This window comes from Camelus bactrianus, chromosome X, assembly GCF_048773025.1.
Source record: "Camelus bactrianus isolate YW-2024 breed Bactrian camel chromosome X, ASM4877302v1, whole genome shotgun sequence".
In the NCBI taxonomy this organism is placed as follows: Eukaryota; Metazoa; Chordata; class Mammalia; order Artiodactyla; family Camelidae; genus Camelus; species Camelus bactrianus.
Window position 1 is genome coordinate 85,631,911 of NC_133575.1, and position 1,153,433 is coordinate 86,785,343.

The 1,153,433-nt window shown below is 37.5% G+C and overlaps 2 protein-coding genes, 2 non-coding genes and 2 pseudogenes across 4 annotated transcripts; 2 read left to right on the forward strand and 4 right to left on the reverse strand.

Annotated features, from left to right (window-relative positions):
• Positions 1 to 38,652: 38,652 nt before the first annotated feature.
• IL1RAPL2 (interleukin 1 receptor accessory protein like 2) lies at positions 38,653 to 958,361 on the reverse strand. Its single transcript, XM_010963806.3, has 11 exons — positions 957,378 to 958,361; positions 904,073 to 904,173; positions 481,985 to 482,258; positions 448,692 to 448,878; positions 434,645 to 434,798; positions 266,122 to 266,196; positions 84,234 to 84,363; positions 69,677 to 69,822; positions 61,040 to 61,183; positions 55,084 to 55,254; positions 38,653 to 43,041 (listed from the first exon to the last, which is right to left on the reverse strand). The coding sequence occupies exons 2-11, from the start codon at positions 904,152 to 904,154 to the stop codon at positions 42,347 to 42,349; spliced, it is 2,058 nt and encodes a 685-aa protein (XP_010962108.2). The 5' UTR covers positions 904,155 to 904,173; positions 957,378 to 958,361; the 3' UTR covers positions 38,653 to 42,346.
• Positions 460,631 to 461,773, forward strand: LOC123619391 (testis-expressed protein 13B). The gene is given in 3 exon segments (XM_074359660.1): positions 460,631 to 461,089; positions 461,253 to 461,587; positions 461,590 to 461,773. Coding segments are annotated over 3 exon segments (978 nt in total).
• Positions 473,812 to 474,444, reverse strand: LOC105075860 (RNA-binding protein 14 pseudogene; annotated as a pseudogene).
• Positions 525,598 to 525,704, reverse strand: LOC123619393 (U6 spliceosomal RNA). Its single transcript, XR_006727987.1, has one exon. It is a non-coding gene; the product is annotated as a U6 spliceosomal RNA (small nuclear RNA).
• On the reverse strand, positions 665,629 to 665,832 carry LOC123619392 (NADH dehydrogenase [ubiquinone] 1 beta subcomplex subunit 1 pseudogene; annotated as a pseudogene).
• On the forward strand, positions 683,902 to 683,974 carry TRNAI-AAU (transfer RNA isoleucine (anticodon AAU)). Its single transcript has one exon. It is a non-coding gene; the product is annotated as a tRNA-Ile (tRNA).
• Positions 958,362 to 1,153,433: the final 195,072 nt, after the last annotated feature.

Consider the following 1,153,433-nt stretch of genomic DNA (forward strand, 5'->3'; position numbering starts at 1 on the left):
TGTACATGAGCCTTTCAAGAGTTGAGTCTTTGCTTCCCACAGCCCTCTGGCTCTTCTGGACATATACCTGGCTGTTTTTCAAAGCCAGACATTATGGGGCCTTATCTTCCCAATGCAGTTCCCTGGGCTGGAGAGTCTGAGATGGGGGTCAGACCCCTTGCTACTTAGAATAGACCTTTGTGATTGTGCTATCCCTCCTGCTTTCAGGTTGCTGTACTGGAAATGTGGGTTCTGACTAGACTGCATCTCTGCCTCTTTTACTCTTCTTGATATGGCCTTTTTTTTGTTGTTGTTTATGTCCTTTGCTGTAGAAAATCTGTTCTGCTTGTCTTAAGGTCATTCTCATACATAGTTCTACAAGTAGTTGTAGTTTTGGTGCATCCATGGGAGGAGGTGACCTAAGGCTTTTCCTACTGCACCATCTTGAGCCAGACCAACAAAAGCTATTTTATATAAAATTGTAATCTCCTGAATATATTACCTTGAAACATGCTTTTTTCAGTTAACAATTTTCATAGCTATCTCCCTGGTCAACATGCAAAGATTCAGCCCATTGTTTTATATAGCTATGTAATATCCCATAGGATAAATCTATCACAATTTATTCAACCTATTGGTGGACTTTCATGTAATTTTCAGATTTTATTTCTTTATAAATAATCCTTCAATAAATATCATTATAGATATATCTTATTTGCTGATGCTTATATTATCTAGTAGATTTATAAAACTGAAATTTCTGTCTCAAAGATTGTGTGTATTTAAAAATTTTAATAACCATTGTCACATTGCTTTCCAAATGTTTGGAAGTGAACACATTCCTACCAGCAGTTTACAAGGGTTCTCGTTTTTCTACACTTTTGCTCCAATAGATGATTCCAATATTTTTTCCTTTCTTTTCTTTGTGTTTTAAAATATCAATGGTTTTTCCATGCTACTTGGTTCATGACAAACATAAGCATACAAATGTTCATGCATATCAATAATTCTTCTGATTTTAAAACAAATATAATGCATTTATGTATATTTCACATAAAAAAGAGGTATATGTTATTATTATTATTTTTATTGAAGTATAGTCAGTTACAATGTGTCAATTTCTTGTGTACAGCATAATGTCCCAGTCATTTGTATATATACATATATTTGTTTTCACATTCTTTTAAGAGATATATGTTATTCAACTCTATGTGCCTAAATTATTTTGTGGGACCTTGATTTTTTAAATTAAGACTTTACATTTTTTGAGTAGTTTTATGTTCACAGCAAAATTGAGGGGAGGGTACAGAGTTTTTCCAGGACCCCTGCCCCTACACATGTATAGTCTCCCCTGTTATCAACATATCCCACTGGAGTGGTGTATTTATTACAGTTGAAAAATCTACACTGTCACCTCATAATCGCTGAAGTCCATAGTTTATATTGGGGTTCATTCTTGGTGTTGTATGTTCTATGGATTTGGATAAATTTATAATGAAATGTATCAATCATTATGGTATCATACAGAGTATTTTCACTGCCCTAAAATTCCTCTGTGCTTCACTTATTTATCTCTCCGTCACCAACCACTTGCAACCACTGATCTTACTATTGACAAAGTTTTACCTTTTCTAGTAAAGGTAAAATCATATGGTTGGAATTATACAGTATATAGTCCTTTCAGATTGGCTTTTTCTCTTAGTAATATGCCCTTAAAGTTCCTCTATGTCTTTTCACAGCTTGATATCTCATTTATTTTTAATGTTGAATAATGTTTCACTGTCTGAATTTACTACCATTTATTTGCCCATTCACCTACTGAAGGAAATCTCAGTTGCTTCTAAGTTTTAGAAATTATGAATAAAGTTGCTATAAACATCTGTGTGCAGGTTTTTGTGTGGACATAAGATTTTTTAATTGAAATATAGTCAGTTTACAATGCTGTGTCAGTTTCTGGTGTACGGCATATTTCAGTCGTACATATACATACATATATTCCTTTTCATATTCTTTTTCTTTATAGGTTACAAGATATTGAATATAGTGTGCTATACAGAAGAAATCTACTGTTTATCTATTTTATATATAGTAGCTAGTGTCTGCATATCTTGAACTCCCAATTTATCCCTTCCCACCCCCTTCTCCCCCAAGTAACCATAAGTTTATTTACTATGCCTTTGAGTCTGTTTCTGTTTTGTAAATAAATTCATTTGTGTCTCTCTTTTTTTACGATTTCACATATAAGTGATATCATATGGTATTTTTTTTCTCTTTCTGGCTTACTTCACATAGAATGACAATCTCCAGGTCCAACCATGTTGCTGCAAATGGCATTATTTTATTCTTTTTTACAGCTGAGTAGTATTCCATTTTATAAGTATACCAAAGCTTCTTTATCCAGTCATCTGTCAATGGACATTTAAGGTTGTTTCCATGTCTTTTTTTTACTTTTTTAAAAATTGAAGTATAGTCAGTTTACAAGGTTGTGTCAATTTCTGGTGTACAGCATAATGCTTCAGTCATACATGAATATACATATATTTGTTTTCATATTCTTTTTCACCATAAGCTACTATAAGATATTGAATATAGTTCCCTGTGCTATACAGTACAAACTTGTTTATCTGCTTTATATATACCAGTCAGTATCTGCAAATCTCGAACTCCCAATTTATCCCATCCCACCCCATTCCCCCCTGGTAACCATGAGTTCATTTTCTATGTCTGTGAGTCTGTTTTCTGTTTTCTAAGTAAGTTCATTTGTCTGTATGTATGGAGGTCCAACTATTCTAGCACCATTTGTTGAAAAGACTATTTTTGGTCTATTGTATTGCCCTTAGTCCTTTATCAAGAACTGGTCGACTCTATTTATGGGGGTTTATTTTTTTAAGCTTTGTATTCTGTTCCATTGATTTATTTGTCTGTTCTTTCACTAATATCACATTGTCTTGATTACTGTAGCTTTATGTTAAATCTTAAAGTCTGGTATTGTCAGTCTTCCAACTTTGTTCTTCTCCTTCAATATTGCATTGGTTATTATGGGTCTTTTGCCTCTCCATATACACTTTAAAATTAATTTACCAATATTCACAAAGTAACTTGCTGGGATCTTGATTCAAATTGCATGGAAGCTATAGATCAAGTTTGGAAGAACAGACATCTTGACAATATTGAGTCTTTCTATCCATGAACATGGATTATCTCTACATTTATTTAGTTCTTTGGTTTCTTTTATCAAATTTATGTAGTTTTTCTCATGTAGATCTTGTACATTTTTTGAGGCTTATACCTAAGTATTTAATTTGGGGGAATTCTAATGTAAATGATATTGTGTTTTAAATTTCAAATTCCACTTGTCCATTGCTGGTATATAGGAAAGTGATTGACTTTGCATATTAACCTTGTGCCCTCCATCCTGGTTATAATTGCTTATTAGTTCTAGATGCCTCTCTGTTAATTCTTTCAGATTTTCTACTTAGGCAATTATGTCTTTTCAAAAAAGACTGTATTAATTTTTCTTTCCCATTTTATATACCCTTTATTTCCTTTTTTTTTTTTTTCGTATTACATTAGTTAGGACTTCCAGTATGATGTTGAAAGAAGTATGTATGATTAGGCTATTCAAGATGGCTGTTCTCTTGCTCTCTGGACATTCCCTGCTTGACCAGGCCCTGCTTCTTTTACATGACTATCCAATCATCTTAATTAGAGGACTTAATTGGTAACTTACTATGTACTTGCCTCCTGCCTCAGATGCTGGTTTCCCTGGTAATTGATGACCAACCTGACATCAATTCCACTTACAAATGGTAGCTTCCTTCTCCCCCAGATAACAAAGATTGATGCCATGGCCTGCCAATTAACCGTTGATGTCTCTGTCACTGTCTCCTGGCTCTTTCCTCAGTGTAAAGTCTGGGCAACTACAAGGGTTGCAGACCCTTGCAGCCCAACAATTGGTGAGGCAGCCAGGAGGCCAAGGAAACTCCCAGTAGTGCTGAGATGTCAGGAACTAAGGACAGGGAGTGGAAAGTTGTGGGGGTAATCCCAAGGTGGCTGTCCACTAGCATGTGGGGACCTGGGGCAGCTGGCTATCATGATATATATCTTTCTCTTCCATTAATTGATGATATCTTGTTGACCTCAAAGTCTCTTTCCAGTTTAAAAGTATCAGCCCTGTGCTTGTGGTTCCTCTGACTGCATGAAGATGGCTGGTGACTATAGACAAAACACAAGGACTTGAATTATGCACAAAATTAAAGCATATCCCAAACCTGCCACCCCTAAACAATTACAGACACGGGCTTTAGGGATATTAACTTAGAGACAGGCTTGTGAATTGAATGTGGCCAGTTATTTGGAAGGGTTTGTTTGGAGTTTATGGCAACTACAAAATAATAAAAGAATACCCTTGGGCTTCTGGTCCTAGCTATGGAAGGAGGCAGAGCAATTACATAGTGTGATGGAACAATAGCTATATGCAGGCTACAGTGAGTTACAACTGGTGGAAGACATTACAAAAGGCCTATCCAAGTCGTTGAGCAATGCAAAAAAAAAAAAAAACCACGATTGGGGGCTGGAACAGCTGTGTGTGACACACAAGACCCCCATGGCTATCAATAGCAACCAAAGAATCCACTTTACTGGCTATGAAATTCAGGAATGGGCCAATAAAAATGACATACACTGGCATTTCCACCTGCCCTACAACCCCACTGCTGCTGGGCTAAGTGAGGGGATGAATCAACAACAATCGACTTAACAACAATTGAGACAGGAAACGCAGTCTCTCAACATGTGGACCAGGAGGGTAACTCAAGCCCTAAGAACTATAGCTGAACATTCCAGGAGCAAATGTCCCACTGCTTATGCCTTGTTAACTCAGAGACAACTAGTCAACACCATCTGAGTTCAACTGTTTACCACCAAAGTATCATTACTAACTATCAGTCAGGACAATAACTTACTTTTGCCCTTGCTACAGGATTGATCCCCAGGGAAACATGAAATGCCCTAGGGCTGGCAAGGAAGTCCCTGGTGATTTGAGTTTGCTGCCCTGTGGGGAATAGGATTAGAGAGGGACTTATAGATTACACCTGCCTTCTACCTGGCCCCACCTAAGACTACTCAAGTAATTAATCCGGGCCCCCTACTGCAGAAAGGCACCATTATATTAACCTTGTTGTTACAGTGCCTCTTCAGTATTTGGGGACTGGCTGTGGGGACTGAGGGTGGACCAGCAGTATGGTACTGCAGGCTAGGACAAAAACCACAGACAGGAGTGGTATTCTCAGAATGCTGTTGCTGCTTGTATTTTGCTTAATGGTCACCAGATTCCCTGTATTGTGCCTATAAAATTTTTACATTTTATCCCTAGTCTGAGTGGAGGGAATCTGTTCATGGACTGGGCAACAATGAGTTTGGTGGGTTTACAGTGAGATGCCATCATTGTCCTCCTCTGGATTTTGATGAAAAGCTGACCCAATAAGCACCTGGCTCCAAAGTTTGCCCACTTCTGGGACTCTTGGTACTCTTTAGCTGTTGTCTGCATTGTACTTGTGGTATTTGGTTGCAGTGCACCTCTACATACCTGACCCCAGGGACAAGACTGTAAGAGTCATGCAGGTTATGTAGGGGTGGAGTCTATGATCATTCCACTCAAGATCACTGTTCCCTTGCTCTTTGTACATCTGCTCAACCAGTCCCTGTTTCTCACATGACTATTTAATCCTCTTAATTATAGGGCTTAATTAGTAAGGGCCTACTACTTGCCCCCTGCCCCAGCTGCTGGTTTCCCTGGTAACTGATGAACCAGCCTGACGTTAATTCCTCCTATAAATGGTAGCCTCCTTCTCCTTTTGAATATCAAAGATGGCTGTTATGTCCTCCCTGCTGTCCCCTATCCATGGTGGGGTGTTGCTCCAGGACCTTTGTTTTTTATGTGTAAGATCCTCTGTCCAATAAACCACTGATATCTTTGTTTCTGTCTATAGGCTCTTTGCTTGGTCTTAAGGCTGGGCAACTGACAAAGTTTGCAGGCCCAAGGAGTGCAGCCCAGCAAAATGGTAAGAGAGGATATCTTTCCCTTGTTCCTGATCTTAATGGAAAAGCTTCTAGTTACGTATGATGTTCACTGTATGTTTGTTGTAGATATTCTTTATCAAGTTGGGAAAGTTTCCATTTAGTTATACTTTCTGAGAGTTTTTTTCACAAATAGGTATTGGATTTTGTCAATTACCTTGTCAATTGTGATGACTTTTTAGATATAATGTTTTCTCTGCATCTATTAATATTTTCATGTGATTTTTCCTTTGCTTTTTTTTTTCTCTCCCCTTTTAGTTGGGACAGAATGGTTTGAGGGGGCTGGAGTTGGACATTTCACTTCCTCCAGGTTAAGCTCTACTTATACCCTGGAAGGTTAGGTTCTAGTTAACGAGTTTCCCATGAGGGTGGGCATTGTTAAGAAGAACAGAGTACTCTGATGTATTTCAAAATGGTTCCTTTACCTTTCCCCCTGCTGGAAGCACAAGGGGATTTTTCTCCAGTATTTACTATGAGAACCTGTTCAAGCTCCTGGAGGTAAATTTCACAATATCATGGGGGCCCCTCTAACTGGGTTCCCCTGGATTTTTAACTCTCAGACTTGTCCACACTGAGCCTCCAGCAATTCCTCATTTATAGTTCAGGTTTTTCTACCCAGGCACTTGTTCCCACAGCAATTTCTGCTCGTGAGTTTCCATTCGTATAAGCTGCAAATCTCTATTCATTCCCCTGTCTGTCTCTCCAGTCTTGGGGGAAGGTGTCTGCCCCTTTCTTATGGATCCAAGAACAGTTGTTGACTTTTTTTTTTTTTCAGTCTGTTCAACTTTTTACTTGTTTTTAGGCTAGAGTTGTGATTTCCAAATGCCTTACATACAGATCAGGGTCTTTATTGATCTTTTTCTTTCAAGAGTATGGGTTTGTGAGAGGGGGTGATAATGGTGGGGGAAAATGTTTAAATATAGCAGAAAGTGTTATTATATTGAGACCCATCACCCATTTAATTTTATCTAACTCTGCAGAATTCTCAGCTCGGTCTTTGATGTCTGATTTTAGCCTATCTGGTAGACTGAGGAGATTTTCAACTAACAATGCCAATGTGCCAACTAAAATTTAGAGTCAATATATTTGCACATCTCTTGGCCAGACTAGCATAATAATCACTATTTCATAGGAATTAAGTTATCATTGTAGTAATATGCTTTCATGGAGATCATTGAAGTGATTAGCAACCTTCTAAAAAGAAGTTCCTGATGCTTAATTTGGGGGTAAGATAAAGAAGAGCAAATATTAATTTTCCAGATTTCAGCTTAGAGCTTCTTGGTCAGATATCTCAGTAAAAACATCAGAACTCTCATCTAGGGCTCTTTCATAGCCTATGCAGCTCAGCATTATGTCTCAGACCCAGAGGAGACTAATTTGTAATACCTTTGACTTATTGAATATACTTAAATCATGAAAAGCACTGTGCTAATGTTTTACATTCATCATCTCGTATGAGTTCTATGAGTATGCTATTAATATCCCCACTGTTGTGTAAGAAAATTGAGGCTCACAGAACTTAAGTAATTTGCTCAAGGCTGAGTGATGAACCCAAATCTGTGAAACTTTAAAGATACTGTGGTCCATGGCATGGGTCAGCAAGCTTTTTCTATAAAGAGTCATATAGTAAATACTTTTGGCTTTGCAGACAATACAGTCTCTGTTGCAACTCATTCACTCTGCCATTGTAGTGTGAAAGCAGCCATAGATAATACATAAACAAATGAGCTTGGATGTGTTCCACTGAATCTTTATTTACTGATACTGAAATTTGAATGTCATATATTTTTCACATGTCATGAAATACCATTTTCCTTTTTCTCCCCCAACCATTTAAAAATGTAAAAGCCATTCTTCGATCATGGGTCATCCAAAAACAAGTGGTAGTCCAGATTTGGCTTGTGGGGCCATAGTTTGCTGACAATGTATGGCATCTCAAAGGTTGTAGAGCTTATCAAGCACATAATTGAAAGACTTCATCAGCCATTAACTTTCCCTTAATAATTCAATATGGGCCAATCATTCATGCCCACATCTAAGCCTTTTTTGGATATGTTTGTCTACTCAGTACCACATATGACTGATTGTTATCTGGTGCAAAGTAATCCTTTTCTAAGGATCTATTCAAATATTCTAGCATTCACTGAACAAGCCTGTGTTTATTGCATTATTTTATTTTTTTTTTAAACCTGGCTCTTCTTTATTCACATACCATGCCAAAGGTTTTCCCACCATGTCAACATTTGCTCTATAACATATTCATCCTCCAACAGCTTATGGGCATCTTCTACACAATAATTAATGACTCTCATAAAAATAACAAATATGTAACTTTTTTAAGTATTAAGAGCGATTGAAGGATTATATTAGTGTCAATGATTTCAACAATAGACAGCCTTACTAAAAAACTTAGACATTGCAGTACTTTCCAACAAATACCTTTTTTTTCCTGATTTCTTTAAATACTACTCTTTTGCACTGTATCTCTCAATACTGAGACATGAGATCAATGACAGAAAATGTCTTGCTCAACAGTGCCTAGCACAATGTCTGTAACATAGTAGGTGCTCACTTGTTAACTAGCTGAATTATTAAGCTTCCCAAGTTAGCTAGACAATTTGAACATCCATCAGATCATGGGCCCTGATGATTTTGATGAGATGTAGCATAAGATAGTCTCTTCAAAAAGATTTACTGGTCCCCCAAATGCTATCAGATGAGAGATACTCTAAGCTCTGGGAGGAAGAAAAACAGGAGATGTTTTCAAGGCCTTTTTGTTTGTTTGTTTGTTTGTTTTTGTCAAAGGATTCCCTAGTAGGCCAGAAAACTATTTTAGAATGGTAATGCCTCATTTTCCACAACTTCTGGTGATTGATGGGGTAGAGAGTCCCTCATGTTATTCTATACCTTGAAGATTATCATTTGGACCAGAGTTTGTCTGGCAAGGGGAATTGTGAAGTTACTTCTTGGTGCCTGTAGGCTTGGCTTTATGCTTTGTATGTTCTGTTATCTTAATAAATGTGAGGGAAAAAGGTTAATAAGATCAAAATTATGGATATAGCTTTCATGTTGACCTTTTAGTTCTTGCTATGTTCCAGAACTGCAGACCCCAACACTAACCATTGTCAACTCTATGGTGTAACTGTAGCTTTCATCACAAGATGGGCAGAGTGTGTGTGAATAGCTCAATACAAACCTCTCTCCACTACCTTAAAACTAGTTCAAAGCCTATGTTTTACTAGTGGTAGTTGCTCAGAAGTATCTGTCACCCTGGAAAAGATGTCCAAAGGGACATAAATCTGGGGAATAATGGAAGATTATTATTTCAATGTACAAAATAAGGAAACTACCTGCCATATCTCTACATACTGATTTGACTTTCTTGGAAATAAGTGGGATTCATTCATTTAAGGAATATTTATGGAGTACCTATTTATTTATCAAATAGGCAAATAGAAATAACACTTTTAACAAGTTCTAAGAAAATAATAAAAAGGGTAAGAGAAAGAATAGTAAGAGAATGTCCTTACATAAGTTAGTAAGATTAAGACTTCAATGAAGAGGTGACATTTAGCTGAGAATGTTACCTGCCAGGTATGTTTCCTGTTTCATTTTGCCCTAAGTCCAACTCTTTTATTGGATTGGGGAGAATATTTTCTAAATGAGTAATCCTTTTCCCACTAAAGGAATAATCTTCCCTAGACATTAGAGAGTCATTTTTTAGGTTCTGTGCAGAAAGGAGGGGAATTGACATTTATTCAGCATTTGCCCTAAACCAGACTCCTCACATATATTATTTCATTGTATTTATTTCCTAAAAGAGTTCCAGGCAGTCTGTATTATTATTTCCATTTTGTGGATGAACAGACTGAGACTCAAGAAGGTAAAATGTTACCTGCCCAAGGTAACACAGGAGTCTGGAACTCAAAACTAAGATTGTTTTGCCCCTGAAATCCATGTTCTTGTCATTGTACCATGATGCTACCCAAAAGTGTTAGTTAATTCACCAAGAATACTAATTGGCTATCATTTGAGGGGATGTACTGCACTAACAGCTTTAGGGACATTATTTCACTTAATCCACAATTAGTTATGCAGAAACTACTAACATCCTATATATGAACAAATCAAGCAAGGCCTAGGGTGCTTAAGAAACTTGCTCAATTCACATTGCTAGTTAATTACAGATACCCACTTTCACCACCTGATAATTTTTCAGGAGTTGCTCTGCTTGTGAAGCTTTAAACTTAGGACTGGGAAAGTCTGATGTTCCCAAAGTGGATGTGTCTTAAAGTCAGGCTGAAGGAAATGCTAATCATTCAGTTGGGTCCTCACATTTCCTCAGTCTAGGTCCAGAGTCTCTGGGACCAAAGTGAGACAGTAAAACAAGATCACTCTTCAAATGCAAAACAAATGGAATAAGAGAGAATATACTGTTTGTATTTTCCTTTGCCGATGATAATGCCATTTCCCCTAGAAAATAAGACAGAAGTCACAGGGAGGCTCAGCAAGAGAGTAAATTCAGCCAGAAGTGAAATGTTGACCTGTGAGCTTCCCTTCCTTTTATTTATTTTTTTTAACATTTTTTATTGATTTATAATCATTTTACAATGTTGTGTCAAATTCCAGTGCTCAGCACAATTTTTCAGTTATTCATGGACATATACACACTCATTGTCACATTTTTTTCTCTGTGAGTTATCATAACATTTTGTGTATATTTCCCTGTGCTATACAGTGTAGTCTATTCTACAATTTTGAAATCCCAGTCTATCCCTTCCCACCCTCCACCCTCCTGGTAACCACAAGTCTGTATTTTCTGTCTGTGAGTCTATTTCTGTCCTTTATTTATGCTCTGTTTTTGTTTGTTTGTTTGTTTTTGTTTTTTAGATTCCACATATGAGCTATCTCATATGGTATTTTTCTTTCTCTTTCTGGCTTACTTCACTTAGAATGACATTCTCCAGGAGCATCCATGTTGCTGCAAATGGCATTATGTTGTCAGTTTTTATGGCTGAGTAGTATTCCATCGTATAAATATACCACTTCTTCTTTATCCAGTCACCTGTTGATGGACATTTAGGCTGTTTCCATGTTTTGGCTATTGTAAATAGTGCTGCTATGAACATTGGGGTGCAGGTGTCATCCTGAAGTAGATTTCCTTCTGGATACAAGCCCAGGAGTGGGATTCCTGGGTCATATGGTAAGTCTATTCCTAGTCTTTTGAGGAATCTCCACACTGTTTTCCATAGTGGCTGCACCAAACTGCATTCCCACCAGCAGTGTAGGAGGGTTCCCCTTTCTCCACAGCCTCTCCAGCATTTGTCATTTGTGGATTTTTGAATTACGGCCATTCTGACTGGTGTGAGGTGATACCTCATTGTAGTTTTGATTTGCATTTCTCTGATAATTAGTGATATTGAGCATTTTTTCATGTGCTTTTTGATCATTTGTATGTGTTCCTTGGAGAATTGCTTGTTTAGGTCTTCTGCCCATTTTTGGATTGGGTTGTTTGTTTTTTTCTTATTGAGTTGTATGAGCTGCTTATATATTCTGGAGATCAAGCCTTTGTCGGTTTCACTTGCAAAAATTTTCTCCCATTCCGTAGGTTTTCTTCTTGTTTTATTTCTGGTTTCCTTTGCTGTGCAGAAGCTTGTAAGTTTCATTAGGTCCCATTTGTTTATTCTTGCTTTTATTTCTTCTAGGAGAAAATTTTTGAAATGTATGTCAGATAATGTTTTGCCTATGTTTTCCTCTAGGAGGTTTATTGTATCTTGTCTTATGTTTAAGTCTTTAATCCATTTTGAGTTGATTTTTGTATATGGTGTAAGGGAGTGTTCTAGCTTCATTGTTTTACATGCTGCTGTCCAGTTTTCCCAACACCATTTGCTGAAGAGACTGTCTTTATTCCAATGTATATTCTTGCCTCCTTTGTCGAAGATGAGTTGACCAAAAGTTTGTGGGTTCATTTCTGGGCTCTCTATTCTGTTCCATTGGTCTATATGTCTGTTTTGGTACCAATACCATGCTGTCTTGATGACTGTAGCTCTATAGTATTGTCTGAAGTCTGGGAGAGTTATTCCTCCAGCCTCTTTCTTTCTCTTCAGTAATGCTTTGGCAATTCTAGGTCTTTGTTGGTTCCATATGAATTTTATTATGATTTTTTCTAGTTCTGTGAAATATGTCCTGGGTAATCTGATAGGGATTGCATTAAATCTGTAGATTGCCTTGGGCGGTGTGACCATTTTAACAATATTGATTCTTCCAATCCAAGAGCATGGAATATCTTTCCATTTTTTAAAGTCTTCTTTAATTTCCTTCATCAATGGTTTATAGTTTCTTCCTTTTAAATTTAGTTTTCAATACATTACTACTTTTTTAAAAAATGTGGTTTTGAATATTTCACTATATCTTTGAATATTTCATTATGAGGACATTTTGTAGTTCTACCCCCAAAAAACAATGCTCACAAACCTGACTTATCTCTGTGGCTGGAGAATATCTGAAGCAGAAGGGAGAGGGGCTGGACCCTGGAAAACCTGAGCGGCTGAGAGTGTATCTTAGGTTCTGTATTGCTCTTCATGCATCCCCTTCCCTCAACTAGAGTGACGGTGCTCTTCCCATCATACATATAACCTGGCGTCCTCTCTGCATTTTCCCCTCCTCTTGACCTGCTCTGAAGAAAGGAATTACAAAATTCATCAGAAAATGATGGATAAAGCTAATTGTTTTCTCTTCCTGGAGGGTGGTTGAATTTTAATAATACTAATAGTTAACATTTATTACAAACTTGGTCTATTCCTGACACTGTGCTAAATGTTATCTCATTTAATCTATGAGATAATCCAATAAGGTAGGTGTCATTATTAGCACCACTATCATTTTATAAATTTGGGAAAATGGGCTCAGAGATTAAATAATTTCCCCAAGGCCAGCCAGCTAATAAGTGGTACAGATATGATTGGAATATGTCTGACTGAATCTTAAGTCTGTGTTCTTAACCAATATTACAGTGCTTTAAGCCAAAAAAGATAAAGCAATAACTGAAATTTAAGTATCAGCTAACTGGATGAGGGAGGTATTTGTGGAGTAATGAGGAAAAGGGAAGGATATGGAAGGTGCCTTCATGATATCTCCATAATCACACCATGAGTTAGGCTGCCGGTTTCACTCACTACTCATAATGATGAAGAACAGCTCTTCCAAGCCCAATGTCTCTCAGTCTATACATCATTACTAAATGGGTGAAAATATTTTTTGATCCTATGCATGAACAAAATAAGCTGATTCTAATACCTAATTCATACATTTTTGGAGAAAAGGAGAAAAGAAAATTTTCTTTAAAGAATTGTTAGCATATGTCCCAAGGGGTTTAAATTTGTATACTACTTGATACTAACCTTTGATTTGTTAGCACTCTTTGAAAGTGAGTAAACACTGCTCGGTGCAACATAATCCAAAAGTGTACTAAAGTTTACTCTTTTTGATTTGTGGAGTCTGCCCACTTTGACCATAATGCCATGATTAGTTTGCAGGTGAATGAAATTGTCCCAATTCCCAGAACAAAATATTTAATTCTGAGTTGGATGGTACAGCCATTTCATTTTGGGATCTTAAATTATATTGGTCTTGCATTACTAAAGGGAAGTGACAATTGTCTTTTTCTCCTCCTGGATCTACCAACAGAAAAAATGTTCCTAATCTCCTTGCCATTTAATTTTCTTACTTTAGTAGATGGTAATTTTTTAACAAGTCTTATTTCTTTCAAACTTCTGAGCTCATTTAAATGGATTCCTCACATTTTTTCACTAGTTCTGTTTCTCCCTTTCCCCAAGTATTCTCTGTTGAAGAAGTCAAGTTTGGAAGAGGGCTTTAGTATGTTAATCACGTTATACCCTTTGCCTTAATCTGTTTAGCCAAACTTTTGCTTCAAGTCTCACTCACACTATCCTTTAGTCACTCAAAAAGGTACTCTTCGGTGCTTTATTGAAAAAGTATATGGGTCTGGAGGAGGAAGGGATGAATAGGCGGAGCACAGAGGATTTTTAGAGAAGTGAAACTGTTCTGTATGATACTATCATGGTGGATACATTTGTGTAAAAAAAAACTCACAGAATGTACACCACCAAGAGTGAAATTTATTGTAAACAATAGACTCTGGGTGGTTACAATGTGTCAATGTAGGTTCATCAGTTGTAACAAATGTACCATCTAGTGGGAGTGTTGAGTGTGTCGGGCAGGGGGTCTATGGGACATTGTGTATCTTCTCAATTTTACTGTGAAACTAAAACTGCTCTAGAAAATCTTAAAAAATAAAATAAACAAAACAAAAAAACCCCACTCATTAAATCTGTGCAAACAAGTGGCATTTTCAGCAATGTTTCCAGGTTTCTCAGGACGTATGTATGTATAACTATATCTAACTATATAACACACACATATATATAATCTATATATATGCATAAAATATTGATTTTTCTAAAGGACAAAAGAGTATTTTCAGGTTCATATAAAGTAGTTTCACTCTGACATATAGCTGTTTGTATTGTTATAGGATATATGTATGTATTTATTGTGATAGGATCAAGATAAACTAAGTTACAGTGAAAGGAAAATGCTCCCTAATTATGTTTTTGTTTTTTGTCTAAGTATATATTTGGAATATATCACCCTGTTGTCTGAATGTTTTCTACAGAAATTCTTATTGGAAAAAGTGTCAATTCTATTTTGTTTTTATTTTCAATTTGCAATGAGACTTTTAAAACATTTTTTATTTGACTTTTTTTTTGTGCTGCCAATGTCAGTTTCCATATGAACTATTTGATCATTTAGCTGTTAGCAGCGTGATGACAGCAATTTTGTGAGGAAAGGACAGGTCCTGCTAACCCCTATCATATCTGTGTATTGATATGTCATTATGTAGATGGCCTTATAAGGTGAAATAAGAGGCTTAGTTCTGTATTTGATGTCACTGGGGATACCCATTTAAGGATGAGTGGCTTTATGTAAATAGTTTGTTTGGTTTCCACATTCTGTTTAATACCCTGTTCCTCTTGGGCAAAAGAGTTGCTTTAATTCTTAGGGTTCCCTGATAGATCCATCCTTGATTCAATATCTTGCCCTATTATGAAGAAACATCAGTTTTTGTGTGTTTTTAAACTAGAAACTCATGCCATATTTTTTTCAGTTAGCCAAGCCTCATGATAGAGAGGTCAGTATTTGGCAAGGGTTAGAGTGAGTGTAGGTTGACAAGAGTAGAACAAGAAGAACATTGTTTCTGTGTTTGGTGACATTAGGTCTGGTCTTTGATCTGGTAGTTGTGGCCCACTCACAGCTTCCTCCTCCCAGACATTCCTTTTGCTCTTCTTTCTCTGCAAGTACCAAAAAATAAAAAAAAAGTGTTGCTTATGTGGTGTTATGGACAGCAGGTAGGAAATGTGTTTATTGGGAGATATATTCCCCCATCTCCTAAGACTTAATTAGTATTGAACTTATAATTTCTTGACTAGTGCAGTGCTTTTAACCCTATTGCATCACTGTATGTTTTCTAGTGCAGTTTATCAACTTTAAAATGGCCCAATTTCTCTATATGTAAGATACCATGGTATGAGTTGAAGATGCTGAAATCTCTCCCTGCTCCCCAATGGCTCTCTAGTTGGCCTGTGCCAGTGCCTGAAATTCCCAACTTAGAGTATTCTTTCATCCATTGGATTGTCTTTGTTGAAGTCTCCTGCATATATATGTGTATACACACACACACACACACACACACACGGAAGTTAACAAAGCACTCTGAGCCTTTAATTCCTTAGCTTAAATGAATTTATCAAATTATATATAGTAGAAAACAGGCTGCTGAAGGAATATGACCCAGGATAAGGAAGCTTAAATAGGAAGAAATGAGGGAGGAAGTATTTTAAGTATTTCTGGAAATTGGGAAGCAAACTGGGAAGCCAGGTTGGACAAAGTGAGTTTTGCATATTCCCAATTAAAGGCACATCAAGTGGCCTAACCCTACCTGCATGGCAGTATATTACATTAAGCAGTGCCTCTCTCAGTCGTTTCTACATGTTATTGTTGATGTTGTTTGTTATTGTTTCACCTTTTTTTCCCCACCTTGCAAACCATGTTGGAGGACTTTCTATTCTAGTCTCTCTTCTTTTTTAAAAGACTCATTTGGATTCTCTTTTGAAGGCCATTAAATCTGTTCAATTCCTTTTCTCCCCAAATGGTTTCTAACTGAATGGAGACATGAGGTTGGAACTTGTTTACTGATATGTTGAGGCATTCAGATAAAAACTGAGAAAATTACTTTACTCTGTTTTAAAAGCTACCCTTTTGTAATCTTTAAGCATTTAAGGACTAACAGTGAGTTTCCTTAATTTTCTCTTTTCCTTTCAAACAAGGAACATTCTGTCTGCTGTCCTTTCACTTCAGTAAATTTAAAAGCTACAGGAAATGTTAACTGTCTCTGCTCCAAGGTTAACATCTTTCCTCTAATCAATAGGACTTAAATTAATCATGCTCACATTGTAGTTTCCAATTTCTCACCTTTGAGGTCATGGTGATCCCCTTCCCAAGCTTCTTGGGTGGCACATTTTATGATAGTTAATGATGAAGAGTAAGTGGTCAAAAGAGAAAGGAAGAAGTAAGCTGAAACAAGGAGTATTAATTGGGATGGGTACTTATCACAGGAATAGAAGGTAGTATAACAGAGGCAAAGACCTTGATATTCCATAAATATCTTCTAAAGGATTTTATATTTAGATTTGAGTTTATTATTGGGAATAGTAACACCTGCCATGTGGGGTTATTGTGGGAACTAAGAGATACTGTATGTGAAAACATTTTGTAATAAAGAATCACACAAATGTAATTCTGAAAGTCAACCTGCAAGTCAACCTGGCAATCACCCCTATCCTCACAACCCTGCCTCAAAAGAAGCCAGAAAAAGCCTTTATAGTTCTTTTTCCTTTGGCTGAGAATGTGAGTGTTAGTCTTGGAGTCAACCAAGTTTTCTTGATTGTTGATTGAATTCTGTCACTTTCTAGCTGTGTGTTATCATTGGACCAATCAGTTAACTTCTATAGGCCTCAATTTATTCTTCTATAAAACAAAGATAATAATATCTACCTAAGTATTGAGAGTAATTAAATATGATATATGAAAAGCACATCCTTAGTGCTTGGAACACAATAGGTATTTAATACATTGTAGGTCCCACCTCACTGGTACAATTGTAGGTGACCATTAAAGGCATGAAGAAAACTTTGTCAAAGTAGAACCTCTATTTTGTCTTACTTATTGAATCCCACATTTCAAAATGGCAAGATTTACTAAGTACTGTCTTCTGGATTTTGCAGTTTGGTTAAGATGATAATTACCAAGGGAGATAAATTTACACAGAAATCTGGAATGATCAAGCTATAGCATTGCTCAGTCCTCCTTGTGGATCTGTCATGGAACTGCACACTTATCGGAGGAAGCTGACCTTAACAGAGAGGTCCATGTTCTTTGGTTAAGGTTATGGGAGTAGCTGTGCACTCTGGTAAAAAGCTTCCAAATAAATGCATTGGCACTTCTGATAAACTTTTCTCTGCGTGTTGACATTTCTGTTGCCTTGAATAGCCCTTGATATTTTAATACGTTTAGGCAAAGTTGATAGGACATTTCCTAGCAAAGTAGGACTTAGCAACAACAGAGCCTGGTGGTTTCCATATGTGGACCTTCATATATGAATTATCTTCCAAGGTGTGCTTTTTAGAATGCTTGACAGGCACATAAATTTACTGATATCAACTTCATCTGTCATTATAATTCACAAGTGAGGCTTTCATGTCACAATGATATTCTTTCCTTTCAAACTAAGCACTGTTTTCCAAGTATCCCATATGCTCTGATTTCCTTTGTCTTTTAGGACACTCATGGAAGCTCTGCCAGAATTAAGAGGCTGTCAAAGTTCTGTTACAAACATGATTTTATTCATAATGTAGGGCAAAGGGTAAAGAACATATCATAGGTATTATAGCCAAAACTGAGCCTTCCTTCATTGCAGCCCTGGTTATAAACATTTTTCTGTGATGCCTAAAAACATTAGTGACCTACATGACCCACCTTTTAAACATAGATCTGAAGGCTTCTGCAAATCAACTAAGTGGAGGTGATAAACTTAAAACATGCAGAAGTATACACACAGATTGATTATGGGGGCTTTGGAATATTTCCTCCTCAAAATATCCCAAGGAATTCAGAGATTCCCAGTCCTTAAAAATTACCCTGTCAAGTTTAACCAGACCCAAAGAATCATTTGAGCTCTAGCTCAGTGGGTACAACAATGGACATATTTCAGGTTGAGAATGGAATTGATATGGGGGTAAAAGGAATGAGTAAGTTTTGTCCATTTTCCTTTCTGTCACACAGGCATGTCTGTTCCCCACTCTTATAGGAAGGTCGTGCAGAGGAAAAAGAGTGGAAGGGAGAGAAAGCAAAGGAAAAGTAGAAAAAACAAGAAGGAAGAGAATAGAGAAAATACCAAGATAAAGCTAAGGAGGGTATCACATCAGGATTTGGGCAACAAACAAACAAACAAAAAAAAAATGGAAGTTGGAACCAGGAACTCCAAGAGACCAGAGTGGTCTTAAGGGTCTAGCTTACAAGGTCTTAGCTTAGGGAATGTTCTGGGAATGTGAGCTCGCAAGAGAACTAGAATTCTACTTTCTCTGTCCAAACCAAATTTAAGTCCTAGTTTTGGGTTTTAGTTATAAAATTGTCTCCTTTATACAAGACAGGGCTCATCTATTAAAATCACTTTTTTTCATTCCTGGTATCTACTCAGCTGAGTTTATTGAAGCAGCCATTTGCATAATCAATGTCATAATTATTTCACTGTTAGGCATTTCCTTCTGTATTGTACTTATCTATGCAAATTATCAATGTGTCAATTACAAATATCTTGATCAGCTTAAAGAAGATGAACCCACTATACCCCTAGAAGACTGGGGTGATTACCATCACTGTACCTTTGGAAATAAGTAAAAGTCATGTATGCTATCCTCAAGGAATTTACAGTCCAGCTGGTTTTCTTTCAGTAGTTTAGCAGCTTATAGAATATTCTTGATATCTCAGTTCTTATTGGCTAGGTTATACCATAATAATATGCCAGAATCAAAATGCTTAAAAATGGCTGACATTTAAGCAGGATCTCACACTCATCTGTATGGAAGCTTGATTTCTATTAAGTAAGAGGTTGTAGAATATATGGAAAATAGGAGGTACTTTCTCTCATACAGATTCAAAGATTAGGATGATTGACACTCTTCCAGCAGGGTTGTTCCATCCATTATCTTCTTTATTTTCTCCACCAAACCTAAGTGGTTTTGTAACTCTGGGAAAGTTACTTAACAGAGACTTAGCCTTAAAGTCCTCATCTGTATAATGGGAGTAATATCGTTTACTTTACCAGGGTAATTATGAGACTCCATGGGATTAAATGTATAAAATGTCTGTAGAAACCATGAATTGTTTCCCAAAATTCTGTACTATTATTTCTTAATAGTAGAATGGTTAATTTTACTTTACCACATGGCCACCTAGATTAGACTTCATTTCCCAGGCTTTTTCGAATCTGAATGCATCCATGTGACTAACTTCTGACCAAGGGGATCAAGTTGGAGAGGAAAGAACTAGCAAGAAACAGGGAACAACCTCCAGTCAACTGCTAGCAATGAAGTGAATCCTGCCAACTGTAAGTAAGCTTGAATGCAGATTTGTCCTCAGTTGAGCATTCACATGAAACACAGCCTCAGCCAATACCTTGATTGAAACTCTGTGAGAGAATGTGAGACAGAAGTTACAACTAAGCCATATCCAGATTCTTGACCCACAGAACTGTGAGTTATTTTAAGTTGCTAGATGCTGGGGTAATTTATAATGTAGCAATAGGTAATTGAAAGAGATGAAATTGTGAGTGGAATATGTGAATTCCAGAAAGTGCCCTTAAAGTGTCCTTAAGGAGAGAGAGAGTGCTTTTCTTCTGCTCCTTCTTGATAGCTGGAAGAATAATACAATGGCTGGAATGACAGCAGCTATTTTGAGCTATAAAGTGAAAACAGAGCTCACAGATCAGAAGAATTAATATTGACAAAGTAGCTGTTACTTCCTAAAGCAGTCTACAGATTTAATGCAATTCCTATCAAAATCCCAATGGTATTTTTCATAGAAATGGAAAAAACAAAACTAAAATTTGTATGGAACCACAAAAAGCCCCAAGTAGCCAAAACAATCTTGAGAAAGAAAAATAGAGCTAGAGGCACATGCTCCCTGATTTCAAACTATACTACAAAGCTATAGTAATCAAAACAGTATGGTACTGACGTTAAAACAGACACATAGATCAATGGGATAAAATAAGAGCCAAGAAATAAATCCACATGTATATGGCGAATTAATTTATGACAAAGGAGTCAAGAATATACAATGGGAAAAGGACAGTCTCTTAAATAAATGGTGTTGGGAAAACTGGAGAGCCACATGCAAAAGAATGAAACTGGACTACTATCTTGCACCATATACAAAATTAACTTGAAATGGATTGAAGACATGAATGTAAGACCTTTAAACTCTTAGAAGAAAACATAGACGGTAAGCTCTTTGACATCAGTCTTGGTGGTGATTTTTGGAATTGACAACAAAAGCAAAGAGAACAAAAGCAAAAGTAAATAAGTGGGTCTACATCAAACTAAAAAACTTTTGGACAGCAAAGGAACATTGGAAAGCAAAGGAACATTCAACAAAAAGTCAACCTACTAAATGGGAGAAATATTTGCTATTCATATATCTAATAAGGGGTTAATACACAAATATTTAAAGAACTTTTATAACTCAATAACAAAAACCCAAAATTTGGATTTTAAAATGGGTGGTTGATCTGAATAAACATTTTTCCAAAGAAGACTTTTGCTAGCTAACAGGTATATGAAAAGATGCTCAATATCACTCAAGGAGATGCAAATCAAAACCACGATGAGATCACCTTAACCGGTCGAAATAGCTATTATCAAAGACAACAAATAACAAGTGTTGGCAATGATGTGGGGAAAAGGGAACACTTGTGCACTGATTATGGGCATGTAAAATGGTGCAGCCACTATGGAGAACAGTATGAACATTCCTCAAAAAAATAGCAGAACTAACATATGATCCAGAAATTCACTTCTGGGTATTAGAAGAAAATGAAAACACTAACTCAAAAAGATATATTACCCTCATATCCATTGTAGCACTATTTCCAATAGTAAAGATATGGAAGCAACTTAAATGTCCATGGATATATGAATGAATAAAGAAAATATTATACACACACAATGGAATATTATTCATTCATAAAAAGAATGAGATCTTGCCATGTGCAACAACATGGGTGGACCTTGAGGGCATTATGCTAAGTGAAAAAAAGTCAGAAAGACAAAGAACATACAACCTCACTTATAGGTTGAACATTTTGAATTTAAAAAAAAGGCTCAAATACACAGAGAACAGATTGGTAGTTGCCAGAAGGCCTGGGATGGGGCATGGGTGAAATGGGTAAAGGGGGTCAAAAGATACAAACTTTCAGTTAAAATTAAGTTAGTTGTGGGGATGTAATGTACATCACAGCAACTGTAGTTAATAATACTGTGTTGCATATTTGAATGTTGCTAAGATTCTAAAAGTTCTCATCACAAGAAAAATAATGAAACTATGTGTGGTGACGAATGTTAATTAGACTTATTGTGGTTATCATTTTGATATACATAAAAAAATATGAAATCATTATGTCGTATACTCGAAACTAATAAAATGTTATATGTCAGTTGTACCTCAATAACTTAAAATTCTAGTTTTCTTTCTACCCCAAGTGTCATGGAATAATACAAAATACCTTGTGGCAAAATTCTTGTCTTTCAGGAATATACAGTCTAATTTCAGTCTAAATTTTTTCACTAAACTGTTCCCAGCAGTCTCTCCTTCTTAACATTTAAGTATTCCAGTTTCTCTAAGGAATCCTGAATCTTTTTTGTAATGGGAAAAAATTATTTTGTGATAGCAATATTCACCCCTAATTCTATCCATTGGTTTAAAAATGGAGCTTTATACATTCTTTCTTAAATAAGAATCTTTACATATATAATGGGTTTATCACTGGCAAATTGTATTAACTTGCCCAAGTCCCTTATGATCTTGGACCCTCAGTCTCCTCATTGGCAAGAGAGAAATAATTACATTACTCTCCACATAGTGTAGAGTAAATGAGATAATATGCCAAAAATATTTAGCATAGTGCTCCACACAAGTAAATATTTTATAAATTTTTTATATTATAAAAAATATTTATAATAAGTTTATTAAATATAAACTTATTCAAGTTTCATGTTATTTGAAATATTAATACACTTCTCTAGGGAAAAGTTTTGAGTTGATCCTGGCCTTTTTTATTAGTATATTGCCTCTGAGGTCCCCTGGAGACAATGCCCACACCTGAAAGAATGAGCCTTAGTGTTGAAATTCTAAAGGTACTAAAGTAAACTGATAAGGTGTGTGTGTGTATAAAATATTGGTCAGAAGGTGGACTTTCCCGAGCATCTATCAAATTCCTCTCTATGAAGGAAAGCACCATCTATTCTTAATGTCTATGACAGGCCCAATAACAACAACAGATGAATATTTTTTTCCCTGAATTTTACAGGTGAGAACTTTCTCCACCCTACTTCACCTTTGTTCAGTATTCCATTATGGTTTCCTGTCTCTAAGATGTTCAAGAAGCTCTTCCTTAGGTCTTGATTTATATACCTGGACTCATGGAAAGACCTAAATATCTAGAAATTTCTTCACTAGCTGACTATTGGTATCATTTACAACTTATACAATGTATATATTTAAGGAAAAAATAGTGCCTAAAATTTTCGTCTCTCTGGATTTTATGTGCTTTTAGTTATGGGGCTCATCTGTGGGATAATTAATTTTGGCAAATGTTTGCTGGCCTGGTTTTCTGGAAGTAAGAGATTCTTATATAATCTGGTCCCAGGTTCTTATGAATTTCTCTATGCTGTTCATCCAGCTGCTTTGGCTTGCCAGAGACTGCTCAATACTAAAATTTTTCATACAAAGCTCTTTGCTCTCCACCCCACCCAAACAGCTTTGCTCCCTCAGGAGCGTGATCAGAATTGAAATCACTGGAAAATTATTGTAGTTCTAATTGATGATAAAGAAATCCTGAGCTGGCCTCAGGGTTTAACAGGCTCAGATATTTTATATGAATGGGGTTTTGACAGAGCAAATAGCATCTATAGGCTTTAATGTTAATGAAGAAGTATATTTTTCACAGACAAAAAGATGTTCTAACTTGTCATCATGAGATTTCAGTGTGGTTTTCTTTCTTTTTCTAGTTGTGTGGCTAGATACGGTAATACACTTTAATTTCCTTTTGGATATTTGGGTTAAGAATATATACATATATATATATATATAAAATCAGAATGAAGTAAATAATTTTTTAAAAAGCGTAAATATTTGTGACTTATTGATGATCATGATTTTTAACCAGTGATGCTAACTGTCCACAGATTTTAATACTGCAGGCAGAGACCAACCAAATTTTCCATTAGTTGATGTGATAGCCCGCCAAAATATATTTAAAGTCGCTTTTCTCTCCCTGTCTTATATTGTGGCAAATCCTACCTTATTCGCACCCACCAAAATGACCATAATTTTTAAAAATTGAAAATAATAAATGTTGGTGAGGGTGTAAAGGAACTGGAACCCTCATACATTGCTGGTAGTAATGTAAAGTGATGCAGCTGCAGAAAAATATTCTAGCAATTGCTCAAAAATTAATCATAGAATTAACATATGACCCAGCAATTCTGCTCCTAGGTATATAACCAAAATACTTGAAAACAAGTGTTTAAAAAAAAAAACCTATACATGAACGTACATAGTAGCACTATTAACAATAACCAAAAGGTGGAAACAACCCAAATGTCCATCAGCTTATAAGTAGATAAACAAAATGTGGTATATCCATATTTTACTCAGCTGTAAAAGAAGTGAAGTACTGATATATGCTACAGTATTGATGAACCTCAAAAATGTAATGCTAAGTGAAATATGCTAGACACAAAAATCCACAAATTGAATGATTCTATTTATATTAAGTATCCAGAATAAGCAAATACATAGAGCCAGGAAGCAGATTGGTGGTTGCCAAAGGCTGAGGGGAGGAGGGAAGAAGCAGTAGTGACCACTTAATGGGTATGGCGTTTTCTTTTGGTGTGATGAAAATGTTTTGGAGCTAAAAAATGTTATGGAACTAGATGAAAATGTTCTGAAACTATTGGTCACGCAACATTCTAAATGTACTAAGTGTCACTTAATTGTACACTTTAAATGGTTAATTTTATGTTACATGAATTTTACCTCCAAAAATGTAAAAAAGTTTTGTTGGTATATCAAGGAACTCTACTGGCTTCTTTAGAAGGCAGTAAGCTGTTGTATTCATGTTGCTTTTGTGGAAATGTGTGTTACAGCAGTTAGGTTCGCATTTTGCACTCTGAATTGAATTGGCTTTTAGAGGGCAGAAGATACAGAAAAAGATCGCTTTGAGGTAAAGTAATATATTTAAAAAAAAAAACAGTGTTAGCCATTTGAGCACTCTAGTGTCCAGTTAAAAGGCTCTTAAAGTTGTCTGGGTCAACCTAATCCCTAATTACAACTCTCTTGGGTGTCATAGATCATGGCCATTGAAAATCAATGGGTCTAACTGAAACACTAACTTTTGTTTAACTTGTCACATTTTATGCTCCAGTGACAATATCCTGTTTGCACTTCTCCAGACGTGCATGTTGTTTCATTTCTTGTTCTCTTTGTATTTTCAGTACTTTGTGTTTTGAATGCCCTTCTTTCTCTTGGTCATCTAGCAAACTTAAACTCTTAAGACCTAACTTCAAAGTGTCACCTCCTCAACAAAACTTAGTTTTCCCTTCTGCTTTTCTACCTAATATCTTGTACATACTTCTATTAATCAACTTAGGACATTTAATTACAATTACACACTTGAATTTCTAATTTCCACATACACTGATTTCTCAAGAATAGGAAACTTATCCATTTTGATCTCTGCTGTGTTCTTTTTGCATCATAAATTGCAGGGCCTATAAGAGGAACTCATAAATGTATATTAAGTGATTTAATTATGCAGAAGACAGTGTGATGTTGGTTTTCTTGGAGGCAGGAGAATAATGAAAAGACCCTTGGAAATCTGGTAATATCTGAGGGAGATTTCAGCTGCCACGGAATTCTTTTTTGAGAATTTTAGCCCCAAGGAATCCTGTCTCAAAGCCTCAATCATCTATCTCCTCCCAAGATATAAAGTCTCTGCTGTTTTGTTCCCAGTTTATCCAATTGAGAAAGGTTCCTGATTATTTGTGCTGGCAAGAGTATTTCCTGTAGATGCTCTTAATGTAAAATACAGCATTCTGAGATCATGGGATCTACACTGAAGAACTTTTTTCTACTTGTATCTGCTGCCATGGCTCAATTGTTCTGAAGACTTGGACACTTTTTTTGTGACCTGATTTTCTCTAAAAAAGACAACTCCCTCATCCCTAGAGCCCTTGAAGGTCTCTAGAAGCTTTAGCAAGGCAGATGAGTCGGCCAACCTTAGCACTCTGCCAGTTTCCATCCTGTACATGTTTTTAACCCTCAGGGTAGAGTGAATGCCTGGAGATATTCTTTCATAACATTTGTTTGGCAAGACAAATAGAAAAAAATGATAGCAGCCAAGGGTCACAGTTTCTACATTCTGCAAGAATATCTTTAAGCATAGTCTGCTTTTATTTTTGAAAGCAAAAATCTCACAATTTTGTGATAACTCCTTGCATTATCTTTTTTGTTTTGTTTTGTTCCTGGGATGGGGCTATCACAGCTATAATTGTAGATTGCTTATATTTGCATTTTTGCTTTACTTGAAAGTGTTAAGCTATATCCCCTACTTTTTCTCTTCTTATGCATCCCATCCTTCCTATGTTTAATTTTCAACTTCTAGAAGGGGCACTCTTATTGTGGGGACTACTGGCCCTTAATGACACCCATAGATGGACTTCTGGAAATATATAAACCCTCAGATTTGTGAGCTGAGGAAAATTATGTATATTTGTATATGTGTGCATCTTTTTGACGAATAAGATCCATAAACCTCCCCAAATTCTCAATATGGTCTATGAGCCAAAAATATGTTCAGAGTTCTTACTGTATACAAACCTAGACAAATCTGCCTCTTCAGAGAATAAAATAAGTGTCTCTGGCCCAAAAAGGAGTTTCTTCTCATGAGGAGGTTTCTCTTTCTTTGTGGTGCTCTCATGAAATGAGACTAGAACTCTCTGGACTGTAAAAACTGGTTTGGGGATTGTACCCTCAAACCTAGAGTTTGAATCTCCTTGTTAGAGCTGCTAGAACTTACAGACTACAGGCTAAGCTGTTAGAAGTCACATAAAAATCACCAGTTGTAGCTCCTAAAGGAGAAACAGCTAAGGAACTGTTGTTGGACTTATAAATCTTTTTCAAATATTTGAGGTCCAGTTGTTATTTGTAGGTTGCTGGAGAAAATGTTCCAGCATATTAATATCTGTGAATTTATATGTGTAAACCTGTGTACATTTCTTTATCAATCTGCATTTATTCAGCACTCTAAGATGATTTACACCCTCCTAGTCCCTGAAAACCCTGAGGACAGAGTGTTACACATACTCCCAATTATTTATGCATAAAAATATGAGGTTTGGCTATTGGACCCACTGACATAGCTAAACATTTTTGGCCTCCTCACAAGGTAAAGAGTGGAGATGTGGCGGTTTGTGGACTTACATTCCATAGTCTGCATTGGTCTGTGGGGGAAGTGAAAAATGGAGAGAAAAAGTTTCTTCAATTTCTTAGGCTACTCTCTCAGAAACAAAGTTTCATCCACTGAGGCACAACATCAGAATTAGGACATTTTCAAGTTTTGTCACTTTGGAGCTCTAACTTCTGCTCTCAAGTCACCCTTTTCCTCAATACTATTCCCTATGTATACACTTGCCTTGGTGAGACTGGGGGGAGGGTTACATATGAAGTGCATATATTTCACACTTGATACATTTTATTTCTTGTCTAGCATCATAAAAGCAGGAGCCATGATTTTAAACTACATGCACAATGTTCAGCATATAATAGATACTCAATATCTACTGACTTGATTTTGATTTTTCATGTTGACTAGCAATTTCTGACCTTTAGTGACTTAAAATAATCTCTCTAACTCCTTGAGATAGGGTAGTTGGAGTTTCATTTAAAGGTATAAAGCCTTTATAACAGATATCACTGGGCAAATTTCGCTTCAGACAGCCAAATTCAGGAATTCTTTTCTTAGTGGTGGTCAGCATATTTGGATCTAGTTAGATTGGATATACTAGTTAGACTGGACAATACTGGAAGCTTCCAGAACTTGCTTTCATTCACATAAGCATGACAGATGGCCCTTCTAATAGGTATATTAAAATACAGGGAAAAAAGCCAGTTTCCAAAATTGTTCCACATGGTAAGGTTTGTATTGTTTAGTTCAAGTCAGTTTGGTGCTGTGCAAGGAAGTTTTGTACAAGGGCTAGTCAGATGAACTGTTCTTCCAACAAATCCTTCTTTTCTAGGAGTTTATTGACCATCCATTAAAATGTAAGCTCTATGGGGGTGCGCAATTGTGTTTATTTTGTTCACTTTAGTAACCTAGTGACTAGAACAGTGTCTGGCAGAGGGAGTGCTCAGTAAAACTTTCCAAGTAGGCTCAATCAAGAAGAGCTTCGTGAGCAGTACCTATATGCCTAACAAAGTAGTAATTCCTCAGAAAGTACAAAGTAACTTTTAAATATGAAGCAATCCTCATCCTCCATAAATTTAGAATCCACCTGAGAAAATGAAATAAACAGTTATAAAAAAAATTACACATTAAAGCACCCAGACCAGAAACAGAGAGATCCGAGTTCTCTTTATGGCTCTGCTCCTAATGTGCTGGGTTAGCTTGCACAAGTCACTGTATTTGGGAGCATTTTCATTTCCTCATTTGGAAAATTGTGGATTACATAAAATTAGAGGTTGAAAATAAGACAGCACTGTGTTTACAAATTCAGAGAAACCAGAAACATAGTGGCTTGTAATAGCCAAAGAAAGTGTCAGGTAAAAGATGGGCTAGAACTCAGCCTTGAAAGATGAATATTATTTAATTTTTAGAAGGGGAAGATTAAAAGAATTTCAGAAAGAACTACAGTACATACAAAGGCATGAAGTAAAATATGAGTTTGACTTAGCTAGAATGTCTTCAATAATTGAGAATGTCTTCAATAATTGAGAATGTCTTCAATAATTGAGAATGTATTTTGGAGAAGAGGGAGAAATAAGGTTGCCAAGCGGAAGGATTTCAGGTAGTAAGAAGTGCAAAGTGTCAGAAGAGAGATTTGGACCCAATTAAGGGGATAAGAATTGGTCATATGTAGAGCGTGTTTGTGTGTGTATCTATAGTGCTTAGAACAGTGCCTGGCACAGAGTGAACTCCATCTATGTCTAAATTATGTGTGTGTGTGTGTGTGTGTGAGAGAGAGAGAGAGAGAGAGAGAGAGAGAGAGAGAGAGAGAGAGAGAGAGAGAGAGAGAGAGAGAGAGAGAGAGAAAGAGAAAGAGAGAGAGAGAGAGAAAGTTGGGGAGGAGGGGAGGAGGTAAATAAAAATTGAGGGGAAAGATTAGTCTGACAATAGCTTAATAGTGTTGAGGGTGGATTAGAAGACAGATCAGCTAGATGGGTGTTTCAGCTATCTGAGCACATAATCATGGGGCTACAATCATAGATCTCAGTTGGAAATATTCTTAGATATCAAGTATTTTAACCTCACACTTGAAGTAGAAATCCTTTCTACATTCTCTCAGTCTCTGACAGTTTGCAGTGACAAGAGTTTACTATTTTGCAAGGCATCCCATTCCATTTATGGATATTTTTTATCCTTAGACAGAGTTTTCTGATTCTGAGCCTAAATTTGCCTCCTCATGACTTCTACTCATTAGCTTGGTTCTCCCCTTGGGACTACATTGAATATGTCTAATTTTGACTCCATGTCATATTCTGGCTAAATCTTCTCTTTCAGAAAAACGCTTCCAGTTTCTCCAATCATCCCTCCCTGGCATGATTTCAGAAACTTTGACATCAGGACTATCTTCTTCTGAAATCTCTCTAGACTGGTAAAGTTCCTTTTAGAATGTGGGTGCTCAGCAGTAGACACAGCATACCAGATATCGTCTAGCTAGTGTTGAGTTCCTCCCTTGAACTAGGCATTCTATTTGTATTGCTCTGCTCTAACATTGCATTTGCTTTCTAAGTAGCTACATCACATTATTGACTCATTTCAACTTCTGATTGCCTAAAAGCCACAACTAATGAGCTACAATGGCTTATTGACCTGGTGAACTTCCTCTTTACTATTTTGGCATTTTTAACCTATTGATATATTTGTGCATGGAAAATCCAGGAGACTAGGCAAGTTGAAAAACTACTTCTTTCTTAAAAACATCTAGGGTTATTATTATTTGGGGGAAGAAGAGAGTGTTGAGATACAGTTACATCTCAATATTTCAAGACTACTTGGAAGATCTATTTACTGAATTAGTGAAAAGTCTGAATCACTTTCTAGTGTGAAAAAAATATTAGAAATAAAAATAGTAATTGGAACAAAGACTTTGGTATTTTCAAGGGGAGGATATATCAGCCATCTTTGATGAATAGACATGGCTTGCAATTAACAGTACCCTACCTTACATACATTTCATGGTTAAAATCCTATAAAACAGTCCCTGTAATGCTCACTGTTGGACATTAATTCGATAAGCCAACTTTTTTTCCTCTATAGAGCAGAGAGGAAAATACAGGTAATAGCTGACGCTTTTATAAAAACTACTATATGTGAGGCTCTCATCTAAGCACTTTACACACTCACTTAAACTTCTCAGCATTCCATAAAGTAGGCACTATTGTTATCATCACCTCCTCATCTCTATTTTACAGCTGAGGAAACTGAGGTATTGAGAATTTAAGTGACTTCCACAAAGCCAGTAATTTCAAATACAGAATTTAAATCCAGATGGTCTTGCTCCAGAGTTGGTGCTCATAGTACTTCTCATATCTAAACACTCATCTTAATCAGAATAGTAGAATCCAAATAATGTCTTACAGTATCTAGAAAATATCCCCAACTTGCTTAGGCTAAGAAGACCAAAGTTAAGTATAAAGTAAGTTCCTATAGTCCAGATGAACATATCTTCTCTCCTGCAAGTGGTGGTGGTGATAGTTGTTGGGGGGCGGGGGAGTTTCACAACTGATTCTGGACCCTTTGTGTATGTAGTATACTTGATTAATACCATTTTAAAATCTCGCAGATGAATCCATGTGACATAAAGATGTTTGAGAAGATTTAAAGTTACATGAATTGGCCAGATGTTGGCTGCCCTCTACCTGAAAAAGTAGACAGATGGATGAATATCTTAAGAATCCAGTCTATGAACTTCTGAGAGCATGATTGGAATAATGGAAAGAGAGGTCAAATAGGAATCTACTTTTGGCTCTGCCACTAATTAGCTCACTGGCTTTGGATAAGTTACTTAACCTTTCTGAATCTCAGTTTCTCCATGTTTAAAATAAGAGGATTAGATGATATCTCAGGACTCTTCCAATCCTAATGTTCCATGTTTTAAGAGATTAAAAGAAACCAATGGTAGAGAAGTAGAGAAAAAATTTAAAGCACTGCCATAAATGAAGAAATAAAGTCTAGCCTTGGTCCCACCATTTTTAATCATCCTGGGTTGTAACTGAAAAACAAAGAAGCAGCTCAATGAACCTCATCCTCTACAATGTGGCTCAGAACTGGCTTTGTTCACATTAAAGGAAAGGGAAGGAAAAAAATATTTCAACCTAATAAAGCTAATTTCATGTAAATTGGCATCAGTGCAAAACAAATTAGATGAGTAGTTTACAGTATATCTCCCATAATAATCTGGCTTGTCTTGAAATGTCGAGCTTTTTAAATAAATTTTACTGCTTGTCTATGGCTTTGTGGTTCCATCGTGCTCAAGGAAAAATGCTGACAACTTGTCTTCTGTTTCCACTGGCAGCATTACCGTTTTTGAATTGAAATGATAAATGGTTGGATATGGTGCAATGATTGAACTCTGAATTCTATACTGATATTCTGTATTTCTCTTTAATGAACACATTTTTATTCCCAGGTAGATTTCCACTGTGTTCGACAAAAATGGCCATCATGTAATAGTTTTAATCAGTGAAAAATTATATGGATTTTGATTGTGATACTTGAAAAAGGTTGTGTCCTAATTTAGGCTTTTCTTCATTATATGGGAGTCCTTTTGAGAAGACCAGACAACTTTGAAGAGAAAATTCTTTTTTTCACTTGGAGAAACCCCGGTGTATGGAATATTTTCCTAATTTTCTTTTATCCGTGCCTTTCAAAGCATTTGAGATTGTATTTTCACCACACATGTTGCCAAATACAGCACTAGAGATCTGGAAAGACTCATTTTGATCTAAAGGAAAGTTTTTTTGTGGGGGGGGGGAGTGGGGGTAAGTTTGGCCATGTGCTTACACAACTGAGCACTATCTGATAATCAAAACCAACTCCCCAAATTTGAGCTTAGTCCTTTGATACCTTATTTGAGACTTTGGGGGAAAGCTGAAACATCTACATCTTCATCTGTCAAATGAGCTGATCTAAGTTCCAAACAACATTGTACTCAATGATTTTTAACCACTGTGGAAGATGGGGCAATCACAAAAGGTTGGTATTTGTATTAAGTAGTGTTGTTTATATTAACAAAATTATTCATAGTTTAAGCGTACTCATATTGGGTCCTCTGTTTGGTGTCCACCTAACTCCTACTCCTATCTTCAGCATAATCCCAACATTTCCTTTGTACCCAGACCTTTTGTATTCCATGTCACTTGAGCAGGTCACGTAGTCTCTGGACTTCAGTTTTCCCATAAGTAAAATAAAGGGATTGAAATAGATGATCTTGCAGACCCCTATTCAGCTCTAAAATTATGTGAGTCAATACTTGCTTTAATGTGGTATCTAGTAAGTATGCTTTACTTCCTGCTAGAGGAGTTTCATAGAATCATAAAGGCCAGATTGTGGCAACTCTCTGGGAATATTATGACTTAAGCTAGTTAAAATTATTTTAGAAAACTAATGATAGGTATTTCAGGGACTTCCTCATGAATTTTGATTTTTTTAAAGTCACTCCATAAGTGGCTACCTATTTTCTTTACACCTATAGTCAACTCTCTCCACTGGTTTTCAGGTAGCAAATATCCAGTCCTTTCATAAGCAGAAGAAAAGATTTACATGTATTCTTTGGACTTAACTCCTTACTCATTTAGTGGAGTTCAGATCTTCTTAGGAAATAAACAATATTTCTGAGGAATTTCTTTAGCAAATTGTCCTTTACTGTTGGTATCATCCCAGCCATACTTTCCCAGATAGTTCATTATGATCAACTCTTCCAAAATACTGTCTCATTCTAAAAGCAATCACTTCTCACAAATGCTACTCATGGATTACATGTCTTCTTTAAGGTAAAAAAAATCTCTTGAAAAACACGTCATCTAGTGATAGTATCAACAAGATTCCTAATAAGAGTTTGGGCATTTAAAATTTTTATGACAAGAAACCAGCTTGATTTTACCCAGGTTAAGGAAATAGACAAGCCATGGTGGAATTTTTTTTCTTTTGGCTTCTCTTTTAAAACAGAACAAAATGACAAATCCAAATTTGAGACATCTGGATGTTTCCCATCATGTGGCTTAAACATCTGCATTTTTTCACTTCTCATCCAGATGTTTTGGTCTTATGTAAACCTAGCTAAAGTGAAGGAGAATATCAAGCAATCATCTGGGGACTTTGATTAACATGGACAGCAAATCTGAATAATCCATGTTCTGAGAGTCCTGTTTTTTGTCTCACTCAGAACACATTACAAATGAGGTCAAAAGTTATTGTAGGTTTGTTCCTTGTATGGGCCAGTTAGCTCTGATTTGTTCCATGACCACAGAATGCATCTCTAGCCTCAGCCAGCTGTCTGGAAAATGAGTGTCCTTGGTCCTACAGGCAGTCATGCAAGAAACTGAATAGGCAATCTCTACCAACTGGGAAGTAAAATAAAAATGTATCTCCCATATATGGTGGGTCAATGGTGCCATTTTTGTATAAAAATAATTATAATTATAATATTGACTCTATTGTCTATTTTGTGTCAAATACTGTCCTTAGCACTTTACCTGCATAAAGTCACAATGTTCACAACAATCCTGTGTGTATTATTATTATCTTCATTTCACAGGTGAGGAAATAGGAGCACAGAAGGTCAAATAATTTGCCCAAGATGAAAATGCAAGGCATTCTCACTTTTTTCTGTTCATTTTCCCACATCCCCTCTGTCGAGAAGGTTAGGGGGACTTACAATGTATTGACTCTCTAGAAAATATATCAAAAGAGGAGGGAAACTTGGATATTCCTGCATACTGAATTCATTGGTGGAACTGTTACTGTGGCATGCCCTGTGCCCAATAAAAGAGGCTAATGTAATTCCTATTCTTCTACCCAACATGATAATTATAGGCATAAAAGTACTCTTTGCAAAAAGAAAGGCACTGTTTTTGTTGGCAATAAGTCAGTATATACAGTATATATTTAGGAAAAAGGACTATGTGGTTAGGAGCAATGAATTACGTTGGGTGGCCTCAGAACTAAATTGTCTGCTCTGAGGAAGAATGATTTGTTTGACTGGCAAAATGCTTAAGAGAATTTTCTCTCCAACCACAAATTGACTTAGAATCCTAAAATTCTGGACCTAGACAGGACATAAAGAGATAATCTAATCTATTTTTCTTTTTTTTTAAACTTGGAAACAAAATAAATTACTTGTTGAAAGAAGTAGATGAAAAAATATATATTCCTTTTATAATTTTAAAGACTCCAGGAATTGCAACTTCACAGATGTTCTCAAATTCATTTATCCATTTATCAAGAAATGTGATGTGAGCACCCACTCTATTATGTGTGCTTTGATTATAACAAGAAGTAAGACATGACTATTGATCTTCAGAAACTCTTCATCTAGTCTGGTGTTTCCTGCTTCAGAAAGTAAAGGCTCTCCTTCCTATAACTTTCCTGCCTATTTTGTTTTTGTTTTGTTTTGTTTTATCTTCTGACATTATGGAAAAGAAATGCTCAATTTTTACTAATGGATACTATGTTCATTAAATTCCATTTCCTTTTCCTTCTGGGCAAACAGCTAGACTACACTTCTTACCCCCCAAAATCTTCCCCCTCTCCCCCCATCTTAGAATGTAAGTGGTTTTATGGGCCATTTGGGACCAACTTCCATGCCCTCTTTCTTTGCCCATCTACTGGCTGAATGAAGAGGTTTCTTTGGACCTAGAAGAGATCAAAGAAACAAAATGAAAAGAGTCTATCTCTGAATGACTGTGGAGCAGAGCTCTTCTCCTAACCCCATCCAGTCCTCATTGGACTGATTGGAACAGGCACTACATGTAGGGTTTGGGTTGTTGTCCTTAACAACAGTTATCTATTCTTACTAATACAATGTCCCTTATAAAATTTCTTCATAATTTTAAAGACAGTAATCACTCTGCCTTCACTTTTGGTGAAAATGTGGTTCCTTGTGTTCAAGACTTACTTGGTTATCAATTCCTTATTGTTCTTCAAAAGTCTACTCTCTGCACCCCCTCCCAACACTCCAACACACTTCAACATGTCCTTTTTTGCTCTTTGTGATCATTGTCTATTTTCTCTGTTTTTTCTTTCATTTATTATATATTTTTGAAGTAGAGTTGATTTACAATATTGTAATAGTTTCAGGTGTACAGCAAAGTGATTTGGTTATATGTACATGTATATATTATGTATACATATATACATACATATATATATATATATATATATATATATATATATATATACTTTTTCAATTTTTTCCATTATAATTTATTATAAGATGTTGAATATAGTTCTCTGTGCTGTACAGTAGATCCTTGTTGTTTATCTATTTCATTTATGGTAGTGTACATCTGTTACTCCCATACTCCCAATTTATCCCTTTCCTTCTCTTTGGTTTGTTCTCTGTCTGTCTTTTTTTTTTTTGTAAATAAGTTCATTTGCACTATTTTTTAGATTCCATAAGTGATATCATATAATATTTGTCTTTCTCTGATTTAATTCACTTAGTATGATAATCTCTAGGTCTATCTATGTTGCTGCAAATGGCATGATTTCATTATTTTTTATGGCTGAGTAACATTCCATTGTGTGTGTGTGTGTGTGTGTACACACACACTATAGCTTCTTTATCTAATCATCTGTCAATGGATATTTATGGTTGTTTCCATGCCTTGGCTATAATGAATAGTGCTGCTATGAACATTGGGGTGCATGTATCTTTTCAAATTAGAGTTTTCTCCAGACGTATGCCCAGGAGTGGGATTGCTATATCATATGTTAACTCCATTTTTGGTTTATTAAGGGACCTCCAAACTGTTCTCCATAGTGGCAGTACCAATTTACATTCCCACCAACAGTGTAAAAGGATTCCTTTTTCTCCACAACCTCTCCAGCATTTATTATTTGTAAACTTTTTGATGATTGCTATTCTGACCAGTGTGGGGTGATACCTCATTGTAGTTTTAATTTGCATTTTTCTAATAATTAGCAATATTGAGCATCTTTTCATGTGCCTGTTGGCCGTCTGTATGTCTTCTTTATAGAAATTTCTATTTAGGTCTTCTGCCTATTTTTTGATTAGGTTTTTTGGGCTTTCTTTTAATATTAAGCTATATGAGCTCTTTATATTTTTTGGAAATTAAGCCCTTGTCAGTCCCATCATTTTCAAATATTTTATTCCAGTCTGTCGGTTGTCTTTCCATTTTGCTTATGGTTTCCTTGGCTGTGCAAAAGCTTTTAAGTTTAATGAGGTTCCATTTTTCACTCTTGCTTTTATTTCTATTGCCTTAGGAGACTGACCTAAAAAAAACATTGCTTTGACTCATGTAAGATTATGTTTTGTCTGTGTTCTCTTCTAGGAATTTTATGGTTTCATATCTTATATTAAAGTCTTTAAGCCATTTTGATTTTGTTTTTGTGTATGGCGTGAGGGAGTGTTATGATTTCATTGATTTACATGCAGCTGTCCAACTTTCCCAGCTCCACTTTTCAAAGAGACTGTCTTTTCTTCATTGTATATCCTTGCCTTCTTTGTTGAAGATTAATTGATCGTAAGTGTGTGAGTTTATTTCTTGGCTTTCTATTCTGTTCCACTGTTTTGTGCCAATACCATGCTGTTTTGATTACTTTAACTCTGTAGTGTTGTCATAAGTCTGGGAAGGTTATTCCTCCAGCTTCATTCTTTTTTTCAGTATTGCTTGGGCAATTCTGGGTCTTTTGTGATTCCATATACATTTTAGGATTATTTGTTCTAGTTCTGTGAAAAATATCATGGATAATTTGATAGGGATTACATTAAATCTGTAGATTGCTTTGAGTAGTATGACCATTTTAATGCTATAAATTATTCTAATCAAAGAGCATGGAATATCTTTCCATTTCCTTGAGTCATCTTCACTTTCCTTTAACAATGTTTTACAGTTCTCTGTGTATGTCTTTCACCTCCTTGGTTAGGTTTATTCCTAGGTATTTTATTTATTTATTTTTGATGTGATTTTTAAACAAAATTTTTTCCCTTTTACTTTCTCCTTCTGATAGTTCATTGTTAGGGTAAAACAATTTAATACATTTCGGTATATTAATCTTGTATCCTGCTACCTTGCTGAATTCATTTATCAGTTCTAATAGTTTTTGCATGGAGTCTTTAGGGTCCTCTATTATGGTGTCAGTATCACATGATCTGCATATAGTGACAATTTTACCTCTTCCCTTCCTTTTTGGATACCGTTTATTTCTTTTTCTTTTTTGATTGCTGTGCTTAGGACTTCCAATACTATGTTGAATAGAAGTGGTGAGCATGGGCATCCTTTTCTTGTTTCAGAATTTAGTGGGATGGCTTTCAGCTTTTCACCATTTAGTGTTATGTTGGCTGTCAGTTTGTCATAAATGGCTTTTATTATGTTGAGATATGTTCCCTCTGTACCCACTGTGGCAAGTTTTTATCATGAATGGATGTTGAATTTTACCAAATGCTTTTTCTGCACCTATTTAGATGGCCATGTGGTTTTTGTCTTTTGTTGATGTGGTATATCACATCAATTGATTTGCATATGTTGAACCATATCACGGTATATGATCCTTTTTACGTGTTGTTTGCTAATATTTTGTTTAAACCTATATTCATATGGCACTTTTTCTGTTTTAAAACTTGTGACAAACACCCTGAGTCTCTGCCTCCTAGAGTTTCCTCCAACTGAATAACTTTAGTATCTTTAAGATCTAATTCTTTCCTCCAAAGTGAGGTGAGGAATTTAAATAGAATCAGGTGAGATCTAAATGATCAAATTCCATCAATTCCTTCTTTAAGAATTTGCAATTATACTCAGTGGAGTAAATGCAATTATTTGTTTCTAAATCAGATTTTCCAAGGCACTTTGCCTTTCCTGACATTCTCCTGCAAACACTTTAGGTTTGCTTTAGTAGCGAATACACCTATTATTGTGCTGTCTCTATTCTTGTCCTTACAGTGTCAGGATGCTCAGTTAAGAAAGTAAGTTAAATACTCTAAAATAATGCATTTGATGCAACTAACTTTCTTGATCCTTGGAGTCTTTATTGACAGAAATTTTTTCCCTTCATTTTCCACTTTTCACATCACTACATCCTGCCTATTCCTATTCCTCTTCCTCCTCAGATCTGCCTTTTTTTTTTTTTTTTTTTTTTTTTTTTTTTTTTTTTTTTTTTTTTTTTTTTGCGAGTTTCCAGGCCACCACCCTCCATTTCTTATCACCTCACATGTGGAGTATGACAACATCCTCCTGACTGGTCTCCATTGAATTCTTCTTACCAGATGAATGTTCCAGTGCTTCTTCCAGCCTTATTTCTTATTATGCCCTCACAGATTTCTGCTCTTGCTAGCCAAATTTGCTAATCAGCTAAATAGGACTTACTTATTTCCCTCTGTCTTTCCATGTGCTATTCTCTGCACTTGGGAAATTGCCTTTCTTCACCACTTGTTCCTCTATTCCAAATTTATCTCTTGCCCAATTTGAACTGAATCACCCTACCTCACTTATCAACACTGCGTGTACAATATTAATTTTCTTACACTGGAATGTGTTTTGCAAATACTCCTTTCTTCCTGCATTTGATGTGTAAAATGAGAACAGGGACTTCAACTTTTAAGAAATACTTCTATTATACTTTATGTAGTGGATATCACACAGTGGGCACCTAATAAATATTCACAAATAACTTTTGTAACATCTGGAGAAATGTGGTTGATTAAACAGTAGTGAGCATTTAGAAGACAAATTTTGATGGGTGTAGGTGATTTTACAAGTTCTGATATCACAGTAATTAAATAGAGTGCTGAATAACCTTCTTAAATTGCCTATGGCTGATTTCAGTTCTAAAAAAGACAAGTTTGATATGAAAGAGTTTGAAGTGAATGATTATTGTTTATCAAACAGCCCCATACATTCATCAGAGTGCCTTAATGTTCAACACTGTGCTCTTCTATCAAACATCTTAGAACAAAAATGCATGAGTAATAGAGAAATTTGAGCCAGACAATTTTCAGCATTAAATTCTCTCCCAGAAAAGAGCAACAACAGTTGCAAGTGTTCAGACTTACTTGGTCACTGTGGAACTATTTTCTGTCTTAACTTCACTCTGGTTTTATCAGCTCACTATCTCACCTTGGGAAACAAATACAAGGAATGTAAAGATTTATATGTGCAATTTTTAGGATATCTCCCTTGGTCATTATTTAATTTTCTAGAAAACGCTTGGTGAAAACGAACCAATTTATTTAAAAATTAAATACCGAAGGGCAGTAAATGCTTGAAACCAGTGGTTCTATTATACTTGTAAGCCCTTCAGTTACCAAGTGGGTCAGGGAGTCTCCTTCCTTTTCTTGCCAGAATTTCCATCTTTCTTGCACCTGCCATTTTCCAACTTCATAACAGAGGTAATCCATAGGCTACTACTCATTTCCATCTCCCTTTGAAACTCCTCTGTAAATTTCTTTCATAACTGTTCCTCTTCTCACTGAAGCATATTTCCTACTTTTAAGCCCCACAATGTTGGCCACAGATCCTCAATGAAATATCAATTTTTAACATGATGCTGCTTTGGATTCAAGTTATCAGAAGCCCTCAAGTGTCATTGTACCCATTTTTTTTTTTTAATGTGAGTGATTGAAAGCAGAACATATTTGGATCTAATTCACTGAAGGCTTAGAGAGAATGAGAAAAGACTCTTCTTCTTTTCAGGAACCATCCAGTTACCTTTCAGTCTCCATAGTTAGATTGGAGCCCATAGATTGTCAAACTGGCCATATTTCATATTTTGCCAAATTAAAACCATGTATATGTTGTTCATCTCCCTGAGAATTGTTTATTTTTAATGCAGTTATCATTTCCTATGTATCTATTGTTTTTGTGCATTTCTCATTTGTCTCATAATTTCTGACATTTTCAGAATTTTTCACCTTAAAACAGCTTCAGTTTTTCAAAGTATGTATACTGTTGATGGATGAGTTAAATAAATTTGTTATGAATATATGGGAATTAGTTGCACCAGTATTTTTCTAAATTTCCATAATTCATTTCAGTGAAAAACAGAGAAGAAAAGTTTTTCCCACTGTGAAAGCAGCTGGAAGAATGCATCATGTTCTAGACTAAATACTTATTATGCCTATATGGGCTATATCTTTTAAAAATCTCAGATTAAAATCAAATTTTGAATTGCCATCTAGAAATAAATTTTTATAGATAGTGTACACATTGGTTCCTGAAAATGGTAGAAAAGGTTTCTTGTCAAGTTCCCCAGCACAAGTGTGAATGCTCTGTTTTTGAGTACCTACTAGTAGTGAAAGGACACATTGTGGCCAGCCAACTCAAATTGCTACCCACGTTTAATCATTGTAAATAAAGGAAGCAGAGAGACCCATGTTATATTTTCAGAACTGGCATGCTCAATACAGAACTATTAGTTTAAAAATACCACTGAACATTCTATTTGAATTAATCTAGACTTCTGTGAAAAACAAAATAATAAGAAGTACAATTGGTCACTTAAACATATACTACTCATTTCATGCAGGTTATTAACTTAGTAATTACATATATTATTAAGGAACAATGAGAATAAATACAACTTTATAACACTTGGAAAACAGTTCAGAATTGATAAATTTCCATTTTGAAATACCTGTAGTTTTTACAGAAGCAAAATCACCTTTCTCAGTGAAAAAAAAAAATACATCTATGAAATACCCATGTGTTGAACAGTACTTTTTAAAGGAGCAACTAATTGTCCCACTGTGAAAGGAACATGTATCACTGCTAAGCTTTCAAATACTGTTGGTGCATAATGCATTTTCTGAGCAGCTGGATATAGAAAAGCAGCAGAAAAACAAGTACTTTGAACAAAACCCATGGATTACAGGGAATAATTCATGTAAAAAGGTTGAAAGAAATAATCAAAACATATTACCTAATGTTCTCTTATACATTTGAGTTTCACAATTACAAGAACCGGGAAAATTCTTAATTTTTACACACTGTATACATTTGTTCTTGTTTATATTTGCCCACAAACATGATTTAAGAACCATATGCAAAATGCCAGAATGAACCTTGATTAACAATTGACACACCACAGGAATCTTTGTGGAGAGCACACCAAAATTGATTAATTGGAAAGAACATAAAGTAGTAATTCACAATAAAGACTAGAATAGGGGCACATTCCTTATAGAAAATTCATGATATTTTAGATTATTCACAGGAATTTTCTGATATGGTGCAGTCACAGTCACAATGTAAGGGTGGAGAAGTTTAGTTTAAAATATACTCTTTGAGGCACCAGGAATAAGATACTTCTAAAGGAGCCTTGCACACATGGCCAAGCAGATATTGAGTATGTACAGAATAGTCTGTTTCACAGCTACATTTCAGATGAAAATCAGTGTAATTGCTGCTCTACCACTAGTAAACTTGAATCATTTAGTACTTCATCTGTGAATATTGTTGTTTTGCTTCTTTTCTACTGCTGACACTTGCAGTCAATATTTATTTAAATTCAAACTCCAATAATGTTGAAAAAAAAAGTAGGAAGATGTGAGTATCTTCATATAAAGCTTACAGCAGGTCAAGAGATCATTTAAGAAAAAAAAAATCCAAATGTGAATTTGTTAGCAAACAATAAAATGCATAAGTTAAAATGTGTTTTCAAATTTGTGAAACTTTGTTGATAGGCTAATAAGCCATAATGTTTGTTCAACATCATCCTAAAAGAACTAACATTGTATCTACTCATTTGCTTAAGAAATGCACATTGTTTACCTAACTACCAGTTTGTCTACAGATGTGCTTGCCTAATAAAACTAATAGCTGTCATTATGAGCTGTTGATTTAGTATACAGAAGTTGTCCATTATGCTGAAGCAGTTCTAAACGTTTCAATCATTTTTTCTCAGCTGATCCTCTTCTACAATCTTCCAATTGGGATGCCTCAACACTTCTTTCTTGATGATTCCTGATTTTCAGTTACTCTACAGAAGTTCTCTGTTCCCTTTAATCTTGGTTCAGAATTTTCAAATTCAATTAAAGTCTTTAAATTTTCCTTATTTCAAAAGCCATGTAAATTCTGAAATAGTCACAAATATGGGGAAGATAGCTTACCTACAAAACTTGCAGTCTATGTGGTATCATAAAACCTACTCTAAAACAATAGGATTTAATTTTTTTTTCTTTTTGGGAAGAAATCAAAACTGTACATTGGAATGAGGTACTATACTACAAAAGCAGGTCCTTCTATCCCCCCATTATTCTGGAAATGTAAACAAAAAAATTTAGATACAAAAGTGATTTCTGTGCCTTTTTCTTCAAACACTTTTTCAGCACCTCAGTGTTATTAGGTGTACTTTATGCTTGGAATAGCAGAAATTTTGTATGCTCACGTAGCTGTTCAGAGGAATTCAGATTTTCCACTACCAAATATCACTGGTGAAGCTAAGCTCTTTGGATGATAAAGGTAGCAGGGAACTGTTCCTATGAAATTCCTGGGTATCTTTCAGAGCATTAACAGGTAGCTGTCCATTGAGTAGCGTCAGAGGCAGGTTACAGTAAGTGTGGTGATTGCCTAAAGAAGGTACCGGCAAGGTGGTGGTTGGCATCTCGTGTTTATAACCTCTGCAACAGTGCCTCATTTGCATCGAATCTGAATGGTGGAAATCTGGGAGATCAGCTTGGGATGACACCAGGGAGGCCGAGGTACTGGTCATGGCAATAGAGGGTATAGGCTGGAGTTCTCCAAAAAGTCCTTGTTCTGCAGAGTCCAGAACATGGCACCGAGAAAGCATTTCTTTTTTCTTGGTGGGCATTTCATATACTAAGTGCTTCCAAAACTTAGAATTTAATTTGCTGCTTTTGGGTCCCTTCCACTTGATCAGGGACAGAAGTTTGATGCTGCGCTTTAATGATTCCACTTCCTGGCAATTCACCTTCCCTTTTAATTCTGTACACTCAATCAAAATCACTTTGATTTCTCCACTGACTAGCATGTTATGGAGTCTGCTTTCCAATTCGAAAATACTCCATCCTCGTCTGAGAATATAGTCTGGAGTTAGCACGATAATAAGTCTTCTGCTTTGCTCAACACATCTTGTGAGATCTTCAATGTATGCTACAAATCACAGAAAGAGAGAAAGAGTAAAACAAAGACATTTCTAGTCTTTAAAGAATTAGGTTTGCACTCTAGTATAGCAAAGATCCAGTCTTTCACTGAGGTACATCACATTTTCTTTTCTTGTACTGCACACTCAGAAAGCTACTTCCCTTAAAAATAAAACATTTTAAAAGCTGTTTCTAATACTTATTTTCTTTCCCCTCATCATTACTTACAGTGTTCTCTTAGCTGATATAAACTCTAACTTCTTCAGAGGTTAGTATATTTCAGATTTTTAATTTGCTTAATCATTTAACTCAAGGCTGGCGTCCAGGCTAGTACTTACTCTAAGTGAACAAGCAATCAGCAGGTTGATGAAGAGAGAAATGGAGTCTTTTAATGAAGGTCACTGTATTTATGGGTTTGGTTTGCTTTTCCCCCAGTTTCCAACTACTATACAAGTTGGGAGGTCTATGTATATGAACTACTTCAAAGATAATTGTGATAGAGATTGTAGAAAATCTCGTCTACAGTCATAGCTTGTTTCTCAGAATATTCCTGTTATTTGTAACCTTAGGTTGTTCATTTTGCCCTTCAAACCTGGAGATAGGGAAGTGGGGTGTGTGTGTGTGTGTGTGTGTGTGTGCCTGCCCATGAGTTTAATTCGAACCAGCTGCTCTTTGTTCAGAGGAGGAGTGAGGGGTGGAGTTGGAGGTGGGGGATGGTGTGGAATGAACAGTAAAGGAGGAGGAGTCTAGCAACTGAGAAGCCTTTGCTCTACTTTGTCAAACAATTCTGAGTGAGGTGAATACATTATGGCCTAGTCCTAGTAGAAAAAACAGTCAACTCACTCTAGATTTGTTTATCCCATGGAATAATCCTTTTGCAACCATGCTTCCCAGTCTTATCTGCCAGAAAGGGAAACACACACATGTGTTAACAAATGGAGACTTGGACACAGGTGCTGCAACAGAGAGCTGTCTTTACTAAGCAGAGCACAAGGCCTTGTCTAATGTACAGTGCCCTCTAGCAGAAGCAGTGCTTACAGAGGCATAGCAACATTTGTCACTGCAAATCTGCCCAAGGTTACAGACTGCTTTCAAGGAGTCACGTCCAGTACATAGTGCGGGGCCACTGAACCGCCCAGTACAAGCCATTTGAAAAGAGAAACTTATTTTACAGATGCATATTTTACAGATGATCTCTCTTTTCCAGGGTTTTATTTCCACCACTTGGCAGCAAGAACACTTTCACAAGCGAAAAAGAGCAAACTTTCTACACACCCTACAGATAAACAAAAAAACTTTTAAAAAGATACACAGAGAATTGCCTATTTAACAATTTGTTGTTACTGCTGTTTTGGTTTTTACTCAATACATTTCAGGATTTTCTCATGCAGTAGTTACAAAGACTGTATCTGAGGGGATAAGGCAACTTCTAAGTGGGGAGGGAACCTCTTAAGAATTTGAGACATTTTAGAGTTTACATATTCAAGGAAAAAAATCAGCATTGAAATCTTCAAAAAAAAAAAAACAAAAACAAAAACAAAACACAAAAGAAAACAAAAACACCACACAAATTGTAATGGGAAGTTATCACTCTGTAATTGTCATTTAGAGAACTGGTGAAATAGAATGCAAGGAAAGTTAGAAAGTTTCAATAGAGTGGAAAAATATTATCCCAATGTATCAACAGCTCTGACTCTTCATTTTCTTCCTTTCTTTCTGCTCCCAAAAAGAAAGAAGTTATGTGGGAAGCTTCATCATTAGAAGTTGGATCTGTAAGATACAGTAAAATAAACTATCATGCATCTTTCCCATTATTCTTTTCACCTTTCCTCCAAACTAAACAAAACAAAACAAAACCCAAACCCAGAATCATGGTAGAAGTGCAGGAGGCCATGAAAATATAATTTCACCAGGTTACGTATGAGTTAATAGTTACTTTTATAGAAGAATTCCTTACAAAATGATTTACCAAGGGCTTATTCCAAGTAATATTCTTCCCTCATTAATTGCAGTTTTACATTTAATTTTTAAAAAATGATCTGTACAAACCTTGCCAGGAGCACATTTGTCACAGAAACTACACCTCTCTGAACAACACTATTTCTCTGTGTTGGAGTGTAGTTTAATTTACATTTGAAATATGCTTTTACAAACAAAAGTTATATCTATACCCATCTATCTGCTTAAAGAAAAAAATGACAACTCAAGCATCCACAGTCATGAGAGACTATACACATCCATACTAAGTAATTTGGGATCTCATAGGCTTTGGCTTTATCATCCACTTTCTCCATCGGGGAAGGGAACAGAGGACAGTGTTTTTTCCCTACTAATATGGTTCTCCCCTGTCATCTGTGTATTATATTTTGCCATTTGACAGCTAAGCAGAATACAAAATTTAGGGTTTGAGTCATTAGGCAGAATTTGCATTTGCCCCCAGAAGGAATGCCTGTCAGGACGGATCCCACTATGCTCAGCTGCACAGGGTGTGGATGTTGAAGGGAACCTTGGAGAGAGGGAGTTGTCCCTGTCTCCTGCATACTGCACTAGCTGTGCTTATCCTGGCAAAGCCTAGTGGAGAGTTAAGGCAACCATCCAGATAATTTCAGCTGAAAACCTGCTCTGGAAGAAAAAAGGTCTGAATTATCCTGGTTTGCCCTATATATACATTAATCATATGCACTGGAGTCAGTCAGTCAGTACATCAAAATTTTCCCTGGGTAGACACAGCCCAAGTGTCCCAAAGAAAACATGAGCCATTTTCTTGGGCCCTGAATTTCGTGTTCCATTTCATTTGGTGAACAACCAAGTGGAAGTTTTCAGATGTGAAGCCCACATTTCACTTCTTGGGATGGTGATCAGTGGCTGGGCAGCAACCTCAATGTTTGAAAGCAGCTGGGGAGGTGCCTCTAAGAGCTGCCTGACTCTAAGGAAAAGAAGGAGAGACTGTGCCCTAGCTTCCCTATTCTGGCTCCCTCTCTATTTTTCTATGTTTTTTTTTTTCTCTTTTCTCACCCCCTTTGCTCCTCTCTACCTCTCTCTTTCCGTTTCTTTTTTCTTGCCTGTCCTGTGTGTCTCTTGTCCTTTTACCTTCCTCTTCGCTTCCTCTTTTTTTCCCCTTTCCCTCTCTTCCTCCCCTCTCCTCTTTTGCCTATCTCCCTTGCTCCTTTCTCCCTTCTTTTCTCAACCTTTTGTCTCTTTATCTTCGGGGGGAAAAAAACCAGGAACTAGCCATCATGGAAAATATAAATAAATTAGCAGGAGACCAAATAGGTAGAGTTTAATACTTTTTACTTGCTAATCTTTAGCCAGGGAGTTGTTGCTGGCTCCTATGTAGCAAATGCCCTAAATAATTTTCTCCTTAACCTGGGGTTGCATGTCTGCATCCAATGACTGTGAATTGGAGCCTGATCCATTAGGACCATGTCCTGTTTTCATATAGCCTGTGAGCTAAGATTGATTTTTTAAAAAAATTTTAAGGGTTGTGAAAAATAAAGAATATGATGCAACAGAGACCATATATGATCCACAAAGTCTAAAATATTTGCTCTCTGGACCTTTACAGAGAAAATTTGCCACCCCTGAATTAAAGACCAATCAGGATATTTAGGTTTGGAAAAGGTCCAAATAAACTAAGCTGAAACAGGTATCAAGTTAAGACATTTCTGGTCCATAGCTAGCGTAGTCCCTGACAGGCAGTGGTGTTTGCCATGGTGGGACTGTGGTTTTTGTGGGAGACATGTTAGAAACCTTTAGAAACCATTTAAAAAAGCTTCTCACCACGAAGAGATAATAAAGAAACGTTTTTCAAAAAAAAAAATCCCTAAATCCACAGGACATATGAATACTCGCTAAATCTTGCCCTGACTTGTTCAGGCAAATTTTAGCAACTGAGTAGCAGAAATCCCTTAAAAGACTCTTTTTTTTTCCACATAAAAATACAAAATATCCCTTAAATGAAAGGTCATTAAGTTATGTCTTTGCAAATTTTGGTTTAAAGTAACTTATAATGACAGAAAAAACTAAAGAGGTTTGGGTCTGACAGCCTTCTGCTTCTCTAAACACGGCTGTGAAACCACACTAGATTATCAGACATGAAACGAAGCTAATTACACTTAATCTATTTGTGATCTTCACAATTTTATAAAGAAAAACAAAGGGGCAGTTGTATAAACCCAAATTCCAGTGTATTTAGTAAAGTAGGATTTGATATTCAAAAGTGACTTGAAAATAGGATATTATATTAACAAAGCAAAAAAGTAAACTGAAGGAAAAAATAAAGTGACAACATAAAGCAGAAAGAATGGCAGCCTCAAGAAGTTGCTTCTAATGGGATGTATGTACTTTTTGAAAAGAACTCAGGAATCCTAAAAGTCAGGCTCCGACTCTGCTGCAGATGTAGGCAGAAGGACAGGGGGAATACACACTTATTCATGAATTTCCATGTGATCTTGCTAGTGCCTACTAACTATCTGACTTATCAAACTAATCAACTAGTTACTTGTAAATTCTTTTTGTGTGGACACTTCTACTTATGTCAGAATCATTATTAGGGGTAGTTAGCATATTTAAAAAGTTAAAAGACAAATAATTAGCCTGTAGACAAAAGCATAATTTACTACTTTGCCAGGTTCAAATACTGATAGCTTGATGTGCTTATACCCATAGCTATGTACATCCAGTAACAGTTAGACGAATCATTAGGGTGAGACAGGATGCATCAAAATTGATAATACCTCCATTAATTTTAGTGAATATTGGTTAATTGATAACTATCAACAGGGATATTTATAAAACCTATGGGTTAATATATCAGGACTTAAAATCAAGACAATTTCTGACAGTAATTGACATGGATCCACTCCTATGACTGGTATGGAGAAACCAGCAAAAATAATACAGGTTTCCCATGTATCAAAGAAAACTGTATTATTCAGCACTATATATGTGGGGAAAATGATTAGTCTTCTGGTATAAATAGAGGCTTACAGTGAGGTACTTTGTAATGTAGTCTCATTAAAAATACAACCTGCATTTTAAATAATAATGTTTAATACTAACTTATTGAAAGAGTTTTACAGGTTGACAACCTTACTCTTTATCTTGGCTGATGTTGCTTAAGCTTTTGGGTCTTGATTCTGCCTCTGGGAGATGTAATAATCTGTGTTGTCTGCCATAGAGATTGGGGCTACAAAATTTTTTATTTTGCCAGGTGTGTGTGTGTGTGTGTGGGGTGCTTTCTAAACAGTGTGTGGTATTAACTTGCTTTACAAAAACCTTCCCTGCCCCCTCTTCCTCCAAGCCCTTGGCTTGATAATTCACAGATAGTTCACTGGACTAAATTTTTTGGCAAGATTTTTGTTTTCTGTTGACTTCTGTAAAGGTTCTAATCGACTCTGATTAAGCTGATCAACAGTTACCGTGGATTGGCTGAGACTTTGTGAGTGCAGGGAGACATATTTACTTACAGTTTTGACTTTGGTGGCTGTATTTATGTTAATGAATCCTTTACTTTTGTTACAGTATTTCACCAGAGGGTGGACAGGGAAGCATGAGAGGGGGTGTAATCTACTCTGGAATGTTGTCCACATCTCTGAATTCTTTCTCTTCTATCTTTATCTCTTCACCGAGAGTAAAGGTAGTAATGGAACACATTCAAAGAATATTGAAAGAAAGTGTGAAGAGTAGCAAACAAAGAGTCTATAAAATGTCCTTTCCCTCCTCTTTTCTCCCTTAACCTCAATGCCCTAGAAATTTATAGGTATAACTAATTCCAATCAGTGCAATCTTGGTAAGTATGGAACAAGCCTACTTGTTCCTTATATAGCCTTTTCTGTGGTTCCTTTGGTACTTAAGACAATTTTATCCTGGTCTTCTGTGTAGAAGACCTTTTTATTTTAAAGGTGTCTGTTCTTTGTGCTGCCCAAAAGGTAGATTTCCTGATTGAAATTCTACACAATGGATTCTTCCTGTACCTCAAACTTTGATGAGAAATTTCAGTCCAATGACCTCAGCACCGTGTTGGACATATTGGATACAGTTCCCTCTCTCTTGACTCTAACATGAAGGGGATGGTGGGCATATCTAATTTTATTCCATGTGAGTAAATTGTAAACAATGTGTTAAATTTCCATGGTTGTGCATATCACCCCTGCCCCACACTTTTTAGGTCACAGACATCAGATTGCCTGGAAAAAGATTTTATTACTCCCCAAGGACAATTTACTTGAATGGTGTCCAATATGTCCGGCTATTAGAGAAACGATTGGCAATGAGTAGTTACAGATCCATGTAAAAAAATGTTTTTTGCATGCTTCACTTCAGGAGTGACTAGGGATCGTCTGACACCAGATGTATTCTCCAGTCATTTGTCATTTCACTGTCAGCACAATCACATGGCTAGTGCTAAGCACTGAAAAACTGAAGATTAGAATAGCGAGGAAAGTCTAGCAAATGCAAGAATGTAATCAGACATTACAATTTTTCCCCTTAAATTACTGAAGGAGTCCTAGGATTCTTAAGTGAGGAAACTCACTAAAATTGAATATGAAAACAAATGGAAACACCATTTGATACTTGAGGCCAAATTCATAAATATAATTTCAACAGACATGGCTGATCAAACATATGCATGATAATATTTTTCACTCATTAGTGTCTTTCTCTGGTGCGATAATGCATGAATAACTCACATAGAGATCCTCATAATCTTCCTGTGAATAGAAGAGGAAACTGAGCTAAAAGCCTTTGAAGGATTTTTTTTTCTCTTCAATATCCACTTAGACATCTATAGATTTTTCTAAAGCTTCAGCCAGAATTAGCTCAATTTATAATTTTTATTAAGCATCGCGTATGCACTTTAAAGCACCTCGCTTGCTTTCTCTTAAAGGCAAACAAAAGCTCCAAGATTGGGTTGTTTCTACTTTTAGTCTTGGAATGCTATTTTCTCCATCTGATCAGTGTCCCTCAGCCCAATTCAACAATCTTTTTTATTTTTATGTTTTTTAATCTCTGCAGAAACACTGAGATAAGATGGGCTCAAGAGCCTACATGGTACTCATCCAAAAATGTCCCCAATCTCAGGATCTCAACTGCACAGCTGGGTTCTGTTGGTCACATGTCAGCTTCAGAGCACATCTGTTCATTCCTAAAGGATCCACTAGGGCCCCATGAACACAATGTGCTCTGTGTTGAGTACTTTACACCACAAAACCCAGCAGCTGCACGGGTGAGAAAATCTCTACTTCTCAAGTTTGTGTCTCTAGGCAGTTTGAGTAGGGTGTTTTCTATCTGGCTTTCTTTTGGTTGCCTGTCACTTCTGACATTCAAATGCCTGTTGGCAACAAAGTTGCTTTTGCTATTCTACTACAGATGTTTCTAGCCTGGGGAGAGACAGACCGAACTTTTACTGGAAAGTAGGAATTCTTGCCACATTCAGGCACTAAACCTGAGAAAACATAAGGAAGATCCTGGCCACAGGCTCAAGAATGGAAAGGTAGGTCACTGCCAGGAAAATAATGTCCAGATCTGAAGACTTTTAGTTTTAGCGTTTAGGAAAAGCAGTTGTGTCAAATCTTCCCATCTGTGCTGGTTCGTGATGGCCAAAGGACTCTTCCCTAGTAGGGCATATAAGAAGGATATAGACACCTCCACCTCACCTTGGAAAGTTACATGTTTATACTGAAGCTTTTTAAGAACTCATGGTCATATGAGAGAGAGAGAGAGAGAGAGGAGGGGAGACCCATTCATGTATTTTTGAAACTGTATGCATTGGAAAGATTTGTGTGTTGATGAGGTTGAGTTGGAATACCATGAGAGTGGTGCAAAAGAAACTGAAGATACATCAAAAGTAAAGGCATTAAACATGAATCGGTTTGTGTCATGGACTTCATTAGTTTGATTCATAGAAAATTATTGTTGTAGATCAAGAATGATGTTATGAAGTCTGCTTTTACAATCCTCAAAGGCCTCATTGCTAGTTTTTAGAGGAAGGAGTAGTCTTGGGTCAACATGTTTTAAATGAGATGTGAGGGACAAACACAGCTTATAATATTGTAACTAGTCTCCCCCCACCCCGCAGGAATGTGTCTATATTTATATAGCATAACCTGTAAAATCTGTACCAATGGCTGCAAATACAGACCACAGAAGCTTCTTTAATAACACACATACACCAAGTCCAAAATGTTCTACTCTGTCATTCATGTGTAAATCAAGTATATTATTCATATACTTCATCGACTTCCTGAATGCGTGCTAAAAATGCCAAGGAAAAACTCGTTAATCGTGACATGGTGACTGCTCAGCCAGCTCTGAAATGTTGATGGAAGAGAAAAATTGTCAAAGGGCCTTTTTAAGAACTTCTGCAGGTTACACTCGCAAATCGGAATTCAGAGAACATGAATTTCCTCGTTCAGGAAGGAAGGATTAAAATCAAACACCCTCCAGTGGTTGCATCTAAAAACTGCATAGTTGTCCCAAATGAAAAGAGTCTTCCTGTGCACCATTAATTACCCAGAATTCAAGTTCCTGCTCAGGCTGATTGTTGTATAATCTCAAAAAATTAAAGTGATCTTCTATGGACTATAAAATCTCTGTTCATCCTGATGCCATCTTCTTGGGTATTTTTATAAGTCCTCTAAATGCCAGGATGTACTAGGTGACAACCTCCTATCATCTCTTATGTGGTATGTGCAGTCCTCAACTAGGAAATATGGCTTGTATAAGCCTCACACCCGGTCAGGAAGACGTTCAGACCTGTCTATGACACACCAAAAACAATTAATTGATTTCAACAATCTAGCCAATCAACTAGCTGACTCACTGAGGTGTAAAACATTCTACCACCTGTTTGGCTAAATTGACACAGCAGGTTGATTCAATTGACCTGTAAAGCCATCAAAATCTAAGAGCACTAAAAGAACACAATTCAGGGGTGCACTGCTCTCACGCTTATGCTCTCTGGGTCTCACTTGCACTCATGAAAAACAGCTGTTTCTTTATACAATCAGCAAGTGCCATCTACTGAGTCTCAGGTAAAGTGGCTCGCCTGTGTTCCATATTGTCCCTATTTCCCTTTCTGATGTGCACAATGTGGAAGCATTGTTTTCCAGTCTAGAAGAAGGATAATAAACGTTGACATGGTCAGACATGAAGATTGACATTTTTCAGTCACTTGGTGGTATTGACAAATACTGTCCATTTTTTGGTGCCAACAATTTTGGAATGCAAGAAGGCAGAACTTGAATCCACATTAAATCCTACTGAAGAGGACTTGACATAGAATATAAATTCCACTTTGGTGATGATATTGCTTTAATACAATTTAGGATTTTATCATTCTAAAGATTGATTTTGCCGAATTTCAACATTTAAGAAAATGCTCTTGGCAAAAATGCAAAAAAAAAAAAAAATTGGAATTTAATGAATTAAGCCAAAAAATAGTAAAGGGGTAGGTTTTTTTCAGAAAATAGTTTTAGGATTTTTTAAAATTGAAGTATAGTTGATTTACATTACTGTGTTAGTTTCAAGGGTACAAGAAAGTAATTCAGTAATACATATATACATGTACTTTTCCAGATTCTCTTCCATTATAGGTTATTACAGGATATTTAGTATAGTTCACTGTGCTATATAGTAGGTCCTTGTTAGTTATCTATTTTATATATAGTCATGTGTATATGTTAATCCCAAACTCCCTCTGCAAAGTGGTGTTTTTAATATTTCATTAATGATTGATCAATCTCTTGTAGATATTCTTTCTAGTATCTGAAAAAAAAGCAATATACTTATTAGGATTGAGAATATTTCTATGAATTACTTTTTTTCTTTCAGTGAAAAGCTTCTTTTTAGCTTTCACATTCACTCTGTTAAAAATGTCTTTCAGATACCATCATGCAAAAGTTAAAACTCTTACTTATTTCATTCTTGTTATTTCCTCTTGTCTTAAACCAACACTATTCGAGCAAAATCAACAAGCACCTAAGAAGTACCAATGAGCTCAAGTATTCTGCTAGATGTTAACAGGGGTATGATGAATGAGAGACAGTCCCTGCCTTCATGGAGCTTACAATCTTGCTGAAAAGATAAGACATAAATAGATGGAAAGCTACATAAAATAACAAGATAATACAAAATATCACATACGAGTACAAAATTTATAGTCAAACAAGTGATTATACACCATGTACTCTAAGGCTAGAGAAATTATTAATGGACTTTTCACAGAGACAATGATATAGAGAGGATAAAGAGGATTTGTAAAGGTATAGAAGACTAACATTAACAAAAGCATCACAGGGACACACAATGTACATTAAAGGCACAGTTTGGCTAGAGTAGAAGGTATGAGGAGGGGAAATGATAGGAGACAAGTTTAGGAGATAAACCTGAGCTGGCACTGGAATGCACAAGTGTTTAGCTAAGGGTTATGGACTTTATCCTACAAGAAATGATGAGCAATTTAAGGTTGTTGAACAGGGGAGAGACATGATCAAGGAGGTATACACATTAGTGGGATTAGATGGATGGGAGGAAAAATAGGGAAGGCAGAGAGTGATTGACATTCAGGAATGAGGTGATTGGGGTCTATACTGGGATGGTAGAAATGATAATAGAAAAGATGCAGTGGACACTGGATTTGAGAGAGATACAAAAGAACAAAAAATGACTCTGAGGTATCAGCATGTTCCTTGGAACTCAAAGTAGAAATGGTATTTCAAGACATGAAAATGAAGGAAATTACAGAAAGAAAAGGGGAGAGGATCATGGGAAGAAATTTGGGGAATTCTTACATTTGTGGTGCAGGAAAGTAATGAAGCAGTAAATATTGTCTTTGTTTCTTTCTATGCATGTGTAAGTGTGTATCCTCACATGCACACCCAAACATATACAGAAACATATGCGCTCTAAGAAAAGAGATGAACAACCAAACTTGGTTGTTTCAGTTTGTCTCCTGCCATCTTAGTGGACTGCTGACAATCTGAATAAATGTTCTTGAGGATTAATGGGATCTAGTGGAGTGAGGACCAGAGTCAAACAGACCTAGGTTCTAATCCCACCTCTACCATTTGCCAGCTGACTGGTCTTGGACTTTTTTCAGGCCTTATTTCATCTGTAGGATGAGGCTAATAGTACCTGCTCTCTCCACAAAGGGTTATTGTAAAGATAAAATGAAAAAATGTATGTGAAAGTATTTTATATATTGTGAAGTACTGAAAATATAAGATTTTTAACGTTTTTATCCCATATGTATAAATTGCCATATTCTGAGTTTTGGTCACAGTTTAATCTCCCCCTCTCAAGGATATTAACATAGACACATGTGCAAACTAATTCTAATGCTTTATTTTCCCTCAATGTCATTTCAAGCTCTTTGAGGGAAGGGACCTTATCTTTTCTGTATTCACCTTACACTTTATCGTGTACAGCACTCTGAACATTAACAGGAAAAAGGCATGTATTTTTACTTGAACCTGAATTTATTCTGAAAGCTCAAATATAGCTTTCAATCCATAGCATAATTTAAAAATATCATCCAAACCCATGTAGTCCAGAACTTCTTAAAAATAATTTAAATACACAGGGAAGGTGCCATATCCAATGGCCTCACATACATTTTAAGTGGATTTTTCTATAAATCTGAAAATGAATATCAAGGCATAAATTCAGAGTTATTAGTAACGATGACTGTATGTGTAAGTAGAAGCACAATGACAGAAGATCAGCTTTGGAACTGAAATGCATTGAAAAGACTTTAACTGGCTTATGCAGATTTTTTTTAAGGACCATCACTTTCTCGGAACACTAGACAACATAATAAAAAATACCATTAAGGCACACTTTTTAAACCATGCCTAAAATATAAGTGAGAATGCCTTTAAAAAAATTTGGATGCTAGAAAGTCAGAACACAGGCATTGGGGAGAAATTTAAATTTAATAAAATCTCTGGTGAGAAAAACTATCTAAATACTTGGCTCTGACATTTGAAGTCTCCTTATAACTTCCTAAATGAAACCAAACTTTTAAAATACAAAATTTGAAAGTACTTACTTCCACTTGGAATCAAGTCCCTTTCTGGAATGAAGAGTTTATATCCATAATGTTTTTCCAGAACATCTGGCAGTATTTCAAGAGCAAACTGCTCTTCTTCAGGGTTGTCACAGTCTAAAGTATCTTGGTCCACTTTTGTGTAAGAGAGATAGGCATCATATTCCTTGTTGTCTTAGATACAAAGAACAACAAAAGGGTTGTATGTATTATTAGCATGTTCTCTTTATTTATTCTTTCAAACTTTTTATTGAGTGATAGTCATTTTACAATGTTGTATCAAATTCCAGTGTAGAGCACAATTTTTCAGTTATACATGAACATACATATATTCATTGTCACATTTTTTTTTTCGCTGTGAGCTACCAAAGATCCTGCATATATTTCCCTGTGCTATACAGTATAATCTTGTTTCTCTATTCTACATATGCCTGTTAGTATCTACAAGTTTTGAAATCCTAGTCTGTCCCTTCCCACCCCCTGCCCCCTTGGCAACCACAAGTTTGTATTCTATGTCTATGAGTCTGTTTCTAGCAGGTTCTCTTTAAATTCTAAATGTCTGTAATCATTAACAGGCTGGAATAAGCACTGTAATTAGTGGCTGTCATTAATAATTGGAAAAAAGTCACATGCAGTGTTATAGGAAACCTAGTACATTTCAACATAACCTAGCTATAGTCATATGATATGACCTGGGCAACCTATAGTGAAGACAGAATAAAAGAATTATTATTTGTGACTTTTGGTGTGAATGATTAGCTCAGTGTGTTTGAATGCAGGACTAAATAGACCAAAGTCATGGATTTGAACTCTTTCAGTGCCAGTTGGCTTGGCTCTATGACTTGGTCACAGACTATACCTTGTTTGGAGAAATATGCGTAAGAGATCCAAGAAGGGCTGGGCCCTAGAGTGTGGAAGATCGAAATAATCCAGCCTCACTCCTGGAGACACTACTTGCAGCACATGCCATATTTCCAGTTGGTTAGTGTCGTCATCCTCATATACAAAATGCAGTTCATTACCAAATATTAGAGACAGCAGCTGTGTTTTATACAAGTGCATTGCCTGTTATTCTTGTTCAATCCATGGCCAACTAATTTGACACAAGCTTCCAAAAGAAGCCTTTGTTTCAAAATATACATCCTTCCAGTATTGCCAAATTAGGCTTTCCCTTCACACATTTAGTCAGAGAGTTAACTGTGCTTTGAGAATGTATTTTTTTCCTCCTTTGCTGTATTGGCTCAGAGCCAGTCTCTCCAAAGAGAAAATGTGTGTGTGTGTGTGTGTGTGTGTGTGTGTAGTTTTTTTTTCTGAAAATATTAATGAATACAGCTTCTCAAGGTATTAGTCCCCACTGGTTTTAGAAGGGACATATTGCTAAAGTTATAGTGGTTTTCAAAATTTTTTATTTATAGAAAAACTATTTTTAAAAGTTAATGTGAGCATAGATTCATATGGCACAATTAATAGTTATTAAACCTAGTTAATTGCAAATAATACTTCTAAAAGAGCAGCAAATTTTTCAGGATTTGTTTCTAAAACACAAAAATACTGTCTATTAAATCAGGCCTGATGAAAATAAAGCTAAAACCTGACCAAAAGGTAATTTACAGAAGGAAGCAGCCACTCACTTGTCCAAACCATTAATGATTTGGTTCTACTTGCTAAAGGAGGAATACATGATAGGCATATAAAGATATATAAATACCCTATGGTAGGAGTACTTGGGATCCCCGGCCTATCTAGAGAAATCCGACGCAGAAGCATATTGTTCCAGTTCCGGTAAGATTTCATACTCCACTACCCCAACATGAAACGAATTCTGGTTATTTATGTTAAGATGGTGTCTGAATCCAGGAGGCTTCTCTTTAGCCTGTTCTCTGGCTGGAAAGGGCTTCTGTAAAACTTGGTTGGGTTACTTGATTGCCTAGAAGCAGATGCACATGAAGGACTGCCCCGACAGTTGAGATCATTTGGCTTACAAATGGGGCACATTCCACTGTTATGCATAAAACGCCACTTGGAAGTGAGAATGTTCATAAGCAACACTAATGTAAGAACCTCCTGGTAATCCTAGCACCTCTGCCCCTGTTCCAATCAAGCTCAGGATGCACCTGCAGGCCCTTGACTTTCTCCAGCTATAATTACTCACCTGGGACTTAAAGCTGCCGATGATACACAGCTGGAAGAATGAAAGAGGCCAAAGGACAAACAGCTCCATTTCTATGAGCAGAATGTATTTCATTGTTCTTGATGGATGGTGTTGCTGCCCCAAACTCCATAATGTCAGACTCGACCCCAGTTTCCTCTGATTTTGATAACTCTCCTATCTCAAAAGCCCTTCTAAATTCAATTACTTATTAACTCATTCAACAGTGATTTGTTGAGGATCTACTCTGAGCTAGCCATCTGCAATGACTACCTGACTCATCCTTCTGACCAGGCCTTCTAGACTCTTGCCCTATTGCTTGTCCTGACTATGACTATTTGCCCTTCAACCATGCCTAATCTCACATATTCTTGGTCACATCCTTACTTGCTTCGCCTATACCCTAATAGAGGTGGTGCTACAAAGACTTTCTTTAAGAAAAATATTGCTATATTTACATATCCCAAATCAAGTTATGACAAACAACATAGATGTCTTTGATATGTGTTAACACCCAACACGTCTGGATAATAAATTGTATGTAACATTCTAGAAGCATATCATTCTTTGTAAAATAATTGATTCTGGTTTCAGTCATTTCTCTTTAAGATGAATTAAAGGTGAAGAGCTTGTGGTAGCTGGCCAGAGCAGGAAGAGAGCTCTCAAAGTCACCATGTCAGATGTCCCAGAAGGTCTAGGATGCCAGCTAGTGAGCAAGCAATGATGCCACAGTTTAAAAAAATGTACTTCAGCCCTATGGAGACAGCCAAGAAAATCTCATGAATAACCACAGCTGTTGCTCACAAAGAGGAGCAAGACGGATAGAGCAACATCAACAACATGATGCAAATAAGGTCAACAGCAAGTCCTGAAAATTGTTTTAAAGCCAAATGCCAATTCAGCAACACCACTTTGCTAGGCAAGGCTAATGAACCTTCTGTGTTAAATCATGCTAAGCTCATCTGAGGAACCGGAAAACAGAGCACAATGCAGACGGCGCATTATAAGGAAGAAGGCTCACACAGTGGTTGCCATAGGTATGCTGTTTCCAGTGAAGAGAGAAGTTATAAGGAAGGGAACCAAACTCTCTGTGTAAGAATTTTCCTGTTACCACACTGTCCATCTCTTTTTAAAATCTCATTTTAATCCCATTCACCATCAAGGAGCCATTCCTGTTTACAACCCAGTTCTTCTGGGGCTATGCTAAACACAATGATAAACCTTAGCTTCTGAAGTGCAAAGACTGTCTAACTTTGTTAATTATTACGTCCTCAATGCCTACTATAGTACCAGTGTGTGTGCGTATGTTTGCGTGTGTGCATAGTGTTGACCCAGATGAAAAATGTAAGTAAATACATCTTTCATAGTGCTTGGCACATAGTGGACACTTAATAAGTATTTAATGACTATATAGTTCAAAGGTCAAATAATCATTGGTGAATTGAAATGAAATGAATTATATTAAAAATGGTTAAGAAGTCAAGGTTTATTTGATAGATATTATTTTACAAAAACTATGACATTTTGTAACAACTTTCAGGAAATGCTACTATAGATTTGAATCAACAGAAAACATGAACAAAATGTGTATGGGTAAAACTAAGGTGTGTCTATGAGATGTCAAATATTTAAATAAAGAAATAAAAAATTTGGTAGGTTATCTAGCTGACATTTGGCATCATGAAACTGGATATTTCTAAAACGGGCTTTAATATTCATTTATTCATTCTCATTACATACCCGCTGACTTTTTAGTATTCCATTCAGCTAGTACAGAGATTGTATATTTAAGGTCCAAGTTTCCACGTAGGAATATAAAATATTTTAACTTTCCTTCCTGATGAAAACCCTTGAAACCCACCCCCACATTACATTTTTTCCCCTAAAACAATTGGCTTGGAATCATTACACAATTCTCTAATCAAAATGCTCTAGCTTACTTCTTATCTTTGGCCACATGGGCAATATTGCAGATATAAGTGCAAAATGGAACACTGGATCCCTGAAATATCTTATGATATGAATATGAGTATTTAATCTTACAAATATGTATTACAACTGATCAGTTAGTCTAGATTATTGGATATGGGTGATGAAACTAATTATTTCAGATTAGTTTATTTTTTATTTAATTTTTAAAAAAATTTTCGGGGGAGGAAATTAGGTTTATTTATTTACTTTTTAATGGAGGTACTAGATATTGAACCCAGGACCTTGTGCATGCTATGCATGCACTCCACCACTGAGCTATATCCCTCCCCCCAGCTTAATAAATCATATCACCTCTTATGGAAAGTATTAGTAAATTGCTTATAATTATGACCTAAAGCAAATGAATCACTGGAGACTCCCTTTCATGTACTTTCATATAGACAATGCATCTTTAACATTCCCAATTGGATACTTCAGCTACTGTTGACACTTGGGAACCAGTGTAATTTTACTCAATACCATATTTCATTTACTTATTTTATGCGTACAGGCAAGAAGTAAGATTTTTCAATACTAATTACTACACAAAGAAGCTGAGGGTAATTGACTACATTTTCACACATACAGTTGGAGCGTGTAATTATAGTCAGAATAGACCCGAATTTCTCATTCTTAAGATATGCCTGCATAAGGGTCTGTAATACTTTTAAATGGGCTGCTATAATCTTTAGTTAAATATACTGCTTTGATAATGAGAATGCATATGTACTCATCAAACAGCATTTCTCTAGTTTACTAATGAAAACACACTCATGTCATTGTTCACATAATAGTAACAATAAGACCAAAATCAAAGATTCCGCAAAAGTTTGGATGTTACAGTCACCACTCTGCTCTACTCCTATCACTATAAAAATAAAATAATGAACCCCTCTCCTTTGAGGACCTCAAAAAACCCAAACAAACAAAAGCTCTAACCTTCATTATTCAAATACAATGAAAACTAAGATTTAAATCTGCCTTTTTAAAGTAATGATTTACAATTGGACTTCTTTATCTTGACTTACCTAAGGCATTCCATACACATGTTTCCAAGGCTTATAGTAGTTTGTGAGTGAGAACTTTATGCATAAGGAGTGATATGTTATGATTTCTTATTGGTATTAATTGGAAATATGGTAATTTGTTCTCTTGAAAAATTAAATCACTTTTGAATGTTCAAAGAAACAAGGTTCAATACAATGTTCTATTGGTATTCATAAGATTTCCAAGGGCCATAAATAACAAACATAAGAAAATTATAAGCCATATTGTGAACTTCTATCCTTTGAGGTCACCTTTGAAAATGGTGCCACAATCATCCAAAATACGTGTACTACGAGCTTTAAAAAAGAATATCTTCATAGCTTTTAATCTATTTCTTAAATGATTTGTTTGTATTTTTTTTGATAACAGGAAGGGCTAAAAATGATCTGTACCTAAATTCAAATTTTCTAGAGGGAAAAATTGGAATTGATCCTTAATTTGTTTCTTAGTTAAGGAAAAGGGCTTTGACAGCAATTGTTTGATCTCCTGACCAACTAATATCTCCTTTGTTAAACTGTTTGTTTGGAATTAATTTCAAAAAATAAAACCATTTTAAGGAACAACCATATATCATTTACCCAGATTCATCTATTTTTAATATTTTCTCCTCTTCATTCTCTTTCTTGATAGATTAATAAATTTTTTTCTGCACTATTTGAGGGTAAGTTATATTAGTCATAGGCCTTTAACTCTAAATATTTCATCATGTATTGCCCAAGAATAGGGATATTCTCTTACTTAATCACAAATTCATGCCTTTTAACTGAATTTGAACCATAGGAGATAGCTTACCATCTGTAGTTTCATCACCTCCAAAATGCTGTCGGTAGAAGAGCATCAGTTCAATATTGTAGCATTTGTAGATAACCACGAGCAGTACAAGGAGGAGGAAGATTGCTCCCAGGCCTCCTGCAAGCTCAATTTTGTAGATTAAATCTGGAACAAATAAAATAAATAGGAAAAGGTAATTAAATCAGCAACACTTGGGAACTTCCCATATTTCTAGTCTCTAAGATGCACAACCCGTTCTGTTTTTTTAACAGAAGATTCTTGCTTAATGCAATAAGTAGCTTTGTTCTTGATACATTTGTGTAAATCAATTTTTTGTTAAATTAACTCTGTTCTAAATATTTAAGTAATTTTACTATTAAAAGTGATGTCTATCCAAAAAAGGATTAGTCATTCCCAATTTGTTTTGAACAAGTCTAGATCTCACATATATACTTTTGCTTTAAGTGTATTTCAGGGAACTATTAGAGCTGCCTTGTATTGGGTCCAGGTCCAATACTTTCTTGTTTCTGTTTAATTATCTTTTGGCTTAGCAAGATTACCATCTAATACTTCTCAGGCCACAGGCTCTACTCTTCCACAGAAGAACAGCATCATAAAATTATTCTCACAATCAAAGAAAATCTAATGAGCTTGCAGGATTTAACTGTTTCATTTAACCTTGGTAGAACATAATCCAATAGAAGGTAACCAGGGGAAATTAGCTTATCCATTTCCCCTACTTATTTGAATAAATGACTATAATTTGTATGTGATATAATATATCCAGTGGGACTAAAAGAGAATGAGAAACCCAGGCTAATTACTTGGCCTATTCAGCCAACACCAGACTACCTGATAGCAGTCTTAGGCTGCTCCACTGGGGCATCCCTAGAATTCTGAGGGTTGGAACAATTAAATCAACACATAATGGAAGAAGACATAATATATTCTGGGCTCAGGGAATAGTGACTTACCTGTGACTTAGCTTAATTAGTGGTAGTAACTAATCTAGGATGTATCATCAAAAGAGAGGATACTATCATGGAATTTAGAGAAAGGGGAAGTCAGAGAAGAAATTAGAATATGAATTCAGCAATGTCCAGAGGAGAAATGCTGAATCTGAAAGACACCAGATCAGAGACATATTTTCCACTCTGGGACAGAAACATTGACTGGTCTCAACATAATATAGATAAAACTGCCTTAAAGATTAGCAAACCTCTCCTTAATCTAATTCCATAATTACCAAGTGACTCTTTTATTACTAATTCAGCTTACTGTGTAACTACAAACTGAAAAAGGGAGTGACATTTTAGTTTGTACATCAGTTGCTTATGACTTTGGTTAGCATCAATCAGCCTCCCTGGATGCATCAATTCTGGGGCACTGCCAAAGTCAAACTGATGACCATGACAGACTGCCTTTCTTGAAGGTCTCTTGATAGGAAAATCATAAACTTTTCCCTGAAACCGTCCCTTGTCTCTGTATAGATTTATTGCTTAAGATAAGTTAGGCTCAACAGAACAAGATTAAGAAAAAAGATAAACATATATAATATATACTACAAGTAATATATATTATAGATAAAAATTTTCAACCAGTCTACTGTCTATTCTCTAAGTGATCCTTTAAGGCAAGAGTTGTCGGTCCAAGTTTACTGATGAAGAATCTAAGAATCTCAGTATTTTAATTCACTTACCCAAGGGCACACATCTAAGAAGTGGCCAAGATGGGACTTGAGCCTAGATAGTCGAACTTCATATTTAAGGTTCTCTTTATTACATGACAGCTTCATAAGTTCCAGTCTGGAAGGTGACAACAAAAATCCTTCTCCCTGTTCCTCCATAGAACTGTTGGTAATGCTTCTCAAGAACAGGTGACTTGCAGTGAATTTTGGCTTCCTCTGCTATTTCATTTCCAAGGATAAAAGCTAAACTACAATTCACCAGGCTGAATGCTAGGACTGAGCAGATCTCAGGTACTTCAGGGGAGGGTACTGAAGAATCATGTAGCTATACCAGGGAGGAATGAGGGGCTCCCTGAAGTCCAGTATGTGAAAAAAAAAAAAAAGTCTTCGGTTTCATGGGGGAATAGAGAATTTGGTATTTGAAAGGAGGTGGAGTGAGAGAGATGGCGGTGGCCAGAGACAGCATGGTCAATCAGGAGAATCACTGAATAGAAGCGTAAGAAACATAAATAAATGTCATTCTTTTTGAGGAAGGAGAAGGGAGGAGGGTGGAAAAAGAAGGGAGTGAAGCTGCTATGAGAGTCAAACTATGTTAATAAGGAACATTATGAGGGGCCACATAATGAGTAGGGATAGGAAGGAAACTGGAACCTGTCTCTGTCCTGCCTGCTGTAAGAGGTGTCCATTTTGAAAATTAAGCTACAAAATTTCAGGTAAAAAATAATCCTACCACACATTAACCCTGCCTCCTGTCCTGGATACAGAAAGTGGCTCTCCAAGAACCACTGACTGCCTCTATGTGGGTGGTAAGGCAGGCTTGCTTATGAGACCTCCATGGGGCTGCAATATCACAATCTTTGCTTGCTTACTTTCTGTTACATCAGTTATGCATTCTTAATAGCCAGTGTTAAGTTGACAGAGCAATATGATTTTTTTCCCTTTGGTTACTCTGAAAACGGACTTCTCTTTGATCTTAGGTCATTGAGTTACTTGGTTCAACATGTTTTTCCTATTGTAAAATGTTCATTTAATGGTAACTCTTGAAATCTCTCTCTGTATGTCTCTCTGTCTCTCTTCCCTCTGTGTCTCACTCTCTGGTCAGAACAGCTTTCAACTGTTTTCAAAGTCACCGAATGGGAATTTTTTCCAACAAGTTCTATGTTATTTACAGAGTAGAGTTGCTATTAGGTAGATGGAAAACTTCAGCAGCAGGAACAATTTGTGCTCCCAAGTAGTAGACACCTTTTTGAACAGTAAATTTATGGAAGAAAACCATGGAGTGAAAAGTACCTTTGTGGTTTTGGGGTCCATTTTATAAAAATGTCTTTGAAAGATATTACCTAATGATGGCTGTCTATGTTGAAAACTGTGAACCTAGTCCCTGAGATTCAACCAGTATTCTTTGATACAGCCCAGGCAGTCACATTAGAAGGGAAACGTGTATCCTATAATCAGAGGGCACAATTGCCATCACCCAGATGACACCTGGCTTTTCTTTTGTCTTCTGCTTTCAACTGCCATTTTCCATCTCTGCAGGATCTATACTTCTAGGAACATTTCCTGACTGAGAAGATGAAAGTCATTTTATTTGGATTGTGTCTTGTACACACTTCACAAGGACAGCGATAACCAGAACAGCAAATATTTATGGGATTGTAACTTTTTCTAGGTACCCAAAGTACATGTGTAGTTCTTTTAACCTTCTTAGTTCGAACACAACTATTTTCTCACTTGGAACATTAAGATCAGACAATATAGAATGGGACACATAGCAGCTGAAGTCAAGGAACTGAAGAGCGGGAAGAATGAAAATGTTTGAACTTGCTCTTAAGTTGGGAAGCAGGTTAGGAAATCCCACCTGAGGGTTTCCTATACAGGTTAGGGGTTCAGGGTCGGGAAGTAGCACTAGTAATGAAGAGAAAGAGAGAAAAATTCAGTGATACGCTTCTGTTTGTGGGAAAGGGAGTATATACAGAGAAGAAATAATTCTCAGAATTTCCCTAGCGTAAGTTCAGATCCTTGGTTCCCCCCCCCAAAAAAAAAAAAAAAAAAGGAATGGATTTGTTACTAAAATAGTTGTACTTATTGGCAAATAGTCCACTGGAGAGTGAGGTAGTAGTAGGTTCAGGTAGAAGATGTATAAGTAAGGGACATCTTGCTTTAAGAAAGCCTGACCCTGTTAATTGCATATATTAGACACGAGTTTTCATTTTATAAAAGGCCTTTTCAGTTTGTGAAAGGATTCATGAAATGTTTCTTCTCCATAATGATCACTTAGGGCATTTTTAATATCTGACTTATAGCGCATCAGGAAGTTATTGTTCCATAAAACAAGCCATATTCATATTCCGGGTGGAAACACTATGGTTACTGATGCCAGGCTATGTTGTGATAAAGCCTAAAAGGTTCAACTCCAAGGGAAATATCTGGAGTTTTGCAAGACAAATGAGTTCATTCTGATTTAATACGTTGTATCAAGATGATAGAGCTTCTTGCTCTTTTCTGGAGCTCTACCATATTTTTGAGAGCTCTGGAGGAATATGGAGTAAGAGAAGGTGAACTGCATCCTTTTGCAAAGCACAGTGAAAAAATTTAACTGCTACCTAAAACAGAGTACAAACTGGTATACCATGAGGCAAAAAAAGGTTTGTTGGTCTATATGTTTTCCACAAATTATACTAATATTTAAAAATCAAAATATCGTATATCTAGTCTTTCAACTTCACTTGAAAACTGAAGCTCTCATATCCTTAGGTTCACATTCCAGCAGGCATGGCAATAATCTAGAAAAGAGTAGTGACTTCCCTTTAAAGGAAGGCACATCTTCTCTAGCTTATGTTTAATATCCAGCCCTCTTTTTTTTTTTTTAAATTCAATATGTGCTGGCTGCTGGGGTCTTTGGATTTTCATCCCCTAATCTGGAAAGTCAAAGTTTTTAAAAAATAAGTGCATTCTGACAACCCAGAATAGACACTAGTCAAGACCAGGTCTCAAAGAAATCCTTTTTTTTTTACTAATGCCTGATATCCATCTCCCACCCTACTATGCTGGTCCAGGAGCATTTTCACCCAACAAGTGATTTTGAGCAGTTACTATATTCTATGTTCTAGGGATACAGCAGTAAATAAGGCAGAAAAAGTCCTTGTTCTCATGCAGTTTACATTCCAGTGTGTGAGGGCAGGGGGGAGAAGAAAACAAATATGGTATCAGAGAATAGTAAATACAACAAACAGAAACAGAGCCAAGTTAGAGGGAAAAGAAAGGTGATGGGTAGTCCACCAATGGATGAATGGATCCAGAAAATATGGCATATATATACACAATAGAATATTATTCAGCCTTAAAAAGGAAGGAAGTTCTGTCATTTGCTACAACATGGATGAACCCAGAGGCCATTAAACTAAGTGAAATAAGCCAGACAGAGAAAGATAAATACTATACTGCATGGTATTGCTTATATGTGGAACTGTAAAAAAAAAAAAAAGTTGAAGTCATAGAAACAGGAGAAAAATAGTTGTCAGGGGATGGGGGAGGAAATTGGGAGAGGTAGATAAAAGGGTACAAACTTTTATTAAGATCCAATTTATAACATGGTGACTATAGTGTATGACATTGTATTGTATAATTGAAATTTGCTAGGAAGGTAGAACTTAAATGTTATCACTCACAAAAAAATAAAAGGTAAACATGTAAGGTGATGGATGTGCTATTTAACTCAAGGGAGAGAGTCATTTCACAACGTATACATATATCAAGTCATCACGTTGTACACTTACTATCTTACAATTTTGTCAATTTTACCTCAATAAACCTACCAAATTTTGTAAAAAAGAAAGTGACTGGGTAGTAGTATTTTATAAAGTGTGGCCAGAGAAAGGTCTATTGAGTGGGTAATATTTAAGCAGAGACCTGTATGAAAACCCCAAGTGAGTCATGGGAACAGCTGGAGAAGAGTTTTCCAGGCAGAGGAAATAACAAGTGCAAAGACCAAGAGCCAGGACTATGCTTGGTAAGCATGAGAAATAGAAAGGAGGCTAGTGTGTGCAAGGTTTGAGGCAGATTGTGATAGAAAATGAGATCAGAAATGAAATCGATTGTGTCATGCCTTGAAGGCCATGGCAAAGATCAGAGATTTCATTCTAAGTGTAACAGTAAGAGTTCTGTAATTGAAGGATTCTGATTAAAGGAATGATATGACCTGGCTTACACATTAAAAGGATCATTCCAGATGCTGTGATAAGATCAGACTGTAAGGGGACAAGGGGGAAGCAGGGAGACCAGTTAGGAGGCTATTGCAGTGAGCCAGGCAATTGATGCTGGTGGCTCAGACTAGAATGGTAACAGTGAAGGGGGGAAAGTGCTCAGAGTCTAGATATGTTTTAAAAGCAGAGCCATGGGATTTTCTGGTAGGCTAGATACAGTGTGTGAGCAGAGAAAAAAAGTCAAGGATAACTCCAAGGATTTTGGCTGGAGCAACTGGAAGGATGGTGATAGAGATGGAGAAGGCAACTGGAGGATCAGGTTTAGAGAGAGCAGAAATCAGGAATCCTGTTTGAGACAAGTGAAGCTTGATCCGCCTACTAGATATGTCTACTAGTGGAGTTTCAGAATAGTTGTTGAATAGGCACTTAAAAAATCAACTCTGAAGTTTAGGCAAGAAGTCAAAGCTAGAGATATAAACTTGGGAGTTGTCAGCATATGAATTATAAGCAAAACTGAGATGGAGATGGAATGAAATCATCTAGGAAGTGAGTGAGAAGAGGCACCGTGAACCCTCGGGAACTCTAATCTTTAGAGATCAGGAAGATGAGGATTAATATTTTCAGTTATTCATGATTTAGACGCATTTCCTTGTGGAAGCCATGTAGGCAGCAGTTTTACAGTGTACCTTGGTTGCTAGTGTCAGATTGTCAGAAATTTTAAGGGCTGCTAGTAGTTGCTTTACTTATTAAAGAGAAAAGGATTTGTTTTAAAACTCAAAGCTTTTTAGGTCTCTACTGACTGAATGATAAGACCTCTCCGTTATTTTTCCTCATAGCAGGATTTTAATTGTAATATCTATATCTCTTTTGTGCGATTTTTTTTTCTGCTTAAGTTTTAAGGTGTGTCTTTCTTTGCACCCTCACTGCCCTGAAAACTACAAGCCCCACACAGACTTGGGGATGTCTATCTTATTCAGCACTCTAATCCCTAGTACCTAGCACAATGCTCATCAATAATAAAATAATGATCCCCAATAATAAAAGAGAACTTTATTCATTAACCAGAATGGGTTCTTCTAAGTGCCTATTAGTGGCCAGACACTGTCCAAGATCCTGAGGATACAAGAGGTGCAGCAGAGTCTGGCTTGGAGGATCTCTGAGCCGAAAATAAGACTGAGATGAACAGAAACAAAGTGATCCTTGCCACAAGGTATCTGGATTTGGATGATCAAGGTCTGTCCTTTATGTAGGTGGACAAATGGTGGCCTAGTGCATAGAAGTTATCTGACTAAGCGAACCCTGACTAAGCATGGTATATTTCACACTGTATCATTATCATTTGTACCTCAAAGTGACTACAAGGTAGATATTAGTACCCCTATTTTATAGATGAGGAAACTAAGGTTTAGGGTGTCTAATCAGAAAAGTTTGTCCTTCTGAACCAGGTAGCTGAATGAGTGACTGAATCAGGATCTCCTTTACCAGGGTCTCCTAATTTCACTTTCTATGTTAGACTCCTTTATAAAAAAATTTATTGAAGTGTAGTTGATTTACAATTTTAGTTTTAGGTGTACAGTAAAGCAATTTGGTTATACATATACGTACATATATATTTTTTCTTTTCAGATTCTTTTCCATTATATATTATTACAAGAAATTGAACATAGTTCCTTATATTACACAATAGGTCCTTGTTTATCTATTTTACACTTAGTACTGTATATCTGTTAATCCCTCACTCTTTTATATTTACATACTCCTTTATTTTAAGATGGAAAGAAGTCCAACAGAGTAAGAAATGGTGCTAGAGAGATAAAAGCATTATTCTCAGAATAATGACCTTTCTTTGCTTCTCTTAGAGCTGCTGGTCAAGGTTAAGTATTAGGGCTGGCTGGAAAATAGAAATTCCATCTTGGCTATGAGGTTCAACTAGTGACCTTACTGATTGAATCTGTTCTATTGCTCTATAGCCTAGACAACAAGAACACTGATTGAGAACATTTGTTCTGTTACATTTACAAAACCTTTGCCAGATGCACACACACAGAAATTATTCAGCCTTTTGCAGTAATCAACAGTTGTGGCAGGGTAAGATCCAATCTCAGAAGCTGCTCCAGCTGCTGAGATTGTTGCTCTTATGTCTGCTTTTATCTCTTTTACTTGTAAATGTATAGTTTCTTTTCTTTGCCCATTATATACAATTTCCACCCCATATGGAATCACCTCTAGAAAGGGATCTATATAAATACCAAACTATTTTAAATATATATGCACCTGCTAAAGGCCAGGAACACTAGGTCATATCATGAAATATTGTTCATATTTATTATAATTGTAAAAACATTATATAATACTATTCATTATTTTTATTTGTATTTTAGTCAGGGAATAAAAAATGACTTTGTTTCTAATTCAATAGTAAAACCTCTAGTACTTCATTTAAGCAATATAAGATGATGGTGAAAAATAAAGAAATTTTGAATGTCAATGCCTATCAACTTTATGTAACACTTATAACCAAGGCATATTTAATCTCATTGGATTTAACACATAGTGATATTTCATTTCATTTATCCACTTCCTAGTGGTATGGAAGATCATAGGCATTTTATGCTAATATCCACAGCAAGAGAGATTTTTTTTTCCTTAAAATGACAAAATGTTTACTAGAAGTTTATACTAAATGATAAAATCAGGCCAGGAAACATACCTAACTTCAATATATTTGGTAGCTAAATAAATTATAATAACAGTTATAAAAATAAGTACCCTTTTTACGCAGCAGGACACTGGCATGTTTTCGTCCATTTCGGTTTTCCACATGGCAGGTATAATTTGCCAGGTCAGCCTCCACCACTGAATCAAAGATGAGTGCCAACTCAACTTCTTTTTCTCCAAGATGTTCTTTGAGGAGCCTGGAATAAAGGAAAGTATTCTTGGCTGAATTGGTTTGAGTTGAGGAGCGTGTAGCCATGCAAAGACTGAAGATGGTTATGTAGCTCACAAAGGTCTCCAGTGGGCTGGACAGTCCTGATGGGTGTATGTGCGGAAACTTCAAAAAGAAAACACAAAAAGTGACTCTTAATGCGAAGATCAGATGGGAAAGGAAAAAAGTGAGGACTTCACTCAGTAAAAAGAAATATTAACAGGCCACTAGGCTTTGATAAATGAAGCCAATATGATTTGTGTGGTAAACAGGAGGAAACATTGGACTTCATATTCTAAGTTGAGCTTATGAAAACAAATTGGATTTTTGCACCATGGTATAAAAGGAAAAAAGTCTGTAGGAGTGTAGGGTTTGTGTTAGAGGCCAGAGTTTTGACAACAGGGGGTAAGAGGGTAAAGAAAGGGACCTTGAAAATGGTTCCCTTATGAGAAGTAAACTAAAGGAGTGTCCTTCTATCCCTGAATATCAGAGAGAAGCCCATTCTCTACTTTGTTCTGCCTTTTGTCCAATGCAGGCATATATCCCTCTGCCCTAATCCCCCAAGGACACTAGCCACCTACCATGATCCTGCTTGCTCCAGACATTGCTTACAATTTGTCTTTCTTCTTCCCTCCCCACTCATTCACAGGAGAAACTCTGCCCCATGTGATATTTTCTCACAGTCCTGCTTTTTGCTTTCTCAGGGGAAATTGCAAAGGATCTTGAATGGCCAGTAACAGGCGTTCTTCACGGAGGAGCTGAGTTGCCAGGAATCTTTCCTGAGGAGTGTGCCTTCTGTTTCTTTAGAGAGCTATATTCTCCCAATGGCCAGCTGCCTCCTAGGTGAGGTGGAAGTGGGTACCCTGCCGAATTTTTCTTTCTGTCTCTTGCTTTTGACCAAAGAAAGAGCAAACTGTGAGTCTAAATGGTAAAAGTCCTGCCATTAAGTTCTGGGGTGAGGTTGTTAAATACATGACTTTGCACTGTGGAACACTGGGGTGTTGAAAGTAATTCTCATCTCTTTTTTGAACACTTGGGTTATAAAGTCAGAGAAAAACCTTTTGATTTACTGGCATTTAGCATAAAGCTGGAAAAGAGAACTATACTCAGAGAAAACTAGGTTATAAATACCAGCCTCCCACTTAAAAGCTCAGGCTGGATTCTTACAAAGTCATTAACTCAATGGCATCTTAATATAACTCAACTTTAAGTTGGGAAAAATACCTATATACTTACCTTAACTTTGTTGTGGAGGTAAAATGAGTTACAGTGATTTAAAAATTATGTAAATACAAAGGAGTGTTATTAAACATCAATACTCCATTATCCAAAGATGAATTCTTTAAATTTTGGCTCCTCCAAAAATATTTATATTTATATTTATATTTATTGATACTTAAAATTGGCTTGGATTAATCTCTTCTGGTGCCCCTATGAGAGAAGGAAGGGCTTAAAGTTGGGTTGGTGGAAGAGAGTTCCTAGAATCTGAGAAACTCTCATACTGAAATCCTAAACCCAGATTATATTCCAGATAGACATACTTTTAAAATTAACTCTGTTTCTGTTCCTTCCAATAATGCACGTATCAGAGAGTTGACAATACTGGCATTTGTAACTTGAGTAAGTCTCCTTAGTATAATAATTTTCTTAACCACATTTTACTAATAGTCTTTCTATTAATTTTTTTTCTTCCTGGCTAAAGTTGTAGTTTTCTCTCTCTTTCCTGTCCCAACATATATCTAACCAAGGAAAAAGAAATGGGAATTTACTGTCTTCATGGTTTATGTTGAATTTTACTCTCTACATTTTCTCCCTGCTATGAGTAAATCGCACTACACTCAATTATTTTAGTTATGTGTAACCTGCTATGGAATAACCCCCCTTTAGTGCCAGAAGCTGCTTAGGCACCACAAATTAAGTTTGATTTAAAGCTTCACGTGTAGGGCAGCCACAGCCTTTGCCAGGCATGAGGCAGAAAGCTGATACTGTCCCTCCAGACCAAGCCTTTCCCTCTTCATTTCTAATGCAGTTTCCAAAAACAGCTCTTCACAGGCAGCAGAAAGAAACTGGAGAGAGGATTTGAAAAATGATCCTTCATCCGTCTATTAATATATATGAGGTGTCTTAATTATCAGCTCTTGAAAATATAGAGGTGACTTGCTTTTTTGGAATTAAAGAGCAAGTTGGTATCATGTCTATAAATCGCTCCACAGAGTAATCACAACTTCCTAGCAAATATTGGTATATAACCATTTATCAATGATTCTTTGTCATTCCCCTAAATGCCTAGCTCTGGGATAGACAGTTGGTGTAAGAGAAATAAAAGCATTAAAAGACCAGATGCTTGCTCCTAGTAAGCATTAAAATTTAAACAAGGAGACAAGCTCTAAACAGCTGAAAAAATTATAGACAGAATGAGGTAAAACAGGGTGGTACAGTCATGCTTACAATGGGATTTTGAAAAAGGGAGAGACTATTATTGACTAAATTAGCTGGAGAAGGCTTGAGAAGACTGCTTAAACAAAAGGAAGAAGGAAGTGTTTTCTGGGAGGGAAGATAAGAGCAGGTTTTTGCAGAAAGTGTGAAAGAGAGACACTGAAGAAACTGGTTTTGAAATGCAAGATACAAATGAGGCGATCTTGGGATACATGTCAAATAACTTCAGAAGTATCTCATTCCAAGAGTTAACACTGAAGGCAAGTTATAGGCAATAGTGAACACTGGCAAAATTAAAAATAATAATAATAAATTTAGGTGACAGAAATCACTACCTTTGAATGTTTCATTTGGTTAAGACCTAGTATTAAAAAATAATACTAGAAAAAGTTTACAAGTTGTCACTCTCACCCTTACAACAAGAAAAAAACTGAATAAAATAAAAATCAACAACTCTTCGTAGATCTGTCAGGTAATTGAGGTCCCAGGGTGAACTCCCGCCCCCCAAAACTTGGGAGAGAGGCAAATACTGAGAATCATAGTGTATTTGGGAGCAAAAGGCTAGGAATGGGAGCCAGTATGAATAAAAACACTTGAGCTGTAATTGATGAGTCACTACAGGTGCAGTATGGACTAGCTTGAGAGTTAAAAAAAACAAAAACAAAACTCTGTGGGATCTGATCTTAGGAGTGCCCCATACTTTCATGAGTTTTGCTTCTAGGAGCCCTACCAGTTCAGGGTGAAGATCAGAGACAAATTCCCTTATGCTTTTGACAGGGGAAAGGGAAAATCAACTATCCTGAAATGAGCCCAGAGCATTCTGCTCTTCTTAACAAAGAAATGCCTTCAAGGGAAAATCTTTTAGCAGAGCCTAAATTACTTGGGTTTTACCAAACCTAGGGTATCAGAGGAAAGAGAAATATCCAGCTTCAGCCCCCTAAAGCTTTCCTGTCTCATAATCGAAGAAGTGGAGGAAAGCTGAGAGGCACTTGTAAAGGTCACAGCCCAAAGGCACAGGATCATTAGAAGACTGAGACTTTATCACAGGATTATAGAATGCTTACCACCACATCAATCAAGCTCCTGCGTGATTACAAGGCTTTTAGCTGAAAGAACTGCAAATCTCAGTCCCTATTTAAGAAGCAGTCTCCAGGAAAACCCAAAGAAAACCCTGGAGACATATACAAGTACATTAGGAAAATTTAGCTTCTAACACCTACATCTATAGAAAACAGTAAACACAGCCTAACTCTTACCCACATAAACATAAAATCTCATGCTAAAGACCTCTTTATCTCAGTTCCTTCTACCTGATACATCACACATGGCTTTCAACCAAAAAAATTACAAGGCATGCTAAAAAGCAAAAAACAAACAAACAAAAAAACAGTGTGAAGAGACAAAGCAAGCATTATAACTGTATTCAGATATGGCAGAGAATTATCAGAATGATAATATAAAATAACTATGATTAATATGTTAAAGGCTTGAATAGAAAAAGTGAACATACCTCAACAGATAGGTAATACAACCAGAGAGATGAAAACTCTAAGAAAGAATCAAAAGGAAACGCTAGAAATCAAAACACTGTAACAGAAATAAAGAATGCCTCTCATGGACTCATCAATAGACTAGACATGGCCAAAGAAAGAATCAGTTTTCTTGAAGACAGTCAATAGAAATCTCCTAAATTGAAATGACAGACAATAAAGCATGAAAAAGGAACAAAATATTGAACATCTGAGGTATAACTAACAAAGGAGTAATATACATGTTAACTGAAATACCAGAAGGAAAGGAAAGAGAAAGAAACAACAGAAATATTTGAAGTATTAATAACTGAGAATTTTCCAGACACCAGATGACAGGTGCAGGAAGCTCAGAAAATGCCAAGAAGAGTGAATTCCAAAATAATCTACACCTCAATATATTACATTCTAACTGTAGAAAATGAAAAAAGAAAATCTTGAAAGAAGAGGAGAAAAAAACTTACCTATAGAGGAAAAAGAAAAAGAAACATATCAGACTTCTCTTTAGAAACCATACAAGTGAGAGTGAAATATTTAAAATGTTGCAAGAAAATAACCAGAATACTGTATCCATCTAAATTTTCCTTCAAAATGAAGAAGAAATAAAGACTTACTCAGACAAATAAAAACTGAGGGAATTTGTTGCTGGTAGAAATGTTAAAGGAAGCTCTTAAGAGAACATAAAAATGATACAGGGCAGAAATTTGGATCTACATAATGAAAGGAAGAGTGTTAGAGAAGGGATAAATGAAGATAAACTAAAATATTTTACTTTTCTTATTCATAACTGTTCTAACAGTTAATAGCTTGTTTTAAAAAAATGATAGCAGTAATAGCAATTATAAGAAGAGTAAGTTCTGGGGATCTGATATATAGCATAGTAACTGTAGTTAATAGCATGATATTGTATACTTGAAAGTTGCTGAGATTAGATCTTAAGCATTCTCACCACATTAAAAAGTTATGTTAAGTATGTGAGCTAAACTAACATAATGGTGTATGCCAAATTATACCTCAATAAGATAAAAAGAAAGTGAAAACGTAACCTACAGAATGGGAGAAAATAGTTGTGAACCATATATCTGACATGGGGTTAATAGCCAAAATATATAAGAAACTCTTACAACTCAATATAAAAACAAAACAAAACAAAACAAAACACGTAACCTGATTAAAAATGGGAAAAGGACCTGAACAGACATTTATGCAAAGAAGACATACAAATGGCCAACGGGTGTATTTTGAAAAGGTATTCAAATTCACTATCATCAGGGACCTGCAAATCAAAATCACAATGAGATATCATCTCAAACCTTTTAGAATGGCTATTATCAGAAAGGCAAAAGATAAGAATTGTTGGCCAGAATGTGAAGCAAAGAGACCCCGTACATTGTTGGTGGGGATATAAACTGGTGCAGCCACTATGGAAAACAGTACAGAGATTCCTCAAAAAATTAAAAATTGAACTAACATGTGATCTAGCAATCCCCCATCTGGGTATATATCCAAAGGAAATGAAATCAAGATCTCAAATAGATATTTGCACACATTGAGAGTATGGCTTGGTTTCCATAACCAACGTATGGAAACAACCTAAGTGACCATCGGTAGAAGAATGGATAGAAAATATGTGGTTTATATGCACAATGGAATATTGTTCAGTCTGAAGAAAAGAAAATCTTGCCATTAGTGACAACATAGGGAAACATGGAGAACACTATGCTAAGTGAAATAAGTCAGACAGAGAATGAAAAATACTGTGATATCATTTATACATGGAATATAAAAAAGCCAAACTCATAGTAACAGAGTAGAATGGTGGTTACCAAGAGCTGGAGGGTGGAAGAAATAGGGAGATACTGGTTGGTGGATAAAATGGGGAAATGCTGGTCAAAGGGGACAAACTTTCAACTGTAAGGTGAATAAGTTCTGGAAACCTAATGTACAGCATGGTGAATATAGTTAATATTACACTATATACTTGAAGTTTGAGAGGAGAGTAAATCTCAAGTGTTCTCACTATTCAGACACAAAAAATGGTAACTGTATGGTAATGGGTATGTTAATCAGCTTAATTGTGGTAATCATTTCACAATGTATACATATACCAAAACATCACATTTTATACCTTAAATATGTACAATTTTAATTTTTCAACCATACCTCAATAAAGCTGGAATTTTTAAAATCAAACATGAAATAGAGAAAAGAGATTTGATCCCCCTTCCATCATAAAATAAAATAAAATAAAACTTCTAATTCCCAGATCATATGCTAGTTCTGTTTTTTTGAGAATTTTAGTATTTTGAGAAACTTCCATACCATTTTCCACAGTGGCTGCACCAATTTATATTCTCACCAATAGTGTATGAGCATTCACTTTTCTCCACAACCTCACCAACATTTGTTATTGGTGTTCTTTTTGATTATAGCCAGGTGTGAGGTGATATCTCATTGTGGTTTTGATTTGCATCTCTCTGATGATTAGTGATGTTGAGCTAATGTACTTGTTGAGCATGTACATGTTTGTCATCTGTATGTCTTCTTCGGAAAAATGTCTATTCAGGTCTTCTGCCCAGGTTTTAATTGGGTTCTTCGGTTTGTTTGCTTTTTGATATTGGTTTGTAAGAGCTGTTCCAATTTCCATTCAGTGTAAGTGGTCCCTTAAACCAAACTGAATCCTCCTTCAATGTCTAGGCACCTTGCAAGTCTTTGGGTCTTTATTCAAATGTGAGTAATCATTGTTTAGGAATAATGATTGAGAATATCAAGAATAGAAGATAGTTTTTAAAAATCCTCTTAAACAAAATATTTTAGTGTCATTTGCTTTCTAAAAAAATTTCTGTAAAAGTCCTACTAGTCAAAGACCAGGACCAAGCCCATAGTTTGTCAAAATCAGATTTATTGACTGAATGCACTGAGGAAGGTACACCCAAGAGGAACTGTGGATTTCTTCTTCTTGACTGAAGGGAAGAAGAAAGCATCTTTTGTAACGTTTGGGTTCCCACTAAAAGATTCAAAGGAGAGTATGAAAAAGCAAGGATAGGTTCTGGATTGACTGCAGTTTCTGAGGCAACTGGGGAAGGGGGACTGATGAGGAAGTAGATACTTTCATGAGGCAAAGGTAGCTTAGTAATATGAAAAGGGCAAAGCAGATCTGGGCATCACCGATAAGAAAGCAGTAGTCACTCAAAAAAGGTAGGGATCATTATGGCATTTTACAACTGCTGCATGACCTTGGGAGAAAGTGTTTTCTGTTAACTTTGCAGCTGGCTTTGTCTGTCCTCCCAGCCTGATTAATAGCAGGGCTGCTTATTCTCAGTCCAGAATGATTTTTACTCTTTCAGTCCTGGGCAGGTTTTGACTCTTTATATCCTAAATGTGGAATATAACAGAACATTCTGGGCAATTGAGGATTCTTGCTAGTTGTGTTTTGATAAATTCAATCTATTTCCACTGGAACTGTGAATCAACTGCCCAAGGACAGCTCTTCCTCAGTCTCTAAGCGTTGGTATTTTTTTATCTGTAAAATAAACTGATACTATTTATCTCAAATGAGTATCATAAAAATACAATATAATTTAGGATGTCAAATGTTTTTGGAATCTACTGTGTAGTATAAAAGCATGGAGGAATTATTATTATTATCATCATCATCTAACTATAGGTTCTTGTCTAGAGCAGCTTACAACACAAAACACCATATTTGACACTGGGCAGCTATGCTCTGCACAGTAGATGAAGAGAGGTAACAAATATATCTCAGGTGGGCTTTAAATATTTTATGCATAGGTCAAGGCTAAGACTCACTGTGGAAGTAGAGCTGTGCATAGTAGAGTTAAACTCCCCCAAATTATCCTTCCGATGAATGGCCATTAAGGCTGCCCTTAGGTAAAACTATGCCTGCTTATGAAGTTTACTTTTCCATTGAAGCCCCCTCGTGACTTATAAAATCTACGTTCACATATAGGTATGATGAGATTTGAAACTTATTTAAATCAAAGGCAAAGTGATCAGTATTCCTTCTCCCAGTGGGATGAGATGAGAGTGAGAAAAAAGAAGAGATGGTGTGTGTGTTGAGGGGGTTGTTTTGTTTGGTTTTTAGCTCAATTTGGGGGTGGCCAGAGCAGGTGGGGTGCTTCAAGGCACTGAAAAGGCACAGTAGGAAGCTGTCAAAACAGACCCCATCATTTTGCCTTGGGGCTAACAACATATCCACAGCTCCATATTATTTTTCATTGGTGAGATATTAATAGGCTATTTTGTGTCTTTAATACAGGCTCACCCTATTTTAAGAATAAAATATTTTCATACCTGTATCACATTCCCTTCTTTTAAGAGCATTTTATTCATTCAAGAATAGTACATTAAGGTAAAGGTAGGGAAACAGAAAGCTGGAAAGTGGTGGAAGCAGGAATAAAGACTGAAACTCACAAACAAAGCCCATATTCAACTTGTAGCCTTTCAGGAATTGAAAGTACATTAAATTATTTGCATTTTAGGAAGCTGGTCTGTAATACCTTAAGATAAACTGAATATGTTTTTCAGGTCAAGAATTATAAAAGATTTGGTAAATTTGTTTTATAGTATTGCCTGAGGGAGAAAAACATTAGATATTAATAAGGAGATTTGTAAAGTGAGATTTATAATAAAAAAATTCTCTCCATTGGGACAAGGCAATTGCACTAAAATTCATGTAGTCTCCATTGACAATCAGATGCAATTCACAACCCTGCAGGGAAGCTTAAAGACTATTACTTCTTGTTTAATAAGACTAGTTCAATTTCTCTGGTATTTTTTATTAGCACTGTGGAATACATACCTCACTAGCAAAATTCTTTCTAAAATTTTCAAGTCTCTTGTAAGATTAATTAAAAGGAATTTCTGTAAAGGTGTGGAACCGGGTTGGCCTTGCTAGAATGTTCACACCCAAAGGCTACTTTTCATACATTCTATTATCCCACTTTGCAAGCCATTCCCATTAAGTTTAAACAGAGAAACAGAAGTTGGGAAATCCTCTCCTCATGATGGTTTCCACTGGGTCTCCTTCAAATAATTATTTGACTTCTCTGAATAGACATGGTAGAACTTGTAGAAAGCAGCTTGTTGCAAGGATGTTAAAATGTTAGATAAAAGGAACCAGATTTGTACAATTGTAGCTTATACAACTGCACATACTACATTCTTACAAATGAAATCTGGAGTCAGTGGAAAGGTTCTGATGCAGTTGTATAGGATAGGCTGGCAGTTGTGACTGGATACTACATTTGGGTTCACATTTCCTTAGGGCTCAGTCTCTTAGCAATATCAGAGACTTCAATAGGGCTATGCCAATTTCTGCCTAAAGGGAGATGAAGGGGAATCTGCACGCTCAGAGTGGAGTCTGAGTGCTTTGACATTAGACTACAAGTAAGGAGATACAAGGAACCATGATAGTCAAAGTAACCCAGAGAGCAAACAAATGAGAACTCCAAATTTAATAAAATATGCTAGTCAACCTGGAAAGTAATTGGTGAATGCAGAAGTAGCACTTATTGTATGTAGTCCAAGTGACATTATTTCATCAAGCCTTTGATAAATATCCAAGCTTTTTCCTTAGGTAGATTTTTTTTTCAAAGTCTTCTATTCCTCTGAGGCAATACTAAGAGATAAAAGTATGCTATATACTTCTAGGATCAAGCTGCTGACCAGGAAATGGAGAACCTAGGCAGTTGGTCAGTCCTTCTGCCAGATCCATTGCCTTTGTGGCATCTTCTCCATTAGTTAACTGCCTGAGAGCAATTTATTTACATTCCCACTTCTTAGATCTACTGGACAGTGTACTTCTGACATGTGTGCACAACACAAGAGCTGCGATTCAATTCAAATATGAAGTGAATACAATACCCTGAGGGAGAGCTATGCATCCAGAAGGAAATTTTGTTTCCAGAAATGCTTTTGAGAGGAATCCTCTACTTAATATCTTCAGCATTCTGCTGTCAGAACTTTTCCCTTTGGAGAATATGTGTGGGCTATGAAAGAGTGCAGATCTTCTCTTGGTTGAACTAATGGTATGATTAGCAACTTTTTTTCCCTAATAAAACTACCAGATTTGCTCCAGTCTGTCATGTTGTATAAAAATCTTGTTTCAAGGACATTGGCTTTGGGAGCTAGGAGATAGAATCTAGTAATTAACTCCTGTGTTAGCATAAATGGCCATAGCCTGAAGGAATTCCTGCACCCACACAAGCTCCCAAATAGATCATAGATTGTACACTTAATTTTACAGAATGGCTGACTGTGTGTTTCTCTTGGCCAGGAATTCCTGCCTCTTTGTTTGTATTTCTCTGATGGTGTCTCCAGTTAGTTAGTAGGGTTTTGTGAAATTTTCAAAACAAATGATGTTACTTTTCTCCTCTGCAAATATAGGTATGTTCCCTTTTTAGATTGGAAAAGTTGTGAATAATGGAGAAAGGATATAATAGAATTTTTTAAAAAATGACCTTTTGCAAGTCCTGAAAGTTTGCCTTCCTATAGCACTTAATATCTGGTTGATTCATTTGGCACCTAATATAGTGGCTGGGACTGGATTAAACTGTTTTACATATGTAATTTTTGTCTCCCATCACTAATCATTTGCTGCTAGAGCAGCAGCAGGGCCTAACTTTTCTTTTGTACAATGGTACAACCACTTTGGAGTATAGTTTGGCAGATTATTAAAAAGTTAGATAGTCCTGGAGAAGAAGGAGGACAGGAATTAAAAACTAAGGACATTTGAATGATGTATTGACTTCAGTGGATAATAATGTATCAATTTTGGTTCTTTAAAAAATGTTTTTAAAATTTACTTTTAATGGAGGTGCTGGGGAATTGAATCCAGGGCCTCGTGCATATTAAGTGAGCAATTTACTACTGAGCTATACCCTCCCCTCTCCTCGATTTTGGTTCTTTAATTGTAAGAAATGTAACACAGTAACTTAAGTTGTTAATAAGAGGATAAACTGGGTATAGGGTATGTAGGAATTCTCTATACTGTCTGCTATGAACGTAATGTTTGTTTCGCCTCACACAATTCATATGTTGAAATAGTCCCCTAATGTGATAGTATTAGAAGGTGAGGCTTTTGGGAGGTGATTAGGTCATGAGAGAGGAGCTCTAATGAATGGGATTAGTGCCCTTATAAAAGGGACTCTAGAGAGCTCCTCACCTCTTTTGTCATGCAAGACATGTGGGGGTACAGTGAGAAAATTGCCATCTACGAACCAGGAAGTGGGTCCTCATCAGTCATTGAATCTACTGGTGCCTTGACTTTGGACTTCCCAGTCTCCAGAACTATGAGAAATAAGTATTTGTTGTTTAGGTCACCCAGTCTATGAAATTTATAGCAGCCTGAATAGAATAAGATACTATCTTTACAATTTTTCTGTACATCTAAAAACTATTGTAAAAATAAAAGTTTTTTTAAAAAGCTAAAAAAAAGTAAGACAGTTAGACATACACCTATGATCTGATTTATCCATTCCATATCTAGACATGTATCACAGTAAAAAGGAAATATATGTGCATACAAAGGTGCATGCACATATGTTCATAGCAGCTTTATCTGTAATGGTCCTCAAACTGGAAACAATCCAAATGGCCATCAACAGTGAATGGTTAACCAAACTGTTTATATCCATATAATGGAATACTACTGAGCAATAAAAAAGAATGAACTATTGATACACATAACAAGATGGATGAATCTCAAAATAATTGTGTTTAGTGAAATAATCCAGACAAAAAAGTGTATATAGTCCATAATTCTGTTTATATAAAACTCTAGAAAATTCAAACTGATTTATGGTGACAGAAGGATATGTTGTGAAGGAAGGGCAGGAGAGGGGGAATTACCAAGGGACATCAGGAAACTTGTGTGTAATTTATGTGTACATTATGTTGATTATGGTGATGGTTTATAGGTGGATACATATATCAATCAGCCCTTACAGATTATACACTCTTTATAAATTGTATGCTTACTGTAAGTCAATTATACCCCAATAAACCTATTAAAAAATCTAATCAGTCATATATAGGAAAAAGGAAATAATTATCTTAAACTCATTTAACTACTACTTTTGATCATGAAGCATACTTCCAAGCTTTTTGGGAGTGGACATTTTGCTCCCATGTACCACTGTACCTACCACTGGCTCTTTGGGGACCAGTTTCTTTCTCTGAAAAATGAAGAGTGACCCTTAAAGACTTTTACAGGCAGATATGTTGAGACTTATTCTAAACATGTATCATTTGAAATAATTTAAAAGAAATTCATTTGCATTAATGTTATAAACTTTAACTTGAAATTGGCTAATAAAGTGTTACTTATCACTCCCTTAAAGTTTAAAAGGAAATTAATAGTTTAGAATTAATTTGTAAGTAGTATATTGATTATTTTTTTCCTGAATGTCTGTTTTATGCCAGGCAATTAATTAGGAGGTTTTTTAAGGGAAAAAAACAGCTTTATTGAGATATTATTTATATACCATACAATTCATCTGTTTAAACTACCCAATTCACTGCTTTTTAGTATATTCACAGATATGTGCAATAGTCAAACATTTGTAACATTTTCATCACCTCAGAAAAGAGCCTCAGACTCCTTAATGGGTATAGGGATTCCTTTTGGGGTGATGAAAACTTTTTGGAACTATATTGAGGTAGTGGTTGCACAATATTGTGAATATATTAGATGTCCATGAATTGTACACTTTAAAATAGTGCATTTTATATTACAAATATTGTATCCATTATATCAAAGAAAGTCCTACAAAACCCACCCATACACCTTAGGTATTTACCCCATCCCTCCATTCTGCCAGCCCTGAGCAAACACTAATGTACTTTCTGTCTCCATAGATTGGCCTATTCTAGATACTTTATATAAATGAAATCATATAATGTGTGGTCTTTTGTCACCCGCTTCTTTCACTAAGAATGTTTTCAAGGTTCATCCATGTTGTAGTGTGCATTAGTACTTCGTTCATTCCTTTTTATGGCCGAATAATATTCCACTATATGACTGTCCCACATTTTATTTATCCATGCATCAGTTCCTGGTCATTTAGGGTGTTTCCACTTCTTGTCTGTTATGAATAATGCTACTATAAACATTTATGTACAAGTTTTTCTGTGGATATATGTTTTGATTTCTCTTGGCTATCTATCTAGAAGAGGAATTGCTGATAATTCTATGTTTAACCATTTGAGCAATTTCAGAAAGTGGCTGCACCATTTTACATTCCCACCAGCAGTGTATAAGGGTTCCAGTTTCTCCACAACCTCACCAACACCTGTTATAATCTGACTTTTTGATTATAGCCATCCTAGTGAGTATGAAGTATTATAACATGGTTTTGATTTACATCTCCCTGATGACTAATAAATGTCAGGTATGTTTTCATGTACTTTCCCCCTAGAAATACGCTCATATGGACAATATTTTGCAGAGACTCTCAGGGGGTTCACAGACTTTCAAATTTCAATCCCTAGAGGGGAGTTATTGAGTAGACATATGACGAGAACTGTCATGGTAGTTATTATAAATTACATTTAATCATAGTAAATAATATAATGTATACTATTTATTTTACATTGCTATATAGTCGATAAGAAAAGTGAAAGAACACATTTTAACATTAGTTGCACTGAAATACTGGATTGCTTTCCACTACATTCTTACTAGGGGTAGTGGGTAGGGGTCACAATTCCTATTGGAGTGAGAAAAGTACATTATATAACACCATCTCTGAAATCAAAGGGCAACCCCATAGACTGAGGTAGGAAAAATTACCTATCCATTATTTGTACAAATGTGATCATACACGTAAGATTGGAAAGCCAATAGAATAGGTGTCAATACACCAGGGAGGTATCTATGTAACAGAGTGAAAAGAGGTCTAGGGAGGTGCTAACCTGAAAGTCACTTTCAGGATGAGCAGTGGGTACTGGGAAAAATAAACACTAACAAGAGTCAACAGTTATTTTGGCAAGTACTAGCTTCCTACTGCCACCACAGCTTTACACCTATGACATATGAAAGTTGTCTGTTCCCAGGGAGTAAATGAACATTTGCCCTGTGGTCTGAGGAGTCATCTACGAAGTTTGGATCTTTGCTGGGACTAGAATAACAGTGACCTAAGCTTTGAAACCTCAAAAGAACTTGCTTAGGCAGCTTGGAGAGGATCATTATACCCCATGGTATATTCTTAAACCTGAGAAAACCTCCTTCTATTGGAAGCTTATACATTTGCATTTCTTAAGGCAGTAAGCCTCACTCTCTCCACCAGCTCAGCTTTTACAAAATGGAATGACTTGGAGTTGCAATTAAAATCTCAGGCAGAAGCTCTTCTAGGATGTTCCATTGCTTAACTGCAAAGACAGCAAAGAAAAATAAGCAGTCCAAGTTCTGTACCTTATTTCACCTTCTCTAATGTGACCTGCCAGTTCCTCAATGAACTTCTCCCCTTTCATCCAATAAATCATTGGTCCGGACTCTCCACTGAATCCAAAGAATGCTTTGCAAGGGATGTTCAGAGGCTTACCTGAGAATGACAGAGAAAAAGAAATGAGCAAATAGCTCTTGGTTATCACTGGGAGACAGAAAAGTACCATTTAACATCCAAAGGAAAACTCAGAGGTGACCCATTTTCAACTCTTCCAATCATCTTATCACTGTAAATGAGAAAAAAATTTAAATAGTTACAAGGGCTTCTGGGAAATTAAAAAATTCAAGATATTATGAAAAATGAGAAAGTGAAGAAAGTTACTAAGTCTTTCTAACTGCTTATTTTTACTGCCTCCCTCCTAGGGACCAATATGAAAGAATTAAATGGAAAGAACCCTCTTTTATTTTTCTTTTTTGAGAATATTAATAACTGCTTATTTGGACTTGCCTTTGAAGTTAACATTAATGAAAGGGTAAGTTAACTTTTGATTGGTGAGAAAACATATAATAGACTATCCACTATTACTAAGATTGCAGAGGGTAAATTTACTAATTCTAATTATTGTATATTCTAGGAAAAATTGGATAATACAAATCAAAGGAAGACTTTTTAATTACAAATATACCTATGAAAAGTACATGCAGGGAAATCTCAATCTAACTATATCTTCTATAGTCTGTGTGTCACCCATAGTACTTAAAGAATTCTAGGCAATACTGCAGCTTTTTGTAATGCATTTTTGTGACTATAGCTAAAAGTTTTGTTTTAATTGTAAATTTATCATCAAATATATAAGCAATTATTTTTTGCTGGCATTGATTTTATTTTCTTCTTGCAAAGTAGATCAGTAAGAGAAGAATGGTATAGAGAGCACAATCTTGACCTTTCTGACAAAGAAAGCCCCCAATTCATAAATCATGACATAACATATCATTTTTCTCTATAACATGCAATTTTTGTCCTGGTTGGAGCACTAGATAAAGCAATTTCAAAAATATTGTTTTCCTCGTGGAGTACATGGTGAACTTATTCCCATAATTGCTCTTGAGCTGTGGACAATTTCACCATTCTATTCTTAAATTGATCCAAACTTCCATGTTCTAGGAATGATTATTTTCTGGGAACCTTTCTATTTAATCATTGTAACTAGCAGGTGGATTTCTTTGAAGATCATTTTCACCTAGAAACAATTTTAATGGGAGTTCTGTTCTACATTGACACAAAGTAGAAATTAAGAAAACCCCATAGACATATGGATGCTGCGTGATAGGCTGGGCTTAACCATAAGTGACTTGTTGCCAGATATTTGTCTTTTTATAGTGTAAGTTTATATCTCAGCAAAATGACATGTCATGGACCTTTGGTATCATTCAATTATTGTCAAAAGCTGTGATATCAATAGTTTTTCATATATGTCTAACACAAATCTGAAACAAGATTATTCATTGTTGCTTTGAACATGTGTTTTGTGATATACACGTGTGGAAAAAATGAAAGATAGCCTTGTTTAGTGTAAAATGCACTAGATGAAGAGTTAAGAGATTTCAATCCTTGTTTTGGATCTATCATAAAATAGTAAACTACCTAGCCCTGGGTGGAGTACCTAATCTTTTACAAACTGATTTCTCATGTATATAATGAGGATGGTAATAATACCCTGGAAGCTCAGATAAGACAATGTCTACAAAAGTGCTTGGTAGACTCAGAAGTCCCACCTGAATTTAGCATGGTTGTATTTTCCTTCTGAGGCTTGGTCTTTCAAAAAGTCAAATTTGAGGCAAAATCCGATGTGGATAACAAGATAGATAAGTGTTCATTTTGACCCTGTCAATCTCATGTCCTTTTATATATGAGCTTCTATAGGGTAATATCCTTCTCTTATCGATGCTCTGTAAGTATTTCCTGGATTCTAGAGTAGGTGTGATTCATCCAGCAGGCCCTGAGTTCTTTAAACCTGAACATAATTTTTTTAATGCCTTACTATTCTTCATTCTCATGAAACTGAAGGTATTACAGAACGTCAAACTACATGGCAAAAGATCCAGAGACTATGATAAACATTATTATAAGGAATCCCAGTTGTTAAAACTACCAGTATATACACTTATACAAGTAAGTTCCGGTTGTCACTCCTTTGGGGTATGTTGAAAGAATATATCAAATAAAGTACCTTTTAGTGATTCCTACTATGTGGGTACTCAGGCCTGGTTTGATTTTAATGGAAAAAGACAATTACAGCAATGTGCAAAAATGTGCCTCCTTGAGGTGGTCTATCAAAAATGACATCATTTGCTCTTTCCTTGGCACTATACAACGGGTACTGACTATTGCAGCAGTTTCTGCTGGGAATGTTTTTACTCTCCTGTCTTGTTAAATAAATGCAAGAGACAGATATTTCAGTGGTCTAGTTTCTACAAATGCTGAATAAATATCCTGAAGCCTTTGTCAATGGCCAAAACAAGAAAAATGTCCAACCATTAGATGTAATACTCTGAGAGTCCCAAAATGATCAGCTCTTGTGCTAGACAGTGACAATCAATGTGTACCAGGGTGTGGGCACCTCTTCTTCCAAAAGACCTGGGAGGGATCTTAGCATTGATTGGGCAAATAACCTGAAACAGAGCCTCTCCAGGCATTTCTAAAATCTGGCCTATGTGCATGTGCAAACTCCTATCTACCATTTTCATCTATTTTCTACTGTATTGTTTTGCCTCCAGACATTTTCAAAGATATTCTTATAGTACTGTCTATCCTACTAGTGTAGATGACCAACTCATATTTGTATATAAAGAAGATTATACAGTAGGTTGAAGACTATTAAAATAAAAATAACTGTGAGTTTCTTGATGTTTTGTGCTATTCACAAGGTAATGGCTTCAGACATGACTCCCTTTTAAAGGTTCAGCCTGTATTACTAGCAATTTATCACTTTATTAAGTGACAGTCAACAAAACATATGTCCACGCAAAGACTTGCACATGAGTTTTCACAGCAGCTTTATTTGTAATAGCCAAAAACTGAAAACAGTCCAAATGTTTATCAACAGGTGGAGGAATACTTTGGTATATCCATACAAAAAAAATTTCATTAGGTATTAAAAGTATGGAGTACTGATACACACTATAACATACGATTTTAAGATTTCAAAACAATTATACTAAGTTAAAAGGCCAGACAAAAGAGTACATGCTTTATGTTTCTATTTACATAAAATTCTTGGAAGTTAAAATTAATCTACAGTTTCTTAAAAAGTTGAACATTTGCCATGTGATCCAGCCATTATTTATATAGAACTGAAAGCCTCTGTCTGTATAAAGACTTGTACACAAATATTCGTATCAGCTTTATTTTTCTTAAATGAGGTATAATTGACATAATATTAGTTCAGGTGTACAATATAATGACTTGATATTTGTATATATTGCAAAATGATCATCACAATACATTTTGTTGACATCTGTCACCATACATAGTCACACATTTATTTTTTCTTGTGATAAATGCTTTTAAGCTCTACTCTCAACACCTTTCAAAATGCGATACAGTATTATTAACTATAGTCACCGTGTTGTACATTACACTCCCCATGATTTATTCATTTTGTAACCAGTAGTTTATACCTACTAACCCCCCATGTTTCCCACTCACCACAACCCCCAACTCTGGCAACCACCAGTCTGTGTCTACGAGCTTGTTTTTTGTTTTCTTGTTTGTTTGTTTTGGATTCTACATATGGGTGAGATCACACAGTATTTGTCTTTCTCTGTAGAACTTATTTCACTTAGTGTAATGCTCTCAATGTCTATGTATGTTGTTGCAAATGGTGAGATTTCATTCTTTTTTAAGGCTGAACAATATCTCATTTTACACACACACACACACACACACACATTTTCTTTATCTGTTCATCCACTGATGTGCACTTAGATTGTTTTCATATCTTGGCTACTGTAAATAATGTTGCAATGAACATAGAGGTGCAGATACATTTTCGAGACAGTGTTTTCATTTTTGGGGATAAATAATCGGAGTGGAATTACTGAATCATATTGAAGTTCTATTTTTATTTTTTGAGAAAACTCCATAATGTTTTCCATAGTGGCTACACTAATTTACATTTCTACCAACAGTAAAGAAAGTTTCTCTTTTTGCCACATCCTCACCAATACTTGTTTTTTTATTTTTATTTTTCATTTTTTTGGTAATAGCCATTCTAACAGGTGTGAGGTAATCTCATTGTGGCTGTGATTTGCATTTCTCTGATAATTAGTGATGTTGAGCATCTTTTCATGTGCTTGTTGGCTATTTGTATGTATTCTTTGGAAAAATGTTTGTTCAGATCTTCTGGCCATTTTTAAATCAAATTGTTGGGTTGTTTTTTTTTTTTTTTTTTTTTTGGTTAAGTTTGCTTTGCTATTGAGTTCTATGTGTTCTTTATATATTTTGGATATTAACCACTTGTCATATATATGATTTACAAATATGTCCTCCTGTTCAGTAGGTTGCCTTTTCATTGTTGATGGCTTTCTTTACTGTGCAGCTTTTTTTTGTTTGATGTAATCTCATTTGTTTATTTTTGTTTTTGTTGCTTTTACTTTTGGAGTCAGATTTAAAAAATCATCTCCAAACTGACCAATATCAAGGAACTTACTGCCTATGTTTTACTCTAGGAGTTTTATAGTTTCATGTCTTTCATTCTAGTCTTTAATCCATTTTGAGTTAATTTTTGTGTATGGTATAAGACAGTCATCCAGTCTAATTCTTTTCTGCATGGTTGTCCAGTTTTCCCAACAACATTTATTGAAAATACTGGCCTTTCCCCATTGTATATTTCTGACTCCTTTGTCATAAATTAATTGACCATATATGTGTGGGTTTATTTCTGGGCTCTATATTCTATTCCACTGATCTATGTGTCAGTCTTTTATGCCAATACTATACTGTTTTGATTACTATACCTTTGTAATATAGTTTTAAATCAGGGAGCATCATGCCTCCAACTTTGTTCTTTCTTAAAGTGCTTTGGCTATTAATGTCCTTTATGGTCCCATGCAAATTTTATGATTGTTTATTCTGTTTACGTGAAAAAATGTCATTGGAATTTTGATATATTGCATTGAATCTATAGGTTGTTTTGGGTCATATAGACATTTTAACAATATTATTTCTTCTAGTATATGAGCATGGAATATCTTTCCATTTATTTTTGTCTTCTTCCATTTCGTTCATAATGTCTTATACTGTTCAGTGTACAGGTCTTTCAACTCCTTGATTAAATTTTTATTCCTAGGTATTTTATTTTTTGATGCAATTGTAAATGGAATTTTTTCTTAATTTCTTTTTATGATAGTTTGTTATTAGTATATAGAAATGTAACAGATTACTGAATATTGATTTTGTATCCTGTAACTTTACTGAATTTGTTTACTAGTTCTACTAGTTTTTTGGTGGTCTTTAGAATTTTCTATACATAATATGTCATCTGCAAATATTGACAGTTTAAATTTTTCCCTTCCATTTTAGATGCTTTTATTTCTTTTTCTTGATTAATTGCTCTGGTTAAGACTTCCAATACTCTGTTGAATAAAAATGGTGAAAGTAGGCATTCTTGTCTTGTTCCTAATCTTAGAAGTAAAGGTTTTAGCTTTTCACCATTGAGTATGATGTTAGATATGGTCTTGTCATACATGACCCTTATTATGTTGAGGGAGATTTCTTCTATAGCCACTTTGTTGAAAGTTTTTTTAATCATACATGGAAGTTAAGTTGAATTTTGTCAAATGCTTTTTCTGCCTCTGTTGAGATCATATGATTTTTAGCCTCCTTTTTTTTTTTCAAAATAATGTATCACATTGATTTGCAGTTGTTTAGCCTTCTTGAATGCCTGGAATAAATCCCACTCGATTATAGGGTACAATCCTTTTAATAAATTGTTGAATTTGGTTTGCTAATGTTTTGTGAGGATGTTTGCATCTATTTGCATCAGGGACGCTGGTCTGTAATTTTATTTTCCTGTGGTGTCTTAGTCTGGTTTGGTTATCATGGTAATGCTAGCCTTGTTAAATGAGTCTGAAAGTGTTCCCTTCTCTTCAGTTTTTTGGAAGAGTTTGAGAAGGATTGGTATTAATCCTCTGTTAGATGATGGGTAGAATTCATCAGTGAAGCCATCTCGTTCTGGACTTCTGTTTGCTGGGAAGTTTTTGATTACTATTTAATCTCCTTACTAGTAATTGGTCTGTTCAGATTTTCTTTTTTCACGATTCAGTCTTCGAAGTTTGTATGTTTCTAGGAATTTACTTATTTCTTCTAGGTTGTCCAGTTTGTTTGCATATAATTTTCATAGTAGTCTCTTAAGATCCTTTTATCTGTGGTATCATTTGCAATGTCTTCTCTTTCATTTTTTATTTTAATTATGTGAGCCCTCTCTCTTTTTCTTGTGGTGAGTCTAGCTAAAAGTTTGTCAATTTTGTTTACTCTTTCAAAGAACCAGCTCTTAGTTTCATTGATTTTTTCTATTGTCTTTTTAGCCTCTATTTCATTTATTTCCACTCTGATCTTTGTTATTTCCCTCTTACTAACTTTAGGATTCATTTGTTTTTATTTTTTTTACTTCCTTGAGGTATAGTTAGGTTATTTATTTGAGATTTTTCTTGTTTCTTGAGGTAGACATTTATTGCTATGAACTTCCCTCTTAGAATTGCCTTTGCTGCATCTCATAAATTTCAGTATGTTGTATTTCCATTTTCACTTTTCTCAAGGTATTTTTTGATTTCTTTTTTGACTTCTTTGTTGACCCACTTCTTGTTTGGTAGCATCTTGTTTAATATTCATATATTTGTGTATTTTCCAGTTTCCTTCTTTTAAGTTATTTTTAGTTTCATACCATTGTTGTTGAAAGAATGCTTGATATGATTTCAATATTCGCTTAAATTTATTAATACTTCTTCTGTGGCCAAACATGATCTATTCTGGAGAATGTTCCAAGTGCACTTGAGAAAAAATGTATATGCTACTGCTTTTGGATGAAATAGTCTGTGTATATCTTTTAAGTCCATCTGGCCTAATCTGTTATTTAAAGGCAATGTTCCTTATTGGTTTTTGGTCTGGATGATCTATCTGTTGATTTAAGTAGGGTACTAAAGTCCCCACTATCATTGGATTGCTTTCTATTTCTCCCTTTATGCCTGTTAATGCAAGCATACCTCAGAAATATGGGTATGGTTCCAGAGCACTGCAATAACATGAATATTGCAATAAAGCAAGTCCCACAATTTTTTTGGTTTCCCAGTGTGTATAAAAGTTATGTTTACATTATACTATATTCTGTTGTATAAGAGCATTGTTATGTCTAAAAAATATATCTTAATTTTAAAATGCTGCTGGAAAAATGGTGCTGATAGACTTGCTTGATGCAGGGTTGCCATCAGTCTTCAATCTGTTAAAAACAATATCCTCAAAACGCAATAAATTGAAACAAATAGATGAGTTATGCCTGTATGTGCTTTAATATATTAAGGTACTCCTATGTTAAGTGCATAAATATTTACCAATGCTATATCCTCTTGTTGAATTGACCCCTTTATCATTATGTAATACCCTTCCATTATGTAATGAAATTTGATTTGTGATTGGTTGAATCTGTGGATACAAAATTCTCAGATATGAAGGGTTGATTGTATACAGTAATGTGTTTTGGTGTAGGTCTCTTTGGGTTCCTCTTACTTGGAACTCTGGGCTTCCTGGATCTGGATGTCTATTTCCTTTCCTAGGTTAGGGAAGTTTTCATCCATTATTTCTTCAAATAAGTTGTATGGCCCTTTCTCTCTCTCTCCTTCTGGGACCTCTATAATGTAAATGTTAGTCTGTTTGATATTGTCTCATAGTTACCTTAAACTATCTTTACTTTTTAAAATTCTTATTCCTGTTCTGATTGGGTGAGTTCTTCTGCCTTGTCTTCAAGTTCATTGGTCCTTTCTTTGCTTTACCTAGTCTGCTATTGAGGCCCTCAAGTGTATTTCTCAGTTCACTTATTGTATTCTTCAACACTGTGACTTCTGTTTGGTACTTTCTTACAGTTTCTGTCTCTTTGTTGAAGTTCTCGTTATACTCATTCATTCTTCCCCCCAATTTGGTGAGCATTTGTATAACCATTACTTTGAACTCTTTATCAAGTAAATTACTTATTTCCATTTCATTAAGTTTTTTCTGAAGTTTAATTTTCTGTTTTTCTTGGAACATATTCTCTGTTTCTCTATTTTGCTTGACTCTAGAGTTGGTTTCTATGCATTAGATAGAACAACAACTTCTCTCAGTCTTAAAGTGTTGACCTCACATAGGAGATGAAGCTTGTTGTTCAAGCCTTAGTTCTTTGTTGTCTCTCAAACCTTTGTGATTGTTCAAGCAGTCTATTATATTTTAATAGCTCCCAGTAATTTAGGGTGTGCCAAGACTTGTCAGTGTTCCAAAGGGGAGGATTTCAGTCAGCACTTAAATCTGGCTGATTGGAACTCAGACCCTCAGGCAGCAGCTTTTAAAAGCTAAAAAGTGGGGCTCCAGATGAGTCTGTAAGCTCCTTCCTGGGAAACACAGGTGAGCTAGAGTGAGGCAGAGGGAGAGCACAAAGATGGAGTCCCTCAGCCTGCATCCCCTGAAAGCACTTCCATAGCCTCTAGGTGTGAGCCAAACTTGAAGGTTTCCCCTCAGGCTGAAGCCCCAGGACTAACAAGTAGGCCTTTAACTGAAAGACTAGGGGTGTGTTTCAGTCTGCTGTCTGTGCAGTGTCCTGAGGGTGGTTGTCTGCCAAGAACTATGTCTTCAATTGTTATAGTCTTATAGGACCCAGAAGGACACAAGCCTCCTGACTCCCAGACCCAGATGACTAAGGGTCATTTCCTGGATAGCAGCTGCAAAAATCAAGGCACCAGATATAAAATCTGGGGCACCAGGCACACGTAAGAGTTCCTCTCTAAGAGATACTGGTGCTCTGGGATGCGACAGAGGGAGAGCACAAAGATAGTGCCAGCCCTCTGAGGTCTCTGGAAAGGTTTATAGTCAGCCTTTAGATGTGTTTAATTAGAAGCCCGCCCCTCAGGCTGCAGCTATGATGATAGCTAATAAGCCTCTTTCACAGAAAGATTGAGCTCCTGGGTCTGTTGCTTCTTCTTGTGCCGTGAGTAGAAGCTGTTTAAGAATGCTTTCTCTGTTGGTTACAGTCCTTTTGGACCTGCAAGCATAAGCCCTACTGGCCCCTAGAGCCAGGTGATGTAGAGGTGTCTACTGGCAGCAGCTGTAAAAATCAAGGCACCAGATGTAAAAACTGGGAAACCAGACACATGTAAAAGTTCCCCTCTGGGAGATACTGGTGTTCTGGAGCAGGCAGAGAGAAAGTGCAAAGATGGTATCCACTAAGAAAAGAAAAAAAAAAAAAAAGATGGTGCCTGTCAGCTTTAGCAAGGAAGGAGAGTGTGAAAATGGCAGCCAGCAGCCTTTGGCCCTAGAATACTGATGCTTTAAGATTAGCAAATTAATCTCTTTCACATAAAGGCTGAGCACTTCTCAAATGGCTGCTTCTCTGCTGGGCCTTGGGGTGAGTGAATCCATATGTGAGCCCTTTAAGAGCTGTTTCTCAGTTTGCTACAGCTCTTTGGGTCTCAGAGACATAAATTTTGTTGTTTTTCAAAGCCAAATGTCTGAGAAGCTCATCTCTTAGATGGATATCTTAAGAATTGGGGTGACTGATGTGGTGTATGGATTCTTCACTCCTCAGGAAGAAGTTTCAAGTTGGTGAGTTCTCTATTGTGGGCTGCCCCAATTGGGATGGTATTTTTATGGTGAGTTTATATCCCAGCCTCTTCACCTCAATGTTGCCATTTTCTCACTTGCTGTGAAGGAGTTTCGTAGCTAGTTTTCAGGTCTTTTTCCCACCTGGTGTGCTTGTGGGAGGAGTTGATCTTCCTATGTTATCATCTTGAATCACTTCCCCATATCATCTTTATTTGCATTAGCTCAAAACAACTCAAATTTTGATCAATAATCAAAGGAGCGTTATTGATACATTCTACAACATGAATAAAATTCAAAACCATTATGTAGAGCGAAAAAAGCCAGATACAAAAGACCACATATTGTATGATTCTATTTACATGAAATCTTCAGAAAACACATGACTATACAAACAGAAAGCAGATCAGTAGTTACTTATGGCTGGGTCAGAGATTGACTGAAAACCTGAAGGAGGAAACTCTTAGGAAATGACGGAAATGTTTTAAAGCTGTTTGGTGGTGATGGCTGCACTAATGTGTATATTTACTAAAAGCCATTGAAAGATACACTTACATGGGTAAATTGTATGATATGTACATTTCAGCTCAATAAAGCTGTTATAAGTAAAAATAAAAATCCACGTCCTTAGGAAGTTTACATCTGGGAGGGGAAAGTGGAAGAGGTGAAGGCCAATACACAAAATAAATTAAATATAATGTAAGTTGTATACATGTTCTAAGTGATCTCAATTTTTGTATTTTCAAAGCTAAAGTCATTACTTTAATCACTGAATTGTCTATGCATAAGTTTCCTGCTAGCCCAAAGACACTTTTTCATATTTCAAATCCATATAATTGCTCTGGGACAACTTTAAAAGAACCAGAGACTGAATTATCTAATGTGAGAGAATTGCAGGTAAGAGTGGAATAATAAAATCTATTTAATTTTCACCACACATCTTAATCTCCCTCTGAATCTGGACTTTCTAAGAATTTCTCAAGGGCAAAAATTTGACTTTCAATTTCTGTATCTAGATCTGCCCCCTCCTCCCATCCCTCAATGGGCTATGGATTTTATAAAGGCCACACATAACTGTCAATGCACTATTGTTGCCACATCATTGTTCTTCATTCTTTGTTTTCTCTTTAAACTATTTTCAACAAACCGCTTTTAATGTCTCTTTTAAACTGTCCTGTTATCTCTATTTCTTGGGATGCAATATTTTCCATTTGTGTCAGCACATGGATGGTGGTTAATTTTCTTGTGAGATTTATAAATTCTATTACTGTGTTTTTATCTATAGCAGGGATTGTTTTCTGTGGGAGACCAGGGTGGCAAGGGCTATGAAGGCATTCCCTCAGAGTGGTTCCAAGTTTCCTTCTGCCAAGTCCTTACAAGTTTCACTGGTTTGGAAACAGTTTTTCTGTTAATTTCTTAGCTTGGGGTTTTATACCACATGCGGGTTGTGTGGATTTAAAGTCCACATCCATGCTTGGTATAAGTTTAGAGTTCTGATTTCTCTGGAGTGTATCTTTTCATTCATGGCCCTGGCCCTGGACAGAATGTGAATTTCTTGGCTACTTTCCTAGACCATTGAGTAGAGTTTTCTAGTCCCCATTTCATAGAGTTTCAGGCTTTATACATCATTCAGGCTTCTAGATTTTTGCTGGGATCTCATTTCCAGCTCCACACTTTACACAGATCTGTGGCTCTATGGTCTAACCCTCAGCTCAGGCCTTAGACCCCTAAGGTCCCTATTTGGTTCTGATATCCCAAGGAGGTATTTAGCTTGAGTTTATGCTCCCTTCTCTGGACTTGAGTTCCCTTTTCATTCCTAAAGCTTGGGAATGTCCCTTACTTGCTTTCGCTCTGGGCATATAGAATCTTGTTTTATTTTGACCAGCATTTTTCTGTGTTTAGAACAAGAGATGAGTCTTTACCATATCAATTCAGTCTATCATATTAACTAGTTGTCTGAAATTCCACCACAGAAATCTGTAAGTTGTATATCTTAGGTCTGAATGATCAAATTAATTTTATTTTCATCCAAGGAGTTTAACATTCTTGTTACTGCTAACATAAACGAAGATTCTCCTTTCCCTGGGCTCACACTTAGATTTGACCTTTACAAGATGAGATGTGTTTTATGTCCTTCAGTTTGTAGCTTCAACTTTCAAAAAGTTTATTCCTTCAGAAAAGAATCCATAATTAGGGCGCACACCTTTTGTTTATTTGCACATGAGGTGCTGAGAATGTCTTGGGTCATATGTTCTAGTCTAGCTGGTCAATGTTAGGATGCATGAAACATAGGAGGTACTTTCAGTTGTGAGACAAATTTTAAGAAGTTTGTTCTAAACATGTTACTTAAGTCAATTAGCTAATTAGTTCCTCAAAAATTTACAGCAGAGCTGAGGTTGTCATTATATTAATGTCATTTTCACTCATGTGCATTGGAATATGCCTTTTCTTAAGTGAAGGAAAAAGGGTAGAGTCACAACTTGCATATGAGGAATGCCCATTAAGAATCTGTGTGATAGTGAGTATCATCTGGCCAGTATGTTACAGAGGGGAAAATCTGAGAGCCACTGATACAGGGTGTGGTTTTCCTGAGTTGAAGAGAAACATATATTCTTTCATCTTGAAAATTTACACACATACACACACACACACACACACACACACACACAGAAAAATAGCTCAAGTGTGGTTGAATCACAAGATAGCTCTTCATTGCTCATACTGCCCTTTCCTGTCAATCATCTAATATGCCAAGTAACCATTTGTAGCCCAAACTATACTGGTGAAAACACCAGGGTCCTTGATTTATCTGAAATTACATTCTCAAACTGAATGGATCATTGAGATTTAGACACAGACTCAGACAGATATAAAATGACTTTCCTGAGGTAAAATAATGATCCAGCTGAAAAAATAATTCATGGCTTTTAATATGTTGATACTGTATTCAATCTTCTAGAGACAGTGTTGCCTTCCCATTTCTACATATCCAGAAAAGAAAGGAGCCTTGACATTCCAGAATGATTTTGTGCAGCTTTCCCCCTACTTCTTTCTAAAGAAGAACCTTCTCCCCATCATTTTAAAACATCATTGATATAGCCACTGAAGTGAATTATAAATTTTAGTTGAGAGCAAGGTATTATGAGGCTGAAGGCAGGAAGAAATAATGTATTTCTTCCAGTAAGATTCATAGGGACATGAAAAGTTGATGAGGCAGAGACAGGGTTTGGTGGTCCCAGATGGTAAAAACTATAGCATGGTAGGGTTTTCTTCCCAGAAAAGAGTAAAACTCCGTAAGAGAAGAAAGTGGGTACCAAAGCTAATTAACTGGGGAAAGAAGAAGACTGGCAGAAAATCACTGAGCACCCTGACACGAATTTGGAAATGGTTAAAAATGTGTGTGTGCGTGTGTGTGTGTGTGTGTGTGTGTGTGTGTGTGAGAGAGAGAGAGAGAGATGGAGGGGGGAGACACTCAAGGTTTCTACTGTTTCTTACTCTTCCTTGTTTTACAATGCATGGAAAGCCAGAAAATCTTGTTACGGATGATGCCCACAGTTATTTGTCCACGATAGAGACAAGTAGCATAGCAGCAGGTCTCAAAGATGAGAGAGAACACTGTTTTCATGATGAAAGTATAAGCAATGAAGTTGCTTTGATCTATAATTGGCTCTTAGGGACAAGTGGTACAAAGTCCAGTGGAAGATTAATTGTTTAGAGTTATGGGACTTACCAAGCTGTCTCGTCAAGTAGGCTCAATCCCAACAGAAGTTTCTGTTACTGAATTTCATCAAGGGCGAATAAGCAGAACTCCCTTTGTGATTACATAGCATGCCCATAAACCTCACTTATTTTACCTCTTTCATCTCCTTAGAACAGGGATTGGCTGGCTCTGTGTCTGAAGATACTAGTTTTCTCAGTCATATTTCTGACTCAAGGGCACAAGGCATAGGTAAGGCAGAAACGTGACACGGAAAGAGTACTGGGGTCAGAACACTGAACTTGTAGCCCCGGCCCTTCCACTAAGTGGCTGTAATTCTTTTGACAAGTTTATTCTCCGAGATAGCCTCAGTCTCTTTTTCTAAAAAAAGAAAAAAAAGAAAAATGACCGTCAGCTAAGATAATTTCTAAAGACCCTTTCAGGTGTGACATTCTATATTTCAAGTAGCCAGCCTAGAATAGTGAATGTTAAGATTCTCCATATGTGAAGAATTTCTTTCCTTGGAATATAAACCCTGGAGTACCAGTCATTGGTTCTCTTGGTAAAGGGAAGAGGATGTGAGTCTTTTTGCCTCAGGTGGGTTTTGGTTTTAGCTCCAAGGTCCCTTGGCCCTGATGTTTCGTGTCTGAGTCTGCCTGCCTGCTATGCCTGGAGTTCCTGTGTATTCCCTAATTTCTGGTTGTTTACTACAGAGTGAGTTTCCTGCCTATGAACCCTACCTTGCCTTGAACCCTAGTTCCTCTCTGTCCCACTGGCCCCTGGCTGCTTATGTTGGCTCTGCTGATCTTGGCTTATGGCCCTGCTTTCCTTGACCCAGTGCTTTCCATGTCTCAGCTTGACAAAGGGATTTTAAAAAGTTCCCTATGGGACAAGACAAAGACCTTGGGTATTAACTCACTACACTAGCAAGTCCAATTCATACTCAGCAAATTGAGATGACTAGAGAGTTGAAGCAAGCTAATACTCTATCTATGTGTGTGTATGCAAGTGTATATATAGTTGCGAAAGAATTCATTTGAATTGAATTAATAATTCAAAATTAAATGCGCATGATTCTCTATATTAAGTGGAAGAATAAATAGACAACTTTTTAATGCTTTAATATTAAATGACTTCATTTTTAAAAATTCTCTTATTGATCTAGGTTCGTAGAGTAGCCAACTTGTGTAATCATATCAATTGAAAAATGATTTAAATCCATATAAGATTCATATTTAAAGTTAATTTCATTTGTTTCAGAAGTTATTTACTTGGTTTCAAACTATGTGAAATTCAGTATTAAGCTTTATAATGATAGGTCCACTCTAGGAACCAGGAAAGAGAGTAGCAAAACTAAAACACAGGGTAACAAGTACTTTTTTAAAATGAGGTCACTTTTGTCATTTGAGAACATCTGGTTGGAAACAAATCTTTTTCACTTTCTCCCCTTCTGCATCATCAAAAGTACTTTTGAATCCTTTACTGACAAGATCACAGCTTCAGGTACTAGGAATAACTGGCTAGTCAAATCCTGCTATACCAGTTCAGAGGAGAAATGCATCAATACAACCATGGTAATTCTTACTGTGTATCTGAAGATTGATCCAGGTATTATATGGTGACTCAAAAAAATACTGATGTGTTTTCTGGGCATAATAGTGTGATTTAAAATGTGGTTGTGGAAAGCTTTAAAAATCTTCAACAAAATAAAAATAAAAATAAAACGTGGCTGTAGTTTTAACATAGGTGCCATTCTCTTTGATAAGCCTTGCTGGCAGTTGGCAGGCTGTGACTCCAAAATTGATGTTTAAAATAATCCCACAAGGATCCTTTAGTACTTCAGAAAATGGAAATATCAAGGTTTAATGCCACTTGAGAAAATGAAACCCAAAGCTGTCCACAGATTACTGATCAGATTCATGTCATACTATTGATTTTCTGAAGTCCCATAAGGTTCTTTTGGACTATTAATTTCCTTTGACAACAAATCCCCCTGGTCTTACCATTCAGTATACTCTATTTTGCTGCCAACTTGATTGACATGCCTCTACCTTCTTTTCTTGACCATTTAAAGCCTCACCCTTCAAGGTCTAGCTCAAATGTAATCTATACCACAAAGCCAGCCCTGACTACCCTAAGTACACACTGACTTATCTCTTTTCTCTGAACTCTATTTGCATGTGTTCATTGGGAGTTAAACATTTAGTCGTGCTCCACTTCATATAATTATTACAACAAAAATAAGCTAAGTGCCTAATATGTTGTAAGTTAATCCTCAATGAAACCCAGAGAGTAAGGTATTAATATTCTCACTTTGCAAAAGAGCAAACAGAAGCAGAAAGAAGTTAAACATCTTGTCCAAAGCCACAAATATTATAAGTGGGAGAGATGTAAAACCAGACAGTTTGACTCCACAGCCAAAGATCCTAACCACTCTTCCACTCTTCCACTTTTCACAGATGTTTGTCTCATCTTCTCAACTAAATGTTATAGTCTTTAAAGGTGGAAACCAAACCTTCTATTTCACTTTCATTTATACAGAGACTAGCATAGTGCAAGGCATATAGTTGTTCCAATAGAACTTGCTTGAGTCTCAAAAATCTTAGCTCAGATTTCAAATTTTCTTATTTTTAAATTTTTCTCTTGTGGCATTAAATATATCTCTGTAAGCTATCACAAATCCATTTTGGAATAAAGCAGGGTACAAATAACAACTGAATGCCCTGAAATTCAAGGTTTTCCTTTCTTTCCCCAATTTTCTTAAAGAGGGAGGGGGAAGCAAAGGAAAGGGAAGAGGAACAGACATGGTCCACCCATGTTATCTTTTCAAAAGGTCCATCAAGGCAGAATTAACAACAAAATGAGAAGAAGCTTCAATGGTTATGTGCCTGTGCAAACCAGCCAAAGTGCTGTGTCAGGCAATACCAATAAAAGAGGGCAACCATCACTTTTTGTTTGAGTTTTGTATTTTATCTTAAACTGTTCTGAAATGGAATCTTTTTCTGCCGTGCCCATAAATTCTTGAAGAGAAAAAAGAGTTAGTTCTATGAATCCAGAAAGGAAGAGTAGAACAATTCCATTCCATTCATTTAATAAGTTCAAAGAAGTTTTGTATTCTTTAGAAAAAAAGGATACATGAACAACAGAAAATAAAGGATTTTGAAGCTGATTATTACAGTTCATATCATAATACCCAAGAAGTCACCTCTTCTTTGGGCCTTTGCTGATGGTTAAAAGAAACAAAGACCCATCTTTAAAGTCAGAAATCAAGTTCTGAGTCTTATGCCAGGAACAACATGAAATCAAATTCTGCAAGTCAGTGAATTACACTTTGAGGATCTCGTGCATCTTCCAATGATTTATTCTCATTCCTTGAGCCATATAATCCCCAGTTCTGGGTCCTTACTTAGTTTCTCCTGCAACAACAATGAGCCAACCACGGTGCTGGCTTCCCCATCCCATCATGCCTCTCCCCTTCCCTGTTGGTAACTTGCACTATTCCTAGTCATTCAGACTTGAAAGCTTAAACATCCCTCCCGCAGTGTAACTTTCCCCTACAAACTCTTTGTACCTTCCACTGTGAAACAATCGACTAATTTTATAAAATAATCCCTGATCATTTGCTAATATGGGATAAAGCTAAAGAAAGGAGTTCTCCATACTTTTTCACGTAACATGCAATTTTTTTTCTTTGAAATGAATGTACATCTTTAGCAAAGTTTCTCAAAGGGCAGGCCAATATAATAATTGGTTAAAACAGCAGAGCTTTCTAAAATTCCTCTCTACTCAGCTATTGATTCAAAGTCCTCAAATAAGCTACTCACAAACTTTTCTCTCTCTCTCCTAAAATTCTTTCCCAAATCCACAAAGAACTCTCCTGTCTCCTCAACTATTCACACTCTTTCTGTCCTCTGGATCTAGCTCTACCTTCCTACCCTTTCCCTTTCCTGTCATTTCATTATAAAGGCTCTATAAGACTCTGATTTTTTTTAGTATTAAATAATAAATGTTTATAAAATTTAATAGTTCACAAAATTCAAAAAAATCAAAATTCCCTATTCTCTCAATTCTGACACACACCACAACCTCCCCATTACACAGTTAATTGCTTTATAAGTATCTTGTAAGTAGGCTTCTGGAAACAATGATATCCCTAGATTTTGAATTTCCCTAGTTTTTATTGTTTCTTTGACAAGTTGGCCACTTCATTTCAACAAACATATAACAAGTGCCTACTAAGAACAAGGCCTTTTTCCTAGGTGGTGAGAGGATATAAAGGTAAATAATACATGGTTGGTCTCTGACTTCAAAGATTTCACAGTGTCACTAAGAATTCTTTATCAAAGATAGTTTCATGGTATTTCTTAGGGTGGTAGTTTTCCTCCCACCTGTTTCTGTTCTGTATTCTGAACCATTCACAAGCTTGCTGGACTAAGATTGTGTTTTATGCTGTCCTATATTTTCCACAGTATGAATGCTGTACAAGCAGTAGGCTAGGAGCGGCCTAGTTGGAAAATAATCTTAAAGCCAATTGTTTCTGTTATACCCCCCTCTCTACTTGACTGGAGCTAACAGGGACCTCTCAGCATCATTCCACCCTGGCCCATTCCCTCTATCCTCTTTCACTTACTCCTCGTAGTCAAGACCTGATTGAAAATAACCTCTTTCCCCTACAGCTCTCAAGTTAAGCGGACACCCAAAGATAATTTTCCTTGACCATCCAAGTCAGAAACTGAAGGAAATCATCTTTCCCAGTGCATTAGGCAGGGAACTGGCTAATGTGAGTTATACCTTATGCACATGGACTGGCCTTCTGCCATGTCAACATTCATGGCCATCTGGTAGAAGAGGCAGCTTATCTATTTGTAAGAAGGCATGTCAGTGTTGACTGAGGAAAAGTGTCTAATTTGCCAGCTAGAAGTGGGCTAGGAAGGCAGCCTATAAACAGAGGAAACAGGGATACATCTTTTGGAAGAAATACTCCAGCTGACAATGTCAAATACCCTCTGCAACTAGCAGTACGGATGGTGATGACAAATATCCAGTACTCTTGTTATCTCTAGTCCTTGTATTTATCATCAGAACCACTCAACCAAGACCTAGATTTTCTGCATATGTTGTTCTCAAGAGGACAGACATTGAGCTCCCTGAGGACAGAGAACTGTGTCTTTTCCCCCACTAATCCTCTTCAGTAGCTAGCAAAGTATTAGGCACAGAGAAGGTTTGAATTTCTTTTCTGACTAGAATACCCCTAGTTTAAGGATAGATGAGATTGCATACAGAAAAGGAAGGTATGCTTGTTTTAATTAAATCCCCTGCTTCATTTACGCTTTTTCTCTTCCAGGAGACTGTGCTTTGGACACGGTTTCTGGACACAGTTTCATTTTCACTATTATCACTTTTTTATTATCAGAAACAACTACAACTTCTAGGTCTTCCTTTAGTAGTCTATTCCCAATTGAACTTCTTTTTATTTCACTATCCCTATTATTTACCCTAAACCTTTCATTTCTTATTTGCAAATGACTAGTCTTAGCAATCCTAAGTTCTGTGAATAACTTCCTTCCTACGTTTATATTGTTACCTTGAGTATACATTCAAGAACAGCATCTTGTACTTAGCATCTTCCTTCTCTTCATGAGTTTTTTCTTAGAACATTGTTGCTTTCTCTTTTTCTATTTTATATTTCAGATTTTCTTCAGTTTATCCTTACTCTTCTTATATGTGTTACAAGATCTATATGCATCATTCCAGGTGTCTTTTCAAGGTCAAAATTACCTGAACATAATTACCCATGGTAATCTACAAAGAGGCAACAGGGAAAGCAGAGTTTATCGAAGTCCATAAATGGTATGAAACTAGGTTTTGTATATTAGTTTGAGCTTCTCTTCATACTTTTTCCCCCCCAAAGAGAGCTAAAGGAGCCAAATTGACTTGGCTGTTAATTCCATCCCCTGCCTGTTCACTAAATAAGGAAAGAAAAGCAGTGCAGTAACTTAGCAGGTAAAAGAAAGGAAAATTAGGCATTCAAATGGTGTAACTAATTCCAGAATAGTTGCCAGTTGCCTGTCTTTTCTCTTTGGCTGAAACATAGCATATACAACATATACACACACCTATTCACACACATATATCTACTTATGAGGATGTTGTTATTTACTATGATCTCTCTCTCTCTCTGACATGGCATTTTCTCCCTGAACTAATTACGTCTGTCTCCACCACGTTCCCCTCATACCGTGTATGTGTGCACATAATTGTCTATGTACCTCAAAAATTATCTCAGGTAGGAACTATTAGCCAAAGTAACACATCAGCTGTGCACACAGCTCTGCTGATAGCCTGAAGAGAGGGCAAGAAAGAAAATAGAAAATAGCCCAACCGGAAAAGTGTTCATACAAAATTTGCACTTAGTTGTAAAACCTGAACATTGAAATCACTAATTTAGAACAAAGATGGTTAAAGTAAGAAACAAAATAGATAAGATTTTAAGAAGGATGTTTAATACATCAAAATCTTTGAAAAAGAGAATGATTTCAAGGTATTTAAAATAACCATTTACATATAAACAATTTGCTAGTTGCCAACCATTCTCATCTACTTGTTAAGGCTCCACTGGCAAATGAGCTCAGCCTATGTGTGGAACAATTACAATTAAGTTATATATTACTTAGGCAACTTAACTGAGTTGACAGATGTTTGTTCGCCATATATTTTTTTCTTAAAAATATATTCTTTTAGCAACTCAATGAAAAAGGTGTATGTATTTTTTAAAGTTGATTTCATTATTTTTTTAAAGCTGGAGTTCAGCCATATTCTACACTATTAAGCAGTTGGAAAATCAGCCCTTTGACATGCATGAGACTTGCCTATACGGTTTGTCTGGAATATACTATATTCTGCTCTGTATTACAGTTGTGTATACTGCTTACCCCCCTTACCGTACTGCAAGCTTCTTGGCAGGCCCCATAACTAATTCATCTCTTTAACTCCTTTGAAGCCCAGCAGTGTCTTATTGCACTTAGTATGTTTTCAGCCGATGCAAAATTAAATTGAACTAGATTCTAAAATATCTCACCTAGGCAATCCTTCAACCACTATGTTCTAGGTACTTTATGTAACACATCTGCATGTCTTTGAGGTGCATTTCCTAATTCAGATTTTTCACTATTTCTGACTTGCTTTTTTGCCCAACTTAATCTGAAAAGTGAGGTCATGCTGTTTATCTTTATACAGCAAAGTCAGACACACACTTGGTATCACCAAGATTCTTTTGAGAGACATATGAAGAAGAGTGGATGTGTTTAGTGTTAGTGACAATATTTGCATATCTATCTTTAACAGACTCAGAATATATAGAGCTTGAAGGGAACTTTGAGATCATGAAGTCTCACTCTCTCCCTCTGTAGATGAGAAATGGAGGGCACAAAGGTAAACAACTTGTCCAAGAACACGTACTAACTGTTGGCAGAGCTTGCAGTGTAATCCAAGTGTCCTGCCTGGACGCTGAATGCTCTTTCCAATACATCAGCTACCTCTCGTCCTTAGACTGAGACCATCGCCATATCCTCCCACCAGACCTTTTTGCCTTCAGTCTCTTCTCCACTTCCATTTTGTCGTGTAGACTTCTGCCATGTTTTTCTTCTCTAAGCATAGATTCAGTCATGACACTTCTCTGTTTCAAAATCTGAGATGGCTTTTATAGTGTACCAAGCTAAGTGGTTCTCAATAAGGGGGAATTTTGCTCTAAAAGGGGACATTTGGCAGGATCTGGAGACAAATTTGGTTGTCACAGATGGAGGAGGGAAGTGTTATTGACGTCTAGTGGGTAGAGGACAGGGGTGCTATTAAACACCCTGCAATGCACGGGGCAGCCTCCCATGACAAAACATCATGTGGGCCCCAACTGTCCATAAGTGCTGAGGTTGAGAAACTCTGTTCTAGATTTAGAGGACTTTCATGTTCTGATCGCAGCTTTCTTTTCTAACCTTATTTTCTACCACCTTCTGACACTTAGAAAAATTTAGACTCCTTCTTATTTCTTGTGTATGTTCCATACTTTTTCATTGCCTTGATTTTGCTTAACCTGAAATGTTATTTTCCTCGTCTTTCCACATTCTTTCTATTTTTTAAAGACTAAATGATATGTGACTTCCTCCGTAAAAATCTTCCCTGATCCTTATGACTAGATCATTTTTGTCTCTTCTGAAGTCTCATAGAAATTTGTATGTAGGGTATTTAAAAATATATGCATTATTTTGGAAAAGTCTGACGTTTAGACTATGAAGCAGTTGTGAGAAAAAGTACACTAAGTTTGGAGTCCAAAGACTTATGACTCCACCATTTTTAAAGCATGTTTGATCTTGGGCAGGTCATTTAACCTCACAGGGTCTCAAATTTTTCATCACTAAAATGGGACAAATAATGCCTAATTCCTGAAGATGGTGAGACAGGAAGTAAAACTATATAAATGAAAGTGCTTTTTAGGTTTTAAAGCACTATTCCAATGTGAGGGATTGTTACTTTTATTGCAAGGGGAGTTAGCCCTTGACAGGCAGGTGAAGTGTCCATTTAACCTTGTGTAGGGAGTAAGAAATGCCATTAACCATACCACAAGTTCTCTGGCTGACCTTGTGTAAGGGCAGTGAATATGCTTAAGTCTAATTTTCCCCATGAAGAGTACAGTGTGTTCTTTATGACTTGTGTCTACTCAGTGTGGTGGTAAGGAAAACACTTTCTTTCTCTGAAGAAGAAAGAGAACAGGTGAGTTCACCAGCCAATTATTCACAAGACTGCCAGGGGCAACAAGAGACCTGCAAAACAATTTTTCTGCAGTCAAATACATCCAGCTCATAAAGAATGTCATAATTTACTTCTAGTTCCTTGCAAGGGCATTTCTGGAAGTGTTGTCCTTGCCATTTCATAATTCCCAGAATGCAAGTGTCCTTTGAGAGCCAAACTTTGGGAATAAAATATATGACAACCAGTAAGAAGAAACTTGATAGAGTTTTTATTCTTGGATGATAAGCTGTCATATTTCTGGAGGCCTGGCTAGCTAAATTTTGTATAACACCAATACCTATGGAAGGAAATTAGGGCTGGATAAGAGGCCCTGGATCTTCAGATGATAACTATACAGATGTTTCACACTAGAGGTCACTCTTGCAATCTAAGAACAAAATTCTGAAAATAAGAAAACACAATGAAACAAAACAAAAAGCAAACACATATCAACAACAACACCACAACATGGACATGACATCAATGCAAAAGTTGATGGTACAGGTTTTCATTTGAAATCTAAGGATGACTGTAAACTGATCAGATGAATTGGGAAAAGGATGGGCAGTCATTACTGAGTGCAGGAGAGAGCTGAAAAAATAACAGTTGCTCTACCTGGCAGGCAGGCAGGCAGGCAGGTAAACAGCCTGTTCTTCCATGACTTGGGACATCAACCCACAGCTGCAGTAAAGTGATCAGCTTGATATAGATCTAACTAGACTGGAATGACATACACATTTTAAACTGAGTTGTTGGTAGGAGGAATTGCAGGAATTCAATGCAGCGATAGAGCAAAGAATAAATACTCTCTGTTCCTGGATGTCTAAAGAACAGTAGTTTTTACTGTGAAAGGTCATTTCTTAGGTGGCAAATGTCTAAGTGAGTAGATTAGAATCATCCTATGAGTGGTCTCAAGGGCTAGGCACATCTTTGTGCGTAACAGGCCACCAGGTATTTTATGAGGTAAAGGTTCAAACTTTTCTCTTGCTTCTCCATACCCTCATCCCTGCTGCAAACTTAATTGGCCTACACAGTGCCTGAAATTCCAACTGTCATTCCTTCCTCAGGTGAATGCATTTTACTTTCAGTTGTCCCTTATTAAAACCTAAAAACTGCTGGAAGAAGAAGAGAGCTCACAGATAAAGTTATTCCCATCATTCAAACCTCAGTTCATTTTTAAGGTAGATTCTTATTTGAGCACCTGACAATAAAGTCCAAAGGGGGACAGGACATGTGATGCAGGAGGAAATACTAATGTGGTTCAAAGGAGGGGGAAGACAGGTATGGGTGGTAAACATGAGGCACCACTGGGGAGCATTTGAGAAGGGAAGGAAACATTGAAAAGCAATGGGATAATAAAGATTTCACATTTTATCAAGCTAGTAGTATAAGAGAATTTTAAAAACCTGACCTTTCATCTGCAAATTAAATCAATACAATTATGAAGAGACCTTTTTATTTTTTTCTCTGAAAGAAAGGGATAAATAATGAATAATATTATTAAATAGACTCTAATATATATATATACTAGACCAGTAGCAAATCAAAGAAATACTGAAGTAGTTAGTTTGATCTGTCCGACATATCCTTTCTTAATGGCATGTTTAAAACAAAAAACCATAGAAATGGGCTTTGGTTTCAAAACCTAGAATGTTTTGTTACCAACGCACATTAGCAAAATGTCACCAATAAAGCCCCACTGAGACTTAAGCACTTTTCAAGAACTTCAACCTCAAGTGCCTGGGAAAATGACAGGCAGCTCCGCTGGAATAAGGGAAATCAAATTATAGGACTTGAGTCCAGAAAAGTAGGTGAGTCATTTAGGGAAACTCTTTTTACAATGTACACCTTTGAAGAAAATCAGATGATGTATAAGGTTCTGTCTAAACACGGGGAATAAAGTGGTTACATGACTCAATTATCTCAATAATTCAGGCCCAAAATAGCCCACTCTTGCCTCAGTTTCAGTTTTGCTTCCTGCCAAGTCTGTCCAGGAAATTGACTTCAGAACTCACTTTTCTCTGAATGCACTGATGGAGCCAGAGGCAGTGCAGAAAAAGTGACTCTTACTGAACAATTTAGCTCAATCCAATTTATATTGCTACTTTTTCTGTACTTCATAACCTTGAATTTACCTTTTCTTATTCGCACCAACCACTTCCACAGTGAATGAAAAGTTGGAGAAATTGCCAGGGAGAAAAATTCGGTAGGCAAAAAAAACAAAAAACAAAAAACAAAAAAAAACTAGAAAAAAATATAATATGATACTACTGAGAGAAATTCAGTGGCTGCTTGAAGACATTTTAAGGAGTAACTTTTTATTCCCTTTTACCTAGAAAGTAAAAACTGATGGCTAATCATCTGTTCTCTGCAACATAAGAGCTGCCTGAACTTGCAAACTCAAAAAATCTAAGCAGTGACCTAGAGAAAAGGACAAAAAGGCCCAACAAGTTTATATTCAGGGTGTGTTTCATCCAAAAGAGATAAAATAAAGCCATCTTAAAAATAAGCTTCACTAAGAAAAGCATCTCACTTCATTCTGGGACCCTTGAGAAGGTCACAGGGAAGGCAGAGATTTGTCCAAGACTTGAAGAGGATCGATTCCAAACCCCATCCCACAGAGCAATGTGGAAGATGAAACAAGAACCATGGTAGGTGAAGCTGATCAAAGAGAAATAAGCTGGAGGGAGAACATCTGGGTTCAAGGCCAAGGTTATTTCCTTATGTTTAATTCTATGACACAGGATAAATATCTATTAACTTATTTTAAGTTCACTATATGCATGATCTATGAGGTCAGAAATCTTCATCTGTGATGTTCATTGCTGTATTTCCAGAGCCTGGAAGAATAATCGACACATAGTTAAGTCCTCAATAAGTATTTCCTGAAAGACTAAATGAGTGAGGTGCATCTTTCTAATCTGTAAAATGTATATATCTAGGAATATTGTGAAGGAATGCACATACAGGAATGATTCCAGGTTTTGTGAGCCTGAGGTTTACACAGTTTGAGGGAGTGCCTTTAAGAAAAGAATACAAAATTATAAGTACAGAGTTAGGTATCAAAGTGAATATATTTTTATTGCACATTTTTAAAAGCTGATATATGCCACAAACGTCATAGAATCCAGGGGGAAAATAACTATAAAGTTTCCATGAATTAATTGTCTGACACATTTCTATAATGCTTTTACTACTTACTTTTTGTTTTACTGCGTATACTTTGTTTTCCTTTTCATATGACAACAATTATATAATATTTTCTTTAGCCAGAACAGAAAGATAATTCAATCTTTCCTCTAGCATAGTTGATTGAAATTTGCTTTTTATTATTGACAAGTTTAGAAGTCTCCTTCAGTTTCAGAACTTATTAATGTCACGTAAAGTTTGAGACTTGCTATCAAATTTGGGGGAAGGATCTACCAATTTTTAAAATCAATTTTCTATAAATGTTCTTATAGAATAATTTTCTACAGACTGGTACTAGCTCTATATATTTCTCTTACATTATATATATATTAGTTCTCTTACATTCACTAATACTTCTGCTACCAAACCCTTTAGGACATGCTATTATTGTAACAGGACTTCTGGTTCTGTAGCTTCAGGTCGCTGGGTGAGTCAGCACAGAAGATGGTAGGATGATTTCTTAGAAGCCATTCCATACTAGGGTAGCTATCATAACAAAACTAAGACATGCAGACGTGACTGTGAATCCCATGCCTCACCAAACTGAAATGAAATGTTTTGCTAGCTCAATTGAGTCTTTTCAGCTAGATCCCTGAAATGTCCATGGTTACTCCAATGCCATCAGATAGGAGGGAAAGCATCTTAACTGAATTCAGTTAAAACATCTACAAATTTTACAATAACATATGATCAAAGACAAAAGCATTTCTAAGGCTATTCTTAGGGATTGGGAGGGGGTCTCTAAGGTTTATGCTTCATTAACTTCACAAAAAAACCTGACCTCTGTGGATCTAAGTATACTTTGTAAAGTGCAGAGCGTAAGAAAAATATTGGTAATGATGATGATGATTCTGTTACAAAAATTGTAGCCTTGTGACATCTGTTGAAAGTAACAAGTTACGGGAGAAGTCACTGCTCTCTTTAGGAGTTAGTTCATGCTGTGTGTACTCTACTCTCTGAACGTCCCTGATAGGAACCATATCCTGAGCAGACTCAAATCTCAGGAAACAGGAAGGAAAAATGTTGGCTTCTATACCTATCTCATTCATGCAGTGATACTGTAAAAAAGGGACTCCAGAACCTAGCCTCAACAATGTCAAAAATTCACTGGATCATCCCTTTCATTTTTAGTGTGCACTTCCAAAGAAAAATATATAATGACAGAAAATGGTTACTAATTCACTAATGCTTTCAAATCAACTGGCATTTTATTCATTACAACAGCATTTGCACACAACTCAAAAATGTCAGGGCTATAAATATATGAAGACATAATATTGATTCAGTCTCCAGGTGTCCTGTGTGTATATGGCTTCTTCATAAGCCCTTGCAGTTTCTAAGCCAGTTCTGACCTGGGAGGAGAGTACATTAGGACTGTCAATCCATCCCATGCGTGGGTGGAGTCTGAAATTCATCTTTCTGTCTTGATATTCTTTAACCACCATGTCCACTGTAACTCCCACCATTCAGCTGGCATCGTATAAACACGAGACTGAGTTAATCTCTCACCTACACAACTGCAGCCCTAAACAGCTTGCCACTACCTATTCGGAGCACTGTCTTCTAATTGACTACTGATTCCTTTGCCCCCCAGTTAATACTCTCCCATTGACAGTCCTGCTTCAGCCTTCAGTTTGGCCTTTGGCACTGCACTGTTACTTAGGTTCCTGCCTTCCCTCCTTGACTGACATTTTGGTTCCCTTTGTCAGCTATGTTGCCAAAATGAATATCCTGTTTTGACTATGACCGACTCCCAGGTCCCTGACTAAGTCTTCTCTGGCCCTATGAGTGGAAACTGGATAATAGGACTAGTATATGATATCTTTAAGGTTGGCCCTAGGTATTCACCTGTGCCCAAGGTCAAGGTCTTCTCCTATCCTTGTCATGTTCACCCAATTCTTACAATTTCCCTGATGAAATTAGTGACTGACTTTGAACTCCAGTCCATTTAGCCAGAACCATGATCCTCTGCCTAGTTTTTGTCAGTTCTTCAGTTCTTCCTTGATGGGGCCTGGATATGGTGTCCCATATTCACTCAATGTCAAAAGCTGCATTGTTAGCAGTTCATCTGCTTTGAAGTATTACTCGTCCTAAACACCAGATTGGGGTTCCTTGGTTATTTATTAACCGTAGTCTGGAAGGACCAGTTCTCTTTAGATAGTATATCTCTTTAGATGACACGCTGGGATGATGGCCAATCGTCTAGAATCTAGCCCTCCAGCCTTGTCAGTCCTAGTCCTGGGCTGGCCTATTCCTCCTTCTTCACCTACCTATTTAGCTGAAGACCCACTTCCCTTAAATAAAACATGACCAATTCAGACACTTGCTTTTATTAAATCACCTATGATTCTCTAGTTATTTCATTTTTTAGCCTTATCTCTCTAACTAGATTATGAACTCCTGGAGGAAAGAAACCATGCCATATGCTTATATCTTTTCATGGTCCTAGATACATAATGAGTATTATGTTTTAATTTTTCAAAGCAGAGTAAAGATATATGAGTTGGTGAGGTAACAGACCTGGGAGGGAAGTGATAGTTAAATGGAGATCTGATCCCTGTCCTCTAATTCTCCTGGACTTCGATGGGACACCTTTAGAGAAGACTATATGCAGATATTACATCACATGCAAAATTGTAACTGATTAAGTACATGGCTTTGGAGTCAGGCAGAAAAGGATCTGAATCATGGATTCATTTCCCAGCTTTGTCACTTCCTAGTTGTGGGTATTAGGTCAAGTCACTTATTCTGTTTACTTCAACTTCCTCCTTTATAACATTGTGAAGATTATAGTATTAACTATGTAACGCTTTTGTGATGACTAAATGAGATGGTACATTAAAATGCCTAGCACAATGTCTGGCATATAGTAATGCTCTATAAGGGTAGCTTTTCTATTATTTCTATAGCTACTTGCTTTGTAACTTTAGGTCTAAATAAGGCTGTGACCTTCTATATACAGATAATACATATCAAGGAGGTAGCTGCATATCTCATTTTAGATTGTTTTTTTTACAAACTTCTAATATAATAACAATAATAATAGCTTCTAGCATTTATTGAATACTTATCCTCTACTGGTTAGACTTCCTGCCATAAGAAAAGGCTAATATCACTTAGCTGTAAGCCTCACAGAAGTAGCATGGATGCTCTATCATACATAACACTCCGTACTTGATTTTCAATATGAAAGTTTACTTTGTATCTGACACATTTTTCTCTAAAACATATTTTTTATTTCTTGACTACTTCACTTATCTATTGATCCATCAAACAATGTTAGAATAACTGTCCACTGAGATTGAGACCAAAGGCTAAAAGGTAGCTTTTTACATAGAAATTCAAAGTAAGAGCATTTAGAAACATTTTTAAATAAGTTTAAAAGCAACACCACTTGCCATGTTTGTCTCTGAAATTTTCAAGATACTATGTGAGGCGTTATGTACACTAGTTGCTAAGTAAACTAGCTACGTGATATAATAGCTTTTAAGAAATGAAGCTAACCTTCCTCAACTTTGGGTGCTTGTTAGTTCCTTGGTTCACTGATGACTCCGAAGGAGAAAAAGAAAAGAGGGAAAAAACTCATTTCCAGGGAAAGAAGCCATAAAGGACATTTTTTTTTCCATTGTAAATCACAACCCTCTAAATTAAATCTTAGTCAACTCAGCATCTTATACCTACTGTCCTATTAGTTTAATTACTAAAAGATGACTTTATTTGGATCTGCATTTTCATTATTAGTTTCTTTATTGATTTTCACACTATCTGGCTGGGACTGTGTTGATGTTGCTGTACCGGTTATTAAAAAAAAATCCCAAGAATGAAAGTAAACATTCCAGATGAAAGAGTAAGCAGGGACATATTTACAGTAATCTGGGATCTCAGGAAAGAATGAGATAATGTCAGGGCTGTGGGGATACGTAAGCAACACAGTCCAGCCAGGAGGAAAGATCAGGGGGTCAGGAGCCTTGTGTTCTAGTTCAAGCTATGAGGCATCAGACAAATCATTAATCTCTCTGGGGTACGTGGAGGTGATAATGTTTCTTCTTGCACTAAAGGTAGGTGATAATCAAATATGTTTCATTTCCCCCACCCTCTACATTCATTTCATCATCAGATTTTGATGGTTTTACCTATTAAATATCTTATGAACTTCTCCCTTCCTTTGCATCCCTCCTATAGCAACTTGAAGTCCTTTTCACTTCTTACCGGATTCCTCTGTCTCCTAACCAGTTGTGGTGGCTTTAAAAACGTAACACATTCTTTATAGCTCTTTCCATCAAGAGATGAATTTTATTTCCTCACCCCTGAAACTGAGCTGGCCTTGTAACTTGCTTTGACCAACAGAATGTGCCAGTAGTGATATTGTACAACAAATGGGCTAGGTCTTAGGAGGCCTTGTCGTTTCTGCTTTTATTTAAGCTCTTGCTGCTCTGATTGCTGTGTATATTAGTTTCCTATAGCTGCTATAGCAGATTACCACAAATTTGGTAGCTTAAAATAATACAAATTTATTTGATAGTTCTGAAGGTCAGGAGTCCAAAATCAGTCTCACTGAGTCAAGGTGTCAATAGGTCTGGTTCCTTCTCAAGGCTCTGGGGGAGAATCTGTTTCCTTGTGTTTTCCAGCTTCTATACACCGCCTGCATTCCTTGGCTCATGGCCCCTTCTCCAGCCTCAAAGCCAGTAGTGTAGCATCTTCAAATTTCTCTTCAACTTTTTAAAAAAGACATTTGAAACATCCATCAGTCACTCTGGATCCAGGCTTACTGGCTGTTTAATTCCTTTTCCATTCAGCTGCTGGAGTGATCTTTCTGAAATGCAATTCTTACTTTTACAATTGACCCCCCCCCCCACTTTGGCCTTCAGAATAAGGTTAAAGTTACTTGGCATGGTATTCAAGGTCCTCCCCAACCTCAACCCTGCTCATACCTTCAACATTTTTTTTCATAAAGCATTCATTTCTTAGAAATGTGTATTCCTACATCAGTGAACAGCTAGCTCCTGTTACTGCACATTACTTTGTAATTGTGTGAGTATATATCTGTCTTCCTCTCTTGACCGGGAACTCAAAGCCATGGATATTGCTTCACCTACATATTTAGGGGAGGAAAACGTTTTCCTTGACCCTCTTAGAGTCCCTGGCTGGGCCTGAAAATTAAACTGACAAAGACAGACTAATAGGAGAAAAGCATGCAAATGTATTGAATGAGACTTCATAAGAAAATAAAGACCTGAAGAAACAGAGCTGAATATTTCATGCCAGGTTTGATGAAAAGTCGGTAGTCGTACAGAAACATGATAGGTCGAGGAGTATGAGGCAAGTGTAGTAAAGTGTGGAAACTTAGCAAAGCCTGTTTGTTCAGATTCCTCTTGGTGTCATTTTGTTTTCAGAGATAAGAATGTTCCCTTTTTCTAGGTATAGGGAGGGCACCTCTCACATGAGGGTTTTATGACCTGTTTCTGTGAAAAAGAACAAGGGTGGGGAGGAGGTCAGAGTGATTTCCTGTGTCTGCCATTTTCTTAGACTCCTTTAACTTAAAATAATCAGTGTGCCAAGGTGCCATGTTTTGAGTCACTGTGTCCTGAACCCCATCATTATGGACATGAAGCACTTAGCCCAGCACCCGGGATACAGTCTCAATCAACAATCATTCAATGAACTGATGAAAGAATAAAGGATCATTCGGATTTCAGGAAAGTTCTGTTTTTCGGCATTTTGTAGATCACATGAAATATCTTTTTAAAATCCATGTGAGATTCCCCACATACCTAGCTCATTTCTCAGTGGCCTAGCTACTGGCACTTGCTAGTTGTGCAACCATACACATATTATTTCAATTTTTTGTCTTAACTTTCTTCACCTGTAAAATGGAGATTTCTTAGTGGTTACTTCAGGGTTGTGGTGAATAAATGAATAGATGTATGTAAAGGGCTTAGAAGCATGAGTGGCACACAGTAAGTGCTGTGTAAGTGTCAGGAATCATTATGATGATTGTGGTGGTGGTGGTGATGGTGGTGGTGATTACCTCCACAATCTCTGAGAGTGTGTGAACTCAGTCAAAGATTAGCTGGAACAAAATTATGTTAGAAATGTAATCCATAATATTCCCGACAAAACTAATTACAGAATGTATTGTTTAGAAAAAACAATTCTCAATCGTCTCTATATGTAGAGAAAATACTGTGGATTTCGGTGGAAATCTATGTTTCAGTGGAAAACTTGTGGCCTATCGTATTCTAGCCATGTTCATTTTCTCTGAGCCATTTTGCAACTATATGTAAATAGTAAATTCTGTCTTCCTGGTAGAGGTTTGATTGATTTACCTCCCTTTACCCTCATGGAAAAACCAGTTTTATCTCCATTTGTAATTCATACCAGTACTACTTTATTCCATATACATTTGTGATTTTCTGTGTTTTTTAAAAATAGGCTATAACATCTGCTTGGTTCCCTTGTATCATAAGGGAACATGTTCATTTTATACCTATATGAGAGTCATGACTTTTACCTTTTTCTGAAAATTATCTTTTAACAGTTTTAGCCTAGTCATATCTTCTCTTCGTCCCCAGAGGTGACTCCAGAGTGGCAATACAAACTGTTTTTCTAATTTGAATTTTGCTCTTTAGTAATCTTGCTTTTGGTTTGTTTATAGATAATAAATTATTCCCCACTAAGAATTTGGTTTTATGGTCTGTTAATGGATTGCTTATAGAAATCTATTATTTGTTAGGTGAACGACAACAGAGGATAAATTTTGTTAGCCTTTGTGATTGGGAATTTGGTTTTATGGTTTGATCATTTGGTGATCCCTATAAATTAATAGTTGTATAGCAACCTTGTGCCTGTTGAGTGAGAGATAACAGAGAATCTGGTTAATCTTTTCTGATTGTCTATTTTGAACCCAAGTCAGTTAAGTAATTTTACTCACTGAGAGGAGAATTGCTCTTTGACATGGACCAGAGAGTTATATGCTTCTGTGCTTACTTTTCACTCATGGCTAAATTTTTTAAATTGAAGGTATAAATTCTATCTGTGTAAGGGTGTTCTAGGGACTGAAATGTATCTCCCCCCTCAAATTCATATGTTGATTTCCTAATCCCCAATGTGACTGTATCTGGAGATAGAGTCATTAAGAGGGAATTAAGGTTAAATGTGGTCATAACGGTGGGGCCCTAATCTCACAGAACTGTGGCCTTTTATGAGGAGGAAGAGAAAGCTTTCTGTCTCTCTCCCTCTCCTCCTCCCCAATGATTTTTGCCTTCACTAAATCAAATCCTAGCTTTAGAATTAAAATAAAATAAGATAAAATAAGATAAAATAAAATAAAATAAAATAAAGTAAAATAAAATAAAATAAAATAAAATAACACTTCTGAGTTATCTTTTACACCTAAAATTACCTTTTTAGGCTGCCCGGAAAGGCACACAGATTTGTTTTTGGGAAAAAGAGAAGTTATAGAAGTAACTAGGTTTATTTGGTATGTTGTATGGGGAGAGTTTTCATACTGAAGAGATGCTCAGCCTCCTCCAAGATAAATGTGTGGGTAAAATGTTATTAGTATAAATATTTCAGAAATTGTATACAGTGTGGGAAATTCCAAGAGATTTGTCAAAGCCTTGGCTGTTCATAATATGTTTCTACTTATCAGAGTCCTGATGGTGCTTTGACTGATATTGGATGGTAGCAGTATACTGTTATCAGTAATAATTTCAGTTACTTAAAAAATGTTAACTTTGTCACAATTTTGATTTTTTAATTTGAATCTAGCATCTTCTAGGCCAGGGTCTTAAAGTGGGGATTCATATCACTTACCTATGGAGTTTTATTAATACATAGATATTTAGGATGTCCCCCACACTGAATCACTTTACTTGATATTGATATATTCTTGGCATAGTATTACTCTATGCTTGGAATATTCATTGTATATTATGCCAAGATTATTATGCTATTTCTCAAGATTATTTTCTCAGTATAAATTACGTTCATCCATTAAAAAATTAGATGTAATGTTCACTGCCTTTTTTGAAAAGAGGTTTAACCACTATGTCTATAATTATTTTATCTAAAACGTTTTTTGGACTCTACTATCTTGTTTTGGTTGTGAAAGAACCGAATTTCCTTAACAGTTGCATTATTCTTACAATAAACTCAAATCAGATCTTCCACTTTTGAAAGTTATCTGTAGTAAATTAATCACAGCCAATTTAAGTCTTTTGTCATCTACAGATGTTTTTTCTTGTTTGTTTTATTCTGATGCTTCCTTGAAAGTACTTGCAATCAGCTACAGGCCTGAGTGCTTCACTATCAACAAAAAGAGACTATCTCAGAGCCCCAAGGAATAGGATTATGCCAAATACTCTTGGATACAGACCTGCTAATACAAGATCCTGTAGAGCAAGAACTAATTATGTAAGAGTGAAATGATGTGATTTTTAAAAGAATATTCTTGATATTTTAATGCTCCATTTTCTGGATATATAAGGAAGTCCCTTCTCTTTCCTCTTAAGCTTTCCATAACTCTCAACAATTTAGTAGACTCTGCTTCTGTAAACCAAAATGAAACATTTGTAAATGATATTTTATTCTTCTTATATGACCTGTTCAGAATTCAGAAACTCTTATTGAATATTCTTATTTTCATATCAATGTAGTTATTTGTATAGGTTAAATAAGAATCTGTTCTCCTTTTACTAGGAAATAATTAGAAACATTGATTATACAACTAAGGATTTGCCTGGGATGTTATATTTGAGAATTATGCTTATTTAATCAGATGTGACCAGACACTAAGGCTTACTTTACAAAGCCAAAGTGTAAAATGCCCTCTTGGGAAAACTGGCTTGTAACCTGGCTTCCAGGGTTCTTAGTCTTCCAGATGAGTAAGGAAGGTCATTTCCTGGTAGGCCAGGAACCTGGGTTATTTTGAAGACTTCAAGAAGAGAGGAATTCACCCCCAATGTATGGGTACTACAGGTGAAAACTGGCTTCCTAGCCTCAGGACTCCAAATAATAAGAGTGTTGTAAAAGTCTAACCTGAGATTCCTCATGAAAATTTCCATCAAAACAAACTTCAGAAGGTCATACGGCAAGTGAACATACTGCTGCTGTACCTATGTAAGTCATCAGGTCATACCTAACAAGACAAATCATATTCTGTGATCAAGATAATCTTTTTCTGAGAAGTTTTTGATCAAAGGAGGGGGTAATTATAACAAAAAAAACCCTGTTTTTCAGTGGAAAACTATGTATCATCTAGAGCACACCCTTCAGGCTTGTCTGTTAGAAATTTAGTTGACTCCCCAACCTCGCCCTGGAAAAACCAGTTTCGTCTCCATTTGCAATTCATTTCAACATTCCTTTACTCCATAAAAATATTTGCCCTTTTGACTTTTCTTTTTAACCAATTATAATATCTGCTTGGTTCCCTCATATCATATGAGTAAAATAAAACTTTAACCCACATTTATATCTGTACGAAAGTCATGGTTTTACCTTGTTCGGAAAATTATTTTTTAAGAAAATTGTATTTAATTCTTGGTTACCTTTCTGAATTAGATCAGAGTTGACTATATTCTCTCTATCAAGAAACTTTATGATTTAACAAAAAGGATTCATAAAAAGAAGTGCTTGACCTGTCATGACATATAAACTGAGTGACAACCTAAGCAGAACCCAAGTGTCATTTTAGTTTGATAGTCTGTTCTTCATCCATTTTCACTATGACTCCGTATAACAAAAAAGTGTAGGGCATCAGAAGCTGTGGAGAGTAATTAAGGAATAACTTTGTCTATCACATGCTAGTAAAACAAAGCAGACTTTCCTGGAAGCCATCTTTTGACATACTTGGAGGATGTTAATTCATATCTAACCAAATCATACCTTGCCTACTTCATTTATACTCCATTGCCTCTTTCCCCGGTTGTGTATGCATATTTTAAAACTAATGTTTCTGCTCGTTAGTTTAGAGAAAATTATATTATTTTCTACTTTTTCAGTCAGGCGCAATATAAATTAACTTTTGTTACATTCTAGTTTGTTAAAGGAAGACTTAACAGGCTTGTTGCTCTTTGATAAAACTTGGGTATCTCCTTAGGGCCCTACATAGGGATTGTGTGTGTGTGGGAGGGAGGGAGGGAGAGAGAGAGAGAGAGAGAGAGAGACAGAGACAGAGAGACAAAGAGTAAGAGAAAGAGAGAAAAAGAGAAATTTTGGAGACTCTTTATCTTACTCCTCTCATTGTGGACTCCTAGTATGAACTGTTTAGAAGACAGGAAAAGACAAGGAAATCAGTAGTGGTTGATTTCATAACCTGTAGTGTAGCTACCAGCTCTAGGCTTTCCTGTAAAATGTGCAGTTACTATCTCCTATCTCCATCAAGCATACTGCTCATCTATTACCCATGCATCATGATAGCAATGAATCTTACAGATTGAAGTGTCTGTGTAGTATTTGTATTTATCCTGTTTCTACTGTCCACCTCTATTCCCGATATGTTTTTTAACATATCTTGGTTTAGGTCACAAATCAGGAGTTAATGGATCTATAATTTTGATATCAGGTAAGGACTGAGAGCTTCCAGAGATGACAAACACTCCCTCAATTTTCACTTCCCTAGCAAAGGGCAGGGGGTACAGCTTTTATCTCAGTAAGTTCTCTTGGAACAGCTTTATTTCCCTAATAAGCAGTGATACGTTGTAGAATTTGACTTACTGCACTCTTCATGAGTACAATATTTTTTAAACTTCCATTTAAACTTCTCATAGAGTGTGTGTGGTGTCATTGTACTGGAGGTGATTTTGTACCCCAGAGGATATCTTGCAATGTCTGGAGCCATTTCGGGCAGTCAAAACTGACAAGGAATGCTACTAGCATTTAGCTGGTAGAAGCTAGGGGTTGCTCCTAAAAGCACAGGATAGCCCCTTCCACCAACAAACAATTTTCTAATCCTAAATGTAAATAGTTCTGATATTGGGACACCTCGGCCTAGTGTTCTAACAGTGCTATCTGCCTGATACTGAACTGTTTATATTTCAAAGATGGATACCCTGAAAAAACACTTTTCTGACTTTCTTAGAATAAGAATTTTAATGTTGCCTGCAACTTAGTATTTAACTTTTCTTGTTTTAGGGCCTCATGATAAGGAGTGAGGAAATAACAGAAGCTTAAATATACAGAATGAGGGAAAAACTCATTCTATAAAGTTAAGCAGGTTTTACTAATTAGGTCCAATATTTATACATAATACAAATGGGCAATTTATCAGGAACTATTAGAACTGATGATATTTTCTTTTATCTGGTAGTGTTCAGTGATCAATTTCCCTTGTAATTTAAATTATTGACTTTAAAAATCTTCAATTTACAAAACTAGAAACTGAAAGATGGAAGTAATACTAAATTACTTTCAGCAAATGGTGTTGGGAAAACTGGACAGCAGCATGTAAAGCAATGAAGCTAGAACACTCCCTTACACCATACACAAAAATAAACTCAAAATGGATCAAAGACTTAAACATAAGACAAGATACAATAAACCTCCTAGAAGAAAATATAGGCAAAACATTATCTGACATACATCTCAAAAATGTTCTCCTAGAACAGTCTACTCAAGCAATAGAAATAAAAACAAGAATAAACAAATGGGACCTAATGAAACTTACAAGCTTCTGCACAGCAAAGGAAACCATAAGCAAAACAAAACGGCAACCTACGGAATGGGAGAAAATTTTTGCAAATGAAACCAACAAAGGCTTGATCTCCAGAATATATAAGTGGCTCATACAACTTAATAAGAAAAAAACAAACAACTCAATCCAAAAATGGGCAGAAGACCTAAACAAGCAATTCTCCAAGGAAGACATACAAATGATCAATAGGCACATGGAAAAAATGCTCAATATCACTAATTATCAGAGAAATGCAAATCAAAACTACAATGAGGTATCACCTCACACCAGTCAGAATGGACATCATTCAAAGATCCACAAATGACAAATACTGGAGAGGCTGTGGAGAAAAGGGAACCCTCCTTCACTGCTGGTAGGAATGCAGTTTGCTGTAGCCGCTATGGAAAACAGTATGGAGATGCCTCAAAAGACTAGGAATAGACTCACCATATGACCCAGGAATCTCGCTCCTGGGCATATATCCAGAAGGAACCCTACTTCAGGATGACACCTGCACCCCAATGTTCATAGCAGCATTATTTACAATAGCCAAGACATGGAAACAGCCTAAATGTCCATCAACAGATGACTGGATGAAGAAGTGGTATATTTATACAATGGAATACTACTCAGCCATAAAAACTGACAACATAATGCCATTTGCAGCAACATGGATGCTCCTGGAGAATGTCATTCTAAGTGAAGTAAGCCAGAAAGAGAAAGAAAAATACCATATGAGATCACTCATACGTGGAATCTTAAAAAAAAGAAAAAAGAACATAAATACAAAACAGAAATAGACTCAGAGACACAGAATACAAACTTTGTGGTTGCCAAGGGAGGGGGAGGGATAGACTGGGGGTTCAAAATTTGTAGATACTGACAGGCATATGCAGAATACATAAACAAGATTATACTGTATAGCACAGGGAAATATATATAAGATCTTGTGGTAGCTCACAGCGAAAAAAAAATGTGACAATGAATATATGTATGTTCATGTATAACTGAAAAATTGTGCTCTACACTGGAATTTGACACAACATTGTAAAATGGCTATAACTCAATAAAAAAAGTTAAAAAATAAAAATAAAAATCTTCAATGTACAAAACTAGAAACTGGAAGATGGAAATATTACTAAATTATTTACATTATTCAATTACAGAGTAAAGTACCTCTTTAGTGCAACACAAGTGTTAATAACAAAGCTGTAATAACCAAAATAACAATAATAATAACCCCAAGACATTTGAAACTTTAAAAAATGGGAGGTTTACTTTAGATAGCAAATGCCAGAAAATAATGAAATTACTGTGTCTTGTCAAATATTATTTAAGAATATAATTTTATGTCCTACCTGGTTATTTAGTAAATATGTAGTCACTTAAGCATTATGACTTAGTATCTTGCTGTTTTTCTGATATAATAACATTACTTGAGGGAAATGAAAAATATGTGTAATTATTAACCAGTTTTGACAAGGTGCCATGTACTTACACATTCAGTTGTTGCTATGTAATTACTGAGCAGGCCATTCATCTAACATTTCTTGTGCCTTGGGCGGCAGCTCCTGCAATATGGTACCAAGCAGAGTCTAATGGTGAAACAAATCTCCCAAGATTTGTAGCAGTAATGTTTAAAAAAGTAGATCCCTCAGTGATGTAGATGTTCAAGTAATAGAATTCCTTTCAGTCAAAACTGGAGCCTTTGGGTATAAGGGAATACTTTTATCCTACATTGCTTCAGTTGGCCTAATCTTGGTAGCCTTTGAGTAGCTCCTAAGTGGATTGTAGAGAGCTTAATGCCATCAAAAGAAAGACAATTTTTTGTGTGGTCTCTCCATAATCAACTCTGACCACCTATAGCGACTCTGAACAGAACTCCTGCCTTCCAACTGACCATTAATAGTATTTATGACCAACAACAGCCTATATCAAACTACTATGTGATGATGGAAGTTATGTGAATGAGCTCTAATCTGGCCTGTGATGTTTCAGGGATCTTGAAAGATCTCATTATCTTTTACCAATGGGAGAATTACCCAGGTGGATACAATTTATACAAATACCATATGACCCAGCAATTATATTCCTGGGCATTGATCCCAAATAAATGAAGACTTAACATTCCTAGATATATTAAATATGTCTTAGATATATTAAATATGTCCTGCAATGGTAATAGTTAAACAAAGTTTGGTCCATCCATACCATGCACTCTTACTCAACAATAGAAAAAGAATAATCTGAACAATTTATTGATTAATATACCACCTGGATGAATCTCCAGGGGATTATACTAAGTGAAAAAAGCCAATCTCAAAATTCCAAAATATATGATTCCATTTATATAACATTCTCAAAATGAAATACAGAAATGGATAGCAGTTTAATGGGTGCCAGGAGTTAAGGAGGGGAAGAAGATGGGAGGGAAGTGGTGTTACTATAAAAGGGCAACATGAAGGATCTTTGTGGTGATAGAACTATTCTTGACATGAATGTATCAGAATCCTGGTTGTGGTATGTCACTCTAGATCTGCAAGAGGTTACCACTGGGGGAAACTGAGTAAAGAATGCATAGGATCTCCCTCTACTGTTTCTAACACCTGCAAGTGAATGTATGAATGTCGCAAATTAAAAAGTTTAATTAGAAAAGTTGTTTTTAGTGGGGGAAAAAAAAAGAATGCAGCAGAACAATGATAACATGATGCTTGGATTTACTTTTCAAGAAATGAAATCTGAAGTATTTGACTGTGGGAACCAAGGTTGGTTTTTGGATAGGTCAAGCCAGGCTTTTCTATACATAGCTGATATAAAATATTTGTCCCTTTCCTGTACTTCTTGGTTTGAACTGTCTTATCTATCAGATACAGTAAAGTACTATATAGAAAACAACCTTAGCTTTTTTGAGATATGTGATAGTATAATTGTTTAAACCTATTAGTGTCATATTAATTATATATTTCTATGTCAAAATTTACCCTAAAACTCAGTGGCCTAAAATAACATTTATTACTTCACGGGTTTTGTTGATCAGGAATTTGGGAGTTACTTAATTGTGTGGTTCTGGCTCAGCATCTCTTAGCAGCCAGCATCTCTCAAGATGTTGGCTGAGGCTACAGTCATTAGAAATCTTGACTGGGACTTTAGGATCCACTTCAAGACTGCTCACTCACATGGCTGTAAGTAGGAGGTCTCAGTTCCTTACCATTGTAGTCCTTTCCATAAAAAATGGAAAACACAATGACTCAGAATCTGGAATTTTAAAACTGAAACTTGTAAGGGTTCTACCTAGGGTGTGGAATCACCTTGTAAAGAGATAGTATGGCTAACCAGAGGCTTCCCAGATGGAATGCCCACCGATAAGCATGGGAGTTCTACACATAAAATCACAGGAAGAGCTTTTGATATGCATGCAGAAAAAGACAATCCCCATTGTCTCCAGGCTGCTACTGACACCAAAACTAACCTTTGGAGTAGCAACATCTCACTAGTATATTAGTTATTCTTGGGAAACTGGGCTCAAGATAATGTAAATAACCAAGAACTTGAATGGATTTGTTTTCATTTTTAACTTAAAAATATAATAATTCTAATTTTAGAAGTATTACATTAAGAAATATTTATTGTAATAATTCAGACATCACATACGAATCTGGTAAGATGTTCAGAAGTTGACAACTCCCCCTAAACCCGGTTCTTTTCCTAAAAGAAGCCCATGATGAACAGTTTCATGTGTATTGCTTCTCAGATTTTGATGTATATATGACTTATCTGGGGATTTTGTTAAAATGTAGATTATGATTAAGTAGAACTTGAATTGGCCTGATGTTCTGCATTTCTTTCTTTTTCCTCCAGTTTTATTGAGGAATAATTAATAAATATAACTGTATATATTTAAAGTATATAACATGATGATTTGATATATATTGTGAAATGATTACCAAGATCAAGATAATTAACACATCTATTACCTCATATAGTTAACTCTTTTCTTCTGTGTATGATGAGAATGCTTAAGACCTACTCTAAGCAAATTTCAAGCATATAATACAAGCATATTATTAACTACAGTCATGCTGTATATTAGCTCCTCAGAACTTACTCATTCTAGGATTGAAAGATCATATCCTTTGACCTACATCTCCCCATTTCTTCCTCCTACCCAGCCCATGTCAACCAGCAATCTATATTCTAATATCTGTTTCTATGAAATCACTTAAAATTTTTTTCACATATATGTCATACCATATAGTATTTGTCTTTCTCAGGCTGGCTTATTTCACTTGGCATAATGCCCTCCAGGTTCATCCATACTGTTGCAAACGACAGGATTTCCTCCTTTTTACGGCTTACTTTATCTACCTACCTACCTACCTACCTACCTACCTACCTATTCGCTTATTTACTTAACTTACTTAACTCACTTACATATATCACATTTTCTTTATCCAGAGTGGCTTTCTCTCTGTCTTCTTAGTTCATGTAGCTTTCTGGGGAAAGAGTGGATCTTATGTACTATTAATTCATTTTAATAGTTCACATAGGCTAATAGTTTTACTCTAAGGTTTGCTTGGCCAAGCACATTATAATAATCTTATTAATTGAATTGACATCTGTTTTGGTAAATTCTAGAAAGTCCATTTTCTTATTTGACCATCCCAAACAGACCCCCACTGTACTGTGCCTTTAGAAGGATGATGATGATGTTGATTCAGATCTTTCACTACACCACTATATGCTGAACTCTACTGGGAACTGGAAGCAAAGTAAGACTTATTAAGTCCAATGTATAGCTCTGATTAAGGTAAATGCTTACAATATCATAATAGAGATGGATAAGAAACACAAAATTGGTGACCAAATTATCCAAGACAACTGAAAAGAGAAAACTTAGAAAATTAAACAGAACACTTACAGTTCCCACAGTGGATAGTAGACATAAAGAGTTTGTTAGATACCAAGGAGTAGAGCTGGCTCAAAATAAAACTAGGCTCAAGGAAAATTTGAAATAAGTTCCTAGATGATAGACTCATAATAAATTAAGGACAGATAGGAATATATAGGGATGTCCTTATCTTTTTGAGGTTGACATCATGGATAACATCACACCACAACCATTTATCTTGATGCTCTTGTCAGGAGTAGATTGTATGTGTGTGTGCATGTGCATGCATGTGCAATGGCAGTAACAGTAGTAGGAGTGATAGTAAATTTTGTAGGGCCTATAAATGTGACAAGGAAATGGACTCTAATTGCAAAAGTAAAAAAATCTAAAATTGTTTTTCATGGTTAAGGATATTAATGGAAAGTTATGCATAACCTACGTGTGATCCACAAGTCTGGGGCAAGTCAGAAGTAGAACAGAAGTGAATTGTGAGTTGTTGCTTGCCTTAGAACAGAGAATATGCTTCATGTGCAGTTAAATCCAGGACTGCTGGTTTGAGAGACAGAGGAACCAGTGATATTCTTTGCAAAACTTTTCAACTATACACCCTGTGAAAGGAGAGGAAAAAACCTAAAGACCTCAGGAGCAAAAGGTATTGCCACCAAGGCCAGTAGAAACCAAGGTACCACTTATTAACAGAGACCCAAATGAATGATTATTTAGGTCTTATGGTCTCTACCTTTCAAGGAAACAAAACAAAGTCAAAGCATGTACTCAAAGAGAAAAAAAAATGAGATAATCATCTTATATAATGTGCTTGGCCAAACAGACCCTACCACATAATACACTCTTTGGAGACATATATATATATCCATATCTTAGTCATTTTGGGTCTCCCAGAGCACCTGATGAAGAGCTTTGTACAAAACAGGTACTCAATAAATATGCTTTGTCTTTTCTCTTCTGCTGAATAATAGTAGAAAGAATAGGTTGTCATATGAAGACTTGCTATTAAGGTTTGGTGATTCCCTTTTTTCCCATCTGTCTATTCTCCACCTCAAAACAAAGAAACAAATAATGGGACATATGTGTGTACAGCTCACTTGCTTCTTTCTTCTCTCTCTACCTGCTCCCTACCATAACAACAAAAAAATTAAAAAATGAGGACAAAGATAATCAAAGACATAGATCAATCTCCCAATATTTCAACTCAGAAAATAACCTAATAATTGCAATGATAAGGAAAAGCTTCTGACAGATGTACCATGTTGATACCAATGATCTAATTCCTTAATCAATCAAATACAGTTGTTTGAAGAATTAAAATCAGAAAATAGTGACCTCATTGCTACATATTCTACTGTTTGATTAGTGCCTTTTCATAGACCAGGTATGTGGCTGAAATGGTTAACGGATTCTTCCATCAAAAATGTGTTCTATTTCGTACCCTGACAATGAAGTAATACAGACAGTTGCAAAACAGGATCAGTCTATTCATAACATTTTGCAGCCAAACATGTTCACTGGAACGTAAGAATAGCAACATGGCCTGGACAATATTATAAAGTCCAACAAGCCAAAAGTTACAAAGTAATTGGCAATAAAGAAGATGATTTTAGAATTAGAAGAGAAATGCTTATTTTGTAACGAAAGTAATTATATATGTATATAGAATAGTATGGGTTGGAATGAGATGGGATGGAATGTAATACAGTAGGTAGATGGAATGTCCCATGAATTAGTACTGTGACAGACCAAAGATTGGTTCTTAGTGCCTGGGTCCTGGCTTAGAGCCCAAGATACATATTTGTCTTCAGTACAGAAAAGTGATACTTGGACACTTGTTAGGAACAGAACCGCTGGCTCAATAGCTTAGGGATATGACATAATGTTACTTTCCTTATGTTGGGCTTATAGTAATAGGAAACATGCAAATAAAGTTCTTATGAAAAGGAACATGGTCCTATGGAAAAGCTTCACTCTCAACCACATGAGAGTTTTCCACTATCTCAATAATTTCTAAAATTGCTTGAAAGTTCTAAATTTCCCTGGGGCTTCTGCCTACCCTATGCTCCAGTGATCGTCTGTCTATGGGCTAGATGGGAAGGATGGGAAGAAGGAATTAAACTGAAGAGTGACTGCACCTAGGTGTCACAGACTGTCCAAATTCATTTTCTTTCAGTCCAAATTCTGATGACAGGAAAAGAAGTTGGTATGTTTCTGAGAGCCATAGTGGCATGCTCTCAAAAGCAAAGACAATTCTAAAGTGGGAAGTCAATAAATGCCAGAAACATGGCCTTGGGTGTAGTGTTAAAGTGGAGATTGCTTATTTTCAGAAGAACAAACAAAATAAGAAGCCAAAATAAGAAGCCTTTAGTCTGTTTTATAATAGATGTTGGTATGCAAACAATGAAGTAGGATAAGAAAGGAAGGCTGGGGTCTTTTAATCATCTACTAAGGAAATATTTTGACTCAAATTAGTTGAAAAGTACCTTTTTAAATACAGTTTCCAAGGCAGACCACTTATCAATTTCTCCTTGAATTAATATAGACACATTCTATATTAATATTGGATAATGAATATGAACTTTATTCAAAATATCAAAGAAAAACTTCTCTTTTTCCATTTTTAAAAATCTTCATGTCTTACAAGCTAAGGGAAGAGATTAAAAAAGGTAAAAGAAAAGTGGAATTTGAGCCTATGAAGTATTGACCTAGAGAGGAAATAAATAGCCAAAAAGAAAAACCAACTCTTGCTTCTCCATTGGGGTAGGGGAGAGGGAGACCTAATTTCAGTCTTCCATTGGCCTCTAGAGATACAGACAAGAGTTCATAATACTTCACAAAATTCTTCTGGAGTGAAGAGTTCAAAAGCTTTGAGCATTCAGTTTCAGCCATCACCTCAAAGGTCAAAGAATGACTAACTCACAGCCAAGCCACTGGAATCTCCGGGCTTGCTTTTGACATTTCTGTGGCTTCTTTTCCATCCCTGGATCTAGTTGGGCACATTTGAAGGATGTTCACTGTAGCACTCTGATTCTCTAAGATTAGAAGTATGTATGTATGTATGTGTGTGTATACACAAATATTGTATATACATATATTATGGGAGTTAAAAAATAAGGCCCCACAAATCAATTTTTATAGCAGATTGATATTCAGCCTCCTAACTCATTTCCCCAGATATACAGACACACAAACACACATACCTGCAATGTTCTGGATGGCCTTATTCTCTTAAATCAAAACGTTTAATCTCAAAGTAGTAGCAGTTGATTTGAGAAATTCTGAAGACATACCCCCAAGATAAACTTCTTATGAGTCACTTGTTTGAAGGTGAGTAAGGGAACACAGTCTTCTCTTTCTTTGTTTTTAAATTGCTCTACTTCCATGGATGGAAACAGTAGCATGCCTACCCCATTGAAAGAAAAAGATTCTTGGAAGGAAGAAAGGAAGGAAGGAAGGAAAGAAGGAAGGAAGGAAGGGATGGAGAAAGGAAGGGAGGAAGGGAAGGAGGGAGGAAAAGAAAACAACCCACAGCTAGAGATACATAAAATATCGTTGTTATATCAGATATGGTGTGAATTTCTTTGCCTGGTTTCATAAACTCATTGAGTTTCAAAAGTGTTCCATTTTATACCACATCTGTGATATTCCATTTCTTTGCCAAACAATGGGTAGAGGCTCTGCTTTTGAGTGTCACAAATTATTTCTATTATTCTCCTGTGTTACATTCTCATGTACTTTTTGTTTGTTATTATTTTTATTTTATTTTTTTAATGGAGGTACTGGGGAATGAACCCAGAACGTCGTGCCTACTAAGCATGTGCTCTACCACTGAGCTATACCCGCCACCTCATGTACTTTTAAAATGTCAGGCATAAGGAAAAAGGGGCAATCCAAGTTGTTAAAGAAAACTGAAATCCAAAAGGAGGGTCTTTTCTCAGGACCCCAAGGGTATTCTTTCCCCATTTTAGTACAACAGAGTAATATTCAGTTTGGCATCATGTTGGTATTGTGTCTTTTGGTTTGTTTGGCTCTTGTTTTGTTTACTGAGCTTTATTATACTATCCTCTATAAGTGTGCATTTATTCTTGTCTTCCCATCTAGAGTGTGAGTAGAGGTATAATTTCTCCTTCTCCCCTATACTTCATAGATCACAGCATGGTACTGGTTATACAGTAGATGCCTAATAATTATTTAATGAAGTGATAACATAATTGGTGCCACAGGATACAACTTCACCAAATCTTGATCACTCTTCTTTTGCTTCCTTCCTTCCTCCCCTTTTCTTTTTTTCATTTTCATTCCCTTCCCTTTCCCTCCCCTTCTTTCTTAGAGTACTATATTTATTGTGGGCCTACTATATATTTTGTATTATAATGGCAAAAAAATTGTATAAGCCACAGTTTTTCCCTTTAATGAGGTTACACTTAGATCAGGAAATAAAATAGTTACATGAGAAATTGTTAAGTAAGATTTCATGACTTCATAAATAGTAAAGACAATAGGTGTTATAAATTCAGAGGAAGAGGCAGTACTATGGTTTAAGTGATTAAAGAAGGTTTCCCAGAAGAGACGCTATTAGAAATGAGCTCTGAACAATAATATCTACATCGTAGTGTTCTTGCAAATACTAAGGAGGCTGATAAACTTGAAGGCTTAACACAGTGTCTTAAATATGGTAAACAATCAAAGTAGTATCCATGATAATGATGATGATGTTGGGAGAAAGATGAAGAGAAGGAAAATTGTATAGATGGAGAGGCTGGCAATTTTCAAGTAGTAGACAGCATCTAAGCAAACAGTAATATTTTAGGATAAGCATGGTATAATGGGAAGTTAAAATAGAGGACTCATTCTGAGGAATCAAAATAACAAGAGAGGATAGTTCATGTGAATAGTAAGAAGGACTTTGAGTGTCATGCTGATGTATTAAGACTTACTTTTCTACAGGCAGTGAGGAGCCATTGGCATTTGAAAGATTCTCGCTGCAGTCTATTGGATCTTGAGGCCTTTTCACTAAGACAGAAGTACCATGGACCTACATTTCCCCTACACAACGTAGCGCAAAGAAATATTCAGGCAATCAAATGAAAATTTTTATCTAAAGTTGTCTATTATTAAGTGGATTGACAGTTTCTCTTTCCAACTCAAGCCCTGCCGTAGAGAGACTGAACCAAATGGTTATTTTGTTGTAGACAAGTGAAAAGATTATGGAATATACTGATTATCATTGTATGGTATCACATTCTCATATATTACATCACATCCTGAAATTAAAAAACAATAAGTAGCTATTACATTGGCCTCAAACACCCAACGTGCTAACTGTTGTGTGGAGCCTACATGTGCTCTCCCAGGGGGTGTTTGCAGGAAAGTGAGAACACTACCGAAAAGTGGGACAATTAGCAAAAGGAGAAAAAGAAACAGTTATAAAAGAGGGGAAGAGCAGTAAGGCAGAGTCCCAGTTTTCAATAATCCAAGGGGGTAGAGAAATTACATAATACACTTTCATAAGTATGAATACCTGAGAAATTGAAACTTTATTACAAGGAAATATAATTCAAAAAGCACATTGTAAACCCTGCACCTTAGTGGATATGGTGCAAATAAAGATATAGACTTCACAGAATTTCATAACCTCCACAGTAATGTATTCTCATGTTTGACAGCCTTTACTGCCAGTAAATTCTTTCTCATGCTATAGTGTCATTTCCTTTGGCTCCGCCCTCATTGCAGATGGGGAGCATCTGGTCCTAATGACTGCCCTTCAGGTCCTAGAAGATCATTACTAAATCACCTCTTAGCCAGCTTTTCTATGGGCTGAACAATCTCAATTCCCTTTGGTTTTCTCTTCTTCAGCTTGTTTTCCTGCTGTTTATCATCTCTGCTCTGGGATAGCTTTATAATAAGAAAAACAATCTTGCTGTCTCTCATGCCAAATAATCATACAATTAAAGCTCTAGCTTAAAAAAAAAAAGCATATATCCGCCTCAACTCCTAAGGCCAAGAATATTTTTAAAATGAGCCTCTTTCCCCTTTTTCGATGACAAATGCCAGTGGAAAATCTTACTTAACCTAAAAAACAGCATTTCTCTAAGGAATTGAACTGTGCAGAAGAATTATTTCTGCTGTGGACAGAGATCAACCTTTTTTTTTCTGTCTTCATGGGTAAATTGTGTAGTTACATAAAAGGAAAAATTACTCAAAGTGCCACTGAACTAGGGAGTTTTACCAACTTACATAGCCTCAGGCAAAGGTTATGTTCTTGAACTCTGAACTCACCTTTCCTAGTTTTCCTCAGTAACGCAAATAGAGTTAATGATAGAGAAAAGTCTCCAGGCCTTCAAATAATAAAGTAACACTTTCTTAAAACCTAAGGGAAAAGCACTGTCAGAGGGTTGATAAAGTCATAACCAATTTTAGAAATATTTGACCCATAAAATATAGTAAAACAACTCTGAACTGCTACGTCACCCCTGCAATTCAGATGAAAGTTTTATGTCTTATTTCTAAGGCAATATAATTTACCAATTTAATCATACACTATGCCACTTGCAAAGTCTTGATGGTTCGTCTCTTCACTTGGAGACCGGGTCCCTGGGCCCCTGCTAGAATTTAGCCATAAGTCTCATACTAAAGAGGTTAAGATTGTAACTTGATTTTTGTGTGACCTTTTGAGCTTTATTCTGTTATGTGGGCACTGGCAACCTCGTGAATTCATAAACGGACAAAGTGATGTATAAATGAGCCGTTGTTTAGAAAAGAGTTTGGTAAGGAATTCCATTCAGTGTAAAACACTATCTTTCTTTAGGGACAGTATAAAATTATTATTTCTGTAAGGAGAAGATTTGGGGAAATGTCACAGTTTTCAACAAACAGCAGGCATTTTCTCCATGCCCTATCAGTTTGATTTAGTAAAAATTTGAAGAATCTGAGTCCCAATAACACTGGTCACAAATGAACTAACAAAACCACATAAGGAACTTTGGCCTTATCCCTTAATAGAGTAACAGCTGGAACTTAACCACCTGGTGAGAGTGACATTGCCCTCCATTACCATAAGGTGCTCCTCTAAATGATCCTGCAAACCATTGGTTCTCAACCAGTGCACAAGATGGACCCCTCACAGTAAAGAAATAACCAGCCCAGAATGTCAAGAGTGCTGATGAGAAATCCTGGCTTAGCCCCCGACCTACACCACTAAGGGAGGACAGCTCTTGTTGCAGTCTGGACCGCACGTCACTGTCTGCTTTACTCAGGATGTTGCTTCTCCACCAATGCGCTGCATGGCTGGCCCTGCTACCTCTCTCATCCTCCTTACTTACTTACTGAAGGATGGGAAGACCCAAGAAGACTCTAGACACCTTTCCTCATCTCCTTGGGAAGACAGTGCCAAGTTCTATCCCGAAGGGCTGTGTGCTTCCTGCTGCCTATTCTCCAACCTGTAGGCTTGTGGAAAATTCCAGAGGGAGCATATGCCCTTTCCTTAATGAGACGACAGGAATGTTCCACTTGAGTTCACAGAGGGCCAAGCTGCTCTGCCCAATTCCTTGAATACTTCATTTCTACCCCTAGGCAGATTTCCTATATCCCCCAGCTTTGGCCGCTACCTCTTTGTATGCACTCAACTCAAGTATTTGTTGGGAGGTTACACACATAGTGATTTAAGTCTGGCTAATATGTTTTCAAATTCCTAATGACTATAATTTAGTGCTGGAAGCAGTATGAGCCACTCTGGTTAATCAAAAACTCTGGTTAACTGAGAGTCATTAGAGATACCATGCTAGAACCACCAACTGTTTTATCAAGGAGTTGGATAGAGACCAAATACACTAAACTCTACAACTATAGTGAACATCATTTAATCTTTACTTGACAATTTAAATGGCTCATTAGGATCTTTTATTGCCTTACGGTCATTATTAGAATCCTCTCTCTCTTTGTCTCATTTGCTTGACTGATGTTAGGTAGAGGAGTTAGTTCAATTAAGGAATTCTGGGAAACAGAATTGGGCCCTCAGTAAATATTATTGGCTGACTAATGTAAGTAGATAGGCACTACCCCACTGTGGAAATCAATTGCCTAAATCTAGGTAATTTTTTAAAAATCTAGAAACATAGAAAATATGGAAAGCAGAGAGCTAAAAATGAATGCTACTCTCAGTTGTATACTGGATCACTCAGTTATAATTTCCTATTATCATCTACCAGTAACTCAGAAAAAATGGTACTTTTGCAATCTAAAAGGCTTCAACCCTGGCTTTATTTAAATAACCTGCTGCCTATCCTCAGCCGTCGCTGTCACTAGATGTGCTGTATGCTGTTTTGCCTTCATCCTAGGGCCCTGAGACCACATATACTCAGGGCCTGACTGCAGTAGAAGCCTCACCCTGTTAGGCTTTCCCTGACCCTTTCCCGGACTCCACAGAAATTCCTCACCCTCAGGCGATATGTGAACTTGGTGACCAGCTTGCCTGTGCCTTTTGCCAAAGGAAAGATGACAGTTTTGTTGCCTCAGAAAACAGATGATGTTGTTAAGGATAAACATAGCCATATCTGCGAATCTGATGATTGATTCGCATCTTAGAACTTGAAATTAACTTTCTTGTTTTTCATTTCTTTTGCTGCTTTTTGTTATTTTCTTGTCCCCTTCCAGCCTGAGATAGCCTGCACGAAGCAAGCAGGACAAGTTCCCAGCATTTTAGGCCATAGGCAGTTTCCGTGAGCCCAGACTCCCATACTGAACAGTTTCTACCTCTCACCATTTCTACTAGAAAAGAACAAAGCGTACAATTCTGAGCACCAGAAAAATCCCTGATTTCCCCTCTGCAGACCATCTACTTTTTTCCTAATGAAAAAATGCTGTCCTTCACTTACAAAGCTGCAGCATAAGATCTGCCATTAATAGGAAAGTTATTTCCTCATTAATATGAATCCATGTATCAAGTGCTTACCACGTGACAGGGATTTTGTGTATATTATGATTCTCCCCAACAGCACTGCAAGGTAGTCTTAGTAACCCTATTTCATAGATCTGGCAACAGGATTAGAGGACTTAGGTGAAAAGTTTATGTTCTTTTTCCTGCACTATATGTTATGCTACTGAAGCGCTGGAATGTTCATTAGGTCTAGCTTGTGACTTTAGTCACTTGTGAAGTCAGCTGACAGAGTCGTGGGATGTGTTGGTTCAGGTCCTCTGAGAAGCAGATGCCATGGCAGGATTAGACATGCCAGAGCTTTCTGGGGGGAGGGAGTGACTGGTGAAGCGAAACAGGGAGAAGACAGGGAAGGCTGGGAGAGCCAATAGACAGTGATGCAGTTCTGACCCTTGTAGAGGAGAGAGGGAAGAAAGGAGGATTAGGTAATAAGAGTTTTAAATTGCAAGAGAAATTCTAAGAAATTTTTGGCAGAGCCAGTGGGGAATCCTTGAGCTGGAGTGATCCAGCAGAGGAGTTGTGCACCTCTCAAGAAGAGGCCTGCCCCAGTGTCCTTGTCATGCTCAGTCATCAGCTGGGGACAGCCTGTGAGAAGTGTGGCTCCTAACATAGCAGTAGATTCTGTCAAGTATGTTCCCTGAGAGGCAGATTTTTATTGTTGCCATGGAGATATAGGCTTGTCTCCATTCAGGGCTCTATTAGAGGCCTTTGACCTAATTAGGAAGGTACATTTGCCCACATGTTAGAAACCAAACTCTTTTGAGGGCAGGGATTTTGTCTTACTCATTTTTGTGTCTTTCATAGCACCTGGTTAGGTACAAAATAGAATATGGACTGACTAGGACTTGGCCAGCAGCAGTCTGCCTTCTTGCAAAGTAATAAAAATGATTTGATGACATTTTGCAAAAATGGCATGATGATTTCCTTAAATGGCTCCTAAAATGACTAGCCCTAAAAAGGCAAAGCTGACAAATCCTGCTAATTACGATTACAATCATTAAGAATAAGAGTGGTAATTATAATTCTTTGCCCTTCCTAATCTAGCCCCTTGTCACAGGATGCAAAGCCTCAGGATTTGAACTATTGGACAAAGCGTCACAAAATTACTGATAAACCAATGCACACAAACCCAGACAGACACACATATGCACACACACTCACCCTACCACACACTGCTGCGATCTAATTTTGACTTCATATATTATAGCCAGGTCCTCAGTCTGCAGTGCAAAGCAGCTCTGAATGCACAGGAGAACTTCCCTCACCCCCAGGGTCACTATTAAAGCGAGAGAGAGAGCTTAGGAAAGCTCCTGGGTGCCCAGGGTGACATCAAGTATGTCACAGGAAGAAAAGACGGCAGGGAGAGAGAAGTAAGGTGTCTGGGAGAGTCGAAGTTAAGAAGAGCAAGAGAGACAACAACAGAAGAGAAGGAGAGGAAATTAAGCTGAACTTATGCTGGAGACCCTAGTACATGTACAATAATGACCTTGGGGTTGATGGGACAGGCCAAGGCTGCCAGTGACCGCAGACGCAAGAACTCAGTGGTTTAGACAATCAACCCGAATAAATACCACCCATAGTATAAGTGACCGTATGTTGAACACTCGTGCCAGGCTCTGTGGTGTGCTAAGCACTTTACTTGTGTTATTTCAAATAATTATTTTAATACAGCTTCATGTGAAATAGATACTAATATACTCCCATTTTCAGATGAAGCAGCTAATCCTTCAAAGATATTAACTACCTTGTGGAAGGTCATGCAGCTAATAAATGGCAGAGCTCAGATGGGAACCCAGTTCAGTCAGGTGCATTTACCCTCCACACTACTTTGCTTCCTCGCCTATCAGGACTATCTAGATTATCAGGACTATTTATATTACCTTATGTTTGGGACTTTGGGTCATTAGATAAGATTAGACACGGTGCCTTCTATTAAAAACCACAAAATTTTACCATCTGATTAGAGAAAGTACACTCAACACAAAAAACACAACACACAAAACAAACACACAAAGAGCAACACAGGAAGCCCAAAATGACGAAAGTGTATTGAGAGAAGGGAATCATTATGGCAGGTAGGAGATCAGGCTGGGTCTACTGGGCAAAGCTTCCTGAAGATGTGGCAACCTTAAGCCACACAATCCAAGAGAGAAGAAAAGACACCATGGCTAGATGTTCAGGACATTTTATGAGAATAAATGATGCAGGACTTGCTGCAGGGCTGCCTGGGAAAGGAGTGCTGAAAACTCAGACATGAGGCCTGAGAACTTGTTTCTGAAACAAGAGGTATGGTGGAAAAGCTTGCTTGAATATCTAACACTGTCAATATGAGCCAGACAGGTCATAATCAGAAAGTGTTACCACTGGGTGGGATCAAATCACCAGCACAAATGGCACCCTCTTGAGCAGTTTCAGCCAGATGCCAAAGGCTGACTGGGCATGAAAGGTGGCAGATGGACAGTGCCGAAAAGGAGCTTGCCCAGCTGCTGACACTGTGTAAAACTTTGTCCAGCTGTGAAACTTTTTCTGAGCCAGAGCAGATAAAATTCTGGGACCATCAACATCAGTCCAATTTTCTTGCAAAAAAGCAAAGAGCCAGAAGCATGATCCAAGGAGAGCTCATATTTTAACTATTTTCTACCAGCCCCTGTGGTGTTTTGTCTTCTGTCCCTGGTCCTTTCCATGGATTTGACCCATCTCTGTAATATACGGAAGGGAACACACAAGCCCAGGCATCAGCAATATCCCTCTGCCTCAGGTCTTTATTCTCTTACTTCCCTGCTTGCCCATTTCGACCAGATCTGCTTTTTCCTGACTGTCAGACCCAAACAGCCCTACTCTCTGGCCACTAACACTTGCCTTAGGCCTTCCTTGCTTTAACATTCAATTTAGACTTGTTTCTCTGGCTTATTTACTTTAGCTCTCTGTAAACAATTTTCAACTTTGCACACACCATGAGCATCACAAACACCTGCAAGTGTGGGCAAGAGACAGTCCTGCCACCCACCCCAACCCTGTAGGGCCCACACTAGTTATGCCAGCTTCTTTGGAATCCTTGCCAAGATGAGAGGTGGGACACCTGGCATAGAGGAAGATTTCTCCATTGCAAAGGCAGTTTAAAAAATCCAAAATTGTACTTGGTTGCATGTTCAGGCATTTAAAGGCCCAAAGGGGAATTATGGGGGACAGAGCCTTGTCAGTCAAGATGATTAATTCTAAGGTGTAAAAGGGGATTGTGTTTCGAGCAGAGCGGGTGATGGCAGCATGCCCACAGAGACAGTTGTGATATAGTGGAAAGAAAACTGGCCTAGGTGTCAGGAGACCTGGATTCTCGCCAAAATCAGCTATGAATAGTTGTGTGAACTTGGGTCGGTCCTGTCCCCTCTCTGGGCCTTGGTTTTCTTATCTAATATAGAAAGTATCCGATTAAATGACCTTCTGGGGTCAATTTCACATCTCATCATCTAGGACTAATTGGTAAGCTGCTTAACAGGCAAGTGGAGAGGGCAGGAATTATTCTTTGTGGATGCCTTGATTGCCAATGAAGCAGCTTTATTGTTGGAAAATAAAAGCAACAAATTACAAAGCTGAATAACAGATATCAGGAACTGGACATTGGTTGTGTGTGTGGGTTGGGGACAGGGGAGTACAGTTGGTGAGGAGTAACTTGTTTGGAGCAAAGACTTCTGGTAGACCAAAAGTCCCCAAACAGGGTTTGTAATGAAGCTGGAATATATGTGAGTAATGATGTTTAAGTGATGGTGTTTAAGAAACTGAAGTGGCTAGGTTGATGTGCAATGCCTTTTCTGCTAGTCTACCATTACTTGTAATTCTCACACTTTGTTTGTGTGTGTTATGTCAGAAAGCAAGTATATCGCTAGGGAAGTATGCACACAAAGCCAGAATTGATCGTTTATACCTGAGCACAATCTAATTTCTTCAGGTTAGCCAATAACCTAGCAGGGCTGAGGGCATGGGATGCAAGATAGGTAAATGCTGATGGGGGCAGGGGTGGTGGGGAGTGAGGGCAGGGGTTTGGGTATGAAGAGGAAAGTGGATCAGAATGTAGGGCACTACTTAGGAGTAAAGACTGTAACACATCCTGCCCTTCTTCCCTAGTAGGGACCCCTAGGCAGTCAGTGAATACTGTGAGGATATAAGGAACTTGAAGAAACCTTGTGGCATTAAAGAGGGAACAATACACAGAAAGGGTCAGAAAGTGAAAGCAGAGGTACAAGCTTTGTAAATATCACTTATAGGCACACACAAATAAAAGTTCAAGCGTTTCTCTTGAGCTTCACACCCATGTATTCAATTACATAATGGATGTCTTTATCTGGGTGTCCCACTAAGCCCCTCAAAAACAATAAAAGGTATCACTGGCATCCATAAAGATTTTGTATTTTCCAGTTTGGTTGATGGGACCACCTCTAATTACCTTGACATGCAAGTCAGAAATGCAGAATTTCTTCCAGAATCTTTCCTCTTCTTCATCACTTCATCTCCCTTTCAACCATTACCAAATCCTTAGATCTAAGTATTTTCTTTTAAACAATTCAAATATTTATTACCTCTTCCCCATTGTCTCTGCCATTGACTTAGTTCAAGTCCATCTTGCTTAAGGTCTGGATCATAGCAACAGCTTCCCAACACTGATCTGCCTAAACCCAGTCTTCTCCCACAATAATGCTCTCAGATCCTCCATAATGCTGTCACAGTAATCTAAGACACAATTCTAATCAGGTCACAACTTTGCACATCACCACTGACTCCCACTTGCCTAAAGTATAAACCCCAAACTCCATTACATGGCTTATAAGGCCTGGTTTGGCACTTGTCTACCTCTCTATGCTTGTCATCCATCACTTTCCTGTGCATTTCCCTTATTCTTATTTGCATCAAATTATTACTTATCTTTTCCCAAACTTGCAGTGCTAATTCATTTCAATGTGCCTTTAAATCTGCAAACTCCTCTATCCATCACCCATTTTGGGCTAGCTAACTTCTCACCCTTTAGGGCTTACTCAGGTATCAGCTCCTCAAGGAAGCCTGTATCTCTGCCCACTCTGACCATCCCCCTAATAGGTATGCTTCCACTGTGTTCTCACAGAATCTTATGCTTAGTTCTGCCATAGTCCTCGTCATGGTATCAAGAATTTCTATTTATTTTTCTGGTCTCTCTACTAGCTTGTGAGCTCCTCAGACAAAGAATACATCTTATCATCTCTATATCCCATACCTAGTAGAGCACCTAGCACAGAGTAGGTATTTTAGTAAATGCTTGCTGAATGGAGGAATAAACAATGGGACCTAAGGTATTTATTTAAAAATAAATCGTTGGATCTCTTATTCTAACCAGAAAAAAAGCTTTCAAGGGCAAATTAAGGATTTTGTGGGTAGACATATCAACTCAAGAAAATCTATTTCCCAATGGCCTCACAACCTTACAGGCTGAATACATTGCAGAACCTGAGATACTAGCCTAGAGTTCCCCCATCCTAAGTATTCAGAGCCTAATTCTACCTACTTGAGCTTAATTTTCATGAGTTTACCATCAATTCTCTTTATAAAGACTACCCAATTAGGGTTCCCGCAGCACTGGCAGTGGTATTGCTGCACCTGTCAATCAGCTCCAGCCATTAACAGATTAGTTGGGAAGTACAAGAGCCTGGGTTTAAGGGAGAGGAAGAAACACAAATGGTCGAACTTGTTTGGCTGTCTTAATATTTTTTTTTCCTGAAAAAAAAAAAGCTTTGTGTACCTTAATGATCAATCCTTACATTATCTTTTAGAACTTCTGAAATGGTTTGCGACTTTTAGGCAAATAGCTTGTTAGTCCACCCTAGTCTTTTTGGTCACTTCTGTGCACAATGGAAGCCAACACTATCAGCAGTTTAATCTCTGAGACAAAAATCTGCCTGATATGATCCTCTTGGATCCTCAGTGGATGTGGGTATTTTGAGCCTGTTGCAGCATTATTTGTAGTTACTGCACAAGAGAAAATAGACTGAAATAGCAAGAGGATTCCTGTCGTGGCTGGTACAGAGGGGTGGCAGTGAGAAGGGGTTTTGCATTAAGTCTGTGACTGGTCCATGCTGGTGCTAGGCATTCCTGAGCAGCTAGGCCACTAAACGTTTTCTGCAAATTCTTTTTTTTTTTTTCAAGTTAGTTCTTGGCCCTAATTTAAATTCCTAACACAAACCTGAATGAATTTCGATATGAGTTATATCAACAGTAACAATTACTAAAATCTCCTCCCATATATTTCACAAAATTTGAGTTATTCCTACAGTCTTCAGCCAGATATAAAACATGATGGATATGGATAGATAGATATGGTTGTGGCTTTTCCCAGATTCTCTTTGGAGCTTTAGCAGATATAAATGATGGTAAAGGGCAAACTCCAAGTTTGACATGACTTGACTGGCTGTAATGAGAAACCAATGACTCCGCAGAGGACCATGAAAAATAGAATGCCATACGGTAGCTGTCACTTCTGCCAATAGACTTCATACCTTGGGTATTTTAAACTCATGCCTTTTTTTGTGTTTGTGGAGATTTTTTTCTTTTTAAATTTTTTGTGGGGGGTTCAAAGAGAGAGGTGAGGGAAATAGATGACCAGGAGATTACAGCTGGAAAAAAATGGAGCTGGGACTAGATAGTTATTCTAGAATAAAGATGAGCAATGATTATTGGTGTGAAGGTAGAGTAAATTGTAAAATTAAAAACTTTATAAGGGGAGAACAATTAACTGTACTTTTCTAGGAGGGTTCACCCTGTTTTAGACTCTCTATCTCCATAAGACATTATCTTTAATTCCAAGTACAGAGCTCCTCTGCTTTCAGATCTGTTCTAGATCTTCTGTTACCCTTTTAGAATTTTTATTTTCAGTATCTTCTTAATGGTGACATTCTGAGTGCTGCACAAATGTTCACATCTTCCCTGTGCTGGATTTCACAAGAGCAAAGAATTAACTTGGCTGTGTATGGAGAATGCCCAGTGGAGAGTTAGGGTAGGTTGTGTCCCATGCAATGCAGTAAGTCTCTAATGGTTCTTATGTGAGGATTAATAAGGTTACAATCATGATAGTAGATTTATTTAAGAAATAAGTGTTTGAAAATCCTAAATTGATATAGCATGGAGTTATCCAGAGTGATCTTATATTTGAAATAATTACTGACTTTTCTCCTAAGCACCAACCTGACAACATCCATACTAAACTGAATATTAACTAGGAAAATGTACAAGAAAAGGAAAAATAAACCTCCCCAAACAAAACTTATATTTCTACTTAGATTTCATCGGTGGCTAAGTTCTTTAACATTCTATTTGCTAATTCAGGTTTAGAAATGAAATAATGATTTGATCACTAATGTAATTTTCTTCTCTATTACTTTTCCATAAGGCATTGCTCCTGGAAGTTTCTGGACAAAGAGTAAGGGAAAAATATGAACCAGGTCAACATAAAAGCCTGAGCCAGATCAGGGGGAATCCCAGAATATAAATAAAAAAGCTCTGTTCTGTTCAAAAGTAAGTCTATCCGACACCATACATGGTTCCCACTGTGCACAAAATCTCAGCTACCAAAACCAAAATATTTTATTTTTAATAAGCTTTCACTCAATTGCAATTCAGTTTCCTCCAACAGTTTTAATTATTTAAAATTATATTGCTTTTTTTCTTTCCCTTGAAGAGCCATATTTGAAGCAGTTGTTCATTTCAAATGCTTTTGTATGGATTAGAAGTGTGCTTCTTCCACACCATAGAAGGGGCTTCGAGTAGGAAGGGTAGCAGGAAGCCTACCCAGGTGCAAGATAAAATTGTCAGTGTTTCAGGGCTAATGAATCTGTAGGTCACCTGGGGATGATAGAGAAGACGCTTAGAATTTTCAGGGTGAAAGATCTCCATCTTCCCCCTTCAGACTGACAAACCATCCAGGGTATGTGGCTGTCTCTTTCCCCCTTCAAATTGTCTTTAGTAAGGATTTTTTTTTTTAAGTCCTTTGCCCAAAAAGCAAGAATAGCCACATCAAATAAACAATTAAAACAAAACAAAATCAGGGGCCTTTCCAAAATCTCCAGGACTACAAAATCCATAATGTTTTCCAGTTCTGCCAAACCCATTATTTTATTTAGCTGATGTTCTTCCTTATGTCTAGCCATCGTCTTTCCTGCTTCAATTTATGGATAGTCCCTTTTGTTAAGAAAAGGAAAATAAGAGGCAAATTTAAAAGACAAACTATTCAAGCTGAGTCTTTTCTACAGTATATCCAAGTCTGCAAATGAATGGATATGGGGGCAATGCCAAATAATTTAACACTAAGACGGACAATTGCCGTTCAGATTTTCTTCAGAGGCTAAGCATCACGCCAGGACAGAGCGATGCAATGGTGTGTGTCTGATCAGATCGAGGAAGTCATTTCAGAATTTCCTCTTTATAAAATTTAAATTTAGTTTTCAGTTTCCTAGAGTGCCTATTCCAGATGGGCCAAGTGGTTCAGATAAAATAGAAACTGACCTACAATCACTCTCCAGTTTCGAGGAAAGGAGAAATGGAGCTTGGTTGAGGTTGTTTTTTATTTCTAACTGTCTCTGCACTGAAGTGGGATATATGCACTCCCTTTTCATGTGGAAAAAGGTGCAAGAATAAAGCCTGAAACAATACAGTGGTACATACGCAGAGAGAAGCTTTCTTCCCAGTAGGCAGAAAGCTCTAACAGCTGGGTAGCTCCTCCTTATTCTAGCCCCTCTCCACTTTTCTGTCTGCTTTCTCACCATCCCAACCATGAAAAAGGGAAAGTTACCCATTTAGATTATAATTTGGAACTAATAGCCCTTATCTTCTCCTACTACCTAATAACCCAGAGGTTAGATTTAGAGCCATTTTGTATACCATCCCCCTTAAACCTTCAGCTCAGTGACCTTGATGTCAGACATTGAGGATGAAGCCAGGGTGGTGAGTTGCAGCTGTTGCCTGTAATGTGATCCCTTAGGGGAATGCCTGGCCCCTTGTGTAGGTCCCCATAAAAGCAACAGTGCAAGGTCAAAACTCATCTCAAATATCACCTCCTTTGGGAGCCTTCCCTGCACCCCACCCCCGTCTCCAGTCTCCTCACCCAGCGCTGCAGGGTTTCATGGGTTTTACCTCTATCACAGCATTCATCATGCTACCCTATACTGTGTTAATTTCCCTGCCTCCTCTATTAGGCTGTGAGATCTTTGGGGACGTAAACTCTGCCTTTTATCTCTGTATCTCCAATGCCTACCATGGAATCTGGCACATAACAGACTTGCAATAAATGTTTGTTGAATGAATGCCAGGTTCACTCTAACATGGTCTGTATCTGAGTGTCACAGGTGGGGGTGTATGTGAATTTCTTCTCTGTTTGCAACATTGCTTCAAAAATTTAACTATTATAGATTTAACATACTATCTAATACCTTAGCACCTCTAATTTATTCATTATTTACAATTTCTAATTCATTTAGTATTTCATATTAATCTCACATTTTAATTACTATACTTATATGAAGAAAGGTTCATATAATATATATCAATTATAACTGATAAGTAATTATACTTAGCCAGAGTAAGGTGTTAACTGAATCAGACACAGGGAAGGCACATTTTTATAGGCTCAAAGAGAGGAGAAAAAGTTAGGAAAATCGGTTACCTAATAAATTTCTTTCTTCTTCCTAAATTTCTTTCTTCTTTCTTCCTCTCCACTGGCTACTCTCCGGCCAACAATAGGTTCAGTCCTCCCCTATCCTAAAAGAAACTTTCTTTGACTCTTCTTTTCCCTTAGGCTACCCTCCCCCACTGTTTACCTTCCTTTGTGAACCCTTCTAAATTGCAGACAGAATAAGTTGATACCTATAACCTCCACTGTCTTACCACCCACTCATTCCACAGTCATTCTCACATCTGGCCTCTCCTTTCCAATCAATCTTTGCTATTTGATTCCTATCTTATTACTCTGCTGAAACCTCGCCCTCAAAGGTGACCATAAATTCAATGGCAGTAGATCTTAGAGATTAAGAACATGGGCTTCAGAGTTAAACAGATTTGGGTTTATGTCCAGGCTGTACCTCTTAACTAGCTATGAGGCCTCGATCAAGTTTCCTACCCTGTCTAAACTTCAGTTTCCTCATCTTTAAAATGAGAGTGAATAACAGTCCCTAACTCATAAGGGGTTCTGAGGATTAAATGGGACAATTCCTGTAAAGTGCTTAGCACAGTAACTGGAGCATAAGAAGTGATCAAAAGTGGTAGCAATTTAGCCTGCTATAAGTCCTGATTCTCTCCAGTTTTTATAGTATTTGATGCTAGAGACTAAACAATTTCTTCTGGAACCCTGACCTTCCGTGGCATCTACCAAACTTGAAACCTCTGGTTTTCCTCTCACCAGCCTAACTGCTTTCCACACTGCTGACGACTCTTCCTCCTTTTACACCAGCAGTGTAATCATGTCCAAAGATTCTGTTCTTAACTTATTCTTTTTTCCTTCTCAATCTCTCCCTCAATGAAGATGGAAATATGGGTCTTGGATTCAAGAGAAGGTTATTGCAAGTCTACGGCCACACTCATCATCTTTCCTTCTACACTGGCTTTCCTCCTGACTTAGCTCTTTGTGTCACTAGCATCACAGATCTGGCTTTGTTGCAGCTAACCTGTACCATTTGCAACCCTCTGAATACACCATACACACTTAACAGCCTCCACAGTTTTGCTTGTACTGGCTTATTTGTTAAAATCCAATGCATTCCTCAAAGATCATCTTAAATAATATCTCTTCTGTGAAATGTTTCCTATCAACCTGAGTCTGGAATAATAACTCTAGTTCTACTGCTTTCTAGCTGTGTGATCAGGGGAAAGTTACTAAATCACCCAGCTTCAATTTCGTCACTCAGAATATGAGGATAGTAATGATCCCCAACTGATCAAGCTGATATGAGGATTAAATTAAATTTAAAAATGCATAAAAAGGTGCTTTGCATAGCAACTCATATAATACCCTCAATAGATCCTAGTAGTTACTACTACGGGTATTACTGTATCTTCATGTGGAACTCCAGAGCAATTGAGTTCTGCCTCTTCTATTGAGTTTTTCCTAATTCTAACTTTTGTTAGGACTATTTCTTTATATGGTGGACACATGTCATTAACCCCCTCCAACTATTATACCATAAGGACAAGAATCATGTCTTCCTTATCTTACTGTATAGGGGCTCAATGTGTTTTTTGTTGAATTTAAGCAAATTGAATCCTATTTCCTGCTGGTCCCTTTTGGCATTTTTTTTCTTTGTTCCCTCCTCTTTTGTTCAGTTCCAAAGGAAGCAGTAGTGATTAGTGTAAGAATGTAAGACATTTCATTGTAATATTTTCCTTCTACCTGTGAATAGAGTCTGGCTTTCCTTGGCTTGGCCTCTCACGGCAAATTGTTTACTTAGGGATTGTGGTGAAGGGGCGGGGGTGAGGGGGTAGGTGGGCCCTGGGGCTTAGTCTTGGAGTTAATGGGAAAAAATTGTAGCCCTGATTATAAGGAGGGGAAGCTTATCTTTTTTTTCTGTATTCATTTTAGGCTCTATCATTTGTATTCTCTTTTGAACTAGGAACGCCAATCAATATTATTCATTGATTTATTTTGGTGTATACATCCTCAGGCACCAAAAAGCATTTAAGAAAAGTAGAAGACATACACTCTATTCTTTAAAAAGAGCTCAGTTTGGCTTCATTGTCTCCATCCTGAGCAGAACCCTAAAAGATGAAGGAAACGAAAGAGTAAAAACTACCCTCATGGGGGAGCATTATGAGGGTGAAATCTAGGCAAAATCTTGAAACAAAGACATTCCTTATGTGTCTATGTGCTTGCTCTCTAGTCCCTCTATTTCACCCCTTCTGTGACTCTTTTCAGGTGCTGAGCACCAAATGTTTTCTCCCTAAATTCAAATTCAAGAATCCATCTCTCATTCACACTCAAGTATACATCGCTGAGAACAGCTTAGGGAGTTTCATTGGGTGTGTATGTGTGTATCAGATTTTAAACAGAAATAAAAAATTAAGTGTAAAATATGTCAATGTCACTTTGATGGTTAGATTTGAAACATTAGTCAACAGGTAGAAGCAGTGTAGAAACTCTGAAGGTACAGAGAAGCTTTCCTAGGGCTTTTGAGTCCACATCACAAAGATCACCTGCTCTGCCTACACAGAAGGTCCCACCCTAGCAAACTTGCTGTCTAATTGGTACAAGTTTAACAGCAAAATCTGTAGTTCTTCCCTTGGACTTTAAAATTTCAAGACTCAAGATACGCAGTTGTTGCTGTGTTTATATTCTCTGAAGTTCAATAAACAAAGAAGTAATGAGTATGCAATCAGATAACTCAACTAAGATAATAACGAGGGGTCACATTGAGTTTATCACAGGTCACTGTGGAAAAATAAAGCAAAGAATAAATATAAAAAAATCTTAAGTAAGAACTTATAAATGTATAAATGTGTTAATTCTCTCTTAGGGCCATGGCATGCTGCATAACCTAGCTGATTTAGTTCTTGGTTGCCCCCTTTACCTAACAAAGTCTCTTGGTCTTAATGACTATATGACAGTAAAATAAATCTTTAGCAAGGAATGAAATAGTAAAAATGGCAGTAGAGAAGCATCACTATAGGGCTCAGTCCACTTCATCTATCTTCATGCTTGGCCTGTAGCCCAAATTTCTCTTTCTCTCTGAGAGGTGAGAGAAACTTCCCTGACCGGGAAGAGAATAAAATGAATGAATGTGTTGATGGTGCACCTTCATACTTGAGCACTAAGAGAAGGTTCTGTGCCAAATTCCTTTCCTCAAAGCAGCAAGTAAGAGAAACTTGGTTTTAGGTAAAACTTGCACAACCGGGTGTGGCTGAAACTTCTCTCAGGGAGAACTGGCATGTGTGATTGTATCTGTCTGGGACTGTGGCTTTCCCAACCGAGAAAGGTAACCACTTTGATTTGTTGTATTTGGAAATATTCCCTCAATAATGACAAGTTTTTACACAACTTATATGGCCTTAGTGAATGCATATTATAAATGCAAGAGTGGAAGACCGCACAGCCTATTAGAATCAAAGTATTAAAATTTCTGTTCTATTCAGCTGAAATAAAACTGAGCTAAGAGCTTGCATGATTTGGAATCATTTCCTAAAAGTGAGATATCTGTTTGGGGGCAAAACAGAAGAATTGTTGCCAAGAAGTGTTATAAAGAAGTTCCTCCAACTCCTTCCTCTACCTTCAACAAAAAATGACAACTTTGACTTTCCTCTTGAGGCTGTTAACAAATCTTATTCAACATTGATAGAGTGGGAATATTAAAAAAAAAATCTGCCGTCTCTCAAGCAGGCCAATTTCTGAGACCTCATGTCAGTGTCAAATTCTGTCAGCTGTGAAAGCCAAAATGTCTTATTCCCAGAAATATACGGAGCCCTAGAGGAATGATTCACCTGTTACATTTAACTAAAAAAAGGATTTATTGACCATTTCCTCAGCATCCAGTCCTAGATGTGGGGGAGAATGAAAGAGTATATGGCAAGGCCTTTAATCTCAGGAAGTTTATGAAGACCACACCTGAACATCCTGCAGGTCAGGGGCCAGTGATTTCATTAGTTCTGTGTGGCTGTCAGCAGAGTTAAGCCACAGTGAGCTCAGACAGGCTTAAGGCACAGGCAGAAAAGAAAAAGAAAGGGAGACAAATAACAGAAGACCTGGGAGAGTATGAGAAGACAAAGGAAAGATTTGTGAGAATGAAAAAGAATAAGGTATAAAAGATGGGTGTGGATGAGCGAGCAATAGTTAGGAAGAGGGAAGAAAACCTGGGGAACCTAAAAGTTTAGGCTGTCTCACCTCTTTAATTAACACCCACATCAACTTTTAAAGTGCTGGATTCCTTAAATCATAAGTCAGGATCCACAGCTGGGTTAGCTCTGGTTTTGTACTGAAGGTTGTTGAAGGAAGGGAAGAGGACAAAGGGCTCTGACATGCTTGAATCCCTTCATGTGCCTGTCACAATGTCAAGGTGTAGGAAGTTCCTAAGCCGGCACTGAGACTGAATCTTGGCTTTTCATTGCATAAGGCACTGAGGCTTGAATAGTGCCAGACCATCTTGTCTCTTCTAGGAAGGTTAAATTTCCAGTCAATATATTGCCCCCTGGAGAAACAGGTCTGAGTTTGTTTATTTATTCACTCCTGAAATTGGATTCCGGATGCTGAAGAAGCGGGGGCTGTTTTCTGAGGAAATTAGAGACTGTGTCAGGGCAGCATGCCCTCGCCATCCCTCTCCATTTGCTGTGAAGAAGGACCAGACGGGATGATGGATAGCTGGGGGCATTCATGGCTGTTGAATATGCCTAATCTGAATTCTCGGCAATTAGGGCTATTCAGCTTTAACCCTTTGGCTGGACTAGACATTTCACCAGATGCAGCAGAGCACTGACTAAATCTGTCTTTTCCTCTCTGGCACCTCTCATCTGCCTGAGTACTTTCCCTTAGACACAAATTTGTTCTATTTAAAAAGATGCTGTGGACACATTTCAAAAAGTATAGTTATGGAACACACAATTTTCCCCTCTTATCACAATTAAGCTTTTGTACAAAAAGGCTTTAGGCAAGTTCTCTGGGCTGCTTTTCTGGAGACACACATTTGCTTTAAAGAATTCTTACCCCATAACTAGATCAGATACCTGCATGAAATCCTCCTCAGTCTCCATCCTTCAATCCAGATGATGCAGGCAAGAGTCCCATATTATCATATAATCACTGAATATCAGCCAGAGGGAACCAGAGAACGTTTAGTTATCCCTATCACTTGAGAAGTGAGAAAATCTAAACTCAGAGAAGGGAGATTTGCCCACATTCACAGAGCAATTTATGGTAGAGCTGGGGTCTTTGACTTGGACAGCAGTGAATAAATAGGGTCATAAGAAATAGCATACTTAATATCTCATCTCTTCTTAGGTGATTTAGTCTTCTAATATTTCACTTTCCATTTATTGACTTTTAATACACTTAATGCTTACTTTCTAGAAATTTTTCTTTCTTTTTTCCACCTAAAACTCAAAATGGATCATCAGTTTTCCACTTCGGTTAAAATTGTTAGGAGCAGCTGTTGAATTTTGTACAACGTTTGTTCTCCATAGTGCCTTTCACATAACCGGCACATCACTCACTTGATAAATATATGGGGAAGCAGAACAGTTTAGTAAAAAGAGCCCTTAATTTGAAGCCAGACAAACCTAATTTTCATCTCAACACTGCTGCTAACCAGCTATGAGGCCTTGAGTAAGTTATGTGCTACATCGGAGCCTCATTTCTGCATCTATAAAATGGAACTAATAACGGTACCTACCTCATGGGATTGTTGTGACAATTGAGGTAATTCATATAGAGTCCCTGCACTAGTAAGTAAATGGTGGCCATTCATATTACTGGGGAAGGGGTGAATGAATACTGGAAAATGAGAGATCTACTCTCAACAGAACAGTCATAGGAAAGAGTTAAACAGAGGTTCAAGAGGAGAAATTGAATAGCTTCCCAGCGCCCCCTTGAGTTAGAGTTCGGATTGCTTTTTTGCTTTACTGTTGGTTTAAAGCCGATTCCTAGAATATCCTGAAACTGTCAGAGCTGAAAGGGACTTTTAGAGACACTTTGTTCAAACCCCTCATTTTACAGAGTTGGAAAGTGAGGCTAAAAGATAAACTGAATTCCCTTGGTCACAAACCTAGTTGAGGTAGGACCATATTTTGAGTTTTTAAGTGTTTCTTTGCAGTATATTTTCTCTATAATGCTTGCTTCCACGTCACAACTGATTTCAAACATCTGCACAAAAACATACTCCGAAGTCACATCACATGATTGGGGTCTTACCTAGCATTTTGGATTAGCCATGCCTCTGCTCCTCTTCTGTAGCATGAATAAGCAAATGGATAACATAATTTGGGGGTAAACTTAAAGGTTTAATTCCTAAAGGGTGTGTGTATTATGTGTGTGTGTGTGTGTGTGTGTGTGTGTATCAGGCCTCCCTGCATATAAGCTCGGTGAACGAAACATACAGAAAAGAAAAAGAGATAATCTGTCAAACAGAAGACTGAAAGTTTTCCAAGTCACAAGCAAACTGCTGCGGCAAGCTGGGCTTTACGGTGTGGAACAGAGTAGCACCTTGGAGTTTCTCTTTCTTTGGGGAAAGGGAATCTGCAGTGGAAACTGGAAAAGTGTGGCTTCTTAGCTACTGACTTTTTCAGTGAAGTGGCTAATCTCATCTTCTGTTTCCTTGCCATGACACTGCAACTGTCCTGTGAACAAACTGTGCCATTTCAAAGGAAGGGGGGGGGGAAGGACTCAGTGGCAGGCTGAAGGCATCCTAAAACAAGGTTCAAGAAATGTTTTTGTAAATTAGCCAGTTCAGGATCAACAAGACCTGGCAGCTGGGAGTCCATGGCTTGTAGCCCACTGGTTAGTCTCGCCAAGGCCTGGGCCAATGCCCCCAACACAGTGCAGGCAAAAAAAAAAAAAAAAAAAAAAAAAAGAAAAGATCTCTGAATGGAAAACTATGCATTGTTTAGATCACACCCTTCTCTATATCTGAGTTTAGTCTTTCGCTGTGTTTGAACAATTTTACAACTCTGTAAACTGTGGAAAACTGAGAGTAGTGCAAAATAATTCCTGCCCATAGACATGTAAATTCTAGCCACTGGACGTCCAATGGTCCCCCCACCACACACACACACACACACACACACACACACTTTCAAAGAGACCAGTTAGCCTCCATCTATATATCTATTTCAATATTCCTGATGTATAATGGCCTTCTTTTTTCTTGAATTCCCCGTCAAACTGGGTGTGTGACACTGCAACAGTTTCCTCAGTAAAGAGTTAAGCAAAATCTCTAACATTTGTTCATTTTCACATCTGTAGGAGAGTCAAGATTTTACATTTCTTTGTAAAATCATCTTTTAACAACAGCCAGGCCAAAGATACAAAAATCCCCTACCCCTTGGGTATCTAGACAACATATACTGCAGATAGCAGACTTTAAAAACGAGGAAAGCTTTGGCTAATAATTCAGACCCTTCAGATGTAGCATTGGCAAGTCGTGACTTCCTCACATTTGGTGGACTAATCTCTTTGTTGAGCTAGAGTAAGCAAGCTGGGTCCTTTCACTTTTGAAATGGGCAGCATGACCAACGCAACAGTGGCATCAAATCAGCTCCCCCAGGAAGGCCTGCAAGCCTATTGCAAAAGGTACAGTCAGCTCCAGGAAATGCTCCTCTCACCCCCACCCCATTCCCTTCAGCCCCCGACACACAAGATCCAGCAAAATAAAGGGATTCTGCTAACACAGTCTTGCCTGAACAAAGTAAACTTTCACAGAGATTCCATAGTCAATGATTTCAGCAACTTAGGTGCCATTCCTGAACCTGCCATATGTAGAATGGCTGAGGAGAGCTGATTCTGTGAAGCCAACTAGCTTCCTTAATTATTGAGTGGGATTCTGGGATGTGTGCTCAGCATGCACCTTTGGACCTATTCCCACCCTAGCCACAAAATGATGTGATAAAACTGTTTTCATCAGGGCTCAGGGATAGATCTGATTTCAAATGGTGATCAGCATGACTTCATGTCATCAAGAGAACAACTTTCTGGCTTGCCAAGGGTTTCAGGTAACAAACTTCATTCTTAAAAAATAAATTAAAAAAAAAAAAGAACTTCAGGTTGAAGGTTAGATGAGATGTGGTAGGGGTAATTGGATAAGGGTTGACCAGGTGGAGAGGGGAAACATTTTAGTATCCACGGCTCATATGTCAATTCTTAGACTTCTCTCCATATTTTCTAGCTTAAAGCAGCATTACCTGACAGAATATTGCATTGGGTTTCAGCAAATGTAGATTCTCTCCTTCTCTGCCAGTGGTTTTTGTGTGATTTTAGGCTAGTCACTTAGCTTCTCTGCACTTTTGACTTTTTTTACTTGTAAACAAGAATTGTAAGTGTAAAATGGATAATGATTGTTCTGAATTGGAAAAAAAATTTGAAAGGAGGATGTTCATTAGAAGATTAATATTTAAATATGTCATTACGGACCATATGACAAGTTGTGTCTTTTTTTTTTTTTTAAAAATAAAGCTATAAATGTCAATCTGGCCCAAATTATGGTCTTAATTTAGAAAATTATTTTTTAAAAAGGTGATATCAGTCCTTACTAAAGAAATTGCAGGACAGACTTGCTCTTCAATTCCATTAAAAATAACAAGACAGAAAAAAACAAAAAGGGAAAAATAAGATAGTTTCTAAGATGAATTAAAAAGCTGTTTCCCTCTTATTATTCCTTTATGTTTTCTGGTCACTAATCCTGTAGATCCTTGGGCCAAACCTCAGACCAACTAAATGAGACTCTCTAGTGAGATGGGGAGCAGGAGTCTGAATGCTATACAGTATCTCCAAGTGTTTCCAATGCACACTGCTGTTTGAGAGCTGCTAGGCTTAGAAGACAGGAGTGATTTTAAGGACAGGTAGAGAATAATATTTCCATGGCTTTTAAACAACTAGTGTGGAGAAATTTTCAATTTTTGTGTTTTTATTTCAAAACCTAGTGAAAGTTTTCATCTCCTAAGTTCAGTTACCATTGACCATGTTCATATTTAAAATCTTCCCCTAAAACCAAGGAGTCTGAAATTTATGCTCATCATACTTAGAAGTAAAGGGTAGCCTGAAAACCATCATCACATTTACTTTCCTCTTTTTTCCACTGCTCTGGGTTGAAGAGGGAGTTCTGGATATGTCAGCAGAAGTTCCACCTGGGACCACTCTGAACTCAGATAATAGATTTAATGAGCTTGAAATGGGTTGTTGACCTTCTTCCAACTCATTAATGCTTTTCGGCAGCTCTCCTCATTTCTCACTCCCCGTCAGCTACTTTCCAAACACATCTTCTTGTGGCATTTCACTGACAACAGGATGTATGTGCACCTCGAAAATTCAAAACACCCTTTCAAAGGCTCATCTGACAAAAAGTAAGGATTGAAAGCATTTCCTTGTATCCCTGCTTTTTTCTTATGTCAGGGTGCTCCTTTTCTGAAATGTACACAGCTCTGAGAGACTGTAAGTCTATTATCTTTGCTAATACATGCTTAACCTACCTGTCTTCGGACCAGCTAAGACTATTCCAGCTAAGGTTTTTAACAGAATTTAAATAAAGCACTCCTAAAGCAATGTGCTATAAATTCAGATTAATAAGCATTCGGGAGAGATTCTGATACATGAAACTTGTTTTTTCTCTTTTGAGTTATTATGCAGTAGAGAATATTTGAATGGCTCTCGAAACATCTGTAGGTAGTTTCTAGATGTCTGATCTGATGTTTGAATTTGCAAGAACGATGATTTCTGCTTTTTTCTAAATTTTCCAATGCACCCTGAACTCCCTTCTCTGTACACGCTCTGAGGCAGCTCCACTGTGCACAGCAGTCTCTTGTTCTCTAATTGCCATCCTGGGACACTTTTCACTCTCAGCACTCTGGCCTGTAGGCACTTGAGGGCAGGGACTAAATCATCTCCTTCTCTCTCTCCCAGACCCCTGAGCACAGAGTCAACAGTCAGGAAAGACTTGTCGATTGATCTGAGGAAAATACACTCCAAATTATAATGTGTTCAGTAGTTACAAGATAAAATGCAACTTTTAAGTTGCTGTGAAGCAAGTGGGTTTAGAGATGTCAGCCTGTCGAAGTCAGGTACTCACAAGAGGTTTAGTCATCGTGGCCACATCCACAGGCAGAATTCATTGCTCCTTCCTCTGAATGTACTGAACACTTGTTTCATCCTGCCTTGTAATATAGGTAGTTCCAAACAGATCTGTCATACCCATTTGACTATGAACTTCTTGAGGTTATGGATTATGCTTAATATTTACTATCTCTGGGACCTAGCACAGAGCCTGGCAAAAAGAAAACAATCAAGAACTAGTCTGTGACATGTATGTGTGCATGTGTTGTGTATGATTCAGGACTAGGACTCTTCACCCTATTTTCACTAAAAGGTGAGGATGCAAATGGTTTCCTAAGGCTCCTTTCAGAAGGCAGTACTGTGGTTCCATAAAAATACTGTAGAAATTGAAGTGAGCTGAACCCAAATAATACATCTATGTCCAAATAAAATAAGACTCAATAAAGTTTTATGATTTGGATATGAAGAATCACCCTATGGTGACTTTATAGGAGAGGCTTATTCTCTTTCATATCATAAAGAAATACAGTTATCATTTATCAAGTGCCTATGGCATGTCAAGCATTGTCAAAAGTGCCTTCACATGGGTCAAGTACCTCATTTAATTCTCACAGCCACCTCCTGGATAAGTGTCATTAGTCCTATGTTTCAAATGAGGAAACTGAAGCTCAGAGAGGCAAACCTGTTTGTTCAAGGTCATACTGAAAATTAGTGGCAGAGCTAACCCATGGTTATGATTTCACACAATGTTGGTGTGACTCCAGAGCCTGGCTTTGGGACTTGATGTTATTGCTATTGGCAAGATGAGCAGGCACATGGCTAGCCTAAACCCTCTCAGTATAGAGGTTCCAGTCCCATATCTAGGGGTGAATGACACCTTTGCAAATCAATTTGAATAACATTTCCTTCAACACATATATAGATGATCTCTGATTAGAAAGAAGATCTGGGGAGGACTGGAGGGCAAAAACTAGGCACAAAAGGTCAACTTGAAGTGGGAGTTGTAGATTCAGGTGATGGATTAGTAGACGTCTTAATGAGAAGGAATTACGAGTATTAATACACTGATGGCATGTCTGTGTATAATCCTCAGGTGAGTTATAAGAACAACTTGTGTGTTTCCTTATTGATTCCTTCTGAACTTCTCCTTTCAAGATACTCTTCAAATACTGACTGCGACTGTGCAACACTGTCCCACTTAGTCCCACAGGCAGCATTAGATCAGAAGAATCACCAGGCATGATGTAGTCCCAGCCTACCTTTCCTGCTTGATTTGAACCATTCTGGTTCCTCTTCACTCTTCCCCAACCAGACTGGCCTTCTTTTAGGTCTTCAATCAGGCCAAGCATTTTCCTATTTTCCCTCTTCAGGCATTCAATCTGTTTTTAAGTCCTTCCTGGAATGCTCTTTCCCCACATTTTCCTTGGCTAATTCCAACACACCCTTTGAGTCTCAGCTTAAATTTCTTTCCATATAAAGATCTTTCCTTAGGCACCCACTGGCCAAATTTAGAATATGTTCCCCTTAATACTCTCTCTTATCACACCCTATTCTTTCCTTCACTACCTCTTACTATTAGTTATCATACATTTATTGTTGTGTGTTTATTTGTTTAATGTCTATATTTAAAACTTGACTCCAAGCTCCACCAAGGCAGGGACTACATCCATTTATTCATCATCTATTGTATCCTCAACAGATGACACTGTGCCTAATTTGTGAGAGGAGCTCAATAAAAGTTTGTTGAATAAATGAATGAGTCACCATAATTTAGGGAATGATCTTCATGTAGCCAGCAGAGATAGGAGAATTTACTTAGAGTGATCTAATCTAAAGAGTGTCCAAATGAAATCTGGTCCTAGAACTGGAAGAAACTGCACTTGTGTTTTAGTTTATTTATTAGATTGCATCTGGAGTAGCAGGCCCACATTTGGGATTTTGAAAAAACTGAAGAGTACTCAGAAGAGGGGTAGCAGAATGGCAAGCAGGAAAGAAAATGAAAATTAATCAAGCTACTACTATATCAGACACTACACTAGGTATTATCTATCAATATATCCTCATTAAATAAAGGAAGTAAATCATGATAGTTAAAGGTGAAGACACTAGAACCAGACTGCCTGGGTTCAAATCCCTACTCTGCCAAAATCAGTTATATGACTTTGGACAGCATTTACTATTGCAACACTCTTCTGTATAAAATATTCTTTTTAATGTGATGGTAAATGGGATTATTTCCTTAATTTCTTTTTCTGCTATTTAGTTGTTAGTGTATAGAAATGCAACTGATTTCTGTATATTAATTTTGTATCCTGCAACTTTACCAAGTTCATTGATGTGTTCTAGTAGTTTTCTTTAGGATTTTGTATGTATAGTATCATGTCATATTCAAACAGTGACAGTTTTACTTTTCCAATTTGGATTCCTTTTATTTTTTTCTTCTTCTCTGATTGCTGTGGCTAGGACTTCCAAAACAATGTTGAATAAAAGTGGCAAGAGTGGACATCCTTATCTTGTTCCTGATCTTAGAGGAAATGCTTTCAGCTTTTTACCATTGAGAATAATGTTAGCTGTGGATTTGTCATATATGGCCTTTATTATGTTGAGGTATGTTTCCCCTATGCCCTCTTTCTGGAGAGTTTTATCATAAGTGGATGTTGAATTTTATCAAAGGCTTTTTCTGCATCTATTGAGATGATCATATGGTTTTTATTTTTTACAATTTGTTAATGTGGTGTATCATATTGATTGATTTGTGGCTACTGAAGCATCCTTGCATTCTTGGGATAAATCCCACTTGCTCATGGTGTATGATCTTTCTAATGTACTGTTGGAGTCGATTTGCTAATATTTTGTTGAGGATTTTTCCATCTATATTCATAAGTGATATTGGCCTGTAATTCTCTCTTTTCTTTGTGACATCTTTGTCTGGCTTTGGTATCAGGGTGATGGTGGCCTCATAGAATGAGTTCAGAAGTGTTCCTTCCCCTGAAACTTTTTGGAATACTTTCAGAAGGACAGGCATTAACTCTTCTCTAAATGTTTGGTATAATTCCACTGTGAAGCCATCTAGTCCTGGACTTTTGTTTGTTGGGAGTTTTTAAAATTACTGATTCAGTTTCAGTGCTGATAATTGGTCTGTTCATATTTTCTATTTCTTCCAGATTCAGTCTTGGGAGACTGTACCTTTCTAAGAAGTTGTCTGTTTCTTCTAGGTTGTCCATTTTCTTAGCGTATGGTTGCTCACAGTAGCTTTTTATGATACTTTGTATTTCTGTGGTGTCAACTGTAACTTCTTTTTATTTCTGATTTTATTAACTTGGGCCCTCTCCCTTTTTTTTTCTTGATGAGTCTAGCTAAAGGTTTATCACTTGTGTTTAGCTTGTCAAAGAACCAGGTTTTAGTTTCATTGATCCTTTCTTTTGTTTTTTTAGTCTCTATTTCATTTATTTCTGCTCTAATCTTTACGATTTCTTTCTTTCTACTAACTTCGGGTTTTGTTTGTTCTTCTTCTATCCAGTTGCTTTAGGTGTAAGGTTAAGTTATTTATTTGAGTTTTTTTTTTGTTCCCTGAAGTAGGCTTGTATTGCTATAAACTTCCCTCTGAGAACTGCTTTTGTTGCATCCCATAGGTTTTGGATCCTCATGTTTTCATTTTCAGTTGTCTCTAGCTATTTTTTTATTTCCTCCTTGATTTCTTCAGTGATGCATTGGTTGTTTAGTAGCATATTGTTTAGCCTCCACATGTTTGTGGTTTTTACAGTTTTTTTTTTCTTGTAGTTGATTTCTAATCTCATAGCATTGTGGTCAGAAAAGATGCTTTATGTGATTTAAATTTTCTTAAATTTACCGAGGCTTGCTTAATATCAAAAAACAAACAACGCAATCAAAAAATGGGGAGAAGACCTAAATAGACATTTCTCCAAAAAGACATCCCGATGGCCAATAGGCACATGAAAACATACTCAGTATTGCTAATTATTAAAGAAATGCAAATCAAAACTACAATAAGGTATCACCTCACACCAGTCAGAATAGCCATCATTAAAAAGTCTACAAATAATAAATGCTGGAGAGGTTGTGTAGAAAAAGGACACCCCCCCCCCACACACACACACTATTGGTGAGAATGTAAATTGGTGCAACCACTATGGAGGACAGTATAGAGAGTCCTCAAAAAACTAAAACTAGACTTACCATATGATCCAGCAATCCCACTCCTGGGCATATATCCAGAGAAAACTATAATTTGAAAAGATACATGCACCCCAGTGTTCATAGCAGTACTATTTGCAATAGCCAAGACATGGAAACAACCTAAATGTCCATCAACAGATGACTAGATAAAGAAGATGTGGTGTATGTGTATGTGTATATATATATACAGCCATAAAAAGTGCAATAATGCCATTTTCAGCAACATGGATGGACCTAGAGATAATCAAGTGAAGTAAGACAGGGAAAGACAAGTATCATATGATATCACTTATATGTGGAATCTAAAAAAAAGGATACAAATTCTATTTACAAACCAAAAACAGACTCACAAACATAGAAAACAAACTATGATTACCAAAGGGGGAAGGGTGTGGAGGGATAAATTAGGGGTTGGGGATTAACAGACACACATTACTACATATAAAATAGATAAAATACAAGGGCCTGCTGTATAGCACAGGAAACCATATTCAGTTTCCTGTAATAACATATAATGGAAAAGAATCTAAAGAGAAATATATGTATGTATGTATATGTATAACTGAATCACTTTGCTGTACACCTGAAATTACATTGTAAGTCAACTACACTTCAATAATTAAAAAAAACAGGGAAATAATAACAGCAATTATCTCATATATTTGTTATTAAAATTAAATGAGTTAACATGTGTAACACAGGTAGAATAATGCTTTACAAATAATATTAAATAAGTGTTTCCGGTCAATTTAACTCTCACAAAATCTCTTGTAATAGTAACCATTTCCCCATTTTATAATTCACATACAGGCCAGTATTTGAACGCAGGAATTGTATGTTTTCAAAGTAAAGGGGGTAGGTTTTAAGATGAACTCAGATGAATAAACAGATGTGAAAACTATGGGTTTTGAAACTTGAGATGAGTTTTTTGGGTGTGAGAGTTTCCATAGGTGGTTGGACAATGGTAGCTGTATTAAAAATGTAAACAACTGTCATGTAGAAAAGGATTAGGCTTATTCACTATTACTCAAGGGAGTAAAAGTTGTTGTGATGGCTAGGGTTATAATGAACACAGAAAGGGACTTTTCTAAAAGTCAGCACTCTTCAACAATGGAAAGGACTGCCTTTTTTTTTTTTTTAAGAGTAAAGTAAGTTCCTTGTCATCGGACACATTCAAAGAAAGTCAAAATGGCCATCTGTCATAATTGTTACAGAAAGGGTAATTTCATTGAGAAAGACGCTGGAAAGGATTACTTCAAAGAATCCTATGTACTCTCATATTCTTTAACTGAAAGATAATAGAAATAGAACAACACATCCCATTTGCAATACCGAGACCAAAATGTTGAAAGACAGAAAAATTCCTACTGAGAAACACACTTCTGCTGTTCTAGCTGGTGTCTGACAGCTGCTAGGTATTTAGCTGTGCATTTGTCCACAGAATATTATGCTTGGATGAACTGGTATTTTGAAAATCCTAAGCAGTTTCTATGTTTCTATTATTATTGTTGTTATTGTTATTATTGTTATTTAATTAATTTAGTTTGAATTCAGCTCATGAAAATAGAGATTATTTACTGTGCTTCAGCTGATACTCTGCTGATACATTTTAATGGATATAAGCTCCTGAATGAGTATTTTAAAACATTTGATTGTCAGACCATTATCAAATTTGGTATCATTGTGATATGATTAAAAAGGCAGAGGACTTGCAATTGATCAAGTAGAATCTTCCAGTCTGGAGCACCTTTCAAAGAATACTTACTAGGAGCATTTAAACTTGCTTGGTAGTGATGACAGAGGAGTGAGAGCCACTGAACTGAACCATCATTACTCCCCCATCTCCCTACATATATATATAGGCCAGAGGGAATACTTGGATGCTCCTTTGGAGTACTAGCCCGAATGAATGTGGCAAGCTACATAAATGAGTCAGCTATTAATCTCTCCATCAGTAGTGCCTGAGGATATGTGTGTGTGGTAGTAGCCTCAGAGAACCAGAAAATAAAGATGTTCTTTTCTCTGGGGACATAACTATTGACTCATACTCATACTTCACTTAAAATTATTTTAAGCCAAACATCTACAATCAGTGATTGCCATCAAAGATTGACAACAGCATTAAAACAAAACAAGTAGATACAGATTCTACACATGTCCCTTCCCTGTTGACTAGCAGGTCTCTGTCTTGTGGAAAGCTTTCGGTGTTAATTTCACCCGTTCAACATTCACTAAATCCTTTACCTAGCCCTTCTGAACTTTGTTTTTGAAAGGATCACAGCCCATTTTACCTTGGACTTGAGCCTTATTCCAGAAGAAAGCCTCACTACTTAGAGGAGACATACTTAGTTTAAAAAGAATGGGCTTGCTTTAAATTCACACTATTGAATACTACTTTGGCTTGAGGTTTTGAAGTTTATTTACTAATTCAACAAATAATTGTATCTAGTAAGGAATTTTCAGAGGTAAATTTGCCCATCTCTAGGTCTCCAGACAAGCCTCATCCAAAATGTTCTAAAACAATTTTGTGTCTCCAGAGCAATTACTTATGTGCTATGGGCACTGCATGTTTTCATTTAATACCTGTTGAGATTAGGTATATCTATGACATGTTTAGAAACCCTTTCCTTGGGAGCTAAAAACCAGTGATGGGAAAAGAAACACTACAGTTATACCTTTATGGTGATACTGTGTTGAGGGATTTTGGACCCAATCAAATAAGTCTTGCTTTTAGGACATCTCCTGATCTTTCTAAAATGGGTAATAAAAGGACCTTCAAGTCTACTAAGTGCTTGAGAACACTGTCCTCACAAGCCAAAGCCATAGGTTCAATCCTAGGTCAGTTAGTGATGCTCGTTCTGTTTCATGGCCACAAACAATTTAGATTCAGAAGCAAAATCAGATTCATATTTTTACCATTCCGTATTAAATGATGGTAGCTTTAGAAGATGCTTTGCAAATATGTTGTCGATTTTTAGTAATTACCTTCAGTTTATGTCAAATAAATTTATTTTTTTGAAATACTCATTATTTTTAACAGTACACTTTCAATTGGCTTAGCATTTGGGGATAGCAATGTTCCCTCCTGGAGGAAAAAACGATCTCGTCTGTTTACCTAAGGTCATAGGAGATGAAAGGTAGTACAACATGTGGTTAAGGGGATGAACTCTGGAATCAGACAAAAGTACATTTGAAATCCCATTTACGAGCTATAAGATTTCAACCAAGTTAGTTAGTATCTCTAAGCCTAGATTTCATCATCAATAAAATGAGAATAGTAAGGAGGGTTTTTATGAAAATGTGACAAGCCATGTAAAGTGCTTTAGCACTGGATCTGGACATAATAAGTACTCCATTAATGGCTGCTATTACTGTTATTATTATAACGCATTGCATGTGGAGACTGGAATCATTAGATCTCCATCATTTACTATGTGATCTGGTCCAAACTGCTTAACTTTTCAGAACCTTGGTTTCCTCATCTGTAACATAAGGATGATAGTAGTCCTCACTTAGATTTGTAGTGAGGATTAAATGAGATGAAGAATATAAATCACTGAGCACATAGTAGGAGCTCTGTAATTATTAGCTTAAAGAAAACAACAGCAAAACCAAGAATCTCTTCCTTTAAATGAGGCCTCTTTCAAAATGATCTGGTAACTGAATTTAAGTCATACAGTTGATCAAGTGCTGGATTTCCACAACAATATTATCTGTGAGGTCAACAAACACTTTTCTCTATATCTGAGTGATACAGAGACCTAAGTTCCCATATCCTAGGTGGGTAAACTCATTTAGTCTCATGCCCTTATTCAGAGGACTCCTAAATCTGTATTTCCTGCCCTGATTTCTCCTCTGAGTTCCAAAAGCATACTTTTGCCTATCTCCTTTACATCTTCACCTAGAGGTCTACTATGCATCTCAAAATTAATATGGCTTTAAAAATAAAACTTCATCACATACTTAGCCAAAAATCTTTACTCCTTTCTTCTTCTCACTTCTAAGTCTTTTTGAACCTACAACTAAAGCATATTTTCAATATATTTATTACTTTCTCTCTCAACTGTCCCAGCTCTCAGCCAAGTCTCCATCATCTCTCACCTGGAAAACTATGAAAGCATCTTAATTGGCTTTTGTGTTTCTATGCTAGGCCTTCATATCTTTGCCTTAATCTTTTATTAAATGAGGCAGCTCTGTGCAGGTGGGGCAGTCCCTGAATGGGTTAAAAGCTGAAGGCTGTCTATTGACACACTTCCAGTAGTTGGGGCAGCAAGTCCCTTGTTGATGGGGAATCTGGAAGTGCAATTTCACATTCATCACAATTGATATCCTAATTGAAAGCCCTTACCCAGATGGTTTCAGGATAAAAACGGGTAATGCTCTGCTATTCCCTTACCATTGCAGAACATTTAGATTTTACAAAGTTTTTATACCTTACGAAAAGGTGTATCTTTTATATCTTATGCCATTTGAATTTTCTCAATGGCTCTGTAATATAAACATTTCTATTCCAATTTTTTACATAAAGAAACTGGATCAGAGAGGTTGTGACTCAAAGTCACACAGGTAATAACTGGTGAAAAGGGGACTTAAATCCTTGGTTTGACTCTAAACACCATCATTCTTTCTACTATGCTTCACTACCTCCCTAACCAGAGAGTTCAGTTAAATAGAAAACTCCCATTTCCCACCATGCTTCTTAGCTAAGGCCTCTCATACTCTGTTTTTCTATTTGTTCTTTCTGCATAGGGGTGTGTGTGTGTGTGTGTGTGTGTGTGTGTATTATTATTTTTTTTACTAGAAGTGTAGTTAAAACACTTAATACATGTATTAAGAAAATGCAATCTCCAAAGTAATCAGGTTAAGGCCTTCTTGGAAAGACTTGTCTAGTTAATAGTACTTTTGGAAGGTATCTTTAAAAAAAATCAGTTGTTCCTTATGAAAATTATTTAATGATAATGCCCTAAGTAGGTGCTTATCCACAGGGAAGTAGTTGTGACTGAATCTAATCCCTATCAGATAATCCATCAAAAAGAGCTTTAAAATGCCTTTGTATGCTAAGCACATGCTGAAGACAAACTTCCATATTCAGCAACCCTGTATTTATAATTCACATATAGTAGGTAAGACTGGCAAGTAAGCTTCAAAGAACTTGTTCAGTGTCAATGCCCAAAGCCTTGCCAGCTGACTTGAGAGGATGTTCAAACCTTGTTAGTCAGCCTGTGCACCTGTCAGAAGAATTATGTGGAGTTGTAGGTGACAGGTCATTTGCAAGAAACAGCTATTGCTAATTATGACAAGGTCAGGATGATAATATCTTTCTGAATTTGGGAAGATATTAAGAATAAGGAAAATGCTTTAGAATAGAATGAGACCCAAAATCAAATACCACATCTGAAGAAAGGAGCTTGATGGTTTCATATGAGATACATGATGCTCTGGGTCCAAAGAAGCAAGTTCTCAGAATTGGGTAGCTGCTTCTTGAGGTGGTCAACGGCGACGTAGGGCCCTGCTCACTTGCCCCTATGACCCTCTTGTTTTCAGGGGCGTATCATCCTGACTCCTTCATTAATAGCCAAAGTGTGCTAGAGCCACTTTTAGTTACAATCCTCTTACAGAGGTGGCCATTCAATGTGTGCAGAGTTTCCTTGGCTGCTTGCCTCAGATGGGGGATGAAAAGAGGGGTGTTACAAAGGTAATGATAAAGTCCCAAAGATACACATTTGCAAATAATAACAGCCACCATATAATAAGTGCTTGCTATTCCAGGAACTGTATCAAGTATTTGACATATATTATCTATTTTAATCTTCACAACAGTCTTGGAAGATAGGTAACAGAATTATCCCCATTTTACATATGAGGAAACAGAGAGGTCATTTGCTCAGGATCACATAGCAAGTGGCAGTGCCACTGGAACCCAGGTCTGCGTAACTCCCAAGTCCATACCCTTAATCATTCTTAACATAATAACAATAGTATTATAATTATTCTTATTAATACTTCTTATAATAATTTATTTCATAGGACCAAAAATATGAATCATAAAAAGAAAACCGATAAGTTGGTCTTCATAAATAGTAAACGTTTCTACTCTTCAAAATGAACTATCAAGAAAATAAAAAGGCAAGCCACAGGCCAGGATAAAATATTTTCAACATCTATTATCTGATAAAGGAATATTATTCAATTTATAGAAAGAACTCCTCCAACTCAATAACAAACAAACTAACCACCCAATAAAACTGTGCAAAAGACTTGTACAGATCTTTCACAAAAGAAAATACAGGAATGATTAATAAGTACATTAAAAGAAGCTCAACATCATTAGTCATCAGGGAAATGCAAATTGAAACCACAATGAGATACCACTTCCCACCTATTATAATAGCTACAATTTAAGAGACTGATAATATCAACTGTTGGTTGGAAAGTGGAGCAATTGCAACCCTCATCCACTGCTGGTGGAATTGTAAAATGTTACAACTTTTCTAAAAACAATTGTACTATTTATTATAAAGGTAAATATGCATTTATTCCGTGACCTAGAAATTCCACTCTTAGGTATTTACCTAAGAGAAATAAAAATGTGTGTTAAAAAAAAGGTACGTTCACAGAAAGACTTGTATTTAAAGGTCCACAGTAGCATAATTCATAATACTAGAAAGAACTTAAATGCTCATGAGCTGCTCAACTGATAAAACTTGTGTTATGTTCATGTAATAATAATAATAAATAAAAGCTGCTGATACACATGAAAAAATGGATAGAGTTCACAGACTCTCTGCTAAGCAAAGACAAACGCCAAGGAGTATATTCCACATAGTTCCACTTACAGAAGTTCTAGAACATATAAAATGAATCTACAGTTTACAATGAAAGAAGAAAAAAAAAGATCAGTGGTTGCCTGGGGCAAGGATAGGGGAGGTATGGGAGATTTACCACAAAGGAGCACAAAGGAACTTTTGAAGGAGATGGAAATGTTTTCTACCTCCATTGGAACAGTGTCACATAGGTGTTTATATTTATCAAACAGCAGTAATCTGTACATTTAAAACATGTAAATTTTCTTATATATAAATTATACTTTAATAAAGAAAGATTTAATAATTATTTTAAAGGAAAAATGCCTTTAAGAGATACCAAATTGAAAGAAATTTTGGCTCAATAAGTCAACAAAATAAGTCACTGTTGTTAAGATGGTGCCCAAGAATCGGTCTTCTATTCTAATAACCAAATCCAACCCACCAGCTAGGGAAGTACTTGTTACATAAAGATAGATATGTGATAGATTCTATTCTTATCTGTATTCCCATGGATGGTGGCTTCACTTTTCCCACTGGGAGCTATTACCAAAAGCAGCTACAGATAGGCAGAGAGTCCAGCAATTTCTCCTGCTGCCAGCTCTCACAGGATATACAATGTCTCCCCCAGGGTCCTTCTTGTTTCTTTTAAAGCTCATAGGTACCCTGGAAGTTGGAGAGATGAGTGTGTCTCTGAGCACATAGCTCAAGGAAGTCCATAATCAGGTCCCTCCTGGCCCTCTGAAGGCACTAGTCCTACAGAGATCAAAGAACACATGCAAAGGACTTGGTCTTGCATTAAGCCAACAACCTTGCTTATCCACACAATTATTTTATTCTGTACCCAGAGGCTGGGCATTGGGCTTCTGACACTCTTGGTTCAGGATGAAACCTCAAACTCTCTGAGGGAGTGCTCTTAGGAGTTTAAGCATGGAACCCATTAATCTCTCCTGGCAATATCTGAACCAAGGCTTCAAAGTTCTCTTAGTTCTTCCTGTTAAGCATTGAGGCACAGTCACAGATATCTTACCATTTTCAAGATTTGAGATACAAACTAAAATTCAATTATGGTCCTAATTTTAAGCTCACAGTCCTTAAAGAATAAAAGAATCCCTGGGTAAAAGGCATAATGAGAGTTCATCATTTTCATAGCTGAGTAGTATTCCATCATGTGTGTACACATATATGTATGTGTGTGTGTATCTTCTTTATCCATCCACCTGTCAGTGGGCACTTAGGTTGTTTTCATATCTTGCCTATTGTAAATAATGCTGCAATGAATGTAGGGGTGCATGTATCTTTTTTAATTAGTGTTTTGGTATTCAGAAGTTGAGGGTATTATGCTAAGTGAAATAAGTCAGATGGAGAAAGATACAATATGACTTCACTCAAATGTGAAATATATAAAAAAAATTATGAAGAAGCCAAACCAACCAAAAGTGAACACACAGACACAGAGAACAGAGTAATGGTTACTAGAGGGTAAGGGTAGTTGGGAGAGGGTGAAATAGGTAAAGGGGTCAACTCTATGGTAACAAATGGAAACTAAACTTTTGGTGGTGAGCATGCTTTAGTGTGTACAGAAGTTAAAATACAATACTGTGCACATGAAACACATATAATGTTATAAACCAATGTTACCTCAATTACAAAAGAGGCATAATCAGAGTTCAGTGGAGTTGATCAATTGAAGGGCACTGCTTTTTCCTTATGACTCATAGAGGCAACTAGAATAGAATGTCCATTGTATGGAGTGTGACATGTAAGATCTGGGCATATACAAGCTATCTGAAAAGTAAAGAAACTGGAAAAATATTCATTTCTGAATTGTACTTTTTCACATTGGTGGTTGTTCCCACGACTTACATTTAGTGGCACTTTGCCAGCAAAACATTTGAATGTTGAAGGAAAACTTGTTTAAATATACGGATCCCTTATGTTTCCAGAATTTTCAAACATTCTATGTATTAGGCAATTCCTTAAGATTTGGGTTATTTTAGCATAGTTGAATAAACCTACAATTCAAGTAGCTGCCATCATACAGTGGTACAGCTATGGGTTATCCAACTAATTCTCGCTCTTCACTTTCTGGCAGACATGGATCTCTAAGATAAGCTATAGATAACCATATCGAATTTTTCTTTCCTGTCCACATATACTCTCTATTAAAACTAATTCTATGACTCTGATATTTAGATAGCATGAATCTATCAAAAGAAAATCATAGCCAAAATACTTTAAATCAAAAGAACATCTACCACAATAAAAGAGACTGTTATCAATCCTAATTATCTTAATCACATACTACTAATCGCAACCCCGCCATCTAATTAGAACTCACTTTGAACCATTTCAGCTTTAAAATGTTATCCTAGGTCTTGGCCTGGGCACAAGTGCTATTTGCCTCCTGCCTGAACTGTTGGCTCTGATTGAGGCTGTGCGGCATCAAGGCTTGGCATGAAGCTGGTCACTTTAGGCACCGAAACCTCTTGATCACTCGCTAACTATAATTACTCTCTGCTAAGACTTTATCTATTCTGAACTCACAGGCTATTCTCATTTCAGTTTAAACTTCTGGTATTCTTCCTGGGCAGACAATGGAAAAAGAACATTTTCACCCTCCTCAGGTTCCGTGCACTTAAAAGACGAAAATCTGAAACTTTACAAAGGCAGCTATATATAAGCTATATATACATATATATATATGCACACATGATTGTTCCTATACCAGGAAAAAGTAATAAAGTTCGAAAAGAAACACTTATTTTTCTTCCATTTGACTTTTACTTTTCACCCCCTAAGAGGACTTCTAGTTTTAAGAGGAAATGTAATTCCCACAACAAAGTTATCAAGAAATTCTGGTACTTTCTTATTATATAAAATATTTCATGCATTTATTTATTGAGGAATATGACACTGTGGATGCAGTGAGTGCAAGATGCAGTGTGTGTGATGCAGTGAGTCTGTGATGCACTGAATGTGAGATGCAGTGCGTGTGATGCAGTGCAGGAGATGCAGTGCAGGAAACACATATAGAATGATTGTTCCTGTACCAGGAAAAAAAAGCCTCTTTGGGGGAACTCTTTGTGATTACCCTTCATTCATTCATATCCTCTCCCCTTTCTCTCTCCCTCCCTCCCTGACTCTCTCTCTCTCTGACATTTAACAAATTGTAATTGTGGTAAAATATACATAATATGAAATTAACCATTTAAGTGTACAATTCAGTGGTATTAAGTACATTCAAAATGTGCAATTATCACCACTATCCATTTCCAGAACTTTTCAAACTATCCCTCTTTTAATAAATGATATCAATAGTGATCTCCTTGCTTAAAGCCTCTAATTTCTGCCCAGCTAATTTGCTATGATTAACTGGCTTTTAAAGAGAGCTATCCATCAAGCCCTCCTTATTTCGCTTGTTTTTCCTTTCTAGAACTTTTAAAAATATTTTGAACATACAGAATCAAATCATTTTTAAGAAGTTGCTCAGAATAGCAGTTTACTCACAGAGGGATTATGGCACAAGGGGTGTGATATTCTCCTATAATTTGGAGGATGAGGTTTCAGAACAGATCCTAAAGAGGAGTTGAGTTTCTCTCTATTGAACTCTGCCTTTATTTCAGGAAGTTGCCACTACGTAATTTGTGGTGAATCATCAGGCTAGAATAGCAAGCATGGCAGCATGGATTTTCTTAGACATAGACAAATTAACAAAAAAACTAGTATACTCCACACTATATGTTCATTTATGTTTATCTTTAAGATGACTTTAATAAATTAGTTGTAATCATAAATATTTTAAAGATAATTAAGTCAGCCATGCAATTCCACAAAGAAAAAGTGGGAAAAATATATAGAGGTCTGTGAAAGCTTTCTAATGTTTGCTTTGGTTGTCCCACTTCCATCAACAGGTTATTTCAGTAATTTTTAAAATAACTTTGACCTTATCTATCCTGGATTATCTGTTTTTAACCAATTACATTTCAAAGTTTAAATGTCCCATTAACACCTTCTTGCTCTGTACTAGAAATCAGAAATAGTTAAGGATGAATAGATGGAGCACAAGGAATTTTTAGGGCAATGAAACTATTCTGTATAACACTATAGTGGTGGCTACATGTCATTACGCATTTGTCAAGGCCCATAGAATGTACAACATCAAGACTGAACCCTAATGTACACTATGGACTTTGGTTGATAATAATGTGCCCATGTTGTTCATCGATTGTACCAAATATGCCACACTGATGAGGGATGTTGAGGGTAGGGGAGTATATAAGTGTGGGTGGGGAGGGCTATGTGAGAACTCTCTTTATTTTCTGCTCAATTCTGCTGTGAACCTGAAACTGCCCTAAAAGAATAAAGTCTATTAGAAAAAAAGAAATAGTCAAGTCAGAAACATTAATTCTCCAGCCTTTTTGCTTCCTGCCTGAAAAATAACCCATTTCTGCTTAACCTTCAATTTGAAGTTCTACTTTACTTTCCCACTTACTCTTTCCTTCATTCCAGTTTCCAAGCTGCCATTTAAAGTGGAGGCATGATTGTCCTTAGTTGTTTCAAAAATTCTTTCAGGACTGCTTTATTTTGGTGAATAAAAAATCTTTGACATTTTAAAGCTTGATTACTTAAAGGAGACATACTGTACCATTTTGTAACGAAGACAAACTTGGCCTAAGTTAAGTTACATGGGAAGATATCCATACCCAGTGTATTGGCTTTATTTTATAATTTACCTTACTCTTAAAAGGGTATAGGATGAAAGCAGTACAAATGTAAATTAAATAAGCATATAACAGGCTTCTCCTCCTGAACCCATGGATCAGAGTGCTGTCCTTAAATTAACCATATCCTGTCATTTCTTCACAGCTTAACAGTTCCCTTATAAAGCTTTATTTGACTAATCCAGCTTGCAAAGGTCTCTTATTTCCCTGAACTCCTACAGCAGTTACATGGGCTCTTTCCCTTTTAAACCATCCTCACACTTCTGCCAAAGACAGCTGATCATATTATTCCTCTGCTCAAAAGCCTCCAGTAGGTCTACCCTGCTTTGAGAATAACTACAAAATCTTTAACAGAACAATTAAAACCCCTTATAACCTGGCCCCAGTCTTCTTCTCGGGCCTCAAAACCCTTCCTGAACTATAAGTACTACCCTTTGATGATACCACACAATTGACAGTCCTTAAATATGCCATACCTTTGTGTATTAGCATGTGTTCCTTCTAAACAGAATAGCCTTTTTTTTTTAATTGGCTGTTGAATGTCTATGCACCTTTTAACAACTGGTCAAGAGTAACTTCCTTTATGAAAACGTCTCTGACTCTTAGGCCAAACTAACACATAAAGTTTTCATAATTAAAAGAATATGGCACTGGTATAGGGATAGACAAATATATAAATGAAACATAATGGAGCTCTAAAACAGACTCATATATACCTGAGAATTGAGTGTAGGGTAAAGGAAGTATTTTAAATAAATAATGTTGGATCAACTGACCACTTGTTTTGAAAGAATTAAAAAAAAGATCTATACTATATGCGATTAAAAAATCCAAATTGATTTTTCACAATGAACCATAAAATGCCATTACATAAAATATAAGTCAATATGGGAGACTATTTGTATGGTTGTTTTTAGTGGAAAAAACTCTTTAAAAGTACAATACTTCAATAAAATGATTGCTAAATTTAGCTTCATCATATTTAAAACCCTGTGACAAGACATTCTAAACAAGTTTAAACAAAAAAGCAATAGTCTAGGCATAATATACATGACAAGGTATTAGTATCCAGAATATATAAAGAACTCTGGAAATTCAATTAGAAAAGAACAAACTCCCCAACAGAAACATGGGCAGAAAATATGAAAAGGTCACAGAATAGAAAATACAAATGTCCAATAAACATTTGAAGAGATGCTCATTCTCAACAAGCAAATATGAAAATACAAAAAGAACAGTAATGAGATACCATTTTAAAACCATCAGATGGACAAATAATGACTTAGTTTGATGATAACATAAAATCCAACAATTCTATTTCTCAGTAGCTAAGCTAGAAAAACATGTATGTGTTTATATGAAAATTTTCACTGCAGTGATTTGTAATTGTGAAAGACTAGAAACCCTATATCAATTGGGGGCTAAATGAACAAGCTGTAATATATCTATACTATGGAACATGATTCAATAATTTACAAGGATGTGGTACTGATGAGGCATAGTGCTGAATGAAGCAAAAGCAAACTTGCATATATGTTTTTGTACAGGAGAATACCAATTTCATAAAAACAGGAAACAAAAATAACACTATATTTTCTAGTGCTACATATCTATGTATGTAAATGCTCAGAAAATGTTCTGGTTTAAAGGGATGCTAACCTATAATATATTTATGTGTTACTTATATAATTAAAAGTTTAAAATGGAGTAAGGAATGTGCTAGGTTTCTTTGTATTTAAGTATTATTAACTATGAACTGTTGTTTTTGGTAAGACTAAAAGGCTGTTTCCTCAATCATACATACAGCTTACAACAAATTATTACAGGCAGGCCTATGCCAAAGACAGGACTCTACATTCATTTAGCTTCCCCAACAACCAAGGCCAAGATTATGGAGAAGTGAGTGAGGCAAAGTCATCTAAGTAAAGGACTGGGTCCTGCCTTTAGTTTAAAATATTGATATTTCATTCATTATGGATTTTTGCATTAATTTTGATTTTTAAAAGAACATTAAATATTATTTATTTTGATTACTGGCTTTTTTGGTGCCCCCTACATTTTGCACCCAAGGTGAGTGCCTTATTCACCTCTCCACAGCACAAACCCTGTGTAATAACACTGTGAATCTGGTATTATTACATTCATCTTTCAAGTGAGGAACTTGGTCTAAGGGCACACAGCTAGTGAGCTTGTAAATAATAGACTAGGATGCAAACTCAGGCCCATTGGACTAAACACTCATGTTTACCAACTCAAAATTTTTGTACAGTTTTACTTTGTTTTGTTCATTAGTTCAGTGGACCCATGTTAATTCCCAGTGATAATGTACTCTATACATCTTCCATGTAGCTGTGCTTCACATCCGATTTGGCCATTTAGTTTTAGCCTTGGAACACAATTCATGGGAGCACTCTGTACATTGCATTACTTACAATCTGTCAGAGAGATATGGAAAAAAGTTTTGTCAGTAATAGGATATGAATTATGCAATACTGGAGTGGTTTGAACCATGCTCTTCAAAGAGAACAACCATAAACCTGCGTAGACTTGAAGACAGATTTATTGGTTCCGCCTCATTTTGACAAAGGGGTACTTGAAAGTTAAGTTACTGACAGCTCATTGTGAATTTTCATACCAGTTTGGGGAAACAATCAATGAACAGGTATTTATTGAATACTCACTTATCTCCCCTCTCAGTGGTTCTCAACCAGGAACAATAGAGGCCCTACATGGGGATTTGGAAATGTGTATGGATGTATTTTGGTTATCCAAATGACAAATTGAAAAGGATTATTTAACATAATCTCAAAATGAGATATCACCTCACATCTGTCAGAATCGCTGTTATCAAACAGACAACAAATAACAAGTGTTGGTGGGGATGTGGAGAAAAGAGAACCCTAGTAAACTGTTGGTGGGAATGTAAACTGTTTTAAGGAGGTTCCTTAAAAAACTGAAAATAGACTTAGCATATGATAGAGCAATTCTACTCCTGGGCATATACCCAGGAAAAACTCTAATTTGAAAAGATACATGCACCTCAATGTTCATAGCAAAGCTACTTACAATAGCTAAGACATGGAAGAAACCTAAATGTCCATCACAGATGAATGGATAAAGATGTGGTGTGTGTGTATATGTGTGTGTGTGTGTGTATATATATATACATATACATACATACAATGGAATATTACTCAGCTTTAAAAAAGAATGAAATAATGTATTTGCAGCAACATGGATGGACCCAGATATTATCATATTAAGTGAAATAAGTCAGAAAGAGAAAGAAATATATGATATCACTGACAAGTGGAATCTAAAGGCAATGACACAAATGAACTCATTTACAAAACAGAAACAGACTCAGACATAGAAAACAAACATGGTTACCAAAGGGGAAAGTGGTGTGGGGGATAACTTAGGAGTTTGGGATTAACATATACATATTACTGTATATAAAAGAGATAAACAACAAGGACCTACTGTATAGCTTGGGGATCTATATTCAATATCTTGTAGTAGCCTATAATGGAAAAGAATCTGAGAAAGAATATATATAATATATATGCACACACATATATATAACTGAATCACTTTGCTGTACAGCTGAAACTAACACAACATTGTAAATTAACCATACATCATTAAAAAAAACAAAAACACTAATCTGAAAAGATATATGTACCCCAATGTTCAAAGAAGTATTATTTACAATTGTCAAGATATGGAAGTAGCCTAAGTGTCCATTACAGGTGAATGGATAAAGAATTATGTGTGTGTATGTGTTCATAATAGCTCCAAACTAGGAAACACAATGCAATATTACTCAGCCATAAGAGAGAATGAAATTCTGCCATCTGTGACAAGGATGGACTTAGAATGTATTTTGCTTAGTGAAATAAATTAGACACAGAGAGACAAATACTGTACATTATCATTCATATGTGGAACTTAAAATAGACAGCAAATGAATGGATATAACAAAATAGAAACAGATTCAGATGTAGAGAACAAGCTGGTGGTTACCAGTGGGAAGAGGGAAGTGGGAAGGGGGAGCTGCAAGACAGAGGTAGAGGATTAAGAGGCACAAACTACTATGCATAAAATAAATAAGCTACAGGGAGGTATTATGCAGCACACGTAATACAGCCAGTATTTCATAATAACTTTAAATGGAGTATAAGCTATAAAAATGGTGAATCCTGTTGTATACCTCAGACTAATACAATGCTGTATATCAACTATATTTCAACTAAAACAAAGATGATGTATGAATGGCAAATAAGGACATGAAAAAAATAGCATCATTAGTTATTCAGAAAATGCAAAATACCACCACATTGAGATGCTACTTCACCTGCAGTAGAATAGCTAAAATTAAAAATATTGACAATACCATACACTGACAACGGGCAACTGTAATGCTTGAGAGAATGCAAGATAGTACAGCACTTCAGAAAACAGTTTGGGTGTTTCTTTCAAACTTGCACTTACCATGTGGCCAAGCAATTCTATTTAGAGGCACTAAAGATATATGCTCACAGCAGCTTTTTTTAAATAATAGTTTCAAACTAGGAAAAAAACTCAAATGTCCAAGAATTAGTGAATGCGTAAACAATTTGTGGTATATCCATGCAATATAAAAATGACTGGAACTACCGATACGTATAGTAGCACGGATAATCTCAAAGTATTATGCTAAATGAAAGATGCCAGACACAATATACCATATACTATATACTCTCATTTTGATGAAATTCTAGAAAAGGCAAAACTATAATGCTATAAAGCAGGTCACTGATTGCCTGGGGCTAGATAGGTCGTGGGGATTGACTGTAAATGGGAACAAAGGAATTTTGGGGGGTGATGAAAATATTCTATAGCTTGATTGTTGTGATGGTTACACAACTGACCATTGCCAAAACTCATTAAACTGTATACTTAAAGTTGGTTAATTTTATTTTATATAAATTATTCCTCAAAGAAGCTGGTATAAAATTTGCAGCAAATATGGTAGATAATGGTTTATATCTTCGATATATATATATAAATAGTATAAGTCAATGACAAAAAGATTAACATCCAAGTGGAAAATTGCCAAAGCACATGGATAGATAACTCAAGATAAACTGCAAATAGCCTATAAACCAAAATCCTAACTCAAATTAAAGTAATACAAACACCAGTAATTGAAATGCTATTTTTCTACCTAAAATACACATGTATATGTGTGTTCTAGACATTGGAGGGTACGGAAAGATGAACATTTATATATACTGCCAGGATGGTTGTAAATCTATACAATATTTTTGGAAAAAAGTTTATATTATCAAGTGCCTCAAAAATATGTATTCTCTTTGATATAATAATGTCCACATCTAGAACTCTGTCTTAAGGAAATAGGCACAGATACAGTTTAAACATTATTAACAATAATATTCATTATTCTGGTGAAAAATTAGACACAGTCTAAATGTCCAAAAAGAGTAGAATGATTAAATAAATTATGGTATAGCCAAGTGTTAAAAAAAAATCATAAAACATGATTCAACTGGCTTGTGAAGAATCCTTAACTACATGGGGAATGTTCATAATAAAATATTGAATAAAAGAGATAAAAATTAAATATACAGTAGGATCTCAAGTTCATAATCCCTCTATATTTATAATTATATATGAAAACTGACCTGAAGTACTGAAATATTAACAGCCATCATCTTCATACTTCATCATCCTATACTTTGCAAATTTTCTACAATGAACATTTGTAACTTTTATAATCAGCAAATAAACAGCTGTCAACATTATTATGAAAGTACAAAAACAAATAAAATTTAAATGCTATGTTTTGGCTATGGAAAGAGAAATTGCAAGAGCATAGCAGTACAGTCAAACCCAAATTAACTCTGTGCAGTTAATATCACTTTAGTTCATCTATAGCAGATGGCACATCCCAGATTCTAGGTTAAGCCCTCACTTCTAGGTTCCCTGTCCCATGCCAGTTGGTGTGTATCCAGGGACTTTCAACTACTTTAGATGTTAGTCGGAACAAAAACTTAGGTGAGTCCACAGAAGGAAAAAGAATATCCCAGAATGTATTTCCAAACCAAATGTTAATGATTTAGGAGTATCTCTCTTCTCTCCATCCATTTGAATTATGTTATCCATCTCCTTCTTACTCAGCAGCATGGAAATGTAAGATATTTTGTAATTTTTAAAATGTCCATAAAATTCTTTAAGTTGTACAAAACTGGCCTTATGCAGCTTAGCAGAATTCATTCTAAAACAATCAAAAGGGCTGCTAAACCCTCTTTCTTTAAAAGTTCTCCTAGGGATATTTCTCTGCCTTACTCTCTGAGCATCCTTTCCTGATAGAGCCACAAAGGCTTGGCTTGATAATTTTTTGGTTTGACAAATTTTTTGTTTTCTTGCTCCATCCTGCAACCTTTAGATACTTATGTTGTGAAATCTGTCTGCTGCTGGCTTTTCTTGTTCAGAATCCACGCTACTCTGCTACCGCTGTCAAAGTCCTACATGAGCAGAATCCCCAGCTGTCACTAGAGTGGGTAAGTACAGATGACTGCCCTGGGCCCTCTGTTAGGGGAAATGGGGGATACATACTATCGGCAGCAGTACAGTTATTCAGCTGGTGCATACAATGGAAGTAGCCTTTGCCAGAGTAGGACAAAAAATACATGAGGCTCACTTAATGTTAATTTTTAGCCTTCCTCCTCACGCCAGCACCAAGGCATAATCATTGCCTAGGAATATCCTTCTTCAAGGCTATTTCTCTCTATATAACTGAGGCTGCCTATTCAAAAGCTCTTTTAAATTTTGGTTTATTTTAGCCTGATTTCACTGGATATAAATACGGAACTTGGGGCAGGAAGGTATATAGGATGATTGTCATCAATACTGCATTGAATAGTCTTAATAATATAATAGATTTATTTACTAACACATATCTATTAAGTATGGAGTGCAAAGATGGTTTTATATGAACAGTTGACTTGCAGCAGGTAAGTTGTACAAGAATTCTGTGTTACATTATCTCAGAGAGTGGGGCAGAGGGAGAGAGAGCGCTAGCATGCAACATGGGTCCTATTCACCGGTGCCCATGGTAAAGCAAAAGAATCGGACTTGGGCTTCAAGGACTATTTTAGTCTCTTAGCTATCAGTGTAATGGTCTGTCAGTGTAATGGACACTACAACCAATTCAAATCATTTATCTTGGGCTTAGGAAGGGTGTCCAATATTTGATTTGCAACATTTTTACCAACCTATTGATGTTTGAGGCAATACTAACTAATGCATAAATAACATAGACAGTTGTTAGAGTCAGAATTGAGCAATGACTTTCTAATCTTCATATTTATGTGATCCTGAACAAATTAATGTTCCTCTTTGAGCCTTAGTTCCTTATCTTTTATGTGGAGTATTACTACATACTGTACAGATTTATTGTAAAGAATAAGTGTAATAATTAATGTAAAAGTTAGCTTAGTATCTGGCTCCTAGGAAAGCCTCAAAACTTATTAATAATTGTACGAGTAGCAGTAGTAGAGTTATTGTTGTTATTATTTATTCTCAGCCTGCTTTTTCAGTGATTGCTAAATATAAATTACTGAATGCCGTGGTGGAGGCCAGTTTGCTAATGTTTTCCTGGAGAATGAAAGGGTAAATGTGTTTGGTTCCTTTTTTCTAAGTCTTTTTATTAAGTTTAAGATTTTTTTTTTAAGTTTTAGCCATGATTGTATTTAAACTTTCATATTCCTGTGTGAATTTATTTTAGGGGTTGAAAAATCACCATAGGGTTTGCATTTTTTCCTGAAAGTGAAGCTTAAGTCATTAGTATGACAAGACAGACACGAAAAGTTAGTTGGAAGAAAAATAATTACTCCATTTCAGCACTGATATTCCCAAATGCCAAGTGTAAATGTAAGTAGCAAGTAGAACTTTTTCCCCGGTGGAAATCCCATCCACAAGACCTGCAAGTCAAGCAAACGTTAGGCAGTAGGCAAATACTGAGAGTTTATGTCTAATATGATTCCTGAGGGGAGAGGGCTGGATACTACAGTAGCTGGAGTTTCTATCCAGTGGGATTCAATTCCTGAAGAAGCAGGTAGCCCTCAATATAAAACAGATCTCAATTACAAGACAGCCCCAGAACCTGGACCTTGAGGGCAACCCAGATTCATTATTTTATTCATTTATTCAACAAACATTTATTGATCACACAGTCTAGAAAGTCATATAAGAAAGGTTCCATTATATAGACTTTGGAAACCACTGACAGATTTTCAGTGTCTCCTAGTGACAGGAACAGTATGAACTTGTCCGATAAATATCAGGACTAGAGTTTGGCTTCTGTTCCCTTTGTAATTATTAGTGATGTACTTTCAAGGGGTAAAGCGTTGAAAGCATTGAAAGCGTTTCACCCCACACTGAGCTCCAGTAACACTTGCATCAGGGGTTTCCTGGCTTGTCTCCTTACCTTTGGTATTTGGAATTCTAGAAGGTTAAACTAAAAAGGGCCTATTCCAATTCCAGTGAGGCAGACTGTATTACTTTAGAAAAGGTATTAGTTACTGTGATTTAAAGTGATTTAAAGTATAATTAAAGGTACTTGTTGGAAAAATGTCAAATGTAAATAAGAAAAAAAATCAAACCAAGGTCAGCAGGCATGGTCTATGTCTTATATAATCGTATGTTTGGCATATCACTTAACCTTGAACATACTAGGTGACTCCTCCATTGAAAAAATAGTTTGTTTCAGGACCTATCCCCAGTATGAGATGATCATATATATTTACTAATAGATAAGCATGTTCATGAAAGCTGGGCAAAAGCATTTACAGCTTTTATGCTGTAACAGATGATTATTAAGTAAGTCTGTAAAAAGAAAGTGAAAATTTTCCTACAGCTGGAAACATCTTGAACTCTTCAAGGCTGACATAACTTCAGAGCAATGGAAACCACATTTTTGAATACATCCTAGGTCCTACCACAGAATGGAAAAAGAGATGGGGTTTGGTATGGGTAGTGGAGGAGTGTGGTCAGCAGAGGGGAAACTATTATAGTCTGACACTTTAAACTTCTTCAGTGTAGAGTTATGGGTGAGGGTGGTGGGAGGGTGGGTACATGCTTTCTCATGGATCAGTGTTGCCTGGAAAATATGCCCTCAATTTTGGCTGAGGAAAGAGGTATTTAACATTTAAAAAAATCAATCAAATTAATCACAATAGTATGTACCTAGTGCCTACTATATGGGAGGAAAAGGGAAGCAGAAGAGATATACTGTCATTGTTATAACCAGAACCTAGTTGAGGTGACAAAACAGATTGTGGTAAATCATGTTTCACTTTGTTAGTGACATCAGCATTAAGCATGAGGGCAAAGACGTAGCTTCAGAGTTATTGGAAAGAAATTCTCTGGCTCAACCTTTCACAGTTGTTCCCTTAAGAAATATTCAATGAGAATATTAAAGTAAGTTTTAGGCATCCTTTTTTTTTTGCAAGTTTTTTAGAAGTAACTTTCCACTAATGTCACACAGGCCCATCAAACAGTGTGATTTTTTCAGTCTTCAGCTCCATTATGAAAGAAATTATTTGCTTGTAGTAGGTCCTTGATGATATTTTGAATAAATGCATTTATGGTAATTGCTTTTTCTAAAATTATTAACCATATAGCTGGTTTACATTACTCACTGCAATCCTCTCATGGCATCTGCTACTTCTGGAGCATTTTGTAGATTTCCCCATTAAGTCTATTTACCACTAACAAGGTAGTAAAGTATTGCATATAAGTGTTTATCACATAACTATGTCTTAGGGCTCCAACAGAACATATTAGTCAAAGGAAGTGACTGGGCTAAGCTTTCTGACTACCTCCAAGGTGACTTCTGGAATCTGTATAGAGCATGAGCACATTGTATCCTGCAGATCTACTGACCTACTGAAATTTGGCATATATACTCAGAAGGCTTAGTAATGCTAGACTGATTCCTTATCTACTTTTGTATCTTTAATTCTAACCACACCAATAGGTGATCTGGTTAAAGTCTTTAAGATTCAGGGGATGTTGAAATAAGTTGTACCTATTAGCATGTTGTATAGAATACTTCTTTTTCCCACCACACATCTGGCAATATGTACTGCTGCAGTCTCACAAAACTGTACCATCTGCCACAATGAAAAGCAAGCTCAGGTTTCTCCCAAGTATATTTAACACTACTATTTTAATTCTCTAAACACAGTATTAAAATAGAGCTGATTACGCATTCAAGTACCATCACAGGTAAGTAAGGGACCATTCAACACTCCACACACCCACTTACTCTCTAGCCTTCCTCTGGACCTTCCAGTGATTCCTGTCTGATGGAGAAAGAAGTTAAAACATGTTCCTCTTAGTTGATCCTTCTAAAGAAAGACAGATCTGAGAAAGCAAGTGTCATGGGCTAATGAATGATATTCTCAGACATGTGATTATCATCCAAAGTTTAAATGTCAGTTCTTTTTTGATTAGCCTGGCTGACAGTAACCTGAGGGACTTACAAGGTAGGACTGTAGTTTACAGATCTTGCTTTGCATGGCAGCCTACTGATCCAGCGGGTTTTTCTTTTCATCTTCTCCCTCTTCTCTGCAGGCTCCATCCCCTCAAGTCTTTCCCATCCTCAAGAAACACTCTCCTGATTTAAAAATCCCTCTAGTTACTGGTTTCAGTCTTTTCAGAAAGATTATTTGAACTATTGGCTTATATTCACTGTTTCCTTTTCCTTCTTTCCCAGTCACTGTGTTCACTAAGGTCACCAATGACCTCCACGTTTAAAAACCCAATGAATAATCTTCTGCCATGTTATTACTTGATTTTTTGATCTGTTTCAGGTATTTGATATGCCCTCTTAACATTTCATTTTCCCTTGGCTTTCACAATACTTCTTTTTTCCCTCCTTACCAGTTGGAAGCTCCTTTGCAATATCTTTCATCGTCTTCCCACTCTTCTTCATGGGCTTCCCTCTGCAATTTTTTAGATACTGGGTGTTAACCCTGATGCTCATCCTTGGCTCTCTGCTATAGAGTTATTTTTTTTTTAAATCATTCATTCCAAACCATGGCCAAAATTTCCAGTTATATCTGACGACTTCAAGTTTGTATTTCAGAACTCTTTTTTATTTTTTATGTTTTGTATTGTCAGAACTCTTAATTGTGTTCCAGACTCATGTTTCAGCTTGCTTAAAATATTGTTTCCACCTAGATGTCTCACAAGCATATAATATTCGACATGTCCAAAACCAAACCCAAAATATTTCCCTGAAATTTTCCTCCTTCCTATCTCGTGGTACTAATATGTGTGTAGTTTTCTAGGCCAGAAATTTGGAAGTCATACCATATTCCTCCCTTTTCCTTAGTATTAACATCCATACAACTCTTTCACAAAATCATGTTGCTTCTGTCTTCTGAATAATACTAGCATCTGTTTCAAATTCACTCATATTTCAACTTTCACCACCTAAATGTAGGTATTCATCATTTCTTGCCTGGCTAAGAATACTTTCCTAATTGATTTCATTCAACATGAATAACATTTTAATGCACCAGAGTAGGGGTTATCAAACTTTTTCTATAAAGGGCCAGATAGCAAATAATTCATGCTTTGCCAGTCATCGAGTTTCTGTTGCAACAATTTTGCCAACATAGTGTGCGTGAAAACAACCATAAATAATCCCTAAATTTAATGAATGGGCATGATTGTGGTCTAATAAAACTTTATTTACAAAAGTAAGGGCTGGTCAAATTTGGTCCTTAGGTCATAGTTTGCTGACGCTTCAACAAGAGGGCCATGTCTTGAATCCTTTTATAGAGCTAAGAACTAATTTTGACATTTGTGCCAATTGGGATTTTCAAATGTTAGGTTTACTTAAAACAAAGTACACTGTTACTTAAGAAACTATGTAAGAGTTATTAACCTCACAAAGATCTAGGACCAAAAAGTAATTAATTTCCATCCATGAACTCTCTTCCTGGCCATAACACAGATTTAAGCTTTCCTAAGCAATCTATAAGTCTATGTTTTAACTTGGAAAATAAACAATCTTCTAAGAATTATTTGCTTCATTGGATTTGACATATTAACCTTGTGGTTTATTTTATTTTTTCCTGATGCTAAATTTTCTTGTAAATCACTTCCTATTTCTAGGTGTTTGTGTCTCTAGAGTAGGGGGAAATCCAGAGCCTAATAAATATTGGGCATGTCCTGGAAAGACTGAGGTCACCAAATGCTCCTATGATCTATAATGTCATCGGGCATGCAGACTAAGAGTCCTTACTCTGAAGGAAAAGTGAAATTAGAAGTACTTGGAAAGTTCTCACTTCTAGAGATGGAGGTAAAATTTTAAAAATGTGATTCTGAAATTTGATTTAGGGACTGATCATTAACAAAGACTTTGGTAATTTCTTCTTTAGTAGAAGAGAGAAAATTAGGGGCAAAGCAAGGGTTTAATCCTATATATGAGTGGGAGGTTATCTTCTGTAGTCCAGTTTTTGTGAGCTTCCTCCAAGTCTCCCTTACCATACTGTCAAATTATCAAGCATTATTAGATATGTATTACCATGTCCTCTTTTAGCACTTTCCTTTCCAGAGACAAATCTGATAAGATTATTTTGTTAAATTGTTCTAGGCAATGTTCTATTTGAATTTAGGCAATGTTCTTGAAGAATAAATCGAGAAGAAATAAATTATTATCAAAAAAGTAACACATCATGAAGCAATTATTATCTGTTATAGCCATAGTATTGAGATTATCATCTTTGACCCTATGGATGAGGGAAACAGGGGACAATGGAATCAGAAGAGGAAAGGAGTCTGGATCCTTCAAAACTTGACAACATGGATCTACCATATCAGCTGTGGACTACTTACACATGGGTGAACATGTGAGGGGCAAAAAACAAACAAACAAACAAACCATTTCAATCTTGGTGAAGATGATGGGTATTTAGGTTTTTATTTTTACAGAAGACCAACCTCTTATAACTAATTTGAATAATTTATCATCATCACCATGATTTACCAATACACAGAAGATCTAGTTTACATTTCAGGCTACCAAAATCACTTACAAAAAAGTAAGGAACTTGCTTATGAGATACTTTTAAGATTTTATTAAATAGATACAAACTCTGAAAGTCATATGCATATATTGATAGTTGTAAATGAACTGAGCCAAGTTTCTTCTTTCTGGGTCTCAGTTTCCCCATCTTTAAGAGAGAGAGTTGAACCACATAATTTCCAAGCTTTTTCCATTTATAAAGGTGATGATTCTAAGAGTCTATAGGCTCTACTGCATTTTCACTTGTGAGTGATTTGGTAAGATCAATCTAGGAAAGAGGATGGGATTTTTGAACATGGTGAGGGGAAAGCTATATTTAAGCTTGAATTATGGCTGCAAGAAGTTGACTATTAATTTCTTTTAATGCTGTGGTTACAGTATCTAACATTTGCACTCTCAAAAATGATCTATTATATTCAGAGAAATCTACTTCTATTGACAGAAGGGAATTCTGGTTCTAAAGTGGTGCTAAAGATAACCATCCTCCCTCTCCAGATTTTACACATTCTCTTCCCTTTTCCTCTTTCATCAGTAATATCTTAAGTGCACTTAAGTTCAATAGGGCAAAAAGTTCTCAAGTTCATGGCCCTGTGATCACTGCCATTTCTTTTCTACTTCTAGTCCTAGTCCTCCCCCTTCATGTCAAATATCTTTCTTGCTGATGCAAAGCATGTACGATGGAAGAAGAGAAAGTGTGCAACTGCTTAAAAGTCGGAGGTAGAATTGTTGGACCTGTGAAATTCCTTCAAGCTCTCAATTTGTGATTAATCTATCATCACTACACTTAAAGAGAATAGGGCACTGACTCTCATTTCAGTACACCTACCAAATCCAAAATGTTTTAATCTGAGACCAGTCATAAAATGTTGCTAATGTAGCTATGCAAAAATAGTGCTGGCCCCAAAGGAGCAAGTTTAAACAGACATGAAGCTATCAGGAAGACATCCTTAAATGAGAATATACTGGTCATTCCCATGGAAAGAGTATATCTGTAAGTTAACATAAGTTGTGCCTCATAAACAATCATCCAAATACCATTATCTTAAAACAGCAAAGGTTTATTATTATTTAGCTTATTTAGGTTTCACGTACAATGTAGGTTAATGGAGTGGAGGCTCTGTCCATGGTAATCACTAAAAGACTCAAACTGGAGGAAGATCCATTTTGAAAAGTGCTTCCACCAAAGAAAGATAATTGAAAGGCTGAAGCTAAGCATTGGCAATTAAATGCTTCCACCAAGAAATGACATGTGTCACTTCTGTTAACATTTCTATGGCCAAACCAAGTCATATTGACCACACTTAATTTCAGCTGGACAGGAAAGTGCATTCCTACCATACAGCTAGAAGAACTGAAATATTTCTGACAGCCTTACTGACTGCCATAGAGTATAAGACTGCAAATCATGTGACCAGAATTTCAGATTTAATTATTCAGTTAGATATGCAACTTATAGTTTTTAAACTAAATGTGCTCCATAATTTTCCACACTGGTTTGTTGTGAGGATCAAAGAGGTAATAGAAAATGAAAAGTATCAACCATTAATCAAATGTAATTTTAAATTATCCATAATTTTATGATGAATTATTTTATTTAAAAATAGGGGCATGAATGCTTCTTATGTAGGCAGAGTGTAAAAACTCAATTTGTGGGAATTTGGAATGGCAATCAAATAACAGCAACCATTCAGCAATAAATTACTATTTATAAAAAGTATATACACAATCACTTCCTTGAAATGGTATGAGATCTGACTCTCCATAAAAAAATGAAAATGCTGCCAGTGTAGCTCTGGGGTTAGTGGCATGCTCTAGAGATCCAGGGTTTGTGTTGACAGCGGGCTGGATGCAATGCCAATTATTTCATTCATTTAACAAAGGTTGTAGCCACTCTCACATTCAGATGATTTTTTTTTTTAAGCCAGCATACCATGCATTGCAGTAATGAAAAGTATTAATTCAATGAATTGCTGCAATTACAATTGGCCATAATTAAAATTCACCCAGTTGGTATCTACTAGACTGACAAGAGTAGGGGAAAAGAGTTTAGGAGTTTAATAAGGTGGTGGTAACCAAGAATTCCCTTGTTGCTTCTCTGAAGGAGCCAAATAACCATCAGTATTTTAAATATGGCAAACTTCAGGGATGCCTAAATGTTGTTACAAATACTTATCAGTCACATAAAATGCCAGGACAGCCTCATCTGTGTCCAATGACACTTCCACAAAATTTTCCATCACCCGGGGTATTTTGAGTTACCTTAAAAGATGTCATAAGATTCTAATAAGAACACTAAAGTAAGGGGTTTTAACTGTATTCTGATTTTTTAAAAAATAATAGCTTTATTGATCCATAACTCGTATACCTGATTTTCTTTTTAATATACCTGTGCTATATGACATATTGAGGAGAGGCAGAGAATGTCACAAAATCAAAGTTAGGGTTATAGGGGATACTGCTTGAAGAAAGGAGGATATCACCACTCACAATTTATCTTCTTGAGCAAGGCTTCTTTTTCCTGACCAGGCAGCAATAACAGAAAGCAATGTGGTGACTGCTGTGTTTATGCTTGTTATTTTTATTTTTGTCTCTGTTCCTCTGTGTCTCTGACTTTCTCTCTGTCTCTCTCTCTCATACACACACACACACACACACACACACACACACACACACACACACACACACACACACACAGAGTTTTAGTGGTTTTATTATCTTCTCCTATTCTCCTATTTATATGATGTTAATATGCCCAGGGGCCTGGAAGCAGAGCCTACCCTTTGTAATACTTAACAAATGAGTGAAATTACTGAAGAGGAGTGGCTCCATGAGGGCAACTTTCTGATTTTTTTTTCTTTTTTAGGGCTTTATTTTCCTTTCAAGAAAACTCTCCACAAATCCCTGGATAAATTCCATAGGCTATAGATATTTAGAAAAAATTTCCTGGCAAAAAGTATGAAATTTCTAATGCATCAATAATGTTTTATTTAACAAAGTCTGTAAAACTTTCCAGGCTAAGAAAATCCAAGGCAAATTGACAAATGAGATTTTATATATCAGTCGTCCAGATTCACCCACTAATAATGGTATGGTAGAAGATACCAAATAATTCAGAATGACATAATCCACTGCAGTGGAATTAATAATTCAAATGTAAATGAACTCTTCAGAAGAAAGGGGGGAAAAAAAGATAGGCCATTACTCAGAGATCTATACCTTTGGTAAGATGCTGTTTTATTTAGCTGGAAGTCCTCTTGTCCTCTTGTGTTCTTGGTATAATTCTCCACTGGGGGTCTGGCTCATCTCTAATCCTTAAAATAAATTATTCTGATTTTCTGCTAGACCCATGGTTTACATATGTGCACTGTTTGTGTATGAATGTTCCCTGCCGTGTGTCAAGAGTGTGGAGAATGCTCATGCCTTCCATAGTCCATGGGCCTCAAATCTAAGCTACTTTCCTCATAAATCTGCAGCTCTAGCCTTGAGGGAATGTTCTGCTCTGGTTTCATGCTTAGTGAAGTGTTTGATTCATTGAGTCGTATCTTTCTATCTGTATCACTCCATCCCTTCCATTGTCTTGGATACCTAGTATGTTTTAAGTTCTGAATCTTAGGTGCACCCCCCCCCAACTCCCAACAAGAGCTAGCCTTAAAGATTCCACTTAAAAAATACTTTCAAAATTGAAGTAAGCAATTTTCTCCCTCTCTCTCATCTCTATCTGCGTTTCTAGAGCTATCAAATTAGATAATTTCAATTATTTGCTGCACCCCTTTCCTCAAGGAATCTACTCAGCCAGATCAACTAGAAGATAGTTCCTCTGGAAATATCTGGGGCAGAATAGAAGGACATTTGCAGAATAGATGCTCAGAGAGATCATTTCATCCAGGCCTTTGACATCAGGTTGCTGTGAAATTATTTGGGTCTCTCAGGATTATTATATCTCCCCTTGAAGATCTACATAGTTTCCATCCGGGTGTTTCATTGTAGTCTATTTCACTAGAATAGCTAAAAAAATCTTCCTTATATCCCATTTAAATATTTTTTATTGTAATTTTATTCTGTTTCCTTGTTTACTCTTCTGCACAGATGGAAATGAAATACTAAAAATTTCTAAAAATTTCTTATGCACGCAGACATTATTTTTGGGAAACTGGACCATAGTCTTTATTTCTGGTTAAACTGGAAGGGTATTTGTCTTTTGATTGTGTTAAGAACTTCAAAAACTCAAGTTCACTATTTCCCAAAATGATATAAGTCAGCCTTCCAAACAAGGTACAGATATGAAGAATGTGAAGTCCTCTGAATGAATTAGGTAGGTAGTGAAAGGCAGAAACTTATAGGTACTTAAAAACTGTGGCCAAGAAGCACAGTGAGAGAGATGGCCACATGCAGATACCCATTTCTAGAGCCCTTTTCCTGTCCAACCACTTCTATGCAACGTGCCCTCTTGAGCTTCATACTAGACTTAGGCACCAGGCTCTTCCTGGGTGGCTGCCATTAAGAATATACATGTTCCATTTGTGAAGTTGACAATGGTTTTATTTCTCTAAGAAGACTTCTCTAAACAAAGCACTTTGTTTTGTTTTTCCCTTGTCTCGCCTCCATCCATACTGGCTCCCCAACCCTTGGACTCCTGCTCCATTCCCATGTGAATCACTACAAGCCAAGTTAGGATGGCAGCTCTCAGATTCTGAAGCTGACATGACACTCTGAAGAACTTCACCAGCCAAATTACTCTCCATAGATTGCTTAATTTGTGCAACATGTTCCATAATCACATTTTTCTCCCGACTACCCTACAACCTTTCTATCTCCTTATTTCTTTGCCCCATTTCCTTTCCGTTGCTGACAGCAGGTGGTCAGTGGTGTCTTGGAAAGAAAACCTGGCACCAATTCAACCCAAAGCAGAAGAAACTGTGATTCAATTAACTGTTATTTGCCGGGTATAGACTTTTATGGGAGACTAGGCCTTTCCAAACTGACTGCATAGATGGCCAGGGCTCGGGGTGGAGGTATAATGTGGGAAAGCAGTACAGAGACAGCAGTATCCAGATTTACAGCCACACCATGTCAGTCCATTAAAAGTCAACTGGAATTTTCTGTACTTTGTTTATAAATCGAAATTAAAATTCCTGGAAACACTGATCAAAAGATTTACGGTTAAAATGGCACTGCATCCATTTTAAAGATGGGTCACTGGTGAGAGCAGATGCCACAGATGTCCCTCATAGCAAAATTGAAAAATACACACCAGAATAGAATTCCTTGGTTTCTACGTTCTCAGAGCCTATGTACTTACCAAAAATCTCCTAAAATCAACTTTATTCATAATTTATTTATATTTAACTTTCAGTTCTAGTTCCATTTTCAACAGACAATGGATTATAAGCCCACTGCCTGGCTCTAGAGAGCCAAAAGTGAATTTCAACGGATTCTCTGCTCCCCTGGCTATATTCTAATATGAACTATATTTTCCTTTAAAAACACCAATTTTCCCAACACCTACTGAATTCACAAACACCTAGTTCTCAAGGATGTGTAAAGTTCTAGAAAGTTTTTAGGAAGCAATAGCCACTGACATAGTAATTGACACCTAAAAAAAATGGAGGCTTAAAAGATTTACCTGAAGAATACAGATGATAGAGCTGGCTGGTCTCCCACACAGGGATTCCTTCACTTACCCTTTGTGGGGAGCCACGTAAGGCCCTGTTAAAGACAGAACAGGCTACTCTCTTTGCTGCTTTATTTGTTTGTCTAATATTCAGCAAAAAACAGTCCTTGTATGTGGGGAAAGAATACGGGGGTGAAGAGAACGGCAAAGCCAAGCAGAGCAGGCATGGGGTCAGAGGCAGACTTGCTGCTTGTCCAGAATAATGAATGGGTGAGTTGTCCCCATCCCACAAGTGATCTGACCACATCCTGGCTTCTCCGTACCACACAAAGGCTATGACATAAGACAAGCACTGCTACATTTGGCTTTCTTTGCTAACACTGCCCATCAGCCTATTATTGTGACATTCCAACAGTGTTACTACTATACTATTAGAAAGGGAAAGGTTGGCAGGCGCGGCATAGCTAGTTATTTCATTAAAGTTGACAGCTTTATATGTGCTTCTGAAGGAAAAAAACAGTTATCAAACAACTACATGCTAGTCCTCAAATATCCAAAGGGTCTTAAATTTTCCTTCATGGCTTTACCAGGTTTACGTGTCATGTTTTCCTGGAGCACCTGATTCAATGACAGTAGCAGTTATAGAAAATGATGCACTGTTCAAGGGCTACTTCACTTATAAAATACCAGGTCTTGGGGAGAAACTAGATATGCCGATCCTTAAACTCCCCAAATCATAGAAACTCTGGAGCATCCACTTAACTTGGTGTGGGCGAAGAGGCTGAAGATGAAGATGTCATTAAAAGTTCCTTAAGCCACTGTCAGTTCTGGCCCTCCAAACCTACTAAGTCATTATTACCTGTCTCTCTTTCCTTCTCACTTTGTCTCCACGTAGTTCACTCTGGATTTCCTTGCCTTTATTTTTCTCTTAGGAGACAGCATGGTATATTGAAAACAGCATGGACTTTGGTGATAGACTGACCCAGATTTATAATCTTGCTTCATTGTGGCCATGAGATCCTGGGCAGTTTGCTTAGCTACTCTGTACCTCTACTTTCTCACCTGAAAAGTAGGTATGCTTATCAGTACCTCATAGTTTTGTGGAAAGGATTAAATAAGACTGTATGTGTAAAATAGCTTATACATAGAAAATACTTGAATGTTAATCATTTTATTTCCCCTTCTCAGTCTGTGCTCTGTCAGGTATCTCCTTTACTCTGCTTCTTTTAGCATAATCCTGCTGGTACCTCACAGGGCCAATGGCACAGTGTGCACATCCCTCTGCTTTTACATAGAGTCCAAAATATCAAGTATCACAGTGATTCCAAGCACAGGATTTGGGGCGAGACTGCTCAGGTTCAAAGCCCAGCTCTGTTACTATCTGTTTTTCCTTAGTCAAGTCATTTAACTTCTCTCAGGCCCAATCTCACCCTTTGTAAAACAAGAATAATAGTCTTACTCCACAGGATTTTGGTGAAGACAGAATGAGTCAATTCACGTTGCTGGCACATGATAGGTGTTCAATAAATGTGCATTGTTAAAAATCAAATGTTACCTTATTATAGAGGCCTTCTTTGACTACCTATTTAAAATTGCAGCTATTATGACCCAGCAATTGCACTCCTGGGCAGATATCCAAAAACCACAAAAACACTAATTTGAAAAGGTACATGTACCCCAATGTTCATAGCAGCATTATTTACAATTGCCAAGATACAGAAGCAACCTAAATGCCCATCAACAGATGAATGGATGAATGTATATATATATATATATACACACATACACACACACACACACACACACACACACACACACACACACACAATGGAATACTACTCAACCATAAAAAGAGCAAAATTTTGCCATTTGCAGCAACGTGCATGGACTTGGAGAGCATTGCGCTAAGTTAAATAAGGCAGACAGGGAAAGATAAAGACTATATGATATCACTTATATGTGGAATCTAATAAATTTAACAACATAGTGAATATAACAAAAAAGAAACAGACTCACACAGAGAATAAACTAGTGGTTACCAGTGGGGAGGGAGGAGCAATTTTGGGGTAGAGGAGTGAGAGGTACAAATTATTGGGTGTAAAATAGACTACAAGGATGTATTGTAAAACACGGGGAATACAGCCAATATTTTGTAATAACTGTAAATGGAGTGTAACCTTTAAAATTGTATTAAAAATAAAAAAATTAAAAATCACATTACTAAAAAAAACAAAATTGTTGCCATTACTCTTCCTTTCCTTTCCCTTACCCTGCTTCATTTTTGTTCTTAATCACTATCACCAACTGTTTGCGTATTTACTTATTTTTGCCTCACTCCCTCTACCACTAGAACATTACTTCCATGAGAACAAGCTCTTTATTTTCTTTAATCCCCAACACCTAGAAGAGCCCCTGAAACATAGTAGGCACTAAATAAACATCCACTGACTGGATGAATGTATTCTACATAAGGCATTCCAGTAAGAGGAGAATCTCAGCTCCTTCAGGAGGAGGGAGGCCATAACCTGACTGCAGGAGCCTTCCTATTGTCTTTTTAGGAAGAGCATCCTGAAAGCTGAGCTAAGCCCTCCGGGTGACTGGAACACTTGATTGTTTCTCTTAAGTGCAGCCATAAACTCCTGCTTACCTGGCAGCATGGCTATGAGGCCTGTAATTAAGTTCCCTAAGTTGTCTTGTATTATGTGGCTTTACAAAAAAATTCTGCTTCCTTTAAATTCTCTTCCCAGGTAATAAAAGATTTTTAAGTGGTTTATCACTTTAGTAGAGTAACACTGGCTCTCAAATCCTGCCTTTTCCTTTTTAGTGGTACACTACCAAAGCAGATATGACAGGTCAGTGACAGTCAGAGCAACTCTATGCACAATGCGAGTGAGAAGCGAGAGGTTCAAAGCCAAGTAGTTCAAGCCAAGTGCCTCCGGCCATCTCCATTGTCCGTATCTACTTGTAAATCACAGGAACACGGAAGTGCTACTCACAGTCGGCTTGTTTTCTATTCTAACCCTGAGAGCTTCTGTTGAACATCTTACCTGGCTGGGTGTTGTCCATTTGGTATTTGTGAATCTTTTCCATCTTCTGATGTAAAACTCTGCATTGTCCCCAAAGCTCCCCTTATGCTTATTTCTGCAGAGCACTATTATTTATAAGAAATACATTGTAGCAAAGGGCAGGAGAGAAGAGGGAATTAGGCATTAGCTCAGGGAGAAGCCAGGCTATTGTGCAGTGGCAAAATGAAGCAGAGGCACACTATTTACCAAATTGTGAGAGGAAATAGCTCCGAGCTTTAGCATTACTCATATATGCTTTATATGCATGACCTTCAAATGGCAGTAATGAATATCGCTTTTCTTGTTGATAAATATTGATTACTCTGTGCTAGTGGGAATCTGAAGTCCATTTGGATTTGATAACTACCAGCTGTGACTTATTAAGAGGCGACATGCCCCTCAGCGTGTTTGGCTGCTTGGGTAACTCCTGTTCTTACCCATTCACCAATTCTAGGCCAGGGCGTTCAAAGCACATATATATCAAAGAAGATTTCTGCCAGCACTTCTTCACTTTAGACCTAACTCCCCAGGTGAAGCTGAATCTTAATGGCTTCTGAAGGCGATCCGTGGACATTGATATTTGCTTGGACACATCCTTATTAACTGTCAACAACCATATGTTAGTGAGCGTATGGTACAAGGGTGTCCCAGCCACTTGAGTACTGTTACACCTTATTTTCAGGGTCCATGCTGTGGGTCATTTTAGAGGTCAAACATTCTACTGCTGACATTTTTCTGGAGAATAGCATTTCTTTGTAGGTTTAAGACTGACATGCTTTGGGGTTGATGGATTCTCCGGCTCAAGTGAATTACAATGAGCTGACTTCCATAATGTCATAGATCAGCCATGAAATAAAAAGCAGCGTACTTAGAACAAGCCTGAAAGGAAATAAAACTCTGGGGCCCTAAGAAGTATCTGCTAATAAAATTGGGAAGCTTCCCTCTAGAGTCTGCGTTCCCTTTCTATTTCTGCTTCTCTTGTTTGATTTCATGGACAATATGGTGTTTATGGTGGGGGTCTTTGCTCTATTTTCCCTTGTTGGTGGTGATGATTTTGAGATCACCATAGAATATGATAAGAGAAGGGAAAAGAAATAATGAGTATAATGCCCATGAACAAGAGAAAGGGACAAAATAGTGCCATTTTTTTTTACAGGGCATCAAAACAACATTTGAAAAAAAAGGTGTTTCTCTTCGTACAGTAGGATGGAGAATGAAGTGTCAGAGATTTGATTTTCAGGCAGTGTACTTGATCAAAGTACTTACTAAGTGAGTACTTACAAAGTACTTACTGAGTTCACAGTGAACTCAGTAAGGTTTCTCTTCATACTGACAGCCTGACTGTCTTTCACCTTTTTCTCTCCCTCTGGAATCCATACTCCACTCCTTCTTTGGGCTTCACTCTGTACTGATCTTTTCCTATCAAAACCTGCTAATGTCTTCATTTTCACTCAGCTACAGATGACTGATAAGAGTGTGGCATGTTCCCTCTTCCAGGAAAACTTCTGGGTAAAGATCAATGGACTAAAGTGAAAGGGGACAATCTCTGGGAGTAAGGCCAGGCATCTAGACAAAAGTTGAGGAAAGACTGAGATGCATGTGTAGACCCCAAGTGGATATCAATATCTTCCTTGTTCCCTTGAAATCCTACCAGAGAGTATATTTTACTCTAAGCTGGCCTGGCTCGGGAAAACAAAGTCTTCATGCAGATTCCTGAAGAGGTTTCCTTCTTTAAACATGTGGGAGAGATCTCAGCTTGAGTCTTGTTACGGCCACTTCTAGAGATCTGGCAAGCTGGGATGATTATGGTGAACTACTGGAGTTAATTTGCATGGGGGCTGAAGAAAGATAGAGAGTTTTGCCCAATTTTTGCACAGGTTCCTGAGAAAATAGAGGGAAATGGAGAGGCCATGCGATGTCTGGTGTCCCATCTAGCCTCAAGGATTATTGTCTGAGTCCCACAAAGAGCAAAACTTCAGACTGAATACAAAGGAGCTATCTTTACAACAGCAACGGGGAAAGATAGCAAAACAAGCAACAATGCTTCAAGGCCCAACTGAAAAAATGCTATAGACTGCAGTTATACAGTTACTCTGCCCCCATTTTACCCAGAATAGCTCTGATACAGTGAAAAGTTAAAAAACACATTATTTTGGCTCTTCACAAAGTTTGCTACTTTGAAAAGCACAAGAAGAGATCATCCTGAGCAAGGAATCATGGTACCACAAAATGTCATGGCAGTGCAGTGAAATTTTCAAGTGTCTTCTTGGGGAACAGATACTGACCAAAGGTCTGAAATGGATGAAGAAAAAATACTGTTTTTGACACACATCCGGGTATCCTCCTGTATAACTGGGTGATACTTTGTGGGAGAGAGTCAAGAGATCCTGAAATACGCAAATACAAATAATAAGATAGTGAGAATGGCACTGATACTACAGTTCATGTGACCTCATCTGTAACCACTGGCTGGAGAGGTCTGAAGTTGTCACACTGCATAAACAAAGTTGGCTCTACCGATCCAGAACTTGTCCGGTGTGCATCTGAGTTTTGTTTTTTCTATTTTTAGCAATGAATATGACTTTCTGCCTAAGAATCTACAACCTCTCAGTTGTAGATTTTGGTCGAGTCCACACCTGTGTCAGAGCCATCCTTGTGGAATAGCATAAAGCTAACTGGCCCTTTTAAGAATTAAATTCATAGCCTTGACCTCATTAGTATGTTCCAATCATCTGAGTTAACTGGCCATGATCCTAGAAATATTTTCCTTCTGAACTCTAGAAACTCAATAGTCTCAGGAATGTGATAAAGATAAGTTGGGTTATGAGTAAAAATTAGAAGACTCTGAGTCAATGGCTTTAGGCCTAGAAGAGGCAATGTAAAATGAAGATAAATGTCTGCTCTGGGCAGGGATTAAAAACTGTACCAAGAGATAGAGTGGAACCTACACCCAGGGAATGAAAAAATGTAAAGAAACTTGAGGTAAACAGATTTAATTATAACACAGACTTCCTAAATCCATTTTCTGTGATTATTTGTTATTATTCTTAGGAGCTGATTAAGCAGTAGCAGATGTCACTAATACACAAATCTCATTACACATGTAAAATGTGTTCAGTGCATAGAAGAAGACCATGATTAGAACACTTCTGCAAGATACTGCTAACTACTTCCTATTTGATTTAAAAGGAAAATTTTACTTTAGGTTTCTGAAAGTACATAAAGTTTCAGTCCAACCTTAGGTCACTTTCTGGGAAATTATGAAACCAAATTGAGGTTGTCCTTTTTATTCAAGTGCACAACATTTAGAATGGGAAAATAAATATTTAACAAAGTTGGCCTTTGCCTTAAAGAATAAAGGGAAAAAGTAAATTGGAGTGGAGGGCATTATTCCTTTCTCGCCAGTCCAGAAGTTGCTTCACTTAAACAACATTCTGAAATAAAGGTAATGTAGAAGGAAGATTGTGAGATAGGTCTTTTCTGCTATGAGGTACTATTTATAGATAACATCAGAGTACCTGAGTAGTGCTTATCATGGGCCAGGCATACTAAGTACTTTGCATGTGTTCACTAGCTACCACAACCCTATGAGGCAAGCATGACTATATCCCCACTTTACAGTAAAAGAAACTGAGATTAAAAAGATGTGACAAGATTTTCCCAAGGTCATAGGACCGATAAGTGGTACAACTGGGACTTAACTCCAGGCAGTTTGATCCCAGAGTCCATGCTGTTAACCACCACACCACACTGTTCCTTAGTACAGGTGAATGAAGTTTCTGGGTTGTAAATACTCAAATATGCAGAATTACTTTATCAGTTTGAATGGGGAAATACCTTTAATAAGAATACATATTAAATATGAGATAAAACATTCCAAAGACATTTTATGCATGTTTCCTTAACTTCCGAAATAAATTTTTTAAAGGAGTGCAGATTATTAGCAAGTCAACAGTTTTATAGAATGCACAGCAATTTCCTATGAAAGCATAACATACTTTTCTAGTGTCATGAACTATTCAAAACTATGTGAATTTCCAACTAGAACCTTTTTAGTTGCAGAGTTGGTGGGAGGGCTACTCTTCCTAACTCTTATTCCGCATTGAGATACTCCTTATATAAGCTTCGGTGACAAAAATGGACAATTATGTTAGTGTTTGAACTTGTGCTTGAGGATGGAATTAGGAAGGGAGCCCTCTGTATTGGTTCCCTTCTATTTCAGGGAAAGGGAGCAGCATGAACACTGTAAAGGAACAGTATGGTTTGTCGCTCAAATTAAGTGGTATTCACAAGACCTACTATTGAATTAATGGAGACATAAGCATCAAGAAGTTGTTTCCATTCCCTAAAAGCTGTTAACATTTGTATTTACTCAAATCAAATCAGATTTACTCAGATCAAATTCACGATCTGGCAGAATGTAATATTTGTGTCAGAAAATATTACTTCTTTTGGGATCTCCCCGAAAAGAAAAAGAGTTGCTTGCTAGGATTACACTGTATTATTCCAGTCTCTCTTTATTTCATTTAATAGGCTTTGGGGCAATGGTCTCTCATCTCTTTGGAAATGTGACAGCTCACCACTAATGGCAATGATGGAGAAGAGGAGGATTGTGAACAGACAGATCTAAATTTAGAACATCTGCAGGACGACTCTCTAAATCTTCTCTAAGCCCCAGTACACAGTATGATATCATTCATTTTTCTAAAATGCTACAAAAAGGCTTTTGACATCAAACAACCAGATGATAAACAAACATATTCCTATGTGAGAGATCAAAAGGAAATTTTATATAGCCCTATGGTTTGTAGCACTAGGGCAGAAAGGCCATATGAGGCAGACCACTATCTTATGCACTTCCCTGATTTTCTAAAGTAAAGAATGATTTAGTAGTAAAGAGAGATTTTTGCTATCTCATGTTTCCTTATTATCTAATTTATTTTCCACATTTATTTCCATAACATTTACTTAGTAAATTATTTCAAATTTTATTTTGATGGCTAAAAAGAGCTGAGCAAATCTTCCATTAAACATTAGTAATGTGGTGAGCAAAATAAAAGCTAAAGACTGAACCTTTTATAGTAAATGCTAATTACCAGGCCAGTCACACATATGTCTGCAAATTTAAACAACATTTGAGATTATTATTATGAGTAAAAAATGTTTTGCATGTACAATAGTGTTTATCAACAGAGACTACATTGCAAACAATGAAATGAGGGGCTTAATGGAGTATAGTAATTCACATGCAACTTGGATGGAATGATGATATTTGGGGTGGGATGATGGTGTTGGGGATGCTATGATGGGGTTGGAGGCAGGCTGCATTATTTTCATTAAAAATCTCAGGAGAAAAGAGCAGCTTGGCGTGAAGGCTCATCAAAAGATGGGGTTTTGTGTTCTAATTCCATTTCTTGATTGCTGGATGACCTTGAATAAATGTCTTAAATCTTGGCTCTCAACTTCCCTGTGGGGGAGGGGGGACATTAAGTGGTGGTACTATTAAGTAGTTGTAGATAAGTCATGTTATTTTTTTAAATGCTTCACAAGCACGGAGCAAAAACCTAACAAAACAATTTCAGATAGGCCAAGGGAAAAAACAAATGTACAAAACTTGTGGTAATGGCCCCCTATGACATGGCAAAACTTGACAATATAAACACAACGGTTATTAACTATATTAGCTCTTTTATATAAAGCTCATTCCTAAATTGAGGTGGGGTGAGTGGTAGATAATGCCTCTAGTATAAAGAAGAAAAAACTAAATGACGAACACAATCTTGGCCTGTTTGATCACTTCTTTGCAAAGGCCTCTGAAGTCCAAATTATTTTACTGCTTGCTGACTACTAATGGTACATAATGCAAAAGAGAGATGAATAAAATAAGACCTGAATTTCAAGTTCACAAAGGTCTGAGGCTTGCTTTTTAAAAGAGGATTAAAAGGCCCTGTTCTCCATCTGGAACTCCAAACAATCTTTAAGACAAAAGACCAACTCTCTCAAATGTTTAGGTACACAATGAGGAGAACAGAATATACCTCTAATTTGAAGCTTTATTCTCAAAAGCTTTTCTCAAAAGCCAAAACTTCAGTGTAACCTCACAATATGGTATGGGTTTGGTTGGACAAGGGAAGGACTGTGTAGAAATAAGGTACTATAAGACACTTAGAGCTCATCTATATTTCAACTAATAAGAAACTGTTATTGTCTGAAATACCCTTTGATCAAATTGAGACTATCAGGAGACCAGATGTTATGCTAAACCATAGAGGGAAGCCATCACTGAAGTATGACCGAGAGCTTTCAGAATGGCTCCTTGGGAAATACGCTTCTGGCCCTGAAGAGGTAACTGGTACTCGTCTTACTCTCTTGCCACAGAAAACAAGGGAAGTGTATAAAAGATAGGGAATAACTGTTTACAAGTATTGGGTTAACAGGCAACACAGGACTTTGATACCCTGGCTTGCTGCCTGGGGGAATTTTTTGAACAGCAGAGCAGGGCAAGAGAACTCAAGCTGAAGATGGTAATCTAGCTGAGTTGAGGAAACAGAAATTGACATTTGCAAGGACTGAAGTACTGGAGAGGATGGAGCTACTCAGAAAAATAGTCCCACAAATCTGCTAGAGGACCCTCTTTTTATCTTTGTCATAATACTAGGCTGCACACGCATAGGGTAAAACTCTAGAAGGCTAGTCAAAGAACAACTAACCAGAGAGCTGTAAGCTGAACAGCTCCCAAAACTCACACAGGGTTATAAAATGTTTGAGTTCTGATCTTACAGAGTGGAGAAATATCATTGAATGTCTAGGGCAATCAGTAGAGAGTGTAGAAGGGTCTGGACTTAGTAGTAATATGTCATGACTAACTAGAAACAAAATTAGTCAATAGAAATGCACCTCAAAATGATAGAATGATAGACTTATCATACAAAGACTTCAAAACAGTTATTCCAAATATGATCAAGGACTTGAATGAAAACATGAACATAATGAAGACAGAAATGAAAAAATCTATAAAAAGAACGAAATACAACTAGACCTCAAAAGACTGAAAATTCACTTGGGCTTAATAGAAAATTAAACTGAAGAAACACAGAACAATGAACTTTCAGACTGAGCAACAGAAACTATCATAACTAAAGGACACTGAAGAAAAAAGCTGGAAAATTTGAACAGATCATTAGTGACCTGTGAAGCAGTATCACACAGTCTAATATATGTGTGATTGTTTATAAAGTGAAGGGACAGAAAAACTACATGGAGAAATATTGGAGGAAGTTTTCCAAATTAGATTAAAAATAGCAACCATAAATTTGAGGTCAGTGAATACCATGTAGAATAAATCAATGAGAAAAAATTTTAAGCAGCCAAAGGGACACAAAAGTTCCTTGACCTCAAAGGGCATTGTCTCTCTAGAATCCTTGGTTAAAATGTAAATACTTTTTTTCCCCAGCTTTACTGAGTACAGTTGACATATAACATTGTGTAAGTTTTATGTGTAAAACATGTTGATTTAATACACATATATTGTAAAATGATTACAGTCATTGCATTGGCTAACACCTCTATTAGGTCACATAACTATCATTTCTTTTCATTTTTCGGTGAGAACAGTTAAGATCTAGTCTCTTAGCAACTTTCATGTATATAATACAGTATTATTAAGTGTAAATAGTCTTGAGGAAAGAGTACATTATGCATGTCACACTACCTTGTGAAGGAGTTGAGGATTATTTTGAAAAAGGACATCTATTATAGGGTAGGACCTTTAGGCAATAGGAGACAAGTTAGACAATATGAATATGCCGTGGTGTGTGAAGCAACCCAGATGATGTCTTACTAAGAGGGAAGGTGAAAAGATACAGCAGACAAATTTTATCAACTTCAAAATTTGAGATGCAGGACGATCGTGGCTTCAGACTAAGAATCCTGGTTGGGGAACTCAGTGTTGAAGATAAATTTTTTTCAAAATTGGGAAAATACTTGCAGTCTTGGGGAGTTGGATTTCTAAGGTCAGTCCTATTGAGTTAGCTTATTTTCCCTTAGGCACTAAGCCTAAAATTTCCAAGTTTTACCCGCAAGTGATCAATGGTAACTTGGATAATAGAATACAAATTATATATTTGGGGTTGCTGCAACAGTGGAAGATTGAGAGAGAAATAAAATGTAATTTTTATATTTAAAATGTTTTGTTTTAAAAAACAAATTATCAATAGTACAAATATTGGTTAACTAAACTTGTCATTAATTTATCACATAGAGTAATTTAAAAAGAAATAGAAAACTTAGAGATAAATGTTACATAGATTTATTATTTAAACAAAGTGATTATTAATCATCTTGACTTAATTGGGACTTTCTTTTATATACTATTAGGAAAATATATAACTTTTAAAAATCCCTAGGCATTGGCTCAGCCCACTCTAAGTCATTTGTAGTTGGAGTTACAATTCCTTTTAGCTACCTTCTCTTTTTGCCAGTCTTAGTTGTTCTAAGTTGTTCTAGTGAGAGTTCCCTCTTGGTTGGTTTGCTTGCTGCCATCACAACATGACCCTCTTCAGGTAGTTTCTGTGGCCTGATACAGATGGCTCTCCACTTCAGGGTCCCTGCCAGCTAATCACAAAAAAGCTCCTAAAATACACTGTCACTCACTCTGGGACAGGTTTTTCAATAATTATCTCTTTTTTTGCAACCATCCCATTATGGTTTATTTCTTCTCTAAGGAAGCTCTGATTAAGTGAGAGATCTTTTCCAGACAAGAGCTAGAGATCACTTATTCACATAGCTCTTCCATGGACATCTAGGAATGTCTACTAGGAAATTCTGGTTAAAACTGCCTCTCAAGGAATGAAGGTTATTTTTCTTCCCATGAATTGTTCAGAAAACAATATGCCAGATATCAAAGCATTATGATATATGATACATATTTTCATATGATATATATTTTTGTATGATACATACTAAAATTAAACCAATTAGAATACAAAGAATACTTCACCCAATTTAAACTTAACAGAACAAATTTTAAATTCAATAGTACTCCAACAAATGGTATGAGCCCTAATTTAAAGTTTTGCAGATGTTTAACAATTATAATAACATATTGATATTAATTATTACAGACATGTATTAAGGATGCAGCAGCAGTTAAAACAAGAAATTTCAATGTCTTAGCACAAAAAATAATTTTCCTACTTATTCAGAGACCCAGGTTCTGCTACCTTCAACACATGGGTTCCAAAGTCACTCTAGGATTCAGCATCTAGCCAGCAGATGGGGGAGTTGAGAGGACAGAATTGTATGGGAAGTTTCTATGTGCCAGATCTGGAAGTAACCTGCATCATTTCCATTCACATGCCACTGGCCAGAAATTCAGTCAAATGGCCATATCTAACTAAGGAAGGCTGGGAATATCTTCTATGTTCCAAGGAAAAAAAGGGAAGCAAATTCAATGAGTAATTAGACCATCTCTGCCACATACTGGGGAAAATGGAAGTGGTGTTGGTTACCAAGAAATGCTTATCACAGATTTCAGAATACAATATAACAAATATTTATTGAGTCCCTATTATGAGTAGGCACTGTGTTAAGTATCAAAAGAAAGTATTCAAAGAAAAACTAAAATCTACTTACTATCCTTCGTTTATTCATGGTACAGGGAGAGAAAACACATGTAAACTGATTTTTGCCATTCAAAGTGATAAATACGGGAGAAGTAAATATAGGGAATCAAGGATCTTGTCTCTAAAGGGAATTCTTCTCATTTACCATTTACCCACCCTTTAGCTCAGGAGAGATGACATTTTTCACTGCATATTAAGGGAATGTGAGCTGGGTAATTAGGAAGAAGAGAAGTCATAACTTTTATCACTTCTTTGCTGCATTGTGGACATTTTTATTTGCAGCCCAGAAGTTACATACACTTTATGGAGCTAAATTCTTGCTTATTTAACATTCACTAAACATTCTGTTTTATGTTCCTTACCAACATTTTTAAAGTGAATAGAAGGATAATTTTTAAGCTATTGAGGCCTGCTTTTCTGCAGGTCTGCTGTTTTGAGGAACACGAAGGCAGCTAGAGGTGGGAAGTTGTTTCACAGAAGTGTCCACAGATGAAAGAGAAAGAACTTCATGAATATAACAAAATTGCTCTTATTAAGAATGGGACATATGAAGTTCTTAAAGTCAAAGCTTCTTTTATCTTCATCATAAAGGAAAAAGGCATCTGTGAATACTGGGTATCAATGCTTTTTCTCTGGAAAATGCATTGATTCTGAGTGATTTTTTAGCAAGTTCATTGATCCTCTTCCATTCTATTTGCATAAGTGATGCTGTTAGAATACTCCTAATGATAGGTATGTTCAGAGACATAATGGGGTCCTGAAGTTTTGAGAAAAATGCACTTTAAGGCAACTTCTCCACTTCTCTTTAAAACTGGAATAGGGTTGTGAAAAGAACGTTAGGCTACGTGTCAGAAGAATAAAACTGTTTTTCCATTCTACTACTACTCACTATAAGAAACTGTGTAGCATACCACTTCCATTTCACTTGCTTCAATTCAGTCTCTGTATATTCAAAGTATGCTGAATAATGCCAGTTATATGTATACACATATTCTTATAATAAGACATAATACCAGTCATATATGTGTATGTTTGTGTATGAAACTGTAGCACTAGTTTTCTAGAATGTAGTTGCTACTTCGTTCTTCTGCATAAAAATTATCACAAAAGTGATATAAGCTTAATAGAATACAGCTAAGCCAAATAAAAATTATCTGTAACCCCACTATGCAGAGATAACTACTGTTCATGGAATAAATTCCCAGACTTTGTCCTTTGGTAAACATAACTTCTCAGAATCTTTGACATTCTTAGTATGTTCAGAAACCATACCCTTCATTAAAAATTATCTTCTTTGCATATCTGAAGTATATCTTATTTTCAGAAATAGTCTACAGGCAAACAGGGGAGTATTTTTTTTTCATTATCAGTATAAGAAGCATTAGCTATTTTCTGTTTAAAAGAACCTGTGAGTTTGCAACAAAAAGAAAGAGAACACATTGATGACTTCATGGCAAGAAACAGGGGTTGTATGGATAGGGCTGTAAATAATACTAAAGCTAGTGAAATGACCTGGATGGGACACAGAGATTTATTTCACAGTTTATCTGAACACTCTTGGGAGACAGACAATGGAATATAGCCTTAGTGTTCAATTCCATCCCTTTTTATTGAGTCAGGGGATGTTTAAAGAAATTTATAGGGCTCTTTGAAAGTCAGCATTTTTAATAAGTGGCACTGAGAAAAGATTACACTAAGGGGGATCCAGGTGACAATACAGAACATGAGACATGAGGGAATTTATAATGGCTGAGCTAATTGAGGTGGAAAACACACAGGGAGGTGGACTCCAGTGAATTATCTACTCATCTTTCTGACGACTGCCTATTAGTCTGCCTCTCTCTTTATTAATGACAATTTCAGAGTTTTCAGATCCTATCTTCTGGAACTGAGTTGCAATGTAAAAGCTGGTGGTTTGTATAGCAGGGCCATTCTCAGACCCAGAAATCATTCCTGACATAGAAATACATCTCAGTATAAATCCAGGCAAATCTCATGGAATTTGGAACCCAGGAGGAGACTGTATTTTTCTCTGGGCATACAGAAAAGCAACCAAAAAATTAAAAACTGGAAAATGGAACCTGTGAAGAAAGATTCAGTAAGGAAGATGGCCAGTCAGAGTGCCTAGCTGGAGCATAGATTTGGAGTTAAGAGACTAAATTCTAGGTCCAAGTCCTTAAGCAGATGTGAACTACAGGAGTTAAGAGATGTTACACGTTGAATTCTCTACAGGAAATACATACTTAGATGGAGTTTATTAGGGCATGCTGAGTGTTTGTTGGGGATCAACACCTATTGAAGTGAAAGGGAGGAAGCAAGATTGTGCAGGTTGAGAAAAACTGCCGTTCAGGCTAACCTCACAGGGAATTCTGGAGTATACATGGCTTCTCAGCACATGTCACATTGCGCTTGGAAGGCGGGGCCTCTCTACCCCTGCTGTAATTAGTCATTGGATGGGCAGGGTATTGCCCATAGGCAAAATCTGCTCTCTGTCGCTGAGACAAACCCTAAAGCAGGTGGCAAGAGGAGACGGTTTGCTTGTAGCACTCCCACAGATGGACTAATAAGTCTTTCCTTTAAGGGCAGACTGGGCAGCGCATATCTCTGTCCACCACAAAAAGGAGTGAGATGAAGAAGATTAGATGAAGCTTAAGGTTTCTTTTGGACCTAAAAACTGATTGTTTTAAGAATAATAACATATCATAACAGACTGGGGTCATTAAAAAAATCAATCTCTGTTGCCGAGAGAAAAGTATATCTGCTATATTACAGAGAAAGAGATTCCAGTCACTGCTATTGACTTGGTGACTATGATTAATTAGAGATATACACACACATATACACACAAACATGTCAGGAAATAAATAAAAAGATACTTTGTGCCAGGTTTGGAAGATAGTGTTCTAACTGCATGTTCTTCATACCCAGAAAGAAGCAAATCCAAGACACTGAGTTTATTTTGTATCATAGATAAAGGACTCAGATTAGATTTTTGGAAGATCTTCCTATCCAAAAATCCTTGTGGCTCGTCAAAACAGGAAGCCCAATTAAAACCCAGATGTTAAGAATATATTTGGAGGATAATGACCCAATATGGTGAAGGGACAACAAAAGGAGTAATAAAATAACCACTTATTCATCATTTACTACGCGTTGGGGACTGTGTTAAGCCCTTTATATAAATTATGCTATTTAACTCATGTAACAACTCATAAGGTAGCTATTATAATCTGCATTTTACACAGTAAAATCTCCAACATCACACAGTAAATGGCAAAGTGTGGGTTCTAATCTAGAAAATCTGATTCCAGAGCCTACCCTCTTAACTACCATCCTCAACTGCTATCATATAAAGGAGGAATTTGGTTGTTCTCTATGACTCTAAGAAATAAAATAACAAAACTTCACAAGGCTCTACACAACTTGTCTGCTGCCTACTTCTCCAAGAGTACTTTCCATTTTGAGTACATTTTCCACTTCGCTCCAACTATACTGGGTTACAAGTAAAGTTCTTGCCACCTCACAGTCTTTGCATATGCTGTTTACTCTGCCTGAAATACTCTTTCTCTTGCTCTTCACCTGTCTAAGCTTTATGTCACTTTTCAAGTCCCTCAGACTAGTTTAGATACTCCTGTCATGTGCTTTTATGGTATACTACTTTAAGGCATATATACATATTTTTTTTCTTTCAGAATACAATTACTTGTTTACTTGTTTATTTTTTGTCTCCTGATAGTAAAAATGGCTTTCGTGACAACAAGGATCACATCTTTCTACTCACTATATTTTTCTATGCTATTTAATGCTTAGCTTATTAGGTGCTTGCTTGCTGGCTGGCTGGCTGGCTGGCTGGAGAGCTGTGTGAATGGATGAAAAACTACAACCAATGAATGGAAGCTACAGGGAGTCAGAACTGAACTATAATGAAAGAAGATACTCTCTTTCTGCACCCTGGAAGCTAGGCTTAGTCATGTGATTTGCTTTTGCAATGGAACATTAACAACAACAGAGAACAGATTTTCCTATGGGTATACCCTGCCTAGCCAATGACTAATGGAGTTTGAACTAACCTCGAGAATGAGAACAAATGGAGACAGATGCAGCCAACAGCCAGTAGTAACCACCAGACATATGAGTGAAGCCCTATTAGACCACTGCTAGATGGTAAACCCACCAGATGACTGTAGTCACATAAGTGAACACGTGAAACCAGAAAAAGAAGGGTATATCTAAGCTTGCCCCAAATTGGTGACCTACAGAATCATGAGAAAAAAAATATGCTGCTTGTTTTAAGTCACTTTGTTTTGCAAAGGTTGGCTGGACAGTAATAGACAACCGAATAATGGGCTGCTATAGAAGATTTTCCAACAGGTAGAGGTGTTTACTGGATAATCTTAAATGGCCCTTTCAACCTTAAGAATCTATAACTGAACTGAATATTTTTAAACCCTTAAATGTCATTTGAAACAACTAAAAAGTCCCTTCGTGATAAAAATGCACCTTAGAGGCTATGCATACATTTGTTTGGATTTACTATACATGCCATAATTAAAGAAACGTTTCAGCATTTGATTTGTACTTAAAAGCTCACATAATTTTAAATATGTTCTCTAAATCCTTCCTAGCAAGCAAAATAACATTTATGCTGAAATCTGTCTCATGGCCTGTTCTATGTCTCCATGTACAGACTGCAGGAAGTATAATTCATCCATAAAAGACAGCTGAAATATGCACTGCTTTGAATTGTTTTAATATTGTGCACAAGAGACTGGAGGAGAAAATTAACTGCCGTATGCTGCCTCATTCAAAGTATCAGATGGATAATAACAAAACAGAAAACATATAAAATCATTTAGAGCCATTTTAGGACCATATGCTCAACTTCACTGACAATAATCAACTATAATATATTTCAGAAAAGAGAAGTGAAGAGAATATAATTCTACTCATTATATTGGATGTTAGACTCCAAATCATTTGAAAATCTCATCGATCTATAGCATTGTACTTTGTGTCTAGAGATAACTAGACCTCTGATAAAAATGAATTCAATTACTCATGGGGAATGTTTTTCCTCTTTTTTACCATAACTCAAGTTTCTTCTCCTTGAAGGGTCATGACAGGATTGAAGCTCACAGTTTTCAGGACATCATTCTAGACGCAACATAATTCATGCTGATTCCTCCTTCCCATTGCACCTGCCTAATTCTGTACTTGTCTGTACATGTACTTGTATTAGCTTTATAAAAAATCACTGTAGGGTTTCTTCAAGCAATGGGAACCCCTAGTGCTACTTTCTAATTTTCCTTCTCCCTTTTTCCATTTCAATGATCTTACTGTATTATTTTTGTTTACTTGCATGTCTGTTTTCCTAACTAAATATTAAGTTCTTTGAGGATGTGTGAATCATGTCACTTGAAACACTGGATTTAAAAATGGCACATATTAGGTTCTCAAGAAATGACTTGTTGAATGAATAAATGAATTTAAAATACCATGCTAATTAGAACATTCAATTTAAAACATAGGCAAAACATTCTCTGACATAAATCTTAGCAATGTTTTCGTAGGGCAATAGAAATAAGAGCAAAAATACACAAATGGGACCTAATTAAACTTACAAGCTTTTGCACAGCAAAGGAAACCATAAGCAAAACAAAACGACAGCCTATGCAATGGGAGAAAATATTTACAAATAATGTGACTGACAAAGGCTTAATTCCAGAATATATAAAAAGCTCATACAACTTAATAACAAACAAACAAACAACCCAATTCAAAAATGGGCAGAAGACCTAAACAAGCAATTTTCCAATAAAGACATACAAATAGCCAGTAGGCACATGAAAAAATGCTCAATATCACTAATTATCAGAGAAATGTAAATCAAAACTATAATGAAGTATCACCTCACACCAATCAGAATGGCCATCATCCAAAAGTCCATGAGTGATAAATGCTGGAGAGGGTGTGGAGAAAAGGGAACCCTTCTACACTGCTGGTGGGAATGTAGTTTGGTGCAGCCACTGTGGAAAACAGTAGGAGATTCCTCAAAAAACTAAAAATAGACTTAACATATAATCCAGCAATCCCAATTCTGGGTATGTATCTGGAGGGAACTCTAATTCGAAAAGATACATGCACCCCAATGTTCATAGCAGCACTATATACAGTAGTAACCAAGACATGGAAGAACCTAAATGTCCATCAACAGATGACTAGATAAAGAAGTTGTGGTATATTTATACAATGGAACACTACTCAGCCATATAAAAAGAATAATGCCGTTTGCAGCAACATGGATGGACCTAGAGATTGTCATTCTAAGTGAAGTAAGCCAGAAAGAGAAAGAAAAATACCATATGATATCACTCATATGTGGAATCTAAAAAAAGAAAAAGGGCACCATGAACTCATGTACAAAACAGAAAGAGACTTACAGACACAGTAAACAATCTTATGGTTACCAGGGAAAGAGGGTGGGAAGGGCTAAATTTGGGAGTTTGAGATTTATAAATATTAGCCACTATATATAAAAATAGATTTTAAAAAGTTTCTTCTGTATAGCACAGGGAACTACGTTCAATATCTTGTAATAAGCTTTAATGAAAAAGAATATGAAAATAAGTATATGTATGTATATGCATGACTGGGACATTGCGCTGTACACCAGAAATTGACACATTGTAACTGACTGTACTTCAGTAAAAATAAATAAATAAAAAAGAACATTCAAAGTACAGTAAACAAATACTCTGTGAACAGATACTGTACATCTATTTATTCACTGAGACTATGGGATGTTTTGTTTCTTTCTTTAGTTTATTCCCTGTTTATATTATCCAATCTTCTATGTAAGAATTTATTCACCTAAAAAGCTGAGAGGCATGGCTACAACTGAGTAAGGTGCTCGGTAAATCCTATCTTCAAAAAGCAACTATAAACTATGGGCAAATTGACAAAAAAAAAATTCAAGCAATCAGGAAACTGACTAAAGTCTTATAACATTTTTTTATTGAGGTATAACTGGGTTACAATGTTGTGTCAATTTCTGGTGTGCAACACAATTCTTCAGTCATACATGAATATACATATATTCATTTTCATATTCTTTTTCACTGTTAGCTACTACAAGATATTGAATATATTTCCCTGTGCTATATAGTATAAACTTGTTTATCTATTTTATATGTACCAGTCAGTATCTGCAAATCTTGAACTCCCAGTTTATCCTTTCCCATCCCTCTCCCCATGGCAACCAAAAGTCTGTATTCTATGTCTGTGAGTCTTTTTCTGTTTTATATATAAGTTCATTTGTCTTTTTTTTAGATTCCACATATGAGTGATATCATATCCTGTTTTTTGTTCCCTTTCTGGCTTACTTCACTCAGGATGACATTCTCCAGGGCCATCCATGTTGCTGCAAATGGCATTAAGTTGCCATTTTTATGGCTGAGTAGTATTCCACTGTATAAATATACCACAACTTCTTTTTTTTTTAACATTTTTTATTGATTTATAATCATTTTACAATGTTGTGTCAAATTCCAGTGTTCAGCACAATTTTTCAGTTATTCATGGACATATACACACTCATTGTCACATTTTTTTCTCTGTGAGTTATCATAACATTTTGTGTATATTTCCCTGTGCTATACAGTGTAGTCTATTCTACAATTTTGAAATCCCAGTCTATCCCTTCCCACCCTCCACCCCCATGGCAACCACAAGTCTGTATTCTCTGTCTGTGAGTCTATTTCTGTCCTTTATTTACGCTTTGTTTTTGTTTGTTTGTTTGTTTTTGTTCTTGTTTTTTAGATTCCACATATGAGCGATCTCATATGGTATTTTTCTTTCTCTTTCTGGCTTACTTCACTTAGAATGACATTCTCCAGGAGCATCCATGTTGCTGCAAATGGCATTATGTTGTCGGTTTTTATGGCTGAGTAGTATTCCATTGTATAAATATACCACTTCTTCTTTATCCAGTCACCTGTTGATGGACATTTAGGCTGTTTCCATGTTTTGGCTATTGTAAATAGTGCTGCTATGAACATTGGGGTGCAGGTGTCATCCTGAAGTAGGGTTCCTTCTGGATACAAGCCCAGGAGTGGGATTCCTGGGTCATATGGTAAGTCTCTTCCTAGTCTTTTGAGGAATCTCCACACTGTTTTCCATAGTGGCTGCACCAAACTGCATTCCCACCAGCAGTGTAGGAGGGTTCCCCTTTCTCCACAGCCTCTCCAGCATTTGTCATTTGTGGATTTTTGAATGACGGCCATTCTGACTGGTGTGAGGTGATACCTCATTATAGTTTTGATTTGCATTTCTCTGATAATTAGTGATATTGAGCATTTTTTCATGTGCTTTTTGATCATTTGTATGTCTTCCTTGGAGAATTGCTTGTTTAGGTCTTCTGCCCATTTTTGGATTGGGTTGTTTGTTTTTTTCTTATTGAGTCGTATGAGCTGCTTATATATTCTGGAGATCAAGCCTTTGTCGGTTTCACCTGCAAAAATTTTCTCCCATTCCGTAGGTTTTCTTCTTGTTTTATTTCTGGTTTCCTTTGCTGTGCAGAAGCTTGTAAGTTTCATTAGGTCCCATTTGTTTATTCTTGCTTTTATTTCTTCTAGGAGAAAATTTTTTAAATGTATGTCAGATAATGTTTTGCCTATGTTTTCCTCTAGGAGGTTTATTGTATCTTGTCACAACTTCTTTATCGAGTCATCTATCGATGGACATTTAGATTGTTTCCATGTCTTGGCTATTGTAAATAGTGCTGCTATGAGCATTGGGGTGCATGTATCTTTTCAAATTAGCATTCCCTCCAGATATATATCCGGAAGTGGGATTGCTGGGTCATAGGACATATAACATTTATTCATAAAAATATTGATGAGCTTTGGATAAGAAAAGTAGGGATCTATGGTGGGGCTTCTCTTATCCTTACCACATCTTTCCCCTTCCACCCTACATAACTAAGCAGAGATTTTATCAGTGGATGTCAGGCCATGAGAACTGGCAACTTCTCTGCCACAGTCATTGGGGGCTCACTTGATTTGGAAAGGTGAGCACTGGCAAAACTCACGTCTCATAGTGTTGTCAGTGGAAGTGATAATCTTGCAAGCAGGTGAGTGAGAAGGATCGACAGTTCTATTAACTCAAGACTGCAGTCATGGTTGGGACATATATACCCCAAATGAGGGTCAAAGCAAGGTATACACAATGGACAACCTTGAGGCTGCACACATGTACATACTTATCAGAAGTAGATTCTGATAAGATGTACAAGGGCCTAGAAGGAAATAAAATCTACACAGTCTAAACTTTGAATATGCTTCCCTACACATACACAGATACGTCAGCAAAGGCTTATGGGTTTGAAGTTCTAAATACAACCTATAATAAACCTTTGGGAAACAACTAAGCTATGCTGACCCAGGAGGAACCTCTATGAAACCAGGCTTAAAAACAAGAACAAGAAAGAAAGACTTAGCAGTGATTTCGTAGGCCATAAACTGCTGCAAAACAGACTTCACAGAATTAGTTCAGGCAGTTCACCAAAGAAAGAAAGAAACACAAAACAGCAACTACAATAAGCCACAGTGGTAAAGGAGAGATCAAAACCCAGAACTGCTATGATATGTTATCTAATATGCTCAATTTTCAACAACAACAACAAAATAAAACATGAAAAGAAACATGAAACTACGGCCTATACATAGGGAAAAAAATCCGTCAATAAAACTGTCCCCTACACAAAAAGATTATCAACATCATTAATCATCAGGGGAATGCAGATCTAAACCACAATGACATTATCACCTCACACCTATTACAATGGCTATCATCAAAAAGACAACAAATGACATGTGAAGAAAAGGGAATCCTTGTGCACTGTTAGTAGAAAGGTAAATTGGTGCGTCCACTATGGAAAACAGTATGGAGATTCCTCAAAACATTAAAAATAGGACTACCATATGATCCAGCAATTCCACTCCTGTGTATTTATTCAAAGGAAACAAAAAAACTAACTCAAAAAGATATCTGCAAACCCATGTTCACTGCAGCATTTTTACAATAGCTAAGACATGGAAACAACCTAAGTTTCCATTGATGGATAAATAGATAAAGAAAATATGTTATAAATATACAAAGGAATATTATTTAGCAAAAGAAAAGAAGGAAATCTTGCCATTTCCAACAACAAGGATGGACCCTAAGGGCACTATGCTAAGTGAAAAGTAAAGTAAGTCAGACAGAGAAAGGTGAATACTGTATTACCTTACTTATATGTGCAATATAAAAAAAAAACTAAAATGAACTCATAGATACAGAGAATAGATGGTGGTTTTCAGAGGTGGAGGTGGATGGACAAAATGAATGAAGGTGATCAAAATGTATAACTTTCAGTTATAAAATAAATAAGTCCTGGAGGTGTAATGTACAGCGTGGTGACTATAGTTAATACATAATCTATATATCTGAGAAGTTCAACAAGCACCAAGTAGGGAAAACACAAAGCAATCCACACCTAGATATACCACAAACAAACCATTAAAAGTCAAAAACACAGACAAAATCTTGAGAGTGGCAAGGGAAAAAAATAATCCATTACATATAGGGAAGCATTAATATGATAAATGCTGACTTCATAAGAATGAAAGCTAGAATGACAATATTAAAAGTGCTAGAATTATACATACATAAACATACACAAATAATTCTATATTCAGTGAAACTATCCTTCAAAAATGAAGGCTAAATAAGGATGTTCTTAGATTAACAAAGACTTAGAAAACATGCTGCTAGCTAGCCTGCCATGTAAAAAATACTAAAGGAATACCTTTAAAGCTGAAAGGAAATGACACCAGACTCAGAGCCACAAGAGGAAATGTAGAATACCAGTGAAGGTTATACGTAGGTTAATATAAAACTCTATATTTCTTTAAAAGACAAGATTATATGAAGAAATACTTAAAGCAGTATTATTATGTTGATCATAAAGAGATATATATGACAGTAATAGCACAAGGAAGGAGAGGAATGGAACTTTATTGTTGCGAAGTTTGTATATTTTCCTGGAATCATATTGCTATTAATCTGAAAGAGATTCTTTAAGACTAATATTGTAATCCCTAGAGGAACCACTGAGAAAATAACTTTTTAAACTAGATTAAAAATATACAGAGAAATTAAGATGGTACATAAAAAAATTTAACACAAAAGCAAGCAGTCAAGGGAAATTAAAGAACAAAGGAAGATAGAAGACAGATAGAAAATAAATAGATTACAAATGTTAATCCAATCAAATCAATAATTATCTTAAATGTAAATTATCTAAATACCCAAAGTGAAAGGCAGAGATTTTCAGAATGGATAAAAAAAAATTGCAAGATACAATTATCTGCTGTTTATAAGGGACACACCTTAGATTCAAAGACATAAATAAACTGAGTATAAAATGATGTGAAAAGATATACCATGTAAACACTAGCAATACATTTGAAAGGTTTGCCATAAAAGAGTTGAGGTGGTTACATTAATATCTGAAAAAGAGACAAAGATGAACATTCTATAATGATAAAACACATCATGGAAATATAACAATAAGAGTGTATCCACCTAACAATAGAGCCACAAACAAAACAAACCCAGAAATAATTGAAAAAAAAATCACAATTCCATAATAAAGTTGGAGAGTTTTCATTATCTTGTTCTCAATAATGGATAAAAACAATTGGAATATCAGAAGAAAATACAAGATGTACACACTATCAAGTTACTCAATCTAACTGACACATATAGAATTGTCCAATCAATGACTACAGATTACATAATCTTTTTAAGCATACATGAAATAATCTCCAGAATAGATTACATGTTAGGCCATAAAACAAATCAAATTTTAAAAAATTAAAATCATACAAAATATATTCCTGAGTTTAACTGAATTAAAGTACAGGCCCAGATGGCTTCCTTGGAGAATTGTATTAAATATTTAAAGAACTGATATCAATCCTTCAAAAACTGTTTTGAAAACAGAGAATAGGAGGAAATACTTCCAAACTCAACTTTTGAGGCTTTTATTAGCCTGATATCAAAACCAAAGTCATCGTAAGAAAAGAAAACTATAGATTAAGATATCCCTTATGAATATAGATACAAAAATTCTCAACAAAGAATATCAAATCCAGCAACATATATAAAAATTACACACCACAAATAAGTAGGATTTATAACCATAAATGCAAGGTTTAACTTAACATCTGAAAATCAATTCATACTGTATTAATAAAGAATAAAAAATACATAATCATCTCAATAGATGCAGAAAAAGCATCTGACAAGATCTAACACTCTTTTGTGATAAAACTCAACAAACTAGGAACATAAGGGATCTTCCTCAAACTGCTAAAATACATCTACAAATAACCCACAACTAACAATACTAATTGAGAAGGACTGAATGCTTTTTAATGTGCTGTTGGATTCTATTTGCTAATATTTTGGTAAGGATGTTTGCATCTATGTTCACCAGTTATATTGGTCTATAATTCTTTTTGGTAGTGTCTTTGCCTGGTTTTGGTATCAGGGTGATGGTGGCTTCATAGAATGAGTTTGGGAGAGTATTCCCTCCTTTTCAATTTTCTGGAAGAGTTTGAGAAGGACTGGTGTGAGTTCTTCTTTGTATGTTTGGTAGAATTCCCCAGTGAAGCCGTCCGGTCCTGGACTTTTATTTGTAGGGAGGATTTTTTTCTGCTAAATCGATTTCATTTCTAGTGATCAGTTTGTTCAAGTGGTCAGTTTCTTCTTGATTCAGTCTTGTTTCCAGAAACTTGTCCATCTCCTCTAGGTTATCCAGTTTGCTTCCATATAGTTTTTCATAATATTCTCATATGATATTCTGTATTTCTGTGTTATTTGTTGTAGTTTCTCCATTTTCCTTTATTACTTTGCTTATTTGTGCTCTTTTTTTTTTTTTTGTGAGTTTGGCCAGAGGTTTGTCAATTTTATTTACTCTTTCAAAAAAACCAGCTTTTGGTTTGATTGATTTTTTCTATTGTTTCTTTAATCTCTATTTTACTTATTTCCTCCCTGATCTTTATAATTTCCTTCCTTCTGCTGACTTGTGGGGTTTTTTTGCTTTTCTTTTTCTAATTCTTTTAGCTGGTGGGTTAGATTGTTTATTTGAGATTGTTCTTTTTTGAGGAAAGCCTGTATCGCTATAAACTTCCCTCTTAGCACTGCCTTTGCTTCGTCCCATAAATTTTGTGTGGTTGTGTTTCATTTTCATTTGTCTCAAGGTATTTTTTAATTTCAGCTTTGATTTCATCATTGACCCACTGGTTTTTTAATAGCATGTTGTTTAATCTCCATGCTTTCCTTTTTTTCTCCTTTGTTTCTCTGTAGTTGATTTCTAGTTTCATGGCATTGTGGTCAGTAAAGATGCTTGAGATAATTTCTATCTTCTTAAAATTGTTGAGGTTTCTTTTGTGCCCAAGTACATGATCAATCCTGGAAAATGTTCCATGTGCACTTGAAAAGAATGTATATCCTATTTTTGGGGGGTGTAATGCTCTGAAAATACCCACCAAATCTAATTTTTCTATTGTATCATTTAATTTCTCTGTTGCCTTATTTATTTTGTGTCTGGAAGATCTATCTAGTGATGTTAATGTGGTGTTAAAATCTCTGACAATGACTGTATTCCCATCAATATCCCCTTTTATCTCTGTTAGTAATTGTTTTATGTACTTAGGTGCTCCTATAGTCATCCCACTCCTGGGCTTGTATCCAGAAGGAATGCTATTTCAGGATGACACCTGCACCCCAATGTTCATAGCAGCACTATTTACAATAGCCAAAACGTGGAAACAGCCTAAATGTCCATCAACAGGTGACTGGATAAAGAAGAAGTGGTATATTTATACAATGGAATACTACTCAGCCATAAAAACCGACAACATAATGCCATTTGCAGCAACATGGATGCTCCTGGAGAATGTCATTCTAAGTGAAGTAAGCCAGAAAGAGAAAGAAAAATACCATATGAGATCGCTCATATGTGGAATCTAAAAAACAAGAACAAAAACAAACAAACAAACAAAAACAAAGCGTAAATAAAGGACAGAAATAGACTCACAGACAGAGAATACAGACTTGTGGTTGCCATGGGGGTGGAGGGTGGGAAGGGATAGACTGGGATTTCAAAATTGTAGAATAGACTACACTGTATAGCACAGGGAAATATACACAAAATGTTATGATAACTCACAGAGAAAAAAATGTGACAATGAGTGTGTATATGTCCATGTATGACTGAAAATTGTGCTGAACACTGGAATTTGACACAACATTGTAAAATGATTATAAATCAATAAAAAATGTTAAAAAAAAAAAAAAAGAAGATATAGAAATGGCCAATAAGCACATGAGAAAATGCTCAACACCATTTGTCATTAGGGAAATGCAAAACAAAACTATAATGAGATACCACTATATGCAAACAAAGATGACTATAATAAAAAAAAAGTCAGATAATAAGTGATAGTAAGAATGTAAAGAAATTGGAAGACTCATGGATTGCTAGCAGGATTTTAAAATCTGACAAATTTCTCAGTTATACTTAGCATTACCTTATGACTCACCTAGCAGTTCTACTTTAAGATATATACCCAAGATAAATAAAAACATGACCACATAAAATTTTGTACATGAATATTCATAGCAGTATTATTTATAGTGTTCAGAATGAAAACTACACAAATGTCCATTAATTGATGAATGGATAAACAAACTGGTATATCCATATGAGGGAATATTATTCAGCCACGAAGAGGAACAAAGTACTGATGCATGCTACAATATGGATGGCCATCAAAAACAGTATACTAAGTGAAGAAAGCTAGCCACAATGGACCATATATTGTATAATTCCATAGTAAGTAAATAATGTGTAACTCATAGTAGGTAGTCAGTCACTGCTGTGGTCTTTGTTGTCTTCTGATGCCTCAAGCTGATTCTCCAGGAATGTTCATAGCCTCGGCTCAGCCAGCCCTCCAGGTTATGTATCGCTGCTATCTAGGAGAGACCTTACAAATAAATCCAGCATATCTTACATTTAGTACATTTGCATAGCTCCAATATGCTATTCAGTGAAGAAGGATCTACTCCATCAGGTATGGGAAAAGATGAGAAGTGTTCCTATTTGGGTTTCTTTTCAAACTCTACAGCACTTATTCAAAAAAAATTTAACCCATTCAATGCATTGCTCCTGATATTGCTCAATATTTTTATATAACCATATTTTTTTCTACTATTCCTTATAGGGTTGAGCCACATTGGTTGACTGTAGGATGTAGGATGACAAAAGGATTTAGATGACAAAAGATGCCAAGTCACTTCCTTGGAAATATATTTGCATAAGGAATGATTGTCTTAGGGTACCATAAAAGAGCAGTGTTTTCTTACAAAGAGACCAATGTAACAAGTTTTCCTCAGAAGTCTGAAGAGATTTGCCTCCTCAGTGAACTGATATATTTATTTCTGCTAAATAGTGGTAGCTATGTAGTATAGCACAGTGGTTAAGTAATGGATATTATGGGGCCAGATTGTATGGATTTTAATCTGAACTTCCTAGACTAAATTTGAATTCTAACTTATTCAGTCAGTCTATGCTTCAGTTACCTTATATATAAAATGAACATAACAGATCTATTTTATAGGATTGTTTTGAGGATTAAATGACACATAGGATGTATTCAATAAATGTTGGTGATAGACACTTTCTCTTCCACAATACCCCCAGTAAAAGGAGAAGAACAGAAAATCTAAGAGATTTCCACAGTGCTATTAGTGGTATAGAGATGATATACAGTCTAGTTTCTTCAATGAATGGTCTTTGTATAGCCTATTTTCCACAGAGTCCAGGAGGGAGGTTTATTCTACAGTCTTTGGAGAGTTAATCAAACTAGGCCAGTTGACTACAATGAGTTGTATCACACAGCATCCTACATTCTTGATCTCTAAAATGTAGCAGAGTATAAATAATACTGTAAGGCTGTGTCTTATTCATATCTGTATCCTCAATGGCTACTGTAATGTTTTTCACAAGCAACATACAGATAAAATGTTATGGAGATTCAAAGGAGGGAAATTACTAACAACTTAGGAAGGTGGAAAAGCAGTAAAAAGCTTGGTAGAAAAGATGTTAAAGCTGGTCAGGATTCATACATGTCCAGCTGGAGAGAAAAGAAGCTGGGAGAAGATAATCTAAGGGAAGGCAACTATGTGCAAAGGGAAAGAAGGAAAAAAGTATAGGATGTGGAGAGGGGACAGTATGAAGTGAGGTAAGATTCATGAAAAGGGTAGGTAAAGAACTGGAAATGTAGGTTAAAATGCCTAATGTGTGTGTAAAGGTAGTGAGGAGGAGTGGAGCTTGGACTACACCTACACCACTATGGAGTTTGGATTTTATCCTATGGCCAACATGGGATGGCTGAAATTTCTTATAGAAGAAAATGCTATGACTAGAGCTGCACATTAGAAAGATTAAGCTGATGTGGGAAAAGGTAAAGAGAAGGAGAAGGATGGTTTAATTAGTAGGTTGTTTGAATAGTCCAGGCAATAGGTAACCTGGGTTAGAAACAGGGAAAAGATCATGAGTAACGTAAAGGACAGATTAAAGCGAAATTTCATGAGAAAGCATAAATGAGGATTTGACAATCTATCACATCCCTTTCTGCTTAGGCTATGTCACAGTTCAGCATTCAATACTCTCCACAATCTGTTCCAACTACTTTCTTCAGATTTATCTTTCACTAATCAAGCCACAGGCCTCATTCTCCAAGCTGTATTGGATTGCATTCCTTTATTACAGCATACCCTGCACTTATCCACCTACCCCATTTATCTCTATATGTACAAATCCTACCCATCCTTGAAAGTTCAAATCAAATGTCACCTCTCTCATTAACTATTCCTAATTCTCCCCCAACCAGAATTAAATCCCTTTTCTATTCTCTCATAGCATTTTACTTTTACCTGTGGTTTAGCATTTATCTCAATTTGTACATAGATTCCACAATATTTTATCACCAAGAAAATAAAGTTCAAAAGCCTTACCATGGCATCCAAGGTCTCTAACACAAAAAAAGTATTTGGTTATTTGATCAATTCATTAATTGAGTCATCCAAAATATTTGCGTATCTAGTATATGCCAGGCACTTTGTTGAGCCCTGCAGATACAATAGAGAAGAAGACAGGTATAGTGTTTAACCTTATGGTGCATACATTCTACTGGAAGAAGCAGGCAAAAATGAACAAGTAAATAAACTGATTGAGGGTCGTAGTCAATGATATGAAGGACATTCACGAGGGGCTGATATTGAAAATGATACAGATCAAGAAGGGGAAAGTCATATTTCAAATAAGCTGGTCAACAAAGTCCTAATTGAGAGTATGATATTTAAGTTAAGACCTAAAGGATAGGAAGGATGTAGTTTTGGGGGGAATATGGAGAAGGGCATTACAGGTAAAAGAATAGAACGTTCAAAGGCACTGAAATAAAATGGCATTCATCCAAAGTACATTCAAAGAACTGAAAGAAAACTGGCATTGAGCACAGTGAATGGTATGAGGTGAGGCTAGAGAGCAAGGCTTAGGCTTTGTGGGACATAGTAAGGACTATAGCTTTTTCCTCAAATTCAGTGAAAATTCACTTAAGAATTTAAAACAGTAGAGTAATATGATTTAATTTAAATTTTAAAACGATTACTTTTACTGCTTGTTGGGTAATACAGAGGTAGGAATGGTTGAATGGAAAGCAGGTTGGAAGCTATTGCACTAGTCCAATCAAAAAATGATTCTGACTGGAACTAAGGAAAAGGCAATGTATGTGAAAAAAAAGAAGGCAGATTCAATATATATTTTGGAGATAAAATTGTCAGGACATGCTGAAAAATTGGGTGTGGGAGAAAAGAAATAATCAAACGTGATAAGTTTCTGATATGAGTAACTAAGTACTGCCCTTTGCTAAGATGCAGACTGCTCCTATAGGAGGCAGGTTTGGAGAGGACAGATAAGTTTGATTTGGGACATTTCCATTTTGAGATATCCATTAGACAACAAATGAAAATGTCAGTTGGGCAGTTGGATATGAGGCAGGAACTCAATGGAGCAGAATAAACTGGATTAAATTATTTCAGAATCAATGGAACATAATGATAGTTAAAGCCATGGGATTGGATGAAATTACTTAGAGAGCAAAGCGAGAGAAGAGGACCAAGCACTCAGTCCTGAAGAATCCTAACATTTAGAAGGTAGAGAACGAGAAGCCTACATATACGATTTATTTAAAGCAGCTACTGAGGTAGAGAAAACAAAAGGAAAGAGAGAGTAATACTGCTGAATGCAAAGACTATTTCAAGAAAAATAGTGAGGTAAATTGAGCCACATGCTACTCAGGTCAAGTAAGATGATAAAAGAGAAAGGTCCAATGGATTCTGCATCATGGAAGTTGCTGTTAACTGTGTCAAAAGTGTTTTCATTTGAGTTCTGGAGAAAGAAGACAGAAGGGAGAGGGTTAAAGGGTAAATGGAAGCTCATAAATTAAAGAAAGTAAATGTGGATAAATCTTTCAATGAGTTTGACTAGGATGAATAGCAGAGAAATAGAGAGATAGCTGGAGTAGAAGTGGGGTCAAGAAAGGTTGTTTCTTTTTGTAAAATGAGAGACTGGGAAGTAGGAAAGCAAGTTAATGTTGTTAGGATTGATAGAGTAAAGAAGGGAAAATTAATGATGTAGAAAAGGGCAAAAATAACTGAAGTAGCCAAAGTTTTGAAGAGGAGAAAGAGGATGGGAACTAAAGAGCAGGTGAGAGAATTTGCTTGTGATAAAAGGAAGGATATAACCTCATTTGGAAACTGTAGGAAAGAGAAGGAATATAAATACATACAAAGGTAGGATTATAGACTTGGGCATGGGAAGATGAGGGAGTTTCTAGATGATGATGATGATGATAATAGCAAACACACACATTATTTGCCAGGCATTACACACCCACATCCACACCCACACCCACCCACAATCAGACACACTTAATCAAAACTATCACGCAAGTACTATTATTATCTTCATTTTGTAAATGAAGAAACCGAAACACAAAAAGCTTAAGAAACTTGCTCAATGTTATGCAGCTGGTATTCACATACAGGTGTATTTCACACCTAGTCATTGTAGATTCAAAGTTCATGCTTTGAACCATATGCTACTTTTTCAATGAGAGAAAAGATAAAATAATCAGATATAAGAAAACTTGAAAAGCTTGGATGAAAGATGAAAACATATGAAATGATTATTTTGATAAGTGGGAAGGTAAGCTTAAAGAGGAATACAGTAGAACTACTATGCAGTATTACATGCCTATTTTAGGTTTGAGATTAAATTTAAACAAACTAGTCAGCTACAGTTAAGAGCAGGTTCAGAAAAGTCATATGTAGGTCTATGTTTCCGGTGAAATTATGGATTCCTTGAGGTGTAGAATGCACTTTTTCTTTTTGATCTGTGTATTCACCACAGCATCCTGCAAATAATAAGCACCTAACATCTATTTAATTGAGCTTGTTTGATCTATTGCTCCCAATTAAAATTATATGAGAAAGGATTGTTAAACAGTCCTTCTAACTATGCTTCAAAGTCCAGATGCAATAAAATACTGAAAAATTTGATTATATAAAATTTTCTGCATGGCAAAAAAATCATAAGGAAGCAAAAATTTAAATCACAAACTAGTTCAAAATGTTACTTGCAACATGTATCACAAAAAGGGCTAATATCCCTAATATATAGATATGTACTCTTCAAAATAGAGGAAAATAAAGGTCAAAATTATGGGTTAAATATGAACAGTTCACAAAAATACATATACAGTTTTCCCTTTAAAATATAAAAAAGCAGCTCAGGTTTACTTGTAATAAGAGAAATGCTACAACAAGAAATGCAAAACTACAATGAGAAAAAAATTTCTAATCCATCAACTTGAAAAATTTCCAAAGTTTGACAATACACTGTTGGTGAGGGTGTGGAGAAACAGAGACTCATATATTGCTGGTAAAAGTGTAGAAAGATATTAGTCCTTCGAGGGGGATTTCAAAATACACAATGGTGTGCTGGTTAATGTTTGACAGCAGGTTCCCTGGGAAAAACCAAAACCAAAACGAAAAACTCTGATGTGTAGCATTTGCTGATTTCCTTTGTGAAAATAGTCCCAACATGGCCAATTTTAAGCTACCAGAGTGAAGTCACTGAACAAAAATTGGAAAAAGATGCACATTAGTATTCAGTTATATAGATTTCCTACAGTATAGTTACAATTAACATGAATAACTGAAAGAACATAGCTAATTGCAAAATGTAGTTATTAAATGAATTTAGAGGGGTGAGTTTAGAGTATTTGTTGTCTTACTTAAAAATATTACTTTTAAGTGGTAAGTTTATGTGATTTAATTTTTACTAATATTTGTATTTTACAACTAGCTCACAAAATTCCTGAAAATGTAAAAATTGATTCTGAAACACCAGTGTGAATCACCTTCAGCACAACACTGAAATGGCTGAAAAGCTAAATACACGTTTACCGTTTGACCCAACAAAACTCCTACTTGTAGGTGTTTACTCAAAGATATACTTCCAACAATACAAAAATGAGCATGTACTAAATTATTCATTGCAGGATTGTTTATAATATCAAATTTTGGGAAACAATCTAATTGTCCATATGTAAGAAATCCACACGATGAAGTTTTTTGTGGCTGCAAAAATGAGTACTTTGTACTTGAATGTTCAGAGCAGCTTTATTGGTCATAGCTAAAAAATGGGAACTACCCACATGTCCTTCAGTGGGTGAATAGTTAAATAAACTGTAGCACATATATTCTATAGTATACTGCTCAGCAATAAATAGAACAAACTACTAATACACATAACAACTTGGATAAAACTCAAGGAAATTATGCTGAGCAAAAAAAAAAATCCAATCTCAAAAGGATACATATTGTATGATTCCATTCATGTAACATTTGTGAGATAACATAATGATAGAAACAAAAAGCATAGTCGTTGTTCTCTGGCATTAAGGATAGTGGGGAAAGGACGAATGTGTGTCTATACAGGGGTAATTTGAAGGAGTCTTTTATCTTTTGGCTTTATTGAGATTTAACTGAGATATTAATATTGTATCCATTTAAAGGGTGGGGAGGGATAAATTGGGAGCTCAGGATTTGTAGATACTAACAACTGTATATAAAATAGACAGACAACAAGGTCCTACTGTATAGCACAAGGAACTATATTCAATACTTTATAATGGCCTATAATGAAAAAGGCCATGTAAAGGAATATATATATATATATCACCATGCTGTACCACAGAAATTAACACAACATTGTAAATGAACTATATTTCAATGAAAAAAGTGTACAATGTGATGATTTGATATACATATATACTGTGAAATGATTACCACAATGTCTTAACACCATTATCACCTCACATAGTTAACATGTGTGTGTAGTGAGACCATTTAAGATCTAATCTCTTAAAAACTTTCAAATATATAATACACTATTATTAACTATAGTCGCCATGCTGTACATTAGATACCTACACCTTATTCATCTTATATCTCAAAATTTGTACCCTTTGACCAACATCTCTCCATTTCCCTACTCGACCCTACCCCAGCAACCATCACTCTACTCTGTTTCTATGAATTCAGGTTTTTCAGATTCCACATATAAGTAATATCATATGGTATTTTCCTTTCATTGTCTGAGTTATTTCATTTAGCATTATGCCCTCAAGGGTCACCCACGTTTTTGCAAATGGTAATAATTCCTTCTTTTTATGGCTGAATAATATTCCATTGCATATGTATATATGCCAGTTTTTTCTGTCCATTCATCCATTGACAGATACTTGTTCTTTTCATGTTTTGGATATTGTGACTAATGCTGCAATGAACATGGAGGAGTAGGTAGCTCTTTGAGACAGTAATTTCATTTCCTTTGGATATATACTCAGAAGTAGAATTGCTGATCATATGGTACTTCTACTTTTAATTTTTGAGAAAACTCCATACTATTTTTCATAATGTCTGTGCCAGTTTACATTCCCACCAATGGCACAAGGGCTCACTTGTCTCCACATCCTCCAGAGAGTCCTCTGATATTACGATTCAGTATCTTAATTGTAGTGGTGGCTATGCAAGTCTATATATAATGTGATAAAACTTCAAAAACCTGAACACACGCAAATACAAATAAATATATGTATAACTGGTGAAATCTGAATAAGCTCTGTGGATTGTACCAGTGTCAAACTCCTTGGTACTGATGCTGAACTGCAGTTTTATAAGATATTAACATTGGAGAGGCTGGGGAAGGGTCCACAGGGCTTTCCTATACATTCTTTGCAAACTTCTGTGAATCTATAATTATTTCAAAGTTAAATTTTAAAAAGAATGAAGTTTTTATGAACTGATATGGAGTAATTTTTCTGGATATATTGTCAAGAGGAAAAAAAGTACAAAAGAGAATGCATATATAATATACTATCTTTTATGAAAGAAGGAAAAATGTGAAAAAAGAAAAAAATGTTATTATATATTCATTTTTGAAAAATGTAACAAAGGAATAATGAGGCAGTAACACATGAAATTGTTTCCATAAAAGGGCAAAATTAACTGCATAGAAAATTTGAACTTTAATTATAAGATTGACTGTGGATAGTAGTATGGGTATAATAATTCCAAAACTGTTTTGATTGTACTACAGGAGTGAAAAAGTAAATATATATTAATGCTTTAGGGAATCAGTGTTCACACTTCAGGTGGAGGGTACAAATATGAAAAAGGGGAAAGAGAGAATGAAACTTGTGGTTTTGACTGGAATTAGAGGCATTGGTATGAACTCATTTACCGAAAATGTCTAAAATCAATGATACCCCAGTAGCAATGAGCACAAGTGATGCCTGAAGACCATGGTTTAAAAACGCCATCCCCCACTAAAATAAACTAGCTCTCCTTTCAGGGCTGGGAAAGGGAAAGTACATAGCAAATCTGGAATACTGTACGCCAGATAGTAAGGAAATATTAAGAAAACTGAGGGAGATATTTCAAAAGAATACAGAAGTCAGCTTGAAGAGGCTCCCACAGGCCTAATTTAGCAAGCACTGAAAAAGAATAATATGGACTTTATCAAATTTCAAAACTTCTGTTCATCAAAAAACATGATTGAGACAGTGAAAAGGCAAGCCATAAACTGGGTAGAAATACCCAATTTCAATCTCTCTTTATTTTTCTCTCATCCAGAAAGTATAAAGAAATCCTAAAACTCAGTGAGAAAAACAATTTTAAAAACTGGTCAAAAGTTCTCAAAAGGCAGTCCCGAAAGAAGATACCTGAATGGCCGATGAGCCTATGAAGAGGTGCTCAATATCATCTGCAGTCAGGGAAATGCAAATTCAAACCACCATGAGATACCCCGACACACACCAGAAAGGACAAAGTGAAAAAGAATTATAACACCAAGATCTGACAACCACATTGAAAAATGATTTGGCAGTTTCTTTTAAAGTTGAACATACACTTATATGACCTAGTTATTCTACTCCTAGGTATTTACCCAAGAAAAATGAGTCCATGTGTTTACCAAAAACCTGAACAAGAATGTTGATATTAGCTTTATTTACAGAAGCAAAAACCTGGAAATAACCCAAATGCCCATTAACAAGAAAATGGATAAACAAATTTTGGCATATTCATGCAACAGAACCTCTTCAGCAGTAAGATAATGAATTGCTGATCCAGAGATAATATGAATGCATCTCAAAAACATGAACACAGCATACTCCTGCTTGTCCACCAATGGACTGAAAGATACCTAGCTACACTGCAGTAAAACTGACACCCAGCGTGTCCATGTGCTTGCACACTTTCTTCTCATTACCTGACAAAACCTCTTATCCTTCTCACCTCACCTCTTAGAGGTAATGTTCAAGGACCACAAGAGCCATGTGATTGACCTAACGCTATTCAACCAGTTTAGTTAGCATCTGCCATATGCTACCATTTCAAGTGGTGGTAAATTCTTTCTCTTATTAAATCTTAAGTTCCTTGAAGGCAGGGACTCTGTGTCATATTTCTGTGTATTCTTGGCATGCTTACTTAACAAAATGTGGGCACCTAATAAACTTCTATTTATTAAAAAAGTAGCAATAGGGTGTATACTGTTTGTATCTGTTATGGAAGTTCAATAACTTGCCAATTAAATCTTTGGTAAGAGAAATCACAATAGTGCTTAGGGAGTTTTAACTTGAAAGGTTCATGAAAGAATTTTCTGGGATGATGGAAAAGTTCTAATCTTGATGTGTTGAATACATGGGTGAATTTATATGTAAACATTCACCAAACTGGATGAAAATCAATTGTGTTTATACATATTAATGATGAATAACCCAAAAAGGAAATTAAGAAAACAATTCCATTTCCAATAGCATCAAAAATAGGAAAATGCTTGGAAATAAACTTGACAAAAGACTTATGCACTGAAAAGTACATATGTTGCTAAAAGAAATTAAATACACAAATAAATAGAAAGACATCCTGCATTCATGATTAGAAGATTTAATATTGTTAATATGGCAGTAGCACTCGAAACAATCTACAAGGTCCAGTGAAATCTCTACCAAAATCCCAATGAATTTTTCCAAATAAATCATTCCTAAAACCTCATATGGAATCTTGAGGAATCCTGAATAGCCAAAGCAATCTTAAACAAAAATTAAATTTGAAGGCCTCACACTTTCTGATTTTAAAAGTTACTACAAATCTCAAGTAACAAAAACAGTATGGTACTAGTATAAAAAGTCAGGTAATGAGAATTCAAACCAATGGAATAAAATAGCCCAGAAATAAAACTTTACATATATAGTCAAATGATTTTTGATAAGGGTGCCAAGGCCATTCAATGGGGAAAAGACAGTCTTTTGAACAACTGACGTAGGGAAAACTGGATGTCCACATGTAAAAAAATGAAGTTGTACCTTTACCTTACAGCATATATAAAAATTAACTCAAAATTGATCCAAAATTTAAACCAAAGAGAAAGAACTATAAAACTCTTACAAGAAAACATAGGGGAAAAATTCATGACATTGAATTTGACCGTGATTTATTGAGTACAGAAAGCACAGGCAACAAAAGGAAAAACAGATAAATTGGATTTCATCAAAATTTAAAACTTTTGTGTGTCTAAGTATACTATCAATAGAGTGAAAAGATAACCCACAGAATAGAAAGAAATATTTGTAAATCATATATCTGATAAGGGATTAATATCCAAAATATATAAAGAACTCCTACAACTCAACAACGACAACAAAACACAATTTTTAAATGGGCAAAGGACTTGAGTAGAAATTTTTTAAAAAATATACAAATGGACAATAAGCACATGAAAAGATGCTCAACATCACTAATCATCAGAGAAACATAAATCAAAACCATGAGACACCATTTCATATCCATTAGGATAACTATTATGTATAACAAATATTTTTTAAAAACAGAAAAAAATGTGTATCAAGGATGTAGAGAAATTGGAAACCTTGCACATCACTGGTGGGAATGTAAAATGGTATAGCCACTATGGAAAATGGTATGGCAGTACTTCAAAAAAATAAAATTAAATATATAAGTACTATATGATCCAGTAATTCTCCTTTTAGGCATATACCAAAAAGAATTAAAAACAGGGACTCAAACAGATAGTTGCACACCAATAGTCATAGAAGCCAAAAGTGGAAGCAACTCAAATGTCCATATAAGGATGAAAGGATAAGTAAAATGAGATATATTCAGACAATGGAATATTATTCAGTCTTAAAAAGAAAGGAAATTCTGACTCATGCTGTAACATGCATGGATCTTGAAGACACTATGCAAACTGAAATAAGCCAGTCACAAAAGAATGTATATTTTATGATTCCACTTATATGAAGTACCTAGAATAGTCCAATTTGTAGAGACAGAAAGTAGAATGCGGTTGCCAGGGGCCGGCGGGAGGGAGAATAGGGAGTTATTATCTAATGCATAAATAGCTTCAGTTGTATGGTAGGGGGAAATGGAGAGCTATTGTTTAATGGGTATGTAATTTTAGTTTGGGAAGATGAAAACGTTTTGCAGATGGATGGGGGTGATGGTTAAACAAAAAAGTGAATATTCTAGATGCCATGAAATAGACACTTAAATATGATTAAAATTATAATGAAATAATTCACTGATATGTACATTGAAGATTTGTGCACTTCAAAATAGACAGAATTGGATGAAAATAGAGTCTATGAGTCCATAGTAATACTAATAAAAGAGGGGAGAGCTCCTTTTTATGTAAGAATACCAACTAACGCATGCAGAAGGACTTAAAAATTACCTACTGGCAACCACAATTGTAATAGATGATTCAGAAAAGGATCATAAATGAAAAGTTTTGTGGAACGGGGTATTCAAATTGTCTTAAGGTATCACCCAACAGATTATTTAATTAAAAATAGTCAAAGATGCCTTTAAAATGGATTAATCTGTCAGATACTTCCTCAAACAAAAGATCAAACTCAGAATAATTAATAATGAGACAAAGATAAATCACGTATCTTTTGAAGTTAGGCACAGAGAAGGACAAAAGAATCATGTAACTAGTATTCTGGTTAAAAATGTGCAATATGAATCTAATCATGAGGAAACAATCAGACAAATTCAAATTGAAGGTAATTCTACAAAACAATTGGCCTAGTTGCTTCAAAGATGTCAATGTCATGAAATCAATTTTAAATAAATTAGAATTAAAAAGGCTAGGGAACTGTTCTAGATTAAAGGATAAAGACATGATAAATAAATGCAATGCATAATCTACTAGATTCTGAATCAGAAAAATACTATAAAGGACATTATTGGGACAAATGGGGAAATTTGAATATAGAATATGCATTAAGATATAGCATTGTATCAAAGTTAAATTTACCAAATATGATCATTGTAATCTAGCTATGTAGGAGAAGGTCCTTATTCTTACATGACACGCTAAATTATTTAGGGGAGAGGTATCATATCTGGAGGTGACTCTCCTATGGTTCAGAAATGAAAACATAGATATATATAGGCACATTTGTATACATAAAGAGGATACAAATGTGACACAATGTTAACAATTACTGAATCTAGATAAAAGATATATAGATGTTCATTGCAATTTTCTTGCAATTTTCCCATGGGTTTGAAATTTTTCCAAATAAATAAAGCTACGAAAAATAAAATAAAAATCTTTTACAACAGATATTCACTCTCTCCATGTAAAATTATCTAATATGCTGAGGCTGAAGCTGCTGTATTTGAAGGAAGACAGGCATGGCTGAGTGGCTGGAGAAATAGTCAGACTCAGATGCCCTAAATTCTAGTCTAGATTCTGTTATTAACTTGTCATTTCACTTGGGTTTTCTCATGGGTCAAATAGGGGGTGATAATACCTCCTTGCCATGCCTACTTTATAGGACTGTTGTGAGGATTAAATGAGATAACAGATGGGAAAGTACACTGACAAGGGGAAAAGTGCTATTCAAATTCAGAATACTCTTACTGTTACTGCCATCTTAGAATATTTTTACATTGTCTAATACCAAGTTCATTTCTGGAAACTGACAACTATTGATTTGCACATTTCCAATGGTGTGCATTTACCCCTTTGCTTTTGAAATCCCTGTATCCTCTGACATGGGTATTCCCCAAAATGACTGATGGCCCTTGCAAGCTATCATTAGCACTGAATGACACCACTGGCGTCCAAGAGGATTCTGCCACATGCCTGCTTTCTGGGCAACGGTTCTGCATATTTTCCATTTGAGTCAGTAGTTGTAGTTCTGGTTAAAGCAAGTGTAACCAGAGAAGATAGTGGGCAAAAGGGAGGTTGATGGAAGGAAAGAGGAAGGAAAGGTGGCAGTATCATAAAGAGACTACCTGGTACATTTTCAGGGAGAGATTCCTGACACTGTTATACACAGATATCTATCTCCTTTGGGTGTTCTTATTTCTCACTAGAACAATCACTTACCTCTGCTTACAAATTTGCCATATGGTTAGTGTTGGGAAGACTGTCCAAAAGTCAGTGTCTCATTCACACTATTCAGAAACACTCAAGGTAGTTCTTTTTCAATAATCATTACATGGCAGGACTCATTTTCACTTAATTATTGATTCAATATCCTTGGCATATAAAATATGTCACAGATAATCCAAGGGTAACTTTTGGTAAAAAATTAAGATCCTCAAACTATTTCAGAAAGGAAAACGGACATATGCATGTACTCACATTCACTGAATTCATTCTTTCTGTTGTAGGCTTTGGGTAGAAAGCCTCATTTGTGACTTATGACCCATAATTGGCCAATATTTACTTGGTGGAGACCTTGATTAACATGCGGACATAAATACTAGAAATACATAAACAGTAGAATAGAAATACAGGTCCATTCAATTGTACTATCTTATGAATAAAGGCTACTACACAATCTTCTCTAAATTATACTTGTTGCTATTTATTCATTCAATTCTTACAACTTACTCTAGAACCTAGTCTCCTGGCTTGTGGTTAAGTGCCCTTCATCAGATTCTCATTAATAGGATAAACAAGTTAGATTATGAGATAGCACATTATACTTGGCTATAGTTCAAGAGAGCTGGGCTCTCTTCTTGGCCTTTGCGATCTTAGGAAACTAAAATTGAAATATTATTAACATGCTTATCTGTAAAATGGACCTATTAGTTCTTGCTCAACTTTAGTGTTATGATGATCATCAAATCCAGAAATGCACTTAAGGTGATCAATGCTATCAAATGTGAACATATTAATTTGCATCAAACTTTGACAAATGTGAAATACATATCTCCTGCTCAGAAAAAGCTAAACCAGGAAAAAAAAAAAAAAACGACAACACAAAGACAGCTTAGTGTATTTTTCAATTATGACTAATTCAACAGCCGAGATGTCAAATAGCACTCTTAAAATCTCTGTGTAGCCAACTTGTAAAGCTTAGAAGAAAGTTTAGAGCCTGGCAAAGAACAACTGCCAAAATGCCAGAGTCCCTTTTTCCTGGCAGCATTAATGGAGCCCATAATAGCAAAGAGTGACAGCAGTCCTGTCAATAACCACCAGCATGGGAATCAGAGCTGCACAGTGCTTGTCTAGGCATGATGGAACCCATGCTATTTCTAAATGTGATGTTTCATCCAAGATTAAATATTTGACTCAAGATTTAATCTCTAATACATGGGAGAACACAATCAAGGAAGAATGAATTGAGGGAAATGCTGATGAAAGATGTTATTAAATAATTAGATGCATTTTTTCACGTTGTGAAGCATTTTGAGGGGTCTGATCTTTCCAATAGCATTATTTTGGCCTGAGTTCCCCCAGAGGAGAATGATATGATTAAATCATGTATTTCTTAAAAAAAACAAACAAACAAACAAATAAAAAACAGGCAAAGCCACAAATGGACCATAAACTGATCACATCTGATAAAATTCAAGGAAGCCATATCTCTAGTATGCAGAGAATTACTCAGTATTTTCCAAAATGATGAAAGAATTTTTAAAAAACCCTAAAGGAAAGAGATAAAGATATCCTCTACGGGAAAGGTGGGGAAAGACTGGGGCTAGTGGTTAATATGACTTGTCTTTGAACTGCTGCTGCTAGAGTTGATATAGTAACTATTTTAATTATTACTAACACAATTCATTTCAACTGTGTGATTAAGAGAGCTCCGGGTGTATATTGCAACTTCCACCTATGAATCACAAAGTATCTAACAAACATTGACTACCACAGTTCATGAAAAGTCAGTGATTTTTGCCAGTGGGAAAAGAGAGTTATTAACTTGCCTACAGAAAGATTCAGGGTGCCATGGGGAAGGGGGAACCTGTATGAATTTTACAGAGGGAGAGGAATTTAATTTCCCTCCATTCTTTTCTCTTTTCATGATTTGGGGAGGGGCAGGAATGAGGGGACAAGAGCAGCACTGAAGGTTTTTTTTTTTTTAACTTTTGTGCTCCAGAGGAAATAACAGAGCAAATACAATAAAACTGTATGAAGCAATTAAACGACTAGGCAATTCACAGGGATGCGCTGAGCACATATACACATATCTGTGTCAATCATTGATATAAAGAATAGTAGGAGCCACTATCCCTGCCTTTCAAGGAGTCCACAATCTTTTAAAATGCACTAATTCACATTATGAATTTTGCCAACTGTTTTAATAACTTGGTAGTTACAAAAGAAAATGTCCTTAATTTTTCAGACATGCATACTGAAGTATTTAGTGGTGAAACATCATGTATTTGTAATTACCTTAAAACAAATCTGGAAAAAATAAAGAGGTAGCAAATGTGGCAAAATGTTAACAATTGTCAAATCTAGGTACTCGATATATGGGGGTTCATTACTCTTCTCTTTGCTTTTCAGCGTGTCTTCAAATTTTTATTACAAAAGATTAATTTTTTTTACCAGGTTAACTGGGAAAAGTCAATTTTAACCATAAATCTGAATAATCTGAATAACAACAACTTTTGAAAGAGACTTTTTAAAAAAATTGATTCTTCATAGTAGTTGGAGCTAAGCTAGTTTTGCCTTATAGTTTGATTGTTATATGCCTTATTTAAAAAGGAATTACAGAGGTTCAAGCAATTTAATAAAGTCATATAAATTTAAAATAATAGTAAAAATGTAAGAAGGAATCACAACATGCAGATCTTTATCCTCGGGTGAGGTGGGCTACAGAGTGAACCTTAAGCTGTCTGGCAGCAACATGAAGAGGGGAAATATTCAGTACAATGTTTATTAGAAAAAATAAACTAGTTTCAAAGAAATTATGATACTATCATAGCTTATATTTACTGAGCATTTATTGTGTATGTCAGGCATAGTTCTAATCACTTTTCATGTACAAATTCATTGAATCCCCACCACAGGGGCTTTTTTATCTCATTTTACAGGTGAGGACATTGAGGCTGATAGCGGGTAAGTGACTTACCAAAGTTCACACAGCCAGGAAGTGACAGAGTTAGGATTTAACCACAGCTAGTCCTGACTAGAAAGCCCACATTTTAATCTCTAATTAATACTGTCTCTTTTCCTGGTAAGCACAACTTTTCCTAATAATGAGGCCAGAGAGAAACATATATTCTATATTTTGTAAAGCAAATAATGAATAACATCCTCAGAAAAACATCTTTACTGTAAACACAATGACAAGTTTCATCAAACTTGTCATGATAATTTACAATTATCCTATCCAGTGTTTGTGGTAAATGACTTCTTAGGTACTTAAAAATGATGTGCTTTAAGTAGCTTAAACACACCTCCCTCCATCTGCTAACACTGTTAATCTGCTAAGAATAAGTGTACCCCCTTTTTCCAGAAAAGTCTGACTCATCACAAATTCTGAATTGCTAGAGCATGAGTCTTTGACACGTTAAAAGTGGCAAGGCTCATTTAGACTTAATTCATACTTATTCTAGGTAGGATCATGATAGCAGTCTTTGAATATTATGATAGATTAAACAATGAAGTCAAATGGTGGGAAATGAGTGCTGAGCAGCCTGACTGAATGTTAAATTCAGTTATGCTAGCATGTTGTGAATTTGCTCTTGAACAAATCAACCAAGTACCCCACCACCTACCCACCTCTATCTCCTTCCCTCTACTTATTTCTTATTCATCTTCTAAGTGGGTCCTTAAGGCTAGAATTTCTATCTAGAGAATATCTCAGTGATCATTATGCAATTAAAAATGATAAGCAGGACATGGACATTTTTCTTAAAAATCTAGAAACATCTGTTTATGTAAAATGCAGACTTGAGATATGTCATTAAATTACAACATTATAGCACTTCAAAGCCTGGATTTGTACGCTTCAGGAACACTAGTCATTCGTATACTGAACTGAGGAGGAGGCAGGGGAAACAGGTGGCCTATTACTAGATCCATTAAACAAGAGATTTATGCATTACATATCCATCTTGAGGCAATTAGGCTGATCTTTTTTTTTCCTTTTATGACTTCATTGAAAACTCCCAGTAATAAAGCAATTATAAAGTAAGTATCTTAGCATTTATCTATGATATCAAAGGCAATAGACTTCCCATGCATTAGAAGTAAAGTGGACCTCTATTCACCTTTCCTCTGAGAAATTCAGCACTTTCAAGGCAAAGTCACTGTTCTGAAAGATGTGTAAATATGAGAGGTCTAGTGTGTGAATGGCAAGATGGGTGAGATGCTTTGTTTTAATTGCCAAATCATTGTTCATTTTAAACAAACTCTAATTATTAACTGCCAAATTTTTATCATTTAAAAACAGACAGTTACTAACATGGATTGAACATTTAAACTGTACCAGGCTGTGTGTAAAACATATTATGGGCATTATTTCACTTAATGCTCACAACCCCAATAATTACAATCATTATCCATATTGTATAGATGTGAAAAACTGAAGCTAGGAAAGGTTACATAAATGATCTAAGATCAACCAGCTAGAAAATGGTGGAACCAGGATTTCATTTCAGACAGCCTAACACTGAATTCATTACCATGCTATATACCATTTGTGGTAGTGTGATGACAAAATATTTGGGGAATAAGGAAAAAACAATTTTTAATCATTTAAATACTGATGTTGTAAATCAATTTCTAGTGGTAAGTTGGGGCAGACTGAACAGGATCAGGACTCAAAATCTAGTAAGATCCCTAGATTTGATCAAAGATCAGGGGTCAGAACATGGGAGAAAGGCACTACATTCTGGAAAATAGGAGCCTGGTTAACAAAGAACCAGATTTCAAGACTTACTATTTCTAGTAGGGCCAGATCAAGCATATGATTGAGTTTTAGGTGGAAAGAATTCGCTAGGAGTCCAAGTAGGGATATGTTTGTGAGTCTATTTCTGTTTTGTAAATAAGTTCATTTGTGTAATTTTTTTTAGGTTCCAGATATAAGTGATATCATATGGTATTTTTTTTCTCTTTCTGGCTTACTTCACTTAGTATGATAATCTCCTGGTCCATCCATGTTGCTGCAAATGGCATGATTTTATTCTTTTTTAAGGCTGAGTAGTAATATATATATATTACTACTTGTGGTGTATATATATTATATATATAATAATAATATATATATATTACTAGTTGTGGTATGTATGTATGTATGTATGTGTGTGTGTGTGTGTGTGTGTGTGTGTGTGTGTGTGTGTATATATACACACACACACCACAACTTATTTATCCAGTCATCTGTCAATGGACATTTAGGTTGCTTCCATGTCTTGGCTACTGTAGATAGTGCTGCTATGAACATTGGGGTGCATGCATCTTTTCAAATTAGATTTACCTCTGGATATGTGCCCAGGAGTGGGATAGCAGGACAATATGGTAAATCTATTTTTAGGTTTGTTTTTTTTTTTTTTAAGAAAACTCCATACTGTTTTCCATAGTGGCTGCACCAATTTACATTCCCACCATCACTGTAGAAGGGTTCCTTTTTCTCCACACCCTCTCCAGCATTTATCGTTTGTGGACTTTTTAATGATGGCCATTCTGACTTACGTGAGGTAATATCTTACTAAGTTTTGATTTGCATTTCTATTGGAGAAGTACTGAGATACTTAGGGCAGCACAAAACCAGCAAGTGAATGAAATAGATCAGAGGTTCTTAACCTCGCGTTTACATTAGAACTACCTATCAAACTTTAAAAAATAATCCTGATGTCCGGACTATATTCCAGATGAGCTACATCAGAATCTCTGAGAGTGAGATCAGGCATCGATACTTTTTAAAGTTGCCCACTGACTATTACATCTAGAGAAGATTTAGAACCACTAAACTTGGTACCAAGTCATGGAATAGCTAGAAGTCTTTATTTTCCCCTATGTAGTGTAGGTGTCTACAGTACCCCAGAAACTGGGGTAAGACTGAGCCTACAGGTATTTAACTACTGGTCTCAATACTGAATGTTAGAGTAGTATACACAGGTAAGCGTGTCATGTTATTTGTTTCTAAATAATGTCAAATGCCCAGATGGTTCTAAATTTGATTGATGCATGGCTCTGAATACCCAGATGCTTAACATCATGTAGTAAATTCATCTTGATGACTAAATAAAATCCAATTTTTTTACCTAATATGTTGATACACAAAAGTACTAATATAGCCATGAGATTTATCATTATGACTCAGATATACTTTATGCCAAATCACCTTTGTCCAACCAAATAATACTATATAGTAAATCTTAATGACACTGCCTACAAGCTTGCCATAGTCACAGAATAAAGTTCTAACTCTTGAAACCCAGGGTTTTAATTCAATTAAAATTCACTGATGGTGTGCCATGTACCAAATACATGATGTAACATATATTAAGGATATATGATATTAAGGCTGCATGGTAACAGCTAATTTGGGGAAATGGGTTGGCCATAAATTGTTGCTTCAAGAAGAAACAAAATATTGCACAACATTAAGTTAAAAGAGGCAAAATACACAGTATTGATTGTGTTGTGGTTTAAAATTAGATAAAGAAGAATTTAAGGCTTTGGGGGTAGTTTTCTTATGCAGCTGACAGAACTCAAAATGGTATCATTTTTATAAATAAAATTTGACAGGTGATTAATCTGTAATAAATACTAATTAAAATGGCTGGGAAAATAATTTCTAAAAGTATATTAAAACACAGCCAAAAAGAAATATCTTAAAATCACCTGAGCATAAGCATCTATCTCAAAATGCAAATTGTGACACCAACTCATTGACAAATGAGGTGTAAGCTATATGGGAACAAAGAAAGATTATTGTGGTTCAAAGTGATGAAAACGTAAATAGAATGGCCCATTCTAGACATTTAATTTTTGCAGCAGTAATGGGTCCTCAATTAAAAGCTTTATAACTCAAGAAGTTCTCATCAGGAAGAGCAATATGTAGCATGTAATAGAAGGAGCCTAGTCGGTTAGATCAGTCATCAAAACAACTGCTAATATTGGATAAGGATACTTGGTATCTTCCACCTAATGCTTTAGACAATTGATAACTGAGCAACTTCTGAAGAGGTTCCCAAAAGTATGAATTTTAAGGGAACAAAACAGAATTGTTTTCTAAATTGTGTTTAAAGTGAAAACCAGGATTCTGCAGTCAGACAGGTATTGAAAAAGTCCAGGTTAAATAAAGTAAAACAATTTCAAATGATGCAGGACTTCTCTGAGGCTTTAATATACATTGTGAATTGAAAACCAAAACTGTCTACTTTCACACTTAGTATGGACACTGAGAATGAAAACCACACTTACTCTCTATATTAACATGACCGTAGTATTTCATTGTCTTTATTAGCCTTTCTTCACTCTTCCAGGACTATCCTGTCCATGAAAATGATGTGCTTATTTATTACAGGAAATTCCTGAAAGACTAACTCTTCAGTGGAAAGCATCCAACAGGTAATTTGAGCCCTAAGATTCTTCGAATCCTACTTTCAAAATCCTTACCTTGCTGCTTCCACCAATCCTGTACTGTTATATCACGATTCTTAGTCAGTCCTAATCAGAGCCCCACATTTAAATACCCACCATAAATCAAATTTCCAATTCTTAATAAATTGTCTTTACCTCCCCGACTCTTGAGACATAGTAGCCCAAGTTTTGTGAAGATATCTGAGGAATAAACCCAGCATTGTCTTATCCTCAAGTTGTGTTGGTGATATTCAGACAGAATTCATGACAGAATCTTCAAGATGATGGCACATGGCACATCACTTTCTAAATTGTTTGACTCCCCCCTCAATGTATGCATGCATATACATGTACATGAATGTGTGTGCATGTGCACATGTGACTGTGTATGTAATACCTTTCACATTGATACATTTTGAGAAAGGCTGATGTAGTGAAAAGGATCTTGGGCTAACATCAGGAAATTTATGTTCCTGCTTCTAACTACTTGTGTTTTGGGGGTAAATCCCTCCCCTTATCTGGGCCTTAACTTTCCTCATCTGTAAATGAAATGACAGGATTGGTGATCTCTCAAGATGTGGCCAGATTAATAATCAGCCACATCTTTTTTTTTTTTCTACCAAGACAGTCAGGATGAAAGATGTACAGAAGTCTGAGCTGTAGCATAAGGCAGGTTGTAAATTATAAACAAATTCTGGCATACTAGCCTTTCTCTCTCATTCAAGAAGTAAGATAGAAATATAAGTCAGTGAGTGATGTTATTATAGAACTATACTTGAATCTGTTCACAATTTTTACTAGTAAGCAAGTACTTGAAATACGTCACTAGTAAATAGTAACCTGGAGGCTGAAAATGAAATCAGATTCATACACTACCTAGTACTGAGCTCAATTCCAGCAGAGGCATAGCAAGTCATGACAGCTGTTAACTGGAGGACTGCAAATTGATTGCCCCTAATATTTCTCTGTACTGGTGATTGAATGTCTTCTCATTTGTAGAGTACTTCAAAATGATGCTAATTATATCTTACATTTGTATAGCACTTTACAATTTGCTGGGCTCTTTTGCTTACATTCTTTCTGAGCCCATACAATAAACCTGAGCTATAGGTGAAGGAGGTGGTTATTTCTCTCATTTTGGAAATGAGGAAGGAGTTTCACAGAAGTTAAGTAACTTGCTTAAGGTTACACAGTAGAAGATCCAGTAGTCCAGTATGGATTTTCAGATTCCATTTCTTTCTTTTTTAATCAAAGTACTTTTTTCCTTTTCATTACTCATATTAATATCAGAACCTCACATACTGGAGGAATACATAAATCTTTTATTTCCACTAAATAAATAGGAAATTTGATGTTTTATTTTGTAATTTTAAGGTGTACAGTGTGTTACTTTCATACATTTGTATACTGTAATATAATTGTCATTGAAGCAATATTTATCACATGACATCTTTTTCAACAACATGGATGGACCTTGAGTACATTACACTAAGCGAGATAAGTCAGACAGACTCCAATTATTTATCTTTTCTTCTCTCCTCAAAATTTCTTCATTTCATCACTCTGTGCCCATCAAAATCCTGTTAAATCCAATGACCTCTTCATTTATTCTTTCTTCATCCTTCACTGTTTGTTCATTCCTCTTTCTTGATTTTTCTACCTTCTTCAACACTGTTAAGCATCCCTTTCATCTTGTTCTCTCTCACTTCTTTGCTATTTCTCTCTCCCCTTCTCTGGCTCCCTTTTCCCTCAGATCCCCTAAAGTGTGTTTCCTAAACTGATCTTGACATTGTTCTATTGTCTCTTTGTACTTTGCCCTTTGGCAATTTCATTTCACTTTAAAATCTCAATTATTATATCTGTACGGATGACACCAAAATCTCTCTTTCTAGTATGAGACAAATACAGATAAAATGCTATAAAAGCTTGAATAAAGTAGCATTCACTTCCAGGTATTATTTTGTTTTTTGGGGGGAAGATAAAGTGGGAATCAGAAATTTCCTGGTAGGGAGGTAGCTTTTCAGTGGGACCTTAAAGTCTGGAGCAAAATTTGAATAAGCAGAAATGGTAGAAAAAGTTTTTCAATAGAAGAAACAGGGTGAACAAAAGCACACTGGTGGGATTGCTGCAACAAACTACATTCCCACCAACTGTGTAGGAGGGTTACCTTTTCTCCACACCCTTTCCAGCATTTATTGAAGCAGTCTCACTCTTGGGCATATATCTAGAGGAAACTCTAATTCAAAAAGATACATGCACCCTGATGTTCATAGCAGCACTATTCACAATAGCCAAGAAGTGGAAATAAACTAAATATCTATGAACACATGACTGGATAAAGATGTTGTGGTACATATATACAATTGAATACTACTCAACCATAAAAAATAACAAAATCATGCCATTTGCAGCAAGATGGATGGACCTAGAGATTATGATACTAAGTGATACCATATGATATCACTTATATGTGTAATCTAAAAAAAGGACACAAATTAACTTAAAAAACAGAAATAGACCCACAGATACAGAAAACAAACTTATAGTTACCAGAGGGGGGAAGGGGTGGGAAGAGATAAATTGGGAGATTGAGATTTGCAGATACTAACTACTATATATAAAATAGATAAACAATGAGTTTATATTGTATAGCACAGGGAACTATTTTCAATATCTTGTAGTAACCTATAATGAAAAGGAATATGAAAATGAATATATGTGTGTACATGTACTAAAACATTATGTTGTACACCATAAATTGATACAACATTGTAAACTATACTTCAATTAAAAAAAAAAAAGAAAGGAAGGGAAAAAAGCACATTGGTGGGAAATGATAGAGCATGTGTGGGAAACAGCAGGCATTCAGTTTGCATTATAAAATTATTAAATGCAGTAGTGAGAATTAATATTGCTGAGATTTGGGGGGGGGGTCTTCAGAGATAGCCATGGGACTTTGACTATATTTGAACTTAAGATACTAGAAGGACCACCAGGTTGAATTATCCAGTGGGGAGATGCATAAGTAAAACTGGAATTAGGAAAAAAATTAACTGCTGTGTTTACAGTATTATACCGGATTGTTTTTTTGTTTCTTGAGAGAATGATTTTTGTTTCTTGAGAGAATGACATTTCATATTGATTACCCACCCTGTTATTAACACTTAGTGTGGTATCTTGGAGTCAATAAAGGAATAAATGATGCTTACTTAGTTACTGACATTGCCTTTCATGATCTTTGATTCTGTGACCTTATACATCTTCCTGTGTCTAGTGGAAAGAACTCTAGTCTGAAAATCTGGAACCCAATTTCGAGTGTTCTACTAAAACCATCCTAATTAGTTTCACTGTATCCCCTCTATAACAGGAATCGTATGCCTGGACTCCTGTTCAACCCTCCACTGTAGGTCAGATGCTCCTCTTCTGAAATACTTTAGGACTCTGTGTACACTACTACTCACTATGCACTTGGGCTGTGGGATCCTTCTAGGAAAGGACTATGTATTTTACTCTTGTATCATCTGGCATGTACCTAGGACACAGTGGGCACTAAAAACAGCACCCAGTGAATGTAGAAATGGTTGTTCCAAAGTTGTTTTAAAATATCACTACTTGTGCTTGCATTTATTGTTTCCTAAGTGCATGATACTCTAATTAGTAGTGTGGTATCAAATAGATTCTGTCCTCAAATAGCTTTTCATCTACTAGGGGAGATGTGACTTGTATTTTAAATACACACACACACACACACACACACACACACAAACTAAAAAGGTCAATGAAACAATTTCCAAGCAGGTGCTTTCACTGTCCCCTAAAAGTCTTTCATTGCAGCCAGGTGTTTGAGATCCTGGATACCCAACACCTGGATGATTCCTGACTTCTCCTCCAGATGTCATGCCATCTTGTAAGTATGGGCTAACTCTCCCCTGTGTTCTGGGGTTGCTGTCAAAGTCAACTCTGAATAACTTGATGTGAGTTTTGAAAACAGTGCAGTAAGTTCAGAATGATGGATTAAATGTAAAATCTCTGCCCAGTGCAGGAGGAATAGTTACTTCTTGCCAAATCACTGCTGTAAGAATCACTTGCTGTCTAAATAAACAATATGCACTTGATGAGAACATGGTCTGGCTTGGGAAAATCACCACTACCAGCTGTCCTCAGACCCTGAATCACATATTGAAAAGAAAATGTTTGAGTGTTCATAATATTTATTCATATCCATTGCCCCCTCCTTCCCCTGGCTTGAGGGCTTTGAACTCCTTCTGGAAACACATTTTTACACCTAACAGATTTCTAAATCCTACTGAAAACTGATCAAATTGTCTAGGAATAGACTTTATGTGAATCCAAGCACAGCTCAGAAACTGCTCTTGTCACATATACTAAAACAAATCACAATGATAAAGGTGCAGTTCTTACAGGTTTATATGACATTTCCCCACTTACTTTTATTAGGTAAGCTAGATGCATTTCCCCTATGCCACATCACAAAGCAGACGTCAAGAGGTTCAGATCATAGCTGTTCCATTCTCTACTCCTCCTGGTGACAGTGCCTGGTTTTCTTTTCCACCACACCCCTAACAGTAATTTCTGCCCAGTCAAGACAGTTTTAAGCAATACCTTGAGCAAGTAAGTCTTTTCCTCTCTCTCTCCTGCTTTAAATGTTCCAAGGACAGCTCAGGTCCTTGGGACTCACTGAAGATTCCCTTGATCACTCAAGCCTGCAGTGAGCTCCCAAAACACTTACCAGCTATTGCATTCCAGTCACGCTCCATGCTGCTAATCTCCGAACTGTCAGTTGATTAAATTTTTAAGACCTACATGTCCAAGTCAGAAAATACTCTAATATCCTCACTGATCTTCCTCCTCAGTGGTGGAGCTGGCAAATGAGCATACAAGAAGATGTCAGAGTAGTCCAATGATAAACAGAGGTTTCGAACCTGGGTTCCAAGACCCTAAGAACTTCCTGATATTACATGCACAACTTTCACTCTATGGACATTATTTTCTCTGCAAACTTTGTACAGTTTTCATTGTCTTCTCAAAATAATCTGTGATTGCCAAATAGTTATGAACTACAGAGGTTTGTGCCTTGTGGCCTTCTCAGAACAGTCTTGGTCTGTGGTTCTGTCTTCAGCCGAAAGGATGTTGTGATCAGTGAACATACTTCCTCTCTGACTTCCCTGGGACTGTGAAGGAGGAAATGGCTATGAATATATGGATGCCCCTAAAGAAAGGAACTCTGTGTTCAGAGCCTAGAAGTAGCATGATTATTGTCATTTGTATTTATTTTCTCCCTGGCATGCTCATAGTGTTGGACAATCTACAAAACTCTTCTTATGCACTACCTCCATTCCTATCCTAACTCTCTCCTTTCTCCTACCTCTCCCGCACCTCAACCTTGGTTTGATTGATTTGCTCCAGCAGGATCTGCCCTGAAGGCTGACAAAGGTTAATGTTTTAAACAAATTAAAGAAAGCAGAACGTTTGTTTACAGTGGCTTACTGGTGCAGCTGATCCTTAACGAATCTGGTTAGGTAGAACTGTAAAGCAAAACTTCTATTAACTCTCTCTTCCTTTTTGTGGCTATCCTCATCCCACTGCACAATAGTAGATTCCTCCTCAAAACCCGCCTTTTATTGCCCACATTTGATTCTTGGTATACTTCTTGCATACTTCTGTGAAATCCCTATCACATATTTGTTAGTTACACTTAGTATTGTGGGTTATAGTGCAATGTCTATTTCTAACAACATTCTATATTTTTGGACTTTTGTAGTATCTATTTCAAAGCTTTACTCCATATATGATTTTTTTTTTTTTTTACCGTGCACCGGCAGGCATCATTTCTTTCCCTTGGAAAATGAATAAACTAAGGCACAGTCTGGCACAAGTCTGGCAACTTGCTGAAGATTCAGCAGGGTTGGAAACAAGAATCTCTTGTTACCTCATCTGCCTCCAGATTACACTGGATCACACTACTTCTCCTGCATCAGAAAAATTAAGCACAGGGGTTTCCATTGGTCACTGCTTGTAAATGACAAAGTGGGATAGGCAGTTTTTCAAGGTGTTGTCTAATGAGAGAGTCAGTCACTGGTTAGTTGGCCAAAACTTGAAGGTAGAAAATTCCCCAGGTATCAAATTCTTCTTAGGAAATACCCACTGATAGTAGAGTGATGTTTGTTAAAACCAGATGGTTTGTGACTCATCACTTTTCTGACAACATACTGACTTGCAGTTAGCGAATGCTAGCCTTCCCTATTCAATTGTCATTTTATATTATTTGATAGAGAATCTAAATCAGATTTGATGGAGTCAGCTTAAACTTTTCAACATTGCTAGTTTCAATCTAGGGTACAGATAGATATTAAAAGTTTATACACATGTCTGCCAGCTGTTCTGTTGCCCCTCTACTTAATTCCATTATCATCTGTTACTGTCAACAGAAAAGTCAGATATCTTTGTTTCTTTTCTTCATACATTTTCATAAATTTTCGAAAGAATTCCCATCACATACCATAAACAATGACTTACAATTGTTATGAAACCTAATACTTGAGTGAAATTTTGAGGGAAAAGACTAGAAAAGTGCTGAATTTGTGCTTCTGGCAAGAAGTAGACTTAGAGGTAATAATCTCATCCTGCATGTCAACTGACCCAAACTCTAAAGGTAAATGGTATCATCAGGTCCTGAATGAATTAGTGTGAATTTTAGAAACTATTCATAGAGCTGTTTAGGAAAAAAGAGATGCTACAGTTTTAGAGGAAAGTGATTCCCAGTAATAAATGATATTCAGTCTTCGGTAGGCCTTCCTCTAAGGGCAATTGTCCAGGAATATCCATTTTTCACAAGTGATAAAATTCAGCAGATGTTTTTAAAGGTAAACAAAATAAATATATCAAATTATATAAGCACTACATTATTAAGTACTCTTGTTTGTTTGTGCCCATGTGATTTCAGAAAAACCCTATAAACCAATGTAAGCTTGGCTAAAAAGTCTTTAAAATGCAGTCGTCTGTTTCTTTCGACAATATGTTAGTATAAAGAGAAAAAGATCTGGAACCACTGGATTTTTAAAAATCTGATTTGTTTGTGGATACTGTCTGACCCTAGTTTGAAGACTCTTATTACTTGAATTTTGTGAAACTATTCTTATCTCATGAATTTTTTTAGTAAATGTGATGTGTTAAAAATGTAACCAAATGTGATTTTATTTTTACACATTTATAAAACTTTCTACATCAAGTAAATTCACAAATCAGGAAAAGAAAAATGATGTTATATAATGCATTCTAATTTTTGGTTCAGAGAATACAGTTATTAATACTTCACTGGGTCTGATGACAGGAAGAAAAGAAAAGCCATAGTTAAAAGTACAACTTTGCCCTACGTGTTGCCAAAACACACAGATATAGGCATCTTAGCAGTGGGAAAACACCAGGAAAATATTGTCTTATGGACTCAGAGAGACAGATTTGTTGGAATGGAACCTACCAGAACAGTCTAGAGCAACTTCTTACCACTGACCTGAGGTCAATAAGAAATCACCAAGAGAGTCAACCAACATGGCAAAGAGAAGTCCAGGATGAGATAGCTTCACTGGTGAAGCATACCAAATGTTTAAAAAAGAACTATTATCAATCCTTCTCAAACTCTTCCAAAAAATAGACTAGGAGGAAACACTTCAAAACTCATTTTATGAGGCCAGCATTACCATAATACCAAAGCTAGAGAAGGACACTACATGAAAAGAAAGTTACAAGTCAGTATACTGAAATTTTACACATACATACATATACACACTAAATATATACTGAATATAAATGCAAACTGAATTCAAAAATACATTAAGAGGATCATACACCATGATCAAGTACGATTTATTCCAGGGAGTGTAAGGATTATTCAACATCCACAAATCAGTAAATGTGAATGAATATGATCCACTACGTTAACAAAATGAAGAATAAAAATTCTATGATCACCTCATAGATGCAGAAAAAGCATTTGACAAAATCCAACATCTTTTCAGGATAAAAACTCTCAATAAACCAGATATAGAGGGAATGTACCTCAACACAATAAAATCCATTTATAGCAAGCCCACAGTTAACGTCATTCTCAACAGTGAGAAACTAAAAGCTTTCCCTTTAAGGTTAGGACCAAGACAAGGATACCCACGCTTGCCACTTTTATTCAACATACTATTAGAAGTCCTAGCCAGATATATTAGGCTAATAATAATAATAATAATAATAATAATAATAATAATAATAATAATAATAAATGTAATCCAAATCAGAAAGGAGGAAGCAAATTTGTCTCTTTCTATAGATGACATATATATATATATATAAAACCCTAAAGACTCCAACAAAAAATATTAGAACTAATAAACTTAATAAAGTTGCAGGATACAAAATCAATATACAAAAATTAATTGCTTTTCTATACACCAACAATAAATGATCAGAAAGAGAAATTAAGAAAACAATCCCATTTACAAGAGCATCAGAAAGAATAAAGCAAAGGAAACGATCAACAAAATTAAAAGGCAACAAAGAAATGGTAGAAAATATTTGCAAATCATACATCTGATAAGAGGTTAATATCCAAAATGTACAAAGAACTCATACAACTCAATAACAAAAAGCAAATAACCCAATTAAAAACTAGGCAAAGGATTTGAATAGGCATTTTACCAAAGAAGACATACAAATGGCCATCACGTGCATGAAAAAGTAGTAGTTCTATTTTTAATTTTTGGAGGAACATCCATACTGTTTTCCATCATGGCCTGACCATTCTACATTCCCACGGGCAGTGAACAACGGTCCAATTTCTCTACATCCATACTAACACTTGCTGTTATCTTATGAGCTTTTTCTTTATACAATAGCCATTCTAACAGGTGTGAGGTAATATCTTACTCTAGTTTTGATCTGCATTTTCCTGATGATTAGTGTAGCTGAACATCTTTTTGGATATTTGGTAGCCATTTGTGTGTCTTGTTTGGAGAGATGTCTATTCAAGTCCTTGGCTCATTTTTTAAGTCAGGTTTTTTGTGGGTTGTTTTGTTTTTGCCTTTGCTATTTAGTTGAAGGAGATTCTATATATTTTTAGATATCAACTTATCATCTTCAGATAGATGGTTTATAAATATTTCTCCCTATTCTGTAGGTTACAAATGTATTATGTTATAGATTTGTAAGTCACAAGTCTGACATGGGTCTCATTTGGACTAAAATCACAGTGTTGGCAGGGCTGCATTCCTTTCTTGATACTTTGGGGTACAATCTGTTTCCTTTCCTTTTCCACCTTCTAGCAGGTGTCGTGTTCCTTGGCTAGCGTTCCCCTTTCTCCATTTTCAAAGCCAACAACAGTAAGTTGAACCCATCTCATGTTACATCACATTACGCTGACCTATTCTGCCTTCTTCCACTTGTAAGGACTCATGATTACATTGGGTACACTCAGGTAATATAGGTTAATTGCATCTGCAATTTAAATTTCCCTTTGTCATGCAAGATAACATGATCACAGGTTTAAGGGATTAGGATAGAAACATCTTTTGAGGAAGCATTATTGTACCACAGGGGGTAAATTTAAGCACACCAAGCAGAATCCATTTGGTTTTCATACAAAACTCATATTTAGAATTTTGTAAGGTGTGTTAAGTGAGATGTTGGTGGGTATAATGCACACATACATACACAAATGCATGATTCATATGCACACACATATACACAAAACACAAATTCCCACACAAATTATTCCATGATGAAATATATTAAGGAAATGATTAATTAACCAAAGTTCAATAGGTTTATTCATTACATGATATTACAGAGACATTGATGGACTAATTAATATTCACTATACAACTCCAAGATGGGAAGAGGGTATGAGGCTTTTCCTAATCTTAACGGATTATAAAACTCTTGTTTGTGAGTGTATCTTGCTGGACTTTTGGGAAACACTACCCTAAGGTTTTTGACATCTAGTTCCAGTTGCTTATAGAAACCAGATACTAATAAAGTCCACTGAATAACAGTTCGATTTGTCTATTCTGTGGCTGCAAACTACATTTACTAATTGATTTCCCCCTTTGAAATGTTTGTCATTGGTTACTAGCTTACTGCTCTGACTCAGTAGAACTTGAAGGCATAGCATGCACAAATAAACCTGTGCTTATATCTCTTATTTTATGAAATCACGCACGATTTATGTATTTTCAAACATGTTAACTCACGAGAAAATTCTGTTATTTTTTGTCATCCAGAGGCTCCAAATGAGGTCCAGTTTTTATAAAGACCAATCATCTTCTCTCCAGTTTATGTCCACAGTCCTTGTCCCAGTCTATAATTCCCAGATTGGCAATGAAAAGTTGGCTTTTAAAAAAATTGTTTTTCCTGATTTTTAAATATTTTATTTTACTTGATTTTGGAGGGAAAGGTAATTAGGTTTATTTATTTATTTATTTATCAGAGGTACTGGGGATTGAAACTAGGAGCTCCTGCATGTCAAGCACGTGCTCTATCACTGAGCTATACCCTCCCCTTCTAAAAGCTGACCTTTTGTCATTAAGTTACTTGAACTTTTAACATGGTTGGCTCATTCATTTCCCCCAGTTCTCAGCCTAAATGTCACTTCTTCAGTGAGGTCTTTTTTGATGACTCCATATGAAGTAGTTTCCCTCAGTTAGTTTATATCATATTATTTTGTTCTTTTCCTTCATATAAATTATCATCATTTATGAACATCTTATATATTTGTGTTCTTACCTAATAATTGTCTCTTTACCCAATGAAAGTGTAAGTTCTGTGAGGGCGAGGACTTTGTCAGTCTTGTTTACTGCTGTATCTCCAGTGCCTAGAATTGTGCCTGACACAAAGCAGTCAATAAATATATAATGACTAAATGAATGAATCCCTATTTTATGTATTAGGAAGAAGCAGCTGGTACTAAGGCAAAATTACTTGCCTAATGTCACCAAGTCTCTTTGTGACACAGCTAAAACCATATCTGTTGCCTGCTAATGCTTAGGGAGGTGTCCTTTGCATTACAGGACATGATTTGCTAATTACTGGTCTGTTGATCTACTGTGATTTAGTTGCCAGTTACTAGTCAATACTTTCTCCCGCTGCTTTGAGAATGAATCTGTAAGCATTGCTGCTTGATCAATGCATAAATCTCCCAGGGTTGGACACAGGTAGAGAGGAATGGGAAAGTTCACATTTCTACCTTTTTAGAAGTCATCAGTAAAAAAATGATTTCCCTTTTTTCCTTTTCTGCCAGCTCCTGAGGGACAGATTGTGTGTGGCTCCACAATTGTTTCTAATTTCTGAATCCTAAGAGCGTCTACTGAAGAATTTTTTTTCTTTCATAGCTGGCAAACATTAGCTACTTGAAGTAAATTTAAGCAAGTATTAATGTGAAATTCAAACACAGGTTTGCATTAATTTTGACGAAAGACAAAGAAAGGATTAGATGGTTAAAGCAAAGTGATGTGAATAACGTAGCCCTACATCTATGGTTTATGACTGTTATTAGCTTTGGTCACTATTTCAGAAATCAGTTACTTATGCAAATCTTGGCAATATGATCTCTGAAGAGGACTCTAATGTTGATGATAGTCCCAAATATTGAATGGAATCTAACCGTGGGCCTAATACTGTCAAGGTTGCTAAATAGGGTCTGGAAAAAATAAAATATAACCCTCTCTTGCACACAGGGAGCTTCTGAGTCTCATCTTTCCTTGGGACAAAATAATGAAAGTTAGCTTTATAGAGGGTCAGTGGCTGTTTAAGGCAGCAGTACTTTCCAATAGAACAGATGGTTTTCAAAGGCCGCTCTTCAGAGCACAGTTGATCTATGACAGTGGCTGAGCCCCAGTGGGATTGGGACCTCATTAGGAATCTCCTTCTTCACTAAAGCTGCTTCCCCTTAATATGTTTTCATAATGAGATCCAGTTTTAAATTGTTTTAATAGAAATTAAAAGGGGAATACAAGTAAAATAGATAATTCTCAACTTTTGTAAAGTCCAAATATTACCATTTTGATTTGACATTTTGTGCTTCTCTTATGTGCTAAGTGTTTCTTCAATATTAACATTAAATAAATTAAAATTAAATTTGTAATCAATATTTTAGAAAATTGAGATAATTAGAGAGCTCTAAGAAAGTTTCAATACTAGGGCTGATAAACGTAACATTATCAAACCCACTTGTGAAATGGATTTAAAGACTGCCCAGACATATTAAAATTCCTTTTCAAAATGAACTCAAACATTAGTGCAACTTTAGTTATTATATTATTCATTTCTACCATCCACACCATCCATCATCGTGGGCACAGTCTTTTAAATCAGATGTTCCCATTGCATGTGTATGGTGGGGGAGAGGTAGAGGAGAGTAATAAGACAGACTTATCCTGATATTAATCTTTGCTTTGAAAAACAGTCTCATGATACATTATTTTGACCTTCTCAGTATTGTATATTTTGACTTGATAGCCATTCCACCTCTTCTCCACAGTTCACTGAGGCTGTAAACAAGAGAAGATGTACAATGGCATACCCTGAAAATTATACATTGTTGAAAAGGTCAATATAGTAGAGGCGAATGTTACTATTCGTAATTTACAGAATATATGAGGCATTCAAATTCAAATAACTCATTCTCTTGACAGACAGAGTAAGAATAACATAGAATGGCACAACATGAATCCATTTGGGGAACAGGCAGAAGAAATAAAACATAGCCGCAGCCCAATTTCTTTCTTCATTTCCTAAAATGATGCTCCATTTACTTATTCTTCCACAGGCACTAGAAACCCATGAGACTGTGGGGAAAACAAGTTACATTCCCTTCAAATGTTAGCTTGAAAAATGTTCAATGAAGGAAAATTCGAGAGTAGATCACATTGTGCCACACAGTGAGATAGCAGGAACGTAGGGTAAAAAGCGCTGGCTGACTTAACTGTACCTCAGATATCATGTGCTAATTAGCTGTATGACCTTAAAATGCTATTTTTCTTTTCTGACTTTGAGTTTCCTCATGTGAAAAACAATGTGATTGGATCAGAAGCTCTCTTAGGATCTCCCTAGCTCTAATATTCTGACTTCTCATTTGATCTCAGGATTTGTAATCCAAATCTCATTTCAGACTTACCCATGGAGGTAGATTGTTCCCAAAGATTGCCACCAACAGTTATGTACGTGGAGGTTCTCCTTTTGAGAGGTGGAATTGTTCACTTTCCCCTTGAATTTGGGCTTCTCTTGTGACATTCTCTGACCAATAGAATATGGTGAAAAGTGAAGCCTACTCCAGGCCTAGTTTTTAAGAGGCTTGATATCTTCTGCCTGTCTTAGAAGAGAGTTGCTAAGTAAAGAAACTTGGACTGAAAATCTGAGTAATTAAATATCATGTGGAAAGAAAGAAGCTACATGGATGAGAAATGGGGTGCTTTTGACAAAGGTCAGCACCAAGGCCCCAGAAATGTGAGTGAGGACACGATAGATGTTCCAGACTCAGCCAAGCTGTCAGCTGAATGCAACTGCATGAATGACCACAGCAGAACTCATGTGCAGCAACAGAACTACCCAGATGCCTACAGCACCATAATAAATAATTATTGTTTTTAAGCCACTATATTTTGGGGGGTGTTTGTCACAGAGTAAAATATAATTGAAATGCCCACTTTAGTAAATGACATCTCTACTCAATTGTTCAATTCAAAAACCTGGGAATACTTTCAGTGCATGACCTTCTTTCCCACCACCCCATATTCAATCCATTACCAAGTCCACTAAACGGCAAGCTTCTTGAAGACAGGAACCATGTCTCTCTTGCTCACTTGTCCAGCTCCAGCACTTAACACAGCATCTGAGACACAGTAGGTTAATTTAAGGAAAGTGCTATTGATCTTACCTCCACCAACTGATTCACCTTCATCTCTTGCCTAAAAATACTACAATAGCCTTTTAACTAAGGTCCACACTAAAAGAAGCTGGGTGAATGATACATAGGAACTCTGTCCTAATTTTGCAACCTTTCTGTAAGTGTAAAATTAGTCCAAAATAAAAAGTTTAAAATATAGATATATGTATATAAATTGCATGATGAGACTTTTTGTTTATGTTTCTTGTATACAATATTATATCTTGATATCTGTATACAAGACTTCTTTGATTAGAATGCTCCTATGAGGTTCTGCATAATGTGACAATTCCTTACCTTTCCGATGTCACTTCATGCCATCCCTATTTCCATTGCCAAGGATTACAATGCTCAAGCTACACCAGATTTAAGTCTCTCAAATATTTCCCGCTTCTTCCCCTCTGCAGGACCTTAACATATGCAATGCCCTTTCCATGAAACACATTTCCCTCAATTTTCACGTGGTGCCTCCACCTCATCTTTTAAGTCTCAGCTTCTAAACTTTCTGAAACTATACACCTCTACGCATTCACAGTCTTATTGATATTCTCATGGAACTCTCTTCTTCCCATAATACTTAATCACAATAAGTAATTTTACATTCACTTACTTAACCTCTGTCTCCCCTGTTAGACAATAATCACCTGGACAAACCATATCCATCTTATATTCACAGTATTTAAAACAGTGCCTGTACATCATTAGCATTCAATAACACTTTGTTGAATGAGTTAAATCTAATGGATCCTCACTTAAATGATCTATTGTCTTAGTATTCAGTGCTAATTAAAGTCTATGCAAATTAGAATACATTGGCAAAGGCCACATTTGTGGCCATGAAAGAGGACCTTCAGGTAAGGAAGGGAAGGTGAGAGGTTATTTTACGGCTCTAGACAGAACAAAAACTAAACCATCCCATACAACTACACCAGCACTAAAAGGATCTAGGGATCACAACAGAAGTAAATGCTACACATTTACTTACTGGACCATAGTAATACTACATTTATTTATTCAGCACTTTTTGATCACCTGTTGTCTGAACTGCCTATTGTCTACACTGACTACACATGACATTTACACTGCTCTGTACCAGGTGCTAGAAGGAAGACCCAGGATGCATCATATGTTTAGACTAAAATAAATCCCAATGATCCACAGTAATACAACTCCCATTCCTACACAGCAATAATACAGAAATTCACTTTATACTTACCTGTGATCTATCTACAGGAAAATGATAGATTAGTATCACCTATTTTGCTCCATTTTCCAAGCTACCCCTTTTTGCTACCATTTTTTGGGCTAAGATGAGAAACAAACATAACCCTGAAATTGCACTCATTTACTAAACCACTTCGATCATGTATGTGTATCCTTAAGATGAAGGCCAGATTTTGCTCTCCTCGGTGCTATGTTATAATAAACGATTTTTATTCAATTTTTTTCTGATCTATAAACTGATATTGCTCCATAAATACAAACTCTATAAACACATCAGGATCTCTGAAATTTCCCAGTGATGAGGAAATATTTCTGTCAAGGGAGACAGCTGAAATGAGTAAGCCCTTATGGCCCTAGACAGGGAAGAAAAAAAACAATACTTAAAGCCCAATTTTGAAAGCGGCTTCAAATATACGCAAGGATTTCCTCTCCTGGACTTGGTAAGCTAGACTTGTAGATTCAGCACTGAGACCACAACCTATTTTTAGACAAGACTTCCTTGTTAAGATCTGTGCAAGACTGGCCTATATGCTTATCTAATAATTTATCTTTCCAGAAGCCACCAATGATACGAAAACTCAAGTGTCCAGGCTTCCAAACATTCAGATTTTAGTACATCAAACTTGTCACTGAAGATTTTACTTCTCATTCAGATATTCACTGTCATATGGATATCAATGTAAGCAGGTGTGGCGTTATGGATTAAACTGTGTCCCCAAAAAGCTATGTACCTTAACCCCTGGCATCTATGAATGTGACCTTACTAGGAAATAGGGGCTTTGTAGAGTTGAGACAAGGTTATATTGGATTATGATGAGACCTATAATTCAATCACTGATGCCCTTATAAAAAGAGGGAAATGTAGACACCAAAAGAGACACAGGCAGGGAAAGAACAGCATGTGGTAACAGAGACAGAGATTGAAGTGATTCATTCACCAGGCAAGGGACACCAAGCGTTACTGGCAACTGCCAGAAGCTAGGAGAGAGACATGAACCAGAGTCTCCCTCACATCCTCAAAAGGGAACCAATACTGCTGACAGCTTGATTTCAGAATTCTAGTCTCTGGAACCGTGAGACAATACATTTCTGTTGTTTTAAGACACCCAGTTTGTGGTACTTTGTTACAGCAGACCCAAGAAATTAGTGCATGTAGTAAGGTTAAGGGTGGCTATGTCATAGTAAAATGCAACCAGCCCAACTACATAGGATGTGCCACTATATTCTTGTGATAAATACTCAGAGAGATATTGCTAATTTTTCAGGCTCAGTCAAAACCATTGTGTACTTTTCACTATTCAATACAGAAACTGATTTCTTTCTTTTTTTCCTCTTACTTAGTAAACTGGAAATTCTGGTCTACCATGACTGAAGAAAGTTAATACACTTCAAACATTACATAACATAGTTGCCTTTCCCTGATTGAAGTAGCCCAATTAATTCACTGGGAACTATTTCAAAAGCTCAATATTTGGAAACACCATCACATTTCCCATGGAGAAGTACAAATAAACTAAATAATTAAAATGATGGCATTAAAAAAGTTCAGATCCTTTCATTATGGACTGCTTATCTTGGATTTAAGAGATGGCTCTGATTTGTGGGTTTGAGAAGTAAATGATCCAGAACTTTCCTAGAGAGGGAGAAGAATATGGTGGAAAAGGTATGTTTTTCCATATTTCTGCTTTAACTGTACTAATCATGAGATCTCAAGGCTGCTATTATTTATGATTTCTGTGCTTCTGTATAATTTAAATTGGTTGTACTGTTTGCAAATTCCAAGAAAATGTGCAGCTCTTGACCACAGAAAGCAGTTAATGAAAACAAAACCATTAGCTACTAAAGAGGAAATCAAAAGTTGAAGGCCTTTCCCACATCAATACCACAAGCAGATAAAAGAAGCCTTAAATCAGGTATTTGTTGTCAGGCAGACAAATTTTTTTTTAAATGCTTAGCTAACTGAATTTGTACTTTGAATAAAAGAAAAAACCCCACTGAATTTGGTCAGCGTGGTTTGTGTGGGTTGATAGGACCTAAATCTTATCAAAAATCTAAAACTGGTAGTTAGCCCTGGAAATCTAGACACTATTAAGCCTCTTTTCTCAAAGGCAAAAAATGAATGGTGTATTTATTACTGACCATGGAATAAATGATTACGGGGCTCTTTCATGTAGCAATTCCCGTGTAAAAGGTTTGGGGATTTAGCCGACCACAAGTTTAAAATCCCGGCCAACAGTGTAATGTGGCTGCTGAATAAGCTCATGCAATCTCAAGCTACATTTATAATAATAATGATACCTTCCATGAGCATGCTGCTTTACATTGTGAAAAGCACTTTCATACAGATGATCTCATTTTACATAGTGACCAGATTACAGGATGTCAGTAGCCTGTTCTCTACAAGAGTTAGGCCACATTGGTATACAGTCTCATATTTTAAGAAGTACACTGACACCCTTCATTATCCAGGGGAGGGTAGCCATAATAGTATAAACTTCCTATAAGAAATCATTACCAACTGGAAATACTTATCCTAAAGAAGACAAGATGTTGGGGAAATCTGCTACTTTACTCAAATATTTGAAGGGATTAATGGAAGAAAAGAGATTTACTCTGTCTTATTACAAGAGAGAGATCATGGCTCAGAATAAAGAACTTTCTAGTGACTGTAATTGTGTAACTGAACAGGCTGCCTTGTAAAGACAGTGAATGTTCCTCTGTCGCAGAACTCTTTTCTAAAGAATCCTCTTTTAGGGTACTCCCAGATGTAGGGACACTCCATTGAGTAGGAGGAGATGACGGCTGTGGGCTCAGGCAATGATCACCCATATCATGTGTTCCTCTACATTCTATAGCCTCCCTTGAAATTAGGTTGGCCATGTAGCTGAACTCTGGATAGGAGAGGAACTTTAGACGTGACACTGGTTTCCAGATCTGTAGAATAAAATAAGTTGGACTAAGTTTCCTTCTACTATGAATAAAGACTACTGAGATGTAGTTGGAATGCTGATAAGAGTAGATTAAATACAATAAAACAATCCATTTGAAGAGGACAATTCGAAGATTACTAACAGAATTATTCATTGGCACACATGGACAAAAGAGAAGTCAAATAAAAGGTTTAAAGGAAACAATAGCCTAGTGGACTAATAGAACCATGGACCTGCCTTTGACAAATGAGAAGTTCCATTCTTACTGAGCTATTTCCACACATTACATGAAGGCAGGGTCTCCCTCTCATCTTTTGCAAATTTTAACCTGTGCCCACTGCTATCACCACTTTATTTTTTTTTAACCTGTCCCCTTTAAGAATAGTCTGCACATGAGAAGAATGTACAAACTAAGATACCAGGAATCAACACATAGAACCAAAGAGTAAACACAAACACAGGCTACCAATCTGCAAAGTTTAAGAGCTACTAGTTTGATACACTAAGTGGTCACTTACGAGAACAGCTGTTATTAGGTTAATAAGCTAATTACTGTACTGAGATAGGAAGTACCAACGCAGCCAGAAGTGAGTAGACCGATCATCCCTGCTACACATTTGTACATATACAACAGCACAGTCAATAGTAATTCTGAGCTGTCTGATAATTGGTCAGACTAATAATCATTTACTCAGTACTGATCCAGCTGATTCCTCACTAGTATGTTTAGTTTAATTGCCAAACTGCCTATTGGTGTCACAAAGAACTTTAATCTCCACACATCAATGGTTAATAACAACTCATCTTACTTTCCAAAAATATTAAAGAAGTTAATTACATTGTACCTGAAAAAAAAGTTCTGAGTTACTTCGAGGAGTATACTGCATAAACATGAGATGTAATTATTAAAATTAATGCTTCCTTTTCTGAAATTCTCTTATCTAGAGTTATCACAATCCTCTTCCTTTCTGAAGGACTTAACATTTTCCTATAATTGAGGCAAAGGGGTTTGCAAATTGGACCTTGACCAAAACTCCCTCTCTAATGCAGGGTCTCACTCCAAATGTTCACATTCTTTTTGTTCCTTTGCTGACTCATCATCACAGTCGGCCTTGAGACGCACTATGGTTATCATCTCACCAAGTAAAAATCTTACTGAACAGCTTAGTTATTAATGGAAAATCATTATAGCAATGGGTGGCCACTCAACACATTTGCAACTAAGGAAAACAATCTGTTATAGGCCCTCAGTGGACCAAACCCTCTGGTCATGGCAAACAGGTGTCTAAAGCATATGCAAAATACCAATATACAGGACCTCCTGGGTTGCTATTGCATTTGGAAACAAAACCAAAGTATATTTTTGGACATGATACACACACTATTAATTCAATTTTCAAAATTCAGATATTGGCAAAAAAGAGACTGTTTCTATCAGAAGTAGTCTTAGGCTATGTTTGTCCTCCACTTTTTTTTTGATGGAGCTCCTTTTCACACCCATGTGGTCTTAAACTGCTCCTGACTGCCAGGTGTGCCCTCTTCTTCATCACCCTAAGCCCCAGTTCCTTCCAACTTTCTTTTTCAGGGACTATGGCCACAGGGACAATACCTTTCTCTTATGGGAATCAAGTGCCGATCCTTATAGGTCTAATGCGATTGTCTGATTTTTCAGTATCCATTTGCTGTCTGATTTCTTACTGCTTCTCAGCCTTTAACTTTCTTACCTTGCTAGGAATCCAAGATTCGTGTGTTCTATGATGTGACCTATTTGCTCATGACCTTGCTGTAAGCTTCCAGACTTCAGATTGCTACTGTGACTCTAGACTACCAGCTATGGCTTCAAAAACCTCTGAGGTTTTCCTCCAGACCTCTTGCCTGGCCCTTATTTTGTGTTGACTCTGATCGATGGTTGCTCACTGTAATAATGCAGGAGATAATTAGGGAAAAGATGGGAAGGAAACTGGGAAGATTTCTGGTGTTCTCTGATTAACAGCAACACATGTGCCTATTAACAAAACCAGATATTTATATACCACGCCTGATAACTCTAAGTAACTTTTGGAAAGAACTGTTTCTAAAGGAGCAAAAGATCTTCTAAAGTTTAAGCCATATCTGTACAAATAAAGTGTAGAAGATAAAATTAAGGGACCTATCTAAATGATGCAAAGCTACCCTTCCACCTCAATTATGAACCAGCTAGATGATATTTCCCTCAATTTTCTACAAGTTTACCTATAATATAAAATCAACTTTTATTTATATAAAATAATATAAGCTATTTGAGTTGGAAGGAGTGCCTAAATTATTCTTTTCTCCCAGTTCATGTTGGATGTTAAGACACAGTCAAAATGTGTAGCTTTGTTTTTTCCCGTTTCTGGATATTTTAAAAGCATCCATTATCCACTGATTACATGTGTTAGAAGACAGAACTGCTGAAAAGTATTATAAAGTGATGGTATTGATATTAATACTGGCAGAACATGCTATTAGGGAAGTGTCCTCAGTTGACACATATTCCTAATAAATTCTAAAAGCAGAGAGTTCCCTAATTTATTTTTTCAGTCTCTAATCTATCCTTCCTGTCAATGAGTGACACAGATGGATTTCTTGATATCAGTTCAGATGCTAGAGTACATGCAGCTTTCTGGCCATTAAGTGTACATCCCTTTGGAAAGGTTTTCTATACTGCTTTGTGTTTCATAGCCAGTTTTCAGGTCGTCTGCAGCTTCTGAATTAGTCTGTCATTGGAAAAGTGTGTTGGCCTGAGTTACAAAGGTCAAAAAGTCAAAATAATGCTCTCTTACTCATTTCTATTTTCACACTAAATATTCTTTTAACTTACTCCTATAGGATCATTTGCCTTCTGTCCAAAATCCATTTTTAAAAAGGGAACAAAACTAAGTCCCCAGTGCAGGAAGACTGAGTAAAAAACAGTACGAACATTAATGGACATTATGGGTAAGAACATTAATGGACATTATGAGTAAATGTTAAGAGTGTCAACTCAGGTCTCATTATAAACTGCTTACCAACTTGGGTAAGTGTTTTTGACTTCTCTGAGACAAATTTTCTCCTTTTAAAAATGGACCATACACATTTCTCCAAAGACATACAAATGGCAAATACGCACACAAAGAGATGCTCAACATCATTAATCATTACAGAAATGCAAATCAAAACCAAAATAAGACACTACAAAATACCCATTAGGATAACTATTATAAAAAATGGAAAATAACAAGTGTCGATGAGGGTGTGCATAAATTGGAATCCTTGTGTATTTCTACTGAGAATGTAAAATGGTGCAGTTGCTTTGGACGAAAATCTGGCAGTTCCTTAAAAAGTTAAAAATAGAGTGACCGATGACCCAATAATTCTACTCCTAGGTAGGAATGATAACCCCAAGAGAATTGATAACATATGTCCACACAAAAATTTGTACACTAATATTTATAAGCAGCATTGTTTTGTAATAGGCAAAGAGTGGTAATACCCAAAATGTCCTTTAATTGATTAATGGATAAATAACATGCAGTACATCTGTATAATAGAATATTATTTGCCAATTGAAAAGGGATGAATTACTGATAGAAGCTGTAACATGTTTGAACTCTGAGAACAATATGCTAAGCATAATAAGCCAGTCCCAAAAGACCACATGTTGTATGATTTCATTTATATTAAATGTCCAGAATAGGCAAATTTACAGAAATATAAATACACAGCAACATACAAAAATATAAATATATAGAAAATTGATTAGTAGTTGCCTGGAGATGGTGGAGGGGGTAGAAGGGGACTGAAAAGTGACTGCTCATGGGTTTGAAGTTTCTTTTGGGAATGTGGAAATGTTCTGAAATTGATTGTGGTGGTGGTTGCACAACTCTGCCTATATTAGAAACTATTGAAATGTATGATTGAAGTGGGTCACTTGTGTGGTATATGAACAGTATCTTAATAATTCTCATAAAAATGGGACAAATAGTATCTATCTCATAAAATTATTGGGAGGATTAAATGAGATAATTCATATAAAGTATTTAACATAATGTCAGTACATGGTAAGCCAGCAATAAATGATAGCTCTACTAGTATACAACTGCTAACAATAACTAGTGGCAGTAGTAGAGCTACTATTAAATCACACTACATATTATTATAACAATATAACTAGTAGTAGTAGTAGTAGAGATATTGTTAAATAGTTATTATTTTATTTAGAGTTATAATACATATATAGTTACTATTATTGTTGCTGTTGTTATTATTAAAATGTCTCTAGTAGCCTAGTAGCTTTTTTGACGATATAATTTTGGGCCTAGATAAATTATCATACTCAGTATGCCATAATAAAAATAACAATAACTTTGGAGTCAAGACAAATCTGATTGAAATCCCATTTTTACCACTTATTAAATATGTAGCCTCAGAAAAGTTATTTCATCTGTATGAGGCCGAGTTTCCTCACATGCAAAATGGTTCAATAATACCTACGACTACTTTGGGCTCTTATGAGGAATAAATAAGAGAGTGTATGCACAAATGCCCATTGTAGCGGCTATAAATAGTAAACTCTCAAATAATTTTGTTTTGATATGTGTAAAATCATGGTATTGGCATTAATGAAAGTGTGATGAAACACCTTCAAGCTTATATTAATATCCCAATGAGACATAAATTTCATCAGTGCCCCCAAAATAGCAATATATGGGGTAGAGTTCTGGTCTACAATCATGTTGTTCCTAAGATATTCATAATAAACTTGTTACATTACAGATAAATCATTAGTAAAATGTAAACTTTTTCTTTTCATTTTCAAGAGTCTCAAAGCAAGTATGACTAAATTATATAAACTTACACGAAGTAAGTAAACCAGTCACAGTTTCAAGCATTAATATGGTAACCAACTCTTAGGGAAAAGGCTTAGCCCATAATTTCCAAAGTTGTACCTAATACACATGTTGTACAATCTGGGCAATAGAATGGTTTGCAGTTTGGGGTAGTCCATGCTAAGTTTGTACATGTTATGCTGCAAAAAATAGATCTTTTGGAAACAGCTCACTAACCCTAGAATATCTACAAGGGACAGTGAATGCTGCCATGAACTAGCTCCAATTACATGTGCCAAGAATGCTGAGTGAACTCAGGATACCCTTCTTCTTCCTCTCCAAAGTCTTTACTTTTTCAAGATTAAATGACGATTTTCAAGGAGTTATTTGAAGCTAAAAGCATAGGAGGAGCACACAAAAGCAAAAAAAATTAAATCCCCTGCTATGGCCATTATACACTCGACGCATATACTAAGACATGATCCGAGCTAATGAAATGATCATGTATTTGCTATTCGTATTGGTATTAATTACGGCTTGACATTTTAACTCAGTTGGTGACTTGCTTTGGTTTATTTGTTCTATGACAACTAGAAAGACTTGGCTTAATTTTGCTAAACTGAGGAGACTTGGGGATATCATAAGTTGCCATTTTTAGTATTTGCCATATTGAAGAAATGGTGGACAATTTATTATTTCCAAAGGTTTTATCTTTGGCAATTTTAAATTGTTTTCAAATAAATTTAGCATTTGAATTGAAGTTATACAAATTTGTCATTACATTAAGTTAAAGTCAAAGACTGCAGAACTGTTAATTTATGAGGTCTTGCCACGAAAAAGTCACTCTCCCTTTTCTCATCTCTGTTTTGGCAGCTATCATATTACATTATAATTCTGCTTACACATCTGTCTTCCCCACTAGACTGAGAAACATCTTAAGGACAAGGACCTCATTTTATTCACTCCTATATCCCCAAGAGCTAACACAGTGTTTGTCATCCACTAAGAAGTCAAAAAATGTTTTTAGGTAAATTGAGTTTAAAAAATGATAGATTTGGTTGCACATCTAATTTCCTAATTCAGGGTTAAATTAGTTATTTATTTTTGTGTTGTGGTCCTGAGTTTTGCATTAAATATTATATTTTGCCTTATTCTCTTATAGTCTTTTACAGTAGTCTCTTGGGGGACTGAATATAATTTTCAGTAGAAACTGACATGCAGGTGAAATCGATTTCTGACGAAGATTAACACACCTTATATACACAGAGAAACTTTGAGCCAGTAGCACCTAACACAGTCATGAAATATGAATTTAAACAGCCTGTAAAAATAAAATAAATTCTGAATGAGAAGAGAAGGGAAATGAAGAGAATCTTTCATACCGGGTCAGATTCATCTGGCATTCAATTAGCTTGGACTATTTCACTGGTTTGAGTTTTTCTTATATGATTTAGGCACCCAGGCTTTCTTTTTGACTCTTTGACACAAAAAGAGAAGTAAATGGTGTTTATTTTCTGCACAACACTGACTGGTAATTTAAGTCTTAGGAAACCTCCAGGAAAAATAGTTTACATCATCAATGAGAAGAACAGGGCATATTTTCAAATTCACCTTTAATTGAAATTAAATGTCAGATCTCAAAATCTTTTCACCCATGTTTGTTCATGGCTGTTTCAATGTTTCTAGAAGTCTGCTACAGTTTGCAAAGCATGCATTTGGGTTCCTTAAAAAAGCAGTGTCCAAAAGAAGCGGTCTACCTTGCATCAACACATTTCAAGTGGGGCATATGTCATTATGATGGTTTAATAATTTGGTGTTAAAGTACAATATAAATTAATATAATGTGATGCAGTGTTATTTTTCTTATAAAAATTATTGAAAATATATTCCTTTTCAACTGCCAAAATCATAATTAGCCCTGGTATAGCAAAGGTTTATTCACCAAATTTAAATCTAAATTTACCTCCAGAGGGAGAAAAGAAATGGCAGATACAAGACCAAATTAGATTTGTGTGAGTGTTTGGTACATTACTTTTATCTTTATATTTTACACATTACCACAGGCAGCTTTAGCTGAATAGGCTTACTTTGTGAGAGCAATAGTTTTAATACTATTTCGTTAAGAACATGTTTAACATCTCAAAATATATAGTTATTTGGTTAAGATTAATCTTCTTTCAGCATTACAATGTGAACACAATTTAGCAACAACCAAACTGTCATCACTATGTCAGCAAAAAGTATGTAAATTTCCAGAATCTTGTGGATGACTAATGGATTACACTATAGCAGAAAGTCAAGATGTTTATTTTCCTCTAGAGACACAACAAAACATCTGTACTGATGCCGGCTCCATGCACTAAAATGTATACTAAAATGTTTAATTTACTGGATTGCCTTTACAAATATGCAGAACTGAGACCTGAGTGTAATTCTTAAACAAATACATAAATAATTATTCCAGACCATGTTTTCTAAAACTACCTTGAAGCTTGTACACAAATATTTCTTACAATATTTCTAATTTTGCATACAATGCCTGCGTGGGATTCTTATTCATGAGGAAAATGGAGTTAAAGATGTTCTAGGGAAAATTAATGTTTGTTCTGGGTATCTATTGTTTAACAAACACCTAGCTTTGTGCCTAATGACAACCATTTTACTTTGCTTATGAATTTTTGGGTCAGAAATCTGAGAAGAGTTCAGCTCAATGGTTTGCCTCTGACCTACATGGCATACATAAGCCAGGGCAGCTGGGGCTGGAGGGTCCACTTCCAACATGGCTTCTATATTCACGTGTCCGGTGCCTGGCTGCTTTATTGGCCTCTCTTCCTCTACATGAAGTCTCATCCTCTAGGGCCTCTACATGCAGCTTGAGTTTCTCAAAGCATGGTAGTTTCAGACCAGACCAAGAGACATGAAGAGATGTTACAAGATATCTTTTGACACAGCCTCTAATATCTCAGAATATCATTTCTGCAGTACTCTATTGGTCAAATACATCCCTAACGCCAGTCCAGTTTCAAGAGGAGGGGAATGAGGAACTATGTTTAAATGGTACGAATAGGAAAAAAAAAAACTGTGGCTAACTTTAATCTACTACAATGTTGTCTCAGATTTTTAAATATTGAGATTTGGGAAAACTGAACTTGGTAATGTACTTAGTCATTTGGCTTGGATTGTTGTATTTTTTGGTAGTTCTGGTTTTAGTTCTAGTTTAAGGATGTCTAAAGCTACATGTGCTTTATAAACTTTTAAAAATGAACGAAAACAATTTCCAGAAGTTTTCATGACCTGATTGAATTCTGAATGTTTTCAAGATATAGACAGAGATGTCCAATCACGCCAGTTATCTGTCTCTAGCTCTTTTTTATGCCTGGGGTTTCTAAACCTTCATCATTCTGACTGCAGAGCCCCCATCAACACTAAAGAATTCTCTGACATTTATCGTGCTCCTAACATCACTTTAGTATTGAGGCATAAGAGTAAATTACAAAATGATTTCCAGTTGTGAATAAATGAACTAAATAAATCTGTGGAAAAGTTAAAATCACTTAAAATTAACCAGCCATGTGCTCCTTGAAATGCCAAAGATCTTATTTAACTGATTTTGTTTTTCTTTCTCTGAATTACACGGTTGATTTAGCATCTTGGAGAAACAGCCTTTCTAGAATGAAAAATGGGCAGGTCTCCATCTTTCTGTCAATAAAGTTGTTTCCAAATTGTGTAACAAACTAAAAACTGAAAAGTTCAGCTTTGCATCTAATGTAAATTGGAAGCAAATTGCTTTAGTAATTTTACAGGGTAATGCTGGTGAGTTATTTTGGCATATATACCTATGTTGGAATATATATTTATACAAAGCACACATCTCAGAGATTTCCTGAATAGCACACACAAGTGTGACACCCAGTGAACCTGAATGAATTTTACTCCCTACAAGGGTCTCCCTCCTTGCTTTAGAACAATATTCCTCAAACTCTTCTGCTGAAGTTTTCTTAATGACAGAGGAGAATGAAGACATATCCACCCAGGGGATACAAACACAAAAGTTAGTTCTGTTTTATTTGAAATAGTTGTGTGAATTTTGCTTTCTACTTCTCAATTTATGTTTTCATATAAAAATAACTTATCCACCTGAATCTCCATGAAAACAAATGATACGAGATTATCTTACGGCTTCATGTAACCCCTGGCAAACCACAGAGTACCCTTGAAGTATTTTTATATCAGTGTGAATGGAAAGATGTAAGTAAAACTTACTGAGGGAGTGTCAGCACATCTAGATTTGGTTTTAACAAAATGTGATGACTCTGCATAATAATATACAAGGCGTGGGGGGAGAGCCAGAGTCTAATAGTTCAACATTATCTACAAAATATTCACCATTTCCATAGCCCACTCCTGACAACATGTTTATTATTTTCTCTTCTTTTTGTTTTAAAATACTTAACTCTGGTCCTCAAACTGCTAGGCTGCATTAAATATAACGTGCTATATTTCATTTTAGAAAAATGACCAAGCTCTTAGGAATGTAATTTTCCCTCACCTATTTTCAAGACAGAAATAAGCCTCTAACAATCCAAGGTGGATTGAAAAGATCAAAAGTTGAGTCAAAAACTACCAAAGTTAGTGAAATACTGATGCCAATTCATCTTCCCTCGCTATATAATTGGTACGTATCACTATGGTCACACACTTCAATAAGTCATATGCCCCAAGTAAGTCAAATACATTTCTAGCATATTTACTCAGTTCTCTTGTTTAGAACTGAAGAAATTATTAGAATTGAAGAATAGAATAAAACCTAAGATAGACTAAAGATCACAGGTATTAAAGGCCATGGTTTGAAAGAGACACTAGCAGGCCTCTGAGTTTCAAGCTTACAGTTCTTGAAATATAAATTTAGTGGTAGGAGACTCAAAAAGGAGGCTCAAAACCTCGTGTCCTTATTTGAGTCTGTAAAAAGACAAGAGCACCCATAAATCAACTTACTTTTTCCAACACCATATGATTCATAAATATTCAGGATCTCAACCTAAAAACAAGTTTTAAATAGCCCTGGGTTGTGCCATTGGAAGTCATATTACCAAATCATTTTGAAGGCTGTACTGAGGGGCTATTTTATTTTAAAAAGTGCTTGTTCAGCATGAGTTAATGCTCTCTAAATACAAATTTGGGGCTGACAAGCATGGGAAGTTTTCTGTACCAATCACCAATGCATGACACCTATGAACCTATCAATCACAGACTTAAAAAGCTCTGTCCTACAGCACACTTCATACCCAGTGTAACCAATTAGTATTACCATTCCTTGATGCAATACAAATTCATTTCCTTAAACTGCTATTGCACTAAACTCCAAGGTTATAAATGAGCAGGCACAAATTGATTTGCATGTAATAACAGTAGCAATAAACCTTTCCTGGTTCATGCAATTTTTCCCATCTGCTAACAGAGAGTAAGTTTAGGATCTATTATTCCTGGAAGGAGACTTACCCAGCTGGACATCTATAACACTTGGCTGATTCTCCATGGGGAACAATGGCTTGGGAGGCTTGTCTGTGAGTAAAGCTAGAAGAGAAAATGAAAAAAGGTAATAGAAAAATTGAGATTAAATTACAGGATGAGAAAGATTCTACGGTGTATGATATTTAACGTTTGTAGACTTGATACTGTGTAAACGTTTATTAGACAGTGTTCCTACTTGAGTAGTTACTATACCCATACAATATCCATTCTCCAGCACATTTAGAGCAGCATTAATTCACTGTAAATAGGTCATTTTGACAGCTACACTTGCCAACAAGATCAAACAAATGGTCTATTTTGAGTTGTTGTATAAGCTTGTGAGTGTGAAGAAATATAGATTTTAAAAGTATAATCATATAAATGTTAAATCTTCATTCCTACTTTGTGGTACTAAATATTCTTAATGAAACTGCCAGTGGGTTGAACCTTCTGCACCTCTGAATCATACCTCATTCCCCACCTCAACCTCTAAAACAATATGATAAAACACTGGTACATTTAGTAGCATAATTGATCAAAAAAACTGATTGAACATCTTCTGTCCACTAAATCTTGTGCTAAGTATTAAGGGAGAAGAAAGTAGTTTTTATCTTTGCCTGCAATTTACATTCTAGGAATATGAACACAGAATCAGCACATCAAAATAAAGAGATAATAGAACAAAGAAAACAGTCTAGTAAAAAAAATGTAGCATTTGAGTTATAAGGCTATATATGGTAAAGGAATGGAGAAAGGAGAGGTCAGTATTTGCTGGCAGGGTTGGGGAAAGTTTCTGAAGGATATGGGTCTCCACACAGACTTTAAGGAATGGAGAACATTTGGAGTGGTAGAATAAGGAAGAAGAATGGCAGGAAAAACTAATAACACAAATTGAGAAACACAGGTAGAACTTAGCAAGCATACTGTAACTAGAGTAGAATAATCTGGTAAGAAGGAATTGGGTGGGTGGGGTAAAAGCAAGTCAGTCATGATGTGGAGTGATTGGAAATAATAGGAGATAGATAGGACAGAGCTTGATTCTGGAAGATCCTGAGAAACATGCAGAGGAATTTGGACACGATGTAGTAGACCAGAAGGCCATTGTAGACTTTTGGAACAACAGTAACAAAAGACTCAAGGGAAGTACTGTCTAAAGATGATTGGCTTGATACATAGAATGTAGAATGGGCTGGAAAAGAACAAAACCAGCTAAGAGTATGAGGTAACAATGCTGCAGTGAGAGGATGAGGAGTCAGAGTGGTAAAGTCTGGGGAAAGTTTTTTTTTAAAAGGAGGCAAACTTAAGAGGCCTTCAGAAAAAAGAAGTGTGAGGACTTGGCACAAATACAAAATGCTTTATGCCAAATCTTATATCAAGCTATTATTTATATCCTGAGTTCTTTTTAATTGTTCCCGTATTTTTTTTATTGAAATATAGTTGGTTTACGATGTTGTGTTGATTTCTGGTGTACAGCATAGTGATTCAGTTACATATATATATATTCCTTTTTATACTCTTTTTCATTATAGGCTATTACAAGCTATTGAATATAGTCCCCTGTGCTATACAGTAAGACCTTGCTGCTTATCTATTTCATATATAGTAGTCAACTATCCAACTGGACTCTTACCTATTAAGGGGAAATGTTTTATTCTTCTTTGTAATTCACAAGAGACAAAGAATAGAGCTGGGTAATTAGAGATAATCATTAAACCATTGTTAATTGATTGGCTTAGGAACTCCCTGACAACACGAGAGAAGTTCATTTCATATTGCAAAGATATTTAGAGGAAGAGAGAAACTTAAGTTAATCATAAGATAGGTAAGATTAGGGAAATATACAAATTTGGCAAGATTCCCAAAATAATTTTTCATAACAAACAAATGAACCAGGAAAGAGCTTTACATAACATTAGCTTAATCTTCCTGATATCCAAACTGCTAAGGGAAAATTTTTCGTGAATTGTTCTCATTTTTCCAACAAATCTTTATTGATGGCCTGCAAGACATCTTGTTTTTATGGAATTGAAAAATACATTTTTCTAAGTTGATTTTGGCAAAATACAGCCAAACATACAAATACAATATCTGTAGTCTCCATTTCCTCAATATTTCAGTTACTCTTAATCTTACATTTAAATATCATGTGAAATATAAAGGATATATTTTAAACAAAATTTAAATATTTGTATTCAAAACCCAGTCACGGGTCAATTTTATTGTTTGCTATTGTTTGTAATAGCAAAATACTGAAAACAACCAAATTATCTATCAGTAGGAGACTGGTTAAATAATACTATGTTACTTCCATATAATGATGTATTACAACGCACAGTTTAAAAGAATTAGGCAAACCTGTGTATCTATTATAAAAATATCTCCAAGATAGAGTATTCAATGCAAAGTAATGTTACAAACAGAGTGCACAGTATACTATCCTTTGTGTAGAATATATATGTGTGTGTGTGTGTGTGTGTTTGTGCGCACACATGTATATATAAACTTGTTTGTATAAGTACGGCATAATTCTGAATTAATACATGTGAAACTCGTAACAGCGATTTCCTCTAAGGAGAGAAACTGCGTGGCTGAGGAATAGTAGAGTGTGAGGTGGGAGAAGGGTGGTATGGACAGGCAGAGGAAGATTCCATTTTCACTGTATACCTTTTATACATTTTGAATAACATGCATATATTGTGTACTCAAAACATGAATAATTTTATTATTTAATTTTAATTAATTAAAGTCCAGCCACCTACATTTTATTTATAAAATAATCATTTTGGTTACTTTGTAGAACCATTGTCAATTTGCCTTACACATCGATATTACAGACACTTAGATTTCTGGAAACTGTTCTTAGTCTTATTTTCAAATATGTCCTGCCTCCAATTGGGATGTGATGGGCGGGAAGTAACTGTAAGTAATGTTTATAATGCTCAAAGAGAAATATCTTGTCCTACTTTCATCAGGATATGAATTTGGAGACATTGTTGCCCCCCATCCTTATCTCCTGCCATGGATAATGGATATATTTACTCTAATTTTATTATTGTTCAATGTCAATTACTGAAGTGATATTTATTAGTGTTGATAATTTTAAGTGCCTTACATTTACAGGTGGTTCATAATTGTCAAAGTGCTTTTAGATACATTAGTTCATGTGATCTACACAATGACCTTGGAAGGTAAGGAAGATGGTTACAATTATGGCCACCTTAGAGATGAAGCTTAAATGAAGCGTACATTGTCTCATTTGGTGCCCCCTTGTGACCAAAAGCCCCCATAGGCAGAATGGATAGGAAGACAGATATAAGCTGTAGGCAGGAAATGGGTAAAAAACGATCAGTACTGAATCAATGGTTTTAGTGTCTTTGACTACACCCTAATTAACTATGCTAAGGTTGCCAAGCCAGTGGGAGTGGCTTTGTGGCAAACAGCCAGCTGAAACATGATTTCTGTAGGACATTCCATGCACATACATTTTTTTCTCCCAAAGCCATGAATGAAAGAGGATCTAAACTTGCACTTTAGATCCTAACACATCTCAGTGGGATGTATGGGCGTGGAGCCTCATTAAATTCCAATATCGTGTCTAGGTCTGGGAATTGCTAAGAAGTGCAGAACATTTGTGATGATAAAGCAGCAACTGCAGCAGTTCATCTGGATCCTGACCACCAGCCCATAGACAAATCTATCAGCGCCCAGCATAATTATAGCATTTGCAGATTAGCTAGAGCACATGCTGCCATGAGCTCATTTCTTTCTTCTTCTTCCTTTTTTTTTAAATCTCATCTAAAATGCACAGTTACTGTTTGGGAAATGAAGGGGAGAACTGTCGATACCAGACCCCATGAACAACACAGTGGAGATTTACAATTTTATTAGAAAAGTTATCATGGACCTCTAGAGGGACTAATTGGGGTCTGAGCTAGTCTTTGAATTTGCTGCTCCAGCTTCATGCTTTGATTGAAAGAATGGGAGCTCGGGATGCAGTTTGGTACTAACATTTTAGTCCACAATTCCTCCCTTGCATTTCCCTCTGTAGCTGCTTATGTTTAATTATCCTTAAATATAATTACTCTACTGAGTATGCCATGACATTAGTCTTAATGTGCTAGTGAAGCTACTACTGTTACTGCCTGCTTCTTCCTAAAGCTAGGTTTTATATGTTCGACACTAACTTTCCAGAGAAGAATGGAAAGTTTTTTTTTTTTCTATTAAAGGGAAAAGTTGTATCCACCTGCAGAAACAGATCAATTGGTTTGACTGAAATGATTGGTCCATTTCCATGAACCGAGTATAAGAACTCAGTAGAATTAATTGTTTGATTAAATAAATCAATTTACTTGACTATAAGACTAAGCGTGAAAAACTGTCATTACAAGTTTCATCGTCCTTTTTTGTTGTTGATTTCTGTTTAATTAGACTTGCCAGAGAGCCAAGTAGAAGGGAGAGGAAGGACAGCTTGATGCAAGAACACTAAATGTATGAACCCATTAGAATCATAAAGTGACTCTCTAATTTCTATGAATGAAGCCACTATGGACTGTGTATGTTAAGGTCAATAAAATGGATCCGTCCAAATCCATTCAACACACTAGCACTGAAGTCGCATTCCAAAATCACTATTTTCATCACAACATTTAACCATATAGAATCTACCAATGTCTCCTACATAAGAGGATAAAATCTGAACCTGTCAGCTATGAACATAAAGGCAACTACAATGTAGACTTAAAAAACAATAACAACAACAAAAACAACAACAAAAAACAAACCAACCCTTCCGGCCTTCTTAACTACTCTTCTACTTTATCTGTGCTTTGTTTGGCCAAGTTACTTTCCTTATCTGCCCTATTAATACATTGCATTAATTTCAAACTCTGCATCTTGGCTTAAACACTTTCCCTAAACTTGGAGACAAATAATAATAGCTATCAGAGTTCTCATTTATTTAGAATCTGCTCTGTGCTCGTCACTATTCGGCCAAGTTACTTTCCTTATCTGCCCTATTAATACATTGCATTAATTTCAAACTCTGCATCTTGGCTTAAACACTTTCCCTAAACTTGGAGACAAATAATAATAGCTATCAGAGTTCTCATTTATTTAGAATCTGCTCTGTGCTAGTCACTGTTCTAAGGCATTTTATATTACACTCTACAGATAACTTTTCCAAAGTCAAGGAGCTCTGGACTTGTAAAACAGGGATCTGAAATGAGTTCTGCCTGATCTTACCATGCCTGTGATGCCTAAGATCTTCCCTTTCCTTTTTATCATCCCAAGTCCTATCTATCTGCCAAAAGTCAGTTTAAGTCCTACACCCTCCAGAAAGCCTTCCGCATTTGGTTCATGGTATACACTGCTTTGAATACAATGTAAACCTCACCTTACATGGGTATATCTAGTCTCCCTAACCAGATTTGGAAGCTCCTAGATAAGAATCATGTCTCACATTACCCAGCAATTAAGGAAGTGTCTGACACTGTGGAACAAATAAACACAATCTCCAAGTTATTTTCCCACAGTATTCTTTCTCCAAAAGTGGGTGCTTCCCATAGGGTTCTTAGGTTACAGTGAACAGAAACTAATTTAAGCAAAAAGGGAACTTATCAGAAGGGTATCTCAAGGATGAACAGGATGTCTGGGGAACTAAGTTTAGATACAGGAAAGAAACCAGATCAAGTCTAGATGCACAGGCAAAAGGCACTACACAACAATTTCATCTTGATCTCATCACTGGATTGAATTCATTCCAACTGTGTTTTTCTTTTTAAATGCTTTGCTTTGTCGTGTTGTGTCTTGTTTTTTGTCCTTGGGTCACTTTTTTCAAGATTCAAAATCCCAGGAAAGAGAGGCTGAATGGACAAGTTTTTAACTCCAGATCTTGGTCAAGACGGCATGCACACCTTGAGTAAAAGAAGAATCCCCCCAAAGCAAGATTTCTCAAACTCAGCAATATTAACTTTCAGTGCCAGACAATTCTCTGTTGTAGATGGCTGTCTTGTGCATCGTAAGTTGTTTAACAGCATCCCTGGCCTCCGCCTGCTAATTCCAGTAGCCCTCTCCCCCAGTTGTAAAAAACCAAAAATGTCTCCGGACATTGGCAAATGCCCCTGGGGAGCTAAACCACCCCAGGCTGAGAACCACTGTCTTGCAGGAAACTTAGGTTCTCTGATGTCCTGAGGGAATTGAAGATCTTGGAAAAGGAGACTTGGGAATAGTCTTCATGTCGGAAAAGAAAATGGAGGTCCTTACTAAGCACATTAAGTCGAGGCAGAGCCAGGGATCTTGTTAATATCTTTAATGGTTTCCTGTAATCATGAAGGGAGATTGGTCAAGCCTAGCCAAAGTAGTTAACTAGTTTCAAGATTTCATAAATTGATAAAAATGAATCCAGAAATTGCTGCATTCTGGAAACATCATAAGCACTAGTATTCCTTAGAAAGGAACATCTTTTTCTGAATTAACTTCATAGACTTCCTAATTCTGAATTATGATGCACATATTTTACTGACTACTTAATGATTATAAAGTCCCATATGTTGTAAATATGTCATGTCTAGAATTACTAGGCTGAGAATCCCCTGATCTAGGTGATCATCCAGGAAAAATAAATAACAAATATTATTTAATACCATCTTTAATCCTCCAAATTTATAAACCCAAACAGGACCAGTCTTAAATATAATATATCCCCTTTGCCCTAAGCTTCCTTGTTTTATGTACCCTACTTCAAAAGAGTTTCTTCTCCAGCCTGCTTTTAAGCACCCAATGTTCTTTCTCTCTAATCAAATCTGGCTGCAAAGAACTCTCTGCGATTTAAACTTTGGTATGAACTGAAGACATCTGAACCTCTTTTCCTAAGGCTAGTTGCTTTCAAAGGATGTCTCAAAATGTGAAATAATAGGCTTTATTACTTAGGAGGCAGTTAAACAGCAGGCACATAATTGGCCCCAGGACCCTCCGCTGACCACCTGTCTTCACACCGGTGTTGGTCAACAAATAGGGACGTTACTGAAGACAGATAGTTATTTTCCTCAAGATTCCAAACAGCATTGTTATGAGTGATTTCTCCACTTAAAAACATCTTAGGAAAGAGTTCCCTGGCATGTTTTAAATTAAGAAGTACATCACTGTCCATTAAAAGTCAAGCCTTGTTTTCACTTCAGCCTGTTACTACCTCCATCAACAAAACACTGTAACAATTAATTTCTTGTAAATATTTACTCCACCAAAACTCTAATATTCTCTGCCTTTTTTAAAACAGGAGTGGCAGACTGACATATACTGTTTGTCTATTAACTCTGTCCACAGAGAATATGTATTTTGTAGGTGCTCCAGCTGTAGTAGAAAGGCTGGGATGGGGTCAAGAAAAAAAATAAAGCCAGTGATTCCAAGAGTCATTCAGAGATTTGTTTCAAACCATTGGTGGCTCGACCTTAAGAGATTTTGTTATGCATCTCCCACACTTCCCTACTCCTGACTAAGAATAATTTCCTTTAGTAAGTCACTATCACTGATGGTGGTGGCTCATGTTCCTTATGTGAAGATAAAATTCTTGAGAACCAGAGTCAAACAGACAGGAGGTCATATTCATAGGATTCAATTGCTTTTAAAACAAACACATTCTAGTTGCATTAAAAATACTCCTGCCATCATTTGAAGCCTTTCTAAGTATGCGTCTTTATTTAGCATATAACTTAAAGTCAGGTACTTCCTTTGAAGCAATAGGTAATTCTTTAACAGGGAGATGCTGAGTTGCTAGGGAAGTGATGGGCAACCCACCTGGCCATTGCCCCTGCACAGGTCAGGCCCCCTAGCAACTTCTCTGGGCATCTGACTCAAAGACTGGGTCCTGCCTTGCAATTCAGTGGATGTGCCTTGAGGGTCGTGAATGGTCTGGGCTGCTGTGAAGAGCCTTGAGGTGCCCTCTCCTCTAGATTCCATATTTATTTCCACCAATATTTGAGTTTTAAGCAATGCATGAGCTTTGGAAAGGCGTGAGCATAAAGGCAGGGCAATTTCTTTTCAATGCCATTTGACACAGGGCCCTTCTCTGGAGAGAACAATGTTTATTCAGCACAAATCTGCCCAGACATAAAACAACTTCTTCAAACTTGAAAAGAAAACAACCTTGGGGAAAATGGAAACTTAAACAGAGGTTGTGATGGTATTTTTTTTTCTTCACAGAGCATGCTTTTTCTTCAATCTTGCCTTTTTCCCCTCAAGAAAGATTTTGCCTTCTCTCTCAAAAATAGTACTCCCTGGACCCTTATATTGTTGATGTCTGACACATTCCAATGTGATTACTATCAAGGAAATCACGTAAGATAGTGTACTACTGAGTTCCACACAGAACTTGGGATATGGTTAGGACCAAAGTAATGGGAAGTTACACATAGAAGATAGATTGATTTTAATTTGGGGGGTTTTATTGACAGATAATTGACATATAACGTTGTGTGCGTTTACAGTATACAGTGTGTTGATTTGATACACTTATATATTGCAATACAATTACCACCATGTAGTTAAATAATATTTCTATCACATCCCATAATTATCATTTCTTTTTTTTGTGGTGAGAACATTTAAGATCTACTCTCTTAGCAACTTTCAAGTATATAGTACAGTATTATTCATTATAATCACAATACTGTGTATTAGATCCCCACAATTTATTCATCTTCTAACTTGAAGTTTATACTCTTTGACCAGTATCTCCCCATTTTCCCCACTCTCCAGCCCCTGGTAACCACCATTCTAGTCTCTTTCTGTGAGTTTGGATTTTTGGGGGGGTTTCATATATAAGTGATATCACACAGTATTTGTCTTTATCTGACTTATTTCACTTAGCATAATGCCCTCCAAGTTCATCCACGTGGTCACAAATGGCAGGATTTCCATCTTTCTCACAGCTGAATAGTATTCCATTGTGCATATATAGATGTATAGATATATATGCCGTATCTTTATGAGATCAATTTTTAATTTGCATCAAGATCCTCATTCGATTCTGTCAGATTCTAGAAATTTGGCCCTGACAGTAATGCTTAAGAATATAATAAGATACTACAGGACAGATAATTTTACAGCTAGACAAACTCTTATTTAACTCATCTGGCTATTCTGACAGATGAATAAACTGAAAGGCAGAAAAGGAAGGGATTTGCTGAACATCATATTGCAAATTGGTGATAAAGCAGAAGACCAAAACCCATGTTTCCTGAATTAAAGATCAATATTCTTGCCACTGCACCATGGCTAACGTTGATTAAGCATGCATTTCATGCCAAGCTCTTTTACATTCATTCCCTCATTAAATCCTCACAACAATACATGAAGTAGGTCCTAATATTGTCAACATTTGACAGATGAGAAAATTGCGGCTCAGTGAGATAAAGTGACTTGCCTCAAGATAAATACATTATGGATCCAGGATTCAACCTAAGGCTATTTGACTGTTGAATTTGAGCTCATAGCTGCTATGAGCTATTACCACTCTTTCTTGTTTTTTTTTTAAACACCTTTATTGTGGTATGATTCCTGTACAGTAAACTACACATATTTCAGATATACAATTTGATAAATTTTGATAGATGTATACACCAATGAAACCACTACCACAATCAAGATAGCTAACATTTCCATTAATCCCAAAGAGGTGCAAATTTCAAATTCCCAATTTGTCCCTTCCCATCCCCTTTACCCCCTGGTAACCATAGGTTTGTTCTCTATGTCTGTGAGTCTGTTTCTGTTTTGTAGATAAGTTCATTTGTGTCCTTTTTTAAGATTCCACATATAAGTGATTTATGGTATTTTTTTCTTTCTCTTTCTGACTTACTTCACTTAGAGTGACAATCTCCACTCTTCCTTATTTTTTTAAGACTCTTTCTCCTTCATTCAAAACATATCCTATTTACTGTTTCCATATAAGCATCTCAAAAACAGTTATTTTATTGAATTGATGGAGTTTGGGGAAAATTGACTGAATACCTTTAGCTGTGTCTACAGAATTCTACAGGTCAAAGAGTAGGACAAAAATTCAATCTTGGATTATTTGGTGTCATTCATTCTTTCAATCAGTTAACAAATGTTTATAGTCCTTCTAAACAAGTTGTGTGTCTATGCTGGGTTTGGGGATGCAAAGTACAAATCTGAAGAATACATGGAGCCATATCAAAAGGGTTCATCAAGTATGAAAGACAGGCATGTACAAATGGCTGTAGTAAATGAAGAATAGAGGTAATTGCCTGTTTTAGTTTGTATTGCTGTTGTAACAAGTTATCACAAACTTAGTGGTTTAAAACAACACATTTATCATTATCTCATAGTCTGGGAGGTCAGAAGTCTGACATGGATCTTACTGTACTAAAATTAAGGTGTTGGCAGGGCTGTGTCCTTTCCTGAGGTCCTAGGGGACAATTTATTTCCTTTCTTTTTCCGGCTTATAGAGGGTGACCACGTTCTTTGGTGCTTGGCCTTCTTCCAGCTTCAGAGCCAGGAATGGTAGGTTGAGTTCTTCTCACATTACATCATACCAACCTTCTTTTCTGCCTCTCTATTCTACTTTTAAGGACCCCTGTGACTACATTGGGCTCACTTGGATAATTCATGATAATTTCCCTACTTTCAAGTCAGGTGATTAGCGATCATAATTCCATTTGCAACCTTAATTTGCTTTTGCTATATAATCTAACATAGTCCTAACAGATTATGATGTGGACATCTTGGCAGAGCCATTATTCTGCCTACTAAAATGCCAAAACAGGTAATCAAATAAAATACAAATGGAATTTAAAGAAGAATATGACATCTTGTCTGGCATATGGAATAAGAACCTACATTGCATGTGTTGTATTTTAATAAAATGAACTTTTATTTCCTGGTCTCATTTCAGCCAAATCAGTTTGTAAATGGAGACATATTCTTTGTATTTCAAACAGAAGTCCATCAAGACAATTATTTGAGTAGATTTGGCTGGTATTGATACTATTGTTTTCAGCGTAATGATTTATTTATTTACAGCTGTCAAAATCATTCAGCATTCATAGCCTATCAATATAATATTTTGAAATATAGAATAAGAAAAAGCAAAATATCACTGAAGCAATTTCAACCATGTGGATGTGCTTATAGTCCCTAGTGAGGACTACAGCTGTGAATATTAAATAAGCAATTACTTTAGAATCAAAAGTTTCATGCCAAGAATAATTTTCTAATTCTTTTGGGAATCATTAAACATGATACGATATTTAAAACACAGGAAGAAATTGTCCTTCTAAGTGGAGAACCTTTCTAACATGCAGACTGACTTAGTTGGGGTCTGAAGTTGAAGAAAGAGCGGTTATCAAATCACCAGGCATTATCCCTTTACCCTCCCATTCATGTTTGCTTTACATGTCCAGAGAATTTTTCATAATCATGATTTCATAATCATAATCATGATTAACCCATTTGTTTGCATGACAGCAAGTCACATGGATGGTCATCAAAAAACCTATAAATTGTAGGATGTTACTTTCACTTTGCAGATGAGAAAACTGAGGTTCTGGGAAGGTAAACTGCTCCCCTAAGGATACACAGCTACTAAGGGACAGAACCAGGATTTAAACTCCAATTCTGACTCCTATTCTGTAGTTTCCTAGTCTCATTTAATCCTCACAACATTCTTATGAGGTGAGTACTACTATTATGCCTGTTTTATTGTTGAGGGAATTAAGGCTCAGAGAGGTTGGGTAACTTGACCAGCTAGCAAAGGGGGCAGAACTGTTACCCACATCTATGTCTGTCTGATTTTAAAGCTTGGCTCTTTCCCCATAAAACTCTCTAGGATGAATATGTAATAGTATTTGAAACGAACTCAATCCTACCAGGAAAGTATCTGAAAACAAAGTCTTTCTGCTTTCCATTTTCATCACTGAAGTCAGAACCTGGCCCTTACAAATCCTGATTGATTTCCCACATGATGGCAACCCTCTGGGAGGTTTCCAAGCTTGTTCCCTGTCTTCGTAACACTGACGAGCACTAATTTAATTAACCAAATATAAGTTGATGACCTATGATGTTGAAATTGATTTTCAAATGAAGCCAATTATGATTGTTCACAGTTCCAAGGAGAAAATACAAGCTAGGTGATTTCAAGATGTGATTACTGAATGCAGAAGAATTGAAGATAAGAGAGAAAAATCAACTGAATTTACAAAGCACTTTCTCCTTTCAATTATTATCTCATTGGGTCCAACTGGGAGGCTAGTAGGGCAAGGACTGCTATCTCTAGAAACTGAGAGATGAAATCTCAGAAATTTTTTCAAAGTAGGACCCAAGTCTCCTAAAACAGAATGCCTTGTGTTCCTGAATCAAATTCATAAACTTCTCCTCTAACTGTGGAACTTTAGAGATAGCCCCATATTTTCTGACAGGATAAGCACTTCCTCAGCTGTCATTATCCCTCATTACTTAAAATGATTTTGTAAAGAGATTGGACTCAGTGTTTAGAAGGAGAATCTGCACCTTTGATTAAGAAGGCTTTGAATATCATAAGGCAAGCTAATACTATGACAGGATAGTCACTTCCTGTCACTCCACACCACAGGCTTCTCTATACTGGTTTAAATGAAGCAGCTTCCAAGTATGTTCTAATTCACCTGAGGGTTGTACGTACCCCCTCTCCCCATCATCCACTGATCTGAACTAATGCTTCCCTGCAGAATATTCCAGTACAGATGAAACCCAAGTGTTCAAGGCTGCTCTGGCCTTATATGCCACATTGATCTGGTGCCAGTGGATATTTCTATAGCAAACATGCACTTTCTCTAATAGTGTCTTTAGTCAAGAAGTGGTCTGGTCATTTGTGAGAGAACCAAAGGCTTTTCAGAAAACTTTCTTCTGTGAGGGTGGTTACCTGGGGTTACCAACCAGTTCAAACACTGTAGATCAATCTTGCTGCATTGGGTGACTCAGTGTCTACTGCTCTGCTTTTAGCCTGCCAGGCTAGTTACAAGTCTAACTGAAACCCAGACCTTCAGGATCTTTGTCTATGGGCTGATGTCCCATCAATGCTTTAGTAGGAGCCCGAGAACTGGAACTCACTAGCATATAGCCACTTAAGTCTCAGAGAGCCTAAAAGAAATAAAAAGCACTGTCCAGCTCTTGAAGAGGGAATTTCAGTTCCTGGGACAGCAAAAGCTCCTCATCCTTGCCTGTCTCATGTGTGTCCAGACCTTGGAAATGTCTGTGATGTTCATCAGCATTGGGCTGATCTCACCCTAATTCAGAGCAGATGGCTGCTTATATGTTATGATTTTAAAAGGAAAGCCTCTTCCAACTTTCAAAAACATCTGCCACCCACTATCTAGGTCACAAACCGTGTAATATTGCTGTTGAAAGCACAGACTCTGGGTTAAGAATACCTGAGTTTGAATCTGGCTCTGCCACTTACTGTGTGACCTTAATCATGTTTCTTTTTTTTTTTTAAATTGAAATGAAGTATAGTTGATTTACAATGTTGTGTTAGTTTCAGGTGTACAGCAAAGTAATTCAGGTTATAAATAATATGTATATTCTTTTTCAGATTATTTTCCAACATAGGTTATTACAAGATATTGAACTTATTTACAAAACAGAAACAGACTCACAGGCATAGAAAAAAAACTTACGGTTATTGAAGGGGAAAGGAGGGAGGGATAATCTAGGTGTTTGGGATGAACAGATACACACTACTATATATAAAATAGATAAAAAACAAGGACCGATTGTGTAGTACAGGGGACTATACTGATCATGTTTCTTAACAACCTTGGTATTCTGTTTCTTTTTTTTTTTTTTTAACATTTTTTATTGATTTATAATCATTTTACAATGTTGTGTCAAATTCCAGTTTTCAGCACAATTTTTCAGTTATTCATGGACATATACACACTCATTGTCACATTTTTTTCTCTGTGAGTTATCATAACATTTTGTGTATATTTCCCTGTGGGTATTCTGTTTCTTTAATGTCTAACTGTGGATGGTAATTGCACCCACTCTTTAGGATTGTTATGAGGATTAAATGAGATCATGCTTCAAAAGTGCAAAGTAGAGAACTGGCTCATAGTTAGTCCTCAATCAATGTTAGCAATTATTATTAACTTACCAAATTAAGAGAACATTGAGCTATATCTATTTCTAGGGAGGGAATCAAATGTAATATATGACTGAGACAAAGGTTGAAAGGACAAGGGTGGGGATACTGCAGGGAAGAAGTGGGAGTAGGGTAGACAGAACAACAGAATTACCAAAGCAAGTCTCACTCACTTCAAAAATCTAATTTTCCAATACCTCGAGCCATCACAGTACTTGTGTATAGAAATCCAGATCTAAAACTCACATGCCCAACTTCTGCCTTGGTAAGGAGGTCACATTTTTCTCTAGGAGTTTAAAAAAATAACTATAATAATATGTAAGGAAATGGATGAGCCGGCAGGTATCTTTCAATAGTATTTATGCAGATAATACACTGAAGTTAAGTCAATAATTTTGTTGACTCCCCATACCCCTGCAAAATGAAAAGGAAATTGAGCTGATTGGCTGGAGTTTCAGTCTGATGTCAACTTTGCTGCAAAGCAGGTAGGCAAATTATTGACACAAAAATGGAAGCCACTTCATCAGCTTAACGAAATATCTTCCACAGAATGGACAGAATAAAAGCAGCTCTACCCTCCATGTGGTATACTGTTTGAGACTTGGGCTGAAAGCTCCAAAATCTGAGTTCTAATCCTGGCTCCACTAATAATTTATTATGTGACTTTGGACAATTCTGTTAACTTTTCAGTTGCTTAGTTTCCCCATCTTCAAAATGGGGGTGATAATCACTTGTACAGTTTATATGGTTAATATAAGGAGCAAATGAAAGAAAAAATTATCAAAGTCCTATGAGGTTTAAAAAAGTACTCTCAAGATACAAGCTATAAAGTGGGAAATGTTCTCCTAAAGTAACAACTGCCAACAATATATCCCAGAGGTATAGCTAGCTGTTTTATGCCATTCCTAGAGGTCCCCAAGGAGGAAATCTGTAGGACCATTTTGGTTGCTTGTTCAGTATTTTAAAAGGTTTTGTCACCATAGCATTCTATTTTATGTCTAGTATAAATTTATCTAACTGCAATGAAAAGCTACATTTACTGAAGAAAAGGGAGAAGAATCATCACCAACTGTATTTCTAGAAAATAATATATAACACTTCTATGGCACTTAGTATATATCAGGTACTGGTCTACGTACGGAATTAACAGATATTAATTCATTTAATGCTTACAAAAACTCTATGATTGAGGTACACACTGTTATTATCTCTATTTTATAGATAAAAAACTGAGATATCAAAAAATTATGTGACTTGCCCAAGGTAACATATTTGGTAAGAAATAGAGCTGAGGTTTGAATTTAAGGAGTGTGGCTCCAGAGTCCTTGTTAAGAAGAAGCTTTAGAGAATCCTGATCATTTTGTCATTTCAACAAGCATTTACCAAACAAAATCAAAATTAGAAAGACTCTAGTCCTCCTAACACATAAATTTTCTCTAAAGAGCTCCCTCAGCATTTAGTCTTGGCTTGATAATTTCTCTGCAATAGGTTCCCTACCTCACAAGGTTGATCATTTAAATTTTAAATAACTCTCTTAAAATTTTATTCTTAGGGGGAGGCTATAGCTCAGTGGTAGAGCATGTGCTTAGCATGCACAAGGTCCTGGGTTCAATACCCAGTACCTCCATTAAAAATAAATAAATAAATAAACCTAACTTCCTCTCACCCCCCCAAATAAATTTTAAAGAGAACAATAATAATAATAATAAATTTTATTCTTTACATTCATCTAACATTTGTCTCTTTGCCTGTTTTGTCTGTATGTTTCTGCTCCTTAGAATAACACATAGTAAACCATACACCTTCTATATACCAATGCCTAAAATATTTGCAGACAGATTTCTTGATATCTTTCACCCTCTGCCTGCCTGAAAATCTTACCGTTTCCAGGCTAAACACTTCCAGTTCCTTCAATTGTCCATTGTCTTTTAGGTGACATGTATTCCAAAACCCTTTACCATCCTAGACATCCTTTTTTGGGCAAAATGTAATCTGTCAATAGGTCTCTTAAATAAGGCAAAATAAACTGAACACATGATTTCAAATGTCATCTAAAGTGCAGTGGAACCAATACTTCTATTGTTCTGGACCCAACTTTCCTGTGATGCAGACTAAGACTGAATTAGCATTTTTGGCAAGTTAATCACACTTCTTGTACTCTTAGCCAAATAAAATCCCAAGACTGTACTTTTGCAGTTGGATTTTTGGACCTGAATGAAAAACTTTACATTTTTTTTTGATTAAATGTCATCTGGTTAGTTTCAACCCATCATTCCAAACTACTGAGATCTTTTTGAATAAGAATTATGTCCTCCAAAGAATTAACTGTCCCTCCCAACTTCCTCTCATCTGCAAATGTGATAAGTATAATTTATATGTCATCTAAGTCACTGATAAAAAATGCAGAACAGGACAGCACCCTGAGAGAGGGCTCTCTGGTGGTCAACAACATTGATTCATTAATAAACACTTCTGAAGTACAGTGCCTACTGACTGCCCAAAGTTCCCACTGTACCACACTTCTCTGGCTCTGCCTCATGCTCTGAGCCATTATTCCCCAAATTGAACAAGCTGAACAATTTGTGGAGGCCAGCGCAAAATGAAAATATGAGGCCTCTTGTTCAAAAGTTAAGAATTTCAAGACAGTAACAGCAGATCATTAAACCCAGTGCGGGGCCTTTCTAAGCACGAGACACTGTGTGACTACACAGATCACACGCCCATGAAGCCAGCCCTATCCTCAAACTTTCCTGTGACAGAGACTGCTAGCTTTTCTACAAAATTTCTGTTTCCTTTTCTTTATGAACAGATACCTAGACTATATGTGCCAGTCTCCATCACAATTAGGACTGTAAGTCTGAGTTCTAGCCAGTACAATATGAATGGAAGTGATTATATCAATTCCAGACCTGGCCCATAAAAATTTCACACATGAGTTTTTTTTCATGTCATTTTGTCTTTCATCAGGTTGATACAGATGATAATGGGGACCTTGGAAGCCACATGCTAAAGATGGTAAAATTTCAAGAATGAAGGAACTCAGGTTCCTGAATTAATAACACTTTTTTAGGATTTTGTGTGAAAAACATTAATTTCTATTATGCTTCAACCATTATACATCTTTGGGTTTGCTTCTTACAGCTGCTGATGTCACCCTGGAAAATACATTACCTGATCACCAGAATTACCTAGAAGGCTAGGAGAAATTCAGATACCTGGGTCCCTCTACTAAAGAATACAATCCAGCGGATCTGAGAGGGGTGGAAATCTATGTTTTCAATCAATCCCTCATGGCTGATTCTGAAGATATATATGGTAAGACTGGAGACCCATTGTCTAGACTTTGCCTTCCTATATCCCTATCACAAAGCCCCCTATCCTATGTTCAGTATTCTCCTGGTTCTTATTTCCCAGGTGATAATTACCTCATGTAATCTGCTTCATAGAAAATAGTTTTGATGTCTGGAGCGCCAGCAGCCATCTTGTAATTTGGGGATGGAAGTTAAATGCAAAAAAATGGAGGAGCAGAAAGAGAGTAAAAGCCTAGATCTCTGATGACTTCTTGAAGCTTCCATACCAAATCTGGACTAACTCCTGATTCTTTTTGCTTTGAAAGAATAAATGCTTACGTGTTTGAAAAACTATTTAGTAGAGTTTTCTATTTTATAAACAGAATCTAACTCTAACCTACAGGAAATTATGTTGGAATATGTTGCTCTTTGGGGTCCATGATACATATCTATATCTATATCTATATCTATATCTATATCTATCTATCTATATTTTTTAAACTGGTGGTTGCTCTTTATCTTCATATAAAACCACGCCTTCCCTAAGTAACCTGTCCAAGCAATTGAGTGGCATGGTGGAAGCAATGAAGGTAAGTAGTACTTCATTACACTAGGATCTTAAATCAGATTGTATTGCTCTTTAGTTGTCAATATCTCTTACAAGGCTAGAGATACACTGTTAAAGTCTTAAAATTGCAGAGATAATATCCTGTGTTTGACACTTTTCAATGAATAAATATTTATACCAGCTTGCTATGGTCTGAATGTCTGTGTCCACTCAAAGTTCATATGTTGAAACCTAATGCCCAAAGTGATAGTATTAGGAGGTGGGGTATTTGGGAGGTGCTTAAGTTATGAAGGCTCTCCCCTCATTAATGGGATTAATATCCTTATAAAAGAGACCTCAGAGAGATCCCTTGCTCCTTCTGCCATGTGAGGCTACACTGAGAAAACCACTGTCAGTAAGGAAGCAGGCTCTCACCTGCAGGCTCTCACTGCAGACACCAAATCTGCCAGTGACTTGATCATGGACTTCCCAGCCTCCAGAACTGTAAGAAATACATTTCTGTTGTTTATAAACCATACAGTCTATGCCATTTTTTTGTTATAGCAACCTGAAAAGACTAAGATACAACTCATGCTCTTCCTAATCTGATGAAAAGAAAACAAATGAGCTTTTGAGAAGATGATTGAGGCACCCCGTTTGGTTCAAGATGATTTTGAATAGTATGTATGAAGATGGTTCTGTCTTTTATTTTTCTTTCTTTTTCATCAATTAAAAAGCAAAGAAAGAGTGGCAGATAAAGCAGGATCCGATCATCCGTCTTAAAGGGACGGTTAGAGCTTTTGCATATAAATGAAAGCTATCAGTTTTGTCAACCTTAAATTGGAGCTCTAAACACCATGTCTGCAGCCAATTAATATTCTATGACCAATCAGAGCACTCATGCAGACTGTTCTCCCATCCTGAAACATAATCCCAGTGCCAAAAAAATATTAGCTACAGAAGATAGAGCAGTTTTAACTTGTAATTTCCAACCAACTTGAGTCAATTTATTATTCATTTATGCTAAAAGCATGCATTTTCCAAAAATATTTTGACTGAATATGTCTTGACAATGAAAAGCAGCTGAATAAAAGGCCTAAATTATTTGAGATTTGGTGTTCTGTAACATCAAGAAGTCCAGTCCCACAAAGGTCAATTTCCTAAGGACCACAGTCATGACTGGGGACGTTCAGAGTTCTGATTTCTCATTCAGAGGACAAAATCACCACTTGGTTGTGCGACTTGAACCATCAATTCTGGCTTTCAGTGGTGCTACCTCTATCCCTCGCAAATCCTTGGAATATGCCAATTTGGATGGTCTAGGAAGATATATGTGCGACATCAATAATGTCAGGGATAAAGTATGCACACTAGGCATGCTCAAGGGATCTTTTGCCCTTAAAAGATAGAAAATCTAGAGAACAAAGATAACAGGCTTATTGACAGCTAACAAAGCAGCCACAAGCAGCTTTAAAGCTGGATTGAGTCAGAGAAGTATTTGCTTAAAAGCCCATTGTCCTTGAACAAAGACAGAGAGCCCTTTGCACAGAAAAAGCAGGTCAATTTTCCCCACTCTGAAATGTTGACATCATTTTCCTTGTTGGGCTTGCAATCCACTAAGCGGAGAATGGTTGATTTATCTACTCCTTAGATTTGCAAATATAACTATGAGTGGTCCCTATCCAGAGTCGGGTTAAAATTCAACCGTAGGTTAAGCAGTACTCATCAGGACAGACATTAGTTGCCTACAAATATAGGGTCTATCTTTATAAAAAGTTGAATTTTGTGAAGAATACTAACATCCTCGTACATTTATGTTAACACTCTTAACGTAAAACAAGTCTGTCTTTAACTAAGAAGACGGAAATAAATCAACAATAGTTTACAACTAATAATCTATTTTTAAAATAAGAACCAGCTTTTAATTTCCATAATTATTCATTTCCGTGACTTGATAGTACGCAATGAGAATGTGTTTTCCTATTCAAAGAGATTCTTGATAATAAGTTCGATTTACTTTCTCAGGAGAAAAGCCTTTGTAGAGTCAGTTTCAAAGAGGGAAGAAAACATGGATTATCTGTCAGGGTTGAAGCTTAAAAAAGAAGTGAATGCTATGCTGTCTTCTCTGTAGATGGCCCAGGAACTAAGGCAATACAACAGTGGTTAATGGCTTTCTAATCAGACATGGATTAGACTCCCAGCTCCACTACTTAGCTATATGATGTTATAAAAATAATGTAAACATTCTATGCTTCAGTATCCCCACAAGTAAATGCAAATATTAGAATATTATAGGTTTGTTATAAGGATTAAATGAGGTAATATATGTAAAATGCCAGGCACATAGTAAGCACTTAATAAATTAGAGCTGATGTGATTTTGATTATTACCACAGTCTTATTCTGTTGGTCCAATTTATAATCTTTACAAATTTCAAATAGGAATATCCAAACATTGATGCTGTATCTCAATGTCATCTCCCAAAGATATCTGTGTCAAAAGATATTTACTGAGTATCTGTTGTATACCTGGCACTGTGTTAGATACTGTAAAGAAGAAAGGAAGAAGATTTTACAGCCCCTGCCTTCAAGGAATGTACAGTCAAAATTGGAGTATATAATCCAGTATTGACAGAATGCTATAAATGGTCTCTGCCAGAAGCTAGAAATTCTTAATCTATAATGAGTAGGATATGCCCAGGACTAGAACATAAAACTAGCCTCGATTGCTTCCTGCGTGCAGAACTAAAGTGGGAGGACAGATATTAAGATCATGCTGAAAAGTGATTTATTCACAGATTTTAGTTAATCTTTAGTTAGGACAAAATTTCTCAGCACAGTCATTATTCTGTATACTTAAGAGACAAAATAAAATTCAAGAAATATCCTAGAAGGAGCTTTCTTTGACTCATTATTTTCTCTACTGACTGCTTACTTTGTATGTGTTTTATTTGGTCATATGCATGAGAGAGAGAGAGAGAGAGAGAGAGAGAGAGAGAGAGAGAGAGAGAGAGAGAGAGAGAGAGAGATATTAAGCATCTAGCCCAATTTCCATTTTATATATAAACAGGAACCCAAAGAGGTAAAATGACTTTGCCTAAAGTCAAATACCTATTTATTAGCAAAACCAGAATTAGAACCCTGAGCTGGAACTACCTAGCACCTTTCTAAGCTCTGAGAGGGTTATCAAATCAATAATCCAGTTCCTTCACAGGAAGCCAAGAGCTGATTTATGTCTTTATGAGTAGGATCCACATTTTCAACATCCTTTGCCTCCACCTACTCTCCCACCCCTTACTGTCCATTGGTTGGACAACACATCAGATGCTCAAAAGATGCTTATCTACTCAAAGGAAAACATTGTGGCTTGATTCAACATTTGTGGAAAAACAAACATGGACTTGCCTATTCCATAGAGGGTAAATGTATTGTTGCTAAAGGAAAAACTAGTGATACTTTCTGCTATCCCAAACATACCAAATTAACAAGATTCTTATCTGCTGTTATTCCAAATAACCACATTTCACAGAGTAAACCATTCAGCTAAGTGGATTACCAAGTGATTTCAAGACAGGCGTTTCATAAGACAGAAAACAAAATCTTTCTAACACCTACCAGAGGGAAGAGAAAATGGGGTCAGGCCACAGATGGCAGATCAGGAGAATGTTCTAGGGATTTGATCTAAGGATGAATAGTGTGAACTGAGTTGGGCAAAAGGCCACGTGTGCTGGGGCAGGAGAATTTAACCTCTTAATTTTGATGCAGAGTTGAAAAATTACATTGGAAAAGAGGAGTGGGAAGGAAGTGAGGGAAAGCACTGATGCTAAAACAACTGGGCTACCTCTCCCAGAGGCCATGGTTTGATGACTTGCAAGGTAGAAAGATAATTCATAGATTTGTTTCTGAGAACGATCATTCTGATCTTAATTTTTCAATAGTATTTTAACAAGCTATTCCTTAAAAGTCCTAAACTGATAACAAATAGCTAAGTGCAAGAAGACAATTTTTTCTCTCTTCACACAATGACAAGGTATAATTAAAACCAGCTGCTATTTCAAGAGCCTTCTTTAATAAATAAGGCCAATATGCAAGTTGTTTATGTATAAATTCCAAGCATTCCTCATTTTAACAAAAATGACATAGGGAATGCAAATCCACAGCCGCAGCAAAATTTCTCTTTGTAACAATGATTCATCACCATCAGCTTACTTTGCAATTTTATAAGATAGGTTTCAGTGGCATTTTGAAAAAATTAGGAAGAGGGGACTGCAACTGGAATGGAATAAAGAAAATATTACATAACCCCAAGTGAGATATTAATCTCCATTCAGATGACCATTGTGCTTTCATTATGAGGAAACAAAGCCTCACATAGCTCCTTAATAATCCAACTTCTGATAGCACTAGGCATCCCCGTAATGATATAATTTGGGGACCACCCCCAGGCAGGAGGAATTAATGATACCCAATGAAAGATTTTCATGGGAGGGTGGCAGGGAAGGAGGGCTTTGCAAGCCAAGAGTACAGCTCAAAGTGGGTGTTTTCCAGGGTTCTGTTTGTTTAGGAATCAACAGAGCAACATCTCTAATAAGATACTCATTTCCTAAGCAGCTGCACTTTATAAATTATGCACACATGCTCACATACATTCACACACACACACAAGCACACAATGCACATATACCTAGAAAATGCTTCTTTCTACTGTATGTTGAATTAAGCGTCACATACCTCTTGCCTCCACCGACTTTCTTGCTCTTCAGCTATGTTCTGCTATTATTACTCACTTCATTCCTATTGCAGTGGATTTATGACAGGACAGGATTGTTCTCCACAATGAAAGGAACTACTTATGAAAGAGGTCCAGTGATTTTCTTAAATATAGATTGCTTAAGAGAATCTAGAAACTTACTCTTTCGACAGCTTGAGCCTTCAGGGGGAAAGAAAACAGGCCCAGATTAATTCACACAGATGTGTAGGGATTTGTGTTCAGATTTTTTTAAAAAGCCTAAAATACTCCATTTGGAAGTGGCATTAACCCTTTCAAGCCACTAGGGTAACACTTAGTAAGATGGAAACTCTAACTCAAATAGACTTTGGTGATGATTAAAAGACTTAAAGGACAGTATCCATAGGGGAAAAAGTCATTAGCATGAGCTCCTTCTTGCCTCAGTCCCTAATCATCTCCTGCTACACAGTTAACTGTTCTTCTCCTGTTAGAAGGCACTAAGGAAAACTGACACTACAGAAAACATCTATAAAGTATGAAGTGGTTCCATTTGGGGATCCACAGGACTTGGGGTCCTGAAAACTCTCCCAGAATGTCAGCAGCAGCCAAAATTAATCACTGTGCTTACTACGTACCAGGCACAGCATTAGGCACTTTGCGTATATCATTTCATTTAATCCTCTCAACTTCCAACATCTCAACCCTCAATATGGCACAGGATATTCAGATGTTATATATAAGCAAAATAGCAACTACACAACAGAATAAAGATTTAAACCTACATCTGTCTGACTCAAGTACTTATATTCCTTTGATGTTCTCTTTCCAGAGACAAAATGAAATAACCCACTTTAACTACACTGCCCCTGTATGAACAAAGACATGGCATTATTCTGGGTAAATGTGGGAACTGCTGCCTGCTATTTAGTCTGGGCTGATCAGTGACTGAGTTTCAGTATACTTTGTGTAAAAGGTCATAATATGCTGAATACAGGTGGTCTCCTAAGAGGAGAATTTTTTTTTAAACATGAAAATGGAAGAGACCAGTGAAACTCTTCTTGTTCACTGGTAACTAAATGATATCGGAAGTTTTAGTCTGTTTAGCATTGTAATGTTCTAGTCACCGATCTTGCCACTTTATTTCAGGTTAAGGGGAGAGGTATATAGCTTGCTAGCCTCCATTGCTTGAAAAAATTCTCAGTTGAGCAGCATGATGTTATTTATGCACTTACGTGATTAATACTCCACATTTGAGAGACACAATGTGAAAAGAAGTGTTTCACCTGTGCCTGGAAGTAAGAGAGGGAGGGAGGGAGTGGAAGAGAAGGGAAGTGAGAGAGGGGAGGAGGGAGGCAGCAAAGAACAAAGCAAGGAAGGAAGGAAAGAAAGAGATATTAGAACATCAACAGCCCTTGTTTTACAGGGAGATACAGGATGAGAATCTTAGGAGTGGGGATGTATTCCCCTTTACAGTTCATGTCTCCTTTCTTAAATGAGAATGCCTGTTATTAAAACATGTTTGTGGTCACCTGGGGAGCCTCTTATAGAGAAGGGTTACTTGCTTGCCCTTGTACTGTGACAGAAGAAAATCAAGGAACTGAATCTGGGGGATTTGTGGGCACTGAAGACAGAACTTTGCCTGCTTCACACTTTGACAAGATAGGTGCTGAAAGAAATATGATTAACTGTTGTGCAATTTGATAGCAAAGAATCATTTAATATTCCAAAGGGTAAGAGTGCCATTTCAACTTAACATGGCCAAAATAACTAAAGTACAGGATTATATTGGTAAATTGGATATATTAACACTTAGGTTAGTAGCATTTTTTGCCAAATGGATTTTCTCTATGGGAATTTAATGAGTATATGTTTCTTTTTGCTTATATTGATGAATTTGTATCCTTAGTTTGCATCATGATCCTGGCTAGTAGAGCAGAGCAAACTGGAAAAAAGAAACTTAGAGGACATTTATAATAAAGTTTTTTTTAACAGAAAACATACACTCACACATACACATGTCCCAAACACTCATGCTATTTATGTTGAATTGCCTTTAGTTTCTACATGAAAGGCTGTTAAATACATTTAAATAGATTTTCTATCAGCAAACTTCTTGCTTTCTTGGAGACATGTTATATTATTATCTTTTGTGTCTTGCTCACATGCCCAAGCCATAAAGATAAAGTTTTGAATATTGCACTGCTGCTAAAAGCCAAACACAAAGGTGTAGATGATGATGTAAGAGGGAAAGCAGGCTGACCTTTACAGGAGAATTGAAAGATTTGGAAAAATAACATATTTTTAAAATAAATATTCCAGAATCAACACACATACAGAAGGTATACAGTCTAAGTAGATGAACAGAATAAAAAAATTTACTTATATGAGATTAAAACAGACACAGACATATGTGTATGCACGCACATGTGCACGCACACACAGACACAGACATTCTCATTCTGTGTTGAACTAAGCATTTTAAAATCATTCATCCAAGAAAAGCACTTCAAGGATGGTGGAGTAAAGACCTCAAAAATCTACTCCTTCATAAAAGCAGTGACAAGATTGGCAAAAATTGTCAAAGAAAACTTTTAGAACACTGGTAATTAACTAGGGCTTACAACAATCCAAGCAGTGTTTATTGAAGAAAAATGGTTGAATCTCACTAGTAACAATGAGCTTTATAGCATTTTAACTTGCCCGAATCCCAAGTTCCATGCCAGCTTTAAAACCCAACAGCCTCACAATTACGGTAGCTTGAAAAATCAGCAGTCTAGCAGCCACTGGAGAAAACAGAACAGGTTTGGAGCAATCCAAAAGCCTCATTCCCAGATAACTGTTACTATATGAGATGTCTGGAAGTTTGATGAAAAGCTCCATTTTCAGGGCTTGATTTCTTTGGCCAGACACAGAACCTACTCTGCTGCAAACAGTTTTGTCCATGGGGACTTTATGAAAAATGATCAGTGGCAATTGTTTAACACTGCAGCTGCCTGGAGTGGCATTACTAGTTGGAATTAACAAGAGGCTGACCAAAAATATAAAAAAGAAAAACTGGGGAATAAGATGTCCACAGAGGACTTTGAAAAGCTCTGAGATATTCGTGGACATCTGAAGGTCACACACATGAGCAAGACTGTGTACAAGTTCAGGAAAAGACCTGCAAAGATCTGCTAATGGATATGGATTTCTTCTCAGGGTGATAAAAGTATCCTAAAATTGATTTTGGTTATGGTTGTACATCTCTTTGCATATAATATCTTAGTTTACAGTTTTAAGGCTTATCTGTGTGTTAGTGTTTCATTCATTTTATTAGTGAGTAGTACTCCACTGTATGGTTATACCATATTTTATTTATACATTCATCAATCAATAGACATTTAGGCTGTTTCCACTTTTTGGCTATTGTGAGCATTTGTGTATAAGATTTATGTAGACATATGCTTTCATTTCAGCAGCACCAGATAAACCAAGCAAACCAAAGTAGCTCCCTAAAGGTTCTGTAAATTCAATACTTATTGAAACCACAGCCTGCAAAAGTAGGCCAAGACTCAAGTGCTAAACCTAAACAGGTGACTGCCTGCTAGAATAAAAAATTTAAATAGGTCCTAGATTCTCCTAATATAACAGACACCATGTTCAAGGAATAATAAAAAATCACCCATCATACGAAGAACCAGAGAAACTGCAACTTGAATGAGAAAATACATGAACTGATACAAACACTGAGATGAACTAGATGTTGGGATTATCTGAAAAGGATTTTAAAGCAGCCATCATAAAAATACTTGAACAATTAATTATAAATTCTCATGAAACAAATAAAAAGTAAAATTTCAGCAAAGAAACAAGAGTAATTAAAAATGAAAATTACAGTGCTGAAAAATACAAAATAAGAATGTATAAAAACCCTATGGATAGACTCAATAGTAGAGTGGAGACAGCTGATACAATCAGTGGACTTGAGGACAAAGTAATATAGTTCACACCATCTAAACAACAGAGAGCAAATACACTGAATAATAATAGAGCCTCATAGACTTGCAGGACAATAATTAAATATCTGATACACGCATGACTGAGACATTGTGCTATATACCAGAAACTGACACATTGTAACTGACTGTACTTCAATTAAAACAAAAGATTTGATATTTGTGTTATCAAACTCTCAGAATGAGAGGAGAAAGACAGTGAGACTAAAAGAGTATTGAAATAAATAATGGTGAATTTTTCCCCAAATGTGAAAACTCTGTAATTCTATATCCAGCAAAAAAGTATTTTAGCAATGAAGGATACAAACATCCTCAGATGAACAGAAACTAAAATAACTGGTTGCTCATAGACCTACCCTTAAAGCTTGGTTCAAGAACATTCTTCAAACAAAGAAGAAAATGATAAATGAAAGAATCTTGTCACATCAGGAAGGAAGAAGAAATAACAGAAAAGAACAGAAATATGAGTACATAAAATTGACTGTCCTTTTATTCATGAATTTTGTAAGTCATATTTGGTAATAGAAAAAATTATAACATTTATAATAAAAACAATGATATTTAAAACTGGGGAAAGTAAAGAGACATAAATGGAAGTGAGTTGTCTAAACTTAACTCAAAGTGGTAAAATGATAACAGCAGTAGACTGTTATAAGGCACATATATATAATAATGATACACGAAGCAAACAGCACAGAAGTTATATGAAAAAGATATACTCAAAATTACTGTAAATAAATCAAGATGCAATCTTAAAATGTGTTCAAGTAATCCACAGGAAGACAATAAAAGAGAAACAGAGGAATAAGAATAAGAATTTCAATAAGAATTGCTAAAAATAAAATCAGTAATAAATAATAAAATCAAGGACAGACCTATAGACCAATGAAACAGAATACAGAGCCCAGAAATTATCCCTCACATATGTGGCCAGTTGATTTTCAACAAGGGTGCTAAGACCATTCAATGGGGAAAGGACAGTCTTCAACAAACTCAGAAACTGGTTATCTGTATGCAAAAGAATGAAGGTGAACCTTTACCTTACACCTTAAATTAAAAGTAAATCAAAATGAATCAAAGTCCTAAACTTAAAACTAAAATTATAAAACCCTTAAAGTAAATTCTTAATAGCATTAGATTTGGAAATATTTTATTGGATATGGCACCAAAAGATTAGGCAACAACAAAATAAAATTAGACCTCACTAAAATTAAGAACTTTTGCACATTGAAGGACACTATCAAGAAGAAGAAAAGATAACTACAGAGTGTGAGAAAATATTTGCAAATCTTATAAGAGATTAATATCCAGAATATATTTTGAAAAACCCTATAATTCAATAACAAAGTCAATACAATTCAAAAATGGACAAAGGAGTTGAATAGACACTTCTTTCAAAGAAGATGTACAAATGATCAATAAGCACATAAAAAGCTGCTCAACATCATCCGTCATTAGGTAAGTACAATCACAAATCAGAATGAGATACTACTTCAAACCTATAAAGATGACTATCATTTTTAAAAAAGAAAAAACACATAAAATAAGTATTGGAGGTGATGTGGAGAAATTGGAGATCTGTGCATCACTGATAGGAATATAAATTGTGCAACCACTGTGGAAACTAGTGATTTCTCAAAAGTTTAAATACAGATCTATCACATAACCCAGCAACTCCACTCCTAAGGATATGCTGAAAAGAATTGAAAGCAGGGATTCAAACAGATATCTGAACACTGATGTTTTAGCAGCATTATTCAGAATAACCAAAAGATGGAAACAATCCAAGTATTCATCAGTAAATGAATGGAAAAGCAAAATGTAGTATATAAATAAAATGAAATATATGATATATGATGAAATATTACTCAGCCATAAAAAAGTAATGGAATCTTGATATATGTTACAACATGGATGGACCTTGAAAACATCACGGCAAGTGAAGCAAACCAGAGATATTAAGACAAATATTATATGATTTATTTGAAGTACCTAGCATAAGCAAATTCATAGAGACAGAAGGTAGAACAGAGGTTACCAGAGGATGGGGAAGAAGGGAAATGGGGAGTAAATGTTTTATGTGTACAGTTTATGTTTGAAATCTGGGATATAGATACTGGTGATAGATACACAACATTGTGAATGCATTTAAAATGCCACTGAATCATACATTTATAAATTGTTAAAATGATAAATACCATGTATATTTTACTATAATAAAATGGTTAAAAATAATAAATAAATAAAATGTTTATCTTAAATATAAATAGTCTAAATGCACCAATCAAAAGTGTTGTGATTAGCAGAGTGGATAAAAGAATAAAATTCAAATATATACTGTTTACAAGAACTCATTTGAATTTCAATAGCATAGGTATGTTTAATATAAAAGGGCAGGAAAAGATATAGTATGAAATAATTAATACAAAAAGGAGCAGGAGTATCTATATTAATATTAGAGAAAGTAGATTTCAGAGCAAAGAAAACAACTAGAGACAAACAGGTATATGACATAATGATATAATAATCTATCAGGAAGACAAGATGACCCTAAAATGTGTGTGCACCAAACAACACAGCCTAGAAATACAAGAAGCAAAAACAGATGGAACTATACAAAGGAATAGACAAATCAACAATTATAGTTGGATACTTCAAGACCCCCTCTCAGCAACTGATAGAACTAATAGACATAAAATCAGCAATTACATAGAACTGAAAACACAATCAAACAATAAGATCTCATTGACGAGATCGGGCGCGTTCAGGGTGGTATGGAGTAAAATATCTGAGGGTGGAATGAGACAGGAGGGAAGGGGGCAGGCCACAGCCACTCAAGGAATGACAGTAACCAAAATGGTAGAAGATTCACCTCCTAGTTGGCCTTGAGGATTAAGAGGTTTAACTTCTAGCAGAACTTGAGCTTCATTAGACACTCATTGTAATATATTAACATGGTGAATAACATGCCCACAGGCACCATGACAGTCCCAAGGCTAGCCACAAAAGGTCAAAGAGTGGGAAATGGCCAGCTTCCTGGGAATCCCAGCCCCTTCCCCTTAGACTGGTCCTTCTACTTATTAGCATATGAAGTCACCAAGCCCATAAAAACCAGCAACATGGCACGCTGCCCCTCTCTCTCTCCCTCTTCGGAGACGGCCGGAATTCTGTCTATGGAATGTGTACCTACTTTTAATCTGAGCACCCAACCCCCACACCTCATGGCCTTTCTCTTGCCTTTCAATGTATCTCTCTGAATAAATCTACCTTTACTCAACTGTGAAAAAAAAAAAAAAAAGATCTCATTGAAATCAAGAGTACTCCTCTTAACATCCGACTACATAATTTTTCTGTGTCCAAAGAACATTCTGATCACATTCTGCACCATAATACAAACATGAACAAATTTAAAATAGTGAAATCATACAGGTTATGTTATCTGATCATAGTGGAATCAAAACAGAAATCAATGACAGAATGAAAACAGGAAAAATCTCCAAACACTTGGAAATCAAACAACACATATCTAAAGAATGCATGGGCCAAAGAGGAAGTCACAAAGGAAATTTAAAAATACACAGAGCTGAATGTAAATAAATTTTCAACATATCAATTATGAGATGTAGCTAAAGTTCTAAGAGGGAAATTTGTAGCACTAAATTCTTATATTAGAAACAAGGAAAGATCTGAAATCTATAGTCTAAGGTTCCTACTTCAAGAAACTAGAAAGATAAAGCAAAATAAGTCCAAAGCAAGAAGGAAGGAATAAACAGAAAAAAATCAATAAAATTGAAAATGGGAAAACAAATTAAGAAAATCCATGAAACAAAAAGCTGGATTTTGGGGGAAAAAAATCAATGAAATGGATTATCATGTAGCAAAACAGACAAAAACTGAGAGAAGACATAAATCACCAATACCAGAAATGAAATAAGGGCTATTACTACAGATTGTACAGCCATTAAAAAAATAATAGGGGATTATTATGAACAACTTTACTGGAGAATTCTACTAAATATTTAAAGAAAAATAAGCACCAGATTTTCCCAGTGTCTTCTAAAATATAGAGAGGAGAGAACATTTGCCAACTCATTGTTTGAGGACAGTATTACTCTGATAACAAACCTAGAAAAAAAGTTCAAAAAAAGAAAACAGAGCAATGTCTCTCACAAGCTTAGATGTAAAAATCCTCAACAAAATATCAGCAACAGAATTCAACAATGTATAAAATACAATTATACACTGTGACCAAGTAGCATTTATACCAAGTAAGCCAAGATGGTTCAACATTTGAAACTCAATTAGTGTAATCTACCATATTAACAAGCTAAAGTAGAAAAATCATAGGATCATGTCAATTGACTGAGAAAAAGCATTTGACAAAATCCAACACCAATTTGTACATCTATATGATAAAACTCTTATCAAGTTAAAAATAGGAGCAAATTACCTCAAAATGATAAAAAAAGCATTTGCCAAAAATCAATAGCTAACATCATACTTAATTGTGAAAGACTGAATATTTTCCCTTGAATATCATCCACAAGGCAAGGATGTCTGCTGTTACCACACTTATCCAACATAGTACTGGAAGTTCAAGGTACTGCAATAAGTCAAAAAAGGGTGAGGGCGGAAGCATACAGATTGTAAAGGAAGAAATAAATTTGAAGACGACATGATTGCCTAAATAGAAAATCCCAGGGAACCTACCAAAAACAGTAGAACTAATAAGTAAGTTTAGCAATTTCACAAGATACAAGATAAACATGCAAAAACTCAACTGCATTTCTATATATGAATAATAAACATGTGGAAACAAAAATTAAAAACACAATACCATTTATAATCTCTCCAAGGAAATGAAATAGTTAGGCATATACTTAATAAACCATGTACAGGACTTGTATGTTGAAAACTACAAAATACTGATGAAGGATATCAAAGAACAGTATATACATGGAGATAAATCATCTGTTCATAGACTGGAAGATTCAACATAGTAAATATATCAACTCTCCCCAAATGGATTTTTAAGTATAATGTAATTCCTTTCCTAATCTCAGCCAGGTATTTTTCATAGACAGGCTTATTCCAAAATTTATATGAAAAGTCACAGGCCCTAGAATAGTGAAAACAATCTTGACAAGGTAGAATTAATTAGGAAGAATTACTGTACCTAAAATAAGTTTTGTTATATAGCTACACTTATCAAGACGGTATGGTATTTGTGGGGGATAAACACAAAGATCAATTGAAAAGATATCAAAGCCAGAAACAAATCCACAGAATCATGCAAAATAGATTTCTGACAAAGGTGAAAAGTAATTCAACAGATGGAGGATAGCATTTTCAACGAATGATGCCAGAAAATTTGTACATCTATATGAAAAAAGAACCTTGACCTAAAACTCATTTCTTGTATAAAAATTAAAATGGATCATAGACTTAAATACAAAATTTTAAACTATAAAGCTTTTAGGAAAAAATAGGAGAATATCTTAAGAATCTAGGGTTAGGCAAAGAGTTCTTAGACTTGACAACAAAAGCACAATCCATAAAAGGAAAAAAAATAATAAATCAGACATCATCAAATTAAAAACATTTGCTCTTTTAAAGATACTTTTAAAGGAGGAAAAGATAACTTACACAGTGGAAGAAAATACTTACAAACCAAATATCCAACAAAGGGATAATATGTAGAATAAAAAAAAAAAAACTCTAAAAAGAACAGTTAAAAAAAAAAAAACCAAAAACAAATCCAAATGATTCAATTAGAAAATGACCAGAAGACAGGGAGAGACAGTCCACCAAAGAGGATATACTGATGGCAAATAAGCACATGAAAAGCACTTAAAAAGTCATCAGGGAAATGCAAATTAAAACCTTGATGAAACATCAGTACACAGTTATTAGAGTGGCTAAAATAAAACAAAACTGACAATACCAAATGATGGCAAGGATGCAGGGAAACTGAATTGCTCATACATTGCTGTCAGGAATGTAAAATGATACAGCCACTCTGGAAAACACTTTGTTAGTATCTTATAAAACTAAATATTTTACTACCATATAACCTAGAAATTTCAGTTTGGGGCATTTATCCCAGAGTAACGCTAACTTATTTCACACAAAAAGCTGTACACAGAAGTTTATAGCAGCTTTATTTGTAAATGACTCAAAACTGGAGAGAGCCCAGATATCCTTCAACAAGTGAATGGATGAACAAACTGTGATGCACCTATAACATGGACTACTACTCAGCAATACAAAGGAATGGACTTTCTATACTTGGATCAACTTAGATGAATATCCAGAGAATCATTCTGAGAGGGGAAAAAAGCCATCCCAAAGGGTTACACACTATATCATTCAATTCATGTAACATTTTTGAAATGACAAAATTTTAGAAATGGAGAACAGATTAGTGATTGGCAGAATTCAGTGCCAGTGAAGAAGGTAGGGACGGGAGCAAGAGGGAGGTTGATATAGTTATAAAAGGGCAAATCCTTATGATGGTCACTATCTTGACTGTGGTGATAGTTGTATAAATCCAGATATTTGTAACAAAATAGCATAAAACTAAATACACACACATGCACAATTAATTAAAAGTAAAACTGGGAAATCTGAATAAAATGAATGGGCCATATCAATGTCAAATCGTGGTTATGATACTTTGTTGCAGTTTTGCAAGATGTTACCATCAGGGGAAACTATGTAAAGAGTACATGGATCTCTGTATTATTTCTTATGACTGCATGTGAATCTGCAATTATTTCAAAGTACAAGTAATTTTTTTTAAAACTTCTGAAAGAAGCTAAGATGGCTGCAATCTAACTGAAAATAATTGGTACCACAGCTTTCCTAGACTCATTCTATTCCACATGCTAGAAATGTAATAAACACACAGTATTTTTGATATTTTTATGACATGATATCCTAAAAAAAGTGTATTTCTTTAGGCATTTGTTTCTTCGCTGCCGACTTGGCACTCTAATCTCACTTCAGAGCAATTACTGAAGGAGTAGCAGATATATATGGCAAAGAAGAGGGGAGTTAAGAGGAGAGGAGGGGAAGGGGAGGGAGGGGAGACAGCTAGAGATACAAGTATATCATGAAGGCGAACAATATGAATGTATGTCTTCTTTCCTTGCCTTGGAGGAAGGAAATTGAGAGGATCTAAGAGGAAGAGGGACTTGGTATTATGGATCTGCATAATTGCTGTATCTTTACTCCTGGCTGGATTGGCTATTTATAGGTCAACTGTTAGGCGATAGATTGGACTGGAAAAAAAAGTCAATCTGATTTGACTTTTTGGACATACAAAATTACTAGGATGCAAATTTTTTTCTGGGTCATGTGATTTGCTTTAATGATTAAACAGGATTGAATAAGTAGGTGGATTAGATTCAGTGTCAATGGCCAGAATAAATGAATGGAACTCAGATGACTGATTTGACTTGGAGTATACACAGCCTAAATTGTTTTGGAATCATGAATGTAGAATTCATGATAAAGCAAGCCTTGTGCATGGGGAAAAGTGGCTAAAATAAAGTCAAAGGGACCTTCATCTTCGTCATTAGTCAACATTTACCAGGTGTTTACCTTATGTTTTAGATGTGGAATATTCTGTGTGTGCTTGTGTGTCAGTTTGAAGACCTAAGACACTTGATTGATGGGAGTCTACCAAAAAAAGGAAAAAAAAGAAGATATGGAGAGTGGGATGGAGGGATCCTAAAAAACATACTTAGACTATTTCCCAATTTTACTTCCCAGTAGAGGTAAGGTACATTCAATATTCCAGCCTTCCTCCTCCTCAAAAAAAAAAAAAAAAAAAAGAAAAAAGAAACAAGATATCAAGCATTTAAAGACTTTCCATAATGTTCATCTTGTATTTTTGCAGTGGATGCACACCATGCATCATCTTACCTTCCTATAAAGTCACTTCAAATCTGTCTTTTGTAAGTTTTTAAGAAACTCTCAAAACACCAATGAAAATGTAAAATTGCAGTGGTAAGATTATTAAAGCCTAAAACCCAACACCAAATCTGTCAGGGTTCTCAGTTTCCATTCTTTTGTGGCATGGACAATTGGCACATACAAGCTACATATGCCACGTCAGTTGAGTCTGGAAAAATCTTTGATTGAAAGTTCTGGTCCTTTGAGAGCATAAGATCTCTATTTATGATATTGAGAATCTTTAAGCATTCTTATGTTCCTTTTAATATCTATGACATATAAATGTGAAAAGAAACACATTCTTGCTATCCCAGGAGCAATAGCGTCCAATAAAAGTAGGAAAGATATGCATTAACAAAGCCAAGTCTTTCCCATGAGGAACCTTTTATGATTGTCCTGGAGTACAGAGGGTCAAAATAAGATCTCTTATATGGAATGCCAATTTCTGGAAAGTTCTCTGCATAGAAGTTTTACTGGGGCTTCCATAAGCAGTGTTCCTAAATTATCAGTTGGTTGTGTAATATTATTCACTAGTTTGGGCAGGATGTTGGCTATAATCATTTCTGAAACATCCTTGAATCTAAAGTCCATGATTTCTGATAACTAACTGTATTCTGGTTTTCAAATTATCATCAGAAAAAAGCAAGTTAAAAAGATCAATAACAGCCTCAAAAATAGGATAAAGTTTCAATTTAGTTTTAAAATTGACCAAAATTGCAGGGGTTTCTTTTTTGGATAGGAACTGGTTTTTCCATCCCTTATTTTAATATACACATCAAGTTTAGATCATTGCAAGATGACGCAAAATTCTTTCAATGGTATTATTTATCATAACAGGAAGGATTCAACACCAGAGATTTTGCCAAGGATGAAGCATAGCTTTAAGCACATCCTATATCAAAAAGTACAACTGAAAATGTAGTCTCAGGAAGCTTCTAACGGTGTTATAAAAAGTATTTTTAAGGCCACATGATTATATTTGGATTAGTAATTATATACTGGAGGACTTTTCACAGGGCAATCAGGAGACAAAGCCTATAAGTTCATGATTATCAGTGGCAAAAAACTACCCATTTCTCTATCGAATGTGGTTAATGGGTTGCTCACCAAATATCTTTGCATCTTTCACTCAGCATACACGCAAAGGCAGCATTAAATTGAACTGGATGACATGTACAGGCAGACAATAAGTATGCAGAAGTGGTTTTAACCTCTCTTTATAGATATTATGCTTACACACATACCTCATCTTTTCACAGATGTTATTATGGATAGACTAATCTGGGAAACAGGAGTGTTTATGTAATCAAAGCACAGATGTTCATAGAAGGAACAGTGTAACTGCAAGCACGCCTAAAGCCAAAGGGAATCACTAAGAAGGCTAAAAAAGACTTAAAACAATGTCTTTCCTTTCTCTCACTCTTTCCAAAACTTTAATATCTGCATCATACACTAGTAGCTGCTATTTACTGAGTGCCTTACCATGTGCCAGAAACTATACCAGGTACTTTTGTATTTATTCTCATTCAACTGTCACAGTCCTGCAAAACAATAATTATTATCCCCATCTGTAAGGCAAGAAAACTAAGAGAAAGACACATTTGACACTTCCTCTGTTGAAGGTATAACTCTGGATACAGGCCATCAGATAAGCCCACAGGAGAAAGCAGAGGTAGGTTAAGGGATACAGATGTTTAAAGGTCATTTGTACAAAGAGAACAGTGTCTGTTTCATTCCTACAGTTCAATTTGGACATAATATAAGACAGGAAAAACTAAATGCTGAATTTTAGAGTATAAACTAGAAATTCTGAAAAGATAAAGCGCCAGGAATAATCAGGGAGGGCTTCACGGTGGAGGTAGGATTTGAGCTAGTGCCAGGAGAAAAGGGAGGAGACATTCCAGGCAAGAGGAAACACTGTGAAAGGATACAGATGAGTAATGTCATTAATCAATCCAGCTCATTTAAAAAACCCGATACCAACAATGATGATTGTAATTTTAACAGAGAAGTACAAAATACAGATTTTGGATTGAGTTCTGGCCACCATCATTTATGTCTGTGTATCCTTAACAAAGTTTGTAAAACGGGAATAACGAGACATGTCCTACTTTCTTCATAAGGCTTTTGTAGAAATCAAATCCTCAAATGTGTGTGATTGTGTTCTGTAAACACGAAGATTTACTCAAACAGAAGAGATTATTATTCCATATTATGCAAAGTTGATTTTCCTCACAAACATCCATTCTTGGAAAATCCCCAGCTACACACTGAAAACTTTAATTACAAATAGCTTTGCTTCCTCCTCTCCAAGTTCTTCACTGGGTATTTATAAAGTACTTCATGAGTACAATTGAGGGTCTGAGGCTAGCCTTCAGACAAAGCCCAAATTTATTACTAGTTTAATGGATTTAACTTGTTACTGATTGGCTGTCAGACTGAATTAGTAGAAAGAGTATACTTGAAGCCTAAGTCAGCATGAATAAACCAAGGTACTACTGCACTTGCAAAGGAACTTGGTCTCTCACTTCTGGGTACCCTGTTATCTCACTGTACTTGAGGCACCATCTAAAGGCTTGACAGAAACACATATCAGAAATTCAGATAAGTTCACACTTGTATCAACTTTACACATGCAGACACACATAAACATTTTCCCAGCCCACCCCCAGATCTGGGACAGAATGGAGGTGACTACCTATAAATAAGTTCCATCTCTCACCGTATTCATTACTCAGGGTCATGTTTATATGTCTTTAACCCATCATCTCTTAGTTTGATTTTAATTTAAAAAAAAAAGTATACCTCAGTTGAAGGCTGTCAGTGTGAAAAACTGGCTTGAATGCTGTACACATGATATATATGAACTGGTATGTTTTAGGAGAGGTCTGGGTTCATTCAATATTAAGGATGTTGAGGGTTCTCTCCAAGGCCTAGAGGCTAAAGTGAATACTTCATTATCTGGCACTACAAAAGAGATGGCCTCATCTCTTATCAACTCATTTCCAAAATTATCTTTCTTCTCCATTCACAGAACTTAGCTATTGGTATTCACGTAGCTCAGTGCCGTACTATACTTGATGTGGTAGTTGCACTGAAAGAGACTGTGTAGGCAAACCCTAATATTTTCTTCCCCCCAGTGAGATTTACTAAGTAAGAGCAAAACTATTATTCTTCACTTAGGAAAAGACCAAGCTGAAAATATTTAATACATACAATTTCTTCTGAAGTTTTAGGGTACTCACCCTAAATTGGGTATACATCAGACTCCAAATAAAACTGCGTAAGGTAAAACAGCAGGCCTACAGTCTAATTGCCAACACTTTACAATGTGCACAGTTATATTCATAAACCTTGAAATTACCTGAAGATACCTAACCACTTTTGGGCGATGCTGGTATTTCTGAACAAAACTGTTTATTTAGCCCTCTTATTTATTTTAATATTACAACTATTGGTGCTATTTTTCCCTCAGGAGCACAGCTGTACAAACTACTTAAGTTACTGTTAGTGGCACATACAGATTTTGCTAGGTACTCAAAACTACAAAGTTATTTCATATCAAAGCGATGCAGCCTTCGGCTTTTGCATCTCTGAATGATGAGCAACATTACTTTAAATGACATCTTTTTGTCAGAGTTGCTTGGGATAAAGATAAAATGAATCCATTTGTATAAATTGTGGCTTCACTATTGAAGGATTATAAAAATATATTATGCTACACTTAAACCTAAAACTATTAAGATAGTTAAACTATGCCATCTTTTCACTGGAAAAACTAGCAAGTACTTAAAATGTTATCATCAATCACAAGTAATTCACTAAATATACAATTGAAGCAGCAATAGAAGAAAGAAAACACTGTCGGGCAGATCATCTGTCACTAAGTCAAACATCTCCATTTTTCATTGGACGAAGTGACTAAAGACTTTCAAGGACTACGGTATTGATAATTCAAAACTGAATTCCTTTTCCAAGGGGACAACCCTTCACATGCTGTCATTTTGGGGGATGTTTTCTGGGTTGGTATATGAATTTATTTTGAAAGGTAACCTTCTATGCCTTTTTTCTATGTGAGTCTGTGTGTCTCAATTCAGCTGTGAAAAACATTCATCAAAGCACTCGTCACCTTGTTTTTGCAGTCACAAATAGTTGTCAAAAAGGAAATAATACCTAAAGACTCTTGTTCCTAAAGCCCCAAACCATCTTTTAAGTCAGGTTTAATTTAGGAGTCGGCTAAGGTCACCAGATGTTTCTCATTATGCCGGATAATCTTGGATTTCAACTTCCTATGCCGTTCTCATTGATATTTTCTGTCCTCATTGAGCCTGGCTCCTTTCCAGACCTACATAACACTACTCTGGGCCAGAGCAATTATCCGTCCTGTGCAGTATGTTTTTCTCTGACCTGTACCAAGAAACAATTTAAAGGAGAAGGTGGTTCTTTTTCCCTGTGAAATAAAATACAAAATGCTAGGGATCTCTGAGCTGCCCTGTCTCCTCGGTATTATTTCTCTTCTGTCCTTCTTACCCCACTTTTCCTGTGCAGCAAAAGTTACATTGCTAGGGGACGGGTCTTGGGCACTTTCGGCTGCGCCAATCTAGTGGGATTAATAGGAATCATAGTACAGTACAAGTAAAAATTCCAAAACCAAACATTCTGGCAAGGGGCAATTAAGACTTGTGGTTGAGCTTTTAGGCTTAGAAACACAGGATCTAATAAGGATCTGAAGTAAAGCAGATGCAGCAGAAAGGAAGTGAGGTCATAAGTATACAAGAACTGGGCCAATGGCCAAGCCAAGATCACAGAAGTGGGGTTCAAGTTCACAAATGGCAACTGGGTAGGGACAAAAAGCCAGGTCACTAACTGACAGGAGAGAGGGCACTACGGCTTCTCATTTTCTACATGAACCTGAGGTCAGCATAACTTCCTTATTCCCAGTTTTTTGTCTTCTCTTTGGGGTCTTGAGGATTAATGGAAGAGGAGGGATGTCATAGCAATACTTTACAATCTTGCCACTCTGATGTGTTGAAAGACCCAATTTTAAGTAAAGCCAACTTTTTGTTGCACGTCACCACAAACGAGCCCGTCTGACGGGAGGGAAAGCTGCAATGATGTCAGCTTAGTCCAAACTATAGGTACAAAAAAAGGATTCTACCTCTCCAGGACTCATTTTTCCCAACACAGCACTTCTCTCTGATGCACACAGATACTCCATCACTAACTCATCTCTTAAGTCATCCCAAAACTGAGTTTTCAATGGTTACTCCTGTGGGTTACCAAGTTTGGTCTTTTACCTCTTTTCCCTAATTCTCTCCTGATTTAACATTCCTGATTTCCTTATCTGGAAATGGCTGCTTCACTAACTTATGTCTTATGCCATTTCAATCTTTCCCTTGTTCCTAGTCAAAACTTCTCCTTAATCTTTGGCATATACATCTGGTGCCTAACCAGGGCAGTATTTCCCAAGTAACCCACCTCTGTGCCATTGCTCAAATCTTCATTTAATCTTAGACATTTCCCTAATTAGAAGGGACTGGGGGAAGGTCGAAAATGCTGAGAGTTGAGGGGTGGGACCTAGGATACCTGGAAGAACAAGGAGCCAATAATATTTAAACACTGAATCACAACCAATTTATTTTGATGAAATGCAAATATTTAGGCTTACTCTGACTGTTAGTTTTGATGAAGTATTTTCTTTCTTGTGTTAAAATAATTTCTTCAGTGGCTTTATTGGCCTGATTCCAAATTATCTGTCTCATAATTTTAAACTCTTAACAGTAATTTTTGATCAAACTGTTACTCAAGTGCCATGCTGAAAACAAAATTTTCGTCCTGAATTCAAATCATTCAACTTAAAGGTTAATGGATATGACTAAATATTCAGCCACTCAACTGTTTTCTTAACTCACTGTAACTTTTCCTGTTTCACCATTATTCTCCTCAAGGAAGATTCTGGATTGGAGTGCTTTTAAATGGAATTGATCAATGATATTGGGATTGGTTGGATACAATCCAAGACCAAGAGTTCCTAGCATCTGCCTCTAGATGGGTAGTTTTAGGAATTCCTTCTTTCCAGTTCATCTGATTTGGACAGTAGCAAAAAAACAAAAAAACAAAAAAAATGTACAATTAGGTTCATATGCCTTATGAGCACAGGAAGTACACCTGAAATACCTTTTCAAAATTGACATGAAAATCAACATAGGTAAAATATTCCAATTCAGACCCATGGTTACTGGGGTCATTTTGGAAAGAACTGCAGTACAAGTTTATTTTGAGTTTCTTTATTACTTTTACTGTGATCTAATAAACATGAATTTATTTATATGATAGATGTACAGACACTCACTATACTGTTTGCAGCATGGCTTGTGAAGTCTGGTTTACCTACATTTGATATCAATAAGAATGAAAAAAGAAATAAGCAATAAATTCTGCAGTGTTCAAAACCTCCTAATTCTTGCACAGGTGTACTTCACTTTAAAGAAACCTAACATGCAAATTTACCTTTAAAAATAAATTATGGGCCACCTTTTGCTTTAAAAATTCTGTATTTTATAAAAAAAGACTCTCATTAGATAACTTATAAAAAATTTACATGCAACTATAGTTACTGATCCCTCAGAATGTGACAGTAAAACTTATACATATATGCAAATAATGAGCTTGCATAGTTTCAGAATGTTTATGTAGGAAATTCGTCAATTAAGTTATTTAGTAAGAAGTTAAGATTTCAAGACACTTCTCATTCCAACTATGATTTCCTTTCCTGGTCTGAGTATATTCAGTATACGGGAAAGTCACATACATATCTATATATTCATCTACAGTACCACACAGACTATGCCATCTTCTTCCACAACCTCCAGAATAAAATTTGAAAAGCTAAGCAAATATGTTTTAGTGCCAGAAATGCATAGAAGGTTGCCCTAGTTCTTCCCCACTAAAATGTCTCCTTCACTCAGTGGCCAATGTTTGCAATTCAACTAACTGAGATGCGTTACTTCAACTTAAAACTGCGGTGACTTGTTCAAGTGAAAATCACTCTATTAAAATAAACACGTGTAGCTACTAGTAGTCATTTGAAAGTTTGTGTGACTTGGTTCACCAGATTGTATCCTGAAAACTGAGAGAAGGAACTGAGTAGACATTAGAGACTAGATGTCTAGAAGAATATTGCTGATAAGATAAAAAAGTTTTTAGTGTTGAATTCATATCTCACTTATTTTTAACTTTTGGCTAGGGTGAATTTTAACTATATGCATTAATATGTAATAATTATTTAAAAAATATTTTTGCATGTAAAATTCTAGTTTTAACACATGCGTAGACTATGTAACTACCACCATTGACAGGATACAGAACAGTTCTAACACACCAGAGATTTCCCTTGTGCTGTCCACCACCTTTTTTGTATGTATATATATATATATATATATATATATATATATATATTTTTTTTTTTTTTTATTGAAGTATAGCCAGTTTACAATGTGTCAATTTCTGGTGTTCAGCATAATGCTTCAGTCATACATGAACATACATATATTCATTTTCATATTCTTTTTCACCATAAGTTACTACAAGATATTAAATATAGTTCCCTGTGCTATACAGTATGAACTTGTTGTTTTTCTATTTTATATATGTTAGTTGGTATCTGCAAATCTCAAATTTGCAATTTATCCCTTCCCATCTTCTTCCCCTTGGTAACCATAAGTTTGTTTTCCATGTCTGTAAGTCTGTTTCTGTTTTGTAAATAAGTTCATTTGTGTCAATTTTTTTTAGATTTCACATTAAGAGATATCATATGGCATTTTTCTTTCTCTTTCTGACTTACTTCACTTAGAATGACCTCCTCCAGGGACATCCATGTTGCTGCAGATGGCATTATTTTTATTCTTTTTTATGGCTGAGTAGTATTCCATTGTATAAATATACCACAACTTCTTTACCCAGTCATCTGTCGATGGCCATTTAGGTTGTTTCCATGTCTTGGCTATTGTACATAGTGCTGTTATGAACATTGGGGTACATGTACCTTTTTGAATTAAGGTTCCCTCTGGATATATGTCCATGAGTGGGATTGCTGGATCATACAGTAAATCTATTTTTAGTCTTTTGAGGAATCTCCATACTGTTTTACATAATGCCTTGTGCTATCCCCTCTCAATCTCTTTCCCCATCGGTAACCCCTTGGTAGCCACTGAACTGTTCTATCTCCATATAGTTTCACCTTTGCCAGAATGTTGTCTAAATAGAATTATACAGTATGTAATCTCTTGTGTCTGATTTCTTACTGTTGCATGTATCAGTGGTTCATTATACTATTTCATCGTGTGGATGTACTACAATTTCTTTATCCATTCACTTGTTAAAGGCCATTTGGGCTGTTCTCAGTTTTAGGCAATTATGAATCATGCTGCTCTAAATATTGTGTACATATTTTTTGTGCAAACACAAGTTTTCATTTTAAGATTGCTCGGTCACATTTTACACATAATTTATATGTTTAAATTTATAAGAACTTGCTAAGTCATTTTCCAGAGTGGCTATGCCATCTTTCATTCCAACTAGGAGTATATGAAAGTTTCAGTTGCTCCACATTCTTGTCAGCACTTCATGTTATCAGTATTTTAATTTTAATGTTAGCTATTTTAATCAGTAGGTAATGGTAGCTCAATGTGGTTTTAATTTGCATTCCCTAATGATTAATAATTTTTAACATCTTTTCATGTGCCTTTTAGCCATCTGTTTATCTTCTTGGTTAAATATCTGTTCAATCTGTTTTAAACTGAATTGTCTTTCTCATTATTAAGTTTTGAGAGTTTTTTTTTTATATATTCTGGATTCAAGTACTTTGTTATACATGTCATTTGCAAATGTGTTCTTCCATTCTGTGACTTGTCTTTTCATTATTTTAGCAGTGTCTTTTGTAGGACAAAGTTTTACATTTTGATGAAGTCCAATTTATCATTTTTTTCATGCTTTTGGTGACACATCCATATCATTAACTTTCCCATTTTAGGCTGGTCTATGTACTTGCACACAAAAGGTAGAATGGAAATATCAAAAGATTAAGTCAAAATACTTGCATTTCTGTCCCAGTTATACAACTGTAAACTTTCGCAAATCACTAAATTTCTTTGAGTCTCCAATTCTCACTCTTTAAAATGGGGATAATAATCCCTGAAATGTCTAACTCAGCTTTATATTCTCAGAGCCTAATGACACTGCAGACACTTAGCAGGAGCTCAGTAACTATGTAAATTAACAAGGTAATTACAAGGATCAATTAAGCTCATGTTAGTAAATTAGAAAGTACTATCAGATGTAAAGTATTATTGTTATGGAACCAAATCTAAACATGGATTCATAGATGTTTAGTGCTTGAAGGAATAATAGAGCACATAGTGTGGTACTTTATATCCATCCCACCAATTTCCTAATTTCACAGGTGCAGCAACTAATAGACGCATTTAATACATTTAGGTTGGTTTATTTTGCTCCAGTAAAATGAACCAGGGGTCCCTACCAAATGGAAAGCAGTTTTAATAAGCTAAGAGAAATAGGATCATTCAAATAGTTGATGATTTTCAACTCTCAGTGGGTACAAATATAGTCACTGTAGGGAAAAAACACATTGGTGGTCACTCTACTGTGTTCAGCAATAGATGTATGTATCAGTTCCATAAGTAAGCCTGGCTGGACCAGAATATTAAACCTTAATCTATGTGGAAAGTAATAAAAAGGATAATAAAAATGTATCTGCTATACCAATGATCAAGCCATTTATTAAAGTCAAGAATAGTTTGTATATTAAAATTCAAGTTGATCTAATGATTCATGCATAGGCATGGTCCATAATATTATAAGTGTTAGTTTCCCATCTGTCACCAAGACAAAAAAAAATCAATTATTACACCCACTGCCAGATAATTGTTTGAATAGATAAAATGACTTGATGAGAAATTACTTTGGGTTAAAAACAACAAATTGGTTCTTTGATTTAGCAATGAGTTCCCTGATTGTGGTAAGTAGTTTCCCCAAGGTCTGGTTCGCACTTTGTAATTGGTGTCTGTACCCTAGGGTTTTGCCCTGGACTCTCTGAATGCTCCCCCATCCAACAACTGCAAATAACTTTGTACAAAAAATAAAATATACATTTTTTTTCTAGAAAATCTTGAGGTAGGTCTTTTAGGACTCCCTAGCTTTCTAATCAGAGTTTCATTTCAAGAGAACTAAATTCAAAGTGAATTCAACAAAAGCGAAAAAAAAAAAAAAAAAAAAAAAAGAACCTAGCAAAAGTGCTAAGTCAAACACTGGGAGAGCCAGCTTCTCCCAACTTCCCAACCTGTATTCCCACGGCCAACCACAGGGCAGACTTTATGAGTGACCAACTGCCTATAGATACTGTGATTTCAGTAGTGGTAAGAAAGCTAGCTCTATCATTAATACCTCTTTCATGTAACTCAGGTCAAATAGGTTATGTATTGAACCCAAGACACATCACCCTGGAAAAGGAAACACACTGAACACTCTCACTCATCATTAACACTTTAGAGTGAACTTGCTCCTCAAATTTTTTTCAGATATAATTTTCCAGAGGGAGGGGTTGAGTGCCTGGGGAGGATACTGAGCATTGGCTGTAACAGTTATGGTGGGAACATTCTGGGGTAAGAAAAGTACAGAAAAGGTAGACTGAGGACACCGAATCTGCTACCCAAATTTGCAGGGGGCTGGTCCTGCCCACCTAAACCTTGGAACATGAGGATTCTTGGCTTGGTAAACTGAGCTTGTCAATAAGCAGTTTAAGAGCCTGGTCAAAGTTTGGCCGGAGCGTGTCCAAAAACCATCTGGATCTGATTTCCTTCAATATATTCAAAGCTCTTATCACAGATTTCTTAACCCCACTTTCTCTTACAACTCTCCCTTTACACTAACTTTTCTTTTCCACTGTCTCTTCTCTCCCTATAATTTACACATGAGTTTCATGTCTTCCATTCTTATAAACTCTCCCTACTTCCTGTCTGCTCTTGGTAAGTGTCAAGACTAAAGTGTAAGTACCAAGAGCAGACAGGTTCTTATCCGTCTCAAAGACAGACATCAGAAAGGTGGGAAAGGTTATTTCTGGAGATGACTCTCCCTAGAGTCTCTAACACGTGCCCTCTCTTTGCCTAAAGCTGTTGACAGTTTTGTTGAGTAGCAAGAAGAGATTTTCTGTATTTTAAGGGAAACAAGTTGGCTAAAAATAAACACAGTCAGATCCTGTCATGGAGATGTGAGAATATCAGAGGTCAGATAATGTTTCCTGAGGCTTAACATGGGCCTGTAGGAAAAGCCTGAAGAATGTGGTTTGCTTGTAAGGGAGATTTGGGTGCTGAAACACATACTAGATATAAAGAGATGCCACTATCCATCTCTTTCATTTTGGTGTGTGAGCCTCTATCAGATTTGCTATGTCAGAAGGTGGGTGTCTCATGGAGATTACCTCTCAGATCACATGCCAATGTAAAAGTCCCACTTACTGGCTGTCCTATCCTAGAAACCAGGGCAAGCCATCTAGTAGGATTGCATTAGTCCTGTGCACTTAGTTTTTAATGCAATTTGAGTTTCTGATCAATTCTTCTTCATAACCAACCCTACTAAGAGTAAAGCAGTTACTGGCTACTCACTAAATATTTAGATGCAGTCATATTACACATGAGATTTATGTACCAAGATAAAATTGAAAATGCCTTGAAAACTGCTTTGCTTTGTTAAACAGTAATTTTTCTTCACGTTTTACTAAACATGTTTTACTAAAACAGCTAGCATACAACATAATGAGTTTATAGAGTCAGTACTATGCTATGCAACTGAGTCTATTTAATGTTATAAACTATATTGTACTTTGTAAGCAAACATTTCAATTATGAAGCTAAACAATGCTTTAACAGGAAGTATTTATCAAATTGATCTAAAATGCTATCTCAAAGAATATGCTATAGTTTACAGATATCTGACCAAAAATCAGACTACAAATCTCTTTAATTTCCAAATTGCCAATAACATCAGTTTTTATGGTTTCAAATGTTTTTTAATTAGTTTACTATTAACAGGAGTATTTTTAGCATGCTAAACATTGGCATTCTAATGAAAAAAGATACTGGATAAATCTGGCAATAAGTGTTTCTAGAGATCTCCCTGAGTAACATGATAAATAGGCATAGTTCCTGAATTTAAAGTACTTATGTACTTATATTATGCCACTCCACTGAGCAAGGCTTATAATTACATTCATTAAGATACAGTAGAAAAAGATATTATGTGACCCCAAATAGAATAACCACAGATAATAACACCACATAGCAAGGCTAGTTTATTGAGGTATAACACTTAAGTTTCATCTCACATGCCAACTTTGGTTGGTTGGTAATGAATAACTGGAATTACTGAGAGAGATTTTGTGGCCCTATGTGTACTCAGAAGGAAAGAGTACTATAAAATGGTCGGCAATGTCTGCTGTGGATATAAGAAATGGAAATGGCAGCAGAAATGCCAGGTGTATTCCATCCTTACTCTATCAAAATGGTCTTGTTCAACCCTGTTGTTCTATTATCACAGAGGGGTTCAGAACTATTACTGTGAATTGTGGAGAAAACATAAGCAAGAGAATGTGCTGGCTAATTAGAGACTGGGCTTGGTTAATCCAGGAAGATTTTTGGAGAAAATGGGTCATGAGAATTCTTCTTCAGTTTAGGTACACAACTCAAGGCAATGTGTTCTCCCATTTATTTTGTATTTACAGTAGTGAGTGGGACTAGGCTTCAACACCACAGTTAGACAATACATGTTCCTCCCTAACAGAAACGACATACAAGCTACAAAAAAGAAAAAGGAAGGAAGGAAGGAAGGATGGAAAGAAAAGAGAAAAGAAAAAAGAAAAGAAGAAAAGAGAAGAAAAAAAAAGAAAAGGAAAGAAAAATCCTCCTGACTGGAAGTTTTTGGTTTATAAGAAGAGTTAATTCTTTAGGCCAGGGTTCCAGAATCTGAAAACTATGATTATATATGTCCCATAGGTCAAATTTAGCTTTAGGCCTGCTTTTGTAAATAAAGTTTTACAGGAACACAATCACTCCCACTTGTTTACTTATTTTCTATGGTTGTTTTCCTACAATAACAGCAGAGTTCAGTAGTCATCAAAAGTAGTCTATGGTCAACTTGCTTTGTTGGTTAAAATGCAGATTCTTGGGATAACACCAAATGCACTGAATAAAACTCTCTTTTTAAGGAGACAAAAATATGCATTTTATAAAGCATGACAATGTATTCTGAAGCATATTAAAATTTGCAAACCATTGCTTTGTGTCACCAAATTTTGTAAGTATAGATTCTGAATCAACTACTTTGACAATGAGGGATATCTACAGTATCTTTAATCTGCCATATTGATGAAATACTTTCATAGTGTTCCTAGAGCCAAATAACGGAAATTCCATTCGCTTCTCTCTTGAACATTCAGAAGTCTGCCCATGCTGAAGTTCAGTTACAACTCATTTATAACTTGAAGCTCATTTTCACAATTTTAGATCAATATAGTAATTTATGTAATCCCATTTTTATTTAGAATCTGCAGAGCATTAGACCATGCACTAGAGGCGAACGATTTCTGTGATTAAAAAGTACAATTCAGGGTAAGACTCTGGGATTTGTATTCTGATCTTATTTTCATGTTCTAAAGCTCTCTTCAGTGAAGTCTAGCACAGATTTCATTTTAAATCAAGATATTTCTGGGTGTTCTCGAGTCTTTAGGGCAGAATGTGTGCCCATCTAATCCAGCAGACTGCCTCTTGGGAAAGGAAAATCACAGGTTTTTCAGATTTGGGGGTGGGGAGCACTGTCCACCTAATTTCCAAGTCTCTCAACCAAATCTGAATTCTTAAGGCAACTGACCTTTCTGCACTCATTTTACATAAATTATGGTGATTGTAGGAGTAAGAAATAAATGAGGGCTAAGGATGAATGGCTAGTTTTATAAGAGGAACACTACATCCTGAAAGTTCTCAGAAGACTATACACATGTACCACAGGTTTAGTACTGACTGAATCTAGGAAGTCTACTTTAAATCCCTTCTGTTTTACCCCTCAGTTATATATGTTAGAAATTATAGATACTATTGGTTGATATCACTTGACAAATACAAAAACAAGGTGGGTAAAGCTTCTTGTCTTTGTGAAAGGAGCAGGAACTGCATGGTGGAGGTGGAATCAAATGACATCTAGAAATTTCGGAGGAGTCTCAGACAGAGCTGGCTGCTGCTGTCAGGAACTCTTGGGGAAATGGCTTCTGAGATTATTAAGGCAAATGGCATTGAGACAAAGTAAATCTAAGTTAGCAAACTCATGACCCAGGAATGAAAATAAAGCTGAGAATTAGTGAAATTCAGTTTCAACAGAAAAAGGGAAAGCTACCACATTTATTTGTATCCGTAGAGTCTGGAACTGGGGAGTTTTTACAGTTCACAACTTTAAGACCACTGATGCCTGTATGTAAGAAAGTTTAGGCCTTTGGAAATCCTTGATAGTTATTTAGTGCATTAAATATTTTATAGTCTTTTTTCCTTTAGATATTATTGTTTCCTTCCTTTCAATACTATGTTTTGAAAACAGGGAAACCTAGACGTTGCTATATGATTCAATTTTATTTTCTGATGTAGCATTAACTAAAGTGTTTTGTTTATGATTCTCATTTTCTTTTAAATTTTCTTATATACTTCATGCATTTGTATATATTGAAGGCATATATTTCAATATTTTAAGCCAGAATCTTTGTTGGAATATTCTATACCTCCAATATCTAGTTATGATGACTATATATATATGTATTATTTTGTGTACTTTCAATGGTGACTAAATCAGAAACTCAATCACAGATTTGCTAAATGACCTCTCCTGTTATGGACAGAAGCCAGCAATTATTAGTCTTAAACCATAATCTAAATCTCACTTATACATGTTACATACATAAATGTAGTTCTTAAAATGTCAAAAGGATAAAGATGTTTCCTTCTGAGGAAGACTGTCCTTTTAGGTTCTACCTCCTCTCATGACACTGATAAGCTTTCCAATTTAATGTAATTCAATTAAACAATACTTACCGAATGCCAGGTAAAGACAAGGAGTGATGTCAGGAGCTGCAAATTAGCAAGGCCTATATAGTGTCTACACAACTGCTGCATTTATAAACATGACTCCAGACAGTTTAGAGAAAGGACACTAGGAAGAGTAAGAAGGCAGAAGTGATATATCTTAATGTAAATAAAATATTTGAGGTGGCTCCACTTGGGAAAAACCCCTCCCAGGGCCTAGTTCTATAAACCCCCCTGTTGGACACATGCCTGACTCAGAGACAGAGACAACAGCTGCTCAAAGTCATGGGGTGTTAGAGAGTCCCAGAACAGGTGGGAGGATGAAGAATCAGGAGAGACAGGGAGACAGCGAGTGCTGGCAACAGGAGGCCTGACTAGGAGCCTGTACGAGCCCTAGCCCTGGCCCCCAACCCAACAAGAGGAAGAATGGAGCCCAGCCCAGGATAGCAACTAATCCAAGGTGACCTGATTAAAACGCCTTACTAGGCCCAGCTAGCCAAACTCTCAAAAGATTCTGCAGCATCCCATTGGGAATTTGCCACTTGTGACAAAAATAACATGGTATAACATGCAAGTGTGGTGTATTTATAAAAAATCCAAGTTTTAGATCCAAGCCGTTTTGTATATAAGGAATGGAAACAAAAGTGAATCCTGGTCTTATGATTCCTCCTTTCAAAATAAATTATTTTTATAAATTTTATTTGAAATCAATGAAGTATAATTGGGGTTATCAAGACTTTCTTAACCCAAGATTTCCTCTGGTGCGGACTGAGAGCATATGGCCATGCCTAGAATATCATAAAAACATCCGGTCTCAGGATAGCATGTCTGCATATTGAGGGATGGGGGAAGGAAAGCTGGTAATCCATTTAGTAATTTCCTTACTCAGTTACTTATTCAATCAGTAAATATTTAATTGTCAATTGTGTACCAAAGATTGTGTTAGGTGCTGGCAATACAGAATTGAGCAAAGGCACAGTCCCAATCTTCATGGATATCACAACGGGGGAGGTAGATAATAAAGACATAAATAGATTTATAATTACACATTATTTTTAAGTGCCTTGAAGGAAATAAACAGGCTGCAGTTAGAGAGAATATCAAGGCCACTGGGGAAGGGGATACTTAGATGGGATGGTCAAGGAGGTCTCACCTAGGTGCTTTTTATAATGACAACTGAAGGATTGCCAAGCCAGGGAAGAGCTTTATTGGTAAATGAAATGGCACATGTGATACCCTGAGGTAGGAAGAGCATGGTGTGTGAGAGGAGTTAAAAGACGAGGAGAACAGACTGAGGTTGGGGACATAGGCAGGGGTTAGAGGACACAAGGTTTTATAGTAAAGTGGTTTGAGTCTCTTCTGAGGGTTTATTCTACTTGCTCAGTGAGCCTCACCATTCATTCATTCATTCATTCATTCAGTAAATGTTGAATGAGTGCCTGCTGTGTTCTCTTATAGACCCTGAGAATATACAGAACAGGGAACAAAACAGTTAATCCCTGCCCTCAGGAATCTGACATTTTACTGAAAGGGAGACAGACAGTAAATAAGAAAACAGCAAAAATAAGCAAGAGAATTACAGATTTTGATAGGTGCTATGACAGAAATAAAAAGTGCTATTACAGAGAATAAGAGGGGGAGGGGACCCCTTTAATCAATTTCATTTCCTGACAGGGAGCTCTGCATTTGTTGGGTTTATGTTATTGTTTCTGTTGCTGCTGGGGGTGTGAGTATTTTTACTGAAATAAGCTAAAGTAAATCTGGAAAATAATTGGTGACGTCAGAGAAAGCAGAAATTCATGCTTTTGCTCTCTTGTTCGCCAACTTAAAAAATACAGTTCAACAATTACATTGTACACCCTAAATATATAAATTTTTTTGTCAATCATACTTCAGTAAAGATGAAGGGGAGGAGAAAAAAATTCAAAACTTCACTCCAGTTCCACAAAGACCTTGTGAGAATAATTAGTAGTTGGAGGAAGCAAGATCATCACACTTTCTCAGATCTCCTTCCCCTGATAATAGGGCCTGAACACACAGACCAGCAAAGGAAAGGAAGAGGCTAGCAGGGGTTGACAGTTACATTGAGTCAAAAAACTGGTTATTGTCAGTGAATTTCAAGCTTGCTGAATCCACCCATAGAAATTTATATCAAGTAAAAAAAAAATCAGTTAAGGGTGGCTGTATTACTTACAATCCCTGGGGGGAAATGTTCTTATCATCTTTAATTATATCCCTTTCCTTTTCCTATGTCTTCAATTTCCTTATTCCTGTCTCTTCCCTAATCTCATCTTCTTTATTCCCCCATCCTCTGTTTTTCTCTCTCTCCCTCTGCCTATCTTTGCCTTAGATCAGCTAGGTGTTTACTTGGAAGGTGACATTTGCCTCCCTGGTTGTAGTCAGCATTGTGTTGTTCTCAGTTAGGGGTCAGGGTCGGGGTTGAGGCAGCCCCTCCTCTCCAAGGTGAGATTTAATCTTCCCTCTTTCCAGGTTGGCTGCACTCTGGAACTGAAAACACTGGCTTATCTGTTAGGGCTGACATATAGCTGCCCTAAATTTCTTTTCTGTCTGACCCTATCCTGGTGGCTAAGTTGGATGGAGACTCAGAGTCAACAAGCTGACCCTCCAACCCCAGCTGGCCACCCGAATACGATGCCCCTGGGTGGTGTCATATAGGATCATGAGGCATGAGAGAGCTGTTAACTGAGCTAAGCAAGAGACAGGTTTACTGGGAAGGAAGACATGGTGGAAAGTAAAGGCCTGTCAGTTACACACTCAGTTCCTTTGTTCACTGTTTAGCTTCCCACCATTCCCTCCCCTTCAGTTTCAATGTAAATCCTCTTTATCATTCCACTTCCTACCCCGATTGTATGCTACTCTTATCCTAAGCAGTATGATTATCTTGGCACAGGTTTCCGAGGCTTGTCTTTCTTGAGGAAATTCAGAAGTAGATGGAGGTCCAGGAGCAGCCAGAGGCTAGAGTTAAATACAGTTGTAACCCTGACTGTTATCTCTGAGTAGGCTAGTGGGGCCTTTCAGTCAAACTTCTCAAACTTCCCAATACTGATTGAGTTGGTTCTGTCCTTAAAGTGACAAATGGTAAATATTCAGCCAAGATTTAAGTTGTTTTTGGAAGCCATTGATGGGAAAGCATTTAAATAAAGCTTAGCTATTAACTAAGGGACATAAACCCATGGATACTTTTGCTTTATCAATATAAATGTACCTTGCATTACAATTTGGTTTCTTGATACACACACTCCATAGCCCCTGAGACAGAATTATCTAAGCAAAATAAGAAGTCTTAGATGGGCCAAATATATGTCTGACTGAAGAGGGTTCTTTATGAGGTTGCTGGAAATACACAATTGGCGGAAAGTTTCTAGGACATTGTTTTAACATGCAAAATCTTTCTCTCAATTATAACAATGTCTCTCAATTGTCCAACAATGGAATGGTCTGCCTTGAGTCTGAATGATCACAAGTTAAGGATTTATAGAAGAGGATTCCACAATGGCTAGGTAGTTGGACTAGATGAGGAATTCCAAAATAGTACACGGGCCAGTTGTATTGAAAGTACCCAGTAGGCTTGTTTATAATGCAGGCTTTCAGGTCCCATTTCAGATCTCCTGAATTGAAATCTCAGAGTGAATGAAAAGACTCCATTTTCAAAAAGTGCTTGTAGTTGGTTTATAATGAGAAGATACGTTTGGGAGTCAGTGAACCAAATGACTTGAAAAATCCCTTTCAGATGCAATTTTCCTTTTATCTGCTATACTTAAAGCAAAACAAACAACCTGGATTTAATTTTCACATCTCAAACCAATTTTTTTAATGTGCAGGAGGCTCTGAAGCACGGGATCATATATAATATCATTTATCAGTAACAAACATGCATTTGTAATGATTTCTTCCTTTAACAAATGGCCTTGCCTTGTAACAAGGGAAAAAGGAAAAAAAAAACCCTGGAGATAAAACATTTCGTATTAATTCCAACATATAGTCCAGAAAAAATGACAAGATGAAAAAATGTCTGATGAAAGTAGATGTAACTGGTTTTAAAACTCCTACTTGATTTCATTTACTGAATCAAATATTATCCATCAGTTTGGAGTTGCCTCTGGGATAGACTTGCTGACGCTGCATTCCAGCAGCTCTGTCGACCAAGCTGTCAGCAAAAGAATATATATAATCGTTGGCACAAATTTTCTGTGATACTTGCACTGCTTCCTGGGTTTGAAATAAATATAGCACTTTTTTCTTTACATCTGTTGTCTTCTCATGCGGGTGTGTTTGTGATCATCTGCCCAAAATATAGTAGCATGCAAGTCTATTTCTGGAAAACAACAAACAACATCCCCACTCTCAATTCAGTAGAATTCTGGCTTTGAAGAAGGCTTAGAGAAATAGACATGGAATCCTCGGTACACACAGAATGAAGGCAAATACTTAAAGTAACTATATGTGATGCTTGTTATGCTGAATAATATTTCTTCTTCTTTTTTATTTTATTTCATTTTTTTTATTTTGGGGGGAGGGAGGTAATTAGGTTTATTTATTTATTTTATTTTTTAATGAAGGTACTGGGTATTGAACCCAGAACCTCATGCATGCTAACCACACACTCTACCTCTGAGGTGCTGAATTATATTTCTATCACAAGCCCGTCTGATACTTAAAAAATCAGGAAACTCTAAATAAAAACCAATGATAACAAAAGGTTATTATTGTCACATTTCTGCAGTAATAGTGGATTGATAAGGACAAACCCCATGAAAACAGCTATTATAACAGTGGAATTTTTCATTATAATAAATAGATTTTAAAGATGTGGCTGCTGGCCCACTTGTTTCGTGATGAATTTTAACAAAATAGTATCCCTGAGTAATCACACATTGTAGATGTCCACTTGCTGATTGTTATAATGGAATTTGCCATGTGTGATTCTAAATTTTTAAAGCTCCCAGATATAGACCCAATCTATTTTTGTGATGGTAACTAGATGATATACTTCTGGGGATTCTATATTTTCACTCCCAATCCAATGACTATATAGATTAGGAAATCTGCTAATGTTGTGAAAACAAACCAGTGGTTCTACTGAGGATGACAAAGCATGTCTGTTACGGGCTTTTGTCAGTTATGGTCCAGTCACTTTCAAAATGCCTCATTTTGTCAGATCTCCAAACACCTGGAAAGCAAAAGTAATGAGGATATTTTCTGCTTTGATTTTATCATAATAAAGTAAATGACAAGTAAGAAATTTGTCAGCTATTTTTTAAAGAACAAATAAATCCCCATATGCATTTTGGGATTAGTGTAGATTCAAATCAATTTTCTCTACCTGCCATATCTACCATCTAATGATCACAGAATGCCTGAACAAAAACCAGATCAAAATTCTATGATGTTTAGTATAATTCTAATGGTGAGTATATATTTCTGCATCCTAATTTCATAAAAATTAGTCAATGATTATTCTCTGCAAGAGGATTAGGCAAAATATGCAAATTAACCAGAATATGCCTCTATTAGTTATGCTTGTTAACATTATGCTTCAGGTGATGTAATTTCACCTACAGTCAATTTTGGTTTGTTTTTCTACACATCTCTCTCTGCTGGATGCTCACAGAGTCAACCATAATAACAATGGTGATAGCAAAGTCAAGGACAGACAGAAGGTATAAGGATGAACAAAAGTAAAGGAGGAGTGGAATTGAGGTGGAGAGAAATTTAACCAAGAAAAGGGAGATTTAAACTTGACACTTGGGCCCATACCACACAATTTTACAAGTGTTCATGTTTTTTTTTTTTAACCTATTTTAGCGTATGTTTAGTAATTATTCACTGAGTCATTGATTTATTCATTTTTTTCACTTAACCATGTGTTGAGCTGTAACTATATGCCAGATAACTTTGTCAGCCCTAGAATTACATGGATCAACTAGATAAATTCCCATACCTTTTGGAGTTCACATGAAAGCTGAAGAGATGATAAATAGGTAATTATGGTTCAATGTACTAAGTGCTAAGTGAGGTAAATGAAAAGAGCTACAAGTGGGCAGGGGAGAGAGGTGTTCGTTTGGCTTGGGGAGGAGATTCAGAGAGAACTTCAATACGAACATACTAGTAGAGTTATACCTTGACAAATGAATTCATTAAGTAAATGAATCCACTTGACAGATGAGTTCACTAAGCAGAAAATGAGGAGAAAGGCATTCTGGGCAGAAGAAATTGTGGAAGAGAGGTATAAGTGTACAAACAGGTCTTATTCTCTGTGGACAAAGTGTTATGAGAGGGGGAGAAGGGGCTAGAAAGGTGGGCTAAGATGAGAATTACTGCTATTTATGTACGCAGCTTGTCCTTTCTGCTAGACTATAAGCTTCTCGAGGTTAAGATCCAAGTCTCATCCCTTCATCCTTCCATTTGGTCATTCAATAAACATCTTTTGAGTGTCCTCTACAAAACAAAGACTAGAGCAGGTAGACAGCATTACTGAGGCACTGACCGTGCCCTGAAGGAACTCCTATCATCGTGATAGAGAAAAACATTAAAACAAGTAACTGCAGTATGTGTGATGCATGCTAACCAAAGGAAAATCCTCTCTCGCAGGATTTTCTAATAATTTAATATAAATTTTGTACAAATAAAATTTCCTGTTTTGGTAAAAAGAAGAGGTGGTGCCCCAAGTCTTTATGTTTTATAAAAACTCCCTTACTCCCTCTCAATTTCCTAACACAGGGTAAAGTGCTTATTAAATACTTGTTGGTCCTGAATGAAATGAACTCACCATGGAAGAAAGGAGAAAAACAGCACTGCAATTTACAAAACTGAGCTAGATCCTCAGCAAGGCATGAGATAGGGAACAAAGGCAAAGTGTGAAAAAATACTGTGGCCTAGGTGTCAGGAAGCTGAGAGAAATAGAGTTATTAAAGAAACAGCTTTGATGTTCTGCATTGTTTCTTAATATGTTGCTTTTTGGGTTAGGATTGCATTCGCTAAAGATATGGCCCTTTAACCTTGTCAGTCTCTTCCTCTTGTCAATGAGAAGCAAGACAATGGTGGGGTGAGAGAAGAGGCCTTATGATTTCTCCTTAATATAGGATGGCTACGAGGAGAGGATGCTTTAAGGAGCTAGTTAAATAAATGTAGGGTATTTAGAGGGCTAGTAGTAGAAAATTAGTAGTAGTGTCATTAATAGCATAATTTAAAGTAATAAAACAATAGCTCACATTTATTGTGAGTGTTATGTCAAAATACTTCACATGCGTTCCTTTTTATCTTCATAACAATTAAAGGAGGTAGTAGCATCACTCTCCCCACTTTACAGGTACAGACACTTGAGTACAGAAAGATCAAGGCCACAGCTCTAGTAAGTGGTGAAGAGAGATTTGAACTCAGTCAGTCTGATTCGAGATACTATGATTGGAGAAGGTGCAGAGGCAGAGAACGGAGCGCTTGGGGCACTGTGATACAGATAAAACAGGTGAGCGTGCTTAGGTGAGGGGAAACGTGGAGGCAAAAACAGATGTAGAGATTTATCCAAGTCAAACAATGCCAGGTATCCAGGAATCATGTAACAGCACTTCTCTGGTTGTGACTTATTAAATGCTATCTTCTAATAATGACACAGTCCTGTTCTTCAAAACTGTCTCAAGTCTAATTACATTTATGTCTGTATCTATACCTCTACTTACATCTCTAGCTATATAGAATATCTATCTATCTACAAATAGAAGCTAAAAGGTTTTAGTTTACTTTGGTTTTCCAAATCTGAAATGAACAGATCAATCATGATGTTGAAGGCATTGATTCCTAGTCATTACTTTTAAAATAATAATGCTGTTTTCATTAAAGGTAGAGGATTGGTTATAGTAACTGTTTCTGAAGAATTAATTCAGAGACTTCAAAAATAGTGGTCTTAATCTTTGTCTGAGATAAAGAGAGGTTATGCCATTAGGAAAACACAAAAACAAAACCCAGAACAACTTTTCTAACTTAAGTAATATTTTATGTTGCTCTTTTGCAGCATCCCTATTAAATGTACTGAGTACAAGGTAAACTTTTTTGGCTATTAAAATGCTAATGGAAAGGGTAACTTTAAGTCAGAAACTACTGTTGAAAAGGCACAAAGGAAAATTTACTTTAAGGTAATTTTAAGAAAGGCTAGGTTTAAGCTCTTATTTTGTCAGTTAAAAAAGAAATTTCTTATTAGAAAAAAATATAAAGAAAGCACAGTGCAATTATACTTGCTTATAGCAATACTGCTGATCATTACACCAAGGGATGCATTATCTCATTTCGGTGCTGCAAAAGCGAACAGTCTCAAGTAGACATACATCTCTGGACAGTTTCACCTAGAGTACAAATAGTGAACTGACAGACTGTGCAAATGTTTGTTACCACTGCACCCACTTTCCTAAACATGATGAACTGCACAAGGCCCTAATACAGTAGTTGCAGAATAGCTTCAGATACATATGGGGCTTTCTGAATCTCCCAAAAGCTTTATCTTCCGCAGTATTCAATTTCCTTTTTAGACCAGAAAATAGTGACTCATGCACTACTGAGCATCACAATGGTTTGTAAAGGCTTTCCCACACCCTCTGTATATTTACCTAAGGCTACCAGATCAACCACTCCCACTCAATTCAATAAAAAAGCTTCTGTGAATGGTGTTGTCAGTGATATCTTCAGTTGTTGAAAAGACCATGGGAGATAGGATAAGAGAGACAGGAGAGACTGGACAAGTAGGAAATCAAAAGTACGAATGGATAGTAGAAATGTTTTTTTCATTGATCCTTTTGTGTTCCAATTTCCGACACTTCAACTATTACTAAAATATCCCCCATGTTGTTTTTGCTTTGCTTTCTCCACTCCTCCTACTCCATTCTCATGGTGTCCTCCACTGTGGAAACAGAGCTGTATGCCTTAGAGGATGCGAGAGGGAATCTGAGTCACCAGCAAAGAGTTTTGTGAACTTTCCTAGAATAAATTCTTTAAGAAGGAAAAATAAGATATTTAAGAAAAACTTCCTTTAAGAACTTCCTTTAACGAGAAATAAGTCTTTGAAAATTTGTGTTCTTAAAAGGCAATATAATATAGCTGTCTATTATGCTATTTATTCCCAATGGTTTGAAGATATAACCTAAGATACCAAGATAATCTATTTTAAAATTGATGCACGGCAAAGACTTTAAAACTACTTCAATTTCTTCTCTTCTTCCTCTTCCTCCATCTCTTCCTATTATTATTACTACCGTAAGGCTGACATCTATATAGTACATTACAGTTGACAAAATGCATACATAGACATTATTCATTTAGTTGTTCTACACTCATTTAAGAAACATTTACTGAGCATCTATATCTTGCCTGGCCTTAAGTATACAGCAATTTTTAAAAATCATACTCTAAGCTTGTCATTTGCAAAGGTTATTTTAAAAATAAGCAAATCAGTTTATCATTACACCTTGTGAAAAGTGCCATTAAGAAAAAGAATAGAGTGCTATGAATGAGAGGGCACAATGGATTAGTTTACACTAGGAGGCTAGAGAAGTTCTGAGTGGGTTTGACCTGAGATGGAAGGATGAGAAGCTTTCAGTTAGATGAAAAGTGGGACAAAGAGTTTTTCAGGCCTAGTGAACAACACGTGCAAAGGCCCTGAGGTAGGAACAGGATTGGCCCACTAGAATGGAGTAGAAGAGGCACAACATGAAGCTAGACACATACAAAAAGCCAGATGATGCAGGACCTTATAAGTTCAAGAGTTTGAAGTATATTCCAAGCATAGTGGGAAGCTAGTGAAGGGTTTAAGTAGGGAAATTAAACTATCATATTAACTTTTTATCAGTACTATCTAATATAAATATAATGTGACTCGTGTAAGTAATTTTAATTTCTCTAGTAGCCACAATTCAGGAAGTAAAATGAAACAGGTGAAATTAATTTTAATATTGTATTTTGTTTAACCCAATATTTTCAAATTATTTCAATATGAAATCCATGTAAGAATTTACTAATAAGATATTTTACATTTTTCATAATAAGTCTTAGAAATCCAGTGTGTACTTTACACATATAGCACATTTCATGTCAGAGTAGCCACATTTCAAGTGCTCATTTGCCACATGTGGTTAGTAGCTACTGAACTGAAAAACATAGGTCTATAAAATATACTGTGGCTGCTATATAGACAATAAATTAGAGAGAAATGGGTGGAAGCAAGTACATTCGTTTTTGATAACTGCTGTTAAAAAGTACCACAAACTTAGTGGCTTAAAACAACACAGATGTACTATTTTATAGTTTCTTAGGTCAGAATTCCCACATGGGTATGGGCTAAAATCAAAGTGCCAGCAGGGTTGCTTTCCTTCTGTGGGTTTTAGGGGAGAATCTATTTCCTTGTACTTTCCAGCTTCTAGAAGCCACCTACATGCCTTGGCTTATGATCCCATTTCTCCACCTACAAAGCTAGTAACCTTGGGCTGTGTTCCTCTTATGATACCATCTCTCTTGTTCTCTTCTGCTTCTCTCTTCTTTTGGTAAAGACCCTTGTGATTACAATGGGTCCACTTGGATAGTCAATATAATCTGCCTAAATCAAGGTTAACTGATTAGCAATCCTAATTCCATGTACAATCTTAATTCCCTTTGCTATGTAACCAAACACAATCATATGTCCCAAGGATTAGGATGTGGACATCTACCGGGGGCATTATTCTGTCTACTACAGCAAGAAAACATGCTATCTCCATTAAAGCAATGTTTTAAAATAACAATGAACTTAATATTTTATAGAAACCATACCCTTTCTTATGACATAAATTCATATAGAAAAGCACAAAGAAGAAATTAAACAAGACACTACTGCACAAAATCTTAATATTCAGAAACATTTTACTTAAGATTTAGTAAACATTATTTCAGCTATCTCTCTATGTATACAGATATAGGTAGAAATACGAAGAGAAAATAATTCTATAAAAATAGACTCACAGTTCATATTCTATTTTGAATAACAAGTATTACATTTAATAATTTTACTTGAATTTAACAGAAGATAAAAGAAATTACTGAACTTCAAATATATTTTTCTTCACCAGAATAGATGTAATTCCTAACATATCTCTCTGAGGTTTTAAAAAAAGTTTATAAAAAATAATTGAGCTTTGAATCATTACACATTTAAATTCCATGTTTTAAACTTTAAGTGGTATCTTTTGACACATTTAAAGAGAAAAGAACCTAATGCTAAGAGGGACCAAGTGATTTGCCCCAAATCAAAGAGTACACCATTCCTTGGTTCTCCTTAGTAGGTTCTTTTTTCCGTGGTCTGTAATTACTATTTCATGCCTTCTCTTTCCTCCTCAAACCTTCTACATCTGTTCATCTGCAACCATGGATCCTTGATTTATGAGCTTGCCATGCTTCACTGAGAAAATAAGAGTACTCAGAAATCCCCAACTCTCAATGCTCGGGGTCTTTCTTCATTCCTATAGCTTTGGATAAAAAGCTTCTCCTACTTTAAAGGCCAACAGCTCCTTTGTGCAATAGACACTGCCACTTTCACCTCTTCGTGAACTTTGCCCCTACAATGACCCCCTTTCTCTCCTCTGGCAATTTTTCGTCCTCTCTACTAATTTATTTCCATCAATAAACATCAAGCTCTATCTCCAGTCTTGCAACAAATAAAACATGAACCCTTCCCTGACATAGTATGCCCCTTCAGCTAGAGCCTTGTATCTCTCCTCTCCTTCAGAGCAAAACTTCTTGAGTGAGTTGTGTGGAACAGCTGACTTCATCTCATCACCCCACATTCTTTCCTCAATCAACATTAACTGGGCTTCCTTTACCACCACTCAGTGACCTCCATACTGCCACTTCCAGGAGCCATTTCTCAGTTCTGATCCTAATGATCTCAGCAACATCTGACACAGTGTCATACTCCCTCTTACTTGAAATACTTTTTTTTGGTTTCCCTCATACTGCATCCTCTCCTTGTTCTTCTTCTACCTCACTGACCAGTATTTCTCTCTGCTAACTCCTCGTCATTTAAATTCTAAATATTAGACTGTCTAATTTCCTTTCAATTCCTCAAACTTGCTGAGCTTATTTTTGCTCTGGAGTTTTGCATACCACCAGCGTGGAATATTTTCCCCACTCCCCTTCATGTGGTTGACTCCTCTGTGATATGCAGATCTCAGCCTTTCCTTACTGTGTAATGCATCCCATTCTATCAGTCTCAACCACATCACGTATGTTATTTCTCTGGATGGCACATACCACCAGCTGGGCTTTTTTTTTTGTTTATTTTCCTATCCATTTGATGCCTCTCTCCAAAAGAATATAATATCTGTAAGAGCAGGGATCTTATTTATCATTTTTATAGCACTTGCTCCAAAAAGCAATGCCTAAAACATAGTAGAGTCTCAAAAAATAATTGTTAAATGTATATAATATTTGAAGAATGTCTTATCTATAGCATTTTTCATGGGTCAGTATTAATTTATCCTGAATTTTACATATGCTTTCAATGACTTTATTATACACAGAAATTAATTTCCTAGAAGAATAGATACTCAAAAATGAAAGTTATGAAAAAAGTTAATAAAGGTAAATATGAATGTCTTTCTTGACACTTTATGCTATATGCTTGTGGTCACATGTAAGTATTTCAAAAGGGGGAGAGATTTGGGAAATAAACCTAATAACAGCCATAAGAAAAATTTTGGTATTATGCTGTGAGTTAGCATGACTGTTGTAGAAATAGACCCACAGACATAGAAAACAAACTTGTGGTTACCAAAGGGGAAGAGGTGGAGAGGGATAAATTAGGAGTTTGGGATTAACAGATACACATTACTATATACAAAATAGGTAAACAACAAGGACCTACTTATAGCACAGGGAACTGTATTCAATTTCTTTCAATAAGCTATAATGGGAAAGAATTTGAAAATAAGTGTGTGTATATATATATATATGTATAACTGAATCACCTGAAACTAACGTAAATCAACTACACATCAACAAAACATAAAATTAAGAGAAAAAAAAAAAGAATGATCTGCTCTAACATTGAATTTTACAGATGGTGGCATTAAATCCCAGAGAAGAAAAATAATTTGTTCAAGATCATATGGCAAATAAGTGCTAGAAGTATATCTAAGTGCTAGGTTACATCACTCAACTTTGAGACCAAGTTCAATCCTATCATATTTTATATTCAGAAGCTCCTTAAGTTCTCATACAATTATCGGATGTTAATGCAGACTTTTAAACCTTAGTGGTCGCAATTATTTCTTTCTCAATAGCAATCCAGATTTATATCATCATTAATCTTATGTTACTAAATCAAAACAGAGTGAAACCTAGGAGTAAATAACGGAAGAATGATTCAGTGTTTATGTGTTCAGTAGAAGTTCTGAACAGATATACGAAAATTCATGTATCAATTATTTTACTGTTTATCATTCTGAACCAAAACAATTTCACAGCTGTGAAATTCCAAAAATCAAACCAAACACATCTATAAAAAATCACCTGGATACAACACATTGTAATGACACTTCCATGAACCACATATCATTTATTGAAAATATATCAATATATCATTATGTATGAGAATAAAGTATAAAAATGACTGGCTTAGAATGCTTTCAAAACACAAACAAAAAATCTACTTGTATGGGAAATAAATAAATTTTTCATGGAATTTTTATTGGTTAGCGTAACATACCACCTAAGTGTATATTCAGTAGCAAATCATATTAAGAAATTATAGTAAAATATATTAATATGTGATTTTATTCTATTAGGCCAAAAGAGTCTTTTCTTTTCCAGCAGTACAGATTGAATGCATACTGAGAGCCTTGCTTTAACTTCTCACGCTATGAGGGAAGAAATCTTTTTCAGATGACACATGATCGGTGCTGGAAACTGTAGGATCCCGGCCTGTATAATTGCTGAACCACTTGAATATTAATATGTAAAATAGACAATTGTAACATCAGGAGAGCCAGCCATCCCTACCAACCACCGTATCTTCCTGTCTTTGTCAGAAAAGAAAAAATGGCCTCCCTCCTGTCCGTGAAGAAAATAAGAAGAAAAAAAAAAAACAACAGAAAGAGAGAGTAGAAAATTTGGGGGAGGAAGAAAGCCTAACCTTGCAGGGATAACAAATTATATATTAAAAATCATCTGCAACAAAAGCAACAAATAATATTCTAGTCCATGTTAGTGAGATAAGGTAAACTAGGGGTTGGGAAAAAGGTGAGGACATGTCATCAAGTCATTACACTAGTCTAGTTGATTTATAAGTCTGAACATGAGGAAATGGTTAATATCAATTAGGAAAAATCATCTAAACTAGTCTCATGCTCTCATAGACGAGGATGAAACTTAAAGTTTGATCTTTTTTTCTGGTGCTTCGTCACTAGGTGGCTCATATCTCTGTGGTTAGAGGAACCATGAGGCAGGATGAAAAATTCTCTGCTCCATTTATCTTCTAAACATAATGTCTAACACTAGTTGAGTGACAGGACACAAGGATCAATCAATTAATAGTCTTTGCTGAACACTGATTTTATAACTTTCACTGTATGAGACACACTGGGAGAGAGAAGCATGTAACTATGTACCTACCTGTAAGAAATGTGTCATCTAAAAACACTGCATGCAAATATCAGAGAAGGAAGCAATATATTCGTGTTTCGTAAAGAGAAATCAGTTGGCAAGTTATTCCACTAACAAAGAGCTTGACAGCAGTAGGACTGAAAAACTTTATAGCCTTTTGAAGGTTTAGAGAAATTGGTTAAGGTCAGGATGTGGGGAAGAGCCTCAAATCATGCAGGCTGAGGTAGGGAGTAGCCCAAACCTTATCACCTGAGATCCTTGTGGAAGTTTGACCCTGAACCACTCCCCAGACATCTGAAGGTTACAGAGCGTGAGTCCCAAATACTCCCCAAGACATTAACATTAAAGCACATGACAAAAACATGATGAATGTGACATGCACTCCATGTGAGTTACCTAATGCCTTTCTTTTTGTTTTTGTTCTTTATACAGATTCTGTCTATTTTCGTGAGCTTCTCTATAAATCACAGACATCTGCAACCAAATTGCACCAGTAAATCTCATAAAATAGCTACCCTGAGACTAGATTCAAGATGTTAACACAACAAGAAGAGTTTCCTTATTTTATATAATGGCTGGGTGGGTCTTTTATTCTTTAGAAAAAATACTTCAAAATGTCATTTTCTTGGTGGAGAAGTTCCAGGAAAATGGAACTGTTGAATATCTTTAATAAACTGTATTTGTACTCGTAGAAGGCATTTAGAAAGAAAAATGTTATATTAACCTCTGTTTCACCAAATTCCCAACTGTAAAGAAAGATGGCATTCTCCTCTCTGAGCAGAACAGACACTTTGAAATATAGGTTCCAACTGAAGAACTTAGAACCTTCTAATCATTACATGACTAGGTTAAGCTGGCTGGTATAACAAACCAGGGAAAGAAAAATAAACTCATATAAGTTATGCATTTTTCCATGAACCACACAATGGTTCCATTCTTCCCACTATGTTGCAGTACACTTTAATTGATGAAGTCTCTCCTTTAACATGTGCAGGATTTTCCAGATTTGCAAAGCTTTGAGTGGAACAGGTAATAAGAGAAAAATAAATAAAATAAGCTAGAAATATGAACAGCTCGAGCCTCTGTTATGAGTTCATAAATGCCTTAAATTAGGAAGAATTACAGTGGGATTTAGAACTATTGGGATATATTTGCATCTTGAGCTGGTCTTTTTACTACTAAGTAGAACAATTTACTGACTTATTCCTTTGTAGGAAACAAAGGCATATTGTTACCTACTGTAATCTGTTAGCATAAAATATTTTGAATGTGCCATAATGTGGGCACATAGAGCTTGAGACATATGTTCAGAACTGGAATCTGTACAAGATTTTAATTTTAATTGAAGCCAAAGCAGTCCATGACTCAGGTCACCGTCTGTCCTCCAGCAATAAAGACAATGTGGATATTCTCAAAGGTTTTATTTCATCCTATTTTTATCATATAAGAGTACAGTTGCTATGATGAAGAAGTAAAAGATACGGCCAAAAAGGGAGCTAAAATAAATTCATTCAGGGAATACCTACAATAATACATTCTGATAACCTCCTGCCTTTTTTTTTAATATTTATACATACTTTGAAAACAGGCTTAGAAAGTTTTCTTGTTACCCTATCTTGCTGAAAGTCTTGCCAGTATTCAAAGTTGAAATGTATGTTTACAGACGTTCTGGCTCATAATCATTAATATTTTGAAATGAGTGTATTATAACAGGATGGTATACCCTACTTGAAAAATTCTTATAATTTAATGCTAATGCCTTGAGACTGTATTGCTTTCCTGTGGATGAAATAATTAAAGATTTTTTAAAAAAAGATTATCAATGGATATTAGGTTATTTTAAATTTTTACTTCTCTATGAGATCTTTGAGAAACAGTCCCTGATGTGACATACTCTGCTGAATTTTAAGCAGTTAATTAATTGTTAACAATTAATTAAAATTATCTAATTTTAGGAGCATTTTTCTTTAAATGTCTGTTCAGAAAGCAGAAATTTTTTTCAAGCACCTAAACTCTGCTAGTTACCTTCAGGATGCTTAGTAGATCCTGATTATATGCTGACTAGTCTCCTCCAATAAGACAAGTGTCTTAATCAGGTTTTAGTCAACTCCAGAAATTAGGATAAATAATAGTATTCTATATACTCAGCCAAAACCTTTCTTACAGAAAAAAAAAAAAAAGCTAATGATCTGTGGCTGACTGCTGATCTCTATCTGGGGATTTCTCCATAACTTGCTAGTAGCATAGCAAACACAATCACAGACCTCAAGACCACAATCACAGATTTGCCTTGCAATCGGAAGCAAATTTACGTAGCCTTACTGAAAAATGAGGATGAATTGTTATCCCTACAAAACTCTGCTTTTCACATTACTGATACAATGTTTATCAAAAACTACAATAATCACAGAGGAAATTATACTTTTGAATTACGTTAATGCTGAATGCATCCTACAATATCCACACTTTGCATTCCTAATCTTACGGTGAGGCTGCATTTCCTATGAAAATGAAATGCATCATTTGCAAACTGCTTAAGGCTTATGACTGCCAACCAATATATATTACTCTTTTGGGGAATGGAAATGTGCCTATTGTTAATAGCTATGAATACCGTTTTTTAGAGCTTTGTTATGGTCAAAATCATGTCACGTTCATCTTTTAATTCCAGAACCTACCTGCAAAATGGCTGTCCCATAACATACATCCAATACATTCTTGTTAAATGAGTAAAGTGCTGATAAATGTAGTGAAAACACAAGTCAACTTAGTGAAATAATTGTCATGATATAATCAATAAAACTCCCGTATCATTGGAAAGAGTATTGGTATCAAAATATTTCCCTTCATTGATTACAAGTATGTGTTTGTATTTGGTCTCATCCTCAATGTATGTTGGTAATGCAGTATGAATAAAGTACTGGACTATGAATATTTAAGAGGTATTCAGAAGACAATTATTACACAGTGTCTTGAGCCAAAAGTCATGTACAAAACTATTATAAAAATACAAGGTAGGATGGTATGTGAGCCATTATAATGAGTATATGAATAGTACAATTTAGTGCTAGAAAAATCAAAAGGTTACTCTATCTAGACTAAAGTAATCACAGAATAATCTTGATTGTATCTAGTAATCAAGGAGGATGTAAGACCTGAACTACAACTGACTATCTAACAAGAGTTGAATTACTGTAAAGGAGTGGTGATCAGAATACAAGTGGAGAATAGTGTGGTTAGAAGTACAAAGACTAAGCTTTGTGGTTTTGGAAAACAACAGAAAGTTCAAGAGTTTCATAGGATATGTTTCCCATTGCTTTTAGGATAAAGCCAAAATCTTAACATGGCCTTTAAGTTGCTACTTGATTTAGAAACTACCTATTTCTGCAGCCCATTCCTGCCTTCTGTTACCTCTGATCAAGCCTTGCAAAGGGCACTGCTACCACTTCCTGGAAGATTTTCTTTTGCTTTTTACCTAGGTAATGCCAAGTCACCTTTCAGATCTTAGTTCAAATATCACCCTGTTTTAGATTAGGTCAACCTCCCATCCTGCCCTGTTATTAGCTATTATAGCACTAGGTACCTCTCCTTAATGACATTTATCACAGTTGTAATTTTACATTTGCATGATTATGAATCTGCTTCTTCCAATGGACTATTAGTTCTATAAGAGTAGGGATCACCTCTATATTTATTTACCATTGTATCCACAGTACCTAACAATGCCTGATGAGTAATAGGTGCTCATAAATAAATGGAGTTGGATGATTAAAATAGGGTCAGATTAATGAAGGCCTTTACAATGGGCTAGCAAATTTAGCTACATTGAAGCATCATACATTCAGTCATCTAATAAATAAATACTGAATACTTATTATACGTTAGACTTTGTATCAGGTACAGAAGATACAAAAATGGAAGATACTTCTTGCCTGGGGTCTATTCAGTATGAGGGAGACAGATAAAAATAACAGGCATTTACAATGGCACAGAAATATACTGCTTTTGGAGCATTAACGAAAAGACCTCTTAGAAGGATAGTGATGGTAAGGGGGGACTGCCTGGTAGATAAAAGTAATATTTAAATTGATTTTTTGACCTTTATTCTGCTTATAAGAACAAATACAAAAAGTAACCAATAAAGTAGCATTAGTAGATAATAGAATGCCTTTTAAAGATTGTAGATTAAAAACAAACAGGAACAAAAATGGTTCAAAGAACTGGAACCCAGAGCATCCATCCGTGCTGCCAATCAGAGCAGATGAGTTAGGAGGACGTGTTTACCAGCCTCCTATTCTGTGGTCCTTTTGAGGGGATTTCTGAAGATTATACAAATTACTTCATTGCTTTTCTGAAATTTTGTTCAGTCGGCATGTGAAGTATAACGAGCATCTGTTCTACAGATAAAACTTTGTCTCCAGACTTAGGAAGAACCCATTTTCTAAATATAGGGTCAACAGGGATATTCTTAAGGAGGAGGTAGAGGACAAGATGTTATTTCTGTAAATTTATAAATCAAGAAGTATGGACGGAGTTTCTACTGTTTCTCCAGCACTGTGCTAGGCACTATGGAGAAGAGAGGGGAAGAAGGCTATTCTTGCCCTAGAGGAAGATTAATGTGCTCTTTATAACAGCTGACATTTGAATTGCCCTTCTAGTTGCTACAAAAAGGCACTAAGAAGGAAATAGCTCTTTTCTTGTATTTATACTGTATTTCATCTCACAGGTAACTATTAGAACTTTAAAAATCATATATAGAAGGGTTAACAACTAAACATCTGAATCTTCCTAAATAAAGCATATTGGTTCAGTTCCAGGGTATTTGCTAAAATTAGCAGAAAGCCTTACTTTGAAATAAAAATAGCAAATTACTACTTTGGAAACTGGGCTCTTGAGCATCTCTGCTTCTATTTCAAATGGTCATTCCTAATTACGTACAAAAAAATCAAATATATCTTTAGATCAGATTTGTCTCTTAGGGCAAAAATAATTATCTTCCTTCAGCCTATGTATAATATTCCTTCTTTTACTGTGAAGCTAGTCACATCTTTTGGCAAATGACAAGTCAACAAAGTCAAAACAAAGTCTATTGGAATAAGCAAGTTTATTCTGATGCATTTTTAGAGTCACTATAAAATAGCTTCTCTGAAGCTCTTTCCAGACCAGGATGGTATACAACAAGGGTTAGTTTCTACTAGAAGAACTGAGCAGGGGATGAAAATGGAATATTTTTGAGGTTGGACAGTTTGGGAAGGGGCCTGGTAGGAAGAAATGAAATGAAATGGTATCCATCAACTATCTGCAACATATTGGAACATGACTTTCAAAGCCAACTGAATTCTACTTAGCATAGGTCAATGGGGAGGCAAACAGGGAGTCAATAATAGTATAATTATTCAGTACTTCTCTGAGTATAAAAGATCTAGTCATAACGCAGCCTCTCCTGTCTCAGAAAGGAAAACTCTGGAAATGGATGAGATCTCCTCAAGAGACTGAATATAGTGACAAAAACAGAGAGGTGAGGATGAAAAATTAGGGAAAAATCAACAAAGCATAAGAGAGGAGAGAGGAAGTATCAAAAGAAATGACCTTCATTCATTCAACAAATATTTATGAAGCCTTGTAATATTAGGACTGACAAAGACTATCCACTCACTTGAGGATTCTCAGTTTAGCTGAAAGAGGCAGATGATTTAATAGATAATAAAAGCACAGTATTCAAAACTAATACCTCTTCCTGTGCCCTGAATCTTATCTCCTTACTCTTCTGAGACCTTGGCCCATCAAGTTCCTCCTTCTCTCTATTCTATCTTCAAACTTTCCTTCTTAGCTCAGTATTTCTTTTGGATTGTAAACATACACAATTCTCTTAGTTAATGAAAAAAAAAATTCCACTGATGTTGTTTCTCAATCTAGCCGTCACTGTCTCTTTCTTCCCTTCCTTTCACATACAAGTTATAAAGTTTCAACTTAATGTATTTCAATTCACTCCTCAATTTACTGCCGTCTTCTGCTTTCAAAACTTCTCTGAAGCTTTGATTACTAAGGACATCAGTGACTCCCTAATGACAAATATAATTAATTAGTTCTTATCTTACTTGACCTGTCTATGGCATTTGATACTGCTGCCCTCATTGAACTTCTATCCTCCTGCCTCCATGGTATCAATTTTCTGGCTCTCTCCCTTACTCTCTAGCCATTTCTGTCTTCTCTGAAGCCCTCCTTTAAATATTGGTGTTCTCTAGAACTTCATCTTTGGTCCTCTCCTCATCCTGAATGTTCTTCTTGGTTATTTAACCCATTCAGACAATATCTATTTCCATCTAGTACACTGTTGACACCAAAATCTTTATCTGTAGGTCATGATCTCTCTCCTGAAGTTCAGACTCAAATATCCAACTTTTTACGAAACACTGACACCTGGTACACTAACACAACTCAATGTATCAAAAAGAAGACAGAAAGAAAAGAAAAAACAAAGCATTAATTATTTTCTTCAAACCCTGACCATCATGTTTACTTAGTGTATAAAACCAGTCAACCTGACTACTCCCTCTTCTTTAGCCTAGGCATACAAATGGTAACATAAATCAACCAATTCTAACTCTTTAATGTCTCATAAATCTAACTTCTCTCTCATTTTTGGATTTTTTTTTGTATTCCACTAATTGTTCCTGCTACCTTAGTTCTAATTCTTTTCATTCTGTATTCCACATAAATATCAGAATGACTTTTCTAAAATGCAGATCCTACTAGGTCACTTGCCTGCGTCAAGCCTCTCAAAGATTCCTTATTGTCCGCAGCAGTGACTCAAACTTTCCTGTGCATAATACCCGCGAGGATTTGTTAAAATAGAGTGTTGGGCCCTATTCCCAAGGTTTCTGATTCATCAGCTCTGATGATGGGCCTCAGAATTTACATTTATAACAATTTCCCAGGTTAATTTAGATGTACACTCAACAGAATCTATCACTTGGCTTTGCAGGGAGAGAAGGAAAACTAAGGAGTGTAGGATGACAGCTGAATTTCTGACATTAGAAACTTAAGAAACTGGGTGAGTGTTGGTGCAATCACTGAGAAGGAAGATATAAGGAGTTAGCTGGGAAGGGGACAGCAAATGTGATGAGCTTAATTTTGAAAATGTTAAGGTGTATTTTCCAATTACACTCTCTATTTCCATACCCTTACTTGCCTTGAACCAATCCTAGGTTCCAGCCACCTTGTACTATTTAAAAGTCACTGAATGCAATGAAGATATATCATGTCTCACTTCTTCTGGGGATCTATATATATGGAATTCCTTTGTTTCTCACCCTTCTTTCTGATGACTATCTTATTTATCTGTCATGATCCAGCTTAAGCATCTCTTTCTCATTTTAATCTTCCCTCCCAGTCTTTACCTTCTCATCTCTAAAATGAGCTTAAGAATATCTTTTCTCCTTACGATGGCTACACGAGAATGTACATGAGAATATACTTAGCCCCAGAGGAAGACTGAATGAAGAAGTGGTCTCTAGTTTCATCTAGAGCTAAGATTTGCATGTTTGAAGAAAGCCCATACATTTGTCAATGACAAAACAATATGCATCATTGTGTACACTATTCCTAATGCCATCTAGTCAAATAATGTTAAATTCATGAAGTCTCTATACTTCCTAGCTCATAAACAAACAAGAAAATTTATTGAATTATTGGGTTCTTACTTTGTAGTACTCTGCTAGACTCTCTGGGGAGTTATAGTCTGGTTATAGAGGAAAAAAACCAACATATATCAAATAATTAGAGAGCAATTATGTACTAAAATGTGTGCTACAATGATAATAGGGTAATCAGAGTAAGTGGAACTGAGTATCACCAGAAGTAATAGAGAAGACTTCATAGAGGACTTACAGTTTAGGTTGAAAGTTGGCAATTGGTGACATTTGGACAGATGGAGAGAAGGAGAGAGGACACTATGTTTTAGGGCAATAACAAGAACAAAATCTTGGAGGCAGGACTTAGCATAGACTGTGTAGAAGACAATGAGGAAATCAGATTAACCAGAATAGAATGTTAGGAACAAAGTAAAACCAGAGACTAGATTTGTGGTCAAGGGCGGGCATTTGAAAGATCTTGAAAACAATGCAGAGGCATTTGGTCTTGATACGGTGAGCAATGGGGATTCTTTACAGGTTCCTGAATTAAAGAAGTAGAGTTCGGGTAAGCTAACTCTATAAGTAGTAATTAAATAGATTAGAAGAGAGAGACGGGAGAAAGGAGATTAGTTATAAGAGATGAAAAGGGCCTGAACAAATGTAATGCCATTAAACTATCAAAGAAGGGTGATATTCTGAGAATTTGAGAAGGAAGGAAAAGATAGTTCTTTGTAGATTTTGGAAATGATCAGTGACTCACTATCTGTGAATAAAAGAATTCCCAAGTCTCACGAACTCAATAAGGAGCTAGATTAAGAGATTTAGAGGTCTTCGGTTCTGAAAAGATTATATCCCCAAGTATAGGTAATTCAAAGAAAACACAATTCTAAAATATAAAATAAGTTTTAGCAAATCCAAAAAAGATCTTTTTCTCATGGCTATTTCTATGCTTTAAAATATTTATCAATATTTATAGATATCTCTGCATTGTTAATGCCATAAGGATATGCTCTTTTTGCACAGCAAGCAATCCAGCAGTGCTAATACAATCAGCTAACAACAACCCACTCATGGTGGTTCAGAATACACAAAAACCATTTTACAAACATCACCTCGTTTGATCAGACAATACTGTGAACCTTATTTATACTCATTTTACAGAAAAGCACAAAATTATTAAATGACTTGTCAGACACCTTTTGATCAGAGACAAGACATTTTAATTCTCTGAGCCTCAGTTTCCTCATCTATGAAATAGGGAAGTTAATAATAATGCTTTCAGAGGGTAGCTGCAAAAATTAAATGAGATGTGGCATGTCTAAGTGTCTAGCATAGTCTATATATTTTTCAACAATATCTATTAAATTAACTCAGTAAATACTCAAAAGTATTTATTGAATTGACATCTTCATGAGATCAACAGATTCTTAGAAAATTCCTCATAACCAGGCTTTAATTCTAATTAACTTTCAGCAAGTATCCCAATTTTAAAATGGATGCATATCAGAATCAAGGACTTAAGAGAGTATAGCCAACAAGAATGCACTAAGATTTGTTAACTTGAAAAAGGGGTCTATTCAAGATTCTGAATGTTTTCAGCAAAGTCAAAGTCTGGAGGAAACAGACACACATACACACATATACATACACATACACACTCACTCACCATCTCTTCACTGCAACTGATGGGGATACTAAAGGTACACATATATCTCCATATATGAATTTGAAAACATTGCACATTGCCATGGCTGATTTATGAGGCCCTTTCACTAAGAGGGATAAATGTATTATTAGGACTACTGAGAATAAGGCTCATAACTCAAACATACGCCATTTGTACCTTTAAAATATGTCACTGTCAAAATTCCTCATCTTCTCCTGGGATCTGTGGCATGCTGCACAATGTCCTAAATGTGAAAAATACTTGATATACATTTTGGTGACAATTCAGTAATTCACATACTGGTGAAGTGCAAGGCAACTGTACCTAGTCTAGAGCTCTATTTATTTTTCATCAACTGAGGTCAAGATCAGAGGACATCATTTATCTATTTATGTATTTATCTATGTATTTATTTATTGGTTTGTTTTTGTTTATTTTGGTTTTTGGGAGGGGAGAGTAACACAAGATTTTTCTATATAACCTGTGTTTCCTAAGAATGTTTCAAACAAGCTCTGTGAACTGTTGCTGATGAAAGGTCCTAAAAAGACAAGTGAGTAAAACCTCTGTGGTATCTGATTATGCCTCTTAAGTATTCAGAGTAAGCAGCCAACAGAACCTGGCTAATCTTTATCATTCTAATCTTCAGACACAGTAGGTCTTCTTTAAGCCTAGTGGCCTGGTTTTGCAGAACAGCGTATTTTAAATAAACCAAAATTATGCTAGAACTGAGACTCCTTAAATATCATTAATTTATTGGAGCACCTTATGACATGATTATTATTCACTCTGGAGTCTCATAAAGAATTGAAGCTAACTATATTGGCTGAAATAAAAGAACAAAATATCACAGGCTAGTTTTCTTATGTGTAAAAAGTAGATAATAATAACTATCTTGCCTTGCCTCTGTCACAGAGCTTTCCCCACAAGTTCAAGGATTAAATGAAGAAAATGTTTGTAAAAATGTTTTATGTGCTATAATGTAAAGCATTATGGTACGGTTGGTGATAGTGATTCCAAGTTTTTAATTTATTTTATCATGTATTTTCTTTACCTATCGACTTTTAAAATTCCTTTTTTTTTCCTTTGGTCAGTGGGTCTCTTACCAGATTTACCTGAAGAAAGCCATCTGGAATGCATATTACAAGCTTAGCTTTTCACTCTGGGTATACTAGAGGCAAAAACTCACACCATAGATAGTGTAACCATCTGTGAAGATATTTCCCCCACCCAGAATTACAACGAATGAAATTTGGTTAATTAGGCCTTGGGAATTGGCTTGCTGTTAGTAATATATTAACTTCCCTTAAGTATGTTAAAGGCCCATAGGTAGTGGGGAATAGTATTTTTTAAAGCAATGTCTTTGTACTTTGCTTAAAATACACACACACACATATATATGTATATAGATATACATATATATAGATATACAAACATATATATGTATATATACATATAGATATACATATATATATAAAACTCTTAATTAAGCAGCTAAAGAGGATGATGACTGCTGTATACTAATTCATATTACAAAGAGATCACCTTAAATAAAATTCCTCCTACAACATTTAACTCTTTATTCATGCTTATATTCAACAAACATTTATTAAACAGCAATTCAGGTACTCTGCTGGACGATGGGATAATTTTTGATGGATAGGCACACTTCTTACTCCTAGGATTCAACAGTATGAATGTTTCTGTATCCTTGTAATGCCATCTTGTGAATGGTGAGAAATTTGTGACTGATGAAATGAGGGAGGTGGAAAATGGTGGCATTTGAAGGAGTGGCCAGATCACAAAGGCCTTCATGATGGAGATCCACTGAAGTTTTAACGTCGTGGAGTTATGTGATTAGATTTGCATTTTAGAAAGAGCATGGTATCATCTTCCTTTTTCTCTGGAAGTCTGACTGTTAAAGAGGCACACTACAGAGGAGCGAAACATGGAAACATGATGAAAATAATTTTTTAACTGACTTGAAGACAGATGAGTAGGAGATGTTTATTTTTAAGTGATCTCTAAAAAAGGGACACAAATCAATATGACTAAAGAGAATCTGAGCTCTGCGTGTCTCACAGAACATTTCCATAGGCTAGGGGGAGAGGAGATAGCAGGGATGAGGAAGCATGGGGACAGGGTCGAGGCAAATCTCCATGTTGTCCCAAATTGAGCAGATCATACAATGCAGTTGCCTGGGACAGTCTTAACTTATGCCAGTTGTCCCAGCACAATGATTAGTAATTTATCCTCTTTCATTCTCAAAAGTTATCCAGTTGAAAGATAAATTATATAGTCATCCTACCTAAAGGTAGGCTCTACTAACAAAATATTCATTCATCACCTTGAAGTCACTGAAAAAAGAACTATCTTAGACATCCCAGCTGCTGATCTAGACAGAACAAAGAGAAACATCCTCTAGATTTACTCCACCATAGAAAGCAGTAATTCCCAAAAAGAAAAACATGAGATGACTAATGGGGTGTTTGTCAAACCTATGGCTGGCTAGCCTCCAGTTCCTACCCTGAAAACATTGAGCACAATTACCCTGAGGAAACTTCTCTAAGACATTCATAGGTCCTGAATGGTTCTTGCCTAACAACTATGCATAATCAAGCTCAAGTCATCAAAACAGTAGAATTGGGTAATTAAGAGAGGGACTCAATGGACCATCTTTTAGGGAAAATGGCAATTTAATGCCTGTGCCAAGCTCCTGTCTGTAGAAGAAAGCAAGGAGGCCCAAAAATGGCAGTATCTAAGACTGTACTTTAATTCCAAAGAGAAAAAAAATCCAACTCAATTTGATGCTCCACTTTATGTCAAAGAAACTTTAAAAATTACAAATAAAATAGTCTATAAGTTGTCAGTAGTAACAAAAGAGCCATATCAAGCAAATGGTCTATCTTGGAATCCACACTAGGAATGGAGTAGGAAACCACGAAATAATCTTCTACCAAAACTGAGTAGGAAGAAAATCATTCCTGTGAGCAAATTTTAAAAACTCATTAAAATTAAAATATAATAATTTATGCTGATAATATAGCATGCTAAGAATTCCTTTGCAGTCAATTATTTATAATCAGAAATACAAGCTTGCAATTCAAGTTGTAAATTTTAATTGACTCTAATAAGGAACTAATTCCCAAAGATTAGTATCCATTTTATGTAATAAGACACAAAGCAAATCAAGACAAAATGATAACAAGATGCAATCAGGATGTGTTAAATAAAACTAAATTGTGGATAAAAGAGATGCTCTACACAAAAAACTTCGACAAAACTAGACAAGAAAATGCAGATTTTGTCCTAATTAAAGGGTGAATTTAAAAGCAAAATAGTCATTGGCTGTGAGATTGAGAGATGCAAGTCTTCCACTATTTTTCAATGGTAAATTGGACCATTATTGAATTGGCCTCTTCATAGACTGTGGTTATTGCTCTCTCTTGTCTTTTCTTTTCCAATTGTCAGACTAGTTTGTTCTTTAAACATGGGGAAGTTAAGCTGGCAATTATAAAGATCTCTCAACTAAAAAGCATAAAGTCATTCAATTTTTTTTATATTTGCAGAAAATGTGTGGTCACAATTCATTTTGCCTTGTTGATGGCATTAACTTTGAGTCATTATTAGTGAAAAAAAATCATTTTGTTTTTGTACATTATTTGTTTTGACCCAAAACTTCTTGTGGTATGTCTCAATATGAGTATAGTCTAAATGTTTTGTTTAGGCAAGCAAAATTGTGACAGCTGACAAGGTCAGAGTTACTAATTTATGCTCTTACAGAATAGCTTGTTTTCTTCAATTACTCATGTACTAAAGACTCAAAGCATAATATACACCAATCACTTTCTGTTTTTTTTTAATTAACCTAAGCTGAGGAGGTCTTAGTTTTTAAGTGTATTGCAAATGCCAAGTTCTTTGTTCCCTAATTTGCAAAGAGATTTTTTATTAAGTTAAATGTTATGATGAAATAATTTCACATTGTAATTTACATTTTACTTACAGGGTACTTTTACATGTTTCATAGTAAGGAAATGGCCCTAATTACTGAGATGGCATAAACAAAATAAAATAGAATTGTCCACTTATAATCATTAAATTAGATACATTTTTACAGCAAATGCACACAGTGAAAGTTATAATGAAAGATATATGCAGGTGACAAGTTTGACAAATAAGTATACAATTTCTGATCACAGGTCCAAAACAGCAACAAAAAGAATATTCTTTATAATGAATCTGGACTCATGCTCTGTCTTTACAAATAATCTGAGATTCATAGTGTTAAATAAATATTATACAATTGTGTGTACATGTATATATCTTCTACTCTGAACCTCAAAAGGATGGTACACTTGAAAGCTAGAAGGTACCTTAAAGATTATATTGTTTATGCTGTCTCTTTCTCCGGAATTCTCATTTTATAGATGAGAAAGCTGAGGCTCAGAGAGGTAAAGCACTTTCATTGATGTCCCATAAGAGGATGGTGGCAGAGCCAGGTTGAGAACTCATGTCTTCTGCATCTCACTTTTATTATTTAACAGAGCTAGGGAAATGTCCTAACGTATTAAGACAGCAAGACTGTATTTATCTCTTACCTTCACATCAGTATTTCTCAAACTAGAGCTTCTTCTGGGTGAACTTTTCAATGAGAATACATGTGTGCATGTGTGTGTGTGCACACTTCAACTTTTATGTTTCAACTCAATTAAATCAACAAAATATGTTTTCAATAGTCTAGGTGATCATCCCAAAATTGCATATTGCCACATGGCTTTAGTGCCAACATTTATACGTTTGTTTGTGATTATATTGGCACCAACTAGTACTATATATAAATGTATATAAATGATGCCTTTGTATTTAATGAGAACCAAAGGACATCATGGTGCACCATATTCCAGATAATAAAAAGTGGTAGGGAAACTGAAACACCTCACAGCACACAGTAACACACCCATGTGCAACTCAGAAGAACATGCACTTGTCAATCAGTACATAGTCACATTTCATGCAGTGATTTTTTCCTTTCTTTATTATTACAGTATAGCTGATTTACAATATTGTGTTACTTTCAGACATACAGCAAAGTGATTCATATATATAGTATGTATTCTTTTTCAGATTCTTTTCCATTATAGGTTATTATAGATATTGACTATAGTTCCCTGTGCTGTACAGTAGGTCCTTGTTGTTTATCTATTTTATATATAGTAGTGTATATCTGTTTATCCCAAATGCCTAGATTATCCCTCCCTCCCTTTTCCCTTTGGTAACCGTAAGTTTATTTACTATTGCTTAACACGACTTTTAAATTTATCAGTTTTGTGGTTATATTTATGTTTCATTTGTAATTCCATTTTTGAATAAAAGTTATAGATGTAGGGATTTACAACTAATTCAATATCTGTCTGGAATTTTATAAAGGCATAATAAACGTAATTTAAAACTACCACAGGGGTATAGAGGAAGTTTTCTTCCTTTAAAGGCCTAATTTCCTAACTGGTTCGTTTTCTGAATGGGACTACATCCTATCATCCTGTTGTGGCTTCACATTGGTGCAGAGGGGTCTACAAGGCAGAGGAACATCCTAACAAATTAAATCTGAGGTTGCATCTTACTGAAACACCAACATCATGGAGAAAGAGAACGATGAAATGCCTACAGGTTGTAAGCCTTTGCTCCTTCTAGGTTATCATCAATTCCTTTGGCTTCCTCTATCATATCTCCTCTTACCTCTCTTTTGCCTTCAGAGCCTTGTTCTGTTTTCACATTTAAGCTTCAATTCCATATTTCATCTGCTTAATAGATCCTTCTACTTGGACATCTTACCACCAACTCAGTCTCAGAATGTCAGAAACCAAATTAAGTATTTTTTCTCCCATGTCTTTGATCCCTTTAGATTAAAAAATAATAATAATAATCTCCATCAATAGGACAGTCATTCTCCTTTTCACTCATATCTGAGATTTGGCAAATCCCATTGCTTCTTTCTCCAAAATGACTATTGCATTCATATCCTCCTTCCTGTTCTCATTGTCATTGACCCAGTTTATACCTTTATCTCCTCACATCTGGATTATTTTAAAGAATCATTCAATTGTGTTACTATGTACTATGTTGTATTATCCTGGTGATTATGACCACAATCTCTAGAAATTGGCTGCCTACATTTAAATCTCTTTTAAATAGGTTCTGCTACTTATCACCTGGGAGTTCTTGGCAAGTTATTTAACCCCTCTATGCTTTTCTTGTCCATCTAAATAACAAGGAGGATAATAACAAAAACTCTATCTTATAGGGCTGCTGTAAGAATTAGACATATTAAAATGCATACAAAGTATGCTGGCTAACATATAATAAGTAATCAATAAATGTTGTCTATTAATAGAAAATGTTTCCTATCTCCTTTCCCCAAATCAAACATCATCTGTATATCAATGTCTCTGTACTGTGTGAGCAAGTCTACACACAACTTGCTTCATTAATATGAATGCATTACGCCTTTCTATCTTTGGTTTCCTCACCTTCATGTTTTCAGCACTATGACATAAAGCAATGATGGATACATGGGAAAGTGGGAGCTGAGACTAATGGCAGAAATAAAGTCTCTGGTGAGGTAGCATACATAGTAAAGAATAAACCTAGGAAGGAATAATAGAAAAGTATGCATGTAGGAGTCCGACAGATTTTGGTTCAACTTCTAAACCTAATAATTCCTGGCTGTGTGACCTTGAGTAAGTCACTGGTCAATTCTATCTTTACTCTCTAATTTGTAAGCTAGGGATAATAGCTACCAATCTTATAAGGTTGTTGTCAGGTAATTAATGTAAAAACACTTGGAAAATAAACTGTGAGCTCCCCAAGGGTAGAGCTCTGTCTTGTTTATTGCTATATTGCTTCCTAGATAGTACCTGGGCCATAGTAGGCACTCAATAAATAGATGTGCATGAGTAAAGTTCCTAGCACATAATGGGTACTTGGTAAATTATAACCACTATTATTATTCATCCCCTTTTCCCCTCTGTACCTGTTGCATTCGTATGAACTCTGAAGAATGCAGTGGAATCAGAGAATTCTCAGTAGTTTCAGAGTTGGGGATGGTAATTTGTACTGTCAAGTCAATAAAGAAGCCAATCAATACAAAGGAGACCTTTGTGTGTTACCTGTCTATAAGTCTCTAATTGCATTTTCATTCATCTTCTAAGAAGTGTTTTCTCTCTTTGACTAGAACAGGTCAATATCAAAATCAGGTCTAGGGAAATTCCACCGTGGAGACTGTGATGGACTCAAGACAGGATGACTGTATTTCTTTGCTTCGGAATGGAGAGACCTATGGAACAGAAAGCTGTGAAACTGGGTTAAAAATCCGACTCTGCCACAAGCTGCTTCTGTCAAACTTGCCAATTCCTTACCCCTCCATGGGCCTCAGTTTCCTCATCTTCTCACAGGACAAACCACAAGTCACTGTCTTCATTTCAAGCACAATTATTGTGTAAAAAAAAATTACATTTAAGCTCTCAAACTCTGAAATTCTCTCTGACCACAACTTCCTATTTTTCTACCCTCCTTATTAGCCACTCTCCCTGAGCAAGAAAGGAAGCATGCTGGAGTGCATTGCTCCTCAAGACTTTCAGCAACAAGGGAATTTTTATTTTTCCTTCATGTTCTCCTAAGTTTTTAAAACAGAATCTCCTCACTCAACTGCATTTATTATATAAAATTCACTTTCCCCATTTCTGTCCATTAAAGACATACATTGCTGCCAGTTTCCCATCAGCATGAGATAGTCAGTATTACCAAAATGAGCTGATATAATTTCAGGCAAAAGCAAAGAAACTTGACATTTTAGTCAGGTTGTGTAATTTATCACAAGTAAATGAATGCTCTTTGTTAGGCTTCTTTCAAATATTGAAAATGACTCATAGATTCTCATTATTACCTTCACAGATCCCCCAGGGAGAGGGTGTGGGCAGAAAAGTCAGGCTGGGAATTACTGGTATAATGGAAAGAATACTGGATTCTAATAAATGACAAAGAACCATAGAACCTCAGTTTTGACTTTCTATTAAGAGAAAAATATCTCACACACTACCTCCTAGCTACTGTTTTTGAGTACGTCCTACGTTTAAGTCACATTTCTAAGAGCGTTATATATGTAATCTTGTTTAAACCTTATAGCCATCTCGTGATTTTATCCCCATTTTACAAATGAGAAAATTAAGGCTTAAGTGGCCAAGTGAGTATCCAAGATTGTACCACTTGTAAATGGCAGATCTGGGGTATAAACCCAGGTTTGTTTGAGTCCGAAGTCATTCTCTTAATAGCTCTGTCATATATCCTAGAAATAAGTGATATCAAAGCACTTTGCAGATTAAGCATTATACACATACAAGGGACAGCTGCTATTGGCATCCGTGGAAGAATTCTATTTCTATGACCCCTCCTTTTGCTCTCAGTCCATCATCTCCCTTTTAGCTTCATTGTCTACCACTCCAACATATATATACCTATTGGCTAGCTACTTTAAAAAAAAAAAAAGCTTCAAAGGTTGACTTTCTGCCATTTTTATTTTGTCAATGACAAATACTGAGTAATATCCAGGATGGAGAAAGTCCACAAAACAGGCAGAGTCATTCCCATGACCCCTATTTCTGCCTATCAAAGCCTAATCTCTCAAGACCACTCCTTCTATGAAGCTATTTATGATATCATCCACTGATATGATAGCTCCTTACTTTGAATCCTATAACATTTTGTTTGCAATCCTCTTCTGAAGTTACTGATATCATTCTGCTTTCTCTCATAGCTTTTTTTCTTTAACAGTTTCAACCTGAACAAAATACTGGAAACTTTCTGGGGGCACAAACTGTTTTACTCACTGGATGGGACCATATTGTGGCTGAAAGGGATCTTAGAGATCATCAAATCCAGCCCTTGGGCCACAAAACAGGTAATGAATATCTAAATCACATAACTAGTAAGTGGCAGAGCTGGGATTAGAAAGCAAATCTCCTGACTCTAAGACCAATGGACTGCCTACTGTGATCCTTTGCACATACTAGCTATTGAAGAAATACTGATTGACTAGAATAGAAAATTGAACAGAACAGTCCATTTGGAAGAAGCTGATGTATTTTGTACTTTATTAAATGTTAGAGCATATGCTCCTAGTTGGTGAACATATTACAAGGAATAGGAGGTAAATGACTGACTGAAACACTTATTTGGATGAAAAAAAATTCACTAAATGTTTTACAGTTCGGATACAAAATCTGTTACTGGAATGTCATTTTTTCCCCATCCCCTGCTTTCATCTTAACTAAATGTACTCTATAAGAGCTGCTCATTCATTCTGTTATCACAACACATGGTCTAAAATTTTGGCTATCTAACACAGCATGCTTTCTTCCAAATGTATTTTACCCCATTTTATCACTGTATCATTTTACTCAAATGAGTATATTAGCACAAGGAAGCCAATGGCCTACCAAAATACTGGATTCTAATCTGTACCTCTTCCATCTTTCAAAAGTCCCCAAATTCCAAGTTTGTAAATACAAACTGAAAGGCATAGGTAAAACGTAGCATTCTTCATGAAGTGAAAATGATGATTCCTGTCTTCTCTCAAACCTTTACCCTATCTCCATATATAATATTTTAAACCTCAAGAATCTGCCTCCCACTAAAAACCTCAAAGATTAGCAGTTTAACTGACATCAGCCTCCTCTCTTATTATTTCTTCTCTTTTGCTTCTCTAAAATGAGGACTTTCTTTTCCAATCAGCAGTTTACAGTGGAACAAGTCGAATGCAAGCCCTACTGAAAATGAATTAGAGTAGTCATGCCACTGCATCCACACAGTGTAGAGTAACTCAGATCTGTGCACTTTAGAAAAGCCATCATTCAGTTTCTCTGAGGTCAAAGTAGCCTTGACACAGAGAAATATCATTTCAATTTGTAGTTTGATTTTGTCAGATTCGCTTACTTCTTATAAAGCTGTTTCTCTGTGAGGAAAGTAGCCTTATAGTCTTCAAAACTTTTCCATGGTCTTCAAATTTGAGGTTAAGCCTCAGATGTCCCAGAAGTGCAGGCCGTATTCCCCATGTGGACTTCTTCTGATGGAGAGGATCACTTCAGCTGGCCTATACACACAGCCTACTGCCATTCTCACAGTCTCCTTGTCTATACTGAGCACCTGAGTTCACGTTAGGGCTCCTTTTCCTGTGTATCCAATTCCTGCCTTTCTGTAATTATTTCATATGTATAAATCTGGTCTGAACTACAAAGAAAACTTGTGTGAGCAGAAATTTTCTCTTATACATACATATATATATATACACACATACACATATATATATATACACACACATACACATATATATATATACACATACACATATATATATACACACATACACACACAACAGTGTCTAGTACAGTACTGAATAGAGAGTAAGCCTTCATAAATACTTAAAGAATTAAACTGATAGATTTTTCCTAACTGGCATAATTGTCAAGTATCAAGAAAAAGATCATATTAAGAAATGGTCAATCCAATCTGGCGAATTCATCCACTGAGAAATTGAATAATTAAGATTCTCTGAGCATTCTCTCTCTCTCTCTCTCTCTCTCTCTCTCTTTCTCCCTCTTGCACACATACACAAACACACATCTAACTAAATGTCCTAGATGGGAATGGGATTTGTTATTTGCAATAGTTTAAAAAGATGATTAGTTCAATCTGGGCTGAAAGAAAATCATCTCTAAAACATATTGTGAAATGAAGAGGGGAGAGTGTGACACAAGGTATAGAACCTCATGTCAAGTTTACCCCCGTTTATTTGAAAGGGGGAAAGGGATAAATAGACAACATAGACACACCCTCCAAGCTTGTATAGTAATAGAAATTTGTGGGAAATTTAGAAAAAAATCTGTTAAGAGTAATTGCCTCTCAAAGGCAAGACTGATCATATGGAGTGGGAGACAGACTTACTTTTGTTACATGTAATATTGTACTGCTTGAACATTTTATTCCCTTTACATATACATTCATTTTTCAATTAATGAAACTAATTAATTAAAAAATTTTGATATATTAATGTATCAAATGACTAATGGTATAACTGATTTGCCATTTTTGCTTACTGTTTGACAATCAACATACAGACTGTTCAACAAGACAAAATTACTGCAAATTTTACCTTAAGAATTCTCTAGTTGATGGTCTAAAACAGGACATTTAAAACTAAAAAAAAAAAAAAAACTCTGTAATCAATGTCTAGTTTCTCTTTCACACACCTACTTCTATTATCCTGATATGACTTGAAGAAGAATGGCTGAAATACTTATTTTTTAAAAATATCCAGACTAGAAACTTTTCAGCAGCTCTTTCAGAGTAGTGATAATTTCTGAAAAAAAAGAGTCTAAGAGTTTATCTTCTACCATGAAGAACAAAATCTCAGGTAATCTGAGAAATGCTGAGTAGCAGACTCAAAAGCATCAGAGTAAAGTGGCTGCCATTTTTCAGCTGATCGAAGCCAGAGCAGCAGAAAAAAGGATTTTCTTCAGTAAAGATTGAAAAATAGGTTAATATAAAATCTTCATGACTGGAGACAAATTTTATATTTCTTACAGCAGGGAGAAGGAATAATACTTGCCAGGGGGAAGAGTAAATCTCTCAAAGTAAACATGTAAAGCATGACTTGGGGGAGTACTTGGCCTAATTTGTGAACACTCTTTATCAGTGGCCCACAAAGAGCATGTTAAGGCTACAGATAGAGACTTCAACTTGCTAGGACCAGCACGCCTCAGTAAGTGCACTGTCTGTATGAACTGGGGCATCTGACATCTGAGCAGCAGGTTAGGAACTTTTAATTTTTTCTTCAGCATTGAGGCCTGATTTCTCTAAGTCATCTAAACTACCCTGCCCAGTTCCCATGTGTCTGAAGTCTTCCTAGAAAGCTGGGTGGGGTTACTGGCATAAACTGGAATGTCAGATGGAGCCAAACTACACAGCCCACATGCAGATCTTGTCTAGTTAAGACGTAATTATTAAGAGCTTACTGTAGGAGATGTTGTGGGGAGAAGGGGGAGGGAAAACCACAAAAGAAGACATGAGCCCTGGTTTCAAAAGGTTTCAAAAAGCTTATGAAACAGTTGGCAAGACTTGTGCACATGTACTAGAGAATAATAAAAGTCATTATATAACCAAGTGCTAAGTTATAAAGAACAGATTATAAATGTTATAATTCAAATCACTAGTGATTTATTTCAACAAACTGAACTAACTTCTCACATCTCATAAAGGACGGCAGATGTCAGTTATTTCAAAAGCAAGCAATGTGGCAAAAAACAGTTAACACATTTCCAAATACTGAAACAAAAGGTGTTTATGCCCATCTCAGTCCATTAGAAAACTAACTTGAACCTTCATTCCCTGAACAGTCTATCTTTATTGAATTGAAATAAAGAAAAAGAATAAATAATATTGATGTGTCATCATTAATGTAAAAATTCTTATTCTAAACATATCTATCTGTCTATCAATGTATTTATCTACCTATCAACCTACATACCTATTTGAGAGGATTGTATGGAAAAATATACGCCAAATGTTAACTGTGGCTGACTCTGGCTGGTGGGTCTACAAATGGTTATTATTTTTATCTTCTAATTTTCCTAAAATAAAAATTTATTTTCTGCAAAATAATTAGGATTTCCAAATTCACACGCTCTGGGAGGCAGACAGACAACATTAATGAATGAATGAGCCAAAGGTATAAGAAAAGAGGGAAGAGCAGTGACTTGTATAACCTGGAGAATATATTCTTTTGAAAGGAGGTAGCTGCTACTCAGCTCTAGCTGTGATTGATATAAAGGTATTTAAGAGAGTCTGGACATAGAGATTTCATGCGACTTTTAGATTTTTAAATGTTGGCAACTAATGCAAATTTTGAAAATATTGGAGGTAAAAGAAAAAAAAAGATATTTCGGCCCATACCTGGTCAATTCACCACTTTTGAAATGAAGAGACACATTGCAAATATGATATATATATATATATCAGTTCGTGGTGCTACAGCCAGTTTCACAGAGAACACCTAAAGGTCTTTCGTAGGAGACTTAAATTTACATAGAGAAAAATACAGTGATGTCATGTGATTAACAAACACAAACACTCTGAACAATTAAAAATGGGTTATTGAGGGTGTCATGAGATTGATAAGTTTGACAGGAAGGAAACAGTGGGAAGTCATTTAGTAGTTTGGTTTCATAGGGAGATTTGGCATGCCTTGGGAAAACGGATGGGGTAAGAGAGAAGTCAGGTAAGCTGAAATCCAAGGACAGGGAGAACAGTTCAAGTTCTAGGTATGTGCTCATTGAATAAAGTGGAATTGATTGCCTGAGGGTAGCATTATAAATGAGAGGGCAGGAAGAGGTTAGGAATAATGAATGGGTATCATTCAACTTTTGAAAAGTATTTCTGGTAAAGAAAATCATTATTTCAACTGTAGAATCATATATTGGAGACTTAATTATATTCAAATTCAGATTCTTCAAATCATCAATAATTATGCTTGCCAATTCAACTCTATTCTTGTTTCTTTATAATCTCTAGTATTAAAGTGGCAAGGATTAAAATTGAAAAAGTCATTTCCTAATAAAATCTTACTCCATAAGCATTTATTGTGACTCCCCACAAGAAATATATAGTGTTTCTTTTCATTGAAAGGTCAAAGTAATAGCCATGATCCAATCACTGTCCCTTTCCAACAGCCAGAAATAGAAGACCCTTAGAAAAAGTCTCGATGCATTTCCTATAGAGGGTTAATATTGATTATAGCAGAAGTTAGTCTTGAGTCCCTCTGGCTGCTGAGTTCCGCCACTGAGCAGATTAAGTGGCAGCAGCAACAACTGTCCTTCAGAGAAGTGACACTGGAGTCAGGCAAATTTGGGTTTGAATCCTGGTTGGTGCTAGTGACCTATTGCGGGCAAGTCAATCAATCCTTTGTCTCTCTGTTTTCTTACTAATAAAATGAGGAGATAATAGTACCCACTTCATAAGTTTGCTGTGGGGATCAAAAGTTGAAGAACATAGAATGGTACTTACCAGTATACATATAATGACAATGATTTTTTTTCCCTTATTCCCACTAGCATTAAAACTGACTAGTCTAAGTTTCATTTTCCTGAGGGCATTGCTCTCCAGTAGGAATGGGTTAATAGCATGCCAGTGTGTGTACATGCATATTCAAAAAGCCTTTAAAAGTTAATGTTAATGATGAAATTGTATTCCAGGCTTGTGGAAAAACATTTAAGTTTGAGGAGGTCTTTTGATGCCCCTCAAGGCTTTTCCAACCGGGCATGTTCAGTTAGCCTTAAAGTCGGATTGCACCTATGGAAATAATTAACAATCATGCTGAAACAATGATGATGATAATTATACTAATAAACTGCTACAACTAATAATGTTATTGTTAATAGTAACAGTGGACAATTGACATTGAGCACTGATTATGGATAGGACATTGTACTAAAGACTTTCCATGGATTGTCTCAGTTAATGCTCATAATAACTCACCTTATGAGGTTGATACAGCTAAGAACTTCAAATAAGGCAAATTAATTTTAGCAACGCTAACTAGTATCTAACAAACTATATGTCTAGCATCACAGGCTTGGATTATATATGAAATTACTCTATCTTCAAAGCTTATGATCTTATTAATCTCATTTCATGGATAAGAAAGCTTAAAGGAAAACACAATAAACTAGGAGCCAGGAAAACTGGCCTTTGGTTCTAATTCTGCCCTACTTACTACCCACATGAACTTGTACAAGTTACTCAACTTCTCTTAGCCTCATTTTTCCTAACTATAAAAATGGAAATAAGAGTCAAGGATTTTTGTGAGAACTAAACTTTAATGCCAACTATTATTATTGTTATTATCATTCTTGTATTGATTATCTGTTTACAGTACAGTCTCAGGATCATGAGAAGAGGAATCACTACTCACTGGGAAAGGCTGAAGATGGAGACAGGAAAAATGTAGAGCAATCGTCTAAGCCATGTCAGAAGTTGTTGATTCTCTTTCTAGTAGCTCTGAAATAAGTTTGATTTCTAATGATTTAGTGACGAAAAAGTTGTGGCTAATTGAGATTCACAATGGTTTGGATATTGATTAATGAAGATTTTACTAATGAAGAGGATCAGAATATGCCGCCATGTTTTGACATGCCAATTTGGCACGGGGATTATTTTGAACTAAAGACAATTAAGAAACAGCAGACACATGAGGAACTCTCTGCCCTCCCCCTTTCTGACTGAAAGCAAGGGGTATATATGTGTGTATATATATATATATATATATATCCCTTTGTGAAACTGTCCTCCCTTCTCCCATACCAGGAGGAAGAGAATGACATTTAGCACAGGAGATGGAAAGTCAGTACAAAGATGAGTCTGCATTTAAAAAAAACTGAAAAAATAAACCTGTTATTCTATTAGATTCCTTGTATATTTACCTTTTGATAATTGACTGCCCTACTAGCCCAAACCCCGTTTATTTTTTCTTGTCAGTTCTCCACAAAGTATTACCGTTTGTTAAAGTGGTATATAAGTTCTCAAGCCTAACTACTTCTTTGGGTTTTCTTTTCTGTGTGTGTGCATGCAAAATAAACCTTTTCTCCTGTTCACCTTTCTTCTGTCAGTTTAGTTCATAAGCTCCAGGCACTGAACCCAAAACGTAGATGAAAAGTTCTTCCTTTCTTACATTAATTTGGTGGCATTTGAATGGTGAGAATTAAAACCCTACAAATCCCAATGTTGGTTTAGTCCTGACTTTTCAGCTGGAACTCATCCTGAACAAAGTAAATAACTAGTTCAGTGCTGTAAATCAAATTGACTATTACCTAAATAAAATGTTTTGTTTTTGTTTTTGTTTATGACTGATAACCTTCCTGATTCCACAAGATATTTGCTGGAGAGTTGGTATTTTAGTGAGATAACAGACCTCTGTATTCAAAATATTTTCCTACACTGATGACACTGTACAGTCATTTATTGTTGAGGATAAAACCTGTTGTCTCTTAGGAGTAGAGTTTGAAAAAGTTCCTACCCCTTCAGGCTGTGAGGAGAAAAAAACAGCTAGACTCCCACGCGGTCTATTATAGAGAAAAGTTGTAAAATATGTCTTAAAACTTTATTATCTACTTTAATTGAGAGAATTATATAATTCCATCAATCTCCTGCATGAGAAAACATATTAGTTTGGAGTAAAAACAGTGCCTTTCCCTTTTAAATTAAATGGAACTCTTGAACAGAAGGTGTGAGTTTTATCACACTGAATTATGAAGCAAAAAGCACCCAACCACCTTCACATTTTCAAGGATTCCAGCAAAGACTGGAGAATGATGAAAATGCTACAGCAGGGGAACGATTCTGTTTCACATTTGCTAAAGCAAAGAAGACAAGGATATGTGTTAACTGTAAGCTGAAAAGCTTTAAAGACATTCTGAAGATCAATGAGAATCTTACGTAATTGTTTTTGAACAGATGATTATGTGTCTGGTGATAAAGGAATTCAGTAAATGACATTATTGTTTAGCAGTCAGTAGAGTAATTACATACTCAGTAAAGGCCTGAAGTGTTCAAAGTGCAAAAGAGCGGATGGATTCCATATAAAAGAGAGTCCCATGTGGAGGGTGGCAAACTTTATTCCAGAAGATTTAGATTGCTACATTCAAGTATCTCAAAAGCCAAGGTAGGGTTCTATATGAGGAAAGATCTTCCAAGGATCTTAAAGAGTCATGTAACCTATTTATCTTGCTTCTACGTAGAACTACAGTAAAGCGCTCAGTAGGAAGTGAAAAAATTCATGGAAATTATTTCTCCAACTTCCCTTGGAGATCTATCAAGGAATGAGACCGGAGGGATGGTTTAAAACAATACAAGTTGATAATATCATAGTTTCCATGGATCAAGAGTCCAGGTACAACTTAGTTAGATCCACTGCTCCCAGGTCTCACCAGGGTGCAGTCCAGGCATAGCTGGTGCTGCAGTCCCATCAGAGTCTGACGAAGGAAATATCTCTTTCCAAGTTAATGTTTATTGTTGGAACAGCTTATTCTCATGTGTCTATAGTACTCAAGTCCCATTTCCTTGATGGCTATCATTCAAGGGCCACTCTCTGCTTCTAGAAGTAGCAAGCTATTCCTTATCATGTGGATCTTTTCTGTAGGCCCTCTCAAAACACGGCCACTTACTTCTGCAAAGCTAGCAATGGAGAGAGTCTCCTACGGTAGTTTGCAAAGACGGAATCTTATATAACAATGTGTTATACAACCACAGTGTCATTCCATCACCTTTGCTATATTCTATTGGTTAGAAGCAAGTTGCAAGCGTGACCACACTCAGGGGAATGGGGTTACACAGTGATGTGAGCATTTGGCTGTGGGAAATCACTGGGGGTTACCTCAGGATCTGTCTGCCACAGAGAGGACAAAATTTCTCTCCTGTCTCTCCTGAACCTCTAGCTAGTTTTTATCTGACGGGAACTACATATTGAACAACTGATCATTTCATGGGTTCTTTCTATTGTTTCTAGAAATATCAGAGCTAAATGTGACCTTCCCCTAGCTAACTGTGCAGGATCTTACCGCATAGAGTTTAGGCAATTTTACCCTAATATTATCATATATTATTCCTCCTACTGTTGTTATTTCCTCCTAATTTCCTCTCTTGCTTTTTATCTTGTGTATTATATACATGGCTGTGTAGCTTGTTTCAACTACTTTTGGTATAGGCAACACGTAAATATGTACATAAATAAATAATTGAATAAATGCACCAATCAATCCTCCCTGGGAAGCCACTTTCAGGTTTACTCACCTTAATATCAAGTTCACACTTGTCTCTAGGACCACGTTACTCATGCAGATGACTCAAAACATATCAGTAAAGCTAGGTTTTTAGAGTTCTTTCTCCCTTACATCAAAACACTTTTTTTGGCTTGAAAATAAAATGGAGATTAATGCCATTCTGAAACTGCTCAATTCAACCTTTTTTTTTGTTTTCTAAATTTCTCACCTCTTGACTGAGTACAATCACCCTCCTGCCTCTTACCACCCTCAAACAATTCTCATGTCACCAGGGGCCACATTCTCTTTTGACTGATTTTCTAATTCGTACCTACTTCCTAAAGGGAAAGGGAAGAACTTGGTCCTCAGAAGGCTATTCCATACCTCCTTATAAGAGCCCCGTATGAACTGCTAAAGATAGTCATTAAATAGCCCATCTCATTTATTTCTTCTTGATGAGTTGGCTCCAAACACTTAAATCTTTTCCCGTTGGTCCCTTTTCATCTTACGCCAAATCTGCTCTAGAGAGAAATACATAGCCAACTTTGGGAAAGGGCTTTTAAATCTTTTATATCACTGGTGAGTCATTTGGCAAAATATTATAATAACATCTCATTAATTGTATTTTGGTGTTGCTCTAACACACCAAGAAAGCCCCTGCCTCCAGGCCTTCACATTTATTGTTCCCTCTGCTTGTAACGCTCTTCCTCAGCATATCTGCACGGCTCATTTCTCTCTTCCTTCAGATCTCCGTTTATCTATCATCTCATCAAAAAGACCCTCCTGGCCACTCAATCTAAAATATCAACCCTCTCTCCAACCCTCCCGTACTCCCAATCCTCCTTACTAGGCTTTAATTTTTCTCCAGAACACTGATCACCATCTTGAGATATTATATATTTAACTACTTACTTGTGACTCACTTGTCTCCCTGCTCTAGAATGTAAACTGTGAGTACAGGGAACTTTGCCTTATGTTTTGTCATGTATAACAGTGCCTAGTACACAGTAAGGCTCAACATATATCTGATATGATAATAGCATGGATGAATGGTGGGCATGAAGTGATGAATAAAGTCAATCCAACTGACATAGGCTACAGAACCTGAAACCTGAAAGAAATCAAGTAAAGACTCACTCCTTTGGGCTCACCAGTTGACCCTCTGGTCTCACATAATATTCCTGATAGCCATTTTTTGAGAAAATTGTGGACATTTCAGTAGAGAGGCAAAGCCACTTATCCCAGGTTGCTAAGCATCAATGATGTGCCCAGTGATGTACAAAGTGCACAGAGATACAAACAAAGGCTTAAAGTGTAGTGTTTAAAGTCATGAACACTGAGAGTCAAAGAGACCTGGATTCTAATCTCAGCTCTGTCACAGTCTATCCATATGATCTTGGACAAGTTTATTACACCATCTGAGTTTCAGACACTTTGTCCATAAAATAAGGACAATACTACCTTCCTTACCTTCCTCTGGTTTGTTATGAGGATAAATGCTTTAATCCACAGAGAGAGAGAGAGAGAGAGAGAGAAAGTTTAACACAGTCTTGGCAAATAACAACCAGTACTAATAATATCACTACTAATAAAGAATGTATTATTATTATAAAATTATAGTCCTGAGACGTCTAGCGATCAATACAATAAAGTATGAGACCAAGAACCAGAATATCTCTTATAGATTCTCCACAACCTGCTACCACGATCTGCAGGCATATTTCTCAGTTTTCAGTCACATAACATGGTAAAATAGACAGGGAAGCCTTTGGAGACAGAAGACTAGGGTTTGAGTGTCCTCAGACTTCACGGGTGCTTTGGGAAATTTGTAACCGCACTAGATTCATTTTCCTCATTTATGAAATAGAAATAATCTCTAAGAGTTATAATAATGATTCAATAAGATGCAACATTATGAACATTCTCAGCACCTTTAAAAAGTACAAATTCAACAAGTCAGTTGAATCAAAATCTGATTAATTTGCTATCTCCAGAATATAACTTGGCCATTCCCATACCATTCCTCACCAAGGAGTGCATGTCTGTCAATTCTCCTCTATATTTATTTAAATCCTATCCAACCTTCAAAGGCCAGTTCAAGTTATGATGCCTTGTAGTAGGTGCTCGGGTACTCTACTCAGGACAGACTCTTAAGGCCTATGCTGCTAGAAATGTCAGACTAATAACCCTCAAAGCTAGACCCACACTGGGAGTTGCCCTTAACTACAAGGAGCTGCCTTTACTAAGGTTAACACTCGTGTAGGGAGCGGTCCATGGCCAAAGACTGGATGATGCAAGGATTTAAAAGCCCAGGCCCCTTACCTCAATTTGGGATAACTCTGAAGGCCCACCTCAGCTCTAGACCTCTGTAAGATCTGCAGAGGCCATGTAGCAACCATATTATGGGTCAACTTCTCCTGCTGCCCAAACTTGCCTTTTGCCTTTCTTACTTCCTTATAATTTCCCAACAGTCCTCCAGAATAAAGCTTAGGCTTTATTTCAGAATCTCTTTCTAGGGAATCCAAACTAAGATACCCCAAGAAACCCTTTTAGACATTGAGCTTATAAGAGGCCTTGTTCTGTGAGATCTTACTCATTTGTTAATGTAGTCTAGTCTGCCTTGTATGATGAGCTGTATTTCCAAATATGCATTTCACATCTCCCCAGCTAGATTTGAGGTTCTTTGGGTGCAAAGACAGAGTTTCATAGTTTCATACTTTCTCCATTGACATAAAGTAGGGACACATAAGTGTGACACTCAGTAGGTGCTCAGTGAAGATTCTGGATTTTTAAAAATGGTTTGTCAACCATAATATTTAAAAAGCAACTTGTTTTCATGATTTAAAAAAATAAGACTGAGTTTGTCAATAATGTTTGTTTTCTCCTAAATAATCACTCACAGGATACCGGCATAAAATAAATGAGACAGTGAAGGAAAAATGACTGTGTAGAAACAAAACACATAAAGTCAAATGGCAATTCTAGTTGTACATTTTTGAGGAAACTTCGTATTTTTTTCCATAATGGTTGTAGCAATTTACATTCCCACTAACAGCACACAAGCATCCCCTTTTCTCCACGCCCTCACCAACACTTATCTTTTGTCTTTGTGATAAAAGCCATCCTAAGAGATGTGAGGTGATACCTCATTCTGGTTCTGACAAAAAAGTGGTAACTATGTGAGGTGATGGGTATGTTAATTTACTTGCTTGTGGTAATCATTTCACAATGTGTACGTATATTAAATCATACATTATACATCTTTAAAAAATCATGATGTACAACCTAGGCACATGAAAAAATGCTCCATATCACTAATTATCAGAGAAATGCAAATCAAAACTACAATGAGGTATCACCTCACACCAGTCAGAATGGACATCATTCAAAAATCCACAAATGACAAATGCTGGAGAGGCTGTGGAGAAAGGGGAACCCTCCTACACTGCTGGTAGGAATGTAGTTTGGTGCAGCCACTGTGGAAAACAGTATGGAGATTCCTCAAAAGACTAGGAATAGACTTACCATATGACCCAGTCATCCCACTGCTGGGCATATATCCAGAAGGAACCCTACTTCAAAAAGACACCTGCACCCCAATGTTCATAGCAGCACTATTTACAATAGCCAAGACATGGAAACAGCATAAATGTCCATCGACAGATGACTGAATAAAGAAGAGTGGTATATTTATACAATGGAATACTATTCAGCCATAAAAAAGATAACATAATGCCATTTGCAGCAACATGGTTGTCCCTGGAGAATGTCATTCTAAGTGAAGTAAGCCAAAAAGAGAAAGTAAAATACCATATGAGATCACTCATATGTGGAATCTAAAAAAAAGAGAGAACATAAATAAAAAATAGAAACAGACTCATAGACATAGAATACAAACTTGTGGTTGCCAAGGGGGAGGAGGGTGGAAAGGGACAGACTGGGAGTTTGAAATTTGTAGATACTGACAGGCATATGTAGAATAGATAAACAAGATTATACTGTATAGCACAGGGAAATATATACAAGATCTTATGGTAGCTCACGGAGAAAAAATGTGACAATGAATATATATATGTTCATGTATAACTGAAAAATTGTGCTCTACACTGGAAATTGACACAACATTGTAAACTGACTATAACTCAATAAAAATGTTAAAAAAAATCATGATGTACAACCTAAATATACACAACTTTTGTCAGTTGTATCTCAATAAAGCTAGAAAAATGCATTAAAAAACCCAAAACACATAAGGTTAAATTAGAAAATAAATCTGGAGAAAAGCAGAGGTATCTTTCTAAAGCCTGCAAATTTACATTGGCTCAAACTGTGGCTAACAATGGTAATTAACATTTGCTTAAGCATCTGAACAACACTTCCTTCAACTATTCTCCACAGTGGTTCTAGTAGCAAGGATTTTACTATATTTATAATATATAAATATATATGTATACTATGTATACATGCATCTTATACATACACACTTTTAGAAACTGGAGATGTTATGTAGGGTTCATGAACACAAAGACATCCTTGAATGAATCTGAAATATGGCTCATCAAAGAAAGCAAAAAATCATGTAGCCATTATGGCCAAATTCTATTTTATCCTGTCCTGATGTTTTTTGCAAACTTCCAGGGTTAAAACAAATCCTTTAGTTTGCTTATTCCTAAACAATTTACATGAATGACAAGAACTTTAAATGCAAAGATATCCCATGTCTACTCAGAATAGTTTGAGATAGCAATTAGTACAATTAAGACTAATAATCTGTGCCCAATACTAAAAAGAGCAATTTTGTCCCCATAAGCATTCCCCTGAAAATAATTCAATTTAAATAACATAAAACTACTATAATGATGATAATTATAATACTTATAGCTAACAATTATTGAATATTTATTATTCCCCAGACATCTAAAGGCATTACATGCTAACAACAACAAAACAACAACAATAATAATAGCTACTTCAATGAAATACTCTCTGCCATGTATCATTCTAAGCGCATTAAATGTTCTGTCTTATCTAATCCTCACTACTATCTTTGGGGTTGCTATGATCTGATTTCCATTTTCTAGGCAGAGAAAGAAAGGTTCATAGAGGTTAAGTAACTCTTGCAAGGTCACATAGCTTGAATGGTGAAGTCAGGATTTGAACCCAGGTCTTCCTGACTTTCAAAACTATGGTCTTATTAACTGTGCATGTGACCACATAGTGATGTAAACAAATATTATTTTTATAGTCTATGCGTTACAGCTGAGAGTGCCAAAATTTGTTTTATTCTCAGCTATTCATTCTTTCACAAAATATTTACTTAGAGCCTACCATGGGCCAGGTAATAGTGTTGGGGTTATAGTAGTGAAGATACTCTTGATTCCTCCTCCCTTTCCTTCACTCACATCATCCAATCCACTGCCAAGGCCCACTGAATTTGATATAGGATCATAAATGGGAGAGAAGAGAGCACTGACTTACACCAGAAGTGGAAAGTCAGAGACGACTTCTTGGAGGATGGCCCTGAAGCTTGTTATGGTGCCTGACCCTAACACGTCTTTTGGCACTGTCCTCTGCCATGTAACACGGACTGTCATTCAGATAGGTTGCTGAAAATTAAACAATATTCTCATCATTCTGTTTCAGTTTAGTCTGGACTCAACAAATGTTGGTCTGAGCAGGGAGAATGCTTATACATAAGAGAAGTGAGTCAGGTTTGAGGCACAACCTGTAAAATATATATATTACAAATGCTAATATTTTGTTCACCTGTCACAAAGAAAGTAAGCCATTTAGGTCAAGTGTGTTGAAAATAAAAATCAAAAGGAAGTTTCCTGCCTTATACTCTATTTTGATAAATAATTCTGGTATTATGATACACATACAGAGGCTGAGATTCAAGCCCATTATTTGCAATATGAAGCATCTGTGGCTGATAACATCTTTATATGCTCTTGATGTTGAAAAGAGAATCAATAAACATTGAAAATATATTTTCAATAGATAAAATTCCCCACAAAAGCAGACTGCCTTTGGATGATTAAAGTAAAATATCTGTTTTCAGTGTGAAGCTATCACCCTAACCATAGCTTCCTGTAAAGGCCACCCTGAGTCCAGTACCCAGGAAACAAACACACACACACACACACACACACACACACACACACACGCCTAGATACCCTAGGTCACTTTAAGATTTTTACAATTTATATTATCTAAAATGCAGCAGAATCCCTATTTGCACAATCATGTATTACCTTGGTGAAGCTATAGAGCATTTCCCCAATTTAAACCAGGTAAGGTAGAGACGATTTATGGGGGTGGGAGGTGGGAGAGTACCTGAAACGCAAGATTATAAACAATCATTGCTAGTATCAGCCTAAAATCCTTGGATTATATAGAGTTGTGCTTCATCCTAGATTTAGTATAAATATGCACTATAATTCTTATCCTTGCCTGCACCACATTCCTTGGCCTGCTAGGAAAAAATAGCTCAATCATGCATTAACCAAATATTTACCAGCACATGTTACCATAATACGTATGGTATTATAAAAAGGGCTTTGCATCATAGAAGACTCCTTTGACTTTGAGGAAATTGTAATCAAATCAAGGAAATAAAATAGGTATGCAAGACTCAACAGTCTAAGAGGAAATATAGTTTGAGGCTTTCATTCATATAGCATGTATCTATTGAGTGCCTGCTACATGCCAGAGCTAAGAGCTAGAATAGAAGGGTAAACATAATAGATATGATGATCCCTGACCTCATGGTTCAGACAGTGTAGTAGAAAGAAAATCAATTAAACAAACAATTATAATACAGTGTGGTGTGCCACAGGGCATCCAATCAAAAGTTAGGGACTCAAGGAAGGTTTCCTAGAGGAAGGGTTCCAGGCAGTGTAAACAGCATATGTGAAACTCCAGAGATGTGAGAAGCAATTAGAGTCAGCAGGCAAGAACATGCAAGAATGACAAAAATGTATTCAAGGAGTTGAAAGTTCAGTAAGACTGAAAAAAGCACGCAAACAAGAGTAGCAAGAGATAAGACTGGAGAAATGGGCAAAGCTACTATATCTTGTATAACATGTTGAACATTCTAGGCTTTATTCCAAAGGCTATGGAAAACCACTGAAGGAATTTACAAAGAGGGGTACTAGACCTATAATTGGCTGCTAAATAAAGAATGGATTGCAGGGTAAAGCAAAGAGACAGAGTGATCTGTTAAGTAGTCCAGTTAAAGGATTCAAGTAGACAATATACAAGATGAACTTAGCAGGTAAAGATGGCAGGGCTTCATGATTAATTAGATATTGGTGTAGGCAGTGGTAAGGGATGACTTCAAGGTTTCCAGCTTGAGCAGTTGGGTAGATGGTGGCGCTATTTACTGAGATGAAGAACAATAAACGGGGTATAGGCCATGGATAGTGACAGCCTGGGCAAGACACAATATGCTGATAAATGGTATAAATTTATGGGAGCACAGAAAAGAGAAAACTACTTTCTGACATTCAGTTATTGCAAAAGAGACAGCACTTGACCTGGGTGGGATTTTAGAAGAATAGTTGCAAGGCACACTCAAGGAATAGCAAATGATCATGACTGTTTAGAACATAAGGTTTATTTTATGGCACCCTAATGATAAAGATGCAGAGGCATACTTGGGTTTAAATACAGAGAGTTCTGAATATTACAGTAAAGAGTTGAAACTAACATGAGGATTTACAGTCCAGGATTGCCACTATCAGTATGGCCTTAGGCAAGTTATTTAATCCTTCTTTCTTCATTTTTCTCATTTATGAAATGAACAGCCCCCAGACTTTTGGATTTCAAGGATCAGTAAAATTTTTAAAAGGGGCAACCATGAAGCAACAAAGAGTTGACATCATTTTACCAAGTATGGACATTAAGAACAATAAACAAATACGAAACCATCACTTTATAAAATAAAGGATATTTCAAAAACAAAAATGAAAGATAATTTCAAAGAATTTTTTAAATTGATACATTTAGTTTTATGGAATGCTCATTTCACTGTCTTTATTTTTCTCTTTCCAGTGAGGATTGGTGCAAATTTCTGGCACTGGTCCAGAGACCAGAGGTTGGCAACCACTAAATTATACTCCAGGATTCATTCCAATGCTGACATTCTAGGGTTTCTATGATTCCTAAGAGTTTATTTAACAAGCAGTAGGGAGTCATTGAAGGATTTGGGGTAGTGAAATGATATTATCAAAGTTATATTTTAGGAAGTTAATATGGGAGCTTTTGGAAGAAGAAAAGTAAGCAGTCCAATCATGTGATTAACACCAAAGTCGAGGCATAAGCGAAGGCTTTGACAATGGAAAATTGGAATAAATGTGTCCAGTGGCACAGATTCTGGTAGAGCTGACAGTGTGCTTTGTAAGTTAGTCCTTGATTGAAAGGGTTGTCTTTACCTCAGAAAGTCCATTTGTACCATCCTTTTGTTTAGGAAACTTTTCAGGAAGTTGACTCCAAAACATCATTTTTTTTTCTGGCTCAACATATCTAAACCACAATTCAGAATGTCTCTGGGAGGAAGATAGTACATTATTCATATTGTGCTGAAAAGACCACGGAATCAATTGCTTGAATGGGGTGAATCATGCAGAGGAAGCATATGCAAATGAGTTGCTTAAAATCAGTGCCTGGAGAGGTCACAAATGAACACCAGTCCTAATATGCCATAAAATCAAAGCCACAGAACTCGAACAGAAAATCAGAGAAAATAGCCTTTTTTTTATATCCTGAGCTATTTTTGCCCCAACCCTTCCCAAAGAAACTTACAAAATAGAAAGAGTGGGTCATCATATGAAATTTGATTGAAGAGTTCCTGCCCTCTAACATTTTTGAGTTAAATTTTCATACCTCTACACCTGTGGGATTTGCTAGATTCTGAGGTTTTAGAGGAAAAAATGTATACAAGTTTAAAACTTCATGATAGTCAAGGGAACTTGTCTTTGTTTTATTTTATCTGAACTTGTTCAAATAAACTACAGAAGAGCTTCAGACCTTGAAAGGCCTGTGGACCTAGAAGATGCTAGGGTCTAAGTGTCAAAAACTAGAAATCAAAATTTCTAACTGGGTCACCATTTGGAACCTTTCTCCTTTAATTTTGATGAGCCTGGTGCAAAGCTTTCAAACCAGAGGGCTGTGGACCACTGCAAAGCCACAAATGGGTTACACATGGCTGAGATATTGATCTCCTCAGCCCTCAGGTTGTCAGAGCCTCCTCCCTTTATTCCAGTTTCCTGGGCAAATATTTATCATTTTCAATATGCACTACGACATGAAAAATGTGGCAGACGTTTTAGAGTGCTGTGACGGGGCCTGGAGGTTAGTTAACTCTTCCATTATGCTAATAGTTCTACCGTGGGAGTCTTTATGGAAGTAGTAATAATAATAAATCACACTTAACATTGTCCTTGCCATCATGCCAGGCAGTGTTCTAAGTATGTTTTAACTCACTTAATCCTACAACAACCCCATGAAGTACTGACTACTAATATTCTTGTTTTACAAATGGAGGAAAATGGAGAAGTTAAGGGCACTAAGTGAGTAACTGCCAGAGCTGGAATTTCAACCCAGGATATCTGGCTCCAGAGTCCTCATTTCATCTGCCTCTTATACAAAAATATTAAAGGAAAGGCTCTCGTAGGGGGCCACTGGTCTGGCACTAGGGGTTGGTAAATAAAGGCTGGAAGCCCAAAGTAGGCAATAATAAGTTGTTAGTCTAAACGTATACTAAGAGTCAGAACTGGCTGTCACAAAGTTTCAGGTTTGGAATAAGGCAAGGAGAGAATATGATTCAGGTTTCAAAATGAAGGCCAAAGCCAGGGAACCTCAAGAAACCAGAAGGAGAGTACAAAATAAAAATCAAAGTTGCCAGATGAAACCAGAGTCAAGCTAACAAACAGTAACAAGTATATGAAGTGGTAGAATGGCAGATAGTTTTCATGGAAATTATTAAACCAAAGAATGTCTAGAGCAGTAGTTCGTAACTGGAGGCAAGGCTGCCCCCCAGAGGACATACGGCAACATCTGAAGACATTTCTGGTTGCTCAGCTTGGGGACTAGGGGTGGGAAGTTATGCTACTGGTATCTAACAGGTAGAAGCCAGGGATGATGCTGAACATCATACAATGCACAGGACAGCTTATTCCCACCCCAACCAAGAATTACCCATCCCAAAATGTCAAGGGTACCATTACTGAGAATGGCATAGAGGCTTCTGCTTGATTTTATGACCAACCCTGACCATGCAGCCCCTATAGGCAATGTTCACCAAGGATGATGATGATGGTGATGACAAAAAAATATGAATTAAAATACCCCAACAAAAATAAAAGCAGAATCTACCATTTTGAGTGTTTACTAGATGCTATGCAAAGCTCTGTATTACATATCTTGCTTATTCCTCAAAGCAAACCTATGAAATAGGTGCTATTATGAGCCCAACTTTACGTTTGTGGACGCTGAGGCTCAGAGAAGTACCTTGCCCAGGATCACATAAATAGTGAGTGACCCAATCAGGACTCACATCCAACTCTGTCTGACCCCAGACAACATTACATTACACATTTTACACTATGTGTACAGTTAGCTAAGGGTTAACACTTGGTCCAAAAGTCAGGAGCCAGGATTGGACACAAGATAAACCCTTCCCAGGTACTGGGGCTGGGGGTGAAGGGAAGAAGGGGCTATGAGGAAGAGTTTGAGAAAAAAATATACTGATATAATTCCATGAATTTTCAAAAAAAATCTGCATCACTGGACAAGCAGGTGCATATGCCATTTTATGAAAGGGATCACCGGGAATCAGTTTATTTCAAACTTGATTCTACATTCACATTTCTTCTGCACTTGGCAGCCAGCCTTCTTTCTCACCAAGGACAACCTGTGTATTATCTCTGCTAAAAGTAGAGAAGGCTGTTTAAAATTGCCCCTTTCAACAGTTCTACCTGAAGAAAAATAGCTACATTTACTATTCTTTTCAATGCTAAATTATTACACAATGAAATCCTTAAAAAAAAAAAAAAGAAACCTGCTTTTAAACTAGAGTAGGCCCCCCTCCCCTTATACTTAAGCTGCTTATGATATCCAGATGCCAGGCTGCATCTTGGAAATATAACAGCCCCATTCAGTCAAAGTCAGCTCTGTCCCAGCTAGCTTGTGACACTGATGTTAGTTCTGTCCCCCAAAACCAGCATTACAAAGGCCTGACATTCTTCTTCAGGGCCTTTCAAGTCAGATCCTATTTTCCTGCTGTCACAAATTAAAGCCTCAGTCAGTACGACATCTACTTCCTCATTTGGCAGAAGGTTCTCTGGTGACAATAAAAATGAAGGTACTTTCTTTTCTGATAGATTTGAGAGCTTATTCACAGACAGCGCTTTTGTTTCCTTGTGGGTTCTACTAGTACAGGGAAGTGAGTATCTGAGCACTCCAGTAGTTTTCTTTTTTCTTATTTTTCTAGGAAAAAAAACCCCACTGCTCATAGAAATCAAAAGTGAAATGCCTAGAGTTCATACACTGCATTGTGCGTTCAAAGCTCTCAGTAATACCAAACTCTTTTCGTTTCATTTTATTCTCCTGGGACATGGAATCATTGACTCCTGGTTTATGGGAGTTATTAAACTGCATTTCCTAATGCAATCAGAGTTTATTAGGCCTAAGTGAGAAGTAGCTTGTTCAAAAGCTTTATACTTAATGGTTTCTGCTTAAGATAACTCGTGTGTGTGTGTGTATGTGTGTGTGTGTGTGTGTGTGTGTGTGTGTGTGTGTTTTAAGTTTATAGCACTTCACAGTAAGTGAGGAAGAGTTTAAGAAAAGCTGGGGTGATGTCACAGTTATTGGGCACACTCCCTGTTTGATGATCCAAATAACTCCTTGCCTGAAGCGTGCCACACAGGAGACAGCAATTATACCCTGAGCATCAGGTGCTTTATTATACTGTTAGTGAGATTTTCATATTGCTCCCCAGTATAGAAATACAAACAGGTTAAGCCTATTTCCATGCTTATGCCATGACTAGCATATACCAATAGTTGTTGTCTTTTGATTTCAGGGTTAGAGGAGTAGGCAAATTAAATTCCTAACTGCCTCCTGAGGATACCTTTTGTGGTCTATCTCATGTCATGAAAAGGAGATGATAATATCTGGAGGAACAAAGAACAATACATCTGGTGAATGGCCTAAAATACCATTAGCATGCTCAGAGCAAGAAGGTTCTAATTGGACAATATTGATTTGGAGTCCATTTCACATGTGCTATAAAGTCCTTGAAATTAAAAATCTTCTAGATAACTAGATAGATATTTTTCTCCCTTCAAAGTATTAAAAAGGATCATAAGACTGAAAAAGACTGCCATGGGTCTCAGACGGGCCTCCTGTTAAAAAGACCTCATCCAAGTGATACAGCAAAAGTGCATTATAAGTTACATATATGAAAATTCTGCACTTAACTAACAGATACAATAACGATTATCCATTCCATTAACTAATCCGGTGATCCTTTACACAGTAAACTTCTCTACTATACTTTTTGTTTATATATTGTTTTGAGGAAATAAAATGGTAGGAAGCAGCAATTGAGGGGGCTTTTGGTAAATATTTTTTTTAATTATTGAAGTGTAGTTGATTTACAATGTTAATTTCAGGTGTGCAGCAAAGTGATTCAGTTATACATATATATACATATATATTCTTTCTTTTCAGATACTTTTCCATTATATGTTATTATAAGAAATTGAATATAGTTCCCTGTGCTATACAGTAGGTCCTTGTTATTTATCTATTTTATATATAGTTGTGTGTGTATATTAATCCCCAACCCCTAATTTATCCTTCCCCGCCCTTTCCCCTTTGGTAACCATAGTTTGTTTTCTATCTCTCTGTGTCTGTTCTTGTTTTGTGAATAGAATTTGTATCATTTATTTTAGATTCTACATGTAAGTGATATCATATACTAGTCTTTCTCTGTCTGACTTACTTCACTCAATATGATAATCTCTAGGTCCATCCATGTTGCTCCAAATGGCATTATTTCATTCTTTTTATGGCTGAGTGATAATCCATTGTATATATACCACTTCTTCTTTATGCAGTCATCTGTCAATGGACATTTAGGTCATTTCCATGTCTGGTAAATGATTTTTAAATGGAGGTGATTCTGATAAAAAGTATTAAATTCTTATACCTGTACAAGAATTTATAAATTATTCCCCAAAATTAAGTGTGAGTCTCTAGGTAGATTATTCATCCTGAAATTATAAAATTAAAAACCCAATTCTCATTTGTATATTTACTGATAGGTTGTATCGTATAAATCTTTGGTACACAGACAGTAAACATGATATTCAGCTTTGCAATGTTTGATGAAGAAAATCAATTTGACTTCTAGGAGAAAGCCACCTTTGAGAATTATAGAGATTTGTACCAAGACATATCCACTTCTACAAATTTTCAGATTTATATTTTACTGCACTCTATTTAAGTTCAGTGCCAATCATAGATAAAATTGCAAGGTATGTGAAGATTGTCTTTGAAAGCCTGCTTCCCATTTCTTCCTTGTCCAAGCACCCTGGGCTCTCAGAATATTCTGCTTTCTCCTTCAATAAAGCTATTCTGGAGAGCAGAGAGGCCAGCATATACAAATGGGATGGTAGGAGAAGCTGGGTTTCAGATGCTACCTTTCCTGATCACTGCAACTCTTTAGTAAAGTCAAGTCTATTTGTCCTGTGAATGGACTGTACTGGGTTGAATTGCTGATGTTAGAATTGCAGCGTGGGTGATCAGTGTGAGGAGTGGGATGTTTGAGTAGCTGTTCCAGCTCTAATAATGATAGCTGACATTTATGGGATGTTTATTATACTAGACATTGTTCTCAGCACTTTACATGGAATAACTAATTTATCCTCAAAACACAGATATGAGGTCAACAGCTTCATGAGCTGTGCACCATCATTATCCCAATTTACTGGCCAGAAAGATGAGGCACAGAGAGATGAAGTTACTTGTCTACAATGACAGAGCTAATAAGTAGCTCAGCAGAAAATCAAACCTAGGCAATCTGCCTCCAGAATCTGTGCTTTAAGTCATTATCCTTTACTCTGCTTTTGTTTTATTATCATTTCTTAATTTAAAAAGTAATACATGTTCATTAAAGAAAATTTTGAAAATAACTAAAAGTAAAAAGAAAGGAAGTTAGTTATTTATTTGCAAATCTACCAGTAGGAATAATCACTGTTAATTTAAGTATATATGTATCTTTCCAAACACACACACACACAAATTTTTTGCAAAAACAAAATCAAACTGTAATATCATTTTATAAAAGAGCTATACGCTTTGATTTAATGGGTTTACTTGTGGGTGCTTACACTACAGAAAAATATCCAGTTATAGAGAAATAATGGCATGATACATTCCTACCAAATAGTTGTTTTCAATGGCCCAAATTGGAAAGAATTCAAATGCCCATCATGGTACATTTATTCAATTATGCAGACCACTGTGCAGCCATTGAAATTGTGATTTGAGAATTTCATAAGTTTCAGAAATGCTTATGATAAAACATTAAGTTTTAAAAAGCAGTATACAAAATTGTTAAGATAGTTTGATTACAATCATGTAACCCTTATGGACAGGAAAAAAGACTGAAATGAAATACACTAAAATGCTAATAGAATTTTTATAAACATAGTGGTATGGGGGAAATCTTTTAGAATTCACTCTATATTTTATAAATATTTGCAATACAGTTTTTTCCCAACTAATTACTTTCAATTTTAAAGACATGCAAGGAAAAAAATTGCCCAAAGAACATATTAAACTACATATAAGGCTATCCTTGCTGTGCTTCATGGAAAGTCAAAAATTCACTAGCTGTGTCTAATGATCTTCTGAAGATAAATAAGCCTTCTAAGGACTATGGCTCTTCAACTTAGCTACCCGACCAACCTTTCTATTTTAGAGGATTCCTCATTTTTTTTGAAAGAGTAGCTATGTCAGATCTATTGCCTAGGTTCCAATACGCAGCCAATTACTATACTCCCCCTGCTTTTCTTTTAAGATAAAACATGATGTATGAGACCTTGGAAAGATAGAAATGAGGTCTTCCTTATTGCAGAGTAGGAATTTTCAAAATTTATCCCCCAAAGTAATATAGTGTCAGACCAAATTGCCAGGGCCTCCTGACTTAAAAGATCAATTTAATTGCAACATGCTTCTTCTTGTTTCCCTTTAAATAAATCAATAAATGGTCTGCTGTGCCTTAATTGAGATTAAATAAATGAGAAATAGGCTTAACCTTATTACAGAATTGATATTGTCAACATCTTGTCCCAGAAAGTTATATCCTGTCTGTTTTGACCATTGCCTCAGTCCGATAAATACAGCTGACTTGTCTGGTTCACTGACGGTTAAAACAGAATGGACTGAGTCTGCTCTGAGGTTGTATTTCTCATCCCATTCTACTCTGCCCTATAAAGCTAGCCAGTGATCTTTCCCTCTTCTCAACTAAAGCCTTTGGGGACAAGTGCACTAGATATGGCTAAAAGCATCAGCAGGATTTCCTTGAGAAAAGTGAAGAAAATTTGGAGAGAAAAATCATGGGTAATAATGGAAAACGAAAAAGATCATGTAATTTAAAATGTTTATGATGAAATATTTTAGCATAGGTGTCTCTAAGAAATTACTGAACTGCGTTCTTGTGAGATGGAAATGACAATTCTTAACATTTGTCACATGGTTGGTGGCAGATCTCATAATGTTATATGATAAAGGCTGTTAGTTTATACATAAATCAAAGCAGTAAAGTAATATCTCATTTATAGGTCATTTGGTGACAAAAAGTTAGTTTAAAATGTCAGTTAAGAGTTAGTTCAGGTAACTTTCTAGGTGATTTTTCTCTTTTGCTTTCCTTTGTTCTCACTGGAAAATCTGGAAGGATGAGAGGATAGATAAACAATAATGCTGATGGGGAAAAAAAAAGTATTGTGTAATTACTTTCAAAGCATTCCTCAGTAAAGGACAATAAAAACCATACAGACTGAATGAGCCAGTGTGTAAGAAGGAATTAGAGTAACTGACATTTGCTGAATCAGGGGAACTTGTATAACATATTCTTCATCTTGGTTGGATGAAGTAAGGGATTGCAACTGTACATGAATAAGCATTTACAATTTCTGTTAAGAATGAGGTTATAATCTAAACAAGACAATACACAAACATCTACAAATCTTTCAGAGCACAAGCAAATCTATGTTGAAGAGCCTACTTATGATGTGTGGACCTGCCACAAGCCTGGATTTCTCTATCCCAAGTTAGTTACTTTCATAACCAGTGAGATAGACACAGTTGAATAGAAGTCATCTATTCATTCAATATTCATGTCATATTATTCATTCAATAATTTATTGAACACATATATTCTGTCAACAAGGAACTACTCTAGGCCCTGGGAATATGTGAGTGAACAAAACAGACAAAAATTTATGCTCAGATTCTAATAAGGGAAGACAGACAAGAAACAAGCAAAATTAACAAGTAAATTTCATAGAATGTCAGAAAATAATGAATGATATGGAAAAAGAAAAACTCAGATCAAGGTAAGGATGATAGAGAGCATGGCACAGTGGTCTCTCTCTCCCCCTTCCTTTCTGTTTGTGTGTGTGAGAGAGGGAGAAGAGACAGACAGACAGACACAGAGAGAGAGAGTGAGTGTGAGTTAGGGATGCAGTTGAGGGTGGACGTGTGCTAGGGAGCAGTCGACTCTGACAGCAGGGGAGTGTTTGTTACTAACGTTGTTTAGAATTGCTGATACATGGTGATAATAAAATACAAACCAACCTTGAGTCAGACTTATAATTATTTATATTTCTATACAGACAATGTATTCCTTTATTACCTGCACTAAGTGGACGGCTTCCATGGTTTCACCCTTAGTATGCAACCCTTAGTATGTCCTTAGTTTCTTTTTTTAATCTATTTTTATTGAAGTATAGTCAGTTTACAATGTTGTGTCAATTCCTGGTATACTGCACAATACTTCAGTCACATAGGAAAATTCTCATATTCTTCTTCACCATAGGTTACTACAAGGTATTGAATATGGTTCCCTATGCTGTACAGTACAAACTTGTTGTTTATCTATTTTATATATAGTAGTTAGTATCTATAAATATCAAACTCCCAATTTATCCCTTCCCACCCCCTTTCTCCCCTGGTAACCATAAGTTTGTTTTCCATGTCTGTGAGTCTGTTTCTATTTTGTAAATAAGTTCATTTGTCTTTTTTTTTTTTTTGAAGTGTTATCATGTGGTATTTTTCTTTCTCCTTCTGGCTTACCTCACTAAGAATGACAATCTCCAGGTCCATCCATGTTGCTGCAAATGGCATTATTTTATTCTTTTTTGTGGCTGAATAGTATTCCATCGTATAAATATACCACTTCTTCTTTATCCAGTCATCTGTCGATGAACATTTAGGTTTCCATGTCTTGGCTTTTGTAATGTAAATAGTGCTTCTATGAACATTGGGGTGCATGTATCTTTTCGAAGTAGAGTTCTCTCTGAATATATGCCCAGGAGTAGGATTGCTGGATCATGTGGTAAGTCTATTTTTGGTTTTTTGAGAAATCTCCATACTGTTTTCCATAGTGGCTGCACCAAACTACTCTCCCATCAATAGTGTAGGAGGGTTCTCTTTCTCCACAGTCTCTCCAGCATTTATCACTTGTGGACTTTTGAATGATGGCCATTCTGACTGGCGTGAGGTGATATCTCATTGTAGTTTTGATTTGCATTTCTGATAATTAGTGATATTGAGCATTTTTTCATGTGCCTATTGACCATTCGCATGTCTTCATTGGAGAATTGCTTGTTTAGGTTTTCTGCCCATTTTTGGATTGGGTTGTTTGTTTTCTTATTAAGTTGTATGAGCTATTTATATATTCTGGAGATTAAGCCCTTGTCAGTTTCATGTTTTGCAAACATTTTCTCCCATTCTGTAAGTTGTCTTTTTGTTTTGCTTATGGTTTCCTTTGCTGTGCAAAAGCTTAAAAGTTTAATTAGGTCACATTTGTTTATTTTTGCTTGTATTTCTATTGCTTGGGTAGACTGCCCTAGGAGAACATTGCTGAGATTTACATCAGATAATGTTTTGCCTATGGTTTCTTTATGAGGTTTAGTGTCTTGTCTTATGTTTAAGTCATTAAGCCATTTTGAGTTTATTTTTGTGTATGGTGTGAGGGAGTATTCTAACTTCATTGATTTACATACAGCTGTCCAGTTTTCCCAACAACATTTGCTTAAGAGACTGTCTTTACTCCATTGTATGCTCTTGCCTCCTTTGTCAAAGATTAATTAACCAAAAGTTTGTGGATTTATTTTTGGGCTCTCTATTCTGTTCCACTGATCCATATGTTTGTTTTTGTACCAATTCCATGATGTTTTGATTACTGTAGCTCTAGTATTGTCTGAAATCTGGGAGAGTTTTTCCTCTAGCTTCATTGTTTTTCTTCAGTAATGCTTTGGCAATTATGGCTCTTTTGTGATTCCATATAAACTTTAGGATTATTTGTTCTAATTCTGCAAAAAATGTCCTGGGTAATTTGATAGGGATTGCATTAAATCTGTAGATTGCTTTGAATAGTATGGTCATTTTAACAATATTAGGTCATCTTCAATTTCCTTAGTGAATGTTTTGTTGTTCTCCTCATATAAGTCTTTCACTTCCTTGGTCAGATTTATTCCTAAGTATTTTATTTTTTTGGATGCACTTTTAAAAGGGATTATTTCTTTACTTTCCTTTTCTGAGATTTCGTTGTTAGTGTAAAGAAATGCCACTGATTTCTGTATGTTAATCTTGTATCCTGCTACCTTGCCAAATTCTCTTATTAGCTCTAGTAGTTTCTGTGTGGAGCCTTTAGGGTTTTCTATATATAGCATCATGTCATCCACATATAATGACAATTTTACCTCTTCTCTTCCAATTTGGAGCCCTTTTATTTCTTTTTCTTGTTTAATAGCTATGGCTAGGACTTCCAATACTATACTGAATAGAAGTGGTGAGAGTGGGCATCCTTGTCTTGTTCCAGATTTTAGCGGAAAGGCTTTCAGCTTTTCACCATTGAGTATTATGCTGGCTGTAGGTTTGTAATAAATAGCTTTTATGTTGAAATACGTTCCCTCTATACCCACTTTGGTAAGAGTTTTTATTATAAATGGGTGTTGAATTTTATCAAATGTGTTTTCTGCATCTATTTAGATGATCATGTGATTTTTGTCCTTTCTTTTGTTGATGTGGTGTATCACATTGATTGATTTGTGTTTGTTGAACCATCCTTGTGTCCCTGGGATGAGCCCAACTTGATTATGGTGTACGATCTTTTTTATGTGTTATTGGACTCTGTTTGCTAATATTTTATTGAGGATTTTTGCATCTATGTTCATTAATGATATTGGCCTATAGCTTTCGTTTTTGGTAGTATCTTTGGCTTTGGTATCAGGGTGATGGTGGCTTCATAGAATGAGTTTGGAGGTGTTCCCTTCTCTTCAATCTTTTGGAAGAGTTTGAAAAGGATTGGTATGAGCTCTTCTTTCTATGTTCAGTAGAATTCCTTAGTGAAGCCATCTGGTCCTGGACTTTTGTTTGTGGTGGTGGGGGAGGTTATTGATGATTCTATTTTACTTCTAGTGATTGGTTTGTTCAAGTGATCTATTTCTTCTTGATTCAGTTTTGGTGGACTATATGTTTCTAGAAACTTGTTCATTTCTTGTTGTCCAGTTTATTGCCATATAGTTGTTCATAGGATTCTCTTATGATTTTTTGTATTTCTGTGGTGTTGGTTGTAATCTCTCCATTTTCATTTCTTATTTTGTTTATTTGTGCGTTGTCTCTTTTCTTCATGGTGAGCCTGGACAGAGGTTTGTCAATTTTGTTTATTCTTTCACAAAACCAGCTCTTGGTTTGATTGATTTTTTTCTATTGTTTTCCTCCCTGATCTTTATTATTTCTTTCCCTCTGTTGACTTTGGGTTTTGTTTGTTCTTCTTTTTCTAATTCTTTTAGGTGGTAGGTTAGGTTGTTTATTTAAGATTGTTCTTCTTTTTTGAGGAAGGTCTGTATTGCTATGAACTTCCCTCTTAGGACTGCTTTTGCTTAATACCATAGATTTTGTGTGGTTGTGTTTTCATTGCCATTTGTCTCAAGGTATTTTTTCATTTCTTTTTTGATTTTATCATAGACCCATTGGTTTTTTAGTAGCATGTTGTTTAGTCTCTATGCTGTCATTATTTTCTCATTTGTTTTGCTGTGGTTGATTTCTAGTTTCATGCTATTGTGGTCAGAGAAGATGCTTGGAATAATTTCTATCCTCTTAAATTTGTTGAGGCTTCTTTTGTGCCCGAGTATGTGGTCTAGCTTAGAGAATATTCCACCAGCACTTGAAAAGAATATATATTCTGTTTTGGGGGGATGCAATGTCATAAAAATATCAACCAAGTCCAAGAGTTCTATTGTGTCATTTAATATCTCCATTGTCTCACTGATTTTTCTGTCTGGAAGACCTGTCCAATGATGTTAGTGGGGTGTTAAAGTCTCTACACAAACACTGCTGGCCAGAAGGGAGTGGCAAGATATATTCAGTCCTGAAAGAGAAAAAGCTGCAACCCAGGATACTCTATGCAGCAAGACTACCCTTTAGAGTAGGAGAGAAAGAATTTCACAGACAAGCAAAAACTAAAAGAATTCAGCAATACTAAACTTATGCTAAAAGAATATTAAAAGGTCTACTGTCCTTAATTTCTGCATACTCCCATTTAAAATATGAAATAATTAAGCAAACTGGCTTTTGTTGTATGTGTCTTCCCCATTGGTTTTGCAGGTGACTACTATCTGCCTTTGTTTGTCTTACTTCTAACCAGAAGCTTCCCTAACCAGGTTTCCTTTGAACTTTGGAGCAGGAAGGTGGTTTATGAGATAACATATCTGCCCTGTACCCAACCATTGGACTATGATTAGAAAAAATTAGGGGTTTTAAGAAATGATTTTTTATTTTGACAGTTTCATTTAAAACTTTATTTCCCTTATCCTCATGCATGTATATATCCACTGAACACCCCCACCTTTAGTTCCTTTCCAAATGCTCCATACACTATTAATTATGAGATTCTGTTAATACATCTGGTAGGAGAGTTCCAACAGCTAAAATCTGAGATCAGCTATTAATTTGGAGTTTTTATTAATAAACAATTCTCTATATGCTTCAAGGAACTCCCAGACTTTCCAATAAGGAATCTACATGGAAGATGACAGAATAGAGCATCCAAGATCAACCATCATAAAACCTAGCCTTCTGTGTCAAACAACTGGAATCTGTCCCGGCAGTGGTGAGCTAGACACTACCACAACCTCCCAGTGGGGAGGGGAGGACATCATGCCAAACAATTTGCTATGCTGCAATTTTAAATGAAAAGATAGTTAAACTGATTCAGATAATCAGTTACAGAAGGAGGTATGGGCAGCAAAAGATGCTGAGGGAGGAAAACAGCAACAACAGTGGAAAAGGTTATCCTTCAGAAAACTAACTCTTTTCAGACGCAGTATTGCTGGGCCCAGCTGGATTAGGATAATTGCAATTTGGCTCCCCTTGGCTTCACCATAGCACCAGCCTGTCTGAAATACTGTGGTGATGGAACTACGAGCACCTGAAAAATAGGAGAGTCCCAGGGACTCTGGGGAGTGGGGCATGGTGGAAAGTGACAGGAAGAAAGTAGTATAATCTGTATCTGATCCTAGGCAAATGTCCAGATTCCGATGAACAGCACTGAACTTTTAAATTCAGCTAGAGGAAATCCATCAAAAAGAGGTTAGGAACAGCCTACGTGTTTGTTGCACTATTCTAGGTGCTATCGCTGATAAAGAAGTAAGGCATAGTCTTTTTCTCCAAGCTGTTTGCAGGCTTACCTGTTCATCAGCAAAGAGTATCTGAGTACCTCTGACTACAATCCTGGTACTAATCTAAACTAAGGCATGTGTTCCACTGTGTCCCATCCTATGCTGTTAGAAAAGGTAACGAGAACATCAAAACTGGGCTTCTAGACCTACAGCATGCACCATCCAGTTCAGTATCTTCACCTTTGACAGAGAATAAAGAAGTACGTGATGAGAAAGTATAAATAATTTCTCAGCATCTTTTCCTGAAACAGTTTAGTTTCTCTTAAAGTCAGTGGTGTGTCATTTATAAAGTATTGAGTGAGTTTACTCAAATTTTTAAATTTATTTGAAGCTATTGATACTTTCAGAAATGTACTTCTCACTATTTAATGTAACATCTCCATTTATCAGTTTTATATTTACTGCTTTCAATCATCAAGGGACTCTCCATTTGTCTCAGGATTAGGCATTTGAGTAAAATAAGTAACCATTCTACTTCTTCAACTTCTCCATATCTAGAGAATTTGCAATGTAGGATGTTAACATCAACATATAGCAACTCTATTTCATATTTCATATACTCTCTCCATCCTTCAAGTTTCTGATTAAATCCCTTCTCTTCTGTGAATACTTCTCTGAGTATTCCCTAACAAAGTGATCTCTTTTCTTCCACTACATAGAAAACTAATTGCCTCCTTCACTTTTCTATACAATTTTTCTTACTTTCTGCTTTGGGCTGTTATTAAATAGTTTCACATACATATATTTCATGTTTTCTAGTCATCTTATAAGCTTTTGGAGGATAAGGCACTCAGTCTAAGATACTGCTTGCCCACCTGTTAGATGCAAGGTACTGGATCAGTGCCATGGGGAATAGAGCAGAATTATGGTGAACTAGAGAGTCTATGTCCATCTTAGAAGCAGTCACATAAAAAAACAAACATTTTGCTGTTTAAACAAACACATCTGGCATGCAGGCTGCCAGTTTGTAAACAGTGGCTTAAACCAAGGTGTTGGAAGTGGGAATGGAAAAAAAAGAGTACACAGGAAAGGTAGAATTAACAAGCTGTGAAAGTGTATTTGATGTTTGATGGGACGGAAAAAAATGGCATCAGAGATAGGGATTAGGTAGAAGATAATGTGTGTGGTTCAGACCATAAAGAAGGTATCAACAGAGTAACCATGATGGTTTTGCCAGTGGGGTAGGGCAGCTGGAAGTCTGTATCTAGAATTTGGGAGAGAAGCCAGAGGTAGAGATGTAGATGTTTGGAGTCATATGGGATGTTACTCAGAGAAGGTGTAGAACAAGAAAAGAAATAAGGATAAAGCCCTGGGAAGCACATGTTATTGATAAATAGAGAAAGGGAACGCTGCATCTATGACTAAGGAGCAGAACCAACAGAATATATTGTCTCAGAACCCAAAGCAGAAGAAAGAAAAGCATAGCATAGATTTGAAAGACTACCAAAGTGTCTGGTATATAGTAGGCATGCAATAAACATTTACTGAATGAATGAATGAATGAGGCCTTGAGAGGATCTGTGGCAGAGAAAGCAAGAAAATCAGGCCACATCAGAGCTCTTTGCAGGACAAGAGTATCTCAGCTTCCACCAGCAACTGGGCATCTCAATTATAACTCTGCAGTGTGTGAGTGATGTTATCATTTTACAACTTTATCTGATCTGTTCTGTAAGGCTCATCACACCTCATGCTTGGATGACAATCATTTTCTTTTGAGCTGAATGGCTCTCTGATCACTTGTATTTTCAAAGTGGAAAATGTGTGGCTATTCACCAGTACTATAACTCAGTTTCAGTTGGTTTCAATCAGTTTCAAGGTTTGTAAAGGGCTGCTGAAATTTTCTGCATAACAGCCATGAAAGCTCTAAATGAGAAACAGTTAATCTCAACCAATAACTACACTTACTTGGGTGTGCATTTTTATTGGCAAACATTCTTCTGTATTACTGGAAAAAGATGTCTCTTGAGAAAAACTAAGGACATTAACTTCTCCCACCTATGGTTTCTGCTGTTGTGTGGTGAGACCAGATTTCTCAATATAAAAGGTTTGCAAGAGCAAGGCAACATTAGAGCTTAGTTTGGGCTTTCCAGGGAATCCTCAGTTTTCAGCCCTTTCCCCACAATCTATCCCTTCTGGTCCTAACTCAAAGGTGGTTTTCACAAAACAGCATAACACTTATTAAAAATGGAATCAACTATATGAGGTAGTAGACTGGAAAGATTTTCAGGTAAGTTTTTTGTATCCAATATAAATGGGTTTTATATGTATGCGTCTGTGCTCTCACACACTTGCATATTTCAGACATTCATTTAAAATCTCTGCCCTGAGCATGAACCACGTTTTTGTTCAATATCATGGCTTTTTCCCTAAGTTTGAAATAATTATGCCAGGATCTAGAAGCTAAAGCAAGATTGTGGTTGATAGATAAAAAGCATCAGAAGTAAGTGCTCCCCTTTTTTGTTTGTTTCTTTCAGAGAAACCCACTGAAAAGAACTCTGTGTGTGACACAGCTCTGTTCCATATTGTGTCACCAGTTAGCTCTGGGTTAGCTTTATCATCATTTCACCGAATGCATCTCTGTACATACATATATACAGATACCTGTAAGGAGAAGGGATCTGGCCCTGCCCACTGAATAGCTATTGTACAGTTAATCTGGGTAAGAATGAAAGTCCCAAGATCAGGGAAGAGGGTTTTCAAAGGCCAAATTCTTGGTAGGGACATACATGTAAGGTCAAATTGAGAGAAGCAACATAGAATCTCTTGGAATACAGGAGACAGAGGAACAGAGGGCCTGAGCAAAAGGGCAGGGTAGGACAGAAACAGGTCTAGAAGATTGTATCTTTAGCTTTACTATATCAATACCCACCAAGTCATGTCTCTGTTTCAAGGATTCGCCCTACCATTCAGTTACCCTGCTGGATTATGTCCATATTTCATTTTAAGAAAACCTCTCTATGAAAATGGATTCATTTTTTCCTCTAATAAACTAACTTTCAAGTGTACCTACATGTTTTTTGCTGTGTGAAGGATGGTATGTGTGAGCACACATATGCACATGCAGGATCTGAGTGGTGAATAAGGAACTGAGGTTCATTCTAGGACAGAGAAGATTAAGATGCTCATTCACATACCAGGAGCTCAAGTCAGTATGTGCAAGATTTCATGAGTGGTACACACTAAGTGTTTGGCAGGACAGAGATTGTTCCCAACAGCAGAATCCAGAGAAAGTCTTTGAGAAGAGAACATTTTAAAAGCAAGTAAAGTAGTGAAAGATAAAAAAGCAAGAGAGAGACAATGGCAAGTTAAAGAATGGATCAAAGGCAGAACTAGCACAATCAAAGACAGGCAGGCAGAAAAAAGTAATGGATGTTCAAAGAATCACCATAGCAATCCAAATGAATTATAGCAGAAGAGTACTGTTCGGAAACAGCAGCAAATGCAGATGAAACAAATCGAAGCCGTAGCTCAGTAGTTCTCAAACATTTATGTGCATCTGCATTACTTGGGGGAGGGCTTGTTAAAAAAATGAAGATTCCTGGACCCACTCCCAGAGATTCTACTTCACAGGTCTAGGGTACCACTGAGGAATTTAGAAGTTTAATGGGCACCTGAAAGGGAGGCTGATGCAGGCTGTTAGAGCCCACACTTAAGGAAACATTAAGTTGGCAGGTGATATCCTGATAGGAGTCACTATTAGGTTCCTTTGAATTCCAAATCTGCTTAACGGCATTATGATAATATTTTATTTAAAATAATTTCATTGAATTATATGTCTTCTAGAAGAGATAAATTTTGTAAACCAAGTTATGCCTGTAATTCTAATTGGAATTACTTTTTTTTTTCAAGTGAAACAGGAGAAAAACACCACGCAAAAGTACTTTAAAACTTTATACATAAACAGGCTGACTACAATAGTTTTTTTCAATTAGTCACTGTCTGCTTGAAGGTTACAAAACAACTCTTTTTCCTCTGAGTTTGGATAAATTAGGAGACCACCTGCTGTTCTGTTTACAAAAATTAGTTGTTGAATTCACCGTCTGGGAGAGCTTTGGTTGGTTTGGTTTGAATGTTCATGGGAATGAAATCTGAAGTGTTGCCACACATTCCATTTGGACAACATCGTACATTTATCAAATGGAATATATAAGCTTCCAGCATTAGATAATTACAGTTCACAGATGTATTTCAATATACAAGCATGGGATATAGGTAGCTTTTTGACATGAGAAAGAAGCCTTGAATGTCAGGACCCACCTCAAACAAACACAATATATGACGTAGGATTGTGGTTTTTTTTTTAACTCAAAAGGATTTATCATTATATAGTATGTAGGATTCCATTATGCTAAAGTTGGAGTGCAGTGATCCCAAAGTTACATATGCAAAATGAGGAATATGCACTTTTCTTTAAAGATCATCTGTGGCTTTAATTTTCAAAGGGTCGTGTGATCCAAAAAAGATTAAGAACCACTGAAAAGGTAATTTCTTCCCAAGCTATTTTGATCATCATCAATCATTTCTTATAAAACTGAAGGGATAAGACACATTTGAGTCAGTTATTTGTTCTTCTAAAGCTTTAATAAGTGATTTTTTCAAATAAGCAATTCCAGGAAACACTAAAACCAAATTTTTGACCTAAAGTTCAGACAGGGTAAAGAGTCAACATGATGGGTAAGGCCTATTTCACACTCATAAAGTAGACTTTTTTCAGACACAAAAATAAAGGAAGTGTACTTCAGGCAGAGCAAATATGAGGGAACATGCATAAACCATAAAAGGCTTTTGTAGTCTAAGAAACAGAACACTAGTTTCACCAGAAAAGTAGGGTGAGGTCATGTTATAAAGGGTCTTGAACAATGACCGTAAAATAAGCTGATATCTGCTTAGGCCTTATTCTGGACCATGTGCTATTCTGAACCCTTTGCATACATTAACTTATTTAATTAGCACAACAAATTTTTGATAGAGGTACTATTATTAGTGCCATTTTACAAGGAGATTGAGCTACTGAGAGGTCAGGAAAAAGTTTTAGGCATGATCAGAAAGGTATTTATGGCTGCAATGTGGAAGATGCCTTAGAAAGGAGACAGACAACAGACAGAAAATTAGGAAAAATTCTAGTATAGTAATTCAGGCAAGATTTAATGAAAACTCTGAATTACAACAGGATAAATGGGAAGTAAGAACATATTCAAGACAGAGATGGGAGGGAAACTGCCCATATTAAGTAGCCAATTGAATTTCAGGTTGAGGGGGAGTGGTGAGAGAAGAATAATTAATTATTACTACCAAGTCTCACTTGAGTGTATAGGTAGATGATGGTGACATTCATCAGGACAAGAAATGCAAAAGAAAGCATAACTTACAGGTAAGGCAGTAAATTTCACTTTGGACAGCTGGTATTGAGATTCCAGGAGTACACCAGAGGTAAATATAAAATAGACAGTTTGCTGTCCAGATGTACAACCAGGAGAGCTATCTGAGCAGAAGATAGATTTGTGTATCAACAACATTTGCACTTTTCATCTTTGGCCTTCTGGAGTTCCTGCCTTCATTACTGCTGTATGATTTATTAGTAGGAATCATGTTGGTGTGAAAGGAGGGTAGGATTCTTTGAGAGCGGAAGGCCTTGGCATATAATGGCAGCTTAAAAATATACCAAAGCTTAGAGCCAGCATGTCTTGGGTTGACCTGGCCGTACTTGCCACATGGCAAGGCAGAAGGGGTCCAACACATTCTACGTAGAGAACTGAAAGTATCTGAATAAGGAATGCATGTGCTAGATAAGTAAGGATCAAGCTTTAATGTGCATAGCAATCACTTTGGGAATCATGTTAAAAATGCCGATTTCAGATTTAGTAGGTTTGGTGTGGGATATAAAATTCTACATTTGTACCAAGCTGTTGGGAAATGCCAGTGCTGGTGGTCTACGCTTTGGGTAGCAACAATCTAGATAAGTGCTGCCCATAGAAATATAATATTAGACACATATTTAATGTAAATTGTTCCAGTAGCCACATTAAAAAGTTAAAAAGAAACTTGATATGAATTTTAATAACAAATTTAATTAACTCAATATATTCAAATAATATAATTGCAGTATTTACATACTATTTAAAATATTAATGAGATATTTTACATCCTTTTTTGTACTAATATTTAGAAATCCAGTGTGTAGTTTACACTTAAAACTCATCTATCTCAATTTGAACTAGCCACATTTCAAGTGCTTAAAAGCCACATACTAAAGACAATGCAGGCCTAGATACTCAGTTCTAAATCAGGTGTCATGAATCCATGATCAACAACATGAATCATCCCCATGAAAATAGATCTCAGTTTTCCAAAATGCATATGAAAAATTTCATCCCACTCTGTTCATAGCCATCTGCTTTCTTAGCTTTCAGTGTGAAGGTAAAGAGTTACTTAGCTCAGACAGTGTTCACTTTCAATTTTCATGTAGCTACCAAATATGTGATAAACTCACTTTAGACCAGGTCACTTAAGAAACTGAACAGGTAATAGAATAAGTTCCAGAGTATGAGCCTGGAGATATAAATTCAGGCCCAAGAGAGTTTTGTCCTCTTTTACGAATTTATGACTTGGGCTACATAGTTTCCTATGTGGTAAAATTGGGGGAGGGGTGGACCAGATCATCTCCAAAGTCCCTCCCAGTGCTCATTTTCTACTAATCTGTATCTAAACACTATGCATTGTGAGCATATTCCAATTACAAGTCAACACTTGATGCAACAAATGGTCACAAGACAACACTCGCAGGCCCTGAATCATTTCAACAATATATCAATTCTGTTGATAAATGAGCTTTGATGAGAATCCACAGCCAAATATTTTCTAATGACTGAACCTATAGTTAATCAACATAGAAAAATTCCCTTTTCTATGGCAGCCATGACCTGCCAGGAGTAAAGCTTTGATAAACATCACCAAATAACTCAACCATAATTAGCTGTCTAAACCTTCAGCTGAATTCTGTAGGATTTTGCCACTTATGACAGGTCATACCAAGGCCAAAATGAAGCAAGAAGATACAAAGCAAGAAGGAACAGAAGAAATTAATATACTTACTACACTCACTCTCATGGAAAAAACGTATTAAGTTAAAAATCTCTTCTTCATTTCAAGGAGGTAAAATTTTACTTAGTACAATCCTCTTCATTGTGTAAATATATTAGGATGGGTTAGAGTCATGAGAATTAAGCTACCAAACTAAAATGGAATCAGAACAGTTGAAATCATACAAAATACAGCATAATTTTACTTTAAAACGGTAAGGTTCCCCATGGCTTCCAAAAAAGATTGATTATCTTTTTGAAATGTTAATGTCTTTTTTTGAGCATATGGGGCTATCTGAAGACTGTTACAACTACCTCCCAGGCTCAGAAAAGAATTTGACAAAGGGACCAGATACACTGTTCAGATTAAACTAAATTCTTTGCCCTAGACAGGACTCTTGCTTCTTTCATAGTTGAAGTATTGATATATACTTTTTTTAACCAACTTAATTTAAGAACATCTTTCCACTTCACAACTTATCTTTTGCCTTTGCTGGAGGCTGATAAGATATCATAATGAAAAGGAGCTTAAAATCATACAACAGCATGGGGATCATTGGTAAGTCATCCCCAACAGAGGACTGAATTTTTAGATGTATACAAAGGTTAAAACATAGCTAAGAAGGTATGCTTTCTCAATGTTTTCTGATCTAAATGTATAATTATCACATATATAAAGAAGATAAGATGTCACAGAAGTGCCTACTATAGGAAATACATCTTTTCAATAGTCTCTCTACTCTACCTATAGGCTGTTTCCAAGGCTATGCATCTCATCTACTTCCTTTAACTCGTCTCATGATATTAATCTCAATAGGTAGGTTCACATCCTGTAAAAGAAACCCTCCCACCAGCCCTGTGGATGTCCTACTCATTTTACTCTTATGATATAAAAGCAAGGCATACAGGTTCATAAAGGAAATCTCATACATAGTTCATTTGGACAGGACCTTACAGGACCTACTACTAGATCTTAATCAATGATGTTGAGGCCCAGTCACATTCTCCTTGCTACTTCTCCAGGAACAACCAGGACCCAGTCAAGCACATGAATGCAGTAACAGCATGAATGTAGGAGAATCTGTATTAGTGTGAGGGATACAGTAAGACTGAAGATCAAAAAAAATGGTTCTAGGCCAGAGTGATCAGAGCCTTCTTTTGAAGCAATCCTGGAAAGGAAGAAGAGTAATTGCTTAGTCATGTATTGTGATGGCCATGAGAATGCACCCCATAGACCTCCAACTACAGGGAATGTAACTGACCAGGGCCTTTAGCTGCCCTGTGCTAAAATTCACCACCACACACTGGTGTTGAAGTTATGTATTTCATGGGCATCCTCTAACACTACCTAGGCATGGTAGGGATACAAAGGCAGGTCCATTCCTGGGAGACAGAAAACACCTTATTACATTTATAGTCAACAGATTTCTGGCAAAGATGGAAGCTATTTCAGCAGGGAAAATATAGTCTTTCCAAAAAAAGTACTGGGGCAATGCAAAAAGACTAATTTAGATTTCTACCACACACCAAACACAAACATTTACTCAAAATGGACCCTAGACCTAAAAGTAAGAGCTAAAACTATAAACTCATAGAAGAAAATATTGGCATAAATCTTTGTGATCTTGGATTAGGTGAAGATATCTTAGATATGACACCAAACACACAAGTGACAAAATAAAAACTAGGTCAACTGGATGTCATCAAAAACATTTTTTAATTGTGTTTCAAAGGTCACTATTGAAAAAATGAAGATAAGTCATACACTGAGAGAAAATAATTTGCAATATCATCTCCTGGCTCTATTACTTCCTAAGAGTAAAGCTTGGAGCTTTCTGATGCTCAGTTTTGTCATATGCAAACAAGAGGAAAATAGAACAATCTATGTTAAATTGCTTTTTAAACAGAAATTGCAATATACATTAAAGGGATTTTTTATTAGTGGTGGTGGTAGAAAAGATAAAATGTACACATACATAAACCATGCCAAAAAGTACAAAGTGACCTGAGAGATGTACAGACAACATTTCAGAGGAGGGAGAGATTTGTTTTGGCCTGAGTGAACAGAAAAGTTTCCTGGAGATGCTGACATTGAAACTGGACCATGATGGATATTCGCATTTGAGCAAGTACAGGGGGACTTAAGGAATCCAGTCAGAAAACTCAGGGGAAATGTGTATCACACATGGGCACATAAAATACATCTATTTACCTGAAATACGGCTTTCTTGCTTCCTTATCCCTTCTTACACCTGAAAGGATTCCTTCACCATATGCCTTTTCTATTCACAAACTTCTGCAAATTTCTTCTCTATTCTGCGAATTTCACCTCCTCTGCTTTACTATTCTGTGACTCAGTACCCTGCCCAGGCCCCACTACCCCCATCAGATGTGACTTATGATCTGACCTAATACATGGCTCATGTCTCTCATTTGGCACAGTTCTAACCTTGCATCACATTACAATCTCTGGGCTGCGATTATCTTATACTCCCTAGATTGTAATTGAGGTACAGAATCTTGTTGTATTCATTGTTATAGTTTCTACACCCAATATCTTCTCAAAGTCATTTGTTGAATCAAAGTTAATTTACTGAATATTTATTAAGGGTTTATTCTTTGCCCAGTATAATGCTATATGGAATACAGCATAAGACTTGACCCTTGCCCTCAAGTTGCTTACAGCCTAGCCAGGTCTCAAGCTTCATGTGAAACAATTTAGAAAACAATAGGAAATGAAATATAATATATTCAGCATTGGTGATTTTCTTCCCCAGCTAATATCTAACAGCAAAAAGATATCTGACTTAACTCCTTGCCATTAGTCAAACTGTTATAGACATATAGGTGAAGGAGATGTGATAAAAAGAGAGTAACATATGCTCCATCAATGGTAAATTTAAAGACAAACCCACTAATAATAAAATCTGTTTGAAATGTCCATTAGTCATTGGTATGAACAAAGTTCTACAATAAAAGATATGTTTCCCATTAAAATTGAGTTATCTCCTGTCTTATCTTAATAAACACTACACTTGAATTATTAATTTCTCTAATGAGACATTGGGGAAATTCAGAAATAAGTATTTGGTTCTAGGTCACTTCTTTCCAATACATATTACGTGGTCCACCAGTGGTTCTTAATGGCATTTGGGTCATGGACCTCCTATGATGAAAGCTAGTAATTGTCTCTCAGGAAAAATGCACAATCACAAATTTTTGCATGATATTTTAGATGATTTGGGGATATGCCTCCAAAGTTCACTCATGGACATTGAGGTAGGTAGAGTTTTAAAACAGTCTCCAAGAATCCTGACCTCTGGTGCTCATACCTTGTATAATCCCCTCTGTGAATATAAGAGGACATCACTCTTGTGATTAGGCTATGTTATACTACAAAGGTCAAAGAATTTTGCAGATGAAATTAAGGTCCCTAATCAGTTGACTGTGAGTTAACAAAAAATAGATTATCCTTGTTAAGCCTAAACTAATCTGGTGAAACCTTAAAAGACTGGAGAAGAGAAACCCTTAAGCAGTAGAGATGCTCTCCTACTGACCTAGAAGAAAGCAAATAACCATTTTAGAAACTGTCTATGGAAAAGGTCAGGCAGCTAGGATCTGATGGCAGCCTCTAGAAGCAAAGAATGACCCCCAGGTGACAGTAATGAAGAAAATGGAGACCTTGCTCCTATAACCACAGGAACACAATTCTGCCAAGAACCTGAATGAGTTTGAAAAAGGGCCCCAAGCTCAAGATGAGAACACAGCCCACATATCAACTTGATTTCAGTCTTGTGACATTGAGCAGAGAAACTATGCCTGGACTTCTGACCTACAGAAACTGTGGGATAAAAATAGGTGGCTTAAAAGCCATTAAGTTTGTGGTATTTGTTATGTAGCAATAGAAAACTAATACAAACATAAATTAAGAACCTGTGACCTAGAGGGATAATATGGAACACCCAGGCAATATTCATAGCAGTTGTGACTTTCAGAGGTTCAGATGGCAGCATAAAGATTCCAGTGATTCCAGACATCTCAAATTTTTTTTATTATTCTTTAGATCTAAGCTTTACAAAGGGCGTTAGCTACACATCAGTTCTGCAGGCAAATCAGATCTAATAAACCCAGAAGATTTATTTTTGCCCTCCAAAGCATTCCTTATTAAATACATAAGTTGTCCAGTGGACAGCCAATTTTTTTCTTTTTCTCCCAGCCCCCTGGCCTGATATGACTGCAAAGCCTTCTCCCCAGTCATGGTTGCTAAGTATTTGAAATTCATTGTTCTTACCAGTCAAAGACACTGGATTGATTATTTAGGAATTATTTATACTGGATAGACCTGTAGCAACCTCAGCTCATGTGTGAAACTCACATACATATCCCAACACAAACATTGGTAATTCCATGTCTCACGTTTCTGACTTACATTTCTTCTCTCCTATGCTTCCTGCAAAACACACTTGTCCATTGTCCTGCTCTCACTGATTCCTGGCAGATGAAAGGTGTTAATTCAATCCATTCATTCATTCTACAAGTATTCACATAGTGACCTATCACATGCAAGATACAGTCAACATTCTCTGGAGGACAGAGCCAGCTTCATGAGTCTGTGATCTGTGCAGTTGCACAGGGTTCTGCATGTAGAAGGGCCCTGTGCTTGGTTTAATGCTCTGCTTTTGCCATCTTGAAATTTCTAATAATTTTGAACTAGGGGCCCTGCATTTTCATTTTTACTAAAAATTATGTAGCCAGTCTTATTATAGGAATATAATATAATGGGGTACATAACTGCATGCTAGTCTCAGTTGTCAATTCTATAAATTGAGGGGGCAAGACTGAGTCATAGTTTCCCAAACTTACCTGATAACGAGAATCACCAGGGGTGGTTGTTATGATCACAAAGCACAAATTCTGACTGCAAATCTCTAATCCTTTCAGTCAGCTTGCTCCTATACCAATGTCTCCAACACTTCCCTGCACCCCAGCACTGACATCCCATACCCATCCCATAACCACAGGAAAGGTCACATTCTTGGGGGCGGGGGCATGAAATCGGTGGAGGCTTCATGGAGAAGGCTGCCTCTACACTGTACCCTGAGAGATGGGGTAGGATTTCCCAGACAGAGATGAAGGAAAAGATTTTCCACAGAGAGTCAACATTTCTATGCAAAGCCAGGGATGGTGCACAGGTGTGGAGCATGGCCTCACAAGTCAGGGGAATGGGGTTCAAATCAAATTCTGGAAGTAACTGCTTTTCCCCATGGTCCTCACTCCTTTTCTCTCTTTTGCATCAGGGTGAACTTCACACACACACACACACTCACTCACTCACTCAGACATACATGATACGTGTATGTATATGTGTGTATACACACACACACACACACATTTTTTCCCCCTTAATTTCAGTTTGGTCCTCTTCCATTTTTGAGAACATAAGCCATTCCAGTATTTTGTCAGCTGAAATGTGAGCTCTGCCTTTTCTGCTTGCATTCTTTTCTATGACAGCCTATTAAAGTCGTCAGCTAAGGATTCTCTGAGTCTCTCAAGATCAAACTCCTATGTGCCTGTGTGTGTATGAGTGTGCACAGTGTTATTTTCACCACATGTGCATCTTATTTGTAATATCCTAGCATTATTGACACATTTTAGAACATCTGCATATGTTGTACAAGCAACAATAAAATCACCAAATAGTAAACAGCACCAATTATATTTGATCTGACTGACATATAGACTACTGTAAAGTAAAATAGGGAATACAAAATCAGGAGCAAGAAAGCAGACATGAGAGCACTCCTTTTTTTTTTTAAATCCCCCAATATTTCATAATTGCATGGCACTTTTCAGAATTATCTTGCTTCTTTTATGAACACATTCCCATCACAATGGGTGAAAATAGCCATGTCAATGCCAATAATTCCAAAGTTATGATGTTCCCGCCCTTGAGCTCAATTTCCTAGAACCACTGCCTAATGCTTCATACCAGACACAATTCGGATGCCTGACGTTGCAAATGCGGGTACCGACATTTAATACATTGGGAGTTTTGCAGTAGCTTGGATCATTTCATGCAATTCGCCAAGCTACCAGCTTTGTGAGTGACCTTGCTGTGGCATTAGAAGGAGCTAAGCTTACTGATTCTTACCCTCTTACTGAGAGCAAACTAAGTTGCAGGTCAACCTGGGATCTTTGTCAGGTTGAAACCTAAACATCAAGCAATACAGAAGGAGCAGCTCATCTCAAAGCTCCTTTCCTGGGCTGTGGGAAAGTTGGTGCAATGGCACAGTATCTAAGCTCTGCAAAGGCCTTATTAAGTGTGACAGCAACAGCTGAAGCTGCGAGAACTGGCAGAGCACTGAAAGAAACACCGGCCTGCTAGAAAAGGAGAAAAAATACACTTTGAAATATTAACTGTATCTCTGGGCTACTGGTAGGGCATGGAAATCTTAGCTGTCTGAGTAGAGTTTTGTATTGTGTTGAAGGTGATAGTTATGATCCCCTTTAGACACCCTGGTTCATCTTGTCACATTTCCCTTTACAAATATTATATATAACAACACTTTAGACAGCTAAGGTAGCCCATCCTCTGCTCGATGGATGACAATAGTGAGAGTGCTTGGGACAAGCAGAAATTTGCTTATTCAATAAATAACTCGAAGGCAGAGAGACGCCCCAAAGGTTGGCCTTCAAGGCCTTCTATTTGCTTCGATGACCCTGCCACACCAGACTTCATCCCTCATCCCACTGCTCTCTACTATGAACACACTACATCCTTCCTTTCTCTGTGTCTTCCTCTATTTGTGACTCTGCTTGAAATAACTCTCTTCTGCCACCAACTTCAATTTATTTCTTACATTTTCCTTTGAGAGTTACCTCAGGTCTCATCTCCTCCAAAAAACCTTCCCTGACTTAACAAACCCCAGTGATGTCTTCCTTCTATGTATTTCTCTAGTTTCTACAGGCTGCACCACACAGCCTAGCCCCTGGCTTCTACACGATCTTGTATAGTTCTCTCATAGAAAACTCCAGAAGGTCAGGGGCTTATATTCCAAATGGTGCCTAAGAGTGCTCATCACATAGGAATTTGTAAAATACTTACTATTTGGTGGTAAATGTGTGTCCTTTGAATCCCAACTCTAATGCTATCTGTGTGACTCCAGGCAAGTATTTTTACTAAACTCCAGTCTTGTCATCTGGGAAATGGACATAATAGCAGCTACCTCACAGCATTAGTTCTGTCCTGTTTTCAAATTTCATTTCTACCAATGAAGTTATAGTAATACTTTTAGTTCTTTGGGGGTGAAAAAGAAAAAAAAGAAATGCCACTTCAGAGGGCCTTGGGTCTACCTTGCTTAGTAAAGAAGGCTGTTGAAGACAGACTCAAGTCACTGGGTTGAATGGCCACCAAGCATGGTTTTTGACCTTAAATAGAGGACTGAAAATAGGAAACATTTTGCCCTTTTTTTCCCCTTTCTTTCCAAATCTCATCCTCTAGGTGCCTGTGGGGATGTAAGAAATCATTGCTGTTCATTCATAATCTAAAGGTAGGCTCTTGAAAGGTGATGAAAATAAAACAAATAATAATCTTTCCCGACATTTCCTGAGTATTTATTAAGTGCCAGGCACTGTTCTAAATACTTGTACCTGGATTAACTCATTTTGCACTCACCCAAAATTTATCAGGTAGATATTGTGATTATTCTCATTTTACAGATAAGAAAGCTGAGTCACAGAAAGATTAAGCAACTTCCCTAAGGTTACACAGCAAGTAAGGAGTGGAGCCATGGTTTTAACCCAGGTCTATCTGACTCTACAACCTGTGTTCCTAATCATTTTATCATTCTGAGTCTCCAACAATATTTTGAAAAGAAAGGAAAAGAAACCTAATAACTAAAATTTCCCAAATAAATATGGCTACAAGGTGAATTGGCTATTTGTCAGTTGGTTGGTTTTTAACTTAAATGAATGGTACCAAAAACCTGGATGTCATCCTTACCTAGTTTTTCTCCCTGACGTCTCACAGCCAGTCTTTCACCAAGTCCTATTGATTCTACTTCCCAAACAGTTCTCAAATCCATTCATTCTATTCTTCCCCACAGTCATCACCTTAGTTCATGCATCATCATCGTCATCATCAACATCATCATCTCTAGCCTCTTAACTGGTCTCTTCACTCTAGTCTTTCCCACCTCTAGTCCAGAGGGTAGCAAGAGTGACTTTTCACAAATGCCCATGTGATAATAACACATCCTGCATAAAACCCTTAAGTGGCTTCCCCGGTGCCTTAATAATAAAAATCTAAACTTTATAACCGGATACATATCATAAAAGACACCTCATGATTTGGTTTATATTTAATCTCCAGACTAATCTCTCGAAAGGACACCCTTCCCCCAAGTGTGAACTGCAACAATAAAAAAAAATTAATTACAATTCTTCAGAAATGCTTTGGTCCCTCTGAAATCATAGGACATACAGAGAATACATTGCGGCTTGGACTGAAAGGATACAAGAAGCTGCTGAGGGCTTCAAGAGAAACTCAGAAGCTCAGAGCAGATAAAGGGGAAATTCTATGCAAATGAATGAATATAATCAGGGCCTTTTTTATATTTGCAAACTACATCAAAAAAACCCAGTTTGAACTACTAGTGACTACACTTTATAGGGGGATTCAATACAGCAATTAAACCTTAATAAATAGTTAAGTCCCATAGAAAAGATTTTTTTCTTATTTTCATAGGCCCAGTAAGTGGCTATTTGTAAATATTCAAACTATAAACTGTGAGTTCTATTTCAAAGAGTTTTTTTCAACACACAGTCTATTTTTACTTTAAAAATTCACTATGAGATAGGCAAGATAAGATAAGAAAATCAGCTGAGAAAGGGTAAATAACTAGCCTAAGGTCACCAAGCTAATTACTAGTGAAGCCCAGATTAGAGCCTCTAGTGATTCCTAATCCAACAATCTCAAGTTTGGCTTTATAGATAATGTATGTTTTACCTTAAAAAAAAAATCCTAGAGACCTTAACCCTTGAGTCATGGATTGAAATGACGCATCTTAATCAACATCTTCCTCCTAATGTTTCTAGTGCATCTGGCTCCAGGAGACTCAAGAGTTACTAAACACTAGATGATGAACTGTACTATTAGGCAGTGAATGCAGAATTGGGTTTAATCTGGCATTAAATGGCTTTTCCAGTTTATACCCATTGTCATTCCCATTAGCCTCCGCTTCCCAACAACATGTCCAAACACTTCAATATGGATTAAGTTGAATATCCTTCTTATGAGTAAGTTTCCTCTTTGATTTTGTCTTCAAGTTATTTTACAGGAGAGAGCAGTGTTTGTATCATACAGTATCTAATTCTCTCCCCCCTTATGATGGAAAGTCTATACACTTAAATACTCAAATTTCCTGATTCTCTTTTTTCCTGCCTGATTTCATCAATAACTGTTTCACAATGTCTTTAACCAAACTGTCTACATATCTTTGCTGCACTTTTCTGGTTAAAGCCAAATAACTAATGACTATACTGTCTTGGCCATCACTCACTTCATGCCTTTTTTTTTTCACTGATTAACAAGCTGATTTTTCTATGATGGCTCATCACCAGCTATATTTATTTTTTAATACCCTTGTTGTTGCACCAGGCTAATTTCCCCAGCATTAGTTCCATCTGTTTTTCACCAGCCTCATCAAATAGCATATAGCCAAAAACGGATATGCAACAGAAAACAAATTAGTAGTTGCCAGGGGCTCAGAGAAGGTGGGGAGATGGGGAATGGCTGCTTAATGGGTATGGGGTTTCCTTTTGCAGTAACGCAACTGTTTTGGAACATGATAGAAGAAATGGTTGTACAAAATTGAGAATGTACTTAACGGCCACTAAATTGCATGCTTAAAATGGCTACTTTTATGTCATATGAATTTCACCACAATTTTTTTAAAAGGTGATAAAAATGATATAGCCACATGGCACTTATATGATAATGGGGAAAAGGCAGACAATAAACAAAGTGAGAATGTAATATTCTGTATTAGAAGGTGCTAAGTGCCAAAGTGAAAAACCTAACAAGGTTGTACTGAAGAAAGAGGATGTGGTTTTAAATAGAGTGGTCAAGGAAGTACTCATTGAAAAGATGACATTTATTGAAAGACTTGAGGGTGTTAAGGGAGCTATCCACTTGGGCATAAGGTAGATAAGTCGAGTACTCCACGCTGAGGCAACAGGATGTGCAAAGGTTCTAAGGTCCCAAAGGCATCCAGAGGACTATGTATTGAAAATTGCTTTAAGGCCAACTGTAGGGACTAAGAAGACATCACCGTCTTCTGGAAGGGTGGAAGGGCTCAGCATCTGAAATCAAGTCATTTTCTGTTTGATGGTCCAGTCTGGGTTGACTGCACTGCTGGTGGGAATGCAGTTTGGTGCAGCCACTATGGAAAACAGTGTGGAGATTCCTCAAAAGACTAGGAATAGACTTATCGTATGACCCAGGAATCCCACTCCTGGGCTTGTACCCAGAAGGAACCCTACTTCAGGATGACACCTGCACCCCAATGTTCATAGCAGCACTATTTACAATAGCCAAGACATGGAAACAGCCTAAATGTCCATCACCAGATGACTGGATAAATAAGAGGTGGTATATTTATACAATGGAACTACTCAGCCATAAAAACCGACAACATAATGCCATTTGCAGCAACATGGATGCTCCTGGAGAATGTCATTCTAAGTGAAGTAAGCCAGAAAGAGAAAGAAAAATACCATATGAGATCGCTCATATGCGGAATCTAAAAAACAAAAACAGAAACAAAAACAAACAAACAAAAACAAAGCGTAAATACAAGAGAGAAATAGACTCATAGACAGAGAATGCAGACTTGTGGTTGCCATGGGGGTGGAGGGTGGGAAGGAATAGACTGGGATTTCAAAATTATAGAACAGATAAACAAGATTATACTGTATAGCACAGGGAAATATACACAAAATGTTATGGTAGCTCACAGAGAAAAAAATGTGACAATGAGTGTGTATATGTCCATGTATGACTGAAAAATTGTGCTGAACACTGGAATTTGACACAACATTGTAAAATGATTATAAATCAATAAAAAAAGTTAAAAAAAAAGAATGAAAGCATGAGAAAGAGAATGCCAAATGAAGGAAAGATATAGAGTTGGACTCCCACACATTGCTACTGGGATATAAAAATGATACAATCACTTTGGCAAAATATTTGACATTTTTTTAAAGTTAAATATGCATCTACTCTTTGAACCAGCAATTCCATTACTAGGTATTTACCCAAGAAGAATGAAAATATGTCTATAATGATTTGTACAAGAATGTTCACAGCAGCTTTATTCATAATTGCCCCAAAATAGAAACAACCTGAATACCCATCAACAGGAGAATGGATACTCAGTAGTAAAGGAGAATGAACTGCTGATACATGCAATAATGTGTAGATAAAAAAATAATTACATCATGTATGCTTCCATTTATAAGAGGTTATAGAAAAGAGGAAAATAATATGTGATTAAAAACTCAGAACATCAGGTACCTCTAGAAAGGAGAGAAGGACTGACTTGGAAGGGACACAAAAGAACTTTCTGGAGTGACTGAAATGTTCTAAATCTCAATAGGAGCATGTATCACATGGCTGTATCCATTTGTCAAAATACATTGAATTGTACATTTCTTATTTAAGCATCTCAATGTATGTAAATATTACATCAATAAAAATGAAAAGGACTATAAACAATACTGAACCTTTTTTGAGCTACCTGAGTGTAGTAAAATGGGTTAGCAATTCTAAATTCTGTATATTATAAATTCTGTATATCCTAGGCTTGAGCAAATCAGTAAATTTATCAAAGATAATGAATGCCATGTTACTGTTAGACAGAGTTATAAATATGGAAAAGGGGAAAACTAGAATGTTCTCTGTAGTGTTGGAATGGAATTGAAGGTATCAGTATGAACTCAGTTTTTAACAGATAGAGATATGTCTTATCTTAGCCTTCCCTGTGATGGACTAGAAACATCGATGCAGCAGCTTGTTGGAATGAGCACATCCAGTGCCTAGATCTTGTTTTTAAAATACTACTCCTCACTGAAAGGAACCAGAAAACCACGAAGAAATGGCTGATTTGAAGTCTGGAGCAGGGAAAGAATAATATGAGCCTGGAACAGCTTGTTGCAGGTTAAAGTAAGAAAGTGCTCAACACGTGGAGAGAGATAAGAGGTGCTAAAAGGGCACTGGAGCCAGCTTTAAGGCCAATACTGGGACAATTTGCACATCAAAAAAAAGCATTGTAACCCATTGAATAAGTAAGAATCTATGAGCTCACATTGATTAAATAATGACATAAGTAGTGAAGAAACGAAACCTCTTTACAGTGAAATGCCAACAAATATAAAAGAAACACTGGAGTTAGAAAATGAGTAGATGTTACAACTAGTAGAGAAATCTTTGATAAGGCAAAGAATATACACATGGCCTCAAAAATGTCTCCCCACAAATTGCTAATGACTTACAAAGGGGAAAAAAATACTAAGTCTATAGTGGAGAAACCTGTAGGATACTACCTTAACCAAGTCATCAAACTTAACCTCACCAATATGATGAGAAATCCACATCATATGCCACTTAATAACATGCAGTGAAAAAGACATGACCTCTGTTTAGTGGTATTCCTACCCAAAAAAAATGTATAACCTGAAGCTAAGTAGGAAGAAACATCAGGCAGTCTCAAATAAAATAACTGGTATATAGCTCGAGGCCAAGATGGTGGAGTAAAAGGATGCTTGTAGCTCACCCTCTCCCACAAATACACCAAGACACATCCACAGACCCACTCAGCCAACCAGAGCACCTGCAGAACTCCGACAGAACATCGTCCTTGTCAAAAGACAAAGAGCCAAAAATCTGGTAGGAGAAAAGGAAAAAAGAAAGAAGAAAAGCCAAAACAGTGCAGGACCGGTCCCGCAGGGAAGGAGCGGCAAAGGAGGACTGGCGCTCCTTTGCTGGGTCTCCCCTCTCCAATGGAGAGGCCAGCGGGACGGAGGGGGAGCCTCCGAGGCTCGGATCTGTACAGAGCAGCCCTTGCCCGACAGAAGTAAGTTAAACGGGCACAGAGGGTCCCCCCGACACCCAGCCTGAGACGCGGGCTGGCAGCTTGGGGCAGGGCCAGGCCGCCAGAGCCGGGCGGAGGACTGGGGCGGCTGCATGGAGGCAGCCCCGGGGGACTGCAGGGGGCTGTGCGCTGTCGCTGTGGGGGCACGGGGCAGAACAACCTGGGCCCTCCATAAAACAGCAAGGTTGATGTGCTCTCGGGGGAAGGGTGCACACCCCCATCTCTGAAAACCTGCGGAAAGTTTTCGGGGGAAGAGAGGCGGGGCTCAGGCACAACCGCCATATCCTCCGGCGCTGAGCACCCAGGCCGGGGTGGGGGCAAAACCTGCATCCGCACCTAAGGACTAATCAGCCTCAAAGGCCAGAGGGAGACTTGTCTACAGCCCGAGGAAGATAGGATCCTTCTGTCCTGGTCCCTCAGAGAACTTGCTCCACAAAGACAAACAAGGAGCTGGGTTTTGGCCCGGAGCAGGGATGGGGCTGTTTCTCGGTCTTCCCCAGGCCCGCCTGCGGAGCGACCAGCGCCAGGAGAGGGCGGGCGGCCCCCCGCCTTCCTGGCAGGAACGCAGACCCTGACCGCGGTGCTGGGAGCGGGGCGCGACCCGCCCTCCTACCTGGCCAGTCTGCAACATCTGACAGCGGCATCGGCATCGGGAGGGGCAGTGACCCGCCCGCCCACAGCAAAGGAGAGCTGCACCTGACCCAGTGCTGGGAGGGTGCGCTATCTGCTTGCTGACAGGCACTGGGAGCAGCACAGACAACGGTGCCAACAGAGGGCCTCTGGAAAGAGCAAGCTGAGCTTCAAAAACAAGGCAAAGACAGAAAGACTTCGCATTAAGAGCACACAGTCTTCAGGAGAACACCCCCCCTTTTTTAAAAAAAATCTGTTTTTACCTGTTCTATTTTCTATTACTCTCCTAATTTTTTACTTCTTAAACAATTATATATACTCCCAGTTTTAATCCTTTTTAAATTTTTTAAAAAATATTTTATTACTATTATTTTTAAAAATCCACATCATTTCATTTTTATTTCTTTTGGTTTTGATGTCCTGTTATTAATTATACACAGGTTTCAAATACATTTTTTCCCTCTTTTCTCCTTTTTTAAAGGTTTTCAAAAGACGTCTCAACCAGATTGCTATTCTGCTTCAACTTGCTCTTCTATTATTATATGCTGTTTTCAAACCTTTTCTCCTTTCTTTTAAAATTCTCTTTCTCTCTCTCTCTTTTTTTTAAGTGTTATTCCTACATAGGCATTAGATAGATAAATAAATAAGCTCCGTAAGGACCACAACAGATAACTGATACTCCATAAACCAAAGTGCCAGAGAGGTATGAGCAAGATGAAGAAGCAGAGGAACCACTCCCAATTAAAAGATCGAGAGAAATCCCCTGAAAGAACGATCAAGGAAACAGAAATCGATAGCCTACTAGATCAATATTTCAAAAAAGGACTGATCAAAGTATTGAAGGAACTAAAACAGACAGTGTTTAGAGATATAAAATGTCAAAAAATGAAATTGAAGCTATAAAGAAGAGCCAAGTAGAACTGGTAAACTCATTGGCTGAGATGAGAAATGATCTAAAGGCTGTGCAAAGCAGACTAGATAATGTAGAGGAACGAATTAGTGACCTAGAAGACAGGACAACAAAAAGCACCCAATCAGAACAGCTACAAGATAAACAAACAAAAACAAATGAAAATAGCATAAGGGACCTATGGGATAATATAAAGCGTGCCAATCTTTGCATAATAGGGGTCCCAGAAGGGGAAGAAAGATCAAAGGGGATTGAAAAGGTATTGGAAGAAATCATGACTGAAAACTTCCCAAACTTAAAGAAGGAATCAGATATTCAAATACAGGAAGCTAAGAGGGTCCCAAACAGGAAGAACCCAAATAGACCCACACCAAGACATATCATAATCAAGATGGTCAGAGTCAAGGATAAAGAAATGATTCTAAAGGCAGCAAGAGAAAAGCAAAGAGTGAGTTACAAGGGAACCCCCATAAGGCTCTCAGCTGATTTCTCTACACAAACACTACAGGCCAGAAGGGAGTGGCAAGATATATTCAAAGTCCTGAATGAAAAAAAGATGCAGACTAGGATACTTTATCCAGCAAGGCTATCCTTTAGGATAGAAGGAGAGATAAAGAATTTCACAGACAAGAAAAAACTACAAGAGTTTAGCAACACTAAACCCATGCTAAAAGAAATATTGACAGGTCTACTCTAAATAGAAAAGCAGCAGGATGCTACAGAAATGAGAAACTCAAAACTGGAAAGGTGATAACTCATGAATTACAAATAAACACGGAACTGTAAAAGAAGACATCTAAATCATTGGGAGAGGGAGGCAGGAAAATACAGAATTTCTTTTTTCTTACTTTTTAAAGTTTTTTGTTCTCAGTAGGATGGGTTTGAGATCATCTTACTATCAGTTTAATAAAAACAGTTATAGTAGTGGGCTAATAGACTTACAAAAAAGGGTAACCATAAGCCAAAAACTTACAAGGGAGTCACAAAAACTAAATAAAATCCACAATAATACAAAGGAAAATTACCAAACCACAAAAGGAAGAAGAAAGGAACAAAGAGGAAATACCAAATCAACTTCAAAGATAAGTTCAAAATGGCAATAAACACACATCTATCAGTAATTACTGTCAATGTTAATGGACTAAATGCTCCAGTCAAAAGACATAGAGTGGCAGACTGGATAATAAAGCAAGAACCTTCAATATGCTGCATACAAGAGACCCACTTTAGGGAGAAGGACACATATAGATTGAGAGTGAAAGGATGGAAAAGGATATTCCACGCAAATGGAAAAGCCAAAAAAGCAGGTGTAGCAGTACTGATTTCAGACAAAATAGACTTTAAAACAAACGCCATAAAGAAAGATAAAGAAGGACATTTTATAATGATTAAAGGAGTGATACAAGATGAGGATATTACACTTGTTAATATACATGCACCCAATATAGGAGCACCTAAGTACATAAAACAATTACTAACAGAGATAAAGGGAGATATTGATGGGAATACAATCATAGTAGGAGATTTTAACACCACATTAACATCAATAGACAGATCTTCCAGACACAAAATAATTAAGGCAACAGAGAAATTAAATAATACAATAGAAAAATTAGATTTGGTGGATATTTTCAGAGCATTACACCCCTCAAAAATAGGATATACATTCTTTTCAAGTGCACGTGGAACATTTTCTAGGATTGATCATGTACTTGGGCACAAAAGAAACCTCAACAATTTTAAGAAGATAGAAATTATCTCAAGCATCTTTACTGACCACAATGCCATGAAACTAGAAATCAACAACAGAGAAACAAAGGAGAACAAAAGGAAAGCATGGAGATTAAACAATATGCTATTAAAAAAGCCAATGGGTCAATGAGGAAATCAAAGCTGAAATTAAAAAATACCTTGAGACAAATGAAAATGAAAGCACAGCCACAAAAAATTTATGGGACACAGCAAAGGCAGTGCTAAGAGGGAAGTTTATAGCGATACAGGCCTTCCTCAAAAAAGAAGAACAATCTCAAATAAACAATTTAACCCACCAGCTGAAAGAACTAGAAAAAGAAGAACAAAAAACCCCAAAAGGCAGCAGAAGGAAGGAAATTATAAAGATTAGGGAGGAAATAAATAAAATAGAGATTAAAAAAACCATAGAAAAATCAATCAAACCAAAAGCTGGTTTTTTGAAAAAGTAAATAAAATCAACAAACCTCTGGCCAAACTCACAAAGAAGAAAAAAGAGAGAGCACAAATTACCAAAATAAGAAAGGAAAATGGAGAAATTACAACAAATAAAATAGAAATACAGAATATCATACAAGAATATTATGAAAAACTATATGGAACCAAACTGGATAACCTAGAGGAGATGGACAAGTTTCTGGAAACATACAGTCCACCAACACTGAATCAAGAAGAAACTGACCACATGAACAAACCGATCACTAGAAATGAAATCAAAACAGCAATAAAAAACCTTCCTACAAATAAAAGTCCAGGACCAGACGGCTTCACTGGGGAATTCTACCAAACATACAAAGAAGAACTCATACCAGTCCTTCTCAAACTCTTCCAGAAGATTGAAAAGTAGGGAATACTCCCAAACTCATTCTATGAAGCCACCATCACCCTAATACCAAAGCCAGGCAAAGACGCTACCAAGAAAGAGAATTATAGGCCAGTATCACTGATAAACATAGATGCCAAAATCCTCACCAAAATACTAGCAAATAGAATCCAACAACACATAAAAAAGATTATACATCATGACCAAGTGGGGTTCATCCCAGGGACACAAGGGTGGTTCAACATATGCAAATCAATCAATGTAATACATCACATCAACAAAAGAAAGGACAAAAACCACATGATCATCTAAAAAGATGCAGAAAAAGCATTTGATAAAATTCTACACCCATTCATGATAAAAACTCTCAGCAAAGTGGGTATAGAGGGAACATATCTCTACATAATAAAAGCTATATATGACAAACCTACAGCCAGCATAGTACTCAACAGTGAAAAACTCAAAAGCTTCCCACTAAAATCTGGGACAAGACAAGGATGCCCACTATCACCACTCCTATTCAACATAGTCCTGGAAGTCCTAGTCACAGCAATCAGGCGAGAGAGAAATAAAAGGGATTCAAATTGGAAAAGAAGAGGTAAAAGTGTCACTATATGCCGACGACATGTTACTATATATAGAAAACCCTAAAAGGCCCACACAAAAACTACTAGAGCTGATTGAAGAATTCAGCAGGGTAGCAGGTTACAAGATTAACGTTCAAAAATCAGTTGCATTTCTTTACACTAACGATAAATCAACAGAAAAAGAAAGTAAAGAAACAATCCCCTTTAAAATAGCACCCAAAGCAAAAAAATATCTAGGAATAAATCTAACCAAGGAGGTGAAAGAATTATACACAGAAAACTAAAAACCATTGAAGAAGGAAATTAAAGAAGACTTTAAAAAATGGAAAGATATTCCATGCTCTTGGATTGGAAGAATCAATATTGTTAAAATGGTCACACTGCCCAAGGCGATCTAGAGATTTAATGCAATCCCTATCAAATTACCCAGGACATATTTCACAGAACTAGAACAAATCATAATAAAATTTCTATGGAACCATCAAAGACCTAGAATTGCCAAAGCATTACTGAAGAGAAAGAACGAGGCTGGAGGAATAACTCTCCCAGACTTCAGACAACACTATAGAGCTACAGTCATCAAGACAGCATGATATTGGTACCAAAACAGACATATAGATCAATGGAACAGAATAGAGAGCCCAGAAATGAACCCACAAACTTCTGGTCAACTAATCTTCGACAAAGGAGGCAAGAATATACAATGGAATAAAGACAGTCTCTTCAGCAAATGGTGTTGGGAAAACGGGACAGCAGCATGTAAAACAATGAAGCTAGAACACTCCCTTACACCATACACAAAAATCAACTCAAAATGGACCAAAGACTTAAACATAAGACAAAATACAATAAACCTCCTAGAAGAAAATATAGGCAAAACATTATCTGACACACATCTCAAAAATGTTCTCCTAGAACAGTGTACCCAAGCAACAGAAATAAAAGCAAGAATAAACAAATGGGACCTAATGAAACTTACAAGCTTCTGCACAGCAAAGGAAACCATAAGCAAAACAAAACGGCAACCTACGGAATGGGAGAAAATTTTTGCAAATGAAACCGACAAAGGCTTAATCTCCAGAATATATAAGCAGCTCATACCACTTAATAAGAAACAACCAAACAACCCAATCCAAAAATGGGCAAAAGATCTAAACAAGCAATTCTCCAAGGAAGACATACAAATGATCAATAGGCACCTGAAAAAATGCTCCATATCGCTAATTATCAGAGAAATGCAAATCAAAACTACAATGAGATGTCACTTCACACCAGTCAGAATGGCATCATTCAAAAATCCACAAATGACAAATGCTGGAGAGGCTGTGGAGAAAGGGGAACCCTCCTACACTGCTGGTGGGAATGCAGTTTGGTGCAGCCCCTGTAGAAAACAGTATGGAGATTCCTCAAAAGACTAGAAATAGACTTACCATATGACCCAGGAATCCCGCTCCTGGGCTTATATCCAGAAGGAACCCTACTTCAGGATGACACCTGCACCCCAGTGTTCATAGCAGCACTATTTACAATAGCCAAGACACGGAGACAGCGTAAATGACCATCGACAGATGACTGAATAAAGAAGAAGTGGTATATTTATACAATGGAATACTATTCAGCCATAAAACCTGACAACATAATGCCATTTGCAGCAACATGGATGCTCCTGGAGAATGTCATTCTAAGTGAAGTAAGCCAGAAAGAGAAAGGAGAATACCATATGAGATCACTCATATGTGGAATTAAAAAAAAACACACAAACAAAGCATAAATACAAAACAGAAATAGACTCATAGACAGAATACAAACTTGTGGTTGCCAAGGGGGCGGAGGGTGGGGAGGGATAAGACTGGGATTTCAAAATTGTAGAATAGATAAACAAGATTATACTGTATAGCACAGGGAAATAAATACAGGATCTTATGGTAGCTCACGGAGAAAAAAATGTGACAATGAATATATATATGTTTATGTATAACTGAAAAATTGTGGTCTACACTGGAATTTGATACAACATTGTAAAATGATTATAAATCAATAAAAAAGGTTTTAAAAAAAGAAGTCAACTGGTGTAGTCATAAGCAATGTCATCTAATTGTTCAAACATGAAAAAACAAGTTCAAAAAGAAAAAAGAATTCTGAATTAAAAAATACATCCCCATCAGTCTTGCTAAATACAGTGAATGTAGAAAAAAAACAAGGAAAAAGAACAGTCCTGTGCCTCAAGCAGAGAAGTCTCTTACAGGTGTCCCACAATTAATTTTGTATCTGAGGTTGATAAATTAGCTCTAAATGTTAGAAATTAATTTTTACCTCCCTAGTGTGGAATATCAACCATAATAAAGGATCAATCTTATTATCCAGCAACAGTAGCTTACAGTGTATATGTGTGTATATTCTATATATGTATGTGTATCTTTCCTAGCTAAGATGACTTCCTAGGTGCCCTTTATATAGTGACAAGACCTTGAAATTATATCTCCAGTACTGACTTCTTTCCAAACTCCAGACTCATATATCCAATTATATCTTTTACTTCTGCACTTGAATATCTAAAACATATTTTAAATTTATCATATCACTAACTGAACTCTTCACTCAACTTTTAGCCTCAACGCTCCAGTATTTTCACCCACTAGTTTCCTGTATTTTAGTAAATAGTGTCCCCATCCTACTCAACTGGTTAAGCAAGGGAACCTAAGAGTCATCCCTTAATGCTCTCTTTCCCTTCACCTCTTCATATCCAGTCCACTAACAAGTCCTGTCCATTCTCCTGCCAAATTATATTCCAAATTTATCCAGTTCTTTCCATGCCCACTGCTACCATTCTAGTCTAATCAATTATCATCCTTTGAAGGGACTATTGTAACAACTACTGAATTGTCTCCCTGCCTTCATCCTTGCCACCCATTTTCTAGTAGTAGCCAGAGGGATAATTTAAAAATGCAAGGCACATTGTGTCACTACTCTGCTTAGTTTTCCAATGGCTTCCCATTATGCTTAGAATAACATTTTAACTTCTTACCCCATTCTAAAGGCTCCATGTGCTCTAGTCCCTAATACCCCTCTGCTTTAGTCCACACAGGCTGCTACAACAAAATGCCACAGACTGGATTGCTAATAAGTAACAGAAATTTCTCTCTTACAGTTAGGGAGGCTAGGAGGTCCTCCCTACCTCGGCTGATTCGGTGTCTAGTGAGGGCCCACTGCCTGGTTCACAGATGGCTATCTTCTCACTGTACCCTCATATTTTCAAGTGGCAAAAGAGACAAGAGAGCTCTCCGGGGTCTCTTTTCTAAGGGCACTAATCCCATTCCTTAGGGTTCCTCTCTTATGACCAAATCATCTCCCAAAGGCCCCACCTCCAAATACATCACATTGGGCATTAAGTTTCAACACACAAATGTTGGGAGGGACACAAATGTTCATTCCATAGCACTGTCCCACCTCATCTCCTACTACCCAACTTCTTGCTCTCTGTGGCCCAGCCACACTGGCTTTCATTTTGTTCCTCTGAAGAGCAAAGAACATTATGACCTCAGGGCTTTTGCACAGCAGTTCCCTTTTGTCTGTCTGGTATGCTTTTCTACTCAGATCTCTCACTTTCATAGAGACCTCTGCTCAAATGTTACCTCCCCAAAGAGACCTTACCTTTGCCTTATTTTTATTTTTAGCATTTATCACTACCTTTCTATATTACATTTGTTTATTGTTTGTCTTCACTACCATAAGGACAGGTCCATGAAAGTGTATATAGTTTTGTTCAGTGCTGTATCCCTAGTAAGAACCCAATAAACATTTGCTAAGTGAATGAAATTTGCACAGTAAATAATCTAGGACTAAATGTTAGAAAATACTTGAACCAGACCAGTCCCATATTTTTATAGGAGCAGTGCCTTCAGCCAAAACAACTGAGAGAGATCAAATGGCATATTAAAGGTGACAGAATTTTCTGGTGACAGAGCCAAGACTAGTGTTGAGGTCTTCTGATTCCTAGCCCAGTGCTCTTCCTTTTGTTCCATTCTGTCTCATGCTGTCAGCAACACTGAGAAAGATACTGGGGAAATACTCTGCTGAATTATATAATGTCATACTGCTTAGATGCAAAAAAGGTCCTGAACTGTGGCATGAATTCAGGACTCTTATTTATTCAACAGCTGTTTACTGAGCATCGGCCATATGCAAGGCGCTGTTTCCATTGCAGGGGTGAACAAGAAGTGACTCTAGAAAAGAGAATAACCAAATTTACTGCAAGACAGACTGTGATGAGTCTCACATGGGTAGTAAAAAATATTATGTGAGTCCAGAGAAGGAATTAATTATGCATAGCTGATTTGGGATTATAAAAGTCTTGATAGAGGAGGTAATATTTGACACGGGCCTTAAAGGATGAGAATGGCAAGTAAATGGGGAATGACATGAACAAAGGCATGAGGGAATGAAAATGCATGTATTCTGGAAAGAGCAAGTAGTCCAGTTAAGCTGATCCATGGGTTTTCTGTGGTGCTACAGTAATCAATCAAGTCGGAAAGATAGTTTGGGGCAAGAATATAAAAGGCTTTGCAAATCGGACTAAACCAAGAGTTTGGACTTCATTTCATGGGGGTTCAACCATCATTTGCTGAATGGATATTCAATAAATGAATGGAGGATTATTCCTTCTTTTGGAAAAGAGGAATGACATAATGTGAGCAGCACTTTAGAAAGATTATGCTGGAAGCTAGATATACAACGGATTGGTAGTGCAGTTTTGTGATTGGTGGAGAAATCAGGTGAGGGCATTCAAGGCAGAGGCAACAATATGAACACACCACAAAGGAAGTAACAAACAGTATATGTGGGTGCGATTAATCAATCTAACTTGAACATGAGGAGTTGTAGAGCATGAAGTTGGATAGGAAGGGTCCAGATAAATTATAGAAGACTTTGAAATCTAAAGCATATACTTTAAGCATAAACTATATGCTTTATACACGGAAGACATATAGGTCAGTTTGGAGGTTAGAAATGGACCAGGCAAGAGATAAAGAGGCCCTGAAAAGGAAAGTGGTGATGGGACTTTTCAACTAATATTCATATAAATCATGTAGACTATGACAATTTACATGGGAAGAAAAAAGATTATCTAATTCAGTGCTCTTGTCTAGATCAGAACCTTCCAACTTTTTTTTTACCACAAGCCATAATAGTAAATATATGTTATGTCATGACTCAATGCACACACATGTGCAATGTACATACACAACTGAAATAAAATTTCACATTCTCTTATCTGCTGTCGACTGAAATAAAATGCACAACTTATAAATTGACAGTTATGTTTTATTCGGTGGACTTCTAAGGATTCAATCCTGAGACACAGCATCTCAGATTGCTCTAAGAGGCTGTTCCAAAGTGGCAAGGTAGAAGCCAAGATATGTGAGTTTTCACAACAAAGACTAGGTAGTCAGAACATCAAAAGATAACTGTGAATTAAAGAAAGCCAGATATCTCAAGTTAAGGAATTTAGCATTTTGCTATGTATGAGAAGGTGCAAACGTCTAGGCTCATTGAAATCATTCCTTTGATATATCCCTAGCTATCTAGGGCCAGCATTCTTTGCTTCCACATCCTGAGTTCCCTCTGCTCACCGTTGAGAGTGGTGGTAGCAGCTGATGACTTGATGGCCACAGTATCCTTTGTTTACTAATACGGTTGGCAATATTTTTCATTCACACTGCAAAGCTATTCTATTTTCTATTTCAGTTAAAATATCAATCACAACCTTTGACACTGATTTATAACTGACTAATGAGTCAAATTCCACTGCTTGAAAAATATTTCCCTAGATTTAGTCCTAGTTATTTGGATGTCACTAACTCATGTATACCTCCAGGTCACAGGAGTGACTTTTTACTTGTTTAACTATCTACCAAAGTTAATCAATTTGACCTAAAGCAAATAATTCAGAGCCTGGAGAAACTATGTCTTTAGAAATCTATCTCTTACAAATGCTATCATTTGAAAACACACTCCCATACCTCACATCAGACTCAACAAACTCAGGTCTAGTCACTCTGGACCAAACACACCCCTGCCGGAGTAACCTGCCTACATCTTCCACAGTTTTCTAGTGCCTGGTCCAAAGAGCCTCAAGTATATGTTTTAGCTTTCAAGGTCCTCCATAATTTATCATCACCCTTCCTATTCAACTTCAACTTCCACAACTCCTCACGTTCAAGTTAGATCGATTAATCTCACAAACATATACTGTTTGTTCCTTCCTCTGTAGTGTACTCATACTGTTGCCTCTGCCTTGAATGCCCTCCTCTGATTTCTCCACCAATCACAAAAATGCCTACCCTAGCCCATCTACTTCGGGTGATGTCTTCTGCTAATTACCCTGCCTCAGACTGAATTGCTTTAACACACACACACACACACACACACACACACACACACAACCACGGAATGTTTGACTTTACCATCATGTGCTAATTATTTCAACTCTGTTAGATTTACCTCCATAACCTGAGATAACATAATTAGTGGAAAAAGCATAATCTTTGGAGCCAAATAGACCTAAGTTTAAATCTGGAACCTGCCATTTACCAGTCATGCCTCCTTTGGTAAATTACTTCTGTAAGCCTTAAAGCACACATCCATTAAGTACCAATAATAGTACCTACTTCACAAAGTTATTTTGAGCACTTACATGAAATAACATGCAAAAGATCTAGTATAATGCCTGATATGACACAACAACTATTTTCCCTTGCACATTCTTTCACTAAACACAAGTTTCATGTCTTACACAGTATCTAACAGAGGGTTGAGTACAAAGTAGATACTTATTAAAATCTGGTTACTTACTGATCAATCAATTCACTCTTTCCCACTAGCATTGTACAGTAGTCCCCTCTTTTCTGTGGTTTTACTTCCTATGGTTTCATTTACCTATAGTCAACTGAAGCCCAAAAATATTAAATGGAAAATTCCAGAAATAAACAATTAATTCGTTTTAAATTATGTGTTGTTCCAAGTAATGTGATGAAATCTCCAGCTGACCTGCTCCATCCCACCCAGGATGTAAACTATCCCTTTGTCCAGCATATCCAGCCCTTCAGTCACTCAATAGCCATAGAGGTTATCAGATTGACTGTTTGCAGTGCTTATGCTCAAGTAAACTTTATTTTACTTAGTAATGGCCCTAAACCTCAAGAGTAGTGATGCTGGCAATTCGGATATGCCAATGAGAAGCCATAAAGTGTCTCCTTCAAGTGAAAAGGTGAAAATTCTCAACTCATTAAAGAAAGAAACAAAAAAAATCACACACTGAAGTTTGCTAAGATCTACGGTAAGAGCAATTTGTCTATTCATGAAATTGTGTAGAAGGAAAAAGAAATTCATGTTTGTTTTGCTGTTGCACCTCAAACTGCAAAAGTTATAGCCACCGTGTATGATAAATGCTTAGTTAAGATTAAAAAGTCATTAAATTTGTACAATAAGATATTTTGAGAGACCACATTCATGTAACTTTAATTACAGTACATTGCAATAATCATTCTATTTTTATTATTACTTATTATTGTGAATCTCTTACTGTGCCTAATTTATAAGTTAAACTTTATCAAGGTACATAAGTACAGGAAAAAACACACAGGATTTATAGTGTTTAGTACTATCTGCAGTTTCAGGCATCCATCAGGGGTCTTGGAAAGTATTCCCCACAGATAAGGGGGAACTACTGTGTCTAACTAAATTAAATTCCCCCAGTCGGTGTAGCCAACTGAAGAGCGAAGCAAGAAATAAAGGTAAGTCATTTTACTTTTTCATTAGGCTTACTTTTGTTGAAAATGAGCAATGAGAGGTTCCCAAAGATGTTTTGAGAAATAAATCTAGGAGACACACATTAGGAAAGCAGTGCTTTCCTCTCATCACCTTTTGTGCTGCTGTGAACCTTCCTCTACTCTCTTCAGCAGTTTCCTTTTTGTTCTCTGCAGACTACCTTGCACCAGGGGACTCAAGACATACAGGCCAGTTGTTTGGTTGCAATCTATGTTAGAAAATGTTCACATCTGTGTTGGGTGAGAAGCTCTGTCATATTAAAAAAAAAAAGTAATTCTAATGCAATCCCATTCTCTCACTGAATAGGGTCATTTCTGAAATTACTCCAGTTATTACTAAACTCCGGGATTTTTCTTTTAAATAAAAGTCTACAGAAATTTCCTCTTGCCTCAGCTCCAAAAAAGCAGAGCTCTGTTGAACGGAAAATGCAGGATCTTGAGGAACTTGTCCACTGAACTGTGGAAATGGCGACAGATCCAGGAATAACATGTCCCATTGTTTTCCTTTGAAACCGCACATCACTTACACGTAGACAAATTTTTTCATTATATTATGTTCTACTGTTGAAATTTGCTTTTGCTGAACTCTCTAGTTTTAGTTACATCATGTTACAAACAGTTCAATCACTGTGATGAACACATGCTAAGCTAACTTCTTACATAGCTCAATTGGCTCTGTTACTGTTTTGAAGCTAAATATCAGAGCTGAAAGGGTCCTTAGAATCTGAGGTACTGAGCTCATTCCTAAAGGGCAAATTGAAAGTTTACATTAATTTGTCTAAGAATTATATTTAGAAATTTAAAAATTGCCTGTTCCAAGATGCCAAGGTTCTCTTGAAAGAAGCGAAGGTATACTGTTCACAGAAAAGTAAAATGTAATCGTTTTGAAATATATGAAAACAAGTTTAACACCAATCATAAGATAAATACACCTACAATGAGATATGATGTTTCTCCCATATGGTTGGCAAAGAGCAAAACGTTTGAGGAAAAACGCTGTGCTGACAAGGTTTTGGGGAATCAAGTATTTGGGGATGCCTGTTGATATCATTATATACGTGTATAAAATCCCTGGAAGTGGAACTGCTGGATATTTGTTAATATCACCATAGATTTTATCAGTATTATTATGAAAATAGTTTTGAACTCGTATGGATCCCAGAAAAGGGTCTTGGGGCTAAGTATCTGTGGTCCATACTACGAGAAACACTATTACATGCAATAGAATATTTATGGAAGATATCCAAGAAATTGGGGAAAAAATGACTGCATCTGAGTAAAGTGTTGGAGGTACAAGGAGACTTTTCAGTGTATACATAGTTGTCGTTTTTTTTTTGTTGTGTGCAAGTATTGCATATTCAAAAATAAATAAGACTGGTAGAGGTATTCTCTTTGCTTCCTTAATGAAACTAAGTGACTTCACAAATAATTCTTAACTGAACAAAAGGCCTATTTTTGAGAATTGTGGCTTATATCCCTGATGACTTTGTGATCATTTCATAAATGCCACAAATCCATCATGATAGATTGAAAAGCATTATGATTCAGTTGAACATGTGCCTTCACACTAAAGTTTTACCCTTGTTTTTCCTGACTTTCTGTCAGTTAACGAAGAGTAAAAAAATATTCAAAGCCCAGAGGAAGACCTTTTGCCACTGAAAATATATAACTCTAATATATCTGTTCCAAAAGATTCTTATTTCTTTCTTTTTCTAAAGCACAAAATGTTGTACAAAGGTCCTAGTGAACTCAGTTCTCAAACATCCTGTTCTATGTAAGAGGCTTCGATGAGTAGCGAGTCAGCAGAAAATGTAATAATTCATATTTTAAATAGTTTTGATTTTGATCAAGCCTAGAGGAGGCTTTAAATAGGGAGAAATGGTCTTTATGAGTGACTAAGGGCCCAGCTGTGGATCTCATTTGGTGGCCCTTCAGAGCCATGTGTCCCAGCACTTGACCCACTTTTGCCTTAGCAAAAGAGAAATGTTCCTATTAGCAAAGTAAAGTTCGATGAACTTGGAAGGTTCACTTAGAGGAAAATCTAACTCCATTAGGTATTAGTGAAGCATCTTGTTTTTCAGTATTCACTTCTCTCATGTAAAAATACTCAACTCTAATCAAATGTGAGCAAGAGATCTGTACACCTTCTGACATATTCAATACTCGAACTTCAATGATCTAGGAGACTTTGGCATAACCATCAAACTCAATAAGCCAAAGCAGAAAATTAGAAAGTTACTCACTTGACTTCTCTTCCCTCTTCCCAGTTTGTCACCACCAAGTCCTCTAATGTAGCAATCTTCCCCCCCTTTAAAAGTCTTCAATAGCAATGAATCAACTACAAGACAAACATCTAAGTTCCTTAGCACGGCACCCAGGACCCTGAATCATTTGGCCCTTTGCCTATCTCTCCAGCCCTTCTCCATCTGCCTACTTGATAAATTACAACCCACTTTTCAAAACAATGTTCAGATGTTTCAGCTATATGAAGCATTTCTGGATAAATTTTGCTTTTGTTTACTGGACCTTTATTATCACTGAATTTTCTTTGTCAAAAGCCATCCCCTTTGCAAAGCTTTCCACTATGCTCCATCTCCACCCAAGATGAATTTTGGGGCCCATAATATTTTGTTCATACTTCTACTGCAGCACTAAACATGGTATATTATCATTGTTAATGCATCTCATTTATCTACCATATCTAAAGACAGAGATCAAATCTTATCTATCTTTGGGTTTTAGCACCTGGCACACAACAAAACGTTGCCTGGCACACAATAGGCTCTTAAGTAAATGTTAATAAAGGAATGAAAAAAATACTCTCAAGGACAAAAACCTAAAAAGGCAGTGTGGTATAATGAAAGGAGCACAGATTTAAGGATTAAGATTTTATCAGATAGCAATGGCCATGTTTCTGAATCAAAAGGTCAATTCTGATACCTACCTTACATGACCAGTCAACAGCATTCAACACAGTCCTCACTCTTCTCTTTTTGATTCACTATGTTTACTTACTCCCTCTTGGTTTTCCTCCTGCTCCATTGGATGCTTTTCCTCAGTCTCCTCAGCAGTTTCCCTTTTACATCCACAGCCTCTAATGCCAGGCTTGTATTCACAGTTCAGAACTTAGACCTCTTCCGTTATCTAACTACATGTCTCAGGGATCTCATGGATTTGCTTACCATTTATATGCTGGTCACTCCCAAATTAATTTCTCCATGGTGAACTTCTTCCTTCAAATCATATGCTCAACTGCCCGTCTAACATCTCCACTTTGATATCTAACGAACATCTCAGATGAAACAGGTACAAAACCAAACTCCTGATCCATCGTCTTCCCCATCTCAATAATCAACAACTCCACTCTTTTAGTTTTACAGGCCATGTGACTTGTTTCTTTCTCTTATACACATTCACATTCAATTTATCCAAAAATCTGTTGGCTCTACCTTCAAAATACAACCAGAATTCTGTCACTTTCAATTCTCCTTGCTGCTAACGTTCCAGTCCAAGCCACCATCATCTTCCCTCTGGACTATAGGCATAGCCTCTTAATTGGCTTCCGTATTCCAGTACTTGCCCCTTCAGTCTGAATTCCACCCAGGGTATAGAAACTACCTTGTAAAATATACCAGACCATGCCAAGCCTCTGCTCAAAAACCTCCAATGACTTTTCATCTGTGAGTAAAAGCCAAAATCCTTATGATGGCCTACACAGCCCTACACCTCCTCTCTGACAGCATCTTCTAATTCCCCTCTTTTTCTCCACTCTGCTTCAGCTCCTGGGGCCTCCTTATTATTCAGTGAATCCTAAAGGCTTCCACCCAGGGCCTTTGCCCTTACTATCCCTCTGCCTAACACAGTCTTTTCCGAGGAATCAACATGGCTAACTCCCACACTTCTGCCAGGTCTGTTCAAGTACAACCTTATAAGTGAGGATTTACCTGACCATTCTGTGTAATATAGTCAAAATTCCCTACTATCTTGCTTTATTTCTCTCCATAACACACCTCTCCTCCACTTCTCTCTTTCTCTCTCACACACACGCGTGTACACACACACACACACACACACACACACACACACACACAAATGCTCATTTGTTTGTTGTCTATCTTCCTATCTTGTACACTCCATGAAGGCAGTTGGGTCTTTTTAGCCACTGCTAAATCTTAACCCCCTAGAACAACACCCAGGGTACAGTAGATGCTCAGTAAATATTTGTTGATTGAATGGATGAATGAACACACTGGCTGTTAACATCAGGCAAGTTGTTTTACCCCTCTAGATTCCTGTGATCTCCAAAAAATGAGAGTTTTAGACTAAGGTCTCTTCCAATTTCATCAATCTATGAATTTATAACTTAATCTTCTGAATCTATCTCAGGTCTCCTTACCAGGAAGAGTATGTATCCATAAATACTTATTTATGCTGTATGTTTTGGGATTAGAAGACCCTGCATCTATTAATGGCTCTTCTGTGCTAGGCAGAATTTATATGCAATATCTCTTTTAATCTTCATGATAATCCTATAGGGAATATATTATTGTTCCCAATTTACAGATAGGGGAAATGGAGGCTCAGAAAAGCTAAGTGCCTTGTTCAAGTTCATATAGCTGGCAAGAGGATAGGACAAGGATTTAAATTCTAGTCTGTATGGCAAGTCCTGTGCCCACTCCAATCAACTACCCTTGACCTACGAAAGTTAAAAATGAGAGTTTTAACTAAAAGAAAAAGACTGTACCCATACATAATGGTAACATAATTTTTATGGAAACAAACTGACAGCCTGTGATAAAGGCCCTTTATTTTGTAGTCCCCCACAGATGATCTTTCCCAGAACTTCCACTTTGGAAATAGTACCACCACCATGACCCCAGAAAGCATACTGAAACAAGCATGATGAGATCACCATTTTCCCCTAGTCTAAGCAGTCACTTATATATAGCCATGAGGTTAGGATATAAGAGTTCTAATTGAAAGTTAAAAAAAAAAAAGAGGGGAGTGGTTTCCCCCAGTATATTCTCAGAACAATATTCACTAGAAGACATTAAATGTGAGAGCCATTGCAAAGCCAAATGAGTGACAAAAAGTAGATAAATGGTTTCCTGGGACCAGGAGTGAAGGGGATTAACTACAACTTTTTCGGGTTACATGGGTACATGTGTTTGTCAAAACTCATTAATGCATACATTTTATTGAATGTAAACTCTATCTCAATAAAGTTTATTTAAAAATAAATGAACATAAGAAGAATCTATTTAGAAGTTATTTAAATAAAACTTAAGAAAAAAAAGGTGCTGCCTTGCACAAAGTCAATTAATTAAATGGAAGTATATAGAAGAAAATTAGAAAATGATGTTATAATTTACAAAAGTAAATAGCAAACCACCCAGTTTATTTAAAGCAGGATTTAATTTACCCCAATTTGATTTACACACCACTTTTCAGGAGCCTGTTTTATCTTGTAATGGGAGAGGAACACTTAATAGTCTGTCAAAGATTGAGAAATCAGTCAGTGACGCTAGAAATTGCCTCTTGACTCACAGGCATGGACTATACAGCCAGGTTGCTTATTGTACTAAGCAGAGGATGGAGATTAGGAAGGGAAAAAGGTGTCTTTTCCCTTTCAAAGATTAATGTCTAGTGAACAGATCTGACAAACTAGTGCACATTTAATCCCAAATAACCCAACTCCATAGGGACCCCTCTTTTCTTTGGCCTCCCCCTACACAGCTCCTTGACTCTGTCCAGCCTGTAGGTGATTCCCCTCCTCTAGGCTTCCATAGCACCACTGGCAGACTTCTATCAGATATTTAACCCACAGTTGCACTCCCTATAACCACCTGTTGATTTTCTGTACCCCTCTCTGACTAGATTGTGAAATTCTTGAGTATAAGGACCATAATTTACTCATCTCTGAATCTCTCATACCTGTCATGGTACCTAGCTCATAGTGGCATGTAGAAAGATTTGTGATCGAATCAACCTTATCATACCTGGACGTTTAATTAAAAGGCACCACAGTCCATCCAAGTGAACAAGCAAGAAACCTAAGCATTACGTAGGGACACTCATCTAGTCATCTAATACTTCGTATCTAATCCATCACCAAGTCCTGTTGATTTTACCTTCTAACGAGCTTCTCAAGTCTATCCACTTCTCTCCACAGCCATGACTTCTACCCTACTCCAAGTTACTGTCACCTCTAGCCTGGACTAGTGCAACCACATCTATTCTGGACCCCCTCCAATCCATTCTCCATACTGGAACCATCTGATGATGTCATTGCCATACCCTTCCTTACAATCACTTTAATGACTTTCCATTGCTCTTAGAATAAAAAGGAACTCTTTAGTGGGGCGTATAGGCCCTGCACTGCCTGCCCCTTAACCACCTCTCCAGCCTTAGCTTGTTCTAGTCTCTTCAACCCTCCCCTCACTTCAGCCAGCTGCAGTTGGCCTTCTTTTAGCTGCTGGTATTTAGCATGATCTCTTCACAGAGCACACTCGCACATGCTGATGCTTTTGCCAGAAAAAGCCTTCCATCCTCTCCTTTCCTAGTTAATGCCCATTTAGCCTTTACATCTCTGCTTAAGCTTCACTTCTTCTAAGGCGCTTTCCCTAAACTCTGATTAGGTGAAATCCCCGTAATACATGTTCTTTTAACACATGTACCTCTTTCCTTCACACCAGTTTCACAACTAAAACTTCATATTAACTTGTGTATTTGTTTAAGGCCTGTTTTTCCCACTAGATTTTTAAGCTCTTAAAGGTAATAATTGTGTGTGATTTTGCTCCCCACTGCCTTCCTAGAGCTCTGCACGGTGCCTGTCTGTCACACAGCAGAATCCCAAATATGTTTTTAAATAAATAAAAGAATACAGCTATACAGAAACAATAGCAAACTGAAGAATATATAGTTCACTTTTAGGAATTTCTATCACTCATTCAACAAATATTCTTTAATCTACTCTGTGTCAAGCACTGTGCTAAAGTGATAGGAATGCAAAGGGGTAAGAGATATAATCCCTGTCCTAATGGAACTTACAGGCTAGTTTAATGAAAGGGTCATTTTCCCAGCAATTTTATTTATAAAGTTACATTTTCTATAATTCAACTAAGGTACTACTTTTATTGAACAGGTTGTTTGAACTTTCTGACTTTTAATGTGTTATTAGGAGCTGTTTTGTTCTAGCATTGTGTGTTGTACCCTTTGTCAAGTCTTTTCTGCTCTTGAGCTGATTCCACCTGCCAGTCTACTGTGCACGGGGGCATTCTCCTCCTTTTCAGCCCACTAAGTAGGTTAGTGACAGTAACAGTAGCAGCAGTGGCAGTATTCATACTAGTAGTTGTAGTCACAGGGCCAGCAAAATCGGTATTATTTGATCTGTTATCTCAAATTCTCTCAAGAACTCTGGAAGGTAAAGACATATACAAACAGATGTAAAAGTACAGGCTTAGCGAAGTTCAATAACGTGTCCAGAGTCACTCAGCAAGTTATTGGTAACATAAGAATTTGAATCCAAATCTTTCTGACTTTAAATCCTGTGCTCTTTCCACTCACCACACTTTCTCTAGGGCAAGGGAGACTGCTACAATGATTTTCTCAGTTCTGCTTCCTGGCATCTCCCTGCTACTAGACTTTAATGTTCATGAAGTAGTAGTTTATGAGGTGATTTTGAAGTGCATTATGATCCCTAAGGAAGAATGTATGTTTTGAGGCTCAAAAAACTCTTTGGATTACAAAACTGACTTATGAACCAACCAAAAAGGGATAAATATGGAGTTATGTCAGGGTTAGTTTGAAATTGTTCCTCTTTTATCATACATTCTGAGAGTTAGTAAAGAATATAAGTTAATGGCTACTGGAAAATGTCAAGAATCCCATATACTTCCACAGTTTTGCTTGAACGACTTTTATAAACCGGATCAACAGAACTCTCTGAAGGCTTTACATTAATTTGACTTACATATTTCAATTATAATCAAGAGATCGATTAAATTTGGCATAAAAAACCTCTAAGGCAAGACTTAGGACTAAGTTAGAAAGGCATTGCGGAGTAGTAGAAAGTGACAGAAAGCAACACTGGATTGGGAAAAGTCCCAGTTTATCTACTTCTAAACTCTGTCTTTAGGGCACAAAAATGAACCTCTCTGGATTCTGCTATTTCATCTAAAAGGATGACGGGATCAGATCATATTCTCATCAAAGTCCCTTATAGCTCTTATCTGCTCCTGAAGCTACAGTTCACAAATGTTACTGGGTAAATCAAAAGTCTATGTAGCTAGAATTCCAAGCGAGTAGAGATCAATCAATCAATCAATTAATTAATTAGAAAAGAAGCCTCCATGAATTGGTGACAGAATTATCTGGGTAACAGCAAGGACAGTATAAATGCATGCTCTCTCTTGCAGAAGCTCTAAGAAAACTATATTGGCTATCTCTCCAGTATCTTCCTAGTCCTCCCCATCCCCAGACACACATGGGCCAGTTGCTACAATGAGATGTACCTGCATGCTCTCAACAACAAATGAAGCAGCAGTTAGCATAGTGCCTTTGCAGAGAAGAGATACTCTGAAAAATTCTCCTTTAATTGAGTTAAAGTGAGGAACCACAATAAAGAAAGGTGTACAAACCAGAGAGCATAAGGGAAGGCAAGACTTCTGGGCTCTAACAGACACAGGCTAAGGAGCAGGGTTTATGCCCAGTTGTGAGGGTTTTAGTTGGGGAACAGGTACCTAATGCCCCAAAACTGGACCTCATTTAACAGTGAAGAAAAATTATAATTCTTCTATTGTGCATATTCTCAACTATTCCACGAAAATGAGTTATTCTCTCTGACGTTCTAGCCCTCCAGTAATTAAGTCTACTTTACGTATCTAACCTTACCGCTCAACGTTCTCTAATGCAATCCCCAGGCTTTACTTGGTCATTTAACTTGAGAATGCATGAATTGTAAGATAAGAAATTAGAGAGATTGGCCTTCAAATTCCAGCTTCATCCCTTATTAATTGTGCAACCTTGGGCAAGTTACTTAACCTCAGAATGTTAATCCCTCCTTTATAGAGTTTTTGTGACGTTATCATTCAATGGGATGATAAAAAATATAATCATGATAGTTATCATTTATTGTGAACCAACTATGTACTAGACTCTAGTACATAGATTCTACCAGATTTAGGGAATTGTCCTCCTGGTGGGAGTAAACATCAAAGAATTCAGAACACGGTAATCAGAGGTTATAAAGCCAGCTGCTAGTCTAGGCAGGCAGTTGCCTTCAGAATGACCAGCAAGCTTATGTGTCAGTTTCGTCTCAATAAACCTGAGCAGGTGGAAAATGACCAGCAAGTGCTGGATATCCCAGCAGCAGGCCGTGTACATGCACCAGGAGTCGAGGGCCAGGCCCCATGCAACCATCCAAATCAGCAGAATTTTATTCAAAATTGAGTAGATCAGGCAACAAGTTTGCACACCTCAATCTTTTCTTTCCTATTCTTAAGATGCAAAAGACTTAGGGAATTGACAGAATCTGAAAGGAAATTTGGAGTCACTTTTCCTCAAGTGTTGGATTGGAATGGGGAATAGACAACTGCATACGCACTGTGTGGCCTTGGGTAAGTTGTATAACTTCTTGAATCTGAGTTTCTTTATCTATAAATTGGGGCCTGTACTTTTGAGGGCTGTGGTAATGATAAAATATAATGAAATAAATATCTGTAAAGTAATAGGGTACCTGAAATATAAAATAAACAATGACTGTAGTTATTATGGCATTAGTTACATTCCTCCAGCTCTAAAGGATTCAAATGTCAGCTAAATATAGGATGCTATTTCCATACATCAGCAAAAATACAGGTACAAACATCATGCTTGATATTTAACAATTCGATGAGGTTTGGAAAAATCATGACAAGTAGCTCTCTTACACTGTCCTGATTCTGGAGACAATATGCAACATAGGGCCTTGGAGCTGCAGTTTGCACTGATCTCCCACAGCAATCATCAGTTGCCCCACACAATTTAATACTTCATTGTATCCTAACGTCTGTCCCATTCGGACAGCTGCAAAAACTTGGATCTCTATCCCAGGTGTCTCCCTGAATGCAGGAATTATATATCCAACTGTCTGCTCAACATCTCCTCCAAGATATCTAATGGGCATCTCAAATAAAACATGGCCAGAACAGAACTCTTCAATCTTCCCACAAAAGCTTACTTCCCTCCAGCTTCCCCATTTCAGGAAACAGCACTACTCTCTGCTCTATTACTAATACCAAAAACCTAGGAATCATCATGAAGAGTGTCCAGTCATTTCTATCTCTACAACATCCCTTGAATCGGTCTACATTTTCCTATCTCTGTCACCACCAATCTAGTCCAAGCCATAATCATCTTTCTTTGAGATGCTGTCCATAGCCTCTTCACTTGTGTCCCTGCCTCTTTCCATTTATTATCCATGGAGCATCCAGAGGAATATTTTTTTATGTAAGTCAAAAAGAACATTGTTCTACTTAAAATCATCCAATGGCATCCTCCTAGTCTTAGGATAAAGACCAAAACCCTATAAGGCACTGTGTTATCTGGCCTTTACCTAGTTTTCCAATTTGCCTTATTCTCCCCACTACTCCCTGTGATTCAGCCACACTGTTCTCTTTCTGTTCCCTAAGCATGCAAGGATCTTTGGCACCTCAAAACCAACACATGCTGTTCCCTCTAAAATATTATTTTTCTCCACCTTTCACCTACATAACCCTTCGGAGTCAAGCCTAAATGCTATTTTGCTTCAAGTAGACCTTCCCCAATGATCCAATATAAAGTAAGGGCCCACCTACTTCTTAGGTAGTCTCTATTATTTTCCTTTTTATCATATATTGCAGTTATTAATTATATAATTATCCACATGTGTGTTTAGTCCCTTATCTATTCCCATCCCCCATTACACTACAAGCTCAATTAGGGTGGAACATATCTCTCTGAGTTCACTTCTATTCACTGAGCACAATGAGTATTTGAGGAAGGTTAAAAGAATATCAAATATATTAATTGTGGATCCAGAGTTGATAATCAGTGAATTAGACAGTAAATACTTGTTCACTTGTCATAAAATGTCCTTTTCACCTTTCATCTCATATTCTAGACAGGAGGTAAATTAAATAGCATTATGAAGATAATTTTGCTGGCATAAAATAGAAGTATAAATACTAACATATCTGATTTTAGAAGCAAGGGGATTAGGTGGTTAAATTATGATATTAAATGCCTTTTATCAGAAAAAAATTCACGCCCAGTTATTTCTCAATCAACTTTTATGCCAAAGTTTACAGTGACGCTGTGATGCCCTGACCATAAAAACTGAACAAACAACTCAGGGTATTGACCCAATATCTCTGAACATTATTATTACTGCCGTTTCATCTCATTGTTCTAGAACACAGCTGAAGAGAGTTATCAGACACTATTGGCAGGCTCAGATGCAAAGGATTCAAAACACAGAAAACATTAAAATTTACTCATTCAACAAATACATTAAATGACTACTACATGCCAGACACACAACTGGGTGTTTTTCTGAACCAGTCAGAGAGGATCAAGGCAAAGTGCCCCAGAAAGAAGTCAACCTTCTCCATCTGCAGACCTACACCTATGCAGCTCATCACTTAGGCTTCTGCGTCTGGTGCTTCCCAGCTGCTTTTCAGGATCCCCACCGGAGCATACAGCCAAATCACAGAGAGATTTCTAGCTATATAAAGTACTCCCGGTACCAAGAAATGATTTATGGACTTGAACTGATGAATTATTTTCCTATTTGACAGCCAAAGGAGGCCATTTAACTGCCTTTTATAAACCACTAGTGATGAATCATAATGACATAAGGAATTACTGGACGGGAAAAGGCCACTCTCTTTAGCATGCTTGTCCTCGGGACTCATTTCCACCTCGGCTTTGTCTCAGCAGGCTTTGCTCTTGGCTCTCACATCATTAAACTGTCTTGCTGGCTGCAAAAGCTCATTTATACAGACAACAATATTTTCTCTGACCACCTTAATTGACAAATTATTCCACATGATTGCATCGCCTTGAATGAAACCGTTTTGCCTGAAATACCTACATCTGTAGCCCTTTGCTTGCATTTCTCATAGCCTCTGGTTAACTTCCCAATTTTTAAAATTCATCTCCTGTAAATGAAGTACCCTATTAAAATATCAATTTGTCTTAGATCATTTATCAGACTGCTCTCTTGTGGTAAAATGGCTGTGAGGTGATCTTTGCAAGCATTCCAATAATAATGATGAGGATAATGGTACTAATCATAATAATGAATATCCTTTATTGAGTACCTACTATTTCCCCGACACCATTGTAAGTGTTTTTTAATATATTTTCTTCCCTCAACACAGCTACTGTATCTCCCCATTTTGCATGGAGGAAAACCTGAAATCAGAAGGGTAAATTCAAGTTCTCAAAGTCACACAGCTACTAAGGATATGAATCCTATTTTTCTGGTTCTGAATCAGGATACAAGGGAGTAAATCAAGTTTTCAGAATTTTCCACAGGTCTTTTGTTAGAATCAAATTCTTTGTTTAGCTAAAATTCCTGTGTGTGTGTGTGTGTGTGTGTGTGTCCCTCTAAATATTTTTCTTAGCAAAATGTCTTAACCATCCACATATAAGAAAATCTGTTCTAATCAAATGAGATCATAGTACTCTGAGCATTGTATGGTTCTGTGAGCATTTACTAGTGGAAGGGGCTCAGGGTTTGAGAAAGCAACAACCTAAAATCTTCATTCCAGCACTACTGTTTAGTTGCTGTAAAGCACTGAGAAAAATTACTCTCTGAATTTCACCTTCAGTATCTGTAAAGTGAGGCTAAGATGATGATACCTCATAGATTTTTTTGATGCTTAAATGAGATCATATCTAAGAAAACACTGAGCCCAGCTCCCAGCTCCAAAATTGTATTTTGTGTCTAAATGTTAAAAACAACAACAACAACAACAACACTTTTGTATGGGGAACAAAGGATCTTAGAGAACATTAGTCTAATGGGTGAGACAAAACCTACACAAAGAAGATGTTTAAGATCATTATACATTAGCATCAGGCAGTGTGGGGAAAACTTTTACAAAATTGTCAAGGGAATTTAGGGGCAAGAAACAGGTGACTGTAAAATGAAGTTAATCCGTGAAGACATCCTGGAGGAAGTACAGATGTGCAAATGTGTCTTGGCAAAGAGGAGTAAGAGCACGAAGCAGGCAAGCAAGCAGGAAGACAAGAATTAAAGGCACTTATCGTGCCCTTGTTACAAGAGCCATGCAGGTAGTTCCTGGCATGTTGCTATAAGAGCAACATTTTAGAACAAAGGTGGGTTCAAATCCTAGCTCTACCACTTACTAGCTGTGTGATCATAGATGAGAAACTTATCCTCTCTGAGTCTCCATTCTTCCCTTGTAAAATAAAGACCGTATCACCAACTTTCCAAGGTTGCTGTGAACTTTGATTTTCAAGTGCAGCGCCTGACTCAATAAATGAGCACTCTCTATGCATTTACTCCACTTTGTCGGAGCTAGTTTATGGCTGAACTTTTGACACACTAAACGCCTAGTTTTCATTCCTGTACAAGGGTGGTTTGATAGAATAGTCTCAGCTTGCTCAAACCACTGCTTTCAGGTTGGGAGAGAACAAGTCAGCTGAGACTCTCACAAATGAATATAATGGAACTACGAAAAATCTGTGACCGATACCTATACACCTAGAAGTCATAATGCAATTCCTTCTCAAGAATCCCCTCCCCCACCCCTAACTCTAGTCAGAAAAGTCAGCCAAGGAGTCAATGATCACCCCAGGTGCTGGAAGAGAGCCACCAGAGCGGAACTGGCCTAGATTGGGCACGTTTGCCATATCCTGCTGCCACGTGCTCCGACTTGCTCACCCTCAGCCCTCCAAGCTGGTCTCCTGCACAGCCACTTGCGAAATAATCCCACAGGAATGACTGTTCTCACGGTCCCTGACTTTGCAGAGAAACAAGACTCTTTCTGCTGATGGGACAGTTTAACGGTGTTCGTTCATCTCCCTGAAGGGCACAGAAACATGACACAAACATATTTCTAGGACAGAGACTGGAAATCTCTTTGACCCTGGCTGGCACCAATAGGGTTAAGGGACAGCACTGTGTCATAGGCTGAGGCAAAGGAAGGGAAATAAGGGAGAAAAAGGAGAGACAACACAAGAGTGGCAGAAGACGAAGGGAATAAAAATCACTCTTTAGACTGCCATTCAAGGCCCTCTTTCCTACTAATTCTAAGCAGGCTTTTTTTCCTCCTCCCAGTCCCCCGAGGTCATGAATCGAGATGACCTTGTTCCTAGAGGGAGCAAACAGCCACCTGCAGGGTATGAATTGTGACACTCTGGGAAAGGCCCCCCACAGGCACCGCCAAGCTGCCAGAAATCCCCACCATTAGTCATGCCTATGAGTTACAGAATTGAAATTTCTATTAAACTGCAAATACGTTAGCTTAGAAGGGAAACATTGTGGCCATAATCAGTCATGAATTCTTATTTCATTGAGGTATTAGGTCAGCCCCAGCAGAAAGCAAGGATCTCTCAGGAGATGGGCTACAGAGAAGACAGGACATTAGGACATTTAAAACAGTCAGAGAAGGGACAAAGATGTCTTTCAGAGTGGGCAGGGTAGGACTGGAAAGGCCAGGGTGACCCGGGGAGAGAGGGAGGCCGAGGAGGAAAGGCAAAGGAGCTGCTGCAAGCCGGTTTCGGTCATGAGATTTCTGCACCTGCGACTGTGCAAAAGAACGGTCAATTAGCACATGCACAGTCAGTCATGTGAAAGTTCCCTTAATGTAGCCAAGAACTACTGACTGCTGAGGTCTTTCCTCATTAAGTCACACCGAAGGTATAAACGAGATACATTCTCATGTGATCATCAGGATGCAGATATTCAGATCATGTTAAGCGGCTTCTCAAAGAGCACAGGAAGGAGAGAGAACACAGGCCGATGATCTGTTCCCCTCTGTGCTTCACATTGCACTGCTTCGGGGCAGCTCGAGGGCGGGTGCTTTATCCCCAGGGCTCTTCATTTATCTGTAACATTTGAGACCAACCTGCTTCATCATCTAAATCTCTCTTCTCTGTTAGGTGATCAATTTGTCAATACCCCTCCTATACTATTACATCCATAAATTGTGCCCTTCACTCTCTGCATAGATCGACCAGCCTATTGGATGGTGTGATTAGGATGGCTTCTGAGTGCTGTTCTCAGTTTGTCTATTAACTCCTCTCCAGACCACTTTAATTTTTTTTCCCTCCATTTCCTGCTGGAGATGGAAGTAGTGGAGCAGAGTCTGGGCCAGCCGCACAGTCAGTCGCTTGTTTAAAAGTGCTACTGAACCAAATCCTTGAAGGCAAAGGCCACAAACAGACAACCACCAAACTGAATTTAGCCTACAAGCATGTTTATTTGGTCCACACAGTGCTCAACAAGGCAGGTATTTCCACATTAAAAAAATTCAGACTTCAAGCATCTCTTCTAAAATTAGAGAGCCTGGCAGTATCGGATCCTTCATTTCACATGCCAGCAATCAGCTAGGGCTGAGTTGGTGCGGCTAGTACTCGCCAACCTGCCCCTCCCTGTTCACTCACACTCTCTCAGGTATATGACCTGCCTGGTTTCTAGAAGCATTTGAGTGTTGATTAGGGAATTGCCCCTTTGCTGGCTTGGATTCAGCCATTAGCAGTAAATGTTTTTCCTTTTATAGAAGGAACAGAATCAGAGCCATTTCTTCTTAAAACCAAAACAATGGATTGGCAAATAAGCATTTTAAAATAATAGGTTATTTTGGGGATCCTTAGACCTGAGCTCTAGAGTCACCAACTTCGGAGTTGTCTTGGGGTTGCATCTCTTTTCCTTCTGGCCCAGAAGGGACTGTGGACAGAGGAGTGGGGTAGGATAGGAAAATACTGTGTTAGGAACCAGAAGATAGGGGTTCTAGTTCTGGCTATGCCATTCACCAACTCCCAGCCCATAGCAAATGATTTAAATACTCTGAGCCACAGTTTACTCTGCTGAAAAATACAAATAACAACAACAAGAACAACAACAACAATAATCTTTGCTGCCAACTCAATCAAGTTCCGTGAGAAACAGAATGAGATCCCAGAAGTGAAAGTGCTTTGAAGTTATAGAAGGAAGGTATAACTCAGTGGTAGAGTGTGTGCTTTGTATGACAACATCCTGGGTTCAACGCCCAGTAACTTTATTTTTTTAATGAATAAACAAACAAATAAACAAACAAACAAATCTTATTACCTCCCTCCCAAAAAAACAAACAAAAAAGACAAAATTTAAAAACTAAAAAAAATAATTATAAAGTACTCTACAAATACAAAGCTGTCTCATTTGTACCCAGCGGAAGCAATCACCAATGAAATAAGCACCCAAAGAATCCAAGCTACGTATAATGTCTGAGTACTTACTATATGCTCAGCACCTGGGGAGTTGGAAAAGAAATGGTCAATCCCTGTCCTTAAGGAGCTTATAGGCTAATTGAGAAAATAAGATAAACAACAGAAAACAATAAAAGATTATAATTGCAACATAAAGTTAATGCCTGCTAAGCATCTTACTGAAACCGTTAAAGATACAATAAAGATACAGTCATTAGTAGGAGGCCAAGAGAGCTGGGTACTCACTCAGTTTTGTTTTGTTTTGTTTTTTGTTGTTGTTGTTTTTGTTTTGTTTTTTTTTACAGTTTATCCTGTGGAAACACCATCCTCAGATACTCTCAACCAGGGGGAAAGTGTCATGTGGTCATGCAAGTTTAGGAAATGTTCTAAACGATAGCCCATCCTCCTTTTAGAAAATTATAATACCCATGAGAATATTATACACACTAAGATGCCCTAAAATGCCTTTCAAGAAAAAGCTATATAACTTGGACCTAGCAGATAAACACATTGCCATGGAACCTCTCTCCATCTCCCTCTCCTCCCTTCCTTTTTCTCTCCCAGAAATCTATTAACATCTTTTAGAATTGCAGCTCCATAGAACAGTTTGGGAAACTCTTTGAAACACTATTTATCCTAATGAACACATTTTAAATTTTCACAGGTTCCAGAAGGAGCATAATTCTGTCTCTACCTGTCTCCTTTAAGAGCCACATTGGAACCCTGGATCTTATGCTACTTGTTGCACAGAGTAGACACTGATTTATGTGTTGATTGTTCTTTACCAACTGAATCAACATTGTTGAACTAGACTGTTCTCCACTGTTTCACTTCCACTAGCTTGAAATCATTGCCATAACTGCAATGCACCACACTGGAATCCATTTTTTTCCTCAATAGAGATTTGCATATTAATAGGGCCATATGGTACCAAAACACAAAGCTCGGCAAACTCCATCTTTTGTACATTCTCGCTTTTCCCGGCACCACACTGTTCCTTGTCTCTCTCCTGGCACCATCCTAAGTTCAGATTTCATTACATGTCCGATTCCTACCGATATGATCTAAGGTGCTCACTGAGAGCCAAGGATTAGGCTCCAAAATGTCAAGTGTATTCTTTTTAGAGTTATCTAAATTCCAACAGGGACTTATTGAAGACTAAACAATTAGTGTCCAAAAAGGACATTATAGTGGAATGATATACACTGTGATCGATATTCTGGCATCTTTTACAATGTACATAATATATATTTTGTGGGTGAAATTGTATGGTTTGTACTTGATGGTGGTTGAAAAGTTGTATTTGAAAGTCAGAAAGACCCATGCTATGCTAATTATGAAGTATGTGACCTTGGGACATAATTTGACCTCTTCAAGTTTTAGTTTTTTCTTCTATAAAATGGGGACAATGATCATATCCACTCTCATATGGTGGTTGTGAGGAATAAAGGAGAAAATGAATGAAAAACACTAAGTACAATGTCTGCCACACAGTAAGCTCTCAATAGATATTAACTCTCTGAGGTCCCCTTTTATGATTATTACTTAGCTGTTGACTTAGAGATCACTTCTCCTGTTGTATTGCCATCACTCTGTCAGAATCTTCACTTCCTCCAGCTCTCCAACATATCTCTAAATTCCACTGTTTTTCCTAAACCCACTCTGATCCCAGTGTCTCAGGATTAACAGTAGAGGCATAAAGGAACAAAGAGCTAGGGCCTGGAAAAGCCTGTTTTCAAACTTGATGCGAAATTTCTTCCTCTGTGGGTAAATAGATGCTATTCTCCACACCAAAGGAAGGTTATTCTAACAAGCTATGCAGTCTGGATGACACCTCCAACAGTGCACTACAGTTAGTTTTAATTTTGCAAAGTGAAGTTAAAAGCACTAACTGAAGCCATGCATTTGAACATCTTCACCAAAGACTGATTCCAACTTCCAGTTTGCAATATTATCAAGCTTCGCCTGTCCAGGTTGCTTTGCTGCTAAGGCTTATAGTAACCCAGCAGCAAATCTTTGAAACTTATCCATAGAATTAAGCTCTCTTTCTAGCCATGACGTTCAGACACCAATGGGTTAAGAAATCTCTTACCCCTAATATGTGAGGAGTCTCAAATCAGTAACTCTAGAGCTGTCTAAGGTAATCAGGAGTTGGGGTTTTATTTGCATATTCCCCAGAGAACAGGTTAGTATTTTTTTTTCTTTTTTCTAAATAGCCAATACGCATTTCTAAAAAGCTGCATAAAATCATGCATTTGTGAATGATTTGTCAGGTGATTGGTGAATTATCCTCTAAATGCTGTTAATTAGTACTAGCTTCCTGCTTGGGTTTGTGTTTGGGAGGCCCTATAATTTATGTCTGCCTTTGACCTTCACAAGGTAGACCTTCTCCTCTAGTCCCAGGAGACCCTATTCCATCATCTTGCCCACTCCCACACCTCCACTCCTCCTTCTTCATTATCATCTGTTCTACAATCTCACCAACATGTAACCAACCTTCCCTTCTCTCCTTATTACTTCGACTAGCCCTCTGCACAAACTTCAGTGTGAGAGTAAAGGAAAAATATCTTTAAAATAGCAAGCAGCCATGTGAAATACGCTGTGGGAAATAAAACTTAGCTGTTGTCATCTTTGGCAAATGACCTAAACACACTATTGTACACGTCTATTCACTGTCAAACCCCTCTGTATTCATCTGCAGCCTTCAAAAGAAAAAAGAAATGTCTACAATAACATCACACAAGTCTGCTATGATTTATGTATTAAAAGTGTTCCAGAAAAGTTGCATATAAATCAAATCCAACTTTAATGCAGTAGGCAAGCTGGATATTTAAGGAAATTCTATGACAAACTCTTTTTTTGTAGTGAAAAAATAACTTCATAAAGCCAATGATTACCGCCTAAGTAATCAGTTTTGAATAACTGGATCTTTTTATAACTGATCTATTTAAAGCAAGCAGCACCTATACACTTAGGAGAACACTTGTTTCACTGAAGAAATATTTCACAGATTTATAAATTTCAAAGAACACTCAGTAAATAATCTTTTAAAGTTTTGATAATCTTTGCAAACTTGCATTCTTGCAATACACAATCTTAAACATCTCTATCTACATAATTTTATAATTAACCAATCTTACTAATTTTGTATTAGAATTTCTATCCCATGCCTGCATATTGCTAAATGCAAAACAAGTATGAGTGGGTGACTCTTAACAACCCCAGTCTTTTATTTTGAATTGCAAGAGGACAATCTGTTGATTGATTTTAATACCAAGCAAAGTACAATAGAACTTAGATAATATTGCAAACAGAAATAAATCTTCACAGAGCAACCTCTTAAACTTCCATACCAAGAAATCACTTTGTTTCCTACATCAGGTACAGAATTTGAACTGTATGAATAAATACATAAACTTGGTATCTTCTTATATGAATGATGACCCAAGGATAATTTCGAACTATTTTTCCAGGATGTAATAATTGGTACATTTTAATTTAAATATTAAATGAATAAATTACTGTTTCAGTGGCTGAGGTTGCTTTATCCTCACCCTCTCTTGACAGATTTCCCTTAGTTACCAAAAGCATGTATTTGCATGATAGCTTTTAGGAGTTTACGTAAAATAATTTGAGGCTTGTGAAAACTCGTTTTGGGGTGTGTGTGAACTAACAGGCTCATAAGGGAATCAAACCTGTGACTGACTTCTTTAGCACCATTCTCTCAGCTAGTACTTCTCAAAGCATGATCCTTGAGAGGCATGCAACAGTTTCACCTGGGCAAAAAGGCCAATTCCCAGTGTTACTGATGTGCTGAACGAGAATCTGGGGGAGAGAGGTGGGAATCTGCATTTAAGGAGCCTCACCTTTACCAGAACTGGGTTCCTCCACCTGATTCTGATGCACACTAAGGTCGGTCTGAGAAACTCTGGGAGGTAGAGCTCAGGTGAAATTTTAAATCCCTAGTTCAACTCTTTTTAAAGTTTTGGGCAAGTGGATTAATACCTTATAAAATATCCCAAATAAGAAGATTTAGCCCTAATTTTCCAGAATCTAAAAATAAACCAAATAAGCAAATGTGTTATCACCATAACCCAATAGATGGGAGCATAAAAGAGGTTTGGTATTTACGTTATTATGGTCCAACTTAAAATATAAGCAAAATACTATAATGTTACCAACTTTACTAAGTGACTCCCAAGTGGAAGTGTTCTGCAAACATCTGATAAGGACTGTGTGACTGTGGTCAAAGTGATGCTGCTGCAAGGATCTGTGCATGGTTGGGTCACTTAATAATGATGTATAACTGCTTATGATTGACTCTTCTGCTTGACTTAGGCAGGAAGTCCAGTTTGTGTTGAGAAAATCAGAAATTAATCAAAAGCAGATCTTTGCTATTTGGGATTGACCCAATATGGTAGTTACTTTCAAAGCTCATGGGGAAAAGAACATGCAAGTCTAATCAAAATAATAATTGAAAACTTCATAGAAGGTACTTTACAAAGTAAGACTGTCATGGATCAGAATAGAGAATGAACTAAAGTATAGATACATATATTAATTTCTAATAAAACATATTTTTTCCTCGTGTTAACACTCAGAATTTAGAAAAAGATGGGGAAAAAACCCAGCTGACTCTCAGGGATCAAAAACTGAGTTAAATATATGAATTACAGAAATGAATTTACTAAGCAAGTGTCATTATTAGTAGACTGATTTTAGCACTATCCCCAAAAGGTCAGCTAGACCTAAACAAAAGCAACATAGAAGAAAATTTGTGAATATGTTACAATTAGCCAACTAGTTGATGTCAACATTAGATGGTTAAACGAGTAGTGCCCAAGTGCATTTATCTTAAGTTAATTAGTGTAATCAACACTACAATTGTCTGGATAATGCCAAATTTCACCATGACACAGATATTCTCCACAATACAAAAATGTGTGTGTATACTTATACACACACAAACACATCTAAAACACATAGATGAAGAAGAAAATTAGTCAAGATTTGCTCAGGAACAATAGCAGGTAGACTTTTTGTCAGTTTCTTAGGGTCCATCACACCCATTGTTAGGAATAACTTTTATGATATTAGGTTGTCTTCTTTTGCTGAAAATTACTTTCTAACATTCACCACCAGGTAAGAATACCCTGAATTTTTCTCTTCCACTGTGAGTACAATTACTAATTTACACTTCGCTTGTACTTCAGATTTAAAACACATATGTGCATGGCTATTTATTTGGAGTTGCCCCATTTCAGGATCACCAAAGTTCACAATTACATCACTCATTGATGAACAATTTTGTATAAGTGATATTTTGGATGCAGTCCAGGAAGATTTCATTCCAAAAGTCCAACAGAACCTCATTCTAAGGCAGCCTTCACCTACAAGGAGATTCCACATATGGGAAGTCGACATTCTACAGTGTTTCCAGTATACCTTTTCTGAGATGCTTAGTAACAATGATATCCTAAGGAGTGAAGAACCTTTAATAAAAGTAGAGAACATATATGCAGCAATTGGGAACATGTTCCCTAAATGAATTGTTCACATTCCACATATAGCTTCTCACTACAACTTATTAATAGTGAGCTTCACAACTATTTGATTTGTAGCCAATTCTAAATTCACAGCAAGTTCACTCCTTGTTTTGGAAACTCTCACTTCCTGTACCAAATTATACTTAAAAATCTAATTTGCCATGATTTGGTAAAAAAGAAAATCAATGTTTACCTGTGACTTTCAATTCAGTTGTCCTTCTCACAAGTTTTCCTTCATACTTAAGCTCACAAGTGTAATTCCCTCCATCTTCTTCTTGAACTTCCTGGATTAGAAGAGCATTTCCTTTCTGTATTATGATGCTTCTCCACATTTTTGGCTTGCATTCCTGCAGAGAAAATATCTTCTAGTAAGTGAAAAATAAAAATTCACATCACTAAGTCTTAGTATTGGCAAGTTAGTAGTTTTACTTTTTTTTGTACTCTTTAGCTTTCAACATATGTAGCTACAGAGTTAAGTCAATGACCAGAAAACATCATAAACGCATCTTATTGCATCCAATTGAAATACCGTAGCTATCACCCTAAGGACCACTTTAATAAAACGCCTGATCCCAAGAGCAGACAATTCTTAGAGACATTCTGTGAGAACAGAGAAGCATACAAGCTCCCCAAATGCACAAAAAGTAGAGCAGAACCTTAGAAGTCACTAAATGACATTTTAATGCCCTGGTCATTTCTATACGATAGGGATCTCTCCTAAGCATCCTAAGAGGATAGTGTCCACTTAGCAACATAGTATACAACAAGGGAGTCTTAGGCATTATTAAAATTTTATAATAGGCTTTTAGACTGGCAATGGTTTCATTAATTATTTCTTATAGTAAAAACTAATCATAATATTCAAGAGTCTCTCTCCCCACAGTCAAGAGATCCACTGTGGAGAGGCTAAGGGGGAAGAGGTCGAGAAAATTAGGCTTGAGGAATTGTCTAGAAACATAGCTAGGTAAGATGAGGACACATTTTGTTCTAGTAACAGAATGGAGAAATCATTCATTTATTTTCTAAGTTCAGTGACATATCACCAGAGAATAAGATTTCGGTTTTGAGGCCAATTCTTTCCTGATGGGAATGTGAGAGAGTGCTGCTTGCTACTGGGATGGACTTTACTAGAAAGGAATGCTTAATAATCTTCCACAGACTGATAATGATATAGCAATAGCAGAAGATATAAGAATATTCAGACAAGTGGTTTTGTCTTTTGAGAGTTTCCTCAGACTACTTTTTACATATTATAGCAGTTTCTCTAACACTCATCTCAAATGTTCAACAAAAGTGGCAGCCAAAAGCTGTACAAACATCAGTGAACACGCAGGGGATAGCAGTGAGGGGATGCTGAAGTAGCTGAAGTATTTTATTATCTAAATTTTTAAACTGTCAGTTAAGACAATTAAAAACTTGGTTATGAGGCAGATGATATGAATAACAGTTGAGAGCACTTTCCACTTCCCCCATGGTATATACGACATCTCCTCTACCTCCCCTCCCTACCCTCACTCCCACCTTCCAAACACATATCCTCAACATTCATGCAAACGTAGAATCGATGCTGACTGTCAGTCCCCAGCTCTGAGTGTTTATGTGTGTGTGTGCATGTGCATAAAATGATTTGGGAGAGTGAGTACCCATTTATTAGGTTTTTTGTGTCTTTTTTTGTTGTTGTTGTTTTTTATTGTCACACAATTTTTTTCTGTCACAATAGAAGCTTTGACAACAAAACACAAAAACTGACACTTAACTTCACAGGTATAATATTTAAGAGACATGCTTGCTTTATGTCCAATACAACTACCCAAACACATTGTCAGAGAGTAAATAAAAGTAATATCATCTAGGGCATCTAGATATAAAGCTGCTTTGCTCCCTAGAGTCTTTGCAAAGAACACTTAAGGGTCTGTCTGAAATTATATTACGTACTGTGTCTGGTGAGGTTTATCACCTATATAAGATTTGCTTCTGAGTTAAACCTTGGGCTATAAGGTTTCTGGGAAAATGAAGAAGAAAGACTGAACAGAAAGAAAAAAATCGCCCAGCTGCCACTATCGTCATACAATAATAATCCACAATTATTTTCGCATTGCTTCCAACTCTGATAGCCTCAGATTTCTAAAGAATCATTCTGAAGGTCATTAAACAAAAATATGGCCCCTCTGGGCATTTTGAGAGGAAAGGAAAATGAAAACTGAACTGCTTCACTTTCACAGAGCAGTCGTGGGGGCAGGCAAGTGAGCCCACACACTCATTTTATTCAAAGACAAATGGCATCATTTTCTAATGTCAATTTGAGGGGGGGGGAGTCTATATGCAATTAACTCTGACCATTTTCTTTTTCCCTGCACACTGCTTCGTTTTTTTTCCCAGGAAGTAATAATCTAGAGTATACAGGACTTAGAAAAATAACTCCAGATGAAGAACAGCCTGGAATCTTCACATGTTCTTTGGATAGCTCTAGATAGTCCCAAGTGCTTTTCAAGTTGTCACCTAGCCTTATAAAAGATTTTTTGTACCCAGTAGAGATTCTTTTTTAAACCGTGGCATAGGGATATGCTATCTTCAGGCCACCTCCACCCTTCTGGGACAATGTAGTATAGATGAAAAGGCAAACTGGCTTCAGACCATTTCAGCTCTAGGTCAGAATCTGGGGTTCACCCAAGTTCTGTGATCTTGGGGAAGTTTACTTAACTTCTTTAGGTTTCAGTTGTGTACTCTGCATATGGGGATACTATATGCTACCTATTGAGCAGCCAGAATCCAGAGGCATGCAAAGTTTCTTCATTACACTCTTGTTGGGCAGCACTATATATAGTGGTCATCCAACACAGAATTCTTCCTATCCCAAAATTTTTGCAATCCTGGATTATATCTCCTCCAAACCTCTGGCTCTGCTTGGTGAAAATTGTTGCTAATGGACTAATGAGAGAAAAACAAATCTTCACTAATTGGTTAACTATGCCCCAGCAACATAATACTTTAACCCACTGAAAACATATAGTTCCCAAGAGGCCACTCCAACACTAATCCTAGCAGGTGGGTAGAGAAACTGTATTTTGTTCAGAAAAGCCTGGTAGATCACCATCCTGCCCCCACCAAGCCATCCTTCACAAAGTTACCTCATAAGCTATCCTACCCATGTCTGGGTGCCTGTATCAAATCTCAGAAGTCTTCCAAGTTCTTTACTTCATTACTGTAGCATCTCTTCCTTAAGCTGCTGGTTGCTACACTTACTGCTGTCACTGCTTCTCTCCTGCCTCCAGTCTTCCCATCACCTCTTTCCTACTGGACAGACAACACTGCCATACTTCACCATTCCCAGACCTGTTTAATTTAATTCTGACAACCTGTTAGACAATGAAGTTTGCAGTACAAAGGTCAAGTCTCAAGATAGTTGTTTATCTGAGGCAAGGACAAACCACCAAAGCCTTGAATGTGAACAGGTCCCTAATATTATTCTCAGTGCACAGTTCCTCTATTATTTTTTTAATTGAAGTGTAGTGAGCTTACAATGCAGGGTGAATTTCTACTGTGTTTCAATCATACATATACATATATATATGTGTTTTCATATTCTTTTTCATTATAGGTTACTACAAGATATTGAATATAGTTCCTTGTGCTATACAGTATAGACTTGTTGTTTATTAATTTTACATACAGTAGTTAGTATTTCCAAATCTCGAACTCCCAATTTATCCCTTCCCACCTCCTTTTCCCCCTGGTAAATATAAGTTGGTTTTCTGTCTATGAGTCTGTTTCTGTTTTGCAAATAAGTTCATTTCTGTCTTTTTATTTTTTTAAGATTCCACATATGAGTGATATCATGTGGTACTTTTCTCTTTCTGGCTTACTTTACTTCGAATGACATTCTCCAGGGCCATCCATGTTGCTGCAAATGGCATTGTTTTATTCTTTTTTATGGCTGAGTCATATTCCATTGTATAAATATACCACAATTTCTTTATCCAGTCATTGTAGTTATAGAATACTATGATCAGATGTCCATTTCTGAAAGATCATTCCAGTGGGTATATAGAAGGTAGTCAGATTATAGAAAGAGAGATTGATTAAAAACTTAATTTACTTTGATCTATTTTTATCCATTGAATGTCATTAAGGATACATAGGAAGTCCTTTATAAGCCTGGATTCTTACAACAATTTGGAAAGATGAACAGCAAACTCCTGTTAAGTTTGAGAAAAACATCCACATCAAACATTATAAAAGTTGACAAGAACATATCGTTTTGATACATCAAGAAGTTGTACAGTTAAAACTCAACCTTATAAGACCTTTATTCCTAATCACCAAAACCCAGCAACAAATGGTCATCAATGGATGAATGACTCTACAGTGGTACATCTCTATAGTGGAATATTGGATTACTACTAAACAATAAAAGGAATCAACTACTGATATATATCACACCATAGAGAAAAACTAAATGCATTATGCTAAGTGAAAAAAGACAGGCACAAAAGGCCCCATATCATATTAGTTATATGAAATTCTAGAAAATACTTCACAATAGGAACAAAAAAAGAGATGTTTTTAGCGAGGACTGGGGCTGGGAGGAGGGAATTGAATACGAAAGGACATAGGAATGAACTTGGCGTGATGGGAATGTTCTGTATCTTGTTTGTGGTGTATGCATTTGCCAAAACACATCAAATTGTACAAGTAAGAAAGGTTAATTTTATATCTGTAGATTCTACAGAATAACATGACTTCAAGAAAAACACAAAAAACCCTCAATCTTAAATTCCCAGTTTGAGTTTGAGATGTCCTAGGTAACTTTATTTCTAGCTCCCTATGTAACTTTTCCCTTCCTATAGTAGCAGCAAATATCAAGTAAAGACTTTGGTCATTAGATTTTTATAACATGTCTGGGATATGTGGCAGACATTATTACATCTATTTGATATGTGGGAAAATGGAGGCCCAGTGGCATTCTATTACTTATCCACATTAATAGTGGAATGGTGACCAGAATCCAGGTCCCCAAAGACCAGTGCTTCTTACACATATCAAACACCCACTCCACCAATATTAATCCATCTTCTTTATAATTTACAAATAATAAATAACTGCTTTCCCACATCTAATGCCATATCTAGAAATTAAAACATGAATAAATCAGTCTTAAATATTATGACACTGACTGTGGTTTTAGGGCACAAACTGAGGCCTTCATGGGTTTCATAGCTCGTTCCTCCTAGATAACAGTATCCTTGAAAATTCTAATTACATAGATTAAAAATTTAAAGATTGAATGTAATTTTATGGCTACAAAGTAAGGCACATAGTAGTATCATTACATTTCCAAAAGGGATTCGAAATCCCCAAGCATTCTGCCAAACCGTTTTTTAGCAAAACAAAAAAAATGTTGGTCATGTGGGCTGTGGTATTATAAGGTCTCCAATGACCTTCTTTTTTCCCCTTTAAGAAAACTGTCAGAATGTATAGTAAGATATATCAATGCAAAGCTCTTAATTTTGGAAGCTTATCTCATTGTAGTGAGTGACAACATTTAGAAATGGTCATTCCCAAACTATCATTTTAGTAGATTAAATTAACTCCTCATAATACATCTAAAATTTTCTCAAATATGGTATGAGTCAGAGATCTAATTATTTTTATCCAAGTGAATAGGCAATTATGTGCACATCATTTTTAATAAGCCATTATCACCCCTTCACACCCATTAAAATGAAATGTTATCATATACTAAGTTCTCATATATACATATTTTATCTCCTTGTGGATTCTCTATTAAATTCAACTGATCTATGTATCCTTTCTTAAACTACTTAAATTGCTGCTGTTTTGCAGTAATTTCAGTAATAGTTAGAATAAGTCTTCTCTCATGAATGTTTTTTTTCCAGTATTTCCCTTGCAAATCTGGAGCATTTGTTCATCCATATGAACTTTATAATGTTTATCATGTTGTCTAATTTAAAAACATCACAGTTTAGCAAATTGGATTATTTATGCAATATTGGGAATAACTGATCTTTTATTCTATGAGATCTTCCCATGCAGAAATATGTTCTGTTTCTCCATTGATTTAGACCATATGTGTTATGTCCTTCAATAAAATTATATTTTTATATAGGTTTCCTCCCATCTTTGTGAAATGTATTCTTCAGTGTTTTATAGTTTGTCATGGTTGTAAATGGGATAATTTCATTTTTCCCTTTACATGTCTAACTGATTATTACTAGAAAAAATAAAAATTATTGAATATTTTGTATACCTTTATTAAGCTACTTCACCAAATTATCTCATCAGTTCTATTTTTGTTGTTGCTGTTTAGCCTCTTGGGTTTTCTTGGTATACAATTATACAAACTGATAAATAAGATTATTTTGTCTCTTCTTTTCCAATATTTATACAGCATATTTCATTTAATTTTCTTATGGCATCAGCTGGAACCTCCAAAGCAATACTGAATAACAGTAGTGACAGAGATCATTCCTGTCTGGTACATCATGGATATAAGGATATATGTATATTTACAAGGATGTTTATTGCAATACTGTGATTACCAAAAAACTAGAAAAAAGCCTGAACATCCATCTGAAGAACGGCTGAATAAAACAAGGTTATATACAGCCTATGAACTATGATCCAGCTATTAAAAAAGAACCTACAGCCAGCATAAAAAAGAACCTACAGCCAGCATAGTACTCAACGGTGAAAAACTCAAAAGCTTCCCACTAAAATCTGGGACAAGACAAGGATGCCCACTATCACCACTCCAATTCAACATAGTCTTGGAAGTCCTAGCCACAGCAGTCAGGCAAGAGAAAGAAATAAAAGGGATCCAAATTGAAAAAGAAGGTAAAAGTGTCATTATATGCTGATGACATGTTACTATATATAGAAAAACCTAAAAGGTCCACACAAAAGCTACTAGAGCTGATTGAAGAATTCAGCAGGGTAGCAGGTTACAAAATTAACGTTCAAAAATCAGTTGCATTTCTTTACACTAACGATAAATCAACAGAAAAAGAAAGTAAAGAAACAATCCCCTTTAAAATAGCACCCAAAGTAATAAAATATTTGGGAATAAATCTAACCAAGGAGATGAAAGAATTATACACAGAAAACTATAAACCATTGAAGAAGGAAATTAAAGAAGACTTTAAAAAATGGAAAGATATTCCATGCTCTTGGATTGGAAGAATCAATATTGTTAAAATGGTCACACTGCCCAAGGCAATCTACAGATTTAATGCAATCCCTATCCAATTACCCAGGACATATTTCACAGAACTAGAACAAATCATAATAAAATTTCTATGGAACCATCAAAGACCTAGAATTGCCAAAGCATTACTGAAGAGAAAGAAAGAGGCTAGAGGAATAACTCTCCAGACTTCAGACAACACTATAGAGCTACAGTCATCAAGACAGCATGGTATTGGTACCAAAACAGACATATAGACCAATGGAACAGAATAGAGAGCCCAGAAACGAACCCACAAACTTCTGGTCAACTAATCTTCGACAAAGGAGGCAAGAATATACAATGGAATAAAGACAGTCTCTTCAGCAAATGGTGTTGGGAAAACTGGACAGCAGCATGTAAAACAATGAAGCTAGAACACTCCCTTACACCATATACAAAAATCAATTCAAAATGGATTAAAGACTTAAACATAAGACAAGATACAATAAACCTCCTAGAGGAAAATATAGGCAAAACATTATCTGACATACATTTCAAAAATTTTCTCCTAGAAGAAATAAAAGCAAGAATAAACAAATGGGACCTAATGAAACTTACAAGCTTCTGCACAGCAAAGGAAACCAGAAATAAAACAAGAAGAAAACCTACGGAATGGGAGAACATTTTTGCAAGTGAAACCGACAAAGGCTTGATCTCCAGAATATATAAGCAGCTCATACGACTCAATAAGAAAAAAATAAACAACCCTATCCAAAAATAGGCAGAAGACCTAAACAAGCAATTCTCCAAGGAAGACATACAAATGATCAAAAAGCACATGAAAAAATGCTCAGTATCACTAATTATCAGAGAAACGCAAATCAAAACTACAATGAGGTATCACCTCACACCAGTCAGAATGGCCGTCATTCAAAAATCCACAAATGACAAATGCTGGAGAGGCTGTGGAGAAAGGAGAACCCTCCTACACTGCTGGTGGGAATGCAGTTTGGTGCAGCCACTATGGAAAACAGTGTGGAGATTCCTCAAAAGACTAGGAATAGACTTACCGTATGACTCAGGAATCCCACTCCTGGGCTTGTATCCAGAAGGAAATCTACTTCAGGATGACACCTGCACCCCAATGTTCATAGCAGCACTATTTACAATAGCCAAAACATGGAAACAGCCTAAATGTCCATCAACAGGTGACTGGATAAAGAAGAAGTGGTATATTTATACAATGGAATACTACTCAGCCATAAAAACCAACAACATAATGCCATTTGCAGCAACATGGATGCTCCTGGAGAATGTCATTCTAAGTGAAGTAAGCCAGAAAGGGAAAGAAAAATACCATATGAGATAGCTCATATGTGGAATCTAAAAAACAAAAACAAAAACAAACAAACAAACAAACAAAAACAAAGCGTAAATACAAGACAGAAATAGACTCACAGACAGAGAATACAGACTTGTGGTTACCAGGGGGGTGGAGGGTGGGAAGGGATAGACTGGGATTTCAAAATTGTAGAATAGATAAACAAGATTACACTGTATAGCACAGGGAAATATACACAAAATGTTATGATAAGTCACAGAGAAAAAAATGTGACAATGAGTGTGTATATGTCCATGAATGACTGAAAAATTGTGCTGAACACTGGAATTTGACACAACATTGTAAAATGATTATAAATCAATAAAAAATGTTAAAAAAAGAATTAGATTTATATAATCAACATGAAATGACGTTCATGATACATTTGTATATGATAGGAAGAGGGGAAGAGTAATATGTATAGTATGTTCCCGTTTTTATAAAAGTGAGAGACAAGGAGATACATTGTGTCTATATACGTATATAAATAAATACATAGAATATATATAGAGAGAGTGTGTTAGCAGTGAGGAAAGAGTGGAATGATACAACAAACAGGTAACCTTAGTTACCTTAGATGGTTAAAATGGAGTGGAAGAACATACAACTGACTTTTTACACCTCTACACTGTTTGATTTGTCAAAAGGATCAGTTTTTAAATATACAGAAATAGGTATTCACTTACTTTGGTTTGACTCCAGGCTTTCTGTAAAACTCAGTAAATGCCAAAAAGAAAGGAGAAATGGATTTCATCAGATTAAGCAAATTGCTTAACCTCTTTGGGCTTCAGTTTCCTCGTGTGTAAGACAAATCAGTTGTGTTCCATGGGCTCTAAGGTCCCTATGATACTGCAATTCCTTCTACTAAGTTTCAGCTGGATCTTGAGAAAATCTCTTTCTGGTTCATTTGAGGCCCTTCAAGTCATTAAGGAGTTCTTCAGAAGGATTTCAGGAACTGTTTCTAAAATAATTTTCAGAGAGCATTCTATTTACATCAGTGATGTGAGTCTATGAAGTGCGTAAGATATGTATTTAGAGGAGCAATCAGAGTGGTGTTCTAAAAGAGCATGCACTAGAAATCAGAAATTCAAGATCTGAACTCCTAATTGGCTGTGTGTTAGCTAAGTGACCTTCTCTTAGCTACTTCAATTTCCTCATCTGTAAGAAGTAATGGTAACAGCCACCAACAAGTAGCCACACTTCCTTTTGTTAACTGATGGAGTTCAAATAAAGGAGATTTCCCCCCCTTTCACGCAACCTCTGCATTCCAAGGACAACACGGATTGCCTTATTCTCAGCCACCTTTAGGTAAAAAATTGTTACATTTTATGAAAAAGTAGATCAGAGCTCCCAAACCAGTGAACCACAGCACTCTGGTGTGCTAGAGGGGAACTACTAGCGTGTAGACACAATGGTCTGCACTAAATCAGTCACATGAGACCTGGAGCAGCCCAAGTCCTTAGGGCAGTTCATCCAATCACCTCACTGGGTCATATTATTATTTTCTATGTGTGCTATAATATGAAAATAATCGTGACAAGATTGTTGTCAACTATTATGTCCTGTGGAACTATTAACTGGTCTTATTTAGTTCTGAAATTTTCCTTTGCAAAGATGTTCATATCTATCTATGGTTAAAAACAGAGTTATGTCCAGTGATGTTCATGTCTATCTATGGTTAAAAACAGACTTATGTCGAATGACCTTTACTTGATAGAAATGCTATTGTAGGAACTGTTCTTTAGATGCTTTCACTAATGTAGCTCCTTCCTGGAGCATTGAGGGGAAGCAGTTTACTTATCTAACTCCCTCCAAAAGAACAAAAAATGGGTTTATTTCAGTCACTTCTCTATCCCCAGTTTGTAGAATGGTGCCTAGCACATAGTAGGTACCCAGTAAATATATACTGAATGAATGAATGGATTTGCACTGAGCCATTCATAAGGTCCCACCCATCCTGTTATAACCAATGGCAAACATCTGAACTTAAGACAGTTTCGGCAAGAAAAAGGAGGATTCAAACAGGTAGCCTTGACCTCATTAACATCAGCTTTTTATCAACTGAGTTTGCTTATCACATAAATGTGTGTTTTGCCCCAAGGCATCTATTTGTATTTTCATTGCTAATGTCCTATTAAGGTTAGGGAATTCTTTTGTTTAGAAATGGGATAAAGGGACTCTATGTTCTTGTGTCAAGTGTTCTCAGTGAATAATGAGGTTGTTCTAGTGTTTTCCTTAGTTCAATAAAGAAAATAATCATCTCTCATTTCAAAAATGTTTCTAACAGCACTGACATTATTGTCTATTCTGTTCTAATGTCTAAGCCCCATTCATAGCGTCAGGGGGAAATGCTCAAAGTTTAGCCCCCTTCCTCACTTCCTTTTGTTAACTAATAGGGTTCAGATAGAGGCGTTACAGCCCCTTATACAATCTCTTACATTCCAAGGACAACCAAGATGGGCTTATTCATTCATCTTTATGAACAAGCCCCAGTGCCATATGAGCCACCCCTACCTTCCCATCCAGCTGTGACTACATGCAAACATCGAAGGATACTCCTCAAAGGCCCGCCATAGTAGGATAGATGGAAAAGAAACCAGCGTAAAGATTACATGCATTTGAAAATATGACTGGGAAAAGGATCATGCAAAACATACACTTCACTGTTAAAACACTGGAGATAACACGTTATACACTTCTAACTTTGGATATGTACCAGAACGAACCCTGGACAAGGGTGCCCTCCTCTTGTCATAGCTGTAGCCAGAGCAAAAGCACTTCATGTTCAGCCTGGTAGGAAATGTACAGACTGCAAAGCAAGTAGGGCAGATTGCTGAACTATTGGTTAAAAAGGAAACATTTTTCCCAATACATCAATACATTTTTTCAAGGATTTACTTGCAACATTGTATGAGAAGTGGGATTAACAATACAACTGGAAGTTTCAGAGACTCTTTAATCTGGGGTTTCAGTTTTTTAATCTGATCCATTACTGCAGTGTAGTGGCTGAGTGGAAGGGCCCAGGAGCCAAACTGCTGTGTGACTTTTAAGCCACTTAACTTGTCTGAGTCTCTAGTCACTTCTTCTGTAAAATGAGGATAATAATAATATCAACTTAAGACAGTAGTTCTAGAAATTGAGTTAATCCATCTAAAGCACTTAAAATGGGGTCTGGCATATAGTAAGTACTTAATACATGTTATCTATAACTATGGTTATTCATCAATTATAAAATGTTATAGGAATAGCCAATGTTATTATCCAGACAGAGCTGGAAAAGCCATTTGCTTCACCATCTTTGGTCCATTTCTAAGAAAGAGTGAGGGTTAGCTTTTCCCAAGGGATAAATTGCTTTGGCATACAATGATGATGGTGATGTCTAGAGATGTGAAATAAGAAGAATTTAGTAGAAAGATAAGAAGGTGATATAGTAGAATGAACACTGTAAGAGAAAGCTGATGACCTGGATTTTACTCCTAGCTGCTAATGCTTAAGCTGGTCAACCTCCCTTGTTCAACTATAAAATTGAAATAAAACCTTTTTATTCTATCTTTTCATGGGCTCCTCTGATCAGGGCTGTGTCTTAAAGAAGTGCCTGTGATCACGGCTGGGTTTAGCCCCAGGCCTATTGCAGGAGAGGGTAGTGGTTAACAAAATGGACTCTAGAATCAAACTGCCTTGAATATAAAATGAGGCTTTGTTGGCTAAGTAGATCTGGACAAGTTTCTGTATCCATCTAGACTCAAGTTTTTCTCTATTAAATGATGATAATAGCGCCTACCACACAGAGTTGCACTGAGAGTTAAATGAGATAATGTAGAGACGAAGCTTAGCACAGCATATGGCACATATTAAATGCTTAATAAATACTAACAAGGCGGATGATGGAATGAAGGGTCCCATTAAGTTATGGATATTCTATACCTATTAGTAATGAGCACTGTGTTCCTTTTTATCTGTCCAAATATTAACGGGAAAAAAGGGAAGACAATTCACATAGAGATGTGAGGTCCTAGTTCAGGACATGCTCTTGGTGTCTACTGTCAAGTCCCCCCAGGTATGAAGATGGGGGGCTTTCATCACACTAAGTGAAGTCAGCCAGCAAGAGAAAGAAAAATACCATCTGATACTACTTATATGTGGAATCTAAAAAAAAAAAGGCAAACAACTTATTTAAAAAACAGAAATAGACTCACAGACATAGAAAACAAACTTGTGGTTATCAGGGGGGAAAGGGAGGGTGAAGGGATAATCTGGGAGTTTGAGATTTGCGGATACTAACTACTATATGTAAAATAGATAAACAAGGTCCTACTGTGGAGCACAGGGAACTACATTTAATACCTTGTAATGGCCTATAATGAAGAAGAATATGAAAAGAAATATATCTATGTGTGTATAACTGAATCACTAGGTTGTACACCAGAAATTAACACAACATTGTATATCAACCATACTTCAATTAAAAAAAAATACATGACAGCTGTAGGAGCTAGGTTTAGACTCTCCTGGGAACTGAGGGTCTGTCAGATCCTATAGAAACAACCTGTACCAACTTTGCTGTGTGTTTGGTTCCGACAATTTGCACAGTGCCTGTGCAGAAAACCTTCTTGGTCACCTGTGACCATCACATATAAAACTGTACCACATGTCAACCAGTATGGACCAGAGTGGGCAGAGGGTGTTCAGTCTTCTTAGGACCACAGGGCTCAGGCTAGCAGCCAAAATAGCAGAGTTGGAAGGTTGTGTGTTTATTTCTCTGCTTCCTCCCCCCAGATCCATGCTCTGCCCTTATCTGACCTACTCTACACCCAGGGAAGCTGAAGACTATCGATTCTGTCCCCTGGTTTTCTGCCCTCTGACTTCTGTTTGAATTCACGTGGTGGGAGAGGAGACACTAACAAGACACCAGAAGGCAGGAGTTAAGAGGGGTTAGGGTTTTTATCCTGCCCACTCTCTCTCTGTCTGCCACAATTCATATGTTCCTCTGAGGTCACAGCTCCTGACAGGTCTGCTCTGCTCTTGCCACGTTCCAGGGACACAGCTCCTTCCCTTTGCCACTGTAGGCCTAGGAGTGGTAATGTACAGCTTCCTCCCCTTTCGGTTCCCTTAACCCTAACCACACCTCTGTAAATAGTTCCTTCATTCAATTCTCTTCAGTGCAACCTCTGAGTGTGGCTTATATCCAGTGTTTGCACATCCTGCACTGGGCCCTTTTGTCTCCTCTGCACTGACTGCAATGGCTCTCACCACGTAGACCATGATAACAGTTGTTATTCTTTCTAAGTGCCATTGCTTGTAACCATGGGCCTTTGTTCCAAACAGTAAATAATATTTCTATGTGTATGTCCCTCGAATACTTTCTTTCACATGTTACTTAAATCTTCACTCTTCTTCCCATTTGCTCTCATGAGTTGGGGTAGAGGGATATTTTCCTTATTTTAGTCGTTGGAGAGGCTGGGATTGCTTCTGACACCTGCTGATGGAAGTACATGAAAAACAGTAATATATAGGAATCATAGCTATGAATTATTTAGCTGTGGATCTGTTGATTCTTCTCAGTGAAGTGTCTAATAACAAAACCTAGAAATAAAATCTCTCCTTTTTTCTCTCTCCCCAAGCCAGTCATTGACTTAAGGTTAAAAAAATGCATTTGACATCATGCTGGGTTACCTTGTACCACACAACATCAGGCTCCTGATCGGACTTTTTAAAGTCATCCATGTCTGGGCAGGAGATCTCCTTTCTTTTAGTGACTTCAGATTTTTCCAAATAGCGGATCCTGCTATTGTAGCACAGACCTGATTCATTCTCTGCAACAGTCAAGGACATCGACACCTTCATGCAATAGGTCGAGTTTCTGCAGGAATAGAGAAATAGCAAAATGGCTTTATTGGGTGTTTACAACTTTGTGTGTACTCTATAAATTTCAAGAGTATTGACTTTTCCATTTAGGACCTTGCCTAGAAATCAGAAACAATATCAAAACACGACAGAAAAGTTTTCTACTTCAACCAACAGGAAGATACGAAATGAAATGCTAGTATTAACATATCTGGCTATGGAGACAGCTAATGAGCTCCATAAAACAGCTGTAACCATCTTCTGAACTGTAAGACAGTCAGACTTCTTTCCCAATAGTAAGTACTGCTATGTTGACAACCTGATAGTGAAAACTTGTGAGAATGTCTATAACTAAGGCCATAGCCGTTTCTGCTCTGTCCCTATGGCCAATCTCTTAACAGGTATTCCAAGGGTTGTTAATTTTGCCATTGGTTCCTAAGCCAATATTTTATTTTACTGCATACATACCAAAAACCTTATCAACATACAGAAGATATCTGCTAACTTACATAGCTTTTTAAGGTGTTTACTGAGATATGTCAGGGGTCAAATTCTGGGTTTCTACAAAAGGATCAAATCCTAGTAGAGTGTGGTCATTCTGGATTAATTTTATCCACCAACACTAGCAGTATAAAGGAATCTCAACATTGAATTTTACCATAAGGCCACTTTAGAAACTGGACACTAACTGTCTAACTCCCAATACAAGAGTATATATGGAATTCAATTTTGCCTTCATTTCCTTATGTATACCCCATGGCAATTCCCTACCCTACTCTACTTGGACTTCAGAAGATATCAACCACACAAAAGAAAACTGGAAAGAGATCAGAAGCAGCCTGGTAAGACTTAGAAGAAGGTCAGCTGTTAATCTCTTGGTGAGACATTACAGGATCATGTCTGTTCTAAGCATCAAAGGATACTGCTGTTAGAAACATAAAGTGCCAAGGACACTTCAAAATCGAGTGTTTTTACAACTAAGTAATAATAATGACAAATGGGATTAGCATACCAAACAATAATTCTAAGATGGCCTCAAATGTTTGTTACTACTCATACTACCTAGAACTTACTGAATTTTCACATCATACACAACACAGGAGAGCTGACGGCTGCCGCCTACTGGGTTTACAAACGAAATTAAAATGACTGCTACTTAGATTTCTGGTGAAGTTAATTACTGGCAAGTACTCCTGACTATGCCCATGTCTGTGTCATGTGAAGTTATTATCAGAGTATTCCCATTCTGATGTTCAGATGTAACTCCACTGTAAAATGTAGATTGTGAGCTAGTGCTTTTCTCTCTTCCACAATGTAGGTTCTTAGAACCCAAAGGACATAATATATTCCCACTGGAGATCAAATACAATAACATTTACTTCTCCTATAAGATGTCTGACAGTCTCCTTAAAAACCAAGAAGCTAACGTTGCCAGAATTTTTTTTAAGTCTCAGTCAATAAGATAAATTTGGTTCAATCTGACTTTTCATGACCTCATTTTCAGTACATCGGGGCTAAACATTTCCATGTCCCCTTGCTGTCTTTAATGCCCTGCATGATGTGGCCTATCGTAACATTCTGTCCTTCACTCATTAAGATGCAGTCACAATGGCATTTCCTCTGCTTCTTGAAAGTATTAAGTCTATTTGAACCATGGACTTTTATACTTGCTCTTCTCTTTGATTTTTTTATCATTTGTTTTTTGTTTAGTGTAAGTAAAGAATTTGTTCCTCTTTTTTATCATTATGTTCCTGGGATCTGAACAGATAGAACAGTGCTCAGTAAATTTTAGTTGATTAAATGTGTGGGCATCAAAAGGTATATATATATTCAAGAGACATCTCTCTGCTTTATTTTGCATAAACCCCATATGATGCTAACCCCCATCCCTAGTCTATGGTTTCATATAGATGGCTGGTCAAACATCATCTTCCCTCTTTGAATATGATTCAGGATAATTTTGTAGGTATTCTTATACCACCAGGGTAAGGATTAACCATGTTTTGTGCATCAGCATACCAGCAAAGAAAGGAATATACTGGCTATATCTGGGAGACAAGGAGGACTAGGGTGGGTATAGGGGATGGAAGGAAGATAAACGGTCACAGGTTTTAAAAAGTATTAAACACTGAAGAAAGAGAATCACCTCTGCTGAGTACCTAAAGTATTACGAACAGTTCTTAATGTTACAGACTTTGACCATATCTGCTCCATGATATTCATCCATACAGGTGAAAGAGACTTACTTGCTAAATATTTCCCCATTATTATGTTACAAACCCAGGGAAAAGAGAGCTATTGACCAGCAGTCTCAACAGTGGAAGTCTACAGAATGTCTAGCTTCTTGAAAGGAGCTGACTATCCCAAATATATTTAGCCCTGGGGAGAAAATAGGGTAGACTACCTAGGGGACCAATATAATATAGTGGTTTCGTAACAAAGTATGAGCTTTGAACTAAGATCCACCAGGTTCAACTAGCTCTGTGCCCTTGGGCAAGTTAGATAACATCACTCAGTCTCAGATTTCCCAGCTGAAAAATAAGGATAAGACAACCTTTATGGTGACTCCATTGGAGATTGGAGAAAGGACTTTCTTTTACTATACAAACTTAAGCAAAAATAAGTTTACTGTTTCCAGTTGGAATGATGATAATACTTGACTTCTCCAGGCTGTTGTAACTATTAAACAAAATAAGATACATAAAAATATATAAGAGAGCATCTGGCACATAGTAGATATTTAATAAACTGTAGTTAGAATTGTTATTACTGCTAGTATTAGTTGTTATATATGTTAACAATTAATTATAATTTATATGTGATAAAGTAATTACAATCATCAATATAATAAAAACAATACACTGGCAGCCATGGGTTAATATGTGCCCCTGGATTGGGGTGCTACTTGAGAGGAAAGAGTCTAAGAGAGATCAGTTAGGCAACAGGTCTAGTACCAGTGGGCCATGAAGTTCTGAAAGGATCGAAAAGATATACTGACCTAGGCACAAAAAGAAGTTAATCAAGAGAAAGCAACTAAACCAGAAGGCAAGAAGGAACTTCTGGGTACTGTGATTACTAGCTACCAGGCAAAGGCCAGAGCTTTGGAGTTCAAATTGTTAGTAAGAGTTCCACCAAGCCTTTTGCAAGTTTCTTAGACAAACACCTTCTATAATAAATCCCAGACCACTAGGCACGGTCACATGTTCCCTCCCCAAGCCCTCCAAGGTTACACTTTGGAGGGCATCCCAACAGCACCTGGGATGAGGATGAGGGCAGGGAACCCACCCTGGGGATGGCTGATGGGTTAAAGGAGGAAATGTTTCAGACTTCTCTAAGTCTTATTCACAAACAACCTTGGCTGGGGCTCTGCATGAATTCATTCTTGCTCTGGTCTCTAGCATGTAAAAGGCTGCGGGCAAATTGCTTGCTAGCTATGAACAAGCCCTAGTATGAAGTCCTTGATGATGACCAATGTCTCTGGAACTGAAGACAAGGCCTGGTATGAGTCCTGCTGTCTCAGTTGCTGATCTGGGGGAGGTGTGATCAAGGATGCCTGATAGTCTAAGACTCAGGTTGATTTTTACTAGTTGTGTAATCTAGCCCTGGCACAATTTCCGATAACAATCTTACATTATTTAGATTTTATATTGAAAAATGCCGGAGGCCAATTCTATTTAAAATGTTGCCTGCAACTGGGACCTAAAAATGTTACTTTTCTTTCATTAGGTACAATTAGAGCTGTATAAGTTTGAGGAGGCAGACTGACGAGTGTGCAAGAATGGGAATTGTACATTTTTTTTCTTTCCTCCCCTCACATCCTGAGGAGGACAAGGAACAGCACATTCAGGCTCAATATGAGCAAAAGGTCTTTGCAATGATGTTGCAGCAATACCTTACAACTGTATACATTTTTAATTTTTCAAGCACTTTCATATCTCCTATCTTACTTAATTCTGCCAATAATCCAGGAAAATGTGCAGGTTATGTATCATCTACATTTTGCATCAGAGTAACACTTAGACACAGAGAGGACAAACAACTTAGCCAAACTCATATAGCTGGCCACTGGATGAGAAACAAGGATTTGGCTGTTAGCCCCCGGACATTCTCAAAACTTGATGCTATCAGCCAAACTAACTCATGGTTACCCATGCCAACTTGGGGAAGCTCACAGAAAGAAATGCAGATGTGCAAAGATACCATTTAAACAAAATTGTGGTTAATACACATAGTACAGTATTTGTTTATAAATAAGACTCACTTTCTATTCCAAAGATTTAATGTTAGCTACTTTAGGTCATAATTTATACTTTTTTGCAGAAATATTTCTAAGGGAAAATGTTGACCATTTTGGGTTCCCTGAGGGGAAAAGTAGGATTTAAAACATATTAAAAATCCAGATGCCTCTTTCCAATTCCTATTTATAAAACACACTTATACTATAAATTCTAAAGTTTAATTTCAAAATTTGAGTTTATATGAATTTGTTGTATCACCAGGGCTAACTTATTGAAAAGAAACTAAGTTAGAGAAACTCATTCATATCTAAAAGCAGAAGCCCAGATAAAATGCCTCAGGATAAAGTTGAAACTTTTCTAAATGGTTCCTTCAACTGTCTTATCCTCATTTCAAGATACTTTCCCTGAAAATTACAGAACCATCTAACAATCCGTAAACTAAAACTTTGCTCTCTGACATTTCTGAAATGTGAACTGACGGCTGTGCATACCTATCAATTAACCAGCCTACCATCACTGGATAATATTGTCTTCCTCAAAACGTAAGAACTATGAACTGACAATATATCAAATTTAGGAAAGGGAAACAAATGAATAAACAAACAGGATATTAGGCTCTTTGGTGAATTCCATTTCTTGAGAATCATATGAAGTAAGAACATTTTCCTGAAAAATATCTTTAACTGTGTGGGAAAGGAGAGTTTCAGATGAGTGCAGAAATAAGTACATATAACTGCAAACATGCAATGTTAATACTTTAAAAGACCAAGAAGAGAAAAAAGAGAGAAAATATAAATTACTATTATCAGAAATAAAAGAGGAGGTATCACTACAAATCCCATGGATATTAAAAGGCTAATAAAGGAATACTATGAACAACTCTATGCCCACAAATTTGATAACCTAGATGAAAAGGACCAAGTTTTTGAAAGGCACAATCTGCCAACTCTCACACAAGAAGAAACAGACAACATGAACAAACCTATAACTATCAAAGAAATTGAATTAATAATTAATAAAGTTCCAAAACAGAATGCACCAGGCCCAAATGGATTCTCTGGTCAATTCTATCAAATATTTTAGAAACAAATTATACCAATTCTCTATAATCTCTTTCAGAAGAAAGAAGCAGAGGGAACAATTTCTAACTCATTTTATGTGGCTATGATTACCCTAATAACAAAACTAAAAATGTTAAAAGAAAAAAACATACCAATATCTCTCATGAACATAGATGCAAAATCCTCAGCAAAATATCAGCAGATCAAATCCAGGAATGTATAAAGAGAATTATACACCACAACCAAGTGGGATTTATCCCAGGTATGGAAAGCTGGTTCAACATTCAAAAAGCAATCAATGCAATCTATCACATCAACAGGTTAAAGGAGAAAAATCACATGATCATATCAGAACTCAGAAAAAGCATTTGACAAAATCTGAAGCTCATTCATAACAAAAACTCTCAGTAAACTAGGACTAGAGGGAAAATCCTTTAAGTTGATAAAGAGTATCTACAAAAAGCCTACAGCAAATGTCATTCTTAGTGGTGAAAAACTAGAAGCTTTCCCACTACAATCAGGAATAATGGAAGTATGTACTCTCTCACCACTGCATTTCAGCATCATACTGGAAGTCCTAGTTAATGCAATAGACAAAAAAAGGGAAATAAAATGTATATAGATTTGAAATAAATAAATAAATAAATAAAATCATCTTTGTTCATAGATGACATGATTTTTAATGTAGAAAATCTGAAAGAATTGGGAAAAAAAAACCTGGAACAAATAAGCAATTATAGCAAGGTAGCAGGATATAATGTTAATACACAAAAGTCAACTGCTTTCCTATATGCCAGCAATGAACAAGTTTTAAATTTAAAATTAAAAATGCAATCTCATTTACATTCAAAACCCCCAAAATGAAAAACTTAAATATATTTCTAACAAAATATGTACAAGGTCTATATAAGAATAACTACAAAACTGAAAAGAACAAAGTTGGAGGATTGACACTACCTGACTTCAAGACCTACTAGAAACCTACAGTAATTAAGACATTGTGATACTAGCAAAAAAAGTAGACAAATGGATCCATGGAATAGAATATTGAGCCTGGAAATAAAGCCCCATAAATATAGTCGACTGATCCTTGACAAAGAAGTGCAATACAATGGAGCGGAGCAAAGACAGTCTTTGCAACAAATAGTACTAAAACAACTGGACATCCACGTGCAAAAAATGAATCTAGACACAGATCTTTATACCCATCACAAAGAAACTCAAAATGGATCACAGACCTAAATTTAAAGTACAAAACTATAAAAACTCCTAGAAGACAACAAAGGAGAAAAGTTAGATGACACTGGCTATGACAATAATTTTTTAAGTTACAACATCGAAGGAAGGATCTGTGAAAGAAATAATTAAGTTGGACTTCATTAAAATGAAAAACTTCCGCTCTGCAAGAGACAATATCAAAAGAATTCGAAAACAAGCCACAGAAGGGGAGAAAATATTTGCAGAAGACACAAGTAAAGGGCAGTTATCCAAAATATGCAAAGAACACTTAAAACTTAACAATAATAAAACAAATAACCCAACTTAAAAATGAGTCAAAGACCTTAACAGACACCTCAGCAAAGAAGATATACAGATAGCAAATAAGAATTTGAAAATATGTACATCATATGTCAACAGGGAAATGCAAATTAAAACAATGAGATATTACACACACCTATCAGAATAGCCAAAATTCAGAACAGTGACGACACCAAATGCTGGTGGGCACGAAGATCAACAGGAACTCTCATTCATTAATGGTGGGAATGCAAAATGGCATAGCCACTTTGCAAGACAGTTTGACATTTTCTTACAAAACAAAACATAACCTTACCATATGATCTAGCTTTCGTATTCTTTGCTATCTATCCAAAGGAGTGGAAAAATTATGTCCACACAAAAACTTGCACATAGACATTTACAGCAGTTTTGTTCATAATTACCAAAACTTGGAAGCAATCAAGAGGTCCTTCAGTAAATGAATGGATAAATTAACTGTGGCACATCTAGACAATGGCATATTATTTAGTGCTAAAAAAAAATGAGCTTTCAAGCCATGAACAGACATGGAGGAACCATATATATTAGTAAGAAAAAGAAGCCAATCCAAAAAAGCTACATACTATAGGAGTCTAACTATATGGCCTCGTGGAAAAGGCAAATCTATAGCAACAATAAAAAAAGATCTTCATGGATTGGGGGGAGGGATGACTAGGTGGACCACACAGGATTTTTAGGGCAGGGAAAATACTCTGATAATATAATGGTGGATACATGTCATTATACATTTGTCTAATCCCATAGAATGTACAAGACCAAGAGTGAACCACAATGAAAACTATGGACTTTGAGTGATAGTGATATGTCAGCATAGGTTAATCAATTGTGACAAATGTTAGGTTAATCAATTGTGACAAATGTTCCACTCTGGGGGATTTTGATAATGGCACATGCATGTGTATGGGAAGGAGGTACATGGGAAATCTCTGTACCTTCCTCTCAATTCTATTATGAACCTAAAACTTCTCTAAAAATAAAATATTTTCTAAAAAGAGACCAGGTGAGCCAAAGCTCTGACCAATTTCTTAACATTATTTTACAAAGAGCCACAACTTTTTAGATACATTCAAATGGCATTTATTGAGCACCTGCTATGTGCCATGCTGCTTCTATACACTGAAAAGCAAATGTAAACTTAATACAATCACAAAGATCTGCATTTTAAGAAGTTGAGAAAACACAGGATGTTTTGAATAACTTACTTTTCACCTTTTTAGTCTATAAGCAGATAGTCTTTGAGTTGTGAGGAATTCAGGACTTTTTGTTTTTTAGTTTGTTTTTAATAAAGAATGGCATCTTTCATGGATGATATCTCTAATCTATAAGAATGTTAATATAAAAGGTTTGAGTTTATGTACATTTTTCCCATTAAGCAGAAACATGGTTAACAAACAACAAGGATATATTGGAAGTATGAACAGAGAATACTTTATTAACTGTTCTCTCCTGCTAAAATGAACACTAAGCCGTTGGCACAACACTGATACTCGCCAACCCAGGATTATTCAAATGTAATTACTTACGCTTCATGATGCAGTCAGAGAAAAGGTCAACTCAGGGACTTGAATCAAACTGGACTCTATGACACTAACATCTGGCTTCTGCCCCATCATTCTATTGAATTTCTATCTCTAGACTCAAGGATATATTACTAACCAAATCTAATGACCTCCTGTTCACCTTCATCCTATCTTATCTCAGTGCATTATTTGAAACTTATCCTTCAACATTCTAATCTCACCTTACTTCTTTCTCACTACGATTGTCTACTTCTCTGACCACTCCTTGTAACTCTATTACTGGCTTTTCTTCCCTGACCTAGCTCCAAAATCTTGGCCATCTTCCCCTAGGCCTCATGATTCCTTCCTCTATTTTGTTTGCTTCCTGATGTTTTTCTTCTTCTTCCCCCTCCAATCTTCATCTCCAGACATTTTGTTCAAGCACCGGACTCCAACCACAAACAAGTGCTGAAAACATCCAAGTCTACAGTATTTTTCTCTGTTTCTGTCCTCCCTAAGTTCCAGCCCAGTACAGCCATCTAACTATGATTCTATACTATTGTCATGAAAGCACTTATCAGTCACAAACTGAACTTAGTAGCTCTCCCCTACAGTCTGTTATTCCTCCTATATTATCCATCATGATTAGAAGCATCACTAATCACACTATCTAGTTTCTCAAGTCAGGTGCATCAAAATCATCCTCCACTCCACCTCTCCATACTCACTTCCCTTATAAAATTGGTTAACAAGTTGTGTTCAGTTCTGTTTCAAAATTCTCTCCTTAACTGGTATCTAGTTCCCGCCACAGTTCAAGCCCTAATCGTGTTTTACCTGCACGACTAAAGCAGGATCTTAACAGGTTTCCCTGTCTTCATTTTCTCCCTCCTCTAATCCTTTGGCCAAACAAATGATTTACTTTTAGTTCTACAAAAGTGTTTACAAGCAGAAATGGAAGGATGGTAGCATATAGAGACAAGTGATCACAAGCTGGAGTCCATGTTTAAAATGTTATATAGGAGGAATAAAAAAGGTAGAGTAAAAGAAGTTTTGAGGCTAGAAGAAGAGAAGGCAAAGGAGTATGCAGGTCAGCTATAAAACTGTCAGTGAGGGTGGACAGCGGCAGAAAGGAAGAGGTTGATGGAGACAAGTCAGGGATCGAAAGATCCTAGACACTCTGCTCCTCTTGTTCTATACCCTCTCCCTAGGTTATTTTAGCCACTGCTCTGAACCTAACTTCTCAATACTCCATCTCCAGTCCTGATGTCTCTCCTAAGCTCTAGACTCATACATCCAGCTGTCTGTGGGGTATCTCTACTGGGATGCTCCACAGGTATCTCAGTATCAATGCATCTAAAGGTGAACTCACCCCAGTTTCTCCTTCAATCTCCATATAAGTATATAGTATCACTATCTACTTAGTTCCCTATAGCAGAAAACTGGGACTTACCCTACTCATTCTCTTACCCCTGACCCTGACATCCCTATGAATCCTACCTACCGAAAAGCTCATTAAAAGTGCCTCTCCATCCCAAATTCGACTGCCTTAGATTGTATTTTGAATTATTGTGGCATTTCCCCTAATGAGTCTCCCTGACTCCAGTATCTCCCCTCCTTCCTCACCATTTCAATTTCTACATTATGTTTTGAATGCTCTTTCTACAGAAGTCACTCTGGAACAAGTGAAAACATGAACCCTTCCAACTGAGGGCTGATAAATAAAATACACAAATTGAAATGGAAAGAAGACACAAGATAACAGTTTAAAAGAGAGTTAAAACAGTGGGATTTATACCTCTGGTATTTAACCACTTCCTTAGGTAATACTTTAACGCCTGATTTATTATTATCGGACATAAGACTCTTAAAGAATAAATGTTGTCTTTTTCTTATTTATTTATTTAGGGGGCAATTAGGTTTATTTATTTAAATGGAGGTACTGAGGATTGAACCCAGGGCCTCATGCATGCTAAGTGTGCACTCTACCACTGAGCTATACCCTCCCCCCCATGTTGTCTTTTACAATGTAGTTCATAGAATAGAATATAATGCTCATATATCAAATAAGGAATGTCTGCTTTTTCAGATAGAAATATAAATTAAAACCTACAATAATGTATCTCCGCATGGCTAGTGCTTTGGGCACGGAAATGATGGGAGAGAAGAGAATGTAGAAAGTTAAATTAGAAAGGTGGTCTAGGATGAGACTCTTAATGTCAGCCCAAATAATGTGTCACAAGAAGCCATCAAATATTTTTAAGCTTGAGAGTTAACATGATCATAAGAAAGATGAGGAAGAGATTAGAAATTAGAAAGAGAGTAAAGTCAGAGTGATGACTTAAAAAGTGACATGGGCATTCCCTAAACGGGAAGGGATGTCAAAGAAGTTCCTGAGGTAGCAGCAACAAGACTTGGCAATTGCTTCAATTGTTATTAAAGAGAGGTGGTGTTGATGATTTTGAGGTTTCTATACTGAACAACACAGGGATACAGGAGGAGAAACTTTGGTGGGTGGGGGAGGCTGAGTTATGAATATTTGGATTTGGGATGTCTTTGGGACACATAGGAAATATGAATCTAGATCAGGACTTGGCAAACTACAGACCAAATCCTGCCAGCTGCCTGTTATCGTAAACAAAGTTTTGTTGGAACATAGGCACTTCTTCAAATATTACTTATATCCGCTTTTGTGCTACAACTAGTTGCCTACAAAGTCTTAATTACTCTCTGGCCCTTTAAAGAATAAGTTTACTGACCATGTATCAGAATTGAGCAGTGTCTAAAACAGGAGCTACAGAATCTTCCTGGAGGGAAGGGGGCGCCAGAAGCCACTGAGATGTTGGGGCTGTTTCAGTTCTAGAATATTCCATGTATAGGAGAGGCGCGCCCCCTGGGTGGGACAAACCATTACTGCGGGGGTGGGGAGGGATTTTTTTGTATTTGATTACAAGCGCTTCGCTTTCTTGGTTCTAAGTCTTTTCTTACCGCTACTGTTCCCTCCCGCCTTCAAAGACTTTCAACAGTGTAGCGGGTTCCCTTATGTCGAGGGGAGGGGGGAGTGTCCCTCGTGCACCCTTCCCACCCCTAATGTTTCTGGAAGTTGGTACAGTCCCAAGGGAAAAGCCTGGAAGGGTCGGCGGGAGGCTCTCTTTCGTCAGAGCCGTCTGAGAGAAAGAGGTCCCCTCTCTCTGGGCGTGGTAGACGGGCGTGTTTGTGCTGCATCCCCCCTGACAGGTTGGTAAGGCCTGGTGGGAGGTGTCCGGGGCGGGCAAGCCAGTCAGGGGTTCTTGTTCTTTACAAAAGTATGAAGCGGGAAGGGGAGAGGAAGCAGAGATGAGAAGATTGGGGGGTGGACAACTGGCTGATTCCTCTCCGCAGGGCCAGCCAAGCCCCAAAGGCCCTCAGCCATCATGGCCTTGAAACCCGAGGACCTCAGTGGTGGGTTCCAGCATGGCAAGGTGGTGGCCTTTATCAACGAGAAGATGGCCAGGCACGCAAAAGGCCCTGAGTTCTACCTCGAGAATACGTCCCTGTCCTGGGAGGAGGTGGAGGCCAAGCTCAATGCCATCCTGGAGGACACTGAGGTGTCCAGCGAGGCCAAAGAGGCCTGTGCCTGGGGCAGCCTGGCCCTGGGCATGCGCTTTGCCCACAGGCAGAACCAGTTAAATGAGTGCAGGGTGCAGTGCCTGCATGACTTCACAAGACTGCAAAAGTCAGCCGCGCAGGCCTTGGCCTCAGACCTGAAGTTGCTCACGGCGCAGCGGGAGGTGGAGCGTAAGGAGGCGGCCGCCCAGCTGCGGCTGGCCCAGGCCAGCCTGGCAGAGATGCGGAAAGAAAGGGACCTGCTGAGGTGGAAGCTCTTCCAGACAGTAAGATTATCCCGATTTAGTCCCACCCCCCTGCCCCTTCCCCCACCCCCCTGCCCCTTCCCCCACCCCCCTGCCCCTTCCCCCACCCCCCTGCCCCCAACCTCCTACCCCTGCCCCCACCCCGCCTTCAGAACATGTTTCAACTCTGCCCACCTCCTTCCAGGAGCTGGGGCCTCTGCGGGAGCGGGTCGCAGAGGGGCCAGGCCTGGCCACTGCTACTGGGGCTGGCACAGGAGCAGGTGAGGTGGAAGAGAAGGCGGAAGCCACAGCTACTAGTGCTTCTGCTTCTGGCGCCACAGGAGGAGGAGGAGGAGGAGGAGGAAGACAGGAGGATGAGGAGGATACAGACGATGCAGAGGCAATGGAGAAACTGGGTGAAGACCTTATGCAGCTCCTCGGAGCTGCGGACCAGAAAAGTTACACCTCTAGCAGGCAGAGGGAGGGAAATCTAAGGTCACTGGAAACACCCATGGTTTATTTATCTGGGGCAAAAAAGTCTAGGTCCACAGTCTCACAGGAACTGCTTCCTGTCCAGCTGCCTGCCTCATTCACATATTCATACTCATGCCCCTTATCCCCCTTTCCAGACACACCCATACCATCTCCACCTACAACATCCCCACTAGCAGAAACATTCACAGCAGGAGCTCTACCTCAGACCTCTCCCCACTGGGGACCCTCTGATGTTAGCTTGTGGGCTAATATGGGGGCCCTGGGAATAGACCCTCGAGAACCCCAAAGAGACAGGAGAGACTCTGATCCCTATCCGCAGAGGAGACAACCAGTGTTTCGCAGGCCAGGAGATTGGGACTGCCCTTGGTGTAAAGCTGTGAATTTTTCACGGAGGGAAACTTGCTTCCGCTGTGGGAGGGGTATCTGGCTGCAGAGCCCTCAGTGAACTCAGAAATGTGAAACAGAAAATAAATATATTCCCAGTGGGAACTCAACTTTCAGAGGGAGGGGGGAAAGGTGGGAGAGGGGGCTCGGGGGGAGGGGAAGGGTGGGAGAATGGGGCTAGGGGAGTGGGTGGGAGGTGTGGTGGGTGTAGACTGACCAAGAAAGACATGTTTTGATGACCGCCTTTGTGTTCCAGAGCACTAGCATTTGACACCCTAGAACTGCTGCAGCTTCTGTTTGTATGTGTCTCTCCCCAACCCTGGTATCTGGTGGACCTGGGCAGCCATGTATATAACACCCCACCTTTCCCCCAACTAGACAGTAGATGATTGGAGCAGGAATGGACATCTGATCCATCCTGAGCCAAACAGACTCTCACACTAGGGTCTGAACAGAGAGGCAGATTCCATAGCCAGGATGGTGTTGGGTAGTGAAACAGTGGGTCTTTTGGAGTCTGGATCAAGGGCAGAGCCATGGACACCGAGATCTGGCCCTGGCTGTGCAGGAGCAAAACCGTGTGCTTTACAGAGGCCAAGTGTCTTAGAGGATGACAGTGTGAGCCCCAGGGAGCAGACAGGAACACAGAAGCAGAGAGGAATTGATCCTGTGACCCCAGCGACTGACTGTGTGGTGGCAGACTACTTTTCCACTTCCTGCAATTATGCTGAGTGCAAATCTACTTTACACAGACCCCGTTTTCTTTAAGCTAACTTAAGTGGGTTCTTGTTCTGGGCAACCAGATTATTCCCAAGCAGGAAATGGCACCAGAAGAGCAGTTGTAAACCACAGACCATCAAATAAAATGTTGGAACTGGCTGAAAAGGTGCATCAGGGAGTGATGGGTAAAAAAGGTGCATCAGGGAGTGATGGGTAGTGGGGATTCCTGCATCCCAAGAGTCTGCAGGAATGAAATAGACTGGAAGCTCGTTCATGTTCTGAGCAGTGATATGAGAAACCATCAAAGCAGGTCCGGGGTTAACCCCGGGTTTACAACACGGCAGAAATTTGCCACCCCTAAGGGAATCCCTCCAGGCTGCGTACAGAGGATGTCAGCACCAGCTGGAAGCGAGGACTGTTGTGGCTTCTCAGCCCCATGAAAGAGAATCCTCCCTAGTCCCCAGTGGGCAGAACTGGGGACAATCAGATCTGAACAGGGAACTCATGCCACTGCCAAGGAGGTGAGTCGGCAACTGACAGTGCCTGGAGGGTCCGCTGGTCTAGACCACTGACCAAAGGATGGTGCCATCCTGAGAGTTTCTCTCCCCCAGCCCATCACCAGGATAGTAGTCGGAGGGGAATCTGACTACAAAACTCCTAACGAATTCAGATATGAAGAATAGAACATACTCCAATGGGAAATCAGTTTCCAGAGGGAGGGGACGCAAGGGGGAGGGGGAGGATGGTCTGCATCTCCCTCCTCTGATGACTATAAGCTGCGCTGGAGGGAGCTAAATGTATGGTTTAGCCTACAGGAGGAAGGATGGTGAGGACTCACACCTGGACCAGACTGAGACACAACCGGAGGAGCCCTGATTGACTGGGGACTGTGAACCTAGAGACAAGCTTTCGTGGCCCTCGAACATTTCTGCAGTAGCGGGATGTGACTCTGGGTTGTCTCCTGTGGGAGCTGATACGGATAATCGTTATCAGAATTTGGGTGCAGATCCCTAGCTGGTTATTAAAGGCCTGCACTTGTGAGAAATGTTCTTAGGACTGTTTACATCCCTGTCGGGTAGGATTTCACAGCTTCAGCACTCCTGACAGTTGGGGCCAGATATCTCATTGCAGGGGGCTTTCCTGTGAATTGTACGATGTTTGGTAGAATCCCTGGTCTCTACTCACTAGGTACCAGTAGCATACCCCACCCCACCCCACCCCACCAAGAAAACTGTGACAACCAAAAATGTCTCCACATGTTGCCCTATGTCCACTAGAGGGCAAAATTGGCCTTGGTTGGGAACCACGGAGGCAATGAGGTACTTAGGAGCAATCAGAACCGGGGAGAGCTCCAAGTGTTCAGCAGTGCCTAGGGCTGCAGTAGAGGGGAGCCTAAGACGGGAGGTGTCTGGCGGTCACTTCTGATCTTTGAGTGGATCTAAGGATGAGGGGAAGCCTGACCGCAAGGACTGTGGTGTGAGCGGAAGTGAGGAAGTGTAGTCAGTGAGGGGGGCTCTTCTCCAAGGACCTTTGACTGTGAAAGGAAGGAGTGAGGTAGGACACAGGGTTAAGAGAGGGCCCTTTTGAATATGGAAGAAACTTGGGCCATGGGGAAGGAGATAGCAGCAGAAAGCTTAAAAACACAAGAAATATGTAAAAGAATTAAATAGAACTGGCACACTGTACTGGAAGCGTGTCTACTGTACTGTTCAATGGAAAGAATATGACGGCCAATTGTGTTTTCTGTGTAACAAAATCCCTCCCCAAATTATTCTGTAAGTGTGTGTATGTACGATATGTAGATATATAGATTCATTTTGCGTTCTATTACGGATTTATGTAAGCACAGAAATGTTCTGGAAAAAAACTTTTTTTTTTCCAGAAAAATAGAATAGGGTAGGGGCAGTAAGATAGAAAGCTTTTACTTTATATACTTAAGTGTTAAGAAAATAAAATAATCAAATGTTCACAAGTATACAAAAAATAAAAGGAAATAAATTTACTGGCTTGGGTAGGTTTGGAAAGGCCACCTCTTCCTTTGGGACTGGAGGAGAGGAGAGCAGACACTGATCTGTGTCCCAAGAGGGTAGGAAACTAAGGGGCCTGCCTGGATGTCCCTTAGACAAGGCACCCAAGAGTGAGTAAGGATGGAAGGTCTAGGTGGGGGTAGAGGTTTCTGGACAATGGCATATTTAGGAATAACTTCCATGCATGGGGAGTGGGAGAGGGGAAAGAAAAGATAATTTAATTGTACAGAGGGCCCAACTGGGCCTAACTGAAAGAAACCAAAGGGCCCTGCAGTGGGAGGCTGAGGGGAAGCACTTGAAAAGGAAGGTGAGCAGTTCCAGGAGGGGCACCGGACACAACACTCTGTATTACAAATTGTTTTCATAGCTTATTTTTTTCAGGAAAAGATTCAGTCAGTTTGTCTGGATTTGGGTTTTATGTTTAGTAAGATTAAGAGAAGATGTTGACATTTTCATGATTGTATCTATTACATCCAACTTAAAGTTTATTTTCCCCTCTGTCCAAAGGAAAGGATTTAATCAACTAAAATTAATTCCACTTGTACCACTAAATATCCTCAACAAATCCAACAGAAAGTGAGCTGACTTAGCCTTGAACCTTGGGCTAGCATGTTTAGTGAGAGGAGCAGGTAAATAGTAAGGCAGCCTTAAAAGAATGATGTTGCTAGAAGAAAGACCCAGCTTTAATGAGCAAGCAAAGGGGGATAGAAATTTCATAGGTGCCAATGTCTTGGTCAAAGTCAGTGATTTTTATCTTTAAAAAATGGTAAAGATCCTCTCTGGGCTTGCTATTTGAGATAATGGCAAGCGATGTAGTGAAAAGAAATGACCAGGGACTGTGTCTCTGTTGACCACTCTCTTTCAAACGGCATGTCTACATACTGGGATGTCAAACTTGGCTACATCTACCTCTGAAATAATGGAAAGTAGGTGTGGGCGGGGGAGGGTATAGCCCAGTGATGAAGCACTTGCTTAGGATGCACAAGGTCCTGGGTTCAATCCCCAGCACCTTCATTAGAATATAAAATTAAAAAAATAGTAAATATAAGATGGCAAATAATTAAAATAATGGCAAGTAAAAAGAAGCCATATTTTATTTAGAAACCTCAATGCCTTTTCATCTTATGTCATGTGAGGTCAAAGTCAAAAGTTTGCCAGAGTGCTTATACAACGTTACCTAGTAGGAAACTTCCCTAAATGCCTTAAAAAAATCATAATTTTCTGTGACTTTGCACCATGCTTTAAAATACTGGTGTTCTCAGTATCAGTCTTTGACCATCATCTTATAATAATTTCCTTCTTGGTATTTATTTCTGCTTCTATTGGTAAACCTTAACATACTCAAAAAGAAAAAGGTTCATGTGACCACATTAAAAATCCCCAGATCCTAGTGACCTGAGGGTTACAGCCAGTAAGTCAGCAACCCACATGTATGGAAAACCTGCTCTATGTGTATATGAACTGTGAGAGAGGGTAGTTCAGGGGTAAATTTTAGATGCAGTTAAAAAGGAAGAGAGGAGAGGAGAGAGGGAGGGAGAGAGAAAGGGACAAAAGGAGGAGAGGGTGAGCAATAGCGCGCATGTGCAGAGAGAGAGCAGGCTACATAGACATAGGGGTAGAGAGAGAGAGATCTTGCCTGAGAGTAAAAGAGATGAATGTAAATATGAAATCTGGCCAAACCACTCTCCCTTATTGGGAGTCAGAGGAAGGCATTGGGAGGGAGTAGGGTAATGGGACTGAAAAACAAAAAATGCATATGGCATCTCTCTCCCCAAATAAGGGTATGTTGCCTTAATACTGAAGAGTATGATCGGGTCTGGAAATGAGCATGTGTAGAGTAGTGTTAACCTGGGTCTTGTTTTAATGAGATCAAGGCCCTGGAGTGGAACTACACATCACCATCCTACTTAGCTTTTCTCCACTTCATATTCACAGATAGAACCTTCACCAGCTGTCTTGCCAAGGTGGACCACGCCTCACAGTAGTGAGAGAGTAGGGATGGCACAATATGAACTCATCTCCATCCCTGAGAAAACTTGTTGGAGTGCACGCTGTGATGGAAAATGCTGAGCAGCATCTCCTTTGTTAATAATGGTAGAGTCATATAAGGGAATTTACCCCTTGTAAATACACATTTTCTCCATAGAAACATCACCTGCTAGAAAATGAGTGTTATTACCTGACTGCATGTTAAGATGCTCATTAGGTGTGTCCTTAAGGTTATTTTCAAAGAACTGGTCATGTCTTAAAGTCTCATATTCCAAAAATATATCTGAAACCTCCATTGAGCAAGGGTTAGTTATTGTCATGTTCATATTCAGAAAAAAGGCCTTGATAAAGCCAGGTTCCAGCCACACTGACCTCTCGTTTTTCTGTGCACAGAGTCTATGTTTTTTTTTTACTGCCTCCTTGCTTGTAAACACTGCTTCATCTGCCTGGGAAGGCCTCTACTATTGCCACCTGTTTAGATCCTCAAGAACCATCTCAAATACCATGATTCTATAAGTCAAAAGCTATTTGTCCAAACTCTCTACTATGATTCTATCTCTGTCTTATAACACTTTTCACTTTCTCTCACATGTGATAGAATAAAAGACAATAAATTAGTGTTAACAGTTTTCCCCTTCTCGCTGCCTTCCAAAGATAATCCTTTTTTTTGGCTGCGTGTGTCTCTTCAAATCCAGCAAGTTCTATGGAGAATCTCGGTGTGCCAGATCAGTTCCTGGGCTTTGACGTTGCAGAATAGGTATAATGGGCAGAAAGAGCTGAGAAATTGCAAGGAGCAATTCTAGTCTAATTGAATTATATTAGGGGAACCAGAGCTTCTTGCAAGAAAAAAAAAGTGATAGAAAGTGAAAAAGGACAAAACGGGAACAAACTTGCAAGCACTTCATTCCAGGCTGTTTTTTAGTTGGGCATGAGAATAAGGAGTGATAACAGAGGTCTCTGGGCAGCTGTTTTATGTAAGAAATATTGAGCATGAAAGTAATGGAAAAAGATAATTTCAAATGTTGCAGGGGCGGGGGTTACAAATTGGATCCTCCTTGATGTTTGTTGAAGGACTACAGTAAATACTTAAAAATTTAAACTTTTAAAATTATGTTTAGTTGCTGGCCTGTTCCCTAGGATGCAATTCTATGCGGAGCCTCACGGGATCCTTTTTTATTTGAGTTATACTTGTTTGAGTGTAATTTGTACATATGTCCTAACTTCCCTTTAAATCTGTTAGAAGGCAGGAGCCCTGTCATTTGATTTTGCCTTTTTTTGGTACATTTTATAGAGTAGGTGCTCAATAAATATTTGTTCAGTGAAAAATAGAAACCTGAGACCTGAAATGTTATCAGCTGGAAAATATCCCTTTTATTAAAAATAAACAAAATAAAACTTTAGTTAGGAAGGAGTGGACTCCCAATTTTCTACTTTTATGAAACATTCCACCTTTAGGGTGACTAGAGGGAAGCAGTTACATGCAATGAGTTCTTGAAAATCCAAACCATGCATTTATACATCTGATTATATTCATTCTAGCCCTCTGTCATATACCGACATATATGCATCTCTAATAGATTCATCGTGAATCTTACATCTTAGAGGTTTGGGAGTCAGAGTAAACAGGTAAAAAGAAAGAGCCGGTTAAGGACAAACCTCCAACAAGATTCCTCCCTCTCTTCTCTTGGTAGAAAACAACTTTTAAGCACTTCTGTGTAATATCTGGAAACTGATATATGATCCCAAAGGGTTTCAAACTTCATATGCAAGTAGTCTGGTTTTATCCCTGGAAATCCCTGCTTTAACCTGATCCTCACTTATCATGAATTTAGAACCTCTATTTCACTGCCTTCTGTCGTCCATCTTCAATCAATAGAATTCTATCCTCATCTCCAGATAATACTGTACACTGTGGAAACTGAAAACAGACAGAATCACAGAACTTTATACAGGCAGGAACTAACCATATCTCATTTGTTGTGATACACAGACACAGGTACCTACAAAGAATAGTAAAAATAGGTAATAAACGAATGGACAGTAGAGAAAATTGATTATGTACATGAACTAAACAGACCTGGGTCCACGTCTCAGCTCCAATCTTTACTAGCCGTGTATCACTGAGCAGTTCTTTAACCTTTATGAGTATCAGTTTTATCTTCTTTAATAACATGACCTACCTCATAGGGTTATTGAAGATTATCACAAGGTTTGCTATATAATGAGGGCTAAAAAAAAAATCATAGCTAGTAGCAATAGTGGTAGTGGTAATAAAAGCAGAAATAAGGGATACTGTGTTGAGTGCTTACTCTGTGTCAGCGTAGGTGCTGAGTGCTTGCCAGCACTCCCTGAGGTAGATGCCTGCTCCTCTCCAGGTCTTCTCTTTCTCAGTTAATAGCACCATGATTCACTCAATTATTTAAGTCCAGAACATAGGAATCATACTTTATTCAGCTCTTTCTCTCATTTTTCACATCCAGTGCCTCAGTATGTCCTGGCACTCATCCTTCAATACATATCTAGAATGCATTCACTTCTTCCCATCTCCAAGCCACCACCCCAGTCCAAGTTTACCATCACATACCTGCTCAACTCATGCTCTTGCTTCCCAACTTGGTCTCCTTGTTTGTCTCCCTACAATCTCTTCTAACCAGGGCAGCCAGAGTCATCTTTTTAAAATGAAAATTTGATCATGTTACTCCCCAGCTTCAAACAAACAAACAAAAACAGACAAAATACAGCACTCTCCATTTGCCTCTGATTACTAATAAAAATCAATTTCTTATCCTGGCCCACAATATGCAACAGGATCTGGCCTCTGTCTGCCTCTAGAGCCTCAGTCAATGCCATTTTCACCAGCTCACTATACTCCATCTAGACTAGCCTTCTTTAGCTTCCTTGAATATAAAAGTCTGTTCTGTTTCAGGACCTTTGCACGTGCTATTCACTCTGACTGGAACACTGATCCTGCAGACCTTCCTGAGGCTGGTTCCTTCCTCTCATGCATCTATCAGCTTATAAGTTCCTTTCTCTGGGAGGCCCTTCTTGACCACTCAACCAAAAATAGCTTTCCAGTTACTCCCAAAACGTGACCCTTTTTTTCTTCTCACCATACACATTACTCAACATAGTCTTGTGAATTTACTTGTTATTTGTCTGTTTCCCCTACTCTAGAAGGTACGTTCCAGGAGAGTAGGAACTTTAATCTGTGTTGTTCAATGCTATACACCAAACACCTAAAACAAGTGTTCAAAATACCTTAAACTGAATAAACAACTTATCTTCATTTTCCAGGTAAGAAAAGCAAGGCACAGTTCACACAGCCGTAACGTGCAGTCACTCCCTAGGTTAATGCTGGAGTCAGAACCTCGTAGTTCAGAGTTTGCAAGCTGTGATTCTACTGGTTGAAAGTAAGTAGGGACTTTGGGGGGGGGAAGCCAGAAAATGTGAAAAATTGAGAAATTTCACATAAATATTTCAAGTTCTTCTTCAAAAGATCAGAACTGGCAATACTTGGGCCTGTATTCCTATATGGTAACAATAATTTGGATCTGTCAGGCAGCTACCTGACTTAAACTGAAAAACAGTTCATTTATACATTCAATAATTCTTTACTTAGCATCTGCTATGTGCCATACACAGTTCTAGGCCCTTGAGATGTATCAGTGAGATAAATAAATAACTACCCCTGTCCTTATAGAGCTTACATTCTAGCATGGGGAGATAGACAATTAAAAAATATGATAAGTATATAAATTATATATATTATATACAATAATAGGTTATAATCACCATGGAAACAGAAAAATTAGAGGAAGGTAAGCAGTATTAGTACAGGAGATAGAGACTGACTGAAAGAGAATCTTAAAGATTATGAATAAGGTAGTCAAAGAAGAGTCACTGGTAAGATTAGAATAGAGGAAGTTGCACAACTGAAGGAAATAAGGGAGTTGGCCATGTGAATATAGGAGAGGGAAGCATTCCGGACAAAGGGAACAGCCAGTGCAAAGATCCTAAGGCTGGAGTATACCTGTCATGTTTCAGAAACAGCAAGGAAATCAGAGTGGCTGGAGCAGAGTGAGCACAGGAGAGACAAATGGAAAAGCAGTAGTAAGTTAGAGTGGTGCCAGCGACTAGGTCACCTAGGGCCTTGGAAGCCCCTGTAAGGACTTAGCTTTTATTCCAAATGAAATGGGAAGCCATCAGAAGGTCCTGAGCAGAACACAGACCTATATGATTTATGTTTTAAAAAGAGCACTCTGACTACTATGTTAAGAATAGCCTGAAGGGAGACATGTGGGAAAGCAGAAAATCCAATTAGGAGTTTATTGTAACAGTAGAGGTAAGAGATCGGGGCTTAGAACAGCAGTGGTGTGGAAGGCACAAACTGTGCCCCCAAAGTTCAATGGGGTTAACATCCTATGGAAGAACCCTTGACCAATGGGAGATGGGAGCTGAGAGAGAAATTATTCTCTATTTCTCCTTCTGGATCAAACATGTTCAAATATCCTTCCTTCTCCCCTGCCTCACTTCCTTTTTCATTCACTCCTGTTTCCCTGGGATTATATTCCAAAATACACATTAGCTTTTGCCTGATGGTTTATTTTCTAGGAACCCATGATAAAATAGAAGGAAGATCAGGAGTTCGGTTTTGGATATACTGACTTTGACACAAGTAGAGATGCTGATAAGTCAGTAGGATAAAAAAGTCTGTGTTTGAGGAGAGAGATCTAGGCTGGAAGGTATACGTGTTGTAGTTCCCAGTGTACAGATGGTATAAAAAACTATAAGACTGTATAAACAGATCACGGAGGGAAGGAGAGTGGCGAGAGATGAATAATACTAAGGACCAAGCCCTAAGGCCTTCTGACATTAAGAGGTGAGGAGGAATATGAGGAGTCAGCAAAGGAACTTTGGAAAGAGTAACCAGTGCAGTAGGAGGAAAACTAGGAAAGTGTGATTCTCTGAAACTCAGTTAAAGAAAGTAGGGGTGATCACCTGTGCCAAATGTGCTGACCATGTAAAAGGATGAGTGAACACTGACCTGACTATTGGATTTAGTACTGTCGCAGTCATTGGAGACTTTGGTAAGAGCAGGTCTGGTGGAGTGGTGAAGGTAAAATTCTGACTGAAATGGATTTAAAAGAGAATTAGCAGAGAGGAGCTCAAGACTGTGAGTGCAGACAACAGCTTCTCTGAATTTTGATACAAATGGAAGCAAGAAAATGGTGGCAATGGCTGGCAGGGCAAGTGGAGTTAAAGGTATAGATATTGACCCATGTGCACGCTGATGGACATGTTTCAGCAGAAATAGGAGAGAAATGGGAGAACTGCTCAGGTGATATCCTTGAATAGGCAAATTGGGATAGGATCTACTGTACAAGTGAAGTGATTGACCTTACATAGGAGCAAGGCTAGTTGATCAGTGGTAACAAAATTGAAGGTAGAATATGTAGGCACAGATGCCAGCAAGGGAGTAGAAGTTCTCTCCTAATTGCCTCAATTCTTTTACAACACAGTGAGAAATAAGGGGAGGATATGTTGGAAGCTGAAGGAGAGAAGATACGAAATAGTCATCTAGGAGGACAGGAGACTGAACGGTCCAAGGAGACATAAGTCATGATGATGAATTTAAAGTAAGACCAGTCAATGCTGTTATGTTTTCCTACAGTAAAAAGTTCAGCTGCAAGGATACATGTACAAGCATAGATGGAGAGTTGGGTTTAAACAGTGTTGTGATTTTCACAAGTGAGCAAGATGAAGGGGGAAAGGGTTCTAGGGAATCAAGAGGGTATATATATAGGAGTGATTAAACTGATTGATCATCGAATTTAAAGTATGCGAGGTAAGAAGAGAGCAATGGATAGTGAAAAAAAACTGTGGGATCAATGAGCTACAGCTCTGGGTGGGGTAAATAGAGTATCAGAACTGTGGTAGAGTGAGCGAGAGGTGGTGGCAAGAGTAGAATACATGACAATTATATAACAAGAGTGGATTGCTACAGCCTTGAGCCTTCCAAAATGTTTCAGATTGCCTGCCACAATCATTATATTACCTTCTTGGGACACTGAAAAGACCAAATTTGCAACTCCTGGAGTAGGCTGAAACCTTGATATGAGCAAAATAACCATAAAACGGAAAATCACTGAACTTTGCGTAATGATACAAGGGATGGAAATTCATACACACACACACACACACACACACACACACACACACACACACACACACACCCCAGTGTCAACTAGCTCATCAATGATTATTTGAAATCAATTCTTACTTTCTTTTTTTTTTTCCAAACTGCAAATTGTCCCAAGTTTTATTTGTAGTCCATACAAAAGGGGGAAAAATATAAGGTTTTCTAACACCACCTATTTGGGGAGATGGGGAAGTGGGACTGTGCTGCTCAGCATCAGCGAGAACATCAGGGGTCTGTAGGGATTTGGACATACTCCAACTGACTGTCCCAACAGGAACTCAGTCTCAACACAGTCTACAGAGGGACAAAGTCTGGGCCCCCTGGACTGCTGGCACAGCTTGGCGCATAGGAAATGGTTAGGCTAACTCTTTGCTGGCCTCCCTCACATCTAAAAAGAAAAAGGCGCCACCAACCTCAGCTGCAGGTTGCTTCCCCATCCAGACGACCTAAATATCGCGCATAAAAATAAAAGGGAGCCAGGAAAAAAATAAAAACATAAAAGAAATTCCCATCTTGGGGAGATGGGAGGCCGGGGAGAGGGGAAGCGCAGATCTAAAGCCAGTAGCAAGATTTGCTACTGAGGCGAAGGAATAAAGTAGATTACTGCAGAACATTCAAAAAGATCGTCTCCTGGGGAAGGCCCACATGGTAGAGGGGATGAAAAATCGCAAACAGGGTAAGTATGGGCCAGCGGTTATAACCTGGGTCTGCACCCTACCCCACCTCACCTCGACTTCCCTCCCTGTGATGCCCCATCCCAGGATGGCCCTACAAGTGGCGCTGGTCGCCAGAGTGCATCTGACCTGTCCGCAGGTAATCATTATAGGAGCCCGAACACCGTGCGTAATCGGAATGGGCATCGGGCAGGTGACGGTAATCCAGCGAGGACTTTGTCGACGAGCTGCAGAACGAAAGCCGCAACTCTGACAAACGGCAGTAATCAGAGAGCTCGGCTAAACGCCGGTCAGAACCATACCCTTGGTTGAGAGTTCCACGTCAATGCGCTTGCCCTTCACTTCTTTGCCATCGCAGCTGCGTGATGGCGGCTTTGGCATCTGCTTTGTTCTCCTTGTGAACAAACGCGTAGTCTTTCACCAAGTCACACTCGATGAGGCGGCCGCGGCGCTTGAAGAGGCTGTGCAAGTCCTGGCTCGTGCACACAGCCCACACATTGCCCACGAATATCTTGCAAGTGTTACGAGGCCGTAGGCGCGACATCTCCACCATGAATGCACGCCGCAGCTCGTGGCCGTGCAAGGCCTCGACGGCGCGCGGCACGCCCCGCGCTCTCGCGCATGCGCACCAAGGCGAACTGTTTCACAATGGCGCAGCCCACGACCATGCAGCAGGGCGCTAAGAGCGCTGCCAGCTCCTCCGGAGTCGTATCCGCCCCATCGACGTTTCCCATGCAAATCTTCATTTTGCTGCCTCAGTCGCCTTCCTGGCGAGCCGAGACCTCTCCTCCAGCAACAGGTGAGACGTCCGACCGGCTGGCGGTCCTCCCCAGGAAATTCAATTCTTATTTTCTAATTATCAAATATAACCCATTAAAAAACCAGGTAATCCTGCTTACAAAGCAGGTAAACCTTGCTAACTAACTAAACTGTAAATATCTGTTTCCCTCCAATGAACATACTGAAGGGACTTCAAGTTATATAGGTATTGTACAATAGAATGGTTCTATTTCAGAGTATTACATAGCTAATGCATAACGGTATAGTTATACTTCTAAACATTAGAGCATATCTAATTCGCTAGTAATGAAATGAAGATTAATTACAATTGTCACTACTTTGCTATTTATGTATAATTTTATAAACAGGTAGATTATCAAATTGTGGAGGTTGAAAAAATACTACTTTCAGGTTATGTATGTGTTTCTGCATAATTGCTACAAAAAATAAGTAAATCAGGGACTTCCACTTATAAACCACAATAGGAGGAAAAAATAACTAATTGTGTTATACTTTCACCTACACAGGCCACAGAAGGCACTGCTGCTGTCTCCAGAGCCTGCTGCACAATTTTGATATTTTCTGAGGTCAATTAATTCTGTAAGATTCAGGCTCTCATTTTTCCTACAAGAAACTATCTACTCTCCTAGAAATTGCTACTTGGGCAACCAACTTGTTGACACTTAACTTTTCAAGGATCAATACTTAAGTTGGCATTGAATTATGAGAAACGTTGAGGGTCCTTGAAAATCTCTTGGTTACCATAATGGGGAGTAGGAGAGGCAGGTGGGAAATGATAAAAGTTGTTTCTTAGTCTCTTAGGTAGACTAGAACAATTACTTTTCTTTCTAACACCGTAAGTTTCCTTTCAATATGGCATAAAGCAAGTCCCATGGTATATGCTCAATGAATGTTTGTTGACTGAAATACAAACTTGTTTAATATTTGCTACATAGGCACTTTTAGGTCAAGATCACTTATGGGCCATTAAAATCAGGCAGAATTACTGTATACTTATATTTTTTTCTTTTTTGTTATGGAACATTTCAAACATATTCAAAATAAAAACAATACAATGAACCCTCATGTATTCATTGTACAGATTCAAAAAATAGCAACATACATTTCTTGTTTCAAATATCTCCAACCCCCCTCAATTTTTCTGGGGATTCTGTTTTACTCAAGTAATAATCACACAAATGTGAGGAAAAGCAAGGCAAACATCATGTTATGCCTCCGAGCTGTATAAATGCACTAAGGAACCCTTTAAAAAGAGTTTGTGAGGCATTCAGATTTTGAGAACCTTATTTATTTCAATGATTACTAAAGACCAAAAATAGATTATGTTCCCATTTAAGAAGAGGGCTCCTGATTCTGTTTACTTCACTGGAGAGGTAAATGGTCATGATGGTTCTGAACATATAACTGATTCTCTGCACTTGACCATCGTCATCCCCAAACACACAGGTTTCTACAGATACTCTATTATATTTAATCATTCTTTTCAATATCTATGAATTCAATTCACGATTATATGAATATATCTATCTTCATCCACAGCTTAAGTCGCCCCCTGTTCCAAGTTGTTGAGAAAGTGATATGCAGGATTTTGTCAAATAAGATTACTCTCATCATTTTTATTCTACTAAGTGCCTCCACTGAAAAGATTTGAGTGGAAAGAGGGGTAGACAGTAATTCTGGGATTGGCATAGCTCTCAAAACATGACTCACTTCTCCACAGTTCCTCTATTACTACCCCACTGACATGCTGAGAAATTCAAGTAATCACTCTTGGGACTGGCTAGAGAAAAACACAAAAATGAGTAATTGGCTACTGAAAGGTCACAAACAGTAAACCTTTCTTGCTATGATTCAAATGGGTAGAGACTTACTAAATATTTCATATCTGCAGTTTTAAACATACTGAAATCAATAGAGTGACCTTTAATGAGGTCAACAAAGCACAGAAAAATCATCCATAATTATCTTAAAATAGTATCAAATTTGGGATGCTAGGTGATATAGGCATTGCCAAATTCAGAGCTCTTTTTCACTATAAATGCCACTGTCTTGGCAGTGGCATAAAATCACCTATATAGACTGAATTTCTCATTTGGCACATATTTGGAGTCAGTGGCTACTACTAAATCTCAAAAACATGTTTATTATTCATAGCCAAATGCTAGCTACTTCACTTATGTCATTCTGTAAGAGATTTCTGTATCTCTGAATTGACACAAGATTGTTGTATCCTTTAGAACAGTGGTTCCCACTTTTTTCCCTTATCAAGGCACACACATGAGGAGTAATATTCAAAACTTCGCCCACCCTTCTCAGTTCCAATCATTCCCTAAGACCTGTTGCATGAATAAAAGAGGTCATCAGTTATGCCTGAATATAAGCCTCTGCTCCATGGAGTACCACTCCTTTCTCTTCTACTGATCTAGATATGAGAACCACTTACTTAGGTGATATCTACAATAGATACAAACAAGGTCCATCTGCTATATATTTGATAGAGGGAGCCATCTATAGGAAAGGATTTCAGGGGAATTGGGAAATCCCACTTGTTCATGATATAGTACAAGGCTTTGCTTGAAAGCAAATAGGCTGTCAGCTGAGAGGGCCTAGAAGCAACACTCCCCCAGTAGCAATCAACACTCCTAGCATCCAAATCTTGGTTTATAGTATGGTTTTCCATTAAAAAGAATCAAGCCTCCTTGGGAATATGGCTGATGCAAGACTGGGAGCCATAAATAGAGAAGATAAACTTGAAGTGTCTTATAGTGCTGAAATATAAGAAAATGCTAAAAAAAACCCCAAAAAACTATAATGAAACTGGACAGCTGCATGTAAATCAATGAAGTTAGAACACTCCCTCACACCATACACAAAAATAAACTCAAAATGGTTTAAAGACTTAAACATAAGACAAGACTCTATAATCCTCTTAGAAGAAAACATAGGCAAAACATTTTCTGACATAAATCTTAGCAATGTTCTCCTAGGGCAGTCTACCCAGGCAATAGAAATAGAAGCAAAAATTAACAAATGGGACCTAATTAAACTTATAAGCTTTTGCACAGCAAAGGAAACCATAAGCAAAACAAAAAGACAACCTACAGAATGGGAAAAAAATATTTGCCAAAGATGAGACTGACAGGGCTTAATTTTCAGAATATATAAACAGCTCATACAACTTAATAAGAAAAAAATGAACAACCCAATCCAAAAATGGGCAGAAGACCTAAACAAGCAATTGTCCAATGAAGACATACAAATGACCAAAAGGCACGTGAAAAAAATGTTCAATATCACTAATTATCAGAGAAATGCAAATCAAAACTACAATGAGGTATCACTTCACACCAGTCAGAATGGCCATCATTCAAAATTCCACAAACAATAAATGCTGGAGAGGGTGTGGAGAAAAGGGAACCCTCCTATACTGTTGGTGGGAATGTAGTTTGGTGCAGCCATTACAGAAAACAGTATGGAGATACCTCAAAAAACTAGAATTAAACTTACAATATGATCCAGCAATCCCACTCCTGGGCATATATCCCAGGGAGCATTAATTTGAAAAGATACATGAATCCCAACATTCATAGCAGCACTATACACAACAGCCAAGACATGGAAGCAACCTAAATGTCCATCAACAGATGATTGGATAAAGAAGTTGTGGTATATTTCTACAATGGAATACTACTTGGCCATAAAAAATAATAAAATAATGTCATTTGCAGCAACATGGATGGAACTGGAGATTGTCATTCTAAGTGAAGTAAGTCAGAAAGAGAAAGACAAATATCATGTGATATCACTTATATGTGGAATGTTAAAAAGACATTGTAAAAATGTAAAAATGTAAATACAAAATGTAAATGTAGAATGTAAAAAAAGACAAAACAGAAACAGACTCACAAACATAGAAAACAAACTTACGGTTACCAGAGGGGGAAAAGGGTGAGAAGGGATAAATTGGTAGTTCAAGATTTGCAGATACTAACAAATATATATAAAATAGACAAATAACAAGTTTATGCTGTATAGCACAGGGAACTATATTCAATATCTTGTAGTAACTTATGGTGAAAACAAATATGAAAATGAATATATATATGTTCATATATGAGTGAAGCCTTATGTTCTACACCAGAAATTGACACAACATTGTAAACTGACTATACTTCAATAAAAATACATATATACAAAAATAATGATGATGAGGTTATGGCAAAGGGATAAATGTATCAACTGAAAGAGTTCCCAATGGACAAAGGTGGAGGAATTTGACCCAGAAAATAAATTAGCATTGGATTATTACTCAGTGTAAAATAAAAATATCCATGATTCCATGGTGATATACATAAATGATTGAATAAATAAATAAATGGGAGAGAAAAAATAAATATCCCACACAGAAGAATTCTAAATAATTTTATGTAGCTATTTTGCTCTTAATGAGGTAGAGCATAACTACCACTCCTTAAGTATGGACTATGAGTAACCACTTTCTTCCAAAGAGAACAATTTGAAAAGGAAGGGAAGACAGAGCAACTTTAAGTGAAGGAAGACAAACACTACCTTGAGCCAGATGGTCAAGGTGAATATCTACAGTGATAAAGCATATTGATACCTCAAACCCTTAGTATGATGTGATGAAAATGATATTTTACCTCTGTGGTCTTCCTCCAGAAAACATACGACCCTGGTATAACCATGAAAAAAATCAGATAAATCCCAACTAATTATACAAAATATCTGAACAGTACTATTCAAACCGTCAAGGTCATCAGAAACAAGGAGAGTCTGAGAAACCACAACAGCAAAAAGGAGCTTAAGGAGACATGACATGTATGTAATGTGGTATCCCAGGTGGAATCCTAGAACAGAAAAGGAGCAGCAAGGAAAACATAAGGAAGTCTGAATAAAACACAGACTCCAGTTAACGATGATGTACCACTGTTGGTTCATTAATTGTAACAAATGTACCAAAGTTGTGGAAAATGTTAGTAATAGGGGAAAACGGGTGTAGGGCATACAGAAACTTTCTGTACTGTCTTTCTAATAATTCTGCAAATCCAAAACTGTTCTAAAATTTAGAAGTTTATTCAAAAGCAAATTGTGGGGGGGGAGGGTATAGCTCAAGTGGTAAAGCACATGCTTAGCATACACAAAGTCCTGGGTTCAATCCCCAGTACCTCCTCCAAAAATAAATAAGTAAACCTAATTACCTACCCCCCCAAAAATAAATAAAATAATTTTTTAAAAAAAGCAAATTTATTGCAGCACATTTTGTAGGGCCAAAAAAAAAAAAAAAAAACACTGGAAACAAAGTATATGCACATCAATAGGAAAACAGTTGACGAAATTGTGGTATCACAGACTATTAAACAACACAGAATATTATATATTTAAAAGGATGGGTGAGCTCTCTATCAATTGACTTGGAAATAGTTACACTATGTATTTGGATAAGAAAAGAAAATAGCAAAGAAATATATAACTCTTTTTCTTTTATAAATCAATGAGGAGAAAATCCCCATGTAGATATGCTTGTATAATTAAAAGAATAAGGAGAAGGTATGCAAAGATACACACTAGACTGTGAGCATCGCTCGGAGTAGGGGAATGGGGCTAGAGGAGAGAGGGGAAGAGGGGAGAGGTAGCTGCACTGAGGAAATAAGCAGGACAGAGAAAGTAAGCAACAACATATTCAATCATTCATTGTAAGTATAGCACCTGTATATCGTGGGCTGATGCTTTGCAAATACAATTTTAAATTTGGGAAAACAAAAACAAACAAACAGAGCAAACGGAATAGGGGGAGGAAAAGAGATCTATTTTAGATTGGCAGAATTTAATGAGGATGGGGAACGAAGAGGGTGTAAACAGGCAGAGAGTAATAGCACCCTAAAAAATATAGCGTCAGATACTGAAGCCAAATTACACTCACTTCTTACATTTGCGAAGAGCTGCCCAAGGAGGTGAAAATATTATTACTGAATAAATCAATCACCAATAGTGTAAAATATTATTACACTAAGGATGTGATCCAAATGATTGCTATTTCTGCTAATATCCTGGAGTTTTTGCCGACACCAAAAAGACTAAACTTGCTTCCCCAACACTTCCTCCCAATCCACATACAATAGTGATTCTTAGAGTGTCAAGAATGTTCTCCTTTTATATACCACCTTGCTCTCCTGCCCTTTTGAACAATGAGGCCACACCAGGGGCTTCCAAGTGCTTTTGATGAAGAAGTGACAAAGTTTTGGCGTCAAAGTCCACAGGAAACAGAAATAGGCAGGGTCTGCATTTCCAAGACAGGAAAATCAAACAATAGAGTGCAGGTCCCTGGTGAGCAAGGTCAGACACTTCCAAAATGGCAGTACTGAAAAGTAGTTTAAAGGCCACCACAGCTACCTACTTCAGTACCTCTGATGCAGTCTCTATCTGAGATGGGAGATTCTAGAACCTAGCACTGGGGTGGAGGGGGGAGGAAGGACATATTGTGGAATCCCTAAGGATTATTTTATCTGTTTGATTGCTTTTCACTGTAAACTTGCAAGCAGGTACTGTATCTGTGGTATCTTCCCAGCATAGTATGTAGGAACACAGGATGACTGTGCGTCTATAGGGCCCATGTTGAAAATAAACAAATAAATATTTACACACAGTGGACTCAAACTCACATTGCCAATCCTATGAAGAATTTCATCAGAAATTCATTTGTTAAAAGATCTTCCAGAAACATATGAGTCTATTTTCCGTCAATAAGAAATGAGAGACTGTGGCCTAAATGATACTTTAGGTCATTTTCATGGCCAGATATTGAGATTAAAACAACTGGGTCTATGCAGAAACAATCATTAATACTGATCTTTCTCCATTTATAATGGGGTTACATCCTGATAAACCCATGGTAAGTTGAAAATACTGTAAGTCAAAATGCACTTAATACATCTAACTTACTGAACATCATAGCTTAGCCTAGCGTATCTCGCATGTGCTCAGAACACTTACACTTGGGCAAAATCATCTAACACAAAGTGTATTTTATAATAAAGTGCTGCATATATAATGTAACTTACTGAATCCTGCACAGAGAGTAAAAAAAAAAAAAAACCCACAGAATGGTTGTATGGGTACAGAACGGTTGTAGAGTGTATCAGTTGTTTATCTCACAATCTCGTGGATACTGGGAGGCGTGGCTTACTGCCTGCCACTGCCCAGCATCGTGAGATAGTATCATACCGCATGTCGCTAGCCTGAAAAAGATCAAAATGCAAAATTCAAAGAACGTTTTCTACTGAGTGTGTATCACTTTCACACCACAGTAAAGTTGAAAACTCCTAAGTCCAACCATCTGAAGTCAGGGACTGTCTGGATAAGACCCCAGGGCAGGGGTGGAGTTGGGGAATAATTCAATCACCAAATTTTCTGAATTAAATGAGTACACACAGTAAATGGGAGTCTTATGAAAATTTGATAAGAACTTGCTATGTAGTTTAAATAAATAAGTAGAACTGAATTTACTGAAGCTCCACATGTACCACAGGCTTTCAGGAATAGACCCAGTGTATAACATGCAGCCCACTCGGCACACACTCCAGTCCCAGACTACCAGCCGTGACATTGAGCAATATTTTCACACAGCACTCACCTTAAAACACAAGTGTAGAATCCACTGTCTTGTGCCTCAGCTGAGTGAAACCATATTGAATCTTCCTCTTTGCTCATCCTGACCTCTGAAAAGATGATGGGCTCTTCCAAATCACCTTTGTTTTTGTACCACATAAGCCTGAGCCCAGTGCTCTGGGCCATGCTATAGTTGGTACGGATGTAACTGTAGAAGAGGGCACATTTCACTCGGACTGGTTCACCTGCCAAAGCCATGTATGTCTTCAGATCCACTGACCAGTCAATGCAGCCATCCACTGAAAGAAAACCAGACTGGGCATGAGATGGAGTGAGCACTGTTGATATTAATGAGAAGAGTAACAGTCATTGCCAACGTGTACTGAGGACTTGCTGTGAGCCAGACACTGTGCCAAGTGTTTTACACAGGTTACCTCATTCAGTCTTCCCAGTGATCCTATAAGATAGTTCAGCATCTGCCTTCGACCTGGGCAAGCAGGATTCCTGCTTTAGCCCTATGCCTTTGGGGTACTTCCAGTTCTCTAGAGGAACCTTCTGCTTGGGGATGACTAGCTCCTGGGAGGAGCTCTGAGGTTGTCCTGGGCTCCCACAGCTAGCTACCAATTCCAGTAGGGTAGCCTGTCAAGTGGATTGCTCCTGCTAGTCACTTGGTAATCACTTAACAGGTGAATTTTGTGAGATTAGATGGCTAGACTGACTCTGTTGATTTTAGGTGACTCAAACTGTTTATATAGATAAGCACCCCACAAAACAAATACTTCCTCAGGACCCCTACATAGCCTAGGAGCAGCCCTGAGGTTGATACTCTTATTATTCTTACCTTACAGGTAAGAAATCTGAGACTCAGAGAAGTTCAGTGACTTTGCCTATGGTCACAGACCTAAGACGTGGTGGACAACCAGTCTCTGACTCCAGAGACTGTGTTCTTAAGCCCTATCCTATATTTGCTCTGCCTATAATTATGACAGGAGTCACTGTGTTATTTATTTGCCTTTGAGACAGTAGATGTCTGGGTTGGCAGCAGTGGGTACCGAAAGTGATTATTTGCCATTATCTACATGCCAGTTTTCCATGCTATGACCTATTAATAGCAGATATTTAATCACAGTTCGATTTCTTTTTGTACCCTTAGGCCTCCCTCGCTGCTCAGCTGGTGTGCGCTCATGGGCATATATTATATTAATGTCAAGTTTAATCAAATAATATTAGGTGGGTAAATCTACCATTAAAGAAAGACATATACAGCACATTCCCTCTTTTCCAGAAGGGTTGGAAATGAAACACTGTGGCTAATTTTATATGCTAGTCAATATGATTAGCATAGATATTCTACCTCCAATCGCTGATTTTCAAAGAATTTTGTCAAATTATGCTACATCCCTTTATATTACTTGATTACCCTTTCTAAAATAATCTTTTCACAAACTGTATAAACACTGCCATTTTAAAATTATATGTTTCGCTTATAATTCAGTGAACTGATCTGCTTCCCTTTTCAGATGTTGAGTACTCTGTGACCCAGTGCGTTTATCTTTTAACCTCAGTTGACAGGAAGCGCAGAGCTAAATGCAATGGTCAAGTGTAATAACTATCTTCCCTCATGATTTTGCTTTCTCTATATAAGGGGTTCTTGACCTGTGGTTCAAGGACACCCAGGGGCGGAGCGCATGGACAGACTCTACGATTGTGCCTATTTGCATAGTTGTACTTTTCTGGGGAGATGTTCCACAGCTCTTTGTCAGATCTTCAAAGGGGTCTAGGAAAGTTTTTGAACTCTGTGGTTTCTGATCGCTCTTTGTGATTTCATTTTTCACTGCGTTGCTGCATATAAGCTTTTATTATAAGCTGCCTGAAATCCTCTCATAGTATGTAAAATATTCATTAGAAATAAATCAATACTCATAATTAACTCATTCTACGTTTATACTGAAGGGCATCTGAACTTTATTTGAGGACTGACAGAGCACCAGATTCATCACTATGGATCTTGATGACCACTGTTCACTGTTGAAGTTTAGAAGGTACAACGGAATTGGACTAATTATATACTATTCTCTGGCTATCTCTTGGGGGGCTGTTTTATGCACTCCCAACAGGTATCGGTTGTTTACCTGTCATTTGTCATTCTCACAACTGTCAAAAGCACAGAGGGGAAAATCTGCAAACTTTCTGGGTCATGGTAAATTACTGGTGATGCATCCCTGTATTAAATGCAACTTCAACATTTGTTGTTTTATCATCTTTAAATGAATTTTATATTATTCCTTTTTATGGATCATCTGTGATACTGTTCCCATGCATTAACAGAACTGAGAAGAAACAATACTTTTTTTTTTGAAAATATATTTTTCTCATAGCTTTATTTTAAAAGTTGGTTAATAGAAACAAAGAAAACATGGGGATAAATTGTTTTTAAAAACTCCCTAATATTCCAGTTTGTGTTTTCCCCTAACCCTAAGATGTACAGCAAGTGTTTTTGAATTAACAAATATGTCTTGGCAAAGTAGCTTCAAATCTCTATAATTACCTATTTGATAGGAAAAAAAAAAAACTTCTGGAATTTTTTTTTTTCATTTGTGTCCTAAATCCCTTGACTTACTACCTCTCAACAATCTGTTGCATAGTCGACACCTGTACAACGTTAACAGGCTATTTGGTCCCATTTGTGACAGGACATGGTTGGTATAGAAAATAATCAAAATATCTGCTCCTGGGACACAACAATAATGCTCAAAGGCAACTGAAGACATTTAACTGCCAATACAACCAGATTTGTCATACGGACCTTGAGAGCACACTGAGAATTTATTTTCTTTTAAGTATTAGCTGAGCAAAATGTATTTGATTTAATAGACTTATGGTTCCTCTTCCTCTGTGCCCTTGTTTTAGGTAGCAGAGAGGGAGTCTTTAGTTATAAAGTAGTCAATAGGCAGAGAACAGGTATTCAACAATGAAGACAACAATTTCTAAACATTATCCCCTTATTCTTTTCCCTTAGTACAGTCACCCCACAGTATCTGCAGAAGATTGGTTTCAGGACCTCTGCGGACATCAACATCTGTGGATGCTCAAGTCCCTTATATAAAATGACATAGTAGTTGCATATAACCTACATATACTTTCCAATATATTTTAAATCATCTGGAGATGACTTATAAAAGCTAATACAATGTAAATGCTATGTAATAGTTGCCATTGTGCAGCAAATTCAAGTTTTGCTTTTTGGAACTTTCTGAAATCTGTTTTCAAATATTTTTGATCCATAATTGGTTGAATCCAAGGATGTAGAACCTGCAGATATGGGTGGGAGCAATTGTATTCACAGCACAGGTTACAATATAACGTATCTCAAGAGACCTGAGGCAACTTTCCCCAAAAAAGTAGGCAAAGGGTATGGTACCAGGGATCCATGAAGGCCCATCTGACACCAAATATTTTCCCACACTGAACTTTCATAAGTAGAAGTCGATTCTGATGAGTTAACGACTTATATCTAGAGAGCATAGGACCACTACTAGATTCTAGCAAGGTGGTAGCATTTGTTTTTAATGGATTGCTACTCCTAGGAAAACCAACAGACAGTGGGGCAAAGGGGGATGAAATAGGATATAGAGCATTTATCTTTAGATTTGGGACTGGTAAAGCAACTAAGAAGGACGTACTGAGATAAGAGGCCTGGAAATTCAGGTGGCAAGGAAACATGAAGGGATTGAAACTTTGAGGTTAAAAGAGAGGAAGTGAAATGCGTGAGAGGGTCACAAGAAGGCAGGAAGAGGAGAAAGGTCACTCAATTTGCCAAGAGTCATTCCAGGAATCAAAGGTGGTACTATCAGTCACCAATGCAAGTCAAGTTTCTGTCATGAGGAGGAGCCTGTAACACATGCCACACATTCAGAGCTCTTTGCACATTGACACTCCATCCATACTTGGCAAACAGCTGAATCAATCGATCTGTGATGCAGCTGACAAGGGAGCAGGCTACAGCCAGGCTGGGGACATAGCAGAACCAAGGAGCCCACAGAGGAAGCCCACCTGCAAGCTTAAACTTATCAGCCCTGGCCTCTAATTCACAGAGCAATCCAGCCCTGTTCTGTTCACAACTCCAGCTGCACCTGTTTAAGTTGGTCCACAAAGGGCTCGAAAGAAAAGTCATTTCTGTACACATTGGCTTCTCCCACAGGTGGTTGATAGCTGGGTTTCACTGACCAGCCACATGTGTAAATAGAGGCATTGTCAGAAGGAAAACACTTTCCCCCTAAAACCAGCAATATTCTACAGTTGGGTTGATGCTTGCTACAGAGCAAACCCATCAAAAGCATCAGCGAGTGCATGCCTGTCCCTCTGCTTCACAATCACTCAGCCTAGCTATAAATATTCCTGTCATTCCATTAAAAAATAGCTCCTATTTCTAAATTATCCATTCCCTGTTCACTCTTGAGTCTTATGAATAGCAATTCAAATATTTAAAAGAAAAATTGTGTTTCTTTAGATTCTCATCTCTGTTCCTTTGATTTAGATTTCTGTAAGATTATTACTCTTGGTTTAGTCTTGTTAGCAGAAATGCATTAATATCTGAGCTATCCAAAATAATTATCACGGAGCAAAGAAAGTCACTTCTTTAAAACCCAGGTCTCTATTTTAATCACTTTCATTCCAATTTGCAAAACAAGTGGGCGTTTAAGGTATTTGACATGAAAATTCAAAAAAAAATGGAGCACATGAAATATATAAAGGACATGCCAGTGTTCGTGCAATTTATTTTGCCAAGAGGAGATTCCTAGGGGTAAAAATGAACGCAGCCCCCTGTAAAGTACCTTGGGTGACCAGAGCAAACCTATTTAGCCTGTTGATAGATAAGCCTGGAAAAGCAAATCCTGTCACACCCACCTGCTGTGAAAACAAAGTTCTGAGAAAAGATTTTAAATCCCTAAAAGAGGATAAGATGTTATTATCAACAACAATTATAATATTATTTTAGAAAAAAAGAACATTGCATGGAATAAAATTACAGACTCTAATGGCTATGTCCATTACAATTTTTATTGGGGGACAGGTCATTATAGCTATGTATAGAATCGCCAATTCTGGATTTTTGCCCCAAACTGTAAATCCCTTTGGGTAAAATGGCTAATTAGCACTATAAAAATATGCAAGCTCCAGATATCTTGATGATGTTCATTACAACTTAAGTCCTTTGCCTGGGATGTACGTCTGATACTATTTTATCATGTTTTTGATTAAGAAATTCATTTGTTAAACCAGGTGTTTTCTTGTAACTATGTCAACTATATCCCATTCGTTTTTATGGACAGCTCTCCTCCCGTTTGTGAATCAACAGGGCAATTGTTGGGGGCAATTCATCAAATTACCACTAGAGGGCGGGCTGTCCAAGTTTTTGTGTAGCACGTTAAGTTTTTGCCACCTAACCTCTAAAACAGGATTTGCTAGCTATCCAACAAATGCTGGGTTGCTGGGGAGGGATCACAGCGAACCTCTGGGGATACACCACTGGCGATGATAGAGGGAGCCAAAAGTTGAGCATGTAGTTAAGATCTTGCTCAGATTGGGTAACCAGGTTACAGACACCGGTAAATGACCCAACACAGAAATGTGCAACAGCAGCTACTGGCATTCACAGAGTCCTTAGTACAGAACTGCTGGGCCCTGCGATAGGTGCTTTGCATGTAGTTTCCTCATTTCATTATCATGTCAACGCTGGGAGGTAGGGATTCTTTTCCCCATTTTATTGAGGAGAAAAGAAAAGCTCAGAGAGTTGAAGTGATTGCTTAAGGTCATTCAGGTTGTAGTGGCAGAGTTTGGACCCCAACACAGGTGTTAGACTCCAGAAACTATGTTCTTAATCATGGTGTGTGTTCTATATACTGCCTCCTATACACCTCATCCCGGCTCATGAGCCATTAAAATATTAACATTTGCTTGGTGCTATCCACACTGTCATATGTATTCCAAAGAGAACATGCCTGTTCAGTAGAGTAGAATTTTCTAGCTGAGTAATAATCTATCCCCCAAATAATAACCATTGTGGGAATAATAACCATCAAATAATAGATGCCAATTATGTATCTATGAATTATGCACAGTATTTACATAGTAATGGATTATTAATAATCTGTATATATGATTTACCCTCTGAAGATATTGTAAATCTTGGATAAATTTTATTGGGCTCACATTGATTTATTTAAAATTAAATATCTAGGGATGATCACTCAGTTCCTAACATTATAAGCTTAGAAATACAGTTGTGTGCTTATCTTAATATTTATACTTACTATGTATTATATATGTTGAATATATAACTCTCCTTATTTTTAATATTTTAATGTGGGAGTTGAACACCTCCTGTTTCAGCTCTCCCCCAAACTCATGCCTAAAGACAAAATTCTTTTTATTTTATACCCATCACAGTGGACACTGTCTGCTTCCTGTGGGCAGCCTTCAAGCACCAAAAGTCAAACTCTGCGAGAAGGGAGTGGCCTGTGCCCCAGGGGCTGGACGCATGCCTCTTTGCCCCCAGGCTGGATATGTGGACAGAGCTGTTTCACCATTTTTTTACAAAAATTCTGACAGTGGAAAAAATTTTGATTTTTAAAATTTCATCTGTGCATCAGTATCCATCCATCAAGAGACTCCTCCTCCATCTCTGCTCTATAAATACAATGAATGATTATTGCTTCTGGTTTTAAAAAGCATGTCTCCATTTTTTATGAATTGGATTATACGCTTTCCTTTCATGATTTCACCCCCTACTATTCGTCAATGGGAGAGTTCTGCCTAAATGAAGTCCTTCATCTCATTTCAAGCTAGTTATTATGCTTAATAATGGGCTGGCAACCATCTTCATTATCCTTTCATTACAGGATCTGTGCTATGCTTTGACAAGATCATTCCTTCAATCTTCACCCGACAAATAAGCCTCAATTACGTTATGGAGGTGAAGCCACGTGAGGCATGACAACCAACTCCTCAACTCCTGATTACCTGAGGCCTTTGGGTATTTGCCACTAGGCTGAGATGCACTGATGTTATTTCAAAGGCCGCAGCAGCAAATGCACCTGCAGGTGACAGGACATCAGCACTGCCCACCAACCCCTCTAACGGGCTTTTCTGCTACTCCCTCAAATCCAGGACCCTCGGCAGTGAGCTTATTGCCAATGCCAAATCTTCGCTGCCTCCCATGTTCGCAGTCATCCAAGCCCCAAATTTTGGAAGTCATCCCTGAATCTTGCCTTTCCCTTCCCACTGACCTCCACCTGCTCCTCTCATTAGACATTAAAGTTTGTCCTTTCTGAAAAGTTACTCAAATTCTTTCCCTCCTCTCCATCTCCTAGACATACAAGTCAAGAACCTTCTCAGATCTTGCTTGGACTATTGGAATGCCCTTCTAAATGATTTTCTAACTTTTCCATTCCAATCTGTTTTTGAAACTGCTACCAAAGTGCTTTCTTTTTTTTTTTTTAATTGAAGTATAGTTGATTTACAATGTTGCATTAGTTTCTGGTGTACAATATACTGATTTGAGTTTTATATATATATATATATATATATATATATACACACACACACACATATATATATATATACATACACATATATATATTCTTTTACATATTCTTTATCATTAAAGGTGATTATGAGCTATTGAATATAGTTCCCCATGCTATACAAGGGAGGACCTTGTTTAGCTATTTTACATATAGTAGTTTGTACTTGCAAATCCCAAACTCCAAATTTAGCCCTCCCTTTGCCTTTCCCCTTAGTAATGATAAGTTTGTTTCTGTCTGTGAGTCTGTTTGTTTTGTAAATAAGTTCATTTCTGTCATTTCAAAGGGACCTTTCTGATGTATAAGACTGTGTCCCTTTACTGCTCAAAACCTGCAATGGCTCCCGATATGCAAATCCCTAAACCCAGCTCCCCTGGCTCACCAGGGACCGCCTGTCTTTCCTGTCTGCAGCCACAGCTGTTGGCAGACGCTACACTTCAGTAAATGCTCACCAGGCCTGAACCTGCCCTTCATTTCTCTCCTTTTGTTCTTCCGGTTCCTTCCACTAGAATACCCTTTGCTTCTGTGCCTATCTATTGAGATACTACTTATCTTCCAAGACCCAGCTCCCACTGCCACTTCTATCGAACTGCACTCCACAGCTCCATGTGAATTCTTTCCCCTGTGGTGCTCTGACCACATGTTTATCTACAGATCGCCTTGCCAGTTAGATGGGTGTCTCACTTACTTTGTATGCCTAGGACACGGCCCAGTGCATTGCACATAGTAGGCACTCATTCAGTCTTTACCGGATGGAATCAAGTGGGATTTTCCCCCAAACAAATGCACTAGTAATCAGAAGTTGTTTGTATTTGTCAAAGACTTTAAGACTCCTCCTGCTGCTACCCACCAGAGCAGTGATGTCTCCAAAATCTGACACGACAAGGTACAAAATGTGTTCACAATAACAAATGACTGCTACTTTTCCATTAGCTGATGTCACAAGAGATAGGAATCACAAAAGAAACTTAATGCTACATCCCTGCTCCGGAAGTCCCGATTCTGTGCTAAGTCAATCAAAATCACTGCGCCTATCACCCAAGCCCTTCCAAATCAGGCCCTACCCAAGCAAAATGCCTGCCTGTCACTTTCAAAGAGAAATGCCCCACTCTTGCATCTGACCTCCTCTCTCTCAGAGCTCCCTTCACCCTCCTTGTCAGAAGGCAGTTATGCTGTGCCCTTGCTCATTCAGCTCTTTCCTGTCTCCACCCTCATACCATTTCTCCCACCTTCCAGGCTTCTCCCAACCAAGTCTCCGATACGGCTAGAGCTTAATTTACCTAGGAGTCAAGTTAGAAGCGGCACCCTGGTTTTTCTACCATATTGACTGGAACATTAGTCATCTCATGCTTTTCTTTTTCTTGTTTTCATCTCTCCTCAAGCACCTCCCACACCAGACCTATAGTATGTCTTACTAAACATAGGTTTATGTGATCTCACGTAATCCCATGTGATCTCACATAATTAAGTACTAGTAGAGTGAACTGCTTTTGGTTAATTAATTTTCATATTAGGTGGAGGGTTAACCTTTCCATTGTTGCAAATCTTTTTCAAATCCATTTTTCTGTCTCAGTAAGTAGAGAATCATAATGAGAATGAAATTTTTCTGGATTGACTGAGGATGTGTCAGGCCCTGGGGGTCATCACACTAGACTCTGATGCCAAGGAGGTGTAAGAACAGAGCACGGCAGTGTGACAAGAGCATAGAGCTAGCTGGAGAGCCGAATCCTGGGTTCACATTCCACCTCTGCCTCCTTAAGGAGATACATGACTTTGGAGTAAAAAAAGAAATGGAGACATTAAACTAGACAAGTTCTAACCTAGCATCAATAAAACAAGTTATATGATGGTTGCTGAAGCCTTTAGTCAAGAACACCAGTTGCATATTAGTGCTAAATTTGAAAATCCCCCTCCACACCCGGGTGATCTTCATTTTTATGTTTTTTCTTAATTTCAAAGTTACAAAGAAATAAAAAGAATACTATTACAAACTCCCATGACTTCAGCATCCAAATTTAATAATGTTAACTTTTTTCCCCCAATTTGCTTTCAGTAGCTTTGTTTCAGTAAAGAAATAAAGCACTGCAGATATAGTAAATGTCGCCTTTAACCACCATACACAGTCCCATCCTTACCTCAAACCCCTGCCTGGATGTAACCACTATTCCTTCCAACTTTTAGACTCTAATGTACATAGGTAGATACACTGAAGAAAAAAATTCACAGTGATTAAAAGCTCGTCTTACAATGGGGAGTAGTGGTGGGAATAAAGGCCAGTTAACTGAGGGCTCTTGGGAGGTGGGTTCCACTCAGCTGAGGTCTAACAGAGCACACTTACAGGTGTGCACACACACCCCATACCCGGGTGCACCCTGCACCTCCCACACACAGAACCCTTAGGAGGACTAAACCTCAGAGTCTACAGGGATTTTCTGCCTGCGGTCAGTTGTTTCCATACTACCTGCTGCCACACTGATTTCAGGATGAGAACTCTGGTCCTGTCAGAGTTCCACTCCAGGTGACTGGGAGATGCGGTGCAGTGCGGGTGCTTACCTGTAGCACTGATATGACCTAGATGGTGCTCAAGGGAGGGGCACCCACTGCGGGGCTAGCCCTGCTTTACCTGACAGGGAAATGGCCAAGTTCAAAGGACTTACTGGGTGACTGGGTATGAACTGTATCTGCCAAATGTTAGCGCCATAACTGTAGTTTTACTACCCAGGAAGCTGGTCTTGCCTTATCCCCTCTCAGAAATGGGTACTGTTACAGGGCACTCCATAATGTTGCTACATGCATTTAGGTGAACATTAGAGGATTAGTAATGTGTCACTGTGCCCAGATACTGACTGTCCCCATGGTAAAAGAGGCATAATTATACTATATCTATAATATTACTATTTGTAGTTCTATTAATATTATGTTATAATATTAGTTAACCAGGATGCAGCAGCAGGAAGGCTTGTGTTAGGCTTTGCTTATTGTTAACTGGGGATAATTACTGTGCATTCATTATTATTATTTGTGTTTACATTATTATTATTAATGTTATTTATTTCACTTTTATACTATCCATTATTTTAATTAAGGTCATAATTAAATGATTATGTCATTACTCATTATAATGAATACCACAATTGTATTACTATGTATACCACAATCATATTATATATTATAAGAATTATAGTAAGCATAACACAGTTTAATACTTTACTAATAAATACAGGAGACTTGAGGATGGGAGAATCTTAAGTCCCAGAATCCTAAGGACCCTGCTGACCCATTTCTCCCTCTTTCAGTCCTCACCTCCAGTCAGGGTAGCTCAATTTCTGGGCCCTTCAACATCACTAGATCATAAGCTGTTACGAGATCACTGTTGCCAGGGTATGTGTCATCCTCTCCAGCCAAAACATAGGCTCCTGGACCCTGAGCGTTGGCTGTGTGTGGAGCTGGCCTTTAGAGCCTGAAGTTCCTAGTGAAACCCTAAGTCCCTGCCCCCTGAATCCCATAAACACTCTTGGAATAGATAGAAATCCTACAGTGATGCCCCAAAGATGCCTCATCTTCACCCCCAAAACCTATGAAGATGATGAAATAGCACTTCTGTGATACTGCTCTCTTACATGGCACAGCTGACCATACCATGGAGAGTTAATTCAGTTGGACCTGATCTAACCACAAGGAGGCTGGAAAGCAGAGCGTTTTCTCCAGCTGTACGAGAAAGGGGAGTCAGAGAAAGATGAAGTGTGTAATGCAGGATTGCTGGCTCTGAAGATGAAGGAGGCCACTTGAGAAGGAATGCTAGGAGCCTCAAGGCACAGAAAGCAGCTCCCAGCTGACAGTCAGCAAGGCAACAGGCACCTCAGTCCTGCAGCTGGCAGGAACTGGATTCTACCCATAGCCGGAATCCTGGGGGATGAGAAGCCTGGAAGGGGATTCTTCCTCAGCTTTCATCCAAGAACCCAGCCCAGCTGACACTTGACTTTGGCCTTGTGAAACCATAAGTGGAAAACTCTAGTGGACGTCTGACCTATCAAACAGTGAGCTCATAAATAGGTATTGTTTTAAGCTGCTAAATTGGGGGTAATGCATGATGGCAGTGATAGAAAACTAACACAACTTCTTAATCCTGACCCCTTTCCTTTTCCCTTCACAGATTATCAGGACCCTGGGGAGCCCTCACACACCAGCTCCTCTCCTTGTCTGTCCAGGAGGATGACTGATTTTGTCCATAAGGTCATGTCCCCAGCCTCTTGACCTTGCTGCCTTTGCCCTGCTCAAACTCTTTGTCCTCAGGTCTTCCACACCTGCATTTCACTCATTGACTTTCCCCCAGCTACCCTCCTAGGACTGCCAAGAACAGCTGATTCTTGCCTCAGGGCATCCTGGCCTTCTGGCGCTCATGGTTGGCACACCAGAGGGTGTTCTTGTCCAGGGGCACACTGTGCTGCCCCTCTCAGCACGGGGTGTGCCTCTCTCCAGGGTCCTGAGAATTGGGAACATGCCATTCTCAAAACTGCAATATGGTGTACTTCTGTTCAAGCTTATCTGAGACAGGGCTTCTTCCTGGAAAGGATGTGACAGCTCCAGGAACATGGCCTCCCCAGATGTTCCTGCAGCCTCAGGGCCTGCTCCCTGTGACATCCAGCTGTCCCTGGTCCCTCTGCCTCTTTTCAGGTCTCTGTTGTTGTTTGCCCTTTTTAGGATAGAGAATAAGGACAGAAGTTAGGAGCAGGGACGCGCTGGGCCCCTTCCACCTGCAGTTGCCTCCCTGCCTCCCTTGTCCAACCTCCTGCTCCAAAGCCAGTGACACCTGGTGCCTATGGGTAGATGTTTGCATGAACCACCCCATCAGCTAAACAATGCCACATGCTTCGGCTGCCTACCCAAGGGGCCTGGGAAATGTGACAAGATCCTCAGAGATCCCAGCTGTCAGCTTCACACCTGACTCAAGACTCCCCATGACGTGTTCCCTTTGCAAAGATAATCATCTTCCCTAAGATCTTCAACCTGCCCAAGACCATCAGCTCCTAGCTGTTCCAGCAGACTGGTGAGATTCTATTTATTGAGCTGGTTGCTTCATCACAGGTGTGTTTACTTTAGACATTTCCTTCAGTTGTACATTTAAAATAACACCCTTTTCTGTACCATGTCTGAGATTTCATTTTGCCTTACATACAAGAAGCTAATAAATTAGCCTGTTACTGTTTCACAGATGCTGGCAGGATAAGACTTCTGCGTCAGAAACAAGGGATATTATGACTTGCCAGACAGCAAACAGTATGAATATCAGCATATTTGCATAGGTTCCCCTGGTCCCTCAAGTCCCATGTGAATGACACAGGGCCATCCAGGGGGCTGCTGGGCAGCAGAATCAAGGAACACTGAGCTTGGGGACCCCACCAATTTGTAGCAAGCTGTAAGCATGCCTGCTCTTTGTCCTGAGAGATAATTCACCAAGTCCTCAAGGTTGTGTGCAGCAAACACAGCACTGAAAAATGGCCCAGGAAAAGGACACCAAGACCTTGCATTCTTGGTGTCCCCAACAAGATATGCAGGAGCACAAGAAGCTCCCCCAACAATTAAGCTTCAATAAAGTTTACCAAAAAAACAGTACCCTGATTGACAGCACCCCCACTATTAACAACCCCTCCTCCATCTCTCACTTCTTTCTCTCCTTCACCCCCTGCCCACACTCTTGGTGCTACTCCTTTCCCAAACTGCTCTCTCTCTCCCTCTCCTCATCCCATCCAGGGCATGAACCCTAAGCCAGGGAAGAGGCTGGATTCAGACAGATCTGGGATTTGACTTGGTCACATTGTGAAGCCTCTGGCAAGATTTCCTGAACCCTGAATTGCTGTGGTGGTGGCAGCCAGGGAGGGGTATCCCCTGTTCCTCCAGCACCAGCCTGCACCCGTCAGCACCTGTCTTTGCCAGGCAGACATAAGCAGGTAGGCAGGCCAGGAGGGCTGGGGTAGAGAGGAGAGGGTGTGTGCTCAGCCCAGGACACGATCCCACACACATACACAGAGGTTTGGACTACTTTGGTTAGCATGGAGCTTAGTAGGCCTGTAGCCTAAACAGGAACAAATGGGGGTATCGGGATGGTCCTTAACGTATGATGGAGGCTAGATCACCTTCTTCCACAGATCCAACCCCTAAACACAGGGCAGTGGGAAAAGACCCTCAAAATACAAACCTGACCTGATCCTCCTGCTGCTGAGGGGTAGGAAGTGAGGGGACAAAGGTAAGATGAGGTGCAAGCTGGCCTGGGGGAAGCCCTGTTGTCTCTGCCACCCACCATGAGCCCCACCTTCTCCCTGACTTCTGCAATCCTGTCCTCTCTACCCCTGTGTCTGACCATCTTGAGTGACATGTTTGTCTTCTGCATTCATGTCCACATACTTCATACTGCACATCCAGTGTTTTCCCTGGAAATTCCTCCTGCTGTAGGCCCCAGAGGTCTCTGTCATCGGCTCTATGGGGACAGTCTGGGGAGACCTGCTGGGTGTGTTCTGCCTCCAGAGATACCACAGCTTCCATGGTCAGATGGGGCCATGTGGTTTGAATTCCAAGGTCAAAAGGGTGAATTCCCAGGAGACTGAAACATCCTTTCTTGAGCAGACGTGGAGCCTGAGAGATGGTCTTAGATCCCTCTGAAACCTGAACTTTCTCCTTTAAATCCTCTTGTCTCTTTTATCTCAGTCCTGCTAGCCCAACAATTTCCGAAGAGATATGAACTTAACATCACCAGGGCAAGTCTACCACCCTCTCCCCTCTGCCTGTCACCTTGCTAAATGGGGGACTCTAGTGCCCAGGCCCCAGTCTCTGGCTGTGCCTTGCTTAATGCTGTGTGACTTCTGGCCAGAGTCCAGACTTCTCTGAATCCCTCTTGAAAACAAATAATTACAGGTGTAGGGCTTCATCCAAAAGATTAATATACTTTTACTATATCACCGGATGTAATGTAATGTTGTCCTATTATGATATGTACACGCTGCTTATGCAAAATATTCAAAAGTGTCTCTCCCTTTGTTACACATCTGTTTGGATGAGGTCATTATTAGGAGGCTGCATGGAAATTTTCTGTAACAAGGCAGAAGCTGTGGCTACCTATCTTTTGTCCTTCATAACACTGATTTCAGTATTGTGAGGTAGCTGGGAATGGGGAGCGGAAGTGGACACCTCATTGGTATCTGCTGACTTTCAAAGCTGCGGCTTACAAAGCTCTTCACGACGGTGTCAACTCAATTTATAGGAGGAACAAGCAGAACCCATCCCCCCCCCCGCCCCCTGTAGCAACTTCCATCAACTAGGTATTATTCAGTTTGAGAGGAACTGAAAAGCTTCCCAACCCAAAAGATTTACCTGGGTTTATCTCCTCTGTGTCACTTTTCATAGTGTTTGGGAATCATGCAGTCTTACTGAATTAGAATGTCTTGCTCCCTAGGAATAGTGTCAAACCTCCTAACAGAGATATTATTATACATGAGCAAGGATTCCGTTATCCGATTAACCCATCGCTCCCTATCATCACCCAGCACAAACTTAGTGAGAAAACAGGACCCTGGAGAGATAGTTTTGATTAAGTAGAGATGGGAGAAGGAAAAGGGAAAGGGGTACTTGGCCTGTAGGTGTTCCCTGCCCCTTAGCCATGTCATTCACCAAAGAGTGGCATGAAGGTTAAATGGTAGAGTCAAAAAAATACACAACACTTGAGGATATCTGGGTTTAACCCCAGTTTATTATCTGTAAAATGGAGATACTAGCTCTGCTTACTGCATAGACTTGTAAAGATTCAGGAATCAGACCTAAAGGGAGGGATCTTTTAAGTCCTTATTATGCATCAGATATCACACAAGGTGACTGTGATGGTTAATTTTATGACTGGGCCACAGAGTGACCAGACATATGGTCAAACATTATTCTGGGTGTGTCTGGAGGAGAACATTTGAACTGGTAGACTGAGGAAAGGAGGTGCCCTCCCTCCCATGAATGGACCTCATCTAATCAGCTGAGGGCCTGAACAGAGGCTAAAAGGCTGACCTTCCGCTGAGTAACAAAGAATTTACTCCTGGCTGACTGCTTTGAGCTGGGACATTGGTTTTTTTCCTGCCTTTAGACTCAAACTGAAACATCAGCTCTTCTTGGGTCAAGCCTGCCAGCAAGAGGACTGAAACTTACACCATCGGCTCTCTTGGGTTTCCGGCTTGCTGACTGCTGATCTTGGAACCTGTCAGCCTCCATAATTTCCTGGCCAACTCCTTGTACTACATCTCTTTATATATAGGAACAGTCTGTGGATAGGTAAGTAGGTATATAGGTAGGTCAATAATTAGATACTCTCTGGAGAACCCTAATACAATGACTTATGTACATTATTCCATTTAATTCTCATCAAAACCCTAATAAATAAATATGATTAGTCCATCATTATAGATCAGGATACGGAAATTCAAAGACGTTAAAGTTGTACCGCCAAAACATTTTCGTGTCATTTGACACATAGAAAATGATAAAATGCATTTGCTCATTGGGATAAAATGACAAGGTTTCTAACAGTTTGGAGTAACTAGCCATCCCAGACCTTACTGGCCACCCAAGAGCTGAGGGATCAGCATGCTGGCACTCCTGCAGTAGCTAGCTGTGGCACACTGGTTGGGAGACTTGGGGTTAAATACTTGGCCATGGTCACCTGTTTGTAAGAGAAGCAGAAGAGGAAAAATGTTAAGAACGTAGGAATTGGAATTAGACATACCTGTGTTTGGATTCAGAATCTGCTATGACTGTGGCTCTATAAAATGGGCATTATACTGGTACCTTTCTCCTGCGTCATTAGAGAATGAAAGGTAAATTATATAAAGCGTCCCACGTAGATCTTGGCGCCTAGGAAACTTTCTATACATACTAACGCTACTACTACCAACAATAAGATAGCAAACCAGTGTCTCGACTCCAGAGTGTATGTTTTCTCACTGCCTTTCCTGAAGACACACATCCCCAGCTTGACAGTTTTAAAAAACAGGCTGCCCCACCTCCACTGCAGGCAAGGCTCTTCTGGAAGCGTCTATGTTGGCGTGAGTACGCATCCAGGGGACAAGAAGGGGAAGGATGGTTATGCTCTCAGTTCTGGCTGAAAACCACCCCCCACCCCCCACACATACACAAAGCTATTTTCACATAATTGTTTGTTTGTCATCTGCTGTTAAAGTCACTGACCAGTGGACTGACTGAATCAACCAAATCCATGAGGTGTTGAGCTATCATTAGCGACAGTCCAAGAGTGTGGTGGTATAGCTAGAACGAGTTCACGAAAAGAAGGTCTAAAGAAGGACAAATAAAACTGACTGAGTAAAAGTTATGTTTACCTCCTGAAAATTTTGCCAACGCACAATGTTAGGGAGTTATTCCTTGGGAAGAGGCCCCTTGTGGGGGGCCAGCAAAACTGTTGGTCATAAAAAATACATACTTCTACCTCTTCATCACCGGGTGCTGGGCCAACGCTTCCCCACCTCATTATCTCTGAATATGAGAGTTCAAACAGCTACCTCAGTGCTCCACTCAGCGATCTGGGATGCCTTGATTGTAGGTTCAGACAAGAGGTGACAGAAGTTGGAACACTACACCCAGCTTGCCTAGTTATCTGCTTGAAGAAACCCAGTATCAAATCCCGCAGAATATTAACAGTGACAAAGAATCAGATGGAAGTAAGGTTATGATTTATAATAAGGCTTGTAACGTGTGATGGCATTTTAAAAAATGCTCTTGCAGTGAGTTTGGACTACATCTTAATTATAGAAGAATTGTCAATCAATAGAAGATTCCACCCCACTCCCCATTAACAGTGTCATCAAGAAGGCTTCTCTCATGTGACTGTAGACTCTCAAATCTAGGTCAGCTTGTCTCCATTTATGGGAAGCAGAGATGCTCTTCTTACTGTTCTGTCAGTTATCCAAGTTCATGTGCTTTCTGATTAATCTGGAATCTGGCAAATTCCCGAAATCATCTCTTCAAGTGTCTACAACGAACAGGATGGGGCACAGCTAGCTCCATGATAAAGACGACTTTCCACTTTTTTTTTTTGTTCTTTTGCAATTTGCTAGGACTTCACTTTTGGATTTGGAGATAGTGTCATTCTTGGATTATGTTCCCAAGTCTTGAAGTGACAGTAAAGGCAAAAACTCCTGGCACTGAAAATGGAGCTAAGCCTGCATACTTTCCCCCAAATAGCATGGTAGACACTGCATATGCAAAGAGAAAGGGCCAGCTGCAGCCATTCACCTCTGCCTCTTCCAGGTACCTGAGGCTGAATGGGGCTTGGTGGGTTGAGATGTTAAAAGCTTTTGGTGGGGAAGCCATTTCAGTTCTCCATTTCTTTATCTCACCTTTTTATTCATTCATTCTCTTAATCATTTTTCAACAAGCATTTACCGAGCACCCATGTGTCAGACATTAGAGTAAGCCCTGGGGCCACACTGTCAAGTAACACGGTCATTGCTCTCAGGAAGCTTACAGTCTAGTGGGATTATTCAATTAAAAGGTACAGCAATGATGGTAACAATACGTAACACCAAGTGCTTACCACGTGCCAGGCACTATTCCAAGCACTTCACATGTACTAACTCATTTAATCCCCACAGCAACCCCTTGAGATAGGTTCAATTATTTTTATTTCCCCAATATATAAACAAAGACACAGAGTAAAGTAACCTGACCAAAGCCACGTGGCTGGTATAAGTGACAGCCAATATTCAAATCCAGGAAGACTGCTTCTGAGGCTGTGCTTTTAACCATTAAGCAGATTGCCTCTTCCGTGTGATACTCCAGAGGAAAGCGGTGTCATGGGAGCCCTCTAAGCCAGATTGGGAGGTCAAGGAGAGCTTCACAGAGGAAGTGACCCTTGAATTAAGTTTTGAAGAATGAGGAGCCAATAGCCAAATGGATACAGAGGAGAGAACATTCCAAGCAGAGGAAACCACACATGTGAGGTCACGGAGGTTTGAAATAATGTGACATGTTCAGGAAACTACAAGTAGTTCCATATGGCTGGAACATATGGGGAAGTGTCAGGAGAAGATTCTAGTGAGGTAAATAAGAGCCAGATCACAAAAGGGCTTTGTATGGTAAGCCAAGAAGTTTGACAATTATCCTGAAAGCTCGGTGAAGACACTGAAGGATCTTTTTATAAAAATTTATTCTATTTTTTAAAGTGAATCATAGTCAGTTCACAATGTGGTATTTGTTTCTGGTATACAGCATAGTGATTTGACATAGAAAACAAACTTATGGTTTTCAGGGGGAAATAGGGGGGAAGGGTTCATTAGGAGTTCAGGACTTGCAGATACACACTACCATATATAAAATAGATAAACAACAAGGTTCTACTGTATAGCACAGGGAACTATAGTCAATATCTTGTTATAATCTATAATGAAGGCTCTTTAGAACAGTTTTTTACAATGATCATTCTGATAGTAGTACTGAGCAAAGATTAGGAGGGGTCAAGACGAATTATAGAGCTCATTTATGAAATTATTACCATAGTTCAGGTAAAAAAAATACGTGAAGATTGTAGAAAAGGGCATAGTAGATGGGATGGATATAAGCAATGCTAAGGAGGTAGAAAGGCCAGCCTTGGAGAATGAGGGAGAGGAAGGAGGTAGTGCCTCCCAGGTTTCTGCTTGGTTGACAGAACTACCAAGCTCCTACATTTTACAGCACAGTAAGTGGCACCCAATACATGTTTTATAATAAAGGAAGAATATCTAAATCAAAGGATGGATGAATGGTCGGTGTTAGATATTTAGGGAGTATAAAATATCATCATCTGGATGTAGAGGGTGAAGGAAAGACAGGAGTCGAGAATGGTCCAAGGTCCTGGCTCAGGTGACTTCCTTCACTGAGATAGGCAACACAGGAAGAGGAGCAGTTGGGAACAAGGATGAGGAGTTAAAGTTTAAATACACGAAGTGGAAGGTGCTTGTAAGACACCCAGATGACAGTGATATGTGCAAAGAAGAAGAATACAGTGGGATACAGATATCACAGTAGTGGCTAATACTAAGCACATACTAAGTTCCAGATGCTGTTCTAAGTGCTTTGTAATGACTTGTCTAATATTTCTCTAAATCCCACTATTACTAAAAACTATTACTATTAGTATCCTTATTCACAACTAGTGAATTCAGACACAGAGAGGTTAAATGACTCGTTCAAAGTCACACAGCTTAAAAGTGGTAAGTATGGGGTTTAAACCCACACTGTCCAATTCCCAAGACTGAGGTTTTAAGTACTACCCTATCATGCCAATCCATAGCAGAGGAAGCATGGGAATTGAAAGTACTTAAAGAAAAATATGGTTAAGCCAGGGAGCCCCTGTTAACGCCACCCATTGCAATAACCCAGCAGAGCTTTTACAGCTGCTCTGTTCATTTTGCTTGTTATCAGATCTCACTTCCACCACCAGCTGGCACTTGATCGCCTATCTTTTTCCACATTTCTTTGCACAGTATCTAGAATTGACCTATTGTTTTCTCCAACAGTCACACTTGGGGTGACCAACTTGTCCCAGTTTGTTTGGGATTGAAGGTTTCCAGAACATGGGACTTCCATTTTATTAATTAATTTATTTTTTCTTGAAGTGTACTTGATTTACGATGTTGTGTTAGTTTCAGGTGTACAGGAAAGTGACTCAGTTATATAGATACAGATATTCTTTTTCAGATTCTTTTTCACGATAGTTTATTACAAGACATTGAATATAGTTTCCTGTGCTATACAGTAGGTCTTTGTTGTTTTATATATAGCAGTACGTATATGCTAATCCCAAACTCCTAATTTATCCCTCTCCCCAGTCCCTTTCACCTTTGCTAACCATAGTTTGTTTTCTGTGTCTGTGAGGGGACTTCCACTTGTAAAGCCAGAACAGCCCTGGGTAAACCAGGACAAATTGGTCACCTTGGACACATTTAAGCATAATCACAAATGGGAAGCTTGGGGATCAGCTCAGGCCACTTCCAATCTTACCAACATCTCTCTTCCAAAGAAGGATATAAGAACTCGATCAATCATTGACTCTGAGGCACAGCCCAGTTACGGGACAATCTTCTGTCAGCTAAGTAATAGTGAATTCCAGTATACGGTAAGATTTCTGTTTTGTTTCTCAAAAGCATTTGAAACCCTTTTAGGTTATTCTTCCTCACCTTCAGCTGTTGACAGGAAAACATGAATGTCTTCAACTCATTACAACAAAGGTCTAATTCAGCAGTTTCCCAGATTCCTTCTATAGAAGAGTTTGATACCTTCAGAAGAGTTCTCTCAACTCTCCTCTTTAGAACTCAGGTGGGTCTGAGGGGTCTATCCTAACAGACAGACCTCAGCAATGTGATAGACAACTGCAAGTAGGAAAGGACCTTGAACAAGTCTCTTCCTACCTTGGGTCAGGCCTGACTCAGAACAGTTCCTCCCTTTCCTGAGCCTGAAATGGCCACCATTTTAGAAATGGGGTGTGATTTGGCCAGATATTCACAAGACCTAGGGATCCAGCAATGACAGATGCTCCCAGAGACCAGGGTAGAAAGAACAAAGGGTATCTGCTGCGTATCACACTTGCAGGTTTTGCTAATTCAACATGAGATATGCATGATATATTAGCAGAGAGATAACAAAGGTTCTAGAAAACATGACTTACCTCTCTATAAATCTTGCAAACTTGCTAGGGAAATCCTGTTAGTGAAGATTAGCTACTATTCTTATTGGTTATAGGGGGAAAGTTGGAAAGACAATTGGAAGGAATCAAAAGCAAGAGCCTTGTAAGCTTATCCCTGTACCTTCTTTCACTGGGCAAAATTAATTCCTTAAAAAAGCTGGTGCACATCAGGGGAAAAGGATGCATTTCATGGGAACAAGGGGAGAACTTTTTGAGCTGCCTTTCCTGTAAAGTCTAGAGCAGGAAAAATCAGCAAACTTTTTCTGTAAAGGGCCTGATAATAAATATCTTCAGCTTTGTATGCCATATAGCCTGTTGGAAATACTCAACTCTGCCATTTTAATAAGGAAACAGCCATAGACAGTATATAAACAATTAAGCATGGCTGTGTTCCAACAGGACTTCGTAAAGACAGGCACTGTGCCAGGTTTGTCCCCTTGGCTGTAGTTTGCCTACATCTGCTCTAGAGGTGAAAGGAAGGCCAAGACAATTGCCTAATTCTACCACCGTACACAGCACTATGCAGTGTCCACGTTTGCATAAGTGTGGTTTGTGTGTATAAAAGGGAATTCATTAAGTTTCCTTCATTATGTAGTTTAAAAAACATAATTCAGTTACATGAAATAACGGATGGAGTATATCTGTCATATTAACATTCAAAACATAGGAAACATTGTTAAAAGAAATTTGTGTTTATTTTCTCTTCAAAAATTCGGCCACCAAAACATTAAAACATCCCCTGAAATAGTTCTGTGCCCAACTCTGAGTGCTTTCTAAGTTCCAAAGCTGTCCCTGGCCACATGCATACACACACTGACTAGTCTCATAAAGCAACTGATCTTCATTTCAGCAGCAAAAGAAATACTTTGTATTCTAAATTTATGAAGCATTTTCCCATAAATTTGCATTTCTTCCACACAACAGTCATGGGTGGTAGACAGGGTACATGGTTATTCCAAGTTACATAGGAAGCTGAGGCCCAGAGAAGCTACACAACTTACTCCTATCACACAGCAAGTTAAAGCCCTGTTCTTGATGCCACAGCCAGGGCTCTTGCTACTGCAGTATAAGTAAGGCAACTAAATGGTTTATATAACTCTATATTTACAGGATCGTCTAACAATGGTGAGTTGACATAAGCTGGGTTGAAGAACTAGACATTGATTCTTGAGTTAAGGAAATGTATTCCAATCATAAAACATAGTTGGAGAAGCTGTGCAGAGGTAAGTCTGTCGAAGCCTCCTGTAACACAGTCTTTAGGATCAGAGCCAGGAAAGCCACATTATAAGGGAAAGTACCTTATGCCATCCAGTAACTAAATCCCCTTGGAGAGGGTCCAAGGCATACCTACCTTATAATGAACTCTAATTTATGGCAAATAATATTTTAGTGAGATTCCAGTGTCAGATTTTTCTGTTGTGGTTTTGCAAGCAATGTGGTCTTAAAAGCTGTCATGAAATGAAGATTTTGACAGATAGGTGATAACAAAGGAAAAAGTCACATACAAATTGCCATGTTCCAATGTTAGTATTCATTTTATAATGCAGATTACATTTTGCAATTCCCAACAATTTGCATTTTTCTTATTTAAATAAAAGCCTGTGGTATAGACAAACTGGATGAATTTTAGCATGAACTATAATAACTTATGAGCAATTATAGAAGCACACGTACACAGTCTCTGAGTAATTTGTCTTTCTGCTTGCTGTCAAATAAATAATTTTTGCATCTTGAATCTGCCTTTAATAATTTTGCTATGGCACTGTCATCTGGAGTGATTTATACTGTACAGTTGTTACACCTATTTATCTCATATCTTATTACCCAAAATCCAATTTTGAATTCAAATAAATGAGAAAAAAACACTACTTTGTTGATGTATTTTCTAAAACAGACTAGAGACTTAAGTAGCAAGTTATTTTAACCATGCACAATTCAAAGGGAGCTCAGTCTATCAGGCAACAACCAGAGGTTACAATCCAAATGGGTCGTTACAAATAGTTTTATGTCCTGGGCAAAGAGTACAAATTCTCAATTAGATATTCTGTTGAGTTTCTTTTCTTATATTTGGATAAAATAAGTAGGTAGACTTCTCCAGTTTGAAAGCAAAACAAACGGGAAAACTTGACACCTTTTTGGTGATCTCAGATAAATGAAAATCAAGTAATCGGTCTCAATCATTAACCACCCCCGACCGTCTCTCCCTCCCTCTTTCTCTCTTAGATCTATGGCTTACTTGTTTTAAAGTCCAGATGACTTGTTTTGGGAAGGATGAAATGAAGGGCAGACGGATAAACTATTTCTGTGTGTGTGTATATATACACATATATATATAAATACTTGAATATTTCTGTGTATAAACATATTCAGAGAAACGTTTCAGAACACTTGTACAATTGAAATAGGGAACTAAAGGTATAGATGACAATTTATATATCATTCCAAGTCCACTCTCACTCTTCTCTTGAGTTGTTACACTGTCCCTAAATTGTGCAGTCATCCCTGGCTGTGGTGTGAACACATTTATACAATCTCATCATATTGTATAACAGAAATAATGTGGTAGAATGCAGTCAGGATGCCAGAACTGTTTCCACATCTGCTTGTATTGAGCTGTGGAGTGAATGCAAGAACCAAATGAGTCATTAAAAACAAGTTCACTCCAAGCATCCACGAGCCACTTATTTGTAAATGGACTGAATCACTCATTTGTAAATGGACTACACAGAAAATTTTACAGTTCTGTGCCTCCTCATTGTCAACTTCTGTGGGAAAGGAGGCACACAGATGACAGAGCTGGCCAAGGATTGAAATTAATAGCAAATGTTCAAAGCAGCCCAGGCCCCGGGTTGGATCACTTGGTCAGGCCCTAGTAGATTATGTTTTGTGCAAGTAAGCATTTTCATTACAGACCTCAAGTATGTTGGCTCTTTAAACCAGTTCTAAGTAATTTTTAACTGACTCACCTTAGGCAAGTCATTTAACCCATGGAGTATGTTTCCACTCATGAAAAAAATGAGGGGCTTACGGTTCGTGAACTTTAAGGTATCTTATAATTCCAAGTCTGTAATTTTATGATGACACGGGGGAAAAAAAATCACCTGTCCTCAGGTATCAGGTTAAGCCAAATGTCAGCGAGCAGGGCAAGGCTTGTAGGAAGCAGAGTAAACTGCCATCTCTGTGGATTGAGGAGCAATCTGCCCAAAGTATTTCACATGTCTGTCCACACATGGCTCTTCCACTGCCCAGCCTTGGCACTTAAAATCCCCCTTCTATGACAGTAATGTCTTTGTGTGAAATCAGTGTGTTTCCAAGAGGCCAATTTGGAAATTTATGAGGCGTAACCTTTCAGCCCATTACCACGGAGTTAGTGCAGATTAGTTTATTCCTAAAGAAAAAGATGATCCCAGAAGGGATTTGGTAAAGGGCAAGCCTACTGCCCTACCTCATTCTCTCATTCTCCTAGTCTCCCTTCCTTCCTTGATAACAGTTTCTTTATTTTTTATTTATTTTGGTAGTAGAGGAGGCAGAGAGAGATCTCTAGTCAAAATCTGTAGGAGGAGATGGGGATTTCTCACTTGCTTGGCTTCTCAATCTGAAAGCGAATAACATCAGCACTTGATAATTTCCCCACTTCCTCTCTGGACCTCTATTGTCAAAACTTCCCTCCAAACTTCAGGCTGTAGAGAAATGGAAAGATACTCCATCTTATAGACAGCCTGGAGAAGCCTGGCCTAAGTCTTACTAGCTTTATAGGTTGAATAAGTTGTTTAATGTCTCTAGGGCTCTCACAAGACTTAAGGGACAGACTTGGCACTAGAACGCAGGGCTGTAAACTTTAGTTGTAATAGAGAAATTCCTGTAACAATTTCTTCTAGTGAGAATTACTGTGAAATACATTACATTACATTACATGAAATACATTACATCTTCTCAATATAAATTGTATGAATCTTGTCAATTTCAGGTACCATTTACATGTTTGTAGAAATTGGCATCAGTATATGAGGGAAAGGTATTTGGGAAAAGAGTCTCAAGGTCAAGTAAATATTTTGTTTACAAAGATATTCCATACTTTGGCTGCTTTATAATATTAGGATCATAAAGATTAAGATCATAAAGATCCTAATATTATACTTTTTTTTCAGGCAATGGCAAATCTCTTCAGAGATGTGTAGGCATAGAGTTCACCTGAATAAAAAAAATTTGAAAACGAAAAGAAATAAATGAAATTGTAAACAGTTTACAAAATTAAGCCAATGAAACCTGTCACTTGTGTAAATAGATGTACTTTCTTGGAGTGTTGCTAAAGTATGCAAATAGAGTTAAAGCAGCATCAGCTACAAAACACAGCGTATACCACAGCCCAAAAAGTTAGGATGAAATCAACCAACATTTACTAAGCACCCGCTGAAACATAAAAGACGTGCTTTCATTCAGTAAACATCACTGGAAGAAGAAAAGAGACTCTGGACGAAGAGATACTGAGACTCTCTAAGTACCTGAGGTTTCGATGTGGTAATATAGTTAAACTGTAATCCTCATCAGCATAATGGACAGGGAAATATGCCTGTGAGATAACTGATCTGAGCCCTCTGAGAGAATGAAAGGAAGCAATCAAAGGAAAATGTTTTCAACAACTACTATGGGTCTAGAACTGGACCAGGTAGGATGGGGAGCTAAGAAACAAGGCATGGTTTCTATCCTCAAGAGGGTCCTGATCGCTCTTCTGTAAAGGTAAAGCATCCTCAAATTAAAAGCCAGTTTAATAGAAGTCATGCAGTTTATGCTAAATGATTACTAAAAGTACAATCATTAGGTCTCTAGAACGTCACAGCATGCAAAAATCACTGCCAGCTGGAGGGGGCTTTTGCTTAATCCTTTTTGAGCATCTATTATGGACAAGGCACTTTTTCAGGACAAGCCTTCTTACAAGAGGAAGCACTGAAGCTTGAAGGATGGGAACATTTTGGTTGATACTTTCCTGGTCATCTGGACTCCAGCCCTCCCACACTCTCCCCGCTTCAGCCCGACCCGGGGTGGGTGGGGGTGTGAGGGCAAAGTCAGCCTTTCACAAAACCTTTTCAAATTTCCTGCCATAATGCTTTTCACATCTGCATCCATCTCATCAGTTCTGTTCCCACTGCCATCCTATTGAAAGCCTTCATTAACTCACATCTGAACTCTATTATAACCTCCGAACCAGGCCTCCTCTCTTCAGTCTCTCCTCCCACTAATCTACCCTGCACACAGCTGCCAGATTCATCTTCCTGAAATGCCTATTTCATCATGTCTCTATGCATTTTCGACGGGATACATTTTAAATTCCTTTCCCTGGAATTCAAGACTCCCTACAATCAGAGCCCAGGCTACATTTCCAGCCTCATTTTTACTACAATAATGTTCTAGTTTGCCCAGACCTACTCATTGTCCCCAAACTTTTCTTACATTTCTATCTCAAGCTTCTGTTCACATTTTCCCCAATCTTAAATGCCACCCCCAGTCTTCTTTATTGATAGAAATTCTAAATTCCTTCTCCTTCATAGTTTTTCCTGATTACTCTGGCCAACAATGAGAGCTTGCTCCCCTGGCTTCAGATTATTCTATTAGCACTTAAATTTTAACTCTAGCTTGCTACAGGTATATTCCTCCTCTTTAACCTCAGTAAACAGGGGATGAGGATCTGAAATCTGAAAAGACACCAGGTTGTAAGCACCATGGAAACCAGGAGACTAGTTAAAAGGTGATTGTACTCTTGCAAGCAAGAGCTAATGATGCCTGGAAAATATTCAGGCCCCAGGAATACAAAGGAACTAATGGTGAGATACATTACCAAAAAGGGAAATAAAGGAGCAACGGGACTTGATTGAAGAGATAAGGGAATCAGAAAGATGAATAGCATATGAGTTTTGAGGCTGAATCACACTATTAAAATTCAAAAGGAGAGTCAAACCGGTTTGGTAATGAAGGTGATGAGTTTGTTCTCTGGCTAACTGAGCTCATGTCAGGGTATAGTAGGTGGTTAGAGAGAAGAGAGCTTGGAAAAATGATTAGAGCTAGTGATACAGACTGGAGAGAAAGCTGCACAGAGGTAGTAACTGGAGCCATGATTTTCAATGCATTTATAAGAGAAAGAATGAAGAATGAGAAAAGAAGGGGGAGCAAGAGAAGAGATTCCAGTGGAGGAGACACAGGAACACTAGAAAGGAAAGAAATAGGAGAGTTAAATAATTAAAGAGCTTGAACATAATAAGGAGGAAAACAAGACCAAAAAACTCAACAACCTAAGTCTGCTCCTTGGAAGATTAATAGTAACATCTAAGATGCCAGATTTAGGGACCAAAGCCATCAGCACTGAATGTGCGTGCCCTAAGGTATAAGAAAATCAAGGCAATAAGTGTTTGGTGGTAAGATTAAGAGAAGAAAAAGAATGAGACAGAAGCTAAAGAGCACAGAAGGGCAAACCAATAATTTTGGTGTAATGAGGCTCTCACGTATCACATGCAGACATCGCTGAGTTGTATGGTTTAGTGATTAAGGGTGTAGATACGAATGTCAGGCTGGCCGAGTTCATATCCCAGGTCTGCCACTTTGAACCTGTGCAAAACTGGACAATTTATTTAACCCTTCCCCCATGATTCACTTTCCTCATATATAAATTGAATATAATGAAAAGCAAATCTACCTGACTGGCTTGTTGTCAGAATTAAATAAGATGGTGATCATCATTACTACATGATCCAGTTCATATCAGGGCCCTTTACAAAGCTATCTTTGCAATACACTTGCTTAGAAGGACTCCAACTTGGGAGAATTATTCAAAATCAACCCTGGTGTTAATGTGTGTTGAAAGAGGACTAACATACAGATGTCAAGTTGTCTCAGAGTCCAGCTAAGCTAAATAAACAAAACAACTGATTAAGTTATATTTGTGATGTTCAGAATTTGAGAAGTCTTCTGTTTAGACTTGTAAATGTCCTCGAATTGTGCCCATGTAAGCTACATATGAAGAGTCAGGATTCTGTATATAATCTCTAACATGTATGATGTTTTAAATGAATTACAGGGTACATAAAATGCCTCATTTAATTTGATCAGAGAATTGAGTAACAAATGAAGTAGTTGTCGCTATACAATGGCTCCTTAGAATAATGCTGTAGCTAGTAACAAAAATGTGCCTTGTTATTTTTATGGGCCATAGAACACATTCAGTGAACTATGAATAGGATGATAGTCAACCAGCTGAAAATTGTATCTTTTGCACGATGAATTGTACACACTCACAGTCAGCAGTATATACCTGAAAAGATAATTTTTTTCTAGGAGTCAAAATTTGTCATGTAATCATATAGCCCATTTTATGATACTTTGAAATAACACAAGCTCTGGTCCTATCCCAATTTCATTATTTATGTTCATTATCTTACCCTCACCCCCAATAGTCAGTGAAATTGAGGGAGTAGAGTTTCCCTTCTACTTGAATTGTCCTGTCCACTAAGATAAATCTGCAGATTTTCAAAAAACTTCTATATCATAAATATGCCCATAGAATGGATACCATTTTGGTTATTGTAATCTCTCTTTCTCTCTCCCTGCTTACCCTCTCCCCCTACTTTTTCTACTAGAATAAAGTCTTGATTAGCCATATCACAATTAAGAGAACTCTCAACTCATGATTTGAATACTCAGAAAAGGAAGTGGCAAGTCACATGGAGACCAAAATCATATCAGTAATTTCATTAAAAATACTTCTAGAGAATGAATGAAGAGATCAGTGCAGTTCAGTTCAACCTCCTAAACCATCTCCATCAATGACTATGGACATTGTTCACTGATGTTCAAAGCAGTTGTCTAGACACACTGGGCACCATATTTGCATAATAAAGTTGCTGAAGAACACTACAAGAGCTCTCATCATTATTCAAAGTTTATTTCAATTTGATTAACTTTTTATTAAGACAGGGAAGGAGACAATTTAGAAAAATTTCCAATAATTTGAAATCTAAAGCAAACTTTGTTTTAATTATATATCATTGTTTCAATCTCTTTAGAAATGCACTTGATACATATTTCCGCTAAAAATACAGTGATGTTCTCTGTTTCTCCACAAATGTAGCATATTCCTATCATTTGATTCTTTTGTCATTTTCTCACATTTCAAGACAGGTCAAGGAAATAGTGTGGTGAATGGTTTAAGCTGTCTGTCACCTGTTGTGATTTACTTCAACATTTGGCTGCTACATTAATATTACAAGTGTTATTTCTAAGTGCATAACCATAAAGGTAATTTATTAAGATTCATGACAGATTGAGTGCCAAAGCCTGGGCCATTACAGAGGAACCAACCAACAAAAGAAGTGCTTTTTAATATCCATGAAAGGCAAACCACTTAGTTCCTTCCCTTAAGGCTGAGCAGCCTGAGAACTGTCAGCTCAGTCCGGTCTGAGACAGACAGCAGATCTTCTACTGAGGCAGCTGTTCATTTACTCAAAGGAATGAAGATGTTTAACAAGATCAAGCAGTAAAGAAATGTCAAAAAGAATGCATCGTGTAGCGAAAAGAGGACACCTGGGGGCCCTTTAAACAAGCAGTTTCTAGCTCCAGTGAAATATTTGAACACATGGATTTTTAACCCTCGATGAGCCTGGTGAAAACAGATCTAGCTGGGACGTGCCTTGGGCTTCAGGACCCTGACTGTAGAGGCTGCTCCTCCTTGCTATCTCTCTGCCACCAGGGCAGACAAGAGTTAAATGTTGAACTCTGACCCAATTACCAAAGACAGAAGCTAAAATCAAGTCCTGACAGCATATTGTGTCTTTTGATCATAGTGTTAAGATGTTTTAGTGCTGAGTTAATTAAATAGCATTGGATTTAATTGTGTTTTGACATGATTTCCCTGCTTGGCTGGTGATTCTTTATTGATGTCAAACCTACGGATGCCTGAGTGTCTTCATTTCATGTATTTTACTGTGAAGTAAAGGCAAATAGAACAAAAGCCTAGATTTTGAAAGGAATGCGTGTTAACTGATAAAACTTTAAATTCATGTAAACCTGGGCTTCCTTTTCACCTCATCCAGATACCACAGGATCTCCTTTCTACAAAGAACAATATAGTATCATTATTAAAATTTAAACTGAGTTTTTAAAATAATTAAACACACATTTGAATTGTGATTTACCATTTGCATAGTGCTTTCACATACATGTCACCATTTGCTCTCCACAACATTACGAGGTAGGTATTACTATTTACCCCCATTTTATAGATGAGGAAACTATAGCACAGAACAGTTAAGCAATATACTCAGGGTCATGTACCTAGTAAGTGGCAGAGGTATAAATTGAATCAAATGCTAAGTCTACTGCTCTTTCTCCCCTATTTCTGCTACTTTTTACAGATTTTGCAGATGTTCTAGTTAAGGGCTTTCATTATGTTCCTTTTTCCTGGTCCTCGGGTCCCTCAAGTGAAATTTCACTCTATGGGGACCATGCATAAAGATATATCTTAAATACATATTTGTTATTTAAAAAATACGATTCCATAGATGCTGTCACATACACACACACAGAGAGAGAAAAGAAAAGGGCTTCAGACTAAAAGAGCAGTGTGGTTTGTTGTCTTTAAATTTTCCATCTCTGAGAAGTTGGCTTCTGTGGCTGTCATCTTTTCATTCCTCATGAATACAGTTTTTTTTTTCCTGCCTCACAGAGAGAGCTAAAGACCATGTATATCAAGTGACCTATGATAATTTTCTTGCTAATCAAGGAAACTTTCTTTTAAGAATGTCTTAGATTCAGGGAGAAACTCAAGCCCATTAGTGTATATGAAACAGCAACTCAGAACTCTCTTTAAGGGTAAATTACATATCAGTATCTTACCCACCCTCACAGGATTGTAGAATTCTTTGCACCAAAACAGGTTTCCTAGATTCCAATAAAATATTAAGTAAATTTAAGAAGAAAATATCGGTTTTATGAAATTATGGGATGACACATTCATAGCATACTACTTATAAAATCCAAATAACACATTTCAAATAAATTCTTTTGTATACTGTCAACCCACTGCTGCTGTTCAGGTGTGAAATAAAATATATTTTCCATCAGAATTGTAATTTGTACAGTGTCTTGAGAAGGAAAAAACTTGTTATAATTCATCACTGACTTTTCAATAAGCAAAAACAAAACAAAAACAAAAAAAACAATTACCTCATTACATGGGGCTTATAAACATGAGACTACACTGCTTTGATTACTTTCAAGGCAGAAAAAGGCAAATTCCTTTAACAATTAGGTTTGTTTACTGATTTGGAAGGTGGGAGAGGCAATGCCTTCCTCCTCCCACTATCATAAGGGAACACAGTAGATACTTGTGTTCCTATAGAAGTCTGGAGTCTTAGTATAAAAGTGAAGTAGCGATTTCACCTCAAGGTATGTGCCCAAGAGAAATAAAAACATATGTGCACACAAAAAATGCATACATGAGTATTCACAGCAGTTTTATTCACAATAGCCAAAAAGTGGAAACAGCCCAACTGTCCATAAGTAGATGAGTGAATAAATAAATGTGACATATCCATACAATGAAATACTATTAACCGAAAAAAAAAAAAAAGGAATGATGTTCTGTTACAAGCTACAACATGGATGAGGTTTGAAAACATTGTGCTAAGTTGAAAGAGGCCTTAAAATCCACATATACAATTCCATTTGTATGAATTATCCCGAATAGTCTGAGAGACAGAAAACAGATTTAGTGGTCACCTAGGAATGGTTTGGGAGGGGAGGCATGGCTATTCTAAAATGTTCTAAAATTGAATGTAGTAATGGTTGCACAACTCTGTGAATATGCTGAAGACCACTGAATTGTACAATTTCAGTGGCTGCATTGTGTAGTGTATGAATTATAGCTCAATAAATCTGTTGTCTTTAAAAAAAATAAGTGAACAAGAAGACAGGCAGGCTGGCTTCAGAAATACCATTTACAAATATGAGATTTGTGTCTCATCTCATATTTGTCGTCAGATAAGATAATTTAGAAAACTCTAGGCTGCTGAGACAGAAGGAATGGGAGGGACTGAGACTCCTCTCCCACTCTCTCCTTGACTAGGGCTGGAGGCTACTTTCTCAGACTTCTTAAGGAACAGGAAGGAGAGGCCCTGTGAAGGCCTAGAGTACAACTTCAGACCCAGAAGAACAGGGCATGAAATCATTACAGGAGGGAATGTAACCCCCTTGAACCAAGCAAGATTAAAGGGAGAGCAGGAGATACCTAGTTTGCAGCAAGTAGCAGAAGAGGATCAATATGACCTACAGTCCAGAATGGATTTCTCAGGCAGGAGAGGTACTCTAGTCTTAGTAGCAAAGATGACATCAGCGCAGGTTGGATCACTGTGGTAGACTCAGGCCTCCAAAAGAAGTGACCAGACTGCCACAGGGACAAAGTGGGGTACATCCTACACCTCTCAAATACTCAGAAGCAGATTAAAAGGAAGCAATGAGTACCTAGTGAATCTGTTTAATGTTTGAAATCTGAGTCTGCTGGGCCATCTCTGCAGTTGGGTGATTTTGAATCGAAGAAAGATGACCAAAACTAATGCTATTCTTCTTTGTAAATAATCTCCACTCTGACAGTTCCTCACTAATCTGCCTTCTTCTGTGCACTGAACTACTGCAGAAGAATTCTAGGGGACTTAGGAAACAAAGGGAACAGAGGAAGGCTGAAGTAGAAAAGTGCAGGGTCCTGGCTTTGACCGGAAGTGCTCTCAGTCATCTCTCATTTGACATATACAAAATCAGTCATAATGCAACTCCTCAGTTTAATATTTTAGGGTTCATAAAGCAGCTTACTATCTCAGTTTAATATCCACCATAGTGACCACTATTTAAAGGACTTCAGAGTTCTTCTGACAGACTCACAGGCATAGAAGACAAACTTATGGTTACCAGGAGCGAAAGGGGGTAAATAGGGAGTTCTGGATTTGCAGATACTAACTACTATATATAAAATAGATAGATGGCAAGGTCCCACTGTACAGCACAGGGAACTATATTCACTACCTTGTAATAGCCTATAATGAAAAAGAATATGAAAAGGAATACGTATATGTATATATAACTGAATCACTATGCTGTACACCAGAAACTAACACAACACTGTAAATCAACTATACTTCAAAAAAAAAAAGAGTTCTTCTGCCTTCAGGAGGTTGGTTTGGTGTTGGAAGAGCAGAAATTAGGTTTCACTTAACCAGGGATTTGCTGATCCATTCTCTCTAAAATAAGAATTGGGTTCAACAAACACTTATTGAACACCCCTTCGCAGCCAGGCTTTTTATAAGGTGTTGGGGACACAGAACAAAATGAAACATGACCTTCACCTTTAGAGACATTCACAGCTATTCTCTACGGTATTATGGGGGGGGGGGAATTATGGGATGCTTTGGGAGCACGGAGAGGTTCCTCCCTAGCTTGGACTGACAGAGAAGGTGTGGGGATGTAGTCAGTGAACAAATCTCTGAGCAAAGTCTTAAGAGATAAACAAGAAATCATTCAGTCATTCAATCGTCCAACCAGTACAATTTTAGCAGCTACTATGTTTCAGCTCCGTGGGAGGTGCTGGCAATGGGAAGCTGGCCAGAGAATGAGAAAAAGAATGTTCCTGGTATAGGAAAAAATTGTGAACAAAGACAGGGAGGCATCAAACCATAGAGGGTCCACAGGGAAAGCAGAAAGCACTCTGTAAGACTAGAAAGCAAAGTGAGAAGACGGTGCGTGATAGTGAGAGATACCTAAGAGGTGCTAAGGCCCAGTCCTAAAGGATATTAACTGTGCCAAGGAGCCAAAATTTTATCCTGTAAACAATGGGGGGCCACTGAAGGTTTAAGTAGGGTATACGAGTTTGAAAAACACCACTCTGGCTGCAGAGCAGACGGTGAATGTGAGGGATATACATTTGGGAATCTACTGAAAAAGAAGTTGAGTAAGGACAATGGCATGAGTAGATAGATTATACTCTTCTCAAGAAGACCCCAGGCACTGGCCCTTTCCTCCCCCTTGGGCCCCCAAACTTAATCTATCTTAGGCCCTACCCCTTAGAGGCTGACTGGTAGTGAGGCTAACCTCTAACAACCTAACTAGTACAGAGGAGCTAACAGCTGACACTGGTTTAATGCGCAGCCCTCCTAAGATTTGCATCTTAAGTTTCAACTGTGTGTGATTAAAAGGAGTGAAAACAAAGGACAAAATGTTTTAGCCAAGAATCTCCCAATATTGCTGGTAAGTCATTTCATTTACTCATCATAGGGAGATGGAAGGAAGAACATAGAAAAGTGAAAAAGAACCCAGAGAAAGAAAGTGTTGCTAATGATGACGTACTGGTGTCAGCAGGTGGTCACTTCCATCAAGCGGGGAAAGAGAAGAAAGCCAGGTGCACAGGGAAGGTTGGCAGGAGCAAATAGGGAGGCAAAGAAACAGAGGAAAACCACAGCTCACACACCCTCCACCTCCGGATGTCGCAAGGAGACTCTCTGGCAGTGATCTTTTGCGTATAGGAAGTATACTAAGAGAACTAAGTATTCTGAATAAAAGGATCTCTATGTGCAAAAATAGAAGAATCCCACATACTGGAAATGTCTTCTAAAAGTCACAGATTTAAACAACTCTCACTGAAGCTGCAGAGGGACGGTTTCCTCCCCTTCCTCCCCCACCCTGTGCCTAATGATGGAAAAAACACAGCAGCCAGGAAGGACCTCTCCAACAAGAAGTGGAAGATGAAATGAGCCCGGGTGAATGAAGTGGAAATTGGTGGAAAAATGAACAGGACAAAACATTATTCCTGTTTAAGTGATGAGGAAAAAATGAGACACCTGGGAAATAGAACAAAGCGCAATAAGATCTGCGAGTAGATAAAAATAAAGGTAGTTACATGAGTACTGCAAAGCCCCCTTCAAAGGTGCAATTTGTCTTCGCTAAAGTGTTGTGCTCATATAGGACTATTGGGATACAGATGAAGACTAAAGAGAAAATCTGAATGTCAAAATCCTTCAGTGATCAGCTCAATTCTTTTTTTTTCCCGAAGTTGGGGGAAAAGAACACATCTGAGAGAAACAGGAAGCAACTTCAGGGTAAAGAGAATTTGTTCTTTCTCTTATGAACTCAGTGATGAAAGCAGTCATTTCTCTTATTTTGTGTGATGTGCTGGGTTGGAAAACAAAGAACCGGTATTTGAGCTTGCATTTGACAGTGTAATAAATCCAATTATAATCATTTGCATATTAAAGGCATTATTATTACTTCGTGGCAAATATTTCCAACAAGATTGAATTGAAAAGAATCCCTCCTCCCAAGCAGACCACACATGCTTTTGTAGGGTTTGACATCATCTCAAACCATGCTGTGTCAAACTGTCAAATTCAGGAATTCTCCAAAGCTACCACCGATCTCATTCTAACCTCTTTTAAGACTCGTTTGATGCCACATAATTGAAAATAACCATTGGTTGTGATGTGTTAATTTTATGCAAGGAAAATAACAGGGTACTGATTTTATACTTTCAGCCAACTACTTTTGGGGGAAAACTGTACAAAATTTTCACTCTCTATGACAGTTTGCCTTAGGCTACATAACCCTTTATAATGTCACTTTGGGGCCCTATTTAAACCCGAATATCCTGAACTATGGCATCCAAAATGATGAGATCTGAGGTTTCCTTTCTCTGAGACATAGTAGCTTGCCTTAGGTACTGCACACAAAAATTGTAACCTAATTTATCTTGACTTACAAACTTAAGATGGGAAAAGGATTCTATCTCTCTGTCACTTTCTCTTTCTAACCTACCGTATCACTGGTTATTTCCACTTGACATCCCTTAAGTGACCTGTAGAGATAAACCTCATCATTCAAAGGCTTGCAACACTCAAAGCCTTCTAACCTAATGTTCGCCTGTGGGTTTCAGATACTTCTTCCTGTCTATCTGGGGTATTTCAATAAATTATATATAGTCCGTAGCTTAAAATCTAAATGAAAGATGTAGCTTAGACGGAACCCTGGAAAACAAAGTGAAAAGTTAATGAGATATAAATTAGTAACAGCTAAAGCTTTCCCTTAAAGAAAAGATTATTGATTTTAAAGAATGTTCTAATGAAAAAGAATGGCACTCATTTAGGCTTGGCCTGAGATACATCATAGATTCATTTATATGAAAAATGAGGATGTGGATCCCAGGGAAGGGACTTTGCATTCTGGCTGGGTCACTCCCCTGTAACCTCTTTTTAGGCCAATTAGGTTGGAGGATTTTCTAACTGCTGTTTTGGGTCTCATGATATCTGATGCCCCTCCACGTCACTTGCACTTCTTTATACACCCACGTCCACTTCTCACACCACTAATGTTAATTTATTCCACAGTTGGCTTTCTTTAAAATACATTCCTCTCATGAACATAATTTTATATTACAATCCCACATTAGCATTTGCTATCAAACATCTGAAATTGCTCCTTTAATCCTTCAAAGCTTCCACCTAAGATTAAAAACTCTTCCATAAAGCCTTCTTAGGGTGTTAGCATTCTCATATTCACTTACACTTTGGGAAAGTCTACTCCATGAGTATTGTATCAGTTCGGTTTGCAATTGGTTTTGAGCAGTAACAAAACTCAAATTCAGTGGATGGAACAAAAGGGTTTTTCTTTTCTCTCTCACACATAATATAAAAAGGCCAGAGGTAAGCATTCCAGGACTGGGACAGCTCCTTCACAATGTCTCATCAACATTCCAGGTTCATTATATCCTTATACACTATCCTTGACATTTGATTTTCATCCTTGTGCTTGTCATTTCACGGTCCCAGGATGGCTGCTTCACCTCCAGCCTAATAAGGTCTGCATTCTAGTCAAGAATGGAAGGAAAGCAGGAAGAGGTAGTGCCTAGTCTCAGTATATGAGCCATTGGGCAGAAAATTATCACACAACCACCATAGTTGCAAGTGATTCTGAGAAGGCAAGTTGCTGTCAAGAATAAAATTGAGCTTCTTAGAAAGATGAAGAGTAGAATGACTACTGAGATTTCAGTAGCATTTTCTGCTACAGTGTTTTTCAGTCATGTTAAATGTGACTATGATCTATTCCCTAATTAAACTCTAACCTCTCTGAGATCACAGGTCATTAATTAAGTGTATTTCTTCTATATCCTCCTTGTCCCATTGCCATACTTGAACCATTCCGTGTCTGATTGTAATTGAATGAACCTAGTAGGCAGCTCTACCACACGTCCTCTTCTACCACTTAGATGACATCTCTCTGTGTCAATATGAGTCTCATCTATAAAAAGAGACAGCAAGCAACATTTATCATGTTTAAACAGCTGGAGTAACATTAGATGATGGTTTGGCTACTTTTTTTCTACCAAATAAATTCCATCCACTTAGTTAGCATTTGAGACCCTTTCCAATCTAGTCTCTTTCTATCGACCTCTCTTGCTTTATTATCCACTTCACCCTTCCATATTCCATTCCCTTCCTCAAACTCAACTCCTTACTGTTATAAATTTCATTGGTAAATGACTTATTTTGTGTACTGTGCTCAGGTGAACAATGAAAAGACAAACAAGCAATGACAGAAACAACAAAAAAACCCTGGCACTTAAATTTCTCTCTGTACTTGGTGTCCTTTCACCATATTTCACATCCCAATTCTTCTATGTTTTCCATAAAATATTTTCTGCTTAGGCACAATCATGTGAGTATGTGGGTATTGGGAGAGGGGACAGGATGAAGTGTCATGCACATATAATCTCTTTCCAGTCTTAACCCTCATGTACAGTAAGGGTTCTTTTTAGCACCATAGACAAAGTTATATACCACAGATTATCAATAGTAGCAATAAATTTATATTTGTCTTTATATTGCTCCAATATAAATCATTTAAAAGCATTTAACTTTATCTCTGTGGAAGTCTAAAAGATCCAGCATGGATCCAGGAAGGAGAATCTCACAGGCTTCCACCATATGGACCACTAGCATGATGGAGCCAGGACTCTGGGGAGAGGGCAGAGGACTGGAAAGGGGAGGAAGAAAGGTACTCCCAAGTGCTAATTTGAGGCTGACTTTCTATGGGCTACAAAGTCAAGAAATGCTGTATACCATCCTGTGGTCTATAAGTATATTTGTATTTAGCTACTAATGAAAATGTGTTATTTCTATAACAGAATGTGCCTTTTTAGACATGGTAGACCCTAACAGTAGAGTTATGTAGGTCAGGTTTTTAACCTCAGTAAATGGCAGCTACTCTTCTAGTTCCCAAGCCCCAGCTGAGTGATTTCTTCCTCTAACTTTTCATAGCACCTTGTGCCTATATCTCTTTATTGATGATTTTCATTTTTCTCCTTCTTATAGTTATGCCATTGGATTATAAATACCTCAGTGGCAGGTGTTACCTAATTTAACCTCACAAACTCTGCAAGTTCTCCTAGTAGTACCTCAAAGACAGTAGGTGCTCCTTTTTTTTTTTTCTAACCCACATCCCCTCTTTTTTGGTGCTCCATGGTTGAATGAAAGAATGAAAAAATAAATGCTTACTTTATTCAAAATAATATTTGAACCATCTAAATGGATTTTCTTGCTGGTCAGTGGGGGCATTAGGGAAGAGTAAAAGGGATGACTTAATACTAGTTGCTGTCATATGCACAGGTAGACAGTTACCTTTTAATTCCACAAGGACTTACTGTGAACAACTGTATCACATTCTCCTCACCCCTGGGGAGACTGTATTGAGGCAGGTAATGCCACAAGTTTCAAATAGAAAATTCACAGAAAACAGTGCAAGCAAACATCTTTTCAATATCAAAATGTGTGTATCCAATTAAGTATTATGAGTATAAATGTAGAGCTTTACATTTGATAAAATTTAATACCTATCAGAAAAACTCATCTCCTATATCCTTGAAGCCTATAAAAGTCAGTACAGTAGGAAAAAAAACAGATAATTATTTTTTAGTTACTGCCTTGACATCAAAATAATAGACCCATACAGATTATAGAGATGGGGCCTAAATGAGACTAAAAAAGGTAAGATTTTAACCAGCAAGTGCAACAAGTATCTTTAATTAAAACCACCTGACCAAAACAAACAAACCAAAATGAAAAGAACAAACCCTCAATCACCTTGATTAAAATGTATGGCCAGGTTTTTTCTTCCAGTGAAATCCATCACAGACCTGCATTTGAACTGTCCAGGAGCAGGAAAAAAGTACCAATTTTTTGCTTTCATTTCTTGCTTTGTTATTTAATATCACTGCTGTTCTCACTTGCTCACACACAGAAAAAGAGTTCTGTGGTCACTGTGGCACTCATAGCTCTCTAGGGGCCTCCGATCACTTAATCTGTCAAATAGTTATTCCTGCTCATTGCTTTAGAACAGTACTTCCGATAGAACTTTCTGCAGTGGTGAGACTGATCTGTCTCTGTGCTTTCCAATATAGTAGTGCTCAGCCACATGTAGCTATTGAGCATTTGAAATGTAGCCAGCTTGACTAAGGAACTTTTTAATTGAATTGAATTTTAATTCACTTACATCTAAATAGACACCTGTGGTGATTGCATTGGAGAGCACCACTCTAGAATGTGGAGAAAGACAGGCCTCTTCTTCTAGTGCTGGCCAGTCTCACTACCTGCCTCAGGCCACCTAGCAATCCACCCTCTCCATTCATCAAGGTTCTCCTCCTGTAAGTCTTCATTCATTCTCCCACTAGAAAGTGCACAATGATTCCCATACCATATTCCTAATTTGGTTTCCTTCGCAGTGCAGGGAACGGCTCTGGATGGGGGGGACTACTCTATCCAAGTCTATATAGCTTTATCTCTGCCCAAGATCGCTCCATGCCCAGGCATAAGAAAACCTAGCAGGATATTCTAATTTGGCCCTACTGCCCTCCCGCCCATCTCCCTTTCATTTACAAGTTAACTTAAAAGTTGATCTCTCCAGAAAATTCCCCCACATAATCCTGCCTATTCTCTATACCTCTTCTGCCAATCTCTTGCTTTTGTATGCAGTGCACACAGTGATCAATGATGCGAGGGGGGCGGGGTTAGAAGAAAATGAGAATTTATTGTCACAACCTACTGTCAACTAAATTATTGAGATAATACTGCAGTTTTCTGAAGATGGCTTCAGTTCTTCCAAAGAACCTGAATATACACCATGAGCAAATTTGATAACTCTTTAGAGTCAATTAGTACATGTAAATAAACACTATACTTGAACACAGCCTCCTTAACAGTGTGACTCACTATAGCCATTTAAGTGCTCATTTATTTCATCACATTTGTGCACTGCATGTAGCAGAGGGTGACAGGAAACACAGATCGCATCTGCTAATGCCTCTGTAAATGCTATTTACTGCACCCATTTGCAACTGCCCAAAAAGGAGGGTTTAGGAGAAATAGACAATAAAGGTCAAAGTAATAAGCAAAATCAGTATTAGGGGAAATCTAATATAAGCCTGGGCCTTATTACAGTTGTGGGCTGTAGAAAAAAGTCTATATCATTTCCTGAAGCCAGCTGGATCAATGTGAATAAATACTATCCTAATGAAAGCTCCTTTCAATAAGAAAACATTAACCTGGATGCATATTCAGGTGCAGTGAATAATCATCTTGTTAGCACTCGACTACATTTGATAATGCACGAAGTCGCAAAACACTACCCTCCCTAATGCTTGTGGTTAGTCTTCATTCCATGCTTTATTTGACATACATGAAGCTGATTCCATCAAAGCTGATGATACTGCCTTCTAGACCCACTGGGGAACTCTCTCTCCCAGGCCTCACTGTGGTGGCCATCCCAAAGAAATGCTAAAGAGTAGAGCTTCTTCCAAATCCATAGCTTGAGTTTTTGGAACCTCTGCTTAAAGTTTCAGTAGAGCGGAATAACAAGTAATTAAAAACCCTAAACCCCTCCTGACAGTGCACAAAGGCGGTAGTCTTTAGCAGGACCTGGTCATCTGCATAAAACATCTTCTTGTGGAAGATTATAAAAGGTAACTATTTCCCAAGCTTCCTCTGAAACCCCTAAATTAGAGCAATAACAAAATAACAACTTTTTCATATTATAAGATCAGCAAATAATTTTTGAGCATTTATGTGCCTATCCCTGTGCAGTTACTGAAGATTACAAATATGATTAAAGATACAGCTCACATATGCAAGGACCTTACAGTTTAATCCTCTGCTCCAGATCTACTATCATGTATTAGTAATGTCAAAAATATTTATTTAGCAATTATCTGTAATATTGCAAAATGAGGCTTTCTGTATCATGTAGTCTGCAAAGGGATAATGAAATGCTTGGATGGCATAAAGATCTGCTTTTAAAATTCTACTTGTATTTTAATCTAGATAAACAACCAAGTAATTTGGTGTTTTGCCAGCCTTTGAAAGAAACTCAGTAACAGTAACATATGTGTTTATAAGAGGCTCCTACAAACACCCCCAAATCATTTAATGACTGCTTTAACTGCTGAACCACCAGTCACCAACTATAGCTCACGAGAACAAGTGAAATAAAAGCACCAAGAGGACATCACTCATGCGACTGTATCCCACAGGGTATGGCAAGGCATGCTTATTTAATATATTAAATAGTAACTGCCACTACCTGGAGATGTTTGTTACCCAGACGACGGCATGGGCAAACAGCACCAATAGTACCAAGTGAGGGATCCACTTTTTAGCTCAGAATCCAAGATATGACTTTTCCAAAGCGGCACCTCTCTTTTTCTGCCCAGTCTTGACCCCAATCAGCAGAACAAGTCAGGTAGAAAGACTGGAGAGATAACAAACTCCAGTTGGAGAGGCAGGGAAATAGCAATTTCACAGTAATTTCTGAAGTTATGGACCTAGAATGCAGGGTCTTACAAGACTAAAAAAAGGCAGAGATTAGACTGAGTGGGCTAGGTACAAATACAGGGCACACACAAGAAGACTCATACTTGGCCAGGAATAGCCAGATCCCTTCTGAAGAGTCAAAGGAGGCTGACATTAGAATTTGTTGTGTAGCCTTGTAAAATGTATATAGTCCCCATTACACAGTGTGGGGCCTCACAATTACCAACTCATTATTGTTCTTAAAATCTCCCCTGCCACCCCCTCAGATAAGAAGCCCCAGCAGGTACTATTAAATACCTGATCTAGTGAATCCTACTTGGCTATTAGAATCACAGTATTGATACCAGAGTGGGAAAAACCAAGCAAACTAAGCCCTTGGATAATTCTGTCTGTAAGCATACTGAAGAGAGGGACACTGTCTTACTCATCACTGTATCTCTAGAACTTAGAGCAGTGTCCCTCACATAATAGGCAATCAATAAATATTTGCTGAATGAATGAATGTGCAACACATTAAACTGGGTCAATGACATGGAGCCAGGTGGGTGGGAGTCCATGGTATGGCTGTGTCTACATGAAACTACTTTTCCTACAATTTTGATATTAATTGACCAGAAATTTCATTCAAATTGTTGGCCAATTCCAATTCCATCAGAAAAGACGTTGAATTCAATTTGCTCATTAGATTGATCAAGTAATTAATTTGACTGGATCAACTTTGGATTATTCTTGCATCACAGGTAAATGTTTACAGTTAATAAAAGCTGTCAGTGGCATCAGAAATCACCCAAGCTGAAGAATTCAATCAGAAAATGGAAATAAAATGCAGTCAGAGATTAGCAACACAATTTTACAAACACTAGGCTATCGCAGATCTCAAACACATAGAAAAGTGGTAGAATGTCTCATTTTCTGAAAAGAATATATCTACAGGTCTTTCTGTGATGGTAGAGTATAAATAAAAATATCATTTGAAATTATTTGATTGTTGGTCCTGAGAGAAAATTTATATGAAAGAAACTTGGGGTGTATACACACACACAGGTGTAGAATCCATTATTTAAAATTCTAAAATTAAGAGTAGATAAAATGAGTTGGCTATTGGTACATTGTTTTCACCATACAGAAAACATTAAAGTTGAATTGCCGTAAGTTGAAAGTACATTTAAATATTTGCATATAACTTTCTATTTAACAAAAGTTAGGAGTTAGAGGGAAAAGAAACAATGCTAAACTGTTAGAAATCATAGTCTATTGAAGATCAATAAAAATAACATTAAATTTCTTGCTAAAATCATGAAGATCAGTGGGGAAATAGCATTTGATTCAGAGATTTTATTTACACACAATATTTCCATTAATGTCTTATCTTTTAATTGAAGTTTGGTTGATTTACAATGTTGTATTAATTTCTGGTGTGCAGCATCGTGATTCAGTCATATATATATTCTCTTTCATATTCTTTTTAAAAAATATGGAACACTTCACGAATTTGCATGTAATCCTTGTGCAGGGGCCATGCTAATCTTCTCTGTATCTTTCCAATTTTAGTATATGTGCTGCCAAAGCGAGCACTGTTTCCAGTAATGTCTTTACTGAGCAAAATGAATTCTACCTCCATTTCAATATCTTAGTAGATTTTTAAATACTTACAAATTTCTTTAGATTTGTGAACTTGTGGATGTTTAAAAAAAAAAAAGAAACAATGGTGGTGATTCTGATGCTCAACCAGCGCCAGTGAAATAGGGAGAGCAATGTAACTTCATAGAAACATTTTTATTGAACAAACTTCAACTCCACAAGGAACTGTACACATATCACGCTTTTAGCTGATTCAAGTTTCCTATGTTCAGAGCAGCAGTTTTTACCCATTGCTTTTTCCCATATTGATTTCAATTAAGTTTCACCTCTGAGAACCCAAGAAACTTCAAATTGTGCTCTTCTCCCCCTAATGAGTTTGCCCAAAATGTCTTCTCTCTGCTATAATCACAGTACAGGGAATACAAGAAACAGCATGACCTATTCTTAGTAAATATTCTGAGACTTTAATTCTTTCTTTTACATATATCTGTAGCAAAAATGCTTTCCTAGCTTTCCTTATGGGATAACGTTTTATGAGGCAAGTCAAGGGTTTGGGAAAGGAAGCAGGATGGGAAGCCAGCCAAGCACATCGTCCTCTTGCCTTGGCCATCTTCCTGTTGCAGCTGGTTATCCGAAGGCTGGGCAGTGTGCAAAAATAGCATGCTGGAATGGTTAAATTCTTGCTTGTGTTTTCTCCCTGGAAACCTATTTTTTTAAAGAACCTTGAATTCTGCATTGATTATTATTATTATAAAGACCCTTACTGACTTTTAAATGCTGAAATTATCTTAATTGAACCTTTTTAAGAAGACGCAACTTACCCACCATTTTGAACAAAGCATACAAAGGCTAATGACATTTGACAGCATTTTGGTTGGATTTCCAACTGTGATTTTCTTTTGATTAAAATAAATAAATAAATGGTGGAGCACCAAGTTTGTCACCTGACCATTGTTAAAGCTGACATTTCCAAAACAACTATGCTAATATGACATTTTCCTTTTTTTCCTTGGTAGTTTGGTGTGATCTGACAGTGAACCAAGAGGACTTCCTTTGAAACCTTTGGTATTTGACCAAGTGCCACCTATACATCAGTTGCTTTCAAACTATTGTCAGTTTCCTGTCTCCTTGTCATAAATGAAAGGAATAGGCTGCTTTAAAACTTCAGCATATTCCCCATCCCCTGAACTGTGAGTAGCACAGACCAGAGACTGGTTTAAAAGAAATGCAAAGTCCTTTAATAAAAAACACAGCTGTGGTTACGGTGAAGCCAATTGCTTTTTAGCATGTCTACCTACTTGGGCTTTTCCTTTATTCCCCCCTGGAGATTAGAAATAATTTAACAATGCAGAAATTTCCACTCATAAGCTACCATGTACCTCTTTCTGACCGTTAGCTGTCCTTTGTAAATAAAATTCATGCAACATCACTAACTCCACAAACGAATTTTGAAAGGCTAGTTGCTTTCCATGGGAAGTTCAAGAAATAAATACCTGCTCAATTTGGAGAAAGATTATATTAGCATTTGACTGGAAGAACTAAACTAATTTATAGGAGAAGTCAGCAAATTATGGCCCTTGGGCCAAATCTGGCCTGCTGCCTGTTTTTGTAATGGTTTATGAGCGAAGAATGGTTTTTACAGTTTAATTTTAAATGGTCTTAAAACCAAATTAATAATACTTTATGATGTGAAAATTGAAAATTCTGTGTCCATAGCCATGATCATTTGTATGTATATATGTATATATATACACACACACACACGGCTGTTACACATATATCATATATTACTCTTTCTCATGATACAACGGTGGTTGAGTAGTTGTGACAGAGACCAGATGGCCCACAAAGCCTAAACTATTTACTACCTGGCCCTTCACAGAATAAAAGTTTCCTTAACCTGGTCTAGAATCATATTTAATTAGGGAAAAACAGCTACTTTTTCCCTATATAAAGCAGTAAAAAATACCTCTCTCAAACATTTAGGCCTTGGTAGAATTGAGGATACTTTTTGAAAACAAAAATTCCCATAAGGACAAATGAAACTCTAACCAGAATAACTTTTGAGCTCCAGCTCTCCCACTAATTCCCTGTGCGAATTTAGCCACACCACCTTCCCTTTCTTGACTTTCTTTACCTATCTTTAAAACCCAAAGTCTACATAAAATAATTTCTCTGGTCCTTCTCAAAATCTAAGATTTTCTTCTCCTTTTTTAAAATTTCTTATTTACATTAAAAAAATATCATCCACTTTACTGAAGAACTCACCACAGGGTTTCTGTATTTAGTAACTTCTTCCTGCTAAGGTACTTGCGTATTTATGTTAAGTACTTGACTGATAAAGTTAAGGGGTATGCTATTAGAGATCTATCAGAAATACATAATGGCAGCTACTGAAATGATCATGAAAGTCAATGTGAAAAGGAATTCAAGTAACAGAAATTAGACTTGCATGTGAGTTTTCTAGGATATATATATATATATATATATACACACACATATTATTCAACTAAAATTAATTTTTATGTTAAACTCACATTCTGTTTTGGTCCACTGACTATGTAGCAGTGTAGGACTTTTCTACCTCAAGTGTGGTCTGTGGACCAGCAATATTTGTATCCCCTGGGAGCTTGTTAGAAATGCAGAAAATCAAGCCCCATCCCAGACCTACTGAATCAGCATCTGCAGTTGAGCAAGATTTCCAGGTAATTCCTATGACTATTAAAGTTTGAGAAGCACTGGTGTAGGACAGTACTTCTGAGACAGTGGGCTGTGGTGCATCAGAACCACCCGGAAGAGGGGGAGGGTAGAGCTCAGTGGTAGAGCACATGCTTAGCATGTATGAGAGCCTGGGTTCAATCCCCAGTACAAACAAACAATACAACAAATACCAATCCCCCCCCCCAAAAAAGAATCACATAGAGGTGCTAAAGAAATGTGCATATTGCTTGATCCTGACTCTAGATCTTTTGAATCTGAATCTCTTCAATGAGATCTGAAAATCAGTTTCTTTTAAAGCACTCCAGTAATTCTTATGCATAATACTATTCGAGAAGCACTGGAGTAGTGGTTAAGAATGTCAATTCTTTTTAGTGGAACATTCCTAGTTTTCTTAGTTAATAGCTCTGTTATATCACGTTACTTAGCCAATTTGATTCTCAATTTTGTCACCTGTAAAATAGGGATAAAAAAATACTTCCCTACCTTATAGGTTTTTGTGAAGATTGAACTACAGAATGAACGTGTCTGGCATACAGTAAGCACTCAGTACACACTAGCTACTTCTAATTTGATCAGAATTGTCATCATTCCCACTACCACCACCACCATCAGGAGTGGGGAAAGATTAAGCTGAATATGTAGGTGGGAGGATAAGAGATCATGTGGGGTCTTGTTTCCAAACAAATCAGCTTGTAATTTAATCTGCACACATTGGAGAACCATTGAAGGTTTTGAAGAAGAGGCCTTATCCAAGCTTTGATGAACTTGGTTTTGGAGAATGGTGAGGGAGTCTAGACCAGAAGGATCACTGAGTTTTCAATGGGCTTGTGCTTTCCAGTTGCATTCTAAAAACTCTAATCCTAACCATCATCAGTATGTAGGTTAGATTGTAATTGATCTGGGGCTCAGATATACCTAATCAGCAATTTCAGAGTGACCTGCGACTTGGAATGACCTCTAGATCTAAAACTCCTGAGGTCTTTCTAGTCAGTCAAATCAATCACACTGGCTAAGTGTCAGCAGTGGGATGAAGACAAAAATCAAAATCTTAAGAGGAAGCCATAATTTAATGGAGACAAAAAATGCACAGAACTAAGCATGATCACAGAAGAGATATATGTTTAATTGAAAAGAATTAAATGTGTGGCAAAAATAACAGCACAAGGAAAACTTAAATGCACTGAGATTGTTCTATCCCTCCCTAGTCTGGACTCAGAGCTCTAAAACTTCTACTCTTGCCAAATTATCAAACTGACACTCTTGCTCTGTGAACACACTTAGTTTTGTACTGTGCCTGATATTAAACAAAATCCATGTATGTCCTTAAGGAGATTACAATTCATTTATAGAACTAAGGCCTACATACAAGAAATCACTAGAGGGCAATGGAAGACAGACTAGAAACCAGTGCTAGACGAGGTGGCTTAGGGCAATAGCAGGAAGAGATGTGGGAGTTGGAAAATATATAGAATCTGAAGCAGAAGTAAAAACAAGGTGGGTCAGCAACATTATGAAATGTATGGAGTCAGGAAAACACTGTAAGAATGGTTGAATAAATTATGATACACTCACACGATACAACAAAACTACAAAGTAATTTTAAAAATAATGGGTTAGACTTACTAGCTTACTTGGAGAGATTTCCAAGATGTACCATTAAATTAGAAGGCAGAGTATGTAGCATAATTTTTAGAGCAGGCAGGTAGCTAGATATGATCAGAGAAAGGGAGATACAGGCCAAATGGCAGGAAACCACACATCTTGTGAACAACGGGGGTCCTTGGGCAGACAGAGAAAAGCAGGAACCTCCGGCATGATGAGAAACCATATATTTTGGGTTGACAATTGTCCTGGGACAAGACAGGAATCTTCATCATCGGAATGTAATTTTTCACTCATTATACCCCCATCCAAATGTAACCTTTAGCTTATCATGCCCTCATCCAAGTTCTCAATCAAGACTAAATAAGGACCAAAAAAAAAAAAAAAATCCCACCTCCCTGGAGGTGGGATGATCAGGAAAGAGGACCCAAACCCCTCTCCGCCAATGAGTATTCTGCCCATTCACTTTTACACGCATATAACCAGCTTGCCAAAGAAACTGGGGGCAGCTACCCACCTGGGTATGCTCGCTCTCCCCTTGAGAGCATGCTCTCTGTCCCTTAATAAATCCTTGCTTTGCTTTCTCGACCTCCTTGTCTCGTTTCTGAATTCCTTCTGGGGTGAGACAAGAACTTGCTCTCTGATAACATAATCTCACTTGTGTAAAACAAACAAAATCTCCTCTGTGTGTGCTTATGTAGAGAAAGTTATGTAAGGATATATACCAGCTTGTAAATACTGGTTTGAGGGTAGTGGTAGGTAGGTGGTCTGCACTCATGCTCAAACTAGGCACTAAAAGTCCTCAGTTACATAATCTATTCAGGGTATAATGCATGCACCTACATGTAAAACAGAATAATAATAAACTATGATAAGTATATTGAACAATATTTGCTTAACACTTTGGGGCAGAAGAACTTAGCAGTATACTTCATCCTTTGCTGGAATGAAAAAAATCCATCTCCAAGGCTGTCAGTCTTTCAAATATTCAAACTACTGGTTGGGAAAAAAAGTTATTGGTTTCTAAGTGCTTTATAACTTCACTGATTACCTTGTCCTTATCTGAGATCTATTCAAATGCATTCAGCAATTAAATTCCTTTCCTTGCTTGCTCCTTTGGGAGTCTCTATAATGTACATGTAAAAAGTGGAAGAAAATCACCAGACGCAATTTTTCAACAGAAAAAAAGGAGACAATGATGATGAAACTTTAGCTAATGTTCATAGCTCTTTGCCATACTGTAATTAATTTCCAACTCTCAACATTTCTGGGCAAAATATCAAAGGTCACAGAGGGGAGGGTTATGCTCATTATTATATGTGGTAATGCCCTTCTGGCAGAACCTTGCGGCAATACCTGATCAACTTGGGAAGAGTACTGAGTCTCTGGTATGTTGCCTTGTTGTATTTGTTACTAAGGAAATATCCTTTCCTGCCTAGTCATCTGCAATGAGAACTAAGATGAAGAGAATTGTTTTTACAATTAAAATTTTTGGCCTATTTCAGAACTTGCTATAATCAACTCCAGCCAGGAAAAATAACACTTTCACCTCTCTAACAAATGGCTAAATGAGGAGCTTATTTAATCCTTAGCAAAAACAAAAACAAAAAAACACAAAAAAACAAGAAATATCGCAGTAAAACTGCATTGACACCACGAGCTTGGAATTTGTAAAAATTCAGGAAGGAACCCTGATGAAGTTTGCTTTTCAACATATGCAGGAAGGAAAACACAAACATACCAAACACATGAATGGTGGTCATAAGTTTACATGGTCAATATCCAGTGTCAACTATGTATGTTTGCCAGCATGATTCCATGTGGGCATTCTCATGACCAATGAATACTGAGACATATTCCCTATAGAGAGGGGCCAGATCAGGGAGAAAACTGTGGATATAATCTCTATTCTCCAAATAACTTCTTACAACTGATCCCTTGCATAAAACTTCCCAGACAGCAGCTAGTCAGGGTTACATGCTAGGTCAATAGGTAAGTCTGCCAGTTCCCATTTGATGTCATCAAATATGTGAAACATTGTCCTGTGGAAAAATAAAGTAAACTTATCCTGCGTAGCTACAGAGGGTTAACTAGGACCAAGTACAGAAAAATTATAGGGAGGCAGGATTTGAGTCAATATTAAAGAAGAACTTTTCAATAACAGAATACACTGCCTACAAAAACAGCATGTTCACTGTCTTTGCAGAGGGATATGACCAGAAGATTTCCTACAGTGGGTGGGAGCTTGAACTACATAGTTTCTAAGTTCTTTCTAATTCCAAAATTCTATTTTGTAGGACTACATTTAACCTACTTGAGAGAACGAACTTTACGTACCTTGTAAATACCTACTGAGAAAAAAAAGCAATAAACTATTATTATCTATTTTTAAATGCAATCAAGGAATATCTACTTGGAAACAGTTTCTGTTAGTTTAGTTGGAATTTCTGTGCTTGCGTGAAAAAAAGCATGTTCCTTCAAAAATATTTTGCTATTTTTTCTGGCCTTCCTCCCATGCGATACCTGTCACTATAATCACCATTCAGCCAGAATTAGTGAGTAAAGAGTTAGCACATGACTTTGAGAAAAATGGATAAGCACTGAAGAAGCTTGCAAGGTTAGGATGATTCAATGACTTTTCAAAACATTAAGCTTTCCCCCCAACAAATTAGCAAGCTTAGTGCCTTAGTATACATTCTACACACATTTCTATAGCACCTTCTGTCTGCCAGGCACTGTGCTAAAATATGGAAATGGACAAAGGAAAACAAAACAGACACAAACCCCTTCCTTCTTGGAATTTATAACATTAACCATTGTAACTTTAGTGAGGAAACATATTTGTGTTTAACAAACAGTATCCCCTATTCTAAATGCCCAGACAATAATGACAAGCAGCTGGAAGAGAAAGTAACCCAAGCTATTATGTCACAGGAACAAAGACTACTGAGACTGTCCTTAGGTAAACATATGACTGTTTAAGGTGTGGGGTGCATTACAAAATTATTCTTTAAGTAAAACTAAGTAAATAAATAAATCAAGATTATGCATTTAAGAGTTATAAAAATATACTCTGAACATTTTATTCAAAATTTACACACGTCGCTGTGACTAACGTAATGAACAACCAAGTCTTTCAAAGCAGGTGAAAAATTCAAAGAGAAATTCAAAGGAGGGAAAAACAGAAATAGACACATCTGCTTTTAATAAAATAATTTTAAAGGATGATAATAAAATGAGGCCATCAGTAGGCATAGGTAGAGTTTACTTCAAATAAATAAGTTTGTGACTCATATAATCTTGACACTTAGACCTTGTAATCTGAGGTCTGTGGATGGGCTTCACAAGTCTTTATATCCCCTGAAAATGTATGTAAAACCATGTGTATATGTGCGTTGTTCCTCTGTGGAAATATTTCATAATTTTCTCCAGATTCTCAGAAATGGCCTATGAGCTGCTCTACTCCCCTCTCCTACTCCCACTGCAAAGTTTAAAAAAAATCACTGTTTTAAAAGGAAGCATGGCAAGAGATCCCCAGAAAGGCAAGATGGGCTATTGGCAGCATAAAGGCTTTGTAGTACAGGAATAATGACTAGTTAAGCACTTTAGCAAAGTGCCAGGGCTCTTACGAGCCAATTTACAAATGATGGGAAGTGAAAGTTGTGCCTTTAAAAAAACTTGAAATTGTCCTGATGATGCCACATTTAGATACATGATTAATAGGAGTGAAGTTGATGAGAATTTTCTGTCTCCAAAAGAAACCATAAATGATTATAGCACTGAATCAAGCCAGGTTTGAGGCTACTTATCTCTAAATCATCTTGGGAAAGGCCCAGGAACAGATATGCTGATTAGTTATGGAGGGTCTTTGTTTAAAAGCCCGAAGGTTTTAAAGGAGGACTGTAGAGAAAGATGAAATGAGAACTTTAATAAATGAAGCCCTATCTCAAGGTCATACCAAGAAAAGGAAATACTAGTTCACTTACATTCCAGGATGTAAAGCTTTAGCTTTGAACGTCTAAATATGTATTTATTAACCCTCTTCCATATTAGCACAGCCATCACCACCGACAAAGAAATCCTATTCAGTATTCTCTTTGTTCTGAAAGGTATGGCCGAATTCATGGTTCTAATCCACCAACTAAATCTCAGATAATCTATCTACTAATTATTCCCATGCATCACTGATCATAAAGACAGAGAATATGTTTGATTCATTCTTTTTTCCAGTAGTGGGGAATATATACACCTGCTAGTCATCTGTGGCTTGCATTTGTGTGATGACTGGTTGGGGTAAGAGTTTGGGATAAATCTAAACTAATTGCTTCAAAGACTGAATGTCTAACTGTGATGCCATCCTAAGATAAGGCTCCCTCCAGCGAACCTAAACTACTTGGATATATGATCACAGGAATAACACTTTCCTGACCCGCACCCCTCAGCTTTCTTTCTCTGGCTCAGCCTCATGTTTTAATCCTTACATTTCTTTAAAGAGATAATTTTTTCTCTCCACCAGGATGTAAGTACCTTAGGTAAAGGTGTCTTGGTGAATTCTAATCCTGTATTGTTCCCACTGCACTACAATCAAATACTATATGGACTTGGGCACAACAAAAGGAACATTTTCAAAGTAAATGGCTAACATGTACATTTCATTGAAATGAGTATATATGTTCCATTTCATTTTGCTTATCAACAAGCTCTTTGGAATCTCTGGAAGGCCTCATAAATACTTACCTTTGAAGCAATATTCAAATGCTAGGCTAATTAATAGGTCCTGAGAACTGTGCAGAACCGATAGCAGGTTTATTTGCTTATTGTCTGCCTCTCCCCCCTCCACTGGAATGTTTGCTTTATGAGAATAGACTTTGTTTTGTTCAGTAACACATCCCCTGATCTTAAAACAATGCTGCGAACCTATCAGATGCTCAGCAAATGTCTCCCCACTGAATAAATAAATATGATTCTTGCCTCTTATAGATAAACTCAAATACATAATTCTAGGAAATTCCATTTGGACATTTACTTATAAATAAGATCCTATCTGTAATGTGACATTTTCACATTAGCAGATTAAGCTCTCTGATTTGATTCAGAAACGACTAAGATCACGCTTCCCCAGAGAGCAATGGGCATTTGCCCTATTATCATCCTTTTGTAATTCTCCAGCCTCTTATTTGAGTTAATCCGGCTCACTCCATGGATATTGCCTGTCCCTGGTTGTGGCTCAAATTTTATTTAACACGTTTTAAAATTGATAAATATTTTAAACCTCAAGTTTCCAAGCACTGTCTGTTACATCACATGAGTGTAATTTCCTTCTTCCTTTTTTATCCTCCAAACCCAAAGAGGAGACATTTAACAATCCCCTCCAAGAAGTTGGGAGTTTGACTGGAGCAGACCCTCTTGTTATAACTTATATTGTGTGTTCAAAACAAAACAAAAACATAATCTTCTAAAGGTCACCCTGGTCTCAAGGGTTACTAATTTTTCCACTGAGATGTTCTAATAACAAAAGTACAGGTAACATTGAAATAGAGACACTCCAAGGACCAGAAATTAAATAGACTAACACAAGGTAACCTGGACACAAACAGATGGACAAATGCTGGATCTTTAGCTGCACCATTTGGTGGAGTTCCCTTTAGCCAATTTGAATGTCTCTGAGGATGGGAGACTTTACACCTGACACATCTGTGTTCCAGATCCCCTGCCTTTAAAATGACTTTTCTCAGTGTTATTGGAAACAACAACATTAAGATAATGTCAAGGATGACAGTGAAGCATGCACAAGGGAAGTAACATAAATGAAATCAATTAGTATTATAAATATTGGTTCCTCATTCACATCCCTTTCATGTCAATTACATATACACAATATCTTGAGGCTCCATGTATGAATCAAACAAAAACTAGGAAGAAAACAAGATGGGCACTTCTATTTTGCTGTTTTTTATCAAAGTTTCTTTCTAATGCCACTTGAATTTATAGAACAAAACAAAATTTTAAAAAATGCTCCAATACAATCTACTGCTTGTGAAAACTGAAAAAAATTACTCAACAAATAAAATAATGGTTTAAATAAACTCATTTAACAGAAAACCAGATGCTCCATTTTACTTGATTTAATGGGAAACCACTTGTATAGCCCAGTATAAATGAAGACAAAATGTGCACAACCAACAACCCTATTAAAATTGGCAATAGCAGAATGTATCATTTTGAGGTCAGCTGTCATTTTGTTTGAATGGGTCCCTTAACAGATCACAGAGCAGATGGAAAAGGCCAGTATGACATGACTTTCTGACTTAATTATAGCATTACCAAGACAGCATATGGACTTTGTATGTACTGGATAATTTTTATTCAGTGAATTTATTTGCACATAAATTCTGTGATGTGCCTCATTTGGTTTTATGTTACCTTCAATATTTATATTTCACTTTAATTGAATCATTTTTATCTATGGATTAATAGGTCAGTCTGTTCTACCAATTACAGTTGATATTTGTTGAAGCCCATATAAAAGAGGTATAGAAGTTGGATTTATGTCTTATTCAAGATTCCTCAATATAGAACACTATTACAGCTCGGCACACAGCCGTCATTCTTGCAATTAGGGGGAGGGGTCTTAATGCGTGAGGTATTTGACAGCTGATAAGGTACAGAAGAACAGATCCATCTTTTGCTTTCAAGAAACTGATTGGTCTACCAGATGGTAAAATGCACAGCAGGACAAAAGAAAAAAAAAAAAACACTGAAGAGAACTCAATCAGTTTTGTGGGAAACACATCACCTTACAACCCATCCCAAAGTCAAATCCGCGGGAGCTACTGATCTAATTTATTAAAAAAGGAGTTGGAAAGCTCCAAGATTTTACTGCAAATCTGTCACATGGAACTCTGCATGGACACGGTATGCATCACTGGAAATAATTTAAAACTTCTGCAGACATAAGGGAGTATAGTCTAAGTGCTAAATTTAGGTGACAGCACAGATAAAACAGGAGATGAAATACTGCCCAAAGAAAGCAGCCCTTGACTTGGTCAAAGCCAGAATTTAGATCCACAGTCCACAATATATCAGCAGCTGTAATTTAACTGGATTCCCAGAAGAGCAATAAAATGGTAGCTCGGGAAGAGGGCAGTAACATCACATATACCACTTCTACTCCAGAGTGCTGGATCTTAGCTCTTGATCTTTACTAAAAGGCACATTTAATTTGAATTCAAATAAATATTAAGGCAAAGAGACAAATGGGTAATGCTCTGATCACGAATATTTAAATGTTATTTCATTTATCTGAAAGCACTTGAATAACTCAAATGAGAGGATTTATTCTCCTTCATCTTCAAGGACATAAACATTTCTTGAGGGTCTGATCCTTTTCTCCCTATAAAAACTTGGGAGAAACAAATATATATGTATAATATGTATATATCAACTATTACATACACACACACACACACACACACACACACATTCCTCCAGTACATACTAACATAGTATAAAGGCTTTGCTGGTTAAAATGAACTTTACTTTTTCTTCACAAAGAAGCTAGTTTGCAGCCCACATTTTACAAATTCATCATGACAGTGACAGAATTAGCAATTCAGTAGTTAAGGGCATAGCAGTCACGGGCACAGACTCTGGTGTCAGACTGTCTGGGTTTGAGTCTGGCCCAACCACTCACTTACCATGTGATCTTAGACATGTCACTTAACTTTTTGTGCCTAAATTTTCTTATCAGTAAAAACTGGGAAATAATATCTACTTTACAGGGTTTTTGTGCAGATTAAATAACAGCATGTGTAACATGCTCGACAGAAGCTCCACAAATGTGGGTTTTCAGTACTGCAGCCATTTACTTAATATAGTCATTGTTATCATTATTTGACAATCATGTCTGTTTCTGATACATTGGTCAATTTGTCAGCAGTATCCAACTAACTCTTAAACTTCACTGCTCACAGCTGTATGTTCTTTGTCAATGCCTTCCCACCCACCTCAACACTGCCTAGGTGGACACACACGCTGGGAGTGAATCAATCCATTGATCAGCCGAAGCCAATCCAATTCTCTTAAGAATCTGAACAAAGAGAAACAAAGACTAACTAGGTCAGAAGCTAGCAGGCCTCAGAAGTGTGAAGTCAAAAACATTTGAAAGCAGAATACATATGCGAAGTACCTAAAGCCCTGGGTGAGCTGGAGATACAGGGAAGTAGAAATTAAGAACCAGAGTGGGGAAAGCCATTCTGCAGAAGGCAGTATGAAACAGCAGTGCTGAAAGAAGCCAAGATGGCATATTGCGTTGGCTGCAGAGAATGAGCGAGATGGATAGATAAGCTGCCTGACAATTTCCAATTCTCCATGAGAATGGGTTCCGTGAGACTCCCTTTACCCTAAAAATGCATTTTCCTATACTCAGCTGAGTTGCTGAGGTTTGATTGCTGTTCCTTGCAATCAAAGACACATAACGATATACCTCAATTTGTATTCAAATTCTTCTTCCTTGCTTTCTCATTTTTTTTAAACCTGGCCTAAATTCTTCCCAATACGAGACGTAGGTGTTCAAGTTGGTTTACTGAACTGTGTCAAACAACAGAACCCAGTGATGACAGAGCTTGTGGCTAAAACCTAGGCTATATCACAAGTCAAAGTGGGTCCTGTGGAATGTAACAACTGCATGGAGCTTGACATCTGTGAGACTGACATCTATAAGGCCTATCCCCAAGACACTGGAGTGGCCAACCAGTGTATCAGTAACTCCCCTACAAAAGCATGAATTTTAAATTTACATAGTTGTAGGTAACAAAGGAAAAATGGAAACACCGTCCCATTTTAATTTTTGGCATCTCATTTTCACTAAGGTCTTGGACCACATGTTTTTTGAACTCAGCTGTTGCACATGGTGATATTTCATAACATGCTCAAACATCTCTGCTTACAGGGGAATAGCTATCTGTGTGTGATGTTTCCCAAACAGGAATAGTCAGCTGTCATTAAAACACCAAATCTAGAGAAATGAAAAGCAATATATTTCAGAAGAACAACTGAAATTGTGTATAAGCCCATGGAGATTTTAAGGCTTTCATAATATGATTTTCTTTTTCTTTTTTTCATATGGTTAGCTTGGCATTCTTTTTTTTTTTTCCATAAACTTACCCACAGAGCTATAGAAGCTAAAAGCCTGGTTTGCGCAGCCACCTCTTTGGAGTAAATTTCCTCCTAACACAAATTGGCTTCAGTTTACTTGCACATTTGTGAATGGGGTAAGCATGTTACTCAACTAGCTGTCTCTAAGACAAGAAATCAGCCAGTCGTTGCCCGGGGCTATCCTCCCCTCCAATCTCACCAGCCCCAGGTCACAGAGGCACTGCACTATCCTCTTCCTTCAGCTATTGGGGCTCATGGCCCTGACCTTCAGTAACAACAGACCAGCTCCTCATTTGGTGGCTTTTTGGTTCTAGGTCACCAAAGGCCCCATTTAAATTGTTGGATAATGCCACCTCAAGCATTTACTTGAATCAGTCACAGTACATATAGATAGACTCTTTGGTTTCGGACAGTGGCGTGAGAACTTAGTCACATTCAACAACTATTTTGGAATTTCCATTTAAATATCTGCAGAGGTTGATGGGTCCAATATTTACTTTAAGGCTGGCAGGCAACAACACAGTTTAAAAGCCAAGTTTATTTCTGTCTTTACACAGTTCTGCAAGGTGGAAAGTGGATCACATCATTTGCCTAAATGATGTTAATGATCTCAACAGAACACTTTGAACTTTGGCTTGTTTATACAGTAGTGTGGCTGGGTTACTGTCCAACAGGCCCTCTTAAAGCAGTGTAAGTTGGTTGCAATGAATGGAGTGAATGGTGCTGTCTGAAGGCCAGTGCCCATTCACTCAAGTGTTGAGTGCCTAACTTTATCAATTCTGGGAAGGCAACTTTTCCTTTTTAAGGGTTGAAACCAGAGGGTTACTACTGTTCCATTAGAATCAAGGTGTTATGAAAACAATGTTTCTGAAAACTACCCCCAGAAAACCTCAATACCTAAAACAAAATATTGCATTCTCAGTACTATACCAGTCTCCCCACCCTAGCCCTGGTCAAACCCACTGGTCCCACAAACAACAGGACAACTCAGTCTTAACTCTCAGATACTGAATTTTTATATTTGTATTTGATTTATAAGAAAAAGTGTCATATTCTTTTTTTAAAATCATGTCTTACTTTCAAAATGCAAAATGTTCTGCGTAGTACTTTGGATGTGCAAGGTACACCCGAGATACACAGGAATGAAGTATGACAGTAATAAGTTCACCCAATGAGAAGAGTGACACGGTTGCAAACCATTGTTTCAAGAAAACGCTGTTTTACCAGATCACTCTCTAGGGAAGCACTTAATTTTTCTAAAGTGAGTTTTCTGAAATATCTTGGCATTTATTCTCTGGATCTAGGTGAAACTTAACTTGTTTTATAGGTACATCTGTCAGTCAGCCAAGAAGAACCAGGGTTCCACATAGGGGATTTTTTTATAAGCTTGAGAAAGACTGAAAGCCTTTGCTCTGCAACTCTGATTTCTTACCAAAAAATAGTTCTGTACTGCAAAAATGTTTCTGGCAAAAAAAAAAAAAAAGATTTTTGAAAATAATCTTCAAAAGTATACTGAAATTTAGAAAAAATAACACTTTATACTTCAGTCACCTCTCACGTATTTATATGTAGGCTTGCTACTCTGTGGATGAGTCCCCGAAATTCTTGCATTCCCAGCATACTCTCCCAGGTTCCTGGACTGACTTCTGAGCTACTTTTACAGCAGTTCACCGCTTTACTGGTTCCACCGTTATGTATGAGCACTGGGGCTGCCAATCTAGATAAGTCAATGCCAACTGTATCCAGAAACATCAATTTGCTGTGGAAAAAAACTGTGGGATACATTCTGCAAACACAATTATATAACTATATAGTGATCGTGGTAATAGTTGCCATTTACCAACTGCCCACTATTTTCCAGACTCTTGATATGTATTTTTCTAATTTTCACCAATGTGCAAGCCAGTTATTATTGTCTTCATTTTAGAGATTTAAAACTGGAAATTCAGAAACGTTTGATACCATAGCCAAAAACAACCAGTGAGTGAGGAGAGCTGGATTTTGATCCTGGTTTTGCTTGCCTGAATGTCTATGATGTGCCCGGCACCGTGTAAGATACTTGCCGTGAAGTATCTAATTTAATCCTCACGCTAATCCTAGATATTAAAGAAGAAAACCCTCAGGCCTCACAGCCCAAGTTTCTATAGAGAGGAACTACACTTCCTAGGAAGAGATATAGAAAAGGAACAAATCCAGCCTCTCCCTGTCCCTCACAACTCCTGCCTGTGGGAGGAGGGACATATCTGTTCGGTCAAACTGAAAGAAGGGACTGGACAAGTATGAAGCATTCACTTCTAACTTCTTTGCAGTCTTTCCCCATTCCCAGCTCAACCACTAGAAAAGCTTTGGGGAAGGGTTTGCCTTTGAGAGGAAGGATGTTGATTGTCCAGTTCTGTCTGTGACTGCCTGGTTGGGGAAGTTTATTTCAAGTTGGAGGTATAAGAAAGTATTCAGTATCAGATTGAAATCAACTTTATTAATAATAGGATTGACATTTTGATCTCCATTTGCCTGACTCAAATAGTGGCTCCTAATTCAGAATATGAAAAGGGGAATGACTTTCAATCCAGAAATCACAACAGTAGGTAGGCTTATGTTGGGCTGTACCTGGCAGGCTTACAAGGCCTGTCCTTTCCCAGCCTCAAGACCAAAGAAAGAGCCTGGAGTCAGTGACAGAGACATCAATGGTTCAATGAATACGGGAGTCTTACAAGTCGGAAGCAAGGTCCTGGAGCGACTCCCCACTATATGCAGCGAAAGGTTGGCAGGACATGGTGGTGGGGAAGGTGAGCAGTTATAAGGGGAACTGATGTCAGGTTGGCTCATTGGTTACCAGGGAAACCAGCACAGCAGCATGACCCTCACTACCCCTTTGATAAGAACTATCACTAGCTGGGGCCAGGAGCAAGTATGTAAGGTGAGTCATGTGAGTGAGGTGTAGGTGGAGCAGGCACTGGTCCAGCAGGGGAGGTACAGAGAGTAAGAGAACAGCCATCTTGGGTGGCCTGACCATACAGCTTATTATCCCCATTTTCCAGAGTAAGTAACCGAGGCTCGAGGAAATGAAGTAATGTGTCCCAAATAAGGTAAATAATAAATAGTAGGGATAGGACTTGAATGTTGGTCTGTTTTGCTCTAGAGTCACCACTCTTTCCACACTGTACTTTGAATAATTGCATCCATGCATCCCACAGTCATCAGGGATAATCCAGAGCTGGAACTGTTTGTCAAATCTGAAGTCAGGACATGGAGAAGGAACGGACCGACAAGCAAGAACAATAACGAATGAAAACGTTTGGTTAGTTTTCATTTTCACATATATCTATAGTCAGATGAGCGTCAGAGAGGATTCAGGGAAGGCAGACAGAGGCTGGAGGAGAAGTGGTAGCCATTCAAAGCAGAGCCAGAACTTAAAGCAAGGTGCTGATCAGGACAGGCACAATGTCTCACTGTGAGAAGGCCCGCTCTGAGGCAGAGCAAATGGGAATGTATTTCTGGAAAAGTGGCAATACAGAGAATCTCATTTGTTATACATGAGCTCTTGGTTAACATATGTATGAGTAACAAGATAAGTAAAATTATTTGGCTAGCCTCTCCCACCTCCAAATCTTTCTTTTCTCTCTCTCTCTCACACACACACACAGACACACACACACACACACACAGAGAGAGAGAGAGAGAGAGAGAGAGAGAGACATATGGTCCTGTGGCTACTGAAGGATATCCAGGGCCTCATAATGCTGTTATTTATGGTAGAGGAAGTGGGGAGAGAGGCTAGGAGAGGAATATTATTCTCACTTCGCAGAGTGGAGCCCGACAATGGCACACAGCAGCATTACTGCTGTCCCTAATGAAGCTCTCCAAGGGAATAGCCATGCTCCTTCAGGGTACATAGGTGGATTTTCTGTTTGCTGGTAGTCAGACCCTGGAGAACACACTGCTAATAGAGTTCTGGGCGCTAAGTGGAGATCTGATGTCATCCCAGTATCATTACAGCCATTTCCCCTGGGCCAATCAAAACAGATGCAAGGTTTGCTCCAAGACACTTGCCTTTGGTTACCAGTGGTGAGATCTGTTCAGGCTGCAGTTTTTTTGTATTTAGCTGTTAGGCAGGCCTAGTGATCTTTTAAACACCACTTCTAATGTAGGTTTGAGACAAGTAGGACCCTTTACAGATCATATGATCCCTTTGGAGAAAAGTAGTAAAGAATGAACCTGCATAATTCCCTCAAGGGAATACCTGCAGCCCTTAGGGGTATCCTGAAAGCTACAAGCAGAATGAATCTCTTTTAGCAGTTTCATTTGTAACAACATTGGCTCCAGAGGATGCAAAGGTGGGCGGGCAGCGGCAACGAGGATGTGGTACTTGACCAATACAGAGTTGTTTGCAAAAATGCAAGCTGACACATAAATTCAAAAATGTATGCTGATATATACTCCGAGAGCTGTGCTTCTGACTAATAGACTACACACCTTACATTCACCCAAATGTCTTATTCAAATACCTTTCCATTCACTTTTCTATGTGATGCTTTTAGATGAGACATTTTAATTAGTGCAGAGAATAGTGTTAAGCCCAGTTCCAGAATTCTGCTTCTCTTTTTAATCTATAAAAGCTCTACTTTAACTGTCCAGAAAACCTATAGAAAGTTCAAACAGAACTGAGCTAAACATCTGTATATATTTGCATATTTGTGTGTGTAAGCTTACTGGGGGCGCAGGGGGAAGAGCAAGGAAAGAGCATGTAGTCAATCAACATTCTTCTCTTTAAACAAGGCTCTGTGGCAACAAAAAAAACTTGGAAAGTCCCCAACAACAGCAATACAGTCACTTTAAACAAAATTAATGGTTTTCCTAGAGGCAAGTGTTCCTGTAGTTAAATTGTCTACAAACTAATTTAACTTGTCCCAGGCTGCTGGGTAATAAAATTTCTTATGCTTCAGAAAAGGGTGTCCTCTCCATGCAATGGATACAGTCAGAAAGCTTTGGGGCCAGAATCATGAAATTTAAACGGTTCCATTTGGCAGAGCCTGAGTTGGTTCATTGACCCGGGAGGTAGCTCAGTAAAGTACAGAGATGCCAGAGTTGGAAAGCTCTAGATAATTCTGATCAAAGATGAATTCCTCCTATAATAGTTAAATATCATCACTGTCTTAATTTCTTTCTTTTCATGCATAGGAGCATGAAAAATGAGACCAGCCATTAATTTATGTCATCTAGAGAGAGATTCAGAAAGAATACATTAACTACCTACCATATAATTTCCTTCCTTCATTCTCAGTTTCAAAACAACAACAAGCAAAAAAAAAAAAAAATGCCCAAGGAAACTTTATAAACTAATTTGAAGTCAGAAGTATTTTCCTGAAGACTGTCGTTGCTGCATGGGTACTCATTAGAATGCCTCTTAACAACCCATGCTCTCTAATATCATTAGTAGATCAAGAAACTTGAAGCATTCTTGGAGGCAGATAATTAACTTATCTGGAGGAACTGTTGTCATGGTATGCTCTTTCCTGCAAATGGACAATATTATACGACTCTTGGGGTTGATAGGAAGCTAAGTCAAGAAAGTAAAAGAGATCTTGCAGACCTGGTTTCTTTATCAGAATACAGCATCAAGGGAAGAACTAATCCCCCTTTCCTTTTTGTCCTCTAGACTTCAACCTTCCAGGTATTCTCAGCACCATTAATGCTGACTTCCTTGGGAAGAAATTGTTACAAACTACAAGAGAAAAGGGGCCACTATACCATCTACAGCCTAGACCCACCCCCCAATGCAATTTTACTTTAAAGAGGGTGTTGCCAACAAATAGAGAAAACAAATAGAAAAAAGTGTGGGAAATGCTGTCAATCATTTCTTAGTTCAAGAGTAAAGTGGATGATTCAAAATACTTAAAGCTCTGCAATTTTTGTTACATGCTAGAATAATTAGAAATACTATCCATTCTTGTCAACCCTTTTCTGTGAACTACTGTAATTAGACAGAGCAAAAAAAAATCTGTGAGACAACATTTTGAATTTTTACTTTTTTTAAAAAAGACAACAAAAAGTCACTCAGTATTTTTACATTCCACGTTGCAATTTGCATTCAAAGAGGGTCTTTCACCTTCTGTTTCTTTATTCCAGGATAGTGAATGTTGCCTTGATTTGTTTCTAAAGTAAAGTTGCATTCGATTGAGCCAGTGATGCCTTGCAGCCAGTCCCTGCCAAATGCAATTTACTCAGGAACTGCTGAGCCTGTCCACTGGGGCTGGAGATGTTTATCATGAAGGGGGAGGAGGGTCGATGTGTGACTACTGTACTCACCCTCTACTGGAAATGTTGATGCTGACTTCCAGAAGTAATCTCAGAGAACATTGGATTCGTCTAGATCTAAACACCAGCCTATCCAAAGTTTCCAGCAAAAGAATCTGTGCCAGAAACTATAAGTTGCCTCCCCAAAGCCCATTCCTCCTTTCTTCCTTACTAACAGAAACTACATTTCTTAGGGTCCCTTGCAGGTGAGGGGTGAACAATAATTTGTAAGAAGTTGTCATGAAGGGCTTCTGGGAAAGCTCTTAAGGAGACTGATTTGGCGGGGTAGAATAGAAGGAACCCTGAAATGAGACTCACGAGAAGGGCTTTAGTATAGTTTTGGTTACTAATTTGCTCTGTGAACTTGGCGAGCCACTTTCCCTTGGTACCTCCATTTTCTCACATGTAGACTGAGACAGTTGAATTACATGGTTTCTGAAGTCCTGTCCAAATTTAGGTCCCTATGCTTGCTCTCATCCAGTTGCAAAGCCCCAAGGAGATAAAAACAGATGCACGAAATGGGTGTGTGGAATTTGTAAGAAGAAGCTTTACTATTTTCTGCTTCTTTACCCTCCCGCAAATTAAAAATCACTCAGAGTTAGTTTACATTATTTACACAGTTTCACACTGATACGTAGTTTACGTTACACATGTGTACTTTTAAGAACTTTATGAAGATGTAATTCACATACCATAATAGAGATCCACTCATTTAAAGCATACAATCCAATGGTGTTTATTATATTCATAGAGTTGTGGGTCCATCACCAGTATCTAAATTTTAGAACAAAAAGTAACTTCCTACCCTTTGGTAGTCATTCCCCATTCCCTCCTCTTCTTAGCCTCTGTCAACCACTCATCTACTTTCTGTCTCTATAGATTTGCCTATTTTGGACATTTCTCATTAAATAGAATCATACAATGTGTGGTCTTCTGGAACTGGCTTCCTTAATTTATCATAATGTTTGCCAGGTTCATTTATGCTATAACATGAATCAATAATTTATTTTTTATGGCTAAATAATATTCCATGGTATGGATTTTCAATATTTTTATTCCATTCATCAGATGATCGATATGTGGGTAGTTTCTATTTTTTTGGCTGTTATGAATGATGCTACTATGAACACTTGTATAAGATTCATTTTTAACAAGTATCTGCTTATAGGCCAGGTATTCTGCTTGGTGAATAAGACAGACACAGTCCCTGCCCTTATGGAACTTACAGTCTAATATGGAGGAAAAACATTGAATCACTAATGAAATGGATTCTGAATGGGAAAAAAAGGTAAATTACAGGAACACACAATAGGTACACTAACCTAACCTCAGTCAAGGGTTGATCAGGGAAGGCTTCCTGGTAGAAGTGACATTTAAAATATAACCTGAAATATAGCAGTGGAGAGAGAAACCCCATGCACAACGGCACAGAGACAGGAAGCCCAGTGTGGTTGTAGAGTGAGGAGGGGAGAGCAATGGGCGAAAGGTACAAGATGAAGCTGGGAAAAGGTCATAATGATTTAGGGGCTTTAGTCTAAGGGCAATGTATACCTATTAAGGAGTTTCAAACAAGGACATACAATTATTCAGTTTACACTTGTAAAAGATCATTCAGGCAAATGGACTCTAGGTAGGAAGATGGAGTGCATGTGCTGGTTTCAGTGAGGAGATTATTTCCATGGTCTAGCACAAACACAATTTAAGCTTAGACTAGGATGGTAGTGGTGAAGATTAAGAGATTTTAATATAGATAAGATAAATTTTTGTGTAAAAAATAACAATTTGCTGACAGATTAGACTGGGAAGGGCATGAAGAAGGGTACTGTCAAGGGTGATACCTAGGTTTCTGGCTTAAACAAATGGGTGGATGGTCTGACCCTTTATTGAAAAGGGAAAAATTGGAGGAGGAGGAGCGGAATGGGTTGCAGAGGGGAGGTTAGTCGATGAATTCATCCTGTGACATTTTGAGTTTAAGATATTTGTAGCATATGGAAATCCAGATGCAGACAGATGTCGACAAGGCAGTTGGCTATGTGGGTCTTTAGCCCAGGAGAGCTAAAGATGAATAGATCTGGGTCTCCTTTATGTACAGATGGTAACTGATGCCTATGGAGGGTGGACTAGTGTGAAAAAAAAGGGGGTATAGATATAACTGAGCCTTGAGGACTTCTGTCATATTTGTAGCTAACAGAGGAGGGGCTCAAAAAGGAGCCTAAGAAAGAGCAGCTATAAAGGAAACCAGAAGTCTGTGTCACAGAAACACAAGGAAAATTTTGTGTCAAGGAGATTGTGTCAAGGAGATACTGGTCAACTAGGGAGAATACTGTTGAATAGTTACATAAAATGAGGAACTGGAAGTAATCATAGGAATTTATTGACATTAAAGCCAATGATAAACTTGGCAAAAGAAAATTTTGGTGGCATGATAGGGAATGGAAACCAAGTTCTAGCCTTTGATGTCTTTCTAAATATTCTCAAAGAAAATTCATTAGAGCAGGGAACCTTGAGTCTTGTGCTGAATGAATGAAAGACTGAATCACAAGATAGTTCTTGAAACCAGCTGCTCTCCATTTTCTAGTCCATTTAATATTCTCAGCAATACAGTTGAGCCACTCATCCAAGGTCACTCACTCATCTGGTCAATGGCAAAGCCCTGACTCAAACTCAAATTTTCCAGCTTCAAGTCTCAGGCTTTCCCCAAAGCCCCATAGCTGCATTCCTCTTTATTTCCTTCCCAAGGTACCCACTAAGAGTAAGTACTCTATAAATGCTTTGTGAATGGTTTTCTCGTTAAGATACCGTGTTAAATGTAAGCTAAAGAACGAACGTTTACAACTAGTCCTAAAAGAGGCAGCTTAAGACCATCTGGGTCTTTAAGATTCTGTATGCTGAATAGCTAAGAGACAAAGAGAAGGAGATAAATGGTGGCAAATAATCACTGTGGTTGGAAATGCCTCCTGAGAAACAAAATGGCGTTATAGTTAGTCTGTATTCTCTTAGACTGGATACTTCTTGAGGGCAGGGGGTGTGTCTCATCCTTCTTTCGTATGTCTAGCATAGTGCCTGGCTCAGAGGGAGGGCACAGTAAGTGTTTACTGAATCACATAGTATAGTAAAAGGAAACAAAATTTCATTTTCTGATGTTTCCTCCCGTGTAACAACAGCTGTTATTACCATTTACTATTATGTCAGACACTGTTCTAAGTCATTTATTCATATAATCTCATTTAGTATGTACAAAACTCCTAGGCTGTAGATACTATTATTATCCCCATTTTATACACAGGGCAACTGAGGCTCAGAAAGGTAAAGTGACTACTCCGTGGCTGTGAAGGTAGCAAACGGAAGAGCCAAGCCTTAAGTTCCGACTCCAGAGGCCAAGCTCTTAACCATAAATTCTTCCTCACATCTAAACTTAGCTCTTCTGTGTCACATTCTTTATACTTTTCTACATGAGAGCTGCACTGATTAGTGGCAAATGGTGAGTGCCATTACCATTTTATATTTCCTTACCCTAGGTATTCTTATATTTCCAAATTTACTAAAAGTCCTATACAAATATTTTTTAAAGAGCAAATCATGCAACTTCCATGCTTTGAGGTCGCACCAAATAGGACAGTGCTTATTCAGTACATCTGTATTGGTCAAAGTTCAGGGAACTCATTCTACCTAGCTGTCCTTACACCATGTGCTTTTATTTGGGATCTTTTTGACAACATCTCTTCCACAAATCGGCTATGAATTTATTTTGATGACTATAAAGTTGAAGGGAGGTTTTCAGAGTGAGGAGACCTCACATTCATTTGACTTTGCTCAGGCCATTTCCCTCCTCCTCAATAGAAAGTACGGACTTGGAGGCTGCCAGGATACATACAATTGTCATAGTCATTCCTCTAGGTTCAAGGTGGCAAAAATACAAGGAGCCTTTAATATTTGCAGCCCAATTCCGAAAGCAGACCTTTCTAGAAGGGATTAAACTTGAAAGGCACTGAGACAGGGGAGGAGATAACCTGATGGTGTCAGAGAAACCTGAACTGCAAGTCAGGCGCTGTAGACCTGGCTGTAGCGCTAGCAGTGAGAGACCGTGCAAGCTTGAGCAATTAACTTGCCCTTTCTGGTTCTAGTTTCTTTCTCTGTAGTACTCAAACTAAAATAATGAGCCCAAATGGCACCGAAGTAAGTCAGACATACACTATCTGGCCTTCTCCCATGACACAGATAAAGCTCAGGCAGCCTTCAAAGCCCCAGGCAAACGCCTTGGAGTAGGAGAGAACACACAGGCTTTGAAAACAGGCATTGGGGTGAACTCTGTACTCTCAGCTCCTGGATGTATGACCTTGAATTTCACCTCCCTGATCCTCAGACTACTCATGTATAAAAAGGGAGTAATAATAGTACCTACCTCATAAAATTGTGAGAATTCACTCACTCAGGGAATCTGGCACACTGCCTTATGTATAGGTAAGCACTCAGTAAAGCATGATAATAATTACGAATAGTAAATGTCTTTATTTTATTCTGATTCCCAAGTCTCTATCCAATCCAAAGCCTCATATCCTTATCTACAGGATGGGTATAATAATTTCTGTATTTCCCACGTAACAGGGCTAATATGAAGATAACATAAAATTCATCCACTCAATCACCTAACTAATAATTATTGAGGACTGAGCAAGCCAATGCAGATACAGCTGTGAACAAGACAGGCGAAGCCCTTGCTCTCATGGGGCTTTGAGGATAGTTGGAGGAAACAGAAAATGAATATATAAATGAAGAATTAAGATTATTTCAAGTAATGAAAAGTGCTATAGAGTGGCAGGATTCGTCCTGGCCTTGAAGTATGAAGATTAAATCACCTGTACAGTGTCTGTTGCCTGGTCAACATTCAACAGCATTTACCATGACTTTTTAATACTGTATTTATTTCTTGGCATATCTGTCAATCTCAGCCCCTGAGATGTGAATTCCAGAAAACATGGATTGTGTCTATCTGATTCATCAAGGCAAATGAAGGCCCTCATAGAGCGCAGAGTGACTAATCACACACACACACGTGTGCACACACATTCACACATGCTCATACACATACAAACGCATATATGCAGGTGCATGGTCATAACTAAAAGGACATGGTGAAACTTTAGGATATGAAGAAAAAGGCAAGATACAGTAAACTTCTAAGAAGCAACAATTATTTACAAAGGTGAGAATTAATACAGGAATCAAACTCATTAGCAACACTGGAGTAATATAGTAAAACACTAGGGAATCTGTTATAAAATAAATATCAAGCCATATACAATGGGAATTTCATATCAGATAAATGTTACTCATAAACCTGTCAATAGTTTCCCTATTTAAAAGAAATAATGAATATTATTGAAGATTAAAATTTTTGCTAAATAAGAAAGACAGAAATCAGAGCAATGCCTTAATTTGTGTGAGGAAAATTATATTCAACCTAAAATTATATTCAGTCAAGCATAAGGAAAAATAATATTTCGGTCATGAAAATAAAAAAGCATTTGGAAAAAAATGTTTGTTGATTGAATGAATAAATGAATGAATAAATCTTCCCTTTCTGGACCTCCAGCACCATCGGCCATTGCCCAGGGACTAGCGAGTTCCTGCTGTCCCCTGACTGCTCCAGAGTCCAACTCTAGTCTTTTTTTGGTCACAAAAGGCTGTTCACATTTATGTCTACTGTCCTTCCATCTGCACTCACCAGATTTCACAATACATAAGCTCCTTACTTCCCAATTATTATCTCCTTTTAATTATTAGATCTTATACCACTCCTGCCTACACAAACACACACAATAATAAAACAACTCTTTTCCTCCAACATCTACTATAAAGTGCCCTCACTGGGATTCTTTTTTTTTTTTATTTTTTGAACGTTTCTCCAAAACAGAGCAACCTATCAATAGGAGATGAGGACCCTTCATTATTCATCTTTGGGGAAATCACATTGTTATAGCCAATGACTCATCTTTTATGGCAGAAGACCCTTTTCTGGGCCGTAGAGCTGGAGCTACCAGTCAGGTCTCAGAAGGAGCTTACGGTTCCTCTCAGCCTGCGACTTGCCGCTGCACTTGAACCCCCGAAGAAGCGAGAGGCCCTGAAGCTCAGAGTCTTCTCTGACAGAAATACCGTTTGCCAACTTTACACTGAAGCTCCCACAGTTACTAGAGCTTCTGGGTAACTTCTGGTGATTAAGGCTATCCCTTCAGGAAAAGAAGCCACCATGGCAGATTTTTACCTTGGCATTTAAAAACCACCCTACACAAAAGAATGATCCTTTGTCTCTTATTAAAAAATTAGTAAATTTTTTCATCTTCTAGTTCAGCCTTAGGATGACAAATTATCTTCGGGCACTCTGCCCTCCCTCAGATTGTAAGAACTTGTCTGTGCTGATGCTGGTATGTAAATCTCTGTCATGTAATCTTAAGAGACACACACTCTCATTAAGTGTCTTTCTTGGACCCAGCACCACTGTTCTGCATTGTCCACCATCAAGTTGCAAAGATGGGTGTACACATGCCCATTAGGACATATTTATATACCTGAGGCCCACAAGCCCACATGTGTACATATACACTTGTTAACATTAGTAAACTGTGGGAATATTCTGGAAATTTCTGGATTTGCTGTCAAATCTAGATTGAGGAGGTATTCGAACAACTGCAATGGAAAGTTGGGCAAATCATCTCATTACATGAACACTTGCATACTGAGTTCATTAGTCTTCTCTGACTAATGAAAGAAAATGGCATAGGTTTACAATGTAAGTATTGATGTAAGAAGATTAATAACAGGCTTCCTAGTTGTTTCTCTTCCCCACAGGTGGGAAACCAGAGCACACAGGGCTTTCTTGCTACCCCCGGAACACAGAGCATGCGAGACTAAATAGAGATACTTTAGGAAGACGTCAAAGGAAATCATCAATTTTTTTAAAAGTCTCACTTGACATCAAATGTGAGAAACCATGGAGAGAGCAGATGACTTGGTAAGATGAAGGGCTTGTGACTGAGCGGAGGTTGAGGGAACTTAAAGGGCATTCATTCATTCAGTTAAAAATATATATTGAGTGCTGACTGCATGCTTGCATTGTTCTAGGCACCAAAGACATCTAATTTGTATCTGAAAATGATGTCTAACAGTATTGAACTGAACATGTTTAAAACTACACTCACCATTCCTCCTCCCAGAAACCTCTAACAAGTAGTCCCCATCATAGTAAACAACAACTTGATCCTTTCATTTGCTCAGGGAGAAAAAAAATGCTCTCATCTTTGCATTCCTTGTCCCACATCCCTCATTCCAACCTGTCAGCAGGTATTGTTGCCTGTGTTTATTTTTTTATGGATTAATTTATTTACTTATTCAATAAACACGTTTATTATGGTATGGTTCCTGTGCAGTAAACTACACGTATTTCAGATGTACAATTTGATGAATTTTGATAGATGTATACACCAATGAAACCGCCACCACAATCAAGATAGCTAGCATTTCCATCACTCCCCAAGAGGTGCAAATTTTGAACTCCCAATTTATTCTTTGCCACTCCCTTTTCCCTCTGGTTACCATGAGTTTTTTCCCATGTCTGCGAGTCCATTTCTGTTTTCCAAATAAGTTCATTTGCATCTTTATTTTTTTTAGATTCCACACATACATTGACCCCTTGTCACCACCTCCACTGCTACCACCAGATCTACTTTGCCATCATCTCCTACACTGTATTATTGCAAGAGCCTACTAATTGGTCTCTCCCCTTCTACCCTTGCCCTCCTATTGTCTTTTCTCCACATAGAAGCCAGATTGATACTTGTAAAAATATGTCTTGTCATTCCTCTGTTCAAATTGAACCACTGGCACTCCATGTAACTCAGAAGAAAATCCACAGATTTTACCATGACCTACCAGGCACTGCATGACCTGGCCAGCTCTCCCTGGATTACTCTCTCTGACCTCACCTCCTGCCACTCCCAGCCTCTCTCACTCACTCCACTCTGACCACGCTGGGTTCCTTGCTATTCTTTCAATATGCTCTGCGTGTCCCATATCTGGGCATTTATATTTGATCTTCTCCTAAAAATACAGATGGCACCAACCCTCACCCCCATGTCTTTTCTCAAACAGTCCCTTGTCATTGTGGCCCTTCCTGAAATCTTTTTTAAAAATTGCCACACATACAGACGACGACCACCACCACCACCACCACCACCACCATCCACCACCACCAAAGGGCATTCATTACCTTCCTTTCCCGCTTTTCATCCTCTGGTACATATATAGTCAACTATTTATTTTCTTACTGTCTATCTAAACCTAGTAGAAAATAAACTTGAAGAGGGGCAATGAATTTTACCTATCTATATAGGGTAATATCGCCCCCTAGAACAGTCCCTTGCACCTTGTAGGCTCTTAATAAATACAAAGTGACTGAATGAACTAGTGAACAAGAATGCTGTTCTCACAAACACTGCACTCTGGTAAGGGGAGACAGACTATAAACAAACAAACTAGGACCTATAAGAGTGATAAGTGCTATGCAAAGAATTTAAACAGGGTAGGTAGTGCCTTGGTGGTCCTTTCAGAGTTGGTGGCCCAGAAAGTCTCTTTGGTGAGGCCAAATGACAAGGAGCCAAGGCACATAAAGGTCAGAGGCAAGAGTCAGGCATAGGAGAGACCTGATGCAAGGGCTGTAAGGCAGGACATGTTTATGTGATTTCAGTAACAGCAAGCAGGGAAGCACAGCTGGGACTCACTGAGAAAGAGGGGAGTAGGAGGATCGGAGATGTAAGAGGGAGGATGGGTCAGATCACATAAAGCTTTGTAGACCAGGGGGAAAAGTTTGGGTTTTATTCTAAGTGAAACGGAGCCACTGGAAGCTTTTCAATAAGAGGACACCTTGATGGGATTGATGTTTTAAGATTATACTTGTTACACTGCTGAGAATGAATTTGGGCAAAAGGTGGAAGTGACGTGCGTTATCATAGTGGTACAGAGGCTTAAAAATGGGAGGGGGGATTGGGTCTTTATTTCAGGGCTAATGACAAGAACGAACATTCATTAAAATGAGATCTATGTTCCAGATACTGTGCTAAGCATTTTACATGGATAAATTTCTCCGGCCCTATTAGATTAGTACCATCATTAATCTCCATTTTACAGATGAGGACACTGAGACATAGGGACGCTGAGTAACCTGTGGTTCCCTGATTCAAACCCAGGTCATATGACTCCAGAGCCCATGTTCATAATTACCACAGTACAGTGTCTCACAAAGAAAGAAGAACATGATTTGGTCCTTTGAATCATCTACCTGCCCTTCCCTTAATCATACCACCAATCAGTAATGCCTAATTGTTTCAGGTGGGCTGAAAGAAGATCATAATCACTAAGGTTGCTTGAAGAGCGCAGTCATTGCCGGAACTAGAGGGAAAGACAACTATCACCACACACACTTACGCTCCGATAACCACAAATACGTTTACATGTGCATGATCCTGCTTATATAAATACATGAATATGCATCAGATCATAGATGTTTACTATCACCCAGACCAAGTAGATACTGGTGATGGCTTATGTGCAAGTGGCATCAGAATGACCTCCTCAAAAGATCTCAGACTCTACATGCCACTTATTCTAAAACAGGCCTAACCATCTCAGGCATAAGGTGTGCTAGTCAACCAGCCTTTGGCATCTGTTGCCATACATGCTAGGTAAACTCTTGTGCTTACTTTAGACTTGTCCTGTCCTTGCCAATAGGAAAAGGCCTTCGTTTTTAAACTTGACTTACCCAAGTTTAATGAGGTAGCGCCAAATAAACTCTATCTAGATTTAAAACCTAAACTTCGGCGAGCCTACTGGAGCTTAGGTCCGTTTTGAAGGCATTTTTACTATGAAGCCAATTAATCACATGCCCATAGGGGAAAGCAAAGGACAGTTACTCATTCTGTAAGTTGAGTATAATTACACTGAATCGAGTTATGAAAACTGTGAGGACATTTAAGCTGGGACCCTTGCATCAAATGTAAGTAATTTCCCTGTCTATGTGACATATACATAGGAAGGACCACAAAGCTAAGAATAAACTGGCACCAGCAAGTACTGTTTAAATGCACATTTAAGGAAAGTGAGGTTGGCATTCAGCCATTCTTCTAATGCCTCAGCAAGTCAGATTTCCCAGAACCCTATACCCGAAGAGTTCTGCTCTAGGCCCCCTGCATTTAGTATGACAATACCTAAACCAGTCAGAATAAATAGGAACCTATTCACTTGTTGAATTCTCCAGCCTCTTTCATTCCATCTTTCTGATATTTTTAAAACCAGACAATCCAGAAAATCCTTCCTATTAAGAATGCTTCTCTGTCAGAGAACTGGGTCTGTCATCACCTCTCCACCCCTCCCACTAGCATTCACTAACTACCAAAACAATCGTTCTGTTTTTCTTTTATTTTTATGGGGAGGCGGGTTGTTGTTTTTTTTTTTTTGGAAGTACAGCTGATTTACAGCGTTGTGTTAGTTTCTGGTGTACAGCATAGTGATTCAGTTATCCATATACATATGTGGATATATATATATATATATTCTTTTTCATTATAGGTTATTATAAGCTATTGAATATAGTTCCCTGTGCTATACAGTAAGACCTGGTTGTTTATTTGTTTTATATATAGTAGTGTGCATCTGCTAATCCCAAACTCCTAATTTATCTCTCTCCCCAACCCTGTTTTCTCCTTTGGTAAATATAAGTTTGCTTTCTATGTCTGTGAGTCTGTTTCTGTTTTGTAAATAAGTTCATTTGTGTCATTTTTTAAATTCCACATAAAAGTGATATCATCTGATACTTGTTTTTCTCTGTCTGACCTATTCCACTTAGTATGATAATATCTGGGTCTATCCATGTTGCTGCAAATGGCATTATTTCATTCTTTTTTATAGCTGAGTAGTATTCATTGTGTATATGTGTATGTATATGTGTGTGTATGTACATACACCACTGCTTCTTTACCCAGTCCTCTGTCAATGGACATTTAGGTTGCTTCCATGTCTTGGCTATTGTATATACTGCTGCTATGAACATTAGGGTGCATGTGTCTTTTGGAAGTAAAGTTTTCTCTGGATATATCCCCGGAACAGGGATTTGTGGATCATATGGCCACTTTATTTTTATCTTTTTAGGAATCTCCATACTGTTTTCCATAGTGGCTGAATCAATTTACCTTCCCAGCAACAGTGCAGGAGGGTTCCCTTTTCTCCACACCATTTTCTAGCATTTATTGGTTGTGGACTTTTTAATGGTGGACATTCTGACGAGTGTGAGGTGACACCTTACTGTAGTTTTGATTTGCATTTCTCTGATAATTAGCAATATTGACGATCTTTTCATCAGCCTACTGGACTTCTGTATGTCTTCTTTGGAGAAATGTCTGTTTAGGTTTCCTGACCATTTTTTGTTGCTGTTGTTGTTGTTATTAAGTTGTATGAGCTATTTGTATATTCGGGAAATTAAGCCCTTGTCAGTTGCATTGTTTGCAAATATTTTCTCCCAGTTCCTAGGTTGTCTTTTCATTTTGTTTATGGTTTCCTTTGCTGTTCAAAAGCTTGTAAGTTTGATTAGATCTATTTGCTTTTTTCCCCCTTTATTTCTATTCTATTGGGAGACTGACCCAGGAAAGTAATGCTACAACTTATGTCTCAACATTTGCCTATGTTCTCTTCAGTCGATGGACATTTATCTTCTAGGAGATTTATGGTGTCCTGTCTAATGTTTAAATCTTTAAGTCACTTTGAGTTTATTTTTGTGTATGGTATAAGGGAGTGTTCTAACTTCACTGATTTACATGGGGCTGCCCAGCTTTCCCAGCACCACTTGCCAAAGAGACTGTCTTTTCCACAGTGTATATTCTTGCTTCCTTTGTTGAAGATTAATTGACAGAAGATGTGTGAGTTTATCTGTGGGCCCTCTATTTTGTTCCATTAATCCATATGTCTGTTTTTGTGCCAATACCACAGTTTTGATTACTGTAGCTCTGTAGTATTGTCTGAAGTCTGGGAGGGTTATGCCTCCAGCTTTGTTCTTTCTCAGGATTGTTCTGGCAATTCGGGGTCTTTTGTGGTTCCATATAAATTTTATGATTTTTGGTTCTAGATCTGGAAAAAATGTCTTGGGTAATTTGATAGGGATCACATTAAATCTGTAGATTGCTTTGGGTAGTATGATCATTTTAACAATATTAATTCTTCCAATCCAAGAGCATGGGATTCTATTTCTTTGAATAATCTTCAATTTACTTTTATGAATGTTTTACACTTCTCAGCATATAAGTCTTTCACCTCCTTGGTCAGGTTTATTCCTAAGCATTTTATTTACTTTGACATGACTTTAAAAGTGATTGTCTCTTTTACTTTCATTTTTCTGATATTTCATTGTTAGTGTAAAGAAACGCAACAGATTTTTGTATGTCAATCTTTTATCCTGCTACCTTTCTGAATTCATTTATCAGTTCCAGTAGATTTTGCATGGAGTCCTTAGGGTCTTCTGTATATACTATCATGTCATCTGCAATTTTACTTATTCCCTTTTAATGTGGATCCCTTTTATTTATTTTTCCTGTCTGATTTCTGTGGCTAGAACTTCTAATATGATGTTGAATAGAAGTGGTAAGAGTGGGAACCCTTGACTTGTTCCAGATTTTAGTTGGAAGGCTTTCAACTTTCACTGCTGAATATTATGTTGGCTGCAGTTTTGTCATGAATACCTTTTATTAGGTTGAGATATGTTCCCTTCATACCCACTTTGGAAGGGTTTTTATTATGAATGTAGGTTGAATTCTGTTAATTCTTTTTTGCATCTAGTTAGATGATCATGTGGTTTCTGTCCTTTCTTTTGTTAATGTGATGTATCACATTGATTTGCATATGTTGAATCATCCTTGTGTTCCTGGGATGAATCCAACTTGATGGTAGTATGGCCTTTTTTATGTGTTCTTGGAATTAGCTTGCTAACATTTTGTTGAGAATCTTTTTATCTGTATTCATCAAAGATATTGGCCTGTAATTTTTTTTGGTAGTGTCTTTCTCTGGTTTTGGTATCAGGGTGATGGTGGCTTTAATGAATAACTTTGGAAGTGTTCCTTCCTCTTCATTGGAAGAATTTGAGAAGGACTGGTATAAATTCTTCTTTGTATGTTTGACAGAATTCTCCAGTGAAGCCCCCTGGTCCCAGACTTTTGTTTGCAGGGAGCTTTTTTAAAAAATTTTTTACATATTCTATCCCACTTCTAGTGATTGGTCTGTTCAAATTATCTATTCCTTCTTGATTCAATTTTGGTGTACTGTATGTTTGTGGAAACTTGTCCATTTCTTCTAAGTTGACCATTTGTTGGCACATATGTGCATTGTACTCTCTTATGGTTCTTGGTAAATCTGCTGTATTTGTTGTAATTTCTCCTCCGTCATTTCATATTTTGTTTAATTTAGGTCATCTCTCTTGTCTTCTTGGTGAACCTGGCCAGAGGTTTGTCAATTTTGTTTACTCTTTCAAAAAACAGCTCTTGGTTTTATTGATTTTTTCCTATTGTTTTTTAATATCTGTTTCATTTATTTATTTCTGATGTTTATTATTTTTTTCCTTCTGCTGACTTTAGGTTGTGTTTGTTCTTCTTTTCCAAATTCTTTTAGGTGGTAGGTTAGGTTGTTTATTTAAGATTTTTCTTGTTTTTTGAAGAAGGCCTGTATTGCTATAAAATTCCATCCTAGGACTGCTTTTGCTGCATCCCATAGATTGTGTGTGGTTGCATTTTCATTGTCATTCACCTCAAGATATTTTTAAATTTCTTCTTCTATTTCATTGTTGACTTATTGATTTATTATAGCATGTTGTTTAGTCTACATGCAATCATTTTTTCCTCAGTTCTCTTTCTGTGGTTGATTTCTAGTTTCATACCACTGTGGTCAGAAAAGATGACTGAAATAATTTCTATCCTCTTAAATTTGTTGGGAGTTGTTTTGTGTCCCAGTACATAATCTATCCTAGAGAATGGTCCATGTGAGCTTGAAAAGAATGTATATTTTGGGTTTTTTTTTTTTTTTTTTGGATGGAATGTCCTGAAAGTATCAATTAAGTCTAACTGTTCTATTGTGTCATTTAGGATCTCTGTTGCCTCACTGCCTTTCTGTCTGGAAGATCAGTCCAGTGATGTTAGTGTGGTGTTAAAGTGTCCAACTATTTTTCTGTTCCCACCAATTTCTTCCTTTATGTCTGTTAGTATCTGTTTTATGCATTTAGGTGCTCCTATATTGGCTGCATATGTTAATAGTATAATTTCCTGTTCTTATATTAAAACTTTTATCATTATATACTGTTATCTTTCTTTATGGCCTTTGTTTTAAAGTCTGTTTTGTCTGATAAGAGTATTGCTACCCTTGCTAGCTTGTCATTTCCATTTGCATGAAATATCTTTTTCCATCCCCTCACCTTCACTCTATGTGTGTCCTTCACTAAAGTGGGTCTCTTGTAGGCAGCATAATGTAGGCTCTTGTTTTATTATCCAATCTGCCACTCTATGTCTTTTGATGAGAGCATTTAGTCCACTGACATTTAAGGTAATTATTGATAGATATGTCTTTATTGCCATTTTAAACCTTGTTTTCCAGTTGCTTTTGTATTTCTTCTTCATTCCTTTCTTTTTCTTTTTTGTTTTTCCTTTTATGGTTTGATGATTTTCCTTTGTATTATGCTTGAGTTCTCCTCTTTTTGGTTTCTCTGAATCTACTGTACGTTTTTGAATTGTGGTTTCCCTGTTTTTCAAGTATGTTAACCTATTACTATACCTACTTGCTTAGGCTGATAGTCATATAGGCTCAAATGCATCTAAAAAAAAAAAGAAAAGAAAACACAGTTACGCTTTCTTAGTCCCCTCCTCCACATGTTATGATTTGATGTCCTCTTTTACACTTTCATGTTTATTCCTTGGTGGTTCACTGTACTTCTCATCACATTTCCAGTTGTATTTTCCCCTTTTCTATGGATTCTTCTTTTTTATTTAGAGAAGGTCTTTCAATAGTTCTTTTAGGATAGGTTTAGTTTGCTGTATTTTTTTTTTTGTTTTTGCTTGTCTGAGAAGTTCTTTATCTCTCCTCCTATTCTAAATGATAAACTTTCTGGGTAGAGTATTCTAGGCTGCAGTTTTTTCTCATTCAGAAGTATGAATATATCTGACCACTCCCTTCTGGCCTGCAACATTTTGGTAGAGAAATCAGCAGGGAGCCTCATGGGCATTCCCTTGTAACTGTCTTTCTCTTCCTGCCTGTAGTATTCTCTCTTTACCTTTAAATTTTGGCATTTTACTTACAATATGTCTTGGTGTATGTCTGTTTGGGTTCATGTCTTTTGCGACCCTCTGTGCTTCCTGTACCTGAATATTTGTTTCCTTCTTTACGTTTGGGAAGTTTTCAGCTATAATTTCTTCAAAAACATTTTCTATCCCCTTTTCTTTCTCCCTCTGGGACCCCTATTATGTGTAGATTGGCACACTTTATATTATTCCATATGTCTCTTATATTCTGTCATTTTTTCATTTGTCTTTCTGTCTGCTGCTCTGATTGGGTGATTTTCATTATTCTATCTTCCAGATCATTTATTTGCTATTCTATATTATTTAGTTTGCTATTTATTGCCTTTGGCTCACCCTTTGTTTTGCAAAATAGATGGTTCTTGATCATTATTACCATTAAGTCTTCAGGCCATGTTCAATTAGGACTAGTCTAACCAAGTAAGATAAGCATCAGGGAAGCTGACATTGGGACTGGGTAATGAGTTGCATAACACTATTAAAGACTTTCTTTGGTTGGGACATGTTGTCTGATATTCTAGACCCCAAACTGGGTTCACCCCAGATGTCTCACTGCATCCCTGAGAGGGAATCCATTCATCCATTATTTACTTTTGTCTTTAGACTTTATGATGTACAGAAGGCCATAGAAAGCTTTCAAGATGTTTCCTGACTTTAGTTTGAATACTAGTAATCTTAAAGTTATGGAAAAATCCAGTTAAATGAAATATTTTCTTGTAGCACTTAAAAATTATAATTAATGAATTATGTGTATGTTATAAAATCTCTGTTTAATGCTGGTCTCCCTTTTTTGACTATAAGTTCTCTCAGGGGGTCATGACATTCTTGTACATGGCTGCACCCCAGTGCATCATACAATGCCTGACAAAGTATTTGCTCACTAAATCTTTACTTAATAAATATGCGCAAATTGAGAGCAATGTACAGAGAACCAGTTGGCTTCATCATGGTCTTGACTACAGATGTGAAGAGAGAATTTTCTCCCACATTACCTTGCCTGATATCAGTGCTGTCTTAGAAATAACTTTTTCCAAAGTACACCTTTGCCATGTTACATTTACCCCATAGTTTTCTGTCATAACATGATTTGTTAGCAGTCATTCATTCCAGTCACATCAGAAGAACATAGAACAAACCGTAATTGAAAATGGACAACTTTCCAAATCAAACACAACTCTGACCCAAATTAGGAGGGGAAGAAACAGTAATTCATTCTGGCACCTTAATTAATTATCACACAGATTACTTATTGATTTTCTTGTATTCAGTCTGATGCTTTATGAAGCACATTCCTTTCAAACAAGGTGTGGACAGCATAAAGAAGGCCCGCAGATCAAAATATATCTAAATATTAGGGAACACAAGATCAGAGACTTTCCTATGAGTTGTTTCAAATTGTACCCAGGCAGATAGCCTGTACTTGAAAATATATTTCCTTTACTTAGGTGACTAAATTTCTGTGATTCTGAGGCAAGACAAAAAGCATTTCAAAGTGAAAGATGCCCCATGGTAATTTTTCCTGGTAGGTGACAGGTAGCAGGATCAAATGGGGAATCCAGCCAAAAATTATGGGTACAACAAGAGAGGTCAGAAAGCAGGGGCTGTTCAAGAAAAGTAGGCAGATCTAGTTATGAAAATCCTGTCAAGAAAATAAAGACGGAAGAATTAAAAAGCCATGTTTTATTAAGGAAAGAGGGAGTAGAAAAGAGACAAAGAGAAACTAAAAATAAAGATTAAGGGCAGGGGGCAGAGGGAGGAAGCTGAAGGGGCCAGTAACAGATAAAAATCCTCTAAGAGGTATATGGATGCATCGTACAATAAAGAGGGAGATAATGTTAAAAATTCAGAATTGTCCAGCCTTAAAAAGGTCATTTAGCCTCTCAGGGATCTCAGTGAAGTGGTAGACACTTCTACCACATGCTCTCACAGAAAGTATTTTTAACTTTTCTTCTTTCTGGAGTGAACTTTGTGTCCCATTCATAGATTAAGTGAGAGGAACAAATGAAAATACAAGAACCCTTTTCCCCTGTATAATGGATACATTTCCTAGCTCTCTTCCCCACAGTTCCAGGCATAAAGTCACATATCTCAAAGATAACCCAGACCAAGAGATTCCGTAGAAGCCTCACCAATATTAAAATCTTGTACTGGAAACTTTGCTTATATTGCTTATATTTCTATCAAGGCAGTTTGTACAAGGGGCAGGGGAAAGATTATGCTAATGGAAAGTAGTCTGAGTTAGCAAAAACGAAGGAGAGAGGAGAAAAGATCACTGACAATTCAGAGGACCATAAAACAGGATATTTTCAAATTATAGGTAATTTCACAGCATATGCATGTGAAACTTTCAAATTGTAGTAGTATGTGCAAGTGAATACATAGGCTTTTATGTTACCTTAAGCAGGGGAATTTTATAAAGTGGAAGTAAACAGATAAACAATTCCAACTGAAATCGAATGTTGCTTAACATTGAACTGAGGTTTCATCTCAGCTGACCCTTCAGACGTGCAACCACTGTAGTCTGCTCCTTACTGCTCCTTCTGGAAATAAGACATCCTTGCCTAGTTCTATCATCAAGGAAGAAAGAAAGGTCCAAAAGACTGTATCAGTCTGACCGTGGCCAATATCCTGAGGGGACCCTTGCACCTTTAAGCTACTGCAACTTATGAATGACTGGCTGGACAGCTTAAAGCATCACAGAGACACTTGACAAGAGGTGGGTGAGATGACAGATTTCTGTACTGTTTGTGTACATATATATTTTTCTGACTTAGAAGCAAAATTTAATTTTCTTCTCCAATAGCTTTTAGGATTAAAAGCTAATTTTTATTGATATAAAATTCACAAACTATAAAATACACCACTTTAAAATGTAAAATTCAGCAGTTTTAGTATATTCATTAGGTTGTGTAACTTTCACCACTATTTAATTCCAAAACATTTTCATCACCGCAAAAAGAAACTCCACACCTGTTAAGCAGTCACTCTTAATTCTGCCCCCACCTGGCAACCCATGGCAACCACTAATCTACTTTCTCTGTGGATTTGATTATTCTGAACATTTCATTTAAAACGAATCATGTAATAATGTGGCTTTTTGTGCCTTACATCTTTCACTTAGTATTATGTTTTCAAGGTTCAGCCACAGGCTGTAGCATGTGTCAGTACTTCATTCCTTTTTATAACTGAGTAATACTCCATTTGTGAATACAACACACTTTTTCCCATTCATCAGTTGATGGACATTTGGGTTGCTTTCAATTTTTGGCTGCTATAAATAATGCTGCTATAAATATTTACATACAAGTGTTTGCATGGATATACATTTTCATTACTCTTGAATATGTATCGAGGAGTGTAATCACTGGGTCATAGGGTAACACTAGGTTTAGCTTTTTGAGGAATTGCCAAGATATTTTCCATAATGGCTGTACCATTTCACCTCTTATCAACAGTGCATTAGGTTTCCAGTTTCTCCATATTCTCATCAGCATTCATTTTTTTCTTTTTTCTTGATAAATTATAGCTATTCTAAGTGATGTGAAATGGTATCTCACAGTGGTTTTGATTTTCATTTTCCTAATGACTCATAATATTGATCATATTTTCATGTGCTTATCAGCCACCAGTGTATTTTCTTTGAAGAAATGTCTATTCAAATCCTTTACCCTTTAAAAATTGGGTTATCTTTTACTGTTGATTTCTAAGAGTTCTTAATATATTCTATATATATGATTTGTAAATTTCTTCTGCCATTATATGGGCTGATTTCATTGTATCCTTTATCCCCAAAAGTTGTGCATTTTGATAAAGACTAATTTATCTAGTTTTTCTTTGATGTTTGTGCTTTAGGTGTCATATCTAAAATCCACTGCCTACTCCAAGGTCACAAAGATTTACACCTATGTTTTCTTCTAAGATTTTTATAATTTTAATCAAGGTATATATATGAAATCCATTTTTGAGTTCAAGTTTTGTATACAGTGTTAAATAGGTGTCTGAATTCATTCTTTCACATGTGGATATCCAGTTTTTCTAGCACCATTTATTTAAAACACTATTTATTCCCCTTTTGGCACCCTTATCAAAAATCAATTGACCATAGATATATGTTGTTTCTCCTGGACTCTCAAATCTATTCCACTAATCTTTATGTATATTTTTATCCCAGTACCATGTAGTCTTGATTTTTGTACCTTTGTAATAGAATAAAGAGAGAAAACATATATAATCATCTAACAGATGCACAAAAAAAACATTTGACAAAACCCAACATCCTTTAATGATAAAAAAAAAAAACTCTGAATAACCTAAGAATACAAAGAATTTTCCTCAATCTGATAAAGGTAATCTATGAAAAAGAAAGAGCTAGAAGAATACTTAGTGGTGAAATACTGAAAGATTTTCCCTGAAAGTCAAGAACAAGAATGCCTACTCCTTCTACTTCTATTCAACATTGTGCTGGAGGTACAGGGTAATAGCAGGGCAATTAGGAAAGAAATTGAAATAAAATAAGTCAGAATGGAAAAGAAATAAAATTATTTTCATATAACATGATCTTCTATACAGAAAATCCTCAGGACTCCACTAAAAATCGATTAGAGATAATAAATGTGTTCATGAATGTTTCAAGATATAAGATCAATATATAAAACAATACAATACTATACAATAGCAATGAATAATCTCAAAATAAAATTATAAAAAAACCCACTAATAACAGCATGAAAAAGAATAAAATTCTTAGGAATAAATTTAGCCAAGGAAGTGTAAGAATTTTATACTTACTGAAATAAAATACCACTTAAAGAAATTTAAAACGATGAAATAAATGGAAACACATACTGTATTCATGGACTGGAAGACTTAATGTTGTTAAGATAACAATACTCCCCAAGGTGATGTACAGATTGAATGCATTCCCTATCAAAATTCCAACTCCTTTTTTTTTTTTCAGAAATGGACAGATTAATTTAAAAAATTCTTATGGAATTACAAGGTACTCTGAATAATGAAAATAATTTTGTAAAAAAAGAAAAAAGTTGGAGGAATCACCCTTTCTGATTTCAAAACTTACTACAAAGCTATAATAATCAAAGCAGTTTGATACTGGCATAAGGATAGACATATAGATTGACAAAACAGAATTGAGACTCCAGGGGGAATAAAAGCCCATACATGTATGGTTAACTAGGGTGCCAACATCATTCAGTGGGGAAAAACAATCTTTTCAATGTATGTATATATATTTTATACATATACACATTGTGCATATGAGCATGTGTGTGATAAGTGGTTTGTATAATAATATCTTATTGGATATATGTGTTTATCTGTTAAAGAAGACACTCATTCTTTAGTCTAGAGAATCACTGAGAAGCAAAAAAAAGGATCTATTGTGATAGGTCCTTTACAAAACTTTAAAGGTATGTGCTATTACCCCTATTTTGCATAAGAATAGTGAGTCTCAGAAGTCTACAGGCATTTTCCATTTCATATAGGAAAATGTGTAGGCCACAGAACCTGAAAGTGTCATATCCTGGATTCAAATTTGTATATATGACCCCCATACTGGAAGATGTTTCCACTGTACCAAGCATGATAACAAAACTTTATTAATGTTTTTGTCACACCTGAAGGAATGGCTCAGCACATACTCCAGTCATCAGCCTTTTATGTACTATTGCTTCTCCTCCTCCATCAGAAAGATATAAGAAAAAATTAGGCTCTGTCAAACTCCCTACTTTCATTTTGTTAAATTCTCCCTAAGCTTGCTCTGGTTAGTTAAGCTTTGGATGTGCTCTTCCATGTGATGTGGACCTTTGGATTCTTTCTCCCCACTTCTGAACAGGTGCAGATTACTTCAGAGCTTCACAGTGTCCCTCTTGCCTTCCTTCCCTGTTTCCCTCTCCTTTTAATACTTGCCATTTTCCATCTCCTTCTCCAGCCCTTAGCATTGCATAGGTGAATGTTATGGCTGGCTATGCTGTGATTTGAGGAGATCCAAAAAGATAATATAGCTTCACACCCTGTGTGAAATCTCAACCAATGATATTAATTTCTTTGCCTTCATGATTGTTCTATGTTCAAAAGACTCATATTTTTTAAAATGGGTCTGAGAATAATTTTCAACTTTTATTTAAAACTTAAAATGAAATTTCTTGAGTAAATCATGAAGAATAGTGCCCACTGTCAGTAGAAGTATGTACGTGTGTGTATGTATGTACATGCATACATGCGAGTGTGTTTATGAGTCCTAGTACACAAGAGAGGAGGTTAGTGGAACAAGAGCATACCGTAGACAAACTATCTATCCACCTCTGTCCACTTTACAGTTTTCCCAGTGTGGACCTATGTTAGGGTTGAAGACATAAAAAGTGTTCAAGTTGGAGCTGTGGGAAGGAAAAGGTAGATGGGGCAGAAGTACCATTTCTGACTTTTTTTTTTTAACCTCCAGTCAAGCCCTTCTTTGATCTATAAATACAAGCACACATCATTTTATAGCACATTAAAATGGCTTCATTTGTCAAGCATACAGGGAAAACAATGGAAAATGAAAGTATGGGCACTGGAGGGAGGTTGACTAGGGTCCACATATGTATAAACTCCACATATAGAGTCATAAACTCTGCAAACTTGGGCAAGTTGATTGACAGCTCTGCACTTCTATATAGTAAAGAATCTAAACTTGTTCAACAAAGAGGTGTGGACTTTCCTTCAGCTCCTGGAATATAGTCTTTCTTTGCCTGGGCCTTTGGTTTACCCAGACAATAACAACGTGATTCCGAGTAGGGGCTCTGAGTCACATGTTATCAATTGACTAGGAAACTGAAATGAATCATGTGGGCAATCAGTCATGTCTATGTAATAGAGTCTCAGTGAAAACTCTCATCACTGAGGCTGAGCTTTCCTGATTGGCAATGCTCCATACATATTGTCACACATCAATGCCAGGAGAGTAATGTGTCCTTTGTGACTCCACGGGGAGAGGATAATGGAAGCTCCACATTTGGTATTTATCCTGGATCCTGCCTTATGTGCTTCACTCCTTGGCTGATTTTAACTTGTGTCCTTGCCCTGTAGTAAACCCTAACTGTGAATATACTAGCTTTCAGTAAGTTTTGGGGGTCTTTCCAGTAAATTACATTACATGAGGGTGGTTTTAGGAACCATCCAAACTTGTAGCTGGTATCGCAAGTGAGGGTGGTCTTGAGGACTGTGCCCTCTAACTTTGTAGTTGAATATAACTCTTTGCAATCTTAGTTTCCTCATTTCTAAAATGGAGATAAAAACTACCTACCCCAATTTAAAGAATAATTATAAGGATAAAACAAAATAAAACATTGACAGGGCCTAGAACTCAGTATGTCCCTCAATAAAAGGCAGGTTTTTTAAAATAATTTTATTTTTTATTGAAGTGTAGTTGATTTACAATGTTAGTTTCAGGTGTACAGAAAAATGATTCAGTTATACATGTGCGTGTGTGTGTGTGTACACACACATATATATTTTAAGATTATTTTCCATTATAGCTTATTACAAGAAACTGAATATAGTTTCCTGTGTTATGCAATAGGTCCTTGTTGTTTATCTATTTTATATATAGTAGTGTGTATCACTTAATCCCAAACTCCTAATTTATCCCTTCCCCACATTACCCCTTTGGTAACCATAGTTTGTTGTCTATGTCCATGAGTCTATTTCTGGTTTGTAAATAAAATTTTTACCTTCTTTTTGATTCAACATGTAAGTGATATCATATGATATTTGTCTTTCTCTGTCTGATTTATTTCACTTAATATAATAATCTGTAGGTCCATCTATGTTGCTGCAAATGGAATTCATTCTTTTTATGGCTGAGTAATATTCCATTTTGTAAATATGTATACCACATCTTCTTTATCCATTCATCTATCGATGGACATTTAGGCTGCTTCCAAGTCTTGGCTATTGTAAATAGTGCTGCTATGAACACTAGGGTCCATGGGTCTTTTTGAATTAAGAGTTTACTCAGGATATATGCCCAGGAGTGGGATTGCTGGATCATATGGTAAGTTTATTTTTAGTTTTTTAAGGAACTTCTATACTGTCTTCTATAGTGGCTGCACCAATTTACATTCCCATCAACAAGTGGAGAGTTCAAAAGCCAGGCATTCTTATCAAGCACATGTCATAACCACCACCATCAAGTCTTTTTGTGTGGCTTATGAAATATGTAAGTTGTCTCTTTCATACATAGTCTCAGTTCTTCACAATTCTTGGAAGTAATTAATATTTCCATTATTGATGAGAAAATGGAGGGCTAGTGCAAATAAGTGAACTGTTAATTCATTTATTCATTAGGGAAGTGTTGAGTGCCTACTCCAGGTGAGGCATTGTGCTAAATATTGGAGATGCGATGGGGATCAAAGAAGACATGAGACTAGCACACATTGGGTTTACACCCTAGTAATACAGGGAATAATATAGAATTAAAATCTTGATAAATACTGTGAAAAAACTGAAGAGGATATGATTAAATATAGTAAGTGACACTGGTAGGACTTGAGCCCAGATTTGCAAAGAACAGTGTTGTTTACACTGTACTATATGGCGTATGATAAGTCTAGTAGAGTAACCAAACATCCTGGCTTCCTCTGGACTTAGGGATTTCTCCTGACATAGGATTTTCAGTGCTAAACCTGGAACAATCCTCGGTGAACTAGGATGATTTGTCACCCTAAGCTCTAGTGTCCAATGACTTAGTATTTCCTATTCTAAAGCCAGTATCTGTATTGTGGATTTTTGTCAGAGATCACGTCCAGTGATTTAGTAACAGAAGAGAATCAGAAGGCAGATGACCCAGAAACTGTTAACCTCAAAGACCACTCATGGGAAAATCACTAGGTACACCTTTGAGACCAGGCTGTCTTTACAATGAGCTCCAGGCCATCTCAGGTGAAGGGTTGCTCCCACTGGAGAAGAAAGCTAGTGTGTGGTCAGGAAGCCAGTGCAAGTGTATGTACTTCAGGTTAGCTGCAGAAGGTATAGTTCTCACGCTTTTATTAAAGTAAAAGTTTTTATCTTAAAAATCACCTGCAGTTCCCAAAGTAGCTAATTTATATAAGACACACAAACACAGTTGGGGAGCAAAACTGAGCTTTCAACCAGCAAGGGCAATTGCCACTAAAGAAGAGCTGAACAGTTCCCTTAAGTATCTAGGGCCAGCTGGATGCAAAGCTCTTACAGTTCATATTAAAGAAAACAAAAGAATTTTTACATTCAGGGAGCCAGACTCATGCATGGCTAGTTAGAAATGGGAGTTGAGAGAAAAAAATGTGACAATGAATATATATATGTTCATGTATAACTGAAAAATTGTGCTCTACACTGGAATTTGACACATTGTAAAATGATTATAAATCAATAAAAAATTAAAAAAAAAAAAGAAATGGGAGTTGAAACCCGTAAGATTTCAAGGTGTACCCGGGAGAGAGAAGTGGTTTTGGAAGTGGGGCATACGCAAAGGTATAGCAGCAAATGTTTCAGTGCATAGTGTTGAGGTTGGAAGAACTCTCCTATCTGAAACAGTAGCTCTCTTCCTGTCACCTGGAGGCTATCGTCAATTTTTATATTGTCCATCAACTGATTTAGCCCTAGAAGAATCATTCAGATTTGTACTCAATAGGCTTTAGGAGAAGCTGAGGTAATCTCTGAGGCCTGGCATGCCTGTGTCTATAGACCTTGTAAGGAAAGTGTCCTGAAGGACTTCTTTCTCACTAAATTGCCATGAGTTGTGTTGAGTAAAAACCACCCTGCCATCTTGCCACAGATGATTGAGCTGGGACTTTGTGCATGAACACAGAAGGAAGACTGAGGATATTTGCATCATTTTCACTGCATCGCCTTGGCTTTGAGTGGCATGCACCTCACCAAGGAGAATGAGAAGCCTAGAGGTTATCCATTTGGGTGCCCAACTAGGGCAAACTATCTTCCCCAGGTCGAGAGTTAATTATTCTTTCTCTTCCATTTCTTCTTTTCCTCACCTCATCTTACCCTCTCCCCTCCCTTTACTTTTTTAATAAGACAGAATGCAGCAAAATCTGATAATGAACAACAAATACTTAAGAGGTAACAACCATTAATGACTTTTTTCAAAACACTTTCTGGGATATTAACTATTATTGTTTTTCTTAAAGCTAAGATGCTAGTATAGAGTAGTAGCAGTTAAGAGATTCGGCATTAGGAATTAAACAAACAAGAGTGAGTGCTCTTACTCGCTGTGGGACCTTAGACAAATCATTTAATCTTCCTAAGACTCAATTTCATCATCTGTAAAAGTGAGGATTAAATGAAGTACTGGATGTAAAATGCTCAAAGAGTGTCTGGGGCACAATAACACAGTCATTATACTCAACAATGGCTATTGTTTTCATTGTTACATGATGATTCCTCCTACTGCCATTACTACAACTAATAATACTCTTGACAGACAGCAGGAGTCTGATGAAACGGACTCAGAACAAGTTAAGTTTTGCGGAGTCAGAGTCGGGGACAGACAAGGAATGCAGACTTGTCTGGGGCATCATCCTAGTGGATGGTGGGCAATGTGGAGGACCACTGGGCATATTAAGAGTTGGGCAGGGTTGGAGAAGAAGCAGGCAGAGACTAAGAACAATGGGGAGCCACTTCACTCGCCTTACAATTTAGCTTGTCTGTGCATTTGTTGGAAATCTTTGCATACACATTTCTATAGGTTTCGGCTGCTTTTGCTAGAATGAGAAAGTTTTGCAGTTGAGGATGGGAATAACAAGGGACACTTAAAACACCCCAAAATGAGGTGGTGTCTGATCAGGTGTATAGAAAGAGTATCATGGCTGAAAATAGGTAGGAGGAGTTCAGAACACTCCTTCCATTTAAGGAAGAAAACACTGGTAATCTGCTTACATGAAAATCAATTTTAGTGGCTCCTTTATTATACTTTTATGGTCTACAAAGTTCCATCCTTTTCGTGCTGCAGAGTGAATGGTATGTAATTCTATGTCAATGATAAAATTTCCTTTGGAAGTGAAGGTTTTAACTTTTTAATAAGAATTATTTCGCTAGATTCTTCATCCAGTATTCAAACTGTTTAATTTGTAAGGCCATATCTCTGATTCACAAAACTTTAAATGACACTAATCAGGCTCAGCTATTTTCATTATTAACATACAACAATGCTAATCTAGTGTGACTTGACTCTTTAGCCATACTATTAAGCTTTTTCTTTACCCTAAAGCAGAATTTAATATTAGCAATAAAATATAATATTTTTGTATTATCTACTTACTTTCCTGATGTTACATTCATTGGAGATTAACTGGTGTTAGTAAGTGGATCTCTATTTAGAAATACACATTTAGTTCTGGTGTTTTCAGGGGACTGTTCTAATCCCACCATCACATGTAGAGTGGCACTAAAGGTGAAATTTCTAATAAGAAAAAACAAAACAATTAAATAAAATAAAAGGCAGCATAACCTAGAGCCTTCTCTAGGTTTTCCTCATTCTAGATATATTATTATAATAAGTCCTCATTAACGTGGACCTCATAAACTCAAGTTTTGTGATGATTTGGACACAGGCAGGACTCAAGTTGACCTTGTATTATCTACGAAGAAAGGCTTTGCTAAGCAAATTAACGGTATAAACAGAAATGCTAGAGTAATATTCAAACTACTTAATAGACTAAACTGTGCTTTCAAATACTTTAATTCCATCCCATTATTACAGTGATTACAATTACAAATGAATCTTATCTTTCATTAAAGCAGGCCCAGCATGATTCTTACTCATCACAAACTACCCAGCATTCCTTTTCACATATTCTACTATTTAGATTCATCACCAGTTCAGACTGGTCTCTCCTACAATTAGCCTGACTTAATACTGATTGACCATTTGGATTGATGTTACAATTTACACAGTATTCTTTCCTGGAAGAGCTTCATAAACCTTCTTATGTTAAAGTCTGACACTTCCCTTTAAACAGACTGGCATTTCCAGTAGATCTTAGAGAAAGAATCATGCAATGGAGTATGTTACAAGCATGTGTTTCAAAGGTGTTACAAAAATGTATTACTCCAAAAGAACTGTGGCAAGGTTCATAAACCATATAGTCAGAAATGCCTACATTTCTTTCAGAGCTATGAAATGAATGGAGATTGAAGAATACAAAAGCAACCCCAGCACTGAATCTCAAGGAAATAGGCTTTAAATATTTTCTTTCCCCAAATGTTTTATGACACCATGTAATTGGGGGTGAGGCTATGTGGAGAGAGGGGCCAGTAAAGATATTAGATACTTCATGAAATCTAAAGTCAGAACACTTCCAGTATATCAAAGAAACAGTCTCCTCTGCAGGTGCCGACTCTAAAACAAAAAACAAAACAAAACTTTGAAGCAGATGGATCTATATGTCTTAGGTATGCAAGAGATTTGGTAGATGTTTCTAATTAATTATCACAACAACCCTGTAGGCAGAGTTTTCATTATCCTGCTTGGATAAAGTAAACACCTGAAGCACACAGGGTTTGAGAAACTGCCCTCTGTCCCCAAGGGTGTTGCAGAGTTGAGATCAGAACCTAAGTCACCAGCATCTGCATTCCCTGGTTGGTGGTGGTGATGCGTGAGCTACTGCAGTTGCTGCTGTTAATAGAAGTGAAAAAGGCAGTAGCATCATACCTTGTGCTCAGCTTTAAGTACTTAATGTGCACTTTTCACTGAATCTTCATGATACAGTGAGGTAGGAGGTAGGTACGATCATCACCCTCATTTTATAGATGAGGAAACTGACACAGAAAGAGGGTAGACAACCCTCCCAAGGTCACACAAATAGTGAGCATTAGAACTGGGTCTTGACCCACAGTCTGACTATAAATCCTAGGTATTAACAAGTTCATCTCCAACAAACCAAGTTTCTCCCTGCCTTCAGCCTTATACTCAGTGTGGTAGTTCAGGAGACTCCCTTGCCTCCCTTGAGGTAAATCCTCAGTTATCTCAGCTGGCTACAATTCTGTGCTAATAAGGTCTGGCCCACAAAGACCAATGTGCATGTTTAATTTTAATCTGCTTTAAACTCATTTCATTTTAATCTGTTTCACGGCTCTTATGCCCAACTATAGGAAGTTATCACCCAAAGGCAAATAAACCTTGTTCATAAGGAGGATGGAAGAGGGGAAAGCACATTACACTATTTTAAAGTCGGTATCCCATTGACAGTGAGAAAGGATGAATTATATGATTTTATACATTTGATAACCAAGAATCAAAGAGACTAAGTGATTTACCCAGCATCACACAGTCAAGGATTCCAGGAAGTGGCAGGATCAAGATTTGAACCAAGTTTTACCTATGCCAAAGCTCGTGCCATTTAAAGTTCACCACATGGTTCTCCACATGCTTAAGCTCAGGGAGGTACTTCCTGGAGCTAGATGGTTTAGGTTTGAATCCACACTCTAACGCCTTCTGTCTTGGATAAGGTACCTAATCTCTCCATGACTCATTTGCTATATCTGCTAATAGAACCTCTCTCCTGAGGTTGTGAAGATTAAGTGAAATAATGAATCTCCAAGAAAACACTGGTACCCCAGTAACCAGAGATATATACTCACACTGTTGTTGCTTTCTTGTCTTAGTTCCTACTTCCTGCTATTTGGATTTGCACTGCCTAGTAACAGCCAATGGCCACATGTGGTTATTAACATTTAAATTTAAGCTAATTAAAATTACTGAAAATTAAAAACTCAGTTCCTCATTCACCCTAGTCATATTTCAAGTAATCAATAGCCACATGTTGCTAATAGCTACTATATTTGGTAGTAGACTTTTATAACGTTTTTCCACATTGCAGAAAGTTTCATTGGACACAAATTAAAATCACATAGGTTTAATTCAGCAATCCCACTCCTGAGCATATATCCAGAGGGAACCTTAATTCAAAAAGACACCTGCACCCCAATGTTCATATCAGCACTATTTACAATAGCCAAAACATGGAAATAACCTAAATGTCTATTGATAGATGACTGGATAAAGAAGCTGGTATATTTATACAATGGAATACTACTCAGCTATAAAAAAAAAAACAATGCCATTTGCAGCAACATGGATGGCCCTGGAGAATGTCATTCTAAGTGAAGTAAGCCAGAAAGAAAGAAAAATACCACATGATATCACTTATACGTGGAATCTTAAAAAGAATGACAAATGAACTTATATATAAAACAGAAACAGACTCACAGACATAGAATACAGACTTGTGGTTGCTGGGGTTGGGGTGGGGAGGGATAAACTGGGAGTTCAAGATTTGCAGATACTGACTGGTATATATAAAATAGATACATAAGTTTATGCTGTATAGCACAGGGAAATATATTCAATATCTTGTAGTAGCTAATGGTGAAAAAGAATATGAAAATGAATATATGTATATCCATGTATGACTAAAGCATTATGCTGTAAACCAGAAGGTGACACAACATTGTAAACTGACTATACTTCAATAAAAAAAAATCACATAGGTTTATATATACATGTATATGTAAATACACAGACAACTGGAAAGATGCAAATGAGACCACTGAAGATGGCTAGGTGGTTAAGGAGTATCTTCATGTTTTGTTCGGTATGCTTTCACATTGTTTTAAAGTTGTTTATATTCATTAATAATTTTGAATTCTAAGAAAACACAAAAGTCTTTAAAAGTAAGCAAATTTGGGGGGAAAAAAAAGGTTGCTTTCAGATCTTAAGCAAACCAGAAAAGCCTGAAGGGGTGAGGGTAGGTGCCCTTCCTGGTAGAGGTTATTCACCTATGGACTCTCCTTGGCTGTTTCATCAGTGTCTGGCACACAGCAAATATTTGCTGGCAAATAAAGTATTAATTAGAAAATGGCTCTGCTAGGGCCAGGGGCAGAGCAGTGGATTTTTTTCTTTTTGCACAAATAATAAGGAGCCTTTGTGAGATAATATTTTCCAAGGAGCAAAACAGTCCCTTCAGCCTGGTCTTGCCCAGCCCTAGAGATTCCCAAGTCACATTTAGAGCATCTCTTGAAATATCAGGCAACAAGCACAACAGGAGAATCACAAGACACCCTGTGCCCAGCAAAAGAAGTTATGGCGCGCCCTTCATCATTCAGGCAAGGGGCCAAGGAGCAGGGGCTAGCCATGCTGACTCGTTTGATACCGTAGAGAGAATGTCCTGAATTATTCCATGGCTCCACACCAAAAGGTTGATGAAGTAAAGCAAGAAACAGAAAATCAATTCCAATGAGGAAAATAGCTTTTAAGTTTTAGATTAAAGGAGAAAGGCTGATAATGAAAAGGCTCTGACAATTTTGGAAGACAAAAATGATTATCACCAAAACTCTCAAGCCTCCCCTACTTTCTAACCACTGCCTCCACTTGCTCTTTCTTGGGCTTCTCCCCCTAGGAGGAAGTTCTCACCTTCTTCTAACGAGGGACAGATCAAGGAGCAACTTGGCTACGAGCACAAACAGGCTCAGTAGTGATTGCCACATTAAGGCTTTCCAGATACCTTTTCTTCTGATCTTGACAAATTTTAAAAGATGGTAAAACCAGAAGCGGCATCAAAAATCTCAACATGAAAGCTTTAAAATGCAGAAGGAACAATTTCTTGCATCCTATCAACTATTTTGCATGTTTTATAGCATCCCTAATCCTCAGGAATTTAAAGAATTGAATGCACTGCCTCTTTAGAACTCTGGTGTAATTGAATGTTAGCCTAACACTTCTTCGGTGCAATCAATTACTGAGCATGATGTTACCTGACAACACCTAATGCAAGTTGACAGATTCATTTCTGCCCACCACAGAGCACTGCATTCTGTCTAACTGACGCTCAGAGATCCCAGAAGTTAGACAGGAACACATTATTACTTTGAAGAAGTAGAAGTCATGAACTTCCTGTCACAGTGGCTGTGAACAATGCTAATATGGGTAGAGACTTTGGAGAGATCATTCAAGGCAAACCCACACATTTTACAGTTGAAGAAACTAAGGCTGTGAGAGGGAAGAAGATACAGAGTTCACTCATCTCAGCTAAGACTAGAACCCAGGTCCCTTTATACCTAGATTACTCACTGACCTAACTTACTAATAAAACACTTTCAAAAGGTCAGCACAGCACAATGGATTAGCAAACACAGAAGAATGAATTTATGGACCAGTTTCTGAAGTTATTGTTGCTGGATTTGGTCATAACATTGATATTATTGAATTCCGCTTTAAGGTCATCAAGAAGGCTAGGGTTTTTCTTGATTTATAAAAATGCAAGAAGCGAAGACTACAGTCATAAGTTGAAATGACAGTAGCAAACATCCACATACTACAATGTGCTTGACTTTTGCCCTGTTTTTCCCTTCCCTTCCCCTGGAATAAAGTTCCACTGGAGAGTCTATTCTTCAGCTATTCATCTTTCAGGAGGGAGTAAATTGATCCATGTGCTCCTTAATATTCATAAACCAGATCCAGGTATCTTCTCTCACTGTGGTTAACATCATAAGTTGTTATCATATATACAGTTATTTTATAATGTTCACAGGACTTTGATATACAATTAACTTAAGAATAATTAATACACTTCTATGAGATACAATTTTGTGCCTTTCTACTTATGATAGAAGATTACTGGTAGGATTTTGAACAAACTAAGGATCTTTCTTTGCCTTGATCTGCAAAATGGGGTAGTGATAACAATAGCTACATCATAGGGTTGATTGGACACTGTTAAATGAGTTAATATTTCAAAAAACTTGGAACAATGCTTGGTAAATAGTATGTGTTAAATAAGTCTGTTATAAAATAAAGCATCTACAATGACATCAAACTCCAGACCAAATTTACACATCTGGGTTTTTTTGATGTTGGCTTTATATCAGAATGTCCTTTGGAGCATTTAAAAATGCAGATGCTCATGCCCTACTCCAGATCTATGAAATCTGCTCCTCCAGTGGAGAGAAAATTTGGGCAGAAAGGGTCTCTGTATGCTTGTGTGTGTGTATGTGTGTGCGCGAGCGCATGCATGTATGCATGTGTATGTCTGACTGTGTATATATGAAGCCTGTATTTAAAAATTTCCTAGATACCCCTGTTAAGAACCATTGCTCTAGACACTGGTGACTATGTGAGGCAATTTCTAACTTTCTATGGAATGCTGAAACCTAAACGTACCAAATTGGTACTTCTTTTTAATCCATCAGCACCAACCGATCTTTCCAACTTACCCCAAATGCAAAATTATTGATGCACTCTCCTGACACCACTTCTAGTCTAGAAGATGGTTTAAATATGATCTATATTTTAAGAAATAGTATATTAACTCAGATAGCATTTCAAAGAGGATTCTGGGAAGGGAGAGCTTTGGTGTATCATTTAGAACTCTATTCCCTCCTCTGCCTTGGCTTTTGAGAAAAGTTTACTGTAATATTCTGGGGCTATTTTTTAGACCCTGCCCTAATTTGCCTTCTTTGCACTGAAGCATATTTAATAAAAGCTAATTAAAAGTGTGCTTTGAAGGGGAAAAGAGAGCCATGATATTAAAGGAAAGGCTGCCCGCCATCATAACACTGATCATTTGAGTATATAGACTTGAAATTTCCCAAGATCCCCCCATCAGCCACATTGGTATTTATTAAACCCATGTTGGTCCTTGTTGAGTTTCACAACCCTGAGATAATCAGTCAAAAATTTCCATGGGGCTAGTTAGTCCAGGCATTTATGTCACTGACAAAATCTACTTGCTCTGTCCCTTACAACCATCATTTTTTTCAGTCAAAATGTCAGCAGCTGCTCCTAGGACACATTTGAGTTTAGTCAGTATCACAGTTGGTACTAGTAGATTTTGTTTCAGGGAACTGTTACTCAGGAAATCGAGCATAATTTTGGATATAAAGCAGTTAAAAATTAATAGGCAGCAAGGGGTTGGTGTGGTAAGGAGTCAAGATTGTTAGGGAAACTGATGAAGACATCTTCTGAGACCAGATCAAAAGCTCACTGCAGTACTGGGGGAAGCAAAGAAGAGAAGAACCTCCAAGGGAGGGGACAGAGAGGGAATTTTTGCCATCAGTGTTCAGTAGAAAGCCTTGAAGGTTTTAGATGTGTTTCTAAATGTGCCAATGCATTTCAGCCTGCCGCCCATTCAAAGTCTTCACACCTCCCTTCATCTGTCTTCCCAGTATCTCCCATCACCAGTAACTTGCAGTATTCAGCTAATTCCAACCTCTCTTTCACCCGCTGTGTAAAACCAACACTAATCTGAAAATCACCTCGGGAAACTTGCCTCCAGAGTTGGGAAGCAAAGGATAGGGGTAGGAGAAGGAGACACAAACACACAGATTAACCTAAAAAGAATCAGCTCCAAACAGCCAGGTATCCTATCATGGGTACCAAATTTAATACAACTCCTGTCTAAGGGAACATTCTAAGCAGTAGGTCTTAATCACTGCAACTTGTAAAACAACAATTAAATTAAAACAAAGTACAGGGAAAAAAAGTTCCTTCAAATAACAAGGGCAACATGACCCCACTGCCAGCATTTTACGTAAAAGGGATAGCTTCTGTGTATGTGAACACTGGAAGTCCTCTATAATTTCTGCAGTGTCCTTCGGACTCATCAGTTCCAGCTCTTCTCCAAGTCGGCCAATAGGTTACTCTCTTAAGGCCATATTCCCAGCCTTTGATTTTTCTCAGAATAGCTTTAGTCCTGACTCTTTGCTCCTCCATACCTTGCCCACTTCCTATGCTAGCAAGGAACAGAAAGGAATGCCTAACCAAAGTGTGAAACTAGTATTTTGAGGAAACTAGTATTATGAGTGTGACAGAAATAAATAAATAATCATATAAGCAAGAGCTCAGGTCACAAACCACCCAGGAGCCATTGCTATAACCACCAGTTTTCATCAAACTCCATTAGAGATGTTCTATTATATGTCAAAATAGAAACCAACAGTATTGTCTCCAAGTATGTGTCATTTGAACCCTCAGACCCTTACCTTTCTAGTTGACCTTTCTATGATTTGAATTGGACTTGATGCCCTTTAGGGGCCAGTCTTTCCATTACCAGCAAGTTTTGGTTTGGTTTCATTTTTTTTAGATCAAATATAATCACTATATTGAGCTGCCTGTTTAATCTTCATAGCTTTGTTTCCAGAAACAGAATATGAAATCCTCTAAATCATTTCAAATGCTTCCCTCACTTACAGTTTAAGTACATATGGCCAGTAGGTTTTAGAAACTCAACAGGTTTGCATCCCCTTTGACTCAAAGGGAAGTGACTGACAGGTGACTGATGGGGGGAAATTCATATATATTTAGTAGCCACTCAGACCAGGTAGCTCCAAGATTTTGTCAGGAGGTTTGAAGCAGAACATTAACACTTTCCTTGAAATAAATTGAAGGTTTCTCAGGATTTAGTTGCAGTGGGCTTGGTAAGAATATAATGAAGATAAACAGAGCCTGTTCCTTGATTAGATGCTTTGGCACAGAGCTCAAAGATGGAAACATGAAGTCCTCAAAGACCAGCCCTGGATTCTGCTGGCCAAAGGACCTAGCTTGTATGCTACTGATGGAGGTGAGAGCCTATGACCATCACTTACCATTGGGTGAACCATCAACATAGAGGCTGATGTTAAATCAGATTCCTCTTTACTCAGTGAAGAAGCAGAAAGCAACCTCTGCCAACACAAAGAGCATTTTCAGCACCTCCGTTTTTTCGGTCAATCAACAGACTGTCGTGGAGTATGTCCCTAGCATGCACATTTGCATTTACCTCTGAAGCAGACAACTGTTGATAATTATCTACCAACATTTTACAAACCTTTTTGCTCTTGGTTGTCAGGATTTCACTTGGAGATAAAATGGACTTGAATTTACTCTTGCATTTTTAAGGTTTGAAGTAATTAGGCAGAGAACTGCCTATGCAATTACCCTTATTAAAATATTTGGCTTTCATCATGGAAACTGACATGGCAGCTCCCTCACTTGGTGCTGAGTTATGTTCCTATTTAAGAGAAAATCATTTGTTTAGTGTGTCAGCGCTTCCTTTCTGTGGGCACACCTTCTCCACTTTGTCAATGTCATCATCCTAATTCAGTTAATTCTAACTTATACATTTGGTCTTTTGTTTTGTTTTGCGTTAGAGCAAAGGAAAAAATCTGCAAAATGGCTCTTTATTTCACAAGCTGCCTTTCTGCCTATATATTCAGTCAATAAATTTCACTGCATCTCTACTATGTATGTCTAAATATGAAAGACGTTAGTCATCAAAGATTTGGCCAATTTTCTCCTACTGACAGTAGAGGGAGTGAAAGGGAGAAGTAAGTTTCCAAATACATTCAAATAACATACTGTTTCATCTTGGTTAAAATTTGTTGGAGGGATCTAATTTAAGATAAGTACAAATCAGGCCCTGAAAGTGCAACCTATTAGTCAAAAATAATCCCGCTTCCTGTTCCATTGCTTAGATCATTAGTCATTTATGAAGGATCTACTATGTGCTAGACGCTGTGTCCTGTACTAGAGGTGCAATGATGAAAAGCCCCAGTTCCTTCCCCATAATACAGAGATCTTACCATTCACTGCAAGGGAAAGCTGCTAAATGGAGGTAGCTAGATTATGACTTGGCATAGGAAATAAGGCCAGAGAAGAGAATCAACCAACAATTGTTCCTAGCAGTAGGTAAGCGGCCTCAGTATCATTTACTGAGTTGGCCGGGAAACTGTAATTGTGGTATCAGCAATTTCAACTCCTTCAGCTAAAGCCTGACCATGCTCACCATATATAAAGTTTCTTTGACTTTGCCAAACCTACATATGTTACTGCTCATGCAATATGCTCTTTACTAAACAGAACGATAAAATCCAAGGAATCATATCAGTGCAGACAACCAGCCAGGCCAAACAATTCACTTACTTCAATTAATTAACTGACAAGCTAGTTCAAGTAATGCACAGTATAACCCTGATTAACTGGTATGCTTGGGGAATAGGATATTGTAGGTCACTGAATTGTGCAAAAGTTGATCAGAAAGCATTTTTGTTGTGTTTAACCCTTGTTGAAAATTATTTTTAAATGGTCAAGGCAAATTTGCAGCTCCTGGGAATGAAATCTAGTACACAGAGTTGCATCTTCACTGGGCAGTTATGATCGTTCAAAACTTCATGGTCATCCCTGGGCATGTGAGCACTGACTTTCCAGGGCAAGAGATGGAAAATGAGAATGTCCCAGACTATAGTTTGACCTAAAAATATTTCCTGGAAGCCATTTTTAAAATGAATGTGTGATACTAGCCTGCTTGGGTTTTCTTGCAAATTAAATGAATAAGAATAGCAACAACAACAACAATAATAATGTAGTGTTTTAGTGAAGTAGAGTCTGCTAAAATATTAACTAGCTGCTTAATGTTTGCAAGTAACAGGAAATCATACTTAGACCCTAAGATCTGAAAGAAATTTTATTATCTTTCAGAGAGAAGGAAACAGAGGTCCAGGGAAAGAAAAAAATGACTGAGCCAAAGTCCCACAATTAATCTTCAACCTGAGACCTACACCCAGATTTCATCTTTCAGAATTCAGGGTTTGATCTATACACCCACCATCAATACCAAGTTCTCTGGGGTTACGTTTTCTCTCCAAAGGTTTGGTCTTGATAGTGTTAACTGGCCTTCTCCACCCTAAATTTCTTGATTTCTTCAAATCAAGACTGTTATTATTATACCTGCTTTAAAATGCCTCTTTGGGTTTTCTTTTTTAACCAGTTCAGAGGTGTAGGCATTATAATGACAAAGCACATTTTTGGATTTTTACATAGTACTTCAAATTAGACAATGCAATGCAGAGTGCTGAAAATTGTCAGAAGTCCCTTTTTATCTCAGAGGTGCCATGCATTGGAACTTTGAAAAATCATGTCTGCTCTGTCCTGTCAAACATGGCTGATGTTCTTTGATTGAAATGCAAATCTATTTTTTTTTCCCAGAATACCTGTTAGTGCTAAGAAGAACTGCAGTATATAGAGGTGAAAATACATGCTTCCTTAATATGACATTTTATTATTTTCAGTTGGAACACTTTAATTCAGAAGGAATATAGGTAGGAAAATTACTAGTTTGACTGTGATGCTCACCAGAAGAAATCTGTCATTTTTCGTTCCAAATTAAAATAACTGAGGTGTTTGCTAATTTATCTTCTGAATATGTTTTCTTAGGCACACAAAGAACAGATATTCAAATTACAGGAAAATGATGCTTTCTAAAGTTAAAAGTTTCTCCTTTCACCTTTGAAAAAAAAGAAAAATGAGCCTAACTGTAGGCAGCGTCATATTAAGTCATTTTGGTTCCTGTTTCCCTCACCAACTACCAGAGTACTCTTTTCAATACAGCGTTTTCAAATAGGCAAACCTACTGGGCTTTTTCAGTAAAAGCTGGGGTGATTTAGTGAGACTGAGCACTTCTACCACAAAGGTTTTGAAGTTGTAACTATTGGTGATTCCAAGGCTAGGATTTTGCATTTGACTGTATATCAAATCCACAGAAGACTCCAGTTTCTTTTCTAAGTACCCACCTTTTAGTCTTTAATATAAATTTATACAATAGTAAAGGATAAAGATTGGAAGCAATTCTATTTTGCTCCTATATACCAATATACATCTTTGTGTTTCTCATTTTATTTTCACCACTGTCCAAACATTCACTATATAATGCTGAAAATAGTAAGAAGCAAGTTATTCCCATATAATTTTGAAAGGACTAGCAAACAGATGCCATGTAGGTCAAGCTGCATTATATCAGACACTGACTAAATAGAATTGGTATTATATGCCCGACATGATTTCACCAGGAGAACACACATTTATATAACAATAAGTAGGGTTGTAAAGAAAACATGATAATGGATTGGTGATGATTTCAGAGAAGGTATTCAAAGAATATTCACATTTTTCACTCGAATGTTTTTCCATAAATGTGGAAATAATGAAGCAAACTGATAAATTCAGTCAATACCTTCTTGAAGATGTTGTGCCTGTTTCACTTTGCCCATATCTACACAGACAGGCAGATAATTCAGGCTATACGGAAATCTAGGTTACGACCTGAGTTACTGAGATCAGTACTCTCCAAGACGCTCTCTGTGATGACAGGCATGTTCCACATCTGCACCATTCAACATGGTAGCCACCAGCCACATGTGTCTAATGAGCACAAGGTATGTGGCTAGTATGACTGAAGAACTAAAATTTTCATTTTGTTTAAATTAATTCATTCCAATTTAAATGTAATTAGCCATATGTGGCTAGTGGCTACCATATTGAACAGCACAGATCTAGATTTTTTTCATATTGAATAATGTCAATCAATCAGTCTGGGCATACTGTGGTTAAGACTAGGGTGAGGGAGCATCTGGATTCAGTTTCCTAGGTATGAATACTAGATTCCATCACTCACTAGCTGTGAGTGATGGATTTGGGCAAATTATGTAACCTCCCTGAGTTTCAGTTTCTCCGATTAAAAACTAAGGGCAATAATAATAGTCAAATCTCATAGGTTGTTCTGTAGATTTAATGAGATACCATAAGTGAAACCCACAGCATAATGCCTGGCATAGAGTGACCGTTATTATTATTACTCAATCAACTCCAAAACGTCAATTAATTTGGGGTTATATAGACAGTTTAAAGTCAGCAGAGGTATTTCAATGTGTGGCAACAACAACAACAAAAAAGGTGCAGAATGGAAAAGAATAAAAAGTTGAGGAGTACCATAAGATAATTCAACTTTCTTCTTCTTCCCAGGACATATTATGCCAGGGTGGAAAACTGGAAAGTTACTTCTTATGATGAAAGTATAGGAAGTTTCAATAAGAAATAGCTGAAACTCAAGGGATTTTAAGACCTATGAGAGGAGCAGGAGTTTTCATATGTTATGGTGAGAGGGGCTCTGAAAATATAGGAAGCCAGGAACAAAAAAAAGGTATTATAAGTAATTCTTTGGGGGAAGTTCTACCAGAAACTTAGTTACTTCCTTTATTTTTCTAGCAGAGGCTGCCAGGCTCCTGAAATGGTCTTTTGCTGAACAAAATTCCATGCCAAAGAACAGTATGGCACATACACCTAGTTTTCCCCAGTATCTCCTTCTTTCTCAAGTGGCAGAATGCCACATTTTTAGCTGATCTTATGGTTACCCAGCATAAAGACTGTATTTCCCAGTTGTCTTAGCAGCTAATTGTGGCCAGGAGACTTAAGTCATAGTCAATTAATAAGTGGAGGTAGAGTATATAAATTATGGAAAATGTTCTTAAAAGGAGAGGTTTGTCCTTCTCTCTTCACTTTTTCTCCTTCTTGCTGGTTATAATGGCTGGAGGAAGCCCTCTTGGAACATGAGGTCCTTCAGAATGAAGGCCAGGCATGGAAGAGCTCTAAATTCAAAGGGCTAGACCATATCAGCCTTGCTACGTAACTCTGCACTTGAACGCGTAAGAGAGACAACATCTATTTTCTTTCAGCCATTCTTGTATGTTTTCTGTCACTCTTAGCCAAACCGAAGACTAACTAATCATAGGTGTTCTAGCTTAGACCATGTAAACATTTCTTTCTGATGAACAAAAGTTTCAAGGCAGATTATCTTTAGTTTTACTTTTTTTTTTTTTTCAAAGTGAGGGACATACTAACAAAGGGCAATCAAATAAGAATTTACTGTACTTTGAAATTCATCCTATACAGGGTTCAGGGAACTAGTCAAAAATCAAATAGGCTGCTAAAGGACCCATAAAGAGGGAATATCAATGAAATGCAGAACTATGAATGTCAGAGAAAATATAGCACCATTCTTAACAGCATCTCTCTCTAGAACAGCAAGAGAAATGGAAAAGTGAAAGCTACATTTTTCAGTGTCCCTAAGACCTGCTTCCAAAAAGTTTCCTTTACACTCAGATGAGATATTTAAATTCATCATGCTGTACCTACGGACAGAAACAGGATTTTTTCCTACCATTTCATGCTAGTTACCGTTTGATGAAGACTATCTGCTATAGAAAATCTATTGTTGGACACACCATGCAGGTACTTGCTGGTAGGTTGGGGAAGCAAACCAGCCAAAGGTCTCCTAACAATCTTATCCTATTAGAATGAAAAAGATTCCTTTTAGCTATTCTTTGAAGGATCGATTGGTATTGCATTTTAGGGAGAAAAGATCATTAATCAGAACCATTATTAGGGCAACTCAGTGGTTTTAGAATTCCACAGCTATTTCTTTGAGAACTAAGAACTTGTACAGTTTTGGGACGAAGTACTCCCACAGGCCTATAAAAAGAAATCAATAGTTTCCCCCAAATTAATACTGGATTCGTTATTCAGAGTGCAGGGAGTACTTAATTTTCAAGAGCCATGTGTGAGTATTGACATTTCAACTATACAGACGTTACTTTATTTACTGTAGTAAAAGCATATTAATGTTGATTTATTTAAACACTTCAGTGAAGTGGCAGTTCAGTTTAATCAAATACCAACCTAATTGGGTTATGTTTGATTTGAAAGTTTCAAAACACGACTATAAGATTTGTTAAACGCTGAATTTAGAAAAGTTATAATCATTAAAAATTTACATTATGTGCTGAGGCTATACTGAGTTTAGTGGCAAATTTCCAAGCAGCAGACCTTTTAAAAGACTAATTGTCTGTGACTATGTAATTCCCTCAGCGCTGAGCAGCCCTTGCCATTGACTTGCAAATATGAAGTTAGAACACTGCCCAGAGCACAGACAAGGGAAAAATGTCTAAAATGTAGAAGGGGGAAACAGGGGTATTGCTATGTTTGCTTCTTTGTTTCTTTCCTTCTTTCCTTCCTAATAGTTTCCAAATTGCACATTGTACAATTGTCACAGCGCCAGCTAAAATTATAATGTTTGATGAGGTATGTCAGCATATTCAGAAATTCACTCTTCACAACTCTTTTCAGATGTGCCATATATTCCAAGCACGGGATGCCACACATCCCTATGAAACTTGAAAAAAATGCAGTTGTTGAGAGAGAAAGGGTATCAACATAACTGAATTGTTCAGGATTCTCTTGGATAATTTTGCATTTTGTAGACAAGGACAGTAAGGTTTTACTGAGCAGAGGGGGAGGGATGAAGTTCATAGGGTGAAAAATCATTTTGGAACGAAATGAAAAAAGAATAGTTTTTCACCAAGGGTAATATAAATTCCCTGAAATTTAGGTATTTTTCTCTCATTTTCAGTTTAGGTGATAGAAGCATTAAGTCTCTAAACTTGTGCTGCCTAACAGGGTCACCACTAGCTTAATAACATGTGGTTATTGAGAACTTGAAATGTGGCTAGTGCAACCAAGGTACTACACTTTAAGTTTTAATTAATTCTTATTAATTTAAATTGCCACATTTTGCTAGCGGTCACTATATTGGACAGTGCAGATCTAGCAGCTTGATCAAATTGTTTTGTTTTGTTTTCAAGATAACTTCATAGGTGATGATGAAAAGATGGGCTCCTCTAAACCTGTAATGTCCAATGTGGCAGCCATTAGCCACACGTGGCTATTGAGAATATGAAATGGGCCTGTTGAAAATCACAATTCATTGTCAGCGCAAAATACACACTGGGTTTCTAAGTATTTGTATGAAAAAAGAAGACCGCACTGTATCTTACCAATAATCATTTATACTGATCACTTTGTGAACTCAGGATTTTTTAAAATACATTGTGTCAATAAATAAAGTTTCATTTCACCTGCTTCATTTTACATTTTATTTGGCTATGAGAAATTTTTACATTACATATGTAACTCACATGAAATTTCTTTTGGGCAGTACTGCCCTAAACAAGTCAGGCCAATGATTTAGTTCATTAGCATGAAAATATATCATCAGTGAAAAAGCACTGAAGTAGTGCTGCAAAATTTTGCAATTCTTTGACCGATTACTGCATTGTTGAATCAACTCTTTCTTTACCACGTGCTTCATGACACACCACGGGAAAACCTTACTAACATCTTATGGCAAATTAACTTGTCCCCGCACTGCTTTGGTTCCTTTCCTTCCTTTATCTAGACTGTCCCAATGGACAGTCTTCCTGGTATGTGGTCCTTATTTCTTCTTTTCCCGCTTTACTGTCTCCTTACCTCCTCATTTCTGCATTAGCCTTGGTCTCATTGGTGGTCTGTGAAGTTGTTTCCAAAACAGAACCTTTAGGATTACTCCCCTCCGTTAGGGGAGATGGTTTTAAAGCATGAATCTTCCCTTATCCATTCCTTGACCAATGAATAAAGTTTCTATTCATTATACTGAAAAAAAGTAAAAAAAGAAAAAAAAAACAACAAAAACAAAACAGATCCTTGAGTCAGTCAGAGTCACCATTCTTTTATTAGGTCTGCTGTATACCTGCCATCTCCTTCTTTCTCTTCTCTTTTCCCTCAATCTATTGACTCCTAATAAGAGAGTCTCTTTTCTGAGATTAACCGTGTTTTAGGCATGATTTGACACCACAGATTTCCTATGATGCCATCTAATTTTTCTTGGTGAGAGACACTGACAGCTGTTTTCCAGTTAGCATCCCCATTTTCCATCATATTGTGTCTTTTTCCAAAGCATGATGATTGACTCAGGGAGACTCTACAGCCTATTCACAAATCCTAAAGTGCTCACTCTGAAAAGAATTAGGCTAGAGCTGGCACTTTTAAATAAGAAAATCTCTTGTTATAACAGAAGACAAGCGGATGAGGAGGCATTTACGCTTAATTACTTCTAAAGTCTTCTCTCTAGAGCATAGGAATCCTACATCATTAGCAGCTGGACTGAAAACCGTCACACTCAAGCTAGTATCAAGAATTATCAACCAGAAGGAAATATTTCAGGGAATTGAATTCCCCTTCTTGCCAAAAATAAGTGACTAAGTAAATAGATTAATTACTTAGAACAAAATAAAAGCCATTTTCTGTTTTTATTGATTAAAACAGCATACCAATCTTACACAGGGTAAAATGGCCTACCAAACATACACAAAGGGGTCAAAATTATTGGAGTTCTGAAAGAAAAAAGGAGACTGAAGAAAATACAAATTACCAAAGCTGTGATAACATTCTGACATAATAATGAATAGTGTCTAATAAAATAAGTCATCTTCCAAACCAAAATGAAAGCACTCAAATTAAGATCTACCTTCCAAAAAAGGACTCTCTTTATAGAAGGAAAGTATGCAACTTCCTGCACAGGGTGAGACATAAATGCATCAGAAACACTTCTGATGCCCCTTCCTCCCCTGCCATCAATGACTCTCCATCCCCTCCTACACAGACACGTATACATATACACACACCTGTACCTTCTTTGGATAATGTAGAATGAAGGAGTCCATTAAGGTACAGCTATCACCTGAGAGGAGAATTATATTAAAAAGAATCTCAACCGTGACCAGTTGAAACAGGCTTTGAGGTCCAATTCCCAGAGAACATAGCCCAAGCTGGAGGGAAATCTAGACAGTTACATTTGGTTAGGTATGGGAGGGCAGCATAGTCCTGGGTACGGTATGCTTCCTCACGAGTGGAAGGAATCATACTAGGAATCTCTAGATACTCAGGAGTAAAGGGAGAGGACAGGATAAGGATTACGATCATATGAAAAGATTTGATCTGAAACATAGGAAAAAAGGAGAAAAGCAAGGGAGATAAATAAAGCAGAGTGGAAAATGGACGATGAAAGATGGATGGCATCTAAGAGAGAAATAACTAGTAAGAATACAAAAATAAATAACGTTGTGCTCAAACCTACCAGTAAATAAGACTTACATGTCATTTTGATAGTCCCAGTCTGCTATATTTAAAATTTTAACTGAAGTTCTTAGTGAGTCAAGTATCATGTATTTATTGTTAAATACATCGAATACAATGCAGGGACTAGATAAAGACAGGGATGAGAGGGAAGAATCAGTACTTGAATTTGTCAAGAGGTAAGAGATGGATTCAGTCTGGAATTTCAGCCTTACTGCCGGTGATGCCTAAAGAAATAGTAACTCAAGTTTTAAAATAAACACTAAGAATCAAGTATAGAGAAAGACATAAAAGTTGTAATCCAGGGAGAAATTAAGACCAGAAAACTTCTTTTCCCACTCTGGGAGATGGGGGGAGGGTCAGTCGTGAGACATAAAAAATTCTCTCCTTAGATTAGTACTATTCATGGTAGCTTTCACTTATTGGTTGCTTCAAGACACATTTACTCTCCATCTATTTTTCAAAAGAAGCACGTATGTGGTCATGCAATATCCAAAGTAAAAACTGCTGTACATCTGTAGCAAGTAGTACACTCACCAAACGGAATTTTAAGGACAGTGTAAACTACCCACATGAGCACTTCATATACTATGGAGTCTATGACAGCCTGGAAGTCTTAATGTACCTTCTTCCTAACTAGCATCTAATTTAATGAAGGCAAATGAGGCTCAGTCTCTTAGGAGAAGAAAGTATTAATGGTTTTTTCCCCAAAGTTTTTTGTTTTGTTTTGTTTTGGGGAGGGGAGTAGGTAATTAGGTTTATTTATTGATTTATTTTTTATAGAGATACTGGGGATTGAACCTAGGACCTTGTGCATACTAAGCAGGCACTGAGCTATATATCCTCACCTAAAGGTTTTCATAGTCATTGAATTTTCAAAGTAGTAGACACCAAAGGTTATTTAGTCCAACTAAATACTTTAAAAAATAATTTTAATGTAAGTAAGTATTTAATTTAATGTAAGTCCAGTTTTAGACAGTCAACTAGTGCTATTAGGCTTACAATAAAAAAAGTCCCTGCTGTATCCTCTCCAAAAGCAAAGCATATCCAACTCTTTGCTCTGTTTCTTCTGTTTAACCTCCATATATGTAAATTATACACTTATGCTGTGATTTTAACATTTTTTTCACTTTGAAATAGTGTCTGCTAACTTCCAATTATAAAACGAGAATTCAGCTTTCCTAAATGCTCCCTTTGCCCAATACATACACCATATTTGGTTAAATCAATTAAATGTTTACATTACGATAACATTATTTATAGTTGAGCTGCCCAGTTTTTTATGACTACTTTTCTTTTTCTGTATTGCTTTAAAAAAATTTTGGAGCTCATTAATTGGCTCATATTTTCATTTGCTTAGTTTTCTATGCACCAAAATTAATTCATCCCCAAATTCTCTAAAAAATCAAAAACCCTCCTCTAGAATACACATTCAAGTATACTATTAGTCTCATGTTCTTGGAGGAATCCATCTTCAAGCTCTCTGTCCTCTTGCTCCAATGTATACTGGAGTAGCAACCTGCCAGTTTCTTGCAGTTGAGTATGGAAAGGGAATTGGAGCTTTTGCTGTTCAATATGTAGACTTCCTCTTATTTCCCCTATTTTCAGTATAAGGCATCTCCTCTGTCCTTGGTTGGGCCTGGTGTCCCTGAGTGCAGAGGCTCAGTGGATAAGCCTCTCCAAAGAGTAAACATTCAGTTTCCAACCAGAATGGGAGGGGCAGAAGCAGCCACCTGGGAGGACAGAATGGGAAAGGCACCTGGGGCAGGGGTCTAACTCTTTGCTTTAATGACATTTCATTAGACAGCCTGTTTTCAGTCTCACCCTCCTGCCCTGCCAGAAAAAGTATTTGATATTTCTACTTTTTGAAACTTTCTGGGATTCTCTGGTAAGAATGTGATTGCTTCTTGATTCCTGACCCCGCTCCTTTGCAGGCTTGGGTTTCACTTATCCAAGGTCTATTGAATCAGTCTAACACTTGTCCATCAGCTTTCCAACTTCCAACTTTTTTTTTGGCCATATCTTGTCTGCTGTCATCTCCTAGCCAACTGGGGTTGTTTCTTTTCCTTTGGTAGGTGACATCATTTTTACTTCTTTAATACCATTTTAGTGGAGTGGGAATATGGAATGGAGATACATGCTTGCATTCAGTTCACCATGTAAAGCTGATTCCTTTAAAAATATCGTTTAAAATACTATTAAGACCTGGGAGGATTCAGTAGGTATAATTCCACAATATTTGCAAATGGCAGAACCAGGTTCAGAGAGAACCCAGAATTCCTAAGTTTTGTTTCCCCGTGCACTATCCACTTACACTACTGAGTCCCTCAGACGCAAAGACTGCTATCTTCTTTGTTTTCACATTCTAATAAGTGTTGTTTAAAGAATTTTGCTTTTCTTTTACTTAAGCTGATTTGCTTAAATTTTTCTTTTTTTTTTTGAATCATAATTTACAATGCTGTGTCAATTTCTGGTGTACAGCACAATGCTTCAGTCATACATGAATATACATACATTCGTTTTCATGTTCTTTTTCACCATAAGTTAGTACAAGATATTGAATGTAGTTCCCTGTGCTATACAGTACAAACTTGTTTATCTATTTTATATATACCAGTCAGTATCTGCAAACCTCAAATTCTCAATTTATCCCTTCCCATCCCCCTCCTCCCAGTAACCATAAGTTTGTTTTCTATATCTGTGAGTCTGTTTCTGTTCTGTAAATAAGCTCATTTGTAATTTTTTTTTTTTTAGATTCCACATATGAGTGAAACTACATAGTATTTTTCTTTCTCTTTTTGGCTTACTTCACTTAGAATGACATTCTCCACATCCATCCATGTTGCTGCAAATGGCATTATTTTATTCTTTTTTATGGCTGAGTAGTATTCCATTGTCTAAATATACCACCTCTTCTTTATCCAGTCATCTGTCGATGGACATTTAGGTTGTTTCCATGTCTTGGCTATTGCAAACTGTGCTGCTATGAACATTGGGGTGCAGGTATCCTTTTGAATTAAGGCTCCATCTGGATAAGTGCCCAGGAGTGGGATTGCTGGGTCATATGGGAGGTCAATTTTTTGTCTTTTGAGGAACCTCTATACAGTTTTCCACAATGGCTACACCAAACTACATTCCCACCAACAGTGTAGGAGGGTTCCCTTTTCTCCACAGCCTCTCCAGCATTTATCAGCAAATGGTGTTGGGAAAACTGGACAGCAGCATGTAAATCAATGAAGTTAGAACACTTCCTCACAACACACACAAAAATAAACTCAAAATGGCTTAAAGACTAATAAGCATTTAGATCTTTCTATCAAATATTCTAAGTACAAGGCATTCAAAGGCTTGTGTATTACAGGTTGATGAATTGCTCTAAGAGTAGTTCCTTTTGCTCATTTTTAAACAGTACCCTAGGTATGTTGAGGAACATATAATTATAATACTGTAGTTGATATTAATAAAATTAGACTCAGTAACTCCAGAATCTTAGTTTGTTATTATGATTTAGACTTGGCAACTTCAAAGAGATTATAATTCATTGCTGGTGGTTGGTAAACAGTGGCACTTTTCAGGATGAAATGAACAACTGAAATATGAAGTGGACAAAATTCCACTGGGCAGTTTAAGAACTCAATGGCAATTGCCTCCCCTCCAACTGAATGTGTGAAAATTAGCGGTAAACTCAGATGTCTCTTAGAAAACTGGAAAAATGCCCAACTGCCTCTTCAGGATATAAACTGTGGTTCTGATCCCTCACTGTAAGGATGTGGGGAGAAATCATTTGGGCTCTCATACCAAAGCAATAACTGGATAGGGAAGGGGACAGGGGAAAGGGAAAGGAGGAGGGACTTATTTCACAGCAGCCATAAGAAGGTAGTGAAAGAGGGGAAATGGAAGAAGGGACTGGGGGTTGGAAATTATCTGTGTTCCTTGCCTAAACAAAAGATTTGGGGACAGTGCTCCCCAACCAGGGTTTTGAAGAACACTGGTTTGCTGAGAGTGGGTTCCAGGTTAGCCACCTAATGGATCCCCTTAGTCCTTGGGATGGTTGGGCAGTGTCTGAGGCAGCCAGAGTCCCTGCTGTTCTCTGATATCTAGTGAACCACACACATATTTTCTTTCCTACATGTGCTCTGATGTGAAAAAGAGTTGGTAATCATTGTCTTTAAAAGATCAAGGGATGACTACAGGCAGAAGTTGACATAGAACTCATTTATAGATATACTGGGAAGCACAGGAACTGTCATCCCCATTAAGGCCACATAAGATAGAGAAGTGTTCTTTGCTGCTGTTCAGACTAACAGCCACTTGTTTCACCTCATAGAGTTGATCTCCCTCTATTAGTAAAGGCTCCCTTTGAAGGACTTTTCATGGCTTACTCCATATATTTATTCTAATATTTCTATATTTATTCTAATATTTCCATTGTACCCTCTCTGGTTTCTTTAAGCATAACTTCATTATTCTTAGTTACAGCCCCTTTGTACCTTTTACAAAGCTAAATAAATTTTTCCTCTTGCTAATGTATGCACAGATGGAGACATTTATAGATCTTTAGATCTCCCTCTAAGCCAAGTTCTATGTATTTTATTCTTTTTAATCATCTTTATAAATTACTCACTCTCATTCCTTAAACCAAGGAGATCCCATTTCCACATATTATCAAAATATGGCATTTTCCCTTGATATGACATTGTAGTTTATAGGCTTAGATCTTATCTTATATTCCCTCTCTGTCTTTTTCAATCTGCTACTTTAGTTAAGTAAGAAGTGTATTGAGAATGATAAATTTCAAAGGGCACATTCCTGTAGGCACGCAAAATGCAGACAGAAGGCAGAAGTGCAAAGAAGGAACAAGAAGTTAATGCAAGATGTAGATAATTAACCTTCCAGCACCAGGAGACAGGATACTGAAGGTTCAGTCACTAATCATGTACCTAGAAAAGATTCTATAACCACTATGCTCTTCCACCATAGTGGTATGATGAGACACCAAACACCATGCATGCTTCCTTTGCCCCAGTGCCCTACAATCTAAGATTTAAAGGTCAGAAGAGTGAGAATGACTAGATAACAAACTAGGAGAAAAACCAGCACAGTGTAATGTCAAGCAATTCAGGAGAACTAGTGGTTCAAGAAGAGATAATTAGCAGGATCAGGTTCAACTGAGATGTTGAGTAAGATGAAGACAGAGAAGTTATCAGTGGATTTTACAACAAGGTGGTCACTGGTGACTTCACCAAAGCTTTCAGTTGGTTGGAATGCACAGAGGACAGACTGGAGTGGATTGAATAGCAGAAGTGTGGGCATGATGCTGTGGTTGTGTCCTGGCCAGAGGAGCAGGTTTTGGGCAATTGGTGGGGGATCAAGTGCATTTTTAAAAGATTAAAAAACATTGACTAATTTCTCTGTCTCATGGTCATGCTTTCCCACAGCTTACTTGAATAGTTTTTCACTATATTCTTAAACATCATGACAGCATAATATTTTTGGAGAATTGGCCAGAAGGGGAAAGACTGTTCCCCTTGCTCCACTCCTAGATGTGTTCAAAAGCCAATTAGAGATGTAGAAATGGAGTTAATGGCCGTGAAGACCTCTTTCAAGTTCTTCCATGAAAGGAAGTAGAGAAATGGGGCAGTAGATAAGGGAGAACTGGGGACCGATGAGTTTCATTTGCTTATTTATTTAAGACAGGTGAGAGTAGAGCATGTTTGAATGCCATTGGAAATGTTTCAGTAAAGTGAGAGAGATTAAGGTGATGGGATTCAGAGCACAAGTGGCAGGACTAGCCTTTGCCAGGGGATTGAACTCTTCAGCCACTGTAATATGAGGGAAAGCAGAGTATGGACATGGATTCAGGGACAAATATCCTTTAGAGGGCTGCTAGGAAGACTTCAGTGAGATAATAAATCTGTATCTCCTGGTCTATTGACTGGCACATGGAAGGTGCCTGCCTAATGCATACTCCTTCCCCTGCCCATTACTCAACCTGCCATCTCATACTCTGTTGTATTCAGATCACACTCCTGAGTCTGGATTTCCTGGCCCCCTGTAATTACCCGAACCTTTCTCTCCCCCCACCCCACTGACAAGAATTCTTCACTCTATTAAGACCAGTCTTCCATCAGCCTCACCTACTTTGCTCAGTCCTCTGCCACAAGTCACTACCACACTACACCTCAATTTCCCTGTAGCCTTTTTCAAGTAATATCACCATCTTTCCCACAGTTTCTCTCTTTTTCCTTTCAATCCAACTATCAATTTTGATATTTAAATAATGAGCATCGTCCCACAAAGTTCCTATCCAACCTTCTCCAGTTACTCTCCAGTACTTGTGCATTTCCTTTCCTCTTGTAAATTTTTCCTATTCCTTTTATCTTCTTGGAAATTATCAAGCAATATACATCAGCAAAATTGTACATATTAATATCCACAAAAGAATGACTCCATCTTCCAGATTACTGTGCTTCCCCAAAGCACATGCAAACTGGTGAGTTAGGATGGAGTTTCTACTATCTCTGACAAATCTCTATGGTGAAGATAAAATGTAGTAATTCTGGGGTTTTTTTTTTCAGCTTTATTGATATATAATTGACACACAACATTTTATCAGTTTAAGGTGTACAATGTGATGATTTTATACACATGCATATACTGTGAAATGCTTACCACAGTAAAGTTAGTTAACACTTCCTTCACTTCATGTATTTACTCTTTTGTTGCTGTTGGTTACGGTGAGAACATTAAAACTCTACTCTCATAGCAACTTTCAAGTATACAACACAGTAGTTTTAACTGAAGTCATCATGATCTTAGATTCCTGGAACTTATTCCTCCTATAATTAAAAGTTTGTACCCAACATCTTCCCATTACCCCCACTCCTTCTAGCCCCTGGCAACCACAATGCTACTCTCTGTTCCTATGAGTTCAATGTTTTTAGATTCCACATAAAAATGAGATCGTATAGTGCCTTTGTCTAATTTATTTCACTTAGCATAATGCCCTCCAAGTCATCCATGTTATCACAAATGACAGGATTTCCTTCTTTTTATGCCTGAATAATATTCCACTGTGTGTGTGTATATATATATACACATACATACACATATATGTGTATGTATATATACATATATATATATGTATATATATATACACATACATACATACATACCACATTTCCTTTGTCTATTCATCCACTGATGGACACTTAGGTTGTTTCCATGCCTTTGCTATTATAAATAATGCAGGAAGGAACACGTGAGTGACGCTATCTCTTTGCAATAGTGATTTCATTTCCTTTAGATATATACTCAGAAGTGGGATTGCTGGATCATACAATAGTTCTATTTTTAAATTTTTTGTGGAACCTCCATACTGTTTCCCATAGTGGCTGTATGAATTTACATTCCCCCAAACAGTGCACAAGTATTCCCTTTCTCTACACCCTTGCTAGCACTTGTTACCTCTTGTCTATTTGATGACAGCCATTCTGCCAGGTGTGAGGTGATAGCTCATGTGATTCTGACTGGCTGGTTCCCTGATGATTAGTGATGTTGAACACCTTTTCTTATACGTACTGGCCATTTAAAATGTAGGAATTTTGAATAAAATGTCTCATCATTTTAGACATGCATGGACCTTCATTTTTCTCCCTTTAGATAATATATTATTATCATGCTCAGCTGTAATAGCTCCAAAAGCACAATCATGACCAATTTATGTGAATAAGTATTGAGAGTTCAAATTCATGCTATAAAAGTATTATTGTCTGTCACATTAATGAGGTTTCAGGAATCCTTCAACATGTGGGTTCTTGACACCAACCGCCCCTTCAGGTGGACTATGATGTAAAGTATGTTGTCAGACAGAAAGACAACTCTTCCCAGTAAGCCTTATATATTAAAAAAAAAAAAAAAAGTATTAAGTTTTCTAAAGAAAATGTTCCCGGAATTTTTCTTTTAATTTAGTAAATGGCCCAACTGAATGTCTCATTGATGCCACTTCCCAAACATTGTATTTATTTGGCTTTCATGTGTGTGTATGTTGTAGATAGTAGTTGTTGGTTTTGGAAACTCCTAAATACCTGGGATTGTCCCACAAGAAAGATAAGCCAGGGCTAGGTTGAATAACTTATTGTTTCTACTTACTGTTCCTGTCACTGTTAGGAACTAGCTGGGTGATCTTGGCTAATTAGCTAAAACTTTCTGTGCTCTTATTTCTAAGAATCTCAGTGAGGGTGTGGAGTTTGGCTCCTTGGCTGTCTGTGCCCCAGTGTGTGTCAAGAACCCACATTGTAGGCTGCTGGGAGTGGACAGGGCAGTGAGCTAACCAGGGGATTGGAATTCAGAAGCCCAAAGTTTGGGGGAGGGTATAGCTCAGTGGTAGAGAAGGGTTCAATCTCCAGTACGTGATTCCCTTTCTGAAGACGATTAGGTTGTGTCACAGAACATACTAGACAATGCTGTGATCACTAAGTATCTTATCACCAAATCATGGTAATATTATAATCATTAATTTGAAAATTCAGATGAAACACAACTAGCAATAAACATCTAGTGCTTCAGTAAAGACATAGAATGATAGACTCCATAAATCTAAAATGCAAAGTGGAGCACTCAAACAAGATACAAAGGTACCTCAAACAGATCTTGAACAATTTTATAAAGAGTAAATCTGACCAAGCATAAACAAATTATGTAAAATATGAATACATAAATATTCATACATTTACCATGTCCCAGAGTGTGTGTTTATGCTTATACTCCCTCACATATTTAAACTGAATGTCCCCAGTTCTTTAGCTTTCTGGATTCTTTTTTTCAAAATAATTAAGAGCTTACTTAATTATTTTTAATTGAAATAGTCAATTTACAATGCATTAGTTTCTGGTGTACAGCATAGTGATTCAGTTATACATATGTATGTATATATTCTTTTTCATTATAGGCTATTACAACTTATTCTTATTGTTATTACAAGGTATTGAATATAGTTCCCTGTGCTATACAGTAGGACCTTGTTGTTTATCTATTTTATATATAGTAGTTAGTATCTACAAATCCTGAACTCCCAATTTATCCCTTCCCACTGTCTTACCCTGCTGGTAACCATAAGTTTGTTTTCTATGTCTGTGAGTCCGTTTCTGTTTTGTAAATACGTTCATTTGTGAAGTTTTTTTAGATTCCACATATACGTGATATCATAGGATAGTTTTCTTTCTCTTTCTGGCTTACTTCACTTAGAATGACAATCTCCAGGTCCATCCATGTTGCTACTCTTTCTCTTAATGTCTATGAAAAATATTCAAGTCCCTATTCTTATATAATTGCAGGAAGTCCAACACACTTCTCAGTATTCCCTTGTTCTTCTTAATTACTGTTAACACTTTTAATTCTGAATTCTAGCTTTTTACTTCAACTCTTGATCTACTTTGGACATCTTGGCATCCTTATTACTGGTAACTGTTCTCTCTATACACTGACTCACCCCATGTGTAGATATAACCCACCCTGCATAACTTCTCAAGGTACCACAAACACAGTGCTTTTGCATGTAATAGGCTTTTATTAAAATTGGTCTAATGGAGGGGGATTATTTTTTTAAACATTTTTTATTGATTTATAATCATTTTACAATGTTGTGTCAAATTCCAGTGTTCAGCAATGGAGGGGGATTATTGCACAGAGCACATAACAACTTGTAAAAATTGACTATCAGACATCATTTCTGGCCATAGTGAGCTTTCATTACTGACAATCTGCCATGATGCTTGAGCCTATTCTCTCATCAATTTATTTTCCACTGACTCCTGGTACCTACTCTTGTCTCTTTGGCTGCCTGGTAGAAAATTCAAAATGCCGACCCCTTATTAAGAAGAGCAATTTATCTCCTATTTATTTCAACCCCTACCTTCAGCTCAGAGCCTTTCCTTCATAATTGAAAGGCTCATTAATGTGTTTCCCCCAAATAAATCAGCTGTCTTTGTTCTTCGTTCCACCTTGACTACAGAAACAGCTGCAGGTATTTAAACAACACTTTTCTTTCATAAAATACCTTATGCCAAATAGGAAAGAATGTTGTCGCTGATAATGAATTCCTGAAAAGGTGAAAAGGGAGGGACTTACAAGAAATACTGACAGCCATTTATGAATGATTTTGCTTTGTAAATAACTTATGAACACCTTTACATAATGTTTTTATTATTTTCTTTTGAAGTAACATAATCTAATAAGTTTCATGCTGTGATCAAGGTGACTCTTTTGTGCTTTAAGATATAAAATCAAATTTATAGCCCCTATATCCAAAAAGAGGGAAAGGGGGGTATACTGAAGTATTGCTGAGCTAATAGAAAAAAAAAGTGGAATGATTTTCAACATTACTTCCATTGGCTTTTAAGACTAATTTGGCATTTAAGGGCAGGCCAGAAATATGCTGAAGTCAAAGACATAGAGTCTGGTCAGCTTACTGCTTAAGGGAATTATAGCAGCCTAGCTACTTTGAGGACAAAGGAAATGATTTCCATTTCAAATCTTTTTTTTTAAGTGCTCCTAATGACATGATTGAGCAGTAAACTAGAGTTATAAGTTTTCAAACAAAATCATATTAAAGGATTCACTTAAAAAGTTTGGTGTTCTCAGATAATAAACAGGAAAAACTCGAAAAATATATTTTGAGACTCCTCTCCTTTCTTCCTCAATCCTACTTAAAGAAGACTAAAGAGTGTGTGAAACTGATAACAGTTCTAAGCAGGAACGAAACAAGATATCTTAAAAGAATTGTTGTCTATAATCTCCCTACAATAAATAGTGGAAAACACTGCAAGTTCATTTGCAAATGTCACCACAGAGAAAAATGGTTGGGGAAGAAAAAGTCTGACGTTCTATCAGGAGGCACAGAAAACACATTTTAGCCCCCTCTCCCCCCCCCAAAAAGTTATCATCACTGCTACTAAAGAAAAGGCAAAGTGTGAAAAACAACATAGCAACTCCACTCACAAATCACAAGTTGGAAAGAAGTTAGAAAGACAACTGATGAGAATCCCCTGCCAAGTTACTAACTGCTCTGTCTCTGTCAACATTAATATGCTGACTTCTCTGACACCACCCAACACACCTCCCAGAAGTTACACGTTACAAAGTAATTGGAGAGTTGTAAAAGCTTGCAGTTAATGGTAGACTCCTCTTTTTCCCTTTTGTTTGTAGAATTACACCTCTTCTGCTCAACCCAAAACACTTGTCCCAAACAACAACTTGTCTCAAATAACAAAACCAGTAACGGCTCAATTTTAGAATCTTTGTTATCACCACTCACTCCTTACCTGATTCTGTACCTCTAAGAAGACAATCTCTAAGCCATAATTTGATTTTCATATCATTTCTGTTATTTTATCATGTCCTATTCACGTACCGAATTTTGTACTATTATTTCTGTTCATGGTGATACACTACTATCTTCTCCTGTGCTATTTTAAACATTGTAAAAGCATAAGTTTATATCTTTCTGTACCTGATAGTGTGCAGAACTAAACCCAGATGGTGAACTTCTGAAAAAGAAAGTGTAACATATTTATCACGTAAAGATAAACCTGGAAGATGAAGGCACTATTTCTAATTCAAGATTAAAAGCAGAATTTGACTCTAAGCCTCCCTATATTGCCCATGGACAAGATGCTTCAAGGCAACATTGTATGATGGGTAGAAATCCATTTGCTTGGAAAAAGTGCTAAATGAGAATTCAAATTTAACACAAGGGACTGTTCTCATTAAGTGAGCTGTTAGATGCAGGGTGTTCAATAAAACAAGGAAAACATCCTCCTTTTTGGTTGTAAAATATTCTTTCTGTCCACTGAATCTTAATTTTAAAGAAGTATAATAATTGCAAAATACATGAAGAGGTCCGTTGCACAGAGCTTTAGTTAATCGTGAGCTATGTACAGCTCTTCTAGTATGTTCTCTATCCTCAGCATGAGTCAATGTCCTTGAAAACATTTGAGAAAATGAAGATAACTGAAATGGGAAAGACAACTTTTAGGCGCTGAGGGTTGCAACTAGTAAACTATTTCAAATAATGCCAGTCTTTTGAAATAAAGAAGTACTTACAAATACCATTGCCCCTAATAAGATGAAAACACCACATACTTATGATGCCAAGAGGATTTCTTAATCAATGCCTGCTAATTTTTGTATTCTTCTTACCATTTTATTGACTATTTGAAGTAATGAAACCTGGAATTGGAGGAAATTTTTCTCGCCTTAAGGAACTGTGTTAATATTATCTTCCAAACTTATCTGATATTCTTTGGAATACAAATTTAAGAAAAATTAATGGAGTAAAGCCATGTGGGAGATCATTCCTAGAGCTGTCGGTACATTCTTTGTCAAATATTTATTGAGATGCTATTTTGTGTCAGACACTGTTCTAAGTACTCGAGATTCAGCAGTAAATAAGCAAACAAGGTCCCTGATGTTATCAAAGTAAGATTCTAGCAGAGGAGACAGAGAATAAACAGAATAAGAATTAATTGTATAATATAATTTTGGTAATGATCATTGCTATAGAGCAAAATAAAGCAAGTTCAAGTGCTGGAGCATGAAGGTACAGTTTTAGATAGCATAGTCAGGGAGGACATCCGATAAGAAGACATTACCAGTATAAAGACATTTCCACCAGAATAAAGAATGTGAGAGAAGATTCCAACATTTCAGAAACGTGAAACGGCATGCATTTCTATTTCACCCAGAATTTACTAAACATTTATCATGTATCAGGCCATACCTAGGGACAAGTGATTAAAAAAACAAACAAACTAAAATCTGGGTTCCTACCTTCTAAGGTTTGCAGTCAAGTGGAGCAGATAGACACAAAACTCAAGGACTCTAGTCCTTACATTGTGATTAGCTCTATAAAGGGGGGCAGTGTCAGCCTAACAAAATTATTAAATAAGAAAGGTTGTCTCGGGTCACTCACATTGAATCTCCTTCTTATGTCCATTTCCCTCTTGTTCAGCGCCCTCTGGTTTTATTTTTATGTATATATACCTTAGTTTGCAGATGGTGTCTAGAGGTATGTACCAACATTCAGTGGCCTTAGCATCCACTGATCTTAAATTGTAGAAATCCATCTGAAAGCGTTTCGGATTTGAGGCCTTTTCTGAGCCCTTCTCCACAGGGGAAAATCCACTAGCCCACTAACCATCTTCTCTATGGGGTGAGACTGTGTGGTGCCGCCCTCTCAGGGCAGATGTCTGACATTCAAATAGAGCCTTATAGACCTCAAAGGATTAAATGAAATGGGAGAGGAATTTTCTGCTTCTGAGGAGGCTGCTCACTGAAACTTTCAGTGTCTGTCACATCCCATTTAATAGTCAGTCTCTTAGGCCATCTACCTGTCGCTGTTTGCACCTATTAAGATCACAGAGCTGAAAGCTGGGCCATCTCAGCTATCCATAAAGACTCTTACTCAGTAACCTGGAGTGTGGAGAGGGAGTTCTCTTAAGTTTTCAATTTCTACTCCTTTGTTATCAAGCCCTTCATTAAGAAAGAGAAGGGAACAATGTATCTGGAAGGCATTAAGCACGTGTCACTGGGAACTCTTTAGAAAAGATGCACTTAGAAAGTAAAATAGTAGTATCTTCAGAAATTAAAGCATACAGTCCAGTTCAGCTTGATTTTCTCTTTGTATCAAAATAAGTAAAATATTTGAAGTGGTCCTATTTCTTAAATCCCCTCATTCCTGCACATGCTGGCTGCCTATCTTTACAAGAGTTTCAGTAACCTTGGACTATATATATTTCAAAATAGATGATTTGTGTGTACAAAATGGTATCCTGCATCTGAATATGTATTTTACTTAGATTTTTTAAAAGTTCCTCATGAGAAAAGAGAACATAAATCTCGTGAAGGATAAGAGGAACATACAGAACGTTCAGAAATATACACTAGGGAATCCTCCCATTCACTGTTCACTTCCTGCAATTGTACGACTGATAACAATGCTCTCATCTTAACTGTACTAACTAACTGAGGGCAAGGATCATGCATGTTGTCATTGCCATAATGAATCTCCAGCCTGACTCTTTTCCATATGGTAGGTATATGCACAGACATCAGTTACTACTTGAATAAATTGTTAAAAAGAAAGGAAGGGATCAAGGGAGGAAGGAAGCTCAGGTTAACTTATCACAGGCAAATGCCCACTTACTGCCTTGGGCCGTCCAGTCCTAGTCATGACCCAAATCATCCGAAGAACAAGACAACCTAACAGAATGGGAACAGTCGTCATAAATGAAAACAGATGAACTTGATCTTAAATGTTTGAGCCTCCTGAAAATCTCCCAAGAATCCCCCTGTTCACTAAATAAGTACCAGTGGCAGAGATGCCCCCAGCCCTGCCTGGTGTTTTGGAAAGCCCTCCACGGCTGATGAACTGAGCAGCAACCCAGTCAATCAGACACAGGAGAGGTCCTCAGTTCCCTAGCTAGCCTGTATGTTTTTACAAGCCCCACAGTCACCACAAACTCCCAGTCTCATACCCAAGAGTGGGCTTTCCATCCATTCTCACAGTTGGCTTCTGATTCTTCTTTTAATGTGATTTACAGGGATAAAAATGTGAAGGTTACTTCCTCAGTGTGGTTTTTGCTGGCCCACTCAGTCCCTTAGATGGTCCCGGAGCCACAGCACCCTAGAATTAACATCAACAGTCTTGCTGAGGAAATAAGCACTACAGGATTGAAATGACAGCTGTGTTGGAGGCGCTGACCTTGCACTAGAATTGAATGCAGACCAGGATTTTTGACTTGAATGCATCTCAAGAGATTTGTGGGATGTACACATAGGTTATCTGGAAATAATTCAAGTCTACCTCCTCAAGTTAGATCTGACAATCAGATTAAAACTGAAGAGAACAGGACATCAACTTATTTTGCAGTGTGGCTTTCTCTTAGAAACCTGCTGACACTGTTTTTTAACCATGATAAATGATGTGAAAAAAAATAGATATGCTAAGGTAGGGATGGAACATCTTTAAATGAATACCTAGGCACCTTAATTTAGCATAAAGTCCTCATTCCCCCATACCCCTAATCTACATTATATAAGAGGTATCACTTCTTTTGTCACTTCTTGGTCCACCTCGTTGAGTGAAAGCTCAAGTCCACCAGAAGTGTAGGTTTTCCCCAGACAATAGCCAATGCTGGGGAATCTCTGCCCTCCGATAATCAAACAGTGAGCAGGAAGATTCTCAGGAGTAATGGTATGAGCCAATACCATTCAAAAGACTATGTGCTTTGGTGCAGCCAGTATGGAAAATAGTATGGAGATTCCTTGAAAACTAAAAATAGACTTACCTTATGATCTAGCAATCTCATTCCTGGGCATGTATCTGGAGGAAACTCTAATTCAAAAAGATATATGCACCCCAATGTTCATAGCAGTGCTGTTTCCAATAGCCAAGACATGGAAATAATCTAAATGTCCACCAACAGATGACTGGATAAAGAAGCTGTGGTATATTTATACAATGGAATACTACTCAGCCATAAAAAAGAATAAAATAATGCCATTTGCAGCAACATGGATGGACCTGGAGATCATCATTCTAAGTGAAGTAAGCCAGAAAGAGAAAGAAAAATACACTATGATATCACTCATATGTGGAATCTTAAAAAAAAAATGACACAAATGAACTTTTGTATGAAACAGAAACAGACTCACAGACATAGAAAATTTATGGTTACTGGGGGGGAAAGGGAGAGGTGGAGGGATAAATTGGGAGTTTGGGGTTTGCAGGTACTAAGTACTATATATAAAATAGATAAACTACAAGGTGCTACCATAAAGCATAGGGAATTATATTCAATATCTTGTAATAACCTATAATGAAAAGAATAAAAGGAATATATGCATATGTATAACAATCACTATGCGGTACACCAGAAATTAACCCAACATTGTAAACTGTCTATATTTCAATAAAAATCAAAATCCTATGTGCCACTGTGCTAAATAATAATAATAATAATAGTAGCAAACATTTATTGAGTGCTTACTACACGCCAGTTACTGCACTGTTTTACATCCATCACTTCCTTGCATTGACAGAGCCCTGTGTAGTGAGCACTAATATTATTAATCCTCCCTTTACAGAGCCGCGATCAATCTGCCTCTCTTAGGTAAAGACAGCAGACTGTAACTCAGGATAATTTCCTGGATCATCCTGCCCAGAATTATGTCTGTCACAGGGATAACACCACCACCAACAATAAAAAACAAAACAACAAAAACAGCAGCAGCAGCACTTGGCTAAATGCTTGACTGCATTATTTCCTTTAATCCTCACAGTAATATTCTGAGCTGAGAAACAGTATTTCTATTTTCTAGACAAGAAAACTAAGGTTTAATGAAATTAAGAAACTGCCCGGGGTCCCATATTAAGTAGGGAAGGCACAATTTTAACACACAGGTTTCTCGGTCTCCAAAATCTGGGCCCTTTCCCAAGCTTTCCAGGGTCCCCTGTACTCCTTATAGCCTGCTACATTCAGGAGGTAAACCCCATATTCTTTATGTGAATTTCATAAATGAGTTAAAGCTATTTTAAATTCAACATCTGTTATAATCATAACCAGAAACGGCTTTCTTTAACAATTAACAGCTGAGGCCTACAATTATTTTTGAGGGAGTCCCTGAACATCGGAATAAGGTCAGAAGAAAATTGTCACCAGTTCTTATTTCTAGCTCAAGTTTTTAAAAATCAGAACTTTTACTATTATTGTGCAGCTCTTTTGGGGGAATTCCCAAGAGTATTTTTAGCAGGCAATAAGATTTCTTTGTTATTCTTTAACTATTTATTATGTTTCAAGAAGAGAACATCTATTACCTACTGATTTTGAGGGTTGGATATTTCTCTCATAACAGATGGTCTTTTGTTCACATCTCGATTCCCTTGACTTTCTAATTGCTAATATATGTGTTACTACTAATTATACCTTAGCAATAACCTCACTCCAGTAAGAAGGCACTTATGGCTGTTTTTATAGAGCTGGTGTCTCAACTTTTATAGCTTTCGCTATGAACTAGCTTCCAGACGTGAACAGGACTTCACACAATGGCTGAAGATACAGTTCTCTTCATGTTGTCTTGAATGAAGGGAAAGCGTCTAGAGGGACAATAAAAGAAGGAAAAAGAAAAGAGTTCTACAAGAAAACCAAAGAGGCAACTGTAAAGTCGTATATACTCAGGCTACCCAATTCCATAGTTTAATATTGTCATGGCATGCCTGCCCAGGGACCAACCAGCCTTGGCTTATACATGACTAAAACCAGAGAACTGTAAATAAACTATTTGGCCTAGTGCCTGGGCAGATTATAAATTAGCCCTCAAGAAATGGTAACAATTATGATTAAGATGATTGGCTATTTCTCTGATGGCCTCAGCAACACCTGGCATTTTTAGCGACCTCACTCTGAGAAGCTCCAATCTCCTTGTAGGTTACTCCCTCTGTTTAAACTCAATGATCCCATAGGGAATGTGGGAGACCAATCTCTTGATGATGTTTGCTGGAAATAGGTAAAACAGGAGCCTTGAGTAACGTACTGGGAATAAAAAGTGAGTCAGTGAAGAAACTCAAAATAGCACTCAATATTTTTGACTCCTAGTCCTGTTCTTTTGTATTTTTCCATAGATGGAGGCTTGAAACATCTGAACAGACTAAGAACTTTCACACGCATGCATTATTTTACTTAAATCTCTGCATAATACTATTAGATATTATTGTTGCTGTTAACCTTGGTTTTTAAATGACAACACTGAGGCGCAGAGAGGTTATGTAACTTTTCCAAGATCACACAGCTAGGAAATGCCAGAGCAGAGATTCTCATTCAAGTTTCTCTGACTCCAGTGCCCCTGATTTTAAACACAGCACCACCTCTACCATGTGATACATGTGATTATGAAATAAGCATCAGATGGCTTAGCGGCATGAAACTGCAGTCTAGAGAAGAACATAGATACTGAAACCACTAATTACAATACTTTAAGGATATTGCTCAAAGTAAGACATATGCAATTGCAGTGGAAGTACAGGAGAAGGCAACAGAAGGAAGGCTTCACAGAGGAGACGTTTTGAACTCAGGTAGGAGGAGGACATTCTCAGCAGAGGGAATGGTACATACAAAGGCACAGGAGCACAAAAGAATGTGTATTCATTTATGGCCAGAGTGCAACAAGCAAGAGGGTGTGGATTAGGAAGAGAAGAGGCTGGACAGGTCACATCATGAAATGCTTTATTCTGCTACAGTAGCAGGTACATTTAAAAGTATTCTGAAAGACTAATTTTCTGTGAAAGGTCCATGTCTTATATCAAAGCTGTAGGTATTTTAACCCTCCCAGTCAACTTAAAATGCCATTTAAGAAATGACACCTTGAAACAAAACACCTTAACCCAAATGGTGAGTTAAATGGTGGGGATTTCTGGCACATCATGGGGATGGGGTTCTACTTTTGGCCAAGAGGCTTTTCTTAGTAACCCTTTGTGTCCCAGTCAGTAGCTTGCCTAAAAGCAGATAAAGGTCAGCTTTCTTTCCTGCATTTCCGAGTAGTCATTTTTAAAAACTATTTTTTTTGTTTTTATTGAAATACAGTCAGTTTACAATGTTGTGTCAATTTCTGGTGTGCACAATAACGTTTCAGTCATATATATACATACATATATTTGTATTCATATTCTTTTTCATTATAGGTTACTACAAGATATTGAATTTAGTTCCCTGTGCTATACAGGAGAAACTTGTTTATCTATTTTATATATAGTAGTGTGTATCTGCAAATCTTGAACACCCAGTTTACCCCTTCCCATCTCTTCCACCCAGTAATCATAAGTTACAGACCGAGTAGTCATTTTTGGCTGGAACATATGAAATGCTGAGATCTAAGCCATATTTTCTCTCTTACTCACTTTCTTCCAAGCTTCCTACTATTAACTGTTTTCCTCTTACCTCTGTTTTCTATTCCCTCAACATGTTTCTCCTTTTTATTTTCACTGCTAGGCAAGCCCATTCCCCGCCCCATAGTCTCTCCCCCGTCAAATCCGTTTTATTCACACTCCATACTCACCTCCGCTCCCCTCTCTGTTATCCTACCAGTGCCACCTCTTTGGTTTCATCTCTCATTTTTAGTGATACTTTAATTGCATGGGGGAAATCTGTTTTTTGTGTTATTTGGTTCTCAAGAGCTACAGTCCTTAATGTTTGTAAAAGCTACCTACTTTTGAAGACAAATTCAGGAGCTTAAAAGTGTGATCCAAGCGCTCACTTTCCTTTGGCATTGAGGGACCCCTGCTCCCTCTCCCTTATAAACACAATCTGATTTACTTGCAAAAGTTGCTTGTTTGTTTTTGCTCTGAGTTCAAATTTATTAAACCTATGGTTCCTTTTCAAACTTTTCACTTAATAAAAGTGCCCTTTTCGGAGGTGAGTTTCCCATTCCTTTACTGGTATTCTTCCTACTTCTCCTATAGAACATTAGCTTTCAAGATACTGTATACAATTCTAAGAATAGAATTATAAGTAAGTACAGGGAAGAAAAAAATTTCATTCTACCTTCATAGGTTCTCTGGCTGGGCGTAAGAATTAAATTGATGTAAGACAGGTTAAAAGAAGAAAGGCATATACATTTTATTTAATATTTTTACATGCACACAGGAGTTTTCATAATGAAAATGATGATCCAAAGAACCCCTTAGGCCCAAAAGCTTCTATACCTTTTGAATCAAAGAATGATAAATTGTGGGGATGTGACAAAGGGGCTTAGGCTGGGGGCAGTAATTTGTGGAAGAGTGAATAGGAAATATATAGGGTAAACTATTGGAAAATAAGGGGTACTTCAGTAGGTCTTTTTGGACAGATCCATGTTAGCATTGACTCAAGTCCGCGGTGATAAGAATGTTCTCTCCTTGGAAACTTTTATGTCCTGCTTTTTGGTAGAAAGGGGGAGGTCGGAGAGCTCTTCCTGCATTTGCTGTTTCTCAACTGCCTTCAGCTCAAAACAATCAATATGCCAGAGCAGCATATTTTGGGGTTATATGTTTAAGATCCCTGCTAAATCAACATCTCAATCATAGTTCAGGTGACTGAATATCTACTATATTCCTAGTGCACATGATGCTAGATGTGTTGTGTCATGTAAGAGGAGTCAAGGCAGCTTCTTTCTCATGGGGATACATTTGGTAACTGATGCAGGTAAAGCATTTCAGTGTTCTCAGACCATTGTGTATCACAATCATCCGGAGAGTATAATCAAAATGAATATTTCTGGACCCCATTTCCATGCATTTTGAGCATGTGTGCTAGGTTATTTGGTGGAAGGAAGTTCCTTGAACTATACTTTGAGAAAACCTGATCCACAGTCATCTAACCCAATTGAATCCTTTTGGCTTGGCACATTGCCCAATGGATTTTACTGTTAGAGTTCAAATCAGAATAAGTCATTTCCTTCTTATAAATGATGTGAGTAAGGCAAGGACTAGGAACCAGAAAAACTACAATGAAAGAAACCTACCTTACTTTTGTTGAAATCCTATGGTACCATATAAATTAGAACTTAATGCTGCATTTTATCATTATCTGTTGGAGAGTTGGAAAGAGAGAGAGAGAGAGAGAGACAGTGTGTGTATGTGTGTGTGTGTGTGTGTGTGTAGCCTTGCCTCCCTGTTTAAAGAACTAGTTCTACAAGCTGGGCAAACAGCTGATACTAAAATGTATATCAATAATATACCCACAATATGAGCATCACTAACTTTTCAGAAACGCACTTATTGCTTTTAGTGAGAGACAACTGAATATGACACCTTAGCTGTGAACCTAGAAAACCCCAACGCCTTTGCTGTGGACAAACTACAGTGTAGCCTTTCTTGCCACAGAATTGTATTTTATTCCACCGAGTGGTGTGAAAGCACTTCTCTCTTAAGGGCTGATTTGTGCATCCAGGGGAAAAAAAAAAAGCCAGGGTTGTCACAAGATATATCTTTGTTACTTTGATGCCCAGATTCAGATACCATTATTTATACCCTGTATTAATCACTGGGAAATCTGCACCATCCTGAGACATCATACATCTTATTGACATTCAGATAGTTATCTTACAAAAGCACAGATAAGACAAAAGTCGAGGTGTTAGAAAATTAAACAAAAACATTGTCTTTAGACTTCTCCCATAGTGGGTGTGAACAAAATGTCTTCAAATAATCCATTCTGTGATTAAACTTGGTTTCCTACAGAAATCTTTCCATTTTTTATTTACTTAAGGGCTACTGCTATCAGTTTTGTTTTCAGAGATGCTTCTTTAAGGGGCATTTGAAGTTAGTTACTTTGTTTTGCTGTAGGAATCAATGCCCCAGACTATTTGTCAGGTGAGTTATGATACAGGAAGAAATACGACTGCTGATATTAATAGTAATGCCACTATAGTTAAAGACTTCCACACAAATGTTCATAGCAGTGTTATTCACTATAGCCAAAAAGTGGAAACAATCTCATATGCCCATCAACTGATGAATGGATAAAAATGTGGTATGTCCACACAACGGAATATTATTCAGCCGTAGAAAGGAATGAAGTACCTCATGCTACAGCATAGAAATGTCGACATTAACCTGGAAAACATCATGATAAGCAAAAGAAGCCAGTCACAAAAGCCACATTTTGTACGATTCTACTTATGTGAATTGTCCAGTATAGTCAAATCCACAGTGACAGAAAGTAGGTTAGTAGTTCCCTGGGGATGGCTGGAATGAAAATGTTCTAAAATGGATTACGGTGATGGTTGCAAAACCTGTTAAATTTACTAAACATTCATTGAAATATACAGTTAAAATAGGTGAGTTTTATGGTGTGTAAGTTATAACTCAGAAAATTTGTTTTTTTAAAGCAACTTTAAAAAGCCAAGGGGGAAAGCTGAAACAGCATTTTTCAGAGATACTTCAATAAAAAGGAGAATCCCAGGGGTGGGGAGTAATAAACCTTGAGAGTTAAATAAAATAATAATGCCATTTTCCAGTATTGAACACTTATGGTGTGGCAGGCACATCACTAACTGCTTTACATATATCGTCTCCTTTGAGTCTCACAGCAACAGTAAGAAGTTGAATTACTGTACTGCCTTCATATATGAGGAGGCAGGCCTATAGGGTTTAAGTCAATTGTACAAAGTCACACCACCAGTAAGGGTTAGAACTAAGATTCGGAGACAAAGCCTGAGTTCTTAACCGTATGCTGTAATTTTCAAGTAAATATCTTACTGCTAACTCCCCATTTTCAAGACCCTCCCGTCAGGTTTACAAGACTGCCACCTCTCCACCCTCCTCCCCTGCCCATGTCTCACTCATCTCAGCAGGAAAGTGACTTATGCTCAGAGGCCCCCTACTTCCTGCAGTCTCTACTATGGAGATGTAAATAGTTTGATTTTTAAAAAATAATTTAAATGCTGTGGTCAAAAATTGCTTTGGATCTTAGACTTATCCAATATCATAAACCCTTGTTATTTCTGAATTCTCTAGTATTCCAGAATTCTCTGACTGTTTTTGGTAATTTCTTTTTAGTTCACCCTTCCTCTGGCCCATGCCATGTAGCGAATGTCAAGCAGCCGGCCTAGTATCTTTGGTATGCCCATTTGGCAAAGGCCCTCAAAACATTTATGAAAATGTAAGAATGGGAAAATTAAAGATGAAGCAGCACAGATGCCTTTTGCTGAACACTGCTGTCTAAAGAAACTTTGCTCTGGAATGCTATTAAGAAGGGAAAATGACCTATTACCACAGTGCCATTCTCTCTCTTCCATTTAACTTTCTAGTATAAACATTAAAAGACAGCAGATTGTTCCCTTGTGGATCTAACTAGCAAACTTAAAAGCCTGATTAAAAAATGATGATAGAAAGCAAAACTATATCTTTAAAAGCATGTAATCTGTTACCACCATAACAGGCATGCAAAAGAAACCCTCAAACTCCATCCCAGAATGAGAGTAAAACTCCAGCACCACAGTAAGTAATAAAACAGGCTGAAATGCGTGCACTGCCAAAGTGCCGATTGCTATTTTGGGAAAAACCTCTATTTGCACTATGTCAGACTGGCATTTCTGGGTTAATAGAATGTACCCTAACTTTCAGGGAAGCCATTCAAATATGCAGCTGATTATTTACTCCTGAGACTCACCTGCTCTTAAAATAGTTAGACTAAAAACCAAAAACAAAACCAAAAACACCTCTACAGAAAAGATGGTAAGAATCACTCTGGAAGGTTGTACTAAGCCCTTGCAGACTAAAGCCAAATGATTAAAATATTATGCACAATTAATTTTTTAAATATATTTTAAAATTATGCATAGGTTATTTCCAAAGAATATATACATCTCAAAGCTAAGGTTATTTATGATAACAGGTAGAGGTTTCTGCAAGAGAATGATAAGGATCTGCATTTACTCAGAGGGAAACATTCCACTGAAAGCACAGTGTTAGAAAGTTCCACATAGAAAAATAGTAATACAAAGGGATAAAAACACTATTTTCATCACATTTGTTCTCAAATTGAAAATCTGTTCAAATCAAATATTGAGTGTCTCTCATTAGTCAGAGCTCTGCCAGTTTCCTTTGTCACCTTGGACAGGTTGCTTTATCTCCTTCAGTCTTGGTTGCATCTGCTGAAGTTCCTTCTAGCTTTAAAAGTCTATGACATGTAGTACTGTCTGAAGTCTGGGAGGGTTTATACACACACACACACACACACACACGAATACTACTCAGCCATAAAAAAGAATGAAGTAATGCTATTTGCAGCAACATGGATGGACCTGGAAATTGTCATTCTAAGTGAAGTAAGTCAGACAAAGATATCACGTGGTATCACTCATATGTGGAATCTAAAAAATGACACAAATGAACTATTTACAAAATAGAAACAGGCTCACAGACATAGAAAACAAATTTATGATTATCAGAGGGGAAGGAGGGGTGGGATAAATTGGAGTTTGGGGTTTGTAGACACTAACTACTATATGTAAAATAGATAACAAGGCCCTACTGCATAGCACAGTGAACTACATTCAATACATTGTAATATCCTATAATAAAAAGGAATATGAAAAGGTATATATCTCTATAGATAGATAGATAGACAGACAGATAATAGATAGATAGAGAAAACTGAATCACTATGCTGTACACCAGAAACAAACACAACATTGTCAATCAACTATACTTCAATTTTTTAAAAAGAGTCTATAACAATGTCTTCTGCTTCTCCTGTGCCCCCTACAGCACCTAGTAATACGGCACTAACCTTGACTTCCTAAACCAGTGAATGGGATCAGGATTATCCATTCACTTGCCTAATAAACACTATTATTTGCCTCTAGGGCAGGTCCACTTGACACAAAATTGTAAAGTAGACCCTTCCATTGTTGTAGGCCTTTATTTGCACTAGAGTCCTAGGGCCCTTGTTTTTCTTCCTCCTTTTTCCTTTAAGGCCTTAAACTAACAGAACAACATTCACACAGTGAAATTTCACCTGCTCATTGAGAGAGGCATGAGTGAGGGAAAGAGAAGAAATGCCTGCACCTTACTGATACCTGAAACTGTGCCATATGTGGGTTAGCTACTCCACATACTCTGGATGAGGATGGTGTTAAAACCAAGACCACACTTCTAGTTGTATTTGTCCATTTAATATTCCTTTACCCAATGACCATAGACTTCATGCCTCTACCTACAACCATCGCACAAATGCACACTATGTGATAGAAAATAAAAAGCCAGAGGGGAAAATAAGCCTGGCTCAGCGCACGTGAGCTCCAAACCCAGAGATAACCATTGGGGAAGGCATGGCAGGAACAGGAGCAACTACCCTAGGACTTGTACACACTGAAAACCAGCCTGCTAAAATCAGTGTGTGGAACCAGGGATGACGTTCCTCTCTCTATTAGAAAGTTCAGTTGTCACTTTGAAAGAGTAAAAACTAGTATTGCCTTTAATAATCAGTTTATCAACAGTGAGTCACCCAGTCAGTACAAGGTATATTGTTTAAGGTACGAAGGAGCTTCTGATTTTTTCTACTTTACCTTTGTCACTTCTTTCCATAGACTTTTCTCTCCTTGGCATTTTTCTTCTCACTTGTTCTAGGTGTCTGCCCATTCCTGACCCCAGCACTAGATCTTTGTAGCGTATCTACGTTATCAGCTCACATGCCCAATGTGACTGCAACACTCTTGTTAAAAAGATCATTTCAAGGAAAACACGATCAGGTAGAAATGAATCTTTCATCTTCTTTAAAAGGGAGGAGCTGTGCTCCAATGTGCGTGGCACTCTGCTCAGTGTGAAGCACTTTCACCTTTGGCACTGGTGGATTTTGTGGCTAGAATCTTAGCGTGGGAAGAGACTTCACAGATTGTCAGGCCCTACTGCCACTCAGTTGAAATCCTAAATCCTGTTTGATGTCACTAGGCTTTATATCAGAACAGAATTTTCTTCCTTGGCACAAACAGGAGGTATACTCCGAGACTGAGCCAAATAGCAGTAGAGATGAGATGGCCTATGGAACATTAATCATACCTCCCGCTGGGAAAGCAGCACTGACCCGTATCAGATGACCTAGGTTTAGTTTAGTTCTGGACAAATCACACTATCTGAACCACAGTTTCCACATTGACAAAATGAAGTTGTAGGATATGCATCAGCATTCCAGAGCTGTACCTGGTGAGGAACTCTTCTTTTTAATTTCCCTCAAAGTCTGACGAACTGTTCAGTTGAACAAAGAACTGAAAGCCTCTCATTAGTCAGTTCTCCTATTCTCTTTCACAACTGAAGACAAGTCACTTCACTTTATTCAGTCTCAGTATCCCTTCTCATCCATCTTTGTACCTGCTTCCACATCTAGCCAAGCCTTTCACTTAGAGGGGAGCTGGAGATGCAGGTTGCTGGCCAGAGTGAAAGGCAGTTATGAGAAGGAAGCACAGATGGGGAATAACAAAAGCAGCTGGCAGCTAGATTTTTTTTTCTTGGCAGAGAGCCCCCTTGAGAGAAGGCTGTAATTGCAATAATTCTGTCTTTTTACAATTGACCAGGTAAGACTTACAGAACCACTGGTATATTGCAATTTAATAATTGTGGGTCCTGCTTTTAACCTATTCTCTCCAAGCCTTGCAAATCTATCCTCTCCCTCTGAGAAAGGAACTGACAAGGGCTTCAGTTACCCTGTGTAGATGGTGGGAGAGGTAAGGGTGGTGGAAGATGATACAACTGGAACCCAACAGTGACACAATCTCAAAATGTGTTCTCGGTTTATTCTTGGAGACATGAGTTCTCAGGGTGCCAGGTGAGCTTAACTGCTTCATGATTGATCAACTGGTTTGGAATTTGGGGAGTATAAAATTTTACTGCTCACACACAGAGAAGAATTGACTGAAACTGACCTTTTGATTTCTTTGCTAGATCTCAGGATTCTAGGGCTCATCAGCTATCTCTTTCTTGAAACGTAAGGCCTACACAGCGGGCCCTGAGAAAGTTGTATATAAGGAGCTGATGTTCTTTTAATTTAATGAAACATATGCTTTAATTCAGCAGGAAATATCTAGTATATTTGTTCTACAAATTAGCAATATATGTTATATCTGTATATGAAGATTTAAATTGTTTTCTCTCCAAATAATGTGAACTGAGGTGAGACGTTCCCTACCAGGTTCTCATAAAGGGCCACATAAAGTCAGTCATAAAAAGCCTTATTCCAAATACCCATTTGCTTTCCCCTCCCTTCTGCAGTAGTTCTGGTCAAAGTTCACAAAGCAAAAGTGACACAAATACCCACAAGGAGAGGGGAAATAACACCCAGTACTGCTTCTCAGAGCTGACAACTGTATTCACAAATGATGATGATATATTATATAACCTCATTAAGTCTTGAAATGCCACAGCTTTTGGAGAGACAAAACATAGCCAAAAAAAATACACATTAGGTAAAGATAAAAATCCCTTATGTGTCTGAAATTTCAGAATAACTGTCTTTTAGTTGATGTGTCCCTTATCTTCATAAAACATAAGATTCTATAGCTTTGAGAATCAGAAATCATTCCCTTTGGGGAAACTATCTCCCTATCAAAACTCGGCTCATTATTTAAAGGGAATAATAGAGTAATCCTTGATTTTTGAGAGAAATGGCATATAACTTTGGCCTAGAAGACATAAGACTGAGAAGGCTGAAAATTATCTCCTCTGTTACCTAAGGTCATACAATTCTAACAAAGGTAGCTGAGAAAGCAGAGCTGATGAGATGTTACTTTCTGTAAAGCGTGCAAAGCATTATAGTGAGGACTATCACTTAAAAAACTTGTAATTATATGGTGAACTACAAAGAGTTAGGAGGCCTCTAAAGTAATCAGAAGATGGAAAAAGAGGGGAAAAATGCCTGGGGCACACAAGAAGACATATAAGATAAAAAGAAAGAGGTGGTCATGGTAGAATGAGTCAACTACATCCCTGAATGCAATAAAACAGTGCTTTTACAGATATTAATGTGCACACAAATCACATGGAGATCTTGTTCCAATGCACATCACAATGGAGTAAGTTTGAGGTGAGGCCTGAGATTCTGCATTACTTACAAGCTCCCAGGTGATGCTCTTGTTGTTGGACCACAGACATGGACAGACATAGAAAGGTTCATAGACAACCAAGTTCTTGAGTAATCCAGGCTGTTACTCGTCAAACACACTGGCTATTTTAGATCAACATCATTAGAACCTGTAGTAAGAACTACAATGTGAGGCATTGTAGGAGGTCACAAGAAAGTAAATCCCTGTGCCTGTTTTTATTATGGTTGCACTCTAGTTCAAGAGGAAACACTAAAAAGGAATAGTTTTCCCCAAGGTCATAGAAATGATCCTTCATGCTTAGTGCTCTTGAGTTACCTTTTTCTCTTTTGCATTGGCTGCTTTATTTAGGGGCTTGTGACTGACAGCTGTCTCCAACCCAGCCCCTCCCTCCTCTACAACAGCAACCAAACATGAAATCGGGCCACCCTGCCAGGGGGCCCCTGGGACTGTGGCTGGAACTGCAGGCCCAAGGCCTTGGAGGGCAGGGAAGGAGGGTGGGCAGTCCAGTGCACACGGACAAGTGCTGGTGACATGGGTGAGGAGGCTGGAGAGTCCTGAGGCAGCCTCAGCTGGGCCTGCCCTCCCTGGGATGTCCTGACCAGGGCCCCAGCGGAGCCAGGGGCCAGAAGAGGGAGCGAGTCAAAGGCTTTGAGAGCTGAGAGGCAGTTCAGGCCCTTGGGGGCCCAGCAACCCTTCAACTCCACCCCGTGCCCACGAGGACACCCCCACAGCCACACCTGCAGCCATACACACTCACACTCACATGCATTCCACACACACAAAGGGCTGCAAAGGCCCTGGACCCACACCCCAACCCTAGAATGTCTCTGGATTGGTACCCAGCAGGCGGGGCTGCCAAGGGGGGTCGGTCTTATGCATTGCTGCTGATTGGCTGCCTCACAGGCATCTATCCAATCGCTGTATACATCCACTGGTTCTGATAGATAAGTGATGGGTGTCTGGAATTCCGCTAGGCACACGGTACAGGAGATCACACCAGTGTTGCGGGCCCTATCCATTTTCACATCACAAGAATTCTTGTGGTTGCAGAAGGGTTAGGTGAACTGGGTCTCTGGGGTGCCTGTCATCTTCTTCTTGGGGGGTGGCTTCCGTTTTGACTTCTGTGCCCCATGTCTGCAGGAGGGCAAACCTGCACTCGCCGCTCCTCGTAGCAACTGCCCTCTTAAGTTACCCTTTGTGCAACACGGTATTTAAATACTTTCTTGAGGGAATCCAAAGAGATCATAGATTGGGGGAGAGGGAAGAAGGCTGAGGGAGTGAGCATAGAACATATGTGGGGGATTTAATTTCACAGTGTAAAGTTTCCATTAACATTGAACAAAGCATTTTTCCTCCCTCCCTTCACTGAGGGGGGCAGTTTACCCTTGAACCAAATGTGTGAATTAAATTTAGTTAATATCTCACATACTGCAGAGGAAATTTCACAGCTTATAAAGGACTGGTATGGTGAACACCACCTTGAGACAATTCATAGTAATACCCTGAGTCTTGAGGTCCTACAAGATCATTATTAAAATGGGTAGAAATAGGACTCAGGGTCTCAACATTTTCACCCCTCATTGAATTTTCAACATTACAAGTAAGCATAATTTGATAAAAATCAAATTATACTCCTGAACCTTGAAAGGTACATGCTCCTCAACATTTTCATCTGTAGTATAATTTCAGTGTTAAAGCTAGGTAGGATTCTAATAAAAATGAAATTATACCGCTGAACTCAGCACGAGGCACCAATTTTTTTAATAACAGTTTCGACCTATTCTCATTTCACCAGCTGCGTGTTTCCTATACCTTGTAAGAACTCAATAATGGAAATTTTTTAAGAGTCTAGATTCTGCATTGTACAAAAATATTTAAAAGATGAGAAGTTTCTTCCACGTTTGTGACACTGGTATCTTTTACCATGACTTCAGTATGCAGTGGCCGGTTTCAACCTCTCCCTGTCCATTTTATTTTCACCTGCTCTTCGTGATGTTTAATCCTGGTCATTCATCACTTGAAATCTAAGTTTCTCTCCTTTTCTGATGACTTGGAGCATTAAAACTACCTCTCAAGAGAGATGTGTATGTTGAAAACGGCTGTCAAGACAGCCAACTGGAATAGCGAATGTAGCCCTTCAGGTGGTAGGTAGATGATCTGGAACTCTAAAAGTCTATTCTGTCTAAAGATTCTTCAAGCCCTGAAGAACATCTCAGGACTGAGAAGTCTGATTTTTTTTTCCCCTTTTTGTTATCTTACATTTCTGAAACTTTCTTCAAATTTTGGAATAAATTTGGAGGAAAAAACTAGTGTTCTATGTTGGGAATCTTTGAGACAGCTCAGCATGTCTCCACTTTAACACCATATAATATATTGATAAAGAGTGTGGCCACTGGAGCCAGGCCATTTGGAATTTGAATTATGTCTTTGTCACTGTGCAAACTTAAGAAATTTATACAGTCCATCTATGCCTCACTTTCCTCATCTGTTGAGTATGATCATGATAATAATAAAATATAATAATGGCTATCCCATAGTGTTATAATGAAGATTAGATGAATTAATCTCTATAAAGCTCTGAGAATAGTACCTGGGACATAGTAAGCACTCAATAAACACTAGCTATGTTAATGTCAATTATTATTTTTCATCTTAGAAGAGAGGAGGAATGACTTTTGTAAGTAGGGAGAGTATTTGGGCATATAGGGAGGAGAGCGGAGGGAGGGGCCAGGGATATAGAGAAAAGTAGCATTAGTAAAATGTGTGAATGGAGACGTGATTAAAGCAGAGAGCTGTAGAGTCAGGTATGGAAGACGTGATGGGGAAGAATGGCTCCTTTTCTCACCCTTACCAAGTGACCCACTTACAGACTGACAGCTGTAATAAAAACTTGCTCCAGAAAAGTTGAAATATGGGGAAGAAAATTATAGAATGGTACACAGAGGATAAAATATAATTATCTTTCTTTAAATCTGTGTGTGCGTGTATGAAAGCGAGAGACAGAGAATGCATATGACCTAAATAGGATATGAAAAATTGCTAAGCCCTAGAAGTTAGGGCTTTGTTATGTTCACTTGTAAAACCAAATCTGTAAGTGGAGGATCCTAAACATTTGCTATTTTAAGCAGCACCTATATTTCAGGTGATAATTAAGTACTCTAAACTTCTATCAAAATTATTGTCAAGTCTTTGATGGCTCATTGATTTTAGAGGCCACATCAGGTTTCTCTCTCTCCCTGGGTGCTTATAGTAATGTACAATAATAAAAATTAAATAACATGCTGAGTGGTGATTTAAAAACAGCTGTGCACCGTATATTTAGGAGAGACAGAAGGGGCAGGAATATAATCTAAGTATATTCTGTGTGATTCTCCTACTTTACACTGATATAAAAAGAAATCTATCATATATAAATACCAGCACAATGGTGAAAAAAGAACATTTAGAAATCCCACCAATTACATCCTCCCATCCAGAGCAATACCATTGTCTTAAACAATCAACCCATTTCTTTACCAATCCCAGCAAATATCAGGGATGTGAAAAACCTTAGAACTCATATATCATCTCAATAAAACATTATGAATGAAATAATGTCATAGTGGTGTTTATAGAACAAGGTTATCTGAAATTGTGAACCTTTAAGAGTAGTATAGAACATATTTTCTTTAACCCATTCTCCCCCTCTAAGAATACTTAACTTTAAAAGATTTAATTCATAGACTCTCTTCAAAAAAAATTTTCTTTTTTATACTACTGATACATAACAACGTTGGGGCAATGGCTACTGACATTCTTCATTCTAGGAAGGACGGTATTATATGTAAACAATGGAAATATCACCATTATGAAAGTAAAGTTTAAGATTTTCTTTACAAGAGAGTTCATGGACAATCACTTACAAGATTTAAAACATTCAGTTCCTGTGACTTCAAGAAAGATTCCAAGACTTCATTCCTAACATCAAGGAGAAATGTCAAAATATGTAAGACACGACTTCCAGATCACAAAAGGTGCTATTTAGGCGGAGTTCGTGTCTGCCTATGATTCAGAAAACCAAAACTGTGAAATGGATGGACTTTTGAGGCATCTTATGTATGTTAGCTCTTCTTTTCATTCTTTTCCTTTGATAGGCTTATCTTTATTTTACACTCAAACTTGCTCTGTGATATTTTCCTCTTTCCCTGTAAACCTGATGTTTTATTCCTTGAATAGACCTCCCTTTGTCTTGCCATGCTTTTTGTATACAGCAGTTCAGACACAGAAGGCCTCTTTAGCTACTATTATTGTTATCGATGGATGACAGGCAGAACCCTTAGGACCCTATTGAAGGACATTTAATACTTTGCATTTCTATTCTATGCCGTTTCCTGCTGGCACTTATTCAATTTCACACAGCTCTTGCCGCAATCTCCCCAAATTCGTTCTGCAGAAACTCATCACTTTTATTTTTACCCCCTTTGCTTTCACTTTGGTCCCAATTACCAGCCTAACTAGATTCTGGTTTCTGTTCACTTCAGGAGTACCCTCACTTTTCACATCATCATTTTTCACATCACCATCCACTCTCTTGATATGCAAACCTGAGCCTATGAATTGCTTCTGTTTGCTCTCTCCTGAGTTTACCTAACTAGGTAATAAGAAAGCCCTTTACCATGTCACATCACTTAGCGTATCCATTTATTAAGATCCCATGCTTAGAAACATCATCTCCAAACTTCATTTTAAAAGATGCCCAACTCACAGACATAGAAAATAAACTTACAGTTACCAGACGGGAAGCGGATGGGAAGAAATACATTGGGAGTTCAAGACTTGCAAATACTAAGTACTATATATAAAATAGATAAACAACACGTTTATACTGTATAGCACAGGAAACTATATTCAATATCTTGTAGTAACCTATAATGAAAAAGAATATGAAAAGGAACATGTATATGTATGACTGAAACATTATGCCGTACACCAGAAATTGGCACAACATTGTAAACTGACTAGACTTCAATTAAAGAAAAAAAGAATAAAAGATGCCCAGTTTTCCCATGGAGTTCTTTTAAGAATCAACACTCTCCATATGCCTTTCTTTTGGTTTTTCCTCTTCAGAAGCAGTTATTTAACTGTTCTTGAGTATGTTTGACTTGGGCTGTAACCAAGTTTCAACTTCCCTCTTCTGGTTAGTAACAGGATGTCTAGAAAGCCTCAAATAGAGACAAGACAATCATCACCTAATGATGAAACAGGTTGAGCCTCCTGCAGTCCAGCTTTCTTACCATGATCTGTTTATTATTTAGTGAATAGAGTGAAAGAACTCAGTCTCTTGGCAAATGATTACACTGAATAACTATTACCAAGGGCCTACAGAGAATGATTTTCTATAGAACAGATGAGAGAAGGGCTGTCCAGAATCCTGGAGACTAGATATACTCTCACCTGAGTAGCCCAGGTGTTCCGTACAGACCACAGCAGAAGGCAGTGTTTGGAAGTCCGAGATAAGGAATTGGCCTTAAGAAGACCCAATGTTAGGTAACATAGGACATCTCATCTGGTGGCTAGGGCCAATTTTTAGGATAGTTTGGGAGCCACAATTTAGTTGGTAGTGCCAGAAAGGGTCAGATACAGGGTCAGGAGAGCAAGGGGTGGGAACAAAGTTACTTAAACTTGGGCACCAGGCAAGGATTGGGTTAAAAGGAACAAGCAAGAGTAGATGAAAGCTGACTTGCTACTAGGCTAAGGGCTCCAATAGGTCTTCATAATTCCTTTGATTAGAGGCCAGATTGATCTTTAGGTGCTGGAGCAAGCTCGGGGTTAAAGTATACTAGCCGAGGAGGTTTAAGGCAGGGAGGCAGCAAGTCAAGCTTGTGATTATAGCTGGAGTTCAACACTGAGAGATTCTTATAATTAATATGTATGATTTAATTATAATCAACCTGTAGTTCTTTGGACTTTGGATAGCACACTGGAACTAGTGTAACTGTTGTCAACAACAGGTGCCATTTCAAAGTAACCTTTAATGGTTAGAGTCCTTAAACATACCAGAGATTAAGCTCTCTTGAAAGCATATTAAAAGATTTCTTAATTCAAAGTTAATATTATTTTGTACTTCAGTAAATGTAGTTATTGATTAGCTGAGAGTGTTTCATTAGAAAAGCATCAAAGTTAATGAAGGAAACATTGTACCACTTTTGAACATTAAAAAAAGAACACTTATACCAACAATGAGGCTACAGACTGATGGTATGATCAGTGCTTTCAGATTCCCAGAACTGTCTCAGGTAATTCTCTATTTTCAGTTGAATTGCTAACATTAAGTGATCAAAAAAAAAAAAAATCTACAGCTATACACGGAAAGTGGGTTTCTAACTGGAATTCCATGGTGATGACAGGTATTCTTTTCCTGGAGCTTAGGCTAGGTCAGGAAAATAATCTTCAGAGAGGAACTATTAGGAAATACGTAGCTTGCTGAGAGAATACATTCCATATAAAAGGAATAGCACAATAAAATATACCCGTGTATGATGTGGTAGGGAGTGAATCTACAACTAAGAGGTTTTAAGGAGGAACTAAAAGAAGATGAAGAGAGGGGAGGGTATAGCTCAGTGGTAGAGTGCACACCTAGCATGCATGAGGTCCTGGGTTCAATCCCCAGCATCTCCATTAAATTAATAGTAAAACCTAATTAACTCCCCGCTGCAAGAAAATTTTTTTTTAAAATAAATAAAAGAAGAAAGAGCTGAAGAAGGATGGGAGAGCCACAGAAGAACAAAGATAACTTAAAGGAATGAGAGACAGCAGAGAAATATGACCCAAATAGTATGTGGAAAGGAAAAGGAACAGTATGAGTGGGAGAAGCAATGATGTTGAAGGAGAAGATTAAATGGTAGAAGACTCAGTAGGAAATTGAAAACACCAGACATGAAATTAAACATCTGCCTTGTACACAGGGTAAAATGTCACTTGGCATTATCACCATCATAGGACAGAATGTATGCTTCTACTAAGGCAAGCCTGGGGAAAACTTTTTAGGCCAGACTAAGTGAACATCAAGCAACATTAAAAAAAAAAAAAAAAAGTAAACAACAAGTAACTTTCTATGACCTTAACTAGAGAATTTATTAAGAACATCTTCTTTGAGTTCCTTCCTTCACTTCCACAATGTTGTTGCAGAAAACTTTATAACTGTGCAGATTGGTCTCACTTTAAATGCATGGCTACAAATCTCAAATGTCACAAACACTGCCACCCAGAGATGTTCCTACACTTCCCTAGTATGTTTACTTTTGCCCTTTGGAAAAAAAAAAAAAAACAGTTTCACATGTTATCCACTCTCCTCAAATTGCCTGCAATAGCTCATTTCACTGCCCCTCGCCCCTCCACACTCTCCCACCTCATGTACACATAATCTCAGCTGATAATCTTGCCACACTCTCAGCCTGCTACTGCTACAGTGGATGCTGTGTCCCTGTATCCCTATTCCTAATAAAGAATTTAATCTAAATTTCTCAAGACGTCACGCTTACAATTGTCCCTTCTCTCTCCTGTGTTATCAATCCTTCCCTCTCTATGGGATCATTCCCCTCTGCATTTAAAATACTCTAGTAGCTCTTATTTTAATGAAACACACAAGAAACTTACCCCTTATTAACATATTTTTCTCCAACTACTGTCCCATTTTTCTGCTCCTCCTTGAGGCAAATTTTGAAAGTGCCATCATATTCATTGCCTCCACCTCCTCACCCACATTTGCCCTCCAAACCCACTCCAGTGGGGCTTCTGCCACCATCACTTCACCAAGGCTACTTATGTCAAGGTCACTGACTCCTATATTACTGAATAGAATATTCACTTCACGTGATACAGTTGACAACTCCCTCCTTCTAGTAAGCATACAACACTTTATACAGCTGCCTTTCTTCTGCACTACCAATTTTTTTTCTTCTAACCCACCAGACGTTCCTTCTTTATCTTTTTTGCTGGATTCTCCTTTTTTGTTCAACCTTGTCGTGCGGTCATGTCCCAGGACTCTGTCCTTGGCCGACTTTTTTCCCCATAGACTATCACTGGGTGAGGCCATGTATTCCCACACATGGTGTTTATATCTACATACTTATGAACCCTAAATTTGTATCTCCAGCTCCAACCTCTCCCCAGAATTCGGTGTCTTATGTTCAATCACCCACTTAACTCATTAACTTGAATATCTAACAAATAGCTCAAACTTGTATCTCTTAAATAGAACACTTGATTTCTACCCCTAACCAGAAACTGTCCCTCCTCTCCATCTTCATCTCATTAGATGGCACCACTATATACACAGCTGTGAAAGCTAAAAACTCAAGGTTTCATTCTTTGAGAGCCACGTATGTCACTTTAAATTTTCAAGGAGCTACATTGTTTAAAGAATAGAGAAACAAGTGAAATTAACATTAATAATATATTTTTGTTTAACCCAACATATCCAAAATATTATCATTTCAATATGCAGTCCAACAGAAGATTATTACTGAGATATTTTACATTCTGTTTTTCACAGTAAGTCTTAGAAATCCAATGTGTAATTTACCCTCAGTACCTCTCAGTTTGAACCAGCCATTTTTAATTGCTCAATAGTCACATGTGGGTAGTGCCTGCCATGTTGGGTGGTGAAGTTCTAGGGTATTTCCTTCGCACTTAGAGTAAAATCCAGAAATTTCTTTAAATTCACAAAACCACAGAGGAAACAACACTTGTCTACATCATCTCTACCTACCCTCTTCCCTTGCCCACATGGTCCAGCCATGGTGGCCTATCTGTCCCTCCAGCTTGCCAAGTTTTCCCCACCTTAGGTCTTTTACCCTTGGCAGTACATCTTCCTTCGGATGGTCATCCCCAATCTTCATTTGACTGGTTCCTTCTTATAACTCATATCTCAACTTAAACATCACCTCCTATCTAATCAAAAAGAAAACTCCTAGTCTTTTTAATTTTCAATATTTGTCAGTATCTGATAATTCCTCACTTATTATTTTGTAGTCATTCTCCTCCCACTAGATATAAGCTCCCTGATCACAAGGACACTGCTGCCTTATTAGCTATTATATTCCTAGGGCCTAGAGCAGTGTCTAGTATATAGTAGGCACTCAATAAATGTTTATTGAATGACTAAGTAAATTCATTGAAGGCATGATATTCTCTTCATAGCCAACTCTTTGTTATATCCTTAAGAAACAAGCCAATTGGCTTTGGCACGACTGCTTATTGGCATGTATGCTAGAATCAAAGAAGACATCACTTCATGTGAAAAATAATAACCATTCTCAGTCTGTCCATAGCTCATTTCCACTTATCTTGCAAGTTTGAGCCTAAATATTTCCTCCTTAGGGAAGCATTGTCTGATCCTATAGACTATTTTCCCCCTACTGTTTGTACCCAACATATTCTCCTTTATATTACTCCTCATACATTTAATTACTTGTTACATGCTTATGGACTATATTCTCCGTGAGGGCAGAGGTTGTGTTGGTTTTTTTTTTTTTTATAATCTCTTTATCTAGTACAGTGCCCAGCATGGAGCAAGAGCTCATTAAATGTTTGCTAGATTGAATTAAACTGACCTGGCTGACACTGGCACTGAGGCTAGTAAGTCTGAACCTCAATATATAATTGCTTATTGAGTGAATTTAAGTTCCAATTATGAAAGAAAATTGAACTGTCATGTTTGTAGGATGACTATAGGACAGGAGAAAAAAATTAAAGCATACAACTATATATTGCTCTGGTAGCAAAACTTCCCCTTGTTTTATTAACCTAAATTAAGAATCTGATATTCAGACATTTCATTTCAGAAAATTTGAGAAGGTTCAAGCCACTGAAATAGCCACATAAGCGAGTGGTCGGGTAGATATGTCTCTACTTAATTTAAAATAGTGTCCTGTTTGGAACTCTGCAGGTTGCTAGAGAAATAATAAAATGGTGACACCCTTTCAGGAAGAGAGCTAAGAGGGATCAAAGCCAGCTTATGAGTGGCAAAGAAGATAATCCTCTATCACATGAAGGATTGATCTCTTTCAGTATGAAAGGAGACTAGCTCTGACAGATGTCAATACATAGAAAAGTAGTACTTCCTGCTTCTATCATAAAGATCAGTTGGAGCAAGTGCCTTAGCTCTTGAGACTGTTTGAACTCCATGGCAGAAACTGCAACTAGAAGACTACTCAGTTCAGCCTGACTGCCTGCCTTTACTTACGTTTTCTTGATAATTAGCTGATAAATTAGTAAGGACATTTTATGAAACAGATCAATGTTTCTGAGTACAATACCCTAACGCTAGGCACAGGTCCTCATACTCTTATGCTACTGAGATAAACCTGCACTGTTCTCTTTTTGATCAGCAGGTTTTATAATTAATAAGTTACTTTTCACAAATATTTATTGATCATGTGCTATGTGCCAGACACTTTTCTAGACATGGAGGATACAGTAGTGAACAGAACATATAAAAGCCCCAGCCTTCAGGAGGCTTCTATTCTAGTGAAAAGAGACAGAACAATTAGATAAACCAATAATTATGGAGCATAATATAAGGGTTATAAAGAGGAGTAAAGCAAGGTAAAAGGACAGAGAGTGATGGTGAGGGTAGGGGGTAATTATTGTAGATAATGTGCTCAAGGAAGGCCTCCCTGAGGAGGTGTCATTTGAACAGAGACCCAAATACAATGGAGAAGAAAGCCAAGAGAATTGCTGGGGCAGGGAGTTTTAAAAAGTGGAAACAAAAGCTTTACTGTTGACATTTTGCTCAAGGCTAAAGCTTTGAATGCTCTAGAACAATTTTCAGTAGCATTTGGGGAGCCTTCCAAGCCTTCCTCTGTGCCCCTCTTCTGCTTGGGAAGCCTAAAATGTTCAGGCTTTTTTTTTGTCCCCGTCTAGACCAGGTACCCAGAGGAAAGCTGTCTGGCTTCCCAGCCATATGACTGGAGCCTATTTATTCTTGCTCTTGTGTATTAAGCACTGGCATTACAGATCTTCCCTCAAGAAGATCACAGTTGTTTCCTTGGGGATGGGTTTGGACTGTAATACACTTTTCTTAAGCCCTTTTGGCCAAAACCCTTAAAATCACCTGATTAGGAACATTTCTTCAATTCAACTGTGCATCTTCAAAGCTTCATCCCAGTGTCCTCAGAGTAGATGGCCTTGATTTTGGATTCTTGGCCTGATAATGGCTTAAATATGATCTAGCCATTTGAACTATGTGAAATTTATTATGGGGGTTAAATTTTGCTCTTGTTGTTTGCTTGTTTTACATTTTTAGGGGGTATCATTTTTAAGAAGTGAAATGTACAGATCTTATGTGTATAGTTCAATGAGTTTTTTCCAAGGCATAAATCTGTGTGTCCCATATCCCAGTCAAGTTAAATGGTATTTTCATCACCCCAGAAATTTCCTTTCTACCCTTTCTAGTCAATCCCTCTCCAGAGGTAACCACTATTTTGATTTTTTTTCCCCAACACAGTGCAGTTTTGCCTATATTTGAACTTTACATAAATAGAATCATACAGTGTGTACTCTCCTGTGCCTGGATTCTTTCATTCATCTTTATGTCTGTGAAATTCATCCATGTTGTGTGTATTAGCAGTTTATCTCTTTAAATTGTGCAGTGGAATTCTATTTTATGAACACACCACAATTCATTTACTTATTGATAGAAGTTTGGATTCTTTCCAATTTGGGGCTATTATGAGTAAAGTAGCTATAAACATTTGTGAAAAAGTCTTTCTGTGGACATGTTTTCATTTTTCTGGGGTAATTATCTAGGAGTGGAAGTTGGATCATAAGGTATGAATGGATTAATAATTTTAATGTATACAAAATTTTGGCTCTGAAGCCAGACTACCTGTTGGTAATGGTATGAACCTTCTTCTGAGTCTTGACTCTGGCTGACAACACACTGTATTAAGATAGTATAGCTTAGTGGTAATGAGTAAGTTTTCTAGAATCGGACTGCCAAAGTCCATATCTTGGCCCCATTACTTAAAAGTTGTGAGGCCTTGGGTATATTATTTAATGACCCTGGATCTGAATTCCCTTTATGTAAAATACACTTGTTTCATAGGGTTGTGTAGTGAGAATTCATTGAGATATCCTCTGCAAAAGTAGTTAGTACAGTGCCTGGGAGCTTTATAAAATTTCAATTAATGTTGACTTGGGGGTTGAGGAGACTTAAGTCCTACCTGCACTTGCCTGAATGCCTCAGTGAGTTATAACATCAAAAATGAAAGGCAACCATATACCAAAAGGTAAGTAGTTAAATCACAGTGAAAGACCAAACTGAGCTTAATAGGCAACAAAATTTAAGTTAAATGATCTCCATTAAATAATATTGCATCACCAAATATTGATTAATTTTTCACCTTTACCCTTCAGACGAACTTTATCTTCAGCAATACTGTATTTTCTTGTTAAATTAGATTGGCGTATATATATATATACGTGTGTGTGTGTCTATGTGTGTGTGTGTATTCACACTTCCTTGTGAGTAAATTGTTGACATTCACGGGGGTACCAATAATAACAGTTGAACTTGTAAAATTTTCATATAAGGATCAATTCAACAACATCATTAGGGACAATAAATGTCAGACTGAAGTATAAAGATGCCTAAACTATAAGAAACATTCTACTACTTGGCAATTAATCATTTATATATGTTTTACTTATCAATTTCAATAAAATCAATTTCCCGACTCTCTGCTGAATATAGTTTTGGTTAGCTAGCATTAGGTGATGAAAAACATAAATGTACAAATATCAGGGGAACTTTTCTTTCCTTTCAAGTGATTCTACCAAGTTTGCAATATAAAGGTACTCGGCTGTTTGATTTCATAACTGCAGCAAATGCCAGGGCCGCAATTCAAAACAGGTGATGACGACCTTTGATTTCATTTCCAAAGGAAATTGTTATCACTGATGCTGCTGAGGACTCTAACTCAAGAGAAACTGAAAATCTAAAATCTAAAATTAAAATTTCCTATTCTTCTTCAAGCTAAACCATTGAACAGCATCACTTAAGTTAGGGGTGGCCCTCATATTGGTATAACCTTTCCTTAATGACACTACTGGTGATATGAGAAGTCAATATTCTTTCTCTAACAAAGCCATGGGGGCCATGTTGGAGGCTGCCATCTTTCTTGATGTCATCCTCAAAGGGTAGGAAAATGCGCCCCATGCCCCTGCATTTGGGTAGCCCTCTATCTACACTCTGAAGCTGTAATGTATGGATGCATTGAAAATCACTATGTCTTTCAACCATCATATCCTGGAAAATGTTCCAAATTCCTATAAAATAAAAAGCACTCAAAATTCTGGAGGAAAAAAAAAGCTCAAATGAAGTAACTGTGCATGCCACAAACAGCTGTACCGGTTTTACGGGCTTACTTAACCTGTCAGTTATTAACTGAGTTAGGTGCACCCTTCTGTGTACCTCCCCTGTACTCCTTTAACTCCCCGGTTTACCTCTATTATAGTACTTACTACACAGCTGTCAGTTTGATTTTTTCCTAAAATGCGAATCTCACTATGTCACTCCCTGCTTAGCATCCTTCAGTGGTTTCCTGCTGTTTCCAAGGTAACATGCAGACTCTTTACTTTGGCCTCCAAAGGCCCTTCGTGATCTGGCTGTTGTTTATCTTTCCAGCACCATCTCCTGCACCGTCTCTTTTCCTTCCATCCCCAGTATTAGCCAAACTGGCTTACCTGCAGCTCCTGCAAGAAGCCACACTTGTGTCTCTTGATGCCTTAGCACATATTTTTCCTGCTAATTTGAATGCCTTTCCTCCATCTCAGTCCAACTGGCCAATCCTCCTTATTTTTAAAGATTCGACTTTAGTGACATTTCTTCTAAGATCATTTTTGGTTTTGCTCACATATGACCAGTAACTCAACCCTGCATAAAATGCAGACGGCTCTCTACTGCTCTCCCTGAATATTATCACAGCACTCGAATCTTTCACAATAGTGGAATTTCCTCACTAGTCTCCCCCACTATGCTGTGAGCTTGTGATAGGCAGGGACGCTAGTTTATAAATTTCTGTATTCCTTACAGCCTGTCTCAGTGCTTAGCTCAAAGTGGGTGTTCAAGAAACGTTGAACAATGCAACAAAGGGAGGAAAACACACCCTTGAAATTCCAACTGATGCACTCATTTCTATTTTTGAGCTCTTAATAGACATAGCTTTGACCTGTAAACCTTCAACATGAACAATTGGAAACACTCTGGGCCCAATTCATTATCACCTGTGACCCTCTGGACAGTCGGCTGTTTTCCTGCCTATTGGAAGGCAGTCCTCTGGCATTCTGTCAATTCTTTGAAAGGTTTTCTGGCCTCCTGTCGATGTTCTGGTCACCATCTCAATTTCCTCTTGGGTCCTGATTCTAAGATTCTTATCCTTCCTCTGGCCACTGGGTAGACCCCTCTCCTGAGTCTCTCTTTGACCAACTCAAGTAACTTGTCTGGTCCCTTGATCACTGATCCCCAGGCTTGTATAACATGAACTATTCCTTTGCCCAGATTGTTTATTAACTTAAATGTGCTAATATATTAACATTTAAAAGAAAAAAAAACAGTGAACCACTGAATAGAACCCAAAGTAGTATGTCTGGAGCCATAAAGCTCAAGGCCTTCAGTAGCAAGCAGTCTCCCCATTCATTGCTCCCCAGTAACAACATTTCCTTAAACTTATAAGGAAAAATTCTGTTCTAATGTCTGCTGCTGCTAAACTGAATTTCAGGCCTATTCTCATGCATTCTGTCACTTTATGTGTTTTTTTCCCCAACCAGGCTTCACTGGAGCTAATAAGGTCAAACATTCCTATTAAAGTATTTTTTTTCTCTAATAGGCCCTAAACATCTTGTAGGGGGAGGCCAGTATCCCTGCAGTAATCTCAATTCCAAAAAAGATGTGTTTAAACAGCTTCAGAAGTAGGATGCATCTGGAATAAAACAGCTGTTGACCTTTAAGTATAATTTTGTAACACAGGTCTTTCCACTGCTACTGACCTCAAAGCAGGTATCAAATAATGCATTTGCCTTATTGAAGAATAATTTGCAATATGCTTTAAAGGTCTTCTCCCTCTCTTGGGCCACTGACGTTTTCGTGCTTTTGAAGAGTATTCAGTGTCTGCTGTATTTTTATAATCCCTAAGTCACCTTATACTCTTTTGCAACATCCACTGTATCTCATGATTTGCTGTGGAGATTAGTGCATTATTGATACTTTTCCTTTCATATACCTTGTAAAGAAAAAAGAAAAAAGCAGCACGGATGCAGGACTGTTTCAGTGTCATTTGGAAATCTCTCATTATGTACTGCTACCATTTTTTAAAAATATATCCATCCCATAGGGGGAGTTGGAGGTGGGGAAGTCATTTGTAAAATGTTATATATACAGTTTTATTTGCATGAATCAAATAAGGAAGAAACTTCTAAATCTCTGAGTAGTCAAGCAAAATAGTAACACTTTCCTGGGATTTTTAAACCACACAAGGAAAGACATGACTGCATCTTTTTACATCTTATACCCGGAGAAATCATCAAAACTTTCTATTATGAGTAATGAGATGTGCATTGGCCTTAAGTGTGTCAACCTACGACATAGATTTTGGTGATGTAGGAAGGAGAATTCATCCTTGACTTAGCAACAACATCCAACTCCATACTACAGAAAACTACTGTGGCTGAAGTGACTCTCACATTTGTTTTCTGTACTAGGCACATACGATGGCCAAGAGCCAAATTGTTTCTAACTTCTGCACAGCAAACAAGGAGTGATGAATTAACTACTGAAACACGAACCAGAACAGGGGAACTTAAGCAATGCTTCTAACTCCTTTAAAGGCAAGAGAAAAAATAGAAGATACAGCGATGGATTCTTATACCACATATAATAAAATGAAAGAGATGATGAAAAAATGCAAGAGAGGATGACATAATCAGTTTAAATATCTAGTCTGAGATGATTCAGGAAAACAGGTATAGACTTGGTTAAAACTGATTTTAGGGTTTCCATCTGAAATCCAGACTAGAAAGGATATTTAAACAGTTTCGAACCAAGTAGAAATTTAGCTTGCTGACACAAGAAACAATTATGTGATGAGAGAACATAGTCATAGGGCCATTTCACCCCCAAACTTAAAATATCTCAAATATTGGAGGGTAAAAGGCATTGTACAAGAGTACAATGTAACAGGTGTGATACTTGTCCCAGAAGAAGACATAGTCCCAGGGAAAAAAAGCTGCCCATGATACACAAACAGGAGTCTCAGAGAAGTGAGACTTATCCTTGACAATAGTGTGATTCTTTACTCTTTCACATACGGCTTATTCCCAGGATCAAGTACAAACTATGCATTCTGAGTCTTGTCTCCCAGATATGATGGGACGCAGGGCCATCCACACTCACTCACCCAGTCCTCTTCAGGACTAGAAGTGAAGATGACCCACTCTAGTGGAGATTATAAAAATGCCAGAGTATTCAGTACCCAAAGTACAACAAGAAAGGCCAAACCCTATGGCTTCATCTGCCAACAGGGCTGAAGATGTGCATCCCTGGATCCTGCAGTGAAAGTAACTACAGGGTAGTGAAAGCGCTAATACATTTCTTATACACAGCACTTCAAGGTCACCAGGATTTTCTGAGGAAAGGTCTATACAATTTGTCCACTGACTTCTAACTGTGTCCCCGTGGCTGGGGTGAAACACCCGTAATTGACATTTGCCTCTTCAGCCAGGCAGGAAAAGAAGAACAATAAAGTAATAAAATGGGAGAAATCTAATTCACTTTATAAAAACTCACTTTGTGGTCAGCTCTGGAAAAGACTCTATAACACCTTAAGTATAGTACAAACAGTGTGAGCAGGTCCCCTATCACCACATTGTCTGTAAGCATGTAGATCAGAAAAGTCTATGTCCGTAGTCACTAAAAATCACATACCTGAGGTCAAAGGGTAAATCAGTGAATTTGTTGGACACAGTTTTGAAAACATAACTTCTCAAAAGCATTTTAGTACATGTGGAGTGCATGTTTTTAAATTAAAAAAAAAACAGGCTTTGAGAAAAGTACAATTAAAAGTAAAACAAAAAATATTTTAAGCAGTAGTATTGTCACCGTAACTTCTCTGACACTCAAGGCTTAACTAGAATGCGATCAAAGATCATGTGCTAACAAAAGATGGCAAAGCCTCTATATTGGTGCCTTTCTATCAATAAAGCTATAATGAAATGAGCTGCAGTATGCATGTGACTTCAGTCTTTGATGCACATAAAAATAGAAAACTACATCCAGTTCTCTGTGAAAGACTACTATTAGGATGCATAGAAACTATGATGTCCTGAAATTCATTTATAAAATTTTACTTAACCAGGCATTAACTCCTAAGTAGAAATCAGTCCCAATGTCTTAGTGTTTAGTGAGCAAGTAGAAAATTTAACCTTGGTAAATTAAGCTAACCTCAACATTGCTACCTAAGCATGTTGGTGACAGCTGTCAATTCAGAAGCACTTTATAAAAATTGAAAGATGACAAGAAAATGCTGAGTGGATATGACAGTGATGACAAAAATTTGCTAAGGCACGTATCCCTGTAGGAAATGTCTCCGCACCACAACAGATGGCCAGTGGTCGGGGAAAACTACTGAAACCAGAACTTGGGAAACTTATACTCTTCATTCTGGGGGACTAAGGACTTAATATGGAACATTTGCCCAAATCTCTCAAAGCAGAGCTTGGTCTTAGAGTCTCATGGATGTTGGCAAAGGTGTTTGTACTATGCCTTTGGTTGGCAAGATAAACTAAAGCATCTAGAAAGAAAAACACTGAAATTTTCCACTAATACTCTACCAATTTTATCAGACACGCTTCACTGTGGAGGCTGGGCTATCATGCCTATTGCCTGGGGAGAGAGACATCGCGCAGGTAATGAGTGATCCACTGAGAAGTACACATGCGGGTCAGACCCATTTGTACTTGCTGTCACAGAGCAGCCGAGGGCTGTTCTGCGTCATTCAGTGGGGGCCACCTTGACCCCCAGGCACTCTGCTCTTGATGAAGCTACAATGTGGACCACCTCTGAGGGCAACAATTCTGAGCAGTAAAAGGAAGGGGGCAAAAATAGGAGACCACCAGTGATCTAACCAAACAATGAGAGTGCCTGAAAATTTTCATTTAGGACGTAATTAGATAAAGGGCACAGAGCAAGGGAAAGAAAAAAAACCTCACTGATTAAATAAGTAAAGAACAGTACATTTTCATAGTTGAGAATAGCACAGCTGTATTCATGAACAGTATGCTCTTTATTCTGCTTCAATCCCTAATTGTTCAATTTTTCTGCATTATACACAATTTATAAACTACCTCAAAGTCTTCTGAAAGAAATCAGGGTATAAATTCCAGATAAACAAGTTACTGCCACTACCCTGTGTACTTGCCAGAAGCGTCTATCACATTGAGTCACAGGCCCAACAAGCCTGTGCTATCCCTCGACCTTTTCAAAAGCTGCACTGACTCACATCCCTGGAGCACCATTTCCCACGTTCAAAGGGTCATTCCCCTGCACAGCCGGGACTGCTGAGTAAGATATCTGCTCACAGGCTGGGGGAACGATGTGCTTATTGTCGAAAAAGTCAGTGAAATCCATTTCAAAATGGACCATATTCCTTACCACCAAAATGTGAAGAGATGGGGATGGAGAACAGACCGCTACATGGGAGACTATGGGAAACAAGGTCCCTATTTGCGGAGCGCTGCTTTGCCAAGCGAAATACATCATATCAGCACAGTGCCTGTGAGGCTGACGGACATTACACATGCATTGTATGCCATTTCTTAATGCTTTGTTGCAACCAGAAAATTCCCTGCAAAAGAATAATGACAGTAAGTAACTGTCCGTATGTTTGGCACTTGAAAGAAATCAGGGCAGGATTAAAAGAGACTGACACTGTTTCTACACACCAAAAACTAGGCAATTTAATCAAGTGCGAGAACAACAGATGAAGTCAGAACAACTTTTAAAAATGCCAGTCAAATGGTTGCATCCTGAGTTCAGTGGCAAGTCTATCCAAATGCCTCATAGGCTGTGACTTTGTTCTTTAGGTTCTTTTTCTCAGCAATGATTTTTGTGGAAATTCATGTATAATGTACATTCTGATACCAAGACACCTAACAGCCTCCTCTTTCACTCAGATAATTCAGCTAAACTACTGGTAATGCAGAGAAAGCAACTACTTGATAGGATTTGAAATTTTTAACTAGTTGTTTTGCTTCTATAGACACGGTCTGAGGCTCCTTCTAGCATACGAATGTGTATTTGTGTAGAACGCAGACTTGAAAGGAAGCTTAAGCAAGCTATCAACTATAAGCATGGAGAGCGCATAATCATAACAGCTATTGAGTATCGGATACTTATTATGGGCCAGACTCTGTGCTATCCAATTAGCATGGTTTATCTTATTTAATCCTCCAAATAAGGCTTTAGAAGGCTATATTATCACACTTGTACAGATAAACAGGTTTAGTGAAATTCCAAGTCCTGGAAGAGTCTTCACTATGGCGAAGAACATCAGAAAAAAAATCTAGAGACCAATTCTGAGCCCTCAGTGCTTCAGAGATATTGAGCAAAGGGAAAGGAGACTATGGAGAGAAATAGTCAAGAAAAGCTTGGGATTTGAGCAGAACCCTGAAGGACAAAGAGCAAGAAGGGAAGAAAATATTGTGAAAAAAGATGCCAAAGGTTAATGGGTGACATCGACTCATATAAAATTAGTGGATTGGTTTGAATATGTAACACTGGCCTAGGGAGTCTGCTGCTACCTTTTCACTTCCTTTTGTATATCATAACTTTCGAAGGTAAAATGCCAACATTGAAATACAGGTTCATACAAGGGGACAGTTTGTAAATGTGATGCAGCTGGATTTCTGGAAAAGACAAATATTTGATAGCTCCAAAGACATTTGTTAAATGCTTCATTTCTGCTGAGAAATGTTTTTCTAAGGGGAAGAAAATCATGTTATGTATTACCTGTCTTTCCATCACCAAGCCAAAAGCTCCTTCATTTTCTTGATCCTGACACTCTTTGCTAAATTCTGGGAAATCCATGTGGGTAGGATAATTCTCGCAAGAGGTAGTAACTATAAGCTGACATCTGTGAGGAGAGTTCCAGGTTACAATAAAACACCTACTCTTCCCAGCGTGTATAGTCTGTCTGTTACCAGTCATTTCATCATCTCACTCAGCTGTGAGATGTCAATGGAGTTTTTTAGTGTTTATGTTTGTAATTAAAATATTTTGATATGGGACTCTGCTATTTGAGCACTATTATCTGAAAACACTCAAATCTTTTCTAGAAAAACGCAAGCACTGATGCTTAAATAAATTTACAGATTTTTAAAGTGGAAAAAAACATTTAATTCAAACGTCTGTAAACACAGAGAAGGAAAAACTAGGCAAATTTGATTTTTAATATGGTTTATTATTTTTTTCTTATTCCTTTTACTTGCAGTCAGTTTTAGTCATTTCTTCCTATTTGGTCCATAACCACAAGTTAAAAATAGTAATACATCACTTTCATATATTCATATAAGAGTCTAGTAAGCCATCCAGGAAGACTAGGATATGGCAACACTCAGTACTGTCACACCTCCAACCAAGCCCAGATCTAACTTATGGTGAAAAAGAATATGAAAACGAATATATGTATGTTCCTATATGACTAAAGCATTGTGCTGTACACCAGAAATTGACACAACATTGTAAACCGATTATACTTCAATAAATATATATATATATATATATAAATATAAAAGATAAAAATAAAAATTCCACTTAAAAAAATAAAAAGTATCTGGATAATACATAATGATTCAAAAGACCAAGAACTTCAAATTCCATAACAAAATTCCTATCATAATTTGACCTTATCCTGGGATATATAAAAATGGATGTTGAAGCATTCCTCGAGAAATATCTTAATGAGTTTCTCTACTATATACCCTGTTGTTCCTAAGGAAATGGGAGGTGTGATGATGATGGACATGTTTCATTCTCATGAATATCTTGAAATGCCAATTTTCAGTAGATCATACAACAGTCAAGACACACAGAGGCTAGAGATGATAAAAGAAGTGTCTCATTCGCTTCTAGAATTGTTGTGTCACTTGTAAAATAAGAACCAGCAGTACTTTCCCCGGTGAGACACATGATAAATGACTGACACTTAAAGGAAACAATTACAATTTCAGTGGAACTGCTATAAGAATTGAAGTGATTTTATTAAAGAAAATAGACTATAAAAACATTACCTAGGTATATTATAGTATATAGGGTTGGTTTCCGTTCAGGAAATAATACATACTCAACTGTTAAGCTTAAAAACTAAACACCACTAGAGTTTAGACTGCTAACAGAATGAAAAAACTTGCTTTTTTTTTTCATTTGCTTTTGGTTTTACGTTTACCTAGTTATAATCCCCTATATATTATAAACTCTCATCCAATTCAACTTGATCTAACAACTTTTTAATTTTTAATTAATTTTTTAATTGAAGTACAGTCAGTTTACAATGTTGTGTTAATTTCTTTTATTCAGCATAGTGATTCAGAGACATAGATATAGATATAGATATAGATATAGATATAGATATAGATATAGATATATATTCTTTTTCATTATACGCTATTACAAGATATTGAATAGTTCCCTGGGCTATACAGTAGGACCTTGTTTATTTTATATATGTAGTAGTTAGTATCTGCAAATCCCAAACCCCCTATTTATCCCTCCACCCCTCACCTTCCCCCCGTAACCATTTGTTTTCTATGCCCATGAGTCTGTTTTGTAAATAAATTCATTTGTGTCATTTTTTAAGATTCCACATATACGTGATTTTTCCTTCTCTTTTTGGCTTACTTCACTTAGTATGACAATCTCCAGGTCCATCCATGTTGCTGCAAATGGCATTATTTTAACAACTATTTTTTGACAATGATTATGTCTTAGGCACTCTGTTGCACATTGTGAATGGTTCAAAGATGAATACCATATGGTTTAACCCTTGAAAAGTTCGCAATCTAATGTGTGTGCTTGGGGTAGAGGCAAAAAGAAAAACAGAAAATGTCATAAATAATTACAACACAGAATATGAGTGCCTTAAAAATATATACAAAGTGTTATATATGTAAATGAAAGGGGGATCCCATGTAACTAAGGAGACTAGCAAAGACTGGGTTTAGAAAGTGAGATTTTAAAATTAAAAAAAAAAGTGGGGGGTGAAATTGGGATAAAGACTTCATAGGCAGAAGGCACAGATCAAAAACAAACTAATAACTAACTCCATCTTCCAAGAATTGTTTCTGTTTAGGGTGGAAATGGGAGAGGCCGCTTGTGGAGGAAAGATGGAGTAATATCAGTCTGGGTTTCTTCAAAAAACATGAAAAAAAAAAAAAAAAAGCCCACTTTCATAAAATGTCAAAGGGAACAAAAGAGAACACAATAAAAGGGGAGTCTCTCACCCTAGACCCATTAACCAAGAGTGACCATTTTCAATAATTTCTTTTGCATCTTTGGTGATTTTCATATATATATGTGTGCATACACACACATATATATTTCTATTTCACAAATGGGGACATATATTGTCTACCTGCTCTGTATCCTGATTTTTCTTCACTTAGCATATCTTGTAAATATTTTCCTAACAGCATATACCTACCTTTTTATTTTTATAGACTATGTAATAGCACTCTCTGGATATGTCATATTTTATGTGATCAAACTTCTATTTGTGGACATTTAGGTTGCTTCCAGTCTTTTGTTTATACAAATGATTCTGCAAAGAGCATCTGAATGTACATCTGTGCACGCATGTATATCTATAGCAGGATTTCTCAATCTCAGAACAATTGACACTTTTGGCCAGATAATTATTTGTTGTAGGGTATTGTTTAATACGTTATAGAAGGTTTACAAATATTCTTGGTTTCTATCCACTGGATTCCAGTAGCACCGCCACCCTTGTTGAGACAATCAAAAACGTCTCCAGACATCGCCAAATGTCCCCTTGGGGACAAATCGCCATGAATCAATAGGACAAATTTCTAGGAAAGGATTTGCTTCTAACTATGTTACCTGTTCAGTTGCCAACACTGCATATTATCAAAAATTAACATTTACCACTCACTTTAATCTGCATTTACTCATGACCAAAACTTAAGATTCTTTCCTATGTTTATAAGCCGTTTTTATTCTCATTAATTGAATTGCTTGTTATCTCCCTTCCCTTATATTAAATAGTGATCCTGCACTGATTCATAAGAATGCACATTATTAGGCTTTAATCTACTATACATGTTGCAAGATATTTTCCAGCTTTCCCCTTCAGTCATTATATCTTCTTCTGTAAAGAATTTAAAAATTTATAGTGACATTTATTAATACTTTCCACTAAGGTTTCCATATTTGCCTTAGGCCTTTTATATATTTCATGACCCTTACCCACCTCCATGGCCAGTGTTTTTAACTCTAATACTTTTAAAATTTATTTTATTTTCAAATCTATGATCTCCTTGGAATTAATTTTGATATAGAGAATGAGATAGGGAATCATCAGTTTCAACATAATCTTCTATTTTAATATGGCTAATTATATGTTAGTGTTGGGTCTATTTCTGGGATAAAACATCTATTTATTTGACATGTCTTCCTATTTCTGTACCTTAATTACTATAGTTTAAAATATATATTATAAAGTTAATCCTTACTCATTATTCCTACTTTTCATAATTTTCCTAGCTATCCTCACATGTTTATTTTCCTATTTTGTATGTATTTTGTCATCATTCTGCCTAGACCAAAGTTCCCTGAGTATTTTAGTTGGAATCACATTAAATTTTAATATCTTTTAGTATTATCTTCCCATCCAAGAACAAGGTATCTGTCTTTCTATATATTCGCATCCCTCAATAGAGTTTTAAAATTTTTCTTCATATTGGTTCTCTACATTTCTTAATAAGATCTTAATTCTAGGTTTTACCTGCTTTTATCAAGGGAATCCACTATATATATTCTATATTTCTGTAGATATGTATTTATATAATTCTAATAATTTCCAGTTAGTACTCTTAGATTTTCCAGGTATAGCAATCATATTTGTAAATGATGATCATTTTGTCTCCTTTTTTCCAAGTTTTAAATATTTTACATCTGTCTTTCATCTAATTGTTTTAGCTGATACATTCAGAACTGAGTCAAACAATAGTGGTGATATTGCCTTATTCCTAGCTCTGATGAAAATACTCTTAGTTTCATAGTTAACTATGATGCTGGTTTTTGTATCAGTATTTATCAATACATTTTATTGTATAAGGAATTATTCTTCTCTTCCACTAACTTTAACTGGAGGTCTATAAATGATCCAGAGTAGACTAAATCATGAATCAGTGTAGAAAACAGATTAGAGCTAAAAGGGTCTAGATCAGTGGTTTTCAAAGTATGGTTTCAAGAGCAGCAGCATCAGCATCACCCAGAAACTCATTAGAAGCACATATTCTCACTCCCCTCCTGCGTCTCCTGAATCAGAAACTCTGGGGGAGGAGCTCATCAATCTGTACTTTAACAAGCCCTCCAGATGATCTGATGCACACTAAAACTGGAGAACCACTCATCCAGTGCAGGGGTCAGAAATTACAGCCCTCAGGCCAAATCTGGTTCTGTTTCCTGTATTTGTAAGTAAAATTTTATTCAAGTATAGCCACACTCATTCACTTATGTATTGTCTAAGGTTGTTTTCAAGCTACAGTGGAAAAGTTGAGTAGTTGCAACAGACATTTTCTGGCCTGCAAAGCCTAAAATATTTACTATGTGGCCCTTTACAGAAAATGTTCGCCAACCCTGACCTAGATCAGTGATTCTCTGCCTTGGCTGAACATTAGAATCATGGGGGACACTTTGAAAAATACTCATGTCAGAGTCCCATAACCTACCATTTAAATAGAATCTCTAGGATGGGATCCATGCATGAGGGTTTTTTCTTTAAAGCACCCCACTTGATTCCGGTCTGCCATATTATCCAAACCAACTAATATTCGTGAATCATATCTGCATGTCTTTGATGTTCATTGAGGTAGAGACTTGGATAGAGAGTTATTTCTTCTTTTTCATGGATACACAAGAAATTAATCCCTGGCACAGTGCAATACCATGATAAAGTCAGGTAATACAATATAAAATGACAAGTCAACCATTATGCATACTTCTCAGACAGAACCAAAGGAGCTTTTATTTTTCCCTGAAGATTTTATTTAGGAATTGGTTGAAATGAATGAATATAAATTATACTAGTTCTATAAAGTAGTTATTGGGCATTTTCAAACCCAAACTGTATTAATCAGTGAATGTTGAGTAATGTGCACTCACCATCTAATTTCACAGATCATCGAAAATACCAGTGAACCTATCATAGATCCATAAAGAGTATGTGATTGCAGAATGTTACACACACACACACACACACAAGCCCATGCACACATACATCCTATCACTGTTATGGAGTATGTGGAAAATGAATCATATATACTTGAAAGATACTTATATTTATGTCTTGTCATTTGCAAAGATATCCTGTTTATTTTTTTATCTTACAGAACCTCTTAGAACAGGATTGAGAGAAACTTGGTGTCAAAAATATTAGAATAGTAGCGGAGGAAGCACAGACAAGTCAAAAAGAAGGCATTTTGTTTCTCTTCTGACCCAATTTAAACTCCAAACTTAAAAATCGTCATCTATTTCAGGACTTATAAAGGTGGCCCAAGGAAGGTATACAACACTTCTGATATGTTATTTGAGTCCAGGGGCATAGAATCTATTTACTAGCCCTAAGGGCACTACAAGATTCAGGGGTGATTTCTTATTTGGAATGGCAGCTAGGGGCATTGACCCCATTAATGTCCATGAGAAACACGTACACTCAGAATGTTTTCCATAAAGCCAAGCTGATATGCGTAGGACATGCTCAGCATTCCTGAGGGAAATGATTTCGTGTTATGCAAATAGTATTACTGTGTGAGATAACATATGAATAATTAGATTTAGAGTGAAATCTCCTGGTTGAAAGAGCAAATCTAAGAGTTAACTATTGCCTTAAGACTATTCAAAAATTTTTCTTAATATTGTGTGAAGACAATACCTTTTTGTAATTTTAAAAAACAAAGCCCAACACACAGATACTAAAATCTGGAAAACTCGATCATAGCTCAGTTAAATCCAGATCTTGTTTCTGCAAACCCATGGTTACCACTCACAAAATGCTGTATCAGATTCAGCAAACTTCAATATCAGATCGTTGAGACCCCAAGGACAATGGATGCTTTGATCGTGGTAAGCAGCCACATGGGATGAGAAGAAATGGTTACTATTACCACCTTTCCAGGATAAAGAAACCCAAGTAAGCAATAATGACCATTAACAATGACAAAATAACACCATATTTATATGAACTTTCTACCAGTAGAGAAAATAAGATAACAGTCATTTACCACTCCAATTTGCTGGCTAGAGCTTGCAGCATCAGCTCCATTGTCCAAATAGGGGATGCAGAGTCCCAGAGAAGGTGAGTCAATAATAAAACCGAGAAAACAGAGATTGTAGGGTTGTTCCAGGGTTGTAAGAGAAGCAATTAAAAAAGAACAATTAAGGTCTTTAAAACAGCACCTTCTAATATCCCTAAACTAGGACATGGATGTCTTATCCCAGTAAAAGAAAAGGCCTAATAACATACAGCAAAAATGAAGTTCTCTCAGCTTCAGCCCTAAAGTGTCCTTCTCTTCCTTAGAGTAAGATATGCACCAAATGGCCTTGGAGGTGGTTGTCACTAGCAGTGGCTGGTGATTTAAGAGTTTCCTTCTCTTTGCACTTGGGGCAAGTAATTTTTCTTTTTGTTAGTGCTTCCTCTTAAGATTTAACATCTTTTTCTTATAGAAGTCAATAAGCCTAAAGAAAATTAATAAATTACCTAAGTCATTACAAAGAGGTCAACTTAGCCTTTCTGTATTTTACCTTTAGGTGCACGTGGCAAAAATCTTGGCAAGACATCAGCTTCCCAAGTGTATTTATTTACCTTAAATCAGTTGGGGCATGTGATAGGAGACAGACTTAACCATGTCAACATTTTAGAACTCAATAGTCTAACCCTGAATTAGGAGGAAGCAACGTGGCTGGAAACATTCCTGAAGCAAGTCAAACCAAACCCTGCAACTCTAAAGAGTGGCTTGGAAACAGCCTGGTCCATGACACCTGAAACAGTCAAGAATGGCTGCTTCTGTGAAAGCCACAGGGAAAGGAAACAAGAAACACAACACACATCAACCTTTTGAAGTTTGGCATTTCTGTTGGTAAACTCTCCAGGAGGCCAGTAGTGTCTATTCTCCAAAATAGGTAATCAGGTGTTACGTATATAACAGGTGTTTAATAACTACCTGCCAAATTCATTCATTCGTCCACCTACTCACCCACCCATCCAATATTTATCCGAGCACCTACTTTGGGCCAGATACTATGCTGGGAGCCTGAGAAAAAGTGCTGAATATAAGGCAGACAGGGCCTCTGCTCTTAAGTACCTCACATTTCCGGGGGACAGGGGGAATCAGACAATAAATGAACCAATGCGTTAGGTAATCTGAATTAATAATATGTCCTATGGAAAAATAAAACAAAATAGTGGGGTTGGGAGTTCTTGAAGGCATGGGGTAGGGGGAACTATTTTATATAAGTTGATCAGGGAAGAATTCTTAGATGAGGTGACAACTGAGCTGAGACTGGAAGGAGACCTGGAGCAATATTATCCATGGTAAGGGGAGCCAAGCCATGATAATGGGAGCACCCTCTAGCATCAGCATATGGCTGGCATCAAACAGGCGTCACTTTCACAGGGTGGATGGGGACAGGAGATCCAGCAACTCAAGCCAAGGTGAAAGGAAATGCAGATCTTTGATCCAACAAAACAATAAAAATCAGGCAAGTGCTCTGGATCCAGGTCAGTTCAAATCTCCAAATATGATCTGACTCCAAGACAGCAGCATATGACCTCTGACTGCTCTGCTTCCCTTCCCTTTCCTTTCCCTTGTCCTTTTCTTTTTTCTTTTTCCTTCCCTTCTTTTTCCTTTTTACTAGCAACCGCCATTTACTAAGAACTTACTGTGCGCCAGAAATTGTGCTAAATCGTTGTATATTATCTCATTTAATCCTCAAAACAATCTTATGACATAAGTACTCTTATTATTCCCATCATGCAGAGGTGGAAACTGGGATCCAAGGTTACATAGGTAGAAGGTGGTGACGTTGAGATGTGAACAAAGGCAGTCTGAGTCTAGAGCCCAATCTCTTAACCTCTTTATATTTCTATCCCAAATACTATTACTTAGAGAAGTAAACCAATACACATGAATCTGGGTCCAGGACTTTGATATTAGCTCTGTATCAGCCATTACAGTCTGGGCACCTTGTTTAATTTCTTCCTGTCCCACTTTCAACGGTTCTGAATTGCCTTTAGGATAAAATCAAAGTTCCTTAGTCTGGCATCCAATGCCCCTATTTAATTCTGGTTTTTTCACTGTTTGGGGTTTGCTTTTTGTGTTTTTGGTTTTGTTTCTATTTTGGTCTACTCAGGCAGCTTCCTTTGATTTTTGAAACACTTAATTTCTTTTTTTTCCTTTTGAGCACAGGTGACACTGAGACTACAGGTAGGCACGTGGAGGGCCACTGTAGACAGAAGGATTTGCTAGAGGCTCCCAGATTACTCTGATCATTACTATAGTAGGTCAGAGAAACTAGGTCTCAGGATGCCTTCTCCTGTCTCTTATACAAAACCCATGGTTTATGGTTACAGTAGAACACCCTTTTGAGAATTTTTCAAATGCAAAGCAATCAAAATATGAAGTGATATCATTCTAATTTGTGTCTCCTTTCCAAACACAAAGTAAAAAAAAAAAAAAAAAGGCAACTTGTGGAGGAAGAGCAAGGTCATAAATGCACAAGATCCACGAGCTGCACTGCTGAGCTTTCAGTTTTTTCCTTCAATTCTACTATTTGGTGTTGCTATGGGAATGCAGTGCAAAGTGGCACTCAAAGCTTGATTCAGTAAAATTGATGAAAATTCCAGGTGTGAATATAGCAGTATGTAGCCTATAATTTTTCTCGCAAAACTGTAATGAGATGCTTGAGGGGAGGAGGCGAGGGAGAGAGGGAGGTGGAAAGTGAAATGGAGTGAAATGAGGGAGAGGAGGAGTTGTTAGAAGAATGAGGGGGAAGATGAAGAGAGATTAACATGTCACTTTTAATTCACATATTGCAATTAGCCTGCACTCAACTCTAAGAAGTGAGTAGAGAGCTATTCTTTTTTATTCCCCACTCCCTTTCCCTACATACACTTTTCTGAGGATTGCATTTTTAAAAAGACACAGAAAAAGTAAAGGACCCTCACTCACCCAAGGTTGTCAGGATATCATACGAGATATGCAGTCCTGGGCAAGTCAGGTAACCTCTCTATGTCTCAGTTTCCTCGTCGTCAAACAGGGGTGACCTTTTTCTTTTTTCACCTGTGGTAGCCTTCCTTTTCTTTTTGTCTCCAATAGATTACCCCAGCTTTGTGTCCTAGGTTAACATAACAAGCTGCTTTACATTGAATAAATGGCTGCCCTTTTCAGAAAATATTTACATTCTTAAAGAAGCTACCAAGGATTTAACCCTTCCACTGACTTAGTAATCAATCATGTATTAAGTGGTACAGATACTCTGCAGAATATTTAAAAAAACAAACAACAAAAAAGTACGTACATTATAGGTACTATATGGATAAAGAGAGCTAAACCAATAATAATAAGAGGAAACTTAAGGTAAGGATAGCTAAGTGTAAAACATTATGCTACAGAGTTTATGTACATCTGAATTTCAAGGATAAGAAGTTTGGTTTGAGGTGAAGTACTTAGAAAAGGCTTCATGGAGATGAGACCAAGCAGGACCCTGCAGGGCACCCCTCAACCCCTGCCTCTTGTATAGAAAAGCTGAAGTCTCACAGGCCTCCCTGAGTCATAAAAGAGCAGGCTCCAGCAGTTGATGATTGGGACAACAGAGTCACAGACTCACTGTCTGATGCACAGTTGTTAGACAGATACTGTAACTGCTGCCGGAGGGAAAAAGCTACACTGTATGATGACTAGATTTCTTCCCGAGCCTCCCCTTTAGTAATCTTTCAAAATGTTACTGAGCCTGTTGCTCTGAGGATCACACCGCTGCCCCTCCCTCTGACAGAAACCAATCACTCCTAAGTCTCAGGATGAAGCTTGAAATTAAAACAAAACAAACAAACAAACAAAAAAAACAAAACAAAAAAGAAGAATTAGTTAGAACCAAAGAGACCCAAGATGATGGAGGATTTGACTTTCAGTGGACCTTCAGCCTCATTAGATGCTCATTGTAATGTATTAGCATGCTAAATGACACCCACCAACACCAAGACAGTTGACGATTGCCATTACAACCACCAGAAAAGCCCATACAAGGACTGAGAAGCCTGTACAGGAACTGATTGGCTCTATCACAACTGTAAGGAGGACAGGATGCAGAAGCATCCAGTAAAAGCCCACGTGGCCCAACCAGGACTGGAGCTGAAGCTGTGTCTTGGCTGATGGCTCCCTTCTCAAGCACTTTCTTTCCTCCTCTTCTTCTGAGCAATAAAGCAGCCTGCCTTTCACTTTGTCCCTCTGACTCTGCTGAGACTTCTTTCTCAATGAGTGGACAAGGACCCACATCTTTGGTGGGCTTCCCAATTCGTGGATCTCTGTAACCATTCACAGAGATGGTGGTACAAGAGGGAGTTATGAAGGATGGGTTTGGGCACAGACAGAGAACAAAGGAAGGCATTCTGGTCGGTGGAGGAGGACAACAGAAGCACAGCGAAAGCATAATATGAGCTTTCCTAACATTCTAGCAGGCCAGCATGAATGAAATCTTAAGGCAGAGGAGTGGGGCCCATATGATGTGGAGGGTTACTGGCTGTACCCACCCACACAGGTAGCCAGCGTTGCTCATGGGGCATAAGCCCCAGTTGATACCTTCAAATGCCAGGGAAAACCTCAGGAATGAAGCACGAAGTCAAACAAGCCTACATCCTGGCAGCCCTTAAAAGAGAGTCTAACCCTCCCATATGATGTGGAGGGTTACTGGCTGTACCCACCCACACAGGTAGCCAGCATTGCTCATGGGGCATAAGCCCCAGCTGATACCTTCAAATGCCAGGGAAAACCTCAGGAATGAAGCACGAAGTCAAACAAGCCTACATCCTGGCAGCCCTTAAAAGAGAGTCTAACCCTCCCATATGATGTGGAGGGTTACTGGCTATACCCACCCACACAGGTAGCCAGCGTTGCTCATGGGGCATAAGCCCCAGTTGATACCTTCAAATGCCAGGGAAAACCTCAGGAATGAAGCACGAAGTCAAACAAGCCTACATCCTGGCAGCCCTTAAAAGAGAGTCTAATTAACAAAGCCTAATTCAAATAAGCTTCACAAGTCTGATATACTCTTCTTAAAGCTCCTTCCCTAGCATGAGAAAACACAGGGTATAACATGCTTGCTTTGGGACTTTTTTAATACACCAAGAAGAGAGACATGATTCTTCACCCAGTCAGAAGAGGCACCAGCAGAGCCCTGGTTACTAACTAGCAAATTAGTCTTAAAACTTCCTACAGCCACAGTCTGTCCACATACCTATCCCCACATCCAGCATGTATCTGTTGCTAATTTCAAGGACATCCCGTGAGAAGCAGCGAGACCCAATGTTTCCCACGGAGAACCCCTCAGAGTATGTATCCTAGTGCTAGTGGGTCAGTAACTAACAACTCTATTGGTGCCATGACATCCACTGAAACAGGCTTTTAATCTGTCATGCTTGTTAGCTTGGAGCTTACCTCCAGGTTGCGAAGCCTGGGATATATTTCTTCTCATACCTACAGCTCTACAGTGTTAACCATCATATTAGGCCTCATTGTGTGCGCTTCATGAAAATGCCATAAACAACAACAATAAATAATTTCAATGATGCCTCAACACTTCTCTTAAGGGGGAGCCCAAGGCTTGTGCCGGCATTCACTTACTAATCTGTACTGTATATAGCATTCCTGAGTGGTAGGAAGCTGTTAGCAGGGTCCTCTTTTCTTATCTGATGGCAGCAATAAATCCTCCCAACCTAGCACTCTCTCTGCCCTACCTCTGTAGCCAAGTTTACAAGAGAGCCTATAACAGGCACCTTTAAAAATAATTCACATGTGACAGACATGAATTACCTAAGCAGCAAAGCAGAGATGACTATACCTAGGCCTCAGGGAACTTCACACCTCACCTCACAATCTCAAGAACCAAGGCCACTTCAGTTCCCAGCCAGTTCAACCTGGTGGTCAGGTTTGATAAACTCTAGATGTCTGGGGCCTAAAACAAATCACATTACTTCCTTTCTGTCCACTTTCCTCCCTACCACCACCACCCATGGAGCATACAATCTAGTGAAATTAGGATAAAATAGATACCAAGGACCAGGATTGGTTACATAATCTGTGGAACCTGGTACAATATGAAAATGCAGGATCCCTTGTTCAAAAGTCATTAAGAATTTCAAGAAAGCAGTAGCAGAGCAGTAAACAAAGCAACTGCACGGGTCACACCTCCATGACGCCAGCCATGCAAGGATGTTCCCAGAGAAATGCATTTGCTTTGGGACATAATTAAGATACGACATTTTCAAAAGCAACTTCAGCAAAATGAAGAGGAAACCAAATGAAATAATTATAATAATAAAAATAGTATGAAGTCAACTTTCCAAAGTCCAGGTTTCCGATCGTAAAAATCCCAAATAAAAGCAACTTGGGTGTTTCCTTGGATTTTGAAGACCCTCAAAGTCCCTTAAGATGATTATATTAGTCAGTTCAGGCTGCTATAACGAAGTACCATGGACTAGGTGGCTTATAAACAACGGAAATGCTTTGCTCACAGTTCTGGAGGTTGGAAATTCTAAATCAAGATGTCAGCATGGTTGGGTTCTGGTGAGAGCTCTCTACTGGGTTGGAGACTGCCTCACTGTATCCTCTCTTGGCAGAAAGAGGGCAAGAGAGCTCTATGGGATCCTTTTATTTATTTATTTATTTAATTTTTAAGTTATAATTAACATACTGTATTAGTTTCAACTATAGTGAGAATTTCAGACAAATCACAGAGGCTGACTATTCTCTTTTGCCCATCCCACCTCTGAGATACAGTGTAGGTGAGACTCTGATCCTATCTACGTGCTCCAAGGCTAGATTAGGTTCCCTCTTATACTCCCATAATCTTGTTGACTTTTCTTTCATAACAGTCGTACCTGGAACTACTTGCACAATGCCTGTCTTGCCTGCCACACTACAAACTTCATGTCTTGCTTGTGGATCATTATATTTCCAGCACACAGTATCTATCAGGCCTCCAAGAAATATGTATTGAATTGATTCTGTACTGTGAAACATTCATGGTTTTGTGGGTCATGATGACTATAAGGGGAAAATTACTTCTCCATGCTGCTTATTTATGATTTGAAGACTGATTACTATCATGGTTAAAAATCCCCATGGATTTCCTCTTCTCCAGAGCCAGTGTCTGCTATATGAATGATATGCTTATCTACAGAGTAGATAACACAGAGGTAACACTGTTTTCCTCTGTATCCATTTTACACACACAGCATTTTTTAAATAGTTTGCCAGCTGAATTAATTTCGTGAGACCTATTGGCCCAGGGCAGAAGGGAAGAATGTCCCCTCAATTCTGTCTTAGCTTTAACTGTCCCTAGACACCTTTTGATTTCCACAGACTACTTCTGTCAGTTTGGAACACAGCCTAATTCCCATCCTCCTCACTCTTGTTCAATTTGAACGTCATTCTACAGAAAACACAGAGAAGAGAAAAGAAAATGAGATTACGAGTTGTGCTAAGAAAACATATATTAAATGTGCTAGTGTCCAGGCTGGCATGTTTAGCTGTTGATGAAGGTGACTGAATCTATGATTCACATCACCAGGAAAATCAGAAACACATATTGTGGCTGCAGTTTCTGGTGGGGGGAATAAACAGTTACACACATAATGACGAATACCTCTGTTCCATTTAGAAACTTAACTCTATTTTCTTGATTTATTGTTCATACTATACTAAGCCAGTTAGCTTGGCTTCAGGGTATCATAACAGAGAGGCCAAATAAAGTTCCTCAACCTTCTTTCTGAGCTTGGGTACATGAGTTCCTTGGAATAGAGGATATAAAATAATTATGTAACCCCTTCTCATCTGGAATGTTTTGTTAACATTTTTGTCATTAAAGAAGATGGCAAAATACAAGATATAAATATAAATACTGTAATATAATGTGTGATATGTATATCTCAGAACTTATTTATTCAAGTGTATGTTTTCATAGCCATTTACAAAGGCTTCTCTCACTTGGTTATCTGCCCCACCTCTGGCTCCCACAGCACCTGTGTTTTCTTCTACAAGAGCACGTAGCACGTTGTACTATAAACATCTGTTGACTTGGCTATGTCCCCAACTAGAGAACAACATCATTGAGGGCAGGGCCCAAAATTCGTCATCTCAGCCATGCACAAAGGAGATAACAAAAGTGACCTTTCAATAGCACATGTTCCTATAATATGTATCAATTGCCTTCAGAATTCATTTGCAAGCTGCCCAAGAGGAGCAGTTACATTACTTGTAATCACACCTAATCCATGATCCAGGAATGATGAATTACTAAACAGTATATCAAAGTATAATCCATACTTAAATATTACATTGGACATTAATGAATCTCTCCTTCTGATTCAGAAGGCACTTCTGAGCCTTGGGAGTCACCACTGTGAACTCTGATCAGAATTTGGCAAGTATGGATTACTAGTTGACAGGGAGCTCTGTCTGAATAAAATGCTAAAGTAATTGGAAAATTGAATTTTGCAAATTGGGCATAAGAAGGGCCTGTCATCATTCAATGATACTCTTGGAGCTCTATCAGCTCATGGAGGCAAAAGGTGAGCAGATGATGTAGAAAATACCTATCTTTTACTCACCTACTATCTAGGTTACCTTTATCTTATGATCAGGGCCTATGGCATACCCCAAAAGTTCTTCCCTTCTGAGATATTAACACATAACTCTCAATGAGATAATCACATTATTTTGTATACTGATGACTCTTCTGTTAAAATAAATGCATTCTTTGCATGAAAATAAACCATGTTATGTTCTTGTGATTTATTATGTATTTGCCTACATTCTGGAGGGCTCTTTTTGAACTATAAAGCAACCGACAGATTGACCAATACATCTGTAGATGGTTGAAACATGCTCTTTAGGCCTCACAGAAGTTTTTCACATGAAGCTTCTAAGAGACAAAATTAAAAATACCTATTTTCCAAAATGTCAATTTTATTTTAAATGAGTCAAAGTAAACTTTGCTTTTCTTAAATGTTGATCTTCCTCTGGAGATGTTAAAGATATAATAAATTTCCCCAAGATACACTTTATAGTTAGCAGATTTTATATTGTAAAATCATAGCCAACTTATGCCCCACCAGGAATTTTACATGAAGGTTTGAGAACCTATGTATTCTTTGATATTTACACACACCGAACTCATTTAGCATTGCTTGTATAGCATACATTTCCTATAATAGGCACAACACCAACAGCTAAGTACCGTGGCTGTTTAGTACGTGTTAATTGTCGAGCCAGCTGCACTGCAGTTATGTCTCAATATATATTCTGTTAATAGTTTACTCTGACCTCAATACCAGATAATGTCCTATCTCTCTTCGTATAAACAACATATAGACTCTGACGTATAGTTTGTATTAGTGGTTACTATATATTGAGTGCATACTGTAGCCAGGAACACAATACTTTCTTTTTGGACCCTCAATATATCCTTCCAAAGTAAGTAGGAGAGCCCAATTGTACAGCTGAAGAAATTAAGACAATTAGCAGTGATAGCTCGCTCAAAGTCACATAGCATATTGTGACATGAGAAACCAACCCCAGGTCATTTGATTGCAAAGCCCATGCTCTTAAACACCATGGTAGACTGCTCAGTGTAAATGTTTGTTGAACTAAACTATTAAGCTGAATATGGTAAATTTAAAGTCCCTTATACGAATTAGGTTTTATTTAGAATTTTCCAATTGAAGCCAAAAATTTGTTACTTTCATTCTTTTTTGGTAACTTCAACTCAGATAGTGGAATATAAATGGTTCTACATTCACCTTAAGGAAGTTGTGCTTTTCTGTTAAAAAAAAAAAAAAAACACAGAATCTCAAAACTTTAGGTCTTACATTCCCTGACCATTTGGTTTATTTTCTCGCCTACTTTTTTCATTTTTGGTAGAGTTTTTAAACATTTTTCATGTTATTTTACTTCCTCAAATAAGTATCTCCTGACTTGTAGATCTGAGATGGTAGCAAATGCTATGTCATTATACAACATACATTTTAACTTAGTTAAAAATATTAAAATCAACATACATCTTACATTTAAGCCCTATTTATTCACCATTTAAAAATCCCAGAGGAATACGACTACTCTTACGATCCTAAAATAGAAAAAAAAAAAAAAATTACCCATTTGATTCTAAAATAAACTGAAAAAAGGCAAAGTAAATTATATGAAAATCAAAATACCAAGGGTATTTTTCATAAAACTAGAATAATTTTTAAATTTGTATGGAAACACAAAAGATCCTGAATAGCCAAAAAATTCTTGAGAAAGAACAGAACTAGAGGAATCACCCTCCCTGACTTCCAACTACACTACAAAGCCACAGTAATCAAAACAGCATGGTACTGGCACAAAACTAGACACACAGGCAATGGAACAGAATAGAGAGCCCAGAAATAGATCCACGCACCTACAGTCAATTAACCTATGACAAAGGAGACAAGGATATACAATGGAGAAAAGACAGTCTCTTCAATAAGTGGTGCTGGGAAAACTGGACAGCTACATGTAAAAGAATGAAATTAGAACATTCTTTAAAACCATATGCCAAGATAAGCTCAAAATGGAATGTAAGACTGAAAACCATAAAACTCCTAGAAGAAAAATAGGCAGAACACTCTTTGAGATAAATCACAACAATATTTTTTGGATCTGTCTCCTACAGCAAAGGGAAAAAAGCAAAAACAAACAAATGAGACCTAATTAGACTTAAAACCTTTGCACAGCAAAGGTAACAAAAACCAAACAAAAAGACAAGCTACTGAATGAGAGAAAATATTTGAAAATGATATGACTGATAAGGGATTAATATCCAAAATACATAAACAGCTCACATAACCCAATATCCAAAAAAAGAAAAAAAACTTGAATAAAAATGGGCGGAAGACATGAATAGATATTTTTCCAAAGAAGACATACAGATAGCCAACAGGCACATACAAAGATGCTCAACATCACTAATCATCAGGAAAATGCAAATCTAAACCATAATGAGACACCACCTCACACCTATCAGAACAGTTATCATCAATAACAGTGTGTTGGTGAAGATATGGAAATAATGAAACCCTCATACACTATTGGTGAAAACATAAATCGGTAAACCCACTGTGGAAAACACTATGAAGGTTTCTCAAAAAATAAAAATGTAACTAGCATATGACCCAGCAATTCCACTCCTTTGTATATATCTGAAAAAAAAAATGAAAACATTAATTTGGAAAGATACATGAACACCAATGGTCACAGCAGCACTATAATTGTCAAGATGTGGAAGCAGCTTAAGTGTCCATTAACAGATGAAAGGATAAAGAAGATAAGGTATCTATCACTTAAATGTAGCACTAAAAAATAAAACAAACTAATGAATATAACAAAAAAGAAACAGACTCACAAATATAGAGAACAAACTAGTAGTTACCAGTGGAGAGAGGAAAGGGGGATGGGCAAGATAGGGGTAGGGGATTAAGAGGAACAAACTATTATGTATAAAATAAGTAAGCTACAAGGATGTATCATATAACATAGGGAATATAGCAAATATTTTATAGTAACTACAAATTGAGCATAATGTATAAAAATTGTGAATCACTATGTTGTACACCTACCCTTATATAATATTGCACATCAACTGTACTTCAATAAAAAATATACATATATGTCTAATAAGAAATAGTAAGGGTAAAAAGAAAAATGGAAGAAGAACATCATTGTTTGGCAACCACTACATAAAAAATAAAATTCTTATTAAAAAACATAAAAAATAAAGTAAAATAAGCTGAAAAAAGAGAAAGTAAATTATATGAAGATCCAAAAAAGGTCTATGTAGGTTGAAGCACATTACCACTTGCGTATGACTAATGGTGAATTACTATAAGGCAAGATGTGTTACAAACACTCATTGCAATAGAACCATAATCAATGAATTTGCTAATGGCCTTTCCTCCTCCAGACATGAGCAAATGTTCATCTTTAGTAGTCACACACACCATACATTTCACTTTGGGAGCATATAAAAAAAAGGCATACATGAAGTTGTTACAATAAACTGGTACCTATTTATAAAGAAAGACATTCCTCTAAGATTCTTATTTCCAAGGAGGTCAATAAGCTCTGTTGACTGTACATCTGATTCAAATTAGCAGCAGATAATGTTCTGTTTGTTAAACATGTTGGGCAAAATGATGGATTTGATAATTTAAACATTTTCTTACTTATGAGACTATATTACATATCTTATAAAATGTTTGCTAAAATGTAGGGCTGTTAGATAATGGGCTCGTCCAGGCAGCGGAGATTTTAGTTTTTGGATATCACAGGCATTTGGGAAGGTGAGCACTCTCAACCTAATGGGACATATGCCTATTGAAAATAGCAAATTATTACATGTATTGTTTTCATTTTTTTCTTTAAAATATTATTTCCTCGTTTTCCTAACTTATCATCACCCATTATTATAATATTCACCCGTCCTTATTTAGCAACCTCAATTACCCGACAGCACATCCAAGAGAACTAACGTTTATTAAGCACCTACTATATAACAGTCACTTACACAAAATTTACTCCTCACAACCTCAATTTACAGCCAGGACAGAGACAGGTGAGAAGAAGAGAAGAAGAAAACTGAGATGTGTGCCGGCCACCACATTAAGTACTTTTCAAATTATTGAACTAATCCTCACAATCTTGTAAAGTGGGTCTTATCACCATTTTGGAGATGACAGAAATAAGACTCAGTGATACTGACTTCCCTAAAGCCATAAACCTAGTTACTGGCTGAGGCAGAATTTGAATACAGGTCTTTATGACTTCAAAAAACGTGCTCTGTCAAGCACACGTTAAATGTTTCCTTCTCTAAGATATGTACAGACCGGTATTTCTCTGATTTCTTAGACTGAAAAACACTGAGGCACAGAGAGATTAAATCATCAGTCTGAAATCACGTAAGAAGTTAATGAAAGAGCTGGAACTAATACCTAGGAAAAGGAATCCTAAAGCAGTGTTTCCCACTGGACATCATATAACTTGTAGACTATATTAGGTACCAGTTCAAGGAGGCAGTACAGTCTTCATCAATTAAATGTAAAATTTAGACTAATGAGACTCTGTTGTTGACAACTTAAATATAAGAGTTATTTAAGTCCTCAAACCTGAAATTAAAGCTCTCATAGCAAGATTAGTTTGAGCTAATTGTGCACATACATTATTTTGCTTTATTTGCTCGGCTGTTAACTACCTGCGTTTAGAGACAATGTTAATAAGAGAACAAAGCCTCAAGAACTTTCAAAAAACACACTGAGTGTGAAATGTAAGTGATAATTAAACATTATCATAATACAAACTTTCATACAAAATGTCCTTGATTTTACTTTTGAAGCTGTATAGGGAAGACGTTTAGAAAAGAAAGAAGAGAAAAATCCAGAAATCAAGGCCCTTACTGACTGACTTTCTAGTACAGAAAGTATAAAACAGTTGGAAATATTTTCTTTCACTAACTGATAAAGATCACAATTTGACACAACTTGAGCTGGAGATGTCTGTCGGTGGAGAAGGCACGTGGTTGAATAGCAGCTGTGTGGTGATTGTTAAAAATGGTATGTATTGGTCCAGTCAGAAAACACATCATGTATCCTATGAAAGAAGTGTTTTGTTTGTTTTAGAAAATCCACATTAGTCATTTCCAAACATAAAAAAAACCATTTTTAGGATCATTAAAAAATAATAGAGATCATATGTTGACACAGTATCATTCTTTCATTGAACAAGTATTGATTGAATGCTACCTGTGTACTGGTCACAGTTTCTCGCACTGTGGATACATAAAGTGAATGAAACAGATAACAATTTCTGCTCTCAGGGAGTTTAGAAACATAACACGGTAAGTAAATTTTATAGTATGTTAGATGGTGATTAAGTATTACAGGAAAAAATAGTGTAGGCAGGGAATCAGTGGGATCAGTGGTACTGAGTGTTTGCAAGTTTAAGTGGTATGGTTGGTGTGGCCCTCACTGAAGAAAGATGACATATGAACAAAGAAATGAAGTGTACCCAAGTATATGGATTTCAGGGGAAGAACATTCCAGGCAGAGAGAACAGTCAGTACAAAGGCCCTAAGATGGGCAGCATGATTGAAATATGAGAGAAGGAGATCAATCAAGGTGATTCAAAGGTTTAAACCTGAGAAATAGGAAAGATGGATTAGCCACTAACTGAGAAATGAAGATTGCCTGGAGCAGGATTTAGGAAAAAAAATATCAGTTTAGTTTAGGACATATTAAATATGAGCAATCTATTAGACATTCAAGTGAAAATGATGAGTAGGGAAGTCAGATATCCAAGTCGAGTTTAGGGGAGATGTCTGGTCTGGATAGATTATGGAGTTATCAACTTAAAGATATTTAAAGCCATGAAACTGGATGAGATCAACAAGGGAATCAGCACACAGAGAGAAAAGAATGGGTCCAAGGACTGAACCCTGGGGCATTCCAATGTTAAGAAATTTGAGACAAGAAGAGGAACCAGCAAAATAAACTGAGATGAAAGAGCAAGTGAGATCAGAATCAGAATAAACAAACCCTAAAATACTAAACTGGTCTGCCCTTATTTAGTATTCACAATAAAATCTTGAGGCCTAAATTGTCCCAAAGGTCTTCTGCTGAGTTGTTTTTTTTTAAATGCCACAAATCAGGAACAATATTTATACTACTTTACACTTCTAGTAGACCTTTTTGAAAGTATGCTGATGATAAATTGGAAATACCTTTACGTATTACTCTAACTTAGGTTATTTAAAAATATGTATAATCTGTACATGAACAAATACCATTTATAGCCAATTTTGAAGTGTATAATATAGCTAGTAATAGATCAATTTTGAAGTGTATAATATTACTAGTAATGATTTTAATGCTTAAAAAATCATAAAATGGTGAGCAGCTTTTTCAAGATAATTCCATCATTTACAAGATGTCCATTATATTTAAGAAGAGGTGATGGACATTTAAGTATTTACTGGCTGATGATTACCATTTGTTTTTTTCTCTTTTTTATATTTTTTATTGAGGTATAGCTGATTTACAATGTTGTGATAATTTCTAGTGTAGGGCATAGTGACTCAGATATACACACACATATATATAATCCTTTTCATATTCTTTTTGCACTATAGGCTATTACAAGGTATTGAATATACTAGGACCTTGTTGTTTATCTATTTTATTTACAGTAGTTAGTATCAGCAAATCCCAAACTCCCGATTTATCCCTCCCTATCCCCTTCCCACCCTGGTAACCATAAGCTTGTTTTCTATGTCTGTGAGCCTATATCTGTTTTGTAAATAAGTTTATTTATACCCCCTTTTTTTTTAGAGTCCACATATAAGTGATATAACATGGTATTTTTCTTACCATATGTTTTAACAGCCTTATTAAGATATAATTCACATACCATACAATTTATTCATTTTAAGTGCAATTCAGTGGTTTTTAGTATATTCACAGACATGTGCAACCATCACCACAGTCAATTTTACACATTTTCATCACAGCAAAGAGATACTATATACCATTTAGCTGTCATTCCCCACCCTCCATCTCCCCAGCCCTAAGAACCACTAATCTACTTTCAGTCTATATAGATTTGCCTGTTCTAGACATTTCATATGCATAAAATCATATAACATGTAGTCTTATGTGACTGCCTTCTATTGCTTAGCATGTTTTCAAAGTTCATCCAAGTTGTAGCATGTACCAGTACTTCAGTCCCTTTTATAGTCAAATACTATTCCATTATATGCATTTGCCTCATTTCTCTGTTCATTCATTTACTTATGAACATTTGAGTTGTTTCCACCTTCTGGCTATTTTGAGTAGTGCTGCTAGGAATTCATGTATACGATTTTGTTGGGAAACCTGTTTCCAATACTTTTGCGTACATACCTTACCTTGGGTTTTAAAAACAAAAATATTTCTGCCCTTTAAAAACTGCAGGCATTATTTTTCACCTTTTTCTTGTAAGAAAAAAAGGTTGGCAAAGATCCAGGGATGAAGATTAATACTTACTAAACAAAAATAGTGGCTTAAAATAAATTGAGATTTCTAGGTTTGAAAAAAACTCAAATAGGCTTCCTAACTAAAGGATTTCTCAAAGCTTTCAAAATGCTAATATACATTGTGATTATCTGTGAGAAAAGATTCAGTGTTTCCCTAAGTTATTTGTTTCTAAATGTTTCCCTTTTTTTGTGGAGTGTTTCACAGGACTAATATTACAATGGAACTCATGTTGCAAAACATTGATGTAAAGTAATGACTAAGTTCATAATGGTTACTTATCAATTATTTTTGAAATAAGAAAATTCTGTTTTTCCCATGTCACCATTTCCCTCTTTTCCTTGGTTATTTGTTAGAAAAGAATCAACATTCAGATCACCAGATTACACAAAGAAACCAACAGTTCCCATGTTTCCAATCAATCGTCATGGCCAGACTTCTACCTTGCCATTTAATCAACAGTGTGGATGCTATGCCTTTTTTTTGTATACTCTAGTGAATTTAATATTAACACTTAATTAACCTGCTCACTAAACTAGAGCAAGAAACAAAAAAGAAAGAAGAAAGAGTAATTCATTACATAAATTTAGTGTCGGAATCATTGCCGCGAAGGCAAAGCCATTTTATCAGTGGTAATTTAACAAATCTATTGCATTCATTATTTTGAAGATATTTGCACATTGCATTACAGACGGAGGCAATGCAATTTTCTGTAGTCACACTGTTGACAGGTATCTTTGAAGAAAACTCTAGTTGCTATTAGAAGATTCCAAATTTTAATATTTTGTACTGATTATCAGGGAAGAATAAATAAAGTGATAATCAAATAATAGTGCCATACAGATATTGAGCAAGAATTCTAATAAAGCAGTAATATCTCTGCCAACAATTGTTATCCATAATCATGAACTATTTTGATATTCAGAAGTGTAAATAAAAATCATAAGAGCAATTTCTAAATAAGTGCTTTCTGTCCAAAATAAATGTATTTATTTCCAATTCATTCAGATGATTGTTTATCTAAAGCAAATTGTAGTGTTTTCAATATTACTGGCTTACCGTTTAAACCTTTTCAAGCTTTCTGTTTAATCAAAACTTAAAGCCATCTACTCCAAATATCACAAATCATAGACTGCAAAATGTTCTGTCTGGTCAACCAAGTGGAAAACAAGCAGCTGAATAAATGAGAAGGCTACCTACAATTTAGGATTTACTCTTATATACTTCATGCTTGCTAACTACATTCATTTAAACAAAGAGTAATTTCCAGCTACATGTGAAGATGCTAAAATCACTGCTTTAGTAAGATAGAAATAGAATGGCCTATTTTTATCCAAAAAAAGCTTAAGCACCAATAATCAGCACAACCCCATCACAATGAAAAAAATCATGGGGATGGTAAGAAGAGGAGCAACGTGTTCCAAAACCTGCACTGGGAATTCCCAGAAACACCCTGATGAGTACTGTAACTTTTTGTAGTGGAAAGAATGAACTCTCCACCAAAAATGCATGCCCCTCTTCGTTGTGTAGTGGTGGTGTCGAGAGGCAGGTGCCTAGGTAGGGACTACATTTCCCAGCCCCTTCTTGGTTCCAGGTGTGGCCATGTATCAAGTTTTTGCCAAAAGAATGTGAACAGAAGCTATGGGTACCATGTGTAGGTAAGAGTTTTTAGTTCCCTCTTTCCCCATCTTCAGGCTGGATGCAAAAAGACTCTGAAAGCCCTATGGGAGAGTCACAGCATGGAAGAAATCTGAGTTCCTGAAACATCATTTGGAAGAAAGCTACCCACTGACTTGCCCACACACGCAATGTGAATTAAATGAAGAAGTCTGTTGCACTAAGTCACTGAAGTTTTGAGTTTTATTATTACAGAAACTATTACTATCTTAATAAATACATTTTTACAATAGCATTTTTTCTCTCAGTTTAAGGTCTACACAGACTTCAGTCAAGACACAGAAGCAAACTCAGCAGATGAATGATTTAGTGCTCCTTCAAATTAAATTAATTTAATTATTTGTTCAACAGGGATTGAAAGAGCAGTCTGAGTGCCGGAGCTGTGTGTGGAGACTGGAGAAGAACATGAAAGAAAGGAATCAGTTTCTACCTACTGCTGCGAGCATACACTCCTATCTACAATCTCATCTACCTTAACTACATGTACTACTCGCCTACCATAAAGTCCCCAGTAAAAGCAATTTTCCCATCTGTGTATAGTACCTGTGAAATGTTTTTGTATCTATGGATTGGCACCCAGGGCAGCTGCTTGGTGATGGACCACTTAATCCAGCTCTAAGTATGTCTTGACCCCTCTAGTTTGCTTTATACTTGTGTTTCTCAAACATTTTTGACCTTGAGTCACAGTACAAAATACATTTTAAATTGGGCCCAGTACCCTTCTATGTGTGTTTCCTTAAAAAGTAACTGCCTTACTATACATGATAGTCTCTGATATTTTCTTTTTTTCATTTTAAAGTCCTGGTTGCAACCCTACTAAATTGATTTCACATACACTAAAGGGTCATAACACACAGTTTGAAAAACACTCTTCGATGGATACTTCTGAGTAGTATTTAGCTTTATTTTTTGATATGGGAAGGGAAATAAATTCAAACAGGGAATGGAATGGAGGAAGAAAAGTATGCTGAAATGGTTAAAGGTGGGAAGACACAAAGAAATAATGGCACTTGTGAAAACAGAAGGAAAGAACACATACTATCAAAGGAAAGAACAACACACCATCAGCTATGCTCAATGCAGAATATATTTTCAATGGGCAAGTTTGGGTTCTGTTCATAGCAGAAACCACAGAGTGTGAGGAAGTCCAGCTGTGGAAGTAAAGAAACACACTGCCCAGGTAAGAGTAATGCCAGAGATTTCACATCTGAATATACAGAGAGATGTTGAAAACACTTGAGAAAAAAGAGCCAGGGACACCCTAAATGAGAATTTTATGCTCCAACTATACTACATCTTTGCCCTGTCACAATAGTTACACACACATTCACAAAATTTCCAAGAACTGAGATCCTGTAAGATCATATTTAATTTCAGCTTTGGAAAGTGTCCAGTCCACTCTGGGCCTACCAAGACAGGAGAACAGAACAAATGAAACAACGTTGGCTCTGCAAGTATGACACTCTCTTCAAGTGAAAATGATTGCTGAAGACTATATTTATGGATTAAAACAGATGATATGTTATGTTAATTTTCACATGCTTAGAAGGCAAGCCTTGGCTGGAATCATAGTCTCTCCAGAGGAACATTTATATATCACTCTATGAATCTTTCTTTCCGTTTTCTTTTTGCCATAAAACTTATGGTCTCTAGTCACACTGATCGAAAATATCATCAAATTTCACACACTTTATAACAAAATTTTCTTTTCTAATTAAGTTAATTTTTAGGGTATTTTTAGGTTTACAGCAAGATTAAGGGGAAACTACAGAGATTTCCCACATACCCCCTACTCCCACAACACATAGCCTCCTCTGTTATCAACATTCCCCATTATTAGCCTCCCCATTATCAACAACCAAAGTGGGACATTTGTTACAATAGATAAGCCTACACTGAGAGATCATAATTACCCAAAGTCAAAAATTTACATTACAGTTCACTCTTGGTGTTGGACATTCTACGGGTTTGGACAAACATAATGACATGCACCCTTCTCTAAAGTATCATACAGAGCATTTTCACTGCCCTTAAAAATGCTCTATGCTGTGCCTAGTCATCCATCTCAATTCCCTCAATCCCTAGAAATGACTGATTTTTTTTTTTTACTGTCTCTTAAGTTTTTGCCTTTTCCAGAAATTTATATATAGTTGGAATCATATAGTATGTATCCTTGTCAGATCAGCTTCTTCTACATAGCAAATGGAAGTTTCCTTTATGTCTTTCCATGACTTGATAGTTCATTTCTTTTTAGTGCTGAATAATACATCATTGTTTGAATAGATCACAGTTTATTCATCCATTAATCTTACACAGTGCATCTTGGTTGTTTCCAAGTTTTGGAAAATATGAACAAAGCTGCTATTAATATTTCTGCACTTTTTATGTAGACATGTTTTCCACTCCTTTTAGCTAATACCAAGGAGTGCAACTGATGGATCATGGTAAGAGTACGCTTAGTTTGTAAGAAAATGCTAGACAATCATCTAAAGTGGCTGTATCATTTTGCATTCCTATCAGAAATGAGACTTTCTGTTTCCCCACATTCTTGTCAACTCTTAATGTTGTCACTGTTCTGGATTTTGGCCATTCTAATAAGTGTGTAGTGGTATCACACTCTTGTTTTAATTTGCATTTCCCTGGTAACATATGATGTAAAGCATCTTTTTGCAGGGTTATTAGCCAACTTATATCTTCTTTGGTAAAGTGTCTATTAAGGTCTTTGGCCCATTTTTAAATTGGGTTGTTTATATTCTTATCATTGAGTTTTAAGAGTTCTTTTTATATTTAGGTTAACAGTCCTTTATCAGATGTGTCTTCTGCAAATATTTTATCCTAGTATGTGGCTTGTCTTCTCATTCTCTTGACATCATCTTTTGCAGAGGAGAAGTTTATAATTTTAATGATGTCCAGCTTATCAATTATTTCTTTCATGCATTGTGCCTAAACAAACATTTCTCCAATGAAGACACACAAATGGCCAATAGGCACATGGAAAAAATTGCTCAACATCGCTAATTAAGAGAGAAATGCAAATCAAAACTACAATGAGGTATCACCTCACACCAGTCAGAATGGCCATCACTTAAAGTCCATAAACAATAGATCTGCAAAAGGTGTGGAGAAAAGGGAGCCCTCCTACACTGTAGGTGGGAATGTAGTTTGGTGCAGCTATTATGGAAAACAGTATGGAGTCCTTTAAAAACTAAAAATAGACTTACCATATGATCCAGCAATCCCACTCCTGGTCTTATATCTGAAGGAAACTATTTGAAAAGATATATGCATCCCAATGTTCACAGGAGTACTATTTATAATAGCCAAAACATAGAAGCATTCACAATGTCCATCAACAGATGACTGGATAAGGAAGTTATGGGGTGTATGTGTATGTGTGTGTGTGTATATATACACACACACACATACATATACATATATACTCAGCCATAAAAATAAGAATAAAATAATAAAAAAAGTATTTTACAGCAACATAGATGAACCTGGATATTGTCATTCTAAGTGAAGCAAGCCAGAAAAAAAAATACCATATTACTTATATGTGGAATCTTAAAAAAAAAATGACACAAATGAACTTATTTATAAAACAAAAACAGACTCACAAACATAGAAAACAAACTTATGGTTACCAGGGGGGAAAGGGGGAGTGGAGGGATAAATTGAGAGTTCTGGATTTGCAGATACTACTATATATAAAGTAGATAAACAAAAAGTTTATACTGTATAGCACAGGGAACTATATTCAATATCTTGTATTAACTTATGGTTATAAAGAATATAAAAATGAATTTATATGTATAAATGAATCACTATGCTGTACATCAGAAATTAACACATTATGAACTGACTATATTTCAATTTTAAAAATATAGATTAAATTAAAGTGTCTTTGCTCCATTGTACTGCCTTTGCTCCTTTATCAAACTTCAGTTGACTATATATATTTTTTTTAATAATGAATGTGTTTTTAATTTCTCCCATAATTTAAAAAATGTGAATATCCTGAAATTCAGCCACAGCCTTTACTTCCAGGTGACTTCTTCATTGGGCATCAATTCCCTTTTAAATAAGAGACTCTTGTTCTGGAAGGCAGTGAGCTTTTCTTCATTCTTTCTGTCTAGATACCATCCAAAGACAAAACCCACAGGGACAAGTATACATACCCAGTGGTCATGCACAACCTGGAGTAAGCTCAGCATGAATGCTGCGGCCTCGGAGCCAACAACGAGTCCGCAAGCAAGGGCAGCGGCAAGCCCAGCCAGCAGCGCCGGCCTCAGTTGACTATGTGAGTCTGTGTCTGGGCTCTCTATCTTGTTCTACTGATCTAGTTATTCATTCTTTCATCAGTACTACACTGTCTTGATTACTGTAGCTTTATACCAAGTCTTGAAGTCAGACAGTGTCAGTCCTCCAACTCTGTCCTTCTCCTTCAAGACTGTATTGGTTATTCTAGATCTTTTGCCTCCCCAAATAACTTTAGAATAACTTTGTCAATATTCATAAAATAACTTGCTGGCATTTTGATTGGGATGGCACCGAATCTACAGGACAAGTTGGGAGGAACTGACACCACGACAATATTGTCTTCCTATCCACGAACATGGAGAATCTATTTATTCTTTGATTTCATTCATCAGAGTTTTCTTCAAATAGCTCTGGTTCATATTTTGTCAGATTTATACCCAAGTATTTCATTTTGGGGGGTGCAAAGTTTCTAATTTCAAATTCTACCTTTTCAGGCTGGTAGATAGGAAACAAACTGACTTCTGTATACTAACCTTATACCCTGCAAGCTTATTATAATTTCTTATTAGCTCCAGTAGGATTTTTGTTGATTCTTTTGAATTTTATACATAAACGATAAAGTCATCTGCAAAGTTTTATTTCTTCCTTCAAAATCTGTATACCTTTTATGTTCTTTTATTGTCATACTGCATTAGCTAGAATTCCCAGTGTCATGTTGAAAAGGAATGTTGAGAGGGTACATCCTTGCCTTGAAACCTGATCTTGGTGAGAAATCTTTGAATTTCTCATCATTAGTATAATGTTAACTATAGGGTTTTTTTTTTTATTGATATTCTTCATCAAGTTGAAGAAGTTCCCCTCTATTCTCAGTGTAATGAGAGCTATTATCATAAATTTATTTTTGTTTAATATGTAACTACATTCAGAATATATAGGGCTATTAAAAATAACAAAGAAATGTCTAAAAATACAAAATAAAATGACAAGAGTTATCACATGGGCAATTCATTGAGAGGGAACTATAACTGGCCATTAAACATATAAAAATGAATGTTCAAATTAATATGTGAGCAGTGTAATGGAAATTAAAACAACTAAAACTGCTGTTTTGCTTATGAAATAAATACAAATTTAAAATATAAAATAATGTTACTGACTGAAGGAATGGTAAAATTAAGAGTTAAGAGACTGGTAGGAAGAGGAATATAAATTGTTACATTTCTAGAAAGCATCATTATTTATCAAAAGTCTTAAAAATATGTATGCCTTTTGCCCTACTATCTCTGCTTCTGGGAATCACCTTTAGGGAAATGATCAGAAATTCAGGATAAGAGTCATACATATGCATGTTTGTTAGAGCATTAAACACAACAACAAAAAATCATGACTGACTTACATATACCCTAATTACAGAATAGCTGAATCATCTGAGCAACTACTAAAAATTATGTTTATGGAGATTCCAAATGCATGGATAAATTCTTTCAATAAAATATGAGGTTAGAAAATACAGGATACAGAACTCCATATTTGGCTTGATAAAAAGAGGGCAATAAACATAGATGGAAATAAACACACAAAACATATACACAAAAATAAACAGTGGTCATTTCTTGGTACAAAGGACACTGAATACAACTTCTTGTACTCATCTGCAAGGTCCTATCTACAGTAAGCATATGTACCTTATATACCTTTTAAATAAAATAATCTTTAGTATTTTTATTATAAAATTAATACATGCTTGTTACCCAAAATTTGCAAAATTAGTTTAGAAATTTTACATTGCTCTACTTTCTGCAGCCCTGCCATGCCTCTATGTTGGCCTTGCACTCTATATATCAATTTATATTTGGTTATTTTTTAAATAATATTTTTCTGATTACATAGGTAATACATGCCTAGTATATAAAATTTGGAAAATACAGAAATAATAAAAAAAATAAAAATTATCTAGAATCCTACCACTGATGACGATGATGGTGATGATGATAGTAGCAATACTGTTAGTCACAGACTATTGAACATTTTACATAAATTATCTCATTTAATTTTCACAGTAGTCCTATGAGGTAACTATCAATATTCCTGTTTCAGAGATGTGAAAATAGATTCAGAAGAATTATTTACCTCGTCCAAATCCACAAAACTGCTAAGTGTAGAAATGACCTGGCTTCATGGCACAAGGTCTTAAGCAGTACGCTATATTTTTTACGCTTTTATTTTTTATTATTTATAGTCCTTCTGGGATATTTATATTAGTATGCCAAATAATCTATGTGTTAAAGATGACACCTTTAGAAATTGTGGCTCTCTTCTCTCTTTTCTCCAATTCTGCCTGAACTATGATGATCCTACTCAAATCTTGTTTCAACTAAGTTTTTTTTTTTCCTTCACATACGTATCATTACTGTTTTAGTTGTTTTTAATTCCTTCCTGATGAATACTTAAAATTATTTGGATGGATAGCTATTCTTCAGGTTTATTACCTTCTCCCTCAGGGGTCTCATCTTTGTCCTTTTCACTGCTTTCTGAGAATATTTTTCAAGTATGTACGACATTCTCAGTGATTTGATTGTCAACGTTGTCAATTCTGCTCTCTACACGCCTTCATTGACAATATAAATTTGTGGTTGAGCTTTAATCACTTGTAAACTTTTTTAAAAAATCTTATCTCCCATTTTAATAATCTCATTCTATTTTCTTACCTTCATCTGTTCTTTGACTATGGCAGGGGTCTTAAACAGAGGCTCATACACAAACATCAGAGGCTATGAGAAACTCCAGAAATTAAATGGAAGAAATAGGAGTGTATTTATAAATTTGTTTTATATGGAGAGAAGGTCCAGAATTTTCACCAAAATTTCAAGATGCTTCATAACAGTACAAAAGCTTCTGAATATCTGCCATTTAAACGTTTTCTTCGTAGTTGTAGCTATGTCATCTTGTATGTAAGTTAAAATAACAAAATATTTTCTAATATTTTCTTGACTCCTTTAAAACACTCATTTTCAGAAGTGTGTTCTTTCTTTGAACATACATAATAATTTTGCCTTTAGCCTGTTTGTAATTTTTTCCATATGTTCCATGTTGTTTTTCCTTTTATTGCTTATTTTCAAAGGAGTTTCAATCTGCCTTGACCCTAAGTTTGCCTTTAGTTAGGAGAGAATAATTTTCTTTAGGCTGTGCTCAAACTGGGTGTTATATAAATCCCTTCTTCAGATATACAGCTGGATGACAGTCTATTCTTCATGTCTAAACAGATTTTATCTAACATATTGCGTTTAAACTAAGATTGGACACAGAAATTCCACTCCTGGGCATTTATCCAAAGAAAATGAAAACACAAATTAGAAAAGATACATGCACTGTGATGTTCACTGCAGCATTATTTACAATAGTCAAGATATGGAAAAAACCTAAGTGCCCATCAGCACATAAATGGACATGAGAAGAAGTGAGTATATACATATATATGATCGAATACTACTCCGCCTTGAGAAAGAAGGAAATCCTTCCATTTGCAACAACATAGATAGATCTAAAGGGTATTATGCTAAGGGAATAAGTCAAAGAAAGACAAATACTGCATGTTTTCACTTATATATGAAATCTAAAACAAAGCAAATAAACAAATATAACAAAACAGAAATAGACTCATCGATACAGAAAACAAACTACTGGTTGCCAGAAGGGAGGGGGTGGGGGATGGGTAAAACAGGTGAAGGGGTTTAAGAAGCACAAACTACTATTTATACAATAAATAAGTCACAGAGGTGTAATGTTTAGCACAGGGAATATGGTCAATAAGATTAAAATAACTTTGTATGGTGCATAACCTATAAAAATATTGAGTCACCATATTGCACACCTAAAACTAATACAATAATGTAAGTCAACTATACTTCAATTAAAACAAATCTCCCCTGCCAGTGAGAAAAAGACTGGATCCTCTTCCAAGTGTCTGCCTTTCTGATAATCTCAGCTGATGGAATACATGAAAAGCTACAATCCTTGGAATACACTCCTACCAAGATTCTTGTTTTCTTTGCTCCTAACTGCAGCAGTTTGTTTGTGGGGACTGATCCTTGAGGATGTGATTCACCACTGCTTCCTACTCAATCTCCCAAAGCCATCACCATCGTTTGCCTTCTTCTTTCGTTGTTTTCTGGTAGTTTCAGTTTCCGAGCATATACAGGAACAGCAATATTTTAGGGGATGACGGCCAGCCTTCTAGGCCTCTAAAATAGTACCTTCTATGCAGTAAGACAACTACCCTGTTTTGCTGGGTACAGAACCTGTGTTTTGGAACCAGTATTTAGACTCTATTGGAGCAAAGCAGTGTTTTCCTACCTAGCTTCAATGTACTGGCTTACCAAATTTCTATGAGCATAGTGTGAATGGTTCCCTGATTGTTCTTTTCAATCCATTTATTTCTGATTTTTAGCTGATGGAGGTTTCTCCCTAGTTCTGGAAATAATTTGACTGTCAGTCCAAATTATCAACATTATTGTGAGTTCTCATCATTTTCTGTCTTCATATGTACGTTAGTGAAAATTCAAGAGTGGCTATGTTAAGGGACTGCCAACCAGATGCCATTTTTCCAAGTTACATTTCTAGGGCTATGCCAAAGGAATAAGTTTCCAAGAAAAGTCTGGCAGCAAATTCTAAATCCCTGCTAACATCAGTATGGTAGGAAGTATAAATTTACCAACACAAAGTCTAGAATTAAAAATAAAGTCTTTGAATTCCTTTCAGATAATTTCAGACTCCCAGAAGTAGAAATAAATAATACCTAAAATTAAAGTTAGCCATGATCAAAGTTCTCAAGTGGATAAAACCCATACCTGAGTATTGTCCTATCTTTTCAGTGGGCTTCTCACATTTAATGCTACAAATTCCCCTATGACCCAGGGCTTTCATGCCTCTCACTGTGGAAATCCACGGGTCTGCCTTCCTTGGGCAGCAGCTCATATTCCTAAATCATCTTCCCTATCCTTTCCAGTCAAATATCCTGTTTCTTCAACGTGCCAATTTCTCCTGCCAAATAGACAGTTAACAGATAGATCCTAGCAGTTCACTGGCAGGTTGTTTTTCAGGGGCAGGATATTGTAAGAGCGTAATTTCTTGATTCACACTTTCCCTTGCTACGTTGCTGTTTTCACTGTAATACACATTTTTATATACTCACTTTTCTTAGGGGTACATGCCACATACTACTCTGCCTCTCCTTAGTGCTACTTCTGACAAGATAGTTTCAGAATTATTTGGTAAGGCAAATCTCAATGAAGAAAGGTAGAGATCCCATGCTCCTGGGGAAATCCTATCATTTTTTCACATCAGGAATAAGTATATGTAAATTATTGACATTTGTTATATATACCAATATCTTCCATTTAATAAGCATTGCAAGCAGCAGGACTAAAGATCTAATTTTGCTTCTTTCTGTAGACACACACAGATCAGCTTTTCTGTTTGTTGGTTTTTACTCCTATATTGATATAATATACCAAAGTGGTTGTGGATTAGGAGTTCAAATCCTAGCTCTGCTTCTTACTAGCTCTATCACTTCGGAGACACTACTTATTTTCTCTAAACTTCAGTTTCCTCATCTGCAAAAGAAAACTAATGAGGTCGGACCTGTCTTGAAGGGCTGACGAAATGATTCAATAAACTAATGAATACATGGTGGTTAACTATACTGTGTGCCTGGATCATCATAACTACACAATAAACATCACTATAAAAAGATTGCACAATGTGAAGTTTAAGAGAAATGTGCGCCCTGAAGTTATACTGCCTAGGTTCAAATACCCAATCTACCACTTAATGGTTGTACGTTTTCAAAATACTCATCTACCCTCCTGAGTCTGTCTTCTCATCTCTAAAACAGAGGAAATAAGAGAACCTACTCTGAAGGGCTACAGTGAATATCAACTGAGGTACTTCACATAAAGCTTTTAGCAGAGTGCCTCACACACAGTGAGAACTCAATAAATGTTAACAATTGTGCAACAATGGTGACAACTATGTTAACAAGGAAAACCAAAACCTCTCAAGTCACATCTACAGACCAGACCACAGCCTAGTAACCTGTCGGTGTTGCTCTCCCAGGATTCCCTGCTCATCTTCAAGTAACTCATAGTGCCTGACCATAAATCTTAAATTAATTCCCTAAAATTAGCAACACTATCTCTTCCTTAATGTAAGTTTCTAATAAATAAATATCACTGATGTATTAAGAGCTTAGGAAACAGTCATAGGATTGAAGAACGTCCAAAGCAAAAGAACATTGTGATAGAGGTAGCTCTCAACTCTTTATAGGATTCACCTGAGGCAGGAGCTCAGCTGAATGTGATTAATTGAAAGGACAATAAAAAGGTGGTAAGGTACTTATAGTTAATGTCAAGAAAAGAACACAGGAGTACAAAATGTAGGCAATAACATGGGGAAAAGTTTACAAGCCCTAAAGAAAACATTTCAGAAAAAGTGCAAAAGCTTACAGGCTGACTTAGAATTTGTGAGAGGTCATTGACAAGTTATGTTTGGATACAGACTTGAAAAAGCATCATTTCTATAAGGCATATGGTTCCACTGTAGAATATGTGAAATATTTGAAAAAAAAAGTGACATTTACATGAAATATACTTTGTGGCAGAGAGCTGGATGCTAAAGGAATTCAGAGGCACCAAACGGACCTGGAATCTGAGAAATTTGTGCTGGGCATTAATGAAGATGTCAGGTGTAGATGTCAAAATGGATGAATGAATTGCTGCCCCAAACACACATGCTGGTTAACAACCTGCCAGAGATTGAGCAAAAACTACCTGGAGTTGAGTCAGATAAATAAAAAATGATGAAATCAGTAGCAGAAATAAAGACTGTAATAAGAAAGCATGGGCTACACAAGCAACACTTGAGACCCAATGCTAGAATTCTGGAACTGAGAATGCATGTTGACACTGGCAAGCCAAGCTCTCAGGGATAGTGTTGCTAGACAGAGCTCAACTGGGCCAGTGAACACCACTGGTATGAAACACAGATGTGAGCAGGTGACATAGAAACTGCCCTCCTGCAGTGTTTTTACAGAGGGTCCTTTTGGGCAAAGCATTTAATATAAGACTGAGGCTCATAGGTCAAGAGAAATCGGCTCATAAACAAATAAAGGGCTAAATAGTTTTTTGAGGGGGCTCATAATTTTTAACTACAAAAGATGCCATGAATTCCATTAAGTATGCCAATGTCACACTTGTTAAATCCATTTGCGACAGTCTGAAACCTCCTATCATGCCTAAGGGGACATAGGGACAAGATGCATTAATTTTTGATAACCTTGATTTTTGCATATAAGCCAACTCCAGAGCATGACACACCTTTTTTCCTAGTAAAATGGTAAAAACAACAACAAATCATCTGTTTCTTGCCCGACACCCCAATCAGAAAGGTTATTGTTTCTTTAAGTAAATGAAATGTGATTGTACTTAATTTTTAAATATCTTTTACCAGAAATATATACAATCTATATTATCACCATCAATCCTGCCCAGATATAGCAAAGCCAACCCATTCTTCTCATCACCATCACTACCACCTACCTTGAAAATCCACACAAACCCCAATTTTTCCCATTATTACTTAAAATACCAACTTAACTCAAGTCTTTTCAATTCTACAGAGTAACAGCACATATTTCAGTTCCCTTTACTCAAGTGGTTCCCAATTTCCATCCAGAGCACATACATTTTTGGCCAGTGCTTTTTTCCATGGCTACTTGAGTTCTAGGAGCTAGAAAGCCTTGAAATTTCTTTAAGCAACATCAACTTTGCTTATTCCCTAGAGTCTCATTCTAGCACAGAAAAGGAGAGAAAAAAAACATTTCATTGGAATAACTGATTAAGTGTGGAACAGCCCCAACCTGATAAAGAAAAAATATAACTCTCTCAGTATGACTAAATCTGAAAGGTTTCTTCAAGTCTCTTGGGCCAGATGGACTTTGAGTCACTAAGCACTATGCTCTAACACACTCTCTATGCAGGCTAAGAAAGAGACTAAAGAATCAACAAGACAATTACTGGAAAATTATAAAGGAACGGGGACAAGCTGGGCTAGTAGCTATACTGAATCTAATCAAATGTTGACCCAAATATTGAGTTTGACTTTGCTCCTGCCCACACATGTAGACTGGAGATACACCAAGTGGCTAGAATGCTACCATCAATTTTTATCAAACACTAGAGATTTGGCTCTGGTGCTTTCAAGTAACCAAACACTCCCTTAAGTGATAACAACATCACTTGTCATGTTTCTTAAGAAGGTAATAGACATTGATGTGCCAGTCATACACTGGCTGATTACTTATTTTAATTATTGAAATATAGTCTGTTTATATAGTAACGTGTCAATTTCTGGTATACAGCATGTTTCAGTCATACATATACATGCATATATTCATTTTCATATTCTTTTTTAATTATATGTTACTACAATATATTGAATATAATCCCCCGTGTTATACAGAAGAAACTTGTTGTTTATCAATTTTATATATAGCCGTTAGTATTTGCAAATCGCCAACTCCCAATTTATACACTGACTATTAAATCATGTTGTATGCTATAGAATATACAAAGAAAAGTGTCATGATGGACACTCAAGTTAAAAAGGAAATATGCTTGATTTTATGGAGAGGAAAAATTTGTAGACTAGAAGGGAAGGAGTTTACATTTAAGGTAAACTCGAAATTTTATTTCATGCTTCTTTAAATATCTTCATAATTTGTATTTTTCATTGAAAAATAAAGGTGGAGAAAATCCAGTAACACATTGCAATGTCAGTTTAGGGCTTTAGTTTCAGAAAGTATTCTAAACTCCACCCATTCAATATTAATTCAACAAATCTAGAAACTATTTTGCATACATAGTATTGGGCAATGTGTTTTGGGGAAAATAAAAGTTCATAATTTACCACTCTTGACCTCAAAAGCACTAAAGTTAAACAACAATACAAAATTTTTTTAATTAAAAATAAAATAACAACAAAGTGATAGAGAGGAATAAGAATGTAGTAATGATAATAAATACTACAATAAAAAAAAGAATATATAACAGGGAGTTGCAGGGTTGCTGGCAGGGTCAGGAAGTCTTCATGGAGGTGATTGAGACTGCACTGAACTTCCTAAAATATGAAAGATCTAAATTGCAAAAGAGGTAGGAAGATGAGTGGACTTGGGAATGGTAATATTTTAGCTTTTCTTCAATGGCAAAAATGAGTTTGCATTAAGTTCACCGAATTAATTTACATGGCCCTCCTTGTTAGAGTCACAGAATCTTAGAGTTAAGATAACCTAGTACAAATATTTTCATTTACAGATAAGGAAATTGAGGTCCTGAGGGTTATTAATCTTCCCAAAGTCACACAGCTAGTCCAAGGTGAAGGGATGGTTGATTCCTGGTCCAGTGCAGCTTGGTACATAAAGTCTAAAGCCACAGAAAAGTGAGACTCACTGGTTCATCAAATTGAATCCCTGACTAAGATTATTAATGCTAGTTAGTTCTAAACAATGGTGTTTACTTGCCACAAAGAACCCTTTGCAATGGAACAATTCAAAAGTAAATGAAAGAACAATGAGTCAAGCAAAACTGCCAAAGTAAAGCAAGTCCTAATGCTAATATGATACCTACAGGTCTGAAAAATACCTTCATATGATGCACTGCACCAAGTATGATGCAAGGTGGTTAGAGAGGACAATAATGGTCATTTCAAAACAGTCATGGACTCATTTTAAAAGATGTACTTTTTAAGTGAACACAATCAGATCATCACCATCATGACTCCAATATACGGCTCACATTGGCCAAACTCAGGACAATCCAGTCTTTACACCAAACACTGACACTGCATAAGAGTTTGACGCAACAGAGATGATGTGAATTTGGGCCTGGAATATATTTTATAAAAAGCAGTGACCCAAAATAATATTTTATTTGTGGAAACCATGAACAAAAAGACATTTCCATAAAGTTATAATCTTTAGGTCTCTGTAGTTTGAAAATCTGGAAATGACCATGACAGAATTGTGCCATGAAACATACCTGAACCTCAGTAACACATCCAGCACACCTCAAGCAATTCTGCAGTTAATCCTTATAATTTTTTCAGGTTTCCTTCAGATACTGGAGCTGTTTTTCCAAGAGAATTCTAAGCATTTTTATCAAGTGATCAGGGTGTCTTTTTATTTCACCCAATGCTCCTCTGATGAAGCTAACTACACAGAAGATGGTGAGGAAATACATGTTGCTCATTTGTTTATAAATGATTAAGATTGGTCACCATGGATTTTGATATCAATAAATGATAAGTTGGTTGGTGGAAGAGCTATGTTATTTAAATTCCAACATGTGTCATGATCCTCTCAATTTGTTTGCACAAATCAATATATCATAGAAATCAATTATATCTTGGTATATCAGTAAGAATTCCAGAGCTGGGAAGGATCATAAAGATCACCAGACTGAGCTTCCTCTCTTTGGTAATGGGGATCCTCCAATCTTCAAGAGTAACTCATTCGTTTTCTCGTTTAATGCATTGCATTGAAGTTTCTCTGTAGGTCAAAATATTCTCCCTGGGGTTGGATCAGAGAAAGTAACAACCTCCATAAATCATATCCATAAAAACAATGAGGACACCAGTAAAAACTGTCAGAATCCACTTTTTCACAAATCTGGAAATGAATCAAATGCTTGCATTAATGTGGAGAGAATTTATTTAAGAAAAATGACAATCTCAAAGGAGCTTAGAAATCTGTCATTTTAATTTGTCCTGCTTGCATCACCCCTCTCCAACTCTGCAGTAGACTTAAAAATCAAGAGCCCATACACACAATCACAGTGAAAATGAGTAATCTGGCAGTCACTGGAGGGAGAAGAATTGGTTGGAGCTCCTTCAAAGCCCCATTCCCAGAGTATTTCATAATAAGAGACCAGGAGAATTCTGTCTCATTAAATGTAGACTATCAATAAAGAGACAGAAGTTCTGGATCTTAAAAGTACAATAAATGAAGCAAAAACTTCATGAGAGGGATTCAACAGCAGATTTGACTAGGCAGTAGAAAGAACAGCAAACTTAGGATAGGTTAATTTGAAATTATCCCATCAAAAGACAATGAAGAGAAATGAACAGAGACTAAGGAACCTTAATGGTTTCATTAAGCATTCCAACACGTGCCCTGTGGGAATCCCAGAAAGAGAAGAGTGAAAAAAGAGTAGAAAGAATATTTGAAGAAATAACAAAGAACTTCTCAAATGTGATTAAAAACTTTAAGATACACATGCAAGAGGCTCAAAGAACTCTAAGTCAAACTCAGAGATCCTTACCTAGACACATCATATTCAAACTGTAAAAACACAAAGAAAAAATAATAAAAGCAGCAAGAGAGAAGCAACATATCATGTACAAGGGATGGAAAATAAATTAACAGTTGATTTATCATCATACATCATGGAAGCAAGAAGGGCTACAAAAACAAAACCAGAGAAGCTTTCATTAACAAGTCTGCCTTATAAGAAATGTTAAAGGAAATTCTTTAGGAAGAAATGATAAGGAACTAGATATTAACTTGAATCCCCAAGAAGGAATAAAGAGCACCACTAAAGGAAACTATATAGGTAAATATCAAAAATAGTATAAATCCATTTTAATACTTTCCTTCCCCTATCTCATTTAAAAGACAACAAAGAATCTGAAAATTTCTATGTAACTGCAAAAGACCCAGAATAGCCAAAGCAATGTTGAAAAAGAACAAAGCTGAAAGTGCCATGCTCCTTGATTTTGAAGTATAATACAATGCTATAGTAATCAAAATGGAATGGTATTGGAATAAAAACAGGCACAAAGATCAACGAAACAGACTAGAGAGCAAATAAACCCACACATATATAATTAATTATTCATGACAAAAAAGACAAGAATATACAATGGAGAAAGGACAGTGTCTTCAATAAATGGTATTAGGAAAACTGGACAACCACATGCAAAAGGATGAAAGTGGACCACTATTTTAGTGCATACACAAAAATTAACTCAAAAAGGATTAAAGATTTGACTATAGACATACATTTAAAAAATTTTCTCCTAGAAGAAATAAAAGCAAGAATAAACAAATGGGACCTAATGAAACTTACAAGCTTCTGCACAGCAAAGGAAACCAGAAATAAAACAAGAAGAAAACCTATGGAATGGGAGAAAATTTTTGCAAGTGAAACCGACAAAGGCTTGATCTCCAGAATATATAAGCAGCTCATACAACTCAATAAGAAAAAAATAAACAACCCAATCCAAAAATGGGCAGAAGACCTAAACAAGCAATTCTCCAAGGAACACATACAAATGATCAAAAAGCACATGAAAAAATGCTCAATATCACTAATTATCAGAGAAATGCAAATCAAAACTACAATGAGGTATCACCTCACACCAGTCAGAATGGCCGTCATTCAAAAATCCACAAATGACAAATGCTGGAGAGGCTGTGGAGAAAGGGGAACCCTCCTACACTGCTGGTGGGAATGCAGTTTGGTGCAGCCACTATGGAAAACAGTGTGGAGATTCCTCAAAAGACTAGGAATAGACTTACCATATGACCCAGGAATCCCACTCCTGGGCTTGTATCCAGAAGGAACCCTACTTCAGGATGACACCTGCACCCCAATGTTCATAGCAGCACTATTTACAATAGCCAAAACATGGAAACAGCCTAAATGTCCATCAACAGGTGACTGGATAAAGAAGAAGTGGTATATTTATACAATGGAATACTACTCAGCCATAAAAACCGACAACATAATGCCATTTGCAGCAACATGGATGCTCCTGGAGAATGTCATTCTAAGTGAAGTAAGCCAGAAAGAGAAAGAAAAATACCATATGAGATCGCTCATATGTGGAATCTAAAAAACAAAAACAAAAACAAACAAACAAACAAAAACAAGGTGTAAATAAAGGACAGAAATAGACTCACAGACAGAGAATACAGACTTGTGGTTACCAGGGGGGTGGAGGGTGGGAAGGGATAGACTGGGATTTCAAAATTGTAGAATAGACTACACTGTATAGCACAGGGAAATAAACACAAAATGTTATGATAACTCACAGAGAAAAAAATGTGACAATGAGTGCGTATACGTCCATGAATAACTGAAAAATTGTGCTGAGCACTGGAATTTGACACAACATTGTAAAATGATTATAAATCAATAAAAAATGTTAAAAAAAAAAGCATCTGTACAGCAAAGAAATGATCAACAACAAAAAAATGCAACCTAGCGAATGGGAGAAAACATTTTCAAATCATGTATCTGAGAAGGAGCTAATATCCAAAAATACATAAATAACTCATACAACTCAACAGCAAAAAAAAAAAAATCTAATTGAAATATGGCTGGAGTTCGTGAGTAGCCATTTTTCCCCAAAAAGACATATAGATGGTCAACAGGTACATGAAAAGGTGCTCAACATCAATAATCATTAGGGAAATGCAAATCAAAATCACTGTGAGCTATCACCCCACAGCTTTTAGAATGGCTATTATCAAAAAGACAGGAAATAACAAGGGTTGTTGAGGATATGGAAAAAGGGAACACTTTTGCACTGTTGGGAGTGTAAATTGTTGCAACCACTATGGAAAATGTTGTACACCAACTTCCTTGAACAACTTAAAATGCAATCATCATATGATCCAGCAGTTCTATTTCTGTGTATTTATCCAAAGAAAATTAAAAAAACACTATTGTGAAAAGATATATGCACCCTCATGTTCATTACAGCATTATTTACAATAGCCAAGACATGGCAACAGCTTAAGTGTCCACCAACAGAAGAATGGATAAAGAAGATGCAGTATGAATATACAATAGAGTATTAGTCATTAAAAAAAGAAATACTGCCATTTGAGACAACATGGATGGACCCTGAGAGCATTACACTAAGGGAAATAAGTCAGACATGATCTAACTATATTCTGTATATAAGAGATACACTTTAGATTCAAAGGCTCAAACAGGTTTAAAGTAAAAGAATAGGAAAAGATACATCACATAAACAGTAATAAAAAAAGCTGAAGCAATTATTCTGATATAAAACAAAATAAAATTTGAGAAAAAATTGTTACTAGAAACAAAAAAGAACATTTTACATGATAAAAGGAAAAATTTGTCAAGTAGATATAACAAGAATAAATATATATGGGCAACATAACAAAGTCGCAAAATAGATGAAGCAAAAACTGACAAAATTAAAGGGTGAAAGAGACAATTTCACAGTAACAACCGGCGACTTCAATATTTCACTTTCAATAATAGAACAACTAGACAGAAGATCAATAAAGCAACTATTTGAATACTATAAACCAAATAAACTTATAAACAACTATAGAATAATCTAAATGTCAATCAACAGATGACTGGATAAAGAAGCTGTGATATATTTATACAATATACTTAGCCATAAAAAATAATAAAATAATGCCATTTGCAACAACATGGATGGACTTGGAGATCATCATTCTAAATGAAGTAAGCCAGAAAGAGAAAAAAAATACCCTATGATATCACTTAAAGTGGAATCTTAAAACACACACACACACACACACACACACAGACAAACAAACTTATTTACAAAATAGAAACATCCTCACAGACATAGAAAATAAACTTATGGTTACCATGGGGGATGTGGGTGGGAAGGGATAAATTGAGACTTCAAGATTTGCAGAAACTAACTAATATATAAAAAACAGATAAACAACAAGTTTATACTGTATAGCATATAGAGCTATATCCAATATCTTATAGTACCTTACGGTGAAAAAGAATATGAAAACAAATATATGTACGTTCACGTATGACTGAGGCGTTATGCTGTACACCAGAAATTGACACAACTGTAAACTGACTATACTTCAATAAAAAATCTATATACAAAAAAGAATATGCCATACAACAGTAGCAAAAAAATATATATATATATATATACACAAAAAACAAGAATATGCCATATAACAGCAGCTGTTTCTCAACAGCACACAGAACATTCTCCAAGATAGATCATATGATAGACCACAAAACAAATGTCAATAGATTTAAAAGTATTTAAATCATACCAAATATCTTCTTTGACCGCAATGAAATGAAATTAGAATCAATAACTGGAAATAACTGTTGAATACATAGTAGCAGAGGGTAGAACAGTGGTCACAAGGTACAGGAAGGTGGGAGAAATGGAGAGATGATGTTCAATGGATACCAAGTTGCAGTTATGTAGGATAGATAAGTCTACAGATCAAATGTACAGCATGATGGCGCTAGTTAATAATACCATATTGAATACTGAGATTTGCTAAGAGAATAGATTTCAGGTGCTGTCATCATACAAACCAAAAATCGTAACTATGTGAGCAGATGATATATTAATTAACTTGACTGTAGTCATCATCTCCCTATGTATATGCATATTAAATCATAATGGTGTACACCTTAAATATATACAATTTTTATTAAAAAGAATAAATAAGTATAAACTAGTAAAAGTACACCCAAAAAGTCAGCAAAAGAATATAAATAATAGTAGAGTCAAAATAAATAAAACTGATAATAGAAAAACAAGATGAAATAATCAAAAAATTGACAAACCTTGATCTATATTCACCAAAAAAAAAAGACTCAAATTACTAAAAATCAGAAATTAAATAAGAGAACATCACTATTAAATTCACAGTAATCAAAAATACGACAAGGGAATATTATCGTATGTCAACAAACTAGATAATGAAAAGGATAAATTCCTAGAAAGACACAAATTTTTTAGAGTGATTCAAGAAGATATAGAAAATCTAAGTAGACATCTACCAAGTAAAGAGGTTGAAAAATTAAACAAGAAGCTTCTCACAAAGAGAAACCCAAGACCAAATGTTATCATTTGTAAATTTCTAAAATTTTTGAAGTAGTGCTAATACCACTACTTCTCAAACTATTTCAAAAAATAGAAGAGGATGAACTACTTCCTGAGTCATTTTATGAGGCCAGTATTACCATGATGTCAAAACCAGACACAGACAGCACAAGAAAACTACAGACACATATGCTATAAATATAGACACAAAATTCCTCAACAAAATACTAGCAAACTAAATCTGATAATATATGAAAAGCATTATAATCTATGATAAACTGAGAATCATCCTGAGAAATGCAAGGTTGATTCAACATTTTAAAATCAACTAATAAAACATATTATAATAGAAAAAGGGGAAAAATACATAACCATCTCAATAGATGAAGAAAAAGTATTTTTAAAAAACCTAACACCATTTCATGATAAAAATACTCAACAAACTAAGAACAGAAGCAAAATTCCTTAACCTGATGAAAATTATATATGAAAAACCCATGCTTGCTTCATACTTAATGGTGAAAGACTGAAAGTTTTCCCTTTAAGATCAACAAGGAGACAAGGATGTTTGCCCTCTCCATTTCTACTCAACATTGTGCTAGAGGAACTAGCCATGGTAAGTGGACAAGAACATTAAGGAAACACATCCAGATTAGAAAAGAAGAAGTAAAATTATCCCTATTGCAGATGACATCATCTTTATATACAAAATTCTTGGAATAAACTAAAAAGATGATTAGAATTAGAATTAATACACTAGTTAGGCAAAGTTCCATAGTGTAAGAACAATATACCAAATTCAATTATATTTCTATACAATGGCATTGAAAAGTACAAAAATATAATTAAGAAAATAATTTCACTTACAATAAGTCATAAAAATAAAATAGTTAAGAAACAATTTAACATAATAGATATACTATTTGTACACTAAAAACCACAAAACATTGTTGAAATAAAATAAGACCTAAATAAATAAATAAATGGAAAATAGTCCCATATAAATGGATTGGAAATTTTAATATTGTTAAGGTGTCAATACTTCTCAAATTAATATATTCAGTAACTACCAAAATGCCAGCTCACTTTTTTTTTAGCAGAAATTAGTAAGCCAATCCTAAAATTCATATAGAATTTCAAGGGATCCAGAATATCAAATATAATCTTAAAACACAATAAAGTAGAAGGACTCACACTTCCTAGTATCAAAACTTACTAGAAAGCTACAGTAATCAGAACAGCATGGTACTGGCATAAGGACAGACATATAAGTCAATGGAATATAAATGTTATTCCAGAAATAAATCTATCCACCTCTGGTCAATTGCTTTTAGACAAGGACATCAAGATCATTTAATGGAGAAAGAATAGCCTTTTCAACAAATGAGTCTGGGACAACTTGATAACTACTTGCAAAAAAATTAATTTGGATCACTTCTTCATGCCATATACAAAAATGGTAACTTTCAATGTAAGAGCTAAAACTATAAAAATTTTAAATGAAAACATAGGTATAAACCCTCATGATCTTGAATTATGCAATAGTTTCTTAGATATGACACCAAAAAGCATAAGCAGCCAAAGAAAAATAAATTGGACACCATCAAAATTAAAACTTTCTGTGCTTCCAAGGACACTATCAGGCAAACAAAAAAGACAACTCACAGAATGTGAAAAATATTTATAAATCACTTATCTCATAAGAGACATGTATCCAGAATATATAAAGAACTCTTAAAATTCAGCAATAAAAAGACCAATAATCTAATTATAAAATAAACTAAAGATATGAAAAGACCTTTCTCCAGTAAGCATGAAAAGATGCTCAAAATCATTAGTCATCAGGGAAATGCAAAGCACAATGCGATACCACTTGAAACCCATTAGTTTGGCCATCATCAAAGACTGCTATTGTGTTAGTGAGAAAATAGAAAATTAGGACCCTCATACATCACTGATGGGAATGTAAATACTACAGCCACTTTGGAAACAACTTGGTATTTCCTGATAGGGTTAAGCACAGAGTTATCATATGACTCAGCAATTCTACTCCTAGGTATATACCCAAGAGAAATGAGAACATAAGTCGACACAAAAAATTATAGGGTGGGGGTATAGCTCAGTTGGTAGAGCACATGCTGAATACGCATGAGGTACTTGGTTCAATTCCCAGTACCTCCATTTGAAAAAGAAAAAAAAAAAAACGAGAGAAACCAAAATGAAAAAAACGAATAGAAGACTGTTCATAGAAGCATTATTCACTATAGCCCAAAAGAGGAAACAATCAAAATGTACATCAGCTTCTAAAATAGATATACAAAATGTGATATATCCATACAAAAGAATATTAGCTTTAAATGATATTCTGATACATGCTACAAAATGGATAAAATGTGAAAATATTATGCTAAGTGAAAACCAGACAGAAAAGCCCATGTATCATATGATTCCATTTATTCGAAATAAGCAGAATAGGCAAATTCACAAAGGACAGAGTGCACTGGTGGTTTCCAGACTTAAGAAGCAAGGGTGGTGGAGGTGGGGGCTGGGTATGGGCAATGGCTGCTAATATGTTTACTTAGAGGTAATGAAAATATTCTGGAGTTAGAAAGTGGTGATGGTTACACAACATTATGACTATACTAAAAACCACACCAAATTATACATGCTAAAAGAGTGAATTCTAAGGTATTGGGCATTACACATAAATTGAAAGAATTCTTCCCCTTTCAGGTAAAATAAAGTTAAATTTGGAATGGACCTTAAAGTTGAATGATATCATTAACAAAAAGCAAAATGTACAAGAAAGAGATCATGTGTCCACCACTCAGATTTTACAAATATAAACAGTTTTGCCAAATTTAGTTCAGATTTTTCTCCTGTTTATATAAATAGAACATCAGCAATATAGTTAAAGCATTTCCCCATCCCTTCTTCCCTAGAGGGACGCACTATTTTGACGTTGTGTAGCTATAGCATGCATGTTTCATAATTTTGTTACTGATAATTGTAAATATTTTGTTTGAAAAATGTATGTAGGTGGTCTGTTAGTTTGGCATCCCTAGAAAGCAGAGCCCGAGGCAAAATCTTATGTGCCACTGCTAGTATTTGGCAGTATCAACTCACAGTAGTGAAGTAAGGGAAAAGGAGAGCAAAGCAGGGGATAAAAGAGAGCTAGGAAAAGCATGATGTTGAGCTGGCCGCTGCTTTATATCACATCTGATTACTTGATAGCACAGCTGACTACTTGATTTCAAGGCACCATTTTACTCAAAGACTACATCAACTACAGCAACTCAGCAGAGTAAATCTGGGTGAAGGGGAAGAGAAGAAATTATCTGCCAGCAACAGTCTCCACTGCTCACTCTCCCCACGGATCATGTCTTCCCTCACACTTCTGGGTTGTGTAGACAAGGGTGCTGAGTGGGTCCCATGGCACTTCCTGCTTCAGTGGCAAGATGTGAGTCACTTTGCACAGATGTGAAGCAACGTTGTACCCTTTGTAAAGTCAGTATAAATTCAACCAGAATTACAGAATAGTCCCTAAAGATTGGCTGGGGCAGAAAAAGTACCAGAGCCACCCAGAGACCTTTTTTATTGTAGTATAGTCAGTTTACAATGTTGTGTCAACTTCTGATGTACAGCATACAGTTTCAGTCATACATGTACATACATATATTCAGAGACTTTTAAAACAGAGAGGATCCAAAGTGTGCCATGAGAATTGTCTAGTGAAGTATCCTATGGTATTTGTCCTTTGGTAACTTACTTTTCAATTAAATATTATACTTGAAGTTTTCATGTTTGATATATGTAGATCTAGTTAATTCATTTTAACTGCTTAAAGTTATTTTCCCTTATGGAAGTATTACAGTCTATCCATTTTCCTATCAATGACCATTTAGCTTCTTTTAAATTGTCTGGTTCTTTTCAAACCATGATCACTGAAGCCCTCAAGTTCTGTGCAGGTTGCTTAAGGGACACAGAGGAGCTCCATGGGCTACTTTGTTCAAAGGGCATCATGGCTTTTAAAGATAAGTTTGGAAAACAATAAAAATTATCGGGAACAGTATCTAGTTTTCCAGACCGTTGTCCAGAGTGCTTTCTAATACAACAGGATACTCAACTGAGATTTTGCCTCTGTTTATTTTAGTCCATTTGTCTTCTTAAATATTGAGAATGACAGGTCAGAATACTCAATTTTATGATCCAAAAGGTATAAACAAATTCTTCTGCGTGTATTTTGAATAGTAATATCTGAGTTAGTTGTGGCCAAGAAAAGTGAAGCCCATAGGTTGCAGACGTCAAATGCTAAGGCATGGAATCCATGCAAACCTGCTTTGCTCTGCAACTCTCCAAATGTTTAATGAACGTACTACATATCACATGTTAATATAATCATATTGGTCAATCATAAACAGAATATAGTTTTTCAACACCCTCTCCCTCAATTTTTCTTTTGTATTTTTCAGGCAACATACCATGATTTGGTATGTGCTTAATCATTATTTGTTATATGAATGAGGTTATGCAGAGCAGACACAATTTTTCAGTTCCCTTTATGTTCTTTATTTGTGGCTGGAATGTGACTTGTGGTCATAGAACAGAGACAAAGTTACTACTATAGGAAACCAAATCTAGAATCCTGGACTGATTAAGAGCATGCTCTATTATGGCAAAGTGGCCAGCCAGAAATAAAAGGTAAAGTGTTGACAGGTTAGTACATGTTACAGAATCTAAACATTCCAGTTGAAAGACACAGTCAGCATTGGATTATGGAAAATCCTGTAGTTAATGCCTAACTTGATAATTTCCTAATTACTGGATTTTTAACAATTATTACACAAGCTTTCTTCTGGAGTCTAAAAATTATCTTATTACCTAGGGTAGTAATTTGTAGATCTGTTAAAGTGAAATCAGAAGTCACTGCTACTAGAAGTCAAAACAGACCATACAAAGAGGAAATAAGACACTTTCTAAGAAACCATAGGTTTTCATATTCCTGTAAATTGAGAAGTTGCTTCATCTTCTATAGAATTCAATCAAAAACTCATAATATTCAGGTTTCCATTCATTGTTTCTAGGCAACATTTTAAGCCAGTTTGTCTTTCAAGCAATTTCTAGCTGCTAGCTCAGCTCAACTGGGCACACTCATTTGCAAATTCTGGTATTTAAATTCTTACCTTGCAAACAGCACTAGACTGAACCAGTGGGTAACTGGGCATTTCCTTTGGAGGCAAGGAGATAACCTATTCTAGATCTAGGAACTCGGAGTGGGGCGCGGTACTCCACTCCTGCCTATTAGTGACTTGCCTCGGCAGAGTCCTTAATTGGGAGTTTAGGATTTGCAGATACTAACTACTATATATAAAATAGATAAACAGCACGGTCCTACTGCATAGCACAGGGAACTATATCCAACGCCTTGTAATAGCCTATAATGAAAAAGAGTATGAAAAGGAATATACATATATATTCAAAACTGAATCACTGTGCTATACACCAGAAATTAACACAACATTGTAAACTGACTTTACTTAAATAATTAATTAATTTAAAGAATAAAGCCCATAGCTAATTTGGGAGCTTCCCTATTTGAAAAAAAAAAATCTATTGGCAATAATCAAACAAAGGAATTCTTAGTTTTCACCCAGAGCCACACTTGACCTAAGGGATCTTGTTTTGCAATGAGTTAGTTTGTTCCTCTTGAATATTACACTATCAGAAATCTGATGAGAAATTAATAGTTTTTCCTGACATCTGAAGAATGTGAAAGACCTTGAGCTTTTCATATTCTTCTTGTTTTTCTCCTTCTTTCCATAAATTAGGAAACAGTTACTTATTTTTATCACGTAAAGTTTCTTGTTTTCCTTCATCAAGTATCTTGGTTCTCTCCTATGCAATAATATTAACAAAGAACATTTTAAACCAAAGGTCTAAGAAATAAAAATAAAAGGTGTTAATCTCATTCTCTTCAACTGCCATTTCAATATTCTAGATTAAATAACACAGTTGACACATTTTTATTTTCTATGACTTAATTCAAACACTCTGCAGACTTTTACATTCTTGCTGACAATTCCAGAGCATATGACATAAAGAGTGAAGAAATCTTTACCTGTTGACTTAGGATTTGCATCACTCTAAGTGTTCAGTATGTCAGATGACTGGTTTACAAATACAAAACTGAAAGATTATTGGGGAAACAGAAAGATTAGAATGGAGAAGTAGGGTGATTTAGGCACAGATGGAGGAAAAAAGTTACTCATCTCACCGTCTTAAAACCCAGAAAGAGTTTCCTAAAAAAGAAGCAAAGATGATAAGCATACATTGAAGGTTACAATAACACAGAAGGGCATTGGTTTCCCACATTACAGAGCTGATGTATTTTCAATTATATCACTCTGAAATGTGAAGCCAGATTCTGTTCACAGATCAAGTCACCAAATTCTCACATAAAGTGTCTGAATTTCCAGTTAACACAAAGACAATTTTTCATTCTCTATCAGTAACAGTATGCAGAATTCCATTTTTCATTAAAAAGTATTTATTCTAGCAATGTGAATATATACATCCAAACATTCACATTTCTTTTTTCTCTCTCCATTGATTTGCCAACATTTCTCTCTTGGCTTTTGTCGTTTGAACCTAGGTGGTTTGCTGTGGGTTTTTTGGTAAACTATTTTTTGAAGGAGAACATATATTCAGAAAAGTGTACAAATCTTAAGTGTACAGATAAACAGGTAAATAGATACAGATGTTGATGAATGTACCTACTACACAAAAGAAGATACAGAATATTACCAGCATCCCAGAAGGCTCCTTGTGCACCCTTCAAGTCAGTACCCCTAACAAGGTAACAAATATCTTGACTTCTATCACCAAGATTAATTTTATCTGTTTTGAATATCATATAATACTATCATACAAGAGGTACTCTTTTGTCTTGCTTCTTTTGCTCTATATTTTAAGCCTGTGAGATTCATCTCCATTGTTATAAGTTGTTTTTTCACTGTTGTGTAGTATTCCTTTTGGATTGATGAAATGTAATTTATTACTTGTTAAACTACATTTTCTAATGTCATGAATAAAGATGCTATTGACATTTATTTCCTCGACTTTTAATGCAGGAATGGGCTTATTTTACTTGCGTAGGAGTAATGTTGCTGGGTCATGGGACATGTGTACAACTGGCATTCAAAAATGTTGCCAGTTTTTCTAAAGTGCTTATACCAATTTCTACCTCCAATGGTAGTACATGAGAGTTCAATCTGTTCAACATTTTGCCAATACTTGCTGTTATCAGTCTTTTAAATTTTAACTATTCTGGTGTTTGTGGAGCGGTTTATTGTGGCTTTAATTTGCATTTCCCTAATAACTAATAATATCAAATATCTTTTCATATGATAGCTGGTTATTTCTTTGAAGTCATATATCGTAAAGTGCCTGGTCAAATTTTATATTTAATTTTTTTAACTGAGTTCTTTTCCTTATTTATATGAGAGGATTCTTTATATAGTCTTTACATGTAACGCTCAAAGTCCTGTCAGATATATGTATTACAAATATCTTCTACTCAGTAGTTGCCTATTTACTCACTTAATAATGTCTTTTGATAAACATAACTTTTAAAACTTAATGAGTACAATTTGCAATATTTCCTCTTATGATTGGTGCTTTGTGTGTCCTGTTTAAGCAACTGCATAAGCTAAGGTCATGAAACTATTCGCTTATACTTTATTATAATGTAAGCTTTATTGTTGTGCCATTTAACTTTAAAGTTCATTTGGAATTGATTTTTTCATATGATGTGAGGTAGGAGTCAGCATACAATTCCTTTTAAAAACAGATATCAAATTGACTCAGATTCATTTATTGAAAAGACCATCCCTTACTCCTCTGCATTTCATTGTCACCTTTATCATAAATTGGGTGGCCTTATATGTTTGAATGTGCTTCTGGCCTCTATTCATTTGGCCTCTGTCTATCCTTGCACCAATATCTCACTATTTTAATCACTATACCTTTATAATAAATATTCCTATTTTGTAGTGTTAAGTCTCCCAACTTTTCCCTCTTCTTCAAGATTCTCTGGCCTATTCTTGGCCCTTTTCAGTTTCATATCCATTCAGTAAGGTAGCTATCACCACAAGGTCCTTCTGTGATTTTTACTATGAATTGTTTTTTTGTGCATAGATCAATTTTCAAAGAATATATATATTTTAAATATTGAGACTGCCAAATCATGAAGATGGTATGTCCCTCTATTTAGATCTGTATTTACTCTCAATAATATGTCATAGTTTTCTATGTAGATATCTTTTTAAGTTTTTTTTCATGAGCCCGTGATGATTTTTGATGGTACTATAAATGTTATTTTTTTTCTTTTCCTTATTTGACAGACCAAGACCTGCAGGATAAGGTTAAATAAAAGTTAAATGCTACATTTAACAGTAAATTTAGCAGTACAACAGGGAAAGAAGTGGATACCCTTTTCCCTTTCTTACAGAGGAAATATTCCATATTTCACTATTAACAATATTTACCATAGTTTATTGTAGCTGTCCTTTATTAAATTGAAGAGAATATCTTCAATTCTTAGTTTGGTAAGAATTATCCTGAATCTGTATTGAATGTATTTATGCATCCATTGAAATCATTTAGGTTTTCTACTCTCTTTATTTTATTATGATACTGAATTACACTAATTGGTTTTTGAATTTTAAGCTATCCTCCCCACCCCAAGAATAAACCCACATTAGTTGTGGTGTCATTATCCTTTATACAAATATTGCTGTAATTAATTTGTTGTTATTTTGTTTAGGAATTTTTCCTTATATTCATCATAGAAATGGCTTTTATTATTCTCTTGTAATGTTCTTGTCAAATTTGATGTCAAGATCATGCTAACAGCATAAAATAAATTGAGAAATATTTCTTCTTTCTCACTTTTCTGAGTTTGTGTAAGGGTGATATTATTTCTTCCTTAATACTTAGAAGAATTCACCACTCACCATCTGGGCCTGTTTTTCTTTTGTTTGTTTTTTTCACAGTAAGGTTTTAAATTATGGCTTACTCTTTTAAAACAAGTATATAAAAATTCAATTTTTAAATTTCTTTTCATGACAGTTTTGTTAGGTTGTGTTTTTGAAGAAATTTGAACATGTCATCTAAATTTCCAAACTCTTAGGCACAAAATTCTTCATAATATTTTAATGATGTTTTTAATTATCTATAAGTCATCTCATTCTTTTTCATTGACATATAGTTGATGTACAATATTATATAAGTTATAGGTGTACAACATAGTGATTCATAATTCTTAAAGGTTATACTCCATTTATAACTATTATAAAATATTATCTTCCCTGTGTTGTACAGTATATCCTTGTAGCTTATTTATTTCATACATAGTAGTTTGAACCTCTTAATCTCCTACCTCTCTCATGGCCCTTTCCTCCTTTCCTCTCCCCATTAGTAACCATTAGTTTGTTCTCTATATCTGTGAGTCTGTTTCCTTTTTCTTAAATTCACTACTCTATTTTTTTAGGTTCCACATATAAGTCATAACATAATTTGTCCTTCTATGACTTATTTCACTTAGCATAATGCCCTCCAAGTCTATCCATGCTTCTGCAAATTGGAAAATTTTCATTCTTTTAATGGCTGAGTACTATTCCATTGTGTGTGTGTTTGTGTGTGTGTGTATTTTCTTTATCCATTCATCTGTTGATTGACACTTAGGTTGCTTCCATATCTTGGTAATTACAAATAATGCTGCTATGAACACTGGGATGCATGTATCTTTCAAATTAGTGTTTTGTTTTGTTTTGTTTGGATACACCAGGAGTGGAATTTCTGGGTCATATGATAGCTATTATTTTTAGTTTTCTAAGAAGCCACTATACTAATTTCCACAGTGGCTGTACCAATTTACATTCCTGCCAACAGTGTAGGAGGGTTCCCTCTTCTCCATACCCTTGTCAACATTTGTTTTCATGATCTTTTTGGTAGCCATTCTGACCAGTGTGAGATGACAACTCATTCTGGTTTTAATTTGCGTTTCTTTGATGATTAGTGATTTTGAGTATCCTTTTATGTGCCTGTTGGCCATCTGTAAGTCTTAGCCACAGCAATCAGACAAGAAAAAGAAATAAAATAAATTCAAATTGGAAAGGAAGAAGTAAAACAGCCACTGTTTGCAAATGACATGATACTATACACAGAGAATTCTACAGATGCCACCGGGAAACTACTAGAGCTCATCAATGTAAAATTGTAGGATACAAAATTAATACACGGAAATCTGTTGCATTTCTATATACTAGCAATGAACTATCAGAAAGAGAAATTAAGGAAACAATCCCATTTATCATTGCATAAAAAAGAGTGAAAGACCTAGGAATAAACCTACCTAAGGAGGTAAAAAATCTATACTCAGGAAACTATAAAACACTGATGAAAGAAATTTAAGATGATACAAACAGATGAAAAAATACATCATGTTCATGGATTGCAAGAATTAATATTGTTAAAGTATCATACTACCCAAGGCAGTCCACAGATGCAATGCAATTTCTATCAAACTACCAGGACATTTTTTTACTGAACTAGAAAAATAATTTTAAAATTTATATGAAAACACAAAAGACCCTAAATAGCCAAAACAATCTTGAGAAAGAAGAACAGAATCAAGCTCCCTGACATCAGACTATACCACAAAGCTATGGTAATAAAACCAGAATGGTACTAGCACAAAACAGACTCATCAATAAATGGAACAGAATAGAAAGCACAGAAATAAACCCACACATTTACGGTCAATTAATCTACAACAAAGGAGGCAAGAATATACAATGGAGAAAAGATAGTATCTTCAATGAGTGATGCTGGGAAGATTGCAGAGCTACATGTAAAAAAATGAAATCATAACATTTTCTCACACTACATACAAAAATACATTCAAAATGGATTAAAGATTTAAACATAAGACCAGAAACCCTAGAACTCATAGAAGAAAATGTAGACAGAACATCCTTTGACATAAGTCATAGAAATATATTTTTGGATTTGTCTCCTAAACCAAAGGAAATAAAAACAAAAGTAAACAAGACCTAATTAGGTTTAAAAGCTTTTGCACAGCAAAGGAAACCACTGATAAAATGAAAAGACAATCTATTGAATGGGAGAAATTATTTGCTAATGATATGACTGATAAGAGGTTACTATCAAAAATATATAAACAGCTCATACAATTCAACATCAAACAAATAAACAAACAAATTAAAAAATGGGCAAAGACCTGAATATACATTTTTCCAAGGTATCTCATTCTTGATTGGTAACTTGTATTTCCCTCTTTTTCCTTATTAGACATATAAAGTTGTATTCATTTTACTAATCTTTTCAAATAATCATTGTTTAGCTTTATTTTCTTTATTTTATGATTATTTTCTATTTTATTTACTTCAGCTTTTATCTTTTATAAACTTCCATATTTCTACTCTTCTTTGAGCTTATTGAGATGAATAATTAAGGCATTGATTTTCTTTCTTCTTTGCTAATCATCTTTAAGGTATAAATTTTCTTCTAAGTACTGCTTCAGCCTCATTTTGAAGTATTAAAATGTCATTTTTAAATCTATGTTTCATTTTAAAATATTTTACTTAATTTCTAAACATTTGGGAATTTTCTCTTTTAATTCTGTTGTGTTAAAGAACATTCTTATAATATCAGTCCTTAGAAATTTATTAAGATCTCCCTCATATCCCAGCATAAGGTCAACTTTGGCAAATATTAATGTGCACTTGATAAAGACAGGATGCATTCTGAAATTGTTGGGTGTAGTTTACCATATGTTAATTAGTTCAAATTGCCTTTTTTTTTTCTCAGATGTTCTATATATTTACTCACTTTTTCCTGTTTCTTTTATCAGTTACTGAGAGAAGTATCTTAAATTCTAAACTATCGTTGTGGTTTTGATCCTGTCAATTTTTACTTTACACCTGTTGAGGTTATTATGTTAATTAACATTTAAGATAGTTTTGTTTTTCGTTCTTACTACTAGGTTGACCTTTTTTTATCATTATGAAATATTCCTTTATGTTAAATAGTAATACACCTTGTCTTAGAGTTGACTTACTCTGGTATTAATTATACGAAGTTTCTTTTGGCTACTATTTGCGTAGTGTATTTTTTTGAACCTTTACTTTGAATTCATCTTCTGTTTAAGTTATGTATCATGCAAATAGTAGTAGTTTTTTATTTTAAAAAATCCAGCTTGATAAATTTTATTGTTTATTTGGAGCAGTCTACTTACCTTTAATGCAATTATGATATATTTTGTTTTAAACCAACTGTCTACTTGTCCTACCTGTTTTTTATTCTTATATCCCTCCTGTTTTTCTTTTGGAGTAAACAAGTATTTTGAGTTATTATTATTTATTATTCTGTTTCATTCAACTTTTAACTTGTGGTTATTTAGTCTTTTAACTTGGTAGTTAGTAGTTTTCAGTGATTACCTTGGAAATTACAGCATGCACTTGACTTACTACAGTCTACTCTATATGAACACTTCTACTACTTTCCAGATATTGCAAAGAACTTAAAATGCTTTAACTCTTATTTTCCTATCATGTATGATGTTTAGTTATGCATTTTATTTACACATATTTACAACTTCACAAGATGTTATCAGTATTTTAAACAATCAATATTCCTTTACAATATCCCTTTCTATTTCCTGACATATTTATCCTTTCTTGTGCTCTTCATTTCTTCTGCCTTCCCATCCTTGCATCTGTGATTATTTTCCTCCTGCCTGAAGAACATGTATCTTTTGGTATAGGTTTACAAGTACCAAATTTCTATATATTTTTGTCTGAAAATGTGTTTACTTCACTTCCTTTTAAAAATGAATTTTTACACAAATGTAATTTGCCTTTATTTTTGGAGAATGTTTCCACTGGGTAAATAATTCTAGGTTGCATATTTCTTCAGTACTTTAAAGATGTCACTTAGTGAACTCTCAACAATTACTTCTCAATTTTTTCTTGCCTAAAATTTTATTTATTTAGCTCACTTAACTGAGAAAAACTAAGCAATTCTCTAAGATTTACAGAATCCTTTTCTCATAAATTAAAAACATTTTTTTCAGTGACTATTAGCAAGGTCATCCTTATTTGTAGCTGAAATCTTTCTTCTGGTATCTTCTTATGGTTCATCACATTTCTATTCTTTGTGACCTTCTGTAATGAGTTTAATCCCTTTTCAACATGACATCTTATAAAATATTTAAAGATAGTTATCATGTTCCTACCTCCCCTTCATTATTTTCTCCACACTAGACAAATCCCGTCTATTCATGGGTTGTCCATATATTGGGCCAAGTTTACTTATTATTTCAGGACTTTGCTCTGAATGTGCTCTAGTTGGTTGCCTTCAGTAAGCAGGTGATGACTGTGTTCACTGATGTCAGGTGATCTGCAACAATGTTCTATACAAGACGAATTCGCAAATAGGATTCAGCTGACTCTAAATTTGGAAATAGATTTTGGGTCAATCTAGTCCTGTTTTCTGTACTGGCTTTTGAAATTAAAAGAAAGAAAGAAAAAAAGAAGAGGGGGAGGGAAGGAGATTAGCACATAAGTATAAATTGTGTTCAATTTATTTTGTTATGGGCAAAAGGACTCCTTAAATCCCAGAGTGTTGCATAGTTTTGTTCATTTAATCTAACAAAATAAATAATTTTGAGCCAGTAAGCTATTATTTGAGAGAAATTCTTAAATTGTATTAATTCAGCATTTTTAACTGCAGCAGATAAAAAAAAAAAATCCAACAAGGTAAACCAGCAAAATGTGATTTTGTGCATCTTTTCAGTTACATATATGCACGTCTTAATACATGAATGATTCGTTTCGCTTCATTCAAGCCTATATTCTGAATAAAACTTCATGAAGTGAGCTGGTGGTATTTAGTCTTTGAAAAATCCATTTTATTTATAAACTCTCATGAATACAAGCATACTAGCATAAATAAAATATCATTATTATATCATTGCATGGCAGGGTATTCAAGGTTAAAACTCAAGAACCCTTCAGGACTAACCAAGCCTTGAAATATAATTATACAATGTGGCAAACAAAAAAACTTCACAAAGTTTGAAATGAAAGATATGCTTAAAGTACAGTTGAAAATTGTTTCTGAAAGGTCTCAATGAGTGGAATCTTAAAAAAAAAAAAAAAGAAGACTGACAAAATTATTTGCAAAACAGAAACAGACTCTCAGACATAGAAAACAAACTTACGGCTACCAGAGGGGGAAGGGGGTGGGATGGGATTAACTGGTAGTTTTGAGATTTGCAAATACTAACTAATATATATAAAATAGATAAACAAGTTTATACTGTATAGCACAGGGAACTATGTTCAATATCTTGTAGTAATTTACGGTGAAAAAGAATATGAAAACGAATATATGTATGTTCCTATATGACTGAAGTATTGTGTCGTACACCAGAAATTGACACATTTTAAACTGACTATACTTCAGTAAAAATTAAAAATTAAAAAAACAAAGGTCTCAATGAGACCCAGGAGTGGGTCAGCAGTCACACAGGAAACTATATTGTTCTTTTTGTGTCCTCCCAAAGTTCTGTCAAAATTCTTAATATTTGAACTTGGGTTTATTTCTTCTTAGCAATCTATCAGCTTTCAGGTACAATGGGCATGCCATCAGGAGACTGTCGGAAGACTTTAGCCCCCTCTAGGAGTGGAAGTGGATTTGTTCTGAACTACCTGCTGCTGATGAAAGGCTTGTACCTTCATTTAGTAGAATCCCGCTATTCTTGTGAGATCATGGTTTAAGTCTGGAATTGTAAGAGCTTATATAGGATCTCTCCCATAGATAATTCAGAACACTGTACGTAATTTTGTGTTTCCTGCCATTGAAATGATGCTCCCTCATCTGGGAAGTAAGTAATAATGGCCTTTTAGGTTTTTCAGAGCTGGAGGCCAATCAATAGTCCCCTCTGGGAACAAGGATGGGTCTACCAAAGCCAAAGTCACCATCCTGGGAAAATAAGAGACTAAGCGAAAACACTCATTTAAAAGAATTAGTTTACCAACTTGGCAAACTTGAAAAATTCCAAGACTGCTCCTTGAGTCTAGACATGATAGAATAGCTTACTTCAGACTGGGGAAAACTATAAAATATGTATAAAATTTTTTAAATATGTGATTTGAAGGCATCAGATATCAACCAAGGAAACTATAACTCAGAGGGGCCAAGATTCTGGATAGAAAAGAAAAGCAGGTGAGTTCCACGTTTACCTCTGCTTTTATCCCTGGGGCTTTCACCTATTAACATTGTAGAGAAGAGAGTCAAGAAGCGTCAGTCTGGGGCCTGCGGTAGTCTCACTGTCATAGGGAAACAGAAGTTTGAGGTTCAGGATGCCAATGTGACAAGAACTCAAGGAGTCATGATCCAAGAAAGTGGTAAACCAAAAAAATTGCTCGCAATTTCCCCTTGAGGTGTTTGCCAACTCATAAACTGTTCGTACCCAGGGACAATGTTATTGCCTTGGTTCTAACAACCCCATCAGTTTCCCCCTTTCCCCCTACTGGCTTAATATGAAAAATCAAACTATTTAGCATTTTATATATATTATATATACATATACATATATATATATATATATATATATATATATATATATATATATATATATATATATATATAAAAATAAAATATATGTGTGTATATATATATAAAAAAGCCTCTACTGTCTGGTCTTCCCAGACACATCCTACAATGACCTCCAATGAGTCATTCACTTGTGAAATCTTTTCCCTGCAAACCCTTCCTTTTGACTGTAGGTAGAACCTATGACCTGCTTCTCACAAAAGGAATATAGCAAAGGTGAGAAATATCACTACTGTGACTATATTACATTAAATGGCAGAGGTGAGTGAATTTTGCATATACAGTTAAGATTCCTTATCAGTTGACTTTGAATTAATCAGAAGAGTGTTCTAAGTGGGCCTAACCTAATCAGGTGAGTTCTTTAAAAGAGGACGTAGGCCTTTTCTACGATGAAAGACTTGAAGCAGTTAAGACTCCTTGCTGCGTGCTCTGATGAATCAAATTACCATGAATCCGACAGCCACAAGGAATTAATTCTGCAAACAATCTGAGCTTGGCAAAGACCCCCGAAATCCAGATGATAATGCATCTGGTCAACAACTTGATTACTACCTTGTGAAACCTTGAGCAGAGTACCCAGTTATGCTATGCCCAGACTTCTGCCCTGCAGAAATAGTGATACGATATAAAGTTGTGTTGTTTTAAGCTGCTAACTTTGTTATTTTGTTATGCAGCAATAAAAAACTAATGCACCACTTTTTGCCTCAAATTCATGTAGCAGCCAGTGAGAACTACTATTATTGTTCTGACTTTGATATGCTATTTTACACATTCATGTGTTTCTAAATATTGTTCCTTTCCCATTAAATTTCCTTTCTTAGATTTTCTGCCTGCAAAGGTTCCGTTCACACCTTAGTATCCAGCTCAAACTTCTACTCTGAAGACTTCAAAACCAAATGAACATCCTTTCTGCCACCATTATAGCTATTTTTTAAAATACGATCCTAGCATCTATCACACTGCACTGCATTCAGCTGTTTACACGCCTTATTCATTTATCCATTCCATGAAATGAAGGAATATAATTCACTTTTATATTGCCAACTTTTATAATGCCTAGCTAGAGTAGAGACTCAACAGAAGTTTGTTAAATGAATGGATTTACGTTTAGTTATTGCATTGATTCTTCTTGACTTATAGCCAGCTTCTTCCTAAATACAGTACCATATTTGATCTACCATTTGTTGCTAACATATTCATTTGAGATTTGAGAGTATGTGTTTGGGACTGAGAATTGAATCAATAGACTGAGAAAAAGAACTTGTATTATTCTGCTCTACCTCTGTCACGATTTTTATGTATTAATCATATCCTCACTCTCAGCGTTTGGGTTTTCCTAAGAAGATCTTGTCTTCTTGTTCACATGTTTCTTAGCCACTCCAATTCTGGAGTTTCAAAAATTATGTAACTCCTTATAATAAAAGGTTACAGACCGAAGCTCGTTCTTCTAGCTCTTCCTTTCATGATCTTCAAGTTCTGGATAATTCTTCACTGACAAGATGATATCTTCTCTTCTAATCCTCTTTAACTGATAGGGCATTCAAGTTAAGTGGCTACAAAGCAGTTAACTTAAAAGCAACTTGCTTAAATACCAAACATTCACAGAATGACATTAGGGAAATTTCCCTCTCCCAACCCTGTTTCACTAATTGAGTTAGGAAAAAGTCAAAAGATAAGAAAAGACAAGCCCCAAAAGTGTGATGTTCTTTCTTTAGAATTGAACTGAGAAGAACAGGTCAAAAACTTGAAGGGCTCAGTCAGGCTGGTAAGATCTATACTATTGTACCTACTATTGAACCTCTTACTCATTAGTCTGTTTCTTGAAGATGGAATAAACATCTTAATTTACCTTCTTGGGAACATATCATAGGACATGGGAAAGAGAACTGAAGAGCATTAAAAATCCTGGAATAGCAAATAAGTCATTTTTGAATTCATTAACCACTCCCAAAACTCTATACAGCTTGCTCTAAACTCAACATTTGCACCAGCTTGCCAGTCTTCAGTTCAAGGTTACAGTCTTAGATAAGAGTGTGCATTATAACTAAGAGACAAACAATGAATACATTCAAGGATTATTTTTATATATGTGTAGCTTATATAGTAATTTAAGGCATGATTTATATCTTGGTCATTATTATATGAAAGTATTGATAAACTTGGCTCCCTGCTACAAAATTGAAACATACTTATTAAATGCTAATGGCTACTTCTCAGTAAACATAATAGATTGAACAGACACTTTGTTCCTTATCTCCTCTCCAAAACCCCACTAAATTGACATTAAATAAATAAACATGCACAAATAGAACAGGAAAGAAGATAATAGCACATAAGGAATGTCAACAAAATTTTGGAAGCTAGAAAACAAATAAATGAGTAGAAACTAATTTAGCATACTAAACAAAGTGAAAATGTAAGCCATGTCAGGAAATCAACAAGAAACAAGCCTACTGTCCCCATGCAATTCTTGAAACACACAGATATTTAAGATATCAGGTACCTCTGAAGACAGAGCTTGAAATGGGGCTCAAAAGAGGATTGGTGGAAAGCCTAGTAAGAAAATATTCTAGACACCCCCACCCCCTCCCTTAACCTTTATCCAGGTATTCCAGATAAGGAGAACTGTGTAAAATGTAACAAGACATCATACCTGAAAACCAAGGATAAGGGTTGCATTAACTACACTATAGGGGGTCAGTGTTGATGAGTCCGGGTAGCCCACCTAGCACACTGAGATACTTGGACAAAATAGGAAGAAGTAATACCTTTTAGAAATAATTTAAAGTCCATGCATGAGAATAAATTTAATTACAAAGAGAATTTGTGTCGATTTCAAAGCAATCTGAAATCAATGGGCTGTACATGAGTCGAGCAAAACAAAATAAACTAACAACTGGGAATGTAAGTAATTCTCACTGCAATACCAACAAAATAGGCCTTTCTGTATGGTTCACCAAAGGTCCCATGGAAAAGAATGCTCCCAAAGTATCAAATATATGTAGTGGCAAGGAAAGGAATCAAGAAAAGAAGAAATCCACACAGGAACTCAGAAAATGCTCTGACTAGCATTCTAGAAAACAGGAGAGAAAACAGATCTGAGAAAAAAACAGATGATTTACTCCTATCTGATTTACATTTTTGGTGAAGTCTTTGCTCAGCATTCACAACTTCTCCCTGAAAAACGTAGATCCATTCCTACAATATTGTATTGAAACTTTTAGTTTAGTTCTGTTTACAGTTGTGTATCTCTTAACAACTTCTTAAACACATATTCATGGGCCTTGCCTCCAAGTTTTTTATTCAGTAGGTCTGAGATGGGCTGAAATAATTTTCTAACAAGTTGTCAGATCACACTGATACTGCTGGTCTAGGGACCACACTTTGAGAAGCCCTGTAAACCAAATCTGGTCCCAGGCTCAGTAGCTCCATCTAACTTCCAGGCAAACTGAGTCATCCATAAGGTTCCCTTTAAAAATGTCATGTCTCAACTTGAGTAGCACTGTCTCATAGAAAACTAATGTAAGCCACATGTGTAATTTAAATATTTCTAGTAATCATATTAAAAAAGTAAAAAGAAATTGAAGTCAATTTTAATAATACAGTTTATTTAACCCCACATATGCAAAGTATTACCATTTCAACATGTGAGCAATTTCAATATTCTTGAGATAATTGGGAAAAAAAAGAATGTAAACTAAGTTTTTAAAAGAAGTTGTGTGTTTTGTACTTCTAGCACATGTGAAATCAGACTAGCCATGTAACAAGCACTCAGGAGCCCCACGCAGCTAGTCTTTTCTGTATTGGACACTGCACTTCTAGAGGTTAGATCTCTACCTCTCTCTTTTTAAAAAATGTTTACAAATAAATAAATAAAACAAAACAAACAGAAACAAGCATGTGGATACGAGGACAGAGAAGTGGTTACCAGAGGGGAAGGGGCAGTGGGGAAAGTGAACGGGGTAAGGCAAGTCAACTGTATGGTGACAGATGGAATCTAAAATTATGGTGGTGAGCACACTGTAGGGTATACAGAAGTAGAAATGTAATGCTATACACGTGAAACTTGTATAGTGTTCTAAGCTAATGTTACTTCAATAAAAATAAATCTCAAAAATTATTTAAAACCTGGTATTTTAATTTATTTTGGGCTGCAATCAAAATATTGAAAATAATCGCACCCAATGGTGGAAAGTGATACTTTTAAATGAAGATAAGATAGGCCAAACCACAACTAATATTATCCTCCATTCCATTAAAAATAGTATTCAGGGACCAAAATTCAATTTATAAACAACTTTGTCCATAGGTTTATATTTTGCAAATTTATATTACTATATAATAACCACTTTTATTTGAATAATAGTAATACTGAGGTGCTAAAGTACTAGATAATATGAATCTGAAAAGCCCTCTTCAATTAAGATGTTAAAATTATATTATGACAAAACAAGTGGATAGTTTCTTCTTGTTATAACAATTTCCATGTTAATTTTGTAGCAAATATTCATTATTGAAAATGGGGAAAATACAGTTAAGCAAAAAGAAGACTATAAGAATTACCTGTAATCTTATATCATTAATTCCTTTCACATGTCTGTCTAGATACTCTTCCTTGCCTGTAACTGTATACTATTTTTGAAAGCAACTGTAATGTACATAATGCTTTGTGACTTGCTTTCTTCAATTAACAATATGGAATGAGTATCTCTGCATGCTTATATAATATCATTCTATAAAATCATTTTAAATGGTTGTCTAGCATCGCAAGGGCATGCCATAATATATATCGAGTCCCCTTTTATCGGACACTTAGCATTTTCATTCTTAAAAACAACACTGAGATGCAAATGAGATAAAAAGCTGTTGGATTCGGCTAGCGCTCCCTACACACGCTATCATTCTGCAGATCCCTTTCTAACAAACCTTGCTCCGAAGTAATCACTCTCCAATTTCAACTTCCAGTGCTATCAAACTTTAGAGTATATCAGAAACATCTGGACAGTTTTGTATATTTGTTTGTTTTTAATGACGATCTCTAGGCCTTAGCTTTAGAGAGTCTGACTCAGCAAGTCTGGTGCCGGGCCTAGGGATCTGCATTCATAATACACTCCCCAGGTGATTCTATTGCAGGCAATCCCAATTTTTAGAAACACTCTTCTGGTCCTTACTGTCACATTTAAAATAAATTCAATAATATTTTTCATTTACCTGCACACACTGCTCGAGGAAATGCTCTGAAATAAATAAATGCAGAAAATTTATCACTCTGAACCAAATTTTTCCTCCCAGTCACCAAAATCTATTTTTAAAGTCCCTATAGTTCTTATTATAACAAAACTAATATTCTAGTACATAATTTCTTCCCTAATACATTTTTAAAGAAGAAACATGGAACATGGTTAGTGTTTTGCCTGTTGCAAATGGTAGGCTCTATTTTGCAGCTGATCTACAGGCCTAATTTCCTATGGACATGGATGGCATTTGCACAGCTTTGAATAACCTCTGTAGCCACCATCATAGACTGCGCTGTTCGCTGAACTGCCCTCATCAGACATGGTGTCCATTAGTTTTAATGGGCATTACTCAGAGCTGGGGTTTGTAGGATTATGTCTGAAAGGGCTGAGCAGTATTGGTGAGAGTCCTTTAACGTTGTTTAAAATTCTATCCACAAATCAAATGCAGTTAATCAGCCTCTCACTAGTGACAGTTGACAGGAAACAGACAATCCAAAGGCACAGGCTGCCCAGAGCAAACAAAACAGAACATATCCCTTCCACTTTGTTCAGCGGCCTCAAGTGATAAGCCCAGGAGAAACGGATACTCTGAAACGTTGGTGAAACTTTGTGAAATATTCCGGTGGCAGGACAACATCCCTACTTCCACTTCTGAAGGGAGACAAAGGGTACTTGAAAACTGTGCTTCTGCCTAGAAAATCAAAGGCAACTACCAGACCTTATTATCTTCCAAGAATTATTTTAAAACACTAGAAAACTCTGTTTCCTGTGATCGATGGCTCTGAGCCTGAATGCAAACAAAATAAACTATTTGTAATGATATATCACTATATTGTGAGCCTTGCCACAAAAAGCAGAAAGAAAGGCCACACATAGTCTTGCAAGACATAGTCTCTCGATTGCTTGTTCAGATAAACTCTACCTTATAGTGATTTTTCTCTTCTTCTGAATCTCATCGGCCCTGGTAGATACAGTCTTACTATCCCTCATTGCCTGTATAATGTGTCAGAGTAATTTCCTAGTTCTATCAAGAGTATATCATGAAAGATCTCTGATTATAAGGACTGTGCCTGCCACTGCTTTTGCATACCCATTGGCACAGTCACATGGTACTTGCACAACGACATGGTACCACACATGCATGTATGCATACACATTCTTGCTCTGTGATGCTTTCTTAACTATAAAATTACTTTGCTTAATAGTGAATAATGGGACTTTAATCTGAGCCAGTGGACTCATGACTTATTTGGGATAAGTTAACGTCTTTAGCCAAGCATGGATAAGTTAACGTCTTTAGCCAAGCATGCTTGTTCCTAACATTTTTTATATTTACTAATAGACACACACACATGGAAAATAAGTATTTTCCCTGCTTTTGAAGGTACTCCTGAAATGAAACATAGCCACTATTAGGTAGCCACAAAGTAAAACAATATCTATATTTAAGTCTCACTATCATACTGATTTGCCTGCAGCATGCTTCATAAACCTTCATAAACATTTTCCAAATTAGTATTTATACTAGCCTACCAGAGAAAGGACAGGATTGTCTGCTGAAACTAGAATGATGGAGCTAGAGCTAGATGGATACATATGGTCAAGTAGGAAACGCACTGGACTGTGACTTAAGAGAAAGAGTTCCATTTCAGAATGGACAAGTGACTTTGAACAAGTCATATTACCTCCCTGCTTCAGCTTTCTCATCTATGAAATGAAGAATTATGCACTAGATTTATTCATTCAATATATACTGAATGCCTATCAGGCCCTCTTCTAGGTGTTAGGAATACAGCAGAGAACAAGACAAATCCCTGCCCTCCTGGAGCTTACATTCTAGTGAGGGAGAAAGACGAGGAACTTCGAAAAGATTTTAAAATGGTCATTTTAGATACTGACAGGTGATATGAAGAAAAATGAAGATGGTTAAGGAGATACAGAGGAGAGGTAGGAGGGAGAGTGAATAAATGGCAAGATAGGTTGGGGAAGATCTCTCTGAGGAGGTGATATTTAAACAGAGGCTTGAATGAGGTAAGGAGATTGTTGTGCAGATAGCTAGAGGAATAGTATTCCAGGCAGAGGGAACAGAAAATGTAAAACCTCTGAGCAGGAAACAAGCTTGGTCTTTTTAAACAATGGAAAGAAGTTCAGTAAATCTAGAGTAGACTGAGTCAGGAGGAGAATGGTAGGAGATGAAGTTGAAGAGGTAGGTGTAGGCCAGCTCATACAGGGAGTCATAGATCATGGTGAGAGGCCGTGATATTATTTGATGCATTATAGAAAATCTTTACAGTATTTTGATCCTGGAATGACATATTTTGATTTATATTTTATTTTATTTTTATATATGTTTTTATTGAAGTATAGTCAGTTTACAATGTTGTGTCAATTTCTGGTGATTTGTATTTTAAAAAACAATGTATTGTAGTTCAGCTAAGAGTGGAAAGATGAGTAAGGAGGCCACTGCAGTGAGACATGGCTTGGACCGCGGTGGTGATAACAGAAAATAAAACAGACTTGTGGTTTGTTTAACAGGCTGAGTTAATAGGACTTGGCAACTGATTCATCAAATGTGGGATATGAGTGGAGAAAGGAGGAATTAAAGATGACTCTTAGGGTTTGGACTCAAACAATGATTGTCTAAATGGTTCTTGTTTTGGACATCTCACCTATGTTCATAAATCAGATTAGATTTTCTGATTCTGTCCTTTCCTGGTTTTATGATCAAGGTTATACTAGACTCATAAAGCGAGCTGAGTGGCTTTCTTTTTTCCATTTTCTGAAGTTGTTAAGGTAATTTGGAATGTTTTATCCTTGAAAGTTAGGGGAAATTTGCCAGGGAAATCATTTAATCACCTGGACCTGGAATCATTTTTTGGAGGGGTAGGTGCTTAGTTTTTATTACTAATTCAAAATATTTAAGTATATTGGTTTATGAAGGTTTTCTAATTTTTCTTGATAATTTTGATAAGTTATCTATTATTAATATGTCCATTTCATTTGTTTATAATTTTATTGGCATAAATTTGCTCCATAATATTCTCTTCTGATTTTTTTTTCAGATTTTTGTTTTATCTATCACTGTATCACTGTTTTCATTCCTAATACTACTTGCATATACTTTTCTCTTTTTCTCTTCCCTATGTCAATAAGCTTCATGATTGTCTTAGAAGTCGAATGCTGTAAGGAAAGTATTTAGAGAAGATCTACAAATATATCAATTTAATAGAACACCCCTAGTCATTCCCATTCTTTCCTTTGTATAGTGGGTTCATAAATTAGATGTGTGGGTGGCTATATAGAATGGGATGTTATGAAACTGGGAAGAATTACAAAATTTAAGGAAAAACCTTAGGAACAAAAGAGAAGCAAAACCCCCAAGACATCACTTTATCATGTTCTAAAAATGCAAGTTTGCTATGCTGACCATATACAAAGATGAAATTCAAATATTTAAAACACATTCAGAGAAGTACTTTTCAATTTGTTCCTCTCTTGACAAAAAAAACAATTTACCCAGTGACTATCAACAATGGCCATCAAGTGGTGATAGGATAGTATACAAATATAAAAAGAAGAACATTTGCAAATTGAAATTAAGGATACACAGTCGATTTTGAGTAACTGACCCAAACCGTCTTCCTCTCCTTGGACGCAACAATCCACACTATAGAAGAAACTTTAGAACCAGAACGTTCTGAGTTTTAATCCTGGCTTTGACACTCACTAGTTGTATGACTAAGAACACCACTTCTGTGTTTCATTATCATTATCTGTAAAATGGGGATAATGTAACTGACTTTAAGGAGTCCAGGAATGCTAGGGAACTCCCACTACTTTCCCTTTGTTACAAGCCAACTCAGTCACCTCTTGAGAGTTAGTTCTTTAACTTTTACTGTGGTATTTATATTTCTAAGTGTTTCCAGAGTTCATTTCTATTGAAATCCTAATAAAGATTTTTTTTTTTAAGAACTCATCCTGGGTAGAACCAGAATTGTTGGGTAGAACAGAGGGAGAAACGTCCAACCAATATATATAAAAAGGTGACAATTTAATGTATTGATTACTAAGCTGACTACATTTAATGAAAAAAAAAATTTTTTTTTTTAACCACATTGGTTACTTAGCCTTGTCTAAATAAGAGCCCTTAAAATAGCTCACTTTCTCTCCTTTAAAGACTCACAACTTGGTAGCAAATCCATAATGGAATAAGAAGCTACAGCTCTCCGAGGACAATGAACTTGGTGAGCAGTATTTAATTTCTCATTGTACAGTAGTTAACTACATTACCTCATATCAATATTAAAATACATTGATGCTCTTTTAAAGAGAAACCTTTTCAGTCCGTTTGGGTAGTGTCTATACTTTACCATCAGCTTAACTCTTCCAGAATATTTACTGCAGTTTATAATTTGTTTTCTTCCTTGTTTTACATTTATTGCCTTTCGCACTAGAATTTAATGAATAAACTATAATAGAATTTAAGATTTTTAACCTGACCTTATTTTTATTTACATTGGCCAAGTTAGGAACTGATGGTTATCTATAATATCAGCAATATTTCTAAAATAGATGGCACATTTCATAAAAGTTACTATTCATTAATTACACAGCTGCCATTCTGGAACTGCAATGTCATTTAGTGCTAAATATAAAATCTGTTAGACTTGAAGCTGAGAGAATTTTTCAAAGGTAATTAAGTACTTAGATATTGGAGTATTTCTTTTTAGATCCAGATACAATATTCAAAAATGAACAGCATTTTTACTGGCTGAAATAGGGTTCAAGACAGACCAATTCCTACTAACCTAGAGAAATGTCTCACTCCCTATAAAGACTCACCCAATTTGTGTCAGAGTTCAAAGAACAACAACAACAAAAAAAGATTGTCTCCGTTGATGTAATTTGAAGGTTAAACAGTGGTAATTTGTGAAAAACAACATCTCAGAATGTTTTCCATTATTGCTTAATCTACTGTGTCAAAAAATACTTTCCTTGCTAAGAATTATTTCTCATCTCCCCCATCTCTGTTCTGTCAAAGGCCAAAGGCGCTACCAAGACAAAGTTTGATTTCCTTTTTGCCTTGATAGTCCCCTCCCAAAAAATAAGAAACTACTTTACTTCCATAACATTCATACCAGGAGAAAAAGGTTGAAGAGAATTCAAGGAAATGGCAAGTATCAATGTAGCTTGATCCTCGGTCCAGAATCTGATGATAGAAGGGGACAGCTAATTTTTGTTCTCAAGAGTCAAAGAATAAGGAGGAACAGGATTGAGAAAGTTCTTCATTAATATCTCACAGGACAAGGGGATCCTATTTATATTATAAAGCAAGGATAAAAGTATCAGTGTAGCATAGGCAATCATGGGAATAAGAGGGACTAGCATTTGTTGAGTGCCTAGCATGTGACAAGTACTATACACTTTGTAGCATTTAATCCTTACAATGACCTTGTAGCATGGGAACAGTTAGTCCCATTTTACAGATAAGGAAGCTAAGATGCATAGAATTTATTTCACTTGCCCGAGATCAACAGGCAGTAACTAGGAGGGCTAGAATTTGAAACTAGGTCTTTCTTGTTTCAATGCATCCCCCTCCAGCTATGTTGCTTCCATAAGGAATTCACTAACATATAACCACAGGAGAAAGTGTCAACTAAGTTTTGGGCAAAGGGTTACCAGGTGCTGAACAGAACCCTGCCAAAGCAAGTGGGCTTCCAAAACACATAGCCTGACGGGAAGTAACCAAGTCCCTAATCACCTGAAAATTAGAAAATACTCAGATAAGTCCTGGGTCATTAACTGGGGACATTAACATAGCTAAATGAACAAAAAAGTGAATAGCAAAAGGCCCTAGACTAAGTGATTGTTAAATGGAAATAAGAGGAATCCCATTGCCTCCATGAGAACCAGATGAACGGAAAGAACTTGCTCCCTAGAAAAACAGCCCTATAGAATACAACATTAAAACAAAACAAAAAACAGGTTCAGGGGCTTTTTTGTCTCCCTGAAGCCCCATGTGGTAAACTGCATCATTGCTCCTAATCCTTCTCCTTTCCTTAGATTGATGTCCTTTGCCATAGGACTTTGTAGTGCCCCTGACTAGAGGCAGAGAATATTTCCTTGCCCCACTGAGGTTAGCCTTGGCCAAATAATTTGCTTTGGCCAACGGAATTGATATAATATCAGTTCAAACTTCAGTCTTTAAGAGCCATTTCATGTTTCCACTCATCCCTCTGGCATTTCTGACATTACCATTGGAAGAAAATGTCCCAGGTAGCCTTTTGGTCTAAGGAAGATGAGAAACCTGTTGAGTAGACCTGGGCTCAACCTGCGGCTTGGAGCTCAGCCTAGCTGAGTCCAACCTAGATCAGCCAACCTCCAGTTGATTTCTAAATGTATAATTGAGAATACATTATTATTGTCTTAAAGCCAGTGAGTTTTGTAGTGGTTTTTTAAGGCAGAATTATTATAGCAATAGTTGACTATTACACTCATTCACAAAACTTCTCTCCATCAAGAGTCTATATAAGCAAAGAACCTCTACTCTAAAATATTCAAGTCCAGTGTGCTGCTCTATGCTGTACACACATTTCTGAAAATTAGTGTCTGAATTCAATTTTACACAAACCAAATGCTATGTTTCCCACCAACTTACATTATAATGTTTCAGTGTTTTATCCTCATTTCAATGGTCATCACCAGGCAGCAATTCCTAACGCTTTAACTATTTGTCTCTCTGCTCCTCAGTTCTTTTCTGATGAGTAGTCAATGATGAACAAACAAATCCTTAAAAGTATGAAAGGAGAACATCTTTATAGGAACCTTATGCTGATTGCATTTGTAAGTTAAAGAATCCGTCTGTAATGGGAACAATCGTATCCTTATTTATCTCTTTGGTAAGTTTGAATTCCTGACACCTGGGTCAGTAGAGTACCTCAATAACCAAGCCTGCTTCTAGGCAAAGTGCAGTATTTATCTTGATATAAAATAATACTATTTGTTATATTTTGGTTGCTGAAAATTTAGTATGATACTTAGATCTCATTCCATGTAGACAGTGTTTGGATAAACATTCTTGTAACGGAAGTCAAGGTATATGACTGAGAAGTCTCCATTTCTGGTTTACATTTCTTTCGAGGAACAAAGAAAAGCAGACAAGGTACAGTTTGGCAGAGTCCATTGCACTTAGATGCCCAATGTATATTGATGGAATTTAATTGGCAGAAAACTGAAATCGATTCTAGTCTCAGCTCTGTCACCTACTAACTGTGTGAGTGTGGGGATTTGGATAGGTTGTAAGAAGGAGGAAGGACATTTTAGGCAGAGAAAGGGTCTACACAAGGATTTTTTTAAAAAAGGAATGAGCATGAGGTATTCAGTGAGCAGGGAGAAGACCAGCCAAACAAGAGAAAGATTTTAAGGGTAAGAAGGAAGAACACAAAATTTTCTATGGCATAAAATGTCAGACATATCACCTATGGATTTACAATAAATATCTGAAATGTTCGGTCAGCTTTCCTCAGAACACAGAAAGAACCAGGTGGAATCAAAGAGAGACTGACTTTTGTATTTCCATTCATACTGTTAATTTAAAATCTAGAGGAAGTTTCATTTTTCTATGAATCATTCCCTAAAGGAAGACAACTCTTCGAAGCTGAGAAGAACAAACAAGATGCAATTTATAATAGTATTCAAAATTAAAATGTTACTGAGACTATAGCATGTGTGTCACTCAACAGAAAGACATAGGAAATACATATTCAGGAGCAATAAGCTTCAAATTAAATAAATAGCATTAAAGCTTATAACAAAATTATAGATAAGTAATTCAAACTCTCTCAAGGGCCTTACATACTTCAAGGAAAATATCTTCCAATTATCATAAAAAGCCCTCTACAATTTTCACAGTTCATCTATAATAGGCTGATTGCAAATGCAAAATATATGGCTCAGGTAGTGCTGTATATTCAGCTGTAACTATAACCTTCCGTGTAATGACAAGCAATTGGAATAGCAACACTACTACTTAAGCTACTTAATTCAGATTGCTTGGCATTTATGCTGCTACTCCTGCTGGAGGGGAAAAACACAAAATATTTGTAATAAACAAGTATTTTCTTACGATTAATCTTTTATCACACAAAAACATCCACCAAAAAAAGAAATCAACAGCAGAAAAAGAAAATGATTCTTTGACTACAGTGCTCATAGGAAAGTAACATTTTCTAAAATGCATTTCCTACATTATCATCAATGGAGTGCCTGCAGGGAAGAATAAAAAGAACAAAAGAAAATGTTCAGCTCAGAGATTAAAACAAAGAATCCCAAGAAAAGGTTTGTAGATGTCTGACCATTAAGAGCCTTCATGGGGGTGGGGGGGAGTCTATTTTAAAATTTCATTACATAGTGTCATTATGCAAAATCAGTAGGGAATAAGGAGACCTGGCTTCATGTCTAGTTTGCTAAGAGTTAAGCAAAGTGCAGACTCTTCTGCGTAGACACGGAGGGAGAAGGACAGGCTGAGCTTGGACAGGTCAACGGTTTTATTTTGCAGCAAACTTAAAATTTATGATGTCCATATCCTCAAGGGGCCCGGTGGCCGCCTTACCAACATATGGTTTAGTCTTTTGGGTCCCTTCTCTTTTGTTATTTCATTGTTATTTTATTCTTAACCCACCTCCTTAGTTAATGATTCCCTACTACATGCCAGCCTGTGTGAATTCTTTTCTTCAACAAGTGGAGTAGGCAGCTATACAAGTAAAGGAAAAAGAGATCACATCTTAGAAGATGGAGGTGAGGGGAGTTGGGAGGAAGTCAATATTGTCTTCAAAGATGAAGGGACCCTTGAGTTAAGTCTTGGAAGATGAGTAGGGGTTCTCCAGGTAGCCAGGAAGAAGAAGTTCCAAGCAGAGGAAATAACATAAAATCCTGAAAGTATGACTAGTCATGGCGTTTGGGAGGAACTGCTATTATGCCTAATTAATAGGTCTTGGGTTTAATCCAAGACCCTCCTTTACCTTGCAAAACTCAATATAACTCAAATACCCTAGTATCTGGCAGTTCTCAGTAAACAAGATTTTACTATATCCAAGTCATATCTACACAACATCACATCACAGATAAACAACTTGATTTACTAAAGAGGAAAAGAAACAGGAGGGTAAAATACCTTTAATCAACTTTAAATACATCCTGATCCTATGACTTGAAGACCAGAGGCTACTGATAACCTTCCACGTTAAGGCTGAGTTTTCAACTCTCGTCTACGAGAGTGGCTTCTTAGGGGTGAGTTTCCGTGTGCGTGCGTGTGCGTGCGTGTGTGTGTGTGTGTGTGTGTGTGTGTGTGTGTGTGTGTGTGTGTGTGTGTGTACACGTACTGGCTTACAAGTAAGACCTCATAGAGTTGGGGAAATGCTTCCAAAAACTAATTTTAATTATACTTATTTGTTATGTGCATACATTCAAAGCTTCATGGGCCACTATTCCCTGAAATTCCCTCTCCCTCTCTGGTTAGGGAAGTAGAGTCATCATTACTTCATCATTACATCATTACTTCTTGGAGCCAGCGGCAGGTAAACAGAGCGCAGAAATGCAGAATAGTACCCACTCAACCCAATGCTGCTTTCCAAATCACTTTATAATTCACAGGTAGCCTGAGAGTTTTCTTGTCCTAAAGAATGTATAGATACTTCAACATTCACTTTTCAGTCAGTGTCAGAAGATACCAAGCTAGCTAAAGAGCTTTTTTACAAAGTGTGCTCAAAGTATTATGTTGCTAACGCAGTCCTTTGGAATAAAGTTTATCATTCCTGACTGTGTCTTTTTATGTCAGATGCACTGAGACAAAGTACTGAAAAAATCCACTTGGAAAAATGGTTGTTGATTACATCCTTCATACAGCCAACCTCAGTCCTGATTTGAAAGTTTCTCGTGGTACAGTGGGTGGACAAAGACAATCTAGTGGAGATCAAACTCACTTCCCCTTTGACTCATGGAAGGCAATCCATAGTATGATTTGGCTTAAAAAAAGAAAAATCAAATGGTGTTTTTCAGATGACCATTCCAGATAAACTAAGAAAAGGCTGAGAGCCTGTCTTCACCATACCATTCCTATATGGAACTCTTACATCCTCTCAGAGCCCTGCTTCACCACCGGCCCCAAAATAGATGTGTTTCTGCAGAGTATGACATATACACTTTAGTCCTTGAATTGCTGTTTTTAATGCTCTTAATCTCCTCTATGTGTGTTCACAGTAGTACTGAGTCTCGTAGACATGAAGCTCCCAGAGGGCAGAGGTTCTGTCTCTGCTATTCCTTAGTATAATTAATGTTTCACAAAGCAGCATGAACAGCAAGGTGCTTAATCAATGCCTTAATGCTTTGGGATTATTGTATAAATAGGGTGACCATGTAATTGATCATTCAAACTGGGATACTTGTGACAGTGAATGGGGACACTATTAATAATTATGCTAGGACACAGGAGGACTGTTCTGGGCAAATCGTTAATGACATTGTCATTCTTTTGATCCAAAATAAGGATTCTCCTTTGGCAATAGCCAGAATGATTTCTCATGATCATGGGTAAGAAAGTATTTTGAATCAGACATTAGTTTCAAATGGAGAAAAGGTATATCTATACAAATGACTCCAAAAGAATAAAATTAGGTGTTTCCACTCATATATATTTAATTCTCTTTGTAGATATTGTAGGCTAGGTAGTTGCCTGTCTTGCACTAAATTTTTTATTTGGTTTATGTCTATTAGTATGACATCTCATCCCAACTCTCATAGAAGTAGGTACATCTAAGCAATGGGTAAATAGTTTGGAAAAGGCAACGGAAAGTTCTTGCAATGGGTATCTATTCAGCTTATTTTTTGAAAGGTTGCCATAGAGTAATTAGTTCAGCAAGCACATTTGCATTTCCAGGAATGTAACTCTTTTTCACAAATTTGCCATTTTAAGCCAGGCAACCAATTGTTATTTGCATTTATCACAGGAGAAGCCATGAATCTGCTTTTTCAAGAGAGGGATAAGCAGTCAAAAAAAACAAACAAACAGATTTGCTACCTATTCTTCTCTCTTTCTAATTCCTTGACATATTCATTTTATCTGAGTATCCATCAAGTCACTCTAGCAGTTATATGCTTTAAACTCTCTAGGAAAATCTCTCAAATAAAACCTTTTGCTGAAATTGAGTTACAAAATATATTTGTTTGTCTGACATTAAGTTGAGAATGACCACTTAGAGTAAAGATAGATCTCAGAGATGAATCCCCTTTTGTTTATTTTCTGTTTGTTCTCTTCCCTACTGTTGCCATAGTACCGAGGCAACAACAGATCACAAGAGTAACAAAAATAATGGAGAGAAAATCCAGAATGTGATTAAAATCATTTGGTTTTGGCACTGGCTGTATAGACAAAAGTAATTTTTCTACTGTACTAATGCCATTTCGTTAAGGTCATTTTAGTAACTGGATATGGATACATTACTCCCTCCCCTATTCATACTCCTTCCAATCATGCAAGCATAAACATCTAAAATAACCCTCTTTGTTTTTTCTTTTTGACAGCTTACAAAGGGGTGAGGGAGAGGTGGAGAAGCACAATAATTTAAATCTCATTTTCAAATTAATTTAGGACAAAAGCCCAAAGCTTAAGCCAAGGTACATGAAAGGCAACACAGCAAAAAGTCAACTCCAGAATTTTGTTTTGGTAATTCTTACATGAAGTAAGAATTATAAAATATATACTTTTATTTCATTTTTAAACTCAGTTTAGCTTGATGTCACTTGCAGTTGCAAATGCTAGCACACTTATACCCACTTGTCTCTCATTAGGCATGCTACGTGAGGTGTATGTGGCTCAGAGAAGTCCTCAGAGCATTAAAATCAACACCAGCGACCCCAAGGAATCCCTTTTGTTCCACCAGAACTGTACTGATCTCTCCAACTGTTATTAACATCATCCTACTATTATTTTTGTCCTCGTCTAAAAATCTGTGCATGGAGGCACCTAAGCACACACCCAGTGAGATTCACCACCCAAACCAGTTTCCATGGAAACCAAGCAGCTCACTTATGGAAAATTAGGGCCTCCTGTCTCCCGCAGAATTTCCTTTGTCAAACTCTTCCCTTAGCCAACCCCACCACAACCAATCAAATTCAGATCCCAATACCAAGAACTGGAGCTTATATTCAAGGCTTAACACTAGCCTAGTTAAGTCTTAAGAAAAATTCTCTATTCCTTTAAGAAAATGCAAATGGAATGACCCAGGGAGAATAAAGTAACTTTTATCATTGCACCTCCTGTGTGTTCAATGCCTTTAAACTTTTCTTCACTTTACAAAAGAGTCTTCTTTAAATAACCAGCAATGCTAGTACATACAAAGAGAATGTATCTTATAAAAGTGATATCTATGGAACTTTTTGTGGGTGAGGTGGTTTTAATGTCAAGGTGACAAGTACTATGATGCTTGGAATTGCTTTTGATTCACTTACTGTTGGCTTCGCCTATGCAGAAGTAGACCAGCTGGGTTGGATTTCTTATTCCTGCTATTTCAACAAAGAAAACATAAGCAGCATCCCATTAACCTATCATGCATAACTTTTGTAGTAGATTAATGATGGCTACAAATTCTTTGACATATCTCCCATTGAGAGGTGGGGCCTGTGTCCTTTCTCCTTGAATTCTGGCAGACTCTGTGAATGTTTTGACCAACAGAACTTGAGGAAGTGATTGTGCCAGATTCTGAGCACAGGAATTCAAAGATTGGTTGCTTTCATTTCTTTTTATCTTGGAACACTTGCTTTAAGGGAAACAACTATTGCATACAAATTTCAGCTAGGCTGAGACCACCACCAGGCTGTGATGAAGCCCATGCAACCAGGTGGGAGGTCACATGGAAAGAGAAATGTCCAGCCTTCCCTCAGCTTTCTTGCTATCACAACCTAGGCTCTAGATACATGTGTGAAGAAGCTATCTTGACATCTAGTCTTTGGACAAGGCCAGCCCTGGTCATCTGTAACTGCATGAGATCGCAAGTGGCAAGTGGTCAATGGACACTAGTCAATCTATAGAACCGTGAGAAATAATAAATTATTGTTAAAGCCATAGGATTGAGCATGCTTTGTTATTTAGCAATGAATAAGCAGCTTCCAACAAAAGCGAACTACTTTTCTTGACTGATCATTGAAAACAGGTACTTATTTAGAAGAGAAAAAAATCATCTCATCGATTTCTTTTTCTCATACTCCTCATGTCAACTTATGTCTCTTTCAGTCTTCAAATTCCTCTTAAAATGCTTTAAAAATATCTGACAGCAGGCCTTACCTTATTACTTTTCTACATTTCCTCAGCATTTGTGTATTATATTTGCATATTTCTGTAAGCATATTTACATCTAGTAAACAGCAATGTTCTTTTATAAAATGAGATCTTCAAATTTTTTTAAGGAAAGTAAGTATTCCATAGAGAAAGCATACAAACCTGAATCTCAAAAATTGGGCTTCACATGAGGTAGAATATTTTTCCTTTAGTGTTAAATTTTGGTTTTCCAGAAAACTGGCATTTTTTAAAGAAATAAAGTTTTATTGCATCCTCCTTTTTTTCTAAGGCCACTTATTTCTCAGTTTCTCTAAGCCTAACCAGAGACTTAGGGAAAAGTCCTCAAAAGAATTCCCCCCTCCTTCCTTTGTCTATATTCCAGACTTTGACCTGCGTTCCACCTTCTCATTTCAACAGCGCTGCATGGAGAAATAGAGAGCAAGGTAGATATAGTCCCCCAGGTTGTATTGTGTCTCTAGTTCTGAAATAGAATGGATACTCTAACTACACGTTTATTTAGGAAAACAGCCACTACCACTAAGATAAGAATTTTCTATACACTCTTCCTAGAGTCTATTTTAATTTTACAGTAAATTACCAGCTTGGTACCTGCACACACCTATATTACAGAGCAGGGCACGCAAAACAAGATCAGATGGCTGAAAAGTAGACCTTAACCTGTGGAAATTACTTCTCTTTGTTCCATGTATTACAGCATTAATTCAATAACATTTCTAAAATGGAACTGTGCTTATATAAGCAGATAAATAATTAGAAAGCATATAAATCATTACTTCCTAATGTGACTACAACAAGATTCAATGTAATTTACAGATAAATATGAGAAATGACTACTTCTTTTTACTGAATTAAATCCAGCAATATTTCTAAGAAGAGAAATGAATACTCCTATGTTCACTGGCAAGGAACATAATCGTCAAGAAAGATAAATCTCATTTTTCACCCATTTAAAATATTCTGAGAAGAAAATAGCTACAAAATTAACATGTTTACTCTTAATTAATAAAATGTCAGCTTAAATGAGAAGATAACACTTCACTTCTACTAAAAATCTCACTTTATGTAGAATAAAGTTCAAGTGACTAAAATGACTTTGTGTAAAGTCTGACTTTCAAACTGCTTTTAAAACGATACATTACTGTTAAACTACACTACACATTAATAACCATTAGGTAAAAATGAGGTCATTATTGGAACATTTAAGACTCAAAATCAGTCTATGTCACTGAATACTGTGAAATATAAATCATGAATAAACTACAAAAATCAATCATGAGACCCAGAAATTGAAGACACTTTGAAGGATTGTTTTTGTATTGCGGCTTTGATTTGGGACAACAAAAAGCTGTAGTTTTTACTGTTTAATTGTTAAATACCACACTTCCACAAAAAATGTATTATTTCTAAGAGTTTACATTATAAGACCACAGAGACCTATACAAACTATAGGAAATTTTGATTCTTTTTTTGGTAATTTACTAATTAGTTTCTTCTTTATAAAATGTGTCATGAAGTTCTGTCTTCTGGCTTAGAAAAAGGCGCTAAGTGGTGAACTTGGATGATGGAAATAAACAAGTAGAGATTTGGAGGAAAGACCACCCTCTTGGAAAATAACAGATGGAAGAAACAGTCTTAACTTGTCCAGAACTTCTACAAGAAAATTCTAAGTTGGTTTAAAAAGTGAGTGGAAAATGAACATTACCTAATTCCTGGAATGTCTATGTATGGTATGGCAGGGCACTCAGAAAGCTATGTGCTCAATAGGACTATGCTTTTTCCCTGAAGCCCTGACTCCTCCTAATACCTTGGGATGTTAGGAAGGGTGCCAATCTCTGGCAGGACTTTCCTATAGAAGCTTCACTCACTAACTTGCCTTGAGAGAATCTGACCAATTTACTAGGCTAAAGCCGTATGTACCCATTTCTAAGGTTTTCCTTCATAATCTGTTCCAGCCATTCATTGAGGAGAAACACAATCTTAATCATCAGAGAAGATAACTGTCATATTTGAGACTGACCACAATTACTTAAAGAAGTAAAGAGTAGAGAGGGAAACGAAAATATGGTGAACGAGACTTTGAAGACTCAGCAGGGAAAAATGAAAAGTACTTGACTTTGGTTACTAAGAAATCAACTCACTCTACACACTTACTACTATACTTTTCACATTACCTTAACTGATTGACAACTTTTCCATCATTTGCTGCTACCTGAAAACCATTCTTTAGGTAATTCAGTCCAGACTTTGTCTAGAACAAACATTTTGTAATTGTAGTATTTCTCCCTATAAGTCTCTTCTTCCCAACTCAGCAAAAAAGAACTCACACAAATCCTATGACTGTAACTTAGAAAATAAAAGATGCTGTCATAAAAACAACTCATGATATCTAAACTAATACTTGCTTAGAGGATTAAGTCAAATGGCGACATTTACAAAATACAACGTATCAGGCCAACAAGAACTAATGCCATAATTTGCACCAGATTTGGGGAGCTTCAAGTATCTGGAAGAAGTAGTCTTCAGGCAAGAATTTAATGTATATCCTATTGCAAAGGAAATATAAAGTTTACCGAACAAAGAGAGCTCCAAGTTATTCAATAAAGAAATCAACATAGTACACTTGAAATTGAAACTGCTGTGTTGAACAAGTTGTCAGTTGACACAAATGTGATACTTGATTTTCTTATGAATATTGCAAGAATATGCACATGCAGAAGGGCCATCAATTGCACAGAGCAAGTCTCTATTTTGTTCATTTCTGTATTTTTTCCACTAGTCCTGCCTGATTTCTTTTACAGATTAATGTGTGTGCTTGTTTTTTTCAATTTTGCATTCAAAACCAGGAAGAGAAAAGATGGGACTAAGGAGAATTTTCAATAATTTGGAGCTACATGCCCTTAGGACAACCCGCAGTCTAAATTCTAACAACAGATTACTACACAATTATTTACACTGACTGTCTACAACTTAATAAAAACGGGGAATCTAAAACCAAACAAAAATATCCATTACAGAGAACCCTATTCTTTCTATATAATATGTTTTATATAGCTTTGTGAGTAACTCCTAATATATACTACATCAGTAAAAAGCATTTATTAACTGTGAGGCTGGCTCAATTGGAAACCACAATGCAGTTGATCGTTTGACACACTTAACACCTTCCTCTGCCACCTTTCCCTTGATACTGTGTTTTTCTTACCGAATTCAGTTATGTAGACCTCTCACAGTCTTTCAACTTACTCTCATCAAAATTTGTTCATTTAAAAAGAAAGCCAACAAAATACACTTCTGTGAATGCCCAGTAATACCTGTTATAATTAGACTTCCAGAAATATCTGTCCCTTAGAGAATGAGAAGCTTCAAGCCAAAAAAGAAAAAGTGTTTCTAAATTTTAAGATTTCAGCCATCAGCAATCCAGTAGGAAAGATATTTGGGGGAGCAAAGAGACCTCCTGGAGTTCTTAAAATTACTTGGCATACTCATGGAATTAACTATGATTACTTGGCTAGATGTACATAACAGTGTGTTTAGAACCAAGCTCTGAAGAGAATCCCATACTCTATGACACGTACCTTTATGCAAATCACAGTAAAGCTGATGGCATAGTGGACAAGAGCCTAAATGAGGCTGAGCAAGTTCTTTAAGTTTATTGTGCCTCAGTTTCTTTATCTTCGAAATATATGTAATAAGAACAGCTAACTCATTGGGTCCTTTTGAAGATTAAAATAGATAGTAATACATAAAGCACAGAGTACAGTGCCTGAAGGATACAAAGTGTTCGACAAGTCATGGTTATTATCACAATTCTACCCACGTATAAGAAATTCAGAAAACCATCGACTTGCATATCTAGAGGCAGTAAAGTATTAGAGGAAAGCCAGGTTGAAGGGAAGGGCATTACAACCTGGTAGCGGGCAGGGAAACTCTACTTCTAAGTGACCCAATGTCCCAGGGCCTGTGCTAAGTGGTATCACGTTCCAGAGGCAAGTTACCACACCTCAGCATATGCAGCCTGAGCATGCACACAAACACGTGCTGAAAAAGCAGTAAGGGCAGCGGAAAGCCACCTACAGAGAGACACTTGTGGGATAAAAGCCAAAAGAATCTTTATAGTCCACGAAGTTTCCTAACAGCCACCTCCAACACTGGCTAATGACACATTACAATATGGCGGCACAGATTTTTACTAAATATTTCCCTAATTTCTTTGTAGCCTCATTTCATTTTTTTCAGGTTTTTTACATGCCCATTACTTCTCTACGAGTTTGTTTCCCATCTCTTCCAGTAAACAATGTTGCCTGTTCACAGACTGCACGCACTTCATCTCCTTTGCCCTTGGGCATAGCTCAAGAAAAAAAAAATGCTCTGTATGCATAAATGTTTATGCTCAATTGATTAAAGCTGTTGATGGCTCCGATGCACACATTTGATGTTTGCACTGCAAATCTGACTCAAGACATTATTCCCAAGTTGGTTCTGAGTTCTCTTGAATAGCCTACATGTGTACATTCTTCAATAATGCTGATTATAAATCTTTTCCAAAGAGACACCCAAATACCTTAACAAGAAACTTTACCTGAAGTTAGGTGCTCGAAAGGAAAAAGGAAAATATATGACAGTGATATATAAGTGTGTGTGTATGTCTGTAAACCAAGTTTGTAGGGTATTTTTCTTCTTTTTCCATTTGGGAAAAATAATCAAGAACCTTTGAACACAAACTTGCCATTCTTCAACTTTTGCCTAACCTTTGCCTTGGAACTAGTCAAATATTTTCCCAACTTTATTGAGTTTTAATTAACATATAACATTGCATAATTTAAAGGGTACAATGCGTTGATTTGATACATTTATAGATTGCAAAATGATGACCATCACAGTGTTAGTTACCACATCTTCATCATGTTTATAGTAAACAATTCATTTTTGTGGTGAGAATATTTGATATCTACTCTCTTTGTAACATTGAAGTATATGACACAGTATCATTAGCTATAATCACCATTGTATACATTAGGCCTCCAAATTTGTTAATCTTATAACTGGGAGTTTGTGCCCCTTGACCGGTATCTACCTACTTCCTGTACCCCTCAACCCCTAGTAAGCACCACTCTACTCTGTTTCTCTGACTGTGTCCTTTATCAATTCCACATAAATGATAGCATAGGGTATAAAATATTTTAAATAGGCTTTAATAATTGACAGAAAAAACATGAAACATATTTTAAGAGGAGCAAGAAGAAAGAAAGATTAAACTTACTCAGTAGGAAATTTCCCTAGGTTGTGGAAGATCTTAAATAAAAATAAATGTATGAGATGAAATTATCATGATCATAAACATATATCTATTAAACAAAAACTTAAAAAGAAAGTTTACATGAGTTAGATCAGTGATTCTAAAGCATGGTCTATGTGCTGAACAAGCGTTGAAGCCAGGTTCATTAAGGCAGCTTGTTGTGACTTTGTTACTGCAAAGTTAATGGCAGCTGTGACAGACGTGTGGCCAGAAAAGCACTCACTCATCTAAGTCTAAGAGTGGCAGAACAGGCCCTTCAATATCAAGCTAAATCAAAAGTAGAGGTGGTACTAGTCTACTATAATTCAAAAGAGAAATCAGCCAATTAAAAAAAAAAACTGGTATATCTTGAGTACCAACTTGCATTCTTACCACTTCACCATTAATTCAACAAGTAACTAAGTTATGATGATGTACCCTGCACTGTTTTAGGCCTCTCCAGAGGTAAGAGAGTGAACAATCCAGATCTGATCCCTGTCCTCATAGAGCTCACATTCCAGAAGGCAAAATAAATAACATTACATAAATAAATAGTGCAGTATGTCAGATGGTGATATGTGCTAACTAGAAACATAAAGCAAGGAAAGAAGATACGTATATATAGGATGTATGCATGGGGGGGTAGTGATACAATTTTGAGTAACACAGCTCAAGAGTCTCTGAGAATTTGATCTTGGAGCAGAGCCTTGAAGGAATGGAGGTAGCAAAGAGTGCGGGTATCTAAGGGAAAAGATTCCAAACCAAGTGGAGTATAAGCCAGGCACCATGGGGAAAGGGAGGAAGGTGGAAGATAGAGATCTTGTCCTAGGGGAACTTACTGTCTGGTTGGGTAGGGGGAAAAATAAACATCCACAACTAAATGTTACCATGGGACCCTGCGCTTACCACTTGGTGCTTTTCACATAATGTTTTACCTGGGCAGTTACTTTCCTATCTTTCCCCCAGTAGACTGGGAACATCATGAGGCAGGAGTTGTAGTTTATCCATTTTTTTGTGTCTTCATTGTTAAGCACAACATTACACAGTAGGTGCTCAATAAACTGATGAGCATGACTCAGTTAAAGGAAAAATACTTAAGTGCTTAAGGCAGGAGTGTCTTTCAAGCTATAAAATTCCCAAGGAGTCCAGAAAATGAAAAAAAAATAGTAAGTGAGAGCTGGAATTATCAAGATACGCATTATAGAGGAAACTACACTTCAGATTATTGATGGGAATGGGTTTGAATTGAGATGGAAGAAATAATTCGTTTAGCATCACAAAGTTGGCAAACTTATTTTATAACAAGCTAGAGAGGTCTCAGAACAGTGTTCTATTTCTCAGATGTAACACTGAAGAACTAGTGACTGTGAGATAAAGTTCATCTTACATGGTGAATTTAAAGCCTGAAAAATCGAGTCCTCCGTAAGTATACTCCACTAAGAATCCAGATTTCCTAAATTCCTTTAGTACTAAAAGTTATTGGTTAGTCAATCCTTCCAGGATCGTATTTCCCCCTATATCAGTTCTGTGAAATCAGTGAGGCTAGAGAAACCTAATGACAAACTTTAATCAAAACTTTAATTCCAAAATTTAAACTGATACAATCCTGATTCAGTGAATTTGAAAGGCAGGCAGTTTTCAGGGCACTAAAACACTAGAAAAGAACTATATCAAGTGCCTTTCTAGTATCATCATCATTTTATTTAGTTATTACCTGGTCGGGGTGCAGATTTATATTCCAGCCCCTTCTATGCTTAAATATAAAAATTCTTCCTGCCAATTTTGCCGATTTCTATTTACCAGCCATTGATTTTTCTAGTGTGTTTCTAAATGGAGCTTGAAATTAACATGCCTTTCCTTTTACTCACTTTCCTCTATCCCGGCAGCATCAATAACCAGTCTGAGAAGTGGACCTGATTTCTGGGTAGAGGTTGAGTGTTGCCATTGGAACTATCCTGCTCTGGCATTCACAGCAAGCTTAGTGAAAATCAGATTATGCTGGTGAGGAGAGAAAAAGATGTTCCACACATTTTACCCTACTCACAATCCTAAACTTCAGAGAAAGAGTTAACATTTTAAACATACTTTAGAGGTCTGCTGATAGACAAAATAAAGATTGGGAAAGAACTTTGAATTGGAAGTGGAATTGAGGGAATGACATTTAAGTCTGTATATTTGGACTCCAGCTAACTTGAAAGTAGTGATGATAATCATTATTATATCAATAAAGAGTTTTTAAGAGTATCTAAAATAATAGGGGGAAACTACTTAAAATATGATTTTCAAGCCTCCTTATACATACCAGAAGGACTCATTCATCAATATCAAAAAATTTTCTACTTGCCAAATCAAACTTTATAATCTTTGTTTGAAATATTCACTGTCCCTCCCTACAGGAATACACCTTTATCATATTGTCTTCTGTCCTGGACATATGACTTGCTTTGACCAATGCAACATGGGTGGAAGTGAGGTGTGCTGCTTCCCAGAACTTTTAAGAACAATCAAGCCATCTAACATCTTGCTCTTTTCCCTCAAATTAAAATGTCAGTGTCCCAGATAGGTTCCGTTCTTTTAGCCTAGATCCCAGAGTGAGGAAAAAAATGAAGCAGAGCTGCAGTCAACCTGTAGGAAACTCCCAAGTGATAAATGGATGTTTCCTTTTTCAGCCGCTAAGATTTGGGGCTTGCTCACTACTGCAGCATAACTTAACCGAAGCTAATGAATGTAACTTCCATGAGGCAAAATAATATATATATATGCTTGAAGGTAATGAGACTTTATTAAAAACCATATATTTATGTATATAAGTGTCTATACACATATACACATTTTGAAATTTCTTACTCTGAAGTCACATCTATATATATTGCTCTAGTATCTTTGGTTGCTTGGATATGAATTTGTCTATATGTTGGCTTTATGGTATATCTGTTTTGGTGTCAAAATGTCTAACATGTTTAATAATTTTTATTTTCAGCTGAACTTCCATAGAGATGTGAGTATATTTTCTACATAAGACACGAAGAGACCATGAGTTTTAATGGCCTCCTCTTTCATGATTTCATAGATGTTTCGGTCTGAGTACTAAAAGAGTCACCATTTCCAAACCAGTTTTTACATCCATTTATTAGCTCCAGGTCTCTCAAATTCAAGGATAAGGCTATAATCTCTTCTATATGATCTGAAGTTTAGGTTATTCATGAATTATCTACAAGACCCTAGGCCAGCCAGCACAGATTTTCTGATAGCTCTTCATAAATGATACACTGTTTTTCTGGCTCTGGGAATCATGTAGGAAATAGATTTTTCTGTTCCTTTCCCTTTAAAGAGTTGTTGACTGAAATAAATGCACAGCTTAAAAGTTGAGAATTATGTTTTATTTGGTGGCCATTTCTGAGGACTCGAACCCCTTCAAGCCCAGGATGACACTCTCTCAGATCATTCTGAGGGACTGCTCCAAAGAGGTAGGGGAGGAGCCAGGATCTATAGGAGTTTTACAACAAAGACTAGGTAGTCAGAACATTAAAAAGTTACTTGTTAACTGAAGAAAACCAGACATCTCAAGTTAGAGAATTTAGCTCTTTTCTCTGTATGGGAGGAAGCAAATGTTTGGGCTCACTGAATTCATTCCTTTGACAAGCCCCTGGCTATCCAGGGCCAGTATCCTGTCCTTTCTTGTTCTGAGTACCCTCAGGGTGCACCACTGTGAGTGGCTGCAGAGGCCGGGCTGCAGGCTTGTCTTCACTGGGGGGTGGCAGCAGCCGCTGATGACTTACTTAATGGCTTCAGCATTCTTTGTTTACTGATATGGCTTTCAGTATTTTTTGTTCATGGAGCTTTTGATTTAAATAATAGGCCAGAGGCACATTTCCCACACAGCTAATGAAGCTTAAGTTTCAAGGCCTCACCTCATGGTCCAAGGAACGGCCCTAGAAATGTGTCCACATGATTATGGATTTTGGTGAAATCAAGAAGATAATTTTTAAGGAGAACTTTCTAAATTGCCTATGTTTTCAGATCCCAGAAAATTTGAAATTACTCACTTTGCCAACCTGTGAAGCATGAAATTCCAGCCTCTAAAGTAAGGTATGTTTTGAACCCAGGTCCTTCTCATTCTATGCAGCTTCAAGGATCACTCACCACTTTAGCTGTGGTTTCTTCTTCATTTCCAACATCTAGAGCTACCCCTTTTTTCATTACTTTGCTATAAAACATTCGAAAATCTATTTTATCTAGCATTTTGTTTGTTGGTAGTAGTAGAGTATTTCCTCTTTGCTCGGTCTGCCATCTTGACCAGAAGTTATTCATGACACTAAGTTATACAGGACTTCTCAACAGCAGATACAATTTTAAAATGGTCTGAATGCCTACTCAGTTCTTTCAGAGACTAGACATGTGGGGAATACAACATAAGAGAAAACCATGATTTCTGCCCTTAAAGAACTTATAATTTAATTGAGACTGTGAGTTTAACTTCCACAAAATAGTTTAAAATAATTTAAAGTGTACAAAAGTGTTCCTTCAAGATGGTAATTGCCATAAAAGTCAGGAAGTTCTGATGTATAACGGGGATTAACTAGAAGAGAAGGAATCATTCACCCCAATATTTTGTTAATATCTAAGCTGTCTCACTTTGCATTCTAATCGCCTTTGTGGGTCTTATTTGGAATCCTTCCAAGGCCTTCCTGGCCCTTTTACACAGGGGAGTTTAGAATTAGGTACATCACACTAATGAAAGGTATGGAATTTTTTCAGAAAAAAAAAAAAAAAAAAAAAAAAAAAAACAGAAGGGCTATAATCACATAGGATTTTAAAATAATGGAAAATGTTATTTAGAGCCAAATCATGCATGGTAAGGATAAAAAATGATGTCAGAGTTGGAAAGGATCTTAAAGGTCAACAAGACAATCCTTTTATTTTATAGATGAAGAAATAAAGGACAAAGGAAACTAAATGGCAGCACCTGGTTCTGTATTTCTACTTTTGCGTCCCAGATTTGTTTTATAAAGTGACAGCAGAAAAATATATCACTTGAAAAAATGGAAGCAACTATCTATTTTAAAACAGTTGGAAAGGCAACTTCATTATAAAAGAAAAAATTAGTAGACAACTTGAGTGTAAAATATTTCTAAACAAACTGACTTTTTGAGTCAATAGTCTGATTTAGTGAGATTTATATGAATACAGACATACTTTTACAGGGGATTTTTACGTACTCAAACTTTTCCAAATCCTATTTGTTTCCATTTTGAGCATTTCAGAATTTATATGACTGGTTGTTTAGTTTGATTTCCCCCCCTATATGTTTATCTTTTTGGAGGATCTGAAATTGCTGTCCAGAGTCTCAGGAGAAAGTTCACAAAGGGGCTGGTTACACAATTTCGGGTAATTTCACAGTTAAGAGTATTTTCACAGCGAACTCAGGACCTTGGTGTCATTTATATAAAAAGAAAGGAAGAGTTCCATAAGGCATACAAATGGCTTCCATACTTACAACTCGCAATTTGTAAACGACAGAAAACAAAATAAAAAAGACAAGTTTTCCTGAAGACAATTTTCTCTCTTAGGAGGAGCGAATAGAACCGTTTCAGGAGATCCAATAAAACAAGGTCTCCTGAGAAAAATCACAGAGAAAGAAAAAATAATGCCATCCTGACAATTTTCCTTAATACTATAAGAGAAAGTTACAATGAATGCAGGATACAGTGGGGAGATGTGTAGGACGGCAAGTAAAGGAAGGTAGGAGTTAAGAGCACACTTTCGAGTCAGCCAAAACATGGATTGAATTCCAGTTGCCACATTTATGATGTGGCCTTGAGCCAGTTACTTAAGTTCCCTGATTCTCAGCACCCTCATCTGTAAATTTATACTCTCTCTTTTGTAATAATCCAGTTGAGGTGCTTAATATGGCATCTGGCACATAATAAACACTCAATACATGCTAGTCATTCCTGTTACTGACAGTTAAACACAAATATAAGAATACATTCCAAAGCCATATACTAACCTCACCACCATGTCTCTTCACAGTCATGAGTCATCACAAATCTATTCTATTTTTAAAGTGGGCTTTCTTAATATTACCTGTCAAGGAGTTGTTATGCTAAAATGAGATAATGCATACAATGCAATGCTTAGCCCCGCACCTGGCACTTTGTAAGCCCTGGAGAAGTAGCCACTCTTCTGAGTCATAGAACTGACTGCTTGCTCCAGGCTCATTAGATATGTAGCCTTATTCAGGGAAGTGATTGTCAAATGGCTGTAAGGGCAATAGCTTATTGTAGTGATAATCAAAAGACAACAGCCCAGGGGTATGTGTTACCAAGGGGTCTCCAAGGGATGCATGTAAGAAACAGAGGCTCTGTTTAATAAGCCCATCCAAACAGAGAAACATTAACCAAAAACAGTAGTCATATTATACCCATGAAACAGATGTCTTTCCAAAAACTACCAGAAATGGGCCACAGGGTAGTAGTCATGGACTAGATCTTAAAGAAATGATTTTGGAAGGGTGGGAAGTAAACTTCATCAATACAATTTGCTTCTTCTTTTCTGTCTTTGAATGTCTGCATCTGACTGACACTCCTGTAGCTTTACTGATAAAGTTTTTCTCTAGCTCCTTCTGGATGAAAGTGGTCACTAATTTAACTCAAAATAGTTTGGTTAGAACACTCCCAAGAGTGCTAAAGACACCTCTCTCCAAAAAAGAATTCTATAGGGAATCATGAAGTAGCAGAGGAATTTCAGGGAAAAATTATTTTAAAAGGAAGAGGTTTTTTACTAAAATGCATTTCATAGTAGTTTCTCAGAGCCTTGAATGAACGATACTAAAGATACACAAGATAACCCCTCACACACTAACAAATAAAGCAACAACTTGCATTAAAAAACCCTTTAATAACAGACCAGAAAATTATATGGGGGTCCAAGAAAAGATGATATTTTTCTCGAAGCCAACAGTGTTACACAAGACAGGGTATTTGATATTTTAAAAAATGAAGGAATATTTGATGTTAAACGTATTTTCAGAATGACAGGAAGATCATTTAAGGTGCCTTTAGACATCAAAGTTAATACGGAAGGGTAATGAAATAAGTCTGAACCTGTGAGTTTGCTTTCCTGCCTGAGAAAGCATGGGATAATGATTTGATTGGAGACCTTTTAAGGCAATGGATATATGTAGTATTCAGAAATGTGCAAGGTTGACTTCTGTATTTGGCAACAAAAAATGATTTGTGTAAAAATTAATTAGTGTAATTTATAGATGACTGTAATCCCTTCCCTTTGCAAAGATTAGCTAGAAAGGTACAGCTTCACAGGAGATCTCGGATTATGCAAATTCCTGCCACCAAAGAAGCAGCACTTATGTTTTTTGAGGGATCAAACAAATGACAATTATATACATGAGATGATGTCACAATGTCAGATATCCCACTGGGGACAAGTTATCAAGTTCTTTACTGCAGTCAATTGCTGTTGTTGCAACCATCTCTGGCACTAGATTTTTAAACTAAATGAAAAGGAAGAAATGGGTCCATTGTTTTCTCTAGTTCTCTGTAGAGTAGACACAGGTAATTTAATACCCTAAGGAAGGGAAGTATCCCTAAAGGGTAATCTACCCAGCAGAAGAGTTAGTATCTCTCAGAATATGTGTCCACATATAGAATTGCAGAGCTTTGCAACGAGAGGGCAGTCCAATACCTCACTACTGGTACGTCTAGGATATCTTCTCCTCAATCTCACAATGTAACTAAAATATATACTCTTACAACTGGCTTATTCCACTTGTATCCAGGAGGAGATAACTTAATACAATGAATATACTCAGAGCCTCACTGAAAACACTTTCTAAGCAGGTCTACTTGAAGTAGCCTCCTGATGGGTCTCCCTACCCTTGGGCTTGTCTATCTTCAATCCATTTTTTACACTGCAACAGAGTGATTTTCCATCAGTGGCTCCCTAGTGCCTTTAAGGATAAATCTGAACTTTTAAATGTGACATAAACAGCCCTCTGTTAGAGGTCCCAGCTTATCTTCCAGGTTAATCTCTTCACATTCCTTTCCACAAATGTAATTCTACCTCCTAAATATATTTCAAATCTATACCCATGATTTGGTCCACATGTTCATTGTGCTCACTGTGGGCCTTTATTACTTCTTCACTAGATTGCTGAAATAATCTAACTGGTCTTCCTTCCTCCAGTCTCTACCATCTCCAATTCAGGGGTCATACTATAAAGAGTGCCTCTGAAATATAAATTATCTACCTCCCCTGGTTAAAAGCCACTCACAGCACCCTATTTCCTACACTAGTGAGGACAAGCTCTCCTTTGCTAGGTTCACAGGGCCCCCTCTTGTGCATCATATGGGCTTCATTGACCTCTCCAGTCTCATTCTCTCACCATTCACATACCCATGCTCCAGCCACACTGATTGTTACTCTTCCCAGCACCCACCATAGTTCCTGTAGGTATGGTACAAGTTTTAAACAAACACAAAGGAGGATAAGAAGCAATCTTTCTTGCTGGTAACTTAAATAACCAAGACTTGGGGAAATAGAAGAGGCAGTCAGATGCTACTTGCTCTGCTTTATTCCTTACACATCATTAGCCTCACGTCTACCTCCCTGTTTTCCAGTTTATAGTTCCCCACCTCCAAATGACATTTTTATCTGGGTTTTTTTGTTTGCATAGTTATACACTTCTGAAAGCACATATAAAGGTTGGAAGTTGATCATATCATTGGTTTCTAGAATCTTCTTTAGTGAATACAAAGTTTACAGAGGGTGAGGAACGTTTACTACATACTGTATAAGATAGCCTCAACCCAGTCTCCAAGAACATAGCCATGTTCAGGAAATATACACTCATTTTTGGCCCAAATTTTAAAATTATCTTCCATTAGCTCAATTAAAATACACTTACAGGCATTCAAATCCTAGTAACATTTGCTCTGAGTCCAAAGAAACAAGATAAATTAACTCCCAACTAGGTATAAATTGATTAGCTATTATTTTCTTCTAAAACCACAAAATCAGGTTCTCTATGCCGTACGGCCTCTAGTATCACTTAATACAGAGGATCAGCTAAGTTCTACTGTAAATGTACAAAGAGTAAATATTTTAGGCTTTTGTGAGTCACAAAGTCTCTGCCATAACTACCGACCTTTGCCACATACCGACCAAGCCATGTTCCAATAAAACTTTATTCACAAACAGAGGCTGCTATGGATTAAATGTCTTGTTTCCTCCCTAAAATTCATATGTTGAAATCAATTTCCCCAACATGATGGTATTTGGGGGTGAGGCTTTTAGGAGGTGTTAAGTCATGAGGGTGGAACCTTCATGATTGGGATTAGTGCCCTTATAAATCAGACTCCAGAGAACTCCCTTTCCCCTTTAGCATGTGAGGCCACAGGAGAAAGACTGCCATTTATGAACCAGGAAAGGGGCTCTCACCAGACACTGATTCTTCTAGTGTCTGACCGTGGACTTGCCAACATCCAGAATCGTGAAAAGTAAATTTCTGTTGTTTATGAGCAACCTGATCTATGGCATCCTGTTATAGCAGCTTGAACAGACTTAGAGGTGGATGTAAATTTGGTTTGTGGACCATAGTTGGCTGACCTCAAACTATTTTGACTGTGATGGACATTAATAAATACACTTTATTCATGGTCCAGTATGTATTTATACACACATATATAAAACAAAATTTAGCAAAGACAAAATTATCCTTACTACATGCAATGTACCCCCAATATCTTCTATCTGCTTCCATTTTATTTATTTAAAATGCTAGTTTTAACCTAGTAAATTGATTCAACTTACTAATGAGCTGTGAGCTGTAACTTACAAAAACACTATTCCCATGGATTTCATTGTTCTATTTCTTGTTTGAGTCACAGATTAGAAGTATTTAAGTAACTAGCATTCGAATATTCATTCCTTCATTAATTCAGCACCCTGTGTCTCATGGAAAAGCATCATTATAACTAATAGATTCAACTGTGTGGCCACTGGAGAAGGAAGACTTCTGCCAATGCAGGTTCTGAATTCAAGTGAGTGAACATTCCTGAGGCACTTTGAATCAGTACTCAAATGTGCCACCTTGAATGTTCTGGCTTTGCATCTTTTCCCAACTTAGAGCAGTTTCTTGGCCACTTTCCTCCTGCACTGCTGTCTTAGGATATTCCAGATGTTCCAGAAACATGGTGAATCTCCTTAAAGTTTCAGAGCCCAGGAGTAAAGAATGTGAGACCTAATAATTGTTTCTGAGTGAAGACTATCTTTAGCCTGAGGGACTCTCTTTCTGCTTGGCCTCTGAAGTTAATTGATTAATCTATAAAATTGAAAGGAAAAGAAAAGCACACTGTGGGAATCCAAAGGCTCTTTTTAACACAGCCCAGAGGCTAAGTGAATGCCAGTTAGCAGGGCAATGTCCAGAAATCAAGGAAGGTAACAGGTTGCTTGGTTTACATCCCCTCTGCATTTTGACAAGAGTTCTTAATGACAGCTCCATATCAAGCTTCTTCCAAGTTGTGGGAGCCTTTAGGAGCCTAAAAGCTAAAGAAAGTCATATACTATTCAAGGAGAATGGCTTCCATATTAAGACAAGTCTGGCCACTCAGAGTGAGAAAATGGCTAAAACAATGATCATTTCAAGTTTTAAGTTAGAATTGAAGTGGTCAATGTTATTCAACTTCAAATATTAACTGTACTCTTCTCGACTGAGGAATTGAACTCAGGGACCAAAGATGCCTCTGAAATAGTATTTAAGCTTAAATCATTTAAATAATAAAGGCGGTGATAGAAGCTATGTCTTAGCTCTAGAAATCAGTTACCAACTAGCTGGACCAAATGGCAAAGGAAAACTATTCTTCACAGCTTAGACGAATACTTCGGGAATTAACAATTGTTCCAGGAGCTTTTGTCCACAGCCAAGCTGTTAAGATAGTGAAACAATTTCACAGAACACAGAGCCATTGTTTTCTGAGAAGAGTCACTGCATTTACCGTTTTTTTTTTTAATTGAAGTATAGTTGAGTTACAATATTGTGTTAATTTCTGGTGTACAGCATAGTGATTCAGTTAAACAGATATAGATACAGATATATATTCTTTTTCATTTTTTTCTTTTTCATTATAGGTCATTACAAGGTATTGACTATACTTCCCTGTGCTATACAGTAGGACCTTGTTGTTTATTTCATATATAGTAGTTAGTATCTGCAAATCCCAAACTCCCAATTTATCCCTCCACACTCTCCCTTTCCCCACTGGTAACCACAAGTTTGTTTTACATGTCTGTAAGTCTGTTTCAGTTTTATAAATAAGTTCATTTGTCTCATTTTTTTTAAATTCCACATATAAGTAATATCTAATGGTATTTTTTTTACTCTTTCTGGCTTATTCCACTTAGTATGACAATCTCTAGGTCCATCCATGTTGCTGCAATTGATTTATCGCTATAATTTATCATTGGAAGCTTTTGAGGAAGAGAGAAATGAAAAAGATATTGGGAATTGCAAATTTCTAATTTATCATCTCTTCTGAAAAGTCCTGCCTTAAGTACCAGAAATAAATAATGGTATTTGTTACCCTTCAGAATACTGCAATAAATCTAAATAATTATCCCCTTTTTCTATCCTGTCCTAAAAGAAAAAAATTTTTTTACAGAAATTCATAGGTGATTCAATGATTCACATTTCTCAACTAGGGAATAGAAGATTTGGTCTCTTTCGCCTTCCTTTCTACCTAGACCAGTGGGTGGCAGTGATCTGAGCAAATGTACTCTGTCTCACAGATTCAAATTTCCCTTGACTGGACTGTTCCAAGTTCCAGCCTGGGGAACAGAGAATTAATAAGCCTATTTGGTTCTCATGCCCAACTACACCCTCCAGCCACCTAGCCTTTATACTATTACAGGTGTTATTTCTATCTCCATCTTCCAACATTGTGTTTTATTTATCACTTGCTTTAGAACTCAAGCAGGGAAAAGATGTGGCTATGGGATTTATTAGGCCCCATACAGCCCCCCTAACACTTTCCTATCTGATCTTTCTGTTTCTAGGCATAATGTCCTACAATCCGCCCTCCACAATGCTACTAGAATAATCTTCCTAACACTCATCTGACCTTGTCACTACCTTGCTCAAAATATTAAGATGATTTCTCTTACATGTAAGAAAGCATACTCTAAGTAAATGAGGATCATGTTATTATTATAGGAATAAAGATAAACATAGTTTTATTTTAAACAATAAACTATTAATAAAGTTTAGAACTGTATTATTAGTAACTGGATTAGTTTTCTAGACTGCCATAACAAGGTAACACAGACTAGATGGCTTGAACAATAGAAATCTATTTTCTCACAGCTCTGGAAGATATAAGTTCCAGATCAAGGTTTAGGCAAGACTGGTTTCTGCTAAGGGCCTCTCTCCTTGGCTTTTAGATGGCTGTCTTCATCATGTGTTGTCACTTGGTCCTCCCTCTGTGTCTGTGTCCTAATCTCCTCTTCTCATAAGGACAGATAGGATTAGGGGCTCATCCTAATGGTTTCTTATTGCCTTAATTACTTCTTTAAAGGCCCTCTGAATTCAGTCACAATTGGAGATACCAGGGGTCAGAAATACAACATATGAATTTGGAGGAAGACATGATTTAGCTGGTAACAATAACCGACAACTTGTTTAATACAAGCAGGTCACAAATTGTGATTCAACAATGACTTGAGATAAAGTATAGATCTTTAACATAACATAAGAAGGGCTACTGTGTTCAAGTCTATGTCAGTCTTGCCAGCAACAGCGTTCATATCTTCTTTTCCTTACACCACTAAATTTCAGCTTCATCAAATGACATTCAAATTGTACCTTGCTGTTTCCTGCTGCAGAACATTTATATAGGCTATTCTATGCCTGGAATGCCCTCCTTTCCTTTGCCTAACAAACTCTTATTTATCCTTTACACCCAGCTCAAACTTCATTTCTTCTCTGACTATCCTTTTCCTTGTTTTTATGTTTGACCGAACCTACCCTCATTTTTTTTTTTTAAAACTATGTCTGTCTCTTCTACTATATAGAGAGCTCTTTGAGGGCACTGATTGTATCCTATTTTTATTTGTATTTTATGTTCCCAGTGATCCCAAATGTCTGGCACATATCAGGCACCCAATAAATATTTGTTAATAACCAGACAAATAATCTGGTTATTAAAGGAAAAGTAGCCTTGTGTACGGGTCACTCTTAGCCTTAGGAGACTCAATGATACAAAGGGCAGCCAACATGATTTTCCATGAAGCATTTTTGGAACTTTTGTCAGTTAAAATACTAACAAGACAAACCACTGATCTGCCCAGCATTCGCACTTTGTCAAGGGAGGGGATTTTAGCATTTCTTTCTAAACTTTTTAGGTGTTTTAGGAATCCAGGTAATATAGTTAAGAGTAAGGCTCTGAAAATAAAGGTGGAAGCTACTAGGCAGAAGTCTATGTCAAGGTTTGCCAGCCTGAGATTATGTGCACCAAGGTCAAAGTCCAAGGTGAGGGAAAGAAAAAGAGGAAATGAGACAGCTGGAGTCTGAGGAGCAGGGCACCTGGGAAGACCATTTAGGGGCCTTAAGTCCTTGGCTGCAGTTGGAGGTAGTCTCATATCATTTGTAACCTGGATTCCAATTTAACTAATTCCCTCTCACTTAGCCAATCTGGCCTCACACTGAGATTTTTCTCTGGTCATATACCATTTTTTCTAGATGCTCTATGAAGGCAAGGATAATATTTTACACATCTTTGGTGTATTATATACCACAGAGAGATCCAATTCAGATGAGCAAGGGGAATCATCATTAATTAATTATGTTTGAAGGAATATCATATGGCATGCAAAGGACAAAGGTAGATACAAACAAATAGAAAGAAAAAGTAGAAAAATCAACTGAGCAAGCGATATCCACTTTACACTGAGATACAGCCAGAGGGTAGATAGTTTCCTCACCATGAGCTATTTCTTTATATTCATTACAGAATTATAGGACAAAGACTGTCTGTCTTCAGCCTCCATCTCTGATAAATGGGTCAGCTCCGTTGGTTATAGTTAGTGACAGTCCTTGGTCTTGACAGCTTGACTTAATTAATCTATTTAATTTACTGATCAAGCAGACAGCAAAAGAACATTCTCCATTAAATGGTTTTTTTATCATCTGGAGTTATAGAGCTAAATGTCTTTTTAAAATCTGAAATTTAGTTAGCACATGACATGCTGTCTGTCTTAGAAACTACTTGCAAAGAGGAAATGAAAAGATTAAAAATGGCTCTGTAGCTTTAAGTAATGACCAAGCGGTCAGGCTGTAAAATTGAACTGTATTCTGCCTGTCCACTTCACTGAAACTGCAGCGCAAAGCAATATTACCTCCAAGTAGTTTTAGGCTGATGCCTGAAGTTACAGTCATTAAACTATATTACATATGTTGTGCAGAGCAGGTAGGTGATAGGCTGCGATTTTCTGAGGCCCTTATGTTCATTATAGAGAAGGTGGTTACTTTTATACCACTTAGAATAAATCCCCTTCCTAGTCAGATCGAATAACTTGTTTCTCCCTGAATTACAGCTCCATGGCCAGCTTCCTAATACCAGTCTGTGATAATCACAGCACCTGTCACTAATTGGGACTCGGGGACTGCACTAGGAACTTTCACGTGTTTCTCATTTAATCTGTGCATCAGTCCTGTCAGGAAAGTCTCATTATCCTAAGGACTTTTTGCAGCTGAGGAGATGGAGGCTTCGAGACCCTAATAGGTAGGGCTGGAGTTTGAACCTAGGTCTGTGTGGTTCCAAAGCCTATGCTCTTTGTTTTACGCCTTGCTGCCCATCTCTGACCCTGCTTTAAGCACATAATTTAGCACTTGATGAGAGGTGTCTTTGTGTCAGTTTCAGGATGTTTCATGTCTCTTCCGGCAAGCTAAAAGTCTTTACCCTCCCCTTTCCTCTTGGCCTTCACACGGCCAGAAGATTCCTAGGTAAATAAATGCCCAGGAATAAAGGCACCCATGGATACTTCGGTAGAACAGCTAGAAACAATGAACTCTTTAAGGTTGACACAGCATTCAATATGGAGGGAAAAACATATTAAGTGATATGGCACACACCCTAGTAGCCTCATTAGAAATAAATTTAAAAGCCATTTGAACAAAACCTCAATGGGAGAAGAGCTGAATAGGGTAGGTCAATCAAGCCATTATCTGTATAAATTTAGTACCGTTTCAGAGTCTCCGCAATGTGGGAAACACATCAATCTCTAGTCTTCCTTGCAATCCCATTTTTATTTATTTCTAGCCAGCTGTCTAGCTAAAGAATGACTCTTCCTATTCAAAGGCTAAATGAAAGGTCATTGGCACTTGACAATATTTTCAGATCCTTTGGGGGAAAACTTGGCTTTTGCTCTGGTCTCTATATGTAATACTACTTCATATTATTCCGATTTGAGAATTTTATAAACTATTCTTTGAAACGCAATCGTCTTTTATTTCAGACCAGACACATGCTTCACACTAAACCTAAACCAAATAGATGAATGAAGGTGGCATGGATGGTGGTTTAATTTTTTTTTTCTAAGTTTACATTTCTCTTGATCTATGAATTCTTTGGAAGAGGTAAGAGCTCCTAAAAGCTTTAGATAAATGAATTTCAGTTTTGTTATCTTTGAATGACTAGTTTGACCGAAATACGGAAGTTGGATTTTGTTTTGAAACAAATTTGTTCACAGGTTTATTTGTGTTTAACTTTGCCTCAGTTTATAGTTCCCTAAGAAAATTAGCAATCGGTTCTAAATTAAGAAATGGTGAAGTTCATGCCAATAGGAGCTCTACAGTTGTGGTCAAGCCCCTCTCTGCTGGAAATCCTGTAAAGCCTGTGCTGTATGTACCTCCCAAAAATTCTTAATAAACTTGAGTTACTATCATTTAAAACTTTCTTCTGAGCATCTACCATGTACAGAAAAATCACCAAGTAAATATAGTCTCTACCCTCAAAGAATCCCAAACCTTGGACATTATTATTTACCAGTTAAATCTAGGAGCATTTTGATTTATATTTTCATCATAGTATCAATACATGCCTTTATAACCATTGTTACTGAGTTTATTAAAGTCCAGATTCTTCCTGTAGTCTTAGGACCTGAATTAGGAAAGATTATGGGTACGGGTTGAATAAAAAACTTCAAGAATATTGCCTCCTGCAATATAAAGGTGACAGTATTCTGAATATAGTGCCCCTGATTTTCCCCTAACACTACAGGATTTTAAAAATTAGCTAAAAGAAAGAATATTTGCTGATTACACACAGACCTGAGATACTCTGGGTTCAGTTCTAGATCACCCCAATAAAGTGAATATTGCAACAGAGCATATCACACAATTGTTTGGGTTTCCCAGTGCATATAAAGTTATGTTTACACTGTACTATAGTCTGTTAAGTGTGAAATAGCATTGTTTTAAAATGTACATATGTGAATTTTAAAATTATGCTGTTAGAAAAATGGCACTAATAGGCTCGCCTGATGTCGGGTTGCTACAAACCCTCAATCTGTAGAAAACGCATTATCTGTGAAGTATGATACAGCGAATCTCAATAAAATAAGGTATATTGTTACACGTGACTGAATGACAGCTACCGGTAGCAGGTACTATAGGGACAAAAACATACATTCAGGGAGGAGAAAGCAATGGCATTCCACGAGAAAGCCCTGATTAACCTGAAGAGCGCGAGGACTTAGAGCTACTACGCAGGCAATAAATAGTGTTCTATGAGCCATCCAATCCCCACTTGTTCTCAGCTCTAAAATTGTGCCCTGAAGACTGCTGGAAGAATACAAGAATCCTTCATGAAAAAATCCATGCTGGCCCCTTATCAAAATATTTTTAATAGGGCCACTCAACACTAGTTTCCAGCAAGAAAATGTGAGCAAAATTTAATAAAGAAACAGGTCTCACTTTATTGGAATCCTATAGAAGTAGTTCCAGTCTTCCCATTAATTCTGGGGTGAGAATTTTCTTTGTGGAGGGCCAGATTTGGGATAATATGTACAGTATGGGAGATGATTTGTTGCATCTGTGAACTAAACAATGTTTGAGAATTCCTAACCTGCTGTGATCTGGTACATCTTTATAACACTTCACCCTCCAGGCCTTGGAGCATCGAGAAAGGATAAAGACATTTACACACAGAAAGTAAGGTCATTTTTCAACACCCTGCAACCCGCAAATATAACCTCTTAACTCTTAAACCTATTTGCCCCAACCTGTCTGACTTTCTCTTACTCATGACCTTTTCAAACATTCAATAAAGAACTAGCTTGTCAAGTACCTGGGAGTCAGGTTGGGGGTAGGAGTTCTAGTCTCCAAAGGCCAAATAAGTGTTTGCTCAGTTACCTGTAAGATAACCAGTATTTTTTTTTTTTTTTTAAGTTTTGAGGAGTGCCGAAGTGAACAATATAGACTTGTCATGCGTAGAAGTTCTAAAAAGTAATATGCATCATAGGAATTTTCTCAGCCTGTCTTATAAACAGTGCAAGATAGTCAACTTCCCTCAAACAGAGAAAGCAAAGTTTGAGGGCAAAGGTGAAAACCTGACAGAATGGTTTTGAAGCCGCTGGAATAGTTAAAAGCAGATTTGTATTGAAATCTCACTTTTTGATTAGAGTAACTTAAACCAAAGATAACGTTTTTATATCTTACTGCAGAAACCATTTCCTATACAAATGTTATCTGTGAATCAAAGCTACTAAAATCTTTTATTTTTGATAAACCAGAAAATGCCTACATTAATTTAGCTTTTGAACATAAGCTTTATAAAGGCCAAAAATAGTTAGCAATTTCTATGAGCTGAAACTGTGTGAGTGCCCACTACCATTATGTGTAAGACACTAGTACTAAGCATGGCAGGAGTGGAGGTAAAGAAGTATAAGAAATTATTCCAAGATTAAGTGTGCATACTCTCTAAAGATACAAGAATCCACAACAATGAATGTGAAAGCCTTTAAAGGCATTTCATCATTCATGACCTTTCAAGGTCATGTAGAAAATAATTCTTTATCAAGTCATTCCCTTTTGGCTAGAGACTAATTTTTGTCATCCATTTTTCATGTGAGCTTCTGGGGAATTTGTTCTGATTTGTTCTCCTGTCGTGAATGTGAATGTTGTCTTGTTGACATATCAAATACACAGCTGAGTTTCAGCTTTTAGAAGGCTTTGGGCTTTGAGATAATAAATATTTGATTTGCAGGTAACTGAAATTTTCTATGTCTCAAATATTTTACAATCTCTAGTCTAGAGAATGTTCCCAAAAGTAAAAGACATCCCAAATCATCTGGTTCCACCTTCCTGGACTACCATATACTGTTGTTTTGCTGCTCCAAATTGTGTTAATGACCGTGTGGTGGAGGAAGGGAAGCAGCAGCAGTTGTAAGAGTAATTCCAGGTACTTTATATTGAATGCTCACTCTGTGCCAGGCACTGAGTCAGATATTTAACAAATGTTGTTCCATTTAACTGATACCACAAATCCCTGTGGTCAAATACTAGAGCTGTCCTCATTTTCAACGACTGAGCCTTACCACAGTTAAGGAATTTAATCAGGGTACCATAGCTGGTAGTTAGCAGAGCTGAGAATGGTTTTCAGGCTATCTGATTCTAAAACTTGTGCTATTAACCACGTGCTCAAGGATACAGGCCCTATAATAAATCTATGAGACACTTTGCGAGGAGAAATCTAGGTTTTTGTCCCTCGCTTTGGCTTAACCTCTGCCATACTAACCTTTTAGCTCCTTCTATTTTGAATCACAATTTTCTCATCATGCATCAGCCTTGGTTTCTAGCCCACTCTGTTCCAGATTGCCATTCTCTCTCTCCATCCTTTCCCCTTGGATTACATATTCTTGATCCCTAATCCACTTGAGTAAATAGTTGCCAACTTCAGCTAAGCTTAGTCTGACTTGGTAGCCCCAAGCTCTGCCACCCCATCTACCACCCTGGAATCCCACATCCTGTCTTGTTTTATGGACCCCTGTATGGACCTCAGTCTTAGGACCTCCACTGATGAGTTAAGAAGATGGAGATTTACTTACAGCCAGGACAGTGGTCAATTCCTTAGTTAGCCCAGAGTGAATAGACATAGTGGCATGAGGAACAGAGAATCTATGATTCTAGAGTCACTTATAAAAGCCTTCTATATAATATATGGCAGTCCCCCCTTATCAGTTGTTTTGCTTTCTGCAGTTTCAATTACCCACAGTTCCCTTCATCCAAAAATATTATATGAAAAATTCCAGAAAAAATTCGTAAGTTTTAAATTGCACACCATTCTGAATAGTGTGATGAACTCTCATGCCATGCAGCTCCATCCCATCCTGGACATGAATTATCCCTTTGTCCAGCATAACATGCCCATGAGTCACTTAGCAGCCATGAAGGTTATCAGAGAGACTATCCTGCTATCTCAGTGCTTGTACTCAAGTAACCCTTATGTTACTTAATAATGGCCCGAAAGCGCAAGAGTCATAATGCCGGCAATTTGGATCTGCCAAAGAGAAGCCGTAGAAGTGCTTCTGTACAGGAAGCATGAAAAAGTAAATATTCTCAACTTCATAAGGAAAGAAAAAAATGTATGCTGAGATTTCTAAGATCTATGGTAAGAAGGAACATTCTGTGAGATTGTGAAGGAGAAAGAAATTCATGGTACTTTTGCTATCACACCTCAAACTGCAAAAGGTATGGCCACAGTGCATGATTAAGTGCTTAGTTAAGATGGAAAAGACATTAAATTTGTGAGTGGAAGACATGAACAGAAAACGTGTTCCCACTGACAGCAACATGTTGTGCCAGAAAGCATGGAACCTGTATAAAGATTTCAGCATGGAATCCCTTGAGATAAGTGACATCAAGCCATTTACTGCAAGTAAGGGTTGGTTATATCGATTCAGGAATAGGTTGGGACTGAAAAATATAGAAATTATTGGAGAGGCTACAACTGACAATGAAGAAGCCACTGCCTCACTTCTGGCAGAGCTGAACAAGGTGATTAAGGAGAGAGACCACATTCATATAACTTTTATTATAGTATATCATTGTAACTGTTTAATTGTATTATTAGTTATTATTGCTAATCTCTTACTGTGCCTAATTTCTAATTTAAACTTTATCATAGGAATGTATGTATAGGAAAAAATATAGTGTGTGTGTGTGTGTGTGTGTGTGTGTGTGTGTGTGTGTGTGTATGGGGCTTGGTACTATCCAAGGTTTTAGGCATCCACTGGGGGTCTTGGAATGTATTTCCTGCAGATAAGAGGGGACGACTGTACCTCATTCACAAAAGATTTTGGCTCTTCTAGAAAGACATGATGATTTGCCATTAAGGAACAATATTAATAGAATGGATATTTTTGAATCTGATGCAACTGAAAGTGCTGGTCAGGAAGGAATCAGTGTTCCTTTCTGTTGATTACCCACACCAATGCAAGGGAAAAACAGCCCAGGTCAGAAAATTATTATCTTGTGACTCCCACAGGCCTCGACCCTATCATGTGACTTCTGGCTCTCTGGCACTGACTCTCAGTTTCTTTCTTATTTATCCTCTTTTAAATATTGCTTTAACAAACGTCCTCATACATTTTTCAAACATTCTATTGCCTATTTTATACCACAGTATCCTCAAAGGCAAAAACATTTTCTCTCTTTTGTAAGCAGCCCCCATTCCAGGTTTTCTGCATACAGTGGGTGCTCGACACATGCTGTTTACTGAATGTACTCCTACTGCACAGTGTCCTTGGGCTGTTAGGATTCCATATTTATACACAGGAAGTCAACATAAAAAGGCAGACAGTTTCTCTGAATGCTTTCCCAAATCGCCTGTGTAGAATTACGCTGCGCTTTTTTTGTGTGTGCTTATGTGGTTAAACCTAGATGGTGACTCATGAAACAATGTCACATTTCAGACTTAGGAATGATTATGAATAATTATCCCTGGGCATTGGTTTGAAAGTCAAACTGAAAGTTTTGAATGAGTCTTTTCTTTCTCATCATTTAATGATACTTGTTTAAAAGAAAATCGGGGCTGCCCTATGACCTGCACAGCTGTTTCTGAAAACCTGAATGTAATCAAGCAGAAGCTCTGAGTTAGGTAACTGCAGTCCACATACAAGTCACTAACATGAAGGATTTAAATCAACTAGTTCCTGATATATTAAAGACTATTTATCCACTTTTAAAAATTGAGAACATATTAAAGATTAAAGACAGCTCTGGCAATTTCATGTTGTCCAGATGATCCTTCCTAAAACATCATTTAATTGTACCATTCTCATGCTCAAGGCCTTTCTGAAGCTCATCCCTGCCTAAGAGATGAATTCAGATTCCTCTGCCTCCCTACTTAATTCACATTCCAGTGCCATCTGTCTCACTATGTTCTTTTCCTTGCAACACAAATCCTCTGGTCCAGCTACGCCATGCCCTTCAACGCTCCCTCGCAACACAGTGTATAATGCACCAAAGAGTTTACTGAGGTTTTACACACTGTCAACATCTCTTCCCCCATATAATTGCCACATTCTTTTTCATCAGTCCTTGTGGGCTCAGCTCAAATCCCACTTTCCTCCATGATGCTTCTCCTTATAGCTGCCCACTATAACAACCGACTGTCCCTACTAAGGACTGCATCCCTCAGCACTTCGAATCTTTTCTCAAAATCACTCTGCACTAATCACCTAAGATGCTTCCTCTGATACCAGCTGGTACCATTCGTGTAACGTATGATCGTATCTTTATTTTTGATATCTTACAATATTATGTACACAGTATTTGTCAGACCACTGAAAATGTCAGCTTTTCAAGAACAAGAATGATGATCCATTTTTCTTAATATTCTCCAAATTACCTAGCATCATGCAGCTTGACAAAGAGTAAGCACGCAATAAATACCTGACTTGAATTACATTCCAAAGAAAAGGCAGTTATTAAATGTATCTGTTAAGTGCCTACAAGCAGATGTGAAACCAAAGGGAATTTTAATTCTCCATAAGGGAGTTAGCTGTAGCAGACACAGATGCTGTTAGCGCCCTGACCAGATGCCCCTTACGGGGCCAGTTGGTTGCTAATGGCTGTAAAGCTGCACCCTTCCCAGGACCCACCTGATTATGTTAGGGAGATTATGCCTCTCATCCCAGAGGCAACTCATAGCCAATGACTGACAGATGCAGGGGTACAAAAGTCTATTCTCCTTTACCTCCGGGCAGGACAAACTCTGTTAGGTAATTCACGTTCCAAATGCCTCAGATCAGACTATACTTCTCCTAGAAGCCACACACTTAACTTAGCTTCTTCTGCTGCCCTCTCGTGCTTTCCTTACTCCCTTACACATTTTTCTTGAGCTCACTCCCCCAGTAAACCATTTGCACAAGAATCCTAATCTCAGGCTTAGCTTCTAGGAAACACCATCTGAGACACAAGTATTTCTAAAATAGACAAGTTGTAGATGTTTATAACTACTTCTGTTAGAGCAGGCAGATAGCTAGATATGAGCAGAAAAAGGGGGACCCAGACCAAATGGCAGGAATTGGGCAGAAAGGAGGGGCACAAGCCAAATGCAGGAAAGCATACAACATGTAAGCACCAGGGGTCCCTGGGCAGAGAAAGAAAAGGAGGAACCTTTGGGTTGATAAGGGGTCGCAACTTTTGGGGTGATGAGTGGCCTGGAGACCAACAAAGAAAGGTGAGAAATGGCAGGAATTTCCAGTGTCAGAATGTAACCTTTTGCTCATTATATCCTCATTTTGATAAAATTAACCTTGCAGATTATAAGCACCCATCGGGCACAAACGCCATAACAACTCCGATCCATACGAAATAAGGACAAAAATCCCTCTTCCCTTTGGGAAGGTGGAGTTGGGATCATAATCAGGGAATACGACCTCAAACCCTTCCCTCCCCAATGAATATTCTGCCCATTTTTACACCCTGTGTAACTAACTTGCCAAAGAAACACAGGGCAGCCACTCACCTGAGCCTGCCTGCTCTCCTCTTGAGAGTGTACTATCTATCCTTTAATAAATCCTCACTTTACTTTTCTTAACCACTATGTCTTGTCTCTGAATTCTTTCTGGGACGGGACAAGAACCTGGAACACCGGTTGCATCCACTGGAAACACTTCTAAGTAGCAGAAAATCTCTGTCAAGTTTTGTTACCAGGGAATATAACATCAACAAAACATGACTGTCCTTTCCGACAGCCACACACAATTTGAGGCTGCCTGGCAGTCAGTAATGTAAGTGGTATGTGTGAGATGGAAGTGAGCTCAAGGAGAATCCAGTCCTGTGGTTCTCAACCTCCGCTCTCCATCTCAGCACAGATAAGGAACCCCACCACCACGCTCTCCAGGCAGTAGTACCTTTGAACTTCAAAGACATCAGAGGACTGTGTTAGACCTTGGTTAGGAGGTTGGAAAAGCCTCAAAGTTGATTCTGATAAATAACCCCACTCCTAACTATGATCTAGTTCAACTTCATAATTTTTTTACAAATCAGGAAATGCAAGAAGCATAAAGGTAAATTCTCCAAGATCACAGAACTACTCTGTGGCAGAGGGGGAACCAGAACTCCTATCTCCACATACATAGTACAAGAAAAGGTAAATGGAAATACCTTTCCAAGCCTACATGGTAAAGGCGAGATTACAGCTCAAACAAAGCAGAGAAAATGACCATGTTAAATTTTATGTGGAGTTATGACATCCCACACATGCCTCAGGAAGACCAAACTCCAAACTAGCTACAACATGTTATGTTCTTTTCTTTCACCTGTATATAAATACTACTACTACTAATAATAATAGTGAAAAAATCACAAACCAGTATACAAGTAAGTTGCAGTATTCATTTTTAAACATAGCCTAGAGATCACTGTGGTTGTTTCTTGGTGTCTATAACAAATACCATCAAACAGAATGGGTCACCCCATTAACCTCTCTCAGCTGACTCCCTAATGTCGGTGCTTGAAAAATAAGAACAAACTTTTGATGTAATCACTACCAAAAGGAAGCCAAACATAACTGCTACTACAATGTTACGGCTGGCTGTGGGAAATGAGATTGAAGTCAGTGGACCTTAAGGCAAGTTCTTCTGTTTTGAAACTGCGGTTAAGGGTTTCACCTACAGAACGGCTTTTTCTAATGCACTGCTAGCCTATCAGGTAAGACTTCAAGTGGGACAGGTGAGGGGGAGAAGAAAAGCTTCAGTTTTAATAATGTCTATCAGTGGTGCCAGTGTTAGCTGCATAAATTTCTACAATACACAAGTAGGAGACGTAAGATTTTTTTACCTTAATACTTTGAGCCTATAGTTTGCCTAGCCCTATACAAAGTGCTGGGGGACTATGGTTTGTTTTTTTTTTTAAGTAGAAGGCATAGATAGAAATTTCAAATGCCAATGAAATGACATTTCAAAAACACATCAACCAACCTAAAAGAACAATATGACCTGGGACATAAACCTGGGACATAAACTGAAGACATAAATTTGGCCATATAGGGTTGAGCCAGGTTGTTGAGATTTAAACACTTAGGTCAGACTTTCTCTTTTCCCTCTAAGACCAGTTTACAGAATCTGTTTAACCTGGAAATATTTTTTCAAGGAGAATAGCAAATCAAACATACTTATTTCATGAAACACCTAAATAGCTTTAAGACAATCACTTACCCTCTCTGTATCTCAGATTCAGTAGTTACTAACAGATTTTTTTTAATTAAAGAAAAAAAATTTTTTTTTAATTTTTTTAAGGGGAAGGTAATTAGGTTTACTTATTTATTTATTTTTAGGGGAGGTACTGGGGATCAAACCCAGGATCTTGTGTATGCTAAGCATGCACTCTACCACTTGAGCTATACCCTCCCCCAACTACACGGGTTTTTGAGTCAGTATTCAATCAAACCTCAAAGTCAAACTACAACTCAATCCATCAATAATGAAAACAGATATATTAGAAAGTGATTTTTAGGCTTTTAGAAAAGTACATTTCTAGATGGAGGGAGTTTTATTAGGCAAATGTAATCTTTGATCATTCTAACAATATGCTTTAAAAAAAAAAAAAAAGAAGTACTCATAAACAATGACAGGGATTGATTTTCTACCGAATTTTCCCTTTTCAGGAGTAAATACTAGGGACCTCTCTTAAGGAGACTGAAGATAGGCTCATCTTTCATGTTCTGAGAAGATAAGAATAGAACAAGAGGATACATGATTCAAAAGGAGAAGCACCAAAGAAGAGGCTTGGAGGGGTGGGTTGGTAGCAGAAACTACCTTTGACCATTTCTGGCTTGATTTCAAGCCCATCTAAGCCCACAAATACACTTATGGTGAGCAGGAAGAGCCCAGGTTGCATTACCCCCATATGTTGTAGACCCAAGAGCAAAACTGTTACTAATCAACATGAAATTCTACCAAAGTTTTGCATTCTTTATATTTTTATTCATCAGTAAGCCCTGTAAAGTGTTTGTTTATATCAGAGGCTATGAATGAGAATAACAGCTCTCAATCACTACAAGTGAACCATTTGTATGTGTGTAAAATATTTATAACTGATTTCCTCTTATCTCCCCCATACAGCTTTGGGGCCATTTTTCTCTAATGTTCAGTGGTGGGTGTTCAGGGAATGCAAATTGACTTTAATGTTATTATGTATCATAATACATCCTCCAAAACCCAACAGAAGCCATTTTTCAATTATTTGTTGTTATAGATGATTCATGACTGTATGTAGTTAAGAGATAATCAAACAAAACCACAGGCCCTACTAACATCTAAAAACTTTAGAAAGCCAATAGAAATGTAGACAGAGAGCCAACGGACAAGTTAGAAAATACAATATTAAAACCATCCCAGAGATAAACAACCACAGTGGGCAAGGATTCTGAAGAGAATAGGTAAGAGACTGAGTAACCATGGGTGCTCCACTGTCTCTCACTCCATCAAATCAGGAAGATTTTATAGAAGAGGTTTTCAGCAATATACTGAATGACAAGGAGAGATGGCATGACAAATAGAAGAAAACAGATGGAAAAATTTTGCATCAAGATATGATCAGAGCAATGCAAGTGAACACAGCTACAACTACTCAAGAGCTGTGCTTGGCATTAGGAAGTAGTTAGGATGCATCCTAAATGACTATTCAGTTTCCAGGATAATGCCTAAATCTACTTTAGTTGCTGTCACCAAGTATTAGTGGTTCCTTTGTTTGGGGAAGAAAAGCAGACTTCGAGGCTCAGATGAAAAGACTTGTAGATTATGAATAAAGAAAACCAACTAGATTACCAAGACAAACCAACCAACAAACAAAAGAAAAACAATTAATATATTTGTGTAATATTAAAGAGAGCAAAGAACAAAGAGGAACCCATTTTCAAAGAAAGAATGCAGTGTTGATTCTTAACTTTACAAATTTCTTCTCAGTTTTCTGTTGATTTGGCTCTCCCAATATTAGTTTATCCGCACTAGGTAAGTCAAGCCCCAGTGTTTAAAAACCTGACTTACAACCTTTTTGACTAACAGAAGTCTCTAAGATCCAACTAACTTTCCCAAATTGTCCTTAACGAACTCTTGCTGTCCTCTTGGCATAACTAGCTCCAGCCTCTCCTAGGGCAAACCTCCCCAAAGGGACTCTTTCTCCTATAACACAGGCTTCTGGTGGCACCATATGTATCTTGGCTGTTTCTAATTAACCCAGCTAGTCTGACTTTGAATGGATGACTCAAAAGGCTGACGCACATGCACGCGCACGTGCGTGTGTGTGTTTAAAAGAACCAAATGATTTCACACCAAATTCAGATTCAATAAACTTAAACAATTTCATAAAATGATTATAATTTAAACATGAAAAGATTTCTTTGTGCCCCTCCCCTCTGAAAATTGCTTTCACCATTCAAAAATGAACAGTATTTATGGTGCATATTAAAATGCAAGTGAGTGGAGGAAGTCAGATAACAATGAACAATATACTGAAATGATAGAAAAAAATTGTGCAGGAGTAATCCTGTGCTCAAAGAATAGATGATATATATTTTTTCCATACAAATTACCATTCTTATAATTCTAGATTCTTATATTAAAAGCCCCTCAATGGGAAATTTCTATGAGATTCAGAAGAATATAAATGGAACAAGATGAAATTGTCTGGGGAGCCAAAATGAACGTTTCAACTGATGTTGAGCCCACATATATAAAGAGATGCACCTTTAAAGCAGTGAAAGCCAAAGCAGAGTCGGATTAGCAAAAACAGAAATCAGACTGAGGTGAAAATGAATTATTTCTATGTGTTTCAAGGGGAAAACAGTATTTTTTTGTGAACCTCAAGAAGAAATTCTTCCAGGAGAATTCATTTCAAACTGAAATGTTCCAGTTTAAGGTTTCACTGTAGTCAGAATACCTAAAGAACAGGAGCTGTAACCTACTCCTATGAAAGAAGCAATTTATTTCATGAAAATCTCCATAAAGTACCGGGAAGAAAGCGATCCATCCTCTATATCAAATTCTCAAAAGAAAATGTGCCACCTCCTCAGAAAAAGTTTCCTTTTATTTCTTTTCCCAATCTCCCTGCTCAGAAAGACATACCAAGAAGAACAGAGTCTCAAAGCTTTAGAGAAAAACCAGTGTGAAAGTACACAAAGCAAAATATTCCACAATGAACAACTGGGGCTTGAAACATCAGCTATTAGCTACCTTTAAATGGTATTTTTTGAAAACTTCACAATGATTAATCTGAGGCAAATAGAGCTGCGTAGACATGTTTAATGTTTTAGTTTCTAGAAACCAAAGGAATCATTCAAATGCTATGGTGAAAATACATTTATCCTCAAAACTCCTTTTGTCTGGGAGGAATACATATCTGTTGGTTTTTAAATTAATATGACATGTGTGTTTCTAAAACAGTATGGCGCCAAGGCTATATAAGAGATGAGGTCTACTTGCTGATGTATTGTATATAAATTTCAAACAACACCAAACACAGCCGACAGATTCCTATACAGGCAGACAGAAAAAGAGGTACTCGAAGAAAAAATGAAAAATTGCTCTCTTTTGACTGCATAGCTAACTGCATGCCAGAGTCATGTTTACATGAGACTAATAGACTTCTGTGAGATTCAGTTTCACATAAGCAGAATAGTAAGAAGAGATCAGAAAATTTGGATGGATAAATATACAGATATATTTATAAATATATCTTTAAAATATAGGAACAAAATGGAATATTTTAATTAGATAGCACATGAAGAAAGGTACATGCAATGGATTTTTTAAACTGAGGTAAAATTGACATAACATTGTATTAGTCTCAGGGGTACAACATAATGACTTGATATTTGTATGTATTGCAAAGTGATCACCACAATAAGTTCAGTTAACATTTGTCACCATACAGTTACAATTTTCTTTCTTGTGCCGAGAATGTTCAAGATCCTTGCAATGGATTCTGATGCAAGGTTGTTAAAAAAAAAAAAAAAAATGAAAAATTTTGGATTCCCAGCTAAGAGAAGCAAAGCCAATTATAAAGGAAAAATCTTAAGGTCTATAAATGAGATCAAGAATCCAAATAAATGCTAATATTTCAGAATGAGTGGTAATGACACCTAGAGTTCATTTCATTTAAAAACCTAGCACCAAGAGATAGTAAGAGGCAGTATAATTTTGAAACTAGAAGCAGATTCTGGAGTTGGATCACCTATGTGTGAATCCCTGCCCATATTAGCTGTGTGAGCTTGGGCAAGTTACTTATCCTCTCTGTACCTTAGTTTCTTTATCTGTAAAATGAGGATCATAATGATGTTCTACCTCATAGAGTTATTGTGAGGATTAAAGAATTTAATGTGCACAGAGGACTTAGAAGAGAATCTGACACATAATGAGCATTTGATAATTGTTAGTTAGCTAGTTTTAAAATACTGTATTTACTAAGAATCCTTAAACTAGCTATTTAAATAGAAATTTCCATTTTTGAAAAAGAAAAAACATCATCAATAAGCTACTCCTGCCGTAAAAGGCTACTAGTCAAATCACATGACATAATGAAAGACACTCCCACCTATAGCTTTCATTAACTGCAGACAGAATATCTAGTAAAAAAAAAAAAAAAAACCGTTAAATTTGTTTAATAACTATCTTCAAAATCAGTTCAAAGTGTTATGTAACTTTTCTAGGATAGTCACAGCAAGTAGGTATGCAAATAAATTAAAAAACGAGAAGGCCAAAAGAAGTGGAGGTACTGCTTCATCTCTGCATCAGCTTTGGTAGTTTATGGAATGGAATGTGGAACAAAAAAACAAATAAATAAATAAAGTGGTCTGAATGCTGTTGTTGTAGGCAAAAACTTTGTAATAATTACAAGGAACCACCATGTATTAAATACCTATGAAAGGTCCAAGAGATATAAAAATGTTATTAGATTCTCCCCTTGTCCTCAAGAGAAAAGCAGCCTACATGTGGAGAGAAAACACATCCATACACACATAACAGCCCTCATGAGCAGTGCAGAGCTAACGGAACTTAAGTTACTACAAGAGTGTTGTCATTATCAGCAATAGAAGTGGCTTTCATTCAACTCCATGTGACATTTTAACAGACTATAAGGGAATGTGTACATATTTTTCCTCCTTTCCTATTTATTATACATCTTCAAGGTAGTATTAGACCCATTTGATAGAAGGGAGTGAGATTCAGAGAGATTAAGTAAATTGATCATCGGCACCTAAATAATAAATGGAAGAGCTGAAATACGGAATCTGACTCTGCACTATAACATTATGGATGGCCGTATACGTTAACGAGAATGAAAGTGATGGCTAAATTGTTCTGGGAGAAGTTATCTGTAGGATGCATGACAAAAGCACTAAAAACCTATACAACTCTCTTGGGGGCAGAAGACTGTAGCATCTCTGATTTATTTCCCAGTGAAAACAACAGTGGTGAGTAAAAAACCCTGCTGCTACCCCCTGGTAAGATAGTGATGAGGATGACATGACACAGAACATTTTAACAGATACTATTCCACATATGACAGTGATGTACTTCCTCAGCACTGACCTTTCCTTTTTCTCTTCCCTTCTTTGAGGATGGCAGGTGGGAACAGTTGAGTTTTACATACCTGCAGGTCTAATGTGCGGTGTTCATGAATTAGCTGAATACAAACAACAGGCCTCTGAATGTGAGCTACTCCAGCCTTTGCCCATTTTGTCCCCTCACTACCCTATCCTCTTGCGCTCAGCAGTGTCCGCTCACAGCCAGGAGTTGGAATAACTACTGAACAGTCTCCAAGTACAGAGGGTCTCTTCTACCATTCTGATATCAGGAGACAGGACTAGTTCACCCAAGTAGTGAAAAGAACACAGGAAACTGGAGTAAAGAAAGACCTGCGTTTGAATCCAAGCTGCACTCTGAACTAGCTGTATAAACCTTATATAAACAGGTTATTTAACTTCTATGAGCTTCTATTTTCACATCTACAAATCAGAAATAATATTTGCCTCACAGGGTTGTCCTGAGCATTGAACAGAATGCTATATTAAATACCTGTCTATCCATAGAACACAAACTTGTGGTTGCCAAGGGGGAGGGGAGGTGGGAAGGGACAGACTGGGAGTTCAAAATTTGTAGATACTGACAGGCATATGCAGAATAGATAAACAAGACTATACTGTATAGCACAGGGAAATATATACAAGATCTTGTGGTAGCTCACAGCAAAAAAAAAATGTGACAATGAATATGTGTATATTCATGTATAACTGAAAAATTGTGCTCTACACTGGAATTTGACACAACATTGTAAAATGACTATAACTCAATAAAAAAAAAAGTTTAAAAAAATACCTATCTACAAAGTAGTCTAAAAGAGCTGATTCACTGTCCCACCTTCTTTATGGTTAGACCATATGACAGCAGTCATTTTAATCACATGGAGTTGTATTTCCAGAGCATGACTTCACCATATCTTCTCCAAAAAGTTATACATTAAAATCTCATATTCTGTTGCTGTTCTAATGAGTGGCACATTGAACAGCAGAAGCAAATCACATCTTATACATAAATAAAACTTCAAATCAAATTATTTCTTGGATAACAAAAGGCTTCACCACCAAATGCGAATAAATATTTGGTCTTGTAATCATTGTCTTGTTTTTGTTCAGTTCTAGATATTCAGCTTCTCCACAAGAAATTCACAGGTTGTCATATTAATTGTTTTCAGAAGAGACATAATGCAATTGGTGATCTGAATACATAAGAATTGAAGACAAATTAATTGGGAAACTTGGGACCTTGTTAAAATGAGTTTGTGTGTAATTTCTTTCAGACTTCTGACCAGGAAACTTTTGTCACTAATACTTTTTACTTAGGGACTAGTGTTCGCCCTGAAAATCAATTAAGCTTATCTATTAAAACAAACTACTTAATGAAACAGAATCATCTGATTTAACAAACATGTGCCAGTTATCATGTTAGGTTGTTTTTTACATATGATATCTTATTTCTTATTTAATCCTCAGAAAAATGAATTAGGTAAAAACTACTCCTAATAATTTTTCCTAATTTTCCTAAAGAGGAAACTAAATTTAAGAAAAGCTATTTGCTCATAGACATATAGTGAGTTTGGGGCAGTGAAAAAATTTAAACCTAGCGATTCAGACTTCAAATATAGCATCCTTTATATTCCACCACTACTGCTGTGAAAATCAGAAATGCTGTACGGGTTCAGACCTATGATTTATCCAGCTTTCAATGCCAGTGCTGGGAGTCACAGTACAACATGGAGGCAAGAGTAAAAAGCTGGTACTCTAGTACAAGGATCACTCCCGGGCTCCTTCCTAAGTCAGAAGGCACACCTGATTCAGCATTTGAGACAAGATAGTGAATTAAATCAGGCAAGCACACACAAGTCTGAAAACACAGGACAAATTATGACAGGCTAGACAAAGCCAGGATATGGGAACGAGAAAGGCTTAATCCTAGAGACGAGGTAAATTTTCAGGAATCTGGAAATTCATAGGAAGCAAAGGGCCAGGCTCAATCATCAGGAGAACAAACATATGGCATCAATAAGAAGGTATGTTCAAAACCAACGCAGCAGCCCATTTCCTGCCCAGGTAGCTTCTTAAAAACTAACCAAGATAACAGACAATTGTTCAAAGAGCCTAATAAATATTTCTCTCTCCTATTGATCCTAAATGACAGATTGAAAGCTTCAAAGCATATTCCATTTTTCATTTCTAATACCAAGCAAACTCTTCTTTATCTAAAGAACATACGGTGAAAAACCAATCAAATATTTAGACTTACATTGGTTGCATAAGGACCACATGCGGAAATAATTTTAAAATAATACATACGTTTATAGGAAACTTTGAAGCGTTTTTGGAAAAAATCACAAAGCTTGCATTTATATCCAGAGATGATTAGGCAAAAAGCATTTCAGGATGCTGGGGAGTATCAGCCCTTAAGAAAAAGGGACTTGTTTCGAAAGGAATAATAGCTAAAAGCCTTCAGCTCGTATTGAGAGCACAATGACATCATATAAACAACGTAAATCACAAAACACTTATTGCTTAATGTCATCATATGGAAGCACATTTTGCTGAGGTAAATATAACGAATGGGAACGCTTCATTCTATCCTGAAGTCCATGTGTTACAGGGACAACAGGCACTGGGAGAGTGTTGGCTACCTATCCATGGATTCATGGATGTACTAATCAATGAATCTCAACAGAGCTCAATTTGCCCATTTCTCAGAGCCACGTCTTTGAAGTTTAATTGATAAAATAAAAGTACCATGTCTTTTTGTCCATGTCATAATCAAAGATGCCTCACAACCTCACTTGATATTAAAAATATGGCTAGGTTAGGTGGGCCAACTTAACCAAATGCTTTTATACCTCAAAACCACATTTATTTAAGTCTTTGTTTAGAATAGCACACCCTAAATACCAACTCCTGGCCCAGGCTGTATTCCACTTGGGCTCTGAGCATGCTTAAACTGTCTTTTCCATATGCAAGTCAGCATAGCTCTTGAGTTAAAAACAACAATAACAATAAGCATAACAGCTACTACTTACTGAGCACTTCTGTATGTCAAGCATTGTGCTACGCACTTTTTTTTTTATTGAAGTATAGTCAGTTACAGTGTGTCAAATTTCTGGTGTACAGCATAATGTCCCAATTATACATATACACACACATGTTTTCATATTCTTTTTCATTAAAGGTATATAGAAACAAAGGCAGTGTCCCTGCTTCTGACAAAGGTCAACCCCTCCATTTGTACGCCGGATTCCACTCCTCCTGTTTTCTCTTCCTTGATTTCTCCTTCTCTAATGGGCCATTTCTACTGGTATATAAACATGTGCTAGATTTTTCCATATTTTAAAAGAGAGATCCTTCCTTAATGACACATTCAACTACCATCCTCATTATCCACTCTTCTTCATAACCAAACTTCTAAAAAGGGTCAAGTTCAATGGATATTTCGGGCCTCATTTTACACAGTTGACCACTTCCACTTCCTTGAAACACTCTCCCGTCTTAACTACCATGAGAGGTAGGTTTCCTTCCTTTGTTTTTGCCATACCTCTTAGTCCACTTTGCTGGTTCCTCATTATCCATGCCCCAGGGACTGATCCTCGGCCCCCATTCCATCTCTTTCTAAATTCTCTCTCTTGGTTACCTTATCTAGTGTCATAATCTTAAAAATCAGTATATTGACTGCTCTCAAGTATATATCCCAGGTCCATAATTCTGTGAGCCCCAGACTCATAGAAAAACTGCCTAATTTGACCCTTTTAAATTCATATTCCTAGGCAGCCTTATTTCACTTTGATTTATAATGTATCTCTGTACTTACTAGATTTTTTCGATGGGTAGCTACCTACTTCCTTAGGGAAAATAGCCTTCAATGACAATCTCCCTGTGATTCAGTTAACCTTCTGTGATATACATTACTACATATGTGGAAAGTTAAGCTCAGAAAGGTAATTTGTTTAAAGGGAGTTCGAGATTTGCAGATATACACTACTATATATAAAATAGATAAACAACAAGTTTATACTGTATAGCACAGGGAACTATATTCAATATCTTTTAGTGATGTATAATGAAAAAATATGAAAAGGAATATATCTATGAATACGTATGACTGAAACATTATGTTGTACAGCAGAAATTAACACACTGTAAACTGACTATACTTCAATTAAAATAAATAAAATCATAGACCTAGTTAAGTGTTGGACTTAGAACCTAATCCAACTCTTCATGATTCCGGAGACCAACAATTTAACCACCAGGCATTCAATCTTGTCAAGTTTGTTAACTGACAAGATTAAAACTCCTCATCATACATTTCCTCATCACCACACCTCAGACTATATCAAATCATGACCAAGCTTTTATGGTACAAAGATGACTTTGCCTTAGGATTATAAATCATTAGCAGTTATTCTCAGTTTTTAAGCCACGTTTCTTTGTAAGCCATTGTGAGAGAGATGAGGCCATCCTGGGAAAGAAGGCACTATCAGTAGGGCAGAAACTCAGGAATTCTTCCTCTAATAACAGAAACAGAAAGCAGGTATACATCTAGTCACTTTTTTGGGGGGTCTTCATTGAAACTATTCTGGTAAAATAACCTCCAGGATAAAAAGCACAGATTGTAGTAATGAACTAGAATTGTACTATAGTCCATGTGAACGTCAAATCCATGGCTCTAGCCAAAGTAAATTAGAGAAAAGATATACGAGTCATATAGTATCCTCAAAAAAGCTTTTTTTTTTCCTAAGCAGGCCATGTGTCAAAATACTGCAAGACGAAAAGCATAGAGACTCTAGGGCATTGCCTACAGGGAACCATTAAGATTTATCTTTAAACATGAAATCTAACTAGCGTGGGACTAAATTTTAAGAGGTTTCCTAAAACAGGATTGGTGCCCCCATAATGTATATATGCTGGGATTGACTCTATTTATTCTATTAATTGCTCAGTTAAAAACATATATGATGTCAGTAGAGGAACAAAGGGAACAGTCTAGGAACCCAAACAATGGGGAAGAAATGGAATATGAGGAGGGAGGGAAGTGGCACAGAATTAAACAGAAGGACATGAAACAGAGGACAGGGGAGACATTAAGCATTAGCTTTGGGATTAGAAAGCTGAATATAAGAGCATTTACAAAACTGCTTACATGGACTTATACTACACCTTAAGTAACAGAACTCAGTAATACTTTTATTCTAATAGAAACACATTACATGTGCAAAGCAAGATGTATTCATGTGAGTTAGAAATCATGATAAAATTTTTAAATAGCATGACTAGGCTCTTCAGCTGTCTCTGATAAAATTTACATAATGTCTTTTGCGTCTTTCGAAGGGCACTGGCTCTCACTCAGCATTTCCAGGCCCATGTCTCCTATGTCATCTACATACTTTTTACCCAAGTTTTTCCACATATGGTTACTTGGGTCTTTGCAGGGGACCACGAGCCAAAGGATGCAGACAGCCTCAAGAAGCTGGAAAAAAAAAAGGCAAAGAAACAGATTCTCCCCTAGTGCCTCTCGGAAGGAAAACAGCCCTATCCACACCTTTTTTTATCCCAGGAAGTCTCATTTTGGGCTTCTGGCTTCAACAACTGTAAGATAATAAATGCGTGTTGTTTTAAGCCACCAAGTTTGCTGTAATCTGTTTACAACAGCAATAGGAAATGAATATACCCCCTTTCCCATTTCTTTGACTTCTAAGCTCTTTCTCTTTCTCCATTACTGATCTCATGAATTTGTGTCAATGAGAATATCAGCAACTCAATCACTCACCTTGGTTTTCAAGTATAGGCTGCCAAGACCAAGGAATGTCTTCATCTTCACACACTATCCTCCCTCACCTCATGCCATTTAGTCTCAACAATCCAAAGATCTGATGGAATTAATCTGTAGCCTCGTGACATCTGTCCCTTTCATTTATAACATATTCCAACTTCATTACCCTCTAATAATAAACTTTTTGATAATTCTTCCATCATCACCCTCCCTCAGTTGTCTTTCTTTTTGTAAACCTGTATGGAGACAAATGTCCATTGACAGATAATTGGATAAAGACTACTACTCAGCCATAAAAAAGAATGAAATAATGCCATTTGCAGCAACATGGATGGACCTGGAGATTATCATATTAAGTGAAGTAAGTCAGACAAAGACAAATATCAGACGATATCACTTACTTATGGAGTCTAGAAAATGATACAAATGAACTTATTTACTTAACAGAAACAGACTCAGGGACATAGAAAACAAACTTATGGTTACCAAAGAGAAGAGGTGGGTGCAAGGAGGGATAAATTAGGAGTTTGAGATTAATAGATACAAACTACTAAATACAAACTAGATAAACAACAAGGTCCTACTATAAAGCACAGGGAACTACATTCAATATCTTGTAATAAACTAATAATGGAAAAGAATCTGAAAAAAAAAATGTAACTGATCACTATGTTGTACACCAGAAACTAACACAACATTGTAAATCAACTATACTTCAATAAATTTTTTTAAAAAAGAAAAAAAGTTTATTATTCTCTAATAATAAAAGAAAGGCACGTAAGAATCCAAAGCTCTTCCTCTATGTTAAGTCTCATTGTAAAATAATGTGGCATGTGTCAACAACTCAGTCAAGTACCAGTGATTGGCTAAACCATATGCCTGCCATTTTGCTTAACTCTAAGGGTGATAGAAAATAAAGTAGGGTCATTGTCTCTTCCCTGTGTGAGTTTGCAATCCTGTTAGGGAAACAAAATCAACATCTATTAAAGAATTAGAAACTAGAGCAAAACAATATATGATCTAAGATCATAAGAGCTAAATCCTATTGTTCTTGTTCAATGTTGTATACAGTTCAGAGAAAGGTAAGATCAATGAAGCCCAGAGTATATGGAGAAAGCTTCTTAAATAGGTGTCCAGATAAGAAAATCACTTTTTTTGCCATTGACTTCAGCATAAGTACTGAAGATGAAGATGTCTATAAACTTTCCTTCCCAGGTCAGGGTCAGCTCATCTGAGTCACACTGCTTACCCTGCTATTCAGAGTAGAGTCCTTACTCCTGAAACCCATGCCAGAGAGACAGCTAGGATAATGGAATAAAAGAGATGGAAAAAATAGAAAGAGGCAGTAGGTGAAAACAAAACAGAGTCTAAATAAAGCAAGGCTAGAAACAGAAAGAAAAAAGTAGCATCCACCAACCTTCAAAATGACAATTATAGGTTCCTCGTCAAAGCTCACAGAACTCAGGATAAGACAGCTTTGAGAACTAAGCCTAACATGTCCCCAAATGCTGCATCAATGGCATGAAGACACAGCGGCAGTTTCCTTTCCCTCTCTTTCTCCTGCCCACCAGGAGCTTAAGGACACCTCTAGAAGATGTATTCCAGATTGCTGGCAGCAGAAGTCAGTGACATCAGGCTCTTTTCTCCAAACCAGGAATGCTATACCAAAGAGAATAATAATGAAAAGAAGCTGAATCTGGCTCTATTATGACAGAGATAACAAAGTGACTACATTCTAAGTGGCAGCCTGTAATACAAAGATCTGGGGGAAATACAACTCTGGCCCAAAGGACATGGCATATGGTAGACATTCAATACATGCTTGTTGAATGAGTGCTCAAATGAGTGATTGTAAAGTACAATCTAAGCCTGAGAATATGGAGACTTCCAAGTATGATATTTCTAACATTATGAACTTGCTTTCAAAGACTGTTCAAAAGGACATTGAGTCCCACAAAGAATATTCTTAGGCTTCTGGTCTTTGCCTATCCCTACGGTCTCCTCTGCTACCACTCTCCCACTTGTTCACCAGGCTCCACTGACCTTCTTTCCAATCCCCAGACATCCACTGCTTCTTCTCATCTCAGGGAAGTTGCACATGCTCTTTTCTCTGTCCAGAATATAATCCCTTCTCCTCACCCCACCACCACTAACTGACTCCCACTCATCCTTGAGGTCCCTGGAGTTTTCAATCTCCTGTCAGAAGCCAGCTATAAAAGTATGAACCAGCATGTAATTTAAAACATTCATGCAATTAAGAAAAACAGGTGATGTCAGGAGAGTATAATAATAGTATGTTCTTAGTGTCACTGTCACAGTTGGAAGCATAAGCTGAACAGACCATGAGTCTTACCCACTGTATTAATTCTTCATTTCTTTGTGCCTAGTGTAGCTTAGTAACAACGAAAGATACAATAAAGGTAAGTGAAACAGAGTTGACAACTAGGCATTCTCTGTTTTCTATTCTACAGTCCAAGAATCAGTCCCACTCTTCCCTATACATTCCTCCCCTGAAACAGGACATTTCCCACCACTACACTATCAACCTCCTGTCTATATCCTGGCCCCATTCAAAACTCAGAAAAAGGAACCTGCCGAAGTAATGGAAAATATAACTAAAATCCTGGAAGAATTGGGCAATGATTATAATTTTGTTTCTGTCTTCCAGTGTCTTCCAAGACAAATGAACCTACAGGCCACCTACCATCAGAATCCATCCCAAGGACCCTCCCCATCTACGTGCCTTCACAGAACAGAGTTTACTCCATGTAGTGGCATAAATGCTGGTGCTTTTGTTAAGACAAGAAAAAAGCACCAACTTACTTGCCTTCATTCTCCACTAAGACCCCACTAGAAATTCATTCCTTGGCAATACTCTCGTGGTCAAAGTGGGAATGAGGGCATGTCTCCACGGACGTCATGATGCACAGCGACTCTTTCTGCTGTGTGACAGGGAAGGTCTACAGGTCAATTAGTATTTTTTGTGGTCCAGACCCAAGCATGATAATGAGAAGCTAATATACCATAGGTAAATTTCTAGTTTATGTCATTGATAGAATTATAGATACTGTCATATTGTAAATACTAATAATATCAGGGCCTAGTATGCAGATGACCAAGGGGGTCTCCAGGGGGTCTAGGAGCACAGTCTGAAAACTATTGAATGTAGCATATTTTGTCATTCTGGTTTCCTTCTTCAGAGGGTGCTGTTTGATGAATAGTATGTTTGCCTCCTAAAATGAAGTTCAAAGCCCTTAGGTGCATGTTAAGTTTCTCAGCTGCCATTTGCATTGCCCTTCCTGCCAGCATAATAAACTGCAATTTTCCTTTTCAAACTCATTAACCTACCAGAGATAAGAGACATCTCTTATTAGTGCCATTGCAGAACTGACAGAAATGGGGACCAGAAAGGCACCGAGATTGTATCTGGGCACAGGGCTCAGGTTCCCGAAACAAATGGCATTCAGTGTCTCAGTTATCAGATCCTTCACCGCCTGTCTGCTCCTCATTCACCACTGTAACCAGAGAGAGCAGACCTTCTGTGAGCTACCAGACAAGGTCATCATTCTTCCACTACCCCACCCCCACCATGGGGCCCCGATACTACTCCGTTCTGAGTCACTAATGATGATTCATTCTTAACAAACGTGGAAACCCACGTTCCAGGTTAACAGATGAAAGTCTATTATCCCTTATTTCCAAAACCAACTGCTTCACCTGTGTTCTCTATCCATGACTCCTTGCCACCTCCCAGACTTTGCTCCCTCAATGACCTGCTTTCTTTTTACTGACTCTTTCGCCAGTGTTTTTCAAACATGTGTTGCCCCTCACCCCCTAAGACAAAAGGAGGGAAAAAACACATTTGGCTTGATTATGCTGCCATTTTAGAAACCAATGATTTTTCTCCTTCCATTCAATGCCAAACTTGTGACAAAATTTTATCTCAACACCTCCATTTTCTCAGCAGCACTTCGCTCCTTAATCTCTTATCATCTGGTTTCCATGATCACCAAAATACTGCCATTATTCTCTCAAAGGTCACCTATGTCCTGCTTTTTTCACTGTCTTTATTCTTGAACTCTGTAGTTTTCCTGGAGGTTGACCATCCCTCCTTCTTGACTCGTTTCTTCCTTGTTTTTTGTTTGTTTTGGTAACTATCCAACTCTGGCTTTCTTCTTCCTTTTCTAACCAGTTATTAACTGTCTCTCCACTAATTCTTTATCTCATCCATGCAGGTGGGAATTAACTAAAGTTCTATCTTCAGTCCTCTGCCCTTTTTGTCTCTAGCATTTTCTCCCTGAGGACTGTGAAAATTTGACATCAAGCCAGAGTGACAAATTCAAGTGCTTACAAGGACCAGGCAGGTAATGTAAGTGAAGAAAAAGATGGATGGGTGTCAGATACAACTGGGGAGTGTTGGATGCTGGGGCAAACTATTGAGTTAGCTTATATTTCTAAAGGGAAAGATGCTGCTCAGTCCCAGCCAATGTATGCCATGTGGTCTGAATGTGCCAGCTCTTCCAATTTTTCATCAGAAGTCTGAAGTATAGATCTTTCTGTTAATTCTTGAAATTTTTAAATGTTAATCACCAATTCAGCTTTTTTTTTTTAATGATGTAGGTTGTTTCAGTTAGGATTGGCTAGGTTCTACTGTTTCTACACATGACCCCAGAATCCTAGCTTACAACAAAACATGGTTCCTTACCCACGTTCCAACCCCATCACAGGTCAATTGTATCTCTGCTCCACATCATGTTTAGTCTAGGACTCAGGTGGACAAAGCTACTTCTATCTAGAATATTGATGATCTCATGGCAGAAGAAAAAGAAAACCTGGTGAATCACGCACTGAAATTATGCACTTAAATCATGCCTTAAATCTCCTCTCAGAAATACTGTACATCATCTCTGCTCACCTTTCATTTGCCAAAACAAGTCAAATGACCTAGGCTGACTTCAATGAAAAGGGGGAGTATAATCAGCTCTCAGAGAGAAGTAGCAAGTATTTGTGAACAGTAACATAATCTGCTATACTGGCAAACACAACTATCAGTGGTCCATTATCAGTTTGCAACCTCTAATTTTCAAGAAAGAGCAGGGAACAAGAGACTCAAGAAATCCCATTTGTCATCGCCACTCAGGAACTATATGGTACCCTGGGCGAGTCACTTCACCAATTGGTCTCATCTGTAAAATGAGGAACTTAGAGTAGATGATTTTTAAGGTCTTCTTACAGACCTACTATACTGAGTGTGTGAACAGCTCTGCAAAGATAGAAGACTACTGAGACTAAACCTCGCAAACTGCTTTCATCCAAGTCCCAGTCCTACATTTTCTAAAAGTAGCTGCACATTTTTACTTAAATATCTAACCATTAGCATCCAGCAAGTGCTAATCCAAACTGCTCTTCACTCAAACATTGATTTTCTTATTTGTAAATGATTCTACTATCAAAACAATCCAACTAATGTTTGGAATCATCCTTATCTCTTGTATTTCTCTAGTCTCCCATCTCCAGCCAGTCACACATCTCTAGCGATATGGTCTTCTTGCTATTTCTTTCACCTATTCCTTCCTTTCCAGTCTACTGGCTATCAATATTATCCATGCTCTTTATCTATTCATACCTGCATAGCTCACCTGGATTGCTATCTCGGCTCTTGCCACTCTTATTTCTGAAGCTTTTAGTGTTATCATGTAATCATCTACCTAGCCCATCCACATAACTCCCACAATCTCACCCCTACTCAAAGCCTTCAATAACTCCTTGCTGCCTTCAAAGGAAGGTCAGAACTCCTTCACCTGCCATTCAGGTTGCCTTCAGCAACTGACTGTATAAACTTAATATGTTTAATGAAAGGATGCCCAACACTGCTAATTACTAGAGAAATGCAAATCAAAACCACAATGAGGGGGATGAAGCAAGATGGCGGAGTAGAAGGACGCTTGTAGCTCACCCTCTCCCACAAATACACCAAAACTCACATCTACGGACCTACTCAGCCAACCAGAGCACCTGCCATACTTCGACAGAACTTCGCCCTCTTTGAAAGTCAAAGACGCCAAAAATCTGGTAGGAGAAAAGGAAAAAAGAAAGAGGAAAAAGCAAAACAGTGTAGGACTGATCCCGTGGGGAGGGAGCGGCAAAGGAGGACTGGCGCTCACTCGCTGGGTCTCCCCTCTCCAACGGAGAGGCCAGTGGGATGGAGGGGGAGCCTCCGAGGCTCAGATCTGCCCCAAGCACCCCTTGACTGATAGAACTGAGTTAAACGGGCACAAAGGGTCCCCGCGACACCCAGTCCGAGATGCGAGCCAGCAGCTGGGGCCAGGACAGGCCGCCCAACCCAGGCGGAGGACGGGGACGGCTGCACTGAGGCAGCCCCAGGAGACTGCAGGGTACTGCAGGGGGCTGCACGCCATGGCTGGGAGGAGATACGGAGCAGAGCCACCTCGGTCCCCCATAAATTGCAGAAAAAGTGAAGCAACACGGCTGGTGTGCCCTGGGGGGAAGGGCGCCAAAGCTTTGGTTTCCTCAGACCTGCGCCACCATTACTGGCACTTCTCCCGAGAAGAGAGGCGGGGCGCAGCCACAGCTGCCATCTCCTCCTGTGTGCAGCGCCTGGGCGGGGTGGGGCCGAGACCTGAATCCACACCTGGGGGCTCTGCAACCTCCTAGGCAGGACTGAGACTTGTTTACTGCCCAAGGGAGATAGATCTTTCTGCCCTGGCACCTCAGAGAACTCACGCCGCCAAGACAAATAAGGAGCTGAGATTTGGCACCGAGCAGACACGGGCCATTCCACAGTCTTCCCCAAGCCTACTTTCGGAACACCGACCCGAGGTGGAGCGGGGAGCTGCACAGAGCAGCAGAGCGACCGGCGATGGGAGAGGGTGGGCATGATCTGCCCACCTGCCTCGCCAAGCACAGCATCTTACTGGGACATCGGGAAGGGGAGTGACCCGCCCGCCCACCAGGTAAGAGCTCAGCACCTGACCCAGTGCTGGGAGGGGGCGCAATCTGCTAGCCGACAGCCACTGGGAGCAGCACAGATGAGGGCGCCAACAGAGGGCCTCTGGAAACAGCAAGCTGAGTTTGCGAAACAGGGCGAAGACACAAAGGCCTCTCGATAAAATCATCAAGAGCACACCATCTCCAGGAGAACTAGATAACTGATACTCCTTAAGCCACAGTGCCAGAGAGATATGAGCAATATGAAGAAGCAGAGGAACCACTCCCAATTAAAAGATCGAGAGAAATCCCCTGAAAGCACGATCAAAGAAATAGACATTGATGGCCTACTAGACCAAGATTTCAAAAAAGGAGTGATCAAAGTACTGAAGGAACTAAAAGAAATAGTGTTTAGAGATATAAAATATGTCAAAAATGAAATAGAAGCTATAAAGAAGAACCAAGTAGAATTAGTAAACTCATTTGCTGAGATGAGAGTTGACCGAAAGGCTATACAAAGCAGACTAGATAATGCAGAGGAACGAATAAGTGACCTAGAAGACAGGACAAACAGAAAGCACCCAATCAGAAGAGCTGAGAGAAAAACAAATAAAAAACAATGAGAACAATATAAGGGACCTATGGGATAATACAAAGCATGCCAATCTACGCATAATAGGGGTTCCAGAAGGGGAAGAAAGAACAAAGGGGATTGAAAAGATATTAGAAGAAGTCATGACTGAAAACTTCCCAAACCTAAAGGAATCAGATATCCAAGCACAGGAAGCTCAGAGGGTCCCAAACAGGAAGAATCCAAACAGACCCACACCAAGACATACCATAATCAAGACAGCCAGAGTCAAGGACAAAGAAATGATCCTAAAGGCAGCAAGAGAACAACAAAGACTGAGTTACAAGGGAACCCCCATAAGGTTCTCAGCTGATTTCTCTACACAAACACTACAGGCCAGAAGGGAGTGGCAAGATCTATTCAAAGTCCTGAATGAAAAAAAGATGCAGCCTAGGATACTTTATCCAGCAAGACTATCCTTTAGAATAGAAGGAGAGATAAAGAACTTCACAGACAAGCAAAAACTACAAGAGTTTAGCAACACTAAACCCATGCTAAAAGAAATATTGACGGGTCTACTCTAAATAGAAAAGAAGCAGGATGCTACAAAAATGAGACACTCATAACCGGAAAGGAGATAACTGCCATGAGTTCGGAAAGGAGATAACTGCCATGAGTTCCAAAAAGAATAAACACAAAATTGTAAAAGAAGACATCTAAATCATTAAGAGTGGGAGAGGGTAAAGAAGATGTGGTATATTTATACAATGGAATACTATTCAGCCATAAAAACCAACAACATAACGCCATTTGCAGCAACATGGATGTTCCTGGAGAATGTCATTCTAAATGAAGCAAGCCAGAAAGAGAAAGAAAAATACCATATGAGATCGCTCATATGTGGAATCTAAAACACAAAAACAAAACAAAAAAAAGCATAAATACAAAACAGAAATAGACTCATAGACATAGAATACAAACTTGTGGTTGCCAAGGGGGTGGAGGGTGGGAAGGGATAGATGGGATTTTAAAATTGTAGAATAGATAAACAAGATTATACTGTAAAGCACAGGGAAATAGACACAAGATCTTATGGTAGCTCACAGAGAAAAAACTGTGACAATGAATATATATATGTTCATGTATAACTGAAAAATTGTGCTCTACACTGGAATTTGACACAACATTGTAAAATGATTATAAATCAACAAAAAATGTTTTAAAAAAAAAAAAAAGAGTGGGAGAGGGAAGCAAGGAAAGCCACTGTGGAAAACAGTATGGAGATTCCTCAAAAGACTAGGAATAGACTTACCATATGACCCAGGAATCCCATTCCTGGGCATATATCCAGAAGGAACCCTACTTCAAAATGACACCTGCACCCCAATGTTCATAGCAGCATTATTTACAATAGCCAAGACATGGAAACACCTTAAATGTCCATCAACAGATGACTGAGTAAAGAAGATGTGCTCTAGTTATACGATGGAATACTACTCAGCCATAAAAACTGACAACATAACGCTGTCTGCAGCAACATGGATGTTCCTGGAGAATGTCATTCTAAGTGAAGTAAGCCAGAAAGAGAAAGAAAAATACCATATATGATCACTCATATGAGGAAACAAAAACAAAAACAAAACAAACAAAAAACAAACAAAGAAAACACATAAACACAAAACAGAAACAGACTCATAGACATAGAATACAATCTTGTGGTTGCCAAGGGGGTGGGGTGTGGGAAGGGACAGACTGGGATTTTAAAATGCAGAATAGATAAACAAGATTATACTGTATAGCACAGGGAAATATATACAAGATCTTGTGGTAGCCCATAGCAGAAAAAAAATGTGACAATGAATATATATATGTTCGAGTATAACTGAAAATTTGTGCTCTATACTAGAATTTGACACAACATTGTAAAATGACTATCACTAAATAAAAAATTGTAAAAAAACAAAAAACAAAAAAACAAAAAAACCCACAATGAGATATCGCCTCACCCCTGTCAGGATAGATACCATCAAAAAATCTGTAAATAACAACTGTTGGAGAGGATGTGAAGAAAAGGGAAGGAACCCTTGTATGCTGTTGGTAGGAACGTAAATTGGTGCAGCCACTATGGAAAACAATATGGCGGGCCCTCAAAAAACTAAAAATAGAACTGTCATATGATTAGCAATTCTGCTCCTGGATATGGATCTGTTAAAAAATATGAAAACACTAATTCAAAAAGATGCATGCACCCCAATGTTCACATCAGTAGTATTTACAATACCTAAAACATGGAAGCAACCCATGTGCCCATCAACAGACGACTGGAATAAGAAGTCATATATATACAATGGAATATTAGCCATAAAAAGAATGAAATACTGCAATTTGCAGCAACACAGATGGACCTAGAGAATATTACACTTAGTGAAGTAAGTCAGACAAAGATAGATACTGTTCATCACTTACATGTGGAATCTACAAAAATAAAATAAATGAATGTATATGCAAATCAGAAACAAACTCACAGACATAGCAAAAAAACCAGGGGTTACCAAAAGGGAAGGGAAGGGGGAAGGGGCAAGATAGGGCTATGGGATTAACAGATACTAACTACTACATATAAAATAGATAAGCAACAAGGATATATTGTATAATACAAGGAATTATATCCATTATCTTGTAATAACCTATAATGGAGTATAATCTGCAAAAATACTGTATCACTATGCTGTACACCTCAACCTAACATAGTGTTATAAATCACACTAGACTTCAACCAAAAACACGTGGGCTGTTCAATTTCCCTGAGCCTAAGTGTTCCTGTTTGTGAAATGGATATAACAGTTTACCCTACATACTTCAGAATGTTGTGAGCGTATCATATGAAAAAATGTTGATATAAAATATAAAGAATGCAAGATAAACTATTGCTTAAACAACCCAGAGCTCCTACCACTTCAAATGCAAATTATTTAATGGAGTTTTATATCACCAAAATTAAGTTTCAGGAATGATTTTTCCTAAAGGGGAACCATCTAATGATTTGTTTGCGGAGTCAGAGGTTGGAATAAATAACCTGTCTCAAAGGCCCATTCCAACTCTGAAAGTTAGTTGGCACCTCTTAACAACTACTTATATTAGAAACTGAGGGTAAAAGTAATTAAGTTACAGAAATAAAGGCAATGCCTAGTAGTTAATACCATGTGTTCTGGAGTCAGCCAACCTGGGTCCAAATCTTGATTCTCCCAGTTAATAGCTGTGTGAACACAGAAAACTTAATTAATGTATAAATGCCATTACCATCTAAAATCTGTTTTGTTCATAAAGAGAAAAAAAATGAAAGGTACCCAACAACCCATCAATACGCACTTTCTGAAAAAGAATAAAAAGTGTGATGTACTGACATAGAAAGAATTCCAAGACATGTTGTTATGTGAAAGGGGAGACAGATCAATATTTACAGTAGAATCCAATTTTTGGACATACATGGGGAAAAACCTAGAAGGATGCACAACAAAGAGATTACAGTGGTTATCTCTGAGGTTGGTATTGGCAGGGTAGGCATGTGGATTAAGTGACAGGGATTTTCACTTCTCTACTCATACACTGCTGTGTTAATTTTATGTTTTTTTTTTTTACAAGTTTGCATTATTTTACATTGAGCACTTTCCAAGGGGGAAAAAAAAAACCATTTAGAGATGTTTGTTCTAATTTGAAGCCAAGGGTCTTACTATTTCCGAATAAAAATAAACCCTATTACAAAGCATCACCACAGTCCTGCAAAAGTAGATGTCAAACAGGCCTGAGCACTTTCCTGCTAACTGATGTTTCCAGGAAAGTGACCTTACCCAGGAATGTAAAGGAGTTGTGATCATTTATTTGCCGCTGGTGAGTAGGTAGGTTGATTTGTAGCCAGAATCTGCAGAACAGTTGGGTGGGACCAGGAGAGGATTAAAAGAAAACAAAATAAGAATGGCAGAAGGATCTTTTAGAGCCTGGTAAAATCCTTACTCTTTGCAGATGGTGTAGCTCAAAGCCACACATCCCTTGGGGGAACTGTGGGAACCTGAGAACTATGCTTTCATCTGGGAACATAATGCCCCATTTACTCCTACATGTAACCATCTTCCTACATCTCTGGATCTTTTGCCATGAAACCAATATCATCTTAACTTGTGTTTGTTAGAGTCTTTCTGCCAGTCTCACCAGTATTCTGTTTTGAGATGTAAGAGCAGTCAACATTTACAGAGTATTACCATAGACAAGGCACTGGGTTAAGCCCTTTACATGGATTCTCTCTCTTAATCCTCTCAATAGCCATATGGAGAAGGTAAAATCATTTTTATTTTACAGCTGAAGACCTAAGCCTCACAGAGGTCATCTCACTGATAAATAGTGGAGTCAGCTGCCATGTAATAGGTAGCATCGTCCAAAAGGACTGAATTGAATGTTGGTGAAACTTTAGTGTAGAAATATCTGGATCATGGGACTCACTCTGGTACACTGCACTGGGGGGCAATAAGCACCCATGGAGCCTGAAGCAACACTGAGTACCCGGGATGAAGGTAGCAAAACATGTGGTAGTGATGGAAGTAATTTTAAAAAATTACAGTCTAATAATAATAGCCAATATTTATTAAGTGTTCATTACTTACTAAACAAATCATATGCAACATCTCATTAAATTCTCCCCAATAGTCAGGTGATGAAATAGCTCAGAAAGCTAATGTGCTTCATCCAACTTAGCAAGTGATAGAGCCAAGATTCAAACTCTGAATATGCTTGATTCCAGAATGCCTCATCTCTATGCATATTGTGTCTTCCATCATTGTCATTAACTCCCTAATATTCAGCATCTTAGCAATATTCAGACTATCTCATCTTTCATTGCACAGGACAGGTTTTACCATTAGTTGCTAAGAGTATAAATGTTCCGCTTCTCAGAACCACACCATTTTTCTCAGAGCCTGCCCTCTTTTCCAGCTAAGGACCCAGTTTTCAGGATAGATTCTAGCAAAGTACAGATTGTTAACGAATCCAAACACCATTCCACCGTCTATTTTGATGGAAGCAAGCAGTCAAAACTGAAAGGGAATGAAATTGAACTCTGTGGGTCTGGATTTGACCCAAGGTGATCTTCCCTTCTTAAGCACCATAAGCCACTGCAGCTAAGACATTTAGAGGCAACCTTGCCAAGATGCTGCACAACAACTTACTGAGACCCACAGTCCTCCTCTGGAGCCCGTTTACAGAAAACCCCAAAATGGCCCTTCCCAGCTGGATAATTGTATTTTTAAGCCAGTAGTTAATCTAGCCAAAAGATTAAGTCGTCTGCAGGAAGTGTATTGCCAACAGAGTTTAACTGGTATGCTTATAAGAGGCAAACAATTTGAGCACTCTGAAATGTTCCTAATCAAGGTGTCCCTTTCCTGACAATTCCACTGCAATGAGTCTTTCTGAGCACTCAGGAGCTATTCAGCAGCTGGTTTACTACCAATGTCTTTCCAGTTCCCTACCCGCTCAGGGATACCGTCCTTAGGAAGCCACCCCCAACATCAGCAGCAGCTGCTGCCAAAACTTAAAATAAGCCACTTGTTTTAATGTACTGGCCAGAGAGGGCAGTTTCCAAGAGTGCTGTAAAGTCAGCCCTGTGACAAGTGTTGCACCATAAAGCAAGGAGAGGCCATTTCATGTCTTTTTCAAAATTCTTTTCATTCCAGCTTTCTCAAACAGATAACCTGACTCACAAATTTCAAATGAAAACCGTTGCTTAGAAGTGCAGTCCAGTGTCTGGAGCAAAGACAACCCATTGTCACCATGCAAGGATATAGCTGGTCCCATTGACCTTTGGCAGAAAAATAGTGGCAGGAGACCCAGTACAAGCCAGCGCAGAAGCCATTTGTCTCTGAAACTGGGAAGTTGCATTGAAACTGTTTCCAAATGCATTTGCAACAGGAATGAATTCTGATCTATGCACTCAGGTCTAAGTAGCTTTGATACAACAAAGGACTCTTGCTTCAGAGAATGAGACATCCAGATGGTTGTGCATCATCTTAGTGCTTTAAAAAAATGTCCTCTCCACAATGTCCTCCTTACTCTTGCCCATCTAAACTCTACCATTTCCTAAGACTCAGCAGCAGTCTTAAAGGCTGAAAAATATATAACACAGTGACTCTCAGACTTTGTGGCACAGTAGAATCACTTGAGGGAGCTTTGAAAACTGCCAATGTTCAGTCCACTCCTCAGACTAACTGAACCAGAATCTCAGAGGAGTTGTGCCTGGTCATCACTATTAAAAATAAAACAAAACAAACAAAAAAAACCTAGTGATTCTAATGTGCACTCAGGGTTGAGAATGACAAGTGTGGCTGTAGGCATAGGTGTCTGGGTTTAAAAATATTTGAACTAGAATCTTCATTTCAATACTTTCCATCTGTGTGACTCTGAGCAAATCAGTCCACCTCTTGGAGTCTCAGTTTCTTCATCTAGAAAATGAGTATAATAGCATTTACCACGTGACGTTATTTTGAGAACTGACAGAGATAATATTTGTCCCATGCTTAGCACAAAGCAGGTTTGCAGTAAACGTTAGCCATTATTGTTATCAACAGCAGTTATGGGAAAATTTAAGAACCATTCCTAGTCTAAGATTACACAGTTTTAAGTGTTATAAAGAACTTTAGAGATCATTCTATTTAGTCCATAGGGATGAAATGCCACACATGTCACAAAAACATTTACTAATCCAGACACTGCTTTAATTCAGACTCCAAATCCAGTGCTCTTTCCACTGTACTCATTTTGTTTCATTTTAACAAATGTATTGAACACTGACTATCCAACACTAAGGTAGGTTCTTAGTACAGAAAAATAAATCCAGATCAAATTGAACCTACCCTTGAGAGTTTCCATCAAGTGGAGAAGTACAATGTATAAACAATTAATTACAACAATAGAATATGTATTTTTATTGACTCAGTGAGTTTAAGTTTCTATGAGCTCATGGAATATGTGATTAACTCAGTTTGAGTAGATTGATGAAAACTGAACCAAGAGAGCTATGTCTGAAAACGTGTCAAAAAATAAACAGGAGTTTTACAGGTCAAGAGGGAGGTATGGAACAGACATTTCAGGCTCAGAGAACAGCAGGTGAAAAGGCACTCTATCTGCATGCCTTTCAGCTCCATCTTCTTGCAATTCCTGGAACAGTTTTCTGTAGCATTCATTTGTCAAATAATAATGTTTTGTCTCATGACACCCATTATATCCTTAAACTATTTATCTCCTATGTTACCTAATTTTTCATGTCTTGTCACCCCAACTCAAATTTATGCTCGAAGGAAGAAGAACCAGTCTAACAGATCACCGTATCTTCCACCGTGCTTTGCACATGGTCTTAAATAGAGTGGCTACTTAATGAATACCTTTTGATTTGTTGATATAAGGGGAGAAAAGCATAATCATCTTCAACATATCTTAAATTCACTACTCATTACCAGAACGACCTGGGAAATAAGGTGTGTTCACTCTCTCCTCCCGATTGTTTATGTCAAGACAAGTCCTTTGAGCTCCTTCTGCAAGCCCATTAATGAAGAATAGTATGGTATACTAAGGTTAGCCAATGCCCATATGGTACCAGCTCTTTGTATATTTCAATACCGTATCCTCTTTTTACTAAATTCCCAAGGATTTCAAACTTCAGCCTGGGTAGTCATTGCTGAAAACAGCTGATCATAACAAGGCTGGACCAGTTACCCTGGATCCCTGCACTTGTCAAACATGCACCTGGCATTCTGATGTAATTACAAAGAATGGATGAACTATGATATCATTCTTTAGCAGCATCCTAAAGAGGTCTTCTGGGTGGCTGGCCTGGGGAAGCAGAATAATCCAATGCTTAAGCAGGATGGAAAATTTCTTACATTTCTTATAAACAAGGGGCAGGGTTTGAACAGAATGAACAATCAAGCTGAGCAGAGGGAATTTCTCCCACTTAGAAACACTTCAAATGTTGACTTCAAGAGTGGAAAAAACGTTCTTACCCAGACAAATCTTAGACTCCATTGTGTAAAATTGAGAAACCCAAGTACTGAGAGGCTGGCAAATCTAGGGTGGGAGAAGGAAAAAAGGATATCCTAACATATTTATCCTCCTGCAAGGAGAGCTTGTTCTGTGTTTAACAAATGCATTACCTCCATTATTCTTTTCTTTCTTACTCCCAACCAGTAGCCAACTCTTCCTACCCACCCATCATCCTCCTTTATCACACGTATTTGTAAATAATCCCAGACCTTCTTACAAACATACTGAGAAAATTAAATGAGATAATGTCCAAAACCAAACAGAGCTTACTGCACTGTAGGTGTCCCCTTGCAACCTTATATTATATGTAAAGATCTTTCATGGGGTGACCATCCTTTCCCTGGCAAAGTTCAGACCAAACCAGGTAGAAATGAGAGAGATGGGACAGTCAAACAGAAACACCTAAGTTTTGCTATCCTAGAAAACGGTGATTGTAATGTCAAACTTTTGATTGGCCACTCTAATAGAAAATGAATACATAATACAACAGATAATCCAAACAGAACAGATAAGGGAACGGCTGAGCAAATTATGCTAGATAAACAAGAAGGAATATCAAGCAGTCATTATAAGTTAGAATCCTGAGTAGTATGGACCAATATGGAAAAATATTGATGGGTTAACGGAACAAGTAAAACACAGAACAATGACTGAAATGATATATAGTTATGTAGACATGCACAACAATGAAAATAATCATGTTAGCTGGGTAGATTATAGTCACATAACATTTATTAATTATATTAGCAGGAGAAATGGTAACTACAAAAAAACAGAAAAAGGACAAATCAGTTTTATCTAGCTTTATAATATATGACACGATAACTTTTCTTTGGAAGTCAATTAATTTTTCTGATGCCGTTTCCTCAGGTTGATATTAATAGGAGTTTGCATTCTCTGAGCCCTCTTTAAGGTATGGTTGGAGGGGTAGGTAGGACTGCAAAGTAATTCTGGAGCATTCTAGGCTGCAGGGGGAAGCTATTTGAAAGTAAGTTTTTTTTTGTAAAATCTATTGGGAGAAAAATTTGAAGACACATTATTCAATGGTTATAAAGATACATTTTTAAATGGCCTATATGTGAGTGGGTGGAAATGAAAATTTAGAAGAGCAAATGATAAAGAAAGGGTTGAATAGCTGTGTTTTGAGTACCAATTACATGAAACTGAATTCAACTATTTCTAGAAATGAAAACATAAAACAGAATTGTTCCTTTCCCCTCTGAATCAACCTTCAGCTGCTAGCAAATCACAAACTATTACCATGACCAAACCATGTCAGACAATGAATGCAGATGGAAGCTTGCACATCTAGGCTATGAAAATACATATAACTTTATCCTGATTCACAAATATTTATGGCATCTCTGAAGTTCCAGCAAGATATTATGGGTACCACCTGCCCTATTCCTGTGACATAGGAACAAAAAACAAAACAAAAAACTCAACTGAATGTTCAAATCATTGAGGAAGCAGACTATTAAGAGGGCATGGAACATTTATGTGAATAATGGGTATAATTTAATGATACCAAACAGTCCTTTTAATGACAACTTAAACTTAACTCAGCATCTTATTCAGCAATAATTTCACACAGTCTCAGTAGGAATCAGAGCCCAAATCCCTGGAGATAATTATTTTATCAAAGTGGCTCTAAATTTCACTCCTGCCACCAAGTCTTTCCTATTTCCAGAGCCATTTGCTGATCATTCTGGTGGGATTTGACCAGATAATGTAATCAGAATAAAGCAATAATGCATTTTCCTGCACTAGGCCTAAAAATCCCACAGTGAGATGCTGCCATCCTAATGGACTTCCATAGTCCTTCTGGATACACCACTGGAGTGGACAGTTGTTCACTTGAGATGCACAGTTACCTAAGAACAGATTAGCTGGTCAGTGGGTTCTCTGGGCATTTTGACAAAAGCTGTTGTTGTCTTTCTTCCTCCCTGATGTCCTCACATTGGCCCTCAGTTTCTCAGAGTTCCCCTCGACAGCATCCTTCCAGATCAGGCCCTCCTTAAGCAATACTTGATGTTCTGTAACTTCTGCTCTCTCCTCTACTCATCAAAACTGACCTGGGCTCCCCTCTTTTAGAGGCCTGCTTTTGGCCAGGAAATGGTCAATTAACAGATTCAGATAAACCAGTGCCTCACAACTTTTGCAACTGTGAGCATCCTTCTTAAATGTCAAAAAAGTTGATCTTTTATTATCTCCTGATGAAAATGTAAAGACTACCTAATGACAGAAAATGTTACAAATTCAGTAATTATCTGAATTAATTTGCATTTTACTAATCAAATCAGCATCCGCATACATTGGAAAATAACTGTACATATATATGTGCTATTTTTCACTAATTCCAGCTGCAGACACTAGTGTGCACACGGTGTCCTGGATCCTTTGTGACAGCTTTACAGCGCATCACAGGTCTGAAGTCGAGAGGTTAGCAACCACTAATATGAACGAGGCACTATTAATTGTTTTTGCTTCATGCCTGTCATGGTAGAGTGTGCTATCTATACATAATCTTATTTATAGCATCATGAAGTGGATACTATCATCATCCCCCACTGTGTGGGTAAGGAATGGAGTTCAGAGAAGTTGCATTAGTTCAGCACAGTTACACAGTTAGGCAAGTGGCAAACTCAAAATTACAAAGTCCATGCACTTAATCTGCAAAGCCATATTGCCTCCCATTAAGTATTCTTGTGGTAAATATGTTTCTAATTATCATTTCCTTAATTAAGTTAAATGTCACATAAAGTATTTAAGAGAGGATGCTAATGATGGGGGAATTACTTGGAGGTAAATCCCTAAAAGCACACCTGTGTGCCAAACTACTCCTGCTCAAGAATATGATCAAGACATAGTATGGGGAAACTGCTTTGAAAAAAAAAAACTTGGAGATGTGCATGTTTAGATGTTTTCAATGGATGAAAATAGAAATATTTGATTTTGTTTTGATAAACAGTAAAAAGCAGTCTTGCTCAAGAGAAAACGAGCTTATACAAGAGTTGATCCAGGTGATCACAGCTTGTCAGTGGTTCTCAACGTGGTCTTTGGACCAGCACCTGGGAATTTGTCAGAAATGCAAATTCTTAGCTTCTGCAACCCCTACTCCTACAATACCCACCCTACTTCCTAAACTAGAAGCTCTGACAATGGGGCCTAGAAATCCATGTTTTCACAAGGCTTCTAGGTGATTCTGATGCACACTGAAGCAAGTTGGAGAAGCACTGAACTATATAGTTACTGACCAGAGTGGCAGAGCTAGGTCAAAGGTACGAATATACTCCTAACAAAGGCAAGATTCTGGCTGGGGAAAGACTGACTCAGGTATATCAAGACTAGTATACTGTAGTGATTAATAGTACATGCTTTGGAGTCATAGAGACCTGAATTTGAGACCTAGCTTACAAGCTGTGTAATCCTGAGCAAGTAACTTAACCTCTCTGAATCTCAGTTCTCTCATCTGTAAAATGACAGTAACAATAATACCTCCTTCAGAGAGTTGTGATGAGGATTAAATGAATTAATCCATGGAAAACACTTAGAACATGTCTGATATATAATGAATGTGCACTAAAGGTAAGCTGTAATTAAGTGGGTGTTATCTGTCTTGAGTTGGAGCCAGCTTTGTCTAGAGGCATGGAGGTGTTATGTCCATGAAAGGAGACTTTAAGCTGCCTCTCTAGAATGATGACAAAGAATGGATAAGGTCTGAGTGGGACCGAGGAGGGACACTATTAAAGGCACTCATGTGAGAGATGTTATATTTATAAGCACCCAAACACGTGGTTGAAAAAGGTGACTTCCGGCAATCGTGGTGAAAAAAGCTAGAAATGGGCTTACAATGAACTAAGTGGTCAAAAAGAAGTTTGCAAATCTAAAAATACCTGTGCTTGTAATCCTCAGGGCACTTTAAACTGACCAGCTGTTCTCCAGTTCAGTAATACGTGGAATAATCCTCACACTGACTGGTGATACAGGTGCAGGTCCTCTTAACTGAAAGAAAGACTCCTAAATGCTGTCGAGTCTTGGCTGATCCATTATTCAGTTATAGAATTTTGAAATTTTGGGAATGTCATTTTCTGTTTAGGAGTCAAGGTTTGACTTTAAATATTTTAAATCCAAATTATGGGCTCTAGCATTAAACAGACCAGCATTCATATCCCAGATCTGCCTCTGACTAGGTCTGTGAACTTGGAATTTACTTAACCTCTATCCTTCAGTTCCCTGGGTTCTAAAATGGAGACTCACTCAACTTATTCTGCAAGGTTGTTGTTGGGCTAAAAAGTAACAGGGCAAAGCGTTTAGCACAGTGGCTGGCTCACAGAGAGCACACACAAAGTATTGACTGCTTTTGTTTTGGGGCTATCTCATAATGGACACGTTGTCAAATTATCTTAGTATTTTAATAGCTTCTTTGGACAGAAAACATCACCGGCCAGATTGTACCTTTGTCTTAGTGCAATGATTTTAATTTTGGAGAAGGCTAAGTAGAAATACCGAATTCTATAACCCGAGGCTTTGCTATCTAGTGTAGCAACCTGAATTACTGTTGTAATAAAGAATGATTCTGCCTCTTAAAGTCCTTGCATTGAACAACAGAAATGCTGATTGGAATTCTACGAAAAGGGGGCTCCCCAAAGGAAAGAAGTTTATGAAACGCTGGGTTAAGTAAAATTAAATTCCTTTACCATTAAATTTCTCAAAAGTTTTCATTATCCTAACATGTGTGGCAAATTTCCTGGAGGGAACAATACTATGGAGCATTTCCCAATGGATCTGACCATGTAACACCTTTTCTGGGGAAAAAAAAAAAAACACGTACAGAAATTAGTATTGCACAGAACATACTTTGGGAAATACTGTCCTGATCATTCTAAACCTTTCAGTGACGGGGGGTGGGGTGGGAAGGGAGGCAGAGTGCTCACAAGTCAGCATTCCCTCTTTATAACATAAGTCAAACTGCCTTGTACCAAGTCACAGAGAAGTCCAACTCCTCTGGACATACTGTCAATCTGTTGTAGCAAGTATTACTTTGATGGCTGAAGAGATCATTATAACTTAGGTAGCAGCATTTGGTCCTTACGAAAAATAAGAGATTTAAATTATCTGTAGGGGAGAGAAGACATGGGAAGAACCACCCCCTTCTCCCAAGCTTTTACCTTCCTGGCTCTACCCTAAACATTGGCGACCTTTGTACCAATTTCTTCCCCCTGTGTCTCTGCCTAGGACAGGGAAGGAGGAGACACACCATGGCTGGGTTCTGTGTGCAAGCTTTTCCACTGGAAGGATGGGAGCACTTTTCTTCTAACACTGGGCAATGTGTAAATCAGGGCCCCGGTGACCTTCTTTACTCTTTGGTCAGCCCTCTTTTCTTCAGCTGCTCAGCCCTTCTAGAAAGGTCCTGCGCCTCTCTAGACCCTCCCTCCCCTGTTTGCATTATTACTTGCTTATTATTGCCCATAACATCTATAGCAGTGTCTCAGTTCAATTTTCTCTTTTCTCAGGGCAAAGGCACCAAAGAACTTATTCCTGAAAAATTATAAAAATATTAAACAAAAAGAAATTTCCCCACAGTAACTTTGGTTTGAATATCACCTTTGTTTACATCTCTCAGAGGACTCCAGGACACTCACTTCCTACTTGCTGCCTTACAGAATCCCTATGAAACAGCCAGGGTAGGTACCCTTACCCTTCTTTCACAGACAGGCAAAATCAAACACCAAAGTGTGAAGTAAGCTTCCCGAGGTGATTCAGCCAGTTAGTGTCAGGGATGGAATTAGAAACTGGGTCTCCTGATTCCTGGTCTCGGGTTCTCCCTGCATATGCCATAAGGACCAGTCTTGTTCTACTGGAAGTGAGATCCCTGGCTGAGGTCAGCGGCACAGAGAAAAGTAGGAGTTCAGTCAAATGCCTTCCCTGGCATGGTTCTCATACAGGACAGACTTCGTCATTAGTCTCTTTGTTAGAAATATTTGCCTGGATTTTGAAACCACCATGGGAACTTCAGATTGTTGTCTGTTTCAACATTACTTAAGTCAGTGAGGAGCTGGAGATGACATAGTCTTCTTGTCAGGAGGGTCAAGGCTCTAGGAGGTTCCATACATAGAGCGGTGATTTGTTCACACAAATTATTCATACACACTGCTAAGTCCCCGCCACAATAGCAGAAGTTTATCTGAGTCCCCAGTGCAACCAGAGTAATTTTATAGCAGACAGACATATAAAAACCCCATCACCTAATGGTTCACAAAGAGAGAATTCACACTCCTGGAGAGACTCCAATAACAGAACAGGTCCTCAAGGCGGGGCCCTAAAAAGCCACAGTTGTTCCCTTTTCTAATAACCCAATCCATCACATTTTATTGCTAAGATTTGTACGATGTGAAAGAAAAAACACAGTGCAATAATAGCTTGAGATTTTGAGGAATTAAGATTTACTGGTGAGGAAAAAAAGCAGCTATGAAATCAAAAAGGAGGGCGGAAGAGGTCTTTCTTCAGACATTATTTTTTTTCCTTCCGTGAAAACAAATGACTTCTCAGCCCTCTTCGGCAATGAGGCTGCTGAAACTGGTTCTTTCTCAGAGTTGACTTGCTCCTAAACCTAGTTCTGGGGTCAAAACTGTGAATGAAAAATACTGCAAGCCATATCAGTAAACAAAGAATGCTGAAGCCATCAAGTCATCAGCGGCTGCTACCATCCACCAGTGAAGACAAGCCTGCAGCCTGGCCTCTACAGCCACTCACAGTGGTGCCCCCTGAGGGGACTCAGAATAAGAAAGGACAGGATACTGGCCCTGGATAGCTAGGTGCTTGTCAAAGGAATGAACTCAATGAGCCCCAACGTTTGCTCCCTCCCATGCATAGAAAAGCACTAAATTCTTTAACTCGAGATGCCTGGTTTTCTTTAGTTAGCAAGTAATCTTTTAATGTTCTTGTTACGGAAACGACAGGCCAGTGAAGAAACAAGCACCACTAGGAGGGTTGGAGTACTCAGATGTGTTACGCCGGCGGGCTCAGAGGGGCTTCTGCTCCGAAGCTCTGAGCACCTCCAAGACATGCGCATGAGGTTTTACAGGGTAAAGTACAAGCTTGGGGTATTTGGCCAATAGGCATGGAACAGCTTTAGCAGCATTATCATCACAAAAGTGGAGGTGGGGAGGGAGCAAACCAACATTCCAAAGCCAGATATGTATCTTTGAAAATCCAGCTGGCTAGCAAAAACACATAAACAGCAAACCAACACTAATTAACCTAGATTTACAAATTAGTCTAGCAGAACTCAGATCAGTATTCCAATACTTAGATTTGTGTGTTATCTTGTTAGCCCAGCCCAGCCTCTCCTTCACATTCCTAGACTTGTGAGTTATCTTGTTAGACCAGCCCGGGTTTTCCTTCACAGTCTGACTACTTGGTCTTTGTTGTAAAGCTCCTATAAATCCTGGCTCCTCCCCTACCTCTTCCCAGCAGTCCCTCAGAGCAATCTGAGAGGCTGACATCCCGGGCGGAGTCCTCACAATTGTCCACTAAGTAAAAATATTAACTCTCAACTTTTAGGCTGTGCATTTTATTTCAGTCGACAAAACAAACCTATTTTTACTCAACTACATCAGGTCAGAGTAAGTGCTATGCAGCCCTCATGTAAGCCAGTCTGGGGAAGGCAAAAAAGAATGTATTTTCCTCTCTACCTACCATGTTCCAGGCAGAATCCTGAAACAGTTGACTCTAAAGGGAAACTCCCAAATCCCCTCCCACAAAACCATTTTATACTTTCCTAAGAGATGGGTGGGTTGATTTGGAAGGAAGAGCTAATGGGAAAACAAAAGCCATTGTTTCCATCAAGTCTATGATTCTACAGCCAGCAACATCTGAAAGTCCATAAAGGAATGCCCCTACAGCAGAGACAGAGTCCTCATCCAGGAAATGCTAAAAAAAAACACAAAGGAAGCAAAGAGGAAGGGGCACATAATTAAAGATGTCAACTGAAATAAAGTCACACAACCCAAAAGTAGAGAGTTATGTTTTATTTGGTGGACATTTCTGAGGACTCAAACCCCTTCGAGCCCAGGATGACAGCCTCCCAGATTGCTCTGAGGGACTGCTCCGAAGAGGTAGGGGAGGAGCCAAGGATATACAGGACTTTTACAACAAAGACCAGGTAGTCGGAATATTAATAGTTATTTGTTCATTAAAGAAAACCAGACATCTCAAGTTAAAGAATTTACTTTTTTCTGTGTATGGGAGGGAGCAAACATTTAGGCTCACTGAATTCATCCCTTTGACAAGCACCTAGCTATCTAGGGCCAGTATCCTGTCCTTTCTTATTCTGAGTCCCCTCAGGGTGCACCATTAGGAGTGGCTGCAGAGGCTGGGCTGCAGGCTTTGTCTTCACTGTGGGTGGGTGGTGGCAGCCTGATGATTTGATGGCTTCAGCATTCTTTGTTTACTGATATGGTTTGCAGTATTCTCTGTTCACACAGAGAAACTACTCTTAAACCACAAGTAAAAGCATTTTATTTCAAGTGGCCTTTGTCTGTTTTGCACTATACGAGAGAATAAGCATTAATTCTTATCACTGGGGAAATCTTTAGGACTATCAACACTTACATCCACCTATTCCCTCATGGAAATACTACCTACAAATAGACACATATTTATGAAAACACAAAAGTCTGATATCAAGGACAGCGTGAATCCCTCCACACACATCAAAACATAGCTTGCTCTTTTTTGAAAGTGTTCTCCACGTGAGCTTGCCTATTTCCATAATATCACGTACAAATCCCTCTATCCCTAAGAGGCAGGCATCCAAAATATTTATCACATTAGGAACCCCGTCACCTGTCTTCCTCCCTGAGGAGTCACTGGGTAGGCAATCAACAAAATGAGTCAGTGGTAGAGATAGGAGTTCTGCTTATCTAATTAAGCACCACCACCGAACTTGTTGAAAAGGGGTGTGAAAGGGAAAGGGGGGAGGTTTGCAACAGGAGAATGCTGAGGTTTGCTCTCAAAAGCCACTATCTTGTCATCACAAGAAGTTTACTTAATGATAGCTCCCTCCCCTGAACTCCAGCACCACATAAACACTGTGCCACATTTCCAGCTTCTCTGTGTTAGAGTGTGTTTTATGAAGATGTCAGGCACTTTCCTGTGATCTCCAGTACAAAATGGCAAACTGCCGAAAAGCATGGACTGTTTTTCTACATTTCCCAATATCCCCTATACTGCTTGTGATAAGAGAAGTGGGAAGGAAACACCAGGTAATAGCATATTCCTCCTCCAATATTCTTGAGTGTGGAAACGAAGTCAATACATTTAGACTAGATAGGACTTTCTTGAACACAGTCGGCTCTGGTATGCGCATAAATTAGTCAATGGCTGATGGCCCACCACACATTTTTACAGAGCCCCTGACACGTTCCCCCACCACCTCCCATACTGAAATCTAATTGCCAGCTTCAAGGCAAATGCTCCCATTGTTAATAAATGGTAACAGCAAGGAGTGGTGACAAGAACACTGAGCTGAGAAACAGCAGATTTACCTTAGAGTTGCAGTTGTCACATTGACCAGCCGGGTGGTGCTTGTGGTAAGCCACTGAGCCTGGGTTTCCTCATCTGTATAATGGTGGTGGTGAAGGAGGGTGATTAATACCTGCTGTTTTGAAAATCCAGATATAGGATATCATTTTCTCTCTATTCCAATTCAACAGTCACTGATCTAATTTGTGTTGTCACTAAGAGATTCTGGTTAGAAAAACTATCATTTCTACCATCCAGCTGTGCCTCCTACCCAAATAGCATTCATAGACCCTCAACAGCAGCTAATTAGCTTCTATAGGTTAGGGTTTTCAAATTAGACCCAATTATCATGACAGCATTACCAACATTGATTGTCTACTTTGAGTAGACTACAAAGAAGTGTACAATTTCTGTCTATAACACACCTACCTTTCACTACAGAATGCTTACTTATTCAACACTTATTTACTGACCACATATTATGTTGTAGCCCCTGTACTACACTGGTGAATATAATGGTCAAGAGGACTGGCACAGACCTGCCCTGCTGTCCTCCTGAAGTCAGAGTCTAGAGGCAGAAAAGCAGATTCTCAGCCTCTCAGTCGGCCTTATGGATGAAACATACCACTTGGTTCACTCCCAATCTGAATTAACAATAAAAAGCAAATCTACATATGAAAATGAGGGCAGCTCATAGCCTGAACCACTCAAGAAGGTGGCCTTAACAGGGGTCACTCCCATCGTTGTCACCTCAGTTCCCCAGCCGGTAGGTGTGAAATGTAAAATATGACTTCCAATCATCCTGAATAAAGGATCAAGGTCTTAACACCCACATTTAATGGGATAATGAGCTTTCAAAATTGTAATGAATTCTGACTGGGAGAAATAATATGAGCCTGGTTTAGTGACAGTTACTTTATGGTCTTGCTTCTCTTGAGTATTTATTAGAGCAAATTCGCCTCACTGATGGATGGAAAACAATTTAAAAGGTTCTGATACTTTAACAAAGTCTCTTAAAATTTTTATTTTCTCTCTGCAAGCATTTAGAGGTATCCTCTAAAAAGATTAAAACAAAATGAAGATTAAGCAAGCTGATCACCAGGGCCATGCCCCCAGACCACCAATTTTAATCTAATAACTCCAGGGCTCTTATCCTCCACAGCTATCAGCCACTCTTTTGTTTTCACTGCTGTATTTCCCTTCAGCCCAGCCCCATGGTCCACTGTCTATATATCTTTGACCTGTATCTCCATTATGCCACTAAAAATGCCCATGAAAGTGCTCTGAAAGCTATAAAACACTCTAACCACGTTAGCAGTGTGTTCCTTTCTGCAACGAAAATGTGCTTAGTGCCTACTCTATGCGGGCGACCCTGGGAATCAGATCCTCACATCACCTTTTACAAATGGCTGCCTTTCCCTCCTAGGTACCCAGCTGCTCCTCTGTACCCCTTGTGTCCTGTTGTCATTTTCTATAAGGCCAAGGAGGAGGAAGGATAATACATGTGGCCCTCAATTTCCTCTGTGAAGAAGCCTAAGACTTCTTCTTACTCCACTGTCCAAAGACTCTGAATATATTATACATACCACTGAATTAGGAGCCTGGGTTTCTAAGTTCCAGCTGCCACACAGCTGGAGCCAGAGACTCTCCCTTCCTGGTCCCAGACTCTTCCTCTGCCAAGTGAGCTGATCTCAAATGCCTATTCCCAGTCTGCTATTCAAGAGCTCTATGATACGGGGGGTGGGAAGGGACAGACTGGGATTTCAAAATGTAGAAGAGATAAACAAGATTATACTGTATAGCACAGGGAAATATATACAAGATCTTGTGGTAGCTCACAGAGAAAAAAATGTGAAAGTGAATATATATATGTTCATGTATAACTGAAACTGTGCTCTATACTGGAATTTGACACAACATTGTGAAATGATTATAACTCAATAAAAAATGTTTAAAAAAAAAAAAAAAGCTCCATGATAGTCTACCTAACATCATTTTACCGTACCTAATGGAAATAATTCTCCAGCAGTATTTCCTAACACATGTTGCTATGGCCTGAATGTTTGTATCCCTCCAAAATTCTTATATTGAAATCCTAATGCACAGTGTGATGGTATTAGAAGCTGGGGCCTTTGGAGGGGGAGGATATAGCTCAGTGGTAGAGGGCATGCTTAGCATGCAAGAGGTCCTGGGTTCAATCCACAGTATCTTCATTTAAAACAAAAAGAAGGTGGAGCCTTTGGGAGGGGCTCATGAATGGGATTAGTACCTTTTTAAAAAAGAGGCTTCAGAAAGATTCCTGGCCCTTTCTACTGGGCGTGAGGACACGGCAAGAAGGCCCCAGCTATGAACCAGAAGAGAGCCCTCACCAGAATGCTACCATGCTGTTACCTCGATCTTGGAATTCCAGATACCAAAACTGTATAGCGAACAGACTTCTTCCTGAACGGACTAAGGCATATGCTCTTAGAGAACACTGGTTCCACAAGATGTTAATAGGGCATTGCAAGCAAAAATGTTTCTGTGGTAAGTTGAGCATAACAATTTAATAGCCTAGGCTCTGGAACCAACCTGCTTCAGTTGAAATCCTAGCTCTGTTCCACGCTAGCGTGTGACCTTGAGCAAATCACTTTATCTTTCAGTGCCTCGGTTTTCCCCTCCAAAAAAAAAAAAAAAAAAAAGGAGATGATGAAAACTCTCATAGGATTTTCATGAATATTAAGCATGTCATTATATGTGAGGACTTAGAACAGTACCTGGCACACACAAGGAAGATTCAATAAATGAAAATTACTAATTATTGGTCTCACCTCATCACTGTTATTCAGGTATCTGAGCAACTCAGAAAAACAAAGCTTATAAGGATTCTATGCTGCAGGACTTCTCAGAGTCTTCAGTGTGCATATGACTTCCCTAGACAGGGTTACATTTCCCAAACTTATTTGAACTCAAAATCCTCTTTCCCATGTTTCCACCCCTACCCAAACTCCATCTAGAGACTTGTGTCAAGTGGAATAGGCTTTGGGAAACCCTATTTAGGCAAACGGTTAAGAGATCTGGCTTCTATCCTGTCCCTGCTGCTAATTAGGTATGTGAATGCCCACCCCCCCCCACCAAAATCACTTAATATCTCTGTGCCCCAATCACACTTGTAAAAAATGAGAAACTTGAGCAATCTCACTGAAGGTCCTTCGTGATGCTAAAAATGCAAAAAGACTATGATAAGCTCTCTTCCAGGATCATAGAGCCTAATGGTTCCCATTTGATAGACTACAAAGTGACTCAACCTTTTTTTTTATCATCCAAAGTCTTCTACAGAACAATTTCTGGCAATGCTAGACAAGGTTAGGCAGTCTTGAGTAGTCATGAAAAATTAAAAATAAGAGGAGTCCAGGAGAAAAACCCAACATCAGACTAGTTAGGAAGTGCTTAAAAGTAGAAATGCAGGCTCTTAGAGCTCAAAAAACCTCAGATTTAATGTAGTCTCATAGCTCTTTTAGAGAGAAAGGAACTAAGGTCCAGAAAGGGAAAGTGACAAGCATAAGGTCACACGGAAAGTTTTACATATGCTCTGCTATTTCGTAAAAAGTGCTGGCAGAATATAATGAGACCTTCAGTTCTCTATCCAGCGCTGTGTTCAGGAACATTTACACACCCACTCCAGTTTAATGCTCGAACACTGTGGGAGTGCCTCACGTGATAAAGATTGATATTCCTCCTGGTGTTTTGCCCCAAGGAAGAATAAAATGTGAGATTCAGAGCCATAAGGGGGTTACTCGTTTCCAGGTGCGTGTGTGTGCGCGCGCAGACATGCAGAAACGTATCTATATCTGCCTCTAATTTTCTCCTTCTCATTGGTTCAATTTCAGCTCATGAAGCCCAGCACTGGAGAGGAAGTTCTGTTCTGTCTATTTAGTAACGAAAAAATGCAAAGACATCTTTCCCTAGAACTCCTAAATTTGAAGATTCACAGCTGTTTGGGATTCCCCTGGCTCTTTGCTTACCCACTAGGCTCCTTAATTCTTCCTTCATTGGTTGTTCCTTTCTGGGTCCTGCTAGACAACACACACACACACACATGCACGCACGCACGCACGCATGCCCGCAAAATAGAGATGTAAAACTTGAAACAGCGATGCTAATAACAGCCGTCTAGTTGGGTTATTGTGAGCACTCCATGAGTTAATGCATACAAAAGGCTTTGAGCAGTGCCTGGTACATGGTCATCATTCAATTTTTCTAGCAGAATCTCAAGTTCTTCAAATGTGAATTACATTTCTAGAAATTTATCTTGATGAACATCAACAAACCACTTTTTCAAGATTACAGAGAGAGGCAGAGGAGATATATCAAAATGTTAACAGATGTTAACGCTAATGTGTGGAGGAAAGGATTATAATATGTGATTTTTACAGTTTTACAGTCTTCTCTGTACCTTTCTGTACTGTTTGAAGTTTTTAGAATGAGCACATGTTACTTTTATAACAGAAACAATAAAGCCATTTCCCTTGTGGAAAATTGTTCAAAGAATCCTTCCATTCCCCAACTGATCTCTGTCCCAGTGATTTCCTTTTAACCATTCACCATTCTGGGGGCAAGTGGTAGAACCCATTCCATAAGGCTGGCTCCTGTTTATTGCAACAAATTTCATGCAATGATTCTGGTCACCCTTTATTCATTTTGATCTCTCTTTTAAAGGGGAGTTGAAAGCATGGAGAATAAAAAGACATCAAGGTTAAAAAAAAAACAAAACTACATTGAGCCATATGGCACAAACCAAAGCATTCCAAACAAACAGCTACACAAATGAACACTCCATCATGAATAAAGACCCTCTCTCAGCATCCATCCTTTTTTGCCCCTCACCGACATGCTCCTTGGGTAAGTTAATACCCCTGTGTCAGCATTAACTCTCCTAGCTATGGTCAGGTTGTGTCACAACCCTAGAATTATTTAAACAAAGGGTTTTTGTATTTATTATTGAATTACCTTCTGATAAGGGAGAACGCTGCATGCATGCAGTACCATAAAAATTTTGCAGAATGCCAGCTTTCCCAGCCCGCGTGTCCTTCAGACAGCAGTGACAAATGGAGCAGTCTGTAGAGAGCTTCTCCTGGTGACATGAGTTACCTCGCCAACTAGGGCTCATTACAAAACACAGACCATTGCATTGGGCTGGAACAGAAGGCAATTTTCAATTCATTTATAACTCATGCCACTCACTTGTTTAACCTCAGCTCTTAAGGGGACAGCTTTGCAAACGTAAGCCCCCTTGCCCATATAAATTAGTGACTAGAAAAGATAAGCTTACAGCCAAAGCATTGTAGATATGTTAGTTCTGTTTATTTGTTTGTTCTTAATTGCATTAGAAATGGTACCTTTCTGACTTTAAATCTACATGGAGGCCTTGAAAATTCAATTACCAGAATATGCCAAAATCACATTGCAAATCACAAGGCATATTTCTCCTTTCCATTCACCATTTAGATACTGAGTAAACAACAGAAAAAGGCAGCTTGAGTGACTATTTTTTCTCACATTTTATTCCAGAAATCAACAGTCTAGTTATCCATCCATTGGTGTTCCTCCTTTCAAATACTTTTTACTATAGGTAAGTAACAAATGCATATATAAGCTAGAGACTAAAATTATCCCATTGACAGAGGGTAATAACTAGTAAACTTTATTTAGAATCAGACTCAATTAAAAAATAATTTCACTTTCAACAGTGGGATTGGGAAGGGCATCTAAAGAAGAGCTGGGGAAAAAAGTCTTTATTGAGCCACCTACTATGTGCCACGTGAATTTATATACATCTCACTTAATCCCCACAATGGAGTAAAGAAACTATTATTATCCTTATTTTATAGAGGAGGGGATTGAAACCCAGATCAGTCACTTACCTTGACAATACTAAGTATCCAGGACCAGAAATCAAATGCAATTTCTCCAACACATTAAAAGTCCAGACTCTTTCCAAGATTGTAAATGATGATGATGATGATGATAGTAATAAAAATCAGCAACCTAGAATTTAATAGGGCCTGTAAATTTGAGGTGGTCTCACCTGCCTAGCGAAAAATCCCAGGCTGAGTGAGCACTGCTGGTAATCTTTATCTCAAAGCCACCGTGAGTCAATATACCACAAAACCTCAAATATTCAGAAAGAACTGTCAAATAACTGCTATTTCCCCTACTATCTATTTTCAGAACACAGTAACTTTCCTCTCTCGGTAGGTAAAATGAGAAAACTTTGCAAATAACTAATGCTGAATCAATTGTTCTTTTCTGTTGCTTTGTACACTACTAGGTCTAAAAACTCTCAGAGAAATTCTCTAGGCTTTATCCGCATCTTTTTCCTGAAAGTCAGGCCCACGTTATAGGGGTTTGCCCAAGTTACTTAACACAAGGTCTCTCTGAAAATCAGAAATGAAACTAGGGTCTTTGTCTCCTAAGCACAAGGCTGGCCATACATCTAGGTGGAAAATATATATATCTAACTTTGCCTAATTTTCATGATTTCTATCCACCAAACAGGCTGTGATGTCCAGGCTTTCCTTCTGTGTAAATCACTCCAGACTGCATGTTGCTGTCTACAATTCTACATAGACCCTAACTGGTAGAAGACTTTGATCATTCTTTCATCTTTGTATAAAACCTCTCCATTCCCCACCTGATACTGTACTCTATAACCATTTATGTATTAGTTTCTTGTCTGTCTACATATTACAAGGTAAAATCCAAGGGGGAATGACTGTGTTTTGTTCACTGCTCTGATCCCAGTGCCCAAAACAGTGCCTGGTACTCAATAAACTGCTGTTAAGTGAATGGATACAATGAAAAAAGCGCTATGACAGAGACATGTGAAGGAATTATAAAGGGATAAAGAAGACCTATCTAATCTAGGGACATAGGGGGTGTGTCTGTGTGTGTGTGTGAGAGAGAGAGAGAGAGAGAATATGAATCAATATTCTTATTCACTCTGTAAGACAACTTAAACTAGGCTGGGTTAAGTACCCCACCTCTGGGTTTCTGTAGCGCCATCTATATGCCTCTACTCTTACACTTACTTGTATGACATTTCATTTATCTGTCTCTCCCCCACAGCATATTTGATATTTACAAAAGGTACTATGTTTTTATCTATAGCCTAAATGCTTAGCATAATAGTCACAAAATAAAGCTCAATAAATGTTTGTTGCCTGAAAATAACAAACAGATGACTGGTTATAAAAACAGTGGTAGCCTAGGAAGGATAACAACTTTAAGCTACTATCAGCCATAGACTCTACATTGCCTAGCCATGTGACCTTGGGCCAGCCACGTAATCTCTCAGAACTTCAGTTTTTATTTTCCCCATAGTGGTTCTACTGAGATTAAGTGAGATAATACAATATATGCACAATAGTTAACTTAGCATCTGGCATATGACAGGTTTTAACTATACCACACCATCTACATTAGGAGCCATTATCATGAGTGGGACTGAAGCACTTTGGAATAGACTGGTAAGAGAAGGAACGGAGGACATGAGATCACTGGGGAGCTTAGTGAAGCACCTCTGAGAGTGGACAAAATCCTGGGAGACCAACAGGGTTGGTCTCACCTCAGTCTCTGCATTACAGTTACTGGTACCTGAGGAGAGAGACTCTGTGGCTTAGAAACAGGCAAGGGCATATCGTGACTGTCAAAGGGGAAAAGAAAAACAGCTTAGGGCTGGCACTGATCTTGAACTAGGACACCTCACTGTAGATAAAAGAACTAAGAGAAAAGTTTTTCATTAAGACCCTGACATGTCAAGTGCAATATTAATGGGCTGTTTCCAAAGAGCAGATGTCAAAGCAAATGCCCTCTGCTCCTGGTGGCTTTGAAGTGGACAAATTGTAGTGCATTCTGATGAGGAGTTAAGCCAGTCAAGGCCTCATATAAAATGCTTGAGAATCCCAAGTGACAAATCATACTAAGCAAATAGAGGCACACATGACATTTGCTTCTGCAAACTAAGCAAAGCTCTCTCAGAGATAACATCAAGCCAGTTTCTGAGCAGTTTGCTTTGCCAGAGTTGCTGCTTAGGTTCATCTTTCCTTTTGAAAAAGATAAGAGGTAAGTGCTACAGTAGCTGCAACAAGGTGGAAGTGCTGAGCTATAGGAATGGATATCTTGTACAGTCAATGGCATTCAAAACACTAACAGTGGACATTTGCCGGAGGAAGGAAAAAGGAATAAGGACTGTGAAACTAAAGGCAGATGCAAGGTCAGACAAGGAGGGCAGAAGGAAGAGGAATCTGAATAAGGAGGAAGAAAGACATGGTTCAGAGCTCAACATTCAAAGTCGAACTATTTTACAGTAATTGAAATAATCCAGTCATCTTCCAACCCAAGAGAAAACACCAACATAGGCTAAATTAGCACAGGAATATCATAGCTGGCAATTGTAATTATAATGGAATTCATCTGTCTTAGGATTCGTTTTCTATTACCTAGTAGCTATGATTTAATTTTTTCAAGTCTAAAATTCTACTTCACGAAAAAGAGATAACCCTTGAAGTTCAGAGCACTTCTCCACTTATAGCATAGTGCTAGACATAAAAGAGATTTTTAATAAATAGGTTGTCTTGTTAACATATGTTGATTTCCTATTTTTGGTCTTTTTCCTCTTTCTCACCGCAATTTCTCCTTCTGCCTCTGCTCTGGTTCCTGCTTGGCCCTCCTGGGAGACTTCAGGGATAAGAGATTTCTGAGCACAATTCAAAATTTTTAGAGATGCCCAGTAGATATAGATGTTAAAGAAGACGTAAAAAGATGTACTTGAAAATGAAATAAATTACATCCAATACCACAGAAATACACACAAACACACAAAAGAATACTATAAACAATTACATGCCAACAAATTGGACAACCTAGAAGAAATGGACAAGTTTCTAGAAACATACAGTCCACCAAATCAAGAAGGAATGGATAATCTGAACAGACTGATCACTAGAAGTGAAATAGAATCTGTAATTTAAAAAAAATAAACCTCCCTGCAAACAAAAGTCCAGGACCAGATGGCTTCACTGGGGAATTCTACCAAACATACAAAGAAGAGCTCATACTGATCCTTCTCAAACTCTTCCAAAAGATTGAAGAGAATACTCCCAAACTCATTCTATGAAGCCACTATCACCTTGATACCAAACCAGACAAAGACACAACCAAAAAAAGGAAAATTACAGGCCAATATCTTTGATGAAAATAGATGCAAAAATTCTCGACGAAATATTAGCAAACTGAATCCAACAACACATAAAGATCATACACTATGATCAAATCAGATTCATCCCAGGGTCACAAGGATGGTTCAACATATACAAATCAATCAATGTGATACACCACATCAACAGAAGAAAGGACAAAAACCACATGATCTTCTCAATAGATGCAGAAGCACTCAATAACTCCAGAATAAGATGAGAAGAGTTAATGCCCCAGCACATGTACTAGGAGGGAAAAGACAATATCCAGAGAGCAGAGGACAGAGAGAAGGAGGGGGAGAGAGAAGGGGGGGAGGGGGAGGAGAAAGTAGGGAAGGGGAGGAAAGGGGAAAGGAGGAGAGAAGAGAGAAGGAAAAATTAGAAAATACAGGAAGGGTGATATGTGGATAATCCACAGTTAGCTAGAGTCTTCTTTCTCCTCAGAGGCTCCCCCTATCATTAACCATTTATTAAACCTGTTTTACAAGCTTTATAGTCATTTCATCATCACCATAACTCTACAAAGCAGGTTTTATCATTATCCCCTTTGGACAAAGGAGGAGCCTAGCAACAGTCTCTGTCCCCATACCTTGTTACTTCATATTCATATTGCCTTAGAAGAGAAGCAGCAAGGAGGATAATGAACTGGCCTTAATATCAGACATTATCTACCTCAGAATGCAAGCTACAGGAGAAAACACTGCTCTCTCCCCTCTTAATTTCAAATATGTCTCTCTAGAGATTAACTCAGTCAATAAATTCTGAACGGTCCCAGGGTAATACAGTCCATACTGGATGAATCCAAGAGTACAACTGAAAACACATCCTTAGAAACATAATCAATATAAGATTATGCAGTAAAGTTATCCTAGGAAATACATTTCTGTCTTGTCATCCAATTTCAGCATGAATTCCATAGTAAATAAAATCCACCTTCCAGTAACTAAAACATAGATTATACTAGGTAACATTCCTAGGAATTACTGTCAGTTAGGGGAAGGGGCAAATCAGTAAATAGAATAGTGTTAGAACTTGGGTATTATGGTCATATTACAGTATCAACCAGAGTTTGGCTTTCACAGGGTTAACTAGTCAAAACCTTTTCAAAATTGGCCAGATCTATTTGGAATGTTTCCCACTACAATTTCCCACCCTTGCCAAGAAAGGTCCCATTAAATGCGAGGGGATAAAATTTGCTGGTTATAGCATGTTTTCCTCTGAGCAGATTAAGAGCTGTTCAATAGAAGTATAATAGAATGTGTAAATCTAGTATGACTTGGGAGCAGTGTATCTGACATTGAAGATACAGAGCTGTCATACTGCAGATAACCTGTACGTTGAGCAGTAGAAATTCCAGTAGAGATAATGCATCTTCTGACGATAAAAACAGATTTAAGCCAAAATAAAACACCAAACCCCTCATAAAAACAGCCACCAGCAGCCACCTTTTCAGCATAAGTTAAAAATTCAGTAGGGATCATTGCCAATTAAACAGGCAGCCTTGATACTTCAGCTATAATGTGATAAATAAAAATTAATCCTGATATGAGTCTTGTGATAGGGAAGTATGTAAGCAGAATATCTTCTGTTCCCTTTGGGCAAAGAAAAAAGTCAGTTGACTTTGGTTTGTAAATATAAACCTGGACAACTGAATTGGCTTCTCCATCTAATGATTGGTCACTTACAGCAATCTGTTTCCAGAGAAAACACTTCTCACTGACTTTGAAGGTATAGAAAGTTCTGGAAAACAAGGATACCTGCCAAAATTATCAATTCTATATTTCTCCTCGTGTCAGATTATATAACTCATTTACCTACCCTCCCATTCACATTAACACTTAAATGAGAATTCACACGGAGAAACATTTTCTACTACTTTTGTGCTAATTTTCTGTTTTCCTACACAATCCATGCTTCTTGAATGGTTTCTAAAAATTCTCTTGAAGTGTTTGCTTTTGCACCAAGCAGTAGAAGAAATTTTCATTCCCAGACTCCAGAATGAAATTTTCCTAAGGAAGCCCAGAAGAGCTACTACTGCTCCTAGCAACCTCTTCATCACCTAGTCTTCTATGAGATGAATAATCATCTGTGAATCCATAGCCTCAGTGGCTACTATGGGAGGACATCTATGTGCCATTTACATGCAGGACACAAACAAGGCTGCTGTAAATCATGGAACCCATTTCTGATCCTTTACCTTAGCAACTGCCAGACTGTACACTTATACACACTGAGATACAGAAATGTGTAAATCTGAGAATGACCATATCAAAAGCATTACCAATATTCCAGGGGCCAAAATTCTCCTTTCCAACTGAGTAAGATACTCAGCATTTAAAAAAAAAAAAAAAAAAAAAGTAGCGTTAAAACATGTTTACAAGAATAGCAGTCTAAAGAAAGAGATTAAATTGATGGTTCAGACTGTCAATATTATAATAGAGAAACAACAAAAAAAATTACTAAAGGAAGAGCAAACCTTGGCTACTACATGAATACTAAAATAATCAATGTCCCCTAAAGTGAACTTCTCAAGAAGAGCTATAAAAATCAGTGAATATTAGCATGAATATGCATGTCAACACAGTTGCTATACAAAGCCCTCCATCCTTGAAGCTTTTATCTACAATATCCAAGATACCGGACTTCAGGCTCCTCTACAGAAGATAATCTTCCACTGGCATCATCTACCCGAGTCAGTATATACTAGAAGGGGACAATAATGAATTATATCAGGTATTATACTGGTGTGGCAGACGACTGGTTGTCCCTTCAATTTTTTTCTTTCCTTCTTTATTTTAGTAATATAACCCCTTCCCCAGTTCTGCCCAGACATATGCCTACCCAGTTGGAGACTACATTTCCCAGCATCCCTTATAACTAGGTGTTGCTATGTGAGTAGCTAAAAGGATATAAGCAAAAGTCATTTGTATACCTCCTGCTTCACAGCCTTAGAGATGAAAATGCCTGAGCTATACACCCTCTCTTGCCTCCTTCCCGTGGGCTGGAATATAGAGGCAACAGTGATCCACGTGTGACTACGCAGATGACGGGCATTCCTAGGTCATGATGGAGTCATAAGATGGAAGGAATCAAGGTCCCTGAGGTAGTCCATGAAGCAGAACTGCCTTATCCAGAGAAATCAAAGAGGAAGAAATTTCTGTACCATGTAAACCACGGTATTTTGGAGTCTCTTTGCTATAGTACTATAGCCCATATCCTAAGTGATATCATTAAATTGTTTAAAACTAACTTCTCTGGAATCAGACAGACTGATTTTGAACCTCAGCTTCCATGTTACTAGCTGCAGACCTTTAGGAGAGTCTCTTAAACACTCTGAGCCTCAATGCCTTCATCTGTAAAATGGTGCTAATGATGTACTGAGGGCACTGTAAAGATTAAGAATGCAAAGCACTTAACAAAATGTCTCTCTCAATTTAATTGCTTAATAAATATTACCTATAGCTATATAAACAGTGGTTCAATAAGATGGAAAAATGAAAGAAATTCTGTCAATTAAATTAATAAATGGGAGTCTATCTGGCTACCAAGAAACTCAAAGGAGAGAAAGCTTTAAGATTTCCATTCACTTTTGTGCTTTTACTGGGAAACTTCTTGAAGGACCACATTTCATTGCAACATGTTGCAAATAACATGGAAGTCCTGTTCTGTAGAAATATGTTAGAAAAAGAATCTCCAAATGCATAGGTGATACTGTTCAAATTAAATAGGATTCCATAGAATATGCAGATGAGAATAAGTCAGTGAAGAACTGACCTGCTTAGATGGCAAATTATTAGCACAGGTAAACGGCTTCCAGACACCTGAAAGATAAAAATTTACCACAGGAGCAACCTAAGAAGAGTCTGCTTTTCCAAAGGTCAAGCCCTTGTCAGAATGCAAAATTCACGGCAGATAGAAAAAACAGGAACGTGTTGTTCAACTAGGACTGGGATGGCTGCATTATTTTTTTTTTCTTTTTGCCAATCTCCAATACCAGAAGGTGCTCCCCAGAAGCAGAGAGGGGGAAAGAATACCAAGACTTAGGGGTCCCTTTTCTCCACATCCTTGCTAACTTTGGTTTTTTGTTGGCTTTTTGAAAATAACCATTGTGACTGGTGTGAGGTGATATCTCATTGCGATTTTGATTTGCATTTCTCTGTGATTAGTGATCTTGAGTATTTTTCATGTATCTATCGCCATCTGTATGTCTTTCTTGGAAAAATGTAGTCAGGCCCTCTGCGCATTTTTAATCAGGTTGTTTTTTTCTTGATACAAAGTTCTGTGAGTTCCTTATATATTTTGGATATTAACCTCTTATCAAATGTATCATTTGCAAATATCTTCTCTCATTCAGTAGGTTGCCTTTTTATTTTGTTGAGGGTTTCCCTTCACTGTGCAAAAGCTTTTTAGTTTGATGTAGTCCCATTTGTTTATTTTTGCTTTTGTTGCCCTTTCCTGAGGAGACAGATCCAAAGTTATTGCTAAGACCAATGTCAGTAAGTATTTGGCACATGTTTTCGTGTAGGAATTTTACGATTTCAGGTCTTATCGTCATACATTGTTGGTGGGAATGTAAAGTGGTGCAACCACTACAGAAAACAATACGGAGATTCCTCAAAACATAAAAATAGAACTACCATACACTCCAACAAATCCCCTTCTGAATAGTTATCTGAAGAAAATGAAAATGCTAATTTGAAAAGATATATGCATCCCTGTGTTTATTGCAGCATTACTTACAATAGCCAAGATACAGAAGCAACCGAAGTGGTCATTAACAGATGAATGGATAAAGAATATGTGATTGGTATTTTTATATCACAGATGACATATATATGTCATACAACTCAATTTGACAGAAAAATTAAATAAAATGGAATTTTTAATTTAAATATATACACACACACACATATATATAATAGAATATCACTCAGACATAAAGAATCAAATCTTGCCATTTGTGAAAACATGGGCAGATCTAGAAGGCATTATGCTATGTGAAATAAGTCACACAAAGACAGATACCATATGACTTCACTTATACTTGGAATCTAAAAAACAAAACAAAACATAACAGAAACAGAATCACAGATACAAACAACAAACTGGTGGTCACTGCCGGGGGTAGAGTTGTATGAAATAAGTGAAGGGGATTAAGAGGTACAAACTTCTAGTTATAACATGAATAAGTCAGGGGATGTATTGTACAGCATAGGGAACCCGGTCAATAATATTGCACTAACTGTACGGTGACAGATGGTTACTAGACTTACCATGCTGATCAATTCCTGATGTTAATAAATGTCAAATCACTATCTTGGATACCTGAAACTAATACATTCTTGTATGTCAACTATACTCCCAATAAAAAGTAAAAAATTTTAAAAAGAATTTCAAGTCTTAGAAATGAAATGATACTGAGAAACACTGCAATAAAGATACGAAAACATTACCCAGTAAGAGTTGCCGGACCACAGCAGCTCACAAAGTCTAAACAGTATTATAACACCACCAATCCTGAAACAGCCCTCCTCTTCCTAGTCATTGTAGCAAGTGGCTTACTAAGTCTCTGTCTATGGGGCCTTGTTTCTGTCAGAGAGAGGCATCTAGGCGACAAACTCTAGCTTGAGCTGTGTCCTGTGGTTACATAGGCAGCAGCATTACCCCTGGATTTCTAACTGGCAGTGACTTGTCAGAATTACACAAGCTGCCATTGGCAATTGTCCAGTTAACTAAGCATAAAATGGTTTAGGTATCCCCAGAAATAACATAAGGTAAAGCAGTTCTGGGATGTGCTAGGAAACCATGAGTAAATACTGTTTTTCATGAGATTTGTTTGATGGTCCCATTTTTTGATACCCACCTATAAGCTCCTACCTGACTTAGCTTCCTGCCAGTGGACTACTTTTGACATCTAGCTTATCCTATGTCCATTAAAGGAAGGAGAACACTTTTACTCTTATTTTGAATTGAAAAATCACTTTTATCATTTTCATTTAGTCTCTGTTCATACTGAAGAAGATATAGGAGCCACCAAGACATCACATACCAAATAATTTCTGTCAAGTGTCCCTTTAACTGCCGTCTAACAATTCTACTTTTCTTTCTGGAATGATATGCCCCCACATTCACCTTGTCTCTCCTGTGTCAATTTTTTTTTTTTTTTGCCTTCACATTAACACATATAATTTTTGCCCTCCACCTACTACTAAGCAAAATGAAACCAAAAACCCTGTTGGGTTAGTAGTAGTGAGAGTTATGCGGTCAGAAAATTTGGCCTGATCCCCAAATTTTCCTGTATAATCTTGAGCAACTCATGCAACCTCTGTATGTCTAGTTCCTTCCTTTTTAAAATGAGAGTGATAGTAATAGTACCTACACCACATTGGGTTGTTGAGAAGATTAAGTGAGATATTACACGTACAGCACCAGGCAATGTGTTTGGCTACATTATTCTAAACATTCTGCTTTACCTAAACATTCTGAGCAAGCAGGGTGCTCTGAACACTCTGAGAACCACCAAGCTCATCAGTGGTGAGCTCTACCATTTTCCATTTCATGCATCTCTTTCCTACTGACTCCTTCCTTTCTTTCTTATGCCTTAGTCCTGTTGGCCTCAATTAGATCTGATTGTGACCCTCAGTGGTGAAGAGGCCGACCGTGTCCTGAAGACGATGTAAACATCAGCCTGCTCAGTGCAGCAATGTTGCTCTCACTGTGTCCAAGAACGTGCACTCAGACAAAAAAAAGAAAAAAGGTTCCCAGGAGGGAAGCTGAAAGCTGCTTGATAATCCTCTTCCTGATCATCAAATTCTGTCAAAAACCACTTTCTGTCCTTTGGAAGGAGGCCTAATGGCAAGTTGGAATTACCAGCTATAGGTCCAAGCCCAGTTTTGCCAACTAGTACTTTAATATGTCAGTTGGGTGGTTTTGTCCTTTAAAAAGGGAGAAGAAATCAATGGAAACTACACGAGCCAACAGTTTGAGAAAAGGTATAGAGAAGAATGGAGGTAGCGTGTGTTGGAATGGTGAACTGTTATAATGATCACCTCTAGGGACACTCACTGACATCCATCTGTTCCCTGGGCTGCCTGCTCCTGCTTCACAGGGACAAATTCCTCTTTCCTGAGAAGACATTTGAGTGATCTGAAACTTGGTATAAAGGCATCCCGTCCCTTCTGTTTACAGAGAGGGAAATAACTTTTAGGAAAGGTAACAGGCTACTTGTTCAATTTTAAATGGCTAGTAAAAGTGTTATATTTTACAAAGGAAAAAATTTAAAAATCCAAGAAACATCTTAGGGATCATTTGTATGGATCAGAGGTCTGTTGGATGAAAGCCGCTGTGATTTCATTCATTCACTTAGTCTTCACTTTTGTCTCTTTTCATTGCATAGACATTCTTTTCTGAATCAGAGATCTCCAAGTCATTCTAAGTTGCGTGTGGCGGTAAACAAGTAGGAGGCACTAACAGTAAAGTGATAGGCTTGAAAATCTGGTTAAGAAATTAAACTGTCTGCTTAGTCAGGTACGTATGTCAAAATACTGTAAAGCATAGGGAACTATATTCAGTATTTTGCAATAACCTATTAAAAAAAGAATATGAAAAAGAATATATGTATGTATATGTATAACTGAATCACCATGCTGTATACCAGAAACTAACACAACATTGTAAATCAACCATAGTTTAAACACAGCATTTTCAACAACCCACAGAATGAGAGAAACTATTCACAAATATCTGATAAGGGGATAATACTTGGATTAAATTTTAAAAACTTCTACAAGTCAACAACAACAAACAACCTGATTATAAAATGGGCAAAAAACTTGAATAGATGTTTCTTCAACGATGTAAAAATGGCCAAGAAGCACAGGAAAAGACATTTAACATGACTAATGAGGGAAATACAAATCAAATATTACCTCACACTCATTAGGGTGGCTACTACCAAAAAAAAAGTAACAATTGTTGGCAAGGATGTGGAGAAAAGGGAACCCTTGTGCACTGCTGGTGGGAATGTAAAATAGTGCAGCAGCTGTGGAAAACAGTACGGAGGTTCCTCAAAAAATTAAAAATAGAATTACCACATGATCCAGCAATTTCACTTCTTGATATACACTCAAAAGAACGGAAATCAGGGACTCAAAGAACTATTTGTATACCTATGTCCATAGAAACATTATTCACAATAACCAAGGAGTAGAAGCAGCTCAAGTGTCCATTGATGGAAGAACGGATAAGTAAAACGTGGTATATACACACAGTGGGATATTATTCCACTACAGAAAGGAAGGAAATTATGACACATTCTACAACATGGAAGAACCTTGAAGACATGAGGTTAAGTAAAATAAGCCAGTCACAAAAGGATAAATACTGTATGATTCTAAAACTTATATGAGGTACCTAGAGTAGTCAAATTCGAAGAGATAGGAAGTAGAATGGTGGGTACCAGGCACTGGAGGAGGGAGGATGGGGTGTTAAGTGTTCAATGAGTATGAAGCTTCAGTTTTACATGATGAAAAGAGCTGTAGTGACGGATGGTAGTGACAGTTGCACAACAATGAGAATGTAATTAATTACTGAATTATACTCTTAAAAATGGCTAAGATTTTTTTTGTTATGTATATTTTATCATGATTTTTTAAATAGCAAGGTTATCAAAAATAAGGAAAGTTTCAGAAGCCAGTACAGCAAGAGGATCTTAAGTAGACACCGCAACTGTCATATGATGTCCTGGATGTGTTACTTTGGAACAGAAAGGGGGCATTAGGTAAAAACTAAGGAAATCTGAATAACATATAGAATTTATTTAATGTTAATACATACCTAAATACTAACTCATCAACATACCCTACAAATATACCATACTAATATAAGATGTTAACAATAATGGAAATTGTATGTGAGATATATGTGATATCTCTGTGCTATCTTAATTCTGAAAACCTAAAACTATCGTAAAATATAGTTTTTAAAAATACCATTTTCCCTGGTTTTCACAAAGTGACCCATTTAAAACGAGCCCCGATTACAGCTCTATAGCTGACATTTGAATTGTTATCCATCCTGCTCGCTTAGTACCCGCCTCTGAGGAGCTTTAATGTGCTTCACTGATCATGTCTTTAATCTAATTAATCCCGAGTTCATCCACGTGCAGCTAGGGCAAGCAGCATTACAGAATCATCCTCCTTTTTAGACTAGGAGACTGAGGCACAGAAAGCTTATGGGTTGGCCCAAGGTCAGGCAACTAACTTGATGTCAAAGCCAAGAGAGTAACCCTATTGTCCCCATTTCCCAATTTAGCATCCAAAAACACTGTTCCCACAGTTTCAGAATGTACAAATGCAACTGGAAGACTTCAAGAATGTGACCAAAGCTTAGCTCTCTCTCTAAATAGCACAGATGCACTCGCTCCAGATTCACTACTGAAAGGAGGCCTCCAACTTTGTGCCCTGAAGATTCCCCCCAAGAACTATTCTCCTCTCTGTCCCAAGTATTGCTTGCCTCTGCATCGTAACTGCTCAACAAACGGACATCCGCTGAGTGAATTAAGGAATACATGTAAGAATGAATGAAATGAATGAGTTCTCAAAATCAAGGGACATCAGTGGATTCTGCTGAGAATAATTCCTGCTCCAAGTTTACCTGGTAGACTGTCTCGCAGCACCCCAATCCTCGCCTACATACCCTTTATTGTAATCAACCAAATTATTTCCTAAGACCTGTGTCCCTCTCTACATCTCCCTCCCCTTCTCCCTCTCCCTCCCTCTCTCTCTGTATCCATAAATTCTTTCACTTATGCCATGTTTTTGAACTAATTACATGCGGTGATTACACCAGCAGGTTATGCTTTTGTTATTACATATGAAGATTCCCTTCTATGGCTTTCAAAGCACTAGTGCTTCCTCATATGTAGATACTTTTCTCATGGTAAACTGAGTTACTGTCCTCATTCATACATTACAATTGTACGGATGGTCCCTCTTCATTTTTCATTTGACATTAGTGTTAAATACTTGACCTTTGTTTCCTTGCTATCCAACTAGCCAGAGAGTTCAAAAGCTATTAAAGCCAATGCTTAAAAGCAGGAGATGCATTACATATTTAAACAACTATTCCTTAAATAAATCCTTCAGTGATGCAACTTATCACCCCATTGTTTAAATTTAATTTGGATTTTTGAATGAGAGATTTTCCAAAATGTAGGCGTACCTATAGTCTGTGAGCCATAACAAGCTGCATTTCCCTACTACTATTTTTATGTTCCCTTTGATTTAAACATTTTAAAATTCCCAAGCACAGCGCTCCTGTGTGTTTTAACTGCCACATATCATTTGATTATCTACAGCTGTAAGCTGTGTTTCTATTCTAAAGCACGATCGACCCTGATTGTAGGTAGTTCGTACCAAAGTACATGAGGATCTGGGTAGCATGAATACTCAACTTTTGGAAAGTAGCTTTAAGATGGTAAGGTATCTCAAAAATGTAATTTGAATGTCTTCACGATTGAGCACTAACCTTTATGCTTAATTTAGAATGAATGCCGGGGCAGAGCTCTTCTTCCTCCAGGGCACCTAGAAGACTGCTGACACTCAGTGTACATTAAAAGCCCTTTAACTATCAGTGCAGTGATGGAGTAGGAAGACTGACAGTCAGGGTTAGGACGGGTGTGAGATTTCTAGCACGGCTGGCATAAAAAAACAAAACAAAACAAAACTGATACTCAACTCCCTCATGAGGAGGAAACAAGGCATTCTTTAGTTCCTTAAAAATATAATAGAGCATGATAAGGGAGAGAGATGAGGCATCTTATTTTACTAGAAGAGGAAGCTAGCTGACTACTATCTTCCACACCTGAAAACTTAAGATACTTGCCCACCCATCCCCTATTCAAACTACATACTTGTATTTGCTTTCCATTCTGCACAACACATTTACCTATGACTTGCAAATTAGGTAACTACCCAGTCATACATCAATGAAATAAGTGCATTCTTTTCAATGAAATTTGTAAATTTTGCTCCGCAATCCCACTCCTCTGTCTCCTATCAAAGTGGCCAAGTCAGATTTCATCCTTCTTTAGGGCAGAGATCACATCTATGGTATGATCCCTGTGCAGCGATGGCACCCACTGAGGGCACAAATACACATTCACATAATGTGGTTTGAATTCTAAGGAGAAGCTAAATTCCACTTCATCATTCCGACCCAGATCTGGGTGCTGACATTTCTAAATAGTAGGAGTATGAGCCTTTTACTTACTGTCTCAGGAACCAAGAACCACAAGTTAGTCATGCACAAAACTTTCTTCCAGTATAAATCTCTATCACCATTGCCAGTAGTTCCATAAAGAACTCAAAGCTCAGGAATTCCTCAAAAAATATGCTTTGTATTATTTCCTTCCTTTATCTACAACAGCCTTCTCCATTTGGCTCCTCAGTATTCACACTACAGAACAGAGTTCAGGTTTCTTATCTTAGTTAGATGTCTCTTGAACATTCTTCTATTACCCCAGCAAGTATTCCTTGTGTTGGAATCACTGGCTTATGTACCAATCTCCCCACTACTTTGTAAACTCCAGATATGAATTATCTTTCAACTCTGAATGTCCAGTGCATAGCACAGTGCCTTGAATAGTGCATCACTAAACAAATGTGAAATAAATTACCATGCAAAGAGAGGGGGAACATGCTTCATTGTAACCTATTCTCCTAATCCAGGCCAGAATGGTTAAACATGTTTCTCTTTCTCTCCCCTCCTCCATCTCCCCTTCCCCTTTCTTTCTCTCTCAATTCATGTTGAAAGATTTGGCACCATTAGTGACTATATAAAGTCAAGCCTGGGACTTGGATTGGACGCAAATGGTCAACTAGGTGCTTTTAGTTGCAAGTGACAGAAAACAGAACTTTTAAGTGGCTTACAAAAGAATTTCTTGGATCATATAATTAAAAATTCCAAGTAAATAGGTCTGCATTGATGACTCAAGCAAGTATCCAAGATCCTCATTCCTTTTGACTTCACCCTCTGCTTCTCCTCCATTTCAGATTTGTCTGTCATGATCATAAGATAGATGGCTATAGCAACTCCAGAACTTACATTCACATAACTCTAAGCCCACTGACAAGAGCACACATTTTGTCCCAGAGGTACCCATGAAAGCCTCATTGAATCTCTTTTACACTAGTTGGGTCATATGCCCATCCTTGAACTAATAATTGATGCTTAGGAGAATACAAGACTCTAACTGGCTTTGGCCTAGATCATGTGCCTACTATAAGCACATGGCTGAGAGTGGGAAGAGGTGATCTACAAAGAGTAAATAAAGATATGGTTTCAAAATGAAAGGTGAATGAATTCCAGATGGCAAAATAATCAATGCCCAATTAATATACACAAATAAAAAATACCTAAAAATTCAATCAAGGAAATACACGGTTGCAAATTAAAATAGCTGAATGGAATTACATTATATCAACATTATTATATGCATATGAGAAGGGGGAAGCACACACATTAAGGCACTTTCTTGATTCCATAAACTCATATCTTATATGCCTCAAAGACTGGAAAAATTTTACCTCCCATGGTACACTGAAGTGTTTTTACAATGCCTTCAAAATGCACATGTGAAAGGCGGGGACTTGCCTTACAAACTTAAAAGACTACTAGAAAATAACCTAGCAATTTACTCAATAACATAAATGGAATTACCTTGGTTGTAATATTGAAACACACACAAGATTGCTTATTTGTAAACAGCCCAGAAGGTATGGTTTTCATATGACCTTAGAAAAGGAAAGATAATATTTATACAGGACTTTCTATTTTATAGACAAAGTAAGAATTATATTGCTCTGTGCTTTAAATATGTGGAAATTTTAACAAAGGATCTTACAAATAAGTATGCTAAAGCTCAGATTATCTTTAACAAGACAGTATCTATCTTTATTCAATAACCACTGAACTAAATAACTGAGAGCTTTATTTTTTGAATTTTTGGTGATTCAAAATCTCTTTCATATAAGAGCTTTAGGTCTGAACAAAATAAACTTCCTTTGTTACAAACCACTGCATCAGTGAGCATCTCTAAAGTGGTTTACCAAAGAACAGAGGGAAGAGATTGAGTGGAAATGAAGAAAACATACAGGGCAAACAAATGGTGATACTGCCTTAACTTAGTAAATTGTATTTTGGCCATAATAAAATAATCAGGCATATAAATATGAAGGTCAAAATGTTATTTGAGGATTTACAATTGGAACAAACAATATGGTGTCATTCTTCAATAATAATCTGGCTCAAAATATAACCAAAGCAGCAGCTTAAACTTCATCCTGAAAAAATGACTAAAGTCCATGGGAATACCCTACAGAAAAGATACTCAAATGATAAGCATAATATGAAACTTGAAATTGCACTTTAGTTAGTATATCTCTCTCATATGGAAAACTGAGGTCCAGATCATCTAAGAGACTTGCCTAGAGTCACACAAAGTATAACTCCTAAATCACTGGTTTCCAAAGTGGAGCATGTTTACTCTGTGGTAATAAAAGAGTTCCACAAGGGAAAGGAAAAAATATTAAATGCCCATAATATTTTTTGTGTTTTATCATGTATGAAATGTGTTTGCAGAGCTATGTGCACTCAAAAATTTTTTCTGATTTTTATGCCCAGTCAAAATCATTTGTAGACCACTATCTTAACATTATAACCCAGACACGGACCAGTCTTTCCCTCATCACCCCTCTAAGCCCTCCTCCAATCCAGCCATATCTGCTCTTGAACACATGCAACTCTGTCAATCAACTGAACACACACCCTTTCTCAGCTGGGGATCAGGAATCACAATTATCTCAGCCAGGATTTTTAAATTCTTATTTCTTTATCTGCATGCTTCAAAATGTCTTCATTCTTCCTTGAAATACACAGATTAAAAAGAAGAAAGAAACCCAACTATTAAGGTAACACTGCTTCCTCTGCTGTGAATAGTCAAAGGAAATAAGAACTTTTAATAAAATATAAACAATAACCTAAAACACCTCTTTCACCTTACCGAATACACAATACAAAACCACCTTTGAGGATTCTTTGAAAGAGATATATAGTCAGTATCTGACATGCTAATTGAGTTATCAGTCCTCAAAGGCTGATGAAGAGTGAATCAATTATCACATATACTTTTTATTCTGCAGCCTATACGCTGATAAACAACACTCAGGCCACCCTCTACTGGGCCTCTGCCCCAACATCCCTGAGACTGACACTCTACTGGAAGGGAGTTAATTTTGGTAAAATAAAAGTGTGTGGGAGTAGATCTACACTGATTACAACTTGAGTTTAAAAGTTAAGTTTGGGAGATTCTGCAGCTTAGAGTTCCTTAAGGATGCAACATTTTCAACAAGGAAAAACCTCAAGACGTGGTAGAAAGAAGCAGTGACGATGGGGATATTGTACCCTCGCTAAGTTTTAAAAGAGAAGCTCAAAACATACATGAGTCTCTGTTGAACAATTTCCTTAAAATTTATAAGGCAGGACAATCTTCAGATGAGTTATTTGGGCATTTCAGAAGTCTGCATTCCCTTGGATGATGATCAGAATACGCGGGTGTCCTCAATGCACTCCTCCTTATAACACAACAATTTAAGGCACAGGTTCTGGAGTCAGACTTTCTGGCTTTGAATCGTGGCTCTGACACTTACTAGCTGTATGACCACTGGCAAGTTATTTAATTACTCTAAACCTCAGTTTCCCTATCCACAAAACAGAGATCAAAAGAGAGTCTAACTAAGAGGTCTGCTGTGGTAATTAAATGATTTGATAAACGGTACCTGACATAAAGTACCTGATAAATTGTGGTTGCTGTGGTGGTGGTGGTTGGAGATGAGTGTCACATTAAACTTCCTGAGGATTGGAGTTGCCATCTAAAACACAGGATGACCAAGGTCTATCATTCTTTTACGCTATTCTTATTTAGCATTTGCTTGTCACTAAGTATGACACGTAGGGACTTGCATAGGAGAATTACATCAAACCAGACTACTGCCTTCAAAGAAAAGACTCTCATTTGGCTTCCTTATTACACTTAGGATTGGGAAAGGCAGCACTCACCTTAACTTCCACAGAACTGACTTAATTTCAACTTCCCATACGAACAAAAGTACGACAATGTTTTCCAATGCCCTATTTACCATTAACATGTATTCAACTGCTAAGGAGGACTGTGTTCTAATGGATGAAATATGGTATTTCCATTGAGTCCAAGGACCAGGAATATAATGACAACTCCTCTAGTTAGAACAGAGTTCCAGCTGCAGTGGGGCCTCTGAGGATTGTTGGCTCTACCAAAAGCCTCTCTGCTTCTTGGCCTTGACACTGGAGTCGCATTTCAAATTTCGAGTATCTTCTCATCACACAGTGTCTCAACTTTGGCACCTCTTATCTTGAAATGGGATGGTAACAGGGTTAACAGAAAGATGCCCCATACAAATAGGGAAGGGATATGAGTTCCAGTAATGTAGGTAACAAACACAACTTATTACACAGATGGCAGGTATACAGAGCAAGAGACTCAGCCCTCCTCCTGGTTGGAGCGGTAAGCTTCCTTGATCTTCAGGTCCTCTGAAAATACACTAATGTCCATGATACCAACTGATTGGGATTAGGAACCCATTTAGTCCTTTATGTAAGGCATCCTTTGCCCTTTTCAATACTATCTTGGCCATTCCTAATTATTCTAGAGACTCTGCTTACTTATCTGCTTGCCTACCTAGCCATAAGGTTGCAAATAAGAAAACAACTCAGTACATAGCTGCATGCTTCCTGCAAGGATGAGTAAAGAATAGCACTATTTCCAAGATTCAGTTTTTCACAGACACTCCCCTCACAGCAGGCCTAGGTTTAAGACCTCTCTAAAGTCTACACTTGTTAATAGTTTTTTGTTTATATATTTTTAGCAAACGAATTCTTTCTTCAACTAACAACTCATACTAAAATTGAATATAAAAAGAGATTAAAGTGGAGGTGCAGTGGTTGAAACAGACTGAGAGGCCCAAGGCCTTGCCTTTGGGGCTGTTTTGCACCCCCTATCTGCCAATCTCAGTTACCCCAGTGTATGGTGATGATTGAGAGTATATATTTGGAAGACAGAATGGCTAGATTGAACCCTGACTCTAGCATTTCCTTTCTAAAACATAGATTACAATGTGGGGAGATGGCTACGAATATCCTGGGAATAGGTAGAAAAAGAGAAAATGGGAGCCCCATGAATTCAAAAGGTCATTAATTAAACCTGGGACAGGCACTTAAAGTCTAACTCACCTTTTTGCCACAGGGTAGATAATTGGCCTTGGGCAAAAAATAATACTGGGTGTCATGACAATTAGATAATACATTTATGTGACTTATTTAAAGAAAAGAAAAAGAAAAAGTAAAACGTTGGACAGCAATTAGTCAGCAAGTGTGGGAATCTTTCAATGACAGTGGCAACAGGAGAGAAATACCAGCTGATAACATGATTGGCTTCACCAAGTTAAGGGCTGAGGCAGTGCTGAGATTCGAACAGAACGCAAGCCATGATGCTCAGGTTTAGTGACAAACCTTTAGAAAGGCTTAAGAAACACCCTGCATCTGGGAAAGATTATGCTAACGAGGTACTTTGAATTATGTCCATACATCATAATGCAGGCTGCCAGCTGTGAGAGCACATCTGGACAGCATGGATGTGATTCCAGTCAATCTCTAAGGGAACTATTATATCAAGGCAAGTGCCAGCTGAACACGTTTGAAGTCTATAACAGTCTTTGAATTTTAAGACGAACAGCCTGTTTCAGACAATAGGATTATCAACATACATGATAGATCTTTTCTAATTATTGCTACTTTGTCAGAGAAGATTTTTCTATGTATTGCACAAAAACAAAATCTACCACATTCTTTAGCATTCATTAAATCTGTGTGACCTTTTCTACATAGGCTTATGAATGGTAATAATTACCCAACAAAATAATTACCCAACGTGGCTCTTCCCTATCTTATGACATGACCTCAGAAAACGGGCCCTCGTCCTTTTCTCAACCAACACATACATATTTCCTAGATTGAGTACCACAAAGTTATACAGTCAATGCCCACGGCTATCTTTAACACAATGCAAGGAGTATTAAGTCCTCTGGACTGGTATGGTCAACAACTATTTGAGGCACATGATGTGCAAGGTGGTATGTTGAGGAATCTAAAGATACCCTAGTTTGTAATGAAAATAAAATGAGCTACATAATGAGGGGCTCATAGAAAGCAGTGAAAGGAACCTTGGGGAATCTGTAGCTCAATTCCCTCATTTTTTTAACTTCCTCATTTTACAGATGAATAAACTAAAGCTCCTTGTTATACACTTGCTTAATGGCAGTACCAGGGCAAAGTCTGGGGTCTCTTGATTCTCATATTGATACTTTTTCTAGTACATCACAGTATGCTCAGCAACTTTGGGAAAGAGGAGGTAGAATTTACTTCTCAGTGGAGATCTGGAAAAGCTGCAGTGGAAAAGCTACCCTCTGAAGATTGTTCAGAATACGACAGGTAAAGGTGAACAAAGAGGCAAACACAGTAAGGAAAAGGAAGAGCAGAAGCGTTTGTGCATTCCTGGGAAAGCATGAGTCATTTCTGGAGACCCCAAAACAGTCTAGTTTAGCTAGAAACTTGCAGTTTCTTGACAAGGGTGCTGTTGGCATTTTCAGTGGGACAGTTCTGAAATGGTGTCTATTTCACTTAATACAAGATGCTTGGCATCCCTTGCTCCAGATCACTAGACACCCATACCATCCTCACTCATTGTGACAACCCAAAATACCCCCAACAGATTTCCAAACGCCAGCAGTCCCAGTTTAGAACCACTGAGCAAAAATATGGGTTGTCTAGAAACAGGAAGAGTATTTGAGAAGGCTGAAAGTAGGTTGGATTCAGATAATGAAAAACCTTAAAGAAGCTCATACCTTTTTCAATAGACTACAGGGAAACACTGAATGTAGGGGGGACAAGGCCTGTGTTATCTAAAGTTTCACGTGTTTCCAGGTGCATTCAGCATAGCTGAAAAGAAAACCAAAAGGTGTTAAATATATTCATCGCAAGCAGATGTTTGGTATTTTACAGGACACAAAAATACCTCTTTACTGAATGGCAGACTGTTCAAAACCTTAGCGTTATGAGATTATGTCAGCATTTTCATGAGAAACCCCTATTTTTCTAAGCATATGTATTTTCAGTTTTGGAGATAAGTTGGAAAACATCAGATTGGTTGTTTCTAAATTAAAGCAGAGACATTAGAAAAATATCCCCTTTAGTCAGAGACATTATGCCAAGATGCCATGTAAAGAATCAAAACAAGAACGTGAATCAACTTCTAGGGACATTCCAACCCCCCAAATTTTATGGAGTTCTCTCATATTTTGAAATGGCAAAGCAAAGCACCAGCCACTTGGTGACAAATCAGCACCTGATGTTGTACCTGATGGATGGCCCCCAGAAATTCCCTGGTTCTAATTTTCTGAAATGTACTAGTTTTCAAAAAAAAAATTGAAAATGTATCTTACTACAGAAACGTCCAGATGAATCCTGGGGAGGAAAATAAAACACACCAGAGTACATCTAGCAAGCTAATATTCTCCACCCAATGATCACCCGCCAAGGCCACTCATTTGACACCCAGCCACATCAGTTTCAGGACAATAGGATACACCCCAAGCACTATCCAGTCACCTTGTAAATGTATAATCTGAGTCAACTAAATACCACCTGAGGGACTGTTGTTCAGGGCAAAATCAACCCCAATACAAATAAATAAGTAAATGCCTTGTCCTGAAGATCCTGAAAATAATGGTTAATTCGTTTCTTCTCATACCTATCTCTTGAGGTTGATATCATAGGGGTTAACATAATGGACTCTGGAGCCAGATCCCCTAGGTTTGAGCTGTGGCTACACCATTTACTAGCCGAGAGGCCTGAAGCATGTTCTGTCTCTGTTCCTCAATGACAAAAACAGAAATATCTACCTCATAGGGTTGTGAAAATTAGCCAATACATGCAAAACACATACATACTTACAGTACCTAGTACATAGTAAGTGTCAATGTTAATCATGATGATGATGATGATGATGATGATGATGATGTCATATGATGGGGAAGGTATCTAAAAATCAATGAAAATAGAATCTGGAAGGGACACTTCTCTATCTGATGTGAATCAAAAGGAAGGAGGGAAGGAAGGAAAGGTAGACCACAAATTATTCCAAGGGGACATCATAGGATTTCTACATTTTCCTTTAATTCCTTTACGCTTTGAAATGGGGCTTAGAATTCTTGATATCTAGAAAAGGGTCCTCTAATGGAGGCTTTCCCCATCTCAGTAGGGTAAATTGAGCCAACTGCTTTCCCTAACCTCTTTCCTCTCAAGAAAATGTTGATTTATTTGCAGGAGCTACTACGAATACTTTATAAAATGCTGTATTGGTTTGATTTTCAGTTAACTGACCAGTAAGTGCTGGGTCAAGATCCCTCTGACCATGCCAATGCACAGGGTCAGTTTTCACTGTGTACACTCCCCAACAAACATCAAGAAAACAAGGCCTGCCTGAAAATCAGGACCTGAATGGCCTCAGTAGATCACTAGATATTTGGAAAGAGTTTGATAGAGCTTTGAAATAATTCATCAAGATGATTTGCCATGAATGAGTGGCATTTTTCAGGAAGTATCCCTGCCTGTCATTCAGAAACAGAGGATAAGTGTTTTTAGGGAAGCATGGAGGAATGGAGGTCTCTAAGATCAATACCAGTGATACAAGTACTTTTCATTTTCAGTTCTGCTCAAGACCTTACAGACACTTTATTTGACTGCAGCTGCAACAATACACAAAGTACAGTGCCCTGTTCTCACTATTGCAAGTAAGCGGTCATTCCCTTAATAGTTTTTATGAGAGGGTCATGTGGTTATCCCACATAGACCAGAGAAATATCTAAAATACAAGTCATAAAAATATATTCAGGGTCAGTGTGTGTGTTTCGTATGTGTTTACAGTGGCCCTAACAAGGGGGGTAGGAGGCAGTGGCCTTTACTTACATGTGATTTCCACTATGACAGTGAATTTGTACCAAGAAAAGCACAAAGCAGAACATTTTACAAATATTACTGTATTAACAGTTCCTGAAGCAAAAGTTCAAATTGATTTTTCTTTTAAAATCCAGGGCAATTTAAAAGACTCAAAGGTCTTTTTTTTTCTTTTTTAATTGAGGTATAGTTGATTTACAATATTACATAAGTTACAGGTGTACAATGTAGTGGTTCACAATTTTTAAAGGTTATGCTTCATTTATAGTTATTATAAAATATTAGCTATATTCCCTGTGCTGTATTTATTTTAAACATAGTTGTTTGTACTTCTTAATTCCCTACCCCACCTTGCCCGTCCCTTAGTTATTTTAAAGTCTGTGCCTAATAACATTATATCTGGATAGCCTATGCATTTGTTTCTATTTTACATTATTTCTCTCAGTTTTTGATTACATTGTGTCATCTGGTCTTCTGAATATTTCTTTATTGAGTGGTTGATATCATAAGACTTCGGATTGTGAAGGAAAAGCTGGGCTGGTCTAACAAGATAACTCACAAGTCTAGGAATGTGGAGAGGCTGGGCTGGGCTAACAAGATAACACACAAATCTAAGTATTGGAATACTGATCTGAATTCTGCTAGACTAATTTGTAAATCTAGGTTAATTAGTGTTGGTTTGCTGTTTATGTGTTTTTGCTAGCCAGCTGGATTTTCAAAGATACATATCTGGCTTTGGAATGTTGGTTTGCTGCCTCCCAGCCTCCACTTTTGTGATGATAATGCTGCTAAAGCTGTTCCATGCCTATTGGCCGAATACCCCAAGCTTGTACTTTACCCTATAAAACCTCATGTGCACATCTTGGAGGTGCTCAGAGCTTCGGAGCAGAAGCCCCTCTGAGCCCGCCGGCGTAACACATCTGAGTACTCCAACCCTCCGAGTGGTGCTTGTTTCTTGACTGGCCTGTCGTTTCCATAACAGGATGGTGTTTCTTTTTCCCAGTGTGCTCAAAGATCTTACCTATTCTTCTACGGATATTTCTAATGAGAAAAGGGAAGGGAATCCAATTTCACCCACACAGGCACATACACACAGATGGCAGTACACTAAATATATAAGCTCTCTACAAATTGGTAATTGACCAAAACATAAGGTATTTGTTAAGCTGCTTGGGGGGCATGACAAACAGAATTCTATCTGCTTTGACATTAAGTGGAGCCTCAAATCACGTCTTTTCAAAATATATTTCACTAATTTTATTTAACAAATGTTGCCATAGAATATACTGTGTGATAGACACTGTTTGAAGCATTTTACCATAGTTAACTCACTTACTCATCACAACTCTATGTGGCAGACAGTATTACTATCATTTCCATTTTACAAATGAAGAAGAGAGATTAAATGGCTTTCCTAAGGTCAGGTAGCTAGTAGGTCGCAAAGTTAGACTTTGAATCCAGGCAATCTGGCTCTAAAATCCAGGCTATTAACCATTATGCTATCCAACCTGGTCATAGTACAAGAACTGAAGACAAAATGAGGCTATAAATGTGGGACATTCAGGCTCCTTGCAGAAACGGAGCCAGGTTTCCATTATTTTTGTGATGTACAATGTCTTGTCTTTTGCCCCAAGACAAATTTTAGCTGTAGCTTCACTCCCATTCTCTCAGTGGCAAAATATAACCTTTCATTCTCTTACTCCTCACACAAAGGTTTTTTTTAATTGCTCTGCAAGTGACAGTCTTCTATCTCCCTCTCAAATTTTTCTTCCAGTTCTTTCATTTAAGTAACAACGGTGTTTAACCAATAGCCTGACTTATAAATCCAATCTTTTTTCCCCTGATACAGGTTTGGCTTGACTTTGTGAAAGCCCACTGGTTATCACAAGTGAGAGAATACCTGGACTACAAAGCAGCAGAACAACAACAACAGCAGTAATAGTACTACCAGATAAAAGTTTTAATGTACCATATTTCCCCAACACTGGCCCTGGACATGTTGCCAATATTTCCTTATTTAATCCTCACAAAATCCCTGAGAATGCAAGGTATTATTCGAATACCACAGGCAAGGAAACACAGTTTAAAACAGTAAGCAACTTAACTCAAGTTGTCCAAGTAGTAGATTTGAACCAAGGTCTATCTGACTTATTGCCCATCATACTGGTTACCATCAGAACAAGTATTACACTGATTTTATATTAAACAAATGCTCAAGTGGTTTGCCACTTGTTGCTCAACCAGTACATGGCAGATGCAGGATTTACACTTTGGTCTTAAAACCCAAAGACCTGTGCTCATTCTATAAGATCTTAAGTCTGGTTTTAGGTAAATGGTTCATAACTTGATGTCTTTGATTACAGTGTTGATCTAAATTCAAGAATGTGGATCCTCTTGGGACTCAATTAATTAACTCAGCTAATTAATAATAGAGGGTAGAAGTGTCTGTGTGGTATGTATGCCAGAGCAAGAAGTGAGGGGGGAGTAAATGTAAATCACATTCTCTGTTATTCTAACCTGCCTATGGTGATGAAAATCACCAAAATGAATAGAACACTGAAGGGAGCCTGGTCTGACTTTTAGAATTTAGAAGAGGGAGTAACATTTCGCTTTTGTTCTGTGGACGAAAAATACTGCAAGCCATATTAGTAAACAAAGGATGCTGAAGCCATCAAGTCATCAGTGGCTGCCGCCACCCCCCAGTGAAGACAAGCCTGCAGCCTGGCCTCTGCAGCCACTCACAGTGGTGCACCCTGAGGGGACTCAGAATAAGAAAGGACAGGATACTGGCCCTAGATAGCTGGGTACTTGTCAAAGGAATGAATTCAGTGAGCCCAAATGTTTGCTTCCTCTCATACAGAGAAAAGTACTAAATTCTTTAACTTGAGACACCTGGTTTTCTTCAGTTTAACAAGTAATCTTTTAATGTTCCGACTACCTGGTCTTTGTTGTAAAACTCCTGTAGATCCTGGCTCCTCCCCTACCTCTTCAGAGCAGTCCCTCAGAGCGTTCTGGGAGACTGTCCTCCTGGGATCAAAGGGGTTTGAGTCCTCAGAAATGTCCACCAAATAAAACGTAACTCTCAGCTTTTAGGCTGTGTGTTTATTTCAGTCGACAGTTTCATGAACCTTTTGGAGTTGTTCAGGGCATGTGTAGGAAGAAGAAGTAAAGTAGATCATGAGATCATCAGGGAGAGGATTACACTACTACTTAATGGAAAGACAGGCATATGCAAAAATAAATTTCTCTAACAATTTTCCAACTTTCTGCTTAAAAATCTTACCACGCACGCACACACTTTTAACAAAGTGCTAACACTCACAGGAGCAAATGCTACAGCTCAAAATGCAAATGTCTTTTCCATTACAATTCCTTTTTCAGTCACTCATAACTGCATCAACTATCCTGCATCTCAGCTAAAATAGTCTCTGTTTCACCTCAGGGCAAACACTGACTTTTTTTTCCCTTTTCTGAAAGAAGTGTGAAAAAGCCCCCTTTAGCTATCTCTCAGTCACCGCCGGGAAAGGTGGGGAGGGAGATTTTTTATTATAATCAAATGGGGGAGAGGAAGAGAATGCAAAAAGAACTGTTACAGTTTCTGTGTCCAAAAGAGAGAGAGAGAAAAAAAAAAGAAGTATCTGAACTTTGAAACTCAAGATGACATACTTTGCCATGTTTGAAAAATTGGCCAAGAATAAGTTATTACCATTTTAGAGTGGCTTGCTGAACTAGCAGATCCCCTGTTCCCTGAATGGGAACTCCTAGAGGAAGAAAAAGCGAAAGGCCTTCAGGGAAGAGAATGTCACAAGAGAATGGAACAAGGGTTCAATTAATTCTCTTTTCCCAAAGGATGTGATTTTGACTCAGCCCCAAGGGTCCCAATCTATGCTGGCTGGCTGGATGTAGTACTGTTCATTTGAGCTGTCCCCAGGTCTTCACATTCTTTACTGTCCAGGCACATTTTTGTCGAGTTGGATTAATTGAACTCTGTATAAAGACAGAAGCATCTGATGGCAAGCCCCCATCATGTCATATACACTTTGATTCAAAATAACCTCTTTTTCAGTATGTTTTCTCTGTGGGTGTCTGTGTCTGTGAATGTTTGTGGGCTTTTACACAAATGTCTCACTTTAGACCTTGGAGAACAATTCGAGATAAAAGTCATCTTAATAGTATTTATTTTTCTATTATGCATTCTAGTTATAAAAGCAATCGATTTTCATCACAGCAAATGTGGGAAATATGGAAAAACATAAAAGAATAAAATGAGAATCACCAATATTCTGAGTACCCAAAGATGACTTTGGTATACACCCTTCCAGTCTTCTTTCTATACACATTCTCTTTCCCAAGAAGAGACTACTCTCTGCATACTATTTTGTAAACTGTTTTCTTATGTCGCCAAATGTGTTCCTTTCTTCTGTGTATAATTCCTTAGGTAAACTCACCCAATCTCATAGTTCTAAATACAATCTATTTGTTGATGACTTCCAACTTTCTATATCCAGCATAATGTCTCCCTCAAATCCTGGCTCATACATCAACAGCCTATACAACATTCCCCTTAGCTGTTTCATTGGCATCTTAAGCCACACATGCTCAAAACGGAGCTGTGCTGTTTGCCACCCTCCCCACCAGCCCCCTTCAGTTTTCCCCATCTCACTAACACTAACCACCATCCTTCTAGTTATTCAACACCCCTCCCCCAAATTTTGATTCCTTTCATCCTCTCATATTCCGCATTAGATCCATCAGAAAACCTTGAGAAACCTACCCTGACACCCTGACTATTAGCCACCTGGAATCACCATCGTCTCTCACCAGGATTATCACAAAGCCTCCTAACTGATCTGTTTCTGCCCTTGCCCTCTTTGGTCTGCTGCCATCCTTGCAATCAGAATGTTACCACTGAAGCATAAGTTAGATCTTCACACTCTGGGTTCCATTTTCTCTCTTGGATAGAAGCCTTGACCAGGACCTACAAGGCCCTCTCCAATCTGGACCTCTGTACTTCCCCCAGGACCTCTGTTACCTCTCTTAATCTGTTCTTCTCTTCCACTTGTCTATATGTATTCCTCCTGGAACACACTGGCCTCATTACTATTCTTCAAATGCCCCAGGCACGCTCCCACCTCAGGGCTTTTGCACTTGAGGTTCCCCCTGCTTAGAATACTCTTCCCCCAGGTATCCTCACGTCTTGCTCCCTCACATCCTTTAGAGGAGGCATTCTCAGTGAGGTGTTCCCTGGACTTTTTATCTAAAATTTCATGCATACACTTCATATCCCACTTGCTTGAATTTTTTTCCTTTAGCTTTAACATTGTGTATCACATATTTTACTCATTTACCTTGATAGTGGTCTGTTGGCCCCACAGAAATGTAAGCTCTTTGAAGGCAGAGATTTTTTTTCATTTTTTAAAACAAATATATACCCAGCAACTAGAACAGTACCAGGCAGATGGTGTGTGCTCAGTAAGTATTTGGAGAATAAATTAAGGCTTACTCCATCTTCCCCAAAAATGTTTATCTGGGCATTTTCTTGGACTAGGCCCAACTACCTCTGACTATTAAAGTGACTCTATGTCCTTCAAGATCATTCTAAAAGCCAACCAGTTCACATGAGGGTCTTTCCATTGTGTCACACAATATTTAGGGATTTATTTGGAGACAGCTTAAATGCAGGTTATCCTGAACAAGAAGTAAGTTGGATGAAAAGCACTAGAAGGCAGCTCTTTGTTACCTGGTGCCTCGCATCACATTCCTTCCAAGTGATACATTTTCTGGTACACTCCAACACAAAGATACACAGGTCAATCTGTTTGATGCTATTTTGCTATAAAAATCCACAATCATTTGTCACCATGTAGACGTCAAATGTGGGTGAATACTGGGGAAGAACTACAGATATGCAGAAAATCACATAAGTGGGGGTTAAGATTTAGTTTGAACAACAATCTCCTTTGTCACTTTTGCATGACTGTTGGGTAGTAGAGGTGAACTTTGTCTTACAAAACAGGTGTGTTTCCCTCAAACCCTCTAGAGACGGACAACTAGATGTAAAATATACAAGTGGGATTTCCTATTTAGAGCAACTCTTTGGTACATTATCTAGGTTGTAAGTTTGGGTTCAGTTGTATTTCATTTGCTTAAATCAAGGTCGATCTGCTCTGGGTTTAATGCAAAGTAACCCCAGTAAAATCTAACCTAGTGGTTTGTCCTTGTAAAATTCCTACTACCTAGGGGCACTAAGGCGTGACAGATATGATTTTTCAAACTACATTTTTCACATATTTGAAAACAGAAACCTAAAAAGACTCTAAACTGAGGTAATAACATAACTTTGACTTGAGAATTTTAGCTACAATTCTGTGATCCATGTATTCATGTACCATAGAAAGAAAACTGAATTTGGCGCCAGAACATCTAGGTTCACATTTTGACTCTGTCATTTACTAACAACCTAATGGCACCTCAGTATTGTAACCTACAAACTGGGGATACTAGTCCTTGCCTTCATCCCAGGCCTGCCCTAAGATCAATGAAAAAAACAACCTCTGAGAAAGTTGTCTGTCACATCCCCTTGCTATTCCAGGTAGAAAAGCTTGTTGTGATACTCCCTATCCAGACTGTGGCATCTGTTACAAGATAACCATGTGTGACACTGTTGATCATTTCAGAGATCTGGTTAGGTTTGAAATAAAGACGTAAATCATGGGCAGGAAGAATGAAATATTAGGTGAGCTTTTAGCAACGATACTTTAAATGATTTGTGGCAGGCTCTAGATTGTGTCCTGGTTTCCTAACCCTTATGATCATTCAAGCTCTCCAATGGAATATGCTCAATGCTAGTTTAACCCCAAGCATTTCCATATCCCAGTCTGGCATACATGTGCTCACAGGAAACAAGCGGGTTATACTACCAATTAGCTAATGGAACTCATGTTTGACACTCTACAAGTTTTGGTGTGAAAGTAACCCTTTGCATTACTTACCCAACCTAGTCTACTGTTCAACATTTACAATTCATATAAAACGTTACTGCACATGGGCATCTTATTCAAAGAGCACATTCTAAGTGCTAAACTATTTCCACAGTAAAAAGATCTCACTTCCACAATAGTATACTCAGATCCAATCATAAATACCGTAATATCCAATGACCTACCAATTTCATTATAATGGGAGAAATCATCTGTGATCCTGGCCTTCATGAATTCTCCAGCCCTCTGGTTTCATTAAAGAGCTTTCCTAGGCTGGAAGAGAAATTGCCTCAACTGGTCCCACTCTCCATCCCCAGTTTCATAAGTGGCTCTCTTCAATCAGTTCATCAGTTAATTGATGTTAATTTTAAAGTGCTATGAACTTCTTAGGAAATAGGCACAAATACTAACAAGCTTTTCCATTTCCAATTGAAAAATTTATATTGAAAAAAATTATATTTCAATACCCAGTAGCCACATTTTCAGTAAACATCAGTGGTGCCAATCAGATTTAAATTGTATAAACCATTTCCTTGATCTACACACTCAAAATACGTTTTGGAGGAAAATGTGAAAGAGATGGACATTTATTTTAAATTGCCTTGATCATTCCCTTTATTTGATTAATTACCTGACTACCTTTAATCATTGGGAGACTGCGCTATTGCAGACTCATTAGTGGAGTAAATCTGAGAAACAACTGGCAAAAAGGACAGAAGTCTCGTCTCAGTCCCACTGCTGACTTTCTTCTGGGCCCTGTGCCAGTTATTGAACTTTCCATTTATCCACTGCTACCCAAGTCATCCACAAAGGCTTAAGTTACTCAATGTTTTTATTCCTTAAGCTAAAATACAAGTTAGGGAAATAAATGCTCTTAACATCTAAACAGAACAACAAGAAGAAAAGGTAAAGCTACATCTTAGAAACTGAAAAGCAATTGTCTAGATTTGCTAACGGGTAAAATTCTCCAGAAAAATATGCTGCAAATATATGCATATGAAATATTTCAGTATCCCACAGCTGCATGTGTTTTGTTTTCCAGTGCCTCTAATCTAGCAGAAGGAATTTAAACTAGATCCTATATTGACACATTAGAGTCATTCCTAGCAGTTTCAAAACAAACACAATTTATACAGTTATGTTTTTGCTCCTAACAAAGACTTTAGGTCCTGAAATGCAGAGTCTGTAGGAAAACTTATCCTCCAAACCAGTGCTCTTACATTTACAAAAAATAAGTTCACAGGATAACAATGTCAAATCAATTCTTCTGGCCTTCTGATTCATCAGTGTACAAACTAGGGTGAAATCATGAGGTGTGGTGAGCAAAGGAAAAGACTCAGATGTTCTAAATACTGTTTGTACCAACCCCATATTCTTAGAGTCTCTCAAATCCAGCTGTTTAAGGGCCCACCCTTGCCTTTGACCAGAAGAAAGTGACAGCTCTCTCTTTATAGGACAAGTAAGGATTTGAAATGTGTGCCTCCTTTCCCTGAGTAGACATAATTCCGAAGAGATTACGATACAAATGCTCTGTGTATATCGTTTCCCCTTATCTCCCCCATTGAGTCTTCTTATATCGCACTGCTTCAGAGGACAGGATTCAACTCATTATGTATCTGTTGAGCATCTCTCTAGGGAGCAGTTATGTGCTAGGTCTGGAGGGTGAGGGGCTGTCCAACAAAAGTAGATGTTATAGAGCCTTATATTCTACTAGCATTTTACATTATAGCAGAAAAGCCCAATGTGCCTAGGAATAGTCGATAAGAACTTTGTGCAGGAGAGTTAATTAATTGATGGGATAGAATTATTTAGGCCAAGAGGGTTTGGGAAATCATTCCATGCATGTAAGGCACATGAACAAAGATATGGATGACAATGAGAATGACCAAGATCCGTGTGGAAAGGCCATGACTTTAGCAAAGGGTATGTGTTGGCAAAGGAGAGACATAAACCTGAAGGACCGGAGTGCTAGTACAGAAAGAAAGATCTCTCTGAGTTTCAGAGTGGAAAGCAGAACCGCATTCAATCAGCACTGAAGAGAAGCATTTTGGTAACGCAAGCCAAAGATATAGGGATGATTATGAGCCGACAAATTGTGCAAGAGAACACATCTATACTTGCTTTGAGGGAAAAAAAAAAAATACAATTAAGTTGTGCCTTTTTACTCCTAACAGAGACCCATAGCATACATAGCAAGAACAATACCAAGACAAATGCTAACTCTTTTTTGGATAGTAACAATGACCATTAAGCCATATAACGGGACTCAAATAGATCATTATTCTCTTCATAAGTAATTATATACCAAGAATGTGATATGTGCAATGCTTGTACTAGGACAGTTAAATTATAGCCATAATTTCAAGGAAGGATATTAGAGTCCTTGTCATTATAAGTAAACCCTACTTTAAGCAACTCGAATAAATGATAATCCAAAAATTTTCAGGAGGCTCAATTAGAGACTGCCTTTGTCTCTGTCTCACATGGATCTGTGCACGCAAACACACACACACACACACATTACTACCTCCACCAAAACAACATTATTTTAAATAGTAAGCAACCTCAGTGCCTTTAATGTTAGATTATAGTAACAGTTAAGTCATAACTTCACTCTGAATTGTCTACAGCCTCTTTCCATACAAAACTACAGCAGGACTTGTCCTATACCACTGACATTTTCCTAAAAGCCCCAGAAACTCCTGTTCCTTTTTTTTCTTCTTGGTCAAATTGACATCCATTATTCAGAGTATAGAGGGGATAGTTATTTGGTAAATTTATTATGTATTGCTTCCAGAAAGATAAAGAAGGATATAGTTGTTGTTTTTGTTAAGTACAAACAGCAATAATAGTTAACATTTATTGACTTTCACTCAGAGCCAGGCACTGTCCTAAACCCTTCCCATGGATTAACTTAAATCCCACATTTTTCAGAAAGGTTAAATAACTCACCCAATTTTACATAGCTAGGAAGTTTGAGGACTCAAGATTTGAATCCAGATAATCTCATTCAATACTTTAAATAACTACACAACATGGACTCCTGGGCTCAGTCCGCATACATCTACAAAATTTTAATGTACCTTACAAATCCTCCTTGTGGAAAATGAAAATTAACTATGCAGTCACATTAACCCTTGCATGTAGACTGTCCCTTCGATGCTGTTATAATGCGGTCCTTGTGAATTTTGTTTCTAATTACAGATATGTTTTTCTCTGAGCTATTTATTTGTTCTATCCCAAACTCATCTGGACCTACAGTGAAGATTTGGAATTTGTTGCCTCTAGTTAGAGTCATGCAGCAGAGCAAAATCCACCTGTTCGATATTCAAGCCTACAGTGTGGACTTCTTTCATATTGAGTCCTATAATGCTTGGGACTGTATCTTCTTCAGGGAAGATTTCCATAACCTCACTCTATCCACCCATTCCCCAGTAGGCTATGTTCACCCTCCTTAATTCTCCTTCTTAGCAATGAATCTCAGGTTGTAATTGTATAATTACAGTATTTATTATTTTTGGTGTTTCAGCTAGTCTTCAAACTCCCTGAGGGCAAGGACCTATGATTTGCTTACTGGTATTTTTCAGCACCTAGCATAGTGCCGGGTATATAGTTTATAATTAGACTGTTCACCAAGAAAATATGACTCCAAGCAGTGACATACTTGAAAATTAGGCTCTCATAGCGCTGGTTTATTGTTATAGTGATTATTCTGCAGTTATGTGAGGAGTTCCACATTCCTCCCGTTTTCATCAGAGATGGAGAGAGAATTTATAAATACTGTTCTCTCTGGCTCAAGATGTTATAGCTTGGTTCCAAATAAACCATTGACTCTAGGATTGGAATACAGCTAACATACCATCTAGTTTATTTTCGTTCTCTCATATATCAGAAAAGTGAGGCTACAGAGATGAAGGACTTACCAAAGGTCATGCAACCAATCTCTGATGAAAGCAGCTATGAATTTCTAACTATTCGGGTTTTCAAAAAATGTGATAAGTAGAGAGAGAAGTATGTTTAAAAAATAGAAGAAAACCAAACCAAAACATTACCTCGATAACAGCAAGTTGTCACAAGATTAGTTCCAATGTCAGACAGTTTTCATACAAAGTTCAAGAGCTTAATTAATGACTATATCTGTCTGAAGTTACTTTAGGGGCTGGGAACTCTAAAATTTCTAAGTCTATTTTTAGGCAGGTGTACGCCTAAGTCAGGCTCTGTCATCTTTGTTCTGAACTAGCTTCCTTCCCAGTCTCTCTCACTGAATGCCCAGGAATAGTTTCCCAGACTGGGCTCCTCTCAGCTAAAACATCTGCTTGTTGTTTCTCCTCCTGCCAGCAACACTGCACAATTTTTGGCAATCTTCTGAAAACTCCTCTGAATCTGACTTGTGGGAGTTTTCTGGAGCTCCTCAAATGGAAATACATCCAAAATGCGGTAGTGTTCAGATTGGCTTGTTTTTTTGCAATATCCCAAAATGGGAACATGCAGATGACTTCAAGGAATCTGTTATTCAAGCTGACCTCATGCCCCTCCAATTGCCCTTTAGCTTTGTTGCAAATAAAAGACTGAATAGCGACCATTAATACCATCTAGCCCAATAAGTGTCATCTCCATGACATCACAGCTATTAAAAGAACTGCAGTCACAAATAGTACAAAGCCTGGACTATCAATAAGTCATTCATCATCTGGGGAAAATGAATGTGGCATATGTCTGGAATCTGTAAAGCACTCCATTTAGAATAGCACCCGCACTGGTGAGGGAGCCTCAGAAAAGCATAAATATCATTTACTTCTCAGAAGCATCAGTTGTTCCAAAATACTCTCAAAATTTGTATCTTCTATTGCCTTTTCCTAGCCTGACAGCCATTTCACCTACCAAGCTAACACTAAGCTTTCCTGAACTAATGACAAATGAAGTGATTGCATTCTGCAAGGCCTAACTTAATCAAACACGAAACCTCAGCCATCAAACGTGAAACCATTTTTGTTCATAGTTATGCATTTATACACTGTTCATTTTTCAACTGTCTTAATGTATTCCATATATTCATCTGTTAAAATGAATAGGCACATCAAAGGCAGGGACTACCTCGTACCACACATGGTATCAATTATTATTTACTCCATGGCTTTAGACATGACAATTTGACCCAAAAGCCCTTAAAGGAATAATATTCCACCTTTTCTGAACTAAGAATGATTATTTTCTGGACTTGGCTTACCCTCAACTCTGACTAAATGACATCAACTCAGCCTCATTCCACTAATAGTTCATGGCAAACTGACACTGCATGTAAATGAAAAAGAATTTTATGCACATATGAGTAAATTCTACTTTCCAACTTCCAGTCCTATATTTGACAGGTAACCATGAAATATATCAAATCTATTCTTCCACTTGTTAATTTTCAAGCTCAGATACATGGACCATGGACTGAAAGGGATCTCAACCAGTTTGTGCAAACCAAACCCCTCAGTGCCCCTAGAGTGCTTGGAATAGGATGTGTCAAGACCCTGTAGGAAAGCAGATGGGCTAGGCATGCAGGGGCTAACTGTGAGCCAGAGTCAGGTTGAGGAAGAGACACTACCAAGGTGCAGCCAGATACTCAAGGTCCTCAGACAGTCACATCTCTGCCAGTGACTTAGTCTTCAGTCCTATCTTATTTTACCTATGCACTAGAACAGGTAATTTGCCTTCTCACACAGTTCTAATTTTGCTCTCATGGAATCTTAAAAATGCTCCTGAGTTGTTTTGTACCTTCCATCTACTCACTCAAAATCCATTTCTTACTGCTACATTTCCAGGGGACCCCATAATTGCTCCCTCTGACTGATGAATAGGTTTTGGTGTTCTTTCAATTTACCAGGTTGTTCTTAGCTTCCCCAATTTGTCTTCCACTTCTAAAACTGAAGGGCCTTTCATGAGAGCTGAGATCTTTCTAACTTGTCCAGTGCTCAGCCGGTCTGAAAGCTTTCTTGCATTTGTTATCTAACAAACTAATGATTATCTAACAAACTACTCTGCAACATAGTTGCTTTAAACAACAATAATCATTTACTTTGCTCATAAATCTGCAAATTTGGGCAGATCTTGGCAGGAACAACTTTGCTCTATGAAGTGTCAGCTGTGGTGGCTCAACTGGGGGGACTATAGGATCTACTTTGAAGCTGGTTCATTCACATGGCTAGTAAGTAGGTGCTGGAAGCTCATCCAGGGCTATGAGCCAGAAGCCCTGGTTATTTTCCATGCAGGCCTTTATATGAGCTACTTGGCTTCCTCACATCATGATGGCCAGGTTTTAAGAATAAGCTTCCTAAAATTAAGAAGTAAAAGCTGTCAGTTTCTTAAGGCCTATGCCTAGAAACTGGCATAGTGTCATTTTCACTGTATGCTATTGGTTAAATCCATTAGAGAGTCCAGATTCAAGGGGGAAGGACATAAATGCACACCTGTCAATGGTTAGAATATCAAAGAATTTTAGGACCATGTTTTAAAATCATTAGACCAATGTAGCCCAAACCAAATTATTGCTTATTTTTTTATCTTTCAGTCTCAAGATGTTTATTTGGAACAGGATTAAATCCAAGACTTTCTGAATTCTCATCATTAAAATAGCCTTCATCTCTTATTTCGCACAGATTTTCTTCAAAGACTGAATCTTATCCTATGCACTCCAAAACTTAGTTTGCATGATCCTTTACATAGACTTCCTCCCTAATACATGCTTCTTTGCCCTGTGCATGGATTATACCCTTTTCCTATAAAACCCTTCCATGTAATGAAACATGGGTTTGATTTTACCTGTTCTTCCCTCTTCTACAGATAACATAGTCACCAACCATCAATGAAAGCATTTCTCAACCATTTCCCACATGCAGAAGCTTATTCCAGAGCTGCACTGACTATTTACAAAGTTACAAAGAATCATTTCAATGAAAGAACACTGGACATAGGAAGGGGATGTACAGGAAATTCATGGCTCTATGTGTATGACCTTCAGCAAATCACTAAGTCTTTTAGGGCATATTAAGGTTTGAACTCAATGATCATTAAAGTCATTTCAAATGAATTAATTAAGAATAAATATAAATCATCTATGTCTAAAAGTATCATAAGGTATGTTTGAGGAGACAGGGTGAATAAAAAAAATGACTCAGATAAGTACATTCCAGCCATAGTGGCCTTCTTTTATTACCTTGAACTTGGCCTACTCCTTCTCTCACCACAGGACCTTTTCATATGCAATTTCCATGCCTACCATGTTCTTCCCAGGATTTACTCCCACAACCTGGTTAATGAATACTCAAGTTTCGGAGTTCAGTTTAGAAATCACTTCCTCAGGAGGCATTCCCTATGCCTCCTCTAGTCGGTTTTCTTAATCTATGTCTTCCCTTTGTCATCTGTTGTCTTACAGGCATGTTCTTTTACTTCTGAGCAGCTATAAGTCGTTTCTTTATCAGTGGTTGTCTGCTCCATTTAAGTGAGGCCTCCAAAAAAGCAAGATCTGTGTCTGTTTGAGATAAAAATTGTGTTCCCAGAAGCAAATATGTAGTAATTTGTAGACATTCAACAAGTAATAGTTGAAAGAAGGAAGGAAGGAAGTTAGGGAGGGAGGGAAAAGGTAATTAAACAGATATTACAAGAATATAAAGGACGGACGATTGCTATGAGCTGAAGCTTCAAGCAAGTCTCTGTGGAGATGAGATTTGAGTTGGACCTTGAAAGAAAAGATTTATCTATATGTGGGGTGTGGAATGAAAGACGAATAGAGGGAGAACATTCCAGAAAAGGGGGGTGGGGGAAAGGTGTGAGCAAAGAAGGAAAGTTTTAGGAGAGGGTAAGTACACCAGTTGGCTCAGAGAGAGTTCGTTTGTTATGAAGACTAACCAAACTCTGAATTTACCTTGAAGCAGTAAATTGAAGTCAGACCATTTGAGATTTACACACCTGGGTAAGGAGTTAGGACTAAAAGCCTGTATTTCTGAGATAAAGAATGACACTGGTGTAGAAGAGGAAAATTTTTGTCTTCCAAATTACCTGAAACACAATGGTTTACAGGATAACTTAATCCTGGGTCGCTCACTTTCTTTCCACTTCGATGGATTGTTTCTATCAAAGTATGAAAGGCACATCAGACCTGAGCCTTGAAATTACTCCCTTCATCACTCTGTTCTTCCTCTGAAAACGGACAGGATTGGGCTGGGGGTCCTTGCTCTCTACCTTTCACCAGCATAGAAGACTTGTAGTATTAAATTATACCTTTTAATTTTCAGGCCTGCCATGAATGAAGGTGGTATCATGTTCAATTTTAAAGAACAAGACTCAAAAATAAGCTTCTGACTCATTCCACACACCGCAAATTGTAAGCGACAGAGACTTTTAAAATCAGTTTTTAGCCTTTCTTTCTAACCCAGTGGTTTTCGGATCACTAGCCTGAAGACCAGAAAAAAATTTTAAATATATAATAATAAAAGAAATGCATTGGCAAAGGTTAATCCTTCACTACAGTGTCTTCTCTACATTTGGAAGTTCATTCTTCATTTCCAAAGATTTGTGGGGTTCTGATTTAGAACCTTAGGTTCTCAGATAAACTTGATACTGGTTGCCAAAAGCAACACAGTTGGCCTCCTGGAAGGACCCACACATTCTCTGAGGTACTGAACAGAATAATATGGATACTGTGATACAGAAGAGAAAAGACCAGGACACTGCAGTCAAACTAGCTATACAAATTGTGGTCATGTATTCAACTTATTTTAGGCTCAGTTTTCTGTCTCTAAAACTGGGCTATTATTTCATGAGTTGTTAGGATAATCAATAAAATTTCCTAGCATTAGTAAATATTATTTTTCTTCTCCTTACCATTGTAAAGTATAATGCAGTTTTCATTTACTTGGAAGTTGACAAACTATGCCTTTCTTAATATTTTAAATGATTTATGCAATTAATCAACATGAATTAAGAATAATTTTAACAAACATTTATTAAACATCTATCATATGCTAGGCACCAGTCTAGGTGTTAAATATCTACTCCATGCCTCGAACTATTCTAATTGTCCTTGAGAATGCAATAAAATTCTTAATAAAGACCCCCTTCCTAGTTGATACATTTCAAACAATTCAGTCACACCTTGATTATTAAATTAGCCAAGTCATTTAGCCCAATCTTTGTATTTCCCTAGTGCCACTAAAGAATTGTTTTGTTTGGGATTTCCTTAAAAAAAAAAAAAGATTTTGTTTAGTCTGAAAACATCAAAATTATCATTAATACACTAAAGCTTTCTTTGCAGTATTTCACAAACATCAAACAGCTGTGACTTTTGTTAAAAGCTTTATTCTTTCCATTAATATTTGTACCTGATTAACCTTCAATACAGGTGCACATGGCGTGGAATCACACTTTTATATTTTGCATGCAGATTAATGGCATGGGAATTTGCATAAATTTGTTATGCACTACTGCAAAAGTGAATGCTCAAGCAACTTTTATTTTTATCTAATCAAATCACTGCTTAATGAAAAATGACTGACTGCTTTCAGAGGCACACTGAGCTACACTCTGGGGATTGGGGTATTTACAATTCAGTGGGGGTTCCCTGCAAGCATTTGACTCCAGTACTGCTCAAGTACTAGTGAAAATTCAGTCCAGCAACACTGATCTGATCTACCCTATTCATGGGGAGAGAGCTAGAGATGGACCTTTTTAGAAAAATCCCTTTACAGAAGAAAACATGTAAAAAGAAAATCAGAGGGGGTCTGTAGCAGCAGCATCAATAGTCACAGTTGAAAGCATACTTGTAACCCACTGGGAGGCTTAACAATCACTCTCTGTCCCAAAGCAGATCAGCTTTGGTAAAATGGAATGAGAAACTAGAGGGAAGGAAAACCTTTTTTTTTTTTTAATTTCCATTTTTCACATTCTTTCTGATCCATCCAACTGTTGCCACAGCACTTTCTGGTATGTGGGGAGAGAGGATCCAGTCACTCTTTGCTTCTATGTGAGCTGTTCATCAACGTCCCATCAACAATGAGAAGTGACCACAAATAAGAGCAACACCACTCTACCTGTATGCACTGCTTTATACTTTTTAAAGTGATTTCACGTATATTGTCTCATTGATTTATGTACAATTGATAGCTCACCTACATCCAAGGAGATTTTGAAATTAATTATAATGGCTAAATATTGATAAAGAAGTACAAAGTAAAGTTTTAAAAAGCAGAAAAAGACCAAGAGATTTGAAAAAGAATGAGAAATCTTTATACTGTCTACTGGTTTTAACAGTACAGAATAGGGCTCAATAAATGTACTGAATGAATAAACTACCATAAAGTACATGGCACACATATGAGCTTCTCAATTAATATTTGTTGAATGAATAATAAACAAGTGGATAAACAAAGAACATAAACTGTTTAGTTTCACAGTCTCAGACGAAACAATCTGCTGTCAAAAACACACAAAAAGGTAAGTTACTTGATGAAGGTCACACAGGAGAATTAACCTACTATGCTCTGAGAAGCCTGTCAGTGTTCTCTGCATGGCCAAATCCTTCCAAGAGAAATTTGCATTAATAAATAACAAGCCATTAAGATTAACATACAAATAAAGTTGGAGACCACCACTCTTTTGATTTCCTGAATGATACTAAAAAACAAACCTAAATAAAAATGTTATAATTAAATGCATTCAAAACCAGTAGTTCATAACATTTTCCCTCCCAAAGTACATTCTTTGCTATTTTTTCTCCCAATCAAAACTGCTTAAAATGTATTCAGCCCACACTTCTGCCTTCCACATTTTCAAGTCTCACCCACTCTCATCTCCTGATCCCATCTCCATCCCAGCCACCGATCCTTTTGTGTACACAAAATACATTCACTTATTCAGTATCCTTCATTCTGGTTCTCAACCCAACCCAAGAACCATGCACTTGTCCTATGGCTTTTTTTTTTTTTTTTGAAATATAGTCAGTTTACAATGTTGTGTTAATTTCTGGTGTACAGAAGAGTGATTCAGTTATACATGTATTTGCCTTATGGTAAATTTAGTTTGTTATCTGTCTGCAAGTAGGTGTTAATGAGGCCAAAGCTGCCTGTTTGCTTCTCTGCTCTGCTCTCCAGTTTGGATCTGAATCTCTGAAATTCCACTGTCAGTCATTTTAAAAATATGTACCCTAGGTTTAAAGAGGCAGTAGATAAGAGGTTGCCATCGGGTCAGCACCGTGTATCCATCCGCTGGAAAATAAGCACATGTTCTACAAAAAGGAAGTCTGTAAAGTTCGCGGTATAGAAAATACTTTGCATACTGTGTTTGCACAAGATTTTCTTTTGCCCACTATTTTCAAGCCCAATGAAGCAAACAGCAGGATCCTTTTGCGCCTCAGGCTAAAGGAAAGCTCAGAGGCTATTAAGTTTCCAGAAGGCACAGAGAAGTACCAAATGACCATAGGAACTCTCCTGCAGTCCTGAAATTTTATGCTGTGTAACCAGAGAGCATTTGGAGTTTCTTTGAACTAATGATAATTTTAAAGATTTTAAAGTGGTAATTATTACTATATAAACCAAAGTGTTTACTTTCTCTCCATTGCTTGACTGTGGCTTTCAATCAGAGGGAGGTAAACTCTGAGCTCAAAAAGTGTTCCTTAAAAGGCTCTCTAAACCAATTTCAATTACCTTTGTATGAGAATAATAGAAAGGTAAAAAAAAATTGAAACCAAAATCAGAAGAGGTAGAAAAAAAGTCTGAAGCAAACAAGTGGCCTCAGAGAGGGAACAAAAGAGCAATAATAACTTTGAAAAATGTTATTACTGTATATTTAAGAACATGGAAAAGAGGCACCCAAAGTAAACACAACTCCTCAAACTGAGAATACACACACACAACTCTTTGCATTTCAAGGTCAATTAAATCCTTTAATGAACCATGCCAGCTACTACTCAACCTTTTAAGCTGTTCTCAAGCAGATTCAAAGCAGAAAGTAATTTGTCTATATTTCTACAAAGCTTATGAGTAACAGGCCTCATTTAAACCAGTATATTTCAAGCAGGTCAGCTAGATTCAGAACAGACACTTAGAATTGTCATTGAAATTTGTTTAACTGAAGTCACTTTTTTTTTTTTTTTTTAATTCCACTGTTACTTCCACATCTCCCACTTGCCTTTGAAATCTAAAAGTGAATCCTCCTGCCAGATCCTGTCACCATATCAAAAGAAGTTTTCCCTTGCTTCATGGCTGCTCCATCACCATTGGTCAAAGGTCTTTCTTTGGGGGTTAGAAACAGTTAAGCATCAACAGTTTGGGGTTAAAATGTCAGATGCACTTTCTGAAGCGGTGAGCAGTTAACCTGAACACATGCCTTTGGAATGTCAACCAAAGTCTCAAAGCAATGAATGACTTGGTTTACTATAAAAAATCAAGTCTGAGTGCATTCTGACTATGAACTTGGCACTGTCCTAGACACATTGAGGCTCATTTTCTCAGTATTATTAAGTAGATGCTTCCCAAATGCCCACTGAGCTAACCTAGTATTATTGTGAAATTCCAAATAAATCTAAAACTGAGACACTTGTCCTTGAGGCACTTACAATTGGCCAAAGAAACATAATTAAGTTGCATGTATACAAACACACTCAACCTTTAGTGAAGTGAAAAGATTGTCTAAGCTTCCTACTTTCTTTCCCTTAGGCTACTAAACCTCATGGTTATTTACTTCAAAATATATCCCAAATGTAAGGTCGATGCAAGCCTGGAGAAAATAGCAGCAAGTACTTCCAAATGCTTATAAAGCAAGAAAAATGTTTTTTAAAAAATAGTTGACCCTTCTTTCGTCTCATCCAGTAATATGAACGTAACTCATCACTGCCAAGATTATGCTGGCAATAAACAGATTTTGCGGTTATCAGGCTCAGGAGCGTTGCTTCAGTTTTTAATCACACAAACTGTCATTAAATTGCTTGGTCTCCTCGTCCACCTAGAATGTTACCCTGCACCCATAATTTATTTCAGTGATCTGTATTTCAAGATAGGCGGGAATGGAAAATCTCTGGACATAATGAGAAAATTACCTCTTACTGTTTCTTACCAATCGACTCAGATCAAAATAGCTGTGCAGTGTCATGAATTACAGGTTTACAGGAAACTCACTATTTATCTGCCGTAATATTTCATTACATAAAAGTGATTTTTTCCTGTACTGAATTTTACAATTGATACTCTGAACTACAGTACTTGAAGGTTACTCTCATAACTGAATAATTTAATCTATCAGTCCGTGGATGTTAAGTCATTTTGCTGATCCTCAGTGCAGAAACAACAACAAAAAAAAAAATAAACTCCCCTTGATTTCCTTTCTTTGCCCCCTTGGCTGGCATCTCATTTACGTTGACTGCCGTCAAAATATGAAATGTTTATGAATATTACAGATAAAAATGTATAGGTATTATTGCAAATGAATATTGTAGCTAGAGACAGTAGGTCCACTTCCTAGACTGCTACACATTTTCCTTCAAATAAAATAGTTAAATTATTAGATAGCCAAAGGAGGTAGTCTTTCATTTTAAAATGAAGAGACCATTAATCCAAATAGAAATATTCATCACCCTGTGCAATAAATATACTCCAGAAAATTTAAGTGTAAACTGAATTTTTGTAAATTGAATCATTTCCCCATTGGTTTCTATTACAGTATTAGAGATTATTTGTTTCCATTTCTGGACTTTGGCAGTAGTTTACAGCACCTTAGCCTGCTTTTCTTTCCTCCTCCATTTTCTGTCAATTGCAGATCTAGAAACAAATATTTAAACGCACGAGGGGAACTCCAATTTAAAGAAATTTCATAGAAAATGATTTCCAACAAAGTGAAGAAGACTTTAGTAATGTGATCATTTGCATCACAACTAATCTATTTAGTAAGTTTAGGTCCCACTGTAATGACTTCCTTAAAGGGAGCTCCTCTACTTGAAGGGATAGCTGCATGTAAGATACATATAAGCACCCTTCCCATGCTGTGAAATCCACCTCGTGACACATTAGGATCAAAGCAGGAGAAGTGATTTTTTTCATGCAGGCCTGCTTTCTAAAGAGTTATGCACAAGGGCACTCAACTGGACACTGCAGTTTAATAACCCTAGAGTCACCACTGCAGTTGTCTACATTAAAACAAGGTTTGAAAGAGAAGCAGATGGCCAGAAAACCCTTACTGAGATCCTCTAACAATTTCCAAAGGTAGAACAGCAAGTAGCTTTTATGTATAAATGATGTTCACCATATGGTAAAGCATGATTGACTCTTTTATATAAAAATCAAATTATTATAGTTAGATTGAATAAAGTCAAGGCCAATTAAAAGTAGAGCTGAGTTTCTCTGATAAATATTCAACTAGGCTTGGAGCAGTAACTCTAAACCAAGCTGCAAAAAGAAAAAAAGGCGGGGGAAGTATATAGAATAAATGGGTTTTCATAATATCAAAGGCCTAATTTCTCAAATATGAATCCTAATTCCCTTAAAGATCAGGTTATTCCTTTGAAAATATACTTAGAGGAGATAAATCTGACACATTTCTAGGCAGATTAAAGATAATATGAAATGGGCACTAATATAATAGCAATTTTCTGGTGTAATGTTTGAGGTCCCATAAAAGTAGAAAAATCATCGTAATACAACTTCAGTGGATATTTCACATGAAGTAAGTAATGACTTTTGAAATCAGAGAGCCCACATCCTGGCCAGCAAATCAAATACATTGTCTACCCAAAGACATCTCTACCTGACAAGTGACCAAACCACTCAAGTCACAGGTGGCTGATAACCTGCAGCCATATACCAGGATTCTGCAAAGAGGATGTTTATGTCACTGTTGCAGGCAATCACAGATAACCAATAGATAACAGAAGTAGTGCTGGTCTTACTGATCAAGAGAGGAGAAAAATACAGGTGCCCAAAACAGACAATTTACAATCTGCTTCCTGCTGTTAGTTTCTAGTAAAATACTGCTTTTATCTACTTCCTAAGACTCTTCTATCAAATTGGTGAAACAGTAAAGTACAATGTTCCTCACCTTCCCATTTAGCCACACTTCACTATTAGCCATGACAGAATAAAAGTGTATTGCATTACTTGACCTAATCAGATTTATGATGCTCTAAAACAAGTGGGATTCAACCTAAAACAAACAAACAAACAAACAAAAAAACCCAATAAATACCCAAATATACAGGATGGAAAAAAAATAGGTGTGTATTAGCATGACAAAATGATTATACATTATTCCCAGTTTTTGATTATTTATGGGTTGTAGGGAGTAGAACATAAGAAATCTAAATTGTTAGAAGCAGTTCTATAGTTTAAATTCTGGTCCATGGAGCAAAACTTCACACAATTCTTTCTCCCTTAGTCTTTCTTTCCCAGAGACAGGAAAACCCTCTCTACGCATCCAACACTCTCCTCCACATATAAGTTCCAGCCTCATTGGGAGATTTCCATATGGTCAAGAGCTCCATTGAATTGAAGATCTATCAGAATCTCTAAGACTAAGATCAGTGGTTTTCAAACTTTAGAATCATACAAGGAAATTTTTAAAATCGTGATGCTCAGGCCACACTGCATATTCAATTAAATCAGAATCCCTGGCGGGATAGATCCCAGGCACTAGTATTTTTTTTCTTTAAACTATCCAGATGATTATAGTGTGAAGCCAAGTTTGAGAAGCACTGGGATAGATCTAAGGAAAATAGAGCCTGGTTGAAAAAAATATTTAAAATCCACATTTTGTTTTCAAGAAACACATCTTCACGTAAAGAAACAAAAAAGTGAGCCAGGATTTCCTGGGGATTTTCAATGAGATGTTTCTACCTTTACCACCTGATATGTCAACTGCTGCTACTGAAATCAACAAACCAAAAGGTCGGCTTCCTGATGATATGCACCTCACAGAGGCCTGGCCTCTGTGTAGCCTGGCTTGGTGCTACATAAATACTGCCAGATTGGAGGCTAACGTAACATCCCCTCCTACCTGGTCCTCTTCCCTAGTCATATCGTTGCTCCTTCCTATGAGCCATTTTAAAATGTAATGGCCAAAAGTTTCTACATCACTGTCAGTTTCAGAAGAATGGAATGTTACTCTTGGTGTTAAACCCAGGTTTCTAATTCTAGGTCTTAAATTCATCTTAGTTTATACCATGGCCACCCACCTACAGTGCTTCCCATTCCCTCCTTTTCATCTCTCTACGTAGTCATGCTTTTCTTTTTGAGATCAGTTCTGCAACAACTCCAAGCTAGCATGGCCATACATCTTGGTTGACCCAGCATAATCACGTTTTTTCAGTATTTTCTTATGAAATATTTTGAACACACAGAAATGCTGAAGTGATTTCATAGTGATCACCATCTAAAACCTGCCATTAATATTTAACTGCACTTGCTTTATCATATACCTACTCATTTATCCTCCTTTCTCAGTTCACCCTATTTTTGGATGCAATTCAAAAGAAATCCACAATAATTATTAATGGCACCCTCTTACACTCAAAAGTGTCCTAGTTTGGACAATAAATGTGCTATGTGTGTATCATGTAGCTGTATACCTAGAGTAATGCTAGCCACTGTGGAAGCCTCAAGACAAATATATGAGTGAGTTTCAATATTCAACTTGAAGTCTATTTGAATATGGTAAGTCAAGAGAGATGACTACAATGACTGAATGCTGATGGTCATTTTACTGCCAAAAGCAACTACAGGATTAGGGAAAACAGAACTCAGTGTATACAGGAATAACCATGTGGCGCTTTATGGGAAGGTCAGATTTGTGCTGAGCCTTGAGGGATGGGTAGAACTTGGACAACTGGAAAGCAAGAGAGCATTTGGAGTAGGGGAGTGAGAACAACATAGGTAATGATAGTAGTAGGAGAACAAAAAGGCTACCAAGACCAAGCCAAAGGATTCATGAACTCACTAACTTTGCCTGATGTCCAGGAATAGTAAGAAACTTCTCAACCTTACTTGTGAGAATCAATAGTCATCTCATGGGCTGAAAGGCCAAGTCACTGACAGGTCTAGAGCAACCACCCTGCTGGACACTAAAGAAAAACATCATGTGCAGCGACTGTCATCTAGTCACCCCCTCTCACGTGACTATAGCATTCCGATGGCCCACTTTTCTATGCTGAAATAAGACAGATTCAGTCCTCATGCCAGAATAATATCTCAATCAGGTATAAAGATTCTTGGTTACTTAAAGCAGAGTTTGCCTTCCTCCTTTTATTTTCTGATTTACCGGAAGCTAATCAATTGCACTGTGAATCGTACCAGACAGAACCTATATGCATGAATAACTTCTTATTTCAGCAGTATCAAAATCAATAGTCATTGGATTTGCTACAAAGCAGAAGTTCTGCGTTCCAATTTACAATATATTTTGCCACACCTCAAATAAATCCTATATATACATATTGCTTGTTTCAGTTTCTTCATACTCTGTTCTTAGAATGCTCTTTTGCTATACTTTAAGAATCATCTTTATTCTGTGACTCAGCACTCCTCACTTAAAGCAGATTAAGACATTTAATCCTGGCTTTACATGGTTTTGAGCTGGTTAGAACTATAATTGGCTTTTGCCCAAATGAGAGAGAAATGAAATGGTTCTGAATGAAGTAAATGTTGATTTAACTTAAAGGTCTCCTTGTTGCTGTTTTCAGTACTTCTATGATTTCTGCTATGCCTGAACCACCGCACCTTGTGCACTGTCTGGATCTTGAATGCATAGTTACATTGACTCAAATCGACTCAAACCTTTGCATGGATCTCTGGGTTCAGCCAAAGCCTTAATTCTCCTGGTTCTGACCTCTTGTTCTGCCTCCATCACTAATCACCATCCACAGTTTCTGCATGCCACAAAGTTCATGTTCTATGTGTATAGTGACATCTTATTCAGGCTAAGATTGCTAATATCACAATCACTACCCACAATAGCATAATTATTATGCTATTCCCCAAGAAGCTTTAGGCTCTTGGCAAAATTGAGTCAGATTCTGAACTTACTAGCTTGTGCTTGAATGAGGTTAAATGGTCTTTGAGAGCAAAAGGCTATTTTTTATTGCCTTAGAAAGTCACCTTTGCATCATAGTGTTCTTGTAAGATAAAGCACCAGAAAACTCAGATAAAGGCCTGGAACTGTGTAATAGCTTCATGGTACATACATTGTTTTGGTCTCATATAGCTAAAATATACTTGATGATTGATTGAAGACTCAAAGGCAGAGGAGAAAATAAGTTCTGGGAATATCTGATGATAAGGGCGATCAACTTCTTGCTGCTTAAGAGAGAGAAATAAAATTTGGAATGGGTATTCCAGTCAATCAGAAACATTTACTAAGCACCTATCTATCATGTTCTACAAGAAAGAGAAAAGAGTTATGAGACAGGATTCACTGCCCTGCCAAGCGTATATAATCTATTGAGAAAGAGAATACTAACACATATGAATTAACAGCTAACAATTGAAACTGTCATTACTATAAATCTGTAATCACAATTTTAAGTGCTACAGTTCAGAGGAGATTAGTGAGGGCTGATCTAGTCAAGAATGACTTCATAGGCCAGCAAAGTTTGGATTGGGTCTTGCAGGGTTTAGATTGATGTGGAAGAGACGGTATCATTCCACCCAAGGAAAACAAGAGAATTGAGTGTGCTTCTAGGACAACGGGGAAGTTAGCCCAACTACAGCAAATGGTACATGATGGGAAACCAGAATGAGCGGGCTTGCATAGATAGGGTGGACCACAAAATGGACGGTCTTAATCAAGCTAAATAAGTTCAACTTACTGAAAAGGGAATAAATCACTGAAGATATTGAAGATAAGAATTTGATACAATTAAAGCACTGTTTGAGAAAGAGGCCACAGTTACCACTTATGAAAGTTCTACCCTTAACAACAGAATCACAACCACTGACTCCAATTTTATCAAGTTTAAAGTCAGAGATATATAAATGTGGCGGTCCTTGCACTTTTGGGAAAATTGTCATTTTAGGCATGAGAGGTCAGTATATGCAAAGAGTTACTATAAACCATGCAAGCTGCAAGATGTGTACTGCACATTTACCCAGAAGACAGAGAGGAAAGACTGAATCAGTCAAGGGTAATGACATACAATATGCCTGGCATTAAATGGAAAAGAGAAGCAGTGTTAAGAGGTGGGGAGTAAATCATTTAAATCTGAGCAGACAGAAGAAGTAGGTTATAGACTTGCATTCTCATCTTAACTCCTTATACTTGAACAGAGGGCCATGTTATTACAATTGTTACTAAATAATTCAGTTTCAGCCACAAAGAATGAACTATCTATCAAAGAAGAATAAATAATAAAAGTTAATTTGGGTGTGGGGAGAAGCAATAGCTGTAATTCAACTCACAAATAGAACAAACTTTGGAGAAGAAATTAAAACTTTAGAATAGATTAAAAACAAACCAAATTCATAAATACAGAGAGCACATTGGTGGTTGCCAGAGGTAGGGAGGGGGCAACTGGGTGAAAAGGATCAAAAGATACAAACTTCCAGTTATAAGTCCTGGGGATGAAATGTACAACATGGTGAATATAGTTAATAAGACTGTGTTAACTGTATTATATATTTGAAATTTGCTAAGAGAGTAGATCTTAAAAGTTCTCATCACACACATACAAATAATTTGTAACTACGTCTGGTATTGGTTGTTAACTAGACTTATTGTGGTAATTATTTCACAATATAAACAAGTATTTAATCACTATGTTGTACACCTGAAACTAATTTAATGTTATATGTGAGTTAGTATTAATAAAAATAAGTAAAATAGACTTTCCAATCATTTATTTTAAAAGTAGCTTTGCATGTTGATAACAAATGGAATACAACAATGAAACAGAGGTTATTAGCATGGACTATTTTATTAATCTAGTAGGTTGTGAATTAAGCATTCCATCCCATTAAGCCAATATTATAAGGAGAGAAATAATGAAATGCTATACTATGGTAACCATGTTTCATTAGAGTATAAAAGAGTAGAACTGATACAGAGTACCAAATAATTTCAACTAAAACGCTAGCAAACTGAATATAGCAATATATAAAAATAATTCTATACCATGACCCCGTGGGAATTATCCCAGGAATGCAAGGTTGATTTAACATCTGAAAATCCAGTATTTTAGTACGTATCAATTGACTAAAAAAAACACATGATCATCTCAATAGACTTAGAAAAAGTATCTGACAAAATTTAACACTCTTTCATGATTTAAAAAAAAAAAACAAAACACTCAACAAACAAGGTATAGAAGAAAAGTTCCTCAATCTGCTAAAGGGCATCTATGAAAAAAACCCACAGCTAACATCATACTTAATGGTGAAAGACTGGATGCTTTCCCAGAAAGATCATGAATAAGACAAGTATTTCTTCTCTTACCACTCCAATACTGCTACTGGAGGCTCTAGCAAGGGCAATTTGACAAGAAAAAAAAAATAAAAGTTTTACTTCTTCCTTTCCAACCTGGATACTTATCTCTAGTCATAGATGACATTATATACAGAAAATACTAAGGAATCTGCTAAAAAACTATTAGTATTAATACATTAGTTCAGCAAGAGTACAGGACATAAGAATAATATACAAAAACTATTTCTATATACTATCAATGAAGAATCTGAAAATGAAATTGAGAACAATTCTATTCACAAAAGCATCAAAAAGAATAAAATACTTTAGAATAAATTTAACAAAAGATGTGCAAGACTTATACACCCCAAACTACAAAATATTATCAAAAGAAACTATAGAAGATCTAAATAAATGGGAAAACACCCCATATTCATAGATTGGAAGATAATAGTTAAAATGGCAATATTCCCCAAATCGATCTACAAGTTAAGTGCAATCCCTATCAAAATCCCTGATGGCTTCTTTGTAGAAATTGACAAAATTATTCTAAAATTCATATGAAATTATGAGAAATGGAACAGCCAAAACCATCTTGGGAAAAAAAAAGAATAAAGTAGGAGGATTTACACTTTCCAACCACAAAACTTACTACAAAAAAGATAATCAAGCTAGTGTTGTACTGGCACAAGGATAGACATATGTATCAATGGAACAGAACACAGAATCCAGAAATTAACCCGTAGGTATAACATAATTAACTGGTTTTTTTTTTCCTACAAGTGTGCCAAGACCATTCAACAGGTAAAGAAGAATCTTTTTGACAAATGGTATTGTGATAACTGGATATCCACATGCAAAAGAATGAAGTTGGATCCTTACTTCACATCATATAAAAAATTAACTCAAAATGGATCAAAGACCTAAATATAAGTGCAAAAACTATAAAACTTTTGAAAGATAACATAGGGGGGAAATCTTCATGATCTTATATTCAGCAAAGATTCTTAGCTATGACACCAGAAACATGAACAAAAGAAAAAAATAAGTAAATTGGACTTCAAAATTTAAAACTTTTATAATTCAAAGGCCAGCATCAAAAAAAGTGAAAACACAAGCCCATAGAATGAGAAGACATTTGTGCAAATTATGTATCTGATAAGGGACTTGCCCCTATAATAATATAAACACTTACATGTCAAAAATAGAAAGACAAATAATCCAATTTAAAAATATGCTGAGAACATGAATAAACATTTCTCCAAAGAAGATACACAAATGAACAATAAGCCCATGCAAAGATGCTCAACATCATTAGCCATCAGGGGGAAAAAAAAAAGACACAGTAAGATACCATTTTGAACCCATTAGGATGATTAGAGTCAAAATATCAGATAAACAACAAATGTTGGTGAGGATGTGGAAAAATTGGAACACTCATGCACTGCTGATGGGAATGTAAAATGGTGTAGCAGCTTTGGAAAATAGTCTGGCAATTCCTCAAGTGATTAAACAGAAAGTTATCATATGACCCAGTAATTGCATTCCTAGGTGTACACACAGGTAAGTTGAAAACATGTCTGCACAGAAATTTGTACACAAATTTATATAGTAGGATTATTCACAATTGCCAAAGGATAGAAACAACCAAAATGTTCATCAAGAGACAAATGGATAAACAAAATGTGGTATATCTATACAACAGAATATTACTCAGCCAGAGAAATGAAGTATTGATATATGGATGAATGTTAAAAACATTATGCTAAGTGAAAGAAGCCATTCACACAGGCCCCCATTTGATCTCACTCATGTGAAAGTATAGGGTATGGAAATCTATAGAAACAGAAACTAGATTAATGGTTGCTGATGGCCAGGGGTGGGGTATGAGGAGATGGCAGATGATAGTTAAAGGATGTAGGGTTTCTTTGTAAGATGATGAAAATATTCTAATACTGAGTGTGGTGATAGTTGCTCATATGTGTGACTGTACTAAAACCCCACTGAATTGTAGACTTCAAATGGGTGAATGGCTTGGTATATAAATTATATCTCAATAAAGGAGTTTTTTGGGTTTTATTTTTTTAGGAAAAGAGGACAAAATAAAAGAAAGTAACAAGTGAGAGATCATTTTAATACCTAAATGAGAGCAGCGTGTCTTTTTTAAGATGGAGTGGGTAGTGTTGGAGGATGCTGATGGTCTATGATGGCATTTTTACATAAGGGGAAAGCCTCCCTTGCATTGCCCTGACTGAAGTGGGAATTTCAAAACAATTATTAGTTATGTGCAAAATCTGTCTTTAAAGGGGTTCTGCAAATGGACTATAGACCAGAATGTTTACCTAAAGTTATCATATAAGAATTGCATTAAATCAAATCCTCTGTCTTCTTCCAAAGGCAAACAGCAAGTCACATTATTGAATTGAGTAATTCTTCAAAAGAGAACCCACTCTAGGATGCACTATGCTAATAACATGCTCTTTCTACCCAATAAAATAGTGGGTGACGGTAATATATTCTACCCTTTGAGTAGCTCCTGTGTCTGTAATTTCTCTCTCTGCACTGGGGTAATAGTGGTTCCCTTCCTCAAGATGGCTATTGTTCATAAAATTGCCAAACACAAACCTTTTAAAGGAACACCATTCATGGGTATCAGAGAATGGGATAGTTACAGTCAGACAATAGGTGACATTGCACTTTCCAACAACCTGAGAGGTCCACCAACATTTCCAATCATCCACTTGCCCTAAGAACTGATAAAGTTCTAACACAAATGTGAATAAGAAAAAAAAATACCTTTTTCTCTTTTCATTGAGAGCCAACTTTCATTTTATTTTTTGTTAAATTTCAACTAAAGACTCCACTCTTCTTCTCTCTCCCTCTAGAGGCAAGTGTATATGCCATGCAAATTCTCTGCTTCTTTACATGAATGGTAAACAAAAGCAATATATTCTTTACTATTGCTTTGCATACCTTAAAATGAAAACAAATGTTTCATAATTAGGGTGACTGTATAATGTCCTAGTCCAGCCAGACATTTTGAGAGTGATACTATTAATAAGCATACCAGGGTAAAGGCATGAACTGGAGTTGTTCCAGAGCAAATGGGATGTATGATCATCCTCTGTCACAGCACATATCCATTTTTTATAAAGTAACTTTTAAATTTCTAAATTTATTTTCTAAAGTTACTTACAGTAAAACTTGAGGGTTTCTTTGCTGTATAGTTCTACGAATTTTAATACATGTATAAACATAATCAACACCACAATTAGGATGCAAAACAGTTCCATTATGCCAAGACACTACTTCATGCTACCACTTTGTAGTCACACTCTCCCTCCACTCCTAAACCATGGCAACCACTCTGTCACTGTAATTTTGTCTTTTTGAGACTGTCATATAAATGAAATTTTAAAATATATAACCTTGAGACTGGCTCCTTTCATTCAGCATGCTGCCTTTGTGATTTATCCAAGTCGAGGCATGTATCAAAAGTTCATTTTTTTTTCTTATTGCTGAGTAGTATTCCATTACGTGAGTATACCACAATACGTTTCACCCATTCGTCTGTTGTTGATGGACATTGGCATTGCTTCCAATTTTGGATTTTCATTAATAAAGTTCTCTATACATTCATGTACAGGTTTGTGTTTAAATACAAGTTTCCATTTCTCTGGGATAAACGCCCAGGAGTGCAGTTGCTGGGTGGTACTGAAGTTGCATAAAAGAACATAAGAAACCACCGAATTGTTTTCCATTTTACATTCTTACTGGCAACATGTGAAAGTTTCAGTTGCTCTGCATTCTCACTGTCACTGGCATTATATTTTTAAAAATTATTATTTTAGCCATTCTGATAGGTTTGTAGTGGCATCTTATTGGGGCTTTAATTTGCATTTACCTAATGGCTAATGACATTAAGCATGTTTCCATGTATTTATTTTCCACCTGTTAATCTTCTTTGTAAAGTATCTATTTAAATCTTTTGCCCCATTTTTATTTGGGTTGTTGGTTCTCTTATCATTGTGTTTTTAGAGTTTTTAATATATTCTGGATACAAGTTCTTTATCAGACATGTGATTTGCAAATATATCTCCCAGTCTGTGGCTTGTCTCTTCATTCTCTTCAGTGTCTTTCCCGGAGCAGAATTGAATATAATAATATTGAAGAATATTATAATATCGAAGAATTCTTTGCCTAAGAACTCCGGGTCATGACGATAAACTCCTATGTGCTATTCTAGAAGTTTTATGGTAATATGTTTTGCATTTTATATCCAGAAACTTCGCTGAATTATTTTTAGTTCTAAAAGTTTACCTGAAGATCATTTAAAATTTTCTATGAAGCCAATTTGATTATAAAGACAATCAGTTTTGGTTTCTTTTTATTTTCCACCACTTGTAACTTTTATTTTTTTTACTTATTGCCTGTTGCATAGAGGTAATAGTAGTTGACAAAATTATTTTGTTCCAAATATTCCTTGGTCGATAATATGTACCCAATTTTAAAAGTCCTATTGTATTCCTAACTTGCTAGGAGTTTTTAAATCATAAAATAATACTGAATTACACTAATTTTTTTAATCCATTGAAATGGCTATATTACTTTTCTTCTTTAAGGTGATCAAAGACATTAATACTTTTTTTGAAGTTAAAATCTTCTTTAATAATTCTTGTATAAATCCAAATTGGCATGAGTTCGTATTTCATTAATCAAATCCATTAATGGATTTAATTTGCTGATAAGATATTTATGAGTTTTTTGCTTCCATGTACTTAAGTGAGGTAATCCTTTAATTTATCTTTCTCAAAGTATATCTATCTAATTTAGGTGACAAGGTTATATTATTCTCTAAAAGTTGGCTGAGGAGAGGTTTCTTTTTCTATTTTCTAAGAATTTGTATATAATAGGGATTATCTATTCCTCGAAAATATGGTAAAGTGACATGAAATCATCTAGACCTGGGGATAATTTTTGTACCAGATTTTCTGACTATTGATGGAATTTCTTTAACGGTTAGATTTATTCAAGTCATTTAATCCTCCTGAGATAGTTTTCGTAAGTTTTATTTTTTCATGAAGTATCCATTTGTGTAATTCTCAGATTTATTTACAAAGTTATTCAAGGTATTGTTAGTGTGCTTTTAAACTCAACTGTATCTATGATAATGTCTCCTTTTTTTTATTACTATTATCAATCATTTATCAACTTTCTTTGTAAAATCAGTATTACAGTGTTTCCCTATTTTGTTAGTCTTGCCTATTAATCTTTTTTAAAGACCAGATTTTTACTTTGTTGATCCTATTGGGTTTTTTTGTTTTCTATTGTATTAATTTGTAATTTTATTTTCCTCCTTTTTGCAGGGAGGGGTCAACTCTATTGTTTGTTTTGTAACTTCTTAAAGCAGACACAGTTCATTAATGTTAGTATCTCCTCTCTTCTTACACATTCATCTGAAGCTGAAAGTTCCTAAATGTGGCTTGAGGAGCATCTCATAAGTTTTGGTATATAGTGTCATCACTGTTCAACTCTCAATAATTTATAATTTACCATATGATTTTTTCTTAAGCAATGGATTATATTAAAGAGTTTTTTTTTATTTCAAAATATACAAGTTTTTTTTGCCATTTAAAACTGATGTGTATCTTTATTATAGTATGGTCAGAGAAAGTGATTTTTATATAGAGTTTTGGGTATTTTTTGAGGTTTCATTGTTATCTTATATACAGTCAGTTTTTAGAAATATTTTATGTGTAATTGAAAAAACATTATATCTATTATTGTACCTAGAGTTCTAGTTATGTTCATTAGATCAAGTTTTTCTATAATTTTACTAATCTTTTTCTTTCTTGTTCTAGTAATCACTAAGCAAGGTATGTTAAACTCTTCAAAATAAGAATGTGTCAATGTTTCACTGTATTTCTGCCAAATCTTGCTATATATATTTAAGGTTAGGTTGTTTAAAAAATATATCTTCCTAGTGAGTTTTGCTCTTTATCATTAAAAGATGAACTTCCTCATCACTAAAAATGCCTTTGCCTTAATTGTTTATTCTTGTATCTCCATCACAGTGCCAGCATTCTTTAGTTACTCTGTGCCTCACACCTTTCATTCCTATCCATTTGTTTTCAGCTCTTCTGTGTTATGCTCCATATTTAATCCCTTGTTTTTAGAATATAGCTAATTAAAAATTTTCATTATGAGCTTCTATGCCCTTAACAGGTGAGTTTGGGTCCTTTACATTAGTTGTGTTTAATTATATACTTCACTTTATTTCTACCATTTTATTTTATTTACCATGCTTTTTCTGTTTCTCCCCCTACTTTCCTTCTTTATATTGAATTTATTAAGTATTTACAATTCCCTTTTGTCAACCTGTACTGGTTTGGCTATAAACATTCTATTTAAATTATTTTGTTGATTACCTTCAAATATTTAACATGCATACTGACTTAAAGTCTAAATTTGATCTATATTTCCATTCGTCCTCCCAGATTATCATACAAGGTACTTAGAAAAACGCAACTCTAATACATTTACCTGTTACTATGACATACTTATCTATTATTGTTATCAAGTGTTTAAATCATTCTATAATTTATATTAGATTTCTAGGGCTGCCATAACAAAGTACCATAAACTGAGTGGCTTAAACAACAGAAATTTGCCTCACAATTCTGGCTGGGGAATGGTGGCTCAGAAGACACCAGGGAAGGATTTGTGTCCAGGCCTTGCTCCTAACTTCTGGTATTTTCTTGGCTGTGGCAGCATAACTCCATTTTTCACATGGTGAAGTATGTGTGTGCGTGTCTGCATCCAAATTCCCCCTTTATATAAGGATGCCACTCATATTGTATTAGGGACTCATCCTACTCCAGTATGACCTCATCTTAACTAGTCATCTGCAACAAACCTATTTCCAAATATAAGGTCAAACTGCGAGGTATTGGGGCTTAGGACTTCAACGTATGAATTTGGAAGGAGGATATAATTCAACCCATATCATGCTTACAATCTGTCATTTAATCATTAATGTTATTGTTGTTTTATATAATCAGTACTTGTTTGGATTTAACCTCTATTTACCAATTCCACTGTTCACTATTGCTCCATGTATCTCATTCTTTCTGGATTCTATTTTCTTTTGCCTGGCATACATTTCTTTAGTTCTTTCACTAAGTATCTAAGAGTAGTAAAGTCTTCAGCTAAATTTGCATTTATTTTGCCCATACTCTCTGAATATTTACAAGGTATAGAAATTCTAGACAAATAGTTATTTTCCTTAGCACTGTGAAGATATTCCACTTTTGGCCTCATTTATTTTTGTCGTGAAGCCTGTAGTTGGTGTGTTTACTGCTTCTTTATAGATAATTTGTCTTTTGGTGGATTTTTAACATTTTAAAATTTTTCTATGGGGTTCTCCAATTTCATTATGAGATTACTATATGTAGATTTCATTTTTACTTACACTGCTTGATGCTTCCTGAGTTTCTTAAATCTGTATCATATCTTTCATCAGTCTTGAAAAATTATCAGCCATTATCTCTTTAAATATAGCTTCTCCTCCACATTCTCTAATTATTCTCTTTAGAATCCCTTTTAGATATATGTTGAATCTTCTCATTTTCATATCTCTTAGCTTCTTACATTTTATCATCCTTGCATTATGGATGATTGCCTTAATCCATTTAACAGTTTACTAATTTGGCTACCCCTGCAGGAATCACACAGAAATAGCCAATGATCTTTGTGATCACCATCCCCTCCAGCAAGAAACCTGATCTTCCCTGAAGCAACTTGGGGACATCTTCCTGTGGCTAAATGGCTTTCAGTAAAAGTTGCAACATGATACCCACATTGAAAGACCTCTGGGTTGAGGTTCTTGCTAACAGTAAAAATTCTTTCATGGCACCCCAACTTTCTCAACACATATGCTACAATAAGTTGCATCAGGATAAAGTGGTGAGTAAAAACGGTTCAATGTGGAAGGTAATGGAGTTGCTTCTTCACCATTCACTCAGTCTTTCAGTTGGGTGGGCTTGATCCTACCCCTAGGCTCCAGCAATGCACCCTGATTAGTCAGTCAGAGTAATTCTATTCTTTTGTCACATTAATTGGTTTAAGAATGGGTAGAAGAAGTCCACTGTTTTTGTCCAATGACTAAAGGAGAGATACCTATTCTCTCTTTGAAGTGTGAATATGAAAGTAGGTAGCCCCAATTAATGCTGGCAACCATAATGTGACGATGAGAGTACCCAGCCAGGGGATAAAGAACAAAGCTGATACTAGCAAAAAGGGAGAGTCAAGAGAACAAAAGAAAAATAGGACTGGGGGTCTGATGAAACTGCACATCAACACTGTTTCTGAATTTTTGAATCAGATGAGCCAATACATTTTTTGTTATCCACAAGCTAGTTTGAGTTTTTTCTATTCCTTTAACCAAAAGCATCCTAACTAACAGGTTCAGGTATAATCTGATACAAAATGTCAATCATTTTTGGGAAAATGATAAATTAATCTAATCCTATTTTCTCATGGACTTAACTTACTGTTTCAGGGCAGTTGTGTCTTTGTTTCTGATGGACCATTACTGACAGTTTTCAAATTCTTTTGCCTTTGCTCAACTCCCGGTACAAAGATGTCTTTGAATTTTTTTTTTTAACATTTTTTATTGATTTATAATCATTTTACAATGTTGTGTCAAATTCCAGTGTTCAGCACAATTTTTCAGTTATTCATGGACATATACACACTCATTGTTACATTTTTTTCTCTGTGAGTTATCATAACATTTTGTGTTTATTCACTTGGGATTATTGCTATTTAAAGCAGGAGTTGGAAATTACAGCTCGCTATTTTTGTAAATAAAGTTTTATTGTAACATAGCCGTACCCATTCATTTATTTACTGTCAATGGCTGTTTTCACACTGCAATGGTACAGTTAAGTAGTTGTGACAGAGTCTATATGGCCCACAAAGCTAAAATATGCACTATCTGACCCTTTCCAAAGTTTGCTGCCCCTTGACTTATAATACTGCAGCAGATCATTTTTCCAAAACTAAGACTGCATATACCATGGCACTCAGTATGTGTCTCTTGATCACCTGAACAAATATTACCCCTTCCCTGATTTATTTATTTTTAAATTTGGACTTTGTATATTCATTTTGTTTAACATACAGTAATCTCCTTTTACTAAATTAAGCATATTTCTCAGCGACTTCTCTCTAGGACTCTCAGTAACTAGGCTCAATTTATTTAAAAAAAAAATCACAAATAAAAAAGTCTGCCTTCCCCTTTTGTACAAATCCTTTGAACAACACCATAAAGGAAGGAGTCCAATTTTTTCAGGCAGACCCATTTAATATAACTTGTTATATACGTTTTTGGTATTCACTTACATCCAATTTTCCTCCCCTTCTGGAAACATGGAATAATGCATTTCTTAGGTCCTCGCTGTCCTCCTTAAAGTTGGACAGGGCCAGGTAATTAGTTCTGTCCAATGGCCTGTGGAGGGAAGTGCTTTTATGTCACCTTGAGGATGAGGCTGAAACTACCGTATCAAAGAAATCTGGATCACTGAGTCACCACATGAAAGCCAAATACCCTGAAAAATCACCTCAACTCACAGAGGAAATTTGCAGGAAAAGAGAAATAAACTTCTATTGGGTTAAAACACTGCAATTAGGGGTTGTATGTTATTGCAGCATAGCCTAGCCTAGCTTCACTAAAACACAACTCAACTGAAATAACTCAGTACGCATCTACTTCTGAATATCTACATGTACAAAAAGATACAGAATAAGTTTTTTAAAACTTGAATTCAACCAAATTCCATCTTGCCTGTAGTTGCATGCCTTGCAGTACAGAAGTAAAAGACTTCCTGAATTTCAAAAACAAATGATCTATCCCCACTACTGATGGTTAACTGACAATCAAGAGTAAGATGGGAGGGGTTACACTTTAAAACTTTTCAAGTAGCGTACTTTGAGCTCATATTTAGTGTGTGGAGGTGGGCTGTTAGGAAAACTGATCACAGATTTCTTAAACTGATTTGTGTTTCATTTCCACTGGGGAGGAAGAAGCAGAGAAATATCAGGAGACCTAGATTATGAAATCACTAAAATGGAAGTGACCTTGGAGGGTCACTCAGTCCATTCTTCTTTACCCAAGCCAGGTTTGAGTCTTCCTCAACAGAACAGTAAAAGAATATTGTTAAAAGACTCCTCAGCATTTTCGCTGACTAATCATGATACTAAAAATGTCTCAGGGCCCATAATTTGTTTTCCAATAGTGACAAGCAATTCCATAGGAAAGTTAGACATTGTGTTCTGTAACACTAGTGTTGAAAGCTTAGGGAACTGACCCCCAATTTTGTCATTAACCAACTGTTAGGAAGCTTTTGCCCAAGAAACTGTTTTCATCACTGATCTGGAAAAAATCAAAAGTTCCTCCCAATAAAATTCCTTGAAATAACTATTATCTTACCAAAGGCCTCCTGCTTCAGCCAATGTCAACATCTCCTTGTCTAGTCTCAGTAGAAGATGAAAATAGTTGCCCAGAAAAAAAGAAAAAAGAATGAAAAGAAATGAGGATAATTTAAGTGAACTCTGGGACAACATGAAATGCACTAATATTCGCATTATAGGGATCCCAGAAAGCAAAGAAAGAAAGAAAGGACCTGAGAAAATTTTTGAAGAGATACTAACCAAAAACGTCCCTAACTTAGGAAAGGAAACAGTCACCCAAGTCAAGGAAGTTCAGAGAGTCCCACACAGGATCAACCCAAAGAGGAATACACCAAGGCACATAGTCATCAAATTGACAAAAATTAAGAATCAGGAGAGAATATTAAAATCAGCAAGACAAAAGCAACAAATAACATACAAGGGAACTCCCATAAGGTTATCAGCTGATTTTTCAGCAGAAACCCTTCAGGCCAGAAGGAAGTGGCACAATATATTTAAAGTGATGAAAGGGAAAAACTTACAGCCAAGAACACTCTATCCAGCGAGGCTCTCATTCTGATTTGATGGAGAAATCAAAAGCTTCATAGATAAACAGAAGCTAAAAGAATTCAGCGTCTCCAAACCAGCTTTACAACAAATGTTAAAGGGACTTCTCTAGTCCTCAAATTGAGCACAAGAACAAAAAGAAAGAGGGGGGATAAAAGGACCTACAAAAACAAACTCAAAACAATAAACAAGATGGCAGTAAGAACATACCTATCAATAATTACCTTAAATGTAAATGGATTAAACACTCCAATCAAAAGACATAGACTGGCTTAATGGATACAAAAACAAGACCCATATATATATATGTATACTGTCTACAAAAGACCCACTTCAGAGCTAGAGACACATGCAGGTTGAAAGTAAGGGGATGGAAAAAGATATTCCATACAAACGGAAACCAAAAGAAAGCTGGAATAGTAATACTTATATCAGACAAAATAGATTTTAAAATAAAGACTGTTACAAGAGACAAAGAAGCGCACTACATAATGCTTAAGGGATCAATCCAAGAAGAGGATACAACAGTTGTAAATATACATGCACCCAACATAGGAGCACCTCAATATAGAAGGCATTTTTAACAGACATAAAAGGAGAAATTGACAATAACACAATAATAGTGGAGGCCCTTAACACCCCACTTACATCAATGGACAGATCATCCAGACAGAAAACCAATAATGAAATACAGGCCCTAAACAACACATTAGACCAGATGGACTCAATTGATATCTATAGAGCATTCCATTCGAAAACAACAAAATACACATTCTTCTCAAGTGCACATAGAACATTCTCCAGAATCGACCACATGCTGGCCCACAAAGCTAGTCTCAGTAAATTTAAGAAAATTGAAATTATACCAAGCATCTTTTCCAACCACAGTGCTATAAGGTTAGAAATCAACTATAAGAAAAAAACTGCAAAAACTGCAAACATGTGGAGGCTAAACAATATGCTACTAAACAACCAATGGATCAAAGAGGAAATTAAAAAAAAAAAAAATACTTTGAGACAGATGAAAACGAAAACACAATGATCCAAAACCTCTGGGATGCCGCAAAAGCAGTTCTCAGAGGGAAGTTTATAGCAACACAAGCCTATCTCAGAAAACAAGAAAAATCTCAAGTGAACAAACTAACCTTACATCTAAAGCAGCTAGAGAAAGAAGAACAAACAAACCCTAAGGGTAGTAGAAGAAAAGAAATCATAAAGATTAGAGCAGAAATAAATAAAATAGACAGTTAAAAAAAAAAAACAGAAAAGATCAATGAAACTAAAAGCTGGTTCTTTGAAAAGATTTGCCAAGAGTAAACCAGGAAGAAATAGACAATATGAATAGACCAATTACCAGTACTGAAATTGAATCAGAAATTAAAAACTTCCCAACAAACAGAAGTCCAGGACCAGATGACTTCACAGGTGAATTTCACCAAAAATTTAGAGAAGAGTTAACACCTTTCCTTCTGAAACTGTTCCAAAAAACTGCAGACGAAGAAACACTTCCAAACTCATTCTATGAGGCCATCATCACCCTGATACCAAAATCAGACAAGAATATCACAAAAAAAAATTACAGGCCAATATCACTTATGACTATAGATTCAAAAATCCTCAAGAAAATATTAGCAAATTCACTCCAAAAATGCATTAAAAGGATTATACACCATGATCAAGTGGGATTTATCCCAGGGATGCAGGAATTTTTCAATATATGCAAATTAATCATGATACACCACATTAACAAATTGAAGAATAAAAACCATATGATAATCTCAACAGATACAGAAAAATCTTTTGATAAAATTCAACATCCATTTATGATCAAAACTCTCCAGAAAGTGGGCATAGACAGAACATACCTCAACATAATAAAGGCCATATAAGACAAACCCATAGCTAAAATCATACTTAACAGGGAAAATCTGAAAGCATTTCCTCTAAGATCAGGAACAACACAAGGATGCCCACTCTCACAACTTTTATTCAACATAGTTTTGGAAATCTTAGCCACAGCAATCAGAGAAGAAAAAGAAATAAAAGGAATCCAAATTGGAAACAAAGAAGTAAAACTGTCATGTTTGCAGATGACATACTATACATAGAAAACCCTAAAGAAGTGACCAGAAAGATACTAGAACTCATCAATGAATTTGGTAAAGTTGTAGGATACAAAATTAATATATAGAAATTAGTTGCATTTCTATACGCTAACAATGAAATAGCAGAAAGGGAAATTAAGGAAATTATACCATTTACCATCACACCAAAAAGAATAAAACACCTAGGAATAAACCTATACAAGGACGCAAAATACCTGTATGCCAAAAATTGTAAGATACTGATGAAGGAAATTGAAGATGACATAAAGAAATGGAAAGATACACTGTGTTCTTGGATTGGAAGAATCAGTATTGTCAAAATGGCCATACTGCCCAAGGCAATTTACAAATTCAATGCAGTCCCTAACAAATTACCAATGATATTTTTCACAGAGCTGGAACAAAAAATGTTAAAATTTGTATGGAACAGCCAAAATAATCTTAAAAAAAGAAGAACAGAGCTGGGGGAATCATGCTTTCTGACTTCAGACTATACTACAAAACTACAGTAATCAAAACAGCATGGTACTGGCACAAAAAAAGACACATAGGTCAATGGAACAGGATAGAAAGCCCAGAAATAAACCCACGCACTTATGGTCAATTAATCTATGACAAAGGAGGCAAGAATATACAATGGAGAAAAGACAGTCTCTTCAATAAGTGGTGCTGGGAATACTAGACAGCTACCTGTAAAAGACTGAAATTGGAACATTTTCTAACACCATATACAAGAATAAACTCAAAATGGATTAAAGACCTAAATTAAGACGAGATACTGTAAAAGTCCTAGAGAAAACATAGGCAGAACACTTGCAGACATACATCACAGCAATATATTTTTTGAACCAGCTCCTGGAGTAATGGAAATAATAGCAAAAATAAACAAATGGGATCTAATTAAACTTAAAAGCTTTTGCACAGTTAAGGATACCATCAACAAAATGAAAAGACAATCTACAGAATGGGTGAAAATATTTGCAAGCGATGCTACTGACAAGGGACTAATTTCCTAAACACACAAACAGCTCATATACCTTAATATCCAAAAAAAAGCAACCCAATCCAAAAATGGGCAGAAGACTTAAACAAGCAATTCTCCAATGAAGACATACAAATGGCCAATAGGCACATGAAAAAATGCTTAGCATCGCTAATTATCAGAGAAATGCAGATCAAAACTACAATGAGATATCACCTCACACCAGCCAGAATGGCCATCATTGAAAAGTCTACAAATGATAAATGCTGGAGAGGGTGTGGAGAAAAGGGAACCCTCCTACACTATTGATGGGAGTATAGATTGGTGCAGACACTATGGAGGACAGTCTGGAGGCTCCTTAAAAAACTAAAAATAGACTTAACATGTGATCCAGCAATCCCACTCCTCGGCATATATCCAGAGAAAAATAAAATTCAAAAAGACAATGCACCCCAATGCTCATAGCAGCAATATTTACAATAGCCAAGACATGGAAACAACCCAAATGTCCATCAACAGATGATTGGATAAAGAAGAGGTGGTACATATATACAATGGAACGCTCCTCAGCCATAAAAAAAGAATAAAATAATGCCATTTGCAGCAACATGGACAGACCTGAAGATCGTCATTCTAAGTGAACTAGGCCAGAAAGAGAAGGAAAAATGCCATATAATATCATTTACATGTGGAATCTAAAAAAATAAAATAAGGACACAAATGAACTACTTACTATTTATAACTCAGATGACTGATTTCTTGAATATGTGTAAGCACATTTGACTGTCCTTTATGATTGGATTAAAGCATTCTGTTGATTCTTATTTTTGGTTGGCTTTATTCCTTTGGTAACTATGTAAGTTTAAAAAGCTAAAGCTCTAATCTGTTCTTAGAAACAATGATCAGTACACACATGTAAACTAAAAAAATGTGCAATATATTGTGTATATGTATTTACATGCAATATAATGTATATGTGCAGTCAAACTGTAATAATTCTACCTAATAAAACTGAGAAAGGAAAAAAAAAAAAAAGAAAACAGTTGTCAAAAAGAATTCATAGAAAGGCCCATGAATCAGGTGCTGCTACAAAGGCTAGTAGACTAAAGTCTTACCAACAAAATTTACACAATGTGTTATGGGTAGTACAGACCCAGGTTTGGTGGGGTCTTATTGCTGTCAGTGATGCAACAAAATACTGGTAATTTCAATGTTTATTCAGCGAGAATTAAAAAAAAAATCACTAGTCTACTCCCAACCCCTTATTATGTTGACTCTATATTTTGATATTTTGTCTCCTATTTGATTGCATATTTATTTAAGGGCTAGGGATCTGCAAAGACCGTGGGAGGGAAATATATATCTCAGAGAGGCAGGGAGTAGTTTTCCCATTTTTGCTCCCATAGACATATAGGTCTAAAGGACATGACAGCCAGCAGAAATGAATCATTTGCAGGGGCCAGCAAGCTTTCATTTAAACACTAGTCTCAACTCTTCGCTTCACTCTTTCTCTCCATTATCTCTCTTTTCCAGCCTTGGAGGCAAAAATACATTAGTCATCAGTTTATTCCCTGTGGCAAACTTTAGCCCCTCAAACCCTATCAGTCTATTAAGTAAACCCCAATTAAATCGGTCCTCACTTCACAAAAATGGCAGCCTGCCCCAGGGAAAAGTTAGACTAAAAAAAAAAACTGCCAGGGACAATCAAACAGTAATGACAACTGAGGGAGAAGGGAGGAACTTTCAGGGTTATTCTCCCCTTCACTCGTGAGCACATGATCACAGGTGAGCCCGGCCTACAGCAGTTGATCACTTACAACTTTAAAAACAATCTTTCTTGAAAGTCAAGCCCTTTTTATGGTAAGACTACACACAGCTCATGGCCCAAATAGGCGCAGCCTGTAAATAAACCTACTTAGACATTCAAAGCTGGCAGGGTGTCCCTCCCTCATCTGCCAGTCCCATAGGTCCGTCTAATAGTCAGAACTGGCATGTTTCCTCTGCTCCTCAGAAAATATTTTTCATAGTGAAGTACTGAAGTGGAAATTTGAATTTCAGAGATTTTATGACTATGTTTACCCTGGAGATTAATTTGAATACAAACACATCCACATTTACTTTTTCTCCCTCTCCCAGCATTATCTCCCTCCACCTCGGAAATCCCTATTAGACACAGTTGGAATGCAGAATGTTCACCAAAAACCATTTTGTTTTCTTTTGTTTTTCCACAGGCCAGGTCAGTGCCCTCAGTCTTGTTTATCCACTGTCCTGCCATCCCCATTTTTGCTTTTCTGAAGACAGAAGTTATCTCAGGCCACTAGGCTCTATCTCATCTCTCAGCACACAGATAAATCCTTCAAACTGATCTTATTTTACCAAATTCATCTTTTATTTTTTATACATATCTGCATTAATCACATTAGCTTTACTTTTATCAGTGAAAGGAGTAGGTAGATGTTAGTTTGACTGTATTCCTTAGATTTCATAACATATTTTGGGAATGTGTTTTTCCTCCTATTTATTAGATGCTACTGAACGGCTCCTTCTCAACCCCCCTATACATACACACACAAAGAGAACTCCAGTGAGGGTCACATGAAGGCAAAATGTAATTACTATCAGCAGCTTTAAGGGGTATGTGTATATGTGTGCAGGAGTGTTTGAGAAATATTGAGTTTAGATATCTGATTTCTAACTTAAGCATATGAAACAAAGTTAAAAAGCATAATATATACATTTATATGCATATATGTGTGTGTATATATATAAAAATATATTGAAGTAAAGTTCACTTTACATTCACAATGTTATACAGCCACCACTCTACTTAGTTCCAAAATATTTCCATCACTTCCCAAACACAAGCCCTTAGACATTAAGCACTTTATCTCTCATTTCCTCTTTATCTCAGCCCCTGGCAACCACTGATATAATTTCTGTCTCTATGGCTTTTTTTGAGCTGGATTTTTCATATAAAAGAATCATACAATATGTGGCCTTCTATGCCTGGTTTCTTTCACTTAGCATAATGTTTTCAGGATTCATCTACATTAAATGGATCAGTACTTCAATCCTTTTTAATGACTAAACAATATTTCATTGTATGGATATACCTCCACTTGTTTTTCCATTCATCCATCTATGGACTTGGGCTTTTTCCTCTTTTTGGTTATTGTGAGTAATGTTGCTATGAACATGCATGTACATATATTTGTTGAAATGTCTCTCTTTTATTCTTCTGGATGTATATTGAGCCATATGGTAATTCCATGTTTAATTTTTTTAGGTACTGCTCGAATGTTTTCCACAGTGACTGAACAAATTTACTTTCCTACCAACCATGAATAAGGATTCCAATTTCCCCACATCTTTGCCAATACTTATTATTTTCCTTTTTTTAATATTATAGCCAGCCTAGTGGGTGTGAAATAGCACCTCACTGTGGTTTTGATTTGCATTTCTATGATGACTAATGATGTTGAGCATCTTTTCATGTGCTTGTCGGTGAGTTGTGTTATCTTCTTTGGAGAAATGACTAAGTCCTTGGTCCATTTTTGGATTGTTTATCTTTTTGTTGCTGAGTTGTAAGATTTCCTTATATATTCTGGATACTAAACTGTTATCATGTATATCTTTCGTGACTATTCTTTCCCATTCTGTACGTTGTCTTTTCTCTTTCTTGATCATGTCCTTTGATGTACAAACTGGTTTAATTTTGATGAAATTAACAAACATTTTAAGAATATCATAGTAAAATATTACATGTGCCAAAAAGAGAAAGGTGAGGAGGAATAAAAGAGATACAAATGGAACAGGAGGGTGGGGAGAAAGGAAAAGGCAATACACACAAAAGAAGGATGGTTAGGGGGCAAATAGGAGGGAAGACACAACAAAGTACAACTGACAGCAGAAGGGAGAGTAGGGAGCGTAAGATATAGGAAGTGAACAAGAGTTTGACCACTGAAGCAAGTTTTGAGGAAGAGAAAGAGGAGTTTATCTTGTTCTAAGGTATTAGATAAACTGCCTTTTCTCCATGCTCTGCTTTTTACTTGCTAATCAGCTTTGAAGCCTCAGCAACTTCTGAGCATTGTTAACTAAAACACCAGTTAGTGAACTTGCCACTATTCAAAACTGCTTCTTTTTAAAACTTCAGAGTGCCTTCTCTGAATGGTAGCATCCCAGTAGTTCACCATGGAAAGGGGGAAAAAAAAAAAAAAAAAAAAACCACACTTTCTGAGCTACCACAGGAGTGTTGAAGGTGACAAGTAAATTGCCCAATGTCACATGGCCAGATGGTAGCTGGAGTTTAAATTTTTTTCTAAATTTTCTGTGCTCCCCTAGAACAAGTATATCCATTGCATACATTTAATCTGAAAGAGCAGAGAATCCAAAACTTATCAAATGCTTTATGATTTGTAAAAATTTTCTATAGCAGATATTCCTCCTCAATTAAAGTTGGCAGGCTAGTATTAAAATTCATTTGTATTCCCCAAGCACACACCAATCTGGAAAGCAGCCCAAAGTGCTGGAAACCAAAGAGGAAGTAACCTGGGTTTGAAAATCTGCTGTAGATAATCTATGGAGTGGATAATTGAGGTTGATTGTAACTTTAAGGTCAGTGCTCCCCAATTCCCTGCTCAGATGGTAACAGTCCCTAATCTCTGTGTTTTACAGCATTTCTTGTGCTTCCTACATCACTCCACCTCTGAGTCACTCCACAATTCAATAGAATGTGCTGTGTAGAGAGCAAACTGATGCAGTTACTAGTAAATAAATGTTTTGCCATCCATGGATCAAACTTTGATGTTCCTGTTCTAATTTAAAAATTAAGTAAATACGAATTAGGTTAATTTCTATTTCTATATTGCCCTCAATTCATTTTCTACTCTGTGGGTCAGTGACCCTTGGCAGAGAAAAAGGTCTTTCCATTACAGTGATAGAGGCTGGAAAGCAGTGCCATCAAACACGGGGCCCTAGTGCAAAGACTCTAAGAGGGCAAGTGGCTCAGGTGTCCTGTATAAACAAACAAAAGGCAGAGAGACAAATATGGTGAGTTAAGTTCAAAGAGTAAAAGGACTATAAGACCAAGGTTAACCAAAGACAGCCAATTAGAAAGAAAAAGACCAAAGAAAGGCATAAGCAACTGTGTGGTGACATGAATGCCAACAGATGAAAAGGAATAGAAATGTTAAAGTGAATGAGATAAGGGAGTTTATGGATGAAGAAGTCAAAATTAAAAGAAGCTTTAACTTTGCCAAGATCACCAAGGATATTTGCAGAGCTGAGAGTGGAGAAAAACACTAATCCAGACCGTTCTTCATCAGTCATTTTTTTTAAGGGGGGGGGGGGTAATTAGGTTTCTTTCCTTCTATTTTTCTATTTCTACTTTAATGGAGGTACTGGGGATTGAACCCAGAACCTTGTGTACGCTAGGCCCATACTCTATCACTGAGCTATATTCTCCCTGCCTCCAGCCATTTATTCTTCACTGCTGTCTTACAATGAGGAGCTCTGTCATACTCCTTTCCTTTCAGGGATAAAGGAATATAGCTTCCTAGTAAACATTTGCCCAATAGTGGGAAGCACGGCAAGTGATTATAAAGAAGCAAAACCACATTGTTAATGTCTTAACTACTGTGAGATGAAATCCAGTGAAAACGAAATAAAACTTCAAAACATTTCAACAATAGCAAGTCTATGACAAATCTAAAGTCTGAGTCAAAGAAAAAACATATTTACTTTGAAACAACATCCCGATGAAATGTTTACATTCCCTAGTTTAGTCATTCTACGTTATAATAACTCCTCTCAGCGTCATTCAAATTTAAGAAATGTCATTAGCACATTAGAAATTCATTTTTTGGAATGAGCAGTATTGTAACCAGTTAATACCTTATAGGTATTCTTCATTCATGATAAATAAGATTAATAACAATACAGTATTTAGTGTACAGTAATATTATCCAATCAGCAATACCTACATTGGTCGTTAAAAAGAACGAAAAATTTAGAGTAAGGATCTTTTAATCGATTTAAAAAAGGGAGCAATCAAACACCTTCTGCCTATATATACCCAAATCAGTCATTTTGTATGCTTATTTATATAATGCCTACCACCGGAACTCTTTCATACCAGGTTTTCTGGCCAAATAGACTTGAAAATGTGATGAATATTAAAAGCCACCCTGTCAGGACCTAACACATTTAATTAGTTGATCACAGGTGTCAAGTACCCTTCCCCTTTTGATAGATTAACCCAAAAGAGTGGACTAACAACCACAATTTGCTGACTAATTGAATTTTGATATATTCTCCAAAGCTGTTTCCCCACCCCTAGACTAACTGAATTTACAAGCAGTTAAATCTGACAGATTCAGTATATCTGCCAAAGTCCCTTCATACTTCGTAAAATTATGAAAACTTAGCCAATGTGTCATGTCCTGGGGAAATACAGTACATCTAAAGAGTCATTCCCAATGGGAGCAGGGTGGTAAGGGAACATGATTTATTGATTTATCATAATACATGTTAAAGTGTCCAGAAGATTTAATATTTGATACATCCAATGACAAAATAATTTTCAAAATATTCTTAATGGGTATATATACATGTTTCTTTGTTCATAATTTTATACCTGCACAAATATGTATGAATCTACATTCAAGCAAAGGCAGATGCACTTTCTTTTGTTATCTGTAATAGAGATAACTCAATTAGCACATGGTTTCCAATTCTAACTAAGCTAAAAAGTACAACCCCTCATCATCTGCAGAAGCTTCCAGCAGGGCAAATGCATTTTCCTCACCAGAAAGCAAGACTTACTGCAGAAGAATAAAGGAAAAGCCTCATTAAGATCTCAAGAATGCAAAATTCCTAATAAGTGAACTTCGGCCGGCTTGAGATTTGGAAACGAGTTTGCTGAGTAAATTAACAATCAAATACAATTGGAGGAGAGATGCTTGAGGACTTAAGGGAACAAACGATTTTTCAAGCACTTTGGAAGTATTATTTACATACAGGTAATTACTGTGTGGAAAGAACTGTGGTACCTGGAAAGAGGATTGGATTTGAGTCAAGAGATGTACTTAGCACAAATTCCTTAATCTGAGCCTTGGATTCGTCACCTGTAAAACTGAGATAATATCATTATTTCACAACACTGTGGGAGGTCTAAATGAGATAATATACGAGTCCTTGCAAATTTTCAGGAGCTAAATAAATATTGGATATTTTTATCATGTGCATAAAAAATATACTCACATGAATACAACAATTGTGGAAACATTCTACCCTCTATTTTTACAGATGAGGCAAGTGGAGCACAAAATATTCAAGTGAGTCATCCAGGAGCACATAGCTAGTTAATGAAAGAGCTGGACCTATTACCGATATCCCTACACTTAAATGTTTAATAAACAATGATTGAGCACCTGCTATATTCAAGTCACTGTGTTAGGTGATTGAAACAAAAAACAAGATATGATCTCTGCCTTTGAAGAATTCTTATTCTTAGTGGAATTCCCTCTGCCTGCTGCCAAGCACTCATCGCCTTTATTCTGGCCTTTGGCTGCCAAAGATAGCCTTCACTTTTGCACTCCAAGCCGACTTGAACTGCCCCTAAGCGCCTGTATCCAAAAACTTTCCCTCTCCCCTGCAACCTACCTGGGGCTCTTGGGGACCAAGAAAACTGATAAAAGCAGCACTTCATTTTTTTTTTAAGTATATAATATTTTGGGGGGGGTGATTAGGTTTATTCATTTTTAACGGAGGTACTGGAGATTGAATCGAGGACCTCGTGCCTGCTAAGCATGTGCTCTAACACTGAGCTATGTCCTCCCTCAAGCGCTTCATTTTTGGTTTGCGGTACACAATTAATTCTGAGCTCAGCCCCAGAAATTATTTCTGGGGGTCAATTTCCTGCAGCTGAAGAGGACTGAAGGGGGGAGGTTATTAAATGACGTCAGACAGCAAGCAGGGGAGGTGGGAGGGGTGAAGGGAGTATGCAGAAATAACCTTAAGTCCATTCAACTGGTGAGATGTCCATATTCTAGAACTAGAAAAGCTAGCTGGTCACCAAATCAGATGTATCAAGGTCTTCCTCCCTATTAGACTCTGAGTGCCAAGTTGAGGAGTCATTTTCTAGGGAAAATCGGAGAGGCAAGGACAAGCTAGCTGTTAGGAAAAGTGGTCATCAGGCAAAGGGGATTCGGGACGGGGACAACGTTACAGGCAGGCAGAACTGCACAGTACTCAATTCCCTGTTTCATAACTTAGCTCGCTGTATGATCTTGGACAAGTCATTTAACCGGAATCTTTCTCACCTCTAAAGTGGTAAGTTAAGAGCACCTACCTCAGACATTTGCACCGATTAAATGAGATCATAAGGGCAAGGTGCCTGGCTTGTGGCAGGCATTCAGTAAATGCCAGTTCCCCTCCCAGCACACCTTCTCCTCCAATCTCCCTGCTTCTGTGGAGAAAACTACAACACCTGGAGGCCTTCCCAGCACCCCGCCAGAAAAGTAAGGAGTCCCAGCTGTTTGGGGCCCCCTGGGCTTCCGATATCCTGGAGTATTTTAAGAATCATTTTCTTCAACCCTCAGGCTATCTCATCAGAGTGTAACAGGGGAGTCAGATGATTAACTGTTAGATGAATAATTTGTTATGTAAATTGTAGAGCTGAAAGGAATGGGGTAGGTATGGGAATTAAGTTGTTATTTCATTAAGTTGTAATTAGTGACTAAAGGTTTCAACATACCTACTAGTTTTATTAGAGTAGGAATTTAAATCATCTCTTTCATTAAATTATCTGTATTTATATCTACATCTATAGCTATCTATATATCTAGCTATATCATCTTGGCCCAAAGTCCCTACTTCTGAATTTTTCATAGCTGCTGTGTTCTTTGGGAACATATTCCAAGTGTAATTGAGGGCCTGAATTCACCCTGGAATTTCCATAGAACATAATCCATTAGAGCAGGGAATTCAACAAAGGAGCCATCTTCAATATAGTTAAGGGGTTTACTTCACTGAAAGTAGGAGAGAATTTCTACCTATTATCAATTCTTCTTTATAATGCTCTCTGTCCCACCACACTCACCCCAAGTTCTGTGGAGGTTCTGAGTTAGTTAACCTCCCTCTCTAGGCTCATCTAATGTCTCTACCACTCAGTCCCTGTGCTCCAGCCACACTGGTCACCTTTGCACTCCTTGAAAATGAAACCTCCTTCCCATGTTGAGACCTTCACAAATGATACACCCTCTGCCAGGAACACGTGTGAGCCATTCTCAGTGATCTGGATCCTCGACATGAGAAAAACAGACCAGAGGAGAGACACACAGAGTTCAGTGAGGGAGAATTATAATAGAATTGTTTGAACTGAACACCTCAATGCGACAGAAGTCTCTTCAGCGCTAGCATTCTCATCTCCAAATTAGCAATAGTCTTTGCCCCTTCTGGAAGAAAGTTTGATGTCACTATTAAGTCTCCAGATTTCTGGGATAATTTGGATTAAGCTCTGTTCTAATATGAAGCTAGCTTGGGCCCAGAAATGACTCTGAGCTCCCCACCAGGCAGGCCAAGCTTACTTGGTTCTCATTAAGTTGACACTATAGCAGGCAATGTAGTGGTGGAGATTTAGAGACTGACATCCTTTGGTTTGAATCCTCACTGCAACACTTACTAGCTGTGTGACTTTGGGCAAATAATTAAACCTCTCTTGACCTCAGTGTTCTCATTTATAAACATGGATAACTCCCCATAGGTAGTTGTGGAAGTTAAATGATTTAATTCATTTAAGGGCTCCCAACAATGCCTGGTACATGGAAAGTGCTCAATTCAAAAATCAGTGCAACTATCTTCACCTTGGTCCTCGGACACAACTCAGGTTCATTCACTCACAGAACATTTATAGATCACTTATTTTTGCCAGGTGCTGGTGACACAAAGAAGGGTAATATATGATCCTAATAGTTCACAGTCTGGTGAGGGAAATAGCCATATAAACAGCTAACTTTATTAACACAATTTGCATAGAACACTATTTCACCAAGTAAAATGGAACACATTCTATGGTAGACGGAACAGACAGAGAGCTGTGAGTACAGGACCAGGCATAGACTTGACCTGGTCATAAAGGAGACCAGGTAAGAAAGAGCAGAAGGTCAGAAAAGCCCAGCTGTTCATACAGATAAACTATACAAACCCCTGTTCTACTGATAGTGGATTGACTGGTGCAGCTATTGCTTGAAGGATGGCATTGGATGCCCTTATTTAAAATAGTCTTAGGAGACCTAGAATGAGCCATAGTAGAGATGACTCCTTAGGACACCCCTAGGTTAGGCCATCTTTCTCAGAGCTGAAAAATAGTTGGGTCAACTCTTCAGATGCATCTGGGACCAGGAGGGGCATACAACTATGGTCACCAGGACATTCCCCCCAAAGCTTCCAGATTTACATAATGCTTGCCCACATGTTTTCTATTAAATACTTTGAAATTCTACTGATCTCTTATAAAATACTTCTCCATCATACCAAACCCAGATCTGCCAACATTCCTAACTTACGAGTTTAAGCCAACACCGAGCTCATAATTCCTTTGCTTCACTTCCAAGGCTTTGCTTTTTCTTTTATACAGATGAACTCTTGTGATGGGTTTTTGCTGATAAATCGGGGTCACACAAATCTCAGTAGAAAGGGGTCAGTGTTACAAGAGAACACACACACACACACACACACACACAGGTACAAACACAAACCATTTCCTTGGCCACTCCTTCACCTGGCCACAGAAGTAAATGCTTTGTAGAAGGTGTTATTGCACTATGCACTATGACAACTTCAAGTAGGAATCAAACACATCAAAATCTCCATATATTCTTTTCAAGAAATGAATGTAGGATGATTTTAAGGCTGTCCAAGAGTATTTTATAAATACAGGATAATCAGTCGAGTCTGAATCACAGTAGGCCTAAAGAAAATCAAATAGTGAAGGTTTTTTTTTTTTTTGCTCTTGTTTTATTCTTGTTTGCTTTTAAGCTTTTTTATTGTCAAAGCTATAATTGCTTTATTTTCCTTTTTCTCGGCTTTTCTTTGTGATTAAGGGCACCTGTATTCATTGGGAATTCTAAAGAGCCTTGACCCGCAGCAAGCAGATGTTTGTGTTCTTTAAAGGTAGTCAGTCAACATCATTTACTGCTCACCTTCTGTTTGCAAAGGCCCTTCCTGACATCATGAAGACAATTCAGTCTATATAATGTGACAAAACAAACATGCATTAGGTGACTTAATACCAGTTACAGAAAACAAGTCAGCAAAAGCAAATGCCTGAATGAACTGTCTAGAAGTCCTGAGAGCACATAGAGAGAGAGTGATGGGTTAGATGTAGCTAATTGGGGCTTGATTCCTAGAGGTGGATTTTGAACCAGGTGTTGAAGAAGGGTTGAGCATAATTTAATATAGAGAAGTAGAATAAAGGGAGGGCAAAGAGGAAGGAGGAGTCTAGGCAAATTTTGCAGACCAACTGTTACATTCATAGCTTAAATAGTTTTGAAAACTTTTTGTTAGCATTCCTATCCCAGGAAAGGCCATTCTGACAGTAGTCATATATTAATGTAACCATTGCATTCTCTTCCTCGGTGTCTGTGGGGAGTTGGGTCCAGGTTCCCCCCACGGCCCCCAACAGATACCAAAATTCATGGACGTTTAAGTCCCTTATATAGAATGACATAGTAGTCGGCCCTTCATATCCACAGAATCCGGAGGGCTGACTGTATTTTTAAAAGATGTAAAATTCATATTACTCACACAAAAGACATTACCACCTGGGACTATTTGTGGCTGTATGATTAACCCATACTAAGAAAAATCAACTCTCTGCATTTACCAGTAAAATGTGGACTGTTTATGATAGAGAGTAAACACTTACTTAGACAACTCTAGAAGCACATTCATTTCTCCAATGGACCTTTGTGGCACCACAGGAAAATTTTTAATGTATCACTAAACATTTTTAACATGAATAGTTTATTTGATGGACTCTGACAGTTTCCCCAGAGACATCGGTAGCTGGTAAATACAGAGCTCTTAAAGCATTCTTGAAAGTAGTTGATTAGGAGAAAAGGCAAAGAAAACAGAGTTACAACCTCTGTTGCCGGGGAACTTTGGGTATGGAGTATTCGAGTGCTTTATCAACCGTGGGGACAAAAGTACCTCATTCTGAAATCAAATCAGCCGAGCTGGAATCCTGGATTTGCATACACACCAAGCTATGTAACTTGGGGGGAGTCACTTGACTTTCGCGCGTCAGTTTCCTTAACTGAAAAATGGAGCTAATACTGGTACCTACACTGAGGCACTGATGTGAGAATTAAATACATATACAGAGCATTCAGCACAATGCCGGCCACACAGCAAGCACTCATCCCTACAATGGATAAGAGCTCCGAGACGAAAACTGGAGCTATGGGAAAAGATAAGATGAACACGGTGAAATGAAGAGTTATAAACCCAACTTTCTTGAAGTTCTAAGAAAAGCATAGTATTTATGCTCAATCCCACTATTATAGTTAAACACAACTGGTTCATGTCCATCAACAAAAGCTGAACTGCCAGCTGCTATTGACACTAGAAGAATCTTCATACTTCAAAGGATTGTTTTTGAAAAAATAAGTAATGCCAAACATTGATGATACTTGGCTCATTCACAGAGAAGAGCAGACTGACAAGCTTTGGTTATGACAGATAAAAAGATGCACATAAAAGCCTGGGGCAGTATTAGGTGTCAAAGAGGGACTGTGGCTTTTATGAGGACAGTGTTATGGTAAACCTGTCAGCTATCCTATCCCTACTCCTTTGTTCAAGGGAAAGCCTTCAAAAGCCCTATTTTATAACAAGTGACCCAATCCTCCATATGGCTGATACCCCAAGTCAGCCATTTCAAGAATGGCCAGAAAGTCTAATAACAATCGGGATTGGTTTAATCCTCCCTTTTGGAAACGTGAACATGGTAATACTATGAGAACACAGCAGTGAACAAAGAGAACCTTGAGAGGTGAGACTGAAAAGATAATCAAGAAATGCCATGAGGCAAAACTAGAGTCATGAGGAAATCATGGTCAAGAGAAAATTGTGCCGAAGTAAAAACATGAGTAAGCAGAAAATGGGAGAGAGAGAACAGGTACCCCAAGTAGAAGATGAGAAAACCAGTCTGCATGAGGGAACAAAGAAGGTAGATCCTTTGAAAATCACCTACTCTGATGTTAAAATCTCTGAACTTGACTTGGATGCTGAATTCTGTTCTAGTTCTAATCTCTATGTGGCTCAATGTTATTATTGCTTTTGTTCTAGCCGCACAGCTCCACTGCTGATGTCAGAAAATAGTTTTCACTAACTTGGTGGCCTTGAAGATGTAAATTCACCTCTCTGTATCTTAGGTTCTTTAATTGAAAAATGAGGGTAACACTGGTTTCCCATACTCATTATCCTCTTGCCATGAGCACTGTCTGAGCACAAAGCCACCCAGTTAGAGACTACATTTCCCAGCTACCCTTGCTGCCAGGTATGGCCATGTGACTAACTTCACACCGTAGTTGGTGAGTGAAAGTGATGTGCACAAATTCCTCATCACCTTCTTGAAATAAAATTCTTTACTGTGAATTCTTGCTCCTTTCTCTTCACCCAATCTCCCACAATCTGGAATGAAAAAAGCAGAAATCAAGCAAAAGGACAATGTTCCAGAGTAGAGGCTGGTAAACTTTGTGCAAAGGGTCAGATGATAAATAGTGTAGACTTTATGGTTCACAAAGTCTCTGGCAAAACTCCTCAGTTCTGCTGTTGTAGTGCTACAGCACCATAGATAACTTATAAACAAATGGTGGTGTTTGTGTTCAAATAAACCTATTTATAAAAGCAGACAGCAGGCTAGATTTGATCTGCCAGCCATGATTTATCAATCTGTGCTCTAGAGGATGCAGGAAGAACAATGGAAGGTACCTGGATCCTTGAACTACCTCATGGAACACAAATGCTCTACCAGCCTAAACCACCTCTATTATTACAAGGCTGGGTGGGGAGGAAGAAGAAGGAGAAAGAAATCAAGAGATAAATTTCCATCTTTCTTAAGCCATTCTATATTGGAGTCTCTTAATAGTGGTATATCCCTTACCTTAACTAATATGTCTCTCTTCCTGAGACCTGGTGTCCAACTTTTTCTTGATCCCCATGGACAAATATACGTGTTATAAATTATCCATTACTTAAGGTATCTTGAAGGAGCCATTTGCAACCAAAAGGACCTAATTAGAATAGGTGTCTAAGAGAAAAGGCCAACAAGAAATCTTGGACAGATACCATGAAAGCTGGCAATAAATTTACACTTTTTCAAATATTCTTTCTGAAAACATCTTCCAGACCCACCCAACCATTGTGATTGCGATGATAGAAGGGAGAGGGGAATTAAAAACTAGAGTCATTTTCTTGTCAACCCGGATAATCCTATGACAATATACCATGGACTGGAGGCACGGGAACCTGTGACAAATTTTGAGTCTGTGTAAGAATAAGACCAAGAATAGTGTAACAGAGCCATTAAGCAGCTGCAACTCACATCTCTGCGCAGAAGAACATTTCTGCGATAGGCAGCTTTTAAAATGGCTCCCAATGATCCCTGCACCCTGATAGTCACATCCTGATATAATGTTCTCCTCTTCCTTTGGGTATAGGCTGCTCCCTTTGAGTGCAGCCAGACCTAGTGACTTGTGTCAGTAAGTGGCAAAAGTAATGAGTTGTCATTTCTGAGATTAGTTTACAAAAGACTATGATTCCGTCTTCCTGTCGCTCTCTTTCTCCCTTGCTTACTCACTTTGATGAAGCCAGTGGCCATGTTGTATGCTGCTCTATGAAAAAGCCCATGTGGCAAGTAACTGAGGGAGATCTGCAGCCAACAGCCAGCAAGGAACTGATGCCCACAATCCAACAACCCATAAGGAACTGAATTCTTCCAACAATCATGTGAGTGAGCTGAGAAGTAGATCATTTCCCTGTTAAGCCTTGAGATGACTACAGCCCTGGCCAGCATCAGGATTGCAGCCAATGAGAAGCACTGAAGTAGAGTACCCCGCTAAACCCAGTGCCTGGCGCACAAAAACTACGGAATAATAAATGTGCATTATTTAAAACACCATTTTTAGAGTCATTTCTTCTATAGAAATAGATAGCTTATATATTTTCTGTCTATGAATTATAGCTGATTCAGGTTATAAGCACTTTTTCCATGCACCCATGAATTCCTAGAGTCCAATCGTCCTAACTGATAATCACACTCTACTAGGAACTGCCTGGTTAACTTGGCTGCAACTCACGCTAGACTATGAGCTCCAAAAGGGCAGAAACTTATCTGTCTCATCCACTGTTGCACCTCCAATCCTAACAAAGTGACTACTGACAATATTGGCTAAAGGAATGAACGAGTGGGTAGGTAGTTGAATGGATGGATAAACAAATGAAGCCACAGAGGTAACTGACACCATGGGTTTTTTTGTTGTTGTAAAATGTTGCTTAGGACACCCTATACAAAAATAGCAAAACTGTCTTTTTATTTCAATGTTTCCTTCCTCAAATTCCAATAAATCTCAGACCAGTGAACCACCTGAAGTCACAAGTTCAGTTCAATGGACCATGAAGAATAAAAACTGTGAAACATGAAATTGAAGGAAGTCTAAAGTCAAAAGTAGTGTGTTCTCCAGAAAGCACTTCACTTGTCTTTTAAAGGGTAGCATACACCAAAACCTTATTTATCCCTAACTCAGTAAACATTCAGATCACTTTATATAGTTGTTTAGGCAAATGATCCTGGCTCATGCAGGGACATCTCACTTATATTGTGTATCTTCCTACCAGGTTGCATTGTTAACAGTGCTGAAAATTGAATTCTGTCTTAAATGTGTTAGGGGAGCTCATTATTGAAAGGAAACACACAATATATCCTCTAACACAACAAATAATTTAGTTACATGATCCATAAATCTAGATTTCCACACCTATAACCTTTGCTGTTTTACAAATCCAGATATTCATATATCAGGTTTACTTAGAGCAGTGAAATCTGTGGCCTCTCAGGACAGAGAAGTTAAAAGGTCAACTAGAGGGTATGCCAAATCCATCCTTTTACCCTCCCTGCTGGAATCACTGCCAAGTCAGACCCACTTCAGAACAGCTCTGCCCCTGGCAAATAAAACGTATGCTAAGAGGTCTAGCTGCTGGTCCCGTCCTGCCTATACACCTTAGTTCCTCTTCTGTGAAGTTACTGCAGAGAACTTCAGTTCCCATCCAATCCCATTTCCTTACTTCTGAACAACGTCTCCACTGCTGATCATCTATTCAAACCCCCTGTGTTTCCTGCTGTTTGAAACCCCCAAATTTCCAACCCCGCCCTTTCTTAGATGGGTTACTGGGATACAGTGTACGCCTTTGGTTAACAGTACTAGCACCTCTCTGTCCCGTGAACTGGTGGCAGTGAAGTGAGTATAGGCCATTTTTCTCAAATTTTAATGTTTGTACAAATACAGACTCAGATTCAGCAAGTCTAGGAACGGTCCTGAAAATCTGCATTTCTAATAAGCTCCCAAGCAATGCCAGTGTCGCTGATATTTTGAGTAACAAGGATGTAGTAACAAAACAATACCTTACAGACAGAGCATCTGGGCTCTTGAGCACGTTAGTTCCACTAGCTGTTTAACCTTAGGTACCTTACTAAATCTCCCTCTGTTTTAAAAACAGAGACGATAATTCCCTTGCTGTCTTTACAATTAACTGCTTGAATTTGAAATCTAGCTCTCCCATTAACTAACTCTAACCCTGAGCAGGTTATTTAAACTCCCCACTCAGTAGGTAAAAGCAGTACCTACTTCATAGGGCTATTGGGAGGATTAAATGAGTTAATACAGATAAAGTACCGAGAGCAGCGCCTGAAACACAGCAACTGTTAATTATTATCCTTGCATGCCTGTCCTTCAGATACCTCAGCTCAATATGACTCCCTTATTCTAAAAGGGGTTTTCATCTCACCCGGCCCACCTGGCTGCTACTCACACCATGGTTCTGATGCTGGGCTACACGTTAGATCCATCACCAATCCCCTGGTCTCTGAGTCCACCACTTTTTCATCTCCAAGGCTTCCCTTAGCCTTACATACATTCATTTCCTATATATTATTAGTCATGCATGAGTACATCCTGTTATGATAGAAGATTTTAGTTCCTCAGCTGACAGTATTCATAGGAATACCACAGAAACACACCCCCCCAACACACACACAAGCACCCACACACACACAAGCACCCGCACACATGGGACAAGGAAATCTAGACTAGGGAAATTTTCTTCACATGGGGATCAAAACTATATTCCCTCAGATTATATTCCAGAAAGTCCAGAGAGATTCATGCCTTCTTGTCAATAAGCATTAAGAATAGCTAATGGTCACATAAGCTAGGTCCCTGCCATGCCTTCCAAGAAACGAATCATCTCATCCAAGACCTTCAAGCCTAAATATCACAACCTAACATATTTCTTGGGGGCAGAAGCACCATGTAATGGTAGAAGCAACAGATCAAGAGCCAAACAATGGATTTCTAGGTGACACTGAGAGCTCAGCTGAGGCTGGGCACTATCGGTGTGTAATGGCACCAACTCATATTGTTACAGGATAAAGGATGCAGAGAGCTGCTCATGAAAGCAGTCTACAGATGAAGTTTTTAAGCTTTTCAATCTAGTCACTGTGTGGTGGAACGATGTGAGTGTAGCTGGTTTAGCCCCTGTTGATAGAGACAGCTAGTTTGGGGAAAGAGACTGTGTGAGCAGGGTCTATTCCAAATTTTAGCTACTTTCTCAAGCTCTAGTCTTCTTTTCCCCTTCTCCCTCAGCTGACTGTCCTTACCTCCATTTTAACTTATGAAACGGAAGCCACCTTGACTTCCAGTCATCAAAAGGAGCTTAACCTATAACCATTCTCAAATTTTTCTCCTTCCCTACTGTCATAATGAAAGCAATGTCTCTACTCTTTTTAGTCCTTCCTCTTGGTCTCTAGATCCCTTTCTCCATCTGCCTTCTCAGGGTCCTTACTGCATTCATTATCCTTGTCATTCCTGGATATTCAAAAATCTCCCTCTCATCCTTAAAAAATTCTCCAGGGTATGAACAGAATTGAAATATGGCTGGCTAGAAAGAACTTAGACTATGTCCAGCAGGCCAGGAAAGATGTAGAAGGTACCTTTGGTCTAGAAAGGTAAGCAGAGACATCAATTAGAATAGATGGTACAGAACAGTCCTTAATGGCAAAATACTTTAGTTCCAAGTCAGAGCATTTAATCAGTCTTAGCAGCACTAGCAAACAGCACTAATGAATGGTCGGCAGTATTGGCCCCATGCCCTTTTTAATACTACCTGCTGGGGGCTAGTGTCTCTAAACCCACATATGTTAATCAGAGTCTGAAGAGATCAAAGAATTGTGCTTCCAAATAAGGGGGAAGGGGCAGAAGTTTTCACCAATTTCTTATTGACAAATTCTGAGAATCAAAGGGAAGCCTTGCAAGAATTACAGGTCCTGGAAAGTGTGCATGCATATAAGCCCTTGATAAGCATTTTTTGCTACAAAGGGTTTATACGATCATAAGGAATAGTGTTTTCCACAGAGCTGCATATGAGATTCCTCTCAATTGCAAATATATTTAATATCCCCAATAGGGCAAGAACAGTTGGGGATATAAAAAATGAAAGACAATTTTAGTTTTGGCAAGACTGGCTAGAGAGTTCTTTCCGAGTCATTATGAGCCATTACTGCCTGGATTACAGCAACAATCCACAAAAGCCAATCTTTGGCCACTTAATTAGGACATATGGAGGCTGTTCTAACATTAAGGGAGCTGCTCTATCAAGGCAGAGCTAAATCAGAAGAAAAAAAAAAGTCCAAATTTCAACCCTAAAAACTAAATGGATGAATGTTCTATGGCTTAGTTAACATTTTCCCAAAAAAATGAAATTTTCCACAGTAAAAGGACAACCTGGATTCACTTCTGCCACAAGGTTCTTCTCATAACCAAAGTGAATTCTCTGAATATAGGGAATTTAAATATATGATTGAAGAACAGCTCACACATCTGTGTGTTTTATCCCAGCCAAGTTATCACCATGTGTCAGTCCCTTTCTGCAAATGCTCTTCAGTAAAGGTGACTCATTTTGCAGCAAACCCCTAAGTAATGGCCAGTCCTTGACAAGTAGTTTGAGAAGGAGGGTGCTACTTAGGCATCTAACATCCTGTATGCATTTAAGATACAGATAGCCTAAATGCAAACCCACTGGCCCCTCAAATGGGACCTTGAAAAATAAACCTGATGTGTACAGAAAAAGAGAGAAGGTTCCAAGAGAGACAGAAAGAGGAAAGGCACAGAGTAATGAGATATTAAAAACAATCTAGACAACCTTGCCAATTTTTCAAATGGTTCAGTTGTTTAGTTGTTTTCTACCAAATATACAGTGGCAGAGACACACTCATGCTAGGTGTTGGATGATGATAAAATAGAAGTGGAAAAATTATGTTTATATGCAATTTTTGAAAATGTTTAGGGTATATATACAAATATGTATGCTCCCTACATATTTCTTCATAGGACTCAAAAGAGTCTGGAAAACTCTGCCTCTACTTTAACAACACAATCCTCCCACAGCATTTTTTTCTAAACTCTATTTTATCTCTAACTGAATTGTATTGTAATTTGTGTGTATCTTTCCTATAGCAAAAGACAGCACATATCTCCAGATATGGACTACATTTTATTTGTCTTTTTAGTGCCTAGACTATTATTGGGGGTTTTTCTTAACTTTTTTTTATTGAGTTATAGTCATTTTACAATGTTGTATCAAATTCTAGACTATTATTGTTAAATGGATTAGTGAATAAATTAATGTTCTCTGTCCCATCTTTATTAAAGGGGAACAGAAGGACCATTCAAGAGACTTCCTCTAAGGCAAGGAATAAGATAATATTAATAGATATTCATGGTAGTATTGTTCTAATCAATAATACATAAGGAAGAGAACAAGATTCCATTACTAACTTGTGGAGTGGCCCCGGCCCACCTGCTTTGCCTAACTAGGCATTGGTTGCCTTTTCTGTAATAGGGCCATCTGGTACTTGGGGAGATCCAGCTGTTTGGTTCCTTGTTCTGTATGGATGAATGCTTCTGGTTCCTCAACGTATTACTACCATTCAGACATAGATGACTCAACACAGACCACCACTAAAAAAGTAAAAAGATAGAGGCCAAGACCCAGTCTTGTCTTATCTATTTTAGAACAGGATTCAGGGTCTCAGAGCACAGCAATGGTGTCCTTGTTTCAATGCTCACTGGCCAAACCTAATTCCTTTCTAGAGACTCAGAAGAGATGTTTATAACTCATCTTTGTTTTGAGAGAAAACACTGTGATATTCCTCTGTCTGTAAAGCTAAAACAAATTGCATGGACTAATTTACTATTTGAAGGTCCCTGTTGTCTTATTAAGGTCAAAACTTAATGGAGAGAAATGTCACTAAAATTTGTAAATTTACCCACAGATTATATTCATTTATCCTGTCTGTCATCTAATAATGAGCTAGCAAAATTCCAACAAATAAACGGATTAAGTCCCTTGGAGTTTAACCAAAATGGCCATGTATCTGAAATATAAATGAGCCTTTTTTTTGGCCATTGAGGTGACACTGAGCATCTAACATGGTAGAGCCTTAAAGAAATTCCAGAGCCTAATCAGTATCATTTTTCCATACTAATTAGGCTCTGAGAGAGGATGATGGAGAATAAAGACTAACAGGGAGAGATTAGGAGAAGAAAGCTTCATGGAGAAGCTAAGGCCCTGAGGTGGCAAAAGGCAGCGTCTGCTTTAAAAAATGTGATACACGTGGAGATCACTTTAGAGCTCTGAACATGATATATATATATATACACAATAGAATATCACTCATAAAAAGAATGAAATAAGCCATTTGCAACAACATGGACGGACCTAGAGATTATCATATTAAGTGAAGTTAGAGAAAGACAAATATCATATATCACTTACATGTGGAATCTAAAAAAATGATAAATGATACAAATGAATGGATTTACAAAACAGAAATAGACTCACAGACGTAGACTCACAGACATAGAAAACAAACTCATGGTTACCAACTGGGACAGGAGGGGAACAGCGGGAAGGGATAAATTAGGAGTTTGGGATTAACATATACACACTACTATATATAAAATAGATAAACAACAAGGACCTACTATATAGCACAGGGAACTATATTCAGTATCTTATAATAACCTATAATGGAAAAGAATCTGAAAATATATATATATATATATATATATATAAATATATATATATATATATATATATATATATAACTGAATCACTTGCTATATACAATGTATAACTGAATCACTTGCTATATACCTGAAACTAACACAACATTGTAAATTAACGATACTTCAATTAAAAAATGGTTAAAAGGAAAAAAATAGTTGATCTCATTCTTCAGCCTTATTAATTAAAAGCTCATGAACATCCTGGACCAGTACTGATGGGAGATCTTACAATCTACCAATCCTGGTTGGATATGCCAAAGCACCAACTTCCATTCTTCCACTCTGCTTTCCAGGCTTTTAAATCCCCCTACCTCTGGACTTTCACCAATTACAACTGACCTGGGGCCACTGTCTTGTCACAGCACCACTCTCCTAAGCAAAAGGCTTGGAAAGAAGGCTGTCTGGATGTCTTGTCAGTGTTTGGCTCTACTCCAAGACACATTTCCTAATTCTATTTATTAGGGGCAGAAAGCTGTGAGCAAATGTAGCACTTCACCAAATAAGAGGTAAAGGTCTTCCCCTTAGGGAGCTTCTTTTCTAAATAAAACTAAAGGGAGCCTTAGGAGTTGATAAACACTTTATCTGGCTGTATTCACTGAAGATGCCAGAACCAGGGATTTCTGAGGAGGGAGCTAAATAAGAAAAGGAAATCTTAAAGCACGAGCAAGGTAAAAGAAAAGGCATGAGAGTATGATGTCATTAAAACTCAGTGTAGTCTTCAAGTTGCTTCTTAAGAGAGACAGATTGGCTGAACGAAATAAAGGAAATATAAGATTTAAAAATTAACTATGCATCATCATTTGGGTTTTCTGCAGTAGCTTGGCAAGTACAAGATAAGAATAGAGCTAGTGAATTGGCTGTCATATGCATTGTCCTATTTGAAGTATAGTCATGCCATCTCTGATGTCACAACTGGCCTGCTGTCAGAGAAACTGAAGCATATTTATGGAACATTTCAGTATGAACATCTTCAGGAAGGTCCTCGGAGATACTGGAATAATTTATTAACAGATCACATTTGAGAAAGCATTTGACAAGAATGAAAAAGAAGAAATAGTCAAATACAATTGCAAATAAACATTTATTACATTAGGCTTGGAATCCATTTCTCCCTCAAGGCAATTATCCTTGGATAAATGAGTTACTGAATAAATAAAGCTGCTACTATAAGTCAATTCTTCCTATAGGCTTTTTTCATGAAAGCAAATTATTGTGAATGTTGATCATAATCTGTTGTCTACATGGAAATTTGAAAACGGAGACAAATTCATTCTCCTAAATAAATGCACCAAATTACTTACAGATAGCATAAGGAACAAGAGCCAAGCCATGGACATTTGGGATAGGTTTGTCTTATTAATGTAGTTCTTTTCACATATATTTTAAATACCTTTGAGCACTTTACCATCTGTGTGTATTCTACTAATGAGCTGCAGCCTCCACGAAGGTCAGTCACTTAGCATTGATTAGTTAGATGGAGACTGCTTAATTTCCAAGCCATTAATGAGGCACACTCTCTCATTAGGTTGAATCTTCCTCTTGTTAGTGTGAGTAATCTATTAATGAGCCTTTAGCATATCCTGTTGAAGCTTGCTTGCCAGTGAAACAGACATGGCCCAGAAACTCAACACAAGCTGTTCTGGCAGTGCCATGGCACTCAGATGAACTGGTAATAGGTACCATACACCAATAACTTCCTGAGCAGTTCCCTTTGTCTCATTCTTACACCTATTTTTGGAGGGTCCACCGGAGTGGCCCTTCTCAAAGAACTAACACGGGGAAGACTGCCTTATCCAATTACCAGGAAGTGACCTTAGAGACTGTACAATGTGCTCTGAATTTCTGCTAGCTCTGCCTGTACCAGGCCTCTCAGAGGCTCAGAGGACTCAGAGAACTAGGCAAGCAAGTGCCTCATTTGGCTTAAGAGCCCAGTTAATGCACCCCAAGTCATGATTTCCTTTGTCACGGGGTCCAGTCAACTGTTTTGTTCCACAGATCACAACTGAATTTGTAATCCTGCTTGTGAGCAATGAAAATGTGTTCCACATGTCACAAGGAGGGTCAGATGAAAGAATGTGTGTACCACCACCATCATCTTACATAAAAACCTGCCAACACTTAGTATTTACTGTGTACTCATGCTGTGGTTTTTGGATTTACAGGTTCAGCATTCATAAAGACATTTCCTTCAGGGCCCTCAGACCTACACTGAAGGTCAGATGCCACTAGGCTCATATAGGGTTTGGATTTCACAACCTAAGGAAGGCTTCCTACAGGCTAATTGGGAAACAAATGTAGTGCATTATTTCGCTTTGTTACTTTACTTTGAACTAGAACTTGAAAAATGTTTAAAGCTAAGGATAAGTTTTAAAAATTCTTTTAATTATAAAAAAATTAAATAGGAAAGAATATGACATAAAATGTTAAAACAGTAAATACAACAGTAAATAATTTTAAAGGATTATTCGTTTAAAAGTACAAAAGCCAGGTAGTGCTGTCACTAACCCTCGATGGCTATACACCAGTGCTGAATCTAATTCTAGCTTTTCCTTCAAAAGGCTGAAATAAGGAAAAATCTTTAGGAGAAAGAGATTATATCAAAAATATGAAATAATTCAGGAGGCGCCCCACTATAAAATATCAGGCCAGCAGCAAGAAGATTCATTTTCATTTCTTCATTCATTCTGCAAACATTTACTGAACCCCTATGTGTCTCTGCTCTTATAAAATCCATCATCTATTGGGAAGATGGTCATTAGACAAACATTGTGATAAACAATCTGAGGGGAAAGAACAGGGTATTCCATGTCTCTCTTGAAGTTCATAACACACATTAACATAGCAAGGGCTGTGAGAAGTCCCACTGTAAAGAAATCTCTTTATCGAACCTAGAAGAACTGAGTGTCCCTAAATTTTAGAGTGGTTAGTGATCATCTGTCTGAAAAAGCAGAATTTTTATCAAAGAGATGAAGGATGAGTAGAAGTAGTAAGACAGGTGAAGGGACATTCCAGACAGAGGGAAGGGAATATGCCCTGAGGAGAAATTTGCCTGGAACACTAGAGGAACTGACAATGTGGCTAGAGCAGAGAGAACCTGGAGGGAGCATGGTAAGCAGTGAGGCTGCAGAGGTTGGCAGGGTTCAGGCCATGGAGAGTTTTACAGGCCATAGTAAGGTGTTAGAATTTTATCCTGAGTATGATTGGAAGTTTTACAGTATTTGGGGAAAAACAGTAGTGCATTGCTATTTTGTTTGCTGTTTGAGCGTTGGTTTGTTTAGGATAACTGGTTATATAGCATGGACAGTGATTTCGAGGAAAATAAAAAGGGAACCTGGAAGACCAGTCAGAGACTACAACAAATAGTCTAGGTCAAGGATAATGGCATCTTGGAGTTGGGTAGAATAGGGGCACAGATCTAGTTTGAAGATTTAGGTATTATGAGTTACTTAGGGACAGCACATTGCAAATGGTGTTTCATCTCTCCACATGCCCTTTAGGAAAAAAAAAAAAAAGTTTTCATATTCCAACACACTTGGGAAAGCAGCATACTCCGAGTCTCTCTTGGAGTTCATAACACAAACTAGCATACTAAAGTCTCTGATAGGTCCTGCTGTAAAGAAGCCCCTTTAACTATTTTTATCTGGTATTTTCAAGCATTTTTGGCCATAGAATCTTTTGCTTTATGTAACACTTACCACACGGCTGTCGTCAGAGTTAAAGGAGATCTTATGTGTGAAGTGCCCAGCACAGGATCTGGCACACAGTAAACACCGAATGAGTGTTTGTTCTGGTAGCTGTCGTGGAAATTGTTATCTTTGCTTCCAGAAACAAGTCATAACACCTAGGACCAGATTTAAGCAGCATCCATTGCTCTAACTCCTTGAGAACTTCGGTTTTTGTGTTGGGAGAGCTCAGGCCCAGCTGTAAACAACTCTGGACATGTGTTTTATGTCATCCAGCGGGGCTCCAACCTCAGTATGAACAGAGAAACCATCAGAGATAAAAGGGTAGGGGGGAGCCTTAAAGACCAGAACACATCTATTCAGTGCTACCTTCTTCAGGGAGCTGACCAGGAACCTCAGCTACCTGGACCCTATCTACTGAGTAATTCTGCCCTCCCCAGGAAACTCCAGGCCTTGAGTGTTTGAAGCTCAGAGCAAGCAAACAAAGGATAAAATATTCCAACTTCCAGTGTGTCTTGTATCAACAGGTTTTTAAATGTGATGCCCTTCAAAGGGAAGCTCTTGATACCAAAACAAAAAGCACCTTATCTTCTCTCTTTCTAAAGTGCTGAAGGGAGTCAAAAAGTACAAACTTTCAGTTATAAAATGAATGTGCTATGGGGATGTAATATACAGCATGGCAACTATAGTTAACAAGACTGTACTGCAATATTTGAAAGTTGCTAAGAGGGTGGATTTTAAAATTTCTCATCAGAAGAAAAAAAAGTACGTAACTGTGCATGGCGATGGATATTAACTGAATTTTTGTGGTGATCATTTCTCAATATATACAAATATTAAACCACTATGTTGTATGTCTGAAACTAATAATGTTGTATGTCAATTATACCTCAATTAAAAAACATATAAAACTAAAGTACCTTTTTAAAAAAAGCATTTCCTAACATCCTACACAAAATTTATTAAGCTTTCAAATTATTCATTAAAGGCCTCTACTTGCCAGTATGTGTATGTCTACTCAGTTACGTCTAATTCCTCCATGTACATAAGCTTTCATGAAATGACATGATTATTTCATGACATCTTATACACTAAAGAAAAGTACAGGTGGCCACTAGTTATGGAAAAAGAAGCGAAATGAGAGAAATAATAAAATCTACTGCCTATCGCTATGCTTTAAATACACAAAATGTTTTCTCTGCCCAGAAGAGCAGACCCAAAGTCCCATCCTTGGGACTGCTACCACTTCCATTTTGTTTATAATAACTAAGAAAAATCTGATAAGGAAAATAACAGCAGGAACAACAACAAAGTAACTGCCATCTATTGAACAGCAAATGTCATACGCCAAGCCCTGTGTAAATGCTCTTCCTACAGAGTTTCTCCAATTCTTACAGTAACTCTTACGCAACCAGTTATTTTACAGATAAAGCACTGGTGGTTCAGGAATGTATGCAAGGTTTCACAGATAGTCACCTACTGCGTACATTGGATCTAAACCCGGATGAGTACACCTCCAGACCAAGGCCTCCCTTACCTCTGTTCCCTCTTCCTAAGTAGTCCCCTAACTTAGCTGAGCAGGTGCCTCCATCAGAGAGAAACAATACATGTATATTTTGCAGGTGCAAATGAATGAAAACACATCCTATAGCAAGCAGAGAACAAGTTTTAACGATTAATGTAGAATGGAGCAGGAATAATTTCCTACCGTTCAATTAGTCATGTAAGTCTTCTTGACAGAGGAGGATCAGGGAAAATGTCTGAGTGGACTTTCAAGGGTACTCCCTTTCTGCCAGTTAAAGGAATCAGAAGGGAATATTCTTTTACCTCTTGCATGTGTTTGAAAAAAGTGAGTGTTTAATTTATACTTATTGAAAAAAATTAAGCTGAAAGCTTGAATTCCATATAGCAATTATTAACCCTATATATAATTTCTTCCTTCTACTGTCTCATTCTGCTCACTTTAATTTTTTCATTGAAGTATAGTTGATCTACAATATTGTATTAGTTTCAGGTGTACGGCATAATGATTCAGCTTTTTGTTCTGATCAGTCCACTATAGGTTATTACAAGATATTGAATTCCTTGTGGTATACAGTAAATTCCTGTTGCTATCTGTTTTATACATAGTAGTATGTATCTGTTAATCTCATTCTCCTAATTTGTTCTTTCTTCCCTCCCTCTCCCCTTCAGTAACTGTTAAGTTTCCTATGTCTGTGAGTCTGTTACTATTTTGTATATAGATTCATGTGTATTATTTTTCAGATGCCACATATATGTGACATCATATAGTGTTTGTCTTTCTCTGACTTACTTTACTAAGTATCATATTCTTGTCTATTCATGTTGCCATGTTACAAATGGCAATATTTTATTCTTTTTTATGGCTGAGTAATATTCTATTATGTGTGTGTATGTGTGTCTGTATATATAGAGAGAGCACATCTTCTTAAGCCAATCATCTGTTGATAGGCACTTAGGTTGTTTCCATGTCTTGGCTATTATAAATAGCACTGCTGTGAACTAAGGGTGCATGTATCTTTTCAAATTAGAGTTCCTTCTGGATATATGTCCAGGAGTGGGATTGCTGCATCATACAGTAAGGCTATTTCTAGTTTTTTAAGGAACCTCTACACTGTCCTCCATAGTGGCTGCACCAAAATACATTCCCACCAACAGTGTAGGAGGGTTCCTTTTTCTCCACACCCTATCCAGCATTTATTTAGATTTTTGATGATGGTCATTCTGACAAGTGTGAGGCAATACCTCACTGTGGTTTTGATTTGCATTTCTCTAATAATTAGTGATGTTGAGCATCTTTTCTTCTGCCTGTTGGCCATCTGGATGTCTTCTTTGAACAAATGTCTATTTAGGTCTTCTGATCATTTTTTGATTGGGTAGCTGAGTTCTGTGTGTGTGTGTGTGATAATGAGTTCTGAAAGCTGTCTGTATACTTTGGATATTAACCCTTTGTTGGTTGCATCATTTGCAAATATTTTCTCCCATTCTGTAGGCTGTCTTTCATTTTGTCGCTGGTTCCCTCTGCTGTACAAAAAAATTTTAAGTTAGATTAGATCCCATTTGTTTATTTTTGCTTTTATTTATTTTGCCTTGTACGACTGATCTAAGAAAATATTGCTACAATTCACGCTGGACAATGCTTCACCTATGTTCTCTTCTAGGAGTTTTATGGTGTCACATCTTAAACTTAGGTCTTTAAACCATTTAAAATGGTTTTAAATGTTTTTAAGCCAAAGAATGCTGATCTTTGAGCTGAAGAGAAAAAATGGAAGCTATTTTGACTGCGAAAACTGAGAATACACCCAAACACAGGGCTGCCCCAGCTTTTTGGGCAAATCACAGAGTGGAAGCTGCATTGTCAGGTGAACTAACTCTGAATGCAATCCACCCCTATAGGCAGCCCAAGATGCGTTTCATTAAAGCAAAACAAAAAACAAAAAAGCAATTTTGGGTCAGTCTATCATGGCTTGACACCCAACTTTTGATGCTTTATAAATAAACAATATCACAACAGCTACACTGCCAATCATTGCCTCCTGCAAGTTTTCAACAAGAAGCCTGAAGTATTTGCTGTTTTGTTTCCATAAGGCCAAGCCACAGGGAGCTCTTCAGATGACCCTAAAGATCAAAGTACCAGCCACACTTCGGCATTTTCTAGTAAAAGGTTCCAAGGAGCTCAGCGGAAGGCTTTATTAGCACTGTACAGTGTCCCTGCAGGAGTAGACTGGAACCAATGACAGGATATATGTGAGGGTTTGTGGAAACTTGAAGCTGGTAACCCTCACCTCTGCCATCGATTTATCATGTGATCTTGGGCCAACTCACTAGTTTTTCCCTGAACCTCTAGCTCCTCATCTGTGAAGCTCGAATAAGAGCCACAACCATTCACATCACCCCTAACCACTGGGCAAATAGAAAATGCTACACACAGTCAGTGCTAAATAGTAATAACAAAATCTAAGGAAAAAAACGGCTCATTTCCACCAAAAACCCATCACACTTTGAACCACAGATCAGTGAGTACCTGAAAATAAAACACACATTTCAGATTACAATGTATTTTCTTTCTCCTGGTCCATCTCTAGAGAACTGTATGTCTTCCTGCCAGCCTATTAGGAACACTAATCACGCTTCTTATAGTGAAGGATCAAGTGGATTTGAAAGGATGAGCGATAATAAAATGATAAAATGTACACTCTGGGGGTGACTGTTACTTGGATCAGTTTGGCTTTCAGTCTATAGGCGGGGAATCATTTATAGGAAGTCTAGCTCTAGGCTTTAGGAGGGAGGTGTTGAGGGGAGAAGGGTGTGCTAACAGAACACGTTATAGTGCTCTCCAGAACTGTTTCTCCCCTACCACAATCTCAACAAGAAGGAAAGCCAGCCTCTTCTACCACTGGTCTCTTAAATTCCACATCTTTAACCTAACACTACTGCTGAGTTGACCCGCAGCCAGGTGGCCAACAAGATAGGCCCTTACAGCAATTGATCAGATTGTCACATGGTCAATTCAATTCAATCAGCAACTCCAAAAGCCAGTAATATTGGCCCATGAAACAGTAGGCAGAATCATTTCAACCACCTTGACAACTAAATCATCTACTACACACTCTCACAATGGCAGTGAATATACTTTTCAAACAAAATCTTTCAAAGAAGCACAGCATATCAAACAAATAAAAGTGAAGATGCTGTGGTTCAAGTGAGTGAACCCGGAGTCCCTGCTCATTCTGCCTCTCTCTCCAATTCCCATATTAGCCCCCAGAAGCAACTCCAGTGAGCCCAGAGGGATGCACAAAACACAAGTTGACAACAGCCTGGACCTAACTGAAACTCATTAATTTTTAGATGAGAACACTAAGGTCCAGAGAAGAAAAGTGACTTAATGACAGTCCCAGAAATTGTAACATTTCCAGGACTAGAATCCTGGTGTCAAGATTCCTCGCCTAGCATCTGACTCTATATGAATCCTTCATGCGCGGCCAACGTAGGTCTCTCTCCCATGGGTACAGCTATGCTGGGAAGGGAAGAAGATAGGGAGGACTATGCACTGGGGCAGCATATGGGAAGTACAGGTTCCAAGGCGTGAAATGCACATCAGGCAAAAGCTGGATATGCAGCAGAGTCTTTCCTTTCCATGGATCTGATCTCTTCTTACCAGAGTATAGTTAGCTCCTTACAGAAGCAACACTGGGCCAAACAATTCCACATGGTGCTTGGCAATTAGCAGTGACAAGAGCAAGAAGCAGTCGCATGTGAGTTTGGTTCAAACTGCAAAGATAGCCTTAAAAAAAAGAACTCTTTCTAATATCTGAGGAGATAGGGCAATCTTTATATACTTATTTATGGGAAATTCTCCTTAAACTGAAATACCAACAATCAGAATGCTCAAATAACTAGATTTCTTCCCCTCCCCTTCCCCACAGTGGTAAATATTATTAATATTCATGACACTGCTGGTGAGAATGCAGTTTGGTGCAGCCACTATGGAAAACAGTGTGGAGATTCCTCAAAAGACTAGGAATAGACTTACCATATGACCCAGGAATCCCACTCCTGGGCTTGTATCCAGAAGGAACCCTACTTCAGGATGACACCTGCACCCCAATGTTCATAGCAGCACTATTTACAATAGCCAAGACATGGAAACAGCCTACATGTCCATCAACAGGTGACTGGATAAAGAAGATGTGGTATATGTATACAATGGAATACTACTCAGCCATAAAAACCAACAACATAATGCCATTTGCAGCAACATGGGTGCTCCTGGAGAATGTCATTCTAAGTGAAGTAAGCCAGAAAGAGAAAGAAAAATACCATGAGATCGATCATATGTGGAATCTAGAAAGCAAAAACAAACAAACAAACAAAAACAAAGCATAAATACAGGACAAAAATAGACTCATAGACAGAGAATACAGACTTGTGGTTGCCAGGGGGGCAGAGGACGGGAAGGGATAGACTGGGATTTCAAAATTGTAGAATAGATAAACAAGATTATACTGTATAGCACAGGGAAATATACACAAAATGTTATGGTAGCTCAGAGAAAAAAATGTGACAATGAGTGTGTATATGCCCATGTATGACTGAAAAATTGTGCTGAACACTGGAATTTGACACAACATTGTAAAATGATTATAAATCAATAAAAAATGTTTTAAAAAAAACCAAATATGATTTAACACCTAAAAAGAAAAAATTCATGACAATAACTTTGAGAAACTATAACTTCTGGCAGGGTCTTCCAAACCCCTAAATATATTCATATGCTCATTCATTCAATGAATATTTATTGAGTGCCTACTACTTATTAGGCCCTGACCAGGCACTAGGGAAACCAAGTTATTCTTGGGAGTCCAGTGACAGTCTTCTTGGAATGATATTTCAGCTGAAATATGAATATGAGAATAATAAAGGTGAGGATGAGTGTATTGGACAAAGGGCTCTCCAAGGGATTTTAATAGCTAATATTCCACGATTCTGACTATTTTGTTAATTTGTTATATATACACACATAAAATATTCAAAAGTCTCATCATATCCTATAATAAAGATATAATATGAGAATTTTGAATTTTAAATTTTGAATGAGTATTTTCCTTTAGTCATTAGCCATATATTCTACCCACTAGCACTGTTTTAGGCTCTATTATAATTTTTTAAAATGTCCCCCCTAATTATGACTCCGTATCTAGTTTGGTTGCAAACCAAAGAAACACCCTATTGCTTTACGGTTACAACATGAAAACACATTACTGCACTGCCCTGATTAATTAGTAAGATCAGTTTGTGGCTACAAAGTGTGATGGCGATTTTAAAGAGGCAAATCACTCTCAAAGGTTAGGTCAAAACTGGAGTTATTTCTAACATAACATGAGTTTTGAAGTTAACTCTCAAACAGTAGATACAAAAATGTTTTGAGTAGTGACAACAAAATTGAAATAACTATATAGCCTTGCAGATGATGAAGTTGAAAATGACAGTGCCTGCTTAGATATTTAAGGATGGTCATTCTGGGCACTCAAGAAGGGACTTCTTTCCTTCTGTCCTCATTCTTCCCCAAAAGGGACATGTGCCTAACACATAATTAAATGAAGATGAAAAGTCCAAGATGAAAGGCAAATCAGCAAAAAAGTCCACGCCAATCTTGGTGTACCATGAAAGTAGTATTTTAAGCCCAAGGGTGGAAACTTAGAATTTGAAGGAACCTCAAGATATCATCCGGTCAAGGCCTTGCCTTAGGTAAGTCAGTCTCTAACGGATGGCAAACATGACTCTCTTAATTTAAAAGAAAATGTCTTCAAATGTCAACCTAAATCGTAAATCATCTATCCCTCTTTGAACACAGAAAACAACTCTACTTCATCAAAAAATCTCATCTGTTTCAACTCATCCTTTAAACCTACTTATTCTAATGCGAAACAATTACAGTTCGTTTAACCTTTCATCCTAGAGCTTATTTTCTTTCCCTTTCACCATCTTTGGAAGACTAGACCAATTTGGATTTACCTCAAATCACACTCACATGTTCCAGGGTGGCTGTGATGTTTTGTTCTCCAAAGCAGAAGCCAAGGTCACCAAGGAGCAATTGCACATTTGCCGGGTAAACTTGAGGGGAAACTGTACTTGGTGTACTTCTTCAATAAAATTACTAATGTGTTATGAACTTCATTTACTAGTATGAAATCAAATATGCAATTAAATTTTAAATTAACTTTTTCTAAGTTTGATGTTACAAATTAAACATATAATTTGGTATGAGAATGCATAATACAGTACATTAAATGTATTAAGAGTATTATATTTGAAGGGGAAAGACCCTGATCAATCAAAACAGAGAAAGAGATAAATTTAAAAGATTTCTTATAGAGCAAGATAAGATAGAACTTAGTAAAATTAAATTGGATACATCTCTACTTTAAGAATACATTTTTGCTCTGACAGAACTTACTGTGTTCAAGTTCCAGATATCCAAGGAGTAATAGATAAGAACTCTCCTAGTATTAATGAAAGCTGTTAATTTTCTCCAGTTAGACCTCAATCCACCTTTGTGCTTAAGCTGGTTTCAAAGCCTGAAATGTTATACACAAAAATAGATAAGTTCTAAGATGACAAAGAATTCCAGGTTAGGAATCCTTGGTATAGGGCAGGCAAGAAACTGGACAGAACTTAAAGAGGAAGCAGAAATTGCTCTCATTTCTTTCCAAATTAAGATCAACTGTTTAGAAACACAAGCAGGGTCAGAAGCTAGATAGAAGGATGATATAGACCCCTGAAAGGAGAATAGCCCAAAGTCTCATTTTCCAGGAATTTTAGTGATTCGTGTGAGTTTCATGCCATTGGGTAGCTCCCCCATAATTTGAGGAGCCCAGTATAAAATGAAAATTCAAGGTCACTTGTTAAAAAATTAAGAATTTCAATATGTCAACAGCAAAGCATTAAACCAAGTACAGGTCCTTCCTAAATGTGAGGCCCTGTGCAACTGCACAAGTCATATACCTATGAAGCCAGCCCTGGTTGTTATGAATATTTTGAGGATAATACGCCCCCTTTGGAAAGCTAATGACAGCTATTGATACACACACACATTCACACACACACACACACACAACTTTGCATACAGTTTCAGGGGGTTTGTGGGCTCATTTAAGCCCTGTCCATGGACTCTAAATTAAGATCCACTGATGGAAGTTTACAAAAGGGCAGATTTGGGCTTCCTAACAATTAAAGGCTTTCCAAAATTAAAGAGACTGCTTTACTACTAGGCACTTGGTTCTGAAAGTATAACTGTCAACCAGACCATTGTCTGCATGGTGTGCTCTAGGAGGGATTCCTACACTGGTGGGAGATTGGATTAGACTACCTCTCTGGTTCCTTACTATATTAATATTTTGTGAGTATAACTCTAAGAGGTTACTACTGCACAGCTCCTCTTTGCCCAGCCCACTTTCTGACAGCTTGAATACACTTGGTTTCAGCTGTCTTGGTTTATTTCATTTTTCTTGACAAGGTCTTTACCTTCCCAAATGCTAGGTTTATGTAAATTAACCTGTAACCTATGGGTTTATATAAAATCAACATGTTAATTTTATGCAAAGTGATGCAAAAGAGCCATCCTCCACTTTCTCAGCGGGTGCCGGGGGAATCTGATCTAATTCCCAAATGGACATTCAAAGCAGCATTAAAAAATCAAGAATGTGAGAATGGCATCAAAGCTCTTAATAAAGAGAAACAAAAAGGGCACCAAGTAAGTGGTGGGGATCAACCAAGAAGACTGATGATACAAGTCCCTTCTAATAAAACTCCCAAGAGGTCAGAGTATATGACAAAACGCATCGTAAAATTCGAGGAATAAAAGTGCATTAGTAAAACTTCTAACCATGTTAGAAAAGAGGAAGGTGAGATTACCCAGTACACAGAGGTGCTCATTCTTTTCCTGTTCTTGTACGTGCAAGAGGTAAGCCTAACATCCGGGGCCTCAAAACACGGGTCAAAGCTCAGACTCTCTAAGAGGAAATGGGAAGGCCGTCTTCTGACTGGGGGAAAAAAAAAACTGCAAAAACAAATGTCATTCTGGCAATGAATTGTCAAAGCCTCTAAGGATGTTTTTGCTCTAACTTACTGGTCATGACATTCACCAAAAGTGATGTGTTTCCTGTTCATTTTTCTAATCAGCATGATCAGCATTTTAGTGTCATGTAGGGGCTCTACTCCAGAATTTAAAGGGATAACTAGAAAAGAAAGGGGCAAAGGTACCTGGCTGAGTAGTGGATTCTTTTTTAAAAAATACATCCCAAAGGCCTCTTCACTGTAGTTTTCATTTTTATGACATTCAGGTTCTAATCAGGATCTAAGGTATATTTCTTAAACTCAAAATCAGATTTTAGATACCTGCTCACTAATTGGCCAGCTCTTTAAGAAAATGGAATTAGTGCTAAGTAAAAAGTAAGCTGAAACTAGTAGCAACAGCTTTGGCCAAGCCACAGGTAAAACACAAAGGATTTAAGGATGACACCTAGGGAATGAAAAAAATAAAAAGAAGTACAAGAGGTCTGGGGTCTGATATCAAAGGAGAAATTAGAGAGTTACCGGGGAAGAGTGCAAAGAACTGGAAGACTTGACTTTGAAGAAAATAAAAAGGAAAGACGTGATGCAGAGGCCCTATAAAAGGCTAACTGAGACCTGGCTGACACAGCAGCATGCTGATACAATCAGGCCCTCCTACTCCCCTCACATCTAGGGGTCTAGTTCCTTTAGATTGTCATTTCACTGGGTATGCTGGGTAAGGGAACAGTGTAGAAACACTGTAGAAACAGTGTCAGAAATGTTTGCACTACAAGGGTTTAGAACCTGCGCATTGCCAGTTCTCACCATTGCCGTTGTTTTGTCTAATACTTTGCAGTGAAGGCCTAAGTTTAAACACGAGATCCCACAGCCCATATTGCAGAGAGTGGCTTTGGCTGTTTATTTACACATCATTTTCTTGAGGGTCTTTGTAATTCCACGCCACATGGATGGTATTTTCTCTTAGGAAAAACAAAAAGGAAGGAATTGGCCTACCTTCCCCTAGCCCACAAGTCTTACTTGCTCTCCCAGGCTCTCTGTCCTTAGCTAGTTCACACCACATGAGTCAGGAATAAGTCAAGCCCCTGAGCACTGAGGAGACCTAGCTGAAGTGGGTGGTGTGTATACACTGAGAGCTCATGATAAAATAAAATCTATGGGAATGTAAATTGGTACAGACACTGTTGTTGCCATTTGCAACAACATGGACGGACCTGGAGGCTATTATGCTAAGTGAAATAAGTTAGATAGAGGAAGACAAACACTGTATGATATCACTTATATGTGGAATCTAAAAAATACAACAAACTAGTGAATAGAACAAAAAACCAGACTCAGAGTTATAGAGAACAACCTAGTGGTTACCAATGGGGAGATGGAAGGGGGAGCAAGATAAGTGTAGGGGATTAAAAGATATAAACTATTACGTATAAAATAAGCTACAAGGAGATATTGTACAACACAGGGAATACAGCAAAAATAGTAACTAGAAACAGAGTATAACCTTTAAAATTGTAAATCACTATACTGTACACCTGTAAGTTATATAATATTGTACATAAACTACAATAATTTTTTTTAAGTTGCTCAGTTTCTATCTCAATCATTGTACTCAAGTATGCTAGGGTGCCAGCAATTCATAAGCATTTATTCAGTCACATAATAAACATCTGTAGATCAACTATTATATGAAAGGCAGTCTTCAAGGTACAGAGAATTCAAAGAAACGATTCCTGCTTTTGAAAAGTTCACAGGTGTGGTAGAAAAGACAGACATACAAATAACTGAATAACAGTACGACCAGTTCTAGTACAGAGGTTTAAAGAGTGCTATAGAAGAGTAAAAAGGGACAATTAATTCTGCTTGAAAGAAGTGGGTGGGCAGAGGCAATTGAGAGAAAGCTTCACAGAGAGAATGACATTTGGAGTGGGTCTTCAAAAATGAGTAGGATTATCAAAAGGCAGAGAAGGTGGGAAGTGCTTTCTAAGTGAAGCAAAGCCTAAAAGCAAAGCTCAGACAGGGGAAGTGACAGGTGTTTTTGGGTTTTTGTTTTTTTTTTTTTTTGTAATGATGAATAACTCAGGATGGCTTGTGCATGGAGGGGCGTGTGACCTATTTAATTTTATTGAATGAATAAATGAGTTAAAGGACAAACTAAGAAGAATCTTGTATATCACAGATTGTATGCCACAAGGCACATAAATTTATCTTGTTTGCAATAGGGAGCCGGAGGAGTTTCCATAGGAGAAAGACATGATCATATCTATAATTAAAAGCAAACAAATTAGTAAAAACACCATCTTCAAACATTATGGAAAATGTGTGAGACTGTAGAAGAGGCTGGAAGGTGAAGGCAGGAAGACCAGGTAGGAGGCCTGCGCAGTCAGTCTTTAGGAGAAAAATGATGAAAGGCTGAACTAGGTCAGCAGCTGGTAGGATGAAGAGGGGTGAGGTGCGTTTGGAAGATATTTTAGAAGTAGAGTTAGAAGAACTTGACAAGTAATGAATGTGGAAATCATGAAAGATCTGGAGAGCAGACCATATATTCCAGCTCAAAAAACGATGATAATGCCATCTTAATCAAGATAGGGTACACAAGTCAAAGGGTGGAATATTAAAATTTCAGTTTTGAACAAATTGAGTTCAGAGGACTCGTAGGACAGCCAGGTGAACACGTCTAGCAGGAAAATAGTGCATGTAACTCTGAAGAGACAGAGACTAGACTGCTAAATCTGGAAGTCCCAAAAGGTCAAGGGTTCTTATCCCTGGCTGCATATTAAAATCACCTCAAACTTAAACAAACAAAAAATACTATTGATGCCGAGATCTCACTCCAGCCTAACTCAATCATTATCTCTGGGGGTGAGACTTGTACAAGAGTATGTTTTAAAAGCTCCCCAGCTGATTCTAATTTGCAACCAACGTTGAGAAGAACTAACAAGGTGGATTGTTGATACAAAGGGAGTAAAAACTCAGGGAAAGTATAAAGTATTTTTTCAAAGGCGTATTAAAATAAAAAACTGCTGGCAAAAAAAGCAACTTTTTAGGCGACAGAGGAAAATGAGATAATGATGGAGGCTGAAAAACTGTGACAAAAAAAAAAAAAATATGGACAGATCCAGGATAAAGTGGTATCACTTGACCAAAAGGAAAAGAAAGTGTCAGAAAGGTATGTCCAATAGCATTAAATGCTTAGTAGTGTCCCAGTGTACCAACCTAGATTAGTTTAAAGATGAAATAGCCATTACCTATTAAAGAACAAGATAGTTCTGATTAAAGAAGAGAGGGAGAGATAGGTCAAGAAAATTTTAAGTCTTGATACTCTTTGGCCTTGATGAGGACTAGATGCCCAAGAAAGAAGCAAGGATATCAAGACAGAGTGGCTCGGGGCAGTGCCAAAAGTAAGATCTGTCAGCTCCGGAACTCTTCCCTGCCTCCAGTCTATGAACACCTGACTGAAAAGGACTAACTAGAGCTATGCCTCATCATCACCCTCTTTGGGAAAAATGGAAAGATCTATATAGGCAGTTCTGTAATCATCTGAGTAGATCTCACAAACTAGAGAATCGTGGGGGGGGAGGCGAAGGGTGGGTGGCAAGTGGAGGGTGCTTAGTGTATGTGTGTAAACATTAGCCTAATCGCAGCACAGTGATTATAAAAGCTGTTGTCCCTTCTCATGTCAGACTCTGAAGACAGTCAGAGGATCTTAAAACGCTCCTTTCCGAGCTATAGAAGGAATGTATTACAGTGCCACCTGCTGGTAATGCTAAGACCAGAAACAAGTTTCTTTGTGTTTGTTTAATAAATCCCTGAGGCTGAAGATTGAAGAATACAGACAAATAAACGTCATTCTGATTTATAATTGGAGGTGATAGCTTACTCAGTAATTTATTTTCCTCAAAAGACATTTTCAGAATAGAAAATAAAGCTCTGATTAAACCCTCCTAAAGGTAAATGGAAAGCATGTGAACAGAAACACTCAAAGTCAAAGAATGTCCAACCAAACTTGCTGCTTGTTTTCCAGTCTTAGGCACTTCAACTCGTATTTCCTTTCTAGACTCTCAGTGTATTTCCTATAAATTTAAAACTGGATGTATAGTCAAGTCACCATCTGTCTAGCTACTTGTTTCCATGCAAATGTCTCAACTCCTTGAATTGTATACTAACCTCCAGTCAATCCGGGCTACTTAGTACTCAAAAATAGCATGCCTTTGAGGCATCCGTATATTTGCACCTGCTGTTCCCTCTGCTACAAATTTCACCCCCATCACTTCCTAACCCAGTCTTCATATTCAATGTCAAAAGACACCTCTTTCATGAAGCCTTCTCTAATCACCCTCACCCCGAGCTGGGAATAAATAATAACTCCTTCATCTGAACTGTATCTGTATCTCTTTGTTATACTTATTATTTTTTACCGTTTACAAGAGTTGTAAACAAGACATATTCATGGTGTAGTAAAAAGGACACAAACTTTGCAATCAGTCCATGGTCCATGTGAACGAATAATACTACAAACCTCATCAGTAAACAAAGAATGCTAAAGCCATCAAGTCATCAGCGGCTGCCGCCGCCCACACCCCACCCCCAGTGAAGACAAGCCTGCAGCCCAGCCTCTGCAGCCACTCACAGTGGTGCACCCTGAGGGGACTCAGAATAAGAAAGGACAGGATACTGGCCCTAGATAGCTAGGTGCTTGTCATAGGAATGAATTCAATGAACCCAAACGTTTGCTCCCTTCCATACATAGAAAAGCACTAAATTCTTTCACCTGAGGTGTCTGGTTTTCTTTAGTTAACAAGTAATCTTTTGATGTTTCAACTACCTGGTTTTTGTTGTAAAACTCCCATATATCCTGGCTCCTCCCCTAGCTCTTCGGAGCAGTCCCTCAGAGCAATCTGTGAGGCTGTCATCCTGGGCTTGAAGGGGTTCCAGTCCTCAGAAATGTCCACCAAATAAAACATAACTCTCAACTTTTAGACCGTGCATTTATTTCAGTTGACATCCAAAAGCTGGATTTGCCATTTAATAGTGGGGGACCTCATATAAATTTAACCTCCCCGAGCTTCCATTTTCTCATCTGTAAAATGAAGATAATGTTGCCCACAGAAAGGGGGAGCATGGAAGAGAATTTAAGAAAAGGCTCTGGAATCAGATAAACCTGGGTTTAAATCCTAGCTCTGCCTGTTACTAGCTATATAAAAGTGGTCAAATTATTTAGCTGCTCTAAGCTTCAGTTTGCCCATCTGTAAAACAGGAGAAGCGTGGAAACTCCCTGAGTATCTTCACAAGAAGAGACAATGTATATAAAGTGCTTGGCATTGAGTAACACTCACTGCATGTTAGTTTCTCCCTTCCCCTATGTTTTACTGAATTCCTTGGGGGCAGAGAGCATGCCCTGTCCATTTCTGATCACCTAAGTGCTGGCACCTGCCCAGCACAGTACTTTTTACCCAGTCTGCTTGTATGTTTGGTGAATTAATAAATGCCATGCTTCTATAACATTTCTTAGCAGAATTTAGTTTCAGGCAACCACTGTCTCATTTCTCCACAAAGCAGTGATGCCAAATCTATGTCACCCATCTCAAGGGTTTAATGGGTGCCTCTTGAAAACATGTGTTTCTTGTCTGTAGCCATTTAGGAAGAGCATACTTAAAATATAGCTCTCCTAAGTTATACCCACAGAAAGAAGTAGGGCCTGACTCTTCTTAGCCAGGGGCAAGGTCATTGAATTTCAAGGCACTTCTTTTAGAGAACAGTTCTGATGTGATGTCACAAAACAATGTGCTTCTCTATAATAGTTTTGGATAAATATATGGAAGCAAAAATAGGGCAAGGATGAGAATATGAATGAAAGTTGAAATGTGCATATTCAGTATTCCTGTAATGGACCAGGGGTGTCATACATATTTTAAGAATTCTCTGGATGCCCACTTTCCCCAAGGACCAAACTACAATAGGCATTAATGGTGCACTTTTGCAGCAGAGTATATACTTCGTTTAGGGCAAATGACACCTGTACAAATCAACAGGATCACAAGGGATGCACTTTAGCTGCCAGGGATGCACCCAAGATATGATTCCATGAGTTGGGTTATGATAGAACCCTAGCAGAAATTACAAGCATTCAAAGTTTCTCTCCACTCTGGAAAATACACTATCCTTTCATTCCAAAACAACAAAATAGAAAGGACCCATTCACTGCAGTTCTTGGCTGTTCTTGTGGATGGGCTAAATCCCAACATCAAAATTAATAGAATGCTCAATTTATTCTTACTTCCCTCTCATTATTCCCCTTTATGGACAGTAATAAATCCAACACGACACCAAGCGTGGCAAACTTCTGTATTTGGATGATGCGACAGAGCTGGACAAGATCCCAACATGGAATTGCTTTCCAGCTTTTAAATTCACTAAATATTTTAATTAGCTTAATTATCAACACATTTTCATTGAAAGAGGACCAGTGTCATAAAGGGCTTCAATATTTCAAATCATATCAGATGTTATTGATGTTGCACAGCAACCAAAATAATGAACTTAGGTCTTAACTCATATGCTCTCCTTTTCCTCTGCCTTCCTTTGTAGCTTAACTTAATGGAATGGCCAGAGATTTTTACATATGAATTGCTTTGCTGCTGATTTTAATCTCTCTCTCTCAATCTCTCTCTCTCTCTCTCTCTCTCTCTCTCTCTCTCTCTCTCTCTCTCTCTCTCTCTCTCTCACACACACACACACACACACACACACACACACACACACACACACACACACACAAGGTTCTCTGAATCCAAGAAACATACTCATCATAGCCAACATGGGGATTTTAGTAAACAATGGAATGTTTTTCAACTGGATTTAGATTAGCAAAAATTCAATTGACAATATACATTTTATAAATGTGTAATAAGAGGAACACTGATGTACTGTTGGTGGAAATATAGGTTTGGTACAGTGACATTGATGGGCAGCTTTCAGTAACTCTCAAATTTTTAAATAAAAAATGTATCCAATATTTCCACTTCTAAAGATCTATCCTACAAAAACATTTTCTCTTCTAGTGCACTAAGATCTTTGTAGTAGGATGATTCCTCCAGCATTGTTTTGGAATAACAAAAACCTAGAGATAAAATCTTAACCTCCACAAATAGAGCACAGGTTTAAATTTATAATAAATCCGCACACTGGAAAACTGCACAGTATTTAAATTTGAGTTAAATATGTATTGCCAAGGATTAGAGGTTATAGCTATAAATATCAAAAATATGTGATAAATCAAGTTGGAGAATAGTATATGCAGTATGAGTCTAAATTTGAAAAATACATGATTTAGACTATATATAATATATCCAAAGAAACTATCTGAAAGGATCTAGATGAAATGTAATGATGAGTATCTCTGGGAATGAAACATTAAGAGAGTTTTCTATTTTGATATTGTTTGAACTTTCAATTAAGTAAAATGCACTATTGTAATAAGAAAAATACTAAAACTATTCCACTATTTGATTTCCAAGATACAGTAAGTAAAAAAACAAGGAGACAAAAGCAAAAAAAAAAAAAAAGCTATGTTTTGCTATATTTTAAAGATGAAACAAAGAGAAATAAAATGGATACACTGGTATATGAAAAAAGGAAGGAAATATTAGGAACTAAAGAAATTAATTACAAATAGTATGTGCAACCGAGTAAAATAGATATGGGAATGAGATTTCTTTCATTTATTCCTTTTTCTGTAATTTTGAATTTTCAGTAATATAAATGTATTGGTGTATTCAAAAATAAAATTTAATCAAAAAGGATAAAAAAGTTAATTAAGTATAAACACAAATTAACTTATTTATATACTGAATTAAATAACATAACCACAAAGAAAATTAACTCAAGTAATTTTTTGAATATAACACTGACTATAAAGACTTAGTAGAACAACTTCTAAGGACAAAAATATTTGTGAACTATCTTGTACTTGATTTAGTAGATTTGTCGTTGGTAGTAGTTTTGGTGTAGTAGTCCTGAAATGATTTTTTATGAAGTAAAGATAAAATAAGTAAGTATATCGATATTGATGGGAATGAGGGTTCCCACTGTGGGAAAAGGAGATAAAAATATGGAATGAGTAAAGGTGAGGAAGAACCCCATTGTGCTGGATTTGAACTGGAAGTATCAGAATTAAATCAAAATTTTGAAAAATGGTTTCTAAATACCATTTTGCAGTTAAAGGAATCAGAAAAACAGCTAATTACAGAGCTGGAGCAGAGAAAGTATGAAGGCACATCTTTATGACAGAAAGTAAGGAAATGCTATTAAAAAAAAAAAAAGATGGGGTATCAACAGGTAACAGGAAAACTTCCATTTCAGGCTATGATGATGTAAACTGGAACTAGGCTAGCTGTAGCCACAGGAATCAATGATAAAAGTGGACAAAGCAACTGTTTTCAGATCCTGCAAGACTGTGATATCAAAGAAAAACTCATGTGGTAAGTTCCACAATCAAACTTGCTGTCTACCTGGGGACAATTCTGCAATGATGGCACAGTGAATTGAACTCCTAAAAGCTCAACAGTCCTGCTGAAGCTATAGAGATCAGGGCAGCTAAAATGACTGGAACCTTCAGTAAAAGGGGAGAGCTCATTGAGAAGAGCCTATAAAATCTGTCTGGGGGTTCTCTTTGAGAGTCCCTGGCTGAAGATTGGGCTGAAAATGCACAGGGAGTGACTGCCAGAGTCTTTTCATCAGAGTGGGACCACCACAGGGTTTCTAATAGCACAGTGATATTAGAGGATACACAGCACTGGGGAATATCTTGTTAAGAGTTGAGCACTCTGATAAGACTCCAGAAAGGTTCTGCTTTAGAACTATGGCACAGAATGTGACCTACTCTAGACCCTCCCTAACAAAACCTAAAGTCAAGTCTGGATAAGATCCACAGGGGAGAAGAAGATTAGAGATTGAGTCCCACCAAGTTATAGATGATTAAGACATACCTTGGGTTTTCCATAGATCTATTCTAACAAAGCATACAATGAAGCACCAAAAGTTCAAGATTAGTAACTGAACTACTACTAGAATAACACCCTTTAGAGGAACATAACAAAATCCAGTGTCTCTACAGCATATTACCTACAAATTCTAGTACTCAATAAAAAAAAAATTCCTTGACATGGGGGGAAAAAGTAACCAACATCAAGGTAGAAAAGAAGTTTAAAAAAAAAAACAATCTTGAGATGACCCAAACATTGCATTTAGCATACAAAGACTTTAAGGGAGCTACAATAAATTTGTCCAAAAGACTAAAGAAAATATGCTCAAAGACATAAAGGAACATGGAGCATTAGTAGTTGACCAGATAAGTATCAACAGAGAAACAAAACCTATGAAAAGATGCAAAGGGAAATTCTACAACTGAGAAGTACAGTAACTGAAATGAAAACTTCATTGGATGGGTTTTAGCAGATGGCAGAATAAACAGTCAGTGATTCTGAAAACAGAACAATAGAAATTTTCTGTTCTGAAAAACATAGACAAAAATAATTGAAGTAAAATAAATAGAATGTCAGAACCTTACAGAACAATTATAAAATGGTCAAACATTCTTATAATAGAAGTTACAGAAGGATAAGAGATTGAGAATGGGACAGTAAAAATATTCTCAACTACATAATAATGGAAAAATAATTGATCAAAATTTCTGGTTCACAACTAAGGCAGTACTTAGAGGATAATATATAGCCTTAAATGCTTTTATTAGAAAAGAAGAAAGGTTTAAGATCTATGATGTAAGTTTCTACCTTAAGAAACTAGAAAAAGCAAATTAAACCAAAAGTAACTAGGAAGAATAAAGATCAGAGAAGGACTAATTAAATAAACAAGCAACAAAGAAAATTAGTAAAGTCAAATGGTTATTCTTTGAAAAGATTGATGAACTTGATAAAACTCTAGCAAGCAAGATTAATCAAGAAAAAATAATCAGTATCAGGAATGAAAGACTGGATACTGTTACAGATCTTACAGACATTTGAAAGATATTAAATGAGTTATTAATGACTCTATGTCAATAAATTTAAAACTTAGATGAAATGGATAAATCCCTTACAAAAACACAAAATTACCAAAGCTGATTTAAGAAGAAAAAAATCTGATTAGCTCTGCACTTATTGAAGAAATCAAAGCATTAACAAAGAAACAAAAACTTTGTCACAAAGAGACTAGAAGTCCAGATATTAGTGGTCAATACTATCAAACTTTTGAAGTGAGAACACTTCCTAAAGTAACTTATGAAGCCAACAAAGCCCTGACATCAAAACTTATTGAAAACATTACCAAAAAACAAACAGCATCACTCATGAATGCAGATGCAAAAATTATCAACCAAAAAATTAAAATAAATCCAGCAATATATAAGATGAATAATACATTGTGACTAAGTAGGGTTTATCTCTTATAGCAGGGATGGCTCACATTTGAAAATCTATTTAATCCATCACATTAACACAATAAAGGAGAAAAACCATCTGATCATCTCAATAGATAAAAAACATGCAACAAAATTCAGGACTAATTCATAATAAAAAAAATAATCTCAGCAAAATAGGGGTAGAAGGGAAATTCCTCAATCTCTTAAATAATAACTACAAAAACCCATAGCTAACATCATACTTAATGGTGAAAAAGAGCAACTGGGAGAAGGGGCAGGAGAATGCGGGGGTGGGAGAGTGGGGAAGAGGGAGAAGAGAAAACAAATGCAACAAAACATTAACAACTTACGAATACAGGTGAAGAGTATAGAGGTGGCTTAAGTTATTCTTGTAACTTTTCTGTAGGTTTGCAATATTTCAAGATAAAAACTTGAAAAAACATACCAAGAAACTAATTCCTATCTGTCCCCAGTAAAACTCCCAGTCAAGTTCCCATGGGAATCAGCCAATCAAACACTTGGCTACCCTTTGCAGTCAACCCTGTATATTACTGCAAGAGCCATCATCCATTACTATTCTATTGAAAAATAAACTCTGCTACTCATCTGAAGTCCTCTAACCAGGACTCAAGAACCTCTATCTTCTAGCCAGGTTTGGCTTGGTTAGCCAACTTCCGTGACTTCCCACTTGCTGACTTACACATCTCCTTAGGCACATGTACCATAATTGATGCCATCTCCACCCATTAAGTTACACTGTGCTCCTCACCTGGAATATCCTCCTCCTTAATTCCAGATCAGTCTGGTCCTACCTGCTGTCATGGCTTGCCCCAAGCTCTCAGCTTTTATAGAATGTTGAATATTGATCCTACCCTTCTCTGATTCACTTAACTTTGAAGAGCTTTGCTGTGCAAGTTTCATATTCAATGAAATTCTCTTATGTTATTCTGCAAGAGTTTCACATATGAAGCATCCCCAGTAAGAGTGCTTCCTCCCAGTGAAATGGATCTCACTTTTTTTTAACATCATTCTGTTCTGGGTTTACTTGCTTAATATTATACATGTTCACATTTCTGTGTATGGAAATGGTCCAAATACTGGTCATTTTAAAAGCTATATGTGTTTTCAGGTTAGCATACTTTGCTTAGCCATTCAGTTATCTCAATGAGAGTAAGTATTCTTGAACAAGGGAGTTTTTATTTATTCTTGGCCTACTTCCCCTACCATAGAACTAGCATAATATTGCACATACACCAAGAGTTCAATAAGTAATTTATCACTGTCTATACCTTTGGCCATACAAAATTCAATGACTAAGAATTCTAAAATTATTTGCCTTTCAACTTCTTAAGTGTGAGTTTCATTCAGCACCATTCTAGCCATAAGTTCTTTCTGATTGCTCTCTCTCATCCCTGACTATTCCTGATTTGATATAATCTTTGTGCCATACTATGAAATTTAATACCAGTCCTATACCACTTTCCTTGACTAAGCCAATCTCTCCAGTACCACTCTTCCTTTTTTCTGAGATCCAGTTTCCTCCATGGAAGTCACCTTAATTAAAGAGATGAAAGTATCAAGTCTCAGATTATCTTTTTCAATTAAAGAAGAGATCATGAGGAGGTATTTTTCTTCCTGATCTCAGATCATGAGAATACATCAGGGCAATGAGACTTCAATAGCAGCTTGTTGATATTCTAACTTCTAATCTAGTGCTCTGGCATTCCACAGCTAAACGCATGATGTGAATAACCTCAGAGCAACATTGCTTCTAACCACAATTTAAAAATTAAATCTGTCTCCTTTTTACAAATTCAAATCATGGTATTTTATTTTATTTTAAATTATATAACAATTTCACCAGTAAAGTTATTTTGTTTACACTTGGAAGTTGTTTGAGAGACTCTTTTTAGCTTTTGCCAGAAATGTAGAATTATATACCCTCTATTTCTGCCTTTATAATAGGTACTCCTCAGTCATCTGACTGGAAATTCTAAAATCAAAGAATGTCTAGTGAGAACAAACTGCTACCTTCTTATCAACAATCAGAAAATTCGGTAACTGTATAAACCTATAAACCAAAGCCTCATGTAAAGCCATTCTCTCATTATAAGGAGTTGAATGGTTCTGTTCATGTCAATCCAAAACATATCTAACATTACCCAGTGTGTGCCAGCAGGCCTTCACATCCTCCTTACCACCAGGGACTACACTTTTTCTAGCTGATTAAGATATCTGGGTAGCTCTGCAACTTTCCTTCAAATACTGGATCACTGAAAAGTGCTCTGTTATGGTCATCCTACAGATGTACTGACTGCAAGATGACCAAACTGGGGTTCAAAATTAAACATACCCTCTCATCAAATTGGTCACCCTATACCTTTCCCCTCTTTTATGGAGATCCAGGCTAGGAGAGCTGAATTCGAAAAACTGCCTTAACACAGTTCACATTTTCCTGCAGCAGCAACAGCAAAAATCAAAAAAAGCAAAGTGGACAGGTTAATACTCCTCCCCACAAAAAAATAATATCCATATATACTCTGGGGACATAATTTTTCGGGTTAAACAAAATAGCTAAATACAAGCCCTTGAACAACTTCTTCTTGAGAGTTATTTCTCCACCTATCCTATTAAAGATTAGTGTTAGATACACGAGTCCTCTACTGGGTGTTTCTGCCATCAGCCTTTGTCAAGATACTAGCCAATCCCCTGCAATAAAGAATGACACCTTTAAGTAAACCGATTTTTCATAGAGTAGACTTTCTAAATGACCTTATGTATTTAGTCCTAAATTTAGAGAATGCCAGTGCTAAAAGACTTCATGAGTATTCTGTGAAGATGACAAGTTCATACTTGGTCAATCGGCTATAATCCCTACAATTAGATGTTGTGCATTTACGTTCTAACGTAACCAAGTCCTAGATGAAATCTCAGAGCCATCTTTGCTGTTTTCCGAGCCAGGGTTGATGGTTGGGCTTGCCTAGTGTGAATTACACAGAAATATAACCTGTGCTGTGGCTTCTAAAAATGGTATACTACTGAAAACCAAGAGGCTTGTTTGAATATGTGCCCAGAGTAGATTAAAAAAAAAATGAGTCTTTTATTATTTTCCTTGATTGACAAGTACAGAATAAGAAACTTCCATCCCTTGGTCCTCTGTCTTGTGCATAAAGAAGCCCTTGGCATAAGTATTTGTAGGGATCTTAGTGAAAGGAATCCCTGTCTATAACGAACTGCACAGAAATTATAACTGGCGTCACATCTGGCACTAAGCAGTTATAAATGTTAATGAGTAAAGGGCATAATCATTCTTCATTTTTTGACTTGAAGGAAGGAAAGGAGGGGAGAAAAGTAAAATTTGAGTTTCATTGCTTATTCCAAGAACAGCAATTATGCAAGCTTAAATCCAGATCGCGTTAATTGGCTAAGACCACAGGACCTCACAACTGTACGAAAGTTTGTACTACAGATCTGCCCACACAACTTTCAGTGTTTTTCAAAAGATTAGGCCAACTCAAAGAGGAATATCATAATAAGAATGCAAATAATTCTATTTTTTACATAAAATATTAACAGGAGTGTAAGGGTTGGGATGGGGATTCTGATGAAAGTGGCTAAATAGAAGGGAAGAGTGAAAAGAATTGCTTCAAAGTGCCCCCATTTTCATCAGCTATGGGCAACTTAGGATGTCTTTTATCCAGCCCGTGTTTGGTTTTTGTTTCTGTATTTTGAAATAGAATCAAACGCCACACACACAGATGTGCACAAACCAACATCAACCTATTAGACTTCCCTGTCTACTCCATATACACTGTAAATAGAAGCAACAAAGCCAAAGAAAAAAAGACCAACTGCATTCAAACCATATCCCCTGCCCAGACTTGTAGGAAAAGTTCTGTTCCAATATCGCAATTGCTGTCTGTCCTAGGAGGTAGCTGAGGGTAAACAGATGGGGGAGGGGAGACTGAAAGCATTCAAACACTTTACCTCTAAGGGGAGTATCTTTTTGGGTAATGTTTCTTCAATAAAGCTCACTGCAGATTTGACACCACTTGGCCAAACTAAGACCAAGCTAAGAACCCACAGTAAGCCACAAACAGCCTCATAGTTGATAAGTAAAAAAATAAAGGGGCAAAAGCATTAAAAAGTTGATCTTTAAAAGGCATCTGCACATCAATGATAAAAAAAAATGTAAATACACAGATGTAGTTAACAGCATCCCTCCTCATAAATAACAAGCAAACCGAGAAAACAAGACAGCATACACGGGGAGCAACTTGTTTTCATTTTTCAGTTTGGATTTTACTTGAAATAAGCTATCATAATATAGATGGCTTTTTAAACTCTCGATTTTTTTTTCCTTTCAGACTCTGCCACAGACATTATGACATAACTAAGTGAGGAAAATGGGATCCGGTCCAACAGGTACATTGCTAGTAAGTCATATCTCCAAGTATTTTATTTCAGTAATAATCAACCTGAGCCAAGATTGAAAGTGAAAATGTGACTTCAAAAGTAAAGCAAGTAAAGGGAGCCATGTAAAATATGCCAAGTTGGAGATATTATAGGTAAAATCTTACACACAAATACAGCTCAACGGGAGTCATAATATATACAAATGTGTTAAATAAACACACAAGTATTTAACAGGGGAGAAAAAGCCAATATGTTGCCCACCTTTACCATTCCAGAATCCTTTGGACTTCAGCAGTGTCGCTCTATTTTATAACCCGTGACCCACTTCTGTGAAAGACTTATCAATGTGCTAGCAAATTGAAGAACAATACTATTCTTTAGCAATTTCAATTACCAAGTATTCTCATCTTAGAAAACAAATATTAACCAAACTCCAAGCTCCAGCCAGCATTTACCACTTTGAAAAATAGACATATACTTTATTGCCTGGGTTTCATACTTAATGAGAAAGTAAAGAGCATACATTTAATGCTAGGAAATAACTGAATTAGAAGCCAGCAGAAAGCCCCATCATAGTCTTGTTTCCACATAATAGTACATTCCTCAATGTCTTACTGGAATGATTACAGACAGAAAATCAATTCTTAAAATCTTATGCATGGTTTGTAATTATAGCTAAAATGTATAATCAAAACTGAAAGACATATATATCCAAGTGTTATTAAACAATGATTAAGCTTTGATTGGGAGATCTACTGGCACAGTCATGGCTGCCTGCCAGACCACCATGTTCTAGGAATAGATATTTCTTCTCAAGAAATTCCTTTTCAGGCAATTAGCTAATATTTCCAAACTTGGAGTCTTTAAACCCCTGCGAGTTAGGGATTCAGTACAAATATGAAGATATGAGGAACAAGAGCTCACTGATATTGGTCAAAAACTTGCATTGAAACTGTAATGCTGCACCCTCAATTAGGAGGCAAAGAATCGATATTTGTAAAGGTTTCCTGTTTTCTCATTTGCACATGTTGGCTCCCAGGTGTATATTCACTAGCAAATGTAACCAACCCTAAGTAGGCCCTTCACATTTTATTGTCCACTGAGTCTACGGCCATTGAAGATGAACAAAATTCCACTGGTTTCCCAACATTTTCTCAGTGGTAGGCTAAAATCTCATTTTTATTTTGGCTACTTTCCAACATAGCTGGATTACAAGCGCTTCTGTCTAAAGATATTCATAGTTAAAGGCGCAAATGCTCTCTAGATGCTCAGGAAAAAAAAAAAAAAAAAAAACGCCAAAAAAATACATTTTTGACCAAATAGTGAAAAGTTGCCAGCAACTTACCAGAATTTCTTTTTGACACCATCTTCACATTTGTGCTGACTACAGAACAGACCACAAGGGCCAAAAGAAATGGCGGCTTCATTGTTCACTTTTCTTGGCAGCTGAAAAAGTCAAAAAATGATACAAAATTAGAATCACAGCTCTTGGCCTCAACAAAGCAGCAGCTCTAATTTCATATATCTCAAAGACACATGCCAGAAACAATGACATTTTGGTGACTTCTGGCTTTATTTTTATGCAAATGGAAGAAAACATGAAAGTTCACAACTGAATCATGTCAGTTTCCTGCTTAAAACTTTTCAATGGCTTCCCACTGGATTTAGAGTAAAACCTGAACTCCTCCCATTAGACTTTCACAGATCTGCAGGTAGGGCCCCTACTGCCTCTCTGATCTTATTTCATGACACTTTCCTCCTCATTGGCTATGCTCCAAGCCACTATGGACATTCTATTTGTCCCTGGAACATGCCTAAGTTATTTCCTCCTCATGGCCTTTGTATTAGGACTTCTTCCTAGGATATTCGGTCCTCCCCACTCTTCACACACATCCCACAGGTCTCAGTCCCACAAAAAGGCCTTTCCTTACTCCTCAATCTTAAAGTCTCATTCTGTCATTTACTAGCTCACTTCCTCGCTTGTTGTATTCATACGACTGAGCAGCACTTAAAAATCATTGTGTTTATGTGACAGGAAGAGTTTTTAACTCAACTTTGACACTGATGTTCTAAAATCAATAGCACTGAATCTTAAATAATTGGAGAGAAACTGTTCCAAAACCAAAAATAACTGAGAAAAACTACGGAACTGAACTGAGATATTTTTATAGCTCCCCAAAAGAGAATGAGTTTGACTAAAGCACCATCAATAGGCATTTGGGGAAAAAACCAAAACCCTGTTTGTCCCCATTGAGTTAAGATTTTTCGGTAAATTGGTTACCTACATGAAGACTCATCTAGAATTCTTTAAGAATCAGAATATAAGCACCAAAGAGGTATACTGGGCTCATCATAAACCCAAGATATAAAAATAGCAAAGGGGACCATGAGGTGAAACCACAGCGATCCCTGAAATAATGGATGGAAGAAAACCTGGGTGGAAAGGCAAGAACAGCCTTGGGATAATATTTAAAGATCCAGAATTCCATATAAAGATTTATTTTCTGAATAACTGGTTTGTACCTAAAGATGCAGAACCTTACCCAGAGAGTAAGAGTAACAAGATAATATCAAGTGTTGGGTAGGATCCTCTTTCTCCAGAATTGACTGAAAGATCCACCTGATATCCTAAATTCAGAGAAATTCCACAGTTTGGTGTCCGAGGCCACCAGTTCAGCTATTCAATGCAGCTAGTTCCTTGTCACCCCCATCTCCCACTCCATCAGTAAACAAAGAGGCTGGGAAGGAGGAGGAGGTCACCTTTTAATAATGAAGACAGGCTTTCTTTTCCCAGTTGATATGCTGGACCAGGAAGCAGGAATAAAGAACCCTGGGGAGAGATGGTATGTTGAAGATTTCCAGATGACAAGAGGGCCAGGGCTAATCCTGACCCATCCCCAACACACACCAAATTTCCAGGTCCCAAGAGGCATGGAAGGTAGATTTGGCATATTACCAAAGATTCACATTGGACTGGGTAAATAGATGGTTCCTGTCACAGGCTTTGCAACATGGGACAAAATATGTACACCTGGAAGGAAAGTGGTGTGATGCCACCAGCTGAAGCTCTGAGGAAAGATGGAATCAAATCTTGTGAGGGACTGCTAATGCCCAGAGGAGATGCTTGGAGGAGAATCTCATCAACAGGCCTGTTATAACAACTACCTGTTTATACAGTGCTCATAGACAGCTGGAAGAGTAATTACGACCAACCAAGGAGAAGACACAGGCAGTCACAAGCATGTCTTTTTCCTCCCTCTTCTCCAGTCACTACTCTCCCAATGCAACACCAAAGGAGAAGGCAAGAGGGCAAGAGGCAGAATAGAAAATGTGTGAAAACCTACTACGCACCCTCCAAATTCCTAACCACGAGAGCCATACATCTCACCTGTTTGAAGAAAAAGGAAGACACAATATGTGAATCACATAGGAGTTTGGAATAAGTGAACACAAAGACTTTAAAATCAGAATGAAACTCAAAAAGTAGCTGAAAAAATCATAGAATCAGACTAAAATGGTTATCATTGTCCCTGTCTACCAGGGGGAAAAGGTAAGTATAGCAGAGCACAATAACTAGCAATTCTTAGGAATAATACTACTTTATGCTTTTAACTTCAGTGAGATTAAACTCTTAATAAATCAGTTACATTTATTAGCTTGGTTGTTTTTGCCCATACCTTGACCACTAGAATGTAAGCTTCATGAGGGCAGTCACATAGTCATTAACAGTTCTACTCTCAGTATCTCTCATCAAGCTTGACACATAATAGGTTCTCAATAAATATTTGAATGAATGAAAGGAGAATCCCAATGTAGATAACATCATATCAAGGGTTCAATTAATACAAATAAACCACAGCTTTCAACATCTTTTTTTGAGTTACCCAATTATTTGAAATAGAATCTGTCCTATCTAAAGTATGATTATCCAAATCTGAGATATGCCTTATCTCCTGCTATAGTAGACTCTGTTGGTACCCCACCCATATCCCCTGGGCCTTCCCCTAAGTAATCTGCAGAAGTCTTCCTATGTTTCTTTGCCAAAGGTGCTTCTCTACCTGCAAAAGCAGCTTGAACAGCACAGGAGGCTAACTGGAAGTTCTAAGTTGTGAATGCACCATGAGCAATTCTCACTCAATCATGGGAGCTGATAATAAATAACTCCAGCTCCCTCACCCTTTGGAATGCTCCAGCAGGACTGAGTGGCAAACTGTTCATTAACACACTTTCCTCCCTTCTAGTCTGACTTTGCCATTCCTTTGCAGTACTTTCTGGGATCACCTCCAAAATAAACTACTTACATCCAAATCCTTGTCTTTGGGTCTGCTTTGGGGAGAATACAAACAAAGACTCAGAAAAGATCATTATAAATTCCACAAATTTCTTTGATTTATATAGACTCTATCTGACCAATTTCCAGCCCAGTAGATTACCTAGGCTCTGGACTTTCAAAAGGTGGCTTATTATTCCATTTTTTTTCCTGAATCACAGGCATACTCTAGCTCTCCTGCCTTGTCTCCATTTTCAGAACTTATATCACCCCTAGTGACTTTGATAAGAACATTGGCTCATCTCTGATTCAGCTCTCCCTGCTATATTCACTCAGTTACCAACTCAACCTTCTGGTTAGATATTAGGAGTCTTCCATGCTTCCCTTACCCTCAACCCATCTTATTCATGATTGTACCGTCACTAGTTCTGTCTGAAAGCTGACAGTTTATAAAAACTGTAACTTGCCAAGATAGAGTATCATTTTCAGGATTCTAATATTTTACAAGTGGTGACAAAATTAAAGATTATTTGAGAAAGGCTTTTACAAATGCTGTTTTCCCCAGTAGTTATTATGTGATCTTTTTCACCCAAAACAAGAACTGTATTTTATATCTGCTATTCAAAGATTTTAAGGGGAGAAAACTGACCCCAAAATATTTCCACTTTCCTGTTTAATTGATCCCTTCCTATATTTTATGAAATGAAATGCTTAATGCTTGACTTTGACTAGTGAAATCATCTTTGAAATTGATCTTTGAAAATGAATACATTAACCACAGAATTATTTCACGTATTTCCCTTCTTGCCAATTAAAATCACGGGGGATTAGAAAAGTTGGGTACATCAAGTTTTTTAATTCGTGTATTTACCAACCAGGAGAGTCCATTACTTCAATGGACTTTGATGAATAACTATTATATTTTATGATATTAAAATTTTATAGCATTTTGTGTGTGCCAGACAAATGCCCTCAACTGTTATATCGTATTTTCTCCTATGAATGACCTTCTGTGGTGTTATTATCCTCATTTTACTTTTCAGGAAACTGACACTTGTCACAATAATAAATTAAGGAATAAAGGATTTAAATTTAAGTCTGTGTGACTACAAAGCTCAAGCTCTTAATCACTCCTAAACTGTGTTTGCCCTAGAAGTTAGATGCTATGGGAGTCATAAGCCAAGTCTAAGATTATAAAACATCACTCTTTGCCTTCTAGTGTGCATGCAAGACAGTAAAGAACAGCCTGGATATGTTAAGCGCTAAGGGAATATAGAGTAAGAAAAGTGTTTGGTAGCATGTTCAGTAGGTGATTCAGAATTCCCATCGAAAGGGAGAATCTGCCAAATTGCCAGTTCAAACAGTCAAAAAGAAAGGCCAGTGCAATCAATCTCCTAGCAGTGTTGATCTGCAATTGCAATACCATCAAATACCATCACTGATCAAGGAATGTTTCAAAACTGTGACCACTGGGCTCCCAACATAGGGTTCCACTCATCTGTTTGAATACTAAAAGTGTCAGAAGCAGCTCAGGTTATCCCCTGGAAACCTTACACTGAAATTTAGGTTTATTACATTATAACTTTTTCCTCTTAGTGACTTTACAACCAACTTACTGTTGTATGAAGAAAGTGTACAGAAGCATGTATAATACTCCATGTGATGGCAATTATACTGCTATTCAATTATTTTGAAATTACTTTTTTCCCCAAAAAAATCTTTCCCTACTGTGGCTATAAATATGCAGTGGTTCTTATTCTTGAACTTCATATTTCCCTGAAGGCTTTTTTTTTTTCTTTTTTTTACTGATTCCCTAAGGTTAGTATAAAAATCCCAAAAGGCCACAGGAGGAATTCTAAAGACTAAAGACACTGGCATAATGGCTAATGAAGGCATTAGTATTCCTCTCCTCTGAGTACCAAATCTTAATATGAGTAGGGCCATCTTGACAAGCGAGTTTTTAAAAATGTAATTGAACTAAATCTTTTGACAGATAATTGTAATGATAATGTTATGCTTGAATGGCTTTCAAGTATAGTTTGTAAATTACCTTCACCACTTTCATTTTTTTTCCTCCCTTACAGTACCAGGTATGTCAGGCTCCTAGTTCATGTTAATTTTTTAAAGTATCTGTATGGCATACTCTTGACTTTAGAAACCAAAACAAGTTTAACTTATGACTATTTTGACGCAATTAAAAGACCCAACTAGATATATCAGCTAGGATGCCAAGAAAATGCAATTACATTGTTTCTTAATACATTCTTACCATCGGAGACAATTTTGATATTTATGATGTTTTCCAATCATTTATACCAGCCAGTGATATATATAATCTCCAACAAATTGGAAATTACTAACACAGAGACACACAGCCCACATATATATCACAGATGTATTATAAAGATAATTAACTTTCAAAAGCAGTTTTGTAGTCAACACACATTCATCTCAGTCTCCTACATCTTCTAATTCTATAGTCATCTGCAATGAAGTCTGGCCTTCATATTGAGATGGCCCTGAAGTCCTATGGGGTCTTCAATCAGGAAACAAAAATGCAATGATGCTAATGAGATTTTACTTAATAAGGAGGAAAAGTTGTTTCTCAATTTGACTCAAATTTCGAAAAGACTTCAATAGTTACATAGTCCAACCAATCAAGACATCATTTTTATATTATCCCTATAACTACCCTGCCCTCAAGTACTTCCTATCATATGAAAACAATCGTATGAAGTGGCAGCTCATTCTATTATTAGCTCCAGTCATTATAAATGGAGGTAGAAACAAAAAGATATGGAGACTGAAACCAAGTCGGCCAGAAATACAGAAGCAGGAAAACAGAGACAGCTAAAGATAGAGAGACAGATGGATAGGAAACAGGTGGAAAGAGAAAAAAAATATACATGCAGAGGAGAAATGGACAGATAGAGAAAACATACAGCAAAGCAGAGGTTGAGCAAAAGATAGGAATGGAGAAACAAAAAGCTGACATAGCGAGAAAGGGGAGAGGGGTGGGAAATGAATTAAGAGGAATTATGAGGGAGGAACTTCTGAGAAATACCAGAAGACAAAGAGTAAAACAGAAACAAATATAGAACAAAAATGGTTAAGCAACCATAGAGTTCCAGGGACATGCCAATACCACCTCTCAAAATATCCTTTGTTTTTCCTACAGTGATTACAGAGCCCTTGGGTTTTGGCTCAGCAGGGAGTTCCGCAAAATGGGAGTCATTTCACAGCCTTCCTTGCAACTGGATATGAACAGGTAATTGAGTTCTGACCATTAAGATATAACCAGAAGCGTCATGTGTCAGAGGGGTACGTCTTTTCCAGGGTTGGTTCAGTCATCAAACCTAAAAAACTATTTTTAGGCATAAGATCTTATAAGCTGTTTAGAGAAAGTCTTCAATCATCACTCACTGTTATGTGGTTTCTATATCCATCATCCAACCCCTTCTTCCTTCAATAAAAATGTATTAGCCAAAATTCTTCTCAAAAATGTAATGTAACTTTCATACACTGTTTATGAGATTATAAATTGGTATAGCGTTTTGGAAGGCAAATTGGCAGTACTTGGCAAAATTCAGTGCTCGAGAATGCCTTTTCTAAGATACCATAAACAGAAATCCAAATACATATGCACAGAAATATATGCATGTACAAAGATGATTGATGTAGCACATATTGTAGTGCTCAAAATCTGGGAATAAACACCTTTCCCTAGAGGAGTGGTTGGAGAAAATATGGTATATCCATACTGTTGAATACTATGCAGCTATTACAGAGAGTGAAGTAGACAGCAATGCACAGATACGTGTAGATCTATAAGACATACGAAAAACAAATGTAATCCCATATGTAATGGAAAAATATATACATGTGTGCAAATATTGGAATTTATTTTAAAAAAAAGGTTTGGAATTTTTAACACTGTAACCCTTAGGAGGGGAGTGGGATAAAGTCCAATGTTGAAGGGTAAATTTCACTTTTTCACACCATATAGTCATGGGTCATTAATTCTGTTCTTTCAAATAATTTATATCTTTGTGATTCCTGGCCCCATCATGACTGGTGGGGGCATGTGTCTACTTCTGGCCAATTACTTGTGAGCAAAAGTCATTGCCCACACTTGTGCTTCACTTTCAGGCCACAGCATTTATTTGTCAATGTAATACCTTATACAACTATCTTTCCCTCTGCCACAGTGAATGGTAGTGTTTAAGATAGTGGCTGCTCAATCACTCTGGGTCCCAGAATAAAAAGTTGTAAAGCAGAGCTCCCAGCCAAGCTGTTATAAACCACCACAGTCCAGGGACTGTTATAACAGTATGATCTAAATTATCTTAATACAATTGATACATTTAAACTTTACATTGAGATAAATATACTTTATGGGTATGATATTACAATAAAAATTAATGATACCCAGAACAGCACACAATATTCTCTACATAGAGCATTCAGAATGTAATGAGACTATTACATGCCATGATCTAGATTCAATACACTCATGAGAATGTAACCATTGCAAGGGCAGTAACTGTGGTTTATTTTTCCATCCCCAGCACCAGTGACTAGAACACAGTAGATATACAACAAATTTTTCTTGAATGTGGAATGAATTAAATGATTTTTAAACCTAAACTCCAGTTTTGTATTAATTCCTCTGAAATGTCTGTATGTTACTCTTAGTCTATTATTCCAAATCATCAAGACCACTTCTAATTATAAAGATATTCATTTTTAATAACTCTCCCACCAAGCTTTGTGTCACCTGAACATTTCAGAAGGTGGCTTTCTTTGCCTTCAATCAAGTCAACAGAAAATTCTCAATAACGTAGAACATGGAACAGATCTATAGACTACCACTACAGAACTCTCTACATGTTTACATTGGTCACTAATCTTATTGATCAACCAGGTATGAATCCATTTAACTGTACTAGAATGCACTTAATTAGCCTGTATTGGCATATCTTATCATGAGAGATTACTCATTTGATAGGCCAGGCTTTTATGACATATCAGTGTAATAACTCTACCAAAAGCAATCAACAGGTTTATTTAGCCTGACTTGATCCTAAGAGCCATTAATTTATGCACTTGACGAATTTATTGTGTGCCTACAGCAGGGATACAAATGGGAACATGATAGGTATGGTAGCCACTTTCTATGTGATCACAGTCTAATAGAAGAGAAAGACAAGCAGGTAATAACAATGAACTGTTTAAAATGTAATGAGAGGAGAAAGAATGTTTTGAGAGCAGTGAGGAGAGAAATCCACATTTAGGAGAAAGAGAAGGTTTTCTGGAGAAAGTCACTTCTAAGCCAAAGCCTAGAACATGATAGGGAGATTGTTCTGAAAGAGGATGGTAAATCCATTGAACTAAAATGAGTTCAATATGGCAGAACCATAGAGTGTTGGATAGGAGGAAAAGAGAATTGACACTGGAGAGGTGAGCAAGGGTCAGATCATGTAGAGGTTGAGTTGTGTATAGTATATCTAAGCATGGATATTCAATGGGAAATTGGAGATACTGAGAGGAGTTAAGGAAAGAGACTTGGGGATATATATATTGGGTAGTCTTAAGCATAGAGATGGTATTTAGTATCACAGGAGTACCTGAATTACCAAAGAATAGAGGCAAAATTAAAAGACGGTCAAGGATAGAGCCCCGAGAAACACCAACATTTAAGAGATGGGCAGGTTCAGAAGTCTACAGAAGTGACTGAGGGAAAAAAGTAACAAGAGAGGTACAAGGAAAACCAGGAGGGAAGCCAAGAGAATAGCATATTTCAAGAACGACAACTATGTTAAATGCTACTGGGTAATCAAGTAAGTCAAAAACTAAAAAGTGCCCTTTATAGATAGCCAAGAAAAGGCTGTCAGCCAAGAAAAGACTGTCAAAGACACATCAGTGGAGTAGCATGGTGAGAACCAGACCATATATGTAAACTGAAGAGTAAATTGAAAGTAAAGAAGTAGAACAGTGAGTGAGTGGAGACAACTTTCACAAAGATTAGCTGTGAGAGGAAAGGGAGAATAGGGTAAGTTTACACCATGGATCAAGAGAACAAATTTTTAAAATAAACTGATATTTTTTCTTATGATTAGACTGAACTTACAGGTTTTGAGGGATAGTACCAGAAAATATTTTTCTTTAGTGAGTAAGAGAGACCTGAAGAAGCTTTAAGGAAAGGAGGGAAAGGAGCCGGAATAAAAGGCATTACTTGAAGAAAAAGACAACACTGAGTTAATCTACAGCGCAAGAACCCTAAAGAAATCCATGGATAAGGAAAAGTTTCTGAAGCTCAAGTGGAAGGATTTTCCATATACAGCAGGATTTTTTTTTTTTATCTTCAATTACAAATAGAAGAAAGGCAGAAATGATAGGTGAAGGTATAGGTAAGTTTGGAGATCTTGTGGTGGGAAGTTGCCATCTTGTGGCTTCTATGTTCTCTGTGAAACTGCTGGCAAGTTTATCTGAAGAGAGGGTAGGGTAGGAGGTTTAGGAAAGCACATACCTTTTCAAAAGTTAAATCATTCATTCTAGGATTTTTCTAGCATTGGATATTAAGTTCACCAATTTAAGTTTCTAGAGCCCAAGATTTTGTTTCTGTTTTATTTTTAATTAACACATTTGATTAATATTCTTGTACTTCCATTGTTTCTATGACTTACTGTAAAAAGATTTTCAAAAAGAACTGAGTGACAGTAGCTAAAAGAGCAACTTCTCAGTTCATTGCCACACCAACTAGCTTTTCTAATCCCATTAATCCTTACACCTTCCTTTTTCCACAGCGAGTTGAAGTTTTATGGTATCTGAAGACATAATTTAACATTACTTTGGTGTAAAATATGGGAAAAGAGAAGTTCAGTGAGATAAGGAACTTTCCCTATAGCAAGCAGCCAATGGAAGGCAAAATAAAACAATCAATACTTTATAACATTTTTTTCCTATCAGGAACACCAGTGATAGTGGACTATTGATTGATTGATAGATAGACATATCAACATAGGAAATGGGGTTAAACTCCTTGAAACATTCAGTATCAAGGACACTGTACATAATTTAAATTGCCAAGTAATAAAAACAACATGGAGAATGAATGTTCTCCTAGGGCAGTCTACCCAGGCAATAGAAATAAAAGCAAAAACAAACAAATGGAACCTAATTAAACTTATAAGCTTCTGCACAGCAAAGGAAGCCATAAGCAAAACAAAATGACAACCTATGGAATGGGAGAAAAATATTTGCAAATGATGCGACTAACAAAGGTTTAATTTCCAGGATATATAAACAGCTCATACAACTTAATAACAAAAAACAAACAACCCAATCCAAAAATGGGCAGAAGACCTAAACAAGCAGTTCTCCAATGAAAACATACAAATGGCCAATGGGCACATGAAAAAATGTTCAATAACACTAGTTATCAGAGAAATGCAAATCAAAACTACAATGAGGTATCACCTCACACCAGTCAGAATGGCCATCATTTAAAAGTCCATAAATGATAAATGCTGGAGAGGGTGTGGAGAAAAGGGAACCCTCCTACACTGCTGGTGGGAATGAAGTTTGGTGTAGCCATTATGGAAAATAGTATGAAGATTCCTCAAAAGACTAAAAATAGACTTACCATATGATCCAGCAATCCCACTTCTGGGTATATATCCAGAGGGAACTCTAAGTCAAAAAGATACATGCACCCCAATGTTCATAGCAGCACTATATACAATAGCCAAGACATGGAAGCAACCTAAATGTCCATCAACAGATGACTGGATAAAGAATTTGTGGTATATTTATACAATGGAATACTACTCTGCCATAAAAAATAAAACAATGCCATTTGCAGCAACATGGATGGACCTAGAGATTATCATTCTAAGCAAAGTAAGCCATAAAGAGAAAAATACCATATGACATCACTCATATGTGGAATCTAAAATAAAAGGACACTAATGAACTCATCTACAAAACAGACACAGACTTGTAGACATAGCAAATAATCTTATGGTTGCCAGGGAAAAGGGGGTTGGAAGGGATAAATTTAGAAGTTTGAGATTTACAAACGTTAGCCACTACATATAAAAATAGATTAAAAAAACAAATTTCTTCCTTATAGCACAGGGACCTCTACTCAGTATCTTGTAATAACCCTTAATGAAAAAGAATATGAAATAAAAAAAAACCCAACGTGGAGCTGTCAGGAAGACTGTATCAATGAACTTTCTTCTAATAGTGTAATACATGTAATTTGTGTTTCTAGGTTTAGATAAATGACATCTAGTTCTACATATTGTTTCCTATATTTTTAATTATAAAAGGATGATAACATTTGCTTCATGAATAATTATAAAATAATGAATTTTTTGTTATATTAAGTGAGGTACAAGTATTATTTACTGCAATGTACTATATGAGTTCTTTTTAAATGATACAAGAGTGCATGTCGTACTTTATCTGGGTTACTGACCACTGTAAAGTAGGGCAATGTAGCCTTGTGAGCCCCAGCTTCACATCTTACTAGCTCTATGACCTTGGCTAAGTTACCTATACACTGTGACCTTTCATTTTTACTCATCTGAAAATGGTGGTAATAGTAATATCTACTTCATAAGGTTGTTGTTTGTATGACATATAATATCTGTATAATGCCTCACCTATTATCAGATGCAGAATCAGGCATCAGTACATGTTAGTGATTGTTATTGGTGCTGTTGTTGTTACTAATTCTGCTTGGGGAAGTAAGAGAAGGCTTTGCAGGGAAAGTGACACTTGGAGAAGGAACATAAGTTTTCCAGGTGAACAAGGTCATAGGGGAGAACGATACAGACAGACAAATTCTCTGTATGTGCATGTGTGCATGCACACATGAACACATCTTGGGCAGAAAAGGGATCACATTTTATATGGAGATAACGTGTTAATGATTTAATAATTTCTCTTCACTGGCCAATAGCTGCAAGACATTGAAGCTACACTTAGGCAAAATAAAAGTATAAGTATCCCCTTTCTTGCCTCCTAGTTTTCAGAACTGAGGAATACTTATCCTGCTGTCCTACAACTCATGCCCACTGCCAACGGAAAGGATGAACCTAGGCATCTTCCTACACCCTCCACTTGTGTAACTGTGCTCTGCTTTTTCTGCAGATACAATTGTTGATGTTTTCCCCTTTTAAAACTTCCTTGTTTAAACCTCTTTAGGGTTCTAGGTGTCAACTGGTTCACCAGACATAACTGTTCTTAAAAATGAACCAATGGAGAAAGTTAAAGATGGATCCTTGGTAATATGCATTTTAATTTAGTCTTCTAGAGATTAATTTAATAAACATTACTTCTTTTTATAATAAAATTATGACTATGATTATGATTATTAACTTGGAAATCTTGTCTCCAGATCCCTGGTGTTCCCAAAACTTTTCAATGTAGTCCATCAATTTCCTATAAATGCCCAACTACAACCTGGAGTCATCGCAATTGTTTCTCAAAGTCTTTCAAAAAAATTAATTCCTTTCTTCCAACTGATGTTCTATTTGTTGATCTCTCTTTTCCTGATAACCCTGGTAGCATCTATCAAATTAACAACAATTTTTAAAATAACAGCATACTCAATGTGAGAACAAATATTCTCATATACTGGCAGTGAGAATATATATATTGTCATTCATTTGCTGGAGAGTAAATTAGCCATTATATTTATAAAATAAACTTTAAAAATTACCTATCTCCAGTAATGCAATCAAAGACACATGTACAATGGTGTTATTCTATGTATAACATACACATATACACAATGGAATGTTATTCAGCCATGAGAAAGAAGGAAATTCTGCCATTTATGATAACTTGGATGAAACATGAGGACATTATGCTAAGTGAAATAAGTCAAAGAAAGACAAATACTGTATGATAATCACTTATATGTAGAATCTTAAATATACAGCAAATAGTAAACATAACAAAAAAGCAGACTCACAGATATAGAAAACAAACTGGAGGTTACCAATGGGAAGAGGGAAGGGTGGAGGGGCAAGACAGGGGTAGAGAATTAAGAGGTACAAACTAATGGCGGTGATGGTTGCACAACAATGTGAATAGAAAAAAAAAGAGGTACAAACTATCAGGTATAAAATAAGCTACAAGGGTATACTGTACACCACAGGGATTATAGCAAATATTTTTATAATAACTGTAAATGGAGTATAACCTTTAAAAATTGTGAATCACTATATTGTACACCTGTAATTGATATAATATTATACATCAACTATACTTCAATTAAAAATAAAGTTTTGATTTGCATTTCTCTGATAATTAGTGATATTGAGCATTTTTTCATGTGCCTATTGATCATTTGTACAACTTCCTTGGAGAATTACTTGTTTAGGTCTTTTGCCCATTTTTGGATTGGGTTGTTTGGTTGTTTCTTATTAATTCGTATGAGCTGCTTATATATTCTGGAGATCAAGCCTTTGTTGGTTTCATTTGCAAAAATTTTCTCCCATTCCGTAGGTTGTCTTCTTGTTTTACTTCTGGTTTCCTTTGCTGTGCAGAAGCTTGTAAGTTTCATTAGGTCCCATTTGTTTATTCTTGCTTTTATTTCTATTGCTTGAGTAGAACGTTCTATGAGAACATTTTTGAGATGTATGTCAGATAATGTTTTGCCTATATTTTCTTCTAGGAGGTTTATTCTATCTTGTCTTATGTTTAAGTCTTTGATTCGCTTTGAGTTTATTTTTGTGTATGGTGTAAGGGAGTGTTCTAGCTTCATTGCTTTACATGTGACAATGAATATATATATGTTCATGTATAATTGAAAAATTGTGCTGTACACTGGAATTTGACACAACATTGTAAAATGATTATAAATCAATAAAAAATGTTAAAAAAATAAACAAAAGTAAATAAAGGACATCAAAAAAAGAAAATGAAAATCACAATGAGACAGCACTTCACACCCACTAGGATGTATATAATTAAGGACGTAAGTTTTGGTAAGAATGTGGAGAAATTGGAATCTTCATACATCACTGGTGGTAATGTAAAATGGCACAGCTGCTTTGGAAAAGAGTTTGGCAGTTCCTTAAAAGGTTAAGTATAGAATCAACAAATGGCCCAGCAATTTCATTTCTAAATATATACTTCAAAAAATTGAAAATGTCTGTCTATATAAACATTTATACAGGAATATTTATAACAGCATTATTTATAATACCCAAAAAGTAGAAACAACTTAAATGTCCATCAATTGATGAATGGATAAATAAAAGGTAATATACAATAGAATCTTATTGGACAGTAAAAAGGAATGACATGATACAATGATTCATACAGATTAATGTTGGAAACATTGTTAAGTAAAAGAAACCAGTCACAAGAAACCACATATTGAATGATTCCATTTATATAAAATGTCCAGATTGGCAAATTTATAGAGACAGAAAGCAGATTAGTGGTTGTCAAGGGATTAGATAATGATAATTGTTGCACATCTCTGAATATACCAAAAACTACTGAATTACACACTTTAAATCAATGAACTGTATGATGTATAAATTATAGTCAATAAAACTTTTTAAAAATCAGTCATTTGATATCATAATAGAAATTTATTTGATGGATTTTTTTTTTCCCTTTTCAACCATATGTTTACCCATCAAAATCACAGTTCTAGATTATATGCTAAACACATCATTCTTAAAGTTAGCCCTTTTAGACATTTCAGGCAGGTTGGGCAATTGCTAGATTCATTCAACCCAAGGTTCCTAAAATTTAAACCTCCATCACCAGGCTCCCTTTTTTCGACCCTTTGGGTATCAGATGCCATAATATGCCTTGAAATGACACCAGGTCATCATAGTCTTTGCCATATCAGACTTATTATGTTCTCTCATTGACATATGGTGGTACTTGGGGAGTTCTTTTTCCACAATAGGAATGGAGAGTCTTAAAACTGAGTTACCAAAATCTTTATAGTTGGGGAAACAATCAGGGATAAGTAAAAACAAACTCATATTTGTGGTCTTTTTTGACATTCTGGTCATCTGATATTAAAACAGAAACACAGATTCATGTTTTAAAAAAAAACAATTTAAGCCAATACGTCCCTCAATAAAATTAAAATTGGCTCTCCACTGCCCAAGCCAGTTCTATATACAAGGAGTTGTCTCAAGAAGCTAATATCCAGAATATATAAAGAACTAATACAACTCAATAGCAGAAAGAGCAAACAAGCCAATTAAAATGGCAGAAGATCTAAATACACATTTTTCTAAAGAAGACATACAGATGGTGTACATGAAAAGATACTCAGCATTATTAATCATCAGAGAAATGCAAATCAAAACCACCTCACACCTATTAGAATGGCTATCATCAAAGAGAAAATAAAAACAAGTGTTGTTGAGGATGTGGAGAAAAGTGAACTGGTGGTGGGAATGTAAATTGGTGTAGTCACTATGGAAAACCATATGGAGATTCCTCAAAAAATTAAAAGTGGAGCTGCCATATGATCCAGCAATTCTACTTCTGTGGTGTGTATTTATCTAAAGAAAATGAAAACATGAATTTAAAAAGATATATGCCCCCTCATGTTTATTGCAACATTATTTACAATAGTCAAGATATGGACACAACCTAAGTGTCTATGGATGGATGAATAGATTAAGGAATTGCAGTGTATGTGTATGTATGTATGTGTGTATATATACACACACATATATATGTATGTATGTATGTATAATGGAATACTATTCAGTCATTAAAAGTATGAAATCTTGCCATTTGTGACAATAAAAATGGACCTCAAGGGCATTATGCTAAGTGAAATAAGTCAGAGAAAGACAAAAAAAAAGTTATCTATAAAACACCACAATTGGAACAATCAAGGATTCAGTAAGAGACAATCTGGTCCAACTGAGCTTAGCAAATCACATTACCTATATAGCAACAAACTGGCAGGAACTGATAATTCATCTGCAATTAAAAGAGCACTTTTTTTTTCAACTGAGTTACAGCCTAAAGACACATTTTACAGATAGAAAAGTTGGCAGGACTTTTACTGAGTACACTGATCTATACTCCCTAACAAATTGTGCTATTCTTTAACTAAACTTCAATAAAAGAGTAAGTATTAAAAAAAAAAAAGAGCTAAAGTCTAGACATATATTACTACTTGGTGTCTATCCAAACAGTTATTTTCCATAAGAAATTATTAACCCTCCAAATATTTTCAACTCTATATTTCATATTCCCTTGGAGCTACCAAAGGAGTGTTTGAACATTAGTAAAATGAGAAATAAACAATGTGACCATCTGACTTTGAAGCCAAGTACAGTATTATGCCAAAATGTCATAAAACCCACCCCCCACACACACAGACACAAGAGAAAATCACAATATGAATATCCCTTAATTTAATTAACTCAATAAATACTGAGAATCAACAATATGTACTTAGCAGGAATTAAGGATACAATATTGTGAGGAAAACAGACATAATCTTTGTGCTCGTGAAACTAATATTCTATTGAGAGAAACACACCTTAATTAACTAATTATAATTATAGTAAGCAAGAGGAGATATGCATTGTCCCTAGAGACCCAGTCTAATACGTGGTGGGCAAAGGAGTCTTGCTTGAAGAAGTGACGCTAGATCTGAGCTTTGAAGAATGGGTAGGATTTAAACTAGGCTAAGAGGAAGGAAACTGTTCCAGTTAGAAGGAATAAGATATGCAAGGGCTAAGTTAGGATGGTCTGATTCAGAAACCAAAGATAGATCAATGTAACTGAAGCAGAGAATGTGTATTGAAGAGTGGTAGGAAAGAAAGTTGTAGAAGCAAGCAGGAGCTAGAACCTGCAGGGCATCGTAGGAATTGGTAAGGAATTTGGACCTTCTCAAAGTGCAGGGGGAAGCAAAGGTTTTATGCAAGAAGTGACACAATATGACTCACTATTTTGGAACAGATCACTCTAGCTGCTGTGCTAAGAATGCATTAAAGCAGCAGCAGAGATAGCAGGGGAGCATTCTCAAATTGGTACTGTTTTTCAAAGGTAATATGTTGACATGATGGCCATTAGGACAATAATAAAAAAAAATACTGCTGAGGCAGAATGAAAGAAGAGCTTAAACCATACAGAAATGGTAGAAATCTATACTACAGAAAAAGTTGTCCAAAAGCTGTACTTCCGTATTTGCTTGATCTCCCAGAAACTACAGACTCACTTTGCCTAGTTTTTAGATCCTGGCTACTCTTCTGATTAGAGGAGGGAAAAGACTGGGTACAGGGGGGACCAGGTTGCAAGTGTTACAATGGTCCACTTGAGAGATAATAGTGGCCCAGAATAGAGTGAAAATAGTATTTATCAAAAGTATCCCTAAGAGGTAACATATCTCACATAACTGATAATAGCCCTTTGTACAAGTTAACATCTTTTCCCTCAACTGAGTTCTTCCAAATAAATTCTCACTGATACCCACAATAGTTTCCTTGCCTGTTTTTTTTTTCTCCTTCTCCAGTAAGCATGATCTTATTGCAAAAATACAGATGTTTTTCTTTTACAAAACAGGGTTGTTACTTGAACTTGACTTGTCTGGGGGAACTCTGGAATGCACGGATCTATTTTGTGGCTCAATTTGCACATGTTCCTCTAGACACTATGGAGGACATATGCGTTATCTAAGAATGTTGTAAAGTTTCCTACGTACTTGAGTTTGAATGCTTCAAGGAGGAAGTGAAAGGCTATAGTTCACAACTTTAGGAAGTGTAACAGCTCACCCTGAGCCAAGGTATTGTTCATGCCTTAAACAATAATACTAAACATTTTGTATAGCAATTCAGATTTTAAAGCAAATTATTTAACAGCTTGTTTCTCTGAAAAAGTAAAAAGAGGAGTATGATTTTGTAAGTCACACAGGCTCCTCTGGGTTGAAAAAGCAAAATCTATCAGTCAATCTGGTGGGAGAAAGAAAGAAGCAAGAAATATATACTGAGCACTATTGTGTGTCATATTCCATACTAGGTGCTTTATAGTAAAACTGTATTACAGTATAACTGTACAATCTGCAGCCAGATTGCTTCAGAATGAGTCCTGGCTGTGTCATTTGCTAGCTGTAGGCTTCAGGCAAACTTAATCTGTTTGTATCTGGTTTTTTTCCATCTGTGAATGAGGTAACAATAGTATCTTTCTCTTGTAGGCACTATTCCATAAGGGACTTCATAAATAGGATCACACCTGGCATATAATAAGCAACCAATCAGTATTAATTGCTATTACCATCATCATCATCTAATTCTTATAATAAGGGTAGTACTGAGTAAAATATTATTGCCACTTTACAGATAAGGACACTGGGACCCAAAGAGTTTAGTCAAGTTGCCCTAAGATCACATAACTAGGAAGTAGTGGAGCTGATATTCAAAATCAAGTCTTTTGGACTCTAAAACCGTGTTCTTTCCACTTGATCATATCATCAAGAGTCCCGGGAATTCTGGGTGAAAATTTCAGCCACAGTGAAAGCTCCAAACTACAATCTAGCCTTCTCAAGTTCTAGGTAAGGGGCTGGTACAGGGAAGGGTCCACATTCCCTGACTGGTTCTCCCTGCTCTAACTATATTTTTTTCCTCTCTGGTTCTGCCCATTCTTTTCAAGGCTGGGTACATCCTAATAGTGCACTCTACTTAAGCACCTTCCCATTTTGGTCAATTGTTCCAAATCATGAACTAAGCCAGGGTCAGATTTCTTTATATGGATTTCTTCTGAGCCTGGCACAGAAAGACCAAAAAAAATTGGATGACAGGGGAGAGGAGAAGAAAAGAGATAATGAAGGGAAAGCACGTTGTTATTATGTTATTATTATTATTATTATTATATAGTAATATTGCTATCAATATTGTTATAATAATAATGAGCATATTATTTAATGGTACAAAAGTAATCACTAGAACAGAAACTGTTAACAGTAGTTGCCTCTGGAGAATGAGACTAGACCATATTTTTTTTTTCTTTTGTGCCCTTCTCTAACTGTATCCTTTTTAGTTACTTTTACGTTTATTAGTTTGTTGTTTTGGTCAAGGGCAAGCATTGCTTCTGTAATTTGGAAAGAAATGGTTTAAATTAGCAAGCAAAAATAATTTGGTGGCTAGGCAGATGAACAAATGACTATGTAGATGGTTGCATGGTTGATTGGCATGAAGGAAGGGAGAGTGGGAAGGAGGTAGGAAAAAGGATGACTCATCTACAAAGTAGAATGCTGTGTAGCCATTGGGAAGAGTAAGGCAGGGATAAGTTCAAAGTATGTTGTTGGTAAAGGGGCACAAGCTTGTAGAACAGTATAAAAACGAAGCTGTTTTCCAACACAGTTTACATACAAAAGTAATATCCACTTATCAAATAGCTAAATGGTACGGGATACAGTGAAGAGTGCTGTCTCTCTTCTCATACCACATTTCCACAATCAACAGAGGTAAGTAACTACTGTTCGAATCCATACAGACATCATTTTATATATAACATAAGTAAAACAAGTTTATAATGAATATCCTCATGTATATGTGTGTGTATATATGTGGGCACACATCTGTATATGTGTATTATGTTCATATGAAGATATTTTTATGAGATAAATTCTCAGAAGAATGATGGGTCCAAAGCTAAACAGATTTTATATTTTAAAATATATTACCAAATTTTCTCCAATAAACCTAACACCAATTTATACTCCCACCAATAGCATACGAGAGTGGTTATTTACTTCACATTCTCAACCAACATTGACGTATTATTTTAATTTGCATTTACATTTTCAATTACAAGTGTGATAGAGCATCTTTTCACATATTTATGGGCTACTAATATTTCCTTTTTTCAGTAAATCTTTTTTCATATCTTTTGTCTTAATTTCCATTCATGTATTTAATTTTTTTAATGTTTTATAATGAAAATTATCCAAATGTCTATTATACATGTTACAAATATTTTTACCAGTAAAAAGTTTTAAAGTCAAAGACTATTCCAAAAGTGTTCTGAAAGTCAAAAATATTAACTGCCAAGTAGAATGAATGTTCATTCTAAAAAATGAAAGCACTAAAACCCAGGTGTCTGAGGCATTCTTCTTAAAAAAGAAAAAAAGCACAGGAAGTCTTTTTTGTGGAAAAAAGAAAAAATACAGTCTATGGAAATTGCCATCTTCAATATCACCGACTATTTACACAGCATTTTGACAATCATTAAGCCAAGAGAACCTGCAGGGATGGGATGGATACATATGCAATACATCAGCGCCTGCCAGGAAGCTGAACCACTTATAGAGTATACTCAATTTGAGGACTTCTTTTGTTCCCCTCATTCCTTTACCATGAATGGACAGGAAGGTACTTGTTTGGTAAACTGTTCCAGCAACAAAAGATTCCATATTTCTTATTTACAGTAAATGGCTAGCACCTGGAATCAGTCTGTTAGACAACATTGCTGTGAATGTAATAACCTGAATGGTAATTCAGCCACATCCTGGCCCTTCATCCTTCAAATGACTTAGCTGTTCCTCAGTTTCAAAAGTATGAATTTGTATTGGTCAAGATTGCCCCCCAAAAGACCCTGAGAAGTCTGGGTCAGTGCCAATCCCAGGATGAGAGTGTGTCAAGTCTATTCTGGGACAGACCTCAATGGCTGAGATAATGGCCCCCAGCCCATGGTATGCTGGAAATGTTTACCAACCAGCTCTTCAAGGGGAAGGGAAGCTCTGGTTGATCGCCTTTGCCTATTCTTGTGGTGTAAATACTCCCACAATGGTCGATTTCAATCTACCAACCTTATGTCATTCAACACAGCATTAGGAAGAAATATACACAATCAGCTCTTACTAGCCAGACCAAACTGGTTCCGGCACACTACTGTCCTTAACTCTGTTTTAGAAACCTAATGGTACATGTATTCAGCTATTCTAGAAGCAACCTGTCCTTTGGAACTAATGTATATTCAGACTGGGATGACTTCCACTAAGCAGCCTGGGTAAGTGTCCTGGATGACAGGCCATGATGCCAAATGTCTAGCGCTCAAGCTACTGCTCTTCCCTTTAACCTAGAAAAGTTCAAAATATACAGTCTTCCCAACAGATTATTGCATACTTCCCTTACTATGTAAAAGTAAAGCATCATCAATAGATTGTTGTAAGCCATGGTTAAATACAAACAATGTAAAGGTAAGTTTCTAGACATTAAAGACAAAACAAAACAAAAAAAGCTTACAAGTCTCAATCAAATTGAAAGTTTTGACAGTTTGGTGACCAGTATTTGACTTCACAGGCTGCCATTAAAAATTAATGAGACTGTGGATGGAAATAATACAAAATTCCAGGATCTTATTTCCTTAAGAGATGCAAAAAACAAGTCATAAAAATGTATGTTCTCATCTTAATAGGAGACATCTGCACACTATTCAACTATATTTTTGTTCATTGATTAAATAGACAAAGCACATTTTTGTGAATGAGTCTTGCCCTTTAAGATCCACTGGTACCCACCAGCAACCTCACTCAGACAAACTGAGCACAGCACTGATGTCAGAATTGCAGTTGGATCCCATGCAGACCGGTGAGACTTCCTCTGTAGCATAGCCATAGGCCAAAAGCCTCACCTTGACCTTTGTCCCCCAAAGGTATTACACTGGTCCTCAGGGAAGTAAGGTGAGTGAAAAGCTCAAATGCAACCCATTTACTAGTGACAAAAGTCAGTCATCCTAAACTGGTGGGGGTTTAGCATCATCTCTATATATGTTACTGACCCTAAGTAGGCAAACTGGTATTAGTTATTGTAGCTTTGACAGGAGGTTAACAGGGTTTGCTACATGACTGACAATCTCTTACAATCACATCCGGAAACTGCTCTCGAGTATGAGGCAAAGCTGGAGCAAACACCTTTCTTCCTGTTCACATCTTCAATCAGATTTATTCATAGTACCCTCTGCCGTTCTGTAAAAATATTACACCAACACCAGGAGGGAGAAGAAAGTCAATACACCTGCCATAAGAGACCCATCAAAGACATAGATTTACTATCACAATCAGAGAAGTGTGAGTATTCTGAGGCAGCCTGCTAACATTCCCAAGCTCCTGTTAAAGGAATTTATTCCAAATGTGTTTCTTGCTTAAGGAATTGATGTGCAAATAAGCATAAGACAACAATTGTAATCAAGACTTCTTGCATGAGATACCTCTCTCTGGAGCTCTAGATACTCTTAAATGACAGGATTTCATTAGGTGAACTTGCATAATATTTGGTTCTACGCCAGAGCATTTTTACAACAGAAGAACTAAGGTATGACTAATTTAACTGATTCTTCAAGAAAGTTGCAATGGTAAGTCAAATTAAAAATAATGTAACCAAATCCAAATCTCCTGAATCACACTTCACCCGATAACAACGTATGGCAAAGCTACTGAGTACCGCTCATAGCCCATCTTGCTAATGGGCTGTACAGCTCTTCCTTTTCTTTCTGTTCCCTTCCTTCCTGCATTTCTTCCAGTTCTAGAAAGAAAACGAAGTATCAATCTCCCTCTTGACTGTTTAATACCTGCTCTAAGTGAGAACAAACATCTCTCATTAAATATATTTAAAATACATATATTAAAAATATATAAAAAGCAAAATATGTGTATATATATATATATATATATGTATTTGCTTATTAAAATGGAACCATAAAGTCAACTCAGCCAGAATCTCTTGAGATACTTGTTGTTTGTCAATCATGAGCTGGTTTCAAAAGTTTCACGGAATACAAATGAATTGTTCCATGTCAAGGTCTGGTGAGCACAGTCCAAAAGCCAAGCATGGGCACTAAACTGACTAACAAAAAATAACCAGCTACCCATTACTGTCTTCCAAGTTGACCTCACCATCTCTTTTAATGTCCTATCAGTCATTTTATGCTCTGAAAACCTTTCCTGGATTCCTGTCTTTAGAATAAAGGCTAAAATCCTTCATACGACCTACAAGGCCCCTTACAATATGCCAGCAGCCATACTCTCCAGTCTCACATCCAGCTAAAATTCCCGTTACTGCCTGTGCTTCAGCCACACTGGACTTCACAAAGTCCCTAGAATATGGCATATTGTCTCATTTCCAGGACCCCACACACACTCTCCCTTGTGACTAGAACCATAGTACTTTTTTACCTGGCTAACTTTTCTCATCTTTCAAGTCTAACTTAAATATACAGCTCCTCCAGAGCGTTTCCTGATTGGCAGGTCTGACAAGACTCCTCCCTTTAACATTTCTATTGCGCCCTGTATCTCTCGATGATAACACTCAGCACACTTGTGACTATTTCTTCAATGTCTGTCTTTATTTTCATATTTTCTTCTCCATAGTATTTAATACAGTATTATGCATACAGCAAGTGCCAATAAATACAGTTATTTAATAAGCTTTAACAATCTTTCTTGGCTAGTAATACAGGTAACCCCTCCTTGGTTTGCACATCCTAAGTTAAAGACAACTCTAATAAAATAGAACTTTACTACTGTTCCTACTTTTGAATAGGTGAACGTGCTTTCATCATTCTATTTTCACAGCATAAAACTTGATTTACTAATACTCTGAAGAGCTTTGTAGCTTCTAATTCTGTACTACTGCTGTCCATACAAGATTCTCATTAAAACGAGGCCCAGACTTGATGGCAGTTTTCCATTGTTAGGTTTCGTGTCAAAAATACCTCTAGGAAACAAATTACTGTTTTCTACATAAAGCATGAACTGGCAACACTAATTCTTTTGTCTTTTTGCTAGCCCTGTAGATAATGATTTATGTTGCACTGCCTTTTATGCTATCCCCCATTTTTCTGTGATGTTTAATTTTAATGAGGATTTCTATCATCTTGTCCCTCCCTGTGCTCCCAACCAGCTTGTGCCGCTTGTCACCAAAAAGGTTTTGTTTGCATTTGCTCTCTCCTACTGCTGATTTCTTAACATTAGTTTTCCTTCCCAGATGCTGTTCTAATGGACTTCTGATCACAGCATTTCTATTAACATACACCTGAGACATGCCAACATTTAAAAAGGCAAACAAAACACACAAAATAACCTCGCAGCCCACACATAAATGAATGGACAACCTAAAGGCTCCCTCATCAGCACTATTCCTTAAGAGTCATAGCCCTTTCCTTCAATCTGGAGTTCACTGAGGAATAAATGGGTTTTCCTTTTTGCGTGATTCACCAAGTAGCTCAACCAACCTCTTTAAATGATTATATATGTACACTAAACCCATGGGGAAAAAATTTTAATTCTATCTGTGTTTGGAGGATTCTTCAAGGTAAAAATAAACATACAGAAGGTTTTCTCCTAAGTCAACAATCGCCCTGCATGGATCTGTTCATTCATTTAAACTAACCATCACTACACACAATGTATAAATAATTCTTCCAGGCCCCTTAAAGGACACAAACTTAGAGATGTGGTCCCTTCCCTCAAAGTCATTTCAACTAAAATGTACATCTCATCACCCTACTCCACTCCACCCCAACTCTATCACCATCTTCAGAAATAACTCCTCTGTTTTCTTCTGTTAAAGCTTCTACAAATGAATTTTCTTTCCATCTAGTTCTACTCTATTCCTTCAGCCTTTATAAATGAATACATTTTCTTCTGTATTAGCTGAGTGTCCTTCACATGTGTATGCTATTAATATTATTTATAAACATTTAAGAAAGACCATGGGGCCCCATCTACCATGATACCTACAATCCCTACCATTTGTGGAACTCCTTTAGGTTAAAGCATTGTCCCAAGGCCCCTCTTAATATGTAATTGTTACTTGGAAGTTACAAGTACATTCTAAACCATAATATGTAATCATAAATATGTTCACTGAATAGTTTATAAAATAAGGAACAAGAAATTTTATCATGGAAGGAAAAAGGTCAAGGGAACAATATCTACCAGAGAGCACAAGTCTAGGCAAGAGCTGAAGGGGTCTGTGACCCAACCAGGACCCAACACAACGGCACCAGGTAAAGGGATTTAGAATAACCAGGCAGAGGAGAAAAGACCACCAAAGGACAGCATCACTTCCCTCACAATTCTGTTAAAAGTCAATCTTGCATTTCAACATCTCACTTTCCTAGACCCCAAAATCTGAAAGGACAATGAGTACGGAGATGGCCGCAACTAACAAGTTCCCTTTGTGTCCGCATCAGTTGCTGAGAATTGTCTGCAAGCCACAGAGCTGTCATGAAAACTGGCTGCAAACCACTTCTGCTGTTTCCTACTCCTATCTTACCTATAGTCCTGTTTCCCTGCAGTCATGGTAGAAAGGCAAGTGGAGAATACAAAAAAAAAGTCTAAGTCACTAGTACAGGAAGACAAACCTACTAATATTCTCCATTGCTAGAATCCATTACCACAATTGTAGAAGGATTTTTTTGTGTGTCCAGAAGAATTAACTATACAATTCTTTGGAGGACAGCCATTGGTTGACGTTTCACTAAAAGTGTACTGAAAACAATATAATGCCTAATTCTATATATTTCTGAAACCTAAGTGTCCCATAATTTCTGTGAAGGCAGTCTTTCAATTTCTAGACAAAAAGAATGTTTCACAAAATTTACCTAAAGTATTACTGTGAATAATGGTGAAAATAAAAACCCCATCTCTTATTCGATGTTCAATAGGCACTTAAAACTCAGGCTATCCAAAACAGAACTAAAAACCTTCCCCCCAAAACCGGCTGTTCCTCTCATGATTGGTATCTCTGTTAATGGTGTTTCCATTCATGTCCACTTTTTTTTTTAATAAGTTTATCATAAAATGAAATTTATTGTTGTGCAACTATCGCAATAACTGAGTTTTACAACATTGTCATCACTCCATCTCTTGTGTCCATTTGCAGTTAATACTCATACCCAACCTCCAGCCCCTGACAAGAAACAGTCCACTTTTTGTCTCTATATATTTGTCCTTCCTGAACGTTTATATGGTGTATCATTTTAGTTTATTTTTTTGTGTCTAGCTTTTTTCAGTTAGTATTATGATTTAGAGGTTGATTCATGACAGCATGTATCAGTAGTTCATTTCGTTTTATTGCTGAATAGTATTCCATTGTAAGGGTATGCACATCTTGTAATTGATGGAACTTTGGATTATTTCCGATTTTTCACTATTGTGATGTTTTCATGAATGTGTAGTATAAGTCTTTGTGCAGAAATGTTTTCATTTCCCTTGGGGGGTGGGTACCTATGGGTAGAATGCTGAGTCTTACTGTAAAGTTTATGTGTAACAATTTAAGAAATTGCCAAACTGCTTTTCAAAGAGGATGTGCCATTTTACATTCTCACCAGCAATAAATGAGGGTTACAGTTTCCAACACTCTTGTCAATACTTGTATTGTTCATCTTGTTTACTAAACCATTCGAGATGACGTGTAGTGGTATCATTACAGTTTTAATGTACATTTTCCTAATGACTATATAATTTTTTAATTGAAGTATAGTCAATTACAATGTGCCTATCTCTGGTATACAGCACAATATCCCAGTCATGCATATATAGAAATATATTTGTTTTCATATTTCTTCCATTAAAGGTTATTACAAGATATTGAACATAGTTCCCTGTGCTACACAGAAGAAACTTTTTAAAATCTATTTTTATATATAGTGGCTAACATTTGTAAATCTCAAACTCCAAAATTTATCCCTTCCCACCCCTTTTCCCCGCTGGTAACCATAAGTTTGTTTTCTGTGTCTGAGAGTATCTCTGTTCTGTAAATAAGTTCCTTTGTGTCCTACTTTTTTTAGACTCCACATATAAGTGAAATCATATGGTATTTTTCTTTCTCTTTCTGCCTTACTTCACTTAGAATGACGATCTCTAGGTCCATCCATGTTGCTGCAAATGACATTATTTTATTCTTTTTATGGCTGAGTAGTATTCCATTGTAGAAATATACCACCTCTTCTTTATCTAGTCATCTGTTGATGGACATTTAGGTTGCTTGTATCTTGGCTATTGTATATAGTGCTGCTATGAACATTGGGGTGCATGTATCTTTTTGACTTAGAGTTCCCTCTGGATATATGCCCAGGAACGGGATTACTGGATCATATCATAAGTCTATTTTTAGTCTTTTGAGGAATCTCCTACTGTTTTCCATAATGGCTGCACCAAACTACATTCCCAACAGTGGTGTAGGAGGGTTCCCTTTTCTCCACACCCTCTCCAGCATTTATCGTTCATGGACTTTTGGATGATGGCCATTCTGACTGGTGTGAGGTGATACCTCATTGTAGTTTTGATTTGCATTTCTCTGATAATTAGTGATATTGAGCATTTTTTCATGTGCCTATTGGCCATTTGTATGTCTTCATTGGAGAATTGCTTGTTTAGGTCTTCTGCCCATTTTTGGATTGGGTTGTTTGTATTTTGTTATTAAGTTGTATGAGCTGTTTATATATTCTGGAAATTAAGCCTTTGTCAGTCGCATCATTTGCAAATATTTTCTCCCATTCTGTAGGCTGTCATTTTGTTTTGCTTATAGTTACCTTTGCTGTACACGTCCACTCTTAAAGCTAGAACTCTCAAAGTCACCCCAAACTCCTCTTCTTCATGGCACATATCCAAATCAATCATTAACATCTCCTGTATCTGTTCCCTCTTCTCTGTCCCATGACTATCGCCTTACTTCAGAGAATCATGTTTTTCTAAATTGGGCTGTTACCAAAGCCTCAGAAATGGTCTGCCTTCCTCTAAACCATCCTTCATTTTGCCTACCAATTTACAGTTGTCCCTTGGTATCTGCAGGGGATTGGTTCCAGGACCCATCAAGGACACCAAAATCTAAAGACACTCAGTTCCCATAGCCAGACCCCTGTCTCCATGGTTCCGCATCTGCAGATTCAACCAACCACGGATCCTGTGATATTGTACTTACTAACGAAAAAAATCCACATACATGTAGACCCAGGCAGTTCAAACCATGCTGTTCAAGGGTCAACTGTATTTTCATAAGAAATACACTTTACCATGTGTCTCTTTATTATTAAATTCTCTCTATCCACCTGCTAACTCCATCATGAAATCCAAGCTCATACAGGCAGTTGGAAGATCCCCTGTGGACTTAGGTCAACCCACCTTTCCAGCTTCATCTTCTGCCTCTCCATTCACCCACTCTCAGCCTCAGCTACTTTGCACTTCTGTTTTTAAATCTCAGCTTGTTTTCTGACTCTGTCATTTCTGCACATGCTAGTTCTGAATCCTACAATGCCTCTCTCCCCTGAAAATGATCTTCCTTCAGAGTCACGAAATAGTAACAATCTAAACTCTTCTCCACAGCCACTCTCCGGAAGAGCCAGGGTGCAAGAGGAGGGGCCAATAACAAAGGTGTGCAGACAAGCCTACCCAGGTACACTCAGCAGCATAACAACCAAAACAGTCAATTAAAAGCCAGACAAGGAAGGGATGCTTTGGTCCTTGAATCCTCTTTTAATTATTCACATTGATGATGCAAAATATTGATGCTCCCTGCCTGCATCCCTCAATTTTGCTCCTCTGACTAGTATCTCAAACCCAGCTCCCATCTTCAACACATCCTCACTAGCCTCTGTACTACTTGGTCACAGCCTCCAAGTCAGGTGTCTGGCGTCTGTGAATTTCAATGGAAAAAAAACATTGTACCATTAATTTCACTCATTTCTGATAGAAATTTAGCATTTCCTTCCATTATGAGTCTACGCAACAAACCATAGTAGTATTAGCTGAACCTGTAATGTTGTCACTAATAGAAACCACAGATAATTTTAGATCACATTACAATTGTGGCAGATGTCTCAAAATATTTACATAATTCTACTACTTCAAATTATGGTAATATAATACTGCTAGCTCTCATTAATGTGTTGATTAAAAGCATGTAAATTACTATATAAAATTTGTTTTAAAAATATTTTGATAACTATTTCAATCTAATTGGTTTCCTTTGTGATCCTGTGTATTTTATTTGAAGCATGTATTAATAGTTTCTGAGAAGGGATCTATAGGTTTCACCAGACCACCAAAAGGGACCAAAGCATCAAAAACTTTGAGTACCTCCTCTAGAACAATGCTTTTCATATGTCAGCCTGTAACAGAACTGAAATGCCTGGCCTCTATCCCCAGAGATTCTGGCTAGTTTGCTAGCCAAGGATCTTCATTTTGAACCAACATTCCCAGGTGATTTTTATGTAGCAGATCCTTGGACATTAGTTTGATAGATACTAATCTATTAATATGTTACCTAGGTTATATTACCTAGTTGGAGGAAGATATAATATTTGCATAATTTGATGACAAATGGAAAGTTGTTAAATTTCAGAATTACTCTCTCTGTTAAGACTTGAATATTCTCAAAGCTTCACAGACTATGAGAGAAATCTTCTAATTCTTAACAGTATATTTAGAAAAAAATGTAATCCTGGTCACTTTAAGGAGGTTCAGGGTACAGGAAAAAGACATAAGAGGTCAAGCGTCAAGATGACTTGCAGAGTTGAAATATATGAACTATGTTGGACTTTCTCCAACAAGCTATAGAAAATCACTGACGGTTGCCAGATTTCCCTTTTATCTTGTCTCCAACTATGGTAAGTCTACCACTACCATGATTATCATTAAAATGCATTTCATGTCCATCTGACTCGTCTCCTGAACCCCACGTTGTCACATGTGCATGTGTCCCTTGCACACGGCATGTCCAGTCAGCCAGCCAGAGCCCAGGCATCACCACTGACGACTCCTTCCCCCTCCCACACTAAACCCAACTAAGTCTAATTAATGTGATTTCCAAAATATCTCCCAAATCTGACATTTCTCTTCATCTCCACTGGAGTCACACTAGGTGAAGTTCACTACCATCTCCTTCCTGGACCACTGCAGCAGTCCCCTTACTGATGTTTAAAGACAGTAATTCTGCTTTTTAGGGATTTCAACTAGATATTAAGGACAGGTCATGTTTTTGCTCACAGTACTAGAAGATCTTTTCTTCTAGCCAATGTGGTTCAGAGACCCCATGTGAAATGACTGTAATAAGTCTCTGGATCACTTTTAGGTATCATAGAGACATGAGATTTGCTTTATTGCTGCAGTATGTTTTAGTGGCCAAATGACATTAAAATATTATTTTTCTATGTAATCCTAGAAATGTTCATGAAAGATTAAATGCTATTCTTCCCCAGCAGTCCCACTAGTGAAATATGTAGTCACAATGCTTAAGAAGGACATTTCCAAAATTGGACCTCACAATGTTTCTTACCTCTAGAAGCACATATAGCTTCATAAAGACGTGGAAAAGAATTGGAGGGTTTGGGGAAATACCTATGGTTACAGTGTAAGAATGGAATGGAAAAAAAGCCTCTGGTTAAATTCTTGGAAGTGTTACAATTTCTATGACATCTTGGGCAACTTTTAAACTCTTTTTGTGCCTTAGAGTGCAGCCCAAATTAGTGGAATATCTTAAAATGTTGGATCAGAAAGGGTACTGGGGAATGTGAAAGTGTGTGGGTAGGTGTGGGCTGTGGGTAAGTGGGCGTGTATGCACGTGTGTGTTGAATTATCACTGTACATCACTAGCCTTACACTGTGTTCCTAAAGGTGTTTAATTAGTAGTCTGTATTTGCATCTAACAGTCAATTCTCTATCATCTGGGAGTGGAGAGTCTCAAATTTCTCTTTGTAGGTGCTTAATAAGACCTATTAAGAAGCTGGGGATGTGAAGATGATGTGTGTGGGCAGCAGTCCAGGATGTGTGCTTGTGTGTATCTACTAAATTGGTGTCTTATACTCCAAAACAGGATAAAATAACATTTCTTATTATGAATACCTCTGTCCCACTGCAATAGTCCAAATAATTCTTTCTCTCCCTCTCTCTCACACACAGGGGCATTTTAAAAAAATCATATGACATCTTCTAAGTCACAAAAGATGTCAATACTGCTTCAGTTTAGCAAACAAAACCCCAAAGACCTAAAATAATTGCCATGCCTCCTTTAAAAATAGCTTAATTTATACCCCACAACACAGTATCATCTGGTCTCATTCTTAGCCGATATCAGAACTTCAGGCCTTGAAGAGAAGAGAATTTCTTGAGTTTACCAGTAGCATAAATAAGATAAACTCCCAGATCCTATTAAGTTATACATACAATCGTATTGCAGATAAGGGAAACATGCTTCATAATTTAAGTGCAGCAATGCCTCTATTTTGATATTATCATAAAGAAATTACTTTTGTTCACAGTGTTATCTGACCTTCATGCTGAAACTGATTAAAATGTTTTTCCCCCACAACGACGACAACTGTAAATGAAAGTTGAAATGAAATATATGGCCTAACATCACTGTATAGGAGCTTTCCTGTTTAAAAAACCACCATCATAGAAGAAAGAAACCTAGGAAAGCTCATTTCTTTTTCTACCATCAACACAATTGCCTTTTACACAAAGGATATTTCATCATTCATGACAGCAAGTTGTCACTTCCAGGGACAGCTTCCATGTAACTTGGTGAGTATTTTACACAGCTTATTCACAAGTATTATTTGTATCGAAATGACCTGTGACTTACAGCTAGGACAAATATGGACAGAATCTGATAGGCTATGGTGTATTATGCATGCATGCTGGTGGGGGCACAGCAGTTTACTGTAGCATTGGTCTCTTTTGTGTTTTTCTAGTTTTTTGTTGGTGATGGGGATTGAGGGGGGATGGGAAGATGTAGATGTCCAAGCCTCTCCTTTGCAATTTAATGCTAGCCCAAAATTAATATTATTTCTGTTTTCTGAAAAATTGCAAAGTCAAAGGAGTGGAAGCAGATCAAAGACTGTCCCAATTTACAAAGCAAAGAAGAAAGAAGGTAAGATGGTTTCTAGGTAGGGCAAGACACTAATGAACTTATCTACAAAACAGAAACAGACTCACAGACATAATAAACAAATATGGTTACGAGGGTAGGGTAGGGGGCTGGGACGGGATAAACTGGAAGTTCAAGAATTTCAAATACTAAGTACTATATATGAAATAGGTAAACAAGTTTATATAGTATAGCACAAGGAACTATATTCAGTATCTTGTAGTAACCTGTAATGGAAAAGTATGAAAACAAATGTATATATGTATATGTAGGACTGAGACATTATGCTGTACACCAGAAATTGACATGTTGTAACTGACTATACTTCGATAAAAAAGATGGTTTCTAGGTAGGACAGAAAATTTCAGGTAGTCTGTAGAATACAGTTATTTTCACTTTGTGTATGTGTGTTTCCTGGTAATAGGGTGCAGAAGAGTCCTATATCATTAGCATTACAAAAAATGTCCTGGTGTGGGACTATTTTCCAGAATAAAGGTCAGTGTGTTCCAACACGTGTATGTTAAGGACATTCAGTGAGACTAGAGGAAGGGGCGTGAACAAAGTGAGGGAACAAAATCATCTCATATGTAGCAATTTAAAGCACAAGATCATGGGCTTTTAGAACTGTGAGGGAACTAAGTAGTCATCTAAATCAACCCATCTCTTTGAAAAAAGTCAAAAAACTGAGGCCAAAAAGGATCAGTGTGAGATCACACAGGTAGTCAGTGGCAGAGCCCAGCCTAGAACTCAAGTCTCCTGACCCACAGTCCAGCACTCTGGGCATCCCTTGATCACGCTAGTAAGATTCAGGTTATAGTTTGTCTCTCCTGATACGTGCTGTATTTTTTTAAAGCAAAAACCTCATGTACTGGTTTCCCTTTCCTGATCATTGCTGGTAGAACATTTGATCCTATTTAGATGAGCAAAGAGGGAACATGATTTAGAGCTCCCATCACCTTTTTAAGAATATTCCATCTAGATAAGAACAATGGGTTCATTCATTCAAGAAGTAATGATTTTCAAACAAATATTATCAAAATCCTTGTGGTAAAATATTCAAAACTAGTCTGGTAAGTGTGTCAAGGATAAAGACCCAACTCAAGCTATATGGGTGGTAGAAAGAGTGACTAGTATACTAATTAGACTTTACTTTTCTTTCTATTGTCAATGCTGATAATTTGTGTGAGATAAAGCCTCCTGCCTTCATTATTGTCAGTGAGCAAATGATAACTTTTTAAAATATCCGTGAGTCTTTTATTTCACTCTGGGAATAAAAGCTGAATCTCATAACTGGTCTCAAAGTAGAGGGTCTTACTAAGGCAAACAGGTGGTTCACTTTCACAACACAAAGTGTGTCAGGTTCTTTTTCTTTTTCTTTTTTGCAATCTTTAAATTTTTTAAATCTTTTAAGCTATAGGCTAGATCTTGGTTCATACAACTGCTAACAGTTGGTCTTTGCCGAAGATATTAGCCCTCTTTGAGTCTACACACATAACAAACATTATTTACTAATAATTGCACAAAAAACTCCATGTCACAAAGTAGAAAACTACTCCCTATAATCACCTGTTATTAAGAGATGTGATTATGTCTATAATTAAAAATATAAAACTAACCTTGGAGTGTTTTCTAAATACCTCCAAAAGGCAGACTGTAAACAGCTATATTTCAAGCCAGTACAAAAATGAAAAAAAAATATTTGCTCTGTAGAAATCATGTCTTAAAAGGGGGAAAAGATTTCTAAGACTCAAATTGCATGCATAGCTCAAGAAATACGGTTACCCCAAAGCAATCATGCAGGCATTGAGACAACAAGGTTCTCTGCTCCCTAAAGCCACAAGTGAAGACTATTTAGAAGACTCCACAGACTTAAGAAATGTAGGGACCTGTAAAGACAAATAAGTTATTTGCTTGTCTTCATGAAGCTGCCCATCATTAATCTAATTTAGTTTCATGAACTTTGCTTAGTATACTATTCCAATAGATTATGTTTTAGAAGCAAGAGCTAACTCTCCAAACCTCTACCAATTTTTCTGTAACATTTGAAAAACCTGAGAGCAGGCAAAAGTTATCTGGTGTAAAATAATTTGGGTTTCTAGGTTCCAGAAGGAAGTTTAAGACTGGAGATTTCTGTTGCATTTCAAAAATAGGGACTTTTAAAAATGCTCTTCCCTTATTTCCAATTCCAAGCACCAACACAAGGGCTAATCCTTTATATGGCCTGGACCACAACTACATGGAGGATAAATAACTCCAGGAACTGCTGCCTTTTACACATCAAAAAGCTCAAGGGCGGTACTATTGAACTGAAAAATGGTAGGGCTCAGAAATGGAGACAGGAAGCCTGAGTGAGTGAGTGAGTGAGTGAGTGTGTGTGTGTGTGTGTGTGTGTGAGAGAGAGAGAGAGAGAGAGAGTATGTGTGTGTAGGATCCAGGCATTAAGTAATTTAGAACTTAGTGGTTAGCCGGATTCAAAATGCTGTAGAGACCTAGAAAATCATGCTGAATGGAAAGTTCTATTTCTACAATGAATGGAGAGCCAGGTGTTGTTCAGCATGAGCTGAGGACAAATGAGGATTCAAAATTCCTCAAAGCCGTCATTTTTCTCTTTTCAGGTATGACAGAATGGAAATATATTTCAAAGCAATCAAATAAAACACTGTCACTGAAAACAAAACAAAACAAAAAATCACCAGGCTCATTAAGCACCAGTCACATAATGAATGCCTAGTACAAACTCAAAGCAATCCTGCTTCCTCCTTCCTACAGTTTTCTCGTGGCCAGTGGCTAGTAAACTTAGTTGATTAGGGCACAGTGCTAATGACCCAAAGGTTGGAAGTATGATTTTTATTGTCAAAAGTTCTCTTCTCTCACGTTTAACTGACTTTTCTTTGTCCTATAGCTATAGACTATAACCCCTGCAGCCACCTTACGATTACATGCTCTTGGTCAGGATGCATATTTTTGCTAATTCCTTAATATGACTGAAAACATACTTTGTAATTTGTTTCTTTTGATCTACTGAAAGTGAGTCAGCAGCATTAACTGTGTGGTGTGGGCCATTCCAATAACACCGGGGCAATCTTGAAAGATTACTGCTGCAGACAAACACAGAGAAGGAGACGTGTGTCTTAGTTGGCGTGGGCTGCTGTAACAAAATACCATAGACTGGGGGGCTTAAAAATAGGAATTTATTTCTCACAGAACTGGAGGCTGTGATGTCCAAGATCAAGGTACCAGCAAGATAGACAGTGGCCTTCACCCAGTGTCCTCACAGGATGGGGAGAGAGAGAGAGCTCTGGTCTCTCTTTCTCTTCTCATAAAGGCACTAATTCCATTGTGGGAGCCCTCCCATCACACCTCATCTAAACCTCATTACCTCCCAAAGGCCCTGCCTCCAAATACCATCACATTTAAGGGTTAGCATTTCAACATATGAATGGGAGAGGGGAACAAACCTACAGTCCACAACAACGTGCTAATGTGATTTCTCTGGAGCTGTGTTTCCCAAAGGGTGATCTGCAGATCGCCTGCATTAAAATCACCTGGCCTTCTAGTTAAACTGCATATTCTTGGGCCCTCATCACCAGATCAAGAGTAGTACCACAATTTCTAGGGATGAGGCTTCAAGTTTCATTTTTAACATGTCCCCTTCTCCCAGGTGACTCTGATCTATGTTAAAGTTTGAGAATCACTGGCTAGAGCAATAGTTCTCAGCTAAGAGGTGGCCATAAGAATCCCCAAAGGGTTTCGTTAGAATGCATGTGCCTGTCTCACAGCCTAACGAGTCAAAAATCCCTTCTGAGGGCAGACCTGAGCATCGATGGTGGAGACACATAATGTGATGCCAACAAACCAGGCACTGCCCTAAACCCTTTAAATGTATTACTTCATTTAATCCCCACAATAACCCTTTGATATAGGTACCATTATTCCTCATTGTGCATGGATAGTAATTGGAACAGGATCACAGAGGTTGTGACTTATCCAGAATCACAGAGCTAGTAAGTGATAATTCTGTGATGGTGTGTTCCCAGTGCAGCACTATAGCTTAGACATTTATTTCCGGTCCTTTCAGGGCCACCACATTTAAAAAGTGCTCTGATCCTCTCACATGGCAAGGCTTAAAGAGCTGGAAGGATGCTGTCCTTCCCTTCACTGTGCTCAGAATTGAAGAGCTGTTTTTCAACAACCTAAGAAGGATTAACCCATAAATGAAAAGAGAAGCCACTAAAAAAAGAAGAGGTGCACAAGGTTCTTAGTCAAATACTTTCAGTCCTACTCGAGAGAAAAAAATAACAGTGAGAAAATGGCTTTTAGAATTAAAGGAAAAAACCTGGACTCAGACTCAAGTTTTTCCCAAGAAAAAGAAATGGGAGGCCCATCACAAACAACAAAATGCTTTGGGTCAAATTAAAGCATTCAAAATGAATGCTTGCATGATAACCAAGATGCTTGACTTTACAGCCCAAAGAAAATTCCTGTGGGTGTTCAAATAAGTTGCTTGTGACCTGACAGCTGGCTACCACGGGAGATGAAATTTCACAGCCCTAACAGCAGTTTAGTTTAGAAACAATAATTTAAGAACTGGGAGGAGCCACATACATGGCAAATTGAAATGAGTTTAAGCAGCAACTCTCAAAATAGTGACCCGAGAAACTTGTTTATTGAAACTTAGGGTTGGGGGTGGAAGAGGAGGATTTTAAAGGCAGAACAATCTACTGGGGAGATTTGGAGGGAGGTGTCAAAAGAGCAAGAGGGAAAAAGTGTGTACTAATATCTCCCTTAGCCACTTTTCTCAAATTAGGGCTTACTCCGTGCTGCTTTCGGCACCATTTACATCAGAATCTTTTTCCCTCGCCCCACTTCCAAACACTGTCTAATGTGCGGCACTTCTAATTAATCTCCCAAATGACTTGGTTCTACTGTTCTGCCACCGTTTCAGGTAGACCCTATGACACAGAGAGCCACAAAACGCCACTAGAAAGACAAAGCCAAACACATTTATATCACCTCTAATCACATTCAGGATTGATGTATGGACTGAACCTCACCGTGATCTCCACAGTGGAAGGTTGCCCTGCCACTGGTTCATTTTATTATTTTCTTCGCCCAGCCCTCCTTGGCCTCTCACCTTACATGTCCTCACTTGTAATCCTGCTTCCACTGTGTCACTTCCTACACCAACATCTGTGTTTTGTCACAGCATCTACATGTGAACAACCATTTCTTTTACAGACATTACAAGTCAAATACATGGTCCTGCAAGGAGTATTAGTTGTACTTCAGGCCTGCATGCTTTACGATGTCAACAAGAGAGATCCATTAATTTACAGTTTTGTGTTTGGTAGGGGAGCCATATAATATTCTACATATATTTAGTTCTCCTGAATGTAGTTTAATCAATATGGCACCTCAGGCAACCTGAAATACTGAAGGCAACATAAAAGTTGGATTGTCAGCCCAAGAAATTTTATGTCCACTGACGGGAGTTTAACTGCTTTGGAGGCTGCAGAAGGTACATATATTTAGCAGATTATAGTAAAGTCAATGATAGGAAAGCGTCAAAGTGATGTGTATAAAAGGTACTGAGGGAGAGAAAAGTCTGCGCCTTGGACCCCAAGGCAGGGACTTCCAGGTTCAAAGCCTTGCCTGGCAGCCTTGAGCACTATAGTGGTGTCAATGATATTTTCTGCCTCTGAGTGTCATAGACATTTGTAAAGCGAATGCCTCACATAGGATTTTCTGCAGTGACCTTCTGTGTCTCAGTTTTGACACCTGCTAAGTGGGGGGGAACCTAAACTACCTGCCTTTTTAGTATCTTAGTACCATGCTCTGGTTTATCTCAAAGGGCTGTTCTGAGGCTCAAATGAAATGTTTGACATGTAAAGGCTGGAACAGTTTTAAAGCGCTAAACAAATGTAAAAGTGTTTTAAATTATGCATCTCCAGATATAACCAACAACTTGCATATGCTTTCCAAAACAAAGCAAATGGGCTTCTGGGCTTCGATTTCCAATTAGTCCCAAGACATACGATTTTACTTTGTTCTAATTTTCAGAAGTAAAAAGAGCAAAAGTTTCAAATTATGATCTTTATTAAGAAGGTTCTAAGCCATTTAGAAATGCTGGGAACACATGTGACTAGGCCAATTTTTTCACTTATATGTAGGTCCCTTGAATGGCTTTTCCTCTGAAGACTAATAAAAATAAGAGGAGAGTTGAAACTGAACAGAATTGGGTTAAATTTCAATCTGTATTCTGCGATTTTTTTTTGTGAGGGGGCAGGAATACTTTCCTTTAGGTTTGTAATCTCTTCACATGGTTTATAGACCAGCTATTAGTGAATAGGTTTTGTCATGTGATGAAGAGCTAGGTATTCATAGCTTCGTGTGGCGCATGCTCACGCGTCCACAGCAAGGGGCTGAATCAGCAGATTCGCCTCAGGAACACTAGGATCAAAAGGCAAGCCCAGAATCCTATTTGCATGAAGGATACTAGCTAGAGCCTCTCTAGATCCCTAAGAGAAACACTGCAAAAGACATTATTTCATTAAACAAACATCATTAACAACTCAATAGGTGCCACACTGCACTGAATTGCTGGGAACACAGAGATGAAAAAGAGACGCCCTTAAGAGTTCATGCATTCTAAAATACAGAAACAACAGTCAACTTCCAGGACACTAAAACTTATATCCCAGAATGAAGAATGGAAAGTAAAAACACTCCAATTCTTCCTGGGGCGGTGATGGGGGACTGGGACCCAGGGAAAGGAATTTAAAGGATAAACTTGTAATTTTTTATTCAATCTAAAGTATACCAATTTCTGCCTAAATAATACTACACTGGGGGCACCTTGTTTATTTAAAAATCTCTTTTCAAGGCATGAACACTCTGCCACTATTTACACAACTACAAAAGCGGGCAAGGCCGAGAGCAACCACACCAGCTGCTATGGTTTGTTAATGAACAAAAACACTTGAATTTAATTAAAGCAAACATAAAGGCTTACATACTATTGACCGACAAATTGCTTTAGAGTATCCAAGTAACCCACAGGATGGACCCCTACAACCAGTCTGAAGTGGGAAGCAAACAGGGATTTAAAAATGTGTCTGCCTAAAAAGGAGACCGATAAAACCAGCATGACTCTCCATTTATATTGAGAGTTGGTGTATTTTCTTCCAACTTGGTAAACAGGCAACAAGTAATTTTGTGACTTCTTCAAAAACATATCCACAGATACATATGTGAATGTATAGTACATCCAGATTTCTGCAATCATCACTACAATCAATTTTAGACATTTTTATCACTACACAAAGAACCCCAATACCAATTAACAGTTACATGACCCAACTCCCTGCCCTAAGCCCAGTCCTAGGCAAGCACTCATCTACTTATTGCTACTCATTTTTCTATTCCAAGCACTTCATATAAATGGAATCATATAATACGTGGCATTCTGTGTATAGTTCCCTTCACCTAACATAATGTTTTCAAAAGTTACCCATTTTGTAGCAGGTATCAGTATTTTATGCCTTTTTATTGATAAATCATATTCAATTATAAATATATGCCAACATTTGTTTAGCCATTCATCAGGTGATGGACATTGGGTTGTTTCCACTTTTTAGCTATTGTGAGTAATCTTGCAGCTTCTTACATTAGTTTCTAATTTAATGGGCAAATTCACAAATCACTGGTCCAGATATTAAAATATACTATTCTTTTAAGCTGACCATTCCCCAATTCCTTCCCATGTCACCAAAAATCAATAAAATGTAAATGGAAAAACAACAGGTCTTCAATAGGCACATTACAGACACTTAAGAAAATTTGCTGACTCAGTGAATTAATGAATGAGAGAAGCCTTTCCCTCAATCACTGCTTCTCCTTTCAGTTAAATCCCTACCAGTGCCATGGTGCTGTGTCACGGAATGTTAGAGCCGGAAGAGACCATGGAGTCCAGGATTCATCCAACTGTGGTTCAAGAACCACATGCATCAGAACCACCAAAGGACCTTGTTAAAATATCTATTTCTGCCCAGCCTCCCCCACGCCCCCCCCAACAGGGAATCTAATTTACAAACAATATAATTCACAGGGAATCTAATTCAGTAAATCCTGGGAGTGAGGCCACAGGAAGCTGCCTTTGTAACGAGCACCCCAGGTAATTCCAAGTCATACTAAAGTTTGAGAATTATTGATCTAACTGAACCTTCCCATTCTATAGCAGTAGGAACGAAGGACTAGTGCCGGGAAGAGGCATGCTCAAGGTCACAGGATGGTAGGGGTAGAGTCACAGGGATCCGAGGTTATGAATACCAAGATAGCACTTTCCATTACCTCGGGTACCTATCTTTATCACATCTCCATCTTTTCCCTGTGAACATACACCTCCCTCACAGACTTGTTCGATAATCATCACTGTCTGACACACCTTAAGTGCTCAATAAATAGTAGCTATTATTTTTTCTTAAGTTTGGTCCTACGTGAACTAGATAACAAAAAGGTCTCCTATTTTGGCAGTGTTTTCTAAAAGTATAAAGTAAAAAATATAAGGTCCAAGAAGAGAATAACAGACCCAGGAGGAAGGTCTCTGTGGTTCCTGACCCAAATGCTGAAAAAGAGCCTAACTGGAGAACTGTGTTCAACCATGATCTTTTGGTGGCCAAAGAAGATCTGTAGTGACATTTCCTATCCACAGTTCTGAAACTGTTCTGTACACCCACTGTGATCTATTTAAAGGAGCCAGGTCTTTTTAGAAAACAGCTTCTGCCAAGTTTTCTATCAGAAGGAAATCATAAAGTAGGATACGTTCAGCCATGACTAAAAGGTAGTGGAAATTTTTCTAAATGAAACTTTATATGCCTATCAAAAAGATAGACTCAGTGCAAAACCACTGCCATGACAAAGAGGAAAAAAAACCATAAGGGCATTTAAAATTTTTTTTGAGTTCTTAAGTCACAGAAGTAGTGACTTGTTATCATTAAACAAACCAGAGGTGAATAAAGAAAAATTTCATCATCTCTCCTTCCCTTTTCCAAACTGCCCCACTCCCCTGACAAAAATGTATGAATTTGCAATCAGTCCTTCCCCATGTTTTTCTATCCTTGTATAAAACATACATTGTAGAGCAAACACACACACAATATACTTTAATGGAATCATGCCCTACTCATTGCTCTGTACCTTAACTTTTTGAAAATTTTTTTTCAGATTTATACAGTACCATAAGACATTAACATAAAACAGCAGTCCTCTGCTCCTCCCACTCCTGAGTCCTTCCTAAATTTAGATAACTTTCAACTTTTCAAGCTGTTTCTTGTTATTAATCTCCATGTTTACAAATATGCTCATATTTCTATTTAGTAGCTAATTTTATATATTATCTATTAAGTCCTTAATATGGAAAATAATAACCAGCTACCCTGTCAGTCCTTCAAATAGATTTGCCACAATTTTACAGTATTATGTATATTCACTTCTGAGCTTAATGGTATATTATGATATTATAATTTCATTTCCTTTCTTGTACAACCTTTTGTTTTCCTTTAACTTAATAATTATCTCAATTTTACTTGAGAGAGCTTTCATTTGACTTCTATTTTCCAGTGTAAAGTAATAGTGTCATCTGTTGAGAGTGAGTGGGAAGGTAGTTGAAGAAGTGTGAAATAGCCAACTTGGAGTTCAAGGAAAGGGGTCATTAGTAAACGCAGAAGAATATCTAGGTAATATTGAGGGTTCAAATGAGGTTGGAGATCATGAATTTACAAATGATACCAGTCTACATAGCTGTATGATTTCTCCAACTGTGCTCAGTTGTAAGAATGGAGGCAATGGACAGTTGAGTTGATCCAGAGCTGAATTTCAAACCAGAAGGATTCATCAGAACAGAAGGAAGGACAATGGAATAAGAAGTTGAAGATATTAAAAAACAGAAGTCAGAAGAGAGCTCAGCTTCCTTTCACCCATATATATCCATACTCATCTTTCTCCTTTGTTAGGGAGGAAATCCTTCTTATTGTCTAATGTCAATCTTTCCACCTATGAGGATAAAGGAGGACATGAAATTCCTAAACATGGGATCCAGTAGAATTATTCACTTTGAACAAAACATTAGGAAATTAAATGACTATGAGAAGGAAGAAAGGGAGAGTGAGACACACTCACATGCAAGGACAGAGCCAGAAAGTCAAGTCTGACAGTGAGGTAAAAGACAAGAAAATCTGCCTGAATGGGGGAATGCAGCCTTAGATGAGTGGTGAATATCTGGAATAGCTACTATGGGAAACATTTGTGAGACAAAGCTGAATAGATACATGCAAAAAGATTTCCTACTGGGGGCATTAAGATGACTGAGTAGGTGGACGCTGAGCTCACCTTCCCTCATGAACACATCAAAAGTACAACTACATACAGAACAACTCTCACTGAAATCGACCTGAAGACTAGCAGAATGGCTCTTCTACAACCAAGGCTATAAAAAAAGAAACACAGGGCATCTGGTAGGAAGGGAGGAGAAGTGATTAAGTCAAGCCTAGCACTCCTTGCAGGGGGGCCAGAGAAGAGGGGGACATCACCGGCTCAAGGATCCTCCTTGCGGAGCAAGGGGCTTGAGCCACATATTAGGCACCCCAGACCTGGGGTCTAATACCAAGAAGATGAAAAATGTCATGGGTATTTTGATATGAATCGCATTAAATCTGTAGATTGCTTTGGGTAGTATGGACTTTATAACAGTATCAATTCTTCCAATCCATGAATGTGGGATATCTTTCCATTTATTTGTATTGCCTTCAATTTCCTTTATCAATGCCTTATAGTTTAAGAATATAGATCTTTCACCTTCTTGGTTAAGTTTATTCCTAGATATTTTATTCTTTTTGTTATGATTGTAAATGGAATTGTTTTGTTGCTTTCTCTTTCTGATAGTTCATTAGCGTATAGAAATAATAATATACTGTTTCTTCAGTAAGTGGTGCTAGGCAAACTGGTTAGCTACATGTAAAACAAATGAAATTAGAACATTTTCTTACACCATATACAAAAATGAACCCAAATGGATTAAAGACCTATATATAAGAATGGAAACCATAAAATTCCTAGAAGAAAATAAAGGCAGTATACTCTGCGACATAAGTCTAAGCAATATTTTTTTGGATCTGTCCCCCCAAGTAAGGGAAACAAAAGCAAAAATAAACAAGTGGGACCTAATTAAAATTAAAAGCTTTCGCATAGCAAAGGTAACTGTCAACAAAATGAAAAGACAACCCATTGAATAGGGGAAGGTATCTGTAAATGATATGTCTGATAAGAGGTTAATATCCAAAATATATAGAGCATATACAACTCAATATCAGAAAAACAACTCGAATAAAAGATGGATGTTCATGTATGACTGAAGCATTATGCCGTACACCAGAAACTGACACAGCGTTGTAAATGGACTATACTTCAATAAAAAATATAGAGAGAGAAACTAAAAATAAACAAATAAATAAATAAAAAGAAATGGACAAAAAAACCTAAATAGGCATTTTTCCAAAGATGACATACAGATATCCAACAGGCACATGAACAGATACTCAACATCACTAATTATCAAGGAACTACAAGTCAAAACCACAAAGAGAAATCTCACACCTGTCAGAATGGCTGTCATTTAAAAAGACAACAAATAATAAACGTTGGTGAGGTTGTGGAGAAAAGGGAATTCTAGTACACCATCGGTAGGAAAGTAAATTGCTACAGCCACTATGGAAAACAATACAATGGTTCCTCAAAAAATTAAAAATAGAACTACCATATGATCCAACAATTCCACTCTTGGGTATACGTCTGAAGAAAACAAAACCACTAATTTTAAAAGATATATGCACCCCAATGTTCATAACAGCATTATGCACAATAGCCAAGATATGGAAGCAACAAAGTGTCCATCAAGAAAATCAATGGATAAAGAAATGTGGTATATATATAGACAGTGGAATATTACTCAGCCATAAAATAGAATAAAATTTTGCGATCTATGACAACATGGATGGACCTGGAAGGTATTATACTTACTGAAATAACATAGAGAAAAACAAATAATGTATGATATCACTTATATGTAGAATCTAAAAAATAAAAGAAATGAATATAACAAAACAGAAACAGACTCACAGATACAGAGAACAAACTATTGGTTACCAGTAGGGAGAACGGTGGTGGGAAGGGAAAGGTAGGAGAAGAAGATTAAGAGATTAAAAACTGTTAGGTATAAAAAAAAAAAAGGTACAAGGAGTAATAGAGAGTACAGGGGATATAGTCAATATTTTATAATAACTTTGAATGGAGTATAATGTATAAAAACATCAAATTACTATGTTGTACACCTGAAAGTAATGTAGTATTGTATACCAGCTACACTTCAACAAAAAATTTTTAAAATCTTCCTAGCAGCTCTGAAGTCCCAGTTTAGGCTGTAGACCATGCACTGGTTGTGGCACTGGTCCTGATGGTGTGATTTTTTTTTTCCTAGAGTTCAGCCATAGATATCAGAGCATCAAAAATGATAGATTGATCCAAGAATGAGGGGTGTTCTGGGAAGGCTTAATGACAAGATGATTCTAGGGTTAGATAAGGCTAGCAAGAAAAGCATACTACAAGATTTAGGCTAAATAAGAAAAAGTAGTTACACAAGGGGGTTACGAGATTTCTCACACTAGGTTCAACTTGGAAATAATTATTCATTTTAGACTTTAAAACAAAAGTCTCTGGGCTGTTCCCATTATGCCTTTCAGCTACAAAATACAATTATCTTTCTATCAATGGACTGCAAGTACAACCTTCAAATAATACATGGGCTTTTTTTTAAATTAATATGTGCCATGGTACTAATGTCTTAGATTACTTAAAAAAAAAAATCAAAGCATTAAGAGGGTTATGTCCACAGCTCAATCTGAAGTTTTAATTCAATTTTTATATCATGTATCTTTGTAATTATAGAAGTAACATATCCTAGTTGTAGAAAATTTGAAAGCTACACAAAAGAACTAAAAATGACCTGTTACAGCAGCATGCAGGAAAAACAAAATAAACTACCTTAGCATACATAGAGAGATATACTTTTGTATCATGTTTAAATTCATGGGTTCTGGAGCTAGACTGGCTAGGTTCTCATGCCATAACAGTCGTTTCAAACACTTTGTGACTTTAGGCAAATTACTGAACTCCTTGATGTCTCAGTTTCCTCTTCTGAAAGTAGTAATAAAAATGCTACCTATCTTCCAATGAGATAGGTTATGAGAAAATGAGTTTATATATATACAGCACTTAAAACAGTGCCCAGAATAAGTCTCTCGTAGAGGTTAGCTACCATTACTGTGTGTATATACAGGAGATTTTTGGTCATAGTCCTTGTTCAAATGCAGTGTCAGAACCACCCATTAAAAAGGATATTAAGAGAGAACTAGAGAGTAGACCTCAGGGAAATGGACTTTTTCATATTCTAAAAAAGCTAAAGGCAAGTATTTTGTCCAGGGACATCTGGGCACCGATCTGGCCGTTTCCCCAGTTGAGGATTTGGCCTTGTTAATGCTGAGTCGGGTTCAAGAACCAGTAGAGCCTGTTAGTTCTAAACATCCCTTAAATGAAGTACAAAGATTGTTAGTACAAGCTTTTTTTTTTTCCAGAATGGTGACAAAAGCTGAGTATAAAAAACTAATGTTGCAGGGGGGGAAAAATCAGCTATATTTTTGAGTCTAGCAGGACTATTCCCTGTACAGATAGATGGTAGCACTGGCTGCTATAAATCTACAGGGAACTAGGGACCAGATTAAGTCCATGCTAAGATATGCTGCATCTGCACCCATCTTATGAGGTTTTCTCCTTGTCTAATTAAATCAGGAAATTACAATGTGTGGTCCTTTCCCCACCAATCTATAATTCACCAGAAATAACGCAGGTGTTAGAAATGGGATGTGAAATACTGCAATAACTATGTATTATGCATTTATAATATAGAAAAATAAGAGTACAAATAACACATTATTTTGGTGTAGTTAGTTGATGGAAAATTGTATTTTGGAATAAAAATAGGCCTTTCTCATATATTGCAATCACTTATTCCAATTTATCTGTTATTATTGTATGTTTTAAACATAAACATTTTCAATGGTAAGTAAAATGAACTTATTTTTCTTGACTTTTTCTTCCTTTATTTTCATTGTTAGGGAGTCTTTCCGAGTTACTATTATTTTATTCAAGTTATTATATACTTTTTTCCCCTCAGTTATCACTTGAATCCTTCTGAAATTTGCATCTAACCTTGACTAGCTTATTCTGTAAATAAGTATAACTACCACCATGCATCAAGCATTTGATTATGTACTGAGTTTAGTATATTACATGCATCATATATACTTTTATCATTCTCACTGTATATACAATTAAAAGCACAAACATTTTAAAAAGAAAATCCAAAATCTACCCACCTGTAATTAACATTTTGGTGAATAATTTTCTAATTTTGTATACATTTTCATATGTTTATCTGCACATGTAGCAGTATACAAATACACAGAAGTATATAGAAATTGAATTATGTTGCTTTGTAACCTACCTTTTCCATTAGATTGTATTTATGGATATATTTCCATATCAATAAACATAGGTTTACATTATCTTTAATGTGTACATAGTAATTGGCTAAATGGACACATCCCAATTTACCTAGTCAATCCACCAGTATAGCATTAGGCTGTTTCAGAAACTTTGTTATGTAAAAAAAAAAAGTTAATGAACATTCTTGTGTATGCTATCTTTCAGCACTTGCATTTATCTTCTTAGAATGAAGTCTTAGTAAAATCGTTAGCTCACAGAAGGTATGTACATTTTACACTTTTATAGATGGCCAAATAAGCTTTACATTGGAAATGTGCCAATTTAAACAGTGCATTAGATCATCCATACCCCCCACACTGCTGTTTCGTTAATCTCTTAAACCTTCTCTAACCTGTTAGGTGAAATGATTAGTTTTTTTTTGAAGTCAGTTTGTCTGTTGGTATTACTTTTTATGAATATTATGTTCGTAACTTTTCATTTTTGTTAGAACATTTGTTTTGTAATTGACGTGGAGTTCCTTACATATTAAAAATGTGTAACCTTTGTTATGTGTCAGATATTTTTTCCTAGTTTGTCATTTTTTCTATCTTATTTTTGCCAAATAGTATTTTTGGAGGTAAAATTTATTAATCTTTTCCTTTAAGTCATCAGTCTTCATAAAATGATTAGAAAATCTTCCTTAACCTCAAAACTGTAAAAATATGATCAATATAAAATATGTTAAATTATAATTAAATATATAACCCTTAAAACATATTCTCTAGTACCTTTACAGTTTAACTTTTATACATTTAAATGTTTGATCCAGCTGGGACTTTGATTTAAATAGTGAGTATAGATGTAGCTTTATTAAACTTCCCCCTGAATGACTAGCCCTGTTCTCCTAACCATATTTATCAAAAAACCTTTTCCCCCAACCCATGAGTCTGAAATGCCCCTTTACTAGATCTTAAAATCCATAGCATACTTAGAAATAGTTTACTATTTCCAAAGAAATAAACACCGTTCTGTTACATTGATCTGTCTGCCCCTACACAAATACCACAGTATTTAATTCTCTCATTTCTAGTACAAGGTATATGTGGAATGGCAAGTTCCTTAAAATTCTTCAGAATTTCATTTGGAATTTTTTTTTTTGGTGTTTCATTTGATGTAAATCTCTCATTTTCCCCCTCAAATATAGAGTCAAAGTGACTCCTGTAATGTTACTAGTTTGTGTTCTAAGAGGGAAGGAAAGTCACAGCACTGTGGCACTGGAGACTGAACAAGTCTCCATAAACCCATGAAATCAGTTGCCTTTGTGAACATGTTTCTAGGTAGAAATAAATGTGAAGAACCACTGCTGCAGAACAGCGCTGTCCCATAGAACTGTCTACACTGGTCGGGATGCTCTACAGCTGAACTTTCCAACACAGCAATCACAAGCCACACGTGGCTTTTGAGAACTTGAAGTGTGACTAGTGTGACTGAGGAAAGGAATTTTTAGTTTAATTTAATTGTAATCAATTTAAATTTATACAATCACATGTTTATTTGGCAAAGCATAACTATTAAAAAATCACTGCCCTATTATACTGCTTCATAGCATTATTAGCTAATAGATTGGGCAGTTACCTATTTAACCTGTAACTATCATTTAGATAGTGATTTTCAGTAAAAAGCTAAGGCTAACACTGAGCTCTCAATGGCAACTCAAATATATAAGGGATGCCCCCGTATGCATGGCACTCTGCAGAATAAGAGACAGATTAGATAGCCTTCAAGAAATATAAACTTTAGTAGAGGAGATGAAGTGATAAATACCAACGGCTTTAGAACAAGGCAAGTACCATAGAAGAGGAATCAACAAAGTATCAAGAGAGTTCCAAGAAGGGAGAAATTCTTTTGGCTATGGAACATGAGAGAAATTAGGGAGGGCTGCATGGAAGAGGTGGCATTTACACTGCTTCTTGAATATGTTCATTCTCAACAGGCAGAGAAGTAGAGATGGTGGGGGCAGGAGGAAGACACTCCTAGGTTAAAAGAATGGCATGAGCAAAGGTACAAAGGTTATATTGAATAGTGATCTAGGTGCAGCTAGATCATCATGTGAGAACAAAGGCAGTGAGAAATAAGGTTGACTAGGCAGGCTGAAACTAAATCTCAAAGGGTCTCAGATTTCTGTCCAAAGAATCTGGTAGTGACTTTACAGGTAGTAAAGGGAGAATGAAGTCGCTTTAGACTAATGTCATCTCAGCTCTGGATCTCAGAGCAATAATGGATTTGTGGCACTAATAAAGATTCCCAACTTAATTGCATTACCTTGGGGAAATCACTTAAATATTTGGATCCTTGGTTTCTAGCTTATGTAATATGGAAGGATCACTCACCTCACCTCACAAGATTCTGAACAGTAAGCAAGATAAGGAAAGGGGGAGAGCATTTAACAAAGTTTGAAACAAGCACAATACAAATGTTAAAAATTCATAACAAAATATAGTGATCTAGCTATTTCTCAAAGTGACACACACCAAAGCAGGCCAGGACAAAGCAACCCATCCAGGCATAGTAAGACTATAACAGAGAGGACTCTAAAACAGCCTTAAGAATATTTTTTAAAAGGCAGTTTCAGCAGGCAAATGGATAGGAGACGATCCATTTGAACCCCATGTGGGTCCCTGGATGTTTAAAGAATGACAGAATCTTTGGGTTAGTAGTAACAGGTCACCTAGTTCAATCTCACAAATCTGATGTCTGGAGTCCCATCAAATGATTGGCCATGCTGTGTCCATCCATACCTGCCATGGGGAAGAACTTCTTAGGGTTACAATTCAAGCTATTTAATGTACCAGACAACTCTGTTAGAAATTCTTGCAGATTCAGTAACAATCCACACCACTTAATTCACTCACTAGGTAGCCAACACTTTTAAGTAAAGAACTAATAAGAGCTTCAGGAAGATTAGTTCTAATATGCAGAATATGCTGGAGAGCAGACCAGACAGCAAAGAGAGGTTTTTATAGCAGACCAGGTCAAGAATCTGGAGTGAGGAAAAGAGGGAGGGAGGAAAAAAGGGAGGAAGAGGGAGGGAGGGAGGGAGAATGAGACAGAGAGGAGAGAAGAGGAGAGGGTGGGGAGGAAAGAAGGGGAAAAAAAAACAAAGAATCCAGAGGACTTGACAGGGAGAGGTAGCAATAGGAAAAAGAAAAAGAGAAAACCTATTTCAGAGACAGAACTCAGGCATTTAATAAAGGCAGGATGCATGAGGCAGGAATGGATAATCATGCGGGAGTCACAGATGATTGAGATTGGTGGGGGTGGGGGGGTCCGATTAGTGTTTGAATACATTTTGCGTGCCAATAAAACACCCAGATAAAGGAATAAAGCAAGCCAGTTATAAAGCATTTTGGAACTCAGGAGAAAAACCAAGGAACAGCTACATAAAAGTGGTGAGATTCAAGGAGAAAAATAAAGCAAGAAGGAGGCTAAAGCTGGGCTCCTTGGCACAAAGAATATGTATTTAGGTTAATTGATCAAAGATTTGGAGCAGTATCTGTGGCTGGGGAAGCCCAAGAGAAAGTGGCCCATGATGGACTCCCTCCGGCGCCTCTAATCTCAATGGGAGCCAGCTCAAAGTGAACCACCCCAAAGAGTCTGAATTCATTGGTGGCTTTGGCCAAACGGACCCATGCAGTACATCTTTGCATCAGGCCTTATATTGGCCAGGTATGTTTTACTTTGGTAAATCTCTTGACACTGACAGCTCAGAGTCTAAACTTAATAAGAGGCTTATTTTCAAGTGCTAGCTCAGAATAAATAAATGTTGAGTGTGCAACGTGTGCTTTAATTATCTTTCTCCACCAAGTTGGCTCTGATCACAGCTGCCCTGTGTAGTCTCAAGAGACAAACCTCAGGGGTTAAGAGTTGTGGGCTGCCGGCTACAGCCAGAAACCAGCCCTGAAAAGCCCTGTTAGCCCAACCTTGAGGTTAGGTGGTGATTTTTCTTACTTTTCTATGTTATTACTTAAGAGCTGAAACTTGGGATTTTTAAAAATTTCTTCCACTTGGTCACAATGCATTTTCACCAAGCTTACAGTACTTTTCAAATGAAGAAGGCAACGTGTACATTCTTCTAACAGTCCTGGCTGCCATCAGTACTGCCACAGTTACAGAAACACCCAAGTACAAGGGAGAAAATATTTTTTTCTCCTTTAAGTTTCCTCATACTACAACAACCTGTCACAGAATCTACTCAGGCCATCCAGCTGCACACAGGGGTGACTTCCTTTAAGGAACAGGTGCAAATACACAATTCTGTTTTACCGAAGTGTATAATCATTTCGACTCTAATTTAACCCGTTTTACTTTTCCAGCCTTTCCTCTTCTCAAATAGAGAATTTTTTACCCTGATCCATTTCAATGAACTATGCAAGCCACCATGATCGATAAAGTGAAGTTTGTTTCAAAAAAAAGGACTGGAATAGTCACTTCATAATCCATCTCTCATAAGAGAGGACTCTTTGGGGCAGGTCTTAAAGCTCAATAAAACGTCAATGGCTTTGTACGTGTGGAGACAGCTGTGTGTCAGGTGGGTAATTTGGGATACTCCCCAGGTAGCCACACCATCCATTCACCCTGGCAAGCAGCATATATGCTCGCTCGTATGGACTATCACCAATTATGGGTAAACAAGAAAGTTCTACTCAATTAAAGAACCATGTCGCAGGAAATGAATAGATATATCCAAACTCAGATTTTATTTGACCTGTAAACACCACAGTTTACACACAGGCACCCCTACATTCCCCATGCCTGATCAGCACCTTTACCTCTGCATCCAGAGGTTCTAGCCATAGGAGCCTCATAGAAACTGAAAATGGCCCCATTGCTCAACCTGAGTTACGACCACTCAGAACTCATTGAGGGCAGCTGAGGCCAAACCAGAAAGCCCAGCTTAAATCCCCAGCCCTTCAGCTCTGATGGCCCGCCCTTGGTGGCTCACAGTCACCGGGACAGCCTTGGTAGCCGCCTGCCCCTCCTTCCCACCAGCTGGGGCTCCAGAGGGTGAACTAGGATCTTTTGGTGCCACAGCATTTTACCCACATTTAAATGCTTTCTATTTAAATGATCTGCTCCAACTGCAGGCAATTGCAGGCTGTCTAGCCCAAGGCAGCCCCCAAATTGGAGCTCGCACAGTGAGCAGGCAGCTCACAGCCAGAGCCACCGCATCGGGTCCAGCCACAGCGTGGTCCTGTCAGATAGTAGTGGCCCTGTAACAGGGGATGCTGTGCAGAGGAGGAGTACAAAGGATGGAATAGGCACAGGTAGGCACTCCCACTGAAGCCTTGGCCCAGGCACAACTGGGAATTTCACTCACCTGAGGCCCTGGGGTAACTGCCTATTTCCTGTGCGGAGAAGCAAGGAGCGCTGAGAAAAACGCGTTCTGAGCCCCAGGAACCAGCGGAAGCTGAAGTGCCTGTGACCCAGTTGGCAAAGAGCCCAGGAGCACAGTGTGGAATGGATACCACTGTCCCCAACTCCTCAGGGAAAGACCCTATGGGTGTGGGGAGTTGGGGGTGTCAGTGGGGAAATGGCCCCTACTCCTCCACACCTATCCTGGACAGTTAACTCCTTCCCTGCCAGGGGCCCTATAAGTGAAGTAGCCTTCCTGAGCAGTACTTGCTCGCAAGGCTTCAGGGACAGGTCCTTTCCTCCCTCCCTCGGGTCTGACCCCCCCCCCAACCCACCCTGCGCTGTGTGATGTGTTTAATAATCTATGATTTGGCTCCAAAGGTGAGGTTGAATGTACTGGTGGGGAGGGATAAATTATCCCTGAGTAGATTCCCCACACACACCAAAAAGACCACACCTGTGGTAGGCTCCAGAGTAGCTTTCATCCAGCATCCCAGCCCCGCCACACCTTTTGTGGGTGGCATGGAGGAAACCTTGAATACTTCTTTCTCCATGTCTCCTGCAAAGTCCCTGGGTCACAGAGATGGAGGGCAGAGTGCAGGAACTAGGAGAAAACCCTGGAACAGAGAATTCTTACAACACACACTTCCTCTGCCAGGTCTCCTTGTCAAAGCATTTTTTCTTAAATGTCTGATAGTGACAAATCAAGGTAGTTGCTCCAAGTGCGGGCCCAGAGTGGCAAGGTGGGTCACACGTGGTGGCTGCCCCTCCTTCCCCTTCCCTGGAGTTCCCTTGCAAGGAGTCTGAAGTGCAGCTTAGGAGCTGGTCAGTACTCTCTCTCAAGCAATGGTTCAAGAGAGGGTCACTCAACTTGAGACACCTGCTCAAGGGGTGAGCAGGGATTTCTGTGGGAAAGTAGCCAGGGCACCCCAGGGTCTCAGGGCAGGCGGGCAGAGATGGCCTCAGAGCGCCAGAGCTCTCCCTTGTCTCGCGTTCGCTGGGAATCCCCAGGAGCGGGAGTGCATTGCCGGGGAACCCCTCACTGCTCCGCCCAAGAGCCACCTTCAGCCCAATCTCCTCGCCAGTTGCTCTCTTGGCTGCGGGCAGAAATGTGGGTAGAGTCAAAAAGAAGCACCCACTAGGAGAGTGCCTTCTAGACTACAAAGCCCGCGAGCCAACCGCAGAGACCACAAAGATCCAGCCGCGGAAATGCAACGCACGGGCTGCCGGCACCGGGCGGGCGGGCAGGCGCGCGCTCCTCTTCCCCGGCGAGAAGCCCCTGGCCGTGGGAGCTCTGGTCCCTAAACTTTCTGGGAGGGCTGAAGGAGTAAAAGGAGACCGGCAAGCGCGTCCTGGCGCGGGGACCAGAGATGCAGGAGAGGCAGAGTCCCTGTTGGCCTCAGCCTGCCTGCTCCCTGCTGTCACCGGAGAGCCCAGCAGGCTAACCCCTGGCCCTCGCCAGCCCACTGTCCGATTCTGAGAATGGGCATTACCTGAGTCTTGCGAAACAGCCGGGGACGTCCAGCAGGGCTCAAGCGTGCAGTTCCATGTCCAGGGCGAGATGGAGAGCTGGGTTCCAGAGAGCGCGGGCTCGAGCTTCCCGGTCGACCAGGGAGGCTGCCCCAAGGCAAGGGGGCTGGAGGAGGCGTGGGGAAGACGCTGTCTTCCAGAGCGGCGGGCAGGGCAGCCCCGCCTGTTTTCTCCACTCCCCCTCCTAGCCCAAGAGGACGCTAGGAAACTTCTCCCGCCCAGGAAAGCTTTCTAGAGTTCAGCAGAGCCTCTGTGGACTTTTCGAGGGAGCCGGACAGGGAGAGGTTAAAGAGGGTTCCTAAATCACTCGGCTCCTACGCTAAAATGGCAGGTTCCGCCTCTTGGCTCCGTGGCCAGACTCTCCTAAGTCGCCTGCCTCTCAGCCTCTTCCTTCTTCGAGACTTTGCTTCGGAGCAGCCTTGCTCCAGCTCCACCTTGTTTTGGCCAAATGGTGCACCGCGGGACGCAGGCGCCTCAGCCCGTGGCCCTCACGCCCCTCACCAGGCACGCACTTCCCAGAGGGCAACAGTCCTATATCTCTGGCGGCAGCGCGGGCGCAGTTGCGAACTCTGCCTGCCCTCTGCTCCAACCTTGCCCGGGAACCTCCAACCAGTGCGCAAAAGCCTATATATTTGCCCTAGCTCCGAAGAAGGAGCGGTACCCGGGAAGTGAGCTCCGGGCTCGCCTCACATCCTGCCGCCGCCTCCAAAATACGCCTAGAGTGGGGGTAGGAGGATAGTGGAAATCACTAACATCTCCATCGCTAACAGTTTGGTGCCTCCAGGCTGACTGATTACACCGGGGAGGAGGTGGAGATTAGAGAACTGCTCCGGCGCGTCACGGAAAAGGGTTACTGCTGCTCCTCCTCCTCCTCTTCCACACCCCTCTGGATTTGGGAGCGCGGAGAGGGAGAGTGGGAAAGGCTGCCAACCCTGAGCCCCCCCTTCCCCCCGCCCCATCCCCTGGTTAAAAAAAAAAAAAAAGCACTTCCCTCTTACCTTTCCTGGGAGAAGGAAAGCGCGTCCCAGCAGCGCCGTCTAGCGTCCGTACCAGAATAGGCCGGCCTACAGGGTTGGAGCGAGCGCTGAACCGAGTGAGCGAAGGCGGGGAAAGTCACTAAGCGAAGTTTTTCAGCTATCCTGGTCCCCAGTTCCACCCACTGAACAGGTTATGTAGTCCAGCCAGGAGTTCACCTGCTTAGTTAACCCTAGGTCAGAACGTAATATTAAAAACAAAGGCCACCTAATTGCATCCATAATATGAGCTTTGTAGTACCAGCGAGAATTCTTTTCCACCCCTCCCACATTAGAGATCCTTAAGTCTCAGGGTCCTTCAGCTCCGCCAGGGAGGGCTGGGACCCTTGGATGGGCTCGGAGACAGAACCCGGGCCGTGATTGTTTATGCTGCGCGTCTGAGGCTCACCGGCGGTACTCCTGACCAACTGAGTCTCCAAGGTCACACAGCCCAGGAGCTCACCTCTTTAAGAGTGATGGGGAGGGAGGGACTACGACTCAGGAACTGATAGGGTTTGAATTGTAGCAGATTAAGAGACCCGTTTCCACGCCAGGTATCTCCCAGAGCGTTCTGCTTGGCTCACGGGCTCCTTGCTGTTAACACACTTAACAGGACTGCTCATTTAATGGGTCAGCTGAGCGCTATGCTTCAGCATTTGCTGCGGCGCTGGGCTCCTATTAATTTGTCTTTCTCTAAGCTTTCTCCAGCTGTTCTTCTGAGGCTGCTCCATCGCTCTGCATTAGCTAGAAAGAACGAGCGAGCAAGCCAAAGACGGAGACGGAGACAAGGACCGAAAGAAAACAACTGAGCGCTCCGAGCCTTCCGTTCGCTTCCTTGGCCGCTTGGCCTCGATCCACCATCCCCCGGACTTCTAAGACCAAGCCTGTACAGAATTAAAGTTACTATCCCTCTCTTGCCTCTCATGAAAAGTTTATGTATTTTTCCCCCGTTGACCACCTCTCGCACGTATCAAATCCCATGAAATCCTACCCTGGAAAATTTCTGCAATTGAGGCTAAGTCGGGGAATTGAGAGAGCCCAGGTGTGGAAGGAAAGGTCCTTTGGGCAGGAACCAAGTTCTCCCAGGTTTTTGTTGTTTATATGCACGCGATGGTGAGGGGGGTGCTGTAGTTTTGAAACGGAAAATGTCCTGTAGTTTCTGCTTCTGTTTTCTAACTGCTCCTCTATTCTGATAAAAGCCTATTCTTCCGATGGGAACTAAGCCAGTTCTCCCTTGCTCTTTGCTACAGAGCTCATGTAAGCGTCCCTCTGCCTGCGTGCTTGCCCTGAGCAGTCCTCATCACCACTTCCAGCTGTCCAGCCCCACCGATATTAGTGTTACTCCTGCTCAATACTAAATGCTTCCAACAAGCCAGGAATTGCAACAATACAGGGTGGAAGAACACCACCCCCTCACATTTCACTTTCCTGGTTGGGAGCCTGGTACCTAGTCTTACCTTGAGCATAGCCACGCCCTCATGCCCCAGACCTGAGCTGAGCAGCTAAGCTGTCAGGTGAAACCATTTGGCCAAAGTGGGAGGCTTCTCACTTACATTACGGTGTTAAAGAGCCAGCATTCAGGAAGAGAGGAGCTCATTGGGAATAGCAGCCAGTAATATCCCTAAGCAATTTGTCAAGTATAAAACACATTTTCAAAAAAATAACAAAACAAAAAACCAAAATACCCTCTTCCTGTCCTGTTGATTCCTTTTATCATCTTTCTATGTCCAGTTCCACCCAATTTCACTCTAACGCCCAGTGCCTTTATGTATCCAAGTTCTGTACTGCCTGCCCCATCTAAACTTACTCTCCTGTGTACCTACCATTCTTTCAGTACTCCTTCTGCTGATGACAACAGTTGGTGTTCCAGTCTGATAAAGGCTTAACTAATCTAGCTAACCTTATTCCCCTGGGTAACATCCACCTGTCACCAGAGGTTTAAGAAGTCTTTCCAGAATTGAGGATGTAAGGCACTATGGCAGATCAGTGGATTTTCTTTGGTAGTCATCAAAGAGGGCTGCTCTTTGACCTATCCTACTGCTCTGGTTTATGGTTAAATGAAGCAATTGCAAAAGAGTTGAGGAATATACGAATAAAGAGACCAAGGAGGAACAAAATGCCAAGAAAATGGGGACAGTACCACTGACCTCTCAAAAACAATTTAGTGAGACTTTATGGTCTAGAGCCTTGCTCCTCAAAGTGTTATCCATGGACCAACAGCATTGGGGCATCACCTGGGAGCTTGTTATAAATGCAGAATCCTGGGCCCCACCCCCAAAATTACAGAATCAGAATCTTTGCTTTAACAAGATCCTCAGGTGATTTCAGACATATTAACAATTGAGAAGCATTTTCAAGAAAATGTTTCAAGTCTGCCTAGCCCAAGAAAGGGCAGTTAGTGTAATGACCCAAGGAGCTAAAAACAGGATCTGGCATCACCATTGTCAGATGATAAATATCTGATAAAGAGCAAGGCCAGAATCATATCTGTTTAGACCAATTAGGCCTAATCTATTTCACGACTAGGGACTATATATCAAGTTATGGTTAGCATCCCTGCCTACACATGGCCTTTTTGCAAAACTGCCCTTAGTTACATGAAGATATAGGTGAGAGTATGGCACAGCTTAATATAATTCAATCACGAATGCTGAATAAAGAAATCAATTCCCATGTTCCACTAGGGTAGAGTCAGTATCATGTTCTTCCTAATAATATTAAGAACAGGACTTTATAAAGTTCAGCAAATTATGGGCACTCGATATATGCTCCCTAATTAATGGTGAGAAGAGGTGATAACCATTTAGTGAACCCAAAGCTCTTTAAGAAATTAACAATTGGGATAAGCAGCTTTGCAAAAAAAAAAAAACCAAAAAATTTGCTGAACCTTATATCTTCCTAAGGCAAAATTCAAAGTTACTTGTGAGGATACTAAGGTGAGACTAGAGAACAGTTATTGTCGGCTTACTTACCAGGTGCCCCATATACTTGATTTTATTTCATCCATGCTCCTAGACCTGGCTGACGGCCAAAATGATTGGTTTAGCACCTTGTTAAAGATTCCTAGAACCACGCCTCAGATCTATTAAATCCGAAACTCAAGGAGAGAACCTCCTCAGGTGGGAAGCACCTTTCTAAGCAAAACTTAAAACCCACGAAACATAAGAAAAGAGATTGATAAGTTTTACTGCATACTAATTAAATAGTTCTGCAAAGGAAAAAAAAACACCATAAGCAAAGTCAAAAGACAAACCATAAATGGAGAAAAATTGCAACAACTCAAAGAGAGAATTTTATTATATATAAAGGGCTCTGACAAATCAATTAGAAAAATAACACAACAGAAAAATAGGTAAAGGACATGACTAGATATTGCAGAGTTAAAAATGTGAATGGACATGCATACATGGAGAAATAACTGTAAACTAAACCATAGTGACAAAGAAGAAATGTTCCATAGGATGCAGCATTGATGAGCATTGAGGAAACAGACCCTCTTTTTCAGTTAGCTCAAGTGTAAACTAGCGTGACTGCTTTGGAGAATAGCCAATGTCTATTGAAACTACTGATGTGAACCGATTCACCATACACATACTCAGACATAAGATATTTCTGAGTGACTACTCAAGAAATTGGCAACAGTGGTTGTTTTTTGGAAGAGGGGGTGACTGGCAATGTGAGGTGAGATTACATTTTATAATGTATCATGGGGGGACATTGGAATTTTTCACACCCTCACTGTTAAAGAATTATCCATTTTCACCCTTTACCTTGTGACTTTGAGTGCCTCCCACTAGAGTAAAAGGAGCCTATTTCCCTCACTCCACTGTGATTGGCCACATGACTTGCTTTGACCATAGGAATATTAACAGACTTGATGCTAATGGTTTGGCTCCTCATGCTTCTGCTACCCACCAGTAGTCCTGGTACCTCCTGGTCCAAAGAGAATGATAAGATGCATGGACTAAACCTGAAACCAGCTCAGAGTGTGGGGTCAAACCCAGGGAAGCCCAAATGAGATCAGGTGAACCAAACTGACTTACAAACCAAGCTGACTTACAAACTTGTGAATAGGAAACAAATGTTTATCATTGTATGGCATTGACACATGGGTGTTTTTTAATCATAATATATTATTACAACAGTAACTGACTAATGCAATTCCCTTTTGCTTAGAAATATTTATCATGTATATGTTATTTTCCACCTAACAAGTATTTTTTAAATCACAAAAAAATTAATTACCTATCATTAGGACATGGATTGAATAAACTACAGAACATATGTATACACTTTCCACTTAGGATTTATATTAACCTTAAATTCAGTGATAAATAGAAATGTTTGCTTTCCTGCATTTTTATACCATTAATGTCACAAACCCAAGAATGCATTGGTATCATTATTACTTTATATGATTTTATGTCTTTTAAAGAAGCAGGAAAGCAAATATATACTTATATTGTTCATACTGTTAGCCTTATTTGCTATTTCTGGTACTCTTCATTTTTTCCTGTGGTTATGAGTTACCATTGGCTGCTGCCATTATTTCCTTATTCTGATATAACATTGCTTCCACCAACCCCATTTGTGCTGTTATTGTCAAATATTACATTTCTATATGTTATAAGCCCAGCACAAACATGCAATTGCTTTTTTTTATTTTCCAACATTGCATTTATTGGATAGTCTCAGCAGCCTTGAGTATGCCATGGGGCCCAGGCCAAAGTTCACAATAGTTTGCACCTGGTAAGAGGTTAATGTACGCATGCGCTAGTAGCATGAGTAAGCATTATGAACACTACGCATGTGCCACTAGCATTATAAAAAGGACAAGTGCATACACCTGAGCGCGGTGTATGCCACCCACTTGTACTGCAATAAAGTGCTGTTTTGCTCCATGTCGGCTTCTCGTGCCTTCTTCCATTTGGGCAGCTCACCTCCCTCCTCGAATCCCTCTTCATCCTCCCTCAGCTGACGCTTGGCGTAGCCGGCAGGATGAGGTGAGTGCTCCTTCTGTTCCCCCTTCCTCTGACGGGGAAGCTCGGATGGAAACAATGTGGCCCCCTACCTCTTAATGGCACCCAGTAGCAGCCTATTTGCTGGTGTGGGCTCCACCTGAGGATTGGGACACAGTGGCGCCCAGGCCAGATGAAATCCTAAAGGCTCTGGAGTTGTTGGAAAACAACGTCCCACTGCCCCACTGAGAGGCAGCTGGGAGGGTAGCCTGGATGTTTTTATCGATTTTATGTCATGCTAGCCAAGACAATAGAGAATTATAGATGCAAGTGGAGCAGTTACAGTGCAAGGAAGAAGAATGCGAGCAGAGACTCGGAAGGCAGAAAGATGCCTGCTTGGCTCCAGTTCCACCGCCTCTTCGCGAGTGGTAAGCCTGGCCCTTCCTGTTCCACTGTGTTTACGACCTGTGGTGCAGCAGCGGTGGAACTGGAGGAATCAGTGGCCCAGAGGGGAGCTTCCGCGGGACCACAGCGAGCGACTCAACAAGCCATCTACATGTCTTATACGTCGATGGAATTGTGGGACTTGGCAAAGCAGTGTAAGCAGCGTATGGGTGAGTCAGTCCCTGCATGGCTATTATGCCTTTGGGATGATGGGGCTGACCAGACTGAGCTATCTCTGAAGGAGATGGGCCAGCTGGCCAGTATAACAACCGTCCCTTTTTTGCGGGAACGGCTGCAAAACATTCCCCAGTCTAATGCTAATGCTGGCAGCCATACATTGATAAACTGGTTAATGGCTGCTGCACGCACTATGTGGGACAGTGCCGGAGATTTCCCCAAACATGTGAGTAAATGGACCACGTATTTGGAATTAGCGCAAGGTGTCTGAGAAATGGGCATGCGCCAAATGATGTTTGCTTTGCAATTCCACAGTTCAGATGATGAACTCCTTACAGCTCAGATGAAGGGTTTGATTTTGGCTAACGGCCCAGCGAGAACGTTTGGGACCATGGTGGCACTACTAGCACTGTATGTAGGCCACCCCATACATGAGGTAACTGAGGCTCTGGCTTGTCTAGGGTATGTAGAGGTGTGCCGAAAGGGGATACGTGCCGCCAAGACTCAAGGTGAGTCCACGACCTCCTCCTGGCAGCGACTCAGAAAGGAAAGCTCACGCAAGGGAGAAGAAAGAGGAATGCCCTGATTTCGGGAGGGCCTCAGAAAGTAAATCGCCGACAGATATGGTGCGACTTACTGGCAGCCGGCTTGGACCATATAAAATTAGACAGCCAACCATTGGAGGTCCTGATGGCTCTATGGAAGAAATTACTGCCTGAGCAACAATATACTCTGTTGCTGACCTCCCAACAGGCCCGAGAAGGTGGCCCTTGCTGATTTCCTCCCGGACTAGGGGGAAGGCCGAGGTGTCCGGGACGTGGGGAACCCAGGTGACCAGAGGCCGCATATTGAACTATCCACTGGACCCCTACAAATAAACAGTGGGTATTGGCATTAGTAGATACAGGAGCCGAAATTACATTATTGTATGGAAATCTGGATTGCTTTTGGGGACCACAGGTTGATATAGAGGGATACGGAAGCAAGCAAATGCACATTAAATGAGTGACTCTGACTTTGGGTGTTGGCCGCTTGCCCCCTGCTGCATATGAAGTACATATATCCCCAGTAGCTGAGTATATCCTGGGAATAGACATTTTGCAAGGATTGGAAATACAGATGACTCAAGGGGAATTTCGCCTGAGACTTCACATGGTGAAAACAGTTATATGGGGGCACCCCCATCATGCACCTCTTGATTCTGCCACAGGCCACTCAAGTGGTGAACGTCAGGCAATTTCGGTTGCCCAGAGGCCACGATGAGATAGGATGGACTAGTCTGAAACTTGAGGAAGCCAGTATAATTCAGGCAACGCATAGCCCATATAACTCTCTAGTGTGGCCAGTGCGGAAGCCAGACGGCTCCCAGAGGATGACAGTGGACTACTGACAGCTGAACAAAGTCACCCCCCCATGCACACGGCTGTGCCAAATATAACAGACTTGATGGACCGGTTGTCCCATGAACTGGGTACTTGTCACTATGTGGCCAATGCATTCTTCTCAATAGACAGCCCCTGAGAGCCAGGAACTATTTACATTTACCTGGGAAGGTAGACAATGGAAGTTTGTTGTGTTGCCGCAGAGATATCTGCACAGCCCCACACTGTGCCATGGCCTGGTGGCCCAGGACCTGGCTACATGGAGCAAACCAGATACCGTTCGTTTGTTTCATTATATAGATAACTTAATGCTAACCTCTGATTCTCTTTCAGATTTGGAAACCAGTGCCAGAGCGCTGTGAGAAGCCCTGGAGAGCTGGGGGTGGGCCGTGAACAAGGACAAAGTGCAAGGACTTGGATATTCTGTCAAATTCTTGGGTGTTGTCTGGTCGGGTAAGACAAAAGTGCTGCCTGAAGTGGTAATAGACAAGATCCAGGCATATTCCTGCCCTGAAACAGTTAAACAGTTACAGACTGACTTAGGTCTTCTGGGATACTGGCGGGTGTTTATTCCTCATTTGGCCCAAATAGCTAAACCCCTGTATAAATTGATTAAGAAGGGAGAAGTCTGGGATTGGACAGATGAAGCCAAACGTGCATTTGTAGAAACTAAGAGGGCGGTGGCCCAAGCGCAAGCACTGCGCACTATAGATCCAGACCTCCCTTTCTGGTTAACAGTCCATGTGGATGATGATAGATATTGTTCAGGCTTATGGCAAAAACATGGGCAATGGAAGGTGCCCATAGGGTTCTGGTCTCAGTTGTGGAAAGGAGCTGAATATCGGTAATCTTTAATTGAGAAACAACTGTTAGCAACATACGCATCCTTGATAGCTACTGAACCCCTGACGGGGAGGCAAGAGGTCCAGGTACAGACCACATACCCCATTGCAGGGTGGATACATATGTGGGCAAAGCAACCATGATCAGTAACTGCACAGACCCCAACTTTGACTAAATGGGGTGCTTATTTAGAACAGAGGGCCCAATACACCGCTAGCCTCTTGGCTGCAGAGTTGCAGCAGGTGTTAGGGCCTGTGAGATTTGTTGCACCTGCCATACAGACGCTCCCACATCAAGGGGTGGACCCCGCACCTAGTCCCTTTCGCAAAGCGAAAGGGCCACCCCTGGGAGCTGCTTGGTATACAGATGGATCTTGTAAGGGCAGTCCGCCCACTTGGGTTGCAGTAGCACTGCACCCTGCCACTGAAGCCTTCTGATATGAGACAGCAGAAGGCCAATCCAACCAATGGGCTGAATTACGGGCAGTATGGCTGGTGTTGATGAATGAACCCAGCCCATTGCAGATTTGCACGGATAGTTGGGCTGTATATCGAGGCCTCACATTGTGGACACCCCAATGGGCCCTGCAAGACTGGACGATTGGGCACCGACCCCTATGGGGACAGTGTATGTGGAAACAGTTGTGGGATAAAGGCCAAGAAGGTCACTATACTATTTACCATGTACCGGGGCACCGCCCAGCCTTGGCACTGGGCAATGATGCTGCTGATGCGCTAGTCCAACTTCGTCCTGCACAGGCCATGTTTCCAGGACCCAATGTAGGCCCCTGGCTCCATAAGAAACTTGGCCATGTAGGCTCGTACACAATGAGGCATGTAGGTGACTGGTGGGGCCTGCACTTGAGTCAAATTGAAGCCAAGAATGCTGTGCGGCAATACCCATAGTGTGCTAAGCACCATCTGCACTGGTGGCGATGGCCCCAACAGACGGGGAAGATTGTACGGGGGATCCAGCCATTGCAGATACGGCAAATAGATTACATAGGCCCATTTGCCCCTAGTACAGGCTTGCGGTACCTGCTAACAGCTGTAGACACCGCTACTGGCCTAGGTTTTGCTTACCATGTGCCCCGAGCTACGCAGGACTCTACTATCACAGCATTGGAATTTTTATGAGCCTTTTACTAGACTCCCTTAGAAATACAAAGTGATAGAGGGACCCCTATTACTGCCCAACAGACCCAGGAATGGGCCAAGGAGAATGATTATTAAATGGACATTGCATGTGCCTTACCGCCTCCAAGCAGCAGGAATGATTGAGTGATACAATGGCCTACTAAAAGATAAACTGAGGGCTCTCAAACCACAGGGATGAGGCTGGAACATTGCTCTGCCACAGGCGATACGTCTTTTAAATAAGCAACCTTGATGTACAGGTATGAGCCCACTAGAGGAGTTACTGCAAGGGACCATTCAGAGACTCAGAGTTGGGCCCATGAAGGATGCCTCCGATATATCAGTAGTAGGGCATGCGTTAATATTACATGCACCCAGGGTTTTGAACTTGGGACAACACGATATATGGGCATGGAAGGACCAGATCCAAACTGAAGGCCCCTGGCTAGCCCTTTTAGAACCATGGGGTGACGGGCTAAAGAAAGCCCTGCAGGTAACCCCACAAGCAGGGGAATGGCCTTTTGGTGTATGGGTCACCCTAGGAGAAATGCGGGTGTCCCTACTTAAAGGAGCAGAAGCCCTGCGACTCTGGGCAACTCCACTGATAGCCTCTGAAGCACTTCCAGAGTGTAACCAACCAAGTGTGGGCGGATTGGTGTGGTACCACTGCCCAGGGCGAACAGCCCTTCCTGGTGCTGTACTTTTGCAGGACGAAAGAGGCGCCTGCATTCTCCTGGGAGAGACTTGCCAATTGTGGTGTCCACCTTTGCTTTATCCTTCTGCCCAGGGTAACAACAAATACCGTATTCTCCTGGGCGCACACATTTGCACGAGTCCACGACATCTCTCATTGTTGGGTCTGTACTGAACTTCCCATAGACACAGGAGATGGACTACCATGGCACCTCCACCCCGCATCCAAAACTAATTGGAGCACATTGACTTTATGGAACGCCAACAGGACAACAGGATCGCCCTGGGACTTGAGGCGGCGGACTATCGAAGATATGCTCCGTTGTGAGCAGGGCAATGCCCCTCCCCTAAGTGGAAGGACAGTATGGAATGGGTGGGGGTGGATGAATAGTGTCTATGTAAAATTAACAAGTCTAAGTCCCTTCTGTATCGAGCAGTGGTTTGAACGCGAGGCCCCAAACCGCACAGTGGGGTGGCTCCCCAAAGGGCTGTGTGCCAACATCACTCACAATGTAAATGCCTCCACTTGGTGGGATGGACGGCGTTTGATTGGCACAAAACCCACTGATTTCCTGCCGCCAGGAAATATCTGTGGGTATGTGGCACCCACGGATGGTCATATCTCCCAGCTAAATGGACAGGGCGCTGTACTTGGGGTAAAGCTTACTTGCCGGGGCACATCCGGCCCACTGTAACAGAGTGCCCCGCTAACTGGGATCTGCTGCACACCCGGTGGCACCATAGAAAACATGCAGCTTGGTGGTTTTATCCCATGGCCCTGTTCCTGCCTGGGGCCGGGACCGTCAGTGTAGAGTTGCAGGTAGAAGCTTTAGCTCAGCACATATCAGCTGCATTGAATGTTACAAGGAAAGCCATACAGGAATTATTAGATGAGACCACCCAAATGCGAAAGGTGGTTTTACAAAACAGGATGGTGTTAGACATTCCCATTACAAGCCCAGACGGCACACGCGCTATGTTACATATTGAATGCTGTATCTATATACCAGATCACCAGAAGGGAGTCGCTGAGGCATTTCAAGAAATAGATCAAGAGCTAAATCACATAGACCATGTAACTCAAGACCCTGTTAAGGAATGGTGGTCATCCTTAAGCTCCTCCTGGAGATGGGGCCTAACTGTCCTGGCCATTGTAGCTGCCTGTTTAGTGTTAGGATGTTGTTCTCTGTATTGTTGTTGTGGTCTTTGGGCACAGTGTTCTGCTTTATGGTCCAGTGTCCCCACGACCTAGGGGGTGGAGTGTCGGCAGCCTTAAGTGAGTAGGCCGTGGGGCCCAGGCCGAAGTTCACAATAGTTTGCACCTGGTAAGAGGTAAATGTACGCATGCGCCAGTAGTGTGAGTTGTCATTATGAACAATACACATGCGCCACTAGCATTATAAAAAGAACAAGTGTGTACACCTGAGTGTGGCACATACCACCCACTTGTACTGCAATAAAGTGCTGTTTTGCTCCATGTCGACTTCTCATGCCTTCTTCCAGTTGGGCAGCTCACCTCCTCGATTTCCTCTTCAGCCTCCCTCAGCTGACAGACTGATAGACATTTTTGGAAAGGGTTAGTTAATTACACTGACCTCCCATTGTCTTTTCCAAAGGGAGTTGAATTTAGTGGCCTAAGCATTTTATCTATCAAATGACTAGCATTTTTTTCAAGTTTTGAATTTTTTTCCCACATCATAGTATTTATTCATTTTTGTATATATATTTTTATTGAAGTGTAGTCAGTTTATAATGTGTCAATTTCTGGTGTACAGCATATATTCATTTTCATATTTTCACCATAAGTTACTACAAGATACTGAATACAGTTCCCTGTTACACGATATGAACTTGTTTATCTATTTTATATATGTTAGTATCTGTGCAATTGCTTTTTCAATCTGAAGAGAATAAAGGAAAAGAAATATTCCCTCATATTGTCTTTTATAATTGTATAATTGCCTTTACTGGTGGTGGGGTTTTTTTTCCATGTGGATTGAAATTACTTTGGGGGGGGTCACTGGCTTTCATACATAAGAACCTCATTTAGTATTTCTTATAAGATTGGTTTTTTGCAACAAATTCTATCATTTCATCTGAGAATGTTTGTATTTTGCCTTAATTTTTGAAATCTTTTGCTAGATGTGGATTCTTAATTCATAGTGGGTTTTTTGTTTTTTTGGTTTTTTGTTTGCTTTCAGCACTTTGAGTATGTCATTCCACTGCTTTCTGGCCTCCATTGTTTCCAAGAGAAATAATCATTTTCTCTTGTTGGGGTTCCTTTGTATGTGAGGAGTCGCTTTTTTCTTTCTGCTTTTAAGATTTTTCTCTTTGTCTTTGCCTTTCAGCACCTTTACTACGATGTGTCTGCATGTGGATCTCTCGATGTTTATCCTTTTTATAGTTCACTGGCCTTCTTGGTTATGTAGATTCATGTTCATTCAAATGAGGGAGGTTTTCAGCCATTATTTCTGCAAATTTTTTTCCTACTCCTTTCTCTCCTCTCCTTTAGGTACCTCCATTACGTATAATTTAGTGTGTTTTTAATGGCATCCAACATTTCACCAAGGCCCTATTCATTTTTTTCATTATTTTTTCTCTCTTCTTCAGACTACATAATATCTATCGATCTTCAAGTTCATTGATTTTTTTTTTCTTCCGCCAGTTAAAATCTACTACTGGGCTCCTGTAACACATATTCATTTCAACTCCAGAATTTGCATTTGATTGTTTTTAAAAAATAATTTCTATCTCTTGTTATTCTCTATTTTGATTGCATTTTCATCATAAATTATTTTACTTCTTTAAACACAGTTCACTTCAGTTATTTAAACATTTATAGTGAAGTCTTTGTCCATTAAACCTGACATTTTGGCCCCCTTACAGGCAGTTTCTGTTGCCTGGTTGTTTTGTTTTGTTTTTCCTTTTCTTTATTGTAAATGGATCATGCTTTTCTGGTTTGTTTGTTTTTGCATATCTTATAAATTGGGGTTGGAAATTGGAGATTTAAGGTAATATATTGTAGCAGCTCTGTACAGCGATTCCCCTCCCCACTCTTTGGGGCTTGTTTTTGTTTGTTTATCTGTTTAATAACCTGGCTAGACTATTTTAGTGAAGTCTATTTTTCCCACATGTGAAGCCATTGGTGTCATTCCTCAGAAGACAAAGCTTAAGCCATGCACACAATCATCCCGGATGACTGTACTTTTAGCAGGGCTCTCTTTAGCTGTCTCTTTCCCTGACATCTCTGTTAGGTTGCGTGCCTCTTTTGGCATCACATCCAGCTGTTATGCTCCAGTAATTGGACTGATTTCTCTATTGTTTTCAACAATGCTCTGCGCCTAAGTTGTTCCATGGTCTGAACCAGTTCAATTTGGGCAAGACTAGTTGTAGGGAGCCAGTCTTTGAGGTTTGCTCTGACCCCAGGATAGCTCTTCATTGCTGTCTCTAGTGAACTTGCTATCCCATGGTTTATCTTGTTGTTCTTAATTAAAAAGAGCTACTAGCCTCCTCTTGCTTGGTTACCAGCAAAATCTCTACTGTTTTTAAGAGTTCCCTTAGGCTTGAACTTCCCTCATATTCTGTTTCAAATAAGTCAGCTCATTTCAGGAAAGCTTCAAAACTTTCTGTTCTTATGGAATAAATATTTCTTTATGTGCTCTATGCTCTTTGAATAATTTCCAATTTTTTTTCAAAGGTTTCATCAGTTATGCTTGTTTCAACAGGGAGTGGACCTGTGGGGCTCCTCATGCTGCCATCCAAGAAGTAGAACTCATAAATGAGTTTTTAAAGTTAAAACCTTTGTGAAGTGGGTTTGCATAGCAACACAAACTCTGCCCTCAAGAAGCAAGTATTTATCAGAAGGAAGAGGGAAATTCACAATGACTCAGGAGAGAGTACAGTTTGAAGTTGACTTCAAACAGGAGAAACTACCTAGAGGAGGGAAAATAGTGTTGGGAGGAATCAGGGAAGGCTTCATGAAGGAGGTGGCATCTGAAGGTGGTTTGAAATAGAGGTGGATATGAAGAGGGAAATTTCAGGCAGAAGACATAGCCTCAGTTCATTCATTTGTTCAGTAAATATTTATTGAGAGCCCACTATATGCCAGACACTGTTTCTAGGTGCTGGGTATATAGCAGTGAACACCACAGACTAAAATCTCTGGCTGAATGAAACAAATTCTGATGGTAAGGGGAAGGGGGGTTGAAGAAAAGAAATTTATTATACAAGTAAGTGGTATAATAAAGCAAAGAATGGTACTATGGAAAAAATAAAGCAGGGTAAGTGATATAAAGAGGGCCAGGAAGACTGTAATTTTAAATAAAGTAGTCAAAGACAGCCTCAGAGGAAAATCAAGCTTTGGGGAGTATCTTAAAGGAAATATGGGGACAAGCCCATTCTGTAACTGGGACAGAATGTTCCAGGCAAAAGAAATAGAAAGTACAAAGGCCTTGAGTGCAAAGGAGCATGCTCAGCAAAGGAAAACAGCAAATAGACCGGTGTGGCCAGTACGGAGTAAGGATTCAAAGTGGTAGGATTCAAGTTCAATGAATTAGCAGGGGGACCAGAGAGGCTAGGCATGAGTAAGTATGTATGGCAGAACTTCGTTGTGTATTTGATGAGAGAAGGGAGCCATCCAATGTGGTCTGTGGCCCAGTGTCCCTAGAAAGGACGAGTAAGATAGAGACCTAGAATAATGGATTGGAGCCAATAGGTGGAGGGCCTTAAATGGCAGACTGAGAGGCTTGTATCTAACTTGGTGGAAAAGACAGAGCTTCATAGGTATAACCTTCAAAACCCAGACTTATAAGGAGGTAATATATGTCACCGTCTCCTCTCTCCTCATCCTCCTTGTTTTATTACCATCTCCCTGCTGAGGAGTCCAGAAGTGGACAAGAGGCAAGGTCAAGCATCAGAAGGTGGGCACAGGCCAGGGATAACCACTGCGCTGGCTCTCCCTTCTCACATTGGGGAGGAGGTGGGGAGGAGATCCCTGCCTATTTTACTACATTGTCAGGAAACTTCTTACATCTCACTTAAATCCCTTTACCTTCAATTTATTCCTTAGAGAAGCAAGCAACTCTTTCATCAGCTTGTGCTTCTGAAGAGAACAGGAAGAAAAATAAGACTCTGAAAAACCTGTCACCCCTGAAGAAAGGAAGCCAATATTTATTTATTTTTATAATCACCAAGAAAACTCTTGTCAATGAGAAAGTCAGATATCACTAAGCATCAGCACATTTGCCAGAAAGGGGAAAGCCAGTTATAAACAGCCTTTTCAATAAATTGATCAGAGTCTGGGCTTTTATCACTAAAAGAAAATCCTCTGCATATAATAAAAAAAATCCCAATCATAGAACAACAACAACAACAAATCAGCAATCCAGAGCTTAAAGAAGCACTTCTGACACTTAGGGAAATGGTTCTATTACATTAGGAGCCAAGACTGTCTCTATGCTGATGGTTTAAATTGGACTTGTAATTCAAATAGCAATGCTATAGGTTAAGGTTTCTAGCTTTGACGTGAGTACTTTTAAAGCACTGAGAAGTTGGGGCCAATCTTCAAGAAAGGGAGCGCCATAAGGTAATTAATCATTGCAGTGTGTTTCTAGATAAACACTCTTATACAGCATTCTAGCAATTGAAACTCTCAGCTGTCATTTCAGTTCATTTATAGCACAAGGAAAACTGCTCCTTTTATTAAGATGCCCTGGCAACATCATGTGATTCTGTAGTGTATACTAGATCATCAGAAAAAATTTTAAGTATCCTCAACATCAATTTACTGTCAAGTGTATGATACTGCTGTTTCAGTATTTGCACACTGGTATATGCATGATAACTTTTTATTAATCAGACTGCTGGATTGACCAGATCATCATTTTCCTTAGCCATTCCCAATAGCTGATATTTTAACACAAGAAAAATCACGTTTTACTAGAAAGTATTGTTACAGAGCAAGAACACACACCAGGAGTAGCTTTATCATTGCATGCCATGGCCTTGGGATCTGCTCAAAAGTCAAAGATCTTTTAACAAACTTTCAAAACCCTGTCTTAGACAATTCAGGCTGTTTTAACAAAAATACCATAGGCCTGATTATTTAAACAACAAACACACATATCTCACAATTCTGGAGGTTCTTAGTAATGGCCTTCTTCCTTGTCTCCTTGTATCCTCACACAGTGGAGGGAGGGAGAGAGGGGGAGAGAGAAGGAGGAAGAGGAGGAGGACAGGAGGGAGAGATGGAAAGGGGGAAGGAGAGAGGGAGAGGGGGAGGAAGAGGGGGAGCGAGAGGGAGAGAAAGCTCTCTGGCTCTGGTGTCTCTTTTTATAAAGGCACTAATCCCATTAATAAGGGCTCCAACCTAATTACCCCCAAAAGGTCCTACCTCCTAACCACCACACTGGAGGTTCAGATTTCAACATACAAATTTGGGGGTGACACAGCATCCAGTCCACAACAAACCCCTACTCTATAAAAGAATGCCCACTTTAGGCAGGAAGTTTACCTTAAAAACACCAGGAACCATTGCAAACCTTGAAGAACTGCCCTCAACACCCAGCCCCATACTGCCCCCAGTATAAATATCCACTTCTTAGAACATAAGACACCATCTTAGGGATCTGGGTAGATGTTATTTACTTCCCATGAAGGTACCAAAGAAAACTCACACTTGTCAAAAACATCTCTAATTAACTCTCAAACAGTAAAATTTCACTTTGTTGGACTTTCACTGCATGCTGGTTATTTTAGATCATACACGTTGAAGCAAAGCAGCAAAGCTCCACACAGAACACACCAGGGTAGGAATCAGAAAATCTGAGAAATTTTTTCTGTTGCTGTTGTTGTTGTTGTTTTTAAAATCATCTGTTCCTCATTTGGTATCTCTGTTTTTCTCTCTCTAAATTGCCTTGGGAGGAGGTGGGGGTGATATTGTCACCTGACGAGGATATGGTACAGAATAATAAAAAAGTGCCTGCAAATCATTTAGAATGCCTTGGAGATAAATACCAACTAGATACTATTATAGTATCATTAATAAGCTAAAAATAATAGGCACATTTAGTGAAAATGCTGTGCTAACATAAAAGACAGTGTTTCATAGAAGAAAGGATAGATTTGGATCTTGGTATTTTTCTTTCTCTTCTTCCTAGGATTGCTACTCCGTCATGAATCATACTAGACATCCATTCTCAGGTCCTCTGTGTCAACCTCCTTACATGACGACCAGGACTCAAAAGTTGTTTCTCTTTTCCTTGTCGTGATCACAAGCTTTAGACACAACTGTGATCCTAGCAATTCACTCCAGATTGACAAAACCATTATCAATGTGGAATCTTTCTAAATCTTTCAATTATAAAATGTCAATAAACAGAAATTTCTCTTTCATATGCCAAAAGTTCATACAAGAATGCTAATACCTTTTCAGCAATTTAAAACCTCTGCCACTTTAGATCATCTTTCACTTCTTTTGTCAGGATTATGGCATGAAAGTGTTATGCTTTAAATTATTTATCATGTCACTTCTTAGAGTCATCTCCTTTTTTAGCTGAATTAAGAGATTAGGCACATTGGAATAAAATAACCCATGGACTTTGAAATATATAGTAAGGTGAAATTATTTTTAATGATACCTTTGATTTATATTTTAATTTAAATGCACAGATAAAGTGGTATCATTAAACATACTTTAACTTTTTATAATAAATCAATGGTACCTTAATTATTATGTTATAAAGTAAGGACACATAAATTATTCATACATATCTACTGCAAATTGAATTTTTAAAACTAGCTTTATTTTCCATATTCTTGTCTCATCTTTTAACCACTAGTGGAAAATAGTCCATTTCACAGCCACTGCTAATATGACACAGTTGGTAGTCTTTACTCAGAATAGCCTTAAAAGTGAATGAAAAGAGAAATATCAATGTTGTAGAATATAGATCAGATGAGAACATACTTCCAGAGAAATTGAGCATTTACTCAATGACAGACAGAATAAGGAATGAGTTCTCAAAAATGTTACTGGTGATTAAAGGAGAATTTAGACATCCAAATATCTTAGATTTTGCTCTTTGGAGGTTATAGATTTTGTGACAATTTCTTGTTTAACTCATTATTTGATAACATTGCACTAAGGGCCTCCCTCTCCTTCCCTGCTTGCTCCAATTCACCTGTGCAATTTGCTCCTATTCCCTAAGGGCCTGGGTAAGCACAGAACTCTCACTTTATGCCTTGTTAGGTGTGAAGAACAGGCAGGGGTGAGGACCAGGAATTAGTGGCATGATGGAAGCTATGGATTCAGAACCTTACAAGGTCACAGTTTTGTCTCCTTGGTGTTCTCCTAGGCTGGCGGAGAAATTGAGATGAGACAAAGGCCCTGTTTAATCCCTCTCTGCAGTTCCAGTTGCCATGCCACACAGGCTCTCCAACTTTCATTACTACCCAGGTGGGGCTTGCTTTAGTAAAAACCAACCATCTGATTCTGCTCCTCCTTCCTTTTGGTACCTTGCTCCCAGGTGCCCAGGCTGGCCCTCTGGCTTCCCAAGGGTTCCCATTTCATCACCTCACCTGAGCCTTCTCTTTCCCAGCAGCACTCTACACTTGAAATCTTTCCCCTTCTCCTCACACCCTTCAAACTTGACCTTCCCTTGGCTCCAGCCCCTTTGAACTTTGCTCTCTATTTGCAAACAGAGAAGGCGATAACGGGCTGTTGTAGTAACATATATAGTATTGAATGCTAACAGAAGCCTTTTCTTTATCCCCAGGAAGAGCTCAGGAATGACCAGCTATGCAACAAGAAGGGAAGTCACTGTGTGGGGAACCAGACCCCTTCAATCTCATCCCCCACAGTACTAGATTATCCAAAGGCACAGAAGACACTACTGAAGGCACAACAGATCAGCTGTCCCCACCCACTTCCTCACCAAGAAGAACAAATTCTGAAAGATGTTGGTATTTGATAAATAAAGGGGAAAAAAATCAATGATTTAGTCATATAGGAGAAAATTAGAACCTTAAAATTTTTCTTTCAGTTATTTTAACATTTAGAGTCTTTACGGGTGGAGACATAATCTTAGTGCTTAGAACCTCTAAAAGTCGTCCCTGCCCCAAGGCTAGGTGAGGGAAGGTGGACTGTTATTGCCACTGCCCCTGCCACTACCCTTTCCCCCCTGTAAGGTCAAGCACAGGTAGGATGCAGGGAGGAGGAGAATGCAAGCCATAGCACATGGGGCCAAGGGCAAGTGCAGGAACCATAGCTCTATAGCCTTTTTAATGGTTTCAGGCTCTTTAATGGTTTAGTGGTTAATGGTTTAATGGCTTCAACTCATTAAAGGGCCTGGGATGCCTCTACTTTGCTCCTGGGATATATGTCAACGCAAGCAAAAATGATCAGTACCAATGTGAAGAAGAAGAGTATTTGGTGACCCTCCTAACTCTGGCCCTTCGCCACAAGTGTCTGTCCCCTCCAGAGCTTACTGTCCCTAACTGCTCCACTGAAGCTCAACAGCCAATCAGGTTTGTATTTCTTTCTGTCCTTGCCTCTCCGCCCCCTGCTCCCTGCCCTCCAAACCATTAGAACTAATTTGGTAAACTCATTTCTACTAATGAGTTTGATGGAGCAATCATTTGCAAAAATAACATGAGCCTGGCAATCAGATAAACTTGGATTCAAATTCCAGCCGCACCAATACAATACTTACGAGCTGTATGACCTTGGGCAAAGTAACCAGCCTCACTGAGCCTCAGTTCCTCAGCTGTAAAATGAGTATAATCATCGTATAGACTTTATTAGAGATTGTTTTGAGAATTAAATAATACAGTATATGAAAAGTATTTATATTGGCAGATAGACACTCATTGTTAATTCCTTTTTCTCCAATGAGAAAAGAAAACACATGTAATATTTGCATAGTGAGGTTACAACCCTATGTCTTTGGTTTTGAATTCAAGCAACAAAATATTTGTGGACCATCTACTATGTGGCAGGCACTTTTCTAGGTTCCGGGGATTAGCACTGAATGAAATAGACAAAATTCTACACCATTATGGTGCTTATATTCTACTGGAGAGAGCTAGATCCTAAAAAAGAAATAGGTATGTATATAACATGCCAGAGGTTGATAGTGTTATGAAGAAAAATAAAGCAGTGACAAGGGAATAGACTGAGGTACGCAGGGAGCATTGCAATTTAAAATAGAGTGCTCATGGTGGAAAGCTCTATATAGATACCTGGGGAAAGTTCATGCCAGGCAAAGAAGACAACAAGTACAAAGGTATCAGGTGGGAGTGTGCCTGGTGTGTTCAGAGAATGGCAAGGAGGCCAGTGTGGCCGGAACAGTGTTAGTGAGGGGAACAGTAACAGAATCTCAGAGAGTTTCGGTGTGGAGTCAGATCATGTAGACCTTGTAGGTCATAGTAATCAATCTGGCTCTTACTTTGTGTGAGATGAAAAGCCACTGGCAGGTTTTTGAGCAGAGCAGTGACATGACCTGACATGCATCTCAGAAGTCACTCAGTGGCTGTGTTGAGAGAAATGGTAAGGGTAGAAAGGGTAGAAGCACAAGTCCAACCAAGAGATGATGGTGGCTTAGACTGGACTGACAGCAGTGGGGATGGAGAGAAGTAGACTGGTTATGATATGTTTACCCATATCAAAGGGGGGGAAATGCTTGGGAGAATACTAAATTAGCAATTAGCATAAGAGGGAAAGATTGTTGGGGTGTAAGGTTTTCAGGAAGTCTGACGCTCATAGAACACATTGCAGGAAAGGAGGACAACATTGTGAAAAATATGTAGAAAATCGATTTGAGGCAGACATCCTTATAGGGCTTTGTGATCCATCTAGGTCATAGTTTTCAACCCTCTCTGTGCATTGGACCTCCTGCAGAGATGTTTTAAAATGTAACAAAACAAAAACAGGAAACATCAATTCTCCAGGCCCCATTCCAGACTGATTAAATCTGAATGTGTGAGGGTCAGGGCCTGGGTATCAGTATTTTTCACAGCTCCCCAGGTAATCCTAAAATACATCCAAGGCTGATAACCACTGACCTAGATACAAGTCCGGCTTTGCCACTCAACTTTAGAAAGAAGCTCCAGATGGATTCTGCTTCTGGGAATATCAGTGGGTTACTCGAATCTATTGCCTTGATCATGTGATACAGAATGTTGCCACAAATCAGGAATTTCCAAATCCGTCCAGAATTGCTTACTGCCCACCCCTCTTTCCCAGTGAGTTCCATCCCTTCTAATGAAGTTTGCTTTCTCACAGCCGTCCAATTCCAAACCTAGACTGAAGCGACCATGTTAATCATTTTTCCTGCTGCTCTACCTGGTACCACGTACGAAGGCTGCTTCTTCTAGCAAGCTTTGATCACTTAATACACAGCAGCAGATGGCTCCCCCTACCCCATCTACAAACATCCCCACTTGGAGCTTAAAATACTTCTCTAAAGTGTTTTACTAGTATGAAAGCTGGAGTTCCCCACATTGATTGCACGTTAGAATCACACAGCTTTAAAAAATACCCAGGCTCAGGCCTCATCCCACACCCATTTAATCAGAATAGCTGGTGGTGGGGCCCAGGGATCAGCAATTTTTCAAAAGCTCTCCCGCTTTTTCTAATGTACAGCCACAGTTGAGAATCACTGTTCTACGTCTGTTTTTAATATCAGTCCTCTAACTTTACACCTCACAGTTTTGTTTTAAAATCTGTTTTCTTGAGTGTACCTAGGGAGCAAAATGAAAATCTCGTATTCTAAGAAATAATAACCTTAACAACACTAAGAAGCAGTGATGTAACAAGGATGGGGTGGTGGAACAACTGCCCTCAGTGCTGACAGTCAGGGGTATATTTTCTGTAGAGAATTTTCAAATAATAAGAAAATTGACTAAAAGTCAATTTGCTTTTTATTATCACCATGTGCCATCATTTCTAAACAATGTTAGTGATAAAACCTTCTCACAAGGCAGATCGCTCCTCCTGCCCTCCCCTCTTCCTATGTCTCTGCTAACAAATCATCACTTTCATAACAAGTTGGGGGGAGGCGAGTGCAATTGCTATAAGTCGGTGTCAGCTGCAATTTCACAATGGCGAGTAAGAGAAAGACATCTTTGCATAAAGAATTTTCTAGAGTTGTTAAAGCAATTTAGGGAGAGAAGGCATTCTTTAACTATAGTAGCTTTGCATAATAAGCTCCCCTCTTTTTCTTGCAAAATAATAGTTATGTTTGAATAAAAGCACATGATAGATGGGTAGATGTAATACCCATACACCCTGCTTTGTACAACTAATGTAGTAGATACAATGAATTGGCACACAGCGTCCTTTCCCACCTCCTTCCAGTGCGCCTGCCTATAATACAGTTACTAGAAAGCTAAACACTCCAGGGTTCTGGATGCAAATTAGGAACATTTAAGTGAGGTAGGGACTTCTTCCTGCTGCTTTAGCCATTGCTAATCACCAAAAGCAAGATCTGGAAGCCTTGGGTCTTGCTGCAGCAACATTCCAGGGTCCAATCACTAGACTTGTGAGTATTGAGAGGTAGTTGTAGTAATGGCAGTGAATTCCTTATTACTGGGTTGCAGATATGGCAATGTTGTCTTAGGGTCCACTTTAATGTTCTAGTCATGATCTCCTCACTGCTGTCATGCCTCACCTTCCTGAATGTAGCAGAGTTAACAGTACCCCTGATGGGCCAGTTAGTCCTTCCTAGAAGCCTAGCGTAGAGTCCACTTCTGTAGCCAAGAATTTTATAAGCACCTGGGTCCCTGTATTAAACCATTATCTACTTAGAATAGCCTGAGTTGTTCTGTTTCATATAAAGGAATGCTAACTGACACAGTATTTGGTACCATTCAACTATTCAGCAAATAGTTATTAAGCAATTATTACAGTGACCATGACTACTAAAAATCCCTGCCCTTATGGATCTTATATTCCAGTGACAGGATAGAGAAACTAAGAATAAATATATTTTTAAAAATTTTAAATAAATGATATAGTATGCTAAAAAGTGTTAGTGCTACTGAACAAACATAAAAGGGATAGGGAGTGCCAGGGTTTGGAACAGGATGAAATTTTAAATGAAGGGGCCATGTTATTCTTCATGAAGAAGGAAACATTTGATGAAAGACTTGAAAGTGATGACTATTCATATTAATTGATCAGCTGTCCATTCTAATTGGTCAATGCTTCTGACATACCAATTGGAAAAAATGTTGAATATTACACATAGAAACTAGAACAATGTATAACAATATGAATAATCTGAACCTCCAAAGTCCTCTGAATTTCCTTTGTGAGCGCAAGAACCCCCTTCCCATAAGTTAATGAATGTGGTCCCACTTTGTTGAAATACCCCATAGTTTACCATCCCTCAACGTCTGACTGGGGGTGGTAGGGGAAGAAGAATCACATGCAAAAAGTATTCCAAGATTCTGATCATTTTTGTCAGCATAAACATAAGGAATATGTGTAGGAATGGATTTTAAACTGCTAGAAAAAGGAAGAGCACACTTTTTTGATAGGATTTGTAGAAATGGGTACACCTAAAATAATCCCTGATTTCGATGCCCTAGCTCAGACAGCTGTACGTGATTTATCAATAAGGCCAATCAAGAGTAGAGAAACCCTGGTAAAACCCCTGCAGTTTGGTCAGGAATCCTACAGAACTGCACCCTAAGATTCAGGATGAATTAAAAGTAAAACAGTTTTCACAGAGATTGCAGCTCAGCTCTGAGTTCTTTTGATGACCCAGAAAATCTCAATCTTAATATTAGATTAAGATGATCCCAGATTGCTAGTGTTCTCAGGTACCTAGCAGAAGCAACAGAAAACATTCCATTTCTGGAAGATAACATTATCTCAAGCTTCATATTATTTCTAAAAACAAATGTTTTAATACAGTATCTGGCATATATGAAAGATAAACCAGACAATATGAACAAGAAATAAAAGCAACAACAGGGCATAGAAACAGACCCACAGGACTCCAGGTATTGAAATTTTCAGACATAAATGTTAAAATAACTCTGTTTACTAGTTTCTACAAGATAAGGGCAATGATTGAAGTTTTAAACAGAGAACAGAGGCAGGGAAGCACACAGCAGGTTTTTAAACAGTAGAAATTCTAGGAGTAAAAACTGCAATAATTGAGAATAAGAATTAGTATTTGAGTTAAACAGAGATGGAAGAGAGAACTCATGAACCAAAATATAGCCCTGAAGAAAATATCCAGAAAGATTCATGGAGAGACAAAAGGATGGGTAAATACAAGGGAGGACAACAATTCTGCTTCTGAGTATATACCCAACAGAAAAGTGTGCACACGTGCATGGAAAGATATATGTAAGAATTTCATTACAACAGTATCACAACAGTGCCAAACTGAAAATAACCCAGACATTTTTCAACAGAATGGATAAACTGGAGCATATTCATAGAATGAATACTATACAACAATACTATACAACAATCAAAATGAACTATAGCTACATGTGACAACTTGGGCAAATCTCACAACTATAATGATGAGCAAAAGAAACCAGAGAAAATTATATATATATATATATATATACACATACACACACACACACACATACACTCCCATTTAATGTATACTCCCAATACACGCTTCCATTTAAACAAGGTTCAAAGACAGGTCAAATATTATGTGATTAGGGATGCATATTGAGGTGGTGAAAATATAAATAAATGTAATTTAATGCTTACTATAAAAAGTAGGATAATAGTTACACTTTGGCAAGGGGGAGAGTTATTTGACTGGAAGGCGGCATACAGAGGATTTCTAGGGTGCAAGCAATGCTCTACTTTGTCATGTTCATGATTATTGTACACGTGTTCACTTTGTCATAACTCACTACACTGCTAATTTTTGTTTTATGCACTTTTCTGAGTGTGTTATATTTCACTAGAAAGCAGGGAAAGGGTTAACATAACCACTAAAGTGGCTGTCCTCTATAGTTTGGAGATGAAGGTGGGGAGAGCCATCATTGAAATGGTCTTCTTTATTTCGATGGGATTGATGGTATCAAAGATGCCAAGTAGCACCACTTCACCACCAGAGGCAAGGCGAGCATGTTTACCATAATAAGCAGCAGAGCTACAGTGTCATTTAGAATGGCTTGACCTGCATAGGACCTAGGTAGTAGCTAATTATTTATGATGCTGTTGGACTAAAATAGATGAGCAACCTACTAAATTCCTATATATCTATATATATAGGATCTATATAACACGGTCTCTTATCCAATTCCCACACCTGAGACAATTCACAAAACAAAAGCTCCTTTAGGGAGAATCCTGTATTATGACCATGAGTATGTACTATACACCTTTCTTCCTAGATTTACCAAAAGGAAGCTTCAGTCATTTACCAGGAAAACTGCACACTGGGGAAAGGGAAATACCTAAAACCCTTAGGGATCATCAGACACTAGTTTTGAGCTATGCTAATCCCTCGGGATCCCACATGTCACTGTGGTCTACTGCTAAATGCAGGGAGTAATAGGAATCCATTGACAAAATGGGATTTTGGCCATCTCCCAGTGGGCTCAGTAGGTCTGTGAACCAATCGTGTAGCTATTTCTCCAGGTCCCAAATGCATAAATTGAAATTATTATTTGGCAAATGCTAAAACCCCCACATTGGCTCCCTAACCTGTACCATACCTTCTTTATGGAAAGAAGGGCCAAGTGAAAATCTGTGGAACTTCCCTCTCTACCAAAAGAGCAAACCAAAAATAATACTGTATTACTGGGAGAAACATAAAAAGTAATGACACCATCAAAGATGTGTGCAGGGACTGTGATTCTTATCATTTCTCATTTAAGTGGCCCACTTTGCCTTTGCTCAAGAGTCAGGTCCTAGAGACTGACAGTGAATTATCTCTAGCTTAATCAGTGCACAACTCTAGTGCTCGCTTCGGCAGCACATATACTAAAACTCAGTGCGCAACTCCAATTTGCAGTTGCTGTTCTAGATGTAGTCCCTTAAAGAGACTGAAGCAAATCAACGCAGTCCCCAGCACCTGGTATGCAGTTATCAATCTGGCAAATGCTTTTTTACCCCTGTACCACTCAGTAAGAAAGACCAGAAGCCACTTCCTCTAACCTAACAAGAACGACACTATTTTGTTTCAGAGATACATCAATGTTTTGTCATAATTTAGAATAGTGGAACCCTGATCATCCCACAGGACATCATGCTAGTCTATTACTGATGACATCACGCTGATAGGGACATGGTGAGCAGGAACTCCAAATGCCTTGGTGGTCAGGAGATAAAAATCCATGAAAATCAGGGACCTGCTACCTCAGTGAAGTTTCTAGAGGTTCACTGGCCAGGGATATACTGGGGTATCCTCTCCAATGGGAAAGACAAGTTTCTACATCTCGCAGCTCCTACCACTAAAGAAAGAGGCACAATACTTGGGGGCTTATTGGCAATCTGGTGTCAACCTATAGCACACTTGAATGAGCTGGTCTGACTCATTTACCAAGTAACTCATAATTCTATTAACTATGAGTGAGGCCCAAAACATTAACTGTAGGTTCTCCATTGTGGTCAGGTTACAGAGCAAGCAGCTCAGTCAGTTGGGCCTTGTGGCCAAACGTTCAATGAAAACCCAAAGATACCTAGAACTAAATATAATAAAAACACTATAAAACAAAACTTCCTGGGTATAATAAAAACAGTATTTTCAGGGAAATTTATAGCCTTGAATTCCTATTATAAAGAGGAAATAAGTAAAAAATAATGAGATAACTGTCTATCTTAGGAAATTATAAAAAACCCACGAGAATAAGCCCAATGAAAGTACTAGGAAATATATAATAAATTTAAGACTGGAAACTAATGAAATGGAAAACAAAGACAAAACGAGTAGATCTTCTCTTTGAAAAAAAAAGTAACAAAATAAATAAGCCTCTGCCAAGACTGATCAGGAAAAAAGAGAGAAGACACAAATAATACATGAATGAAAAGGGAAGCATAACTAGAAATAACATAGCATTGTAAAAGATAATAAAACAATGCAATCAACACTGAAGACTAACACTTTTGAAAACTTTGGAGAAATGGAAAAATTCTTGGAAAAATATAACTTTCCAGAACTTGCTCAAAAAGAAATTAAAAACCCTTTGATCACTTTATAACTATTTTAAAATTTTAAAGCAGTGGTTAAAATCTTCCTGCAAAGGAAACACTAGATCAAGACTGTTTTATAGAAGAGGTATACCAAACTTTCAAGAAATGAATCACTTTGCTGTACACCAGAAACTTAACACAACATTGTAAATCAACTATAATTCAAAAAGAAATAAATTTTTTTTTTACATTTTTAAAAAGAAATAGACAATCCCAGTTTTGTACAAATACTTTCAGATAATAGAGAAAGAGGAAATACCACTCAACCTATTCTTCAAGGCAAGTATAATCTGACACAAGAACAAAGAAACTATGAGAAATGAAGATTATGGAGTCTCTTAAATCATGAATACAAATGCAAAACTCCTAACAAAATATTACCAAATCAAACCCAACAGTGTATAGAAAAGACAATATATTGTAACCAAACTGAATTTATCCCAGATGTGCAAAGATGGTTTAATATTAGAAAATCTATAACTTTACCTTACTATATTAATAAATTAATATGAAAAACCACATGATTATTTCAGTAGATATGAATTCTTTCATCAAATTAAAAACCCTTTTATTATAAAATGAAAATTGATCTTAAATTAGAAATGGAAGAAGAAATTTCTTGATTTTAAAAAAACCTGTAAAATAATCTTACAGTTACCATTACCTAAAATGAGCAAATATTGGAAGCATTTTCTTTAAAATCAGGAACAAGAGAAGGAAACCCATTATTACCACCTATATTCAATATTGTACTTGAGGTCTGATCTAGTATAATTAGACTGTAAGATTGTAATCAGAACTATAAGGATTGGAAATGAAGACACAAAATTGTGATTATTTGAAGATTATTTGTAGATGACACAATGTCTTTAGAAAACCTAAATAATATAACTCACATTTCTAGAAATGACAGAAGAGTTTGGCAAAGTAGCTTCCTATAAGATTAATATACAAGAGTATTTTGCATTTCTGCTCACCAGTAGCAAACCATTAAAATGTACTTAAAGAAAAGACACAATTTAAAATAGTATCAGAAATATCAAGCATCTGGAAATAAATCTAATAAAAGATATAGAAGACATCTATAGGGAAAAAGTGTTATTAGGATATATTTTTAATGATTTCAATAAAATATGCTTTATTATTGGATAGGAAGATTTAATATCTTTGATGTTGTGTTTCCCAAATTTATCTAGAAATAAATTCAATGGAATTTCAACTTATATTCCAACAGTGTTTTCAAGTGACTTGATATGCTAAAATTAATATTGATGATAAAAGGGTCAGTAGTAGCCAGAACATAACTAAAGATGAATAGCAGGTTTGAAGTGTTTGCCTTACCATATATTAGGAATTATTATAAACCTATAATATTTAAAGCAGCGCAATATTGGAGTAGAGATAGATAAAATGACCAATGGAATAGAAAATAACAGGAATAGACCCACACATGAATGAAACGCTGATATAAGACAGTGATGGGACGTCTTCCCAGTGGAGAAAGTAGGAGCTGTTCAATACATGGTGCTGGTAAAATGGCTACCATATGGAAAAAGATGAAATCAGCCCCCACCTCACACCACATCCAGAAAACAACCTCAGATGGATTAAGGGTTTAAAAGTCAAAATTAAAACTTTAAAACACTTTGTAGAAAATATGCATGAAAATCTTTTAGCCCTTGGAGTAGGGAAATATTTTTTCACAAGACAAGACACTAAAAGATTGATAATTTTGACTATAATAAAACTCATTAAAAGACACCTTAAAGAAAGTGAAACAGACAAGCTACAAACTGGAAAACTGTACTCGCAGAACATACAATCAAGAAAGAATTAGTATCAAAAATATATAAATTCTCTCTAACCATAAGAGAAGAACAAACACCCAGTAGAAAAAAAATGGGCAAGAGATATTTCACAGAAGAGGAGACACATAAGGCTAAAAATGTATGAAGTGAATTTAACATCATTGGTGACTGAGGAAATTCAAATCAAGACCTTAATGAGATGCTAGTTTATACACATTTTACTAGCAAAAAGTAAAAGTCTAACAATACCTAGTGCTGGATATGATGTGGAGCCACCATATAACTTACACCTTGCCTCTGGGAATGAAAATTTCTGCAACCACTTGGAAAAAGTTTCACATTGCCTCCTAAAGTTGACCATTTATATGGCCAATGGCTTAGCAATTCCACTCCCAGGTACACAAAAAACTTTTACATATATACAACTGGAAATATGTACAAGAATGTTCACATCAGTACTGCTCACAATAGTAAAAGCCTGGATACAACCCTAATGCCCATCAATGAGAGACAGGATGAATAAACTGTGGTATAGACACATAATGGATTAGTGTAAACCAGTCAAAATGAATGAAGTATGGTAACACACAGTAATAGGTATGGTTTTTAGAAAAAATAATGTTAAGTAAAAAAAAAAAGTAAATCCTAAACATTACATGCAGTATGATATCCATTCTACAATGTAAAACACAACTAAATAAAGTACACTCTTTAGGAATATATTTCCATGTAATAAAACTATATAAAAACAGAACAAGGACATCGTGAACTGGAGAAACAGACTGGTGCTACTTCAGATGGAGGGAAATGTGGTGCTGGGAGAGGTTATTGTCAAGGTCTTGGCTTTTGTTTTGAGTGGTTGGGTTGAGAATGCTTATTACATTATTAAAAACAATTACAGTTAATTAAATAACCAAAAAATGAATAAAGACAAGCTATATATAAACCAATGATGACTATGTGTTCCTGAAGTCCAGTAAAAACAACAACAACAACAAAAATGGAATTAATGGAAGACTGCAGCAACCTAAGCCAGCAGAACCACAAAGGACCCATGCCCCTCAGGAACAGTTTTAGGTCACCTCACAAAGTAGAGCCTGACCTGCAGAGGTGCTGGCTGAAGGCAAAAGAACATAGAAAAGATAGAGGAAGAAGTAATTTATAAATACTTAAGAGACCATGTCTTGTAACCAGTTTCAAAATGAGATTGCTATAGTCATCCTATTCTCTTCCTTGTTTATACACATGCACACACACACACACACACACACACACACTCACACACACATATTTTTCCATTCCCTTTCTCTTTCCCAAACATTTTATATAAAAATATATTGGTAGTAATTAAGTTTATTATATTCCTTAAGGTATATCAACTCCAGGTGGGATTATGACAAAACCATATGATGAATGAACATCATGCAGAGATGGATTCAGTCACTGATGAGACTCTGGATTTCCCCCTTTTTGGAAAACGATGGATGCAGTTTTTTTTTAATAAGAAAAGAGTTACATTATATTAGGCATTTCCATATTGTCACTGTTATTTTCATAAGCATAAGTATGGAAAGACAAATGTGTACCATATTTAGCAGCAGAGAGGTGTTATATATGGTGAATGCATTCAGCACCCATTCTCACCTCCTTCTAGCATACCTTACTGTACTGCTTAGCCTGGAAAAATAAAATCTACCTTTCTGAGACTCCCCTACAGTTATGTTTCTGGATATAAATTAGGTTCTACCAATTAGATGTACTTTTATGAGATTCAGAAGGAAGTGATTCGAGGATCATTTTCCTGCAGCTTTGATGGTTGTTGCTGGCAAGTGGTCTTGAAGACCTTGGATTTTTTCTGCAGCAGGATTCTAGCTTTCATTAACTTAGCTGGTATTGAGAGATAGTTGAATTGGGATGAAAGGTGGACTCAGCCTTGGATGCCCTGGCATCAGCTTCATGAGGTAAAGAGGTAGCTGCAGTAGTGGTGGCTTCCAGATCCCTAAAGTGCAGTCATGGCTGTGTCCTAGAGCTCAACAGTTTCAATGGGAAGTTCCTGACTCTCTGCCTTCCTGATGTGAGCAGAGGTAGCCTATCTTCAGAAAGACCAGTTCTTCAGCGTTATTCTCAGATTCCCTTCTGGAAGTCCAATTCAGAACGCATTCCTCTTGTCCAGCCACTATTTGGGGAGGTCCCTATTCCATGTATTAAATACTTAGGAAGGGAGAGTGGTTTTGTTTCCTACAACTGAATTCTGACTGATACAGATGCACTCTTGAGAAATGATTTTTACAATGAATCCTTATTTGCTTATTGAAGAGAATGGTAAAAAAAAAAAAAGTTTCATTTTGATTGAATTTCAGGGAATGTTTGGCTTATAAAATGTAAAATTTAAATTTCTCTAATGCCCAGCTTATCTATCAAGCTTTTAATTATGTATGCAAACATGTTTTCATAAAATAAATAATTAACCACATAACAAAGAAAAAATCCTGCTCCAAATATTTATGGATTTGTGAATTACTCATGTCATTTAAACTAAGCTTTTAAAATACATGCATTTTCACTAAAATAAATTGAATTAAACTTAGTCTAATATCAGCTCATATTTATTGAGAGCTTATTCTGAGCTAAGCAGTGTTCCATCATCCTGCTTTCTTTTTTTTCCTTTCTTTACCACACAGATCTTTTGATCCCCAGAAAATAGTCTTAATTTTCCAAAGACTAACATGGGATTATTTTAATGGTTAAAGCATACACAAGTGTGTTTGCAGCTTGAAGAGGTGCAGTCTCCTATGGATTTGGGTTCATTTCTACACCTAGCTGTATTACCATTAGAAGTATCACAAACGATACAGAGAAAGTAAATTCAGAAGTCAGTAAACTCTTACTTGCGTGTGGATAGTAGGAAATACAGACCCTCTCCACAGGCACTGTGCTACAGCGAATTCATATAATGCTGATGCAGTTAAATACTCTACTTTCTAGAAATATATTCCCCATTGTCAAATGAGGTACATCTTTTATTCCAAATATTTCCACTTCTCTCCATCTTCACACTACCAGCCAGTTCTAAACTTTTATCATCTCTCATCTTGATTTCTGCCGCAGCCTCCTAATTGGTCTCTCTGTTCTACTCCTCCCTTCCTGTGCACTCTACACAGAAGCCAGGGTGGTCTTTCATTAATGGTTAAATCAAAACATATCCCTACTCTTCTTAAAACTCCTCTTTAATTCCTTCTCTCGGCATAGGACAAAAATCCCCAATCTTTAACACAGTCCTCAGGATCCTTCATGATCAGGCACCTGCTAACTCTCTAGCTGCAGCCTCTCACTCCTTAGCCACCTCAGTTTCTCCATCTTGCATTCACTTTCTTGAAGATCCCTTTTCTTTCCTACCACAGTGCCATCTCATCTGCTCTTTTCTCCCCTTGGGACACTTTCCTCTCTACATTCACATTATTCCTCCATTCTCACCCTTCAAGGCCTTAAATGTCAATTCTTCAAAAAAGCCTCTTCTTTCTCATAAGACTCTATGCTCTTCTTTCATAACCCATATCACAGTTACATTTACATACCTATTTGAACATACTTCTTTATTGTCTGTCTCTCCCACTAGGCTATAAACTTCATGATGGTAAAATGGAGGACTCTGATCCCCTTGGTGGGGACAGATGGTGGAGCTAATCTTCCATCTCTTGCCTGGGCAGGCAGATCTGATTTCCCTCACCTAGTGGTGCTGGCAAGTCAAGCGAGGAACTGTTCCTCCATACCCTGCCCGGGGGAAGCAGATGGTGCTCTGCCAGGGTGGTGTCATCAGGGTCTGGTGGAGAGCTAAACCTTCACCCACACCCAACACCAATGGGACCGAAGGAGGTGCTGTGCTTTGGGACTGGTAAGGACTCTTCTCTACCGTATCCCTTGTGCCAGCAACACCCAGTGGGGATCTGCACCTACACACACACCTGGCAGCATTAACACTAAATGAGGTGATGTGAAGCAGGACTAGTTAGCATTCCATCTTCCACTTACCCTAGTGTCAGCAGAACCAGTGAGGATCTGAGCCTCAACACCTACCTGGCATGAGTGAGGCAGAATGAGGCAGCGGTAGGCAGGATTAGTTGGCCTTCCACTTCCTCTTCTCCCTCCACTGGTGTCAGTGGGGCCCAGTGGGAGCTGATACTCTGCCCCCGACCCTGCAGCAACAAAGCACTATGAGTTAGCCTATTTCCCTCAGTGTTGGGGGGCAATGAGGCCCAGCAGGGAGCTGAGTTTACTACCCCCACCTGGAAGCAATGAGATGGCAAGTCAGTGTCCCACTTTCACCAAAAAAATGTCATCAGGGTCAAGCAGGAAACTGATCTTTCACCCCAGCCATCTGCAATGAGGCAGTGTGAGTCAGCAATCCACAGCTGCCAAGTGGTATCAGTGGGGCCAAGTGGGAAACTGAACATACACCCCCACACAACTCTCATGCTACACTTCAATAGGGGATGACCTGATTTTTAAAAAAAGAGATTAAATGGGATTGAGTCTTATAGTATCCCAAATTTCCAGGATAGACTAGAAAGTCACTTGTCATACCAAGCACAAGGAAAATCATAACACAAATGAGAAAATACAATCCACAGACGCCAACACTGAGACAAATAATATCTCAGTTGGAAATATCTGAAAATGATTTTAAAGCAATCATAAAAATGATTGAACAAGCAATTAAAAATTTATCTGAAATAAATGAAAACAAAAAATAGAACATTTCAGCAAAGAAATAGACGTCATCAAAAAGAACCAAATGGAAGTCATAGAAGTGAAAAATACAATAACCGAAATTAAAACTCACTGATGGGCTCAAAAGTAGAGTGGAGATGCCAGAGGACAGAATCAGTGAAAATGGGGACAGACTAATGGAATTTACCAATCTAAGCAACAGAGGGAAAACAGAGTAAAAAGAGTGAACAGTTTTGGGGTCTGTAGAACAACAGAAAAAGAACTAACATCCGTATCATTGTAGTCCTGAGGCAGAGGAGTTAGAGAGTGGAACTGAAAATTGGGGGGGGGGGGTAAATTGAAAACTTTCCCAATTTGGCCAATTAATTAATTAATTAAACCTACAAATTCAAGAAAGTGAGTGAATCCCAAACAAGATTAATCCAAAAAAAAATTCATGCTAAGACATATTATAACTAAACTTTCATAAACAAAACATAGAAACAACCTTGAAACCAGCCAGAAAGAAATGACACATTACCAATAGGGGAAGAGCAATTCAAAGGACAGTAGACTTCTCATCAGAAACCAAGGAGGCCAGAAGGAAATGGTGCAGCATTTTTTAAATACTGAAAGAAAAGAATTCTCAACTTCAAGTTCTAAATGCAACAAAAATATCTTTCAGGAATGAAGGGAAAATACATTCCCAGACAAAGGAAAACTAAAAAAATGTGTCATTAGCGTATATACTCTCAAAGTATGGCTAAATGAAATTCTTTGAGCAGAAAGGAAATGATAACAAATGAATTGGAACTTCAGAAAGAAAAGAGCACTGGAATGAGGAAAAATAAGGATAAATATAATGAATTACCCATCTCTCGTGAATTTATTAAATCACATTTGATAGTTGAAGCAATAATTATAATGCCCTTGATGAGGTGTACAATATATAATTGTGAACAAACGATTATATTTTAAAGAGAGGAAGATAAAACCTAAATAGAACTTGTCTATACTTTACTCAAAGTGGTAATATGTCAATACCAGTAAACTGTGAATATGTATGTATATTGTAATATCTAGAAGCTACCACTAAGAAAATTATAGTAAGCAATGTGCTTAAAAATTATAGATAAGTCAAGATGTGTTCCTCAAAATAATTTTCAAGTAACTCACTGGAAGGTAAGAAAAGATAAACAGAAGAACAAGAAGGAGAAAACAAATAATAAAGTGGTATCATTAAAAGGATAATAAGGGAATTCTATGAACAACTCTATGCCTGAAAATTTGATAGCATCGATGAAACGGACCAATTCCTTGAAAGATACAAACCACCAAAACTTACGCAAAAAGAAATAGACCATCCAATTTCTACTGGACCTACTTTAAAGTAAAAACTTTTGTTCTGCTATGTAAGCTTACATATATATGTGTAAGCTACATATACAGCAAATGACTAGTATCTAGAATAAAGAACTCTCAAAAGTCAGCAATAAAAAAACCCATCCATTAAGAAAATGGACAAAAGACATGTGCAGACATTTCACCAAAGAGGATACAGAAATGGCAAATAGGCATATAAAAAATGTACAACAACTTAAGCCATCATGGAAATGCAAATTAAAATGACAATATCATTACACACCTATCAGAAAAGTTTAAAATAGTGATTATATCAAATCCTGATGAGGATACTGAGAAACTGCATCACTTATATCATATATCGTTGGCAGGCATGTAAAATAGTAAACCACTCTAGAAAACAGTTTGGCAGTTTCTTATAAAACTAAATATGTAACTATCATATGACCCAGCAATAGCACTCTTGGGAAATTTATCCCAGAGAATGAAAGCTATGTTCACACAAAATTTGGTACATGAATGTGCATAGCAGCTGTATTAGTTTGCTCAGGCTGCCATAACAAAATACCAGACTAGGTGGCTTAAACAACAGAAATGTCTTTTCTCACGGTACTAGGGGCCGGAAGTCCAAGATGTCAACTGGGTTAGTTTCTCCTTCTGGGTTAGTTTGTTCTGAGGTCTTTCTCCATGGCTTGCTCATAGCTACCCTCTTGCTGCCTCTTCACATGGTTGTCCCTCATCCCTCTATGTACACGTGTTCCTGGTGTCTCTTCCTTTTCTGATATGGACACCAGGCATAGTGGATTCACTGACTCACCTTTATAAAATTACATTAAAGACCTGATCTCCAAATACAGTTACATTCTGAGGTACTGGGGGTTGGGATTTCAACACATAAAGTTTGGAGGAACACAATCCAGCCCATAATAGCAGTTTTATTTATAAGAATCAAAAAGTGGGAACAATCCAAATGTCCTTTAACAGCTGGATGGTTAAGCCAGCTGTGGTACATTCATAGGATGGAATACTACTCAGCAATAAAAAGGAACAAATTACTGATAACACACAGCAACCAGGAATAATTTCCAGGGAATTATGCTGAGCAAAAAAGTCAATATGAAAAGGTTACACACTATATGATTCAGTTTATATAATACTCTTAAAATGACAAAATTATAGAAATAGAGAAGAAATTCATGGTCACTGAGGTCAGGGACAGGGAGTAGCTGTGTGTCTATAAAAGGGCCACACATCTCCACAGGGAGATGAGTGTGACTATAAAAGGGCAACACGAGGGGTCCTTGTGGTGATGTTACTGCTCTCTACCTCAATGGCATCAATGTCAATAGCCTGGCTGTGAAATTGTACTACAACTTCTCAGCATATTACCAATGGGGGACAAGGGTAAAGGATACATGGGATCTCTGTGTATTATTTCTTATGTGTACCTGCAACTGCAATTAACTCCAAATAAAACCAATAAAAATTAATTGTTAGATAAACTGTCATAAAAATAAATATAAAAAGGAGTTATAGTTCTCTATAAAAAGTTATTTGTTGAATGAAGAAATGAATGAATGGTTTAACTTTCCAGTTAACCACTCATAACCACTAACCATATTCTCATAACCACTAACCATATTCTTTAACAAGATGCTACCCTCTGCCTAGACATGTGTCACTCTGAAGAGGATATTGATGCTACAAAGCCACATGAAAGCTACAAGACTGTAACAGAGAGAAAGGATAAGAAAATGAGTGAACAGCTATTACAAATGGTTACAGGAAAATACCTTTGGGACTCGTGTGAAAGCCTGAGGGCAGGAATAGAAGAACAGCTAGCTGGGCGATATGTGCACAGGAATAAGGGAATTAGAGAAGGTTCCTGGGAGTAAGGCACTAAGGCAGCTTTACTCAGCAGGAGTTTGTACGGTTGGACAGAGAGGAGGTTTGATCCTGCACTAAGGGGTGAAGCAAAAATGGAGCTTTCTTCATCAGAGTCAACGGCAGCTGAGAGGGAAAGAGCTACAAGCTTGGCTTGGGATAAAAGTAAGGGGGAGTTCCCTTTTCTCCATACCCTCTCCAGCATTTATCATTTGTGGACTTTTTAACGATGGCCATTCTGACTGGTGTGAGTGATATGTCATTGTAGTTTTGATTTGCATTTCTCTGATAATTAGCAATATTGAGCATTTTTTCATGTGCCTATTGGCCATTTGTATGTCTTCATTGGAGAATTGTTTGTTTACATCTTCTGCCCATTTTTTTGACTGGGTTCATTTTTTTGTTATTAAGTTGTATGAGCTGCTTATATATTCTTGAAATTAAGCCTTTGTCAGTTACATCATTTGCAAATATTTTCTCCCATTCTGTAGGTTGGCTTTTTGTTTTGCTTATGGCTTCCTTTGCTGTGCAAAAGCTTATAAGTTTAATTAGGTCCCCTTTGTTTATTTTTGCTTTTATTTCTATTGCCTGGGTAGACTGCCCTAGGAGAACACTGCTAAGGTTTATGTCAGAGAATGTTTTGCCTATGTTTTCTTCTAGGAGAGTTATCGTGTCTTGTCTTATATTTAAGTTTCTAAGCCATTTTGAGTTTATTTTTGTGTATGGTGTGAGGGAGAATTCTAACTTCATTGATTTACATGCAGCTGTCCAGTTTTCCCAACACCATTTGCTGAAGAGACTGTCTCTTCTCCATTGTATATTCTTGCCTCCTCTGTTGAAGCTTAGCTGACCATAAGTTTGTGGGTTTATTTTGGGGCTCTCTATTCTGTTCCATTGAAATCCATTTGGATTTCATTTATGGGCCTCCACTTGCCCCTCAGAAAATAGAACTGTGCTTCCCAAGCTTTGATTTGAGACGTTCATCTCTGGCTGTTCCTACTTCTGACCTCCCTGGGTGTCTCAGTCCGCTTGGGCTGCTATAACAAAACACCACAGATCAGGTGGCCCGTAAACAACGTAAATTTATTACTGACAGTTCTGAAAGTCTGAGATCAGGAGGCCAAGTGTGCTTGAGTGAGAGCCCTCTTTTCAGGTCACAGATTTTCACTGTATCCTAATGTAGTAGAAGGGATGAGCTAGTTCTCTAGGGCCTCTTTTATAAGGGCACTAACCCCATTTGTGAGGACTTTGCCCTCCTGACCTAATCATCTCGCAAAGGCCCTACCTCTAAATATCATCACATTGGACTTTAAGAGTTCAACATATGAATCTAGGGGGAGGGAACACAAACATTCAGGCCACAGCTCTAGGTAACCCCCCAACCCTCCACACTGAGTCCAATTCCAGAATCTGAAACCCCTTCAAGGCCCTTGTTTACCTGACCAGAACTCTAGCCAGGCGCACACAGGCGCCCCCTGCAGGGGAGATTCCAATCTCGCTGCTCCAAGAAGCTTTGGGGAGTGGGAAGAGATGGACAACATCACACTTGTAACCTCTGAGTCAAGAACAGAACCAGAATCAATGTGAAGTTAGAACAGAGACCATACTAACAAGTGCAGTGGTTAAATTACTAACAACAATTATGGAGCAATGACTATGTGCTAGATACTGTTTTAAGAAATTCATATGTTTAACACATTTAATAACCACAACAACCTGAGATAAGTACTATTACTATACTCATTTTACACTTGAAGAAACTGAGGCACAAAATACTGAGTAATTTGTCCAAAGACTCACAGCTAGGAAGTGCTCACTGGGAGACAAAGGCGATTTGGCACCACAGGCTTTATTCTTAACTATACTATGTGAGGAAACAGTGACAATGAGGCCGTCTGCAGGCCAGGAGGAGACCTCTCACCAGAACCTGACCATGCTGGCACCCTAACCTTGGACTTCCAGCCTCCAGAACCATAAGAAAATAAAATTTCTATTGTTTTAGCTACCCAGTCTATGGTATTTCTTATGGCAACCCAAACTGACTAAGACAGGACTAAATAAGCCTGCCTCATTCCTCTGCCCTCCTAAAACACTGGCTGTAGATAAAATGCTCATAAAGAAAACAGAAAGGGTAGTTCCATGTACTAACCTAGATCCTAGGTGGCTATAGGAGAAGTCATTTAGAAATTAGTTTTAATGGGACATAAACGATTCACAACACAGCAAAGTAATTTCATTCTGATACCAAATTTCAGGGCTGTTTTAAATGGTAACCAAATGCCAAGTTGGCTAAAACCCAGAGCAATACAGTGACCTAAAAGGGAAAAAAGAAAGTCACAAAAAGGGGATACCAGCCTAGATCCCTAAGGAGGAGTGAAAATAAATAATATGAGACATAAAAGGTAACAAGAAAACATTCCCAGATCACACAAGGTAAGAAAGAAGGACCACAGAACATGATGTTCCTCAGATAAATGAGGAGAGAAAGTTGAGAACAGGTGACTGAGCAAAGCTATTTTCCTGGTCTTGCTGAAAATGTCCAGGTGTGATCAGTTACCCCAAATAAAAGCCACAGATGAAGGGAGGTTGGTTTGTCAGACCACAGCAAGGAAAAGACCAGCTGAAAAGAGCATCAAAATGCTGAATGGGCCATTTCAGAAAACTGGCAGATGAGAAGCCTTAGAGATTTCCTTTATGTTTTTTATTTATTTTTTCTGGGGAGGTAATTAGGTTTGTTTATTTATTATCTAATGGAGGCACTGGGTATTGAACCCAGGACTTCACGCATGCTAAGCACGCACTCTACCACTGAGCTCTACCCTCCCCGAGATCTCCTTTAGAAGTGTTCAAGCCTAGAATACACAGTGGAGACCAGCAAGTCTACAAAAGGTCAGTTTACTTTACCTGTGTTTCATTTACTCACTACAGTCTGAAAGGTGAACTCTTCTTTCCTTCATGTTCTTTCATGTCCTTCCCCTAGCACCTGGAACAAAGTGGGATACGTGGTAGAAGCTTACTAAATACTTGCTTATGTCAACAGTTAGAAGAGCTTCATATTCTAGGTAGCAACCAACATGCTTCTGTGCAGAGCAACCTACAACAAATTATAACAATCCCACTATGAATTGCCATGTGGAAAAAATATGGGGAAACTGATATTGATATTGACATGAGGTGATACTGGAGGTGGGTTCTGGACGATGAAAAGGAAGCAGCTACGTCTGGTAGAAGAGCATTCCAAGGAGAGAGATGCACAATGAGTTGGAAAAATAGTTCTTATTCTCAGGGAACATGTTGTTGCCAGAGAATAGGTTCTTGTCTCACACAGGAAAGAATTCAAGAGCAAGGCATAATAAAGCAAAAGTAAGTTTATTCAGGGAGATACACACTCCATAGACAGAGTGAGGTCCAACTCAGAAGGCAAGAGAGGCAGCCTAGGAGATACACATTTCATAGACAGAATGAGGTTGTCTCAGAAGGGAGAGTGGCCCGGAGGTGTGGGGGTGTTTAGTTTTTATGGGCTGGGTAATTTCATATGCTAACTAGTGGGAGAATTAGTCCAGATACATTGGAGAAGGGGCAGGGATTTCTAGGAATTGGGCCCCGCCCAATTTTGAGCCTTTGCTGGTCAGCCTGGGAACTGTCATGGCGCCTGTGGGTGTGTCATTTAGCATGCTAATGTGTTACAATGAGCCTATGATTAGGTTCAAGGTCTATTGGAAGTTGGATTTTCTGCCATCTTGGTTCTAATCAGTTTATGTCTTATCCTCAATTGCTGTGTCATTCTTAACGGTTGTGCCCTGCCTCCTCCCCTCCTGTATCAATATTAGCAGACCTCTATCTACTCTTCACCTTGCTCCACTCTAGCCATACGACACTTTTCACTTTTATTGTATGCCTTCCAAAGTGCCATTTCCCCTGCCTGGAAACACTTCTCCCACTCCCTTTGGTTATCCTCTCCTAGCGTTCAGGATTTAGGGTAAAGATGCCTTCCTGAGGAAAGCCTTCCTCAATATCCCTCGAATGAGATTATGATTCCATGCTAGAATTCCCATAGCACCCTGCACTTTGCTTTTATAACTCTCATCCTACATATGATTCACTTAATGCGTACATTCCTTGCTTTGCTGTAAGTCGCATGAGGGTAGAGGCCATGTACTAACTATTGCTGTCATTATCATGATCACCATCATCACATTATCATCTGCCTTTTGAAGACAAACATTCAGCTGCTGGAATCAGGAATCTGAGCTTAATTGTCTTTATGGTCCTGTGATTTAACTTAATACACAGATAGAACATTTTTCACAGCTGCTTTAAAGTTTAAATATGTCTTTTCCATTTAGTAAACTGCATTCATTCCCATCAATGTCTACTCTATTCATCATTCCGCAAATTAAATTCCCTGAAGTGACTTCCTGCCATAATCAAGGCTTTCCAAACTTAGAGTGCACCAGAATTACCTGGATTTTTGGTCAAAAACACATCATACTCCCTTGTCATAGTTTTTGAACATCTTGCACTGCCCATTGCTATCCAATTTTAGAGTAGCAAATGAGTAAAATATAATTGGAGATTCCTAGATTAAAAAGAGGTCATTTTTAAAACAACTTTTAATTGAAGTATAGTTAGTTTACAACGTTGTGTTAATTTCTGGTGTACAGCATAGTGATTCAGTTATACATATACATATATGTATTCTTTTTCATATTCTTTTCCATTATGGTGAATTACAGGATGTCAATATACTTCCCTGTGCTATACACTAAGACCTTGCTGTTTATCTATTTTATATATAGTAGTTAGTAACTGCCAATCTCAAACTCCACCCCCGCTTCCCATCCTGGTAGCCACAAGTTTGTTTTCCATGTCTGTGAGTCTGCTTCTGTTTTGTTAATAAGTTCACTTATGTCTTTATTTTAGATTCCTCATATAAGTGATATCAAATGGTATTTTTCTTTCTCTTTCTGGCTTACTTCACTTAGAATGATGATCTCCAGGTCCATCCATGTTGCTGGCATTATTTTATTATTTTTTATGGCTGAGTAGTATTCCATTGTATAAATATACCACAGCTTCTTTATCCAGTCCTCTGTCAATGGACATTTAGGTTATTTCCATGTCTTGGCTATTGTAAATAGTGCTGCTGTGAACATTGGGGTGTATGTGACTTTTCAAATTAGAGTTTCCTCTGGATATATGCCCAGGAATGGGATTGCTGGATCATACAGTAAGTCTACTTTTAGTTTTTAAGGAATCTTCATACTGTTTGTCATAAATGGCTGCACCAAACTACATTCACAGCAACAGTCTAGGAGGGCTCCCATTTCTCCACACTCTCAAGGAGAGGCAGTTTTGAGCTCTGATAACTTTTAGCCATCAATACAGAAAGAAAATCTTGTCATGTAGGATGTGAAAGTTTCTTACGTAAACCTAGCAAAGAACACAGAGTAGAAGGAATTGAAAATTCTTTCAAAGCCACTTTGGATTTCCCAAGCTTTCTTGTGCAAGATAAAATTTTAATATAGCAAAATTGGCTTGAAGTTCTGCAGAAAGTACTGGGTGCAGTTCAACTTTGAGCATGTTCTCTAATTTAAAAAGTCAATAATTGGAAGATGAAAAATAATGAGCTCTATTACAGTGCTAATAGCTTAATGAGGGATTTGGGGTTTGTTTATGCACTCGTATTGTTTTTCTAGACTGGCCTCCTGTCAGAAATCTTTTTAAAGCAATAGTATAGAGTGGATTGGAAAGTGAGAGGCGATTCAGAACTAGATGAAAATCCTACATTTAGCATGGATTTTTTTCACATTACATTTAGTGTCTGACCCTAGAGCCTAAATGTCCATGGGATTTGCACTTATAGCTGATAGGGCCTGCTTTACTGTGCTGGCACAGAGAGGGGGATTTTCTGAGTACCTGATGGTTCCAATCCTGAAAGCCAAGGTTACACCAAATAGAGTCTAAAGGAAGCCACGCAGATGTGCAAGAATGATATGAAAATGCCTGCTTCTTATTAAGAAGATGAGTAATTTCCATCCCACCATACTCTTTGCTCCTAGTGATGCTTTTTTTTGGGGGGGGGTACATACAACTGCTCTTACTGAAGTTAAGATGGCTAGGCATTTTGAGAAATGTCCATGGTCACTTACCACCAACTAAAGGGAGAAAAAACTTTGAAGAAAACATGCAGGAAGTGCCCAGCATTTAGCTGAAACATCCATGCTTTGAGGTTGAAGGGGAAAAGCTTTTCCAATATTATTGTCTAAATGAGGCACTTTTGCAATGCATTCTGAAGCAAGGAAGACTAAAGGGCTCTCTTTTTCAATAAACTCACACACAAACACACACACACACGTACTTATCAGGTCTTCAGCAAAAGGGTAAAATGGATTAGATTGTCTTTGGCTCTCAGCTAGCCTTTCTGTACTCACAACTCTCTTCCTATTTGGTGCCCTCCAGCACCCACTGTTTGCCTCCCCCATTTCCCTCAGGGGGAAGTGGCGAGTCCTCTCTAGCAAGCACCCTAGGTACTGAACTGTTCCCTCCCTGACTCCCAAACCACATCGCATGTTGCATCCTCCATTCCATCTCCGTTCCACTTTATCAGAACCCTGCTCCCTGTTTAAGCTAAGCCGACTCTCTCTCTTCCTCAAACCAGCTGCCGTGTTGTGAGCAGCGCTGTGGAAAGGCCCACTTGGTGGGGAACTGAAGGCTCCTGCTAACAGCCACATTAGTGAGCTTGGAAGTGTGTTCTTCAGCTGCAGTCAGGCTTTCGGATAACTGCGGTCCTGGATGACAGTTTCACTGAAAACTTTTGAGGTCTCCAGAGCCAGAACAACCCAACTAAACCCTTCTTGAACTTGTGACCCTCAGATATTTTCAGAAAATACACATTTGTTGTTCTAAGCTACTAAATTTGGGGTAAAGTTGTTGTACACCTGTAGATAACTAATACAGCATCCAAAATATCACCTACCTTAGAATGTCTCCTGACAGTGCCTACAATTTTCAAAGTAGGTACTTAAGTCTCAAAGATATTGTCCACTCACCAATTTTTTAGAATGTTTGTTTATCTGGAGGGAGGGTTGAGTGGTTCATTAAGTCATATTGGCCCCTGATACCTCACAGAAAATAAATTATCCAAAATATTTGGCACCTACAAAACCTTACAAATAAGACTTAAGGGAATTCTTTTTGATCTTATTTGTTTTGCCTTACTTCAAGCCTTTCTTTCTTTCTTTCTTTCTTTCTTTCTTTCTTTCTTTCTTTCTTTCTTTCTCTTCCTTCCTTTCTTTCTTTCTTTCTTTCTTTCTTTTTTAGTTTCTGATTATAAAAGGTTTGTTTGCTGTAGAAAATTTGGAAAATATACCAATCCAGAAGTGACCACTGTTAATGAGGGTCAGTGGAACCAAACTGCAGATGAGATCAAATGTGAGAATAAGAACTAAAAACCAATTTTCCTGAATTAATAGTTTGGTCGAGGATAGTGCTTTTCAACCTATCAGATTCAGCATCCCTTTTTTCTAGTAAATATTTGTCATACTCACTTTATATATAATATAACTATGAAATGAAATTCATAGATAATATAACTATGGTATGCACATAATTTGAAAAATAACATGCTGCCCTAACTGTAATATAAAGAAAGAGACAATAATTAATAATAAAATAACATGTATCTTATATGTAAATGCTTTGATATGGCTATACTAGGAAACACAATGAAGGGGTCAGATGTTTACTCTGAATATGACAACTATATATGCAAATTAATTTGGGAGTGTCATATTGGTGTTTCAAACACTACAAGCACTATGCAAACCAGAAGACAATGGAGTGACACCTTTAAAGTAGTGAAAGAAAGAAGATATCAACCAGGAAGTCTATACCCAGCAAAACATCCTTCAGAAATGAAAGAGAAATAAAGACATCTTCAGACAAGAGCTGAGAGACTTCACTGCAAGCAGACTTGCAGTACAATAAATGTTAAAGGGAGCTCTTCAGGCAAAAGGAGTACAATACCAGACAGATACTTGGATGTGTGGGAAAAAAAGTGATACATACCAGAAATGGTGGGAAAAAAAGGTAAATGCCATGAGAAGCACTGCCATTAGTAACACAATTTTCCAAAATGGTGAATACAACTTGCTAAGGCTGTGTGGCCTTGATCAAGCTATTTAACTTCTCTGTGTCTGTTTCTTCATCCGTGAAATGGGAATAACAATAGTATGTACTTTTTAAGATGTTGCGAGGATTAAATAAGTTAAGGTATACATAACATGCTTACAATAGTGCCTGGCACACAGTAAGCTAGATAAATGATAGCTATTATTATTGCTAAAGTTGTAAAAAAAAAAGTACAATCTTTGTTCAATAAACAATTTCATTCCTAAAAAACTTCGCATATCTTAAAATTGTGCAAAATATACTTTGTGATTATAGGTAAAAGATATTTAGGCTCTAGGTTTGGATAATTTAAAATATATTTCACACCTACCTGAACACTTTGACTGACATTCAGAAGTCTTGTAGGACATGAATAGAACAATTCTTCATTGTGTGAAAAAGTAACACATTCTCACTGCAGATCATCTAATATCCCTAACTCTTCCTCTTACGCAGTAGCACCTTCCAGCATGAGACAACCAAGAACACCCGGAGAAAATTCCAAAACAACCCCTTCTAGCAGTATAATCCTATTGAAGATCCTAATCCAGGAGCTGGTCTAGGTACCATGTCCCATTACCTAAAGGCAATGGGACAGACAGCTGGTTTCCCAGAAGAAGAATTTTCCTACATCCCCAATGTAGTAATATATCAACCTAGGTTCAAACACTGATTAGTTATATGACCTTAGGCTAATCTCTTAATCTCTCTGTACCTCAGTTTCTCATTTGTAAAATGTGATTATAATAGTTCCTACCTTACAGAGTTGTGAGGATTTAATGAAATAATGTATGTACAGCACTTAGCAAAGTATCTGGCTCAAAATAGATAATAGTAGTGGTAGTTGTTGTTGTTAACATCCCTTTATGCTATTAGAGGAAGAATTCAGAAGAATCATTCATTGTGGCAGGACTTTTCGTGTCCACCAACTACTCCATGTACTCCCTTATATTTCCTAGCCCCCTTTGAGTTAGGGTAGGGCCTTGTGACTGGTTCTGGCCAATGAACTATGAGCAGAAGTGACATGTCATTCACTTAGAGGCTGAAGTAGGTAAGAGCTGGTGTGCTGTCTCCTTGTCTTTCTTCTCCACATCAGCCTTGCATAAGAGAGAAATAAGCTTCTGATCAGTGCATCCCTATTTAACAGATAAAGAGGTTGAAGTACAAAGAATGTAAGATCAAACTGGCTTTCATGTGCAGTGATATTCAGTCTCATGTGTACTGTATCAAAGGTCCTTGACATAAACAAGAATTATATACCACTTCACCACTGCATGCAATTTCCCTCATGAAACTGTATCTGATAAGTAGAAAAAAATAGAACCCTGTTGAGGCAAAGGTGCAAGGTGGTGGGCTAGTCATTCACTAGCTAGGTGACTCTCTCCCATACTCTACCCTTGACTAGGAAATTCAGTTTCATGTCTTAGCAAAGGGACAAACTTTTCCATCATGGACCTGAAGTGTTATTCTTAAAGAGTCAAGACAACAAATGATAAAATCACATATGCTAAGGATCGCCTATGTCCAAATCACAGAACGTTAGAGGTGAAAGTGGATATTAGAGGTCATGTCATCTAATGCCTACACTTTACACATGAGGAAACTGAGGCCAAAGAAAGGAAAAAGGATCGCTCCAAGATGATCAAGCTAGATAACGACAGTCCTGGAATAATTAACAAGGCCTCCTACCTCCTGAATCAGTAATCGTTCCACTCATGTCCACTATCTCTGACATACGACAATCTAAATATATGTGGTTTTGTTTCCCCTTTCCGTGGCACGTTATATAAGAGCTGAAACAGCATCTAAGGAGCTGAGAAAAAAGGTTTAGATGTCATTGAAATATGAGAAAAGCTAGTTAAGAGTATGTAAATCTATATAGGAAAAGAGCATTAACACACCAAATCCCTATCCAAAACCCCCTAGAATCATTCATCTCCACAAAACATCTGTGCTGTCCATGAGAAATTAAATGCATGTGGAGTCCTTTTTCCCCAGGAAGGTATGGCATAGAAGTGTCTACCCTTGTTCCCCATAACTTCCAAAGTGACTGGCTGGCAATAAAGATATAGCCTAGGGCTAGGGTCAGGAGTACAGCCTGTTAATGTACTGTGGGGACACTGGCTGACTGTAAAAGGAACAGTCTCAACTTATGTCTTGCCTGCCTAAGCCTTAGGTCTGACCAAGTGACTGACCCAGCCTGACCATTTGGTTCTAGAAGCAGCAGGAACCAGAGGCTTTCTTTCACCCTTGAGCAGCTCATACCTCCAGCTAAATATCCGTTCGCCACACCAGCCTCTCCATCTTTAGTCTCAGGACAATGCAAGAGAAGAAACCATTGAAATGGAATTTGCCTTGGTCTCAACCTCCCTTTCTGTGGAAAAGCTCCTCACTTGCTCTCTCCAGTCCTACTGCCAGATTGTAAACTAGTAAATCTCAGCACAAGCCGCTGAAGGCCATGTAGGCCCAGCTGCCCATTGGAGGCCTTGGGAGAAACATCTGTCATGTGTTACACACCAGGGGCTTGAATTACAGCACGCGGTGCTAAGGAGGATCCATTTATTAAAAGGACTTTTTTTCAAAAAGTATCTTCTGTTAACTCTGAGATCATCTACACCTGGAAGTGGAATCTCTTCTTTCCTCGGTGGGAGGTGGGCGGTAGGCAGACAGCGCTTAGTGAACGCATCTGCCAGAATGCCACCATTATACAGAACGCTGACGAGGCAAATCGTGGTGCGTACCCAAGTGGGTTTTGTCAGGTTCTTCCAGTTGTCAGTGGCTTAGTGAAATCACTAGGGAATTCCCTCAAGACCCCAGAACGCACATCATCTGGGCCTGCTGATCGGTACATATTTCAAGTTTGTTCACTTGCCTGAATTTTTTTTATCAGCTGCTATTGCTCAGATTTTTCTTACTGCCTAAATGTCTCCACTCTTTGTTTCTTTTCCTAAAGAATACATACACAATAGACATATACTATGTATTTATCTACATGTCTGCACACATTTATATATTCATACATATACATATATACATATGTTGTTAAGGGTTGTAGTTGTGTGTGTATATTGGATGCATAGCCACTTGGAGGAGAGTTGCTGTTGAAAGATCTGATCTTCCTCAAGCACAAATACCCTAAACAAGACCTCCATAATTAATTCATTCCACATTGCTATGCCCATATTTTTCTGTTCAAATCAACTCCCTATTTACTGTCCCAGAGGCCTCAAGGTTTAGAGAGAATGCAGTTTGGGGGCAGAAAATGCTTTAGGGCAGTGCTCAAGCTTCTGCATCAAAATCCCCTGGAGGGTTTGTTAAAACAGACCTCTGAGCACACTCCAGTTTGATTCAGTAGGTCTGGTGGGGAGGAGGGTGCTAAGAGTTTGTATTTCTGACAAATTTCCAGGTGACACTGTTGCTGTTGGCCCAGGGAACACACTTTGAAAACCAGTGCTGTTGGAGCTATGGTGAAGAGGCTTGGATGCTTGTGATGCAAGCCTGCCTGACTCTGACTCTGATCCATAGATCAGAGGTCCCCGGGCACAGATCAAGTGAGAAAAATAAGACTTCTGTTTCCATGTGCCAATCTGAGAGAAAGGACTGTACAGTTTTATACCACCTCTCTCCTACAGCTAGGCGAGTTTGCGCAGAATGGGGGTAGCGGGCACTCGTGAGGACATGAAGGGGAGAAATAAGGACTAACATGTAGTGAGCTCATCTGTGTTTGCTGCACACTGATATTTACACTAAGACAGATGAATGAGAAAAATGATGACTTTACCAGTTCACAACTGCCCTAGGCACGCTTAATGCTGTAAGGCTCAAATTTTAGTGTGAAAATTTAGATTACAAGAGTCCTCAAGCGACCTCTTTTTGTTTTTATCAAAGGATAGTTGATTTGCAGTGCTGTGTTAGTTTCTGGTGCACAGCATTGTGATTCAATTATACATATAGATTCTTTTTCATTATAGGTTACTACAAGATACTGAATATAGTTCCCTGTGCTATCCAATAACACCTTGTTGTTTACCTATTTTATATACAGTAGTTAGTATCTGCAAATTTCGAACTCACAGTTTATCCCTCCCAACCCCTTTTCCCCTTTGGTAACCATAAGTTTGTTTTCTACGTCCTCATCAGACTTTCTTGGTGTGAAACTTAGGTCACTGGCCCAGGAACTCACATTTTAACAAGCGATTCTGCTGCAGGTGGCCGAACACATAGGAAAGAGATGAGAATAATGCTTATAAGAAAATCTAGAGGCAAGTGTTGCAGGCAACGTACTCAGGGGTAGCAAACTAATGGAGTGATCAGAGTGAAATTTTTTTCTGCAAATGACACTATGGATTTTTGGAAATGTAAACAGGGATTTGTTTGGTAAAGAAGCTATCTCCAGCACTGAAGGAGAAACTGAAAAATGAGTGAATTAGGCAATGCTTTTGTAGAAAGATTTATACATTTTCTTCAAAGCCCTGGTCTTAACTAATGATGTCCTCAATAGTGCCTCTATGAACCCACCTTGCCCCTTTAGAAAAATGAATAAATAGAAACTTGGAGCCCACTTTGCCCCTGGTCACACAACAAGATAAGTCACTGCGCTAAGATTAGAACTTGGGCCTCAGGACTGTCCGAGATGCCACAGCTGTGCCAGGCTGGAGTCATAGGAAGAGGTAACTGGAAAACACTCTGTGGTCTACTAGGTTGGTGTCATTTTGGGTGCTACACCATGTTTTTGTGTTGGGAGCTCATAAAACGTGGTGCTAGTTAACAGGAACTAGAATAAACAAGCAGACTTCCTCTTCCACTTAGGTGTGTTTTGCCTTCTGGGCTATTCTCTAAGACTGCAGTCCCAAGAGGGGTTTGGGGAGGGAGAAGGGTCGAGACACCACCCGGGCCCATTACTCTCACTACTCTTTTCTTTATCATTATTTTAGGAACACAACAAGACTCTGCTCCACTACAAGCTTTTTTAAAAAAAAGTTATTTGGGGGAAATTAGCATAATCTGGTGTTCTTTTGCCATCTGCAAACTGCATTTACCTGAAGCAGCTTTCCCTAATTATTATATACCTTCATGTATCCACGATGGCTCCATCTGTCTATACAGGGAAGAGTTTTGGCTAAATGAAAAAATCACTGAAGAAAGGCCAATCAGGGCCATATTTAAAGAGCCAGGACACAGTCACTATTCTGTTGGTTGGAACATGTAGCATCCACTAAATGTAAAAACCATGATCCAGAGAGCTGGTCTCAAAGACCAGCCAGCCTCAGGAATTAAAGGACACAAAGGCACTGACCAGAAGAATAGACTTGTATAGGTATCAAATGTTGGCTGGAGCCTCTAAATCTAACTGAATCCTTCCTATCCTACAGATCAGGTCAAAAGGCATATATTTCACCCCAACTTGCCCTCCTGATCCTTAAATCTCATAAGATGTGAAAAAGAACCCCAATTCTTCAATTTCTTACCTAATTATCGGGAGAAGATAGACATCTTGGGATGGGGTTTTGTTGATTGGCTCTTTGAGTCATCTACTAACATTCCAACTTGTCAGAATACTTGTTGTTCTGTAGCATTTGGGAGAGGGGGAAGCTATAAATAAACAGAGCTGTGAGAGCACAGCCCACTGTCAGCATGGCTTGCAAGCCATCCTATTAGAAAAATGCTCTCTGGATTTTGCCTTATTACCTTCCCTGTTCAGTAGCTGGCCTCTGCCCAAGGTTAGGCTGGAATATTTTAGGTACTTGACATTTCACCTTCCATTTCTTCCAGCTCTTATTTTTTTCCCTCTACTGCAGGGAACAGGAGAGATGCGCCTCACTTCCCAGAATACAGAGATAATTTTAACGAAAATAAGGGTGTTAGATACAAGAAAAAAATGCCGACATGATTTTTTGCCTATTGTAAAAGAATGCTCAGTATCAAAGACAGAAGCAAAACAGTACCTAAGTAACAAACTTTCAGCAGAGCCTGATCTCTTAAAGCCAATTATTCCTTCCTTTTCAAGACACACAAGTCATGCAATAGAGCAAGTCAATATGCGTTTCTCCTTTCCTGACATACCGCAAACCTCTCCCTGGGCAAACAGTTCTTTGCAAATCAACATCAAACATTCCCTTCACTTGTGTCCACCCCCATGCATAGCCATGTGCAACTATCCTCCTTGGCTTTCATGTGGTCTACAGCATCCAGTTTGCTTTGATTTTGAGCAAAAATCACAGTGGTCTTCTCTAAGTGTGGTACCAGGATGCACAGAAGGTGTTCTGGGAGAAGCGTATACTGTGTTCTCAATTGATTTCTCGGGGAAAGCCACTCTGCCTTGCCTCGTCTTCCTTTCTTTTCTGCTCCCAGTTTGCCCTTTCTACCCTCACAGCTGGTGAAGTTAGTTTTTGAAAAGAGGAAAAAAAAAAAAGAAAACCCCTTTTTCTGCTTCAGCGCTACTACCTCAAGTCTTATACGCAAAATAGGACTTGCACAACTCCTCATACACTTATTCTAAAACCAATGAATTTGAGCTGATACATCAATATCAGATCTTGAGATGGCAACCCAGGGGCAGTATCGAGCTCAATTGTGTTCAATGGGTGTACTGTTGCTGAAAATGATACAAATAAATAGTGGCCATGGATCAATCACTTAACTATTGCAAAACACTTTACATGTTCCATGTCATTTCATCTTCATTCATTACTATTATTATCTACATTCTACAGTTTCACAAACTAAGGCACAGAGAAGTTGTTGAATTTATAGTAGTGGAACTGAGACTTAAAACCAGATATGTATGACTCCAAAGCCTGTGCTTTTGATCACTGCATTTTACTGCCACATAGACTCAGATCAACTCTGCCAAGAGGTATTTTCCATTTAAAAGAGGAAACAGTTTGAACATTATTGTTGTGCTTTTCTCTTTTGCCTTTTTGAGTACTTAACTCACACCCTATTCTGCCTGAGGTAATCATTTGAGGAGAGGGTGGGAGTGGGTGGCAGAGACATTAGCATTTACAACAGAAGAAGAAGAAATGAAGAGAAAGACAGGACAGTATTCATCTCTGACATACAAAATAGGATCGTGCAGTAGAGCAATAGCCTTCAAGCCAGGCTTTTGTCTTATGACAATAACAATAGTGTAATTAATAAGATTTTTACTACTGCCTAAATGTCTCTACTCCTTTCCATGTCTTGCTAGGAATTACACACACACATTCTATGTAATTCTATGTAAAAAAAAATACACATGTGTCCAAATTCCTTTATCTCTTCCTTTAGCAAATCAAGGGTTAAGTTTTAAGGATCCAGATCATAGAGTGCCTCAGAAAAATAATCCATTTTCCTGTGACAGCTGGGCCAACTCCATGATAGAAGCTAGGATACAATCTAGTCAGGGGGAAAAAAGCTTCCCAGTCCTGAAAAATTGTGAGAGGAAGAAGGGAGAGAGAAGAGCAGAAGAGACAGATGAGTGTACCAGGAGAGTCACAGTGATGTAAGTGAGAGAACACTGCTCCCCAACGGGAACATGGGAGGAGGTTACCTCATAGACACAACATGAGCTCAGATATACGGATTACATGTCTACCATGCTTCCCACCCTAATGCAGCCAAATCACTAGGAATGTCAGTTTCAACTCAACCAAAGCAGAATCAATATGGTCCTACAAACTTAGAAACCTGTTCTCCAGCTTTTCCCTAAGTTGTTATAGCAGAGTATTTAAGCCTGAATGTCAAACCAATATCTTCTAAGGAGTATGCTGTATTATTTATTTGCTGTATGATAAATTGAAGAACTTGCCATCTGCTTTACTTGGAGCCCTTTTCCAAAGGAGGAGGTAGGATAGTGTCATTGTTAAGAGTACATACAGGCTCTGGAATCAGATTGGCCTCTGATCAAATCCAGCTCTGCCACTTCCCACCTGTGTGACCTTGAAAATATTACTTAACCTCCCTGGGCCTTAATTTGCTCATATGTTAAAATGGAGGGGTGGTTTTGAGGATTAAATGGGATGCTACCTGTTAAGTACTCAGCACAGGCCCCAGGGTATGGTGTTAAAAAGAAGCAACAGGCCCAAAATAGAGTCACCTGTGCTAAGCCCCCATATCAGCAAAACCGAAACTTAATACCTAATTGTCGTTACAACCTCCGTCAGGAATGCAATCTTTACTGATCAGTGTAGAATTTTCTGGTCAGCACCAATGAGGTAATCTGCCACATAGCCCACTTCCATACCCTATGGGTAGGTTACCTAAGCCTGAAACGATCCACTCTTTCCCCCTTTCTCCCTATAAAAGCCTTCCATTATGTACAGCCCCACCGAGCTCCTTTCTACTTGCTAGATGGGATGCTGTTCAATTCATGAATCATTGAATAAAGCCAATTAAATCTTTAAAATTTACTTGGTTGAATTTTTGTTATTTAACAGATTTGGTGGCAGTGACAGGACCTGAAGTAAACTTCTGATGACATTTGGGGAACAATGAAAAACACAGGTGTGGTGCCCGAGAGAACCCCTTTTTGAATTCACTGTCTTTCTCACCATTTCTGAGAGCCGTAGGTAAGTTCCTCTCAGTTCTGAGCTCCACTGTCTTTGCATTGAGCTCCCGATCTAGCTGGTTTTCCATGACGGGGTGGATCAGCTTGAGCTGGCAGATGGCTTTGTCCAGAGCCCAGTTGAGCTGGCAAATGGTTCTGCCCAGAGCCCAATTGAGCTGGCAGACAGTTCTGCCCAGAGCCAAGTCTCTAGTCTTTCAGACTGCAATTCCCAGGAATATGAGTGGAAACCCCCCAGCTCTTGATTCTGCCTGAAGATCCACATGGGAACTGTTAGTGGCAGTGCACAGTTCCCCATCTATGTGGAGCTCCCAGTCCATAGTTTCCATTTGCTGAGGTCTGCTGTCTCAATCCTTTCTCTAGTCCAACATTCCACAGGAAGTATTGGTGGTGTACACAGGGCCTTATCTTGCCAGGACCCAGTAACATCCCTTGGTTACTGCCAATATATTGAGGGGCACATGTTTGTCTTGTTCTGTGTAGATAAAGGCTAGCCAAAAGAGATGGGATTTTTTATTTCTAAAGAGTCGAGTATGCCATCTTCCGGCACACCTGCTTATTTTACATCTAAGAATTATATTCCCGGAAGCTGTAAATATCTACCCCAAAATGGCAAAGGCTTACTTTAAAAAATCCCTAAAATTACAATAGCCATTATGGGGAATATTCCAATTAGACAAGATCATTCATTTAAGAAGTATACTTGAAAGTAAGGATTCTATATTAAACAGAATGGGACACCTATGCAGAAGCTTCCAAAAGGCTTCAGGATTCTAAAATGGATCCACTGAAAGGCTCATTACCAAAGGAGGCTAATGAAAAATTAAAAACACAAGACTTACCTAAAATAAAAGACGATAAGACTGCTATGGCTTCTACCCTCCTTCTACCCTCTAGCTTTCTTTACCTGTGTGCTCCTGTTTCACTAATTTTCTGTCTGAACTACTTTCCTCTCTAAAGAGTCTATTAAAGTTATCTTTTAAAATAAAACCACCTAAGGTTGCAGACAAGCCTCCTCAGGTATCTTTCACTCCTTGGTCAAAGACCGAACTAAGGGCCATAGTTAAAGAATTTCTTAACCTAGTGAGGATCCCCAAAAGGTTTTTTGAAGACGTTAGAGTCATTATCAGGGCCTATAACCTTGAGCTGCCAGACCTTTATCAGCTTGTGCCCATGTTGGTAGAACCTGGTGAAGCCCCAAAATGGATGCAGGAAGCAAAATGTCAAACCCCCAAGGATGATACTTGAGATCTTCAACCAAAGAAAGTGCACAAAATAGCAACTGACCCTTTATAAGCCATCCCTAGAGTCTTCCCTGCTCATACTAATTGAGCTATCATTCAAACATGCAAACAAAAGAAAGATGAATATATGGCAGATGTTAAAGCCCATTTGGAAACCCTATTCCTATGACATTCTGGGTCCCACACATTAAACAGGGTCACCCAACCTGCTCTGGCTGCCCTATTTGTAAACAAATTATCTCCCAAGATGAGTGGACTGATAAAAAGTCAGAAAATAGGATGGGAGGTCACTATTCTGACTGAATATGTGACCATAGCTGAGCACTTTGAAAGGACCTTATGAGACAGAGGGTAATTATCAATTAGATCTGTCAAACCTATAACCTGCCTTCACTGATAAAGCTTGCTTTAATTGCTACTACAAAAAAAACTTGCATGTCCTCCAAGCATCACATGGCCTAAAAAGTGAGATGTTTGCCCAAATTGTTTTTTCAGGAACTTAGAGTCAGCTATCAAACCGGTTAAGACTGATTGGGACCACCAACTCTCCAACTGGGCGTGCTTGAATGTCCACTTGGTGACCATTTGACTTCAGAGGGCCAAAAATTTCCATCCTCAAAACATTTTAATGCCACCATTTTCTAAACGTGCATTGCATGAAGAAGCCTGTGGCTTAATTGCTGCTGTGCAGGATGACAATTATCTCACCTTTTTCTTACCTTCAATCAGTCTTCCCCATGCTTTATCTGATAAATATCGCGAGTCCCTCAACTTTGGGGAGGCAGATTTGAGATTCATTCGCCCATCTCCTCACTTGGCTACTTCATGAATAAACCCTTTCTCTACTGCAAACCTGAATGTCTCAGTATTTGGCTTGCTGCACATCAAGCAAATCAACCTGGTTTGGTAATACTTGGAACAAGATGGTAAACAAAAAATCTGTCAAGCTATTGGTCTTACAGCCACAACAGATCCTAGGCCAGGAACCTAAAATAACACCTGCCCCCCCCCCCCACATTGCACCCTTCTAGGAGTCTGCCATTAAAACAATGGCCCAAAGTTCAATGTTTCATTTGTAATCAACTGGGACACTGGAAAAATATTGTCCTTAAAGATCCTGTGCAAATTCTTCAGCTCAAGTGCCTCCATGCCTACCCCCAAGGGAGGGCCCCGCTATGTAGGCCCTACTCAGAGTTGACAGGACTTGAAAGGATTCTCTGGTAAGCTGATACCAGTAATTTCCTTAAACAGCCAAGGGGGAACTAAAATTAAAATTTATTTTAAAAAATAACCTTACCAAATTCTGACAAATATCAGAGCTACATTCTCCACTTTAAACCTCACTCAGAATATATAAATGGGATCCTGAGAAAGCTGGAAAAAGCCAGCAAAGGGGTAAAAATTCTTACCAGAGTCAGTTCTCCCAGATCTCTGGCTATAGTACTTGGTAGAGACAGGAAAATAAGATATCTTTTGCATCCTCTTTGGGGATGCCACTTGCGTCCAAGGGGCTGCTCAATACTGCCAGAAATATTTATGATTTGTCCTGACTAAAAAATTGGCAAGATATTTTAAATGATTATATTTGGTAGCTCCAAGCCAAAAAAGCATTTGATAAAATTCAACAACCATTCATGATAAAAAACTCTTACCAAAGTGGGTATAGAGGGAACATATCTCAACATAATAAAAGCTATTTATAACAAACTTACAGCCAGCATAGCACTCAATGGTGAAAAACGGAAAGCCTTCCCACTAAAATCTGGAACAAGACAAGGATGCCCACTCTCACCACTTCTATTCAACATAGTATTGGAAGTCCTAGCCACAGCAATCAAAAAAGAAAAAGAAATAAAAGGTACCCAAACTGGAAACGAAGAGGTAAAATTGTCTTTATATGCAGATGACATGATACTATATATAGAAAACCCTAAAGACGCCACACAAAAACTACTAGAACTGATAAACAAATTCAGCAAGGTAACAGGATACAAGATTAACATGCAGAAATCTGTTGCATTTCTTTACACTAACAATGAAATATCTGAAAGGAAAAGTAAAAAAAAAAATCTCTTTTAAAACCACACCAAAAACAAATAAAATACCTAGGAATAAACCTGACCAAGGAGGTGAAAGACTTATATGCTAAGAACTATAAAACACTGATAAAGGAAATTAAAGATAGTTTTAAAAAATGGAAAGATATCCCATGGTCTTGGATTGGAAGAATTAATATTGTTGAAATGACCATACCACCCAAAGCAATCTACAGATTTAATGGGATCCCTATCAAATTACCCAGGACATTTTTCACAGAACTAGAACAAATAATCCTAAAATTTATATGGAATCACAAAAGACCCAGAATTTCCAAAGCAATACTGAAGAAAAAGAACTAAGCTGGAGGCATAACCCTCTCAGACTTCAGAAAATACTACAGAGCTACAGTAATCAAAACAGCATGGTATTCGCATGAAAACGGACATATGGCTCGAGGGAACAGAATAGAGAGCTCAGAAATAAACCCACACACACCTAAAGTCAATCTTTGACAAAGGAGGCAAGAATATACAATGGAGAAAACATAGTCTCTTTGACAAGTGATATTGGGAAAGCTGGACAGCCACATGTAAATCAATGAAGTTAGAACACTCCCTCACACCATATGAAAAAATAAATTCAAAATGGCTTAAAGACTTAAAGACATGACACTATAAAACTCCAAGAAGAGAACATAGGCAAAACATTCTCTGACATAAATCGTATCAATGTTTTCCTAGGTCACTCTCCCTAGGCAAAATAAATAAAACCAAAATTAAACAAATGGGACCTAATTAAACTTACAAACTTTTACAAAGCAAAAGAAACCATAAACAAAATGAAAAGACAACCTACGAATTGGAAGAAAATATTTACAAACAATGCAACTGACAAGGGTTTAACTTTCAGAATATACAAACATCTCATACAACTCAATAACAATAACAACAAAACAATCAAAAAATGGTCAGAAGACCTAAACATACATTTTTCCAATGAAGACATACAGATGGCCAAGAGGCATATGAAAAAAATGCTAATATCACTAATTATCAGAGAAATGCAAATCAAAACTACAATGAGATGTCACCTCACACCAGTCAGAATGACCATCGTTAAAAATTCTACAGATAATAAATGCTGGAGAGGGTGTGGAGAAAAGGGAACCCTCCTACACTGTTGATGGAAATGTAATTTTGTGCAGCCATTATGGAACACAGTATGGAGGTTCCTGAAAAAACTAAAAATAGAGCTACCAGATGATCTAGCAATCTCACTCCTGGGCATATATCTAGAGAAAACTTTAATCTGAAAAGATACATGCACTCAAGTGTTCATATCAGCACTATTTACAATAGCCAAGACATGGATGCAATCTAAATGTCGATTGACAGATGACTGGATAAGGAAGATGTGAGATATATATAAAATATATATATATGAATACTATTCTGCCATAAAAAATGAAATTTGCAGCAACATCGATGGACCTAGATATTATCATACTAAGTGAAATAAGTAAGACAGAGAAAAACAAATATCATATGATATCACTTATATGTGGAATCTAAAATATGATACAAGTGAACTTATTTACAAAACAGAAAGAGACTTACAGACATAGCAAACAAACTTATGGTTACCAAAGGGGAGGTGAGGGAAGGAATAAATTACGAATTTTGGATTGGCAGATACAAAGTACTATATATAAAGCAGATAAACAACAAGGTCCTACTGTATAGCTCAGAGAACTATATTCAATATTTGTAATAATGTATAATAAAAAAGAATATGAAAAAAAAATATATAACTGAATCACTATGCTGTACACCAGAAACTAATACAACATTGTGAATCAACTATACCCTAATAAAAAAATTAAAAATAGGCAAAGTTAAAATGTAAAAGAATCAAAATATTTTGCCTGGTCTCCTCTGGGAATTCTTATCTAGGCCATCCCAAATTCCTAAGACTAAAAGAAAAAATAAAGGAGGAAAGAGGCTTTTAAAAAATACAAACTGCTCCACAGTTTCCATAAGATTATTTGTCAAGAACAAATACAAAATTCAAGTGTATTCTCCACAAATTTTAGTCGAAAAAATCTTCAGCCATCTGATCAGGTAAACTTAAATTATTCCAACTGTTCTTTTATGACTAGTGAGTTTTAATCATACCTGTCTCATGGTTAAACATTTTCCCCTCTGTTTTAATCAGCCTTCATTTTTTTTATTGAAGTATAGTCAGTTTACAATGTTGTGTTAATTTCTGGCATACAGCATAATGTTTCAGTCATACGTATACATACGTATATTCCTTTTCATATTCTTTTTCATTATAGGCCATTACAAGGCATTGAATATAATTCCCCATGTTATACAGTATGAACTTGTTGTTTATCTATTTTATATAAACTAGTTAGCATCTGCAAATCTCAAACTCCCAATTTATCCCTTCCCACCCTCTTCCCCCCCTGGTAACCATAAGTTTGTTTGCTATGTCTTTGAGTCTTTTTCTGTTTTGTAAATAAGTTCATCTGTGTCTTTTTTTTAGATTCTACATATAAGTGATATCATATGGGATTTTTCTTTCTCTTTCTGGCTTACTTCACTTAGAATGACAAAGTCCATTCATGTTGCTGTAAATGGCATTATTTTTATGGCTGAGTAGTATTCCATTGTATAACTCATTGTTTTTTTTATTGAGTTATAGTCAGTTTACAATGCTGTGTCAATTTCTGGTGTACAGCACAGTTTTTCAGTCATACATAAATATACATATATTCATTTTCATATTCTTTTTCACCATGAGCTACTATAAGATCTCAAATATATTTCCCTGTGCTATACAGTATAAACTTGTTTATCTATTCTGTATATACCTCTCAGTATCTATAAATCTTGAATTCCCAGTCTGTCCCTACCTACCCCCTTCCCCACTGGCAACTACAAGTTTGTATTCTGTCTGTGAGTCTGTTTCTATTTTATATTTAAGTTCATTTGTCTTCTTTTTTTTTTTTTTTAGTCTCCATGTATGAGTGATATCATATGGTATTTTTCTTTCTCTTTCTGGCTAACTTCCCTTAGAATGACATTCTCCAGGGATATCCTTGTTGCTGCAAATGGCATTATGTTGTCATTTTTATGGCTGAATAGTATTCTATTGTATAAATATACCACAGCTTCTTTATCCAGTCATCTGTCAAGGGACATTTAGGTTGTTTCCGTGTCTTGGTTATTATAAATAGTGCTGCTATGAACATTGGGGTTCATGTATCTTTTCAAATTAGAGTTTCCTCTGGATATATCACCAGGAATGGGACTACTGGATCATATGGTAAGTCTATTTTTAGTTTTTTTGAGGAATCTCCATACTTTCTGAGGAATTTCCATACTAAAATTTAAAAATGAAACTCATGTCTCTGTTTGCATCTGTCTGTATGTTTATGTGTATGTTGTAGATATGTAGTATTTTCTACCTTTGGACAGTATTACTAAAATTAATTTGTAAAGGAGTTCTGTTTAATTAACTTAAATAAGCACTTATATAAATTTAGTATTCATTAAAATTCTCCAAAATATAGTAGAAACTAACCCAAATGACTCTCAGGTTAATGTGATCTGGGAAAATATTCAGTATTAAATTTAGTTTAAGTTTATTGGTTGATTATAATAGACATGTCTTAAAGTTATCAACATTGAATATAATGAAAACATAAAACTTTTATTCTACCTGGGTTTATTAATCAAGTAAGTTCATATTATAAAATTTGTCAGCAAAAAAGATAACTTGGTATGATGAAATTTTTGTAAGTAATCTAAACCTAATTGTTGAAACCAAGTCAATTAAATAGAGGTAAGTAGAATAAAAAGGTTTTAGGTGAACTTTTTAAATAGTTCTTCAAATCTTTTTGGTAACCTGAAACCATAAAGTTTTGCTAGGTTAAATTAAATGATGAGTCAAATTAAATTCATTGAATATCCAGTTCATTTCCAAATAAGAAAAAATGCTGAAACATTAATTACTGAACACAGGCTTATCCATTTTTTGCTTCCTTTCATAGAGGAATTAAAGATATTTGAAACTATTAATAAACATGTTTTATGCCATGCTGAGAAATTTTCTATGAGAAAGCATGTTTCTAGAAATTACTAAAGCATTTGTATTTGCCAATCCACAGAATGCTAATGTAAAAGAGAATTCATAATTGCTTACTTCTTAATTTTCACTAGAAATTAGAAATTTCTAAGGGTTAAAAATTCTAATATATGTGGTTAAAACTACTGGAAATAATAAGGAAAAGAAATTTTATGTGTGGTCAGGACTGCCTAAGATTAGAATGAATTTAATTCAGTCAATAAGTCTTAATATCAAAAATAAGCTGCTGCAAAATTAGAATTTGGTTTTTCTCTCTGGTAAAGGAACAAAGTTTTCTTGGATTATTGTTTTCTCTGATAAGAGATTATAGAAAGTTTTTCTTTACCTTTTAAGTAATCTGCCTAAAAAAAAACAAAGCTCTTGTCTCTTGTCAAAATAATCACTTATGTTCCATGTTGCCTTTATCAAGTCTTTGATTACTTAAACCTGGTACTCTCAATAGTAAAAGAGCTAAGTTCTGCTCAAGACTATGTAACCTTCTATATTTGCCTGTGAAGTATTTAACTGTCGCTTTGGTTAAATAGATAAGTATTTTTTCACAGTGACCAATGTTCCTATTTGACCAAGTGTTTTAAAACCTTTTGATTATTTTTTTTTAACAAACTTCCCCAAAATCAAAATCTAAATGAAATCTTTTTGACCTCAAGCTAACTTTGGGATTTTCCACAGGGTCCTTAGAATATCTCAAAGGATTTGTTCTCTCTCCTTAAAAAAGGGAGATGTTAAGCTAATTAGGCTTATTTGATATGTTAAATTAGATGGGAAGCATTGTCAAAAAAGAAATAAGCTTTCTTTATGTTATATCCATTGTAAGTATATGTAAGTATATGTTAAATCTGGTATGTTCTAGGATAATTCAGTTATTATCTTAAAATATTGTCTGTTACAGAAATAACCAAATTTCTTTGTCAATTCCATTATGGTGAATTCTCATCAGATCTTTAATAATGGGCATTTTTAAGTCTTTTGTCACTTACAGAGTTATTGTCTTTATCCTGATGCTTATACAAAAACATTCCTATGAAAGTGCTTCACTCTTCCAGGAGATTCATAGAAAGAACTTTTGACAAATACAGGTCTCTGATAACTTTAAGATCATAAAAGTGAACCGGGTAAGAATTTCCAGAACTAACGGAAAAACTGGATTTAAGCAGAACAAGTATTAGTTACACGGGGCTGAATGAATTGAGCAGGTGAAACATTTACTGGTTTCTTAATGTTTTGTTTGTTCAGATTTAAGGAAATCTTTTTTCTCTTTTCCTCTTAAAGATAACAGCAATTTGGTAAAATACAACTTTGTAAACAAAGATGAGGATTTACTTTTTCTCCCTACCTGATCTCTCCAAAATTTGGAAACCCTTGAGTATTCTTTTCATGGCAATATAGTATGTTATTTATGTAGTTCAACACAAATCTGTTCCCCGTGTAACAAGATACAATTAGAAACACTGGCTATATAATTGAGGCTTTGACTGAAGTATCATAATTGAGAGAGATGTGCATAGACTCAGATATGACCAGACAGCTTTAAGGAACTGTTTGAACTTTGGCTTGAATTCTTGGCCTCTAGAGGTTTTTTAAGAGTTCAATCTGAGATTCCTTATAAACAGTTCCAGAAAAGCAATCTTAGAGTTTATCTGGTTAATCCCTATTTCTTGCTGCACTTATGTAAATAATCAAGCCAAATTTAATGCAAATAAATTAAGTTTTACTGTGATAATCCTTGGGGGAAAATAGAGATAATTATAGAGAGAAAAATTATGCTTGCACCAATGTAGATATTACATTCTCGTTCTGTTAACTGTCTTTGAGGCTGTGTTATATACCTGTAAACTGGACTGGATCCTGAATTTTCTAGTTTTTTCAAGTGTCTGTTATAACTCTCCAAATTAACATTTTCAATTTTCTCCCACCCTTCTGATTTGGATTCACTAAGAACAAAAACTGCCCTTGAATCTCCTTGGAAGGGACTATACCAGGTCCTTCTCATTACCCAAATGGCAGCCAAACTTCAAGGACTCAAGCCTTGAGTACACATCTCACAGCTAAAGTCTCCACCTGGCATCTGTTCCAATATAAGTACTGGAGACCTCCAAATCAATTTGACTAGGAAGAGAAGTAGTTGACATGGAGGTAGACTGTTTCTTCACAAGAGACTGGATCAAAACTTCATACACTAACCGAACATGAAATGCTTTCTTCTTCCCTTTCTTTCTTTTACTCTGGTATTGGCCTGAAAAGATACCATCATCTGTATCTCCAAGGCCATTGCTGAGGAGTGTAACCTTTCAGACTGCTGGATTTGTCATCAAAATCACTGCTCTGTTCATGATGCTCAAGACCTCTCTGGTTGACAACTCCAAACTTGGGGAAATTTGTGTCCAGGATCTATGCAAAGAAAAGGACACAATGCTAGGGTAACCAGAATAAAACTGCCTGTGTGATCTATAGACCCTTAAAATTTTACTGGTCTCCATGGCAGTCACTTTTTCAGTCCTGAGCCACAGATTCAAATAGGAATTACTAGGAGGCATTCATGACTCAAAAATAGTTCTCTTTGCCAGATCCATACTTCCCTGGTTAAGAGTAAATTCAACTGAGGCTATGATCAGGAACCTCTCCTTAACTCTTGAAAATATTGCAGAAACCATTGCTAAACAGCAATAGCTGCCCAACAAAAATCCTTAGACTCTGGTCAAAATTGTTCTTGATAATACGATAGGCTTTGATTATCTTTTAGCTGAGCAAGGAGGTATCTGTGCTGTGGCCAACACCACCTCCTACACCTGGATTCATATTTCTGAGGAAGTTGAAACTCAGTCACATAAGATCACTGAGAAAGCCACTTGGTTTAAAAAGGTGACTCCTTCAAGGGGGTCTTTCTTTGACTTATCTGATTTTGATTGGGGGACCATGGTTCTGAAGTTCACTTCAGATATCAGGAATTTATAATAATCATAGTTTATATTAGTCATAGTAATCTCCCTGGTACATTGTAGTCTCTCAAAAGTTTGAAATGCATGTTTGCAGCTGCTAACCACCAAGCAAATTATCTCCCTAAGACTGAAACATCAGAAAAGGAATGAAGAGAATGACTGACTTAAAGATTGTGAACCGGAAGCCATGATCTGTGAATATCAGAGATTAAGCAAAAATGTCATGACCTATGGATACCACATAAAGGCTCAACAAAAACTGCAGGGACTACAGAGTGGTAGCTGAGATTGCTGCCAATGCCTTCAATTTTGATCATATCTCTTAGTTAAGCTGAGAATCTGATAAAAAAAAAAAAAAGGAATTGTTAAAAAAAAAAGAAATAACAGGCCCCAAATGAAGTCACTTGTGCTAAGCCCCGCATCAGCAAACCAAGATTTAATACCTAACCGTTCTATCTATAAAAGCCTTCCATTTTGTACAACTCCTTGAAGGCCCTTTCTACTTGCTAGATGGGATGCTGCCTGATTCATGAATCATTCAATAAATCCAATTTGATCTTTAAATCTTACTTAGTTGAATATTTGCTATTTAACAATAGTTAGCATAAAATAAATGACCACTCAATATGAGACTATTAAATGCAAATGGCACAGCTACTCTATAAAAGAGTATGAAAGAATCTGACAAAATTAAACATCCAGCTACCATATGACCAAGAATTTGAATTTCTGGGCATTTATCCTAGAGAAATGAAGACTTATGTTCACATACAAGGCTGTACATGAATGCTTATAGCAGCTTTAATTTTAATAGCCCCAAATCAAAAAAATCCAGATTTCCTTAGCTAGAGGAATGGTTAAACAAACTGTGATAAGCTTACCATGGAATGCTACTCTGAAAAAAAAGGAACAAGCTATTGATACACAAAACAACTTGGATGAATCTCCAGAGAATTGTGCTAGGTGAAAAAGCCAATTTCAAAAGGTTACGTACTATCTGATTCATTCTAGAAATGGCAAAATTATGGAGATGGAGAACAGAGTAGTAGTTGCCAGTAGTCAGAGATGAGGAACAGGAGAGATAGCTGTGACTATTAAAGGGTAGCACAAGGGATGAAACTGTGCTGTAACTTGATTTTGGTGGTGATCACAAGAACATACATATGTGATAAAACTACATGGAACTAAATATGTGCAAACACATACAAGTAAGTGCATGTAAAACTAATGAAATTTGAATAAGGTTGATGGATTATGTCAGTATCAATTTCCTGGTTGTACTATATAGTGTATTATTATACTATAGTTTTGCAAGATATCTTTGGGGGAAATGGTATAATGGGTGTACTGGGTCTCACTATATTAGTTCTTACAACTGCATATGTCTCTAGTATCTCAAAATAAAAGTTTAAGAGAGACCATTAATGTCTTTCTTCTAAAATAGGCAAAACCCAATATAATCTGCCATTATAGACATAAGGCCCCTTCTACATCTGGGCTACCTTATATCTTACAGTAGACAAAAGGCAATTTTTAAAATGCTTTCTTGGGATCTTGGATTTAAACTTTTACCACTACTTAGAATTAATTTAATGTGTGGGTGGGTTTCCACTTCCAATTTAACACCAGAGAACTGTCTAAAGAAACCTGTTAGCCATCACGCCACTCACAAATCAGCAGACACAGAAGTGCCTCCATAAAATCTGGGATTCACAGTCAGCCAGACCTGGGTTTGAACTCTTTCTCTGCAACCTCACTGATTAGCTTTGTGATAATGACCAAGTCATTGAACCTCATTATACCTGGTTTTTTGTGATGCTGAAATTTAAAAATTTGGTAGAACAAGGACCTACTATATAGCACAGGGAACTATATTCAATATCTCATAATAACCTATAATGGAAAAATCTGAAGAATATATATAAAACTGAATCACTGCTGTACACCTGAAACTAGCACAACATTGTAAATCAACTATACTTCAATTTTTTTAAATTAAAAATAAAAGAGCCAAGCCAAAAAATTAAATTAACATTTGGCATTAAAGCTAGCTTAAGCTTGCTGGTTTAATCCCCAAAAAAAGACATTGGTGGAAAAAGGTAAAGCATTTTAGGTAGTAAGTATGTTTCTTCTACCATCACTTACACACACACTGTGCCCTAAAACAGTTCCCATTCATGCAAATATGTATATTTTAAAAATGAAGACAATAGTCTCTAGGGAACTCAGACACTTCAGGGGAATTAAATTATTTTAATAAAAGTGACATCAATTTCCTGGTTGTGACATTATACTACAGTTACGGAAGATGAAACCATTAAGGGAAAGTGGGTAGAGGGTACATGGGACTTCTCTGTACTACTTTTGCAATATTATAAGAATCTATAATTATTTCAAAATTTAAAAGGTTTTTTAAAAAGAGAGAAATGCATCGTGATTCTGAAGTTATTGAACATTTCATATTCATCATTTAAAACTTTGTAAAAATTTGATTCCTTCCCTCCAAACAAATACTTTAAAATATTTTTTCTTAAATCTCAGCATTAAGTGAGACCTTGGAAGTTATCCAGATTAGCTGATACAGAAGTCCCTTGCACAATGTCCCTACCATTATTATTCAATTTGACAGGAAACTCACTCCCTACTAAACGAAGCTCATCTATTTAAAAGCAGATCTAATACTTTGAAAACTTTTCTTTACATTAACCTGAAATCTGCCTCCATCTAATTTTCACCTTTGGTTCATATTTTTCCCCAATCCTCATTTCCAAGGAAGTAAGAAAGCATTTTTGGTAGACTTCTAGTATATTAAATAAATCATCCTTTTCCATGTGGACAAGGGAGTAAGACAGGTGTCTGATACCTCTCTCTTTTGCATCCCAAAAGGCAGATAACTGCTATTGTTTCCGGTAGAAACATCGACCAATAATCAGCAGAACTTAACAAATACAACAACATATAGTGATAACAATAGGAAATGACAAGACTGTGCTTTGAATTTACATAACACCTTTTCTCTGAGAGGCACCTAATAACAAGGCTGGTGCCAGTGCCTCTTCTGTCTTAGAAGCAAGGAGCTTCTTGCAAACACCTTGTCATGTGGATAGGAAATTTCCAAATGTGTGCTTTTTATTATCCATTGCATTATGAAAAGTTAAAGGGGAGAAAAGGATTTCTCTGAGCACCATCCAGGTGTAAAGAATTAATACTCCTTTGGATTTGCTGGAAATTTACATGTGAAATCCTCATTAATGCTAATGTGAATTCTGAAACTGTGTAAATCTTCCATATCAAAGAAAAAAAATACTATCTGGAAGACTTCAACTGACATATTCTATTAACTCTCTGAGATTCCTAACTAATTGATTTTCCTTGTAATCACTGCCCCATCCCCACTGCTGCCCCCACAATGGGAAAAAAAATGTATTTTTCATTATGAAAATCAATGCAGCTCTCTTTTTCCTTGACCAAGCTCAGAATTGGAACTATAAGTGTGACATGACCCTTTAAAACCTTCTTTTGCAGCCAAATCCTTTGCACTCGCTGGTTCCCATGTGACAGCAAGGGCTTCTGGCCCCTGGGTCACTGAGCACTCATAAAAAATCCCTTCTTAATAATTATTGTTATTATTTTCCCTTTAGTAAGTGGCAATATTGTCCATCTAGACTAAAAGGCCACATCCTGTGTCCTCCTCCCAAAAGCTCATGAAATGGTTTGATACTGCTTCAAAATATCAAATTCTGTCCTTGGTTGTTTTTGGTGGTAGCTGAGCAGCAGGAGTGAGGAAAGGTCTGCAAGATTGTCAGCTGTGGGGAATATACACAGCAATTGGTCATGGATGCAAATGTGGAAGCCAGGATCAGGAGAGCTGAGCTAAGTCTGAGGACAGAGGAAAGGGAATTAGCACAAGAGTGAGGCAGTTCTGGGAAAATGAAATGAAGCAGAACCCTGAGGGCCCTCAAGAGAACGGGATTAACACTATTGCTCATCATAATCTATATTTTTGAGGGGATCAAAATAATTGTAGCTTGTTCTGCCTGTATATGTAAGCAGGCAACTAAAATTGTCAGCAAAGAGATGCTACCGACCCATGTCAACATCTTCCACTCGAAGATTTTGACACCCTCCCAGTATGATGCAGTTACAGAAGACGGACCTACACCACTAACCCCATAGAAATGGAATGATATCTGACAAGTGGGGATTTGTAAGTAGCTCTTTTGCCCCTTTTCCTTTTTCTGTTTCTGCTCCCCTTAAACCTTAATTATAGAAATGAGATTACCAGGTAACATTTAACCTAACTCCTGACTTCTGCTCTAATGAATGTACACAATGCCTTGCCTAACATGTTGATTCCTTTGCTGGATTAAAAGGAATAATAATGAAGACTTAAGTAGTTAAAGAATGACTTACTCTCTTCTCCCAGCTTCCCCCCTTAGCAAATTTGCAGGTGGATCACATGGGTAAGATAGCACCCAAAGGAAGATCAGGAGAAGTCAGCAGGTCTGCACGCAATGGAAAAGTGATGAAGAATCTGACCTCCTACCTTAATGATTAACTGAAATTGTTTCCACTTTTTCTGTTTAAAATTTGTCATGGCCGAGCAGAATCCTTGGAATTGGTCTCCAGACATGAATCCACCTTCTCCCCAGATTGCTGGCTTCTCTGAATAAAGCAACTTTCCTTTCTACTGACACTTGCCCCTCAATTATTGGCTTTTGAGCCATGAGCAGCCAAGCCTGAGCTCAGTAACAGAAAGACTTGAGACTCAGTGCCCAAGGCAGAGGCTGGTATGAGCATTCCAGAATTGGAGTGAGGGTAAGGAGCCAGAAACAAAAGGTCAAAGCAAAACAGCAAGATGGAGTCAGGGCTCAAAGGCAACATAAGGCATAGGAAGTTAGGAAGTATTCAGGAAGTTAGAAGTCCAGTAGGTAGATTAGCATCACAAAGTCATAAACATCAGGGGCAGAGCAGGTGGAAAAATAGAAATTCAAGCAAGTAGGTAGACCTCAGGAGGACTACAGGAAGAGGATAAAGGTGGGGGTAAGGCAACAGCAATGAAAAGTACCTGGACAACTGAGACATTTTACTTTACCCTACTGTCCTGTTGCATACATACATTGTCCCTCACTTTTACTGATGTCTTCCCTGACCACCCTATTTAAAATTGCAGCTTTATACTGAATATGTCCTACTTGCCCTTCAGGCTTTCCATCCTTCTTCATCCTATTCTCTGTTCCTCCCTCCAGGACTGACGGGGTAGACTATATCAGTGGGCTTCCTCACTCTCCTGGCTTCCTATTATGTTTGGCCAGTGGGAAGACCAGGAGGCGATCTGAGGGAGGAAGGAGAGTTGGGGTATAAGTTCACCCAATTCTCTCACTGCAAGATCGTCTAGGGCTGGCTGAGTCCCTTGGCCTAAGGTTACAGTGTTTGTCAGAAGGCTTTTCCATACAATCCTCAGTCTCCTGTCCTTCTGGTGACTTCTCTCTCCTTTTGACCCTTCAAGTCCTAGGGGTGGTAACTGAGTCCTGCTGTACACTATCCTTTGTGGGTTACCTATATCCTGCCTACACCTTTGTAAATAGTTCCTTTAGGAAATATTCCTCAAAGTATCCCATCTGAGGGCCCCCTTTTCCCTGCCTTATTTTTCTCTACTCTGTCTACTTATTCTATCTAAACTATCTGTTTTATTTCTTTGTCTTGCCTATTGTCTGCCTCTCTCAATCAAAATGTCAGGGCAGGGATTTTGATTTGTTTTAGTCAATTTGAACATGGTAAGCACTTATAAATATTTGTTAAATGATTAAATAAATGCATGAATATAGAGGTAGACAGAGGCCAGATCATGCAAGGCTTTGCAGACAATAGTGAGAAGTTTGCATATTATTCTGTGTACAATAGGAAGCCATTTAAGAAGAATAGCATGCAAGAGTGGGATTAGATCTGATTTAAGTTTAAAGATCAATCTCAGTGCTGTGGAGAATGGAACTTGAGTGATCAGCTAAATGCCCCTTGCCACAGTTCAAGAGAAAGCCTAGAATAGGTGGTGGTGGTGGCAGAGGGAGAGAAAGACAAAAGTGATCATATGGGTGAGACTCCTCCCGGAGCCTCCTCAAGCCAGAGGCCATAAGTGGTGCTTGTTCATTAATCAGAGCTGGTTTGGCTTGGTTGAGGTTGTTCTCAGCACCCCCACACAATGATCTCAGCAGGAGTTATCCAGCTCTGTAATGTTCTGGACATATTTGCTGGATCTTAGCAATTCAGAACATGTAGGTTAAGTTTGAGGAAAAACCTATTGGGAAACTACTTGACATGGGATTTTCACAAGGGTGTAAAAATATTCCTCACACTCAAAACTGAGATGTAAAAGTGTCAAAGCATCATAAGAGCTTCTGAATAATAGGATTTTTAAATAAGAACCTGAGTACTTAAAAAGAAAACAATACAATGTAGAAACCATTAATCCAAACAATAATCTGCCTATGCTGTGCAGCCAAAAGAAGAGTCTTTTTTTTTCCTCTCTAGAAAAATGTTCTATGATTCCATTAGCAGATAATATGCTTCAGAAAAGTGATTTCACATGTAGACAAATTCCAACTCGGTAGCCAGCAATTATATATCAATGTTTCTGAAATGGCATTAAAGGTTAAAAAATGATAGGAGTCCTCTTGTCAGAGCAGATATTTAGAATACTTTTCCCCAGGAGCTTCCTCAATACGTTATCCATCACAGAAAAATGGAATTTTACCTCATCTATTATGCTAGGCAGGTTCAAAGGGCTTTTAGAAGACATCAAAGACCTAAAGTCCCTATTCCTGGTGGATTAAATTGTTTTCCTAATAGCATCTATAATTCCTAGTCTTTTAGCATTTGAAACAGGACGATGACACCATATTATTCTCTGGGTCTTTAGAGTAAGTGAAAGACACGCCACCATAGACTTACAGACTAAATGGTAAGTGTTCTGGGGTCCCTACAATGATGTCAAATCCCAGCAAAGACTAAATTGGGATGAAACCTATCTACCCATGGACATATTTCTTACACTTTGAGTTCTGTGGGATCTATAGGATAAGATGTTACTCTTAGAAATTAGTGCTTAAAATAGCAATCCCATAAGAGGGTTAGAAAGTCTGGAAGAGAGGGGTGTGGGACTCTCTCTTGGATCAGAGAATACCATTGAAGCCAAAAGTGTGGTTCCCAAGTGCTCATTTGTAAACTCATGCCGGCCCACGATGATTTTACTTGACCATGGTGAAATGAAGAAAACATGGACAGTATGTGTTTTCAAAAGCTAAAATCATACAATATTTTTATTATAAAATTATATTCCATTTCCTTCTCTTAAAATGTTTCTTCTTTCATAAAATAATAATGTAAAGTTGGTAGATGAGTTTTGTTTTTATAACATCCTTACTTGGTAAGATAAAATGCTAGTGATTCTATATCAGTCCATCCATTTGGTGGAGTAGAGGGGGGAATTTCATTAATTTATGAAATCTAAATGTGGTGATCATTGGCCTAGATGATTTTCCATATTCACAAAATATTGAAAGATCCAGGCCCAGGACATAAATCACACTCTCCTTCCTTTGCGATTTCACAGCACATTACCTAGACAAGTATTACGGCACTGACAATTTTTGTCCTCCCTCAATCTCTGTGAATGTGAAGTTAAAGGAGGAATGAGCACTCCTCTTATAGCTTTTCCAACGTGGCTCTGCAGCTTATCTTGCCTGTGCACTGGCCATGAATGCAACCCACTACAGAAGGGACATCTTTAGAGTAAGGCTAATCATTCCCTTGTATGAGAGGAAAACTAGCATTTTTCAAAGTATTTTTTTCCTCCAGCTGCTTCTCAGGACACAATTTTTAGGCCTCTCTGAATTCTGAAATTAGCCTTCTTCAAGGAAGACTTTGCAACAACCTCTTCATGACCAGATATGAACCCAGATGGGGTCTGGCCAATTCCTCCTTTAGGAAAAACACTTGCCTGAATTTTTTTTTTATTGTAAATGCTTTTCTGAACACATCAGCTGTACTGAGGTCACAATATACATACATCTGGAATCACTACAATGATCTATTCATTTGTTCATTATTTCAGGAAACACTACAGATCTCCTGTATGCATTGCACTATGGGCACAAAGGGAGTGTATTAGAGTTCAGAGATACAGAACTAATGGGGTATAGAAGGAGTTTTATTATTAAGAATTGACTCATGCAATTATAGAGGCTGGGAAATCTCACAATCTGCCACATGCAACCTGGAGACTTAGGAAAGCTAGTGGTTTAATTTAGTCTAAGTCTGAAGGTCTGAGAACCAGGGGAGCCAAAGATTTAAGTCCTAGTTCATGGGCAGGAGAAGAGGGGATGAGATGTCCCAGCTCAAGTAACAAGGCAGAAAAAAAAGAGGTGAACTTTTTCTTCTACCTTTTTGTTCTATTCAGGTCCTCAATGGATTGGATGGATGGTCACCCACATTGGGGAGGGGAATCTATTTTAATGAATCCACTAATTCAAATAATAATCTCATCCAGAAACACTCTCACAGATATAGGCAGAAATAACATTTAACTAGATAACTGGATATCCCCTGATCCAGTCAAGTTGACATTTAAAATTAACTACCACGGAGGGTATATGAATACTGAAAACATACTTCTTGCCCTCAAACAGCCTCAAAAGATAATTCAGAAATGAGAAACATCCAAAACATAATAACAAAAGAGCTAACATTTATAAAACACTATTGGCCAAGTGCATGCTAAATGCTGTACACATTTAAAATGTTTTAATCCTCACAGTCCTATGAGGGAGGTGCTATTATTATCATCTCCATTTTGGAGATAAGGAAGCTGAGACATGAATAGGTTAAGTAAATTACTCTAAATCACATTCCTATTACATGCTAGAGCTAGTACCAAACCCTGACAGTCTGACTCTGCAGCTCAAGCCATTAACCACTGTGTTACAGTGCAGAATGTAAGTATATAAATCATATCATTAAAGTTAGAACTCTACTTAAATGCCAAGAAATACAAACCAAGTAGAATAATATTAAGGGACACGGGGGGCTATGGGTCTGGAGTGGGTTGTGGGTGTGTTTGGAAAGGTAAATAGGGCAGAGAAGTCTTAGAATAAGTAAGTCTTGTGCCAGACCTTGAATAAAAAGGAACACAGTTGAGTGTCAGACTTGCTATTCCTAACCGCAGCCATTTTAATACAGAAAAGACCTTAATAGGATTTAAAACAATTATCCCATGATAAGGTTGTCTGGTTCTTGGCCTCACATATAAATTTGAAGCAATGCTGGCACATGCATTCTACAGGGAGACATAATTAAAAGGAAGTAAAGGCTGATTTACAAGACTTTATGAAATGGACCATAAACTTCAGAAATTGGCCATAGCAGTTGGAGATGTAGTTAATCTTGTAGGATTGAAGAGTGAGTTAGCGATTCAGAAGAAAGTACTGATAGAAAAATCAATGCATCTTGGATAAGACCCTGGGATAAGAAAGGTGGGAAAGTGTGGGGGAAGTGGGGACAGGGGCATAAAGCAAATTTCTTACAATATAGCAAATGCATTGGGCATTAATCACTTCTAAATGTTATTTGAAATATCAATAAAAATCATCAAGTCTTTTTTTTCTCTTCAAAGAAGATGAATCACTTAAAGTTGATGAAGCTTATCTAGTTTTATCATCATTTTGATGCCCTTTATCCCAGTTTTATGGCATTACTCTTGTTTTCTATCCTTTATTTGCAAATTTCTATACCACACATGAGAAATTATGTTTTTAAAGAATGCAATATGGGAATGACTGTTATCTTTAAAATACAGTTCCACACTAATGATGAATCAACAGAAAAAGAAAGTAAAGAAACAGTCCACTTTAAAATAGCACCCAAAGTAATAAAATACCTAAGAATAAATCTAACCAAGGAGGTGAAAGAATTATACACTGAAAACTATAACCCATTGATGAAGGAAATTAAAGAAGACTTTAAAAAATGGAAAGATATCCCATGCTCTTAGATTGGAAGAATCAATATTGTTAAAATAGTCACACTGCCCAAGGCAATCTACAGATTTAATGCAATCCCTATCAGATTACCCAGGACATATTTCACAGAACTAGAACACATCATAATAAAATTTATATGGAACCATCAAAGACCTAGAATTGCCAAAGCATTACTGAAGAGAAAGAAAGAGGCTGGAGGAATAACTCTCCCAGACTTCAGACAACACTATAGAGCTACAGTCATCAAAACAGCATGGTATTGGTACAAAAACAGACATATGGACCAATGGAACAGAATAGAGAGCCCAGAAATGAACCCACAAACTTCTGGTCAACTAATCTTCGACAAAGGAGGCAAGAATATACAATGGAATAAAGACAGTCTCCTCAGCAAATGGTGTTGGGAAAACTGGACAGTAGCATGTAAAGCAATGAAGCTAGAACACTCCCTTACACCATACACAAAAATAAACTCAAAATGGATCAAAGACTTAAACATAAGACAAGATACAATAAACCTCCTAGAAGAAAATATAGGCAAAACACTATCTGACATACATCTCAAAAATGTTCTTCTAGGGCAGTCCACCCAAGCAATAGAAATAAAAGCAAGAATAAACAAATGGGACCTAACAAAACTTACAAGCTTCTGCACAGCAAAGGAAACCATAAGTAAAACAAAAAGACAACCTACGGAATGAGAGAAAATTTTTGCAAATGAAACCGACAAAGGCTTGATCTCCAGAATATATAAGCAGCTCATACCACTTAATAAGAAAAAAACAAACAACACAATCCAAAAATGGGCAGAAGACCTAAACAAGCAATTCTTCAAGGAAGACATACAAATGATCAATAGGCACATGAAAAAATGCTCAGTATCACTAATTATCAGAGAAATGCAAATCAAAACTACAATGAGGTATCACCTCACACCAGTCAGAATGGCCATCATTCAAAAATCCACAAATCATAAATGCTGGAGAGGCTGTGGAGAAAGGGGAACCCTCCTACACTGCTGGTGGGAATGCAGTTTGGTGCAGCCACTGTGGAAACCAGTATGGAGATTCCTCAAAAGACTAGTAATAGACTCACCGTATGACCCAAGAATCCCGCTCCTGGGCATGTATCCAGAAGGAGCCCTACTTCAGGATGACACCTGCACCCCAATGTTCATAGCAGCACTATTTACAATAGCCAAGACATGGAGACAGCCTAACTGTCCATCGACGGATGACTGGAAAAAGAAGAAGTGGTATATTTATACAATGGAATACTACTCAGCCATAAAAACGGACAACATAACGCCATTTGCAGCAACATGGATGCTCTTGGAGAATGTCATTCTAAGTGAAGTAAGCCGGAAAGAGAAAGTAAAATACCATATGAGATCACTCATATGTGGAATCTAAAAAAACAAACAAACAAAGCATAAATACAAAACAGAAACAGACTCATAGACATAGAATACAAACTTATGGTTGCCAAGGGGGCGGAGGGTGGGAAGGGATAGACGGGATTTCAAAATTGTAGAATAGATAAACAAGATTATATTGTATAGCAAAGGGAAATATATACAAGACCTTATGGTAGCTCACAGAGAAAAAAATGTGACAATAAATATATATATATACTCATGCATAACTGAAAAATTGTGCTGAACACTGGAATTTGACACAACATTGTAAAATGATTATAAATCAATAAAAATGTTAAAAAAGCAAAATAAAATAAAATAAAATAAAATAAAATACAGTTCTATTTGCGTTCAGAACCATGAATCTTCGGTAAGTACAAATAATCAAGCAATTGCTTTTCATCAAACCATGGTTTTGGTCTTGAAGTTTTTTACTTCTTTTCAGCCAGCTTAGGCTAAAATTAACTATGAAAACTAAAATCACAATCACTGTATGAAGCTATTCATGGTATGTTCTTTCACCTATTATTAGCACATGAAAAAATAACTGATTCAGCAAAGAATTCCTTTAAAAAATAAACCATTACGTTTTCAGTCTCTTTGGGGCTAATTTACGCATTGAAGATATTTAAGAAAGGTGAGCATTCAGCACCTAGCACAGCATGGCTACATTTCTACAGCAACAAACATTCCAATAAAAATGAATTTTTTTCCATTGTCCAGGATGTTTCAAATAACCAGACTGCTTATAGCCTTTAGCAGAACATCTTGGCTATAATTTTTACTGTTACCTCAGTTTTTCCTGTTCATCCTTGTTCACTGAGCACTTGGAATCTGTGATAAGCTGTACTGTTACCCATGATTACATGGCCATGTCTTACATCCCAGCCCCTAAAAGGAAGGAACCATATCTGCATATTGCATCACCAGAGTCTAGCAGAAAGTTGATCTCAGTCAATGTAGATGATGAGAATGTGAGTATATCAATGTGTCCTTCAAGGGTCTCAGAGACCAGCAAATGAGAACAGAATTAACCCCAAAAAAGTTTAATTTTGCACAGATTTATACATAGGATTGTACATTCAAGCATTTTCTTTAGCCGAGTCCTGCAAAGAGCACTGAAAAAGAAACATGTAACCATATTATATAAAGTCCAACAAAGTTTCTATTACTGTGCAAACTTCAGAACAATATAACTAAGTATCCAAAGACTAAACTTTTATTGAGTACCTGTTCTATCTCAAGTCCTGTGCTGGGTACTGGGGTTAGGAAAAGGAATCAAAACCTGATCCATTTTCTCAAAGTGCTTTCAAATGAGTAAAGAGACAGAAAAGTAAATGAGCGGAACCATTGACCATCCCTCATGGAGCCAGTCAGATGAAGGCTGTATTGCAAAAGAATGCCACAGTGTACAGCCCTAGCAGTATTCAACCCCAGTCCCGGTCTGCTTTGACCTAAACGTATCTGCCCCTGAGTTTTCTGAACACCCTCCATAAAAAGAGAGAATCCCCACCGGGGAAGACAGCTCCAACTTGATCAGGCCCAGGGGGTAAACTAGTTAAGCAATTTTGTAAAAGTTGGGGCACAGAATGGAGACGACAGAAGCAAACCGAGAATGCCCTTCTCTGCTGCATATGATGAAGATAGAATTGTGTAAGTCATCTCAAGCTCCTCAAAATGGCTAGTGGCATTGATGGAGGCAATTGTTAGAAATTCTCCTGCACTGACATTATGTTCAACAGATGGTGTTTTTAAATCTATATTTCAATTAGAAGCTAACCATACTCCAGGAAAAGTGAATTTAAGAACTTTAGTTTTTAAACATCTCTTTCTTTATCAGCATCTGGACCAGGTTTGCTAGATTCCCTGGTTAGCTCCCCTCTAGCCTAAGAAAAGTGCTGCCACCTGCTGATAAGAATGAAAAATAAACTCCCTTCCCCACTCCCACATGAATAATAATAATAACCACCTATGGAATGCCCCACAGAGTTCAAATTTCCCAGGCTGCAGATCAGATCTTTTCCTTTTAATTTATTATGTACCCATTTCTTCTCAAGGGGATTTTTCTGATGGGAAACAGGGTTTTGTTTTGGTTTGGCTTTGAGGGCTAAGTCAAAAAAAAAAAAAAAAAAAAAAGAACAAAGCGTCAGCTGATTATTTGTTCTTCCTGTCACCGCTGAGAAGAGCATGAGCGTGGGTCAAAACAGGGCTATAACTTTCAATTTTTGGTCTTGTTAAATAGAAGAAGTAAGTATGGAAAGGAAGCAGCCATATGGAATTGTCAAAAGAACCGAGACTTTGGAGGTGTTTAGTCGTGGGATTGAGTCTTACCTCTGCCACTTGGTCATTCACTCAACAGGGATGAACCACACCACCTACTACATGACTTGGACTGTTCCAAATGCGAGGCCATACACTGATGAAGCTAATGAAATCTCTGCCCTCATGGCATTTCCATTCTCATGTGGGAGAAAGACAATAAACAACGAAACAAACACATAACAAAAATAATTTAAGATACTTAAGTGGTAATGGCTGTGAAGAGAAAGAGATGGAAAGCCTCTGAGAATGTCTGTGACTGGCTATGTGACAAGTGGCAAATCACTCATCTCTGAAAGTCAGTTTTCCCATCTAGAAAATGGGGATGAAAATACTTCTTACCCATAATATTGTCATGAGAGTGAGAAACAATACATGTAACGCACTAGCATATCCCCTGTCATATTACAGGCACAAAATGAATGGTAAACATTATTATCATTGTTGTCATATTGTTATTACAATAAAAGTATGATGAACAGTCGTGGATACTAAATGCCTTTATGAATCAAGGAGCATTTTCTCCCCTAATGAATACTGAGCCTTTTATCTTTTAAAAACACTGTTTGGATATACTAATGCAATTTTCCCTAGGACAAAATACTTTTATTTCAGTTCATGCTTCTAATTCCATGATGCTCCTCTGAGGTCCTGGGTAACTTGATTCCTTTCCCACAGTGGCCAAATATCAGAATTATTTTCTCAGTAGGAAAATTCTGGCATGGGGGAGTGATTTCATCTGAGTATTCTGTCTTAAAATGGGAGCCCCTCTAAGTGTCTGTAGCTCCGGGTGGGAAGTGTACTCTCTCACAGCCTCGCACACGATGCACTGATTTCCACCTCTCTTCCTTCTCCCTTCAAATGATGTTATTCTATCAAGAAAAGGTAGGCCACGAAGGTCAGCAAGAAAGAGCCAGCTCACTCTCAAATCTGCCTTTCTTTGTTGCTCTGACCCTGACCTGCCAGTCTGTTTTCTCATTTGTTAGGTCCCCTTGGTGTGTGGGGAGGTCAGCTCCCCTTCCTCCTTTCCTGAGCCTAAACTTGTATTAATTTTTACTTGTTTCCAACTTGGAGCCTCTTCTGTGTTTTACCTCTATGGCTGCCTAACATTTGAGACTCAGCAATCTATAGACAGAGAAATTCAATAGAAACAGGTTTTAAATGATGACCTACTTTCAAAGAACATTTACTTCACATCATCTCGCAACAACTTAGGTAGGTTTGTGACAAATATTATTAGTCCCAGTTTTAGAGGTAGAAATGGGGGCTCAGGAAGGCAAGTGAACTCAGGTCACACAGCAAGTCAGTGGTGGAACCAAACTTTTATGGCTTCTAAATTGGTTGAATAACTTTTTTTAAACTCTTTTTTTTGTTTGTTTGGGGTTTTTTTTTTCACTTTTTTGGGGGGGGGTAGGGTGGGGGAATTAGGTTTATTAATTTTTTTTTTTTAACGGCAGTACTGGGGATTGAACCCAGGACCTCGTGCATGCTAAGCACATGCTCTCAGGGGAACATGAAATATGAGTCCAAAATCCTAGCATAAAAAAACTATTTTTATTTTCCTCTCTGACAGCAACAAGGAGGCAGTATGTTGTAGTGGTAAAGAACTTTACGCCAGAGCCAGACTCCCAAGAAGCTGAGATCATAAATCACAGCACTACCACTTAGGAGCTGTGTGACCTTGAGCAAGTGATTTCACCTCTCTGTGCATTGGTTTTCTCTTTATAAACTAGAGGAAATAATTGTACCACCTCACTGCATTGTGATGAGGGTTACAGGAGTAATACCTACTTGTTTATCCCAATGTCTGGCACACATAAGAGCTCCGTAATGCTAGCTATTCTTATTATTGCAGGGGTCTAAGGCCCTAATACTTCCACTATTGATTCAGTTTTGTCAAGGCAGATTCTATATGAAAGAGATCATTTCTGGTCCTTGGTTCAGGTCAGCTTAGCTCACCAGGGTGTAACTATAGTTGTGGGTCTTTGTTTGCTGGTGAACACTCCACTGGTTGTTCTGTCCATACCAATAAATCTATATGAAAGGCTGGCAGCTTACAATGACGTCAGTTGTGCACAACATAGCAAAACACAATAAAGCAGTGATGCTAGTGACCTAGCGATAACTCTCTAGTGAATGCTGGACTGGGGAAGACTTCTGAGGTGATGGTCACTAGGGCAGCAGTTCATGGCACAACCTGCTATCAGCTGCAAAATCTGCCCCCGTGCCCCGGGCACCCAGACATTTACTTAGATGCTCCATCTGCCTTCCTGAGATTCTGGGTACTCACATGCAAGGTAATACCACTCCATTCCATGTTTGACATATTACAGGTCAAATCCTGTTGCCCAAAACCTAACAACTCCACTCAAAACTTCCTATTACAGACTTAGCCTCCAACAAGAATGTTGATCCTATCCCCAAACTCCAGTGTTAAGAAGGTAGCCCACAGCGAACTAAAAGATCACAGCTCTCCAAATCAAATTCCAACGCTTCACCCAGCTTCAAGTACACACACAGTGGGAAAACATTCTATATTTGCCTCAGGGGAAAATATTTGCAACATTTTACCTGGTGGGAATTTGCATCCATGGTGCATTTATGCTGGGTGAACTTCCAAAGGGAATTGTGGCTGCGGTGCCCAGAGAGGTACATCTGCAAGAAATTTACTAGGCGGGAGGGAAAAAATCTTCATGCAATTCTCCCCAAAGGGAAATTTCTGTAACCTTTTTCTGACAGGCAAGTAATAAGTATTCACACAGGAGCATATTGCTTATATTCCCCTGACAGGCAAGAACGTTTTTTTTACCCTGGCAAAAATTATGGAGGATAAACTGCAGGTATATTTCTTGTGCTAATCCAGGTGCAAGATTTCATTGCTTGAGTGAAGCCAAAGGCAAAGAGTCAATAAAGTACTCAAAGACTATAATAGAAGAGAAAAGTAGATCTTGGGGTGAAGACAAAAGACAGGTCTTCAGGGCTCCTGGGTCCTGAAGGTTGCTCCAGTCTCTAGAAAACAGATGAATCTTTTGGGTACCTCTCTGCTTATCTCTAACCAGGGAAAATGTACCGATTAAGAATAATATTGTCTTATAGATCATGGCTACTATCCATCAGTGAGCAGTATTATATTGGCAACTTTTTCGTATAATGATATCTACACTTTTCTTGTTAAAATGATATAGGTAGCTAGCTAGACAGATGGATAGTAACGGCTGCAATAATACTAAAAATTAGCCTTGAGAACTAAAACGGAAATACTATCCCAGTTTATTGGCCAGGCTCAGCGAACCATACTGAGTTGTCAGTTCTCCCTAACAATGGTAACCATCAGTTAAAAGGAATTCCTGCGAGAAAAGAAATGTCAGCAGAAATTTCATGGTAACTGACAGACATCAGTGAGGAATGTACTTTTATCTCTGACTGCATGTGATAGTGCCTGTAGCCTTAGATATTTACTGAAAGGATGCACTGGATGTATCTGAATTGCTTATCTAGGCACCGCCATGTCCTGCTCTGTGAGGCTAATGGTATGAGCTTTAGCGATAGTCTAGCTGGTTGCAGGATGGCTTCAGCAGGCTCAAGACAGATATCAAGAAGATAACCAATGGGTAACATTACATATTTGAATTATATATGGGTCAAACAAGAATTGGCTTAGTGAGGCAGTGAGGGTAGAAGCTGCCTTTCTGGATGGAGAGGAGCAGCAAATATGCCTTTATTCTCTCAGAGATGTGGCTTGGTCTATTATTCTGTTATTCTCTCCAGTGTTTCTTTCCAGGGATGTGGCTTGATCTGCTGACATCTCATTTGTCAAATCCTCGCTCTTATTTTCCATTTGAAGCTTCTCTTTCCTTCTCTATTCTCTATTCCCATTTGTCCTATTCCAAATTCCATTTCTTACTGTAGCTGTCCACCATTTCTGGTTCTCTGGAGAATACATCCTCTCTGAGGCTCCTTGAGGTGGGGGGCAAGGTGCACCTTCTCCAAGTTGCCAGGAGTCTCACTTGGCCCCAGAGATTCTGAGGAATCCTTTCCACTCGCCCAGGACACTGCGCTGAAGCAGACAGTGCTCTATTCAGTTAGCTCTTTCCTCCCTGAACACCATTCTATTGATGTCCTACTTTTATACAATGCTAATAACCTCACTTTTGTTGGTGGGTAATGAGTTACTCTAGCTCTTGTAATTAACTGCATTTAAACAGGTAACTTTTTGGAGATAATGTTGTGGCCCCTAAAAGAGTTACTTCAATAAGAAAAATATCAGACACTTTGTCAGGCCAGGGAGAGATCCTTCTGGTCAGGGGAAAACCTTGGGATAGGACAGTGGCCTCCAGATCATACCTTCAACAGTATCCAGTAACAGGACTGGTCCAGAACACAAGCCCACTTCACATCAGCAGTCATTGGGGTTCTGCTGTATCCATCCCTGAAAAAAATAGAACAGCGTGAGAAGGTGCCAGGCAAGATGAACGCTGAAATACACAGGGCTAAATGACACTTGTCCCACTGAAAGCAGGTCAGTGTTTTCTACTAAAAAAATGATTAATAAATATAAGTGACAAATTCTGTGAAACAATATACTTAAGTCACCCATTACCAGGAACAATTAAGCAACCAACTAATTATAGGAATTCAAAATACAAGACCCCCACAAGTTTCTAAGTCGATTGCTAATATCTTTTCAGCTCACTTCTATGGAGTAGAAGCAGAAGCATGTTTATGCCAAAGCTGTTCTTCTACCAAGTGCTTGAGGAGGCGCTTGAGTTTAATTGCAGCCAGCCAACCTACTTCCCTGGAGCCGTTAGGCAGGTGTGGAGCAGGGGAAAGGCAGGATGTGGGCGGGAGATGAATTAAGTCCTTCCCAATGCACGCTGATGTGCTATCAGCTACCTTTGCCTTATCCAGGAAGACTTTAAAAGGTCTAAAGAAATTGAACTCCCCTATTGCAGTGAAATGTTTGTTTTCAGATCCTTTCCTGCTTGGCAAAGGGATTTAGGGGTATAGGAATGTCCAGCTAAGATCCCCAATAATTAAAGATCACATAGAAATATATACAAAGCATCTTGAAAATGTTGATATGATTCCTGAGACAATATACCTAGATGACTGCATATATGTCTAGTTTCCATGCATTAATTCCGGGTAATGGTGAGCCTGGAAAAAAAAATCCCAAGAAGGACAATGATGATTACTCCCAGAAATTATCCACCTTGGTCATCCTGGTCCCCTCAATGTTGACATTACACTAGAAGCTCTAACAGATAAACTCTGAAATCTCAAGAGCTCAACACAATAGAAAGCTTACTCAAGCCAAGCCCCAAACAGATGTTCCTTATGGGTAAGGGGTAGTCAGAGTTATTCGGGCACCCACACTGGTAGAGGATCTGCCAGCTTCACTACTTTGATTCCAAGGTCGCCCAAGGCATAAACATCTAGCCAGTGGAAGGAAGAAGAGAAACAGTGGAAGAGCACATGGAAGGATGTTATTGGCCAGGACTAAAAATGATACACAACTTCTATCCACATTCCACTGGCCAGAACTCAGGTAAATGGCCGTGCTGCACTGTGTGAAGGCTAAGAAATGTAGTCCATGCGTCTAGGAAGAAAAGAAAACACAACTGATTCAACGAATGAATAACTAGCCAGAGTCAGCAGCGTATCCCACTCTCGTCCCCACCTCCAGTGCCCCTTTTTGGAGTTTCCTCCCACCACCTCTTCTCCAAATTCAGCCCACCCTTCCAGGCTCCAGTCAAACCTTCCCTGGTCACCTCCAGCCCTTACATATGTGTCTCCCCATTTTCACAGATATTTTTTAGCCCACTGCTTCCCAAACTATGGTTTAGGGACCTCCAGCAGCATAATAACCTAGGAATCTTGATAAAATGCAGATTCATGGGCATCACCCACACCTTGCAGAATCGGGCTCTCTGGAGTTTAGGAATTTGTGTGTTTAACAAAGATCTGAGGTGATTCAGAAGCATACTGAAGTATGATATCACTGATCTAGAAGACTTGTAGTCTCTGCTCTTCATTTTACAAGATTTATAACACTTCTCTAGATTTTTTTCCAACTCCAAGTAACCTCCCACAAAATCCTCGGCTTTCGGTAGGCTGAGGTGATGTCTTTTCCTTCTATTATTTCCCCTACAGTGTCTAATGCTGCATTGGGCACATAATAGAGATTCGAAATGCATTGCCAGGTTGATGGTGCATTGATCAATGGAATGGATGGCTGCCAGGTAAAATACACTAGATAAAGAGAATTTTTCAAACTGGAAGGATAAAGGCTGAGAAGAGACGGAATGAGAGCCCCCAAAACCATGAAAGGCTGAGTTAGAGGGAATAAGAATTGGGTCATTTCCTCCTGGTAATACTAGGATTTGTCTCACCTTACCCAATCGCAGCCACCAAAAAACAGCCAATCACATTCAAAAAAGGGTGAACAGAAGAAGCAAAAGGAAGGACTACTTATCCCCATGATTAATGAGCTAGAAGAATTTGTCCACTCAGAAGAGGAATACATATATTCCAAATTTATTATATATAAATAATTTTTAAATTGTACATGCAATACAGGACACTAATAGAAACTAGGAAGTTGGAGGACATCCCTAACCCATGAGAGTTTTGTTGTCATTGACAAAAGACGTATCTGCCCTTCAATGATCCCCTTGTACCCTTTTGAAAATGGAATCTTTGTCCGGACTATAGGGAAGACCAGGTGTTTTTGCAGGGGCAGAGTTGTGGCAAAATGGGGTAAATGTTGTGCAACCAACCACGTACATTTAGACTGGGTTACTAAGTCATGTACTGTGTGGCCATGAGCTCATAAAATAAGCCACAGGTACTCTGACCCTATTTTCATATTTAACTCTGCTCCCTCATTTTCCTCCTATTCTTGCATCCGCTCCCCTGCTCCAAACAAATCCTGCCATGCTTCTAAGCCTTTGCTTTCGACTCCTTTTTCTGGTTCTACTCTCACTCTTTGTACTAAAATAAAAAATGAGCCTTGGCTTTGGTTTTATTTTTTGGCACTCAATATGTTTATCACTCCCATGTCTTATCACTTTGGAAATAAAACCTTGTAAGACCCAAATCAAGCCCTGAGGCCCAGGTCCTAGTACCCACCTCAGGCCCTGGGAAGGAGGAATCAATCAATTCCAGAACACAGGGCAGTTTCCAGAGGTGATTCCTGCTATTTCTTCCCTATTCTAAAACCAGAGAATGATGATTGCTATGAGGCAATATGCCATCGTCCCCTGAGCTCACGTGAACTGAAGAGGAGGGTGAAGAGGGAAAGAATGTTTAGCTCCTTAACATGGGAAAATCTCTTCCATCTCTCAGTTCCCTGGCCAGGGACCTATGTGTGATCTGGGATTTCGTAAGTACCATCTGCAATAATAGTATCTTACATTTATGGAGTGTTTACTTTGTGCCAAGCATTGTGCTACTTTACAAGTATTATCTAATTTCATCCATACAAGCAGTGATGAAATAGGCACTATCATCATTCTTTACAAAAGAGGAAACTGAGACTGAGAGAAATTAGATAACTTGCCCAGAATCACACAGTGGGAAGTGACTGATTTGGACCTGAACACCGACTTGTCCAATTCCAGAGCCCACACAATGACTACACTTAACTGCTAAAAGACACATCATTGGTCTCACTGGAGGGACTTCACATTGAAAAATTCCAACAAGGCATTCTCAATAGGTCTGTTGAGCCATGATGTTTTCTGTCAACGGATATAAGTTTCCTGAAGGCAGGGGCCATATGCCATTTGTACGTAAGAATTAAGGAATCAATATTACAAAGTTCCTGCTGAGGAAAGATACTGGGAGAGGTGTTACTGCCTCAAATAACTTAAGTTTCAGATTCTGATTGAACAGTGAAGTGGAGAACGAAGTTTTTGTGGAGGGGAAGGCAAAAGGGAAAAAGATTTGAACACTATATCTAGAACAGGCTTAATCTGAAGATTCAGAGAAAGTATCTTCTCTGAAAGGTCTTTCACATGCACTGAAACCAGATATAGCACTAGGATGCTATAGGATGAAGTTTTTCGTAGACTTGTCTTTTAATACGTGGAAAGTGGGGGGAAAGTCAGATAAGAGAATAGAGCTGACATATCATGAAAGCTCTTAATTGGGAAGATATAAAACCTACATTATCAAAGATGGGGCAACAGCTTTAAAAATCATCGTTAACAACCCCAATGAGTCAAGCTTTTAAAATTTCACCAGCTCAACAATAGGAGTATTACAGTATTTGCTACTAAAAATGTGTCCCCAATTGCTTTAAGAAATTATTTTAGTCCTAAAGTGACTGGGTAATAGCCATCACTGTATCTGTATATTATGACATTGGGATGGGATGAGAAATGTTCTTAGCCCCCAGCAAGGATAGTTGAAAGGTCAGAGCCAGTTTCTGGAGAGTCAAATAAAATGTCATTTAAATGAAATCAACTGGCTGGTTAGAAATAAAGACAAAAATAAAGCTTATAAGTTTATTTTATTTCTATTAAGGTTCTCAGTATTCTAATAAACTGATAAAGAAGCAAAGGAACAGAGATATTTGTTAATGTCCTATCATTGCCCAAGCAAAATAGAATGGATTCTTATATAAAACCTTCTGGATAAATTGCCAGTTTATATTTTTCAAATGCCCTTGATCCTAACATCATATAAAAAGGAAATTTCACGAGATACACTTATTCTATTTTTATATCTCTTAGAAAATGTGAAATGTTAGGAGATACTTGGCTTTAAAACAACGTAAGCCACTGATTCCTTATTAGAACAAACTAATAATTTAATGAGCGAACATTTAAGCAAATGCGTTATTGGCAAACAATACTAGAATCATGATCACAGCAGTCCTCGGCAGAAATCCCAATTGAATTCAAGGGGAAAATGCTCAAGAAAAGTGTCTCATAACTTTTTCAATCATAATTATCATCATCATTACCATTGTGTGTGTGTGTGTGTGTGTCAGAGAGAGAGAAAAAAAGCGCAAGACAGCAAGAGAGACAGATAACCCTTTGTGTGATGTAAAATGTATTTATACAGTCATCATAAAGGATTTGAACAAGTTTGGTCAGATAACATTTGACATGTAACTGAAACACAATGAAATAAAAGTGATCCCCAATTTAATACATCAACCAGTTTTCCAACTATTTATCTTTTGTTCAGAAAGCACCACTTGAAAAGAAAATTTCAAAAGAGGGTTAAGCCCCTAATCCCTTGCTGCAAACTTATCAGATATGCTTTATTCATCAAGAGTGGCAGAGACTGACTAGTTATCCATCAAACCCCTTTTCTCTCCATCCTAAACACGCAGCTAGAGTCTACTTCCCAGCCTCCATTGAAGTTAAACATGACCACTGACTGTGGGCACAAGCTACACACCCAGTCCTGGCTCATAAAAACCTCACACACGATTCTCCATGCCATTCCTTCTTCTGCCAACTTGACACAGAAGAGAATGGCAACCTTGGGGTAGACATATTGAAGACAGAGCCACAAGATGAAAGTAGCATGAGTCCCTAGAGGGTGGCCTCTCACCAATCAGGAGCACCTATTTTGAAATGTTCTTTTTTTGCATGAAAAATCAACTATTGTGTCAAATCACTGAGAGCTGGCAGTTTAACTGTTACTGTAGTTCTATTATCCTAACTAATACTCTAGCAAAGCCTTTAGGGAATGAAATAGAGGACAGATAAACCTTTGATGTCAGAAGAAGCACTGGCATTGCCTGGGTCCTGCAGTAGGAAGTACTGGGCGGCCACGGGGTAGCTCAGGGAGTCTGGAATGCTGGGATGTGAAGTAGCAGCAAAGACAAACCTCTCTGTTTTGCCATTTTGCCTGGGGACAGCCCTCATTGAGTAATAAACCCGAAGCTGCAAGATGAATCACCTCAGCGTGGTACTATTTATACCTCTGATCCCTACTCATGTTCCTGTTCAAAGAGCACAGATTTATAATTTTAATTATCTAAAACTTGTAGAGATTTAAACATCTGTTTTAAGTGTTCAATAAGTATTAGAAAAGCAATCCATTTTTCTTTAAGCCAGGTCATGATTTACAGTTTTCTGTGGCTTGTACAACTCATTGCAGCCAATGCCCAAGGGGAAACTTGAGAGAGAAGCAAGGAGCACTTTAATTAGACCACAATTAATTCCACTTAGGCTGCCTCCATAAAATGTAACCACCCTAAGAACAGTAAATCATTCAATTACTGATTTTGATGTGTTATTCAGCCCCAAAGCCAAAAGCAATAGTATTGATATTGAGTGTTCTCAGCTTTGAATTTAGTGGCAATCCAATGGCACCTGTTCCATCTGAGGAATACTTCAGAGGCATTTTAGTGATGCAGAAGCTTTTATCCAGTCCATAGGATGAAGGCTTGATCTAAAAGTCTTTATAATTTGATTCAGGAGACTTGGAGTGTCTCCTCCTGCAAGACTAGTAGTTTAAAAAGTGTGGGGGTATGATCCCAACCGGAAAACACAAGAGATTTAAAGAGACCTATTTCCAGAACCAAACAGCTAATTCTTGGATTGCTCTTAATTAGAATGCCATCTCTCTCTTTATAGAGAAGAACCACATTCTATTGGAAAGAAAATGTAACCAGGGTCAGGTAAACTGGGATCAGTATTGGCTGAACCCGAGAAAGGTATAATCCTTCATCCAAAACACAAATCTGATCATATTACTTTACTGCTCAAAACTTTCCAATTACTTCACACTACTTTTAGAATAGAATCCAAAACCCTTACCATGGCCTATAAGACCCAGATCATCTGGCTCCTCTTGATTTCCCCCAGCCTCATCTATATGTTCCATTCACACTGGCCTTCTCTGAATTCTTCATAAGTATCACACTTTTTTCTACCTCCAGGCTTTTGAATAGGCTCTCTGCCTGGAAGGCCCTTCATTCTTACTCTTCTTCATCCAAATAACCCCTACGTGTCCTTCTGGTTTCTGTTCAAAATGTCCATTCCCCAGCCAGACCTTCCATGTGCTCTGAGCTCAGGCTACAGCCACCCACTATATGCATATAGTACTTCCTCTATTTCTTGCATTCCCAAACTTCTATAATATAATCATCTTAATTTTTAAATAAAAGATAAAATTTGAAATGTATCACTACCAACACAGGATATAATACTATATCATATCAACCAGCTATAGGATAGAACTGTTTGGTTTTCTTTGTGGGGGTGCTGAGGAATAAAGGACAAAGGCACTTGTAGAGAAGACAACAAGGAGGGAGCACCACCAGGAAGAGACAGGGAAAACTTGAGGGATGAAGGCCTTGAACAGGCATTTAGAAGAAAAGGGGTACAGAAGGAGAGAGAAAGGAGACTGAAGATCTTCATAATGTTGCTGCTAATCTGTTCTGGTCCTCAACTCAATATGCAAAATAGGACCACAGATGAGATGGAGATGAGGGAGTAGTCAGGGATCAGGTGGGGGTCAGACACATCTTGCAGTCACTCCACATTTGACCAAGAGTCCCCTGGTTATAGGACGTGCTCATCTCAAAAAGGGCCATTGAGCATTCTGAGCAGAGCATCTGGGAATTCACCTGCTTTCTGCAAGTTCTGCTTCGCAAATTTTCTTAGTGTTCCTTCAGAGTTACAATTTACTTTTATTTATTCATTTCTTTTTTATTGAAATATAGTTGATTTTCAATGTTGTGTTAGTTTCTGGTGTACAGTGTAGTGATTCAGATATATTTATAGATTCCTTAATTATCCAAACTTTATCTGATCAGATATCTATTAGACGGTGCTATGGGAAAAAAGAGGTGAACCACAACATAATCTTTTCATTTCCAGACTGAACGTTCCTGCCAAACTCTTGCTCAATACCCATTTATTTCAAATGAGTGCATCTCTTTGTAGTAATTTTTTAAAAACAGGACTAGAAGCTAACCAAATTCTAACAGGCTTTCTGAAGAATCTTTATTATTTCATTGATGATTAAATTAAAATACTCATAAAATTTCTAAAAACTATAGAATATAGTAATAATAAGAGCTGGTATTGACTAATCATTTACTAAGGTACTATGCTAACTACTATACATCTGTAGGACTATTGTTATCTTTATCATTTTACAGAAGAGGAAATTGAAGACTAGAGAGACCATGTACACTTCCCGAGGGCATATGGCTAGCAAGTGACAGAGCCAGAAGTTAGACCTAAGTCATCTACGTTAACCTGGCTCGACCATTGCTCCACATGGCTAAGTAGTAAAGTATATGGTGAAAGTCTCTCAGCATGAGGTATGGGTTAGGCTGGCTCAAGGGTTGGTCAAGGATGTTTCTTGCAAATGTTACTGATAATTAAAAACAAACAGTACTTTTATAGTTTGACAGGGATCTCTTGATGCCATCTGTTTCAAAATGACTGTGTAAAAATGCCCTGCTTCTGAATTCAACACAAAAGCCCTTAGAGAGAAGGGTCCTGAAAACAGATGAAAAACCTCACAGCCAGCCAGTGCCCTGGCTCCCTGCTAGACCTGGAGTGACACTTCACTTGGTTTCCTAGGTAAGGTGGTCATTATACTGACCAAATCTCCAGAACTAATTAAGCCAGGAAAGGCCAAAGGAGGACTGGATTAAAGGAGATGAGGTCTAGCTGCAGTCCAAGACCTTGTACTCATTCCTTGTGAAGGAGACTAAAGAGAGCAGAGCTGCTGCTTGAATGGCATGTAAGTTGGCTCACTCCTATTCTTTGTCCCTCCCTCCCCTATCCCTCCCTCCCTCTGATCCATCACACCCTGAAAAGGAATAATGATGGCCTTTCCAAAGATAAGAGGATTTCATTTCCCACCACCAAGCCAAGAAATACTCTCAGGCATTTAACACTTCAACAACTTATTTGAAGCAATTGCACTGAAGGCAGCAGCTGACTGTGAAACACACACAGCAGGCCCACTTCTGCTCCTAGCCATTCACAGAGCTCTCACTGCAGCTGTCTGACATCTCTAGGCTGGTAAAGGAGAGCCGCAGGACCTCCAGGCCTTTTAGAGGGGATTATTTTCAAAAACTTTCTTCATCTAACCCTGCTCTAACTAGAGTTCCGAAGAGAACTGTTGGACAGCATATAAGAAGACACTTTCTTAACTGGGTGAGAGTCTATCACCTGAACTAGGATTTTTCTTAAAAAGAATGATTAGTCTTGTTTAGTACATGCACACACACAGATCAACATATGAAAATAATCAGGGGAGAGAAGAACAAGGAGAACAATTATATGGGAACTGAAATTAATCATGGAATGTCGACACCACCCCCCTGCAGCACTCTGAAGTGGTTATTATTTTCTCACACTCCAAATACCTCAGAGCCAGAAGTTTGGGAGGTATCATCCTTACTCCTCATGTGCTATCTCTAGTGCTCTTTACTCTTACAAACCTCTCCTTTGGCTTATGTCACCTGATTATATCAACCTCTCTCTCTCCTTCTTTCTACAGCTATCAATAATTCTCTCACTTATCCTCCCCAGTCCATGCCCTGTTGTCTTTCTTAGTGACATCAATATCCATATAGTTGGCTCTTCCAAAACTCTGGCTTCTAATCATTCCTTGACTTTTGAATTTCCATTGGCCTTCCCCTGCACCCCAGCTTAACCACCCATCCCTAAGATCCCTGAATCTGCTTCACCTTCCATATCACTGACTCTAGCATCCTGCTCTCTGAAAACAACCTGTTCCCTTTCCACTTTGCATATTCAAGTACCTCTATTAGAACCATTTTTTTTTACTTCATTGAGATTTCCAGTTTATTGACTTCTTCAATTTTTCCCAATCCATCAGCTAGGATTTCTTTAACTCACTTTTTATCCAGTTTAGATCCCTCAGTCCATCTTTTCAATAATTCTTGTCAATATCCTCAAATCTCTTGCCTCTCTATCATTTCATTGTATCCATCTGTGGGTTCTGGTCATCGTGGGTTTTGTCCAGCAAAAGTCCCACTGTGGAAGAACGAGATTACTCAAGACTTTATGAAGTCAAGAGAGTGAGAGGGAGCCGGAGACCAACTCCCCGAGCTCCTCCAAAGCTCTTGTATTTATTGAGAAGAGTCAAACAAAGAGTCAAAGTGAAATACGTCATAGGAATGAGTAAGGGGCATGGTATACGTGCAGGGATGCAGGTCAGCAGGTTCAGTTTGTGAAAAACAGAAACATTATAATCTTGATTTATACTTAGAGAGAAGGTTACAATATTGATAGTACAAGCAATTATTTTTAGCCTCAAACAATCATGAACAAGGTTTTCAGTGTTACTGATAATGAAAACCCAGACCACCACTGAGTCTCCTTACAATGATCAGAAATCATCTAAGCGTGCAAAGCAGCCCAGCTGTTCCCAGCTAAGGGCTAAGTCAGTCTTCTGTGAGCAAGGGCAGCCTGCACTGTCCGCCTACGCCTGATGAGCGAAGCATGTCCTGCCGGTTGGGGCAGGGGACGCGTTATGATTTTCCATAAGCACAAGCAGCCCTGAATCTATGACCTCGAACTAAGCAAAGCGAGCAAAGCATGCCTCTGCTTTTTACGGCAAGGAGACAGATTGTAGCCGGTTCCTGCTAGCAAAGCAGCTTCAAGGCAACTGAGCTAAGTTCCGTAGATAAGGTGGTGACTGGTATTGAGAGTTTAGTCTTTTGTGCTTTTGGACATTTTGCTTTGAAGTAGGAGTATAATGACAAATATAGAAAGCACTGGTTTTGATTATACATTTCTTATGTGTTTACATAAAGGTGAGAATGCATAAAGGTGAGAATGATTTGGTAAAAGCAATCATTACAATATCAAACTTTGTTAACCCAAGTTTGTGCTCCCACATCAATCTTGCAAAACTTTAACCCCAGATGAACACTGCTGTCCACTTCCACCATGTCTTTATCAGAGTGACTGATAACTGCTAGACAAAGTCACAGAAGGAAGACCATGACAACTATGTGTTCATGACTGCCAGTCTCATACATGTTCTCAACACCACTTGCAATCCTAATGTGTCTTTGGTCAATTCCATTTCCAACTCTCTACAAACTACTTCACATTTTCTCCATTATCCTCAAACCTCCATCCCTTGAATCCATCATCCTTCCTCTGTCTCAGCAAATTACAGAGAAAATTAAACCATTAGACATAACTGCTCTACTTTTCTTGACTATAAACATAAAGGATAACCTACACCTGTGTGTGTCTTTTCACAGTTAAGAGCCAGCTCTTCCATTTGCTAGCTGTGTGAATTTTATCAAATCACATGGCCTTTCTGGGCTTTTTATTTTCTATAAAATTTAGACAATAGTAATACCTAATTAATAGGTTTGTAAACTTTAATGAGTTAATGTGTAAAGTGTCTGGAGTAGTGTGGGGTACATGGTAAGCCCTATTTCACTATTTGCTATTTTGAGTATTGTTATGATCCTCCTTCCCTCCTGTTATAATTAAGGAACTAGCATTCCTCCTAGCTAAGGTAAATTCCTCTACCTGTGCCTAATAGCCCATCTTGTCCATTTATACCAGGAACCTCTCATCATTCAACAAATATTTGTTAAGTCCCTGCTATGTGCCACTTTTGCTAGGCTTTGGGTATACAGGCAGGTTTGAATTTGTAGTATTCAAAGTATAGCAAGAAGTCCATCAGGGCTAGAGTCGAATGAGAAAGACAGTCATATGATATGGGAAAGGTATTGTTTGCTGAAATCTCATTGGCTGCCATTTTGTTTCAAGACTATGGACAAAGCCATAAATTGAACTTCACAGAAGACCTATTAGCAGATATTAGTAAACCATCCAAATGAGTCAACTTCAGAAGGTGCTATGGGATGTCAGGATTCACCTTAAAATCAAGTTGGCTAATAGAGTTCATTCAATGGTTTAAAGAAGCTAAATCAAGAGCCTACAAGTGGCCTTATCCAACCCATCTACTGCCACCCATCCCTGTTAGTTGTGACTTACACTGTGGGCTCTCAATGATCCATTCTTCATCTTCATAACTTATACCATCTCTCTGCTTTGGAATTTTTCTGTTTGCCTCACATAGTGTGGCTTGTGTTTATGCAGTAATGGATGAGTGCACTGGCTCTGCCATTTATTAAATAGACACATTCCATAACTTCTGTGAGTCTGTGTTCCCTTATCTATAAAGTCAGGATAACAACATCAATTACATCCTAGCACTGTTGTAAGGCTTCAATGGTAGCACATGTAAAGCGCTCAGAACAGCGCCTGGCCTGTAGTAAACGGTTAAAGGGTGATCGCTGAAGACCAGTTTGGCCTAAGTATCATTCCCAGCTCGACACCTTACTAGCTATGTGACCTCAGGCAAGTTAACTTACCTCTCTAAGCCTCCATTATTTCATTTGTAAAATGAGGACAGTATCAGTACCTGCCTTACAAGTTCTTGTGAGGATCGAATGAAATATAATGTAGGGAAAGTGCTTAGCACACAGCAGTGACTCTTGTTATTATGATTAAAGTCTCAAACTTTGCATTTAAAAAGCCACATTTCCTGTGCCCCCTCTCCATGTAAAACTGTATTGTTCGCTGCCATATATTTCCTTCCTCACCCTTTGGCCACTTCCCCAAATCCTAATTATCTTTCCTCTCATTATAGGATCCCTCCAAGGCTAATGTTCCTACCCACAATCTGACAGCCTACCTAACATTATATGCACCTTCTGTCACCCCAAACACATTTCAACTGTCACTTGTTCCATCTTTATCCCATTTATTTTTGCAGGTGATTATCACACTTTGGATTTCTTCCTCAATTGGGGTAGTTCCCTGGCAGCAAGACAGAGCAGGCCTGAGAAGGGGCTGGAAGCCGACCATGGGAAATTCATCCCACAGAAGATGACAAAGGAGATACAGTCAAGCACACAATGTCTGGAGTCCAAAGCAAAACCGTATCAATCACCCGAAGGGCCAGTGCTTGGGGTTTGATGGATAGGGAATGCTAAGTAGCAAAGGATCCACCAGGGACAAGGAAACTAGGGGGAGTGAAGCAGTGATAGTCTGGGATGAAGGAATAGAAAATGATTTCATCTCTTCCTCAGGAGGATTTGAGGCAACTCCATTATGATTTCAGAGTTTTTGATTTTCCTTTTGTAAAGGCATTAAATATCTTCTCTCCAAGGCACTTCCCCCTATGCCATGTAACTAGAAATTTCTACCATTAGAGATTCATTCCTTTAGGTTGAATGAGTATCTCTAGGATCACCCTTAAAAATGTTTGTATTTCTGGGAAAGATATATATGATCCCATTAGTGAGCAACTGCTGTGTCACCTAGGGGAGCCCTAAAGGAATGGGACCCAGGGCTGAGAAGTTTTAGTTGGGGAGGGGTGGTTTCAGGAAAGGTCGGAGCAAGAAGTTATAGTACTTCTATGAGAGCCAAGAGCATGCAAGGTAAACATAAAGGAAGAGTCTGAGCCAGGAGGGAACAGGCCATTGGATACAAAGCACCAAGGGCCCAATGTTGTCCTAATTTCCCCATTTAGTGACCATTTATTACTTATTCTCTTACTTGACCTCATCATGGGAATGACTTGGTTGACCTCTTCTCCCACTCACAAAACTCTCTTCCCTGGAGAGTCACCTTTGATGTCTCCTTCTCCTTTATTTTCTGTATCAAAAGAAACATGATGTCCTACTGAGTTTGTCTCAAAAGTATTTTTTTAAATCTCTCCCCTCCACTCCATCCCTTCTTTCACTGTCTTAATTTCATCCCTCATCATTTAACACCAGAACACTCCATAATCCCTTCTTAACTGCTACTTCTGCAAAGCTCCTATCCCATTTCTACACTAATACCAGAGTGTCTGAAGTCTTAAATCTAACCATGTCTTTCCACTGCTGAAAATCCTTCTGGCACCCAAATGTCTTGCCCTTTGCCAATCAGTGAATACAGATGAGGCCACGTTAATACTATCCCCAAAATCATGATAGCTCTCAGCTCCTACCTGTTTGAATGCAGGAAGTTCAACCTTTTACAGAATATTTCTAGAAACCCTCAGGGGTGCTAACAGCTGTCCATAAATCCTTCCCAGCCATCTCTTAACTGATGCAGATGTCTGAGCCAGGATTCTGCACCCTGAGATCTACAAAGTATCTAGGAGGAAGCATTTCAACCTGGAAGTTTGCTCTGGCTGAAGTCACTACCGCCTAGGTGCTCTGAACCTTAGAAACTACCATGTGAGATAAGAGGACATTATTTGAATATATATCATTTGACTGTAGCTATTACCACAGCCTCCGACAAGCTAATTCCCACGACACACAGGTCAGGAAAAAGGGATGCCAGAAACAGAAGACCATTCCGTGGTCTTTAGTCTATAATACGGCAAGTGACTACCCGGCCTTCTAAGCAGATACAACTACCCTCTGGGGGGCTCCTACTGCAAACACTTGCCCCAGAGGCTCATTGGCCAGGCCTTCCGTCTACCCTGTGAAGCCAAACATGAGCGAGAGACACCCCCTAACCCAACTTCCCTTCTCTCTCCTTACAGAGAAGCTCATTTCAGAAATACCTCTTTCCACTCTGATCATCTTCTAGGGTTCTAATATTGTCCTGGCAACTAGAAAAAGTATCAGATGAATAGGGATGCTCTTGCTGAGAATTCCCTCAGGATATCAGTATACCACATGTGGCTAGCCTAAGACAGAAATAATTTTAAAGGCTAACACTCACATGGCACATACTGTTTGCCAGACACTGTTTTAACCGTTTTAGCACCATAGAAGATAGATAAATATCATCCCTATTTTACAGATGAGAAAACTGAGAAACATGGGAGTAAACAACTTGCCCAAGGTTATACAGCTAACAAGTTGTAGAGCCAGGATTAAAACCCAGAAAGTCTGGTTCAAGACTATGTACTCATTTTACTGGAATTGTTTAGACGTTTCTCTGAGGAGCAGTGATGATTTAGCTCCAGCTGGGTATGTGTCTTCCTTCCCTTCTTCTCCCACCCACCAGCAACCACTGCCACCCCACCTCACTGATAGCCTTTTCAGACCTCTGGTCACGCCTATGTATCCATAGCCTTAAACAAGCCTGTCCCTAACATGTGTGGGGAACCGGGACAAGTATACAAATGGAGGTCTGTATACCATGTGTCCAAATGAGTTTAACAAATTGTTAAATAAAATATGTTCTGTCTCCCTACCTTCATAAATATACCTTTATAACAACCTGGAAGTCTAGGTTTGTAGAATTCCTGGCTCTTCAGAGTTCTTCATAAAAATCTGGCAGCACAAGGAAAGCCAGCTTACCTTCCTTCTCTGACCACTCCTGGCTCCACAGTACACCATCCTGTACCATACCATCTTGTGTGTACTATATGGGTGGAAACTCTAGTCAGAGTGTAAAAGATCCATCCACACATCCCACAAACAGTCACTCTTCAGCCTAGATGTATGCACACTAGGTCCAGTCTGCCTTTGGGAGAACAGACCCTAGAAAGAGGCTCATGAAGGCTCTGGAAGTAGATTCCAAGCCATTTGATATGAGAGAGAGATTGACAAGAGAGGTTACAATAGCACCTGGTATAATCACTATAGAAATCTTAGCTATGATGAATCCTCTCATGAAAATACACACATCATATGTGCAAATGAGGCAGAGTCCCACCCTTAAAAAGGCATAGCAGCTCTGACTGCCCATGCACAGAATCCAACATATTTTGCTGAGAATAAGTTTCTGAGCTGTGGAAACACAATCTTCCAGTCCAAACTTCCTCACTTTTCATGTGTGAATTCAAACACATAAAAAAAGGAGCAGAGCATCATTTTGTAAGCAAATTCTTAATCTGTTGGTAAAGAAAATTAAGCAAAGAAAATTAAGTAAAAACATGTTTTCATGCTCATTCTGATGAACCAACCATTCTTCAACACAAATGCAGAGGTTATTAGTTTTTTTCCCTATTATATAAAGTGCAAAGAGTTGGAAAAAAAGATGTGCAATGTGCGAAAATCAAATAAGTGAAGTGCAGGGCTGCCTAAATGGTATGGCGAGAAAACTGAAAGTTGCCCTACTCAAATTTAATTTCCCCTAGGTGCTAGAAATTCCACTAGCTGAAATTTGCTTCCTTGAGTTAAGGCATCTTTTCCAGAAACCACACTTTGGAATGGGCTGGAAGGTCATTTATAAACCCATTATTATTTTTTTACTGACATATAGTCAGTTTACAATATTGTGTTAATTTTTGGTGTACAGCATAGTGATTCAGTTATACATATATACGTATTCCTTTTCATATTCTTTTTCATTATAGGCTATTACAAGGTATTGGTGCAGCCATTATAGAAAACAGTATGGAGATTCCTTAAAAAACTAAAAACAGACTTACCATATGATCTAGCGATCCCATTCCTGGGCATATATCTGGAGGAAACTGATTTGAAAAGATACATGCACCCCAGTGTTCACAGCAGCACTATATACACTAGCCAAGACATGGAAACAACCTAAATGCCCATCAACAGATGACTGGTGAAAGAAGCTGTGAGAGATACACACACACACATGTACATACACAATGGAATATTACTCAGCCATAAAAAAGAATGAAATAATGCCATTTGCAGAAACATGGATGGATGTAGAGATGATCAGATTAAGTAAGGTTGCTGAGAGAAGGACAAATGTCATATGATATCACTTATACGTGGAATCTAAAAAATGATACAAATAAAATTACTTACAAAATAGAAATAGACTAACAGACATAGAAAACAAACTTATGGTTACCAAAGGGGAAAGGGGAAGGGATAAATTAGGAGTTTGGGATTTGTAGGTACTACTGTTATATATAAAATAGATAAACAACAAGGTCCTACTGAAAAGCACAGGGAACTATACCTTGTAATATCTTGTAATAACCCATCATTAGCCTTAAATTGTTAGTGTGAAGTTTACCACCAGATGACAAAGATCTGAGCACAAGGTCCTAGGGCCAAGGTTCCCTAAGGTCTTCACTGAAAAGAACAGAACTGAGGGAGATAGTCAGCTCCAGAGCTCTGGGGACAGAGCCAGAAAAGCAGAGAACATCCAGAATGTCTTTGTTTCAAGGGTTGTATCTTTCCAACTCAACAACGAAAAAACCCACAAACAACCCAATTAAAAATGAGCAAAAAACTTGAATAGACATTACTCTAAAAAAAATATACAGATGGCCAATAACCACATTAAAAAATGTTCAACATCAACAAATCATTAGGAAGTAGCATATAAAACCACAATGAAGTATTACTTCCTACCCATTAATATGACTAACAAAGAACAAAGCAGAAAATAGCAAGTGTTGGCAAGAATGTGGAGACACTGAAGCCCCTGTGCACTATCGGCGGGACTGTAAAATGGGGCTGCTGCCGCTGTGGAAACAAGTATGGTGGTTCCTCACAAAAGTAAACAGAACCACTATAAGATCCAGCAATTCTACTTCTGAATATATATATCTAAGAGAATTGAAAACAGGGACTCAAAGAGATATTTTATGTCCACGTTCACACCAAAATTATTCACAATAGCCAAAAGATGGAACAATCCAAATGCCCATCAAAAGGTGAATGAGTTAAACAAAATGTAGTACATTCACACAAAAGAATCTTATTCAGTCTTTAAAAGGAAGGAAATTCTGATACATGCTACCACATGAATGAACCTTGAAGACATTATGGTAAGTGAAATAAGCCAGTCACAAGGGGTCAAATATTATATGATTGCACCTATATGAGACACCTAGAATAGGCACATTCATAGAGACAGAAAATAGAACTATGGTTGCCAGGGGCTGGGAAACAGGGAGAAAGGTTCAGTGTGGGAAGATGAAAAAGTTCTGGAGATGGATGGTGATGATGGTTGCACAACAATGAACGTGTACTTAATGCTGCTGAATTAAAAATGGTTAAACGGTAAATTTTATGTTATAATATTTTACTATAATAAAAAAGTATTACTACCTGCCTATCAAAAAACTTCTAACCCTCATGAGAATATTATGTCACTAGTATTTATACAATTTTTACAAAGAGCTCTATCTTAAAATGTTTTGTGTTCCAGACCATAGTATATCCATGTTTGTGTAACTGCTTTTAAAAAGATCCCAAAATCTTGGACCAAACTTGATGCTCTAAGGTGTTTGCCTGGAGGCTGCAAAACAGGACACATTGTAATTCAGTAATTCAGCAAAATCAGGAAAAAGCCTGACCCATCCCCCTTTAGTTGGATCCTGTCACTTGGATTCTCCTTTGTCCCTGTTCCTTTCCATTTGGCCTGACTTTCTTTTCCTCGCCAAATGCCCAACTGGTCCCAAATGATCATTGTGCCAGTCTTCTGGAAAGCAAACTTGCTACCTGATATATAATCCTTAACATGAGATTATTTTGTTGTAGTTTAATCTTCCTTAGCCCACTGCTACTGCAGTAGTAGGTTTCAGGTGGTGTCACAGTGCCTTTTGATTAATTTAACTATTTAATGATCATCTTCCTTCCTTGGATCTATTTGGCCTCTCAAATGACCTGAGATTTCTGTTAAGAAGCTAATAAAGTGTCCATGTGATCATGGGTCTAAAAAAAAAAAAAAAAGGAAAGAAAAAAACAGGACACATTTTCCTCTGCTAGCAGTTTGAGAAGTAAAGGTATACAGCAGAGATTCTTTACTTTTAAGAAAACAATTCCATTTATAATAACATCAAATGAATAAAATATTTAAAATAGATTTATCAAAAGAAGAGGATGGCTCATACTAAAAAAACAAAACACCACTGAAAGAAATTAAAGAAAACTTGAAATCGAAAATATATGTGTTCATGATAACCTAATATTGTTAAGATGATGATATTCACCCAAATTAATCTACTGATTCAATACAATCTCTGCCAAAATTCCAATAGTCTTTTTTTTTTCAGAAATGGAAAAGCTGGTCCTCAAATTCAGATAGAATTGCAGGGGGCCCTGCATGGTCAAAACAATCTTGGAAAAGAAGTTAAAAGTTAGAGGTCTCACATTTCCCCATTTCTTTTTTTTTCCTTTTTTAGTTTTATTAGGTAGAATTAGTACACTTTGACTGCACATATACATTATATTGTATATAAATACACATATACAAATACTGCACATTTTTTTAGTTTACAATATATGTACAGCAGAGTTTCTTAACTGTGGGATTGTTGACATCTTGGGCCAGATAATCCTTTGCTGTTGGGGGGCTGCCCCATGCATAGTAGGCTGTTTAGCAGCATCCCTGGGCTATAGCCACTAGTTGCCAGTAGAAAGATACAGTTAGACTGAGCCATGGGAAAGATGGTCCTGGAAAAGCAGAAAAGTGGGGTACCCTTGGCAAGCAGAGGGTAACCTGAATACGTTAGATGCCAGTGAGGATAATGAAAAAAACTTTGCCAACTTAAAAATGACTGAGGGAGGGTAGGTGGGTATAGGGAGGTCTGTTAATTGACAGTATTTTAAAGGATTCTTAACTCATTAACTCTGCTTATTCTCCAGTTTGGCACAAGAGTTATTTATTTCTGAAATTTTTTTCTGTGACCTAATCGATTTCTCTGAGATTTCTTCTGTGCTTTCATTCGCTCTTTAAGCTACACAATGAAGTCCAAGTACCTCATATCAGTGACTGTATAACCCTTGGGGAGGGGCAAACTTTTCAGTTTAGTATTTTTGCTGTGACCCTAAGCTATCCAACAATAGGCCTTAGATCTTAGGACTTTTATGATTATAGTTTCCATTTATTTTGTGCCTACCATGTGCCAGGCACCATACATACGACTTAACTCATACCTTCGCTTTAATCCTCACAACAGCTCTCATTAAAATGCCTGTAAGAAAGATATTATAATCTTCACTTTCTACATGAAACTGAAGCTCAGGAAAGTTTTGAGTGACTTAAGCAAAGCTGCATGGCTAAGAAGTGGCAGCTTCAAACATAGGTCTGCCTGATCTAGGAATCTGCTCTGTTCACAGTGCCTCCCACGGTGGGGCTATGCTCCCTGCTTCAAAGCAGATTCCACCTGAAGAAGAGCAAAGAGCTGAACTGGAGGTCCCTTCTAGTCCAGGGACTTGGGTGGAAGAGGGGTGCTGTGGGGCAGAGAGCCGGAAACCGAGTCAGGAGAGCATACCAGATCATTTATGCTGAATTTCCAAGTCTAAGCACCTCCTCACTCTAATTTGGCTCAGTCACTGAGTTTTGCTACCTAGAGTTGAGATAGTATAGGATACCAGTATTGTCTGAACGTGTAGGGTGTCCTGCTGGTTACCACACAACCTTCAGGACTAATGGTTCTCCAAGTCTGGTCCTGAACCAATAAGATGACCAACCATCCTGGTTTGCCTCAGATTGCCCCAGTTTTCAGCACTATAGGTCCCTAGTTCTGTAAAACTCCCCAGTCTCAGGCAAGCTAGGATGATTAGTTACCCTATGACTCGCAGCACCAGCATCACCTGGGAAGTTGTTAGAAATGCAAGTCCATGGGTACCATTCCAGATCTAGCAAATCAGAACCTCTGAGGGTGGTGCTTGGCAATCTGTTTCAACAAGTCCTCCAGACGATTCTGATGCACGCGACAGTGTAGGAAACACTGTCCAAAATACATTTTTTGGATGAGTGGGGAAAGTGCTCAGTTGTCCTTTTGCTTTTCTCTGAACCTCCAAAGAAAACATGTCATTGAAAGAAAGCCTGATGCTTCATTTTGTTTCGTTTTCTCTCTAAGGTTGAATGAAATTACTAATAAGTCAGAGCTTTGTGTAAAATGAATAAATCCATTAGGCAGAAATATTCATTGAACACCTACTATGCATCACTATGCATTGCATCACTGTCCTTAATGTTCTTCCTTCTTAATTTCGGCAGTTGCATTGTCCATAGTATTGGACATTATTTCTTAGTGAATATTAATCAGGAATATACCACTTTGGGCAAGATTTTGAAGATTTCATGATTAGCTAGATAGTTTTTCTATGTTGCCTCTACAAATGTAGTGTACTCCTCTATAGGGTTAAAAGGTTAGAATAGAAATGAAAGCTTGTGCGTGTACGTGAGTGTGTGTGCACACACACACACAAGTGAACATTTTGGTAAAATAATACCACTGCACCTTGCAGTCCTCAGCTTTAACCTGAGCAGATGGAAACTTTGCCATGAATATTATAAGAAGATGCATTGACAGAAATCAACAGGAACCATGAGATTCGGGGTGTTAGAACTGAAGGCCTAACAGACCAAAGGGGCCTAAGAACAGAAGTGAAGGATGACCACTAATAAAATCACATAGCAAAAAGAGCGAAGAGTGACCTGGAGAAAGGAGGATTTCAGATCACGCCAGGTGCTGTGCAGAGCACTGAGGATCCTGCCTAGCATTTGGAGGGGAGCAGTCCTATCTGTGAGGCCTCTGCCTAGGAGACAGGGAGCTGTAAATATCTTTCAGTCCCTTCCCAAAGGGTCACACTGAACCCAGGGTCAGGAAAGCTCCCAGTTGTCTTGGATCTACATGTTGATTGTGCAAGGCCCAAGTGTTCTCTGACTGTAAAAAATTGTGTGTGGCCAACTGTAATTGAATTGTAACTGATCAACAGAGATCTCTGGGTTAAAAGTTCTATGTATCTGTTCCGATAGGCTTGCTGTTACCATGCCTGGCTAACAAAAGAGTAAGATAGCAAGCACACGCTTATAAGTTCTGTTTAACGAAACTGAATGAAGAATAGGAATGGTTCAAAATGCAACATACTTGATTCTATTCAATATTTCAATTATCTCAATTAAATTATGTTGTAAACTGGGCTGACTAGCAACTACATTAGCTCATTAAATTTGACAGTCTGACCACCTTGTGCTAAGGGTGGCATCTAAGTGCCCTCATTTATATGCATTAGATTCACTCATGGAGGCTTCCCTGGGAGAAGAATAAAACTCATAATACTAAAAAAATAACCACAGGTAAGAGAATACAATAATAATTCTGAGGAACAATATCACAATTTTGCCTTCAAGTTCTGTCAGAATAAAAGCAAACCTACTTTAGGCAGGAACTCGTAAACATGACAGGCAGATGGTATGTGGAAATTCATACAGCTTTAGAAAGAGACAATAATGTGCTTTGTGTCCACAGAGCTCCTTCTTTGAAAGGCGGTCTAATCCCCAGATGTGTGTGCTGTCTCTTCGGCGCAGCCCTCCAAGTCTGGGTTCAGGTAGGTATGCAGTGGAAGGGTTTGGCAAGGTCATACCCTGCACATCATTCGGGAGCCTGAGAAAGATTTGGGCCTTCAGATAAAATGGACACCTCCTGCTTGCTCCCCTCCACACGCTATGGCTGCCTGCCAGGCAACAGAAGCAAGGCTGACCTCTATTAGACACCCATTCATTGTCATGTAATCAGAGTTTACATTCCCTTAGTGAAGAGCTTCTCAGCCATGGATGCATTTTAGAATCAACTGCGGAGCTTTTAAAAATTACTGACATACCCAGATATTCTGATTTTTTTCATTGGAAGAATAAACAATATCATTTATTAAGCATAAGCTTTTGGGGTTTTTAGCTAACAGACTTATTGAGATACAATTTACATACCATACAACTCACTCATTTAAGGTGTCTAATTCAACAGCTTTTAGTATATTCACAGTGTTGTACAACCAACACCACAGTCCATTTTGGAACACTTCCATCAACCCAAAAAGAAACCCTGACCTGAGACAATGCCAGCCCTGACTTACACTACCTGTGCAACCGTGGGCAAGTTACTTAACCTTCAGTACTTTGATCCCTTAACTGTAGAATTTGACTAATAATACATTTTTACTTGGTATTTGTGAAAATTAAATTAAATGATGTAAATTTTAAAAAGAAAGAAACTCTCCGCTCTTTAGCTATCACCATCACCCTCGGGGCCCAGATCCCCACACTAGCACTAGGTAAATTCGAATCTACTATCTGTCTCTATAGATTTACTTATACTGGGCATTTCATGTAAATGGAATCATACATACGTGGCCTTTCATGTCTGGCTACTTTCATTACTATAGTGTTTTCAAAGTTCATCTAGACTGTAGCATGAATCAATACTTCAGTCCTTTTTATGGCCAAATAATACTTCATTGTAAAAATACACCACGTTTTGTTTATCCATTCATCAGTTGATGGACATTCATATTCTTTCCACCCTATGGCTGTTATGATAATGTTGATATTAACATTTGTGTACAGTTTTTGTATTGATGTATGTTTTCAACTTTGGGAGGTATATACTAGGAGTACATTTGCTGGGCCAAATGATGACTCTATATTTAACTTTTTGAAGAAGTTCCAGAATATTTTCCAAAGTGGCTGTACCAATTTACATCCCACCAATACTATATGAGGTTTCCAATTTCTCCACATCCTCACCAACACTTCTTACTATCTGTCTTTTCGATTATAGCTATTCCAGTGGGTATGAAGTAATATCTCATTTTGGTTTTAATTAGCATTTCCTTTATAACTAATGATATTGAGCATCTTTTCATGCTCTTATTGGTCATTTGTTTATTTTCTTTGGAGGAAAGTCTTTCTGATCCTTTGCCTATTTTAATTGAGTTATTTGTCTTTTTTATTATTGAGTTGGAAATATTCTTTATATATTCTAGATATATATGATTTATAAACATTTTCTCACATTTTATCAGGTGTGTTTTCACTTTCTTGATAGTGTCCTTGGATTCAGAAAAGTTTAAAATTTTTGAGAAGTCCAATTTACCTATTTTTTCTTTTGTCACTCATACTTTCAGTGTCATATCAAATAATTTATTGCCAAGTTCAAGATCATGAAGATTTATCCCTATGGTTTCTTCCAAGAATTTTGTAGTTTTAGTACTTACACTTATGTTTTTGATCCATAAGAAGAAGTTAATTTTTGTATATGGTATGAGGCAGGGGTCCAAATTTTCCTTTGCATATAGATATCCTATTGTCTCAGCACCATTTGTTGGAGAGAATACACTTTTTCCTCATTGAATGATCTTGGCACCCTTGTTAAAAAAGAATTGACCATAGATGTATGGGTTTATTTCTAGACTCTGAATTCTTTTCTGTTGATCTATATGGCTATCCTCATGCCAGTAACATACAATTTTGGTTATTGTAGCTTTTTAGTAAATTTTGAAATAAGGAAGTGGGATTCTCTATCTTGTTCTTCTTTTTCAAATTTTTTTTGCTATTCGGAGTTCCATGTAATTCCATATGAATTTGGAGATCAGCATGCCAATTTCTACTAAGAAGCCAGCTGAGATTCTGATAGGGCAGAGCTTCTTATTTAACTGGTCATTCTAAAAATTTATTGAAGAATTACTGTGGATAAGGACTGTGCCAGGTATTGGAGATACAGCACTAAACACAACGCAGTGCCTACCTTTGGGTAATTTACAGTCCAGCACTTCCTCAAGGGTATATACAGGAGACCTGAGTAGATGCCAGACACATAATTAAGGTCCAGTTTAGCCCAACACATGGCTCTAATTTGGCTGCTGCTTACTTTTCTCCCTAAAGTCAACAAGAAAGGAATCATGTTGGATGGAATGAACAGCAGGTATTTTACAAAAAGGAACCACCAGTATTTTTTAATTGAAGTATAGTTCATTTCCAATGTCATGTTAGTTTCTGGTGTACAGCAAAGTGACACCATTATATTATTTTCCATTATGGCTTATTACAGGATATTGAATATAATTCACTGTGCTATACAGTAGGACCTTGTTTATCTATTCTGTATCAGTCGTTTGTATCTGCTAATCCCAAACTCCTAACATAACTGCTGGCTGCTGCTATCACTGTCCTTGAGATCTGACCTAAATAGATCCCAGTGGCCTCAAAATGACTCTCTTACAGAAACACAACAGGATCAGATTCACTCCCAAAGCACACACCCATGGATCCTATGTTTGTCTAGAAACAGAAAGGAGCAGCTGTGACAGGAACTCCCAGAAAACTGTATCTTGGGACTTGGCCCAATGTTAAAGCAGACCACCTTCCTCACTCCTAGCTTCCAGCAGGAAAGCATCCCTCTAAATATTCCTGATCTCTCTTTACCTTCTTACTTAATGTTCCCTGGCAGAGGAGATTTTATGGGTAGTAAAAATGAGGGAGAATAAATGCAACAGGCTTGACTTGAGACATTATTCCTTCCTCTTTGCGAACCAGCCTGCCATTTGAAAGCACTTTTTGGGCCAGGCTCCAAGCTCAGCATTAAAGGTGCTGCCCACGCAGGATACATCTGTGGTAGTGCAGTGTCTGTTGTAGCTGGATGGGCACACCTGTCTAATCCTGGAGTTCACTTAGCAAACCCATTTGGCTTTCATACTCAGCCGTCTCCCCCAAGCTAGACTTTATCAGGACTAAAGGCAATGTTTTGTACCTCATCTGCTTTACAATTCAATTGCTTCAGAGCTTGGGTAGGGAAGACAGTGCTATTTATTCTCCTCCTCAAAATCTCAACTCCCAAACTGCTTGAGTTCCCATAGTCTAAAAGTAACCACCAAATATAGAGCTCTCTTTTTTTTTAATCCACAGGTGAGGCTCTAGGGCAGGGAGAATACTAAGAAACACAGTCCACATTCCCTGAAAGCCCAGACTACACTAATATCTAGAACAGCAGACAAGTCTGACAAATAAGGCATTTAGCAAAATTCCCTTTAGCCTGTGTTTTGGTGAGGCAACATAGTGTAGTGTCTTAAGAGCACCAGCTCTGGAGGCAGAATGCCTGGTTTGAATCCCAGCTCATTATCAGCTGTGTGACTTTGAGCAAGTTATTTTACTTCTCACTGCCTCAGTTTCCTGTCATGGAAAATTAAATGGGTTGTTATGAAAATTAAATGTGTTCATGAATGTCAACTGCTTAGGACAATGCCTGGAATGTAGCAAGTACCGTGTCAGTGCTTGTTAGCATTGTCAGTGGATGGATTTTGCACATGAATCTATTGAATAAGAGCTGGCCCCTGCTCCAAAATGGGACAATCACTCATTCTTGTGGAAATTCAAAAAATGTTCTTGCTCACTGACAGTATTAATGATAGCAGTGAAAGCAGGAGAGCTTAGGACAGGAGACTGATTACTATTCACCACAGAGGAATATGCATGACTCCAATGAATGAATTGGTTCATTACTCTTCTCAGCTTAGATAGTAGGTTAGACTGTCCATCCTTTACTGGGATGGAATGTAGGATCCAGGAACCATTCTCAAATCTTGTTGAGTTGGTCTTTGAGGAGAATCATTTTTAAATTAAACTGTGGTTTCTACTAATAGCTTGTTAGTTTCCAAAACTGTATTTTCTTTTTTTTAAGAGCACATCCTTTATATTTAAAGGTAACAAGGAGCATTTATCCTGTGCCAATCTGGCATCCAATTTTTAACTCATATATTTCTCTCTCCCTCTTGTAACTTTGCATGTTACACCAAACTCAGAGCATTCAAACTGTATCATCTTTGATTAAAATGAAATTAGACATTGTGCACACACACACACACACACACACACACGTAAATGTGTTTATGTATCTTCAAAAATAGGTAACCTGGTTTCCATGTATCCTTGATACATTCTTGCTTTTGGAGAGGATTTTGAGATAAGGACTTTTGAAGGTGGCTTGGATGTCATCAAGTTTCTAAACAAAGGTCATAATAATAATAGCCAACAGTTCCTGAGTGTCTGCTATATGCCAGGCCTGGTGCTACATGAATATCTCATTTGCTACTCAAAACAACCCCATAAGGTGGATACCATTATGATCTCCACTTGACATATGTGAAAACTGAAGCATAAAGAGGTTAAGTAAATTACCCAAAGTCAGAGAGCTAGCAAGTGACAGAACTGAGATTGAAACCCAGCCTTCCCCTCCAATGCCCTCTGTCAACAGTGTTCTTTCCATTCAGGTGGGACTCTGGCTATTTGCTAGGCACAAACGCTATAGGAGACAGAAGGAGGGCTTTGCTAGGCACAGAGGGTAAAGGTTGGCTTAATTCATCTCCCTGCCAGGGAGAGGAAAGAAAGATGTGGCTGGCCCTTATCTGCCAAGTCTCTCACTGCATGTAAGAAATTGGAATTGAGAGTGTGCAATGTTCCAGACACTGTGTCAAGGCCCCCACACTAAATGTCCTCCTTTTTGCTAAGCTATGTCTCTCTTGTGCTTCACAAGCTCGTTTCAAGACCTCTCTTCCAAGAGGCTGAGCCTAATTCAAGTCATTCAGCTCTGCTGAGCATGCTCTCAGCACCCCCTCTTTACTCTGCATGCTCCCACAGTAGCACAGAAGACGATGTACACAGTAAGAATTCACCCAATGCTATGGATGGCCTGGTCCCTAAGTACAAAGTAGGGAAGAGGTCATTCTATGCAGAGACACCAGGCCCAGGTGGAGGAGAGAACAGCCAGGAGGTTAGGGTTACAGTCAGGGACACGGGCTTTGGAGTCAAGCACACCTGAGTTTGTAAACTGGCTTTGCCACTTATAGCTGCATATAGTTTGGGCAAGTTACTTAACCTCTCGCCACCTCAGTTTGCTCATGTGTGAAATGGGGATGATAACAACCAAAATCTCACAGTGTTGCTGTGAGAATTCAGTGATAAGCTGCATGTTAATCACTCAGCACAGAGACTGGCACATAAAAACCACTCACCGGGAGCCACTCGTATCATTAATAATCTAATGAAATACCCACAAGTCCTTCTCAGGGGCACACCTCGCAGTGGGGCTCAGCTTTTATACTGTAATTTCAGTCCTTTCTCAGGCACCAGTCCCTGAAACCCAAGGCTGCTGAGGATGATTCCTGCCTCACTGCATTTCAGCTGTCTGCTCCCAGCTAACTGTCTACCTGGGGTCAGCCATCAGCTGTGGAGCCTCATCCTGATGCCTCCCACTGTGCTCAGCTGCACAGGAATGGCCACATCCGCAGCAGTGGGAGTGGGCAGTCACCACCTCAGCTGGTCCTCAGTGGCCATCGCTTTTCAGTTCACTGAAGTTATTTTCACAACATTCACAACACTATGTCACTGGTGGATGGAGTCTCTGAGCAATAACAGTATCTCAGTGGTCTGTTGACATTTCTTCAGTGAGTATGCTGGTATCAGCTTAGCAGTAATGCCCTAGACCCAGGCAAGAGGCCCACATTTTAGAGGACCCCACTCTGGCTCTCCTCTGGTCGCACCTCTCCTCACAGAGTGAAGTCTACTGGTCTCAGGGGACGTGACCACTTAGAATCCAGACTCTCAGTTTCTAGACTGAAGTCCATGTAGATAGACCCCAGAATTCTCTGCCCAAAAGCACGAAGCCCATTCCAGGGGGTTTGCACAAGCCTCTTCCCCAGGGCTATCCTCCAAGGGGTGGACAGTGCCACAGTTGTACACACCCTGAGCCTGCTGGGTGACCCAGGGCCAGCTGCTTAAGCTAGGGGAGTGCTGCATGGAACTTGGACATACATTCTGGCACATCCATGAGCGTGTGTGTGAGGCCTCGGGTGGTACGGAAGGAGAACCAGGGTAGAAAGATGAGGGGACAGGGGTTTGCAGGCTACAGGCCAGAGGCCTCCACTTATAACTTTGCCCTGTGCCCTACCAATGTAAGAAGCAAGACTGCATGCTGATGCTGTTGCATTCTTATGAATTACATGGAAGAGGCGGAGGGGTGGTAACCCCATCTCCCAGCCTCCCTCGCCAAATAGACATGGTGGCTCCCTGAGTAGAATTTCCTTTTTGGTAGAAAAGAGTAATTCATAGCGAAATCAACCATAATGCTGAGAATTTCCAGAACAGATCTAAATTGAAACATTCTCTCCTAAGTCAAATATAGGTCAGTCTATATGATCCAATTTGGGGCTCATTAAAGCCCTTCACATTTACAGCTAGTTCCTTATGTAAGCTCTCCTCCCAGCACTGTCACTGAGCAGATCTGCTTTAAGGATGAACCCTAAGGCTCCTCCCAATAGAAGAGCGTCAGGCAGCCTGAGCATCCTCATGAGCGTCCCAATCCCTGGATCCCTCCTCTCTCCTTCACACATAGTCCAAGCACTTCCCTGTCCTTCATTCAACACTTGGTTCCCATCACGAGGACACTGCTATTTAGTAGCTCCAGATCCCTGCTACCCTGCTCCTCACCCTCCTTGGGGAATGTGATTAACACTCTACACTGTCTATTAACTTTCACTGTGGGGTTGTTGATCTGTTCCAGTGCAAATCTTGAAGCATAAAACTTCCTTAATGCCAAACACTTAAACCAGAGCAGAGAAATTTTAAACCACTAAAAGCTGATGGTCTCCAGTAAAACAAGACCCCATCCAAGAGTCTGGGCATTGCTAATACTGTCCGTAGAGGCTTATTCAGCTTCAAGTACATTTGAAACAGTGATTATTTCACCATGAATAGCTACCGTATGTCCAATGCACCACACTTCCGAATAATAAGAAAATCACTCACCTGTTTCTGTGCTGAGAGGCTGGCTTATCTGTGAGCAGTCTAGCTTGTGGAAGCCTCAGGGATCCCAGAGAGAAGCAGTAGTTTGCTGATTGACATTTCATCTAAGTACTAAGGACATCCACTGAAGAGACGATGCTAGATTGTACCTCTACTGGTAGGTTGGCATAAGTCTCTCAAGGTTGAAGTTTTACAGAGCTAACCTCTGCCCTCTTGCCTTCTGCCCTCTGGCCTATAACTCACCAAACTGGGCCTTTTGGGACACAGTCCTGGCATTTCTATTGCAAGGCTGGCTACCTCAAGATAAACCCTGTGGATACAGGCCAGGGTGACTTCAAGCTCACTTCCCAAGCCTCCATCTCCTCTCACGCTGCCTTAGGTGATAAGAACAAATAATCCAGGGTGTACAAAACTCAGTTATGAGCAGAGCATAATAAATATCACTAACACTCTTAATACTCTTCACCCAAGTATCATACCTAGAATTTAATAGGGACATTTAATATCTTTATGAGAAAAAAGTAATTAAAACTTTACCTAAATTATCTACACTATGCCATCTGATATAGAAGCCACCAAATGCTACCTATACTATTTTAAATTAAATGAAATAAAATTAAAATTTAGTTTTCAAGTGCTCAGTGATCATATATGGCTAGTGACTGCTGTATCAGACGGTGCAGATTTAAAACATTTCCATTATTGCAGAAATTTCTATTGGGCAGGATTGTTCTGGAGGATGACCATAATGGTGGGACTTTCAGGCATTGTGGTAAGCTAATAAGACCAGTAGGAGAGATGTAGGGAGCAAGAGGACCATTCTGAACCCTTTGTGAGCTCTTTTGCCTGTACAAAATGTACTTTCTGCTGCTGCTGCCTAAAAAAGACTCTCAGCCTTTGCCAATAAGTCATTTTGTGCCCCAGCCAACCATAAGGATAGATGGAGAAAGTGACACACAGCTGCCCAGCCCTTGCTTTTAGAAAGAGAGCAACTTTCAACTCAGTTCCCACCTTAGGGTCATGAACAATTATAAAGCCATTAACTTGTCCCGGCATTATAAGTTATTAAAACTATGAAAAACAGCCCTTGGCAAAGCCTAAACAGAAAACTAGAAATCCCAAGAATTCTATGGCATCCAGGGGCCACCATGCTCACTGCACTCACAGTTAGACTACCTAATGTTAAACCCATCACCTTGACACTGGAGGATCCTTTGCCTCTATTGCAGACTTGGAGATAGTCACTAGACTCTACTAAAGTGGGAAAGTGGCTACTGACATTTAAGAAAGATTTTCACCCACAAAGGTTGAAATCAATAGGGTGTTCTAGTCAACCTTCGGTTAATTAACTAGAAAATTAAGCTCAGCAGAATACCCCATACTGTAAAATCGAGGTTTCGCTGTAAGCAGAGTACAGTCAAAAGGTAAACAGCACTTCAGGGTTCAACCATTTCTGTAACTGAATCTCCAAATTAATGTTCTATCCGTTAGCACTGGTGCAAGAGCAACCATAATAACGGTAACTACTAAAACTTACTGAGTGAAAACTACATTCCATGCACCATTCTAAGTATTTAGTATTTTTTAATTCATTTAATCTTCACAGTAAACCAATGAGATATGTACTATTATTATCCCTATTTTACAGATGAGGGAAATGAAATATACAGAGATTAGGTGATCTGCCTAAGAACACACAGGCAGAAAATGATAGACATTGTATTTGAGCCAAGGTGATCTGATGTCAGAGGCTGTGCTCTCAGCCATTCCACTGTGCTACCTTGCAACTGTGGATAACAATGAATGAGTCACAGAGGTCCCTTGAAGGCTGGCCTTATCTCCAGCTAGCACAGTGCATGACAAACCATAGATTCTCACTAAATGTTTGGTGAAGGAATAACAGCTAAAATCTACTAAGGACTTCCTATCTCACTTAATCTGCAAAGGAATCCTATTGCTATTATCATAATACCCAGTTTATTACCCTCAGTTTTTACAGGTGAGGAAAATGAGACATAGAAAGACTAAGTCACTTGCCCAAGATCACAGAGCTAGAGAATGATGGAGAAAGAATTTGAACCTAAATCTAGATTCCACTCACTCCCACTGCCCTCTTCCCAACCAGAAAGAGTTTAGAGAAGCAGGGCTATAATCTTTCTAATCAAGCACCAGGCTTGGAGACCAAAGGCTCGGATTAGAGTCTCAGTTCAGTCAATAACGAACTGCCCTTGGGCAAGTCACTAGACCTATTAATGTTCTAATCTGTAAGACAGAGGTACCATTGCTGACTCACACATTGGCCCAAAGAGCAGAATAAAATGATGACACGGATATGCTACATGAAGTAAAGGGATTGTAGTTATTTTTGTTCTTCACTAAACTAGTGGGCACTATTTTGCTGACTTACTTGTTTGCTTTCCTTCTGCAACTGACAAAATTACATGGATTTTTTTTTAAGAATAAAAGCTTCTAACTAAAGCAAAGTAAAGCAAATCCCTGGTTCAAACTGGTTCAGCTTTATCCTGAAGAAGAACTCAGAGCCTTTAATGGAGAATGATACCAAATATCAGTGCAATGCCATAGCCACCTCCCCCCATTGTAGCTAAAGAGACCCACCAGCACAACTGAGAGCCTTTGGCGGAAAGCAGACTGACCAGACAGAGGGTGAAGCAGGAAATTCTGCTTAGCCAGAGGCCCCATGGCTTCTCTCAGTCATCACAACCCAGAACGCAGCAGTCAGAACCAAATCAGTTTTTTTTTTCTTTAACAATGGCAGCAATTGCAAGAGGTTCAAAAGAAAGGAAGAAGGGTTGGCAGAGAGTGGTTCCCCTGCAGATTCCTTCAGGAGCATATAGACTTGGTGCAAGCACCTCAGTCATCTTCACGTATTATCTTCTACGACAGCTGATAGGGCTGCTCTGTTGAAGTTAATTGCAAAGAAAGAAGCCCAATGTATCATCATATTCGGAAACATTCCCAAGGCTTACCATCACTGACTAATGCCAAAATGCATCAAAAGACCTTTGTTTTTTCATAAAAAGTAGTCAATCCAGACATGACATTTCAAGGAAAACTGACGTCTCAAAGTTTAATTTGGCTCCACAAATGGGTGAGGGTTTGTCAGAGAGCTTTGTTTCTCCCTCACATACCATAGATGGTTGCCTCAGAATAAGGCCCCGGGCAGAACTTCATGGCTTGGGACCCTGCTATTAACAATTAATAGAATATTCAGGCCAAAGAGACCTTTGAACTCATCAAGTCCAGTCTTGTCAAATTATGGAGGAGAAAAATGAGACCCAGAGAATTTAAGTGATGAATCCAAAGTCAGTAACAGAAGGGATCAGATGGCAGATCTTCTGATACTTAAGTGAGTACAATTTTACTGAAACCCATGGCCTCATTCTTTCTTCTGAACTCTCTGATAAAGCTACCACCTTGATTGGTCAGACTGACAATTTTACACCCGCTTTCACTTCACCACATTCCTACATAGACCACTTTTAATTATACGTTTGATAGGTCATTTAAAACCAATTTTTTCCTCTCAGATCAAGTTCTCGTTAGCACCAAATACATTCCCAGTTTCTCCCTCAGTCAAAATTATAAATTCATATTCATAAAAATTTAAGTGGGTCCTAATTAAGAAGATAAACATGCCGCCTATAAAAGAAAGTCAAAGATATTCAGATTAATCATTTTTCACTCTTTGAATCATCTCTGACAGATAACCATATCAGTTATTGTGCTGCGAATTGGGGATTCAGTGTTTTTTTTAATTGAAGTGTAGTTGATTTACAATGTTGTGTTAGTTTCAGATATACAGCAAAGTAATTCAGTTATTATATATATATGTGTGTATATGTATGTATTCTTTTTTATATTCTTTTCTATTACAGGTTATTATAAGATAATGAATATAGTTCCCTGTGCTATACATAGGTCCCTGTTGTTTATCTATTTTATACATAGTAGTGTGTGTATGTTGGGGGATTCAGTGTATTTTTAAAAACCACCTGTTGTATGTAAGAGGAGGTGCTGTGGTCCAGTATTCCTTTTGATTGCATATGATTAGTCTTTCTTTGAAGTTATTTGTATGCAGTAAGACAGTGTTAGTTGTGAGGCTTTTAAGCTATATGAAGTCCCATACTTAACATCCCTTTATTTCCGGCCTCTGGGAACCCAATCGTGCAGTATCTCTGTGAGAGAGGGTTGACTTATGAATGAAAATATAATTTCTTTCATAAGACTGAGAGTCGTGCCCACTTGGAATGAATATCAGAATCTCCAGAGGGTTGTTTTCAAGCCATAGATTTAACTATAGGGCATCTAATATGCCTCCTGAGGGGGTGAGTATTACTGCTGGGTGATAATCACTGTGTTCGAAGAGACGACCTACCTGCTAAAATGGTGAGGAGGCAGAAAAAAGGTTGATCATTATCAGTATACTATTTTATATTTTCCAAACCATTTTTAATGAAAATGACTACCATTTATTGAGCATTTACTACATGCCAGATATGGCTCTAATTTTTTAAACTGTATTTAACTCTCTTAAATCTCAAATATGTCCTATGATGTAGGGATCACTATTTTTCTCACTTTACTGATAAGAAAACGGAAGAGGAGAGAAGTGAAATCACTTGCCTAAGAGAAGTGAAATCACTTGCTAACCCATGGTCTAGGTCATCACCCTTCCAAGAGGCCCACCTTCACAGACTCTGTAATCTCAAAAGAAACAGGTACACCACTGTCTAACTGAGAGTTTCTAAATCTGGGTCACGGCCTTCCTTGAGATCACTCTATGAATAGAATTACGAACAAAATTTTGAATGGGTTTGCAGTTTTCTGGGAAAGGATCCATACCATGAGTAATTTTTTTCATAAATTTTCCCGGAAAATTAATAAGCCGCCTAACTACATAAGTAGAAGAAAGTAGTAAGCCATGGCTTGAAAATGAGTGGCAACTGGGATAGGATAGGAAAATAAAGTTGCACCAGATTCAAGTTATTGATGTCACTAAATGGAAATAGAAACACCTCAAGGCTAGGCATCAGCCTTAATGTCACTAAATTTCCTCATCTAGGCAAAGAGAATGATCAATTCCAATCCCATAAATGTTTTGAGGACCAGGTCAGATTACGGGTAGGAAAATGCTTAGAAAAAGAATAAAGCATGATAATTAATCATTTCTGTTTAAAGGTTCATTTCTTTTAAGTACTGAAAAACAACAACAACAACAAGCTTATTAGATCAAGAGAAAAAGCAGGGAGAGGAGAAAAGGAAAAACAGAGTATCTAGAGGAACTCTAAGAAATAATTCACTTGGAGTGTGGCATTAGGGCTTGCACTGGCTTTTATAAATACTTGGAAAATTGTCTAAGAAATATACAGACATCATTCGCCCTGGGCCCCTGATGACCACATTCAACTTGTTTCTGGAATTTTCCATATTCTTCAAGTCTCTTTCAAATAGCTTGGAAAACATCCTTCCCCCTACCCCCCAAAAAAGCAAGCAAACAAATGAACAAGCAGGAAGATTCTCCATCGCAGAAAAGATGGCACACTGACTTCCAGAAAAAACATTTTAATGTGGTTGGCATATCCAGTTTTTTTAAAAATGTTTGCTGTGTTTAGATTTTGTAATAGAAAAATCTCATTATATGATTGATTTCATAGCAAGTGTGTCTGAGGAAAGACTTATGAACGGCAGTTCTTTAAGATCCACCATGTCAGCATGCTTCTAATATATAAATATTATCATGAGCCTGTAACACAACATACTTGCCTTACTTAACCTCACCCGCTGGAACTGTGACCTTCCAGCCACAAGAATCCAAGAGTCATAGCAATCCCAGCTTAAAAGGAAGGAATGGCTGCTGGGTCAGTCTCCCTAGGCATATAGCTGTGGGATGGTTATATTAATGTTTCAGGCTCCTTCACCCCCACTGTGATTCTCTGATGCAGTTTATCTAAGGGGACCCTCACAGTTTCAAACAGTTAAACTATCTTTCCCGCAAGCAGCTCACTCATGCCCGTAAACAAATTCCTAAAGAAAATCTGGCTCAAATAAAATTTGTCAAAGGCCCACTCCTTTGGTTCCTGGGAGATTTATGGGATGTGTGTGCTAAACGTTGTTATTGCTGAAGTAAGGCAAGCAAAATCAGCACATGGCTCATTAAGAAAAACCAAATGGTATAGATGTTAGTATTTTAATTGTGGGCGGGCTTTCAGATTTCACAGAATGGCCTATTTAAAATAAGTTATATGCACGACAAGGTGAATTTACAAGGAATCCCCTCTAATTGGGTCACCCCCCTTCTTAGTCCATAACTAGGGAAAGGAACAATTAAGGACCAAGGTCTCATTTCACAGGTGGTTTTAGGAGGCAGTCTCATTACTTTATAGTCATAACTCACATACCCGGTCATTGAGGAGAAATCTAAGAGCAAGGAGCTTTTCTGAAGCCCATACCATTTTCTATTCTGATCCACTGCAAATGTTCTCTCCCCAAGGCACAGGAAGGACACATGGAGCGCATCTTGGCTACAACATATGGTGCTGAAGCAGCAAGCTGATAAGTCTTTAGCAGTACTTGACAGTGGTAAGAGATCAATTATTGTCACATAAATATTAAAAAGCTCCCCTAGTAGTGTGCTGGAATGAGAGTATATTTAACCATGATAACTACTTCCCTGTTAATAGCAACTGAATTTGCCTGAGAAACAAAATGTCACCCCATCAGGTGAAGTTCAATTAAATGCTCAGTTGGTCCAAGGTTGTCTTGCTGTTGTTGCTGCTGCTTCTATCTGTAATGAGAGCCAAAACATGAAAAAAGTACAATTACCTTCCCTGGGGACTATGATTCTTCCATCTTGCAGGTGACAGGAACTTTCTGGAGGCTGCTCAAAGTGAATTTTGTCTAGGAAACTCTGACCTCCTAAATCCTATGAGGAGATTGAACCTGGCCCTGGAGTCAGAAGCACAATCTCTTTTGCCCTAGCAGTTCCAAAATTTCTCCCGGAGCAGATTCTAGCAAACAATCAGTGAGCATAGACTGAGTAGCAACTGATAATTAGCTCAAGCCCCTACGCCCCAAGGCCAGCCTTCTCCTGGGCAGGACTGGGGGAGGTAGTGAAGGACACAGAATTCTCCAGGAGGTTGAAAATTCCAAGATTCAGATGCTTACGTGATCTCTTCTGATTCCAAGAGAATCATGTAGTCCAGAGAGCTCAGGTACAGAATTTCTAGGTCGGGTCACTAGGCAACACCTTCCCGTTCGTCTGAGGCTAGAATGGCAAGTTGTCCCCTGTAACTGAGTGCATCTCCCTGATTTTAGCTGTAATTCAGATTACGGGGCACTCATAAGACACCCCAGCTCCAAAGAGAACAATTTCTGTTTAGGAAATTAAGAAGATAAGAAAAAAACATTTTCTTTATTTTAGAGTGTGTGCAGTTGTACACTGAACAGGTGAGAAGGTGTTCAAAGCATCAAGAGATTCTTGACTGAAATGAGAAATAAATACTAACACACACACACACACACACACACACACACACACACACACACAGTTGTAGAAAGGATATTTCTATGCTATAATAACAACCTTTTGGCTGTGGGGTTAAAAAGACAACCCTGTCTCTGAACTGAACAGGAGAGAGCAAAGCAGGGTGCGTAGTGGTTAAGGTCACATGCACTGGAGCCAGACTGCCTGGGTTCAGATTCTGGCTGTGCTACTCACTTGAGCAAATCACTCAGCCTTCCCGTGTCTCAGTTTCAATTCAAATTTAAAATTAAAAAAATCCAATCCTCAACTCTAGAATTCATCTTGATTTCCAATTTATCTCCAAAGAAGCAGCTCCCACCATTTTAAGTCCCCGATCTGCTCTGCGTTTCTCTGAGCACAAAAGCTGAAAGACTTCCAAGCAAAGATCCAGCTTTGTAGGGGTGCAAGGGGCGGCCAGGAAGGCTTTGAGAAGACAAAGCTTTACCCCCACTTGCAGCAGGGCTTTAGAGAGGGGCTGTAGGTCAGTATCAAATGGTCTCAGAGTGGAGCCACCCTGCTGCTCCGGGCGGGAGCAGCTTCGCAAGGCGCTCTCCCCAGGAGCAGGCTCCCCTCAGGCTGGCAGAGTTAGAGAGAGACTATTCATTTCCAGGAGTGTTATTAATTGTTTTGACACCTGCCTCTGGCGTCTGCACCTTTTGGTGTAAATAAATGATTGGCTAGGGCCAGAGCGTTGCCTGCGACCAGATGATTAGAAGTAGCAGCAGCACCTTGGTGAAACCGCCCGCGCAGCTCTTCCCAACAGCCCCTCTGCATCAAGAACACATTTTTCTCCCTGTCCCCACTATCCTACCCTATTTTTTTTAATGAGAAAAAAAAAAAGAAACCTGTCTTTTCTTCATATTCTCATCCCAGCTGGTGTTTATTCCTTCTTCCCTCTCCCTTTTTCTCCCCCCCTACCCCGCTTAGGGGGGAAATTAAAGGAAAAGTGGTTTCTAAGCAGTAAAAAGAATGCCTTGTTCTGTGGCTAAGGTCAGCAATTTGGGGAGGAAGGGGTAGAAATGGAAGGATAATTCAGTGAAAGCACCATGAATGAGTAATAGCCACTAGACTGAATGCAACCTCCCTGGTCCTTCTGCTCACGTTTGGGTTATTTGTGCTTCTATTTTATTTCATTTTGAGTACAAGCCCTCAGAGGTCAGGGGTGTGGCTTCCCTTATGCTGTTATCAGCTCCTAGCATAACCATGGGGATAATGGCTAATGTTTGCCAAGTGCTAACTATACATCAGTCACAAAGATAAACTTGCAGGCATTACCTCCTTCAATCCTCACATCAGCCCTATAGGATCGGTACTCATGATCCCTTTGTGACAGATGCAGAAACTGAATCAGAGAGATGAAGTGAGCTGCCTAAGGTCACATAGTGAGTAAGAGGAGGAGGCTCCAGAGTGCACCTGGGTAACCACGTCTCAGACGGACTGGTTTTGTTGTCCTAGGTCAGCCATGAGCTCACTCTGAGTGCAAGCCTTTGGAAGGCAGGCTACAGCTACTTTTCCACTAGTGACTAGTTTATTGGAGGCACCCAATCCACATAAGATAATCCTTCTCGAGCCTGGGAGCAGCAGAGCTATTCTTTAGAGTTTCTTTAATGGGTTTAGAAAAGACCTTGAATTCTGAGCAAGTTACTCTCCTGCTGCCTAACAATGAGAGGTGAGCGATGAGCCCAACAGGATTATTGGGAGGTAAGGAACAGCCCTTTGCACGGGAGTATTCTTAAATCCTCCCCCCTCAACATAAAGTGAAGAGAAACCTTATAAGCAAAATTAGGAAGCTATTTTTAAAAAATGGGGAAAGTAAATTTAGTGCTCCTAAGAGTGAGGAACTCAACAGGATGATCTGGAGCAGACCACTGAGTTTCACAACTCAGATTCTGCCAATCTCCTCTGTAAATACCCAGGCTATTCCAGGCCTGCTTCCTCTCTGGAGCAGATGCCACCAGTCTCAGAACATCACGGGGGTAGAGACGTAATAGGCAAAAGATGCAAAAGACCATGTGGTGACACCACTGCACATAAATTTAGGGCTTTATAGTTTGCAAAGTGTCATCACCTACAAGATCTCATTTGTTCCACTTATGTTGGGGGCCAATTAGTACCAACTCCATTTTCCACAATAGGATCACAAGACTCCATATGGTGACTGGACATGACCCAGCTCCCACAGTTACTGAAGTAACAGAATTGGGATTAAAAACCAGGTCAGCTGACTCCAAACACCTGCGTCTTCTGATAATGTGATTTAAGTACTAGGAATTTGGGTTTTGTTTTATTAAAAGGTAGGAGTATTTCCAGATACTAGAGAACATCCAATTTCTAATGTAGATATTAAAGGCCTGGTACACACCCTGTAAGTTCCCTGAGAAGCCTATATACTCTTTTCTTCTAATTAATTAATTTATTTTTATTGAAGTAGAGTTGATTTACAATGTTGTTAGTTTCAGGTATACAGCAAAGTGATTCAGTTATGCATGTACATTTTTTTCAGATTCTTTTCCATTATAGGTTATTACAAGATATTTGTTGTTTATCTGTTTTATATATAGTAGTGTGCATATGTTAATCCCAAACTCCTAGTTTAGCCCTCCCCCTTCTTTTCTCCTTTGGTAATCCTAAATTTGTTTTCTATGTCTGTGAAGCTATTTCCAGTTTGTAAATAAGATCATTTGTATCACTTTTTTATATTCCACATATATATGTTTGTGAAGGATATTGATTCCACATATAAGTAATATCATATGATATTCTCTGTCTGACTTACTTCACTTAGTATGACAATCTCCAGGTCCATCCATGTTGCTGCAAATGGCATTATTTCATTCTTTTTATGGCTGAATAATATTCCATTGTGTGTGTGTGTGTGTGTGTGTGTGTGTGTGTGTACATACACACCACATACACACCACATTTTCTTTATCTATTCATCGGTCAATGGACATTTAGGTTGCTTCCACATCTTGCCTGTTGTAAATAGTGCTGCTATGAATGTTGGAGCATATGTGTCCTTTCAAGTTAGAGTTTTTTCCAGATATATGCTATATACTCTTACTAGGTATGGTTAGGACATTTCTGGGACATGTATCACCAAGCCAAACCTTCAATTTCTGGCTCAGGTATTCCTCTTTTCTGAGCTCCTGGAGAGCACAAGTACAGAACTGTCTCACTCCATGCAGTTTTGGACATACATTCTACTTGACTTAGCAGTTACACTTCATCTTACCAGGCCTGATGTTGTTTCACATATAAGTTCTGTCTCTCCTGATATATGGAAAGCTCTTATGTTTTAGTACTGTACCCAGAACTGTGATGACCCCAAAAAGGACTGATAATGGAGTGCTTTTCCTAGTAAACAACCATACATATACATCCACATTACAGTTAACAAGGAGGTTACGTGTAGACCCTCAGCAAATCCAAAGAAGAAAATCAATAATGATATTGAAAAATCATAATTCTTTACTGAGTGCATACTATATGTCCAGCACTGGGATAGGAGATTTATGTGCATTATCTCATTTAATCTCCTAGCGATTTTATAAGGTTGATACTGTTATCATTCCTAATCTGCAAAAGAAACTAAACCCTAGAGCAATGATCCTCAAACTTTTTTATCTCAAAACCACTTTACATTCATAAAAAGCATGGAAGACCCCAATGAGCTTTTGTTTATATGGTGTATATATCTCTCAATATCTAGCATATTAGAAATTAAAATCCAGACCACACTTTGAAAACTATTTAACCAGAGGGATAAATAAATGTTCAAGATCAATCAAAAAGTGATCAAATTTGAACCACTGCAGTCTGAGTCCAGAGGCCCTGCTTTCAATCACTGGGTTATATTGTCTCCCTAAAAGAGATTTCTTTGATTTGCTCTTGAGTCAGGGAGGAAAGGCTTAGCGACATATGTAGGGAGCAATTAGCATGGTGGCCAGGAGAACAAATGTGAGAAAAGCCCAGTGTCATGCTACGTTCTTTACTCACCTGGGGGTGACTGATTATCCAGGGTCCTTGGACTTCCCTGTTCAGCCTGCCCTGAGGACAGAGCAAGCATCTTGCCTGGGGCCATGATAGCCCTCTCTTATCTCTACAGTCTCCTCTCTTCTTGCCCAAATGGTGGTGGAGAGAGAAGATTCTACTACTTACTGGTTGTGTGGCCATGGACAGGTGACTTAATCTCTCAGAGTCTCACTTTTTACCGCCTGTACAACAGAGATAAGAATAATACCTAGCTCACATCTGTGACTGAGAAGACTAAATAAAATAATGTATGTAAGGCTTTTAGCACAGAGATAGCCATGTCCTCAATAAATTATCCAAAAGGACATCACAAACAAGAAGCGAATAGTATTTCTAGAAATAATTTACTGAGTATCTACTTTATATGATGCAGTGTACTATTGCATTAAAAGTAATAACTCATTTAATTTTCACAACAAATTTTATGATTGGGATCATTTTGCCAATGAAAAAACTGGAAGAGAGAGGTTAGACAGCACGGCCAAGGTCACAGAATTCACAAGTGATGGCACTAGAAATCAAAGCCAGGCTGTCTCATTCCAGAACCTGAACTTAGAACCAGAGACCTCCCCTCAAACAAAAGTCAAAGCTGCTATACCCAAAAGCTGCTGCTTTTGGAAGCAGAAAACCAAATCTTTATCCTAAAATCTCTAGGTCCAACATGAGCATAATAAAACAAATGAGAGCCCTTTCCATCAACAATGTGTAAAGAGTAAAGGAGATAGGGATTTGCCGTGCTCATGAATGGGACACCCACCATGGTTGCTTAGGGTTGGCAGGATTAGAAGGCACATTTTCCTTAGCATCATTTGTTTCAAAGCCTAGTAACTTCGTGCATAAAATCTCTGCACCAAATAAATGGGAACACGTTGCTTCATTCAATTCGTCTTCATTGACTGGTGTAATGGCCAATGTACTGCACTGCAAGCACCAAGCTGGCTGAATTTATGCTTTGTCCTCCTGTTTATTCCTCCTCTAGAAACATTAGTGACATTCACAAGGCAGGAGCTGCAGAAACCAAAGGATCTCTTCACTACCTCCCTTAGTGACATCAAATCAAGTAATGGAGTAAAACAGAGAATGTGGGGTGGGGGGTAAGGAGGTAGCCCAAGGAGTAGGAATCAAAGTGCACTGCAGTATCTCTACCACTGGTGGTCAGAAGGCTTAGTTTGTGTAATGAGCAGGTGTACACAATTGCTTAGTATAGTCTGAAGCAAGGGCTTTTATAAAATAATAGCTCACATTTATTAAATGTAGTAAATGTGCCAAGCATGTGCTTCATATATATTAACTCATTTAGTCCATACGACAAAACTATGGCAAAGAGGAAACCGAGGCAGAGACCACAAGGGATTTTACCAAGGTTAAACAGCTAGTCTATGCGAAAGCTGCTCTTTGAACTCAAGTAGTCTGACAGCAGAGCTGCATTCCTGCCCCTCTTAACAAAGGAAATGGTGTGAAAGATATTCTATATTCATACACTGGGTCTTGTTTGATGAGTCACTCATTTATCCAGCAAACCACTGCTGAGCACCTAATGTGTGCCAAGAATTACACCAACACTGAGGAGCATCAAGGTCAGGGGAAAAGTCCCTGATCTTGTGGAACTTTGAGTCTGATGTGGGAGACATACATTTGTCCAAAAAAAAAAAAAAACCCACACCAATAAGAGTAAAATCACAACTGCAGTAGTTGATGCCAAGGAATATATGGGTCTCTGAAAATGGGTAATAGGGGACCATGACCTTGAAGGAGGGGGTGGTCCACCACTGTGAATGCTTCTCTGAAGAAGTGACAATTGAGTTGCAGTCTCAAGAGGTGGGGGAAGAGCATTCCAGACAGAAGGAACAGCACGTGAAAACTATTTTTTCTCCTTTTTTCCAAGCTTCTTTGACAGCTGCACTGGGCTCGTTCTCTGGCCTCAGTTTGAATTAGATGGTTCGCTTTATCATGGTGAGACAAACATGACAAACCTAAAAATAATGGCTTCCTTTTTTTTTTTAAGCAGCCTGATTGCATAAAAAGATTTCAAGCTCAGGGCTCACCATTTTTTCTCTTTTCTCTAAGTGCCCAAAGACAAGTGGGGTTGTCAACAAAGACTAATTGTTCCAATTGCAGCTTAATTTGCCCTCTCCTTCTGAACTGGTTCTGAAAGTTCCCGGTGACAAAGGAAGAAGGGCAAGTCAGAGTGGGAGGGTAGAGGCTCTGAGGGACGGTGGAGGGTAAGGAAGGAGCTCAGAGGAGATGCTCCTTGCTGTACTGCATCACAGTCCCTCCGCTCCCTGCTCTCCCCTCCCCAACCCCCACCCCGAGCACCCTGCCCTTCCCCTTCTTATGTTACCATCTACCCACCCACCTTGGAGCCTGAGCAATGAGCAGGCACCTCTTAGAATCTATTTGAACTTAAGCACCAGCCTCACTGGGACTTGGATTCAGGCTGACCCTCCAGTCAAGGAAGATTCACACATCCCCAGGACAGAGACACATCAGGCAAGCAGTCTCCATCTTCAGAAGCCGCACACTTTCTGTGTCCCTCTGACTAGAAGGCAAAGCCACTTCCATCTCCTGACTCCCTAACCACAGAGCCCTGGAAGTACCCTGTCGCAAAGGTCATTAAATCTGGTGCCAGAGGGTGCGACTCTAGAGGCCAAGAGCTGGTGTATTTATTTACTTATTTATTTTGGCAATAAATATAGATTAAGTATACTCTGTCTGTTCCTTCTGGTTCCTTTTGAACATGATGACCTCAGCAATTCTTATCCCAGCAGCAGCCGTAACCCTTAGGCTGCTGATTTCTCCACTCTGGGCCTCAGATTCACTCTCCCCACAATACAGATACAGGAGAGTGGGATGGACTTGGTATAAATTATCTCTAAGGACCCCTCCAGTGAAGCATGGAGAGCAGCAGCCCCTAGTCCTATGGATGGTCATAAACACAATTAGACGGCCTGGGTTTGAATCCCAGCTCCACCTCTTGCTAATTATATGTAACCCTGGGTAAGTCTTTTATGAGCCTTAGCTACCTCTTCTGTAAAATGTGGATAATCATGTAAAATGAGGACTATCATAACACGAACTCATAACGTAAAGTTGTTTTAAGGCTTAAATGAGGTAATACGTGTAGAAGAGTACCTGCCATCCATTAAGCCCTCAGTACTTCTTAACTATTATTCTTCATGAACATATTTGCTTTAAAGTCATGAGGATAATTAAACAATTCAATAAAAATCATACCAGTACACATCTAGTGTTAGCTGTGATTCTCTTTGTTGACCTCAGTTACACCAGGTAAAAATTCAATAATTACCTTGTCCTAGTCAGCATTTTTGACAATTTTTGCTACCAATATTCCACTCTGGTACTTAATTGGTTTTAGAGCTTGGATACTGTAAAGGATTTTGTCCTTTCTTCATTGTGAACCTCTGAGGCACATTTCAAACCATTTTCTTCTCAAATACAGTTATACAATGGACTTCTCATCATCTCATGTATGTAGTTGGAGTTAAAATATGCCAAACCTGAAGGGACTTTTATTCTTCCTTTTAAAAGAGTCATATTGCATGCATATATTTAAGCCCCAAGGTTGAGGTTTTCCCCATTTTCTTTAGCTGCCTGGAGATCAGTGAGAAAAATCTGTGAAGATTCATTGTTGGTTTTTCTTTTCCTGAATCAACAGTGACACTGATTTATAACTTAATAGTGATTCCCTCGAGTACTTAATAACATAGATTACACCCTAATAAATGCATTTCCTGTAGGCTTAAGCGACTAACGCGCTGATCTATTAGACTGGTATAATAATATAGGAACTTTCTTCTTGGTTACTGAAAAAATTGCTAAGGAATTGGCACCTTCTAAAATAAGAGTACTAAAGAAATGTTTTTCTACTGGTGGATTCTTTCTACGAATTAATTCTTACCTGGGAAATAAAATGTATAATTTCATATTCCCAGAATACGCTCATCGTGTGTATTTTGAAGAGCAGGCCCTTTTATTTTAGTTAACGTTAATTATCCTTGAAACATTCAGGATCATTAACAGAATTAAGATGTTTAGTACTCTTCAAATGTAGTTAGTAATGTCAAGATTCCAGTTTTGCATTTTATTTTCTGGTTTCTGAATCTAGGTCAAATCTGCATGCACTGCACATCCCCAAATGTGCTTTATCCTTTTTTTTTCCCCAGTCCTCAGTCCCTGTTATGTGTTGATTAGTTTAAAAAAAAACTTAACATACAGATGCTTGTACTTAGCATCTGTCAGTAACGCTGTGATTAATGACTCCGGTGTTGCCTAGCATGTCCAAACATCATAAGGCTTGGTTAATGTTTTGATCAGGTCTGAACAGCGTGTTTAAGAGCCTCTCTTACAGACAGCTAGAGGGTAGGAAATAATCACATTGAACGAAGAGTCCAAGTTCTTGCAACTTGTGGTGAAATCTTTCTGAATATTGATTCCCTTTGCTAATAAGCTCAGAAGTTCAAAGCAAGGACCGGAGGCCATGGCTCCCCGTTGCCTCCTTCAGACAGACTGCACTCTTCCTCCTTCTAAATGGACAGGATTATGAAACAGAATTTCTTAAAGTGACGTTACCCCCTTGACCTCTTTTTAAGAGGCTCTGTTATTAACATTAACTTAAATTCCCTCTGTCAGAACCGAGTTTTCAAATAAATTACACTCAGATCATTCCTCCCACCTCATCCTAGTGGTATTTTTAAAATGATGCAATGTGGATAATTTTGTAGCTTAGGGTGACGCTTTTAAAATTCAGCCTCAGGTAAGTGAGTATTGCTCTCGATGAGCAGCAGGTAGGTGTGGTAACTGATGGCTGAGCCTGGTACTGGTGATTCAGATACTAAGAAAATTGGAGGGTTTGCCTATCTCTTGGTCCTTACAGGAGCAGAAAGATGCCTCACTACATCCCAGAGAATTGGGGGCTGCTATACTGCCACATGGGAGATACACAAAAGTATTCTTCAAATCAATCAATGAAAGAATAAACGCCTGTTTGATTTTTAATCACCGCAAAGAAAGCAAGCCCAGAGCTCCTCCCTACCCCCACCCCCCACATGCCTTGGTGCCGCTCTAGGAACAAGCCTCGTCATCATGAGTTCTCATCTATTCCTTGGATATAGGGACTAAGCCTTTTGTATTAGACCAGTGACTAAAAACATCGGTGTATTTAGGAAACTTTAATTAAACTAAAGGCTTAAGACAAGGCCACTAGATTGAACATGCAAGAGGCCACTGGTTACTTTGAAAAGAGCAGTTCCAGTGCAGTGGTGAAGGTGAAAGCACGTGGGTGGGACAGTAGCAGAGGCAAGAGATGTAGGCCACGCTTTAAAGAAAGTTGTTGGGAAGGATGGAGAGAGAACAGCAGCTTGAGGGAGATAGCTATTCCCCGTATTCTCCCTAACACGGGAAGGTGTTTTTAGGCAGGGCATCTATTTTATTTGAACTAGGTAATCCCCAAGCCTTCTTTCAAGCCAGTGGTACACAATTTATGGAATCATAAAGGTCAAGAATACAAGAAAAAGAACGAATAAAATCAGGAGAAGGTTCCAAAGAGCAGTTGGAGGTTACTCTTGTCCATGGGGGCAAGGGTGGGGCACACACCTTCCTTTGCGAGGATATGGAGTGAGGAAAGGATACATTCAAACCCAGAGAAATGTTGAGAAGTGGCAGAGGTAGTGACAGGGATGTGTCAAGGATACAATGAAGGAATCCAAGATTTAAAAGAAGAGACAGGGGCTATGAGGCTCAAAGGAGATTTAATGATGGCAATGCTTGGGAGAGAATAGAAGGCCTTCTTGTCTCCTGCTGAAGGGCAGTGAAGGGGACACTTGAAGCCTTTGCTTAACCGTTGGTTCCAGTAAGGGTAAGGCTCTGGCCTCAAAGGAAGGCAAGTGCTAGTTGACCAGATCCCACTCTCCAGGTTTCTGCTTCCAGAGTCTCTATAGAACAAATCAGCCTAGCAGAAAAAAACTAGGAGAATGATATTTTTTTTAGCCTGCAGGGTTCATCAGTTCTAGAACTATCTTTCTGCCAGTGAAGAGGAAGGGCTAAAGCTGTTTGATTTACATAAAAGAACAAGTCCTTTTCAATAGGTGACGTCAAATGGGGAGTTATTAGAACTCACTCTGGCGTCCTGGGAAGTTTTAATGCCAGGCTCAGATCATTCCAAACTCCACGTCTCCTGCCCCATATCCTAAAACTTCACTGCTATGTTTGGACTATGTTGCCTCTCTGCCATTTACGCAGAATATTCTCCCCTATGGCCAGCCATTGTGCCTGAATTTCCAAGTAGTAAATCACTTATTTGGGTTAAGACTATGTTTTATGAAAATATGTCAAAGTGAGAGAGATCACCTAGCAACACATGGGTACCCAGTGATACCCACAAATACATTTGTATGGAGCTCAGTGTCAGATTAGCTTGCTGTCACCTTGGGAGCATGGACTTCAAGAAAATGAAGCACTATACAGTGTGGGAAACATCAGGGCACTGGGCTCTGCAAGCAGCCCTCATCTAGGGTGTCTGAAAAAAGGTTTAGAGGCTCTCCAGAAGACAACTTTTACCCATCATATATTTTTCTAGGTCCAATATGGGGCCCTGCAGGATGATATTTCTTTGAGAGCACATGGAAAAAAGATTCATTCTCCTGCTGACACTAACATCTTCCAGGATATTACTGGGGGTTTTTGTATATATATATATACATTTTTTTATTGAAGTCAGTTTACAACATTGTGTCAATTTCTGATGTACAGCATAAGGCTTCAGTCATACATGAATATACATATATTCATTTTCATATTCTTTTCCACCATAAGTTATTACAAGACATTAAATATATTTCCCTGTGCTATACAGTATGAACTTATTGTTTATCTGTTTTATATATACTAGTTAGTATCTGCAAATCTCGAACTCCCAATTTATCCCTTCCTCCCCCCTTTCCCCTCAGTAACTGTAAGTTTGTTTTCTATGCCTTTGAGTCTGTTTCTGTTTTGTAAGTAAGTTCATTTGTGTCTTTTTTTTTAGATTTCACATATAAGTGATATAATATGGTATTTTTCTTTCTCTTTCTGGCTTACTTCACTTAGAATAACAATCTCCAGATCATCCATCTTGCTGCAAATGATATTATTTTATTATTTTTATGGCTGAGTAGTACTTTATTGTATAAATATGCCACAACTTCTTTATCCAGTCATCTGTTGATGGACAATAAAAGAAACAAACAACCCAATCCAAAAATGGGCAGAAGACATAAACAAGCAATTCTCCAATGAAGACATACAAGTGGCCAATAGGCACATGAAAAAATTTTCAATGTCTCTAATTATCAGAGAAATGCAAATCAAAACTACAATGAGGTATCACCTCACACCAGTCAGAATGGCCATCATTCAAAAGTCCACAAATGATAAGTGCTGTAGAGGATGTGCAAAAAAAGGGAGCCCTCCTACACTATTGGTGGGAATGCAGTTTGGTGCAGCCATTGTGGAAAACAGTATGGAGGTTCCTTAAAAAACTAAAAATAGACTTACCGTATGATCCAGCAATCCCACTCCTGGGTATATATCCAGAGGGAACTTTAATTCAAAAAGATACATGCTCCCCAGTGTTCATAGCAGCACTGTTTACAACAGTCAAGACATGGAATCAACCTAAATGTCCGTCGACAGGATGTTACTGTTTTGATGGAACCAAAGTAATGCTGTGATAGCTCCCATGAAGACAGATCAGTGAGTTCAAAAGTCTTGATCCATAAACTACCTCAATTCAGGCCCAGGCCCAAAGAGTTATTCAGAAGGCTAGGGAAGGTTCCATTCCCGAAAGGTCTTGCCCTGATCCAAGATGACAAAGATTATTTTTTCCCTGGATAAGTCCTGTCACTTTGCAATAAAGTAGGTGCCTTAGGATGCATATACCCCCTGGAGGGGTAAATGCTTACTTTTATGTTGTGATTTTAATGACTGAGACTAGAGCCTATTCTGGGAGAAATATTTTCTTTTTTTCAAAATGGAAATATCTTTATGGTTATTGTGATTATAGTAATAATACATGTTCTTTGTAAACATTCAAACAATACAAATGTGTAAAAAGGAAACAGCAAAAGTCCTGCATAATGCTACTTCTCTACAAATAAAAGGTGTGCATATCCTTCCAGATTTTATTAAGCTATAGAATAATTTCATTTATGCTACTTTGTACTTTAATTTATGGACAGTATGGAAAAGTAAGCTCCTAAGAAACCTACCCTCCTGTTGATAATAATGATAAATTCTGAACAAAACATAAACAACTACCTGAGGGATTTGGATAGTAAACAAAAGCAGTCAGAAAAAAAAAGCATTCCCCTGAGAATCTGTAACCACAAGATAGCTGCGGTTTGAGTTTCTGATTTGGATTTGTGCTATTTGTCTAAAAACCCTGAAGCAAAAATTTCAACTGCAAGTGGCCCAGGGTGGGTAGTGTCCTCCAGGCTACTGACAGAAGCAAATGCAAAGCATTACTGGAAGAATTCTAACTGGACTCAGGTTGAATATGTACGTATCGTGTAATCAACCCAGAAATTCCTTTCCGAGCAATATACCTGGAGAAACTCTTACATGTGTGCAATGGTAAACATATCTAAAAATGTCTATAGCACCAATATTTTAATATCAAAAAACCTGGCAATAATCCACACGTCCACATGCAGTATAGATAAATCTTAATATAATTGTACAATTGAATATCCTACAGTAGTTAAAATGAACTATAGCCACTCATATAAACATGAATGAATTGGAACAACATAATATTGAGCAAAAGAACAAGATATATATACAGATATATTTATACAATGGAATACTACTCAGCAATTAAAAAGAATAAAATAATGCCACTTGCAGCAACATGGATGGACCTAGAAATCATCATTTTAAGTGAAGTAAGCCAGAAAGAGAAATACTATATGGTATCACTCATATGTGGAATCTTAAAAAAAAAGAAGAAAGAAAGAAGACACTAATGAACTCATCTACAAAACAGAAACAGACTCGCAGACATAGTTAACAATCTTATGGTTCAGGGGAAAGGGGGTGGGAAGGGATAAATCTGGGAGTTTGAGATTTTGCAAATGTTAAGCACTATATATAAAAATAGATAAAAAACAAATTTCTTCTGTATAGCACTGGGAACTATATTCAACATCTTGTAATAACCTTTAATGAAAAAGAATATGAAGATGAATACGTGTATATATATGCATGACTGGGACATTATGCTATACACCAGAAATGGACACATTGCAACTGACTATACATCAATTTAAAAAAAATTTTTTAAAAAGAACAAGATATAGTATGATTTAACATATATGAATTTCAAAAACATATAATGAAACAATATGTAGGAATTCATACATATGTGATAAACATAATGAAAAGCAAGCGAAAAATTTATCCAAATTTCAGGCTAGCAGTTACCTCTGGGTGGGAGGAAGGGGGATACACTCAGAGATAGACAGGTAATTTCAAAATTACAAGCAACTTTTACTTTCATTAGCTGGGTGGTGATAACTTAAGTGCTCTTTTTATTTCACTGTGTTTTGATTCCTTAAAATGCACATCAGAAATTGAAGAAGACACAAATATATGAAAAGATATCCCATGTTCATAACAATATTAGTTCAAAAGAATTAATTTAGTTAAAATGTCCAAAACACCCAAAGGGATCTACAGATTTGATGCAATCCCTCTCAAAATTCCAAAGGTATTTTTCACAGAAATAGAAAAAAAACAAAAGAAAAAAGGAAATATAATCCTAACATTTGTAAGTAACTACAAAAGACCCTGAATAGCCAAGCTATCTTGAGAAAGAAGAAAAAAGCTGGAAGCATCACACTTCCTGATTTCAAACTATATTACAAAGCTATAGTAATCAAAATAGTATGGTACTGTCATAAAAACAGACACATAGACCAATAGAACAGAATAGAGAGCCCATATGTGGTTGACATATATAGTTAACTAATCTTTAGCAAGGGTGTCAAGAACACACAATAGGGAAAGGATAATCTCTTCAACAAATGGTGTTAGGAAAACTGGATAGCCACATGCAAAAGAATGAAACTGGACACCTATCTTAAACCACTCCCTTAAATTAACTTGAAACATAATTAAATTAAATGCAATACCTGAAACTATAAAACTCCTAGAAGAAAACATAACAGAAAAACTCCTTGACAATGGTCTTGGCAATGATATTTTGGATATGACACCAAAAGCACAAGAAACAAAAACAAAAATAAACATGTGGGACTACATCAGACTAAAAAGCTTCCACACAGCAAAAGAAACAATCAACAAAACGAAAAGGTAATCTATGAAATGGAACAAAATATATGCAAACCATTTATCTGATAAGGGGTTAATACCCCAAATCTATAAGGAATGTATACAACTTAATAGCAAAGAAAGCCAAATTTTAAAAATGGGCAAGGGACCTGAATAGACCTTTTTTTCCAAGAAGACATAAAAATGGCCAACAGGTACCTGAAAAGGTGCTCAATATCACTAATCACCAGGGGAATGCAAATCAAAACCACGATGAGATATCACCTGACACCTCTCAGAATGGCTATTATCAAATAGACAAGAGATAACAAGTGCTAACAAGGATGTGGAGAAAAGGAAACATTTGTACACTGTTGGTTGAAATGTAAATTGGTGCAGCCACTATGGAAAACAGAATGGAGGTTCCTTAAAAACTTAAAAATAGAACTACCATATGATCTAGTAATCCTACTTCTGAATATATATACAAAGGAAATGAAATCAGTATCTTAAAGAAATATCTGCATTCTCATGTTCATTGTGGCATTATTTGCAATAGCCAAGATACGGAAATGACCTAAGTATCTGTTGACAGGATGAATGAAAGTACATGGATAAAGAAAATGATAGATACATCACATAGATTTCCCTTTTTCTTTATTCCTAAATTATTTTAAAACAAATCTCAAGCATGTCCTTTAGCCCCTACATACTTCAGTATGCATCTCTAAATAATACAGGCATTTTTATTATGCATCTCCAATGGGATAATATTCAGCCATAAAAACATGGAAATCTTGTCATTTGCAACAACGTGGATGAACTTGGAGGACATTATGCTAAGTGAAACAAGCCAGACACAGAAATACAAATACTGTATGACCTCAATTATATGTAAAATCTAAAAAAGTCAAACTCATAGAAACAAAGTTTAGAATGGTGGTTGCCAGGAGCTGGAGGAGTGGGGGAAATGAGAAGAGGTTGGTCAAAGGGAACAAGCCTTCAGTTATAAGATGAAAAAGTTCTGGGGATCTAATGTACAGCATGCTGACTATAGTTAATGATACTATATCGCACACTTGAAATTTGCTAAGAGAGTAAGTCTTAAGCATTCTTACCATACATACACACACACAAAATGGTAACGATGTCAAGTGATGGATCTGTTAATTAACTTGATTGTGGTAATCATTTCACCAAGTGTATGTATATCAAATCACCAGGTTGTATATTTTAAGAGATACTATTTTGTCAATTAAAATAAATAAATAAGGACATAGATGTTATATATGTTCTTATAAGTATTTGACTATACTAAAAAAAAAAGGTTTCTAATCCAATCAACAAACAAGGGGGCAACAGGCTACTTAAATGAGTTCTGAAATAACTTTTTCATTTTTAAAAATGTTCTTTACAAAATGTTATATGTCATATATATTTGATAAAAAAAATAAAAAGAAAAAATGCCCTAAATATTACATCTGTAAAAACTCAGATTCTCTTACCTTAGGTCGGAATGTAGGCACCTGTGCCTAGAGTACCACAGAATAGCAATGCCAGAGTAGACATTCAAAGGTCATCTAGTCTGGCCCCCAGTCTTTTTGACAGACATGAATTAAATCCCATCAGAGAATAGACTATCCTACTACACTACTTTCACCTTATAACTGAAGTAACTTAAGAGAGGAATCCACAGTCTTCTTTGGTAGGTTGCTTTGGATATACCTTCTCTCCAAGTGGATCTTTATCACACCTTCTTTATAAACATGCATTATGAGCATTTTCAAAGGTACGAAAATGTAGAGAATAATATAATGAACCACATGTACAGTATCAGCCAAAGCAAAAAGTAACAAAATGTTGCAACCCTCACTCTAGCTATCCCTTTTTAAAATCTATTTATAAAGTATTTTAAAACAAGTCTCAAACATGTCCTTTGGCTCCTACAAACTTCAGCATACATCTCTAAATAATATAGATATTTTATGACACATCTCCAATAACATTATCACACCAAACACCAAAAATTAACAATTCCTTGGAATCATCTAAAACCTAGCACATATTCATAGTTCTAAGGTTGCTTCAAATTTTAATTTTATACTTATTTTAACTGAACTGCATTTATTTTTAAATTATTGCTGAATGTTCACTGTTTGGGGTCAGACTCTATATTCTAAGATGACTTACCATCCCACTGACAGCAAAGCTAGGCTTCCAATTGTTTTTTCCAAGTGCAGAGAAATGTGTCCCTAAACCTTTTAAACTCATTCACTTACCACCTGTCAAGGCTAACAAAAAACTGTTTGCCAGCTGACTTTCTGGAGCACAGAGTAGAGCAATCAGAGCCCCATGTAAGTAAAGCCCATAAGAAAAAGTTTCGCTGGATAGCAACCTTCACTTGCCTGCTACTGGCCTAGCTGCTGTGTTGCCTTGCAACCCTATAACCACTCTGAATTCTGCCTAGGGCTGTACAGTGACAGTAAAATCACAGTGTTTGGGAGTCTCCAAATAACAGCCATAAGCCCAGGAAATGACGTCTATAAATGATTTATTGTCTCCTCGATGACAATAATTTTTTGTTTAATAATCCCATTGATGCTGTAAGCAGTGTGTCTTAGGCAAAGACACTCTCCCAGCTCCTTCTACATGGGCCAAAAAGGTCTACATGATCCAAATACCCTATGACCAGGCAATTCCACTTTTTAATATTTTCTCTAGAGAAAAACTCACATGCATGCTCAAGAAGCTGGGTATAGGACTTTTCATTATACCATCGTTTTTAATAATTAAATCCAAAATTAGACAAACCACTAAACTCATGTTAATAGGGGATCGATATATGCATCCTGTGAAATACAAAGCAGCAGTTTAAAAGAATGAAGTAAATCTGCCTTACTAATCTGGTAAGATCCCCAAAATATGTCATTAAATTTAAAAAGCAAGCTGCAGAATAATACAATATGACACCTGTTTGTGGGAAAACGCTAATCTATATACAGCAGTTCCCCCTTATCCGCAGTGGATACATTCCAAGACTGCCATGTCTGAAGCCATGGATAGTACCAAACCCTATATATACTATGTTTTTCCCTTGTACACGCATACCTATGAGAAAGTTCAATTTAGAAATTAGGTACAGTGAGAGATTAACAACAATAACTAACAATAAAATGGAACAATTATAAAAATAGTCTGTAATAAAAGTTATGTGAATGTGGTCTCTCATTTTCTCTCTCTCTCAAAATATCTTATTGTACTATAGTCACTCTTCCTCTGATGTGAGATCATTAAATGCCTACATGATGAGATGAAGTGAGGTGAATGACGCAGGCATTGTGGTGTAGAATTAGGCTACTGTTGACCTTCTGACAGTACATCAAAAGGAAGATGATCTGCTTTGGAGGATACTGGATCATTGAGTCCTGATCATGTCGATGGATGGCTGTCAGGAGTAGGTGATGTCAGTAGCGGGCATCAGAGGGGAACCAAGCAGGACTGTGTGAGATTTCATCATGCTACCTACCAAACTGTAAATTGTGATTATCTCCTGAAAGAGGACTGAGATGAGGAGGGTGGTCAAGTCAAAGAGAATTTAACACCATCTGCATCATTTGAAATTTTACGACGACAATGTAGTCATGTGTTATGTGTGTAATTTATAATAAATAAAAACACAAAAAGAAAGGAAAGCCTTGCATGCATTTCCAGGGGCAAAGGTAAAATTGCAAATTTTCCTAGACAAGGTTTCAAATGTTTACTCAGAGCAGACTCTGTGGCAGACAATGTGGGGTTAGAAGCACAAATGAGAAATGGACCCTGTCCTCCAAGGGCTTCTCTTCCAGGAGGAAAGATAAGAGGTGGATACATTAAAAGATTCTCTAAAATCAAATACCCATCTACACCCAATACAGAGTTCACAGGGGGAAAAAGCACTGGAGATTGGGGTGGACAGGGAAGGCCTCAAAGAAATGGTGATCACTGAGCTGGACCATGAAGACAGACAAGTCAAGATCTGAGCAGGATGAGGAGCCAGTTCTGTTCTGTTTGGCGTTTCATTGACCAGCAGACAAAGGTAGGGAATCCCAAGCACTTCTTACAGTCTTTATAGACTCTCTGGGCAGCTCTTCCCACTGATAGACTTCACTCCCTGGGCTCATGACCAAAGAAGGCACAGCCAGTCTACAGCTCACCCCAAACTGTGAATAATCTAAGAATTATTTCAATTTGTCTTTGGAAGGTATCATGTATATTTTTTCCTTTTCTTTTAAACAGCAGATTTAACTTCCCTAATTATGTTCTGCTCATCCAATGTTAAAATGAGTTTCTATTTTCTAAGCCCACATTGTCAAAATTGTCCCTGCCTGACTCTCCCTACCACCCTCTCCCCACTCTGTACCACTACCTGCATCAAACCTTGCCTATCTCAGATCCGACCTAAGTACAATTCTCACAGGTCCCCATTCTCTGCTGGTGAGTCAGTGGGTGCTAATGAATTAGTCATGAAATAATCCCTATTAATGTGTTATCTTGCCCACATGACATACTGCCTTAATCAGGCTAAAATGAATGCCTCCAAAAATCCTCTAAGAAATAATTAATGGTGGAATTTTAGACAATAGCTTCGAGACTGAAACAGAAGCTACTTGGAGAACTTGACTCATCTTAAAAGTATGGGCTTCTGTGCTGGGCAGGGAAGACTTCTAGGCAACAGGTGAGAAAACACTCTCAGTGGCCTGGGCCTCTGGTGTATCCCTTTACCTGGAGCCCTGGAGCTTTCCAGAAGGAATTCACAGTGCTGGACTCTTAGCTGGTTTCTAGGAGAGCTGGCCCCATGGCGTTAATGGACCCCAGGCCTAGCCTGTCAGCAAGTTCTTCTCTTCATAGGCTTGTCCTACACTTCCCTTTAACCCTAAACCAGGTGCTTTTGTACATCCCTTCTACCCCAGTACTCAGAATAGTCTCTATCAAGCACCCAACAGAGAAATTATGGGTTTCCCTCTCCCTCTGCCTTAATATGGAGATTTGAAAGATTTTTCAGTGGAAAAGAATTGATATCTTCCTTTCTTGTTCCACCTAGAGAGGCCATTCCAATTTTCAGAAGAAGCAGGCTTTCCTCTACCCAAAGTGAGGAGAAAAGAAGTCACCTGGTGTAGAATTAGAGCTTTTCCAAGTGTCCACAGCCAAGCAGAAGCTGAGCTGAGTGGCTGGGGAATGGGAGGGGTGGCAGGCAGGGCAGTGCGCAGGAGAAGTAAACAGAACCTTGCAAGGATCCTGGAAGGCTCCTTGAGATGTAATTTTAAGATTTCTCAGTGCAGGGCATGGCAAGGGGGACTAGGGATTACTTAAACTTTTCATTATATACTACATCTCATCTGAATCTAGCTTAAAACAAGGCTTCTTTGGTTTTCTTTTTTGTTGAAATTATAACGATCCCTTTATGTAGGGAATACTCATTTTACTCACAGGCAGCTGTGGATACAAGCTGGTTAAGGGGGTCCTCCCAAAATGTTCTCTATTACTTTCAAATTGAGCACTATGATGTGCAATCCAATTTTTTCTGCTTCTCTTTGAACCATAAGACGGAAATGAAGGTCACTGTCCTCTATGCAAGAAGTAGGGAAAAGGGTCTATGGCCTGAACACTATATCCAAGAGCTCACAGCAGGGCAAGACCCCAAAAATGGTAAGAAGCAGTTCTATTTATTTCCAGTGACCTCTATTTCCTTCTTTTTGACTCATCTCCCCAACTATACCTAAACCCTCTGGCAACACCAGGACCTTGGTCCCAATCACATGAAAATAGACCTGCACTATGTCCTATCACCTCAAAGCCCTGATGATAAATTAAGTCCTGTTACTATTCGGATCACAGTAAATATAATTTGGGGAAGGGACATTGTTGTATCCCAGCTTTGACTACCCTGGAGACCAGAATCTTCACTGCAGTTGACATTTGGGTTCACTCTGAAATCACTCTTGCAAAATACATACCAAGGTTCTTTTATAAATACAAGAAATTAAGAACATCCATATAAAGCTATGATATGGATTAGAGGGTATTAAATTGCATAGTGCATGCTATGATGTGCCTCCTAGATCCACCATTCAGGACTAAGGCACTTGTTTTCAACTTGCGGAAAGTATCGATGGCCAGACAGCTCTGAGTTGAACTCTCTCCAAGACTTGCATGACCATGGGAGTGACTGCTCCCTTGCCTCATTCTAGTCCTGTTCCTGATGTGAATAGTCCTTTATCTATTAAAGAAGTTGAATTTGTCATTGAAAACCTTCCCATAAAGAATATTCCATTCCCTATCAATTGGTGTAGCCACTGTGGAAAACAGTATGGAGGTTCCTTAAAAAACCAAAAACAAACTGACCATATGATCCAGCAATCCCATTCTGAGGCATGTATCTAGAGAAAACTATAATTCAAAAAGATGCATGCACCCCATAGCAGCACTATGTACAGTAGCCAAGGCATGGAAGCAACCTAAATGTCCATTGACAGATGAATGGATAAAGAAGATGTGGTCTATATACACAATGGAATACTACTCAGCCATAAAAAAGAATGAAATAATGCCATTTGCAGTAACATGGATGGACCTAGAGATTTTCATAATAAGTGAAGTAAGGCAGAAAGAGAAAGAAAAATGCCATATGATATCACTTATATGAGGACTCTAAAAAATGAGACAAATGAACTTATTTACAAAACAGAAACAGACTTGCAGACATAGAAAACAAACTTATGGTTACCACACAGAAAAGGGGAGGGGGAGGGATAAATTAGGAGTTTGGGATTAGCAGATACAAACTACTGTATACAAAATAGATAAACAACAAGGTCCTCCTGTATAGCACAGGGGAACTATATTCAATATCTTGTAACAACCCATAATGGAAAATATCAGGTATCTGATATCTAAATCACTTTGCTGTACACCAGAAACTGACACAACATTGTAAGTCAACTATACTTTAATTTAAAAAAAAGAATACTCCATTCCCAGATGGCTTCACTGGTGAATTATATCAAATATTTAAGGAAGAAATGTCAATTCTACCCAAAATCTTGTAGAAAATGGAAGAGGGAGGAATATTTCCCATCTCATTCTGAGAGGCTAATATTATTCTAATACCAAAACTGGACAAAGATATTATTAGAAGCAATTGAAAGATTAACATCCCTCATGAACACAGATACAAAATTCTAAACAAAATTTTAGCAAATAGAATTCAGCAATACAAAAAAATTGATACATCATGACCAAATAGGGTTTATCCCAAGAATGCAATATTGATAAAATATTTTAAAATCAATCAACGTAATTCACCATATTAACAAAACATTTAAAAAATATGTTAAGAGGTACAAATTACTATGTATAAAATAAATAAGCAACAATGATATATTGTACTGCACAGGGAAATACAGCCATTTTTGTAATAACTTTAAATGTAGTATAATCTATAAAATATTAAATCATTATGTTGTACACTTGAAACTAATACAATATTATAAATCAATTATACTTTAATTTTTAAGATTAAGAAAAAACAGGATAATCTCAATACAGGGAGAAAAAAACATTTGATAAAATATAACATCTATTCCTAATAAAAAAAAGTTCTCATGATGCTAAGAATAAAAGGAAACTTCTTCACCCTGATAAAGAATATCTATGGAAGAAAACTACAGTTAACATCATAATTAATGGTGAAAAGCTGAATTATTTTTCCCTTATCATTTCTATTCATCATTATACTGCAGGTCTTAGTCCCTATAATAAAGCAACAAAAAGCCATGAAGGACATCCAAATTAGAAAGAAATAAGTAAAACTGCCTTCATTTGCAAATGACATGACTGTCTATGTAGACAATTCCATGTAATCTACATAAAAGCTACTATAATGAATAAGTGAATGTAGTAAGGTTGAAGGATACAAGATTAATATGTAAAATTCAAACTTACCTATACACTAGCAATAAACAATTGAAACAGAACCATTTACAATACCATTTACAAAAGCATCAAAAATATGAACTACTCATGGATAAATGTGACAAAATACATGCAGGATCTGTATGCTGAAAACTACAAAAACAGTGATGGAAGAAATCAAGAAGATCTAAATAAACGGTGGAAATATACAGTGTTCATGGATCAGAAATCTCAAAATATTAAGATGTCAGTTCTCCTCAGTTTGATCTCTAGATTCAACACAATACCAATCAAAAGTCCAGTAGAACTTTTTAAAAAAAATATGAACAAGCAGAGTCTAAAATTTATATGTAAATACATATAATCTAGAATAGCCAAAACAACTTTGAAAAACAAAGAACAATGTTGGAGGACTTATAATATCTGACTTCAAGACTTAGAAAACTACTGCAGCCCAAACACTGTGGTACTGATATAAAGATTGACAAATAGAGCAATGAAACAGAATAGAAAGTTTAGAAAGACTCACATATACATGGACAATGTGTTTTTTAATCTACCAAGGCAATTCAGGGGAGATATGATAGTTTATTTTAACAAACGGTGCTAGAAGATGGAGGGGCCAAATAGTAAGGAATGTGAGTGGCATCTATGAGCTGAGAGTGGCTCCTGGATGACAGCCAACAAGGAGATGGAGACCTCCTACAACTACAAGTAACTGACTTCTGTGCCAACAAGAATGATCGTGGAAGCAGATTTTTTTTCCCAGGACCTCCACATAAGAAGAATCCAGCCCAACCACCACCTTAACTTCAGGTTTGTGAGTCCCTGAGCAGAGCACCTAGCTATGTTGTGCCAAACTTTTGACCTACAGACTTCAGCTAATACTTGGGTGTAGTTTAAAGCTGGTAAGTTCATGGCAGTTTGTTACACATCAATAGAAAATCAATATATGATTTTTTAAAAAAAACCTTGTATTTAGAATAGGATATATAAAGAACTGTGAAAACTCAATAATAAGAATACAAACAATCTAATAAAAAATGGAAAAAAGATTTGAGCAAACACTTCACCAAAGTAGATATGTAGATAGTCAATAAGCACACAAGAACCTCAAATTATGTCACTAGGGAGATACAAATTAAAATTACAGTGAATGTCTAAATTCTTTAAACGACTATGTGTACTGTTGGTGAGGATATAGAGCAATGAGAACTCATACACTACTGCTGGGAGTGTAAAATTGTACAACCACTTAGAAATCAGCTTGGAAGTTTCTTAAAATGCTATTTATACAAGATAAGTGAAAACATATTCATACAGAAACTTGTACATGAATGTTCATAAACACTTTATTTGTGATGGTCCCAAACTTGAAACAACCCAAAAGTACATCAACAGATGAATGAATAAATAAATTATGGTATATCCATAAAACAATACTATTCATCAATAAAAGAGAATGACCTACTGATACATTCAACAAAATGGATGAATCTCAAAATAGTTACACTGAAAGAAGTCAGACAAAAATATGTACAGTATGATTTAATTTATATATAACTTTAAAAAATGCAAAAATAATCTAAAATGAAAGAAAGGAGATGAATAGTTGCCTAGGGACAGAGCAGGGAAGATAAAGAGGAGTAAGAGGGAGGCTTTATAAAGGAGGCACAAGATAACTTTTATGGTGATAGATATATTCATTATATCCATTATGTTGATGGTATATATGTATTAAAACATCAAACTATGTAAGTTTAGTCAGTATGTATTCATGTATGTACAGGCTGCATATTGCATCAAGAAGTATCCTGAGTGATGAATAAGCTGAAAATAGATGATAAATGCTGGATAAAGGTAGTCCTGGCCTTAGATATTTGCAATTTTAGCAGTTAATTTCAATGCCTTCACTCAAAGGAGTGACTAAAACTCAGGTTGTTATATGGGATAACAGAGTGCGTAAACAACTATTAGTGTTTCAGCCAGACTACAAAGGTTTGAATTCCAGCTCTTTCAACTCACCAGTTGTGTTGCCTCAGGCATGTTACTTATATACCTGGGTGTCTCAGGCTCCTTACCTGCAAAGGTGCCTAGTAAATATCAATACAAGCAAGCTGTTATTTCTCAACATATATTTCTTGAACATCTACCACACACCTGATCCTGCAGCGGAAAATGGGAGATATTGGCAGGAATATCAATGAGTCATTAGGGGATCCCATCACCTTTACCACCAGCACAAGCAGGGCCAGGCTCACCTACTTTCTTCTGACTGCATTGGACTACAAGAAACACCTAGAAGAACATATAACAATACACCTGTCCTAAATGCAGTATTTAACTAGATTGCTCCTTTGGCCTGGTGCCACTACCTTATGCTGAATTTCTAGCCACTACTGCCCACATAATAAAATCTATAGAATCTCCATGGCCCTTTCTTTCTTAGATAAAAAAAAACTTTTGTAATCTAAACTCTTTATCCATCAGACGTACAGTATCCATGTATTCATTTAATAGATATTTAATAATCACTGTGTTCTGGGCAAGGTGTGAGGAATGGTAAATACAATGGGGAAGATATATTGATGCCCTCTTTTCAAAAAACTAAAAATAGAACCTACCATATGACCCAGCAATTCCACTTCTGAGTCTATATCCAAAAAAAAACAAAAACACTAATTCCAAGAGATACATACACCCCAATGTTCATAGCAGCACTATTTACAATAGCCAAGATGTGGAAGCAACCTAAGTGTCCACAAACAGATGAATGGATAAAGAAGACACACACACACACACACACACACACACACACACACACACACACACTGGAATACCATTCAGCCATAAAAAAGAATGAAATTTTGCCTTTTGCAGCAACATGGATGGACTTGGAGGATATTATGCTAAGTGAAATAGACAGAGAAACACAAATACTATGTGACATCACTCATACTCACATATGGAATCTAAAAAATACAACAAACTAGTGAATATAACAAAAAAGAAGCAGACTCACAGATACAGAGAACAAACTAGTGGTTACCAGTGTTGGGGGAGCGATACAGGGGTGGGGAAGTGGGAGGTGCAAACTGTTGAGTGTAAGATAGGCTACAAGGATGTATTGTACAATACCAGTATTATAGTTAATATTTTATAATAACTGAAAATAGAGTATAACCTTTAAAAATTATATAAAAACTTGTTTAAAGTATTATTATTGCCCTCAATCAGTTCACAGGTTTGTGGTGGAGAGAGGACACCTCTCAAATAACATAACCCATCTAGAAAAGATCTGCTGGTACTGCTCTCACAGAGCATACGTGTCTGCAAAACCAAATATTCCCTGACTATCAGATAAACTCCATAGAGTTGGGGACTAAAAGCATGTGAAACAATGAGAAGGATAGAGTGACTTTTGATTGATTCCCTTTCATGCAAACCTGCTCAAGTCCCTGAAAAACTGTGAAGATAGCAAAGCCCTCTTCCAAAAGAAATGGGCACATTATACATCATAATCAAGTGAGGTTCATCCCAGGGACACAAGGGTAGTTCAACATATGCAAATCAATCAATGTAATACATCACATCAACAAGAGAAAGGACAAAAACCACATGATCATCTCAATAGATGCAGAAAAAGCATTTGATAAAATTTAACACCCATTTATGATAAAAACTCTCACCAAAGTGGGTATAGAGGGAACATATCTCAATGTAATAAAAGCTATATATGAAAAACCTACAGCCAGCATAGTACTCAACGGTGAAAAACTCAAAAGCTACCCACCAAAATCTGGGACAAGACAAGGCTGCCCACTATCACCACTCCTATTCAACATAGTCTTGGAAGTCCTAGCCACAGCAATCAGGCAAGAGAGAGAAATAAAAGGGATCCAAATTGGAAAAGAAGAGGTAAAAGTGTCACTATATGCAGATGACATGATACTATATATAGAAAACCCTAAAAGGTCCACACAAAAACTACTAGAGCTGATCGAACAATTCAGCAAGGTAGCAGGTTACAAGATTAACATTAAAAAATCAGTTGCATTTCTTTACATTAACGATGAATCAACAGGAAAAGAAAGTAAAGAAACAATTCCCTTTAAAATAGCACCCAAAGTAATAAAATACTTAGGAATAAATCTAACCAAGGAGGTGAAAGACTTATACATGGAAAATTATAAATCATTGATGAAGGAAATTAAAGAAGACTTTAAAAAATGGAAAGATATCCCATACTCTTGGATTGGAAGAATCAATATTGTTAAAATGGTCACACTGCCCAAGGCAATCTGCAGATTTAATGCAATCCCCATCAAATTACCCAGGACATATTTCACAGAACTAGAACACATCATAATAAAATTTATATGGAAACATCAAAGACCTAGAATTGCCAAAGCATTACTGAAGAAAAAGAGAGAGCCTGGAGGAATAACTCTCCCAGACTTCAGACAATACTACAGAGCTACAGTCATCAAGACAGCATGGTATTGGTACAAAAACAGACATATGGACCAATGGAACAGAATAGAGAATCCTGAAATGAACCCACAAACTTTTGGTCACCTAATCTTCGACAAAGGAGGCAAGAATATACAATGGAATAAAGACAGTCTCTTCAGCAAATGGTGTTGGGAAAACTGGACAGCAGCATGGAACGCAATGAAGCTAGAACACTCCCTTACACCATACACAAAAATAAACTCAAAATGGATCAAAGACTTAAACATAAGACAAAATACAATAAACCTCCTAGAAGAAAACATAGGCAAAACATTATCTCACATACATCTCAAAAATGTTTTCTTAGGGCAGTCTACCCAAGCAATAGAAATAAAAGCAAGAATAAACAAATGGGACCTAACTAAACTTACAAGCTTTTGCACAGCAAAGGAAACCATAAGCAAAACAAAATGACAACCTATGGAATGGGAGAAAATTTTTGCAAACGATGAAACCGACAAAGGCTTGATGTCCAGAATATATAAGCAGCTCATACGACTTAATAAGAAACAACCAAACAATCCAATCCAAAAATGGGCAGAAGACCTAAACAAGCAATTCTCCAAGGAATAAATACAAATGATCAATAGGCACATGAAAAAAATGCTCAATATCATTAATTATCAGAGAAATGCAAATCAAAACTACCATGAGGTATCACCTCACACCAGCCTGAATGGCCATCATTCAAAAGTCCACAAATCACAAACGCTGGAGAGGGTGTGGAGAAAAGGGAACCCCTCTACACTGCTGGTGGGAATGCAGTTTGGTGCAGCCACTGTGGAAAACAGTATGGAGATTCCTCAAAAGACTAGGAATAGAGTTACCATATGACCCAGGAATCCCACTCCTGTGCATATACCCAGAAGGAACCCTACTTCAGGATGACATCTGCACCCCAATGTTCATAGCAGCACTATGTACAATAGCCAAGACATGGAAACAGCTTAAATGTCCATCAACACATGACTGGATAAAGAAGAAGTGGTATATTTATACAATGGAATACTGTTCAGCCATAAAAATGTCAACATAACGCCATGTGCAGCAACATGGATGTCCCTGGAGAATGTCATTCTAAGCGAAGTAAGCCACAAAGAGAAAGAAAAATACCATATGAGATCGCTCATATGTGGAATCTAAAAAAGAAGAAAAAAACATAAATACAAAACAGAAACAGACTCATAGACATAGAATACAAACTTGTGGTTGCCAAGGGGGCCAGGGGGTGGGAAGGGACAGAATGGGAATTCAAAATTTGTAGATACTGACAGGCATATGCAGAATAGATAAACAAGATTATACTGTATAGCACAGGGAAATATATACAAGATCGTGTGGTAGCTCACAGCGAAAAATATGTGACAATGAATATATGTATGTTCATATATAACTGAAAAATTGTGCTATACACAGGAATTTGATACAACATTGTAAAATGACTATAACTCAATAAAAAAATGTTTAAAAAGAAAAAAAAAAAGAAATGCGCACGACTGATGTCACCAGCCTCTCCTGAATACTTCCTTGCCAGCCTGCTGCCCCTCCCCCGACAAAACCCCACACATTACAGCTGTTCTTCGCTGCATAGAGCACTCTTTGTCTAGAAATTGTCACAGCGTGTACTTTTCTCTGCATTCTCTCTCTGCTGTCAGTCTGTAATTAGATACTGCGTAAAGATTAGTGGGAACCAACACAAGCGATATCATCCCAGTCAACACTCCTGAGGGAGTGGAAACACGCTGTTGTCCAAAAACAACAACAGAGGAAGCCAAGCCCAAATCTAATCTCTTTCTAGCATACGTTGGAAAAATCCCCCACCATATTCCCTCAAAGGCAAATCTCTCTGGGGACAGCCCTTTCCCTACCATGGCACCAGAGCCTTCCACAGGATGAGCACTAGTTCCTAGGTAGCCTTGTCCTTTGGAACACACACACACACACACACACACACACACACACACGCACACATCCTTCAGATGCAGAGGCAAGAAGTACCGCACAGCCTCACAGCTGCTGGTAGCAGGATCAGGACTAGGACTCTGCCCTTTAAGCTGCAATTAGTTGCTAAGGCTGCAAAACTACAATTCAGCCATAAGCTCAGCTACTCTAGTGAATAAGGGTCAAGGAAATGATCTGAGCTGGGACCTGAAGTACCAGTATAATTTGGGTAAGTTTAGGTTGAGAGCAGCAAGAAGAGCATTCCCATCACATCCCAGGGGCAAAGGAACAATGAGAAGGCACAAAACACATTTGAGAGACAGTGAGCAGCTCAGTTCGACCTTAGCACTGGGTGTATGAAACATTGTGATGGGAATAAAGGCTGGTGTGCTACCTGGAGAAAAACACGGTGCAGTGGGCATGAGCATGGGCTTTGGTACTAGACTGCCTAGCTGTGAACTATAGCTCCTGTGTATTCCTGGCCACGTTACTAGATCCCTGCGCCTCAGTCTCCTCATCTTGAGAATAGGGACAATAACAGAATTGCCTTACTGCTGTTTTGAGGATTCAATGAGTTAATACATAGAAACTTGAAATAGTGGTTGGCAGACAGGAAGTACTCACCAGATGTTTGGTGTTTTCATTACAGGGGAGACAGGTTGTGAAGGGCTTTGAATGGCAGTCTAAGAGAACAGTGTGGAGTCAGGTCCTGTCTTGCCCCCAGCTTCTTCACCTTCCTTCCCCATGACTGCAGCTACTTTCTGGGGGTCTCCCAGTCCAAGATGTTGACTCAGCTCTGTCTCGGGCTCTAGGATTCACCCTGACCATAGGCCAGAGGATTATCAGTCCAGGACCTGATCCTCAAGTCACTCCTTGCAGCTGGGCCATCCCTGACCTCAGGTCCCAGCTCAGAAGACTAGCCATCCCTTTCATTCTTAAGACCCAGTTGCCCTTATGATTCTTCCTGAATTCTTGCCACCGCCTTTTCCCTTCACATAAGTCCCAGTGCAGGTAACCCTCATAGTCCTCTCATCTTTCAAGGACTAGAGCATTGCCTGACTCTTGCCAGTTCCCTCCTTACCAAGGACACTATTCCTGGTCCCAAGCCCTAGTCCAGTCTAAATTGTGTCCTGCTATCTCCTGATAGATTTCCTTGATGCTGGCCAACTCCCAGCCTGCCTATACCTTCAAGTATCTGTGCCTGGATTCTTGTCACCACGCTCCATTCATCTGTCATGAAATTCACACTACTTTGCATTGAAGTCCCTGACACAGAAGACATGCCAGGATTACTACCTGTCAAGCCCTTTTGTGCTGTGTTCTGCCTGCTGGATGGTAATTACTTCCATCACCTACACTGTATGCCCCCTAGGGTTTGCTCCTGCCCTTGGCAGAAGAGGTAGGAACAGATTCTGCAGGACCTCCAATGCTATGCTAAGGAACTTGAACTTGATCCTAGAGACCACTTGTCTCCAGCACTTTTGGTATATCATTCTCCTGACAGCAAAGAATTTGAGCATGTACCTCTGATTTACATATCTATTAACTAATTTATACATGATATAGGTACTGCTGTACTAATATATTATGGACATGATAGCACACACAAATATAATAATCAAACAATGAATAAAAACATATAAATAAGAGCTCTAATGCTTTCTTTTCACCAAGGTTGTACACCTTAGAAATGTCTGTGGAAGGCAGAGTGTGGAATATGGCTTGAAGAAGGCAAACATGGAGACTAGTTGAAAAGCAGATCCAGGTAAGAGATAACAGTGGCCTGAACTCTGGGCCATAATATAAGGAAAGAAATAGAGACATGGAATAAAATGTGAACAAACCTCTTGAAAAGGTCACAATTAAGTAGGGGAGACAAATAGGCAAAGCAACTTTATCTATGACAAATGTTCCAATCAGTTCCACTATTAGATCTGGGCAAGAGGAGACCTGGCCTGGGCCCTATGCCTGCAAAGACCACACATATCACTAACACACACACACACACACACACACACACACACACACACATTGCATTTATTAAAGAATGTTATAGCTGCCTCTGTCTTCCTAGATCCAGGATTCAGCTCTGTCATGGCTCGATCTATAATCCTCAATATCCACTCTCATGACTAATGCTGTTCAGGCAATGATTTCTATATCTCTTGACCTATGTTCTCAAAACAAAAAGCAATCAAGTCTGAATGCAATTGGGGTTTGGAGGTTGCACCTCTGCCAACTTTGAAGATTGACAATGTCTTAGCATATGGGGAGGATATGGGCGGGAGAAACACATTGGTAAGAGAGAAGACAAATTAGTTGTTAAATTAATTGTCCACATGAATACAGTAGATTCTTAAGTAAGGAAGTATTGTTTCCAAATCATGCCAATCATCCATTTTCTTGTTCCCCTTTGTATTTCAGTTCACAGTTCCAGAAGTATTCATGAATTAGCTCAGTGCTTGTGACAACTGCACATGGCCACTAAAGAATATTTTGCAAAATTTATTATTCTTAATACAGACATACAGATCTAGATGCAACAAATTTCAAACATGATACCAGTTCTTATATTGGCAACTACATGGACACTGAACATTAGACTTAATAATAGTTTTATTTTTATAAAGGCATTTAATAATTACATTTTCAAAGAATTAAATTAAAATCTTTAGTCATATTTAAATAATTTTGTTTAAAAGTTAATCTAATTATTTATAATTTTGCCTTTAATTTTAATGGGTAGTCAAATATTCCTAAAGAAAAATTACTTTTTTGAAAACATATGGAAAATAATTTTAACTTTTTTCACTTCTACATGATTTATTTTACATTTTGATGAGCACAAAATCAAAGTTTGTACTTTGAATACAATTATATTTCATTTCATTCTTTAGATAACTACTACCCATAGAACAATTTATGTGGAAATCTTGATTATAACAATATAATCAATGAATTTACTGACATAAAGGCAAGAAAAATAAATTTTATAGAATAAACATGTAACAATGTATTAATTATATGCCTATATTTCATTATTCATCCTAACATCACCATCCTACCACAGAATATCCAGACATGTACAATAACAATTAAACCTAGTTATCTTGATATTTTGTTGCCTTTTAGTCATATGAAAACATTTTATAAATTTTTTCAGTTCTGTCATTATGAAGGCATATTTGTCAAGGTAGAAAGTTAGAACAAATTTTATTTGTTAACTTGATGAATAACTATTAAATATTTAGATATAAAGTTCATGGGCCTTCATTTGTACTCTTATTCTTATCTCAATATTTATAAAACAGTACTGTGCTGAGATGACTGGGGCTATGCTAGGAATCTGCCCTGCCATGCTTGAAGTCCCGTTTTGTAATGGAATTGAGGGCTCAAGAGGGTTTCTTAACTTCCTCAAGGTTACCTAGCTAATAAGACTCAAACTCCAAAATACATTTAAGAGTATTAAGAGCACAGCCTATGCTCTTAACCATTACACTATGCTGTCCCCTGAAGAGGAGGTGTGGATCAAGAATCAAAATATTTAGGAAATTATTGTGATAGTGTAAGTGAGAAGTGATGGGGGCTTGAACTAAGGTGATAGCTGTGGAACTGTAAACAAAAGGGTCACAGTAGACTTCTAGCAATGGGAAGGCTCATCCAGATCCCAGCCCCTCTCTACTGACCACTTTTGGCTGCCGTTTAATGGGGCCAAGCCTGCCCCAAAACATCAGACTTTGACTCACGAGATCTGGTTCCAGGCCCAAGTGCTCTGTCTCACTGAGCAGCTGCTTGACTTTGGGCAAGTCACCACCCATTCTGCACCTATTATCTTTATTTCTAGCTGTGGGATTCTATGACTGATGTGTAAGGCAAGGGGAACCACTGAGAGTTATTTTGTTTTGTTTGTACAGGATGTGATGTGACGAAAGACGTACTTCAATCTAGAAAATTAAGTAGTAGGATACAAGACATAGTGGGAAGAAATCAGAGACAGCTAGTTTAGGAAATTATTACAATAGTCCAAGTAAGAGGTGGTGAGGAACTGAGTCATTGCCTCTTACATCATTAATATCTTTTTCTTCTGAGTCTCCTCCACCATCGCATGTCAAGTATCTGCCATTAAAAAAAAAAATCTTCCGTTGATCTAACCACTGTCCCAGGTTTCCACTCCCCTTAACTGAAATCTTGAAAGAATCATTTACAGTCACTTTCTACTTTCTCACTTCCCATTCTCTCCTCCATCTAGTCTATTTGGACTTCCATCACTGAATCTGCTCTTGCTGAAGTCAGCAATGACCTCTGTGTTGCCAAATCTAACAGACATTTTCTTCTCTTTGTCCCTGTTTTCATTATCTACTGCTAATGAAAAAAGTCACCCCAAACTTAGTGGCTTAACACAACAATCAGTTATTATATTTCCCAATTTCTGAGGGTCAGATATTTGGAAACAACTCAGGTGGGTAGCTCTCATGTTTTAGACATGGTTACAGTCAGATGATGGGTGGGGCTGGAGTCATCTGAATGCTTGTTCATTCACATATCTAGTGCCTCTTTTGGAAAGGTTCAGACAGCTGGACACCAGAACATTTGGGGTTCCTTGGGCATCTCTCCCCACTTCAGTGTGGTCTCTTCACCTGGCTTCTCCAGCATGGTTATGTCAAGGTAACCAAACTTCTGACATGGTGGCTCAGGGCTCCAAAGTCTTATGTCCCAAGAGAGTCAGAGACAGAGAGCTGTACAGAATCTGAATTACATTTTATTACCTAGTCTCAGAAGTCATACAATGCTACTTCTATCATACTCCATTGGTCAGGGCAATCACAAAAGTCCATTCAGTTTGAAAAGGAGGGGCTATAGAATCCACTTCTTAATGGGGAAGTGTTAAGGTCACATTGTAACAAAAGCATGTGGAATGAGAATTATCATTATGGCCATCTTTGGAAAGTACAATCTCTCCTTCGTGAAATATGCTTTTCTCTTGGTATCCAGGCAAACATCCTGGTTTCCCTTCTACCTCAATGACTCCTCTTTCTCAGTCTCCTTTGCTTGTTATTGTTCTTTGCTTGATATCTAAATGAAGGCATTGCCCAAGGCTTGGTCCCAGTTGACTCTCTTCTTCTCTGTCTTTATTTTCTGACCCTTGGTGATCCTATCCATCTATATGGTTTTAAATGACAACTCCCAAATGTATATCTCTAGGCCTGACCTCTCCACTGAGTTCCAAATTTATATACCCCATTGCCTAACTGGCATTTCTCAGTGATACACATCTCAACCTTAACGTGTTCAAAACTGTAGTCTTTGCCCCCACCCTCCACCACCACCCAAGCCAAAAACCCACTACTACTGAAGTGAATGATTTCCTACCTCAGTAAATGTACCACAAGTTACCCAGTTCCATAGGCTCATCATTTACTCTTCATTTTCCCTCATATCTAAAAAGTAATTCATATGCAAGTCCTGTCAAATGTACACTCACAATATATCCTATATCCTTCCATATCCATCTCCAACTACCATCACCTTCGTCCAAGTCACCATAATCTCTTGCCTGGACTTTTCCAACAGCTTACAATTGGTCTTTCTGTTTCTGGTCTTGCCCTCTTACAATTCATTCCTCATACAGTAGATGGACTATTTTTTTAAATAAATGTATATTAAATTACATAACACCCCTTCTTAAAGCTCACCAATAGCTTCCTACTGCTCTCAGAATAAAACGCAAATTCATTCCTGAGCCTCCAGAGTTCTAGTGCAGCTCAGAGCCTACAGAGTTCATAATTCTTAATTCTTACCCTGTTCACATCTCTGACCTCATCTCCTACCATTCTCCCCCTTATTCAATATGCTGTACCTATAATGGCCTTCCTCAAACACATAGTGTTTGTTTCTGCCTCAGGGCCTTTGCACTTGCTCTTCCCTACACATCAAATGTTCTTCTTCTGGGTCTTTGATTAGTTGGCTCTTTTTCGTCACTCAAATCTCTGCTCCAACGTCACCTCCTTGATGATGCCTTCTCTTACCATTCAGACTAAATTAGTTTAAGTATGTGCACACACATATGCACTGTGCATCATTCTATCACATACTCCTGCTTTCTTCATAACATTTACTATTATTTGAAATTATCTTCTGTTATGTGTTACTTATTTTCCTCACCATCCAGAATATAAAGTCCAATAGAGGAGAAATTTGTCTGTTTTGTTCATTGATGTGCACTGCACATATTTGCTGAATAAATGAACAAACCAAGTTGGGGTGGTGGTATTTTAAATTGGCAGATGCCACAGATGTTCTAAAGAATTGGTCTCCAGTTTGATGCTATCAACATTTAGAGGACATCAAGGTCCCAGCGCACTTGTAAGCCCCAAAAGCCTCCAGAAATCTAAAATAAGGAAAGAAAATCTAACTTATTAGCACTTTGGATGGTCCTTGACCCATTTGCACTGCCTCCTCTCGGCCTCTTCTCTCAGGTCTCTCTCTGCTTCCCTACTGTGTTTTGCTCATCCCTCGCCTTATCCTTCTCTCATTATGCCTTCAGCATGCCTGCACGCACCCAGACATCTGCCTTAGTTCTTCTTAGAGTCCTTGGAGTTCAAAGGGTTTCTGGATGCTTCCTAGAATCCATTCTCTGTATATTCTTTTCTTCTCCCATATCTTATTATATCTTAGTGATAAATCCCCTTTTTTAAACAGAGTACCTGACTCAGGGTTTTGGCCAACATGGTCGCTATAATTAAAGATTACAGACATTCTGAATGTCAGAAAAGCATTCCCCTCTCATTCATTCAAGCAAAGCTACTCAAGAACTCTTTTCTAAGAAAGTGCTCTAATAGGTTATGAGGTCCGCTCTAATTTCATTGATTTTAAATTCTATCATAAGTTTTAAAATAGAAATCGAACTACTAGATGTGCCCTGGTGTAAATCAACTATCCCATGCTCACTTCCTGCTGAGTTGCCACCAAATCAATCCAGTTAGTCAAGTCACCATATAGAAAGAAAAATTGAAGCATGTACTTTAAACAAACTGCCTAGTTCTAAGGATACAACTAATTTGAGGCCTTTGTAGCTAAAGGAAGAGTCTAGAACAGACAATTTTCTCAACTGGATATTAACCCTAGTTCAGACTCAGCCTCAAGTCTATGGACTGTATTCTGATTTTAAACTCATGACTGTTTGATTCACTGTTATTGACAGTTTAGGGCAACTGCTCAGCACCTTTTCTGCTTCATCTGTTCCAAACTCTCAGGAAATCTGTGTGTGCTTCTGAATAAATGCTGTTTCATGCTGACTTCAAAAAACCACCTCTAGCTTCTTTTATATATTTTTATATCTAGCCATGGTTGCTGAGAACTATGTCACTCCCCCATCTGCTCTTCCCTGGTGGTGGCACTCACAGCATTCCCCGCCCAGTGTGATACTGCAAAGAAGAATCTGTTCAGCAAGACAGACTTTGCTACAACACGGTTCCTGTCTTTTCCCTTCCTTTTTGCAATGACATGGTTCCCATCTTTTTCCTTCCTTATCCAGCCTTACTTCATCTTGTTTACCAGCTGAGTTACCAGAGGTCGTGTGCTACTTTATCTAGTCATGGAAGCCTCTGGTTCACTCCTGAAGGATTCTTGTACCAGAGATTCTAGGACAATGTGTGAATGAACATGATTGTAATTGCCACAGAAGGACACCCTGCTTCTTCCCCTCCCTGACAACCAGTGACCTGCTCTCTGTGCTTCCATGATGAGGAGTTTGAAGCTCAGCCTCAGGGTGAATCACCTCATTTGAAATGGGCTCAGTGAGTAGGATGCCTTAACACATCCCATCAACTAGCAAAGCAGGAATGCGGGGGTCAAAGGGAAGTGTTCCTGTGTGTTCAATGCAGAGGGCTGGACATGCAGAGGTTATCTGCAGCCTCACATCTGTGACTGGATGCTGTGGATAGAACAATGAGCAAAGAGGCATAGGCAGGGGAAACAGCATATTAGGGCAAATGTCTGAGATATTTACTGGACAGTATCAGCACCAAAGATTTATAAGTCCTCTAATGTCTTTATTTATCACTATAAATTTTGCTGTTCAAAAGAAAAATCACACCTGAGACTGAACTTAGGCTGTCTCCCCACCTCAACCACACTCTTCTTAAACCAGAAGGGCAGAAGAGGGCTTGGAGTTCTCCCAGCACACTCCACTCCTCAAAAGTGATGAAACCAGACCCCAGCTGATGCTCTGCTTGGGACCCACAATATGGGAAGATCTCAGAAATCCATCAAATGGGGATTCTGATGATTTGGCCTGCTTGAGATGGCAGTAACTGAGAAATGGGTCTTTCAGGCACCCATATGCACTATGCAGCTTTGTCCATGATGCCCTGGCCAAATCAAAAGGGAGTCTTCCCCGAAACTCCCTTCTTAAGCCAAAGCCAATTCACTTGGAAAACTTTAAAAAGGAAGTCTAATAGTGACTTTCAATTCAGGGTTCTCCCACCTCCATTCTCCTTTCCGTGGGCACATCATTAATCCAGCCACCAGACATAACCCATTCACTTCAGTTCCTCGCTCCACTCTATCCTGATTATTAGCACGCATTCTTGTGACACTTTGTTCTAGATTTCAATAGGAACATCATATACACATGCACACACACACACAGAACTCTCTTTTTGGTTTATTGCCTCTAAATAAAGACTTTTGAATAATTTTTTCCAGTCCCCATCAATAATTCAAACTCTGTATCACATTCCCACTTTGATTTCTTATGAATTCTATTCAAAATAAACCTCTTCATTCTCCTCTTAAAAAAACCCCTCTATTCTACCTCTCCTACTTGTGAAAAATACTAAAGATCTCATGTTAACTTTTAGCAGAGACAGTGGCAGGGAATCAGAGCAGCCAAATACAAAGAATTCTCATCTATCTGGAACAACGGAGGCGTGGAGTTCAGACCTTTCTCGGGGTAATACTTGGCAAATCACCTTCTCCCTCTGGGCCTCAGTTTCCTCGTTGTAAGATTAAGACATTTGACTTTCATTAGAAAAGCTCGTTTCTGACCTAAGGGTCACCAGGTAGCCTTTGGCTGAGAATTTTTAGTTTTCTCATTGTTACTTGATGGCCTACGGAGCTTCACTGAAAGTAACGTCAGGTGAAGGCACTGGGAAGGCCACTTCCTCCTTCTAGGGAAAAAATAGATTCTCCCTATTTGCTTGCCTTATTGACAGAATTTCCAACAGTTTTGCTGCCTCTAAGCAGCTTCTTCTAAAATGTGTATCATTCCAGAAAAAGTAGCATGTTAAGCTGTCATCAGCCAAGAAACTGTAAGCTTGTTGAATGCAAGGGTGAAATTAAAAGGGAAAAATGAGTTTGTCACACTTGGATGCTACCAAGTAGAGCAGATCTTAGCCAGCAGGGGACACACAAGGGCTTTGGGCATGGCATGAGAAGAGGATAGGGTTCCATTATCAGGGCATCACCTTCTCCAACAGTCCACTACCAAATAGAAGAACTTGGGCCTTTTTTGATTTCTCCTAAAAACAATCTTCTTTCCTTCCTCATGTCAGCACAGTTATATGCTGATAGAACAATCTGATCAATACTTGACAAGACAATATTAGATCAAACAGCAATCAGTCCTGCCCAGATAATTAAACATGGACTAGAATTAGATGAGGACAATGAAGACGTCCTGATAGAGGACAGCAAGCCAGGCACTTTGCCATCTCTGAAACCCAAATTTTCTCCAACTTTATAAGTTTGCAAATCTATAAATTAAGCCCAGCAATGGATCCACCCTTGGATCAGCCCACCTCCTGTTCTTGGAGGTGTACTTCCCCTTTGCTAAATAAAGCCTTTAAAATCTTTCGTTACACACACAGAGACACACACACAAACCCACCCAGCAATGTTAGTGAGTAACAACTAGGTGTCAAGCTCTGTTCTAGGTGCTAGAAAGGAAAATCAGGCAGCAGATGCCTGAGCTCTGCCTTCAAGTAGCTTGTGATAGAGGTGAGATGATTATGTATATTTGTATCAAACACTGGAGACTTGTTTTAATGAACAAGTTGAGCAAGGATAAGATCCAGGAAGCTAGAGAATGTCCTAAGATGCTGGGGTAATCCAAAACCATAGAGTTGTCAAGTCCCAAAATTTAAGCTGCTGGGAGGAAGCAGAGCAGGGATGGGGATCCTCATGACGTGGCAGAGTCAGGAACCTGAAACTGGAATCAGACTCCAGGTGAAGGGAAGTCTAGAAGATGGGAAGATCATAGCTAGAAACGTAGAGCCAAAGACGAATCCTGGTTCAAAAAGAGAATGGTAGACATGGTGACAGGAACCTGAAAGTCAAGGCAGATCAAATCAGGCAGGTGTGGGATGGCCTGCCAGAGACGGCAAAGGCATAGCAACAGACAGAAGAATACCAAAGGAAGTCAAAGATCTATGTCAAAGTGATTGTCAGAAGTCACACAAGGGACTAAGGAACAAAGGAACAATTCTGCCTGCTTAGCTGCTTTTCCAATTTGTTTGATTTTCTATTCCCCACAGAGCCATTAAGACAGGGCTTCTCCACAATGACTGACCATTAGAATCAGCTTGTACCAAAGCCCAAGGCCTGCCACAGACCAACTGAATCATAATCTCTGGGATGGAACCCAGGTAACAGTATTTTTAAAAGTCACCCAGGTGATTACAATGATTAGTGAGAGTTGAACATCACTGCTTTAAGGTGCTGGACAGCTTTAAGAGATTAGTACATGAAAAACTCAGTCAGGAAGGCTTCCGAGAGACAGTGAATGTTGATCAGAGACTTCAAGGGTAAGTGTGTTAGTCAGAGTTCTCCAGAAAAACAGAAGCAACAACAGGAAAGATAGATAGATAGATAGATAGATAGATAGATAGATAGATAGATAGATAGATAGATAATTTAAAGGAAATTTATTATAATGAACTGGCTCATACAGTTACTGAGGCTGAGAAGTTCCACAATGTGCTGCCTAAAGCTGGAGATGCAGGAAAGCTGGTGGTATAATTCAGTTCAAGTCCAAAGGCCTGGAAACCCAGTAAGCTGATGGTTTAAATCCCAGTGTGAAGGCCAGAGAAGATGAGATGGGATGCCAAGCAGTGAGGCAGGAGACAAAAAGGGGCAAATTCCTTTTCCTACCCTTTGCTCTTTTCAGGCTTTCAACAGATTAGCTGAGGCCCACCACAGTGGGGAGGATGATCTGCTTTACTGAGTCCACCAATTCAAGGGCTAACCTCATCCAGAAACATGCTGACAGACACATCCAGCAATATTGTTTAATCCCATGGCCAGTCAAGTTGACACATAAAATTAACCATCACAGTAAGCAATATTTAGGCTAGATGGAAGGAAGTGGGTTTTCCATAGTGGAGGAACAAGGAATGTGAAGGCAACAAAAGATGTGATGGAGATTATATATCTCACCATGCAGGAGAAAGAACTGTCTGATATCATCCAAGTGCAGTGGAGGGAGAGCCACTGAAAGGCTATAAACATAGGCCAAGGAGAGGAAAGGGGACCTGGTGGGGAACCCTGAAATTTGGGTCAACCAAGTTGATCTTTTGCACCATGTCAGAGGTAGTTCAAATAAGGAGTCTAGATTCTTGAAGGCTATTCACTTCTCTGGTCTTTGTCCCATCCACCCATTTTCTATTAAAAGTTCCTTTTGAAGATGTCCAAACTTGTTTCTGATTAAATACAGTAAAAGGCATTTTCTCCCCATTGGAGGATATAGATAAGTAATGCAGATACTCAGTTCTCAAAGTGTACAGGCCATGGTCTTCTTCAGTGATCAGGAAATGAGAAGGTTCTTGATCAACACTGGCCAGATGGTCCACATACTACATATCTGCTGAGCCCCACCCCTCAACTGCTAGGTAAACATTGATCCTAAACTGATGGCTGAAGACTCACGGCACAAAGTGCCTCCAACTCTCCCCCAGTGGGTTTCTCTCAACAGATGGTCTATTTCCTGGCCCAGAGGAAACAAAAAAACACTGGGTATAAACTCCCCCAACTCCCTGGAGCCCTCCCTACATATTTTTCTGGATCTGTACCAATGCCTACCTTCTTGTGTCTTACGGGGAGGAAGGGTCCTCCTCCTAACTTAGGCAAAACCTCCAGCTGGGCTCTTAATCCCATCCTGTCTCCCTAGGAATCACACTCCAATGATTACTAGCCTTTATCTCTCCCATATCTTTAACAGTTGATTGACTCATTCCTCTCTGCAAATAAAAATCTTGCTCATATTAAATAAACAAATTCCTACCTCTCTTGATACTCTATCCCTTCTTGACACTATCCATCATCTCTCCTTACATGACTATGCTTCTAAAGCAAGTCATCTATACTTGATATCTCTCCTTCCTCACCACCGACTCTCTCTTCTTCTTAGAACCTGGCTTTCACTTTCACTGATCTACGAAATCGTTCTCACTAAAGTCATCAGTGTCTTCCTCGTTTCCCAAATACATGGACCTTTTTCAGTTCTTGTCTTCACCTCTCAGCAACATGTGATGCTTGGCAGCACCCTCCATCTTCATTTTTCCTCTTCCTTTGGCCTCTCTGATGCCATACTTTACTGATTTTCTTCCTACCTCTCTGCTTTTTTTCAGTCTTCTTTCCTGGCTTCCTTACTTTACCCATATTTTAATTTGGGTGTTCCTCAGGATTCCACCCAACACTCTCTTGTCTTATTCTCTCTAGGAGATCTCTTCAACTCCAAAGCATTTACTAACATCTCCATACTTAACACTCTCAAATCTAGATCTGAAGCCCAGGGATTTCCTATTAACTTCATACTCATGCTTATACATACTTGCTAGATACCAACACTTTTAATATTCCACATTTAAGGGCAACATGGACCACTGGTTTATAGCGTGGACTCTGATTCAGATTCTAGCACTGACATTTACAAACATGAGCAAGCAATTGGACCTCTTAATGTCTCAGTTTTCCCCCCTGTAAAATGAGAATGATAATAGTACTTATCTGTGAGAATTACATGAGATACTGAACATAACATGCTCATCACAGAGCTTGACACACAGTAAGCATTCAATACATGTTAATTATTATTACTACTTCTTATTAGTTGCTACTTATTATTATTACTGCTGACTCAATAGAACCAAATCTGAAAATATAATTTCCACTCCCACCAACCTTGTTCTTCTTCCTGAATTCCCTAAAATAGTGGTACTATCGTCCTCCCAGTCCAAATATAGAAACCCAAGAGCCATAGAGAAACCCTAGTCTCTCCCTTCTTCTCTCCCCTTCCCTCCCCTCCTCACTTCCTCCTTCTTCCCCTTCCCTTTCTCCTTGCCCCCTGCCCATATGTCATTAAAAGTCACCAACTCCTGATGTTCCTGCATCCTGAATGTCACTCACCTCTGCCCTCTCTTCTATATCCTGTTACCCACTTCCACTCCTTAGTAATTATATTATTTTCTTGCTCACACTCTCCCAATGACTTCTCGACCAGTCTATCCCTTTCTGTCTCACCTACTGCCAATCTACCCTCCACTATGCTTCCCAAGTAATCTTTGCAAGCCACAGATCTGATCATTTTACTTTCCTGCTCAAGATCTTTCAATGGGGCTTCAACAGCTACAGCACAAAATCTAAACTCCTTTGTGTGGTATACTAGACCCTTCCTAATTTGCTCCCTCCCTAACTGGTCCCTGTCAAATCTCTCACCATTTTCCACCTCACTCATTTCTCCCTCCTACCATACACCCCAGCAGTTCTGAGTCATAAGTTTTCAGTTCTTGGGACATCCTTCCTTTCTCATATATCCATTTGGCAAGCTCCTTTTGATTCTAGAGGTCTATTTCAAATACACCTTCCTCCACAACCCTATTGAACCCATCTGCGTATCTGACCAAGAATATCCATTGGCATGGACTCACATGCCCTGGACTGAAAGGGAGCATTCTCTAGACCCTCCCCCTGGAGACTACTTAAATTTAAATCAATTAAAACTAAATAAAAATTTAAATATAGTTCCTCAGTCACACACTCTTCATTACTAATAGTCTGAACTGGAAGGAGGTGAGTATAAGAGCAACTGAGAAACCAAGAAGATTCTAAAAGATCGGATGACTGATCACTTAGGTCACAAGGGAGAAGAGGAAGAGGCAGCTGAAGCAGGAGAAAAAGGAAGAGGAGAAAAAAGAAGACGAAAAGGAGAAGAAACAACAATCATAACTATGATGACAACAGTGATGATCAACGTAAGCTCCTTAGGAAACAGCCATAGAGAGGGGTTAAGGAGAAACCCCTTATGTTGGCAAATAAAAAGGAGATGAAAGAAGAAAAGAAATAAGAGGAAAACCAGTCCAGTGTGATGCCACAGAAGTCAAGGAAGAGGACTGTTTCAAGGAAGGGCAAAGAGGAGAGTTTGAACAGTGCCAAATGCTATGGAAAAATCTAGTTGGATGGGAACTGAGAAAATGTCATTGGAATGAAAACCTGGTAATATTCAGAAAAGGCATTTTAGTTGAGGATTCATCCATAATTCATCCAACAAATATTTATTGATGGCCTACCATGGACCAGGCACTGTGCCAGGTCCTGGGTAATACATTTATGAATAGAATTATATACTTTTTCTCTTCATACCATTTACACTCTGGTGGAGAAGACAGATAATAAACACACAGACAAGCAAATAAATGTGTATCAAATCTAACTATTATGAAAAAAATCAGTTTGCAGGGGTAGAGAATCACGGAGGGAACCCACTAAATAATGTGCTCAAAGATGGCCTCTCTGGGTTGGTGAGCAGCATTAAGTGAAGAAATCAGATTAAAGAGTGAAAGAGTAAGTGTGTTGTAAGGAAATAGAGGCAGATAGTATGACTGCTATGTTCAGAAGTTAGCAATGAAAAGAGGCAAAGAGATAAATCAAAATCTCTGAATGATTGAAGGACTTTTTTATTTCACCCTAGAGAAGTATGAGTAGAAGGTAATGAAGAGAGGAAGACTGGTTATCTGAGAAAGAGCAGAAATTGATGGAGTGTAGCCCCACCTTAAGAAGGGAAAGAAAAAATTAAAACTCAGGTGGAAGGACTAGCTTTACAAAGGAGAGGAACACTTCTTTCACTGAGATGGGGGGAAATGGACAGGAAACTGAAAATACAGAGAAATTCTGAGTAGGTGAAGAAAGTATAAAAAGGATATGGAAATCAAGAAATATCTGGTGTTCCACTATGTCTTCTCATGAAGTACCAAGCAAGATCATCTACTGATAGTGTAGGGGAGTAGGACTGAGAGTTTGTATACAGAAAATATCTGGAACATCCATCGTGGTGAATACGATAGGATATAAACAAAAATGAATAGAATAACCACTGATGGAGCAGTAATGGTAGAGAGTAGATAAGATAGGAAGATGTAAAAGCAGATAGCATTATCCTATAGGCCACCTAGTCAACAAATGTCCATGCCTTTCTTCCACAACTATCAGCACTCTGATGCTGAGAAAGCAGACAGCAGGGATAACCCAAGGTGGGGACAGTCCTGCTAGGCATGTGGCAAAGTCAAAGAGTGTAGAATTCAAGGATATTAGGAAAACCATCAGTGGCATGGCTGGGGGTGGCGTCTCTGGTGAGCAGGAAGGTAAAGAAGGCAGGAAGGACACTGTGAATTAGCAAGGACTCAGGTATCTAGAGTTGTGATATGGGGGAAGAAAGGCAATTCAGTCTGAATGGGAGAGCAGGAGAGTTAAAGGATCAGAGATTGTGCAGAGAAGGGGATAGCTCTGAATGTGAAATCAGAGATGAAATCATATGAAGTTCAGAAACATCCTAGGTCTGGCTGTGGTTGGCTGAAGTGGAGTAGAGAGGCATTGTACAGTTGGTGAGAAAGTCAAAGTGTTGTACTGACCATCTGCCTGGATGACAGGAAATCAGATCACTGGGAGACCTGTGAGGCAGGTATGGAAGTCAAAGAATATATGAAAGTCAGAGATGAGTAGACAGAAAAAATTGAAAAAGCTTCTCATAGAGCATTTATTCCTGCAGTTCCCAAATATCACCATATCACTTATCCTTCCAAGCCCAAGATGGAAACATAATGGAAATAATTTCTCACATTATATATGAGGAAACTGAGGTCTAGAGAGTTTAAACAGCATTTCGAGTCCACAGAGCGAAATCTGTGTTAGAAACTGGAATCTGCCACTAAAATATGGAGCTTCATGTGCTGAGTCAGTATACGTTGTCACCTGCCATTACAATTTTTACCTTCAAAGACCCTGGCCCCTTGAGTGCTATCTATCCATTTCTGCCTCTGCTTTGCTGGAAAGGAAGTAAACATGGGCAATTTGGCTTCAGTATGAGTGTATGGGCTATTTTTTTTCTCATTTTCAAGGATGTTCTGTGGCAACTGTTCCTAGAAAGATAATAGAGGACAGACACAACTTCATACTTATCACTATATTAAGCATAAATGTCATGAAAAAGGGCAAGTTTACTGGGATTTGTTAGGCTTCTTTAAAGCATTGAAGACATGGTGATACATCCATACATTTCATATCTTATCTAGTGCTTTGTATAAATACAGGTGTCACCAACACAAAGGAGAGATAATACATAATTGAAAGCAGAGGGAAGAAACTGACAGCAATTTTATAAGCAATAACAAGATCTGTGAAAGGAACATCCTTTACAAGTTGCCACTGCCTAAGGATAACACAAGCACAGCCTCAAAACACATCATTCCATCTGTCTGGTTGCAACATTGCTGTGGGAAGAAGAGTTCTTAAATGCCACCCAAATTATCTCTGAGTTATTTTCCTTGAGAGACACCAAAGCCAACTATGGGACAGCTCATAACACCACCACCCCAAAAAAGGGCAGACATTTCTGCAACACAAATCCTGGAGGGCTGTTAAATTCCTCAGTTATTTTATTTCCTGTTGGAAAATTGGCTCAAGAAGTTTAAAGAGCTACTTATTTCAATAAGGTTGGTTGTTTCATATGATGATATAAGATCAAAGACGCTCAAATACCTTTCAACTAATGACTTGGATGATCATGGTAATGATAATAATGATGCTATCACTGCTGCTGTTGCAGATGATCGCTAACAGTTAGTGAGTGTGTACCATGTGCCGGGCACTGGCCTAAGCAATTTACCTAAATATATTCAACTGCCTACTTGACATCACTACTTGTATGTCTCATAGGTACCTAAACTTTACCATGTCTAAAATAAGACTCTTAAAGACAGAAGAGACCTCACGGAGCTTACAATCTAATAGGAGGAGACAAATAATAAATAAGGAAACAAATAAATATGTAATATCAAGCAGTGATGACCATTATAAAGAAAGTAAATTATACCAATGAATTATGACTAAGTACGAGAAGGTAGGTGTAGCTACTTTTGACAGGATGGTTAAGACCTTTGAGAAGAGATGACCTTTAAACTTGAGACCTGAATAATGAGAATAAGCCAGTCATGAGGAAACCTGAGAGAAAGCATTTCAGGCAGAGGGAACAAAAGTACAAAGGTCCAATTATAGGAAGGAACTTGATGTGCCTACAAAAGAGAAACAGCCAGTGTGGCTGGAGCTGAGTTAATGATGGTCAGGGATGGAGATGTAGTAGAAGATGAGATGAGAGAGGTGGGCAGGAGCCAGACTGTGTAGGGTCTGATAGGCCATAGTAAGAATTTTGGGGTTTATTCTAAGAGTTATAGGAAGTTATTGGATTTTAACAGGGTTGGGGGAGTGGGGTATGATCTGACTTTATTCCTATTGTGTAGACAGCAAGAGGACCAGAATGGAAGTATGGAGAGGGGCTTCAAGATGGCAGAATAGAAAGATGTGGAGCTCATTGTCTCCCACAAATGCATCAGAATGGAAGTACAGACGTCGAATAGTAGGGCTGTTGCAGTAGTCAAGGCTGGAGATGACAATGACTTAGAGGAGGGTGTTAAAATGCTAGAAGTTGTAAGAGGTGTTCAGATTCTGGATAGATTTTGAAGGCAAAAGAGACAGAACTTAGGGGTTGGCCAGATGTGAGAGGTGAGAGAGAAGAAAGTGTAGAAATGACTCCCCATTTCTGGCTTAAATAAATGAGTAGATGGTGTTGCAATTACCTAAGATGGGAAGGACTTGGGCAGAGTACAGGTTTGAAGGTGGCATAGAAGCAATCAAGAAGTCCGTTTGGAATCATCTAAGTTTGAGAAGCTAGTGAAACATCCAAGTGGAAATGTCAAGCAGGCAAGCAAAACATATGAATCAGAATTATACAGAAGAAAGTGAGGTATCTAAATAAACTACTGTTGATTACATTTTCGCCCCAATAATTACACAAATAATCATTAATGTTTGTCACCCCTACTGAAATGTAAGCTCTATGAGGGCACAATATTATCTATCTTATTCTCCTTGTATTTCCAGTACTAACCACAATGCCCGGGAAATAGTAGATACCCAATAAACATTTGTGGAAGGAAGGAAAGGAGAGATGCAAAGAAATGTATTTTCTGATTAGGTTAGATTTTTAAATGGAAAGGCACTGAATACACACTCTCTGCTCTTCCTCCAGAAGGAGAACTACTGATCTGGTTGGTCTGATTTAAGGACACTTTGCTGGGGGTGTAGGGGCGCGATACATTTTGAAGAGTTACAGCTTTCAAAGAGGCCAAAGACTGATTAAACTCTCACAGCAGGAATACAGGCCAGATCTAGCTTCCATATGGGAAAAGGCCAGCTGTCCCCTTTCCTTGAACTAACCTTTCCAGATAGAGAACCATTTTTCAGTAGAGCAAATACAAGTACTTGTGCTCTTTGCTTGACTCTCCAATGTGCATACATTTTTTCAGGGATCAATAAACAATAGCACTTGGGTCAAATTTGGTCCCTACCTGTTTTTCTTAACCTGAGAGCTAAAAATACTTTTTACATTTTCAAATGATTGAAAAAAATCAAAAGAAGAGTATTTCATGGAACACGAAAGTTATCTGAAATTCAAATTTCAGTGCCCATATATAAAGTCTTGTAACACATCCATGCTTCATTACTATAGTAGCAGAGTTGCAGAGTTGCAACAGAGACCATATGGCCTTCAAAGCTGAAAGTATTTACTACCTGGCCCTTTACAGGAAAAGTTTGTAGACTCCTGTATTATTTCATTTCATGAGCACCACAAAAAGATATATATTACTTGGATGATAGGTTCATTCCCATTTTACAGAATATAAAGGTAAGGCTTACAATAGCCAGTAGGTAGTAGAACCTGGATTCAAGCTCAAACAATACAATAACAAAAATAACAAGAACAATGATATTTAATAATTTCAACTACCATTAACTGAGTGCTCACCAAGTGCCAGGATCAGTACAAAGGAGTTTCCATGATATAATCCTTTAATCATGAAATCGTCACCACAATCCTCTATGAAAAATACTATTATGATCTCCATTTCATGGATGAGGAAACTGAGACTCAGAGAGGATAACTGATTTGGCCAAAGTCTCATTTTAAGAGAACCAACATTCATGGTCAGATCTGAAGAAGCTGAACCTTTGGTTCCATCTAACCAATCAGGTCAGAGTTCATAAGGAAAAGCATTGAAGATCCTCTCTCTGCTCTTCCTTGTGCTGCAGTGTTGCTGTTCAGGTTGGACCATGTTGAGTGACTAATGAAGATGTTACAAATTCGCATCTGGAGTTCAGGTGAGAGGCACAAACTGAAGCGATGAGATGTGGGCGTCCTGAGAGTGGATGAGCTCAGTCACTGAGAGTACACTGAGAAGAGAAGAGGCTCAAGCATGGGAATTTGAAGAAACATCAACAGTGAGAGCCTTAGAGGAAAGAGTGGCTGGAGAGAGATGAGGGAAATTGGAGAGAATGGCTCACAGAAGCCACAGAAGGACAAATTCTCCAGAAAGGACTGATCCACAGGGGCAAACACTGCAAGAGAGGTCAAGGCCATAGAAGCATAGCAGCCTGTTCATCTAATTTCACAACATGGAGTTCATCGGTAATCTTAGTACTAAGTGCCAATGCAGTAAAGTGACGGAAGTGAAAAGAGACTGCAAGTGTGCTGAAGAGGTGAAAGGCAGATGAGGTAGCAAAACAGGAATGTAGACAATTCCTTCAAGAAACGTGGCTATGTAAAGAAGGATGATAAGCCATTAGTTAGGAGTAGACCTCAGGTCAAAAAAAAAAATGTTAAGATGGGGGCGATGTGAACATGTTTATATGCAAGATGGTAACAGTCCTTTGCAAGAAAGAAATCATCCTAAATTGCAGTTCTAAACCAATAAATCTAAATCTGGCTGAAAACTAATTCCACACCTCTCCTGTAGTGTAAATTGTATGGCATTGTGACTACTACTTTCCTTCATGTGCTGAGGTCTTTCTCGCTTGCAGTCACAACTATTCCAGGTAACTCCGGTGTCTGGAAGCCCGGCTGCCACTTAAATGTGATGCTGCCCACTTGCCTTGAGGTTAGTCTTCCATCACCTGCAGCATCCAAAAAGGCATGAAATCTGAGAGGTTTTTTGTTTCATTTTTTTCCTTTTTTCAAAACTGCATCTATGGCAGAAAATAGTTGCTGAAGAGTAGGTAAGGACAAAAATAGCTGAAAAAACTCCAATACTAAGATTATAGGCATTGCAAAATAAAAGATTCTCTGCTTAGTAATGACTTGAAAAAGTCAGTGATATGACAACTCAGAAGCAATAGAGAAGCAGTAAGTAAAAGAGACAGAAAAAAATACCAAGGTTACAAGAAAGAAAAGAAAAAATAGAAGGAATAAGTAAGTCAAAGAGGAGCAGTATAGCTATGCAGCCAGAGCAGTGCAGAGCAGGGATGGGGGCTGCAAGCAGCAATGGTGCTAACAGATGCTCACCTACCTGCTTCCTGTGTGCGTGTGCAAGAGTTTCTCTAGAGTATTTTCCTGGAAGTCAAATTGCTGAATCGGAAGGTATGCAGAAATTCAATTTCAACTTAGTTTCAAAAGTAGTGAGTCCAAAAAAAAAAAATCTATAGTGACAAAAAGCAGATCAGTGGTTGCCAAGGGCTGAGGGGTGGGAGAAGTGATCAACTGCAAAGAGGTAGTAATTACACAGGTGTATACATTTGTCAAAATTCACTAATCTATATACCTTAAATAGGTGCATATGATTGTATTTATGCTCTACTTTAATAAAATTGGCCTCATTTTCTATGTACTCTTTTTGAAAAGTTCTTGACTTTTCAGTTTTTATTCTATACTCTTTTTTATTGAAGCATATTTGATATACAATATTATATTAGTTTCATGTGTTTAACAGTAATTCAACATTTATGTACATTGTGAAATGATTGCCACAATAAATCTAATTACCATATGTCACCATACAGTTTATTTATCAAAGTTAATACAATATTATTGACTGTATTTCCCATGTTATATATTATATCCCCATGGCTTATTTATTTTATAACTGGAAGTTTGTATCTCTTGATCCTCTTTATCCATTTTGCCGCCCCCCTCAACCTCCATACCCTCTGGCAACCACCAATCTGTTCTCTGTTCTCTATGAGTCTGGAAAGTGTTTTATTTGTTTGCTTGCTTTGTTTTTTAGATTCCACATATAAGTAATATCATGCAGTATTTTTCTTTCTCCATCTGACTTATTTCACTAAGCATAATACCCTCAAGGTCCATCCATATTGATGCAAATGGCCAAATTTCATTCTTTTTAATGTCTGAGTAGTATTCTATTGTGTGTATGTGTGTGTGTGCGTGTGTGTGTGTGTGTGTGTTTGTTTACCACATTTTCTTTATCTAGTCATCTATCAATGTACACTCAAGTTGCTTTAATATCTTGGCTAATGTCAATAATGCTGCAAGGAACATAAGAGTGCCTGTATCTTTTTTATTGAAGTATAGTCAATTTACAATGCCGTGTTAATTTCTGGTGTACAGCATAATGATTCATATATATATATTCCTTTTCATATTCTTTTTCATTATAGGCCTGCAAATAGATTTATTCTATGATTCAGTAATCCCATTCCTGGGTGTATATCTGGAGGAAATTCTAATTTCAAGAGATACATGCACTCCAATGTTCATAGCAACACTATTTACATATATCTTTTTGAATTGGTGTTTTTGTTACTCTTAATTACTATATTTTTATAATATGCCTTGGAAGGAAGGCCTCCATTTCCACCCCTGGCCTCTTGTTCTTTGGAGTCTAATGGTGATTACTAGCTCTAGATCTTCCATATAAGTTTTAGAAGCAGCTTATCAAGTTCCATGGAAAACTCTATTGAGAATTTGAATGAAATTGTGTTGAATCTATAGATGAATGTGGGGAAAAGTTGCTAATTGCCAGTATTGAGTCATCCTATCCATGGTATACATCCCCACTTTTACAACATTTCCTATAATAGGGCTCACAACCTTTAAAAAAATTTGATGAGCTTATATTTGTAGTTGCTATTGAATGTTTTATTTTTATTATACTTTGTTAACATTTCTAATAATTTTTCCTGATGAATAGAAATACAATTGATTTCTGTATATTGATTTTTTAATCCATCAATCTTGCCAAATTTTTACTACTTTGAATAATTTACTCTTAGATACTTTAAGTCTTTTAAAGTATAAAATCATATAATCTACAAATGATGATAGCTTATTTTTTTCCTCTCCAATTATTAGGTCTTTATTTTTTTCCTGTATCTTTATACAATAGCTAGCACTTCTATAATAATACAGAATATAAGTAATGAGAATTAGCCCCCTTGTAGTGTTTCTTAATTTAAAGGGGATACTTTCAATATTCCTCCATCAGAAATGATGCTGGGTGTAGGATTTTTACAGATTCCCTGTATCAGGTTACAGAAGTTCCTTTTTATTTCTAGTTTGAAAAGCTTTTTTTTTTTTAAATCAATGAACTTTGGATTTTGCCTGATGCTTTTTCACATTTATTAAGATCATCCTATATTATTTTCTGTTAATGTAGTGAATTACACTAATTGATTTTCTAATGTTAAATCAATCTCATACTTCTAGAATAACGCTTGCTTGACTCTGAAATATTATCTGTCTTATAATTTGTTGGATTTAATTTTATGTTATTTTGTTTAAGACTTTTACGTCTGTGTTCGTGAGTGACTTTGTCCTATAATTTTACTTTTTTTAATTATCCTTATCAAATTTTGTTCTCAAGGTTTTTACTGCCTCCATAGAAAGAGGTGAGGTATAGTCCCTGTTTTACTTTCTCTAGAATAATTTGTCTAAGATTGAAATAACCCTTGGCCACACACTAAGCGATCTGAACTTGGTATTCTCATTATGGGCCAATTTTAAACTATGGATATTATTTCTTTAATAGTCATGGGACTAGTTAGTTATCATTCACCATCACATTGGGGGTGTGGTCTTTGCAAAAAGCAGGGATTTCCTGTAACGACCATCTGTCTCCACTCTGGATTTCACCTCCTGTTCCCCACACCTAACGCAGTTTTTAAGGGGGTATCTCAGAGTCTCTAGAATTCAAGAAAAGCCCTCAGAGGAAAAGCTAGTTTCAGGACTAGTTTATCTCTCAGGGTTGCTCCTGTTTTCGACTACTTTTTGGCCTCTGTAAAATCCCTCCTTTTATGCCAACTCAGCAAAGTCTGCCATATGCAGGAAATGGAGGTTTCTGCAGACTTCTTAAATACTCAGAACATATATCCTGTGAAATCTCAAAGTAGGGCTCTATTATAGAGAGTTTCCTAAGTTTATTTGACACCAGAAACCTTTTCTCTCAGAGAATGCTGAGGAATAAATGCTCCATAGATCACAACTTGGGAAATCCTGTGATCAATGATCTCTGTCCTCTTCCACCTCTAGCATATTATAGTTCTGTCCTTTTGTACCTTTAGAGAAAAATCACAGGCTTACATTGAGAGTAAATGTATTCAGTTATTCACTTTGAGGCAATTGGGTTAGTGTTATCCAAGACAGCTCTGAAATTTTAAGCACCCAGGGCAGCAAAACATGCCAAAACTCATACAAGAGACATTCTTGAGCCTCTGGCAGTTAGAAAGAACACCAGGCCAATGGAAGCAACTATTTTTATACATGGGTAATTCTTAAAATCAAATGTTCAAACCTCTGGCGTAACATAGATAACTAAATATACATGTTTATCTCCACTTTTTCCTGAATCCCCACTAAAATGACAGTAAATGAATAAAAAGATATAAACCTATAAGAACAAAGAGACTGGGAAGGGAGAAAACAGCAAATAAGAGAAATAAATGTCTTGGAAAATTGGAAAGCCAATGACTAAGTAGTAGCTGACTTAGGTCAGGTAAAGTTGAAATCTAAACCTGCAGTAAGAGTAGTCGTCAAGAAGCAAGTCTATCTGGGCTTCAAAAATCCTAGAAAGCCTAAAGAATTAGAGATATAAGGTATTACTGAAAGAAGGGGTACAGAATGGGGCTCATAACAGACAGCTACTTCCTACTCTACCCAGATCAACTTCTAGTAAAGTTTAATCAGAAAGGATCTGAACTTGGGGAAACCAGGAACAGTTGAAGATGCAAATGAAGGATCTTATTCAAATGAAAGGCATTAAATGAATGTCCAATACATGCTGAATAGTAAAACCCTCAGCTCTTTTCCCTCATGCATCTCCCACAATAGACATGATTACATTGTCCAGGCAGGAAATTGGAAGGTACCTCTACAGAGATATTGAGCAGCCCATGAGAAAAGGTCTACAGGTATTAATAGGGGACCCCCAATTTAAAAAGTGTGTCCTCACATAATTACCCATGTGATTTTTACTAGTTGGCAAGTCCTGCCCACAGATGCATGTACATTCATGTCCTTTCATATTTAATAATGCCTCATGCTTAAACATAAACATGTTCAGGAATCACCAAACATTTTAGAAAAGCCACCAACAGAAAAGAGTTGAAAATGGGCATAGAAACAATGCAGGGAGTGGTAGATAAAGACCATGATTAATATCCCCAGAGAGAGAAAAAATATGTCATCCATGAAGCAAGAACAGTATGTTATAAAAAGAAATAACCAGAGAACAAGAAAGAGCTCTTAGAAATTAAAAATCTCAAATAAAATACACATAAGAAGATTTTAATGATAAAATGGAGGAAATTTCTCAAAAAGTAGAAAAAGGGACAAAGAGTTGTAAAATAGGAAAAATAAAAACATTCACATTAAGGAAAACTTAATAAAGGGCATATAAGAACTCTCTGCAAAACTAAAATTATTTCAAAGCAAAATGTTTCAAAAGTACAGTATTTTTTTAAAAAAATGCCTCAATAGCTCTCCACTGTCTATAACTATACTGTCCAATATGGTAGCCACTATAGGTCATGTGGCTACTGAGCACCTGAAATGTGGCTAGTTTAAAGTAAAATATACTGTAAATATAAAATACACATTGGATTTTAAAGATTTAATATGATAAACAAGAATATAAAATATATCACTAATTTTTATATTAATTATAAGGTGAAATGACAATATTTTGGCTCTACTGAGTTAAATAAATTACTAAAATTTTTAAAAATAAAGAAAATTAAGTGTTCACAAAGTGAATTCTGCCTGTGTTGACCTGAAGCTGCCACTACTCATAGAAACCCACCCACACAAAACTAGTCATCAGCAGTCAGTGAATAGAGGTATAGCCAGTTTCCAACTAGGGGCAGGGATTGAGCCAGAGTGGAGCGATGTTGGCTATTAGTTGGTGGGAAAAATGGACACATGCCACCCTTGGTTACCTTCCCTATGTGTCTTGTTTTCACATTGTTTCCTCTGATGTATTTTCATCACACCAGCATAAAACATTTACAGTATGTGTTGAAATGGCTCCCCTTTTGGTGACTGCATTCATGGAAAGCAATCTCTCCTCAGGTTCTTCTCACCTCAACCCAGCTCTACTTCCGACAGTATGAAGCCCATTATCTTAGAATGAATGGGGTTCTACATCTCATTTTGTACATCATCAGGCGAGGCTTCTTAATAGATTCAAATTCTAAAGATTAGTACACTATGTTAAAAGGCCAGCAACCCAATGGAAAAAAAGTCAATGCAACAGTTCACTGAAAAAAACATTCAAATGGCTCTTAAACATATGGAAATCTGTGCAACCTCACTAATAATAAAATAATTGCAAAATAAAACAACTTAAATATACCTTTTAATCTATCAGATTGGCACAAATCTGAAACTCACTATGTGGTGAGGCTAGAGGGAAAGGCATTTTCATACTTTGCTGGTGGGAATGTAATTGGTATACATCTATGGAGGGCAATTTGACAATATATAGAACAAATTTGTTACAAATGCATTTACCCTCTGATCAGCTATTCTATGTTTAAGAATTTATCCTACAGATATACTTACAAACACATGAAAGCAACAATTAGAAAAAACACAATTCCATCGATAGGGATTTAGTGAGAAAAAAAAGTAGCACATACTAATTAAATAGAATACTATACAGCTATAAAAAAGAATAGTGAAGCCCTCTCTATATTGACATCAAAATACTTCCAAGAAATCTCGTCAAGTGAAAAAAGTGAAATGCAGAACGATGTGTATACTATACTGCTATTTGTGTAAAAAGAAGGTAGAGGTAATCATATACTCATATTTGCTTGTGTATGCAAAATAAAACTCTAGAAGGATACTTAAGAAACTATTAACAGTGTTTTGTAAGATCTTTACAAAAAATATTTCCCTTCTCTTCAGGAACTCATGCAGTTCTGTCAAATCCAGTCTTTTCCTAATTATCTTCATCCACCAACATTTAGAGAAAGTCAGTTACCCCCATCACTCTGCAACCCCTCTATACCCTTGCCTTCCCCTTCAGCATCCTATTCATCTCCCAAGCTTGTGCTGATGAGCTATTTTGAGTTCTGTTAATGTCTTCATAGGGCAGCTCCTGCTCATAAGATTCTAAGAAGTGCTTTCCAAATCTTGAAGACAATGGTAGGTGTCGGTTTGGTGGTGGTTACCTTGTAAAGCTGACTGGAAGACAAGGAGAAAGATGGAGACAATCTTCGTGCATTTACGGCTTTGCAAAGGCCTCGTACTTTACAAAAAATTCAACTAGTAAGTGAAAGATTCAGTACAGGCTAATATGACACAATGAAATCAAGTCCTCAAATCCTTAAAATCAGAGCCCTACAGAGTGCTTCTTTAGAGTCTGACGCTTTGTCAACTTTAAGTTGTGACAAGGATTTCTGTGAGCTTTGCTGAAAAAAGAGCTTTGTTGAAAAAGAAGCAGATATAGCATCTAGTTTTAAATGTCTTTTTCCCCAAGTTCTACCTTTCTTCCTATACCCAGCTCTTTTTAAAGTCCTGAACACCTCCCTGGATAAATCTCTAACATTGGAGGGAAGAGGCAGTGCCTCCATCCACCCAAAAGGAGAGTTAGATGACATGAACGCTTTTGCAGGAGGTAAAGGGGACGAAAGATGATGAAACTTGCAGAAGTGAAGAGCCAGGCCAGAAAACCTCATTGGGGCCACTGCTTCTTTTGTTGAAGATGGTGGCCTTGGTGGAAAACATGAGCTGGCACCATTAAAGTTTTGAAATCCCTGGACAGTTGAGGTTCTGTGGGTCCATTACGGCAGCCTCCGAAGTAAGAGCCTCTGCCAGGCTCGGCAAAATGGGTCTTTGACACATTGGAATGTGTTTACTGATTTCTCAGCAAAGGCTATTAAATGCTGGGTCGATTTTTTGTTTGTTTGTTTTTTGAAAGGGGGTGAAGAATAAAGTCTGTTTATGAAAAGGCTGGCACTTTGAAGGAAGCAGAAAAATACCTGCTGACAAACAAGAAAACATACAAGTTCATAGACCTTCAATCATTCTCAGCACCTCCTGTACATCATAAGCCACATTTCATTTTCTTATCTCTGGGTACAAATGGCTGTCACCATATTTCCTCAGCACGTGAGCTATCTCTCTAACCTCTGTCATCCAGAAACACAAACATCATGTATGGTACACATGTTCGACTGCTAGGCAACACTCTTACCTCCCCCTCTGCTCCCTAGCTTTGCACTTTGTACCTATGAGACTATATTTTCACGTCAAATGTGAGATGTGAACCATTCTTCTTAGCAGGGCGTCACAACAGCTTTGGCTACTGCCCATCTAAGAGTGTGCTTCCCATCCCTGGTCTTGATAACATCCTATAGTATCTCCTGTATCTTAAGATGGTCTCGCAAGTCTCCATAGAAAATCTATGCTGTGTATGCCAGAGAATATTATGCTAAAAAGAAAAAGAAAAAAAATCCACCCTAAGTTTTGAAAGTCTTATAACACCTTGAGGAAATGACTTGTGGCTACAGCTTCAGCTAAAATATTAGTTTGTAGGGTCAAAAAATACCCCAGGCAGCATCACAACTACCAAAATATTGGGAAGCACATCATTTATTCTTCCATTCAGCATACATATATTAAGCTCCTGCTATGTAGCAAGTACACTGCCAAGTGCAGGGTACACAAAATAAAATGCAGCACTTTCCCTCACGGGGATTAAAGCCTGGCAAGAGGAGATAAATATGTAAATAGATGAATACAATAGAGTGTAACGATGGACGTCTGCGCAGGGTACAGTGGAGACTGAAGTATCAGGAGGTGACCTTTAAGGAATAAATAGGTAACCAGCTAGATGGTGGTGTGATGAGGGGACATGGGTAATGGGATGTATTCCAAGTAGAGAGAGCAGCACAAGGAAAGGTACAGAAACATGAAACAGTCTGACATGTCCAGAGAAGAGGAAGTCTACATGGCTAAGGAAAAAGCCTTAACAAGTGAAACATGAAATAGGAAGTATGGTAGACTATTTTAGGAATGGCTCCCAAATTGTCCACAGATCCCTGGACGCACTTTGCAACTTTGCTACCCCTACCATTAAAACGTAGACTATTTCTCCACCCTTTGAGTCTGGGCTCAGCCAATGGACTTGTTTTAGCCAATGTGACAATAGCAGTTGTGGGACTTGAAAAGTGCTTGTGCATTGAGGCTGGCCCTCTTTCGTTGCTGGTGATCCTGCAACCACCACCATGTGAATGAGCGGTGGAACAGCCATCCATGAATATTCTCAGTTAACCAGAAAATGCAACTCAGAAAACCCAATTTGTTACTACGATGGGTAATGGAAAACGGGCTCTTCTCTAACTTTGTATAAGCGCACTGTATTTCATTTAAGTAAACTGTTTGGCAAGCCTTGTTTGCTTCAGGGAAAGTCACTTCCTTGTGCGCAGCAGCAGCACAGCTTTGTAGTTAAAGATGCAGGCTCTATTGAACAAGGGTTCCAATCTTGGCTCTGTTGCTTACGTGGTGTGTGAATTGGGGCAAGTTATTGAATTTCCCTGAGCCATGGTTTCCTCGCCTGTAAAATGGAAATAATGATACCTCTCAGGCTGTGTGAGGACAAAATGAGTTTTGTCGTGATTTAGTTTCCTCCGTCTGAGACACCACAAGCAGCATTTACTATAGGCAAGGTATTCAATTGTCACTCTGCTCAGATTTCACATTTCTCTGAATAGCCTTAATAAAGGAAACTAGTGCCCCACTCAACACACAAGTGTTATGAATGAATCACTGGGTAGTTAAGACCCAGTAGCAATAGGAAGTCACCAGAGAAAGCGGGTAAAGAACTGAGGGGTGCTTGCACTGTTTCTTCTTCCACTTAGCCACCTGGTCTCCCTGAAGTGAGAGGAGTAGAATGACTATTCACTTCCTCCAAGGCATTCAGCTGTTTCAAGGAATTCATTACCCAAGTATGTCACCTCAACTAAAATATTCCCAGCAGCATTTACAAGTGTCATACTCATCTTCTTCCACTGAGAGCAAACTCAGTCCCTAGGCTGAAATTTTGACATCAACTTCCAAAACGTCTTTCTCTTCTCCCTACTGCTATGCCTCACAAAACTTGCTTTAGTACCACACAGAGCACCTCTTTGATCGTCCCAAGGATTGATTTCCCTTCATAGAACCCTGAAGAACTTCCTGCTTTGATGCAGTTTGCTGGAAGAATGCCTCCAAGACAGCCTAAACAGCCAAGATTTCATCATCAGAACTGCCATAGAAAACTGCAAAACTGTCATACCACATCTCAGGAGCAGGACTTATTAATCAGTCAAGAAGACTGACAGATTTCTGCAATCCTATGAAAATGATTAATATGTCTATAACTTCTCCTAAAAATCCCCCAAATCTCACTCATTTTATCCCAACAGAGATCGAGAATGGCAGCACAGATCCCACATTGCATAACTTTTGTAGCCTAGAGGTCAACCTTCCTGTAAGCACTGTGAGCAAGGTGAAAGTGATTTATAAAACTTGTCTGGCTAGCAGGCTTCTTGCCTCCGGCTGCAAAGCTCCAGGACTCCGCCTGCCTCCTGTTTCCCCACCAGCTGTATTATAATCCTTCATGGCCAAGGTTCTGAGCCACTGCTCTCTGTGGTAGTAACACTCAGTCCACCAGTTATGCTTCTTCTTCCAAGACTAAAGTTTAATTGGTTTCAATATTCCTTCTCACTTTTACCAAACCTCAGTGGAGCCATCCTGAAGAACCTCATTAAGTTAATTGGCAAAAGAGAAAGAGCTACACTGGCTTCAGACAAGTGCTCAAGGACAAGCATTCAACAGTGCTCTGACTCCCCCAGATCACCTAATAGAAGCTGACCAAGCAAGCAGTTGTAATTAGAAAGCCAAGTGGGTAGATCAGATGGTTTCAAGAATGGGTAAGATACTTTGCATTTCTAGGAGAGGCAAAGCAATGACTAATAGATGAGGACTGATCTCTCCACCAGCACACATGGCAAAACATGGTTCCAAGTCAACTCTCAGCTCAGTAATCATACCTTTTTGACTCCATTTTATGAAAATGCAGAGCTTCTTAATTTGGTGATGATGGGAAGAGAAGATATATGGTAGATGCTGCATTTTTCTATCTAATAGGAAAATTAGCTAGAAAGAGCATGACTTTTGTGTAAGATAACCCTAGTATCTTTGTGCCAATTGTCACATAAGGACAAACTCACCAGTAGGCCCTTATCTCCATCTAGTCGAAATCACTATCTTATGGTCCCCTCCAGGTTATCCAATCCAAAAAGCAATATAAAGACAGGATAAAACAAAAGACATTTCTTTTAGGGATTATTGGGTACCCACCCTACATGTGTGTTGTTTATGCTAACTCTGACTTCCTGGATCCTTGGCTTCCCAGGACTTCCTGATTGCCCACTTGAATCTACTATAACTACTTTTTCTCCACCTTAGCAACTAGTCACTTGGAATTTGACCTCTTTCTTGATCGCCTATAAAGCTACTATGTGTCAATTACTGAATTAAGTGCTTTAAAGTTATCTCATTTAATTATCAGAACAGCTCTCTGATATTGGTATTATTACTCTCACTTTTTACAGATGAGGAAAATAAGATCCAGAATAGTTAGGTACTTGCTCAAGACCTATGGTATCAACTCATTCACTCCTGCTCTGCTAAATTCTTATTCTGTACCCTCTTTTCTAAAAAGTTATTGCTATTTAATTCACAGGCCATAAAATTCATCCAGCATGTACAAGTCACTAGCTTTGACTCTATTTACAAGTTGTGAAGCCATGATCACAAGCTAAGTTTAGAAAATTATCATCCCAAAAAGGAAACCCTACATAAGAACAATCACTCCCCATTCTTCTCCACATCCTGCCCTAAACCTAGGAAACCATTTAATTACTAGAACAAATCTGAGATAATCAGTAGTTTACTTTCTGTCTCCATAGATTTCCATATTCTGCGTATTTCATACAAGTGTAATATACAGCATGTGGTCTTCTATGACTGGTTCTTTTCACTCAGCATGTTTTCAAGTTTCATCCAAATTTATGGAGGTCCTTACTCCACCATTCCAGAAGTCCTGTCTCTCTGTCCTCTCTTAACTAGTCCTATCCTTGTTGACATCTGTACATTGTATTGTCGACTGAAATAAATGCACAGCCTAAAAGTTGAGAGTTATGTTTTATTCGGTGGACATTTCTGAGGACTCGAACCCCTTCGAGCCTGGGATGATGGCCTCCCAGATTGCTCTGAGGGACTGCTCCAAAGAGGTAGGGGAGGAGCCAGGATCTATAGGAGTTTTACAACAAAGACCAGGTAGTCGGAACATTAAAAGATTACTTGTTAGCTAAAGAAAACCAAACATCTCAAGTTAAATAATTTAGCGCTTTTCAATGTATGGGAGGGAGCAAACTTTTGGGCTCACTGAATTCATTCCTTTGACAAGCACCTAGCTATCTAGGGCCAGTATCCTGTCCTTTCTTATTCTGAGTCCCCTCAGGGTGCACCACTTTGAGTGGCTGCAGAGGCCGGGTTGCAGGCTTGTCTTCCCTGGGAGGTGGCGGCAGCCGCTGATGACTTGATGGCTTCAGCATCCTTTGTTTACTGATACGGTTTGCAGTATTTTTCGTTCACAGTATGAAGCTTATTATCAACTCTAACTCACAGATTAATTCCATCTCACCCTCTCATCAGGCTAGTACTATATAGTCTATAATGAGCTTAATTATGTCCCCCCAAACATATCCAAATCAATCTGGTCAGTGGAATTATAAGAATGGAATTCTATTCTTTGAGGTAACTTAATTATTTCCCTCACCACTGCTGACTATTTACTTCAGAATTAGGTTTTTCTCACTTTCAACTTATCTCCAAAGGCTATCAGCCCAATCATCTTCACCTTCCCCTAACTGAAAAAGGAAACTATTTAAGGTCTCCAATTTTCAAACAAGATGAAGTGATAAAGTAATGCAGGTTACATTTTTTTTCTTCTGAAAAATGAAAATGTTCCCACTTCAATAACTCAAACAGCAAAATGTGTGTGTGTGTGTGCGTGTGCGTGTGCGTGTGGCACTGAGTGGGTGTGTTTGGGAATGCTAACAACCAAGCTGGAGAATCTCACAACTTTTTAAGAGTTTTCTGGCTACGTTTTGTGCTTTAAAATTCGGTCTCTGCTTGAAAGTTCAGCCCTTCCCTGGCTCTTTTCAGTTGCAAGGTCTCTTCTAATTAGCGAAGTGTTGACATATTGCTATTCACAAGGGAGACTCCAGGTTCTTCCGTAAAAGTAATCAGCAATGAAACTCAAGCGGGGTGCCCTTTGTCAGGATAAAAGCCCAAAGTGACCTAGGAGGATATGGGCAGCTGCAAGCTGCTGAAGAACACTGGGGGCTAAACGTTGAAAGGGGCCTTACCAATTTCCTTATGCTGCTTTCTTTCCTTGGTGTTTGCAGTTGTCAAACTGCCCCAACAGATCAGATGCTGAACCAACTAATCCTCAAAGTGAAGATGCAGATTCTATATACAAGCTGTCTAGCCTCATCTACAGGGCATTTTCAAAATTGAATTCTGAAGACACACATTTTTTTTAATTCAAATAAATGAGGATCCATATGATGTTCCTGGATGGTAAATTCAAACATGATAAAGATATTGATCCCTCTCTCTTTGATCTATAAATGTACTATCATTCCCATCAAAATCACAATTGGGATTTTACTTTGGAAGGTGGACAAAATATATCTAAAGGTCATATGGGATAATAAACAGGAAAGAATAGCTAAAATATTAAAATAAGATTTTCAAGGAAAAACATGCACAGTCAGATATTAATCATCTCAAAAACTAAAATAAACATAAAGGGCACTGGTGCTAGAACAGACAGTTTAGAGCAAGAGAATAACAAGTCTGGAAAGAGAGATGAATTTAAATGAGTGTTCAATATATAACAAATATGGCACTTTAGTATAGGAGATGAACATATCAATTATTCAATAATACTGGACTAATTGGCATATGATTTGAAAAAAATGTAAGCCCCTTTTCATAATACATATCAACTAAATTCCATGGAGAGTAGAAAGTTACATATGTTTCAATAAAAAGGAAAAAATTATGGATGGATATTTGAACACACAGTGGGGAAATTCTTAATTCTAAGAATAAAGGTAAAAAGAAGTCATAATGAAAATGTTATAGATTTGACTACATCAGAATGTATATAAAAATGCCCTAAAGGGAAAATAGCTGGAGGAAATGCAACATAAAGTGAGACAGGAAGGGGGCAGGGCACAGCCATTCAAGAAATGCTACAGCAATTAACATCAAAATGGTGGAAGATTCAACCCCCAGTAGGCCTTGAGGCTCAGGATGATGAGAGATTTAACTTCTAGTAGATCTTGAGCTTCATTATACACTTACTGTAATATATTAACATGGTGAATATCACGCCCACAGGCACCATGACAGTCCCAAGGCTAGCCACAAAAGGTCAAAGAGTGGGAAATGGCCAACTTCCTGGGAATCCCAGCCCCTTCCCCAGGCTAGTTAGACTGGTCCTTCCACTTATTAGCATATGAAGCCACCGAGTGGGTGTGTCTGGCAACACTGCACCTCATGGCTGATGCCCCCTCTCTCCCTCTTCAGAGACTCTGTCTATGGAATGTGTACCTATTTTTACTCTAATCTGGGCACCCAACCCCCACACCTCGTGGCCTTTCTCTTGGCTTTTGATGTATCTCTAAATAAATCTACCTTTACTCAACTGTGGCTTGCTCTTAAATTCTTTCCTACATGAAGCCAAGGACCCACACTTGGCGGGGCACGTCCCAGGGGCTCAACCGAAGCCTGGGACAGGGCCCTCCTCATGCCTCACATTTGCTTTTCCTGCATCAAAAGGACAGATAAGTGGTACTATATTGTCAATATATAAACACTTTTAAAAATCAATAAGAAAAGAGCACAACAATAAAAATTCAGAAAGAATACACACAGGAAATTCATAAGAGAGATATGAATGACTTATAGACATAAGAAAAGATGGTAAAGTTCTCTAGTGATCAAATAAATTAGAGCAAATTAGATAAGAGTTTTGCCTATAAAATTTGCAAAAATATGGAGAAACAAGTAGCATTTTAAAGAAACATAACATGTAGGAGTAAAAATGGAATAACATTTCTGGAGGACAATTTAGCAAAGAATTAAAGTTCTTAAAAATATGGAGTCCCTTATTCCTAGCAATGCCACCTCTAAGAATTCATCCAACAAAAAAGAATCAGCAAAGCACAGAAATATTTATGTAGAGGCATGATTATCACAGTATTATATATAATAATGAAAAATAAATGTCTAACAATGGAGGAGGGGTAAATAGTGTGCACATAAGTTTAATAAAGTACTTCTACAGCTATTAAATTTCTTTTGTAAAAGAATAGTTAATAAACTGGAAAAATGTTCACCATAGAAACTTAAGTGAAAAAAAACAGGTTCTAAAAGAATATATTTAATATCATCCCAACTTTATAAAATGAATATATATCTGGTTGTGAGTGTATGTATGTGTGTGTGTGAGTGTGTGTGTAGAAAAGATTGGAAAGAAAAGCTCCAAAATATAAACAATATATTCTCTAAATATCAGGATTATAGGTAATTTAAGTGTTCTTTGTGTTTGTCAGTCCTTTCCACATTTTAAAAATGAACATGTGTTACTTTGAATCAGAGAAAAACACACAATAAATGTTACTTTACAAATTGAGCTCTTTGGATTTGGGCTCTTGCTTTTTTTTTTTAATTTTTATAATTAAAAAAATCTTCACACGCCCATGCAAACAGACAGAAGACTCGGTGTATATGTCAGCTTTGTAAAATATATTAAACAAAAAGTGCCATTTCAAGATAAAGTATTCTTCCTTGTAATAACCTATAATGAAAAAGTATATAAAAATATATATATATGTATAACTGAATCACTATTGTGTACACCAGAAACAGACACGTTGTAAATCAACTATACTTCGATTTGAAAAATGACCCAAAAAAGATAAACTGTTCTTTAATCCATCCCTTCCTTTCTAACCTCAGAGAAAATATGTTATTCTTCCTTAAACACTTTCATCCCTACTCATGCCATCCCATCCCATCCTTACCCCAGGAACAAATGCAAAGTCAAAGGCCATACTACAGAGCATGGCAAGCAGGCCTTTCCCAACCTGTCCCCACCTCTTCCTCAAACTTTATCTCCCATCATGTCTAACCTCACTGATAAATCCACAGTAACACTGAACTGCTGAATAGACCGTGTTTCTTCCTACCTTCTTGCCTTAGCCCACATTGTTCTCTCTTCCAGGAATGCCCTTTTCTCACCTCTTCACTCAAATAACTTCTACTTCTCTTTCAAGACTTAACTCGAGGCATCATATCCTCTAGGATCTCTACCTCAAAGCTGGTTTGGGTGCTCCTACTGAGATTCAGAATTACCCAATGTATACCTCAAAAACCATACTACACTTTTTAAAGCTTTATTTACAAGTCTCCACTGTGAGACTATGAATTCTCCAAGCACAAGGATGATGTTTTTACACACCCCTGTATTCCTAGAACATAGCACAATGCCCAGCTCAAGAACTGTTCGTAAAATCAAGAAAAGTGTGCTCCTACCACTCATTCAGAGGGTGGTCCCTTGAACACAATCCCACAACATTGATCTCAGAAAATTAGGTAGATTATTGTTGCCCTGAGAATTGTCTCTAAGATAAGCAAGATCCAGGAAGTTATTGGCCTGCTATGTGCAATAGCAGTCAGTTCCTCTTAGAGAAGTCCAACCAGCCCAAGTTTCTGCACTTTAAGAAAAGCCAGAGAGTTACAGAAAAGTCACAGAAATGCTCCAGGAGTTCAAAGAAACTACCCCAAGGAAATATTAGAAAATTATAAAAGACATGGGGTCTTTTAACCAGCAATCAATTGGCCAATCTCCCTTCCTGGTAGGAAGGGAGAAAAGCGCAAGGAGTGAGCATAAAATGACCTTGGGCAGAACACAAATGAACACAAAATCTTGCCATTTGAAGAGCTGCTGGAGGAAGGTTTGTCCTTCTTGAGCTCTTGGGAACCTTCAGGCTACTGTCATATCTGGCTGGAAGCCTTCAGCATACAAAAGCAAAAATGCAGTGGGAAAGCGGAGGAATTAAGAAATGAGCTGGAAATTAGGAAATAAACCTGGTAAACACTGTGATGTGTAAAATGTTGTCTTACAATTATTACAACAAATACTTGTAAAAACACTTTAACTTAATGTAAAGATTTTCTTCATTGGAAAGAAAACAGCATGAAGTTAACACCTGGGTCTCATTAATATGCATGACAACCTGTTTCCAAGATAAACAACAGTATTCATGTAAACCATTTAATATAAAAGCCATCACACAGAGACATAAGCCATCCAATTCATGCTAAGTTTTTAATTTAAATTTAGTCCATAATTGGGCTGTTTAAACTGAGCATCAAAAAAATTAAACATTTCAGTTTACATTAATTTTGGTTGGAACTTATGGAACTGTAAGTAATATTTAGTTGTGAAATTGGTAAATCATCTGAGTTTAGGGGTAGGGAAAAGCTTATGTCCATAGCTAAACAGATGGTCCAACTCAGAAACATAATATATTGAACCTCAAAGGGTTAAAATCTCCAGCCAATCCCTTGTGCATTGGTCACATCATGACTAGTGTAAACGGTGTTGAACATGACAATATCTGGCTCTGATTCATCGTTTAGCACATTTTCCCTTATGTAACAAACTGCCTCTAGCTGGTTAGCTCTACACTGTGTTAGTAAGGCCAATAATAGCAATAATAGTCCTTGTTGATTACACAGCATGCCACTCCTCATTCTTCCCAGGTTCTGCTCTGTCTCAAAGAGGGGGATATGACCTCAGTAGGCCACCTTTCCCAGGTTCCCACGTGATCTGGTTTTGAGCTAGATCAGCCAATGGAAGGTATTGGAGGAAGACTGTTGTGCAGTAGGAAGGGAGAAACCAGGGTTTCTGTCCCTCCTTCTCCACCTAAGGTGGCATCTCCTATAGCAGCTGAATCTTCCTGGTAGATTCAGTTCCTGACAGACAGGCCCAGTAAGTTGCAAGCTCACCTCAGATGACCAAGCCTCTGGCTCTGTTAACACCACCTCTTCCCATTGATCCGTCGAGCCCTAGTTTCTGTTGTTAATCTATGGATGATTTTACTATCCCTGCTTGGCGTCTCAGTTCCTCCATCCCCATTGTTACCAATTCCCCATATTACATTCCTTTTATTGTCAACCCTTGAAGTGATTTAATTTTGAGTGGTGTAAAACTACCACGTTAGGCACTATACTAAGTGTTTGGCATGCACCATTGTCATTGAATTCTCACCATTTACTCTATATCAGGTCACTGTTATTATCCCCATTTTAAATATGAGGAAACTGAAGCACAAAAGGTTTAAATAATTTGCCCCAAATCACATAGCAAGTGATGGGTTTGAACCCAAATCTATCTATATGTCCCATATTAAACTTCTATGCTGTGCCATAGCTATATAAAATAAAAGGATTTAACTAGATGACCTCAAAAGTTTCCTTGCAGTTTTGACACTCTATGAAACCATTCTACAATGCATTTACTTATTCAATGAATATTTATTGAGCACCAACTACATACCAGTCATTGTTTCTAGGCTTCAGGGACACCTCAGTGATTAAAAGAGCCTAAATTCCTGCACTTAAATATCTTTGATTCAACTGGATGATAACAGACAATAAGGAACTAAATAAATAGTATGTTTAATATAGCAGATGGTGGTAAGTACTATGGAGAAAAAAATAAGTGCAGTGGAAGGATAAAGAGTGCCAAGAAGAGCAAGTGTTGAAATTTTAGTTTTTATAAAACTGGTCATCCTATCTGCATTTCCCCTTTCATAGGCACACTAGATAAATTGCAAAGAATAATGAAGGGTGGAAAAGCTTCTTCTTGAATACTCAGTTAAATTCAATTAAACTCAACAAATATTTACTAGAACCTTCTATAGTAAGTATTCTCTTAACAAATTCTCCATTTAACCAACTCACTCGATTATCAAAATTTCTCCATGCCCTCTGTAATACATACTAACTGATGTCTGAGGTTTACTAGGCCACTGCTTTTGGTAGGCTAATGTCTAATTTTTCCATGTGCTTCTGCTCCCACTCATAGTGCTCTAGGCTTACTTGGGTTTGTTTACAAAACCTGTTTCTGCCAATTCTACTTGTTATTTGATTGTGTAGTTTAATAAAATGCTATGTAAAGTATATGTGAGAAAAGAGATTTTTTTTCTCTAAAAAACAACATGAAAAGATTTGGAAAGAATGAATCACTTAAAAATTGCTGTCAGTTAGGTGTGAATGAAACACCATAAAATTATGGAAAGCATTGATGAAAGAAATATAACATAAATGAATGGAAACATACCCCATGTTCATGGGTTGGAAGACTTCATATTGTTAAGATGTCAATACTACCCAAAGTGAGCTACAGATTCAATGCAATCCCTATCAAAATCACAAAAATAGGAAAACCCATCCTAAAATTCATATGGAATCTCAGGGGACCCCAAATAGCTAAAACAATCATGAAAAAGAAGAACACAGCTGGAGGGCTCACACTTGCTGATTTCAAAATTTACTATAAAACTATAGTAATCAAAATCCTATGGTTCTGCCATAAAGACAGATATATAAGTGATACTATATGGTATTCTTTAAAAAACAGACAAATGAACTTATTTACGAAACAGATTCACATACATACAAAACAAACTTATGGTTACCAGAGGGGAAATGGATAAGTTGGGAGTTCGAGATTTGCAGATACTAACTACTATATATAAAATAGGTAAACAACAAGTCTCTGCTGTATAGCACAGGGAACTATATTCAATACCTTACAGCAACCTATAATGAAAAAGAATGGGAAAACAAATATATGCATGTATACATATGACCAAAACATTATGTTGTAACTGACTATACTTCAGTTAAAAAAAGATAGTTAGAAGACAAGCCACAGACTGGGAGAAAATATTTGCAAAAGACACATTTGATAAAGGACTGTTATACAAAATAAACAAAAATTCTTAAAACTCAACAATAAAAAAAAAATCACTTCATTTAAAAATGGGCCAAAGACCTTAAACAAACACCTCATCAAAGAAGACAGACAGATGGCAAATAAGCATATGAAAAGATGCTCTACCTCATATGTCATCATGGAAATGCAAATTGAAACAACACTGAGATACCACTACATACCTATTAGAATGGTCAAAATCCAGAACCCTGACAACACCAAATGCTGGAGAGGGTGTGGAGCAATAGGAATTCTCATTTGTTGCTGGTGGGAATGCAACATGGTACAGCTACTTTGGAAGACAGTTTGGCAGTTTCTTACAAAACTAAACATACTCTTACCAAATGATTCAGCAATCACATTCTTTGGCATTTACCCAAAGGAGTTGAAAACTTGTGTCTATGGAAAAACCTGCATGTGGATATTTATAGCAGTTTTATTCATAATTACCAAAGCTTAGAAGCAACCCAGATGTCCTTCAGTAGGTGAATGGATAAATAAATTGAGGTACATCCAGACAATGGAATATTATTCAGCCCTAAAAAGAAATGAGCTATCAAGCCACAAAAAGTTATCAGGGAAACTTAAATACATATTACTATGTGAAAGAAGCCAATCTGAAAAGGCTGCATACTGTATGATTCCAACTATATGACATTCTGGGAAAGGCAAAATTATGGAGACAATAAAAAGATAAGTGGTTTCTGTGGGTGTGGAAGATAGGGAATTTTTAGGGCAGTGAAAACACTGTGCATGATATTGTAATAACGGATATATGTCACTATACATTTGTCCAAACTCATAGAATGTACAACACCAACAGTGAACCATAAGGTAAACTATGGGCTTTGGGAGCTTATGATATGTCAATGTAGGTTCATCCTTGGTAAAAAAAAAAAAAATTGTACCATTCTGGTGAGTCATGTTGACAATGGGGGAGGCTATACATGTTTGGGAGCAGGGGTATATGAGAAATCTCTGTACCTTACTCTCAATTTTGTTTTAAACCTAAAACTGCTCTAAAAATATAAAGACCTTGGAGACTACAGTTAATAATTGCATATTTGAGAGTTGGTGAGGGAGTAGTTCTTAAAAGTTCTCATCACAAGAAAAAAATTCTGTAACTATATACGATGATGGATGTTAAGTAGACTTATCGTGGTAATCATTTTGCAATACATACCAATATCAAACTGTTATGTTGTACACCTGAAACTAATATAATGTTGTATGTCAACTATACTTCAATAAAATAAAAATAAAGTCCTACTTAAAAAGTGGTATTTGAGACAAGCATTGAAAGATGAATTTGATTTTGACAGGTAGGAATGAACTGTTGAAGAGAGCAGGGCATAGAAGGAGCAGAAGGAGTGATCTGCAAAGGTCAATTGCAGGGGTCGATGGGGACAGTTTAAGCAAAAGCACAAAGACTTCAGGAAAACACATGGCATATTCAACGAGCAAGTAATATAGTTAGTCTGGAGCTTATGTCAATCGCCTAGGACAAATTGCCAAGAGAGGCTATGGCCATCACGTGGCAGACCCTGAATTCCAAGATAAGGAATCAGAACGTGATTCTCCAGGAATTAGGGAGGCACTAAAGGTTTTTGAGCAGAATTATGTACTTTTAGCATATATATAACATAGAAAGGTGATTGTCTTGATCTTTCACCTCTGCTCTATAACATGTCAGTGTCAGTAATATTATCTGAGTTATCTCCATCTAGACAAATAACCCTTGGGCCAGTTACTTACTACCATTAGGTACTTCTGAGGCATTTTAAGGTACTGGTTAAATATTTGGTTCCTCAAGGAAGGCTGAGTTTAATTCTTTATCTCTACTACTATCTGCATTCTTTATCTTAGACTAGTTACTCAGAGTACTCTATACACAAAATCTTTAAACAGTACAGTGTAGTAGTTAAGGGAGTGATTTGTAGAGTCATTTAAAATCACCAGGCTCCAGCTGTGTAACCTACATTGAGAAATGGAAGCTCTCTGAGCCTATTTCCTCATCTGTAAAATAATATCAATAATAGTACCCAATATCATATAGTTTTTGTGGGTGTTACATTAGAACATGCTTAGAACATAGTAAATTCTCAACAGGGTGTTGTTACAATTTGTATACAGACAGATTTTAGTGGGTTTTTCAGACTGGCAGAAGTAATACCATTTAACATCATGTCTTTTAACATAACATAACATCATGTCTTCTAACATAATAGCATGTCTTTGAGAAAATTTTTTCAGAATTTTAGTGGGGAGCAGAGGACATCTTACAAAAAACTTCTCATTCATTTACCTCTCATTCATTCATCATTCATTCATTCATTCAAAGTTGAAGCCTTTATAAAAATCGACTTTTAGTCTGAAATTCTTCAAGCACAACAAAGAATATATTTTGCTTCTGTGTCTTTGGCAAGCTCACCATGTCTGTGATTCATTAGTGTCACAGGAGCGACTGAAATATTTTGGTTTCCATCTCAGTTGAAAGAAATATTGTCATCTTTTCAGTGCAAAACATTAAATGCATTCTGATATTTATCTTCTTTTTAAAAATCCTGTTCTGATTATAATTAGCATATCCATTAGTAACCATCAGATGTGCCAAACTTGGCTGAAATGTATTGATAAATCACATAATTCTATGCTGGAGCCTTAATACGACTCCATCCTCAAAACTCATTCCAGGAGAGGATCTTCCAGGTGTCTGAGCACTGCTAAGGACTCGGCAGGAGTATTCCTTCACTCTTACAGAGCTCTCACTTCCACCTAGTACCCTTTAATATGGTCCCCCTTGGCCCATATGACACGCTGGTGAGACAGCTGTCTGAGCCTCTCAGGTTATGTAGTCCTCAAATCATATTAGAATCAGTCCTGCTATGAATCACTTGTGCAAACACTTCAGGCATTTCTGGGGTGGGTTACAGAATTGTCACCAGATGTTTCTATGTTCACACCTTCAATTCTGAAAAGCCAATATGCCATGTTTATTTCCTTATCCAGAAACATGGATGGCAAGGTTGTGAACGGAAAGGAAAATGGTGCTTGCCAGTGCGTAGGACAACATAGTTTAGTCAAAAGTGCATGGCCTTTGGAGACCCAGGTACCAGTGTTTGATGACAATTCCATCACTTACTTGCTATGTTATCTCGGGCAACTAATATCACCTCCTGGAGCCCTTAATTTTCTTACCTGGAAAATGGGGTAATAATAGTACCTACCTCATAGACTTGTTGAGGATTAAATTAAAAGAGAAAAAGAAAACTGTAAAGCATAGCACATAAGAGGCACTAAATAAATACTAGATTCTCTTTGTGATTTGCAGGTTTCTACTGTCAAAACAACAGCACTTCTTAGGCCATTCTCTATGTGTAACCCCTCTAGTACTATGCATTGTTGAATGTAGAATAATGTTTTTGTTGCATAAGAAGTAGCTGTATGTTTTTACTTTTGTTTTCTAACAAAATACTGACTTTAAAAAGATAGGGATGATCTTGGTCTCCTGTTGGAAAGAGTTTTTCTCTCAATCCCTTCCCACTCATATACAACGTGTAACTCTTCTAAGCCAACTTGAAATTGCAACAATAGAACTCATATTGATTGCCCACCCTGAAATCATAAAATTTTCTCTTGCCCTAATAAGATCTTCATCTTCTCAGAAAGAAAAATTAATTTATATGTTTAAAAGTTTGAACAGTATTGTATGTACAGAAAAGACTTTATTGTTTCATTATTTAATTACACAATCATTGCTTTATTCCTCCTCCCACAAATGCACATAGAAAAGACTTCTTAATGGATTTTACTCTCTTTTATTGGTTTCCCTCTTCCCCTAGCCTACTCACCCCACCCACTCCAGTTTCAAACACTCGTTCCCACTAAAGATCATTCTACGACGATTTAAGCAGTAGTGAGTGGACAGTAGCCAAACAATTTATCCTGTTCTGCTGCTTCCAAGTGATAGTCATCAGTCATTCCTAAACAAATATGTAGAAGGTAGCTGACCACGTCATATGGATTTATAGTTGCCCAGATCTTTATTACCTATATTTTGTATACTCCAGCAACTTGTTCAGCTAGTCAACTGGAGAGAAGACTTTTAGGGCAAATATCAGGGACAGGAAAATGAGGCCAAAGAGTATGGTGGTATAAAGCAAATAAGCAGAGGGTATAGGCACAAGTCATCAATTCCATGCTCCTTTATATCAAAGCACTGATGATTTTATTTACACGGATCGTGAACATTTTGAAGACATTTCTATTTAGGGAAAAGTTTAGGATGGTCTCAGAAACTGAACTCAACAGCACCTTTGTGTAAAAATAAAATGATGGTTTGGGCTTTAGTTATGATACTCTTTATCTATATTTTAAATTTACAAGTCAGTTTGGAGGGAAACACACAAGTTCCAGAACAGGTTGTGTTAAAACTATCCATCTTTAATCATTTTCCCCAACCTGGTTTGGGGTTTTTTAGGGTTTGTTTTTTTTTTTGGCAGGGGGAGGTAATTACATTTACCTTATTCTTTTTTAGAGGAGGTACTGGGAATTGAACCCAGGACCTTGTGTGTGCTGAGCATGTGCTCTACCACTTGAGCTATACCCTCCCCTCCCCAACCTGGTTTGATATAGATCAGTCATAAGTCCTATTATGTAGCATATACTCCCACACTTTCTTAAATGGAGGCTACTAAATATAATTTAGTCTTTTCTAGATGTTCCAATGTCTTTAAAATTAATGGGAACGATTGCACTATTCTATATAAACTATCACACAAAATTAAAATACAGTGTAACACTAATAGTCCCAATGCTAAGTGACCCCAGACTATGGTACTTTTTGAGATTTTTTATGACATATTTCATTGTTTCCTTCTTCACTTAGACAAGTATAAGCTATCATTTCTTACTGTTATCAGTTTTCCTTTAAGCAGATTTTCTTTCTAATTTGATTCAAGCATTAATTTGTTCAGAAACATTCATTGAGTGTCAATTATGTGTCAGACACCACGTTGGGCACTGGAGATGTGACAATAAGAGATACAGTCCCTAACATCTAGGAGCTTACAGTGCAATTGAAGAGACAGACAAATGAGAGGCAATTATAATACCATATGATATATGCTATAATAAAAGTAATCACAGGGTACTGTAGGGACGTATAATGAGGGTTTTCTGATCTGATGGGGTGGAGGACAAGTCAGAGATGTCTATGAAGTCTTTCTGGAAGAAGTTATCAGTGAGTTGAGTTTTGAAGTATAAGCAGGAGTTACCCAAAACATAGAGGGTAAAGGGTGATTTAAGAAGATAGTGCAGCAGCACGTGTTTATATGGTAATCCAGGCAAGAAGTAATGTGGTCTTGAATGGTAGTAGCAGCTCCGATGGAGAGTAGGAGAAAGATTAGAGAGACATTTGGGAGGTATTATTCAACACAACATAGTAATTAATTGAATGTTGGGTTGAGGAGGGCATGGTCTAAGAATAAGCTTGGGTCATAGGGTGAATGAAGGAATCATCAAGCTGGATAAAAAATACAGAAGGAACAAGTGTGAAGAGGAAGACAGATTTAGCTTTTAGCATGTTACGTTGGGTGGATATTTTTAGCAGGGAATTTTATATATGGGATCTGGTGTGGCAGAAAGAGAGAGAGAGATGCCAAGCTTTTACTCTACTGTGGGTTAAAAAACCAGAGAACCAAGTTCTTTTAATCTGTGCATAAAATAAGAAAAATAGCTCTGACAGAGGACCTGAGGAGCTTCCGTATGAACATGAGCTCTTTGGGCAACAGCTTTTGTGTGTCGAATTGGCATCTCAAACTTAACGTGTACAAAACAGGACTCTTGATTTCCATTTGCACCCCAACATATTTCTCTCCTTGTCTTCTCCATCTCAGTTTATGGTATACCGCCACCCACCCAGCTGCTTGATTCAAAAATTTAAGTTATTTTTTTAAGTCTCTCTGTCCCTTACATCTCATACCCAATACATTTGCAAGTCTTACCAACTTCACCTCCAAAATATACATGGAATCCCTTCACTTCTCCCCTTCTCTGTTGCTGTCTTGTAGTTCAAGCCACCATCATCTCAGGCCTATACCGCCGTAAGAACATCTTAACTGGCCTCCCTACCTCTACTCTTACCCAAACAAGCCAGGGTGGTAACCACTTTAGGGCCTTTGCATTTGTTAATCCCTCTGGGAGTTACTTTCCCCTGTTACACATGGTCTACTCCATGTTTAGATCTCAACTCTCAAACATCTCCCACATTCTTAGAAAAGCCTTCCTTGACTCCCTTCTTAATTCTGACTTAGCCTCATTATACAGGCCCACAAGTCACTCTATCACAGAGCCCCATCTTATTTTCTTTATAGCATTTGTCTCTTTACAAAAATCATTTTGTATGTTGCTTTACTGATTACTTATTGTCTGTTTCACATCCCCCTCAACACACAAGGGCAGGGATTTTAACTGTTTTGCTTACATTTATATTTATATTTCTTACAACAGTTCTTAGCATCTAATAATTGCTCAATAACTGTTTGTTAAAGTTGAATGAATGAAAATATTTTTATTACTCCAAGGCCTTTTTGTTTCTCACTCCCTAGTTCTGTATTGGGTTGTGTTATTCTCTGTGTGTATGTCACATGATTACAAAGTCATGACACAGATTTTTTTTTATGTGGTTCATAATCTGGCTCTGAATATATATACACTCACCCAGGAAAATTCCATTTTTACGGAACAGATGGACATAAAAGGTGCTCTATAAAAATAGATTTTCCAGGAATTAGTAATATGCCCTATGAACATACTGGGAATTCTAATCTATTTAAATAATGGTGGAAGAATGAACTTTCTGACTTTGTTATACTTTTTATAATAAGAGACAAAATTCCAAAAATATCACTTATGTCTTCAACACTTATGTTTTAAAAATTCCACTTCTTCCCAAAGAGGAATCCATCAAAATGGAATTTCCCTTGTGTTTTCAGATAAACTGGGATATAACTGTTTTGTTTACAGGCATCCTCTTGCCCGGAAGCTCATCCTCTGGCTACTACCCCATGGATAGGCACACTGACATACATCACAGGGACTTGCCCAGCTCTCACTTCAAAGAAAGGGGTAATAGGTCAAATATCATCCCTGCAAAGAAGGGATTTTAACCAAACTGCCCAAAGGCATTCACATCTGCCCCCTGTCCCTGGTGACTTCTCCAGACTCACAGGACTTCCAGAGCTTGCTCTTCAATGCTGCCTGGGAGTGAAGGTGGATTATGTTTTTTAATCACAGTTAGGATCAATCATGAGACCACTCATCTTCAGAAGGATTCAGGTCCCCTTGCCAACACTGCCCTTGCTACTTGTATATCTAGTTATGTCAGAGTGGGCAGGGGATGGGACACAATTCTGAGAGGTGCTAATGAATTAAGGAGTTTAATTCCTATCTGAGAGACATAATGATACTTTATTCAAAGGCTTCCCTATTCACAAATACCCTCACAGAGCAGTCATTACATGATCCTACAAAATTAATAGAAGAATTTCAACAATGACAATTTTACTCAGGGATTAAAATATCAATTGTTATTCTAACCAAGACTTTGTCTTTTAATATCAGGGCCAGAGAGACATGCACTTAAAATCTATGCAGCTGATGTGTATACATGGGTGGATAAGGTGGGGTTCATAAACCCTTATCTGATCAAATTGTTTTCATAGTGTATTTACCTCCCTGGGTAAAAGCTTTCCCTGCAAGGATGTACATCCTGAAAGAAATCTATTCCCCAGGTAAGGAGTGACAGATCCACAATCAGAAATGTTCTC

Coding starts and splice junctions, on each gene's coding strand:
- IL1RAPL2 (XM_010963806.3), bottom strand. CDS start 904,154: ATGAAGCCGCCATTTCTTTTGGCCCTTGTGGTCTGTTCTGTAGTCAGC. Junction 482,259..904,072: donor GGTGTCAAAAAGAAATTCTG/GTAAGTTGCTGG, acceptor GTTTTCTTTCAG/TGGATGGCTGCATTGACTGG. Junction 84,364..266,121: donor TGTTATAGATGTCCAGCTGG/GTAAGTCTCCTT, acceptor TGTCATTCTCAG/GTAAGCCTCTGAACATCCCT.